This window comes from Triturus cristatus, chromosome 6 (assembly GCF_964204655.1).
Source record: "Triturus cristatus chromosome 6, aTriCri1.1, whole genome shotgun sequence".
Lineage (NCBI taxonomy): Eukaryota > Metazoa > Chordata > Amphibia > Caudata > Salamandridae > Triturus > Triturus cristatus.
In genome coordinates, this window is record NC_140589.1 from 220,827,466 (window position 1) to 221,980,898 (window position 1,153,433).

General features: G+C 45.0%; 2 protein-coding genes, 1 long non-coding RNA gene and 1 pseudogene across 5 annotated transcripts; 2 read left to right on the forward strand and 2 right to left on the reverse strand.

The window, feature by feature from the left end:
- The first annotated feature begins 68,449 nt into the window (after nt 1–68,449).
- Nucleotides 68,450–73,994, forward strand: LOC146816679 (uncharacterized). Its single transcript, XR_014962478.1, has 3 exons — nt 68,450–68,644; nt 69,896–70,019; nt 73,360–73,994. It is a non-coding gene; the product is annotated as an uncharacterized LOC146816679 (long non-coding RNA).
- Nucleotides 73,995–79,643: 5,649 nt separating this feature from the next.
- Nucleotides 79,644–953,330, reverse strand: LOC146816680 (adhesion G protein-coupled receptor F5-like). 2 transcript variants are annotated; one of them, XM_085610573.1, is made up of 21 exons: nt 953,228–953,330; nt 648,369–648,494; nt 601,134–601,185; nt 568,361–568,513; nt 515,241–515,462; nt 475,825–475,928; nt 463,021–463,079; nt 461,611–461,753; nt 458,017–458,217; nt 439,999–440,205; nt 376,230–376,394; nt 369,939–370,136; nt 358,454–358,663; nt 353,912–354,055; nt 324,406–324,578; nt 194,401–194,571; nt 144,974–146,389; nt 140,585–140,626; nt 140,413–140,472; nt 100,469–100,556; nt 79,644–86,192 (listed from the first exon to the last, which is right to left on the reverse strand). In XM_085610573.1, exons 2-21 carry the CDS (start codon nt 648,471–648,473, stop codon nt 86,116–86,118), a joined length of 3,990 nt encoding a protein of 1,329 aa, XP_085466699.1. In that variant the 5' UTR covers nt 648,474–648,494; nt 953,228–953,330; the 3' UTR covers nt 79,644–86,115. The 2 variants fall into 2 exon arrangements, with proteins under 2 accessions (XP_085466699.1, XP_085466698.1); XM_085610572.1 differs by lacking the exon at nt 953,228–953,330 and adding an exon at nt 740,611–740,845.
- LOC146816681 (uncharacterized) lies at nt 191,671–193,805 on the reverse strand. Of its 2 annotated transcripts, none has more exons than XM_085610574.1 (2): nt 193,080–193,805; nt 191,671–192,963 (listed from the first exon to the last, which is right to left on the reverse strand). In XM_085610574.1, the coding sequence occupies exons 1-2, from the start codon at nt 193,728–193,730 to the stop codon at nt 192,313–192,315; spliced, it is 1,302 nt and encodes a 433-aa protein (XP_085466700.1). In that variant the 5' UTR covers nt 193,731–193,805; the 3' UTR covers nt 191,671–192,312. The 2 variants fall into 2 exon arrangements, with proteins under 2 accessions (XP_085466700.1, XP_085466701.1); XM_085610575.1 differs by having other exon boundaries at nt 191,671–192,252; nt 193,080–193,745.
- LOC146816682 (5.8S ribosomal RNA) lies at nt 464,925–465,066 on the forward strand (annotated as a pseudogene).
- Nucleotides 953,331–1,153,433: the final 200,103 nt, after the last annotated feature.

A 1,153,433-nucleotide genomic window follows, 5' to 3' on the forward strand; every position in this document is an offset into this window, starting at 1 on the left:
TGCCAGCTGTAACGCACACCAGGAGGTGTTTGCCGCGTTACAGACTCGGAAGTCCACAGGATCGATCGAGCGGCTGCTCTCGGTTCAGTCTTCTTGCTTTTGATTGGGGTATCGGTGACGCATCACCAGGAGGTGACTCCGCGTCCCGGTGCAGTCTGAGGAAGAGGTTGAGCGGCTGCTCCCTTCAGGTAGAGACCCCGGCTGGGTGTTTCCCTGACTCCTCGATTCTCCCCAACACTCGTCGTGCCCCTCACAGCCTACCGATTGGCATTGTCGGCCATTTCATTTCTGCCCTCTGTTGGCATACGCCGGGATCGGCGTATATGCAGAGGACGGTTAGGACCATCCGTGCTGTGGGCTGGTAACGTACTTAGCCTGGAGGATTCCAGTGACTATAACTTTTGTTTATTCGTTGTATTGTTTTTGCCTTCATTAAAATAACTAACCCTTCACAAGTGGTTGCGTCCTCATTATCGTGTCTGTTAAACGATCCTGAGACGTTCAGGGCGTTACAGGGGTATACCAGGTGGCATGTTTGGAGGTCTTGTTAGATTTTGTAGGTTTCAGTGGGACAACTCTGTGGGCTCTGTTGGTGATCCAGGCAGCGAAGTTCTGGACAGCCTGGTTAAGGTCTGTGGAGGCCACGTGTTGGGAGGTGGTGAGGGCCTGTGACCATTGGGTTTCGTTGACCTTGCTCCAGCAGCGTTTGGAGGAGATCTGATGCTTGGTGATGGTGTTCTGGGCATTGGTAATGGTGAAGTGTACAATGGTGTGGTCGGTGTTAGACCTGGCACCTTGGCGTGAGTTTCCCTTCCACTTTTTGCTGATGTGCCTCATTGTGTTTTGTTGGTGTTAGCTGCCCAGGGCACTGTGCCACTGCTAATCAGTGCCACAGTGCAAGTGCTCTCTTTGGAAAAGTGTATACATTGATTGGTGTCCATGTTTGGCTTATTTGGTTTACTATCAGCCCCTAGTAAAGTGCACCAAGAGTGCCAGGGCTTGTAAATACAAATGCTGCTGGTGGGCTTGCAGCACTGCTTGTGCCACCCACAGAAGCGGCCTAGTAAAATGTGTCTAGGATCTGCCACTGCAGAGCCTGCGCGCGGTCTGGTACTGTCGCGCTGATTGCGCAAGTGCACCTACTTGCCATTCCCCAAACCTTCATTTAACTACATATTAGTCACCCCTCTGGTAGGCCCAAGGGCAGGGTGCATTGTAGGTATAAGGTAGGATATGCCCTGATGTGTGTGGCATGTCCTAATAGTGAATTACAGCCATTTTCGTTTTTCACTATTGAAGGCTACCTGCTCTCCATAGGCCAATATGGGCTACTGGAATTACTACATGCTGTAATCCCAGTGGACTCAGAGAGCATGGTAGAAAGTCAAGTTTAGTATGCCTGAACTCAGAATAATAAAATACTTCTTTTAGTAAAGTTTATTTTAATATCCTGTGTTTGTAAATACTACTTTTAGAAAGTTAGTATTTACTGACCTGCCCATTTCAGTCCGCCTCTGCTGTGTGTGTGTGTTCTGCCTAGTAACAGTAAAGGAGCAGGGCTGGGGAATTCCAGGAGACAGGCTGGCTGCCAGGTGGTGGGTAGAGAGATTACACCAGGATGGGTGGGAGGAGTACACCTTTGACTCTGAATAGACCTATGCTCTGCCACCACAATGCCGGCTCCGCCCCCTGTGGAGCGGCTGATGTCTCTGCCCTGCTGCTGAAAGGAAAGAGCAGAGTCACCACAACAAAGTGCTCCAAAACTGGACTGAGCCAGGCCCAGGCCCCCTGGCGACAAAGAACAAAAGAATTGGTGTAAAAAAGAAGGAGCCCTGCTCCTAAGAAATCAGATCCTGTTTGCGCCAAGAAGAAACTCTGCCTGAAGGAGAAGGACCTGGAGAAGCTGAAGGAGGAATACTGTCTCTCTGCCTGAGAGACTGGCCTGCAGTGGGTGCCTGTCTGCTGGAAGGAGAGGAAAAGACTAAAGGAAAAGACTTTGCATCAACTTGTGCTTTCAAACAATCTCCAAGGGCTTGCTTGTGAACTTGCCCCCTGAACTGCGCCCCAGGAACAGTGGGCGCTACCTTTCCCCCAGAAGAGGAGAACTGCTGGAAGCGATCCTGTGAAGCTGACCCCTGAGGACCTTGTGCCCCTCATCTAAGCACCGCGACATCTGCCACCGGGGCTACTGCAAGCACCGCAAAGACCTGTTTCCCTGGTCCAAGCACCGCAAGCACCTGCCCCCCGAGCCTTAGCTCGCACCGCAAAGAAGAGACTGTGTAGGCTCCAAGCGCCGAGCCTCTGCGACCCCCCTGGCCGTGGAAGCTCCTGTGAGGACCTGCGACGCCTTTTGTGCCCTCGCCGTGAAGCTGACAGTGCGACGCGCTGAAGAGATTGCCCCCGAGCTGCCCTCCTGCTTCTGCCCCTGACCGTGTGGCCGAGACCGTCCTGAGCCCCCCACGAAGCACCGCCGCCCACTGACGAAGAGGGACGACACCGCGACGTGGGACGCTCCTGCAAGGACCCTTGAAGCTGCTACGATTATCCGACCCAAGAATAAGGTACTGTGTGCGAGCGCGCTGCTGTACGACCCGCCCGCTGCTTGGTTCGGGCCGTACTAGCGCTGTAGAACTGCTACGCGACGAACGCGTGTGTTGGGAGCCGTTGTACGATCCGAAACCAGCTGTTCGCACCGTCCCGCTGGAAATACATTGACGGCGCTCACGCGGGAAGCATGAGCTTTGGCAAGGAGCGTCCCGAATGTGTACAACGCGTACCCACGTGGGTACGGTCCGTACGGTTCGAGTCCGGATTACGCGCGCTCACGCGAGAAGCGTGAGCTTTGGCAAGCGACGTCCAAAATCTCGTACGAAGCGTACGCAAGGTGCTACGAAGCGCACAGACACCCTAAAGAAGTTATTTTAAGTACAATTGTGCCATTTTGAGAACTGTGGACTGCCTGAAAGCATTTGCAAGTAACTGGAACATTATTTGAACAAGAGAACTGTATTTTTGCAACCTGCCTAAAGAGATCTTATATATAAAGAACTTTATTTTACTATAAATACAGCCTTGTGTCTTTGTGTGGTGGGGTGGTGATTATTGTGTGGGATACCTTGAGTGCTTAACCTAATGCCCTCTGGAATTCTAGCCTGACTGCTCGCGCCACATTACCTAGAGGGTGAGCAGGGGTTATTTTTAAAGAGGTAATCCTACGCCCTGACTTAGAGGAAAGGGTCCCTGCATGTCGCAAGTGCATACCTGCACCAACCAGAGACCCTGGATTCTAACATTGGTGGCAGCGTTGAGGATTTACGGATTTGCGTTCTTGGTGTCTGCGCAGTGATTACTAGCCATTGCACAGTGAGGACAGTCCAGTAGCTTGAGCCACAGAACATTAAAATTTTAATTTCGCTTGCCAAAAAAAAAGAAGATCCCTTGCGTTTGAAACCATGCCGGGCTCAAACAGCACAGAAAATACAGCATCTGAAGCCTCTGGAATGGAGCTGGAATGGGATGAGTCCAAGCTGGGGAGCTACACAAAACCCCAACTCCAGCACTTCTGCAAGAAGTTCAAGGTTCCACGCAAAGGATGCTCAAACAAAACACACTTCCTCACGGCGCTGAGAGCCTGGATAGAATCAAGGGGTGCAGCTTAGGATGTTGTACCTGAGAGGTTGACCAAGTGGAGCCCGCGGAGAGCATCCACAGTGCAGGCAGAGGTCTGTCACCAGAGGAGCTGGCGGACAGACAGGCCACAAGGGATCATGAAATGAAATTGGCAGAGCTGAAGCTAAAAGGACAATTGGAGTTAGAGAGCAAGTAAATGGCTCTTGAAGAAAGAAAGATACAAATGGAGCACGACGCCAGAATGAGGGAACTGGCGATAAAAGAGAAAAGTTTGGAAAACACTCCCTCTGGTGGCAGCGCAACGCCAGTGCAGGTAGAGTCAAGGGTGTACATGCCAAAAGATGTAGTTAAAGAGTACTTCAAGAATGATGAGATAGGGCAATGGTTCCGGGCCTATGAGATAGCCATGTCCTCCCACCGGGTCCCTGAGAGAGATTGGGGAGAGGGGTTGTGGGAACGGTTCCTCAGTGAGGGGAGGGACACACTTTTAGATTTGCCCTCTGACATGCAGAATTCTTACCCCCACATGAAAGAAGCTTTAATGACCAGATATGGGCTAACTCCTGAATTGTATAGACAGAGGTTCAGGGGGTGCACCAAGATTGCGGGGAGTACGTATGTGGAGTATGTGACCTTTTTCTGCAGAGCACTGGATGGCTGGGTGAAGGGTATCAAAGTTGATGATTACCAAGGTCTCTGTGATTTAATTGCATGGGAGCACTTGTCGCTTAATTGTTTTCCTGAGCTACGCCAACACCTGATAGATAGCAAGCTGACTAACCCTAGGAAGCTTGCTGAAGAGGCGGACCGCTGGGTCAGCACCAGGGTCCACAAGGGTCAAGTGGGAGACTCCGCCAAGGGTGGGCAGGGTCCCCAGCAGAAGAGTGGGGGGGACAAGGGAAAACAGAAAGGGTTCCAAAAAGGCCCCCAAAGTAATCCCCAAGGGAACCAGCAGAAAGGTTCTCAGCCTCCCCCACCCCCAAAGCCGACGGGGGCCCGACAGGTAAACCTGTTCCCAAGGGGCCCCCTCAATGTTATAAATGTGGTGAGCTAGGTCACTTTGCCAGTGATCCCAAGTGTCGCCAGTATGTGAAATCCGCACCCACTGGTGCTCTACCGAAGCAAGTGGCTACAGTAGCCTTTGGGGAGGAGGTAGAAATCCCAGGTGGGTGGGACTCCGTCCAACTGACCTTAGTCTCACTAGGAGACAGTGAGATGGTCCCAAACGCCGACTTGCCCTCTAACACTAAGAAATATGGGCAAGTGGTGACCGTCAATGGGAAGAAGGTAGAGGCTCTTAGAGACACTGGAGCCAGCGTGACTGCAGGGCGACAGCACCTGGTATCTCAAGAGCAGGTCGTACCCCATGCCTATTGTCGGGTTGTCAATGCTGACAACACAGAGAGTCATTGTCCAATGGCTCAAGTTCCCTTTGAGTTGGGGGGGGGTCTCTGGTACTCTGCAAGTCGCTGTGAGAACTGCCATGCCTGTAGACTGTCTCCTAGGGAATGATTTGGAGAGCTCCCCTTGGGAAAAGCTGGAGAAGACAGCTCACCTGCGGATGGTGGGTTTACCTGATTGGGCGTGCGTGACCACCCGGTCGATGGCAGCCCGTAGGGGTGTTGAAGGGACCCTGGAGCCTGAGGGAGAGGCCCAGGAACCGGCTTTAGGGAGAGGGCGCAGGAGGCACGGGAAACCGGCTCCTAAAGTTCCCACGGCCCAGGAGGAAGCAGACCTTGAGGGGGATGCCCTGGAGCCTACCGGGGAACAGATAGCCGAACTGGGGGACCTGCCTGAGCTGACCCATTGGCAGCAAGAAGGAGGCCCCTCCAGGGAGGAATTCTGCAGGGAGCAGAAAGAGAGCCCCTCTCTAGTGGGTATGCGACAGCAGGCTGCAGCCCAAGCCAATGGTGATCAGTCCGGTACTCACTTGATCTACTGGGAGAACAACCTCCTGTACTCAGAGCCTAAGGTTGCGGAACCTGGGTCAACCCATGCGCTGGTGGTACCCCAGAAGTTCAGAGCCTTCCTACTGGGGCTGGCTCACGACGTTCCGTTAGCAGGGCATTTGGGGCAGGACAAGACCTTGGAAAGGCTTGTCACCCACTTTTATTGGCCTCAAATGCGCAGGAGTTCTGACACTCACTGCAGGACATGCCAGACTTGCCAGGCAAGTGGCAAGAGTGGAAGGAAGCTGAAGGCTCCACTCCAACCTTTCCCTGTGGTCAGTAACCCATTCCAGCGAGTGGGGATTGACATTGTGGGGCCACTGGACCCCAAGACAGCCATGGGCAACAGGTTTATCCTGGTCTTGGTGGACCATGCCACCCGGTACCCTGAAGCCATCCCTCTGAGGACAGTGACGGCCCCCGTGGTGCGACGGGCACTGATGGGAATTTTCTCACGAGTAGGATTCCCTCTAGAGGTGGTGTTCGACAGGGGGACCAATTTCACATCGAAATATATGAAATCCCTTTGGCAAGAGTGTGGTGTGACATACAAGTTCACCACTCCCTACCATCCCCAAGGAAACGGGTTGGTTGAGCGCTTCAACCGAACACTAAAAGGCATGATTATGGGTCTTGAGGAACCCATGAGGCATAAGTGGGACGTCCTCTTACCATGCCTTCTCTTTGCGTAGGTGCCACAGAAGTCTCAGGGGGTTCAGTCCCTTTGAGCTTTTGTACGGCCACCCAGTACGAGGACCTCTTAGTCTGGTCAAGGAAGGCTGGAGCAATCTCCCAGGAAACCTCCCCAGAATGTATACAGTTACATGCTGGCCTTCCGGAACCAGACTCGGCGTTTCAGGCAACTTGCTGAGGCAAACCTGGAAGCCAGCCAGGAGGAAATGAAGCGGTGGTACGACCAGAGTGCCACTCTGGTTGAGCTTCAACCTGGTCAAAAGGTATGGGTCCTGGCCCCTGTGGAGCCTTTTGCACTCCAGGACAAGTGGACAGGACCCTTTGAAATTGGGGAGCGCAAGAGTTCTGTCACCTACTTGGTGGACTTGCAGTCTCCGAGGAACCCCTTGAGGGTCCTTCATGTCAATCGACTGAAGCCCCACTTGGAGAGGTCCGAAGTGGGTATGCTCTTGGCCACCGATGATGGGACGGAAGAGGAGTCTGAGCCTCTTCCTGACCTCTTGGTAGCCTCAGAGCAAGACGGGTCAGTGGATGGAGTTAACCTCTCACCCACCCTGACCCCTGAACAACAGAATGACTGCCGCCAGCTGCTGGGGCAGTTTCCTGACCTGTTCTCCCTGGTTCCTGGTATCACAGATTGGTGCGTCCATGATGTGGATACAGGAGACAGCTTACCTGTGAAGCATAAGGCTTACAGGGTAACTGACAGGGTCAGAGCCTGCATCAAAGAGGAGGTCTCAAAGATGCTTGCTCTTGGGGTGGTTGAGTCCTCCAGCAGTCCTTGGGCCAGCCCGGTGGTCTTGGTCCCAAAGGCTGCGGCGCCGGGTACCACACCCGAACTCCGGTTCTGTGTGGACTACAGAGGACTCAATTCGGTCACGAAGACTGACGCGCACCCTATCCCCAGAGCTGATGAGCTCATCGATCGGTTGGGGGCTGCCCGGTACCTCAGCACGTTTGATTTAACGTCTGGGTACTGGCAGATCGCCTTGACTGATGGGGCCAAAGAGAGGTCCGCATTCTCCACACCAGATGGGCACTACCAGTTCCGGGTTATGCCATTTGGGATGAAGAATGCCCCTGCCACCTTCCAGAGGTTGGTCAACCAGGTGTTGGCTGGGCTGACCGAGTTCAGCACCGCATACCTGGATGACATCGCAGTGTTCAGAGGCACATGGAAAGAACACCTGCAACATCTCTGGGAAGTGTTGATGGCACTGCGCAAGGCAGGCCTCACGATCAAGGCAAGCAAGTGTCAGATCGGGCAGGGTTCCGTGGTGTACTTGGGACACTAAGTAGGGAGCGGCCAGGTGGCGCCCCTACAACCCAAGATCGAAACCATCCTGGCTTGGGAGCCCCCAAAGACCCAGACGGAGGTGAGGGCCTTCTTAGGACTCACCGGGTACTACAGGAGGTTTGTCAAGGGGTATGACAGCATCGTTGCCCCCTTGACAGAGCTGACTTCGAAGAAGCAGCCCAGAAAAGTGATATGGACTGACACCTGTCAGAAGGCCTTTGACACCCTGAAAAGTGCCATGTGCACGGCGCCCGTGCTCTTGGCTCCTGACTTCTTCAAAGAATTCCTAGTGCAGACAGACGCATCAGAGAATGGTGTAGGGGCTGTTCTCTCACAGATGACTGAGGAGGGCTGGGACCAACCTGTAGCCTTCATAAGTAGGAGGTTACTTCCACGGGAACAAAGGTGGAGTGCTATAGAGCGAGAAGCATTTGCTATGGTCTGGGCGCTGAAGAAGCTGAGGCCCTACTTGTTTGGGACTCACTTCCGGGTTCAGACCGACCACAGGCTCCTCAGATGGTTGATGCAAATGAGGGGTGAGAACCCAAAACTGTTGAGGTGGTCCATCTCCCTACAGGGTATGGACTTTATGGTGGAGCATCGCCCTGGCACAGATCACGCCAATGCTGACGGTCTGTCCAGGTTTTTCCGCCTTAGTGAAGAGGAACTCCCTGGGGTAGGGTAGTTCCCCCCACATTTCAGCTGGAGGGGACATGTGTTAGACCTGGCACCTTGGCGTGAGTTTCCCTTCCACTTTTTGCTGATGTGCCTCATTGTGTTTTGTTGGTGTTAGCTGCTCAGGGCACTGTGCCACTGCTAATCAGTGCCACAGTGCAAGTGCTCCCTTTGGAAAAGTGTATACATTGACTGGTGTCCATGTTTGGCCTATTTGGTTTACTATCAGCCCCTAGTAAAGTGCACCAGGAGTGCCAGGGCTTGTAAATACAAATGCTGCTGGTGGGTTTGCAGCACTGCTTGTGCCACCCACAGAAGCGGCCTAGTAAAATGTGTCTAGGATCTGCCACTGCAGAGCCTGCGCGCGGTCTGGTACTGTCGCGCTGATTGCGCAAGTGCACCTACTTGCCAGTCCCCAAACCTTCACTTAACTACATATTAGTCACCCCTCTGGTAGGCCCAAGGGCAGGGTGCATTGTAGATATAAGGTAGGACATGCCCTGATGTGTGTGGCATGTCCTAATAGTGAATTACAGCCATTTTCGTTTTTCACTATTGAAGGCTACCTGCTCTCCATAGGCCAGAATGGGCTGCTGGAATTACTACACGCTGTAATCCCAGTGGACTCAGAGAGCATGGTAGAAAGTCAAGTTTAGTATGCCTGAACTCAGAATAATAAAATACTTCTTTTAGTAAAGTTTATTTTAATATCCTGTGTTTGTAAATACTACTTTTAGAAAGTTAGTATTTACTGACCTGGCCATTTCAGTCCGCCTCTGCTGTGTGTGTGTGTTCTGCCTAGTAACAGTAAAGGAGCAGGGCTGGGGAATTCCAGGAGACAGGCTGGCTGCCAGGTGGTGGGTAGAGAGATTACACCAGGATGGGTGGGAGGAGTACACCTTTGACTCTGAATAGACCTATGCTCTGCCACCACAATGCCGGCTCCGCCCCCTGTGGAGCGGCTGATGTCTCTGCCCTACTGCTGAAAGGAAAGAGCAGAGTCACCACAACAAAGTGCTCCAAAACTGGACTGAGCCAGGCCCAGGCCCCCTGGCGACAAAGAACAAAAGAATTGGTGTATAAAAGAAGGAGCCCTGCTCCTAAGAAATCAGATCCTGTTTGCGCCAAGAAGAAACTCTGCCTGAAGGAGAAGGACCTGGAGAAGCTGAAGGAGGAATACTGTCTCTCTGCCTGAGAGACTGGCCTGCAGTGGGTGCCTGTCTGCTGGAAGGAGAGGAAAAGACTAAAGGATATGGGCCCGATTCACAGAACTAACTTAAGACAAAATCCTAAACTTACTACCATTTTGGTATTCACAGAAGGCACTTACACATTTTGGTATTCACAGAAGGCACTTACTCATTTTGGTATTCACAGAAGTTAGGAGTCCTAACTTTAGGACTCCTAAATGCCTTCTGTGAATACCGAGAGTCTTAAAATTAGGATTTTTCTCAATTTAGTAGTAGTAAAGTTAGGACTCCTAACTTTAGGACTCCTAAATACCTTCTGTGAATACCGAAAGTCTTAAAATTAGGATTTTTCTCAGTTTAGTAGTAGTATAGTAAGGACTCCTAACTTTAGGACTTCTAAATGCCTTCTGTGAATACCTAAAGTCTTAAAATTAGGATTTTTCTCAATTTAGTAGTAGTAAAGTTAGGACTCCTAACTTTAGAACTCCTAAATGCCTTCTGTGAATACCGAAAGCCTTAAAATTAGGATTTTTCTCAGCTTAGTAGTAGTAAAGTTGACCTGGGGTCTGTAGGCGAGGGTGCCTCTCACTGTTGTCTTCTCATCAGTATATAGTAGGAAGTTGAGGGGTTCCTTGAGAGGTGTGGGGTCATCGTTGGTGTTGGTGCCTCTGATGGTTTCCTTGAAAATGATGGCTATGCCTCCGCCTTGTTTGTTGGCGCGATCTTGGTGTATCATCTTTCAGACTTCAGGAGAGGCAGTGGTGATGTCGGGGTTTGAGGAGGGGTGAGCCATGTTTCAGTGATTAGGGCAACATCCATGGTGTGGTTGGTGATGGTGTCCCAGATTGCTGGGGCATGCTTGCAGAGTGAACAGGCATTGAGCAGGATACAACAAAGTGGTTGCGTGGTGTTTTTGGTCTTGAGGAGTGGTAAAGGATCTTTCATAGGTTGTGTCAAAGGCTAAGTGCAGTGTGAGCAGGTGAAGGGTCCTTTGGTGAATTGTGGCGAGGAGAAGACGCAGTGGTTGTTTCAAAGTCCAGGGTCCTGGTCCAAGGACCACTGGTGTATTGTCATGTGGCGGGAGGACCAGGGGTCCTGGCACTGGGCGTTGTTCAACTGGCAGTGGGCTGGTGGCACATCTGCTGCGTGGCCATGCAGCAGTCTCCATAGTGGTCCTGGTGGTGGCCTTAGAGGTCCTAGGTGCTGGGTAGAGACCTGGAACGGGCAGCGTGGGTCAGGGACGGCAGGCAGTGCAGGGGCAGATGGACTACTGGCAGGGGAGAGCCAGCAGGCAAACACAGGGGCAGGGACTGCTTGCAGCACAGGGGCAGAGACAGCACGCAGCGCAGGGGCAGGAACGGCAGGCAGCGCAGGAGCAGAGATGGCAGGCAGCACAGGGACTGCAGGAAGCGCAGGGGGGACAGAAGGTAGTGCAGGGGCAACAGGCAGCACAGGGTCTGAGTAACAGCTGGCAGTGGAGGGGAAGGGACAATAAGCAGCGCAAGGACAGCAGGTGACACGGGGACAGCAGGCAATGCAGGGACAGAGTGACAGCTTGGAGCACAGGGACAGCAGGCAGTGCAAGGGCAGACTTACCGCTGAAAACACAGGGGAGGGAGAGCAGGAAGCGCAATGACAGCAAGCAGCGCAGTGGCAGGGACAGCAGGCATCACAGGGGCAGGGATAAAAGGCAGTGCTGGGATAGCAGGCAGTGCAGGGGAGGGACAGAAGGCAGTGCAGGATCAGTAGGCAGTGCAGGGGAGGGGCTGCAAGCAGCGCAGGGGCAGGAGCTTAAGCTGGGGATCAGGAGAAAGAGGGGTGGCCTGGCCCAGCCTCTTCCAAGTTCTGACGGATGTGGATGGGCCCGCCCTTAGCCTGGGTGCTGCCCGCATGCATCCCGTGATGCAGGAGCCCTCTAAAAAGGGGCTGGCAGCTGAGAAATGGCAAGAAAACAGAGGAAGTCCTGCTTCCAGAAGTGAGAAATCTGGCCTACTGGTGGACGGTCAGGGTAGTCCCACGATGCTGAAGCGAGTCCCCTCAGAAGAGGCGCGGGCAGCCAAGAAATGGCAGGAAAACAGAGGTGGTCCTGGTCCCAGTAGAGGAGGCTGCTGGGAGATGTGGTCTGCTGGTGTAAGGTCAGGGTAGTCCGGTGATTCATTAGCGGATGCCCTCTAAAGAGGGGCTGGCAGGTGAGAAATGGCAGGAAACAGAGGTGAATCCTAATCCCAGTAGGGGAGACTGCTGAGAGATGTGGTCTGCTGAGAGATGTGGTCTGCTGGTAGAGGGTCTGAGTAGTCCCTCGATGTGGAAGCGGGTGGCCTCTAAAGAGGAGCTGGTAGCCGTGAAATGGCAGGAAAACTGAGGCGGTCCTGCTACCAGTAGCGGGTGCTGCTGAGAGATGTAGTCTGCTGGTGGAGGGTCAGGGTAGTCCTGTGAGTCAGGAGCGGGTGCCCTCTAAAGAGGAGCTGGTGGCCAAGAAATGGCAGTAAAACTGAGGCAGTACTGACATTTAGGTGCCGATTCCAATCCTGTAAAACCCAGGTACGATTCGTCGTACGGAGCGTATTCTCCGTACGACTCGTACCCGGGAAATCCACTGTACAATCCAGCAAGTACGATTCGTACAGAAATACCATTTTGGTACGATTCGTACAAAACACCGTACGGCTAAAAAATACCTACGAGTCTGATCCTGGACAGCGCGTACGCGATGTCCGTACGGAGTCAGGCGGCGTTTTACGGACCAGCAAGTACGAATCGTCCCTACGTCACTCCGCACAGCTATTTTTTTACGGCAGCCAAATAATGCCAGAAAACTGAGTCCGACGCGAAAACTGAGCCCCGGTACGACCTGGTGCACCGAACCTGACGCACACGCTGCAGAAGGTGAGAACAACACCCAGGGGCCAAGGGGGGGTGAGGGGCAGGAAACATACCCCCTACCCAAATTAAAACCTACAATATTGAGGACATACATTACCTCCAGGGTCTGGTCACTCCGGGGGGCGTGTCCACCAATCCCTGCGTCCTGCAACAACAGAAGTGGACGTGTACGCATACCCCTATGGCAACACTACAATAGTGATACGCACCGTACTCACACATCCATAGCGTCTGTACGGTCCGTAGCACCATTGTAGTGGGGCCGTAGGGGTATGCGTGGTACGGACCGTACACACGCCCTCAGAGCGTCTGTACGGTCCGTATCACCATTGTAGTGGTGCCATAGGAATACGCATGGTACGGACCGTACACACGCCCTCAGAGCGTGTGTACGGTCCGTATCACCATTGTAGTGGTGCCATAGGGGTACGCGTGGTACGGACCGTTCACACGCTCTCAGAGCGTGTGTACGGGCCGTATCGCTATTGTAGTGGTGCCGTAGGGGTACGTGTGGTACGGACCGTTCACACGCTCTCAGAGCGTGTGTATGGGCCGTACCACGCGTACTCCTACGGCACCACTACTATAGTGATACGGACCACACCCACACATACATAGCGTGGGTACGGGCCGTATCACTATTGGATTGGGGCCGTAGGGGTAAGCGTGGTATGGACCGTACACACCCTATGAATGCGGGGGTATGGTCCATATCACACATACCCCTACGGCAGCAGTACATTTGGGATACAAGGCGTACACACGCCACGAATGTCAGCCTACGGCCTGGTGCAGCATATTACCTTCATATTGGTGTGTGTGTAGGCCCAGGACAGCAGTGTACTGCACCAAGGGGGTGGGTGGGTGTGTGGGAGGCTGCATAGGATTCCCAGCAGTGGACAGACATGTGGTTGTGGGTGTATATGACCACCAGCAGTAGCTTGCAATATGAGGGTTGGGTCCATATCACTCCCAGCAGTGGACAGACATGTGAGGGGTGGGTGCAGAGGACTCCCAGCAGTGGACAGACATGTGTGTGGGTGCAGAGGACTCCCAGCAGTGGATAGAGACATGGGGTTGGTGCATATCAACACCAGCAGTGGACAGAGACATGGGGGTGGGTGCAGAGGACTCCCAGCAGTGGACAGAGACATGGGGGGTACATCATTATCAGGTGACCACAACTCCATGGGTGTATGTACGCATCTCTAACTTTGGACAATGACGATAGTGCCATAACAACACATCACTGACAGCAGTGTACCACTCCCAGGAGGATGGATGTCTTTCCCCCACTGCATGACACACCACATGTGGGTGTGAGGACAAATAACACATGCATACCCACCCCTGGCGGATGCAGCACAATACACACACTGAGATCATGCAACAAGACTGTATAGTCATGTCACTGCCTACTAAACTAAGAGAGCCAAAGGGAACACACACTGTCACGCACATCCCAGGGCTGATAGGAATGTACAGGTGCTGGGCCAGCCACCAAGACGTTGTCTCTCAAGGAAGGAATAGGGTGGAGTTCCCACAGATACAATGCCCACAATTGTGAGTCAGGTGCCCAAATACCCTGCAGAACAAGTACCATATGTGTGCTAGGCCGGGAGTGCACACATGCATAGTGCAGAAAAGGGGGAATTTCTCCATGAAAGCATTTCGACATACTCAATACACAAGTACAGTGACTAGCAAGGATGGCACAGACAATGCAGCCGGAGACATTGCTGAGCAGGCATTGGCATAGTTGAAGGGATCTGTCACCAACAAAGGAAATGTAGACACAGGTCAGCACAACAATTGTGCAACACTTTGCAGGGAAGATGTCAGGTGCCACAGAGGAAGGGACACTCCTTGGGACAATGTCTCAATACCAAAATAACAGACACTACCAATGATTCTTTGCAGAGACCTTGTGATGGCACGCAGATACCATGGTCCACCTCATGACCATCAGACTAGAACATTTCTCAGAACCATAACACATTACCACAACACCAACTCCTGGAGCCTCAGCACCAACATCAATACCTGAATTGCAATAGTGTTCAAAGTAAAAATAAAATGCTTTATTCAGCATAAAAAAGAAAATATGAACTCACACTATATACAAAGGCCAATGGCCAGTCCATAATAAAAGTCCTTGGGGGAACACATGGGCCCGCATGTCCCCTAGCTTGCCTGCACAGTGGAACCCTCAGGTTCGTCGACTGGGGGGGAGCATCATGTGGGGAAGGACCAGGCACCGCAGGGACAGGAGGGGGAAGGGTAGGTGTGGTGGGTGCAGGGGTGGACGTCTCCACCACAGGGGGTGGGGCAGCGCCAAAGGTGGAGGTGAGCTCGGCGCTGCACACTGCTGCCATGGCGTCCACCGGAAGAAACCCCAGGGCCAACGGGGGGGTGGCCGAGGGATGGGGTGCAGCGCTCTTGGGGGAGGGGCTGGACTGGGGGGGACTCAATTACCCTGCCCGGGGACTTCCTCGCCCGCTTGTGGAGTGGTGTCACAGTGGGGGTGATGGGCAGCTCACCCATGTTGACCTCTTTGGGTGTCACTTTGGCAGGGGAGCCAAGGGGAGTGCTTTTGGAGGGACTGGATTGTGAGGCATGCGGACTCAGACTGTGGCTGCGTGTATGTCTTTTTGCCCCAGACCCAGTGGGTGTGCCTACATCCCTCTGAGTGTGCGTGCCTAGAGGTGTGTGCATGCCCTTACTTGGTGGTCCTCCCTTGTGATCTTTGGATTCTTGTCTGTGGGCATGGTGTGGGGTGAGGGTGTGGATGGTTGTGGGTGTGTGGGTGTGAATGTGAAGGTGTGTGTGGGAATGTGAAGAGGGGGTATGTGTGAAGGAGTTTGTGTGAAGGTGTATGTGTTAAGGTGTATGGGAGCAGTTGTTGGGGTGTGCTCTGTAGCTGCAGTGAGTCTATTACAAAGGCTCAGGGTTTGTGTGTGTGGGCCCTTTTTATTGGTCCATTTGTGGGTGTGCCTGAGTTTGAATTTTTGGTGGGTGTGTTATAAGAGGTGGTTGTGAGTTTGGGCCTCTGATTGCCTGTTTGGATGTGCCAGGTCAGTCATTTTGATGTATTTTCTACTGTAGACATGTTTTGTGGTGTTGTGCGAGTCCAATTGACCCTCCTTGTGCTGTTTTACAGTGTCCTGGTTCAGTACGAGTCGTTTTCGCGTAAGTAAGGTGCGTACATACGCGATGTTGTTGTACCGTGCTCGCATACGCAATGTTGTTGTAAGGTCCGTACATATGCGATGCTGGGGTACGGTGCTGGGATACGGTGCATCCAGTACTGTGCTGGGGTATGGGGCTGGGGTACGGTGCGTCCAAGTACGGGGCTGGGGTACGGTGCTGGGGTACGGTGCGTACAAGTACGGTGCTGGGGTATGGTGCGTCCAAGTACGGGACTGGGGTACGGTGCTGGGGTACGGTGCATCCAAGTATGGGGCTGGGGTACGGTGCATACAAGTACGGTGCTGGGGTATGGTGCGCCCAAGTACGGGGCTGTGGTACAGTGCTGGGGTACGGTGCATCCAAGTACGGGGCTGGGGTATGGTGCTGGGGTACGGTGCGTACAAGTACGGGGCTGGGGTACGGTGCTGGGGTACGGTGCGTCCAAGTACGGGGCTGGGGTATGGTGCGGACATGGGGGGGTACGGTGCTGACATACGGGGGTACGTGCGGACATACACGGGGGTGTGGGGGGGCTGTACGACTCGTATCCCGGGCACAAGTTTACCCGGGATACGAGTGGTACAAAGTTCGGTATGGATCGTACTTGTGCGCTCGGACTTCAGTTTTACGATTTGTACCTAAAACTGTCCGGGTACATCTCGTAGACCTTTTCCCGATGCGATTCGTATGTATTTTTCACGTACGAATTGTATCTTCACCGGTAGGACGGGACTTGTACGATTCGTATGTAAAAGTATACGGATACGAGTCGTACGGGAATTTTTTTTACCGGATCGGAATCGGAATCCTAGTTTGGCCTTCCTAGTGCAACTCCCACCACTGTCCACAAAGAGGCAGCATATGTTTGCTCTTTGCTGAGACTGGCACTTGTTAAAAGATGACCATTGTGCTAGTGCCTGGGAATGACCCATAAGCTGTGAACAAGCGTGTGACATTTGTGTTACCATAGAGTTTCCTAACAATGCTTGTACATCCACTCACTCTCTCATACAGCCACTCACACACCCACTTACTCACTTCTGTAGCTACTCACACACCTGCTCACTCACCCATACACCAACTCACACATCCACTCACTCACTCATACAGGCATTCACACAGCCACTCATTCAGTTATACCCCCACTTACTTACCCAGACATCCACTCACAGAACCACTAGCTCACCCATATAGTGACTCAAACAGCCACTCACTCACCCAGTCACTCACACAACCACTCACTCACCCATACAGCCACTCACACAAACACTCACTCCCCCATACAGCCACTCACCACAACCAATCATATATCCAATCACTCACCTGTACAGCCACTCAGTCACCCCTACAGTGATTCACACAGCCACTCACTCATCCATACAGCCACTCACAAACAGACTCACTCACCCATACAGCCACTCACACAGCCTTTGCTTTGAACTAGAAAAAACGGTCACTCAAACTGTAACACACATTTGGTATTGCACAATATCACTCACAGGTACACTGAAACCATGAAAACACCACACAGAACCAATCTGCAAACTTGACAACTATTCAGCCACACATCCACTCACAGAACCATAGAGCCACTCACACACCCACTCACCAACCTAGACAGACACTCACACACCCACTCTCAAAGGTTATAGTCATTTCATAGTTAGGAAATAAAACAAAAAAAAACCTTTGAAATTATCTAAAAAAAATGGTTACAAGGATGTTATAGTTAGGAAATAACATTAAAAACATCGAAATTCACTGGAAAAAAAACAAAGATTACAGGGACATTATAGTTTGGAAATAACATTAAAAAAAACATATTAATTCACAGAAAAAACAAAGGTTACCTGACATTATAGTTAGGAAAAAGAATTAAAAAACTTGACAAATTCACTGAAAAAGTATTGTTATAGTCAGGTTCAACTTTTACTCTTACAAACTCATTAAAATTCAGCAGTTATAGTTACCTGAGCTAACCATAACTTACGCCACTCCAATGCACTGCTTATGACCTCACCTATTACATCACACATGACATGGTCAGTGACATCAGTGATGACATCTTAAATGACATCACTGATGACATGATCCACAGAACCACTCACACACTCACTCACACCCCCACACAAACAAGCCTGGGCAGTGAACTTCACTCCGCTTGCGTAGTTTGCAGAGTTTTCTGCAGTCCTCGGAGTTCGCGGAGGGCAAAAAACTCCACTTTGCGATGTGCAGCAGAATTTTCTTCCTGCTTGAGCTACTGTTCGCGATCGAGCATGAGCTGCCGCTCGGATGGAATTTCTACCCGAGCGGCAGAATTACCAGCACAAACTGCAGTTCGCACTGCAATTCGCAACTCACGGAACTTTGCAGAGGTTTTTTTTGTGTTGAACTACGCCCAGGCCTGTACACAACCTCTCATCCACCCACTCACACACCCACTTACTCATCCACAGAGCCACTCGTATACCCTCTGACTCACACTTCTACTCACCCAGCCCCTCACTTACCATACAGTCACTCACATATCCACTCACTCACCCTTACAGCTACTCATACACTGTCACGTTTAGGCAACAGTAAAAAGAAAGGTGCATGAGGCAGATTGAATGCGAGTGAATCAGGGGACTACATCTCCCATAATACCTAGAGTGTATTCCATGTCCTATCTCTGCTACTTTTTTTGTATTTAAATGCCTCCTTCCCAACACCTGCTGCTTGTACCTGTATTCAGAGTAAAGTGGAAGTTTGCCGTGCAACGTCGTCCATTCTGCGTTTCTGCCAGTGTAAAAGAACCATCGTAGACGGATTCTCAGCCACCATGTAAGAGTCCTTCCGCGCGTTCGCACTGGAGCGCGACCGCGTCTCTGCTTCCTTCATCGCCCAGCTGGCGTATTTAGGAAGACCTCCGGTGATTTACCCTGCATTTCTCTGTAAGCATTGAACGCTTACTTTTGACCTTATCTTCGCGTTCGCGCTGGAGCGCGACTGTGATTCTGCCGCTTCCTGGGTTTATGGCATATTGAGTTCTTGGTGCCGTGCCTTCAGTTGACACGCTGGAGCGCCCTGAAAGACAAGCACCTGGAGAGCGATTCCCGGCAGTACTCATACGCAGAGAAGCATTTAACAATCACCCAGAGTTATTTTGTTTTGTCTGATGAGCCGTTGAGAGGCTCGGATTGCTATTGCCACACGCCTTGGAAGTCCTTATGTTTCTAGCACTCACTGGAAGTAAGTGATACTAGAAACAAAGGGGCTCATTTATGAGCCCCTGCGTCACTTTTGCGCCGCCGGTGCATCACTTTTTGTGACGCACCAGTGGCGTACAACATGTGCCATGTAGCGCCATATTTACAAAGTGACGCATCTAGGTAGATGTGTCACTTTGTAAACCCCTGCGCCACATTATACCTGCGCCAGGTATAATGTATGCAAGGGGGGCGTTTTGACGCAACAAAGGGTCGTAGAAGTGACGCAGTGAAATCTACGAGATTTCACTGCGCCACTTCTAGTGTGCAAATGCGTCAATTTCTTGCGCCTGCCTCACAGCAGGCGTAAGACTGACGCAGGCCCTTTCACATGGGGCTTGCCCCATGTGAAAGGACACATTGCTGGAGTTGCGTCACTTTTGTGACACACTCCAGCGATGCGTCACTTTTGCGCCTACAGATACGTCAGAAATACTGACGTATCTGTGACTCCTTGCGACATGATGCGTCATACTGTAAATATGACGCATCACTGGAGTCGCAGGGAGGGCGCAGTGAAAAGTGGCGCATCACTGTTTTCACGCAGTGATGCGTCACTTTTCATAAATGAGGCCCAAATTCTTTTCAAATCCAGGAAAGGAAATACTTGACTTTACAAGACATCTGAATTAAGATAAGTTCATTATTTTCAGTGACTTCTTGTTGAAACCTCGGAGGGTTATTTGCTACTGGATTTGCTCTACTTTGGAAACTCTAGAAGTGGAGAACAGCTTTGATTTCTTTTTTCTTTATTTTTACCTTTTGTGCCTTTTTCCCTGGGATGAATGTGGGGGCATTAATGTAAGTGCAGTATACACGTTTATTATATATATATATATATATTTGGGTGGGCTAGGCTAGCAAACTCATGTATGTTGTGTTGTTTCTCTTATACAGGGAACACAGGGCTCTCATAGGAGTGAAGCCTACAACTCCTGGTTCCCACGCCATTGAGTGTTCTCGCTGCTACAACTTTATTGTTTCATTTGTCCCTTTTTTCCCCTTCCCCTGCTGTGGCATGATCTGTGAAGCAAGTTTATACCTACTCGCAGGTGATGCCATATAAAGGGAATGGGTTACCTAGCATCTTCATCGCTCCTGCTGTATTCGGCTTTCAAGGTTAGTTAACTGGTCTCTATTGTGACACACACCCAGACACTCACCCATACAGCCTCTCAACAGAGCCACTCATACAACCACATACATATCTATTCACATATCCATACTACCAGTCACATGTTCACTCACTCACCCATACAGTCACTCAATCAGACACTCAGTGTTCAATACAGCCACTCCCACACCCACTCACTTAACCACACAGCTACTCACTCATCCATGCAGCCACTTACAAACCCAGTCACTCACCCATACAGCAACTCAGCAGCTCAGTCACCCATAGAGCCACTCACAGAGCCACTCACCTACCGATAGAGCCACTCATATACCCACTGTTGGACTTGGCCCTTTTTGCAGGGTCATCCCTGAAATATTTGCCTTCCTCCTGTATTTTCTCTGACCTGTTGCTGGCTGTTATGACTCTGGGCACTTTACCACTGCTGTTCAGTGCTAAAGTGCATATGCTCTCCCTATTTAAAATGTATATGTTGGTTGGATTCCATGATTGGTTTATTTGGTTTACTGTCAGACCCCAGTAAAGTGCACCCGGAGTGCCCAGGGCTTGTAAATACAAATGCTGCTGGTGGGCTTGCAGCACTGGTTGTGCCACCCACAGAAGCGGCCTAGTAAAATGTATCTAGGGTCTGCCATTGCAGAACCTGCATGCAGTCTGGTACTGTCATGCTGACTGGGTAAGTGCACCCACTTCCCAGTCCCTGAACCTCCCTGAACCTTCCCTTAACTTCATATTAGTCCCCCCTATGGTAGGCACAAGGGCAGGGTGCATTGAAGCATAAGGTAGGACAAGCCCTGATGTGTGTGGCATGTCCTAATAGTGAATTACAGCCATTTTCGTTTTTCACTATTGTAAGGCTACCTGTTCTCCATAGGCCAGAATGTGCTGCTAGAATTGTTACATTCTATGATCCTAACAGACCCAGGGAACATGGTAGGAATTTGAGTTTAGTATGCCTGAACTCAGAATAATAAAATACATCTTTTAGTAAAGTTTATTTTAATATTCTGTGTTTGCAAATACCACTTTTAGGAAGTTGGTATTTGCTTGCCTGACCATTTTAGCCCGCCTCTGCTATGATGTGTATCTGCCTGTCTGGTTGTGTGAGTGACAGGGCTGGGGAAACCCAGAGGGGCAGGGCTAGGTAGCCTGGTTGTGAATAGGAAGATTGCCAGTCAGATGGGTGGGAGGAGTACACCTGGGCTCTGAATAGGGTTGTGCTCTGCTACCACAATGCTGGCTCCACCTCCTGCGGAGCGGCTGATGACTCTGCCCTGCACCCTGAATAGAAAGGCAGAGTCATGTCAACAGAGTGCTCAAGAACTGGTTTGGACTGGGCAAAGGCCCCTCTACCCCATAGGAACAAAGGAATTAGGGGTATAAGTATTGGGACTCTGCTCCCAAGAAATTAGATCAGATCCTGCTGATTTAAGAAGAACCTCTGCCAGAAGAGAAGGAACTGGGAAAGCTGTAGGAGGAGTAACTGTCCCTGACCTGGGGGATTGGCCTGCAGTGGTTGCCTTGCTGCTGAAGGAGAGGAGAAAAGACGACAAAGACTTTTATTTCAACTTGTGCTTAAAGATCTCCAAGGGCTTGAACTGAGCTTGCCCCCTGAACGAAGTCCCAGGACCAGTGGACTTCATCCCCAGCTCCCCAAAGTCTTTTGGAAGTGCCTACTGCTGTTGTTGGGCCTTCTGAGGGACTGCGTGTCACAAGGAGCTGGAAGCGCGATGCAAGGAAGAGAAGCGTGCCGCCGTCGGAGCTGTTGCCGTCGCATCTCGCAGAGAGTGTCGCCCCTGCAGCATCGCATTGAGCGGAAGCGTCTCGCATCATTCCGGAAGTGTCTCGCAACGCCGAAGAAGCGTGTCGCCATCGCAGCCATCGTAGCTGTCGCATTGCACCGCATCGAGAGGAGAGTCTCGCATCGAGGAGGAAGCGTGTCGCCATAGCAGCCATCGTAGTTGTCGCATTGCACCGCATCCAGAAATGCGCCTCGCATCCACGGAGAAGCGTGCCGCCGTCGGAGCCGCTGTTGTTGCATCTCGCAGAAGTGGTGTCGCCGCTGCAGCATCGCATCGAGCAGAAGCGTCTCGCAACGTCGGAGAAGAGTGCCGCTGCCAAGGCCGCTGTTGTCGCATCTCGTCAAGGGTGACGCCGCTGTAGCTGACGCATCGAGTCGAGCCTTCTCGCAACATCGGAGAAGCGTAACGCATCTGGAAGATCCCATCTTTATTTCTTTTGCACCAAGAACTTCAACGCATCTGCATCGCTGCAACACTTTCGTTGCCCTGCGTGTCCTATCTAAGGTACATTGAATTAAAGTGTCGCATTTAAGAACTTAAGAGAAACTAAGCAATCTTCTACCAACTAAGCAACCGTATTGTGTATTTTTAATCGTTCAATGGTCTTGTGATAATCCTATATAAAGATTCCTTATTTTTAATATAACTACCTGTGTGGTGTCCATTTGTAGTGTTGTCACTTGGTTACTGTACGTGTTCACAAATGCTTAACCTATAACGCTCTGAGATAGCCCTTGTCTGCTCGCGCCAAGCTACCTAGAGGGTGAGCAGGGGTTATTTTAGGAGTGTAACCCCTTACCCTGACTAGAGGAAAGGTTCCCTGCTTGTCACAAGTACCCACCTGTGCCAACCAGAGAACCCGGATTCTAACACCCACTCACTTATCCAAACAGCCACTCACACAGCAACTCTCTCACCAATACAACCACTCATACAGCCACTCATACACCCATTCACACACACCCATACAACCACTCAGACACCCACTCACACACGGATACACACAGTTACTCATATAATATATGTTAGAAATAGTATCACTCATTACAAGCACACAGATTATATTCATTTAAGTTATGTAGCAGCTTACTATATATATTTAACATTCATAAACCTTTAGAAGATACTCACACTTACAAGATGATATCATCAGTGCTGTTATTTGAGATGTCATCAGTGATGTTATCAGTGGTCACTTACCATGTCATGAGTGATGTAGTATGTGAGGTCATAAGCAGTGCATTGCGGGGGCGTAAGTTATAATTAACTCAGGTAACTATAACTGCTGAATTTCAATGGTTTTGTACAAATGAAATGTGAGCCTAACTATAACGTCCCTGTAACCTTTGCTTTTTTCAGTAAATATATATATATATATATATATATATATATATATATATATATATATATTTATATTTTCTGCTGCTCGAAAAATGAAAGAAAGTATTTAATGTTAGAATGATTTCTCAGATTTCAGTGCCTATGTGATTTGCAACATACTTTCCCTTTTGGATTGCACCTACATTGAAGGAAGAAAATATAGATATTATTCAAGTCATTTATACTTGATTTAATTAAAAAATATATTTACAAAGGATCCAGCTATATTGTGTTTTTGACCACTGAAGAGTACAGTATTTTTAACAACTTCACTGGAGTTAGAATAGAAAATCTGACCACTTCAGTGTCCAGTGCCTTCCCCAGGTGACCCTCACTGGAGATAGAACAATAAATCTGCCTAAGTGGATTTAGAATACTGTATCTGCCCTCTTCAGTGTCGAGAACCTACCTTGAGTTGGCCCCCACTAGAGATAGAATTATAAACCTACCCCCTTTAGTGTCCGGCACCTTCCCTGAGGTGGCCCACACTGGAGTTAGTATAGTAAAACAGCCCCTTCAGTATTCAGCACCATCTGTAGGATGGCACTCACTAGAGTTAGAATAGTAAATCTAGATCCTTCAATTTGTATCACCTTCCTTGAATTGGCCCTCACTGAAGATAGAATAGTAAATCTACTTCCATCAGCGTCCAGTACCTTCCCCGTTGTGACCTTCCCTGGAGTTAGAATAGTAAATCTGCCCCCTTCAGTGTCAGTGTCCTGCAAGTTCAGTGACCTGGCCCTCACTGGAGATAGAATAGAAAACCTGCCCCCATTCACTCTCCAGCACCTTCCCTGAGGTGGCACTCAATGAAGATAGAATATCAAATCTGCCCCTTCAGTGCTCATCACCTTCCCTGCAGCGGCCCTCACTTGAGTCAGAATGACAATTCTGCCCCCTTCAGTGTCCAGCACCTTCCTCAAGTTGGCCCTCACTGGAGATATAATATCAAATGTACCCCTTCAGTGCTCATCACTTTCCTTCAAGTGGTCCTCTCTGGAGTTAGAATAGTAAATCTGCCTCTTTCAGTGTCCAGTACCTTCCTTGAGTTGGTACTCACTGAAGATAGAATAGTAAATATGCCCCCTTTAATGTTGAAACTCCGAAACTGGTCCTAGAATGCTTGTTTCTGGTTCAGGGAGGACCTGGCTTGGCAGATTTGTTCTGCATTCCATCCATCAATTGTGTGTCTTTTGATTTCTTGCCCTAAGTGCGCCATGTATGCCCAGACGTGGGTTCTGTGCTCACTGTGCCACTGGAATCAAGCTATCCTGGCTGAAGAGGGGTGAAACCTCAAAACCAGTCCTAGGATGCTTGTTTCCGGTCGAGGGAGGACCTGGCTTGGCAGTTCGGGCTGGAATGTTTCCATGAGGTACAGGGTCAAGACTGATTTGCATATGGCCAGGTCTAAACTGGGGTGGCATGGTGAGCAAAAGAATGATGGATTTTACCCAGATCTCTTGACTGGGGTGAATGTTTTGATTTGTTCTGCATTCCGTCCATCAATTGTGGGTCTTTTGCTTTCCCACCCTAAGTGCGCCAGGTATGCCCAGACGTGGGTCCTGGGCTCACTGTGCCACTGGAATCAAGCTATCCTGGCTGAAGAGGGGTGAAACCCTGAAACCGGTCCTAGGATGCTTGTTTCCGATCCAGGGAGAACCTGGCTTGGCAGTTCGGGCTGGACTGTTCCCATGAGGCACAGGGTCAAGACTGATTTGCATATGGCCAGGTCTAAACTGTGGTGGCATGGCGAGCAAAAGAATGATGGAGTTAACCCAGATCTCTTGACTGGGGGTGAATGTTTTGATTTGTTCTGCATTCCGTCCATCAATTGTGTGTCTTTTGCTCCCTTTAATGCTCAGCTCCTTCCCCATGGTGGCTTTCACTGGAGATAGAATAGCAAATCTGTCCCTCACTGGAGTTAGAATAGTAAATCTGCCATCTACAGTGTCCAGCACCTTCCCTGTAGTGTCGTAGATTGGCAATTAAAAAAAAATAACATTCATTAACATATGAGGATTTAGTTTTTGCTAAACTTACTTTAACAAAATTCTTATGATTTTTTAAGGTATTGAATGTTTTTTGTGGAAATGTACAATCTTCTGTAAGAATTTATTTTTAGGAGTTTCGAGCAAGCACTAAGTCCGTAGAAATGGTTAATGGTGCTGTTGTGTAATATGGCAATGAAGTGTCCGTGGGTACCTGCAGCTGTGAGCGGGCCTTCGACAGAACAGTGTGGCACACCAGTGATGATGTAACTTCCGGAAGCTGGGGCTGGGGGGATGGAGCTGGGGTGGATGACGCTACACCTATGTGTGGGGGGGTGGTTCTAAGAGTTGGGTTGTAGGGAGAGCAGGTAGGAGCAGAGAGTTTGCCAGCTATCCTTCGGTATGACGTGGGTGGTTGAAGTGTAGAGTATATCTCGCTCTGTGTGTCTCAGTATTTTATGCTCTAAAGCCATGCTTCCTTAGTGGTGCAGGCCTGGCTATCCCAGTGCAATGCGATTTCTCGCCTAGCTAGCGGTAAGGCAATGGTTATGAATCTGCGGTGGCTGTTCGGGATGTCGGAGACGTTACCCAATAGGGCGAGCATGAGGGAAGGGTTTATGGTTGTGGATGTCATGAGGGTATGTGCCCAGTCCTTGTTCAATAGGTGATATACTAGATCTTCCTCCCATCTACGGTGCCCCCCCCTGTCGTGGGCACGTTTTAAAGCCATGCATGAATAGTATAGTTTTGCAGTCAGGTGGGAGCTGTCTGGGTCCGCTAGTAGCAGTGTAAAGGGGAAATTCCATGGGTTCTAGTGTGTAAGATGTTACTACAGTGCGTAGAGTGCCACGTAACCTAACAAGAATACATTTGTCCATGTGTGATAGCTCTGTATTGTGTGCCGTGTCAAATTGCATCTTTACATGTTCATCCAGGAAAAAATCCTCAAAGATGTGGAGATTACATTTTTGCAAGGTGCCAGGGATTTGGAGACAGAGGGAGCCTAGGGGAGTAAAGATACTCAAAGCACAGCATTCTGCTGAGTTTACACCAGGCCCAGCATTTTGTGTACAGAGTTTGGACATCTGTAGGGTCCAGGCAGGTGCCACGTGGCAAAAGTACATTGAGAGGTGTGGTGTCTGCTAAGACTTTCTCCGGCTAATTATACACAAGGCGGGAATCTGGATGGAACCAGTGGTAGGCGAATTGGGCTTGAGCCACCAAATAATAAAGGTGGAGATCTAGAACTGTAAATCCACTTCGTTCACAAGGGAGCGTGAGTGTGTGCCAAGCTCTCCGTGGCCGGCAATCCGCCCGTACCAATCGCAGCAGCAGACCACAAAACTGGCGAAAGAATGCGTTTGTCAGAGGTATGGGGACGTTTACAAACAGATAAAGGAAATGAGGGAGGACATTCATCTTGATAAGGGCAATGCACCTGGCCATTGAAAGAGGAAGACAGATCCAGCGGTCTATTTGAGTGGCTAGCTAGTCCATGGCTGGGCCGTCGTTAAGGCGGATGACCTGATCCCTGTCTCTATAGAGGGAAATCCCTAGGTATTTAGTGGTATCTGCAGCCAAGTGAAGGGAATTCCCGCAAGTGGGGGGTGTTGTGCAGCCCGTCAGAGGGAAGAGTTCGGATTTTCCCTACAGGCCAGACATATCCCTGAATCTGGAGATTCCTTCTATTATAGGAGCTAAATTCTGGGCGGTGTGCCTGAGGAACTATGCGATGTCATCGGCGTACATAGACATCAGGAGGGGGCCATGCCCGAACCGCAGGCCACGATGTAGTTGTTTTTCCTGGAGGTGCTGGACCAAGGGATCCACCGCTATGATGAGTAATATTGATGAGAGGGGGCACCCCTGCCGGATGCCTCGGAAGTGGGGAAAGAGTGAGAGGGAGCCATTGACTCATAGCCGGCCGTGGGTGAAGAATATAGAAGTGTGGCTAGTGCGTTAAAGCCATTGGGAATGCCAAGCTTGCGGAGCGTTGCATGGAGAAAAGGCCAATCAAGCAAGTCGAATGCCTTTTTGGCGTCTAAGAAAGCAATCACTGCAGATTGCGTGGGAGAACTGAGAATATTGTTCTAAGGTTAAGCGCCGTTGTTCTGTGGGGGATAAACCCTATTTGGATCGGCGAGAGGACCTGAACTCGGTGGAGCAACAGCCTGTTCGCCATTGCCTTAGCCAGGATCTTATTATCGTAGTTAAGGAAAGGAAGGGCCAATAGGAGGCACATCTGGTAGGGTCCTTTCCAGGCTACAGAAGTAGCATAACTGCAGCTTCGAACATTGTGTGTGATCTAAGGATTCCGCATATACTGCCAGTAGGTGAGGAATCAGTGTTTGTTTAAATGTTTTGTAAAAAGGTGCCGGATAGACCGTCCAGCCAGGGGGCCTTCGTGCCATCTAATGAGTCTATTGCCTGGGTAAGCTCTTCCTCTGAGAAGGGCTCACTAAGGAATTGAGCCTGTCCGGTCGTGAGCCATACCATTGCCACCTCCTCTAGGTAGGCCATGTATGCTGTTTAGTCAGGGGGGAGCTTGGAGGTGTAAAGGGATTTGTAGTACCGAAACTAGTTCACACATAATGTCTGCGTTGTCTGATATGTTGGTACCATCATCTAAGCAGAGGAACGTGATGTGTCCTGCTCCTCTGGGTGGCCATAAGAGGCGAGTTAACGTTCTCCCGGGGTGTTCCCCTCCTCATATCGGCACGCCACATTGTGTTTACCTAGCAGCAGGGCTTCTCTGTCAGCTAGTTTACTGAACTCAGTTAGGAGGGACGCTCGCCTATGCAGTGTGTTGGATGGCGGGCTGGATCACCAGTTGAGTCGATAGCCGTCAATTCCCTCCCCAGTCTAGCCAGGTCACCGCGCAAGGTACGCAGCATGCCAAATTGTTTATCTATGCAGATGCTGCGGATATAAGCCTTAAAGGCGCCCCATAGAACAGCATATTGTGTGACAGATCCTGAGTTAAGTTCAAAGTATTCAAGAATAGCGGTGTGGCGTTCCGATCAGAATGCCTTGTCCAACAGCGCTGAAGTGGGGAATGACCATCTGCGTTCCCATCCTGTGGCATGAGGGATCTAGACTTGCAGTAGCAAAGGGGCATGATCAGAGAAGGTGTGTGGGTGTATCTCAACATCCCACAGCTACTGATAGGAGATTGCAGAGTGAAACCAGTAGTCAATGCACGCCCGAATCGAGTGTGGAGCCGAATGAAAGGTGTAACCAGGTGTATGGGGTATCGAGTGCGCCAAGCATCACGAAGAACCAGAGAGGCTAGTAAGTCATTGGCAGCTCGCAGTGAATATGGCTTACCGCCTAGGCTGTTGGTCTATGTGTCTTGGCGGGGGTTTAGCCATAAGTTCAGGTCCCCACCCACAAATAAGGCGTCTGGATTGAGTCTATCCAGAAGGGAGGATATTCCACTAAAAAAGGACTGGTCATCAGTATTTGGGGCAGTGCTTTAAATGGGGAAAAAAAGTGCAGGTACTCATCAAATTGAGCTGGGGCGTGGCAAGGAGGCGGGCTAGGAGGCGGGACAATGGGCGGGGCTAATGACACCGTAAAGGGCTTAAGAATTTTTGGGGGAGCGAATAATGACAAATTGCTTAAATCTGCAAGATTCTCACAAGAGAACTGTATTTTTGCAACCTGCCTAAAGAGATCTTATATATAAAGAACTTTATTTTACTATAAATACAGCCTTGTGTCTTTGTGTGGTGGGGTGGTGATTATTGTGTGGGATACCTTGAGTGCTTAACCTAATGCCCTCTGGAATTCTAGCCTGACTGCTCGCGCCACATTACCTAGAGGGTGAGCAGGGGTTATTTTTAAAGAGGTAATCCTACGCCCTGACTTAGAGGAAAGGGTCCCTGCATGTCGCAAGTGCATACCTGCGCCAACCAGAGACCCTGGATTCTGACATTGGTGGCAGCGGTGAGGATTTACGGATTTGCGTTCTTGGTGTCTGCGCAGTGATTACTAGCCATTGCACAGTGAGGGCAGTCCAGTAGCTTGAGCCACAGAACTTTAAAATTTTAATTTCGCTTGCCAAAAAAAAAGAAGATCCCTTGCGTTTGAAACCATGCCGGGCACAAACAGCACAGAAAATACAGCATCTGAAGCCTCTGGAATGGAGCTGGAATGGGATGAGTCCAAGCTGGGGAGCTACACAAAACCCCAACTCCAGCACTTCTGCAAGAAGTTCAAGGTTCCACGCAAAGGATGCTCAAACAAAACACACTTCCTCACGGCGCTGAGAGCCTGGATAGAATCAAGGGGTGCAGCTTAGGATGTTGTACCTGAGGAGGTTGACCAAGTGGAGCCCGCGGAGAGCATCCACAGTGCAGGCAGAGGTCTGTCACCAGAGGAGCTGGCGGACAGACAGGCCACAAGGGATCATGAAATGAAATTGGCAGAGCTGAAGCTAAAAGGACAATTGGAGTTAGAGATCAAGTAAATGGCTCTTGAAGAAAGAAAGATCCAAATGGAGCACGACGCCAGAATGAGGGAACTGGCGATAAAAGAGAAAAGTTTGGAAAACACTCCCTCTGGTGGCAGCGCAACGCCGGTGCAGGTAGAGTCAAGGGTGTACATGCCAAAAGATGTAGTTAAAGAGTACTTCAAGAATGATGAGATAGGGCAATGGTTCCGGGCCTATGAGATAGCCATGTCCTCCCACCGGGTCCCTGAGAGAGTTGGGGAGCGGGGTTGTGGGAACGGTTCCTCAGTGAGGGGAGGGACACACTTTTAGATTTTCCCTCTGTCATGCAGAATTCTTACCCCCACATGAAAGAAACTTTAATGACCAGATATGGGCGAACTCCTGAATTGTATAGACAGAGGTTCAGGGGGTGCACCAAGATTGCGGGGAGTACGTATGTGGAGTATGTGACCTTTTTCTGCAGAGCACTGGATGGCTGGGTGAAGGGTAGCAAAGTTGATGATTACCAAGGTCTCTGTGATTTAATTGCATGGGAGCACTTGTCGCTTAATTGTTTTCCTGAGCTACGCCAACACCTGATAGATAGCAAGCTGACTAACCCTAGGAAGCTTGCTGAAGAGGCGGACCGCTGGGTCAGCACCAGGGTCCACAAGGGTCAAGTGGGAGACTCCGCCAAGGGTGGGCAGGGTCTCCAGCAGAAGAGTGGGGGGGACAAGGGAAAACAGAAAGGGTTCCAAAAAGGCCCCCAAAGTAATCCCCAAGGGAACCAGGAGAAAGGTTCTCAGCCTCCCCCACCCCCGAAGCCGACAGGGGCCCGACAGGTAAACCTGTTCCCAAGGGGCCCCCTCAATGTTATAAATGTGGTGAGCTAGGTCACTTTGCCAGTGATCCCAAGTGTCGCCAGTATGTGAAACCCGCACCCACTGGTGCTCTACCGAAGCAAGTGGCTACAGTAGCCTTTGGGGAGGAGGTAGAAATCCCAGGTGGGTGGGACTCCGTCCAACTGACCTTAGTCTCACTAGGAGACAGTGAGATGGTCCCAAATGCCGACTTGCCCTCTAACACTAAGAAATATGGGCAAGTGGTGACCGTCAATGGGAAGAAGGTAGAGGCTCTTAGAGACACTGGAGCCAGCGTGACTGCAGCGCGACAGCACCTGGTATCTCAAGAGCAGGTCGTACCCCATGCCTATTGTCGGGTTGTCAATGCTGACAACACAGAGAGTCATTGTCCAATGGCACAAGTTCCCTTTGAGTTGGGGGGGGGTCTCTGGTATTCTGCAAGTCGCTGTGAGAACTGCCATGCCTGTAGACTGTCTCCTAGGGAATGATTTGGAGAGCTCCCCTTGGGAAAAGCTGGAGAAGACAGCTCACCTGCGGATGGTGGGTTTACCTGATTGGGCGTGCGTGACCACCCGGTCGATGGCAGCCAGTAGGGGTGTTGAAGGGACCCTGGAGCCTGAGGGAGAGGCCCAGGAACCGGCTTTAGGGAGAGGGCGCAGGAGGCACGGGAAACCGGCTCCTAAAGTTCCCACGGCTCAGGAGGAAGCAGGCCTTGAGCCTACCGGGGAACAGATAGCCGAACTGGGGGACCTGCCTGAGCTGACCCATTGGCAGCAAGAAGGAGGCCCCTCCAGGGAGGAATTCTGCAGGGAGCAGAAAGAGAGCCCCTCTCTAGTGGGTATGCGACAGCAGGCTGCAGCCCAAGCCAATGGTGATCAGTCTGGTACTCACTTGATCTACTGGGAGAACAACCTCCTGTACTCAGAGCCTAAGGTTGCGGAACCTGGGTCAACCCATGCGCTGGTGGTACCCCAGAAGTTCAGAGCCTTCCTACTGGGGCTGGCTCACGACGTTCCGTTAGCAGGGCATTTGGGGCAGGACAAGACCTTGGAAAGGCTTGTCACCCACTTTTATTGGCCTCAAATGCGCAGGAGTTCTGACACTCACTGCAGGACATGCCAGACTTGCCAGGCAAGTGGCAAGAGTGGAAGGAAGCTGAAGGCTCCACTCCAACCTTTCCCTGTGGTCAGTAACCCATTCCAGCGAGTGGGGATTGACATTGTGGGGCCACTGGACCCCAAGACAGCCATGGGCAACAGGTTTATCCTGGTCTTGGTGGACCATGCCACCCGGTACCCTGAAGCCATCCCTCTGAGGACAGTGACGGCCCCCGTGGTGGGACGGGCACTGATGGGAATTTTCTCACGAGTAGGATTCCCTCTAGAGGTGGTGTCCGACAGGGGGACCAATTTCACATCGAAATATATGAAATCCCTTTGGCAAGAGTGTGGTGTGACATACAAGTTCACCACTCCCTACCATCCCCAAGGAAACGGGTTGGTTGAGCGCTTCAACCGAACCCTAAAAGGCATGATTATGGGTCTTGAGGAACCCATGAGGCATAAGTGGGACGTCCTCTTACCATGCCTTCTCTTTGCGTACCGCGAGGTGCCACAGAAGTCTCAGGGGGTTCAGTCCCTTTGAGCTTTTGTACGGCCACCCAGTACGAGGACCTCTTAGTCTGGTCAAGGAAGGCTGGAGCAATCTCCCAGGAAACCTCCCCAGAATGTATACAGTTACATGCTGGCCTTCCGGAACCAGACTCGGCGTTTCAGGCAACTTGCTGAGGCAAACCTGGAAGCCAGCCAGGAGGAAATGAAGCGGTGGTACGACTAGAGTGCCACTCTGGTTCAGCTTCAACCTGGTCAAAAGGTATGGGTCCTGGCCCCTGTGGAGCCTTTTGCACTCCAGGACAAGTGGACAGGACCCTTTGAAATTGTGGAGCGCAAGAGTTCTGTCACCTACTTGGTGGACTTGCAGTCTCCAAGGAACCCCTTGAGGGTCCTCCATGTCAATCGACTCAAGCCCCACTTGGAGAGGTCCGAAGTGGGTATGCTCTTGGCCACCGATGATGGGACGGAAGAGGAGTCTGAGCCTCTTCCTGACCTCTTGGTAGCCTCAAAGCAAGACGGGTCAGTGGATGGAGTTAACCTCTCACCCACCCTGACCCCTGAACAACAGAATGACTGCCGCCAGCTGCTGGGGCAGTTTCCTGACCTGTTCTCCCTGGTTCCTGGTATCACAGATTGGTGCGTCCATGATGTGGATACAGGAGACAGCTTACCTGTCAAGCATAAGGCTTACAGGGTAACTGACAGGGTCAGAGCCTGCATCAAAGAGGAGGTCTCAAAGATGCTTGCTCTTGGGGTGGTTGAGTCCTCCAGCAGTCCTTGGGCCAGCCCAGTGGTCTTGGTCCCAAAGGCTGCGGCGCCGGGTACCACACCCGAACTCCGGTTCTGTGTGGACTACAGAGGACTCAATTCGGTCACGAAGACTGACGCGCACCCTATCCCCAGAGCTGATGAGCTCATCGATCGGTTGGGGGCTGCCCGGTACCTCAGCACGTTTGATTTAAAGTCTGGGTACTGGCAGATCGCCTTGACTGATGGGGCCAAAGAGAGGTCCGCATTCTCCACACCAGATGGGCACTACCAGTTCCGGGTTATGCCATTTGGGATGAAGAATGCCCCTGCCACCTTCCAGAGGTTGGTCAACCAGGTGTTGGCTGGGCTGACCGAGTTCAGCGCCGCATACCTGGATGACATCGCAGTGTTCAGTGGCACATGGAAAGAACACCTGCAACATCTCTGGGAAGTGTTGATGGCACTGCGCAAGGCAGGCCTCACGATCAAGGCAAGCAAGTGTCAGATCGGGCAGGGTTCCATGGTGTACTTGGGACACTAAGTAGGGAGCGGCCAGGTGGCGCCCCTACAACCCAAGATCGAAACCATCCTGGCTTTGGAGCCCCCAAAGACCCAGACGGAGGTGAGGGCCTTCTTAGGACTCACCGGGTACTACAGGAGGTTTGTCAAGGGGTATGACAGCATCGTTGCCCCCTTGACAGAGCTGACTTCGAAGAAGCAGCCCAGAAAAGTGATATGGACTGACACCTGTCAGAAGGCCTTTGACACCCTGAAAACTGCCATGTGCACGGCGCCCGTGCTCTTGGCTCCTGACTTCTTCAAAGAATTCCTAGTGCAGACAGACGCATCAGAGAATGGTGTAGGGGCTGTTCTCTCACAGATGACTGAGGAGGGCTGGGACCAACCTGTAGCCTTCATAAGTAGGAGGTTACTTCCACGGGAACAAAGGTGGAGTGCTATAGAGCGAGAAGCATTTGCTATGGTCTGGGCGCTGAAGAAGCTGAGGCCCTACTTGTTTGGGACTCACTTCCGGGTTCAGACCGAGCACAGGCTCCTCAGATGGTTGATGCAAATGAGGGGTGAGAACCCAAAACTGTTGATGTGGTCCATCTCCCTACAGGGTATGGACTTTACGGTGGAGCATCGCCCTGGCACAGATCACGCCAATGCTGACGGTCTGTCCAGGTTTTTCCGCCTTAGTGAAGAGGAACTCCCTGGGGTAGGGTAGTTCCCCCCACATTTCAGCTGGAGGGGACATGTGTTAGACCTGGCACCTTGGCGTGAGTTTCCCTTCCACTTTTTGCTGATGTGCCTCATTGTGTTTTGTTGGTGTTAGCTGCTCAGGGCACTGTGCCACTGCTAATCAGTGCCACAGTGCAAGTGCTCCCTTTGGAAAAGTGTATACATTGACTGGTGTCCATGTTTGGCCTATTTGGTTTACTATCAGCCCCTAGTAAAGTGCACCAGGAGTGCCAGGGCTTGTAAATACAAATGCTTCCGGTGGGTTTGCAGCACTGCTTGTGCCACCCACAGAAGCGGCCTAGTAAAATGTGTCTAGGATCTGCCACTGCAGAGCCTGCGCGTGGTCTGGTACTGTCGCGCTGATTGCGCAAGTGCACCTACTTGCCAGTCCCCAAACCTTCACTTAACTACATATTAGTCACCCCTCTGGTAGGCCCAAGGGCAGGGTGCATTGTAGATATAAGGTAGGACATGCCCTGATGTGTGTGGCATGTCCTAATAGTGAATTACAGCCATTTTCGTTTTTCACTATTGAAGGCTACCTGCTCTCCATAGGCCAGAATGGGCTGCTGGAATTACTACACGCTGTAATCCCAGTGGACTCAGAGAGCATGGTAGAAAGTCAAGTTTAGTATGCCTGAACTCAGAATAATAAAATACTTCTTTTAGTAAAGTTTATTTTAATATCCTGTGTTTGTAAATACTACTTTTAGAAAGTTAGTATTTACTGACCTGGCCATTTCAGTCCGCCTCTGCTGTGTGTGTGTGTTCTGCCTAGTAACAGTAAAGGAGCAGGGATGGGGAATTCCAGGAGACAGGCTGGCTGCCAGGTGGTGGGTAGAGAGATTACACCAGGATGGGTGGGAGGAGTACACCTTTGACTCTGAATAGACCTATGCTCTGCCACCACAATGCCGGCTCCGCCCCCTGTGGAGCGGCTGATGTCTCTGCCCTACTGCTGAAAGGAAAGAGCAGAGTCACCACAACAAAGTGCTCCAAAACTGGACTGAGCCAGGCCCAGGCCCCCTGGCGACAAAGAACAAAATAATTGGTGTATAAAAGAAGGAGCCCTGCTCCTAAGAAATCAGATCCTGTTTGCGCCAAGAAGAAACTCTGCCTGAAGGAGAAGGACCTGGAGAAGCTGAAGGAGGAATACTGTCTCTCTGCCTGAGAGACTGGCCTGCAGTGGGTGCCTGTCTGCTGGAAGGAGAGGAAAACACTAAAGGATATGGGCCCGATTCACAGAACTAACTTAAGACAAAATCCTAAACTTACTACCATTTTGGTATTCACAGAAGGCACTTACACATTTTGGTATTCACAGAAGGCACTTACTCATTTTGGTATTCACAGAAGTTAGGAGTCCTAACTTTAGGACTCCTAAATGCCTTCTGTGAATACCGAGAGTCTTAAAATTAGGATTTTTCTCAATTTAGTAGTAGTAAAGTTAGGACTCCTAACTTTAGGACTCCTAAATACCTTCTGTGAATACCGAAAGTCTTAAAATTAGGATTTTTCTCAGTTTAGTAGTAGTATAGTAAGGACTCCTAACTTTAGGACTTCTAAATGCCTTCTGTGAATACCTAAAGTCTTAAAATTAGGATTTTTCTCAATTTAGTAGTAGTAAAGTTAGGACTCCTAACTTTAGAACTCCTAAATGCCTTCTGTGAATACCGAAAGCCTTAAAATTAGGATTTTTCTCAGCTTAGTAGTAGTAAAGTTGACCTGGGGTCTGTAGGCGAGGGTGCCTCTCACTGTTGTCTTCTCATCAGTATATAGTAGGAAGTTGAGGGGTTCCTTGAGAGGTGTGGGGTCATCGTTGGTGTTGGTGCCTCTGATGGTTTCCTTGAAAATGATGGCTATGCCTCCGCCTTGTTTGTTGGCGCGATCTTGGTGTATCATCTTTCAGACTTCAGGAGAGGCAGTGGTGATGTCGGGGTTTGAGGAGGGGTGAGCCATGTTTCAGTGATTAGGGCAACATCCATGGTGTGGTTGGTGATGGTGTCCCAGATTGCTGGGGCATGCTTGCAGAGTGAACAGGCATTGAGCAGGATACAACAAAGTGGTTGCGTGGTGTTTTTGGTCTTGAGGAGTGGTAAAGGATCTTTCATAGGTTGTGTCAAAGGATAAGTGCAGTGTGAGCAGGTGAAGGGTCCTTTGGTGAATTGTGGGGAGGAGAAGACGCAGTGGTTGTTTCAAAGTCCAGGGTCCTGGTCCAAGGACCACTGGTGTATTGTCATGTGGCGGGAGGACCAGGGGTCCTGGCACTGGGCGTTGTTCAACTGGCAGTGGGCTGGCGGCACATCTGCTGCGTGGCCATGCAGCATTCTCCATAGTGGTCCTGGTGGTGGCCTTAGAGGTCCTAGGTGCTGGGTAGAGACCTGGAACGGGCAGCGTGGGTCAGGGACGGCAGGCAGTGCAGGGGCAGATGGACTACTGGCAGGGGAGAGCCAGCAGGCAAACACAGGGGCAGGGACTGCTTGCAGCACAGGGGCAGAGACAGCACGCAGCGCAGGGGCAGGAACGGCAGGCAGCGCAGGAGCAGAGATGGCAGGCAGCACAGGGACTGCAGGAAGCGCAGGGGGGACAGAAGGTAGTGCAGGGGCAACAGGCAGCACAGGGTCTGAGTAACAGCTGGCAGTGCAGGGGAAGGGACAATAAGCAGCGCAAGGACAGCAGGTGACACGGGGACAGCAGGCAATGCAGGGACAGAGTGACAGCTGGGAGCACAGGGACAGCAGGCAGTGCAAGGGCAGACTTACCGCTGAAAACACAGGGGAGGGAGAGCAGGAAGCGCAATGACAGCAAGCAGCGCAGTGGCAGGGACAGCAGGCATCACAGGGGCAGGGATAAAAGGCAGTGCTGGGATAGCAGGCAGTGCAGGGGAGGGACAGAAGGCAGTGCAGGATCAGTAGGCAGTGCAGGGGAGGGGCTGCAAGCAGCGCAGGGGCAGGAGCTTAAGCTGGGGATCAGGAGAAAGAGGGGTGGCCTGGCCCAGCCTCTTCCAAGTTCTGACGGATGTGGATGGGCCCGCCCTTAGCCTGGGTGCTGCCCGCATGCATCCCGTGATGCAGGAGCCCTCTAAAAAGGGGCTGGCAGCTGAGAAATGGCAAGAAAACAGAGGAAGTCCTGCTTCCAGAAGTGAGAAATCTGGCCTACTGGTGGACGGTCAGGGTAGTCCCACGATGCTGAAGCGAGTTCATTCTGAAGAGGCGCGGGCAGCCAAGAAATGGCAGGAAAACAGAGGTGGTCCTGGTCCCAGTAGAGGAGGCTGCTGGGAGATGTGGTCTGCTGGTGTAAGGTCAGGGTAGTCCGGTGATTCATGAGCGGATGCCCTCTAAAGAGGGGCTGGCAGGTGAGAAATGGCAGGAAACAGAGGTGAATCCTAATCCCAGTAGGGGAGACTGCTGAGAGATGTGGTCTGCTGAGAGATGTGGTCTGCTGGTAGAGGGTCTGAGTAGTCCCTCGATGTGGAAGCGGGTGGCCTCTAAAGAGGAGCTGGTAGCCGTGAAATGGCAGGAAAACTGAGGCGGTCCTGCTACCAGTAGCGGGTGCTGCTGAGAGATGTAGTCTGCTGGTGGAGGGTCAGGGTAGTCCTGTGAGTCAGGAGCGGGTGCCCTCTAAAGAGGAGCTGGTGGCCAAGAAATGGCAGTAAAACTGAGGCAGTACTGACATTTAGGTGCCGATTCCAATCCTGTAAAACCCAGGTACGATTCGTCGTACGGAGCGTATTCTCCGTACGACTCGTACCCGGGAAATCCACTGTACAATCCAGCAAGTACGATTCGTACAGAAATACCATTTTGGTACGATTCGTACAAAACACCGTACGGCTAAAAAATACCTACGAGTCTGATCCTGGACAGCGTGTACGCGATGTCCGTACGGAGTCAGGCGGCGTTTTACGGACCAGCAAGTACGAATCGTCCCTACGTCACTCCGCACAGCTATTTTTTTACGGCAGCCAAATAATGCCAGAAAACTGAGTCCGACGCGAAAACTGAGCCCCGGTACGACCTGGTGCACCGAACCTGACGCACACGCTGCAGAAGGTGAGAACAACACCCAGGGGCCAAGGGGGGGTGAGGGGCAGGAAACATACCCCCTACCCAAATTAAAACCTACAATATTGAGGACATACATTACCTCCAGGGTCTGGTCACTCCGGGGGGCGTGTCCACCAATCCCTGCGTCCTGCAACAACAGAAGTGGACGTGTACGCATACCCCTATGGCAACACTACAATAGTGATACGCACCGTACTCACACATCCATAGCGTCTGTACGGTCCGTAGCACCATTGTAGTGGGGCCGTAGGGGTATGCGTGGTACGGACCGTACACACGCCCTCAGAGCGTCTGTACGGTCCGTATCACCATTGTAGTGGTGCCATAGGAATACGCATGGTACGGACCGTACACACGCCCTCAGAGCGTGTGTACGGTCCGTATCACCATTGTAGTGGTGCCATAGGGGTACGCGTGGTACGGACCGTTCACACGCTCTCAGAGCGTGTGTACGGGCCGTATCGCTATTGTAGTGGTGCCGTAGGGGTACGTGTGGTACGGACCGTTCACACGCTCTCAGAGCGTGTGTATGGGCCGTACCACGCGTACTCCTACGGCACCACTACTATAGTGATATGGACCACACCCACACATACATAGCGTGGGTACGGGCCGTATCACTATTGGATTGGGGCCGTAGGGGTACGCGTGGTATGGACCGTACACACCCTATGAATGCGGGGGTACGGTCCATATCACACATACCCCTACGGCAGCAGTACATTTGGGATACAAGGCGTACACACGCCACGAATGTCAGCCTACGGCCTGGTGCAGCATATTACCTTCATATTGGTGTGTGTGTAGGCCCAGGACAGCAGTGTACTGCACCAAGGGGGTGGGTGGGTGTGTGGGAGGCTGCATAGGATTCCCAGCAGTGGACAGACATGTGGTTGTGGGTGTATATGACCACCAGCAGTAGCTTGCAATATGAGGGGTGGGTCCATATCACTCCCAGCAGTGGACAGACATGTGAGGGGTGGGTGCAGAGGACTCCCAGCACTGGACAGACATGTGTGTGGGTACAGAGGACTCCCAGCAGTGGATAGAGACATGGGGTGGGTGCATATCAACACCAGCAGTGGACAGGGACATGGGGGTGGGTGCAGAGGACTCCCAGCAGTGGACAGAGACATGGGGGGTACATCATTATCAGGTGACCACAACTCCATGGGTGTATGTACGCATCCCTAACTTTGGACAATGACGATAGTGCCATAACAACCCATCACTGACAGCAGTGTACCACTCCCAGGAGGATGGATGTCTTTCCCCCACTGCATGACACACCACATGTGGGTGTGAGGACAAATAACACATGCATACCCACCCCTGGCGGATGCAGCACAATACACACACTGAGATCATGCCACAAGACTGTATAGTCATGTCACTGCCTACTAAACTAAGAGAGCCAAAGGGAACACACACTGTCACGCGCATCCCAGGGCTGATAGGAATGTACAGGTGCTGGGCCAGCCACCAAGACGTTGTCTCTCAAGGAAGGAATAGGGTGGAGTTCCCACAGATACAATGCCCACAATTGTGAGTCAGGTGCCCAAATACCCTGCAGAACAAGTACCATATGTGTGCTAGGCCGGGAGTGCACACATGCATAGTGCAGAAAAGGGAGAATTTCTCCATGAAAGCATTTCGACATACTCAATACACAAGTACAGTGACTAGCAAGGATGGCACAGACAATGCAGCCGGAGACATTGCTGAGCAGGCATTGGCATAGTTGAAGGGATCTGTCACCAACAAAGGAAATGTAGACACAGGTCAGCACAACAATTGTGCAACTCTTTGCAGGGAAGATGTCAGGTGCCACAGAGGAAGGGACACTCCTTGGGACAATGTCTCAATACCAAAATAACAGACACTACCAATGATTCTTTGCAGAGACCTTGTGATGGCACGCAGATACCATGGTCCACCTCATGACCATCAGACTAGAACATTTCTCAGAACCATAACACATTACCACAACACCAACTCCTGGAGCCTCAGCACCAACATCAATACCTGAATTGCAATAGTGTTCAAAGTAAAAATAAAATGCTTTATTCAGCATAAAAAAGAAAATATGAACTCACACTATATACAAAGGCCAATGGCCAGTCCATAATAAAAGTCCTTGGGGGAACACATGGGCCCGCATCTCCCCTAGCTTGCCTGCACAGTGGAACCCTCAGGTTCGTCGACTGGGGGGGAGCATCATGTGGGGAAGGACCAGGCACCGCAGGGACAGGAGGGGGAAGGGTAGGTGTGGTGGGTGCAGGGGTGGACGTCTCCACCACAGGGGGTGGGGCAGCGCCAAAGGTGGAGGTGAGCTCGGCGCTGCACACTGCTGCCATGGCGTCCACCGGAAGAAACCCCAGGGCCAACGGGGGGGTGGCCGAGGGATGGGGTGCAGCGCTCTTGGGGGAGGGGGTGGACTGGGGGGGACTCAATTACCCTGCCCGGGGACTTCCTCGCCCGCTTGTGGAGTGGTGTCACAGTGGGGGTGATGGGCAGCTCACCCATGTCGACCTCTTTGGGTGTCACTTTGGCAGGGGAGCCAAGGGGAGTGCTTTTGGAGGGACTGGATTGTGAGGCATGCGGACTCAGACTGTGGCTGCGTGTATGTCTTTTTGCCCCAGACCCAGTGGGTGTGCCTACATCCCTCTGAGTGTGCGTGCCTAGAGGTGTGTGCATGCCCTTACTTGGTGGTCCTCCCTTGTGATCTTTGGATTCTTGTCTGTGGGCATGGTGTGGGGTGAGGGTGTGGATGGTTGTGGGTGTGTGGGTGTGAATGTGAAGGTGTGTGTGGGAATGTGAAGAGGGGGTATGTGTGAAGGAGTTTGTGTGAAGGTGTATGTGTTAAGGTGTATGGGAGCAGTTGTTGGGGTGTGCTCTGTAGCTGCAGTGAGTCTATTGCAAAGGCTCAGGGTTTGTGTGTGTGGGCCCTTTTTATTGGTCCATTTGTGGGTGTGCCTGAGTTTGAATTTTTGGTGGGTGTGTTAGAAGAGGTGGTTGTGAGTTTGGGCCTCTGTTTGCCTGTTTGGATGTGCCAGGTCAGTCATTTTGATGTATTTTCTACTGTAGACGTGTTTTGTGGTGTTGTGCGAGTCCAATTGACCCTCCTTGTGCTGTTTTACAGTGTCCTGGTTCAGTACGAGTCGTTTTCGCGTATGTAAGGTGCGTACATACGCGATGTTGTTGTACCGTGCTCGCATACGCAATGTTGTTTTAAGGTCCGTACATATGCGATGCTGGGGTACGGTGCTGGGATACGGTGCATCCAAGTACGGTGCTGGGGTATGGGGCTGGGGTACGGTGCGTCCAAGTACGGGGCTGGGGTACGGTGCTGGGGTACGGTGTGTACAAGTACGGTGCTGGGGTATGGTGCGTCCAAGTACGGGACTGGGGTACGGTGCATCCAAGTATGGGGCTGGGGTACGGTGCATACAAGTACGGTGCTGGGGTATGGTGCGCCCAAGTACGGGGCTGTGGTACAGTGCTGGGGTACGGTGCGTCCAAGTACGGGGCTGGGGTATGGTGCTGGGGTACGGTGCGTACAAGTACGGGGCTGGGGTACGGTGCTGGGGTACGGTGCGTCCAAGTACGGGGCTGGGGTATGGTGCGGACATGGGGGGGTACGGTGCTGACATACGGGGGTACGTGCGGACATACACGGGGGGGGTGGGGGGGCTGTACGACTCGTATCCCGGGCACAAGTTTACCCGGGATACGAGTGGTACAAAGTTCGGTATGGATCGTACTTGTGCGCTCGGACTTCAGTTTTACGATTTGTACGTAAAACTGTCCGGGTACATCTCGTAGACCTTTTCCCGATGCGATTCGTATGTATTTTTCACGTACAAATTGTATCTTCACCGGTAGGACGGGACTTGTACGATTCGTATGTAAAAGTATACGGATACGAGTCGTACGGGAATTTTTTTTACCGGATCGGAATCGGCATCCTAGTTTGGCCTTCCTAGTGCAACTCCCACCACTGTCCACAAAGAGGCAGCATATGTTTGCTCTTTGCTGAGACTGGCACTTGTTAAAAGATGACCATTGTGCTAGTGCCTGGGAATGACCCATAAGCTGTGAACAAGCGTGTGACATTTGTGTTACCATAGAGTTTCCTAACAATGCTTGTACATCCACTCACTCTCTCATACAGCCACTCACACACCCACTTACTCACTTCTGTAGCTACTCACACACCTGCTCACTCACCCATACACCAACTCACACATCCACTCACTCACTCATACAGGCATTCACACAGCCACTCATTCAGTTATACCCCCACTTACTTACCCAGACATCCACTCACAGAACCACTAGCTCACCCATATAGTGACTCAAACAGCCACTCACTCACCCAGTCACTCACACAACCACTCACTCACCCATACAGCCACTCACACAAACACTCACTCCCCCATACAGCCACTCACCACAACCAATCATATATCCAATCACTCACCTGTACAGCCACTCAGTCACCCCTACAGTGATTCACACAGCCACTCACTCATCCATACAGCCACTCACAAACAGACTCACTCACCCATACAGCCACTCACACAGCCTTTGCTTTGAACTAGAAAAAACGGTCACTCAAACTGTAACACACATTTGGTATTGCACAATATCACTCAGAGGTACACTGAAACCATGAAAACACCACACAGAACCAATCTGCAAACTTGACAACTATTCAGCCACACATCCACTCACAGAACCATAGAGCCACTCACACACCCACTCACCAACCTAGACAGACACTCACACACCCACTCTCAAAGGTTATAGTCATTTCATAGTTAGGAAATAAAACAAAAAAAAACCTTTGAAATTATCTAAAAAAAATGGTTACAAGGATGTTATAGTTAGGAAATAACATTAAAAACATCGAAATTCACTGGAAAAAAAACAAATATTACAGGGACATTATAGTTTGGAAATAACATTTAAAAAAACATAGTAATTCACAGAAAAAACAAAGGTTACCTGACATTATAGTTAGGAAAAAGAATTAAAAAACCTGACAAATTCACTGAAAAAGTATTGTTATAGTCAGGTTCAACTTTTACTCTTACAAACCCATTAAAATTCAGCAGTTATAGTTACCTGAGCTAACCATAACTTACGCCACTCCAATGCACTGCTTATGACCTCACCTATTACATCACACATGACATGGTCAGTGACATCAGTGATGACATCTTAAATGACATCACTGATGACATGATCCACAGAACCACTCACACACTCACTCACACCCCCACACAAACAAGCCTGGGCAGTGAACTTCACTCCGCTTGCGTAGTTTGCAGAGTTTTCTGCAGTCCTCGGAGTTCGCGGAGGGCAAAAAACTCCACTTTGCGATTTGCAGCAGAATTTTCTTCCTGCTTGAGCTACTGTTCGCGATCGAGCATGAGCTGCCGCTCGGATGGAATTTCTACCCGAGCGGCAGAATTACCAGCACAAACTGCAGTTCGCACTGCAATTCGCAACTCACGGAACTTTGCAGAGGTTTTTTTTGTGTTGAACTACGCCCAGGCCTGTACACAACCTCTCATCCACCCACTCACACACCCACTTACTCATCCACAGAGCCACTCGTATACCCTCTGACTCACACTTCTACTCACCCAGCCCCTCACTTACCATACAGTCACTCACATATCCACTCACTCACCCTTACAGCTAATCACACAACGACTAACTCCCCAATACAGCTACTCATACACTGTCACGTTTAGGCAACAGTAAAAAGAAAGGTGCATGAGGCAGATTGAATGCGAGTGAATCAGGGGACTACATCTCCCATAATACCTAGAGTGTATTCCATGTCCTATCTCTGCTACTTTTTTTGTATTTAAACGCCTCCTTCCCAACACCTGCTGCTTGTACCTGTATTCAGAGTAAAGTGGAAGTTTGCCGTGCAACGTCGTCCATTCTGCGTTTCTGCCAGTGTAAAAGAAACATCGTAGACGGATTCTCAGCCGCCATGTAAGAGTCCTTCCGCGCGTTCGCACTGGAGCGCGACCGCGTCTCTGCTTCCTTCATCGCCCAGCTGGCGTATTTAGGAAGACCTCCGGTGATTTACCCTGCATTTCTCTGTAAGCATTGAACGCTTACTTTTGACCTTATCTTCGCGTTCGCGCTGGAGCGCGACTGTGATTCTGCCGCTTCCTGGGTTTATGGCATATTTAGTTCTTGGTGCCGTGCCTTCAGTTGACACGCTGGAGCGCCCTGAAAGACAAGCACCTGGAGAGCGATTCCCGGCAGTACTCATACGCAGAGAAGCATTTAACAATCACCCAGAGTTATTTTGTTTTGTCTGATGAGCCGTTGAGAGGCTCGGATTGCTATTGCCACACGCCTTGGAAGTCCTTATGTTTCTAGCACTCACTGGAAGTAAGTGATACTAGAAACAAAGGGGCTCATTTATGAGCCCCTGCGTCACTTTTGCGCCGCCGGTGCGTCACTTTTTGTGACGCACCAGTGGCGTACAACATGTGCCATGTAGCGCCATATTTACAAAGTGACGCATCTAGGTAGATGCGTCACTTTGTAAACCCCTGCGCCACATTATACCTGCGCCAGGTATAATGTATGCAAGGGGGGCGTTTTGACGCAACAAAGGGTCGTAGAAGTAACGCAGTGAAATCTACGAGATTTCACTGCGCCACTTCTAGTGTGCAAATGCGTCAATTTCTTGCGCCTGCCTCACAGCAGGCGTAAGACTGACGCAGGCCCTTTCACATGGGGCTTGCCCCATGTGAAAGGACACATTGCTGGAGTTGCGTCACTTTTGTGACACACTCCAGCGATGCGTCACTTTTGCGCCTACAGATACGTCAGAAATACTGACGTATCTGTGACTCCTTGCGACATGATGCGTCATACTGTAAATATGACGCATCACTGGAGTCGCAGGGAGGGCGCAGTGAAAAGTGGCGCATCACTGTTTTCACGCAGTGATGCGTCACTTTTCATAAATGAGGCCCAAATTCTTTTCAAATCCAGGAAAGGAAATACTTGACTTTACAAGACATCTGAATTAAGATAAGTTCATTATTTTCAGTGACTTCTTGTTGAAACCTCGGAGGGTTATTTGCTACTGGATTTGCTCTACTTTGGAAACTCTAGAAGTGGAGAACAGCTTTGATTTCTTTTTTCTTTATTTTTACCTTTTGTGCCTTTTTCCCTGGGATGAATGTGGCAGCATTAATGTAAGTGCAGTATACACGTTTATTATATATATATATATATATATATATTTGGGTGGGCTAGGCTAGCAAACTCATGTATGTTGTGTTGTTTCTCTTATACAGGGAACACAGGGCTCTCATAGGAGTGAAGCCTACAACTCCTGGTTCCCACGCCATTGAGTGTTCTCGCTGCTACAACTTTATTGTTTCATTTGTCCCTTTTTTCCCCTTCCCCTGCTGTGGCATGATCTGTGAAGCAAGTTTATACCTACTCGCAGGTGATGCCATATAAAGGGAATGGGTTACCTAGCATCTTCATCGCTCCTGCTGTATTCGGCTTTCAAGGTTAGTTAACTGGTCTCTATTGTGACACACACCCAGACACTCACCCATACAGCCTCTCAACAGAGCCACTCATACAACCACATACATATCTATTCACATATCCATACTACCAGTCACATGTTCACTCACTCACCCATACAGTCACTCAATCAGACACTCAGTGTTCAATACAGCCACTCCCACACCCACTCACTTAACCACACAGCTACTCACTCATCCATGCAGCCACTTACAAACCCAGTCACTCACCCATACAGCAACTCAGCAGCTCAGTCACCCATAGAGCCACTCACAGAGCCACTCACCTACCGATAGAGCCACTCATATACCCACTGTTGGACTTGGCCCTTTTTGCAGGGTCATCCCTGAAATATTTGCCTTCCTCCTGTATTTTCTCTGACCTGTTGCTGGCTGTTATGACTCTGGGCACTTTACCACTGCTGTTCAGTGCTAAAGTGCATATGCTCTCCCTATTTAAAATGTATATGTTGGTTGGATTCCATGATTGGTTTATTTGGTTTACTGTCAGACCCCAGTAAAGTGCACCCGGAGTGCCCAGGGCTTGTAAATACAAATGCTGCTGGTGGGCTTGCAGCACTGGTTGTGCCACCCACAGAAGCGGCCTAGTAAAATGTATCTAGGGTCTGCCATTGCAGAACCTGCATGCAGTCTGGTACTGTCATGCTGACTGGGTAAGTGCACCCACTTCCCAGTCCCTGAACCTCCCTGAACCTTCCCTTAACTTCATATTAGTCCCCCCTATGGTAGGCACAAGGGCAGGGTGCATTGAAGCATAAGGTAGGACAAGCCCTGATGTGTGTGGCATGTCCTAATAGTGAATTACAGCCATTTTCGTTTTTCACTATTGTAAGGCTACCTGTTCTCCATAGGCCAGAATGTGCTGCTAGAATTGTTACATTCTATGATCCTAACAGACCCAGGGAACATGGTAGGAATTTGAGTTTAGTATGCCTGAACTCAGAATAATAAAATACATCTTTTAGTAAAGTTTATTTTAATATTCTGTGTTTGCAAATACCACTTTTAGGAAGTTGGTATTTGCTTGCCTGACCATTTTAGCCCGCCTCTGCTATGATGTGTATCTGCCTGTCTGGTTGTGTGAGTGACAGGGCTGGGGAAACCCAGAGGGGCAGGGCTAGGTAGCCTGGTTGTGAATAGGAAGATTGCCAGTCAGATGGGTGGGAGGAGTACACCTGGGCTCTGAATAGGGTTGTGCTCTGCTACCACAATGCTGGCTCCACCTCCTGCGGAGCGGCTGATGACTCTGCCCTGCACCCTGAATAGAAAGGCAGAGTCATGTCAACAGAGTGCTCAAGAACTGGTTTGGACTGGGCAAAGGCCCCTCTACCCCAGAGGAACAAAGGAATTAGGGGTATAAGTATTGGGACTCTGCTCCCAAGAAATTAGATCAGATCCTGCTGAAATAAGAAGAACCTCTGCCAGAAGAGAAGGAACTGGGAAAGCTGTAGGAGGAGTAACTGTCCCTGACCTGGGGGATTGGCCTGCAGTGGTTGCCTTGCTGCTGAAGGAGAGGAGAAAAGACGACAAAGACTTTTATTTCAACTTGTGCTTAAAGATCTCCAAGGGCTTGAACTGAGCTTGCCCCCTGAACGAAGTCCCAGGACCAGTGGACTTCATCCCCAGCTCCCCAAAGTCTTTTGGAAGTGCCTACTGCTGTTGTTGGGCCTTCTGAGGGACTGCGTGTCGCAAGGAGCTGGAAGCGCGATGCAAGGAAGAGAAGCGTGCCGCCGTCGGAGCTGTTGCCGTCGCATCTCGCAGAGAGTGTCGCCCCTGCAGCATCGCATTGAGCGGAAGCGTCTCGCATCATTCCGGAAGTGTCTCGCAACGCCGAAGAAGCGTGTCGCCATCGCAGCCATCATAGCTGTCGCATTGCACCGCATCGAGAGGAGAGTCTCTCATCGAGGAGGAAGCGTGTCGCCATAGCAGCCATCGTAGTTGTCGCCTTGCACCGCATCCAGAAAAGCGCCTCGCATCCACGGAGAAGCGTGCCGCCGTCGGAGCCGCTGTTGTTGCATCTCGCAGAAGTGGTGTCGCCGCTGCAGCATCGCATCGAGCAGAAGCGTCTCGCAACGTCGGAGAAGAGTGCCGCTGCCAAGGCCGCTGTCGTCGCATCTCGTCAAGGGTGACGCCGCTGTAGCTGACGCATCGAGTCGAGCCTTCTCGCAACATCGGAGAAGCGTAACGCATCTGGAAGATCCCATCTTTATTTCTTTTGCACCAAGAACTTCAACGCATCTGCATCGCTGCAACACTTTCGTTGCCCTGCGTGTCCTATCTAAGGTACATTGAATTAAAGTGTCACATTTAAGAACTTAAGAGAAACTAAGCAATCTTCTACCAACTAAGCAACCGTATTGTGTATTTTTAATCGTTCAATGGTCTTGTGATAATCCTATATAAAGATTCCTTATTTTTAATATAACTACCTGTGTGGTGTCCATTTGTAGTGTTGTCACTTGGTTACTGTACGTGTTCACAAATGCTTAACCTATAACACTCTGAGATAGCCCTTGTCTGCTCGCGCCAAGCAACCTAGAGGGTGAGCAGGGGTTATTTTAGGAGTGTAACCCCTTACCCTGACTAGAGGAAAGGTTCCCTGCTTGTCACAAGTACCCACCTGTGCCAACCAGAGAACCCGGATTCTAACACCCACTCACTTATCCAAACAGCCACTCACACAGCAACTCTCTCACCAATACAACCACTCATACAGCCACTCATACACCCATTCACACACACCCATACAACCACTCAGACACCCACTCACACACGGATACACACAGTTACTCATATAATATATGTTAGAAATAGTATCACTCATTACAAGCACACAGATTATATTCATTTAAGTTATGTAGCAGCTTACTATATATATTTAACATTCATAAACCTTTAGAAGATACTCACACTTACAAGATGATATCATCAGTGCTGTTATTTGAGATGTCATCAGTGATGTTATCAGTGGTCACTTACCATGTCATGAGTGATGTAGTATGTGAGGTCATAAGCAGTGCATTGCGGGGGCGTAAGTTATAATTAACTCAGGTAACTATAACTGCTGAATTTCAATGGTTTTGTACAAATGAAATGTGAGCCTAACTATAACGTCCCTGTAACCTTTGCTTTTTTCAGTAAATATATATATATATATATATATAAAACGTCTCACCAAGTGTATCTCGTACACAGAGGCACTCCTCCCCAGGAAACAACACAGCAAATCCGAAGTTCCTTTACAAGATTTTTAATGTGCTTCAAGCCAAGATTATACCCAACGCGTTTCGACGAACATATCGTCTTGGTCACGGGTAAATATCTGTTCAATCTCCACAGTTAAATACCATTACACGAAAAGAAAGGACAACGGCACTTTGCACACATTTGGCATTCATTAACATAAAAAGAGGACTGATATTCATATTCGTGCCTGTTCCGAATTTTGGCGGCCATCTTTGAATGGTAATGTACTCGTAATCATGCCGACTACATTCTCAATAAAGTTGTATAATACAATAACTAAGGCTTTAGCGACCATCTTTAAACAATAGCATACTAATAGTGCTGAATTTAGTGATTCCATCTTCATAACGTTGTATCTTTCAAGCATACCCATTACGAGAACAAAAATTAGCGAAAACAATTATAAATTCATATTGCTGCAAACATATTAGTATGGGCAGTTAATCAATAACAAATGATAAATTAATCCTATATTCTCCTTTATGTGTGTCAATCACGCATTATAATTCATTCAACTTAGTTCTCAGGTTGCATTGCAATCATGTTATGGGTCTAAAGTCAGAAGGCACACTTCATCATCATCGTATTATCCCAAGTGGGTAAGTATTCCCAGACTTAAATTAAATGAATAAGGGATATTGTATCCAAGTGGATAGCCTGAACTAGTATCTGAAACAAAATATCGCTCTAATAATCTTTTTCTATTGTACATAGTCTAATCTTATTACTTCTCAATACACTAACATCAGTTTTGCAACTTAAATATTCTAATATTCAAATATTGTGTCATATTTGAATATTTGAATATTAGAATATTTAAGTTGCAAAACTGATGTTAGTGTATTGAGAAGTAATAAGATTAGACTATGTACAATAGAAAAAGATTATTAGAGCGATATTTTGTTTCAGATACTAGTTCAGGCTATCCACTTGGATACAATATCCCTTATTCATTTAATTTAAGTCTGGGAATACTTACCCACTTGGGATAATACGATGATGATGAAGTGTGCCTTCTGACTTTAGACCCATAACATGATTGCAATGCAACCTGAGAACTAAGTTGAATGAATTATAATGCGTGATTGACACACATAAAGGAGAATATAGGATTAATTTATCATTTGTTATTGATTAACTGCCCATACTAATATGTTTGCAGCAATATGAATTTATAATTGTTTTCGCTAATTTTTGTTCTCGTAATGGGTATGCTTGAAAGATACAACGTTATGAAGATGGAATCACTAAATTCAGCACTATTAGTATGCTATTGTTTAAAGATGGTCGCTAAAGCCTTAGTTATTGTATTATACAACTTTATTGAGAATGTAGTCGGCATGATTACGAGTACATTACCATTCAAAGATGGCCGCCAAAATTCGGAACAGGCACGAATATGAATATCAGTCCTCTTTTTATGTTAATGAATGCCAAATGTGTGCAAAGTGCCGTTGTCCTTTCTTTTCGTGTAATGGTATTTAACTGTGGAGATTGAACAGATATTTACCCGTGACCAAGACGATATGTTCGTCGAAACGCGTTGGGTATAATCTTGGCTTGAAGCACATTAAAAATCTTGTAAAGGAACTTCGGATTTGCTGTGTTGTTTCCTGGGGAGGAGTGCCTCTGTGTACGAGATACACTTGGTGAGACGTTTTATGACAACAGGATTTCCTCGGACCCTGTTTTGTGCACCGCCGCAATTGTGTCCCGGAGGACTGAGGAAGTGGAAAGTGATATATATATATATATATATATATATATATATATATATATATATATATATATATATATATATATATATATATATATACATATATATATATTTATATTTTCTGCTGCTCGAAAAATGAAAGAAAGTATTTAATGTTAGAATGATTTCTCAGATTTCAGTGCCTATGTGATTTGCAACATACTTTCCCTTTTGGATTGCACCTACATTGAAGGAAGAAAATATAAATATTATTCAAGTCATTTATACTTGATTTAATTAAAAAATATATTTACAAAGGATCCAGCTATATTGTGTTTTTGACCACTGAAGAGTACAGTATTTTTAACAACTTCACTGGAGTTAGAATAGAAAATCTGACCACTTCAGTGTCCAGTGCCTTCCCCAGGTGACCCTCACTGGAGATAGAACAATAAATCTGCCTAAGTGGATTTAGAATACTGTATCTGCCCTCTTCAGTGTCGAGAACCTACCTTGAGTTGGCCCCCACTAGAGATAGAATTATAAACCTACCCCCTTTAGTGTCCGGCACCTTCCCTGAGGTGGCCCACACTGGAGTTAGTATAGTAAAACAGCCCCTTCAGTATTCAGCAAAATCTGTAGGATGGCACTCACTAGAGTTAGAATAGTAAATCTAGATCCTTCAATTTGTATCACCTTCCTTGAATTGGCCCTCACTGAAGATAGAATAGTAAATCTACTTCCATCAGCGTCCAGTACCTTCCCCGTTGTGACCTTCCCTGGAGTTAGAATAGTAAATCTGCCCCCTTCAGTGTCAGTGTCCTGCAAGTTCAGTGACCTGGCCCTCACTGGAGATAGAATAGAAAACCTGCCCCCATTCACTCTCCAGCACCTTCCCTGAGGTGGCACTCAATGAAGATAGAATATCAAATCTGCCCCTTCAGTGCTCATCACCTTCCCTGCAGCGGCCCTCACTTGAGTCAGAATGACAATTCTGCCCCCTTCAGTGTCCAGCACCTTCCTCAAGTTGGCCCTCACTGGAGATAGAATATCAAATCTACCCCTTCAGTGCTCATCACTTTCCTTCAGGTGGTCCTCTCTGGAGTTAGAATAGTAAATCTGCCTCTTTCAGTGTCCAGTACCTTCCTTGAGTTGGTACTCACTGAAGATAGAATAGTAAATATGCCCCCTTTAATGTTGAAACTCCGAAACTGGTCCTAGAATGCTTGTTTCTGGTTCAGGGAGGACCTGGCTTGGCAGATTTGTTCTGCATTCCATCCATCAATTGTGTGTCTTTTGATTTCTTGCCCTAAGTGCGCCATGTATGCCCAGACGTGGGTTCTGTGCTCACTGTGCCACTGGAATCAAGCTATCCTGGCTGAAGAGGGGTGAAACCTCAAAACCGGTCCTAGGATGCTTGTTTCCGGTCGAGGGAGGACCTGGCTTGGCAGTTCGGGCTGGAATGTTTCCATGAGGTACAGGGTCAAGACTGATTTGCATATGGCCAGGTCTAAACTGGGGTGGCATGGTGAGCAAAAGAATGATGGATTTTACCCAGATCTCTTGACTGGGGTGAATGTTTTGATTTGTTCTGCATTCCGTCCATCAATTGTGGGTCTTTTGCTTTCCCACCCTAAGTGCGCCAGGTATGCCCAGACGTGGGTCCTGGGCTCACTGTGCCACTGGAATCAAGCTATCCTGGCTGAAGAGGGGTGAAACCCTGAAACCGGTCCTAGGATGCTTGTTTCCGATCCAGGGAGAACCTGGCTTGGCAGTTCGGGCTGGATTGTTCCCATGAGGCACAGGGTCAAGACTGATTTGCATATGGCCAGGTCTAAACTGTGGTGGCATGGCGAGCAAAAGAATGATGGAGTTAACCCAGATCTCTTGACTGGGGGTGAATGTTTTGATTTGTTCTGCATTCCGTCCATCAATTGTGTGTCTTTTGCTCCCTTTAATGCTCAGCTCCTTCCCCATGGTGGCTTTCACTGGAGATAGAATAGCAAATCTGTCCCTCACTGGAGTTAGAATAGTAAATCTGCCATCTACAGTGTCCAGCACCTTCCCTGTAGTGTCGTAGATTGGCAATTAAAAAAAAATAACATTCATTAACATATGAGGATTTAGTTTTTGCTAAACTTACTTTAACAAAATTCTTATGATTTTTTAAGGTATTGAATGTTTTTTGTGGAAATGTACAATCTTCTGTAAGAATTTATTTTTAGGAGTTTCGAGCAAGCACTAAGTCCGTAGAAATGGTTAATGGTGCTGTTGTGTAATGTGGCAATGAAGTGTCCGTGGGTACCTGCAGCTGTGAGCGGGCCTTCGACAGAACAGTGTGGCACACCAGTGATGATGTAACTTCCGGAAGCTGGGGCTGGGGGGATGGAGCTGGGGTGGATGACGCTACACCTATGTGTGGGGGGGTGGTTCTAAGAGTTGGGTTGTAGGGAGAGCAGGTAGGAGCAGAGAGTTTGCCAGCTATCCTTCGGTATGACGTGGGTGGTTGAAGTGTAGAGTATATCTCGCTCTGTGTGTCTCAGTATTTTATGCTCTAAAGCCATGCTTCCTTAGTGGTGCAGGCCTGGCTATCCCAGTGCAATGCAATTTCTCGCCTAGCTAGCGGTAAGGCAATGGCTATGAATCTGCGGTGGCTGTTCGGGATGTCGGAGACGTTACCCAATAGGGCGAGCATGGGGGAAGGGTTTATGGTTGTGGATGTCATGAGGGTATGTGCCCAGTCCTTGTTCAATAGGTGATATACTAGATCTTCCTCCCATCTACGGTGCCCCCCCCTGTCGTGGGCACGTTTTAAAGCCATGCATGAATAGTATAGTTTTGCAGTCAGGTGGGAGCTGTCTGGGTCCGCTAGTAGCAGTGTAAAGGGGAAATTCCATGGGTTCTAGTGTGTAAGATGTTACTACAGTGCGTAGAGTGCCACGTAACCTAACAAGAATACATTTGTCCATGTGTGATAGCTCTGTATTGTGTGCCGTGTCAAATTGCATCTTTACATGTTCATCCAGGAATAAATCCTCAAAGATGTGGAGATTACATTTTTGCAAGGTGCCAGGGATTTGGAGACAGAGGGAGCCTAGGGGAGTAAAGATACTCAAAGCACAGCATTCTGCTGAGTTTACACCAGGCCCAGCATTTTGTGTACAGAGTTTGGACATCTGTAGGGTCCAGGCAGGTGCCACGTGGCAAAAGTACATTGAGAGGTGTGGTGTCTGCTAAGACTTTCTCCGGCTAATTATACACAAGGCGGGAATCTGGATGGAACCAGTGGTAGGCGAATTGGGCTTGAGCCACCAAAGGTGGAGATCTAGAACTGTAAATCCACTTCGTTCACAAGGGAGCGTGAGTGTGTGCCAAGCTCTCCGTGGCCGGCAATCCGCCCGTACCAATCGCAGCAGCAGACCACAAAACTGGCGAAAGAATGCGTTTGTCAGAGGTATGGGGACGTTTACAAACAGATAAAGGAAATGAGGGAGGACATTCATCTTGATAAGGGCAATGCACCTGGCCATTGAAAGAGGAAGACAGATCCAGCGGTCTATTTGAGTGGCTAGCTAGTCCATGGCTGGGCCGTCGTTAAGGCGGATGACCTGATCCCTGTCTCTATAGAGGGAAATCCCTAGGTATTTAGTGGTACCTGCAGCCAAGTGAAGGGAATTCCCGCAAGTGGGGGGTGTTGTGCAGCCCGTCAGAGGGAAGAGTTCGGATTTTCCCTACAGGCCAGACATATCCCTGAATCTGGAGATTCCTTCTATTATAGGAGCTAAATTCTGGGCGGTGTGCCTGAGGAACTATGCGATGTCATCGGCGTACATAGACATCAGGAGGGGGCCATGCCCGAACCGCAGGCCACGATGTAGTTGTTTTTCCTGGAGGTGCTGGACCAAGGGATCCACCGCTATGATGAGTAATAATGATGAGAGGGGGCACCCCTGCCGGATGCCTCGGAAGTGGGGAAAGAGTGAGAGGGAGCCATTGACTCATAGCCGGCCGTGGGTGAAGAATATAGAAGTGTGGCTAGTGCGTTAAAGCCATTGGGAATGCCAAGCTTGCGGAGCGTTGCATGGAGAAAAGGCCAATCAAGCAAGTCGAATGCCTTTTTGGCGTCTAAGAAAGCAATCACTGCAGATTGCGTGGGAGAACTGAGAATATTGTTCTAAGGTTAAGCGCCGTTGTTCTGTGGGGGATAAACCCTATTTGGATCGGCGAGAGGACCTGAACTCGGTGGAGCAACAGCCTGTTCGCCATTGCCTTAGCCAGGATCTAATTATCGTAGTTAAGGAAAGGAAGGGCCAATAGGAGGCACATCTGGTAGGGTCCTTTCCAGGCTACAGAAGTAGCATAACTGCAGCTTCGAACATTGTGTGTGATCTAAGGATTCCGCATATACTGCCAGTAGGTGAGGAATCAGTGTTTGTTTAAATGTTTTGTAAAAAGGTGCCGGATAGACCGTCCAGCCAGGGGGCCTTCGTGCCATCTAATGAGTCTATTGCCTGGGTAAGCTCTTCCTCTGAGAAGGGCTCACTAAGGAATTGAGCCTGTCCGGTCGTGAGCCATACCATTGCCACCTCCTCTAGGTAGGCCATGTATGCTGTTTAGTCAGGGGGGAGATTGGAGGTGTAAAGGGATTTGTAGTACGAAACTAGTTCACGCATAATGTCTGCGTTGTCTGATATGTTGGTACCATCATCTAAGCAGAGGAACGTGATGTGTCCTGCTCCTCTGGGTGGCCATAAGAGGCGAGTTAACGTTCTCCCGGGGTGTTCCCCTCCTCATATCGGCACGCCACATTGTGTTTACCTAGCAGCAGGGCTTCTCTGTCAGCTAGTTTACTGAACTCAGTTAGGAGGGACGCTCGCCTATGCAGTGTGTTGGATGGCGGGTTGGATCACCAGTTGAGTCGATAGCCATCAATTCCCTCCCCAGTCTAGCCAGGTCACCGCGCAAGGTACGCAGCATGCCAAATTGTTTATCTATGCAGATGCTGCGGATATAAGCCTTAAAGGCGCCCCATAGAACAGCATATTGTGTGACAGATCCTGAGTTAAGTTCAAAGTATTCAAGAATAGCGGTGTGGCGTTCCGATCAGAATGCCTTGTCCAACAGCGCTGAAGTGGGGAATGACCATCTGCGTTCCCATCCTGTGGCATGAGGGATCTAGACTTGCAGTAGCAAAGGGGCATGATCAGAGAAGGTGTGTGGGTGTATCTCAACATCCCACAGCTACTGATAGGAGATTGCAGAGTGAAACCAGTAGTCAATGCACGCCCGAATCGAGTGTGGATCCGAATGAAAGGTGTAACCAGGTGTATGGGGTATCGAGTGCGCCAAGCATCACGAAGAACCAGAGAGGCTAGTAAGTCATTGGCAGCTCACAGTGAATATGGCTTACCGCCTAGGCTGTTGGTCTATGTGTCTTGGCGGGGGTTTAGCCATAAGTTCAGGTCCCCACCCACAAATAAGGCGTCTGGATTGAGTCTATCCAGAAGGGAGGATATTCCACTAAAAAAGGACAGGTCATCAGTATTTGGGGCAGTGCTTTAAATGGGGAAAAAAAGTGCAGGTACTCATCAAATTGAGCTGGGGCGTGGCAAGGAGGCGGGGCTAGGAGGCGGGACAATGGGCGGGGCTAATGACACCGTAAAGGGCTTAAGAATTTTTGGGGGAGCGAATAATGACAAATTGCTTAAATCTGCAATATATTTTTGATACACTTGCATGTATTAAAGATATTTTTACCATTCTCTTTCAAATGTTAAATATGAAATTGCCGGTGCACAAATGGCACATTAATCATATTTATTGTGCACAGATTCAGTGACAATCACCATTGAGTATCCAACTAAAAAGGTGAGGCGGTGGACAAAGGTATTAATTTAAAGGGCATACAGATGAAACCGGGGTGGGGTGGGGTGGGGCATGGCGAAATGGTTGAAGATGCCAATTCCAAGCCAAGAAACCCCATTCCTTGCACTATAGTAAATGGACCCTTACGTAGTAGCATAGCAAGTGGAGGAGGTCTGAATTAAAGAAAGGGGTTCCAATATGATCAGTGGCAATTGGAAGTATAACCACACACACACACACACACACAAAAGGAGAAAATGTTGGATGAGAACTAATTAGTAAAGCGTACATTTATCCCTCAAGATATTTTGGTGCTTTCTGAAAGATGTATATTAACCAAGTCAATGTTACTCATTTTATCAACATCAGAAGGATGAAAGGCTGAGTGAACCTCCTATGATTTAAAGCTGAGACCAAGAGGTCAAACACACATTTTTTAAGTGGATGCATTAGGCCACTGAGTAACCATAACACTAACCCCGCCCTTTTCCCTCCCTATCAGCATACCTGAATCTGTCAAGAACAGCAGGCTCCAGGAGACGACTCACTACATCCCCCACCCCAGACGTGATGCCTTGAGTTAAGCAGGATGTTTAGACCCACCCGACCATCATCCTCCGGCCGAGGCAAGAGTGGGCAGATGAGAGCGCCATTATCAGCATGTGCAGTGTCAAGTCAAAAACAAAGATTTACGCCCTCCGCCCCCTTTCCGGGGGTGAGTCTGAGAGCAGCCATTCACTCCCCCCAAACAAGGCACCCCACACAATACCCCCAGGCCTACACACGGCCATCCTCAAATAACTTTAAGAAGAAGCAGGTTGGGATGTGTACCCCTCGTGGCTGCGTCCTGCCGCCCCCAGCTGGGACCTTTTCAAATTCACTTCCAAAGGTGCAGGGCTGCCACCTGCCTAGCAGAGCACAGCCCGGGACACAGGGCGCAGCCAAGCCAGTCAGACAATGGGCAGATCTGTGCAGCACAATCGGGCGATCCGATGGGCTTTCCAGCTCTCAGGAGAGGGGGAGCTCTGACTTTAGTGTGCATGTGTAATGCAGGGTGTGAAACCGGTGTGAAATTGCCATTGTGTGAGCATGTGTCACAGTATAAAAATGTGACGCATGCTCACTAGACCTAAAACGCCGACCTGCTTGAATGAGTACCGGTACTCTCCTCTGTAAGGAAAAAGTGCCGGTACTCTTGGAGGGAAAAAAAGGAAGTGCCGGTACTCAGTACCAGTGAGTACCGGCCCATTTAAAGCACTGATTTGGGGCATATATATTGAGAAACAAGGTTTCCCTTACCAGCATTGTTCCTGCCACCAGTATATACATGCTCTGGTTGTCTGCTAATGTGGTGTATTGTGTAAATGGAAGACTGTGGTGTATGAGAATACAGATATCTATGGGCCCCCCACCAGGAGGCAAATGAGGGAGGCCTGTGGGGTCAGGTGCGTTTCCTGGAGGGAGACTATTTGAAAGTGTTGTCGGTGCAAGTAAGAGAGCACCAGTTCTTATTTTCTTTGGTTAAGCCCCCGGACGTTCTAGGTCAGAAGGTGTACCTTGATGGCCAGCCAGGAGTGCCCATTTATTATGTGACACGGTAGTGTGGGCTCTGTCCTGAATGCTGCTCCAAATGTTATTTGCGGGAGGAGATAGAAATTCGAGAATAGCTGGAGGGTAGGGGAGCCAAAAAATAGACACAGAACTAATTAGATCCCATAAAGCCCATCCTCCACTCACACCAGACGGGGTTAGCCTGGTGAATTCCCCTAGCCCTAGACCCATAAAACAAAACCCCAACAAAGGGGAGAACCGGAATCATCCGTGGGAGGCGGGCAATGCCTCGGGGCCCTGCGCCCTTACTGTAATATCATTCAGCCGCATGTAACAAAGGTAGTGGAAGCTGAACATTGCTATTAGAAAATAGACCACATGTAACAGCAATAACCCCAGTATAGCTGTTCGTTGTGTGCATCAGAGCAATGCAGTTTGTTGCACAGCACAGAGAGGACGTCAACTAGTCAGCAGGAGAAGAGTTCAGCGCTGGCTGTAAAAGGTCTGTCAGGGGACTGGCAGCCCGGGGAGGATTGGCGGTCGCTGTGCCCTATGTCCTTTGCATGCTTGCAGAAGGAAAGGGCTTCCGTTGGGGTGTCAAAGTATTTGGATTTGCGTAGTTTTGAAGGGTATAACATACCATATTTAAGGCCCATCTCCATGAGCTGTGCTTTAGCTTCGGTGAATTTTCACCTTGCCTCTTGTACTGTGGGTGTAATATCAGGATAAATGGAGAGTGTGGCGCCCTGGTATTGTAGTGAAGAGTTATTTTGGGCAAGCCAGGGTATGGTGTTGGGGCCCCTATAATTCAAAATGCAGGCCACTATGGGACGAGGGGGGCCCCTGGTGGTGGATAGGGGCCCAGAGATATGTGGACCCTCTCCACTATAAAGTTGGTGGAAAAGTGATCGCCCCCAAATAGATCAGTGAGAAGGGATTCAACAAGTTGTTCGGGGTGGCCCACATTGGTCGATTCCACAAGGCCGAGAATTTGTAGGTTTTTTCTCCAGGACCTCGCCTCTAGGTCCTTGTTTTTGACCGCCACCACTTACAGGAGGCTTTCTGTTCTTTCTAGACGGGGGGCCATCGTGGGTGGATACTCGCTCCTCCATCGTGTCTAAATGGGTATCATGTCTGTTCAGTCGTTCCCCCATGCGATCTAGCCAAGTAGTCAGACTATCAAATCTTGCATCAATTGTGCAGAATCCAGCTTTGACTTCAGCCATAAGGGCTGCTGCACCTTTGAGGGGGGCCTTCTAGTCAATGGTCACCATCCACCTTGTGTGATTGTCCTGGACGGTCAGCCACGCCAGGACTATCGAAGGTGAGTCGCCTCTGCTTGGGGTCCCCTCGGCCCATGGTCCCGTGCCTATGGTTTAGTGATGGCTGAGCAGCTGGCGGGGCGGGGCTCCTTCAGAGGTCGAGAGGGGCTGGAGGCACAAGTGCACGCCAAGGCCGGGTCAGTTTGGCAGTCTACAAGTGCAACCCAGTGGTCAATCAACAGTGGGAGGGTGTTGTGCCCTGAGAATAGGAGGGGGGTGTCTTCCCTGGGAGTCCGATAGCTGTAGACAGGAGGCAGTAGCCAGAGATGTGTCTCTTGGGGAGGGTCACAGCCGTGGTAAAGTGCACCCCAGATGGAGAAGGGGAATGGCAAGCCAGGGGGTTCTTCTCCAACTCGCAGGTGGCGCGCAGCAGAACTTGAGTAATGAGCCGGCTTATAGTATAAGATGTCTAGCCCAGCTAAGAGGCCTCCTGGAAGCAGATTTCATCCAGGGTGTTGCTGGTCGAGTGTTCCTTGTGTATGCTATATTTTAGAAAGGCGAGGCTGCACCATGGGCAGCCCACCAGCAGGCTCTGTGTATGATGGCGGTAGTAGAATAAGCCCCCCTAGCTGCAGCTTTAGGATCTTCTAGCGGCCTTTGCCCTGCAGGGTGTTGGGAGCATGTCGGACTGGAGCCCTGCGGGTCCAGGATCTTCACCAGGCCGCTCGCCACCGTGTGTGTGCAGCACTTCAGTGAGGGAGAGTGAGACCCAGTGGGGGTCCCATAGCCCCAGCCCCAGGCTCTCCCATGGCCCCTATCACTGTGGGGCCTCCGGAGCGGGCTGGGCCGCCTCTCTCTCTAATGATTCTGTGCCGCCCTGGCCGGGTCTAGCTTTTGGCTGCAGGCCAGAGGGTTTGCAGTGTCTCCGCCGCAGCCGGGATGAACAGGGGCGGGCCCTAGAGCACTAGCAATGGCCCACTTGTAGCCCCTATCACCTCGTTGGTCCCCAGCGCCAGGATGGGTCCGGGAACCACCCACCGCTTATATTCTTACCGGACTGCTCCGGTTCCACCAGTGCCTCAACGTTGCAGTCTCCTGTCATCTGTGTCCAAAAGAGGAGAGGGGAGGTTAGGGAGGGGTCCAGTGGGGCACAGCAGCCCGGCCTCAGGCTTGCCTGCGGCCACTGTCACCACAAGGCCTCTGGTGTGGGCTGGGCCTTCTCTCCCCAGGCAGCCTAGGGTATGCTGGATCTGCTTCAGCATCACCCCCTGGAGTCCAGAGTCAAGGTGCTGTGGGGATTGGGGATGGATGGGCTATAGTAGCATCCACTATCCACATTTAGGGCTTGTTCTCCAGAGCTTCAGTGCCGTGCGGTGATGTTGGTCGACATCTTGGCCACGCCCCCTATGAACCTTTAATTACAGTTTGATTTCAGATATTTTTATTGTGACATTTTTTGGTGCTACCGTGTGCCATCACGGTAGCGGCACAGAAAAAAGATTATATAAATGTTGGTACATTATTCATAAAGTAAGGTTATCATAAGCGTTACTCAAGAACTTATTTTCTTTATCAAATTTGATGAAAACATTTAGGGCCTAATTCTGAGTCTTGCTGTCCAAGGACCGCCAGACTCTTGGGGGCATAGTGGTGGCAGTCCAGCCAAGGCGCACCAGTGGTCCGTCGACCCTATTACAATTTTGGTGGTTGGACTGCCGTTGCAAAGCTGTAGTCGCCAGGGAACCGCCGTTCCCTGGCAGTGTCATGGTGGTCTGAGGGCTGAAATATGCTTGGTTGCGCCCTGAGGCACAACCAAGCATATTACAACTTTCCTCACCACCAGCGTTGTCATGAAATGGCTGGCAGTGAGGAAATGCCCCTGTGCACGGGGGTGCATGCAGGGGGGAACATGTTTTATGCCCTGTATTTCTGCACCCCCAATTCCTGCACAGGAAGAAATGCATGACATGGTGCATTTCTTTCTCTGCAGGAACGTGCACTGACGGTCCCGCATTGGTGCTGCTTCAGGCTCACAATGAGCCTTTCAAACAACACCGTGGGACCACCACACTGCCAGCCCACCAGACTTTCCAAAAACATGTAATCTGGTGGGCAGGCGGCAGCAAGTCTTGGCAGTGTGGGAGTGTGGTGGTGGCGTGCCGTCAACTCCTGCACCGCCAAAACACGTAAACAAGCCCTTAGAATTTATTTGAAACATGTCTGTTAAAGGAATATGTTGTATTTGTATGAGTTGTAAAGGTAATTTTTTTATTCATGAATATAAATGTGTAGCAAAGAAAGGCCTGCGTACTAAAATGTGTGTTGTAAAAGCATGAGTGTCAATGTCATACTTTCACAGGGAATACATTAGGGGTGAGTGGAATATGCAGAATTTGCTACTGCATCATTCAGCAGAATCCCATTAAAATGCTGCGAGATTCCACTGAATTTCGTGATGGGGCGGTGTGGACATTTGACGCTATTTTCTTAGTGCAAAATGCACCCTCACATCCAAAAATGGATGCAAGGATGCTTTTTGCGGTAGTAAATAGTGCTAAAAAATACCAAACGTACTGCAGTGCATACCCTTTGGCCCCCCTACATACTCTACAGTGATTACTGTGAGGGTGCCAAGGGGTATGCACTGTACTTCAGGTGTACTCCCCAGAAGTTTTGCAAAGATTGTTGTAGCCCGTTGCTCCACATTGTCTTGGTATGGGCCATACATATAAACTGTGACCCTAATCAATGACCATATTCAGGCACCCTGCTGAAGTAGAGAGTAGAGGGTTGAGTATTCAAGTACAGATTGACTGGTTAACCCATTTTGTTTCTTCAGCTGCTAACTTGATAGCTGTATTTATGCGGTGGGACAGCCTTTTGTCAACATTGAATGGTGGACTACCATACTATTCTTATATACCATCCTGGGACAACTCTGTTCAGTTTTCAAAATATCATCAGCAAACCTCCTGCTCTAATAAGAAAATAATTTTCCTCTTCTTTTTCCATAATATTAAAACACCCTTCATTAACATTTGAGTACAAATTTCACATAGAACTCATGTTTTATAACCAACAAAGTAAAAACAGTCAACACATAATTTATGTAAAAAAGCAATCCCCAATATTGTTTTTGGAATCTTCTAAATTGTGATGGGTTTTCTCTAGCAGTAGCAAAATAGTAAAACATTCAAAGCACAACACAATAAAAATCTGAAAAGCAATTTATAAAAATTGAGAAACGTTATATAGGAAAATGACACCAAAATAATTAAAATCCAATCAGTGAAATGAAGATTTGATTTTTCATATTTCTTTTAGGCTAAAAACTGCAATGATACAGCATAGTATCAATGTTTGTGGTAGACTAGGTTCTTGGTGCTAATTGAGGTCCACCTGTGAAGCACCTGAGGCCAGCTAGGCTTAGTAGAAGGAACTTCTGACTTTTTTTCTGGAGCCAAAATCCTCCAGCAGGGTGAGGTTGAAGGCTTTATCTGATAAAGTCCTCTCGAAGTTGGATACCATTGGATGAGGTACCCCTGAAGCTGAGAAAATATTGAATAGGCACTTTCCCACTTTTACCTGGTCAATTTGTCTTGGGAGTGGTTTAGTCTCCTTTATGAAGCTCAAAATCTTCTAGTGGGATGAACCTAGAAGCTGTAACCATAAAGGTTGCACCAAAGCCACGGTTTTAGTTGTGAGGGTCTACTGAAGTGTTTTTTCAGGCGGCAAAAAGCTCCGAGTAGGACTAACCTAATTTTCATGCCTGCTGAGGTCACAGCTTGGGTGTAAGTTCTGATACTCTGGTGCCCGAAACATTTCTAAGTTCCAACTTTTCCTTGATTTTCAAACAGTGTCTCTGGTCAGTTCCAATGCTACCAGGAACTCAGGGACAGTACTTAAATTCAGGACCCACTCCATCAGAAGCCGCCAGCACCGTCCAGTCAGGGTTCACTTGACACTTTCTCCTTTACGCTCCATTTATCCTTCCTCTTTGCTCTCTAATTGTTTTCTCATTGAGACCTAGCTGCTTGACTGATGCCCGGTGGAGATACCTGATGGCTATAGAGGAGATGGGCTGTGGACTTCCCCATCACCTACCCAGCCGGACTTTGGGCAGACTTTCCTTTGTCTCTCCATTCATCCTATCTCCATCCTTTCTCCCTCCTATACCTTTACCCCACCCCCTTACCCTTCTAAGCTCCATTTATTCCGTCTCCCGATGCTCCTGAAATGTTTTCTTGTAACTGATGTAACGTGTAACTGATGTAATTTTGTAATTTTGTGAATCATTATGCAAAGCGCTCTGATACCTCCAGGTCTAGCCATTGCTATATAAAAGTCAAATAAATAGTCAACCAGTCACTTCAGAAAAAGGCCTCTTGCAGCTTTTGATGTCCCTGTGCCACACAGGAGGTCCACCAACTGACACTTGGAGCCACTTATTAGTACTCAATATAAGTAAGAACAGGTCCAGCCATTCAGGTCTTCACAAGGGTCACAGAGAGCAGACTACTTACTATTCTATTCTTCCTTGGTCCTTGTTTTCTGAGGCGTTAGATGCGGTACTACCTTCGTAAATTTCAGTTAGCCAGTAGGTGGGGTGACTCTTGGACACTTCCTAACCAATGTAACGATCTGAAATTCCTCTGCTATTTTTCAAAACATTTTAAATTCAACAATTTCTGATGTCTTGAAAACTCAGTATAGTGCTTATCTACATAGTTGAGTGTTTTTAAGACCGTTGCTAGCATTAGGAACATGTGAATTTGGTGTTACTAAGACTTCAGTTACAAAACGTCTCTTGTAAGCCTGAGAAATGTGAATTTAGATTGGGAATCTTTGATTTAGAGTGAATGCTTCTAGGCTTCTGTGGATTTAAAGAATGTCTTAGCTATTTTGGAATAGCCTTTACATACTTATGTTAAAGAGACTCAGGGCCTGATTAAATCTTGGCAGAAAGGATTTATATTTCAGTGGACAGCATATCCATCACCGTTGTGATGGAGTAACCCATCCCCAATTTCTAAATCAGTCCCTCAATGTTTTCTATAATTTCCAAAGGTTTATTATCAGGCCATTTTTTACTCTCTAATGAACTACAGCTTAATATCATACCAGTGTGTCATAAGAATTCCATGTTTGGTCATTGAGAAGTGAATGCTACATTGGATTTAATTGTTCAGTCTTTTTTGTGGCCAACAGTTCCTTCAGATGTTGAGGAATAGGTTCTTACTTGCATTATTTGTGCCCAGTATTAATCATTACATCCTTCTGGATATTTGCAAACATTAACAGTGGCTCCTGAACATTGCATTATATGTCTACTGATTTTATATCAGACCTGCCATATTCAGAAATACATCAAGTAAAAATGGTTATACTAAACACCTTCTTGAAGATGGCCCATTTCCTACCATAAGATAACTATAAAAGAAAAAATAACCCCAAGTTTTTTTATAGATATTGTTCATCTTTATGGATTATCTCATATCAAACGCTTTTCAAATAAATACTTAAAATCATTCGTACATTTGGACAGCATTATGTAAGGCATAAGGAACTGAAATGCCTGGAAGTTAAAGGGACTGCTTTGTCTGTGGGTGCGGACTTTGTGCTATGATACAATGCCATCATTCACTGACAAAGGAATCAATGGCTGATGTGGGCTGATGTAGCTGCTCCACTATGTATGCTGTGGTGGGTGGATGCAAAAGGTGAATGGCGCTTAACCAGACCAATGGATGAAAAGGACTGATGGAGAGCCCTTATAAATAAGTACACTGTATATGTATATTTCTAGTGAAGTCAAAGGTTCTTGGCTAATGCAGGACCTAAAAATAAAGGAGGAGAAAAAAAAGGCAGAACAACCCTGGCTATTTGTCAATCATCCAGAGTTTTTGATTTTATCAAAGACTATTAAGATAGGGCTTGATCCCTAACTATGTTTCCCCTAACTTTAGAGAGTTTTGAGACACAGACTTGAATGAGTCTTAAAACTCGCTTAATCCAAGGAAATGTTTCTAAATCAGGCCTGACAGTCTTACAACTGTCTTAAGTCTGATAAAGTAATATTAATAAGGGGTTGAGCTTTTTTTTTAAACAGACTTGCCACAGATAAGATGACTCAAAGTACAAAGGCTGAGTCTAAGTTTAAGAACGTCTTAAGACTGTCAGTACTTAGTTGCAATGATATTATTAGCAATAAATGTACATTTATAGCCAAAAATGCCTTAATTTATTTATGCCAGAAATTTCCAAACACCTTCTAGGTGGACATAAATGAGTTTACTACTGTGGATTTCTCACCCACAAATGTGGGCAAAATCTGTTGTTGTAAATCCCACTCATGAGGTCCAAAAGGAGAGGTTGCAAGGTGTTATTGCTTTGTAAGCTTGGGAAGGCCCACAAAGAGTAAAATTGGGGGCATTTTCAAACTCAAATCCGACCCTGTCCAAGCCTGGACTTGGGTGTAAACTAAATGCCAGAGTAATTCCTCTTCCAGTATGAGAAGAGAACGAATCAACCTCATATTAGGCAGAACCTTTCTCCACAGAGCAAAATGCTTTCTCAGTTTGAAAACAATAAAAATGTGGGTTTGCACAGGAAGCGCCAGTCTCCTTCTGCACAATTCTCCACTATGTTGAAATCTGCACAACGGGGACTGAGATTCCATAACAGATTGTCAGACCTGTCAAGGTGGTTTTCCCCCAAACGGTTAGCTTTTACCTCCTATTTTAGTGGCTCTAGGACTTTGTGCACTTTACCACTGCTAACCAGTGCTAAAGTGTTCATGCTCTATTATTTAAATATGGTAAATTGACCTCTGCCTGATTGGCATATTTAATTTACTTATAAGTCCCTTGTTCACTGAGCCTGTAAATTAAATTCTACTAGTGGCCTGCCACACTTATTGTGCCACCTACCAACGTAGCCCCTTAAAACATGTCTCAGGTCTACAATTTTAGCCCGATTCAAGTTTTACACTGCAGATTCAAATTGGCAATAAAACCCACTTGCTAAGCCTTAAACTCCCTTTTTACTGCAAATAAGTTACCCCTTAGATAGCCCATAGGGCTGGGTGCATTGCAATTGAAAGGTTGGACATGCACTTTTAAGGTTTACACATATCCTGGTAGTGAAAAAGCCATACAATTAGTTTTTGACTACTGTGAGGCATACCTCTCCCATAGGATAACATTGGTTTGCCTTATTACATTTAATATGTACTTCTGATTGGGAACTAGCGAACATTTCCTATCTGGTGTCTGAGAAATTAAAATTAAAAATCCTCTTTAGTGGTAAAGTCAGATTTTAAGTTACAATTTTGAAAGTTTGCATTTTCCTGCCCTACCTATTTGGTGACTACAGCCTGTTCCTGGGTCACATGACTGGGTGTAGTTGAGAGCTGGACTTTGTTTATTCCTCCAAAACAGCCACGCAACAGGAGGGAGCGCCTGGAGGGGCCAGCAGTGGCAGTATGGGGGTGGGGGTAGAGCTAGGCACAGTCCCGTTTGCAACTTAATAGGCTGTACTCTGCCTTCACATAAAGCACGTGTAACCCCCTCCGTTGTTCATGCAGCCATGTACAAGCACACTCAGGTGGTGAGGTGAATCTCTGCCTTCATGTTTATGTGAACTCTGTATTTCCTGGCTTAAAATAGAATTAAGACTCAACAATCTTTCAAAAATCCAAGACATAAATTGGAAATATGATAGTGGGTGTAAGATTTCTTTTGCGGGATTTTTAAGCAACTACCACTCACTGATCTATTTTACAGTTGACATACTGTTAAGGATTGCACAGCTCATGTATCTATGCACATTTCAAACACAAGCACTATGCCTTCATCAGCACCCAGCACATCCATGAACAATATTTTATTCTGCGTTTAGGGGCATGCCCCAGGAATATCAAGGAAGGAATGTAGATAGCAGCAAATATCATGAACACAATATCAAAGAAGATATTGAAAGAGAAGTATAGATTTCCTATAAATAATTCCATATCTATGCACCTTGATGATACATATTGTCAAGTTCCATGGGTGTGGAGTTAAGAATAGTAAAACAATACTTCCTCTATATGCACTTACCTTTCAATATTTAGACCCTCGATATTCTGTCCACAATATAGGTGTATATTTCAATATTACAAACCTCAATATTCTGTAGTACAATTGGCACTAGTAATGATGGGTTTTGTTGCCTCATTCTTTACAGCGTGACACCAGGAGATCCTTTTCCACATACAATCAGAAAGGGTCACAGGGCAAGGAGAAGATGTAGAGATATGCTAGTGGGGAGATGGGTAGTTTGCAGGAAATCATAGAGTCTCTGTGACGACAACAGAGAATATGACTGCTACATCCTCCATCTCTGTTCATTGAGTCAGGCTTCAGTGTACGTGCTCACCTACACTCTCCAGCTCTGTGTAATCCTATTTCTTAACCATGGGTATTCTCTCAGAAATTCTCATTAATATCAGAGGGAATCCCATTGTGAAGAACCAGTTTCCATTTGAATCTTTCTTCGGAATGCATCTTTCGACATCCATTATGTGAAAACCGATTTTATGTTCAGACCGAAGGCTAAGATTATGCATAGGTGCCTTTATTGCAACTACAACCAGCTCCTTGAAAACACAATAATTACAGAATTACAATTCCAAAACACTCAAATCTACATAAAACCTGAGCATCTCCATTGTTTCCTTTTTTTGTTGCTTCTGCATTAAAAGCTAAGTACCCTATTTTCTCTTGTTTCAGGAAGATAATAATAATCCATATTTGTAAGGCACGAACATATCACCCCTTAAGGTTTCAAGGTGCTGGGTGCCATCGGGTAGAATAAGTGAGCTTTTGCCCAGAGTCACATGATGCTGAGCTGAGCTGCCGCCAGGGATCGAACAGTGAGCCCTGCACTCCAGTGGGAACCCAGGGGGAGCATGGCACACGCCGGTCTCCCCTGGGCTGGTTCGCGCAGTGGTAGCAACCACTGTATTTTGATTGGTCAGGAGGGCGGGGGCTGGGTTTTTAGGGACGGTTTATCTTTAGGCTAGTGTGGCGGGAAGGATTTTAGTCAGTCGTCAGTTTCCTGAGGTGGGCGGAGTTTCGCTGACGCGCGCTCCTGTCAATTTCCTCAGCGAGTGTAGATTTCTTTCTGGTGATCTTTGCTATGTCGGAAAGTGATGCGGTGCGAGACGCGATACGCGTCATCTGCCAGGCTGGGCGGGATGATCTCCTTCAACCTGGTGTTCCCGGTGAGGCGTGGGTGGATTTAGAGCGTCCCAGGAGGAAGGCAGCTGAAGGGGTGGCTATGGCAGTGGCAGCATGTTTACCTTCTCACGCCAGGTCCCCTACAGGGTTGCTTCTATCGGCCGGCTCCGGTAAGTTAAATGACGCTCACATGCAGCATTCCTTTTCACCGGGCGCGGCGGTGAATTTTCGAGTCAAACAGCAGGAGGGCATTCTCAGGAGGAAGGTAAACGGGGCAGATCAACCAAGCGCTTGTCAGGCGCTGCTAAGAAGTCTAAATCAGCTGCTTCTTTATCTCGTGGGGGGCAGAAACGTTGGAGGGGTCTTAAAAATGTTATGGCTACATTTTTGAAAAACAAAGCTAATTCTTTTCACGCATTACAGGAGCAGGGTGCGCTCTTGTCACAGAGGCAGTTCTTAAGCACTACCTTACCTGATAATAAGGAAAATGTAATTCCTCAGGTTAAGCTTGAGCAGAGGTCTTCCTCACTTGTGGCATACTCGAGTGATAGTGAGTATGATTGTTTGCCAGATTCTGAAAACTTCCTAAATTTGAATGCAACTTTTAATGACAAAGTATCTTTAGAGGGGGCCCATTCTGAATCCTTATTTCCTATGGAGAGATAAGATTTGGCTGCAAAGTTGACTTTAGACAAGCAGTCTTTCTATGACGCAATACCCGATTTTGACGAATCTTGTCAGGTTTCAGGCTCAAATTTTGACAGGTCAATGGGGGAACAGGTCATTTATCCAATGGAACATATTGGTATTCCCCTTGGTCATAAGCACAGAGATTTTTCAGATTACTCTTACTTAAGAGATGGTAACTTCAATACCAAGCCCCAGCCCATTTCCTATTTTGACTCGGATTTAAGTCCACAGTCTGGTCAGTGGGTTTAGGTCGCTCATTCAGATTTAGCTTTTTCAGTGTCTAACGGCGCTACACGCCAGAACGGTTTTAAGAAATTGGGTTTTGCGCCCTCTTCAGGCTTGAGCGGCTTGAAGGCTCAATTTTCTGCTCCCTCTTTTAAGGAGTCTGGTGTTACCGGTTGTTTGTCTGCGGAGCAGGATACAGCTTCACAAATGGAGACTAATATTCAAAGAAGATCTAGAGCGGATGCTTCTTCATCAGCAGAACAGTTAAAATGGATGTCAGCACATTCTTGGAGGTTGTATGATGGGGCGTGGGTGATGGAGAAAAGCTAGGTGTGAGCAACGGATTGGTACCATGTGAGGATATTTTGGATAATGGTGTTGATGATGATTTCGAAGAAGGGGGATTGAAGGAAGTCGATTATGATGAACATGTGAAGGTTTCACATAAGAAATCTGGGGTGCATAAGGGTTTGTCGGGGAAAACAAATGTTTTTAGTTTTTTACAGATGTCTAGAGCGGACAAGACATCGTCTAGAGCGGACAAGTCGTCGGACCGAGATCGTCTGAGTGGACCTCAACAGCGGGAGGATCCTAAAGAGTTCCAAAAATGTTCCTCTCTGTTACCTACAGGTAAGGGGCAGTGGTGGAATTCATGGCATCAATCTGATCGCAAAGAGAGTAACATGCATTCTATTGGTGTTGGTGAAGGGTTGGTGGATACTGAATTGAGTTTTCAATCATCGGATGTGGTATTAAAGAACACAGGTACACAGGTTATAGAAAAAGTTTGTGGACAATGCTAATAAAGCCAATAAAGTGGAGGATCAGAATATATATATAAAAAACTTCTTATATGGGTTTTGCAATGCCTTTGGCGTCACATCTGTCAGACAGGACAAAAAATAGAATTTGGAATCATGATTTTGTAGACGTATTTAAGCTATTACATAGGGATATTCAAGCCAAAGAGGGATCTAAGGAGGAAGAGTGGGAATTGGCTAGGAGGCCCAGGGTTCCGAAAACTATTGATAATTGGACAACGGCCTTTCTTATATATGCAAGCGTATATTGTGAACGCCATCAGGATCGAGCGGTAGCCATGTTCAGATATATGGATATAATTCGGAAAGCACAAATGCATTTTGGAGGTTACGCTTGGTTGAGCTATGATGAGGAGTTTAGGGCCAGGTTAAGTTTGTTTCATGACAAACCATGAGGGGACATAGATTCTGAATTGTGGCTGCAGTGGATGTCTTCCACTCATCCCGCAGCCACGACTCACACGGCAAGTGGTCTGCCGATTACTTATCGGCCCTTTCTACCGCGTCCCGCCCAGGATGGGGAGGGGTGGCATGGCAGGGGACAAACATTGGTCACTGGGGCATGCTGGAATTTTAATAGAGGATTTTGTTACAGACAATTTTGTCGGTACAAACATGATTGTTCCCAATGTGGAGGAAAGCCCTCTATCACCCAATGTTTTGTGGGAGCAACATTTGGAGATCAAGGCAGATTCCAACGGGGCAGAGGCACAACTTTACAATATGCACCAAAGGGCTCCCACACCAATTAGATTAGACGTTTTAGAGTATTGGTTGAGCTTTTATCTGGATGTAGACGCTTCATCTAGTTTGTACTGGGGTTTCAAAGAGGGTTTCAAAATTGGTTATCAGAGGAGGTGGGCTGACAATCTCAAATCTGCTAAACAGTTACCTCTGGTCGTGCATCAGAAGCTTAATGCAGAACTTCAAGCAGGTAGAATAGCTGGCCCCCTTTTTGCAGACCCATTTTGCAAACGTGATCATATCGCCTCTGGGAATGGTCCCCAAAAAGAAAGAAGGAGAATATTGTTTGATTCGCCACTTATCCTGGCCGGAGGGTTAATCTGTCAACGATTTCATTTCCTCCTCAGACACCAGTGTGACTTACGCTTCAGTGGACGATGCCTTGAAGTTGGTGAGGTCGGTGGGGGCTGGTGAGCAGTTGGCGAAGAGTGATATAAAATCGGCTTTTCGCCTTCTGCCGATCCACCCTTCGGATTTTGAATTATTGGGCATGTTTTTTGATGGTGCCTTTTATTTTGACAAAGTTCTTCCCATGGGATGTTCTGTCTCTTGCACCCTATTTGAGAAGTTCAGCTCGTTTTTACAGTGTTTTTTTTTTCCAATTTAGTGGATATGCTCTAGTTTGCCATTACCTGGATGATTTCCTGTTCATCAGTGCTAAACAATCTAATCAGTGCAGTTTAGCTCTGCAAAGCTTTCAGGACATAGCTCAGGAATTGGGTGTACCTTTAGCTCCTGAGAAAACAGAGGGTCCTAGTACAACATTAACTTTTTTAGGAATTGAAATTGACACAATAGACATAATAGCCAGAACTGAGGAAAGTCCAACGTTTGCTGGGTTATTTAAATTTCACCTGTAGAGTGGTCAGGGCAGGCAGGACTTTTTGCAGGCATCTGGGTATGTCCATGTCTGGGGCTTACCGTCCTCATCACAAAGTTAGGATCTCAAAGGCTGTTAGAGAGGATCTACATATCTGGCTGCGATTTTTGGAAGACTTTAATGGAGTGTCGCTGTACTTTGTTGATGAACATTTTTTGTGACAGATTCAAATATTTTCGGATGCATCAGGTGTGAATGGATTTGGATTGTTTTGGGAGGGTCGGTGGTGTGCAGAAAGCTGGCCCTCTCTCTGGCTGCGGTAAGGACGTAGTATTGCCTTTTTGGAACTTTTTCCTTTGATTGTGGCTTTGCTGGTCTGGGGTAAGGAATTCCGTCATCATTCTGTACTCTTTCATGTTGATAACATGGCAGTGGTAGAATTAGTCAATAAACAGAGAGCCAAAGACTTGAGAGTATTACGTCTTTTACGTGCTTTTATGCTTCAAGTCTGAAATTAAATATCGTTTTTAAGGCGAGACATATTCCTGGTACTAATAATTCCATAGCAGATGCTCTGTCTCGCTTTCAGTGGCAGAGGTTTCACAATCTGGCACCAGGGGCAGACCGCATCATCACGAACATCCCTCGGAGCGTTTGGGAACTTGGGGAATGAGGATCGTCGAGCTAGTGAAAAATTGATAGCTCCCTCTACCTAGAGAAACTATCAACAAGCTTGGTTGGAATTTTTAAGTTATGATAACTTTGATTTTCGTCTGGAAAGGTGGTCAACAATGTTCAAAGGGTTTTGGACTTTGTAATACATTTAATAAGCAAGGGTCTATCACACACTACCATTGCAGGAAAACTAGCCGGTGTTTCTTTTTATGGGCAGTTGTAGTGGGGATACGACCCGGTTACAGGAGTGTTGGTTGGGAAAGTTTTAAAAGGTCTCAGCAGAGAGAAAAAAACAACATTTTCTCTAAGGAAACCAATATCTTGTGATTTATTGCAATTGATTTTGGAACAGTTACCTTTATGTTGCTATAATGTTTGGGAGGGATGTCGTTTTTGTTTGTGTATGATTTGGCTCTTTTTTGGGGCTTTTAGGGTCTCTGAATTGTTGGGTTTACAAGGTTTTTCTGGTTTATGCAGTGATGATATTTTCTTAGAGCAGAAACTTAGGATTTGGTTGAGGGCTTCTAAAACTGATCAGTTAGGTAAAGGCGTTTGGATATACTTAAACAGAAGCAGGGTGGAGGGATGCTGTCCAGTTGGGGAGTGGGAGGTTTTTTCTAATTTAGTTAGTTTTAAGCCGGGAATAATATTTTGTCACATAGATGGATCTAAGATTTCTAGTTCTCAACTGCTAGCAATATTAAGGAAGGCCCTGGTTAGATTTGATAAAGACCCCCTCTTGTTTGGGACTCACTCTTTTCGCATTGGTGCTGCCACTGAAGCAGCAAGGTTCGGATGGGCATGGAATGACATTCAGAGGATTGGGAGGTGGAAATCTGCTTGTTGTGCTCACTACTTTAGAAAATGATCTCTTTACTTTTCCATCGTTAATTGTTGTCTTTCTATTTAGGTCGCTTGCAGGGCCCATTGTCAATGAAACGAAATACTTGGATAGTGGGCCACTCATTCATAAAGTGGGCTGCGATGTTTGCTAAAAAACAAATTTACGGAAGATCAATGGGACTCCTACGTGCCAGACACACAGTTTTATGGAAAGGCAAGAGTGGCATGAGGTGGGAGGGTTTATTCCCAATGCTTGCAGAACTCTTTTCTTCTCGGGGTCCTCCTGACATGTTGAGTATACATTTGGTGGAAAATGATTTAGTGTCCCTGTCAGACTTGACACTTATTAAGCAAATGAAATTGGACATCGCCGTCATTAAAAACAATTGGCCAGACACATGTCTAATTTGGACTGAATTCATTTTCAGAAAAGTTTGGACGGGAGCTAGATGTCATGCTGCAGTCGAGAAGGCTAGGCGAAAACTCAATCGGGCCATGACTGTTTTTTGTCAAGCTATGGGGATAAAAGTGTTGACTAATTGTAAAATTACCAAAGCAGAAGAACATTTGTTTATAGAAGATGGGGTGCACTTATCTCAGTTGGGTCAGGCCTATTACTTAATGGAATTGAGAGACATGCTTGCTAATTCGTGGAATGAAAACTTATGGTGTAATCCTTCTTTATAATTTGGTTTAATTTTTCAGCCAATTTGGGGGGTGGGGCCAGGAAAACTCTTTGGTTTTCCTGGGTGGCGCTTTTGGGGGGTGGAAAGTCTCGAGCGGCCTTATCCATCCCTCAGGGGGGCCTGGGGGGGAAGGAATAACACAGGGGAGGGGAAGTGAAAATGTTTTTTTTTCTATTACATGGGGGTTCTTTCAAGGAAAAGTTGTTGGATCTGTTCGGGGACAAGTTTTTTGCAAAGTTTGGGGCTTTCAAGAGTTAATGTAAATATTGTGAAGTCAATTTATTTTGCAAGATGTTTTGTTTCTATATCCTACCTGTCTTAATAAAGTGGCCTTTCTTGCTATGAAATTTATTTGTGGTTTGTGATTACTGCGCAAAATCAGCTGCTCCCATGTAGGGGACCCTGCAGGACGGAAGTAGGGGTTGCTGGATCCCAGTGTGAGATTTACTTTTTAGTCCTTCGTTTTCACCACCTTCTGGCATTTTGGCATTAGCATGGGCAGGCCACGACCATAGCCACACCCACATGCTGACTTAGGTGGACGAACAGTACGTCCGCGCAGCGTTTACTCTGCTGCACCTTGCTGCTAGACTGCTAACCTTGGCGCTCTTTCTTTTCCTTGTACGCTCCATGAAGGAGCCCTTTTCGGTAGGTGCCTGGCACCCTACTTTTGCACCGCACTTTGGGTGTTCACTGCCCTTTTAATCTTTTTATGATTTAACATTTCACATGTTTCTGTTAGTTTGGACTTATTTACCAGTAGCCTCACCTGTAGAGGAGCCTTTAGGACAGAGGTAGGGGTTGCTGGACCCTGGTTTGGAATTTTCTTTGCCCCTTCATTTTCAACACCTTCTGGTGGTCCAGCATTCGCACATACCCACATGCCGGCTTACTTAGTTGGACGAACAGCGCGTCTGCACTGCTAGCATGCCAAAGGCAAGTCCATCTGCGCCTGGACCGTGCCAAGCGCAAAGACTCCTGGTCATTTGCTTTCCTACTCTAGGCAGGAACTTCTGGACATTTATCATTATGGTAAGTTCACGGACTGTGAGCATTATGATTGTTACAGGACCATTAACCCATTTAAATGTTCTAAGTGTAGCTTCTCAGTCGGACCGGTCCTGGCTCTACCTGCTACTTTGAAGATTTTTAAGTTTGTAGAGTGAGCACGGCTTACAATGTGGCAATCGATGGTGCTAGAGGAATTAAGGGCAGGCTGTTAATTCCTTCTCACATGATGCATGCAAGGCTGGTCAAATGAGATTTGGCAGCCATTATGGTTGGGAGGTTTTCCTTTACGCCCATTTGAGGCAATGGCAAGCTTTTGCACCTGGCATTTGGTGATGCTGTCAGTTGGTCAGTTGTCAATTTCTTTCAGTAAATCACTGTGTTATCACTTGTTAGACGGAAATCTTATTTTATCTTTGGCATGATTTTAAAAACATCAGAGATTCCTTTCATGCCTTCTAGGGCAGTGGAACAGAAGGATATCATTAAGAGAGTTGCACATAGTGAAGTTGAACAGCCAGTGAAGAAAGCCGTGCGTTTTCTGCTGGCAAAGAAACGGAAGAAAACTTACAAGAGGAATACTGGTCTGCAAAAGGGGTGATGGTGAAAAAAGTAAGAAAGAAGGTTTAAAACTGAGGAAGGTAAAGCATTTAGAGTTTTAGAGCAAAACAAGGCATTCTAAGTATTTATGTGAGTACAAGAATGGTCTTAGCACCATTGAAAAGAGTGGTATCCCAGAAAACTAAGGGGGTGATTAGGGTGGCGGGCGGATCGCCATTGCTGGCCCGGCGGTGGCAATCCGCCCGCCATCCCAACCCGATTTACCCCAACAATGTTATAATGGCGGGGTTATCGTGGTGGACGCAAAGTGCATCCACCGGTCGGCAATCGTTCCGATTGCCGGCCTGCGGACTGTGGCCTTAATATGGTGGCGGTGCCTAGCAGGCACCACCATCCATATTGGGATGCATGTTTTCAAAGGCCTTATCGCTGCCGTGGAAAGGCTAGCAGGGAATAGCCTTTGGGGCCCCGTTGCGGGCCCCGGGGGGGTGGAGGGCTGCACTTGGGGGGTACCTATGGTACCCCCTACATTGGCATGCACAAGGTGGCAGGCTCTGGGCGGTGCCTGCCACGTTGTGCATGGCAATGCACAACATGCCATTTTGGCATAGCGGTGAGTGCTGCTCACAGCAGCACCCGCCGCAATGTCAAGATTGCGGAATGCGATTGCCAGGGTGGCGATCGCATCCTAATCAGTGGTGCGGGACCGCCGCACATCTGGCGCCCGGTCCCAGCACCGCTAGGGTGGCGGGTGGACGAAAGTCCGCCCACCATCCTAATGACCCCCATAATGTCCATTGCAGCACAAGTGAGAGTCAGATTTTGCTTGATTATTTGGATAATGATCCCTTTACAGTGGGAGGGAAGTGAAGTCATCTGACCTTTTCAAAAAATGTATGTAACTAGGCAAAAGGAATTAAACGATTTTTTTCAAGAAAGGGGTGATATACAGTTTGTGTAACTAATTATGCAAAAGGAAAGTGAACTAATTTTACCCAAGAAAGTGGTTAAAACGCTCTCAAGCAATCTCCAATATAGCTGGAATCAAACAGCTGTGTGTGTTTTAGGGAATGTAAATACCTTACATTCTGTGAGACATGAGGTGGTGCTTACTCTTGTCAGTCCTAAGTTAGTGCACCTGGCAAGATAAAGATGGTTGAGGACTTGAAATGCCTTCTTTTCAAGGAAGACAGGGTAAAAAGAACCTGGATAAGGTGCAGAGCTCATTAATCATACTTTTTGGAAGGGTCAGAGGAAGGGTATGTTACTCTAGTTGTGGTTTGATAAAGTACCAAGAACAACAGTATGGTCTAGGGAAATGCCATGGTTTTCAAACAAAGATATTTTCCCCACAAAGAAATAGAGTGGGTATAAGACATAGGGAGGAGGTAGAACATCACAAATTAGCAGAGGCCAAGGTATGTATGAAGATTTAAATTGTTTTTTTCCCATGAAAAGGTGGAAGGGTGGCGGTGATTGAGAACACTGGAGGCTATATAAAGTGATCCATGTTTTTTTCAAAACAATAAAAGGTTATGTGGTTCAGTTTGTGAAGGGGCATTTTAAGATAAAGGAACTAAAAATGGTAAGTTGTGAGAATGCATAGGAGGATGGGGTGACTGAATAAGACTGTTCCCTATAGATGAGAATTTAAAAATGTACGGTGAGGTACAGTTGTGACTGCCACCTGAAGTGCTCTTACCAAATGAAATATTGGTATAATACTTCCTACTTCAACATGTTGCCACTGTGTCCACAACCTGTCCGCTGATATTTTTCAATATTGTACCGCTGTCAAATGTTTTTGAAAATGAAAATAAAACGTTATAAAAAAAAAAAGCTAAGTTGTGTGAAGGAACAGAGTTGCTTTGTGGATACAGAAGTGGAGCAAATAAAATGAACTGAAAAGTGTGATTGTTCAGGTGTCACGGAATATCAGGACATTTGTGAGGTCTCTTTTCTGGTGGAGAAGAAAGACAAGGAATGGAGGCTAGTTATTAATTTATGGACCTAAACTGTCTAGTTGTTTATTAGCTCTTCAAGATGGAGGAAATGCATCTTTTCAGGCACATTACTCGTGGGGGTGGACTGAGATGGCTGGCTTGTATCAGGTCCTTTGTCTTGTGTTTGTTCTGGCTTCGGCACTGTGGTTCTCTAGGAAGGTACTGAGGCCTGGAGGAGAGGAAGAGGAGCGAGGGTATTTATATCTATGACTTTCTGCTTATGTCTCAGGATTGTGTGGAGTTGAAAAATCATTTAAGGTTGACTGTATACCTGTTGGATAATCTGGGCTTCATGATAAACAATGAAACATCAATTCTGGAGTCTAGCAGTCAGTTGGAGTTTTTGGGCTTTCAGGTAGACGCACTAAGGTCACTTTTGGTTCTTCTAAGTAGGAAGGTGAAGTTAATCAAGGAAGAGAATCAGTGTTTGTTGGATCAGGAACAGTTTACATGGATAATGTTATCAAGACTCTTGTCTTCCTCAATTCAGAACCTACATTCTAGTTAATCTTTTTTCACCTACAATGTGCTCAGATCTTAATAAGGAACAACCATGGTCTCAAAATCAATTTTGCCAATAAAATAAAAGGAAGCAATGCAAATAAAAAATACAGAGCAGACTGATATTGCCTATTGAAGCCATTCCAGATAAAAGGGGAAATTAAATATTTGGACTGAGGAAAAACAACTACCAGATTTCAATGCAGGTGCCTCTGATGGGTATTCAAATGTGTGCCACAAAACTGGTAATGTTTTCCTGACTTTAGGGAGCAGATTGAATTTTTTTTAGAACCGGTTCTCAATGCAAAACTAGTGAGGTAAATGGGTTAGGTTTGGTGAAGGGGTTTTCTCCTGAATGTAAATTATGGCAAGCATAAGCCCAATGGGAGGACTAGGGCAACTTGTACATATTTTTACCTGTGGTCCTCATTCTTTACGGCACACAAGAGGCACTGCATGAAAATTAAACATATTCACTGAAAGCTAAATATTTCACGATTGGTTTACACTTTGGGATGAATGAGTCATGTAATATATCATGTGGCTGAAATCACTCTCATAGTAACTCTGGGTTAGATAAATATAATTCTTGGTTTTCTTTTTTTTCTACTATTTCTTGGTTTTAATATTTCATATTGAGATATTTATGTCAATGGTTGCTATGAATACTGAATGCATTATTTCTATCTTTTATGTTCAATGACTTCCTGGGACAGTTCTTCTCTCAACTCTAAGCACTATGACAAAGGTGTTAAATGTATATCTAAGCAGGCAGGACTACTGTCACATTTTCAGGATAACGACTGACAACGTACAGGATTTACACCTGGATGGATTGCATGTAACTGTAACTTGTGTGGTTATTCTATTAATGTGGATTGTGATCTGCCCCTTGGAACTAAGGTAGATACCCTTGGCATGGTGCTCTCAGTTCTGAATGTGCCATAAACCACACACTTTGGCCTACTACAAACTTACAATGTTCTGGCAATATGCACTTTTTGTGCATTACAGAAAAGTCTTGAGTGTATTCACACTTTACAAGCAACATATATATTTCCTTTGTAAAGTGCAAACATCTTTGCAGTTAGTGTTATTTATGTTTCATTTAACAGTCAATCTGTCCATTCATCTTCTTGGGTTTTTGAAAGGTATAACCCTAGCAAAAACTACAATGTTTTCATACTGAATAAGTGTTGGCATGAAATTAGGCCATTATGCAGGTTTATGTTGATAATTGTAACTGTTTTCCCTGAGGTCTACCATCATGCATATTTTATGGATTCGATTATATCAGAATGTTTTAAGTATTTATCCTTTTCTCACTGTTATTATTGTTTTTATGCTTTTTATCATCATGATGTATTTGTTGCAATTGCACTTTAATGGTCTCTTGACCGAAATAAAGTATTTGCTTACTGAATACATTATTTTTGTCCAGGGACTTGGGCAAACACCACAACATAGTTCATAAATTAGGCTGTGTTTAGAAATAACTGTCCTAATTTCCACCACCATATCTAATATGCTTATGTTTTTCTTTATTTTATTTTAGACTTATTTAATTTAAAAAATATTTTTCCTCTGCAAAATTTTAGAAACAAAAAACATTTATTCAAAGCATTATATGTAATTCCGGACAGACAATAGTAATCACCTTTATCTACAACCCAAGAAATTCAATGACATTTCATTAAGTTCATTTTATGATGGTGAAACACAAATCAAGTACTTAGATTTCAACACTGAATACAAAAAAAAGCAACACAATAAAAAATACAGATATAAGATACACTGAATGCCATTAAGCCAATATACATAGAGGTAGATTACAGGCACAATGTTTAAATCTATATACGTGTGCATGTAGATATCTGATCCAGAAATATACTGAATACATACATCTAGGAAACATTCACTAAGTATTAAATAAATGTTTAATTTGATAATCAGGAATATAGAAACACCAACACATTTGTAATACATATCTAATAGGAGTGACTTCATAGTTTTTAATTCCATTTTTAACCTGTAAATAACTTTGAAATAATGTAATATGTCTCACATTCTTGCTGCATTTGATATTCTGTTTCTGCATGTCAAAGTTGAATTAGACTATTTTTATTTGGAGAGTACAGAATCATATGAATAGGCTGTCTTTTTAAAGTAGTTTTTACCTACATTAGTAAACAATCACCACAGAATTACACCAATTCTTCAGCAGAAGTAATACATGAATAAATAACTGGTACTTCTGAAGTAGTAGTGACACATTGATGGGCCAGTTTTTGGACTCTACAGCAAGTTAACCTATGTGTACATGTCCAGTGGCATTTTTTACTAATTTGATCCTGTTTGTGAATACCACATAGATGAAGAAAAAAATTAAATACAAATTCAAAATACTGGTACAAAAACAGTTCAACATATAGTGGTGGTTCACTGCGCCTCTCAGACCCTCCAAGCAGAAACATACAAGGGATTTATTTAGGGAGAGAGATACTGAGATAGAGGGGAAACTGACAATGCATGTGAAGGAAAAATTCACTTTTCTCTGAGTAACAGTCTTGTTATTTATGGTGTATAGCATAAAATATGTAATCTAGAGTGATATCACTGATGAACTTGATTAGAATAAATATTCCTGATGCACATAGAATAAAACTACAGAATGAATTAGCACTATAACAATCATTATAGTCATATTCTAATCAAAGTGTAGTTCTCTCTTTTTTTCTCTCTATCTTTGACACAACCCAGTGCAGGAACTTTGGTTGCTGCATTGCATTGCATCAAATATTAGTAAATATGGGCCTGGATTTTACATGAAAATGTTTCTTATCTCTGAGACTACAAGTTCCTGAAATAAATGAGTCCCCAAGAACATCCCATTCTTTTTGTTTGTATTACATACTTAAGTTGTTCCATATCTGTGAAGGTTGTGTAGTCCATGAGAGTTTTCACAGTTTTAAAATAGAAATGTTATAATTCCATCAAAATTACAATGTAATATATTTTAAAATATGTTTCAATTAATTAACCTTGAAAGCAGTTTATACCTGATAAGAGCAACATTTTTATAGGGAACAAATATATATTTGGAAATTTGTTTGATAATTTTCTTATGTTTAACTCACAGACAAATCTATTTTGTAGGCAGTGCATATTTATTCAGATAGATACAACTACTTACAAGAGGAAGTGGGCAAAACTAAAAATAAAAAATAAATGTCCAAACAGCAACTCATTTGAAGTGCCCTACTACCATCTGGAATGCAAATCTATTCATTTTAAATAGCTCAGCTGACACCAAGTCTGAAACATTTAAAAGAAACATTAAACAATAACCTTCAATGTCTAACAAAAATCTGACTATTTTGTAATTAAGAAGGTATTAAAAAACAGAGAGTGAAGAGATGCGGAACTAGGGACTATGCTAAGGTAGGGCTCTTTCTCATTAACTATTTTTAGCCCCTTTAAAACATGTTAAAGAAAAATCCATACTTCCCCTAGGTTTATGAAACCAACAGGTTTTAATTCTAATTAACACTGTAATGATCATTTACTTTAGCCAGCTACATAGGATCACTTGTAAATTCAGCAGCTCCTAGGGTCATATGTATGAACACATTTTCACACAGATACAGAAAGGATGAAACTCTTACCTCTGGACCCTAATCTCTATGAAAAAACGAAACCCCTATTTTACTCATTTACTGGAATCTCTTAATGCATCTTTTTTTCCAACATTCTGATGTGCCAAAGTGACCAACTATATCATAAGTACAGAACTCTAGTTTTTCATTAGAACTCTGTGGTGAAGCTGCAGTAGGACAGTTTACGTAGCTTGTCAGACATTTATCCCACATTGATACAGAAAATATTTGTGAATTTATGGAACACATGCTCTCATTTTAGCTTCTAGAGTGCTTTTAATAGTGTCCATGAGAAACTTATGGAAGCTGTGTTCTGTCAAATATGGTTCTCCAAATCCCAGCAGAGTATCAGCATTTTCCAAAGGTTAAAAACAGATTCGTAACTCAACACAGTCCTAAAATTCATATGATAACACTAACAAATTATATATATTGTGAGTAAAATCTGCAACTGCCTTTTTCTGTAGGCTCTTTGCTGCATGCTCAAAGCCAAGTCACTACAATACACTTTAATATGACCATAAATGGTGGAGCCTTATCACCAAAATACAACCCAAGAGGTATGCTTCTTCTAATCATCTACTTGAATAGACCAATGAAAAACATTTGTTACAAACAATTTAATCAATTTTACTCCTAATTGAAAGGGTTCTCATTTACAATAGCAATATAATCCAAGAGTGAGGACACTATGAGGTAGTTATTGACCAGGGTGGATAGAGGTCTTCAGCTTTGTCTTGGGCCATCTCACTCTATCCGTCAATAACTACTTCAGAGTGACCTCTCCTTGACTTATATTGTATAAATCTAATACTTTATTGTTATTCACAGTAACCTAGACCAAATCTAGCTGTTTCTATAATTCTATGTTTAACTGCAATTTAAAGCAAGGAAGTATTGGCAAAACCAATACATCAGCTAGTTGAAACAGCAATTGTGCATGCCGGTGTGTATTTCTTTTTGCATGTTAAAGCCACACCTCTGGAAGTTGAAGCACTCCGAGAACATGCTGGGACTGTGGCAGCTGCTCCACAGAATAATGCCAGCTGACTGCTGTGTGGAAGGTTTTGGTGAGCTGCAGTGAACCATGCTAAGACTAGAATATGCAGCTACGGGAAAGAGAGAAAAAGTGAAGCTCACATATTATTTCCAATAATTTTCACCCAACCAATTTGCTTCATGGTATGTTTAGCAATAAAATGGGTAGGTTAACTCATTGTCCTACTGAAGGAGAGGCTGCAGCTTTTGCGATCTCACCTAACAACTTGTGGGTAAAGAAGTCACCTGGGTAACAGGATGCAACCATGTGTCCCTGGCCGCTGTGAAGCATACAGTTATTACATGCAACGTAGTAGTATGGTTGTCTGGCAAAAGAAGCCAATGCAGGACCTGTTAATTTCAATGTTTATTGGCCAATGCACACAGCTGGTTATAGCTCGTTGGTTGCTGGAGATAGAGAGGGTGGTGTTATGATTTCCAAAAAAGAGTAAAAATGTCTGTTTTAATTTGATGGGCATGATTACTCTTGCTTGAAATGCACAGCCAAAATTAAATGGACATCTTTTTTTCCAAACGAAAGGTCTGAGGAGCACCAAACTTACAATGATTCAGTTATGAGATTAATAGTCTTTACCTGATGCAGCATTTGTTTCTAGGGTCATTTTGGGAGCAAAGCGAGCTGACATCTCACCACCCACTGTAAATGTGATTCTGAAAGTCAACTCATTTGAAAGCCAAAAACAAACTACCAAGAATGGTGTTACTTTTTGGACCTGTGCTAATTTGCACTGCAGAGCCATTTGGAAGCATATTATGTATTTAAAATGTGTATGTTATATGACTTCACTAGTTTTAGTGGAGAGAAATGCTGCTTGCAGCAGCAAAAATCAATGTTGGTTTCATCTAACGTGGATAAAATGGCTACACTCTTCTTTGCTGCCACAAAAAAAACACAGGCTTACAACAAAAGGTGCAGAATCAGGTGCCAAGTAAAAATATACAATAAGGTGCGAAACAAGTCAGGATTGTAACTTAGCACACACCAAAATAAATAACATCATCACCTACAGTTCATTTAATCCTGCCCATAAAGTGGCACATAGGGTCATCGAGGTCACGAAGGAAAGAAAATGCTTTGCATGGGCCCTCTCATTACCCCTAAACTACTCTTTATCTAAACCCTAAAGTGAGGAAGGAGTGGCAAGGCAAAGTCTCCAGTCACCGTCAGCCGAGGCCAAAAGAGTTATTTCTGTAATCATGTTGTTTCTTTGTAGGTAATTCTGGTACACACCTTAGAAAAACACTGGTGTATGTTATCCCAAGAGTACATAGGTATTCAAGAAATAAAACTTTTTTCTTATACAAATTGTTTAAATATGTTTCAAAACATATTTTAAACAGTGTTTCTACTTAAACTTCCAAGTTGTGAACTGCCTGCCACATTCAGGACAGAAAGCAATAGCAATTCATGTTAAGAGCAAGCATTGGCAAAGCCAACAGGTATTGTTTTTTAAATTGCAAATGGCATTTGTGCAAGTCTTTGTTGGTATATTAAATTCAGATTTACTGGCATTGCCACAGTTTGTTAATTAGTGTATATCGAATGTTCCAGCAATCAAAATGTGAGTACTAAATAAAACATCTTCTTTTTAAAACAACTGCTACAGTGAAAATGTTTTTTCGCTTTCTGTACGCATTGCATGTATTATAAAGAACTTTACTTGTACTTTTGTACATGTTCCTTCAAGCATCACAAGCACTGCAGAGAAGGTGCATTGTTACACCTAACAGCATGAGGTGAGGGACACATACTCCAATGGGCATAGCCTATGCCTAATATATGCATACATATATATGTCTTTTTTTAAATGGGTTGCAATAGATAGTGCAGACAGTTGCGTTATCAAGCCAGTCATACATACATACATAAGCTGATTTTTGTTGCGCTCCAACAATATATCTATGCATCTGACAATCTTGTCCTCTAGCTTCCAATGGTTGAAAGAACTAACTGTACTATCCCTACACCTTAACCCTACATACTTATACACTTAGTTATTGGCCCTGCATACACCAAAGCCCCAAACACTTATACAATTACAGATCCAGTGACCATGACATACCTACCCTTCATGTGAGATATATACTTGTGAATCTTTCCTCACACACCCAATAAAACTGAATGCATGTTCCACTATCAACCTTCCCATTTGCCTCAGACATGTACCTACTGATCGCACGTCTACCCCCTAAAGACGTGCAAACCTGATGATCTTTCCTCATCTACATACTTGTTCTTCCTCAGGCATTCTCCACAGCTATTAAAGGCAATACATTTCAGAATAATGTGTAATGACTGATCTGGTGACTCTTTACTTGTGTGTGCGGTAAGAAAGCTGACAGAGGTTGCTGTCATAGATACTATTACTTTTTCCTACCTATTCATCCAGGAAGAGAGGCACTTTTTGAAAAACATACCTCAGCTTCATGATACATAGTACAGTTCTAACTACTACCATCTTCAAAGCCAAATATGTTCCCATTAGTCTCCCTAGGGCTACCCAATGATGACCTGAGGTAACTCAAACCCTAAATGCAAAAAAGCTTTGTCAAAGACTGCAGCACCTCTCCTAAGATCTCAAATGTCATCAGGCAAACTCTAATTAGAATAATAGATGAAGGTGAACCACATCTTTGAAATCAATATGTGCCAGATATGATCCAAACAGAGAGTGAAACATTAATTTAGTGTTTTTCCTGTACACCTGAACAAATATTTTAAAACTGTTATTAATTTTAATATATCTAAAGCTCTGATCAGCAGCTCTGTACACAAGGACAAAGTTAAAGATGCAGGGGGTTTAATGTGCAACAATTTCTGAAGCTTACATTCCAGATTCATCAGACCTTTGCGTTGTCCAAGCATCAAGAAAGGCGACGCATGGACAACACAAAGGCTTCAGTAATATTTACAAATCCATACAAGGAGCAATATGCACGGTCTTGCGTGGTTTTATAAAGAAAAGTATCACAACGTAGTAGCCTTTGGAGCATTCCCAGATTTAATAAAGATAGTAAACCTTTACTGCCCTGTGTCACTTCTAGTAGAACATTTTATGTTCATCCATAGACACAGTGATCAGAGATTGTTGCATTTGAGAAGCCCCTAACCCCTAACTTGGAAAATAACCAGTTTGTGTCAAAAGTACAGTTTGTAAAAGCTTTCCTTGGTATGTGCACAATAAACTCTTCTTTCATGGAGTACTTGAAGCTAGTGTCCCATCTGACAATCCCTATTTATTTAATAATTTCATCCTAATCAAGTTGGTACAGGGGTGTATAGTCAGTAAAGGCATTAATCAAGGACTTTTCTTCATCATTCAGTAGAATATCCGTGCATGTCTTCCTGTCACTGCAATGTTGAATAAGAATGTGATGAGTCTTCATTTGAAGAGGACTGCAAAGCAGAAGACAGATTATAGGCTCCTGCAAAAGAGTAAAACAAAAGCAAAGGTTTAGGGAGTCACCTAAGAGCAAGAGTTTTCAGCCTTCCATTCGTCCTGCAGAGATATTGGCTTTATTGTTAGTTTAGAAGGTTTCCATCAAAATAAGTTACCAAAAATAGGAGACACGTGTGTATAGTTAAAGGTGATGAGCTCTCAGCGTATGAAACCACAAGTGTTGAGCTGCCACCTGAAGTCTGATAAATCTACAACTTAGTTGGGTGGCTTGGGGTGCATTAACTGGGCAGTGCTCTCTAGTACTCAGCACCTGCACTCATTTAATTTGAAAGGGAGAGTACCAGCATTTCTCAGTACTGCTGCAATATAATTAAATGGGATTGTACCGGCACTTCTCAGGAGCAAACAGGTACTTTAAAGAGTGAGTATCTGCACTTTTATATTTCCATTTAAAGACTGGCTATTGTCTCAAGGATAGATCTACAAAATGTGTATTTAACAATGAGTAAAATGAAGAACATGGAAAATTAGATCTTCAAAACAAATACTGCGTTGTAACTGCCAATATATTCAGTATGCCAAAGGCACTCTATATCACAGCACGGTAAAGAGAAACATGCGCCACCAAGGTATCAAATATTGGCAAATGTTTAATGTTCTCCCTTTCACCAGCTTCAAATGGATGAGAGAGATATTCACATATGAGAAACAATAGAGAGATGGGCACATAGAGAAACAATAGAGTAGCAGGGATGGCATGGGCACTGGTGAAAGCTGTTTGGGTAGTAAAATACAGCAATTAGCAGGGTTCAATGGGTAACTTAGGGGTCTTTGCCCCAGTGCCACTGTACATGCTGCAACAACGGTAGTTACACTACTGACAAGAAAGTACGTTTACTGGCCTTGTTTGGTTCCGCAATAGAACAGCTTATATCATTTTAATCTTCCCCAATAATTGGCATTGTGATAAATGAAAGTAGACAGAGTGGCCTGTTCATTAAGAGAAATGTGCCAGTAGGGGCATGTCAGAAGGGGCAGAGACTTACAGCCATGCCTAAATGTTCATTTACTTGTTTTGCTATTCACACACTTTCCCAGTAGTAAACCAGAAAGCTTCCTCAGGCACAGGTTTCCAGGAGTACTACAGTACATGTCATGTGACAGCCCAAATGATGCCCTATTCTTGGTGTGGATTTATATCCTCAAGAATCCCACACAGCGGGAATGGAGCTCCCTGAACAAATTCAAATTTTCTTTCTCTGCTGGAAAAAGTTATCTCTGTGGAGAAAGCGCTTCACCAACAGGACACAGATAAAATATGGGAGTGATATGTTCCCCTTGACATCCTTGAAGCAACATTACTGTAGAACTTGCTTTGAGTAAATCTCAGACCATTTTTAGGGTAGAACAAAGATGAAGGGGACAGGGGGTGTTTGGGAATGCCCAAAAATGTACATTTTTGTAAGCATTTCCAAAGTTGTAAGGCAAACCATGCCTTGGAATACGCACTTCCCACCTTGTTAGTGGGATTAAAGAGAGCATATTTATTTGCACTTGTGTCAGAAAAATCTGCAGTTGCAAATTAATTATGCATGCCAGGAATCCCTGGATCACTGACAGAATATTGGAAACAAAAATATTGTGTAGACAAAATATAGTGTCAAAAATATTGTGGACCAAAATATCGGGAAGGTAAGTGCAAATAGGTAAGTAAAGATTTTATATTCTTAATTCCACATCTACGTACCTTGAAGACATATATTACCTATGGAAACTTACTTTCATGCAATTTTTGTCCTCTATATTCTTGACACAATATTTTGTCCACATAATATTAGTTCTCTGATATTTTGTCTAAATACTGGAATTCGTTTGTGAATACCTCACAGGCAGAAATTATGCACTTTTGGCAGTGAATTACTTTGTGAATAGGTGCTAAAGACTGCTGCAACATTTTTAAGATAATGCTATCAGAGGTGGCATTCAGAACTGACAGAGGTCCTAGTCTCATTAAACATATACTCTATACTTCCTGTGATCTGTGCTTTAAATTTGAAAAAAGATGTATTGGTGAAAAACGTATCTACAAATCAGTTGTTCACTTCTTTCTGTTGTGGCAATCCTCCAACTGAGGGAGTGTGCAGATACAATGTAGTCTTAATGAGGAAAAAGGGTAGAAGGGTTTTGGCATGTTTGTTTGGGATACAGCTATTTTGACAAAAGAAAGCAAACAAGAGAAGGTAACATTGATAGATAGACTTTCAAACATGCTTAATTCAAAAGTCTGAATTGATATGTAGCACAGTAAGATGGACCGAGAAAGAGCTCAAGGACCAACATTGAGCCAAATACCCAAAGTCAAGAGTTTGAGCTCCTGGATGGAAGATGTAGCCAAAAGATAATATTTTAAACAAAGGGGTTTTCTGAAAATTACAAACTGTCAATAACTATCCAACGTCTTAGTCCACCACTGTCCTAGCTCTTGTACTGGTTGACATCTTCAATATTTGATAATTAAATTTTATTCCAGCAATTTCATTAAGCATTGGATTTCCCTTTTGTCACACTGTTAGACCAGTGCTGCAGTTTTCTTTGACCTCTTATGAAGTAAGTGGAAAGGGTGCTGGTGAGCTGCCCACCAAGATGGCTACCTAAATTGGAGCACCAGCTGCCTGCCCTCCTTAAAACCCACTCTTGATATTAGACTCATTCAATACTGCTGCCAGATTTTGTCTCTGAGTACTCCAACAGCACAATGGCATGATTATGGTCTGTTGAGGACCTCCTGAAATCTGTAGCATGTGGTGATCTTCATAACATACTGTGTCTCTCTGCCAAAAAGCCTTTCCAGTGATACGAGCTGCTGGTAAGCCTCTGTGTGCAAGCTGCAGATGCCCACCATTTCAGACATACAATAATAATATACGGTGTGCCTGTTGATGCTGTCTCAGGGTGAAGTTCAATGTCTACTATTGACAAGACCTGTGCGATTACTGCCTGCATCTCATCTGTGGGCCCCTGCTGCAGGCTGCATTATCCTGTACTAATTGAAACTAGGGAGAAGGGCTATGGCATTTATGCTGAGTGAAAGGAGGAGGTGGAGGTGTTGGTCAAGATCTGTTGTAACCTAGGAGTAGCGAAAGAAGCCATTGGCAGCTCCCATAAGTGAAGTAAAGGCACTGAAAGAGCGTAACTCTAAGTGGGCGGGCTGGGTGATCTGTTGCATTCACAAAGGGAGAAAACACAACTGTGTATTGCAATGATCTGGTTTGGGCCTTTCAGACCCACTGACTGGGAATGAAACATATGCACTCCATCTCCCTATTTTCTCCTATCCAGCAATGCACATCATCAAGGGTAAGACAGACCAGATGCAACAAAAGGTTTTTCTGGATCAACAAATATTATTAAACCAAATGAATCACAAAATAGAGCTACTACTGATGAAACATAGCTGGCAGACGTGGACTTTGAAATGAATTCGAGTATAAAGTCACTGCTTCTCAATATGAAGAACAGCCTTCATTCCATAGATGGTTAAATTCACCATCTGATATCCTCAAATGAAATAAAGCCTTGACAAACAAGCCACATGACTGAATATGACAGAATGTAGGATTTAAATGCTGATGCCAAGATTAACCGTGGGAAGTCGCTAGGCCTGAGAAAATCTTAGAGCTTATACCGGTGAACTGAGTGGAACTCAAGACAAGGTCCTGCTGGAATGACAGGAATCATTAGAATGCTACAATCTTTCAAGACTGGGAAGATGGAAAACTTCGCTAAATACTTGCTAGCAGAAGCCGTGAACAAGTCCAACTCTTCCAACCTTTTTGCCATGATTTCTCACCGTTGGGAATCAGACACATCTCTTCTGTTAGGTCTGTTAGAAGAAGTATGTGCTGTTCTACAATTAACCAGACTCTACCATAGCAGTGAAAGAGGATAGATGTGTTGTTGCAGAAGTTGAGAAGAGATTACGACAAGCTGGTGTGTCTTATGCCATGCTGCATCCTGTGAGACTCAATATCACTAGCAAGAGGGAAGACACATTTTTGTAGGCCTAGTGGTGACATCAAATTTGCCAACATGGACATATATCATGTCAAGAAGAGTGAAAGAAATGTTTTCAGCAGAGTGGATGCTTCATCTCCCCATCATTTTGAAGAAACAAGTGATTTTGCATAACTCACCAGGCATTGTCCCTAAACAGTTATTGGTCCTGGATGGGACCCAGTCATTCTGAATATTCCATACACTATTTGTTGGGGTCACACTGGTGTACCTCGGTGTGTCGGGGCACTCTGTAGTACAGAGATGAATTGTTGACAAGAACAAGCCAGATGGAAAGCCCCTGGGAAGGAGAAAGGTGTGTTGCATCTGAGAATTTGACTATCCATGATATGCTGACAATATAAGAAGCTAAGGTGATGATAAGAGTAATGGAGTATGAACCTAGTTCTGTGAATTTCATGCACTGCCCTACATATGGTGCTATGTTACTTTTGGAAAGCTGGTTAATTTGATAGGAATAGGGGGTAATATTGCCCTAGCAATTCTTTAAATATAATGCTTCCTTTCTTAATAAATCCTGTTGTACAGATATGGAGCTTGGAGGAGCAATGACTGTTGGAGGTTTTAGCATGGGGAGAGTTGGGAAGGTGGTTTGAGCTAAAAGGAAAAGTTCGGTGAACAATCTTCAAAAGTGTTTTCAATTATATTATAAGAGGGAGGTTTCAACATGATGATGCATAATGGGCATGATTGACTTGGTGAATGTATTGGGGTTAAGGAATCAGCATTGTCAAATGTAAACATACTAGTCCACAGTATAAAATTCCATCTCACTGACTTATTTGGAAAACTATTGCACACTGGGCTACAGTGACCACCATTCTCCCAATAACACTGTCTGTCCTTTTTTCAGTCACACCCCACCTTGACATGCACTATGAGTTCACTCTGGAAATGCCCAGTAGGAGCCCTGATGGATCTGATGTTCAGGCTAGAAATCAGCGACTCTACAACTGAATATTTAAAAACTAATATGGAAGAGGGCTTCGGGAATAAACGGGCTGTGTAGTATATGTTTAAGGCCAACATCCAAGGGGTCTGTTTATTGAATCAGATCAGATGAGCTCAAAACATCGGGGAACTCTAGAAGCTCAGTGTGCAACCGTAGGAAAGAAAAAAAACACTCACTAAATTCAAAAGATATCAAGCTTTTGAACTTCCAGTATCTGGCAGAGCACGAATCAATATTTTTTGGGCAACTACAATAAGTCCTAGAAGTGAAGGGGTGGTAAAAGCAGAGGAGAATATTTGCAAAGCTGTGTGACATGAATACTTGTGTGGCAGTGGACAAGACCTCCAATTCTGAGCAATATAATAAGGAGATGTATCACTCCTTTGCAGACTATTACATAAATCTATTCTCACGGGAAACATCCTTTACCACGCAACCATTACAACGCGGTATGGTTACATCGTGGTTTTTACAACGAAAGTCGTTACACCGACTCTCACTGGAGGGCGCTCTAGACTAAGGAATAGTGTGAATTACTATTCCAACACCTACCATACTGTACGTAGACTGGAGTTGGAATAGTAATTCACACTATTCCTAAATCCAGCGCCCTCCAACGCAAGTCGATGTAACGACTTGCGTTGTCAAAACCGCGATGTAACATACCGCGTTGTGATGGTACACGTTGTATCATCATACATCCATTCTCACATGCTCAATATTTTCACATCAGCACTCTTTGATTCATAGGATAGCATACATTTATGCCAGTATAGTGATGTGAAAATATTGAGCAAGCATGTGAGAATCGGTTTGTGCAATAGTCTGTTATGACACCTATTATTAGATTAATTGGCAATGCAGGAGATGCTGGGTCAGATGGCCTAACTCCAATATTATATAAGGAATACGTGAGCACCCTAACCCCACTTTTACTAGCAATAAACAATGAAGCAGTGGTTGATGAGATATTGCTTACACCACACTGGAAGTCATTATCATGGTGTAGCTGAAACATGTTACGCAATGCTGCTTGTTTTATTGGCAACTTAAGCGCCTTCATAAATCTTTGTTCATATTTTTGCAAATAGGTTGACACTTCTGATGCACATTATGGCGTTACCGGACCAGGCTAGATTTGTGAAGGACACTCGACAACCAACAATTTATATACAAGTTTGTGAACATGTTTCAGAAGGATTCTGATGTGCCCGCAGATGCAGCTATAGGGCCCGATTCTGATGCGGGTTGGAAAAGCTTCCCGACAAAATCAGTTGGGAAATAGTTTCCAACCCACTCGGATCGGGAGAGTCTGACCGGCGGAGTACGATGCATCCGGATGCTTCCAGATACGATTTGGTTGAACTCCCATTAACTTCAATGGGAGCATATGTTCCTAACCGCATCATAATTGGGCCCTCGGTCGGGAAAACACGTTCCCGATCTGATTTGGAAGGAGCAAATGCCATTAGGAGGCCTTCCTAACCGCATCAGAATCAGGCCCTAGATGAGAATGCTTTCCTAACCGCATCAGAATCAGGCCCTTTGTGAATGCTGAGAAGGGTGTTGACTGTATGGAGAGGACTTTGTGATTAAAGTGCTGTGCAGAATTTGTTTGGGCAGTTATTTGTCAACACTTGTGCAATGTTGTCCATGAAAGTCCACTAGTGAGAATTTGTAAAAAAAATAGCTGGGTGTCAGAATCTACTGAGATAATGAGAGGAATAAGGCTGGGAAATTCACACTCAAAAATCAGCGTCAATCTGGAAAATATGAAACTTTGTCCGATTGGGGAAATGTCTTGCCATTTCTGTTGTACTTTTATTTCTAAACAAATAGTCAAACCGCAGCATAATTAAATCCAGGCCCTTTCAAAAGAGCCAATTGTAAATTTATAGCAATGTTTTATGTTCTTCAGTATTAGCAGTGCAGTATCCTATATTCAATATAAGGTGTTTTAGTACCAACTTTTTGGGGGTTTCTCCCACTTTTGTCTCTAGTTGCACATGTGAGACTTTATAAATAGGAAGATCTTCAAGGGATTGGAGATGGGAAATTGTCATTCTAAAATGATATTTGTGTTAATAGTAGGATCCAGGTCATTTAACATTCCACTGAGTGTAAGCCCAGAGTTCAGCTTCTGTTATTATTGCTACAATAAGTGTTGGAGGTGAATGTGGTATGACAAAATGAAAGACTTTAATGCTAATTATTTTATTTGTTTTTTTTGTATAGTTGTTATGCTATGGATCTCTGCTTCCAAGAGTTTTGAAGGACACCAAAAGCAATTTGTACCTTAGGGTAGGGCCGAATTGAACTATAAAGCTGAAAGAAGTGCGAAACTTAACCTGGAGGTAGGCTTTTAGGTTACCTATGGTCTCACCAAAAAATATAAAGTTTGAAATTGATTGTGGCCTAGCATGATTTTTTTGTTAGAAATGTGGTTGCTAATCAACAACATACTTAGGTCACTTTTATGGGACGGAGTGAAACTGCAGTGGTGAGTTTTTGATGGAGGTATAGCGGTCCCGGGCCTAAGAGTTTACTACTGGGTGTCCCAGTTAGTGGTGGTGAATGACTAGGTATTTGGAGGGAGAAACAACCCAGCATACAGAGTTGACCACCAGGCCATGGGTGGAGGGGGTTACCCGGCACTTCTCTATAGGAGGGCAAAGAAAGGATCGCTCCCGGTCTATACCCAGACAGTGCTGTAAGCTTGGGAGGCAACTAACCGACATCTGGGGTGGAAAGACAAACTAACGGGGGAAACCCCACTGTAGGATAGAGACAGCTTGGGAGAGGTGAAGATACTGCGCAACCACACACGATGGCACACAATAGGAATAGAAAGGCTGGGAGATATTTGGAGACTGGCACACTGCTGTCGTTCTAGGAGTTGCAGTCTGAGTACAACCTAGGACTTGGGGGGATATTGAGATACATGCAATTAAGACACGCACTAAAATGCTACATACCAGAAGAGAAAACATATCGGATCACTCAGCTATGGAGTACTGGCTGCTTTTAGACCCTATGCCCATAAAGGCAGTTTCGCTAATCAGCAAAAAGATAATGAATAATTCCCCAGACATCCTTGCCCAGCTGAGAGAGACCTGAACAATAGATCTGGGCCCCTTAGAAGATGATGAATGGACCGAGGCACTGCAAAGTCCTAGAGAGATCGACATACATGCACAATTTTGCCTGATACAACTTCGTGCCCTGCACAGGTCGTACCTTTCCAGGGCAAGGATTCACAAAATGGGACCCAGCAAGTCGGCTGCATGCACTAGGGGATGTGGCAGAACAGGCTCTTTCTACCACATGCTCAGGGCCTGTCGAGTGACCCTCCCCGATCCCTACTTAATGGCGGCCGCTGCGGGGACAGGTGAGCAAGACCGCTGACTAATTGTCAGTGAAATTGCTCTCCCACCCTCGCAGCTCCACCATTGAATGAGGCCCTCCCGAGCCCTGCACTCTTGAGTGTTGCTGGTGTTCGAGGCCCTCCTCCACCCACAGGATCACCTGCGCCTCATCCCTGGTGGTCCAGTGGATCACTGTCTCCTTGTCTCACTCTGCTCTCACTCATTTTCTTTCTCCCTCAGTTTCTCTCTGTTCTGTACTTTCGCACTTTTTCTACCTTTTCTCCTTATTCCACTTATTTCCTTAGCCTCCTTGGTGGTCCAGTGGACCCCTGCTCTCCTTTGTCTCGCTTCGCTCTCCTCTCCATTTTTGACTTGTTTTTCTTCCTCCCTCTGTCTTTCTCTGTTCTGCACCTTTTGCACTTTTTCTACCTTCTTGGCTTAATCAATTTATTTCCTTGGCCTCCTTCTCTCTCCCTTTCCGTTCCTGCCCGTTTCCTTGCCCCGCCGCTGCTGCCCCCACGGCACCTCCCCCGGGGCACAGCCAGCGCGACCAATCCAGCTTCCCTTCCAGCTCACGCCTCCCAGCTGTCCAGCCTCCCTGACCCCTTGTTAATGGCGGCCGCTGCGCGGCCGCGCCAAAGGCAAGACCGTTCGCACCTGTCTGCGACCCGGTCGCGACCAGCGCAAGGGAACCCTGGATCTCTGCACCGCCAACGCTACAGCCCTGTAGCACTCCACGAATTCAACCCAGGCCGCGACAACAACTGCAAGCTAGCTTAGCCAGTCGACACCCACGGACCCTTCAGCTGTCACCGCTGCCGACAAACCTGCAGCACAGACCCAGCTCAACCCGACTGCAAGGACACACCCGAACCGAAGACCGTGCAATGCATCCTCCTCAATGTCCGATCCCTCCACAAACACGCCTCAGAAATCTGGGACAATCTCGACAGCACCACCCCAGACATAGCGTTCTTCACCGAAACCTGGACCAACACAGCCTCAGGACCGGACATCACCATAGCCATTCCCCAAGGATACAAGATCACCAGAAAGGATCACCACACTTGCCTGGGAGGAGGAATCGCCATCGTCCACAAATCCACCATCTGCCTGAGCACACTTCCCGACAAGCCCACAGATATGATGGAACATCTACACTTCAAGATACAGATTAACCCTACCACCACCCTCCGAGGAACCCTCAGCTACCGACCCCCTGGACCCCGCGGACTGTTCACCAACTCCATCAGGGACATCATCTCCCCGCATGCCATCGCATCCACCAACTACACCCTGCTGGGAGACCTCAACTTCCACATCGACAACCAACTGGACCCCAACACCACATCCCTCCTGGAAAACCTCCACAACATTGGACTTCACCAAATCATGACCGAACCCATGCACTCAGCAGGACACACCCTCGACCCCCTCTTCACAACAGGAAACTCCATCACCTTCAGCCACACCACCGAACTCCCATGGACTGACCACCGATGCGTCCATTTCACCTTCAGGACACCCACCATCCACAGACACCAGCACCTGCTCCCACGAAGAAACTGGACCAGAACCACCAACGACCAGCTCACCTCCTCATTCAGCAACTCCACCTCAACCATCGCGGAAAATGATGACCCCAACACAGCAGCCCAAGCACTGCACAGATGGATCGCCAAAAGCACCAACACCATTGCCCCCATCAATAAAAACAACAACACCCATGCCAAGAAAGCCAGATGGTTCACCAGCGAACTTCGAGAGTCCAGGCGCACCTGCCGCCACCTTGAAAAGGCCTGGAGGAACACCAAATCCCCAGAAGCCCACAACAACTTCAGAGCCGCTAACAACGCCCACCACCAACTCATCAGAAAAATTAGGAAAAAAGCCATTGAAGACAGAATCTCCACCCACACACACAACAGCAAAGAACTCTTCAACATCATCAAGGAGTTCACCCAACCCACCAGTGAATCGACCGATATCCCTCCCTCACAAGACCTCTGCAACAAACTCAGCACCTTCTTTCAACACAAAATCAAGAGTATCTACAACAACTTCGACGAACACAGCCCACACACGGAACCCCCACCAACCACCCCGACACCCTGAATGCCAATGATTGACAGATGGACAGCCCTCATCATCAAAGACACACTGAAGACAATGAAGTCAATCCACTCCGGGGCCTCCACAGACCTCTGCCTCCACCACATCTTCAACAGAGCCGCCGACACCATCGCACCCATGCTCCGCCACACCATCAACCGCTCCCTGGCAGCCGCCTCGTTCCCCGATGACTGGAAACATGGGGAGGTCAACCCCCTCCTGAAGAAATGCTTGGCAGACTCCACTGACCTCAATAACTACAGATCCATCTCCCTGCTCTCGTTCCCGGCGAAAGTCGTCGAGAAAGCCATCAACACCCAACTTGCCACATTTATCGAAGAGCACAACATCCTCAACTCCTCCCATTCTTGCTTTAGGAAAACCACAGTATGGAAACCGCCCTCCTCACCGCAACAGATGACATCCGTACCCTACTGGACAAAGGAGAAACAATAGCCCTCATCCTCCTTGACCTCTCAGCGGCATTTGACACAGTCTCCCACCACACCCTGATACGCAGACTTCACGAAGCAGGGATCCAGGACAAGGCCCTCGACTGGATCAGTTCCTTCCTCTCCGGCAGAACGCAGCGGGTCAGACTCCCCCACCTTCCTCTCGGACCCTACACCAACCACCTGCGAAGTCCCCCAGGGCTCCTCCCTCAGCCCAACACTCTTCAATGTCTACATGGCTCCGCTCGCCCCCATCGTCAGAACCTACGGACTCAACATTATGTCATATGCAGACGACAGCTGCCTATAACTAAACCCCAACAAGACAGAAGTACTCATCTTTGGCCCAAACCCCGATGCCTGGAACTACACCTGGTGGGCCCCCGCCCTCGGAAACCTGCCCACCCCCACGGACCATGCACGCAACCTGGGAATCATCCTGGACTCCGAGCTAAAAATGGACCGCCAGATCCACTCAGTCTCGGGCTCCTGCTTCCACACCCTCTGCCTCCTATGTAAGAACTTCAAATGGATCCCCCTCGAACACAGAAAGACCGTCACTCACGCCCTGGTCACCAGCAGACTCGACAACGGCAATCGCACTCTACGCCGGAATAAACAAAAACCTCACCGCAAGCTACAGAACATCCAGAATGCCGCCGAAAGACTGGTCCACAACCTGCCAAAACACTGCCACATCTCCCAGCATCTGCACACACTCCACTGGCTCCCCATCGAGGCAAGAGTCACCTTCAAGATGCTCACCCACGCACACAAAGCCCTCCACGACACCGGACCACTATACCTAAACAGCCAACTCAAATTCCACGCACCCCAAAGGACCCGACGATCAGCCCAGCTCTCTAACACCGTGGTACCACGCACCAGAAAAACCAGATCGGGAGGCGGGTCCTTCTCCTACATCACTGCCAAAGCCTGGAATGCCCTTACGCTCCACCTCAGACAGACAACATTGCTTCCCATCTTCGTAAGACACCTCAAAACCTGGCTCTTCGACGGACCCCCTCCTTGATGGACTGGAACCTGCACCCCCACCCCTAGCGCCTTGAGACCCTTACAGGTTAGTATTCACACTTAACAAATGCCTGATTGATTGATTGATTGATTGATTGATTGATTGATTGATCCAGGGTTTCTGGATCAAAGGGGTAGAGGTGAGGAAGCAGGTCACAGGACTGCTGATCCCACTAGAGGCTAAGTGGCTGTTATTGGGCATAACAGGGTAGGAGAAACGGCCCAAACATGCAAATATCTGGCTAAACAAAGTGGCAAGGGTGGCAACGTGCAATCTGGCTAGACTCTGGGGGGTGACCGGACCACCTACTAGCTGAACGGGAAACATATCGGGTACGAGGTTGCCCCCGCAAATTCCAAAAGATTTGAGGACCATGGATACAATACAGGGGAGTTAATGTAGAGGCTTGAGACGGAGGGCAGGATAAGGCAATGGGATCCCAGGGCACAAAAAAAAAAAAACGGGATCACAGGGCACGAAATAAAACAAACAATAGGTTGCTTCGCAATCCAGTACGGGCCTGGGGTTCATTCAACTCATTGCTACCCGGTGATACAGAGGCCCCCTGCATCCGTCCTACAATGATTTCTCCTGTACTGGGCTCATTACAACCTGCTGTTTACAAATAACTGCTAACTAAAAATAATTATAAAAAATATATATATGGTTGCTGGTATTATGTATGTTTGTTCAGCATAGGCTAAATACATTTCTTTTTTGTCAGAAAGGCTCTGCTGAAATATCCCGGTGCATTTTTTTATAATTCAATACAGATGGTTAGGCAAGGATTGGGCAGTTACATCAATTCTACTGTTCCTCTGGCCATGTCAACTTACAAGAATATATTGGTCAACTGATGCACACTATGAACCAATTCAAAAAGTTGTATGTGTGAAATTATTAGATAATAGAACATGGGAAGGGATAATCCTGTCCTTTATTTACAAGATTTGCAGGAGTGGAATGTTGTCCTTTTAAATGGGTTTTCAGTGCAAGTACATTTGGTCAGAGGGATGAGCTGTGTGAGTTCTGGGGCAGTGTTATCTGCAAAAGAATTGATGCATCCACACACATGTGAGCTTATGGGTGTTCATAAATTGTTTGCCATTAGTTTACCACCCTGAAAAAGGTCACAAATTCACTCCTTTAAACAGTAAGAGCGAATCCATTTTCAGGGTATGAAATAGGAAGGAATACCCTAAAAAATTAGGAGGGTGTAGAGGAAATAATTTCTCTATGAGGAACACATTTTCTACATGGGGAAAAAAAAGAAAATAATCAGTGCAAATTAATTTTAGCACAACATTCCTCCACATACAAATGTGACTTACCCAATAAACATAGCTATGCATTTGAATACTCATGTAAATCTACAACTATCACATATTTCTTCGGCTCTTTGATAAGTCAGAGAAAAGCAGACATTTGCTCAAAGCTTTAAAGTAACATGATAGATGCAAATTTCTGACTTTTTCAAAAGGTCTGTTACCACCAATGATAAGGAAGTCTGACATTTGCTCCAGTTAGTTATTCAAAAGACTACTCCTTCAAATTTGCAATAAGCACTGGTTTCCAGGAGAATCAGCTTTGCAACTCCAGCTCCTCGTCCCTTGTAAAAGATTTTCACTTTCGTAATTTTACATTAAAACTTGATGAGATCAAAATGAATGTGCATTCTTAATGCAAGCCATTTCCGGGTGTAAATTCTAATGTTGTAGCAGTCAATAATGGGAATAGTATTTCTATATTATTAAGAAGCATCGTAGAGCTGCACTGTAATGCAGTAAATGAGTAGAGAATAAGACAACACAATAACATGTCTAATACAGTACAATTTCAGGTATGATGTTATTGATGTGGGGGTTAGGTGGATAGATTAGGCAACAGGGTGTAAGGGAGGAGACAAGAGGATATGTGTCTGCAGTTTATCAATTGCATTGAGGTATTAGGTAATCACATGAAAGTGACACCCATTGCACCGATTACTGACACTAAAAAACAATTTCCTCACTCATTATTATGTCGGAGCATGTTCATGTTGCATGCAGGAGGTAGTTCAGTGATGCAAAGTAAAAGAACACCATACTTGACTTAGGGTGACCACCACCCTCCAAGTGCCACTGCTTACAATCCTGCACTTTTGTGCTATAGCCTAAAGCATTCTGTGGGTTGCAATCTTGTTTGCTTCTATTAAACTAGAACACCTGAAAACAATGATTCGAAGTTGAAAAGTTCAGTACTTGAGACAGTGCCCGTAATGACCCAGAAGGTGATGGTCCAACTAACTTCACTCAATTTTTGTTTACATACCTCGTTTGCCAAAGAAGCGTGCTTTCGGCTTTGATGGAGTTGATTTTGGTGTGGTTGGGGGTGTTCGAGAAGTACTGAGGGTGGACGACTGTAAGATAACAACACTAAGCATTAGAACTCTTAATAACCGAGATGTTAAGAAGAACCGTATTGGAAAAATTAGAATGGTGCTTGTTTAATACAAGGTTCAATACTTATGAGAAACGATTTAGAAATGTATAGTACATATAGATACATAAGATCTTACTGGTACACAATCACTGTAGAAATTGATTTATACGTTACTGAGAATGAAGGTACTTCCGTAGTTATGGCAATCAAATTGGATACCTTTAATCAATTCTGAGAGGGCATTGTATTAAAGAGACAAAAACAGACGTATCGAGAACTAGACACACTTGAAAAAAGAATAAAGGACATGGAAAATGTATGCAATACTGAGCAAAGTAACTATGGAGGCACTTAAGGTAGAGCACATGCAAATTTTAGATAGGTTGAAAAATTTGAATTATCATGACTGCATTATGCATAAACACATGGATGGGGATAACAGGAGGATTAACTGCCCAACTAGTGAAATGGGAATATTCTTATTGTCATAAACCCAATGAGTGGCATTGTATGTAACATTGTATGGACTCTGTGTGCTATCAACTAGGCTTTTCTTCAGTTCTATGAGGAACTCTACATTGATAGTGACTTCGATGAAATACATGAGAGACATTGCTTGAGCCATGAAGACAGAGAATCATTTGTGACCTCAATTACGCAGCATGAGATTAACGCAGCAATAACAGGAATATGGGTCTTTACAACAAATGCTTTAACAATGCATTCTATTACAACAAGGTCACTACAACGGCCGCGTTGTTTCCATGTGATTCACTACAAAACAAGTCGTTTCACCGACTTCCTGTAGGGGCTAGACTTAGGAATAGTATAATTTACTATTCCAACTCCAGCGTGTGCAACAGTAGGGAAAGTGTGGGAATAGTAAATTATACTATTCCTTGGGTTAGGGCACCCCCTACAGCAAGTTGTTGAAACGACTTGCGATGTAATGGATCACGTAGAAACAACGCGGTCATTGTAACAACAGCGTTGTATTGGAAGAGTGTTGTGAAAACAGTGTTGTAAATGCTGTTTTCCCAATAACAATCTCTTTGAACAAGAAAACACTTGGCACAGCAGATTCCGGGCAGAGTTTTACAAGACTATGCACAAAACATTAACACCAAAACTAGTAATGTTTTACAGTCACACATTTAATAGTCAGAGGTTACCAATGATGACCAGACAGACACTGAAAAGTCCTGATTTCTAAAAAGTGCGGTGATGACGTGGAGGGCCCATCAGGCTTTCGGACCCTTTCTGTGTTAAATATGGACTATGAAATTCAGATAAGAATCTTGCCACTCTGTTATTGGAACATGACGTATCTGGCCACCCAGGTCTAAATGGACTTGTTCCAGATAGATATAACTATATAAGGCAGTTGTTTCATGTGCTGGAACAGCAGCTATATAATGTCAAATCTTAAAGTAATAGCTATAGACCTACAAAAAGCTATTGACTCAGTCGGTTGGAAATACTCAAAACTTATTTCAAGTCATAGTGGGTTCCTAGAAAGAATTATTCGTTTTTTTTATATTGTATTCACAGCATAGTCCCGTAGTATGTACGGCCCCCATGATCCTTGAAACCTGAGTGTTATAAAAGACACAAGGCAAGGGTGTCCACTTCCTTGCCGGATTTTCGCTATTACTATTAACAGGGGTGGCTCTCACCCCACTGCTCTGAGCAGAAAAAAATGAAAATAAAAAAATAATTACTTTTTTATTATTGTTTTATTTATCTTTGCTATGGGAATGGGTTAGGGCGGGGCTGGGGTCGGACACTCTCAAAGTGTCATGACTGTTTGGGCGGCTGCCTTGGCCCAGCCAAACCGTCTCCTGCACTTAGCATGTTCCCCACCAGGCTGCATTATACAACTTGGTGGGGAACATGCCCAGGCTCTCAGGACCCATCTGAGTGCCAAACCACAGCGCTCAGACCAATCACAACACTGCATATCAGTGTTGTGATTGGCTTTGGGGAACCAATCACAATGCTGCATTGCAGTGTTGTAAGTGGCTTAGCGGAGCCTGGTGCTTCCTATTTCTGGACTTGCCATAAGAAAAGGAACATGGAGAGACGGCGGCCACGGAAAGGGAAGCGCTCTTTTTGGTGCTTTTAATTTTCTAAACCCCCCTCGCCCTCCCCCGTTCCATGCCTTCTGCTAATACAATGAGAGACTTTGGGATGGGAAAAGAAATTGTGATTTGAAGTATTCCTCCTTTAATATTGGTTTACACTGATAATCTACGTCTAAATTGGAATGTCAGGGGCTGGAAAACAAAGTAAAGAAATAAAAGACCATGAGGGAGTATCCGGCTAAAACCAAACTGGAGCAAGTATTGCAATTAGCCAATTTGCACAATCCACCAGCCCAAGAAACGGTGGCACATCTTACCTAGGAATGGATTCTTTTATATACTCAAGTATCCAAGTGTTCAGAGTCCCATCTCGAGTTATTGATGGCAACATGGAGAGAGCAATTACAGTGCGTTATGCAAAATTCTAGAACTCCTTTCCTCTTTGGTTGAATGGAAGGGTGGCACTGGCCAAAATGGTGACACTCCCTCACTTGCTTAATTATTCTGCAAACATCCCGGTTATCCCCACCTCCACAATTTTCAAATTCCTTTGAAGTCTGCTTATTTACTTTTTATGGTTAATTGTAGCATATATAGGGTAGCACTGAGCAAACTGGCCATGCCTCTGACTGATGTCTAGCAAAATGGATAATTAAAAATGGTATGCACGTTCTGAAGCCCAAGACACAAAACTGTCTCTTGCTGAGATTCCACTGAGAGACTTGCCAAGGGCAATGCTGGATTGCAAACTCAAGCCAACAAATAATACTGGTCTATGGAATGTTGCTCTTTATTGCTGGGGATGATGACTCTGAAGGCTAATAGTGACTGTACCCTATTCTCCCTCCATCGCTATATTTGATTTATCAGGCCACCCAAACCCTGAACGGGGTCAAAGTTTGAGAGGCTGGGGTTAGTTACAATACAAGATGTCTTCCACACAAACTCAGATTTCCAAGCCCTGGCTTGAAGGAAGGCTTAAATGAGGGCCAGTTATTGGCTTATGTTATGATGATCAACTACCTGAAGTACTTTTTTGGGCAAATTTGATCTGTAATTAAAAACCTTAAACTTTGCAGTTTTGTGTGTTCTAAAGAACCTATCTGAATCACGCAGATTGCATATAATATATAATCTCACAACTGCTAATTGTGCCAGATGTTGGAGAGAAGACATTAACACTTTCACATGCTATAGGAGTGTCCATCTAGGTAGGCATTCTGGACTGAGGTGACTCAAGAATTACAGAACATCTATGGCTGCACATATTTATGCAACACAGAAATCTCTTTACTTGGCCTTATTCTAGCTGCCAGAAATTTAAGGTTCCCACATGGTCTAATGACTTAGCCATGTTCATTGTAAAACGTTGTCTAATATTGAACGGGTGAAAGAAAATCTTCTAAACCTCCAACAACAGAGGACTGGGATGTGAATCTACTGAAATTGGCAAAATAAGAGTCAGGGGATTTATACTTGAAAGTAAAAAGGGGCAAAATATGCTGATGAAAAAGTGCAACCATGGGACTGTTTACAAGCCTAATTTACACAATCAATATCTTACACAGACTGTGACCAGTTGGTTTTTTCCTTATGGATCATTGTGCGTACTTGTGGCAGAGATCTGCTGCACTCCTTATACTCAGCTTTTTTAATGTATGTCTCATCCACCCAAATGGTTTATTGAGTGAATGTGTGAACCTTACTTGTACTACTAATAGCATCCAGCTGGTAACAGAGTAAAAAAGACTTGATATATATTCTACAGGAAGAAATTGAACCCAATGTTATTGAAGACTTAGTGACAACATGCAACTCCACACCTATAATCAATAAACCTTTTGGAAGGAAAATTAAACTGAAAAAACGAAAAGGATACTGAAGAAGTAAGAAATGAATTGATGAAAATGAATTATAAAACCCGGCATTTGGACTTGATTAAACAGTTATGCTTTACATTTTCAATCTAATAATTCATGCTCCAAATGTTTGGTGTTTTCAATATTAATATAAAAGACTTTTTAAAACTGTCGAGAACATAACAAGCTGCAGAATACCAAACTGATGTCATCAACAGGGACAAATAAGTGTGTTGTGTGGCCAAGATGGCAGACAGGACAGATGTGTGGTGAAGGAGCACCATACACCCGCCAGCATCCTGCACCATCTGAGACCCCCTCAGGCCACTCATGAGCGCTTCCCTGTCCCCTGCCAGGTGGTGGAGACCGGGCTGTGATGGTGAGGTGTGTCCCAACGGGCGTGGCAGCGCCCTTTGAAAGCACCGTAGCTGATTCATACCGTGGCTGAGAGGCAACTAGACATTGTAACCCGGTGTTTCCCCCTGGGAGGCCCCACCCGGAAACGACAGCCAGACGCTTATCAGTGGGTCCTGCCTGGTTGTGGCTTGGATGTGCAGCTCGACCTAGATCATTGGGCACCCCACAGAGTCCGACAGCTCAGTGCCTACCAACATTCCTCCTACACTCCTACCTGATGTTTGCCTTGACACATGACTGGGCAGTACGCTCATCCAGTGGAGGTTGTGGAGCTGACTTCCCTGGTTGTGGGGTTTATGTCCCAGACTGGGGGTCTTGCTATTTGATTAGAGTGCTACCGATCAACTTGGTGTGCTGGGGATTGCATACCCTGCACCGGTCCCTGTGTTTGCTCTGCTCTGCCACCCTCTGGTTGGTCGACCTTCCTAGTTGGAGAATACGTGAGTACTGCGTCTGTCGCTGCTGCAGTGGCCATTGAGCACCTAGCTCTGGGGGTGTGATCAATACTTTATACCTAACTGAGAGCCCGTCCTGCCATCATGGTTAAGCATCAGGGACTGAAGGAGTGACCGGAGGCTAGAAGGGGACGGGGCAACACACCTTCCACAGAGCACCTTGCCGCTAAGGGCCGGGGGAGCCCGTGAACTGTCTTATGGATCTCCTACAACAGAAAGGTTAAATGAACTTCTGGGGGCCATTAAGGACATTAAGGCCTTCTTAGAGCCGACCAAATCAAGTTAAGAGATATGGTGGAATTCAATGAGTCTGCACTGGCTGGCTTATACCTCTTGATGATAGACATGCAATCTCCACTGAAGGCCCACCAGACAGAGGTGATTGGGCCAACGACAATGAGGGCAGATCAAGGCGCAACAATGTTCACAAAGTTGGGCTCCTAGAATGGACAGAGGGCCTCAACATGGATATTTTCCTCGAGGACTGGCTGCTTAACACCATGCTTGACAGGCAGAGGTCCACTTTCTTCTCAGTGGGGGGTGCACATAGAGTGCCTGGCAGGCCACCCCCCCTAGGTCAGCTCTTCAATTATCATGACTGGGTGCATATAATACAGGCTGCACGTACAAAGGGGCCCTGGCAAGTGGAAAACAGTCCAGTGAACATACATCCGGATTACACAGTGATGTGCAATAACAGCATGGCTTCTTCATGTCAATCAAGCACCAACTTTGCCAAATGGGCCTACATTACTCCATGATGTTCCTGGCCCAACTGCGAGTCTTGGACTCTGGTACCACCCGTTTCTTCACACCCAAGGCCTGGGGGTGGCTGAAATCAAAAGGTGTGTCATAGCCACTGCGGGACATTGGTGGAAGGCATCAGGGGTGCTCCCCCCCACCTAGGTGGCAGTGCAATAGCTCACACAGGAGCAGACCGAAGGAGGAGCAACATGCAAGGGATTGGGCCTTGGCAGTGGCTGAACTAGAATCTCACTATAGCCACACCACGGACTCCCCTGATCCATCCTTGCCTTCAGTGGAAGGAGAGCAGACACACACCTTGGTTGACATTCCTCCTGAGTTCAGAACTGGCCCAGCTCTAACCTCAATGACTGCAGACCAAGTGATCTGAAAAAAGGCCTTATATCCCTTTGTTGTCATTGTTGTGGTCATGGTTGGCTATTCCCTGTGGAACCTGTGGGTCTCCTGTAGCTCCAGTGTGGCAGACAGGTCAGGATACCACCCTTTCTACACAACTGGAATTTCTGCCCCCTCAACCTTGGCAGACTTTGTTAGACTTGTGTACTGTTATAGTTTGTTCTTGGTCAGGGGCTTGTATTTGCTTCAACCTGGGAAGGGGAGTTGGGCTGATATTCCTGTATTTGTACTTGTTTTATTCCACTTATTGTCTGCAAATAATTGCAAGTGTATTGCTGGAGGGAGTTGGGTAAGGAAGTTGGAGGGGGTTTGGGGTTGGGTTGAGAGGAAGGGAGAGATTTGGTGATCCACTGATGGCAACAAGTGTTACTGATTCTCCCCCGTTTACAATTGTCTATCCTGGAATGTGCTGGGGATGGGGCCTCCTGCACAACTGCATCAAGTGTATTTGTACCCGAGGCGCAGGCAGTCATAGTGCATAACTCCAGGAAATGCACATGAGCTCAGTGGAGCTGTTGCACTTGCAGCACTGCTGGAGGGGTCAGGTGGTGGTGGGAACTGTTTACCCAGGGGGTGTTGATCTGGCTAGTGCCCATGTTGCCCTTTCAGATTGTGTGCCAGAGGAGGGACCCCGAGGGGTGGCATGGGGCAGTTGGACAGTGTTCCCATTCCTCTTGTGGCACTCTATGTCCCCAACATGGGCCAATCTCATTTCCTGGAGACCCTCTCACCAGTACGGCTTCATGATATAGATGCCGAGCCTTTTGGACGGGGGTTTAACTGTGTGCATGAAATCCATATGGACACGTCCAATCCCCGTCTCTGAGGCACGCAGGTGATCAGAAACATGCATCCCTTAACAGACTGGCATGCACAGTAGACTCCAGGATATCTGGTGCTCTTAAATTCACTGTTAGCAAGAATACTCTAATTTCTCTCCTGTCAATCAGCTCCACACTAGAATTGATCTCTTTCTGGGCAACCTCGAGCTGCTTCCCTTTGTCAGATTGGCTGAATATTTGGGCCGTACGTTATTGGACCACAGCCCTCTACTGATGGCATTGAGTTGAGGTAGGAATCGGACCCTGATTCCTACGTGGAGGCTGCCCACGTGCACTCCAAGGCAATGTGCTTCGCAATACTCTGGGTATGCACATTCTCCAGTACTTCGAACTTATTGAGGACACCGCATTTGATAGAGGGCTAGAGTGGAACATGTTTAAGGTGGTCATGCGTGGTCTCTGCATTAAGACCATATATGGTGTGAAAGCGATCATGCAGCTGGCGTTAACAGCGACAGAGGCTGAAATCAGTGTAGCTGAGATTCGTTTGGGGGCTGGAGGGAGGTTGGCAAGATGGAAGACCACAGGGCCCTGATGGAGAGACTGAGGAATATGCACTATGCACAATGTACCACTAAACAACATGCAGAGAGCAAAAAGGTGGGACATGTCTTGGTGTGGTTGCTGTGCACTGAGAGCAAGTGACCCTAGTTGACGGCCATTTGGCATCAATAGGTGACATCCTACTTAGATCAGTCATCCATTAACGCAGCTTGCTTCATTATTACAGCGCTCTTTACCAAGAGGAAGCTGTGGTTGAAGAACTAGCACTATCAGCAAACTTGACAGTCTACTGATTTCCTGCCTTGACCCCCTCCACTGCCGTGCCCTTGAAATTCTGTTGATTATGCCAAGGTCAGACTGGCACTGATTCGGATGGCACACAACAATACCCCAGGGACTGATGGACTCCCAGTGGAGTTTTACACAACATAACGGGCCACGGTTGCCCCGAATCTTTTGCAGTTGTTCCAAAAGTTTAAGTCAGGGGGCATCCTTTCACCGTCCCCGTGGGTGACACTGATTGTGGTACTCCCTAATCTAGATAAGGATTATTTGGAGATGCATTCCTATTGACCACTCTCACTACTCAACACAGACTGTAAGGTCCTGGGAAAGATTATTGCAAATTGCTTGCTGCTGCCAATTGTTAGTCTGGTGCACGTGGACCAGAACAGATCTATTCCTGGGTCGAACAAGTTCCACAAATCTCCGCCGGTTATTTTGCATCATGGGTGAGATCCCCCCTGCGTGGCCCTTTCATTTGACATTGAAAAGGCATTTAACTCTTTGGGTTGGCCTTATGTGGGCTGCTGCCACGCATTGGTCTGGGTCTGGAAACAGTAAGCTAGATAGATCTCAATACGGAATCGGTCACTATAGTGCGTACCGGTGGGGAAATCTCAGTGCCATTTAGGGCGCACAGGGGTGCACACCAAGGGTGTCTGCTTTCTCTTCTACTCTTCTCCCTAGCTCTGGAGTCGCTGGCGGGCCTATTCAGATATCAGGGCCCGCAGTGGGACATATGAAGGGCATCTCTAGGGAGTTTTGTTTGCTTTATGTGTATGACGTATTGATATTTCATGGGATTTTCATTGTGACTTGACTGGAGTAATGGTGGAACTTGATTTTGATAGGGCCTCGGGCCTGCAGCGGAATTAGTCTAAGCACTGTCTTTTCCTCCTTCCCGGAATCCCTGTGGAGGAGCCGGAGGATCCACACTACTTAGGTCTGCAATGGCAGTTTGACACCTTTTATTACATTGAAATTAATGTTTACCATGCCAAGCAGGATTTGGTGAACAGCAATCTAGGTAAGGCCCTGGCAATGGTGTGCCACTTGCTAACGTTTTGGAATACTCTGCCTTGCTCTCCAATGGGTAGGCTGTACATTGAGAAGATGTTGGTATTACCTTGGCTGCTTTACCACTTTTTGGCACTGCCTGTCTCCCTGCCCCAGCACTTCTTTAGAGACCTGAACTAGTTTCTTACCACCTTACCCAGAATATAAAGAGCGGCCTTGCAAAAGCTGTTTGCCTCTCGGGAGAAGGGGGGTTTACGCGTCACACATTAGGAACTGTACTACGCAGCTGCACAATTGCAATTTCCTATGCTGTGGCTTGCAGAGGGGTCCTACTCCCGAACGGACTTGCATTGTCCTAAATTTGGTCAGACAGGACATTCTGGGCTAGCTTATGGGCCCTCGGTGAGATACGTGGAGGACCCCTGGCCAGGGTGGCTAAATACTGTTAAGATAGATATGTGGTCAAACATCTCGGCCCTGTCCGGTATGCCTCCTCCTTGCCTCTGTTGGTATGCCTAGCGTTTTACAAGACTGAGGACTGCAACGGCACGGACAAGTGGGCAGGTGGATGCAGGCATCCTCACACTGCGGGACCAGTATAAACACAAACTTCTGACACCCTTTCAGGGCTTTAGAAGAAGATACAAGATTCACGAAGGCCAGTTTTTGACATACAATGCGTTCTTAGCAACAAAAGCCCTAAGGGATAAATGAGCTTAATCTATTGGTCAGGAGTTGACGGAGCGCTGGAACAAGTAAGGGGTGTCTCTAGGAACTCCTGCCTGAAATACACATTCAATTTAACTATGTCCACCAGACATTCCTGACTCTGGCACGTCTCCAGCGTATCTCCATCGTGTCTTACTGAGATGCCCAGGAGCCCCTGCATCGAAGTGAATTTCTTTCATATGGTGTGGGACTGTACGGAGATTGCCCGCTTCTGGGGGAGGCTGATCAGAACCTCTCCAAGCTTAAGGGCCATCCACTGCAGTGTGATCCGCTTCCTTGCCTATTGGGACTGACCACCCAAACTTGCAAGAATAAGTACGCTGTTAGGTTCATCAACTTGGCATTCATTCTACGAAAGTGCTGTATAGCCGTGGCTTCGAAATACGCTGTAGAGCCTTTGATGACTCTGGTTGAAAGATCTTCTTGAATGGGCAACTGCTGAGACAACAACATGGAGGTCACTACCCTTAACACAGGGTAGGGTTTCATCTCTGGACACTTGGGATGTTTACATTAGGCCTGGGCAAAAATTTCGTTCCGGTCGCGGAAATTGCGATAATTTGACATTTTTGCGTTCCGCGGAGAGCGTGAAAATGTCAAAAATTCCGGTTTCCGCAGCTTGGCGATAATTTGTTTCTTGCTCGCGCTGTAAAATGATACATTCTCGCGCGCGCGCGATCGCCTTACCTGAATCCCTGCGTTCGCCGACAAGTTTTCTTGATCCGGTCGCGTTCTCCATGAGATGTTGTATTGTTTTTAGCCATTTGCGCTGTCTCGCGACAGTTCGCGCCCGCAGTGACGTCATGCGTCGCGCGATCACGTCTTTCTTCTCGCGATCATGCACCGCGAGAACAACTCAAAACAAGATGGCCGCGCCCGCAAGCAGCCACATGGGTAAGTTGGCGACCCGCAACCATGCAGAAAATCGCGCGAACATGCCGGAAAAAAACTTCCGCATCTTCGCGATATTTCTGCTTGTTTGCGATAATTTTAAACATTCTCGCGATAATTTGCAAAGGTTAATTCCGCAAATTCCGCCCACCCCTAGTTTACATAGAGGAATTGTCAGCCAAAATGCACGAGAGACCTCCCTGAGGAGATAGGGGTTCATCTGTAAGCTGCACCTGGCCTTTAAGGGTAGGTATGGCGGCCATCTCTGCGTATTTTTACCCTTCCTAGACTTTAGGTCTCGGGGAGGTCTCCTATCCCCATTGCTGCTCACGTACGTTTCCAAAGGTACTACCAAAGGCGTTTGATCACCTTTCGTACCTCCCTCCCTCCCTCAGAAAACTGCTGACAGATTGTCCATCCTGCTTTCTTCGCCATCATCGCCTGACATCTAGCACACTACTGCACCTACACCAGGTGCCTTGAGAGGCACGCTCGCCTTCACAGACATTTCTTCCCTTCTGTTTACGTTATTCCATTACAGCTCCTTCCTGGGGTCGCTGACTGTCTCACTGTGCAGTTCCTTTCTTCCCTTATGCCATTGGCTTTGTCCGAGATGGTGAATGAAAGTGCTGTTCATTGGTTGCAAACGATGTCCTGCTGAGTACAGTCTGTACCGACCCATCATCAATAGCGTAATAATGTTAAGCACTGCAAACTTAGAGATGGATTCTTGACCATATACCATAATGTACTTCGTTCTGCTTATATGACCATGTTGACGTATTTCATTCTTGTGCTGAACATGGTATCTATGCCTGTCTTTTAGAGAAAATCAATAAAGAGCTACTAGGGGGGAAAAATCAACAGACACAAATAACTTGCTGCAGAGGGTGAATCTATTATTATCCATGATTTGCAAATAACCAAACATGTCTGATCACAAGTGCATTATATGTGGAAACTATCTCCTGCACTCAGGATACTGTACAGCGCTACCAAACATAGGACACAACTGTGTCTGTTTTTGTCTGTGTGGAGGAGTCCAAACTATGCCAAGCATTCTTACAAACCTTTTTTGTCATCAAGACCAGAAACAGAAACTGGATTCTTTGTATTCTAACCTAAGACCTTCAAATTCAGGTATCCTTCCCTGTGAGGGGGTGTCCTCTCTGATTCTGAACTGGGTTTTGAGATGGGCATAGGTGGCATTAACGTTCTGTTCCTTATTATTTCTTCATTATTCTCTATTATTTTACCTAAACATTTGGGATTAATTTGCCCTTTCTTTGTGTTCTGAGCAGGAAGTAGGAGGGGGTTTATTTCTCCCAAACCTAAAACTGATTAGACAATATTTCCCTAATTTCTATTAATGTCAGGCACCTTGGATAGAGTATCAGCTTTTAAATATTGACACCACCTATTTAAAGGTGGTTGCTGTACCAATTACCCAATCCAGCACGAAGGACCTGGCATCTGTTCTCAGACGTATCTTCTATACTTAATGGGAGCTCTTGAACTTGTGTAGTCACATGAGGTAAATTTACATTCTTAATGCCATTCCTAATCTCATGTGAAAAGATGGTGTACGCTGGTGAACGCTAACATGCCAGGTCTTAAAAAAGGGATCTATCTAACTGGCAGCTCTTATAGTGGAAGTCAAGGGCTTCCTTTTTAACACCCGTTTAGTTGCTGCCTATATAGTGGAGTCATTGTACTTTATTGACTCCTATAACATTGACTTAATTTTACTTACTGAAATAGGGCTTCACAATACTTTTAATCCAGATTTAAACATTGACATTCCCCCTGGTTACAGTATCATACGAAGCAACTGTTCGAATAAAAAAGTTGGCGCAATTATTTTTAAATGTACTTAAAGGTTTCCATTTTAGCTGATAGCTTACAAATCTTTATTTTTAAAATGTATTTTGATGCCCAGACTTTTTTTTAAAAAAGAGTACTTTTATTCCAGCCTTCCTGGCCTCTCTACTGAGTTTGGTCAGGAACTTGCAAATATCATCCCTTCTTATGTTTTAAAAATCTCTAACTTTGCAGTGCTTGGAGACTAGGTACAGGAGTCTACTCATTTAGAAACAGTCTTATCTCAATTCATTAGCTCTCTTGGGCTTTATTCAAAAAGTGGACCAAGCACAAATATTGCTGCCCACACACATGATGCATTATTTGCATCAGAAGTCCCCTATAGATCTATCAGCTGCTTCCTATAGGAGGGTCAGGAGATTATGCTGTTCTTTTTTCATTCTCCTTTATTCTACCACTCATGTATTTGACAACACATCTAAGTAGTTCATTACACTTTCCAGATCCTGGTCTAAGATGACTGAATATCCCTTTTGCTTCGTTCTTACATCTTTGATCTACTCTTCCATCTTAGATGCTATGTGGGATGGGTATTCCCAGACGTGGGACCCGTGCTCACTACGCCACTGGAGTCACGCTATCCTGGCTGATGACGGCTGATAGCCAGAAACCGGTCCTAGGATGCTTGATTCCGGTCCAGGGAAGACATGGCTTGGCAGTTCGGGCTGGACTGTTCCCATGAGGCACAGGGTCAAGACTGATTTGCATATGGCCATGTCTAAACTGGGGTGGTGTAGTGGGCAAAAGAACGATGGATTTAACCCAGATCTCTTGACTGGGGGAGAATGTATGCATTGTCAGCATTCCGTCCATCATTTGTTTGTTGTAACGCTTTTCGCCCTAAGTGGGATGGGTATTCCCAGACGTGGGACCCGTGCTCACTACGCCACTGGAGTCACGCTATCCTGGCTGATGACGGCTGATAGCCAGAAACCGGTCCTAGGATGCTTGATTCCGGTCCAGGGAAGACATGGCTTGGCAGTTCGGGCTGGACTGTTCCCATGAGGCACAGGGTCAAGACTGATTTGCATATGGCCATGTCTAAACTGGGGTGGTGTAGTGGGCAAAAGAACGATGGATTTAACCCAGATCTCTTGACTGGGGGAGAATGTATGCATTGTCAGCATTCCGTCCATCATTTGTTTGTTGTAACGCTTTTCGCCCTAAGTGGGATGGGTATTCCCAGACGTGGGACCCGTGCTCACTACGCCACTGGAGTCACGCTATCCTGGCTGATGACGGCTGATAGCCAGAAACCGGTCCTAGGATGCTTTATTCCGGTCCAGGGAAGACATGGCTTGGCAGTTCGGGCTGGACTGTTCCCATGAGGCACAGGGTCAAGACTGATTTGCATATGGCCATGTCTAAACTGGGGTGGTGTAGTGGGCAAAAGAACGATGGATTTAACCCAGATCTCTTGACTGGGGGAGAATGTATGCATTGTCAGCATTCCGTCCATCATTTGTTTGTTGTAACGCTTTTCGCCCTAAGTGGGATGGGTATTCCCAGACGTGGGACCCGTGCTCACTACGCCACTGGAGTCACGCTATCCTGGCTGATGACGGCTGATAGCCAGAAACCGGTCCTAGGATGCTTGATTCCGGTCCAGGGAAGACATGGCTTGGCAGTTCGGGCTGGACTGTTCCCATGAGGCACAGGGTCAAGACTGATTTGCATATGGCCATGTCTAAACTGGGGTGGTGTAGTGGGCAAAAGAACGATGGATTTAACCCAGATCTCTTGACTGGGGGAGAATGTATGCATTGTCAGCATTCCGTCCATCATTTGTTTGTTGTAACGCTTTTCGCCCTAAGTGGGATGGGTATTCCCAGACGTGGGACCCGTGCTCACTACGCCACTGGAGTCACGCTATCCTGGCTGATGACGGCTGATAGCCAGAAACCGGTCCTAGGATGCTTGATTCCGGTCCAGGGAAGACATGGCTTGGCAGTTCGGGCTGGACTGTTCCCATGAGGCACAGGGTCAAGACTGATTTGCATATGGCCATGTCTAAACTGGGGTGGTGTAGTGGGCAAAAGAACGATGGATTTAACCCAGATCTCTTGACTGGGGGAGAATGTATGCATTGTCAGCATTCCGTCCATCATTTGTTTGTTGTAACGCTTTTCGCCCTAAGTGGGATGGGTATTCCCAGACGTGGGACCCGTGCTCACTACGCCACTGGAGTCACGCTATCCTGGCTGATGACGGCTGATAGCCAGAAACCGGTCCTAGGATGCTTGATTCCGGTCCAGGGAAGACATGGCTTGGCAGTTCGGGCTGGACTGTTCCCATGAGGCACAGGGTCAAGACTGATTTGCATATGGCCATGTCTAAACTGGGGTGGTGTAGTGGGCAAAAGAACGATGGATTTAACCCAGATCTCTTGACTGGGGGAGAATGTATGCATTGTCAGCATTCCGTCCATCATTTGTTTGTTGTAACGCTTTTCGCCCTAAGTGGGATGGGTATTCCCAGACGTGGGACCCGTGCTCACTACGCCACTGGAGTCACGCTATCCTGGCTGATGATGGCTGATAGCCAGAAACCGGTCCTAGGATGCTTGATTCCGGTCCAGGGAAGACATGGCTTGGCAGTTCGGGCTGGACTGTTCCCATGAGGCACAGGGTCAAGACTGATTTGCATATGGCCATGTCTAAACTGGGGTGGTGTAGTGGGCAAAAGAACGATGGATTTAACCCAGATCTCTTGACTGGGGGAGAATGTATGCATTGTCAGCATTCCGTCCATCATTTGTTTGTTGTAACGCTTTTCGCCCTAAGTGGGATGGGTATTCCCAGACGTGGGACCCGTGCTCACTACGCCACTGGAGTCACGCTATCCTGGCTGATGACGGCTGATAGCCAGAAACCGGTCCTAGGATGCTTGATTCCGGTCCAGGGAAGACATGGCTTGGCAGTTCGGGCTGGACTGTTCCCATGAGGCACAGGGTCAAGACTGATTTGCATATGGCCATGTCTAAACTGGGGTGGTGTAGTGGGCAAAAGAACGATGGATTTAACCCAGATCTTTTGACTGGGGGAGAATGTATGCATTGTCAGCATTCCGTCCATCATTTGTTTGTTGTAACGCTTTTCGCCCTAAGTGGGATGGGTATTCCCAGACGTGGGACCCGTGCTCACTACGCCACTGGAGTCACGCTATCCTGGCTGATGACGGCTGATAGCCAGAAACCGGTCCTAGGATGCTTGATTCCGGTCCAGGGAAGACATGGCTTGGCAGTTCGGGCTGGACTGTTCCCATGAGGCACAGGGTCAAGACTGATTTGCATATGGCCATGTCTAAACTGGGGTGGTGTAGTGGGCAAAAGAACGATGGATTTAACCCAGATCTCTTGACTGGGGGAGAATGTATGCATTGTCAGCATTCCGTCCATCATTTGTTTGTTGTAACGCTTTTCGCCCTAAGTGGGATGGGTATTCCCAGACGTGGGACCCGTGCTCACTACGCCACTGGAGTCACGCTATCCTGGCTGATGACGGCTGATAGCCAGAAACCGGTCCTAGGATGCTTGATTCCGGTCCAGGGAAGACATGGCTTGGCAGTTCGGGCTGGACTGTTCCCATGAGGCACAGGGTCAAGACTGATTTGCATATGGCCATGTCTAAACTGGGGTGGTGTAGTGGGCAAAAGAACGATGGATTTAACCCAGATCTCTTGACTGGGGGAGAATGTATGCATTGTCAGCATTCCGTCCATCATCTGTTTGTTGTAATGAATGACATTGAGACACGCACAGAAAAATACTACATTTGGTCAGAGTTGCTTTGAACTGGGGAAAAAAAATCGTCAAATTAATTGTTTCTCTTCCTTTTGAAACAGGTAAGCATTCTACTCATTGTTTACCATTGTCCAGAATCTCTGCAAACTGACCTATCTTAAAGCTACCTCTCCTTCAAAACATCATGCAGTGCTTCATTTGAATCAGTGCTTGCAGGTGAGGCCCAACAGTACTCCATTTTGAGGCACAGAACTTATTTTTCCTTAAAAGAAGTGGACCCAGATTAACAGAGAGTAAAACGCAAGAAGGAGAAACTGGAAGACAAATACTGTGACAAAAGGACGCAGTAGAAAAGAAACAGAACATACAAGAGTGAGATAAAGGGACGAGAAGTATATGGTGATGATTAAAGAGGTATGAAGTGGAATTAAGACTATGCAGGGTTGGTATTTGGTAATGCGGACATTCAGCAGCACCGGCTGACGGTTTCTGACACATCTTCGTTTATAATTTTATAAATTAGGCCCTGACATTATGCAACCAATTCTCAGTGTTTTTTGAGGGCTTAAATGTGCTAGGATACTTTGTCCAGTTCCCTCAGAGTATGTGGCCTCCATGCTTGATCAAGAATCAGTTGTAAAAAGGAGTGTTGTTTGTCACTTTGAATATCTGATCAGTGAGAAAGTCCAGCACAATTTATTTCTTCTAAATTAGGCTTTAGTCCCCAATCGACCTTTCATAGTCTACATCAGGTATCTAGTTTGATTATGGGTAACCGTTTGCGCTTTAGAAATGCCAATAACATAACATAACAGGTCTGGTCTGACTTCATTTTGGAATTCACCTTTGTCCTCTGCCACCATGCCTGGCAGTTGGAAGCAGGCTATCTTGACTCCCCCGCTGCAAAAGTTATTTAGGGACCCAGGGGAACTGAGCAATTACACGCCAATGACTCTTTGCCTCACCCATCCAAATACTTAATAAACAGAACTTAATCAAATTGAGGCACGACCTGACCGGCAACATTAGTAGCTATTAGAAAAAAAATTAAAGAATATAATGATATGGTGGGTCAGGAGGTACGGCACATGTCCAGACGCTATGTGGAGAGCGCCTATGGGGAAGATGCCACACAGGACATTGCGCAGCTGCCAAAATCCGAACACCCCGAGAACATACACATGTGGTGAGCATACTGTCCCAAGATGGCAATACACACTATGATACGCTATCTATCAAATACAGGTTTGTGGGGTTCTACACGAGGCTGTAAGCGGCCCACACATCAGACACAGAGTTGCAGACTACATCATATTCGGATGATGTGGTGCTTGCCAGTCTCTCTCCTGGGCAGAGGGAATTTCCTGCTCTGCTTATTTGTGAAGATGAGATAAGAGATGCAATTCGCACACCTCCTAATGGGAAGGCCTCTGAGAGTGATGGACTCCCTAGCGAACATGTACCTCACCTCAGATATATTTTTCAAGAGGCCTATGACAAACATTTTCTACCATCAACATTAAGGGAAGTTTAAATAATAAGGCTTCGAAAACCAGATAAGGCGTCCAAGAGATGTGACTCTTATCGTCCGTTATCCCTAATTAACATAGATGTCAAATTCCTGGCAAAGATCTTAGTGGCTCGACTTCAGACGATGTTGCCCTTGTTAGCATTGCCAGATCAGTCAGGCTCCATCCCTTCCTGGTCTACCACAGATATGTGCATATTATATGCATTGCTACACCAACTAGCCCCGTCTCTTCAGGCAGCGGCGGTACTTCTTGATCCCGTCAAGGCATTCAACTCTATTCAATGGCCCTAAATGTTCATGGTTCTGTCCTGCATGTGTATGACACAAGTGTTATTGCGGTGGATTTGCTTACTGTACATGGACCCGGTAGCTCTGGTCCATGTAAATGGTATTACATAAGAGACATTGAATATCTACAGGGGGACAATATAGAGCTGCACACTCTCACCAATCTTATTTGCCCTGGCACTTGAACCTCTGGCATGCATAATTATACAGCAGCATGCTACCGCTTGGCCCGCGCTTTCGCCAGTCCCTCTTAGCCATATCTCTCTATGCAGATGATATGGTAATATACGTCCATGAACCTGCAGCTCTTTTGGCGCCAGTTGTCTGCGAATAAATAAAATTTGCATTGTACTGGGGTCAAAGTATAAACTGGTTTAACGCAACTATTTTTCCACTGACAGCGGGCATGAAACCCTATGCACTGGAATACCCACTAGATTGGTGTGTAGATCCAGTGAAATATTTGGGAGTGTGGGTACATAGGGATCCCAAGATAGTTGTCCAGCGAAACTACAGCACCACCATTTCAAAACTGGAGGACCAGGTGACCCAATGGATACGCCTTCCCTTATCATTATCTGACAGATTGGCAATTATGAAGAATTCCTATACTTATTCATAAACATTCCAGTCCGGTGACTCAAGCTTTCTTTAGGACTCTCAAATCTTGCATGATAACCCTCGCATGGCCTGGACGGCAACCTAAAATTAGCTGGCACACACTCACACTACCATATGCACAAAGGGAATCTGAGCCCCAGACCTTTACCTATATTATCTGTGCACGCAAGCGCGCTTTGCGCATTACTTGTATCACACATAGCGATTGAAAGCGATGACGCTTTCCATACCCCTTTTTGGGCTGTACTGCCACATGAACTCAGAGACGTCACAATTGCTGAAAAAAACACTATCCGAAGTAGAACACAGGCTTGACAGGCACTTAGTACACATGCGGGTAATAACCCATTGTATGCCCCTATACTGCCACTTCTACACCATCCAGCATTATCGGTCACTCAAGAACCTAGTCCTGCCTCACTCAATAGAGCACTTTCTCTATTGAGTGAGGCAGGACTGAAAACGATGGTAGAGACAGACTCCATTACTTACATTTGTAGACTTTGTTGGCACCCAGAAGCGTACCCCTCTCTTGATGTTTATATACATCTGGCTGCCGGTAGCTATGAGAGCTCTTAATCCCTCCTTTCCAGAAAAATCATCGACACTGTGGTCATTGCAGATCTTCCTTACCAGCACAGATCGCAGTAAACACATTACTAAACTGTATAATGCTTCCCAGCATGATAAGTCCAAGACCATGAACACTGTACTAGATAGATGGAATGCTCTGTTAGAACACCCACTAACCCTAGCTGAATGGGAATCCTCTTGTGCTTTGATGGGTAGACTTACACCCAATTCTAGACTTACATTCAAATGTAATTTGAGGATCATTCATTTTATTGGAAAAAAAATATATTATTATTTTCTTCTAATTAAATAAAATACAGTAGTCCCACCACCCCGCCCCTACCCACCCCACCCACCTTACACATTAAAGAGCGATCACAAAAAATTTCATCACATCTCCTCACAGCTTTAAACTTTACATGAACAATTCATTAAGGGGATAAATGACAATTTCATTGTAGAACATTAAATCAATATACAAATTGAAGAAAACCAGTAAAAATCTAAAATACTTAGTTCATATTTATCTCACAAAAAAAACATTAAATTAATTCCTTTCCGAATTTCAGGGATCCATTTAAGCTATCAAGTCTTAGATATCCTTACTAGGTGTATAGTATAGGTTAAAACATGTTTTATAATATTGCACTTGGGGCTTTTAGGACTATAATGTTGATCTTGCTAATGAAAAAGATTCCCGAAAACTTGAATCTGGTACCATCAATTTCTCCTGTCACCTCAAAGAGTGTTTATCCAGATTATCTTTTATTAACCAATTTAAAAAGCTGTTGTTTACCCCAATAGGACATTTTTGTCCACTGATCAATAAATCCAGAAAATAAACTCTATAAAAACGTGGAGATACTTGAAAAAATCCCTATACCCAATATTAAAATAATTTCTACGTTTTTCAAATGAAACAATTCCTGTTGTAGAAAGTGCCAGTCTATTTAGCCCAGCCCTATTCAAACGAGAAATATATTGATCACAAAAAACTCTGGTAAATTCCCATTTTTCCATATAGGGGTGTAATATTTCAATCTTCCAATCCCCGTCATCCTGCGTACTGCCAACCAAACTTTAAAAACACTCTGAAGAGTCTTAAAACGAATTCCTTTGTAATAACTGAACTCAAACTACCACCAAAGACATTCCCAAGCATCATTACCAATTAATGTTTCAATGGGGGTGGGAGTATACTCCCCTACCTGCCCCACCGGCTGTTCTTGCAATGGACTAGCCTGTTTTGAAGCATAGTGGCCCAATAAGATAATTTAAGGTTTGGAAGGGCCAACACCCCTCTCTCCCTTGGCAGTGTAAGATATTTAAAAGCTCTTTTGGGTTTAGTATATACCCAAATACATTGAGAGATCAAATCCTCCTGTTTCTTAAACTATAGATTCTCAAATTCCAAAGGAATGGCCCCAAAAAATACAGAGTTTTGGGGGGGAAATAATTTTCATTATTTTTCACCTACCTACTAAGGATAAATGTAGATTATTTAATCTAATCAGATCTCTCTTTGCCTTCCCAACAAATGGATCGAGATTCTCCTTTACTATTTCATCTAAGTCTGATGATATTATTACTCCTAAGTATACTGCACTCTTTACAATGTGTGTGTTTGACAAAACATTCTTCTTGTTAATAAGAATCAACGTCTTTTCTTTATTTAGTGAGTATCCAGAGATGTTCCCAAAGCTGATTGCTTTCTGCTCTACCTCTTTTCGTGCTGTCATCGGGTCTGGTGTCACCAGTGCTATATCATCCACATATGCTGAAGTCTTGGTATACCTTCCCTGAACCAGCATTGGACGGATTAAGATATTACTCTCCAGTCTATGTATTAGGGGTCGATATACAGCATGAACAGGTGTGGTGAGCAGGGTCACCCTTGCCTTGTCTCGCTAGAGACCTTAAGTGGCTCAGACAAGTCCCATGCTACAAATACTCTGGCCTCTGGTTTATGTATAAAACCTGGACTGTCTGTATATATCCTGGTCCAATACCCACAAATATTGCCAGGAGACCCCGTCAAAGGCTTTTTCTGCATCCAGCAGAATCAAAGCCCAAGGGTCCCCTGACACATGAGCTGCATCAAACTGGGTAATTACCCTTCTAGTATGGTCTGTTATACCTCTACCAAGAATAAACCCATGTTGTTGTCTAGATACTTCATTGCTTATTATATGGGACAAGGAGGAAGCCAGGATTTTAAAATAGACATTTGAATCCCCATTGATCAGAGTGATTAGTCGATATGATCAGTTATTGATTTATTCTATTTGGGGAACAAAACTATTATAGCAAGTGACCAAGAGCTTGGTGGATTGGTTCCGTGATATATTTGCATAAACTTGCTGGTAAAACACTCTTTGAGAACTGGTGCAAATACTCTGTAAAACACCCGGTAGGTATGCTATCGGTACGTGCAGCCTTCCCAACAAGGAGGCTAACTATCGCAATCGCAAAATCTCTTCCCACGGGATGTATGGCCCTGCTTTGAACCCGGCTTTTGAGATGGACATATTGCTACTGCCAGGCGGAGACTATAATCGAGCACTATACTCGGGGTCCCTTGATGCGCGGTTGACGGGCCCGACGCGGGTCGCGGTGCCGGTGTGGCATGCAGCAAATGCGGCGATGGGGTGGAGGGATCGCTTGACTCGGGCTACGCCATTGTACGCGTCCCAGTGTTTGGGTTGTCTGTATACTACGAAAGGCTTCGAGAAGTGGGATACGATTGGTATCGGCACGGTAGGGGATCTCTGGACGAAAGGGAAATTTAAGACGTTCGACATGCTGAAAACGGAATACCAGTTGAATGATAGGGAATACTATCGGTATGTTCAAGTTCATCATGCCTTGTGTTCCGTGTTTTCAGACGTGGCGGCTATTCCGGAGCATTCCCCGTTGGAAGACAGAGTATTGGACGGCTATGTGCCGGATAGCACCATTTCGTTGATTTATAAAAAGCTTATCAATGATCGAATGGGTTTGCTGGCCTCATTGCGGGAGACATGGATTGCAGACGGTATAGAACTGGACGACGAGGATTGGGTGTCAGCGGTGGCCTCCCCGAAAGAGGTGGCTATCCCGGCCCGATTGCGGTTCGTCCAGCTTAAGATACTGCATAGAGTGTACGTCACGGGGCCTGGCCTGATGCGTATGGGGTATTCGGTGGATGGTTTGTGTAAGCGAGGCTGTGGGCTACTGGGGACTTTTCTCCATATCTTGTGGGAGTGTCCGGAGGTGACTCGGTTTTGGTGCAGAGTGCATGCGGTGTTAGAAGAAGTAAATGTAAATGTAAATGTAAATGTACAGGAATTTATATAGCGCAAATCACCAAGCGGTCTCTAAGCGCTTGCTTAGGGAACCCGTCCTGGTATTCCCCTGTGAAATAACCCGGCAGGGCATCCGCAAGGTGAAAGCCAGGCATCCCACCGCGAGGGGCCGTTGTGGAGATTAAGCAAGCTATTGCCCAGAGTCGCAGAGTGTGAACCCATGAATCGAGTAGGCACCGGAGCGAGAATTGTCGAGGCCATGGATATTATGGACTCAAGATCCAGCCGAGCCGGGAATTGAACCCTGGTCCCGGGCTGACCTCTCCTTCCAGGTCTGCCTCCTCTAACCAGTGAGCCACACTTCTCCACTCGTCACGCATGTTGCCTTGTTGCCGGAGGCACGTAGATGCTTGCTGAATGTCTGGGAGCCGACTGATTACAATGTGACGCAGACGCAATGGGTGACTCTAGGCTATATGATAGCGAAGCGTGACATCGCACAATTGTGGGGCTCCCAGAGGCCGCCAACGGTCTCCGAGTGGAAGGAACTCATGGACTGGTGTATGTTTAGAGAGAAAACGGTGTATGTGGCGAGAGGCAAGCCTGGGAAGTGGATTAAGGTGTGGGGTCCCTGGAACTCCTATCGTGGAGGTATTTGCGCCCCGCCCCAGACGCGTGAGATGGATGCTGCTCTGTCTCCCTAGCCCTCGCATTCCTGTATGCTCCTGCGACATGCGACTTTGTCGCTTCTGCCTTGCCCCCCTCCCCCCCTCTGTCTACCCGGGTTGGTTTACTCCCTCGATACGAGGAGCACATGTTTCTGCCATTAACCTCCTCTGCCTTGTGAGTTTGATGTTTTCTGTTTTTCAAAAATATGAAACCTTTCCTGTTTGTTTAGGGACTGCGGCTGTGGCTGACTGCGATAATTAGCACTTTAGTAACTCTTTTGCTGCTTCATTGATGTGCATGTTAAGTCGTGCCTAGGTTTACACTGCGTTTAGCGGCCGGCCTGTTGGTTGTAGGCCCATACTTGTATCTTTTCGAAATTGTAATAAAGGTTTTTAAAAAAAAATAAATAAAAAAAAAAAATCTCTTCCCACGAAGGAGGCCTCTCCAATAGCTCTTGTTCTTCTTTGCTAAATTTTGCTAAGGGAGTGGTATCTAGATAAAGAAGTATATTCTCCTCCCCTCTGTTAATGCACTCCGTATAAAATGTTTGATAATCTCTCTCAAATGCAGCCCTAATACCTGCTGGGTCAGAGACCATCCACCTGCTAGGATCTCTTATTTCCCGTACTTTGCTTTGCGCACTCTTATGCATAGTTCTGATAGCCCGATGATGGCCCATCTGTTCACTACAATCATATACTTTCTACCTCCACTCTGAGTTTGTCTGCTGTTTTACTTACTGGGATTTCATTCATCACTGCTTTGAATAGCCAACCCCATTTGAGCATCTGCTACCTTATCTCTTTGCTGTGTTGCAAAATTAAATTCCTTTCTTCTGCTGTCAATGCTGCACATAAATCCATAACTCTTTGTTCCTCCTTCTTCCCTTGAGCCAAAGTAAACTGCAGGGTCTCCCCCGTATCCCTGCTTTCAATGTGTACCAAACTACTCTTAGCGGGGCACTCCCTATGCTTTATTTCAGAAAGGTGGGTATCCAGTTCTTCATCGACGCACAATATTCTTTAATTAATATTAATTAAAAGAGCCCATTTAAAACTCCAGTAGATCCCTTTCCTAACAAATCCCCCGTTCTTTATTTCCAATACTAAGGGATTATGATCGAACATGACCCTCGGGTAGCTCTCGATGTCACATTCTTGTATGAAGGTATGGGAAACGAGAAAGAAATCTAAGCAAGCATGCGATTGATGCAGTACAGAAAAAAAGGAAACTCATATTCAGAAGGTCTCCTGACCTGCCATACATCTGTCCATGATCTCTGCAGAGCCCTGAAATACTTTAGGTTTTCTCCCAGTGTATCTATAGTGATCCTCCGAAGACCAGTTCACAGACAAGTTGATGTTCAGATCCCCACATAAATAATAGGAAAAGGCCAGAGTGTAAGTTCATTCGAGAGCCAAACAAATAACCCTGGATCATCTGTAATATACCGATAAGGAGAACATAGGCTAAATTGTTTCCTAGAAGATTGAAATTCAACCGTAACCCGCTGCTCATGTTTATCCACTTGTACTTGTTTAAATCAATCTTATGTATTGCGGGCTAATATAGCAACTACACAAGTACGTGTCCCTTGCGTTGTCCCCCCAAATTAGTTTAAACCTCAATTTGTCCAACAACTGCAATTGTAATCCTTCAATATATCTCTTGGAGACAAATAATATCAGAGTTTAACAGCTGCATCTCCCAAGCAATTCAACACCTTTTTTTCCTATTGTTCGGGCCACAGATATTAATAGGTGTAATTCTCAATTTACTCATCTCTGATCTTAAGCTTTGCTGTCTGGTTGTGCTTTATGCCCAATAAAACCATCTGCTCAGGAAGCAAAGAGTCTAAAAGATACCCACCTATCCCCTTAAAGACAAATTCCTGCTGTTTCTGTCTGTTTATATGTGTAGTTTTGCCCTATCCCTCACCCTCTATATCCTGAACCCACCCACTCCTCAAACCCCCTCCCACCACCACGAAATGAGTAGTCAGCCCCATGTCTGTATGATGACACCCAGAAAACACCACTGCCACCTGCCTCCTCCCATCCCTTGTCAGGTATACATTCTTGTCCAAAAAAGAGAAAAATAAAAATAAAAGAAAGAAAGGCCAAAAGAACATTAAGCATAAAACAAACATATTAAGTAAGTTGCCCCTTTACGTAAATCCGCTATTCAATCACAGCCAGACAAAAAGCGAAGGGGAAGACAAAAGAAGGGAAAAACAGCACCATTATATATGATTCAATCCCTTAATATCCATACTTCTATTTGCTAGTAGTTGAAATGGACCCTCCACTGAGCTCCTTTAATTATTCCTAGGCCTGTATCTTCGAGAAAAAACTATGAGTATTGCCCTTATATATGAATTTTAGCCGTGCAGGGTTCTAAAGGAATATTTCAGCCCCAATTTTCTGAAATGGGCTGAATTGCTGCCGTAGCCGCCACCCCCTTGCTACAGTAGCATGCACAAAATCAGGTCTGGCAAAAAAGGAAACCCCCTCATATTCTCTCTTTGCATTAGGATGAGCCAGATCCTACATTTCTTGTGGTAACAGTGTGTTCCCAAAATAAACTAATATAGCCCGGGGCCTGTCTACTTGATTAGATTGCCACTTCTTTAACATTAGAGGAAATTGATCAGCACGTTCAATTTCTAAATCCCAGTTCCAGTTGGACTTTTCTGGGAATGCCCCTTTCAGTAGAGTCACCATCTACTCTCTTGTGTCCTTTCCCTTCAACCCTTCAGGAATCCCCACAAATCTTAAGTTGTTCCTGCATTGTCTATTTTCTTGATCTTCTAGTTTTCAAAGTACATCCATCATTATTGCATACTGATACGATTTCTGGGCTCTCCATGTATTAATCCCTGTCTCTAGAAACTCTGTCTGTCCTTCCACCATTGTAATCCGTTCTGCAATGACTGATCAGGGTTTCTTAACTTTTCTCATAGTTCCTTGCAACTTTTTTGAAGCAAGCCGAGCACAATGACTTTCACTCCGGGTTTCTTCCTGCAGCTGCTGTCATATGGGCGATGGGGTTATTGTCAACATCGCTAAGTTAGCATGAGCCCTGCTGCCATGATGCTGCCTTTGCACACGTTACTACATGACTTTATTTTGCAAGACTCTATTAATGCCTTTCACATGAGAACCGTCTGCTTTGAGCGTTCTCTGTCTGTTCCTGGAGTTTAGTCTGAACACGGTGAGCAAGGTCGATAAACAATGCTCCTTGTTATTCGGTTCTGATCAGTCCCTAGCAACTAGACAAAACATGCTAACACAGCTGCGGCTGCTGGGAAACTCATGCTTTCCTATCATGGGGATGCATGTTGGTTCAAAACACACACTTAGAGAGGGGCCTTTCCAGGGAGAAGAGCCATGTGGTTCCTATGATGTAGATATACCATCTAGGCACTGAAGTATGGTGTCTGCTAACAAAACCTGGAGATCTTCTATTATATAATAATAATACTTCTTACCAAGGGGAGGGTGGTTAGGCCTTATAGCTCTTTATCCACTGTCTTTATAAGATGACATCTCCCTTTATAATATATGGACTTGCTACAATGCTAACTGTTTTAGGTTTTTGCGTTTTGCTGCTGGTAGTGGCTCGTATACTGCGTTATAGAGCACGATAGTTGAAATAAACATTTTAAACTATATCAGTGTCTCTGTCAATTCTTATTGTGGACAAGTACGAGTGAGTGAGCGAAAGGGTACGTCTTGTTACCGCGATTCCTGTGAGAGTCGGGAGTGTTGTGTTCTGGGGTGTCTAATCATTTGCATCTTCGTGATTGTTTAGGAGAGCAAGTGAGATACTATAGCTAGTCAGTCCTAGGATTCTGGGTACTGAGGCGGTAGGAAGGGTTTGCGCCTACACACCGAGGTCCCGTATTCCTGCTCATAGTTCTGTGTATGTGCAGAATCCTGCAACACTGCTTGTTTAATTGGAGAATCACAGCCAGAGTTGACTGTACCGTCGATGGGTCAGTTGCTGTTCTCTCAGAGGTTTGATGCTTTCATTCAGTTCTTTCTCTTCTTTCCTCTCTTGGTATGCCAGTTGAATTACTGAATAGTCCCAATGCAGGTTCTCCATAGATGTTCCTTCTATATTCCTGCCCCTTTCTTCTTCGAAACTCTTCTCTCCTTTCCTTTTTATCATTTTATGTTGGGATAGAAAAGCAGAATTACCCTGCGCGCTGTTAGTAGAGGAATCAGAGGCTAGGTCATCTATTGAGGATGATGAAGTGCTGGAGAGATTAGATAGCGTCGAGTCATCGGTCAAGAAGAAAAACGTCTCCTCTGTATCGGGGGACCTGGCTACATCTCCTATTTTCCCACCATTCAGTTTCTGGCCTTGTACAACAACCACCAATGCTCCTTGATTAGCTTGAATCCCAATGCTCATGTCTCCTTCGCACTCTCTACACCCAGTACAGAGGGTCCTATCCTGTAGTTCTAGCTCCTCTGCCAATGCTTTTTCTTGAGCTTTACTAAGTATGCTTGCCCCAATTACCTGCTGCTGACTTTCAGAAATGTGGTTTACATCCCTAGTTCTTTCCTCCTCCCTAATCATCATTGAAGGGAAGGCTGTCTGAAGGGCTTCCTCCTACCCGTAGGGGGTCGTTTCCACCTTTCCTTCCCTTACATCTGATTCAGGGTCAATAGTACCTGCCCCCACATCTCAGGATTTGATTCATTATTACAGAGTTGGAGGGGAACAAATTTGCAATCAGGGGCTGAGATGACCTAGCCTCCCCCTGTAGAATGCGCCTTGCCGGCCTCAGTGCAACCCTTTTTGTTGCTTGCAATCCTGCTTCAGGTTCTCTTTAACTATGGCCTCCTCACCTTTCTCCCCCTCCACAACTCCTTACCGGATTTGCAGCATGGAGTCGAGAGGGTGGGAATGGCAACCGCACTTGGAGGCACAGACCGTTGTACTCCTTGGCCCAACATTCTATACTCTGGAGGGGCCGCAAATGTTGGAAAAAGGAACCTGGCCAGCGGGGTGACAAACTGCACCCCTTTAATAGCTGCAGTAATAATGATGCAGTCTAGCAAGGTTCGGTTACCGTGTCTCCAGTATACAGGAGGGAATACTTTGTGTCCTCTCACTAGAGTCCAGACTCTGGCAGCAACACCCTTGTGCATACTCCGTGCAGCTGCAAGCAAGTAGACGAGGGAAAACAAGGCGTGGGAGCAACAGGCAACTCAGCGTCTCACTTGGGCGCCATCTTGCTCACGTTACACAACACTGATGGATCATTCACTTTCAATACTGACAACAGCTGTACTATTCTCCACTTCAGTTAAAAAAATATGGGTTGCGAGCAGTTGTGAACTGTCCCTGCTGCGAACCTGTGGCAGACTTTTTTCACTTAGCATGGACCTGCAGGCCCATTCTCTGTTACTGGGTGCAAGTAACACAGGCCCTCTCTGATATGGTGATGGAACAGATGGAATGCACCCCCCAGATGTGCCTCTTGGACATTGTTCAGTCTCCCGGATCAGCAAATTTTAGGCTTGCGGCAGTGGCAGTGGTGCTGCTACTTGCAAAAAGGCGAGTGTCTATTCACTGAGATGGGAAACCTCCCCTTAAGTTGGAAATGAGGAAAAAAGATATGAAATATTGTAAATACCAACTGTTTAGCTATGAACAGAACTCCGGTGGGCCTCCAATTGAGTTGTTGGTTGAGTGGGGTGTTAACCTTGCTAAAGCAACAGCCACAATCCTTGTCAGGCTGAACCACAAAAATCACTAAATTAACCTGGGCTTAACTCTCTGAAAACTTGGCACAAAAGCAGTCAGGCTTAACTTAAAGCAATGTGTAAAGTATTTATGAAGCACACAAACAGGAATAAAGTGAAAACACAACACAAGAAAAATCCCATTCCAATTTATAAAAATAGGGTAAGTTTTAACACATTATTAAACAACAAAACAACAAAAATGCAACTAGTGGAACCAGGGTAATTTTTTTTCAAGAGTTTAAGGTAAAAACTGGCCCCTAAAAGAACAAAGTCCCAAAAGTGGACATCTAGTCGGCCGAGACCTGGTCACAAAACATTGAAAAATATGGCTGACAATGACAGAGCACAAGCCGGATACAAAAAGTGGATAGGGCCAGGTCTGCACTTACCTTCAAACTTAAAAGAAATGTCTGTAAAAAGTCTCAGAGAAGGAGGAAGTTCAGCAGGGCAAGGCTGCAGGCCAGCCGCAGGGAGGAGGTGTTATTGTGGAGCCGCTGGATGAAGTTGCGGTGAAGGTTTCCACGTTCAGACATAGGGCCTATATTTCGCTGAGATCTACATCAGGCCCTTGGTCTCTATTTTGGTAATCGGAAATCTATAGCGGGACAAGGCTGGAGGCTGTAGCTGAGGAGTGATCCAGGATGCCGAATACACCTTCCGCGAAGTACCGCTGAACATGATTTGCTGCTCCAGAGAAGACTGTTGTGGGAGCTTCTGCAAAGTCAGGCCAGCCGGCAATTACCTTGGGTGGATAGACAAGCAGGTTGGTCCTGGTCTCCTCCTAGTTCTCAGAGTAGTTTTTATCTAAAAAATGTCTACGTCTGAAATTTTGGATTTTTGCTATCTGGGTACCTTGCTACCACTTCTAAGGTTCCAATACTGGAGGGGGGTCCACGTGGAGGGTCAGAAATTACTCAGGCTTGGTACAGGTGCGGGTTCAAGATGGGTGAAGCCTTTTCTGTCCTTGAGGCTCTGATCCGGAGGGCAGCCAACTAGCCCTTTTATTCACTATGGCACTCCTGGGTTCAGGATGAGGAACAAGGTTCAACAGCAGGGCAAGCATCTGAGGGTTCAAGGCAGGCTTCAGGCATAAGAGCAGTCCTTCCAGGTGCAGCAAGGCCGTCTTCTAAAGAATACAGCAGGCCCCAGCAACAGGTCCTTCCAAAGGTCCAGAAACTAAACTCAAGAATGGGACTGAGGGTCCTTTTTTATACCTGTACTCTTAGTAGGAGAATTTTCTCGAAAATTCCTTTGAAGCGCTCGGAGCTTCCAGCCTACTTCACCCTGGCTCCAGCCTAGCTCCATCAAAATGAAGTGGTGTCAAGTCCATGTATGAAGACAGGGCACACCCTATTGATTTGTAAGTGGGTAGTGCTCAGCTCTGCCCCCAGCTATGCCAGTGATTTCCCATTCAGGCACACCTAATCCCTCTTTTGTTTGGCTGTCTGGGAGGAATATCCCAAGTCCAGCTGCCAACTACACCCAGTCACGTGCCCCAGGAACATGCTGCAGACAGCAAATAGTTAGAGCAGGAAAATGGGAGCTTTCTAAAAGGGGCATTTTCGAAATTCTAACTTACAATCTGGCTATACCATTTATTCATTTAGAAAGTTTTATATAGCGCGAAAATGACCACCGAGGGTATCAGAGCGTTAAAGAGGAATTTAAATTAACATTTCTCAGCCACAGAACCTGAAATCCTTATCTGTTCCCAATAAAAAGGTAGCACTTATTAAATGTAATAAGGCAACCCAGTATTATCCTATGGAAGAGATATGCCTCAAAGTAGTAAAAAAACAAATGTGTGAGATTTTCACTACAAGTTTATGTAAAACTTAACCCTTTCGATGCGCATGAAGGGCCGGTTCCGTCATGCGCATCGGTCGCACTGTGCGTATGACAGAACCGCTCCGTCACGGCCCCGCCCGCGCAACGAACGTTCAGCACGGCGCGGTAATCCGCGCCGCGCTGAAGGGGTTAAAAGTATCCATCCAACCTTTTAAGTACAATGCACCCAGCCCTAAGAGCTATCTAGGACCTACCTTAGGGGTGACTTCTATAGAATAAAAGGGGAGTTTAAGGCTTGGCAAAGGGGTTATATAGCCAAGTCAAATTGGCAGTTTAGTTTAAAACTGCATACAGGTTGGAATGGCATGAGTGGGGCATGTCTTAAGGAGATACTTACGTGGGTGTCACAATACGTGTTGCAGGCCCACTAGTTATATAACAGCATAGGACAATCCAATCTTCCCCAAGGAACTGGGTATACTAGTTACATCACAAAAAAATCTCTGTACTCCATATTGCGAAGTCAGGTTAAAAACTCTGGTCCATTCAAACAGTTTTTACCCCCCACTAGTAGCACTGAATTTACAGGCCCTGGGTATAGGTATTCCACTTTACTACTTTTGAGAAAATTAAATATGCCAATAATGTGTAAGCCAATTTTACCATGTGTTAGAGATTGAGTGCAAGCACTTTAGTCCTAGTTAGCAGTGGTAAAGCGCACAGAGTCCTAAAGCCGACATAAACAAATTCAGAAAAATAAGATGGGTGAAGGCAAAATGTTTGGGAGTGACCCTGCAAAGAGGGCCAAGTCCAACAATCATCAAATATCATCTATATGGAGACATTCTGTTTACTGTATTTTTCTCAGTCAGGGGATAGGCTCTAATATAGCAATGAATCTGACCTTTTACCACTTCCTGAAACTGTGAGGGCTGCAATGCACTAGAGAAGTAGAGCAGCTCTGGACCTTTTAGATCTACTTGCAGCCTTCTTTACTGTCTCTCATGACATGCTGTTAAGTTTAAACCATCTGGGGATCTGAGACAAGGATTTGGCCTTACTAGCTAATTTTCTTACTTCAAGAACTCGAGATGTCCAGTTTTCATCATTATGTTAATCTTTTCATACCTTAAATGTGGTGTTACACAGACATCTTCCTAGAGCCTCACAAATTTTAACTTATACATCATCCCATTAGCAACCTAATTTCTTTCTATGGCATACGACTGGTTTCATAGGCCGATGACACACAGATTGCCTCCTTTAACAATGACATTCAAGGGACAGTGGACAATGTCAGACTTTGTATGTCTCCTGTGGCTTCCTATATGTCATTCAAAATGAAGGAACTCCTTTTTGGGGGACATCTATCCATCCATTTGGTCATACACTGGTCACCATAAGAACTTGGCCAGCTTCATATACCGACATATTTAGTGCAAGTTTTAGGCTTCACATTCAATGAGAATTGTCCCTTTCTACATAGTCAGTTCCTCTTGTTTCTTCTATTTACAGTTATTCTGTAAAATGTTCCCATTACTTCCATTGGTACACTTTAAGTCAGAGGTACATGCAGTGATATTGCTATGTCTAAATTACTGCAACTCAATGTATCTTGGCTTTCCTGAACAGGCTACATTTGTTCCAAAGTAGTGTCCCGGCGCGAGCCCAAGAGTCAGCAGGATGGGAGAGAGATGTTATGTTATGTTATAATATTTCTAAAGCGCAAACTGTTACCCGAAGGTGTCCTGGCGCTGTCTACAAAGAACCTCCCAAAGAGCTCACCAAAAAGCCGCATATTAGACATTAAACATCCAGGTTTTTAAGGCTTTCCTAAAAGCCATGAGATCCATACTATTTCGAAGCTGAAATGGGAGGGCATTCCAAGCTTTGGCTGCCCCCACCCAAAAACTCCTGCCTCCCCAGCCGTTTTTTCTGAAGGTTGGAACTGCTACCAATTTAGCTCCTAGGAATCGCAGTGGTCTATTTGGAACATACCACTGAAACTGCTGCTTCAAATGTTTTGGGACAGTCTCGTGAAGAGCTTTAAAAAACGGTGCAAAGTGACTTAAACTGCACCCGTTTCTTAATAGGCAGCCAGTGGAGTCTTCTGATGTCGCCAGAAACCGAGGCGAACTTGGGTGTCCCTGTAAGCAGTCTGGCGGCCGAGTTCTGTAGAAGTTCTAGACTATGCAGCAGACGCTCCTGGATATTGAGGTAAAGGCTGTTACAATAGTCCATCCTTGTCATAGTCAATGTGGTCACTACTGTGCGTTGATTTTCCTTTGGAAGATACTGTAGAATTTTCTTACAGGTTCTCAGGGCAAATGTGGTAGTCGAGACAACTGAGTTGACTTGGTCTTCAAACTGAAGCCTATCATCAATCAAAACTCCCAGGTTTTTTACTTTCCTGCAGGGGGTTGGAAGTAAGCCCAGCGAAGCTGTCCACCAACTTGGGTCCAGAACTTGAGATCATTGCCAAACAAAATGACCTCCGTCTTGCTTGAATTGAGTTTTAAGCAGTTCTGGGACATCCATATACCCACTGCATCCATACAATCATGAAATCGTAGTTCTGTCCCCCTCTCTTGCCCTGGTAGCAGAGACACCACAATCTGAGTGACATCTGCGTAGGATGTCAGATCGAATCCAAATGACCTGATCAGGGGTGCAAGTGAGGACACGTATACATTAAATAGTGTTGGACTAAGAGAGGAACCCTGCGGCACCCCGCAGGGCACAGAAAACGGTTTAGAACAAAATGTGCCAAGAGACACTGTCTGCTTTCTGTCCGAAAGGAAGGACTTCAGGAGTTCCCATGCTTTGCCTTGTACTCTCACATTCCCACAACCGGTCCATCAACAAATCATGATGGACCGTGTCGAAGGCCGCGGACAAGTCCAGCATGATCATTGCGGCCTTGCCTCCCTGATCTAGTGCGGCCCTAATTTCCTCTGTGGATTTTAACAGAGCGGACTCCGTGCTATGACCTGCTCTGAACCCGTATTGGGTTGGATCTAATACTTGAGCTTCCTGTAAGTATGTAGTAAGTTGTGCGTTTATACTTTTCTCGGCCAGTTTAGCTGGCAGAGGGATGTGCGAGATAGTTTGAAAGTTATTAGGATCCTTCGGGTCCAGGTTGGGTTTCTTAAGTAGAGGCAGAATTGATGCGGATTTCCAGGCTATGGGGAAATGTCCTTCCTTGAACATGGCATTTATGATCGTGGTCAGCGATATCGTAATCGGTTCTGGGGCTAGCTTTAAAGCTACCACTGGACATGGATCGTAAGGAGAGCCTGATTTAGTAGACATCAATAACTTATAAGTCTCACTGATAAGTAAAGGTGCGAACTCATCAAAACTAAAATGTGAGCCTGATCGTAATTTGTATCTCTCTCCGACATCTGATTTCCCATCTGTTGTAGGGCCATTAAATGTGGCGAAAATAGCCTTCACCTTACTCTAGAAGAATCTAGCTATTTTGTCGCAGAGCTCCTGGCTCGAGGGGATACTGGGAGTGCCCGGGTATGCCAGGCTGATTACTATTTTAAAAAGTTCGGTAGCTGAATTTATAGCGGAGTTTATTAGATTGGCAAAAAAAGTTTTCTTAACCGCTCGGAGAAGGTGTTTATAGGCTACCAGGTTTAGTCTATATGCCTCTTTCTCTAAGGCTTTGTATCCCTTTCTCCACTTCCTCTCTTATAGCTTACACTTCAGTTTAAGATCTTTTAATTCCTGTCCATACCAAGGAGCAGAGGGCCGTACTCTATTAGAGTATAGAACCTTTTCAGGCGCTAACTTGTTACCGGCTGCCTCAAGCCAGTTAGAGTATTGGGTGGTCGCCTCTTCTATATCTATTGATAAGTGAGGAGAGGTAGCGTTCAATAGATTTTCTAGCTCTTTAGCCTCAATTTTATTCCATGCTCTAAATGTCACTTGCTTCTTTGCTAATTTTCTCACCTCATGTTGACTAGGAAATGCCAACTCAAAGCATACTGCCACATGGTCAGACCAGACCAGGGGAAGCAGGCCAGTAAACGAGAGTTGCGAGTTATTAGAAAAAATCCCATCTAGGGTATGCCCTGCAATGTGGGTGAGCCCAGCAACAACCCATTGATCAAGATCAACACTTTCCATACATTTCAAAAGAGTCGCTGTATCAGGGTCAGCCGGGGCCTCTAAATAAAAATTAAAATCTCCCAACAGGGTAAAGGAACTGGCACAGATACCTCTTTCCAGCAAATTTCCCACTGAAGTTAGAAAAGGCGCCCTAAGGCCAGGTGGTCTATAAAGGAGAATCCCTTTAAAAGTAGCCTGGTGGGAGTAATATACACAGAATTATATTGCCTCACCATCTGAGATGGATACATTTTCAAAGGTCGCATTAATGGTAGAATGATGAATACCAGCGAGCCCCCCACCTCTCCTGGAAGGCCTATTTAAGGTATGACAGGTGTAGCCAGGGGGTGTAGCCTTAACTAAATCTGGACCAGATGCCTCGTCTGTCCATGATTCTGTAATAAAGGCAACCATCATGCCCTTTTCCTCAATTAATCTGGTGCATTCTATACTATGCTTTACAAGGGATCTGGCATTCAGCAAAATGCACTTCAGTCCCTGTGATTGTAGCATGTCTGCACACTTCTGACTTGATTGATACCGCGGCCAAATTGGCTGGTATCAAAATTCTGGAAGCATGACTTTACACCTGGGACATATTGTGGGGCAAGTAGGCGATCCCTTAGCCAGGCTATGGTTAGAACATCCGGCCATTCGGCCAGTACTATTTAAACTACTTCGATAATCACTTGACAATTGTAAACTTGTTGGCTTACCGCTTCCAAAACCAGCAGGGGTTCTGGCGTTGGGCGCTAGACTGGCGCGGACGGGCGCAGACGGGCTTGCTTTTGGACAACCGTTTCTTTTGCTGCTAAGGGCAAGAGGGGCAGAAATGTTCGGAGAAGCTTCAGGATGCTGAAACAGGTACTTGTCAGTTTATTGATTTGGTTGCAAAAACTAAGCTTTCCATCAAACCAAATCCCAAGATTTTTTTACAGGAAGCCCTGAAGGTGAGGCCTGGGAGACTCGTCTGGCCAGAAACTATACCAGACCTAAGGGGGAAACTCTCCAAAGAGTAAAATCTCGGTTTTATCTTCATTACATTTCAGCTGAGCGCACGTGAGCCAATTGAACACCGAAGCCAGACAAGTTTTAATATATAATACATATCACATTATTTCTTATCACCTGACTTGTGATCTTCAGTCTGCTACAGGACTACTGAATGTGATCCCTGGAACAAAAAGGGCCAATCTGTGTGGGAGATCCTTCTTTCATTGTGCCTCTGTGCTTTGGAATGACCTCGCTCTGCACACTAGAACTGAGCCAAGTTATGTGCTCTTCAAGAAACAAATCAATTAAGTCCTCTTTGTTCCTGCAACTTGCCTTTCCAGTTTTCTCCAGCAGCACGTGCCAGCACACCTTCATATGAGTAGCTCTTGCCCTATGTAAATTATTTTATTTATTCATTAACACTGAAGCCACTACAAATGTCATAGCTGATACTGGATTTCCTGCGCTTGGTCACAAACAACCTTCAACGTTTACAGATGTTCATGTTACATCGATGGCTCAAACAAAAAAGTTGCTTAACTGTAAAATGTTGTTTTTGCACAGGCCTCAGTCATGGTAATCAATGTGATGTGACTGCGATGTAGATGTGGCAGAAGGGGCTGAAGCTACAAAATGCCTCTTCAGCTTTAAGTCAGCCATCAAAATGGGCCTCCTTCATGCCTTAAGTCAAATGTGTACCGCATAAAGGAGGAGTTTTGATTCGGTTCAAATGTTTCTAGACTTCTTCAGAGGGACTGGCAAGTTAAAGAACAGATGCATTTGCCTTCACATTGATGACACAGCCCAGCTAGTGGCTCGGCATATTAGAGGCAAGCTGACATATTGGAACAAGAGAGGAAGAAATAAAAAACAAGAATTCACAGAACCAGTTGAAGGTCTTATACTGCGGGTTTGCCCCATTGTGCCTGTGCCCAAACGCCAAGCAGATGTCAAGATACATACATGTGGACATGCATCACCCCAACGTGGCAATTTAATATGAAAGGCACATTTCTCCTAGAATATAGGACATTATTTATCTTCTAAATGGGCCAGACTTGGACCTGATCAATTTCTATCATCAGCGTGAGCTTGAGAAGAGGCCTCTGACTATGTTAGCATTGTTATAACCCACAGTCTTTCTGTTCTAATGCAAGCATCTCAGCTTCGGTCTAAACTCTGCCACAGAGGTCTTTCAAGAAGATATTCATATCATACAAGGCACAACCTGCTTGAAGTACAGTGATGACACATTTCTATTTGGAAGGTCAAAGTAAGATCATGACATGACATTCAGAAAGATTTGCCAGGCCCTTCATGCTGAAAATCAAACACTCCACTCCGGCACCAGAAAACGTTTCAGCTCTCAAATCCTTCCTAGGCTTAGCAAGTTACTTCACTTATTGTATCCACAAATTTGCCAGATTTAGTACTCTGTTGAAAGAGCTCATAAAAAAGGATTATGAACCTTCCTTACACTTTGATGTAATCACTGATGGAAGTCCAGCAGGCACGGGAGCCATGCTGGTGCAATCAGGCTTAATCCCTGAAGTACTATGACCAACTAAGCATATGCCAGTCTCAGTTTCAGCAAGACAGAAGAAGCATATTCTCAATCTTTGAAAGAATGCCTAGCTGTTTTCTTGTCATGTGCATATTTGCATCTCTTCCTTTATGGTAAAGCCTAAGCATTAGTTAGTGATTACCAAGTTTTCCTTTCAATCTTAAGAAATCATAAAATAAATGTGGCCCCCTCGCGAGAATAGAAAGATGGGGCCTTTGCCTGCTTGATTACAGCTTCAAAATTATTACAGACGTGGGAAAGACAACAACCCTATTAATTTCATAACAAGGATCCTTATACATTAGAGGCATTGTCAAGCAGGTAGAATCCTGTACTCACAGCAAGAATATGTTAATCCCCAGCAGCAGTCAGTGATCCATCATTACAGGCAGTCTCAGACCTTATTGACAATCAATGGTAGAGAGAAACAGAACATGCCCAAAAAGAATAGAAACACAGGTGTTTGCCAGACCTTAAATCCTTCAGGAACACCCAAAACAAGAGTTGGTTAAACACCACCATGGACTCATTCTCAGAGTCTCTTGCCTCATCCTTCCTCACGCACTTCAAAATCAGGTAGTGGAACTAGCCCATGAAGTAACTGAGGGAAAGCAGCAACACAACACTTGGTGTGACAGAAAGTATGGTCTCCAGCACTTAATGCCCTTGTGGAGAACAATGTGGGTGAGTGCCATATTTAAAAATACTTAGCAAGAATACAGCGTCTGAGCCTCTGCAAACATCCATATTGCCAACTCATGTCCATAAGGGGTAGCCATTGACTCTATTGGCCCTACTACCACAAGCCAACACCGGCTGGTATAAATGGACAAATGTTCCAATATTTTGGAAGTGGTGGCAAACTAGCATGCCTGCAAATGCGGTCATAGATGTCCTGAATAAATTGTTCTTCAATTTTACCATTTTTTTCGTTTACCATCAAGTCAGATCAAGGCCCATCTTTCAATGGAAGAGAAATCAAGGACTTTGCAACTCAACTCTCCTTGGGATTGAACACAAAAATAACCCCTCTCTTGTCTTATCAAGCCTCTGCAAATAGCAAAGTTAAAAAAAAAAAACACATCTGAAACACAGTGTCAAACCTTGCATGACTCAAGGGACAAGTTTCACAGCACCATCATTGGGTCATCTACTAGAATAATTTTTGTCTGAAGAATTACAAACCAAAAAACATCATGATCTTGAAAACATCTAACTACAGGGTGTGTTGTCAAGCTTGACCCGATCATGCCATAATGAAGGGCAAAATCAAGAAGTTTGCTGACAGATCATCACATATGCATCACAGTGGCGTGTAATTAGTGCAGACTATAGCAGTCACAAGGAGGACCCAAACTACAATCTTTACCCACATGTCATCACCGATATAAAAGGGACAATGGTAATGTTCATCACAATAAAATGCTCCTACTTTGAGGGGTTTGATGGGACTCTAGTGAATGGCTATCATTTAAGTAACAATACGAATATGAGATGCTTACAGACTTTGAACCTACAAGGAGGGGGTGTGCTCTAAGATGAAGCATGTCATCAAACAACTGTTTAGTGAGTCAGAGCCCTTGTAAGTAAAATGAGTGCCTTTTGATCGATCAGGCCGACGGCCCAATTTCGTATGTAGGGACTTACTCTCTTTTGATTTTCAGGCATAATATTGTTGCCTGTTTCTATATCCTCTACACCATGGTAATGGGTTTGTTTGTTAGGCCATTGTAGTCACTATTCACTTTATAAAGAAAGGTTGTTCTTGCAAATCCTGTGAAACGAAAACAGATTCTAAAAACTATATCAGTATGGCCCACTTCCATTTGTCTCGAACGTAGCTGCCCAGATATTGTGCTATTCAACGCATTAACTCAGTTCCTCCACCAGAGGAGTAAATATTTACGTGTTGACCCTCACATGTGGCATGGTGCATCATTTGCGAAATTTTTCTTCTTCGCCTAGGTAAATAATTTAAAAAAAAAATTACAAAACTATTTGCAGGGAAATATTTCCTGAAATGGAACGCTGTGCTGCTGTTTCCTTATTGTGAATATCTGTGATTTTTTTCTACCGGATTTGTTTTATTCTGCAAAGCTTGCATAGCTTTTAGAATATCGGTGACTACTTAATGTGGGAAAACATTCATATCTATATACGCCACTAATTGGTACTACCAGTAGCAGGAGCACAGCAAATGGTTCTATTTCAGCCTTAAGACACAAGACATTTGATCTTCACTTTTGCAGAATGAGTCAACTAACTAGACCAGTCCTCACTACGCTGTTGTCAATACAAGTGACACAACAGTGGTTGCATTGCACCGATTCATCTCGGCCCACAAAAGGATTAAACAAGTTACAAAGCTCATTCTGACAAAAGAATCCAAGTTTCTGGAGCCGACTGGTATATTAAAATGTGTACTTTCTTTGGTATGCAACTTGTACCCATTGAAGTCCATCAAGAAGATATCTGTGATCCTAGTGACTTGTAGTACATGATGATCAGGCCAGACAGAAGGATGTTATAGAAGGGCTATCACTGTTATCTGTAGCGGAAATACACACTGCTACAAAAGGCGCACAACTGCTCGCTTCAATTTGTGGACACAGACTGTTTCAGGCATTTATTGTGACATTTATTGTGACAGTGTCCCATATACTTACATCCACTCCTGTGCAACGTCGCTTTGCCACTTTGTGTGCTGTCTGCAACCATTTATACTACCCCACACCTCTCTCGACCAACTGCAACATGTGCCACTATTCTAAACATACCTTGGTGAGTTGGGAAGCCCATCTTGTGAGAGAGAACTGGCGTAATAGTGCTTCACGGGTCTGTTTAGTAAAAAGAGCAGCAACATTAGTCAGACTGAACACTGGTTGAATACAAGCTGCAATGCAGTGACTATTCATAGGTAATTGTAACTAAATTAACGTAAATGATCACCTTTGCATCCATAAGTGAGCCGAACACCAGAATGAAGAATCCCTAAAATGTAGAATAAAGACATTTTAAATAGTAAAATTTTCGCACAGGTATCCAAACAGCGTTATGTTTTAGAACAACAAGCCAGAGCTGCCAGCCAAGCGAAGGAACATTGTGTTGAAATCAGAATTTGGATGGAAGAAGTAGTGAATTATTAGTGAATATTTTGTAGCAGACCAAAAGTAACATATGCGACCCTTAACAACAAAAGATTGTTATGAATGCAACTAGCATTAAGGGGGATTTACATTGAAGGTAAAATAATCTTACCACTAAATCATTTCCTGTGCTTTAGCATCTGCAGTCCCCAATATGGGGTACATAGTTCAACATTAATTTGAGTTAATAGTCAAAATATGATGCCAGCTTTGATGATCTAAAATAGGGAACAAAGACAATCAGCTGAAGTTTTGGCTAGGTGCAGTCACAAAATACTCAGGAAATGGCAGAGGTTTGCTTGCTCTTTGCTGGAGTGTCATGGACACTGCCTCACTTCTGACCCATATAGATCAGCAGACAATTTTGGCTGTCTAAAAAACCTCATGCCATCCACTCTAAAAATAAAAATGTAATAATAACAAGTATAAGGAGAGAGAGGACGTGTTGTCCGCTCCCCTCATCTGTTTTCATGGTTTGCCACTGCTTGGATGGGCACCCATCAAGGCCCTGGCATTTCCTGGATGATTACATTATCACATTAGTGTTCGTGTTAGGTGTGCCAAATGTCTCTACAATGCAATATTCCGCCGTTTATGTCTTAGGTTACGCAGTTACACTGCAGACATCTTCTGACATTTCTTCATAACACTTTTTTTAGGGTACAGATAAAGTCTAATAATGCAGTCTGTTGAGCAAATGGGCCCATTTTTATTATTATTAAGGCAAAGAACATTATTACATTTTTATTTATAAACTATGCCTTTTCTTCACCTATCTGACTGGACATTTTATATTGCAAACTTCGAAACGCATTGCAAATAATAAAACCACACAGTAAAAAAGCTTGTTTTGTTGATAAATGTACATATGTATGCTTCTCTTTCGCAATGCATAGATATGCAAGTATATCTACTAAATAATTTAGCAGATTTTAATGCAAGAAGAGGATATACTTTAGGAGTGCAAAACTCGTAAATATCGCACAAAATGTTATACTATGCCCCAAGGTATGTAACAATATAGAGTACTCCTAATATTGAGTGCATTGACTACTGTACAGTGGACTACCTGGACTCATGAGATTGGCATCAATTTAGTTAACTGTAAATAAAAAACATGTTCTGTTATTTGGTGACAGAATGATTGCAAATCAAAACACAAACTGGAAATAATGTTTTCTTTTTACTAAAAATTAAACCCAATCACAGGGGACCATGTCAGGGAAAACTAAGGGACCTATTAGGATGTCGGCCATCAGTGGTTGTTCTCCCAACATCCAGGGTATCGGTCGGCCGCCGGATTACAATATTGGTGGTCAGAGCGATTTGGGCGGGGGGAAAGACCGCAGCCTCTGACAGGCTGAAGAAGCCAGCTGGGATAGTGGTTGGATTCCTAATCCATACAATAGGGCATTGCCTGCTCAGGCACAGCCATAGGGATTAGGATATCTCTTTCTGACAGTCCCAAAGCCGCGAACAGGCACCCAGAAAGGGACTTTGGGGGCCCTAGCAGTGCCCCAGTCTTCAGTTGGCCACTACTCAGTGGCCAGCGGGGCACATGTGGTGCCTGGCACACAGTGAATGGATTGGCCATATGGTGCCTGGCACACAGTGAATGAATGTTTAAAAACATGCCTTTTCTAGTGCGGCTTGTGATGCGGCCCTGATCCAGGCCACAGCACAAGCCGCACTAGAAAAAGACATGATTCTGACTCCTTCACGGCGGTCGTATCAAAATATGGCAGGTGGGACCGCTGACTACTTGTCGGGCGATCCAAATCCCGCTACAATGGAAGTCAGACGCTTGTCCAATCGCCATCGTAATGGGACTCTAAATTCTATTCTTTGTTTGGATAAAGAGTAATTTACCAAAGAAACAATGTTGATAATAAGGCATAATGAGTCGAATCGGATTATGATAAATAGAAATGGCAAGCTAGTGATTTAGATGGGGACAAATGATGACTACAAGTGATAGGTGAATATTTCGGGACAAGATTAGAGTATGCCCAAATATGTAATATTGACATTTGAATGTAAGTTAATTAGGGGACATCATTGTGTAGCTGATATTATGGCTTAAAATAACTACTTGAAGAGGATATTTCCTTGCTGCTTTGGCATTTGTGACTCATATAGTGACCAAAGTGTCCTCTATGTATAGCTTTTTGTGAATGAATTCTCACCAAAAATAACTACTGACTGATTTCCAACCAGGCATAATCTGTTTTGTCTCGGCAACAGACTTTCTGTGCAAGGCCTGAGATGGCAAGAGTTGGGTAACGTTTAATTTTCATATCCTGGCCCATCAATGTAGATTACCAACCATTTTGATTTGACTAATCATTTACCTGGGAGAAGCAGGATAAAAACAATAAATAAAGTGCATAATAGTGAACAGATAAACTTTATGTGGCCGATTGGCTAAGGTAAATTTATAAGTGTAGGTTTACTCATGGGTGAATTTACTCTTATGCATTGGAGTAACTTTATTACTTTGGCTATTCACTATATCCAAGTGTAAAGCTACTCCAAAATGTAGACTTATATGTCCCCACTTCCCCCGAAGCCAAGAGTAAGAGGTACATTCATGAGTGTAAAGTTATTAGCAGTAGTTTTTCACACATAAGCGAAAGTAATCTCAATCTGGACAGAGATCTTTCCATGGAAAAGTATAGAGAAAACTAAAAACGTTTATTAAAATTTTAAATAATGTTGTAAATATATTTTAATGGTAAATATTATGTGAAATAAAACAATGTTAGAGCACTATTGTCTCAAGGATATATTGACAAAATAATTAATAGAAATATATATAAGTGATGTATTATAAACAAATATCCCACCTATAGTAAAATGTTTATTTTATTTAATATGTATTAAAAGGGCTAAAAGTTATGTACATATTTAATTTAAATCTGATTTACAAAAATTAAAAGATACATTTATTTTAAAATCTAAGATAGTTTGTTAGAACAAATATAATAAAATATAAAATGATCTCTATATACATTTTAAAAGTTGACATAAGTTCATTTATTTTATTTTTAATAGGGTTTTTTTTCTGTCCCTGCCTCCCATCAATGAAAAGGTGTTACACTTCTAGTGGGTGGCCATGTGTGTCTATGGGCTTGCCCCATTAACACACTGATAACTATTTTGTGCCATTTTTTAAAGTATTAACTGTATAAATGCAGCTTTTGAAAGGCAGCAGGCTTACTCTTTTACATGTGGCTGTTTGTCGCTGGCTAAATCCCTCATTAACCATCCTGTAAACCCTTGATAAGCCCCTCCCATTTTGTAATAAGTATTCTAAATTTTTAAGTCACTCCTCCTGTCCCTTCCACACTTACCACAAAAGCATGTGTGCACATGTTCAGAGATCTCTGCAACTGGGACGGAGATCTCTGTGTACAAAAGATAGGAACGATGGAAACAGGAGTCGCCTCACTTGGGTAAGTGGAAAGAATTTTGTAGTATATGTGTTGTAGTTTTGCAGTACTATTAAACAGACTACAAAAAAAGTTTGTTAATAGGGTCCGATACTGTTTAAGAAATTTGAAATCACAGGTCGTTATGTCAAACTGTACATCCAAAGACCTCACTGGCAATAAAGCCTATGACCGTTTAGTCTCTTCTAGGGAATTTTGGAAATTTGGCTCTGAAATGCAATATTTGGGAACTTGTTTATCTGGACCTTGCCGGAAAATGAAAGTCAGAGTTAGGAATTGGTGACTAATGCATTTTGGGGTATTTATATAAGCAAGTGCACCTGATCAACAACATTGAAAGTCTTTATAAAAAAAGATATGAGAACGAAAATCTGGAATCTGGCAAATCGCGTGTTTCCTTGCATGATCAGCTCAACTATTCCAGGTTTCGGCTTTAAATTCTAGACTTTGTAGCATGCTTAATTCTAATAAAAGGAACAGGACAACAAATCATGGAATGCAAAGAAAAAAGATTTCTCACGCACGTAGCTGGGAAATTTGGGACATTTGAACAAGTTTGTTTCAGTTGCACAATGGCTGATGCTTTATCTGATAATTCCGGTGAGATCCAGCTTGTCGATGTTACAGAGCCATCATTTTATCCTTTTACAAAGAGTACATCATCAAATTTGCAAACCATAGATTTACACTCAATGGATAACATTGAATATTAAAGAATTGGCAAGACATCACAGACTTACCTGTAGCGAATTCAGAAGCGAAAATATTACGTTTAGTGGGTAGCTATTTGTTATCAAAGTCCCTATTCCAAATCCCCAGGTCAGGCCTAGCAATGGTGTTAAGACGGCGACGCTTTTAGCAATCTTGACTATCGTACTCTTCTCTTCTTTTCTTGGCTTATCTCCAACAGAAGGCCTCAGAAGTGTTGTTATGACCACAGCGAGTATGACAAAATTGACAGCAACAATGGTTAAGGCGGGTACAACAAAGGCAAGGAATGCCCTGGTATTCATGATGTTCAGCCAACAACTATTGCCTTCTCTGTAATAGTTCTGTGGCCTTGTAACAGCTACAGTAACAACTGATATGATGAGTGGGCATCCGTAGCCCAAAGAGAATGCTATGGCCAACATTGTTGTCTTACTCATATCACTCAAAACAAACACCAGGCGATAAAAGAGAATAAGGCCCATGGTCAGCATCCAAAAAAATAGCGAAAGGTAGAAAAAGTGGGCAAAAAATGTAGCAGCATCGCAGGCTTGTGCTGTGCTTGTGGTTGCATTGGTGTAAGTTTGATTGGACAATTGTGGTGTGAGGCTTGCGCCAATGATGAACCAAATATCTGCAATCAGAAGCGATACAGCGATGTTGACCAAGCACACATGCCTCATGAAGGATGTCTTATTTTTGGTAACAGATTTCCAAACCAATGTTTCAATTATGAGGCAAAGAACTAAGCTTCCCATGGAAATGCCCACACCAATGTACGTGATGTACTCTAAGGTGGCCTGCCTCTGTTTTTCTTCTTCTGTTGAAATGCCTCCAGGTGGTGAGGATGAGGACGACATCAATACTGAGAAGGCAGTCAAGTGATCGCATGTACATATGACTTGATTTCCTTGTTCAGTGGCTCTGCAGCCTTCTGTGTCCCAATCACCTGATCCGTTGGCATTGAAATTCCAGAAGACACATGAGGCATTAGATAGGGAGCGGTTGATTTTACCAAACACCATTGATATCTTAAAATCTTCACTTGAATTAGTGTCGTTCTTGCTCGCCACAACTGTTGACATCACTAAGCCATTCACAGACTGATTTTGAGTTGCTGTCAAAATGGTATTCAACTCGGAATAAGCGATGGTAATTAAACTGGAGCTGCGAATAGTCGACAGGGTCTCGTTGGCAACTTGCACATTCCCTGTTGCATTCGCAAAAGAAAAGTTTTGTTTATAGCTCGCAGTCTCATTATTGACAACAATTCCTTTCAAAATGATGGTCTCTGTCTCTTTTGTGATGGTGTCATTTATCTGAAGTAGTTTTGAAAAGTCCTGCATGGACTGAAGCAGCCGAGAACCGCCCTCAACCCTCTGTGTTTCATTCACAGTGTTCCACGTCTCTTGCTTCTTCACAATCACATCTGCTGTATTGAGAAAGTTCTGTAACAAATCAAACAAATAATAAGGTTGTGTGACAACACTGGAAAGTAAAACAACACATACGCAAACACAGGTCAGAGAATTTGTTATAGAAACGACTTGCCATGAAATAACAACTTTGTGGCATATTGAAGGGTTTTAATATTTTTAAAGTGCAGGCAGATACGAGGGCCCAGGTTATAGGCACAACAAACAGTGTAACAAGTAAAATCAGATAATATCCAGTCTGTATAGATAACATGGGAGACCTGTGGAAATAAAGCAAAGGTGAGATTCGGGCTAACAGAACGAAATAGTAGGATATGGAACCTTATATATAAGAAAACAGTGAAGTCATTACATTTGTTCAGCCTGCCACACATCAGGTTTTTTAGATTACCTTTAAAACTGGTAAATGCTTTGGTCTAGTCTTAGGTAATTAGTCAAATGTGTTACAGGGTTTCACTCCTGCAATATTTAGTGATCTATCACCAAATTTGGACAGGCACCATTTTGAGATGAACAATTTGCTGTCTGCAGAGGAGTGAAGCAGAAGTGTGGAATTGTGAAAATGACGGATAGGTGCTGTCTTAATGTCCAACATCTTGTTGGACATTATTTTACACTTCTTTGTGAACAGTAAATGAAAGTGAGAAAAAAACATCTATGAATTGTATTTATTTTTCCTATTATTGCATGAACCAGTTTTTACTTTGTGTCGATAATCTGCTCCCCAGCGATTCTCACTGGGGAGCAGATTTTCGACACAAACTGGTGCAGTCAAACAATTAAAAGCAAAACACAGTTATGTAATAATCCAATATTTTATGCAGTAAATGGGTGGCTGAACATAAATGAGGAAGTTGGCTAACATCAATGATAACATTTAGTCTTCAATAGCAGAGAGAGAGCAAATGTGTGACAGGGGGCAGATTCAAGTTATTTGCCTGCATACTTTTAGAACAAGACTAGGTTTAGTTTTAGAATTCGCTGATATTAGGATTCTGATCTGAAGTTAACCAAAACCTAGTGCAGTATTCTTTGCTTCCATTCCAGGCATCGTCAGTAATTGTCACACAGAATAGTGTTAGTCATATTTGGAAGTAAAATTGAAAAAGTAGATTTTCGAGATCTTTCATGAAGTTGTAATAAGAAGAATTCAGCATTATAGCTGGAGGTAGTGAGCTACATATAGAGAATATGGAGTATATAAGAAGGACAGCTTCAAAGTGTTTGTAGTTTTTGTTTTATAAAAGGGGGTGTGTATAAAGAGAGCTTATGCACTTCTGCATAAGCGGGAACCAGTTACAATGAATTGTTTGTGTACCAGGAGGCTTGTAGCTCTCTCACATATGGCCATGTAAGCAATATAGGCAGCTTGAGAAAACTTCCGGCCTGAACGGGAAGCCTTTTAGCTAGATTAGGACACAGGTTATGTGGGCTGACCTTCAGGCACTGGTTACTGGCAGAGCTGGCCAATAGGGCTGCTTGTAGTGGGGCCAGGTGGATTTTGGAGTGCAACTTTAGGTGCATGAATATTTGAATATTTGAAATTTGTGCCTAAAGTACATACAGATGCATGAGTGTTTGTACTTTCAAAGTTGATGAATGCTATATGCTGTGGCGGGTAATTTGTCCATATGTTACTTCGGGTCAGTAGCACTAATGTCACATTGCCCGAGCCTGTCCAAACTTTCCATTTCCCTCTAGCAGATAAGGTAGTGTTGCAGATGGTATTTTTGGGCTTAATGTAGGTATGTGTAGCAAAGGAATGTTGGGGATTCCACGCTGATCTGTGAGGTAAATTGTTGGTTCTTTACTGTAGATTCTTGTGATTTAGCGATGACGGATCCCTTATGGTACCTGATGGACTGATAGAACTGTGACGTAAGTATTCGGGTGTTGTGAATTAAATTCATGTTTAGAATGTTGAGTTCGCAGTTACAAGCCACAGAATAAAGAAGTGTATTAACAAGCGTGGTGTATTCGTTTACGGGTACCCAGCCTGGGGAGGATCCTACAACTGGAAACGAGATAGGAGATATGCAACCCAAAGATCACCAGTGCTCTCCCAGAGAGTCTGTTATGGTCTAGCACACTGCTCGTGCGTGTCACACATGCCTCAGTAAAAGTGAAGATTGACGTTTGGCGTATGCGGAGTCAAAGTGCCACTCCAGCCAGAGTGAAGCTTTTGAAGATAACAAAAGCTGCACTAATAAGTTTACTCATCGCTGACCAGAAACCTGCTAGTAAGGCTGTGAAAGAGATACTGCACCCTTATGCAACACTGAGTTATAAATCATACGGAACGATAATGCTAAAGGCAATGAAAACCATGTACTATGCAAAAGGGTGAAGAAGGTACAAGACACAAAACCAGTATCTACCGTAAAGGAGGAAGAAGTTGCAGCGAGTCCAGTGACTGGGCCAGACGACCCCAGTTCAAGTAATGAGCCAGTACTTGTAGAAGGTCTGGAGTCAAATGCACAATATGCACTCTGAACAGCATATACGTTCCTCAACAGTAGCAAGAGGTGCGAGGTATACAGCCATTGCCTTCCTGAAACCACCACCTACATTCAACACTGCTAAAAAGCAGAATATTGGTGACAGATGGACTGCCTGAATAGAAACAGTTGATGATTTTATTGATGCACTGGAAGAAACAGGTAACAAAATGATTGTCAAATACCTAAAATGTCTTGTCGGTGAAGGAGTAAAATAGGTAATAAAAAAACTGCTGCGAAAGGTATGACAAAAAGTTCGCGAAATAATTGACAAATATGTTGAGAGACTTGAAACGCTCATCAAGCACTGTAAGTTCAATTAATTTAATGACGAACAAGCTATAAGTCTCCGAGTTATCAACGGATGTCTGTCAGATTCATTCAGACGATGAATGCTGGGAGAAACCCTGCCAGAGATGAGGAACATGCTGATTGACAAGCTGATGACATGGAGACCAGATGTGCTCAGAGTGAGTCAGTCGTGAACATGAAAAGTAAACAGAAACACACAGCAGAAGGACACAAAATGATGTCTCCAAGGAAAAAGAAGCTGTGCTTCACATGTGGATTTCAGTTTCCACACTAAAGTAAATGTCCCGCCATTGGACAAGTATGCAAAAGCTGTGGGAAGGAGAACCATTTTGTAATGGCTTGCAAGGCGAAGGATTAGGCAAGTGCTTCACGACAAGAAAACAAAATGGCTGCCCGAACGTTGCAGAAACGACATTCTACGCATCCCCACAAGGCCAAGCAACAACATCAGATGAGGCAAATCAACGCTAAACGAAGTCCATCATCATCTAAATCTTCGCTCAAGATATTGCATCAAGTGCCTGTTCACTAAGTTTCAATACTGCTGCTCATATGGGACTGATATCTGTTAACTACAACATGAATGCTCGTCGCAAAATAGTAAGTCAGTTCCCAACATTGTTTCATGGATTTGAAAAACTTAAGATAATGAAAGGGCAACTGCAACTCAATGAGGATTTTCGTCCTGTTGCTCAAACACAAAGATGAATTGCATTTCACCTACAAGAAGCTGTTGAGAAAGGGCTTGAGACAATACTAAAGAATATCATTGAGCAATCTACTGGTCCATCTCTGTGGGGTTTGTCCCTATTGGTAGTGCCCACAAAGGACAGTGAAGGAACTGTACACATCTGTGTTGATTTGTGTCAAGCTAACAAGTCAATTGAAAGAGAACGACATTCTGGTCCGCACATTGTCAACATGATCACACAGCTAAATGGTGCCAAAGTCTTCTCTCGCCTTGATTTAAACAAAGTATATTGTCAATTGGAACTCGAAGAAAATTACAGTTACATTACCACCTTTTTTACCCATATTGATTTGTTTAGATATAAACGATTTAGTTTCGGTGTGTCACCAGCTGACGTTTTTCAAGATGTCATTTAACGTATCATACAACCTTTCATGAATGCTTTCAATTACAGTGATGACTTATTTGAGCTACACAAAAGGAACATAATAAGGCTCTTACACAAGTGTATTCTTGACTTGCTGATGCAAGTTTAACCTTAAATGCTGAGAAATGTGAGTTCCACCAAACAAAATTCAAATTCTTTGGCCATTTTTCTGATAGGGGTATGACACTGGATCCAGATAAAGTACAAGCTTTGTCAGCCAACAGTCTCCCACAAGATGCTACCACGTTACGTTGATTTCTTGGCATGGCCAGTTACTGTAGCAGATACATACCTGACTTTTCCACTGCAAGTGCTCCCTTAAGAGACTTAACAAAAATAAATGCTTCATTTTACTGGTCCCACAAAAGGGAACAGAGTTGTAGGAAAATCAAGCATACAATTTCTGATGCCATTGAAATGGCCTACTTTAAACCTTCGCTTCATTCGCAGAAGTTGTTGTTGGTTCAAGCCCAGTTGGGTGTGTTCCTTGTCCAACATAGTGGACACAAGTGCTAGAAAGCTTATTGTGGTACATGCAAGCAGATGTTTGTCACAAATTAAACGTGCCTATTCACAACCTGAGAAAGAACATTCAGCAGTGGTGTGGGCTTGTGAACCTTTCCACATTTTCTTATACAGGAAACCTTTCACTCTTGTAACAGATCATCAAGCATTGCTTACCATCTTTGAAAATCCAAAAGCCAAGAGCCCTTCTAGAATTTAACATTGGGGTTTGCTACTACAGAAATTTGACTACACTATTGTGCACCAACCAGGGACAGATCCAAACCCTGCTGACTATTATTCATGAGTGTCAGGACAGTGTCATGGTACCCCTTCCAAAGGGGCTGAAGCCTACAGTAAAGTCCAGTACACCTACCCCGATTTCTTTGGAACAAATCATTACTGTTACAAGCAAAGATAGTAACATGTTGATACTAAAGGACATTGTTGCCAATCAATCCTGGAAACAGCACTTCCAACCTTTTACATGTGACAAACGAACTTGAGTTTTGGACACCTTTGTGTTACACCGGAGGGGGAGCTTACTATGAACTCCCTCTATTGCCAAAAGCGGCAACTTTCTACTACGTTTGATTCATGATTTGAGAATCGATTTACAGTTTTGATAACAGCTTGCCAGTTTGCATACCTATTCTCAGACTTAACATTGGAATCGCGTTTGTCATTTTTATTCTGAAATACTTTGAAGAGAAGAGTAGCTCTAGTCTCTACGAATGGGTATTTATGGCTATCTGAAGCTACACATAAAGAATATTAGGATCAATAATATTAAACTGCCTTGAAAAAGTCTTAAAAGATGAAACGTGTTGGCTGATCTCCTGCTGGAAGTGTTATTGTAAAGAATAAACCAACAGTGAACACTTGGAATAGAAATTGGATCTTATTACTGTCGATTGCAGAAAAAGTATCTGTTTGTTCCTTCACAAGGACTCATGATCTGTATTGAATAATGTGTTTATGCTTGTTAATATCAATTATTGTTACGGTCATGACAACTCCCTATGAGGGTGATGAGTGCAGTTCTATAAAATGTTCACGAATATTAGAACTTCAAAAATGTAAAAGATTACATGTCTGTTACTAAAGATGGTATTGTCTTATAAGGTTTGCAACAACAAGTAATTGAAGTGGCCCATGAAGGACATTGTGGAATTGTTAACACTAAATGAGCTCCCCGAGATCGAGTTTCCTCATCTTTACGAGAGAGTTGAAGGCCTATCATTTGTGCAGTTGCTTATCTCCCAAAACCACTCAACATACCTTGAACTTGTCTAGTTTACCAAAACATGTATGGGAGAGAATCTCTGTTTATTTCTTTGGTCCTCTAAACAATAGACATCACCTGATGGTGGTTATCGAATAATACTCGCATTTTACATTAGTAAAAGATCTCTCATCGATCACTCAAGAAAGAATCATCAAGAGGTTAGACAAAATATTCGCAACACCGGGTGTTCCTTCAATTCTAAAGTCTGACAATAAAGTCTGACAATCACCCACCTTTTAACAGTCGAGAATTCAGAGACTTTCATAATCACCTCAATGTGAAGCAACAGAACAGCCCAAAAGTTTGGCCACAAGCAAACGGCATTGTCGAATACTTTATGAGCACATAATAATAAGAACTTCCATGCATGCTACATTGGAGAACTTTGTTCTGAAGTCAGCTCTCCATGCTGCTCTTCAAGCATACCTGTCGACTCCTCATTCAATGACAGTTGAAATTCTGCAACCCTAATATTTGGGAGAGCAATGACTATCAAATAACCTCAATGAACCAACAAATGATCAACACCAGATGGTGAAATTCGTCAAACAGACTTGTGCAGTAAGCAAAAGATGAAAGCACATCCCGGCAAGCATCAATGTGCCAAGAACGCCACTTTCAATGAAGGAGATAGAGTATTGGTGCGGCAACAGAGAAAATGCAAATCTGATGCTCTCTTTGATGCTGGACCCTTCAAAGTCTTGACTGGTAAAGTACACATGGTACGTGTTCACATTACTGGAAAGTCCATTACGTGAGATTCTTCACATTTCAGGCATCTGCCTCTTCAGTCGGCAGTTCCTGATGTCAGAGATGAGACTGGTTCGATTGAGACTGTAGAGAACCCCCTGACTGCATCTATCCTTACCTCACCAGTGCCAGTCATGGATACTTCTCTTCTCTCTTCACAGCCTCAGTGGACACGATCTAGGGTTTGGTCAGTGCTCCACAACAACTTATAGAGGAGTTGTAATGTATATATCAGTAAAAAATATATATTTTATTTAGATCGAGATTGAGTCATCGGCATGGGTTGCACCTGTTGTTTTTTTTACCAAAAGAGGGGGTAAATGCATAGGAATGTGCATTGACCTCATGGAGATTAATAAACAAGTTACTTACCTTGGACAATGCCTTATCTGGTAGAGACTCCATATAGATGGAGATTCCTTACCTAAGAATTATCCCCAGGCATCAGACTGGATCCAGAAATGTTTTCATGAGCAGTACCCGTGTACTAAGTAGGTGGAATTGATCAGCTCCGCGTGGAGTCGTCCCCACCAGAAGTGACATGTGCTGTGTCTATATAGACGACACCACAGCCTGCCGACTTTCCACGCCAGAAGTGAAGAGCTACAAAGATCTTTAACCACTGGTGTGTAATTCTAGGGCTCTGAAAGGAGAAAGCCCTGTCCCTGGAAATCTGTTCATAGAGTGGGGAGGGTGGGGGTGCCAGTGAGTAATCTGCCGCTAGACAGAGTCCCTACCAGATAAGGTATTACCAAGCTGCTTGTTTATCTGATAGAGACTTCTAGCGACAGACTCCTCCCCAGAGGTGGGTCAGCGAAACAATGATATACCAAATAGTCCCTCAGGACCGAACAGGCAAAGTTTCCATCCTGATGGATTTGACTGTCCAGACAGTAGTATTTTGTGAACATGTGCAGAGAAGACCATGTTGCTGCTGGCAGATGTCCTGGACTGGGACTCTGCATGCTAATGCAGTGGTCGCAGCCTTGGCTCTGGTGAAATGACCACTCAAGCCCTCAGGAGGTTGTTTCTTGGCCAGTGTGGGAGATGGTCCGCTAATGCACTGCCTTTCCCTTCTTCACTCCGACATAGCCCACGAAGAATTGGTCGTTCACCCAAAACTCTCTTGTGCATTCAAGGTAGAGCAACAATGGTCTTTTCTTGTCCAGCCGTGAAGTTGCTTTTCTTCTTTAGAGGGATGTGGCAGAGCATAAAATGTAAGCAGGATGATAGACTGGCCTACATAAAAAGGGACTTTCGGTAGAAAGGAAGCTCTAGGTTAAGGAACCAGCTTATCTGAGTAGCTGTTCAAGTATGGAGGCTTGGACAACAAAGCCTGAAGCTCACTGACCATCCGAGCAGATGCTATTGCCACCAGGAAGGCTGTTTTGATGATAAGGAGCCTGAAAGGACAGTTGGGCAAGGGCTCAAAGGAGGCACACATCAGGAACACCAGAACTAGAGCAAGGTCCCATTGAGGAATAATGAAGGGAGATGGTTGCAAACCTTTCAAGAACATATGTACCATAGGCATTTGAAGAGGGATGGTTGGTCAGGAAACCACAGAAAGTCTGATAAAGCAGAAAGATAGCCCTTTAAGGTGCCCAGAGCAGAGCTGTGCTGGGCAAGGGAAAGAACAACGAGAAGAACCTGAGGGAAGGGAGCGGAAATGAGTTCAACCTGTCTTTCTGTACTCCATGCCACAAACTTGCCCCAATGGCAGGCGTATACCATTTTGGTGGAGGGACATCTGGCTGCCAGAATAACATTGCAGACTTTGGGTGGAAGGTCAAAAGCTGTCAATTTTCACTGCTCAATCTCCACACAAGAAGGTGGAGCATTGACAGGTGTGGGTGGTGAACCATCCCCTGCCACTGTGATAGAAGATCCTTCTGAAGGGGTGTCAGGAACTCCCCATCCGGTCTGATATGCCAGCACCCTCAGGGGTCTCTGCTTGCTCACATTCATGTACCCTAAGATCACATTCATGTACCCTAAGATATTCTTGTTTTATTTTCCCTTTATCTTGTAAGTGCCAATGCTTGTTCCTTTTTGCTATATTTCTTGTAAGTGCCAATGCTTGTTCCCTTTTGTTTTATTTATTGTTGCCAATGCTTGTTCTGCCAATGCTTGTGTCATGGATGTCTACAACAGTGTCACATGATTGGACAAGTGCTGGTTGCTAGGCAACAGTCATGCTTGTGGGCGTGGTTAGCCTCCTGTGGTCTGACTGCCACCGATTGGCTATAAAAGACAAACCCTCGCACAAGACAGTGCCTGGCTTAGTTCCTAGTTCCCTGTTGTTGGCTGGAGTCTGCTGACATCTGAAGACTCTTCAGAAACCTCCTAGGAATTCCTTCTTCAGTGTCGGACAGGAGCATGCATCGGTCCACAACTTCCTCACCATCGGACAGCTAAGTGCAGTGAAGTGCATGTGTGAAGTGAAAGGCTGTGTGACTATGACATGTCTTTTCCGTTACGCTGGGCACATGAGTCGAAAGTCTTGTCCTTTGAATATTTGCCTTGTGAATTAGAACTCTTGTACTGTGCATATCTGACATGTGTATCTGAACTCTTGTGCTTGGCATAATTGACATCTGATTTGGAACTCTTGTATTTAACATATTTATTTTCGCGTTCAGTGCTTTGGGTCATTTTCGTTACACACTAATTACTGACTCGGGAGAGTGTTTCTAATGGACCCAAAAGAATAATGATGTGAATATCTATGCGCTATCTGCATAAAACAATTCTATTGAGGCGAATATTTGCATAATTGAGAACGTGCTCTGCGCATGGAAGAACTCTGTCTATAATTATCCCCCTGATTGTCACAGTGTCTGTACACTGGTTTACTTAGCCCATAGGGTTTGTTCCTAGATGTGAAGATATGGTAATCTGTGTATTGTGAAACTGTTAAAGAGGTGTCTAGGCACTGATCTCAGTGATATTAGTTTACCTGTTTTTTTATGACAATTAATCATAGCCACTGACTCTCTTTGGCATTACTGATATGTTATGAAATGATTGTTAGGGTTTTGGTCTTTTGTAACCTAAAGCACAAGCAGTGATAACCCTAATGGAATTCACAGAACCTCTTGAGAACCAGGTTATCACCATTACCTATAGATAAGTATATGTTCTATGTTGAGTGCAACTGGGTGGCCCAGAAATATCCCTGTACTCTCTGTTGCACTTCTTATTTTGTCGATAAAGGAAGTCCTCAAGAAAAGTACACTACTATGGAGACAAATCCCCTCGAGGGTGCCAGGCTGGACCAGGCTGTGTGAAGTTGCAGTGCTCTCTCTCTCTTTCTCTTGTCCCATTCCCCTTCCCTTTTGGGACACCTGCCCGGACTCCTGTAGTTATTCCGTAGTGCTAAGAGATGTTCAAGGAGGAGAGAGGAATGTTTATCACTCATGCAGATAGCCTGGACTTCAGGTGAGTGGCTGCGTCACAGTCTTACAAGTGGAAGCAAGATTCGTGGACCGATGGCCATGCTCAACAGCTCGTGATTCCAAACTGTGTAAGTCCAGTCTGGAGTCACAAGGATGACTTGGGTCCTGTTGTCCTGATCTTCTTCAGAACTCTGGACAGGAGCTGTATGGACAGAAATACCTGGGGGCATATTATCAAGGTCCGGCGTTAAAATTATCGCCGCTTTATCGGCAGAAAACTGCCGCTAAAGCGGCGATAATGGGCTTGATAAAATGCCGCAGAGAATTCCCATAGAAGCCCATGTTCTTGTGTCAACATGGGCTTCTATAGGAATTCTCACGGGCATATTATCAAGCCCATTATCGCCGCTTTAGCGGCAGTTTTCTGCCGATAAAGCGGTGATAATTTTAACGCCGGACCTTGATGATATGTCCCATAGAGAGAACCTGAGCTTCACTTGAAAAGCGTCTCCGAGCCAGAGTTGCCTTGGAAACTCCAATGCTCAGAACTGATTGCATTGCATTGCGCATTTTCTGAGGTGGTCAACAGATCTAATCAAGGTTCTCCCCACTGCTGAAGGGGACCTTGCACCATCTCTGGAAGGAGGTGCTATCTGTGATTGCTAGGCATCTTCGGCTGAGTTTGTCCGCCCTCACATTCAGGGAGCCCACCAGGTGTTGAACCACCAGGGAAATGCCCTGATGTTCCAGACATGTCCAGAACCTCTTGACAAACAGTCCATACCCAACCCCACCCTGTTTTATTGATGTACCCCATGGCGGTGGTGTTTTCCATGATCACCTGCACTAGTCTTCTCTTGATGGAGCATACAAAGGCTTTTAATGCCAGCCAGATCGACAGAAGGTTGATGTGGAGTCTGGATTCCGCTGGAGACCACAGGTCTCTCATCTCCACCACCCCAAGATGGCTACCCCATCCCAGGAGTGATACATCTCTCACCACTAAAAGATCTGGTTGGGGAAGGGAAAAGGGTCAGCCTCTGACCCAATCACAGTTCGTTAACCGCCACTGCAGACCTTTTGCAGTTCCCTCTAAGATCTGCACCATGTTGGAGAGATTTTCCTGTTGCTGAGCCCACTAAAACTTCAGAGCCGCCATATTCCAGTGGGCATGTGTCACAAGCAGGATACAGGAAGCAGGAGCCCCAGCAGCCTCAGAGTCAATCTCATCAAATTTCAGGATAGAGGCTGACACATCACATTCATAACCTGAATACCCTGGACTTGCCGTTCAAGAGGATAAGCCCAAAACTGAAGTGTCCAAAACAGCTCCAATGAAAGGGAGCATCTGAGAGGAATATACTACCACAAAGGGGAGATAACATGTGCATTATGGGGCTTCCAGGCTTTGAGTCCTGCCCCTCTCTTCTTCTGAAATGGCCTCCCATATTTTAGACGTTTTTGGTAAAAGCCGCCATCTCTATGGTAGAATATTGTGCTAAGTTAAGTCAACTGTAACTCCTTGTTTGCCTATTTCATTAACAACACTTTTTGCTGCTTTTTGTATTTATCTCATAGGTTATCACTAATTTTCATACCACTTGAGAGATAGGTCCTCTGTTTATATCTAAGCCCACCCAGCACTTACTAATTGCAGTGTAGAGGGCATAGACACGGCCCTGACGAATGCCTTAGACCCACGGCTGATTAGAGGCAGAAACATGTTGGCATAATTATTTGTACAGTGACGCATACAGGTCACTACATCTAAGTATGTCTCCTGTATTTACCCCTTGATTATCTTTTAATCAACCAGGGCTACCACCAAATTAAAGGATACTTTAGGGGATTATCCCATGGTTTTGTAAAGTCATAAACGGGACCTAAATTATTGTCCTGAGAGAAGAAATATCTAAAAACTCCCTCAGAAAATTCCCATTCTTAGGTCGTATGCCCTGGTACTATCATCTTACCAGAGTCGAATGAGGTGGCAAATGATGAAGCATGTCACATTATGTGAGTGAGCCATCTTCGTCCAATTCTTGGAATTGCCTTGAATTTAGGTAACAAACAACTAGCAGCATAATTGGGTCTCTGGTACTAATTTGCTGACTTTCTGAATAAGCAAACAGCATTTCTCTGAGGGAAATCAGATGTAATTTCAGCACGCTGATAGTGAACACCAGCGAATGAAGGAGATCCGCAATAGTTTAGAGGTGGGAGACGACAACCTGGGGCAAGTCTGCCTTCAACAGCCAGTCTTCTTGGGTATGCTTGTCTGTCCTGTGTCTTGGTTATGCTGCAGTGAAAGTCAATAGATGGAGGCAGAGCTTCACAACAATGAGCATGGCAACCCCATGAAGCTCCCGAGGAGGGACCAGGCCGGAACCTTGCCACGCATCATGATGGGGTCTGCTCTCCACCCCATGAGTGCTTGCATATTTGGTGACTGCCTGAGGATTCTTTACTGGCTGGAAAAGCTCTGCCACACTGCAACTCACTCTGCTGAGCCTGGCAAGGCGAGATGTGTGGCTTCTGGAGTACTGTACTCCTTTCGTATGGCCCCACCTGCACCCCTCTGCTGCCTTGCTCTTGTCACATCCGATTGCCCCTCAGCAGTGAGTCTGGACTCGCTAAATGCTTCTGATGCCTGGTGTCATTCGGACTGGGGCAGGCCCCAAAGGATCTGCACGCTGTGGAGAAGTTGCTGGTGGCCATTCGAACAGGAAACCGGGTATGGAACAGACCTGCTCCTCTTGAGACTATTAGTGGGTGCACCCTGATTCCTAACAGGAACCCTATACTACCCCACTGCTAAGGACGCAAGACTACACAACTCTCCCGCCAATGGCGGCCATCCTGGATTGCGCTCACTGTAAAGGACTCTCCTTTTTGGGGTGGCTATATTGGAATAGTCTCACTCTCTTCTTTCTTCACATCTTTAGCCTGTAGAGTAGAGCATCTGGACAATTACTCTTTCAAGGCTCGGCATCCTGCTTACACTGTTGCCTACTTTCCAGACACTCCATCCTGCCCTTTTTTGGCCTTTGGAGACTTGCTTTACAGATCTCACTAGCATCTGAAACCCTGATCTTGGGAAGACATGTTGCATTGTAAACCCAAGCCAAATGGCCAATTGTTTTTTTGGAGGGAGTGGCAAATAATTCATAATCCAACCCCACATTCTCGACCATGGCTTCCACACCGGAGATTCCAGAAGCTGCATATCATCATTCCTGAAATAATTAACAGAAATTAAGCTTTCCATTGCCTTAGTGAACTCAGCAGCTAGGGCCATGACAGAGGAAATAAATATATGGGTGGGAGAGGCAGAAGCTCCTTCAGAAACCAGCTGAATTGCTTACTTCCTTGGAGCTTAGGGTTGTGAACTTGGAACGCAGAACAAACAGAACCCCAGAGTGGGTAGGCAAAATCTGGTGGCTACACAAAAAGACCATAGATCATGGAGAGCGAAGCTGCAGAGACAATGTGTGTATTATTTGAGTCCCGGAAGGTTTTGAAAAGAAGACCTATTGACGTTCCTACAAGTCTTTATTCTAGCAATGTTAAATCTCACCTTTGACCCTACATTGGAGTTCCCTAGGGCTCATCTCGTTAGAAGGTGACCACACTCATCCTCTACCCGCCCTAGCCAATTCCTGATCAGTTGCACCTGACACCAATACACTCACAGGATCATAACAACAGCCAAGGAACATGATCCCTATCAGTATGAAAACTTTTTGGTCTTCTAATGGCTGATTTTTCCTAAGACAGCAAAGCCAATTGAAAACAATTTCTTGATCTATGTCCACAACTGTGAAAATTGGACCATAAATTTGGTCTCTTTGAGTATGCATTGATTATTGTCACAATGAATGGTTGTACATGTGAATTCGAGGAACAGGAGTATCTTAAAACATTCCTGGATGCCGCAGAAGACTTGACAATGGACATCTCCAAGGGCCCGAGACATGCAACAGCTCCAAAAATGTAATTTGAGAAACATACAAGGATCCTGATATGGCAAAATGATGGAGAAAGGAAAAAATGCACAAAAAAGTGAAAGTGGAGGCAAACAATGTACATGGAAACCCACAACACTGGGAGAAAAATCTAGGGGCCATATGTTTCAAGCTAACGTGCGATCGCAAAATAAGGAATAGCCAAATTTGCGATTACCTATTTTGCGACTGCATTTAAGGACTCGCAAATTGCGATTCCTTAAATGCAATGTAAAAAGCACAAAAAAAGTGCAATTTGGCCTTAAGGAATTGCAAATTACCACCAGCTTCAAATTAGAGGTAATTCGCGGTTTTCTTTAAAAAAGCACTTTTACGATTTTTTAAAAGTGCCATATGTCGCACATACATGCCCTTAGGGCATGTATGTGTGCAAAATGTGCACACATGCATTTTTCAGGGGTGCAACAGGGTGTCCTCTTGGCACCCTCGCAACCTTGAAATTGCATTCTCAATTTGCGATTCTCTAATTGCTAATCGCAAAATGAGAATGTCTTCCTTCTCATTCCTATGGGCCTCCTAGCCATAGGAATTAATGGGAAGGTATTCCTTATTTGCGAATCTCAATTTGCGATTCGCAAATAAGGAATAGGTGGGATTCGCACATTTATTAGCAAATTCTACATACATTGCATTTTGCGATTCTCTAATTGCGATTCGCAAAAAATCGCAATTAGAGTTTCGCAAAATTCGTTTTTGATACATATGGCCCTAGGTCACTACCTAATACCCAACTTTAATTTGTCCATGCGCTTCTTGGAACTCCATAAAAAAAGGTCTTCCTGATGGCTATCTGCAGCTCATGTTGCACATGCGGAATAGGTCTGTTTGCAGCCGATAATAATTTCACCCTCTTCTGGCAGACTTTTTTCATATTGTATTATCATGCTTAGAGTCAATTTGGTAAAGTAAACTTGGTGTGCTCTTTCATAGTTTGATAAGCGGGCTCCATGTAGATCTCCTTTGCAGCCCCCAACCTTTGTCCCACCACTACTTCAATGCCCAACATCTCTTCCGTTGCCACAGTAGCACCTCACTGTTTCTGGGGTGCTCCCTACGACTAATGCTATAACATTCTCAGGGTCCTTCCCTATTCTGATTTCATGTGGGTGCCCCAATTTCTATAAGGTTTTGTCAACCCAGTAGCCCAAAATGAAGAAGGGGAGGAACCTTGAATCCCAGTAGCCTCAAAGAGTACCTTCAAATGGATATATAGTGTTGCTTCTTAAAGTACTGGTTTTTACTCAAGCAGGCTGGACAGTAATTAGCAAACTATGCATGGCGACATTTTAACTAAATATTATTTTACCAAGTTAATCGTTGTTTATGGAATTGCATTAAAAAAATTTACCCATACGACTATTGAGGAAACCTGCTGATGATCTATGTGTTATCTGTTGAATCACTGACGTTTTAGAAAAATTCTGACATTGCCTATCATTTTAATTCTACTTGGCACTAACGCACTGTAACAGACTTCATTGTCTAAATTAAGTATTTTGCATTATTGTATAAGGGTTTTTCATGGACTTGGTGACCCAGCTATCCTCTGCAGTGTTGTCACTTGCCCCCCCGTCCATATCTAGTGAAGTATGACCACTTCAGTGCTAGCTTTTGTATCCCTTGGCTGCATTGCCTTTAGACACCCCTAAAGCCTCTTTCCTCAGTGAGTATATATTTTGTGCTGGGTACCGTTCCGCCCACTCTGCTCCTGGCATACTTCTCCTCGAATCCCTTAAGCTTACTCCCAGTTACCTGACCTCTTTCTGACCCGGAATAATAGCTTGGTCCCTCACCAGTTGTGCTCATTTGATTCTCAATTTCTCTCTAAAGCTACTGTGATTTTCCGAAATCTAATTGCATGTCTCATGAGAAGGGTGGACCACTTACATAAACAACCCCCACTGCTGAGGCCACCAACCCCAACCCGCTCTATTGAAATTTGTATCCCTCAATGTCCATGGGCTTGCACCCTACACAAAACATTTTTCAAAAACTCTCACAGCATCACGTCTCCAAGAGTGCATGTCAGTAGTAGGCAGCTGGATGGCTCAGAACTGCCTTAAACTGAACTCTGGTCAAACGGAAGTGGTGCTGTTTGGTAATGACCCCAGTTTCTGGACCCCTGCATGGGGGGGGGTTGGTGGCCGGACACACTTTGCCTCCAACCCCCCCCCACCTAAAAATCTGTGAGTATGGATTGATGAGAAACTCAGTTTTAAAGACCAGGTGAATGCGGTTGTATCCTCCACCTCCTATACTCTCAGAGCATGCAGAAAAATAATGCCTTACCTCCCCAAAGATAGTATTCAAACAGTCATCACTACCTTAGCCCTGTCCAAACTTGACTACTGTAATGGGCTCTACCTCACGCTGCAAGAGGGGCTCATGCACAAACTACAGATCCTCCAGAATGCAGCGGCACAATTGATTACAAGTATACCAAAATATACCTCTATCTCGGCTGAGGTGAAAAGTCTTCACTGGTTGCCTATAAGGAACAGGTCTCAATTTAAAGCCCTGTGCTTGGTCCACAAGGCACTACACGGAGAAGGTCCCGAGTTCCCTAAACAACAATTCATTTGGTATGTGCCAAAAAGATCGCTGCGCTCATCAGAGGCAAAGCTGATTTCAGTACCCAGAATGCATAAAACTAGCTGGGGAGGCAGAAGTTTTGTGGCCTGCGCAGCAAAGGCCTGGAATGGCCTCCCGCTGCACCTCAGATCCACAACAAACCTATTCTCTTTTAGGAAGGCTTTAAAAACCTGGCTTTTCTCTTCGTAAATATCTGGCTTGGTCTCCCTCCCGTGGCCTCTGTAGGACTTCACACAGCGCCAGGACACCCTTGGGTAACAGTGCGCTCTATAAATTGCAATAACATAACATAACATAAAAAAATTTAGGAAAGCAGAGGCTGGACATAGCACTCCTTCAGGAGACACACTTGACCCCTACAGTATTTGACAATCTCTGTAGAGACTGGTTAGGCCGGGTCATCCTTGTCAGTAGGCCAACCCCCCTTCCACTACAGACCCTATAAGGGGCTTGATTAGGAAGAAGACTGTGGCTAAACTCCTTCATAACTCACTTTCCCACAAAGTTTTACAGTCATGGGCTAACCCGGAGGGACAATACATCTTTTTCAAGATTAAAATCAGGATCATGGCTCTCCCTGTTGGATCAATTTATGCCCCTACCTTTTCACAAGGCACGGGCTTTGGTAGAAGCAGACTAAAATGTTACAATCAATCCTATTTTAGACAGGTCTGGCACTGCCAATACCCACCACAATTGAGATGTTTTCTATCGCATTTAATAAGGACCAACACTTGATTGAACGCAGATGCCTTCCTCACCCCGGAGATTATATGCTTCCTGCAAGGAGATTATATGCTTACCTCTACCCTCCATGGATATCTACAACCTGATAGATTACTTTCTAATGACCCCTACCATAGCATAAAGCCTGGTTACTGCTTTAATAGTTCAATTTGGAATTTTGGCTCATGACCTCATCAATAGAATAGGGATTACCAACAACCCCTAGGGGATTGTGGTGCACGAACATTTATCACTTTCGAGAGCCTCAAAACATTAAAAGGTTGGGCTCCCATCTCTGCATGTTCTTTGAAAAAAATGCAGACTCCGTGACTTTTGCGCAAACCTTACGGTGAGCGGGAAAGGCCTGCATATGCAGTTTCTTTATGTGAGATGCAGCAATTGCAAAGAAACGTGTTAACAAAACCAAGACACAACTAGTCTTCAAGGCTCGCTCGCTCGTGTGCAGAGATGTATTCAAGAACCCAATCGCATACTGATCTCTGTGGATTACTGAAGGTCAAGTTTGACCCCAGTGAAGTATATACGAAAGATGCTCAGACATCGCTCTTTCAGTTTTGTCAATGTCATTACAAAAGTGCAGAGAAGGCGGGCAGGCTGTTAACCTTCCAATTACGCAAAACAGAAACCTCTCGACAATCTGAACTTCATCTGAGATTTGGTGACACACCCGTTGGTGATTTACCTCTGAGTTTCAATCATCCTATGAATCAGTAGACACCTCGGACACTTACCCAGTAGAAGGTGCAAAGAAGACCTTCTTTGAGGGCCACAGCATTCCCCGGCTGACCGGAGATGAACCTAAGTTATTAAAAGAAGGTATCTCTGAAGACAATATTCTCTCAGCAATTGACAGCTTGGACACAAAGTCCCCAGAGACAACAGATTCCTCATACAATTCTTCAAAATAACAAAACCCTTTATCACCCCATTGTTAGTATCAGTCTTTTGTACACCACTGGAATCAGGCCACTTTGCTGTCGAATTTAACAGGGCCCTTATCTCAGTTATCTCTAAAGTGGCAATGAGCATCTGATCTGCTCTAGCTACAGACCTATCATGCACATCAATTTTGACTATAAAATTGTTGCTAAAGTGTTGGCAAACTGCCTTAATCATGTAATTCAGCAATTAATTCATCCGATGCAAGTGTTTTTTTTACCAGGTTGTTCATCTACTAACCACCTTTGAACCAGCCACGTCATTTGGCAAGTCCGAGCAGAGACGGAGCGCGTTTGACAGGGTGATGGGATTATCGGTTTTGAGCAAGGGAATGCATGGGTATTGGTAGGGACCTCCTTACTTTGGTTAAGGGACTATAATGGTTAATTGCGGTGGACACACCTCACCCTTCTTTTGTATACAGAGAATTACCACTTGCCCACTTTTGCCTTTTTTATCCTGTTGGCCTTGGAACAACTGGCAATTGAGATTCAGCAAATGGCCTGATTAGGGACATAATGACCACGGCCGGGGAAGACAAGGCATTTTACTACATTGATCCTTGTGACTTTGTTGCATCCCACTAATTCACTAACGACTTTAGTGCATTTCATAGAGTCCTTCACAGCCTTCTTAAGTTACAGGACAAAATGGTTGAAATGAACAGCCATGCCATTAACCCCAACCACTATGCAGGCTTATACATCTTATTTTCCATTTCGATAGTTGTCAAACAGACTTGAAATGAATTACATTAATGGTGCTTAGGTAATCATAAAGGACATGCTTTATGGTCCTAGCACAGCTGTAGGTATCCAATAGATATGGATAGGTCACCTTCGTGTGGCATGCCTCATCATGGGTGACCTATCCACAGCAGGATAGGTAGGGGATGTCCGGAAGTTTAAATCAAAGTAACCGGATAATTTGTGAGGATCCGGATAAATAAAAAATATCTTTGTGTATACCCCGTGGGAATTCCCCTTTATTAATGGAGTACCCTCGATATTTTTAAAAGGGTAGTTGTGTGGATCTTTAAAAGAATCTAATGCGCCATCTATCCACTTATATCTTGGGTAAGTTTAGTTCATTTCTAATGCCCAAGTGGGACAACGGCCTTGATCAGGGCTGTTTTAATGATGGTGCACTACCTAATGTCACTCATTTGGTGCAATACAATAAGGGATATGGCCTAAGGGCTAGAGCGGTCAACCTCGAAGCTGGGGAGCCGGGTTCGAGTCTCGGCAACAACACTCAACATCCTGTGGTTCTGGGCAAAACACTTAATCCCCATGTGTCTAACAAAATGAATGTGTCCATCTGTAACACAACTGGTTCTCATGTAAAGCGCTCTGATACCTTCGGGTCGAGTTTGTGCTATATAAAATGCTCCCCAAACAACAATGGATGCAAATAGCAAGAGGCATTCTCTTACCTGTTGTCGGTTGAGTTATGTATTCCTTGATATGGGTTTCTTTGCATCAAGGACAAGATGGGGGCTCCTCCTTGTTGTCACACTCTCATCAAGGGCAGGGAACCATACCCAAACTACCGGTCCCGTTTCCATCTGGTGAAGATGGAAATATCTACAGATATACATCAACAGGGGCCTCGTGAACAGGCTCACTGCTAACGTTCATCATTGAAATTGAGGGAAAGGACATTTTCTGGTCTCAATGGAAACACTGTAAAACATGACACTTAGATGACTTAGATGACATGCTTGTTCATGGCCAGTGGTGGCTGGTGACATTTGAAAGGGGTGGAGTGTAGATGTTGGTATGATTTTTTATGTGGTTTACGGTGTGTCTTCCTGAGAATAAATTGAAAAAGATTGGCAAATGGTGCATTTTATAGCAAATATATTTTATGAGAAAGCAAGGTTTATACATCAGTGAAAATGTATAGTCTTGAAACACATTAAAAACTGCCTCATATATTACTGCATTAATATGTTTAACATTTACTATAATGTGCAGAGTGTACAGTGCAACAACTTCAGTCCTTTAAAGTGTGTGCTTGTCCAGGGGCTTGCACTGCATGCAGCATCAACTTTGGAAACAAATGCTCTAACCAGGCTTCAGGAAGCACCCACTTGAGGTTCTGTAATTCTCGAGTCTGACTCCATTTCGTTCTGTGCCACCATTTTGTGTTGCCCTCACGTAGGCCTGTGAAGGTAGCCTGGCGAATAAAGTGGCCTGGACTTCTTAGTTCATGTATACATTAACTAGGTTTCTTTTTGACTCTGAAATGAACTCTTAGAAACTGACCTCTGCACCTGAAACTAACCCCGCAAAGCCAATTTCCCTGATCAATCTGTGTCTGAGATTGCCAATCAATGTTCAGGACATCGTTAACTTTTAGTTTCCTTGCACATGCCTTATCTTGTTCAGCATCTGTTACCGTTTCTTTTTTTTATGTTTCTTCATTACATGGGTTATGCTTTCAATTATAGGTTTGTCCGGCTTGTGGAGATTGAATTTGGGACATTCCTAATAATTAACTTTTGGGTTGGGATACTGTAAATTGAGTTTTTGTTATGTGACACTTTGTTTGAAAATGTACCCTATTGGCTAGAATTTTGTGCAGTGGGTGTACATTTATAATGTGTATATTGGGTATAAAAGGAGACGTCTCGCCTTAGTAAAATGAGCAGTCTCCTGAGAATTTACACTGTGATGTATTTCTAGGATCACTGTTACTAGCTGCAGCTAATAAACTTGGTCTCTGATGCCATCCAGAAGTATTCCGTGTCTCTGTATACCAAGACAGGTGAACTCGAAGATCTTAGGCGTGCCCCTGACGCCGCTGGGTTAAACCCCGGTTCTTCAACTAGCGCCCAGCGTGGGGTGACTTCAGCGGTACTGGTCCAAGCCCGAAGATTGTGAGGAACCCTGTGAGGAAATTCTGGAGGACGGCCGCCACTTCATCGACCCCTGCATGTCGACGTGGACCGAAGGGTTTTTCTGCGAGGCTTCCCCTTTCCGACGGCTGAGAAGGACTGCTGCCCTGACTGTCGCCCTGTCTTGGACCCTCTTGTGATGATTTGTAAGGCGAGACGTTAGACGGTCTTCTGGTGGCGTGACAGACATTTTGGTTAAGTATAAGTGGGTCGCTCCCATGACTTTGTTTTGTTTCTTGGTTTTGATTCGGCCATTGCAATAGTTCACGCCGGGGGGTTCGTATATTTGCGAGTGTATCATTTTTGATAACCCCTTGAAGTTTGAAGCAAGACTAGTGAGCTAAAAGATGCCTGGTTTTAGCAAAATTAGGAAATGGTTTTGTTGTAGTTGTAATAGGGATTCCCGATTGGAGGACTCATGTCCGATACCTCCGGTTGGAACTCCAACTTATGAGCTCTATTCAAAGCATGGTGTAGGTCCCATTACCTTTAATGCAGTATGGGTTTGTTATACAAGGAAAGATGGTGTTTTACAATTGCCCCAACATGGTAGTTTTGAATCAGATGTTTTAGATAACCTAGAAGTTGCACTATTTAAGAAGAAAGCCCGGCCGGCGATGTTTGACTCTTTTCGCCTTTGGCGTAAGGAAGCCAAACAGCGAGAAATTAAGCAAGCTAAGAGAGATAGGAAGGAAAGGAATATATCGGTAATGCAAGCTGCTAAGCAGTTTAAGGAAGATGAAGAAGATCGTGCGATTGAAGTGTCAGATAGACAACATTGCATGGCCATTGACAAATGTTACCCGGCTTTGCCACCTCTCCTTTCAAATGTGACAGTAGACCCTGAAAAGGATCCTTTGATGTCACATTTACTGAGATTAGCACCTCCTTATGTGCAGGGTGCTACTGCACCTCCGTTACCTCCAGTTGTTGCACCCCTTGTTGTCGTTCAACCCCCTGTTGTTGTTCAGCCACCCGTTGCTTCACAGGTGGTTCTTCCTCCCCCGGCGCAGCCCCCTCCAGGGCCGCCAGCCTTGCCACCAGCCTTGCCTCAAACTCCTTCGCCTTACACTCCTTTATCTTCTACTTCTCTTATTTCTGTCCCTACGTCTTTGTCACCTCAAAACACTTTGTCTCCTGTCCTCATGTCAACTTCTTCTCCTTCTGCTCGGCAACGAATGACTGAGACTGTCACTAGTCTTTTGTCTCCTTTCTTTGGGTCACTGAATATGACCCCTGTTTCTGAACGTAAGCAGAGATGTAGTCAGCTCCCTGGTCCCGAAGAGCGGGCAGTGTTAGATCTCCTTGCTCGTAGATGGGTTTCGAATACCTCCAAGTACAGTCCACAAGTTGTTATGGATATCTTCCTACAGTGGGCGGCACCAAAACAAAGGTATGTTTTTGATGTCATGTGTACCTTCCTTCGTCAGGAGTGGGAAGATAATGAGTTGGGTTCAATTCCACTGGAATTGCTTAATGTTCAGTCTGAATTTGCTAAAGGGACGATAGTGGGTTCAGATGTTGAGGAAGCGGTAGAGACACTACTCACTTTTAGGTCTAGACTTCCTCCTCAGTCATTGTTCGAACCTGACCCTTCTATTAGGAGAAAAGTGAAGCAGTATCCTATGAGAGAGGTTCCCCCTGTATGGAGAGAGGCAGTTGTGGCTGCACCGGCTCATTTTCAGCGAGTGTGGGTGCATGTCCCTTGGACTTTGCCTGACCCCCGTAAAAATCCTGCTGGTTATTATAAGGAGTTGTCTCAGACAGTTGATGTGTGTGTTATGAATTTAGCTGACATAGATATGTTGATGGGTAATGTAGTTCCTCAACCCTTGTGGGCGAAGATCCGTCACGAGGATCACGCGCCAGAGTTAGGAGATACGTGGGTTAATATTACTGCTGCAGATGGTCGGCAGGCAGGAGTTGCCAAATCTGAACCCTTAGTTGCAGAACTACCTGGTAGGATTATTAATTTAATGAAAACCATGATGCCTCCTCTGCGGGTGAATTGGGACAAGTTAGCAGCATGCAAACAAAAGAAAGACGAGAGTGTGTCTGATTTCTTCACTAGGTTTGAGGAAACATTCATTGATCATAGTGGTCAGGATATGAGTACAGAAGGTGGTCAGAGGTTGTTTGTAGATAAGTTTGTTTTTAATTTACTTCCTGAACTTTCTAATAAGTTAAAGGACTCTGAGAGTACATGGGCTGTTTCTTCTTCGGCTCAGATATTGGCTACTGCGCAATACTATGAGAATAGAGAGAAAGCTGAGAAGGATAAAGTAGAGAAGTAGACTAGAGAATTAAAAACAAAAGTTCTTCTGCAGCAGGCTTATTCGGCACGCCCTAATCAGCGTCAGTTTCAGCAACCTTCCCAGTTTCAGCAACCCCCACAGTTTCAGAAACTGTTGCAGAAGCCTGAGTCTTTTGCTTCGCGACTCCCGCTAGGCCCTAATCAGTGTGCTTATTGTAAAGAAAAAGGTCACTTCAAGAATAGTTGCCCGATCTTGCTACAGCGTGCGAATGGTATGTCTGGTCTGAGAGGTCGTGGTGGTTTCCAGCAAGTACCTAGGGGTAGGGGACGTGGTACGTTTCCCCAGAATGAACGTTCCTTTTCCCCTCAGAATTCTATGAATTATTTTGACCAACAGAATGTTCCGATCGTCCAGTCCGCTCAGTACTATACTGATGATTATTATGTTGGAAGTGAGAGTGCTGGTTTTAATGATAGTTAGGACAGCCATGGACAAAGGGAGGGAGTAGTGTCAGTTCCAGTAGACCAGAGTGGACCTTATGTTGAAGTGATTACATCAGGTGTGGCAGAACCTTTTCTTTTGGATACTGGTGCAGCAAAGAGTTCTATCATGCACTCTAAACTCCCTGGCGTACCTTTGTCTGGCTTGACTAATGTTTCAGTAGGATTTTCTGGCGCCCCAGTTCATAATCCGGTTTCTTGTCCTTTGCCCCTTTCTATTGGTCCCTGTGAATTGGAGGCTCCCCTTATTCTAACGACGGGCTGTGGCGAGAATCTGTTGGGTTTGGACTTGTTGAAAAGATTGCATGCAACATTATATTGTGCTCCTTCGGGAGTACTTCTTACGGTGGGTAAGACAGTGATTTCCCCGATGTATCTGTCTAAGGATCGCCTTCCACTGGAACTGCGTTCTCTCCCTGATACACTTTGGGCTACAGGTCCCAATGATGTTGGTCTCTTGCAGATTCCACCCTACGTTGTTACCCTTAAGTTGAATGCAAAATTACCTCGCATTCCCCAGTACAAAATTTCCAGTGATGGCGCAAGAGCTCTTTTAGCGATTATCTATGATTTGGTTGAGAAAGGTGTGGTTGAAGAAACAAGAGGTAATGTGTGTAACAGTCCTGTTCTGCCTGTCCTTAAGCGTACTAACTCTTCTCAGCCACCTGTGTATCGGTTTGTGATCGACCTTCGAGAGGTCAATAAGATCGTTGTGCCACAGTTTCCTGTTGTCCCGGACATTACTGCTTTATTGACTATGATCCCTGCCTCAGCTGCTTTGTTTTCTGTTATTGATCTGAAGAATGCCTTTTTCAGCATTCCTATTGCTGAAGAGAGTAGGGATATTTTTGGCTTCTCTTTAGGAGGCCGAAGCTTCCGGTTTAAACGAGCTCCTCAAGGTTATTGTGAAAGTCCTTCTATCTATAGTCAAGCTTTGAAAACACAGCTTGATACCTTTCCTCTGCCTCCTGGTGCTACTCTTATCCAGTATGTTGATGATCTTTTGGTTGCTGCTGACTCTGAGGACATTTGTAAAGAAATTACTCTTTCTTTGTTACGCCATTTGTCTGACCTTCATCACAAGGTTTCACCTTCTAAGTTGCAGTATTGCCGCCAAGAGGTGACCTACTTAGGTCATCTCTTGTCGAAGGAGGGAAGACGATTGACCCCAGAACGTATTCAAGCAATTGCTCAAATGTCTGTACCACGTACACAGAGAGAGGTGCGTGCATTTTTTGGCATTACATCTTATTGTAGACAGTGGATACCAAATTTCTCTCTGTTAGCGAAACCTCTGTTGGCACATACTTTTAAAGCTATACCACACCCTCTTCCCTGGACAGAGGAATGTCAGAAGAGTTTTATGGATTTACGAACTGCACTGTGTTCTGCTCCTGTGTTAGGTACTCCTGACTATAGTAAGCCTTTTACACTCTATGTGCATGAGAGAGAAGGTTGTGCGTTGTCAGTGTTGGCACAACAATTTGGAGACAAGCAGCGCCCATGTGCGTATTTTTCAGCTACTTTAGATCCGGTAGCTAGGGCGTTGCTTAGTTGTCTAAGAGCTACAGCAGCAGCGGCTGTTTCTATCCAACAGTCTGCTGGTTTGGTATTGGATAATACATTGATTGTGATGGTCCCACATGCAGTGGATACCCTATTGAATAGAACGAAGACTCAACATCTTACCAGTGCGCGTTTGTCAGGTTATGAGTTGACGCTTTTGGCTAGCCATGTGCACATCAAGCGGTGCAACACATTGAATCCAGCTACATTGTTGCCGATTTTTGTAGAGACAGGTGCTCAGGGACAGCATGACTGTTTTCTCTGGACAGAGGAGGAAACGAAGGGTAGAGTTGATCTGAAAGATACTCCTCTTTCGAATCCTGATGGTACCCTATGGGTAGATGGTTCGTGCTTTAAGCTTCCGAATGGAGAGACGACTGCAGCATATGCTGTTACAACTTTGCACACGATTGTTGAAACAGCACGTATTGCACAGAATTCAGCGCATGCAGCGGAGTTGATAGCATTGACTAGAGCGTGTGTGTTGTCAAAAGGAAAGAGAGTGAATGTTTATACTGATAGCCAATACGTATTTGGCGTGGCTCACAGTATTGGTCGCTTGTGGAAAGGGAGAGGATTTCTTACTTCCCATGGTACGAAAATTCAGCATGGACAATTAGTGAGTGAACTTCTTGAATCACTTACTTTGCCGACCCAAATTGCGATAGTGAAGTGTAGTGCACATAAGAAGGTTACGGATGATATGGGTCAAGGGAATGCGTTTGCAGATGAAGTAGAGAGACAAATGGCTACAGATGTGACGAGTCGGATGTATGTTGCAGGTCCTGCCAGATGGGTTGTGGAAGGAGGAATTTGTGAAGATACAACAGAAAGTGTGAAGATGATTCAGGCAGAAGCTACTGAGAAAGAATTGAGTATGTGGAGAGAGAGTACGGGAATATTGGATTCAACAGGCTGTTGGGTTGAGTTGTCAGAGCACCAGCGATGGTTGTTGCCGGATGCATATGTGCTTCCGGTGGTTACTATGGCTCATGGGTTGGCTCACATTAGTTCAAAAGGGATATGTAAGTTGTTGGCTCCGGTATTGCAGAATGGTGGAATTCCTAAGTGTGCTGAGAATTTGGTTAAACACTGCATGATTTGCTTGATGCATAATTCTGGAAAGGGAACCCCAACTCCAGCAGGTCATTTTGCTCCTCCAACGTATCCGTTCGAGGTGTTTTAGATAGACTATATTCATATGGAAAGATGCAATAACTTGAAGTATGTCCTTGTGGTTGTTTGTGCCTTTTCCAGATGGATAGAGGCCTATCCCCTAAAGGATAATACTGCCCTGTCTACAGCCAAGGTTTTGCTCAAAGAATTCTTTCCCAGATATGGCTTGCCGAGGATGGTATGGAGTGATAATGGAAGTGAATTCGTGGGTCAGATTATGAAGAAAGTATGTGCGGGTCTGGGTATTAACCAGAAATTTCACGCTGCGAATCACCCCCAGTCAGCAGGCCTGATCGAGTGCTATAATGGCACTCTGAAGCTGAAGTTGGCCAAGGTGCAAGTGAGCTCTGGTCTTACATGGCCCGATGCCTTACCATTGGCACTTTTGTCCACGAGAACGACAGTACATTCTTGCGTGGGACTTAGCTCATACGAGATTGTTTTTGGACGCCCGGCGAATGTCTGGGGTGTGCCGAGGCCTAAGAAGTACAGTGACATCGAGTACCCTATGTTGGTTGACTACTTACATGATTTGACTGCTAAATTGCGTGTTCTTCACCAACAGGTCCATGACACTTTGCCTTCAGTTTCCGTAGACGCAGGCCACACGATTCAACCTGGCGACTGGGTTCTAACCAAGAATTTCCAGAGGTCAAAGAACTTGGAACCAAGATGGACCGGTCCATACCAAGTCCTGTTATCAACTCGGACTGCTATTAAGGTGTTCGGCAAGAAAAACTGGGTACATGGTACCCATTGTAAGAAGATACCTTTGCCCTTACCGTACGATAAGTGGGTGCGGGAAGGTGGTGCCGATTCCGAGAGTGAAAGGGTTCCGAGATTTGTACCTTTTAGCGATACACATCTGGAATGGACTCAGTCAGAACGTGCGGATGATAAAGTCTTGCAAGAAGCTGTGCCGCCGTGTTTGAGGCTTGATACTACGCACCCAGAGACAGGATCAAACTGTGCCTGGTAAAGAACGCTACAACTTAAGGTCTAAAAAGGACAAATAAAATTTGAATTTTTTTGTGAATTACACTCTTTCAGACAAGAGACTATTTTTCTTTTTCTTTTTGGAACCACCATCCGGGTTCAGCTGCAGGGTCACGGTATAAGAACTTAAGGGGTGGCCCGCGTATTGACGAAGGGTCTGCGGTTCTAGGGACGTCTAGGACGCCTAGACGCACACTTGAGTGAAGAAGGAGAATTGTCGCGAGCAGCACGTTAGAGGATGGATTCTGTTGTAACTGAAAGAGATGTTGAGAGAATAGATCTTAAGACAAGATTTTGTACATTGATATATAGCAAATGTTTTGTAATATTGTGCTTTTTGATGTTTTTAAGTATCAAATTAGCTTGTGTGGGTTGGACTGTCTATGCTACACAACAGACATCTGCAACCACCTCCCAACCTATGCTTTCTTTCACTACTGTTTCTTTGCACCAGTTTTATACGTTGCCTGAACATGAGCAGACAAGGAGATCAGAATTTGTCAGCAACTCGTTTATACAGTTGTTGCATCAGCATCAGTTAGTAGTAAAAACCACTAATTGTTGGGTTTGTGGTCTTATGCCTCATACGACAGATAAAGGTATGCCATATTTGGTTTTGCCTTTATCTTTTAATGGGTCTGTGTGGGCTTTTCAGACCATGTTTATCTATGCAAATGAGGTACGCCCCTTACGTTCCCTTAAAGATAACTCGAGCAATAGTGCCTTAATAAGGGGAATAGTAGCTATGATCCGAGATATTGATGCATATAATGCTATCCCTAAGGATGAGGTGCAGGCTTACGTTGGTTGGAACGTGACTTGATATAGTACCAGTTTGACAAAGAAGGAGAGACAAAAAAGGTCTCCCCCTATTTGGATTGTACCCCACCGAGGCCACTTTTGTTTTCAAGGTAATGGTCGGAATCCGAAAGCTCAGCTAGGTAAGAGTGTGTGTGCTCAAACCTATGTCTAATCATCTCGGACTTCTCCACCGTTTGTGCCAGCTAAAGGCACATATTTTGTTTGTCATGACAGAGCCTATACTTGGTTGCCACCTGATTTTTCAGGAGCGTGTTATGTGGCGTTTCTACTTCCCCCTACATACACTAATGCTTCAGACTATCATAGAACGAGATATGGTAGAGGTGTCTTTAATAAGGAAGATACCGCAGCACATGAAGTAGGAGATTTCTTCAAGGGCTTCTGGCCCTTTTGGGGTCCTATGATCAATAGTAGGCATATTCGACAGCTTGTCTGCGTTGTTGAAGCTACTATTAATGAGACAGCAGGTGCTCTTAGTAATGTTACAGCTGAGCTTCAAGCGGACCGCCTTATGACTTTGCAGAACCGTATGGTATTAGACATCATACTTGCAGATCGAGGAGGAGTATGTAAATTGATTGGATCCAGTTGCTGTGTTTACATACCAGATAATGCTTCTACAGTGTACCAAGCCATCTCTAGGTTGTATAAAATCTCTGAGTCTATCCATGCAGACGAAGGAGACTGGTCATTGACGGGATGGTTTTGGGGACTGCTGTCCAAATGGGGATGGAAGATTTTGACATTCCCTGGTATGGTTTTAACCATCCTTTTCTCTTGTTGTCTTTGCATCCAGTGTGGTCCCGCCATTTGTAGTCTTTGTGCTACTATGTGTGTTCGGAGACCTGTCCCGAGAGAAGTAGAGAATAATAAGATGATGCTACAGCAACACCTTGATGACCTAATGAATATCGACATAGACCTAGATTCAGATTAACATGAGTCTTAGGTTATTGCCTACGTAATGGCAAAAGGAGGGTCTGAGGTTCTGTAATTCTCGAGTCTGACTCCATTTTGTTCTGTGCCACCATTTTGTGTTGCCCTCACGTAGGCCTGTGAAGGTAGCCTGGCGAATAAAGTGGCCTGGCCTTCTTAGTTCATGTATACATTAACTAGGTTTCTTTTTGACTCTGAAATGAACTGTAAGAAACTGACCTCTGCACCTGAAACTGACCCCGCAAAGCCAATTTCCCTGAGCGATCTTTTTCTGAGATTGCCAATCAATGTTCAGGACATCGTTAACTTTTAGTTTCCTTCCACATGCCTTATCTTGTTCAGCATCTGTTACCGTTTCTTTTTTTATGTTTCTTCATTACATGGGTTATGCTTTCAATTATAGGTTTGTCCGGCTTGTGGAGATTTAATTTGGGACATTCCTAATAATTAACTTTTGGGTTGGGATACTGTAAATTGAGTTTTTGTTATGTGACACTTTGTTTGAAAATGTACCTTATTGGCTACAATTTTGTGCAGTGGGTGTACATTTATAATGTGAATATTGGGTATAAAAGGAGACGTCTCGCCTTAGTAAAATGAGCAGTCTCCTGAGAATTTACACTGTGATGTATTTCTAGGATCACTGTTACTAGCTGCAGCTAATAAACTTGGTCTCTGATGCCATCCAGAAGTATTCCGTGTCTCTGTATACCAAGACAGGTGAACTCGAAGATCTTAGGCGTGCCCCTGACGCCGCTGGGTTAAACCCCGGTTCTTCACACTGCTTCTGGTTGTAATCAAGCATATGGAAAAATGTGCAGATTGGTCTTAACTTAGGATGAAAAGGTGAGGGCTCTCTAAAAGGGAACATGTAATATAAATGTATGTGATTCCCATAGTGTGCCAGCTGACCAGTATTTTGCTTTCTCTCTGAGATGTTATTGCACTCCTGAAATATAAAACAACAGACATACACCTAAAACCTGTCAGTATAATTGGCTTTGTCAATGGTTGTTAGCTGTTTAAGATAAATGAGTAACAACAGTGATTTGCTATAAATAAATAACTTTGGAAATGTTGAAATTCTGCAATTGTGAGTCTGTGAATTACATATTATTGAGGCCTTTGGAAAGAGCATTGGCCTTCCGTTGTGCGTGCTTTATCTTAGATAGGTATGCCCTTTTTCTCTGCACATCTCGTCCATCTGCGCGTCTATAACCGCCTCTCTTTCCTCTTGAGGACCCTTTTTTCACTCTCATACAAATGCACTTCCTCACATCTCCCTCACTTCACCATCCCCAAACGTACACTGCACTCACTCACATTTAAGCACTTTCAGGCACATGCATCAACCTTTTTTGCAAGTGCAAACGGTGCGATTTGCAAAAATCAGCCGTTTGCACCCGCAAAAAGGGCTTTTGCGATGCATCAAGGTTTAAGGCACTCGCAATTTAAGAATTCGCAATTTATTGCAATTTCTTAAATGCGATTGCATCCAATGAATCGCAATTTACGATTACTTAAATGCAATGCAAAACCCACTTTAAAATAGCGATTTCGCTATTTGGGGCTGCAAATTACAGAGCAATTAAACTGGTTGGTAATATTCAAAAACTTTGAAAAATGCACTAAAGTGCATTTTTCAAAGTTTCATTTTGGGCACACACATGCATGTGTGTGCGCAACATGGGTGCACATCACAATTTCAGGGGGGCCACAGGTTGGCCTTTTGACACTCTTGCACACTTGAAAGTGCATGCGCAATTTGCGAGTACCTATTGGTACTCGCAAATTACGCATGCAATCTCCCTTTCTTTCCTATGGGCCCATAGGAATAAATGTGGAGCCATTCCTTAATTGTGACTCGCAAATTGCGAGTAGCAATTAAGGATTGTTTAGGAATCGCTATTTTTACAGCGATTCCTACATGCATAGGCTTTTCCGAGTCCTTAATTGCGATTCCTTAATAAGCGCAATTAAGGACTCGCAAAATCCTACCTTGATGCATGTGTCCCTTTATTTCCTTTTGCTTTCGCCTTGCATATATTTTGACTTTGTGTACCCCTTCATACGCATTTATACAGAATTTCAATTGCAACTGGAATACATTACCACCGACAAGCACTTTGCTTTGCCTTCAGCCTCTGCGCCAGAGCTCCAGCCCCTCGAACACCTGACACAACACAAAGTATGCGGCATACAAGAGTAATAAGATGCATGAAAGAAAATACAGAACCAGAACATGTTGAAATAGCTAATAATCTTGAGGAATGCAAGATTAAGCAAAAAGTGAAATAAGAGAGGAACTAAGGGCCTCCTTTACAATATTATTTTGACGCACATTAAGCCTTTCTGTTGAACTGCCGTGCATCAAAATGTAAGGGCAGGAATGCGTTGTATATCAACTATACAGCACATTCCTGTCCTTCTCCCCTGTGCCGGCGCACAAACAGCAGACTTGCGCCAACGCAGACACCCTTGCACAATGGTGCAAGGGTCCTGCTTTTCAGGGATGATTGTTTATGTGCAACTTTCTGCACATAAACAATCATTAAAGGTGCTTTGCTCCTTCTTTGTTTGCTGCAGAAGAGCAAAAAACAAGGAGAAATGACAGTATTTTTCCATGTTGCGCCACTCCTATGCCCCTGGGGAGCCGTAGGATTCTGACGCATTTCCAGGTTTACAACACTTTGTGAATCTGGGAATGTGCCAGGTATCATGGATGTTGCATAGGAACACCAACATCAGCACCCATGGAACACCCCCTTTCATGAGGGAGTAATGCGTGAGAGGGACCCATGTTTACAAGGCCATAAAATGTCATGCAGGGTGACTTTACGGGGCCTTGTAAAAAGGGGCATGCACACTGCGCCACATGTGCATCTAAAAAAGTGATGCACCGGCGGCGCAATGGGCTTGTAAATGAGACCCATAATCACTAACATGCATTACCTTAACATTTTTAACATTCATTGTTCATAAATCAATCCATGTTAAGGCCTGGCCTACAGTGCTTGCGCTGCAGGATGATCTGTTGTATCTACTTTGTGGGCTTTGACTCCTCCCGTCGCTGCTGATTTGTTAAGGAGAGTGTCACTCACAAAAGCCTGTTTTTCAGTGGGTTATTTTGCTTCTATGTCCTACCTTCTCTGTCTTGCTCCTCCCCTGGATAATTGGCCAAGTGATGCTTTTGTTTGGCCATTGCAACGTGTTCTTCCCGTCCTACAATGGGCCCAGTGATACTTAGTGATGCTTTTGGTTGGCCATCCCAACCTTTCACGTCCCGCTAAAGCCCCTCCTCAACCCGCTTCTCCTGCAACGGATCTCTTGTTCTTAGAAGCTATGGTTGTGAAATGCTGTAAATGAACTTGTCCGTTTTTAAAGATATATGCTATGTTGGTCTTTTGGCTAGATCGGTGGGGACAGGAATGTTTTTTTTGGTGCATGATGTATCAGCGCTTTTCTCCAGCAGGCTGAGAGAAATTCAGATAAGGCTAATTGCATAGATGTATTGATTTAATTAATCTTTCTAACACCGTTTACTTATGTCTAAGCATCTCACACATGCCAATGTTAGTAATTCAGAGACGCACACTGACTTGGAGTGATTTTATGCCCAACCTTCTGCAACACCGAGATCAGCCCCCACCAGCTCGTGGGATGGTATACAAGCAGTGAATGATCACGCCTGCCCGTGACACTCGTTTCTGTTACAGAAGCCGTGGAATGCAATTGGTACAACTATTTGTATTGGCCTTAGTTGTTAATCCATAAATCTGTTCTACTGTATTCATTGCTTTCCCAAAACACATGAGCTTCTTTCCACCTTTAGCAAGGTTTTGTGACGTGTACGCAAAGATGCCTTGGCTCTCTACAGACCACTCATTGCCAATAGACGGAGCTATCCTCTAAACTGTCATCACACTTTAAAGCAGCAGTGTAGCCAATGTTAAGTTAAGCAAAGTCTAATAAAGAAGACTTTAGATGAAGTATTTGCCCGACTGCCCCTTCCGCTCCATCGCTTATGCTTGTTTATTAGTTCTTTCCTGCACGCTCTTTTGTGCTGTTCAGCTTCGGCTCCCATCTGTCTTCCCATGACCACCTCCCATCCGTCCAGTCCACTTGATCTCCCCGCACCATACATTACTGAGCATTGTGGTTATATGTTTACATACCTGCTTATTCCTCTTCTGTGTTTGTGTTGGAGCTTGGGCGACACTTTTACTGCTTTTCTGTTGCTTCAACGATCCAAAGTGACACCGAAGACGAAGGCTAATGTACCCTATGGCTAAAACCTTATAAGGTCCCAAAAGCAAGAACGATTGCATTGCAAATGCTTGTTTTGGCATTATTGTTAAGGACATGCAGATAACGATCTTTACTGTGAGCACATATGTACCCCTTTACGCTTAACTCTTATATTTGGATCAGCTTCGCAAGGGAACCACAACCCTGCTCGTCTTGTAGATCAGTTTCATGGGGGAACAAATATAGCAGTTCTACTCCTAAAGGGGCCAGCGACCTGCAGACAAAACACATGTGACACCTCGAGAACAAGAATCTGGCACGAGTACAAGATCGTTGGCATGAAACACCAACAGCACACAAGACCAGGAAGTAGTATAGGTTGTATACTACTCGTCACCATGTATTTTTTGACAGGTGGCCACGCCCCTTTGACCACGCCCCTTTGGTCCGTGTGTCTATATTGGACGCGTTCCAAGTCTGATTTTAATCGGGGTTTTAATCGGTCCTTATAACGTATTGATAAGATTATAGCATTTTATTGTTTTATAGGTCGTTATTTTGTGAATCATGGCTTATAAAATGATACGGCGATGAAATCAAAAAGCGTATAAAACGATAAGTTAGGATTTGTGAATCAAGGCTTATAAAATGATACGGCGATGAAATCATAAAGCGTGTAAAACAACCAGGCATGCCCGGGCATGTCTTGCTTTAGGCATGTTTATGGGGGACTCAGTACGTATAAATCGACCAGGCATGCCCGGGCATGTCTTGCTTTAGGCGTGTTTATGGGGGCTCAGTAATCGGATATATGGGGTGCAGTTACGAATTAAAATGATATTTTATACATTTCACATCATCACATTATTGAAAAGAATAATAACGCGTTTTAGAACAAATTGCTTTTATTAAATGTAAAATGAAAGCTCGGAGAAGTTTTATTTTGGGTCAATATTTACAATTTAATTGAAACCATTTTTTACATAACAGAAAATCACATTTTATGTAATTACAGTTTCATTATATGGAATTACATATACTGACAGCATTTAGTGACAATAGAAAAAAAAAAAGAAAATCAAGCTTATAGTTGAATAATGAGGTAGAGGTAGTTATCAAATATAATATGCACCATTGCATATAAATCACAGTATCAACAGCACACATAAAATCTGCGGAAGTTACATTAAAAAAGGAATCACAGCATATTTTTGGTACCCGGTAATAATCACAGATAGCTATAAAACATTTGTAAAGTATAGAAAACACATAGTCAAGCTTATAGTTGAATAGTGAGGTAGCGGTAGTTCTCAAATACATTATAAACCAAGACATATGAATCACAGTATCAACAGCAGACATCAAATATGCGGAAGTTAGTTACATAAATTTTTTAAAAGAGGAATCACAGCTTATCGTTGTTAACTTATAATAATCACGGATAGCGATAATACATATATAAATATAGAATTCACATATTTAAGCTTATAGTTGAATAATGAGGTAGCCGTAGTTAGCAAATACATTATGCACCTTGGCATATAAATCACAGTATCAACACTGAAAACAAAATGATGTACATAAAAATCAAGAAACCATAGCGTATTAACATCAACCAGTAATACGCAGTATGGCCACCGGGCATAAAATTATACAAAAACTATATGTTGTGATACAGATGAGGTATTTACATAAAAAAATATTTAGTTACCCAGTAAAAAGCATAGGTCTCTATTATAAGTCACGGGTGCTAAACAGACAACCATGGCAATCTCGCGAAGTGTTTTCTTTTTTTTGGCGGGAGTGCTTGGCCGTGTGTTGTTACGGGTTCGTGAGCATTGTCAGCGGTATCACGGAGGGCAAGCGTCGGTGCTCTTCGAGGGGTCAGTGAAAATGGTGATGCGGGGGAGAAGGGATAACAAATGGTGCAACGGCGTTGTTCTTTAAATCTTCTAAGTGGATACGATGACCACCATTTCCTAGCACCGATGTCGGAATGTTCAGTTCTGCTAGGCTCTGCATGAAGGCATCCCAACCGACAGGCGCTTTATTATTTGCAAAAGAGTGTGTTTGGGTGGCGCCTCTGATCAAATCATGCAGGTTTGAACCACGTATAACATTACCTTTATAAAGAAGTTCCCCCTTATCATTCCAGAAAGCGATGTCTTTATTTTGATGAATTTTATTAAGAAGTAATTCTGCTTTCTTTTTGTGCCGGGGGTTAACGTTGTCAAGGATTTCATTAACTAGATTAAAGGCGTGTGATTCTGGCTCTCTGACCGGTGAAACGGGTGGCTCTTGACTTTCAGGCATGAATAAAGTCAGGCCCTCTTTTTCCATTTTACCATGATGGACAAAGTTCAGATACTTTTGAAGGATAGCGGTATAAAGCTTAGCTTTCTCGTGCACCGGTAAATCACTACGATGAAGAATTTCGCGCATCTCAGCGTCCAACAGATCCGTGGCTGATTTTCTAATGTCGGTATCAGCGCTTGGGGGACTCCGCATTCTGTCTAGCTGATGTTTAGGAACGAGATACATTTTTTCAATGTGAGCCATCACCGGCGGCGCAGCAGGCCCGAGAGAAGCGGGATAGCAATGCCTAGCAGCGATCCTATGAAGCCCCCAGACTGCTTGACAAGACTTTTTTTTGTTTTAATAGAGATCCTCTTATTGCTCAGTTTTTTAACAAGATTACTTTTCTTTTTAAGCACTCGGATCTGTTGAGGACTCAAAGGGACATTGCCCTTCAAGGTATTTAGGGCTATCTCCGATATCGCTGCTACTAAATCGTCAGACGCGGAGCATAGAAGAGCTTTCCTTTGTTGTGGGGATGATGAAACCAACAGTCTTAAAAGAGCTAGATTGCGCGCTATCCGGCTGGACATGGTCATGAGTGTGTTGGAGCTCTAAACTGGAGCGCTGCTTTTTATTTATCTTCTTTTTATAGCCGGGTAGGACTTTTTTAGAGTATAAGCAACAGGAAGATCCGGTGGGAAAAGCCCGGTCCTTAATCTGTAATCCTCCGGCGTGCCGGCGTTTAAATCTACAAAAAGATACCCATAGGGGCTCTGAGTGGCGTCCTCAAAGGCTTCTAGAAAGAAACTAGAGCGACCCGGGTACATCTGTCTGGCTAGAGTCGTTATTTGAAGCTTGTCTCGGGGGTTTTTGAAAAGCACCATGTACTTGGTGTTCAGAGCGATGGTTCGTGAGCTCTTACCTTGGCAGAAGACGTTTTGCACAATGTATAAAATGCTAAGATTACGATGGTGAACATACTGAGTAAAAGCTTTTTCAATTTCACCGCTGTCACAAGCAGAGGCCATTAGATCATCTACAATTAACATATTAACACTAGAGGGTGGAAATAAAATGTCATCATTTAAGGCGGCGGGGAGCCCCTCGACAAATTTGAGGTGTGGAAGCTTTAGCGCGAGTTCTTGATAGAGCCGCTGCCAACAGGAATAGGCCCACACTACGTTGGTGGGTGGCTGGGTCAGCATTTGATGCGCATTTTCCAAAAGTTTTTTACAAAGTAACTTTTACCAGAATTGGAAGGACCTGCGAGGATGCATGAGAACGGATGTTGCAATCTAATATCCATACTTTAAACAACCTCTAATAAACTATACACACCAAAAGCGGAAAGTCCTTTTTCTCGCTAGCCCCGTGTTTACACAGAGGCTGCATAACTCTTAAAAGCCGTAGGGCAGGGTTTTATAGTCCTCTTTAAGAACGCGCTTATCATATACAACCCTCAACGTTTTGCGAAGCGGGCGTGTCTCAATATCCCAACGTTTTTTAATTCTCACAATGCAGGGGTGCTGCACTACTAAGCTTTCATCTTCTGGAACACATTCACCTCTTTCGGCGTGCTTGGCATATTGAGTGACCAGCTCTTTTAAGTTTTGAAAATTTACTTTTTCGCGGTTCTGAACATTGAGGGTGATCCCCTTCACCTTCAAGCAGATTTTACCGCCTGATAAGCGGTAACCGTAGGTTTTGGGGCCGGCTGAAACAAACTCTGTGATGTGTTCATCGGGAGGTGTTTCGCTAGTGAGTTCCCCCAGATAGTCACCCACCGGAGGGTTAACATCGCCCTTTTTGCTCACAAAAATCACAGAGTCTGTGTCGTGGTAAAGACAGCGGTCTTGAAGCAACTCCAGGAGCTTGTACAACTCCAATCTAGCATAAGCGGTGGTGAAACTGGCAATAAATATGTTAGCGTTGCATGAAGGCGGGTAATGTTCTTTGGTATACCGCCAACACACACAAGCGGTATCATCATCTATGAACTCGCAAGATGACACCTCGCAGTAGGAAGTAAAAAAGTACTGATCAAATTCATCCGGCTCTGTCACTAGAGTAGTTTCTGAGCGGTCTTCTCTCTGCCCCAGTTTTCCCCATAGAGAGTTGAGAAACAGTTTAGCAATCTGTCTTTTAGTGGGGTTCACATGGATTTTATTAGAGCGCAATCGAATACCCTCTTTCTGAAAATATTCCCTCCGGTACTTCTGTTTCTCGGCATTATCACTACACCACTGGGGGTAACCCGAAGCTTCTTGCTTGTCTCTCAGGTGCAAGTTGATGTAGTCGGTAAACAGATCACTAGAAACATTTTCAAAATGCCATATCTCATAAATGCGATCTATCACATAGCCTTTTTTCAGAGCTACATTCACTTCTACAGTGCACCAGGTGCCGGTCAGAGCACGTTCGTCATCAGAGTGATCACACCGGAAGGTCTGTCTGGCTTCTGTGCAGGAGCGGCACAGGGTAAATAATAGTTTTCCCTCGAATCTGTAAGGAAGCACCGGGAAAAAAAGTCCTCTAGGCGGACGAATTCTACATCTGATTAGGCCGAAATACATTTGAGGGGCTCCAAAATCTTTATAAAGGATCTTAGGATGTCCCACAGGGTAGACTTTTGTCTTGTTAACAAAGGGGTATAAGCTGGTAAAATCATAGTAAAAAATCTTTTCATCACCAGAGGCCTTTCGATAAAGAGTAACGGCGTTGGTTCGTCCTCCGTAGAGAGAATCACGCGGTTTCAAGGGCTCGGGTAAGTCACGATCCTTGATAAAAGTCTGCAGATCTAGATTACATGTTAACTGCTCACGCCACGCGTGTTCCCAAATACTTCTGACGTTGAAGCCGCGTCTTTTTAAAAACTCCTGTTTAATAGTTGTGCGGTTAAGCAACTGACCATATGTACAACCGGTCATCTTGTTAAAATCGTTTCCGGCGTAACAAATTGGACAGCCGTGAAAAAAGCAACCATTAAATTCAAAGGCAGTAGGGACCCCGTCAATATTGGCATAACCATCTAAAAAATAGGACCCAATTTTAAGCTCCCCGCCCCTCAAAGCGTGACGGATGGTGATTTTTTCACTGTATTCCAAATACATCAACCATTGAATAGCGGGTGTTGAGAATCTCTTTTGCTGTCTGTGATAATTATCACGAGGTAGCAACGCTAATGTGTAAGGTTTTAAAAAACAAAATCTGAACATCGCCAAGCAGACTGAAGCTAAAGTGATGTACTGAAAGGGGTCGATGAAGTCAACATAGGCATACTCATTGGCCTGACCCGGGTTCACCAAGATTTGCTTGCTAGACATGGCAATGACGCCTTCTCTAAAGCGGATACACGCCTCTCTTAAAATGTTCACATCTTGTTGGCAGTAATGAGACAGCTCCTTCTGGAAATCAAACTCCCGATCTTTGTTCGATTCATACCAGGACACAAATTCTGTTTTCTCAGAGGGTGACATATAGTTTACACCGTAAAAATTAGGGGAAATCTTGAAAGCACCGCTATACGTATTTACAAGCTCATGCAAACAAAAGTACACACACACACACACACACACACACACACACGACCGCAGAAATAGACCCAGACCTTAGTTGTCAAATTAGCTGCTTTTCAAGCCGCAGCTCAACCCCGGCTCGCTGGCCCCAGGCTATATAGTGACATTATTTAAGACCTCGGGCGTTATTAAATCATGATCTGTAAAGCAAGGAGGCGGACTAGTCCTTGACTTAAAAACACGGATCAATGAGCAGATAGTCTTTGAGGTAAGAGCATGTGCAAAATCTAAACACACCGAGAGTCATGTCATATTTCCTATTGCTTAAAATGCCAGCTGCTGTAACAGTACTAAAAGTCTTTTGACGACGACGTGAAAAACTGAATTAGAACCACATGCTAGAGCATTTCAGACGGGGTCCTGCAAAACAAAAAAAAAAAAAACGCAAACACACACACACACACACACTTTTTTTTTTTTATGCATCTTTCACGGTTCCTGACTAGCAGTTACAGTTAATTCAAAACACCCCGAGTTTCACCTAATTTTATCTATTGCTTAAAACCTTTTGACAGAGGAGCGAAAGACTTAATTAGAACCACATGTTAGAACATGGCCCGGGACTTCAGTCTAATTCGTCTTAGTGTGACAGTCTGAGCCGGAAAAAAAGCTTACATCCCTGATAAAAAAGCATTTAACCTTTGAGAGATGACGCTAATAGAAGCGCAACTTCAAAAAGAGCTAGAGGATTATATAAAAAACATAAAACAATCTTCTTACCAACAATTCTTGGTCCTCAGACATGTTCATAAATGGAAACGGTGCTCAGTCATCAGGTGGTGAAATCTTTCAGGGGCTTCAGCTTTTCAAGCGCCCGATGTGGTGGGAGAATGAAGGTGTCACCAGCGCCGTTGGTTGGAGCGTCGTAGCTTTCCTGAGAGCTCCAGCCTGAATGTTCTTGCAGACCTCACGTTTTTATACCCAAAACCCGACAGTTTCCCGCCACAACTCACAATACCACGTATGTCTTCGTGTGTCGAGAATTAAACGGTATAATCCACTAAGCATTTCAGGTTGAATATAAACAGCTGTGCATTAACGTGGCAGCAAGGTGCTGAAAAAAGTCAGACCGCCACGTAAAGTTAGGCCCCCCTTATTTTATCCATATTTTTTGCAAACCTCGACAGCACACTAGGCACCATATGCGGACAATAGCCTGTCTAAGCATTTCAGGATGAATATAAACAGCGGTGCATTAACGTGGCAGCTAGGTGCTGAAAAAAGTCAGACCGACACGTAAAGTTAGGCCCCCCTTTTTTTATTCATATTTTTTGCAAACCTCGACAGCACACCAGGCACCATATGCGGACAATAGCCTGTCTAAGCATTTCAGGATGAATATAAACCACGGTGCATTAACGTGGCATCTAGGTGCTGAAAAAAGTCAGACCGACACGTAAAGTTAAGGGCTTTTTTCATGCAATTTATTTAGATACATTTTATATCACAGAGTAAAAATGTTCGGTACAAATATGATTTTAAAAGTCCAATGAGAGCGTAAAATAGACCTTGTGGATGTCTGCTAGTTATCATAAACACTGTAAACATGTATATTATCAGTGAATGAAATACAATTTTGCATCGGTCTGTTATTTACACGGCCTCTTTTCAATCTGCGTAATTGCCTCAACACAAACCTTGTTACTAGAGCATCATTTGCCTTCAAATCAGCTGAATACATTTTTAAAATGCTTTCAAAGTCTACACCACGGCATCTATGAAATAAATAAAACAAACAATGTGCCCCGCAGGTAAATGATACATCATCCTGAATCTGGTTTTCATGAAATGTTATTAGGCCTGAAGTGTTTCTTTTTAAAAATTGCCATATGGTATTGGGGTACAGATAACTGTTTGGTGGCACGCCATAGGAGTCAAAAAACTCAGAGTCCTTTTCTGTTAGAAATATTGCTAACCAGTGTCGACCCCTTTGATCTTTACCGTCTGTATTGACTATTAAATGAAGCGGTCGCTGGCGATTACCCAGATACATTGGTAGAGTGTCAGCTGCGAATACACCTAAAAATGAATGTTTTGCCGTCTCGTCTTTGGCGAGAAAACGTTCCAGTTGCCACGTATTCATCACATATAGTCGATTAGCACCTCTCGCCTATGGTTAATCTGTATAACATTCTGAAAGACAGCGTAAATCAGAAGGTTTATAGTAGACGGTAGAGCGGCGCTAAAACGGAGCTCCAGACGTACATTGCCTGATTTTTGTATCGAAAAATGGCCGCCACCCACGTCGTTGTCAGGGCATAGATCGAAAGCCAGCATAGAATAGCCTTTCGAATACTCTACACGATCCACAAAGAAGGGTCGGTCTGATGCGTACTTCCCAGCAACTTGCAGCACACCCAAATATTCTCTAGCCACACCCCCAGTTCCAAATGACGGCGTGTATGGTTTTGCCGGTATAGCTTGGCCGTCTACGGAGAGGCTGCTGTGAGATATATTATAATGCTTGAAATTAAAGGGGTTTCTGCCATATTCACCGCTAAATGCTGCGTTATCGACCAGCGCTACTATTACAGTTCTTGGCAAAAATCCGAAAAAAATATTCTCAGTATTCGATAGTAGCGCACCGGCTGGGATGCTGAACACTTTGAGCTCCACTCTTTCGATGGGGTACTTGGCATTACTGGTTAACAGAGTCTCGGCGTGAGCTAAACGCACCACCGGGCTCACTTTGACACGTTTCACAAATAGTGACGCCGCTAAGATATGCACTTTGTAATTTTCTGCGTCGCCGCTCATTAAGCAAAAAGTGTCTTTATTTCGAATCAGTTTAATCTTCACATCTAGACCGTTAAGCATTAATTTGTCTTGGAAAAATAAATCGCAGTGTAATTGCCCAATCAGTTCCACTTTACGACTTCGGGCTGTAAAGCTAGCTCTGCTCTTAAATCCCGCGTTAGCACCGTTTAAAGTCGTGTCCTCGTGCTCTCCAGCGGTGTCTCTGTAGAAGAGACCTGCAGAAAGTTGGCGTTTTAAAGTGGGGTCCCCATAATTAAGTACCGTTTCGAGATAAGCCCTGTATGGATACGTGTTGTTTGACTGGCTGATGAGCCGGTCGCCGAGGCTCACATCCAGTTGGTTAAAAAGTGAGGCTATGGGGTATGGAGAAAACGCCACTCGGGCTGCGGCGTCCAAGTCGGATCCGTCTGCGTTAGTAATTTTGCACGACAGATAAATCAGGGTAGCTGAAAGGTCCAGGTAGTCATCCGACCGAGCTATGAAGAACTCTAAGGGGGCTGTGTCTGACAGGGCTGAAAGTGGCGGTACTTCGACATATAGAGAACTTTCAATGCTGGTTTGCGTTGGTGGTACTTGGAATAGGTCCAACTCTGACTTTGTGCATTCCTGGGAACCGCAAGGGACGGAGGCCATGGTCCGATTTAAAATATGTTGCCCTTAGAGACTCGTTTTTTTCCGTGTCTTCTCCGGGTCTTAAGCGAACTCTTTTGAGCCGGTCGCCGGCGCTTCACAACGCTTTGAAGGAACGCGGGCGGCCCCCTTAGTGATACACCCCTTTTTCTCTTCCTTCCTCTTTCGAGATAGATTAAACCTGAGCCTTCTTGACCCGTTTTGGTAAACTTTTTCATCACCGCCCCCGAAACGTGCCCTGCGACGTCTCGGGCAATATTTGCTGCAGCGGTTTTCACGTGCGGTTTTACCAACTGGAACCCTCTTCTTAAAAGCGGTACTGCTTTTCTGAAAAGGCTTCTGAATATACCGCCAACACCCGCCCCGTACATAATAGGTGCCCCGTGGAACCCCGGGAGGCCTGAGCCGGCTTGTGCTCTATAGTAATCCCTATAGAGCGACGCGTCGCCGTAATTTTCAGGTAAAATCATTATTCTAGTACACTTCACCACGTCGCGGCCTGAAATGAAGCTTCGCTATGACTTTACCCACTTTAAATCTTATATTAGTGTTCAAATCGTCCTTCAGTTCCAAAGTTATTGTGTGAAAATGTTTTTTGCTGATCGGTACATAATCTCTTTTGGTGTAAATGATGTTTATCATGCTATTATTCTTGCCTGTGATTTCCACGCACCGGAGGAGAGGCACGTAGCTATCCCCCACTCTCTGATGCTCTATCACGTCGCAGTATACAAACATCATATAAAATCCGCCGTGTACATCCGTGTAGGCTTTCCCCGCTGATGAAGAGTGGTGAACGTTAGGCGTCAGCCCCAACACTCTCCCCAGTTTTTCACGCACCAAAATACCGTAGTCTTGAGCATTCCTCAACTGCACTTTTCGAAGTCGTGGTTCATACGTTAATCTAAGGTCAACAAGTTCCGATATGTTACCAATGGATTTATTCATTACTTCTACAATGTCTCGTATGTTGTCATAGTGCCCCGGCGGGAAAGAAAGTTCGTGGGCGCTTTCCTTCTTGCGTACCACCGTAAATCTAACATCCTCTGTTTCAAAAGTGTCCCACGTGTGCGGGTACTGAATTTCTGTTAGGGCCACCTCCCAATCTCCTTGTAGATGAATAGGTTTTGCTAGTTTCACCGTAAAATTTGAAATTTTGTTATTAGGGAAAGTGTCCAAAGACGCGTTACTCGGGAGCGTCAGATAAAAAGGTCCGACCTCCATGGCGCTTCCGCGGTACCTAAATGCCTATATCCGCTGTTGTAGACTTTGTATATCCTTTAATTCACTCTCAGAGACCCAACTATTAAATTTATCAGGCCATCCCCGCCATTTAACTAGGCACTGTCTTTGTGCCCCGTGCCCCTTCTTTGCCAAAACGTTCTCAATACGGTACACACGATCTTGATCCTGTTTTATTTTTTGCAGCTCTTCTTTGTAAAAACACCCTTCGACCTCCTCCCCAGCATAGTCTTTTAAGTTAAAAACTGTAACGCCTGAATGCTTGGAAATCTTGTCTATCACAAAGATCTCATCTGTAAAAGTCTGCTCATACCCCTTTTGAAATACCCCCTTGCATCTAGATACCCTAACATGATCACCTTTTTTGAGCGTGTTTTTTGAAACAGGGTTGTTGGTGAACACGGACCCGTACACAGTTCTCCAAATTTTCAACTCATTTTGCGGGGATACTTCTACAGGGGACGTCTTAATGGTTCTATGATAGCTATGATTGTAACTTTCAATAAAATCTTGTAAACGATCTATATAACGAAATGTGTTGTACGCTGTAAAATACCGCCAAATTCGTGCCTTGAGAGTTCTGTTGAATCTTTCTACAATCGCCGCCTTCACTTCGTTGTTTGTAACAAAATGTTTTACACCATACTTGTTCAGCAGAGCTTTTAGCGTCTTGTTTTCAAACTCTTTTCCTCTATCTGTTTGTAACTTTTTAGGAATTCTCCCGCTGCTGAAAATGTAATCAAAGGCTTTTGTGACCGAGCTCCCCGATTTTTCCTTCAGGCCAACGGCGAATGCATACTTTGACAGTACGTCTATCACCGTTAATATAAATTTTACACCATCATTAACCGCGGCATGTTCACGGACGTCTAGAAGGTCCGCCTGCCATTGATGATTTAAGCCGCTGACTATCACACGCCGTCTTTGAAAGCGCTTTCTCGACCCCTTATGTAGCGTGTAGGCATCTTCGCCCGATAACCAGTCGCGTACCTGTGTTCTTTTAACACCGTCGTTGTGGATTTTGCTCTCCTTGTACAAGGCTTCTACACCGCCAAAACTACCAACTTTCGAGGGGTTGTAATAAACTCTTTTGAAAAGCTTCTGCATCGTAGCGCTTCTTGAACTAAAATACCGCAACCCCTACTCCCGCCCCCCTATTCTATTAATTCACTTTTGTTTTATTATTTTTCTTTATCAAATAATCAGAACTAGAAGCCGGTTTATTTTACAATAGTAGATTATTTAATAACACACGAATTAAACAGTGTATGATTTAAACTGGTAATATAGGAATGTACAGCGCTATAAACGATAATAACGATAAAAACATAGATATTTAACACAATGCTCTCAAAAACTCGTGACGTAGAATCAATATTTGGATTTTGCTAGCTATGAACGGTACCAGTCTTCTTACATCCTCCCCACGCCCCTTCAAGAAGGCTCGACAAAACAAATCAGATATTGTATTCATGAAATTGAAAAACTGTTTCTTATTCAGAGTAGTTCCTAGGGTGCAAAATGTCCGCCTGATATAATTGTCGATGCAATCTTCGAGCACGTCGTCAGCGCCCAAGAAGATTTTGCTCTTTTCAACGTCGTAAAAGCCTCTAGGTTTCTGACCCAGTTCTTTTTCAAGCTCTTCGATGATTTCACATCGCTTGTTACGACATAGCGCGGTCGGGCGAAACACTGGTTTGGGGTACGCCATCTTTGCTCTGATCAGAAAATAAAAAGCGTCTTCCAGGCATCTAACGCTCGGTCGCACGCCGATCTCAACCATGTGTCGAAACACACTTTCCTGCAACGGAAAAACACACATACATAATAGTAGCAATCGCGAAGATCATCATGTTTTCATTTACTCTACATTAAGAAATGTCATGTTCCTCGGTTTTAAACTCCTGTAAAGATACTTGATCTTAAAATATCTACGGTAATTCTTCCTTCTCAAATGCTGTTTCATTATCAAGCGTATGTCTTCATCACCCGCTTCATACATACTTTTCACATGCTCTGATGGGGACTGTACTCTCTTAATATACTTTAAAACATTCGCAATCATCTTACTACAATCTTCGGGTACTGACATTTCTTTCAAGCCATAGACCGCCCCCAACGTCGCCATAATCTTATAGGGGTCCAGCTTGTAACATAGTTTCCGTATCAAACTGTCTTCATATTCATCACCCGTCGTGAGACAGTCGTGATGCAACTGACTCGGGTCGTCAATTTTACAACCTTCGCATTCGTCGTACCACCCCGCCTTTAAGCACAATTTTATGATCGCGGCTATCGCTGTCAAAAGTCCGCGATATCGATCCGTGCTCCAACTTTCACCACGACAAAATTGTACAATTGCGTCTAAGCGCTTACAGCTGCAGTTTTTATGCGTTACGGCAAGTTTTTTCTGTCTTGAGCAGCAGAGACATGAAAAACGTAGCGATGGCTGTGTGACTTCCATAGTCGTGCTAGCGGTTTTGTCGCCTGGGGCTCCTCCTCCTCTCTTTTGCTGATAAAAAGAAAAAAGGGGTTTTTCGACCTCAGCCTTCCTCACAACTACACGCCTCATCATCACACTCTTAAACACCCCAGAGGATTTGCCGAAAAATTGCGGTTCGTACTTACTTTTCGTTTTCCAACTTCGCACTTTTCTGTTTCGTTTACAGATTCTTCTCCGGAATCCATCTCTGTACAGTCGCTGGAGTCCTCGGGTTCAGGCTCTTGCAGGTCAATACCCTCGTCATCTTCACTTGGTTCCGCTCTTCCACCGCCGTCTGTAGCATCGGAGGTATTGCTCGCCATTTTAGCAACGCCACCAACCGCCTCTTCGCAGGCTCCGGTCTCGGGCTTTATATTCGGCATAGCTGATGCCTCGACGTCTGTCTCGGGCTTTTTATTCAGCATCGCCGACGACATCTCCGACGTAGTACCCGCAGGCGTTGTTGGCACGCAATTTTCCTTATCACTATCGTCGAGTTCTGCAGCGTCGTCTGCAGCATTTGCCGCTTCCTTCAGCATCGCTGTTATAGTTTCTCCAAGGGGTCCCGCTTCCACGCTAGAGCAAGACATTCTCAAAGTTGTCTTAAAGCTCGAGCTTTTCTTTGTCGGCAAAAAGCGGGAGTTTCTTAACACACGGTCCTCGGAATGCTGGCTTATATCCTCTGTGAACATACTAGACACGCCCCGCGGTATGTTTGTAGACTCGTATTTCACACTACCCCCACTTCTTAGCAACCCTCCTGCATGCGTGGTCGATTCATACGTTTTTGATTTCATCGCAGTATCATTTTATAAGCCTTGATTCACAATTCCTAACTTATCGTTTTATACGCTTTATGATTTCATCGCCGTATCATTTTATAAGCCATGATTCACAAAATAACGACCTATAAAACAATAAAATGCTATAATCTTATCAATACGTTATAAGGACCGATTAAAACCCCGATTAAAATCAGACTTGGAACGCGTCCAATATAGACACACGGACCAAAGGGGCGTGGTCAAAGGGGCGTGGCCACCTGTCAAAAAATACATGGTGACGAGTAGTATACAACCTATACTACTCCAGGACACACAACACAACACTTTGATACCCTGCACTTTTCTTAATTGACCATTGCGTTCAGTGATTAGTTTGCAGTGTTCCTTGATTTCGAAATGGCCATAAATCGCCTGTACACAATTTTGCGTTGAAAACTCCTTTTCAGCATCCTCACTGTCTCTTCATATTCCTGTCTCTTCGTTTATCCCTCCGCTTTTCGCTGGCTCTAAGATTTTAGAAGGTGCTGTGGCTGTGCAAACCGTATGTTAGATAAACAACAAAAAAACACAATATAGAACTGAGTTTTAAAAGTTAGTTGTATTAGTAGATAGCAAATCGCAGGCTGGTTCTCAACCCATTATCAAAGAGAGACCTTTCGAAGCCTCGGGGGTGGTTGCTTACTTGCATCATGGTGCCTTCTACTTTTCTGGTAACTTCTGAAAGAGTTTTCAAAATGTCAACTACTGCATTCACGGTTGCAAATGTAGTTATGGTTGTTTCAGCTGCAGTTATATTAGAATTGAGATCGTCAAGAAAAACTGGTATTTCAGATGGCGGCTTTGCCTGCAATTGCTAAAAGAAAAATAGAATGTTGTGATCAGTAACATTCCCGCATGCACAAAGTATCAAAAACGATAACATTGCTATATTTGCTTGAAGTGATCGGTTATGCCGTTTGAGCTATTATTCACAGTAAACAATCTCATTAAAACGTTTACAAGTCACATATGAATTAGCAAAATGCATTCTATGCCGAACGGGTGAGGGGTGCTTTTGCTCTACAAAAGGTACAACGCATAAGGCAAAACTTGCAACATTTTATCCCATTAATGTCTTCTTTTTTTCAGTCACCAAAGACGTTATCCAGCTACATGTAATTCGAGAAGGTGCTTATAAAAATGGCGGAAATTAAAATCATTGGGGCAGATTTATGTTAACTGGTGCATCCCTGCATATCAGCAGGGATGCGCCAATTATTAGGCGCCACAGCTGCGCCACCATGGATGCGCCACATTTATAATGCGGCGCACCATGGGGCAAAAACGGCACAGATGCGTGACGCATCTGTGCCGTAAAAGTGGCGCATTGCTGGAGTTGCATCGCAAGCGCGACGCAGCTCCAGCAATGTTCTGGGGGGCCCTATCTGTACAATGCTGCGTCAATCCTTACGCCTGCTTCAAGCAGGCGCAGGGTTTTGACGCAGCATGGGCCTAAAAGTGACTGAGTGAAATCTTGTAGATTTCACTCAGCCACTTTTAGGAGGCGTTCCTGCGCTGGAACGCCCCCCCTGCGCAGGAACATCTACATGTGGCGCAGGGCTTTACAACGTGACGCATCTCCCAGATGCGTCACGTTGTAAATACCCCGCACCATGGCGCAGGATTTGCGCCACTGCTGCGTCACAAAAGTGACGCAACGGCGGCGCAAAAGTGGCGCAAGTGCAACATAAATCTGCCCCGTTGTATTTTTGTTATGGTCCGGGTAGTGCAATCCTTGCCGTTACATCTGTAAATAAAACGTATACAATTTTTAAAATGAATAGAACTCATTTTTATCAACCTTGCTGAGACCAGATGCTGAGTCTCTCCAACAGGTTTTAGCCCCTTCTTGCCCACTGCCCTCTGTTGAAGGAGCACTGAGTCACTGAACAATCTAAGCAGGTTACTCATACTGGCCAGAGAGGGACACTCATGTCTGCATCTACAAATCAGCTACAAGCCCATAATACAAGTGCATCATGAATGCTTCAAACTCCAAGATTTACAGGCAAGAGAGCTCTTGATTGCCCTGTATGAAGAAATGCTGTTTTTCACAAACCTTTTCTTTCAAGCAGGGTAAACACCTTTTTAATAGCATTTAAAAATGGGTAGATATGCTCCTGGGCAGCACTGAACTTCAGTAGTTTATCGTGTGAGTAAATTCACCTTCCTTTGCATGGTTACCTCTACTTCATTGCTCTGAAATATTCAGTGCTCTAGAGTGATTAGTTAAGTATGCTGTGGTAAGAGAGTGTGAATTGTTTCCCCCGTGCAGTCCCCCTTACTGTAGGGAGGGAATATGTATATTGAGTGCTACAAAAGATGTGAGCATCCTCTCCTGTAGCTTGGGTTATGGAAGCTGCAGATCAGGATAAATCCTCAATGGAAAGAAAAACACACCCCACCCATCACCTGAGTGCCTGCACTGACCTTTGCCAGTGCTGCATTGCCCTTCCCCCACTCCAGATTTGCATCCTGTAATCATATACTGTTGTGTATCCACATACTCCACACATCATCACCGAACACGGTGTCGGTGAGCTTCTACACTTGACTTTAACCATGAAGGCCAGTCTTTTAAGTATGAGCATTGACAATTATCCTTCATGAATATATTAATTTTTGAGCAACTTAGGGGACAGATGTAGTAAGCTTTTTACTGGCCGCAAACCCAGAGATTCAGTGAATAGGAGGGTCTACACTTTGTGATACACTAAACACATTTTATGATCTGAAAAACTTTTTTCTAAATCTTAAAATGTGATTAGAAAAGGTTACCCATTCGGTATTCAGAAGGCCATGTTCTATGCGTTCCAAATGCCAAATGGATTCCAGTGTATCAATGGTTTCTAACTTTGAAACATAAAGCGCTGCCGCGGAGCAAAGTAAAAATTGCCCATGGTCTCATTTCAAATGCAGACTCGAGGTTTGTACAAAGTGACAAATAAAGGAATGTTTCTCAAAGATTAACTGAGTAGTCATGCAGTTGGAAAGAGGAACCGTACCCAGTTTCCTTGGCTACAAAAATAAGAGCTGAAAGTTCACATGTAACACCCGAAAATACAGTTATGAGGTAGAAATACTGAAATTTCTTCAGAGAACCTGCAATCAAAACAAGAGAGCCTATATAGGGTTGATATGGAATTCAGAATGAGTGCCAAGCAAATAACAGAATCTCCTTTCCCACCATAAAAGCGGAAATCCCATTAAAATGTCCATATCTCATGGCAGAATCAAAAACCCCTCCAACCTAATTTCTTTGTCTACAGCCGTTGACTAGAGACCCAGAAAACGTGAAGATTTAATAAAAACTTGTCAACCATTCCTGTTTAACCTCTGCCCGAGCCTGGGAAAACTACAAGTGAACTGAGTGACTGAAAAGAGTTTAAACTGTTGACCTCTCAAAAAATATTTTTTAGATATTATTTCACTGAAGTGTTCCAGCTCCATGAGTTTCAAATCCGTGTTCTAATTTTGGTGTTTGAAAGTGTGATCACTAGAGAAATCTTCAAACGTATTTATCCGTGTATATTATTAGAAGTAGCTCGCACATGTTGATTCGTTCAGCAACACGGCAGAACTACGTACAAATCACCGTTTCTCTCCTACTCTGTTACGAAAGGAGCAAAATGTTTTGCAAGGCTTCTCTCCACATCCACATGAACACTTCAACAACTTAACTTTTAATTACATTGATATCCCATCTGTGCAAGACTCAGGCCTGATGGGGGGTCGTGGACTAGACGGCAATGGCCCCTCACTGCAGAGTTCTGCGCCTTCAGGCCCCACAGCCACAGTCATCCTGCAGTCAGGACGCCCGGTGCAGCATGCGTGACGCTGTGGCGAAGCGAAGGAGCCACAGGTGACCTGATTTTAAGCCTTTTGTCCCCCTTCTGCGCGATCCTGGGGGGCTGCTGCTGTGACAACCATGCTGAGTGGAGAAAGTGGCAGTCCGTGGACGGATGAGGAGACGTCGGAGGCAAGAAGGCCCTGAGTCAATGGGGGCTGCGGCTCCAAGGCTGCGGGAGTAAGGCATTGCACCCCACGACCCCCCCACCCTGCACAGCAAGAGAGAGCGCGAGTCAAATGGGATGGCGAGGCGCAGCCGCTACATAGGTGGTGAGCAGTCGCGGCTCACATGACTCATGGGTGGGGGGTCGCACGGGTGTTCGTGTGCGGGGGGAATTTAAAAATAAATTGAAAATAATGTACCTTACCAGGTCCCGCACAGCCTCTGCTCCTGGCCAGGTCCTGCATCAGGAACCAGGCATCCTCCCTCCCCTCCACTAAGCCAATCACAACATTGCAATGGATGGCAGCATTGTGATTGGTGCGGACACCGCCCAGCCGGGCGCCTGTAGGGAGGCCATTTTCTCTATGTAAGCACTTACATAGAGATAATGTAGAGTGCGCATGACTGGTTTGGTTGGCCCCAGAGGTCCGACCAAACTGTCAGGGCCCACAGAATTGGGCAAGCCACTCCTCCCCGACTCGCCCACCTGCACGCCCGCCCCAACCAGGCATACAGTTCTGCTTTCTCGCAGCGCGTAAAGCAGAAACATAAAATGGTATTTAAAATACCATTTTATGTTTCTGCTTCTGTCATTGAGAGAAAGCAGGGGGGCGAGTCTCCTCCGCCCACATGGAGAAGCCACCCCTGGTGGTGAGACACAGAACAGTGCAAACGAGATCGCGGGGCACAATCGAGGTTGGCATGCCTTTGCCTCTTGATCCGGAGAAGGGCTTCTGAGGAAAGACAGGGCCCTAGGTGACAGTGAGAGACTCTGAGGCCCACACAACAGAGCCAGAGGTGAGTAGGGGGGCACACGAGGGGAGAACGAAGATCCAGCCCTGGACTGCCCACAGATAGAGAGGTGTCACTTGCTCCCCCGCTGGTGCTGACATGGGCGGCATCTCTGTGGCTGTTTACCAGTGAGCACAACCACGTGTTTGCCGCATCTTGTGTGAGGTGCCTGCGATAAATCCCCCAACCTGTTGCGAAAAACCAAAACCAAGGATACCATGCGCTCTGTGGTCGAACCCAGGTACTGCTTTGTGCGGGGCACAGACCTTCATTGTCTGCACCATGTTTGACTACGGTGCCCATAAAGAGAGGCCTCCTGGAGGCTATGGTACACCCAAAGCAAGGCAAAATAACGCAGGGAGCTTATATACCAGATCTAAAGGTGGACGAGGGTTTGCAGGCCGGTGGTGGAATGTCACTGTAGGCCCACACAGACAGAAATTTGGCAGCAATCCGTGACACAAAAGAGGCATTGGAACTGAAAATCAAGACACTGGCCTCAGATGTTAGTCTGCTGCTGGCAGATCATTAAAAAATGGTGCCAAATGTAGTTGATGTAGAAAGATCCTTAACTGGGATAATACCACACCACAAACACACGGCAAATGCACTTGGAAATCAACAAGCTGACGGCCCATATGGATGATATTGAGGCTGCTCCAGGCGCAACAGTGTGGGTGTACTTGGAGTCCCGGAACACAGAAAGGGCTTCAGTGCAGAACTGCATGGCGAACAATGGTCGCTCGAGACGGTGCTTGGGGGGTCGGGTCTCTAATATGTCCACTATAGAACGCACGCACAGAGTCCCGGGGTTGCCACATCCACCAGGAGCGCCACCAATACCGATAATTGCTAGACTTCTCAACTTCAGGGACTGAGACCATATTCTTCAGGAGGCACAAACAAAAGGCCCTGGGAAGATAAGGGGAGCAACCAGGTCAAAATATATCCCAATTACACCACAGCTGTCCACAAGCAGGGAGAGACATTTCTGTTGGCAAAACAGTACCGGCGAAACCTGAATTTAAAATATGCTTTGGTTTTCCCTGTAAAATTACAAATATTCATAGCGGGGAGTCATTCTTCTTTGCTTCAGCTGCTGAGGCCTGGGACTTATTGGAGTGAATGAAGTACCCAATGCCAGGATTGCCCGAATGGAGGTAACGTCAGGAGTGCCGGAGTAGAGACCTAACCGCTCTGTCAGGCGGAGAGGTAAAGGAACCTCCACAAAGGTTCCAGGCCCAAATGGAGCATTTAATGGTGGTGCAGGAAGTCCAGAAGGGTTGCCCATGATCCAACAAACAACAATGGTCAACACTGGTGATATATTCCCCTGAATCAGGACACAAAGATGTAGTATATGGAGATGGTGAGGGTGATCCAGTCCTAGCAGTGTTCACCCCCCATGATGGCGATGACATTTTCTAGGGGGTCCTAACTAGGGGGTGTTCACCTGGGAGAGACTGTTCACTGTGACCTAGGAATGTGGAGCCCACCAAGCTGAAGCAGATGACGAATGGCAAGCAGCGGGGCACCGTCCTACATTGGGGAGCAACAGGACTGTAACCCTAATTGAGTGAAGTATAGTATGTTGGGGAAAGGGTGACAGGTACCTAGGGCATTTGGAATGGTGCATAGTTTCATGCCTGCAGTGTGAGGAAACAGAGCGAGTTAGGGAGTGGTGGAGCAGGGCGGCAGATTGGGGTGTGGGGGGTGTCATAGGGATGGTGGCATTAGATGGCTGTATTCTTCTGATGTATCCGGTCACAAAGACAATGGGGGTTGCACACAATAGAGACACACTACCTCCATAGCATGGGTGGAACATCCCTCATGAATGCAAATGGCTTGGTTGACAAACTCAAGGGGGGAAAGGAATTGACATTTCCGGCCAGTCACATGCTTGACATTGTCTTATCACAGGAGTCCCATCTACTGGGCAATACCTGCAGCTTCCTGGGCAAGGGTTGATAAACATTGCTTGCACATGCATATTAACAGTAGGGTCACGAGGCACTTGTACACTGGCTCGTAAATTCTTCCCATACCAAATAAGCTGGGTAGCCACAGGTAATAGATTGGCAAGGGAGAAATTCTATGAGGCATCCTGGTACTTCCCGCTGGGCCTCCAGTCACTGGGCCTAGACAAGATGTTGGACTGGATCATGTCGATCCCTGAGTCATTGCTAGTGGTCGGTGCAGATCTTAACCTCGCATTTTGAGGGGAGCTGGACAGGTTGTTCGGGAGAAAAGTACCTAGGGAGGTTGCTACGTTAAGCAGGTTCCTTGGGGTTCTAAGGCTAGAGGTTCCATGACGTGTCATTCATCTCAAGGAGAGGCAATACTCCTACACGACTAATGCGTTGCCATTAATGTCCTGGATTGACTATTTCCTGGTCCCAAGTAGAGCAAATTGGTATGTGCAGGAACATGAGCTATCTTCCATGGGGTATTGCTGATCACTCACCATTGATTACGCAAATGACTAGTCCCATTGTGTTTGCAGGCCCTGGGTGGAGACTAGACCCAGGGGCCCTAATGGAGTGGTCATCAAAAAACTATACGCAGGAGGCCACAGAGGCATAGTTCGAGGAGAATAAGAGCTCACCTCAGGAATTATCATGCGGGAGGCCTATAAAACAGTGATACACAGCTGGCTAATAGCCCATACGGTAGACAAGAATCAGGAAAAAGCAGGCATGTAGGGAGCTTTAGGAAAAGTTATTAGTATACAACCGGAACACTCCTGAGGCGGAAGCCGGGAGATTGAGCTTCTGTATTTTAAAAATTGTGTCACTAATCTTGTATTTTTAAACGCGCACTTTCACTCCCTTAGCCCCTGCTTACGTGGCTGTTGGGAAACACCTGCACAGCGGACTTTATCGCTGATTGACGGTGGGGAACAGCGCTGCCGCCTTCGCGCGCTTGACCCGCAAACCACGCCCACTTTGAGGCCGCGCCCACTCCTGGCTCTATTTAGTCGCGCTGACTCACGAACGCGCCAAAACAACCGGAACACTCCTGAGGCGGAAGCCGGGAGATTGAGCTTCTGTATTTTAAAAATTGTGTCACTAATCTTGTATTTTTAAACGCGCACTTTCACTCCCTTAGCCCCTGCTTACTTGGCTGTTGGGAAACACCTGCACAGCGGACTTTATCGCTGATTGACGGTGGGGAACAGCGCTGCCGCCTTCGCGCGCTTGACCCGCAAACCACGCCCACTTTGAGGCCACGCCCACCGCCACCATAACTATGAACCCTCCCCGGACGCGCAGCGGACGAGCGCAGCGGGAGCGCCGACTTCGCGCCGAAGTCGAGCCAAAGTCCAGCCCGTCTGCGCCCGTCCGCGTTCGTACGCGGTCCAGGGCCCCAACCCCTGCTCCTCCACAGGGTCACATACGGTGGAGCAAGCAGGACTTACTGAACTTATGCCACAATATCAATGACTCCTGCAAACATAGCCTATGTGTGGAAAACGTTATGGGTTGCGAACACTGTCACTTTTCATTTGACAACGGTAATAATATAAACAGTATGGGCTACACCTTACATTGCGGATTACTTAACGTACGTTCACTGAGAAAACATAGGCTAGACCTCTATGACCTACTCACCGAAAAACAATGGGATCTTATGTTCCTAACAGAGACATGGCTAGATAATGAGTCTACCCCCTACGCCCTTGAGGCAATTCCAGGAGGGTATACTATACATAGACAGGACCGACCCACTGGCAGAGGAGGTGGCATCGCAATTATAGCCCGCAAAACCCTACGCTGCCAGCTCGACAGCTCTCCCATCCTGGACAGTGAAGCAGGGAGCTTCTCTGTCAAAGTGAATAACAACTACACACTAAAGGGCATGCTTATTTACAGACCCCCAGGCCCTATAGCCAGGTTCGAGGAGAGTCTGGTTGAAGGAATCATGGAAACCGTACTGTGCAATGATAAGTTTCTGGTTCTTGGGGATCTCAATCTACATCTAGATAACCCTTCAGATAACGTCAGCAAGAATTTCGGTCAGGCACTGAGAGCCCTCCAACTGAACCAAATTGTTAAAGGCCCTACCCACCAACTGGGCCATCTGTTGGACCCCATATTTGTCAACTGGGGGGAAGTGGAAGCCCTGACCCCTACTCCCATCCCTTGGTCGGACCACTATCTGGTCCCTTTCTCCATACGAATACCCGGATGTAGACCCCCACAGCCACCAGTCATGTACCACCTTAAACGGAAATGGGCAAATTTTTCTCAGTCCAAATTCTGTGAAGAATTGACGAAAGGAGGAAGCCCAGGGGGGGAGGATGTGGACACAGCCAATACTAACTTCTGCACACGGATTAATGAGGCACTTGACTGCACAGCCCCCTTGCTAAAAACCAAATCTTGGAGCCGGGTAAACAAAACCGCCTCTTGGTTCAACGCCGAACTAAGAGTCCAGAAAACTGCTCTAAAAAGAACTGAAAGAGAATGGCGTAAGAGTTTCTCTGAAGAAACCAGAACTAAGTACCTAACCGAGAGACGAACCTACCATGGACTAATCAGAAAAACAAAAAAATCATACTTTACGTCTAGGATTAGTGAGGCGGGTAATTCAACAAAAGAGCTGTTCACACTCTATAAAACTCTTTCAGGTGGAAATTCAGCTACTATCCCTGATGACTGCTCGCCAGAATTGTGTGACAAAATCGCAGACTTCTTTTCAGAAAAAATAACAAAAATATACTTAGCATTCCCTACGCAGCCCAAAACCGGGGCAGAGTTCGCCGAAAACCCTAGGGAATGGGGAGATAAACCTATACTTACCAACTTTGTCACCCCTCCCACGGAAGATCTTCTAAAAATTTGCAGGTCGGTGAAGTCGGGCTCTCCTCGAGACCCAACCACACCCAAACGCCTAACAGATAGTCTAAGAGTACTAGAACCATACATTAGACATTTGCTCGATGTATCTTTCAGCACAAAGACAGTACCTAGGGATTGGAAAAAGGCGGTTGTTCTACCCCTTAGGAAGAAAGCCACCATCTGTTTTGAGAAACTCGACAACCTCCGCCCAATTTCACTCCTTCCCTACCTGGCTAAGGTGGCGGAAAAAACGGTCAATATACAGCTAATGGACTTCGTGGAAAAGGCTGCCCTATTACACGACACCCAATTTGGATTCCGACCTCGCCACTCTACAGAGTCTGCACTCCTAACAGCAGTAGAGACCCTACGCCAGGGGGTGGATGAGGGACATACCATGGCCCTCATCCTATTGGACTTGAGTGCAGCATTCGACACTGTAGCGCACTACAACTTGCTACAGTGTCTGAATAATGGAGGAATATCCGAAGCTGCACTCCAATGGCTACAATCCTTCCTGACAGGGAGAAGCTTCCAGGTTCGCCAAGGTGACCACTACTCGAGAGACATAGGCTTGGGACAGGGTGTTCCCCAGGGTTCGTCCCTGAGCCCAACTTTGTTTAATCTCTATGTCTCTCCAGTGGCTTCAATTGCCGTGAGTCACGGATTGAGCATCGTGTCATACGCCGATGACACGCAGCTGGCTATCTCCCTATCGCGTGCACCCGGTCTTGCGATGGACAGTTTCAGGGATTGCATGCAAGAACTTGCAACCTGGATGTCCACCAATTGCCTTAAATTAAACGGCAACAAGACCGAGGTGCTCGTGGTGGGGAGGGACCCATCTGCTTGGTCATCGACGTGGTGGCCTCCATGCCTGGGCGAGGCTCCCATACCCACCCAGGGAGTCAAAAATCTTGGCATATGGCTCGACGCTGACCTATCTTTTGGACCCCAAATAGACCGAGTTGCAGGGGTCTGTTTTGGCATCCTAAAAACCATAAGGAAGGTCCTTGACCTTCTCCCTATGTCAGCACGGAGAACACTGGTACATGCCCTGGTGACATCACGCCTAGACTATGGCAATCTACTTTACCTGGGCACCACCTGCAAGGCCATGAACCGCCTTCAGGTAATACAGAACGCGGCTGCCCGTCTCATCTTAAACATCCCAAAACGATCAGATACCAAAGCCGCTCTCAAAACCCTCCACTGGCTGCCAGTTAAAAACAGAGTGGTATTTAAAGCCCTCTGCACCTGTCACCGCATCCTGGCTAAAAAATCTCCGATCCCACTCCAGAACTTGGTGACAAGGTATACACCAGCACGTGATCTGCGCTCAGCATATGGGGGTCTACTACTGGTTCCAAGAATCAAAAAGGCCCGCATGGGCGGACGCTCCTTCCGCTATCTGGCAGCAAAGAGCTGGAACTCCCTCCCTCTCCATCTTCGCCTTGACTCATCCGAAACCAGCTTCCGCAGGAACCTAAAAACATACCTGTTCTCCAGATAAAAGATCTCCGGTCTGCAACCCTCGCAATGAGTTTTTCAGTTGTAGCGCGGGGACACGCTTCTGCGTAACCATGCGCTTTATAAGCTACCCTTATTATTATTATTATTATAGTATGGGAGGCCCTGTATGTGGTGCATCCAAATGAGGAGTTTGCCGCTAACATAGACATCATGAGAGCAGACTACTGTAGTTTGGAGCACCAGGAAGCCAGGTCACTATTTAGAACCAAACAACACAGATTATATGAAGTGGGAAATAAAGCAGGGAAGCTGCTGGCATGGCTGGCAAGGAGAGAACAGGGTTGGCGACGGGTGCCGAGATTAATTGAAGTAGGGAGCGATAAATAGTGCAGGTCTTTGCTGCACATTTAGCATACCGCAACACCCAGCTTTACGACAATAGTTGGTCTGGGGAGTTGAGTGCCTTCCTTCCGGATATCCTGAAAATAAAACTGGGAAGAGGGGCAGTGAAATCCATGGAAGGGGATTTTCAGGAGGGGTAGATAGCAGAGGCCCTTGTGCAGTTGAAAGGGGAGAGTTTACTGGGCCCCATGACTTGCGGGTGGAATTATTTTGATGCATGAAAAGGCAGGTGGTGAAACCACTCAAAACAATGTACATGGAGACAAGGTCAAAGGTAGAACTGCACAGAGACCTTCGACAAGCAGATATAGTCTTAACCCATAAGCAAAGTAAGCCACCTGAACTGTGTACCTAGTACAGACCAATCTTTCTTCGCAACATCGAAACGAAGATCCTAGCGAAGGGACTGGCTAATTCCCTACTGCCAGTGATCCATACCATTGTGACCCTTGACCAACCAGGGTTTATGCCATAGAGGTCCACCAGGCACAACCTTAAAAGCCTTTTTGGCTGTCTGGCCTGAGAGAAGTGCCTGCGTAAGCCAGCGGTGCTGCTAGCACTGGTCACTGGCAAGGAGTTTGATTCTTTAAAATGGCCCTACTGGATAGGATCAGGTTCAGCCTGTCCTTTCAGGCTTGGGTTGGACTCTTATACGCATTCCCCACAGCCCATGTCAGGGTTAGCAGCAAGCTCTCTGCGGAGTTTGCCATGGACAGGGAGACGAGACAGGGCTGCCCCCTGTCCATGCTCCTATTCGCAATAGTAATAAAACCAATAGCGAACTGGATATGCAGGACTGCCCTGGTGCAGGGAGTCCTCTGGGAACAGAAGTGATAAGTGTAGGAAGCTGGATTTTTAAGTGATGCTGCTAATGAAAGGGCACACCATGCAAAAAGTCCAGATGACCCTTATTGGTTTACAGGGTTTACTTTAATAATCCCAAGTGCTCTATTTGTGGAAGTGTGGTCAAGAAGTGTAGGCTTACAAGAGAGGAGTGTTAAGCATTTGTTGCACACACAGTCAATAAATGCTTCACACATTCAATACGAAATCCAACACCAATTTTTAAAAATACAGTAGTTTTGTAAAAGAATTTAGGCATCAAGATCTTTAGAATAGCTTAGGTACAAGCGGAGATATCGATTTTAGAAGATAAATAGAACTAATACTCAAATAACGGTTTTTAGGCATGCACCTCGAATGCTACAATGTTATCCTAAGGGAAGAAAACACAGATAGCAAACAGGTACTTGAAATAGGAGTTTAAAGGTGTCCATTGGCACTTAAGGTCCTAGGGGACCAATGTCCAAAGCACCACCATCCGTTATATTTTATTTGACCTGGGGTGTCTGGGTAGAGAGGTGCTGGTCAGAATGGTAGCCTCGAGTGCTACACCGCTAAAGTCAATGGGACTAGAAACAAGGGCTGCAAGTAGCGACTTGGAGGCAAGTCCGGATTAACCCAGAGGGAGGCTTAAGTTATGGGGACCCCTAGGCCAAGGGGATGAAGTCAGAAGTCGTGGATCTGGGTTGTGGAGTTTGGATGCAGAGATACTTAGCTGGCTGGCCACAGGAGTTTGAGGCTCTCACAGTTGTCAGTAAATCTGCTGACAGGAGAAAAACAAAACAGCCAGACCACTCTGGTCATGGGTCTCATCTGTCCTGATGTTCCTCAACATGCAGGAAGGCTTCCAAGGTGGTGGTGTCTGGGCTAGGCGCAAAAAAACCCTTGGCTGGTGCAAGTGCCCAGGCACTCAGGGTATTGGTGCAGAGGAGCTCCTCGAGAGTCTAGCATCTCAAACTAGGCTGAGAGATGGAGCTGACCTCCTAGAGCCAAGAAGACCTCCTCTTGAGGTGATGCTCCCTCAGTGGGCCTGATGGTCAGCAACACACTGAGCCAGGCAGATGCGGTCATTGCCTGTGGATGCAGAGGAATGGCTCCTCAACCCCAAGGGAGTTGATAACTGGTTGTTGAAGTGCTGGGCAGTCCTTCAAGTGTTAGGTAGGATGCAGAGCTTTAGGATAAGTTGGGTTTTTGCAATTGTTAAGGTACAAGCAGCAAGGCAGAGTTTAGGGTTTCTGTGCAGGTCCTTGGTTCTTATAGTGTCTATTCTTTGTCCTCTTCAGTTACCAGGAAGTTGAATCCATAGATCTTTTGTCGGGGGCCTCTAAATACTAAATTTAGGGGTGTTTAGGGGGTTATGAGGTATTATCCAATGGGATACCTACCCTTAGGGTGAAAATACCCCCTATATGACAATTTTCTGTGAGGAGTGGGCATAAACCTAACCCAGAAGTCCCTATTTCACCAAAAACAAGATAGTAAAACCCTTCTCTGGCTGTTCACTTCAGGAGGCCCACCTTAAGGGTGTGTCTAGCCTGTGGGTGCATCACACCTCCTGAATTACTAACTTCCTTCCTGCTCTGGTGCCAAATGGGACGCAGGGCAGAGGGTGACATTCCCCACGTCTGAGGGAAAGACCGGGTTGTATGTTAAAGGGGGTAGAGGCTTGGAAGCCTCTGTCCTTAATATGCTAAATTGCTCGCCATCCTGCTGGTTTGCCAACTTACTAGAACAATTCGATAAAGAAATGGAATTCAGTGAAAACTAAAATAATTGTGTTCACCATGAAGACAATGTCTCTTGCAACATTCAATTTGTAAATAATGTTAAGGAATTTACACAGGTGTTATTGCTTGATATAAGTAATCCTTATGCCCGTGGTGTTGGTGAAAATCTTATGAATATTGCATCCAACATAATCATGAATGATAATGCAAATAAATCTGTGTGCATTGCTCACGATGGGGGGGAGTACTCAATACGGAACGTTTGCTGAAGAACTCCTAGTATGCTGTGAAAACTCTATTTTTGACCCTATTCATAGAAACAAGCTATATTTATTTCATAAGGTAGTCCAGAAATCAGTGAACCTCAAAGTATCCATCTTAAAAAGCGACTGCTCACTTTTCACTGGACTGTATATTGCTTGCCAAGATAGGGAAAACGTTTTAAAGGAATTCTTTGCCCATGAGAATCTTGATCATCCCCCATCACTTTCTGGGGGAGGATTGCTAAGAAAAGGGACAAAGTCTAACATCATCTCTTGTTTGGAAAAGTTCAAGGGGGCTGTAGATAAGCTGAATAACATTCCAGACACTACAAGTTGTGTTATTATGGATGGATCCACAATAATCCATTTCTTAAAACCCGACAACGTACACATTTTCAAGACTACAGCACCTGTATATTGCAGTCTTATATAATGAACTTACTTAACAAACTGAAACGGGTAGACATAGTATTTGGCTATTACATAGACGGTTCACTGGAAATGGAAGAAATAAATAGGCAAGGTTTTTGTACATGCTATTGTGTGAAAGGTTGAACAAATATACAAAATAACTGGGCGACTTTTCCACAAAATGAAGATAACAAACATGATTTGTTCAAATTCTTGGCTTCTAACTTTTTGAGTCTTGAGATACCAGAGGGTAAAATTATAGTACTGACAAAGGATGATAAAGTGGTGAATATTCCTGAAAATCTGAATGCATCTGAACTCAGACCATGTTATCAAGAAGAAGCTGATACCAGAATACGTTTACATGCAAAACATGCTAGTTAAAGTGGCCAGAAGTCTATAACTATATGTACTGTTCATTCCGATGTAGCAACTATTGCTCTTTATTTATTTAGCAGGGTAAATCTTTCAAATTTATGGATTGATTTTGGTATTGGAAAACATCAAAGGCTACTGCCTATCCATGAGTATGGTATTAAACTAGATAAAAGTGAATGTGATGGTATTTTATATTTCTATGCATTTACATGTTGCAACTTTGTATTTGCATTTGCAAGTCGTGGCAAGAAAACAGGTTGAGAAATGTGGCAACATTTTCAGGTTGTCACAGAACATTTATTTAGCTCTCCCATTGCCCACCAGATATTTCAAATAACAGTTTCAGTCAGCTTCAGTGATTTGTAATTAGATTATACAATGAGAACATTAAAACAGATTCTGGTAACGAGTATCGAAGAATGATGGTGACCAAACTTAAGCACTCTCTAGAAAATGTGCCAACAAGTGAGGCTGCTCTTTTACAGCATAGCAAGAGAGCTATTTTCCAAGGGCCAGATGTATGACCATTTTTTGCAGTCGCAAACAGGAAATTGGCCCGTTTGCGACTGTAAAATTGGTCTGCCCTATGTACAAACCCTATTTTGCGAGTCGGTAACCTATTACCGACTCGTAAAATAGTCTTTCCGACTCGCTATTAGGAAGGGGCATGCCAAGGGTGTCCCTTCCTAATAGCGATTCACACTTTAATGTATGATTGTTTCGAGACCGCAACTGCGGTCGCAAAACACTTGCAGTTTACCACCTACTTCAAGTAGGTGGTAAGCCACTCGCAAATGGGAAGGTTTGAATGGATGCGAAAATATTTTTTAAGAGCAGGCAGTGGTCCCACGTACCACTGACTACTCAAAAAATGAAACACAAACGTTACATTTTCTTTTTTAAATGCAGCCTGCTTTTCTGAAGGAAAATGGGCTGCATTTAAAAAAAACCCCAGCAGGCCACCATCTCTGGGAGTGCTAGCCAACCCCAAAGGGGTCGCAAATTGCACCTGCCTCATGAATAATAATGAGACATGCAATTTACGACCCTATTAGAAATCGCAAACAGTGTCTGAGACACTGTTGTAAATTCCATTTTGCGATTCGCAAGACATCGCAATTTGTGACTCACAAATTTGTAAGGGTAGTACATCTAGCCCCAAGTTTGTTATGTGTGGTCTCAGTTGCGGAATGTGTATCCTGATATACATGGTCCAGCTAAGTGGGGGTGGCAGAGGGAAGACTCTGGATATGAACCTCTGTGGTCACTTTTGCCTAATGCTTCAAAATACTGCAGGGAACTTGTTAAGTGTGAATGAAAATCATTGTGTACCCATGCTTGTAAATGTAAACAATTTTCTCTTCCATGATGGACAATGCAATCAAGAGGACATATTTTTGATGACTGACCAAATTGTAAACTTTAAAAAAAACTGTTGACTGAAATAACAATAGACATTAATACCAATATAATTTGTATCTACATTCTTTTGCAATTTTTTTTTTTATATTATGACAAACAATATAGCAAAAATATGCAGGGTGTCATTTAAAATGTTGTGTTGGTCGACTCTGTTTAAGATGCCCAAGTGCCCCTAAAATAGTAACAACATAAACTAGACATTTTTTGATGAACCATGATTTTTGTTTGAAATTTCTATCTTTTGCCGTTCAACAGTCAAGGGGGGTGAGCAAGTTATGTGGAACAACCTGTATATCTAGGACATATCTACATAATTATAGTGTACTATGAGTCAATTAAATTGCAACATTTTTTAATTCTTGGCTAAATAAACATTACAACTTGAGCTGGAAGACTGATATTACATTTATGATATTAACTGGCCCTTGCAGCAGCCATTTTGTATTATGACATCATTCGCCTAAAATGGGTGGGGTCAGATTTTTGGGGTCTATATAAAAAATCAATGTTCATATGACTACCCAACACTGTGCCAAGTGCCGTATTAATATCACATTTTGCACAATTCTGGTGGTTTTTGTCTCTAAGTTACCTCACTAGTAGGTCGTATGTCTCCAGAACACAGCTTTTTTCAATGAATAGATGCCCATCAGACAGATGCTAAAGGGGATGCACACACTGGGTCACATTACTTAACACACTTCAGGAGTATCCCAGACTGAGGCCCTTTTGGACGGGTGTCAGAACAAGGGTAACTGAGGTTCTAGAAACCCCATTGGAACTCACACCCACATTAATAATGCTTGCCATCTAAGGAGAACAATCATTGGACAAATACAACTATCTATTCTGTAACATAGCTATAATGGTGGCCAAACGCGGTGTACTCCAGAAATGGAACAGTGCTAGGGTTCTGAGAGTAGAGGATTGAGAAGTTAACATGGATTGGTGCATGAGAACGAAAGAACAGATCTATAAGGCTCAGGCCTGTCCAAATAAGTTTGCAAAAATACGGGGTACATGGAAAGCCTGGATCAAGGACATGGACTGGGATCTGGGAGATGGCTGTGGTTCGCTGGTTTGGGGTGGATCATGGAAAAGATTCCCCAAGGGGCATAGTGATAAAGAGGGATTTAGTAACCAGCCAAGACTCAGTGGAGCTGGGACTACTCTTCACTGTCTGGAGGACTATGTGGGACAATGGGGAGGAAGAGTATAACTGCGGGCAGAGTGTCCTCACAGTTGGGAGGGTGGGAGAGTGCGCCTGAGGGTCGCCTGTTTGAAATATTTGAAAAATCAATAAAATGATATTAAAAAAAAAGAATCAGGCCTAACCTGTGATAGATCGCATTCAAATGACTAGTTTTACTTATTTTAAGGTGAATCGCTGGTCCAACAGAAGCACATGCTGGTCTTAACAGAAGCATCTCGGAACTGAGGCATAAATCATTCTTCAGTTGGGATCAAATACGAGAGTAAGAAAAAAATTTAAAGATTCCTGTCCCTCACAAGAAGCAGATAAGTCTGATACAGTCAGATACAAGTGAATACAAAATCAAATAATATTAAGGAATCGAGGTAGGATGCATTTTCATAATTTGAAGATTTTACTTAGGTACATTGGTAACTTTGCCTGCATAGCTTTGCTTGACAAGTCTTATCTACAGTGACCTACATTGTTCTGTGGCATATAGTCAAGCACCCATTGACTCAAGGTTCTCATGTGTCTGGTTCAATGTGGGTAACATCTCACAATGAGTATTTCACATATTTTGTCAATCAATGACTCATCCACGTCAGACAGAGCTAATAGGAAATCACCAGCACATAATACTCACTTAATTGAGCACAACATTTGTTTGGGTTCTCTTAATAAAGCCATTCAACCCCATTAGAGATGCAAATCCTCCAGGCTCCAATAAAACCTTATGGAGAGATTGCGCACTATACCTGGCCTCTTTATACTAAATAGTGTTTATACATATTCTCCAAACTTAACATTGAGTGCCTAACTACAGTACATGTGATTGACCACTGTCTTGTGATGCCCTTTGTGGTATTATACTCAAAGGAGAATTGAAGATGTTCCAAGGAATTACAGGTTCTAACCTTTTACTCAGTGCAGTGGCCACAAATGGATGTCTTGGGGATGGGGGTAAAAGGGAATACTCAATTTCTAAGTAGGGCTGAGCCAGTAAGGAGGCTACGCGCTCACGTTTTAAGATCAAAGTAACGGAATAAACTGATTTAGGGCGATTTCCCGATATTTACTTTTTTATGGTCATTTAATCTTATTCAGTCTACCAAAAGGCTACCTGGCATGGGAGGACAGTGTTGATATCTGGGTGCAGAGAACACTGTCCTTTTGGAATGGCAACTGAGAAAGTGGAAAAAGGACAATTCCCAAGATCTAACTGTCCGGCAATGGAAGAAACGGTTTCTTTTGTAATTTCCTCTTTTGAAAATATAGATTTATATTTATACAAATTTATTGTTTAATTTTATATGAAATATTTACAACTGTTACATGCAATAACAAAACAAAAATGTAACCTGAAAGTAAAGAAATAAATAGACTATAAGCACACATATACTATTCATTCTCTTTAAAATCCTACAATAATTTCATTATTTGAAAAAAAAACGATGTGGCCTATCAGTAGTTTTGTTCTGTAATGGAGTGGTGCATGGGCTGCTGAGAGCAAAATGGGTACTAAAGAGGGAAGAGAGTCCTGCAGAGGTGACAGGGGCCCTGTCTAAGCTACTAGACAGCACATATGAAACAAATGATTTCCTGGCAAACTCCTGTTCTCTCATTTGTCTTTGGTTATGGAATCGCTCTCAGTCAATTTCATGATCTGCTGGAAATATCTCACATGCACTGGGTAGTATTCTGGTAATAAACTGAGGGGAAACCCTTGCAGAGTGGGGTAATTCCAAAACGTTTTGTAATCCAGATTCTAGTGCAAACTCCATTTGGATCCAAAATCAGAATCTCTGTAGGAAGTGGAATCGAGACTTGCAACTTAACACAAGAGAGGTGAAAATGGATTATAGAAACCAAGATACGAGGTAAAAGACTGAAACTGGCTGGAAGGAAACTTCTGAATTATCTTCCCACGAAGCAACTATCATGAAACAACATCACTGCCTGAAACAACAGCTACTCATGAGTAAAATATAATAATTCTACTTTGCTTACCTTATTAATCAAAAGGTATATCATATGCCTTTCCTCACAGGTTTCATTAACTCCTCATCCCCAGCTTCAGAGAAAATTGCAAACTTGCTTACCTTCAACAACTTAACCATATAATATTAAATAAGTTGCATCCACTAACTCTTTATGATCTGTCCAATCTTCTCGCTCACAAAAGACAGCTGTAATTTCTATTACCCAATAGTTTTCTTCCCATTGCACCTTTCTCTCCCCACTTCCTTCAATATTAGCATGTATTCCACTGTAAAATTGCATTGTGTCTTTCCTCTGCCTAGAAGGAACAATGTTAAAGGAAATAGAAATTATGTTACTTTATAATATTACTACTGGACCAGACACTTTCTGTAGGGTCACCTCAGATCTTAGCCTTCCTCTGCCTTCTGTTACTGACCTTGTTTTTGCTGGCTTTGGGGTCTGTGCATTTTTTCCCAGCTAACCAGTGGCAAAGTGCTTGTGCTCTCCCCCACAAACATGGTAACACCTAATTGGCACAGTTAATTTACCTATAGGTCCCTAGTTTATGGTACTTTCTTTACCCAAGCCCTGTAAATTAAATTCTTGTATTGGGCAACAGCATTCATTGTGGCCCCAATAAAGTAGCACTGTAAAACATGCCTCAGGCCTGCCACTGCAGGCTGTAGTACAGTTTCAAACTGCCATTTCAACCTGGCAGAAGAAACCTTTTTTGCCAGACCTAAACCTTTCTTTTAATGATAAGGCAGGTCCAAAAGGCTTGTAGGGCAATGTGTATGGTATTTAAAAAGTAGGGCATGTGTGTTTATGTTTTATATGCCCTCACAGTGAAAAACTCCTACAGTAATTCTTCACTGTTGTAAGGCCCATCTCTCCCATTCTGTAACACGTGGTTAACACATTACATTTAATAAGTGCTAACTTTAGATTTGGAGCAGATAGAGAATTACTGTTTACACTCAAATAAATTGTAATTTTAAATACTTCTATAATGATGAAGTCAGATTTTAAGTTACAATTCTGAAATTTCCACTTTTAGATAGTTCGTATTTTTCATCCCTTTGTCCTGGGTCACATGACTGTGCATGCCTCTGTTGTTGGAGTTTGTGTATTGCTACCAGAGAGAGAGGAAGAAAAGGGGACATGATGGGCCATCCTGGTGGGTCTGCCGGAAAAAACAGAAGGGGGTGACATGGTGGGATACCTGGATGCCTGGCTGCGCACGGAGGTGGCCCCGGACGGTCTTTCGCCCTTCTTTACACTGGAGCGGGCGCACCGCGTGCCGGCAAGACCCCCCAAACCGGGCCAACCGCTGCGCCCAGTGGTGATGAAGCTGCTGCATTACAAGGACAGGGACTGGCTGCTGCAGCGCGCTAGGGATGTGGGCCCATTCCGAGTGGATAACAGTAGCGTCACAATGTTCCCGGATTACACATTCGAAACCCAGAAATTGCGAGTGTCCTACTTGCCACTCAAACAAGAGCTGAGAGCTGGGGGGATCCAGTACTCGCTCCTTTTCCCGGCCAAGTTGAGAGTTGTGGTCGACGGTAAGACGCTCTTCTTCCCCACGGTGGAAGACGCCTGGGCATGGTGGGACGTTCATAAAGCAGGGACAGATGGAGCGAGATTCCGAGCGGCGGAGGAGCAACGAGTGCAGCCAGTGCGGAAAGCGCGGAGACTCAGGCAACGGAGGTGGAGGACTGGAAGACCCACAGACTCGCAAACGGAGGAAGAGCGGAGAGCGGCTCTGCAAGCGGTGGTGGACCTATCGGGAACAGCAGCGACCCAGTCGACTCGAGGGTCGGGCTCGGAAAGCCGCGTCACGAACTCGGACACGGACCAGTCGGAACTTAATGGGGCCAGGGGCCCGGTGGTGACCCCGCAGACCTCGAGGGAAATTGTTGAAGGTTGAGGGGGAAGCCCTCCCATCCGGCCAGTGCGGAGGTGCCGGGGATCCGGCTCTTCCCGAGAGTTAGCCAGGCTGCGGAACTGATCGGATTTCCGTGAGTGACAATGGAGGATTGTGGGGCGGGGGTACGGGACTGTGGTTGCCGCCCTTGGTGCCGGATCTCACCCCAGAGGCCCATAAGGTCGCCGCAGTTTAGACTGCGGCTTAGGTGGCGGTTGAGCACGGTTGCTCTTCCTCAAGTTTGGATGGGAGCTACTTTCTCGAAGTTAGGTCCTGTTCTGGGGGGGACTCGAGGCGGGGGGGTTGATGGGGGGTACAAGGTTCTTTAGGGGCGGGGAGGGACAGTGTCACTGACCGCGACTGGACATGGAGGGAGGTTGCAGCCTGGCCTTTGACATGGGACTATGGCTAATAATGGAATGGTGAAATGTGTGACATGGAATGTACGGGGACTCCACACCATGACACGAAGGCATAAGATTCACGCTTATTTGGTGCGCAGAGGTGTTCAGATCGCGCTCTTGCAGGAGACGCACTTAACGAAGCAAGAGGGCATTGCGCTGCAGCGTAGATGGCGAGGGCAATTGTTTAACACCACGTACTCCGCTTTTGCGGGGGGCACTCTGATCTGGATACGAGCGGGGACCCCCTTCCAGGTAGTTAGGCACACGATAGACCCAGAGGGCAGATATGTGGCTGTTGAGGGTAAACTTAGAGGCCGGACCATAGTGCTATGTAGCATATATGCACCTAATATGGATCAAGGGCCGTACTTCTCGACACTTTCTGGGGTGCTAGCTGGTTATTTGACGGGTCCTATCCTGCTGGGAGGAGATTTGAATTCAATAGCAGACCCTGCGCTTGATAGGTCCCACCCGCCTCTGGAGACGTCCCCGGTACACCGGCTAGCGAAGCGTAGGCTCGAGTGGCAGGGGAGATGGGGCCTGGGGGATGCTTGGAGGGCTCAGCACCCAACAACGAGGGACTATTCATATTACTCATCACTGCATGACCTCCATGTTAGGTTGGACGCTTTCTTGGGCTCCCCGACCGTGCTGCAGTCGGTTGCGCACACAGAGTACTTAAGCCGCACAATTTCCGACCATAATCCCTTGCTGCTGACGTTGGACTGGATGACTGAGGTCTCGAGGGTCCCAACGTGGCAGCTCAGGCCTGACACACTAGACGACCCGCCGTACCGGGTGGCACTCAGTGAAAAGATTACCCAATACTTTGGAGAGAATAGCGGGTCCACGGCGTCCAGAGCGACGGAGTGGGACGCTTTCAAGGTAGTGGTTAGGGGACATTGCATAGGGAAATATGCCGGGGTGCGGAGGACACTGTTGGAGGACTTGGACAAGGCGGAGGGGAAGTTGAGGGCGGTCGAGGTGTAACAGCCTGGTCACCCCGAGCTCCAGGAGGCGGTGAGTGAGGCTAGAGAGGCGGTGGCGGTTGAAGTGGAAAGGCTCCGCAGCTTCGACTACAAGAATTATATGGTGAGGGCGCACGCGGAAGGGGACAAAGCGGGAACGCTGCTGGCTTGGCTGGCCAATCCCGCCAAACGTAACCAACCGATCACAGGAGGGGGGCGGAGTGGTCACGGCTCAGATGGACATATTGGATAGTTTCTGCTCGTATTATGGGACGCTCTACAAAAGCGCACTGGAGGGGCTGGAGGACGATATTGACAGCTTTCTTGAGGGGCTGCAACTGCCGCGACTCGACCGGGAAGACGCGGAGGCCTTAGGTGGGGATAGCGACCTTGCGGAAATCAGGGGGGCAGTGAAACGAATGGCACGGAACAAAACCCCGGGCCTGGATGGCTTGCCCATAGAATTTTATGGTAGATATTTGGACCAACTGGCCCCAAAGCTCCAGGAAGTGTATAAGGAGGCCAAGACAAGGGGTAGACTGCCACAATCCATGTGCGAGGCCCTTATGATCCCATTGCTGAAGCTGGGAAGGGAGGGAACGGACCCCGCCTCTTATAGGCCGCTGTCGATGCTGACGACGGATTATAAAATCCTGAGCACCATACTGGCGACCCGGTTGCTGAGGCTCATGCCGAGACTAGTTCATAGTGACCAGTCGGGGTTCATTCCCGCGCGGAGCACCACTACCAATATCCGGCGACTTGTCCGTTTGCTGGGTGACCCGCAAGAGGACGCACCAACGCCACTCGTCTTATCTGTAGATATAGAGAAGGCTTTCGATAGCCAGGAGTGGGGTTACCTGTACAAAGCCATGAAGCGTTTCGGCCTCGGGGAAGGATACATCGGTTGGACGAAAGTCCTGTACGCCTCGGCGGTAGCTAGGGTGAGGGTGGGATCTTTGGTATCGCGGCAATACCGCGTGGGCTGAGGCACCAGACAGGGGTACTCGCTTTCCCCGCTTTTGTTTGCGCTGTAAATAGAGCCCCTCGTGGCGGAGGCTAGAACAGGCCGCTATTACAGGGGGCTGGTCTACAGAGGGTCCCCGCAACTTATCTCCTTATACGCAGATGATCTGCTCCTGTTTTTGGATGATGCGGTGGGGGCGTTGGATGGAGCGAAGAGGCTTCTAGCAAGATTTGGCAGGTTCTCTGGACTACGGGGGAACTGGTCTAAGACCTGTTTGTTCCCGGTGCGCCAGGGCAAACCGCGACCCGCGACCCGCGGTCCAGCCACTGCTTGCTTGGGAGCTTAATTGCCTCAAATACCTCGGAGTGCATGTCTACCATTCTGCCGCAGATATGCTGGAGGGCAATGTGGGGCGCTGTCTGCGAGCACTGAAGGGCAGTATGTCCTTCTGGGCCACACTCCCGCTCTCGGTGACGGGGAGAATCTCGGTACTGAAAATTATAGCGTTACCACGCCTCCTGTATTATTTCCGCACGCTACCGGTGTGGATACCGGGCTCTATTTTCCGACAGTTGCGGTCGGTATTAGTCTCGTTCCTATGGGGCACGGGACGGCGAAGAGTGGCGATGGCGACTCTGACCCGGCCGAAAGATGAGGGGGGCCTGGCGGTGCCTGACTTTGAGCTTTACTATCTATCGGCGCAGCTACAGATCTTTACCCAAGAGGTGGCACGGGTGTACCGAGGCCCGGAGTAGGACAGGGAGGGAGGCACCCCTCACCATGTGCTGGCGTATATTGCGCTACAGCAGAGGCTGGTTGTTGAGGACTTGTCCCTGGAGGAACAGACGTTCCGGCTTTGCTGGAATCGATCGCAGCGTCGAGCGGGAGTGCGACGCCCGTATGCGCCGGAGATCCCGCTGGGAATGGTGACGGCGCTCCCGCACGGCGGAGACTGGTCGGGACTGCAGGTGTGGGAGGAGGCGGGCCTCCAAATGTTGGGCGACTTATACGAAGAGGGGACGCTAATCCCTTATCAAACTCTGCAGGAGCGATTCGATCTTCCGAGGGGAGATTACCTGTTGCACGCGGCGGTGACGGGGGCGATGCAGGCGCACTGGGGAGAGGGGCTCCTGGAGCCTACTACATCCGCGGCTTGCCAGTATACCATGATGTCTGCTGGCACTTATAAAGCGGTAACCTGTCTGTACTCCAGAATGCTGCGCGAAACCTTGCAACCGCTGACGGCACTGAAGGTAAAATGGGAGCTGGATATACAAACTGAGATCCCTGACGCCACGTGGGCGGGTATAGTGCAGAGGGCCAGGAAAAGTACCAGGAACGCACGCTTCCAGCTGATACACTTTTATATCCTCCACAGGGCCTACCTCACACCGGGTAAACTTGGGAAGTATTTCGGGGTGGCGGATGCGGCGTGCCCTCGATGCGGTGTTGTAGGAGCGGAGCTCGGACATATGTTGTGGGATTGCCCTCATCTGCGCGCATACTGGAGGGAAGTGGGCGAAACACTGACTGAGGTGACGGACAGAGACTTGCAATACACCAAGGCGGTTTGTGTCCTGCACTGGTTTCCTCATACGCCCAAGAACAAGACCACAAGTACATTTATTGATATGGGCCTCCTTTTGGCAAAGAGAGAGGTGACGCGACTCTGGAAGTCAAAGGCGGGCCCCACACATGGGAGGTGGATTAAGGAACTGCTGAAATGGGCGGCGAGTGAAAGCACGCTTAGATACCAGCTAGCGACTCGCAGGGCTGATGATAGAGCGCTGGAGGCGGCTGCAGCGTGGGAGGGGTTGGTGCAGGCCCTGCGCAGCAGCGTGGCGGAGGAGGATGAGGCGCCCTCTGAGCCCGATGTTGTTCCCCGGAGCATTCCAACCACACAAACACAGTAAATGGTTATGTACCTCTGAGATGTACCCCAGACTATACATTAAGGCCAGGAACAGTCACAGTCGTAGGCGTGGGCACTGGAGGGTGGAGAGGGCGGGGGTTGGGGGACAGGGACTGGGATGGGCGAAGTGATGGGGAGAGGAGGGAGAAGGGGGAGGAAACTTCAAAGTGGAACGCAGACACCCTACTATGTTCGCGGCAAATGTACAGATTGCAATATGGTTCAATACAGCGCTTTCCTTCCACCGCTACCCGGCCTCAGGGATGTGGGCTCATCAGCTGTGTACGACTGTCTAAATAGCCACGTATGATATGTTACTGGCAATGACGGTGCAGGAATGTTATGGCTGTACGCTGCTTATTACATTACATTGTTCTGCAATAAAAACGGTTTAAAAAAAAAAAAAAATGATGGGCCATCCTGACAAGATTACTGGGGAAGGGCTATACCCAGCCTCATTTACACTTCAAAGGACTTTGCCTACAGCACACACAAAGGAACATGACATCAGGCTTCCCTGGCATTTTGTCACCCCAGATCATTCGGAGCCTTGACCAGCAAAAGGAAACAAACTTTCCAGAACCAGTGTTGGGGTAAGGCAGAGTAGTCCCCCAACACAAAGTCATCAGAACACCCCTGGACCTGTGCAAAATTCAGAAGGAGGACTGCCATGCTGTCTGAAGAGGGGTTATTGGACCTGCTTGCCTCAGTCCCAGGCTATACAAAGTGGCTCCAAGCATCAGTTGACTGACCTCCTTTTTGAACTACAGGAATACAACAAGCTTACAGTGGGTTGCCCTGCAACTGCCCAGCACCAAGTGGACATGCCTGAATCTGTCCCAATTCCCAGGAAGAGCCACCAGGTCCTGGACAACTGACTGGTATCAGAGAGCACTCCTACCTGCCTGACTGAAGGGTTAATCAAAACCAATGCAGCACAACACAGGACCTTGCATTGCAGCACCTCAATGCCCCTGATCAGCAGCTTCACCAGAAACTGTGCAGTACGATGCAGCCCAAGGCAGGACCTTGCATCACAGCAACTCGAAACTCCTGACCTGTGACTACACAGAATTCCATGCAGCAGAGTTCAGACCAATGCAGGAGCTGATATCAAAGCACCACAAACAAAAGGGTACAATTTCCAAGGAATCAACATTGGTCTTGTACCCAGCCTGTGCTCAATCACTGTCGGCCTGGACCTGGGACTGTGTCCTGGTCCAGCTTGACCAGATAACTGCATTTGTTGCTTTCTGCTTCTTGGTGCTATTTGACTGTCATGTCTTTTAGGGTAGTCCTGTCATGTATACTCCTTTTTTCACACATTGTTCTATCTACACGACAATAACAGTTCTGAAACAGGTGACCTTTTACCTAACAGCTTGCTCGTGTCTCTCCGACACCAGGTTCTTGGTACGCTATCGTAATCCCTGTACCTGACGTACAGAAACATGCCCTAAGGCAATGCATGATTATTCTGTTAAGGGTCACCACTTCTTTTCGTCCTTGGCCAACAGCCAGCTGTACATGAGCACATTGTTTTAAAAACATTTAGAATTATTTTCAAAACAATTTATGATTGCATTGTTTTAGAAAACATTAAGGATTGTTTACGAAACATTTATGATTGTTTTCAAAACATATCGATTCTCGAAGGAACCCTGGAGTGACAACTGTACAATATAAGACCCTTATTTCCCCCTGCAAATTAGAGGAGAATTCCTTTCAAGCTGACATGGGGTCCTGCATGCTGACTCTTCAACACGCAGTGGTCTGATATCCCTTCGGGGTGTGATCGTCAGTCCTTCATTCTCAACTATCAGGTGAGGGGGTTGGTTTGTCCCTAGGGGATTCTCGGCTACATACTTACATATATCTAGCAAACACATTTACATGCTACACCTACATATTTGTGTTAAGTATATTTAGGCAAATTACATAGGGTGCGCATATAGGACTATGCAGTGCTGCTGTTTTATCTGAACTGTGTTTGTTCATCCTTTTAACACTATGTTAAAATGTATCTACTGTTCACCAGATTAGTACTTGCTATTTCTTTTATATGCTTCTGTCTCCTGATTGTCGCAGCACATATGTTTTAAGCAAGACTGACGCTGGACCAATAAATACTCATTGAAACGTCCTATGTGCATCTTGTGTACTTTCTGATAATAAGTAAGCATGAGTAACTGAACGAAAAGAACTGAACTGTTTTCCACGATCCCTGAGGAATCAGGGTTGTCGTGTTCAGTAGTTGCCAGAAACTACCCACACCACTGTAGGGTACAGGGGGGTGGTAGGGGCAATGTGGAGCTAGCTGGTCTAACGGCTGACAGATCCTGTGGGGGTGTCTGGAGTCGTTTCAGACACCAGACCCTCAGTTTAGGTCATCCAAAAGGCGCACGTCCTGGGGATTCCTAGGAACTACATGACATCACTTAAGACTTAAAATTCAATTTCTCCGGTTCTACTGATAGGATGTTTGTCGGTCTGCCATATTTGTATTTATTAAAATTTACACTATTTATCTAAATTAGTTAGGGATTTTTCTTGTGTTATGTTGTTCACTTTATTGCTGTTTGTGTGCTGCACAAATACTTTTCACACTGCCACTAAATTATGCCTGACTGCTTTTGTGCTATGCTACCAGAGGATTAAGCGTTGGTTAATTTAGTGACTTTGTGATTCACTCTGACAAGGACTGCGGTTGTTGACTGACTGGTGCTTCAATTCGGTGCACAGACAGAATATCGAGTTTTAAATATCAACATACACAAATATCTAGTTGGAAATATTGTGATACAGAAATATCGACAGCAAGAATATCGTGGTCAAGAATATCGACTTTAAGGTAATAAATATTGTTTTTCAAAATAATCTTGTGTGCAAAAATATAGGTGCCGATTCCGATCCGGGAAAAAACGGGTACGAATCGTCGTACGGAGTGTTTTCTCCGTACGACTCGTACCCGGTAAATTAACCGTACAAACTAGCAAGTACGATTCGTACGGAAATCCTATTTCCGTACGAATCGTACAAAAGACCGTACGGCGAAAAAACACGTACAAGTCCGATCCGGGACATCGCGAACGCGACGTCCGTACGGATTTAGGCAGCGTTGTACGGACCGGCAAGGACAGCAATCCGTACGGCTCTTTTTTACATGAGCCAAAAACTGCCGGAAAAGCCAAGTACGCTGCGATGAACGATGAAAAGGGGGTCCGGTATGCGACGTACACGCCACCAACACCATCGTACGTGTCATCATGTACGGTGCGTATCCCAACATTGCATGTGTACGGAGCGTACGTATGCGCTGTTGGGGTACGCACTGTACATAGGCCAGGAGTGTGTATGTACGGTGCGTATGTCTGGCGCCACCCCCACCCACGTATGTCCGCACCGTACCCCCCACCCGCATATGTCTGCACCGTACCCCCCACCCGCGTATGTCCGCACCGTACCCCCCACCCGCGTATGTCCACACCGTACCCCAGCCATACCCCAATGCTCACGTATGTGCGGTCCGTACTGGCATCGCGTATGTACGGACCGTACATACGCGCGGATTTGGGTACGGCTGGGGTACGGTGCGGACATACGCGGGTGGGGGTACGGTGCAGACATATGCGGGTGGGGGTACGGTGCGGACATACGCGGGTGGGGGGTACAGTGCGGACATACGTGGGTGGGGGGTACGGTGCGGACATATGTGGGTGGGGGTACGGTGCGGACATACACGGGTGGGGAGGGTCCGTACGACTCGTACCCCGGGCACAAGTATACCCGGGATACGAGCCGTACAAAGTTTGCTCCGTACGGGATGTTTTCCATACGCTTTTGTATTAGGAACGCCGGTACGGATCGGACTTGTGCGGTCGGACTTCAGTTTTACGAATCGTACGTAAAACTGTACCCCCCACCCGCATATGTCTGCACCGTACCCCCCACCCGCGTATGTCCGCACCGTACCCCCCACCTGCGTATGTCCACACCGTACCCCAGCCATACCCCAATGCTCACATATGTACGGTCCGTACTGGCATTGCGTATGTACGGACCGTACATACGCGCGGATTTGGGTATGGCTGGGGTACGGTGCGGACATACGCGGGTGGGGGTACCGTGCAGACATACGTGGGTGGGGGTACGGTGCGGACATACGCGGGTAGGGTACGGTGCAGACATACGTGGGTTGGGGGTACGGTGCGGACATACGTGGGTGGGGGGTATGGTGCGGACATACGCGGGTGGGGGAGTCCGTACGACTCTCACCCTGGGCACAAGTATACCCGGGATACGAGCCATACAAAGTTCGCTCCGTACGGGACGTTTTCCATGCGCTTTTGTATTCGGAACGCCGGTACGGATCAGACTTGTGCGGTCGGACTTCAGTTTTACGAATCGTACGTAAAACTGTCTGGGTACGTCTCGTAGACATTGTCCCGATATGATTCGTATGTATTTTTTACGTATGAATCGTACTTCACCGGTTGTACGGGACTTGTACGATTCGTACATAAAAAAATACGGATACGAGTCGTATGGGAAAATTATTCCCAGGATCGGAATCGGCACCATAGTTGTTTAAAATATCGATTTTTAAATGAGTGTTATATACTTTAATATTTTAAAAGTATGTCATCTATTCGTTTGTATAAGTATTGTTTTTGTTTTTTAATATACGTTTTACATTTTTAGTAGTGATTAAGTTTATGTTAATTAAAATTTGTGTTTTTTTAGTTCTGTAGCAGGTTGTGGGTTTATAGGGGATTAGGGTGGGAAGTAATTTAATTATAATAAATTAATTAATATTTTTTATGTATTAGTATTTATTTAATTTAGATTTTATAGTGCTAATTATGGGAATTAATTTTCGTGGTGGAGCTGGCGCATAGATCTCTGGCGCCGCGCCCAATACAGGGGGCTGACCCACGACCAATAATTGCATGCCTGCTGAACTACAGGGACCGAGATGCAGCACTCGGTAAATACGTGTACTGAAATCCCTCCAGTACGAAGGCAGAGAAATCTTACTATATCCAGACTTCATGCAGCAGGACCTGGGTGCCCGACGCCTCTTTCAAACAGCCAAGTGACAGCTACGTGATCTTCAGTTGGAATACGGCATATTATACCCCGCAAAACTGCGGGTGCTCACAGATTGAAAACTTCATTATTTCACAGACCCAAAGATAGTGGCGCACTTCATTAAGCTGCGAGGAAAAACAGGAAGACAACATAACCCCTCGAAGCATGGAGCTGCGGTGGAGGAGGCACACCCGGATGAAGAGGAGCAGTGATATACTTAGTGCACGCCAACAATGCACCCTCCGTGTGAGCGGCTGATAGCACACAGTCACAGACTATCCAGGTATAATGAAGATGTCTGGAGGATGATTTGCCGAATGTAGCCGGTGCTGCCACCCGCACGGAGAACTCGGGCACAAATGCCGATCTAATGGTAAGACTGTTCCCACTTAAATATTTGGATTGGGGAAGGCCTGAGGGAGGGCGTGGAGGTCTAGAATTATTGGGACATTGAACTCGGACTTTTTCACATCAATCGCCCCCCATGGGAAAGTGGCCTAAACTGTGTACTTATCTAGGAAACGTTAGAGACTCGTATATATGAACATTATGAACTGTAGCAATGCGGATGCTACTATCGAAGAATGGCCGGGTAGGAGTAGAGAGCCAGGCGACACACACCGCTAAGTGTCCAACACAAATACCAAGTTGGGGTTGTTACACATTTTAGATATGTATTTGCAGGGATGGGAGGGGGAGGGTAACGTTCAGCCTAGCAATTTTTCTTTTGCTACTGGCATGGCAGGGATCCATAGGGAGGAATTTCTTTGGTTAATATTAATGAAAAAGCATGACACCAGAGCTGAATTGACTGTCGCTAGCACTCGTGTTAAAAAAGTATTGCATAACGAAACATGGGACATGACGTAGAGACCCAACAGCACAGCAAGCAGATACGATTCCTTACGTGGAATCAACACAAAGTGCGCAAAGTAATAGCGTACTTCAAGAGACACTCCGTGCAGGTGGCAATTTTGCAAGAGACGCACCTAGTGTTGTGTAGTCCCTATAGAACCTATATAGGATCTGCGCGTCTAGACAACATACACTGTGGGCTTGGTGTCCAGACTGAATCCAGACACCCCCACTGGGTATGTTGGCCTGTATACCAGCTAGCTCACAGTGCCACTAGAAACTCCTCTTATCAAGCAGAGAGTAGTTCTTGGCAACTATCGAACATGACAATTTATTTTATTCATTTACCGGATCTATAGCACGCACAGCAACTCAATCGAGTGTCCCGGCGCGAACCTCAGCATCAAAGGAAACCAAAGCAGAAAAAGCAGAGAACAGGCTACTTGAACAAGAAAGTTTTAAGCTTTTTTTTTTTAACTGAGAGGGATTCTTGAGGTTACCTAGATCCAGGGGGAGGGAATTCCAGTACGTTGCAGCGAGATAGGACAGAGAACTGCCACCCTTACGTTTCAGGCGAAACCTGGGGACAGATGCAAGAAGCATATTCGAGGAGCACAGACACCTGCCAGGGGTGTAAAACTGAAAGCATTTGCTGAGGTAGGCAGGGCCATACTCGTAAAGTGCAGCGCGAGCAATGGTTACAGCCTTGAAAATTATCCTAGCTTTAACTGGCAGCCTTATTAATGAAAACATTGGAAAGTTCTTCACACCATTCAAGAGAAGGGGTGAGGACCACGTTCATTGCTTTAGAAGAGGCTTTTTACGATGCTAAACAGCTCTTTAACATTATTGCTAGACTGGGCAATACGTTCAGTGTAACAGGTCCACTTGGCCAATCTAATGGCCGCATAATAAGCCTTTTGGGCCAGTTTCAAAGTGGTCTTGGCCCCCAAGTCATAATCTTGTCTCCATTTTCTTTCTAGCCTTTTGCAATGTTGCTTCAATATTTTAAGCTGGGGCGAGAACCAAGGTTTAGGCAGTGGGTCATTAAGGTGTCTAAGTTTGACTTGTGGAGAGAGATTGCTCACCACCTTCTCAATCCAACTGTTAAAATGGGAAAGAGCAAGATCAAGATCATCAGGAAGTGACAGCGGACATTCAGTTAGAGCTAGACAGAAATCTGCAGGCTCTATTTTAGAAGGTACCATGCCCCGGCCATTGAAGCGAGGCCTGCGAGAGGGATGACCTTTAGAAATCTGCCAGGAAAAAGGAATCAGATAATGGTCAGACCAGGTGACAGGTAAAGGGGGAGACAGAGCCAGGGGAAAACTAGAGCAAATTACATCAAGTGTGTGACCCCCGCAATGAGTTCGGGCAGTCACATATTGTTGGAGTGAAGATGATTGTATCACAGCTAAAAATTTATTAGTATCACTACTGTTGCTGTTATCGATGTGGATGTTACAGTCATCAAGAAGAAGAAAATGCGAATAACGCAAGGCCCTAGGCATGGCCCAGTCAGCAAGCAGTTTTGGAAAAGGACTGACAGTCCCAGGGGGACGATATAACAGTATCCTACCCACGCAGTAGTGAGGGGAAATTTTGATGCAAAAGTCGAGTGCTTCAATGTCAGGTGAATCGGTTAGTTCACTGCATTGACAATCCCACTCTTCCCTCGCAATCAGTGCAACCCTCCACCCCGCCCAACTTTGTGGTTGGCTCTAAATATCTTAAATCCATTGGAGATAGCCATTTCCACAGCTGGATTGGAGGAGGTGTTAAACCATGTTTCAGTGACAAAGAGCAGGTTTAGAGACTCATCGATCAGCAGATCAAAAATATCCTGATAGTCAATCAATCAATCAGTGACACTTATAAAGCGCGCTACATACCCGTAGGGTCTCAAGGCGCTGGGGGGATGGGGGGTGGGGGGGTGCCGCTACTGCTCGAACAGCCAGGTCTTCAGCTTCTTCCTGAAGGAGAGGTGGTCTTGGGTCAGGCGCAGGTCGGTCGGGAGGGAGTTCCAGGTCTTGGCGGCCAGGTGGGAGAACGACCTTCCTCCTGTAGTCGCTCTTCGGATGCGGGGGACGGCGGCGAGGGCGTCGTTGGCTGATCGGAGGTGGCGTTTGGGAGCGTAGAAGTTGACTCGGCTGTTGAGGTAGCTCGGGCCTTGGTCGTGTAGGGCCTTGTGTGCGTGGGTGAGGAGGCGGAAGGTGATTCTTTTGTTGACGGGGAGCCAGTGAAGGTCTCTCAGATGTCCGGAGATGTGGCTGGTTCGTGGGATGTCGAGGATGAGTCTGGCTGAGGCGTTCTGGATCCGCTGGAGTCTCTTCTGGAGCTTGGCGGTGGTACCGGCGTAGAGGGCGTTGCCGTAGTCCAGTCGGCTGGTGACGAGGGCCTGGGTGACGGTCTTCCTGGTCTCGTTGGGGATCCACCAGAAGATCTTCCGTAGCATGCGTAGGATGTTGAAGCACGCCGAGGAGACGTTGTTGACTTGCCTGGTCATGGAGAGGGAGGAGTCCAGGATGAAGCCCAGGTTTCGTGCATGGTCTGTCGGTTTGGGTGCGGTGCCCAGGGCAGGAGGCCACCAGGAGTCGTCCCAGGCGGAGGGTGAGGAGCCCAGGATGAGGACCTCCGTCTTGTCCGAGTTCAGTTTCAGGCGGCTGGTTGTCATCCACTCGGCTACCTCTTTCATCCCTTCGTGCAGGTTGGCTCTGGCGGCGGCGGGGTCGTTGGTCAGGGAGAGGATCAGCTGGGTGTCGTCGGCGTAGGAGATTATGCTGAGGTTGTGTTTGCGTACGATGGCCGCGAGGGGGCTCATGTAGACGTTGAAGAGGGTGGGGCTCAGAGATGATCCTTGGGGGACGCCGCAGATGACTTCGGAGGCCTCTGACTTGTACGGTGGAAGGCAGACTCTCTGTGTTCTTCCGTCGAGGAAGGAGATGATCCATTCCAGCGCCTTGTCCTGGATGCCGATGTTGCTGAGGCGCCGTACAAGGGTGCGGTGGCAGACCGTGTCGAATGCCGCGGAGAGGTCTAGGAGGATGAGGGCCGCTGTTTCTCCCTTGTCCATCAGGGCTCGGATGTCATCTGTGGCGGCGATGAGGGCGGTCTCGGTGCTGTGGTTGGCTCGGAAGCCGGACTGTGAGGGGTCGAGGGATCCGTTCGTCTCGAGGAAGGCGGCCATCTGCTTGTTGACGGTCTTCTCGATGACTTTGGCTGGAAACGGGAGGAGCGAGATGGGGCGGTAGTTCTTGAGTTCGGTGGGGTCCGCTGTGGGTTTCTTGAGTAGAGCGCTGAGTTCGGCGTGCTTCCAGCTCTCAGGGAAGGTGGCGGTGTCGAAGGATGTGTTGATGATGTCTCGCAGGTGGGGTGCGATGACAGCGTCGGCCTTGTTGAAGACGTGGTGAGGGCAGGGGTCGGTCGGTGATCCGGAGTGGATGGAGTTCATCGTGCGGATGGTGTCTTCGGTGCTGATCGGGGTCCAGGCGTGGAGGGTGGTGGTGGGGGGGCAGTTGTTCGGTCATGGTGTGCGTTGGTTGGTTGTTGAAGCTGCTGTGTATGTCCGCGATCTTGTTGTGGAAGTATGAAGCGAGGGAGTTGCAGAGGTCTTGCGATGGGGTGATGTCGTTGTTTCCTGCGCTGGGGTTGGAAAGCTCTTTCACGATGTTGAAGAGTTCCTTGCAGTTGTGTGCGTTGTTGTCCAACCGGTCCTTGAATGCTGTTTTCTTGGCGGCGCGGATCAGCTGGTGGTGTTTCCGGGTGGCAAGTTTGAAGGAGGTCCTGTTGTCCGGTGTCGGTTCCCTTCTCCAGACTTTCTCGAGGGCTCTCCAGTTCGTCTTGGAGCTCTTGAGTTCGTCGGTGAACCATGGGGCCTTCTTGCTGCCGGGTCTGCTAGGCGGGGTCCTCAGTGGGGCGAGTTCGTCCGCGCAGTTGCTGATCCACTTCGTGAGGTTGTCGGCGGCCTGGCTGGGGTTCGCTGAGTTGGCAGGAGGGTGCTGGCTCAGGGAGGTGGCAAGCTGGTCAGCTGTGATCTTGTTCTAGCTTCTGCGGGCGGCCTGTTGCTGGTGGTGGTGGGTCGTCGTTCTCTTGAAGGTGAAGTGGACGCAGCTGTGGTCCGTCCATTGAAGCTCAGTGGCGTGGCTGAAGTCGATGTCTGTGCTGGAAGAGAAGACTGCGTCGAGTGTGTGTCCGGCGAGGTGGGTGGGGGTGGACACCAGTTGCTTGAGTCCCAGGTTGGCGAGGTTGTCGAGCAGGGTGTTGGTGTTGCGGTCGTTGTTGTTCTCCAGGTGGAAGTTGAGGTCTCCCAGGAGGATGTAGTCAGCGGAGGGGAGGGCATGCGGGCTGACGAAGTCGGCGATGTCCTCGCTGAATTGTGTGCGTGGTCCAGGGGGTCGGTAGATCAGGGTGCCTCTGAGGGTGGTGTTCGGGTTGGTGTGGATCTGGAAATGCAGGTGTTCGGCGCTGGTCAGGGTGTTGTCGGTGCTGGTCGTGAGACGGATGGTGCTCCTGTGGACGATGGCGATGCCTCCTCCCATCTGGTTGGCGTTTCGGTGCTTAGGAATGGAACGGGCAGTGATAAGAACTGACTTAATATCATGTAGCTCTATCCTACCCTTTCTCTCACCTATAGAGGCAGGGGGGAGCAGAGGGAATTCAAGTCTACACTTATCACAGGTGTACCTATTATCTACCGCAACATCCCATCTCCTGCATTCCTCACAGCTGTTAGAGTTAAAGGATAATAGCTCAAAACCATTATACCTTAGCATTCCTGTGCTAGTTTCAGCCAAAGCACAGGCATAGTGACTGGCGCCAGGCGCTTCCAGGACGCGGGCGGGGGCAGACAGGTTTGCCTTAGGCACGCCTTCGGCTCGCCAGCAGTACATCAGCTGCGCGCTCGCACAGCGCACATTTTTAAGCCCCAGCCCTCCTGAAGCACTGGAGCACGCACTGAGCAAAATGGCATCTCTAGTTTGGCACAATCAGGAAGTGGGAGCCCCAGGGAGGAAAGGAAAACAAGTGGCGCGAGGAGCTGCCGAGAGTGCCAAGTTCAAATGGTAAAATTCCCCGTTCCCGATCAAAATGTTAAATTCCCCGTTTTCTAACTTTATAAAGCACTGCAAAAATCATCAGTATTCAATTACAGGATCAGGTTAAAACACAGTAAACACAGATAAAATAAGAATAGCAGCAATGGTACGGTCGGTAAGAGTGCATTGTAAAATGAGCTCTAGGCGAGAGACACTCGCACAGCGCGCATTTGTAAGCCCCAGCCCTCCTGAAGAACTAGAGTACGCACTGAGCAAAATGGCGTCTCTAGTTTGGCACAATCAGGAAGTGGGACAACACTGATCCCTCAGGACCGTGGAAACAGTGTACTACCTTTCATGCTCACTTAGTCTCACTCAGTCTCAGCGAGATACACAGAATAAATGGTAGGGACGTTTTTCAATATGTATTTATTGAACAATCGTTATTCTAGTGTAAAATAGGTTTGCTGAAACAATCATAAGACAGTAACAGATATAAATTATTAGAAGCACTAAGAAGGTGAAAGGATGATAGATTTCTACCATTTAGCTATAATGATGAACATAGGCAAGTATATAAATTACATGACAATAAAATGCGTACTCCTACGATGTAATCCTAATTAGATGTACCTAAGTGTACCTTGCATGTGTGTAGGTGTCAAGCCAAGAATCCCTCTAAGATAAAGTCAGCCCCATTACCTGAATTGAGAGACTGTGGGACCCCGTCTTGGTCTCGAGCTGGACACCCCACATAGGATGTTAGACCACTGTGAGCAGGAGTATCTGCATGTAGGAACCTCAGCGTCTTGTGTCAGTGTGTCGGCCTGAAAGTCGTGATCTCCTCTGCCTATCTCAGCAAGATGGTATATTTATATACCCGAAGGTATCCCCGGGGGTTCTACCTTGCTGTGCCACTGTTGGACTTAGGATGACGTCGGGAATTAACCTTGTACATAGTAATTATACAGGAGATGGTAGTCCTGCTGAGTTTTCAAGAATCCAAGGATCCTTATGCATAATGTATGAGGCTATTGTTCAGTGAAAACCCCACGTTCTGTAAGCAGTACTGTAACTAGGTAAAGTACTGTAACTAGGTAAAGGGTCATTCCTAACAGCCCATTATGTATGTAATGTAGGGATGAATATTGGTGAAAGGTTGGGATGTTACCCGAGCCTATATTTGTGGTACCTATTGGAAATATAACACTAGCAAGCCAAAGTGACACACTATCCACACAGCGACGAAGAGGCCAATGGTGCGCCGCAGGTTTTACATCTCATGCACGTGTAGTGTTGATCTGGGTAGACAATAAATATAAAATACAGTTACAGGTGGTGGCCTCAGACCTGAGAAGCATATTTGTTATAGAGCGATGCAGCATAGGGACATGGGAGGTGATTTTGGTGGGAGTATATGGCCCAACTTTTGATGACCCACATTTCTACAAGACACTGGGAATGCGCCTAGCGTGGTGGAACACACTACCCCGGATCTGGGAAGGTAACTTTAACTGCGGTTTAGACCCACAGCTAGATCACTCGAAGGGCCCCCCAGACGGCCATCCGCCGCGACCCAAGCATATTAGATACATTGGATCTCGTAGACATCCGGAGGATACACGCATTACTCAGCAGTGCATGACTTACACACCAGGATCGATTATTGGTTAGTATCAAGAGACTTAGCATCACAGGTTAAGAAATGCGAACCACTTTCATGCACCTACTCAAACCATTCCCCGATAGTGCTTAATATCGAACTAAGAGGGCAGAGAGCAACTCCATTCACATAGAGACTCCCTCCATATTCACGACAAGATCAAATGATTAGATCTGAGCTAGCTACAGCAAGTGAAGAATTATTTGCACTTAACATAGGAACGGTAGACAGCTTTGCCACAGTGTGGGGAACATCTAAGGTCTACATCAGAGGCATAGCGATGGCTAAACATTCCAGAGTTCTCCTATCCATCAGAGGCAGACTTTCTACATTTGAAAGGAGAATAGCAGCACTGGAAATTAGACACAAAGATACAGAAGACCAGCAAGTGCTGGGCAATGTCAAAACCAAGATCACAGACTTTTAGGAGACAGCCGATTGTGAAGTGCTACATATGGGGAAGTATGCTGCAGCTCGCATCTACGGGGAAGGGGCCACAGTAACAGCTCTGATGCAGTGTTAATGAGATCTGGGGGGTGCTATAACAGTGACAAATGAGCTAGGTGAGATACTATGAGGGTAGCATAGCGAGGAGAGTTCACCAATATTACTCAAAGCTGTACACAATCAAAATCACCCCGAATGTTGAACCTACAGCATACTATTTAGAACACATCACCATGACCTGGCTCACTAACAAGCATAGGGAGCATCTGATGGCCCCGTTGAGCAGGCATTAGCGGGGATGCAATCGGGTAGGGCCCCAGGGCCAGATGGCCTTACAGTTGCCTTCTACAAGACTTTTGAAGACCTCCTTATACCACATCTGATTACACTTTTTGAGGAAATGTCAGCGGCCGGGATCATGCCCCGCTCTAAGTGCGAAGCAATGATAGTAACTCTACTAAAGCCAGGAGAAGACCCCAAGGAGTGCGCTTCATATGGACCTCTGTCCCTTTTAAACGTGGATACCAAATTGTTTGCCAAGATTCTGGCCAACAGACTATCTCCCATATTGCTGGGAGTAATAAGACACAAGCAGTCTGGGTTTGTCCCGGGTCGAAGCATCACTACTAACCTTCGTACCCTTTTAGCCACGCTACAGCACATTAGTCAGGAGGTGAGGGCAACTGCAGCCTTTTTAGACGCCGAAAAGGCCTTTGACTCTGTGGAATGGACCTTCATGCGAGCCGTGCTGCGTCGCATCAGGGTGGGCGATATATTCCTAACTCTAATAAATGTTTTATATAACAGCCCAATGGCAAGAGTATGTGTTGGAAATGCAGTATCAACACAGATGCGAATAACGAGAGGCACGAGGCAGGGATACCCCTGTCTCCATTGCTGTATGCCCTGACGGCTGAACAGCTAGCAAGTGCTATCCGAGAATATCATGGCCACAGAGGAATTCGAATCCCGGGTTTCAACCTTATAATATTGGCCTACACCGAAGACACACTACTATATATCTAAAACCCGGAATCTTGCCAAAGTGCTCCGAGAGGTGGAACGATAGCAGAACCCTATCCGGACTCAGTATCAATTGGGAAAAATCCATAGTATTCCCCCTTACCTCAGTGATACTACGACCCCACTAGGATACCCCTTACATTTGGAGAGATACTTGGGCATATGGATCCATATGGACCCGGCGGTGGTAGTCAGAGACCACTATGGGAAAGCAATTTGAACACTAGAAAAAGACCTAGAACGATGGATAAGGCTTCCGCTATATTTGGCGAATCGCATAGTAGTCATGAAAATGGTTGTCTTACCAAGATTCTTATTCCTCTTTCAGAACATCACAATTCTACTGACAAAGACTTTTTTTTTTTCAACATTACGTTCCAACTTAATCATGGCCAGCAAGGTGTGGGAAACACCCACAGGTAACGAGGTCCTCACGTTGCCATATGATATGGGAGGGCTAGGGGCACTGGATTTTGAAACATACTATATGGCTGCGCTGGTCTCCTTTGCACACTACTGGATACACGGTTCCCCTGAGCTATCACATCTTTACATAGAAGGAACTAAAGCACTGGCACAAATGCTGTTCTCCCCTCCAAAGAGACGATATGGCTGCCTTGGAGTTTACGAGAAAGACAAGCGGGATCATTTCTGTACTCCCCACTGATGCCAATAGACTGGTGCTCATGGTTCGAATTGGGGCAGGAACGCAAGGTAGCACTGACCTTAAAAACTCTGTAAGCCACAAAAATGGGGTACCTATTAAAAGAGGGTAAAGTATAACGTTGGGAGAAGATAGAAACAAATTTGGAGGCCGAGACGAGCATAATCCGTTTTCATTTTCATTGGCTCAGACAGGCATTACGAGAAACCTTGGGAGAAAACTTGCTAGAACCCCTAGATATGCCTGCTCTGATTGCCACCTTAAAAGACAGTAAGATCGTAAGTAAACTCTATGCCTCTACACAGGAAGTCCACAGACCGTTAATGACCAAAGCTAGACTAGAATGGCAACAAGAACTAGGCAAGAACATTAATGATCAAAATTGGAAATACTGCTGTGAAATGATCAAAGGTGTGTCGCAAAATGGCCGATATAGGCTAATACAGTTTAAGTACCTTAATAGGATCTAATACACTCCAGACAGACTACACAGATATGGACTCCTTGACACAGCGGAATGCCAGAAATGTGCAGCCCCAATAGCTAATGTGATGCAAGTTGCCTGGTACTGTCCTACAATCTCCGCCTTTTGGGAGTAAGTTGTCTGAGAATTAGATCAGATCACGGGGATAGCGTTAGAGTTAGATCCTCTTCTAGCTCTACTGGGAAACACAAAAGAAGTAGGAAAACCGTTGTGCAAATTAATAACAATGGGGCTACTATTAGCTAAGTGCTGCATAGCAATGGGATGGGCCAAAGCCCCTGCACCCACAATTGAGCAAAGGCACAGAAACATGACATACTGTAACACCCAATCAGAGGTATACAATGACTTGCTTCCACCATGCAGCCAACCTAAAAACATATGGGAAAGCTAACAGACATACCTAATGAGCAAAGAAACAACAGAACCCACAGCAGCGAATGCCCGGGAGACGCAGTACATAGAGATGGTGTCATAGACACTTACCTACTGAACATGTGAATTATAGCAGATTTACAGATGAAAGCTTAGGTAGAAATTAAGAAGAGCGCCCTGTATGTTCCAACCAAATGATAAACATGTAGAAAGAGAAGCTGTTTCAATGAAGTACGATCTCTATGTCATAATGTACAAATGTGAAGTAACACAATATTAACAATATGTTGGATGTAAGTGATGTGCTATAATCAGTCTACTATTCTAACTGTTTATTCCTGCTAATAAAAACAATAATAAAATAAAATACAAAAATGAAGGCAATTGGTTGGTCTAGGCCCTCTTCATTCGGCTGTGCTAAGTCTGCCCCTGTGTCATGCTCTGAAGCATCTGTCTGCACAATGAATTCCTTGGAGAATTCAGGGGCCCAGAGCACAGGAGCTGTGCGTATGGTTTCCTTGAGAGAATCAAAGGGTTTCTGACAAGCCTCTGTCCAGATCACCAATCTGAGCTGCTTCTTGGAAGTCAGCTCAGTTAAAAGGGCAACAATAGGCATAGCTCTTACAAAATAAGCAGTAATAGGCAGGCCTAGGAAGGCTCTCACTTCAGTTTGGCTTTTAGGTGGTTCCATGGCATGATGGTTTCAATCTTGGCCTGGAGGGGATTCACCTTGCCTCCACCTACCAGGTGTCCCAAATACACCACTGAACCCTGCCCAATTTGGCACTTGCCGTTGCAGGGCCTGAAGCATCTCCTGGAGGTGATGCAGGTGTTCCTCCCAGATGGAGCTGTAGATGGGAATGACGTCTAAATAGGCATGCAGAAAGCCTCCTTGCCAGCCAGGACCTTGTTCACCAACTGCTGGAAGGCAGTAGGGACATTCTTCAATCCAAAGGGAATCACCCGGGATTTCTAATGTTCCTATGGGGTTTAGAACCCTCTTTTGCTCCCTCAGTCAAGGCTATATGCCAATACGCTGATGTCAAATGAAAAGTACAGAGGAATTTGGCAGTGCCCAGCCTGTCAATGAGCTCATTGGCTCTGGGGATGGGGTGTTCATCAGTCCTGGTGAATGAGTTGAGTCCCCTGTAGTCCACGTAGAATGGGAGTTCTGCTTTAGCGCCCAGTGGGGCAGCCTTCGGTACCAACATCACTGGGCTGGACCAGGGACTGTTAGAGGGCTTAATCATCCCTAAGGCCAACATCTTGGGATGAGCTCCTTGATACAGACTCTCACCCTGTCTGACAATCTGCAAATGTTGTTCTATACAGGGGGACTGTCTCCCTTTTTAACATCATAGACACACAGAGGTATGAGCTAGGCCTGGGCGGTAAATTCCGTTCCGTTCGCGGAATTTGCGGAATTTGGGTAATTTCGCGTTCCACGGAGAACGCGAAATTGCCCAAAAATCTGCGTTCCGCGACTTCGCGAAATTTTTTGCTTGCTCGCGTTCTCAATATGCGTGTTCGCGAGATATTTCACCCCGAGCACGCAAACAGCGATCGCGAACAGGCAAAAAGTATCGCGAACATGCAATTCCGCGTGTTCGCGGAATTTCTGCGTGTTCGCGGAGATTTTTTACCGTTTCGCGGAGATTTGCGTAACGCGATTACGCAAATTCCGCCCACCCCTAGTATGAGCCCAGGGGTGAGTAAAACAGTGAGGCAAACTGTTTCAGCAACTGGTAACAGTCACCTTGTTTTTTCTGGTGTCAGTGTGGCAGAGAGGGTGACACTCTCCACTGACCCTTCGTGTTCCTGTGTAGAGAAGTTGTCGGGGAGAGGCTCAATTCGGACCTTTGAAAGTGAGGCTTTAACCTGTTGACATCGAGCACCCTTAGGGGGTTTCTAGAGGTCTGGAGGTCCTCTACCAAGTAGGTAGCCTCCCCCCTTTTGCTCCTTGACTTTGTATGGGCCAGTCCAGTGTTCCTGGAGAGCTCTGGCTCTACTGGGTCCATGACCCTTACTTTCTGGCCAGGTTGAAACTCTACCCGAGTGGCCTTCTGCTCATAACAACATTTCATTACCTTCTGGCTGGCCTCAAGATTGCTCTTGGCCATCATCCAGAAGCAGTGTATCTGGTTACTGAGGGGCAGCGAGTAGCTGACCACATAATGGGGGCATCCTGGGAGGTTTCTCTTAAACCTCTCAATGACAATGTTCAGAGGTCCCCTAACAGGGTGGCCATAGAAGAGTTTGAAGGTGCTGAACCCTACACCTTTCTGTGGCACTTCCCTGTAGGCAAAGAGAAGGCATGGCAAGAGTATATCCCACTTACTCCCCATGGCCTCAGTTAGGCCTCTTAAATCTCTCAACTACACCATTAGTTTGAGGGTTGATAGGGTGTGGTGAACTTGTTAGTTACACCACAATCATCCCACATGGACTTCATGTACGCAGACATGAAGTTAATGACTCTGTCTCCTTGAAGAAACAAACACAGCTAAAGATTCCCGTCAGGTGCGCTCACTGTCCTCAGAGGGATTACCTCTGGGTAGTGTGTTGCATGATCCACCAAGACCAGGATAAACCTGTTCCCTAAAGCTGTCTTGAGGTCTAAGAGTCCAATGAAATCAATGCCCGTCCTTTCAAAGGGGGTGCCAATGATGACATGTGGGATCAGGGGAGCTTTCTGCTTTTTCCCTGACTTTCCACTGGCCTGGCAGGTGGGATAGCTCCTGCAGAATGTATCAGAGCCTGTCTTCAATCTGGGACAACAGAAATGGGAGACAAGCCTGGCAATGGTATTGTCTTGCCCCACATGTCCTCCCTAGGGTATGTCATGAGACAAGCCCATTAGGAAAGTTCGGGAACACTGGGCACCACCAGCACATGGGCCACACCAGTCCCCGGAACCTTAGGCTCGCTTTAGAGGAGTTCATTATCGCAGTAGATTATGTGATCCCCTGAAGCTTCACCTGTGGCATGGGCTGAGGCCTGTTGCCTCAAGTGCACAAGAGTGGGACATTATCTCTGCACTTGGCAGAACTCCTCCCTGGAGGGCCAATAATCAACTTGCAAGCCAGCAAGCTCAGGAAGGTCTTCTACGGCAGCAGTGTCCTCCTAAATTGGCTCATTGCCCTCCTCCTCAGGGACTCTGTCAACCTCCAATGGGGGAACTTCAGATACTGGTTTCTTGCACCTCTTGCCCCTCTTGTTGGCAGCGGTCTGGGTCACTGTTCCAGGCTCCAAACATCCTTGACTCCCTTCCTGAGCAGCCATGGAGCATGTGGTTATACAGACCCGCTCAGGCAATCCCGTCATCTACAAGTGATACCTGAGCTCTATCTCCCTCCAGGTAATGTGCTCCAGGTCATTGTCAAACAGACACTATAAAGACATGGCAGAGCTCACAGCAACTTTCAGAGAAGCTGAGAACCCTCCCCACTCAAAGAGCACCAGAGCCACCAGTAGATGGCTCGCAAGATTTTCAGTGGCTATGACTTGGTGGAATTTGTTCGTTGGGATGTGTTCTGCAAACACCAGCTGACACTTGACAATTGCCATGAATGCTCCTGTGTCATGCAGAGCATCCACCTGCTGCCCATTAATGGTGAGACACTGCCCATACCTGGAATTATTTTCAGCCACATGGGCTTTTGGCACCATTTATCTTTCTCCTAGGGAAACTAATGTTATCTCTGTCTGTCTCCCAAAATTAACAGAGACTAGCTCCTTCTCAAGTACTATACTCGCCAACCCAGGTGTCTGCCCAACGATGGGGTGCTGGTCCCTCTTCAGACATCTGGAGTCACCCTTAGAGTGACCATACTTATAGCACTCTCTACATTGTGGTACAAACCTCTCTGCCTTGTGGTCAAGGAAACCCTTCTTTTTAGAATCAGCCTGGGACTGATTAGCACTATTTCCCAGAGAATTATTTTGAGGGACCTTTGAGAACTCCTTATCTTTAAGTCCCCCCCCCCTTTCATCTGTTGGGAACCGTGATCACCTTTGTGGTGTCCCCCCAGATATAATTTTGGCCACTCTAGTGTTAGCCCATAGTCGGGCTCATCAGCAAACTTCCTGCGGTCGGTCAGCTTACTGTCAACTAGGTGCTGGTTCAGCTCTGTAAAGCAAATACTGAGCAAGTGCTCTCTCATGATCAAATTGGAAAACCCAACATAATCATTTACTTCGCTGCTACTCACCCAGCCATTCAGTGCCTTACTGGAGTAATCCACAAAATCTACCCAGGACTGTTTGGGGAGCTTCTGACTGTCCCGGAATCTTTGGTGATACTACTCAGGAGTAAGATGGCTTTAATAAGTGTACACCTGCTTTGGTCCCCAACCTCTATGGTTAGAAGTGTGTCACTCCCCAGTGTAGGCATGTGTTGAAACAGACCCGCCCCCTCAGTGCTCCTCAGGAAACCTGTGCACCTTCAGTGCAACTTAAGTGCAACTTTATAAGCAGAAAACCACTTATCAATGTCATCTCCCACTACATAACTGGTCAACAAGTGCTTGAGTATACGAACCTCTCCATCAGGTACTGCATGTATGCTGCCACCATCACTGCTGGAATCAGAATGCCTGGCCTTGATCTCCAGCTCTTTTAGACCCAGTCTAGACGGATTGTGATAGTTGGGAGATGTAAGCCTCTTGACATTGTATCAGCATACAGTGTAGGCATTGTTTATCGGGGCTTGTCCATTTGCCAGATGTAAGATTTGATTAGAAGGTCTACCCGGCATAGTAAACAATGAGGGACCGATAGCCGCAACATACCAACTGTAGCTATAATGAGGAGCTACCACCATTTTAATCATTTGCACATGGCCCCAGAGCGACAGATGCAATGCATGTTTTAAATTACTGTTGCATTGTTCGATCATTTGCAGGATGTTGGCCTTCACTGTTGCCTGGATAGATGGATGGGTCCAGATGCCTAGATCCTTAATTTAAACAATATTCCAGTGAATGCCGTTTTGATAATGAAGTTGCCGTGGTGGTAGTTGAAATTTGAGAGGGCCTCGCTTTTAACCCAGTTAACCTTATAACTGGTAAACACTAAGAAATCTCCCAGGACTGCCATTAGGACCAGCACCAATGGCTCAGTGGAGGAGAGTGTTATTAGGATTTTGCCTGCGTATATAAATTGTTTCTGGTGACCAGCAGCAGTGAGGATGATGTGTGTAGTTTCAGAGATTTGGATTGTGAATGCTAGTGCTTCCAATGCCTGCAGGAAATGTTGGGATGACAGGAGACAGCACTGTCGTATTCCTCAGTGGATGGAGAGGGGGCCTGAGCGGACACCGTTTGTAATGAGCATCACCTTCGGGTTAGTATGCAACCAGTATGTCATGCTGATAAAATTATGGTCAATGCCCATGCGAGCCATGTGCAAAATGGCACATGGCTCGAAAGCCATGGTCGAGCCTTTTTCGCATTGAGGGAGCGGGTCACTCTTTTGTTGCCTGCAGTTCTAGATGTGCCGATCTGCGGAGGTGGTTCTGCGAGGAGTGTCCGGGAATGAACCAACCTAGTTTTTTGTGTGAAGGGATCATTTTTTTCAACTGGTCGGTCTGTACTTCGAATAAGATCTTAACATCACTGCTGATCAGTGAGATTGGCCGGTAGCTTGCACAATTCACAGGGTCCTTTCTTGGCTTTGATAGAACAGTTATGAAGGCCTGTTGAAAGCCTTACTCTGATTTTGCCTCTTGGAAAAGATTACCTGGGTGAGGGATTGAGTGTTCAGCTGTTATCTTCTGGAACTCAATCAGAAATCTTTCTGCTCCTAGCACTTTGCCCGTGGGCATGCTCTTGACTGCTTTTGCTATTTCAACATGTGATGTCCTCATTGGCGTTTCTTTGATATCTGATTGCAAAACTTGCAAAGGCAGGTGATCTAGGAGCTGGTACTAATGGTAGGCTACACTGATGTCCCATGGGACGGATTCAGAGAATAACGATTGTGCACCTCCTGTACCTATCTCTCTAGTTGCTTTGCACAGTTCTCATTTTCCAGCGCAGCTCAGCCTGTTCCATCATCCTCACGCCCCATGTACGCCTTCCCTGCTGCCCATAGAATCTGTTGTGGAGAGTCTGAATGTTCAATGAGTGTAAGATATTCCTTAAGTTGCGTCTGCAGCTTTTCTTTTTCCTGGCTGTTGATAGTATCAGGTGTTTATCCTCCAACACCTTACTATTTTGGAGTGAAGTCACAGATCTAGTGCGAGATAGATCAGACCATGGTCAGAGATTGTACTCTCATTTATTGTACATTAGAATCTTCATCCCCCAAGAGTCTCCCACAATAAGTGTGTCAGGGGTTTGGATATCCACCAATATTCTAAACAGGCGGGCAAAGAAGAAGGTTTTCCTCTAATTGGGAGCATAGATGGCGCTCATAGTAAGGAGATGATTGTAGATAGATAGAGTAGCAAAAGCATAGCTGCCTCAGGCTCTGATCATGATAGGAAAACTTGGGCCAGTAGGTTCTTTTAGATGAGGATTGCCACCTCAGTCTTCCTGTTGGGTGGATGATTTTTGCTCAAGGTTCCTGGTTCTGGGGCTATCTGTGAAGCCAAAAGGACTTGTCCCATCCATTCTCTTCACAGCTTGGCAGATTCCTCCGGGGACAGGTGAGTCTCTTGAATGAGTGAAATATCTATTTTCTTTGTCTTCAAGAAGAGTTAGTACCTTTTTCCAGCATGCAAAGCTGGTCATGCCATTATTGTTCAAGGTCCACATCATCCAGAGTCTGGTAAGTGACATTGCAACTGTTGTTGTGTTCAAACTAAGGATAGTCAGCTGTGGTATGGTGATTGTTGCAGCCTTAATCAACTAACTATGTGCATGCTTTAGGGCTGCAGATCACTCATAGTGAAAGAAGAGGGCCGGCTGAACTGCAGAAATTCAGTAGGTTCTTCAAGAAGAAGAAAAACACAGTCAGTGTAAAAGCGAAAGCTTCAGGAACTGTGATAAATTATGGCAAGCGGGACTTGTCCCTTATGCCATGCAGGCTGCCAAGGTTTCTTTAGTTATTCTGTACTCATTGCCCTATCATCTCTAGTCACAGTTCAAGTAGGGGATCCATCCTTAGCAGCTGTGAACAGCAGGGTAGAGGTTGTTTCCATGTCAGAGATATTTATAGAGTCCAGGTAGTAATCAGGTTCCTGAGGGATCATGCAACTATCTTGTACCCCCAATAACCTTCAGGATCAGAACCGCTGGTTTGAGCAGGCCATATTAAATCCCCCTTTAAGCGCTGAGCACAACACCAAAAACATTCTTCCTTAGGACATTAGTATCATGCAAAATGTAAGGACCTCCTAGTGACATATCTTTTCAGTCCACGTTGCAACAGCACAGGGCCTTTGTTCTGAAGGGGCTTGAACACAATGCCCATAGACTTGAAGAAGATCTTCTGTTATACAGGAAGCCAGTAGAGTTCTCTAAGGGCATTTGATGCAGAGGATCTTCCAGTTCTATTTACTGTTAATATAGCAGCAGCTGTCAGAACTATTTACAACTGCCTAACCAGATACACAGGGGTCCCAAGTAGAAGAGCATTACAATAGTCAAGTTGACTCAGTATAATGCTCTGTGCAATTAGAGATTTAAGGGTCGATTACGATGCCGTTCAGAAGGGCTCTGAAGCAGATTTGGTTTTGCCGAATCCGATTCAGAAACCTTGTTTCCGACCGAATTGTACACAGTTCCGCACGACTGATTACAAAGCCCGAAAACCGTTAGGGCTGTCCAAATCGGTTCCCAAAGGCGTTCGGACAGGTCAAGCCTTTTGTAGCTGAATTGTGCAGCTCCATGGACACGGTTTCCAAGCGAGCGATTACGATGAACGATTTGGACAGCCATTCCGTTTCGGTTTTCCTGATACAAAACGGCTGGCGGAATCTGTCTTTGGGGCCAGTAGCAGGCCCCCTTCACCCGGGGCCTTCTGAATGGGGCCCCATGGGCCTTCCCAAGGAACCCCCCTTTTAGACCATGTACAGAGGTTTCATCTAATGTTAAAAAATACCAGACTGAGTGCTGATCATTGTGGGACTCCCTCTGACAACTGATGCTCACAGAGATATCCTGTCCCTACTCCATTCTTGAGACCTAGTGTCTCTGTGTGATCATTCTTAAATTCAAAAACAACAGCCACTCTGATCCTTTAAAAGAAGAGAGACTGGTCACCATCTGAAGAGTCATCAATGTCCTTTAGGAACTTACTAATCTTCTTCTCAAAGAAGTTTGCTAGATCATCAAAAATTTCTGTAAGGGAGTTATTTCTTGTTTTAGATATTGAGGGTTTGCTAGGTTACGAAAAATATCAAAAACCTTTCTTACACTATTAGAGGCAGCTAGGATATAATTTGTAAAAAAGTCAGCTTTTGCTTTTTGAACCTCTTTTTTTTAGTTATTCAAGGCCGTCTTCAAAAGTGTTTATATTCTTCTAAATACTAACAACGCCATTTCCTTTCCAATTGTCTACATATTAACTATGTTGCTCTTAGTGATTCTCTATACCATGGGGTGGACGGTTGGTGACAGGGTTTACAAATACTGAGAGGAATCATTTTATCTAACCTTGCAATAATTTCTTCATCAAAGGAAGCACAGTTTATTTCTGTGGGATTCCCAGAGTCAAAGAAATAAGAAAGACCACAAACAGATCAGGCCTACTGAGTTTATGCCATGCTCTGACTATGCATCCAGGGGTCGCAATCTTCTTCAGGAGGTGCAAATCATGGATATGTAAGCAAAAAGAAATCAACGCGTAGTCCATCTAACAAAAGGAGGTAATCTCATGTACAGATATTCTACCCTCTGGGGAGAAAATAAGGTCTAATGTATGTCCTCCTTGATGAGTGGGGCCAAGTACCAACTATTGTAATCCAACAATTTGACAAGAACTCCACAGTTCTTTGCATGAAAAAGGCTGGTCACCTTCTGCCCATAGATTAAAGTCTCCAAGAACGAAAACGTTGGAGTGGGCGAGATCCATGTTAGATAGAGTATCTATAAAAGAGTGGAAGTGTGAGGTCAAGGAATCTGGAGGCCTAAGGCATAATGCCCCTGAAAAGGGATAACCACTACCTGACTTCATGAAAAGCCTATCATTTTCATCCCCTCATATTCGTTGATTGCTAGTGTGGAAAAGTCCCACTTTTAATTATATAGACTGCAACCCCCCCTTCTTATTTAACCGGGGTTTATGAAAAGCCTTAACCCCAGAGGCCATGCCTTGCCTAGGTCCACTGCTGATTTAGTAGTAGTCTGGGTTTCTATAATAAATAAGGCATCCCACTCTCCTGATTCTAATAATAAATTGATTTCCTCTGAATGTTTCAACAGGGATCTGGCATCTAGGAGCCCACATCTCAGGGAGGCGGGAGGTCAAAGAGCCGGTCTAACAGCTGAGTAGTCATGATGAGGCAATACCTCACTGACTACTTCCGTTTTCGAAATATGGGACTGCTTACCAATAAGTAGGATCTGGTCTCTTGTGTAGCTGATCTTAGTGCTTTAGGAGAGCCCAGTGTTCTCCTGAACTACAGGCATTCCACCTGAAGCATGGCTGGCGCTATGCGCAGTTGATGGGCTGTAGAATGCTGATGGGCTTGTCTTAGGCACACCGGCCTGCTTTTTTTATAGTCCCCCCCACACATTGACTGGTGCGGCAACAAACAAAGATGGTGGCCCCCTCTGACAGGCAAGGACCGTCCGAAATGTGCAAAAACCCAAATAAGTATTTAAAAAATCAAGGATTATTTCATAAAACAGCTACCAGCATGCAGTGCCCACAATGCTTTCCCAACTAAACAGCAGCGCTGCGTAGTTGCACCAGCCTTCTTGTTTTATAGTCCCCTCCCACACACAGTGACTGGTGCGGCAAGAAACAAAGATGGCGGTCCCACTCTGAGAGGCGAGAACCGTCCAAAATGCACAAAAACGCAAAGACACATCTTTAAAATCAAGGATTATTTAATAAAAGAGTAACCAACTGGCAGTGCCCACAATGAGTTCCCAAATAAACAGCAGTGCGAGATGTGGATGTTGTTCCGTCTACTACAATATTCAAGATTTGAAATTTTCCTGTGAAGGGTCACTCATTTAGAGCTCCGAACAGGCCCGTGCACCATTTGCTGTTGCAGAGTGGCAAGCCGCTGCTCTGTCCCATCCAGGCAGAAATGGAGGCCGAACACATTGGAACGTACATGTTTTAATTCTGTAGCAGGTTCCAAACAACAAACCTTTCACCAATACCAGGGTAAGCTTAATGTTTTTAATTTCTTTCATAAGAAGGCTGCCCTGGGCCAGTGAGATGTGGCAGGTGCAAGCCACGTGAGAGATTCAACCCAAACGGGGAGGTCTAATCCATCTCGGTCCCATAAGATTAATTAGGATGCGACTGCCACTAAATATCTATATTTTGTATTGTGGCGGGTGCTGCGTGCTGCAGCACATGCCACAGTACAAAAAATAGGCATTACACATATGCAGTGCCTGTCGCATGGTGCGGGGGCCCATGTCAGAGGCTCAGGTGGGTAGGGGGCCAGGCTATGGGCCCCCAAAGTCCCTTTCATCCTGTCTTTTCATGGCGGGTTCATCGCCATGAAAGGGCGGCTGAAAGGAACATTGTAATACCTACGGAGGTGCCTGGCAGGCACAGCTGCCATTCTAGGCACCAAACCTCTGACTGAGTAAGGAGATTGATGGAGCGGGTAGTACAACATTTTGTATACCTCCCCTTATTCTGCATGCCTATACTAATTAGAATAATCTATTAATTATAATATTATTAATGTGTTTGCATGATGTTTAATCAACATTACTAATGTACGAAATACACGTGGGATTTGCATTTTGCATGGCTAAATAATTTGTAATTAAAATATGTACGCATACTAACACTAGAAAATAGAATATTGCATGATATATGTTGCTTTTGTGACGTTTTTGTAATGTCGCACCAGATGACATCAAATGGATGAATATGAACACTTTAGAAGTCGCTATACGCTAGATAATTACAAGCACATAGGGGAATTAGTGAGGGTTTAACATTTTATTCATTATTTGTATGTATTAATTGCTCTTTTGTGTTTGTATCGCTAAAGTTGTCCTTTGGGCCTAAAGCAAAGATGGCCGCCGACGTAACACGACGCGATGGACACCATTCTACGAGGTTTTGGTTGAAGTGCGCTTGCACTACAATATGTTCCTGTGGCCTCGTCATGACCCTTGTCAAGCCGTGCTCAAGCAAGGTCACAGTGGGAAGCCCGCCAAGTACTATAACAAAGAACAGATACAGAAACCAGAAAGATCATGTACAGTGACATAACCTCTTGAACTGTGTGAAACCTCACCGGACGATCCCAACCGACCAATGGGAGAAGCCCAAATTCTGTAAATTGTAACATCTTGACTTTTATTATAAAAATGACGGTAGAATAGAGAGGGTTTCTACTACAACTTCACGTGCTTTTCCTTTTGCTGACGGAGACGACGGTGACGCTACGTGACTGCTACATTCCTGAATCTTTGATAGACTGAATTGCTGCCCATTTCTTTGATGAATTGAGAACTTCCTAAAATCTATGGGCACTGATAGATGCTTGCACGTCTCTGGTCTTTGTCCATCCTTGGGACTGTAGCGTGCTGCATGAAGAACTTTCGAATTCCGACTGATTGACGACTAGGGGTAGGCGGAATTTGCGAAATCCACTTTCGCTAATTATCGCGAAAATTTTAAAAATGATCGCAAACACGCGGAAATATTGCGAAGATGCGGAAGTTTTTTTCCCGCATGTTCGCAAGATTTTCTGCATGGTTGCGGCTAGCCAACTTACCCATGTGGTTGCTCGCGGGCGCGGCCATCTTGTTTTCAGTTGTCTCGTGGTGCATGATCGCGAGAAGAAAGACGTGATCGCGCGACGCATGATGTCACTGCGGGCGCGAACTGTCGCGAGACAGCGCAAATGGCTAAAAACAATACAACATCTCATGGAGAACGCGACCGGATCAAGAAAACTTGTCGGCGAACGCAGGGATTCAGGTAAGGCGAGAATATATTATTTTACAGCGCGAGCAAGAAACAAATTATCGCCAAGCTGCGGAATGCGGAAATTTTGACATCTTCGCACTTTCCGCGGAACACGAAAATGTCAAATTATCGTAATTTCCGTGAACAGAACGAAATTTTAGCCCAGGCCTATTGACGACTAAATTTGATGACTTAGAGGACGACCAGATTAGGTAAATATGATGTTCTGTGGTTTAATAAAATTTAATAGATGGAACTAAAATTCTTGCGATAATTAGATAAACAAATATTGATTAACAAGAAAATGCATTTTGTCATTTATTGAGGGAGGTAATAAAATCAAGACATTAAATGTGTTTTTAGCTGGTCTAAATCACCATACTGATCCAACTAAATGATCCATTGATCACGTGGGAGGAGTATCTTAATGTTTAGGATTGAGATCTGTAGGGGTAAGGATATTAGTGTATAAATGTGTAAATAAATTTCTCTTTATAGGTTATAAGGTATTCCTTTCATGTCAGCGCTTGGAACATTCATCTCTCCTGTAAGTGCAGGCTTTTGAGAAGTGAAGTGTGAATGTTGGTGTTATGGGCCCCACCAATGATTGTAGAATGTGTTAATGTGATATTTGGTCTGGGACGAAGGGAGGATATTTGGTACGGGTTTTGTCCTAATTCCCGTTACCCAGGTTCCGCGCTGCATCAGTTTTTCTGGTAGCAGAGTTATGGTTTTTATTGTTTTGGTTTGGTGATTATTGCCTGTAAATAGCGTATTGATTATTGGAAAGTATTGGTTTATGTATTAACACTCTATATTGAGTCGCGTTGAGTTCTATGTTGTTTGCACGGCCTTTGGGAGGTAGGAAGTTGGAAATTTGTAACGGTTCCGTAGTAGAGTAGAGGTAAGCCCTGCTCTCTGAAAAGACGGAATTGTTGTTTCCCTGTAGGTAGGTACACAGGGAAAACGTGCGACGACTGAAGCTGCACGACACATTGTCTGGGTTCGATTCGGTGACATCTTCGTGTGTTGCCATTAGAAATATCTCCTGTATGAAAGAAGTTTATGGTAGCGAAGGTCACCTGTGAAATTTTGGCCTTAGGTACCAGGAGTCCAGAAGGAGCTCTGATAACGCTTATCACAGGAAAGGTAATAGGTGCTCCCTAAGCTTGTTAGAAGGATACAGTAGAGGGAAGTGCTACTTTGTTAACGAATGTCATAATTCTGTAGTAGGACAGACTGTTCGCTGTTCTCGGGAAAGACAGAATTCTGTGTGAATGTACTACATTTTCCGTGTGAAAGAGCGTGAATGAAAAGGCATTTGGGTTAATTGCGAAACTCTGGTTTTATTTCTCAGGAGCATTGGGTCTCCAACTAGGTGTCTTAATTCTGGAGAAACAGTTAGCTAATGCTTGCTAGAAGGGTAAGGTAGAGGGATGTGCTACTTTATCTATGGAAGTAACGACTCCGTAGTAGGGCAGAGGTAAGCGCTGCTCTCGGGAAAGAGGGAATTCTTGTGAAAAAGGTCATTAACTATTCTTTGGTTAGCGAATCGGACAATGGTGGCATTTTTATGTCGTTACTAACAGATTTGTAAATAAAAAGAACGTAAGAAAAGTTACCGATAAAATTTGTAAAGGATGGGTCAACAGGAGCAGGAGTTGCGACAGCGAGAAAAGCTGACATCAGAAAAGCCGCGCTGGGATTGGCTAGTCAGTGAAAAACGTAGACGCCCTTGAGTGATACACCAGTGTATGCCGCGCTAGGAGTGGAGAATTACAGGGTGACGTAGACGTCGCTGATTGGTGCTTAAGTGTGAGACGCGCTGGGATTGGAGAATTGTAGAAGTGACGTAGACGCTCCGGATTGGTGCATTGGTGTGAGTCGCGCTACGATTGGTTATAATAACAGAACAGTCGTAATGAAAAGACTAGCGATACACGAAAGACAAAAGGATGTATTACGATCCACCTGAAAAGGGGAAAAAGTCCTGGTTTGGGTAAATCAAGAAATTGTTTAAAAAGGACAAACCGATTGTGACTAGGGAAGGACAGTTACTTCCCCTACCAAAAACCCCCGCATCTTTTATGGTTGAGAAATACGGATATCATACTTGTATTTGGTTAGACAATTGGGTAAAATATACAAAGAATGACGGAGTCTTAGCATTTCCAGAGCATGGTTTGTTTAATTTAGTGGTTTTGAGAAATTTGAGAGAGAAAATGATGAATCTAGAACCAAGACATAGACCAACACAGTTTGAAGCACTGACAGAATGGGAAGATGAGATGCATGACAGAGAAAGACAGAGGAGTGGCGGAAGGTATAAGTACATGTTTGGTAGATATGGGCATGACACTCATGATGATAGAATGAGAAGGTGGCGAAATGCAAGTATGACTGAAGGTCTGTTTCCCGTGAGAACTGCTGAAGAGGTGGAGGTAGAAAATGTACGGAAAAGAGATATAATATAGAATCAGGAGGGTATGGAGTGCATGAATCGGAGGATGATGTTCTTGATAACATGTTTTATAAAAATCCACCTCCGTATCAACCAGAATCTGAAATGTTGACACCAAGTGCCCCAATGAGAGAAACTTTGTGAATCATTAAGACTGAACCAGTACCCCAAGAATTAGGGAAAAATAATTCTATAAGATAGATAGAGAGAAAATCAGATAATAAAATGAGTGGTGACAATTCAGCAGAATTAGCAAAAGCAACTTTAGAATTAACTGAAAAGATAAGAGAATTCACCAAAAATTTAGAGGCTGTGACTGTTCCATTGACTATTGGCCCTGTTATGCCTATTTCTGATAAAAAGAAAGATAGCGAACATTGTTTAACGGTACTTTATAACAGTAATAAACAGACCGAAAAGCCAAAGCAGAGCCTAAATGAAAATCCATGGAGACAGACAATGAGTACAATCTAGCCAAATGTTTCGAATAACCCATTTCTAAGTCCAAATATAGCAGAAAGACATACAATGACAATGGAATCAGTATTAGAGACTCAAAGGGACTTAGAACAAAATAATGTAGAGAAACCCTCTTCAGAGGAATTGAGTGAATGGTTGAGAAGTTTGCAGAGAAAAGACAAAGAATCCCAATCAATAGATGTGGCCAAACTACGAATGGTACTGGAAGAGTTATTAGTAGGAACTATCCCCACAGAGAAGTTAAAAACCTACCAGGATGAGGAGTTACTGTTTCTGTGCAAAAGTGTAACATGGAGAGCAAAAATCTGCATGAAAGATTAGAAGAAGTAGCAAATGAAATGGGTATAGATATTGTAAAGGTGAAGACTTTACAGAAACCATACCGAATAGATTTTACTGAAAAAGATATTGAAAATTTGAATACCACAGGACGAATAAGTCAGATTAAGGAAATAATTATCTTATTGAGAAAATGGGAAGATGTGGATAAATGGAGAAGCTGGTGGTACCGAAAACGAGATGATGCCTCAGATAAAACATTTGCAGCGTTCCCTGTTAGAGAAAAAGAAAAGGTAATAACAGAATGCCCCATGAGAGAAATTCCAGGAGGAGGATATGTACATTTTCCATGGACAAGGCAAGATATTTTGTCATTTACCAATGATTTCCCTTGACTACGCAAAAAGACTGTCGAGTGGTACAGGCAAGTGGACAGATTTGTGAAATTATCTAAAGTATCCTGGATTGATCTAAACAGTCTACTTGACATAATAGTACAAGCAGATTTATGGACGGAATGCAAACTGATGATTAATTGGCCCACACAAGAATACCCTAGGGATCCAAAGACAGGTACCCCTGACCCGGAATTTATTAAGAAATATGAACAGGTTATTGCCTTTCTGAAAAATAAAGTACCTCCCAAAGAAACTGATTGGGTAAAAATCGACAGGACTCATCAGGAAAGTAAGGAGTCGGTACCTGCATATTACGAAAGATTGATTCTGGCCTTTAAACAGTTCAGTGGTGGTGAGAATTTAAGTGAAAAGGATTTGAGCCATTTTGTATACAGATTTGTATATGGTTTACATCCAGAAATTAGTTAAATGATTAAGCAACATACTGTAGATTGGCAAACAAGAAAGTAGATGAAGTGTTGAGACATGCAAAATATTTTAGTGATGAGATTGAAGCAAATCAGGGTAAATTAAAAGAGAAAGCTGTGTGGGCACAAGTAAGAGTGGCAGAGAGACAGGAAGCTCAGTTAGTGGAACAAGCGAATAATACAGGACCCAGACCAAAATTCATTCCTGGGAAAGGTAAGGGAAATTTTAATATAGAAGAAGCTAAAAAGAAATTCCCATGTCATAATTGCGGTAGAGTAGGGCATTGGAAATCCGAGTGTAAATTTCCCCCAAGTACTAATAATGAAAATGCATCATTGAATCCACAGGTGCAGAATTAGGTGAGTGGTCAACCGCAGCGACAGCAGCAGGTTGTTACCCAACAGAATCAGGTGCCAAAACCGCCTTTTCCACAAAGCAAAATTTCACAGAAATACAGTAATGAGACAGGATTCTACAATGAAGAACAGGTAACTAAGCTGCCGTCGCTAGCGCTGTTTCGCAGTATTGGCTATGAGAGCGATTCAAAGAAGGTTATTGACAGTGCCGAAGGGAGGATGAAGAGTGCGTACTTGGCGCAACTCTAGAAGTAGACCAGACAGGCCCATTTGTGGATGGGAAGATAAATAATGAAAATATTACTTTCTTAGTAGATACTGGTGCTACTCGATCAACTGTTAGGTCAGCTGATGTTAAGAATCTTCCTCTCTCGGATGAAACAATCCAAGTAGTTGGTGTATCCAACAGACAGATTAAAACTCATCTGACAGAACCAGTGAAAGTTAGCATAGGGACATTTTTTGAAATGCACCGCTTTGTTATGTGCGACACAAGTCCTGTGAATTTGTTAGGTAGGGATTTGCTGTGCAAAATGAATTGCACTATTTTCTGTACCCCTGATGGTATAGCATTTGAGACCCCTGATGAAGATGTGCTGTATAAGATGACTATGGCAAACAGGGAAACTGAGGATACTGAAGCCTATGCTGTATTTAACCCTGATGAATTACCTAAAGAATTGAAACAGACTGTAAAGGCAGAAGTCTGGGATTTCACGGGAGAAGATGTGGGACTAATGAGAAATGTGGACCCAGTAAAAATAACAGTGAAAGAAGGAATAAGCCATCCGAATGTCCCTCAATATAAATTGACACCTGAAATAATTGAAGGAGTTACTCCAATAATTGAGAAAATGATAAAACAAGGCATTTTGAGAGAAATAATGAGTAGTCCATGTAATTCCCCGATTATGGGACTGAAAAAGCCTAATGGAAAGTTCAGGATAGTACAAGATTTGAGAAAGATAAACAAAATTGTTGTGTCATGTTGTCCTATCGTACCAAATCCATCTGTGATTTTGTATCAGATTCCCCATGATGCAGAATGGTACACTGTGATTGAGTTATGCCATGCTTTCTTTTCCATTCCATTGCACCATGACAGCCAGCAAATTTTTGTGTTTCGTTTTGGCGAACGTATTTTGGCTTGCTGCCGAATTCCACAAGGGTATACAGAAAGCCCCTCAATATTTAATCAGATATTGAAGAAATCCTTAGAAAGTTTAGAGATGCCTGAGAATTCAGTATTAGTACAATATATCGACGACCTTCTTGTGGCGTCGAAGACTCGTGAAGCTTGTGTAATGGACACTATAGCCTTGCTGAATCATTTGGCTGATGGAGGACTTAAAGTGTCACCATCAAAGTTACAATTTTGCCAAAAGGAAGTACATTATTTAGGCCATAACATTGAAAAAGGACTGAGGAAAATAACAATGGACAGAATCAGGATCATAAAAGGAATGAGAGCCCCAATGACGCAAAGAGAGGTGAGAATGTTTCTTGGAATGGTTGGATATTGTCGGCAGTGGATAAGCAATTTCTCCATGATTGCAAAGCCTTTGGTACGTTTGACAAGATGTGATGTGAGAGATCCCATTGATTTGAACCAAGAGGAATTGGCAGCTTTTAAGCAATTGAGAGATGGTTTGTGTGAAGCGCCAGCATTGGGAATGCCCGATTGCGAGAAGAAGTTTGAGTTGTATTGCAGTGAGAGGAATGGATGTGCACTTTCTGTATTAATACAGAAGCATGGAAAACTGAAGAGACCAATTGCATATTTTTCATCAGTGCTAGACCCAGTAGCTGTAGCCTTACCTGGGTGCTTGAAAGCAGTGGCTGCTATCTGTCGGAATTTGGAACAGAGTGAAGGAATTGTGATGGGATATCTTGTGAAAGTGTTTATACCTCATGATGTGGCAATCCTTTTAACAAGGAGTCGCACTCAGTACATGACACATAGTCGGCTGACTAAGTATTAGAAAGTCATATTAGGTGCAACGAATGTGAGTCTTGTGAGATGCTTGAATGTGAATCCTTCAACATTGTTGCCTGATGCTGAGAATGTGTAAGTCAGAGACGAAGCGGATCATGATTGTCTGGATGTACTCGATTTCTGTACCACACCACGTCCTGACATAAAAGATGTACCATTGCCAGAAAGTGATTTTGTGATGTTTGTAGATGGGTCTTGCTTAAGAACAGATGATGGAATGTTGAGTGCAGCATATGCAGTATGCACGGTTGCAGCAGTAATGGAAGCATTCTACCTGAAAGGAGTAAGATTAGCCCACGTAGCTGAACTTGTTGCTTTGACCAGAGCATGCAAGATTGGGAAAAGTGTGAGAGTGACTGTGATAACTGGCAGTCAGTATGGTTTTGGTGTGGTGCATGACTTTGGCCAAATATGGCTACAGAGAGGATTTTTGACATCAAGTGTAACTCCCATTAAGAATGCTGAAGTGGTTGGAAAATTGCTTGAGGCGAAACAGCTGCCTAAGCAGTTGGCTGTTGTGAAGTGTGCTGCACATAGTCAGTCTGGCGATTACATTGCCTTCGGCAACAAATACGCCAATGATATGGGCCAATACTGTGCACGAAATCAGAATTCCATTAATCGGGCGAAGGAGACGGAAGTGACTTCTTGCACCTTAATATTTACTAACATTGTGGGTACCTGGGAAGAAGTAAGGCAATTGCAGGAAGAAGCAGGAGATGAGGAAATGAAGCAGTGGGTAAAGGGAGGGAGAAGGATCATGTGTGGGTCTATCGGGATGGAAGACCAGTCATACCTGATAGCATGATGTCTGCCATGGCACGGATGTATCATGGACAGGGACACATAGGGAGAGACGCTATGATCAGGTCATTTAAGCAGACCTGGTACAATGCAAAATTTAGACTTGTAGCAGAAAGTCTTTATCAGAGATGCCTTAAAGGTCAGCATTACAACCCTGGAAGAAAGGCAGTGGTGAGTCTAGGAACAATAGGTCGAGAAGGAGGGCCTTTTACCAGAATGCAAGTAGATTTCATTGAAATGCCTCCCTGTAACAGGTTGAGGTATGTTTTAGTTATGGTCTGTTTGTTTTCTAGATGGGTAGAAACATACCCAACAAAAAGAAATTATGGAATCACAGTGGCAAAATTGCTTTTGAGGGAATTTATTCCCAGATTCGGATTCCCAGTAACAATTGAATCAGACCGAGGAAGACATTTCCATAATGAGATCATAAAATTGATTTGTGAAGCATTGAATGTATGACAAAAACTACATTGTGCCTATCGCTTAGAGGCTTCTGGTGTGGTGGAACAAATGAATGGTACTATCAAAAATAGGATAGGGAAAATGTGTTTAGCCACAGGTATGAAATGGCCTGATGTCTTGTCTCTAGCACTCATGACTATTAGATCAATTCCAGACAGAACTACAGGGTTGAGCCCCCATGAAATTATCATGGATAGAGCAATGCGTCATGTGTTCATACCAGTCAACAAGCTGTTGCCTATAACTCATGACATGGTGTTGGATTACTTTAAAAGCCTGGCTGACGCAGTTCATTCTGTGTTTCATCAGGTTGGAGCGGATGCCACCACCCTTGAAAAGAAGCAAGCTCATGATCTGAGCCCAGGGAACTGGGTAAGAATCAAAGTACACAGAAGAAGAAACTGTTTGGTCCCAAGGTGGGGAAAACCACGACAAGTGATTTTGACTACAACAACAGCTGTGAAGTGTGCTGGAATCAAGAACTGGATTCATGCAAGTCACACATTGAGAATCCCAAATCCCGTGGATAGCACAGAAAGAGAATATTTTGATGAATCAGAATCTAGTACTGAATCAGATGATGAAGAGACAAGAACAAAAGAAAACACTGAAAGGGGGGAATCAGAGTCAGATCTAACTTTTGTCCCAAGAAGTATTTCCCTGAGGAGAAGGTTACAGATTTCTGATACCAGCTCAGACTCAGAGACTGAACAAGGAACTCTACGTTCGAGAAAAGAAAAAGACAGTGAAAAGACAATTAAAGAAATTGTTGATAAAGAAATTCCAGATGAAAAACTGCGAGAAATTCCAACTGAGATAACAAATTTAGATGGACAGGTGCCAGATACAGAGAGAGAGGGAAAGGTTCTTGCGGAAGACCCCCGAGCAGGTGTAGGGAACTCCAACATCCAGTTAGAGGAAGGTACAAGTAGTCAGCAGGAAGATTGCGTGCAGGAGACTCGAGGAGGGACAGAAGTAGGGAAAACAAAAGAAGCAGTGGAAAGAAAAGCGGTTGAAAGTAAAAAGCAAGTTGAAACAGAGTCAGAGGAAAGCGAAGATGAAGTACCAGAAGGTCGAGTCTTAAGAAAGAGAGCTTGGAGAAATGAAAAGAATGATAAAGGAAGTAAACTGAAAAGATCAGCAAAAGACGAAGTTTGGCCGAATAAAATAAAGAGACTGAGATATCGACTGACACAAGTAAACTCACCAAGAGCTGAACAGGTGAATGAAGTAACAAGTCAAGAGAAATCAAAAGACGAAGAAATAGTTGTATTTGGAGAAAGCAAAAGAACGAGGAAACCTAACCAGAAGTATAAGTCGCCGGAATGGACATATGTGGTCCTGCCTGAAATAAAAGAAGAGGCGGATAACCAAGGAAACCCAGAGGTGACTGTACCGGAAGTGGTTGAGGAAGACGAGGAAACGGAAATCCTGATCGTTATCTTGTCCGATAATGGAGAAGAACCGGATGTTCAGGAAATTCTGTATTCAGATCACGAAGGAAAGGTGAAGGACGATGAAATGCCAAACTGAATGAGACAAGAAAGCTGCTAATGGAAAGACAATAAAATACGGGAAAAAGACAAAAACTGGTAGGACAGGACCAAGTAGCTGCTTAGAGCCTTGGGTTAGACAAACTAGTTGTGAAGTAGAAGAGGCTAAGTCAAAAGACACTGCTCATTTTTACAGAAATTGCAAACACAGACAGTAGAAAAAGTAGATGTATATTTTTGAAGCGATTGTGTGAAATGTGTTGTTGTTGTACAGGATTACTAATGCTTCTGTGGAGTATATTAGCTCTCATGATCTCATTTAACGGTACTATAGATAGAATAGAAGGACATAGTGAGAAAAACACTAACATAGAAAAGATTCAAAAGAAAGTTCTGACTAAAATAGATAGAAATTATTTGCATAAAGACAGGTTAATAACTGATTTTTCTAACAATGTTTTTTCAAAATTACTGTATGAATATGTAAAGACAATGGACGTAAGGGACTGCTACGTTTGTATGCAGTTACCTGCATCTGTATCGGAGGGAGTGACTTATCACCACCTTCCAGTAACCTATGGAATAACATGTAGTGTAATAGCTAGTTTATTTTACCAAACAGGGAAGTTAGAGTATTATTTTTCAGATGTAGATAACATATTTTCACAAGTACCATCTATTAACAAGTTAAATAAGGTAAAACCTGCAAAGGTATTAGGTGAATTTTTCCTAGAGACTAGAATATATTTTTAGAAATAATTTGACTTGCAGTTTCAAGAAAGAAGAAAATAAATGTTTGGATATGGTTGAAGAAAGGAGATAAAAAATGCAAAGGAAAGCATCTGAGGGAGAGGTGGAAAAGACAGTTTGGGATGTTGAAATGGAAAAACACTTGAAGGGAGAAGCTGGTCCAACTATGGCTTTAGATTGGCCTCAGAAAGGGAAATTGTGTATTAGAAGGAATCAAACTGATTATGATAATTATTTTGTAGGTAATAGTGAGTGCCATGATACATACCGAATCATGGGTGGATGAGGATTTAAAGGAGGAAATTATCCAGTTTTCCCTGGGTTATATTTTATCTGTGGGAGCAAGGCGTATTATCGTTTGCCAGACCATTGGTATGGCACATGTTATGTAGGCCTGGTTTTACCAAAGATTTTTCACATGGGAAAAGGAGAAGATGGTGTAAATAAGTTAGGTAGTTATTTAGCACATAGAAAGAGAGAATCTTGGTCAGAAAGTGTAGGTGATATCTTTGGAGCATTGATACCAGCAGTGGGAATATCTCTGAATGCAAACAAAATTAGAAGACTATCAACAGTAGTGTATCGCTTGTCAACAAGCACCGCTGGAGGATTTTTATTGGTTAATACTGAAATGGTTGCCATGCATGCCATGGTAATACCAAATCGACTTGCACTTGATATATTATTGGCAAAAGAGGGTGGAGTCTGTGGAATGCTGAAAGTTCAACATTGTTTTACTTACATTCCAGACGAAAGTAAAGATTTGAAAATGTATATCAAAAATATAATTGATCTGCATGATGAAATTGCACCACTGGAGGTTGAAGGTGTGTGGGAAAAGATTGGAAAGAAAATATCTTCTATTAAAAATCTCTTAGTAAACCTAGGTAGTACCTTCTTAGGTAAAATCTTATTTCCATTAACATGTGTGATTTTCTTAGTATTAATATTAAGATTAGGTTGCCTCTGTCATAAAAAGAAGAAAATTCAGAAAAAGTTAAAAAGAGAAAATTTAAGAAGAAAGGATAAGAAACAAGAGAAGGAATTTGAAGAAATAGAATTAGAAGAAGTAAAAGAAAACATGTATAAGACAGCCAGAAGAGAAGAAAGTGGGAAAAATGAGATGTGAATAAAAGCAAGAACTCATTTCAACTCCATGAAAAGTAATACAAAATTTTAATGGTGTGGTGATAAAATCACCAAACGGGGGATTGATGGAGCGGGTAGTACAACATTTTGTATACCCCCCCTTATTCTGCATGCCTATACTAATTAGAATAATCTATTAATTATAATATTATTAATGTGTTGGCATGATGTTTAATCAACATTACTAATGTAAGAAATACACGTGGGATTTGCATTTTGCATGGCTAAATAATTTGTAATTAAAATATGTACGCATACTAACACTAGAAAATAGAATATCGCATGATATATGTTGCTTTTGTAACGTTTTCATAATGTCGCACCAGATGACATCAAATGGGTGAATATGAACGCTTTAGATGTCGCTATACGCTAGATAATTACAAGCACATAGGGGAATTAGTGAGGGTTTAACATTTTATTCATTATTTCTATGTATTAATTGCTCTTTTGTGTTTGGTTCGCTTAAGTTGTCCTTTGGGCCTAAAGCAAAGATGGCCGCCGACGTAACAAGACGCGATGGCCACCATTCCACGAGGTTTAGGGCGAAGTGCGCTTGCGCTACAATATGTTCCTCTGGCATCGTCATGACCCTTGTCAAGCCGTGCTCAAGCAAGGTCACAGTGGGAAGCCCGCCAAGTACTATAACAAAGAACAGATACAGAAACCGGAAAGATCATGTACAGTGACATAACCTCTTGAACTGTGTGAAACCTCACCGGACGATCCCAACCGACCAATGGGAGCAGCCCAAATTCTTTAAATTGTAACATCTTGACTTCACTTTTATTATAAAAATGACGGTAGAATAGAGAGGGTTTCTACTACAACGTCACGTGCTTTTCCTTTTGCTGACGGAGACGACGGTGACGCTACGTGACGGCTACGTTCCTGAATCTTTGACAGACTGAATTGCTGCCGATTTCTTTGATGAATTGAGAACTTCCTAAAATCTATGGGCACTGATAGATGCTTACACGTCTCTGGTCTTTGTCCATCCATGGGACTGTAGCGTGCTGCATGAAGAACTTTCGAATTCCGACTGATTGATGACTAAATTTGATGACTTAGAGGACGAACAATAGCCAGATTAGGTAAATATGATGTTCTGTGGTTTAATAAAATTTAATAGATGGAACTAAAATTCTTGCGATAATTAGATAAACAAATATTGATTAGCAAGAAAATGCATTTTGTCATTTATTGAGGGAGGTAAAAAAATCAAGACATTAAGGTGCGATTCCGATCCTGTAATTTTTTTTCCCGTACGACTCGTATCCGTATTTTTTTATGTACGAGTCGTACACGTGCCCTACAACCGGCGAAGTACGATTCGTACGTTAAAAAATAATACGAGTCGCGTCGGGAAAATGTTACAAAGGGATCCGGACAGTTTTACGTGAAAATCGTAAAACAGAAGTCTGAGCGCACGAGTACGATCCGTACCGTCCGTCCGAATATACGACCGCATGGAAAATGGCCCGTACGGAGCGAACGATGAACCACTCATGTACACGGCTTTACTTGTGCCCGCGTTCGAGTCGCACAGCCCGCGTTCGAGTCGCACAGCCCCCCCCTCCACCACGCATATGTCAGCACCGTACCCCCCATGTCCACACTGTATCCCAGCCCCCTACGTGTATGCGCCGTACCCCAGGTCCGTACACCAGCCCCGTACCTGTACGCATCGTACCCCAACACCGTACCCCAGCCCCGTGCCTGTACACACCGTACGTACCCCAGGCCCGTACACCATGCCCGTGCCTTTACGCACCGTACCCCAGGCCCGTACACCAGCCCCGTGCCTGTACGCACCGTACCCCAGGCCCTTACACCAGGCCCGTGCCTGTACGCACCGTACCCCAGGCCCGTGCCTGTACGCACCGTACCCCAGGCCCATAAACCAGCACCGTGCCTGTACGCACCATACCCCAGGCCCGTACAACAGCCCCGTACCTGTACGCACCGTACCCCAGGCAGGTACACCAGCACCCTCACCCAGCATCGCATATGTTCGAATCATACAACACCATTGCATATGTGAGCACTGTACAACAACATAGCGTATGTACGCACCTTACATACGCGAAAATGACTCGTACTGAACCAGGACACTGTAAAACAGCACAAGGAGGGTCAATTCGACTCGCACAACACCACAAAACACATCTACAGGATAAAATACATCGAAAACACTGACCTGGCACATCCAAACAGGCAAACAGAGGCCCAAACTCACAACCAAGCCCCCTACGTGTACGCGCCGTACCCCAGCTCCGTACACCAGCCCCGTACCTGTACGCATCGTACCCCAACACCGTACCCCAGCCCCGTGCCTGTACGCACCGTACCCCAACACCGTACACCAGCCCATGCCTGTACGCACCGTACCCCAGGCCCGTATACCAGGTCCGTGCTTGTACGCACCGTAGCCCAGGTCCGTACACCAGCCCCGTGCCTGTACGCACCGTACCCCAGGCCCGTACACCAAGCCCGTGCCTGTACACACCGTACTCCAGGCCCGTGCCTGTACGCACCGTACCCCAGGCCCGTAAACCAGCACCGTGCCTGTACGCACCGTACCCCAGGCCCGTACACCAGCCCTGTACCTGTACGCACCGTACCCCAGGCAGGTACACCAGCACCCTCACCCAGCATCGCATATGTACGAATCATACAACACCATTGCATATGTGAGCACTGTACAACAACATAGCGTATGTACGCACCATATGTACGTATGTACGCGAAGACGACTCGTACTGAACCAGGACACTGTAAAACAGCACAAGGAGGGTCAATTCGACTCGCACAACACCACAAAACACATCTACAGGATAAAATACATCGAAAACACTGACCTGGCACATCCAAACAGGCAAACAGAGGCCCAAACTCACAACCACCTCTTATAACACACCCACCAAAAGTTCAAACCCAGCCACACCCACAAATGGACCAATAAAAAGGCCCACACACACAAACCATGAGCATTTGCAACAGGCCCACTGCTGACAGACCCCACAGACAAACAACTGCACCTTACTTACACCTTAACTACACCTTAAACTTACACACCTTCACACAACCTCCTTCACAAAGACCCCCTCTTCACATTCACACCCACACCCCCACAACCATCCACACCCACACCATGCCCACAGACAAGAATCCAAAGTTCACAAGGGAGGAGCTGGACATCCTTGTCAACGAAGTCATCAGAGTCGAGCCACAGCTCTTTGGAGCATTGGTCAGACAGACCAGCATAGATGAGAAATCAGCCATGTGGCAGAGGATCGTCGATCGGGTCAATGCTGTTGCGCCCATCAGAAGAACCAGGCATGAATGCCAAGCCAGGTGGTACGATCTGCGGAGGGCAGTCAAGCGCAAAATGAACTAAGAACATGCCCAGAGTAACATCACTGGAGGTGGGCTGCCCCGCATACCGATACATTACCATCCCTGGGAGGAGAAGGTGATGGCCACGCTTCCGCCGGTGGGAGTACACGGACTTGAAGGAGTCGCAGAGCCTGGTGAGTACACAAACAACTGACGTAACATGGGGGGAATGGCATCCACACCCCAACTACAACCAATGCACGCAACTACCCCAAAGCCCTCACCGGACACAACCACACTAAAAAACCACGCACATGCCACTAACGTGTCCATGCCCCATTCACAAAGCAAGGCCATGCCAAGTCACAGGCTACACGAAACACAAACCCAAGACTGGATGTCTGCGATGCTGGGAGGGTGGGGCTCACAAAACACATTGTGCAACTCAGAAGCAGACACCAATGCCCTCAGCCCATATGGCCTAGGGACATACCCATGCACCATGCTCAATGCACACGGACTGGCCAAGTACTGACAAGGTAGCTGACACTTGGCCCTGCTGTAGACAGCACAAGGCCCTCCCGTGACCACTGTACACTCAAACACCAACTCCACAAGCTCACATACCTAGCACAGGAACTCACACTCACTGTCATGCCAGCATGCACCATGAGGGGACAGACACATCACCTGGGAGACCCAATGCCAAATCACACTACACCCAACAACATGCCCGGTCACACCCCCCCCTTACACAAGCCTCCCCCCGGGGCAGGCAACGGATTTACCCACTCCCACAATGGACATGTGACACAACAAGACCAATCCATAGCCAAATAAGCATCCTAGCATAAATTAGACAGGTCAAACACTCAGGAGAACATATCAATCTGTCCCCCGCAACATACCCATCCACAAGTGTACATTGAGAGGAATGCTAGGCATATCCAACTACCTGGAGGAACTGTGGCAACTTGAATATGTATGAAACATGGATGTCGCATGAAACAGCATTAACATTGTCTCTCTCTCACACACAGGGCAAGGTCATGGATCTCCCCCCAACACTGGGGGGGAACAATCACAGGCCCAGGCTCGGCGTGAAGATGATCCCACCAGCAGCGATGACTCTCACCACTCCGTGGATGACCCTAACCAACCTGGCCCCTCTGGTACCCAAGCCCCTGCAGCACCTGCTTCAGGTACATCTGTGCCAACCACCACCCCCATTCCCGCCACATCCCAGGAAACATCCAGGAGCCCTGCTCGCACTGAACAACAGAGCCTGTCTGACCAGGAGGGACAAGGTTCTCCGGGCACCCAGGAGGAGGCAGACAACCCCGCAAATGCCATCCCTCAGGGGTCCCGTAGACCCGATGTGCCCACAACGGCAGGCCCGGCTCGTGTGGGCAGGGGTGGTGGGAGTGGAGGCAGGCGGAGGCGAGAACCTGACCAGCCAGCTGAGGGAACCGGTATGTCACACATACGCCACATCCTGGACACATACCGGCATGACACCAGGGCCATCAGCCAGGTAGTGGACACCCTCACAGACATCAAGGGGACCCTCGACGAGATGAAGAACCTGCAGGCCGAGCAACACGCCAGTCAACAACAACACCAAGGACTGATGGAGGCAAGAGTGGCTGAGCTCCTGGCGGTGCAAACGGACATGAGCCGTTCACACCGTCGGATCGCCGACAACATGGCCAACCCTCCCTGCGACACCAGGCGAAGACCACCACCAGCCACAGGGAGGGAGGAGGAGGAGGAGGATTCGTCCGACGGACCATCACAAGCATCGTCAAGGCCTGCATCTGAGGGTCCCCGGAGGAAGGTGAGTCGTCCACGGAAAAGACCGTGAGAGTCAGCGGACCATCCACATCTCCCAGGTCACCTGGCCTGGCACCTGGCCCTCTGGCGCAACAGCAGCACCTCATTCAATGACATTCTCTGCCACATGGACTTGCTGGTCACAGTCTGACCATTGATGACCAACACTGTGGTCTGAACTCTGATGATCTCCAATGCAAAGGATCCCATCTCCCCCTGTGAACTTTGGATTCTAGGCACCCGGCAAGCACCTCATTTTATCTACCAAAACACGTACCCCACCACAAATAAAAATGTATTTAAGTCATGAGATGTTGCAGTGATCTTGCATTAGTCCACAACATCTGTGTGTGTAAATGTCAAACTATGCCTGAGTGTTGAACTAACACCACCCATCCATACCCTGGGATCTGAGTCTGGCACAGGACACACATGGGTCACAATGTATCATTCAATACAGACATGGAGCACAATACTCACCCTTGATGGGCTCAACCTGCTGAGGGGGGGCTTGCAATACTGTGCGGACAGACCTATTTGGAAGAGTATCATTAAGGCGCAGAGGTCATGGCTCATGTGGAGTTTCCCGGGGAGGGAGACCCAGGTATGTTTGGCCAGGTGGGAGAACTATGTCCTGCATGCTGGAGTAAGATGGATGTGAAGAATGGTGGGCAGGGCAAGGTTGGATGCACGGAGATGGCCCAACGGGGTCTTGGATGACAGTGGTACAAGGTTGGTTTGGGGTCGGGGTTGTGGCCTGCCTCCTGAGTGTGGGTGTGGAGTGTGAAGGTCATCCTGCTGCAGACAGTGATCCATTGCAGCTATCTCTGCTGGACGGTGATGTGGCTGGGGCGCCGGATGTTGAAGCTGAGGTGTGCAGATGCACCCTGGATGTGGACAAGTTTCCCGGGAGTTTGAATGTACTTGCTCCGTAGAGGGCAGGGCAGTATTTGACACAGATGTTGTCGTGGACCTGGGGGATGGTCTGTCTTGCCTTGGAGTGGATCAATCTGGGGATCATGTGCATAATGCAGAGGGTGTTGCAGCCTGAGGTACAGATGCTGGTGATTAGCATGGCAAATGTGAGCGAGCAATCCATGATGCACACCAGCTTGTGTGCGTGGCCACTGGGTGCCTGTGCAGGGCTCTTGCAGGTGGGACACAAGCAGTTGACCCACCTGTAAGGGGAGAATCCTCAGATGATTACCTCAGTCCTGTACAAGTCCAGCCTCAAGTGGCTGATGTGCAGCCATTCACCAATGGATCTCATGCATGATTGAATATGAGAACTGGCAATGTCTGCGTCTTTGGTGAGGGTGAGGAGCACCTGGCTGTCAATGGCATACGAGATGATGATGAGGTGCTGTGCGCATGTGATGGTGTAGAGGGGGATCCTGGACACAATGTAGATTGACACGCTAAGAGATGATAACTGTGCCATGTGCCAGACAACGACACCATACTACATGCAGAAGCCTTGAGTCCCACTCCCATGGCCTTGCTGGGGTACAGAGCCGGTGGGGAGTAGGAGGGACATGACCTGGTTGGTGTGACAGGGCCTGGAAGGTGTGGCAGCGCTGTGTATGCAGTTGGAGTTGCACACTCATAATGCAAAGGTGTTGTGTGTGCGCTTAGTGTATGCCTTAGAGCAGGCGGTAGATTTTTCGGATGGACATTGCTTGGAGAGTGGTGCAACATCATACTGTAGTGTGATGTGGGTCATGCAAGGACATGAGGGTCGTGCAATGTGCACGTTGCATGTGCAGAGGGTCCAGCCTTTGGCACCGCGTGGCTGCAAAAGTGGCACAGACAAGCTGATGACACCCAAATGAATGGGTGGAGGGAGGAAGGGAGGAGCATCTTAGAGGCGTGTGTGTTGCCAAATCCAGAAATTTTGTGTGGCCTTGCTGCAGGGGCTGCAGCAGCAGGCGGCATGTACTTGAAACCATGCCACAAGTTGCACACAAAGACAAGGATGTCAGAAAGGACAACTGCAGCAGGTGTATGTAAAGGAAGGAGTGTCCGGTTTACCATGGCACACCCAGAGACAATGGATGCACAATCACCATAGATGACTGACACCGGATCAGGAAACTGAAGGCCGAGATGCGCACAGGAAACACACCCTCAGCAGGTGTTGAGTGCCCATTGTGGGGACAAAGATGCCAAAATACATACACAGCCATGGACTTCATGCACAATAGAGAATCAAATCCATGAAGAACAGCATGCATGTTGCTAATCTACACATAGACTCATATGCACAATCTTTGACAACTATGCCAGAGATGCCACATGCACAGTGGCAAGAGACCTGCATTGAGAGAGATGAGGCACATTGGATGTTGAGGAACACCTTTATTACTCAGGCTCACACATAGGGAAATGCATCAATATGAACAGACGCACAGGTCATGTGGATTAACATGTGGGACCTACACTGGCCCCCCCCTTCGCACCACAGATGCTGGAAATCCATTGAACTGGCACACAAGTCACGGGGGTAAGCCAAACACCCCCTGCTGCACACGGAGAGGCTGCTATTCCCCATTGAGCCTCTTATGGGGATGTCCCACACTATGTCAACCCGTAGCATCCCGTATGTTTCCGAGGGAAGTTTTACACACATTGATGCCTTCATCACAATCCACAATCCCATTACAGATGACTGTCACCAAGTGTGACTATCAATTCATGTGAGTCATGCTACATGTCATGTGCCCCATGGTGAGTCGACATGTATGCATAGTAACAAAACCTGCACAGGAGCAGTGCCCACACATTTAAAACAACTACCACACCCAAAATGCCGTGCTGCAATCCTTACCCAAAGGAGACTTTTCACCATGTCCGTGCATGTAATGCTGATTCAGCACATGTTGCAATACTCATGAGGAATAGCAGGAGCCCAACTATGCCACGAGCAGACAGCATGCGCAACTACCAGGGGATGAGAGACACACAAGAAGTCAGCTAAAAGATGGTCATCCGCATGCATGGTCAGTTACTCTACATGTATAAGGTTGTCACCATGCTAGTTGAAAATTGAGTGTCTCAGCTAAAATGTGTGGAATGACATCATCACTCGAGTGACACATCAGAACACACCTCTAAGTCACTTAGCATACAGTCAGCTGGACACACACATTGCAACACATGCCACACAAGGCTCCAAGCGTGCACACTCAGACCCAGAGACTCACCATCATGAGAAGAAGTTGCATATGAGCTGACTCCGGATGTCCTCCTCCTCCTTCTCCTCCTCACTTGCCTCGTGACCAAGCCCATCATCCTCCACGGGTGTATGTTCCTGCTCATCCGGATCCAGGATGAGTGGCACAGCTTTCTCCACTGCCATGTTGAGCAGCATGCAGCACACGAGGAAGATTTTGCAGACCTCCACCGGTGCATATGGGAGGGAGCCGCCTGTCTTGTGGAGGTACCGGAATCGGCTCTTCGGGAGGCCAAACGTCCTCTCAATCACTCGCCTGGTCTGCCCATGGGCGTTGTTGTAACAGTGATCTGCAGCTGTTCTGGGGTTGCGGAGAGGCGTCATCAGCCATGGCATGTTGGGATAGCCAGAGTATCCTACATGGAAACAACATGTAAAGAAGTGGGTCAGGAGATGGCGTAAGATACAAAGATACCACTAAATACAGGACAAACAGAGTATACCCAACAACAAGACATGCTCGTTCGTTGTGCAGCCGCAGCATCATTTCTGGCACCCTGCTACGCCTCATGATGTAGGCATCGTGTGCTGACCCTGGAAAACATGCACAGACATGGGAAATCAGCATGTTAGGTAGATACACCACAAGGGCATTAATGGAGTGATAATGTTTTCGGTTTCGATAGGCTTCCTCCTGTGCCTGTGGTGGTACCAAAGCCACATGTGTCCCATCAATAGACCCAATTACATGGGGCATCCCTCCAAGGGCATAGAACTCACCCTTGACACCTGTCAACTGCTCACGAGTTGGAAAATGGATTAATTCATCCAGGTGAACCAACATGGCTTCAAAAAAATCATGCAGGACACGGCTGAACATGGTCTGGGACATGCCACCAACATCAGCTATGGTGAATTGAAACGTACCGGTGGCAAAAAAATGTAGGGCTGCCATCACCTTCATCTTGGAGGTTAGCGCAGTAGGATACCTGTGTAGCGGTTGGAGGTGTGGTTCCAGCCGGGCCGTCAAGTGCTCAATCAACTCTTGCGAGAAACGATAGTGTCATATGCAGTCACGTTCCCTCAGGGCTCCCAAGTCTGGCATTGGTCAGGGGAGAGGCGGTGCCCTGCAGAAATTTGGAAGGGATAACGAAGAGTGAGTACATCACAACACCAATGCCAATGAACTGAGCACATGTTCAACTGCAAATACACATATGCTAAATACAGAGTCTGGTCTGTGCAATGCATCCTGGACACGTATGCCAGCCAGGTGATACTCCTACCAAGAGCCAGCTACAAACGTGGATTGTCAAGGTCTACATGTCATGCCATGAAACTAGCTGTGGGCCAGTGTAAGTGAACAGCCAGACACATTACAGGAGTAACATACATCCACATATCTGCATTTGAAGGATGTTATCTCATACAGACAGCTAGCGGCAAGCTAGACGCACAGGTCACATGTCATTGAAAAAGGACAGATCACACACCTTGCCATGAAGGGGTACATGTCAAAACTGATCACACAGACATTGAGACAACGCAGATATGTCCTCAGGTCGAAAGACCATGTTCGATGCATACAGACACACGTTACGTGTGATTCCACATGTGGCCTGGTGTGCGTAATTGTGTGCCATGGCCATCTACACACAGACACATGTTGGATGCAGCAACAGTAGATGCAGTTGACGGAACACCAACAGCAAGCTCATGGGAACACATGACACACACATGACATAGTCACATCGTGGTACACTGGTAGTTAGATGTCAGGTGTCATTATCCGTGTACCTGGCATCAGGGGACAGTTGCGGGTGTTGATGACTGTGCCATACCAGTGATGCAGTGCTTGACAAGTTGTACTACATGTAAAAGGTGTGAATGGGAAGTGTGCCACATAGTGCCCCATCACACATGACATGTGTACACAGGTCATCACACATCTATTGGGCTAAAACATGAGGAGACATGCGCCACATCAGTGCCTGACACACCTAGGCCCTAAACATGAAGGACTGCACTGACAATGACTTGATGTCCAGCCTTGTGCGAGTATGACACCTCCATTCCTTTCCTATGCGCCTCCTATCACCAGTGTAAGCTGTGAAACGCACCGTACACACACTCTGAGGGCATGTGTACGGTCGTATCACTATATTGGGGTTGGGTAGGAGTACTCGTGTGTGTACGGACCGTACACATGTTTGTGTACGACCAGTGTGTACACGTACGTGTACTACCATAGTACACGTACGTGTACACACTGGTCCTATCCCTATAGTAGTGTTGCCGTATGCGTACGCCATAGTGATACAGCCGTACACTCGTGTGTAGGGGTCGTATCACTATGGCGTACGCCTACGGCAACACTACCATAGGGATACGACCCCTACACACGTGTGTACGGGCCGTATCACTATGGCGTATGCCTACGGCAACACTACCATAGGGATACGACCCCCACACACGCGTGTACGGGCCATATCACTATGGCGTACGCCTATGGCAACACGACCATAGGGATACGACCCCTACACACGCGTGTACGGGCCGTATCACTATGGCGTACGCCTACGGCAACACTACCATAGGGATACGACCCCTACACACTCGTGTACGGGCCGTATCACTGTGGCGTATGCCTACGGCAACACTACCATAGGGATACGACCCCTACACACGCGTGTACGGGCCGTATCACTATAGTAGTCCTAGGGGTACGTGTGAAATGCACCGTACCTGTGTGGGGATTTGAAAATTACAATGGGGACACATAAGGGACAAGTATTAGGGCCTAAATGCATGCTAGTTGTCATGGATACCCAGTTTCAAGATCACATTTTTCCATCATGTGGCCTGGAAAAAGCAGTTGGCCACATTATACATTGTTGCAAAGTGGTTGTTGACTTGACATGAAGCAGCAAATTTGAAAAATTCTAATACTGTCACTGGTGTATGTTCAAAGGGATTGGAGGAAACGTAGGATGCAAATGAGTCTGACCAATCACTCTGTACTCCTGTAAATGAAACAGCCCAGCAAGGCAGATATAAGTCAGCCAGAACCCATGAGAGGGCACTTGCCTGCACAACCTTTCATTCGACACCACTGCTGCTGTCTTTGCTTACTCTGGCACCATGTCGCAGACTGTGGAGAGGGCCCAGCCTTTCACCCAGGAGGAGGATGAGGCGTTGCTGGACGTCATCCTCCCACAGTACCCCAGCCTGTACGGTAGACCAGGGGAGCAGGTGAGTGCTGACTCCGCTACCTATGACTGTGCCACTTCTTTTTGTGACTGGCACTTCTGGCATTGTGTCCAGGTGTGACAGACATGCAATGTTGTTTAGAGTGGGTCCCGGGGGGGGGAGGGGAAATGGCTTATGTCTGTCATGCAGAGCATGATGTGGTTTATGTGTGCACTCCTCACTTGCATTGTGCTTACTGTGACATTCACTGCATGGTGCATGGCACATTCAGCCTGGCTAATCCTCTTGGCCATTCTTGTTCTATAGTCCTGAGGTGATTCAGTGTTCCCCCGGTGTGACAGGTGACTGTACCCACAGATGTGTGTGAGTTGAGTGGAGCTGTGGTGAGAGTGTCCAAATGATGTGTACGCCCCCTGGACATTGATGTGTGTGAATGTTCCTTGTCATGTGGGTGAGTGTCTATGTGGAGTGTTGCACCACAGCTGCATGGAGGAGGCAACTGCTCTACCCATCTGATGTGAGAAGTAAGCCGTGCTGTGTGTCTGACTTGCTGGGCTAGCCCCGCGCCTGTGACACCCCCCAGGCAAGTGGCACATGTTCAGAGTGAGGTTTGTATCCGCTGTTGCCACTGGCAGGTGAATGATCTGTGCCTGTGTGTGTCTGTGTACTCTGCTGAGGTTGGGCCAGTGGCCTGGGGCATGTGACTGCTTGGAGGTGCTGTCCATCAGCCTTGTGTTGCTTGTGATGTACAGTGTGTGCCATGATCAGGGAGTGTGTCGCACCCCTCATGCCACCTGTGTACTTTCAATGCCATGTAGTGCATTGGGGCTTACACAGAGGCGAATGTCCCTATGACAAAGGTGCTATTAGTTGACAGCATACTATGCCCTGTTAAACAAATCAAAGATGTTCTAATGTGTGTCTCTGTGACATGGAGCAGGTGTAGTGATCTAGTCTCACTTTGTCATCCTCACAGGTAACCGCCTACAAGAAGGGGAAGATCTGGAAGCGGGCCGTCAGGGCCGTGATCTCCATGGAGGGTCGCAGTCGGCGCCTGGGCCAGGTGAGGAAACGCTGGCAGGACATCCGGTGCTGGACCAGGAGGATCGCCCGGGTCCTGCTGGAGGACTCACCACCACGCAAACACGGCGGGCGCCGGCACCTGACCCACCAAATGAATCGTGTCCTGGCGGTGGTCTTCCCTGACATGGATAGGCGGTTACAGGAGAAGCACCAGCAGCAAGGGGGTAGGTACATGTGTGTTTGTTGTGTGTCACCAGCTTTTGGAAGTGCTCAGTCGCATGGATACACTGCCAGGGTTTATATTGCAGTGCATATCCTGTTCCCCCAAGTCAACCGCTGCTGTTCTTTCTCCCTTCCCCTCCTTGACATGTGTTCCCTGGTCTGTGTGTAATCACTATTGCACATGGTCATCTAGGCTGCAAGGTCATCAAGGTGCACAATGCTTTCTGCATCATGTGTGGGGGTGGTCTGTGACATGTGTTGGTACCTTGCCTGTGCCCTGTCCTGTCCACTCATTTGGGGGTCCATAATTGTTGCCACTGTCCTGAGGCTCTACATAGGAGTGTGAGGTTTAAAATGCACAGACTAGCAGCATGCATGACCAATGTAGTGGCCTCAGACATGATGTGCATGAGTGGGAGATATGCATAGGGCCGTGACGGTTGCTCCTGTTACAGTCAGATCATTCCAGGACCATGGAGCAGTGTGCCCACTACTGTCCCCTGAGACACCTTATCCTAGGAATCATGTGTGGCATCACACACTGTGGCCATTCTCTGTGTGTTCAGCATAGTTTGGCCTCTGTGGCATTGTTCCCTGGCCTAATTTGTATTTACGTAAAGTGTGCATACTCACACTGGGCAGTGCCTGTGTGTCTATGTACAACTATCAGTTGATGGTTGTTTGTCACAAATATGTGTGGTCAGCCTCACGAGGTGATGTTGACTACATTTAGGAGTTCTTGATGCACATTTTAGTAAACACAGATTAAGAGGTGTAACTACTTGCTCTGTCTCAATCACATTGTCTCATGTATGGGGGGTTTGTGCAGGAAAGGCATACATGTCCAAACCTTATGTCTCCGTGCCAGGTCTAACCTGTGTGTGATAATTGGCTGGACAGACACTCAACGTGCAGTGACCCAGGCATGTTGTGCAGGGTGTCATGATTGTGCTTTGCAGCATGTGTCAAAAGTTAAAAGACATGTTTCCTGCTCATCCATTTTTGGCACCGGTGTGTGCTCCAGATGCTATGTAGTTTGGTCTGTGTGTGCTGACATCTGTGTGGACATTCTTCGTTCCCATGATGGTATCTCCTCAGTGCAGGTGCTCCTTATTCTGACACAATTTCAGGGCCATTAGCTAATGCATTGTCCTGTGTCTGGACATGTGTGCCAATCCACATGACAGGTAGTGGGTCAGATGTGTTGCCAACTGTGTCATCATGGTACGGATGGCCATGTGACAGGTGGCATGTTTTAAGTTGTTAGTCAAGAAGTCTTGTACCTTGGCACTCACTACACTTGTCAACATGTCCCAATAGTTTGTATGCTTCACTTTGATTTTTGTGAAGGACAATAATGTGCCTGCATGACAGATGTCTCCCAAGGAAGTGCACAAGAAACCACCTTTTGGGGCACATGCTGGCACATTTAAAACAAAAGTTAATGACAATCTCTAGACTTGTGTTAGGCTGTGCACTGTTCACCTGGTGTCTGATGCGACACTATATTTGAATACCAATTGCTTTCAAGTTTCACAATTTATTTCTTGAAATGACAACATAATATATATAATCATTAAGTTCATTCAATTGTAATAATGTCAAGCGGTGCTGCTCAATAAAGTCTTTACATGTTGAATGATATCAAATACATAATACATTTGTATTACATGATCACTTGTTTTAAACAATAGATTTGACAATCACTGAATTGCATTTTTATATGCGCATGCCCAATGCATTTCGGAACCAAACGGTTCCTTCGTAAGGGGCGAATCTGAAATGAGAACAAACATATGTGTAAGCGATTGTGTATCCGGTGGCTCAAAATCATTGTATGTGGATGAATTATTTTTAAATTATTATTATTATTATTAACGAATTTTGTACCGCGCACGGTTACCCAGAGGCATCCCAGCGCTTATAGAGAATCAGAGCAAGCTGCCTGTGTGAAGCAGAACAGATTTAGAATTATTCTGGAAATAGATAAGTTTTCAAATGTTTCCTGAACCTGAGCAGGTTTGGTTCAGAGCGTAGTGAGAGTGGGAGGGAGTTCCAGGCGTGTGCAGTATGGATGGAAAAGCTCCTGCCACCTGAACGGGCTCTCCTAATTCTCTTTATCTGAAGGAGGTGTTTATTATCGGAGCGTAAGGCTCTGGTGGGCTTATAGGGCCGAATCATGTCCTTCAGAATAGCAGGTCCTTTCCCCTGAATGCTCTTGTGAGCAATACAGAGGGCTTTGAAGGTCACTCTCTCTTTGACCGGGAGCCAATGGAGTGCCTTTAGAGCGGGCCTGGCTGATTGCCTGGCCGGAACGTTCCGCAGCAGCCTGGCTGCCGCGTTCTGCACTTGTTGCAGGATTTTGAACGTTGATTCCGGTGCTCCGAGAAAGAGTGCATTACTGTAGTCCAGGCGTGAGATGATTAGACCTTGGACTAACAGCTTCCGGGAGAGTTCCGGTAAGAGGGGGAGAACCTTACGGGCCGAGCGGAGCAGTCCATAACACACGCCAGCGATCTTCTTGGCGTGTGTCCTAAAGGACAGATCAGGCTCCAGCCAGACCCCCAGGCTCTTAATTTCCTTCTTTGGGTCAGGCGGAGTGCCCATACAGTTGGGCCAGCTGCTCGGCGAGAGGGCGAAGTTTGAGTGGCCCAAGATCATCAGCTCAGTTTTTGAGCCGTTCAATTTGAGCGATGACCTGGTCATCCAGTCAAACACCTCTCTTAAGCATGAATGGAGCGTTTCAGGCTGCTTCTCCAGCTGTGTCAGACCCACCACTAGCTGAGTGTCATCCGCATAGCTTATGGTCTTAAAGCCAAACGGAGACACCACACCCTCAAGGGGTGCCATATACACGTTAAATAACGTGGGGCTTAGGGATGAGCCCTGAGGCACCCCACAGTGAAGTGGAAAGGGAGGAGATTTTGCGTTGCCTTCCCAAACCTCGAAGGTACGCCCCTCCAGAAAAGAGGCCAGCCATTCCAGGGCCGCTCCTGTGACTCCTGTCTCTGCTAGGCGTTGTGTCAACACTCCATGGTTGACAGTATCGAAGGCCGCACTTAGGTCCAGGAGGATCACTGCCACTGACCCCCCTGTATCCAAAGTGCTTCTGGCCTCCTCTACAACTGCTAGCAGGGCCGTGTCGGTTCCATGACCCGGTCGGAATCCCGTCTGGGAGTCTCTCAACCGACCATTCTCCTCGAGAAAGTTGGACAGTTGGCGGTTAACCAGTTTCTCGGCAACCTTACTAATCCCTGGTAGCAAGGAGATGGGCCTGAAATTGGCTAAGTTCTGTGGATCTAAGCCAGGCTTCTTCAGAAGCGCTTTAACGACTGCGCTCTTCCAGTCTGGCGGTACCGTGCCATGAGCGAAGGAGAGATTGACCAAATCGGTCAAAGGCTCTCCTATCGATGGGGCAGCCTGCTTTAAATACCGCATTGGGACTGGGTCTCGAGGCGAGCCACTCTTCAAGCTCCCGAGGACCTTCAGTACTTCGCCTGAGGTTACGGGGCCAAAAGACGTCAATAAATTTTCCGACATGCTTAAGTCTTCAGACGAAGTCGGGGTTCCCATCACCGGAGGGAGAGAACTAATAATGGTGTCAATTTTATTTTTGAAGTAAGTGGCCAATTCCAGACATTTTTCCTGTGGTCTGTCGTGGACAAGAATGGGATCCTGTGGTTTAAGAAGCTCCTTCATCACTAGAAAGGCTTCCCTGGATGAGGACGCAGCATGACTCACTCTCTCCCCAAAAAAGGAGGCCTTTGCTGCGCGTATAGCAAGTTTATACGTCCTTAATTCCCTACGGTATTTTTCCCTGCTCTCTGTCTCTGGGTTCTTCCTCCATAGTCTCTCCACCCGTTTACAGTTCTTTCTCAGGGTTCTAAGCTCTGGGGAGTACCATGGGGCAGACCCCACTCTCTTATCCCTAATAAGCATCTTCTTGAGTGGAAGCACATGGTCCACTGCGTTGGTCAGCCAGTTCCTCATCATAGCGTCTGCAGTCACTGGATCCTGACCTTTCTCAGGCTGGGAGCCCTCCAACCGGGCATTCCAGGCCTCTACCGGGAGCCTTGACCATGCCCTGTCTATTCTAAATTTCCTGGACGGGAGGGTATCATCTTCCTTTACCTCCCAGTTTGCCATGATCAGTGAATGGTCAGACCAGGGAAGAACGAGAGGGGGCATAGCTAATAAACCCCTCATGTTCGTAAAAAAGGGGTCCAAAAGGTGCCCTTTAACATGTGTGGGCCCGGTGTTTATCAAATTCATCTCCAGGGCGGTCAGCTCGCTCATTAAATTAGTTGCCATTGGGTCAGTTGCCTCATCAAAATGGCAGTTGAGATCTCCCAACAGAATAAAGTTGGACGAAGCTGAGGCCAGGAGAGTGGTAGTTTCCATAAGCGAAGATGTAAACTCCCCCACACTCCCAGGTGGACGATAAACTAGGAGGCCTGTCAACGTGCAGGTAGGGGAGAATTTAAGGGAAAATTGGCAGCTCTCACAATCTTTCACCCCTGCCTCCCATGCTTTGCAGCCCAGTGATTCCCTATAGATAATGGCCAAGCCTCCCCCCCTCCCTGCGCCTCTGTCAAGATGGTAGATCAAATATCCCGGCGCTAGCGCTGTAACCACATCCGGACCCGAGGCGTCAGATAGCCAAGTCTCAGTGAGAAACAAGGCTTCAACCTTGTGGTCCAGGAGAAGGGAATTAATCTCCGTAGCGTGGCAGGGAAGGGATCTGCAATTCAGCAGGGCAAGACGACGCAGGGTAGTGGGGATAGTTACTCCTAAATCCGGTTGGCAGACTCTGCATCCCCTGAAACGTTTTCCCCCTTTAGCGGTATAGCAGCATGTGACATGCTTTGGTGTTCTATAAGATAAAAGCTCTTCCTTCGTGTATCTGACCGAAGAGGCTAGATAGGGGCTCGAGTCGGGCATAACCAATGGCCCTGGTCCCGTCTGGGCCCGGACGGGCACAGACGGGCACAGACGGGCTTGACTCTGGCGAAACTCCGGCGCAAGTCCGGCGCGCCCCCTGCGCGCGTCCGCTGCGCGGAGCCATAACGGGCTATTTTTATAGGGCAACTAGACCGGTCGTCCAATGTGACCCCACCTAAGATGGCCGCCAAAATGGGATCGAGCCCTGGACCTGGTCTAAACAAGCACCCAGGGATCAGGGACCAAGAGAAATGAATTCACAGCCCAAACGAGGGTAGGAGCGTTCAGTAGGATAATTCTAAAGATGATTTTAAAATAATTCCGTTTTTTTGAAGATTCCTAAAATGATTCTAAAAATGTGGTTCAGGTGCAGGGGGGGATCGGACACAAGGGAAAAATCAAATGCAGCTAAAATAAGCACTGAGCGCTCGACTAGCAGCCTCTCAAGAATGCTCTATCTCCGGTCTGGTAGCTAAGCCCTCCTTTTATAGGGCAACTAGACCGGTCGTCCAATGTGACCCCACCTAAGATGGCCGCCAAAATGGGATCGAGCCCTGGACCTGGTCTAAACAAGCACCCAGGGATCAGGGACCAAGAGAAATGAATTCACAGCCCAAACGAGGGTAGGAGCGTTCAGTAGGATAATTCTAAAGATGATTTTAAAATAATTCCGTTTTTTTGAAGATTCCTAAAATGATTCTAAAAATGTGGTTCAGGTGCAGGGGGGGATCGGACACAAGGGAAAAATCAAATGCAGCTAAAATAAGCACTGAGCGCTCGACTAGCAGCCTCTCAAGAATGCTCTATCCTTGTATAAATGTACTAAATCCTACCTGTGATGGGTTTCTGTTTGGTGGACACTAAAGCAAACCTTGGATGGGTAATAAAATTAGCATAACGGTACATTGATGGTGGTCATTACGAGGTTCTAAGCTGTTATTAACTAAGCTTACCTTGATATAGGTGGGAGAACACACTGTCCCAAAAAATAATAACATAAACACAAAGAATCAGCGATAAGTTAAAGGTAAGAATGTCAAAAATGCTAAGGCTCGACTGTAGCCCAACCCAGGAATATATTGAACTGCAGCGTTCTTATCTCAATGATGTGAGGTTCGTGTATACTGGAAAATAAAAACGTAAACGTGTCCTTTAAGTAATGGTTTTGTCGAGTCCAGAAATCAACCTTTAAATGTCGAAAATGAAGAAACCGCCTTACCTATTGCTAAATTCACGGAGATATATCGTTGTACATCGCAATTGAAGTTTGAAAGAAAACGCCGCGAATGCCGCGTTAAAAGTGACTGGTCCAAAAGAATAAACACTAAGGAAGGACTTCTGTAGCCAAATCAAGAATACTAATAATATATGTAAGCGCCATCTTGGAACAAGAAAAACCTGTCTATAATGCTTTCTAAAGAGGAATAAATAATAATACTACCAAATAAATAACGATCTACTGTGTGTATGCAACAATGTGAAAGTTCACATTAAGAAATTGACTGTTTTCTGTGAAGATAGATAAATTTATAGATTAATGCAATGCGTCATGATTCAACACAGAAGCGGTAAGTTGTAAGAAACCACGAGTGCCCCGTTGGGGCTAATGAATTCTGAAAGAAATAGAGGACAAATAGGGAAAAATAGAGAAAACCGTAGTTTACCAGAGTAGAACTTATGAACACAAAAAAAGGGTTACAAATAGATTCAAGAGAGCGATATGTTAAGTGCAGATAGTGCTCCAAGTATACATGTGTGAACACCTTCTGAAAACTAAAAAGTTTAATTGCTGTGAAATTGAGCCGCCATGAGTATCCATACTTTTTACCTCTTGAATTAGAGCATATATTTCAGTCGCTTGATCTGTCGTATAGACCATTGTAGTCGCTCTATTGTCCGTAATGTTTGAAATGGATTCAAAAGACATAATTGTGAGGGTGCGCCTCCTGATTAGGACAAAGTAAATAAACTGTAGTTATGTGGCAGGGGGAGCATTCCACCTGTAATCTCTTATTTTCAACTTAAATGCGTTTAAGATTGTGGTGCGACAGCAAAGTAGAAGTTTGTCCTCTTCTACTGAGAAAAAATGAGTTAATGACAAGCTCTAGACTTGTGTTAGGCTGTGCACTGTTCACCTGATGTCTGATGCGACACTATATTTGAATACCAATTGTTTTCAAGTTTCACAATTTATTTCTTGAAATGACAACATAATATATATAATCATTAAGTTCATTCAATTGTAATAATGTCAAGCGTGTAACAAATGTGAAGCAGCATAACCACTCCCCTAACATAGTAGAAATAGAAGTTAGAGATGTATTAGAAACTATTAAAGAGGCTAGTACTAGCTCTGAGAAACCCACAATACACATACTAAAAGACATCCAACCTCCTGTTCCTGAACATGTAACTGGGAAAATTACCCTCAATCCCAACTTTAAAAGATTAATTACCAGAACTAAAAAACCTACTACTGACATCCCACCTGCCCCCAAATCATTCAATGAAGTTCCAATAACTCCTGAACTGACTGAACCTCATAAAGAAGAACAGTTCCTTCTTTCTGATAATAAATCTCATGAAAAAAGAATTCTAATCTTTGCAACTCCCACATACTTACTAAAACTTCAACCTTGTGAAACATGGATGATGGATGGTCCTAAACCATTTTCCCAGTTATACACAATCCATGGCCAACACCATAATAGCAACATCCCCTACATGTATGCACTATTGCCTAACAAAAAACGACCTTTAAATACCTGCAAAGAAAAATAAAGCAAGAAACTAATAACTACTACCCCCAAAAAGTTTTCTTTGCCTTTGAACAGTCAATGATACAAGGTATCCTGAGAAATTACCCTCACACTGCAATTCAAGGTTGCTATTACCATTTTAATAAAAGCCTATAGAGACACCTTAACCCCTTCTATGCCCATGACGAGATAGTCTCGTCATGGAGCGCGGTCGCGCTGTGCCCATGACGAGACTATCTCGTCATGGACCCCGCCCGCTAATGAAAGGCCCGGCACAGGAGGGGGAAAGGGCGGGGCACTCAAGGGGTTAAAAAATCTAGCCTTAGTATACAATATGCAACTAACAGCAACTTTGTATATGAAACAAAAAAACAAATTGCACGAGCCTATGTCCCAATAACAGAAGTCACTGAACACTACAATGTATTAATTGAAATCCCCTATTACCGAGCCAATGAACATAAAATAAGTTCCCTACTTGACTATCTTTAGGACACCTGGGTAAGACGACTACATAGGTCTGGACATAGAAGATAACGAAAATTCCACATTCCATGGTGGAATGTGTACAACAGCACCCTAGACCAGGAATCAAAAAAGAACAATGTGGTGGAAGGATGGCATAATGCCTTTCAATCCACAATGAGGAGATCTCAAACCACCCTAAATAAATTACTAAAATCTATCCAAAAACAACAAAGCTACCAACAACTAAAACTAGAGCAATCTGTAACACAACTTAGGGCCTGATTATGATGACGGTGGGACCGCCACCGCCATCGTAACCATGTTTTATGCCTGCCATATTACAATGGCGGGCAGATGGTTGGCGATCGGAAAGACCGACTGCCATGCATCTGACCGGCTCCTTAAGCCCACCGGTGTGTCGGAGTGAGCTGTATTATATATTATATAAACATCAAATACTATTTATTATCAAACATATTAAGGGGTCGATTCTGATGTTGGTCGGAAGGGCTCCGCATCGGATTCGGGTTTCCCGAGATCGATTCGTAGCCCTTGTTTGCGACCGAATCGTACATCTTCCTGAATGACTGAGTACGATGCCTGCAACGCGTTCACACTGACCGAATCGGTCCCAAAAGGCACTCGTACAGACCGAGCCATTCGGAGCCGATTCATACAGCTCTATGGACTTGCTTTTAGAACGAGCGAGTACGATGACCGATTCGGGCAACCTTTATGATTCCGTGTGCCCTGATCTAAAAGGCTGTCAGAATCAGTGTTTGGGGGCCGTAGCAGGCCCCCCTTCACCCGGGGCCCTCCAAATTGGGACTGTGAGGGTACCTAAGAGACCTCCCTTTCCAGCAATGCACAGTGTGGCAGGCACCATGGGGTACCTGCCACAGGGTGCACGATTTTTCCCAGCCACCCCTTTCTTCAATGGGACCCTGTGTATGTGTTCAGAACACAGGCTTCCATTGAAATCAATGGGAGTACGACCGAATCGTATCTGTAGGCATATGGATGCAACTACTCGATCAGTCGGACTCCTGCAACCCGATTCATACGGAAAGTATTCCAGATACGATTCGGTTGGGATGCTTTCCGAATGAGATCAAAATCCACCCTAAAATATAGAGCAAAAAAGAAAGTAGTATGAAAAAATGTTTGAAAAAATATATTATAAATAATAATATACACACTATATAATTATTTAATATATATCAATAAAATATCAAAAACTTATAAAATGTTCAATATGTAACTGATGCAAATTGAATATAAAATGTATAAATGTATGCAAAAAACTAAATCACATATTTTGACACTGCAAAAAATATATATCTTTCTAAACATTTGCATCATATTCTATAAATAATGTGAATTTATGCTTATGTTAAAAAAAAGTTCTTTAATGTAAAATATTTCAAGAAACAGACCCTGGACACCAAACCCACTCCACCCCCCAGCAACGACACAAAGGCATTCACTCAGGAGCCCCCATGGACTCCTGCCCTCCACACATCTTCCACAGAGCTGCCGCCGCCATTGCACCAGAGCTACGACACACCATCAACGCCTCCTTCGAAGCTTGCACATTTCCCGACGACTGGAAACACGCAGAGGTCAAGCCCCTCCTCAAGAAGCCCTCACCAGATCTGAAGGACCTCAAGAACTACCCACCTATCTCTTTCCTAAGTCACCGAAAAGATTGTCAAAGATTATCAACATCCAACTAACGAGATTCATCGAAGAGAACTCCATCCTCGGCCCCTCCAAATCTGGATTCTGCAGCAACCACAGCACAGAGACCACCCTACTCGCCTGTACAGACGACATCCGCACACTCCTCAACCAAGGACACACCGCGCCCCTGATCCTGGTCAACTTCTCTGCAGTAAATCAAAGAAAAATCCTTTGGACTAAATAATTAATTAAATGTCGAAATTATCACACACGTATCTTGACTCAAATCCAGTACTCTCTTTCATTCATCCAAGACCCAAGAGGATTGTGATACATGCAAACAAGAATGCATAAAACAAGACTATAAACTGCTGAAAATCAGGCTAAAAAGATACATTTATTAATTATTCAACATATATTGAAAGCAAATACATGATTACATAGAAATGATGATTAGCCATCAAACAATAAAAACTGACAATAAAAATGAGCGACCTAAATTTATCACAATAACATAAAAACCATAAAAAATGAGAGTCACTAATATAGACAAAAACAATCTGTCATCAAAGATATTACACATCCGTAACAGCAGTATATGGGACGTAAAACCTGGTACTTTCACACTTAGTACTCGTTATTAGTCGCCCATGTGAACAGATTGGTGTAGAAGAAATAGGCGTTGACGCGTTTCGATGGTTTGATTATGTTTCCATCTTTATCAAGACCAAATTCATGACTCTCAAATAGTGATTAAAAAAACATCAAGAACTGGCAAAGTAGTTGATCTGTACCTATATATTAAAACATAAAAGAAGCACCATCAGTATACTCCATGCAATCAATAAGCGAACAACATATCCATTGTCAGTTGTATAGTCAAAACAGGTTAAAACATGTAAGTATGACATTCTCTCAACACTATTCAAGAACCCTTCCGGGCAAATGCCCAACCTGATCTGACTAAATTTACAAAAACTGTTTTCCTTGTTCTTGCATTCCTCCGCATGTAACAGTCAATCCTCTCGTTAACTTTCCCACACTATAACACTCTTAGACAAATTAGATTTACTCACAGACTCTTATCCCACACCCCTAAAGGGGCATCATATTCTCCAATTTAACCAATTATGTCCTCCAAGACTCATAAGGCATAACCCGAAAAGACCTCACCTCTTTTAATTCAGGCAGGCTACCATAAATATATTCGGTCAATAGTTTCCGATTTTCAAGTATAGAAGTATTCTGTCGTTGGTCTGCCAAGTCCTAAATTTGTTCTATCAATGACAGAAAGAGAAAGTTGTTTTTGAACTTATGAGTTAAGTTTTTCTTAATCTAACCAGTTATTGGTTTATCATTGTAAACAAGAGTCTCTCACCTTCTATGATAGTGTTTCGACTGATGTTTTTGAATTATTCTTTCTATTAAGATAGCGTCTTTATTAATTGGGGATCGCTATTCACACATCGGATGGTAAGGTCCCTCATAAAGTGTATTGGCCCACCTAAGATATATAATTAGTATGGGTTAGAATAGCGCATAGATCGGATTCAATCGGTTGGATATAGTGTGTATACCTTAAAAATATACACACTGTAGTAGCCACGCCACCTACATGCTTCTTTATCGTCTTATCATGGACTTGAAGGGAACTTCTTTATGGAGATATCACTGTAGTATTTCCCTTTGTATTATTAGGGTCTACAATCACAAAGATGTCATTAAAATCACCTTGCTGTAAATACTTAGAGAATAGATCTGTTATCAGTCCCTACACAAATAGGCTCCTGTTATGTTTTGCCTATAGCGATCCAAATGTTACCAAGTTATATTAGAAAAGGAGACACGATTGCTGTTATACGAGGAGAATTTAGCCTCGGTATAACTGCATTTAGGCTTGTATCTTAGTGACTATAGGGACGTGTCATTGCTACCTATAATCACATAGATAGCATGTAATCTACCGGCTCAGATATACCGGAGAGAAAAAACCTGTCTCGTGCTAGCCCAGGACCTCCCGATACATGTCATAACCCTCAGTTTGCTCACTCCTGGATTAGAGTCTCACTGCATCACTATCTATGAACCCCTCGTTAAAACTATCAGGTTCTTCTTAACAAAAAAAGGAACTACCTCCTCTTATTTAGACTCATGGGTTCTTATTTACGAAGAGGGACTGCCTTCTCAGATAAAGGATCAAGAATTAAAAATTTGTGTATAACTTACTAGTTATAGTACAGCCCCCTGTTTGGTCGGCGCGGAACGAATAGTCGGCTTCTTATTCTGTCTACGGGCCATGTATATATATTGTTTAAATAATGCCTGACACCTGTGGATGAACACCATTTTCCCGCCATCCAATTTACCATGTTCCATCAATCAATTACGCGAATATCGTTCGATAGCAATCCCTTCCGCTTTTGGGGTCAAAGTAAACGTCCAAAAGACTAGAACGTCAATTGCCAGGGAGTTCTAACTTTGAGGGCACCATATTGGGCCAGACACAATCAATTTGAACCGCTACCGGCAATGACTTTTTGCATACGTCAGACTTGAATATATATCCGTTAATAAAGGTGGGGGAACTTAGAAGGATTTGCGATGCAAGTAGCCTACAGTGGCGCCATTTTGAAACGGGGCTCGATATGTGGCATGTAGGTACAATTTATCAAGGTCTGAACAAACCTAAGAGTTCATAAATAAATTAACCATCGGTTGCGTTCAAATACGAGGATAACAGAGTATGCTTGGTCCCAAGGGGGAGGGAAAAAGGTGTCTTATTGTGTGCAATAAACTGATGAAATGTTTGCATATCAAGAAATGAAGGCCATCCAGTCCTCTTTTGTATTCAGACCTCCCCCAATAGTACCTAATTTGCATATAAACCATTGTTCCCTCTTCTTTCTGATCCTGTCTGCATTTCCGCCACGTCTATTATTTTTGATTTTTTCCAACACAAACCAGTTAAACTCGTCACATTTATGGTTTTGTTGGAAAAAATGTGTCGTCAATGGTGCATTTTCTTTATGTGTACGGAGTACAGCTTTGTGTTCTGTAATTCTCAATCTAACTTCCCGGCCTGTTTCACCCACATAGCCGAGGCCACATGGGCAAATTAGAAGATAAATTACATTTTTACTCCTACAATTGGTTAAATCTTTGGATGAAAATGTATTGCCTTTATATGTGATTTGTTTGCTAACAATGCATTGATCACATATCGAGCAGGATCCACATATGTAGTTACCAATTGCCTTGGATTGAAACAGGGTTGTTTGGATGTTTTCATCAACATCCCTGTAAGTGTGTACTAGTGAATTGCGGAGATTTAAGTTGCGTTTAAACGCAAACAGTGGCTTTTCAAAAGGCTCCTTTCTTTCATCATTAATTATTTTCCAATTTCTGTTAATTATGTTTTTGATCTGATTACTGATAGATGAGAATTTACTGACAAAAACAATCTTATCTGGACTCTTCTTTTTTTCTTTCTTTTTGTTGATGTCTAACATAGACTCCCTATCATAAAATCTTGCTCTCTTAAATGAATTCTTAATGAGTTTCTTTGGGTATCCTCTGTCCTGTAGTTTCTTCTTTAAATTGTCTGAGTGGGCATAAAAATCTTTTAGTGTAGTACAATTTCTGCGAAGACGCAGGAACTCCCCAAAAGGGATGTTATCTTTTTGAGCTTTAGGGTGATGACTCTGATAGTGTAAAAGAGTATTTTTGTCTGTCGGTTTACTATAAAGTTCAACCTCCAGCACATTCTCATTGTTTTTAATGCAAATGTCCAAAACATTTATACAGACATTGCTCCACTGGGATGTAAATCTAAGATTAGGGTCACCCAAATTGAGCCAGGCTATAAACTCTTCCAATTCGTCACTGGTACCACTCCAGACAAAGATGATATCGTTAATGAAGCGGTACCAGTGACTGATGTTTTCAAAAAAGGAAGCCAGTTCATTAAAGACATGAGTTTGTTCGAATTGGCTGACATAAAGACAGGCCAGACTTGGGGCGCAAGTTGCGCCCATACTGGTCCCTTTGATTTGCTGGTAGAGATCCTTTTTATAGAGGAAGAAGTTATTTTTCAGTACCATACTGACACACATCATGATGAAGTCAAGGTTGCCACCACCAAGATCTTCAGTCAAAAGCATAGTTTTAATTGTTTTGATGGTGTCCTCCTGTGGGATATTCGTATAAAGGGCTTCAATATCTAGGGTGACCAAAAATTGGGTCACCCCATTGAAGCCCAGACCTTCAAAAGTTGCGATGGCATGTGCTAAATCTCTAAGATATGATTTTTGGGCCTGAGGAAAAAATCAGCATATTTACTCAATGGTTCAAGGATGGATCCAATGCTGCTAACTATTGGTCGCATTGGAGGGTTTTTTATATCCTTGTGGATTTTCGGCAATCCATAGATTGCTGGTATGATGGGATCCGAGTTGAATAAAAATTTATTTTCTTCCTCACTAATCCAGTTTTCATTAATCGCCATTAGCAAGAGGTTATCAACCTCTTTTTTCAGTTGGATATTCTTATTATGAGATACTGGAAGGTAATGTTCTTTTACATTCAACATCGTCATCATTTTCTCATCATATGATTTTAGATCAAAGATTACTACACCTCCGCCTTTATCGGCAGGTTTCGTGATAATGTTGGTGTCATCCTTAAGTTTCCTCAACGCCTTCCTATGTTCCGAGGAAAGATTATTGTTAAATTTGTGGGGACGTTCAAATAATGTTTTAGTTTCTATATCTATGATTTTTTCAAAGGTAGAAATATTAGCATTAACTTGTCCTAAGGTGGGAGTAAAGGTTGACTTGCCACGAAATCCAGTGATGTTCGTATTAAGGCGGTTTTCTTTCCCTGTGAAGATATCCTTAAGTCTAATCTTTCTAAAAAATGATTTGAGATCTGTGTCAAAGTCAAATTTATTGGGTACTGCTGTGGGTGCAAAACTAAAACCTCTCTCCAACACTTCCATTTGTGTTTTTGTTAAAGTTTTCGAAGAGAGATTAATAATGGGGATTTTATCTACTTCCAATACCTGCGGTTTCTTGTTTTTAAATATTCCTGGGGTGGGTAGTTCCTCGTTGGATCCCCCCTATTGGGGTTCCTGAAATTTCCCTGTTCGCGTTTCTGGCGCTGGCCTAAAAAAGAATCGGGATCTGGGTTATATCCAGTGCGGTCCCTGCTCTCAGGGTGATGCTCTTCTTCTTCACTACTAGAACAGGATGTGTCTGAGAAGGTAATCCGTTTATTACCACCCCTAGAGTACAGAGGTTTCTGGTAGCTAGGTTTTTCCCATTTTTGAACACTTCTTGCATTGTAGTAGTCTTTTTCTAGATACGCGTATGCTTTTTCCACATTGAATTTCTCAATATCCTTCCTGAGTTTATTCATTTTTTTATTTACTAAGTATTCCCTATACCCTTTGGTTTCTTGCTTCATTTCATCCAGTCTTCTTAATCTCATCTATCATGGTCGTATCTTTGATTTACTTTCTAATTCTTCGAAGGCTTTTTTCTCAATTATGATTACCTCTTGGGCTGTTTCTATAATAAGAATAAGCCAATCGCGACTACAGCGATTCGCTATATGTGACCATGTTTCTAAAAAAAATGTATGTTCCACAAATAAAACGGGTTCATTTTTAATTTGAAGCCCTATAGGTATTACACCTGCTTTTAGATATTCAATTAGAAAGTCAGAGTTTAACTCTGTACTTATTAGTTTTTTCTTTAAATTATAGAGTTTAAGTAATTGTTCCTGATTATTTTGATTGGTTACATTAATCGGTCTACTATGAGACCCCTGGTTTATGAGTTTGTTAAATTGTTCCTCAGAGAAGCTGAACGTTTTGAAATTATCCATATTTAAACTACTGAGGACAGGAAAAAGCTAAAAATAGCAAAAACCTGAATCAACAGGAGTTTCCTCTTCAGCCCAAAGGGCTGTGCTGTAAACTTGTCTCAAAAAGAGGGGCCCCTTCTAAGCCAAAGGGGTAGGGCACCTCTCTGCAGCCTTCGACACCGACTCCCAATGCACTCTCACCGCCAAACTCCACGACGCTGGCATACAGGGAACCACACTGACTTGCTCTGCTCTGCTCCTTCCTCACTGGCAGAACCCAAAGAATCAGACTTCCTCCCGTTCTCTCCGAACCAACAGAGATCAGCTGTGGAGTGCCCCAAGGATCATTGCTCAGCACTACGCTCTTCTACATCTGCATGGCCCCCCTCGCTGCCATCATCAGACAGCATGGACTCAGCATAGTATACTACGCCGACGACACCCAGCTCATCCTCTCCATCACTAAGGACCCCCTCACCACCAGATTCAGCTTCCACGAAGAAATGAAGGAAGTTGCATTATGGATGACAAGCAGCTGCCTAAAGCTCAACTCAGAGAAGACAGAAGTCCTCGTCATTGGACCCTCCCCCTCTGCATGGGACAACACCTGGTGGCCCACTGCCCTCGACAGCCCCTCTACCCCGACGGACCACGCCCGGAAACTCAGCATCATACTCGACTTCTCCCTATCCATGACCCGACAGATCAACGCCGTCGGCTCCAGCTGCTTCAACACCCTCCGCATCCTTCGCAAGACCTTCAAATGGATTGCCCTCCCGAATCAAGAAAGACCACCACCCACGTACTTATAACCAGCAGATTGGACTACGGTAATGCCCTCTATGTATGCCTGGATCAACAAATCTCTGCTCTGCAAGCTCCAGACCATACAGAACACCGCTGCCAGACTCGTCCTCGGCATCCCACGACACAATCACATCACCCAACAACTGCGAGACCTCTTCTGGCTCCCCGTCGAGAAGAGAGTAATTTTCAAGATACTCACCCACGCATACAAATGCCTCCATAACACCGGACCCCAATATCTCAACAAAGGAATCGCCTTCCACGTATCTCTGAATAGCTGACCTTGCCCAAACCCCATGCTTTTGCAGAGCCAGAACGGGTGGAAGAGCCGCGGCAAAGACCTGGAGCGCGCTCCTGATCAACATCAGACATGCCCCCATTCTGCACATCATCTGGAAGACCCTCAAGACCTGCCTCTTTGACTGACCAGAGCTGCTCGCCCCCAGCTCCCTTAGACTCTAATGGGTGAGTAGCATGCTTCACAATTCCCTGATTGATTGATTGATTGATTGACTTCAACCATCTGATCAAGAGGAGGGAACCAGACTTGTTCGCGCAACGCTCTCTTCATAGCTATGATGCCTCTGTTCCCTTCATGAGCCAAATTGATGACTCCTTGATGCAGTTGCTTTGGAATGACAATCCGTTTGCCTCGTAGCAGGAGGCCATCCTTGTCAATGGACAATTCATATTTTTCACATCGGAAGGAGGTGAGTTTGTGGCTGTAGTCACGTCTATTATGTCCGGGCTCTTCTAGCTGTCTCCATCTGTTTGTCTGGATGTGATGCATCACATGCTGCAAGGTGGCATCTGCGGCGGTGGCTTCAAGAATGGCTTCAAGAGTGACCGCTGGTGGTTTTGCTTTAGTAACGACAAAACGTATATATTTTTCCGCTAGAGACTGGTTTGAGCTTGAAGATGTATTGGGGTGTCTTGATATTTATCAGCTGGATTTGCTGCTTTTCCATGCTTGTGAATCATTGTATAGGTATATACTTGAAGACGAATTCCCCAGCGCACTATTCTGGGTGGCATTTTGGCCCAGGGATTTCCGAATATTGTTGTCAGGGCTTGATGGTCTGTGATAAGCGTAAAGTGTTTCCCATAGATGAAGATGTGAAAGTGTCCACAGCCCCAGACCACTCCCAGATTTTCCTTGTGACTTTCCTTGAGAGGCTGTGAATATGGCCTCTCAGTGTCAGTCAAGCTGCGGCTGGCCAGGGCTACTATGTGACGTTGATCACCTTTATTTATCGTATTTTAAGCCAGTCTGGCTTAAAGTCCCACCGGGTTGGCATACACAGTTATTTCAGTCTTTCGACAAAAGTTGAAGTAAGTCAGATTGTTAGCTGACTCAACCAATGCTTTGATTGAGTGAAATGCTTGAGTGCGGCTGTGGCCTTGTTTAGTTTGTTTCCTCAGGGGATTGCTGATGGTGGCATAATCCTTGATATAATGCGCAGATTAGCTGGCCGTTCCTAGAAATGATCGAACGTCTACAGCCTCTCAAGGTCGAGGTGTGTCATTCAATGCTGCGACCTTTTCAGGGTCTGGTTTCATATCTGTGCTCGAAAAAATGTGTCCATAGAATTTCAGTACTGATTTGTGAAATTCGCATTTATCTTTGTTAAGTGTTAGGTTAGCTTCCAGGAGAGATTGACATACCTGATACAGTACTTTGCTGTGTTCCTGGACAGTTGCTCCAAACACAAGAATGTCATCCCTGTAGTTAAGGGTCACTGTTAGTTGGGAATATGATGAATGACACTTCTGAACGCCTCTTGGAAGATCTCAGCAGCGGAAGAAACTCCAAAACTGAGCCGCTTACATCTGAATAGTCCTTGATGAGTCGAGAAAGTGGTGATGTATCTTTCGTGAAGTTCAAGCTGGTGGTAGCCCTTGTTAAGATCCAGTTTGGAGAATATTTTTTCCCCATTCAAGTGATGTAATCATGTCACTGATGTGAGGTCCCGGATGTCTTTCCCTTTTAATGGCAGTATTTGGAGCTCTCATGTGAACGCAGAGACACACTTTGCCCTCTGATCCTTTTTTGGGTACTGCACCACTGGAGATACTCAGGGAGTAAGTCCTGAAGTTCTCTCGATGATGTCTCCCCGGAGAAGGTCCTGCAACTCCTCCTCCGTGGACTGTTGAAGATGGAATGGTTTCTCCTATAATGCTGAGCGATGGGTGTCACACGTTCATTAATGTGCAGACGAACTTGAAAATGGGCCAATTTTCCAAGCCCTGTGAATAAATTTGGGAGCTTGTAGATAATGTCGTGCTCATCATCTACTCTGTATAGTATTTCTACCAATTGAAGTTGTTCAGCTATAGGCAAGCTAAGAGGCTGCAAGCTAAGGAGGCTGCTTTTGGCCCTTCAATAACGTGGATGCGAGCTGGAATAGTTCTGTCTTTATACATGAGAGATATCTGAAATTGTCCTAGACAAGGAAGGGGTTCTTTAGACATCCATGTGTTAACTGACACAGCAGCTTTGGGCAGGTGAGGTTGTGGATTAATTTTATTGTATTCTGCTACCCAAATGTAACTGAGGGATGCTCCACTGTTCAGTACGAACTTGGCCTGGTGCTCACCCATCTGGAAATATAGACATGGGTATTTCATTGATCTTTTTCACTGTCTTGAGATACAGGTGTGAGAGACCTTTACTCCCTGGATTCTGAGTGTCCCGATCTGTAGGTGACATGGGAGTAGAGACTTGATCGTGACGAGCTGGTGGAGGTATTTCGGTGGTCACATACCACTTTGGCATGATGGTGAGAGGTGGAGTCCCTTAGCTGCCTATGAGTATCTTTGCCACATCGCCGAAAGTTCTGACCTAGTGAGGTACACGTTTTGGTGTGTGGTAAGTCTTACTCACAGGAATAACATTTTAGCTGGCGCTCATGTCTCTTGTCAGTCCGGTTGGGACTGAGACGACGATTTGGTCTTTGAGGATAATCCTAGGAGCTGGGTGGTTGTTGATCGGAGGAAGAGCGATGGTCCTTGTGGTGAGTATGAAGCCGGAAAACTTGTTCCCGTTTTTTGACTATTCCAGCTTCCATTGTCTTCGCATGTTCTTCTGCTTGATCATTGACCCTTGTCCTTTCTTTAATTTTTTCTTCTTTAGAAGACATCTGCACAGAGACTCTGATTGGCATACTTCAATGATCCATAAGCAAAGAGCGTCTTCGGTCATGAAAGTGTCAAAGGCACAGTAGCATGCTATCCGTTTGAGGCGCGAGATGAGCTCTCCCATGGATTTATCTTATCCTTGGCAGGCCAGATTGAAAGTGAAGCGTTCATAATCAATGTTCCATTTGTGTAGAAACATTCTGTTATGAGCCTCACGCACATTTGGCTAAGAAGACGCAGCATCAGCCAGGAGTTCCTTGATTATTTGGCCAACGTCTTTCCCAACTAGATTGGATAGTGCAATAAGCTGTTGATCGGAGTCAGAGACTTGTGAGCCTTTCATGAAGTCTTTGAAATCTTTTAGCCATTTCTGCCAGTGAAGACCCATTCCTCTGCCAGATATGAGAGTCAGAGGTTCTGGTGGACGCCGAAATGGAACTTCCAACACGGCAATTCTGTGCCCCGGCTGCGATGACAAGTGAGGGGACTCTGGCCGGGCTCCCCTAGTCTGCGAGTCATGGGGTTGTCTCGAAGTTGTAGAGTTTGACATGATTTGTTTCTATGTGCGTAACCAACCATGCCACCGGTAGCTGGTGCAGAAGAGAGCCGATGCCGTGACATGAGAGGGTCACAAGGCAAATCCCCAGTCACTCAGTACAGGTTGCAGTGGGGCCTGTAACTGTAAATGGACAGTGGCTTGAACACTGAGCATGCATCATAAATCAGCAAGGTGGATGACAGACAAAGAATACCTACAAGTGTGGCGTAGCCAGTGAGTGCAGTTGTTGTATTTGTGTGTCTTTTTATATATATATATATTTGTTTTACATTTCTCCTTAGTATATTTCTTATTTTTTCTTTTTTTGAAGGGGCCTGACTTCAAAGTGTTCGCTCTGGATTCCTGACAGCCTAGTGGATGGCCCGCCTGATCTTAAGATGGCCGCTGATGAAGAATGACTCCTCGTGATATTTCAGGGCCCTTAGTGAGGTATGGAGGCTCACTCGGACAGCAGGCACACAGGGCTGAACTCACCATTTGGAGGCAGGCAGCTGACTGGAGAGGCATGCGAATGGGGTTGGCTCCTGAAGTCTCAGAACGTCATCGGGCTGGAGAAGGAGGGTGCACGCGCTCAGGGTGGGCTCCTGAAGCACGTCACAGGAACAACCACGGACACTGCAGCAGCAATAGTGCGCGACCAGGGTAGGCTCTTGAGATCGTAGCACAGCAACAATCCTTCAGCACAGCAAGGTTGAGAGTTGTGAGGGGACGCACATTCGGGTGCGCTCCCGACGCAGTACAGCAAGGCTGATGATCACGGGGAAGACATGCACTTGGGTGCGCTCCTGACGTCACTAAACTTTCTTCACAAACAAGGGACAGCAGGCAGGGATCTCGCTACGTCCCTCATCGCCAGTTGTCGGGTCCTTTCACACCACAGACGACACGGGCACAGTGATGGTAAGTAGTGTGGAACTCTCCTCATACCCTCTGTTCTATACTTTAATCACCCCAACTCTTCCGCCTCCTGGTTCCTCTTACCTCTTTCCCTGGCTGGGGGCGTTAGTGTCCCTTTCATTTAAACTGGTTCAACATTACACCATCATTCCTACTCTTTTTCTCAATGTAGTTAATATCTTACTTAATAAAGAAAATAAATGCCTTATCCTAAGATGGCAGTTACTGTGCTTGCTTAGTTCTGGGGACTTCCAGCGGTCAGAGCGTACACTACTGCTACTAGTGTACGCTTCAGATTGTAAAGGCAGTGTCATACCTGAGTTGACTGAGCCAACCGGCCATACTATGCAGCCCCCATGTCCCTCCCTCAGAAGGGTTTCACTTGCCACCGCTGTGCCCGAGCTGTGGCCCCCACAGTGCTGGGGAGGCGGTGGCTCATGTTGCCCGTAATGTAAGCTTCTTCCCTGTTTCCCGGCGCAGCCTCTGAGCGTGGAGAAATGTGCCCTCACCAGAGGCGGGTTCCTTGATTATCGAGTTGCCCAACACCTGAACATAGGATCTCAGTGCAAAAAAATCAAAAAAATGTTTTGTATTATTCAATCCACCCAGTTTTATTGTGCAAAACCACTTTATTTAAAGCTTTTGGAATAAAGAACATCACAAAGTTACTTACGCTGAACATGCGACTGCAGGTTGCATGTAATTTGGTGTCTGGTACATGATTATTAAAATACACCTCCACATTGTGCTGGATGTATGTGTCACTACAATCAGCTGCTTCCTTCGAGTTCTTGTACTATCTTTACCACTAACTGTCTCTGCAAACAGACGCACATCACTATCTCACAAAGTCTAAAATGAGCTGATCCTATTTGTCTAGCATTACTTGGAGGACTCCAAGTAGCAGTGCATGTGCAGAACGCAGTATCATACTGCTGTTTCAACTCTATTATTCTCCGATCAGTAATTATTATTTCGTTAAAACTGCGCTTTCGTTCCTAACACCACAGTGGCAAGTTTGGAGAAATGGAAGATTGGACCCTACCACCATTGTTATTATAAATGAGCACCATGTTCTTGTCTGATCAGCAAGTGTAACTGTTAAGCCAATAACTGCACTCAAGTATGGAGTTATTCTTCCTTCAGGCTGCCCTACCTGACATTTTCGCTTGCCCACTCCATAATGCCCATTTTTCACTGGGATGCTACAAAAAGGACTTGTGAACGTGTTGCTTCACTGAACTGGGAAATGTGGGTTTTAATTTCCTGCAGTCAACAATCTCTGAAATTCAGTAAAGTAAACACTTGTCTCCGCAGCATGTACACATTGCAGACTGTATGTCACATAACTGTTTGGTGTCCAGAAAGAACGGTCTAGAAGGTGCTTTTTTTGGTCAGGATGTTGCAGACGGTGAAGAATGGCAGGCATAGTCATAAATAGCACAGTGAGAAACCCAAAGGGCTGGAATAGCAGCTTCTTCAGGGCTTTCTCCTTCTCTGACAGCAACTCTAAAAGAGTGCAGCACAATTTTCTGATGTGCTTCTGGGTAATGTGTCTGTTTGAATATTTTATGTTTCTGTAGCTTTTGTCTAACATTTCTGGAAAACTATGTTGTAAAATGAATAATTTTCCCCCCATGTTTTCAAAATATTTTCTATAGAGAGGAACTCCAGGCAATAACTCTCGGGCTGGGACAGACTCACCCGTATGGTGCCACATGGCCACGGTGTTAAACTATAGAAGGGATGCTTTTACCTGCCAGTTCAGATATGGGTGGGCAGGAGTTGTGCTGTGTGAAGATTTGAGTATTGCACCTGTTTAGCTGCAGACTGGATTCGTTCCCTGTTGCCTGGTGGCAAGCAGTTTCTTGTACTGGTGTGCACAGAGATCCATAATTATGAACTCTCTAGGCCTGTACTGCACAACCTAACCAGGAGCAGCAGGCCAAAATGTACAGCCATGGGGGGATTTACACAGCACTTTTAGATCAGCTGTTCATGGAGCTTATCTTTAGTTCAGTTCAAAGACTTCATTTCGATCTCTGCGGATCATAAAAGTACACCATAAAAAAGACAATGACAAACACACAGTACAAATAAAATATGTCACCCCTAAATAAACAGTCACGATCTGTCTGCAATCTTAATGTTATCAATTAATCAAGGTGCGATAGTATTTATGCAAGAGGGTAGTTGGTCCACATAATAGCAACCTAATTATACAATGTGCATCATTGGTTATAAAAGTCAACTTCTTAAATATTCCTTAAAACAGAAAACCAGTTATCTAAGTTACAACTTCTTCTTCTTTTTTTTTTAAAGAAATAAAAAATGTTAAAAATGTTGAATTATATTTTACATCATTGGTACCATTGCATTGTCACTTTCGGATGAAGAATACTTGGCACGCCTTATCCATAGGGCCATTAACAACTTTGCTACACAAAATACAATCATGCGTGTCGAGTCAGTCTTCATTATTCTGCGTGCCTCCTTATATCTCCTTACTCCCAAATTTCTACAAAGGGGAACTATCCATTTAAATCCAGATCAGGAGTAAAGGGGGCAAAAAAATAAGACATGATCAAGAGTCTTAGCAGTCCCCAAACAACAGGGGCAACCCTCTTCTTCACCGTGCTCCCCTTCTCAATTCCAATATCTTCTAAAGTGGTTTAGAGGAAGACAGTCATATCTAAACTGTAAATACAGTTTCCTAACTAGAGGGGGCTCAATTTCATCTAATGTGGACTCAAAGTGGACAGATTGTTTAAAATTCATAAAATCTGTTGAAAGTGTCCCCTTACAATTCAATATCAGGTCAATTTCAATAGTACCCCAATACATTGCTTCGAGGCTGGATTTGTTTATCTGACTCAGGGTTTCTGGTTCCCTCCAATGTACAGTCAACCCCAATTTATCCAGCAGGCTCTTAACTACAAATAACCAAGGGATCCTGTTCACACCAGATACTATCATTAGCTCCCGAGTTTATTAGCTTTATTCAGAGACAGCTATTTATTTACATGTTCAGTTTTATTTCATGTGTGTTTTAAAGTTGTCTAAGGACATCTACTGTTGCATACCAGATGTTTTTAAGTGGCAAGCCAATGCTGAGATTGTTCTTCAACTTCCCATTCAAACATACGGAAGTGCATGTGTGTGTGTGTGTGTGTTTATGTCAGTGTGTCAGGGTCAACCAATATAGACAAAGCAGTAGCAAATAAGAACAGCTAGTGTAGGACCTCTTTCTCAGATGATTTCAACATGAAACAAAGTGGAAGTGACAAATGACTGTAAGCTCGATGTTTATACATTATTGGGACGAGCATGTTGGGACTGAGATTTGGGTGCTGTGTGAATATAAGTGCCTTGAGCAGCACGACAGGTAATTTGGTAGGTTGTTTGAATTACCAGACATAGGAGGGCAAGTCAGAAAGAAAGGAAGCAAATTAATTTCGCACTCTTATTCCAAGATGCTTAAGGAGCAAACAGAATGACCAAATCTTTAGGTCTCCCCTAGGCAGCGCTTGCGCTGTCTCTTCGAGACAAGCTGTGTTCAGGATATGGGCATTACGCTCCTCCCATTTATAAGGATTGCCCCTGTTACATGTGTTGTTACTCAGACAGTTTGTGGTACAATTTTTTCTTTTAGCTGGAGAACTCAAAACCAATGCTCTTTACTGCAAGCCTTGCTTCTCGTAAGCAAGGACTACAAATACATAGTATGTGTTTAAGCACCACTTACAGGGTTTCAAAACACATAAATAAAAGGCATTGTCATTTACAATGCCAATAGCTCAAGTACAAAGTGTGTGTTTACGCACTGCATACAGGTTTTCAAAACACATAAATAAAAGGCATTGTCATTTACAGAGCCAATAGCTCAAACTCCCCCAAATGCGAGATCTATTGCATTGCAAATGCTTGTTATACCTGGTGCCTACTTTGTAGTGGGAAAAGCTTCTAGAGTTTGCCCCTACTGACGTGTTTGGAATTCTCCTGGTCCCAGTCTGTCTAGGGGCACAATTGGCTAGCGTGAAGTCCATTGTGAGTGAGTTGGGCCAGGGCCTTTAAAGTGCAAGTGTGGTAGGTGACAGCTCTGACCCCATCCATCCTGATAGAAATGGTCCATCCTGACAACACCCATACCCTCTATTTTGACGCTGCCTGGAAGGAATAGAAAAAGGCAGACTGCCGACTACATCTAGTCATATGACCCAGGAACAGGCTACAGTCACCAAATTGGTAGGACAAGAAAATGTCAACTCTCTTAAAAGGGCCATTTTCAAAATAATGACCCACAATCCAACCCTAGCATTAAAGCAGCTTTTATGTTACAATTCCAAAAACACCAAAACGTGCATCCCAAAACTATCCTATGGGAAAGGTCGGCCTTGCAATAGTGAAAAGCAAATGTTGGAGTTTCTCAATACCTGGACATGTAAAACATAAAGGTACATGTCCAACTTTTTAAATACAATGCATCCTGCCCTAAGGGTTGTTTAGTGCCTACCCTAGGGGTGGCTTATATGTATTAAAATAGAAGGATTAGGCCTGACAACAGGTTTATTTTGGCAGGTAGAAATGTCAGTTTAGCATTGCACACACAGGCTGCAATGGCAGGCTTGAGACATGTTGAAAAGGCTCCTTAAGAAGTGCTAAAGGCCCACTAGTAGCATTTAATTTACAGGTCCGGTGTACATGCAGTACCATTTCACTGGGGACTTACTCATAAAATAACTGTGGCAATTGGGTGTAAGCCAATTTTACTGTGTTTAGGGTGGAGAACAAGCACTTTAGCATGGGTTAGCAGTGATAAAGTGTGCAGAGATCTAAAGTCAACAAAAACCCCAAACAAAAACGTGCTCAGAAAACAGGAGGGGTGAAGGCAAAGGGATTGGGGGTGACCCTGCAAAGAGGGCCAAGACCAACATGTAGTAACTAGAATGGGTTTGTACATCCTCTAGCAACACTTTTGTTATTTTATTAATCCTGAACATATTGCTTCATTTTGCACTTGTACTTTTTTTTAATAACTTGGTATGGTCATTTCCTGTGATGTTGTCAGGATCAAAGGTCATCTCTTCTTTTTGTAACATCACATCTCTTGCTCGCTGTGCCACTGGAATCAAACTAGTCCGGCTGAAGATGGGTGATACCCCAAATCCGGTCCCAGGATGCTTGTTTTTAGTACAGAGATGACCTGGCTTGGCAGTTTGGGCTGGACTGTTCTCATGAGGAGCAGGGTCAAGACTGATTTGCATACGGCTAGGTCCAAACTGGGGTGGCATGGTGAGCAAAAGAGTGATGGATTTAACCCAGATCTCTTGACTGGGGTAAGTGTTTGAAAAATGTAGGCACACCATCCATCATCTTGTGTTTGCTATTTTCGCCCTAAGTGGCAAAGGGTATGCCCAGGCGTGGGTCCCTTGCTCATTGTGCCACTGGATTCAAGGTAGCCAGGTTGATCATGGGTGATACCCTGAAACTGGTCCCAGGATGCTTGTTAACAGTCCAGGGAGGATCTGGCATGGCAGTTTGGACTGGACTGTTTCCATGAAGATCAAGGTCAAGACTTATTTGCGTATGGCTGGGTCCAAACTGGGGTGGCATGGTGAGCAGAAGAACAATGGTCTTAACCAAGATCTCTTGACTGGGGCTAAGGGTTATCTATTCATCATCTTGTTGTGTTTGCTATGATCACTTCCTTTAATCCCACCAATAGTGAGGTTATGTAATTTTACTTCCTGTGATGTAATCACTGGTCAACGGGCACATTAGGTCACTTCTGCTACTTCTGCCATTTTGGCCAGAGCTTGGTTCCTACTTCCTTTGCATCAAAATCGTTTCATCATTCTCAGGGAAACAACATTGGTATTCACAGATCAAGTCGGAGTGAAACTTATCATCTTCTTCTGAGGAGAAGTAACATTTCGGTCTGGAAATATACTCCTACAGGTTGAAGGCAGAGAGAGAATCGATCAATAGAGCCTATGTCACCTCAGGTCGTTGAGTCGTTCAGCAGGGGTATGAACAGACGGTCTGTTGACTATGGTTAAAGGCGAAGGAGGGCAAAAAAACCCAAAAAAAACATTGGTATTATGAGATAACCTTTCTGACACAGACCACCTATTATGAACCCGCTGCTCCTCTCCTGACGTTGTGCTCGTACCCGCACACAGACGTTACACTCCAGGAGAGAGCAGGAGGGAGAACTGCAGCTCGGGGATATCGGTCCTAAATGGCCCTAGGGTGTAGGCTGAACCTGACCCTCAATGCCTGGAGGGGTCCACTGGGCTGGGACAGTCAACGCTGCTAGTAAGAAGCTCCCAGGGGATCCGTAGCTGCTACTGCCACAGTCGCTAGGCCGCCTTGCCACTTTTACTGATTTGCCTTCGCTCGCCTCCATTGTACCCGGCTCGCTCGTGTAGTAGGGTGGCTGCAGTTGTATGGCAGAGTGGAGGGAGGAAGCAGGATTGCTTTGGTGGCCTTGCTGAATGAGCTGGTGTGGTGCTGGAAGGCCCTATGCCTCTCACATTTCAACCATGCTCCTGACCCTGACCTTGGCCCTGACCTAGCCTGGCCACTTCTGGTCAACCGAATTAAGCTGCCTCTACAGCCCTACATCATCCACACCACTTCTTTCAGCCTTTGTGTGGGTGGAAGCGGCGTCTTAAGCAAGACCAGGGGAGGTGGTAAGTGGATAACTGGACAACTGCTGCATGTTGCATTGCTACACTGCCAAAAGTATCCAGTTGGTCCTACCATCACTTTCTGTCTTTGATTCTTGTCCCACACCGACCACATGCACTTCGTGTCTTCAAGAAATCAATTTTTGCAATGTGGCACCAAGAGGCTGAAGTATTTGTGTGGAGGGAGCCGCGTGGAGGAGCAGTCCTTTGGGGGTTCACTGATCCCTTGTCAGAAATTGAGGCAAAACTACAGCCAGGCCCTCATGGGCAAGTGTACTGGGGGGCACCACCAACACTCGCTCCCCCCTAAACAATTTCAATAGATTTGATGCTCCAGAGAACGATGGGGGTTGTAGCCACAGATATTGAGATGTCCAAGAGCAGACTCTCCATGGGCCCCAGAGAGCTTGCACAATCATCGCATGGTCCAATTTAAGCCGCCAAACCTGGTAGCACCCCTGAGGTAGATGTAGCAGTAGAGCCTAGTGTGCTGAGTGAAGCCATCAACCAGACACCTGGTAACTTGCACTGGACACCGCTCTTGGAGAATCTGCAGGAGGAGCACCAGCAAGCTGCCAAAAGAATTTAAATGGCTATTCGGAAGAAACATGCATAGAACAGCACATTTGTTAACTCCCCACTTACCTCCCCAGCACCTATAAACTCAACTGCACCCCGGATGGTACAGGTGGTCACAAAACCAAGCTGGGCAGACGATTTGATGGAAGAACTAGCTAGAAGGATCGAAGGGATCAGTAGAATGGAACTTTCACACTTACTTGCACGCTTGGCAGCGATTGGACAAGTACTCAAAGATATCACCAAACCCCAAACCCTGCCGCCACGGCCTCCTCAGCCCACTGACAGAGGAGACCTTGCAAAGCCCCTGTCAACTGCAGAACCAGGGTATGATACAACAAAGAAAACCAATGCAAATGCAACCACCATTGTCTTAAGGACACCCAGCAGTATCAGCACAATGAAATCTAGGAAAACAGGGGATATACCACTGATGGGACAACGATCAATGCAAAATTGCTAACACGGGGCACCACTGGGCGCAATGGGAACATGGTACCAAAAAGAGAGAGAGACTGGGAACCTCCCTTTTATCAACCTAACCCCTATGGCGTAACCTTAGGTAGCAATTTTAGTAGGAGTACCGGGAATGGGTGAAGAGCAGATAGAAACCTATGACAAACTGTGTGAGAAGTTGGCCTGGTATATGCTGTCCACTAGTTATAGTGGGCACCTTGCACCAGTTCAAACAACCCTTATTGATGATTAGGTTTAAGACAACCTTTATTGAAAGCTATCCTAGTGGTAGCTATGGAGAGCAGCCTTCAGGCTAAGTCTCAAAGGAATGTAAAGCAGCTTGGTTTACCAGATTATAACCTCTTGAATGACCAAATGGAAGGAGAACCACACAAGGTATATATATATATATATATATATATATATAAAACATATGTATTTATTACTAAACACTCTCTACTAACCTCTTTATGAGATTAGAGAGCAAGGCACACAATATTACAGTTCTAGAACGACAGTAAATAGCATAATATATAATGGCCCCCAGGGGGAGACCAAACCATATATTAAGAAAGTGGTATAAGAACCACGACTTGACTACACACAGTGCCTAGAGCACGTAGAATTCCTGGGACCCCAAGGAACCACCCAAGGTAGTGACACAGGGGACCCACGGGGGACACGTGCAGTGTGAGAACACAGCCATGAACTCCGTACAATCCTATGGGAAAGTCGCAGTTGGAAATTTAACGATTAAGGACACTTAGGAGAGGACTTTGAGCAAACCCTTTCAAACTTAAAAGGTTCTAAGGCCTGCAACCATGGGAGCACCAGAGTACTCGTGTTACCTAACCCAGGGAAGCCGGGTGCAAAGGTGCAAAATGGTGTCGGGATTCTTTGCTGTTTTCAATGGCGTGATGCTGTAAAGTGCTGCTGCAGTGGAAAGAAAAAGTGTCCGGTGCGATCCAAGCCTGGATTGAAGATGTGGGGACAGTGTCTGGGTCACTTGCCAGTACGATAGATGAATGCCCAGCGATGTTGGGTGTTTTAGGTGCAAAGAGGTGAAGCTTGACTTGCCACGGGGACCAGGAGACGTTGACGACAACCATAGTCCGCTGGCGAGCTGTCCCACGAAGGAAGTCGAGTGCTGGGGGGTCGGTGTCCGGATTGGAGACCAACAAACCTTGGCAACGGCAACCCACATGGTGAGAGTAAAACATCTTCAGTGTGGACCAGCAAGGTCTTGTGGACTCCCCACACGGTGGAGAGTCAGGGCACGTCTGGAGCAACCAAGAAAGCCCGCTGAAAGTTAAAGTCTCTGTAGGAGAGTAGGATCGGCTTCACATGGGTACCCCACTTTTTGCTGGTGTTTCACTGTTTTTCGACCTTAGTCTGGCTGTGGCCCTGCTAATCAGGACCACAGCCTAGCTGCTTCCTCTCTAAAATGGTTTCCATGTACATTAGGTACATTTTTAATTGGATTCTGGAGTGCCTTATAAGCCCCTAGTATATGGTATACTATGTACCTAGGGCATAGGTACATCAGAGGCCTACCAGGGGCTGAAGCATGTATTATGCCACCCCTGGGAAACACTCCAAAATGACACCAAGAGTCTACTACTACAGCCTGGGTAAGGTGGTGCCTGCACCCCTTACTGTGGTATAGGCTACCTATATCACTACCATTGCACACACATATAAAACCTATAAGTCACTCCTATGACAAGCCTTAACAATCCTGAACGTTACAACAAACAAATGATGGATGGAATGCTGACAATGCATACATTCTCCCCCAGTCAAGAGATCTGGGTTAAATCCATCGTTCTTTTGCCCACTACACCACCCCAGTTTAGACATGGCCATATGCAAATCAGTCTTGACCCTGTGCCTCATGGGAACAGTCCAGCCCGAACTGCCAAGCCATGTCTTCCCTGGACCGGAATCAAGCATCCTAGGACCGGTTTCTGGCTATCAGCCGTCATCAGCCAGGATAGCTTGACTCCAGTGGCGTAGTGAGCACGGGTCCCACGTCTGGGAATACCCATCCCACTTAGGGCGAAAAGCGTTACAACAAACAAATGATGGACGGAATGCTGACAATGCATACATTCTCCCCCAGTCAAGAGATCTGGGTTAAATCCATCGTTCTTTTGCCCACTACACCACCCCAGTTTAGACATGGCCATATGCAAATCAGTCTTGACCCTGTGCCTCATGGGAACAGTCCAGCCCGAACTGCCAAGCCATGTCTTCCCTGGACCGGAATCAAGCATCCTAGGACCGGTTTCTGGCTATCAGCCGTCATCAGCCAGGATAGCTTGACTCCAGTGGCGTAGTGAGCACGGGTCCCACGTCTGGGAATACCCATCTCACTTAGGGCGAAAAGCATTACAACAAACAAATGATGGACGGAATGCTGACAATGCATACATTCTCCCCCAGTCAAGAGATCTGGGTTAAATCCATCGTTCTTTTGCCCACTACACCACCCCAGTTTAGACATGGCCATATGCAAATCAGTCTTGACCCTGTGCCTCATGGGAACAGTCCAGCACGAACTGCCAAGCCATGTCTTCCCTGGACCGGAATCAAGCATCCTAGGACCGGTTTCTGGCTATCAGCTGTCATCAGCCAGGATAGCTTGACTCCAGTGGCGTAGTGAGCACGGGTCCCACGTCTGGGAATACCCATCCCACTTAGGGCGAAAAGCGTTACAACAAACAAATGATGGACGGAATGCTGACAATGCATACATTCTCCCCCAGTCAAGAGATCTGGGTTAAATCCATCGTTCTTTTGTCCACTACACCACCCCAGTTTAGACATGGCCATATGCAAATCAGTCTTGACCCTGTGCCTCATGGGAACAGTCCAGCCCGAACTGCCAAGCCATGTCTTCCCTGGACCGGAATCAAGCATCCTAGGACCGGTTTCTGGCTATCAGCCGTCATCAGCCAGGATAGCTTGACTCCAGTGGCGTAGTGAGCACGGGTCCCACGTCTGGGAATACCCATCCCACTTAGGGCGAAAAGCGTTACAACAAACAAATGATGGACGGAATGCTGACAATGCATACATTCTCCCCCAGTCAAGAGATCTGGGTTAAATCCATCGTTCTTTTGCCCACTACACCACCCCAGTTTAGACATGGCCATATGCAAATCAGTCTTGACCCTGTGCCTCATGGGAACAGTCCAGCCCGAACTTCCAAGCCATGTCTTCCCTGGACCGGAATCAAGCATCCTAGGACCGGTTTCTGGTTATCAGCCGTCATCAGCCAGGATAGCTTGACTCCAGTGGCGTAGTGAGCACGGGTCCCACGTCTGGGAATACCCATCCCACTTAGGGCGAAAAAGCGTTACAACAAACAAATGATGGACGGAATGCTGACAATGCATACATTCTCCCCCAGTCAAGAGATCTGGGTTAAATCCATCGTTCTTTTGCCCACTACACCACCCCAGTTTAGACATGGCCATATGCATATCTGTCTTGACCCTGTGCCTCATGGGAACAGTCCAGCCCGAACTGCCAAGCCATGTCTTCCCTGGACCGGAATCAAGCATCCTAGGACCGGTTTCTGGCTATCAGCCGTCATCAGCCAGGATAGCTTGACTCCAGTGGCGTAGTGAGCACGGGTCCCACGTCTGGGAATACCCATCCCACTTAGGGCGAAAAGCGTTACAACAAACAAATGATGGACGGAATGCTGACAATGCATACATTCTCCCCCAGTCAAGAGATCTGGGTTAAATCTATCGTTCTTTTGCCCACTACACCACCCCAGTTTAGACATGGCCATATGCAAATCAGTCTTGACCCTCTGCCTCATGGGAACAGTCCAGCCCGAACTGCCAAGCCATGTCTTCCCTGGACCGAAAACAAGCATCCTAGGACCGGCTTCTGGCTATCAGCCGTCATCAGCCAGGATAGCTTGACTCCAGTGGCGTAGTGAGCACGGGTCAAGCTCAGCATGTCCAACACCCAAACTTTGTATAAGTATGGGAACTCAGTCCTTGCGACCTTTGACTCTCTATTTTCGCTAGAAGACTGAAGAAATCTCCCTTGGGGTCAAGGAGTTACTCCCCTGCTTGGCAGGCACCAAAGAAGCAACTGTCCGGTCTGCAATTCTGAAGCTCCCGCCGGACGCTGAAGTCTCTGCATCCCCAGAGGTGGACTTCCAGACTTCTCTGAGGCAACCCTAAGTCCCACTTAGGGCAAAAAGCGTTACAACAAACAAATGATGGACGGAATGCTGACAATGCATACATTCTCCCCCAGTCAAGAGATCTGGGTTAAATCCATCGTTCTTTTGCCCACTACACCACCCCAGTTTAGACATGGCCATATGCAAATCAGTCTTGACCCTGTGCCTCATGGGAACAGTCCAGCCCGAACTGCCAAGCCATGTCTTCCCTGGACCGGAATCAAGCATCCTAGGACCGGTTTCTGGCTATCAGCCGTCATCAGCCAGGATAGCTTGACTCCAGTGGCGTAGTGAGCACGGGTCCCACGTCTGGGAATACCCATCCCACTTAGGGCGAAAAGCGTTACAACAAACAAATGATGGACGGAATGCTGACAATGCATACATTCTCCCCCAGTCAAGAGATCTGGGTTAAATGCATCGTTCTTTTGCCCACTACACCACCCCAGTTTAGACATGGCCATATGCAAATCAGTCTTGACCCTGTGCCTCATGGGAACAGTCCAGCCCGAACTGCCAAGCCATGTCTTCCCTGGACCGGAATTAAGCATCCTAGGACCGGTTTCTGGCTATCAGCCGTCATCAGCCAGGATAGCTTGACTCCAGTGGCGTAGTGAGCACGGGTCCCACGTCTGGGAACGATGGATTTAGGCTCAGATCTCTGTACTGGGGTGAATGTATGACATTGTTCTGCATTCTGTCCATCAATTGTTGTTTTTGCATTTGTCACCCCGAGTGGGAAGGGTATGCTCAGACGTGAGTCCCGTGCTCTCCATGCCACTGGAATCAAGCTATCCTGGCTGACGAGTGCTGAAAGCCCGAAACTGGTCCTAGGATGCTTTTTTCCAGTCCAGGGAGGACCTGGCTTGGCAGTTCGGGCTGGACTGTTCCCATGGGGCACAGGGTCAAGACTGATTTGCATATGGCTGGGTTCAAACTGGAATGGCATGGTGAGCAAAAAAACGATGGATTTAGGCCCAGATCTCTGTACTGGGGTGAATGTATGACATTGTTCTGCATTCTGTCCATCAATTGTTGTTTTTGCATTTGTCACCCCGAGTGGGAAGGGTATGCTCAGACCTGAGTCCCGTGCTCTCCATGCCACTGGAATCAAGCTATCCTGGCTGACGAGGGCTGAAAGCCCGAAACCGGTCCTAGGATGCTTGTTTCCAGTCCAGAGAGGACCTGGCTTGGCAGTTCGGGCTGGACTGTTCCCATGGGGCACAGGGTCAAGACTGATTTGCATTTGGCTGGGTTCAAACTGGAATGGCATGGTGAGCAAAAAAACGATGGATTTAGGCCCAGATCTCTGTACTGGGGTGAATGTATGACATTGTTCTGCATTCTGTCCATCAATTGTTGTTTTTGCATTTAACAATCCTGAAGGCAGAGTGCTTGGTTTTTATGTGAGAGGGTGCCCCTGCATGAGCAGAGCCCCTCTGAAGCGTTCGGAGTACCTCATCTGATGCTGTTTGTGGTGCAGCCTGACCATATACTCTTAAGTGCATTATAACCTCGCGGTAAATGCTAATTTTGGACTGGCTGCACGGAAACATGTTGTGTTTGGTGTCAAACGCTTTGGAATACTACTCCCCGCCAGTTCTGGCGGCGGGGGTAGCATTCCACCCTTCGAGAGGGAGAGACATGTTCACACTGGTCTAACCGGTAAAGACTTTCTACAGCCCTGGCATCACAAAATGGATGCCACTGCCACAGACACGGGTCTGGCCTCCTGCTGCTGACCGAAACTCCGGCAGGGGAGGCCTGGACAATAGGTTTCCTGTCCCAAGGAGGTGCAACCACCTACCCAGACAGGCAGATGTGTATTGGGGCTGGGCGGGAGCACTCCCTGGTGCTTTGAAGTCCTGCACTGGGGGCACACTTGGTGTCCCTGTGCATAGTCCAGTACAAACCTGTTGCAGGGGCTACCTGCCCCTGCTCTGGCGAGAAACTGGACAAAGGAAATAGGTGAAACCACCCCTCTTTCCAAACCCTCCCAAAGGTGGGTCCCTACAGCTTTTCCAACACCCAAACTTTGTATAAGTATGGGAACTCAGTCCTTGCGACCTTTGACTCTCTATTTTCGATAGAAGACTGAAGAAATCTCCCTTGGGGTCAAGGAGTTACTCCCCTGCTTGGCAGGCACCAAAGAAGCAACTGTCCGGTCTGCAATTCTGAAGCTCCCGCCGGACGCTGAAGTCTCTGCATCCCCAGAGGTGGACTTCCAGACTTCTCTGAGGCTACCCTAAGTCCACAGCAAAGCTGAGGCCCATGGCTATCGTGGGTGATGTGGAACCATGACCCCTGGACACCGTGATGTTTTGCTGATCCATCATCTTCTTGGTCTTCCTCGAAGTTGTGCTTTGGGCTCCAAGTAGCCCCAGCCTTGAGCACCTCCTGCACCGAAGATCTCTGGCCTCCACTCCACAAGTGACCCGTGGGCCTGTTTCCAGTGCGACCGCTTGAGGCTCCTTCGCGATCGCTAGCCCATTGGCTAGTGGGTCCCCACGAAGGCAACTCCTCTTCTGATTGGGCTTTCCTGGTTGCTCCAGACGTGCCCTGACTTACACTCGCTGGGTGAGTCCCCCAGATCTTGCTGGTGTGCACCGACGTCCTTTCTCTGTTTCCAAGTGACTTGCCGTTGCCAAGGCTTGTCGGGTCCAATCTGGTTGCTGACACCGCAGCACTCGACAGACTTCGTGGGACAGCTCGAATCCAACTCCTGGTCACTGCCTACATCTCCTGGACCTCGTGGCTGAAGAGTCAAGACACCTGTCAACGCACCTGAAGCACCCGACATTTGTGGGCATTGGACTATCATGCCCCTGGTCACTGGTAGGTGACCCAGACTCTGTCCTCTCTGCTTTCAGGTTCCTCCTATCCTCTATCCAGGCTTGGATCATTTCGGACACTTCTCCTCTTCACAGCAGCAACACTTCTTGAGCAGCTTCCATTGAAAACGACGCCGCGACCCGACACCATTTGACACCTATGCACCCGGCTTCCCTGGGTGAGGTAACTCGAGTACTCCGGTACTCCCGTGGGTGTTGACCCTAGACACCTCTAAGTCCAAAAGGGTTTGCTTGTAGTCATCCTCTAAGTGTCCTTAAACTCTTAATTTCCAACCGTGACTTTCCCCATAGAAGTTAACAGCGATTCGCGGCTGTGTTCTCACACTGCACGCGTCCCCCGTGGGTCCCCTGTGTCACTACCTTGGGTGGTTCCTTGTGGTCCAAGCACTTCTACAGGCTCTAGGCCTTGTGTCTAGTTCAGTCATGGTGCTTATACCACTTTATTGGTATATGGTTTGATACGCCCCTAGGGCCCAAACGTGTATTTGTGTTTTTACTGTGGAATACTGACTTGTAACTTAAGTACTTCGAACTCCAGCCTCATAAAGAGACTAGAGGGGTGTGTTTTATCTTAAATACATATATTTTAAATATATACCTGGTGTGGTTGTCCTCTCATTTCGTCATTCAAGAGATTATAGACTGGTAAAACAAGCTGCTTTACATTCCTTCAAGACTTAGCCTGAAGGCTTCTCTCCATAGCTACCACTAGGATAGCTTTCAATAAAGGTTGTCTTTAACTTACCATCATAAGGGGTTGTTTGGACTGATACAAGGTGCCCACTATAACTAGTGGACAGCATATATCAGGCCACCTTCTCACAGTCCCCTTCTCAGGGACCCACAAGTCGACGGACAAGGGATCGCGAAGGGACCTCAAGAGGAATCACTAAATACCAGCCCACGGGACACTCGTGGAGTGTTGGCCAGTAATCTTCGGTGGAATCACTGCTCAGGGTCTGGACTACAAGTAGCCCAAAGCACAGCCTCAGGGATTGCCAAAAAGCATATGCTGCTGTAAATGTGCACGGTGTCCAGGGGTTCGGGTTGCACGGTCCCCACGAGGGCTTTAGATCTCAGGTTTGCTGAGAGCACGGATCGGCCTCAAATGTGCCCCCAGTACAGACTTCAAAGCACTCCTGGAGTGCACCCACCCAGCCCCAACACACTAAAGCCTGTCTGGGAGGTGGTCCAACCTTCCTGTGACAGGAAACCTATTGTCCAGCCTCCCCTGCCAGAGTTTTGTCCAGCAGCAGGAGGGCAGACTCGTGTCTGTAGCTGGCAGCATCCATTTTGTGATGCCAGGGCTTGCAAAGCTGGTACCAGATGTACCGGTGCTGTCACGGTTCTCCCTCTAGAAGGGTGGAATCATACCTCCTACACCACTTACTGGTGTGGAAGTATGATTCCAAGGTGTTTGACACCAAACACAACAGGTTTCCATGCAGCCATTCCAAAGTTAGCATTTACCGCGAGGTTATAATGCACTTATATGGTTTGGCTGCATCACAAACAACCCCGGAATAAAGGTTCCGAAAGCTGCAGAGGGGCTCTGCTCATGCATGGGCACCCTCTCACATGAAACCAAGCACCCTGCCTTCAGGATTGTTAAGGCCTGCCATAGCAGTGACTGATAGGTTTACATGTGCAGTGATATGGATAGATATAGGTAACCTATATCTAAATAAAGGGTGCATACACCTCCTTATACAGGCTGCTGTAGCAGACCTGTTGTGTCATTTTGAATGGTCTCCCAGGGGTGGCATAATACATGCTGCGCCCCTGAGAGGCCTCTGGGGTACCTATGCCCTAGGTACATAGTATAACATATACTAGGGACTTATAAGGGTACCCCAGAATCCAATCTGTGGTGTACCTAAAGTACATGCAATCAATTTAGAGAGGAAGCAGCTAGGCTGGGTTCCTGAATAGCAGAATCCCAGCCAGACTAAGTCGAAAAACAGTGTAGCATCAGCAAAAATTGAGGGTAACTATAAGAAGCAGATCCTACTCTCCTACAATCTGGACAATAAGTGTCTGGCTTATTAAGAATAAGAACGTCCCTGACTCACTGGCCCCTAATATACGTTTTACTTGTAGAGTACAGTGGATTGGGCGGAGTGAAAAATATCGCTCGGGGATTGTCTCATTATTAACTTTAGAAACCCCGCTCTGGTTTGAGAACTGCTATCCAATGTGGCTCACATGCGAGAAGGGCAAACTAACATTGCTCTTCTTCCTCTGGGGTATTTTTACAAGTCAACATCTTGTTTGGGTTGGGTTGCTTATACTCCTCCCCCATCCTACATCATACACATCACACATGCCCAAGTGCATCCGCCATTGGCCCACTCTGGCCTCTTGGGCCATATAGTGTCCCTGTGTATAACCGGTATGATGTCGTTGACCAAGCAGATTGACAAGCTAATAATGAGATTTCACAGCGTCCCAATCGCTTCAAAAATGCCATAGATGGCTGTTATAAAGGAGGGTATCCGAAAATGGGGATTTAGAGCCCATCAGACCCTATCTTACTTGTCAACAGAATCATGCACCTCGCTCCTGTGGGTGGCCCCTCAGCAGACCCTTCTGTTTGCCCAAGGCACTAATCTAGGTCTGAAGGAGGGCAGAGAGGTAAATATGGCAGGAACTACATCACCTTTGAGCAACATGGTTCACAACTTATCCGGTGTATCGAGCAGACTAGGCGAAGACAGCACCACTGTCCCCTCTCCGGTTCATATATCTGTTGACCTTAAGGAAACAGTGGAACCAATAGCTGACAAAATGGTCCGCGGACCTGTAGATCTAATGCCCAACCTAAGGGTTTTGTCACGGAATGTCACTGGCCTAAGCACTAAACTAGACAATATCGATTGAGGGTCTTTTGTCGACCAGATTCATATTTGTCTACCACAAAGGTACAAAGAGCTGGTTTTGTGACTCACATTGCAGAAGCTATAACCAGGGGCAGAGGCCGACCACCTGGGGGTTGCAGAAATGGGTGGGAACCCATTTGGGCTGCAAAGTACATAAGGTGGAGGTGATCTCAGAAGGCATACTGTGTTCTCATCAGGTCAAGTAATCTTCATTTATTCTAGACCTGTGAGTAATAAACAGGAATTTCCAACAGTTGGTCAGTTCACATGCCATATGGCAGGTCTGCGGGTAAAATAGTTGGCAGCAATCTCAATTGCCAGTCGGAGCCACTGGACATCTCCAGCAGTGAGCTAGTGATGGAGAAGGATAGAGTTTGACACATCCCGAATCTAGCCACATGCCCCATAAAGAAATGGTCACCACTCAAACTTAATGCCATGACTCTGAATCATAGTGTGCCTGCCTGCAATGGGCAATAGGAGAACTCGCTCAGATTAGGAAGAGAGGCACACTTTCAACAGATTGCCCAGCAACGGCCTGATGGACTATATCTTAGTCGACATAAGATGATGGCCTTTTCTTACTGACATGACAGTCATTACAAAGCAGGACAGCAGCCATAATGCACCTGCCCAAGACCTGGACCTTCCCCTCACCAACCTCACAGCCACACTAGTACATCCTTTTGATGGTAGCAACATATAGGCATGGGATAACCCGGCGTGCAGTGGCGTGATCACCGGACTCAGAAAAGCTTATTTACAAGCTAGTGAGAAAAAGTCTGGGAGATCTTTGCAATATAGATTTCAGCCAGGGCCCTACAACTCCTCTAGTAAGGATTGGGGAAGTACATAACCAACTCTTTGCAGATTTAAAAAAGCATTTTTCTGTAGAAGCCAGGCTTGAGGGAGCGAGAAGAATCCCGCCTTCGTGGTTTAACAGCCATTGCAGGTCTACCAAAGTTGCGCTTATTGCCGCAATTAAGTCTCCAGTGGATCAAATATGTCAGAGACACACTGTCAAGCATCAGGACTAGTTAAACTCTGGGAAGATTCTGAGTGGATTGTTCTACTAACTAGCAAATTCGAGCTAAAGAGGCAGTTTAGGAACTTTAAAGGAATATGCTACTTACCAGTATGCATCAGTTCTTGGCATGTAGACCTGCAGATCTACACACTATGCATAGATCGCCATCTGGTGTTTGGTCCGGATGTTTGCACTTGTTTCTGTCCTGGAAAGTCTTTGGAAGTCCCGTAGTAGGTGACTCCTCCTTAGATTCATAGGGCCTGATTCACAGAACTAACTTAAGACAAAATCCTAAACTTACTACCATTGTGGTATTCACAGAAGGCACTTACTCATTTTGGTATTCACAGAAGGCACTTACTCATTTCGGTATTCACAGAAGTTAGGAGTCCTAACTTTAGGACTCCTAAATGCCTTCTGTGAATACCGAAAGTCTTAAAATTAGGATTTTTCTCAGTTTAGTAGTAGTATAGTTAGGGCTCCTAACTTTAGGACTCCTAAATGCCTTCTGTGAATAACGAAAGTCTTAAAATAAGGATTTTTCTCAATTTAGTAGTCCTAAGTCTAAACTTAGGACTACTAAATTGAGAAAAATCCTAATTTTAAGACTTTCGGTATTCACAGAAGGCATTTAGGAGTCCTAAAGTTAGGAGTCCTAACTATACTACTACTAAACTGAGAAAAATCCTAATTTTAAGGCTTTCGGTATTCACAGAAGGCATTTAGGAGTCCTAAAGTTAGGAGTCCTAAACTTAGGACTACTAAATTGAGAAAAATCCTAATTTTAAGACTTTCGGTATTCACAGAAGGCATTTAGGAGTCCTAAAGTTAGGAGTCCTAACTATACTACTACTAAACTGAGAAAAATCCAAATTTTAAGACTTTCGGTATTCACAGAAGGCATTTAGGAGTCCTAAAGTTAGGACTCCTAACTTCTGTGAATACCGAAATGAGTAAGGGCCATATGTATGAACACATTTCCCCATAGACACAGAATGGGTAAAACCCTTTGATACATCTGGCCCTATGTGCCTTCTGTGAATACCAAAATGAGTAAGTGCCTTCTGTGAATACCAAAATGGTAGTAAGTTTAGGATTTTGTCTTAAGTTAGTTCTGTGAATCGGGCCCATAGTGCGCATGGGCATCGGCTCCATCCTCAGATTGTTTTTCGCCGGCAGGGAAATGATGGAGCTTTGTAAGAAACAGGAAGATGCCCTTGTTTGCTGTATCTAAATAAGATAATACTGGAACAGATAAAGGAAGCCGGGGAGGCGGGTGGGAGTGTCAAGAACAGATGCATACTGGTAAGTAGCATATTCCGTTCGAGGCATATGAGCTGCAGATTACACACTATGCATAGATTGTATAGCAGTCCCATTCCTTAGCGGCGGCCAGCAGTATCTGTTGCAGTAGTCTGAAATAGGGTTTTGAGTACAGCTTGGCCCACACTAGCTTGTTGTTTTGATTGCACATATACACTATAGTATTTTGTGAATGCGTGCGGTGTAGACCATGTAGCTGCTTTGCAGATGTCATCTAATGGAATGTTTCCTAAAAATGCCATAGAAGCCCCTATTTTTCTTGTAGAGTGGGCTCTAGGAGGAAGAGTTAAAGTAAGTATTGCTTTGTGGTAGCAAACTTGTATGCATTTAACAATCCATCTGGCTATCCCGGACTTTTATATGGGATTGCCTTTGTGTGGTGGTGAGAAAGAAACGAAAAGCTGTTTAGTTTTTCGAAAAGGTTGTGTTCTTTCAATGTAATAGAGCAATGCTATTTTAACATCTAAAGTATGAAGAGCTCTTTCTGTGACTGTGTGTGGTTGCGAGAAGAATACGGGCAACTCCACAGATTGATTAAGGTGGAAGGGAGAAATGACTTTAGGGAGGAATTTAGAATTAGTTCGGAGAACAATTTTATTGGGATGGATTTGTAAGAATGGTTCCTGAATAGTTAGGGCTTGTAGCTCACTAACTCTTCTTAGAGAAGTTATGGCCACTAGGAAAGCAACCTTCCATGTTAAGAATTGTAGCTCACATTTATGTAGAGGTTCAAAGGGATGTCCCATTAGTCTTGTGAGAATGATATTTAAATTCACACAGGTGAGGGTGGAACTCTAGGAGGAATTATCCTTTTGAGTCCTTCCATAAAGGCTTTGATGGCAGGTACCCTGACTAGTGATAAATGTTTTCTATTTTGTAGATATGCTGCTATGGCAGCAAGGTGTAGCCTAATAGACATATAGGCTAAGTTGCACCTTTGTAGGTGTAGCAGGTAGCTTATGATGTGTTGGATAGACACATCTAGGGGATTGATGCTATTATTATGACAATATATTACAAATCGTTTCCACTTGGCTGCGTTGCAGGCTCTAGTGGTAGGGCGTCTAGCTTCCTTAATGATGTTCATACAGGCAGGAGGAAGATTAAGGAAACCGAATTCTAAGATTTCAGGAGCCAGATCGCAAGGTTGAGCTGAGTTGGGTCCGGGTGTCTGATGTCTCCACGGTTCTGGGTTAAGAGGCGTGGTGAGAGGTGTAATCTTTGGTGCGGAACTAATGACAGTTCCAGCAATGTGGTGTACCATGGTTGTCTGGCCCAAGTTGGAGCAACTAGAATGATAGTCAGTGAGTGTTGCCGTAGTTCGCACACCACCAGTGGTATGAGTGGGAGAGGTGGAAAGGCGTTCGCAAATCTGCCTCACCAGTTCATCCATATCGCATTGACTTTGGACAATGGGTGTGGGTATCTGGCGGCGAAGCTTGGGCATTTGGCGTTTTCGTGGGTGGCGAAGAGGTCTATCTGTGGTTGCCCCCACATTAGAAAGAATGGTTGAAGAACTTGTGGATGAAATTCCCACTTGTGGATCTGTTGTGTTTGACAACTATGGTGTTTTGGACTCCTGGGACATGTTGGGCTAGGAGAAAAATGTTCTGAGGTATAGCCCATTTCCATATGTTTTGTGCTAGCTGAGAGAGCTGCAAAGAGTGTGTCCTGCCTTGTTTTTGTATGTAGTACATGGCTGTCATGTTGTCCGTGCGGACTAGGAAAGTCTTGCCTGATATTTGTTTTTGAAATGCTTTTAAGGCTAGGAATATGGTCAGTAATTCCAGGTGATTGATGTGGAATAACTTTTGTTGAGGTGTCCACCTGCCTTGCATGGTGTGATGTAATAGATGAGCCCCCCAGCCGGAGGGCGATGCGTCCGCTGTGATGACAATCTGAGGAACTGGCTCTAGGAACGGTCGCCCTTTGGAAAGGTTTTTGGTGTTCCACCACTGCAGACAGCAATGAGTACGACTGTCTACCAACACCAGATCTGTTAGCTGACCTTAAGCCTGGTTCCATTGGCGTGCTAAGCACTCTTGTATGGGACACATCTAAAGTCTTGCGTGAGGCACTATGAATATGCAAGAGGCCATCAATCCCTATGAGCTGCATGAACACTCGAGCTGGAAGAGAGTGATGCGGCTGAAATTTGGGTAGGAGAGCGAGAATGTTTGCTATCCTGGCTGGGCTGGGATAGGCTAGCGCTTTTGAGGTGTCTATTGTGGCGCTGACGTACTGTTGCGTGTGAGAGGGTTGCAGATGAGACTTGGTGTGGTTTATTGTGAACCCCATCTCGTGGAGTAATTGGATAGTCACGTGAGTCAGTCATCGAGGTATGGGAAGACGTGAATGTGTTGTCTTCTTAGATGGGCTGCGACTACTGCTAGGCACTTTGTGAATACCCGTGGTGCTGTTGTGACTCCGAAAGGGAGTACTTTGAATTGATAGTGCTGCCCGTCGACTACAAACCTGAGGTATTTTCTGTGAGCAGAGTGAATGGGAATATGGAAATAGGCGTCCTTGAGATCTAAGGTGGCTAGGAAGTCGCCCTGTGAAAGTAGAGGGAGGACTTGCTGAAGTGTAACCATGTGGAAGTGGTCTGATTGTATGTATAGGTTTAGTGGCCTGAGGTCTAGAATAGGTCTCAGAGAGCCGTCTTTCTTTGGTATGAGAAAATACAGGGAGTAAACTCCTATGTTTTGTTGGTGCAGGGGAACTAGTTCTATTGCACTTTTTTGTAGTAAGGAAATTACCTCTTGTTTCATGAGTGACAAATGTTCTGCTGACATTGGACGCTGTTTGGGTGGAATGTTTGGGGGGTAGAGGTAAGTTCGAGACAGTAACCTGATTGCACTATTTGTTGCACCCACCTGTCTGTGGTGATGTTGGTCCAGACAGGAAGGAACTGCTGCAGTCTTCCCCCGACAGGAGTGGAATGGTCCAGGGGAAGCGGAGGGAAGTCATTGAAACAGGGGTGGTGGCAGAGCGGGTGTTGTTAGTCTTGCATCTGCCCTTGTTATTGTTGCCTCTGTATCCTCCTCTCTGATGAAGGTGGATTGGGTGGGAGCCTTGAAGAGGTGGATGGGGTATCAGACTAGTATCCCCTGGAGTTGCCCATGTAGGATTAGCGACAAAAAGAACGTCTGGGAGCTTGCGATTGCAAGTCTCTCATTGATTTGGCTGTGTCTGTGTCCTTTTTCATCTTCTCAAGGGATGCATCAACATTAGGGCCAAAAAGGTGTTGTTGGTCGAATGGTTGGTTGAGGATAGAGCTTTGCACCTCAGGTTTAAAACCGGTAATGCGTAGCCACGCGTGCCTGCGAAGAAGGACGCTTGTGTTTACTGCTCTGGATGCCGTATCTATCACATCGAGAGCGCACCGGATAGAGGTGTTGGTGATAATTTTACCCTCTTGTATTAGGTTGTTGGACTTATGTTTGTATTTGTCCGGGAGGTGTTGGAGTAGGGACTCCAACTCATCATAGTGAGCCCTATTGTATCTGGCTCACTATGAGTATTTGCGATGCGCCAAATATTAGCTGCCTGTGATGCTGTTCTTTTGCCAGAGGCGTACAGGAGTTTAGACTCTTTGTCGGGAGGAGCTGCATCACCTGATATCTGCGAATTAGCCCTTTTCCTAGCATTTGAGACCACCATGGAGTCTAATGGAACAGGGCCTTTAATGTAAGCTGGGTCTGTAGGGGCAGCTTTGTATTTTTCTGAATTCTAGGATTGATGACTCTAGCCCTGACCGGGTCCTTAAATACTTCTGTAGCGTGTTTAATAACCCCTTTGATCATGGGTAAAGTGAATGTGGACCTTTTGGTGGTGTCGAAAGTGTCCCTTAAAAAATCCTCTTTGACCGGTTCTGTATGTAGGTTGAGTCCGTGGTACTGGGCAGCCCGGTGTATTAGCTGATTAAAACCCATGGTGTCTTCTGGTGGGGAAGGCTTAGAGGGGTAGATGTCCTCTTGCAGGACATTATGGACATCAGGCGTATTATAGCCATCCCAGGGGTCAGGGGAACCTGGTGGACTGCGGTCATCTAGTGGCAGGTTGTTGTCACCGTCCCCTGTGTCATCATATGTGTCGTCATCATCTACTGGTGTAGGGGATGGAGTAGGAGAACAAGGTTGGGGAGGTGGAGGAGGAGTTGGAGGAGGTGGGGGTGGAGGTGGAGAAGGAACCCTAAGAGGTGATGTGGCTATATCCCTCTTTTTAGGTGGTGGAGCTGGTGCAGGCATGTCCAGTGGTCTTTTTCTGGAACTCAGAGTCAATTGACCAGTTTTAGGGTCTTTAGTTAGAGTTTTTTGTTGAGGGTCTGGTCGAAAAAGATCTTCTGAAGAAGGTTGGGTGTTCGGTGTCGACTGAGTTGGCATTGAGGGCTTTTTCGGCACCGGAGCGATTTTGGGCTTTGAGCCATGTGGTTTACCAGTCTCTGTGTGCTTCTTCGGTGTCAATAGTTTTTTCGGCTCCGCAGAGTGTGAGTCTTAACTTTTGGGGAGCGGCTTCTTCGTTGGCTTCGAGTGTTTTTTTGATGCCGGGGCATCACTGGTTGGTGTCTTCGGTGCCGAGGGCTTCGGAGTGGAAGTAGCGGTTGGCCCCGAGGATGGGTGTGGCTTCTTTTTTGGTGCAGATGATTGGGTTTCAGTGCCGGTGGCAGGCAGACTCGAGCCCGAGTCGCCGGAAGGCTTGGTAGGATTCTTTGCCGGGCCCGAGGGCGGGGCATGGGAAGCAGTGTGTCGGTGTGCACCTGAGTCCGAAGGTGAAGGTGTGACCTAAGCCTTTGTTGTTGTAGGGGGTGAGTCGGGGTCGACGTCTCTACTTACGACCTGTTGAGCTGGAGTCACTTCTTCGACGTCAGAGTTATCGGCTTCGGAGGTGCTGATGAGGCCTTCTTCAACCCGCTCCTCTGGCACATCGACGCCCTCTTGGAAGATGTTGTCAGGGATCGAACTCGATGAGCGAGCCATGGTCCTTCGAACTCGTTGATCCCAGATGGTCTTCTTCGAGTGGAAGGAGGCACAAGCTGCACAGTCTCGGGAGAGAGGCAGAGGTTACACACCTCATGCAGATCGGTGTGGGGAAACTTCGACCCACATCGAGAACACTTTTTGAAAGGCGTCCTTTCCATGAGCCAGATGCCATGGCTCAGGTCGGCCCGAAGGCCTTCTTCGATGACCGGAATCGAAGACTTGTAGAGATGCGTGCCAATTAGGGTTCGTGATCGAGACAATACTGTCGAAAGGGTGGAGGATTGCGCATTGAAACAGGAATCGGTAACGGTTCTGAACTGGAGCGCTAGAAACAAATCCGAACCCGTTGGCGGAAGAAAACTATCTGAGGATGGAGCCGATGCCCATGCGCACTATGATCCTAAGGAGGAGTCATCTACCACGTGACTTCCAAAGACTTTCCAGGACAAAAACAAGTGCAAACATCCGGACCCAACACCAGATGGCGATCTATGCATAGTGTGTAATCTGCAGCTCATATGCCTCGAACACTGGTATTCTCATGTCAAGCCTGGCCCTGGGTACTTTGACGGACTCTGTAAGGATAAGGGACTTTTACAAAACTGAGAGGTTCCTAGACCAAGTTGAACCAAATCTGGCCAGAAAGCTGTATGTCCAGTTAAGGCATGGGTCACTACCGATTTGATCAAACACCTCTAAATGTGTAAGCTTAGATGGACCGCCCGAGACGGACTGTCCATCTTGTAGCCACAGCAAAGAAACAGTGGCTGACACCCTGTTTTTTGCCCCCTGTATAGTAGGACCAGAGCCAAATGAATGATCCTTATTTGCAGGAACCTGGGAAGCAAACTGTTGTAATCTTCTTCTAGGCTTGTTCTGTTAAGGAACCCCTAGTGTGGAGTGTGGAGCGCTGTGTCCAGTGCATTCCACGTTCGACCTAGGGGGATAGGATTCTGAGCCTGGCAGTTAATAACTGGCTGGCCAAGGGAGAGCTTCGCTTTCCATGCAGGACAACTCAATTGAATAAAGAATTGCTGTTCTCCTACCTGAGTCCATCTGGTGTTTGGAGTAGACCGCATTCTAACATTGGCGACGAGTTGGCCAGCGTCCTGCAGTGGTGGCGGCTCAAGACTCACGCGGTGAGCTGTGAAGTGGATTGCCGTTTCTGGCTTTGACTGGCTCCGACTTCGTCTTCGATATCATTTCTCGACGACCTTCGACTTCTCTTCACGATGAGGTGCCGTATGTGGATGGTGTAAATTCCTTGTTGGCTTTGGGTCACTGAACGGTTGGTTTGGATGCGAGGCTGACGCTCGAGCCATTACGTGCTCACGAGCCTAACAGCGCGCGAGACCCGACGAACACCGTGTGCCCAACCAACTTCAGAAAGAACGAAGGCTGGTACGCTGCTCGCGGTCATCGGACAAGCCCTATTTCCTCTAAATAGCACGTTACTACGACGTCGGCGGCCATTTTAGTTAAGTATTTTCCACAACTTCGCATCAGCTGTCTTCACGGCTGTCTCCTGTTGACTGTCACACGGACTTGGCACCCAATTGTTCAACGCGCAAGTAAAGACCGTTGTGCAAGGTACTTGTTGCTTTCATAGTTTGTGGAAGTATTTTCAAAATTTTTCGACTCTTTGTTTATTTTGTTCAGTGACGGTGCTGTGTGCATGTACTTGGAACCCTGTGTGACTGCCTAAGTTTTTACATTTATTTCACGCAATCACAATGGCAATGGAGTCACAGAGCTCAATCCTTTCACCTCCTGTCTTCCTAGCATCGTCAGGCCCCTTATCTATCGAATGGGAAGATTGGTTACCCATGTTTGAAAATTACATTGATGCTCTTGATGGTTCCAAGTTTAGTGCAGCTAGGAAAAGAGCTCTTTTGTTAAATAATTTAGGCAAAGAGGGTCAACGTATCTTTAAATACCTTCCACCTGCTACTCTACCCAATGGAAATGCCATCGAAGATGTATATGTGGAAGCTAAGAAACGTCTTGAAACAAGGTTTGCTAAAGAAGTCAATATTGTCATGAATCGTTATCACTTCTACACGCACAGACAGGAAGAAAATCAATCGGTTGATGATTTTGTATCCAAACTTCGTGAACTTTCCTTGAAGTGCAAATTTGGCGCAATGACTGATGAACTTGTTCGTGATCAGTTGATAGTGCAATGTAAATGTAAAAAAACACAGGAACGTCTTTGGGCTGCAAAGAATCCCTCATTGAAAGATGCTATTGACATAGCAAAAGTTCTTGAACAGTCTCAGTACTGTATGCGAGAGCTAAAGAAAAAACAAGAAAACTTTTCAGAGAGTGTTACGAGTGTATCTAAAGAGGATTCAGATGTTGCAGCTGTGTTTAGGTCAGGCAAAATGCCGCAAAGAGGTAGACAGCAAATTAGATTGTGTTACAGATGTGGTAGTTCATTTCACAATGCGGATTACACTAGATGTCCAGCAATAGGGAAAGGTTGCAAAAAATGTGGGCGTAAGGGTCACTTTGCTAATATGTGTAGGCAATCTTTTAAACAGAGAGTGGCCACAATTGATGGTAATTCTAACATTTTTTCTCAGGATACAGATCCTTCATGCATAGTCACTACACCAATTCAGCAGGTGGATAAGATATCAAGTGTGGATGATCCTGCTGACAACATTTTAAGTGTCGATGACCATATAGGCAGGAAGAATAGACCCAAAGCAGATTTTCTAATTAATGGGAAACCAGTGCAATTGATGGTAGACTGTGGATCCATGTACACGATTATTCCGAAAGATATATTTGAAATGTCATGGGCAAATGTTGTGTTATTACCCAAGGATATTAATCCGGGAGGTTACCAAGGTGAAACAATAAATTTGTTAGGATACATGAACTCCACGATAGAATTTGAGGGCAGATCTATACAAGGAAAAGTATATGTTGCCACTGAGGGACCACCTATTTTAGGGTGGATGCATCAATATGATCTTTCAATCATAATTAATCCCAGAGCTTCTTCTCAGGTGATGGTGATTGACAACCCATCCCTAGGGAAAATTTTAGATGAGATGAAGGATGTATTCAGAGAAGAATTAGGCTGCTTTAAGGGTTATGTACATAAAATAATTCTAAAATCCAATGCTATTCCTGTTCAACACAAGGTGCGCAGGACACCCTTAGTGGCTAGGGATGCAGTTAAGGATATGTTGAAAGATATGGTTTCTTCGGGGGTGATAGAACCTGTAGAGAGCTCAATGTGGGTTTCTCCGGTTGTTATCACTGAAAAATCAGACGGAAAATTTAGATTTTGCATAGACCTCAGGTCGCTTAACCAAAATGTAATTGTAGACACCTTTCCGCTACCGAACATCAATGAGTTGATTCTGGCTTTGAGTGGAGGTAAGTTTTTTTCGAAATTGGATCTAAAAAATGCGTATCATCAAATCAAGCTACATGATGAGTCCAAGCCACTCACAGCCTTTATCACCATGGATGGCATTTTTCAGTGTACTAGGATGCCGTTTGGCCTATGTTCGGCTGCCAGCATTTTTCAGAGAGTAATGAATGTATTGTTTAAGGATGTGAATAATGTTGTCTTTTTCCAAGACGATATCCTTGTTTTTGGAGACACAATGGATCAACACAATCATACACTCAGAGAAACATTACTTAAAATTAGAGACTCTGGCTTGACTCTCAGACGTGAGAAATGCAAAATCTTTGTAGATAAAGTTGACTACCTAGGGTATGAAATTTCGGACCAGGGAGTAAAACCAAAAAAAAATTTGTTAGATGCTATTCGCTTGGCTCCTGTTCCTTCGGATAAGGACAAGCTGAGGTCCTTCTTAGGACTTATAGAGTATTACTCTAAGTTTGTTAAGGATTTTTCAACCAAAACTGTGGTGTTAAGATCCCTTTTAAAGAAAGGAGTTGCTTTTGCGTGGAGCACTTCTCAACAGATATGCTTTGAGGAGATTAAGAAAAGTATTTGTGAAGCAGGTATTCTCACTCCTTTTAACACCAAGCGTCATTCAGTACTCACTGTTGATGCCAGTGCCACAGGTCTTGGGGCAGTTTTGGCTCAGTTACATAATGGTCATGAGAAGACGGTGGCATTTGCATCCAGGACGCTGACTGATTCCGAGAAAAATTATTCGGTGATAGAACGAGAAACTTTGGCTGCTGCTTGGGGGTGTGAATACTTTAGAACCTATTTGTGGGGTTCCAGATTCACACTCAAATCAGATCACAAACCTCTCATCAAGGTGTTGTTACCAGGGGGTACAAACAAGTGTTCAGCAAGATTGGCTAGATTAGCCTCTCGCCTTCAAGAGTATTGCTATGATGTGGTTTATATTCAAGGTTGGAGGAATGTACAAGCCGATTGCTTATCAAGATTATCTCTTGATTGGGAGATAGTTGATAAAATTGCTGTCTTGAAGAAACAAAGTGAAGGAGCTGTAGCATCGGTACAAGATGTATTGAGTGTGGTTGAATCCCAAGCCATTACAAAGGCAGATTGGTTAAGGGAAATGTCTTCTGACAATTCTATGTTAGAACTTAAACGTTTGATTCTCTTGGGGGGTAGAAGAGAAAGCTCAGTCTCTCACGCCACTAGGCCGTATGTTAAGATCCTTGATGAACTGTCTGTATGTGGGGATGTTGTAATCATGCGAGGGGAACTGTTTATTCCACCTGTGGCGTTAAGGCATAACCTAATAAGCTTGGCTCACGAAGGGCATCTGGGCCAAACTAGGACTAAAAAAAGGTTGAGAGCAAATTGGTGGTGGCCTGGAATGGATTCAGATGTAGATTCTGTAGTTGCTAATTGCGAGGTTTGTAAGGAGAGTGACAAACGGTTGAAAGTAGGGGTCCAAGCTTCCTTAGGACATATAACAGATCCAGGTCAACCATGGCATAGTGTTTGTTTAGACTTCATTGGACCCATGAATGAACTGAGGGAGAGTTTACGTTTTGGCTTGGTAGTGGTGGATGTTCATTCAAAGTGGTTGATAGTTAAGTTTCTGAAGGATATCACCACATCATCCACTATTGGTGTCCTAAAGGAAATATGTCGGGAGGAAGGCATACCCTCAGTCTTGATAACGGACAATGGTACTCAGCTGACGTCTGATGAGATGCAGAAGTTTCTGGGGTCCTTTGGCATCAAACATGTTCGCACCTCTCTTTATAATCCGCAGGGCAATGGGATGGTTGAGAGGGCGAACCGGCTTGTTAAAGGTACTATTCAGATGGCCCGGTCTAGCGGAATTGGAGTTGAGGGGTTGGTGTCTGAAATGCTGTGGGCGTATCGCTCGAGTGCGCATGGAGTGACAGGCAAGACACCGTTTGAACTGATGCGTGGTAGATTGCCCAACACCAAACTGGTTCCCACATGGTTTAAAGAGATGGTGTTGAGAGATTCTGCACCCAGTAGTAGTTTATCCTCCTCTTCTCAACATGGGGGGTGTACGGAGAAGAAATCTGGGAAACACATTTCTTCAGGTGATTTGGTAAAAGTACGCAGTGGCAGACCTGGTGCTCGGGGTTCAAAGTTTTTAGGTCCTTACAGGGTTAAACACACCTTACCTTATGGTGTGATTCTGGACAATGGGGACAAGTGGAACTATAGACGTGTGGCACTGTACCAGAAAAGTAATGTTAGTGGTGACGTCAAGAAGGAAGGTAAAGTCACAGATGGTGGTAACACTTTTCTATCTATGTCTGATCTTGATTTGTTGAACAGTTCTCTTGACAGTGGTTCCACTCATGTAGGAAGACAAGGTGGTGGTGATGCCTCTGTCTCTTTGGATGGGGCTGATTCAATAGTTCCGGTTGCAAGAGAAGAGAAGCATGTGAGGGGTCGCCATCCTCCAGGTTATTTGAGAGATTACATATGCAACTGATAGGACCTATTGGTGTAAGTGTTTCTTTGTGTTCTTCTTTAAAATGTTAAGTAATTGTTGCATGGCGTGCACCATGCAAATTAAGGAAGAAAAATGTTATGTACTTTGTTTATTCTTTTTCCCTGTACTTCATTCATTCATTGTTCATTTATTTGTATAAGAGAGGAGGATGTGTTGTAATCTTCTTCTAGGCTTGTTCTGTTAAGGAACCCCTAGTGTGGAGTGTGGAGCGCTGTGTCCAGTGCATTCCACGTTCGACCTAGGGGGATAGGATTCTGAGCCTGGCAGTTAATAACTGGCTGGCCAAGGGAGAGCTTCGCTTTCCATGCAGGACAACTCAATTGAATAAAGAATTGCTGTTCTCCTACCTGAGTCCATCTGGTGTTTGGAGTAGACCGCATTCTAACACAAACATTGCGTAGAGGCCTGTAGAATTGCACAGTATGACCTTAGCAGGCACATGGCATTTGCAGTCTCCAGTTTCTTACTTGCTATGGGGCGAACATGGAGGGAAAATGTCCTACCATCGGCTGATAGATAGGATAACAGCGTTGCAAGGCTGCTATGGAACCTTATATGGATAATTTTGTCTCGGTTGATGTTCCTAATAATATTTTAGCTCCAACATACTAGTTGTTGAGAGTACTGGTGCAAATTATCAAAGTGACGGATTGAGCTTATTGCCCTTAGAAAATCAATGTGTCTTTTTAACATGCAGCGTCACTTTCGTGTATGTATAATGTGGGATAATGTTTTACTGATTTTATCTGACGATTTTTAATGATGGTTGTCGGCCATTTTTATGGCTTTGCATATTGTAAATAGCCACATGAGTTTGTATTTTTAATGTTTTTTATTTGTATGTCTCTTTTATGGCAATTGACTGAAATAACGAGGATTGACTGAATACCATGGACCTAAGAATATTCACCCACAGATACTGACATCAGGCATTGTGCTGTGAAGTGTGTTTTTGTATAAGGGGGCAAGCACTGTATGGGATTCTCCGGTAATGCGAAAATCTAAATATAATTGAATCCGCCCCTAAGTCATTTAGGGTATTCTTGCAGCTCCATGAACAGTGCCAACATGGCAGCTTCAGTTCACTTTGAATCACTATAAATATAGAGAACTGGCAGACATTAATTCACACTTACCTGACTGGCTATCAGAAGTTGATTGAGCTTTTTAGGAATGCAAGTTGAGAGTGTCTCATCCCATTTACCATTGGTGCAGGTGTATGTAATTGTTCCATCGAAATCAGGTTTGCATGGTATCGTTATGATATCACCTTGCGTCCCATTTCCAACTCCAGCACATGTAGCTGGGCCTGAAAGTTTGATTGACAAAAAAATAAGGTGAACATGCAGCTATTGCAATGAATCAAACAGGTGACTAAATAGTAGCAATTTAATATTTTGTTACAAAGAGTGCGTAGTTCCATTATAAATATCATAGGCCAGTGTTTCCCAAACTGTGGGTGAGTCGCAAACCGATTTTTGTTGAGATCTGAAAGTCCAAGCAATAAATAAAGATGCCTTTACATTCTACATTCATCCGTGGCAAAGGTCAAATGTCAGGCTATGACGAATTGCTACTTGGAGATTGTTGTTTACAAATGCCTCTCACTTTGAAGCCACAGAAAGATAAATAAAGTGGATTATATGACAATCTTGCTGGCATGCATGCAGTGTGAAAGGGAAGGCTGTAGACTGTCATTGTTTGTAACACACAACACAATGTAAATGCCTGTAAATGAACATTCAGCTGTTAGAAAATAAAGCACATTTGTTTGCAATTCTTAAGTGCGATGAAAAAAAATGATAGGCTTAAAATACTCGGCAGCGGCTGCACCATGTCCTGCTGCTGATGGCGGAACCGGATCCTCCGGCCCTTCCCCTTCGCAAACAGCGTTTAAGCTCACTTAGCGGCTCCATAATGAGGCGCTAAAGAGAAAGTAGGAGAAGGAAAGAAAGAGCAGGAAGCCCTGCTGACTCGAGCCATGGTGTTGCGCTGGAGCCGCTTCGAAAAACGAGTTGAAGATTGGAATGAGAGGCTGGCTGGATTGTGGCTTGGAGAGGTGTGCCTACCATTCCAGTGGGCTGATTAACCTGTGTGCAGGCAAAGGAGCCAGGAAGACACTGTGACACCCGCACTGGCTGAGGATTAGAGGGGTTGTTTGAAGCGTGGAGAACTGCTGGTAGCTGCTGTGGCTATAGTATCTATGAAGTCCGGTCCCAGCTCTCATTTAGTTTATGGAGAGATAACGAGACTGCTCCTAGTTAGTCTGAGAGAAGATCTGGCACAACTTGCTCCCATTCATCTGTGGAAGTAAGAAGTGTCTAAGATGGGGCGAGGAGCAAGGTAGATCCTACACATGACTTTGTGGTTTTTACAGGGCTGTGTTAGTTTCTTGGCACCCGTAGGAGGTATATGCTTGGCCTACAATAACAGAATGACAAGACTTTGATAGTGGATGCATTGGTAGCATATGTTCCCTTCTGTCATGCGACAACTTAGCACAAAAACTGGCTCACCAGTCCCTCCTGTCCCCCCTAAACAACGTAAGAAGTCCTCACAGATAAGGCTGGCTGCCTGGCGAGATAAACAGAGGGAGACCTCGGGAGGCCCTCCTGCCTTTTCTTTTAATCCTCTCCAGCCGTACGAAGAAGAGAGAAAGGGGACAGTGGGAGGTTTATTTATGCAAAGCCTGGCTCACTTGTAATGGGGAAAGCTAGTGCCTCCTGTTTAATTTCTAACAGCTCTGAAAATTCAACTCCATCCCCAGCCTCTACTTCACCAACGTGGAACATAGGGTTAGACAAGAGTCTTGAGCCTCTTCAAAAGCCGAAAATCTTCCCTTTGTTCACAAATGGTTGGACTAAACGCTCAGGCGAGGAGATCAGAGTGTGAGTATTGCCATTGATTAAAACAACTACAACAATGCTAGGGCCCGTGAACTCAAAATATGAGAGGGTCGCTGCACGAAACATGTAAGAAATATCGGATTATACCCCTCCAACTCCTTCTGTGGGCCTGGGGGCCTCGATGAAGCTTCCTTTACTCCCTCCCATGATCCAAGAACCAGCCACAGCGCACACGCGATGGCTGCTCCTGAACTCAATATCCACTCAAATGTACCATTGATCAATAATCCTTGCGTGGCTCAGGCGCTCCTGCCAGAAGCTTTGACAGAAATGCTGGAGACAATTCTGGTGGAGATCCGTGGGCTTAAAGTTCAGCAAGCTTAGGATACAGAGCTAATAAGCAAAGGCTTACTAAAATGGAAGAGACCTTATTGGTACTGCCAAATCACCTACAGGCAGCAGAGAAAAGAATATCTGATATTGATGACAAATTGGCACATATGCAATCCTGTAGGACACCTGAGCTTGCAAAAATCACAGAATTGGGCTACAATTAGAATCTATGGAGAGTCATGCAAGACACTCCAATCTGCAGTTTACGGGAATTCCGGAAGGGCGTGAATCCCAGGGTCAGATACAATCAGTTCCTCAGCTCATCAATATGTTGATTAAAGATCATGTTTTACCATGTGCTCCTAAAGATTTGACGATCATGCGGGCTCATCGAGTACCTTCTCATCAGACACCTGGAGCCATATATCCTCGAACTATCTTGGTCAACTTCTCTGATTTCTGGATTAAGGAACAAGTCCTCACTAGAGCGATACAGTAGAAAACTGCCTCTTTGAAGATGTTTTCTGATCTTTCTGTGACTTCAGCCAGGTGGAGAAAGGAGTTTCAATTGCTTGCCTTTGAATTTAGATCAATCAGAGCACAGGCCTCCTTGGTTCAGTCTTCAAAATTGAAGGTGCTTTGGAAGGAACAATTTAAAATCCTTAGTGCTATTTCAGAAGCACAGGACTATTTAAAAAAAATTGAAATTAGAGTCTTTTTTATTTTTTTCTCGTCTGGTTCTCCTTAAGAAGGGTGTGGGTGGGATTGGCGGTGGGGTACGAGATTCTGACAGATGAGGATGCAATTCCAGGGCATCCATCAGCTAGGGGTCTCACGTGGCGTGTTGCTGGAGGGACGCTCGTCTTGTAGGGTTGGGGGGTGGCTAGGGTGGGGGTGTGGTTGGGATAGCAGAGAAAAAATGTGTTGATCATTTTTGGACTGCATACAAAGGTGGTTTTGTTGTTTTTAATTTCTAATGTTATGTATTTTTGGTGCAATGAAAGCTGCCATTTTTATTTTGAATGGATAGTATCAAAATAATTTCCTGCAAAGTGAATGGCTGCTTGAAATCACGAAAACAAGAGAAATGTTAACTTGGATAGCTTTCATTCTCCCCACAATTGCTGTTTATTAAGGAGACTCCTTTTAGATCTGATACACCTAAATTGATGCTTCCAAAGGGGTATAACCAAGCCTATTTTGCCTCAGCTAATTCGTCAGTTCGTGGGGTGGCTATTATATTTTCTAATACCTTCATGTGTCAAATACTAAAAGTTTGTCACGATGTGCAAGACTGCTGGATTTATGTGCAAACTAACCGAAATGGGGTAGTATTTGATCTTTCGAATTAGTATGGTCCCATATTTGACGACATCTCCGCTTTACTGAAAATGTATGATCTATTAGCAGTTTCGAAGGCTTCGATAGTTTTGGGGGGTTATTTTAACTTCATTCATGATATTTACATAGACACTTCTAATACATCTAAGAAACAATTTAAACTCAAATCAAACAAGCTGATTGATATGATGAAAAAGGTTTGTGTTTGCTAGATCCATGGCGACAAAGTCATCCTGGGTACTCAGATTATGCATTCTATTCTTTCAGATATAAAACAGCATCTCGAATAGATTTTTTTAAATTGATAATCTGTGATCTAGAAACGAGGCGGAGATTATCTCCAATGCCTTTTCTGATCATTCAGCCATCTCTATTAAAGTTCATATGAAGGGAACAAAGCTTCGAAATAAAAGGAGCTAGTGCTTAGATAAATCTCTTCTTGAAGATGTGGGGGGGATTATTAAAATGCAGTCTTTTATCAAGCATTTGTTTTTAAAATCAACGAGAACACAGCGTCTATCTTTTTGGTGTGAGAAGCTTTTAAAGCAGCCTTTAGAGGGCAGTAATAGCATATACATCGGCGGTACGGAAACAACGCTCTCAAGAGATGCTTTCCCTACAGGAGGAGGTGGAAAAAGTTAAAGCTATTTTAAAGATGGTTAGGTCTGAATCCCAAAAGATGGGTCTCCTTCGAGATCTAGCAGAGGCTAAAGATAACCTTAGGCTATTTTTATGGCTTCAGGTAATTAAGGGGAGCAAGGTCTATAAACAGAAACTTTACAAAGAGAGTCAACATAGAGGACGCTATCTGGCCTGGTTACCAAAAACTCAGAGTAGTCAAAATACTATTACTCAGATTAGAGAGCCGGTCCTGGATACAATTGTAGATTACAAAGAGGAAATTGAAGGTTTTTTTTTTTTACGACATTTCACAATGATATATGAGGAGATGCAGGAAATTACCCAAACATTTTATAAACTATTTTTTATCTTTAGAAATGCTCTCTATCTCTAAGACCGTACAGGATTCTCTTGATAAATCTATTTCACAAGATGAAGTCAGTAATGTATTGAACTCTACAGCCCAGGCAAAAGCCCCAGGTAACAACGGTATTCCTGTTGAAGTTTTTAAGATTTTGAACCTTTGCTTTTTCCTTTCTTACCAAATTCTACAATTCGATAAAAAATGGTGAACCAATATCTAAACATTTTGAGGAAGCGGTTGTGGTCTGTTTTCTTAAGAAAGATAAGGATCCTACCACTGCTGGCTCATATAGACCCATAAGTCTTTTACATAAAGACTATAAAGGTTTTTTTGAAAATTTGGGCAGTAAGGTTGACTCAGAATTAACAACAGCTGGTTCATATAGACCTGTCAAGTTTTATTCGGGATAGATCTATGGCCTCTAATACATATTTTTTGACAAGTAACACAAAAGTGGTAGTAATGTATAGCGGATCCCACCTCAGAAAGCAATATATGATCAGATTGGGCGGTCCAAATGTTTTTTTGAATTTCCTAATTTACAAATGACAAAGAAGCAATTTGTTATGGTGACACTCGGGATGAAAAAATGCACCTTACTACCTTAGGTGCACAAATACACAGATCCTGTAACCAGTCACTATGTAAAGCAATATAATGTACAAATATCCCGGCACTCCAAAGTAATACCCTATTCTGACCTGTATACAACCATTATAAGCAAACTGCATTTCATTATGTCGATATATCACTGGCAATAAACAAAGATAGGTTTATACAAAAAAATATTCTTTTTAGTATAAATAAGACATTGTGTAAAACATCACAGATTTTCAAATAAGACCATAAAGACCCATTGTCCCTAAACAAGCATGACATTGAAGAGACCGTTTATAAAGGGCATCTGTAGCTTTACAGTATTGATCCGCATACGCAACAGCCGACACGTGTTTCGTCACACCAGGTGACTTCCTCAAGGCTGTGAAAACAATAACATAATCTCATGTATACTGTTCATATTGATATATAAAACAAAACCCCATGTATAGGGGATCTCTTCCACCATTGGACTTACTGAGAGTGTTTAAATAAAAAAAATTAAAAAGTGTTTGAGTCGAGAACAAGAAGAGAGTGCTCCAGAGTCAGAGAAGAGAATTTGTTTTCCCAGAAACACCAAGATGTGCTGGCCATATCAAAATGGAAAAAGTAATTAAAGCGAAAAGACAAAGACCCACTATCTCACTGTGCAACGAATTCAAAGTTACCATAGATGATCACTAATCCCTAGCGCATACAACTTCAAGTAACTGCCTTTTTGAACAATATTCTTTTCTGTGGCTATAACGTTCCTATTACTACGAGCAGATTTCTCATACACGGTCCAAATACGACCGATATTCTTTGAAGAAATAATCACAGCACTACAAAAGTTGTGTTTAGGAATCAGGTATATCCATATTCTTAATGTCAATCATTTTCCATCGAGTATGCTGTATATACTCACTTCCTAGTTTGCTAACGATTACCGTATTTCCCACGGGTTAGAATACCAGAAATTTACCTAAATAGGTAGTTCCAAAAATATGTACCATAGATCTCTATTGGGTGAAAAAGAGGTAGAGTGCAATTTAAATCACCCATCCCCAAAATGTGCATATCATTACAGTCCTTCCACATAGACTTTTCATACTTGTTTATATGTCTATGTCTAGTATACGTTTGCAAAGCCCAAAGGACAAAATCCAAGATATGTTTGCCCCTTTTGGAACCTCCTCGTTCTGTGATTCAATTTATAAAGGTATATGTGACCCTGTAAAGTTAAAAAAAAAATATATTATATTCCGATCCAGCAATTTAACAAAAGAGCATACCTAATAAGGCAGTGTCAACTATCCTCCCCAATGCTAAATTCTACTTACTTTAAAACATCTGGGTGGGTATAGACTAAATCGAGAGGTACTTTGGTTTAATGCCCCATCGGTGTTACTGCCTTTTCTACGTCAGCAGAATTCATTTAATCCTATTAGATATTTAGGTTTTTATGTAAATTGTCACTCTAATCATCTTTTTAGTCTAATTTATGAAAACATCCTGGAAAAAGCCATGAGGCTATTAGACCGATGGTCTCTTCTTCCTTTAACTTTAATAGGCCGTGTATCGTTGGTCAAAATGTCTATTTTGCCATTATTTGTATTTTTAAATTCCTAAATCATATTTCTCGGAAGCACATGCATTGATTGAAAAATTTATATGGTCTCAGAAACAATCTATAACTTCCTTAGCAATTTTACAAATAGATACGTCTCAGGGGGGGCTCGCCCTCCCCAATCTTGAACTTTATTACCAGGCTGCTTTATTGAATATGTTGGTTCAACTCCCATTAGTGGTATCAAAATTTGAGAATGTTTTATTAAAAAGTATGGTGCAGGAGAGTGCAATCCAGTTACCCTCTTTGTTATGCTTACCGAAACTCCCCCAAAAATCGAGGTATAAGGCATTAGCTGACCTTGCTTGTCACATACAAGTATTTTTTAATCTATATAAAATTCCTAGATACCATCTATATTCAAACATTAGTGAGTGTCAGCCCTTTGGACTGCAGCTTTCTCGGGGGACTTTTCAATTATGGCAAGAGGTGGGTTTTGAATATTTGGGTGACTTTTTTAGTGCATCTAAGCTGATTTCCAATGAGATGTTACCTCAGCAGCTGGGCCCTAGGTTTCCAGCTATGGCATTTAGCTCTAACCAAATTTTGAGTTTCTTAAAAGCAAATTATGTTGCGACTTATAATGAAGCTTTAAATATATTAAACCAACTGTATGGTCAGGACCTATGTGGAGTTGGCAATTGGTATTCTTGCCAAATGCAGCCGGGCCCGCAGAGAGTGCTCACTAACATTTTTCCAAAACTATTGAAAGAAACCGTCTGCAGTGTCAGCAAAAAGGAATGGCAGTCTCTGTGTGAAATAGGCCACAAAGCACTTAGCACTGCTAACTATAAAAGAATGGCCTATTTGTCAAGATGGTTATCATATTATACACCTATGAGATTGAATATGTTTTTTCCTCCCTCTACTGAGTTTTGTTTTAAATGTGGGAACCCAGAGATAGGGTCCTGGAAACATATTTTTTCTATTGTCCTGATCTATATCAATTCTGGTCCAATCTCTTTTCGAGGATAAATCAATGTCTAGCTTTATCAGTCCATATTATTCCTACTATTAAATTAGCTCTAGAGGTCCTACATTTGTCTGAATACTAACAATATTTCTGTGCAATAGCTGCTGCAGTGGCCAGGTTGTTCATTTTACAAAATTGGAAGTCGAATAAGATACCGTTTATTCAGCAATGGCAAGAAAAGCTGATTAAGACATCTATATGGGAGGAGGCGTATACCAAGCAGTAGGGTCGCTTAGAAGGTTTGTAGCAATTAGTTCAGGATTTTTCAATAACGCATTTTAAGATGTTCATAGTTATTTATACCCTCAGTGTGTTATGAAAGTAGATTATTATCTATGGGGTATTGAATTATTTTTATTTTATTTTCTGAGTATAAATAATTTGCTGCTATTGATATATTGCCTGACTTTATACTGTTAGGTTAGTATTTTCATTTCTACAGCATTAGCACTTTATTGATGTTTTCATGAACAGATAGTTTTATTGACCATATGCTGTGACATTCTTAAGCCTTCGATATTTCAGGTGTTTCAAATTGTTATCACTGTATTGATATTGTATCTGCACCTTTCTGATGGATCTTTCGATCCGGCAAGGATAGCACCTCAGTCCAATGGCACTAGCACTTTATCATTATAATTATGAACTAATTACTAGTTTGGACATAAGCTGCTGAGTTGTGTTTTTTTCTTTTTTTATGTCCTGATGCACTATTAGCACTTTATTGCCTTTGCACTTTCGCTTTTACTTATGTATGCAGGAATTGATTGTTATACTGATAGAAGTTGTATTATGCAATTGAGCGGATTCTTTTTTCTGTTTTGTAATCCACTCAATTCTTATTAAAAAAAATAAAAAATGGAAATACCTGTAAATGAACATTCAGCTGTTGGGAAAGCAAAAATAAGGCACATTTGTTTGCAATTCTTAAGTGCGATGAAAACAAATTATAGGATCAAAACTAACCGAGATCCTTTTAGTTGGTGATACATAAATAATAAATGTTCACTAAAACTGAAACCCAACTTTCAGTTTTGTGCAATATATTTTTATCGGTAAAGCTGTATGAACTGACAAATTTAGTGGCCATCTCAATTGAAAATATTCAGTCTTTAAATGACAGTGCTCTACCACACAATACTTTAGTTACAATAAGAAATCGCCCATTTTATGACCATTAAAGCTTGGTGGGACAAGAACTTCGTCATTCTAAAAAGCGGGTCGGGGTTTTAAAAGTTTGGGAAGCAGTAGTGTAGTCTGTACCATGAACACAGTCTCCGTCTATGAAAAAGTGCTGAACTGAACTGTGAGAATGTTTCTCAAAAACAAGTGCACTCAGCAGTGCATGCACTATTTCAGTAATTCAGGAATTATTGCATGAGCTGCATTCAAAACAGCTTTGGAACTTGGAAAAGTGATTGCCACCTTGTGCTTCTCAGCTGTCCTAGCTGCGGCATGCAGCTCGCGTTGAAACATGTAGGAAGGAGCGGCCCAACCATTGGGGCTGAGGGGCCTTGCCCCTCATGAACAGTGTCTGTAAGGCTGCACAAAGGTCTGACAGACACTGTTCACTTTCAGTTCAAGCATCCAGGAGTCATACATGCGCATTTAGCGCAGGCTCCTGGCTGCCTGAGCTGAACTCTGCTGGGCTGAGGAAGTTACAGCTCCTGTGGGCGTGACGTTCTCAGCTTAGCAAAGGTCCCTGAGGGCCTCCCTTCAGTGACAAGGGGTAGCGTCACTGATTGCCTCGCACCTGGGCGCTTCAATTTGAGCCCTCAAGCGCCCAGGGTAGGGTGCCAATCAGTGACACTTCATCACAGAGTGGGGTGAGGTCAGCAGTCTTACTGACCCCATCCCACTCTGTGAGGACGTTGGAGCAGCTGCCTTCCCAATGAAGGAAGGCAGCACTTCCAAGCCACCTGGAAACCGTGAGGCAGAGTTGGCTGCAGGTAACTGTTTCTTTTTCTTTTAAACTGTTTGGTGCATGCGTGCATGTATGTATGTATGAATGTTTGGTGAAGAGTGTTGTGAATGGATGTGTTTGTGTGCCTGCGTGCGTGCGTACGTGTATGTATGAATGTGTGGTGAAGAGTGTTGTGAATGGATGTGTTTGTGTGTGCATGTGTGTATGAATGTTTGGTGAAGACTGCTGGAATGGATGTTTGTGTGCAAGCGTGTGTGCGTGTGTGAATACATTGCTTTGAGTGTTTTGTGTATGTGTGCATGTGAGTGTGTCCTGTCCGCCGACCTCCCCCCAAAACATACTGGCCACCACTGCATGTAGGGTTACCAAACACATGGGTTGTAGATCTGGTTCTGACGAAGTCCGTGGTTTTATCACAGACCAATTGTCTTCCTCCAGGAGATCTGACCTGCTGAAAGCAAATCAAATTACAGGAAGGAAATATAGGGAAAATGAGAAATGACTTGGGAATATTGGGCATGGAATTACTTATTTCCTGAAAATTCTTAATTTATTAGGAAACCCCAGGAGTCCAAATTGTAATTCTCTCGTTAAAACTGACCCTTCGCAGTTAGCGGTACTTCTGGTATCAGGAAGTCTGGAAGACGGTAACAGGTAGATGGATTACCAATTGACTTGTGTTGATGCCGTGAGTGTAAGCACTACCTTGGTGCAAGAATTTGACTTACTGGTTGAGGGAGGTGAAACCCTACTCAAGCAAGAACCACAATCCTTGTCAGGGCGTAGTCACAAGCAAACCCTAAATTAACCTTTGCTGGACCCTTTGGCACCTTGGCAAGGAGACGTCAGGTTTAACTTACAGGCAATGTGTAAAGTATTCAATCAGTACTCAAACAGTAATAAAGTAGAAACACTGCACAAAAAAAATCACACACCAGATTCCGAACTTCTATCATTTTTCATAAATAGAACAATACCAACACAACATAAATCCTAATCAGTAGAACCAGAGATATGCAGCTTTAAAGATTTAAGTGAAAATAGCACCAAAAAACAGAAAGCACCAATTTTGGATATCTGGTGCACTGGACCTGGGCAAACTTGCAAGTTTAGGTCGACTGTGATGGAGTGCGGGTCATAAACAGGGACCCAGTTATGCCTGCTGAACAATAGTATCTTAAATCCGGTTAGGGAACCTTATGAGGTTCCCAGTCGAAGATTCATTGCGCAGCCAAAGCGATGTGTCAGTTCGGAGGAACTGTGAGGCTGAGAAGGCATTCGGAGCAATGCATCGGTTCTGAGTAGCTACAAGACTGTGATGCAGAGTTCGTCGTTGAGCCTGTTGCTGACGAGGGGCTTGCGATGTGAGGGCCGCAGCGGTGGTTCCAGTGAGGCTGTGGTTTGCAAGGGTGAGGCAGAGTCCTTGCGACTGAAAAGTCCACACAGCAGAGGTGATGCGTTGGCTCTGCTGGACCACAGAAGGATTGGCAGAGCACCTTCAGGCAAATGTCCAAGGGTCCAGGAAAAGTATGGTAGCACTAGGCAGGGAAGGACTCACAGTTGCAAAGTCCATGTACAGGTAAAAAAAGAGGCTTGGCCCTTCGAGTCACCCAGCTGGTCTTGGGTACAGGTTGCAGGCACAGACCTTCTCACCCAGGCAGGAGAGAATCGGTAAGAGCAGCAGAGCAGTCCATCCTTCAGAGCAGCAGTCTAGTAGAGTGGCAGCCCTTGAAGCAGCACAGTGGTCCTGCTTCCTGGAAGAGTCTTCCACAGGTACAGAAGTGTACTGAAGAGTTGGTGTCTGAGGTCCAATATTTATACCTGGTGCCTGCTTTGAAGTGGGAGAAATTTCTAGAGGATTTACTTTGAAGTGCCCAAGTTACCTGGCTCCATGCTAACTACAGGGAGTATGCAGCCCTTTGTGTTGAGGCAGGACACAGCCTATTCAAGGGTAAATAGGGCTGTGTCCAAGTCTGCCCATTCATCCTGCCCGTGGTGGCCCATTCAGACACACCTAAGCTCTCTATTGTGTGTGGCAGTCTAGGAGGAATATACAAGTCACAAATGCTAACCACACCCAGTCATGTGACCCTAAGACAGACTGCAGTCACTAAATACTAAGGCTGGAAAATACAAACATTCTCAAAGTGGATTTTCAATATCACAATTTAAAATCTAACTTCATCATGAAAGAGAACTTCTCATTGCAATTCCAAAGACATCAAACATGAACAGTTACCTGCTCCCATTTGGAAGTTACAGCTTATTATGTTTAATAAGGGGACTCCAATGTTAACCTATGTCAGAGGTCTTCAATCTGTGGGGCGCGGCCTACAGGAGGGCTGTGAAGTCCTGGGAAGGGGGGAGCGCATTCCCAGGCCTCAATTCTGCCAGGAATCCAAAATGTTTGCTCTTTGTTTTGGAAAAAGACAACCATCCTGTGATTGTTCATTCTGATCATTAAAAAGCTTCAGCTGAAGTTAATTGAGTCTCCTGTGCGGTGAAAGAAAGAAGCCGGGCAGACAGGTAAAACAATCCTTTGTGCCAGGGTGCCTGCTTGCCTGAATGAAATGCAAATGTGCACTATGAGTTAATCTGCAAATGTAGAGGATGCTTGGGAGAGGTTCCGGCTTTAATCGCTTGGATCACTCCAAGCATTTTGATGGCAAAGATTTGGGTTTTTTTGCGTGGTAGTGCAAAGAGTAAACAACTGGGCTGTAAAGTGCATGCTTTTAATCGTAATTGTATTCTCACAGTAGTACTCCTGAGGAGGTGTTGATGGGATGGTTATGTAATAGAAAATAATTGCCTTACTTACGGTCTGGTATTACTAAAATCTACATTTGGAAGCACCATTTTATCATAAAACTATTTGCATAGTTTGAAGCAGCCTATCTTATAATGTGTGTATTGCAAGTATAAAATAATGACTTACACATTCACGGTGCTTTCTGTCACTGGCTGTGACCTCGTAGCACTAAAAATACACAAGTCACTATTTTCCACTGCACCAACTAAATTTAATTCCGTGGCTCTCTGGTTACACATAGACCTCTGCAGGGCATTAACTTATAAAGGTTTCATAATGTATTACAATCCATTTCCCATTGTGTAAAAACTTTTTAAAATGTATTTATGTTTCATTTCAGCTACCCATCATTTTATATGTAGCTACCTGATGATGAAAGACCTAAAACCTTGCAAAATATTTTGGGGCCAATTTATGAGAGCCTTGCACCGCTGGAGCATGCTTTTTTTGAAGCTCTGGCGGCACAAGCATCTCAATCGTATCTATGAGGTGATGCAATGTCACTCTGCGTGGCTTTTCATGGCCTCATAGAAATGGAGTAAGACAAAGCGGCGCAAGCCACTGAGTTCCCTTAGCCTGCATCAAGGAGGCATTCCATGGGCATTGCTGTGGGTGTTTCCACGCAATCCACAAGATTTTTGATGGCCTTTTTAATGAGAAATTCCTATTTAAGTGTTTGTCACTACCAGGACATATAAAACTTAAAAGTACAAGTCCTACTTTTTAAATAGATTGCACTATTCCCTGTGGCTATTTATGGCCTACCCCAGGGATGGCTTATACATATCAAATAGGAAGGTTTGGGCCTGGAAAAAGGTTTATTTTGGCAGGTCCAAACAGCAGTTTAAAGCTACACACTCAGCATGAAATGGCAGGCGTAAGGCATGTTTGAAAGTGCTACTTAGGTGGGTGGCACAATCTGTGCTGCAGGCCTGCTAGTAGCATTTAATTTAAAGGCCCTGGGTACACATACTACCATTTTACTCAGGACTTATAAGTAAATTAAATATGTGAATTAGGAATAATCCAATGTTACCATGGAGTGAGCACAGTCCTAAGGCCAGCAGAACAAGATCAGAAAAAAATGGAGGAGAAAAGCAAAATGCTTAGGGGATGACCATCCTAAGACTGACAGCTCTAACATGTGTCCCCCCCCCCCCCAAATGAAAGTAGGGAGAACTACCCAACCTCTTGGGAGTTCTCATCACAAAGGCAGAAAAATCTGGATGGACCATCAGCATTGGCGTGGTCTGCACCGGGATGGTGCTTTCATAAAGTACACCTCAACCTTTTGGGATTTCACTCCTCATTTGCATGAGCTATCGGAGGGGCTTGTGGTCCGTCTGTACTCTGAAGTGAGTCCCAAATGGGCATTTTCTCAGCATCGTCAGTGCCCAGACCACTCCAAATGCCTCCCTTTTAATCACACTCCAACTCTGTTGCCGGGTAAGAAACCTTGGATGACTCAAGATTTCAAAATCATAATGCGTAACACTTACTGATTGAAGACACGAAAAGCTGAAAGTGTACCTTGCACATGTTAGACACAATAATATACAAAACTGAGACAATTGTAGTAGAAGCACAATAAAAGCGTGCTTTTAAATGAAAGATGAAGAAACAGATATACAAACCAATACTAATATATATAATTGAGTTGCACTAATGAGGATACTTATATAAATGTTGTTTATTGGCATTTTCTGATGCTTGTGTGTATTAAAATGCATCATGTAGAAAAGTTGGTGCAAAATTGTTAAAATACTAGTTAGGAATTTGAACTTTAAAATGATAACACTAGAGGTTCTATACTTTATAAAACGTTTTAAACAATTTTTGTAACATGAACTTAGACAATTACATACTAATGTGAAAGTAGAGGAAAATGGTGATCGTAGGCTATTTTTAACCTTAGCCATTTTCATGTAATGATACTTGGTGAAAGTTCCAATTTATTTCCTACATGTAATGTTATTAGAGCATTATATTTAAAATAGATTTAGAGTTTATGTCATTTAAAATTGTTATGCCAACGTGAGGCCTTTTTTCAAATATACTCTTTTTCTAAAGCCAACTTATTCCTTGGCCTAATACAATGGTTATTTTGCAGTGTAGCAAATGTTGCTTTATTTGATCAAGTACATGAGAAACATTTGATGTTTCATAATATTATTTTAGCGTTCACACTGAAATGTACTTTGTGGTAAACAGGTTTTTAGCTACTACCATACAGTACTTTGCAAAGTTTTTCAACATTGTTTGGCCTATGTGGACTTTAAATCTCTTGTTTCACATGACTAGTATGTGAAACTATCTTGTAGTTGCAAATGTCCTAGGTGACATTATGTGAATCTGAACACATGACAATCTTCTGACAGTGGCATGATGTTAAATCATTAGAATTGTACAGAGACTTTGTAAAAGAAGAAACCCCAAAGGAGGGCCATCAAACACAAGCATTTGATTTTTGCCTCATGATGAACGTCATTGTTTTTCCTATTGGAGACCAGAACGCTATGCTGATCGATTTTGATTTTTACTAGTGGACTGCCTTTGCTGATGCTACAGTCGGTAGCTGAAGGACTGAAACCTTTCTTTGTCAAATCATTTCATTTTCCTTATTACTGTTGTCTCAAACTATTGAACTTGTCCATAGTGAATTCGAAATCTGAACCCTTTCCCCTTTTTCTTTAGGATCGTGAGCTGTTTGATAAATGAACTATCCTTTGGCCTTTTGATGGTAGTGGGAATATGTAACTCTGTAAATTGATTTATGCAATAATTATTCTTTGAAGCTTGGCCTAAATGGTTGGCATTATATTGCAAGCTGTGATATTTCTAACTGAATTACTTAAAGGACTCCTGATTGCCATGATTTTTTTTTTTATTACAATAACCAAATTAATTTAATATTTGTCTGAGTCTATTATTGAGTCTTGTTGATTTTTCTAATGAAACTGTGCTATTTCTCCAATGATTTAAGGGCCAGATGTAGGTAAACTCAGTTTTGCGAGTCCTTAATAGCGATTTTTAGCAAATCGCTATTAAGGACTCGCAAAATGGAATGTATGTAGGAATCGCAATAATAATTGCAATTCCTTAATATTCCTTAATTGCAAATTGCAAATTGCGATTCGCACTCAAGGAACACCTTCCCATTCATTCCTATGGGCGTGCCCAATTTCAAGGGCGCAAGGGTTCCAAAAGGACACCCTGTTGCACCCCTGAAATGTGCATTTGTGCACATGTGGCGCACATACATGCCCTAACGGCATGTATGTGTGCCACATGGCACTTTGAAAAAAGCAAAAAAGTGCTTTTTGAAAGGAAATCTCAAATTACCACCAACTTGAAGTTGGTGGAAATTTGCGATTCCTTAAGGCAATATCGGAATGTGCGATGCCTACTAGCTTAGCATTTAGGGAATCGCAAATCGCGATTCTCTAAATGCTTGCGAGTAGGTATTTGCCTTCCTACATTGTGAGTGAGTCTGGGGGTCTCCGTCATGTGAGGAGGCAGGAGCAGACCAAAGGGCCCCTGCAGATCTCATGGCCTCCTGCCTCTGGGGGCCTGGTCCTTAATGGGCCTCAACGTTGTTTGACGTGAGGGGCAGGTGGGAGCGCTGGGTGGGCAGAGGGCCAGTTTGACCATGGTGGAGTTCCAGCCATGCCCACATCTCCGCAGGGGTTCCGAAGAAATGGGTATGCTAGCACTCGAAGACCAAAACGAAAACAGAGAGAGTACTGGAGGCCAAGGTTACATAGTTCTTTTTTAACCTCCCAAAAGGATGCTCTAGACTTCTGGACTTCCAGGGTTCCACAGTTCTCACCTGATGAAGAATGTGGTCCCGGTTCCAAAAGTTAAGTATTCTAACCCCTATAAGGCCCCTGCTCATAAGTGTCTGGAGGAGGCCGCCTGGCCAGCACTCTATGTGCTTGTCCCCCACATACATTGGTGAAAGGCTGGCAGGGTCCACCAGGCACTGGAGCCAAGATTCAACATAGGCGGTGGCATTCAGTCTGTCCACTCCTTCTGGGAGTCCCACCAGTCAGATATTGTTGCAACCAGCTCTGCTCTTTTTTCCCTCTGCACAGTGTGGTCTACCAGCTTTGGGGCAAGGTCCTGCAGCACAGTGGATTGCTGCTGCACCCTGTCCCACAGGTTTCGCTGGTCATCCATGAGGACCCCACGTCCAGCATCAGTGTATCCATATTGAGTTCCAAGGTGGACCGCAAGTCATGTATCTAAGCCAGTATCAGGTCTAGCTTGTCAGCATTGGAGCCTCTTGCTGTTGTTGCAGAAGAGGGTTCTGGAGCGTCCCAAGGTGAGCCCTCCAATGACATGATTTCCTCTATGGCCTGCAGGTTTAGTTGGATGTCATTTTATATCTCATCTGGCTGGCCACGGGTGAAGGAGAGGGCCTAGAAAATACAGGCACATTCTCTCCGGGTACACACCAAACGCACCAAGGACACCCTCCAGTCGCCCCCAAGTAGGGGCAGCATGAGCAGCCACAGATACACTCCCAGCCTCGACTGGCGAGTTGCCTCAACCAGCCGGCAAAGCAGGTTGTCCAGTGAGACAGGGAGGGCTTTGTCAATTGCCAACAGACCTTGTGGGATCTGGGGATTCCCAATATGTTAATTTAGTGAAAGTCTGGTGGTGGAAAGGTGTAGGCTGGGGTGTAAGGCTGCCTTCAGGGTCGTGCCCCCACAGGTTCCGGCGGGTGTCAACAGTGGGAAAGGGCATGGCAGTCTCTAGGACTGTGGTCACCCAGTGCAGGTCCTCAGCCTTGCAGAGAACTAGGGCAGGCAGACCAGTGTCCCCGCTCTCTCCGATGGCTGGTGATGGCAGGGCCACAGAGTGGGCCACCACGGCAGCCATCAACGCTCCTCCAGGGTGTTGCAATGCCGCTGGGTCTGAGCAGGGAGCTCCTCACCAGCTAGGTCGCTCCTGCTGCAGCCTGGGGCATCATTTCAAAGTGGCCAGGGCGGTAAGGTGTTGGTCCAGCCAGGTGCCAGCTACTCCCCTGGCACCACAAAACTGCAGAAAAGGTCAAAGGACACCAGGTTCAGGAGTCAGGAGTGATATTCCTCGGATAGGCTCTAGAGCTCACTCAGCTTGCAGCTGCTATCTTGCGTGGCTTGCCACACCATACATACAAGAAAGGGGTTGAGATAGAACAGAAAGTCATTGGGGCAGGCTGCAGCCCCTTCTCAATAGTTGCTTATGTACTGGAAATGATACATCAGTCTAGCAACACCTAAAAAGAAGAAAGCTGAATGAGAGAACAGAGGTAGTGTAAATAAAACCTCCTGCTGATGGACTGTCTCTCCTCAAAGCTCCTGGCATAGAGAACTGTAATATGTGGACAATAACACATACAAATGAATACACCGGCAGGGGCTCTGAGTCACATCCCTTCAAACATTGGTTCCCGAAAGTGACATTCACATTTTGGATAGGCTGACAAGGCAGCCCTTCTCTATATAGAGTGTACAGCAGGCAATGGAGATTTGCCAGTTTAAGCTGGAGTCTATATCCATTAAGCGTGGGCACTAAGAGGCAGAAGAGACTTTGCTTCTCCATGGCGCACCACACCCTGGCCTTGCATGGAGCAGTTGTGTGTTTTGTAAGCTACGAGGCTGGAGACAGCAGCACAGCCCCCAAAGCATGGAAGGCAACTACAGTAGAAGGTCTGTGAGAAACATGTGAAAATAGTAACTGAATATTTAATTTCTATAATTCACTATAATTTCGGTGCAATGAAGTGCCAAAGAGACTAAAGATAAGTAACATAAGCTTAGCAAATTTCCCAAAGGTACTACGGCCTTCAGAAACCATGGTCTCTGGCAAGCAAATGAAAGAGAAGAGGTTGGGAGAAGAAATTAGGTGTGCGTTGGGGGAAAATGAGAAGGTTAGACAAAGAGGTAAAAAGAGGCTAATAACATAACGGGAGGAAGCATGGAAAAGGGGCGGAGGGAGAATACATACATGAGTAAGGAGGTGTGAGTTAAAAGGTAACAAAAGGGCCATCTGTAGTTGAAGAAGAAATTGGGAAATGAATGAATGACAGAAACAAACATTGCAGTGCCGTTGGTTCTGGAAATATGTTTATGTATTTCTTCATTGATTGGCACATTTTTAAGAGTTGCTCTGCTGATTGGTGAGTGGGAGAATGCAAAAATGAGACAACGTTTGAATTAATGGATAGTTGAGTGAGTGCACACTTGAATAGAAGATGAGTGTCTACGGATAAAATAGTGGGCGAGTGGTCTAGTGCATGTATGAATTAGTACGTGAGTAAAGGACTGCTTGGATAATTGAATGAGTGAATGAGTTCATGGATGGATTGCTGAATGGATGAGTGATTACAACAATGGTTGGCTGGGTGAATAGATAAATGTATGGATGCATAACCTGCTAAGTGATGGATTGATGAATGAGTGACGAATCTGTGTGCATGGATAAAGTGTTAACATGATGAGTGTGTGCATGGATGGCCAAGGTCAAAATGCTGGGGGTGACCTCAGGCCCGTAGACGAAAGGAGGTAGTTTTCTCCACCAGACACTTATCCAGCGATGACTCAGCCACTCACCCTTTCTTCAGTCTATACACTCACTCATCCACCCAATAACCCATGCATGTACTCATGCATTCATGTATCAAAAAAACACACACACACAAATGTGAATCAACAGAAAAGTGTTTTGAGGTATGAAAGAGCCTAATCTTTGCCAATCCTTTTATTGAATGCAGGCAAACAACTGTGCCCGTTCCTCTCTTCACGTCATCTATTTCAATGCAATCACCTGTTATTCAGGACGTAGGTATCCCTGTCGCACACATAGACATTGTTCTATTCACTTGGGTCCTGTACCTGGGAAATGCCCTTGTCAGAGGCTTCACTAGAGACTGTCCAGCGTCCCTTTCAAACATTGATGCAGTGTGTGCAGCTAAAGTGACATACTTTTATGGGAAATATTGCTTTCTCTTGAGAGATGCATTAAAATATGCTTAAAAATTGAAACATACAGAGGGGCCCTTTCTCATGTGCTTTTTGTTCAATCAATATTTGGAGTCCTTTTATAAATTATGTGCGAGGCCAAATTCATCTCTACCATTCAAGCTGCCATGACCTCTTGTTTTTTGCTTAAGATGTGGCTGCGGTTGCTGGAGATACACAGCAGTCACAAGCACATTTCTTCTTGTAGCAGCTAAAGTTGGTCTAGATTCCGGCTATAACCTAAACATTCATAAAAGTATAACATTAACTATTAATCTTAAAAACAAATCTTATTTCCTTGTAACTAATAGTGAGCATTTGAATGTCAGCCTCTTGTGGAATTCTGACAATATTTGGTGTAAGAAAGTGAATTATTAATTATGTTGGAGGAAGTCCATCAAAAGTAATAAAGTCACTATCCTGTTAGGACCAGTCAAAGATTTCAATAATTTAAGCCTGAGCTCAACCCCTTGTAGCTACGGCAGAGAGCAGACAGCCTTAACTTGAAGAAAATGTGTAAAGCATTTAAATGTATCAAAACAGTCAAAGGTCATCCATGACAAATTAAACATAACACTCCAATTTATAAAAAAAAGAAACAAATGAATAAGCAAAATGGCACCAAAAACAACAAAAATACTGTAAGGGGAACCTGATATATATATATATTTTTTAAAGATTTAAGGGGTAAAAGCACCAAGAAAAAACTCTGGGTTTGACTTCCAGAAATTCACCCACCCCACTGTGGAGATGAATATCGGTAAATCAAGGAATTCACAGATGTTTCTAAGTTTCACTTAAGAAAGGGACTTAGTTTCTTTTCAGAAGTATTTTTTTTAACATTCTCCTAAGTCTCAATGCAGAATAGGACTCTGGGCCTGATTTTGATCTTGGTGGCTCTGGTCCCACTGTTGCTTTTCCGTCAGTTTCTCCGTCTGCCTACTAGGCAGTGCGTCTGCTCAGTTTGGATGCTGGAGGGTCTATGGACAATAGTCTGTCGGATTGCCATCACCTCCATCATAATTTTCCTCCTGCGTCAACACCGTCATAGGCACAATCGGCTGTCGGGAGGGAGTCTAGCCAATATTTCCGCTGGGCAAATCACGATATGCCTTCCCACCAACATAACGGTGGCAGGTAAATCTCCACAACTGAGTGAGTGGTCTTGAAGGTATATAAGGTAGAAAATTGCCTTTTTTCTTTTTCCATTTCCGACATGAACCTGATCGTCCAAGTCCTTACGTTGTTGTTGCTACTTGACCGCAAAGCAATTAACTCAGTCAGTCTGGTGTATGTTGTGTAGATTTCGATGTCTGTTTTGTGGCAAGTGTTTTGTATTCGGATGAGTGTGCATGTTTGGTTTTGGTTGGTGTTGTTTTGTGTGCAGGTGTGCCTTTGTGGGAGTGTATTGGTTTGGATGTGTGTGCTGTTGAGGTGGTTGGTGTGGTTGTGGTGAGTGTGTCTTTATGTTTGGCAGTTGCATGTGGCTCTGGTGTACGTTGAGTATGTTTGGGTATGTGCAATTTGGCTGGTGTTTGGTATTCTGGTGAGTGTGTGTGTTTGGTTTTGGTTGTTTTTTGTGTGTAGGTGCACTCTTTTGTGTGAGTGTGTTGGTTTGGATGAGTGTGCTGTTGAGGTGGTTGGTATGCGTGTGTGTGTGGTAGTGGTTGTGGTGCTTGTGGGTGTGCTGGTGATTGTGGATGTGGTGGTGGTAATGGTTTGGTGGTGGTTGTTTGGAGCAAAGGGGATGACTCAGTTCATAGGTTAAATTCTCCCACCAGAAACGGTTAGAATGGGAAAAGGACAGAAGCAGAATAAAGTCAATGAAGGAATTAGCAAAAGCTTCAGTAGGCTGATAGCACACTAACCCACTTTGCAAAATGGTAAAGGAAGAGAGGATGAAAAAATCTAATACTTAATCTAAAGGGAAATCAGCAAGAGAAATTAAAAGTAACAAATATAGCCACCCCACTGCCTCATTGAGAGGATTGAGAACAGAGTCCCTGTAGCTTTAACAGTTTTATGATCCTTGGAGTCCACTTCTTTGTCCTGGATACAAAAGAGAGAGAGCAGATACAGTGTTTTAGGCTCTTCTTAGGTCTCTGACAGCTGGTTCAGTACTCTCCAGATCGTCAACAGGTTCAGGAGTGTTCTGAAGATGATGCATGGAGATGCCACATTTGTGCGTGGCAGATGCTAGTGGGTGGGGGGAAGGACTCCTAGGACACCCAAACCAAATGCGTAAAAGTTGCTGGGGCTAATTCTACCCACTTTGGGCATTTTCAGGATGGCAGAACGAAGTCTTTAACCACACTAAACTTTGGCTCTGAGGGATGGGTGTGTGTGGGGACTATACTATTGTAATCCTAGTATCTTCCTACATCAAACACTAAAATCCAGTTTTAGGCAGTCCCTGTACTCCCAACAAACTCAGAGACAGGCGTCTGGTAGAATGCTAGCTTTCAGCAACCAGACAATAGATACACACAAATTGTTTACGCATTCTGCTTTTGAAGTGCACCCCAAATGTTATGTGTAAACCAAGCAGACCTGTGATACTATAATGTCAAAAGATGTCCACTGTGATAAGGGGCCTGACTGGCTGGGGGGTGCAAAAGAAATTCCTTGCCCAAGCGTCAGCGAACGTGTGGCTATGACATGGGCGGCCTTTTTGAACTGTTTCCAAAGTGTCATATGAAAAAATCCTATCAGACCTGTCAAGCAGTACTTGACACTCCAGCAGGATCTGATACTGTGATGTCAACAAAAGGCCCACTGTGTTGGTAGACAGTCTGGCTGATGGGATATCTGTGTATGACACAGTAGGTTTCAGACCTGACAGACTTGGTGTGGTCTTCCCCCACCTTTTTGCCTACCTCCCTCCGTTTCCTGACCTCATTTTCTATTAGCTTTGGGATTGTTGACCAGTGCTAAAGTGCTTGTGGTGTCTCCCCTAAACATGATAAAATTGGATAACCCCAATTAGCATAAAATGCACTACATGCGCCCAGGGCCTTTAAATTAAATGCTACCGGTAGGCGTAGAGACTTTAGTAGACCTCTAACCATGGCTCAGGCCTGTCATTGCTGAGCATGTATGTGCTGTTTTACGCTCCAACTTCAACCTGGTAAAATCAATCTCTTGCCAGGCCTAAACCTTTCCTTTTTATAAATATGAGTCACTCATAAAGTAGGCTCTATATGACTGACTGGGCAGGGTGCAATGTATTTAAAAGGCAGGACATGCACATTTAAGTTTTACATGTCTTGGTAGTGAAGAACTCCCTATTTTGTTGTTCACTGCTTCAAGGCCTATCTCTCCCATTGGATTACATTGACAGTGTAATTACCAATTGTGAAGAGATAGACTTCTCAGGTCTGATGTCACTAAACTCACAATTTAAAATCACAACTTATGGTGAAGTTGGATTTTAAATTACAGTTTAGCAAATGCCACTTTTAGAAAGTTGGCATTTACTTACTTTAGCTATTTGGTGCTTGCTGGCTGTCTCAGTTCAGTCTGGGTTGGGTGACAGCTGGGATTTGGGTATTCCCCAACCAGCCACACTCAAAGGAAGCTTTGGTGTGTCTTGATGGGCCGTCTTGAGTGATGGGAGGGTGGAGCTGGGCACAGCCTCATACTTACACCTAAATATGCTGTGTTCTGTCTGAGAACGTCAGAGCTTTCTTTGAAGTCTCCCCACTTCAAAGGCACAACTGAGTCTAGGTACTGGACCTCTGACACCATGACTTCAGTACACTCCTGGACCTGTGACCACTGTGCCAGGAAGTAGAACTACAGTATTGCTGGAAGGACTGCCACTCTGCTGGACTTCGTCTTTGCTGGACTCTTGCCTTGCTGAGCTGCCCTGCTGCCTGCTGTTCTCCTGTCTGGGTGAAGAGGACTAGACCTGTGACTCCAAAGGCTTGCTGGCTTGCCTTCTGTTCTAAGTCTGTGGGACATCAAATACTTCAACTCATCCTGCTATAGCACCTGGACTTTCCATGCTGCAAGTCTTGCCCTGCAAAGTGGCCCCATCCCAGTCCTGGGCCCTGGAAATGGGTATAAAGAGCTGCTTCAATCAGAACCCATGGATCCTCATCGGAACTGCCACATCTTTGTCTTAGCGTGAGTCAGAACCAGCGTATCTTCGCCGTTGCATGAAGCGGACCTGGGACATACCCTTGGAACCCGCGCATCGCCTTCAGAATCGACGCATAGCCAACTGCAAGAGCAGCAGCCTCGATGATTCACCGGAGTTGGGTGGAGAAAACCAACACATCTTGTCCACTTCGGCTGCACCTTGCATCTTCGTCAACGGTGACACATCCCGTATCAAGGTACTTTGGTTCAGTGGGCCCAAGTGAGTATTTGGCCTGTGTTCCATCATGGTTGGCCTGAACTTTTGACTTTGCACTGTTCCAGCGCGACTAGATAACTCCTTTAAACGCTTATTGTTTTATATAGCTATTTTAACATTTATTCTTTGAAAAGTCCTATCTCAACTTCTACTTGTTGGATTTTTGTCATGTGGGTCTAGTTTTATGTATAAAACCATGATCTATTTTTCTAACATGGTATGGCGTCTTTTTGTGGTGTTTTTACTCTGTTACTGTTTGAAGTGGTGCACGAATACCTTACAAATTGCCTCATCAGTTAAGCCTGACTGCGCTGTGCCAAGCTATCAGAGGGCGATCACAGGATAATTTAGGGTGTGTTGTGACTCATCTTGTCTAGGATTGTGCTTCCCGCTTGGACAGGGCGCATACCTTTGCAACCAAAAACATATTTTCTAACAGTAGGCCTTTTGCAATTAAGTTTTTGGAACCAGCCCACAGCCCTGACAAAAGGACAACAACACTTACACCCAAGGCCTTGAGTGCCTGTCCTGGGGGCAAGTTCACATCTCATGTATGCATACTGAATGCTAATTACTTGCTGGCAGAAGAGTTAGAGGGAAAGGCAAATTTAGCTTCCAGGGACTTCAGTCAGGGCAAAGGTAACTTTGCAAAAGTCATATTTTTAAAATATTTATTACAAATCCAACTTCACCAGGGCATGTAATCAATAGTCCAAAAATATATATTTTTTTTATAGAGTTTTATTTAGCGGGATCTTGACCTGAAACGAGTATCAGAGTGCTTTACATAGCACCAGTTGCATTACATGAGGACACATTCATTTTTGTTAGGCACAGGGAGATTAAGTGATTTGCCCAGAATCACAGTGTGTTCAGGGTAGTTGCCGAGACTCGAACCCAGTTCCCCAGATTTGAGGTCGACCGCCCTAGCCATTAGGCCAACTCCTTTCCCCAAACTTAAATTGTATCCCAATCCTCTCCTAAGGAACAACCAATCCTGCTACAGTAAAATAGCTTGAATCGAGTAAGGACATTTTTCACATTTACAACTTACATGTTCTACTATTAACTACCATGCACCTTTGCTTATTAGCAATAATGCCTACTTGAGGTGATGTATTATTATTTAAAAAGAAGTTTTAAGAGCATGTCAAAAGAGGTTATTTTGATAGGTCAAATTTTCAGTTTTAAAACTGCATAGCCAGGCTACAATGGTGGGTCTGGGGATGGTGTTCACAGTGCTACTGCAGTGGGTGGCACAATGAATGCTGCAGCCCACAGGTACATTAAATTTACAGGGCCTCGGTACAAGTGGTACCATAAACTAGGCATGTATGTGTAACCTAATGTAGCAATCAGGAGTATGCCAAGTTTACAGACTTGAAAGAAGGAGCACAAGCACTTTATCAATTGTTAGAAAAGAGTTCCACAGCCAGCCAAAATACGGTTGAGTAAAAAAACCTGGGATGACCCAGTGGAAAAGAAACATTTCCAGCAGTCAATAATACACTCAGACTCTGTGGGGAAGTACCCTCACACCCATAACCTCACCTCCATCTTGAACTAAAGAATGAGAGGCTTCTAAAATGGAACCCACTGAACTCATTCCCTCTGCTTTACTCACAATGCATGATGTCATTATGTGTTCAGCATGCAGACCACATAGGTACATACATGCACTTGGGAAATTTGTGTAAGGATCTAAATATCGGAGCTTTACACAAGTGAACTGGTAGGCTACGACTCCTGTGACACAGGTAAAAAGGTCTTGTGGGAAAAACTACCACATATTTAGAAATCAACATATTTTATCATGTTAGAATTTCCATTTAGAACATGTTTAAATGCAAATGAAATGCTGTTTGAGAAATGATTCACAGAAAATGTGTGAATACACCTTAGTAGAGCAAAATAAATAAAAACAAAATATCACAAAGTGACAAATGTAGATGTAAAAGATGTTATTAGAAATATTTAATTTATAATTGCATGTTTTCAAAGAATTTGAACTAAGCAATTATACTATATCCTGTGCAGTGACTAGGCCCAAGCTTTTCTTTTTGACCTTTGCTCATTGTAAAGTATTCTGTGTAACAGCCTAACATTGATGTCATTTTAGAAATATGCTGACTCTAATATTATGATCATTTAGTTCCTCTCACCCCATGTTAGATCATTTCCACTAAGAATAACAGACTAGATGTATGACCCTAAATTGCATGCGCAAACAGGTTAGTGAGTCGTTTGGCATTGCAAAAACAAATAGGGCCATGTACAATTCCTATTTAGCGAGTTGCAATTTATTTGCGACTTGTTAAATAGGAATTGCAACTCGCTATGAGGAAGGGGGGTTTCAAGGGCGTCCCTTCCTAATAGCGACTCTCTACACCATGCATGAATGTTTTGCCACCGCAATTGCGGTTGCAAAACGCTCGCAATTTACCGCTCTCTTCAAGAGAGTGGTAATGCACTCGCAAATGGGAAGGGTTCCCCATGGGACCCGTTCCCCTTTGCAACTGCAAAGGAAAACATTTTTTAGAGGCAGGCAGTATTCTCAGGGACCACTACCTGCCCTTAAAAACATGAAGCAAAAACATTTAATTTTCTTTTTTTTAATGCATCCCGTTTTCCTTTAAGTCCCAGAGATGGATGTCTGCTGCGCCCAGCAGGCCACCATCCCTGGGAGGGCCAGCCATTCCCAATGGGGTCTCAAATTGCAAGTGCCTCATGAATATTCATGAGGTATGCAATTTGCCACCCCATTGGGAATCGCAAACTGTTTCAGACACTGTTGTACAGGGCATTTTGCAAGTCGCAAATTGCGACTTGCATTCGAGTGCAATTTGCGAGTCGCAAATTGTCAAAGTCATACATCTGACCTTTATTGAAACTGTAGAGAGCAAATGGTGATATAGACTTATAAATGTTGCTTCAAATTAGCTTGATATATGTTTTTATATTTGCTGACTAGCCTTTGTTTCTGCAAATTCATAGTGCGTCTTTAAGCTTAAGTTATAGGGTTCTCATGGGAACCTTTCCTCATGTAACAATTATGCTAAGAAAACTGCAGCAATCCAGATGACGAGAATGTAGACTGTGGGAATCAGAAGAAGATGTATCATTTGACTGACCACCACCTTACAAGTAGTTCTGATTGGACATCGAGTGAAGAGGTCTTCGGAAATTGATTCTTGTATGAGAAAGTTATATGATGATTGCTACTAGTTGAACACAACACCTCTCCATTCCCTTTACCCCTCCAGCGGTCCTGCTGCTGGATTTTCCCTCTTCCCAAGACTCTTCTTCATCAAGAGTTGATTCATTTTGAGATATTTTAGAGGTGATTACCTTTATTAATGTGTGATCGATGCTACTCCATAGACCATTATTCTAAATACGGTTGCTAATGCAGTTGCAGGAAACTCGGCAGAGTTTTCCAAAACTACTCTTCATGAGTTTGTCCTTATTATCGCTCTTTTTCCAATTGAACTTTTTAGGGGTTCTAATTTACTAGATTTCTTCATGGAACACGTTTTGCTTGCTGAGTTCAAGTCTCTTCTTTTATTTCTGTAAATTACAAACTGAATAAAGATGTTTTAACCATGTAAATAAAAATAAAAAAGCCTTTAAAACAATCTTAACCTCTCGTCATTGACTCATCATAAATTATAAATGTCCATGATGTTTTGATGACTTTTCTCTTAGGGAGCTCTAATTCTCCTCATGGTGGAAAAGGTCCATTGACCTCTCTGGATTTACAAGGATTCCCCATGGTGATATTTGTAAGTGGGTGTATGTAAAGATCTGAACCATCGTGGAGAGTCCTTCTGAGCTCCAGCAATTGCTAAAATATGCTAAGCTGCCTACCTTACGCTGCATGCTTGAACCCAAGTCAAGGACAGAAGTCTCTTTTCATATAGAGAGCGCGCTTGGTACACCCCTCCAAGGACCACCGTTATGTCAAGGGACAGGTCTAGGCCTTTGTGAGTATGCTGGATAAGCATGTGGTTGGGGCAAACAATTCAAAAACCAGGATACCACATATATGCAGTTGAGAACTCAGGGGGGCAAGACTGTACACCATGCAGGGGACATTACTATCCTAACAATTCCATTTTAAATGAAATTGTTTTGGGATTCTAACTTATTTATTTCTTGAATCTGTTGTTGTTAAGAAGATGTTGTGCATGTACCATGTGTAATTTTCTCAGTGGAAGGCTTTGCTGCTTATGCCAATTTACGTAGATGGAACCAAGGAGTCCTTCCAAAAATCGGTTTGCCTTATGGGAATTAAACATTTTTGGCTTTGTGGGAGCCCCACCTCAGCTCACATCAAGATTACAGCCTACCTTCCTTTAAAGTCACTTACCAGCAAAATATAACAATGTACTATGTTTTAACAAACTTGCTTATCTATACAAAGTTGCCATTTTGTTCGTATTTAAGTTGTACGTATAGTAGACCACACTTGGATGGAGATAAAGAAATTTCCTTCTTTTGGATGAAATGTCAAATCTGGAAGTGACTTCATCTGTTGAATTTCCTTCATCATAGTGATGGGGACACTTCAGAGAAAAATCATGTTCCAAACCTCCACGTACATAGCTATCCATTACCAGGCTTCACTTAAGAGTAAAAATAACAGATTTTCTAAATTTTGTGAGAGCAGTCGCCATCAATGTCAGCATAGTCCTTAGTGGAGGTTACAATACAACCCTTTTCTTAAGGAAATGCATGCTACAAGCACACATTGGAGTCAGTGGCATTCAAGATAGTACTTTTTGTGCTTGACACTAGAAAACAATTGGCTTATCCTGTAGTTCAACGTTACATGACCCTAATAACAAAACAGAGAACGTTTGTAACAACTTGCAGGCATATTGACACACACAGAATCTCAAACTACTCACATTTAAAGTGGATAAAAGTTTTATACTGTGGATTTAAAATACTTTTGACAGACATAAACACAGATAAAATTACGAGCTAGATGGAGTGACTTGTGAGACACTGCTCTGTCTGACCGGTAAAACTATTAAGAAAATGCAGTCCAGCCTCTGCCTCCAGCCCTTTCCTAACCCCCTTGAAAGCTTGCAATGCTCCCCTTTGCACAGCTACATCCTCCACTTTCTTCTGGCGGCCAATCCTAACATCTATCCCCTCACACATACCACCCATATAGAGCAGGTGGTAAATGTGAGCATTAATCTTTATCCTTAGGGAACTGGAAATTCTGTGTGCAGTTTCAGCAGGGAAAAAAAGGGTCTCCGCAGTTATTTCCCATTTTATGGGAATTAACACCTAATAGGTGGATTTAGATATGGAGATACAGGCCGGAATTGTAAATTCCAGACACTTGGTATCTCTACACCTAAGTCCACCCTCCTCGCAATTAAGGCAAAAGATGTAAAGTGCTGTGTAGTATGAAATAACTGCTGTTTTTAACTTAACATTATAATCCAATGTATTTTTTTTATAATTTTCCTTATGTGTTTTATGCAGCTATTAAGTCCTCATGCCATAACTACAATACAACAATTAATTCTCAATTTCTGAGTTGTGTTTAACATAAGAGGGTACATGATGTAAAAGCAGGATGCCAAAACGATTTTTGTGTATCTACTGTCTGGTTGCTAAAAGCTGAGAATTCTACCAGATGCCTGTCTCTGTACTGGAACAGCCTAAAATGTTAGTGCTTCATGTGGGAGGAGACTAAGATTACAGTAGTATAGTTCCCACAAACACCCACCCCTCAGAGCCCAAGTTTAGTGTAGCTAAAGACTCACAGGTCCCAAACTTATACAATTTACATAATCAAAATATGCATCTGATGCACCTCCAAATTTAACATTGCTTACCTTTTAGTGGCCTCAGTACTATAATTGTGCTGATGTATTTCAGACTGTTATTCACAATGCAATCAATGGTAGTCTTGTCGTTGTCACAACTATTGTAGTTGTAGATTGTTTCATAAGACTGTAGTTGTTCTGAAGGTGCATTTACTGTAGAAAAACAGAAATATATTGCTTTTGTTTTTCCGTTCAGCTGTTTAAATGTTGATAAATCATGTTCTCTGTCATAAAACTATAAGGGACAATGTGATCCCTGGAGCTGTGAAAAAAGACACTGATAACATGTTCCTCCCATTAACCTCTGGGTAACCAACTGAGAACTGAAGCAGGTCCTGCTACAGAGGTTTCAGGTCTTTAAGAGAAATTCATTAGAAACACATAAGTCTCAATTCACAACATTTTCCATAGCATAAATCCTAATTTCATAAAGTAATACATTTATGCTTTATTTACATGCCATCGAAAAAGGCTTCAAAAACTTTTCATTTATGCATATATAAAACAAAAAAAATGTATGGGTTATTTTAGTGTATGCAAAGACAGCAATTGATAGAAAGAATGCAGAACAATGTCATACATTCACCCCAGTACAGAGATCTGGGCCTAAATCGATTGTTTTTTTGCTCCCAATGCCATTCCAGATTGAACCCAGCCATATGTAAATCAGCCTTGACCCTGCATCCAATGGGAACCGTCCAGCCCAAACTGGCAAGCCAGGTCCTCCCTGGACTGGAAACAAGCATCCTTGGAACGGTTTCGGGGTTTTACCCCTCATCAGCCAGGATAGCTTGACTCCAGTGGCATGGAGAGCACGGGACCCTAGTCTGGGCAGTTTGGACTGGACTGTTCCCATGAGGCACAGGATCAAGACTGATATGCATATAGCTGGGTCTGAACTGCGGTGGCAAAGTGAGCTAAAGAATGATGATGGATTAAACCCAGATCTGTGACTGGGGGTGTGTGTTTGAAAAGTTTCAGCACTCCGTGCATCATCATTTTGTGTTTGCTTTGTTTGCCCTAAGTTGTCTAGGTATGTCCAGACGTGGGTACCTTGCTAACTTGAAGAGGGGTGTTACCCCAAAACTGGATCCCAGGATGCTTGTTTCCGGTTCAGGGAAGATCTGGCTTGGCAGTTTGGGATGAACTGTTCCCATGAGGCACAGGATAAAGACTGATTTGCATATAACTGGGTCTGAACTGAGGTGGCGAAGTGAGCTAAAGAACGATGATAGATTCAATCCAGATCTGTGACTGGGAGTGAGTGTTTGAAAAGTTTCAGCACTCTGTCCATCATCTCTTTGTGTTTGCTTTACTTTATTGTATGTTACACAAGTTTTGGCATGTTCTAATTTTGAATAAGTGAGATTTTCAAGGGTGGTAAATATCACAAGCTGGTAGTTGCAGATCTGGCAAAAACCATAAAATAGTAGATTCAGGTTGATGTATGTAGTAAAGGGACTATTTTTGTAGAGCTGCTACCTCCCCCTAGTGTTTCATCTGCCTTCCTTTTTTATGTTAGTTATTCTTCTCTCTGCTCTTGGTCTCACACCTGCCTCTTTGACCTGTCTCCTTTCTTTCTGTTCTTTATGCTCTTCTGGACGCTTGTCTTTCAGATTGGCTTATCTTCTTGCTCAGTGGCATATGAAGGGTGCAATGGCCCTAATGCTAACAAGGAAAACCGCGACTCAACCTCCAATTTGGTAGTAGAAATCACATAAAATGTGTATGCAGTGGGCCCCTCAAACCATGGGCCCTGGCAGCAGAGCAACTGCTACACTGTTGACAGCTACAGCCCCTGCACTTGCTAAACTCATGCCCATATTATGGTATGTTATGCAGATTTGTTGAGCACACTATCACCTGGAAGGTTATTCTAGGACTCATGAGTCAGACCATCTGGAGAAGGATTTTGTTCTGAGGGGTGAGAAATTAGATACATTCCTCAGAGAAATCAGTATATGCCCTCAGTCCTGTGTGCCAGCTTGATTGCTGATTCTTCATCATCTATCCACACCTAAAAGCATCCCACAGGTCCCCAGCCTACCAAGAGTTTTCCCTCTGCCCTTTGTAGCTAATCCAGCCCTATTCCAGCCCTATTCCTGCCCGGTATTTTTGTAGTAGTTTGTTGCTATTTTTGGCTTCTTCCTGTCAAAGTGCAGACAATGATTCTATTCTCGACACTCCACTGCTGGTTCTCACCACCCTCCTCAAAGCCTCCCCCCCAAAAAATGTGTGTGCATGCAGCAGTTTCTAAGTCTATAGAGAGATCTCAGAGTCATGTACTTTAAGAGCAACTTTGCTTTGCAGTACATGCTCTTGGAAATGGGCCTGTACAGCACTAGTATGGGCTGCACAAGGTGGCATGTTTAACTGGACTGTGAACATTATAGATACAGGTTAACAAATCAGAAATGGTCAAATAGGTTGAATTGAGTTAAGATTTATTTTCTGTGGGCTTGATGAATATTGTGCCCCATATCAAGTGAAAATGAGGTTAATATGAACAGGTTCCATGAGCCAATCAATGTGTATTTAAGGAGAGAAGGGTTTGAGTTAGGATCCTGGCAGTAAAGCACAGACTGAGAAGTTACAGGGTTAGGGCTACATTTCTGACTAAGAAGTCACGAGATTAGGGTTTCAATCTCTCTGACATCATCTCATTTAGTCTGGCTCTTTGCAAACGACAGAATTGCTATCATTCAAGCCGCATATAAGGTGCAGAATTATTTTCTATTTTATTTTAGATTTTAATACAGTGCTACTTAACAGAGAATGTCAGAGAGTTTTACATAGAACAACAACCAAGAGATACAGTTTTTATAGGTCACCCTGACTGGACTAGATTAAACTGAAACATAACATTCAAAGGAAAGGTAGGGATTCTCAAACCTGGAGTGTTAATTTGGGGGGGAAGAAAAGAGGAACTGAAAGTTAACATTCAAAGGAAAGGAGGGTTTTCAAACCTGAGGAAGAAGTCAATGGATGGATATAGTGGTGGGAGTAATGCAGCAGAGGAATGTGTTGAATTGAGGGGAATTAAGGTGAGGAGAAGGAGTAGGAAGCAGGAGTTGTGAATCAGAGCAGGTGTAGAGTGGAAGGTATGGCGCTGGTAAGAGAAAACAGCGGGTGGGACGGAGAAGGAGCATATAAGACAGGCATAGCACACGGTTAGGTGGTAGAGGTGGGAGGTGAGGAGAAGGAATAGGTGTAAAACAGAGCAGGAGTGGAAAAAGGAAGGGGGCAGTGAGGGGAGGTAAGGAAGGACATTTAAGCAGTTAGCCTCCCAATTTACTGTCTCCTAGAATCTGCCTGCCCCTGTAGGGCCCACTAGTGTGACAAGCTCGTCTAACATACAGGGTAATCATATGGAACATGAGTCATGGCAAAAGATCATTAGGGAGCTCACTCTTCGGATGGAGAGAATGTGGCGTTATGACCAGAGCTGCCGACTTTGGAACTCAGAACTAGGTTCGAGTGCAGCATCGGCTCAACATCCCATGGACCTGGTCAAATCACTTAATCTCATTTTTCCTAAAGAAGTGAATAGGACCCTGTGAATGGTAACTGGCACTCATTTGAAGCACTCCAGTGCCCTTGGGCTGAGTTCGCACGACATAAAAAATTTAATAAATAATGGATTACAATGGACTCAGATTGATGTGTCCACAGAAAACATCCGTAATCATGTGGCTCCCTGCAGGTTACCCTAAACACACAGTTGACACTAAACCACTTCCCAATCCAACATTTTCAGGTGGTCAGGATATTGACGTCAATAAAACTACAGGAAGAGGATATAGAACCTTCCTACATAGTAAAAACAAGAAAGTATTTGGTCTCTTTTGAGCCTGATAAGTAATATCATTTCTATCTACTACTTGCATTCGTCTCACCCCCTGTCCAATGATCTCTGGACAGAGGATGTGCTATAGGGTTAGATGAATAACTGACAATGAACCTCAGGGGATTTTCACAGTATTAATAAAATCTTGGTTCAAATGTTAGCTCTTTTGTATGTGTGAGTGATTGTGTCGAATACTGGAAGGTTTTCTTTTGCACGAAATAAGTACACAGTCTACTCTAAAGCCTCAACATCAGTCTTTTCTCACATGCTACTAAATTGATGTATGCAACCACATTATTTAAAACATTCAAATGGTATTTTTGCATTTTTTGTTTAAAGAGCCCTTAAATAAGACGTCCACCAAATGGCAAATATAAAAGAGTTGGGTGGGTAAATTGAGAATTTGGTGACATTGCGTAACTATCATTATTACAATACTTTAAACATGTTGGCAGGCCTTGTTAGCTATATTACAAAAGGGTATAGTTATAATTAGAAATTGTAACCGCATTTACTACAGCGCATTGTGGATGTCTATTATTGATGTACAGCAAAACATGTCTTCCTTCAAAGAAGTAAACATTAGAAAGCCAAGCACTGTACCCAAGTATATTCTAAAGATAATTTGTTTTTTTGCGCTGCATACAAAGAAAAGGCTGCCCACAGTTCTCCAAAGGAACTTCTTATCACTATGCTGCACTTACTTGCTGTTGATGAGCCTTGGACTTTAAATTGAAAACTGTATTTGTTTGAATCTGTTGTCCAACATCGTAGTGGCACGCGAGATGGGCAGGTGAAAATTCCATCCACAATATTTGTTGTGAGTTGTGAGATTAAAGGCAGAGGCAAAATGTTAACGACAGTGCTGTTGCTGCTATTTGATATTCTTTGAGACACTGTGCAGGTGTATGTGCCTGAAACAAAAAAAATGGGATAAATTCAGGTGTTACATTTTTCAAAGGCGTCAAACGCAAAAATCAATTTCATTTGCAGATATATTGTTATATATTGATAACACATTATAAGGCGTGTTTCTGGGTATCTTTATCATATAAAAACAGTGATTTATATAAAAATAGGGATGAGAGAAAATCTACACTGGCTGGATTTTAAGTTGCATCAGTGGGTGTGTCCTTTGCGCTTCGAGTACATATTGCACCTCTTTTATGCCAGCAGAGGAACATTGATTGTATTTAGACATTTATTCAGCAGCAGCAACTTGGTGAGTTTTCTGTCAGAATTAATGGTTTGTACCTGCCGAATGAAAGCCATTAATATTCTGGTACAGTTATGTCAATGTCCAATATCATCAGCTAAATTTCCACCAATATATCCAGATACAGCACTGTACCCCCAATGAAGCGATGTACTATCAATACCAAAATTTGTGATCCTTTGAGCCCCCTGTGGAGATTTTGCCGCAACCTTGGGGTGCTATAGCATGCGGCAGTGCTTTTCCTGTGAAACACATACATGTTGCATTGAAGACAGGCCTAACTATGCTAACGTGAAGCTGAACTAATTGACTGGAAGAGTTCTACCAACTGTATGCTCAATTGTTATGTTTTATTGTGACTCCTTTTTTATTTCTGTTCACTACAATAAAGCAAGGAAGGAAATTTTCCATTTTCCGGCCCGCATGGTACAAGCATACAAGCAAGGTGGGAAGTGCAGATCCAAAATGGAAGGTAGTGAAGACAGTTACATTTTCTGCCTTCAGTACATTTCTTTAAAGAAGGCTTTTCTAGCTTACTAAAATAGCAAACTAAGAATTGCGTAGGAGTGCCCCTTCATGGACTAAGGCAGTATGATTTTCATCCATTTCATCCATTTGAGCTAGAAACAAAATTTTGCTGAAATTTGCAAATCCCAAATGTTAGACCAGTCCACCTTAGGTGGTCTTCCTCCGAACATTTTACCTTACTACTCTGTATTTTTCTGATCTCGTTATTGTTGGACTCTATGCAATTTACCAATTCTAACCAGAGCTAAAGTTAGTGTGCCCACTTCCTAAAACATGGTAACATTGGTTTCCCCCATTTGGCATATTAAATATACTTGTAAATCCCTAGTAAAATGATACTAAATGTGCCAAGGGCCTGTGAATGTAATGCTACTAGTGGACCTGCAGCACTGATTGTGCCATTATACAGTTCTTACGAGTTAAGTACAACTGTGTATCTGAAAAACGTGAGAGTATGGAGACTAAGTCTGCACAAATCATCAGAAAATGTTGGCCTAACTCCTAGCTAATTCACAGTGCCCCAACTGAACCCCTAATCTTACCAGAGTACCAGATGGTATCTGCAACCTCGAACATGACCACTCTTATTCCCCAAGGAAATTATGGAAACAGATCTACCCTTTCGTTGTTTACTTTTGAATGACCAACATTTATTGGAACAGTTGCATTCTTGTATAGAAAACATGTGCTTCAATTGTTAGGCAGGTGAAACAAAGCATTGTAACCAGCATTATGAAAATGGGGAAGAACACAAATAGTTTAACCATTATGACATCACTATGTGATTATAGTAATACTTGTACTCCTTTCTCATTCTACCTATACTATTGAGAGCATAGTTATCTTTTGGACAACCTAACCCCCCATACATGTGAATGATGTGTCAGGAGACCGATCTGGTGTAGAGCAGGCTATCGTCCTTGCCAGGACAAAGGTTAGGGTCAGCAGGGCTGCATCTCAGACACAGTGCACACTCTTCCAGGATAATTCCAGCAGAAGTGCTCCTCTGCTAAGTCTGGCTCAGAGGCAGCTTATATAACCAAAGCACTGTTCCAATCGCACTGTGTCCAAGGTGCAGAGCTGGGGCTATGGTTGATCTTGAGCCTTAAAGCTGTCCCCTACCGGACAATGATATTCAAGGGCATCGCGTTCAATGTTTCCTAGCCTTGATAGAGTGCACAAGCAACATGATAATATGAATCCTAAGAAATAAACTGTATGCAGGATAATTTATAAGCACATTATCGTATAAATGCAAAGAATGTCAAAAAGTTTCCTTTAGAAAATGATGTCAAGCTTCAATGTGTAGCTAAAAATGGAGACTTAGCGTGCCTCACAACAATGCCACACACTTGAGAAGCCCTTTAAACATGTTTCAGGCCTGCAATTGAAGCATGTGTGTGCAGGGGCCCCAATGACGACATCCCATGATGATGATGGTGTTGAACAACACCTAACCCCTCTGGCTCCCCTACACCTTGCCTGTGGGGGACACTCTACCCCTTGAAAAAGTACTACTATACCAATATATTCCCTTGAGCTGTTGCCTTCACTTCCTGCATGGGACCATCAACCTTACTTCTATGCAACTGGGCGCCCGCTAAAAAAGGCAGTGCACTGCACATTATCTCACAGAACTTCTGTCTGTTTTAGCGCCCCACTAGACTACTCTCCTAAATCATGAGGGACATTACTTCTCTCCTTGCAACAGTAGGTTACTCACACTATTCATGGTGCCACACATGCAAGTTGATAAAACCCTTATTGTAATAGTCACACCCAAGATGGCAAGTGTAACAGTACATTTTACCTTTTGCCTTATAGTAGTAAGCGACTGACATGCATTCAGTTTTTCTCATGAGACACCGCACACGCGAATTTTTCAATAAAGCTGTATTGAAAATGAAGTACTATTAGATACAACCCCCAAGATGGCCGCCCTCCATTACCGTCTAGTCTATCTGGCCAGTACGCAATGACGAAACACACTTAAACCTTAGCTCTGGAGGGCAGAGCCACGGGAGCCAGAGAAGGGGTAGGATTCCCGCTAGTTGCGCGCCACCCCGATGTGAGTATCGATCATAGTTCGATGCACAATCAAGAGTGTGTTAACAACATGCCGTAAGACTTTGCCCTATACGAAGACGTTTGCGGCTGCCCGACGGTCTTTGTCATTTGTTTTTCAGAATTGAGTAACAAGGTGCTCTCTCAGCTACCCCGTCAGTTTGTGACCTCATTATCAGGGGTGAGTTGTTGTGCCTGAAAATGCACTAATGGCATGCAATCACTATCTAGCTAGTAACACACCATTGGTGTAATTTTACAATGCCGAAAAATACAGGGGGTGCAAAAATAAGCCACACGCTAAAATCCTGCTGCATGCTCAGAGCAAATTACCACAGATACCGTGAGCGCTTTGAAAGGTCTATACTCACGTTTCTAACGGCACAAATTATGTCCTTATGATAGTCTGACTTCATCCAGCATATTTACATCGCCACATGAGTTCACTCGCCCGGATGTTGCTATTGAATATGACGTGATGTGCACCGAGTCATAATTGTTTTAATTTTTACCTACCAATAGTTTATCCACCAATATTACACACTAGGCAACAACAAGCCTCCGCGTGTAAATTACTGCACCATTGGTGGATATTATTGCTCTCCTGACTAAGTTCTGGAACTTTAATAGTTTGTATCTCTTTCAGGTCTCACCTATCTAGGTCTTCATTCCTGGAACATCGCAAGCAACACTGGTGACAAATACAGTACTCAGCACCGGCCTTGCAATAGTGTTAAGAGTTTAGGAGAATTTGATTCCTTTAAACACTGGTCCTGAAGAATTGCCGATTGACCCGTTAGGGGCAGAAGGCAAGAAACATGTCGCCCACATACACTAACTAGACCCTGTAGGAACATCAATTCCAGACAGGGCTCACGCATTTTTAGTTAGGTTAGTACACCCCAAGAATAAAATTTGTTCCATATAGGGCAGTACTAAACCTATTTTAATCCACAGCTCACACTCGCTTCACTACCTTGATCACTTACCCTAACACACCAACAACTGTCTTTTAAAAGATCTCCAGCAAAGAGCCCCTTCGTGGGAGCCCGTCGGGCATTGCAGCGCCGGCCCGACGAGCAGCACAGCCCAATGATGAAGCATGACATCCTTTGGGGTGTGTGAGGGCAATCAATAAGAGACCTGTTCACTCGCCTTCTCTCCTCTCAGGAACTGCACATTCTTTTGACTTGCGTACCTATTAGGAGCATTGTGCAGGACCTCATCAAAAGCTCCCGGTTCCTCCCAATTGTTTAACCTGCAGTTTTAAAATGACATTTAAACCTGGCAAATTAAACGCTTAGTTAGGCCCAAACCTTCCATTTTATTACACTTCAGTCACCCCTAGCATAGGCTTTAAACTGCCCAAAGGACAGGTTGATATGTATTTAAAAAGTTGAATATGTAATTCTAAGTGTACATGTCCTGGTAGTGAAAAACTCTTCAATTTGTTTTTCACTACTGGAAGGCCTGACTTTCTCTTAGGATAACATTGGAGTTACCTTATCACACGAAATAAGGATAACTACCAAATGGGAATAGGTAAACTGTTTTTAATTGGTGTCTTTGGAATTGTCGTGAAAAATCCTCTTTTATGGTAATGTATACATTTTTGAAAATGACACTTTTAATAAGTTGTCATTTTCTTGCCTTAGTCATTATTGCTTGCAATCTGCCTCTGGGTCACATGACTAGGTGTAGTTGGCAATAGGTCTTTGTGCATTCCTCCTAAACAGCCTGACACAAAGCTTGGGTGTTGCTGGATGGGCCATCACTGCCAGGATGGGAGGGCGGAGCTAGGCACAGCCCCACTAACCCATGAATAGGCTATGTCTTGCCTTCACGCAAAGAATTGTATACCCACATACCCTATAGTTAGTCTAACGCCAGTGCAAGCTAGGCAGGAAACATATGCACTTACAAGGAAATTCCCTAGCAGCTTCTCCCACTTCAAAGCTGTCACCAGGTATACATATTGGACCTCAGACACAAAATCCAGTCCTGGACACTTAGAGGTGTGCCTGAAGGTGCTCTGATGGCCTGTCTGTGGATCCAGCGGGACTAACTCATCTGCTATGTGGCACAACACTGAGCAGTGACAACGCATTGCCTCTGCTATGATCATTCTTCCAGTGCAAGGACTCCGCATCAACCTCCTAACCTCCTCAGAACCAGTGCTAGGCAACACATCCCCAACACAGGCCCTCATATCGCAAGCCTCTTGCTGACGGCAGCTTCGACAATGAGATAGGACTTTGCATTGTAAGCACTGCAATACTTTCACAACTAGGCAGTATGCAGGACTTTGCATCACATGCTTCTCTCATTGAAGGCTCCTCAATGACGATGCAGGACCTCGCCTCACTGCTGTGCAGATCTCTGAGACCAACACTGCGCAATGCATCTCTGACTCGGACCCTACATCACCTCAGCGGTGTGTGATGCATCCTTGACGCGGGACCTTGCAGCGCTCCGCAACCAGGATTTAAGGTACTATTGTTCAGCGGGCATAACTGGGTCCCTGTAGCCAGTCCGTGCATATCATCACGGTTCGCCTGAACTCATAGTTTTGTCTGGGTCTGGAGCAACCAGATTCCACAGTTGACAGTTTGAGCTTTTTGGTGCTATTTTCACTTAAATCTTTGAAACTGCCTATCTCCAATTCAACTGATTGGATTTTTATCGTTTAGGTCTTGTTTTATTTAATAAAATGTACTCTGTTTTTCTAATCTGGTGTAGGATCTATTTGTGATGGGTTTTCACTATGTTACTGTTTGAAGTCACTTTAGTTGAGGTAAATGAGAGGGACCCTTTAACACCAAAGGAATAGGGTACAGAACAACAATGTCAAAAAGAAATTTTCCTTTGGACTAATGGCTGCAAGTTTCCTATAAATAGCGTTGTTTACTCACAAACTCACAATCTAGGGAAGAATCACATTGGTCATTCGGGCTATTCACTCTTTATTTATGCCATTTATGCCATGAGAGTAGAAAGTCAAACCCAAACTCAAAATACACCATTTTGTTAAAAATGACAATTTGTCAATTTGTTCATTAGCTGATAGGTAAAAAAGTTTTTTACACACAGTTCAAAAAGAATATTTTAAAACAAATCTAAAAACAACAATCTATTCCAAAAGGCTTTAAAATGACAAACTACCTACTACATAAAGAGAGTACAAATAAAAGAAGACACCAGATTTTGTCATAACACACACATCCATGGTAAAACAATAAGCACCAACTGGGACCCGATACTACAATTGCTTCTTAATCTGTGGTTCCAGCAAATACATGGATTGTGGAAAAAAAGCATCGACGCGTTTCGATGGAGAGAAAATTATAACACCATCTTTATCAAGACTGAAATTTGTGACTCTCTTGATTCGTAATGTTTGTCCCAAAAGCAGATTAAAAACACCTTAGATATTCTAGGGCAAGAAAGGATCTCCTTCGTGAATCAGGCAGTGTTTCTAGTAGTTTAATTGACTAATGGGATGACGAATCCAGCCCTTTCGCATATTAAAGAGACCTCGGTCCAAACTATATCTGTTCCTTTCTAATGTTTAAACATCATATTGTCCGTCCTGTGAATTTGTCCTGATTATTGATTTTAGGATGGATCTTGGGCATAGATCTAGTCGCTCTGTGTTACTTAATTCAAATATGCCGCAGATGCTGTAGATGCAGTCTTGGCCTTAATAGTACCCTCACTCTACTCGGGTCACTAGCGAATGCTATGTGTCACATCTATCCTCCGGTCAGTTTGATAATGTTTTACCACGGATGTGTGTGTTATGACAATGTGATTCTTCCCTAGATTGTGAGTTTGTGAGTAAACAGCGCTCTATTTATAGGAAACTTGCAGCCATTAGTCCAAAGGAAAATTTATTTTTGACATTGAAGTCACTTTACACATTGCCACTGAGTTAAGCCTGACTGCCATGTGCCAAACTATCAGAGAGTTCAGCACAGGTTAACTTAGGGTATGCTTTTGGCTTCAAATCTGACAAGGATTGTGGTTCCTCCTTGATTAGGGTTTCACCCCCCTCAACCAGCACTGCAATTTCTTACACCAAAACAAACATGTAATTTATAAAGTATGTAAGAAAGTGAATTATTGTTTGAGGTGGATGGTATCAAACCACAAGTATGAAAATCACTTTTTGATCGGTCCATGCAAAGGTTTCAGAAATAAAAAAATGGACTCCAGGTAGCTATTGTACAGGACAATCTGGCTTAACATAGAGCAAATATGTAAAGCATCTAGAAGGAAAACAGTCAAAAAGGAAAAACACATCCAAATAAAAATATAACTCCAATTTAGACAAACAGAGTTAAATTTTATAGCAAAAAATGACACCAAAAACAACAAAAGTCTAATAGGGGCAAACAGAGATATGAATGTTTAAAGATGTAAGGCAAAAGGCACCAAGAAAAAGTGGAGTGCCAATCAATAGTCAGCAGTTTTTGATTCACCAGGACCTCTATGCAATTCCAGGCCAACCAGTGGAGTGTGGGCTGGGTACATGAAGCAGGATCATCAAGGTCAAAGTTTTACTTCTGGACTTAACCTCTGAAATGGAAGTCAAAATCCTTAAGAGGGGAAAGTTGCACACTGTATCTGAGGACGTCCTCTTGACGCCTGATAGCTGTTAGATGAGGTCCAACTGAAGCCATGTTGAAGGAAATTGGGATGGAGGTGGGTGAAAACTCTACTCAAGCAACAGCCATAATCCTTGTCAGGGTGAACTACAAAAGTCACAAAATTAACCTGTGCTGCTTAACCCTCTGGTAGCTTGGCACAAAAGCAGTCTGGCGTAACTTAGAGGCACTGTGTTAAGTATTTAGGGAGCACTCAACCAGTAATAAATTGAAGACACACCTCAAAAAAAATCCCTCATCAATTTAGAAAAATAGAGATAATCGTAATTAATAATTAGACGCAAACAAAATAAATCCAATCAGTAAAAACAGAGTCAAAAGTTATAGCCGACCCCAATGGAGTGCAGTTCAGAAACACAATGTGGATTGGGCCCGGTTTTGTCTTGCCTTCGGAAGTAGAAGAAATTTCAAAGAAACGTTCTTGAGAAGGCAACCTTCAGTGGAGCAAGACAGAGGGCTGTGTCTGAGGAAGAGGCTTTGTTGTCAGGTCACTGTGAAGATTTCTATGTTTGAACTTCGTCACTTTTTTGGAAGTTGAAAATCCCAGCGGGACAAAGCTGCTGACTGTAGCCGACGAGGGATTTACAAGGCCAGGTAACCACTCTGAGAGGATCTGCTGCAGAGAAGAATGTAGCAAACACAAGGAGATGATGGACGGAGAACTGAAACTTTTCAGACACTCACCCCCAGTCACAGATCTGGGTTGAATCCAGCGCTTAATTTCAGCCGGTATTTTCAGGTGCTCGGCACCGGCACTTAAATGTCATCAGCGGCTCTTATGACAGTCTGCCACTTGGGGGCACTGTCTGCCTACTTAGAGATGTGCATAACAACAGTTTTTTAATTAATGGAATATACATTAACAATGACTAATAACTGCCACCCAAGCTATTGTTATAGCTTTGGGGGCATCGAATAATATGGATTGTAACACTTTTTAGATTGTGATTGTTAGGAGTTAATTTGGTATTGCCATTGGCAGCACTGGCAGGGACAATGGATGGTGCAAGCTTCAGTGGCCTCTTGACGAGGGCCTTGGAACTTATTTTTTTTACAAATTAAGCACTGATTGAATCCATCATCGTTCTTTAGCTCACTTCTCCACCCAGTTCAGACCCAGCTATGTGCAAATCAGTCTTGGCCCTGTTCCTCATGGGAACAGTCCAGCCAAACTGCCAAGCCAGGTCTACCCAGGACCGGAAACAAGCTACCTGGGACCAGTTTCAGAGTAACACCCCTCATTAGCCAGGCTAACTTGAATCCAGTGGCAAAGTGAGCAAGGGACCCACTTCTTGGCATACCCTGCAAACTTAGGGTGAACAAAGCAAATACAAGGAGATGATTGATGGAGCACTGAAACTTTTCAAACACTCACCCCCAGTCACAGATCTGGGTTGAATCCATCATCGTTCTTTAGCTCATTTCGCCACCCCAGTTCAGACCCAGCCATATGCAAATCAGTCTTGACCCTGTTCCTCATGGGAACAGTACAGCCTGAACTGCCAAGCCAGGTCTTCGGGCTGGACTGTTCCCATGAGGCACAGGGTCAAGACTGATTGGCATATAGCTGGGTCTGAACTGGGATGGCAAAGTAAGCTAAAGAGCGATGATGGATTCAACCCAGATCTGTGACTGGGGGTGAGTGTCTGAAACATTTCAGCTCTTCATCCATCATCTCCTTGTGTTTGCTTTGTTTGTCCTAAGTTGGCAGAGTATGTCCAGACGTGGGTCCCTTGCTCACTTTGCCACTGGATTCAAGCTAGCCTGGCTAGTGAGGGGTGTTACCCTGAAACCAGCCACAGGATGCTTGTTTTCGCTCCAGGGAAGAACTGGCTTGGCAGTTCAGGTTGGAAGTTTCCCATGAGACACATAGTCAAGACTGATTTGCATATGGCTGGGTCTGAACTGGGTTGGCGAAGTGAGCTAAAGAACGATGATGGATTCAACCTAAATCTGTTAATGGGGGTGAGTGTCTGAAAAGTTTTAGCGCTCCGTCCATCATCTCCTTGTGTTTGCTTTGTGTGCTCTGAGTTGGCAAGGTATACCCGGACGTGCATCCCTTGCTCACTTTTGGCCTCCAACCAGGCCCTGGGGCCAACAAAAATGCATTATGCCTCCGAATACTAAACATTCACACCTCAACTGACATTTTTAACATGCTGGTTCCATGCATGCATTAACAACACAAATATCATTTACTGCAGGCTTCTCTTCAACAACTCCTTTTCAATCATAATGGTGTTCAGGAGTGCCTCACTGTTGTCTTGAATGCAAATGATTAACGCTGATTAGAACTCTGTGGTCAGGCTGTAGTTGATTACTAGGAAGTTAGCTCACTGCTGCTGGTGTTGGAAGTACATTTCTCTCTGGATGTCAGAATGCTGTACTGAAATAGATGAGGGAGGTATTTGAGAACTCATAGAAAATGTGGCCTAGTTTTTGCTTTCTAGAGTGCTAACTATAATTTCCATGACAAAAAAAATCCTCATTTTCTTCATTTTTAAAGGAAATGCTTTAGGTTTTATAGTTTTGATTTCATCAAGATAGCTTCGGGTGTGCCACACTGTTGTTGTCATAAATACAGAATGTTAGTGTTCTAGTTGTAAATAAATGTGTTACATTACTCTAGTGGGTGGTAGCACCAGAGTAGTTATAGTTAGGTCAGACTTCACAAGTGTTTGCCATAGTTCAGCTGGAAACCTGCTACACATTCCCTATTCCAGAAATTCTCCTGAAAATCTTTTCCAGTTCAGGACAATGTGGAGGCGTTTCTACATGGGAAAATATTTCTCCTCAGAAATAAACTGTTTACACTTAATTGCATCAGTTTTGGATCGGGTTTTATTGCCCTCCCCACGCTAGAAAGAGTTACTCCCACTTGTGATATAAGTAAATCTCTAATTTCCAGCAATATTATGGGTCAGAAAACCCTTGAATTTGTAGGTGTTCCGAACCGCCAACTCCAGGCCACTTGATTACCAATTTTGTCATGCACAAAATTACGAATCATTTAATGTAACTGACTTTGCGAGTACATGTTTACCTTTTTTTAAACATCTTTTACTCCTAAAATCAAGCCATTTTCACATGTAATTGTACCTCAATGTGCAAAAGACTTTGAGAATCAGCTTTGTGCGGTATTTAGGTCTGGAAAATACTGTTGCTCAATGGTATCCATCTGTTATCTTGGGTTATTTTAGTCTAGGGAACCTCCAATTTGTTTAATGCTCTGTTGGACCACAAGTTTGCATTCTATATGGTTCACTGTCCCATGTGGCCCTCACTCATTGATTATACTGTTTTAGAGGCTGAACATGAATGATGTAATTTTCTGTTTATTTAAATTGATATTGCTGGAATTTGGCTTGATCTATGGAATAGCATGCTGCACTAAATGTTTTATCCTCAGTAATTAATTTTTTAATTGTAGAACCTCATGAAATGTCTCTCCTTCTCTTTTTTATCTCTTCCATTTTATGGTTTGTGAACCGCAATAAAGCTATTTTTGACTTGACTTGATTATACTGTGGGTTTCTGGCTTGGTGAGGTACAAGACACTTCTGGTACATTCCTCCGAGTGTACCTTGGAAGAATAGTCAAAAGATGCGGAACTTGAGGCCAGGGTTTTTGTTTATTAGGAGCACGGTTTGGAAGCTTAGTGTAGTGCCATATTGCAAGAAAATGCAGAACATCATTGTAAGTGTTTCGACTCACCTTCCCAATACTGGAGCACATTTGGCATTTCAAGAACTGTATTGTTGTTTCTGTAGTATGCTTGAAGGTCAGGCGAGCCTCCAGCCTTCCTCACCACTTGCCATGTCATGCTTTCATAAGTTGGTACATCACTACTACACACGAGGCTAAAAGTGTCAGATTCTGACATTTTTGTGTTGCCTGTTATTGCCACCGTTGCTGCAAAAAAAGATCTTCCATTATACTTCAAATCAGTTCATTTGATGTCATGGTTCAAGGGTTAATGTCAAACCTAATTAGGTGAGATTCCCTTTGTGTGATATGTAAACATGTGAAAAACCACTATTACCACAAATAAACAAGTACGCCACTAAACGTGACACCTACTCCAAAGTCGGGCTCTAGGGTCTGGTTTTCCCCTTACATGCATGCAGGTACACATTAAGGACTGTTTTGTGTTAGTGGTGTAGGACTTACCTGAGAAATAAGAGCAGGCAGTGGATTGCTTTTTTCTGCTGATAAACTTATGTCCACTGGCTGTAACAGGTTATATTTTCTGATTTTTATAATTAACTAAGAAACTTGAGTTATGTTGATTTCATGCTCTCACTTTTTATATTTGAGACAAACGCTATGTATTAATGAGATGGAAATCTCAGAAAGAGTCGCTCATGCATTTCAGGACACAGTGGAGATGGCGTAGGGCAGCTTTTATAATGAAAGCCTGCTCCTCCTAGTTAGACTTCTTTTGTAAGTCACTATATAAGAATACAAGAGGCACTTTAATTTAGATTCTGAAAAGTTGCCAGCCTGTCGACCAGGATTTGTACTCAACAACATATTTAACAACATTCAAAGCTGCAACTGCTTGGACACTACTAAACTACATTGTTCCCAAGCATGGTTATACTATAATGCTTCTGAGGTCATACGGCCGGATGTACAACCCTTACATTTTGCGACTCACAAATAGCGTTGCTTTCCGACTCGCAATTTCCGACTCGCAAAATGCAATGTACAACAGTGTCACAGACACTGTTAGCGATTCCCAATGGGGTCGCAAATTGCATGCCTCATCAGTATTCATGAGGCAAGCGCAATTTGCTACCCTATTGGCAATGGCCAGCACTCCCAGGGATGGTGGCCTGCTGGGGTCAGCAGATCACCATCTCTGGGACTGCTTTTTAAATGATGCAGGTTTTTTTTTTTTTAAGTGCAGCCAGTTTTCCTTAACCCCTTCAGCGCTGCGCGGATTTCCGCACAGTGCTGAAGGTTCTGAGCGCGGGCGGGGCCATGACGGAACGGTTCCGTCATAAGCACAGCCCAACCGACGTGCATGACGGAACCGTTCCGTCATAAGCGTCGAAGGGGTTAAAGGAAAAAGGGCTGCATTTAAAAAACAAAAATGAAACATTTCATTTTCATTTTTTAAAGGCAGGCAGTGGTCCCTTGGACAACTGCCTACTTTTAAAAAATGTTTCCTTGCACACTCACAAAGGGGAAGGGAACTTGAAATAGGTGGTAAACTGCAAGTGTTTTGCGGCCGCAAATGCAGGCACAAAGCAATAGTACATGGCAGCGAGTCTCGCTATATAGAAGGGATGCCCCTTCCTAACAGCGAGAGTCGCAAATGCTACTTTGCCAGTCAATGACTAGCAAAATAGCGTTTGTACATGCCATTACCCTTTTTTGCGGTCGCAAACAGGCCAATCTCCCGTTTGCGAGCGCAAACAAGGTTCGTACATCTGGCACTAAATGTTTTAGGAAATTCATAAGGGGCAGGTTTACCATATTTTAACTGAAAGTTACACCTGAAGTTGGTTAAAAAGAAAGGTTTCATGCAAAATTATAGAGTGCTAAGTCCAACCTTTACCATATCCTTTCATATCAGCAAATACATTTGGCAAATATTCATTCACAAACACATTATGGCAACTGCCTCACATAAAGATTCCTTGAAGTACCTAACAGAGAACTCCAGTTCATCTCACTGGATTTGATCGACCCTAGCTTCAGTGTCTATTTTAAGAGAAAGTGACATTGCACAGTTTCAATGAACTAGATTCAAGCAAAAACAACAGCCTGCATCATTAGGGTTATTGTTTTATGGAGTTCAATATGTTCATGTTTTCGTATTTTACAAAGGTATCTAACAGTGGTCCTGAAAATGTTATAAGAATAGCCATATAGGTGCAGGCAGTTCCATATTCGAGCCCAGAGTATAATTATACATTCGCAAATACCTTGCCTTGTGAAGAAACCCTTCCTCTTCAACCCCACCAATGCCCTTTCCCACCCACCAGATTTGTTATTGCCCTTTGGCATTGCTTGGCGGAATGGGGAGCATCATTGTAACGGCCTACAAACTTGTGATTTTGTGGGAGTGTCCAAACTTTTAGCGCATCATACACTACCACCGCTTGGAGGTCAATTTATGTGAGTAATTGTCCGTCTGCTAGTTAGGCCAATCAGCTGTGCTTTAGGCAACGTGGACTTAACATTACAACACGTTTTCAGTTGGTTTTCTTTTCTGTGGTGATTTACATCTACTGTATTTACTCGGTTAGGTCCTGAGTCACACGTTTTGGGTTAGGCACAGGTGTGAATTACTCTTGAGAATCATGCAGAGAGCACTCCTGGCTACCCCTGGAATTTACAAGTGCAGTGTTAGAAATGGGGTTTATGGATGGCGAGGATATGCACCTAAGCCAGACTGAACCCACCACTCTATTCAAGGCAAGTAAGTTACATACCAAAGATAACCTGTGCTCACACCCAGTAGCTTGGCACGGAGCAGTCAGGCTTATCCCCAGAGGCAATGTATAAAGCGTTTGCGCAACACACTCACACCAGTGACACAATTATTACACAACAAAAGAGACCACACAGTAATACATAAAAATATCCTTTGAATTCAAAATATATATACACTACACTTACATGAATCACTGCGCCACTAGGCACCTGTCATGATGTCACATAGACCATAAGATCACTTTGCCAGTGGGGGAATAGTCATAACATCATATGTACCATAAATCCCTTAGTGTCCTATGCAACGCTCATTAGACCACAAATCACATAAGTCCCTGTGCCAGTAGGCACATGTCATAAAATGCATATAAAACACAAAGACACATTCCCTTATGTCAGTAATCAAGTTGCTGCTGAGCGACTGCCATAAACACAATTAGTGCACTAGAACACATGCTTAGAAGTTACACATGTCAAGAGTCACTTTGTAAATGCCATTACTTTAAAGGTAAATGCAACTTCAGTAATGGTACCTATTTTCCTGTCGCAAGGAATAAATGCCAGTAGTTAGGTCAGTTGCTGAGAACATACAAATCACCAGATGTCACAATGCTGTGCATAGCATGCAGGTCCTGAAAAGAAATTTGTTATCTTGAAAGCGATCATGCAGCAAGTTATGGAGGAAGAACAGGGGTCTCATAGCACCATGAAAGCCCAAACCATAGCGCCATTGTGCTTCTATTAGGACTGTTACGGTATTACCTGCATTATAATCAATGCGGGCTACACAGCTAAAGCACATGTCCTACCTTTTACCTACACAGCACCCTACTCATAGGGCTAGCTAGGGACTACCTTAGGGGTGACTTACATGTAGTAAAAGGGGTATTTCAGAGGTGGCAACCATTTTTAAGGCCACGTCACTGCGACAGTAAACTGCGCAGGCAGACCCAGCAATGGCAGAGGTCTAAGACGGGTTTGAAAGGCTACTTCTGTGGATGGCGCAAGCAGCGCTGCAGGCCCACTAGTAGCATTCAATTTACAGGCCCTGGGTATATGGGATACCACTGTACAAGGGACTTACAGGTAAATTAAACATGTCAAATAGTTGTAAGCCAATTACAGTAAGTTTACAAGAGAGCACATATACTTTAGCCATGATCAGCAGTGGTAAAGTGCCCAGAGTCATAAAACTAACCAAAATAGGTCAGAAAAAAATACAAGTGGAAGGCAAAAAGCTTGGGAATAAACTTGCAAAAAGGGCCAGGTCCAACATGCAGAGAATTTGGATCTTTTGGCTCCATTGAAGTTGGAGGAACCACACTTATATTGCATTTACATTTTAAACACGAAAATCAAGGTAGCAAATTTAGATTGGCGGTAATCTCTACTAACAGTTATCTTTCTTAAAAAGTCAAGAGACCTTTATTCTTACTATAACTTTTTAGAACATTTCCTTCCCGAGTCTGCTCCCAGCGCGGCTGGCATGACTCGCCGGTGAGGGGTGGGGTGGCATGTGGTCACGCGAGGGTGGCTAATTTTAAATAAAAAATAAAATCTTACCTTTGCCGGCCCGGTCTGGTCCCATGTTGCGTCGTCTCTGCTCCGAGAGTGCATATGGCTGGTTTGGTCAGCGCCCACAACAGTGAGGAAGCCACTCCTCCCCTGCCCTGGAGCAGCACCGCTCATCCGCCCGCCCCCAACCAAACCCTTCTGCTTTCTCGTAGTGGGAGAAGCAGAAACATAAAATGGTATTTACAATACCATTTTATGTTTCTGCTTCTCGCTCTGCGAAAAAGCAGTGGAGTGACGCTTCTCCGCCCACATGGGGGAGCCGCCCCTATCTGCTCCATAAGGAACTGGTTTAGGGAGATACCGTACCTTTGCAGCCCTTTTCTCCTTCTTAACCTCTTGCTCGAAAGTAGGGACATTCTTCTGGGTGTACTAAACATACCAACAATAATTTTTGAAGGTTCACCATGGGGCGATTAAAATGGAGTAATGTTTCAAATTTTTGTCTTAATTACAGATTAATATTATCACTTTAATTAAAAATGTATATTGTTGTTTTCATCTCTTTCATAATTTCGTATAATGTTATTTTGAAATGTGTTTTATTTACTGGGGATACCCGTCCTCTACCCCACCTTCTATGTTTTTGCTAGTGTCCTTTTTCTATTTTATTCTTATTAATATTTTGTACAGGTGTCAGCTTCTTTTTAAAATCGATGTCCCCTTCTAACTCCTGCCATCATCCATGCCTTTTTGATTGTGCCCATACCCTTCCCTTATGATTCATGTGTTACGTCTTGCACTTACCTCTTTCTCTAGCCCATATTTTTATTTCCCACTTATTTGGCTTCCCCAGCATTTCTGTGTCCTTTGTTATTTACCCAAAGACATTGCGTACCAGTGTTTTAAAAGCTTTCAGGGGATCCGCGTTTCCACTCCTCATAAGATATTGCAAGGCTGCATGGGGGAATAACCACATCAAATGTGGGACTCAGCATTAAGGGTATCGGGCCATGATTACACAATATGCTTGGAGATGTACTTCTGTCAGATGCCATTTTTCCTGAGAGTAACTTTCTGAATACTATTAATGTTACAAAGAATTCACATTCTCCTCCTGGGAATCCCAGATTTGAAATTCTATGTGAAATCCAAAATAATCCCTCTAGTTACAATGTTCTCATGTCGAAATGTAGCAAGTGTGCAATTGTGCATGCATGAATGTGCATTTACACTTGCTTAGTTCCACCCCCTCCCGCCATCCATAGGGACTTTGTACCTGTGTAAAGACCAGAGCGTATTTGAACCAGTGGAGGCTGATGGGGGCTGGCGGTATTTTGCCCCATCAGATATTTGCGGAGAGCGAAAACACACAAATCCTAAAGATGCAGGGAGAGAATGATAGAAAAACCATCGCAAACGGAGAAAGCAGGAACCAGCAAGAGTGAGGTAAAGGGTCAGGGAGTGTCTTGTGGTGGGTTAAAGACGACGCATGAGTTAGATTCGAGACTCCTCTGTCCTGTTCGGAGCACCGCCATTTAATTGCACGGGCACAGGTTTCTCAACAGAGCTCCGAGGACCGTCACTCATTTTTTAAGTTTCACATATTAAGCACTGGTAAAAACCTTATTCTACACCCTCACAATATTGCGGTTGCCCAACTTGTGCAAATTTGTAGGGTATTCATGACCTTATGTCGATATTTCCCTGAAACACACACACACCTCATACCTGGGAGAAGATTTACTCACACTTAAAATTCTGCCATTTCGGTTTATTTTTAAGTGCAAGTAAATCCAGTTAGGAGTTTAGCTTAATGTTTTGTAAATCTCAGTTTTGCACCTGTAAATGACTTTTGCGCACCAAGCTCTGGATTTGTCCACAAATTGCCTTATTTGGATCGATTTTTGATCAACACTTTCCCAGCTCAGTCTTCAGAATCATCAGTTTTTTCATCAACACAATTTTGCACATTACATCTGCAAAGTATATTTAAATGAAAATGTATGTACACCAGTCTATTTGTCTTACAAAAAAACAATTTACCTTTTCTAACGAATGTCACCGGTATTGTGTTGGAGATAAGTTCACGAGCTTCTCTGGAACACTGGCATCGGTAATTTGTGTCCTTACCGGACATCGCTGCGGGGCATGAAGAAATATTTGCCCGGAGTTCAAATTCTCGGCAATTGCTACCAGTGGTTATGGTACCTAGAATACAATGAAAGCGGTAGCAGTTAATATCGTAACATATTTAAATATGCATTGATGGAGGAGGATCCGCTGTACCACTCGCGAACTGTGAGGTTTCTCATTGGTTGAAATCACACTACAAGCACTTGGCAGCAATAGGTCCACAATCGTCTGAGTCTGCAATTAAGTGGTTTGAACCATAGGTAGAACGGAAAGCCCACTTATAATAGCATATAAATTCACCACCTAATTCAATCAAAGTTCCAACTTGCACAAAATACTTACAGGTAACACTCAGCATTCATAATTGAGTTTTTGGGTTCATTTCTACCATCTAGGAGGCTTTCGCTAGTCCACAGGCATAGGGACGAGAAAGACGGCATTACTTCCTTGCAGGTTATGAGTACAGAATGTGCACGCTTACTTGACTTTGAACAAACCAGTTAGTGTTAGAACTGGGGGTCTCTAGTTGGCCATGGTTTGCACCTTTGACCAAGTAGGGACCCTTGCTTCTAGTCAGGGTAAGGGGCTACACTCTTAAATAACCCCTGCTCACCCCCTAGGTAGCTTGGCACGAGAAGGCAGGCTTCTCTCTGAGGCAGTGTGTAAAGCATCTGTGAACACATACAGTAATACAGTGAAAACACTACAGATGGACACCACACAGGTTTTATAAAAATAAGTATTCTTTTTATAGACTTAACACAAGACCAAATGACAAAATTCCACAATACTGTACTCAAAAATAGACTTTAACTCCTTCGCTGCTAGGCCTCCCCCCCCCCCGTGACTAAGCCTTTTTTTGGCTATTTGGGGTAGTTCGTGGTTAGGCCCCTGTAACTTTTTGACCACATAAGGTATCCACGCCAAATGTGTGTCCTTTTTTTCCAACATCATGGGGATTCTAAAGGTACCCAGGGTTTGTAGACTCCCTTGGAGTGGGCCCAGAATTTAGCCAAAATACAGGTAAATTTGTTTTGGGGGGAAAAATGGAAAAAAAGGGCTCCAGATGAAAGCATCTGTTTTTTTCTCTGAAAATGGTATCAAAAAAGGGGTTGTGGTGCCGAAATCACCATCTTCCCAGCTTTCAGGCACAAGCAGACTTTTGTCAGAAAACCAACATTTTTTACACAGTTTTGGCATTTTTCTGGGACATGGCCTATTTTTGCTATTTTTTGTGCTTACAACCTCTTTCCAGGTAATGGTAGAAATAGGTATGAAAGCAATAATGGATCCTTGAAAGTTAAACATTTTAGAAAAGTAGACAAACGTCTGAATTCAACAAGGGGTCATTTGTGTAGATCCTTCAAGGTTCCTTTATAGAAACTAACCGTTGAATATAGGAAAAATTGAAAATTAGTTGAAAAAAACAGCCATTTGTGTCAACGTTTTTACCTGTAACTTCTTCTAATTATGAAGACTGTTTGAAAGCAATATACCGTTACACCAGCTAGACTTTACTGGTTGTGGGGATAAATAGGACTTGTAGGTTCACCTAGAAACGGATGAACCCAGAGCCAAAAACTGAGCAGCGTCTTGAAATGGTTTTTTATTATGTACCAGGTATATAGCAATTAATTTGGGAAAATGTATACATGGAAAAATTGGTATGAAAGACACCTATGTATTTCTGAAATTGGAACAAAATATAGAGTTTAGAAACAGTAGATAAATATCCGAAATTGTGAGTACCTATACTAGCATGAGAGTTATAGGTCATTTTTCAAAATGACTTATTTTTAGGTCTCGGCTAGCGAAGGCTGCGCTTGCGCAGTCTCGCTCGCGAGATTTAACGTTTTCTAGTAGTGGGGCTTGAACCCGCCCCTCTTCTCCATTGGCTGGCCTCTTAAATGCTGGTCAGCCATTGGAGAAGAGCTTTGTCTCTCGAAACAAGCCCCGTCTTTTTCGGATTCGGGGGCGTGTTTTTTCGTGTCTTTCACTTTTTTTAAGTCCCGCACCTTTTACACTGGTGGGCGTGTTTGTATTTTTATTTTTTTTACATGGACGTTCGTGTTCATTAGGTCTCGGCGACCGAAGGCTGCGCTTGTTGATCCTTTGGGTCGAGTTCACGCTATATAAATATGCACAAAAAACCATACCCACTCTCGGTTCTTTGTCCAAGTTTGCACGAGCGGCCGTTCATTGCGCCTCAAAATGCGCTCCCGGTGCAGACAGCTGTGAGTTGGCAGGTAGGAGTACGTTGTTGCTGTTTGCATGACCCTTATAGTGTTCTGTAGAAATATAGCTGTTCTTTCTTGATAATTGTTATGGTGATGTGTGGCCTCGCTTTATTTAGGTGTACCTGCTGTTTACATCGATTGTTTACGGTTTGCCCTGCTGTTGCTGCCTTTTGCTCATGTTTGGATTTTTGGTTTTTCTTTGCAGACGTAGGCTTCCTGTTTGTGGAGCTGTCCTTTCCTTCTTCCCCTAACCCCCAGCCTCAGACTCTCCCCATTCATGGCTACGCTTAAGTGCACAGCCTCCTCATTGCAGGTGGCTCAGGGCTTGGAGGTTATAAATACCCCCTCCCTTTCTCCATTGTTGTGCTTGGCGCAGGGCTGGCACATTAACCCTCTCTGCCCCACTGTACACCCACGGGCCGTGACCGCCTCTAAAGCGAGACCAAGAGCCGAATCAACTTTACTTAAAAGCACCAGCAGGGGAAGGGAGCTGGTGCGTGTCGAGGTGGGAGTGCCCCTCTGTCACATCTATACACTTGAGCAGGAAATCTGAAGGCTGCATAAACAGACCCCTCTGTGGTGCACGGAGTTCAGCGTGCAGAAGGATCTCCGCTCACAGAGCCGCTCTTCCTGCTGACAGAGGGGTGGAGGGGGAGCCAAGCAGCCGGAGCAGGCATTTCTTTTGGCGAATGTACTGCATCTGGGGCTTATGTCTGCCCGTGTCCGACTGCAACTTCTACTACCCGAATTACCCGTATTCGGACGGGTGAGGGTGCACCTGGGACATTTTATGTTACTTTTCTGAAGAATGTCGTCGTGAAAGCGGTGCTGAGATTTTGAAACATTTCAATCTATCTTTGTGTAAAAGACATTGCCATTTGCAATGGCAATAGCTCTAACTAAAACAATTGCGAGACCTATTGCATTTTTAATGCTTGGTTTTGAAAGCTCTACCTTTACTCGGATCTAGTCGAAATGAACAGAAGGGAAATTGGCTTGTAGCGCAAGTAACAATTTAGTGTCACTTTTAACTGGGCCGAAACTAAGTTAGTGTAAATTTACCGAGCTTCTTTCTTTCCAGGTTGTCCACTGGTTTTGTTTTTGAGTTCATTCGTTTTGGCACTGTCCCTACTTGTGTCACCCGTCCTAGTCGGTATTTTTCCCAGTGCTCAGCCCCTTTGTTCCCAGCTGCTTACTGCACAGATGGTCTTTCTTTATGCATACTTGGTACATTATTTATTGGAGTATAAATAGTGGCACTGTGTGATGTTTTCCATAAGCCAAGCTTTCCTCTTAGTCACGTAACTCCTACTGGACTGCTTAGCTGCATCAGTTCCTGATTTTAAGCCAAGTATCATCTTCCCTAGATATTGGACTTAGGCCAACTTGTAACTGGAGTAAAGAAAATGATATGTAGTAGTTTAAAGTAAACTATTATTTACAGCCTACGGTATATATGTATTTTTTCATTCGTTTGGACTAAGCATTATGGACTACTATGCATCCTCTACTACACACACTGTCTTACACACTATACCACACAATTCCGCCATACACTCTCTACCACATACTCTTTACTACACACACTCTTTACTACACACACTCTTTACTACACACACTCTTTACTAGGCACACTCTGTGTGTGTGTGTGTAGGTGTGTAGGTGGCTCTGTGTGGGTGGCTCTATTTGTGTGTGGGTTGCTCTATGTGAATAGCTCTGTGTAGGTGGCTCTGTGTGGGAGGCTTTGTGTGTGTGGCTCTGTGTGTGGGTGCAAATGCAATAGGTCTCGGATTTGAGAGAGATTAAGCTATTGACATTGTAAATAACAATGCCGTTTCTTTAAATGTTTTAAAAACAAAAACATAAACAAAAATAATGTCATGAACAATGCCAATGCTCATGTTAACTTTAACAATGCCGAGACCATTGTTTATACATTGTCTTTCATTTGGAAGGCAGAAATGCATCGAAAGTCAACAGGTAATAACAGTTACTCTACAATTCGGTGTTACCCTAAGTCTCCTGATAAAAATGGAACCTCACTTGTGTGGGTAGGCCTAGTGCCCGCGACAGGAAACGGCTCAAAATGCAACATGGACACACCCTATTTTCACAGTGAAAACTGACCCTTGTTTGCAAAGTGCCTAGCTGTAGATTTTGAACTCTAGCGCTGTCGCCACCTAAGGAAACCTAGCAAACCTATACATTTTTTAATACCAGACACCCAGGGGAATCCAGGATGGGGTGACTTGTCTGGCTCTCACTAGGTTCTGTTACCCAGAATCCCTTGCAAACCTCAAAATGTGTCAAAAAACTCATTTTCCTCACATTTCTGTGGCTGAAAGTTCTGGATCTGCGTAGACCCACAAATTTCCTACCACCCAGAACTCCCCCAGGTCTCCCGATAAAAATGGCACCTCACTCATGTGGGTGCCCCAAGTACCCGCGATAGGCAAGGGCCCAAAATGTATTGAGGAGACATCAAAATGACCTATCACAAAACAACCTGGTTTTGAAAGGGGGGTCACCTGGGTTTTTGGCCCCCGGCCTTGGTGCCCATCTTGGGAAACCTACCAATCCCTCTGGTGCCTGCATCAGAGGAATTTCTGGTGGCATATGCCAGGATTGGCGGGAGCCATCCTGCGCACATGAGCACTGTGGCGTACTTGGCTCTCAGCTCTCGGCTGTCGTACGCACACAAAGGGTTAAGAGGTGTTGTTTATGCTTGAAAGGCTAACCACCTTCCATTTAGTGTAGGTCTCCTGCTGTTCAGTGACCAAAGCGTGGTCCTGTATGGATTCCAGTGCCAAGGTCAGTGGCTCTCCCCTGGTCTGTGCCTGTTGAATCGTGCTTTCAGCTCTGCCGCAGATGCACCCTTGCATCTATTCACCACCTAAAGTGAAGGTGGTGACTTTCTGTGTACTTAAAATATGCATTGGAGGTTCAACTGGCTTTTTCCTTTTTCTGTTGTCCTTGGCCACTGCCTTCAAGTAAAAAAGAGGGGATGTAATTTCAATTTGTCTTGATTATTATCTTGGCCTTGCTCTTCAGCATTGGGTATTGCTTGTTGTCTCTCGGTTGTACAGTGCATGGTGATTTCAGAGCTATTTGTATAATTTTTGATTCATTTAAGTCTTTTTAAAGACTCCGGCAGCTTTTTCTTTTCTTTGCATGATAGAAGTTTTTGTCGCTTTTCCACCTCTTGGGGATTCTTCATGTTCAATGTTTCTGATGGATTCTCATTTGCATTGTCATTTGCTCTTGAGATGTCTAATTGACTTGGGGAGAGGGCACCTTGCTGCTCGACCTCGCAAGTGTCCTTTTGATATGTTTTATGTTCAGCTCTCAGTTGTTCGTGCACAGCCGTAAGCAAGGATATTCCATTCTGTCCAGCCTCTCTGATGACTATAGGCATCTGACACCCTGAGGGGTCTGAAGGGGTGTCATTACCTGCCCGCTCAGAGGTCTGCTCTTTTGTTGCATTAATGAAAGGAAAGTTATTCTAACCAGTATTAAAGTCTGTGTTTTTTAAGTGTTTCTCTAGTGATGATAACAATTCAGGTAAGATGGAAATTTGTCTATTATGGCATTGTGACTTGCAGCATCGTCTGACTTGCCATGGGGCTTATGGCTGCATGCACATTTGGCTAGTTTCTGGTCTAGCATCCATCTTTTTACCAAGCGTCATCATGTTTTGGGAATGCAGTTGTACAAGATCCACTTTGACCTCTAATTTGTGTGACTGCCATGTCAAGGCTTTGACAGTAGCTAGTAAGGAAGAGTTAATGGTATTGAGAATCATGTTGGGAGCAAGTGCTTCTTCATTCTCCATGTATATACGTGTGTTGATTTGTGAAGGACATGCACCTTTGAACATTGCCCCCATCTCCTCCTTACTGAGCGGTTTTCCTCTCCCTCTGCTTCTGTGTGGTTATCGTCCCTGGTTGGTTCGCAGAAAAGGTTTTTGAGAGTTCGAGGCTTAAGGACTGGGAGGCTCAGTTGAAGGTCTGGTTGGAGAAACTGAACAATAACCATTGTCACTCTTTGCAGGTGCATAATGGGGTTGAGCTTTCCAGTTTGTCTCTAACCATGTCCATGGGCCATTGTATCTCATGGTCAGATTGGTGGTTGATAGGTTGATGAATTTGAGCAATCATTTTCCATCCCTTCACTAGCACGTCACGGCTGCCCCAGTTTAACCATTTGTTTAGTTGAAGTGGGAGGAGTCCTGTCTTTGGCTTGGTGTCTCCCCTGATTGTTGAGGTAACCTCATTAATCTCAATATCCTCATGTTCGGTCTCTAGTTTTGGGCCGGAATTTGAGCCCTTTTGGTCACTTTGGACCCTTAAATTGCTCAACCGCTCCTTCGATGTTGTGCCATCGGAGGCCAGCCTGTAGGTGAATATGGGCCTTGAATTTTTTTGGATAACTTGAGTTTATTGGTTAATAACAGATTTTGAGGGAGCCGCCCTAGCCCTCATGAAATATTTCTATATGGCACTGTTGCTCCTTGAGGTGGTACCTGTTTGGCCTTCCTTTCCACCGGCTGAACTGATCCTCGCCGTCTGGCCTGTCCCTTGTAATAATTGTGTCAGTGGCAACTGCTGTGGCGAGGTCTCCTTCAAGGCAACATCTTTGCTGGAGCATGGAGGCAGCTGGTCCTGGTCGTTTGCTCTCTCTTTTGTGGGCCATAGTCTCCGCTTGACCAACTTTCTTCTTAACTTGATGTGAGTTGCATGACTCAAAAACTGTATTGGAGAGGTTCTAGTTCAAAGCAAATTCTGTTGTCTAATCTTATTGACGCCACTCTCAGAGCCGCGATGTCAACCTCGCTGCTACAACTGCCGTCGATATGACCTCAAGCTTTATTGGAGTTGGCACTGATTTTCCCACCACCACTAATGTAGTACTTGGTCTATGCTCTAAGTTCTGTACCCAATATATAGATCACTGTGTCAGATTTACTTGGTTTCTTTAATTTGCCCTGATTCCTTAGGCTGAGTATCCGGATGTGGTCAGTGTGTGCTCGTAATGTTATTTGGTTGTCTAAATTTTAAATGGTAATAAGTGCAGTGGTAGGAGATAGGCGGGAGCACACTATGTGCCTCCAAGCTGCACCCAGTACAAGCTGGGCCGCTTCCACAGGCTCACACTTACAAGGACTGAGTACAGCCCTTCAGCTCACTAGCTGCTGGTAGCTGTATCCGGCTGCCCAGCTGCCCGGCAGCCCCTGGTCCTAGTCGAATGCGCCTTATTCATGAACGGTGTGTCACCGTTTCACCATGGGTGGTTAGGTTGCGGGGGGGCTCTATCTTAGAACTGTCCTTTCTTCATTTATGTTTGATGTGCTCCGCAGTGCTCAACTGCTGTGTCCACCCGGTGCTAACCAGTACGCATGAACAGACTTGCAGTATCAAAGCCACTGGAGCAGTTATCCTTCTAATTCAGGAAAGTGCTCCTTCGGTCACCTCGTAAGCTTACAGGGATGTTATGTCTGCTCTGGGTGTTTATCTGCAACTCACCAACTTAATTCGACATAGTAAGGGATTAGTTAGGTGAGCAAGCTTTGATATGCTCACCAGATCTTGACCCCTGGGGTACCGAATGTATGATTGAGTTAGTTGCATAATCCGTGTGAAGTCTAGAGTGCATTAAATGATTTGACTAGAGGAGTAATAAGTGGTTGCACTTCATATTATATGCTCTCAGGGCCAAATACCTGTTTTGGATCTCCCTAGGAAGTTCGCAGAGCAAACTTGCCTGACCCTGAAACTAAACAAATTGCTGTTGCAAAACATTCAAGAAGTCAGAACTAAACTATCCAATGTGACACATTGCAACTTAGTTACCTGTGACCTTAAGATTTCTAAAGCAGCTGACAGTTGTCTTAGCAAAGTTCGAGAAAAGATTCCTGATTTTTTGTTGCAGTTGTATATAGAGCTAACTCGACCCAAAGGTATTGGAGTACTCCACATGATAAACAATTTAAGTTATCCTACTAACTACCCCATTCCAGTTCCTGGAGTCGAAGGCAAAAACAAAGAAGGTCCCCATCGCTCACATTAAAAGCATCATGTATTTTATTCCGTTCAACAGAACGCATTTTAACACCAAAGTGCCTTCAGAGTACAACCTCTCAGTCTCTCCCTACTCTGGAGGAACTACTCCAGGAAGAGTATAGCTGGTTTCCTGAGTTCCAATCCCGGGACTGCAGAACCTACTATGTCTCCAGCTTTACACCAAGTTCATGATTCCACATAGGAACCTGTTGCTGCAGTGCCAGCAATTCTATGCTCTGGTTTAACATGAATTTCAACATCAATGATTCCTTTTTGAAAAACCATGCTTTAAGAAAATGAAACTGAATTCTACATAGACTTTCACAATCCACAGTCACGCTACGCCATGGATTTTGTCTTGCATATTATTGGTTTCGTGACAGGTACCTGATACCACCATGCGAGGATCCCAACAATAGTTTTTTTAATCACATGGCTGAGAACGTTGACTGTTGTTCTACTGCTACTGAATGGACATTACGTCCCTGAAAGAACTGTTCCACAAACGGTTGTTTGAGAGCTTCAACTGCATCTCTCATCTAACATACCGTAACAAGATCTCTATGCTGCCAATAATACAGCATATTCTATGCCCGAGGGCATAGTTGGGAAACTTTTTCTTATTACGTTATGGGACCCACAAAGGCAGTGGTTCTCAAACTTTTTCGACCCGCAGCTTACTTGACCAATTTACTGTTGGCCACAGCTCCCCATTACATTACTTTTTTTTGGCGGTGGAGGGGTCACAATTGCACTATATGAAACTGCAAAAAAAGGAACTGTTATATGGCTAGATGAGTCTCCGCTTTGAGACCATATTCTCGATCAAGAGGTGTCTTTGAATCTGGATATGACAGTGCACTGGACACCATAAGGAGAAACTGCATTGTTTAATTTGTCACTATCAGGAACGTTTTAGGTTGGGCGTTACCCACAACCTTTGGTTTTTAATAAAAAAATTATATATAATATACATACTTTCAGGGGTTTTCTTTCAGCCCTGTTTATCCATTAATAGTCTACTGTGGTCTCTTTCACATTTTGCTTCTGTCCACCACAAAACATGGAATGAGGCACAACATAGGCCAACTTCAACCATTGATTTACCTGGCTGTGAGTAATGGCACTTTGCTCTTGCACAATATGCAATGTAATGCTCAATTTAATTCAATTCAGAATCTTTATTTGGTTACAAAAGTAGCCAGAACAGTACATACGTAAAGGATAGACACATATTGAAAAACATTCATACACTTATGTATTATCATCATTATAGTAGTAAACAATCAATAAAAAGTCTCCTTGTCATTCCCTCATTAAAAAACTTAAAAAGTGGTCATTGTAAGCTGAGTGCACAAAGCCTTTTTCATGAACAGTCCGACGTGGAAGATACATTCCTCATTGTTCAACTGCAACAAAATATTTTAAGCTTCTCTAAAATTGGGGATACATTGCCTCTTAAATAATGGTAATAAAATACTTTTAGTATACAATGAATGAAAATCCCAGAATAATAAAAAATGTAGCATTGATTGGCCCAGTCTCCCATTAGACGAACAGGGACGGGAGTCTAAATTTGTTTGAAAACCTAGTGGGCATCTTAACAGATATTTCACTGTGCCATCCCTGAAAGGGAACAGCAATGTAATGCTCATTCATCAGCCTTCTAGCAGAGACCATATATAACAATGGCTAATGCAGCATCAGTTCACAGCAAAGGGAAAGAGAATACATCAAAATGTCAAATGCAATCCAGGCAGCTTGTTGTTTCTGTACACCACCATACACTGAAAGAGGAGGCATGTAAATCCCTACTTCGTGCATTCAGGAATCAAACTTCTATCACACAATTTGTTACCATGGAAAGCCTGAGAAACTATGGTTATTTAAAGGCCAGACTGACTGTTACGAACACAGGACTGAATGTAGAAAAACATGTTAACACTAGCATGTTTCACTACATGAAAAAAGAGCCCTGATGTAAAATATCAGCAATATTCCGGCAAAGCTGAGTGTAACAGTGAAAACAAAACTGAGTCACCTTGAGTGTGTAGGGCAGGGGTACCATTCTTCTGAAATACTGTGTTTTTGTTTAGATGATGAGGCTAACAAAAGGGGAAACACGGATAAGTAGAACATGTCCTTCAGCAATCACAATGATGCAGCTAGTTTCCAAGTCTGGAGGTATGTGCTCATACCAGCATCTCGTGGCTGTTATAGGAACTGCAGTTCAAGGAAACGATCTGCAAAACTTCACTGCTGAACAATGTGTGCAACATTGATAGTTTTGTAGTGACCGTGACACCCCTGGCTGAGTTTTGTGGTTTACTGGGGTGCCCGGCGCACAGCAACTACTGCACTAAGGCATTGCAATTTACAAAAGTGTTGCCAAACTGAAAAAATTATGTGATTATTCCTGATTCCTTTTCAGGTCCATGGGACATTTGAGTAACATATTACAAATTATACACAACAGGAACACTGCAAGGCCTTGTGCACAAATACACATACAATTTTCAGAGAGTTTCCATGTTCAACATTGCTAACGCATCAAGCACATCTGCTTTTTGCTACACGCTGAAAACAGAGAAACTTCAGGGAAATGTGATTAAGCACAAATAACACTCACAGACTCAATTACACTGCACATTGTGTTGAAACACTTACTTTGGTAGGCTAGGAGCCTGGAAAGAAAAAAAATGCTGATAGTAAATTAACTAAAATGATTCAGAATGGTATTTTCAATTTAACAGTATGTGATTTTAATGTAAAGATTTATGGCTTCAAGATACATACATCTGTTTCTAAGCAATTATTTATAACTATGCAAAAACAAATGAAAACATTGTAATCTTATTTTTTTTTCCTCATGAAAAAGATTGTTTTAAAAGTGTGCCTTGGCACAAAAATAGATTTGATGAATTATTTTCATTGACAAATTAAAAAGAGCTTGTTCCGACCTGAATTCCAAATGAGGTATGTTAACCTCAAAATGGCAACAAACACTGAATGAGATATGTATGCAAAAGCTCGATTGGGGGGGGTCAAGGGCAATTGACTGAAGAAATTAAAGTTGTTAGGGGGGTTCGGCAAGGGTGTGTCCTGGCTCCCACCCTGTTTTCACTTTTTATAAACGGGGTGGTGAAGCATTTGGAGGAAGTTCCTGGTGACGCACCTACACTAGGGGATGGAAAAGTAACAACTTTACTATTCGCGGACAACACATTAGTAGTCTCCATGGCCCCTAGTGGCCTTCAACTCCTTCTTGACCGCTTTATGGCCTTTTGCAATCAGAGAGGACTAGAGGCTAATACCTCAAAAACTAAGCTCCTGACATTGAACCCTCACAAATTGTTTAAAGGTAAACTGACCCTGGGAAGGACTCCTTTGGAGAAAGTGTCTACTTTTGATTATTTGGGGGTGACACTTTCAGAGACAATGGCATTGAAGCACCACATCATCAAAAGGAACCTTCAGCAGAAGAAAAGCTCTGGGGCATTGTTGAAAGAGCACAGGACCACTCAATCTAGGCCAATAGCAGCCCCACTGCAGATTTACGATCAGAAGGGAGTAACATCTGCCCTGTACAGGGCTGAAATATGGGGTTTTGACAATCTTGAGGTTCTTTTACACACTTAAAATAGGTTTTTAAGATCTTTATGCTCTCTCCCCCAGAGCACTCCGCTTATTCCTCTGAGACTGAATATGGGTAGGTCCACTATTGTTGATAACGCTATGCTCCATCTCCTTCTCTTTTGGCTACGACTTAAACAAACACCTGATCTCAGTCACTATGCTACAGCCTTTGGTAACCTTTACAAACTTGATTGTTTAAAAAAAATTAGGCTGGTTTACTAAAGTTAAAGCACTGCTCTCTCTCATAGGCCTGGGTACCCTGTGGGAGGTTTCTGATCCTAGCCTCCTAGCCAGCAGAGACGTTGTAAAATCCCACTATTGGAATTGGATGGTACGGTCAACTGTTTCCCACCCCTCTGCTGGCCGCCTGACATCATAGTTTATGGAGTTTAAGTGGATAGGTATGTACGAACAGTATATGGAGGTAATTTTGGCCCCACAAGACAGGAAGCTCTACATGCAGTTTAGATTTGGTTGCCTTCCTGTGAATGTCTTTAAAGTGGCTTGGCAACGATCTTCCGAGGCTGGACAGCATTGCTCTGTTTGCCCCGGGACACTCGAAACAGTTAAACATGTCTTTTTTGTGTGTCCATTATATATTACAACGAGACTGAAATGGCTGGCCCCTGTATGTAGGCTGATGGGTGGAACCCAGTGCCACCAAGAAGCATTTTGTATCTTAAAAACAGATCCTGGGCCATTAAAAGTCTGCACAGTGGCAACATTTTTGGGGAAAATTTGGATTATTAGGAGATTTGCAATACAAAAAGAGACAAAACATACTCCCCTGGTCTTCTTGTTACCTTGTTTCATCATATCCTAACACGTTTTTTCTCTTTTAGTCCTATTTAATTGTTTTTACCTGTTTAGTAAATTATAGCGAACTGTTAACCATCTTAAAGCTAGCATTATGAACGAATTGTCGTTACTCTGGCTGTACTGTACCTTTATACTGTTTTGCACTTGCACTTTCTTCAAAATCCTGTGTGGGTTTATTTTTATATTATTAGAAGGCTTATTTCTTTTACCTATTTTTTAGCATTGTTTTAAATAACCATACTATGTTGCTGGTTTTAACACAATATTCAAATTCTGATTTTGATTGTAAAATGACTACATTGGTATCAACTGAACTTCTGTAATGCATGCACTTACACTTTGATGGTCATAACAACCGAATAAAGTTAAAGTTGATTGATTGCAACAAACATTGTTTTTTTTCTACAAAGACCTTATTTTTCATCTGAGAGTTAAAGGTTTTCAAGGACCAGATTACCTCACATTTTATCTTCTTTTGCTGTCACTTTTTGCAGCAGCAGCTGTCATGTCCTGTGTGTGTGTGTGATGTCTCTGGTGATCCTACGCATACTCCTAACAAGTATTACAGAATCTGTTAGGTGTGACTGGATGTTGTTCACAAAATTTGTGGCGCAGTGTGTTCAGTTAACAGTTGCATGCTGAAGTATAAAGACGTGCAAACCAGACTCCGTTTTGGTGTATTGTCAAGATGTAATTTGGTGAATAATTCAGCGTGTCACACTTGCTTTTCACTACAGAGATGATATAATAGAGTTTGAAGCTACATGAAAGGAACATGATAAAGCACTCCCACAAGTATGTCATTTTCTTGCTGTTGTAGGTCTCGCACTAAATGTAGAGAAGTGTGAGTTTCATAAAAACAAACTTAAATTCTTTGGGCATATTTTCTCTGAAAAGGGAATGACTCCTGACCCCGAATAGGTACAAGCATTATCGTCTACTTGCCCTTCAGAAGATGATACCATGCTGTGATCCTTCTTATGCATGACCAGCTACTGCTCTAGGTGCATTTGTGATTTTGCCACTGGGACTGCCTCTCTAAGAGAACTAACAAAGTGAGATGTCCTGTGTGAATGGTCATCTGAATGTAACCAAAGTTTCGAGAAAATAAAACACACAATTGAAAATGCAACTACAGTTGAAAGGGAGTTTAAAGCTTATCATCTATGCAACTATATCCAACAAAACGACTCAGCACCCTCTGAACATGTTTGAACTCCCTATGTAAGCCTGAGAGAGGATTGGGGTTGACTACTTCGGACTCCTCAATAATGGAAATTATTGCATGGTAGTTGTCGATGAGTACTCACGTTTTCCACTAATGGAAGACTTATCATCAACCACACATGACAGAGTCATCGATAGAATGGATGACATTTTCACAACATACGGTGTACCACCCATTCTCAAATATGACAATGGTCCCCCTTCAATAGCAGAGAGTTCAATGAATTTCTTAATCGATTGAGCCTCAAACATCAGAAAAGTATACCTCTCTACCCACAGGCAAATGGAATTGTTGAACAATTTATGAGTACTTTGAAAAGGGTGATTTAGCGTGCTGCACTGGAAGGCACCAATCTCAAGTCAGCTTTACGCCTAGCCCTCCATGCCTACCGTTACACTCCTCATTCCATGACAGTAATATGTCCTGCCATCTGATGGTTAGGGAGAGCTCATGGAACAAAGATACCACAATGTACCACCAGTCGGTCAATAAACCCTGATGGGATTTGTGTCACTGAAATCTCTCGCAAATGCAAAATGAAGGCTTACGTCGATAAGCGCCAATGCATCGAGACATGGTTTTTGAGAAAAATTAGAGTGAGTTCTTGTCAAGCAAAAGCAGACATGCAAGACTGACACTCCATTGCCCCTTCCCAGGACATGATTAAAAACTGCTTGGGGTGACAAAAGGGAGGCAGGCCTGGTGTCAGATTCCTTTATGTGTGGAGGATGTACAGCCCTTTGAAGTGGTCTGCTGGTTGAGTCTTCCTTCTCAAACACCAAGGCAGTACTCTGGCAGTATGGCAGTCCTTCTTCTGTAACATTCCAGGGGTTCAGGAGTGTCCTAGACAGTGGGTCTAGAGGTCCGATATTTATACCGGGTGCCAGCCTTTGTGTTGGGGAGACTCTCTATTCTATAGCATCTGGTTCTGGAAAGCCCTGCCCCTCTCATGTCAAGATTCCAAAATGTTTGGGGGAGACAAAGGGCAGGCAGACATGGTGTCAGATTCCTTTATGTGTGCAGGATGAAAAGTCCTTTGAAGTGTAAGTAATGCTGGGTACGGCTCCTCCCCATTTCCTGCAACAATGGTCCAACCTGTCCATACTTAAGCCCTCTTTGGGCTATAGTCTGGAAGGAACTCTCAAACCCCAACAGCATAAGCATTAACAGTCATGTGACGCAGGGCACTGGCAGAATACAAACATGGTTGGGACAAGGAAATGCCAAATTTCTCAAAGTGGCATTTTAAGAACTATGACCTAAAATCTGACTTTACCACTAAAGAGGATTTTAAATTACAATTCATTTGAGTCGAAACAGAATATCTGTCTCTGCTCCCAATCCATGGTTAGCACTTAATACATGTAATAAGGTAACCCAGTGTTAATCAGTAGGAGAGATAGGCCCTTACAACTGTGAAAAATAGCTTTAAGAATTTTTAAATGCCATGACATGTAAAACTTAGATACACATGTGCTACTATTAAAAACAATGCACCCTGCCCAGTCAGCCTTTAGGGCCTACCTTAGGGGTAACCTATAAGTTTTGAAAAGGTTGTTTTAGGCCTTGCGAAAGGTTTATTCTGTCTGGTAAAAATGTCAGTTTTAAAATGCACCTCAGGCTTGCTGTCGCAGGCGTGCAACATGTTTAAAGTGCTCCTGTAGAGGGTGGCAAAATGAGTGCTGGGGGCCCAGTATTAGCATTTAATTTACAGGCCCTGGGTACAGGTATTCCGCTTTACTAGTGTAACAAGTAAATTAAATTTGCCAATTAGTTGTAGTCCAATATTATTATGTTTGAAGGAGGGATCATTTGTCACTAGTTAGAAGTGGTAAAGTGCACAGAGTCCTAATTTGGGTTGGGTGGAACTAACCGAGTTTCACAACACAGAATTCCATAGAGTTACAAGCAACTGTAGATTCCATTGAGTTCCGACAATGGGAGGAAAATATGCCACTCATGCTGCAAATTAGCGCCAGTAGTGCAAGCATCACTGAGAAATCAGCACAAACGGCACCATGGTTGCACAAAAGCACACAGCCATTCAAGTTGATTTTGCTGCTAATCTACTCGAGCAGCAGCAAATCTACTCGTAAGGCAGCCCTCTGATCTATACCACATGAGACCCCACATGACTTCCTGTGTTAAAAAATTGCACTATAGGACACCAATTCTCCCTAACCCGCTCCCATTTTCTGGATGGAATTTGGCTTGAACTCTGTGTTAAAGAGTAATGCAGAGTGCATAAAAGTCCACCAATTCTGCAGGTGGAATGAAACATTCCAACCACCTTAGTCCTAATGGCAACAAAGACAAATTCAGCAAAATGTTTTGGTAAACATTATGCTGAGGATGTCATGTCTAACAGTCTGAATCAAATGTTTTACCTATATAAAATAAAAAGTACAGCTCACGCTACCTGTTTCTCACTTTTAACACCATATGTCAACATGTTTGTTTAGGTCTCATAAACTCAATGATGTATATATATTTGTTTGGGAAACTCTGCATTTTCTGAAATTTGTCTGTGAATGCAATAATAGTTTAGGGATTATCTTGTCTAGTATTGCAGATAAAATTTGGGTCAATACGGATGTACTAGGGCAAGAGCAGGTTCCATAATTCAAAGCTTCATTGAATACCTCCATTTTAGCACACAATTCAGTGTGGACCTCATCCAGGTTGCTTTACCTATTTTTCAAAAGTAAAAAGCTTAGAAAAACACCCTGTTCATTTATAGGAGCTGATAATGTAGCGTTGTGTGGCCATCAACGCTCTCTGTCTTCCACCGGCATTGACTCCCGCTGCTCGTCTCATTCTGGATTCCTTTCAAGAACGTCACTACGCACACGCTGAATCACGCATGCGTGGTGGCCATTTTGAGGTTGCTTAGCAACCCAGTGTGTCTGACGATAACAAGGTGCCCGACAGTGATTGTGCTTTATTTTTCACAAACGTTTTTACTGGGGAAACTCGCATTTAACGTGCAAGTACTTTGGGGCTTATAAATTGTTAGGGTGAATATTTGAGGCAAAAGTAAGGATCTGAACTTTAAGTTTTGTTCCAAACTCGAACTTCAATGTAAATTGTGCTCAATGTTAATTCTCATATTGTGATTTTAAAAAATGCTTTGCATGTAATGGTAAGATCTATAGTGTCCTGTAAGCACATCTTAGTGTTGGAATCGTATTATTATTTTGCTGGGTGACAATCATTTAACATGCAAAATGTTACTGCGGCTCCATTTTTCCTATCTTGTCCTGGTTCACCTCCTATCAAATGGAAAAAGTGGAAAGTCGTTTTTGAGAGGTACGCTAGAGTTTGTGGTCCCTCTTTGAGCGCAGAAAGGAAATCAGCATTATTACTACACTGTTTGGGGTCGGAAGGTCAAGATGTGTTTGACCATTTGCCTGATCTTTCTACTGAGGTGGCGGGTAGGTTAAATGACTATGAAGTTTGCATTAAGAAACTAGATAAGCATTACCTGCCCAAAATCAGCACGATTCTGGAAAGATACCAGTTCGCAAAAAGGATGCAATCTACTGACGAGACTATTGAAGATTATATAACGCAGCTAAGAAAATTAGCTTCCTCGTGCAGATTTGAAAATTTAACTGATGAACGTATTAGGGATCAGTTCATGTTCGGTTGCTCCATTGAAAAAATTAGGGAGGAATTATGGTTAAGAGATGAGCCAACCCTGGATGAAGTATTAACAGTTGCCAAACGCATCGAACATTCGTTAAAATGTGTTGCAGTAATTAAGAAGGATTCAGAAAAAGGGACTAAGATTGAAGTAGTAAAAGTTAAATCTGATAGTAGTGGTTTAGCTGATACAAGCAAATCTGAGAAAGCCTGGGCAGATAGGAAATGCTATAGATGTGGTAAGGCAGGCCATCTTGCTAACGACAAGAAATGTCCAGCTCTTAATCAAACATGTTCGAAGTGCAAGTTGAAGGGGCATTTTACAGCCTTTTGCAAAACGAAACGCAAACCCAAGGTGAAAGAAATTGACATATACCATGGGGAATTTGAGGAATGCAATTCTGAGGAGAATGTTTGTGGGCAGATTGTGGTTCAAGTGGAAGACATGTGTAATAACAAAACCTGTCCTTACGATAATATCTTGGTTGAAGGAGAGTGTACTAGGGTTCTGTTTGACTCTGGTGCAAAAATAACCATTGTATCAAATGATTTCTACAATTATAAGCTGAAGGGGAAAATTACGTTGATGAAACCTGACATAATTCCTTTAGCATATGGTGGAGAACCTATAAAGCTGCATGGATATTTTCTAGGTTTGATAGAATACAAAGAGAGATTGATATCTGGGAAAATCTATGTTTCTAAACGTGGAGATAGCTTAATTAGCTGGATTCATCAGGGTGACCTAGGAGTGTATCTTGATCCGAATGCAAATCCCTCTATACAGTTAAGAGATAGAGTTCAATCAGTAGATAAGGGAATGGATGACAAGTATGTTCATGATTTAAAACTAGAGTTCCCGAATGTGTTCAAGGAAACTCTAGGCTGTCTGAAAGGATACCAACTTAAGATTCAACTAAAAAGTGATGCAGTACCTGTATGTTGTAAAGTAAGAAATGTACCATTTTCTGTTAGAGATGACATGAAAAAAGAAATAGAGAAGTTGAGTCGTTGTGGGATCATTGAGGAGATAGAGGGATCGGAATGGTTGGCTCCAGTCGTTGCAGCACGCAAGCCCAACGGAAATCTGCGTTTATGCATAGACTTGAGGCAGCTTAATAAGTCTGTGGTAGTGGGCAGATATCCATTGCCGAACATTTCTGAGTTGTTGACGCTTCTTGATGGAGCGAAGGTATTTAGCACGATAGATCTCACCTCTGCATACCATCAAATAGAACTAGAAGAGTCATCCCGAGATTATACATCCTTCATCACACCCTTTGGCACATTTAGGTTCAAGAGAATGCCGTTTGGCTTGGTATCGGCTTCCTCAGTGTTCCAACGTGTAATGGAAAAAGTGTTAAATGGTCTTCCAGGGGTATGTGTATACCAGGACGATATTTTAGTATTTGCTAAAGATGACGCAGAACATGATATTAGATTGAAATCGGTTCTGAAGAGTTTGTGCAAACATAACTTAACAGTCAAAGGGGAAAAGTGCAAATTTAAATCTAACACCATCAATTATCTTGGTCACAGTATTTCTGGGGATGGAGTAAAACCTAAGCCTGAGTTAGTTGATACCATAATGAAAATGTGTTCTCCAACTGATAAAACGGAATTAATGAAATTTTTAGGGATGATAGAATACTATGCAAAATTTGTGGTGGGTTTTGCAGTAGCAACAGTAAACATGAGACAACTATTGCGTAAAGGTGAGGAGTTTGTTTGGTCAGATCGGTGTCAAGAAGAATTTGTGGCCATCAAGAGGAAACTCAGTCAGGCTCCTTCATTAAGAAGTTTTAATCCAACGAGTAGATCAATTCTTGTAACTGATGCTAGCGAGAAGGGGCTTGGAGCAGTATTAAAACAAAGTGGTCCTGATGGTATAAGAACTATTATGTTCTTGTCCAGAAGTCTCAGGGATCCAGAGATGAGATATTCTGTGGTGGAAAGGGAGGCTTTAGCTGTTTTTTGGGCAATAAGGAAACTGAAGAAATTCTTGTGGGGTTTGGAGTTTGAGGTCCAGACAGATCATAAACCTCTAATTGAGATTTTTAGCAAGAAAGGATTGGATTTAGTTTCTGGAAGAATAACCAAATGGATAATTGGTTTGCAGGAGTATAACTTTGGGATAAAATATATTCCTGGAGTTGAAAATGGCGTCGCTGATGTTCTGTCATGTTTGGTTCCTGGTTGTAGTGAACAGGAAAAAAGTTTGCATGATGATGAGGATGATGAAATTGTTTGTATGGTGGACCATGACATTATTTCTGAGGAGAGATGGTTGAAGGAATTGGAGAGTGATGCAACCTTGGTTGAGGTGATGTCTTTATTTAAAAAGGGTTGGAGTTCTAGTAAAGATGGATCAGAAGGTACTAAGGAGTTTTGGGCTGTTCGCAATGAATTGTCTGTTGATAATAACTTGTTGTTTCGTGGGACCAGATTGATTCCTCCTATCAGTCTCAGGAAGGAGTTGATTGATTTAGTACATATGGCTCACTCAGGTTTGTCTAAGAGTAAGGGAAGACTTCGCATGTCGTATTGGTGGCCTGGAATGGACAAGATGATTGAAAGAATTATAAGGGACTGTGTTCCTTGTGCCATCAGTGACAAAAATAAGATTACTCATATACAACCTATGGTTTTGAGGAAACGTCCTAGTGGTCCATGGGAAGTGATTGCTGTGGATATTGTTGGTCCCATACAAGGTAAGGGCTCTCAAGTGTTCATACTGGTAATCATTGACATGTTCTCGAGATGGCCTGAGGTATTTTTTCTATCAACCATAAACACTGGCAATGTGATTGAATGTTTTAAGAGTTTATTTGCTAGGGAAGGTTTACCTTCGTCAATTTTGTCTGACAATGGTGTCCAACTGGTTTCCAGGGAAATGGAGCAATTTTTATCGTCTAGAGGGATTCTCCACAAAACTTCTGCTCTTTATCATCCTGAAGCCAATGGAATGGTGGAAAGATTTAACAAAGTAATTAAAGAAACCATTAACTTGGCTAAAGGAGTGGGGATTGATTGGAAAAAAGAAGTCATTAGTAAGGTTGAGGAATACAGATTGACTCCACATGCTACCACAGGAAAAACTCCTTTCCTGTTGTTTAGGGGTAGAGTGCCCAATACATGTGTTGAACCGTACTGGGTTAACAAGTATGGTTTATCAAAAGGGAAGGAGGGAGTGTGTGATGGTGGACAGATGGCAAAAGTTGAAGAAGAAAAAGCTAAAATGAGAAAGGCTTATTTTGATGCCAAACATGCTGTTAAGAAAACTAAAGTGAATGTAGGTGACTGGGTCAGAATTAAACGTCCTGGTGTGTTGGGTGGTTCTTCATGTAAATTCATGAAACCAATCAAGGTAATCAAAATATTTAACAATGCTATTCAAACGCAGGACCATCGAATTTGGAATTTAAGTAGAGTATTTGTGTGCAGTGGTGTGTCTGAACAGAGTAAGAGTGAGGTGTCCTCTAAAGGTAGTTCTTCTCTTCATCAACCTAAGGGGGAAGAGGGAGAGGTTTTAAATTGCCCTAGGACATCTTCCAGAGTGGGGAAAAGACCAAGTTATCTGAGTGATTTTATTAACGTTATTGTTTAAATTTCATGTGTATAGAATCAATGTTAATAATAAATTAAATGAATGTTTCTTTCAAGGGAGGGAGATGTGTGGCATTTCACACTGGACTAGGTTGCTAGGTGCTATGCTTAGAATCTCTTCTATGTCATGGATTGTTGTATGTGGGGAAGTTCTGTAACTTACCAGTTGCAGGAAAGCCTCCCTGACTGTTGGATGGGATCTTCTTCTGTGGAATAAACTACTTTTCTACATCTTCAGTCTGACTCTGGATTTGATTACATTGGATCTTACACGTTGCCATCGGAATTCAAAATACTTAAGATAAAGCTTATTCGAAGAATTACATGGTTGTGAAGGTTCTGCATTAAGGTTGCAAAAACATTTTAGTGTTTGAAAGCCTTTTCCTGCTTAAACCCCTGCTCCCTGAGCAATGCTGCCTACTCTGCAAATGTATCTTTAACAACCACCATCCTCATTCACATTCTGGCAGCAAACCAAATGTGGAAGTAGGTATTTTAACTGGTCTCAATCTAAGCACTAGGCTTCCTTGCTCTTGAATGGTTTTTTAGGCTTATTAGAAAATCGCTACTGCTTAGCTCTTAAAAACTTTGCTTTTAAAATCGCACTCAAAATTGTACTTTGCAAGCGCGGGAGTCCCACACTAGGCTTCCTTGCTCTTGAATGGTTTTAGGCTTATTAGGAAATCGCTACTGCTTAGCTCTTAAAAACTTTGTTTTTAAAATCGAAATTGCACTCAAAATTGTACTTTGCACGTAAAATTGTTACCATAGTGCTCCTCGCCTAAGACGGCTGCTTCCCGGCTCCCTTGATTGCTCCTAGAGACTCCCCCCGGTAGCAGCTAATCACGCTGCGCGAGGGCGGAGCAGAGGGCGGGGAACGGATGTAAAGGCAGCTCACAGCGCGGGAGTCCCACACTAGGCTTCCTTGCTCTTGAATGGTTTTAGGCTTATTAGGAAATCACTACTGCTTAGCTCTTCAAAACTTTGCTTTTAAAATCGAAATTGCACTCAAAATTGTACTTTGCACGTAAAATCGTTACCATAGCGCTCCTCGCCTAAGACGGCTGCTTCCCGGCTCCCTTGATTGCTCCTAGAGACGCCCCCCGGTAGCAGCCAATCACGCTGCGAGAGGGCGGAGCAGAGGGCGGGGAACGGAGGTAAAGGCAGCTCGCAGGCGGGGAGTCCCATACTAGGCTTCCTTGCTCTTGAATGGTTTTACGCTTATTAGGAAATCGCTACTGCTTAGCTCTTCAAAACTTTGCTTTTAAAATCGAAATTGCACTCAAAATTGTACTTTGCACGTAAAATTGTTATCATAGCGCTCCTCGCCTAAGACAGCTGCTTCTCAGCTCCCTTGATTGCTCCTAGAGACTCCCCCCTGTAGCAGCCAATCACGCTGCGAGAGGGTGGAGCAGAGGGCGGGGAACGGAGATAAATGCAATTCGCAGCGCCGGCGTCGCGCCAAAGGCAAGCCCGTCTGCGCCCGTCCGCGCCCAACCGGACCAAGAGGCCTGTCACTATGCTCGCCGTACCACCTACTCCGGGGAATTTCTGAAGACATTGCACTCTACTCATCTATATCTCGCCCATAAAACCCTGGCCCGCATATCTGAACTCGAATTTCACACTAAACGGCGCACTTTCCCAGAATTTCAGAGCCCAACTATTCCTAATCACTCCTCGCAGAGCCAGGCTAAACTCGAGGTTACCCCATTCCCTATCTACTATCTCAATACTCGTTCCCTTATCAAACACCAGTTGAACATCTTCCTTCTTTTACTCACTGACAAACCTAGTATACTACTGTTGACCGAAACCTGGCTTACAGCTGACTCTACCCCCTGACTGTTATATTATACATGTCAACCGCCCACTTGGCAAATCAGGGGGGGGGTCGCAGCTATCATTCACACTAGTCATAGGTTTTGCTCCCTAACATGTCTCCCACTTAAGGAGACTGAGAACATAGTAATAAAACTTGACTCAATTAACGACTCCTTTGTCTGTGTCCTTCTCAATAGGCCACCTCATCAGATGCCTCTCTTCCCCCTCTCACTGATGGCTAAACTCGTGATCGAGCATGCCAAGATCCTTCTCGTTGGCAACTTGAATTACTGGTACAATGACCCACATGAAGGCCCACAATCAGCTGAGTTATCTGACCTTCTCAGCAATTTAAATTTCAGCCAACAGGTCTTATCCCCCACCCACCTAAAAGGCCACATTCTTGACCAAGTCTGGACTAATGGCCTGACCACCTCCACTCCCACTGTTGTTCCTTGTATCTGGTCAGATCACTATCTGTTAAAATGTATACTTAGATTTCCGCCTATTAAGAAAACCTGCACGGCAGAAGGCGGCCTTGCTAGGAAATGGAACACTGTCAATAAAAAAGAATTCCTGGACACACTAACTAAAACTGCTCCGCCCCTTGGCACTGACATTAACACGACATAAATGAACGTATCCGAATGGCTACTTAATGCCAGTAATAAACATGCACCCCTTGAAAAAGTAAAATTAGCCCGCCGCACCGACGCACAAAAATGGTTCTCCAATGAACTCAAAACTCAGAAACTGGCTGTGCGCCAGCTAGAGAGGCAATGGCGTCAAAAATACCACCCAGACAAAAAACAACTGCCAAAGCCACCCATTTTTCTACTTGCATTCTCAATTCCAATAATAACTCCAAAGAAATTTTTACTATAATTAATGAACTATCCAATCCAGAAAGAATTCTACTAAAAGCTTTGCCCTCACAACCTCTATGTAACTCTCTCAACGATTTTTTTATCGAAAAAATCGCTGCTATCAAGGCCAGCATTCCTAAATATTCACACACTGCGTCTCCTTCTACCTCCCACCAAAACAATTTTATCCTTGATGCCTTCCCCAGGATTAGCATTGAGACCTTCCATGATCTCTTAGCAAAAGTTAAATCCGGCTCCCCCTCGGATTGTTGCCCACCTCACATACTTAAAGACTGCCTGACAATGTATCCTGGCCCGGCAGTTGCCCTTCTGAATGAGTCACTCTCATCTGGTCAAGTCCCTATGGCTTTCAAAAAAGCCATAGTGGTACCCCTTTTAAAAAAACAGGTGCTGACCCCGTGCTTCTATCGAACTACCACCCGATCTCCCTGCTCCCTTTTTTAGCAAAGATAGTAGAGACCCATGTGGCTAAATGCCTATCCAAATTTCTGGAAGAATCCAAATACCTCGATTCCCATCAGGCATGTTTCCGGCCGGCTCATTCTACTGAAACGGTCATTCTCGACGTCCTGGACACTCTCCGGGACAATGCTGATTGAAACTTCCCTCTGGCACTGGTATTGCTGGATCTATCCGCCGCCTTTGACACAGTCGACCATACTATCTGGCCGACCGTGTCAGGTCCGCGGGTATTCAAGGTGCGGCAGCCTGCTGGTTCGGTTCATTTCTGGAGGACCGCTCCCAGGCTGTTCGCCAAGGGCACTTTTTGGCCCCCCCGCATAATACGACCTGTGGTGTTCTACAGGGTTCAGCCCTTTCCCCTCATTTATTCAATCTCTACATCGCTCCCCTGATTCAGTCTCTGAAAGATAGAAAGGTGACAGTCTTCAACTACGCTGACGACTTACAGCTAGCCTTTAAGGATGACAACTCACCTAGCTCGGTCTCCGACTTTCAGTCCACCATGCTGCATATCCAACAATGGATGGACTATATAACCACCTCAAATTAAATCCCGGTAAGACAGAGCTTGTTCTCACTGGAGATAGCCACAGGTTCTGGGGCCCACACTAGTGGCCTCCAGAGCTAGGACCTGCCCCCTCCCCTTCCCCCTAGGCCAAAACACTAGGAGTCTCCATCAACAGTGACTTGTCACTGAAAACTCAGATGGGCACAGTTATCTCCAAGTACGTTTTTTCAACTGCGCAAGATCAGGAAGATACATCACCTCCTCACTCATGAGGCCCTGATCCAGGTCATAATTGCCACAGTCCTGTCGCACCTAGACTATGCCAACTCGGTATACCTAGGTATGCCACTCTACCTTTTTAAACGACTGCAGATGGTTCAGAACAACGTAGCCAGACTGATCTCTCGACAACCAAGATGGCAATCCGCAACTCTCCTTCTGAGGAAATTGCACTGGCTCCCCGTTTCCCAGCGTTGTGCCTTTAAGACGGGCTGTCTCATTTTTAAAGCTCTGCATGGCAACAGCCCAGCATTCTTTAACAGCTTACTTCTTAGGCACATTCCTACAAGTAACCTTAGATCTGCCCATCTTGCTCTCCTAACCATTCCGGTTTTCAAACGAGTATGTTTAGGTGGCTGCAGATTTGCTACTCTCGCCCCTAGACTTTGGAACTCCTTCCCACTGGAAATCCGGTCTTGCACAGACCTTCTGCAATTTAGAAAGTCCCTCAAAACGTGGCTTTTCTCTCAAGCCTTCAATTAACTAAATTCATTACCAGCAGATTTGCCTTCAGCGCCATGAAGCCAACCGGTGTACGTGCGCTCTATAAATTATTATTAACATTAACATTAACATTAACCAGCAGCATGTTGCAACCAAGTTAGAATTTACATGCCACTTTCTGCACTTCATGATCATTATTAAATGTTTCTTTCACAGAGTGTGCTGTTGTTGCTGCCCCTTTCCTTAAAGGTTCATATGAACCTTTTTAATGGAATTGTCTTGATGCTCTTCTTCTTCCTGTTGTGCTTAATCTTGTATATCTTCATTACCATCAGCAAACACAGGTGATGGAAGCAAAGTTTGCAATAAGCCCGACTGTCGTGAATTGCAGAGAAGCATTCCAACAAATTGTTCTTTTGCCCTCTTTGCCAACTCTGTTTGAGCTCAGCCATATAAAACCTGTCTTGACCCTACTCCAATTGATATAAAACCAGAAATTGGAGTGAGACGCTATTTAGGGTGTAACCTTCAACCTCCCAGTCTGTTACAAGAAACTTCACTTAAGAGGGTTGACCTATGTTATCTTGATCTCGTCAGATCGAGAGATCAGTTGCATGGTCCTTAGATCCCTTGAGAATGAGGGCTCCACACCCAGGTAAATAAGTGTGATACTGGCATCTCTTGGAAACTTTTTGTAGGAGCCTCATCCACAAGTACCACTTGTGGCATGTTTCATCATTGGATGCTCACCCACTACACCTAGTGGGAGAGGGTGTCTCACGCTCTGGCACAACATGCCTATAGTGTGAAACAAGGTATCCAAACATATGTGGTCACCCCTCCATCATGCCGACAGGGTTCAATATATATATATATATATATATTCACAGAAAAACCATAGGTTTCTAGGGTGTTATAGTTAGCTGGACATTTCACTCGTACAAAACCATTAAAATTCCACCGTTATAGTTAGTTCAGCTAACTATAACTCGCGCGCCCGCAATGCACTGATGATGACGTCACATATTACATCACTCATGACATGGTCAGTGACATCACTCATGACATCACTGATGACATCTCAAATGACATCACTGATGACATCATTCAGTGAATGTGTCTTTCTGAAAATTAAATATTTTGTATCTATGTATATCTGAAGCTCAATGGAAGAATAAATGGGTAAATAAGTGTCTAAATGGATGTTTTTTTTTTGTAAAATTGTTTGTATAACTGACTGATTAAGTGCATCTTAGTGAATACATGGGTTAGCGAGTAATGTTTAAATATGTAAATATCTGCATCAGTCTCTCACTTTGTGTATACGTGGCTGCATGGGTTGGTGAGTAGCTACATGAGTGTCTATATGGGTTATTAGTTGGTTTTTAGAGTATCAGTATGAGTGTCTGTATTGTTCGGTGGGGGTATTACTTAGCGCATAGATGCATGAATGAGTGGCTCACTGTTCGTATGTGTTGAAGACAGCATGTGTGCAGGACTGTATGGGTGGATGAGTGTGTGTATGGGTGTGTTAGTGAGTGAATGACTGTCTCAATAGTGTCTTTATGAGTAACGACATATGGTTTAAACTAGTATATGTGAGTATTGGTGTAATAAGTGAGTATATGTGAGAGTGAGAGATTGGAAGAGTTCCTGTACAAATAATTATGTGTTTCTATAAGTGATTGTTTAAGAGAGTAAGTATGTGTACGTTTCTGTAGAAGTAAGTGTAGCGGTGTGTGTATAACTGTATATGCAAGTAAATAGATGTTTGATTCTTTATTAGCATGAGTGACTATGTGTGTGAGTAACTCTATGAATGAGTGGTGGTGTCTAACAGGATGTATAGGTGTATAGGTGTATGAGTACATATGAAGAGTGAGTACATGTATGAGTGACTATATAGGACGGTTGGCGAATGAGTGGATGTGTATGTAAGTCTTGGAATTACTGAATAGGTTGTTGTAACTGGTATTGGTATGTCCATTTTTTTGAAAATGTTTGTTTCTATTTTTGAATGTGTGTATCAAAGGTTATATTAGGGTGAGAGGAGGTCTGCAACTATCACATGGATGATGTCATCAGTGATGTCATCAGTGATGTCATCAGTGATGTCACTGACCATGTCATGAGTGATGTAATATGTGACGTCATCATCAGTGCATTATAGTTAGCTGAACTAACTATAACAGTGGAATTTCAATTGTTTTGTACGAGTGAAATGTCCAGCTAACTATACCACCCCTGAAACCTATGGTTTTTTCTGTGAATTTCTAAAGCTATTTAAATGCTAATTCCTAACTATAATGTGCCTGAAACCTATGTTTTTTTTAAGTGAATTTCAAAGGTTTTTTAAATGCTAATTGCTAACTTTAACGTAACTGAAACCTAAGGTATTTTAAGTGAATTTCAAAGCTTTTTTAAATGCTAGTTTCTAACTATGCCTACAGAGGTAGGACATGTGAAGAAAGAAGAAAAACACACAGAAAGAAGTAAAAGAAATGCAGAAAGAAGCAACAGAAGTCCTCAAAGACGAAGAAAAGTGCAGGAAGAAGGAAGACGTGCAGAAAGAACAAACAGAGGAGCAGAAAGAGTCTTTGTTGCAAAATCATCCTGTGCCCACAACTTTTTCGGATGGGTACTGGTGGTAACTGACTCTGACTAACCAGTCCTAGAGCCAGTGTTAGAATACAGTTAAAACACCTACATACACTAGGAAACACTATGCGTTGGGGTACCCCTGTTATTAGCATGACCTCCTCTGTAAGCCCCCAGTATATAATAGAGCAGGGGGATTAAAACTACCTCTTAAAACATGCCACAGGGTGCATTTGCACACTGGTGAAGGGAGGGGGGGGCTGAGCTGACGTGTGCAAACACGCCCTGTGGCCGTTTTAATTTGGGGGATAAAGTCCCCTTGAATCCTGAGTGTCCCTTGGGTACAATTAGCCCATCAGGTATCTCTAGTTAGCACCACAGAGCTGCGTTGCAGAGAAAATGGGCATGGCCTGGACCACCTCTCTGCAACGCAGCACAGTGGCACTTACTGGAAGCACCTGGTGGACTAGATGGCCCCCATGGGCCCTCAGGATTGAAGGGGAATTATTTCCCCAACTTAAAACACGCCATAGGGCGTGTTTGCACACGTCACCTCAGGCCCCGTCCCCTCCCTTCACCACTGTGTATAGGCGCCCTGTGGCTGTTCTATGTTGAGAGATTAAGTCCCCTAAGGGTCCCTAGGATCAAACTAGCCCACTATGTACTCCAGTAAGCACCACAGAGCTGCGTTCCAGAGAGGTGTAAAAAGGGGCGTCCCCCCTGAACACCTGTCTGCAACGCAGCTCCCTGGCACATACTGGAGATCCCTGTTGGGCTAGTTGACCCTCAGGGACCATCAGTGTTAGAAGAGAGTTAATCCCCCAACTTAAAACGTGCCACGGGGCGCTTACTGTAGGTACCTGGTGGGCTAGTTTGCCCCCAGGGACCCTCTGGATTGAAGAGGAATTAATTCCTGAACTTAAAACGCGCCACAGGGCGTTTTTGCACACATATCACCACAGGCCCCGCCCCCTCCCTTCAGCACTGTGCACACGCGCCCCGAGGAAACCTGCTCTCTCTTTCAAAATGCAAACCATATTGCTTTTCCACACGGGGAGCTGCATGTTAGCAGGTCCCCGTGTGGAAAAGCAATGCTGGCTCCCGAAGAACGCGGGGAGCCGGCTGGGACCGTGGGGGCATTGGGGCTCCCCAACGGTCTCCAACATTGTATATAGGCCTCAGGGATGGGGTCCCCGGGGAGAATAGCAATTAGTGATAGGTGCTATTTTATTTTTTTTAAGGGGAAATTAGGAGTCGCGCACCCAGCACGGCCCCCTGGTATGCACGCATTGGGTGCACGGCTTCTCCCGCGTTGGGTGCATGATTCCGCTCGCAGAAAAATGGTGTGCACGCGTTGGGTGCACGACTCCTCTCGCGTTAGGTGCGCGATTCCTAACGCGTCGGGTGCGCAACACCAAGCAAAAAAAATATATATATTTTTCAGATAAACATCAAGCTTATGTGTTTAGATCATGAGTGGCTCCAAAAAGAGCAGTTTTGTTTATTGAGAGATTTTGGTACCTACAAGTAAGTACCTATACAGAGTCTAAAGTTGTTGAGGAAGACTCTGTTACCCTCATCAGTAAAATATACACCATCTCTCCTATAGATGCCTTGCATATTAAAACGCAGATTGTTGTTGTAAATGGACCCCATCCTATAATCTCTGAGATATGCAGAAACAGCTTTATTGACATGTTTCCTAGCTTTCTCAATCTGTGGACAAAAATGATTGGACCAGTTCCATTTCTGTCTTTGGCATATGTTAGAATACACAAAGGCAGTATGGGGGAAAAGTGACATTAATTCGCCAAAGGTGTCCTTCATAAGCATTTCCAGACCTACCCCAGTCAAAGTGCCTAGGTCATTGCCACCACAGTGCACAATTATGAGGTCAGGGTGTTGGAGATGCAAAAAGGATTTAACCAATGGCATCAATTGATGCAAATTTAATCCTCTCTGACCAATCCATTTAATGTCAACATTTGGCAAACCTAGGTCTTTGTCAATACCTGTGTTTTCTGCATACCTTTGGCTCCAGAAAATATAGCTGTGTCCCACAATCCACACTCTAAGCATCTCGGAAGGAGGTCTGGATGCACTCTGAAGGTGTCTGTATGTGAAATGGCAGTTTGAAAAGTAAGATTTTTCTAAATTGGTGGATTAGATGCAGTTATGAAAAACGAAAAGAAATGATTGGCTGTTTGAGAACATTCTAGACTGAAAAGTAGGGTGCATGTTTGTATTTGTTAAAATCATGTTTCTTATTAGTTAACAAAAACTATTTGAAAGAAACATTGCATAGGATAAGCTGATATTTTGAAATGTCAAGCACACTTGCTGTTTGGAGTAGCAACATTGTGTGCTGAACTTGTGACCTTTGTGCTCAGATGGCTGTTCCATGAACTGTTACCGTGGTAACAGGCAGTAAGCAGGTTGGGGGTAGGGTTCAAACTTATGTCAATTTAAAAGGGTTGAAATGTGTAACCAATAGAAATGTGTGTTAGCTTTTGAAATCATGTGGGAAGCAATGTGATTTGATATTTACATGTATATGTGTGCAGAATGAGAGGGAAAGTATGCCATTTTTTGGTTTTGCTAAGAGCATTGCAGTACAGATATTCCGTATAAGAAAATCTGATGTGAGACTGACATACTTCTTAATCTACAAATCAATTTGAAAGGTGAGTTAATAATTTGTGATGGGTTGTATGTGGTGCCTTTCTTTTTAATAAGAGTAATGTGTTTCTCCTGCTAAAAGTCCAGGGAGTAGTTTTGCTAGTGTAGTATCACATTGTGAGTCTGTGTGCATTTGGGAACCATTGTGACAGAAGCATTTGGGTATTTTATGTCTTTGTATACACATAACTGCTTAAAAACCTATCCTGTTCTCAAGTTTTGGTACAATTAGAAGCCAGTCATTGCTTATGCATTCAGAAAATGAGTCAGGCTTTGACACTAGAGTGCAGTACTGAAATATGTAGAATGTGTGCAGTTACCTTACCTCTTCTAGAGTAGTGAGTGTGTTTTGGTAAAGTCCAAGGGATAGTGTTGCTTGTCTAGAATCACACTGTGAGTTTGTGTGCATTTGGGAACCATTGTGAGAAAGCATTTGGGTACTTCATGTATTTGCTGACAGATAACAGCTTTAAAACCTGTCATGTTGTCAAGTTTTTGTAGCATTAGAAGCCAGTCATTTCTTATGCATTCACAAAATGAATCAGGCTTTTACAGTACTGAGCAGTATTAAAATATATAGAATGTGTGCAGTTACCTTACCCCTTCCAGAGTACTAAATGTGTCTTGGTAAAGTAGAAGGGATAGTATTGCTTGTCTAGAATCACACTGTGAGTCTGTGTGCATTTGGGCAACCATTGAGAGAGAAGCATTTGGTAACATGATGTATTTGCTGACAGATAACTGCTTTAAAACCTGTCATGTTGTCAAGTTTTTGTAGCATTAGAAGCCAGTCATTGCTTATGCATTCACAAAATGAATCGGGCTTTTACAGTACTGTGCAGTATTCAAATATGTAGAATGTGTGCAGTTACCTTACCCCTTCCAGAGTGCTAAATGTGTCTTGGTAAAGTAGAAGGGATAGTGTTGCTTGTCTAGAATCACACTGTGAGTCTGTGTGCATTTGAGAAAACTGAGAAAGAACCATTTGGGTACTTCATGACTTTGCATTGACATAACTACTTAAATACCTTTCCTGTTCTCAAGTTTAGGTAGAATTACAACTCAGTCATAGCTTATACATTTGGAAAATGAGTCAGGCTTTGACACTAAAGTGCAGTACTGAAGTATGTAGAATGTGTGAAGTTACCTTATCCCTTCCAAAATAGTGAATGTGTTTGGTAAAGTACAAGGGATAGTTGGTTGTCTAGAATTATACTGTGAATCTGTGTTCATTTGGGCAACTATTGTGAGAAAAGCATTTTGTAACATCATGTATTTGCTGATAGATAACTGCTTTAAAATGTGTCATGTTGTCAAGTTTTAATAGCATTAGAGGGCAAGGCTTTCACAGTAGTGTGCAGTATTTAAATATGTAGAAGGTGTGCAGTCACCATACCCCTTTCAGACTAGTGAATGTGTCTTGGTAAAGTATAAGGGATAGTGTTGCTTGTCTAGAATCACACTGTGAGTCTGTCTGTATTTGGGCAAACATTGTGAGAGAAGTATTTGGGTACTTCATGTCGTTGCAAAAACATAACTGCTTAAAAAAAATTTGGTTCTCAAGTTTTAGTAGTATTAGAAGCTGGTCATTGCTTATGCATTTGCAGAATGAGTGAGGTATTCACACTAGAGTGCAGTAGTGAAATATGTAGAATGTGTGCAGTTACCTTACCCCTTCCACTCTAGTGAGTTTCTCCTGCTAAAGTCTAGGGAATAGTGTTGCTTGCTTAGAGTCACACTGTGAGTCTGTGTGCACTTCTGCAACCATTGTGACAGAAGCATGTGGTTACCTCATGTCTTTGCTAAGACATAACTGCTGAAAAACCTATCCTGTTGTCAACTTTCAGTACTATTAGAACCCAGTCATTGCTTATGCATTCACAGAATGAGTCAGGCATTCACACTAGAGTGCAGTAGTAAAATATGTAGAATGTATGCAGTCATCTTATTCCTTCCAGTCTACTGAGTTTCTCTTGCTAAAGTACAGGGAATAGTTTTGCTTGTCTAGAATCATACTGTGAGTATCTGTGCACTTGTGCAAGAATTCTAACAGAGCTATGTGGTTACTTCATCTGTTTCCTGACACATAACTGTTTAAAAACCTACTCCCCTTGCACTCCTCCAGTAACCCATTCAGCACCATGAACTAATGCATGCATTGCACCAAAACCCAACCACTTATAAATTTACCCAGGCACTCTGTTTTCAGTACTCTAATCATTCAGTCAGGACACATGCACTCATGCACTGTGCCAGTCCTTAGCACATGGACTGCTTCAAACCCCTATCCACTATGCATGCAGACCTCTATCCACCTACACACTTGTCTTTCACACCTTCAATTCCCTAGTCAGTATCTATACACTCCAGCAAACACCCTCTCACTCCCCTTGCACTCTGCTAGTGACCCATTCAGCACCATGTACTAATCCATTCACTGCGCCAAAACCCAACCACTTATAAATTCACCCAGGAATTCTCCTTGCAGTACTCTATTTATACAGTCAGTACCTAAGTACCCATGCAGTGAGCTAGACCTTAGCACATAGACTGCTACAAACTCCTGTCCACTACGCATGCAGTCCTCTAACCACCTACACACTTGTCTTTCACTCCTTCATTTCCCCAGGCAGTATCCATACACTCCAGCAAACACCCTGTCACTCCCCTTGCACTCCTCCAGTGGCCCATTCAGCACCAGGTACTAATCCATTCTCTGCGCCAAAACCCAACCACTTATAACTTCACCCAGGCACTCTAATTTTAGTACTCTAATCATTCAGTCAGTACCCAAGTACTCTTGCACTGAGCCAGGCCTTAGCACATGGACTGCTACAAACGCCTATCCATTATGCATGCAGATGTCGAACCACCTACACACTTGTCTTTCAGACCTTCAGTTCCCCAATCAGTACCCATACATTTCCAGGAAACACCCTGTCACTCTTCTTGCACTCTTTTACTGACCCATTCATTACCATGGGCCCGATTCACAGAGCTAATTTAAGACAAAATCCTAAACTTACTACCATTTTGGTATTCACAGAAGGCACTTGCTCATTTTGGTATTCACAGAAGGCACTTACTCATTTCGGTATTCACAGAAGTTAGGAGTCCTAACTTTAGGAGTCCTAAATGCCTTCTGTGAATACCGAAAGTCTTAAAGTTAGGATTTTTCTCAGATTAGGAGTCCTAAAGTTAGGAGTCCTAACTTTACTACTCCTAAACTGAGAAAAATCCTAACTTTAAGACTTTCGGTATTCGCAGAAGGCATTTAGGAGTCCTAAAGATAGGAGTCCTAACTTTACTACTCCTAAACTGAGAAAAATCCTAATTTTAAGACATTCGGTATTCACAGAAGGCATTTAGGAGTCCTAACGTTAGGAGTCCTAACTTTACTACTCCTAAACTGAGAAAAATCCTAACTTTAAGACTTTCAGTATTCACAGAAGGCATTTAGGAGTCCTAAAGTTAGGACTCCTTACTTCTGTGAATACCGAAATGAGTAAGTGCGTTCTGTGACTACCAAAATGAGTAAATGCCTTCTGTGAATACCAAAATGGTAATAAGTTTAGGATTTTGTCCTAAGTTAGTTCTGTGAATCGGGCCCCATGTACTAATCCATTCACTGCGCCAAAACCCAACCACTTATAAATTCACCCAGGTACTCTCCTTGCAGTACTCTAATCATTCAGTCCGTACCCAAGTACTCATGCATTGAGCTAGGCCTTAGTACATGGACTGTTACAAACCCCTATCCACTATGCATGCAGATGTCGAACCACCTACACACTTGTATTTCACACCTTCAATTCCACAGTCAGTATTTGTACACTTGCAGCGAACACCCTATCACTCACCTTGCACTCCTCCAGTGACCCATTCAGAACCATGAAATAATCCATTCACTGTGCCAAAACTGAACCAGTTTTAAATTCACACAGGCACTCTCTTTGCAGTACTCTAATCATTCAGTCAGTACCCAAGTACTTATGCAGTGAGTGGGCCCTTAGCACATGGACTGCTTCAAATGCCTATTTACTATGCATGCAGTCCTGTAACCACCTACACACTTGTCTTTCACACCTTCAATTCCCCAGTCAGTATCCATACACTTCCAAGAAACACCCTGTCACTCCTCTTGAACTCCTCTAGTGACCCATTCAGTACCATGTACTAATCCATTCACTTACGAAAAGCCCAAACACTTTTAAATTCACCAAGGTACTCTCCTTGCAGTACTCTAAGCATTCAATCAGTACCCAAGCACTCATGCAGTGAGGCACATGCAGTGAGGCAGGCCTTAGCACATGGACTGCTTCAAATGCCTATTTACTATACATGCAGTCCTGTAACCACCTACACACTTGTCTTTCACACCTTCAATTCCCCAGTGAGTATACATGCACTTCCAGCAAACACCCTGTCACTCTCCTTTCACTCCTCTAGTGACCCATTCAGCACCATATACTAATCCATTCACTGTGGCAAAACCAAACCACTCATACATTCACCCAGGCATTCTCCTTTCAGGATTGTAATCATTCAGCCATTGCCTAAGTACTCATATAATGTCCCAGGGCTTAACACAAACACTGGTACAAACCTTTGTCCATTACACATGCAGACCTGTAATCACCTATACAGTTATGTATACACCTTGAATTACAATTTCAATTAGTGATGAGAAAAGAAAGTGGTTTCATGGTTTTTATATAGAATGTGTTTGTATAATAATTGAAAAGTATAATTTATAAATGTATTAAAATACATTTATTTATGTTTATTTTTTACAGATATTGTTTATCACCATTACAATAAAGCTACCATGCCTGAAAAATCAAGAAAGAGAAAAGTTAAAGGACACTTATGCGAAGAAAATTCAAGAACAAGTGTTGTATGACCAACATCATGTGGCTAAAAAGAAAAAGTCTTCCGGTAAGACAACAAAAGCATTTATTAAAAAACTTACAAAGCCTAGAAGCAGTGTGCGGAATGTGCAAACTACTGAGAATGGTTCAACCACAAAAATAGAGTACGAATTACAGGAAAGGAAAAAAAGAAAATTTAAATTCAAAAGATTTGATATATGGTAAAAGGAGGCAAAATCAGTATAAAGAAATCCGTAAAAATAAATTTATAATAGAGTTGTTTTTAACTTTCTTAAAGATGTGAAAAAATATAGAAAAAGAGCACTGTTTTATAAAAAGAAGAAGCATATTGAATCCATTGTTCAAAAGGCTTTTGAACTAAAAAAGAAACTGTTTTTTTTAGTTTTAAACAGAATTCGATAATTGGATAAACCAATCCATTTAATGAAGGCCAAAAGCAAGAGGAAAAGAGTAATTAACAGAACTAATTTTTGTGATTTTTTTTTGGGTGAATGGAAACACAGTTCAAGTTCAGAGCCTTTCTTTAATGAAGAGAGTTATTTACAGAGCAATAATTTATTGCATGCAGTTGATACCAGTGGTCGAGCTTATGAGGTTAGAAATGGTTGTGCAATTGAGAATAAGAAGATGGTTCCCAGAAATGTAGAAGAAGTGTTAACTGACGAAGTTCTAGGGAGACATCCTAAAGCCCCAGCGTACACTTGGGATTGCAGTAGTATTTGTAGTGTACGACAAGAATCTATTGATATTTTACACAATTTCTTACGAGATTATAGTAAAAAAAGTGTTAAACAAAAGATTAAGATGTTGTAAGGACTAGACCCTTGTAGAGTGAGAAAAATTACTGGTTTGCAAGGTCATTCTCTGGCTTGTCTTTCTAGGAAAGTATGTCAAAGTGTTTTTCACCATTTCAGGATGTTAGCAGTACCTCATTCTCAAATGTGGAAGTTAGTAAGAAGATTGTATTATGCAAAAAGTCCAGCACTAATATTAAATGAGTTGAACATTGCTCTTTTGCGTGGATCAGTATCAGATGTGAAGAAGGTTTGTGATGAAATTGAGTTTTGTTACTTTGGACCTCAACAAGAGAGTGCAGAAACTGACGCATTAATTGAAGAAAATGTTGAAGAGAATGTGCAACATACTACTACCAAAAAGTTTGAAGAACAAATTACTAAGTTTAAGGTGATATTGGGTGAAAGGCCAAATTATTCTTGTATTTGTTGTCGGCAAACTCATAACGTATTTGTAAATATTGTTATAATAAATTGGATGAGAATAAAATGCCTGCTAGAGCTGTGCATAATAATCTAGAGTTGGTAACTATTCCTCCAGAACTGTTAGATTTAAATACTTATGAGTCTATTCTCATTCAATGTGTGCACCCATTTCAGGCTATTGTTCGTATGGAGCCTAAAACAGGTAAATTGCCTCCTTCAGATTTACAGAGAGGATTAAAAGGAAGAGTTGTATATTTACCTCTAGATTTAAAGAAAAATATTGAAACAATTGGTGTAGAGAATGTAGAAAATGATCCACTGGTTATTCTAGTTAATGGCGTTCCTACTAAGAGCAAGAAAATGTGGCAAGAGTTAGTGGATGCTAGGAAAGTGCAAAAGGCAACATTGTATCTGATTAAAAACAATGAGGACTATGAAAATATGTATATGGAAGAAGAAAAAATACTTTTAGGAGATGATACTGAAACGTTAACTGGTCAAATTGAAAAAGTGGACATGTCCAGAAGTGAAGAAATCTATGAACATTACAGTGTACATCCACTTCATTCCAAAGAAGTCATGGGGAATAGCTTGGAAGCTCATTGTTTTCCATAGTTGTTCCCAACAGGAAAAGGTGGATGATATGATGAACGACCTGTACAGATTCCTCCATCTGAATATCGCACAAACAGATTGTTTGCAGAAGATCCAAGATTTCGACAATGTATCCCATATATATTTCATCTTTTGTTTGAGAGTGACTTGTCTGGACTTTCATATGCAGTGAATGACATATTGAAAACAGGAGTACATTTTCAAAATGTTTCTGCGAAGGAATTTATTGATAAAGTACATCAAAGAGATGATCATTTAGAATCTCAGCTGATTAATCTGATGGCATGTCAGCGTGGCACTAATGGATATTGGTATCGTCGTCATGGAGAACTTAAATGTATGCTAAGGAACTTAGGAACTCCTACGTGGTTCCTTACCCTAAGCTGTGCTGAATACGCTTGGGATGATTTACTTGAATTTCTTCGAGAGGCAAATTCGAATATAAAAAATATTGAATACAAGACACCTGGAGCATTGTGCTCTTTGGATCCTGTAAATGTATGCAGGTATTTCAATCATATATTTGAAGCTATGATGTCTTTTATCTGTAATAAAAAGAATCCTCCTCTTGGAGAAGTTGTGGATTTCTTTTGCAGAAAGGAGTATCAAGATCACATACATATGCTCATATGGATCAAATCTGCCCCCAAATTTGGGACTGATTCTGATGATACTGTTTTGTTGTTTATTGAAGAATATGCCACATGTGCCATACCCAAAAGCACAGAAGAAAACAATTTAAGACAACAAGTCTTGTGATTCCAAAGCCATCGATGTGGAAAATACTGTTGACGAAAGTACAAGTCTAAGGAAAAGTTGTATACCAAATGTCGTTTTGGATTTCCACATCCTATAATATCAAAAGGAAGAGTAAACAGTTTTACGTCAGCCGTGAGACTAACTATCACTAGAAAGTCTCCCAAAAATTCTTACAATTTGAGAAGATGTGAAGAATCAAAATACATAAATGATTACAATCCGGTTATTCTCTCTATGTGGAATGCTAACATGGATATTCAGTACGTAGCAGATAATTCCATTGCTGTCGCTCGGTATGTAACATCCTACATTACAAAATCAGAAAAGACGGAATTAAAAGAAATGTGGAAAGAGATTTCTCACGAGAAGAGACTAAGTAAGAAATTATACAGTTTCAGTTCAAAGATGTTATCCCATCGAGAGATTGGAGCGTATGAATGCTCAGATCGTTTATCATGTGCAAGTTTATACTCCAAATCTAGAAGAATCATTTGGGTGAGTCTAGGTCTTGCTGCAACACGAAATCGAGTTCTTAAATCTGTGCAAGAAATTGAATATTTAGCATTAAATGAACCAGAAAGTACAGATATTCTGAAAACAAATATGTTGGACACATATTATCCAAATAGAAGTCATCATCTTGAGAACATATGTCTCTATGAAGTGCTGGTAAACTACACTTTTAAACAGAATACTACAGAAAACAGCAATGATGGAAAATATGCAGTGATTGGTTCCGAAGGATGTTTGGTGAAACAAAGGAAAGGAAATTTAATTAATCACAGGAAACTGAGTTGCGACACTCCTGCTAAAAGGGAATTTTACTATTTAGCACTTTTGCAACTGTTCAAACCGTGACGTTCAGAACTGGATTTACTTGGAGATTTTCACAACTATGAAGATTCCTTCAATGCTTGCAAAGATACCATAGAATGTTCTGTTTTTGCAAATTATGTGAAAATGTTGAACGATGAAATTGATCAAGAAGCTACTATTGCAGCTGAGTTTGCTAGGGACAGTTCTCAAGACAGTCAAAGCTCTGCTCCACAGAGGAATACCAGCAGTGGACAGGGACATGGGGGTGGGTGCAGAGGAATACCAGCAGTGGACACAGACATGGGGGTGGGTGCAGAGGAATACCAGCAGTGGACAGAGACATGGGGGTGGGTGCAGAGGACTCCCAGCAGTGGACAGAGACATGGGGGTGGGTGCAGAGGAACACCAGCAGTGGACACAGACATGGGGGTGGGTGCAGAGGACTCCCAGCAATGGACAGAGACATGGGGCTGGGTGCATATCAACTCCAGCAGTGGACAGAGACATGGGGGTGGGTGCAGAGGACTCCCAGCAGTGGACATAGACATGGGAGTGGGTGCAGAGGACTCCCAGCAGTGGACAGAGACATGGGGGTGGGTGCAGAGGACTCCCAGCAGTGGACAGACATATATGAGTGGGTGCAGAGGACTCCCAGCAGTGGACAGAGACATGGGGGGGTGTACATCATTATCAGATGACCACAACTCCATGGGTGTATGTACGCATCCCTAACTTTAGACAATGATGATAGTGCCATAACAACACATCACTGACAGCAGTGTCCCACTCCCAGGAGGATGGATGTCTTTGCCCACTGCATGACACACCACATGTGGGTGTGAGGACAAATAACATATGCATACCCACCCCTGGCAGATGCAGCACAATACACACACTGAGATCATGCCACAAGACTGTATAGTCATGTCACTGCCTAATAAACTAAGAGAGCCAAAGAGGACACACACTGTCACGCACATCCCAGGACTGATAGGAATGTTCAGGTGCTGGGCCAGCCACCAAGATGTTGTCTGTCATGGAAGGAATAGGGTGGAGTTCCCACAGATACAATGGCCACAATTGTGAGTCAGGTGTTCAAATACCCAGCAGAACAAGTACCATATGTGTACTAGGCTGGGATTACACACATGCATTGTGCGAAAAAGGGACGGCAAAATACTCTATACACAAGTACAGTGAGTACCAAGGATGGCACAGATGATGCAGCCGGAGACATTGCTGAGCAGGCATGGCCAGAGTTGAAGGGATCCATCACCAACAAAGGAATGTAGACACAGGGCAACACAACAATTGTGCAACCCTCTGCAGGGGAGATTTCAGGTGCCACAGAGGAAGGAACACTCCTAGGGACAATGTCTCCAAACACAGAGAGCAGACACGACCAAAGATTCTTTGCAGAGAACTTGTGAGGGCACGCAGATACCGGGTTCCACCCCATGAGATGCAGACTACAACATTTCCATGAAGCATAACACATTCCCACAACCCCAACTCCTGGAGCCTCAGCATCAACACCAATACATGAAATGCAAGACTTTTCTAAACGGAAAACAAAATGCTTTATTCAGCATGAAAAAATAAGATGTAGTAAAGAACACTATGTACAAAGGCCAAAGGCCAAAGGCCAGTCCAGATATGAAGTCCTTGGGGGGGACACATGGCCACGCGTCTCCCCTAGCTTGCCTGCACATACTAAACCTCTGGTTCAGCGTCTGGGGGGGGCATCATGTGGGGAAGGACCAGCCACCGTAGGGACAGGAGGGGGAAGGGTAGATGTGGTGGGTGCAGGGACAGACGACTCCACCACAGGGGGTGGGGCAGAGCCAAAGGTGGAGGTGAGCTCGGCGCTGCACACTTCTGCCAGTTCTTCAAGCGTCTCCCCTGCACCCGGAGAAACAACAGGCCCCAAGGAGGGGGGGGATCGGAGGGATGGGTTGCAGCGCTACTGGGGGAGGTGGTGGACAGGCTGGGGGATTTAACTCCCCTACCCGTGGAGTGCCTTGACCGTTTCCAGCCAGGTGAACTAGTGGGGCTGAAGCCCAGCCCAGCAAAGTAGGCCTCCTTCTCCGAATCTGGGGCAGGGGAGCCAAGGGGAGTGACATCGGAGGGACTGGGGAGTGAGTCATGTGGACAAGGACTGTGGCTGCATGCCTGCCTGTGTGCCCCAGACCCAGTGGTTGTGCCTGCTTCTCCCTGAGTGTATGTGTCAGGAGGTGTGCGCTTGCCCTTTCGTGGTGGTGTGCTGCTTGTGTCTGGTGGGGTGCGTGTGTGTGGATGTCTTAGTGTGCTTGGGACAGGCATGGGTGTGGGACTTGTGGATGGGGCAGGGGTAGGGGGGGAGGCAGCGCTGCAGGTGACTCACTACTGCTGTCAGTGACAAGTCCAGGGACCTCAGCAACATCCATTGGTCAGACATCGCTGATGACATGCCCTCCATGTACGACACCATCTGGGTCAGCAGTCTGGTGTGGCCATGGAGGACAGTCAGGATCGATGTCTGCCCAACTTGCAACTGCCACTGAATGTCCACAGACTCGGCAGTGAGGGTAGCAGGGGGGACAGGGGCAGGGGGTGCGGTGCCTGGCACGAAGGAGACACGGTGTGGCCTAGCACGGACAGAAGGGACCCGAGCAAGTGGGAGGGCAGTGATGGGAATGGAGGGGGCGGCGAGAGATGTACTGCTGCTTTCAGCTGTGGGAGCAGCCTCTGCCCCCTCTGGGAGCTCAGCCTCGGACCCGTCTGCCTCGTAGTCAGTGTTGGTACTGGGCAGGTCCTCCGCCTCACTCCCCTCACCCTCCGTGCCACTAGATTCCACCGACTCCTCAGCAGTGGTGGCACCATTGCTCGACCCCTTCTCCACGTCCGTGCCGGTGTCTCCCTGGGTGTCCTCCGATGATGCTGTGGGCAAGGTGAAGAGACAGGAAAAAATCAGTCACCTGTATACATCTGACACATGAGTCCAAACAAAATAGGCAACTGTGCATATCAGGAAAGGCATCAAGAGTAACATCTAGAATACTCCCCACATATGTAAGCCCTGCACTCCCCAGTTGGTTGACCCACCATGCCACTTGGAAACAATGAAAATTAGGACACAACAGCAAATAACTTGAAATCACAAGATCATGAGAAGCTAGTGTCTGGGATCAGTTGAGCACAGCAAGACTATGAAGGCATGCCACCTCTTGTTCACTGTGCAGAAGGTGTCCCCACACTCAGAGACCTGTGAGTACTTTTGACACCCCAAAGAAATACATTGTGACTCCTGGAGAATCACAACCCTTTACACAATGGACATGTCTAGAATGTGTGAATGTGGCACTCTGTGAACACAACACACATGTGTCTGTATAGCAGAAGTCACACAAGGAGGTCCACACCAAACTGCATGTACACAGTCATTGTCTGAGCTGCCAGACTCATTCAAATCAGCCACTGTTAGGCAGAAATGGCGTATCAGTAAGTACATATACATGGCACCACGGTGGTCTGGATGACTTGACACTCGTAAGTTGGTATCAGCAACAACCAAGGACTAACCCAAATGCTACCACACTGTGGGAACATGTATATGTATGAACTCCAAACAAGTTTTGTTAAAACTGTGCCTTACTTTAAAATGTGCCAGCGTGTCCCTGGAAAGTATAAAGGTGGTGTCTTGTGCACTTCCTTGGGAGACATCTGTCATGCAGGCACATCATTGTCCTTCACAACAAAACAACAAGGTTAAGCATATGAAACATTGAGACATGTTGACAGGTGTAGTGAATGCCAATGGACATTTTCTCTGAGTAACAACTTGAATAATGTCATTTGTCACACGGCTACCTGTCACCTGATCACACAGTTGGCTACACATATGACCTACTGACTGTCATCTGGAGTGGCACATATGTCCACACCCAGGACAATTCATAAGCTAATGGGCCTGCAGTTGTTTAGCAAAAAAGCCTAGCTGTACTGTGGGTTCCCCCTCATGGCAAGCCAGAATGTACCCACAGATGTCAGCACACAAAGTCACAACTGTGTAGCATCTGAACCACACACAGGTGCCAAAAATTTACAAGCAGGATACATGATTGTCAAAAACTGACACAGGCTACGAAGCACGAACATTAAGCACTGGCCAACATCACGGGGGCCCTGCACGATGACTTTCTGTACTGCGAATCATCACACACAAGTCAGAACTGGCAATGAAACGTCAGGGTTGAACATGTACGCCCCTCCCGCACACACCCACCCATACCTGAGTCAATGTGACTGATACCGATCAAGAAGTGACACCTCTTATTCAGGGTTACAATATATGTGCTTGAAAACTAGCTTCATTAACACGACATCACCTTGTAGGGCTGCCAAAACATATTGGTTACAAACAAACATCAACAGATTGTTGTGAATAGCCACACAGGCACTGCCCAGTGTGAGTATGCACAAGCAAACTGGTGTTTCCCTGTCCAGTGGACAAATGTATCACACATGTGAAAAATACTACCTAGGCCAGGGAACAATGCCACAGAGGCAGAGCCATGCTGAACCCACAGTGAATGTGCACAGTGTTGGATGACACACATGAGTAGGAGGGCAGGCTGTGCCAGGGGACTGTAGTGGGCACACTGCTCCATGGTCCTGGAATGAGCTGACTGTTACAGGAGCAACCGTCCCGGCACTATGCATATATCCCACTCATGCACATCATGTCTGAGGCCACAACATTGGTAATGCATGCTGCAAGTCTGTTCATTTGAACCCTCACACTCCTATGTTGAGACTCAGCATCAGTGCCAACAATTATGCACCCCCAAATGACTGAACAGGACAGGGCACAGGCAGACCACCCCCACACATGATGCTGAAAGCAGTGTGCACCTTGATAAACTGGCAGCCTAGATGACCATGTGCAATAGTGATAACACACAGACCAGGTAACACATGTCAAGGAGGGGAAGGGAGGAAGAACAGCACAGGTTGACTTGGGGGAACAGGATATGCACTGCACATATATAGCCTGGCAGTGTATCCAGGCAACTGAGCAGCTACAAAAGCTGGCGACACACAACAAACACACATGTACCTACCCCCTTCCTGCTGCTGTAACTCCTGTATTCACCTATCCAGGTCAGGGAAGACCACCGCCAGGACACGCTTCATCTGATGGGTCAGGCGCCGGCGCCCGCCATGCTTGCGAGGAGCCTCCTCCTTCAGCATGACCCGGGCGATCCTCCGGGTCCAGCACCGGATGTCCTGCCATCTCTTCCTCACTTGTGGCAGGCGCCAACTGCGACCCTCCACCGATTGCACGGCCTTGACGGCATCCTTCCAGATCTTCCCCTTGTGGTAGGCGGTTACCTGTGTGGATGACAAAGTGGGACAACATCACTACACCTGCACCATGTCACAGAGACACACATTTGAACAACTTTGATTTGTTGAACAGGGCATAGTATGCTGGCAAGTAATAGCACCTTAGTTATAGGGACTTTTTCCACTGGGGACGCACCAATGCACTACATGGCATAGTAAGTACACAGGTGGCATGAGGGGTGCGAAACAATCCCTGATCATGGCACACACTGTGCATCCCAAGCAACACAAGGCTGATGGACAGCACCGCAAATCAGTCACATGCCCCAGGCCACTGACGAAACCTCAGCAGAGTACACAGACACACACAGGCACACATCAATCACCTGCCATTGGCAACAGCGGATGCAAACCTCACTCTGCACATGTGCCACTTGCCAGGGGGGGGTCACAGGTGTGGGGCTAGCTCAGCAAGTCAGACACACAGCACAGCTTACTTCTCACATCAGATGGATTGAGCAGTTGCCTCCTCCATGCAGCTGTGGTGCAACACTCCACATAGACACTCCCCCACATGACAAGAAACATTCACACACATCAATGTCCAGGGGGTGTACACATCATTTGGACACTCTCACCACTCTCACCACAGCTCCACTCAACTCTCACACACATCTGTGGGTGCAGTCACCTGTCACCACAGGACAATAGAACAAGAATGCCCAAGAGGATTAGGCTGGCTGAATATGCCATGCACTATGCAGTGAATATCACAGTAAGAACAATGCAAGTGAGGAGTGCACACATGAACTACATCAAGCCCTGCATGAGAAACATAAGCCATACACCCCACCTGGGACCCACTCCAACCAACATTGCATGTCTGTCACACCTGGACACAATGCCAGAAGTGACAGACACAAAAAAGGTGCACAGGCAAGGGTAGTGGAGTCAGCACTCACCTGCTCCCCTGGTCGACCATACAGCATGGGGTACCGTGGGAGGATCACATCCAGCAGGGCCTCGTTCTCCTCCTGGGTGAAAGGCTGGGCCCTCTCCACAGTCCTTGACATGGTGCCAGAGGGAGACAATACAGCAGCAGTGGTATCGACTGACATGTTGTGCAGGCAAGTGCCCTCCCATGGGTTCTGCCTGCCTTATATCTGCCTTGATGGCCTATTTCATTTACAGGAGTACAGAGTGATTGGTCAGACTCATTTGCATCCTACGTTTCCTCCAATCCCTTTAAACATACACCAGTGACAGCCTTAGTATCTTTCGAATTTGCAGCATCATGTCAAGTCAACAACCACTTTGCAACAATGTATAACGTGGCCAACTGCTTTTTCAAGACCACATGATGTTAAATTTTGAACTTGAAACTCGGTATCCATGACAACCAGCATGCATTTAGGCCCTAATACTTGTCCCTCATGTGTCCCCATTGTAATTCTTAAATCCCCACCTAGGGCACCATCACTACAGTGATATGGGCCGTACTCACGCGCGTACGGGCCGTACACGCGTGAGTACGTGCCGTATCACTAGGGCCTACGGTACCCCAACTATAGTGATAGGCACATACTCACGCGTGTATGGGCCGTACACGCGTGAGTACGTGCCTATCACTAGGGCCTACTGTACCCCCAACTATAGTGATAGGCACGTACTCACGCGTGTACAGGCCGTACACGCGTGAGTACGTGCCGTATCACTAGGGCCTACGGTACCCCAACTATAGTGATCGGCACGTACTCACGCGTGTACGGGCCGTACACGCGTGAGTACGTGCCTTATCACTAGGGCCTACGGTACCCCCAACTATAGTGATAGACGCGTACTCACGCGTGTACGGGCCGTACACGCGTGAGTACGTGCCGTATCACTAGGGCCTACGGTACCCCAACTATAGTGATAGGCACGTACTCACGCGTGAGTACGGCCCGCACACACGCCCTCAGAGCGTGTGTACTGCATTTCACAGCTTACACTGGTGATAGGAGGCGCACACGAAAGGAATGGAGGTGTGAGACTCGCACAAGGCTGGACATCAAGTCATTGTCAGTGCAGTCCTTCATGTGCAGGGCCTAGGTGTGTCAGGCAGTGATGTGGCACATGTCTCATCATGTTGTGGCACAATACATGTGTGATGAGCTGTTTACACATGTCATGTGTGATGGGGCACTACGTGGCGCACTTCCCCTTCACACTTTGCACATGTGTGCATGTAGGACACACGTGTCAAGCACTGCATCACTGGTATGGCACAGTCACCAACACCCGCAACTGTCCCCTGATGCCAGGTACACGGATAATTACACCTGACATGTGACTACCAGAGTGCCACGATGTGACTATGTCATGTGTGTGTCATGTCTTCCCATGAGCTTGCCGTTGGTGTTCCTTCAACTCCATATGCTGTTGCAGCATACAACATGTGTCTGTGTGCATATGTGCATGACACACATATACGCACACCATGCCACATGTGGACTCACACGTTACATGTGTCATGATGGTTCGAAGATGACTTCCTGACATGAGGCAATATCTGCGTTGTCTCAATGTCTGTCTCATCCATTTTTGACATGTACCCCTTCATGGAAATGTGTGTTATCTGTCCTTTTTCAGATGACATGTGACCTGTGCGTCTAGACTCCCGTCAGCTGTCTGTATGAGATAACATCCTTCAAATGCTGATATGTGGATGTCTGTCACTCATGTAATGTGTCTGGCTGGTCACTTACACTGGCCCACAGCTATTTTAATGGCATGTCACGTCAACATTGCCATGCAACTATTGTGGCTGTCTCTTTGTAGGAGTATCAACTGGCTGGCCTACGTGTCCTGGATGTATTGCACAGACCAGACTCTGTATTAAGCAGATGTGTATTAGCTGTTGAACATGTGCTCACCTCAGTGACATTGGTGTGGTAATGTACTCACTCTTCGTTATTCCTTCCAAATCTCTGCAGGGCACCGCCTCTCCCCAGACGAATGCCAGACCTGGATGCCATGCGTGAACATGACTGCATACGCAGATACCGCTTCTCGCAAGAGTTGATAGAGGACTTGACCCGCCGGCTTGAACCACACTTCCAACCACAACACAGGTATCCTACAGCTATGACACCCAAGATGAAGGTGATGGCAGCCCTACATTTTTTTGCCACCGGTACGTTTCAATTGACCATAGCTGATGTCGGTGGCATGTCCCAGACAATGTTCAGCCGTGTCCTGCATGACGTTTTAGAAGCCATGTTGGTGCACCTGGATGAATTCATCCATGTTCCCACTCGTGAGCAGTTGACAGGTGTCAAGGGTGAGTTCTATGCCCTGGGAGGGATGCCTCACGTAATTGGGGCCATTGATGGGACACGTGTGGCTTTGGTACCACCACAGGCACAGGAGGTAGCCTTTCAGAACCGCAAACATTATCATTCTATCAATGCCCTTGTGGTGTGTCTTGCTAACATGCTGATTTCCCATGTCTGTGCCCGTTTTCCAGGGTCCACACACGATGCCTACATCATGAGGCGAAACAGGGTGCCAGAAATGATGCTGCAGCTGCACGCGGAACGAGCATGTCTTGTTGGTGGGTATACTCTGTTAGTCCTGTGTTTTGCGCTATCTTTGTACCTTACGCCATCTCCTGACCCACTTCTTCACATGATGTTTCCATGTAGGGGACTCTGGCTATCCCAACATGCCATGGCTGATGACGCCTCTCCGCAACCCCAGAACAGCCGCAGAACACCGGTACAACGACACCCATGGGCAGACGAGGCGTGTGATTGAGAGGACGTTTGGACTCCTGAAGAGCAAATTCAGGTGCCTACACAAGACCGGCGGCGCCCTCCCATATGCCCCGGTGAAGGTCTGCAAAATCTTCATTGTGTGCTGCATGCTACACAACATGGCAGTGGAGAAGGCCGTGCCACTCATCCTTGATCCGGATGAGCAGGATCATCCACCCGTGGAGGATGAAGGGCTTGGGCACGGGGCAAGTGAGGATGAGGATGAGGATGAGGACATCCGGAGTCAGCTTATCCGCAACTTCTTCTCATAATGGTGAGTCCCTCTGTCTGAGTGTGCACGCTTTGAGCCTTGTGTGGCATGTGTTGCAATGTGTGTGTCCAGTTGACTGTGTGCTAAGTGACTTGGAGGTGTGTTCTGGTGTGTCATTCAAGTGATGATGTCATTCCACACATTTTAGCTGGGACACTAAATTTTTTAAGAGCATGGTGACAACATCATTCCTGTAGAGTACATATAGATGTCTGCAGATTACTAGCTCTTCGCTGACTTGTTGTGTGTCTGTCCTCCCCAGGTTCTTGCGGCTGTCGTCTGCTCATGTCATCATTGCCCTCCTGCTATTCCTCATGAGTATTGCAACATGTGCTGGATCAGAGTTACATGCAGAGACATGGTGAAAAGTAATTTTGGGTAAGGAGTGCAGCAAGGCATTTTGTGGGTGGTACGTGTTTGTGATATGTGGGGACTGCTCCTGTGCATGTTGTGTTACCATGCATACATGTCGACTCACCATGGGGCACATGACGTGTTGCATGGCTCCCATGAATTGATAGTCACCCTTCCTGACAGTTATCTGTTTTGGTTTGTGGATTCTGATGAAGGCATCAATGTGTGTATAACGTCCCTCAGGAACATACGGAAAGCTAACGGTGGACATAGTGTGGGACATCCCCATGTGAGGCTCAATGGGGAATTGCAGACTCTCCGTGTGCAGCAAGGGGTGTTAGGCTCAACCCCTTCACTTGTGTGCCAGCTCAGTAGGATTTACCACATCTGTGTGTTGAAGGGGGTGTCCAGTGTAGGTCACACATGGTCAGCCAAATGACCTGTGAGTCTGTTCCAATTGATGCATTTCCCTTAGTGTGAGGCTGAGTAATAAAGGTGTCCGTCACACTCCAAGGTGCCTCATCTCTGTCAATGCAGGTCTCTTGCCCCTTTGCATGCAGCATATCTGGCATAGTTGTGGAAGATTATGCATAGGAGTCCATGTGTAGTTTACCAACATGCATGCAGTTGCTCATGGATTAGGCTCCCTATTGGGCATGAAGTACATGGTTGTGTATGTTTTTTGGCATGTTGGTCCACACAATGGGCCATCCACACCTGCTGAGGGTGTGTCTCCTGTGCGCAGGTCGGCCTTCAGTTTCCTGATCCGGTGTCATGCTTCTTTGGTGATTGTGCATGCATTGTCTCTGGGTGTGCCATGTGACACTGGACACTCCTTACTTTACACACGTGCCTGTTGCAGTTGTCCTTCTGACATCCTCGTCTTTGTGTGCAAATTCTGGCATTTGGCAAGGAGATGACGCCTGCTGCTGCGGCCCCTGCAGCAAGGGCCCACAGAGTATCCAGATTTGGCAACACACACGCCTCCAAGATGCTCCTCACTTCCTCCCTTCACCCATTCATTTGGCTGTCCTCAGCTTGTCTATGCCACTGTTGCCGCCATGCGGTGCCAAAGGCTGGACCATCAGCACATGCAAGGTGCACATTGCACCACCATCCTGTCCTTGCATAACTCACATCACACTACAGTCTGATGTGGCAGCCACACTCCGAGCTATGTCCATCCACACATCTAACGCCTGCTGTCAGACATACCCTGGGCACACACATGACACCTTTGCATGCTGAGTGTGCAACTCCAACTGCCTACACTGCGCTGCCCCGCCTTCCAGGCCCTGTCACACCAACCAGGTCACGTCCATAATACTCCCCACCGGCTCTGTAGCCCAGCAAGGGCATGGGAGTGGGACTCAAGGCTTCAGCTTGTAGTATGGTGTAATCGTCTGGGACATGGCACAGGTATCATCTTTCAGCATGTCAATCTACAGAGTGTCCAGGACCCCCCTCTCCACCATCACATGCGCACAGCACCTCATCATCAGCTCGATGCCATTGACAGCCAGGTGCTCCTCACCCTCAACAAAGACACAGATATTGGCAGTTCCATCATTCAAGTATGCACGAGATCCATTGATGAATGGCTGAACACAAGCCACCTGAGGCTGGACTTGTACAGGACTGAGGTCATCATCTGAGGATTGTCCCCTTCCAGCTGGGTCAAGTGCTTGTGTCCCACCCGCAAGAGCCCTGCACAAGCACCCAGTGGCCACACACACAAGATGGTGTGCCTCATGTTTGGCTCGCTCACATGTGCCATGCTAGTCCACAGCATCTGTACCTCATGCTGCAACGCCCTTTGCATCATGCACATGATCCACAGATAGATCCACTCCAAGAAAAGACAGACCATCCCCCAGGTCCATGACAACATCCGTGTCAAATACTGCCCTGCCCTCTACGGAGCAAGTACATCCATACTCCCAGGAAACTTGTCTACATCCAGGGTGCATCTGCACACCTCAGTTTCAACACCCTGCGCCCCAGCCACCTCACCGTCCACCATAGATAGCTGCAATGGATCACTGTCTGCTGCAGGATGACCTCCACACTCCCCACCCACACTCAGGAGGCAGTCCACAACCCCGACCCCAAACCAACCTTGTACGTCTGTCATCCTAGATCTCGTTGGGCCATCTCCGTGCATCCAACCTTGCCCTGGCCACCGTTCTTCACATCCACCGTACTCCAGCATACAGGACATTGTTCTCCCATCTGGCCACACATACCTGGGACTCCCTCCCCGGGAACCTCCACATGAGCCATGACCTCTACGCCTTGATGATAATCTCCCAAATAGGTCTGTCCGCACAGTTTAGCAAGCCCCCCCTCAGCAGCCAGAGGCCATCACAGGTGAGTGTTGTGCTCCATGCCTACATTGAATGATACCTTGTGACCCATGTGTGTCCTGTACCAGACTCTGATCCCAGGGTATGGATGGCTGGAGTTAGTTCAACACTCAGGCATAGTTTGACATTTCCACACACATATGTTGTTGAATAATGCAAAATGACAGGAACGTCTCATGACCAAAGTAATATATTTATTTGATGTGGGGTACGTGTTTTGGTAGATGGAATTAGGTGCTCTACCGGGGGAATAGAATCCAAAGGTCACAGGGGGAGATGATATCCTTGGCATTGGAAGTCATCAGAGTCCAGGGCACAGTGTTGGTCATCATTGGTCAGACTGTGACCAGCAAGTCCATGTGGCAGAGAATGTCATTGGATGAGGTGCTGCTGTTGCGCCAGAGGGCCAGGTGCCAGGCCAGGTGACCTGGGAGATGTGGATGGTCCGCTGATTCTCACGGTCTTTTCCGTGGACGACCCACCTTCCTCCGGGGACCCTCAGATGCAGGCCTTGATGATGTTTGGGACGCTCCGTCAGACGAATCCTCCTCCTCCTCCTCCTTCCCTGTGTCTGGTGCTGGTCTATGCCAGGTGGCACAGGGAGGGTTGCCCATGCTTTGGGCGATCTGACGGAGTGATTGGCTCATGTCCCTGTGCACCGCCAGGAGCTCAGCCAGTCTTGCCTCCATCCATCCTTGGTGTTGTTGATGACTGGCATGATGCTCGACCTGCAGGTTCTTAATCTCATCGAGGGTCTCCTGCATCACCGAGAGTCTCGACACGACCTGGTTGATGCCTCTGGTGTCACGCCGGTATGTGTCCAGGATGTTGCATATGTGTGACATACCGGTGTCCTGAGCTGGCTGGTCAGGTTCACACCTCCGCCTGCCTCCACTCCCACCACCCCTGCCCACTTGAGCCTGGCCTGCCCTTGTGGGCACATCGGGTCTACGGGACCCCTGAGGGATGGCATTTGCAGGGTTGCCTGCCTCCTCCTGGGTGCCCGGAGAACCTTGTCCCTCCTGGTCAGACTGGCTCTGTTGTTCAGTGCGAGCAGGGCTCCTGGGTGTGTCCTTGGATGTGGCAGGTGGTGGTTGGAAAAGATGTACCTGACGCAGGTGCTGCAGGGGCTTGGGCACCAGAGGGTTAAGGTTGGTCGGGGTCATCCACGGAGTGGTGAGAGTCATCGCTGCCAGTGGGATCATCTTCACGTGGAGCCTAGGACTGTGATTCTTCCCCCCCAGTGTTGGGGGGAGATCGACGGCGTTGCCCTGTGTGTGAGAGAGAGACAATGTTAATGGTGTTTCATGCGACATCTATGTTTCATACATATTCAAGTTGACACAGTTCCTCCAGGTAGTTGGATGTGCCTAGCATTCCTCTCAATGTCCACTTGGGGATGGGTATGTTGCGGGGGACAGATTGGGATGTTCTCCTGAGTGTTTGACCTGTAGATTGTTGGCTATGATGCTTAGTTGGCTATGGTTAGGTCTTGTTGGGTCACATGTACATTGTGGGAGTGTGTAAATCCGTTGCCTGCCCCAGGGGTGTGTGCTTGTGTTAGGGGGGGGGTGTGACCGGGCATGCTGTTGTGTGTAGTGTGAGTTGTCATTGGGTCTCCCAGGTGATGTGTCAGTCCCCTCATGGTGCATGATGGCATGACAGTGAGTGTGAGTTCCTGTGCTAGATACCTGTGCTTGTAGAGTTGGTGTTTGAGTGTACAGTGGTCCCAGGAGGGCCTTGTGCTGCATACAGCAGGGCCAGGTGTCAGCTACCTTGTCAGTACTTTGCCAGACCCTGTGCATTGTGCATGGGTATGTACCTATGCCATATGGGCTGAGGGTATTGGTGTCTGTGTCTCCTTTTCACAATGTGTTGTGTGGGGCCCACCATCCCCGCCTCCCGGACATCCAGTCTTGTGTTTGTGGTTGTTGTTGCTTTCGACATGGCCTTTCCTTGATTTGTGAAGGGTGCATGGAGACGTTAGTGGCATGAGCATGGTTTTTGAGTGTGGTTGCGTGCGGTGAGTGCTTGGGGGAAGTTGGGTGCATTTGGTGTATATGTGGGGTGGACCCCATTGCCCCTATGTTACGTAAGTTCTTGGTGTACTCACCAGGCTCTGCAACTCCTTCAACTCCGTGTACTCCCACCGGCGGTAGCAGGGCCATCACCTTCTCCTCCCAGGGATGGTAGTGTACGGGTCTGCGGGGCGGCCCACCTCCAGTGATGTTACTCTGGGCATATTCTTCGTTCATTTTTCCACTTGACCGCCCTGCGCAGATCATACCACCTGGCTTGGCATTCATGCCTGGTCCTTCGGATGGGCGCAACAGCATTCACCTTATTGACAATCCTCTGCCACATGGCAGATTTTTCATCTATGCTGGTCTGTCTGACCAATGTTCCAAACAGCTGTGGCTCGACTCTGATGATTTCGTTGAAAAGGAGGTCCAGCTCCGCCGTTGTGAACTTTGGATTCTTGTCTGTGGGCATGGTGTGGGGTGTGGATGTGGGTGTGGATGGTTGTGAGTGTGTGGGTGTGAATGTGACGGTGTGTGTGTGAATGTGAAGAGGGAGATGTTTGTGAAGGAGGTTGTGTGAAGGTGTGTGAGTGAAGGTATAGTCAAGGTATCAGTAATGTAGAGTTGTTTCTCTGTGGGGTCTGGCAGCAGTGGGTCTGTTGCAAAGGCTCATGGGTTGTGTGTGTGGGCCCTTTTTATTGGTCCATTTTTGGGTGTGGCTGTGTTTGAATTTTGGTGGGTGTGTTATAAGAGGTGGTTGTGATTTGGTCCTCTGTTTGCCTGTTTGGATGTGCCAGGTCAGTCATTGAGATGTATTTTGTCATGTAGACGTGTTTTGTCGTGTTGTGCGAGTCAAATTGACCCTCCTTGTGCTGTTTTACAGTGTCCTGGTTCTGTAAGAGTCTTTTTCGTGTAGGTACGGTCTGTACATATGCGATGGTGGGTGAGGGTGCTGGGGTACGGTGTTGGAGTGTGGCGCGTACATGCGGTGGGGGTACGGTGCATGCACTTGCGGGCCTGGGGTACAGCGCGTACATGCGGAGGTACGCGCGTACATGCGGGGGGGTAAGGCACGTACATAGGGGGGTACGGCGCGTACAGGTGCGGGCCTGGGGTACGGCGCGTACATGCAGCGGTACGGCGCGTACATGGGGGAAGGCGCGTACATGGGGATACGGCGCATACATGGGGGTACAGCACGTACATGGGGGGGTACGGCGCGTACATGGGGGTACGGCGCATACAGTTGCGGGGCTGGGGTACAGTGCGGACAGGGGGGTAAGGCGCGTACATGGCGGGGTATGGCACGTACATGCGGGGGTACGGAGCGTACATGCGGAGGTACGGCGCATACATGGGGGGGTACGGCGCATACATGGGGGTATGGCATGTACAGTTGCGGGGCTGGGGTACAGTGCGGACAGGGTGGTGTACGGTGTTGACATATTTGGGGGTGGGGGGGCTGTACGGCTCGTACACGGGCATTAGTTTACCCATGTACATGTGTGCTACTGCGTTGGCTCCGTACGGGCCATTTTACGTGCGATTGTGTATTCGGACGGACGGTCGGGATTGTACTTGCGCGCTCGGACTTGTGTTTTACGATTTGCACGTAAAATTGTTTGGCTCACTCTCGTACACTTTTCCCCACGATATTCGGACGTAAAAACTTTCCGATGCACTCTCGTACACTTTTCCCAATGCTATTCATAGTTATTTTTCACGTACGAATCGTACTTGGCCGTTTGTACGGTACTTGTACGACTCGTACGTAAAAAAATACGGATACGGGTCGTACGCAAATTATTTTCAACGGATCGGAATCGGCACCTAAATGTTGAACAGAATGAAATATATCAGCAAGTGAGACAACAGATTGACCATGGATTTCTTTATGAGAAGAAAGAATGCACATGCACTTCATTTCAACCTATACAAATGTATGTGAGTGGACAAGCTGGAACAGGAAAAAGTTTCTTAATTAAAGTAATCACCAGTTATCTACAGAAAACAACAGACTCACATTTGTCTTGTGTTGTAACTGCTCCAACTGGGTTGGCAGCACACAACATTAAAGGAATTACATTGCATTGTTTACTCTTGTTACCTGTGGAGCAAGAAAACAAATTGGAATATCACAAGCTATCTGGAGAAGCTTGTTTAGAAGTTTCAAGAGTACTACAGAAAATTAAACTTATGATTATTGATGAGGTAAGCATGGTCTCAAACTTAATGTTTGCTTTTGTACATTTAAGAATGCAGAAAATTCTTAAAACAGAGTATGATGTGTTATTTGGAGGAAAACATGCCATAGTTTTTGGAGATCTACTGCAACTTACTTCCGTAAAAGGACAACCAGTATTTAAAACACTTGCACATGAAGACAGCAAAAAGTCCTTGGGAAGTGTTGGAAATGTTAACATTTGGTCATATTTTGAGTACAAAGAACTCATGAAAAATATGCGACAGGCAAATGATGCTGAATATGGAAGTATTCTTCAAGTTATAAGAATTGGAGTACTGACAGAACATGGCAAACAAGCTTTGCAAAGTCGATTACTTACAAACTTGTTTCCAAATGAAAATATACTTCCTGAAAAAATATATAAAAAAGTTGCAGAAAATAATTCTATAATCTGCTTAATACCAACAGTGCGTGAGTGCTCTATTTTCAATGAAGAACTTTTGAAGCTAGAAAATGAACAAATAATAAAAATGGAAGCCATTGATAAAATAGAGCATGAAGGAATCACTATTATTTTGACGGACAAATTGAAAACAAAGTTGTATTCTTCAGAAAAATCTATTTCTAAAACTGTAGGTTTAGAAAATAATTTTTATGTATGTGTAAACTGTCAGGTTATTTTGCGACGTAATTTGGATGTTGAAAAAGGGTTAGTGAATGGAGCAATGGGAAAAGTTGTTGATTTTGTGAATTATCAAAAAAAAGATGGAATTGAATGTTTAAAAATTAAATTTGATTAGATTGAATGAAGAAGTTAAACAAATTGCTCCTTGTTCTGCTCGTTTTTTACTTGTTAAATATTTGTATGTACGTAGAAAACAGTTTCCTCTTTCTTTGGCATATGTAGTGAATATTCATAAATCTCAAGGATTAAGGGGCCGATTCCGATCCGGGTCGGAAAGCACTCAGACCGAGTCGGATCCGGAGTGTTTTCTGACTGAGCCGGACCCCTACAGTCCGACCGAGCGAGTACGATGCGCACATATGCTGTCGGACTCGGTGTGATCGGACTCCCATAGAAGTCAATGGGAGCCGATCGTACGACGCGTACATGGGCTCCCATTGAATGAATGGGTATGTCTCGAACAAGTGCGCCCCCTACAGTGGGTACGCGTCGGTGCCATCCGCACCGTACATGCCTGTGTTGGGGAGACCCATAGGTCTCCCTCTGTGTCCGAGTCGTAGGGCTGCAGGTGTTAGGGGGTCCGACGCGGACCCCCGAAGTCCGACTCCGGGAGCTTTTGTGAGCCGGACACTCCGGCTCGCACAGGCTGTCCGACATGTGCATCGTACTGGCTCGGTTGTAAATCGCATCCATTGCACGCCACGGTTAGCTTCCGACCGAGACGTACGGAGCGGTTCAGACCCGGAAACGACTCGGTCAGTGAATTTCATGTAGCTCGCATCCTACTTGCTCGCTCGTACAGCTGTACGAGTCGGCCAGAAAACACACGTACAGCTCGTAGTTTTTCTGGCCAGATCGCGTTCGGTGACCTTCCTACCCGGATCGGAATCGGCCCCTAAGTGTTGACAGTGCTTTGGTGAACACTGGAAGTACTGTGTTTAAAGAGGGTATGACATATGTTGCTTTGTCGCGAGTCAGAAATGTATCTGGTTTGTTTTTGATTGATATTGATGAGTCAAAGATTACTGCAGATGGAAACTGTCTAAAAGAATATAATAGGTTAAGAAGAGTGTATGCTCCCCATTTAGGGCAATATCCTGTGTTTAAAAAGTGTGTGGTAGGTCAAAAAAGAAGATATGAGAATATCTGTAGTGAAGTTATAGAGAAGGAAAAAAATCATAATAATGTTGAGATTGCAAGCAAAAAGAAAAAGGATACTGTAGAAGAGATTGTTGGTTATCAGTTTGAAAATACTTCTGGTATCAACTGCTATGCTAATGTAGTGGTCAATGTTGTTTTTTTTCTTGAAAGATTGCAAGAGCAAATTGAGGAGAATCGGGAAAAAAGATTTTGTTCCTTGTTGCATTCTGTTTATGAAAAATTGAGAACAGATAAAACTAAAATGAAAAGCGTTTCTGATATTCGTAATCTTTTGGATATATCTTCTGGTTCTACACAATTTACGCAGAATATCCAACAAGATGCTCAGGAATTTCTAATGTATATGCTTACCGTATTGGAAAATGAAGGTATAGAAATTGCAAATCTTTTTGTCCTTCATTATAAATGGGAACATCAATGAGAAAATTGTATGTTCGCATGCAGCACTGACATAGATACTGAAAGATTTATATATTTGACATTACCAGACTGTAAATCAGTGTCTTTCTATAAACTAGTTAAAGCAGCAAATCAGAACATGGACTGTAGCCAATGCAACTCAGAAATGTTATCAACATTATTTATACAAAGATATGGACAACATATAATTTTAATGATGCAACGTTGTACAGCTGATGGAAGAAAATTGGAAGCTTTGATAAAAAACTTTGTAGCAAGTCAACTATCAATTTCAGGAAGAACTTTTGTAGCAGTAGCAGTAATTTTCCATGATGGTCCTTCTACAACATCTGGACATTACACTGCGTATTTAAAATGTGATAATGGATGGACATATTGTAATGATGCTCAATTGGATTTTAAACAACGCTTTCCTGGCAAATTACCAAATTCCTACCTAATATTTTTAAAGCCAATGTTTTAGGAACATAATTTAGTGTATTCAGAATATGTTAAAATGCCTTAATATGATTACTATTGGACAATTTCATTTTAAAGGATTTTAGCAATACCATTTGGCCCTGAGGAAAGGTATACATTTGAATAATGGACTTTTTGTTGCACATTCTCACAGCATATATTTTTTAAAACCTCATTTACAGTGTACAGAAATTATAAAAAGAGTTCTTTATTGAATCATTATGAGTACTTTCAGATTCAAGTAAAAAAAATTCGCTTAGAAGGAACCATTTTATATATATGTGTCATTTCAATGAAATGGTTTGTTATTGATGATGTATTAGTAATAGTTTATCGTATTATTTGATTTCTTTCATATTCAAGTAAGGAATTTCTCTTAGAAAAAAGCATTTTACATGGGGTGATTTGTATTATATGGTTTGTTATTGAGGATGTAGTTTTTGTGGAATATTCAAAAAAAGTTGGAAAAGTGATAAATATGTCAGATAGAGGTATTGATTGGTTTTTTTGCCCGCTGTTATGTGATGAGTACGATTGAAATCACTGTTTGTAGTGAAATTCAATTTATTCTGCGAACACCAAAAAAGGCAAAGAAAATAATTTAACAAAATGTTAAAATTATGTGGTGTTATAAAAAATATATTATTATATATTATAACTGTCTTTTTTCTTCTCTTTCACAGATATTAATTCTAATATTTTTAAATTTTATGACATTTAAATTATTTTAAAAAAAAATAAAAAATGTGTTGCTTTTTATTTTCAATTAATGTGAAGGTACGTTTAACTAAGTATTAATATGGACAATGGGATGTGTTTCCACACTGGTGTAGAAAGGGGAGATGGATGGAGTAGATATGTCTGGAAAGATGCTCAGTGTGCGTTTTTAAGTTACAGGATAAAGTTAACATGAATACTGAGTGTCCCTGTGGCCAAGTAACCCACCAGATATATGCAGAAAGTGTCAAAGAGGTATAACATGGTACATGGTTTGCCAAAATGTAAGTACTTATAAATTTATCTTGTTCTCTGTTTGCAGTACTGAAATTACTCTACTTATTACTCATATAGTTAAGGATTGGCCTAGCCATTAACCGTAGTACAAGAAAATGTATTTATATACTTTGCAAAAAGATCTGCAAAAAGCATTAAAGTATTAATACAGTCTTCAAAATAGCAAGTTTAGATCTATGTAGGTTTGGAATCTCCTTGTCATAGGATATCATGTGACCTGAAAAAAAAAGATTTGACTGGTTCATAATATTTCCCCTTGTACCTATTGAAGGACCGCAATCTTTTGAATCATTCTTCTTTGAGCATCTTTGGAGACAATAGTCTGTGCTTAGCTCCTATCATTCTCGTGCAATTTTTAAAACATTGTACTACCAAAATGTTGTTATTGTAATAGTCTGCCAATCCCTAAGCACTTATAGGGTAATTTTAGAAGCATCCTGTGCCAAAAATATGTCACTTTTTGTAACATACTTATAGCGCAAAACACTCTTTCATATTTACAAAGAGAGGAAAAGGGACTCTGTGTACCTTTTCTTCTCCATATAAATACAACTTCATCATACACATCACTTTGTGTTGAAAGGGTGTTCTATAGGTGTTGCTGTGCGTGATTGCGCAGAACATTCATAGACCTAGACACATCTTCAGATTTATCTGAAATTATAAATCTGGACATGTGTGTGTAGGGTGCACCACCCTCCAATTGGTGTAGCAAGGCACAACAAGGAGATTTGTTTTAATTTCTCCTCATTTTTCTCTTTCAATATATGCTACAATGCTCAGCATACATTGAAGGAGAAAAATGCCTTTACTGATTGTTTTTGTGCTGGAAGATGTGTCTTCCTGCACAAAAACAAACTCCACATGACACAGATATCCTTGCACCATGGTGCAAGGGTGCCTGTGTCACCACATGGCTGCTGTTTAAGCAGCAGTGCAGAGGGAAGCATAGGCTTGTAACATATTTATGTAGATATGTTGCATCCCTGTGCTTCGGATGTACCACAGCACCCTGCAGCTAAAGAACTTACTGTGTGATGCTGCAGCACTTCCTCATAGTTCTGCACTTATACATTCACCATACACCACTAATGCATTATTTCAGTCAAATATGCACTACACATACATTCATCTCAACTTTCACACACTATCATACACATATAGCTCTTTTTTGACCAGAGAAGTTAGTTCTGATAGGAACTTTTTTTTTCTTCTTTTCTGTTTTATATATATATATATATATATTTGATTTTCTGAACAATTTTTTGATTTTGGGGGTTTTTCTTCAAAAAGGAAAAAAAGAGAACTGGAGGAACAAAACAATTAACTTCAGGGGGGAAAAAAAAAACCCTCTAACACCGATTATTCTCTTGCAACCGGCATATTAAATCAATGGACTGCTCTCCATAGCACAGTAATTCATTGCACTTCATGCAGTACACTTTTCGGGTTGCAAATTGAGGACGTATGTCCAGATGTTCTTCAGAGGCAGTTGTCCTGGAAGTACTTGGTTGTGCAGGTGGTGGAAGAACTTGCATTCTTCGACAATCCTCACGTGCCAGGTTTACAGGATGCAAAGTCTTCAGATGTTTCATCATGCTGGCTCTACCACATGAGTACTTTTTTGTGGGATTACCGTGTGACAGCACTCTTTGACAAATTTTACATGTCACTTTGGTGGCATTGGTCTTATTTCGTCCCTCTGGGAACAAATTTTTTTTCCACACAACAGAAGTATACCTTTCAGGGCGTGGTGGTTTCAACCAAAAATTCATCATCTGATGAATGCTGAGATTGAGGTGATGACTGCTGTCTTGAAGCCATAGTTTCTGTCAAAAAATCAGTACTAAGTGTCCACTTTGCCAAAAAGGTTCTTCAAAGAACAGAGATGCTCCTCCAAAGAAGGTCTAAGAAGAATGATTGAAATGGGTAGGGTCTTTCAACAGTTAGAATAGGAAGTCTAATGAACTAATCAAATCTCTCTTTTTCAGGTCACATGGGGTCCGCGCACCCTGCGCATAGGTAGCACGCACCCAGCACGACTTCGCGAAATTGCATTAAAAAGTAATATAGGTTTATTAAAAGTAAAAATACATGATTTTTATGATTAGTTTAGATTATGTCTTGCCTTAATATTTATATGAAATACATAAATATATCTTTTTTGACATAAAAAAATTTCACGGGACTCGCGCACCCACCACGGCAAATACGTATATGACGTCACGCAGAAGCGTGCGAGCGTCGCATAACATACAACGTATGCGCCGCGTATGCGCTTGAAGTCGCGTACGGATCGCATAGCAATCTCGCAGCAAAATATGTATCCATCGCACACCCTACGCGGATCCTGAACAGTCGTAAATTGGCGGCTAGGTTCCGCGCATTCTTTGAGAACGGTACGCATTGGGTGCGCGACTTCCCCAAAAAATTGAACAAAAAAAAACAATTAAAAATATTAACAATATCTTTAATGAAATATCATATATAAAAATAAAAACTAGGGTTAAAATATTTTTACAAATATTTTTAAAAATGTTTTCATTAAAAAAAGTTTTTATTTTTATTTTTTAAACTTCTTTTTATTACATTTTTTTTTTTAAATTACTTTTTGCTGCGAGATTGCTATGCGACCCGTACGCAACTTCAAGCGCATACGCGGCGCATACGTTGTATGTTACGCGACGCTCGCACGCTTCTGCGTGACGTCATATACGTATTTGCCGCGGTGGGTGCGCGAGTCCCGTGAAATTTTTTTATGTCAAAAAAGATATATTTATGTATTTAATATACTTACTAAAAAAAATTAATGTAATTTAAAAAAAAAATGTAATAAAAAGAAGTTTAAAAAATGAAGAAAAACAGTGTAAAAACGCAAATAAAACAATTAATACACTTAAAAATTATGATTTAAAAAAGCTATGAAATTCAGTAAAAAACCATAGGTTAGAGATATTTTATAGATAGGAATTAGGTTTTAAAAAACCTTAGAAATTCACTGAAAAAAACATAGGTTTCAGGTATGTTATAGTTAGAAACTAGCATTTAAAAAACCTTTGAAATTCACTGAAAAAACCATAGGTTTCAGGGGCGTTATAGTTAGAAACTAGCATTTAAAAAACCTTTGAAATTCACTGAAAAAACCATAGGTTTCAGACATGTTATAGTTAAGAATTAGCATTTAAAAAACCTTAGAAATTCACTGACAAAAAGCATAGGTTTCAGGTATGTTATAGTTAGGAATTAGCGTTTAAAAAACCTTAGAAATTCACTGAAAAAAACATAGGTTTCAGGGGTGTTATAGTTAGCTGGACATATCACTCATAGAAAACCATAGAAATTCCTCCATTATAGTTAGTTCTGCTAACTATAACTCACGCACCCGCAATCCACTGCTGATGATGTCACATATTACATCATTCATGACATGGTCAGTGACATCACAGATGACATCACTGATGACATACCACCACCCTCTGCAAAACCCTTCACTCACACCCAAACTGTCAAATAAGTACCAGGCCTCATATCATCCACCGCCACCACCCCTGCACCATACCCAAGCTGCACTCTCCACTCTTATATTAAGAGCAGAGAGCCAGCCCCACACACTGTCAGTGGATCTGCGAGACTCTCCCTGACATGGGATAAGACTGTTGGTGCACAGACAATGCCACTCATGTTCTCCCATCTCTGGCATGACTGTGGAGTCTGAAGAGAAGCAAAAGAAAGGGGAGGGGCAGCCGACAAGCACCATTCCAGTGCTAAGCTCGAATCTCTGGGGAACCAGGCGAGCCCTGGACGAAAGGGAAGCACTTACTTTCCCTAGTGATGACATAACAGTGGTTATGCAATTAGGTTACATCACTGCAGTGATTAACTGGATTTTGATCGACTTGCATACAATAGAGGGAGGAAGGCTTGTCGGGTAGTTTGCCTCCACACACTTAAGCCTTCCTCCCCTCTTTCATTATAGCATGTTTGCAAACACCATAATACTGTTGCCCATTTTGTGCCTGCTTTGCCCCTACACTCTACATCCACTCTCCTGTTGGTACACAGTGCGTAATACCCTTTTTCTTTTTCAGCCTGGGAAGTCCCACATCCATATTGCTCTATACCTCAACTGCCCTGCAGTCTTTTTCAAGATGTCTCAGGCAAAATCTAAATACAGAAGATGATTGGAAGTGGAGTGTGACTTTGTGATCAGTAACCCACAGAAATGACACATTGGGGCTAAAGAACATTAGTTAGTGTCTGCAATGTACTCCTTCTGAATAGAATATCAAATCTTAAAATTCAACCTTGGATGCTAATTCAACACATGGTGATGTATTTAGGAACATATATACTATCACCGTAATAAATTACAAAATCAAGAAATAAAAATCTAGTTTCCACTTACCAGGAATGCTTAGCCCTCCAGATGGTGTACAGCCACATGTAAGATTCAAGATATTCCCATTTGTACACCACTTGTACACTTTCACTGGGTTTCCATCACATAGGATGTAATTGCTGCTATTAACTGATGTGTTTATTGAGAAAACACTAACATTTTGTGATGCCACATAAATGACAGTTGTATCATTCAGTGAGCAGATGTATTCACCTGCAGGAGAAAATATGCACTTTGTGATTGTGTAATTACAACATATAAAACAGAAAATGCCTTAGTTTCAAAAAGTCATATTTCATTCAGTGTATCTTTTCACATCATTTACAGTTAACCTAGATGTCAACTCATTGTTCCCATCCTTATGAAGAGCTGGAGGCTCTGAATCTTTTGATGATTACACTATTATGCCAGAACAGCATGACATTTGAAAACGATTTTACTGAAGGCAAATTCTAACACTATATCAGATTTTCTTTCTTTCCAATTAGAAGTTTGGAAACTCCCAGCAATGGCAACAACAAATTGGAGGAAATGTACTCAAGCACTAACAGCAGTGTGTGAGTTCAGCTACGAGTTGGAATCATAGATGAATTGGTTAACTTTGCCTTAAGCATATCATTGCCTTTTACCAAAGGACATATTAGCTTCACTGATGCTATTCGATCACCAGATGTAAAGACCATTCTAGGTTTAGTAAAACCATCAGTAATGAAACAGAACTCATCACCACTTTATCTGTCAGTTGATTCAAAAACATCTTCCTCAAGAACCTCAACCTTCTTGGACATGCCATGACCAAGTTCAGCCCAGAACACTGGTCAAATTGGGTTACTCCAAAGCCTTGAGTCGCAAATATATTTTCTTATTCATTTACAATAAAATACAAAAGCATTTATTTTCAGTGGAAACATATAAACAGAAAAGACCTTTCCTGCAATCCATTCACACAAACTCGTAAACATATAAGAACATTTCTGCTTTCAACACATCCTAGAAAGCAACCAAGTTGTCTTCATACATTTGTGATGTAGGTGCATCTAGCTGAGTTTTATGCTGTTCATTGGAAGAATAAAGAACACATCTTGAAAGAATTCTGGACTTGCTTGGATTTTGGACTTAAAGCAACTATACTTTTGTTGTTGTTGTCTCTCCATTTTTCATGATATTGTTATGTATACAGGGGTCTTGATTTTACCATTCTGTTCCACATACTTGCTGGCCCTTTGCCACGTTATTATTTGGCAGTGGGTGTATTACATGCTTCCATTCTATATTATTCAGATTCAATAATGTATTGCCTTGTTCATGTACAGAGATGTATTCACTGGATTTTATATGATGTATTTAGTGATCCCCCTTAAAAACATGTGCCAGGCTAATAACCAGGATATAATGGAAGTTGTGTTTTTTTGGTTCTGAAGGAGGTGGTGCAATATATACTTGTTAAGCCACTGAAACATATGTTGACGTTTTTGAATGAAGTTAACTCTCTCTGGACCTAGCACTGTATGTCTAGGGTCACTTACTGTTGAGGATCTGTTTGAAAGCAGGAACTTTATTTTTATGTATTTGAGTGTGTGTGTGTGATTAGACTTATGTTTTTAGCCGTGTTGTTAGAACAGATACAAGATGATTTTCCTCTCATTCCTGCACCTCGTTGAGTAAATTTGAATGATCAAATCAGCTCACTAATTGAGCCTTCTTTCCAAAAGGCTAGCACACCACAGTGAACTTTATCATTAATTCTCCTCACAAGCATATTTTTTACTTTTAGATGGTAATCGACACAACGGATTGTCGTGTGTCAATTTTCATGTGATACGGACGTATGTCTACAACACGCCAAAAGGTCTCTCAGTCCCCCTTCCCCTTACAGGGATGAGTAGCGAATTTAATTAGGCAATCTAGTGTACCTTTCACGCATTTACATCAAACATTATTTCTAAACTAAAATTTTTCTTTTCCCAATTGTGCCCATCTGGACCCCACGTGAGGACATTTTTCCCTAACACTCTGTCTTGAGCCACTTTTTTATTGGTGTGCACTCCATCACACTGGCAGCAGATTGTTATCTCTTCAGGTAAAAAGCCCCCAGCCATTATAATTCCCATTCAGAGTTTATCTCTGTTTTTTCAGACTCAGTTACCTTTTTGTTATTTCATTTCAGGTGTCCTTCATTGTTAGGTCCTGATGAGACCCCCTACCGATTGTGGCACGCATTTAAAACTAACCCCTTTCCAGCCCCTTTTATTGTGTTGGAAGGTTGTTAATATTTATTGTATCCCTATTTGAGGGTTGTTTTGTATAATTTGAAACCTAGTTGTATGTCACAAACTGTCACCTGTGAAACATAGGTTCTAAGTTCACTTGGGACACTGAGCACCTTTGATTAATTTGACTACGTAATTTACATAAACAGCAAATACTTTTGAATTCTTTGTTGTGTATAATTTTGATTATCCCTCTGACATCCTTTACCAATGAATATTGTAATTGAGCTTAACGATCAACATATAATATATGTATTTTCCGCAGTGCAGGAACCACTGTTCCTCTTTATATGCTCAACCTTTTACAGCACGCATGTTGAACTACAAGGACCGTGACACAGTCCTCAAACTGGCCTGGAAAGTTAAAGACTTAAACTATTAAAACTCCCCTATCACCATTTTTCCAGACTTTTCACAGTGGCTGTTAAGGAGGCTCATCACACTTTCACATCAGCTGAGAAGCATCTACAAAAGTTGGGGATTGAGTATTTCATGCTAATACCACCAAAGCTCCAGAGCCATTCCAGGGGGAAACTACTCTATTTCACTGATCCAAGTGCCACAATCACCTACTTGGAAATCAGGGCAGCAGATCGCCAAGCAGGTGCTACACATTATTATCAACACTAAGGCCCGAGAAGAAGATTTATGTTACTTGGGGAGCAAATCGCCCACGCAGTTTTTGGTAAACTAATGGACTAATGATCCTATGCTCTCCTATATTGAGGCCATGCCTAACTCAAAGCTTAGAAATACAGTATTGAAATTTAGAGTTGTCCTGAACCCATGTAACGCAGATAGGAAGATAAAAACTGCAATGACAAATAAACAGGGTCTGTGTACATGTGGATTACAAGTAAAATGCAGCGGCCCGCATATTTTGTTGGATTGCTCGGGGTTCCTAGAAGAACGGAAAATAACTTTTAAAACCTCTTATTATTGCATATAAAATTGAGAGTAGGGCTCAATCTCACAGCCTATTGATTAATATAAGATTACTAAATGTGACATGTGCAATAGGAAGATTCTTAATTGCAATACAGGAGTCATTGAATGAACTGGCAATCATCTAAAATGGGTTATGGGGCAGAAATACAATTTTACCCACCTCTCGAGGACATTTGGAGCTCTGGAAGTCCGAATGTATGTAGAAATGTATATTTAATGTATATGTGATCCTTTCCGTATTTGGCTATGAATTAAGAGATTTTTTTATAGAGTGGTACAGCTCACATTGCATATTTTATCAGGATTTTATCACGTTTTATATAATTTTTATGGTTGCCTTGCTTGTATAATATGCATTTTAACCGTACTCTGTATTGTGCCATTTTCTATGGCTATATTTGCAGAATAAAAAAATATATATATCTTAATCACCTGCTTGCAGAAGTATGCCTTGGGGTCATCCTCATTGAGCCCAGCAACAGCTGGACACAATTCCCCATCACCATTAGATGACAATGATAAGCCCCTGCACAATAACACTCTAAATATATGTACTGTTGTTTATTATGCTTATTTGTTTTTGCACTCCACAATACAAGTTCCTACTAGCTTTGTAAAAGACATTTCATAATACCACTTGAACTTTAATCTTTACTTAAGTGAGCTTTACTGTAACAGAACCACAGTAGCTCCCAAATATGCCTCGTGCACAACAACCCTATGCCTTAGGGGTATACTCTACTTTAGAAATTGGTGTGCTTTTTAGCAGTCCTCTAGTGCCCCCTTGCAAGTTCCGCACCATGGATTTTGTATTGGTAGTTCATTTGATCTGTCTTTCGTTTCTTAAGGGAGGATGTTTTAAACTAAGGTTTACAGTGTGGGATGTGGTGGATTGAATGGGATCAGGCGTGACACACTCCGCCTTGTTGTCTCTGGGGCCTTGCGATTGCATCGTTAGGTGCCCTAGTGACTGCATTACAGATCTGGCATTACATTCTAGGATTTAATGAGACTTGGGGCCTGATTTAGATTTTGGCGGATTGGACATCTGTCACCGTTGAGTCTGAGTAACCTGTCTGCTGAAATCTAAATCAGGCTAAATCAGGCTCTTATTACCTGGAATGTCACCATAGAGTTTTTGCAGGAAACACATCTTACTCACCACACTTTGCTAAATCCTGGGGCACTCAGAGGTATTATTCCTCCTACAGTTCTCAACCAAGGGGTGTGTGGAGGGGTCGCCATTCTGGTAAGGCATACCATTCTTCTAAATGTTCTTGGGCCCAATTTAGACTCCACTGTAATGCTTTCTTTGGATATTGTTTTATGTTACTTTGCACACATGCAGTTTTACATCCTGAAAAGGGCATTTGAAGTGTTGGCACTGCTACACCTTATGTCTTAATCTTGCGCACATGCACTTTCACTTTTTTAAAAAGCACACAAAGATCTTACACTTAATGTTATGCTTTTTAATTATTTTTTAATAGTTTGTACAGATTAATTTTATCATACATTCGATTAAAACAATATTTTTAATTTCCTTTCAGATTAAACCACATGTTACATTAGAAGTAAAGAAATCAAGATGAACATATATTACTTTGTTGGTATGATACTGAGGATATTTTTACTATATTAATATAGATCATTGGTCATAGTAAGACATTATGCAGCGGCTTTAACACTTGTATGCTATATGATTGTTTGACCTTGCTTTGCAATGATTTGAACTAATCTGGCAATAAAATGTATTCTGAGACTCCGTATGTGTCTATATCTCACGATGCCCCAATCGTTTTTATTGTGGGAAGGCGATTTTAATATTAATCTAGACATGCAAATTGACTGATCATCGTCATCTTCCCTATTACTGTTGGGGGCCGCTTACGCAGTATTGGGTGCAATGAAATACCATGCGCTAGTGGATTTTTGGTACATATGAACCCCTCTGAATGGGATAACTCCTACTACTCAACAGTGCATGATTCACAATCTCATATTTATTATTGTCTGTCCACAGGAGAAGGGTAGGTGGGTTGCATTGAGGTCTGCATATTGCATAGAACCCCATCTAATCCATCCCCAGTATTGATAAACCTCACGCAAAAAGGAATTCAGGATTCTACCACCCCTGGGTTTTCCCTTATAGAGCACTGACGGACAGGTTATTCCAAGACAAAGTACGGCATAGCACATTAGACTTTTACGTGTTTAATGAAGGCACTCTGAGCACTCAGGACACTCTGGGAAGCTTTCAACGTCACTATCCGTGGACTGTGGATTTCCAAACAGGCTGTGGTGTTACAATCCATCCAAAAACACACTTTCAACCCAGGAGCACACAATAAAGCAGCTAGAAACCAAATATTCAGATATTTCAACACAACAAGGCCCCTCTCCTCTTTGGTCAAGAATGGTAAGTCTATTGAGGCCATGAATCGTTCTTCTGCCGGGTGGACTTAGCACTAGTAGAGTCATAATAGGAGTCAAAGGCTTCCGAAATCTCAGTCAAATGTGTAATCAAACAGCCATTCAGCTCTCTCAAGGCCGGCAGGGAGAGTTGCGTTTTCTGTTGGAGAAATTGAATGGCCAATAGTTGCCCCCCCTTGTCGCCTTGTTCACACTGGCATAATGAACGTTGAGGGCCCCCTACAGCACGGTACATGGAGGGGACCTCACTCCGGATTAAATACAGAGCCCTCAGGCCTGACAACTGTGCAGAGGGCCCCCTGCAGCTCGGGGCTCCCCACACTGCAGAGTGGATGTGGAAGCCTATGTTAAGCCACTGCTCGTTAACAGTGGCACTATCTCAGTTGAGTAAGTGCCTTTTCTGCCAGTGTACCATACAGTTTATTATATTCTAGCCTTGCTCTCTCCAGATTATGACTATTGAAGATCATTCAGGAAGCTTTGTATTTCTCAATATGAGGAAAGTCACTTGGTATTCCAAGTACAGTTGTTCAGTGGTTCACTTCCACTTAGCAGTAGCACTGTCCCTCATTAGGAGGCCCCTTCACGTCCCCTTCCCCAAGGCCCATGCCCTTTGCAGGAAGGTGACCGATTGCTCGCTCTCCACTCTGTACAAACACATCTAGGGCATTCTTGTCTTACAGGAGGCGATACTTTGATGCTTGCATGAACCACAGGCCCATGATGGGAGGGAAGAGGGTTTCTATGCTCAAACGACAAATCTATCAATATAGGGTTATGAGATCAGATAAGTCCCCTGGTAGAATGTCCGTGGTAAGTAAAGTAATCAATCTTAATGGCAGTTTTGTGTACTGACGAAATATATGTATAGCCTGTATTTGTGGGGTGGCCCTTCCTCCAAGCGTCTATAAGTTTGTGGTTTCCCATATGGTGTTTGAGCTGAGCCCTTTCTGAGGCATTGAGACAATCGGTGGGCCGTTCCTATCTACGATCTGGTCAGGAGCCATATTCCAGGCTCCACCCACTAGTATTTTGGTAGGCTCAAATTCCGTGAACAACCTATCCATTGGCCAAGAAAAACTGTTTTTCCCTGTTTGATGCATAAATGAAGTCTTGAATTAGTACCTGTTTTTAGTTTCGCAAAGATATAACTGCCATCTGAGTCTGTTGAGTAACAACTTGTGGATTAAGATGATGATCTAACATTTTCTGTGGGAGGCTGTGGAGGAAGGAGACTCAGGGGTCCATGTCATTTTGGGCAGCAGCTTATCTATTTTGGTAGAGGGTAGATGAAGCTCCTGTAGGAGATGCAGGAGGATTTATTTTCTCTTAAACAAACTGGACATCCCATTCATGTTCATTGATACAACAAGGAGAAAGGCATCTTGCTTCGATGGGCAGGGGAGCCTCAGTGGCAGAGCGACACCAAGGCACGAAGAGAAAGGTCAGTGAGTCCGCAACTGTGACCAGTCACAGAGAGGTTGGGTCGTCGGTACACAGAGATAACAGGACATGAAACAGGAGCCTTACCGGTTAATGTGAGGTATGTTATTATCCCTGTGTCCAAGTAGGGGATCTGGAGAGTGTGGGAGTGAGTGAACTGGCCCTTCGTGCGCCCATTGGTGAACCCTAACTTCGATCCGCGGAGTGAGCAATGAAACATCAGTGCCCAGGGAAATGTCCTGGGACAGACACAGGGGGAGGTAGAGATGGTGCTGACAGCCAGTAAAAACATTGGCAGGCAAATGCATGCTGTGGTCCCTTTGCTACCTTGCCAACTACATCCCCTCCTAATCAGTGAAGCCCGCGGGGGAAGGAAACAGCTATAAGTGAATGGGCCCTGGCAAGGAATGGTGAGGACAGACAGTCCTGAGGTCAATACTATTGTCACATGGATCATGTTGCCATCATGATGGAATGGGTGCCCCTTCCGTTTTGCTGCTTGTAGTATGGTCCTTGTGTGCTGTGTCTCAGTAGACACGCTTTTATGGTCCTGGGTGCATCTGATCAGCGAACGAGCATGCTCTCAGTCTGTGTCCCCTCTAAACTCTAGCAACGTAGGGAATGCGATCTGACACACAGCCAGCATGAAGGACCTGAGGAAGCTGAACATATCAGCTCCTTCCATGCCCTCCGCCACCCCGTTGAGGCATATATTACCCCACCAGGGTCGGTTTTCCAATCCCAGCGCTTTTCTCTGTAGTCGAAGGACGACAGTTTCCCAGTCTGGTTGTGAGTTGTACCGCCTGTTTAAGTCAGCCATCCTTTTATCAATGGAATTAAGGCACTGGTGTATACCAGAGAGTTCAGTGTGTAGGGATTTTACATTGTTTGCCAAATACGTGATAGTGACATTAAAGGTGGACATTTTGGAGCTCATATATTGGTGACTTCCTTGAGGATGGCAGCGAGCGTGGACTCTGTAGAAATGCCCCTCCGCTCAGCCATCTAGCCCGGAGGAATTCTGCATGGGCGAGTTGAGGCATGTAAGCCGGGTCCGTCCTCTGCCCACAGTTTCAAATTACTAGTCCAGCACATTATCAAGCACGATGAACTGTCTGGTGACATTTTGCAGCAAAGCAAAGGCCCTGTTGGTTTTCTGGTTCCCCACCAAGATGAAGAAGACAGACCGTGGCCAAGAATGAGAGGACTCTGTGGGACAATTTAAACCCTCTGCATGTTCAGGGGAAGAGAGTGGCTTGTTGTGTGATGTCTACTCGAGGGCCAAGCTGGTTAGCGTACACATGTAGGGTTGGGTGGAGTAAGTAAAGGTGGGGAATAAAAAAGTTGGTTGCCACTCGACCACAGTAGAAATTCATAAAAAATTTTGTGAATGGCAAGGTGGGTGGAGGAGGTGAGGGGTGGGTGCCATTAGACAACTGGGGGCTTTTATTTAAAAAAAATCATTAAGTAGGATAGGACAGTTCCCAAATTACTAAAAGGGTGGGCATGGCACCTCCACTAAACACCAAGGATTATTTTTTGGGGAGTGGGTGGAGCGGCCAAATCAATGGACTCTTGCTTCCCCTCCATGGGCACAATGATTTGTTGTGCAAGCCGAGGGGCAAAATTCTCCCAGCACACGCAATATCAATAAACACAATTGTGAGTCATTCCATTCTCCTCATGTTCTTCAATCCTTTCTTTTTATTCAATTCTTCTGCCAGCCAACACATGTTTCATCAGTGGGTGTCTCACCCTATGACTTCCTCAGGGCTGTGTTCCATAGGTATACTCTTAAGCATGAGGTTAAATTGTGTGTCAATTCTGGTGCAAATTATCCAGTGATGTCGATTACCGGGTAAGGACCTTGATTGGTATTTTGCCACTGTCAAATTACCACGTCAGGAAATTGGACACGCACATGCAGTGTCAGTGCTTAGAGACCAGTCTACCCGTACATGGGCTGACAGCGGCAAAATACCAATTCCAGTGGGAAGGAGTTCCAAAGATCAGAATTTTTGTCATGGGTGAGTTAAGTCTGAGTCCATTAGTAGTAGAAAAAACAGGGTGCTGATATTGTGCAGTGTGAATCACAAGTAGGCTTGAGGATAATGGAGACTATCTATAGAGAGCTGGGTAGTATTGTCCACACAGGTTGGGGTGGTGGGCACTGAGTAATCAAGGCAAAATGTTTTAGTGGAATGAATAGACCAAACAAGCTGGACTATCTTCTAAATTTTGATGCGTTTGGAGGAGGAAAAATAAGATACAGTATATGGCCTTTTTCATGAGTGGGTTTGTTGATATGTTGGTCCAGGTCAAAATTGGTGGAGCTATCATAAGAACTTTGACCCTATGGTTGATGAAATTGTGAGCATGGAAACTGAAATCACCTAACAAGATGAATGTGGATGACTGCTTAAGGAGCGGAAGAAAAAATTCACTAAGATGCTTGGAAGCAGATACTTAATAATGATTTTGGGTGTTACATGAATAACCACAAAGCTTTTCTGTGCTTTTGATCGGAGTAATCCTCAGCCCTTTAAATAAAGCAAAGCTTTGAAAATAATTGTTAGATCGCCACTCTGCTATGTAAGCTGGTCTCATCTGAGGATACAATACGACACAGGCACTGAAAAAATAAAATTGCTGTTAGAATATTCTTTGCTCTAGGTCTCGTTGCAAAAAGCAACTCCAATCACTTCTTCTAGAATAAAATAATGCAATTTTAAATTATGTTTCACAAGAGATTCAGCGTTAATCACATTCGATTTAAGTGAGGAATTGAAGATTGCAGACTCATTCTTAGCAGAATGGATGGGCAGGGGAGCAACTTAAGAGGGGTGTGCGAGATAAACGAGCCATGGTCATAAAGAAGAGAAGCGTTCAGGGGTAGGGTGCCGGAGATAGGTATAGATCTAAGGAAGATAAGAATGTTTCAGTTATACATTATTCTATTGTGAGAACCTACCATAAAATGGACAGGGTTCTTTGCCCATGTGCCCGGCTGGTGCTTGGATGGGCACAGATGTGCTTGCCTTTGGCATGCCATTGGTGTGCAGGCTGCATGGCTGTGGTGCTATTACTATTACGTAGGAACTGACTGGTACACACATTCTAAAAAATGTGACAGCTAGGTTGCTCAGTGGTCAAAACATTCTGCATAAGATGGCCCTTTCTCCTTCAATATGGTGCCTATAGAGTGCAGTAAATAAAGCAGCAAATGTTGAAAAGTACCTAGCACAAAAATACTAAAAAGGCAATCTAAAAACAGCTGTGATGAATATTGGAGTATGCCTGCACCATGTGAATCACCACAGGCAGCCAACAGTCAAAGTAAGAGAACTAAAAGAGCAGCACCTAGGCCAATATCAAAGGTATTCATAATGATTAACAGTTGCTAGAAATGGGGGTTTCTAGTTGGCAGTAGTGTACACCCTGTCCAAGTATGGACCACCTCTTCTAGTCAGGATAAGGGGATTACATACCTAAGACAACCCCTGCTCACCCACTGGGTAGCTTGGCACGAGCAGTCAGGCCTATTTCAGATGCAATGTGTAAAGCATTTGTACATAACACATACAGTAACACAGTGAAAACACATGAAATGGACCACACAACATTTAATTAAACCAAACAAGAGCAAATGCCAAAAATCCAACATACATACCTCAAAATATGATTTAAAAAAGTTTTCTAGCAATTCAGTCCTTAGGAAACTATGGGTGCGTGATTTTTAGAGAAAGTACCTCAAATGTGTCAAAATCCAAAAGGCAAGACAGCTGCAGAGGAGGGAAGCTTCGGAAAACACAGCGATGCATCAGTTTCTGAGTCCTGGGGGAGGCAATGCAACAGTTCTGCTGCACGCAGAAGAAGTGATGCATCGCATCCAGGGCTGTAGGGGGAAGTGATGCATCGATTTCCTAGGCGATTCTGATCAGCCGGTGCTGCGGTGGAAAAACGTGGCACACAGGTGTGATGCGTGAGAAACTACAGCAAATAAATGATGGACGGAATGCTGACAATGCAAACATTCTCCCCCAGTCAAAAGATCTGAGTTGAATCCATTGCTCTTTTGCCCACTACGCCACCCCAGTTTGAACCCAGCTATATGCAAATCAGTCACAACCCTGTGCCCCATGGGAACAGTCCAGCCTGAACTGCCAGGCCAGGTCCTCCCTGGACTGGAAACAAGTATCCTGGGACCGGTATAAGAGTATGTCACCCTTCTTCAGCCAGTCTAGCTCAAATCCAGTGGCGCTGTGAGCAAGGGACCCACGTCAGGGCATACCCATCCCACTTAGGGTGAAAAGTGTTACAGCAAACAAATGATGGATGGAATGCTGACAATGCAAACATTCTCCCCAGTCAAAAGATCTGGGTTAAATCCATTGTTCTTTTGCCCACTACGCCACCCCAGTTTGGACCCAGCCATATGCAAATCAGTCTTGACCCTGTGCCCCCTGGGAACAGTCCAGACCGAACTGACAGGCCAGGTCCTCCCTGGACCAGAAACAAGCTTCCTGGGACCGGTTTCAGGGTATGTCACCCTTCTTCAGCCAGGCTGGCTTGAATCCAGTGGCGCAGTGAGCAAGGGACCCACGTCAGGGCATACCCATCCCACTTGGGGCGAAAAGTGTTACAGCAAACAAATGATGGGGGGAATGCTGACAATGCAAACATTCTCCCCCAGTCAAAAGGACCTGGCCAGGCAGTTCGGGCTGGACTGTTCCCATTGGGCACAGAGTCAAGACTGATTTGCATATGGGTGGGTCCAAACTGGAAGGCATGGTGAGCAAACAAACGATGGATTTAGGCCCAGATCTCTCTGTACTGGAGTGAATGCATGACATTGTTCTGCATTCTGTCCATCAATTGTTCTTTTTGCATTTGTCACCCCGAGTGGGACGGGTATGCTCAGACGTGGGTCCCGTGCTCTCCATGCCACTGGAGTCAAGTTATCCTGGCTGATGAGGGTTGAAAGCCCAAAACGGGTCCTAGGATGCTTGTTTCCAGTCCAGGGAGGACCTGGCCAGACAGTTCGGGCTGGACTGTTCCCATTGGGCACTGGGTCAAGACTGATTTGCATATGGCTGGGTCCAAAACGTAAGGCATGGTGAGCAAAAAAACGATGGATTTAGGCCCAGATCTCTGTACTGGGGTGAATGCATGACATTGTTCTGCATTCTGTCTATCAATTGTTCTTTTTACATTTGAGAAACTACATGCGCTACGTGTCTATGCAGCGATGATCCAGGTGCTGCATCGATATCCGTAGCTGCTGACAGGCGATGCATTGTTTATTTTAGCTGCACAGCAGGGCTTGCATTGCAGTAAGTGAGGGGTTCTCGGCCTTCTGAGACATGGTGTGCTGACTGGGTGTGAAGAGGATTGTCGGGCTGTGGGCAGGCACCGCGTTGATCTCTTCAGCCGCACGGAGCTATGCATCGGGATTTTCTTCCACACTGTGGTATTGCATCAAAATAAACAGCCGCTAGCAGGGTGAAGTGTCGATTTTGGTGACTTCTTTAGTTCTTTACAGCAGGAACAACCTCCAAGGGCCCAGAACTGAATTTGGCACCCAAGGCAGGTAGGAACTCCCAGCAGTGGAGTTCAGGGATGCTTCAGGTGAAGTTTTTGCGAACCGTGAGACTTCAGAACAGGAGGCAAGCATACACAAGCCCTTGGAGAAAATCCCCAAGCAGGAAAACAGCTAATTCTAGTCCTTTTCCTCTCCTTGGCAGAAGCAGCAACTGCAGGCCAACACAGCAAAGCGGGGGGATGGGATTACTAGGTTGACAGGGCAATGAAAACCTGTGTACGCAGACACTACAATGACAGGTCTGAGACATATTTGAAGGCAACTTGAGTGGGTGGCACAATCAGTGCTAAAGGCCAACTAGTAGCATTTGATTTACAGGCCTTGGGCACACACAGTGCACTTTACTATGGACTTACCAGTAAATCAAATAGTCCAATCAGGGATAACTAATCATAATCACAATTTGCACTATTTAGCACTGATTAGTAGCGATAAAGAACCCAGAGTTCGAAAGCCAACAAAATCAGGTTAGAAATAATAGGACATAAAAGGCAAAAGGTCTGGGGATAAACCTGCCAAAGGCTCAGGTCCAATAACAGTCAAGGTAGACTAATGCTAGTTACCTGCGTGGATGCAGTGCTACTGTTGTAGCACTGCTGGAAACCAACAGACAGATATACTGCCGAAAATGGCTGCTTCAGATGACTCTTTTCCTGTTCAATTTGGCACCCGCTAAGTGGCAGTAAATACAGAAGCAGAGCTTATCTCAAAGATCTTTAATAACAGAGTAAGATTTATAAAGTTGGATAAAGGGCTGCACTGTTTGGCAGGCCACATGGTTGCCAGTTCATTACATTCCCATCATCTTCAAAAGAAATTTCCACTCATCTGTGCATAGAGGCCAGTTCTGATTTTGGCATCTCCCTATATAGAAGATGTAAGAAATTGGGTTATTAGGTGTGTGGCCTGCACAAGAAATAGATCCACAATTCTTCTTACTGGGAACCAAGTGTCCCATTGTAGCACTTTACTCCCTCAGGGTAGCAAAGCGGGGCAGTCCAAGGCTTATTCAGGGGTGATGGTGTGGGCTACCAATAACTGTTCACTGGCATGCAATAATAACACTCAAAAAAGGACTGTCCAGTCAGTACTTTCTCTCTAGAAAAAGGAGAAGTACATTTATTACACACACACTACCAAATACTATGGAGTAATTTACAAATATCTATATATATATATATATTGGTAGATGGAAATTACTAGAGATGACATTGCATAATTGCCTTTGACCCTCTAAAGGGGTCAAATAACGTAAATCCATTAGCTTGCTCAAGGGTTCAAGAGTAGCAAACCACGTGTTAGAGAAATAATTCTGCAGTAGAGGATCGCATAGGGCGTGCTGCGGGGTGGTGGGGCGGGGTGAGGGAGGGGCAGGGTGGGTGGGCAGCAAACATGGACTTAGGACAGAACAGAGGAAAGTAATTATTGTGTTCCTCCGTTCCATTGTATGTCCGTGTTTGCTACCACCCACCCTCTCCTTCCCCCACCCGCCCCACCACCCCGCAGTATGCCCTATGCAAGCCACTACTGCCATTTTGTACATAAATGCAATTATCCACATCCACATTAGATGCTCCACCATACTATGCATTATCAAGGTCTGTATATGCAGGAAAGATATCCCTATCATCTACATTGGGGCCTTAATTGTTTAAAATAGTGATATCCACCCCATCTAACATCCATGTAAATCATGTAAAAGAGGACCTCAGGTGCCACCCAGATCACCACTCCTCGGGCATATGATGACAAATTGGACACGAACAGCTGCCCTCTCAATCTCTTCTTAACTTTATCTGCCTCTGGAACCATGAGGTGCGTTTCCAGCAAACACACAATGCTCGCCCCAATTCATCCAAGGTAGGAATACACCCTGTATCTCCTGCATAACTGCATATGACCCTAATATTCCATGAGACTACCCTATAATTCAGTACCAGGGTGACAAACAATATCCCAACCCCTTTCCCTTCTGTCATGTGCAGGGTCCCGTATGCCTGTGTTCATCCATGACCCTGCCAGTATCCCGATATACTTGCTGCAATCTTCCCATTGCATGACTTGCACCATAACGTGAACAAAAACAGCAACAACATCCCCCTTCCTTCCTCTCATCCTGAGCAATCACATGACAACAATGAACAAACTGGTCTAGATCACCCAACATTCTGAGCTGTACTAGCCCATATACAGTTAATCTGCAACCCACTGTGTATTAACTGGCTGGTATGCCATCCCAAACTATCTTGTAGTGCAGGAGCAAGTCCAACCATTGCTTCCCCCCATATTCAGTGGGGCACAGTGTCACCCCAGCTAGCCTAGCTAAACCATGGTATAACCCCACCCCCCCAGGTGGCATTATGAAAAAGAAAAACATCAGCATACCATTACACACAACAGTCATTATAGTTGTAAAGTCCCAGTAACCGCCTCATCAGAGTCCATGTAGCCACCCCACTGCATGTTTCTACCCCCTTCCTTGACATACTCACAAACCAGGACCAGAGCCTGACCATCAGTTCAGAATCAATGCAGCAATGTCACTTGACCCTGACGAGGTCTGCTTCAAGTTCTCCTGTCCACTGTTCTGCATAGTAACCTGGCAACCGCTTTCTATCGGAACCTCATCTAGTGTGCCATCCACCTACATCTCGATTCTCGCATCAGTAATGTCCACCATCACTAATTGGTCAGGAGAAAACATCCAGTGTGTCATCCTCTGCTGTCCCATGCGCCCACCCCGGCCAGGTTTCTGTGTGCCCCGCTCTCTTCGAGGCACCATGTCCCATTGCTCTAGCCAGGCCTCCTCCGGCTGCTCAAAGAAATGCATTGTTTTATGTGCCACCACTCTAAGAAGTACTGGGAGCAGCAGCTTGTATGATAATCCCATGGATCGGAGTTTTGCTTTAACTTCCACAAAGGACTTCCTCTGTAATTGCACTTTTCGGGTATAGTATAGGAAGAAAAGCAACAGTGCAGTTTTCAAACTTCATGCCTCTGCCTCCGGGCCTTCTAAGTCATGCAGTCCCCAACCTGATAATTGAAAATCCTGGCAATGATGTCCCTGGGAGGAGATCGTGGCTGAAGGTGCATCGCCAGTGCCCTGTGCTCTCTCTCCACTGCACACAAAGGTGATACACCCACTGGCGGAAGCACGTAAAGGATCCATTTTTCCAGGAAGACTTCAGTAGATAAGCCCTCTGCCCCCTCTGGAAACCCAACTAATTGCAGGTTGTTGCGGCAGGAGAGGGCCTTGGCGTCTTCCACTCTTTCCTCAAGCATCTTTGTGGTAATCGATAGTCTTGCTACTTGTTGCTTAAGAGCAACCACATACCTATCCAGCTGACCAACCGTTTTTTCTGTGACGTCACTCTTTCCGACACCTTCCTGAGGTCGGCGCACAACAAGCCCACCTCAATGGCCACTGTTTCAATCTTACACTCCAGTACTGTGTGGGAGCCCTGGATCGCTTCCATTTATGCCGACCCTTGTGGGCTCCCCCTCCACCACTGAAGCGCCCGTCTGCCACGTACTTCACTGCAGGAGACCTGGGGCTGAGCATATTGCATAATCATATTGCTCTGCACACCTTTGGGTGCCTTGTCTTTCCCCACCATCCACTACAACCATCCCTGGTCCACGCTACCCTTTTATTCTTGACTGATGCTGCTAGTGACGCCCCTCTACAATCCCGTTGAGCAAGCACACAACTGTCACCTTCAGGCAACCTCTGCTCACTCCTGCGTGCACACCTCCTCAAGCAGAACATCCACGTGGAGGTGTTTTTCTGCAAAGTTAGTACAGCAATACTCCATCCCTGTCAAAGTGCTCCTCTTTTGCTCCACATACGGCACCCGAGAGGGTAAGCGAGCAGGCGGCCTGAGCGTAGTGGCAGCCCCTGCCACACCAGTATCACTGCAAGGCCCACCTCGGGGAGAGAGCGGCTAATAAAGGACACCCCATGTACGCTGCTCCTTGAGTTGACCAGAGATAAGCCGGCACCCTAACCATTCAGTGTCAAGACATGTGAGCCAAAAGCGGTGTCCAGGTGCCCTCTCCTTACCAACAAGGTTCCTTAGTGGCACGAGTGGTCCCAAGAGGCAGGCCACCACACCATTGCCACTGCCCTATGTCACCTCACTTCAGGCTCAGGTCCTTTGCTGCTGGGCACCATGTGTCTTCAGCTTCTAGAGCTCCCTCACGCCGAATGCCCCAGTGCTCTTCTCCTTCATGATTTACCATCCAGGCATATTGACCTCATTTCAAAGCCCCAAGGCAGCCCGTGACCACAGCAACACATGTACGGTCAGGCCCCTCACAGTGACGCATTAGTTTTCCACTGGAGTTATTTCCCTCTCTGGGGGAGGGGGCTCACTGACAGGCAGCCGTCCGCTACGCACTCTTCAGCTCGAGGCTTCCAGCCCCACCCGGCAACGTCAGCAAAGGCCGCTTTGGACCTCAGCGGTCTTCGCACTCACCCAGTCCTTCCAATTTCAGGGGTAAGAGATATCTTTGTGGCCAGCCCCAATCTGCCATACTCGAGTTCTCTGCCGCCTCAGTTCCCACGGCCTACTGGACCTAAGCGGACTCCCACAGCACAGACACCAGGAGGCTTCAGGATACCAGAGCTCCTCCACAGTCAGCATCTCTGGCCCTCCCCTGACGATCCTTGCTCCTGCCACCAGCCTCACAGCGCAAGGGCGCACCCCCTACTCACGGGGTTCCCTTATTGCTTCTGAGCCCTGCAGTCCTCCGCTCCTCCACTCCAGGCGTCACAGTGTATCAGGGGTCTCGCCGGCCTCTCACTGCTCCTAGACAAACCAGTTGCCCATGCAATCTACCTCTTCAGGCAGCTCATTCAGGCACCATTGCTCCCATCAGCTACTCCCATAGCAGGGGAAACTGAAGGATGTGCTTCGGTTTAGGTGTGCATACGTGCTAACATTTCAGTAAATCAGCACTCCTACGGGGAGGATGCTGCAAGATTATTGACCTGGGCAGTGGAGCTCAGAGTCAGAGCCTCCGATTGGCCATTTTCCCAGCCCACGCCCCTAAACAGTGTTTGAAAAAACACTTTCATACCTGTAACCCGATAATTTATTCAAACTGATCCATAAAGCTTTATTCCAAACATGCTTTAAATGTGTAATTTCCATTAATCGTAACAAGGGGAGTGGGAGACCCAATAAACCCTTGAAGGCTTTTAATCAGCAATTGAATTGGAAGATAACTTTCATCATTTGAGTTTAACAAAGATTTGGTGCCAATATTCATAAGAGAGCCCTTTCATATCCAAGAGATGCTTAGGTCATAGTGAAAATGGTGTACCTGCATGTGAAGTATTGATGTTTGAAATTACCAGAACTGATTTTGACACGCCATCTTTGATTGTGTTGTTAGCGCTTATCTTGACAGGAACTCCATTTTGAGTCCAACTGACAGAGGTGGAGTTAGATCTGGTGCTGCAGGTTAGCGTCAAGTTATCTCTTTGAAAAGTTATGTCTGGGGATATTGTGAAATTCGTTTGATCTACAAAGTAAGGAAAAACATACGTTAAAAACAAAAGCTATGCCTTATCAAGAAAATGGAGATAGTATTAGGACATAAGGGGCATAATGGACAAATTGTACATTTCATCTTATGATTTGGATTGACTGACCTTATTTTTCTCGACAGGCGGAGCACATTTTCCCCTAAGGAAGTTCCGTCTCCAATATCCTCATGAAATATTAGTTTGTGCCTACCTTCTCCTTAATGCACACTTAGGTAAATGGTGCGTGTGAAAACCCTTAGTCTGTGAGCGCCCAAAATGCTATGACTTTGTAAGTGTTTACCATCTTCCACCCCTTACTGCTCTGCTTGGAACATCTATGTACTGTGGAAAATCCACTGTACTACGTTTGGGCACATGTTAATGCCTGCAGCTCTTGATTTTGTGAATTATGAACGTACTATGTACACCTGCAGTCGACTGTTTTGCGTAGAAAGTTGGTGTGCAAAAACGTGTGTGAAGAAGGTCCAATCTTAGCAACAAAATTTAAATCTCTTTATTCTCGTGATGATCATATAACGGCAAATGTTTTGAAAGTAGATGGAGAGATTTATTTATTTATGCACATTTGTATAGCGCAAACATGTCCCACAGGCATTAGAGAACTTTTCACAATAAATACCAGCTTCCCAGAGAACAATCAAGCAAGACCACTAATGTGGGTAAACAGGAGAGCAGTAGAAAATAAAACGTAATATTTACAAATATAGCAACTCAAACAACTGAGATTAACAATAAGAAATGTAATAAACAAATATGGCAAAAATGGAAGATAAAAGAAACAGGACACGCAATTATAATTATAAGTGCAAATAAAGGGGCAGTGAAGAGTAAGAGACATCAAGTCAGGAAGATGATGAAAATATATTGTAAATAGCAATTGAAAGTTGGGGAGTAGCCTTTCTAGAAAATATCATGAGAACTAGTGTTGCAGAAAAGAGAAGGGAGTGAGTTCCAAATTTTGGTATCACAGCCACAATCCAAAACACACATTGTTTTTTCAGTGGAGAAATGTGAAGTGTGTATGTTGCATCTGGCACCGGCACCCTCTCATGTCACAGGCACTTGGTCTACCCACACAAATGGGGCATAATTTCTCTCAGGAGATTTGGGGGAATGCTGGGTGGCACAAAATTTGTGGCTGCCTGCAGATTCCAGGACAGAAATGCAAGAAAAAGATTTTTTAGGCAAAGTTTGAGCTTTGCATGGGATTCTGCGTAAAAAACCTGGTGAGAGCCACTCTAATCGCCCCTCCCTGAACTCCCCCATGTGTCTAGTTTTTAAAGATGTGCTGGTTTGGTAGGTTTCCCTATGTGCCGGCTGAGCTGGGGACCAAAAGCCACCTTGTAAAAAAACATTTCAGCTGGGTGAAATATGATGTCTCACAGGTCACGTTTTAGGTTGTTTTGTGTTGCATGCACAAGGCCAAGTCACACAAGTGGGGTACAGTTTTTATTGGGAGACATGGGGGAGTACAGAATAGTAGAACATATGTTATTACCAGTTAAATATCTCTACGTTTGTGCCTTTCAAATGTAAGCAAGTGTGTAACACCGAAGATATTTTACAGAATGCCCTCTGGAAACACATGCCAGTAAGGATACCCATAAATTCAGAGATGTACAAACAACTGTTCCTAAACTCAGTATCTGGTGTACATTTTTTTTAATTTACCATATTATTTGCTGTTTAGTCAGGACACAATGAAAAACCATTGTAAGCTGCAGCTCGGTTGTTGGCTCTGGGTACCCCAGGTTTTTGGAGAACCTACAAGCCCTAAATATCCTCATAACCAGAAGGGGCCAGCATATTGCATTTGAAAATCTGCCATAGTAAGAAGTCACAGATGAAAACGTAGAAACAAATGGCTGTTTTTTAAAACTAAAATTCAATATTTGTTTTAAGTCAACTGCTATTTTGTATAGGGAAACCCTGCTGAATTCAGAATTTCATCTACCCATCAGAAATGTACAGCTTTCCAGGATCCACCAGGGGTTTCACACCAGTTTTTATCACAATCTGGAAGAAGGCTGAAAGCACAAAATAGGAAAAATCGACTATCTCCCAGTAAAATGCCAAAACTGTGTTAACAAATGTGGTTTTCTGATTCAAGTCTTACTGTTCCTGTAAACTGGGAAATTAGTTATTTTAGCACCGAAAACCCTTCTGTGATGCCTTTTGCAGAAATAAAACCAGACGGTTTGTTCTACAGCCCTTTTTTCCCCAAAACCCCAAAATGTAGCAATATTTTGGCTAATTTTTCAGTTCACCCAGGGTAATCCACATACCCTGGGTTCCTTTACAATCCCCAGGATGTTGGGAAAAAGGGTGCAAACCGAGTGTGGATAGCTTATGTGGATATAAAATTATGGAGGCTTAAGAGCGAACTAACCAAATTTAGCACAGGGGGGAGCTAGTAGCGAAAGTGTTAAAATGACTGAGGACCAAGTCGTCATTCACTAACCAGGGGCTTTGATTCAAAATAAGGTGTGATTCCCAAGCCATGGCTTCCATCATTTGGAAAATTCTGAGGCTATGAATGACATATAATGTAACTGACATGGTGCAACGAGTGACTGAAACTGCAGGGACTCTCCGGAATATTTTTCAGATTGTACTAAAGCCATCTGTCCCACAAGAGCAGATGAAAAGCCTGAAACTGAAGAAGCGGTTTCACTTATGTGTCCTGAGGTACTGATTTACTGAATGATGTGTGGGCTTGCTAAGAAACCAAGGGCACCGTGTTGTTTTGCTGGAGAGGAAAAAAAAAGTAGAATTGCCTCTAGGATGGTGCATCAATTATAAAATGTCCTAAACTGTTTATGAAACTGATCAGTGTTGGTCTTGTAGAATCCATGAAATCTTTCCTTCAGGTTTCAGTAACCTTTTATTTATTTATTTTTTTCAAATTTGCTGATGGTTGATCCTGCCAGTAGCATTTGCTTGTCTCAAAGATTAAGCCATGCACATGTAAGTACACACGGCCAGTACAGTGAAACTGCGAATGGCTCATCAAATCAGTTATGGTTCCTTTGATCGCTCAAGAATCAGCAAATTTGAAAAAAATAAAAAAATAAAAGATTACTGAAACCTGAAGGAAAGATTACATGGACTCTCTTTTTTGATGTTCCTTCCTAATTGTACTCTTTTATTGATTGTGGTTTTGATGACAGTGAACCACAGGAAGCTGAGCATCTAACATTTTGTAATTGGGTGGTACTGTATGTGTTAGTTGCGCACATTGTGTTCCCTTACTGTCATTGCTCTCAGAGTCTTGGTCTTGTAGAACCTTATGTTTTGTTCACCTTTTACTTCTCATCATACTTATGGAACTAAAGTCCTTTAGTGATAATGTCATCAGTTTCACTCACCATATATGAAGCGGACAAATGGTGAAGGTGGAAATGTGAAATCTCCACGAAGATTTTTTACTATTTGAGTGTTTGCAGCATCCAGGCTTGACTGGGTTGGAGGATCAGCGAAGATGACGTAATCGACATTGACACTTCCGTTTCTTAAACACAGTAACAAATACATTGTTAATCATCCAGAAGTTTCTGGTATATTTTGTTAACGCGATGACACATTTTACGAAAGAGGCATTGCACTTTAGATGCTAATTTCAAACAGAAAAAGCTGCAATTAAAAACATTCTATATTCAGACAACACTAATATAAATTTTTCTATTTATTCTTTAAATTCTGACAGGACAGTAACCTTCACAGACAATCATGCTTTCATTGTTACTGGCTTGTAAAAAAGAAATTAAACTGATCTATGGACCAAATGAAACACAGTTTTACTAGTGCAATAAAATCTGCACCACGCACGAGGTTTTAATAAACGTTTCTAAATCGTTCGTTTTTTTTTCCTCTTCAGGAAAATCTTTTTTTCTGCATAGAGCAACCCTTTCATCACAACTAATTTTGAGCCGAGAGTCTGTTTCGTGCTTCTGCTGTGCAGAAAGTGATTTCATTTAACCCAATATTTCTCTGAAAGGTACTTTATTTTCGGATGATACAGCTCAGAAATTGTGAGCAAGGTTTGCTTCTTTCTGTTGCTGAGCGGTGCTGTCTGAAAATAAGATTCTAATCGAGAGATATATTAGGTTAAATGAAATTACTTTCCACACTGCAGGAATATAAAACGGTAGTTCGGTTCTGCAACCGAAAGGACCTTCATTAGACAACCCGTGGGCCAATGTGGCAGCATATTCACGAGATTGTGATAAGAAATGTAGTAACAGGTTATTATCGAGTAAGAAGAATTTGAGTGTATTTGAGTGGGTGTCACTGTCAGTTCCCCAGTGAAACCTGAAGTCTCCAAGGAAAATCTGGTCAAACAGATAAAAGAGCTGGATCACGTGGTATTCAATAATGTCTTCCAAAAAGTTTATTTTGTAGCCAGGTGGTCATTAGAGCATATTCAATCTAATAGGTTTGGGAGTTGTGTTTGTGCTCTCACTCATGAGCCATTGGGTTGGGAAATAGTTCAGTGTATTAGTCACCTTCAATTTGAGGGATTCCTTGTGTGTGGATCTGACTTTCTTCTCATGCTTAAAGTGTTTAGAAATTACAACAGTACTGAATGAACCACTACGTAGTAATAAGTTATATTCATTATTAAATATCTCTGCAAATAAATCAATGCATACAGTATCGACGTAGACATATACTTAAGAGATTCATTTATATTTGTTTATATTTATTTTTATAAAACATATTAAACTACATTCATGGGTTATTACATAAATCTACTGATAATAAACCTGCAGCCTTACCTGAAGCCTGTAACATTTGCTGATACAAAGCCCTTTAGAGTTTGGTAATTGTTATTAAACTGCAAAAAGAACATTGACAGATGATGAGTCAAAATACACAGCAAACACTTTCCAACATTTTCGGTTAGGTTGATTGAATAATTTGCCTTCTGCACTTTAGATGCACGGCAGTGATACTTTTTAGGTTATAACTGACAGCTGTTATGGCACAAATTGTTATTCTGATAAAAGCGGAATTAGGCGATCATTCTAAAAGTACATTGGAGATAATTACCTGAACATGATTCAATGCAACACAATCACCGTCTTAAAAGTATGACTTTTTCAATAAAAATGTACTTCAAAAAGAGGCCCTAATAATTGCTTAAGAGTTAGCAATTTTCCAATCAGATAATCTTTCCATAGGTTGCCAGTTTTATCTTCGTACATGGTAGGTATCTGCAGTTTTTGCAAATTATCAAAACCAACATTTTGGTTTTCCTTTCATGCAGTTGTCAACTGAGGGTTTTTAACGTCTATATGAAGGTAAAAAAAAATCAACAAACTGGACAGCTAAAAAGTATATACAAGAAGAACTTTCAGTAGACCAGTAAGTAGCAAATGGTTTCTATTGGATCTGATTGCAGCATATCGTTTTTGGGAACACTGCAGCACATGGGCCCCTTTTGATACTGAGTTACTGTGACCTCATTCACAAAGCTATCTGATTCACACATGCAAATAGATTTTTGGAAAGTACAAATTAATTTACAAAAGTGAGTGTCACATTCACAAATGGATGTATTCAAAAAGGTTTCCAATTATGTACATTTCATCTTGTGTTTAAAGAGTGTGCGTTTCAGTATAGAAATGCCCTCGTAATTTGTGAACACCCAAAAACACAAATGTTTATGTATGAAAAAAATCAGATATTTAGTTTTTTTGAAAGGATGGAGTAAATCTCTTTCCAAGGTGCGAATAAGAAATAAATGCCCCTCAAAACTGGCAGGGATGTACAGGATGAGTTTCTCTATAGGGATAATAAAGGAAAAATGTCTGCTTGTTTTTTGCATACAAAAATATATACATTCATTTTGCATTCGATAAAGGATTTCACAAAACTTTTCAGGATTGCACTTGTGAAGCTATGCCAAACATGGGTTTCCAGGCACAACCTTAACATTTTTTATGAATTGCAAACAGTCGGAAATACCTGACCAGCCAAGGTCTGATCTCTGCCTCGCTGTAATGAGCTCTTTCATTCCACTCACTAAAAAGAAGGTTGCTGCTCCGAAGGACTGTCAAGGATAGACCAGCGGCTCCTTCTCCCATCCAGTAGGTGTGCCTATGTGGTTGATCCTGTCTGGAGTATAAGCTTGCATGTTGTAAGTACACTAGCCCAGTACAGCGAAACTGAAAATGGCTCATTAAATCATTAAATCAGTTATGATTCCTTTGATCACTCCATTTGTTACTTTGATAACTGTGGTAATTCTTGAGCTAATGCATGCTGATGAGTGCTGACCTCTGGGAATCCCTGCATTTATCAGAGCAGGAGCAATCCAGGCTTGCCCAGCCACTTTGGTGATTATAGATAACCTTCAGTGATCGCACGTCCCCAAGACGTGATGAGACATTCAGATTACTGCCTTATCAACCTTCGATGGTACTTTGTGTGCCTGCCATGGTGATCATGGATGATGATGAATCAGGGTTCAAGTCCAGAGAGGAAGCCTGAGAAACAGCTACCATTTCCAAGAAAGGCAGCAGGTGTGCAAATTACCCACTCCCAGCTTTGGCATTTAGTGATGAAAATAACAATACAGGACTCTTTCAAGGCCCTGTAGTTGGAATAAATACTTGCAATGCTTTCATCCTACCTCTCTTGCACATGCAGGGGGGTGAGCATTGCAAATGTTGTCTGTGACTCTTGGCAGTGGATCACTCGCCTCATGTGTCCATAAAGTATGCAGCTAGCTATGAGACTTAGTGTGAATTGCAAAATGCATTGATCATTAACACTCGCAGTCCTGTATTCTGTCCAGGGCTATGCCTTTCTGATGGTCGCTCGGATGTCAAGACGCTCTAGCGCTTCTTGGCGGTGGGTAGGGGAGGGGATGGCTGGTGTTGTTGCAATGGACTTTGCTCCCTTTGTTCCCCCCCCCCAAGACCAGGTCCCGATCGACTGATGCAAGACCACCCTCTGGTCCTGGTGCAAAGGTATGCTGCCGCACAATTTGCCTTCCCCCACTTTGGCAAACCGCTGAATTTAAGCATACTACTAAACAAAGGACAAATAAACTAACCAGGATTCTCTCAGTAACTGCACGTGAAGAGGAAAGAGCCCAGCACTGAATCCCTGCCTGGTAGTGGTTATGCATGGCTTATGTGTAATCTCCATATTAGATTCAACTTCTAGGTTAACATCTCTTTTTTGTGGTGCCCTTTGCCACAGTTTCTGCTAAATGCATCTTTGATAGGCACAGACGCCCTGCAGTCTGTACAATTAGTTCCAGGGCTGTACATGTAGAACACAATGCCACTGTTTTCCTTTCTTTCTGAGCTTGTTAGGAGACACTTCATTTTAGTGAGACAAAACCAAATGAGATGCTCTGTGCCTCAGTCACAGTTGATAAGAGCATTATATAAACTACTTCCGTGCTAATGATGGGTGAGAAGACCCCTTACATGCTGGGATCTTCACAGAACCGCAGTAAACTGGGACTCGAATGCAGCCCTGCTGACTCTGATCTCCATCCTGCTCAGGAGGATAACCTGTGCACTGTGACCGGATTCCTGACACCTAAGAACAAGGTGTGGGTGTGAGGCTTTCCCAATTGGTACTCCTGCTATATTCTATTTAGCCTAGTACTGTATGCAGATGGGAGTAAGTAAACAGCAACAAGTAACATGGTTGAATTGTTCATATTGTTTGTCATTCTAATAATGCTGATTACAGTAACATGTTTCATCTTTCTAATAATTACAGCTCATGCTTTCTTTGCAAGAATATAATCATTTCAATAATGTTTGAAAATGCATTGTTGTATCTTTCTTGAATTTACCATGGGCATGAAATGTAGAGTCCTGCAGAATTTGTAATAACTGTATGACAGTGGGAAGGGGGAAATGTGGCATACAGAAGACCAACTCCCTGGCGTCACTCAGGGAGCCCAAGTAATTCTAATAGAGGCTCAGTCCGTTGATGATGTTAAGCTGGTAGCAGACCCCAAAGCGCCAGCATGAGGTCTTCTCAGAGCTGTATTGCTTAGCAATACTGCTCAAAGTCAGTGGTAAATGCCATCGTAGGCTAATTGTAGAATTGAGGCAGGTAGCCAATAAGTACCGTAAGGAAAAGCTGAAAAGAACTTTGAAGAGAGAGTTCAAAAGGGTGTGAAACCATTTAGAGGTAAACTTGTGGGAGTAAGTGCATTTTGCCAGGAAAATTAAATAACACAAGAATGTTGGTCACCCAGGAAAATAGTTCTCCTCTCAGGACCACCGCGTGGCCCCTTCAGGGTGCATTTCCTCTGTGGCAGTGTATTGCACCCACCTCTGGGTCACTATAGAAGGCTTTGGAGTGGCAGGTGGCTCTCTGCTCCAAGCTGAGTGTTACAGCCCCCTGACAGCTGCTTCTTCAGGGAGATTTAACACACTGTAATACAGATTTCCCAGTGAGGAAAGGGGTGGGGGCCCCTGCTCCAAGAATTAATGTTGCCTGGGACGGACTGCGCTAAATGCACCCGACTGACTCGAGCTGCCGGGCTGGGCAGCCCAAGTGAAATGCTAAGGGGTTGCAGCAATGTCAGTTACTCACCTGACCCATCTTTATGCATGGACCACGGAGTTGCCCACTCTGTCAGGGAGGTGGAGCAAGAGCGTGTGTGATAGGACCTGAAAGATGGTGAACTTGTTCAGGGAAGGGCGAAGCCAGAGGAAGCTCTGGGGGAGGTCCACAGTGTTCCGGACATGCAAACGGTTTTCCAAACAGATTATAGGGGCAAACAACTAATCAAACCATCGAGAGATGACCTCAAAATATACTGCATGGAAGGCGGACTTCCCCACCCACCCTGCACTGTCACATGCAGGGCAAGTGCATGATCTATTAGAGATCAGAAGGATGACCAGATGGCCGGAGAAAGCACCAGTAACCCAGAGGTGAGAAGTCAGTGGGTCACTCTAAGGAGGAGCCCACTAAATGCTGGTCTCAGCGTGCATGGCCACTCTGGCCTTTGTCCCCTGCTGTGGGTTTGAGCCTGGGCACTCTGTTTGCCAGGTCACCCCATGCCATCGGATGCTGAGCTGGCCGACCAGATACCAGGTGCTGATTGACCAATTAGGTGACCAGTGGGTGGCTCGTCACCCAGATAACGGAGGGCTAACTGTTGCAGCTAAGTCTGACTTTTGCCTCCCATGGGGTTCTGTAAGCCAATTAAAATAGTTTGCCCTACTACTAAAAGTATATATTTTGAAAGTACTTATTTGTACCTTAAGAATTGAATCTTTTTGCACATTTTGTGGCAGCCTATTGTATACTGTGTGTTATACATTTTTATATTAATGACATACTCACAGTGCTTTTTGTCACAGGTTGGGACCTCTTAGCACTACAAATGCATGTCTCTATTCCCCAGGGCACTAAACAGGTGTGCTGGGAAATAACTGTACACAGAGACATTTACAGTGATTGCATTAACTAACTGACCTTTTCTGCATCAACGGGGCATTTCCCACAGATTAATTTGAATTTATTTTTCATTTAAGGTGTGTGCATTACATTTTGTATGCAGATACTTGAAAGCCAATTTCAATAGATATTGAATATTTTGTTCTTTTCAACCATGTCGCTGACCCACCGCCAGACTCCTTGACCCCACCCCATTGCACTCAGGATCACAGGCCCACACTTATGTTATGCACTGCTGCCAGAAGGCCGTGTGAGAAAAATGAATAGTGTTGAAGGTCTCTTATGGTTCAGGTTAAGAATTTGAGTTCTAGAAGAGAAGTAGTGTGGGTTTCTGAGGACTGGCTAGAGCTTGGGTGCTCTGAGGGTGGATGAGGAGCTAGAGAGCTCCTAGATGAGTTCTAAGGAATGGCAGCAAATATACAAGAGCTAGTAGTGAACATCATACAGGCTAAGGGTATCCTAAGGCACAAAAGAGGGGCAGTGTGATTGCAAATGGGCTTCAAGGTTATTCAATGGATGTGAGCACAATGGTGGATTAAATCTTGGGACCAGTTAATGTATTTGCAGCTAATTGAGGGTCATTGCCATTCTGCAGTAAGGGTTTGTGGGCCAGTACAGGTGGATCAAAGTGAGAGACTGGTGGCCGATAGAGGGGCATTGAGAGTGCATGGGGTCTATGAGAGTCCACTGATGGTCTAAGAAATGAGCCAGTGTCCAAAATCCTCATAGATTTAGATGAGGAGCATTAAGCGCCAATAGAGCCTGATGACTTTTCACTGGTAGCGGGGAGCTCTTAAGCAATACTGAAGCTCTGAGTGCAGATGGAGGAAGTCTGGGGACCAGCACTGGGGACTTGTTCTCACATATGGGTCCAAACAGAATATGAGGGCTACCAGAGGATGAATAATGGTGACTGTGGGTTGACATAGTTGAATGGATGTCTGGGCAATGGGGTCTTAATACCAGTATAAGTGTTATGATGGAGTCTGCAGACAGCATAAGGGGGCTGTGGGGTTTGTCTGAAACAATGGTCTGTGACAGGGGTGGTTAATCTGTGGTCCAAGGCCCTTGGGGGTCCACGAGGCCTAGTCAGGGGATTGCGACTGTTAACAAACGAAATATTATTAAAATTGATAAAGTATATAAAATTGAAATAGTGGAAACTTTTTCTATATTTGAGTGTGAATTAGACAGAATAGTTCAATATTTGAGCATTTGTTTGGTGTAAACTTGTCTTGCATTGTTGTGTATTGTTTTGTAGATCAAATCATAGAAATTGCTTAGGCTGGGGTACCCAGATTTCTATAATGATTCAGTTGGGGTCCACAGAAGTCAAAATGTTAAGAACAGCTGGTCTGGGATGTACGGGCTGGAGTGGAGGGTGAGGAGTATAAAATGCACTTTAGTGTTTGCACAAAGCTGGCTAGCATGTCACTGGGATCAGGACAATCTCACTTCAACCAGGGTAGCAATTCCCCTTCCATCAACCCTGATGGGGCTTCACACTTCTGCTAGTTTTGTATTTGGAGAAAAAAATTGAAGGGAATATTGTTAAAATGGAGTAGCATTACAGCTCCCTACTAACTCCAGATTTATACATCTATAAAAATGCACTAAGACTATCCTGTAGCAATATTTTCTCCTCATGATTTCCAAACATTTTCAGTAGCAAAACTCTCACATATTTTTCAGTGATGTAATGCATAAATACCGCTTTACCCAAACTGTCTAACAGTATCACTAAAACCTGCACAAGGGAAGAAAAAGCGGTATTCGGGTCACTGCTTGTTTTTCACACCACAACACAGATTGTATCTATTCGGGGTGCCATAGTGATATATTCCCTCAGCAGTGCACACTTTGAGGTGCAGTAGTGCCCACTTATTGGTATTGTACACAATAATGAAACATTGGGTCCATTACATTTAATAATGCCCTGCTATTAAGAAAACCCACCAAGAAACCTTCAGGTCATGGGTGCAAACCCCAACAAGATGTTTCAGCATTTCATATGTTTGAAGTAAATAAAATGAGTACCATACAGCTAATAGTAAGACACGTTATTGACTCGTGTGTAATTAATTCAGTTTGTGCTGTGCCCTACCGAAACCACCTTTAGTATTCTCTATGCTGCTGGAGACTTGCCATTCTAATACACCAGGAAAGTGTCACTAATTCAGTATTTTACATCCAAAAGACAGATTCTGAAAATGTATATTTTTATGTGTGATTCTATTTTTAAATACCGTTCATTAGTTTAGTTTAGAGCCTAAGCCCTGGATCTTGTCTATCCTTACTGCAGCTGGTGCACTGACACCGGGGTCCAAGTTTGTGAGGGATTCACTACAGCCCAATAATGTCTGCCTTTAATACCCCAACACGGGGGGTGGCATTATTCTTGCTTGCATGAGGGTCCATGAAACCCTTGCTACACCTCTGCCTTGCAGCCTGTATACAACTAGGTAGAAGGTAATAGCAGTTAGACATTCTACCGAATTGTTTTAAAGCAGAGGAGATTGAATGATTGTTTGAAACATCACCACATCTTGAAAATGGCTCGGATTGCCAGACAATAGTATAGCCTGAATGACATGAGGTAAGCAAGTCCTGCCTATCAATGATTAAATGGTTATACTCACTTTTCTGTAAATGCATGACAAAATTACAAGGCACTTTATGCTTAATAAAGTGCAGGCCTCTCATTTTTTTTTGTTTCATGGTGGATCACCATGGCAGTCTATTCTAAATTGTTGGTTTTTATTCTGCACATTTGTCTATACAGAAGAGGGATTCTTGCAGGTTTGGGAGGTAAACTTTTCTGCCTTGAGCTAGTTTTTTTGAGGAATGTGAGCTCATCTGTTGGTGCACAATTAAGTTGTCTTACAGTTTTATTGACCATGATCGTGGAATTTCTATGATGTATCAAAGAGAAGGGCAATTAGGACTAACATTCATTACACATGCCTCTGGCTGCGTTAAGCAGCCAGTCCACGATGGCAGAGAAGCATAAAACTACTGAATAATAGCGGACAGTGCAAAATAAAGAATGTCTGACACTGAAGATATTGTTAAATGAAGGGAAGCATGCAAGAGGATGTAGTGGAGCTGAAGGAAACTTGAGAGTAAACCTAATACTAGTACAATCAGTCTGTACCAACAACATACATCCATACAGAATACAAAGCAATCCCTTTATATAAAGCTGCTTATTTTTCCAGTTAATCATGACTCTCAAAGAGTACCACTGTTGTGAATGCCAGATTCAAAATCTGGTTATTCACTGCTATGATGTAACAATAGTGGGAAACAATAGTTGTCGCCTAATGCTGCTACGTCTTTAAGGAATGCTAGACTGCTCTGACAGGGATGTGTGCTCTGATACAGAACATAGAGCAGAGCTTTGGTTGAGAGTAGAGGGGGACGAAAGGCACACAAGGTGGCCAGGCACCATTTCACATCTGGGCCAGTACCCCACTGACCCTGTGTAGCAGTTAAAAGCATGGTCTGGTGATATTGAAGTCAAACATAACAAAATTAAAGTGAATAACGGGGATGGTTTTCACCTCAGAGTTGTGAGTGACATCACACACAGCTCGACATTGGCACTCGTCATCTTTTTGATATGTTTTAAAACAAAAAGGGGGCAAACCAATTTCCTGGGTAGGACAATTGATATCAATACAAATGGTCACTATGGGGAAAGTGTAGCCCTTGACTTCCACAGCAATAGTTACAAGAAACCTTCTACTTGTAAGGCTTATTTTGTGAATTGTGCATATATTTTCATTCTTCACAAGAAATCCTGTTTCAAATCAAGGACTTAGTTTAACAATTTTCATTATCAATCCTATACAAGGCGCAGTGAAAGTGATGAAGTGAATAAATGGTGTGCAAGTGCTATAAATGATTCAAATATATACATGGGACTGATAAGGACATTATGATGTATGAAACAATACTCAAGAAAAGAGTGTTGAAATCCTCAATCAAATGAAAAAAACCGACTCCTGTAGAAATTGTCAACGTTTCGACCCACAATAAAAAATTATTTAAATACGTGTCATCATCAGGAAGGAATACTGTAGGAGACACAAATGGATTGTGGCAACATCCTACAAAACAGGATGTGTGTGATAATAAGCATGGGGATACATCATCGGGCTCGCATCAGGTGTAGGCAAGCAACTATGGAAAATGCCCACCAGTGTTGTTAGACTGTGGGGTTGGTATGTCTCTCCAGGGTGATCTGTAAAGAAGTCACTAAAATGAATCCGGTGGTGTGAGAATCAATGTTTTAATCATCCTCAACACGCTAGATCGATAAAGCTTCAGGAATGGTTGAAGTAACCTCAAAGATGAAGTCTCATAAATTGTCTGAAGTTTGTGGACCCTCTAGATTAGGAGGTGGATTATGAGCAACAGTGTTCAAATCTCAAACATAGTGACAGTCTTAGGAACCCCCATGAATCGAGATGTGGTTAACGGTGTATAAATCCCTCATCCATACATGAGAGCATTGACCGTCAACAGACCGATAATGTAAGTATGAAGAACGCATTGGCCGTAATGGATCCTAGGCCATCATCTATTTGATGTCACTCAGAACCTCTTGGGGGAAAACATCCCTGTTATACACTGTAACCCATCTATAATTACATATATTTCATGTATGGCTCCTACTGAGCGGGTCCAGTGCACATATTCAGACTTCAAAGCTGTTTCTCAGTTTTGTTATGTCATCTAGAGAAACATTCTCTTCTGCTATGTCCAACAGCCTTGCAGGGTCTATCAGGGCTTTAAGTTTGGCGGCTCCCTCTTGCTTTACAGGAAAAATAGTGATCGATTTCTAAGCAACAACTGCATTAAAACTCTTCTTTCTGTGTGAGCTCAGCTTGTGAATGGGTATTTATAATGGTCCACAATTGAGATGTGTGATGTTGAGGCTGAAAGCAGTGCATGTTTGTCTCAGTGCCTGTCAGTGGGTCATAGAGAGCTTGTCCCAACTATCATATTACCCTGTGAGCACACATTTCTTCAGACCTGCACTGACATGTGAAAACTTGTCACGCTGACAGAGTTTTTGATGGAGATACAGTCTGTGCATCACCGGTTCTCCACTAATGTGAGAGCAGATATCTGATTCGGTGAATGGAAAGCACATAAGGTGATTTGGTGTTTGGGACGTGCCAGGATATTGTTATTAGATTTAGGTTTGGAAGTGGTAGGAGGTGTTGGGTGGACGGGACACCAGTTTACATTATATTTTGGTGGGGAGAAGGTAAATGACAGGGTGGAGGATGGCATTAGACCGGATATTTTTTTATTTTTAATGTAAGTCTACTCATTGCTCTGCATTGCTACTATGCCCTGTGTAGCAGTTGAAAGCATGGACAGGCGATTAGAGGGCATGCTTAATTAACATTTGTCAATGTTTTTCTGTTCACCCACTTTACCCATATTTTTTTTAGCTGTCCCAGTGCTTTTAAACTATGGGCCTGATTACAAGTTTGGCAAATGGGATACTCCGTCACAAACATGACTGATATCCCGTCCTCTGTATTACAAGTTCCACAGGATAAAATGGAATTGTAATACTGTGGACAGAATATCCTTCATGCTTGTGACAGAGAAACCCTGTCAGGTAAACTTGTATTCAGGCCCTGTGACTTCAGCTTGCAGTAATTAAAAGCCAATAGAATGTCTTCTTTGCACCAATACGGATTAATATTTCCTCTGATGTTCAATAATTATTTAAAAAAGGCTTCTGTGCACATGCTTGGTAAGAAGCACTCAATGGTTTCTCTTAAAATCAGACAGAATTAGATACAATGGTTTATTTTTTTTTATTGTAATTGTTGGCCATTTCTTGCATCTGATGAGGTTTTAGTATTCGGTCACTAAGACCTAATTTTTTTGGTCTCACCTACAAACATCTTTAGGTTTTGTTGCCAGACCTAATCCTTCAGTCCGGTTCATTGCCCATCATTGGATGAGTTTGTTGTCTGTCTCACTTCCCTGCTCATGATTCAATAGCTTTCCTCCCTATACCGGTGATTGATCAGGCGAGGAGTATCTAGGTCTCACAATGTTCTGACTGGTTGACTTTTACCCTTCCACTGATGACCTTGCCTTGCCTTCAGAGAACTAACTTTTTATTTAATTTTCAGCACTCCCTCTGGGAGTGCATGTAATGTATTTCTAGCTCATTTCCTTGTGCTGATTCCCCTAATATTCCCTTTCCACCACGCCTCGTAGATAATTATTTGCTTCCCCTGCCCGTTACCAATCCTAGTCTTTTTAAGAACTTTAAAAAAAATCATAGCTCTTTCCTTACATTCCCCACCCCACGTTGACTTTCACCAAAGGGTGAAGCAAATTTCAAGCAGAACTAATAGGCATATTCTCTAGGGATAGACTTTAATGGCAAGAAGGTGTGGGAGGTTTTTTCCTGTCAATAAATTTCCTTGTAAAGTACCACCTCCTGCGTAGTAAGGCTTGAAATTAAATCTGGAGAACATTACCGGTTCTTCCAATGGCATTCATATCATGTTGGATGGCTTAGATATAAGCAGGGCCACTGGAATTAAGCAATGATGTCCACATAATTATACATTTTTTAAATTTGCATCAAGATCCATATTCTGCTGCATAATTTGTAGGTCCAATAGAGCACCAAATTGAATCAATGTATTGCAGATACTGATTCAGTATGATGAATTCTGGCTTCACCTGGCCCAGGGAAAAATCACACCAATGTTTAATATACATAATTACAAATGACCTGCACCAGACGCTCTAACATATGGTTTCTTTGGTGGTAAATTGAATTAACAGCCGAGGCAAACAACTGCCTAAAAATAATCAGAACTGTAAACAATAGTACATGCTAGTCCATAAAGACTGGAATGGCTCACCAGTGACCCTTGTTTCCCGAGCAGTCTAAATTACAATGTGAGCATCTTAAGACTCCTAACTTCTCATTCTGTGTTAACCTTGAATCATTTTTTTGCAGTTGTTCTCTCTTCCCAATTTTTCTGCATGCACATCCCTTGCTTGCTATTTTTTCTAATCCCGCTCTCCTCCACATTTCTTGCTCCAGCTGTTTGCTACGAACCTTAGCCTTATTAATCTCTTCCTCATGCACCCATACATATTTTCTCTAATCCCTCTCTCTATAAAACTCCCTAGCGTTACCCTCCACACCTCATCCCTTTCTCACCTCTAGCTGCTTCCAGGTATTTGCCTCAAGACAAAACACATTCCACTAGCTGGTCTTCTTTCACTTTCTCTGCACTGCTGTTCTATCTGCATCTGCTTATCTGATCTCTATACCAAGTCTCCATTTACCCTCCCCGTCTGTCTAGATTTATCTCCTCTAACTTCATCTTTTATCCGTGTATCTTAATTTGGCACCCTTGACAGTCCCTGTGCTCTTCGTGATCCTATTATCCATCCTAGACAATTTCTGCTCTTCATGCACGTTTGCCCCACCTTTGTCACCTTACTGTAAAGAAATTCCAAATAGTTTTGCCATACATTCACATGCATTTGATAAAAAGCAGTGCTGCATTTTAAAGCCGAGACCTATTGACTTTGCTAATGCCTGTTGTCATTTGAATACAAATTTGTCAAACAAAAAGGATTGTCCGTAGAAGATGAAAATGCTTATGCAGATAACATCTTCTGTAAAACTGGGAGACCACTAGCTGCTATGTTTAATTTAATTTGTTACTACATGCATATACCCTCCATGTTGGTTGCAGCAGGTTTTCTTTTTCCCATTTTTATTCTTTTAATTTACCTTGAATATGCTGTGGAGTATGTGTTTATGTTTTAGCGGTTGTGGGTGGATAAGTGGGTGAATTGAAGAATAAATGGTGGGAGGATGAATGGATACATGAGTGCAAGTATGAGTGACAGCCTGCATGTATGATGACTTATTGAGTGCCTAAACATATCAATGACTGAAGAGAAACTTCCATTCATAAGCAAGACGTATTGGTATTGCCACTGCTTGTTTTCCCAAATTTTCCTTTCTACAAAAAGACAATTAGACCAACAATATTCTATTGGCTAGACAATGGACCATAACAGAGGTTTAAATGTAAAAATGAGAATTAACAAAGTAAACATACTTGCGTCTCAAACTTGGTTTTATAACTGATGTACTTTGATGATGTTTTATCATTTAGTTCCGCTGTAAATGGTTCCAAGATTATAAGTTGGTACGTGATGGGAGCTGTAGATTTAAGGGAAGAGATGTGAGGGGAGGGTTAGTTATTTTGTTAAATGAAAATATAAATTTATCAAAAGTTATTCTCAACAGTTTACAACACATGTATATATTAGGGACCTTCAAGATGACATAGAAAACATATATAAATCAATTATAACTAAGGCACTGAACAAGTGTTGGAGCATCCTCTTATTCTTGAGCATGGTCTTGCAAAATATTGAAAAAAGACAAATCAAGCCAAATACAACACATCGGACGGATACAGGTCTACTTAGAGGAACTGATACAAATCCCAACTGGTTTTTATACCAGTTGGTGTGCGGGCCAAACACCAGGTTTCTATTATACCAAACGTCTGATCCCAACTATTTTAAGCAAGTTTGCTTTAAGGTAGTCAGAGACATTACTAAAATCTGTCATGAAATTTGCAAAACCTACGCAATAGCTGACTTGCACCAATATACGGTGCTATGGGGGAATCCTCTGTTTCCTAATACATTCCATGATCATATCGGGAAAGAATGGCAGTCTAAGGGTTTAATGCTGATGGGCCAGCTGTATGACGATCAGGGTTTTCAAACTTTTTCATCATTAAAAGAAGAATTCGACCTCTCACAAACTCATTTTTTTAAATACCTGCAAGTTAGGGACTATTTTACTCGAGGTTGGGGGTTATCCGAGCTGCCTACCTCATCTGAGATCCTGCCTACACTCATCAAGACTAGAGGACAAGGAGCTATCGGTAAAATTTATCAAAAACGTATCGGGACGGTGGGCGATGACGGTGTACAAATTGCTGCCAAACTCAGTCGGGTTTTTGCCTCTGATATCTCTAGGGAGGAAATACAAGAGTCTCTTCAAACTATTGATTCTGCTGTAACGTCTGTTAATTTAAAACTACAACAACATAGAATTATTTTATGCTATATTACACTCCCGAGCGAATCTCTAAATGAGCTAATAACTCAACCGCTGCTAAGACGTGCTGCCCTAAATGTCAGGAATACGCTGCTGATTTACACCATGGTGCCAATTCCGATCCTGTAAAACCCGGGTATGAATGGTCGTAAGGAGCGTATTCTCCGTCCGACTCGTACCCGGGAAAACCACCTTACAAACCCGCAACTACGATTCATACAGAAATACAATTTCTGTACGAATCGTAAAAAACTACGTGCGGCGAAAAAATACCCACAATTCCGATCCGGGACGTCGCGTACGTGACGTGCAGACGGGGTCAGGCAGCGTTTTACGGACCAGCAAGTACGATTCGTGCCTACGTCACTCCGCACGGCTCATTTTTTACGGCAGCCAAAAACTCCCGGGAAATTGAGGACGACGCGAAGAAGGAGCACCTGTACGCGACGGACAGCCATGGACCCCATCCTACGTGTCATCCCGGCCCTCCTAGCCTACGACCTGGTGCACAGTGTTAGACCCGGCCCTCGTAACATAGCTAGACCTGACCCCTGCACCTCACACCAGCCCCCAAACCCACGGCCTAGCCGATCCTTCCCCCGAGAACTCACACGCACCCAACCCGGACTTCCCCGTCCGTGGCCTTCCTCCTTTCGGCCACACCGGGCCTGCGTGCCCACTTCATGCACCAAGATGGCCGCCTGGCCCCAGCGCGACCCTGGCCTAGCGGCGCCACTCCGGCTGGAGAACACCGCGATGAGAAAGGGAGGAGCAGTTTCCCTCACACCTCTGCGCTTCCCTGGGAAGATGGGTTTCGGTCGACCCGCCGGCCTCCCCGAGGGCTGGTTCCACGCCTGCTGGGTGTCTGGGACTCCTCCCGACCCGGCCCTGAAAGGATCAAAGGACATTGGCAGGAAGCCCCCAACAAGAGACCCCCAGGTGACAAGACCCCTGCCTACACAGACTCCGGACATCAAAAGAGGAGTCGCCCTATAACAAAGGGTGCTCTGGAACTGTCCGGCAGATTTGCCTTGGAAACACCTGAGCCCTGCTGAGTGACTCGCGGCTCCCTGAAGATCGTAAGACCTCCGAACCTGTGCTTGAGCCCTGCTGAGTGACTCGCGGCTCCCTGAAGATCGTAAGACCTCCGAACCTGTGCTTGAGCCCTGCTGAGTGACTCGCGGCTCCCTGAAGATCGTAAGACCTCCGAACTTGTGCTTGAGCCCTGCTGAGTGACTCGCGGCTCCCCGAAGATTGTAAAACCTCCAAACTTGTACCTGAGCCCTGCTGAGTGACTCGCGGCTCCCACAGACTCTCTTGGTCCCGCCGGACCCCACGATGACAAGCGTATCCCCCAGCTCGAGGATCGTGAGCTGTGCGCCGGGTACGCTCCTGCATTTGATCCATATCCCCAAAGACTGTCCCGCTACCTCCTACCCCCCTCCAAGACTCTGTGAGCCTCCGCTCTACTTGTATATATTGCCTTGCTGATCATAAAGATCCTACCACTCCGATCTGATAAAGATTTGCTCTTAAGAACTCCCTGTGTGGTGTCCCTCTGTCGTGTGGTGCCGAGTGTACGATCCTAGATACGAGAGTCCTCTCCTGAGGAGTCTCCCGCCAGTGGCCGGCTACGATACCTCGAGGGTGGGTCTCAGGACAGTCAGGGCCCCCTCCGGGCCCCTCTGGGCCCCTCTGAGGTCGCCTTCTAACACACAGAAACCGCCGCAGACGCGGCAGAAGGTCAGAACAACACCCATGGGCAAAGGGGGGGGGGGGCGAGGGGCAGGAAACTTAACCCCTACCCAATTTTTACCACATATATCATGTACATACATTACCTCCAGGGTCTGGTCACTTCGGGGGGCGTGTCCATCAATCCCTGCGTACCGCCACAACGGAAGTGGACATGGACGCATCCCGTCACCACATCAATGTTGGTACGGGCCGTACCATGCGTACCCCTACATCACCACAACAATGGTGCTACGGCCCGTACCCACGCCCTCAGAGCATGGGTACGTCCGTACCACCATTGCTGTGGTGATGTAGGGGTACGGACCGTTCCCACGCTCTGAGGGCATGGGTACGGGCCGTACCACACGTACCCCTACGTCAAACCAACAATGGTCGTACGGCCCATACCCCTACGTCACCACAACAAGGGTGGTACGCCACGCATACCCCTACATCACCCCAACAATGGTGGTACGGCCCGTACCCACGCCCTCAGAGTGTGGGTACGGTCCGTACCCCTACGTCACCACAACAATGGTGGTACGCCACGCGTACCCCTACATCACCCCAACAATGGTGGTACGGCCCGTACCCACACCCTCAGAGCGTGGGTACGGTCCGTACCCCTACATCACCACAACAATGGTGGTACGGACCGTACCCACGCTCTGAGGGCGTGTGTATGGGCCGTACCACCATTGTTGTGGTGAGGTAGGGGTACGCGTGGTACGGCCCGTACCCACGCCCTCAGAGCGTGGGTATGGTCCGTACCCCTAAGTCACCACAACAATGGTGGTATGCCACGCGTACCCCTACATCACCCCAACAATGGTGGTACTGCCCGTACTCACGCCCTCAGAGCGTGGGTAGGGTCCGTACCCCTACATCACCACAACAATGGTGGTACGGACCGTACCCACGCTCTGAGGGCGTGGGTACGGGCCGTACCACCATTGTTGTGGTCACATAGGGGTACGCATGGTACGGACCGTGCCCACGCTCAGAGAGCGTGGGTACGGACCGCATCACGCGTACCCCTAGGGCACCAGTACATTAGTTATACAAGACGTACACACGCCACAAATGTTGTTATAGGGCCTGGTGCAGCATCTAACCAGTATATTGGGGTGTGTGTATGCCCAGGAGAGCAGTGTACTGCACCAAGGGTGCGGGCGGGTGGGTGGGTGGCTGCCTAGGATTCACAGCAGTGGACAGAGACATGGGGGCGGGTGCAGAGGACTCCCAGCAGTGGACAGAGACATGTGAGGGGTGGGTGCCTATCACTCCCACCAGTGGACAGAGACATGTGAGGTGTGGGTGCCTATCACTCCCAGCAGTGGACAGAGACATGTGAGGGGTGGGTGCAGAGGACTCCCAGCAGTGGACAGAGAAATGTGAGGGGTGGGTGCAGAGGACTCACAGCAGTGGACAGAGACATGTGAGGGGTGGGTGCCTATCACTCCCAGCAGTGGAGAGAGACATGTGAGGGGTGGGTGCCTATCACTCCCAGCAGTGGACAGAGACATGTGAGGGGTGGGTGCAAAGGACTCCCAGCAGTGGACAGAGACATGGGGGTGGGTGCAGAGGACTCCCAGCAGTGGACAGAGACATGGGGGTGGGTGCAGAGGACTCCCAGCAGTGGACAGAGACATGGGGGTGGGTGCAGAGGACTCCCAGCAGTGGACAGAGACATGTGAGGGGTGGGTGCCTATCACTCCCAGCAGTGGACAGAGACATGTGAGGGGTGGGTGCAGAGGACTCCCAGCAGTGGACAGAGACATGGGGGTGGGTGCCTATCAAGACAGAGACATGGGGGTGTGTGCCTATCACTCCCAGCAGTGGACAGAGACATGGGAGAGGGTGCCTATCACTCCCAGCAGTGGACAGAGACATGTGAGGGGTGGGTGCAGATGACTCCCAGCAGTGGACAGAGACATGGGGGTGGGTGCAGAGGACTCCCAACAGTGGACAGAGACATGGGGGTGGGTGAAGAGGACTCCCAGCAGTGGATAGAGACATGTGAGGGGTGGGTGCCTATCACTCCCAGCAGTGGACAGAGACATGTGAGGGGTGTGTGCCTATCACTCCCAGCAGTGGACAGAGACATGTGAGAGGTGGGTGCAGAGGACTCCCAGCAGTGGACAGAGACATGGGGGTGGGTGCCTATCACTCCCAGCAGTGGACAGAGACACGTGAGGGGTGTGTGCCTATCACTCCCAGCAGTGGACAGAGACATGTGAGGGGTGGGTGCAGAGGACTCCCAGCAGTGGACAGAGACATGGGGGTAGGTGCTTTTCACTCCCAGCAGTGGACAGCGACATGGGGGTGGGTGCCTATCACTCCCAGCAGTGGACAGGGACATGTGAGGGGTGGGTGCAGAGGACTCCCAGCAGTGGACAGAGACATGGGGGTGGGTGCAGAGGACTCCCAGCAGTGGACAGAGACATGGGGGTGGGTGCAGAGGACTCCCAGCAGTGGACAGAGACATGTGAGGGGTGGGTGCCTATCACTCCCAGCAGTGGACAGAGACATGTGAGGGGTGGGTGCAGAGGACTCCCAGCAGTTGACAGAGACATGTGAGGGGTGGGTGCAGAGGACTCACAGCAGTGGACAGAGACATGTGAGGGGTGGGTGCCTATCACTCCCAGCAGTGGACAGAGACATGTGAGGGGTATGTGCCTATCACTCCCAGCAGTGGACAGAGGCATGTGAGGGGTGGGTGCCTATCACTCCCAGCAGTAGACAGAGACATGGGGGTGGGTGCAGAGGACTCCCAGCAGTGGACAGAGACATGGGGGTGGGTGCAGAGGACTCTCAGCAGTGGACAGAGACATGTGAGGGGTGGGTGCCTATCAATCCCAGCAGTGGACAGAGACATGTGAGGGGTGTGTGCCTATCACTCTCAGCAGTGGTACTATGGTAGTACACATACGTGTACGACCAGTGTGTACACGTAACTATGGTAGTACACGTACGTGTATGACCAGTGTGTACACGTACGTGTACTACGGTAGTACACGTACGTGTACTACGGTGGTACACATACGTGTACACACTGGTCGTACACGTACGTGTACACACTGGTGGTACACGTACATGTACTACCGTAGTACACATCCGTGTACTACCGTTGTACACGTACGTGTACACACTGGTTGTACACGTACATGTGTAGGGTCCGTACACACACGCGTACTCCTACGCCAACACCAATATAGTGATACGGACCGTACCCACGCCCTCAGAGCGTGTGTACGGTGCATTTCACATCTTACACTGGTGATAGGAGGTGCACAGGAAAGGAATGGAGGTCTCAGACTCGCACAAGGCTGCACATCAAGTCATTGTCAGTGCAGTCCTTCTTGTGCAGGGCCTATGTGTGTCAGGCAGTGATATGGCACATGTCTCCTCATGTTTTAGCACAATAGATGTGTGATGAACTGTGTACACTTGCCATGTGTGATGGGGCACTATGTGGCACACTTCCCCTTCACACTTTGCACATGTGTGCATGTAGTACAAACGTGCCAAGCACTGCATCACTGGTATGGCACAGTCACCAACAACCGCAACTGTACACTGATGCCAGGGACAGGGACACTAACACCTGACATATCACTACCAGCGTGCCCCGATGTGACTATGTCGTGTGTGTCATGTGTTCCCATGAGCTTGCTGTTGGTGTTCCGTCAACTGCATCTGCTGTTGCTGCATCCAACATGTGTCTGTGTGTAGATGGCCATGGCACACATATACGCACACCATGCCACATGTGGATTCACACGTTACGTATGTCTGGATGCTTTGAACATGTTTTTTTTTACATGAGGACATTTCTGCGTCGTCTCCATGTCTGTGTTTTCGTTTTTCACGTGTACCCCTTCATCGCAATGTGTGTGAGCTGCAAATTTTTAATGACATGTGTCCTGTGCGTCTAGCTTGCCGCCAGCTGTCTGTATGAGATGACATCCTTCAAATGCAGATATGTGGATGTATGTCACTCCTGTGATGTCTCTGGCTGTTCACTTACATTGGCCCACAGCTAGTTTCAGGGCATGTAATGTAGAACTTGACAATCAACGGTTGTAGCTGGCTCTTCGAAGGAGTCTCACCTGGCTGGCATACGTGTCCTGGATGTATTGCACAGACCAGACTCTGTATTTAGTAGATGTGTATTAGCAGTTGAACATGTGCTCAGTTAATTGACATTGATGTTGTAATGTACTCACTCTTCGTTATTCCTTCCAAATTTCTGCAGGAAACCGCCTCTCCCCCGACCAATGCCAGACTTGGGTGCCATGAGGGAACGTGACTGCATAAGATGCTACCGCTTCTCGCAAGAGTTGATTGAGCACTTGACCACCCGGCTGGAACCACACCTCCAACCGCAACACAGGTATCCTACTGCGCTGACCCCCAAGATGAAGGTGATGGCAGCCCTACATTTTTTTGCCACCGGTACGTTTCAATTCACCATAGCTGATGTTGGTGGAATGTCCCAGACCATGTTAAGCTGTGTCCTGCATGATGTTTTAGAAGCCATGTTGGAGCACCTGGATGAATTCATCCATTTTCCGACTTGTGAGCAGTTGACAGGTGTCAAGGGTGAGTTCTATGCCCTGGGAGGGATGCCCCATGTAATTGGGTCCATTGATGGGACACATGTGGCTTTGGTACCACCACAGGCACAGGAGGTAGCCTATCGAAACCGAAAACATTATCACTCCATTAATGCCCTTGTGGTGTGTCTACCTAACATGCTGATTTCCCATGTCTTTGCACGTTTTCCAGGGTCAGCACACGATGCCTACATCATGAGGCGTAGCAGGGTGCCACAAATGATGCTGCGGCTGCACAACGAACGAGCATGTCTTGTTGGTGGGTATACTCTGTTTGTCCTGTATTTAGCGGTATCTTTGTATCTTACGGCATCTCCTGACCCACTTCTTTACATGATGTTTCCATGTAGGGGACTCTGGCTATCCCAACATGCCATGACTGATGACGCCTCTCCGCAGCCCCAGAACTGCTGCAGATCACCGTTACAACAACGCCCATGGGCAGACCAGGCGAGTGATTGAGAGGATGTTTGGCCTCCTGAAGAGCCGATTCCTTCACAAGCCAGGCGGGTCCCTCCCATATGCACCGGTGAAGGTCTGCAAAATCTTCATTGTGTGCTGCATGCTGCACAACATGGCAGTGGAGAAAGCTGTGCCACTCATCCTGGATCAGGATGAGCAGGAACATCCACCCGTGGAGGATGAAGGGCTTGGTCACGAGGCAAGTGAGGAGGAGGAGGAGGACATCCGGAGTCAGCTCATTCACAACTGCTTCTCATAATGGTGAGTCCCTGGGTCTGAGTGTGCACGCTTGGAGCCTTGTGTGGCATGTGTTGCAATGTGTGTGTCCAGCTGACTGTATGCTAAGTGACTTAGAGGTGTGTTCTGATGTGTCACTCGAGTGATGATGTCATTCCACACATTTTAGCTGAGACAGTAAATTTAAAACTAGCATGGTGACAACCTTATTCATGTAGAGTAAATGAGCATGCATGCGAATGACTATCTTTTCGCTGACTACTTGTGTGTCTGTCATCCCCAGGTAGTTGCGCATGCTGTCTGCTCGTGGCATCGTTGGGCTCCTGCTATTCCTCATGAGTATTGCAACGTGTGCTGAATCAGCATTACATGCACGGACATGGTGAAAAGTCTCCTTTGGGTAAGGATTGCAGCAAGGCATTTTGGGTGTGGTAGTTGTTTGGAATGTGTGGGCACTGCTCCTGTGCAGGTTTTGTTACTATGCATACATGTCGACTCACCATGGGGCACATGACATGTAGCATGACTCCCATGAATTGATAGTCACCCTACGTGACAGTCATCTGTAATGGGATTGTGGATTCTGATGAAGGCATCAATGCGTGTAAAACTTTCCTCTGAAACATACGGGATGCTACGGGTGGACATAGTGTGGGACATCCCCATAAGAGGCTCAATAGGGAATTGCAGCCTCTCCGTGTGCAGCAGGGGGTGTTTGGCTCACCCAGTTCAATGGATTTACAGCATCTGTGGTGTGAAGGGGGTGTCCAGTGTAGGTCCCACATGTTCAGCCAAATGGCCTGTGAGTCTGTTCATATTGATGCATTTCCCTAGGTGTGAGCCTGAGTAATAAAGGTGTTCCTCACCCTCCAAGGTGCCTCATCTCTGTCAATGCAGGTCTCTTGCCACTGTGCATGCGTCATCTCTGGCATAGTTGTCAAAGATTGTGCATATAAGTCTATGTGTAGATTAGCAACATGCATGCTGTTCTTCATGGATTAGAATCTCTATTGTGCATGAAGTCCATGGTTGTGTATGTATTTGGGCATGTTGGTCCCCACAACGGGCCCTCAACACCTGCTGAGGGTGTGTTTCCTGTGCGCAGCTCGGCCTTCAGTTTCCTGATCCGGTGTCAGTCATCTTTGGTGATTGTGCATCCATTGTCTCTGGGTGTGCCATGGAAAACCGGACACTCCTTCCTTTACATACGCCTGTTGCAGTTGTCCTTTCTGACATCCTTGTCTTTGTGTGCAACTTGTGGCATATTTTCCAGGACATGCCGCCTGCTGCTGCAGCCCCTACAGCAAGGGCACACAAAGTTTCAGGATTTGGCAACACACACGCCTCAAAGATGCTCCTCCCTTCCTCTCTCCACTCATTCATTTGGCTGTCATCAGCTTGTCTGCGGCACTGTTGCGGCCACGCGGTGCCAAAGGCTGGACCGTCTGCACATGCAACGTGCACATTGCACGACCCTCATGTCCTTGCATGACCCACATCACACTACAGTCTGATGTTGCAGCCACCCTCCAAGCAATGTCCAACCGCAAATCTACCGCCTGCACTCAGGCATACACTAAGCGGACACACAACACCTTTGCATGATGAGTGTGCAACTCCAACTGCCTACACAGCGCTGCCACGCCTTCCAGGCCCTGTCACACCAACCAGGTCATGTCCCTCCTACTCCCCACCGGCTCTGTACCCCAGCAAGGCCATGGGAGTGGGACTCAAGGCTTCTGCATGTAGTATGGTGTCGTCGTCTGGCACATGGCACAGGTATCATCTCTCAGCGTGTCAATCTACAATGTGTCCAGGACCCCCCTCTCCACCATCACATGCGCACAGCACCTCATCATCAGCTCGTATGCCATTGACAGCCAGGTGACCCTCACCAAAGACGCAGACATTGCCAGTTCCAATATTCAAGAATGCATGAGGCTGGACTTGTACAGGACTGAGGTAATCATCTGAAGATTGTCCCCTTACAGCTGGGTCAACTGCTTGTCTCCCACCCGCAAGAGCCCTGCACAAGCACCCAGTGGCCACGCACACAAGATGGTGTGCATCATGTTTTGCTCGCTCACATTTGCCATGCTAATCACCAGCATCTGTACCTCAGGCTGCAACACCCTCTGAATTATGCACATGACCCACAGATAGATCCACTACAAGGAAAGACAGACCATCCCCCAGGTCCACAACAACATCCGTGTCAAATACTGCCCTGCCCTCTACGGAGCAAGTACATCTAATCTCCCGGGAAACTTGTCCACATCCAGGGTGCATCTGCACACCTCAGCTTCAACATCCGGCGCCCCAGCCACATCACTGTCCACCAGAGATAGCTGCAATGGATCACTGTCTGCTGCAGGATGACCTTCAGACTCCCCACCCACACTCAGGAGGTAGGCCACAATCCCGACCCCAAACCAACCTTGTACGTCTGTCATCTGAGACCCCGTTGGGCCATCTCCGTGCATCCAACCTTGCCCTGGCCACCATTCTTCACATCCACCGTACTCCAGCATGCAGGACATAGTTCTCCCACCTGGCCAAACATACTTGGGACTCCCTCCCCGGGAACCTCCACATGAGCCATGACCTCTACGCCTTAATGATACTCTTCCAAATAGGTCTGTCCGCACAGTATTGCAAGCCCCTCCTCAGCAGCTTGAGGCCATCACAGGTGAGTATTGTGCTCCATGTCTGCATTGAATGATACATTGTGACCCATGTGTGTCCTGTACCAGACTCAGATCCCAGGGTATGGATGGGTGGAGTTAGTTCAACACTCAGACATAGTTTGACATTTACACACACATATGTTGTGGACTAATGCAAAATGACTGCAACATCTCATTAAAAAAAAATATTTTTATTTGCGGTGGGGTGCGTGTTTTGGTAGATAAAATAATGTGCTCTACCGGGTGCATAGAATCCAAAGTTCACAGGGGGAGATGGTATCCTTGGCATTTGAAGTCATCAGAGTCCAGACCACAGTGTTGGTCATCATTGGTCAGACTGTGATCAGCAAGTCCATGTGGCAGAGAATGTCATTGGATGAGGTGCTGCTGTTGCGCCAGAGGGCCAGGTGCCAGGCCAGGTGACCTGGGAGATGTGGATGGTCCGCTGACTCTCATGGTCTTTTCCGTGGACGACCCACCTTCCTCCGGGGACCCTCAGATGCAGGCCTTGACGATGTTTGGGACGCTCCGTCGGACGAATCCTCCTCCTCCTCCTCCCTCCCTGAGGCTGGTGCTGGTCTGCGCCTGGTGTCACAGGGAGGGTTGCCCATGTTGTCGGCGATCTGACGGAGTGAATGGCTTATGTCCCTTTGCACCGCCAGGAGCTCAGCCAGTCTTGCCTCCATCCGTCCTTGGTGTTGTTGTTGACTGGCATGTTGCTCGGCCTGCAGGTTCTTCATCTCGTCGAGGGTCCCCTTCATCTCTGTGAGGCTCCCCATTACCTGTCTGATGCCCCTGGTGTCACGTCGGTATGTGTCCAGGATGTGGCGTATGTGTGACCTACCGGTTCCCTCAGCTGGCTGGTCAGGTTCGCGCCTCCGCCTGCCTCCACTCCCATCACCCCTGCCCACACGAGCCTGGCCTGCCGTTGTGGGCACATCGGGTCTACGGGACCCCTGAGGGATGGCATTTGCGGGGTTGTCTGCCTCCTCCTGGGTGCCCGGAGAACCTTGTCCCTCCTGGTCAGACTGGCTCTGCTGTTCAGTGCGAGCAGGGCTCCTGGGTGTCTCCTGGGATGTGGCAGGAATGGGGGTGGGGGTTGGCACAGATGTACCTGAAGCAGGTGCTGCAGGGGCTTGGGCACCAGAGGGTCCAGGTTGGTCGGGGTCATCCACGGAGTGGTGAGAGTCGTCGCTGCCGGTGGGATCATCTTCACGCCGAGCCTGGGACTGTGATTGTTCCCCCCGTTGCTGGGGGGAGATCCACGATGTTGCCCTGTGTGTGAGAGAGAGACAATGTTAATGCTGTTTCATGCAACATCCATGTTTGATACATATTCAAGTTGGCACAGTTCCTCCAGGTAGTTGGATGTGCCTAGCATTCCTCTCAATGTCCACTTGTGGATGGGTATGTAGCGGGGGACAGATTGATATGTTCTCCTGAGTGTTTGACCTGTAGAATTTTGGCTAGGATGCTTATTTGGCTATGGATTGATCTTGTTGTGTCACATGTCCATTGTAAGAGTGGGTAAATCCGTTGCCTGCCCCAGGGGTGTGTGCTTGTGTAAGGGGGGGTGTGTGACCGGGCCTGCTGTTGTGTGTAGTGTGATTTGGCATTGGGTCCCTCAGGTGATGTGTCTGTCCCCTCATGGTGCATGCTGGCATGACAGTGAGTGTGAGTTCCTGTGCTAGATATCTGAGCTTGTGGAGTTGGTGTTTGAGTGTACAGTGGTCACAGGAGGGCCTTGTGCTGCATACAGCAGGGCCAAGTGTCAGCTACCTTGTCAGTACTTTGCCAGTCCCTGTGCCTTGGGCATGGTGCATGGGTATGTACCTAGGCCATATGGGCTGAGGGCATTGGTGTCTGCTTCTGAGTGTCACGATGTGTTTTGTGAGGCCCACCTTCCCAGCATCCCGGACATCCAGTCTTGGGTTTGTGGTTCGTGTAGCCTGGGACATGGCATGGCCTTGCTTTGTGAATGGGGCATGGACATGTTAGTGGCATGAGCGTGTGTTTTGAGTGTGGTTGTGTCCGGTGAGGGCTTGGGGGTAGTTGTGTGCATTTGGTGTATTTGGGGTGTGGATGCCATTGCCCCCATGTTACGTAAATAGTTTGTGTACTCACCAGGCTCTGCGACTCCTTCGACTCCGTGTACTCCCACCGGCGGAAGCAGGGCCATCACCTTCTCCTCCCAGGGATGGTAATGTATGGGTCTGCGGGGCAGCCCACCTCCAGTGATGTTGCTCTGGGCGTATTCCTCGTTCAGTTTCCGCTTGACTGCCCTCCGCAGATTGTACCACCTGGCTTGGCATTCATGCCTGGTCCTTCTGATGGGCGCAACAGCATTCACCCGATCGACGATCCTCTGCCACATGCGTGATTTTTCAGCTATGCTGGTCTGTCTGACCAGTGTTCCAAACAGCTGTGGCTCGACTCTGATGACTTCGTTGACAATGAGGTCCAGCTCCTCCCTTGTGAACTTTGGATTCTTGTCTGTGGGCATGGTGTGGGGTGTGGGTGTGGATGGTTGTGGGTGTGTGGGTGTGAATGTGACGGTGTGAATGTGAAGAGGGGGTCTTTGTGAAGGAGGTTGTGTGAAGGTGTGTAAGTTAAGGTGTAGTTAAGGTGTAAGTAAGGTGCAGTTGTTTGTGTGTGGGGTCTGGCAGCAGTGGGTCTGTTGCAAAGGCTCATGGGTTGTGTGTGTGGTCTCTTTTTATTGGTCCATTTGTGGCTGTGGCTGTGTTTAAAATTTTGGTGGGTGTGTTATAAGAGGTGGTTGTGATTTTGGGCCTCTGTTTGCCTGTTTGGATGTGCCAGGTCAGTCATTGAGGTGTAATTTGTCATGTAGACGTGTTTTGTGGTGTTGTGCAAGTCGAATTGACCCTCCTTGTGCTGTTTTACAGTGTCCTGGTTCTGTACGAGTCTTTTTCGCGTAGGTAAGGTCCGTACATACGCGATGCTGGGTGAGGGTGCTGGGGTACGGTGTTGGGGTACGGTGCGTACAGGTGCGGGGCTGGGGTACGGGCCTAGGGTGCGGCGCGTACAGGTGCGGGGCTGGGGTATGGGCATGGGGTGCGGCGCGTACAGGCACTACGGGCCTGGGGTACGGCGCGTACAGGTACAGGGCTGGTGTACGGGCATGGGGTGCGGCGCATACGGGCACTACGGGCCTGGGGTACGGCACGTACAGGCACGGGGCTGGGGTACGGGCCTGGGGTATGGCACGTACAGGTATGGGGCTGGGGTACGGGTATGGGGTGCGGCACATACAGGCACTACGGGCCTGGGGTACGGCACATACAGGTATAGGGCTGGGGTATGGGCCTGGGGTACAGTGCGGACATGCACGGGGCTGCGGTACAGGCCTGGGGTATGGCGCATACAGGTACGGGGCTGGGGTACAGGCATGGGGTGCGGCGCGTACAGGCACTACGGGCCTGGGGTACGACACGTACAGGTACGGGGCTGGGGTACAGGCCTGGGGTATGGTGCGGACATGCACAGGGCTGGGGTACAGCCCTGGGGTATAGCGCATACAGGTACGGGGCTGGGGTATGGGCATGGGGTACGGTGCGTACAGGTACGGGGCTGGGGTACAGTGCGGACAGGGGGGGTACGGTGCTGACATACGGAGGTACGGTGCTGACATATGCGGGGGGAGGGGGACTGTACGACTCGTATCCGGGCACAAGTGTACCCGTGTACATGTGTACTACTGCGTTCGCTCCGTACGGGGCCTTTTACATGAGGTTGTGTATTCGGACGGGCGGTACGGATCATACTTGCGCGCTCGGACTTCTGTTTTACAATTTGCACGTAAAAATGTCCGGCTCCCTCTCGTACACTTTTCCCGACGCTATTCGTATGTATTTTTCACGTACGAATCGTACTTCGCCGGTTGTAGGGCACTTGTACGAATCGTACGTAAAAATATACGGATACGAGTAGTACGCAAATATTTTTTTAACGGATCGGAATCGCCACCCATATGTTTTGTGTCTGCCCTAGGCTGAAGGATTTCTGGTCCAACATCGCTCTGGCCCTGTCAACCTGGATCGGCTATGATATTCCGATTTTAGGGAAAGAGCTGTTGTTGGGACTATTTCCCAAATCTGGGTGTTTTACGAAACCATTAGCCTCTATTATAGCTTCTTGCGCCCGTCTATACATAGTTCGCTCTTGGATACACGCCACACCCCCCAGTATTAACGAATTTTGGTCTCTGATGAGGGAGATTTTCGAAATGGAAACTGCATTGGCAAAAGCTAGAGTCTCTAGATCCCTATCAAAACTGCGCAGGGTTTGGTCCTCCCTTCATCGGGATTTACAATTGTACATTTCCTCCTCTCCTCTCCCTATTTTCCTCTTTTTCTCCCCTTTCTTTTCTCTCGTGTTCTCCTCTTTTATTCTGCTCCATAAATGCTCCTCTGTGCTCTGCATATGCATACTGATGTATTCTTATTTGAAAATGTTGTTATATATATATATATATATATATATATATATGGATTTAAGGGAAGAAATGTGAGGGGAGGGTTATTCATTTTGTTAAATTAAAATATAAATGTATCAAAAGTTATTCTCAACAGTTTACAACACATGATTATATTAGGGACCTTCAAGATGACATATAAAACATATATAAATCATTTATAACTAAGGCACTGAACATGTGTTGGAGCAGCCTCTTATTCTTGAGCAGGGTCTTGCAAAATATTGAAAAAAAGACAAATCAAGCCAAATACAACACATAGCATAAAGGTTGATATGCAGAGTGTAACCACAGTAATGTAAAAGAATTCATGAACAGAAGGATGGTCGAACCTCAATAACTTTCAAATTTTATTTAGGATAAAGATGGCTTCCTGAATGACCTTGCTAAGGGTTGAGATAGCATAAATGAATATCCAGATCTTTGTCAGAAAATAACATAAGGTGAGAAGTTTCCTATGTCCCTACACTCCCCCAATGCAACTAAGCAATGGTTTATGCTAATTTAGGCTGAACACTACTCACAATGTTTGAGAAGGCCTAATTTTGATCGAGGAAGAGTGTGCAATGCCTAAATGGGGTAAAACACAATTACTATTACAGTAACGATGAAATAAAATAGGCACCACAGTTGATTCTAATACTTTCAACCTAGAATTGATATTCATCTCAATGAGGATTATTGACAAATATATAAAAATTATAGAAATGCACAGTGCATGCTCAGGGAGAGTGCCAAGTGACAACTTGTAGAGTGCTACATGAATGCAAAACAAGAAATAATCATCCTTATCGACATTCCTCATTTATTGCAATTACATCAACGCAACACCATCATAAAGAAGAAGCTGCACACATAACAGAAATCTTGCTAAACATTTATTTAACAAACATAAAATCAAAATATACCAAACAGCTTATGATAGTTTTCTTGCATTCAGCATTTTTTGTAACAAACTGCATTTCAGACCCTCAGGACTCATTTTATTTATTATGTTTAAAAAAAGTAGACTGTTTTGCCCAAGTCGCTGCGATCCTCAAAAATGACTCTGGGCTGATTCCAATCCCAAAACCATTCTCAACCCTACTTGCTGGCCTCTCTGGTTCATATTATCGCAGTCAAGATGACAGAGGAACACCCCTGTCGAGATTGTGATGGTTAATCCACCAACTCATCTGACGTTTTATGTTCTCTGAGACCATAATCAGAGTGTATAATTTTTCGAGGAGGGGCCCATATTGTAGAGTATGTGGAACCAATGCCCTGCAGATGCACATGTGACCATGTAACCACAAGCACCCATACATGTAAAAAAGGCTGATTATATCTGAATGCCCAGGGAAGTACTCCCATATATCAGTGAACATGCAGATATTGTTTTGCAGAGGCAACGACCTGATGTAGGAGAGCTCACAGTCTTTGAATTAACTTAAACATCTTTTCCTGAGGCAGACAAACTAGCCCCACATCTGAACACAACCAAGCCCCAATGTATTCTAGCCTCTGGTATGGCTCCTAAATTGGCTTCTCATTGTTTAGAAGATTTCCAGCTTGCTTTAATATCAACACTACCTCTTGTAGATTCATGATTAAGTCTCCTCAGGACTGGGAACCAACCAGCAGATACAATAAATTTGAGCATCTCTCATGGAGAATACCAAGGTGCCGATCAAAATCCTGTAAAAACCGGGTACGAACCGTCGGACGGAGCATATTCTCCGTCCGACGCGTACCCGGTCGTCAAAATATACAAACATGGAATTACGATTCGCACGGAAACACCATTTCCGTACGAATCGTACAAAACCCCGACCGACGAAAATAAACATACAAATGTGATCCGAGAAAGCGCCGACGTGACGTCGGGACGCACGCAGCCTGCCAATCACAAACCAGGAATCACGATTCGCACCGACGTCATCCCGCACGGTGAATATTTTCCGGCTGCCAAAAACTGCCGGGAAATCAGGACGACGTGAACAAGGAGTACCTGTACGCGACGGACAGACATGGACCCGAACCTACGTGTCATCCCGGCCCTCATAGCAGTCGACCTCCTCTACAGGTTCGGACGCAGACGCCGCAGAAGGTCAGAACAACAAAGGGAGGGGGGTAGGGGGGGGGCAGGACCAGGGGCAGGCCACAAAACCCCCACCAAACTCACACAGCACACATGCCCTGGACATACCTGACCCCCAGGCCCTGGTCACTACGAGGGGGTGGGGGAGTGTCCAGCAAAGCCAGCGTCCGCCACAACGGAAGTGCCTGACGACGCGAACCGGCAACACAACAATACAGGTACATCCCGTACCCACGCCTTAAGAGCCTGGGTACGAGTCGTACCCCGCCCACACCTACGTCATCCCAACAATGGCGGGACGGCTGTACCCACGTGGCAAAGGCCTGGGTACGGCCCGCACAAGCATCACATAGAGTGGGGACACATATGTACGGACCGTACCCCCACCCCCGTATGCATGGAGCGTACCCCCCACCCCAACAGTGTAAGTACGACCCATACCCTCACCCACGTACGTATGGAGCGTACCCCCCACCCCAACAGTGTAAGTACGACCCGTACCCTCACCCGCGTACGTATACGTCCCACCCCAACAGTGTAAGTACGACCCGTACCCTCACCCGCGTATGCATGGATCATACCCCCCACCCCAACAGTGTAAGTACGACCCGTACCCTCACCCGCGTACGTATGGAGCGTACCCCCCACCCCAACAGTGTAAGTACGACCCGTACCCTCACCCTCGTACGTATGGAGCGTGCCCCCCACCCCAACAGTATAAGTACGACCCGTACCCTCACCCGCGTATGTATGGGGCGTACCCCCACCCCAACAGTATAAGTACGACCCGTACCCTCACCCGCATACGTATGGAGCGTACCCCCCACCCCAACAGTGTAAGTACGACCCGTACCCTCACCCGCGTATGTATGGAGCGTACCCCCCACCCCAACAGTGTAAGTACGACCCGTACCCTCACCCGCGTACGTATGGAGCGTAACCCCCACATCAACAGTGTAAGTACGACCCGTACCCTCACCCGCGTACGTATGGAGCGTACCCCCCACCCCAACAGTGTAAGTATGACCCGTACCCTCACCCGCGTACGTATACGTCCCACCCCAACAGTGTAAGTATGACCCGTACCCTCACCCGCGTATGCATGGAGCGTACCCCCCACCCCAACAGTGTAAGTACGACCCGTACCCTCACCCGCGTATGCATGGAGCATACCCCCCACCCCAACAGTGTAAGTACGACCCGTACCCTCACCCGCGTACGTATGGAGCGTACCCCCCACCCCAACAGTGTAAGTACGACCCGTACCCTCACCCGCGGACGTATGGAGCGTACCCCCCACCCCAACAGTGTATGCATGGAGCGTACCCCCACCCCAACCGTGTATGTACGACACGTACCCCCACCTCGTATGCATGGAGCTAACCCACACCCGTGTATGTTCTAAGCGTACATATCGTGAAATAGGAGGGGTGGGTGCAGAGTCCTCCCAGCAGTGCCCAGAGACAGGAGGGGTGTGTGCAGAGTCCTCCCAGCAGTGCCCAGACACAGGAGGGGTGGGTGCAGAGTCCTCCCAGCAGTGCCCAGAGACAGGAGGGGTGTGTGCAGAGTCCTCCCAGCAGTGCCCAGACACAGGAGGGGTGTGTGCAGAGTCCTCCCAGCAGTGCCCAGACACAGGAGGGGTGGGTGCAGAGTCCTCCCAGCAGTGCCCAGACACAGGAGGGGTGGGTGCCTATCACTCCCAGCAGTGCCCAGACACAGGAGGGGTGGGTGCCTATCACTCCCAGCAGTGCCCAGACACAGGAGGGGTGGGTGCCTAAACACTCCCAGCAGTGCCCAGACATAGGAGGGGTGGGTGCAGAGTCCTCCCAGCAGTGCCCAGACACAGGAGGGGTGTGTGCAGAGTCCTCCCAGCAGTGTCCAGACACAGGAGGGGTGTGTGCAGAGTCCTCCCAGCAGTGCCCAGACACAAGAGGGGTGGGTGCAGAGTCCAGCAGTACCCAGACACAGGAGGGGTGGGTGCAGAGTCCTCCCAGCAGTGCCCAGACACAGGAGGGGTGGGTGCCTATCACTCCCAGCAGTGCCCAGACAGGAGGGGTGGGTGCCTATCACTCCCAGCATTGCCCAGACACAGGAGGGGTGGGTGCCTATCACTCCCAGCAGTGCCCAGACACAGGAGGGGTGGGTGCCTATCACTCCCAGCAGTGCCCAGACACAGGAGGGGTGGGTGCCTATCACTCCCAGCAGTGCCCAGACACAGGAGGGGTGGGTGCCTAACACTCCCAGCAGTGCCCAGACATAGGAGGGGTGGGTGCAGAGTCCTCCCAGCAGTGCCTAGACACAGGAGGGGTGGGTGCAGAGTCCTCCCAGCAGTGCACAGACATATGAGGGGTGTGTGCAGAGTCCTCCCAGCAGTGCCCAGAGACAGGAGGGGTGTGTGCAGAGTCCTCCCAGCAGTGCCCAGACACAGGAGGGGTGGGTGCAGAGTCCTCCCAGCAGTGCCCAGACACAGGAGGGGTGGGTGCCTATCACTCCCAGCAGTGCCCTGACACAGGAGGGGTGGGTGCCTATCACTCCCAGCAGTGCCCAGACACAGGAGGGGTGGGTGCCTAACACTCCCAGCAGTGCCCAGACATAGGAGGGGTGGGTGTGGAGTCCTCCCAGCAGTGCCCAGACACAGGAGGGGTGGGTGCAGAGTCCTCCCAGCAGTGCCCAGACACAGGAGGGGTGGGTGCCTATCACTCCCAGCAGTGCCCAGACACAGGAGGGGTGGGTGCCTATCCCTCCCAGCAGTGCCCAGACACAGGAGGGGTGGGTGCCTAACACTCCCAGCAGTGCCCAGACATAGGAGGGGTGGGTGCAGAGTCCTCCCAGCAGTGCCCAGACACAGGAGGGGTGGGGGCAGAGTCCTCCCAGCAGTGCACAGACATATGAGGGGTGTGTGCAGAGTCCTCCCAGCAGTGCCCAGAGACAGGAGGGGTGTGTGCAGAGTCCTCCGAGCAGTGACCAGACACAGGAGGGGTGGGTGCAGAGTCCTCCCAGCAGTGCCCAGACACAGGAGGGGTGGGTGCCTATCACTCACAGCAGTGCCCAGACATAGGAGGGGTGGGTGCAGAGGCCCCCAGCATTGCCCATGGAAAAAATATAAGGGTGGAGTACCCACAGATCAAATTGCCACAATTGTCAGTCAGGTGCACAAAGACCCTGCAGTACATGTACCACATGTGTGCGAGGCTGGGAGTACACACATGCATAGCGCCTAAAAGAGAACATGTCCACATGAAGTCTTGTCAACAGTCTACATACACAAGTACAGTGACCACCAAGGATGCCACGAATGATGCAGGTGGAGACATCGCTCAGCATGCATGTGCAAAGTTGAAGGAGTCCGTCACACCCCCAGCTGATGTAGACACAGCTCAGCACCACATAGTGGAAACACCCTGCAGGGAAGATGTCAGGGTACACAGAGGAAGGAACACACCTTGGGACAATTTCACCATGCAGTAACTGCTTACATGAACAAAGACACTTAGCTAACACCTTGTGATGGCACACAGATACCAGGGTCCCCCCTATGACAAGCACACTACTACATTTCCCACACACCCAACACATGTTCACCACCCAAAATCATGTAGCAGCCCCACCAACAGCAATACCAGAAAAGCAGTAGTGATCTAAGGAAAAAAAAAATGGCTTTATTCAGCATTATCAAAAAATGTTTGTGTGGATAAAGTTCAATATTTACAAAGCCCATAGGGCAGTCCATGAGTCACAGCTGGATGGGGGACACAGTGGGACGCGTGTCCCCTAGCTTGCCTGCACAGTCAGACTCCTTCGTCTTCCACAGCGGGGAGGGCATCATGTGGGGGGAAGTACCAGGCACCGCAGGGACATGAGGGCGAAGGGTAGGCGTCGTGGGTGCAGGGATGGAGGACTCCACCACAGGGGGTGGGGCAGGGCCAAAGGCAGAGGCCAGGATGTCGCTGCACACCTTAGCAAGGTCCTCCAGCGTCTCCCCTGCACCCGAAGGAACCACAGGCCCCAAGGAGGGGGGGGGCGGAGGGATGGGTCGCAGCCCCACTGTGGGAGGGTGTGGACAGGGGGGGGACTCAACCACCCTGACCGGGGACTCCCTTGACCGCTTGCGGGGTGGTGTCACAGTGGGGCTCAGGGACAGAGCGGCCATGAAGGAGTCCTTGCCGGACATGTGGCCAGGAGAGCTGAGGGGAGGGGATTTGGAGGGAGTGGATTGGGTGGAATGCGGACTCCCACTCTGGCTGCATGACTTACGTTTGCCCCCCGACCCAGTGTGTGTGCCTACTTCACCCTGTGTGTGCGTGCCAGGAGGTGTGCGTATGACCTTCCCTGCTGGTGTGGTGCCTGTGCCTGTGTCTGTTGTGGTGGGTGCATGCTGACGTCTGGGTGTACGTGGGAGAGGCATGGGAGTGGGAAGTGTGGATGGGGCAGGGGTAGGGGGTGGGACGTAGCGCTGCAGGAGACCCACTGCTGCAGTCAGTGTTGAGTCTATGGACCTCAGCAACTGGCGTTGGTCATCCTGCGATGAAAAAATGCCCTCCAAGTATGCCTCCATGTTGTGCAGCACTTGGCTGTGGCCATGGAGGACATTAAGGATCGCAGCCTGACCAACCTGCAACTGCCGCTGGATGTCCACAGACTCAGCATTGGCGGCAGCAGTGGAGACAGGGGCAGGGGGTGCGGTGCCTGGCAGGAAGGAGACATGTGGTGACCGGGCCCGCTGGGAAGGGACACGAGCAAGTGGGAGGTGGCTGATGGCAATGGAGGGGGCGGGGTGCGATGTTGTGCCGCTGTCAGCTGCTGGTGCAGCCTCCGCCCACTCGGAGAGATCATCCTCGGACCCGTCAGCTTCATATTCTGTCGTGCCAGTGGACAGGTCCTCGGCCTCACTGTCCTCCGCCTCTGTACCACTCAATGTGTCAGCCACGATGTCAACGCTGGCACTGGTGCTCGGTCCCTCCGCTCCGTCTGTGCTCATGTCTCCCTCCGTGTCCCCCGACGATGCTGTGGGCAAGGTGAAGAGACAGCAATTAATCACACACCTGTATACATATGTAACATGAGTCCAATCTACATAGGTTACAGTGCATAGCCTGCAAAGAAAGATCAGTAACACCTACAAAACAAGGTACAGATGTAGGGCATGCAACACACAGTTGGTTGACCCACCATGCCAATGAAAATCCATGGAGAGCATGACACAATAGCAAATGACATAAAATGGAGTTTGACATAGAAGCCAGGCCCAGGGGACAATCCAGCACTGCATCTGCACCACACAGCGTTGCCGAAAATAGGGATGAGCAGGGACCATATCCATGAACTTGAGGCACATGCAGCATAGGTAATACTGAAAACATGCCCACCATGACTGGCTCACTGCACCTTGAGTGTATGTCCAGACAAACAGCACACACTGGCCAGACCTAGCAAGGAGATTTCAGGTTTTGACATGTAGGCTTTGCCCGCACCAACCACCCCCTACATGAGACAATTTGTTGAGACACAGGAAGCACTTACATCTCTTATTCTGGGTGAAATACACATGGGCTGGAAAAATGCAAGATTTGACACAAAATACCCAAGGTGCGCCTGTCCAAATAATCATGTACAAATGGCCATCATCAGATGATTGTAACAAGACACACAGGCACTGGCCACCGTGAGTATGAACAAGGAAAATCAGGTCAGGCTGTACAGTGGACACTTGTACTACATTTTACGTCAATATACATGGCGCCAGGGGACAATGGCACAGAGCACAACCTATGCTGTAGACACTGAGAGTGTCCACGTTTTGTGATGACACACATGACACCTAGGAAAATATGCCCCAGGGGACAGTAGTGGCCACACAACTCCATGGTCCTGAATGAGAATGACTGCAACACACGCCACCATCCCTGCACCATGCGTATCGCACACTCATGCACATCATGTCACAGGCCACAACATAGGACATGCGCGCTGTAAGGCATGACACTTGAGAGACTAACTCCCATGTCTGGACTCAGCATCAGTGCCAACTGACATGGAACCCACATGTACTGAACTGGACAGGGCACAGGCAAGGTCCCCAAACCTGTTACACACCACCCCCACACATGATGCTACAGGCATAGTTCACGTGGAGAAAGCGCCAGCCTACATTACCTTGTGAAGGAGTGACTACACACAGACCAGGGAACACATTGCAAGGAGGGGAAGGGAGGCAGGAGAGCACAGCTATACTGTGGGTAACTGGATCTGCACAGCACCTTTAAACCCTGGCAGTGTATCCATGCAACTGTGCACTTACAAATGCTGGAGACACACAACAAACACACATGTACCTACCCCCTTCCTGCTGCTGCTTCTCCTGTAAGCGCCTCTCCAAGTCTGGAAATACCACCGCCAGCACACGCTTGTGGATGTGGGTCAGACGGCGGCGCCCGCGGTTCTTATGGGTCTCAGGTGAGTCCCCCAGCAGGACCCGTGCGATCCTCCACGTCCAGCACCGGATATCCTGCCAGTGTTTCCTCACCTGGGCCAGGCGCCGCTTGCGACCATCCGCACTCCTCACGGCACTGACGGCGGTCAGCCATATCTGCTTCTTGGCAGAGGCGCCTACCTGTGAGGATGAACAAGTGACACTACATCAATACACCAGGCACATGTCACAGAGAGACATATTTGAACAAATTTGCTGTTTACAACAAGGCATAGTATGCATCCAACGCATTGCACCTTTGTCATAGGGACATGATCCTCTGGGGAAGGTCAAAAGCAGTACGTGCCATTGAAAGTACACAGGTTGAATGAGGGCAACCACACAATCAATGATCCAGGCTCACACTGTGCATCACAAGCTACACCAGGATAATGTGCAGCACCTCAAAGCAGTCACATGCCACAGGCCACTGACGCTACCGCAGCAGAGTACACAGACACACACAGGCACAGGACATTCACCTGCCATTGCCAAATGCAGCGACAAACCTCACTCTGCACATGTGCCACTAGACGGGGGGGGCTCACAGGTGTGGGGCTGGCTCTGCACGTCAGACACACAGCACTGCTCCCTGCTCACATCACATGGGCAGGGTATCTCCATCCCTCATGCAGCCCGGGTGCTACACTCCACATATGCACCCACCCACATGACAGGGGACTTACACACACAGCGATGTCCAGGGTACGAACACATCATGTGGACACTCTCAGCACAGGTACACAGCACTAACACACATCTGTGGGTACAGTCACCTGTCACACTGGGCTGACCACACAATCACATGAGAACTGTAGAGGCTACATTCCCAGGAGGACAAGACAGGCAGAATGTGGCATGCACCATGCAGTGATTGTCACAGTAAACACAATGCAAGTGAGGACGGCAGACATGCACCACAGCATGCTCTGGCTGGGAGACATCAGGCATTCCCCCCCCTGGGACCCCCCTACAGTACATAGCATGTGTGTCACACCTGGACACAATGCCAGAAGTCACAGTCACAAAAAAGGGACACAGTGTGTGCTAGTAGACTCTGCACTCACCTGATACCCTGGTCGCCCATACAGCAGGGGGTACTGTGGGAGGATCACATCCAGCAAAGCCAGGTTCTCCTCCAGGGTGAAAGGCTGTGACCTCGCCACAGACCTTGACATGGTTCCAGGGAATCAGTAGCAGCAGCTGGGTCGTCGAATACAAAGATGTGCAGGCAAGTGCTCCCTCATGGGACCTGGCTGCCTTATATCTGCCTTGCTGTCCTGTTTCATGCACAGGAGTACAGAGTGATTGGTCACTCACATTTGCATCCTATGTTTCCTCCAATCCCTTCAAACCTAGCACAGTCAGTGGGTTCTTATTGTGTTTTTTCTTCAGCATGATGTCACCTCCAGAACCACATTGCAACAAAGTAGATTCATTCAAACTGACTACTGCTGTGCACCTGCTTAAAAAAATTCAAACTTTAAACTGGGTCTCCATGACAACCAGCATGCATGTAGGCCTTAATACTTGTCCCTCATGTGTCCCCTATGTAATTTGGAGCTCCACACACAGGTACGGTGCGTCCCGGGGCCCCAGGGCACCCCAAATGCATATCAACGGCCCGTACAGGTGTGTGTACGGTCCGTACCACTATGAGTACGCATACGCGAGAACACCCATAGTGATAGTGAGCGTACAGGCGTGTGTACGGTCCGTCTCACTATGGGTGTGCTCGCGTATGCGTACTCATAGTGATAGTGAGCGTACGCACGCGTGTACGGTCCGTACCACTATGGGTACGCATACGCGAGCACACCCATAGTGGTACGGACCGTACACACGCCTGTCCGCTCACTATCACTATGGGTGTTCTCGCGTATGCGTACTCATAGTGGTACGGACCGTACACACGCCTGTACGCTCACTATCACTATGGGTGTTCTCGCGTATGCGTACTCATAGCCGTACGGACCGTACACACGCCTGTACACTCACTATCACTATGAGTACGCATACGCGAGCACACCCATAGTGATACGGACCGTACACACGCGTGTACGCTCACTATCACTATGGGTGTTCTCGCGTATGCGTACTCATAGTGGTACGGACCGTACACACGCCTGTACGCTCACTATCACTATGAGTACGCATACACGAGCACACCCATAGTGATACGGACCGTACACACGCGTGTACGCTCACTATCACTATGGGTGTTCTCGCGTATGCGTACTCATAGTGGTACGGACCGTACACACGCCTGTACGCTCACTATCACTATGGGTGTTCTCGCGTATGCGTGCCCATAGTGATACGGACCGTACACGCGTGCGTACGCTCACTATCACTATGGGTACACATACGGCAGCACTCCCATAGTGATAGGGAACGTACACAGGCCCTCTTAGCGGAAGTACGGTGCCTTTCACACATCACAGTGGTGACAGGCGGCACACAGGAAGGAATAGGGCTGACATACTTGTCCATGGATGGACATCAAGGCATTGTCTGGGCAGTACTACATGTGTGGGGCACAGGTGTGAAAGGCTGTGATGTGGCACATTACTCCTGAGTCGAGAAGGCACCAGATGTATGATGAGATGTGTACAGATGTTATGTGTGACGGTGCAATGTGTGCCAGGCATACCCTTAACTCCTTTGACATGTGTGCATGTCGTACTGCACACTTGGGATGAGCGTCACTGGCATGGCACGGGCAACAACACACGCAAGTGTCCCCTGATGCCCGCTACAGGGGTTACCACACCAGACATGTCACTACCCACGGTGCACGATGTGACTATGTCATGTATGTGGGGTGTGTTCCCATTAGGTTGATGTTGGAGCTCCCTCAAAAGCATCAGCTGTTGCAGCAACCAACATGTGTCTGTGTGTAGATGGACATGGCACACAGTTACGCACACCAGGCCACATGTGGTATCGGATGTGAGGTGCGTATGTATGCATGGGACACAGAGTAGCGTAACAAGGACATGTCTGCATCCTCTCTATGAATGTGTGGTGAGTCATCACATGTACACCTTCATGGTAAGGTGTGTGGGCTGTCCTAGTGTAATGTCATGTGACCTGTGGCTCTAGTGTTCCGCTACCAGTCTCTGCAATCGACATCCTACTTCTGCTGATGTGTGGATGTATGTCACTCCTGTGTTGCGTCTGGCTGTTCACTTACACTGGGACACAGCTAATCCCATGCCATGGCATGTGGAGGTTCACTATCTCCGTGTGTAGCTGGGTCTTGGTAGTAGTGTCACCTGCCAGCCATACGTGTCCAGGGCATGTGGCACATACCTGACTCCGTATGTCTCATATGTGTATTGACAGATTAACATGTGCTCAGCACCAAAAAATTGTTGTTGTAGTGCACTCACTCTTCCTTGTCACTTCCAAATTACTGCAGAGCGCCGCCTCTTCCCCGAGCAATTCCGGACTTGGCTGCCATGCGGGAGAATGATCGGATCCGGAGCTACCGCTTCCCCCAACAGTTGATTCTGGAGTTGACGGCGAGACTGGCACCACACCTGCAACCGCTGCACAGGTATCCTACTGCACTGACACCCAAGCTGAAGGTAATGGCAGCCCTACATTTTCTTGCCACGGGTACCTTTCAAAACACCATAGCTCATGTTGGTGGCATGTCCCAGAGCATGTTCTGCCGTGTGCTGCATGATTTCTTAGAGACCATGTTGCTTCACATGGATGAGTTCATCCATTTCCCAACCCCTGAAATGTTGACTGGGGTCAAGCGTGGATTCTATGCCCTGGGAGGGATGCCCCATGTCATTGGGTCCATAGATGGGACACATGTGGCTTTGGTACCACCACAGGCACAGGAGGTAGCGTACAGGAATCGCAAGCACTACCACTCCATCAATGCCCTTGTGGTGTGTCTGTCCAACATGGTGATTTCACATGTCTGTGCTCGTTTTCCAGGATCAGCACACGATGCCTACATCATGAGGCGTAGCAGGGTGCCTGAAATGATGACGCAGCTGCGCAACGAACGAGCATGTGTTGTTGGTAGGTACACTCTGTCTGTCCTGTATTTTGCGTAGACTTCCAGCACGCCCGCTTCTCCTGTCCTACTTATGTCCATGTGCTTTCCATGTAGTGGACGCTGGCTATCCCAACATGCCATGGCTGATCACACCTCTCCGCAACCCCATCACGCCGGCCCAGCTCCGCTACAACACCGCCCATGGCCGGACAAGGCGAATGATAGAGAGGACATTTGGCCTCCTGAAGAGCCGATTCCGATGCCTCCACAAGACCAGCGGCACCCTCCCATATGCCCCGGCGAAGGTCTGCAAAATCTTCATGGTCTGCTGCATGCTGCACAACATGGCAGTTGAGAAAGCTGTGCCACTCATCCTGGATCAAGATGATCAGGACCATCCACCCGTGGAGGACGAAGGTCTTGGCAATGGGGCTAGTGATGTGGAGGATGTGGTTCCGCAAGAGGACATCCGGACTCGGCTCATACGCGACTTCTTTGCTTAGTGGTGAGTACCAGTGTCTGTGTGTGCACGCATTGGTCCCCGTGTGGCATGTGTTGCGATGTGTGTGTCCATCTGCATGTATGGCACGTGAGTCAGAGGTGTGTGTGGATGTGTCACTGGAGTGATGGTGCCAGTGATGTGTATTTCCCCAGTCATAATGTGACCTGGCATGTTGTCATCCTTACATGTGTCGAGTACATGCACATGCAAGTGGCTGTGCTTTTTGTGGCTGACTTCTTGTGTGTCTCTCATCCCCAGGTACTTGCGCATGCCATCTGCTGGTTGCATTGTTGTGGCACTGCTTTTCCTCATGGACACGTCATCGTGTGCTGAGTTTGGAAGTCTCCTTAGGGTAAGGGATGCATCAGGGGTGTATTGGGTGTGGCAGTTGTTTACGATGTATGCACACTGCCCCTGTCGATGTTTGGTTCCTCTGCAGACATGTCGCATCACCATGGTACACATGACATGCAGCTGGGTACACCTGAATAGATGGTCAGACTTGTTGACCGTCATCAGTGATGGGATTGTGGAATGTGATGATGGCATCAATGTGTGTTACACTGCCCTTGGACACATACGGTTTGCATTGGCTTGACATGATGTGGGACTTCCACATCAGCGGATCAATGGTGTATGGCAGTCTCTCCGTGAGCAGCAGGGGGTGTTTAGCTGTTAGCCGACACTTGTGTGCCAGTTCCATGGCTATCACACATTTGTGCTGCAGAAGGGGGGTGCCAGTGTTGGACCCACATGTTACTCCACATGACCCGTTCATGTGTACTCCGAGTTGCCTCTGCAATCCCGAATACATGACTAATAAAGGTATCCCTATGCCTCCAAGGTGCCTGTTCTCAGTCAATGCTGGTGTGTTGCCACGGTGCATCCGGCATGTCTGGCATGGTTTTCCGTGATAGTGGCTATGTGTCTATGTGTAGAGTAGCAAGATGCAAGCTGTTTGTGTGGGATTAGACTGTGTATTGTGCATGATGTCCATGACTGTGTGGGTATTGTGACATGTGCCATCCCCATGCATCCAACTTTGGCCAGGCCACCATTCTCTGCATCCACCTGACTCAAGCTTGCAGGACATGGTTCTGCCACCTGTCCACACATACCTGGGTGCCCCCCAGGACACTCCACATGATCCCTGACCTCTGCGCATGGCTGTCGCTGTACTCAATATGTCTGTCGGCATAGTTGTGCGGCCACCCCCTCAGCTGGTTGGGTCCATCACGGGTGTGTATGGGGCTCCATGTCTGTCTTGCCTAATACAATGTGACCCATGTGTGTCCGGTGCCAGACTCAGGCCCCAGGGTGTGGATGGTTGAAGTCAAATGAGAACTCAGGCATGGTTAGACTTTACAAGACACATGTAAGGTAATAATGCAATCAGTAGGCATCTTCTCTTTATGGTGTGACTTTTTATTTTGGTTGGGGTAGGGGGGGGTTTGACATGAGGGGCTTTCCGGGTGTGTGGAATCCAAAGTTCACTAGGGGAGTTGGTGTCCTTGCCATTTGAAATCCTCAGAGTCCATGCCACAGTCTTTGTCAACATTGGTCAGACAGTGACCAGCAAGTCCATGTGGCAGAGAATGTCTTTTGCTGCTGTGCTGCTGTTGGTCCAGTGGGCCAGGTGCCAGGCCAGGTGTCCTGGGAGATGGTGCTGTTGCGCCGACCCTCACGGTCTTTTCCGTGGACGACCCGCCCTCCTGCGGGGACCCTCAGAAGCAGGCCGTGACGATGTTTGGGATGCTCCATCGGATGTCTCCTCCTCCTCCTCCTAATCCCTCCCTGTGGGTGGTGATGTTCTACGCCTGATGGCACAGGGAGGGTTGCCCATGTTGTCGGCCATCAGACGGAGTGTACTGTGAATTCCCGTGAACACCGTCACGAGCTCAGCCTGTCTGTCCTCCATCCGCCGTTGGTGTCGCAGTAGACAGGCATGTTGCTCCGCATGTTGCTGGGCCTGCTGGGTCTTGATCTCATCGAGGGTCCCCTTCATATCGTTGAGGGTGGACACAACCTGGGCCATGAACGTGGTGTCCTGCCGGTATGTGTCCAGGATGTTTCGGACATGGGAATATACCGGTTCCCCAGCCAACCGGTCAGGCTCGCGCCTCCGCCGTCCTCCACTCCCACCACCCCTGCCCACTTGCACCTGGCCTGCCCTTGTGGGCACATCGGGTCTCCGGGACCCCTGAGGGGTGGCATTGGCGTTGTCGCCTGCCTCCTCCTGGGTGCCCGGGACACTGTGTCCCTCCTGGCCAGCCTGGCTGCATTGTGGTGGTGGGGCAGGGATCCTGGGTGTCTCCTGGGATGTGGCAGGAGTGGGGGTGGTGGTTGGCCCAGTTGTACCTGATGCAGGTGCTGCAGGTCGTTGGACACCAGAGGGGTCAGGTCGGTCGGGGTCGGGTTCATCCACAGAGTGGTGAGAGTCGTCGCTGCCGGTGGCTCCGTCATCCCGCCGAGCCGGGTCCTGTGAGTCTTCCCCCCCAGTGTTGGGGGGTGATCCACGACGTTGACCTGTGTGTGAGAGAGACAATGTTAATTTTGTTCCATGCAACATCCATGTTTCATTGGTTTCAAAGTTGGCACATTTCCTCTGGGAATTTGGATATGTCTTGCATTCCACTCACAGTGCACTTGTGCAAGGGTATGTCCCTTGGGCACAGCTTTTGTGACTTTACCTATGTGTGGCACAGTCTTACTTGCTGCGTCAATTGTGACTGCAGTCAGCAGTGGAGTGGGCAGGTGTGGCGAGCCATGCATTGGCGCCTTCCGTGTAGCACTGTACGTGGGCACATGGAGTGGTTCCACACACTTAGATAATGCAGGTAGCTGTTGTTGTGCTCGTGCACAGGTTGTGACATGGCCCTGTGTTTTGCCATGGAGAAGAGGGGGGGTTCTGGCACTGGCCACCCTTGTCTACATGCACGCAGTCCACCTGCTGACGAGCAGACATTCCCACACACCACAAGGCTGATTTGCTCTCCCTGTGTGTCCCTTTCTCGCTCCCTCTCTGTCCCCCTCTCCCTCCCTCTGTGTGTCAGCCTCCTCCCTCTGTCCGTCTCCCTGTGTCTCCCTCCCTCTCTGTCCCCCTCTCCCTCCCTCTGTGTGTCAGCCTCCTCCCTCTGTCCGTCTCCCTGTGTCTCCCTCCCTCTCTGTCCCCCTCTCCCTCCCTCTGTGTGTCAGCCTCCTCCCTCTGTCCGTCTCCCTGTGTCTCCCTCCCTCTCTGTCCCCCTCTCCCTCCCTCTGTGTGTCACCCTCTGTCACCTCAGCCCAGCTTCCTCGGCACACACTGTTAGCAGATCTTTGAATGGCCCTTGGATTGTTGATGTGAGTTTGTTTCTGATCTCCAGGCACCCATTGGGTGTAGTGTCTGTGTCTGCGCTGCTGCTGTGGTGGTGTGTGCTGCCACTCTTTCACAGTGTTGGCTGTTCATTAGCTGCTGTCATGTGCAAGAACGTGCCGTCACCCCCATGTGTTGATGCAAGGCGTTCGCCATTTGCTGGCAAGTCATTCCTGTGTGGGGACACACTGTTTGTCTGGCTGTGACCTAGGCCATATGGGCAGGGGGCATTGTTGTCTGCTTCTGCTTTGCACTATGTGATTTTTGTGGCCCACCCTCCCGCCATCCGGCTTACCGTGTCATGTGTTGGTGTTTTCTGTGGCCTGTGACTTGACATTGTCCAGCTGGGTGCATGGGGCATGGTGGCGCCAGTGGCATGTGCGTGTTCATGGAGTGTGGTTGAGTCATGCGATAGCTTGGGGTGGGTGCGTGCCTGATTGTGAGTTTGGTTGTGGATGACGTTCCCCCCATGTGAGGTGAGTTGTTTGTGTACTCACCCGGGTCTCGGAGTCCTTCTAATCCGTCGACTGCCACCAAAGGCAGTATGGCCATCACTCTCTCCTCCCAGGAATGGTATTGTACGGTTCTGCGGGGCGGCCCTCCTCCAGTGACGTTGGCCTGGTTGTGTTCGTCCGTCATTTTGGCTCGGACCCTCCTCCGCAGATCGTACCACCTGGCTTGGCATTCATGCCTGGTCCTTCTGGTGTCCGCAACAGCATTCACAGCATCGACGATCGTCTGCCACATGGCTGTTTTTTCTGAAATGCTGGTCTGTCTGACCAATGTTCCAAAGAGGTGTGGCTCAACTCTGAGGATTTCATCGACAAGGACCTCCAACTCTCGGCTAGTGAACTTTGGATTCTTGTTAGTGGGCATGGTGAGGGGTGTGGGTGTGGATGGTGGGGGGGGTGTGGATGGTTGTGGGTGTGTGGGTGTGGTTGTGCAGGTGTGTGTGTGAATGTGATGAGGGGGTGTTTGTGAAGGTGTGTGTGTGAAGGTGTGCAAGTGTAAGGTGTAGTAAAGGTTCTAGTATGGTGCTGTAGGTTGTCTGTGGGGTCTGGCAGCAGTGAGTCTGTTGCAAAGGCTCATGGTTTGTGTGTGTGGGCCCTTTTTATTGGTCCATTGGTGGGTGTGGCTGAGTTTGAAGCTTGGGTGGGTGTGTTATAAGGAGTGGTTGTGTTTTGGGCCTCTGTTTTGGATTTTGGTAGTTGCAGGTCAGTGAATGTGTTGTTTTTGTGCTTGTTGGACATGTTTTGTGGCTTTGTGCCATTCAAATGGTGTATTCCTGTGTTGTTTTGCTTTGTCCTGGTTGTGTACGTGCGTTTTTAGCGTGTGTGCGGTGTGTACATAGGCCATTTTGTTGTACAGTGCTGTCCTTGTGTCTGGCTTGGTACGACTCGTACATGCGCGATGTTGTGTGAAGGTGGTGATGTTGGGGCCTGGGGTGCGCTCCGTACTTACACTGTTGGGGTGGGGGTACGCTCCATGCATACGCGGGTGGGGGAACGCGTCGTACATACACGGTTGGGGTACGGTCCGTACGTACGCGGGTGGGGGTACGGGTCGTACTTACACTGTTGGGGTGGGGGGTACGCTCCATACGTACGCGGGTGAGGCTACGGGTCGTACTTACACTGTTGGGGTGGGGGGTACGCTCCATATGTACGCGGGTGAGGGTACGGGTCGTACTTACACTGTTGGGGTGGGGGTACGCTCCATGCATACGCTGGTGAGGGTATGGGTCGTACTTACACTGTTGGGGTGGGACGTATACGTACGCGGGTGAGGGTACGGGTCGTACTTACACTGTTGGGGTGGGGGTACGCTCCATACGTACACGGGTGAGGGTACGGGTCATACTTACACTGTTGGGGTGGGGGGTACGCTCCATGCATACGCGGGTGAGGGTACGGGTTGTACTTACACTGTTGGGGTGGGACGTATACGTACGCGGGTGAGGGTACGGGTCGTACTTACACTGTTGGGGTGGGGGGTACGCTCCATACGTACACGGGTGAGGGTACAGGTCGTACTTACATTGTTGGGTTGGGGGTATGCTCCATACGTACGCGGGTGAGGGTACGGGTCGTACATACACCGGTGGGGGTACGACTCTAACGTACACGGGTGTACATACACGGGGGTACGAAACGTACACGGGTGTACATACACGGGTGGGGGTGTACATACACGGGTGGGGGTACGACTCGAACGTACACGGGTGTACATACACGGGGGGTTCGACACGTACACGGGTGTACATACAAGGGTGGGGGTACGACTCGAACGTACACGGGTGTACATACACGGGGGGTACGACTCGAATGTACACGGGTGTACATACACGGGGGGGTTCGACACGTACACGGGTGTACATACACGGGTGGGGGTACGACTCGAACGTACATGGGTGTACATACACGGGGGGTACGACTCGAACGTACACGGGTGTACATACACGGGGGGGTACGACACGTACACGGGTGTACATACACGGGTGGGGGTACGACTCGAACGTACATGGGTGTACATCCACGGGGGGGTACGACTCGAACGTACACGGGTGTACATACACGGGGGTTCGACACATACACGGGTATACCTACACGGGGGATTCGACACGTACACAGGTGTACATACACGGGTGGGGGTACGACTCGTACGTACACGGGTGTACATACACGGGTGGGGGTGTAAATACACAGGTGGGGGTGTACATGCACGGGGGTACGACTCAAACGTACGGGGGCTGGGGGGGGTCGGCGCGTATGCGGGCACATGTCTCCATGGTTGCTATGGGAGTTCGGTGCGGACGGTGTTTTTTCCATCCGGTTGTAACATCGGACGCACGGGATGGATCGTGATTCCGCGGTCGGACTTCACTTTTCACATTTGTACGGTAAATCGTCCGGGGACGTGTCGGACACATTTTCCGACCCGAGGACGTGTGGGGAATTATTCCCAATGCGATTTGTATGGTCTTTTTCCCATGCGAATCGTAATTGGCAGTTTGTACGGCACTTGTACGAATCGTACGGTAAAAAGACCGGATACGAGTCGTACGGGGAATTTTTTTACCGGATCGTGATCGGCACCCAATTGTTTTTCAGGGCAAGACACAGTACTCTACAGGCTAATTTTTCAGCAAAACTAAGAAAACCTCTTTCCTTGTTTCAGCTCCGGAGCCAGAACTGTTGTGTTCTTCAGCATTGGGATTAACACATTCTGGTGCGGAGTCTGTCTCTTCTCGTTTGGAAAAGGAATTAACAGAAAATCAATTTTCCTGGGGATGCCTCCGAAACTCCGAACATAGTCCTGAGAAACCACCTGATTTACCCAACTGTTTTTCAACTCCTCCTGGCATTACTTGGAGAATAAGCACAATATTTCTCCAACCACCTCCAAAGAACCCTGTAATCTGGCATAGTCAGGAAAGCTGATTATTCGAAGAATTCTGGCAAGTCTAGAAACATCTTTTGACTCCCTGGGTTGAAAACAGGATTTCTTAGATGATGCCTTAAGTATTCATTAGGTTTCTAGGTTTTATCATAGTTTTTGAACTGGTGCTTAAATGGCTGCTTGTGCTTCCTACTTTTAAGAGAGATTTTGATTGCTTCCTCCATCTCTTATCTGTAAGAAATTGGGTTATTACTTGTGCCCGATTTGAGGCCTGCACAAGTAATAGGTCCATCATATTCTCCTCACTGGGAACCAAGCACCTCATTGTAGCACTTGAATATCTTAGAGTAGCGAAGCAGAGCAACCCAAGGACTACTCAGTGGAGGTGGTGTGAGCGAGTCATCACTATTCGCTGGCACACGATAATAACACTCAATAAGTAATTGTTCAGTCAGTGCTTTCTTTGAAAAAGAAAAAGTACATTTATTGCACACACTACTAAAAAATATGCGTTAATTTACAAATATATGCATCCGGCAGATGGAATTACCTTGCTGACATTCATAAATCACATTTGTTCCCTACTGGATTATGACCCACTCACTCCCAAATCTCAGTATTTCTCCCACCAACACTAGATAGGAAAAACAAAATATAGGGTTATATTACTTTAAATAAAGCAGGCATGTGGGCTTTGTAAAGGGGTCACATTAAAGTATAAGACAAGCCCATTGTCTTTGTCAAGGGGTCACCATATCAAAATATAAGGTAAGTCTATAGGCTTTGTCAAGGGGTCACGAAATTAAAATACCAATAACCAAATGTTACAAAATCAACATTATATAATTGAAATTAAAAACCACGTTTAAATGCAACCAATATTGCCAATACATCACTGCAATGTTTAACAATAACCACTGTTAGCAATATACTGTCAATAATGCATTAAAATAAAGAGAACGTGTGTCTGAGTGTTTCTTCTGCCACTTTAGGCACCATACAATATAGCCACATTAACAGCTTCTAGGAGGCTCTGCTCTCCAAGCTGTGAAGCAAAAACTCCAGCCTAGGAAGTGCTTGAAAATAAAGAACAATCATTTGCAATGAAATAGGTCTCGCATTTACGAGAGTTTGAGCTATCGGCATTGTTAATGACAATGGGCCCGATTCACAGAACAAACTTAAGACTAAATCCTAAACTTAGTACCATTCTGGTATTCACAGAATGCACTTAGTACTTCTGGTATTCACAGAATGAACTTACTACTTTTGCTATTCACAGAATGAACTTAGTACTTTTGCTATTCACAGAATGGATTTACGACTCCTAAACTTACGTCCGCACTCGGGCCGGAAATTCCGGCCCGGAGGCGGAGCTTCCGGCCCGGAGGCGGAGCTTCCGGCCCGGAGGCGGGGCTTCCGGGCCGGAGGCGGAGCTTCCGGGCCAGAGGCGGAGCTTCCGGCCCGGAGGTGGGGATTCCGACCGATTTAGCTATGGCTGAAATCTCCATCTCCGGGCCGGAAGCTCCGCCTCCGGGCCGGAAGCTCTGCCTCCGGGCCGGAAGTCCCGCCTCCGGCCCGGAAGCTCCGCCTCCGGGCCGGAAGCTCCGCCTCCGGGCCGGAATTTCCGGCCCGAGTGCGGACGTAAGTTTAGGAGTCGTAAATCCATTCTGTGAATAGCAAAAGTACTAAGTTCATTCTGTGAATAGCAAAAGTAGTAAGTTCATTCTGTGAATACCAGAAGTACTAGGTGCATTCTGTGAATACCAGAATGGTACTAAGTTTAGGATTTAGTCTTAAGTTTGTTCTGTGAATCGGGCCCAATGCCTTTTATTTATGTGTTGTTTTTAAAAGAGATAAATAAAAGGCATTGTCATTTACAATGCCAATAGCTTAAACTCTCGCAAATGCAAGACCTAGGCCTTTGCAGTCATTGTGCTCTCAGGAGTGGGCAAACCACTCCTCCCCTGCTCGCAGAGCTGCCCCGCTCACCTGCAACTAAACATAAAATGGTAATAACGGGAAGTTATTACCGTGTTATGTTTCTGCTTCTCACACTGCGAGAAAGCAGTGGGGCGACGCTCCTCCACCCTAGTGGAGGAGCGGCCCCTGATGGGAAGCCCACTAGTGCTCTGCCCTGCTGGCTCCCCGCCTGGTTGACACTGCACTGGGGATGAGTTCCCAGGCCCCCTCTAATGTTACACTGATGCTCAGGGAAATGGGGGACCTTGGTAAAAAAATTATCATTCTGGGAGGAGGCTCCATGTATGTCTGATCTCCTAAAAATATGTAAATAAGTATACGGAAACTCCGAGGGCTTGCCCTCCCAAGGGGAAATCGAAGAGAAAGTTGTGTCCCAGGCACATATTTTCTTGGCTTAGGCAAGTTTAAAGGGGTGAATCTCTAAATGTGCATAACTCTGGCTGCACTTGCCCAATTTCACTGATCTTTGGTTCAGTGTATCTCTAGTACTAGGTCTAGCCACCAGGAACAATTTCAGCAGGCTGTCTGACCTCAAAAGGATTGCTCTACGGGGTAAGCTGGTTTCACGGGCTCCCTGCACCAACCAACACCTCTCACTCCATAGTCTCCTAGTCATCTTGCAGGGCATCTGGGGGTCAAGTCTTCCCCCAGCTGGTCCTCAGGGGGTGTAAAACTGGGCAAAGCACTCAAGAGGTTTGTTTGCCATGGTATTTCTTTTTTCCTAATGAAATCTAGAGGTAAAGCCAAGCTTCAACTGTTCTTCTGCTTTGGGTGGTACACTCTAAATTACCCTATAACTCTTATATTCGCAATATTGAGCTGTGCCTAACTTTTGTGACGTGGTATTTGTAAAGTGCTGTGTAACTTAGTAACAAGGTAGCCAGATTGCTTTTCAGAAAATACTTTATATTCAGACAAACATATCAAACTGAAATCTCCACATCCAAATAATCCAATGTAATGAGGCAAGAATTGGAGCAATCATGCACAGTTTTTTTTTAACCCAATATTAGGTGTGGGGCTGAATAAATACACAATAATAATTGTAACCAAGTACCATAAGACGGGAGTGAGAAGAAATCAAAGGCCCAACAGGACTTCCTTAAAAAACAAATTACAAACAGAAAGGCACTGTGGTCCTTTAAGTGCCCATATTTTTCCTTCGCAAAATACTGTACACTGTCTGTGACTGATTAACTGCTCTGCACTACAGGGTTAGGGTAAAAAAAAATAACGCTGTACCCTCCCCCATTCAAAGTAGCATGAACCACCATTAGGCAATTATTATGAAACAATACTATTAGCTGAATATTGGATCCTCAGGTGTCAGAAGGAAAATATGTCTTGAGCTGCCTAAGGAATGAAATTCGCTTGTGTGCTTTGTGTGCCTTATTAGTGCAGTGTTTGAGGAAAAACAATTTGCTATACAAGGGAGAAAAGAGAGTGTAAGCAGAGGACAGTGGGGGTGAATCCATACACAGTTAAAATGTTTAGTTTTTACCTTTGTAGAGACCTTGCCCTATTTTGGCATGGAGAAAAAAACTATCTTTGTAATATAAAACCTGTCCTGACACTAATCACATATAGAAAACACTTCAGGTGTCCTTAAATGACACCAGAAGACATAACAAGGCTGGCTGTCATGAGCGTCAATGATACCAGCTCCTATCAATGGCATTTGTACTCTTGCTGCTGCCTTTGCTACCTCTGATCATGAAGGTGATGAAAGCAGTGGGAGAAAAAAAAAGTAAACAAAATCTAAGAGTCCCATTTACTTTTTGCAGTTTTCACTCCTTGTCCAACACCTATCCTTCAGCTGTATATCTTGAGGGACACAAAGTCAACTCAGTTATGTCATTATGGGAGCGAAAATAATATCTCAAAATTCAAGATATTCCAAAATTAAGAACATTTACAATTTTACCTTAAATAGTTCTCCCACTGTAGGACATTGGGTGAAAAGGCACCCTCACTTACATCAATTTAGTAGAGTACCAAAAACACGTAATTGAGACCAATCAATAATTGATCTTTAGATCTGGAATGAGCTGAAGAGTTCTAATACATACATTTCAAAATAATCAAAACAGGGTAAATGCCAGGAAGGGTCAACTGCAGAGTAATACATAGTAGTCAAAATCAAAAAATCATTCTAAGTTCCAAATAGACACAGGTTGTACAGCATCCTCAGTAGCATCAAGGAAAGCAACACCTCTCTCAAATAATCTGGCTCACCCCCAGAATCACGAGTTTCTTATACACAATTGTTGCATAATAAATTAGCAAAACAGCTAAAACATCATGATCTACCCACATGTAAAAACTCTTTGGCAAATCATGAATATGAATGTCATTACCTTGCCACACAAGTACTATGACTGTAGTGGTACTTTTCATTGTTGTCATCGGAGTTGTAGGAGGTACTGGTTGACAATACACCCCATCTGGAGGAAATGAGTTGATGCAGTCACAGCCCTTTGGTGAGCTGGAACAGTTGGGCCTTGCAACACAAGTGTCTGATGGCCAGTTGTAGCCATCTTCGCATGAACACTGAACTGTAGTCGCATTTAGGTAGCACTCTGTAGAACATAAAAAAAGAGTTATGCAAGATATGCCTAGGACATCTGCTAAACTTTAGATAATCCAAATTACTAGCATATGCTGCTCAACTATATTTCCAGTATGTCGCACTTTGCATTAAAATGTGAGCACTATATTCAATTACTTGAAGACACACTCAACGTAATTCGATCTATTCCTCACACAAGTGGAACTTGTGTGAACATGCTTGTGATTATGTGTATAGTTTTTACTCAATGTTTCATTTATGATTCAAGTACACTTTTCATGTAAAACAGATCTGCTCTATTCAGAGGGCGACACTTGGAGAAGCTTGGTACTCCTGAAGTAGCACAAAGAAATTGATTTGGTGTGACTTACGTCCTGTACAGTGGAAATGCCTCCACCATTTTCTTTCTATAGTGTTACAGCCTGTGCCGAACAATGTGCCTGCCATTAAAGACCCTTTGCTCAGGTTCTGGTCTGAGCTGCCAGCAAGGGCCTCTAACTAGGCAGAGGACCCTTCAGGACTGGTATAGTACAAGGCAGAGGAATATAATGTTATCAGAACATTCCATCCAAAGAGGATTGAATGTTCTAAATGAAACAAAGTGAAATGTAACGATAGACAGAAGGAAGGCGCACAAGGCCCATTCTAGCCATTAACCCCCTCTGCCTCAGATATAATGTCTGTTAAAGGCCTTGAACACACTTTATCTGCCTGAGACAAAGGCAAGGACATATAACAAGAGGGTCTATGATAAGGGAGAAGATCTTTAAAAACCTACTGAGGTTAGAGTGTTCTAAATTAACAAGCATTGGCATGGCCAATAGGTCTGCCTTTGGGACCATATAAGTGGTTAGCTATGCAGCACAGAAGCTGTGTGTTTATAAATATTAGAAATAGACAGAGCAACTAGTTATTTCGTTTGTGAGAGTGAGATAGGTATTTAGTTAGTTAGATTGAGAGTTAGTTAGTGAGAGTGAGAGTGAGAGAGGTAGTTAGTGAAAGTGAGAGAGTTAGTTTGGTATTTAGTTTGAGAGTGAGAGAGTTAGTTAGTGATTGTGTGAGAGAGTTAGTTACTTCATTTGTGAGAAAGTGAGTGAGTAAGCCATTTAGTCAGTGAGTGTGCTTGAATGAGATAGTTAGTGAGAGTGAGAGAGTCAGCAGTGAGGTAGTGAGAGAGAGTTTGTGTTTGATAGTGATTTAATTAGTGAGTGTGAGAGAGTTTGTTAGTGAAAGAAAGTTATAAAGTTAGTTATTTATTGAGAGTGAGAGCGTTAGTGAGTTTGAATGTGAGACTCAGTTAGTGAGAGGGAGAGAGTAAGTAAATTAGTGATAGTGAATGGTAAACAACGCTTACCACGAAACGTTTTCCCCACAGGGAATTATAACGCGGTCGTTACAATGACCGTGTTTTAATTTCCCATACCATTACTACGCAAGTCGAAACAACGACTTGCGGAGGGGGGATTTAAAATCCAACACCTTCCCTAATGTCCGCACAGACTGGAGTTGGAATAGTAAATTAGACTATTCCAACATATAGCGCCCCTCCCCTCCGCAAGTCGTTGTTACCACTTACGGGGTAATGGTATGCGGAATTACAATGCGGTCGTTGTAACAACCGCATTGTAATTCCCTGCGGGGAAAAAGACTGCGGGACAACGAGGCATATTCATAGTGAATATGTTTTTTTTAATATGGGATGGGCTGAAATAATAGGAGGGTGAAGGTTAGTTTGTTAGTGTGAGTGTTAGAGATTTTTGTTATTGAGAGAGTGAGAGTAAGTTAGTTAGTGAGATATTTAGTTAGTGAGTGATAGAGTTAGTTAGTTAGTTAGTGTAAGAAAGTGAGAATTATTTAGTGTGTTAGTTTGTGAGAGAGTTAGTTATTTGGTTAGTGAATTAGTTAGTGAGAGAGTTAGTTAGTGAGAGTGAGAGAGTGAGTTAGTTAGTGAGAGAGGATGCTAGTTTTTCTGAGTGAGAGTTTGTTAGTTCTTTAGTTTGTGAGACTGACATAGTTAATTATTTAGTTCGAGTTCGAGTTAGTTAATGAGTGTGAGAGACTTTGTTAGTTACTGAGAGTGACAGAGTCAGTTAGTTGTTTACTTTGAGAGTGTGCGAGTTAATGAGTGTGTGAGAGAGTTAGTTATTTAGGTAGTGAGAAAGTGAGTGAGTTTGCCTGTTATTTAGTGGGTGAGATTGAGTGAGAGAGTTAGTTAGTTAGTTAGTGAGAGTGATAGAGTGAGTGAGGTAGTGAGAGAGAGTCTGTTAGTGTTATAGAGAGAGTCAGTTAGTTAGTGAGAGTGAGAGAGTTAGTGAAAGAGAGTACGAAAGTTAGTTAGTTATATATTGAGAGTGAGAGAGCCAGTGAGTTAGAATGAGAGAGATAGTTAGTTAGTGAGAGTGAGTGATTTATGGAAATAGTTTCAGCGATAGAGTCAGTGACTGTGTTATTGAGATTGTGTGAGTTAGTTCAGAGACGTTTTAAGGCATGGGCAAAGTGAGCTCTGGCCCAGGACCCCACCTTTTCAGCGGGTCCCCTCTTTGATGCAGCCATCTTTGTTCTGCAGAGTATAGTCATGATGACCATGGGTCATTTTTAAACAGATTGTTTTAAACACCGCGTTGCTTTAATTTAATTTTAATGTGAGTGATGTGTGGGAGTCTATTACAGACATTCTTCAGGACAATGTTTCTGTTTTTCAACCCTAGTAACATCCATATAAGAGTTTGTTTAAGATCAAAACAGGACCTCACAAACGAGAAATGGGTGGGGATTACAAGATGATTTGCTATAATATTAGTGAGCTGCTGCTGTACATTCTAATATTGAAAACAGGTCACTATTCTTAAGTATTAAATGTAAACACATTTAGAATATGGACCAGTGTGCCTGTACACTTTTAGTGACCTGGCCAAAGAGGGCACTAAAGAGCTAAAATTAGATCATGACCCCAAGCTGTTCCGAACAGGGGCCCCCAAATCACATTTTGGCCCAGGGCCCCCGAAATCCTTAAGATGTCCCTCAGTTAGTTAAGTTAATGAGGGTGATGGAGTTATTTATTTATTTAGTGAGAATGAGAGAGGTATTAGGTTAGTTAGTTATTGGGAGAGTTAGTGACGTATTGAGTGACAGTGGTAGAGTTAGTTATGCAGTTAATTTGTAGGATGAGAATGAAAATGTATTGTTGTGAGATGTTTTAAGTCAAGACTGGAGGAAGTGCAGAGAGAGTGAGTGTATTTATGAATGCTTGGAGTATGTGATGGTCATTTTGACCTGCAGGTATTGCTTTACGTGAAATAGCACTAATAGTAATGAGTGACACAGAAGCATTGTGGCATTTGTCACTAGGGCCATTATTTTGAAAAAACATTATTGTCAATGTAATTTTTTATCCTTATAAATCGGCACTGTAATAATTGCAGATTTGCCCGAGATTTGCCCAAGATCACACCTACCAATTCTTCTGGCCACAATTCCATAAAGAAATGGAAATTCTACATATTAGTAACTCGTAAACCCATTTTCAACAGCGTACAAGGTCTAAGCAATCATTTTGGGTTCTGGGTAGGGTAGTGGTTTGAAGGACGACAATGCGCTTGATGTATAATCCTTCACTCGGTCAGTGATGTAAAAATGGCAACAAAAGACACCTGCAAAAGGACAGACAGAGTTCTATCTACTATCAGTTTTACAAGGTGGAGCTTTCCGCACAATTCTAAAAGTTACTTTTCCTCTAGATTCAGTATAACTGTTAGAGCAAAAGGAAAAGGGCGCCCACCGGAAGTCCCATAAAAAAGCAAGAAACTCGACTCAAATTGCTTCCAAAAGACTACCAAGTGTAGCCGCCATCAGGTCTGTCGTGGTATGAAACTTTCCAATAGTTACGGAATGTGGTTGAATGGGACTCTGCCTGGCACAATCTAGAGAAACTTTTGCACCTTGTAAAGATCGTTATCAGCGGCAGGAGATGCAAATGCGGCATTGATGGAGGTTCACTTAGGGGTGACGTTTTAAACAAGCATTTGCAATGCAATAGGTCTCGCATTTACGCGAGTTTAAGCTATTGGCATTGTAAATGACAATGCGTTTTATTTATGTTTCAAAAAACCAAAACATAAATGAAAGGCATTGTCATTTACCATGCCAATAGCTCAAACTCGCAGAAATGTGAGACCTGTTGCATTGCAAATGTTTTTTTTAATTAGAAACGTTGGAAAAACTGTCTGCCAGTCACCCGCTGTGACAGCAGAATACAAAGTTCAAGAACATGCTCAGTTGGATCACTAAATTCAGTCCTTCCAAAGAAACATACAATTCCATGTCATTCTTGCTCTGTCATGTTCTGCTTTCTATTTGGATGGAACAAATTTGCCTACTGTTAGCAGAGGTGTGTACAAAGAATCTTTGAAATGTAACTCTTTGCTGTGCCCCCGACATGAAGAGAGGGGTTGGCCTAGCGGCTAGGGCGGTCGACCGCGAATCTGGGGAACCGGGTTTGAGTCGCGGCAACGACGCTGAACATCCTGTGATTCTGGGCAAATCACCTAATCTCCCCGTGCCTAACAGAAAAATTAATGTGTTCTCATGTAACGCAACTGGTGTTATGTAAAGCGCTCCGATACCGGATCAAGTTCGCGCTATATAAAACTCCGTTAAAAAAAAATGATTCACTACACACTTATCTGCTTTTGCCAAGTATGCGCTCGCAGGGCAGGTAATCTGACGGACATGTTGTATATTTCAGAATTACGGAATACAAATTGTTTTGATCGTTGTCCATAACAATACACTTCTGAAATAGATGCCTGCTACGCAAATAAAGGCCTGTAGTGTTTGCCCCTGGAGAAAAAACATTTATTTGATTCTCTACAGAGTCATCGCTAAGCATGCGGGGATGTTTAAAAATATAAATACACGTACAGGTATACACGACATGGGCTTAGGCCTGTCGACTAAAAATTCAAGGCTAAAAACAAAACAAGCCATGGCGATTGGTCTGCAGAACCAAGTATTAAAAATACTTTGTAAATGCCACGGACAAACTGTTTTCTTTTGGCAAAACAAATAAAGGTCATACTTTCACAGTGAGAGTAACTGGAAAGCTATGCTTAAAAAATATTACACCGAACTGAAAACATGCTAAATGCATTTTTAAGACTGTCATACTTTAAACTGTTTGTTGAAAAGACGTTGCGATGTTAGTCTATTAACACTAATCAGCTACATGTTGTAGAGAGATCAGACAGACCCGGAAGCACTCTGTCAATTTCACTAAGGAAAGTGGATAGTGGCCTGAGTAGAGAAAGGTTGTTTGCTGATCTCATTCCTAAAATTCCTTACCTCTAAAACTGCCTTCGACTTACTGCTCGCTAAACAAGCAGGAAGCGGGATAAAGGAGGGGCTGGCATATGGTGAGCACTTTCGTGGCCGCTTTGATGTTCTCAGTGGCCGCGCGGCTCACTGAGAACATCATAGCGCCCGCGAAATGTACACGCAGGCTGCCAAATGGTGCGCGCGCCCAGCGCACATGCACTGTAGTTGGGGGCCTGAAAAGCACTTGTTTGGACTTCCAAATACCCGTTCTCTATAGCTCTCGGCAGAGCAGCGCTAAAGCGCTGGCTCAGGCGAGTCCTAAAAAAATTCTGGCAAGTTTGTACCTGCGTAAAAACAGAGTCCAAGAGATTTTGTTGTTTTTACAATGTAATAGTTTGTTATCTAAAACGTTTACCAAAATACTCTTCCTAACACTGCTTTCTTTTTAAACATCGATGATAACATTAAAACAGAGGGGCATATTATCAAGGACGTCGTTAAAAATTATCGCCGCTTTAGTGGCAGAAAACTGTCGCTAAAGCGGCGATAAAGGGCTTGATAATATGCCGCAGAGAATTCCAATAGAAGCCCATGTTCTGGTGTCAACATGGGCTTCTATGGGAATTCTCCAGGGCATATTATCAAGCCCATTATCGCCGCTTTAGCTGCAGTTTTCTTCCGCTAAACCGGCGATAATCCTAACGCCATCCTTGATAATATGCCCCAGAGTCCGCTAAACAAGTTACAGTAAAATAGCTTTTATGCGCGCTTTGCATTCCTTAGCAAACAGTCCCCAATTAAAATATACACACATTTAAAGGCATACAGACGCTGAGGAGGGACATAACTAGATAGTGCATAAACGTTTTGGAAATATAAATAAGGGTGTGAGGAAACGCTAATTAGAATGAGTGCCTCAGGTGTTGGTGTGGAAGGAGGGGGTCTGGGGACACATAGAGGAGCAGCGGGTTATACAGTTTACAAAAGTGTGCATGACATGGTACTGTCCCTCGCGTTCCTTTGTATCGGCACGCTAAACACTCTCACAGGGTATCGCCTATAAATAATAACATACACCCCATAGATTGGTAGAACTGTTCCAATCTCAAACTCTAAAAATAAAGTCAGAAAAAGTACAGTTTCACTGTGAGAAAGTAAGATTCAGTGGCTCAAAGTAAGATTCAGTGGCTCGTTGTTTTGCCAGTCTAAAAAGCTGAGGCACAGCAATAAATAGTATTTGCGCAAGATCACAGGGGCATATTATCAACGGCCAGCGATAATTATCGCTGGCCGTTCATAGCGATAGAAAAATTATCGCCAGCTATCGCTGAATATTATCACCATGATAACGCTATATTTATAACGCATAGCGCTATGGCGATAATATTTCAGCGATAGCGGTGTTTTCAATGGAACATCGCTGGTTTTCCAGCAATGTTCCATTGAAAACAGCGATAACATTGCTGATAGGACCCTGTGGTCCTATCAGCATAATCCATATCCCATTAAAAGTATGCCTTAGTCAGGAATTTAACAGGTGTTAAATTCCTGAGTTAAGGCTGAGGTAGCGTGATTTTTTTTATCGCTGCATCTCCTTGTTAATATCGCGAAGCTGCCTTCACGATATTAACATGTGTTGTTTTCACAGCCACGCCTCTTTTCCATCTCATTAGCGATGCGAGGCGAGGCTGTGAAAAAACGGGCTCTACATCAAGGAAACACGCGCTAGCATGTCCTTGATGATATTGCGATATAATTATCGCCGCTTTTCGCCCAAAAACGGACGCTAAAGCGGCGATAATTATATTGCCAGCCCTTACTAATATGCCCCACAGTTTTGTAAAAACGATAACTCACACCTACCATATCTTTAGGCCACAATCCCCTAAACAAATGGGATTCCGACATATTTGTAACTTGTAACCCCCTATTCACCATCGTAGAATTCGAAGCAATAAGTTAGGGTTTAGAGTACCGTAGTATTTTGCAGGACGTCAATGCTTTTCATATATAACCCTTTACCATTGTCAGTGATGTAAAAATAACAACAAAACACAACCAAGGACCACGAAACGCAACTCAAATAGCGCGTATTATTTCATTGCGTGCTAATAAGGTATCATCAATAATGCTGCACTTCTTAAGTTCTTCGAAAGGAAACCAGGCACACCTGCCCCATGAGCTGCTGTTTCCTAAAGCAGACTTCGACTCAGTGCCCACAGATTGAGCATCGCTGAAAGATGCATTTCTAAAATAGTCCTTCTTGGCAAAGGAGGTCTCGCTTTGCATTCATGAGAGCACTCTGGACCAGGCTATATTTTTTTTATTTAATGTTTGCCCTGGCAGCCACAACAAGAAAAACAGCACGTTGCAATTCATCAAACTACCACCGGAGGGAAGCAGAGGGCAACAAACCTCTCAATGAATGTCTAAAACCTTCCCGGGAGTGGTGCGTGCATGCGCAGTCTGCTCTTTTTGGAAGCACTACACTTGTGCTTGTGACGCGCCCCTGCCCGCTCCCACAAGCTGGGTGCCACCACAACCACAAGTGTGTGCTTCCAAAAAGAGCAGAGTGACGGCTAAAGGTCCTCCTAAGCAACGCATGCGCGCTGCGTAAGCGAGACCTAAAAAGGGAGAAACTGCAAGACAAACATTGGATGGTGATTCGAAGAACTATAATAGCCATTGCAGGACATAAGCCACACCATTGTTTTCAATGGAGCTCTTAACATCTTCTGTGGTCCAGAATAGCCTGCTACAGTGGTCCATAAGGCTATTAGAACATTCTGCCCCATAAGGGTGTGAGAAGAAGATTATTAAAAATGCAAAAAATAGTTACAATTATATATGCAACATTAACATGCAGTTTATTTTTACATTAATTGATATTTAGAAATGTGCAAAACAGTAAGTAGCCATATTTATTGGTACTAGGCTTTAAAGTGTTTAAAAAGCAGCTTTTCTTCATAAATGATTCGACAGAGAAATGCTGAAATCGACATGAAAACTGTTTAAAGATTTACCTTTCCATGACTGTGCCTTTTTTTTAGTAAAAAACGTTGCATAATTCTGCAAAATGTTTCTGATTAATAATAAAGTCTTGAAGTGTTTACTAAAGAAACTGCATCGAGATATGAAGTAATAGGGAATACTTGCACAACAAGGTAATGCTTGAATAGAAATGTTAAGCTTTTTAACACATCTTTTCCACGTATTATAACGCAAGATGTGGTGCTGAATAATTTCTCATTATAAGTTGAAGTTTCTGTTTTACATAGTACATTGTTTAACTAACATACAAATTATTTTATTAGAAGGTTAAGAATGCAGTCAACTTAGAGGAAACAAGGTCTGAATCAAAAGGTCTCGAATATAGTCACAATTGCAAATACTGTTTCACCCTACATGATAACTGTCTGTAGTTCATTGTTCAATACCTGGGAAAGAAAGAGGAGAGCCTGTTCTCAGAAGAGTCATGAAAGCCAGAAAGCCAATTGGATGAGAGGAGAAGAGGTAACATGGACTGCAACATTTATTTTCAACTGTTTATATGAGTGTGTATTCCTCGAGTTGGTTAGACCCGCTTTATCCCATTTTATCCCACACGTTTTATACTGGCTCTTGAGGCTGAAAGCTGATGGCTTCATGCAGAATGCAAAAAGCTGACATATAACCTTTTTGAACTTATTGCGGTTTGCTACTGCTACTGCATGATTGTTTTGCTTTATTTACTTGGGACTCTTGAGTTTCAGAAACTTCTCTGTATGGGAAGTTCTGCTGATATTGATTGATTGAATTTTACCTTTCTGCTCTATCTCACTCTTCCTCTTGAGCTTGAACACTTTGTGGGCTCTAGCACAATGTCCATCCCATTCTCAGAATAGGGACTTTTCCTTTATGGATCTAACCATAATTTTATGATCAATTCTGTTATTTAACTGAAATATTGAACTAATTGAATAAAGATCAAGAGATTTTACTAAACCTTTGTTGAATATAAAACTCTTGAAAGTAATTTACACTCTCAGGGGCCGATTCACAGAACTAACTTAAGACAAAATCCTAAACTTAGTACTTTTGGTATTCACAGAAGTTAGGATTTTGTCTTAAGTTTGTCTTAAGACAAACTTAAGACAAACTTAAGACAGACTTAAGACAGACTTAAGACTGATTTAATACTGACTTAAGACAGACTTAAGACAAACTTAAGACAAACTTAAGACAGACTTAAGACAGACTTAAGACAAACTTAAGACAAAATCCTAACTTCTGTGAATACCAAAAGTAGTAAGTTTAGGATTTTGTCTTAAGTTAGTTCTGTGAATCAGGCCCACATTATTCACTTATGTGATAACTAGCTCCTGATTCTCATAAACAGCAGCCAAGATCCATTGACCATGTTCTTGGAGTGGAGGAAGACAAAAGAAGAACCACCATTCTATAGAGAAGAATAAAATAGAGAAGGAGCAAGAACCAACTCTGTGAGTGAGACAATAAACCATATTATTTAAATTGATTCTTGGTCCGGCAGGTGTATGTATTAATCTTTAAAAAGCAGCCTTTCGAGGGAGGAGCCTAGCGCGCAACCAAGATGGCCGCGTAGGCTTGTGGCTCCCGAGGGCCTCCGCAACCTCCCACGTCTATCCTGTCATAATCCTGATTTTTTCGATGGGCTTCTGTCTATGATATTGCGCTGAGGTGCCACTCGTTTTCCGAATCGAAATTGGACTCCGGGAACGTGTTTTTTGGCGATCCGAAGTTTGTGGCCTTCTCCGGCCTTGGTGCCGAACTCGGGTTGGTGAGGTGCCCGGCTGCGAATTGAACAACAGCGGCATGCCAGGCTGGGCTTGCCCTGGGCCCCGTGCTTTCACTTTCGGTTTCGAGTTGAGCCACTGAAACTGAAGCGTGGGACGTTGGGAGAGCTGCGCGGAGTACGGAGTGCAAGGCCTAGTCTTGGGCTGTAAACGGACCTCTCTCAGCTAGCGGCCCGGATCTCTTGGCCCTCCTCCGGGTGCTGGAGGGTGCCGACGTTGCTGATCGCACACGATGGCGACGAGAGTGGACGGCGACAAATCGAAATCCAAATCTACCCGGAGGGGAGCCTATTCCCAGGCCAACAATATGGACCGCTATGCACAGCCAAAGGGATCCCCCAGTGGATCGCGCAAGTCGCCTGAGCCGCCCAAGGAGGCCTTGGGCGCCTCATCCGAATTGACCCTGCTGGATGTCATGGGGGCCATTGAGGAGATGAAGGTGACTGTGAACCAGCAATTGGACACTCTGGCTAACAAATTGGACTCGGTGCTGATCGATGTCACCTTGGTCAGAGCGGACCTGTCGAAAACCAATGACCGGGTCGACTCATTGACCCAAGCGGCCTCGAGCCTAACGGTAGATGTGGCTGCCTTGCAGACGACGGTGCGGCGGCTGCAGCTCGCCAGTGACCTGACCGATCGTCGCCTTGAGGACTCCGAAGGCAGGGCCAGACGGAACAACGTCCGCATTATCGGCGTGCCCGAACGGTCGGAGGAATCTGCTGTGAATCTTTTTGTGGAGGATCTGGTGGTGACTCATCTAGCACCCAAAGGGCTGAGCAAGTTCTTTGCTGTGGAATGGGCCCACAGGATTCCGGGGGGTGCGCCCAAGGTGGGTGCCCCCCCCGCGGCCTATCATTGCCCGACTTTTTAATTTTCGGGATAGAGACGCTATCCTGCAGGCGTCGAGGGTGGCTGGGCCACTCCGATTTGAGAACTCTAATGTCAGCTTTTACCCAGACTTTACACAAGCGGTTCAAAGGCAACGGATGGGGTTCTCGGCCATCAAACGGCGCTTGAGAGACATGGAGTTCAAGTATGCGATGCTCTTCCCGGCTAGGCTGCGGGTCGAGTTGGATGGTCGCTCCCACTTCTTCGACCGGCCGGAGGCGGTGGTAGAGTGGCTGGATGCCCTGCCCAAGAGTCGGGATCGGGAGGGTCGGATGGCGGAGAGCGGAGAAGGTTGACGGAGTAGGAATGGAACTGTGATCCTGATGATGGACGATATCGGTAACGTTTTGCACCTGTGGCTGCACTGGACTCCAGTTTGTAACGTTTTGCCCCGTGGTATTTGGAGGTTGCGGGGGGCTTGCTGGGGCCCTTTCCTCCTTCTGGGGTTATTTTTGTGTCTTTACTCATATTGGGGTGACAGGCACACTGCAGGTTGGGGGGGCTGTTCGGGCTCACGCAGGGGTGCAGGGAGGGGGGCGTTTTGTTGGGGTTGATGAGGGGGTTGGGGTTTGTTTGTTTGTTTCACAAGGCGGGGTAATATTTTTTGCTGTGCTATTATGATTGTGCTCCCCTGGAGGGGGATATTTTGTGCTGGGAGGGATGGGGGGTAGGGGACTGAGACTTCTTTCCTGGAATGTGAACGGGCTGGGGGATAGGATTAAGCGGGGGGTAGTCCTGCAGTTCCTGAAACGTATCTCGCCTGACATAGTGTTCTTGCAGGAAACGCACCTCATAGGGAACTCTTTTCATGCCATGAACAGACGAGGATATCGCCTCCTGGCCCATTCTGGTTTCACCTCTGGCTCGAGGGGAGTGGGCATCTTAGTCAGGACCTCTCTCCCGCTGGTGGTGGATGAGGTGCTCCATGACGACAGAGGGCGCTACACCGCGCTGGTGGGGAGGTGGGAGGGTAGATTGATTTCGCTGGTCGCGGTCTACGTGCCGCCGGGCCTGCAGACGGCCACCTACGCTGATTTGGGGCGCCTGCTGCTTGGGCTCCCGGGGGGGTGTTGGTACTGGGGGGAGAATTTAATGCGGTGGTTTCCGGTGTTGAGGATCGCTACCCCCCTAGGGACCTCCCTCGGGCCCAGAACTGGCTGGGGGGCTTTCTGGATACCCTAGGGCTGATAGATTGCTGGCGGTTGAAACACCCTGGACAAGCGCAATATACCTTCCACTCCGGGGCCCACGGTAGTCTTTCGAGGCTTGACTATATGCTAGTGCCTGCGGCCCAGGCGGGGATGATCGGAGAGGTGCGACACTTCGCGCGTGGTATATCTGATCACTCCCCCCTTTTGCTACACCTAGATATCGCCCTGGGGGCGGAGGGGAGGGTGGCCCCGATCAACCCCTGGTACCTCCGGAACCCCACGATTCGTGCAGACCTAGTCAAGTCTTTGGAACACTATTTTGATGATAACGTGGGATCGGTGTCTTCCGCCATCTCCCTTTGGGAGGCCTTTAAGACGGTGCTCCGGGGCCAGGCCCTATCTCTCATTTCCCACACCAAAAAATGCGAGGCGCAGGAGGTTGTTCGGCTAGAAAATGAGATCACCGAGTTGGAGAGTGATTTGGAGCAAGGTGTTACGGATGACGGATTGCATGTGCTGGAGCTTAAGCAGGCCGACTATAAGGCGCTGGTGACTGAATCTGCTAAGAGTATGAGCAGGGAGCAACAGGGGCGGTTGTACGACATGGGTGATAAGGCCGGGAAGTTGATTGCCTGGTTGGATAAGAAAGAGAGAACGAGTCGAGTGGTGCCGGAGATTGAGAGGGTGGATGGTGTGCGTGTGACGGACCCCGCTGACATTGTTGATTGCTTTGCGGAGCATTTTCACGGGGTCTACTCTTCGGTCTCAGAGCGATCGGAGGAAGACTCTCGACTGCTGCTTCGAGATATCGCTCTGCCTTCCCTCTCTGATGAGGATAAAGTATTGATGGATGCGGCCCTATCGCCAGATGAGATTGCTTTGGCCATTTGCTCCATTGCCTCGGGAAAAGCCATGGGTCCTAACGGACTTCCTATTGAATTGTATAAGCTGCGTCCAGATGCGATCGCCCCGTATCTCCGGGACATGTTCCTTGAGGCTCAGGCGGCGGGCTCCCTCCCTTCTGATCAACGTCTTGCAACTATTGTTGTTATCTATAAGGAAGGGAAGCCGCGGGATCGGTGTACTTCTTACAGGCCTATCTCTTTGTTAAACGCGGAGCCCAAAATCCTAGCCAAGGTATTGGCCAATCGTCTGATCCGGGTGGTGGGCGACCTGATTCATCAGGATCAATCCGGTTTTATACCCCATCGCAATACCGCTTTGAACCTGCGGCGGTTGCATGGCGTTCTTGCTCGCGCCCCGTTCATTCGAGAACCGGCCATCTTGGCGTCCTTGGACGCTACCATGGCGTTCGACACCTTGGAATGGCCATACATCTGGGTGGCGTTGGCGAAGTTTGGGTTTGGCCCGGGGTTTATCGGTTGGGTGAAATTGCTTTATGATAACCCACTGGCACAGGTAGTGGTCAACAAACGGGTGTCGGCTCCCTTTGTTTTGGGTAGGGGCACCCGACAGGGATGTCCACTGTCGCCCCTTCTCTTTGCGCTTTGTTTGGAGCCCCTTGCGGAATGGTTGCGGTGGCACCCCTCGATACGTGGCCTTAAATGGACGCCGGAATACGAGGATCGTGTTTCCCTATATGCGGACGATATCCTCTTGTATCTTGCATCCCCGCGCAAATCGCTCATTGTATTGGTGGATGTGTTGAGCTCCTTTGGGCGCAATTCCAGACTGGTAATTAACTGGGCTAAGTCTTGTGTCTACGTTCTCTCCGGGGAGGCCCCCCCCTTCCGCGGGGGTGCCCTATCCGGATTGCGGAGTCGGGGTTCACGTATTTGGGTATCTTTATAACCCTGGATCCGGTGGCCCGGTATGAACGGAATCTTCTCCCCCCCCTTCAGCGCCTACGGGCGGATGTGGCGGATTGGCGGCGGCTGCCGCTCTCGCCGCTTGGCCGGGCAGCATTGTTCAAAATGATGTCGCTACCACGCTTTTTGTACGCCCTGCAGAACACTATGGACATAGTGCCGGCCCGTTATTTTCGGGAAGTGGAGTGTCTCCAGCGTCAATTGTTCTGGGATGGGCGGCCGCGGATTGCTCTTGCCAAACTGACTCTACCGTGGTATGACGGGGGGTCGCCCTCCCTGACATTAAGCGATATTATTGGGCCTCTCAGTTGGCTGCCGTTAATCACGGGATGTATGGCCCTGCTTTGAACCCGGCTTTTGAGATGGACAAATTGCTACTGCCAGGCGGAGACTATAATCGAGCACTATACTCGAGATCCCTGGATGCGCGGTTGACGGGCCCGACGCGGGTCGCGGTGCAGGTGTGGCATGCAGCAAATGCGGCGATGGGGTGGAGGGATCGCTTGACCCGGGCTACGCCATTGTATGCGTCCCAGCGTTTGGGTTGTCTGTATACTACGAAAGGCTTCGAGAAGTGGGATACGATTGGTATCAGCACAGTAGGGGATCTCTGGAAGAAAGGGAAATTTAAGACGTTTGAGATGCTGAAAACGGAATACCAGTTGAATGATAGGGAATACTATCGGTATGTTCAAGTTCATCATGCCTTGTGTTCCGTGTTTTCAGACGTTGCGTCTATTCCGGAGCATTCCCCGTTGGAAGACAGAGTATTGGACGGCTATGTGCCGGATAGCACCATTTCGTTGATTTATAAAAAGCTTATCAATGACCGAATGGGTTTGCTGGCCTCATTGCGGGAGGCATGGACTGCCGACGGTATAGAGCTGGACGACGAGGATTGGGTGTCAGCGGTGGCCTCCCCGAAAGAGGTGGCTATCCCGGCCCGATTGCGGTTCGTCCAGCTTAAGATACTGCATAGAGTGTACATCACGGGGCCTGGTTTGATGCGTATGGGGTATTCGGTGGATGGTTTGTGTAAGCGATGCTGTGGGCTATTGGGGACTTTTCTCCATATCTTGTGGGAGTGTCCGGAGGTGACTCGGTTTTGGTGTAGAGTGCATGCAGTGTTGGAGGAAGTCACGCATGTTGCCTTGTGACCGGAGGCACGTAGATGCCTGCTGAATGTCTGGGAACCGACTGATTATAATGTGGCGCAGACGCAATGGGTGACTCTAGGCTCTATGATAGCGAAGCGTGACATCGCACAATTGTGGGGCTCACAGAGGCCGCCAACGGTCTCCGAGTGGGAGGAACACATGGACTGGTGTATGTTTAGAGAGAAAACGGTGTATGTGGCGAGAGGCAAGCCTGGGAAGTGGATTAAGGTGTGGGGTCCCTGGAACTCCTATCGTGGAGGTATTTGCGCCCCGCCCCAGACGCGTGAGATGGATCCCGCTCTGTCTCCCTAGCCCCCGCATTCCTGTATGCTCCTGCGACATGCGAATTTGTCGCTGTTGCCTTGCCCCCCTCCCCCCCCCTCTGTCTACCCGGGTTGGTTTACTCCCTCGATAAGAGGAGCACATGTTCCTGCCATTCACCTTCTCTGCCTTGTGTGTTTGATGTTTTCTGTTTTCCAAAAAATATGAAACCTTTCCTGTTTTGTTTATGGACTGCGGCTTTGGCTGACTGCGATGATTAGCACTTCAGTAACTCTTTTGTTGCCTCATTGATGTACATATTAAGTCATGCCTAGGTTTACACTGCGTTTAGCGTCCGGCCTGTTGGTTGTAGGCCCATACTTGTATCCTTTCGAAATTGTAATAAAGGTTTTTTTTAAAATTTTTTAAAAAAGCAGCCTTTCAGGACGCACAATGGATACAAACTCTTGCGGCTGCAAAGCTTGTGTGCTTTTCCTATCTTCTATTAGCTGTGTCTGATAGTTACAGCCATGTCCACGGCCAAGGCAGTTGCTACAAGGAGTAAACATGTACAGCAGGAACTGTGAAAGCAGGAAGAAGTCAGCTCTAGTCTCTCTCAGCTCATCCATGCCAATTTTCTTCAAGTGGCAGAGCAGAGGGAGACACAGGAGCTCAGAGGAATTACCGCTCCCTACTTGTGAGGCTCTAGTGACACAGTGAGCTACGGGAGGAGCGAGAGGGGGAAGCTTGCTGTCTGCGCTCATCCACAGTCTTTCCTCCCTTATTCTCTTGCCAATCCACAAATCTTGACTATAGGCATGGGAGAGAGAGAGAGAGAGATAGAGAGATAGAGAGAGAGAGAGATAGAGAGAGAGAGAGAGAGAGAGAGAGAGAGAGAGAGAGAGAGAGAGAGAGAGAGAGAGAAAAAGAGAGACTAAGATACTGTAAAATTTTACAACAACAGCAGCAGGCCTATACAAAAATGTATACCCTGCTATGGCCATACTGTCTTTAATGGAGCTGTCAGCACTCCACCTTTCTAATTTCAGTTCCTAGATACTTGCCACCAATCTCCTGATACTTGCTACTATAATTGTGCATATATTCTGTCCTCCAATAAAAGCCGATACAAAAAAGTAGTCCACATTTCTTTTGTGTGTTCAGCTTTGGTAGAAACTGCAAGTGGAACCCACAAAATATCTCTAACTCTGGCAGTGAAGGTGAACAACCTTTACAACGCAACTTTTACACCGCACTACCATTACAACAAAACTATTACAACGCGAAATCTGTTACAACGCATGCCATTACAACGCATGCCATTACAACGAAATGCACTAGATGGCGTGCTAACATTAGAAATAGTGTAGTTTTACTATCCAAACACCTTCCCTACTGCAACGTGGACTGGAGTTAGAATAGTAAATTATACATTTCTAATGTCAGCACTCCATCTAGTGTACGTCGTTGTAAAAGCATGCGTTGTAAAGGCTGGCGTTGTAACAGATCTTGCGGTGTAAAAAATGCGTTGTAACGGCATGCGGTGTAAAAGCATGCGTTGTAACGTCATACATCCACAGTGAATGAGTTGAACAAACCTTCTAAAAACTAGTGCCTGTTATTCATGGAACAACGCAACCCGATACTCTTGTGAGTTCACTGCCATGGTTTCTTCTTTTCTTGTTCTTAACATTCACAGGTTAGCAGTTTCAACTTTTGTGTAGTTGTACTTATCAGTATTTATTTATTGCGTTTTCAACACATTATTTCAAGCATAACTCTTAATATGAAATTCAAAAGGAAAAGCTGCATAGTGCAGAGTAGGATACATACTCATAATATTCAAACTTTCTTTTTCCACAGACCAGTATTAGAAACATCTCTTATGAGTAGTAACCTATACCAGATGATCTATAAGTATAGTGTTGAACAGGGAAGGTACAAGAGAACACAATTATAGCAATTATAGAACTCTATGTACTGACTGCCCATTGATCAACACCAATCCCATTATGCCTTGCAGTCCAGTGGAATAATAGAGAATGTTATACATTTATCACATTTCTCAATTAAACATTATGATAAGACCATTAAAAAGGAATCTATATGGAATCGTAGATATGTGTCTATCAATATATTATTCTTTCTTGTATCGCTTTTGCTCCCATGTCACACATCTTGTCATTAGGAGCGGGGAGTTGGCAACGCTTCCATCGCTGGAAGATACATATGTTTTGCTATTGCCAGTGCTTTATCTTTTCATCTTTCCTTATGCTTGGACAATTTTGAAAGGTCCAGGGATTAATGCAAGAAAACCAGTGCAGGGGAAAAGGCTAATGGGACATCATTTAAAGCAATTCCAGTGCTGGACACTTTTTGCCAGAATATGGGCAATGAACCACACGACTACAGTAGGGGCAACATGACTCCTCCCGTGTTGCCACATCTCCAAAAGTTCGAGGTGTGAAAGACTTTTACAAGTGGCAGTCATTGAGGAGACCAGAACCAGTTATGTAGCAACTTAAAGTAGCTACATTTTAATCTCGCCTCAGGCAGACTTAGATCATGGGTTTCCAGTAGCGTGGTCCATTCTTATTCCGAGTGCTTCTTGTCAAGTGTCGTCTGTCACGATTTTCTTAGTTGCTTGGAGTGGATTTCCTCAGCTAGAATATTGTATAATCGATATATTGCACCCTTGAAACTGCTCCAGGTGTGGATGTAATCTAATATGGGTGACTGAGGCATGCCGTCTGGTAACAGGGGGAGCTCCGAGCGGCTACAGTATTATAACTGCGTATATCTCAAATTTTTCTTTGCATCAAGAGGACAATGGAACTGAAGTGCACCAAATGTCTTTATTATTTTCACCCTGCTGTTAGAACATGCTCTAGGTGGGGGGATCCTGTTGTCAGCATATTTTGCCCAGAAAATCGTGCATCAATTTATTTTTAGTGCCATATTTTTCTTCAAGGGAGATTGAGCAGGTAAGAATGTGTGTGCTCGTAGCTGTCTATGAGCTTGGGTTCAAACACATACTGTCTCCAACAGCAAATGGATTAGTGGTCAGTCAAGGATGCTAACTCTTTGAATATCAAATGTATACAAGATCAAGCTTTTTGGTAGGATCCATTATATGTTTCTCTTGTTGAGCCACTCTAGTTCTTCTTTGGTGTGGCAAAGAGCTAGGCTAGGTGGGGCAGGTAGTGCCCCATGTAATAAAAGTCCATATGTTTTAGGCCGACAATGTTGCTGTGTTTAGTTTTGAACCGAACACTCTCTTGAATTTCCCCGTAAGTTGTTTTAAGTCAAATTGTATATTTGATTTTATACATTTTTATTTGGTTTTATTGTGTCTGTTGCATTTTTAACTCATTGAAACAATATATTTATTCATTCATTCACTCACTCCCAGAAAGCACTTATCCTTCACTCCACCAGGAATGTTAATCACAGTGGACAGCCTTTACACCATAATGAACCCAGTTCTGGATGCGGGTAGCACTAATAAAACACACTGAACTAGGTACTCTGGAAGTGGACATCACTAGGACTATGTGACAGGCAGAGGGGGAGACAAATGAAAGATATGAAATACACATATTACTTAGTCATCCTTCATTCTCATTCTAGAATGGATTACATCTTTGTTCCCTCATAGGATGAGGATCCTATTGAAAGTTAAGATCTTCTGAAAGGTTTAAAGGTTTAGCCAATCACTCCCAGAATGCAATTACAGTTTTCGGGTGCGCTTCTGGCCTGAAAGATACCTGCTGTCTTAACTCTTGGTGGCTAAACAGTGATGACCTGGACGACCATCCTAAACAAGGCATTACCAAAAATTTGAAATGACTCAGTCCCCTCACTCAGTACTCTATGGAAACCTTTTGAAATGGGTATTCGGAGGAGGTTCATGTATTTTTTTAGCAGAAGAATAAAGATAAGATAATAAAAAAACAAGACACACGAGGAATTAATTGCCCACCTAGAAGCATTACCGGTGAACAAATTTACAGTAGCTAGACTAGCTCTTAAGCAAAAAATGGATGAACACAGCACAAGAAATGTCATTGGAGTCCTGGTATAGAATAGATGAATTATGGAGACAAAGGGAGTAAACTATTGGGAGTTAGGGGAAAAGGTTAGTCCTTCCGTGTTTCATAGTGATGGTAAAACAGAAATCAATGAGTCATTTGTAAATTATTATAGAGCATTTTATAAAGAATGGGCAGAAACAGAGAACCCATTGTCAAAATGTAATCACTCTCACCCTGTCGGCTGAAGACTGAGAGGCTTTAGAAATTCCTTTGGCAGGGGGCGTGGCTTGAGCGCCAACGAGAATGGCGGCCGGCTAGTACTGCTCCGGGACGATATCGAGGAGACTACTAAAATCGGACCGATGGAAGGACTTTTCGGAGGATTTCAATAACAGAATTGACTGTCGGAATTTCCACTGAGTTTAACTTCATGTTTATTTTACCGCGGTAAGCTCGCATTCCTGCCTACATCTGCCTGTGATAAACGGCACGTTATGTGAGGCGCTCGCGACCGCCATTTTGTGCCCGCCGTTTCATGTATTCCTCACAGAGGGTCTTCACTTCAAAGAAATGCCGCCTCACTCGGAATGCTTCAACTGCTGAAATGCTCATCTAAATGCTTTCCTCCTATTTTTAATTTTTTTGTTTTTGTTTCACGGCTCGCTCTGTGAATGGACCGTGACCTCTTTCCTTCAGTTTTCCTTACACAAAATTATGCCTTCATACTGCGCTATGACAAGAGAAATGTTAGCTACAAAGTATTGATGCCTCCTATTTTATAAAATCGCTCTTTTCTGCATTTTGACACTTGCTGTAATATGCAGTGAGCTTCTGACTGATCTGTGATTGCCCTCTTGTGGTTTTGTTTGGTATTTACTGACAAAATCTTTATGGATTTAGCTGGAAGCTAGTGAGAACCTCATGGTATTAATCCTATTTCGATATTCACTAGTAGCGCAGCGCAGTTGAGACGGCGTGGATGATAACAACTAAAGCTCCTGTGTTTTGAGTCACTTTGTCAGAGGCATTAAGAGGCATTAAGAGGACCAACTGATTCCCATTCTCCATTCCGCCAGGGTGGATTTATTTTTAGTGCGCAGGCGGATTTCTGCGCTGCCTCATTGATTTTTCTGATGGCTCTTGGTTTTCTCATGAATCTTTCCTCAGTTGCCATTGATTGACAAATCTTTGCAAAGGTCGTGCTGTTCTGCTGTGTTGCTCCTCTTCAATTCTGATACTTGGGATCAGTTTTACACAAAGCTAATACACCAGTCTGGAGGAACTTTTTCATATTCCTACTTTTATTTGTCTCTGCTACGCACCATCCTTTCTCATATTGTGGCTCCTACATATTCAACCTGTTTATTGCTAGTGGGGACTTCCATGCTCTAGTCACGTCTCTGCTTGTGCTTGTGCTGCAATACTCCCTTCATCTACTATACAGTCTGTTCGCTCACATATCTATGGGCAAGTTACGCAACCCGAAGTTTGTTTTTGTGCCCTCGAAAGGTTCTTCTTCAGCACCATCTTCCTCTTCCTCAACTACTGACTCGTCTTCTACCACAGATCAAATGGCATCACCAGTCCCTAATCGTCCCTCCTCATCCCAGCCATCTTCCAGTAAGTCATCTCCTCCTACCACGTCATCTAAACGCTTGAAACAAGACTCTCCTCCTCTAGATAAGTCGTCGCCTCCCATCTCCATGGAACTTCTCTTGGAAGAGATACATGCTTTATGACCGTTTGTTGAGGAGACCAATAATAAAATGCAGCTTTTTGAAATGAAATGGTCGACTATGGAAAACAGAGTGGCTTCCGTGGAGCAGCAGACTTCAGAGATCCAAGTTAACTCTCAACGTATTTCCTCACTGGAAAAATCCGTTCTTGCCCTCCAGCAACACACTGAGGATTTGGAAAATAGAAATAGGAGGAATAACCTGTGCATTTATGGTTTACCTGAGTCTTTGGAAGGCGACGACCCTGTCTCGTTTTTCTCCTCCTTCCTCCTGAAACTTTTGGACATGCCTGCTACAACTTCTCTCACTATCCAAAGGGCTCACAGACTTGGTCCTCGTTCATCAACTTCTACTAAGCCTCGAGGTGTCATTATTCTTTTTCTCAAATTCACAGATCTACTTCTAGTCCTCTCTGCGGCTCGATCCAAACGCCAAGTTTCTTGGTTGGGCCAGAGGGTGTTTCTTACTCAGGATGTTTCTACGGTTACTGCAGCAAGAAGGAAGGAGTTTTTGAGCCTTCATGCCCCTCTGCGCTCTCTTGGTGCCAGATTTGGCTTATTCCATCCCTGCACCTTCAAAGTCACTCATCAAAATCAGACTTGGACTTTTCAAGATCCTGCCGAACTTAAAAATTTTATTCACATTCAGTCTAATGCCGGCATGGATACTTCTACTTCTGCTTGTGGTTGAATGTTTAACTCTACCTTTTTTTCTTGCAGGTTTTCTCTGTTAATGTTTTTATATTGCCCTTGTTTATTATACTGTTAATTTGCCTTTTGACTAACTTTACATAGTTTCTATTACGTTGCCTCTCATTGTCTGTTGCTACTTTTGCTGGTTTTCTTTCTTTTAACTCTTTTATATCCCGTTCTTAATATCACCTTTCATTTGTTTGATGGTCTGTCGTGTCATTATAAGCGTTTCTTGTATTTATTTTTCTTATCCAGATCGATTGGTGTGCTTCCCTATTCCTTTACATGGTTCGTCCTTTTCGTCTCTCGTCCTGGTGCGGTCTGGTCTCCTGGTTCCGGGTAGTCGTTCTTGTTTTGTCTCTCCATTGCCCCGTTATCCTCTTCATGTCCCCTTCAGGTATGTTATTTTCAGTCGTCCTTTTTGGATTTGTACTGTCTCTTCTTCTATTCTTCTCTTTTTACCCTTCCTCTCTCTTCCCTTTGTGTTCTATTTATTATTTTTTTTCACTCTCTCTTTGTTTGTCTTATTATCTTCTCTTTTTATTGGCTATGTTTCAGTTTTGTACTTTTTATTTTTCTTTGCCTTACCTCATCCCTTTTATCTAGCTTACATTCTTTTCCACTTCTTGACATTTCCTTTCTTTTTATCTGTTGCTGTAGGTATTGTTCCTATTAATGTTCTCCAGTGTTTAAATTCAGAGTAATTTCCTGTAATGTAAAAGGTTTTAACAATCCCATTAAACGTCAGAGGATTCTTTCCCACCTTGCTTCATATAGCCCTGACATAGTTCTTTTACAAGAGACTCACCTCTCTGAGGCTGAATCTCTCAAGTTGAAGCGCGGATGGGTGGGCACGGTTTTATTTTTTCCTTCTATCAATAAGAAGAATGGTGTTGTCATTTTGTGTCATAAAAAGCTAAAATGTAAGGTTTTACTACAAGAAACAGATTCTGATGGTAGATGGATATTAGCTAAGTTATCAATTAATTCTATTCCTCTGACTGTGTTTAATGTATATGGCCCTACACAAACTGACTTACTTTTTTGGCCTTCCATTACGAGCAAATGTATTCAACAAAAAGATGATCTCTTCATTCTAGGTGGTGATTGTAACCAGATTGTAGATCCCTTTCTTTACCGTAAGTCAACAGTTCGGTTCTTACCTCACAAACCTCACAAACAATTTCTAGATACCATTTCTCAAGCACGTCTCACTGACTCTTGGAGGCTTTCACATCCTGACTCTCTTGACTTTTCCTTTTTCTCTCCTCCTCACTCATCTTTCTCTCGCCTCGACTATATTTTTCTTTCTCTCTCCTTATCACAAAGCCTGCTATCTTCTTCTATTGAACCTATACTCATCTCGGACCATGCTCCTATTGTAACGGATCTTGACCTCCTTCCTCCGCATCCCAAACCCTCTCATTGGCGATTTAACAATTCTCTTCTTACTGATCCATTTTTCTCCTCTTCTTTTCGTTCTTTTGCTATTGATTTTTTCCTGTTAAACGACACTCCTAATATCTCCTCACATCTCCTCTGGGATTCTTTTAAAACTACCGCTCGCGGGTTTGTTATTGATTTTGTCTCCAAGAAGAAGAAACACTTCCTTCAGAAGCAGAAATCTATTTTAGCCCTTATTAAATCTTTGGAGCATAAGTTCTACTCTTCCCCTAATAATTCGGTCTCTCCGGAGCTTATTCGGGCCAAGCTAGAATTCAATAAATCTACTACGGATAATGCTTCCTCGATGCTTCTTTGTAGTAATGCTCATTACTATGGCGGTCGCAACAGGGCAGGGAAGCTTCTAGCTAATTATCTTAAGACACGTAAGGAGCGCTCTTTTATTGACTCTATTTACTCTTCGGACAACACTTTACTGCATAAAGCTCAGGATATTCTTGACCAGTTTCAGTTCTTTTATCGTACTCTTTACACACCGGAATCTTCTCCTTCTCCCTCTCTTGTCCAAGCTTATTTTGACAACCTTCCTAAACCCTCAACTTCTCATCTTAGTTTCCCAGATCTGGAAGTTGATCTCTCTTTGCATGAGCTTTCTGCGGCTTTGAATACTCTCACCAAAGGTAAAACTCCAGGTCCTGATGGTTTTTCAGTTGAATTTTATCTGCACTTTTCTGATCTTTTACTTCCCAAAGTTCTTTCTCTCTTTCAATCGTTTTGTCTGGTGGGTAAGGCAGAAGGTACATTCCAAGAAGCCACCATATGTCTTATTCCCAAGGAAGGTCGCGATCACAAATTCTGCAAGAACTACCGCCCGATCTCTTTAGTAAATGTGGACTATAAGCTGTTTGCTAAAGTACTGGCTTTACGCTTAGATCCTCTAATGCCCCATCTCATTGGTAAAGAACAATGTGGTTTTGTTACAGGCCGGCTTACCTCTGATAATTCTCGCCTTTTCCTTAATGTTTTAAATAAAGTTTCTTCTCTTTCTATTCCCTTAGCGGCTATTTCTGTTGACGCAGAGAAAGCCTTTGATAGAGTTGATTGGTCTTTTCTATTTGCTTCTTTGCGTTGGCATGGTTTTGGCCCTCATTTCATCTCTTTTATTTCTTTGTTGTACTCTTCTCCTAAAGCTTTGGTTTTGGTCAATGGTCAGGTTTCCTCATATTTTCCTCTTCAGAGAGGTGTCCGTCAAGGTTGCCCCTTATCTCCTTTACTTTTTGTTCTTGCCCTTGAACCCTTTTTGTCTTCTATCCGTAACAATACCTCCATTTTAGGTTTTCCTTATGGTGATGACCAATTGAAACTTTCTGCGTATGCAGATGATATCCTTCTAGTCATCTCTGCTCCAGAAACTTCTATTCCTTCCCTACTGTCTGAGTTTGACTCTTTTTCATGGGTTTCGGGATATAAAATCAATTCGGATAAAACCGAAATTCTTCCTCTTACAAAATGTTGCACCCCTCATGCCTTTTCCTCTACTGGATTTGCTTGGAATAGTTCCAAAATTAAATATTTAGGAATATGGTTTTCCAACTCTATTTCCTCTTCAATTACCCTAAACATGTCTGCGGTTTTGTCTCGTATTGAACGATTATTTTCCTCATGGAACCCCCTCTTTCTCTCTTGGTGGGGGCGATTGGACTCAATTAAGATGATGATAGCTCCCATTTTAATTTATACTTTGTCTATGTTACCCGTTCACATCCCTGCAATTTATTTTAAACGTCTTGATTCTTGTTTGTCAGAATCTCTTTGGCACAGCTTCGTAAACCCAAGTCCAATGGTGGCGTCAATTTTCCAGACTTTCGTCTCTATCATAAATCATTTTCTTTTGGTCAGGCGTCCAGATGGCTTACGTCAGTTCCTTCTCCTCTGGCTCCTCTTTGGCTTCACATCGAACATACATTGTTGCTGCCCTTTTCTTTTGAAGCGTTCATACGCTTTTCTGCCAAGGCTCCACACATGTCATTTCCTTTGTTTAAACTTACCTCTTCTCTTTTAAAACCTCTTTTCGCTTCTACACCTACTACTCGGGAATTGTTTCTTGGTTCAACGGTTTGGTATAACTCGCTCATCCTTATAAATAATAGGCCCATCTTCTGGAATTCTTGGAGATCGAAGGGCATCATATGGGTTAACCAGTTTTTTGACGGAGTGTCTCCTTGTTCCTTTCCCCAATTTCAGATGTCCTTTCATTGTCCTCGTTCCTTTCTGCAAAAGTTTGTCACATTGATTACACTTATCCTTGATATTTTTTATTCTCTTCCTTCTTCCCCTTCCTCTGTTTCCCAAGCTCCTCTCCTCCAAATTCTTTTAACCCTTCCCAAAGCCTCTCTCATTTATAAATTCTTTTCATCTCCTAATCCTGATCGCCTTAAATCTAAACTGGAACTCTCTTGGGAGGCGGACTTGGGTTGTGTTTGGTCCGTTGCCCTATGGGATAAATTTTGGTCCAGATCTTTGAAAATTTCTCGTTCTGCTTCCCTCACTCAATCTTTGTTTTACCTGTACCACAGATTATATCTCTCTCCACTTTCTTTAGCTCGTTTTTCTTCCTCTTCGGAGTCTAATTGTTGGACGTGCTCTGCCCCCAACGCTAACCTCTTTCATCTTTTATTCTTATGTCCTTTTGTTTCTCAATTCTGGAATAATGTTTGGCTATACATCTCTCGTATTTTCACACTTTCCTCTCAGTATTCAATTTCTACTCTTTTTTTCGGCAGTTTATCTGATACTTTAGATCTTCCTCTACACTCTCACGGTCTTTTTGACCTTATGCTTGCTCTGGCCTTTCAACACATCTCCTCTAACTGGAAATCCCTCACAAAACTCTCTACACGTTCTTGGTGGAATTCTCTCTGTCACTTTCATAGGCTTGATACTGCTTTTGCTTCTTCCTGTAATCCTACGCACAATAGGGATCTCTTCTGGTTGCCTCTTACCTTATACTTAGATCGGATGGTTCAAAAGAATGTATCACGTACCACTTCCGAAAATTTTGAACCGCCTTGAGGAAATTGTCTCTTCTTTTATTATATTAATAGTACATGATTTATTTACTGTGATAGTTGTTCTTCTAAGCTTTATTTGATTGGTATTTTGCTTACAGCACTTATGTTTCGAATATACATTTATTTCTTCTTTTTTCATTATACGTTATCACCATTTTCCCTTTCTCCCCCTTTTTATTTCTTTACCCTTCCTTTTCCTTCCCCTTTTTCCCTTTTTCTCCTTAAAAACTGTATAAAATGCTTTTGCTCGTTTCTATATGATATTAGCCTGCTTATGTTATTTTACTTATATTTTCTTATTTCTTACACCTATGCTGATGTCTTTGTATTAACATTTCCTTGAATAAAGCTTTTCAAACATAAAAAGAAATTCCTTTGGCAAAAAAAGGAATTGACACCTGGGCAAAATGGAGGATTGTTTTTCAAAAGGTACAGCTCATTATTAACACCATAGCTGAAGCAACGTTTAAAGACAACCTACAAACAAAAATGCTTACAGACTTGTGAGGTGCCAGATGAGGGAGTAGCCAGAAAATTAAAATCAATTAAAATTAAAATTAAACTAAAATAAAATAATTTCGTTGCGTACGCTGCATCGCATTTGGCGATGCAGCGCGCGCAACTAAATTAGTTTAATTTATTTATATGTTTACTTACCTCTAATCTGCCGTAATCCGTAGTTTAATACCCCTCACCCTGCCACTCCCCCGCCCCACGTCAGCTCCCGGCAGAACTCTCATCACGGCCCGCTACTGTCCTGGTGACCCAAACTCTAAAACCAGACAAAACACCTACAGACTGCTTCTCCAATCATCCAATCTCACTGACTAATACCATAATCAAAACTGTGGTGAAAGCCCTAACCAACAGACTGACTAGAGTGATTTACACATTGGTACCTAATGACCAAAACAGCTTCATGCCAGGAAGGGACACTCTCAACTGCCTACAGAATCTGCACATGGAGCTTGCCAGAGCAAACAAGCTACAAGGGGATACTGGCGTGGTGTCAACTGACCTCAAAAAGCCATTTGACCCCGTCCATTGTTCTTTATTACTGCAGTTCCTGGAAAAAATTAATTGGGGCCTATCCTTTTTTAAACATGTGTTAGTTTTCTTTTCAGCTCCATAGGCAAGAGTCAGCTTCAATGGAACATTATTCTGCCCTTTCCTGGTGGTTAGACCTGTGAAGGGTGCCCCCCGTCACCCCTCCTCTTCATGCTGGTAAAAGAACCTCTTGCAGACTGAATCCAGCAAGATGAACAAGTGAGGGGTTTCCAATGGTACAACAGCTGTGAGCACAAGGTGCCCCTATATGGTGCTTGTAAGAAATCTGGTTATTAGTTGTGAAGGATGTGAGTCCTTCACAAGTAAGAAGTCTGTAATTGTCTTTTTACTGGGAACCGAGTTCCCCATTGTAGCACTTAACTGTCTCAGTGTAGCAAAGCAGAGCAGTCCAAGGCCCACCCAGCGGAGGTAGTTTGGGCTAGTTATCCCAGCTCGCTGGTATGCGAAAACACCACTCAATAAATTACCATTCAGCCAGTGCTTTTCCTTTTAAAAAGGAAAAGTACTTTTAGTTCACTCACACTACTAAATACTATGTGTTAAATTACAAATATATGTATTCAGGTAGATGGAAATACATTTGGTGTACCATGTTATACCCCTGGTGGGTCTTGAACCCTATACCGATAATACCACCCCCCCTACCCCCCATATTAGATGCCTCGTCACAACATAAGTGGGTGTCAATTTAAAAATAAAATTGGCAGGCATACTGGCTTTGTCAGGGTGTGACCACATCAGCAAACGTAATCAGATCTTATAATGCAACAGTGCAATACTATTGAAATCACTATGAACAGTGCTAATATTCAAAAGAATGTATCATGAAGGAAAATATTGCATTACCAGCATCATCATTGTAAATAAAGCATTTCAATTCAAACAGTGTCTCTGAGTCTTTCTTTTAATGTTACTAGACTTATACTGTAGTCAATAATTTAATCAATCAATCACATAGTCTTTATTCAGTTATTTAATAACCATAAAAGAGGACATGTACAGCAATAACACAGATTTCATACATTGGACACATAAAAACAGATAAAATACAAGTTACAGTATAAAAAATTAGGCTACATAAAATATTCTACAACAGCTGTCATCTCATGAAGCAGGAGGCTGGCAGCATATTTAATCAAGCATGGAATCTGTTACTCTCATTGCAGCTTTTAGAAAGCAACAGACCTTAAAAATAGTATGGGTGTCAATTAAAAGTTGAAGAGAGAAAAAAGCGTGTTGTGCTTGTCTATGATTAAAAGAATTTAACAGTGGTTTGATGTACATTTTTCTTGTGCTAGGAAAATACCGACAAAACTTTGTAAAGTGTAGAGAGTCCTGTGGAGACTATTGGTCGCAGGGACCCAAGTAGGCTCCAACCCTTTGTTGAGGCCAGGAGGTGATGTATCATATTAAACCTGAATCTGGCCAATATGAATCTGCCCCTGTCCTTCCCCAGACTACTTAGATACTGTTCCATGTAAGGTACAGTTTTTAATAGCAAATTACTCCTGACCTTGGGTTTCGCAAGCTCTGACTTTTCTCAATCAAGAGCCTTTTTTTTTAAAAACATTTTTTTTATGTATTATTGTATTTTATTGCTTTTTGGAAAAACAATCAAACTCAACATGAAGCCGACGCTTGGCGAGGAGAAGAGCGATTGCTACAAATGTACGTACAATTTTCTTAAGGGGTTTACTATAACCCAGGAGCGCCAGTAGGGGATATGGAGCAAGGAATAGCCCAAGTATGTCATTCAGCTTCTGGAATATTGATCCCCAATAATGTTGTACCTGTGGGTACTGCCATGCCTAATGAAAAAAGCCAGTCTGCGGCGCATGACACCACTCGCAATTATCAGTGTCCCTCAATCCATACCCAAAAAGACGTAGAGGGAAATAATAAACTCTATTTAAAAATTTAAAATGAGCGAGGCGACGACGGCCATTAATAGAGATCTTACGGGTAACCTTGCAGCAGTAGTGACATATGTCATCTGTAATGGGAACGCCTATATGTAATTGCCAGGCTTGCCTAACCTTGCTAAGGGAGGAAGTCTTCGTGTCCAGAACTGAGGCGTATAACTTGGAAATGAGCTTACACGGGGACTGAGCACTCAACAGAACTGTCACAGGAGAAATGACCAAGGGCTCCTGTAATTCTTCCCCCAGTATTGCCCGTAGAGCATGCTGGGTTCTGAAGAAGTGGAATCTAGTCAGAGCCAAATGTGCACTGTCTGCACCCTCCACCTCCTCCCACGTACCCACCTGCCCACGTCTGAAGAGGTCACCCATGTTCTGTATACGTAATTGTTTGAAGGAATCCAGGGTCCCTTTCTCCGAACTAAGCGCAAACCATTGGCACCATTCAACATGCATTTGGGGCGAGTATAATTGCGCCCCATCGTACATTCTGAGCAACGTATCCCAATTGTGAACAACTGAGTTGCTTGAGTCCAATATGTTGCAGCACCTCATTGGGGTCTGGGTTAGGAAGCGAGGCAGGGAGTGCAGGGCAGCAGCAACTCTCTCGATATGAAGCTGAGGCAGATCATGGGGCCCATGCACCCAGCTGTATCCATGAGAGGCCTGTTCAGCCCTGTAATACAGTTCAAAATTCGGGACATTCAGTCCACCGGCAGTGTACGGAAGCATGAGGGGGTCCAAGGCGACTCTAGGGGACTTACCAGCCCATACTAATTTGATCATCAGGGATCGGAGTTTACGAAACAGACGTTGAAGTACCACTATGGGTAGATTAGTGAAAAGAAAGAGCAGGCGAGGGACTACAACCATTTTCATCAAAGAGTCTCTACCGGCCAAGGACAATAGGAGTTGTATCCATCTATCTATATCATCCCCAAGCTTATCTATCACTTCACCATAATTATCTTTAATTACCTCGTCAGCATCAGAGTGGACCTGAATGCCCAGATAACGCACCGGTTCAGTGGTACATTGCAGTGGGAAATCAAGCACAAACTGCTCTGTAGAAGGTGTCAGCGGAAACAATATGGATTTATCCCAATTTATCCTTAGGCCTGAAAGACCACCAAAGTGCAGCACCTCGCATATCACTGGTGATAGATGGAACTCGGGATCTCTAATATATAAAAGTGTATCATCCCCGTAAGCAGAGGTAATGAGATTGTAATGAGGAAAACCAAGTCCTCTATGCCCTTGATATTCACGCAATGCCCACAGCAGAGGCTCAGCAGCCACAGCATACAACAACGGGGACAGCGGGCACCCCTGCCTGGTGCCCCGCATGATTGGAAACGGGACAGAGACCACATCTCCCGTGCGAACCCGAGCCACTGGTGAATTGTATAATACCGAAACCAGTTGCAGATACACCTCACCGACCATACACCTCACCGACCCCCATTCGGCGCAACAAAGCGTACATGAATTTCCATTTGATTGAATCAAAAGCCTTCTCAGCATCTAAAAAAACCGCGGCTGCCTTAACCTCCGGGCGGACATGCTGCAGAGCCCCAAAAACCGTGCGGAGGTTATGTGAGAGCATGCGACTCGGGATGAACCCAGCTTGTTCAGGACCTATAAGCTGAGGGAGAAGCGGCGATAAACGATTCGCAAAGATTTTCGCGAACAACTTAGTGTCCACGTTGATTAATGAGAGCGGACGATAACAGGGGCATTCACGGGGGTCTTTATTGGGTTTTAACCGAGTAATGATCAACGCCTCTCGCATGGATGGGGGCATTATACCATCTGCAGCCATCTCATGATATAGAGATATCAAATGTGGAATTAGAAGCTCACTAAAGCCCTTATAGAATGTGACCGTAAGGCCATCAAGCCCTGGGGCGCTTCCCTCATGCATTGAGCCCAAAGCGAGGCAAACCTCCGCTGCCTCAACAGGACACATCAAAAGCTCTCACTATCAATTCTGTAACCAGGGAAGCTGTATGTATTCTAGGTAGTTATAGATATCATCATCACTGGGGCGAGTTTAGAGCTATACAGCTCCTGAAAGTAAAAGCGAAACTGAGCATTAATGTCTGTGCGTTGTGTCAGGAGTGATCCATCAACCCCATCCAATTCCACGATACCGCCAGCATCAAGTCGGCGGCGGGCCATTACCGCCAGCACTGAGCCAGGCCAATCAAACTCTCCGTAAGCTCTAGCGGAAGTATACTTGCCCATATGCTTGACCTCACTGTCAGCCTCCTCATGGAATTCAGCCAGTGTGGCCTTAAGTTGCTCACGCAACTCAGGGTCATTAGTAAGTAATAGGCGTGCTTCTAGGTCTGACAGACGGGTCTCCAGCAAAGAAAGGCGACCACGAATAGCACGAACAACACCCGCCTGTTTACTAATAGCTACACCTCTGATGAAGACCTTAAATGCCTCCCAAACTGTGGTAAAGGAGTCGACCGATCTCACTTTGATCTCGAAGTATTCCAAGATTGCACCACTCAGCTCTGAGTGGAAAACAGAATCTAGCAGTGAATAGGGTGGAAAGCACCACAAAAATGGAGGAGGGGAACAAGGGGGCACCGCTACAGTGACCGTGACCGGAGAGTGATCTGAAGAAGAACGGGCCATGACAGAGCAATCCAGCACCTTGGGCTACAGGGATTGTGAAATAAACCAATAGTCGATGCGCGTGTGAATGTCATATTGCGCAGAGTACTGTGTTTATCCCCACAGGCTCACGAACGAGACCGTCAGACATCCACCAGCTGAAGTTGTAAAGCAATGTCTTCCACTGCCTTCGCAGAGGCAGAAAGAGGATGAGTAGGGCCCTTAGAGCGATCAAGATTTGTGTCCATTATACAATTAAAATCTCCCCCCAGAATATTGGAAGGGAACAGCGATCTTTGAGTAGGGCAAGCAGGGAGCGATAAAACCCCGGATCGTCATAGTTCGGACCATATGAGTTGACAACCAGGAATTCCCACTCTGGGCTATAGCATCAGGACATTACATATCTGCCTGCCGAGCCTGTCATTAATGGCTCTAACTGGAAACCTGCCTTAGGGTTAAGCCATGTCAATACAGCCCTAGACTGGGAAGTGGAGCAAGCTGCATGTGAAATCCCTGCCAATCTGCATCCAGTAAGGAGTGCAGAGCCCGGAGGCAGATGCGTCTCCTGTAGCAATGCCACGTCAATCTCTTTACGTTTCAGATATGCAATAATTTTCCGCACTTTGTGATGGTCATTTAAACCACGGACGTTCCATGTCATAAAGGTAATTCGTTTGTGTGATCTCCACCCGCAGACCCACCACCCACCCCTCCCACCATGTATACAGAAATTGAACATGTGATTCATTAAAGAAAAAAAGGAAAAACAGAACAATCCGACTAAACCTCCCTCCCTCCACCCATGCCTTACACTCCCTAACTTTGCAAAGGCGAGCATACACCCACCCATATACCTAAATATAGTGACCATGATGCAGTCACACCTAAAATAACATTAAAATAACCAAAAATAAGAAGTGATACAGCGGTTAACGCAGTGGTGCAGATGTTATTCAGCAACACAAACTGAATCAACCCACCGCCACAGCACCACATGCAAAATACCCCAAACTCCATAATTGCATGACACAAAGTAAGAGACCAACAACAAATAGCAAATGAAGATGTGCCATGTTGGTACCATTAGCGTACTAAATAGACACCTCCTTGAGAAATAATATAAAGCCATGACCCCCCTATCCAGGGACCGGACCAGAGGCAGGAGATAATATTGTGAGGAAGAAACGGACCTAGAGCAAGCTCACAACATCTAACGAAACTAATTGGCCAACCCGCAAGACATCTCGGTGATGCATATATAACACTATGACCGTGCAGAGCTATTTCAAAAAATACAAACAATCAATCAATCAATCAATCAATCATTTGTAAAGTGCACTACATACCCACGAGGGTCTCAAGGCTCTGGGGGGGGGGGGGGCGCTACTGATCGAACAGCCAGGTCTTGAGTATCCTCCTGAAGGTCAGCAGGTCTTGGGTCTGTCGTAGGCTCAGTGGGAGGGTGTTCCATGTCTTGGCGGTGAGGTGGGATAAGGCTCTCCCGCCGGTGGTTGTTCTTCGGATGCGTGGGACGGTGGCGAGTGAGAGGTCGGTGGAGCGTAGCTGGCGGTTGGGGATGTAGAAGGAGAGCCGTCTGTTGAGGTAGGCTGGACCGGTCTTGTGGAGTGCCTTGTGTGCATGGATGAGGAGCTTGAAGGATATCCTCTTGCTGATGGGGGGCCAGTGCAGTTCCCTCCCCTCAGGTGGGGGGTGATGTGGCCGTGGCGTGGTACGTCGAGGATCAGTCGTGCCGAGGCGTTTTGGATGCATTGTAGTCGCTTCATGAGCTTGGTCGGGGCTCCCGCGTAGAGGGCGTTTCTGTAGTCGAGTCTGCTGCTGATGAGGGCCTGGGTGACTGTCTTTCTTGTATTTGTCGGGATCCATCTGTAAATCTTGCGTAGCATGCAGAGGGTGTTGAAGCAGGAGGAGGAGACGGCGTTGACCTGCTTGCTCATTGAGAGCGTTGAGTCGAGGATGATTCCCAGGTTGCATGCGTGGTCGGTGGGAGCTGGGACTGCTCCCAGTGCCGTCGGCCACAAGGAGTCGTCCCAGCCTGAGGGGTTGGAGCCGAGGATGTGGACCTCCGTCTTGTCCGAGTTCAGCTTCAGACGGCTGGTCTTCATCCAGTCAGTGACGGCCTTCATTCCTTCGTGGAGGTTGGCTTTTGCAGTGATGGGGTCCTTGGTGAGGGAGAGGATCAGTTGTGTGTCGTCGGCGTAGGAGATTATGTTAAGGTCATGCTGTCGGGCAACGTGTGCGAGCGGGGCCATGTAAATGTTGAACAGTGTCAGACTGAGGGAGGATCCCTGGGGTACGCCGCAGATGATCTCGGAGGCTTTGGACCGGAATGGGGGAGGCGGACGCTCTGGGTTCTGCCGTAGAGGAAGGAGGTGGTCCATTCCAGCGCTTTGTCTCGGATCCCTGCGGCGTGGAGGTGTGCGAGTAGTGTGCGGTGTCAGACAGTGTCGAAGGCGGCGGAGAGGTCTAGGAGGATTAGTGCTTCGGTCTCGCCGTTGTCCAGCATGGTCCTGATGTCATTGGTGGCCTAGGCTAGCAGGGGGTCGTGGTTGATGGTGTGCGGAGGGTCTGTTCTGTTGCTGTCTGTTGGGTCTGTCTGAGTGTTGAAGCTGTCGTGGATGTCTGCTATCTTGCGGTGGAAGACGGTGGCGAGGGAGTCGCACAGGGCTTGTGACGGCGGGATGTCGTTGGTGTTGGAGCTGGGGTTGGAGAGTTCCTTCACGATGTTGAAGAGCTCCTTGCTATTGTGTGCGTTGTTGTCGAGGCTGTCTTTGAACAAGGTTCTCTTGGCAGCCCTGATGAGGTGGTGGTGGTTGCGGATGGCGTCCTTGTGTGCTGCGAAGTTGTCCTGAGTTTGTTTGCTGTGCAATTTCTTCTCTAGTTTCCGGCAGACTTGCTTGGAGGCTAGGAGTTCTGGGGTAAACCAGCTGGCCCTCTTGCTGGTGTCTCTGTGGGGGGGTTTCTTCAGCGAGGCAAGGGTGTTGGCGCAGTCTTCGATCCAGCGTCTAAGGCTGTGGGCAGCGTCGTCGGTGTTGGAGGGTTCAGTGGGTGGGCTGAGAGTGAGGTTAACATGTAGTTGGTCTTCGGTGATTTTGCCCCAGCAGTGGCGGGGGATCTGTTGGGTGCGGTGGTGTGTGGTAGGTTTCTGGAAGGTGAAGTGGATGCAGCGGAAGTCGGTCCAGAGGAGTTCGGTGGTGTGGCTGACAGAGACGTGCGGGCTTGAGGAGAAGATGGGGTCGAGCGTGTAGCCGGCGGAGTGGGTGGGCATAGTGACGAGTTGCTTCAGTCCGAAGTTGGCGAGGTTGTCGATCAGGGTTGTGGAGTTGTTGTTGTTGTTGTTCTCAAGGTGAAAGTTCAGGTCTCCGAGGAGGATGTAGTTGGTGGAGGTCAGGGCGTGTGTGCTGATGAAGTCGGCGAGGGAGTTGCTGAACTGGGGGCAGGGTCCAGGGGTTCGGTAGACGAGGGTGCCTCTGAGGGTGGAGTTGGGGTCTGTGTGACATCACGATGTTGATGCTGTTCTTGTGGATGATGGAGATTCCTCCTCCGACTCCATTGGTGCAGTCTCTGCGGGTGATCTTGTAGCCGTCTGGGATGGCTATGGCGATGTCAGGTGCAGAGGAGTCGTTCAACCAGGTATCTGTCAGGAAGGCGACATCCAGGGATGTTGTGTCGAGCAGATCCCAGAGCTCGACGGCGTGTTTGCGCCCGGAGCGGATGTTCAGTAGTATGCATCGCAGATGGGTGCGGTCATTCTTGGCGGGTGGTTCGTCGGTTCTGAGGCTGGTGTAGCTGCAGTTCCGGCAGGTGAAGGGACCGTGTGTGCGTTTCGGGGCAGCCTTGAAGCAGGTGTAGGTCTGTCCAAGGTTAAGGGCGTGGAGTGTGCTGGCGTCATAGCGGCAGCGGTCCTCGTGGTGGGAGCGGGAGCCAGGGGTTCTGGCACTGGCCGCGGTCCAGGCGCGGACGGGCGCAGACGGTCTTGCCTTAGGCGCGCCTTTGGTGGGCCAGCGGCAGGCATATAAGGGGAGGTGGGAGGGAGGAGCAGCTGGGAGGCAGGAGGCGAGGGCAGCGAATGGGCAGTGGGCAGCCAGGGGGGCGGGGCCGCAGGGGACACAGCTCCACTCTACCCAATCCGGCTTCCGCTCCAATTTGAGCACCGAGACCGCTCTTTTGGAAGTAAACGAAGCCATTAAGGAAGTTCTCGACGCAGGGGGAAGAGCTATGCTGGTGATGTTGGATCTGTCGGCGGCCTTCGACACCGTCCCGCATGAGGCCCTCTTGAGAAGACTTCACGAGATTGGTCTCCGTGGAACGGTGTTGAGCTGGTTGAGATCTTACCTTGCGGGTCGTCGACAAGTGGACTGGGCCCCGCCGTACTCCGCAGAGGTGCCGCCTATGGATGTTGGAGTCCCACAAGTGTCGGTGCTGAGCCCGACCCTTTTTAACATCTTCATGACTCCACTGGCGGTACTTGCGGAGTCCATGGGTGCCCAGATCATATCATACGCTGACGACACCCAGCTTCTCTTCACCTGCAAGAAGGGCATGGAGTTTGACGGGGAGAGCATCCGTGGTTGCCTGGGGGCTGTTTTCGACTGGTTTCAGCGAAGCAGCCTCAAATTCAACCCTGATAAATCTGAGGTGCTTTTCTTTGGCTGTCTAGCTGATCCACCGTGGCAGGAATGGTGGCCGGTGTGTATGTCACCCCCCTCCTCTTCCTCTGTGGTTGCAAAAAACTTGGGGATCAAAATCGACAACACCCTTTCGCTGAAAACACAGATCACAGGTCTCTCCAGCACCTGTTTTGGTCTGTTAAAAATGCTGCGAAAATGTCTTCCTCTGCTCCCTTTAATCCACAGGAAGCTGACGGTACAAGCTTTGATTTGCTCCAGGATCGATTACTCAAATGTCCTCTACCTGGGTCTACCGGACTACCTTTTGCACCAACTTCAGGTAGTTCAAAACTCCGCAGCAAGGGCGATTTTTGGCCTACCCCGACAAGCTCGGGCTTCAGAGCTGCTTTCTTCCCTCCATTGGCTCCCAGTTAAGAAGCGGATTACTTTCAAGGCTCTCACTTTAGCCCACAAGGCACTCCATTTGGTTGGGGCCTCTTACATTCAGAAACGGCTCCTTTTCTATAAACCCACCAGATCTCTCCGATCTGAATGTCTTGGCCTGGCAACGGTTCCTCCCATTAGAAGGGTCAGGATAGGTGGTCGTTCCTTTACACATCTTGCCCCAAAACTATGGAACTCCTTGCCTGTGGATCTGCGCCGTACGTCTAATCTGCTTGCCTTTAGAAAGGCCCTGAAAACTTGGCTTTACAAGCAGTAACTTGTTATGTTGGTGTTTTCCTCCATCTTCTTTCTCAGTGTGGGGTCAGAAAGTGCCGGGACACTCCCTGGAGTAGCCGTGCGCTATATAAGCAACCCCAATAACATAACATAACAGCGGTGGGGGTGGTGAGGGATGACGGAGGGAATAGAAGGAAAAAGGACACTGAATAGGGCAACAGGGCACAAAATTCTGTAGAAAACGAGTGGCACAGAAGGCAAAAAGGGACACAAAAATGAGGGGGAACGAGTGGCACAGGAGGCAAAAGGGACACAGAATCAGTAAAACGAGTGGCACGGAAGACAAAAGGGACACAGAAATATGGGGAAGCTGGAAAACAGAAGGCGAAGGGCAGAGAGGCACGGGGCAGTGAGGAGAACAGAAGGGAAACCGGGCAGAGGGACCTGGGGCAGCAAGTGGTACAGAAAGGAAACAGGGCAGAGATACGAGGGTAGCGAGCGGTACAGAAGGAGAGAAACGGGCAAGGACTACATGCAGGCAGCGGGGGAAACAGAAACAGCGGTCACAGATACAACAGAGAGAATACAGGCAATACAGTGATGCAGTAGGCGGGAGATGAGCAAACTTACGATTCTTCGGCAGCGTCAGCTGGGGCAGGGACACACAGGCGGAGCTGTGCGGAGGGGGAGCGACCTACCTGGAGGGGTCAAGGGTCGCTCTCCTTACCGCGCAGCGGCCGGCATATATGGGGAGGTGAGAGGGAGGAGCAGCTGGGAGGCGGGGGCAGTGAATGGGCAGTGGGCAGTCAGGGGGGCGGGGCCGCAGGGGACACAGCGGTGGGGGCGGTGAGGGACAGAATAGGGCAAAAGGGCCCAAAATTCAGTAGAATACGAGTGGCACAGAAGGCAAAAAGGGGCACAAAGATGAGGGGGAACGAGTGGCACAGGAGGCATATGGGACACAGAGCAGCATTGCATTTATGGAATGTCATCATTATCTCAGTCATTGTCATCTAGACTGCCGGGTGCATCATTTGGTACAGGAGCGTCGTTCTGATTCTTCGCACGTTTGCCAGCTTTCTCCCATTCTCGAAATTCTTTCTGCAGGGACTGCGTGTCTGAATATATCCTGGGTTTACCATCAAATAGATTTTTAGACTCGCTGGATATAACAGCGTGCTTGATATGTTGGTCACGCAGTTTCCTTTTCAAGGGAATGAATTGTCGCCTGGCCTCCTGTACCTTGAGAGTGAAATCCGGGAACAGAGAGATGGAAGAGCCTTCGTATTGCAAAGTTCCCAGTTCTTGTGTCTTGCGCAACGCAGCATCTCTATCCCGGTAGTTTAAGAGTTTTGCTATTATAGGCCGAGGCGGGGCAACAGGCTGAGGGCGAGGGCCAAGCGAAAGATGTGTTCTCTCAACAAGAAATAAGTGGGAAAATGTATCCGCACCTAGAAGGGAGGTCAAAAGCTTTCCCACAAATGTCTCCATATTTCCAGTCACTGTAAATTCCGCCAGGCCTGTAATGCGGAGGTTGATCCTGTAGTGCAGACAATGTACGCTCGACCCGCTTCTGTGTGTCACCAGCGTCGGTTTGGGCTTCTTCAATTTCAGTTATGCGTTGTTCTGCCATGTTTATGTGCTCTGAATGTTTATCAACCCTCTCGCACATCCTGTCCATCCTGTAGGCCAATGTATTTATCTTGGAGTAAATGGCAGTAAACCCCTTCGGCATAGACGCAGTGATCTACTTGATGTCACCAACTGGTTCTTCCGCAGGGGCCTCCGACTCGGAAAGCGCATTGTCTGCCACCTCCTCGTAGTGCCTGGACTTGCGCTGCTCAAAATTGAGCTTAGGTTGGGACTTGTCATGCTTACCCATCGCCAGATCTGCAAACAATGGGCAACCCAGGAGAACACACCCTGGATGCGGCAGTGAGGCGGAGACCAGGAGCGGATGAAGAGCGATTCTGCAGAGCCAGGCCAGTAGGAGCAATGGGGACACCGCAATTAGGAGAAGATAGCTGGCAACCAACTATCCAAGAATTCAGCCAGGATGAGAAGGCAGTGCAGGTGGCAGCACCTCAGAGCAGCAAATGTTAAACCAGAAGATGCAGCACTCATCACCAGTCCCAGTGCCAAGCATGAAAGCACCAATGGAGCAGAATGGTGTATGCCACAGGCACAAGGGAGCTTCAGGTGCAGGGCACAGCTGTACTCACAGTTGAAATAGTCTTCGCCTCAGGCAGCCCTCCGCGCCAGGCCCAGAAGGTGTAGGATCGAAGACAGGCTGCTGGAGGAGACACGCGGCCCTCATGGGAGCAGGCACCCAGTCGGTCCCCTGCAGCCCAGACTAAGGATGCCTCACCTTCCCAGGAGCCTCCGCCAGCAGTGATCTCAGGCACCGCAGAGGAGTGCAGCCAAGATCCGTCACTCCCCAAGTCTCGACAGACCAGCAGCGGCCGCGTGCCGCTCCCCAGGCTCCGCCACGGCTGGAAACCAGGCCGCCCCAGCCCACCTCCAGATAGCGGGAGTACCGCGGTCCTCACACATCTGAGGGCACAAGCACCGACCGGCATCAGGTCAGAGGGAGTCACCAACGGTCTCGGGCCAGGCCAGAGCAGCCACCGGCTCCGACGCCGCAGACTCGGCCCGGGAAGCAGGAAACCCAGCCGGCTCCTCCTGCGAGCGCGCGGGCAGTAGGTCGCACTGCGCCCACGAAGCAGCAGTTCAGTGGCTCCCAGCTGGGATTTCGGGCACACAAGCACAGCCCCAGATGGATCGAGGGCTCAGGAGGGCAAAGTCGTCTCAGCTGCAACAAATTGAGGTGAGGAGTAAATGGATGGCTGCCGGATTACTGCGTTGTGTGGCAGAGTTCTAGATCGGAGCGGCCATTTTACAGCTGGGCAAGCTCCGCCCCCTCTATTAAGAGCCTTGCATTCTAAGAATGTGTGTCTAACCTGTTTTGCCTATGCGTTACTTGCGAACTCTGGGCTAAAAAATAAATCCTCTCTTCCCAAGCTGTTTAAAACACACTTGGTATAGGCAATCCACGGAATCTTGGTGGAGTGAGCCATGGTTAGACTATCCTTCAGAATCTGCTTATTCAACTGTACTGTAGTCATACGACCAACCACAAAGAGTCACTGCACTCCAGTGCAAAACCTCCATCTCAAGAAGTGCTCAAATGTACTTAAACTCTTCCTGGGGACAACAATTCAATCCTCTGAGAGAGGTAGGGTGAATATTTTAACACACACCTGTGATGGCTGCAACCCCCGACAACACATTGGGAAAACATTGGCGATGCACCTGCCTATTTTTGTGCCACCACAGACAAAAATGTGCACATTTTTGATTCCTCTTGGGGAATTAAAGCTTCTGAGTTCCTCCTCGGCCCGATCTATTAATACTTTATGAGATGCTTCCTTCACTGCAAGGGATTGACTTTGGATACTATTAGGCAGCGCTTTTGTTCCTTCTGGGTGTTCTGGTCCCATCTAGGACATTAATACGCAGCACAGGATGTTGAGGGCTGTGGGAGGAACCCTGTTGCCCCACCTGCTCAACTCCCTTCCTCTGGAGCCACACGGGAGCCAGCAGCATTTCCCTTTGGCTTATACCCACGGCAGGAAAAATTTAGATTTTCCATTCTCATCCTGAAACATGCCAGCAGAATTGCTTCGGTCCAGGGGGTACATCCCCACGCATGCCCCATCATAATGCTAGAGTAATCAAGATGCAGTGATCCCAGACTAAGACTCACCCCGAGGGGATATTTAGTAAATGACTGAGAGGTGGCTGGTGTACTTTTAAAATGATGAGGCATAAATCCATGCCTCAGTTTGCACTAGGGTGAATAACTGGCATGGGTGCAAATTAAGGACAATAAGTGTAAAAATTCAGGACAAAGAGTCAAAATTCAGGACAAAAATTCAGGACAGAAGGTCAAAATTCAGGACAAAACTTCGGAGCAAAAGGTACGTTTTACAGACACATAGGAGGAAGTTACGAGATAGTATAAAAGTAAGTCAGTCAGTCAAGTATCTTTATTCGGCTGACTTGCAGCCATAAAAGAGTACATTTTTTTTTTTCAAACAATGAAAATATGATACAGACAATATATAATGAACTTCATGATAATAGAAATTCATATTCAGAAATTTAACGTTGATAATTAAGTTACTGTTTCAACAGGGGCGTGGCTAATCCGCCAACCGTGATGGCTGTGTAGGCTTGGAGCTCCGCCTTGGTGCAGCTCAGGCTAGGGGAACTAGCCAAATGGCGGATTGCGGCGTGGATCGTCGCTGAGCCGATGGTGCAGGACGCGGTGAGGCCTAACACCACGAAGGAAGCGGGGGCCTCGAGTTGTGAGCCGGTCAGAGCCTGAGTGTGGAACTGCAGGACCATATTGGGCAGTGATCAGACAGCGGGCATCACATGGTGAGCGGTTGTGCTGGGGGTTGGAGGCTTTTCCCATCGGTAGCAGGGCACAGGCATTCCCTGGAAGCCCCGCGGCGACAGGGGCCGCGGGCGGGCTTGGGGATTGACTGACCGACCGTGTGCTGTGCCGCCTGCTGACGACCCCTGTGGCTGCGATACCCTCCACCTGGCTCCTGTTCTGCTCCTGCACTGTGATAGAGGCCCCCCCCCCTGCCCTCTCGTTCATCTCAGCACACCATTGAGGGCCATATGGGGAGAGCCGGGCCCATGTAAGCTGTGGAGGCTGTGGCAACATATTGGGCCCTTTGTATATGCTGATAGCACCCCAATCTACATCAGTGGTGCCACCCCTCGCTATTGGGGATGTACTGGCTGCTGGGACGTAACCAATTTACATCTCTGGTGGCCTCACTTATTGGAGTGTATGAGCCGTGGCCCTGCATAGCATTTGGCAGCGGCGCAGCTTTCTACATGTAGGGGTTTACCCATTATTGATCTCTGGGTTATCCACCAAGGGGTCCTGGCACTCTCGGGACCGCAGCAAATCGACGATATGGGGAATGGGGCGTAAAGACCCCAGGCAAAGCACCCTGTCCTTCAAAACACCTGGCCCTATCACTGCGGCACAGCAGCCCAACATGGCGAAGGGAGGTGATACACACGCAACTGAGGTAGCTGGGTTTGACGGTTTACTGGCGGAGCTGAGGGCTGGATTCAAAGCCTTGGACACCTGATTTGATGCCCTTGATAGAAGATTGTACTCCATGGGGGCCCGGCTGGATTTACAGGAAGGGTGTCTGATGGTAACGGAGGGTAGAATCTCCAACCTGGAGGATGGTGCGGCCCAGACAGCTAAGAAGTATGAGAGAATGGAGAAGCTCCTTAAGTCTGTCGCCATTAAGAACGAAGACTTGGAAGCTCGGGTGGAGGAACAACATTTGCATAATGTAGCTGCCCGAATCCACCAATACGGGCCACCTGGACCGTTTTGTGGAAACGCTTCTGATGGATATGCTTGGCAGTCGGTCCTTTACTACCACCTTTGTCGTTGAATGTGCACACCGCATTTTGGGACCACGACCCAACCCAGGGTGCCCACCAAGACCGATTATAGCACGTCTCCTGAATTTTAGGGATAGGGAATCCGCCCTACGGCTGGCACGTGGGAAGGGTTATCTTGAATGGCAGGGTTCGAACATATCCCTTTACCTGGACTTCACTGCTATGGTCCAGGACACCCGCAGAAAATACGCAGAGTGAAAGCGGCCCTGTGGAAGATGGGACTACGATATAGGATGTTGTACCCAGCACGACTGAAGGTTGATGTTGATGGTCGATCCTGAGTGTTCGACTCCCCTCAAGATGCCCAAGAGTTCTGTCAGAAGTATTCTAACCCTGCGAAGAAGAAAGACAACGCATCGCCGCAGCATACACAGGATATCCCGGACTCCGGTGCAAGCGTGGACCTCTTCTCCACTTCTCAGCCACACCGCACTTCTCTCCAATGTTGCAGTACTGACATGTTACATTCACTATGTTTGAGCTGCACCACCGAGGACTCGTGCCAGTGGCACATTAGTACGCCGCCATGGATGCATACTATGCAAGTGTACAGGCCCTTGGTGCCAATAGTAGGGGAACTGGCGGGGTGTTGCCACCCCCCCAGTGCAGTTGCATGTATCTCAAGTTAAGCAGGGCCATAGTATAATTTTGTTTTGCTTGTATGATTATTTAATCATGGTTATAAGGGTTGAGGACTTCCCCCCAGTGTTTGGTGTGGGGGATGGGTGGTGGGCGGAGGGGACGCGGGTTTGCAGGCAAATGTTCATAGTTTATTATTGCGATTATCATTTACAGTGTTGCGTACATGGCTCAGATACCAGTGTGTCAGAAACATAGGATATAGATTATGGTTAATAAGGTTGTAGCAGAGGCCAGTGTGGTACTTATGTCCTGGAATGTTAGGGGTTTAAATAACGCCCATAAGTGTAAGCAGGTGACCAATTATATGAAACGATATCAAGTGGACATTACATTTTTACAAGAGACTCACCTTGCAGCAAATGTTAGGACATAAGTGGCATCGGGTTGGGGAGCGCATAAATATTTTGCAGGATATAGTTCCTACGCCAGAGGGGTCGCAGTGTTGATACATAAACGGGTGCCGTTTCGGGAGGAGGAGGTCTATCAGGATGCGAGGGGTCACTACTTATTGGTTAAGGGATCCATGCTGGAACACTCTGTGCTATTTGTCAATAAATATGCCCCGAATGTTGATGACCCTGAGTTCTTTGAAGCTATCCAAACCACATAGTTCGCATGGGGGCAGACTGCCTCTACATGGGTGGGGATTTCAATCTGTTGCTGGACCTGGGCCGTGATAGCACAGCGCACACAATTGCCACGAAACCGAGGGCGAGGTGGGTGGTGTTGGACACCATTGAACAGCTTGGGTTGGTGGATGCGTGGAGATATCACTGCGCAGACAGTGAGGGATGTACTCATTAATCTGCACCCCATAATACTTGGATGCGGTTGGACTACTGGTGCTTGTCTGTTGGGGTGGCGGTATGGGCCGATGCAGTCACTCATCTACCATGCACACTATCTGATCACTTTTCTGTGATGGTAAAATTGCATGTCCATAGAGCGGGGGGTAGGGCAACCTTGACGATTCCCAGATATGGCTTTGAGGGACACTGTCTTTGCTACAGAGCTTGGGGAAGTGATAAATGAATACTTTACGATTAACGTTAGGTCGGTGGACTCTAAGGCTACCCTGTGGGAGGCCTTTAAGACCTATGCAAGAGGGCTATGTATTCCAAAGAATGCTGGAGTGCTTAGCGTCCTGCGGCTCATGCTTGCACAGAGAGAGGCGCAGCTCATTGAGCTTGATCGTGGTGCAGTTAAGACTGATTCCCCCAACTTGCAAGGGCATGCGGCACTCCTGGCAGAATTTTACGAAGTCGCAGAGCTGGAGGCACATTTTTTAGGCAAATACTCCGTCACCCAGTGGTATGGGGAGGGTGAAAGGCCTGGTAGAACGCTGGCCAGATTGATGCAGCAAACCCGTAGGCCCACCTACATAACAGAATTAAGTGGGGAATAAGGGGAGCGGATCATGTGTAACGTAGGGATATTGAGAGAGGTACTTAAGTATTATATAACGTTATATACCTCCAGAACAGCCGACGTCCCCTCAGAATATAGTGACTATCTCAATGAGGTCTCACTTATATGGATGGACAAGGCCCACCAGGAATTCCTGGTAGAGCCTTTTTCGGAAGACGAGGTAACAAAAGGCCTCACTGCGTTGGATGAATCCAAAGCGCCTGGGCTGTACGGATTCACGGGTTGTTTCTACAAAAAGTATAAGAGTCTTTTAGTGCCCCATCTTATTGATATGTATCAGAAGGCCATTAGAATCGGAGTCCTTCCACACACTTTGAGAGAAGCGGTTATAATTTTACTACCCAAACCCGGAAAGGACGTACTGAAATGTAGTTCGTATGCTGGCAACCAGACTTGCCTTGATTGTGGAGAAACTGATTTTGCCAGCCCAATCGGGGTTTATTCCCCACAAATCCACGTCCCTAAATACTTGTACGTTGTTCGCCACGCTAAATAGGATCTTGCCAACGGTTCCGGCGGCCGCCATCCTCCTCGATGCTGAGAAAGCGTTTGATTCGCTTGAGTGGCCTCTTTATAAGCAACTATGGGGAGGCTGGGGGTGCTGGAGAGGTTTTTGGCGGTGGTCCAGCTGCTGTACACATTGCCCACGGTGCATATCCATCTGAATGGCACAATGACTATAGCGTTTCCACTCAAACGGGGAACGCGACAGGGATGCTCCCTATCCCCCCTACTATTTGTAATTGCGATCGACCCACTGGTGTGCCAGTTGCTAGAAGGGCATAGTCATAGAGGGCTGCAATTTAACATGGGCATTTGTTACTCACTCTCTACGCTGATGACATTATTTTTTATGTACGGCACCTGGATGTTAATTTAACACCGTTGCTCCGGGTGGTGACGAGATATGGCACTAAATCGGGTGTTCATATAAACTGGGAGAAGTCAGAAGTGCTCCAACTGACTGAGGCAGCCTGTACTAGAACGGTGGATTATCCACTGACCTTGTGTGATGACTCTGTGAAGAACCTGGGAGTCCACATCCATAGGGACAAGGATCGTATCCTACAGTTGAACTATGGCCCTGTGGTTGAGAAACTGGAATGCAACATAGACCGCTGGTTGCAACTGCCCCTAACAATGGCCGGAAGGATAGCCATAATTAAGATGGTGGTACTGCCACAATTTTTGTATCTCTTTCTAAATATCCCCATACCGCTATATAATAGCTTTTTCACCAACCTACGCACGCTGTTAACGTGATTGGTGTGGGGTGGTAAACAGGCGCGCATTGGCTGGGACACTTTAATACTCCTATATGAGAGGGGAGGGTTTGGGTTACCGAATCTGCCGATCTATTATTTAGTGGCACAGGCGAGCTTTGCGCAACACAGTTATTGTGCAGATCCCGTACTGTAGGCCTGAGGCCGATTTAGTACTTCTGTCTCCGCTCAACACCCTTTTGCCACGGGGGTTCCCACGGGACCCGCAAGACATCCAGACAGTGTCAACAACCAGCTGGGCATGGCATAAACTGCAGCGTGTGACAGGGGGTCATGCATTATATTCCCCTGCGCTACCACTGGCAGGCAATGGTTGGGTTCCCATCCTACAGGAGACCCTAGTGAAGCGTATCTTGGCCAACTTTTAGATGATCACGTTTTTCAATTTGTTTCCTGGTGGGCACAGTTTTTTGCGCACTGACGACCCCAGTCTTAGAACCGCGACTACGATGGACCATTTTGTACTGCTGAGAGTGCAGTGGGTGATGTGTGCAAGCATGGATATTACCCTTTGGAGCTCCCTGATTTCACAATTATAACCAGGGTTTACAAGGGAGGGGATGGGAGCCATTTAGTGGCCCGGATGTATAAGGAGGCAGAAGGACTGCTCCTGAGTCATGATGCGGGTGTGCAAGCGGCGAAGGGGAGGGATCTTGGTTACCCATTGATGGATGTGCAATGGGGTCGGTGTAGTACACAAACGCGTTGAGTGTCTCCCAACCATAAACTGCTGCATTTTACATTTCTGTGGAGGGCGTACATGACCACTAGTAAAATGCATCGTATGGACCCCTCTCGTTCACATGCGTGCCCGAGGTGTCGCTCTCCGGAGGCCGACTTTGCGCACATGGCGTGGACTAGTATTAGAATAGAGGACTATTGGAAGTCAATTTTGGGTAACTATCTAAGATGGTGGCGGTTGAGATTGTGCCATCGCCTCTACTGGCGCTGTTGAGATACGTTTTTGATCTTCCCAAGTCCAAGCACCGCTTTGTTGCCATAGCGCTCCTTATCGCTAAGCGTGAAATAGCTCTCAAGTGGGCCTGTGTACAGGCTCCCACAATTAATACATAGCTTCATAGTATGACCTACTGTAACACCACAAGCGACATATATGCGCAGCTGCAGCCGCCGGCTTCTCGGCCTGTAGGCATTTGGCAACTGTTTCAAACCTACCTATTGGCAGCACAGGATAGTAACGGCACCCCCACTCAGAAACAGCCTGTACCCACAGGACCTGTGAATACGTAAAGCCACAACTGAAATGTGTGTACCCTTTTTCAAAATCAATGTATCAATTCACTGGTTATCCTGTGGGTAATATTGGTGTGCAGATCTGTACCTGGTGTTGTATGGGTTTAGCTATGTCAACAATTGGATATGCTGTCAAGTGCAATGTTGAACTATAATCATACCGTATTGCTACACTGAAACGTTCTAGTCTTTATAATTTTCTTCACATGTTTCTGTAATTTGGAAAATGCAATAAAAAACAACCTTGTGTCCCTAAAACCAAAAAATACAAAAATAATTCATTAAAATCAGAGTACAAAAAAGTCATTTACCAACCAAATTCCATAAACGGACAGCTGTGGAAATATAGCTATAGACCATCAAACAGGTATATTTGTAATTTAAAAGCTGGAGGTGATAAAGGAGCGGCCGGCACTTCCTAATATTTAAAAATTTTAATAGGGGGGTGATAAATTCCCACTTGGCTTAGTATAGAGTTGACAGAAAAACAGGAAATGCAGCGTACTCTGTTCAAATATTGAGTCACATGGGCATAGATCCAGCTTAGCATCACAGTAAGCTTAGCGAGGATAGGAGACCAAGAGGTGCACAATGGCAAACCTGAATCTGATAAGATAAAACATTCTAACATGACAAAAATAAAAACAGAGATAGGGCTCAACACTTGGCGAGCGTACTAGAAGTAAATGTTCAGAAACTCGATTTTTCCCTATCTCCAGACGCTCACTAGACAACTTTAGACAAGATAAAAAGTCCTTTTTCAGCTAGATTTTGGGATCTTTGCAATGTACTCTGGGTTATAAAAACAGTCCACCATCCCCACTGTCTCCAACTGCCTTTTAATGTAGTTAAACCATGGTATCTTCAGCATGTAATCGAGTCTAAAACAATCCAATATAATTGCACGATTAAGGCCTGCTCATCTTTTGCCCAAATTAAATGGCATAATAAAATTGGTGCGGTTTGTATACGATGAGTTAAGGGAGTCAAGCCAAGTTGGTTATGTAAAAAAGATAATGGGGAGACTACTTGGAACTGTTAATAAACGTCTCAGAAAACTGTTCTCAGCTGCTTGGAGGTGAGCCGGATTGCAAGATCCCCATACTCCAGTCCCATGCAAAATTACAGAACACGAGCAGCCCTTCTAAATATTAATCATTGAATCAATCGGTCGTGAGCCTAATTTCCTTGTAAACCTAAATAACGCCTCCAGGTTTTGAATAAAAATACTAACCCTTGTTTCAACTAAATGGTGCCAAGTACTTTTCTGGTCAAAAGGGATTCCCAAGTACGAAAAAGTTGGGACATAGGACAACCTTTCATTATTAATAAAACAGGATTTTAAAAAGGGGGAGGTTTGCCTGCCACCATGGTGTAAGACTTGGTTGTATTAGTCTTTAGGCCCAGTTCAGTCATAAAACCATTAAATCTAGTGACAAGCTTTTGAAAGCCCACAATGGTTCTGGACATTAACGCACAGTCATCGGCATAGAGTAATGCCGGAAGATTTCTAGGACCTATCTTGGGAACATCAGCATGCCATTGATTAATATAACTTTCTAAGCCGGTAATATAAAGATAACATAAAAAGAGGGCAACGACACACCCTTGACGGACCCCACGATTCATCTTAATGGGAGCTGTGAGTTCCACACCCACTCCATACCTGACCCTCCCAGTCACATCCTGCTGCATCTGGGCTAGAAAATAAACAAGAGATGGATCAATGCCAAGATCCAGCATGTTTCCTATAGTTTCCCTTTCTGCACCCAGTCAAAAGCTGATGTAAGATCCATGAACCCGAGATAAAGAGATCCAGTCTTAGCTATTGTGTACTTGCTTACGACCAGGTGGAGGTTGAGACACTGTTCAACAGTTCCCAGGCCCCTCCTGAAGCTGTATTGTATGTCCAAAAACTTCCCACTTTCAGCTACCCAAGTCTCCAGACAATCTAAGATGACCCTGTCCATCAGTTTACAAGTGCAATCAATTAGAGAGATTGGGCGATAACATCTTGGGTCTGACCTGTCCCCTTTTTTAAAGATGGGAACTATAATTACAGTGGCCTAAAATTTTTGAGGGCCCGGGGAAGCTATGCAGCATAAAATATTCTTCAGAAGAGGGAGCTAAAGGACAGGATTGGCCAGATACAGATCGGCAGGGACACCATCAGGGCCAGATGCCTTGTTCTTTACAGTCTGATTTAATGCCTTTTTAACGTCATCAAACGTTGGGCGTGCCAGCTCTAAAATCCCATGACCATTATTGGGTTCCAATAGTTTTAAGTGGAACAATGTTCACCATTAATGCTATATAGGCTAGAGAAGTGTTGTACCCAAGCATTGGGCATAATTGTGGCATTAATACTACTGTTGTGGGAGCATTGGAAGAAAGTTGAATTAACAGTTTTCAAGAAGAGTCTAGGATCTTTATTTAGACAATGCTTCATGCAATTTTTGCATTGACCTTGATATGTTTGATTTACCCTTAGAAGCGTGATGTGAATTATAAGAAGAAGTGAATAAGCAAACCAATTTACAGTTGAAGTAAAAAAAAATATGTTTGTCTCGCTTTTATTCAATTATAGTTTGAAATCCACTATTTTTGCAGTAAATTAGTTACTTCTTCAAAAAGACAGGTCTATTTTTTTCAAATTACATAAACATTATTGATTGGGAAAAAAACAGGCAGTAAGAAAGAAATGTGAAGACGTGACATTAGAAGGAAAATTGAACATAAAGTATAAGCATAACAGATCCTATGTGCATTCAATGATGAAGATGGCGAGATGTTCAGTTCAGGTGTATGAAAGGCTTGACTGGGTGGTTGGTGATGTCAAAAAGATGAAGTCCATGATGTAACTATTGGAGTCTGTTGGTTGGGTGATATTCTGTAGCACATTGAGTGTGTTGATCAGTTGACAATGATGTCTCTTGCCTGCTCAAGTGTTCTGGGAGGTTAACGTCACAGGATGGTGGTGTGAGCATGTTGGGCTGATGAGGAGGTCAAAAGAATTCATGTATGAGACTTTATTCTGTTCAGAAGGCTAATATATGAAGTGGAAGGTTAAGGACAGAGCTGTAGAATTGCAGAGAGTGGAAGTGGTGTCTGAGGAGCTCCATGGAGCTGACTGGTGATTGCTTACCTACGGTGCAATAACAGGAGGACTTGTGGGTGTGGATCAGTCTCACCTCCTTCACTGAACTATGCTAGGAGTGCCTTACTGAACATTTCTATTATATTACACAGTGTGGTTGCAATGTTAGCATCCCTAACATGGTAAAGAGAAAATAAGACATTGATTGAAAAGCTAAGTCATTGTATTGAAAAAAAGTGGAAAACAAACCAGGGATGGACCCCTCTCTTGATGTTGCCATAGGGCCAGTCCTATATTTGCCTTACTGTACAACCACACCTAATTATCTTATCCTAAACAGTTATTTCCAGGAGTTTGTCTCTCTTTGAATTGAAAACAAATACCCCCTTCCCCGCTCTGAACAGCAGAAAGCCATCATTTCGAGGTGGCAGGTAATGGGATACACACCGAAAACTGATGGCTATATATTCTTTCTTCCTCTCAGACTCCCCCCAGTCCCGCCCCTCCTCATTCAGATTTTGGGTACCTCTGTGTGCTCAATGCTGAATCTACAGTAGCTCCACCATTATAGAAGCCTTGCAGGAGGGGTGTGGGGCATCAGCTCCTGCAATTTGGTATGGCATTACATAAGAAGGCAAACCAAATCTGCTGTGGATTATCCTGCATTCACGATGCAAACCACTTACTTTCCATGGGCCCGATTCACAGAACTAACTTAAGACAAAATCCTAAACTTACTACCATTTTGGTATGGTTAGGAGTCCTATGGTTAGGAGTCCTAAACTTAGGACTACTAAATTGAGAAAAATCCTAATTTTAAGACTTTCGGTATTCACAGAAGGCATTTAGGAGTCCTAAAGTTAGGAGTCCTAACTATACTACTACTAAACTGAGAAAAATCCTAATTTTAAGACTTTCGGTATTCACAGAAGGCATTTAGGAGTCCTAAAGTTAGGACTCCTAACTTCTGTGAATACCGAAATGAGTAAGTGCCTTCTGTGAATACCAAAATGAGTAAGTGCCTTCTGTGAATACCAAAATGGTAGTAAGTTTAGGATTTTGTCTTAAGTTAGTTCTGTGACTCGGGCCCCATGTGCCCAACAAATGTATGTATCCTTGTAATGTAACTGTGGTTTAAATAAAGCATTCCAATAAAATTGGGTCAACTTTGCGCCATATAAAAAAACTGCAGTACAACAGCACGCCCCAGGAGAAAACTCCCAGTACGTTTAAAACACTGGCTGAATTGCGTCAACTAAATTAGTCCCTGCCTGAAATCTCCTTCGCTCTGGGTATCTCGAGAAAATGTGAAAAAATTCAACTGAATTGCCACACCACCCTGGCACACTAGTTTGGGGGGTACTGAAAACTTTCAAGAAAAAGTACTCATGTGGTTTAATAGGGGAGGTCTAAGGTGGGTTCGTGACTGCTGCAGGTCAGCGGTGATAGGACCTCCAACTTCCCTGTAGCTTGACATCTCTGCAGCTGAAATATGAATTTATTTGGACATTGTAGAGTCGGCTGCAATAGTTTGGCAGGGGTAAAATTAATACCAGCTGAGCTACAGCATGACGGCGGCCCAGGCTGGTGAGAGCTGCCTGCAGCAGCGTTGCAAGCGGCGCCATCATTGAATTTGCAGCGCCACCGACAAACCACCTAGCCTGAAGCCACACCCTCCTCAAAACTTCCCACTCTGGCAGCAGGATGTGACGACCGCCGCTGCGTCGGCATGTAGCAAACAACCTGACTAAGCCCGGCTGTCATTGGACACAACCTTGGATCATGACGTCACGCTGCCAGTCAGAGCCCCGCTGTGGGGGAATAATCAAAATAATGAATCATGATACATTTGTAGCACTAGTGCTGTTGAGTGAGTATGAGCCTGCCAGCACTGCCTTAGCTCACAGGGCGAGCCCTAAACCTGCGGGAGAGTACATCGTACACAGTGCACCACACTGGCGCCGTGCTGCCAGCTGCAACACTTGGTACTTTCAGTGACATGTGAGAGTGTGAGACGCAACAGATATGCGTGACAATGCATTTCAGTGCGGTAATGTGGAGTACCACACTAAAATGCGTTAGTCTAATGCCTGAGACGTGGTACTTGTTGGCAGGACTGCTTATGCCTGCTGATATATTTAATAGCTATTCACAAAACCAGCTAAACAAATTATTTTTATTAGTTATTTAATGGAAATATGTTACTTTGTTATTCCACCACTCAAAGTACATTTTAATATCCTACACATATAAAAAAAAATCATACTAAAGGAAAGACACGACTAACGTGTTTAAAAGCTCCAAAACACAATTTTAAAATGGCGACATGAATTTAATTTTCATTACAAAGTGGAAACTTGATCTGCGTAGTAAGTGTTATTAGAAAAAAAACAGATTTGCTTTATTCAAAGACACTTACCTGTCGTAACCGCAATGCCCGTTATATTAATCACATCGGAGGCGGGGAAGGCATTGGCATCATTTAGCTCTTTCAGAAACATTTTGAAAGACTCCATGAATGATGAATTCGGAAAGCTAACCTCGATATCGACAACATAATCTTGCGGCGCAGCTGTTGATGAAAGAACACACATTGACGTCGTGAGTTAAGTTATACCAAAGTCGAGAATGATCAGTCTCTCTGTGGCAGAGGCGCAACGAGAGACAAATTTCGGGGGGGGCTAAGAAAACATTTCGGGGGGGCTGAATCTTTAAGCAGTAGGCACAGTGGAGCTGCAGGGGCTCTTAGAAGGGGTGAAACAACAGCAAGGCCTCATTAACATGCAAATGGTCTTTTAAAGGCCTGTGAAGTGCTCGGGTGCGGCTGTGTGTGCCCGGGAAGCTGTCTCATCCCGGGCTGCCACACACGACGGGGGGGGGGGGCTGAAGCCCTTTGAGTCCAATGGGTGTTGCGCGCCTGCTCTGTGGCCACTTGGTGTGCAGTGCGTCTCGTAACCTTCCTTCCGACAGTCAGCAACACCCGAGATCAACCTCTGACTCACACCAGCCTACTCTCCAAGCACAAAGGTCTTTGCTCACTGAAATTTGATTTAGGCGTGAAAACAAATCTGCAAGCGTAATGACACAGATCCTAAGCTACACAATTCTCATGCACACACCTTTACACCCACAAGTCAACCTAATCTGGAAAATGCATCAACAGAGCAGATTTTTTTCACTTCTGAGTTTTGAGTAGTGCTGGAAACATGGGTGAAGGAAGCAAACACTGAGTTTATAATTAGGTCAGAACCGTTCCATAAACCATACATATACTAGCCAAATTGATACATTGTCATATTCCATTGACACAATTATACATCATTCTACACTTAATATTAAGCGTAAAACAGGCACGCGGGATACACTTTCACATCAAAAACAATATAAAACCCTTCCTAAAACGGCATAACAAGGATTCTCAAAGTGTGAATCTTATAACCAAAGAGTTTACCACAATGGGATTCAAAACTAAACACTTTGCCTGCTTGGGTAACATGTGAGGTCACACTCATAATCAACTGGCCGTTGTGTTGTAAACATGTGTGGATGCAACTGGATTGCAACAACACTATATTGAGAAGGTGGGATATCTAAAGGTCTCTAACATCCCCACAAAGTGCTACCCTGGGCGGACCCTAAGTTTCCTGCCTGTTGCAGGTAAGAGCGTGGCTGGTGGGGGTGGCGACCGACGGAGGACTTGTACGGGTAGGGGTCTAGCAGCAGACGAACGACTTGTTCTCGGGCAGGGGCATGGTAGTAGTCGACAGACACAACTTGCTCACCACTTATGCCCCTAAAAACAGTGCCAGCCGGGACCTCCCCACCCCTCCACTCCCTTCGCCCCAGCTATGCCACTGTACAGCTCTCCTTAAGGAGTAATCCCAACTTAAAATAAGACTGGAAACCATAGGAGCTATAGGCATCAGGAGTCATGATTTTACTTAAGTTGATGCACGAGCATAATAGATGTCCTTGACACCAAGATAGTCTAAGATGGTATTAAGACTATGAGAGTCAACCATGAGTGATTGTGGAACACAATACATTTGGAGAAATATTTTTTGTTTCCTCATTTTTAGATCTGGTGTTAGCCAAGCCACTTTGGTTTTACAAAACATGTGTCAGGTATACTTGCTTATAGGGGCTCTTCACCCGCCTTATTTAGTCGTTGGCCTAATATTGTGTCATTCACAATTTTCTCCCTCCCAATACAACATACATAATGGCGACAATGGGTCGGCCCACTTCAGCCATTGGCTGACTTCATTGTAAATGACAATATTATGCCCTTTCACAGGGAACACATCCACTGACAAAGCCAACAAGCATTGGAGATGCAATAGGTCTCGCATTTGCTTGCGTTAGAGCTATTGGCGTTGTAAATGAAGCATGGGGACAAGTTTACTTTGGGGTCGCCTTTTCCCATAGTTTTTGATATTATGTTTCACGCAACAAAATGGTTCTTTACTTAATATATTAAAGTGTTATTTTTTGTAAGCGAAAAGAAAAAGAAAACTGGGATAAAAAATATTTGGCTAAAAAATCGAACCACTGGCAGCCATCCAGATCCAGTAGCAGATTCTCAGAAGTGACACTTACCTAGCCTCCCGCAGTCATAAGTCTTTAGAAGATCAGTGCGTGTGATTCTGCCTCGCTTTTGGCTCTGAGCAACTTTAAACAGACGGTCGGGAACACAACACTTGTTTCCTGTGACTGACACGTAGTTGGAAAAGTAAACATTCCCTCCGGAAGAAATTAAACTGGAAGTCATTTCCCCAGCTGCAGGCAGACTGAGATGTGCGCGGGTGCAATACCAGGGAAGCTTAAAGATATATATGATCAGACTCAAGGGTGATGTTGGCCGGTGAAGTGAGTGTTGCTGAGATGAGATCAGTACCAACGCTCCACGGAATGTCCCGCTGCCAGAGCTGTCTCGAGAACTGGCTAAATGTTGATTGTAGTTGTCTTTTTTGTGACAGTGCTTCTTTGGTGAAAGGTGCATGTTCAACATAAAGCGCGGTGCCCTCAAGCCTGTCCATCATGACTGCTCAGTCGAGTCACAGGCAGGTCTGGCTGCTCATGGCTTCTGTTGTGACTGTTCAACCACACCCAAGCCTGGCATCCCACCGCAGTGTCTCCTGCACCCATGACCGGTCAAGTCCCTGGTTACGAAACCCCACTAGAGCGACAGAACCATTCAGAAGAGTGAACGGACTGGGGCGTTCATTGGTGCAGCAGGTGCAGTGGCACTAGTGCAATGGTGTGTGAGGACACCACTGCACCCTAATCAGGCCTGTTTTAGGACTAAGACAACAATGTCTCAACTGGAAATCATTCAGAGGCAAATTTCAGATCAATAATGAAATCGCAAGGGAAAGGACGGGAGACCACCAAGAAATTAGAAAAAGGGTTTTGTATTGCAGGTAGTTATAGCAGCACTACGGTACAATAAAGGTACAAATGACCAAAAAACACAAATGTGAGCACTGGGCGTGCTGGTGATAGTGAACGGCGCAGTGAGCACAATAAGTGAAGACAGCGTGAACGGCGATAAAATGATAATGACAATATGGTCAAAATATGATTATGTACAATCAAATTTAAACAAATTTGTAAATGACCACAGAAAAAAGCCAAAGTTCTTTGCTGGGGGTTGTCGACGGCGTTTCAGCCTGATTGATTCCAGGCCATCATCAGGACAATGGTCATAGATAAACGTGTGCTGTGGAGAGAGAGGAGAGAAAAAAAGAGAGGGGAGGGGGGGGGGGGGGGGAGGGGTTGTGTTTTAGTTGTCTAAAAGAGAAAAAGCCCTAAACGCATAGCCCAAGAAGAAATGAAAGAGAGCTAATTACCTGGGCGTAAATTTGGTACACGAATTCCAAGGGTAGAAATAGACCAAGATGTGAAACAATCGTAATTTCTGAAGGAGGAAGAGAGGGACAAAGGGGTCCGAGTTACTTAGCCATGTAATCTCAAATGGGTAGAGGGGGAAGTGAGGGACACACAAGTAATTACCAAGTTGTCAATGAATGCTGAACATCAAGGAGGAATGAGGCCAGGGAAAAACCGGAATTCGGGAGCCTGGCGTGGGCATCAAATCAAGCCTGGGGAGGGGAGGAGAGGCAGAGATTAGGGAAGGGAATTAATTAATTATATGCGCCAAAACGGAATCAAGAGGCGTCTTCTACGTGGCCTGTTCTTACCTCTGGTGAAGTGACAAAGGACTGAATCGCTGGGGATCGCATGACTCGGAAGACAGGAACAAATCCTATGGACGGACGAATCAAACGTCCATGCCGGTGGCCGCAACCGCTACGAAAACATCATTTCTCCTCACACCACCCCCCCTCCTTTTCCCTTCCCTTCCTTTCTTGCGGTACTCTTTGTATCAAATTGATATAATCGTGAGCAAATATATTATCTTGGTGCCCGTTATTATTATTTCAGTTTTGTCTTTTTTCCTAATTATAATCCCATTGTTCTCCCTTCCCATGTTTTGCTTTATTTTATTCTCTGATTATTGCATATATGACGTGTTTTAAAATGATTTGTAATTTTTATTTGTATTATAAAATGTTCGTTTTGTATGTTGTTATGCTATTCCCCCGCCCCTACCCCTCCACTCTTGCTATCTACCCACTCCCTCTCCCTCTCTCTCCCCCGACTCACTCCCCACCCGAACCATCCTCCCCCCCTCCCTTTTCCTTTCCACCCCCCCCCCCCCCCCCGCCCCCTACCCTTTACCCCACCTCAGTTTTGATTACTTTTAATTTCTGATTTGATGTATTACCAAAAGTGTTTATTACTCTTCATTGTGGCTGACTGCAGTTTCGAACTGTCCACTCTCGGTGTTTTTTCAACCTTTTCTCACTTCTCACTTCCGTCTTTCACTCCGCTTCACTTGTTCCCCCGGGGCACCGCTCAACCCATGCTAGTCACAGGTCTAGTTCCTTCCCGGACTTGTTCCGATCACGTGACACGTTGCTCTAAATGATGTTTTCGTAGCGGTTGCGGCCACCGGCATGGACGTTTGATTCGTCCGTCCATAGGATTTGTTCCTGTCTTCCGAGTCATGCGATCCCCAGCGATTCAGTCCTTTGTCACTTCACCAGAGGTAAGAACAGGCCACGTAGAAGACGCCTCTTGATTCCGTTTTGGCGCATATAATTAATTAATTCCCTTCCCTAATCTCTGCCTCTCCTCCCCTCCCCAGGCTTGATTTGGTGCCCACGCCAGGCTCCCGAATTCCGGTTTTTCCCTGGCCTCATTCCTCCTTGATGTTCAGCATTCATTGACAACTTGGTAATTACTTGTGTGTCCCTCACTTCCCCCTCTACCCATTTGAGATTACATGGCTAAGTAACTCGGACCCCTTTGTCCCTCTCTTCCTCCTTCAGAAATTACGATTGTTTCACATCTTGGTCTATTTCTACCCTTGGAATTCGTGTACCAAATTTACGCCCAGGTAATTAGCTCTCTTTCATTTCTTCTTGGGCTATGCGTTTAGGGCTTTTTCTCTTTTAGACAACTAAAACACAACCCCTCCCCCCCCCCCCCCCCTCCCCTCTCTTTTTTTCTCTCCTCTCTCTCCACAGCACACGTTTATCTATGACCATTGTCCTGATGATGGCCTGGAATCAATCAGGCTGAAACGCCATCGACAACCCCCAGCAAAGAACTTTGGCTTTTTTCTGTGGTCATTTACAAATTTGTTTAAATTTGATTGTACATAATCATATTTTGACCATATTGTCATTATCATTTTATCGCCGTTCACGCTGTCTTCACTTATTGTGCTCACTGCGCCGTTCACTATCACCAGCACGCCCAGTGCTCACATTTGTGTTTTTTGGTCATTTGTACCTTTATTGTACCGTAGTGCTGCTATAACTACCTGCAATACAAAACCCTTTTTCTAATTTCTTGGTGGTCTCCCGTCCTTTCCCTTGCGATTTCATTATTGATCTGAAATTTGCCTCTGAATGATTTCCAGTTGAGACATTGTTGTCTTGTTAAACATTATCGCCCGGTCTCTGCTGGGATAACGGGTCTACTCCTGTTGTTTGTTTCTTTGTTTTAGGACTAAGACACTTGCAATGGGAGGAATTTTCCTTCCTATGTGACTGTTTACTGGCAAAACAGAAATAAAAGTGTAGATATCCGCGCTCAGAAGCTACCTTTCGGGGTCCGCCATGCGCTTTGCAACACACCTACAATATGTATGACTGACGGGAGCAATCACATGGACTTTTTTGCCCATTTGAGTGAGCAACAGGTGAGTGTCTGGAAGGGAGGGGGCTAAGTGAGACAGGGGTGGGAGTGTATATTACGAGAAAGAGACATTGCAGCACACATCAGCAAATGTATGAGGTTTTAGAAAAACTCGAGGAAGAGATGGGGTGGGGCCAACCTAGGAGAGGGAACGCAGAGCAGGGGGTACAGAAAAGATGGTGGAGGGAGCCGGAGCGCCTGGGTAGGAAATGTGAGAAGATAAAGTGTCAGTGAGAGAGGGTTGGTGGAGAGGTAAAGGTGAAAGAATTGTTTGAGAAGGAGGAGTGAAGAAAAAATGAAAGAGGAGGGAAAGTCGGCAGAGGAGAGAGGTTAAAACAGAACAACAACAAAAAATAGTGTTAAAACAGAGCAAAGGTAACCATTCCTAAAACACGGGCTGAGCAGATAGCAGCTAAAATTTACCTTGTTTAATTTGTGGTGGGTGAATGTTGTGAGGGGTGGAAGGGAGGGGCTCTGGAAAAGAGACTCGACGTGAGGCTCTTTAAATATAAAGTGAAAACGCTTGCCCTACACTGCTGTGTAACCAAGATAACACACTCCTGTGTGCTCACGAGGGGGGCGGGGGAGAGGGGCGCTGAGAAGCAAAAGGGAAGAAGGGGTGAAGAGTGGGTGCATGGTGGGAGTGTGAGTGAGGGACGGAACAGATTTAAACCCCCCAAAAAATAAAATACTGGCATCTGAGAGCCATTGATATCGCTGTGACACAAGAAAAACAAGCGGAAAACAAAGAGAAATACCTGCTGTTCCATACTGCTGCAGACGTAATCAGTGTTCTCTAGCAGCAGAGATCGTCCAGAGCCGTGCGCACAAAAGAGGCAGTCTGCTGTGGCTGAGGGTCCTGTGTCGCCTTATGTTTACTAATGCATTGCTGACTCAATTTCTTCGGATCTAATTACAAAACAAAACGTGCGCCATAGTTTTACCAGCTACTGCAAAACTGTTTCTTCTTCGATTTTTAGAAGTGTGTATGGTCTGCTCTGACTTCTCTCGCCTGTTTCTAGCGCTGCAGTTTTATGTGAGGTCAGCCGGTCAGTGCTTACTGATGAAAGGTGCCGGAGCACTGGGCTTTCCCATCTGGCAATCGTAACAAGAGCGCTGTGAAAGCAAATTGCGCGGCTGAATAATTAAATAAACAAGCGCGCGGTGAAAGCAAATCGCGCAGCTAAATAATAAAAAAAAGAAGAGGCATGCAACGGTGAGGGACAAATACGGTGGCTTAAAGATAATAACGGTGGGACCACAACAGACATGAAACACTGTAATACAAGAACAGGTAACAGTGGAATACACCGAAAGTGGATAGCTGTAGGAACAAGTAGTCCCTAAACAAAACTAAGAAAGCCAGACAGCGCAATAACACAGTAGTTGGTCGTTGCTGCTTCCAATAAAAACGGAAGTGATGTATCGGATCAACAGCCAACAGAAACAAAGATAAGAACAGCAATGCCAGAGTTAAACAAATAGCAAGGGGCAGGAGAAATTCCACGGCGTTTGAGCCAACATACAGATTCCTTTATGTCTTGCACAGACCGCGCTTGCCAAGGCGAGACCTAAAGTGGATGAGGGCCAACGCCAGACCTATTGGCTTTGCCCAGGCTTGTTTTTAAAGGAATGGGAAGATCCCCAATGTTCCGTTGTGGCTAAAGCACTCTTTGTCAGTGAAATGCTGTTTCCCATGTCTTACTTAAGGATTAGAATGTGAGGTGGCAGCATGTTTTTAGTAAGTGTCATGAAACCAGAATAAGTAGTCTGTGCATCCTTGTTCAGTGCCTAATTTGTAAAGAAATATGTGCCAGGGCTCTAGTCAGGAGGCCTCTGTTGCTTGCACCACCCAATGCCACTGCCAGCGTTGCCAATGACAGTATCTACACAATTAGGAACCAGCACACTGCTACAAGTGATGAAATTCTGAATATTATTGGCCCCCAAAGCTATAAAAATAGCTTGGGCGCCAGGTATTAGTTGTTTTTAATGCATACTGAATCAATAAACAATTGCTGTTTGGTTCATCTCTAAATTAAAAAACAGCGCTACCATGTGGCAGCTGTAATAAGTGCCCATGTGAACAATTAAGTGCTGGTGCCGACAATTAAGTGCTAATGCAGAGCACCGGAAACTACCAGCTCAAATTAAACACTGGCCTTGTTTCTAGAGAAATGGAAAATTCATTTTTATAATGGTGCCCACTCTGCGTTGCATGTGCACTGATACTGTTTTATGCCACTGTGAGCCACATTGCATTGCATAGTGGTTAGACCTCAGCACAGTTGCACTGCCTAAGAAGATTCCTTTTCCTTCTCACATGTGAGAGTGTAACAAAGGACATTGGACTAGAATTCCCAAACTGCAAGGTCTGGTCCTTCTTGAACTGAAACACAAGCAACCCAAGACCAATATTGAGTTGCTGAAAGGACGGAGCCCAACAGTTTGGGCCGGACTATTTCTATTGGAGCGGAGTCCAGCTTGATGTGGCATGATGGGCAAGAGAATGATGGGTTGGAATGCTACACTAAGCAATTGATAGTTTTTAGACTTATTGTAAGCATTCCTCCTATATCGTTTTGTGTGTTTGATGTATCACTCTAAGTGGCAAGGGTATGCCCAGATGAAGGACCTGTGCTTACTGTGAGACTGCAACCAAGCTACACCCGACTGTCAACCCCAGCCAGGGCAAAACTGGTCTTCGGCTGCTTGTGACCTGTCCTGGCAGTTCCGGCTGGACTGTTCCTTTTGGAACAGGGTCAAGACAGATTTGCATGTGGCTGGGTCCACACTGAAGTGGCATGGGGGGCAAAAAAACGATGGGTTGGACTACCACCCTGAGTGATTGCGAGTGGTTAGTCTTAGTGAAAGTGCTGTTCTTAGAGCTTTTTGTGTCTTTAATGTATGCCCTAAATGGCAAGGGTATGCCCAGATGTGGCTCCTGGGCTCACTGTACCACTGAAACCAAGCTACACTCGACAGACATGCTCCAATCAGGGTGAACCGATCTTGCTTTGTATGTGTTCTGGTTCAGGGAGGACCTGACATGGCAGTTAGGGCTGGACTGTTCCTACTGAAGTAAGGTGAAGCCTCCTTTGCCTATGGCTGGGTCCAAACCCAGGTGGCATGGTGGGCAAAAGAACGATGGGTTGGAACACAACCCTAGCGATTGCCAGTAGTAAGACATATTACACACACTCTTCCTACCACCTGTTGTGTGTTTGATGTGCCGTATTACAAGTGCCGTAGGATATAATGCACTTGTAACACAACAGACAATTGTGACAGAGGTTCTCGTCCTCCAAAGTCTAAACCAGGCCCTTATTCAGCATTTAGGGAAGTGACAACTAAAGGAGGAGGTGTTTTAAAAGGGGGTTTGCTGTGTGTGCCATTATCTCCCCTCTGTAGGTTTTCTAAAGAAAATGTTAGGACACCGTATGGGTGTTCTGACAGTGTGGAAGGGAGACCCACGTTTTATTTAAAAGGGAAAAGATGACTGATTTGCACCTTGAAGGGGGCGGGGTCGAGCAACCAAAGTTATCTTCACCTCACCCAGCCCTGCATTTCTAACAACGACGAACAATAGGCACATTACAATGTGGGTGTGTCTTATGATGTCTGTTTGGGGTTTGATATGTATTGTGACATAATTCACTGCAGGGCCCTTTAAAACACCCTGGAGGACTCTTCTGGAACTCTGAAGAGGTGAGATGACGTGACAGCATCTAAACAGACGGAAGGGATGTCTGTGAGCACGGTGATGAAGCTGGGCAAGCATGGCTCCATGAATCTCCTGTACCCAGAGTTGCCTGTCATTAATGATTCCAGATAGTTGCTAAATCTGGAAGTAGAATCCATCGGCAAATTTTCTTCTATAATACTATCACTATGATAGAGAGAATTCCATCATCAGAGAGCTCTCAAGATGTATCACATCTTACAGACATCTAAGGATTTTCTATTATTGGCTGGTGTTTTGTGCTGGTGGGTGCTGGAGGCCTGTATTGGCAATCAGCTTAGAGGAGCAGGACTTTTGTCTGTAGCTGCAGCCAGGCAAACAAGCATTGGCATAGCCAATAGGTCTCGCCTTTGAGACCTTATAAGTGTTTAGCCATACAACAGTTGCATAACTAAATACTTATAAGGTCCCAAAAGCGAGACCTATTGGCTATGCCAAGCAGCCGTGCGGCCGTGAAAGTGAAAGTGATCGCGATCAAAGCGCGCGGCGCGCACGCCTGCGCACATGCACTGTAGCTCTAGGCTAGCCTGGTAGCACTTTTTGGAGCCTTCTCAATAAGTCTCGCCAGACCAGCGCATGCGCTGGGTCAGGCGAGACCTAAAAATGTCTAATAGTGACTAGGACTCCAGATATACAACTCAGCTGCCAGGCATTTTAGTATTAAAGGCCAAATGGGCCAGCCAATCCCGAGTTCATCACAGGTCTCTCGGTCTCTGAATGCCTAAGAAAATATAAATCCTATTAGTGTACTTTTGCATATTTAAAACATGAAACGTGATTCATGAAATACATTTAGCCTTTTAAAGGACTGGATGCCTGGTGCAGCGGAGCGCTTTATAGGCAAGGAAAACAAAACTTGCAATTGGCATTTAATTAAATCTCCAAAGCACGTGCTCCATACATGAAATTTTCAACAATGTTTTTGCGCCAGTTTTTATTCTCAGCCTGCTGCTGTCACTGGCTGTCTATTAATTGAGCTCTCAGTCCAGCAGTTGGCTATCTGACTGCAGCCTTCACTTGTCTACCATAGCTGTGATGGTAAAAAGCCTCCCTGGTTTGTCACAGAGTTTAATATGCACCCTACATAATTATGCAGGATTCACGGTGCTATCAAACTGCAATTCAAATTAGTTCAGGATTAAAGGCACAGAGCAGTACTGCTTCCTTAATTGCATTGTACTGTGCTGATCACATTCAAAATACCCATTACTCGTTCCCTCTGTGGAGCAATAAGTCAGGGGGATTCATATTCAGGCAGGTGACAGGGCCAAGCCATTAAAAGGCAGTTATGCAGAAAGCATGGCTGGTTTTATTCACGTTAATGAAATCAGTGAAATGAAACTGTCATAGATGTATCAAAGCTCGGATGGATTTGCTGTAAATCAGTTTGATCCAGCCAATCAAACTGGACAATGGAGATGGGTTCCAGCCCTAGCCGTGGATGTCAGACAGCAGCATGTGAGAAGTGCTGATATTCCTCGTGCATGGGTCTCCTGCACATGGGGCCTATACCCAAGGTGCTGCATTTTATTTGGTGCCTGAAGTATGTGACGGCAGTGGATAAAACCTACAGCCGAATCATTGCACAAACAGTTTTATGCCTCTTTTCAACTGGGACAGTGATAGCTTTTTTTCCTAGGGCTGGCATTTTTTTTTTTTTAAGTTGTCAACATTTGAGATGCTCAAATTTCTGCGTCAAGAACAGGTCACCTTGTCGCTCCTGCACGTGTCCAGTCGTTATTTAATAATAACATTTTAAAAAAAGGTTCATTCTTCGCCGTTGCTGTAGGAAACCAAAATTCAAATATGTCCTGAAGGTGCCAAATGCACCGGAGTCTGTGAAAGTGACGAAACTGCGAGTGATCGATGTGCACAGACACAATAAGTTATCCATAAGAGGGCAGTATAAGAGCATAAACTAAGGACTGTGAAAAGACATCCTTTGAAAACAACAGTGTGGGCACCTTTCTTTAAATACATTTGCAGATTGCGAAACACTTAATGCCAAACGCACTGATGAATAAAACGCCCCAAAAAAGCGAGCACATGAACTATATGACAACGACGACCTCAGTTCGTCAGCCAGTATCTACCAACTAAAGTTGAATCCAGGAGATTTAAAACAGAATTATAAAAACGTGCAAAACTAACCAATGACAGCAAGAGACTAAACACAGGGTGCACGTAGCTGTTTGCAAACCTCAGCACGACCTCTGCAGATTAGAACTCGGATGATTTGCATAAAACCATGAATGCAAAACGAAAAAGTCTTTTGTGATGGGAACTGTACAGTTATTCTCCGTAAAATGCCCGAATTTGTGACTGTTGGGAAGCAACAAAGAAAAGAGCGCTCCGAGACATAAGTCAGCCTGCCCATTTCAGCTGTACATGTTCTAATTGATGCATACAGCCCAGCACACTTCACCCTTGTTAGGGAGTGAAAGCTGAAATCTTAGCCCTTTAAGCTTAATAGCCACCTGGGTGTTTTACGCAGGGTGCTTCTAATGAGATGCGGCTCTGTAAAGCAGCACTAAAGAGCAGGCTTGTATGAAATCGTGCATCATTTATATTATTTTTCAATTTCAATTTTTAATGATCCAAAACAGAAGTAAATGTTCTCCTGTGTAGGATTGCCTGTGGAATAACTCAATATCAAACCTAATTAACCCTTTTCGGAGGCGGCCTAGCCGGGGTTTTTTATTTAATGGTTCAGCGCTGCATAAAGCATTTGTATAGCTGGATGAGCTTCATTTAATAACAAGCGTTGGCCAAGCGCGAGTGGCCGGAGATGCGATATGTGGTGGGGGAGGGGGAGAAGCGGCAGTTGTGTGTGCGCGTGCGTCATCGCGATCGCTCTGAAAGCGAAAGTGATCGCGATGACACACGAGTTTTCAAAGTGCTGCTGAAGGCTAGCGCGCGTACATGGACGCATGAACGCAAGCGCTAGGCCAGCCAGCAGCGCTTTGAAAACTCACATACAAAATGTCTCTCCGAGCCAGCGCATGCGCTGGGCTCAGCGAGACCTAAAAACATAGATAGATAGAAAGCATATGTCAGTTTTAATATGTGTGAGGCAGACCTTGCTCAGTGTCAAATGTCCGACTATGATATGGGGCTCTCCCGAGCCACGTCTTGCGAGCCTTTAACTTTATACATGTAAATATAATGATTTATTTCTCAACAATGTGTGCAAGAACCCTTTTGGTAATCCAACTTAGGTTGAAGTCACTTTTACATTTTACACGTTGCATGGTGTATGTGTTCCTATTTCCTAGGAGTGTTTTTTTTGTTGCATATTTATGTTTCATTAATGTTTGTGTTAAATGTAACAGGAGTCGTGTATAGCGCACACTTTTTTTTTTAAAACAAACTTTATTGGGTTTTTGTTTTTCTTTACTATAGTTTCGTTGTACATGAGTCGTGATACGCAGTGTAACTGCACAGTAACATTTCTGATGACTTATAAGGCCTGTTACATTAATGATTACGACCTCAAACTCTTGTGTTTCAGAAGAATGCTTCATACATTAACTGATGTGGGTCTTAGCTCTCCTACAGTATATTACACAGGTCGCTTAAAAGAATGGTTACACGAAATCAACACCCTCTTGCCCCTCCAACCACCCTTCTAACACCCTTCTTCCTCCCAAAACGTGTATAGCGCACACTTCGTACTGAGTTGCCTCTGGGCGTTGGGTGGGTTCCGGAAGTAGATTGGTGTTCATGATGGCACGACTCAACTCTGGAGTTGAGGCAGATAAGAGAGTGCACATTTCTGACAGTGTCTTTTAAAATGTGTCATTCAGACGTTCTTACTACATACTAAGCCCATCCTTGGCCTCTCAGCAGAACCCGTAGAGCGCTGGTCACAGAGGTGTCAACTGCGATTGCACTTACAAGGAAAAGTGTGTAATGGAATTACAGAGCTAAGGGGAAATAAATTCTAGGGACCAGAACCTGCATGTCTTTGCCACTTATGGGAAATGGTTTTGCTTGTTTTATTATTGAAAGTCCAAAGATAACACAGGACTTTCCAGTTTTATTAATTGATCATAAATATTCCTGAATATACACTATTTAAATGGTTTGGGGCCAATTCACAAAAGTATGTAAAAGAGTACTACGGAAGGACTACTTATTTACTGCAACATGTATTTGTATGACTGTGAAATATCCACCCATACAGCAGAAATTCTGCAAGCGTAGCTGACTGCCATACACCTAACCATGTACAGATCTCGCATTCTATGAATCAATATCTAGTAATTCTGTGTAGACTTTGTGATTTCAGAGCCCTGAATTACAAAAAGGTTCTGTGACCCGGGCCCATGGCAACTGTAGCTACATTACACACCAGACCTAAATAACACCGTACCAACTCATACAATGCGAACACAAAAAAAATGATTGAATAAGTGAAAATCTTATTTGACAAAAATGTGGCAATAGATGACAGACTACAGTTCCTCTTCCACTCACTACTTATGAGCTAAGGCCAAATTTATTATGAACCAACGAAAATCAATTAATGTAAATGTAAATGTATGTGTCTTGTAAAGCGCACTGCTGCCCTGAGGCGTCCTGGCGCTGTAGACCGCTGGGGAACCCGTCCTGGCTATCCCTGTGAGATGGTCCCTCCAGGGTATCTCCAAGGTGAAACCAGGCATCCCCAGCGAATGTGGGGGGCCGTTGTGGAGATGAGGCAAGCTAATGCCCAGAGTTGCCGAGTGTGTTCCTGGTTAGAGTAGGTACCGAGGCGAGAATTATCGAGTCCGTTTTGACCCTGGTCCACGACCCTGCCGCGTCGGGAATTGAACCCTGGTCCCTGGCTGATTCTCTGCTTACGGATCTGCCGCCTCTAACCAGTGAGCCACACCTCTCCACTATTACATGAGGGAGTCAACCGGGAGAAAAAGATATTTGTGTGTATATATATATATATATATATATATATTCACTTAAAAAACCATAGGTTTCACACATGTTATAGTTAGCTGGACATTTCACTCGTAAAAAACCAATGAAATTCCCCCGTTATAGTTACTGCAGGCAACTATAACTCACGCGACCGCAATCCTCTGCTGATGACGTCAGATATTACATCACTGTATTTAGACACTTATTTACCCATGTCTTCTTCCATTAATCTTTAGCTATACATATATTACAAATATTTATTTTTCATAAAGACACATATGTCATCAGTGATGTAATATCTGATGTCATCAGCAGAGGATTGCGGTCGCATGAGATATAGTTGCCTGCAGTAACTATAACGGGGGAATTTCATTGGTTTTTTACGAGTGAAATGTCCAGCTAACTATAACATGTCTGAAACCTATGGTTTTTTAAGTGAATTTGCAAGGTTTTTTAAATGCTAATTCGTAACTATAACGTGTGTGAAACCTATGTTTTTTTCAGTGAATTTGTACGATTTTTTAAATGCTAAGTTATGTATTTATAAAAAAAAAATTTTTTCAGGTTTTTCACCGTGCGCGCACCGTGAATTTATAATTTTTTTTTTAAATCGCGAGGTGCGCGCACCGTGCGCGCGCTGTGGGCACTCGAGCACCGAGCACCCACAGTTCACAGTGCGTGCCGTGCTCACGAATTTTTAAAAAAAGAAAAAAATGTTTTTTTCTCCCTTGGGGTCCTTTTGTGACCCCCTGACCAAGGCTAGGGGGTCAGGAACTGTCCACTCTGCCCTCTTTTCATGTTCTCCAACTTTTTTTTCACCCCCTCAGACTGCGAGAGACAAAATGGCGGCCGACACTTCCTGGTTTCGACCGAATCGAATGTTTAGCGACATCTAACAACCAATCAGAATTGCGCTCGCGCACGGCAGGGTGCGCGCACAGTGCGCGCACGGAGCGCGCGTATAGATATTGAGATGCTTTTAAATGCTATTTTCTCAGGAAATACTGAATAGATTTACACCAGACCTGCAAAAGGCACTTCCTTGACCTTATGGCTACCTCTCTGCCAAATCTCACGTAATTCTGTTCAGCCGTTCGGGCTGTAGCTGCGACTAAAGGTCCTATGGAAAAATGCATGGGGAAAACGCGTTTTGGGACCCCCCCTTTTTCTCGGCCCCCGCTTGACGAATCACCCCGAGACTTTCAGGGTAGGAGCTGAGCGGAGCGCCCCATTAGTTTTGAAAATTTTGCGAGGATTCGTCAACCGGCGCCAAAGTTATTCAAAATAGAATTTTGAGATTTCCTATGGAAACTAGGTTGTAACTATAACTATCTACTGGCGACCGCCAGTAGATAATGTGTGTATATATATATATATGCTCGGATTCCAAACAGCTCCTCCTGGGAAATTTGCCCGTTGCTTGGTGGCGCGTCGTGCTGGTAGAGCAACAGCCGGCATAAATTTTGCTCAATATCCTCAAATAAGGCGCTCTCTCAGAAACAGTTAATCAACAGTAATTTATTTCTCAATATTACGTGCTTTGAAAGTTTACACTCTCTTGATCAAGAGAGTGCAAACTTTCGAAACGAGTAATATTGAGAAATAAATTACTGCTGGTTAACTGCTTCTGAGAGCGCGCCTTATTTGAGGATATTGAACTATATATATATATATATATTCACTGAAAAAACCATAGGTTTCACACACGTTATAGTTAGGAATTAGCATTTAAAAAACCTTGCAAATTCACTTAAAAAACCATAGGTTTCACACAAGTTATAGTTAGCTGTACATTTCACTCGTAAAAAACCAATGAAATTCCACGTTATAGTTAGATCAGGTAACTATAACTCGCGCCCCCGCAATGCACTGCTGATGACGTCACATATTACATCACTTATGACATGGTCAGTGACATTACTCATGACATCAATGATGACATCTGAAATGACACATTGTGCATTGCGGTCGCGCAAGTTATAGTTACCTGATCTAACTATAACGTGGAATTTCATTGGTTTTTTACGAGTGAAATATACAGCTAACTATAACTTGTGTGAAACCTATGGTTTTTTAAGTGAATTTGCAAGGTTTTTTAAATGCTAATTCCTAACTATAACGTGTGTGAAACCTATGGTTTTTTCAGTGAATTTGTACGGTTTTTTAAATGCTAAGTTATGTATTTATTTTTAATTTTTGCGCCCACATTGCGCATTTCGTACAGTGCACGCCTCGACATTTTTTACAAAATATCAATTGTTTTTTTCTCCCTTGGGGGTCCTTAGACTTATATATTAAATGTGATTGTTAATTCTTTTTTTTTTTTTAATTTTTTTTTACCGTACGCGTACGGTAAGCTTACCGTACGCGCACTCCGCGATTTTTTTTTTAAATTATTACATTTATTTTTCATACTTTTTGGTCCTTCGTGAACCCCCTGACGAACGCTAGGGGGTCTGCAACTCTCTTTGTTGCCCCCTTTTCATGTTATCAACCTTTGTTTTTCAGTGCGAGAGACAGAAAATGGCGGCCGATACTTTCTGATTTCGACCGATTCGAATGTTTACAGTCATGTAACCACCAATCAGAATTGAGCTCGCGCACGGCACCGTACGCGTACGGTAAGCTTACCGTAAGCGCACGGAGCGCGCTTACAGATATATATATTGATTTAAATGCTATTTTCTCAGGACCTACTGAACAGATTTACACCAGACGTGCAAAAGGCACATCCCTGACCTGAGGACTACCTCTCTGCCCAATTTCAAGTAATTCTGTTCAGCCGTTCGGGCTGTAGCTCGGACTAAAGGTCCTATGGGAAAATGAATGGGGAAAACGCGTTTTGGGACCCCCCTTTTTTCTCAGCCCCCGCTTGACGAATCCCCCCGAGACTTTCAGGGTAGGAGCGGAGCGTAGCGCCCCATTAGTTTTGAAAAATTCGCGAGGATTCGTCAACCGGCGCCAAAGTTATTCCAAATAGAATGTTGCGGATTTCCTATGGAAACACGGTCCTAACTATAACTATCTACTGGCGACCGCCAGTAGATAATATATATATATATATATATATATATATATATATATATATATATTACCTACTGGCGGTCGCCAGTAGGTAGTTATAGTTAGGACCACGTTTCCATAGGAAATCCGCAACATTCTATTTTGAATAACTTTGGCGCCGGTCGACGAATCCTCGCGAATTTTTCAAAATAGGTGGGGCGCTACGCTCCGCTCCTACCCTGAAAGTCTCGGGGGGATTCGTCAAGCGGGGGCTGAGATAAAAGGGGGGTCCCAAAACACGTTTTTCCCATGCATTTTTCCATAGGACCTTTAGACAGGGCTACAGCCCGAACGGCTGAACAGAATTACTAGAAATTTGGCAGAGAGGTAGTCCTCAGGTCAAGGAAGTGCCTTTTGTAGGTTTGGTGTAAATCTGTTCAGTAGATTCTGAGAAAATAGCCTTTAAATCAATATATATATCTGAGCCAGCTTACGGTGCGCTTACGGTACGCTTACCGTACGCGTACGGTGGCGTGCGCGAGCGCGATTATGATTGGCTCTTAGATCTTAGTAAACATTCGAATCGGCCGAAACCAGGAAGCGGCGGCCGCCTTTTTCTCTCTCGCACTGAGAGAGATGATTAACAAACAAAGCACAAAAACATTTAAAGGGGCTGTTTTGACAGCTCCCACACACATAGCCATGTACAGGGAGTCCCCAAAGATCCCCCAAGGCCAAAAACGGAATTTTTATTTTTTCGCTAATTTCGCCGATTACGCTTACCGTACGCGTACGGTAAAAAAATATAAAAAAAAATAAAATATTCACACTAACCCCACCCCGTGTGCAATTGGTGACCGAAGGTCACCAATTGTGCATGGCTTATCACATAAGTAAAAAACGAAAAGATTAAAAAAAAATATATTAAAAAAAAAAATTATCCACACTCTCTCCACCCCGTGTGCAAATGGTGCCCGAAGGGTACCATTTGTGCATGGCTTATAACTAATGCGAAAAATTAAAATATTACCTTTAAAAACGAAGTGCATCATATGTCCTCCATGTGCGCACGGTGCGCGAAGCGCATCGTGCGTACATGGCCCATCTAGCGTAACGTGGGCACGCGGTGCGCGTAGCGCACCGCGTGCCCACCGTGCGTGCACGGCACTAACTGCGTAAAGTGGGCGCGCGGTGCGCAAAGCGCACCGCGTGCTCACTGTGCGCGCACGGTGCGCGAAGCGCACCGTGCGCGCACGGAACAAACTGCGTTAAGTGGGCGCGCACGCCATGAATGGCGTAAAGTAACTTAGCATTTAAAAAAACGTACAAATTCACTGAAAAAACCATAGGTTTCACACACGTTATAGTTAGGAATTAGCATTTAAAAAACCTTGCAAATTCACTGAAAAAACCATAGGTTTCACACATGTTATAGTTAGCGGAAATTTTACTGATAAAAAACCAATGAAATTCCCCCGTTATAGTTAGTGCAGGCAACTATAACTCACGCGACCGCAATCTTCTGCTGATGACATATGTGTCTTTATGAAAAGAAAATATTTGTAATATATGTATAGCTAAAAATGTATGGAAGAAGACATGGGTAAATAAGTGTCTAAATACAGTATTAGCATCAGCAGAGGATTGCGGTCGCGTGAGTTATAGTTGCCTGCACTAACTATAACGGGGGAATTTCATTGGTTTTTTATCAGTAAAATTTCCGCTAACTATAACATGTGTGAAACCTATGGTTTTTTCAGTGAATATATATATATATATATATATATATATATATATATATATATATATATATATATATATATATCCACCAAACCTCTGCCAGCAGCCAAAGGATGACGACGCCGTGTCTGAGCTCGATAAAGTTTTATTCAATCAGCCGATTTGTACGCGTTTCGCCTGCCCAGCAGGCTTGATCACCAACAATTCAACTGAACTCGAGTGCCTTATTTACATAGTTTCTTGTGCTCGTGACACGTCACATGATATGACTACAACTCCAGTGCATTAGAAAACAGACTCGTAGTCCAACGGTACAAAGACGCATTACTCGTTACTCGAGTGAGGAGGAGCAATATATATATATATATATATATTTATATTTATAACAGGGTCTCCGCTGGCTGGATATCTTCTAATCCAAACAATGACGTCAATTGCCGAAGGCTGACGCCGAAGCGCGCTTGTTGATTTATTTCATCGCAATAAATTCTAAGGTGCATTTAACCTAATGGGAGTGCTGGTCTTAATTTACTTCAAGTAAGGAGCCGTATATGTTAGCGGTTTGCCACCGCTGGACCGGGCACCCGCTCACAAGTGCGGAAACAAAGGCAGCGAACGAATATATATATATACTCTTCACTACAGAAGGAGGGTCAGAATAAATAGGAGGCCTCCCTGTATACTTCAAAATAATTCCACTCTACCATTCTGGCTTGAGCAAGGATATCAACTAACTCCTGCTTCAGGGTTATGCATGTAATTTTCATTTCAAGGCTGACAACATCCATTTGCCTTAAGGATTATTTCCCTTACTATACAGGAGCCAGGCAGTCCCTATCAATTCCATGATCAATTCTGAGGTCTTCAGTCACATTGGATGGGTTTCCAGGTTGCTCACGATTTTAAAATGGTTATCCAGTCCTGATGAAGACCCACTTTTGAGACTTGGATTAGCGTCCATCTCCCCCACTTCTTGCGGGGTCAAAACATCGACATATCCCACAGCCTGGATTGTCAATCGTTTCCACAAAGTGGCAATTATGAAAAATACAATTACCTCTGTCTGGATGTGACCATACATATGTTGAATAATTAGTATATATGAACAGACTATTGTGTAAACAAGATAATTTATGTAATAGATCGACATTTTCTCTCCTAAAACTTCATGAAAACACTTCTTTCTTGAGCACCCCTTCACGTATCTCTTTGGAGCAACCATATATGTATATAATGTACCTCTATTTGGTGTTTCACAAAATACCAAAACATTTATACATTAATATGTGCTTCCTTTGTGTGTGATGTTATAATTTGACAATAATATAAGCAAACTCTCCCTCAAGGTTAGAAAGAGTACCTACCCTCATCCTTGAGTTAAATGGGTTGGGGCTATTGAGAAATAGTTACGATAGGTTTACTCATGAAAACGTTATCGTCATAGTTGATCTTTCCTTTTGGACCACTGTTGTCACGTAACATGTGTATTTGTATTAAGCACAACACACCTTGTTTCAGGAGTTTGATATGGTGAAGTTCAATGCATAATAGTGCTTATTAGTGTCAAAGAATCATCTGATTACTATGGTGTTATTTGTAGCCCGCGTCACTGCAATATGTGGCCCTTCGCTGCCAGAGTTGGGAGACGGCTCATTGTTACGATATGGAACAGTAAGAAATACTAACCAATTATAACCCCTTTTTTACCCGTTTTGTGGTATGCTACCGATATTTGTATATTTTCTGATGAATGTTTAATTAATTCCATATACAATAATATTCACTGTTGACAATGTGGGAGGAAAAGAAAAAGATTTATAGCACAGCGTCAGGATGTATAATAGAAATTAGAATCATAAATGTGAAAATATTATGCATTTTCGATTATAGAGGGCATTATCCTCTTAGTATGTTCTTCTTTTTAAATTGTACAGAAATATAATGGTCTATATCAATAATATACAATATAAATAAAAAATATCTTTTTTATATCCAACCTTACAGGGTGTATGCACATTTAATTGTGTATGTTGTTTAGGTCCTTAAAATATTTTCAATTTTCCTAAATTGTTTTGATTACATTTATGTTATATTGTTTACCATCCACAACCAGATAAATACATGATGTGTGTTTGGACTGCATTCCCATGTTGAAATAGCTTTAATATTCGTAAACCCGAGCAACTTATGGTTGTTTTTTCTCATTGGTTCAGGAAGCACCGCTCTATCTCGTCATTCAGACCTCCTGCCTCTATTATCAAGATGTATATCCATTACTACTGATGAAGATCATAGAGGAATGCAGACCCCTGATTTTCCAGATTTGTGAAGGTGTAGTCCGGGCACCTAAACTGCAATTGCCACAAGGGTGATGTCCCCTGGATTTTGGAAGTTTCCATTATGTTTTGGTATTTAGTCCTGGTCTTTTGAAGCAGAGTACATACTAAGAAACCATGGGTGCTTCAACCTCTTTTGAAAGCAAAAACAGGGCACCTGTAATTGCTGGTCAATGGTTGTAAGAATACACCAGTGTTTTGTGTAAGGCTATTTTAATATAGTGGATAATGTAGAGGAAGTTGTGACAGAAGTCATGCCATTCTGGCTAGGTTTGTCTTACGTCTCTAGTAGACACTCTTATTAATTCTTGCTCTTCACTCGCTTTGTTCACAGTTCTCTTGAAATACCCTGTGTCTCCAATGTTTTACTTCGATTTTCTGCCTGCATGAGCAAATTGGTACAAAATGCAGACCTGCTAATTACTGAATGCAGCGATAATATAATTAGTGGTTGAACAATCTGCACGCAAGTCTCAGTTACATATCCATTCATGACCGACATTTCAGATCTGCATACTACCAAGGAACACGTAGTGCAAAAAAGGCATTTTGCATTATTTACCGTCTTAGATTTTACCAGGCTTTACCCAGCTAAAACCAGAAGAATGAACAACCAGGTCTGGTACAATTTGCCCCTGATTTGTAATCCCAATTTGGGCAAATACAGGCGTTTGTTGTGAAAACAGAATCAGCAACCTAATTATAAACAGAGCTCAATTTTTTTCTTTTTAAAGTTTCTAACTAAATCTTTTTTTTTATTAAATATTTCATACTCTTGGCCTAAAGCACTTTTGGAATAGCCAGGAGAATCTCTAGCCTATACATGTCTGTAAGCAATGTTATATGCACTTAACCCCTTGAGTGCCCTGCCCTTTCCACGCCCTGTGCCGGGCGTTTCATTAGCGGGCGGGGCTCATGACGAGATAGTCTCGTCATGGGCACAGCGCAACCGCGGCCCATGACGAGACCATCTCTTCATGGGCACTCAAGAGGTTAAATACATGTGCTTACTTATGTCCGTCTGCTGTTTGTGTCCAGTTTTATGTCTGTGTCATGTAACCTTTTCTAGGGCCCTAATCTAGCCCTGGTGGTCATACTCTGCCAGAGGCTGTCAGCCCCAATTCAGAACTCAACAATGTAGTAAATAAATAGTGAGTGAGAAAGAGAAACAAAACTGAGGCTGGGTGATGTTACCAGTGACATCACTGAGGAGCCTTCACGATAGAGCTGTAGGTCATTTGTGGGTGCAAAGTTAGCACCAAGGATGCCTGCATGTAGGCCAGCTAGGCAGGGTAAGGCTTGACCTCAAATGCCCAAGTCTGGCACCTCAGTGCTGGTAGATGATTATATCTTGACCCTGGCTGAAGACACAATGGCAGCCCTCTCTGGGTATCAGAACCTCTGTGGTGCTTTGTTTTCATGAGAATAGCTGAAGAATGAAGGTCTGAGTGCAGCAGTGAGGCATCTTCACTGATCTTTCAAGTACATTGAACGTGTTTACTGTCCTTTCCCGCTTTGTTGTAAGCGTGGTACATGTAGTCCACGCAAAGAATGAGATGTTTGTAATAGTGTCCAAGACCTGCGCCAGGCAACACAAACCTGAGGGCTCAGAAGAACAGTCAGATGTCAGGCATTTGTTGACAAGCATCAGGTCAGCAATGAACCTGAGACACACTGGCAAAGGACTCTCAATGGAAGGGGCAAGCAACGAGGAGGCACAGCCACCCTTCCTCTAGCTAAAATATGTGAGGGACCATGAATTTATATTTTGAATATGAACCGAAAAAGCAAGAGGGACTGCAGTGGGGAATCATTGACCCCTAATACAATTCTGAAAAGTGCCATCAATAGTTCAATGGTCTTTCTTTTGTTTTCCTTTTGCATGTTTTGATTTCTAGTTTAGTATGCATTTAGTATATGGATGCACTGTCAGGTCTTTGCTTCCCACATTATGAATAATAATATTAACATTCAAAAAAACATTTGCTGCCCAGATAGACTGAGTTCCCGTAGTCCAGGCAGGAGCTGACTATCGCTTCATTTATCTCTATAGTCTCTTGATTGTCGAGGTTAGACTATTTGATTTGTATGTTCTCTTAAAAAATTGCCTGTTTTGATAGGCTCGATGATAAAGTCAGGAATTTACTGTAATTGGTTGAAGCCTTTTCACAGCTGGTCTGAGTGAAAGCGGTACGGCTGATCTAAGTGAAAGAGGCACAGCAGGTCTGAGTGAAAGAGGCACAGCTGGTCTGAGTGAAAGAGGCACAGCTGGTCTGAGTGAAAGAGGCACAGCTGGTCTGAGTGAAAGAGGCACAGCTGGTCTGAGGGCAAGAGGCACAGCTGATTGGCGTGAAAGAGGCACAGCTGGTCTGAGTGAAATAGGCACAGCTGGTATGAGTGAAAGAGGCACAGCTGGTCTGAGTGAAAGAGGCACAGCTGGTCTGAGTGAAAGAGGAACAGCTGGTCTGAGTGAAAGAGGCACAGCTGGTCTGAGTGAAAGAGGCACAGCCGGTGTGAGTGAAAGAGGCACAGCCGGTGTGAGTGAAAGAGGCACAGCTGGTCTGAGTGAAAGAGGCACAGCTGGTCTGAGTGAAAGAGGCACAGCTGATCGGAGTGAAAGAGGCACAGCTGGTCTGAGTGAAAGAGGCACAGCTGATCGGAGTGAAAGAGGCACAGCTGGTCTGAGTGAAAGAGGCACAGCTGGTCTGAGTGAAAGAGGCACAGCTGGTTTGAGTGAAAGAGGCACAGCCGGTGTGAGTGAAAGAGGCACAGCTGGTCTGAGTGAAAGAGGCACAGCTGGTCTGAGTGAAAGAGGCACAGCTGGTCTGAGTGAAAGATGCACAGCTGATCGGAGTGAAAGAGGCACAGCTGGTCTGAGTGAAAGAGGCACAGCTGGTCTGAGTGAAAGAGGCACAGCTGATCGGAGTGAAAGAGGCACAGCTGGTCTGAATGAAAGAGGCACAGCTGGTCTGAGTGAAAGAGGCACAGCTCATCGGAGTGAAAGCGGCACAGCTGGTCTGAGTGAAAGAGGCACAGCTGGTCTGAGTGAAAGAGGCACAGCTGGTCTGAGGGAAAGAGGCACAGCTGATTGGCGTGAAAGAGGCACAGCTGGTCTGAGTGAAATAGGCACAGCTGGTATGAGTGAAAGAGGCACAGCTGATCGGAGTGAAAGAGGCACAGCTGGTCTGAGTGAAAGAGGCACAGCTGGTCTGAATGAAAGAGGCACAGCTGGTCTGAGTGAAAGAGGCACAGCTGATTGGAGTGAATGAGGCACAGCTGGTCTGAGTGAAAGAGGCACAGCTGGTCTGAGTGAAAGCGGTGCGTCCAATAATTGTTTTTCAGATTATTTTTATTTTTGCTAGAGGACAGTTGTTCTCATAGTGCAGTTGTTACTATTTCATAATGGGTCATCACTCACCCGACTGAATAAGATGTGTTTTAGGAATATACTGCTAAAAGGTCTGACAGCAAGAAGAACATTGGAACCCGTCTTAAGGTAAAGTAAACAGCAGTTTGCCACCAAATCCTAACTGCGGCTGCAACACAAGCTATCATAAAAAGTCCACAAAGGAAATATTCACAACCACTACTATTGCCAATTATGGACATTCATCGACCCACCCATTTTTTCATTTCTCTCCCTGCTTTTGAACTTAAATCCACACATCTGGCTCACCTGTGCATACCCCCATCCAATCCCATCCATTCCCACCGCAGGCTACCTGTGTGTGCCTACTGAACTATATATCTGTTGTCTGTGACTATATTCCTGACTGAGTGCATGTGAGTTTTTGTTTGTTATGAGTATGCCTGTTGGTCTACGCACATTTTTGCAATCAATGTTGCTCCCTGGCATGGGTGTCTTCATGTGAATTGCTCCGTGTGTCCATGGATGCAGTTTGCTGTTATGCTGTGTCTGCATGTGTGCAGGTCAAGGTACAAGTGCATACCTCTCAGTGAGCATGCGCCGTAGAAATGTCAATACTGTTGGGATCTAAAAATGGTAAAGAATACAAAACATTAGTGACAGCATCCTGGCAAGAGAGTTCAGTCAACTAGTTAATGCTTCAAAGGCTCAGTGAGCTCCTCCGAGAGGGCACTCTTCCGCCAGATTGAAAGTAGTGCTGAAGTTGAACACGTGTTTCCCTGTTCACAACCACACAAGACTTTATATGCCAGGCATCATCACCTGGCACGCAGAGGTTAGCAGTGAACTGAGGCCAATATGTGCTCTGTGGCTTCATTTCCTCATTCCGTTATTTGTGTTTACCATTCAACAAAATAATGAAGACACAATATCGGGCATTGTAGAGCCAGATTGGGGAAATAACCATGCCACACCTGAGCTCAGCTGTAATTTTGTGACAGTGAGTAAGGTAAACGGTTAAAAACAAACAAAGGAAGTAGTCAGTTGTAGCTGAATTGTTAACTGACATAAACTGAACAAAAGAAGCAATGTTTTAGAAAAATTAAAACATGGCGCCATTTCTGCTGATTTTGCAGCGCGAAACAAGCTCCCTGCCCTAAAAATCAGAGTGACATTCGAATTCAGCCCGCTCGGGGAACCTCACAGAGTTTTTATGCAACTCTCCGGAGTACGACTTCTGCCCACACCTACAGAGAATAGCCACAAGAGCGGAAGCAGACAAGTCCTAGGGCTGATCTCCAGAGCCCATAAAATACATACACATATAATTATATACTAAAGTATATACAAGGGGTCTTGAATCCTCGACCTAAAACTGGAAATGAATGATCAGAGCAAAGAAGTTTATGTATCACACAAGAAATTGTATCTATTGTCTTCCTATTAAACAGAAGCCAGTCTAGGAAGCAGAAGACGGTTAAATGTGTTCAGTTCGTCTGATCTCATAAATCAAGCAAGCTGCTGCATGCGGTGAGACTTTCAGTCGGCAAGGTGAGTTTTTAAAATTCTAACAAAAAAGGTGTTGCCATAATTAAGCCTGGAAAGAACCAGTGCTTGAGCCATATATTTGAGCTCTAGTTCAGACAACAATGGTTTAATTCCACAAATCAATCGAAGTTGGTGGTTTGCCCTACTGGCAAGGGTGCACACATGTCTGTAGATTAAGGCAAGGTGTTTGAATTGATCAGTAATGGATGGAGTGCAACTGAGGGAGCTGATACAGGCAATCCAGTCTTAACCTGAGGGTGGTCAGACTGGGAAGAGATAAGGGGAATCTCAATTTTATTTGGACTGAAATCAAGATAAAGAGCTGTCATCCTGGTTTGAATATTGTCATGCGTCATAGTGTTCAAAGTGGTATCTTCAGAGAAGGTGACCTTCGGGTGGAGATGGATGTCATCAGCATATTTATGGAAAGAGATCCTAGACTGTCTGAAGATTTTCACCCGGTAGTTCTGTCAGCCAGTAGTAGACTGTGTCGCATCACTGCAACTCCAACGCCATACATTCATTAATAATACAGTCAAGAACAGCCACTCAAAAAAGACCCCTAACGCTCAAAATCACACCCCTCCACTGTTGTTATTAAATCGCTTTCAGAGATACACCTCTCAATTACAGGCACTCAAAAAATCACCTAGAACATTAACCCACTCATGTCACCTCTTTTTCTCACCTGTTCAGAAACACTAATCACTTGCAGACACTCATACCACTCATCTGTAGATTATCACTGCTCCACTCACAATGCAACCGTACAACATATTACTAACTGATCACTTCACTCTGCCTCACATACCGACACATCTACAGTCACCCACATTTCATTTACACAAGACATTTTTAGAGCAAGACAATGTGAGGGAGTTTGAAAAGTTAAAATACCGGGCACACGCAGGTGCACACGTGATGGAGCACTTACTTATTTTTGATCAATAGGCAAACCCTAAAGTGAACATTCTCAGCCTGGAAGATGGAGTCCAGGGACTGAATCAATTTGAAGTGATTTAACTATTCATTATATTACATCTCATAATTTCGGTGTTAGAATTATCAGCAACAATGCCATCTCAGTGGTGGTGACTGGCCAAATCCACCAGTGTAGATGTCCTGTTCATTTTTCAAGATGACTATAGATTATAACTGTTTTTTGTGTCTCTAAAGGTAAAAATTATCTTGTTAATGAAATTAATAAGGACTAATCAGTGGGTGACCCCTATAATAATACTGTGGCACTGCAGAATCCTCTGGAAAGACTAAACCTTCATTTTCCCTAATTGATCAGATGTTTTAAAAATATATTGCCCAATCAGTGTGGAAAGAGAAAGGACCAGGGCTACATTTCAAAAGTCAGTGCACACTTTTAAGCACCTCCTTTAAAATATCAGTAAGTGACTTACCAAAACTAACTATAACCTGGGAAATACTATACAACAGTATTTCTCCGATAACAATTATAATAACCATTAAAAGGAGGATTGACATAATGACAAAAAGAAAGAAGGAAAATATAGGTTTGTAGTTAAAGGAAATATATAATTAAATAAGCATCTGCTAGAAAGAGTAGATAGAATATTGGAGGTTAATGGTTAATGCTTCGTATTTTGTCTGCTAAAGAGGCATCAGCCGATTGCAATGGTAAATGCAAACCGAAGTGAATTTTCTGAAATGGGAAAGAGAAAGTGAGGATGTTTAAGGGTATGTATGATGTCATATTGAATCAAAGAATAGGCATTATTGAGAAAATTCAATATATTATTCTGGCTGCACTATTTTTCTTTCAAGATTATTTGCATCTTATGTTGTGGATGGGTCTTAAACTCAGATAGATTTAAATAGGAGCAACAGCAATTCAATGCTGTTCAGGAAGAAATTGAAAACCTGGTTCTTTTTGCAAGTCTAATGCTCACCCTGTCGACCTCTCTACGTCTGTGCCAGGACACTCCCTGGAGTAGCTGTGCGCATTATAAATCGCTTATCATATCATACTGTATTTATTGCGCGGAGTTTATGAACTCTGTAAAACAAATATGAATTCTTTAAAGGTGGTTCACATATTTCTTTTGAAGCAAGTACTGGCAAAGCTAATCAGTCTTGCTTTGCCAGTGCTCGCCGTCACTGTTGGATTTGCCAAAGGTTGTAAAATCGTAGTAACAAGCTCAAAACATTAGTTTGAATACTTCTAAGACGTCATCCATATTGCATAAAAGTGCAACATGCCAGCTATATCGGAATGTTATACCAATAACAGTCAGCGGCGGCTCCTCCGCTAAGGTGGAGGAGCGTCGCCCTACTGCTCTTTGAGCAGTGCATAGAAAATAAAAATAAAATGATAGTAATAAATATTATGACGTTATCCTTTTATTTTTCAGTGTGAACTCGGAGCCAGGTTAGGGTGGGGCAGGGCTGGGCTGGCCAGAACAGAGGGAGGAGTGCTTTGCACTCTCTAAGTGCACATGGGGGTTTGGCCGGCCACCTTGGGCTAGCCAAACTGTCTTGCACACTTTCCATGTTCTCCACGGGCTGTAATGCACAGCCTGCCACATGTACAGCCTGCCAGCCCCTATCTGAGTGCCAAACCATGGCACTCAGACCAATTATGACGCTACTGTCATGCTGGTGACAGCAGTGTCGTGATTGGCTGGGAGAGTCTGGGAGCCTGGGTGCTTCTGTTCCATGCTGCCAGTGCAGGGAGAAGAGGACGGAGGAGAGGCAGCGGCTTTCACAGGTAAGTTTATTTTCTTTCTTTTTTACCTCCCCACCGCACCGCCCCGTTCCAAGGCACCCGCCACTGATAACAATACTAAAATCGCTCGACTATGTTAGCCACGTTGCATCAGGACACAACATGGTGGTCACCTTGAAAGTATACAAAATAACATTCAAAGATGGTTCTCCACGGTTTTGTGTTTGCAAATGTTTGTATCACAAGGTGGGAAAGCTTTTAACCTCACAAGAAAGATGTTATCTATCATGACATTACAAGGTAGACTTTCAATTTCATTAAAATACACTATAGATGTCTCTTTGATGAAATATAACTGCCACTTTTTCACTCCTAGCATCAGTTATATTATTTCTAATAACTGAAATACCTGCAAGTATTCCTCATGTCAAACTGTTCTACAACTAAACCACCAAACATATCAGTGGCATGTGCTAGAGCTCAGCTAGCAGTATTCAGATGCAAGACACTCTTATAGGTGATTTGTATACTCATGTGTTGATTTCTGTGGTGAGTCCCAGCATCAGGTTTATTGAAAACATCCAGGGTCTTCACCTCTTGGGAAAACTGCATGTAGCCAAGAAGGCCCTAACATGTGTATCATATACAGTAAGTCTGCAAGCAGTTTTTATTAAAATTACACTTGTTGACATTCCACACCGACACCACTTCAGGAGTTGTTCCATGGAGCTTGCTGGTTCCATTAGTTGCACTTAATGACATCTTGCTAACTGCGTTTTAGCTTGACTAAAAGTAAACATAAAGTTTACTATAAAATGGTGGAACATTTATAGGTTATTCGTTTGTATATCCTCCTAAAGAGAATGGAAAAATTGCAATGGGCCATGCCTGTCCCTACAAGCATACAAATATTGTTTGCTACTGTTGGGAAATTCGGAGGACCCACAATTTCAGGCAAGTCCTCAAGATTGTAGTTTCCAGGGCAGAGTCACACTGTCCACAGTAGGGCTCTATACTGGGCAAAAAGCAGTGAGTGTCATTCCTTGACACAGTCACAAGTGGGCCAGTCATAGCTAATTTGAAAGTGTATCAAAACACATTGCCAAATCTGTCAAACCAGGCTTGCTCCTTTTGTGTGGATCAGGGGTTTCTGCAAACCTTGGTCTCGGGAATGTATACTTGGTTTTCTTTGAATGACCCTTTTGTTCAGAAATGTGATAGGATGTGACAACTCCCAATATGTAAACAAAACAAACTTCCCTTTTCCTTTAACTCTAGAGGGAAAATACCAGTATCTTCAACCACAATTATCTGTCCAGTTATATCTGGATCACCATGGAACCTTTAAGAACAAGCTTTTACAAGGTCTAATCTTACCAAGTTACCAAATTTACATTTTGATTTGCACACAATGCCCCGTAGTTAAAAACAAAACAAGTTCAAAAGGAATGTTCTATTTATCTATTTTATTAATCAGCATAATATTTCATAAAAATATTTTAGCACAAGCTATTAAAAACATTATTCATCGCTTTTTATTAAAAACATACATTGTACATAATGAAATTAAGAAAATTAAGAAAAAACTGTCAACTCCCAATATGCCAGATAATCATAGACCGCATATATTCCACACAAACCTCAGGTTAATCTACATATGCACTTTGATGCTGCCATGCCCTTTCATGCTAGAAAAACCTGCCATACATTTTACATTTTCTGAAATCTTGTGGGAGACTCCTGCAACAGCTAGGGGTAACTATCAAGCCAATTATTACACAGTTGGATAGAGTCTGCTGTCATTGTTTCTTAATTGCAGGACGTAACCTTTTGGGAACAGCATTAACACTGCTTAGAATTAACATGAAATATAAATATTTTAACAGAGAAAAAAAATCACTAATTGAACAAACAACAGAGCAGAAGCATGGAACCTGCCAAAATAGAATTCAAGAGTGGGAGTCTCATGCATTCAGGGGTCCATTAGAGAATGTGAATGTAGAAGACATGGATGTTGCGATACTGGAAACTCACATGTGTTTCTCCATACATAACAGAACTCATAATATACAGATTTACTAGGTTCACCCTCTTGGTTCATGCAGGTAGGATGCTGTGCATCCAATTCTGGGCTTTCCTTTTACAAATGAGCAGTGGCGGCTGGTAAATACAACTTAGATGGGGTTAGAGGGGCGCCTCACACACACATTCACATGCAGACGCACACATGCCCATTCACAACACTCACTTACAAATACACATATATGCATACATACAAGCATGCACCAAACAGTCAATAAAAACACAATACCACTGTCTCGGAGGTGCCAGGAGGGTTGGGACTGCTGCCTCCCCTCATTTACCTAAAGTCGGCCAATGTGGGGCGGCAGTGGAACCTGCATCCTCACAAAGTAGGAGAAAGGGAGAGTGACTGCTGAACCCACCCACTCAGTGACGAAGTGTCAGTGAAAGACACATGGCCCTGGGCACTTCATGGAATTAAACTGAAGCGCCCAGGTATGAAGCTATCACTGAGAGTAACCTCGTCGCGAGGAGGGGGCTTCAAGGACCTCTGCCAAGCTGCGGAGGTCACGCCCACAGGAGCTGTGACGTCCTCAGCCCAGCAAAGTTCAGCTCAGGTAGCAAGGAGCCTACGAACGTAGCGCATGTCTACCTCCTGGCTCTCTGACCAGACACACTCAGCCTGACAGACACACTTTATGTCCAAAAGGTGCAGGGTGTGGCCCCACCACCCTAAGGAAAGGTGCTGCTGCAAATGAGTATTATGAGGTGTATTAGTCCCGTTGGTTCACTTCAAGCAAACACGATTAAGGGGCTGAATAAGGAAAAGGTAATGATGAAGGATCTGAAAAATAATTGGGGCTCATCTGCAGTTGAATTGGCTATTAAGGAAATGCTTCAATGATGTATCTCCTGCTAATGGAGCCATGTAATTCTATGACGGCGCTACAGCTACTCCGACAACATTATGGTAGAACAGCCATCTCATTGGCTGTATCCTGATGTCTGTAAGTTATCCCTTTGGAAGACTCCCATAGGAAGTGTGGCAGAATGTAGTTTCCCTACAATACTAGGAAGCAACCACCAGGTTAATAGGATGGCAGGTATGTGAAACACATGCATGCTTTGAACATGCATTCCAAACACATATTGTGCAAGACAACTATTGGTCACACTGTCACGGACAGCAAAATGCTAATTTAGGCGTTAATAGTCCTAGAGAATTAAAGAGACAGGATGTGTAGGGTGGTGGAGGGAAGGGGTATGAAGTGAATCAAGACTTGGCAGCTTTCCATATTCAAAAACCCTGGCATTCGGCAGCACTAGCTTCGGGTTGCTTAAACAAACTTTAAGAAACTGCATTAATTTATTTTCTTTTTTTTTTTGTAACAAACTGAGCATCGGGTAATTTGGTTCCATTCAAGGTAAACGCGAGAAAGGGTTTCGATACATGTTTAAATGAAGTTTTCCTACATTTAAAATGTTCCTAATTTGACAAATAACTCGAAATTACAGGATGTGCTATAAAATTACCTCGTATTTACTCACCTTCACGTTTCCATCTATTTTTGAAGGAACTGTGAACCACTTCGGGGTGTGTCTGAAAAAGAAAGAATAGTTCTAGGTTAGTTTTTGGCCCATTCGAAGTGGTTGAGAGTTCTGGTCTAAGCTACATTTTATTATCACACCAACATCATTACATTATCAAGTGGCAAAACACAAAAGGAATACCTAGCACTAGTCAATTAATCCAGGGCTGACTAATTTGCTGACGCTGCTTATAGACTGCCAAGTTGAATCAAACTCAGAAACTTTATGAGACTATTGTGATAACTGAATCTGTAATACCTTAATCTGCCTTCTCCTATGCTGACCTTCCTTGCAGAGAACTGTTCACCTGCAGTGGCACAATGCGTCAACTGGGTAACCTTAATGTCTGCAGGAACCTACCCACAGAATTATCTGTGCCTTTTATCCTGCTTATGTTGTGTATAATTTATATTCTGCCTCATGACTTTCGCCTTACAAGTATGACCTAGATGTTTTGGCAAACCTCTCAGAAAGATCTGGGTATTAAGCAGGTCTAATTCGAATTTGGGCCATGAGCATAAACAAATTTGAAACCAAGTTGCAAGCGGCGTAAAGGATGAGGGGTAGAAGCACTGAACTCCACTCACAACAACATTTGCACCGGTGTCACACAGGTGCGCTACTAAACTAGATTTCCCATCTGAAACTCTAAATCTCGATTCACAGAAATGCAGAGATGTAGTTGAGAACCTAAGAGAGGGACTGCAAGAGGCTATTGAGAAGGTTTCAATTAGGCCTGGGCGAAAATTTCGTTCCGTTCGCGGAAATTGCGATAATTTGACATTTTCGCATTCCGCGGAGAGCGCGAAAATGTCAAAAATTCCGGTTTCCGCAGCTTGGCGATAATTTGTTTCTTGCTCGCGCTGTAAAATAATACATTCTCGCGCGCGCGCGATCGCCTTACCTGAATCCCTGCGTTCGCCGACAAGTTTTCTTGATCCGGTCGCGTTCTCCATGAGATGTTGTATTGTTTTTAGTCATTTGCGCTGTCTCGCGACAGTTCGCGCCCGCAGTGACGTCATGCGTCGCGCGATCACGTCTTTCTTCTCGCGATCATGCACCGCGAGAACAACTCAAAACAAGATGGCCGCGCCCGCAAGCAACCACATGGGTAAGTTGGCGACCCGCAACCATGCAGAAAATCTCGCGAACATGCCGGAAAAAAACTTCCGCATCTTCGCGATATTTCTGCTTGTTTGCGATAATTTTAAACATTTTCGCGATAATTTGCGAAGGTTAATTCCGCAAATTCCGCCCACCCCTAGTTTCAATACTCCAGAAGTGGACAAGCACATATGCGCATGTAAGTTTGCTCCTAGATCATCCCATATAAAGAGTATTCACTGACCTATTTTTCTCCCAAATTATCACACTTCTTGCCGCACAAAGTAGTAATTGTTATTTATTAAGATATAAGCAACATTATGAATACCTCAGTTACCCAAGGAGGAGTCTATCTGCCACCTTGGGCCAAACATGGATAGATCTGTTACTGCCATTTCTCGAGATCCACTCGTAGCCGTGTAACACATTCCATTCGTGCTTTGTGTATAGCTGCATAGGCATAACACATGGACTATCTTCTGCCTTTACATTTCAGTGCGGTGGGGTCAAAGCAGCTGGCATTGGTGAGTTTGTACGATCTGAACCTATGCAAAGCCTTGTGTGGCTTGCCCTCAACCACTGGGACCGCAACCAAGAATTAATTTATTTTTATAAACAATACCTGATGATATCGGCTTTTGGCAAATCTAGCCACCATTAAAAACACACACAAAAAGATCACCCAGGTCTAACCATATTTACTTTTCAATAATTTCTGTCTATTTCCAATCCTAAGGACTACTTTTACAGCATTAGAAGTAAGTTTGGACACTTATTTGGAGTTCATGCATACAACTGAAAATGTTGCAAAGCCCCTAAGGTTGCATATGAATGCACACAGCAATCTACAGTGCTTGAATTTCTGATTTGCTGTCCTGATTCTTTTGGAATCAAGTCAAATGTTTGATGGGAAGTCAGACTGTTCTGTATATTGCTGTGGGCAAAGAAGAAAGCACAACACAATTGAAGCTACATAAAATAGCTCAATGGTTTTATTTACCTGGTGTGACCTGTGGGTGACAGATTTAAGGCATCAGTGGTACACAGCTGTATGTAATGAGAGTCTTCTGGCCCCACAAACCAGCCATGAGTAGCATGTCCAGCATCAGTTTCTTCACTGCATTCTGATGCTTATGGCTTTGATGTTGCCATTATCAATGCAGGCGCATAAGAAACACAATGCAAAGGGAAAGAGAGGAATGAAAATGCTAACCAAGCCCTGAATTGGAGTAGTTGAGATTTTTGGAGAAAGTATTTTATTATTATCATAAATATCATCAAATTACAAAGTGTCAAAACATAAGAGGAGTACCTAGCACTAGTCAATTACCCCTGTGCTGTCAAATATGCAGCTACTGCTTATGGACTGGCAAGCGAACTCAGGAACTGCAGTATCTTTATGGGACATAGTGATAACTGGATCTGCCTTCTCCTATGCTGACCTTCCTTGCAGAGAACTGTTCACCTGCAGTGGCACAATGCGTCAACCGGGAACCTTTAATGTCTGCAGGAACCGACCCATAGAATTATCTGTGTCTGTTCCTGCTCATGTTGTGTCTGCTAAGAGACATCTGATCACGACCTCCTCCTTTGCACCTGAGACTGTCCAGACACATTTCTGAGACGGATTGATTATTTGCCATTCTGTTCCCTAGTTCTGGAATGAGACAATCCTTCCATGAGATACGCCAAGTTGTTGCAAACTCACGCCCTTTAGATTTCATCTCTGACAAATTAGAGGCACAAATAATGTGTTGACTCCAAGCTTGGTTCTGGCTGTCAAAGTAGAGTTTGTGCAATTGTAGGTGACGAGTTTACTTTTATTTTGCATAGTCCCCCAGGCTTGTGTGAACAGACTCACCATATAAACAAGGCTTAAAGATATTACACACATTTTATTTCGCAGTTTCAACATATTTACTGAAACAAATATCCACATATATTCTTGTTATTCTAACATCCACAACCTAAGAAAACAATGAACAATACAAGAATGATCAAGCCAGTGCTGAATCATTTGTTCTTCAATCAAATATCAAAGAAACAATGTTATTTAACACATTCAAAAAGAACATTGCATCACTTAAATTTCAAAATCTGCATTGCACACAGCTGCAACTGTTTCTACTGCCATTCCTGCGAGGGGGGGAAAAAGATACCCCACACACTTAATGACACCTTTGCCTTCGAACGTGTTTGATCATGGCTAAAAATCATTTTTGGAGTTTGGAGAAATTATTTCAAAGCCAGTCACAACAAACATTGCAAATGTCTTATTTTGGGGTGGTGTGGGGTTTGGGTGGTTTAACTATTCTAACGTCCCATAAAGAAAATGTTAAAATGTAATTTATAAATTATACATATTAATTGAAGATGTTACATTTTTGTTTGTTAAATAATTCATTTTTTATCAATTGAATTTGAAAAATGAAACGTTTTCAAACAAATAAAGTCTAAAATGCACTGAAAAAAGAAAACACCCATTTAAATATTTTTAACTCATGGAAATTTTAATACAGCATTAAATATGTATATATATATATATTCACTGGAAAAAAACATAGGTTTCAGGGACGTTATAGTTAGAAATTATCATTTAAAAAAGCTTTGAAATTCACTGAAAAAAACATAGGTTTCAGAGACGGTATAGTTATAAATTAGCAGTTAAAAAACCTTGGAAATTCACAGTAAAAACCATAGGTTTCAGGGGTGTTATAGTTAGCTGGCCATTTCACTCGTACAAAACCATAGAAATTCCTCCTTTATAGTTAGTTCTGCTAACTATAACTCGCGCGCCCGCAATGCACTGCTGATGATGTCACATATTGCATCATTTATGACGTGGTCAGTGACATCACTGATGACATCTCAAATGACATGACTGATGACATCACTGATGACATCATCCAGTGAATGTAGTTTAGTTTGAAATTTAAATATGTATTATATATATACCAATCTGTATTGAAGATTGAATGGATATATAACTGTCTGGATGGAGGATTTAGTAGCTGTCTGACTGTCTGTTTAAGTGAGTAATTAAAAGTGTCTCACTTAATACATGGATTAGTAACTAAACTATGTGAATGTGTGCATCACTGTCTCTGTTGTTGTATAACATGTTGCATCAGTTGGTCACTAACTACATGAGTGTGTATATTAGTTATTGATTAGTTGGGTGAGTATTTGGACACTGAGTTTGTGTGTGGTTGGATGGGGTGTGTGTAACTATGCATAGATGTGTGAATGGTTGATTAACTAGGTGTATAGGTTTAAGAGTGCATGTGGAAATAGTTGTTTGGGTGACTGAGTGTATTTATTTGTGTGTTGTATAGCGAATATATGTTTAAGTTGTACATCTTCAACAAAGTAAAAAAATAAAATGCATTGTATGTGAGAGTTGGTGTATATAAATAAGTATGTGTAAGAGTCAGTGATTGTGAGAGTAACTATATGAATGAGTGTATAATTGTAATGGTGATTTTTTAACATATTAACTATGAGTTACTATGTGTTTGAAAAATGAGGTGTTGTTGGATAATTGTGTAAGTGAGTAAATGTAAGTGTGATAAAAAATTTTCATGAGTGAGTAGGATGACTGCATAACCGACTAAGATGACTGCTGATGTGCCAATGTCTATATATGTGTATAAGTGCATTTGATAGTGTTCTATTAATTAGTGACTGCATGTATAAATGATTCTGTTGTTGAATGGGTAGTTGTGTGTGTAGACTTAGGAATCAGTGAGTGGGTATGTAGTAACTGGTATTGGTGTGTCAATGGTTTCAAATATGGTACTCTGTATTTTACAGTGTGTGATGAAAGGTTATACTAGTGTATGATGAGGTGTATCAGATTGTCACGTGGATGATGTCATCAGTGATGTCATTTGAGATGTCATCAGTGATGTCATCAGTGATGTCACTGACCATGTCATGAATGATGCCATATGTGACATCATCAGCAGGGCATTGCGGGCGCGCGAGTTATAGTTAGCAGAACTAACTATAACGGAGGAATTTCTATGGTTTTGTACGAGTGAAATGGCCAGCTAACTATACACCCCTGAAACCTATGGTTTTTTCTGTGAATTTCTAAGGTTTTTTAAATGCTAATTTCCAACTATAACGCCTCTGAAACCTATGTTTTTTTTCAGTGAATTTCAAAGGTTTTTTTAAATGCTAATTTTTAACTGTGATAGTAATAATACCTATTTTTTTGTACTGATTTTCTACAGTTTTTTAACTGTTCATTTATAAATATGTTATTCATTAAATAACATTATATATTTTTCTGAAAATTGCAAAAAAGAAATTACAAAAAAATTCCAACTGAAATATTGATTACATTTGTTGTCTTCATTTTTTCTTTTAATATATTTATAATATTTTCTTTAAAAAAAATGTTTTTTCCCCAAAATTTTTGGAGTTGTGTACACATCACGGTGGGTGCGGATTCTAGCCGCTATTTTAGAAAAGTCGTGAAGGAACCTCGTACGGTGTGCGACGGCTGCGTGTTTTTCAGTTACATCATATACATTTAAAATTACGTGATGTGCGCGATTGGTATGCGACCAGTCCACTACTCCTGCTCCCGTGCATTCGCGACACATGCGCATTACGGTTTGAGATGCTTGCACGGTGGTGGATCCCGCGTGATGTCATATACATGCTGGGGCACGCTGGGTCCGCAAAAAAAATTTATGCTCCAAAATGATATGTATGTGTCTTTAATATACATATTAGGGCAGGAGATTATCTAAGATAGTTATAAAAATAACATATTTGTACTTATAATAAACTTATATTATTTTGAAATATATTTTCGTGAAGTCGGGTGCGTGCATCGTGAGTGCAGAGAACCAGGTCAGCAGAGGTGCTGTAGAGCCAGAGAAACCAGGTCAGCAGAGCCGTTGTAGAGCCAGAGAACCAGGTCAGCAGAGCTGCTCTAGAGCCTAAGAAGCAGCTCAGCAGAGCTGCTCTAGAACCAGAGACCCAGGTCACCAGAGCTGCTCTAGCGCCAGAGACCCAGGTCAGCAGAGCTGCTCTAGAGGCCGAGAACCAGGTCAGCAGAGCTGCTGTAGAGCCAGAGAAACCAGGTCAGCAGAGCTGCTGTAGAGCCAGAGAAACCAGGTCAGCAGAGCTGCTTTACAGGGAGAGAGCCAGGTCAGCAGACCTGCTTTAGAGCCAGACAACCAGGTCAGCAGAGCTGCTCTAGAGCCAGAGAACCAGGTCAGCAGAGCTGCTTTAGAGCCATAGAACCAGGTCACCAGAGCTGCTCTAGCGCCAGAGACCCAGGTCAGCAGAGCTGCTCTAGAGGCCGAGAACCAGGTCTGCAGAGCTGCTGTAGAGCCAGAGAAACCAGGTCAGCAGAGCTGCTGTAGAGCCAGAGAAACCAGGTCAGCAGAGCTGCTTTAGAGGAAGAGAACCAGGTCAGCAGACCTGCTTTAGAGCCATAGAACCAGGTCAGCAGAGCTGCTTTAGAGCCAGAGAACCAGGTCAGCAGAGCTCTTTAAAGGGAGAGAACCAGGTCAGCAGAGCTGCTTTAGAGCCAGAGAACCAGGTCAGCAGAGCTGCTCTAGAGCCAGAGAACCAGGTCAGCAGAGCTGCTGTAGAGCCAGAGAAACCAGGTCAGCAGAGCTGCTTTTAAGCCAGAGAACCAGGCCAGCAGAGCTGCTTTAGAGCCAGAGAACCAGGTCAGCAGAGCTGCTTTAGAGCCAGAGAACCAGGTCAGCAGAGCTGCTCTAGAGCCAGAGAACCAAGTCAGCAGAGCTGTTTTAGAGCCATAGAACCAGGAAATCAGAGCTGCTTTAGAGCCTAAGAACCAGGTCAGCAGAGCTGCTCTAGAGCCAGAGAACCAGGTCAGCAGAGCTGCTGTAGAGCCAGAGACACCAGGTCAGTAGAGCTGCTTTAGAGGGAGAGAACGAGGTCAGCAGAGCTGCTCTAGGGGGAGAGAACCAGGTCAGCAGAGCTGCTCTAGAGCCAGAGAACCATGTCAGCACAACTGCTTTAGAGCCATAGAACCGGGTCCGCAGAGCTGCTTTAGAGCCAGAGAACCAGGTCAGCAGAGCTGTTGTAGAGCCAGAGAACCAGATCAGCAGAGCTGCTCTGTAGCCTAAGAACTAGGTCAGCAGAGCTGCTCTAGAGCCAGAGAACCAGGTCAGCAGACCTGCTGTAGACCCAGAGAAACCAGGTCAGCAGAGCTGCTTTAGAGGGAGAGAACCAGGTCAGCAGAGCTCCTTTAGAGGAAGAGAGCCAGGTCAGCAGAGCTGCTTTAGAGCCAGATAATCAGGTCAGCAGAGCTGCTCTAGCTGACACTGACTGACAGACACTGACTGACTGACACTGACAGATTGACACTGACTGACACTGATTGACTGACAGTGACACTCACTGACACTGACTGACTGACTGACACTGATTGACTGACACTGACTGACTGACTGACACTGACTGACTGACTGACACTGACTGACATTGATTAACTGACACTGACTAACTGACACTGACTGACACTGATTGATTGACACTGACTGACTGACTGACACTGACTGACACTGACTGACTGACACTGACTGACTACTCTCTACTCTCTACTACTCACTCTCTACTACTCACTCTCTACTACTCTCTACTACTCACTCTCTACTCCTCTACTACTCTCTACTACTCACTCTCCACTACTCACTCTCTACTACTCACTCTCTACTACTCTCTACTATTCATTCTCAACTACTCACTCTACTACTCTCTACTACTCTCTCTCTACTACTCACTCTCTACTACTCACTCGCTACTACTCTCTACTGCTCACTCTCTACTACTCTCTACTACTCCTCTCTACTACTCACTCTCTACTACTCACTCTCTACTACTCACTCTCTACTACTCACTCTACTACTCTCTACCACTCACTATCTACCACTCTACTACTCACTTTCTACTACTCACTCTACTACTCTCTACTACTCACTCTCTACTACTCTCTTCTACTCGCTCTCTACTACTCGCTCTCCACTACTCACTCTACTACTCTCTACTACTCACTCTCTACTACTCACTCTCTACTATTCACTCTCTACCACTCACTCTCTAGTACTTGCTCTCTACTACTCACTCTCTACTACTATCTACTACTCACTCTCCACTACTCGCTCTCTAGTACTCTCTACTATTCACTCTCTCCTTCTCACTCTCTACTACTCACTTTCTACTACTTTCTACTACTCACTCTCTACTACTCACTCTCTGATACTCTACTACTCTCTACTACTCTCTCTACTACTCACTCTCTACTACTCTCTACTACTTTCTCTCTACTACTCACTCTCTATTACTCACTCTCTACTACTCTCTACTACTCACTCTCTACTACTCTACTACTCTCTACTACTCACTCTCCACTACTCACTCTCTACTACTCACTCTCTACTACTCTCTACTATTCATTCTCAACTACTCACTCTACTACTCTCTACTACTCTCTCTGTACTACGCTCTCTCTACTACTCACTCTCTACTACTCATTCGCTACTACTCTCTACTACTCACTCTCTACTACTCTCTACTACTACTCTCTACTACTCACTCTCTACTACTCACTCTCTACTACTCACTCTCTACTACTCTCTACTACTCTCTACCACTCACTCTCTCCTACTCTACTACTCACGCTCTACTACTCTCTCTACTACTCACTTTCTACTACTCACTCAACTACTCTCTACTACTCACTCTCTACTACTCTCTTCTACTCTCTCCCTCCTACTCGCTCTCTACTACTCACTCTAATACTCTCTACTACCTGATTTCTACTCACTCTACTACTCTCTACCACTCACTCTCTCCTACACTACTACTCACTCTCTACTACTCTCTCTACTACTTACTTTCTACTACTCACTCTACTACTCTCTACTACTCACTCTCTACTACTCTCTTCTACTCTCTCCCTACTACTCGCTCTCTACTACTCACTCTACTACTCTCTACTACCTGATTTCTTCTAAGTGAGTCATGCAGGTTTTTTAAAAATCCTTTCGGTTAATAAAGTTCATATTATCAGGTGAGAAGTAAAAATCTGGGCGTCCGATATCCTGCATGAACTTTTTAACATAACTCAGCCAGGGTATTTTATCCACATTAACCAATCTCATGGCATCAGTTAATATTTCCCTGTTAAGATCTGTACTAGCTGATGTCCAAATTCTATGCCATAGCAGAATTTGTTGAATTTTAATTAGGTCGGAAATGTAAACGACTCCTAATTCACTATGGCAATTAAAAACTGATGTGCTAGCTGGAACTCCCAGGATATACCTAAGAAACCCATTTTCAATACATTGTATCAACGTACAATCCTGGAGACCCCATATCGCCGCCCCGTAGATTGCTATGCTTATGCATTTTGCTTGGTAAATTTTTAGCAACATTACGGGCGGGCGTTTCCCCAGTTTTCTCGAAAAGTTTTTTAAAGCGGCAATAGACTTCATAAAAAGTAGGCTCCTAGCCTTAACTGCTGCAGTCCATGAGCCTGTTCTATTAAAAAGGAGGCCGAGGTAGCTGAACAGGTTGGTGGTTTCCACCCGATTTCCACCCGCCTGGTAACTTCTAGCTTTACTTTTCATTCCCCCACAAGTCATGACAAAGCTTTTCTTTGCATTCAGCTTTAGGCCAAGCCTGTCCATAAAACACGTGTAAAAGAAAGCACCCTCTGTAAGCCAACTCTACTACTCACTCTCTACTACTCTCTAAAACTCACTCTCTACTACTCCCTCTCTACTACTCCCTCTCTACTACTCACTCTCTACTACTCTCTACTACTCACTCTCTACTACTCTCTATTACTCACTCTCTACTACTCTCTTCTACTCTCTCTCTACTACTCGCTCTCTACTACACACTCTACTACTCTCTACTACTCACTCTCTACTACTCACTCTCTACTATTCACTCTCTACCACTCACTCTCTAGTACTTGCTCTCTACTACTCACTCTCTACTACTATCTACTACTCATTTTCCACTACTCGCTCTCTACTACTCGCTCTCTAGTACTCTCTACTACTCACTCTCTCCTTCTCACTTTCTACTACTCTCTACTACTCACTCTTTGCTACTCTCTACTACTCTCTCTACTACTCACTCTCTACTACTCTCTCTCTACTACTCACTCTCTATTACTCATTCTCTACTACTCTCTACTACTCACTCTCTACTACTCTACTACTCTCTACTACTCACTCTCCACTACTCACTCTCTACTACTCACTCTCTACTACTCTCTACTATTAATTCTCAGCTACTCACTCTACTACTCTCTACTACTCTCTCTGTACTACTCTCTCTCTACTACTCACTCTCTACTACTCATTCGCTATTACTCTCTACTACTCACTCTCTACTACTCTCTACTACTACTCTCTACTACTACTCTCTACTACTCACTCTCTACTACGCACTCTCTACTACTCTCTACTACTCACTCTACTACTCTCTACTACTCTCTACCACTCACTCTCTACTACTCTACTACTCACTCTCTACTAATCTCTCTACTACTCACTTTCTACTACTCACTCTACTACTCTCTACTACTCACTCTCTACTATTCTCTTCTACTTTCTCCCTACTACTCGCTCTCTACTACTCACTCTACTACTCTCTACCACTCACTCTCTACTACTCACTCTCTACTATTCACTCTCTAGTACTCTCTCTACTACTCACTCTCTATTACTCTCTACTACTCACTCTCCACTACTCGCTCTCTACCACTCGCTCTCTACTACTCTCTACTACTCACTCTCTCCTACTCACTCTCTACTACTCACTTTCTACTACTCTCTACTACTCACTTTCTACTACTCACTCTCTGCTACTCTACTACTCTCTCTACTACTCACTCTCGATTACTCTCTACTACTCACTCTACTACTCTCTACTACTCTTTACCACTCACTCTCTACTACTCTACTACTCACTCTCTACTACTCTCTCTCTAGTACTCTCTCTCTACTACTCACTCTCTACTACTCACTCTACTACTCTCTACTACTCATTCTCTACTACTCTCTACTACTCACTCTCTACTACTCACTCTCTACTATTCGCTCTCTACTACACTCTACTGCTCACTCTCCACTACGCACTCACTACTACTCACTCTCAACTACTCTCTACTACTCACTCTATTACTCACTCTCTACTACTCTACTGCTCTCTACTATTCTCTCTACTTCTCACTCTCTACTACTCTCTCTACTACTCACTCTCTACTACTCTCTACTACTCACTCTCTACTACACACTCTCTACTACTTGTTCCATACTACTCGCTCTCTACTACGCTCTACTACTCACTCTACTACTTTCTACAACTCACTCTACTACTCACTCTCTACTACTCTCTAAAACTCACTCTCTACTACTCTGCTACTCTCTACTACTCCCTCTCTACTACTCCCTCTCTACTACTCACTCTCTACTACTCTCTACTACTCACTCTCTACTACTCTCTACTACTCACTCTCCACTATTCTCTGTCTACTACTCACTCTCTACTACTCACTCTCTACTACTCTCTACTACTCACTCTCTACTACTCACTCTCTACTGCTCACTCTCTACTTCTCACTCTCTGCTACTCAATCTCTGCTACTCTCTACTACTCTCTACTACTCTCTACTACTCACTCTACTACTCACTCTCTACTACTCTCTCTCTGCTACTCCCTCTCTGCTACTCACTCTCTACTACTCACTCTCTACTACTCACTCTCTACTACTCACTCTCTGCTACTCACTCTCTACTACTCACTCTCTACTACTCACTCTCTACTACTCACTACTACTCACTCTCTACTACTCACTCTCTACTACTCAATCTCTGCTACTCACTCTCTGCTACTCTTTCTACTACCCTCTACTACTCTCTACTACTCACTCTCTACTCTCTATTACTCACTCTCTACTCCCTACCTCTCTACCTCACTCTACCTTTCTCTCTACTACTCTCTACCTCTCTACCTCTACCTCTCTACCTCTACCTCTCTACCTCTCTACCTCTCTCTACCTCACTCTACACGCACACATATGCACATATATATGCATATATATGCATATGCATTTATATATATGTATGTGTATATATATATATATATATTACCTACTGGCGGTCGCCAGTAGGTAGTTATAGTTAGGACCCTGTTTCCATAGGAAAACCGCAACATTCTATTTTGAATAACTTTGGCGCCGGTCGACGAATCCTCGCGAAATTTTCAAAACTAATGGGGCGCTACGCTCCGCTCCTACCCTGAAAGTCTCGGGGGGATTCGTCAAGCGGGGGCTGAGATAAAAGGGGGGTCCCAAAACGCGTTTTTCCCATGCATTTTTCCATAGGACCTTTAGACACAGCTACAGCCCGAACGGCTGAACAGAGTTCCTTGAAATTTGGCAGAGAGGTAGTCTACAGGTCAAGGAAGTGCCTTTTGTAGGTTTGGTATAAATCTGTTCAGTAGATTCTGAGAAAATAGCCTTTAAATCAATATATATATCTGAGCCAGCTTACGGTGCGCTTACGGTGCGCTTACCGTACGCGTACGGTGACGTGCGCGAGCGCGATTCTGATTGGCTGTTAGATCTTAGTAAACATTCGAATCGGTCGAAACCAGGAAGCGGCGGCCGCCATTTTCTCTCTCGCACTCTTAAGGGGTGATGAAAAACAAAGGCCAAAAACATGTAATGGGACTGTTTAGACAGCTCCTTACCACCTAGCCTTGATTAATGGGTCCCCACAGTTCCCCCATGGGCAAAAACCCATTTTATTTTTTTTACGAAAAATCGCCGATTACGCGTACGGTAAAAAAAAAAAAAAAAAAAAAAAATCAATCCACACTCTCCCCACCCCGTGTGCAAATGGTGCCCGAAGGGCACCATTTGTGCATGCCAGATCACAGGTGTTGAAAATGAAAAAGCTTACCTATCACAGCAAAGCGCATAATATGTCCTCCATGTGCGCACGGTGAGCGAAGCGCATCGTGCGTACATGGCCCATCCAGCGTAACGTGGGCACGCGGTGCGCGTAGCGCACCGCGTGCCCACCCTGCGTGCACGGCACTAACTGCGTAAAGTGGGCGCGCGGTGCGTGAAGCCCACCGCGTGCTCACTGTGCGCGCACGGTGCGCGAAGCACACCGTGCGCGCATGGAACGAACTGCGTTAAGTGGGCGCGCACGCCACGAATGGCGTAAAGTAACTTAGCATTTAAAAAACCGTACAAATTCACTGAAAAAACCATAGGTTTCACACACGTTATAGTTAGGAATTAGCATTTAAAAAACCTTGCAAATTCACTGAAAAAACCATAGGTTTCACACATGTTATAGTTAGCTGGACATTTTACTGATAAAAAACCAATGAAATTCCCCCGTTATAGTTAATGCAGGCAACTATAACTCACGCAACCGCAATCCTCTGCTGATGACATATGTGTCTTTATGAAAAAAAAATATTTGCAATATATGTATAGCTAAAATTTAATGGAAGAAGACATGGGCAAATAAGTGTCTAAATACAGTATTAGCATCAGCAGAGGATTGCGGTTGCGTGAGTTATAGTTGCCTGCATTAACTATAATGGGGGAATTTCATTGGTTTTTTATCAGTAAAATGTCCAGCTAACTATAACATGTGTGAAACCTATGGTTTTTTCAGTGAATATATATATATATATATATATATATATATATACATACATATATAACCATATATATAATCTGCATATCTATTTAAATACAGATATAAATGCATGCATACAAATACATATATGCATACATATTCATGTTATGTACATGAAAGTTTGAAAAACACTAATAAAAGCAAAGCTACAAAGCCACCTAATTACAAACAGAATTGCTTTAACTTAAATGAGGGCGAGATCTATTGCATTTTCAATGCTTGTTTACTTTGGTTCCATCAAGAAGGCATTCAGATGTGTCACACATTTGCCACAAATTCAGAATGTTAGCACTCTAGTTGCTCATTAGATCACTGTAGTAAAGCTACTGCTCACCAGGGAAGTCTGCTGCTGGTATTGAAAGTGCATGTTTCAGTCTGCATGTCAGAAATTTTTAATGAAATAGAAGAGGATTTGAGAAGTCACTCAAAATATGCCCTCATTTTTCTTTCTCCAGCACTAATCATACTTTCTATGGCAAAATGAACCCCCTCATTTTGTTCCTTTTTAAATTAAATGTTTTAAGAGTTACCACTTTATTCCAATCAAGATGGCTTCAGGTGTGCCACAAGTTTGTCATAAGTAGGACTGTTAGCGCTCTAGTTGTTCTTTAGAACACCCTGGGAAGCTGCAGTAGAACACGAAGGAATCAACTGACAGGCTCTGCCCTTGTTGGATGTACATGTTTTACTGAGAATGTCAGACTTCATTCTCACATGACTGAGAAAGATAATGTGAATTTACAGCAAATATGCTCTCAGTTTAGCTTATAGATCACCATCCAAACCTCTGTGGGAAAAGCATGAGAAAATATTTTACTGTCAAACATGATTCATGATATCCCAGCAGAAGGCTTTTTCACATGGTAAAATCACCTTAGAACACACCACAATTCCTAAAATGAGTATGGTACCATCAACAAATGATTTATAATGTAACTAAAGTCTTAAAACCTTCTATTAACTGCAATGCTTTTTAATGAGGTGTTATTGATGGAGCAGGTAGTGCAAAATTGTGTATACATCCTCTATTCTGCATGAAAATACTAATTATATAATCTATTAACTATGATATTATTAAACAGGCTTGCATGCATATTAATCAACATTATTAATATTTGAATTGCACGTGGAATTTGCATTTTGCATGGCTAAATAACCTTTATACCTAAAATCTGTACGCATATTAACAATAGTACATGTGGTAAATCAAATACTGCACGATATATGTTGCTTTTTTTATGTTGCCCCACGAGGAGGACCGAAAAGGTGAATATAATGGCTTTAAATGTTGCTATATGCTAGATAAATACAAGCACATAGAGGGATCAGTAAGGGGTTAACATTATATTCATTATTTCCATGTATTAATTACTCTTTTGTGTTTGTTTCGCTTAAGTTCGCATTTGGGCCTAAATCAAAGATGGCCGCTAACTCCACACGACAAAGTGGCCACTGTTCCATGAGGCGCAGAGTGAGCTACGCATGCGCGAGAAATCTCCTAAACCTCGTCGCGACCTTTGTTCACCATGTACCCGGACAAGGCCAGAAAACGGGAGGTCTGCCAAGATAGGAGAACAATCAACCTTACAATAAACCGGAACAAGCCGACATTTGCACTAACCAATGACCTCACCCCTCGAACTGTACTGAGAACCTAAAACTTGCATCGGACGATCTCAACCAGCCAAAATCACGACTGTCCTAAAACTTTAAAGTGTATCTTCTTTACTTAATTGTATTATAAAAAGGAGTAGTAGAATAGAGAGGGAAGACAAGTCATCTTTTGCTTTTTTTTTGCGCTCCGTTACGTTGCGTTTTCCTGAATCCTTGAAGGTCCGGATGCTGCCCGATCATCTGACTGCGAACTTTTCCTAAATCTACGGGCAATGATAGATGCTTGCACGTCTCTGGTCCTATGCCGATCTTTAGGACTGTAACGTGCTGAACAAAGAACTTTGAGCTTTGGCCTGCTTTCGGACAATTTACGACAAAATTATGCAGAGCCAATGAATTAGAGGACTCCAAATAGCCAGATTAGGTAAATAGGATGTTCTGCGATTTACTCAAATTTTGATATACATTTTCAAACTTGAACAAGACAAATGCAATTTAAGATCATTATAAAATTTTAGATAAACAATTCTTGATTAACGAGAAATCATTAGTTGTGAGTTTTTCATTTAAGAGATAAATTCTGAAGTCTTAAAATGTGTTTTAGCTGGTTCTAAATCACCATCAACCAATCCAACTAATTTGGTCCATTGACCAAGTGGTTGGAGTGCCTTGATGTTTTAGGATTAAGGATCTGTAGGCGAAGGGCGTTAATGTATATTTTGTAAAATATCTTTTCCTTCCCTATAGGTTATAAGGTGTTCCCCTCACATGTCCAGCGCTTGAATCACTCATCCCTCCTGTGTGTGCAGACCAGTGTAAAAGTAAAGTGTGAGTGTTGGTGTTATGGGCCCCACCAATGACTGCATGTGTGAATGAGTTAGTGTGACGCCGGGTCTGTGACGCAGGGAGGCTATTGGTATGGGTTGTTCCCTGTTACCTGATTTTGCGCTGGATCAGTTTTTCTGGTTTTATTGTTTTGGTTTAGTGATTATTGCTTTTAAATTGCTTATTGCTTATTGATTCTGGGAAAGTATTGGTTTATGTATTAACACTCTATGTTGAGTCACGTTGAGTTCTATGTTGTTTGACGGATTCTGGGATGTAGGAAGTCGGAAGTTTGTAACGGTTCCGTAGTAGAGCAGAGGTAAGTGCTGCTCTCGGGAAAGACGGAATTGTTGTTGCCCTGTAGGTATACGGGGAAAACGTGTGATGATTGGAGTTGCGCGACGCAATATCTAGGTTCGATTTGGTAACATCGTCGTGTGTTGCCATTAGGGACATTTTCTGTATGAGAGAAATGTATGGTAGCGAAGGTCACCTGTGAAATGTTGGTCTTAGGTACCAGGAGTTCAAAAGGCACTCTGATTACGCTTATCACTGGAAAGGTAATAGGTGTTCCCTAAGCTTGATAGAAGGATAACGTAGAGGGAAGTGCTACTTTATTAACGAGTGTAATAATTCTGTAGTAGGGCAGACTGTTCGCTGTTCTCGGGAAAGACAGAATTCTGTGTGAATGAACTACATTATCCGTATGAAAGTGCATGAATGAAATAGCATTCAGGTTAATTGTGAAACTCTGGTTTAATTTCTCAGGAGCATTGGGTCTCCAACTAGGTGTCTTAATTCTGGAGAAACGGTTAGCTGAAGCTTGCTAGAAGGGTGAAGTAGAGGGATGTGCTACTTTATCAACGGAAGTAACGATTCCGTAGTAGGGCAGAGGTAAGCGCTGCTCTCGGGAAAGACGGAATTCTTGTAAGAAAGGTAGTTAACTATTCTTATGTTAGCGAAACAGATAATGGTGGTGTTTTTATGTCGTTACTAACAGATTTGTATGTTAAAAGAACGTAAAGAGCTTACTGAGAAAATTTTGTAAAGGAGGGGTCAGCAGAAGCAGGAGTAGCGAGAAAATCTGACGTCAGAAAGACCGCGCTGGGATTGGCCAGTCAGTAAGAAACATAGACGCTCCTGATTGGTGCGTTAGTGTATGCCGCGATAGGAGTGGAGAATTACAGGGTGACGTAGACGCTTCTGATTGGTGCGTTAGTGTGAGTCGCGCTGGGATTGCAGAATTACAGAAGTGACGTAGACGCTCCGGATTGGTGCGTTAGTGTGAGTCGTGCTACGATTGGTTAAAACAACAGAATAGTCATAGGGAAAATCTAGCGATACACGGAAGACAAAATGATGTATTACGATCCACCAGAAAAAGAGAAAAAGTCCTGGTTTGGAAAAATCAAGAGTTTATTTAAGAAGGACAAACCAATTGTGACTAGAGAGGGACAGTTGCTTCCTCCACCAAAATCGCCCCCATCCTTTATGGTTGCGAAATACGGATATGATACTTGTATTTGGTTAGACAATTGGGCAAAGTATACAAAAGATGATGGAGTTTTGGCATTTCCAGAAAATGGTTTGTTTAATTTAGCAGTTTTGAGGAATTTGAGAGAGAAATTGATGAATCTAGAACCGAGACCTAGACCAACACAGTTTGAAGCATTGACAGAATGGGAAGATGAGATGCATGAGAGAGAAAGGCAGAGGAGTGGTGGAAGATATAGACACATGTTTGGTAGATCATATGGACAGGAGAATCATGATGACAGAATGAGGAAATGGCGAAGTGCAAATATGACTGATGGTTTGTTCCCTGTGAGACATGCTGAAGAAATTAGGAAAGAAAATGTACAGCAAAGAGAAATCATATAGAATCAGGAGGGTATGGAGTGCATGAATCGGAGGATGATGTTCTTGACGACATGTTTTATAAAAATCCACCCCCGTATCAACCAGATTCTGACATGCTGACACCAAGTGCCCCAATGAGAGAGACTTTGCGAAACATAAAAGTTGAATCAGTACCACAAGAGATGGGGAGAAATAATTCTTTCAGAGAGATAGAGAGAAAACAGGATGGTAAAATGAGTAAAGAAAATTCTGCAGAATTAGCGAAAACCACTTTAGAGTTAACTGAAAAGATTAGGGAATTGACTAAAAACTTAGAAGCTGTGACTGTTACCGTAACTATAGGTCCTGTAATGCCTATTTTTGATAAACAAAAGGATAATGAGCATTGTCTGACGGTCCCTTATAACAGTAATAAACATATTGAGCGGCCAAGGTAAAGTTCAGACGAGAACCCATGGAGACAAACAGTAAGTACATCAGAACAAAGTACGCCTAAAAATTCGACAGTAAATCCAAGTTTAGTGGAAAGACTGAGAATGACTACAGAATCTGTATCAGAAACACCAAGAGACTCAGAACGAGGTAATGAGGAAAAACCAGTAGGTTGAACTTCAGAAGAATTAAGTGAATGGTTGAGGAGTTTACAGAGAAAAGACAGAGAATCCCAATCTATAGATGTGGCCAAGCTAAGGTTGGTTTTGGAAGAATTAATAGTAGGGACTATCCCCACAGAAAAGCTAAAAACCTATCAGGATGAAGAATTATTATTCCTATGCAAAAGCATAACTTGGAGAGCAAAGAATCTACATGAAAGACTAGAAGAAGTGGCAAATGAAATGGGTATAGACATTGAAAGAGTAAAAGCTTTACAAAAACCATACAGAGTAGATTTTTCTGAAAAAGATATTGAAAATCTAAACACCACAGGAAGAATAACTCAGATTAAAGACATAATCATTTTGTTGAGAAAATGGGGAGATGTGGATAAATGGAAAAGTTGGTGGTTTAGAAAACGAGATGATGCTTCAGATAAAACATTTGCAGCTTTCCCCGTAAGAGAAAAGGAAAAAGTAGTGACAGAATGTCCCATGAGAGAAATTCCAGGAGGAGGATATGTACATGTCCCTTGACTAGGCAAGATATTTTGTAATTTACCAATGATTTCCCTCGATTATGCGAAAAGCCAGTCGAGTGGTATAGGCAAGTGGATAGGTTTGTAAAATTATCGAAAGTTTTGTGGACTGATCTAAATAGTCTATTTGACATAATAGTACCAGCAGATCTATGGACAGAGTGTAAAATAATGATAAATTGGCCTACACAAGAAAACCCTAGAGATCCAAAGACAGGTGCCCCTGATCCAGAGGTGATGAAAAAATATCAACAAGTAATTACTTTTCTGAAAAACAAAGTACCTCCCAAAGGGAATGATTGGGTAAAAATTGACCGAACTCATCAGGAAACTAAGGAGTCAGTGCATGCCTACTATGAGAGGTTGATCCTTGCCTTTAAGCAGTTTAGTGGTGATAAAAATTTAAGTGAGAAGGATCTGAGTCATTTTGTATACAGATTTGTACATGGCCTACGTCCAGAAATCAGTGAAATGATTAAACAGCATACAGTGGATTGGCAAAATAAGAAAATAGATGAAGTACTAAGACATGCTAAATATTTTAGTGATGAAATTGAAGCCAAGCAGCGTAAATTAAAATAAAAGGCTATGTGGGCACAGGTAAAAGTGGCAGAAAGACAGGAAGCTCAGCTGATTGAACAAGCAAATAGTGCAGGACCAAAACCTAAATTTAATGCTGGAAAAGGAAAGGGACAATTCAATATAGAAGAAGCCAAAAAGAAATGACCATGTCATAATTGCGGAAGAATAGGGCACTGGAAATCCGAGTGTAAATTTCCCCCGAATACTAATAGTGATAATGCATCATTGAATCCGCAGGTGCAGAAAGAGGTGAGTTGTCAACCGCAGCGACAGCAGCAGGTTGTTACCCAACAGAACCAGGTGCCAAAACCGCCTTTTTCACAGAGCGTAAATTCACAGAAATGCAGTAATGAGACAGGATTCTACAACGAAGAACAGGTAACTAAGCTGCTGCGCGCTAGCGCTGTTTCGCAGTATTGGCTACAACGCGATGAGAGTGAGTCAGAAGAAAATTATTGACGGTGCCGAGGGGATGAAGAAGAGTGCGTACTTAGTGCACCTCTAGAAGTAGACCAGACAGGCCCTTTTGTGGACGGAAAGGTAAACGATGGAAATATTACTTTCCTAGTAGATACTGGTGCTACTCGATCAACAGTCAGGTCAGCTGATGTTAAGAACCTTCCTCTCTTGGACGAAACAATCCAAGTGGTTGGAGTATCCAACAGACAGATTAAAACGTATCTCACAGAACCAGTAAAAGTCAATATAGGGTGTTGGACCCGGCCTCATGGCATGGTCCTTACCCCAGTGGATTGTGCCCGTTCCCCGCCCCGGCCTTCACGGGCCACCCTTCCGAACTGCACCGAGACCCCTCATTCCGAGCCGCACAAGGTCACATACCCCTCGGGGCTCCGCCATCTTGTTGGCATCCACGTGACTCTGTGCGCCAGCCAGCGCGACCCCGCTCAACCCGGCCTCGGCCCCAGCGAAGCCCCGACATCGAGGCACCAAGAACTGGCCAGGGGGTGCCACATGAACCATTCACCGCCCCGGCGGACAGTATCGATGAGACCCCCAACTGTCCTCCCATCCCTAGGTGTGATCGCCCGGCAACTCTCTTGGGCCTGGCGCCTCTCCTGCTGGGTGTCTGGCCACCTCCACCCGGCCTCTCCGCCCCCCCCGGGCGCCAGGGTCCGGACATCAAAGGGCTCCAGACCTATATCTGGGGCGACCCCGCCACAGATCGGCAGTTGTATCCCGGAGTCGAGAGCCCTGCTGATTGAATCGCGGCCGACCCTACGGAGAAGAACTCTTGTTTGAACTATCACGAGCCCTGCAGACTGCGTCGCGGCTCCTTCTTGTGAACACCTTGAAGCCCCCCAGAACATCGGGGCCCTGCTGACGCTGTCGCGGCCCAACCTCGCTGAAACCTCCCTCGGAGCCCTGCTGACGACGTCGCGGCTCGAGCTGAGCAGAAACCATCTTGAGAGCCATGCTGACCTGATCGCGGCTCGCCACGAACTGAACGCCAGAGCCCTGCTGACGCCGTCGCGGCTCGACCCCTCCGAGATCCGGAGGTCCTCCAGCTTGAGGATAAGAACTGGGCCCCAGGTACCCTCGTACTGAGCTCCTGCCAAAGACTGTCCCGCTACCCCTACCCTTCCAAAGAGACACTGAGACTTTTGGTGGATCCCTCGATCCCTTTCGTGTAAATATTGATCTCGTAACCTTTTAATGCTGATAAAGAATTGCTCGTCTTGAGACAACCTCCTTGAGTCCTGTGTGGTGGTGTTACCGTGCTAGTACGTGATAGGAGAAGGATCTCTCAGGAGGCTTCTCGGCAGCGCTCGGCTACTTCGTGCAGTGTGAGGGCCCCCCCTTGGTGGTCTCGCCGACTCCTCGGGGTCCGCCTTCCAACATTTGGTGGCCAGCGACGGGATCCGAGCCGAACGCAGTACGTACCAGCCAGTACCCACTAGCTACCCATCCAGTCAAACAGTAATCATGAGCAGCCAGGAAAATAACGCGACCATGGAGTTCCAGCCCGAACGGTTGGAGGAATATACGCACAAAGAATTAAAATAGTTCTGCAGGGACAAAGGCATTGCAACCACCGGCCTAGGTACCAAAGAAGAGATGCAGAAAGCTCTGAGGACCTGGCTGGAGGCCGAAGCAGGCCACTCCCAAGAAGAAGGTCCCTTGCCCCTGACTGAGGCCACATCAACCGCACTGACTCCGGCAACCGGAGGAAGAAAGAGCCTAGAAACCGGCCTCTCCGAAGAAGAAATACGAGAGCGGGAGAAGGTCCGGAACCACGAACTAGAGCTCGCACGACTGCGGCTGGACGGCGAACTCCAGATGGCGGAAAAGAAACTGGCCCTAGAGCAGCTACGGCTTCAAGAGGAGATAGAAGAGAAGAGACGGCACCGAGAGTTGGAGGAAAAGAAACTGACCCTTGAGCACGAGCGAATTCTCAAAGAGCTCGAAATCAAGGCCAAGAACGGGGGGACCAACACCCCCAGTACTAGAGACACCCTACCGCCTGCCGAGGCCAAGGTACATATCCCGAAAGAGGTCGTCAAGGAGTACTATAAGAATGACGACATCCAACAATGGTTCAAGGCCTACGAGGTGGCCATGACCTCTCATCGGGTGCCCCGAAAGGACTGGGGCGCCGGCCTGTGGGGGCGGTTCCTGAGTGAGGGTCGAGACATACTGCTCCAACTGCCGGAGGAGGTGATGACCTCCTACGATCACATGAAGGAGGCCCTGCTCACCCGCTACGGGCTAACCGCGGAAATGTTCCGCCAGCGGTTCAGAGACTGCAAAAAGATCCCGGGTACCACCTGGGTGGAATATGTGGACTTTTTCAGCCGGGCCCTAGAAGGATGGATCAAGGGTAGCAAAGTCACCACCCACGGGCAGCTGGTCGACCTCATCGTGTGGGAACATCTCTCCAACAATTGCTTCGTGGAACTGAGGCAACACCTCCTCGACAGCAAGATGACCGACCCACGAAAACTCGCCGTCGAGGCCGATCGATGGGTCAACTCCCGGGTCCCCCGGAACTCAATGGGGGAGTACCAGAGGAACCCCACCGGACCCCCCCGCCAACGCGGTGGAGGGGGAGGGCCGAACAGGAACCGGGACCCCCCCGCCGGGGCCCCCAGGAGCCCCCCTCGAGGGCCACCGCAGCAACAACTCTCCCCGAGCCTAGCCCGAAGGTGGGCGACCCCGGCCAGACCCGGACCACGGCCACCAGTAACATGCTACGGCTGCCAACAAACCGGACACTATGCCAGCGACCCGGTCTGCCCCCTGAACCGAAGAAGCGGGACCGGCGGGCCCCCGCCCCGACAGCTGGCGGCCGCCGCCCTGGGAGAGGGAGAAGAGGAAGAAGAAACCCTCGACCGAGGGACCACCGAATGGGAGCCGGCAGCCATGTCCCTGGTCTGCCTGGGTAGCCGAGAAATGGTGCCCCGCACCCCCATCCCAAGCAACACCCAGAAGTACAGGCAGCAGGTCACCGTCAATGGACAACGGGCCGAAGCCCTTCGTGACACCGGCGCCAGTGTCACCGCTGTCCGCTGCCACATGGTGAACCCAGAACAGATCCTACCCAATGTGCTGTGCCCCGTCCGGACGGCCGACAACAGCGAAAGCCTGTGCCAGATGGCCCTGTTCCCCTTCGAGTGGGGAGGGGTGACCGGCCTGCTAAAGGTGACGGTCCGCGATGACGCACCCGTAGACTGCCTCCTGGGGAACGACTTGGAGAGTTCCCCCTGGGCTCAAGTAGAGCGACGAGAGCACCTCCGAATGCTGGGACTATCCGAATGGGCCTGCGCCATCACCCAGTCCATGACCGCCCGGGCCCCCCGCTCGTCCTCGGCCCCCGGTGCCGCCCAGCCCGAGGGGCTCGCACCAACCCCCGCCGGCGGCGAGGGGGAGGCGGACACCGACCCTGGACCTAGTGAATCCTCCCCCAAGGAGATTGCTTCCCCATGCGCCCTACCAGAACTGGCACAATGGCGACACGAAGGGGGCCCCACCCGGGAGCAGTTCCAGCAAGAGCAGCAGTCCTGTCCCTCTCTCGAAGGGGTCCGACAACAAGCGTCCGCACAAACCAACAGGGACCAGACCGGCACCCACTGGGTCTACTGGGCCGAGGGCCTGTTGTACAGTGAGCAAAAAGTGGCAGAACTCGGGGCCAGCCGCGTGTTGGTGGTCCCCCTCCGCTTCCGGGAGTTCCTGCTCAACCTGGCACATGACATGCCCCTCGCCGGACACTTGGGGCAAGACAAAACTTACAGCCGTCTGGTGACCCACTTCTACTGGCCCCAGATGCGGAGAGACGTGGAGAACCACTGCCGGTCCTGCCAGACCTGCCAAGCCAGCGGGAAGACGGGGGGTCGGGTCAAGGCCCCCCTCCAGCCCTTTCCAGCCGTCAGCACCCCGTTCGAACGGGTCGGAATCGAGATCGTGGGGCCCCTGGACCCCCAGACCGCCCTGGGCCACCGCTTCATCCTGGTCCTCGTGGACCACGCCACCAGGTACCCGGAGGCGGTCCCGCTAAGAACTATAACGGCTCCCGTGGTAGGCCGGGCCTTGATGGGGATCTTCTCCCGAGTGGGATTTCCCCGCGAAGTGGTGAGCGACAGGGGCACAAACTTTATTTCCAAATACATGCGGTCCCTGTGGCAGCAGTGCGGGGTCACGTACAAATTCACAACCCCCTATCACCCTCAGGGGAACGGACTGGTTGAGCGGTTCAACAGAACCTTAAAGGGAATGATCCAGGGCCTGGAAGAGCCCCTCAGGCGGAGATGGGATGTCCTGCTGCCGTGCCTCCTGTTTGCCTATCGGGAGGTCCCGCAGAAGTCCCTGGGGTTCAGCCCGTTTGAACTATTGTACGGACATCCGGTCCGCGGACCGCTCAGCCTGGTCAAGGAGGGCTGGGAGACGAAGCTCCAAGGCGCCCCTCCCGACGTCTACCGATACCTCCTGACCCTCCGAAACCAGACCCGCAAGTTCCGACACATGGCCGAAGCCAACCTCTTTGTTGTGTGCAATTCAAGTCCTGTAAATTTGTTAGAAAGAGACTTACTGTGCAAGATGAATTGCACCATATTCTGTACCCCTGATGGTATAGCATTTGAGACCCCTGATGAAGACGTACTGAATAAAATGACATGACTATGGCTAATATGGAATCTGAGATTTCTGAAGCATTTGCTGTATTCAACCCTGAAGAACTACCAAAAGAATTGAAAAAGACAGTAAAGGCAGAAGTCTGGGATTTCACAGGAGAAGATGTAGGATTAATGAAAAATGTGGATCCCGAAAAAATAACAGTGAAGGAAGGAATAAGCTACCCAAATGTTCCTCAATATAAATTGACACCAGAGATAATTGAAGGAGTTACTCCCATAATCGAGAAAATGGTTAAACAAGGTATTTTGAGAGCAATAATGAGTAGTACATGTAATTCACCAATTATGGGACTGAAAAAGCCTAATGGAAAGTTCAGAATAGTGCAAGATTTGAGAAAGATAAACAAAATTGTTGTGTTATGTTGTCCTATTGTACCAAACCCATCTGTGATTTTGAATCAGATTCCACATGATGCAGAATGGTACACAGTGATTGATCTGTGTCATGCTTTCTTTTCCATCCCATTGCATCATGACAGTCAGCAAATCCTTGCGTTCCGTTTTGGCGAACGTATTTTGGCATGGTGCCAAATCCCACAGGGGTATAGAGAAAGCCCCTCGATATTTAATCAAATATTGAAAAAGTCCTTAGAAGAGCTAGAAATGCTTGAGAATTCAGTGTTAGTGCAGTATATTGACGACCTACTTGTGGCGTCAAAGACTCGAGAAGCTTGTGTAATGGACACCATAGCATTGCTAAATCATTTGGCAGATGGAGGAATTAAAGTATCCCCATCGAAATTGCAATTTTGTCAAAAAGAAGTACAATATTTAGGCCACAAATCAGAAAAGGGACTGAGGAAAATAACTACAGACAGAATCAGGATAATAAAAGGAATGAGAGCCCCAATGACGCAAAGAGAAGTGAAAATGTTTCTTGGAATGGTTGGATATTGTCGTCAGTGGATAAGTAACTTTTCCCTGATTGCAAAACCTTTGGTACGCCTGACGAGATATTATGTAAAAGACCCCATTGAATTAAATAGAGAAGAGTTGACAGCCTTTAAACAATTGAGAGACAGTTTGTGTGAAGCGCCAGCATTAGGAATGCCTGATTACGACAAAGAATTCGAATTGTATTGCAGTGAGAGGAATGGATGTGCACTCTCTGTATTAATACAAAAACATGGAAAATTGAGAAGACCAATCGCATATTTTTCAGCTATGCTAGACCCTGTAGCTGTAGTGCTGCCAGGTTGTTTGAAAGCAGTAGCTGCTACTTGTAAGAGTCTGGAACAAAGTGAAGGAATTGTGATGGGATATCCTGTGCGAGTGTTTGTACCTCACGATGTGGCAATCCTTTTAACAAGGAGCCGCACTCAGTTCATGACACACAGTCGGCTGACTAAATATGAGAAGGTCATATTAGGTGCAACGAATGTGAACCTTGTGAGATGCCTGAATGTGAATCCTTCAACGTTACTGCCTGATGCTGAGAATGTAGAAGTCAGGGACGAAGTGGATCATGATTGTTTGGATGTACTCGATTTCTGTACGAAACCACGTCCTGATATAAAAGATGTACCTTTGTCAGAGAGTGACTTTGTGATGTTTGTGGATGGGTCATGCTTGAGAACAGACGAAGGAATTCTGAGTGCAGCATATGCAGTATGTACAGTTGCAGCGGTAATTTCTTACCTGAAGGGAGTAAAATCAGCCCAGGTTGCTGAACTTGTTGCCTTAACTAGAGCATGCAAGTTGGGAAAGAACGTGAGAGTCACTGTGATAACCGATAGCCAGTATGGCTTCGGTGTTGCGCATGATTTTGGTCAGATTTGGCTGCAGAGAGGATTTTTGACTTCAAGTGGAACTCCTATAAAGAATGCTGAAGTGGTTGGGAAGTTGCTTGAGGCGATACAGCTGCCTAAGCAATTGGCTGTTGTAAAGTGTGCTGCTCACACGCAAACAGGAGATTATATCGCAGTAGGGAATAAGTATGCCAATGATATGGCTCACTATTGTGCCCGAAATCAGAATTCGATAAAGAGGGCGAAAGAAAGGGAAATTAATTCTTGTCCCCTATTGTTTACTAACATCGTGAGTACATGGGAAGAAGTGAGGCAATTGCAGGAAGAAGCAGGAGATGAGGAAATGAGACAATGGGTAAAAGCAGGATGTGCACCAAGGGAAACAGATCATGTGTGGGTCTATCGGGATGGAAGACCAGTCATGCCTGATAGCATGGTGTCTGCCATGGCACGGATGTATCATGGACAAGCACACATAGGGAGAGACGCAATGGTTAGGTCATTTAAGCAAACATGGTACAATGCAAAATTCAGACTTGTAGCTGAGACCCTTTGTCAAAGATGCCTTATATGTCAGCAGTTCAATCCTGGAAGGAAAACAGTGGTAAGTCTAGGAACGACAGGTCGAGAAGGAGGGCCTTTCACCAGAATGGAGATTGATTTCATTGAAATGCCTCCCTGTAATAGGTTGAGGTATGTGCTAGTGATGGTCTGCTTGTTTTCTAGATGGATAGAAGCATATCCCACAAGAAGAAGTGATGGAATTACAGTAGCTAAATTACTATTGAGAGAGTTCATCCCCAGATTCGGGTTCCCAGTCACAATTGAGTCAAATAGAGGAAAGCATTTCCATAATGAGATCATGAAGTTGATTTGTGAAGCATTGAATGTACAACAGAAACTACATTGTGCCTATCGCCCAGAGGCTTCTGGTGTGGTGGAACAAGTAAATGGCACCATTAAAAACCGATTGGGAAAAATGTGTTTAGCCACAGGTTTGAAATGGACTGATGTCTTGCCTCTGGTACTCATGACTATTAGATCTATTCCAAATAGGAACACAGGTCTGAGTCCACATGAGATTTTCATGGGAAGAGCAATGCGCCATGTTTTCATACCAGTCAACAAGCTGTTGCCTATAACTGATGACTTGGTGTTGGATTACTGTAAGGGGCTGGCTGACGCCGTGCATTCTGTGTTTCATCGGGTTGGATCGGATGCCACCACCCTTGAAAAGAAGCAAGCTCATGATCTGAGCCCAGGAGACTGGGTGAGAATTAAAGTACACAGAAGAAGGAACTGTCTGGTCCCACGTTGGGGAAAACCACGACAAGTGATTTTGACTACAACAACAGCTGTGAATTGTGCTGGGACAAAGAACTGGATTCATGCTAGTCACACATTGAGAATTCCAAATCCAGTGGATTACAAGGAAGGAGAATAGTTTGAGGAGTCAGAAACTAGTTCTGAATCAGATGCTGAAGAAACAAGAACAAAAGAAAATCCTGAAAGGGGGGAGTCAGAGCAAAATTTGACCTTTGCCCCAGAAAATATTCCCTTCGAGAAGAAAATTACAGATTTCTGATACCAGCTCAGACTCAGAGACTGAACAAATACCGGTACATTGGAGAAAAGAGAAAAGCAGTGAAGAGACAATCAAAGACATTTTTGATAAGGAAGTTCCTGATGGAAAGCTGAGAGAAATTCCACCTGAAATAACAAAAATAGATGAACAGGTGACAGATACAGAAAGTGAGGGAAAGATTCTTGCGGAAGACCCCCGAGGAGTTGTAGGGAATTCAAGCATCCAGTTAGAAGAAGGGACAGTTAGTCAGCAGGAAGATTGTGTGCAAGAACCATGAGGAGGGACAGAAGTAGGGAAAATAAAAGAAGTGGTGGAAAGAAGAGCAGCTGAAGCAAAAAGCAAGTTGAAACAGAATCAAAGGATAGTGATGAAGAAGTACCAGAAGGTCGAGTCCTGAGAAAGAGAGCATGGAGAGCTGAAAAGAATGATAAAGGAAATAAATCTAAAAGACCAGCAAGAGATGAAATCTGGCCAAACAAAATAAAGAGATTGAGATATCGACTGACACGAGTGAATTCACCAAGAGCAGAACAAGTGAATGAAGTATCTAGTCAAGAAAAATCGAAAAAATGAGAAAATAACTACAGCAGAGGAAAACAAAAGAACGAGAAAACCTAACCAGAAGTATAAGTCGCCGGAATGGTCATATGTGGCCCTGCCTGAAATAAAAGAAGAGGCGGATAGCCAAGAAAACCCAGAGGTGACTGTACCAGAAGTGGTTGAGGAAAACGAAATATCTCCGATATTGGAGAAGAAACGGATGTTCAGGAAGTTCTGTATCAAGATTATGAGAGAAAAGTGAAAGACTATCAAATGCCAAACTGAACAAGACAAAAGTGCTGCTAATGGAAAGACAATAAAATACGGAAAAAGACATAACTGATAGAACCAAGTAGGTGCTTAGAGCCTTGGGTTAGACCAAACTAGTTGTGAAGTAAAAGAGGCTAAGTCAAAAGACACTGATCATTTTACGAAAATGGCAAACACAGAAAGTAGAAAAGCTAAATGTGTATTTCTTAGAAGGTGGTTTAAAATGTGTTGTTGTTGTACAGGATTACTAATGCTTCTATGGAGTGTGTTAGCTTTGATGATCTTATTTAAAGTTACGCTAGAAACAATAGAAGGACATAGTGAGAATAAAACTAATATAGAAAAGATTCAGAAAGTATATCCAACTAAAATAGATAGAAATTATCTGCATAAAGACAGGTCTATAAATGATTTCTCTAACAATGTATTTTCGAAACTACTGTACGAATATGTAAAGACAATGGATGGCAGGGATTGTTACGTCTGTATGCAGTTACCTGCATCTGTATCGGAGGGAGTGACCTACCATCACCTTCCAGTAACCTATGGAATAACATGTAGTGTAATAGCTAGTCTGTTTTATAAAATAGGGAAATTAGAATATTATTTTTCAGAGGTAGATAACATATTTTCGCAAGTACCTGTAGTTAACAAATTGAATAAAGTAAAGCCTGCAAAAGTGTTAGGTGAATTTTTCTTAGAAACTAAAGAACTAACATTAGAATATATATTTAGAAATAATTTGACTTGCAGTTTAAAAGAGGAAAAGACTTTCTTAGATATGGTTGAAGAAAGGAGATTGAAAATGCAAAAGAAAGCATCTGAGGGAAGAGAGGAAAAGACAGTCTGGTATGTTGAAATGGAAAAACATTTGAAGGGAGAAGCTAGTCCAACTATGGCTCTGGTTGGCCTCAGAAAGGAAAGTTGTGTATTAGAAGGAATCAAAATGCATATGATAATTACTTTGTAGGTAACAGTGAATGCCATGATACATACCGAATCATGGGTGGACGGGGATTTAAAGGAGGACAGTTTTTCCTGGGTTATATTTTATCTGCGGGAACAAGGCATATTATCGGTTGCCAGACCATTGGTATGGCACGTTATGTGGGCCTGGTTTTCCCAAAGATATTCCCCATGGGAAGAGGAGAAGATGGTGTACATGCGTTAGGTGGTCTACTAACACGTAGAAAAAGAGAATCTTGATCAGAAATTGTGGGAGACATTTTTGGAGCATTGATACCAGCAGTGGGAATATCTCTGAATGCACACGAAATTCGAAAATTATCAACAGTAGTGGATCGCTTGTCAACAAGCACCGCTGGAGGGTTTTTATTGGTAAATACTGAAATGGTTGCCATGCGTGCCATGGTAATGCAAAATCGCCTTGCCCTTGGCATAATATTGGCAAAAGAGGGTGGAATCTGTGGAATGTTGAAAGTTCAACATTGTTGTACTTACATTCCGGATGAAAGTAAAGATCTGAAGATCTATATTAAAAATATAACTGAATTGCATGAGGAAATTGCACCACTGGAGGTTGAAAGTGTTTGGGAAAAGATTGGAAAGAAACTTTCTTCCATTAAAGATTTCTTGTTAAACTTAGGTGGTACTTTTATAGGTAGGATCCTATTTCCATTAACATGTGTGATTTTTCTAGTATTCATTTTAAGACTAGGATGTTTATGTTATAAAAGAAAGAAAATACAGAAAAAGAGAAAAAGAGAAAATTTGAAAAGAAGACAGAATAAGAAACAAGAGAGGGAATTTGAAGAAGTAGAATTAGAAGAGTTGAAAGATAGCATGTATAAAACAGCAAGAAGAGAAGAAATTGGGGAAACAGAAATTGAACTAATCCAAAGAATTCATTTAGCTTTTCATGACAAATTGATACAAAATTTTAATAGTGTGGTGATAAAATCACCAAAGGGGGGATTGATGGAGCAGGTTGTGCAAAATGTTGTATACCTCTTCTATTCTGCATGAAAATACTAATTATATAATCTATTAACTATAATATTATTAAACGAGTTTGCATGAATATTAATCAACATTATTATTATTTGAATTACACGTGGGATTTGCATTTTGCATGGCTAAATAACCTTTATAACTAAAATCTTTACGCCTATTAACAATAGTATATGTGGTAAATAGAATACTGCATGATATATGTTGCTTTTGTGATGTTGCCCCACGAGGAGGTGAATATAATGGCTTTAAATGTTGCTATATGCTAGATAAATACAAGCACATAGAGGGATTAGTAAGGGGTTAACATTAGATTCATTATTTCCATGTATTAATTACTCTTTTGTGTATGTTTCGCTTAAGTTGGCATTTGGGCCTAAATCAAAGATGGCCGCTAACTCCACACGATGAAGTGGCCACTGTTCCATGAGGCGCGGAGTGAACTACGCATGTGGGAGAAATCTCCTAAACCTCGTTGCGACCTTTGTTCACCATGTACCCGGACAAGGCCAGAAAACGGGATATCTGCCAAGATAGGAGAACAATCAACCTTACAATAAACCGGAACAAGCCGACTTTTGGACTAACCAATGACCTCACCCCTCGAACTGTACTGAGAACCTAAAACTTGCATCAGACGATCTCAACCAGCCGATCACGACTGTCCTAAAACTTTAAATTGTATCTTCTTTACTTCATTGTATTATAAAAAGGAGTACTAGAATAGAGAGGGAAGACACGTCACCTTTTGCTTCTTTTTGCGCTACGTTACGTTGCGTTTTCCTGCATCCTTGAAGGTCCGTATGCTGCCCGATCATCTGATGACTGCAAACCTTTCCTAAATCTACGGGCAATGATAGATGCTTGCACGTCTCTAGTCCTTTGCCGATCTTTGGGACTGTAACGTGCTGAGCAAAGAACTTTGAGCTTTGGCCTGCCTTTGGACAATTTACGACAAAATTATGCAAAGCCAATGAATTAGAGGACTCCAAGTAGCCAGATTAGGTAAATATGATGTTCTGCGATTGACTCAAATTTTGATATCAATTTTCAAACTTGGACGAGACAAATGTAATTTAAGATAATTATAAAATTTTAGATAAACAATTATTGATTAACGAGAAATCATGAGTTGTGAGTTTTTCATTTAAGAGATAAATTCTGAAGTCTTAAAATGTGTTTTAGCTGGTTCTAAATCACCATCAACCAATCCAACTAATTTGGTCCATTGACCAAGTGGGAGGAGTGCCTTGATGTTTTAGGATTAAGGATCTGTAGGCGAAGAGCGTTAATGTATATTTTGTAAAATAACTTTTCCTTCCCTATAAGTTATAAGGTGTTCCCCTCACATGGCCAGCGTTTGAATCACTCATCCCTCCTGTGTGTGCAGACCAGTGTTAAAGTAAATTGTGAGTGTTGGTGTTATGGGCCCCACCAATGACTGCATGTGTTAATGAGTTAGTGTGACGTCGAGTCTGTGACGCAGGGAGGATATTGGTACGGGTTGTTCCCCGTTACCTGATTTTACGCTGGATCACTATCATGTATATTGGTCCCAAGATGGCTGCCAACACTTCTTGGATGAAGTGCTGACAGCCAATCAGATCTCATGATGAGATGTGTGGTTAGACCCCGCCCAGATATATATGTGATTTTGATTTTCTCAGGAACTACTGAACGGATTTACACCATTTAAGCAAAAGGCATGACTCTGAACCAAGGTCTACCTGTCTACCAAATTTGGTGTAATTCTGTTCAGCAGTTCGGGCTGTAGCTGCGACTAAATGTCCTATTGGAAAATTGCATGGGGAAAACAAGTTTTGGGACCCCCCTTTTTTCTCGGCCCCCTTGACAAATCACCCTGAGACTTTCAGGATAGGAGCGGACTGGAGAGGGCCACGAGTTTTGAAAATTTCACGAAGATTTGTTAACCGGCGCCAAAGTTATTCCAAATAGAATGTTGCAGATTTCCTATGGATAATAGGTCCTAACTATAACTACCTACTGGAAACTGCCAGTAGGTAATATATATATATATATATATATATATATATAAGAAGCCATCTTGATTGGAATAAAGTGGTAACTCTTAAAACATTTAATTTAAAAAGGAACAAAATGAGGGGGTTAATTTTGCCATAGAAAGTATGATTAGTGCTGCAGAAAGAAAAATTAGGGCACATTTTGAGTGACTTCTCAAATCCTCTTCTATTTCATTAAAAAATTCTGACATGCTGACTGAAACATGCACTTTCAATACCAGCAGCAGACTTCCCTGGTGAGCAGTAGCTTTACTACAGTGATATAATGAGCAACTAGAATGCTAACTTTCTGCATTTATGGCAAATGTGTGACACATCTGAATGCCTTCTTGATGGAATCAAAGTAAAAAACTGAAAGTATTTCCTACAGAGGAGACTGTAGTAAATGAGGAAATTAGGAAACTTCATAACAAATAAGTCTCCCAAGATGGCCACCAGAGACAAAAGAGCCCAAATGTAGCACAAATATCACCCAGATGTAGCCCAAGTATAGTCCAATGACAGAATGTCCCAGAGTGTTCTAAAGAACAACTAGAGCGCTAACAGTCTTACTTATGACAAAAGTAAGGCCCACCTGAAGCCATCTTGATTGGAATAAAGTGGTAAAACTTAAAACATTTAATTTGAAAAGGAACAAAATGAGGGGGTTCATTTTGCCATAGAAATTATGATTAGTGCTGCAGAAAGAAAAATTAGGGCACATTTTGACTTCTCAAATCCTCTTCTATTTCATTAAAATATTCTGACATGCAGACTGAAACATGCACTTTTAATACCAGCAGCAGACTTCCGCGGTGAGCAGTAGCTTTACTACAGTGATCTAATGAGCAACTAGAGTGCTAACATTCAGAATTTATGGCAAATGTGTGACATATCTGAATACCTTCTTGATGGATTCAAAGTAAAAAAACTGAAAGCATTTCCTACTGAGGAGGCTGCAGTAAATGAGGAAATTAGGAAACTTCATAACAAATAAATCTCACAAAATGGCCACCAGAGACAAAAGAGGCCCAAATGCAGCACAAACATCACCCAGATGTAGCCCACATGTAGCCCAATGACAGAAGTGTGCAAAACACTTTTTATTTTTTGTGTTTTTGCAGTTTTATATAGTGCAGACTTGTCAGGTATTGGAGTGCTTTACATGAGCATTGGTTACATCACACAAGCACAAATTCATTTTGGTTGTAGACATGGGGAGATTAAGTGATTTGAACAGAATCACAGAATGTCGAGCTGAAGCAGAAACTCCAACCTGGTTCCCCAGTTGCAAAGTCTGCAGCTCTGGAAGTAACACCACATCCTCTCCCCTAAGTGCAACATTTAATCAAGTGGTCAACTGGATAAAAAAACATAAAGATAACAAATAATTTAAAAGTGCTTTGTCGCTATTTGAAAACTCAGAAAATATGTCCTTATTTTAGTCTTTTAGAGCACTAACCATAATTTTGATGCCAATAAGACCCTCTCATATATGTAATTTCTAAAGGAAATGCTCTAGGTATTACAGTTTTGATTACATCAAGATGACGTCAGGTGTTCCACACTTTTGTAAAAAATATAGAATGTTAGCAATCTAGTTGTTCATTAGGATACTGTTGAGAGGCAGAGGCCAGGGGCACAGACTCTGAAAATTGAAGGCAGGTAGGAGGGTGCAGAGGAAACAATTTGACCACACTGGGAAGGCAGGAAGGGCAGTGGCAGCGAAACAGACTATGGAGGGCAGTGGAAAGGGGGGCAGGGGCAACAAACCAACAGTACAGGACTGGCAAGAGAGGCTGTGGCAATATAATAGACCATGTGGGCAGAAGGAGGAGGCAGTGGTAGTACATCCATACATGCCAACAGACCCGATTCAGTCAGGCAACGTCCAATGTTTTTAAGCTCAAATGGGCTTTATTTGATCTGTCACCTGTCTACAATCTCCTCTTTTTCAGTGTAACTCAAAGGGGAAAATCAATACCCCAGTTTGTTTTCAAAATCTCCCTCTTACCAAGTTCAAAATGTTCGCAAGTATGGTACATTGGATCATGGAAGACAGGAGGAATTGGGGTAGGGACATGGACTCGGATAACAGAGGACAGGAGGGACATGGCGAGGTGCACCAAAATGACCCTACAGGGCAGGCATCAGGGTTTGCAGCAGCACAATACACCACACAGGGCATGCGGGACGGAAGTGCAGCACAACAATCCATAGAAAGCAATCGGGAGGGGACAGGACCATGCACATGGACAACAGAGAACAGAGGGGAAAGAGGCAATGGTAGCTAGCTGACCATAATGGACAGACAGGAGAAAAAGCTGCAGCATAACAGACCATAAAGGACAGGAGGGACGGATCAGGGGCATTACAATGGAACACACAAGCCAGGAGGGAGGGAATAGGGGTCTGCACATGGAAACAGAGGGCTGGGGGCAAGGGGGCAGGGCAGGAGCAGCAAGATGACCATGGAGGTCAGGCAGAATGGGCACTAGAAGCAAGACACACCATGAAGATCAACAGTGAGACTATGATGGCACACACACAGACCATGGAGAGAAGGTGGTAGGGGGTCAGGGGCAGCTAGCTGACCACACAGGGAAGGTGGGAGGGACCATGGCAGCACAGAAGACCATGCATGGCAAGTGGGAGGGTTAGTGGCAGCACAATGGCTATGATGGGCAAGAAGGAGGGTGTAGGGGCATGCACAAAGAACCATGGAGGATAGAAGTGAGGGTCAGGACCTGGGCACAGACAAGAGAGTGCAGGGGAAGGGGCCTCACAACAGACCACGCCGGGCAGGCAGGAGGAGCAGTTGTAGCACAACAGACCAGGGAGGGCAGAAGGGTGTGGCAGTAAAATGGACCATGGAGGACAGGAGGAAGGGGATAGGTGCATAGAATGTGGACAGGCAGGGTGGAGGTGGCATGGACAGCTTACATTTATCTGACAATGCTAGGCAGGTGGGAGGGGAGTGGCAGATCAGCAGAACACTCAGAGTAGATAGGAGTGGCAGGTCCATGGAACATGGTGGGCAAAAAGGATGGAGCAGGGTCATGCACAAAGACATCGGAGGGCAGGGGGAAGGAGAATAGGGGCAGCAAGCTAAGCACAGAGGCTAAGCAGGAGGTCAATGATGGGGCATAGAATTGGGCAATGGAGGGCAGGAGGAGTGGACTGGTACATCATGCTAAATGGAGTGCAATGGCAGCATATCAGAATATGCATGGCAGGAGGGAGGAGGCTAGTCCATGGATTCAGACAACAGAGGACAGGGAGGAGGTGGATGGGGCAGCCAGCTAACTGTTCAGAGAAGGCAGGTATTAGGAACTTTATTGTTTTTAAAATGTGTGTCTTTGCGAACTACTTAAAATATGAATAAGTATGCAGCATAATCTCACTTTTATTCAGGAAGAAGAGGATGTTTGTGACTGTGACTCCGGGCACACTTGGCAGAAACACCCCCTGACCCTCCACTCCCCATCGCAAAATGTAATGCCCGTGAAAAGGGTAGGTTAACGCAGTGTTATATAGAATATAGTCCTGAGAGCACGATTGAAAATGAAAACTAGATATAGTGTATGGTATAAACTATGCACCAAAAAGTGTGATATAAAATGAACCGGGGCGTGAAATATAATATGCAATACATTGTGAGCAATGACAGATTCATTGGAGAGCGCGAGATAGCACAGGCACTAGCGCGTGCTATGCGATATGCACCTTGGAGTGTAATATGCACAGGGCAGTGTTGTGTAACCTAACTAGCCTCTAAAGTTGTAATATAAAATATGTGCCGGAGAGTGTAACGTTGCATATGCACTGTGACAAAGATATGGATCCCAGATTGTAATATGTATGGCATAGCGCTGTGCGTTATAACATAGCAAAAACCAAAGGAAATGATGGACGGTTGTTGAACATTGCAAGCACTCACCCCCAGTCAACTGATCTGGGTTTAATCCAACACCGTTCTTTAGCCCACTCTGCCACACAGTTCACACAGGCCATATGCAAATCAGTCTGACCCTGTGCCTCATGGGAACAGTCCAGCCCGAACTGCCAAGCCATGTCTTCCCTGAACCGGAAACAAGCTTCCTAGGACCGGTTTCTGGCATTTCAGCCGTCTTCAGCCAGGCTTGCTTGAATCCAGTGGCAAAGTGAGCAAGGGACTCACGTCTGAGCATACCCTGCCAACTTATGGCGAACAAAGCAAAAACCAAAGGAAATGATGGACGGAGTGTTGAACATTACAAGCACTCACCCCCAGTCAACTGATCTGGGTTTAATCCATCACCATTCTTTAGCCCACTCTGCCACTCCAGTTCAGACATGGCCATATGCAAATCAGTCTGACCCAGTGCCTCATGGGAACAGTCCAGCCCGAACTGCCAAGCCATGTCTTCCCTGTCGAATCCCCGTTGAATGGCTTGGTGTGCGTGTGTATTAAATGTGCCCATCAATAGCTACCCATGTTTGTATAAATAAACGACAAGGGTGTATAACTGGAGAGTACCCACCGGCGGGGGCGCCAGGATTAGACACGGTAGGGCGTCAGACACGTCAGAGCTTCACTAGCGGTGTAAATACATTCCAGGTGGATGCATAGTCGCCTTTTAATGAATATCACGCAAATCATGGTGATAGGTACGTACGGTTTGTCCAGCATGTGCTACGTGTTTCTATAAATATATAAAAATATAAAAAACACAAAGGCCGGCCCGGGGCATGGGGTCCCTGGGGCCATAAGTGGTCTGAGGAGGGGGGCAACGGAGCCCCCCTCCTAAAGAATAAAAAAGGCCATGCACTGGAGGTTGGGGTCCGATTAAGGCCTCGGGAGGAGGGCCACGCAGCCCCCTTCCAAATTTCTTTTTTTCTAAAAAATAAATTAGGGGGCAGGCCCTGGGGGATGGGGTCCCCAGGGCCAAAAATTAGAAAAAGAAGGGGGGCCAAACAGCCCCCCTTCTTAAAAAATAAATAAATAAAAGACCGCCATCGTGCCGGAGGCCACGCCGCCGCCTTGCAGCACACTGCAAACGCGCCCCCTGGCGAGTTGTAAGTTGGGGAATTAATTTCCCTTCAATACTGAGGGTCCCTGAGGGCCAACTAGCCCAACAAGTATCTCCAGTCGGCGCCAGGGAGTTGCATGGCAGACAGGTGTTCTGAGGCCATGTCCCTTTTTACACCTCTCTGCAACGCAGCTCTGTGGCACTTACTGGAGGTACCTAGTGGGCTAGTTTAACCCTAGGGACCCTTAGGATTCAAGGGGACTTAATCTCTCAACTTAGAACGGCCACAGGCCGCGTTTTACACAGTGGTGAAGGGAGGGGACGGGCCTGAGGTGATGTGTGCAAACACGCCCTGTGAAGCGTTTTAAGAGGTAGTTTTAATCCCCCTGCCCTATTATATACTAGAGGCTTACAGAGAAGGTCATGCTAATCACAGGGGGACCTCAACGCATAGTGTTCCCTAGTCTATGTAGGTGTTTTCACTGTATTCTAAGTGTCTTTTAACATAGCACTGGCTAAATTGGGGAAATAATTCCCTTTCAATCCTGAGGGACTCTGGGGGCCAACTAGCCCACCAGGTCCTTCCAGTAAGCGCCACTACACTGCGTTGCAGAGAGGTGGTGCAGGCCGTGCCCTTTTTTACACCTCACCGCAATGGCGCTTACTGGACGTACCTAGTGAGCTATTTTGCCCCTAGGGACCTCTCAGGATTCAAGGGGACTTAATCTCCCAACTTAAAACGGCCACAGGGCGTGTTTACACAGTGGGGAAGGGAGGGGACGGAGCCTGAGGTGACGTGTGCAAACCCGCCCTATGGCACGTTTTAAGTTGGGGAAATAATTCACCTTCAATCCTGAGGGACCCTGGGGGCCAACTAGCCCACCAGGTGCTTCCAGTAAGCGCCACTGCGCTGCGTTGCAGTGAGGTGGTCTAGGCCGTGCCCCTTTTTACATCTCTCTGCAACGCAGCTCTGTGGCACTTACTGGAGGTACCTAGTGGGCTAGTTGGACCCTAGGGACCATCAGGATTCAAGGGGACTTAAACTCCCAACTTAAAACAGCTACAGGGCGTGTTTACACAGTGGGGAAGGGAGGGGATGGGGCCTGAGGTCACGTGTCCAAACACGCCCTGTGGAGCGTTTTAAGAGGTAGTTTTAATCCCCCTGCCCTATTATATACTAGGGGTTTACAGAGGAGGTCATGCTAATCACAGGGGGACCGAAACGCATAGTGTTCCCTAGTGTATGTAGGGGTTTTCACTGTATTTTAAGTGTATTTTAACATAGCACTAGCTCTAGGACTGGTTAGTCAGACTCAGCTACCACCAGTATCCATCTGAAAAAGTTGAGGGTACAGGATGATTTTGCAACACGGCTTCTTTCTGCTCTTCTGTTTGTTCTTTCTGGACGTTATCCTTCTTCCTTCACTTTTCTTCCTCTTTGAGGACTTCTGTTGCTTCTTTCTGCATTTCTTTTTTTTTCTTTCTGGGCGTTTTTTCTTCTTTCTTCACATGTCCTATTTCTGTAGGCATAGTTAGAAATTAGCATTTAAAAAACCTTTGAAATTCACTGAAAAACCATAGGTTTCAGGCACGTTATAGTTAGGAATTAGCATTTAAAAAACCTTAGAAATTCACTGAAAAAAACATAGATTTCAGGGGTGTTCTAGTTAGCTGGACTTTTCACTCGTACAAAACCATTGAAATTCCCCCGTTATAGTTAGTTCAGCTAACTATAACTCGCGCGCCCACAATGCACTGCTGATGACGTCACATATTACATCACTCATGACATGGTCAGTGACATCACTCATGACATCTCAAATGACATCACTCATGACATCACTGATGACATCATCCTTGTGATAGAGTGGCAGACCTACTCTCACCCTAAGATAACCTTTGATACACACATTCAAAAATAGAAACTAAAATTTTCAAAACAATGGACATACTAATACCAGTTACAACAACCTATTCAGTAATTCTAAGATCCACATACACATCCACTTATTCACCAACAGTCCTATACAGTCACTCATACATGTACTCACTCATCATATGTACTCATACACCTATACATCCTGTTACACAACACCACTCATCCATAGAGTTACTCACACACATAGTCACTCATGCTAATAAAGAATCAAACATCCATTTACTTGTATATACAGTTATACACACAAAACCACACTTACTTCTACAGAAACTTACACATACTTAGTCTTTTAAACAATCACTTATAGAAACACATACTTATTCATACAGGAACTCTTCCAATCTCTCACTCTCACATAAACTCATTTATAGACACCAATAGTCACATATACTAGTTTACTGGAGTCAAGCTATCCTGGCTGAAGAGGGGTGAAACCCCGAAACCGGTCCTAGGATGCTTGATTCCGGTCCAGGGAAGACATGGCTTGGCAGTTCGGGCTGGACTGTTCCCATGAGGCACAGGGTCAAGACTGATTTGCATATGGCCATGTCTGAACTGGGATGGCGTGGTGAGCAAAATAACGATGGATTAAACCCAGATCTGTGACTGGGGGTGAATGTTTTGCCAATGTGCAACATTCCGTCCATCATCTTGTGTGTTTTGATACAATGGTTGAGGCAAGGGAAATAGCTATATTCGCCATAGTGGTAATATTAGGGATGAGGCAATTAGCGGTCATACGATAGTTAATATTATGATGAAAATATGGACTCGAAAGTGAATGGACCAATGACTACTGATATGTCTTAAGATCACACAAATAAAGAGCACATGAGGGAGGGAGTGTGGAACAGAAATTATTGTGATAGCATAACTGTAACTCGCTTCGGCTATGTTTTCTTGTGCTCACTAACAATTTGATAGCTCAGTCTGAACACACAGGGAAGGTGTACCTACCAGGGTTTACCACCATCTGCATGGCTCACATCTCACATATCTCTAGTGGTCCAGCAAGGCCATGATCCGCGCAGAGAACAAGGTCTCACTACAATCAGAAATTAAAGCTTTAAACTCTGGAGACACCTCCTATACCACACACACCTGTGTGACAGGAACTGGCCTAGGAATGCTTCAGGCTCGTTTTCAGCACTTCCTCAGGATGTGCGCAGGATGCAAATTCAAGGAAGTCACAGAAGAGCCTGGGAGATCTTTAACCCCTTGAGTGCCCCGCCCTTTCCACGCCCTGTGCCGGGCGTTTCATTAGCGGGCGGGGCTCATGATGAGATAATCTCGTCATGGGCACAGCGCAACCGCGGCCCATGACGAGACCATCTCGTCATGGGCACTCAAGGGGTTAATGAGCCACCACCTTGTTGTTCACTGGGCCACGACTCTAACGTCCATATTAACATTTATTTTCTTTACCAATAATTCTTCTTCATTAACAGGGTATTCCTGTTGCTTGTATTGCTAACATGTTGAGGTTTATGCCCTCAATATCTCATCCGGGTCTTTTCAGTAAACAACTAGTTTTGTTTCAGTGCTTAAAGTAGGAGGTCATGTGGCTTTCAACTGGAATGGGCTGCACCTTGCTTACGTTCACTTGACCTATCCAATACCTCCAACTCTCTCCCATAATATCTTCAGCCAATGACAAACACTTAATGCAGACCTTTTTGTTGTACCACAAGTAAATAGCTCCACTAACAATGTGTTCTATAGCTCTATAGCTGGCAGCTGATCTGTGCATGTTCTTAATGCACTGCAGGAACCGAGCTGCTGCTCGTTTTTAATATTGCCTCGTTTGTGTCATTTATTTTAAATTCCTCATTTATTATACCCTGCTTTTAACTAGCGCTTATTGCACCTGGCCCTTACTTGCATTTAAATTGGGACACCCACCGCTGTTTGGCGGGTCCGCTTCCCGGCGCAGGTCCGTTTTCAGCGCCATCTTGGATGGGGATGGCTCAACACTAACGCTGATTGGCTGGTATCGCGCTCTAGTCGACAGGAGGACGCTAGGCGGATACTTAAGAGAGGTAAATCTCCTGCTCTCTCTCTATAGCTGGCAGCTGATCTGTGCATGTTCTTAATGCACTGCAGGAACCGAGCTGCTGCTCGTTTTTAATATTGCCTCGTTTGTGTCATTTATTTTACATTCCTCATTTATTATACCCTGCTTTTAACTAGCGCTTATTGCACCTGGCCCTTACTTGCATTTAAATTGGGACACCCACCGCTGTTTGGCGGGTCCGCTTCCCGGCGCAGGTCCGTTTTCAGCGCCATCTTGGATGGGGATGGCTCAACACTAACGCTGATTGGCTGGTATCGCGCTCTAGTCGCCAGGAGGACGCTAGGCGGATACTTAAGAGAATCATGCAGACGCGCTGCGGGGACGCCAGACTGACGCCGGAGTTACGCCAGAGTTCAGCCCGTCTGCGCCCGTCCGCGTTGAGGACGCGCTGCAGGACGGGCTGGACCCTGGGCCCTCCGACGTTCATCCTTCCCCTCCATTAGAGATTCTGTATGGTACTCTTCTTTCTTTGAGACCTTGTGCACTTTGTTGCCATCACCGGCTTAGACCTGAAGTCCTGAGCCGGGCCCGTTTATGTCCCTCTTGCAATAGCTTTTTTACTCGTCCTACTCAATCCGGTACTCGTGCTACCCCTCTTCAGTCTACCAGCCACATCTGTCAACCCAAACAGGGTTTTTTGGTCAATGCTCGTTCCCTGATTAAACATGGGATCGAATTTCATGATTTCGTCAGTTTGAGGAATCCAGACTGGGTCTTTGTCACTGAAACTTGGGCTTCTGAGTCCGCTGGTCATGATTTGCTTTTGGCTATACCTGAAGGATACACCTTTCTAAGATTAGACAGAGAACGTTGTAGAGGAGGTGGAATAGCCATTCTTTTTAAATCTACTCTCTCCTGCATAATAAAACCTGTATCAGTTTCTACAGATCCTTTTGAAGCGCTTTATTTTTGTATTACGCACACTCCGGTGAGCTCTTTTTCTGGCATATTACTCTATAGACCCCCTGGGTCTAGAGTTAACTTCTGCCCAGAACTTTTTAGAATTTTAGAACCCTATTTTGGTAGGCCTTACTTTACCATTTTGGGCGACATCAATTTCCATTTAGAGGACTCTATATCAAAAGACACCTCCTCTCTGATTAATTCCTTGGAGGCATGTGATTTTGTCCAACTCGTTCTTCATCCGACCCACCAGGCGGGGCACACCCTTGACGGGATCTTCACCAACGATTCCAGACTAGAAGTCGGTTTGCCGGTACCAATTACATGGTCTGACCATTTAGCAGTCCCGCTGTCCCTAGACATTTCCTGTCCTGATGTCACGGCTGACACCGGTAAAAAACAATCTAAAAGGAGCTTCAAAAATTTTACTAAGGAGACACTTGCACCTTTTATCCGCAACATCAGTATTTCAACTAAACAGAAGGTTGATGACTCGGCTCAAGATTTAACTGATGCCATTATTAAAGCTGCTGATGAGCTAGCCCCCCCTTCCTTTAAATCTGCAGCTAGACTGAAGCCATCCGCCCCTTGGTTCTCTGCCGATCTGCGGTTGCTCAGACAAAAATGTAGACAGAAGGAACGTGGCTGGCGTAAATCTTGGGATTTAAAAGATAGAGAAGGCTATAAGAGTCTACTACGGGAGTATAGAAAGCGAATCATTAAGGAAAAACAGGACTATTTTTCTAACTTAACCTGTTCGTTAACATCCTCCAGAGAGCTTTTTAAAATTGTAGACTCCCTTTGCTCCCTTCAGGTTCCTGATCCAGTAGTTGCTTCCCAGGAGCTATGTGACGATATATCGAACTTTTTTTATACAAAGATAGACGATATTTACACAGCCCTAAAGACGCAGAGGAACTCACTCAGTTTGGAGGATTCCGTGCAAATCACACGATTGGAGGCCTGGAATGTAGATTCCCCTCAGTCCCTTGAACACTTCCCGGCTCTTACGCTAGAAGATCTCAACAGCCTGTTGGATAAAACTAAATCTTCATCTCCCCTTGACCCACTGCCCCTCAAGGTGCTTAAAAACTGCAGAGAAATCATTCTTCCTCCGATGCTTGAGGTAATGAATGGAGCCTTGGAACAGGGCATTTTTCCATCACTTTGGAAGAGAGCCATCGTAAAGCCGCTTTTGAAAAAGACCACCTTGGACCCTGGAGTGCTGAAAAATTTTAGACCCATCTCTCTGCTGCCAGCCCCTGCTAAGATGTTGGAGACCCACTTGAACTTCCATCTTTCGAACTTCCTCGACGCCTCTGGCTTCTTGGATGGGTCCCAACACGGCTTTAGAAAGCTACATAGCACGGAGTCTGCATTGACAAAAGTCATGGATAACATCCGCAGAAAAGTAGATTTGGGTCTTACCTCCGTACTGGTGCTGCTTGATCTTTCAGCAGCTTTCGACACCCTGTCTCCCCTGACTTTAACATCCAGGTTAAGGGAGGCAGGGGTAGTCGGACCAGCGCTCAGTCTCATGAGCTCCTTCTTACAACATCGAGAGCAACGTGTCATGCTAGGTGAATACCTCTCCCCTGTCAAGTCGTTGCAATGTGGGGTGCCACAGGGGTCGGCATTGAGCCCGACCCTGTTTAACATCTATGTGGCCCCCCTTGCAAGACTTGTAAGATCTCAGGGGATGGAGGTAGTGTCGTATGCGGACGACACGCAGATTATGGTATCCCTGACCCACTCTGTCAGTAAAACTGCCTCTAACTTTAGGGCCTGCATGCAACTTGTTGCAGATTGGATGGTCTCCAACTCCCTAAAGTTGAACGGGGACAAGACAGAGGTCCTGGTCTTTGGCAAGGACCAGGACATATGGTCAGATGACTGGTGGCCCCCCTCTTTAGGCAGCTGCCCTATACCTACCAAATCTGCTAGAAACCTAGGTGTCATCTTTGACACCCAGCTCTCCATGGAGCTACAGGTGAATAGAACGGTGGCGACCTGTTGGGGTGTCATCAAGACCCTAAAAAGGATTGTGAATTATTTGTCCCCTCAGGCGCGGAAACAGGTGGTGATTGCCCTTGTTGGCTCAAGGCTCGATTACTGTAACTCTGTGTACGCCGGGGCCAACAAGGGCTTGCTCCAGCGTCTACAGGTCATACAGAACGCTGCAGCGCGGTTTGCCCTCGCTTTGCCCTGGTTGTCATCAATGACCTTAGCGAGGAAGAACCTCCATTGGCTCCCCATTCCGTCAAGGATCACTTTCAAACTTCTTTGCCTTACATTTAAGGCTCTAACTGCAGGCTCGGCTGATGCTCTTGGTTCATTACTTACCAGATATGTTCCGAGTAGATATTTACGTTCCAGCGAGCAACACCAACTGGTAATCCCCAGAGCCAAGAAGGTTAGATGGGGGTCCAAAGCTTTTTCCATATTGGCACCTCTAATGTGGAATTCACTCCCCCTTGAAATCAAACGACTTCCTTCCCTTGACCTCTTTAGGAAGTCCTTGAAAACTTGGCTCTTTATTAAGGCATACCAGTAGGTTCTGTTTCTGTCTGCTATCAGCTCTATATTTTGGTTTAGGCGCCTTGACGCCCACTGGGCATAGTTGCGCATTATAAATAATATTTCATTCATTCATTCATTCTACAAACTTTGCATCCTACACAGAATCTTGCTTTTTTGCATCAGATGAAATGCAACATCCTTTTTTTAATAGCAAACTTGGATAAAGACATTCCCGCCACATCATATTCCAAGCTATGAGTGCATAATCCTACATGACCATTCAACCTGAGTCTGATATGCAAGGACTGTACCTCACCCTCATTTACGGTACATCATTTCCTGTCAACCAACAAGGTTTGAACTGAAGACCCTCTGCATTACTCACAAAACCTGGCATCGGTCAGTCAGTATTCTACTTCGCCAGATATATGGTGTCATAAAAGACAGCCAAATGTCAAAGGTCACCAATCAAAACAGGGGAACACGCAGAATACTGTGGTCTTAACCACACGTGTTCCAACCAAGCAAGTGCAACCACGCTTGCCTTAACAACGCATATGCCTAAACCATGCATTTGCGTGGTAAAACGCAGGGCATGGTCTAGCTGCTGGCTAGACGGAAGACGGAAGCAGGAAAACGCTGTGGTGCAGTGAGTGGCACGGGGTTGGGGTAGGTTTCAGGGCAGTTAAAGGGTTTGGGGTAGTTTAAGGGACAGCACGGGGTCAGGAGGTAGTGTAATAGAGGGGCAGGATTTTAGGCCTTAGGGCAGTGGGAGGGGAATGGATAGTCAGGGTAGTTTTTAGGGCGGGGGTTCAGGGTAGGTTTCAGGGCAGTGAAAGGGGTTGGGGTAGTTTAAGGGACAGCGCAGTGGGTGGCAGGGGTATTGTAAGTTAAGGGACAGGGTTTTAGGCCTTAGAGCAAGGAGAGGCAAATGGGTAGAGTCAGCACAGGGATGGGAGGGTCGGGTTAGTGTTAGTAAAGGGGCAGGGTTTTAGGAACAGCTCAGGGTGGGGGGCGGTCAGGGGTAGAGGGTGGGGGTAGTGGAGACCTTAGCCACACATACCCCTTTACCATTAATGCCTATACCATGAAATTGTGTGGTAAAGGAAGCGTGGTTAAGATGCATTCGTGGTTTGGGCTATGTGGTAGAGGCAAGTGCGGTTTAACCATGTGTGCTTCTATCATACAACCATGAAAATAGACTCACCATAGGCACTGAGATCATGACATACTAATGATGTCAGGTCCTGCAGGGCTCCCCAACTATGGTTACATTATTTTTATCTTCTATAGATTTGTATAATAAATGTAGTGGTATTCGGTATTGAGGAGTGTCATCAAAGACAGTGTAGATGTAGTAACCCTTTGCTTTCACTCTCAGAACTCAGCTATGCCTCCAATAGCTTGTTGACTGCACCACTGCCTCTGACCCTATCCGTTGCTCCGCTACCATCCAACTAGGTTTGCGGTATACAAAACCACATACACACATAGGGCCAGATGTATCAAAGGGTTTTGCCCATTCTCTGTCTTTGGGAAACTGTGTGTTACCATGCTTGTAATCAAAATCAGTTGATAATAACATAAAAAGAAAATTCACTTGACTTACGTCTGCAGAAGAGAGTGCATTTACACTCCATTCAGGTGCATTTGCAGATGATGCAGTGAAGAAAAGACATAAAGACCAGAGCATGACTATCCAACATGATTTCATTTTTCTTCTCCTTTTAAATCACTGCATAAAAGGGAAAAACAACTTGTTACATGACATATACATTATATCCAAAACAACATCAACAAAAGTGTGTACATGAATAATTAATCTCATTAAGTGAATGAACATAAAGAAACAAACCACACCTGAAAGAAACCTTATCCTTAAAAAGTTTACATTTTAAAAATATAGTCATTCAAATCATTATAATCTGCTACTGAGTAGGTAAATGTACTTAGAACAGGCATGGAAACCCTTTTAAGTTTTGGTGTGCATCACAGAACAATATGATACTTGTTGGTCCAAGAAAATGTACTTTACACTTTGAAATAATGTAACTTGAAGACGCACATGGATCACAAAAAAGAAAATAAAAAGAATGGAAAGAAAAGAGCACTGCCAAAAATAAACTATTAGCCCACTAGCTGTAGCACTGACATGTGCTTCTTTTCGGGTGGATGTGAACATGATAAAAAAAATGCCATCGCTCACATTTGCACGATCCAATGCTTGAAGTGGGCTAACCTATTGACCAATGCTGTATACTGTGATGTGCAGGAGCACAATGTGAATGAGAGTTGAACAGACCAATGGATGAAGATGGCTGTCCCAAAGCCTTGCTATATGTATTAAGGTATGCACTTTTTCATTTATGATTTTTTTGGATTACGAAACGCTGATATAACAATGAAAGCTACCCTTTGGGTAGACCTAAAATATGTTAAATGTGTTCCTGCATGCTCACACAAAGTACTCAATGTGTAACTGTAACATATTGAAGTAACTAACAATCACTGTTGAAAATGAAGGGGCAGAGAGCAATAATAACTGAAACACAGAGGGTGCCAGGGCTCCCAAAAGCAGGTCAACAAATTAAATCATGGTTAATTCGGTCTTGCTGCTCAAGTGCAGTCTACCATCAGCATCCTGTCTTAGTTATGGGTAACAGAATTTAAAATATGCCTGGCAGTGCCAAAAAGAAGAGAGTAGCACTGATTCCCCCCTTGCCCTCCACCAACTCCCCCCCCTGCCTCCGCCAGCGTTCACCAAATCAATGTCTGATCCCACTCCCTGGTTGGAAAAGCCATGCAATGTGTACTGAAGTTCATTGGTCTTTCTTGGAAGCTGAAAATACCACTTTCAATAACTTAGGTAAGTCGATAGGAACTTTATTGTATAAGGTATTCCCTGCAGAACAGTTGTGACTGCCCATCGGCCGGCCAACCTTCAACTGACAAAACCAGATCTGTGGAATGTGGAACGCAGTAGGAAACGGCACTCCACATTCCCTACATGAAAAATGCAAATGCCACACGCAAGTATAATACATTCCCTTCCTTTATTTATTTTTTTTAACCTTAAAAAAAAATAGCAAAATATGGAAAGATGGGAAACAAAACAGTGGAGATGAAGAGGTGAGAAGATAAGGCAAAAAAAAGTTGTGAGCTAAGTCATAAAAATGTATCGCATACAAATCATAGTAGACAAACGTGAGCTAGCTAGTGTTTGAACATAAATGACTACATTCAAAGTTTGAACCAAAGAGGTTTAAGCACAAACATATTCATTGAGTTATCATGGAGGAAAACGACCCATTCTAAGTCTCATCTCCCTCCCATCAGGATCCAGACACTCAAAATCAGTAGAAGCATCTCCATCCCATATATACACCCATGCTCACTTGTGAGGATGGAGTCAAGTCATCATCAGACATCAACATAAAGGTATTGCTAAGAGACTGATCATGATGTTTTACGACTTCACCATCTACAAAACTCTCTTTCTGATAAAGTGCAACACGCCTATAGTTCTGTTTATCTCCATTCTCCAGTACAACTGCATGAAGAAATGCACATGCAACTTTGAAAGGCCCCTTGAATTTGGACAAGCCTCCACCATATCTGCCACTATGTAATTTCACTCAGTCACCAGAGTAGACAGTATTTCCACATAGAATTAAAAAAATATTTTCACTGTACTGTTCAACAAGAAAACCCCCGGAAAAAAACCCATACATATGTCAAAAATACAAAACTCATCCAAACACATACAGACTCGTACAACATTCACGCAGAATGCATCTGGGAAAAAGGGGAGACTACAGATTGCAAAATCTACACGATCAAATTTGATGTATATGTTGAAAAGGGTCTGAACATAGGGTCGACGTGCGTTTCGGTGGCTTGCGAAGATTCACCACCTTCTTCAGGACCTTTCCAGATACCCACAAAAATCACACAACATCTAGGGGACCTAAGAAGACATAAAATAACGGATATTATGAGCCCCTGAGCAAAGTTTTATTAATTGATTGGACCTTGATTCAAAGAAGCTAAAAGTTATTTCCACAGACCACATATAAAATCGACTATAACAACAAAATCTTGGAAATGTTACCAGTTCCAGAGCACTATAAAAAATCACATCCAAGACAGCTTGTAAAGCTAAATGCCCACATCAAAGATATAACTCACAGAGCATTAGAGTGTGGATTCATCTGCCACAAAGAACACAGCTTCCTCAACAAATCATGCCCCATAATTCCAGCATTAAATGGGGTACCTAACACACAGTAAAATGTGGATGATCCCCCATTACGCCCCATCATTTCCACTATTGGCTCCAGCACAGAGCCCCTTTAAAAATATATGGATTCTTACTTATGCCCTTTGACTCAGAACTATGCTTCCTTCGTTCGCGACACAGAGGACATTATTAATAAAATTGAAGGTATACAACTCCTACACTGACATCCTGGTAACGCTTGACATTGAAGCGTTGTACACTAACATACCTCAAGATCAAGCGTCACAGGCAGTAGCATCCCTGCTTCAAAGATCCCCAGGAGATAGACCATACGGTTTTATCTTACAGTGCCTAGAAATAGTTCTGATGAACAACTTCTTCGATTTCAATGGACTGATTTATCAACAAATCAAGGGCACTAGTATGGGGGCATCCTGAGCACCAAGCATAGCGAACACCTATATGGGTGAGTGGGAGATGAAAAATGTCTTCAATGAAGCAGCTCCATTTTTTGAAAATGTGCATTTTTGGAAGCGTTTTATTGTCAACATTTTTTTATTTGCAAAGGAGATGTTGCAACCCTTCATGAGTACATTCCTGGCTTAATGCTAGTGACAGTAATTTAAAGTTTACTGCCAAATACAGTTCGGAACAGGTGGACTTTTTGGATATTTTAATCTTTGGGTCAAATGACACACTCCAAGTTAGCCTATTCAGGAAGCATACGGCTACGAACACTATACTACAGTATGAGAGCTTTCACCCGACTTGCCAGAAAGATTCGATTCCCTTTGGAGAATTTCTTCATGAGCGTCGAAATTGTACGAATATGGAGGATTTCCATAAACATGGAGAAACGCTTGCTAGACCGTGGTTACCCACACTGGCTAGTAAGACATGCATATAAACAAGGTACCAGTCGTACACCACGAGATCAGATTACATAATTCTTCACTAAACTATAAAATAAAAAATGTGATCAACAAAAAGTGGAAGATTCTTAACACCAACAAACATGAATCCCAACTACAATTACCGTTGGTGGCATATAGGAGAAATCGTAATCTAAAGGATCTTTTGGTACATACAAGATCCCAATTGCCCAAGACTCAGTATCAAAGCACCCTCACAGGAGCACCTCCCATATTAGGAAACCATAAATGTGGGTCATGCCATGCCTGTGATGCAGCATTAGTCACGGAGTCTTTTAAGTACAATGACAAGAACATCAAACTCAGGCATCTCACCAACTGCAGGAGCCACAATATCATATATTTACTATTTTGTCCATGTGGTTTAGCATATATTGGAAAAACGGGTTGTGAATTCCGCATGAGATTCAGTGAGCACAAATCTGCAATTCGGACACAGAGAATAACTGCCCCATTAGTGCAGCACTTTTTAGACAAACAACATTCTAAAAAAAACGTGAGGTGGTGCATTATAGAAAAAGTTAAATGCCAGGCAGGCTTGCCTGCAGAAATCACACGCAAAAGGATAGAAACGTTTTGGATCTTTCATCTTAATAGTGTTAAGGAAGGATTAAATGATGATATAGTCTGGAACATCACCAAAACTTGATCTTTTCTGCCCATAGTTATCTATCGGTTATGCTGACAGTATCGTTATTGTTACCAAATATCCTCTTTAAATCTTAGCAGTACAGTTGCCTTAATAGAAATGGTCAGTTTCTTTCTGCCTAGGGCACAATACTTGATATAGGAAAAATGTTTTTACTTGATTGTATAATATCCATTTGCATGTTTGCTGGATCACATCACATTCTAGTCTTCGTCAGGAATCTCGCATACAATACAAACTTGATGCCAATGTCGTGTCAACTTGAGTCACTTTGCTGTGGCACTTATGTAAGACTTAAGGGTCCGTTAGTAATGATATGTGACATCCTGGCTGAAGTTATGCCCTGTCCTAATAATCACGCTAACTGTCTGGCTAGACAGTGCACATTAACTTTCTGTTTAGATTACGGTCCTTTAAAAACTCCCTCACAGGGACTCGTATATGCAATCTCCACACTTCTTGTCATCATTCTTCTCTTCTTAAAAAATTCCAAGACATTGAAATTCCCTGCAATGGTCAATCTCTTTGTATTTAGTGTAACATTGAACTATTACACTGAAAGATGGCGCCCAAAGTCTAGTAATTGTTAGTCCTGTTTCGATATCAAGTGGCGTTACGTGAAAATTAACTTTTTGCGCTGTTTCACTGGATGGCGTCTACTTATAGAGCAGTGATTATCAGTTACTGTGCTTTACTCAGTTGGAAGAGCGATGGCCCGTGAATTCATGCAGAGCAAATACAGATGGTAAGCGTTAGCATAAGAATTTTATTCTTGTAGTTATATTCCCGGTTAAGCCTCTGCGTATTCTCCATTAATTGAAGGCTATTTTCTATCCATTGTGACTAGCTCTATCGTAACTTCTAGTACCTTGTAGAGCTGTCAGTCTACTTATTTTCTTACATGTGGAGAAACACATAAGAACTGTTCAAATATACCTCATCTTGATCACTATTTGATTCTCTGGTCTCAAATCTAGTGACCCTGTGCAAACTAGACATCTACGACCTACTGTCAGTATTGTATAATCTGATACACAGTTTTTAAACACATAGATTGCCATGTCGTCATGTGGAATTTATGTTTTTATCTTCACAACTCTCTCTTATAGATACATTTTTTTCACTTTATAGATTTATATCACAGACCCATTGGTATGAGGATATCGCTTCACATGCCACACAGTTGAAAGCTGTTGGAAATTACAACATTGGCTATTACGCATCTATGGAAATAAGAGAATGAATACATATGTTTACGGTTATTAAATTAGGTGCATACACATTTGTTAGTCACATATCAATCCCAATTTGTTAGCAGTTGTTTTCCTCTGGGATACTTATAACAGTGCATACTTTTCTCGTTTAGAAACCTGAGTCCCCGATAGGACGCGTCTTTTGTGAAAACAAGATTTGTTTTCATTGCTTGACCGATACACGAAAACAATTTAGGTAAGGCTGTATCAGCCACAGGTACTTTGCTATCATGGCTAGCAACATAATTACCTAGCGGCTATGTTCTCGTAATATCTTCTCCATGTAGAGACTTACAACAATGCACAATTTAAAAAAAAAAAATGTATTCCTAACTCTGAGTCTACGTTGGGACCCAGCTTTTGCAAAGACAAGTTATTTTTCATCAATTGGCCTTTAGGCCACTAGGCCATCTTAGGTAAGACTATATTAGGCACGTCATCTGACTTTATGACTAGTAACATTATTACAGAGCACTCAAGTTCTCAATATATCTTCTCTATATAGATTATATATCGTTCTCAAAAGACGCTGCTGCATCATTTTATCAGCAGTCTTCTTGCCAACTACACTGTTTGTAAGTATCAACAAGCATACTTCTAGCACAGCACAGACTACATTACGAGTGGCACATGATACAGTCATCTGCTGTGTCCTTTCCTTTCTGGGTTTAAAAATTCTAGTCTTTACAACTAGGCGACTGCAACATCTTGCACTTTTTAGTTGCTTTTCGCTCCCCCCTTTTCTGATTTCTTACCTACTGGTGATGTTTGTTATATAATTACAACACTCCCACTGATAAGTATTGGGAGTCACACGTTTTGGTGATGGGGGTACCAATAATTGTTAGTTTGTGGTCTGTGTAAATCACTTTATGCTTCTTTAAATCAAGGTCCAATCAATAAATAAAACTTTGATCATGGGCTCATAATATCTGTTATTTTATGTCTTCTTAGTTCCCCTGGATGTTGTGTGATTTTTGTGGTTATCTGGAAAGGTCCTGAAGAAGGTGGTCAATCTACTCATCGCAAGCCACCAAAACACGCGTCGACCCTATGTTCAGACCCTTTTGAACATATACATCAAATTTGGTCTTGGAGATTTTACAATCTGTAGTCTCCCCTTTTTCCCAGATTCATTCTGCGTGAATGTTGTATGAGTCTGTATGTGTTTGGATGATTTTTGCATTTTTTACATATGTATGTGTTTTTTTTCCGGGGCTTTTCTTGTTGAACAGTACAGTGTAAATATTTTTTGAATTCTATGTGGAAATACTGTCTAATTTTATTGTATAATAAATACCAAAAAAAGCTCTAAAGATGAAATAGAAAGATAATGAACTGTTATGAAATATATGAAGAAATTAAATAAACAGTGATGGTAAAATCAAGCATGTTAACATCATTGAAATTATTTAACAGATTGTTGAGCCCTTGTCGAATTCAATTTCGGTAACAAAAGAAATATAGGCCCTGAGGTAGTGTTCTCATTGTATGTTTGTTTTTTCCCCTCTTCTCCCTGGCCTTAAATTCAATTTTCCTGAGAGGGGGTCCCCATTTTTTGCAGCGGAATGCTGACTAAATCATACATTCACTCCCAGTCAATAGATCTGGGTTAAATCCATCATTCTTTTGCTCACCATGCCACCCCAGTTTAGACCCAGCCATATGCAATTCAGTCTTGACCCTGTGCCTCATGGGAACAGGCCAGACCGAACTGCCTTTCTAAAAGTGTCACTTTCAGTTAGAATTTTATATTGTGATTCAAGACACACCAAACATGAAGGGGTTACCTGTTCTCATTTGGAAATTGCACTTATAAAATGAAATAAGGCAATTCCAATGTTATCCTACGGGAGAGGTAGGCCTTGTAGTAATTAAAACAAATTTAAGAGTTTTTCACTGCCAGGACATGTAAAAATTAGGAGTACATGTCCAAAGTTTTAAATACACTGCACCCTGCCCATGGGGCAGTCCAGGGCCTATCTTAGGGGTCACCTATATCCATTAAAAAAGGAGGTTTGAACCTAACAAAAGGTTTATTTTGCCAGGTCGAAATGGAAGTTTAGAAATGCACACACAGAGGCTGCAGTGGCAGGCCTGAGGCATATTTAGAGTGCTACTTAAGTGGATGGCCGATCAGTGCTTAAGGCTTGCTAGTAACATTACATTTACAGGCACAAATAGTGCCACTTTACTAGGGACTTACCAGTAAATTAAATATGACAATTGGGCATAAGCCAATCTACCATGTTTTAGGAGACAACATAAGTAGTTTAGCACTGGTTAGCAGTGGTAAAGTGCACATTGTCCTAAGGCAAGCAAAAAAAAGTCAGCGGAAGCAGGAGGTTTGAAGGCAAAAAAGGTAGGGGGAAACCATATTAAGTAAGCCAGGTCTATTACATAATTAACAATACAGGCACCATATTTTATTGCAACTTTAAGAAAACCAGCCTTAATGCACATAAAATTTAGCATGTTATCATGACACAAAAGTAAAGCAAATGAACACTCAAAAGCTCTATTACCAAAATTGCTATGTTCTTAAAACAATTAACTCATAGAACATTACTTCCCTCATCTCTGCTGTCAATATCCATTCCATAGGTATTGTCCAAAAATATCATCATAACCTAAGTATTGACTGACAGAAATATTGTATCCTAAATATAGTTTATTAAAATATCACCCCATTGGAGTTAATAACAGAAGATCTACACCCAATGAGCCCATATTTTTGTAAAAGATATTTCGGACATCATATTCCTGTAGGTTGGTAATTTTTTTTCTAATATTTTATTATCAAACAACCCATTCTATGTATCTTCTCCTTTCTTTTAAAGTTGGAGCGTTTTCACTTTCACAAACCTTTCCCACCAAAGTCAGCTAAAACCTGGCGAGGCAAGATGGCAGCTGTGTGAGGACGATTGATCAGACCCACCACCCCAACTGGCTTTGCATAGATTTCCACCCGATTGCTGACCCTTGAATGGTGGATGGGGATGAAGTCCAAGTCATTGGATTGCTTCCTGCTTGGGAACATTGCAGTACAGAAGATCTTGGTGGTACGATACCTCACTGTAAGGATGCTGGTGTGGTGAGCAGTTCTCGGCACAGTCAGACAGAAGAGACCCAAGTTGATGCGTTCTCCTAAGCCTCGTGAAGGGGGTGCTGCAAGAGGTATGGCCGCCAGCAAACTTGGCATACGGCGAAGCAATGCAGCCCCCACGAAGAAAGCTATGGGCGGAGGCGGCCTTGATGCAGCAGTGAGGGGTCCTACCTGAACATGCTCAGCAGCAACAGTGGAAGAATTCTTTAAACGACCTGCTCATGAATAAATACTGCCCCCGAGAAGGAATAGAGGGTGATATCATAATCGTGAGTACTGGCCCACCATTTTAGGAGATACAACCTGTGGTGGGTCAGTTGTTTGGGCAAGCAGCAGCTGGGAATAAAGGGTTTGGTTCATCCAGCAGGTCTGGATTAGGTACCAACCTCACCGACCCACTGCCTTGCAGGATTTCAGCATTTAGGGTTGGGGCTGCTGGAGAAGGGGTGACAAACATTGTGGAAAAAGTGATGGATTGAAGGACGAAGCAGGCCAGCACGATACCCAGGGCAGAACACGCTCTTGAGTATGTACCTGGCCCAGAGGGTAACCCCGAAGAACCCGGGGGGGCTGAACCCCAACTGTCAAATATGACAGGCCACAGTTTGATGGAAGTGCAAGCTGATTTTGTAACATGGGAGTATTTCTTCTCCTTATATGATCAATTGTAATGGTCCGAGGAGGAGCATCTAGGAGATATTGGGGGCCACCAAAAAAGAAGAACATTGTGAGGCAGTATATTCAGTGATTAAAGTAGCTTAGATGAGACGCGTGCTATCCCTTTGCCTGAGGAGGACTCGAATGATCCACACTTGAAGGTTACGAAAAAGGAGCCACAGCAGGAGGCTACCTCAAGGTGTGACCTGAGGTGGCACTATACTACATCGCCCTTGCTAGGCGGGAGCACTGTGGATGGTAAAGAAGTCAGCTTGAGTCACCCCATTTTGTTACCTTGGATGCAATATCACAAGGTATCATGAAGCATCGTGAAGAGACACAGGCTGACAGTCTCAAGGTTCATAATACCAATCAGAAGCTACAGGGGGCCATTCGCAAAGTGGCCAAGACCTGTTCTGAATTTCCTGAAAGGATGACCAAAGTGGAAAACTGGGTAGTTACACTGGAGAGTGAACTGGGAGCAAAAAGGAAAGTATGTGAAGCTATTGAATCGCATGTGTCTGATACTCACTGGAAGCTTGAAGAGCTCGAAAATAGATCAAGATGCAATAATCTCAGACTGCTGGGCGTGACAGAAGGCTTAGGAGGGACGTATACTCAAAAATATATAGTGGAGTTATTCAGAGTGGCTTTCCTGGAACTGACTATTTGAATTGGGACTTTGAGATTCAAAGGGCCCACAGGTTTCCATTCAAACAGCGCCCTCAACGTGTGCAGGAGGAAAAGGAGAAAAACTGAGGGCATTTCTGTTCTTTTTGGAACTTTCTTCTCAGACAGGCAGTTTTTTAACTTGCTTGTCCAGATTGTCAAAGTACTGTTGAAGATTGCTCATTTTTTGTTCGGCCCGATTTTTGTCAGGCCACTGTGGAGCGGCGGTGGTGCTTAAGGCAGCTGATTCAACTCCTTCATAACAATGGGGCACGGGCATATTTAATGAACCCAGTCAAATTAAAGGTGGTCATTTAGGATAGGCCCTAAATTTTCACCTCGGAAATTACATTTTGGAGAGCTTGGGCTCGGGATATGTCCATGTATCAAGTATGAGACAGGACTGGACGGGGCTATATGATAATTTTCTGAAGTATATTGTAGCCATACACCATGATTACTATTATGAATCTGATTGCTTACTTAGTAGGGGTGGGACGGTGGCTATTTAATGATGAAATGTGTTAAAGTATTAGTATAATTGACAAATTTGTTGATTGTTTTGTTTTGGGGGATGGGCCTACTTGGTGGGCTAGTATAAGGGTTGGACAGGGCTACTTTTTCTTTATTAAGGTAGGACAGTTGTCCGAGGAGGGTATATAACCATCCATGGACCTAGTTAGTACTATTGCCTCTTGTGGCTGATTGGGGGCTGAGGAGATTGGTGGTTGGGGGTGTCTTGGAAGATGGAGGTCTGGGAGAAGAGTGAGAGGAGAGGTCATCGGAGGGTTTTTCAGCAGACAGGTATGGTAAGCATCATTGTAACTTGCAGGAGGCTCTTTTATTGGTGCATTTTCTGCACTGCAAGGTTGAGTGGCTGGTGTATGACCTGGCAAATGGTGGATCGCTCCCTGAGGTTAGATCACACAAGTGGATTAATGACTGACCAAAAATTGCACATTTGAATGACTAATACTTGCGGTCTCAAAATAGGGGTAAGAGAAGTAGGGTGGCACTTGGATTGAAGCTTAAGGGGGCAGATGTAGTAAGTGTACAGGAGACCCATATCTCTTGGGTCAAGAAAGACCTTTGGCCGATCTTGGATATCACTTCCGGGCTGTACAAATCAAGATTCGGCTTCTGAGGGGGTATCAGTTTTGGTTAGTAAGGCTAGATGCTCAGCAATTCGATGCATAGCTGATAAATTGGGACGGTGGGTTATCCTAGAATCGCATTTAGGTAAGGGAGATTTACCCTATGTACCATTTATGAATCTAACCTGGACAAGACTATGGTTCGAGTATTTAACCTCAGTGCACTCACATTTCACTGGATTGGGGACAGTGGCAACCCTCAACTTCATGAGACTATGTGTCCCCACGTTAAGGCACCTCCTGGGGCATCAAACTCTGGAGAAATACAAGTCTAAAGAACTTTAACTGAAGACTAATTTGAGCCCACTCACTCTTAAAGTTCTAGATTAATAAAAAATGAAAGGGTTTTATTACATAATTCAAGCGGTACAGAGTCGATGTCATGAAAGCTCGCAAATGCAGAGCTATACAGAAATTATATAAATCAGAAATTATTCCAAGTCCAGATAGGAAGCAAAATCAATAAAAAATGGACAGCATCCCTAGAGCATTCAGGAAAACCCCTACAAATCTGGTTGACCCCAAAAATCAAGTTTTTTTTATACATTATCCCTAAATATTAAATGAAAATGTATGCAAATTCATTGTAGTGTGAGCAAATGTCATATCATTTTTCAGAAAATTAGAGCACATGATAACAAATTCCTTTAATGCCTAAGCACTAACCCACTACATAAATAATTATAGCACCAGCTGTCATCGGGAGAAGTTCAAACAGAATATGATACCTCAACACTAATGTGTTATGTGAATAAATAGTCCTCAGTTAACCAGAGGAAGGACAATGAAACAAGTTACAGCTGAACTGGGGAAGGTCCTTTGTGGGTAGAACAATATTAACAGTGGTAAATAACTAAATACTTATACTCTGACTAATCTCCATTGAGGTTGTAGGGTGAGGATGTGTGCAGGGGGGTGGGGGAGTAGTGAATGCCATCTTGGATAAAAGGGTGTTTTACACAGAAATGTGCCCTGTCTAACAATCATCAAAAAACCCACTTCTATTCACCATATGTCTTCATATGAAATTTGTTTCAAAACCAATCATATTATATGAGTCTATACATGTGAATTCATGTGTTTAAATACATCCTTCACTCTGTTAATGTTGCCCAAAACTACAAACCAATAAATCTCCAACATCCCCAGTTGCTGGGTAAAGAGGTGCCCGTCTAGAGAACATATTTGTGGGAGGGCACTTAAGGCATGACTCCCAGAAAATGGTGTATTCTTATGGACACCACACTTGACAAATGGGTGTGAAAAATAATTCTTATTAAACATCTTGAAGCTCTGTTTTATTGTAACCATGGCCAGATGCACAAGCCTGGAGTTACCTCTCTGACTGTGTTAATAATCCAATTTACTCCCACAGAACATAATTTATTTCCATTTTAGGTGGTAGTTTGCATGTCTCCCAACTTAACTCCTTCATCATTTCTTAATAAATATTGTCAGCATTAATTACTGTTTTTTTCATTATTAAACTTTTTCTAATTAGAAAAAGGAAAGGCATTGGAATCCTTAGATATAACGTTATACTGCTACCAAGAATAAACCCGCTTTCCTGGAAATGTGGGCCGATACTCTATTTTCTGACATGATCAGTTTAAACGGGAGCTCCCAACTGAAATCTTGAATACACATGCTGCAGAAAGGACAAAGAACCTAACTACCAATGTGAGTCTGCCGGACACTGCTCACTTCTTTGTAGATACATTCTCACTTTGGAGATTTTTTTGCAGTTCACCCAGGTTCAGATAGAGAAGATAACGATCATGCAACATGACCTCTCACTAGGCAAACTTTGTGAGCTTGTTGTTCCTCTTATTAACACAATGCTGTTCTCCATTCCAGCCAGGTCCTGTTTTTCTCAGAAAGGTGACACCAGTCAAATTCTAGTCTATGGGACTTTCCTCACAAAAGTTCTTCCTCTTGAAAGAACTGGTCTTCTGCAGTACATGGCTGGTAGTGTGTGTCCTAGATAGACTATTTTAAGTGAATCTTCAGTACTGATCTAACAAATTAGGGTCAGTTATGAACATCTTCTAGGGTGATACAGACCGGTGTTCTTCTGGTGGGCAGGTTCTTGCTCACCACCACAAAGCTTAGGTCTGGAGACAGGCACAACCATGAAGAGATCAGTCTGCTCTCTCACTAGATAAACATAGCTACCAGACTGACAGCTTCTGGATCAATACACTCAGGATACAAACAGCAGAAAGCACAGCACTACGGCACACCAAAAACACCACTGGGCAGGTAAGTAATGCCCACAGAGTAATTATTCTGGTGGTTGAACAAAGTCATAGTCCAGCAGGGATTCTAGATTTGGTCGAGTTGTTTATGTTCTAAATCAGCAACACAAGTTCTAATGCTGACTTGAGCACTTGACCAAATCATGTGTGATTGTAGGTAAATTACTTAATCTCCCAGTGGATCAAAACTGCAAAAATGTTTAATGCAATATAATAATTTCTAATTAAATTCCTGTGCTGTTTAGTATTATCCTAATTACTTTTCCGAATCCCTTCCCCATCACATGCTGGTTACTATAATCTAGTTTGTTTCAACAGTACACCACACACAAACAAACACACAACCACAATAATTGTTCAACATATAGCACCTCAGTTCAAGAGGCAAATATGCTGTGTAATGTATTATGCTGATTCCTTGAGACAAGCTTGTGATATATTTATTATTGCTAATAATAAATAGTTAGGCAGCTTGCTTTCCTTCTTCAACGAGGGAATAAAACACTACTCCTATTCCTATTTCAAGGTCCCATGCTTGTGAGCCTCACAAGATGAGATAAGAGCTGGAATCAAATTGGACGATTCTGTAAAAGATCTGTCTATGACCCTACTCTGAATCACAGCATTTTAACTGGAAAGATATGTAGTTTAAGGTTTTAAATGCTTGTCGCAGATAGCGTTAGGTCAGGTATCGCTTGCTGGCTACTTCAGGAACACTGGTAAGCCAGTTATGGCTTTAGGATTGGCACACTGATTTTTTTATTACATTTGTATATTTTTTTAAACTTGTTTCCATTCCTTGTAATTTGAGGGGTTGTTGGTCCTAATGACCAGTTTATTTCTTTAGCCTGATTTTTTACTTAATGCAATTTTTGAATGTGTTAGTGTTTTACTCAGATTTTCTTTTTAGGGTTATTTCAGTTCTCAGTAGGCAATTTTGTGCGCTCAAATCCAGATCACCTTGGGTGTTTGTGTTTCTGTGGCCACACAGTTGTTTATTTCAGCTTAGTTGGCTGATAGGTTGGTGCTCTGCCGACCAGTGCAGTATATAAGCAATGTATACAACAGTCAGTTGTATGACTTCACAATGCATGTCTTTATCACGCATCCACTACCACGCAGTTAGGATGTGGCAGTTGGAGTCTCTTTTGGTTGCATGACATTCTGTACCACAGTAAGTGAATCGATGAGGTTGAGGAAGATGTCTCTTGTTGACGCGAATGAACCTAAAAGGTTAGCACAATACTTGTTTTACAGTCTTAAACAACATCATATATTTTCTTCACACTTTACTTACATGTATATATTGGTATTTTTAAGTTGTGCTAATATGGCTGGGAAGTGAAAGAGTTCTGCACATTGTAGTAGGCACATGTAGACCCTAACCTGGTTGATGTGGGGAAGGATTTAAAATCATGTATCATACTGTGGAAGGGTAGGATTAATAGTTCAGGTGATGCCGTGGTATTAGGGAAGAGGGGGCCCAGGAGCTCACTGCACCCCAATTATAACCATTGATGTTTTACTGACAAAACCAGAAAATGGGGAGCCATTGGCCCTGCATGCATTAGTGCCAATAGCACCCTTGCTAATGTCAGTGGTGTTGAGAGTGTGGGCTGGGTCTGTAAAAACTGTGAAAGTCCATATTGAGGGTTGATGAGGTGTTGACTGAAGAGGTAGGTCTTTAGATCCTTATGAAATTGTAGGATGGGTGGTGCAAGCCTGATGTGAGGGAGGATGTTGTTTCAGATCCTCAGTGCATGGAGAGAGCTTGACTTTGGTTTTTATCTTTTTGAACTTCTTAATTTCATATCAGACCATGTCTAGACTCCGATGAATACTCTGGCAACTAAGAAGTTTATTCTTTTGACTAGGTATGCTAGTGATCTTAATCTTGCCACGTTTTGGGTGATACAGGCGGGTGTGAAGATGATGCAATCCTGGAGATGTTCAGGGCAGTATCATAAGGGTCGGTGGTGAGGTCACATTTCTTGAATCCCTTTATCAGATGGGTGGCAGCTTGGTCAACAGGCGTCATTGATTGTGGCCTGCACGGAGGCAGAGATGTGCTTAAAGTGAGCATGTTATTACCCACTTTCCGGTGGATGAGGATAAAGACTTCAAAAGTGATACTGAAGTCAGATGTGGAGAGTTAAGTCTCTTCTTTCTTCAACAGTGTGAGATGTAATGATGCTGTCCTGTTCTTTTTTGGTAATTTGTGTCAAGCCAGAGTAAATCCAAGCTAGTTTGTATTTGTGACGAGGCAGAATGTGGTGCTGTCTAGGTTCATGTTAAATTGTAGGTATTGGCTCAGATTTTTTCTGCTGCTGTTTGTTAAGAGTTGGAGTTTGTCCATGGTTGAGTGTAATTTCAGATAAGCACCTGCCATTCTTTTTTGTATAAGCACATGGCATGACTTGCATCATTCAGTGCCACAGGGGATTCTATAGAGTACCATATAGAGTGTAAGTCAGTAGGAAACATGACTCCATGGACCAGATGACCAGTATTTTCTGTGATCTCAAAATGTCCACCTGAGTGGGTTGATGATGGTTAGCTAGTTAAGAGATTAACTATTTAAGTACCATGTAAAATAATTTAATGCAAGATCCAGGTATGTGTGCTTAGGCCTAGTGGTTAATGGTATTGAAAGAGGTAACAAAGTCAAGCAGGATCAGCTAACAGAAACCATTTTTGAGGATGATGACGAGTTAATTATCAACGACCTAGATGACTGCAGTCTCCGTGCAGCATTGAAAATTAGATCTTAAATATTTATTCTCATTGATTTTGTTGTGATGCTGGATGAAGACCAGTTTTTCAATTATCTTGCTAATGAGTGTCAAGGTAGTGATGAGGAATCTGTACTTAGCAAGATCTTGAGGATACAAAGCACATATTGTGTAGGGCAAGTGGCCCAGAGTACTGAAAGTTCTACTTCAGTGCTTCCCAAACCTTCTAGAACCACAACCCAATTTTTTGAATAAACAATCTTTCACAACCCACCCAGCTTTATAGGACATGAGGAGGGCAATTTTGTTTATGGTAACTGAAGCATCATGCAGTAGTACACTGTCATGTACAGACCGACCATTTTCCATTGAAACGGCCACTAAATTTGCACACACATTGTTTTACTGATACAACTAAATTGCACACAAATGATGATGTAAGTGCCTCATTTTTGCATTCCTAACTGTTCAATGTGTACAGTTCATTTAAAGGTATTTACATTGTGTAGTGTGTATTTCAAATAATGACATCCTACAGCATTTCCTTTCATCATCCCTGTACTCCTACAAGATTGTCACATTAGTCAAAAGCTAAAATGAGAATTCTCTGATTTGATCTTCCAGAACAGATTGAGAAGCAAGGTGGGCACTCACACACATTTCAAACACTCAAAGAGACCTGAAATGTTAATCTTCTTTCTTTAGATACTCCTAACTAAGATAGTCTGAATTTCTATAACCTAGCATTTGAGCTCTCTTGCCTATGTAGAACCTACCATAATTGTTGGGGACTAACTGTATTTTGAATACTAATTTGTAGCCAGTACACAAAGGATGAATAAAACAAAATAAGGTTAGAATCCATGGCATGGTGAACAGATCGGATCCTGTAGATCTGTGGAGGTATTTGATATTTTAATTAGAAGAGGGAAGGGGTCTTTGACACGATTCAGATGTGTGGCATATGCTGAATTTGATAATCATGGTAACATCATGGGATACATTATGTGAACCAGATGCTGTAGGAAAGTCAGCGGAAGAGGTGTGTGATTAGAAATATAAAGAAGCATTCTCTGTGGCAACTGTGTGGACATAAGGTTTTTTGACCGATAAATTAAAGTGTAAAAGGGGACTATTAAAGTTGGATATTAAGGTAGAGAATGGAGAACGATCAAGCTTTTCATGAAAAATGGTACAGCGAACAAGTGAATGACTAGGGGAATTGAAAGTGACTGAGAAAAGAATACAAACAGAAAGAAGCGCTGTGTAAGGAAAAAACATATATTGTTTGTTACGTAGCGCACAGTAGCACAGCTCTACTTTTGTAGCCCTGTGAACAACAGAAGTTGCCTTTCACAGTTTAAATGGTACTCGATGCATTGACATGGAAAGGATGAAAGTGTGAGTTGGTCAAGTCAGGGTCCAGCTTGTGACTTGCTGGTCCCATATAAGCTGACCAGCAAGAGCAAAGTGAGTTGAGTCCATACGCATCTTATACCTCGCAGTACTTGAACAAACCCTATATTCATGTCCTTAACTTTACTGGCAATAATACCGACGATTTCCAAACAATTTTTCATGGAGATTGTTACGTCTGTATAGTGCATACTTTGAAATTAGTCACCTCTGGCTGTTTATAAAGAGCCATGTTTGAGAGCCCTGGAGTTGAGGCTGAAGGCAGTGTGAGTTTCTCCCTGTGCCTGTCGGTGTGTCAAAAAGATGTTCAGAATCCATGGTCATCCAATCCTTGGCTTCTCTAGTACAGAGCTCTCAGAGACAACCATTGACAAAGACAGTAGTCCTGGCTGAGTTTATGTGCATGTTAGTTGTTGTGTTATATATATATCTGGATCCAATAACACAAAGTTCAGAGAAACACCTAAATACCTGTCGGGAGTCACACTATGGGAAATCACAGCTATTTCATTCATGTTTAGGCCACGCCTAGAATTACATAGGTCATGCTCCTCTGAGAGACGTGTACTTTTCTTCCCACTTGAAGCCCACCTGACCCACTAAGCCCCCTGATCTGCTGCTCCTATTCAGGCTCACATTTTGTACCACCTGCAAAGCGTTTTCTTCCCAGCTTCTCAGGTCTAAGCTAGCTGCTGTCATTTGTTCAGTTTGCACCTCTCTTCCTAGTGCCTGTTCACCTCTAGCACAAACTTTCAACTCTAGCTCCTACTCCACATACATCACCCACCTCGGGGCTTTAAGTGGCACAAAAAGGTTTCGGGTCTGTAAAAAGGGGCATATACAAAGAGGCGTGACAAGGTGCCTTTTACAAGGGGCGTGGCCGATGTAATTAAGGGCATGGTCTAAATCATGTGAATTGCAAATCCTTTCTCACAGATTCATGAAGTTTTACTCGACAAACAGTAACCGAAATTAGCAAGCAATGAGATATTATTTATCAGAAGCAATACAACTATTCACAAATTACAAGTACAATCCTTTGAGGCAATGAAAATCATTTACATTTATTTTAAGCAGAAAATCTATTTCAAAGCTTTCCAAAGTCCAACAAGATATTGATTGTATCTATTTTGCTGGTGCTTCTCAGAATGTCATTCATCAGCTGACTGTCTCTCCTTTGCTAACCAACTCTTTAACTAGCTCTGGCTTTTCTTCATGGGTTTCAACTTGAGGGCTATAACTGTGTCTATACAGTGCTGTTGTTAATACACATTCACTTGTGACTCCTTTTGCCATTGAATCAGCATTATGTAATCATTCCCACATGTTGTCTACCACAACACAATACGATGTCTTACCGCAACGTGATGTGGCCTTCACCAAACCCAATGTATTGTGTTTTAAAATAGGTGCTAACTTTCATTTTGTTGATGGAACACCATTCACAGATGAATGCTAACCCAGTACTATCCCAATATGGAATTTCTTTTAAAAAGAGACTGAGTAAATAACCATTTTGGAGTCTGAAGGGTTATAGGAAAGCCACTTTAGCGCCTCCAGGAGTACTAATCGATAAAAAAATGAATGCCAATGCAATACAATATACTTTTGGGAGCCGAGGCGTGAATGAAGTTGAGTTTCATCAAAGAAATGCTGTAACTTCTGGCCAAAATACGGTGCCTAGTCTACTTTTAGGAGACATCAAACAAACAGAAAACTATGTCCACTTGTGTTCAGCAGTCTTTTAGGTCTTGCCTAGACAATGCATGCATTGCATCTTCGAGACATGTTGTTTATTCTTACTGGGCTTGAGTGCAGCTCAATATTCACCATTGGTGGGCTTCAAAGTCACTCAATTGCTTGCTTCCTCATGGTCAGTTCTGCTGTGTGCACTTCCTTCTTCTTGCATGTGACATCCCTTAGAGCATGGCCCAAGTACCTGTATCCTTACACTGCTCATGGATTTCACAGCTCTAAAAAAAAAAATTAGCCACTCTACAGAGCCACCTGCTCCCTTCGACCATCTGTGTTTGCTTCTTCCCTTTGTGTTGCCGCTCCTTCTCTTTGCCTGCTGGCCTCCCACCCAGCACAATATAAATGATCAGAGAGGCCATATGCCTTTGTCCTGTCCTGCTTCATGAAAGACTCGGACTGCTTTTGTTGCTGTTTTTAGATAGCGCAAACTCATCCCAAAGGTATTGGAGTGCTTTACATTGTGAGACTTTAATTTTATGCAGGTACAGGAAGATGAAGTGATTTTCTCAGAGTCAGAAGATGTTGAGCTAGTGCCAAGACTCAAATCTGGTTCCCCAACTGCAAAGTCGGGAGCTTTCTCGGAGCTGCTTAATCTCACTATAGCAGGTTGCCGGGGGCACTGAAGATGCTTTACGATCTCATCTCAGTGTTATCTTTTGGCTAATGATCTGAAGTGCTGTAGGCGACTTGTAGCACTTTATAACACTTCTTACAAATAAACAGGCTCTTACATTTGTGTTTGTATGGAAGGTGAAAACGCAAGTCCTTATATACTTATTTCATGTCTCATTCTCTATTATTTCTCACATCATCACTGGCTTTTTTGCAAAACAACCAACAAGCCTTTTCTTCGGAAAAAGCCTTCTATTTATTTCAATTTCTACTTTCTGTGCCCGTTTGTTTGTAGCTTTACTGCGGCAAGGGCCACCCGCTCGCCAGCTCTTCTGAGTGGCAGGGGAATGCCTGGAATGCGGAGAAGGCCTTGGAAGGGCAGTCGTGTTTGCCTACAACAAAAAGCTTGGCAATTCCTGTTTACGAGCACCCTTGTGAATTGGCATGCAGCCTTTTTAGTCCTTCTGTCAAGACAAGCATGGTATTATACTGGCAGAATGACTGTTAGGTACTCTTCGTAAATAAATATGATTCATGACTGGACTACAAAAATATTGTTTTAATTAATCAGCCCTCCCATTCACCACCACCACCCACACTCCTGATCCTTACTCCCACCCGATTGCCAAAGCCAATTGCTTAACCAATTGAGGAGGGGGACCCCAAAGTAGCAATAGAGGGCCAGACCAACGGGGTAATGAAGTCAAAAAGAATCAAAAGCAAAATCAGGCCCTCATAGATATAGAACGGGCCCAAAGGATGGGTCCCAAATTCAAACAACACTAATCGGGAGCTGAAACCACACTAGGAGATGCATCAAGCATGAAACGAACAACAAAGAGTTCAACATGTTGGTTTGATATAAAAAAATAAATTTCAAGTTTATTTAGTTATTATTTTTTTTGTTTGTAGATACACATAATATAAATAAACTGTTTTTATATATTTTGTTTGGTAAACAACATTTTTTTTATATATAGTGCAATTGGGTGATATGGAAAACGACAATACATAAAATTGGTGTATAAAACAGTGACATGTCCCACTCAGCATTCAGCACATACATACCCACAATCATTCATCACAGCTCAAGAACAATAGACCGAAAACAGATAATAAAATACAGACAAGAACAAATGTATCGTACAAATAAATAACAAAAAAGAAACATATCAGGAGTGCGAGCGCCAGATGGAATGAGGACAGATGGGCGTTACAGGTGTCAGACGTGTAAGCGCCAACGCGCGTTTCGGTGAAATTACACAAGAACTTGAGTCCTTTCTGTCTACCTCTTAAAAAGGAAAACAGAAAAGCTGAGAAAGGACATCAGACTTTTCTCCCAAGAGAAAACATATCCTTATCTCACTGCTAATTTCTACAACACGCCAGACCCCAATGGACCACCCTATGGTAACAATAGATGGGGCAACAACAAGAAAATAACAACTTTTTCGGACTCTACTGACTCGGAGGGAGAAGGACTCACTGACTACGATTCCAACTATGACCCTAATTTTCAATCTCGTCATGAACCATTTGACCGTCCGCCTATATCTGACCACCATTTTTTAGGCAATCGCAGGGGGAACTACCGCCCAAGAACCCGGTCACACCGAACGAGGAACTACCATCAGGGTCCAGGTCGGGGCCAACCTCAAATGTATATCCAGACAAGACACAATCAATACTGGAAAACCTAACTAACATCCCGGTCTTTGATCTATCCAACTCTAAGGTTGACCCTGAATCTCTGACCCTCCTCTCTCGGGGTCTATCGTTCGTCCCTTCTACCTCTTTCAATAAATTTGAGTTCATGAAAGACCTTCACTCCTTCTTTAGGAAGATCAGGCTGAAAAAGTTCTTCCTTAACAGACCCTCTCCAGACTCTAGTGAGAACCGATCTGGTTTAAGGCCTCCCTCCGACTTTACACCTAGCCTTGACCTGGTCGGACCGGAGGTCGGCATTTTTGAGAAAACGGTCATCATGAAAATCGCCAAAATCATCAAATATGTCGCTAAACCTGACAACAATCTATCACCCATTGAGCAGAATGCCCTCAAATCCCTACAAGAGAACAAACAGCTCACAATTAAACCTTGTGACAAGGGGGGTGGTATTGTCATTCTGAATACCCCCAACTATATTGAGAAGATGAACAATCTTCTATCCTCTACCAATCATTACAAGCGGATTCTGAGGAACCCTGAACCTAACCTAAAACAACGTATCCTTACTCTGGTTGAAACTGCAGTTGAGGAAAACTTCATATGCACCAAAGAAGCAGAATACCTAACCCCACGTTTTACTCGCATGCCCATCATCTATGGAGTGCCCAAGACACACAAAGACATCTGTGATCCCCCTCTAAGACCCATCGTATCTACCATTGGCTCCGCCCTGGAGCCTCTGGCTAAATACGTTGATTGCTTCTTGAAACCACTGGTCAGTAAGCTCACGTCATTTGTTAAAGATACAGGCCATCTCATTTCCAAAATCGAAAACATCCCTTTTGATCCAGAGAGAGAGCTTTTAGTCACACTGGACCTGGAAGCCTTATATACTAACATCCCGCAAGGCGAAGCACTTTTAGTAATCCAGGAGCTCCTCTCTAGGGAAGCAGAAATTACCAATGGCCCATTTATCATCCAATGCCTAAAAATGGTCCCAACTACTTTGAATTTGACAACAACTACTTTCAGCAAATACAGGGCGTCAGCATGGGGGCCTCGTGTGCTCCCAGTGTGGCATGCCTCTACATGGGAAGGTTCGAGCAAATTAACATCTACAACGAACTTGCTCCCTTTTTTGAAAATGTGCGAGCTTGGTCAAGGTTCATCGATGACATTTTTTTCATCTGGACCGGTGATAGTATCCTCCTCGATGAATTTGTTTCATGGCTCAATGCCGCTGATAGGAACTTGAAATTCACGGTCCACTATAGCAACCTCAAGGTGGAATTCTTGGATGTATGGATTCAACATAAACACCACAAAATCTGTGTGTCACTCTATGTTAAACCAACAGCTAGAAATACACTATTACAATATGGTAGCTACCACCCCAGGAGCCAAAGGGACAGTATACCATTTAGTCAATTTCTCCGCATCCGGAGAAACTGCTCCCAGCTACAAGACTTTCTTATCCAGGGTGATATTTTAAAAGCCAAACTTTTAAATCGAGGCTATCCATACAAGTTGGTCAAAGACTCCTTTAAAAGAGCGAGGTACTTTAACAGGGATGCTATGTTTGAACCCAGGGAAACCAATTCCCTTGACAAACTGGTTTGCGTGATCAAACATTCTAACATCAATCATCGGATCAGACAAACCATAAATTCATCATGGCATCTCCTCAACATGGGCAATGATGAACACACTATTCCTAAACCCCTATTTGCCTTTCGCCGCAATAAAAATTTGAAAAATTTCCTTGTAAAAGGGAAACCTAGCGAGAAGAAAAATCATGTGCAAACGGCTATCTCTGGTTTGGAACCTGTCAGAGGAAACCATCGCTGTGGACATTGCCAGGCCTGCCCTAATGCCATCGTAGGAGATAACATCATCATCAACGGCCGATCCATTCGTCTCCTAGAAATGACAAACTGCCGCTCTGCCAATGTGGTCTACATCATCATATGCCCATGCGGTTTGATATACGTCGGGGAAACTAGCCGTGAGTGCAGAATTAGGATGTGTGAGCACAAATCCAACATCAGGCTAAAGAAATCTACTGCACCCTTGGTTAGTCATTGGCTTAGTGCCAACCACAATGACAAGGACCTCAGATGGTCCATTCTTGAAAAAATCCGCTCCCCTTATGGCAGAGATCCTAATGCCATCAGAAAGAAAAGAGAGACCTTTTGGATCTTTTACCTTGATGCTGTCCGCCTTGGATTGAATGAAATTATCCAATGGGAAAATGCCATCACTTAAGAGATTCTGTTCCGCCCTACTGGACTAGATAGACACTTCAGGACTTCATCTTGCCTCCCACCTCCTGGTCATGAATGTATATACATCTTATGGAATGGCCCGCCGTCCGTCTGCTTTCCTCCTAAACCATCCCCCCTCTAACCGCCCACCTAAAAATACCCCCTCCCCAAAAAACCCCCCCAGACCCCCCCCCCCCCTTTTTCCCCCCCTTCCCCCTTCCCACGAGTTATCCTCTACTCTTGATGAGAAGGGATTTATTATGGATCTTGTCCATTACCCCCCTTTCTCCACACATTGTCACTTATCTCGATTTTTTCTTTTCCCTCTCCTTTCCCCCCCCCCCCCCCCCTTCATTATTTATCCTTTTGCCCATCCCGGCGCCTTCATATCCGGTCTATTCTACTACGTCTTGTTCTCTATCTCACATTTTTTTCCCCCTCCAATATGGCCGCGCCGCCTCCTTGTACCACTGTACCCTCGCGAGTTAGTCCCCTTTCATTCTTCACTCGCATTCGCAGCAGCTGTCCCCCTATTGGTGCACATCCCTCGCGTCACTGCTTAAAGCTGATCAGTTTCAGCCTTTGAAACTGATCCCGGACGTACGCCGGACCGGACCATGTTTCTTGGATGGACTCGTGCAGAACGCACTCGTAAGTACTTTGCATCTTTATTCTGCCGCATTTACCGGTACCGCCTACTTTTTGATCTCCCAACCCGGCAGTATCTTGGATTGTATATCCACCTGTTTGAACCTACTCTTTGCCCTTATTGTTATCCCGAAGCATCGCTCCCACCCTACGCTCACCCAGTTTCACCTTTTAGTATGACGCGTCCAGCCTTGCTTAGTCATTGGCTCCGTTTCTTTAACTCACGCCCTTCCTGCTTCCCCCTTTCCCTACAGTAGGACGCCATTAGTTTTGTTTGTTTATAAGTTGCCCCACCCTGTTCCCCTGCCTCACGTTCACCCTGCTTCCTCCTCAGCTCGTTAACCCTTGGGATATTAGCAGTCCGTACTGCATTCTTCCCCGCATTACCTATTTTCGACCCATTGACCGCTGCGGGACTTCGTTGAAGACGTTGATTCTCAACTCCTGTCTCCTCGACGCGTGTCTGCCACAGGTTGGTAGTAACGTATGTTTTCCTTGATGTTCATCAGAAAGTACTCCTTTCCTTTTTTCATCATCCTTTCCCAGCTCCTATACATTCCTTCTTCAGATTACTTAGTCCCTTTCAGCAATCTTACTTTCATTCTATGCAGGCCTGCAATTATTATCTCTGGAAACTTTAACCATCGCTACAATTTTGAAACTATCGCTTGTATGGCCACACAAACCCCCTGTCCTCCAAGCACTTCCTACGGTAGGTCAGCTGCTTTGTATTTCCGTCTTAATCTACCTATCCTCTTGTATTACTTTGTAACACTGAGTTTTTTCCCCCAAACATCCCTGACATTTTCTGTTCTCCACAGACTCTTGGTCCTGCTAAAACCGATTTAATGGTGGAACAAGTTCCAATGATTGATGTACCTAGTAAAATAAACTACTAAGGGCACGTCCCCTCCGAACTACGTAAGACAGTCTCCATCTTATCTTATGTATTGCTTCCATTGATTTGATTTAATTTTGCATTTTGGAACTAGCCTTGTTTAGTTGTGCTCTCTTGAGGCTCTCACTTTATTTCCTATCTTGTTTTTACGTTTGTATCCTGTGAAAGGATTGTTGTATGTTCTATTAGAGGTACTGCCTGTGCACTGCTCTTGATTTGGGTACCTATTGGACCCCTGATTTATCATAGAAAAGAAAGTATCATGTTCATCCATTTACACTATGCTGGAGCTGATCCCCACTAGATATTAATTGTATCTGATAACTTGAATGTCAACTATAAAAGATGTCATTAGTTGATTGTAAACATGTTGGTTTTATTTTAATTTTTTTCTTTGATTTAATTTAGGTATTCTACATGTCCCCCTCCACTTATCTATTGGCGCCCTGATGAAGGTGTGACCCCTGCTCGGGTCTTTCACCGAAACGCGCGTTGGCGCTTACACGTCTGACACCTGTAACGCCCATCTGTCCTCATTCCATCTGGCGCTCGCACTCCTGATATGTTTCTTTTTTGTTATTTATTTGTACGATACATTTGTTCTTGTCTGTATTTTATTATCTGTTTTCGGTCTATTGTTCTTGAGCTGTGATGAATGATTGTGGGTATGTATGTGCTGAATGCTGAGTGGGACATGTCACTGTTTTATACACCAATTTTATGTATTGTCGTTTTCCATATCACCCAATTGCACTATATATAAAAAAAATGTTGTTTACCAAACAAAATATATAAAAACAGTTTATTTATATTATGTGTATCTACAAACAAAAAAAATAATAACTAAATAAACTTGAAATTTATTTTTTTATATCAAACCAACATGTTGAACTCTTTGTTGTTCGTTTCATGCTTGATGCATCTCCTAGTGTGGTTTCAGCTCCCGATTAGTGTTGTTTGAATTTGGGACCCATCCTTTGGGCCCGTTCTATATCTATGAGGGCCTGATTTTGCTTTTGATTCTTTTTGACTTCATTACCCCGTTGGTCTGGCCCTCTATTGCTACTTTGGGGTCCCCCTCCTCAATTGGTTATTTCTTCACAGCCCGGTTGCTGTGGGGGTTTTCGCGTCTCTCCCTGAGCAGTTGTACGTTGAGTGCCTTTTGTTGTATTCTTGTTTTATGTTTGTTCTTTCTTACTTGCACTACTTGCTCCATCACATCCTTCTGAGAACTCTGTTTGCAGCTTATCTTTTTGCAGACTGTTGCTGACGGCTTGTTACTAAAACCTCTCAAATACAGCTGTGTCTTCCTCACCGTGAAACCTTTAGATCCACCGCCACCGCCCATTGGTCCCGCCATGGAGAGCATCAAAACCTTTGGTTTTTCAGACGAGGACTTTGCTAAATTGATTGGAGCAGTGGCTGGTAGCGATAATCAATTCTCACTATCCAAAGGTCTAGAAGGGGAATGGACTAAATTATTCAACCTGAAGAAAAAATCAATACGAACTGAGGCACATGCCAACTTCATGCTCGAGTATCTCAAAGCTGGTATTATCCCCTTTGGTCTACGAGTCCGTAACATTCCTGGCTTATTCGTTGAAATTAGGCATTTCCTTGAGAAATGGGCACTTATATCCAATCGCTGTTCACGCGATTGGATGATGCTTATTATCGAAACGGCGAGAGAAGTTCTATGCCTGATGAACAAGGAAATCTTAGAACTTGAAGAAAAACTGAAAAAAGATAACTCCCTCGACCTAGCAAGGAAAAAAATGGAAGAAATTACACAAGAACTTGAGTCCTTTTCTGTCTACCTCTTAAAAAGGAAAACAGAAAAGCTGAGAAAGGACATCAGACTTTTCTCCCAAGAGAAAACATATCCTTATCTCACTGCTAATTTCTACAACACGCCAGACCCCAATGGACCACCCTATGGTAACAATAGATGGGGCAACAACAAGAAAATAACAACTTTTTCGGACTCTACTGACTCGGAGGGAGAAGGACTCACTGACTACGATTCCAACTATGACCCTAATTTTCAATCTCGTCATGAACCATTTGACCGTCCGCCTATATCTGACCACCATTTTTTAGGCAATCGCAGGGGGAACTACCGCCCAAGAACCCGGTCACACCGAACGAGGAACTACCATCAGGGTCCAGGTCGGGGCCAACCTCAAATGTATATCCAGACAAGACACAATCAATACTGGAAAACCTAACTAACATCCCGGTCTTTGATCTACCCAACTCTAAGGTTGACCCTGAATCTCTGACCCTCCTCTCTCGGGGTCTATCGTTCGTCCCTTCTACCTCTTTCAATAAATTTGAGTTCATGAAAGACCTTCACTCCTTCTTTAGGAAGATCAGGCTGAAAAAGTTCTTCCTTAACAGACCCTCTCCAGACTCTAGTGAGAACCGATCTGGTTTAAGGCCTCCCTCCGACTTTACACCTAGCCTTGACCTGGTCGGACCGGAGGTCGGCATTTTTGAGAAAACGGTCATCATGAAAATCGCCAAAATCATCAAATATGTCGCTAAACCTGACAACAATCTATCACCCATTGAGCAGAATGCCCTCAAATCCCTACAAGAGAACAAACAGCTCACAATTAAACCTTGTGACAAGGGGGGTGGTATTGTCATTCTGAATACCCCCAACTATATTGAGAAGATGAACAATCTTCTATCCTCTACCAATCATTACAAGCGGATTCTGAGGAACCCTGAACCTAACCTAAAACAACGTATCCTTACTCTGGTTGAAACTGCAGTTGAGGAAAACTTCATATGCACCAAAGAAGCAGAATACCTAACCCCACGTTTTACTCGCATGCCCATCATCTATGGAGTGCCCAAGACACACAAAGACATCTGTGATCCCCCTCTAAGACCCATCGTATCTACCATTGGCTCCGCCCTGGAGCCTCTGGCTAAATACGTTGATTGCTTCTTGAAACCACTGGTCAGTAAGCTCACGTCATTTGTTAAAGATACAGGCCATCTCATTTCCAAAATCGAAAACATCCCTTTTGATCCAGAGAGAGAGCTTTTAGTCACACTGGACCTGGAAGCCTTATATACTAACATCCCGCAAGGTGAAGCACTTTTAGTAATCCAGGAGCTCCTCTCTAGGGAAGCAGAAATTACCAATGGCCCATTTATCATCCAATGCCTAAAAATGGTCCTTAATGACAACTACTTTGAATTTGACAACAACTACTTTCAGCAAATACAGGGCGTCAGCATGGGGGCCTCGTGTGCTCCCAGTGTGGCATGCCTCTACATGGGAAGGTTCGAGCAAATTAACATCTACAACGAACTTGCTCCCTTTTTTGAAAATGTGCGAGCTTGGTCAAGGTTCATCGATGACATTTTTTTCATCTGGACCGGTGATAGTATCCTCCTCGATGAATTTGTTTCATGGCTCAATGCCGCTGATAGGAACTTGAAATTCACGGTCCACTATAGCAACCTCAAGGTGGAATTCTTGGATGTATGGATTCAACATAAACACCACAAAATCTGTGTGTCACTCTATGTTAAACCAACAGCTAGAAATACACTATTACAATATGGTAGCTACCACCCCAGGAGCCAAAGGGACAGTATACCATTTAGTCAATTTCTCCGCATCCGGAGAAACTGCTCCCAGCTACAAGACTTTCTTATCCAGGGTGATATTTTAAAAGCCAAACTTTTAAATCGAGGCTATCCATACAAGTTGGTCAAAGACTCCTTTAAAAGAGCGAGGTACTTTAACAGGGATGCTATGTTTGAACCCAGGGAAACCAATTCCCTTGACAAACTGGTTTGCGTGATCAAACATTCTAACATCAATCATCGGATCAGACAAACCATAAATTCATCATGGCATCTCCTCAACATGGGCAATGATGAACACACTATTCCTAAACCCCTATTTGCCTTTCGCCGCAATAAAAATTTGAAAAATTTCCTTGTAAAAGGGAAACCTAGCGAGAAGAAAAATCATGTGCAAACGGCTATCTCTGGTTTGGAACCTGTCATAGGAAACCATCGCTGTGGACATTGCCAGGCCTGCCCTAATGCCATCGTAGGAGATAACATCATCATCAACGGCCGATCCATTCGTCTCCTAGAAATGACAAACTGCCGCTCTGCCAATGTGGTCTACATCATCATATGCCCATGCGGTTTGATATACGTCGGGGAAACTAGCCGTGAGTGCAGAATTAGGATGTGTGAGCACAAATCCAACATCAGGCTAAAGAAATCTACTGCACCCTTGGTTAGTCATTGGCTTAGTGCCAACCACAATGACAAGGACCTCAGATGGTCCATTCTTGAAAAAATCCGCTCCCCTTATGGCAGAGATCCTAATGCCATCAGAAAGAAAAGAGAGACCTTTTGGATCTTTTACCTTGATGCTGTCCGCCTTGGATTGAATGAAATTATCCAATGGGAAAATGCCATCACTTAAGAGATTCTGTTCCGCCCTACTGGACTAGATAGACACTTCAGGACTTCATCTTGCCTCCCACCTCCTGGTCATGAATGTATATACATCTTATGGAATGGCCCGCCGTCCGTCTGCTTTCCTCCTAAACCATCCCCCCTCTAACCGCCCACCTAAAAATACCCCCTCCCCAAAAAAAACCCCCAGACCCCCCCCCCCCCCTTTTTCCCCCCCCTTCCCCCTTCCCACGAGTTATCCTCTACTCTTGATGAGAAGGGATTTATTATGGATCTTGTCCATTACCCCCCTTTCTCCACACATTGTCACTTATCTCGATTTTTTCTTTTCCCTCTCCTTTTTCCCCCCCCCCCCCTTCATTATTTATCCTTTTGCCCATCCCGGCGCCTTCATATCCGGTCTATTCTACTACGTCTTGTTCTCTATCTCACATTTTTTTCCCCCTCCAATATGGCCGCGCCGCCTCCTTGTACCACTGTACCCTCGCGAGTTAGTCCCCTTTCATTCTTGACTCGCATTCGCAGCAGCTGTCCCCCTATTGGTGCACATCCCTCGCTTCACTGCTTAAAGCTGATCAGTTTCAGCCTTTGAAACTGATCCCGGACGTACGCCGGACCGGACCATGTTTCTTGGATGGACTCGTGCAGAACGCACTCGTAAGTACTTTGCATCTTTATTCTGCCGCATTTACCGGTACCGCCTACTTTTTGATCTCCCAACCCGGCAGTATCTTGGATTGTATATCCACCTGTTTGAACCTACTCTTTGCCCTTATTGTTATCCCGAAGCATCGCTCCCACCCTACGCTCACCCAGTTTCACCTTTTAGTATGACGCGTCCAGCCTTGCTTAGTCATTGGCTCCGTTTCTTTAACTCACGCCCTTCCTGCTTCCCCCTTTCCCTACAGTAGGACGCCATTAGTTTTGTTTGTTTATAAGTTGCCCCACCCTGTTCCCCTGCCTCACGTTCACCCTGCTTCCTCCTCAGCTCGTTAACCCTTGGGATATTAGCAGTCCGTACTGCATTCTTCCCCGCATTACCTATTTTCGACCCATTGACCGCTGCGGGACTTCGTTGAAGACGTTGATTCTCAACTCCTGTCTCCTCGACGCGTGTCTGCCACAGGTTGGTAGTAACGTATGTTTTCCTTGATGTTCATCAGAAAGTACTCCTTTCCTTTTTTCATCATCCTTTCCCAGCTCCTATACATTCCTTCTTCAGATTACTTAGTCCCTTTCAGCAATCTTACTTTCATTCTATGCAGGCCTGCAATTATTATCTCTGGAAACTTTAACCATCGCTACAATTTTGAAACTATCGCTTGTATGGCCACACAAACCCCCTGTCCTCCAAGCACTTCCTACGGTAGGTCAGCTGCTTTGTATTTCCGTCTTAATCTACCTATCCTCTTGTATTACTTTGTAACACTGAGTTTTTTCCCCCAAACATCCCTGACATTTTCTGTTCTCCACAGACTCTTGGTCCTGCTAAAACCGATTTAATGGTGGAACAAGTTCCAATGATTGATGTACCTAGTAAAATAAACTACTAAGGGCACGTCCCCTCCGAACTACGTAAGACAGTCTCCATCTTATCTTATGTATTGCTTCCATTGATTTGATTTAATTTTGCATTTTGGAACTAGCCTTGTTTAGTTGTGCTCTCTTGAGGCTCTCACTTTATTTCCTATCTTGTTTTTACGTTTGTATCCTGTGAAAGGATTGTTGTATGTTCTATTAGAGGTACTGCCTGTGCACTGCTCTTGATTTGGGTACCTATTGGACCCCTGATTTATCATAGAAAAGAAAGTATCATGTTCATCCATTTACACTATGCTGGAGCTGATCCCCACTAGATATTAATTGTATCTGATAACTTGAATGTCAACTATAAAAGATGTCATTAGTTGATTGTAAACATGTTGGTTTTATTTTAATTTTTTTCTTTGATTTAATTTAGGTATTCTACATGTCCCCCTCCACTTATCTATTGGCGCCCTGATGAAGGTGTGACCCCTGCTCGGGTCTTTCACCGAAACGCGCGTTGGCGCTTACACGTCTGACACCTGTAACACCCATCTGTCCTCATTCCATCTGGCGCTCGCACTCCTGATATGTTTCTTTTTTGTTATTTATTTGTACGATACATTTGTTCTTGTCTGTATTTTATTATCTGTTTTCGGTCTATTGTTCTTGAGCTGTGATGAATGATTGTGGGTATGTATGTGCTGAATGCTGAGTGGGACATGTCACTGTTTTATACACCAATTTTATGTATTGTCGTTTTCCATATCACCCAATTGCACTATATATAAAAAAAATGTTGTTTACCAAACAAAATATATAAAAACAGTTTATTTATATTATGTGTATCTACAAACAAAAAAAATAATAACTAAATAAACTTGAAATTTATTTTTTTATATCAAACCAACATGTTGAACTCTTTGTTGTTCGTTTCATGCTTGATGCATCTCCTAGTGTGGTTTCAGCTCCCGATTAGTGTTGTTTGAATTTGGGACCCATCCTTTGGGCCCGTTCTATATCTATGAGGGCCTGATTTTGCTTTTGATTCTTTTTGAAAGCCAATTGCTTACCCATAGGCGAGACCTACTGGCTTTGCTAATGCTTCTTTCATGTAGTGCAAACTCAATCCGAAAGTACTGGAGCGCTTTACATGTGCACCTATTAATTACACATGGACACATTCAATGTATAGGTGCAGGGAGATTAAATAATTTAGCCAGAATCACGGGATGTTGCACGGACGCCGAAACTCGAGCCCCAATTCCAAATGAGAGGGTCTTGTAATGGCATATCCTCACCAGTTATGGCATCTCCCTATTGGGTCAGTGATCTGATGACCGAAGTTGAGTGAACAGGGCCTGTAGCATCTGGATCAGCAAATAGACAACCTACTGAATTGCCTCCAGGAAATTCACCACTGGATGTGCGAGTCATCGCTCAAGCTAAACGGCTCAAAGACAGAAGTCATGCTTCTGGGCAAGCAATGGACATCCATCCCCTCATCGGTCTGGCCAGATGTTTTCGGGGAAGTTCCCACCCCGAAACAAGAAATCAAGACCTTAGGAGTCTGGCTGGAACCCGAGCTGTCGCTGAAAACTCAAGCAGTCAAAACAGCAGGCATCTGTTTCGGGCTCATGCGCTCCATCCGCAAGATCCTTCCACTACTTCCGCCCCTATCTAGGAAACTCCTGGTCCAAGGTCTGATCCTGGCGCGGCTAGACTACAGTAACATGGTCTACCTAGGAGCTCCGGAAGCCACCATGGCAAAACTTCAGCGCACGCAAAATGCAGCTGCCCGGCTCCTTTTGAATCTCCCTTCCAGAGCCTCAGCCAGACCAGCGATCAAGGCCCTCCACTGGCTCCCTATTCGACAAAGGGTAGAATTTAAGGCCCTGTGCACCGCACACAAACTTCTCAATGGTCTTGGCCCTGCCATCCTGAGAGACCTGGTCACCCCTTACAAAGCCCCCAGATCCCTACGCTCGGACAATGAGCGGCTGGCCAACGTCCCTAGATACAGGAAGGCACGCACCGGCGGCCGTCGCTTTTCTGTAAAAGTCTCCTCCGGATGGAATTCACTTCCTCGCCCTCTGAGGATGGAACCCAGCCATCTCCTGTTCCGGAAAAAATTTAAAACGTTGCTGTTCCCAAAATAAGGTCGCCTGTCCCCTCTGGTCTCTACAATGTTAAAGCGCGGGGATGCCTTCGGGTCTCCAGGCGCTCTACAAATCGCTAAATAAATAAATAAATAAACAAATAAAGAAAAAAAATCAAGCGGCTGACAGGCCCGATGGCTCACCAGTTATTGGTGTTACACCGCAGGCCCTTGCTTTCTTGTCTCTTCCAGTGCAGGCTGAAGAGGTACAGGGAGTTGTTTATGGTGAACCAAGTAACAGTCGCCGTTCCTGCCTGTCAATCACTTAGGGAAATATTTTGGTTCTCTAACCTGCTGCCTTCTGCGTTTTTCTGCTCGGGATACTAAGTGGAGGATTACATGGCCCGAAAGGGACCCGCTTCAATCACCCTTTTTTAGGTCGAGCTAGACAGCGCTATGCTGTCTCTTTGAGACTGCTGTAATCAGTTGTGGGATTCAAGTCCATCCCCTTTATTGCCATTACTATTCATTTGTCTACGTCAGTGTCCTTTAAAAATTCTTGCTTGCTTGTGGTCAGACCTGCCTCTTTGTCACCCCTTTCTCTCTTCTGATCCTCTCACAGAGCAGGGACTTAGTACTGTTTCATTTCACTATGGTTCTTTATCTGTTCTTTGGGGGACTATTTTTTTCTTGGTTTCCTGCTCTGTTACTGCTTGTGTGTGTTTAGCTTTAGCGCCCTCTCTGCTTACATTCAAATATGGCATTCTTCCTCCCACCTCCTCTTAATGCCACAGTTCTGTTATTGCTGACTTTTGTACTGCTGGCTCTCCCACCATTGCTCCGGCTCCATTGCTTGTATTTTTTTTATTAGACTTTTTGCAATTTTTGATCTACACCATCAGTTGAGCTTTTTCTTGTAGTATAGTTGCTTGGTTTTGGCTTCCTTTTAAGCGGGATTGGGCTTGTTCTTTTGGTATGGCCTGTAAGGTGTTTACATCCCACCCCCTCTCTTTTTGGCTTTTTATTGGTTCTTGTGCAGGTCACTTACTTTCCCTCTAGTACTATTTGTTGTTGCATATTTACTTGCATTGAACAATGCTTGTTTTATATTGAGAACGTCAGGGCCTCTGCTCTTTCCCTGGGCATCTTGCATGCTATTGCTGATTTCCTCTCTGCAGACTCGCTTTTCACTTGCACCCGACGATGCACTATATGCTTTTGCTATAAGTTAATGGGAAGTACTTTATAATTACAATAGACATCTATTTTGTTTTTCTTTAAGAAAAAAATATAGAAGATAGTTTTATTTGGTGTGCTCACATCGGTTCAGCAGTTAAAAGGATGGCTAAATTTAGCTTTATGACAAAGTGTTGCTTTCTATAAGATCATAGGATCACCAGTTTTCTTTGCCACGTAAAAAACGTCTATTACTTCGCATGAAAACAGTAGTATAGCTTCACATGTGCACTTTGTTTTGTTACTTAGAGTCTGTGAATTTGGTTCACATATATTTAACTTGCGTTTGTAGGCCGTTGCCCTCACATAGAGGTCAGTTACGGTCATTTTACTCATTTTGTTTTGTTGTTCAGGGCACAGTTTGGCAAGAAAGATTATGGTGACTTCCTTTCTGAATTCCGACAAAGCCTTCTCTGTCTCACCAGCTGTGGTCTAGTAGCGACACTTAGGGTTGGTGAATCTCTCAGCCTACGGTGACACAGGTAAAGCAGGGGGTACAGTTATTTGGTGCATACCATTTAAGCTGGTCAGGTGTACTGTGCTCTGTGACTTGTGTGTGAGACCTACTGGCTATGCCAATGCTTGTAATTACTGCCAGTGCCAAGATACGGGAGGACCCGGCCCAGTTGTTAACTCTACCTCCCTTCTGCCCTTCGTGTCCTCCTCTTCTTCATAACTGCCTTAGTCTGCCTGTCTATACTTCCCGAATATGCTTTGCTAAACCCTCCCTTCGCCCTCTTCGTTGGCTGACACCGTTTCATCAAATGCCAGACAGTCACAGTTAACTTCCAACATACTGCTTCAGACGTTCCAGCCGGCAGGCATCATAGTTTCCTGAAAACAAATTACAGCCTAGAAGTCAACAGAGAGACGTTTTAAAGCATGGACAAAGGGGGCTCTGATGCCCGGACCGGCCGAGTGAGGGGTAGGACAGACGCCGACCCGCTTCCAGTGGTACCGACACTACACCTTAGTGTCTACACCGGCCAGGACTGTTGCGGTCCATCGCTGACCCTAATGGGGTTGTTTTCTGATCTACAGGTACCACTTTTTAGGGTGCTGTAATGGTGGTCATTCTCTCACTAAACTATGTTACTAACCACTACCAAAAAGTGTAGGTAGATCCTAATTGGTCCTGAAGAATTGCCATCAATTTGATACAAGGGCAAGAAACATGTTGACCGATATCACTAGCGTAGAACCTCGCATCATAGAGTGAATATACGCGCATTGTTTATTTTAGTTAGGGAAGTGGCCAATTTCATTAAAATCATCTTGAATGGACCATCTCTCCCTATTTTAAATTCACATTTCCCTACACATCACCATCACCTACACTGATCTAGGGCCCTCACAAGCACTACACCCAACGGCATACGGAATAAAGATCTCCGCTAAGAAGGTCCCATCACGGGCGCCGATCGGGTATTGCAGCGCCAACCCGATAAGGAGCAGACCCCATGATGAATCATGACACCTAGCTGGCTGGGTGTGTGAGGGTCTTTTTCCGAAAAGGAGAAATTTCTCCTGACTTCTTAATCCATTTGGAGCACCTGATCTTATCCAACAACCTGCATTGAATATTAGGAACTGCATACCAGTATTGTTTAGACAAAGTGGGCTCTGACCCAGGAGCCCAGCCTTTCATTGGGGCCCCCTGATAGAGCCAGATTTATTCTGCAGAGTCTTGCCCTGCTGACCTTGAATAATTCTTAAATAGATTTTTTAAAATATTGTTTTCCTTAAATGTATTTTTAATGTGGGTGATGTGTAAGAGTCTATTACAGACATTTTGGGAAGAAAGTGTGTTTATGTTTCATGCAACATCCATAAAAAAAATTATTTTATATCAAAACAGGACCTCAAATATGAGAAATGGGAGGGTGTCACAGTGATTACTTATAGTAATATCAGTGAGCTGCTTCTGTGTTACAACATTGAAAACACACATCACTATCCCTGACTATTAAATGTAAACACATAGAATTTGGACCAGTGTGCAGTCAGTGACCGGGCTAAAGAGGGCATGAAAGAGCTGATATTGGATCATAAAATTCAAAGCTGTTCCGAATAGGGGCCCCAAAATAACGTTTGGCCCAGGGCCCCCAAAATCCTTAAAATGTCCCAGAGTCAACGTGCACTATCTGTGCATGACTGTGTGCAGGGTTTCGCTGTCAAACCAAGGCACAGAGAAACTAGGGAAAGACAAGCTTGTCAACTAACATAGGGGCATAGCCTGGGCTGTTCAAGGGGCTAACCTGTCAGAAGCTGGCAGGATTGCTAAATTACATGCTCATCCCGCTATATGTGCAGATCTGACGGTCACAAGTTCAAATCCCAGCTAGGTAGGTGGACCAGAAATTTAAAGCCAAAAAACGGAACATTTCACAAAAATAGGACTAAAATGTTGCTTCAACCGACTGCACAGAATGACAGCGCCCCTCAGCAGAGAATTTCAGAAGAAGCAGTAGGAACATATATAAAATGCATTTTTTAAAGCCAGTAGCATGCCTGTTAATTAAAAATTCTTTCTTATAACAGCTGCTTTGAAAAACATAAAATGCGCCTCCCACCATTTTCAGTCGACCCTCTCTAAAAACCGGGATATGAGCTCAATACATTTCCCTAAATCTGCCGGGACAGCTGTTGGAAAACAGGGAATGTCCTGGCAAACACGGGCCGCCTGGTCACCCTACAGCTAGGGCACTTCCCGCATTCTACAGTTGGTGAATGAAGAACCATTAAAATGGGTAATCCAACATCTCTGTTAATATACGAATTGGAAACGACAGAAGTTTGGTAATGAAGCTCTCTTTAAAGCAAGGTTGTATTTGAAATCAATAAAAAAATATAATTCTGTGGTGCCCCCTGCTGAGTGAACTGGCTCTGTCTGAGCTGCCAACCTGTAGAACCGCAGCAGGGGACGCTGCAGTACTCTTGAGCTTGTGCCTGTATCAGTGGCTTCTCAGCATTAAAAGCTCAGTTAAATGCCCTTTCCTGTCCCTGCGTCACTATAGTGCTGAGTGCAGTGGCAGTGTGCTTGCTGTCTCCATAGAATGCCCTAGACAGAACGATCAACCGTACAGGTTGTGGAGTCAGAACTCACATGAGGTGTCAGGTGGAGACCACCTTTATTTTCCAACATTTCTTTCAACATTTAAGAAGTCGTATTACGAAAAACAGAGACCCCAGAAAAACTTTCCTAAGATGGAAGAGTGCAATGCTCGGAAATATGCATTTATTGGAGTTCGCAATGCGCATGTTAAGTTATGTTCTGTGTATTTGGATAGCATACAACTCACCAGGGAAGGTATCGTGGCACTGAAGGAGGAGCTGTGTGGGCCGAGACAGGGCTTTTGCTAGGTGAAGAGCCTGATCATCAGTTTCTTATGGAGTTCAAGAACCGAGCAGGTGCCTCTGATATGCAGGGGAAGGTTGTTCAAGGTCTTTTGATGAGTGTACATGAAGAAGGCACGATAACCAGATATAGTTCTCTATATGCTGGGTGTGTGTGTGTGTGCAGGAGACTGGCTGAGCAGAAGTGTCTGGTAGGGTTGTGGAAATTGTATGGGGTTGTTAAAGCACGAGGGGTTAATGTTGTTTAAGGCGCTTTGCATGTATGCCTGAGCTATTTAAAGAGTGCTCGTTTGAGGATTGGGAGCCAGTGGAGCTCTTTGAGGTGCAGGCTCATGTGAGTACAGAGTGGGAGGTTGAGGGTGAGCCTTGAGTTATGTCTGAGCAGGAGATTTCTGGTAGGTTGAGCATTGATTCCGGCACAGAGAGCTTTGCCGTAGTCCAGCTTGATGGTGATGATGCCTTAAGAGACAGTTCTGCAAGTGTTGGTGGGGAGCGTTTTAAAGATCTTCTTGAGCATCTTGACTGTGTGGAAGCTGGAGATGGAGACTGTGTTCATATGGCAGGTCATGGTGAGTTGGTTGTTAATGGCTAGTCTGAGATTCTTTGCGTACATTGCCAGGAGGGGTGTGAGTCCGAGTTCAGCAGGCCCAGAATGAGGTGTCTTTGCCAACGATTACTACTTCCGCTCGTCTGAGTTGGATCTTGAGGTAGTTGTTTTTCATCCAACTGGTGGTTTCGGTCACAGAGGTGATGAAATTCCTCCTGGTGTTTTGCTTCTTGTCAGAACAGGTAAAATATGAGCTGGGTGTTGCACAGGATATGATGTTGATTCCATAGGTGCAGGTGAGCAAGTGGGATCGTGTACGCATTGAATAGGGTGGAGCTGAGTGAGGAGTCTTTTGGAACTCCGCAGATGAGGTTGATTGTCTCAGAGGTGTGGGGCCAGGCTGACTACAGCCGGTCAGGAAGAAGTAAATCAAGCAAAGGAAGGGTCTTCGGATGCCTGCTTTGTGCTGCCATTGGATAAAGATTGATTGGGTGACTGTGTCGAAGACTGCAGCAAGGTCCAGTAGGATGAGGGCTACAGTTTTACTTCTGTCCATGATAATCCAGATGTCATCCATTGCGGTAGTGAGGGCAGTCTCTGTTCTATGGGTGGACCTGAATCCAGATTAAGTGTTATCAAGGTAGTGGCTGACATTGAGCCTGCTCACCACAGCAGCTTCTTGGCACTGAGAGGGCACAGTGCCACCAGAGGTGGAAGAGAAAACTAGGTAAAAACAGAAAAACAGTAATGCATGCATGGTTTGTTATTGCTGGATATGTGTCAATCGCACATACCCACTCCCTCAGTGGGGCTTCAAATGGTCAGTGTGGCCACCATTCTCTGGTTAGACACCAGAAAGTGCAGTTCTATTTTAGGTGCCCTGCATTGTAACCAGACTCTAGAACCCCGACTTTGACCTGTTGGAAGAGAGAGGGCCTGGGTCCTCTCCCGACAGTGAGTGTGAGATGGACAGATGTCTGCCCTCTCTGCCTGCAAGCTGATCATGGACACACTGGCAAAAACTGGTTAAACACTGGCACTGTCCTCACATAGGCCTTGACCTCACAATGGTCCTGACCTACTACTTGCTGTACATTGCAAAGGTTAGTACACTAGTGCTCTTCACTCAAAGGTCCTGTCCGTACACTGGCACTTTCTTCAGATTGACTCTCACTGCCCACACAATGGTACTGTCAATGTTCATACAATGACCCTTAGCTCACACTTGCCATACACTACAAAGTAAAGCACACTGGTACTGCCTTTATTTCAACTCTCACTACTGTCACATTCGGCCTGGCCTTACATTTGTACTGCTTGTATACAGGCACTCCATGCACTGTTACAATCTTAAGCGGTCAGGCACTGAAACATATGCTTGCACTGCCTACATACTTACAGAAACACCTGCACAGCTGTACTGCCTACACCCAGGCCCTGGTCTTGCAAAGGAACAGACTGCCCACACAGTGGCACTGATCACAATCCCCACGTCTGTTGTGGTGTGAGTGGTGTGTGTGTGTGTGTGTTGATGTGTGTATTTGTGTTTGTGTGTTTGTATGTACTTATTATGCCACATTGTAAACCTTCTCACCTCTAGGAGCCACCATGTTAGCCTATTTCTGTCCCATGCTATAAACTTTGACAGGTGGACAAACAGAAGCGTGGGCATTTTGGTGAAATAGTACAAGACTTCGAGACTCATGCCCAATTTTTTGTAATTCAGTCACAAGTTTATGTTTGCCTCCTCACCCTCCAATGTCAGCTAGGGACGTTTCGCTATGTCGGAGAATGTTCTGAAGGTGGATGAACCAGAATAATGCCTACCCACTCTGTCCAACTTTCTCAGACCTCCTTCCAGACTCTTCACCATCTATCTCCCTGCACACCTCCAGTGATGGGCCTTTCACACAGAGTTCAAATCCTGATTCACACAATAATTCCCATTACTTGAGGATTAACTAATTAAATGAGTGACTATGTTTGATGATACTGTTGTACTTACATTTCCTGCTGCTCAGCCAGTATGCATGAGTGTGTGTGTATGGAATGTTGGAATGCCTGATGACTGTGTGGAATGTTGGTGTGCCTGGTGGACTGGAGGAATGACAGTTAGAGAGAGTAGGCTGAGCAGCAAAGATGCAGCTCCTGGTGGGGCCATTAACCAACTTATCTACTTGTAACTACCATCCTGTAACTTACCAATAAACATCTACTGTGACTTACCTCGTGACTACAATCCATCATTTCAACATTGGCGACGATCTGGAAGAAACCCTGCGTGACAAGACTACTGAAGGTGAAGATACTTACATATTTACAGAACTTTATGGGTACAAGAAACTACTCAAAGCAAAGCAACTTAAAGATCAAGGAAAAGAACGCCCTCGCAGGTCCCACCAGTGTCTTCCACCATCTGGACAGCCTACCCAGGGCGCTTCACATTCCTTGTGGTTATGGATTTCTGCTTCAAAAAAAAAAAAAGAAAGGATACAGCGCTAACCAGTATACGTCAAAGACTGGCATATTTTCTTACACCTGTTTGCCATGGTGTGATCTTGGCATCTGTGAAGACTGCAGGGACTGTCGAGTTTTTAACCACTGTTGTCAGCAGAATCTAGCTACATGTTTGGACATTCAGAGACAACTTTATCTAGGTCATACAGTGGTACAGAGCATGAAGTCTGGCAATGTTTTCATCAACTGTTATATACAGAAGACACTGGTCTACGTACATTTTGCCAAGGACTTTGCAAATGGCACTTTGTGTAAGGAGTGGTTAAGGCGGCGCTTTGGGTGAGGCGAGAACTGCACCGTACTGCACTTTTTATCTTTGTTTGTTGCCGAAGGAGGTAAGCCCAATTTTTGCATCTAATTGTGGGCCCCAGCCGTTCTCTTTACATGTGGCAGTTCAATTGCTTAGTTTAAATCATCACACCGCGCGCTCACCTTGTGTGTGCTTCATTCAAAATGACACTGCACGTGCAGCCTTTCCGCTTTCCAGTGTCCAGCGAAGCGGCTGTGCATCCTCTGTGACGTTCGTCGGTTTCCAAGGCTTCAATGTTAGTTACGATTGGCAGCACCGTGGTGCCGGGAGCCATCCGGCGTGGTGTCACCGGTGCGTGCCGCCATTTTCACTTAAAGGGAGGAACCCAGGCTCAAAACTCACGCCCAACTGGCTAAATGGAGGAACCCCCGTATGGGTGGACAGAGATTACGTGGCGGAGAAGACGCGGAAACATCAAGAAGAGTACAAAATATGGTACGACAACCGATGGGGTGCGTCTACAAAAAAGTGGAAAGAAGGCCAATGGGTGGTGGTTAAGAAGCCCTCCCTATCCAAATCCAAGGTTTCTTCATTTTCTAAACCACTGAGGATAACGAAGGTCTACAAAAATGCTGTAGAGCTAGAAGATGGGGGCACATGGAGTATGGACAACATAGCGGGGTGCCCTAGCACAGTTGGTACCCAACCTACATGTGAGAGTAATCATAACACGGGTAGGCTGGGCAGAGAGGAACACAAAATTACCAGAGCACGTAGACCCCCAAGTTGGCATGCAGACTACAAAATGGGACCGTGACTGGACATGGGTTTCTTTTAGTTCAAGAGTAACCTTAGTGATTTTCCTTGCACAGTTTTCAGTTGTATGGGTTTCAATGTAACATGCAATAGATGTGTCTGCTTATTGCTTTGTTCCGCAGGGAGATGTGTTATAACCTGTCCCTGTTCCTCTTCCCATTCCCCCCCCCCCCCGCCCTCTTCCCCTCTTGGGTTCGCCCACGCGTGGAATGTTGGCGTGAAGCTTGGTTTAGAATGTTGGGTCAGTGGCTAGCGAAGGCTGGAGGATTCACTGGTAATAAACCTGTTCTCCACCTCACACCGCTTGGAGACTTTATTTACAACACCGTGCTTCATCCTGTCCAGCAACCTCCAGCACAAAACGTGCTGTATGCCAACCACGTTTGCTCTTCTGAGCGAGTCAATAAAGTTATATTGACTGTTGTCTTCATCCGGAGTCATCTTTATTGCTGCCAGCTTCCCGATCACATTCACGCTACGTAACCCTTCGTGCTCATGTTGGCAGTCTGTGTGAATACTGAGCTTTCCAGCTCACCGAAAATCTACGGAACAGCTGACTTGGCGCTATAAGTCTTTGAGCAACCTTTCCATGATATAAAACCATTGACATCGTTGCTGTCAATTGCCAGGGTGCACGTTTTTCTCTCTCCTCTTTAAGTATTTAAAGGATTTACTAATCTGGGTGAGACGTGTTCAACACTCTTCGGGTGAGAGAGTTCGCTCACCGGCGTTTGTCCTTCTTTTCTCATATATATTGTCATCTGCAATTAGTTTAGAACTACAATTTAATGTGCTTGTAATGACTTATGTAATAATTCAAATGAGACTGTAATGTGTTTGACAATTGGTGTGTAAGGGGAGGTGTACTACAGTCTTTATTTTATTTAGTACATTAAGTAATGTGTTATATACACTGTGTTTTATACTTCCCTTTACTTTACTCATACTGTAATGTGTGCTTTGCTTACTTGGTATGCATTTAGTGTGAGATTTATTTCTTATGATTTGGCCGATCTAGATATTTTCAGGGCACTAAACTTAGACTTTTCCGTTAGGGTTGTTGTGATTAGAGCTGGTCTCTATACACTTGTTTTATCCTTCAGTGTGGGTAGTGCGCACACCCGTTACACTGTTTTCACCCTATACAGTTTGTGTGCCTAACATTAGTATAGATTGTTTGCCTAGCAGTGTGGGTTGTTTATTTTTTTTTACACTTGTATTAACTCGTAAATTTGCTCTACTTAGCAGTGTGGGTTGTTTACCCTTTTACACTTGCTTTACCCATATAGTTGTTCTACCTAGCAGTGTAAGTTATTTTTCCTTTACACTTATGTTTTTTATACATGCGTAATGGGCAGTGTACTCTATTCTTAAAATGTTTAGTGCGTTATGGGCATGGTACCCTATTCTTAAAATGTTTAGCGCGTTATGGGCAGTGTACCCTATTCTTAATATGTTAGGTGCGCAATGGGCAGCGTACCCTATACTTAATTATGGGTTCCTTAGTGTTCCCTATATGGTTGTGGCGTGCAGAACAGTGTGAATGGTTGGGAATTTACACTCCGCGGGTGTCCTCCATTCTCCAAGTCCTACACTATGCCCTCTTTAGTGCGTGGTGTGTAGAAATGGGTGACTAGTTTGGGTTATTCACCTTATCGGTGTCAACTTTTCCCCCAACTCTGCACAGCATTACCATGCTGTACTGGAATTTAAAATTGTTGTTTAGAGGATAGCCTTTCTCTCATTCTCATTTTCCATGTGAATTGCTTATATGTTTTTCCTCTTTATCTCATATTTGCAGTTTCATGTTTTTTCCAATTTCTGGATTTTCTTCTTTATGTTTCCAAGGGAAGGGGATGTGCTATGTTATGTTCGTATTTTCTCGTTTGCACTCCTTTCCTTGCTGTATACTTTCACTCATTCTTCCATCCTCTGTTCTTCTGCGGTATGTGCCTATCTTTCTGTAGCTTCAGTGTCCTTCTTCATTTTGCATCTTTTCTTCACCTAGGATTTTCATTTGGATGCAATGTTTTGGCAGGCCTTCTGCATATTGGTGCTACTCTCATATAGGCTTGTTTCTATTTTTAGTTCTTTGATTTCTCAAGGGAAGAGGATGTGTTGTACTTACATTTCCTGCTGCTCAGCCAGTATGCATGAGTGTGTGTGTATGGAATGTTGGAATGCCTGATGACTGTGTGGAATGTTGGTGTGCCTGGTGGACTGGAGGAATGACAGTTAGAGAGAGTAGGCTGAGCAGCAAAGATGCAGCTCCTGGTGGGGCCATTAACCAACTTATCTACTTGTAACTACCATCCTGTAACTTACCAATAAACATCTACTGTGACTTACCTCGTGACTACAATCCATCATTTCAACAGATACCATTTGGAATAGTGCATTCAAGACACCTGGTGCCTCCCGACAAAAACCCTCCTTATTTGCAATACTCTGCCTTAGCTTTGAGGCCTAGATTTTTACTCTAAGTGGAATTTTATCTGCTCTTCATAAATGAGTGAACTAAGTCAATCCAATATGACCAAGGAGTATGTTTAAAGACATACATGGAATTGTTGTGAGACGTACTGTATTTTAAGCTACTGTCAAAAAAGGTTGACAAAGGTCCCTCAGACTATCCTACGGTAACCAATGCGGTTACAGTATTCAAGATTATCTGCTTTGGGTATGTCGAAACTCCAAGTAGGGATTACAATACTAGTGCTCTACCTTGCAGGCCTCGAAAACTCAGTAAAAGGTTACTAGACCTGCAGGTCTAGTGACTTAAAAAATCGACTCTACCTATTTGTAATGCTCTTGACCCATAAATAGGTTTCAAATGATGTGATCAGGGGCAAATATTTTAATTTATTGAGCCGCATTGTTCTTCATTGTCACATATGAGAGCACCTCCAAATGTGCGAGTTCAGCATGTCTGCTGTACAAAAAACTCTTTTGTTTGATTTAATAGACTAAACCTTTTTTCCATATATAATGCAAATCTAGCCACTTATAGGATCCACATGGGCCCTGACTTTCCTCTTAATTTATTAACAGCATTGTCATCAGGGCGGGGCAGGAATGTTTCTCAAGTCATGTTTAAAAACTATCACTTATAATAAATTCATAACTAAAGCATGAAGAGGTAGCACACTGTCATTTGTAATCAGCAGATTTTACATTGAAATGGCCACAAACATTCTCACTGACATGCGGCTTTACTGATAAAACTATATATTGTACAAACAATAATGTTTGGAAATTGAGTTTCTGCAAATATGTGTCATTTACGCATCCCCAACTAAATTGTTGTTGTTTGTTTTGCTCCTATTTAACTCTTTGTTTACGTCACACTTCTTAATTATAAAAAATGTGCTTTTATAATTCCTGATATAGTTTGAAATATTTGTAATATGAATTTACAGTCAATGAATTTAAATGTTGTGTGTTAGAGAAACATAACTGACATCATTAGACAGCTCACTTGACAAAAACCTCTAATAAAACTCATTTTTCAAGCAGCAATTACTTAAAAAGCAAACTGACATTTAACCTAATTTCTTGAAAAGACAGCAAATGTGTCAAGATAAAAACAAGATTTAATGCCATCTTTCTTTCTCGTTCAATTTCTAAATAAACAGAACACCTTTTACTCGCAATTCGCAATGGTGAGTGGGTGAGTAAATTTTTAGCGCCCTGTCTTGGGAATGGTACCAGCTAGGAAAATAATCAAGCCAGTTTTTAATATTTATTAAAAATCCAAATCAATAGTGAAGTTGGATTTATAATAACTATATGAGGGTAACATAACTTTTAGACAATTACTATTTGCCTGCCTGAACTGTCAGAAGGCTAATTAGCATTAACTTCTGCCATCTCCCAAAAAAAGTATGAAATTCCTCCCATGAACAGACAATAGGCTGCCCTGAAGGGGCACCGATAACTCCTCTAAGCTCCTCTAATCGATATGTCTCTCCAGACAGCTGTTGTCTCTCAGATTTGGAAGCAGGCGAAGATATTGCCACTCCTTAAAAAACCTTCTCTGGATCCTCTCAATCCAGGGAATTAAGGGCCTTCCGGCTATAGTATGTGAGAAGGTGGTCAATAAACAGCTCACAGAGTATGTGGAAAGAGAGGCACTCCTGCACCCAGCTCAATCAGGGTTTTGAGCCTCTCATAGTACTGAGACTGTCTTAGTAGAGGTGTCGGAGGCCATTCGGGAGTGCCTTGATGCCGGCAGGAGAGCGGTATTAATTTTGCTGGATCTCTCGGCAGCGTTCGATACGGTCCCACATGCACTTCTTTTGGCCCGACTAGCAGGGATTGGTGTATCGGGAGCCGTCTGGGGTTGGCTCAGGTCTTTTTTGGAGGAGCGTGTTGAGCAGATCTGGCTCCCTCCCTTCTCCTCCTACCCTCAGTTCGTTACTACCGGAGTTCCGTAGGGCTCCTCCCTTAGCCCCCTCCTCTTCAATATCTATGTCACTCCATTGTTATACTTGGCAGAGGAGCTTGGAGCTAAGCTGATGGCCTATGCGGACGATACCCAGCTGCTCTTTACCTGGGATAAGGTGACAGACTATGTTTCAGTGGCACAACAGTGCTTAGCCTCCATTTTTAAATGGTTGGCGGACGCACAGCTAAAGTGCAATGAACAGAAGTCTGAGATCTTGCTATTTGGTAAATTGGTAAATTCCCTCCGAATTTCCGAGAGCAGCTGTGGCCGCCTGACTCTCCTCTGCCCTCATCGACGGGAAAGCCCGTAAAAAATGTGGGCGTATGGTTCGATGAGAGTCTCTCTTTCTCGACACATATTAGGAAATTGGCCGGCTGCTGTTTCGGCCTTCTTAAGACTCTCAGGAATTTTTTCCGGCTTCTTCCTCAGGCGGCGAGAGAAACAGTTACATGCACTCTGATCTTGTCATGTCTGGATTACGCCAATGCCCTCTATGCTGGCAGTCCTGGCTACCTGCTGAAGAGATTACAGGTGGTTCAGAATACGGCGGCCAGACTGCTATTGGGCATTTCGGCGAGGAACAGCGTGCACCATCAATTGCATTCCCTGCACTGGCTCCCCGTGGTGGACAGAGTTAAATTTAAGTCTTTGGTTCTGGCCCATCATGCCCTCCATGGGTGTGGCCCTTTCTATCTTCAGAAACGCTTCTCCTTTTATGTCCCTTCGCAAGCTCTTCAATCTCTGTACCTTCGCTTTGCCCGGGTCCCTCGTTTCAAGTATTAGAGACTAGGGGGCAGCTCTTTTGCTGTGAAGGCCAGTGTGGCCTGGAATGCCCTCCCCATTGCCTTGCGATCCATCCAGGACCCAGTGGTGTTTAAAAGGAAATTAAAGACTCACCTCTTTGCTTGATAGTCTTTTTCATTACCCCTTTGGCATCGTGCCGGGACACTCCTGAGTATCTGAGCACGCTATAAATGGATGTAACATAACATAACAATAGAATATGCTGGGTAGGGCACTGTGTCCCTACGGTTGACAGTACAGCATCAAATCATGCAACAGGTCTGTCTGAAGCACATACATAAGTATTGTGCCCTTCAAAGAGAGCATATTGGATGCCAGGACAATTCTTGTGTATCACTTTTCTGGTTGCAGAAGGATCCTGCTTTTGTCCTACCAGACTTCTGTCTATGGGTTTCTTGTGAGTACAGTACCTGCTTCAAACTGGTTTTAGTGTTAGATGTGTAAGGACACAAGGAGTACCATATTACATTCCCCACTCACACCACCAGTCTCAAAGCCCAAGTGTAGTGCTGCGAATATCTTTACCTTCTTGGCTATGCAATGATACATTGCATTTTTAGCCTGTATGCATTAAAGTGAAGCTGAGGTACTGCAAAAGTAGCTAGGTCAGGACCCGATAACCTTTACTCTAATTTTGGTCAGAGAGGAACTGGACCTTTTTGGGTGACGGCCACCCACAGGCTGGTGAACCCTACATAGCTGGATCCTCACCCACCCTTCCTCAGAACACTGCTGGACTTAACAAAATATGCCAGGGGAGCTGAACCTACTGCACTTGGTATCTAGACCTAATCAGGTTGGACCACCTTCAGATGAAATCCAATAATAGAAAGATCTCCATGCACTGTATTGCTGATTCCCTGGGTGACTCCAGGAACATAAAGCTGAAGAGGACATTCCTGTGAAAAACTGTGGCAACTTGACCTGGACTGAGCTTGGCTGTGCCCTCAGCCAGACACTATAAAAGTGCTCCACCTTGTGCCTTGGAAGCGTACACCTGTAATTGTTTGGGCACCAAAAGAAGTTTCACAACTTTTCTAATACTCTTGCTTCAGAGATACAAGGGAAGATAACGTGGAAAGTTTCCAACTGGCAGTTCCATGACATCAGACTGAATTACAGGTTTGTCCCACCTGGAGAAGAGTTTTTCCTCAGGAAAACAAGGTCTCTTTTCACATCAGCACTTAAAAACTTTTTCCAACTCTAATTACTTCCACACCCTAGTGGGGCCAATGCATTTACTGTAGCCGCTTAACGGTCCATCCTGGTTGGCCTCAAATCACGATTTAGTCCTGGTCTATTGTGAGGATTGGTGCCTTGCACTTTTTGGCACTATTTTCACTTAAATATTTTACAGTTCCTATTTCTGGTCCCCCTTTTTGTCTTTTTGTTGCTTGGGTCTCAAAATGCTTATTCATTTTACAAACTGGTTTTAGTATGCCTTTTGGAATTGAATTTGAAATTAGGTTAAGTCGGTCTGCTCTGTGCCATAGCTACCAGAATGCTATGTTGAGTAGTGTTGTGTCGTGTTGTGTTATGGTAAGTGTATTCATAAAGCGAGCAATCACCCGCAAAGTTACCCTGCCACTGAGCAGGTGTGTGGGCCTTGTCCTACCTATGGTAAGTTGGTTAACTAAAAACCAGGTTTCAGCTTCTTGTGGAATTTAAGAAGAGAGAAGGAGGAGGCTCTAATGTGGAGAGGGTCATCATTCCACACTTTAGGAGCAATGTAAGAGAATGCTTGTCCTCCCGATCGTTCTGTGTATGTGTGGGATGTTGGCAAGTAGGAGTCCTGCTGGGTGGAGGTTTCTGCATGTTTAGTGGAAGGAGATGCAACTGTTCAGGTAGGTGGGGCCTGGGTTGCGGAGTGCCTTGGATGTGTGTGTGTGTGTGTGAGTCATTTAAATTGAGCATGTTTGTGTATTGGAAGCCAATGTAGTTCCTTTAGGTGTGGTTGAGTTCTGTATAGGAGGTTGAGGATGAGTCTGGCTGTAGAGTTCTGGATGGTCTGTAGTCTTCTAGTGAGTTGCTTGGAGATTCCACAGTAAAGGGCGTTCCCATAGGCCAACGTACTAGTGACTAGGGCATGAGTGACAGTTTGTTTTTGTGTTCTTTGGCAGCCATTTACAGAAATTCCTCAGCATCTTCAGGGTTTTGAAGAAGGATGCACTGATGTGTTGATTTGTGTAGTCATGTCCAGTTTCCTGTTGATGGTTATTCTAAAGTTCTTGCCATTTGTTCTGGGTGGTAGTGTGGGTTCGAGTTCAGCTGGCCACCAGTTGGTGTCACATAGTAAGGTGTTCTTGCCAAAGATCCCCACTTCTGTCTTGTCCATGTTGAGCTTCAGACAGTTAGCTTTCATCCAGTAAGCAACTGTGGTATGCAGGCGGTGAACTTGTTTCTTATGTAGGGGTCTCATCCAAGAGGAAGAGTAGGAGTTGCATTTTGTATGCATAGGAAAGGATGCTGATGTTGTGTGCGTGGATGACATTGGCCAGAAGGATTTTGAATGCGTTGAAGAGGGTGGGGCTGAGCAATGATCAATCAATCAATCAAATACTTTATTTGACAACTTAATGTCATAAAAGTGAACAATTCGATCAATCATACATTACAGTTAAAAATTGGATAGTACAAGATATCGTCTGCCAGCTCATAGTGAATTACTAAAAAGGTTTAAAATAAAGATTCAAGATAAAAACATACAAACAATGTTAGGGTGCAAAACTACCAATGACTTTTCCTGTATTTCGTCTTATGAGATTAAAGCTTTTCTGGACATCTATAACAAAAGTGCAAAAATGCGAATAAATTGGGAAACAAAATTTCACGTTACCTTTCGCATGATACATCCCAGAACTTTTTTAAAGTGCATAGTGCATAGTGCAAAAACACATACGAAATAAAGTGCAAACATGTCATTCAATACAATCATAGGGTGTACCATGGGTAGCCCTGCGTACAAAAGAGGGTCATAAGAAGGTGCTATGTGCAAATAGGCCAGGCTCAGAAGTTTGGGGTGATCTGCTAATTACTTAAAACATTATTATATTTCTAAAAACGATCCTTCAGTCAAACTTACAAATACACAGAACTATATTTACATTATATCGTTTAAAAATCTAGACAATAATCAGATATCAGGAGTCTGGTTTTTTTTTTGTTTGTTTTTGGACCGCATAGCAGCAACCAAAAAGCATGCAATATTAAAAATATCCCATGGTGCACTTAATGACTGAAGATAAAGTAGCGCTGGTCTAACCTGCAGAAAACCCTTTCCTCTCAAAATTGGGATTAAATACTTATTCCGAATGTTGGTATAGAAAGGACAAAACATCATAAAGTGAAGGGTATTCTGGGTAGAAAAATGGTCACACTTACAGGGGATTGCATACTCAGGATTGCACCACTCCTGGAAATCCCCTAATAAAAAAGGAACTAAGTTAAAGCGAAACCTGGTTAAAAGCCAACGATGGTAGGGATTATTTACCGTTATCAGATAGGGTTCAATACAAATATTTGTTTTCGTTAGAAAATGAGCCCTAACGGAAGGTTTCTGCAGCTCTAATTCCTCCCGTTCTGCAGACAACAAATTCTTAAAATTACATTTCACCCACAGAACATCCTCCTTCCGTATCTTTTCAGGGGCTTCAAATAGCTCAGGCCGCCCCAATTTGGTTAACCCACTTTTAACATAAGACAGCCACTTGATTTTATTGGAATTGTCTAACTGTGCACAGTCACTTAGGATCTTATGGTTCAAAGTCAGTTCTGGATTTAACCACATTTTGAGCCGGCAAAGCAACGGAGCTAGGCTCAAAGTGTCTGAAATGTAACCCATCCCAAGTTCCTGGTGTATAGAAAAGACTGGCGTAGATTGTGGGACTGATAAAAGGCTGCGTAAAAATTTATTTTCAGCTATTTGAATGCCTGGCTGTTCTTTGAAGCCCCATATAGAGAAACCATAGGTCGCAATCGCTACACACTTTGCGCTATATATTTTCAATATACTCTTAATTGGTCTAGCCCCCAAGCGTTTAGCCAACCCCATTAATCCTAAAGCAGAACGGATAATAGAGTTCTTTTTGATTTTCTGTTGCGGTATCCAAGAGAACTTCTCATCAAAAACTACCCCTAAGTAGGTAAAGGAGGAGACCGAGGTCACCTCCTGACCATTACAGTAAAAGGAGTAGGGTTTTCTTGTTTTACTACCGATTGACAGGATATGGGACTTGCTATTATTCACAACTAGATCCAACGACTGCATGTGGGCCCCAAAGGCGTCTAAAAGCCGCTGGAGACCCACCGCTGTACGTGCTATAAGGACTGCGTCGTCCGCGTATAGGAGAACCGGAATAGAACAATTTCCTACACGTGGAATATCCAAAGTCGCTGTTAAAAGGGATCTATCTATATCGTTAATGTACAAAGTAAAAAGAACAGGAGCCAGAATGCACCCTTGTCGAACTCCACGGGCGGATCTAAAGGAGCTTGAACATTTACCATCCCGTGAAATTCTGACCGAGGCAGAAAGATCTTGATGAAGATCGGCCAGAAAATACACTAAGGGAGGGTCAAGACCTTTGTCCAACAGGATGGCCCACAGCTTTGACCTGTTAACTAGGTCAAATGCTGAGGATAAGACCATAAATGCCATCCTTATACAGCCTTCCTTTGCCACAGTATATTTAATAATTAATAATGACAAGTTAAGGCACTGATCGGTGGTACTTCTGCGTTTTCTGAACCCATATTGTAGATCAGAGATAATATTCTTCTCAGTGGCCCAATCTGAGATTTTCCTTAAAATTATTTTACCTAAAATCTTCACAGAAGAATCAATCAAGGATATAGGTCTGTAGCACCGCGGGTCCCCTCTCTGGCCCTTCTTGAAAATTGGGATAATAGTTGAACGGGACCACGATGCAGGGAACCCTGGGGAGCCGGAGACATTAAAAACATTAGCCAAGATCTTAGCCCAAAATTTAGGTTCACTTTTAAATAGATCTGCTGGTACAGAGTCAGGACCGGGGGCCTTGTCACTAATAGTCTCCCTTATAGCTTTCTCCACTTCCTCTTCACAGAACACAAGTGGAACTTGGGTTTGAATATGTAATGAGCTAGGAAACAAGTCCAAGTTCTCAGGGGAGGCATATATTGCCTTAAAGCGGGACAGCCATTGGGCCTCAGTGATATGACAGTCCTGAGTCTCATTGTCCAAGCCGGTAAAAAAAGGTGTATTAATGATTCCCCAAAATTTTGAGCTGTTCCTAATTACATCTACTGATAGCATTGCGTGCCAAGCCTCGGCCTTAATCTCTGCTTTCCGATTGTTAATTGCTATCTTGTACTGTTTGCGCAGATCAGCGATCAAAACCCTATCGCGTGGTTTGGATTTCAGGGCATGATTTAAAAGGCGATGGGCATGTGAGCATTTACTATCTAACCACTTTAGTCCATGTACCACTCTCGGTTTGGACTTAACTGTAAGATCACTAGCTATTTGATTACAAATACCCTCGAATGCTCTAAGAATGGCATCTTTTGTGCTCAGGGGGTTAACGCATGTTAGAATATTCCCCTCGCACTTCTCACAGAGTTCATTAAAAAAGATGTCCGGGATCACTTTGGGCCACCTAAGCCGTCTCCCTTGATCGCAGGTAGTTACAATGCATGGTGCAATTTGGCTATTACCACCGGTTAATAGGCTGCAGCTTATATCTAGTTCCAAAATGACAGGGTTATGGTCACTGAAGGACGATTCCCTGGCATTGTAGAAGACTACTTTGTCTAATAACATCGGGGACAAAAAAATGTAATCAATGATGGTATCTTTAATTTTAGATTTAAATGTCGAGCACCGATCAAGGATTTTGGCAAAACCAGGTTCAAAGAGGTCAGCATCAGCCAGGAGAGACTCTAAGCCCTCCCCCTCCACTGTATGTTCAAAATGGGGTGTTGAAGCAAAGTTATGACCAAAACCATCTTCAATACAGCAATTTAGGTGACAAGGATGGATGTTAAAATCACCCATAAGCACAACGTAAAACAAAGTAGTTTGCAAAACCCTATGATTTTCTAAAAAGGAGTTCAAATTGATCAAATGTTGATTCCTGTGATCAATTTCCCCAGAATTATAAAAATTCACCATAAGTATTTTAGGATGAGTGGAAAAACATATTTCTATTGCCAGGCAATTAATTGAGTCTGTGACAATCCTATTCACGGATCCCTGTAGGTTCAAAGATAGAAGTAGCATGAGCCCACCCTTAGCTCTTCCAGCCGGAGTTGCTTGGGCTGGTAGAAAAAAGGAGCTAAAACCATCCAACCAAAAGTTCTCCCCCTTATCCCAGGTTTCCTGAAGGGCAGTGAACATTGGCGGACTCCGTAGAGGAGTTTACAGGCTTGCGAGGAGTAATGTGCCAGACTGACAGCTTATATTCTATCCTTTAAGAAAAAGAAGGCGGCAGTCTTGTGTATGCACTTGATTGGGATGGGGCGTGAGACTGTATCAAATTCTGCAGAGAGGTCCAGGAGAATGAGAGCTGCCATGTCTCCTCTGCATAGGATCATGCATATGCCATCTGTAGCAGAATGATTGCTGTTTCTGTACTGTGGTTGGCCTGAATCCAGACTGTGTGGCATTGATGAACTGGTAGTTGCTGAAATTGTCAGTGAGGTGCCAGTTGAATGGTTTCTCTAAAACCTTTGTCAGGTATGGGAGGAGGGAGATGGGTCTGTAATTTTAGCTCAGGTTTGAATTACTAAAAGCTTTGCGTGGACCTAACAATACTTTATTTCTTGTTGTGGACACTAACCAACCTCAACTAATAAACCACTTTCTCACAGCTATGATCTAAATCTCAAACTGTTTGATAAGAACCTTGCACTCCCAGATTACCCCTATTTACATGATGGACCTGTGATTAATCAACTTTAACCCTCCCTTTAGTCCCATAACCCGAAACACAAACATCCCTTTATAGCTTCTACATGCTTGCTTAAACATGCCTTTTCCCTGTCTTCATAAAGCTATGGCTCTCAGTTAAACAACCCCTATGTTGACACTGAATAACCCCCGCCTTTACCTAAACTAGTTGCCATATTACATCACCAGCACAAAATCTAAGATGGTTCATTACTTGCTGTTGACGTTTGTTGTGGTGTGCATGTGACAAATCCCAAAGCGAGCAGATACAGCTAAACCAACCAACCTTCTGAGGAGAATGAAGTACTATTAAATTGAAAAATAACCTAATTTATGTAACAAATTAGGTTATTGGTTGAGGGGGTAGAAACCCTACTCAAGCAACAACCACCATCTTTACCATGGTGAACCACAAAAAGTTCCTCTATTAACTTGTCCTTTATCTTCTGGTTACTTGGAACAAAAATCAGGCTTAGCTTATACGCACTATGTAAAGTATTTATTTAGCATACAAACAGTAATAGGGTGAAAACACAGCACAAGAAAAACTGCAAACCATTTTAGAAAAATAGGTTACATTTAATAAATAAAATAACACAAAAACAAATTAACCCCAATCAGCAGCACTGGAGATATGAATTTTAAAGGTTTTCATAAAATCTAGAGCCTAAAGATCAAAGCGCCAACCTTGGTCGTGTGGTCAATGCGCCAACTCTGGTCGTGTGGGACCACAGTTAAGTCAAAAGTTATGGCTGACCACGGTAGAGCATGATCCGGATACATGTGATGAATGGGCCCGTTCTTGGCTTACCTTCAGACTAAGAGAATTTCAGGAAGATGTAGCTTGAATATGAGTTTACCTTGAAAAAACTAAAGGCAAGAGGTGTTGGCAAAACAGGAACAGTTGGTTTAATTAAACACTTCGGTCAAGAGCACAGTTTCAGAAGCGGACCTGAGGACTATCTTAAAGTACAATCAGTCTGAACAGGATTTAATACATTTCTTTGGATATCAATGATATTCCGTCGTTTTTTGTTAAAAGAATGCAGGCGTTGTCTTTGGAGTCATAAATAAGGCCCATGATGACAAATGCAGGTGGACCCCGACCTTGCGTGGACACAATGGGGGCCAGTGGGTAATGTGTCAAGATGTCCGACATGAGGGGGGCGTGATCACTGCTTGTACTGTATGCGCTGTGTCCTGATTAGCTGTGTGTTCTTAATTTCTTGTGGCATCTGACTTTAAAGTGTTTTTGGGAATGCATGCACCCCTCCGGCCATGTGTGCGCTTTTGGGACCAATCTCTCTAGACCTTTCTGGTGTCGCTGCACTTATCTAGGGGAATTGACCCATGTTCCTGTTCACACTTCTGTCTGCTGGCTAAATTGTATGAATGGAGTGTGGAGAGCACATCCTTAAAAGAAAGCACTGGAATCCCAAAGGAAAGTGATTGACGACGGCACATCCAATAATGCACTGTTTTTCCGAACTAACCAATAAACATAGCTTGTATTCAACACGTCGGCAATCGAATGTCAAAGTGCACCACCTTTTCAGCGGCCACATCAACACCCCGATGAGATCTACAGTGTGAGAATTGAGAACTACAAATTGTATCTTGAACTTTTAAATCAATAAGCCCCCAATCATTGGAGGACTACAGACATCTTCCCTGGATTTGTCCCACGACCTGCAATGTTCAATAAGTTATGTGATGTTGCACTTCTATGTACTCTATACTTGCTATGGATGTTGCTGCATCCATTCATCACTAAAGAACTGCCTAGTCAAATGGAGTCCACCCCAAGGCTATCACCACGCTTGCGTAGGCACCTCTCCCATATCACTTATAATTACATCAAATCCAACACTAGCATCCCAGTCGCACTACAACCACCCCCTTACACAAAACCTGGTATAAGCACATGACTGCCATGGGCTCAGGACATCAGCCAGGTCATGTTACATCTGTTGGCTGATACCACATGCAGTAGCAGCAGACAGACTTTACTTGTCCCAAGAGGTGGCCCCCAAAAAAGCAAAATGCCTTCTCCAACTATACCTGTGTAGGAGTAGGGCCAAAATACAGCCCAACACGGTAGAATACCACAAGGTAGTAGTTAACCTGACCCGATATTAGACCAATCCATCAACACTGTACCTTTTTATAGAACCCAGCAACATTTAAACGGAGCCATCCATCTCAATGATGCAAAGGGAAATGAGTCTTGTGGTGGGGGGTTGAACAACTGCTTAGATACCCCATGTCAGGATATTTGGAATTACAGAGGAGGGTAGAGATACGTGGTTAGAAGGAAAGGGCAACCCTTAAATGTACGTAAACTTACACTGTATTCCTTGTGTTTCAGAGGTAAAGGAACAATTCCACTGAGCATGAATGATGGCTGCTCCATACCTTTTGGCATTGCAGCAAGTTGGCCTATATTCAGCATGTCCCTGGATGACATGGCCTCTGCTCACTCGTCCACATACACACCCCGACCCTGTTCCTTCCTGGAGAAGAACTGTCGCATTTGTACCAACACCTGTTAAGGAAGAAGATGTCTCTGTTGCATCAGGCTTGTGAAAACAGAACCGGTGATTATTTTGGCAGGTCTCAGTACAGGGACATTCCGGAAGAATTCAGACTATTCTCTGATGCACACGTATCAGCAGGAGGGCCCATACCCTTCTTCACCTTACAAACAAAAGCAAATGCTCACTGGTTAGCGATTACCAGATGAGAATGCTCAAGATGATGAACAGCACTGAGCTCAATTTGATCAAGGAAGAACTGAGAGCCATCCACCTCATGGTGATGCAACTTCAATATGTGCTGGAATTAATGACTGCAATGGAGAGATGGGTGTGTGCCAAGTTCGATGCGTTCTGCTGCACTTTTATTCCAGGCAACAACATGGACAATGTGCCCCTGAGCAGGAATGGTTTTCAAATTGGTTTCCCTGACTCCTCCTGTGGCTGTCCCTAGTGTGCACATTATTGTTTCCCATTTTCTTATTGCTATTGTTTTTGTGTGGTTTCCTGCTGTAAAAGCATAGTCCTTTGGGTAGAATGCAAGTAGCTAGGATAATTGTAATAGTCAAAACTGAAGAACAAGCCTCCAGTAAAATGACTGTCATGATGGGTTAGATAATGTAGTTGAAAATTCGACTAGAGGGGGGAATGTTAATAATGATTAAATTGATGCCAATATTTATAATGATACATTCATTTGTAAGAACGAAACAGCATCTCCATTACCGAATTCCCCAGTCATGATCTCTCCATCAATCCCGACTCAGACGTACGTGGTCAGGTAGGCTCAGAGTCGTAAGCCTGGGGCTTACTGACTGACAGGTCACAGGTGTGTACCCGTCTCACCCCTGGCACCATGACCCTCCCTAGTGGCACATTGTATCCTGACTATGCCCTTTTTCAAAAAACTTCTGTTTAAGCTAGTTTGGGCTTCTTTTTGGTGGTGTGTTGGAAGTTTCCCCAGATCTCATGTAATCAGCTATCTCATTTATCATGAAAAAATGGAGGTAGTCCGAAAGCTGCTCCGTGGTCTCTGTGTACCTCTGCTGATGTTGTTTTGTCGAGTCCGAGGTTGGGATTACTGCTTTCACCAGATGGGGTATGTAAGGGCTAGTGTGTTGTGTAATTGCTAGGACTGATACGGGGGGGGCACATACTGCATTCTAATCGCTCAAAGCTGAGATGTATTTTGCAGACCCCCATCCTTCAGGCACCTCATCGTACTGGGATCATGTCTTTTCAAGGATATTTGAACCTGCGGTTCCTAGCTGTGGCTATTGGCTTCTAACCGGTAGTACGCTTCTGTTATCGTTTTGGAGGGGCATGACCTGGCGAACAGCTTTTGGATAATTGAAAAATTTGATGGAAGGGAAGGAAGACATTGCTGCATGGAGAATCTGGAGTTTTAAGGTCAAGAACTCATCGAATTTCTTCTAATGAAGGAGATGGACTGGGACAGTTGGCTATTTGGGTGGACTTTCCCTCCCAACTGACTCGGCCCTGTGCGGCACCTCACAACCTGTTGGATCTTGTTCGATGGAGATTACGGGGTATTCGCTATTCAAGAGTACAGGAAAACCTGGCTCCCGACTCTGGGGGAGAGCTTCATTGTGGAACTTAAAGGGAGCCTCCACTTGGCTGGATGCTTCTGGTTTTTTCAAGCACTGTTGAGGCTACAAGCCATGAAGGAACCTTTGTCTTGGGATTGATGCCCAAGAATAGGGGACCTTTCAATTTACTCAAAATGAAAACCCGAGATCGCGGGTTTAAGGACCAAGTCGAAGGAAGAGGTTCCCAATCGATATGATCAGAGATTGCCTTCAGGAAACAAAAATGTCTTTCTTGAGTCCCCTCACTCACCAGGGTTTCTCCACGGTGACATGCTTCATCATTGGTGCCATCCCAGTTCTCTACGAACTGGGGCGTGCTGCGACTTGCGGAGAATACGTAGGAGCACTTTGAGTGGAAGACTATGAGTAGTGCACAGTGTGGTGGAGTGGGTTAAAGTGATTAAAAATACCTTGCTAGTGGGCTTAAATACTTTATTATCGCTCCTAGGTTGGTATATCTAAAAGGGGATGGTACACAGAGAAAACCTAACTATAATGGGTTGAAGTTCAGTGTAGGATCAACATGTTTTGAGCCTACCCCTAGCTCTTCATCAGGACCACACAGGGACCAGCCCTGTGTTGGCCACTCCTATTAAACCTAAATATGGAAATGAGTTATTAATTCAAGAAAACGCTGCAACTAATAAAGCATGCGTGGTTTATACATACGATCACCATGTCACGTAGTGTATCTGTAACAGTAAAAAGAAATGGTTAGAGGACAGCCCCCTCTCTCTAGTAGAGTAGGTGGGTACACAATGTAATGTACTTCCATGCTGGTGTGCTCCTTAATGGGGCATGCAGACATCCACACATAGAGAGGGAAAAATGCATTAAAAACGATTGTAAGCACATACTTTGTTCTAAGCAGAGCTATGCTTCATGCAACACGACAGGGGCAGTGTACCTCATTACATGCACATGTAATCTCCACTACGTAGGGATGACCACCAGGAAAGTGAGCACCCGTATAGTTGAACACCTGAGTAACATACGCTGCAAGCGTACTACTACGAGAATGACTACCCACTTCCTCGAGAAGCAACACACACCTAACGATTTGAGGTGGGTGGTACTAGAACACATCAAAAACAAAGACAAGGGGGGGGGGGAGCCAAGATGGCGACCGAGACGGCAGCGTAGATTCCCGGCTCCGTGAACCTCCGCGTCCCGCACGGATATCCTGTACTAGATCCTCAGCTTGCGCCATGGGATCGTGTTTGTGAAGGAGAGTGGCAACCGATCGTGTGACTCCGGGGTTTCTGGCTACTGTACCGCCTGAGAAACGTGCGGATGAACTTTGCGGCCCGTGCGGCCCCGGAGCCGGGACCTCGAGTGGACGCCTTGGCCGGGTGGCAGTTTAACAACAACGGCCTGTGGTGACTGGGTGGAGTCGGTCCACCGGAGCGGTGCTGCCCCCGGCCTGCATTTCGCCACGGCCGCTCCCGTCGCTGAAGCGTAGTGGATCGAGGGCATGCCCGGGGGTGCAGTTCTCAGACTCTTCGGTGTTTGCCCCTGCCTTTGACGGTGAGCTACCCGGACACCGCCCCTAGCTCGCCCTGACCCTTGCAGACTGCTCCCGGATTTTCGCGGCCGCTGGTCCTTGGTGGAGACGACTGTTGCCCGAGTCCACGCAACGGCTGAATTTGTACCTGCCCCCGGACCCATGTCTCCAGCGACGTGGACCCCGAGGTGCTTGTCCCTGGGTCCCGGCCCCCATACGAGCCGGGCCTCCCCCGGCGGCCATCTTGTTGCGATGCAGCCTACTATCCTGTCCACCGGGTCGCAGCAGGATTGGGAGTGTGTGACTTTTGGGAGTGTGGCAGAGCGACCGCGGGGAGCAGTACTGGGGTACGGCGACCTCCTTGAGGCCCTTGGTGCCCTTCATTTCTCCTTGGCTCGTGGCATCGAGGTCTTGGGGAGTAAGATCGACGGTGTGGCATCAGCGTTGGGACAATGGCGGCATGCTAGTCCACAGTTGCACAGGGACTTCCTACACTGCACACAGGAGGATAATGTCGCGGCCATCCCTGCGATTAGTGCGCAGCCGGACACTCCGGACAGTATGCTACCGTATGATCGGCTGACTGAGGGTTTGATCTGTTCCGGAGGTAGTGGTTCCGAGTGGAAGGTGGTGGCCTCGTCCCGTGTACGACCTCCGGTGACCCAGGGACTTTACCAGCAATGTCTGTCTACTTTGGATGATTCAGCCTTCCCGGACCTTGTGTGCAGTACAGATCCTGGGGCAGCACTGGGAAAGACGTCCCTCCGAGATGCGGACTGTGTTGGCGTTCTGAGACCTCCACCCCACCTGTGTGCGTCGCATCCCGGTTGTTTTGGGACATCCCTTCACCTTGGAACATCGGACATGGCGCTGGGTCGAGGGGTAGGCATGGGCAGCATCGCCAGGAGTGGTCAGGGATGAGGCTGATCCCTCGGGGTGGTCATCTGGTAGACGGGCGGACTCATGGTTGTGTATTCCCAGGACATAGCTACTAGCATATTCGGTGCGCAATGCTCCCCATTCCCCCTTTTGTTATGGTCGATTTGGTGCTACTTATTGTTTGCTGCTGGGATACCTTACGGTGCGGGAGGGAGAAGCCGGGGGTATGTTCTGAAGGCCCTCCTCCAGTCTATTATATTTTCTCCACCCCCCCGCCTGGTGGGGTTCTTTCTTATTCCTTTTTCCCTGCTTCTTCTATATTTCGGGTCTAGTTCCAGGGCGACAGGCACACTGCTGGGGGGAGGGGCCATACTCATTTGCAGAGGTGCAGGGTGGGGGGTTGAGGGGGGGACTTTTTTCTTTCTCAGTCTTCCTCTCTTTTTCCATGGCCTCCTTTTTCTTCTCCGTTTCTTTTTGTTTCTTTTCTGGGATCAGCGTGGTACGCCTCTTTTGCTGTGAACCGTTGCCTCTCCGTGTGTGCCACAGTTTCCGGGGGTTCTCTGGGCGTTAGGTATGGGGGCCTGCAGGCGCAACTGTTTTTGATATTCTTCCCCATCATTTCCTGTGTTTGCGCCATGGATTCAATTGATTGCTGTTTATTGCTAACGTCTATCATGCGGCCTGCCCTTTATCGCTGTTGGGAAATTGTTTGGCACCTGATCCTACTGTTTTGTTTCATTATAAAATGAAAAACCCCTTTTCTCCTGGTGTCCTACCTGCGCGGCTCCCGGGCCGAACTATCTTAGTATGAAGATTTTGCTACCGAGGTGCCGCATGTTCTTATATTTGACCTTATTGCTCTGATTGCTTAGCGGCCGGCCCTGGGGGGTTGTAGGCCCATACTTGTCAATGATCGAAATGTCAATGAAGGTTTTTCAAAAAAAAAAAAAAAAAAAAAAACAAAGACAACCTAGAAAAGAAACTACATGAGAAAGAACAGCGATTGGTTTTCAAACTCCGTACTGACACCCAAGGCCTGAACGATGACATCCCCTGGGGCCAGTTTTGCTGAATAGTTCCCTTTGCCACGATCTACCTGATGTAAACCATGGAGGTCGTTTCCACTGAGGTCGGAGTCAGATACCCCATAGACCCATTATAACTGCAAACACACACTATCTTGATAAACTTAGCCCCTTTGTTAAGGATAGATATTTTGAATCCTTCTACAACTGGGGATATACGTTCTAGCCATCCATTTGTCATATTCACATGTGTAAAAAAGACATGATATTCCCTGTCTTATCAACACGACTACGTACCTACATTTCCCAAACCGCATGAGGGTGATAAAATTCGCTCTATGCAGATAGCAAGTGTACTAAAATGTTCCATGTCATGACACTGAGGGATACTCCTTGCAGACCACCACAATACCGGTCAACACCTGTAACACTATTATATCCAGACATTTATAATATGCCTTCTACACAAAGTCAGTTTGCTCACCTATACTTTGTAATTTGTAAATATCACCCACGTAATTTACTTACAAAACCACAACCTGTAAGGTCCATGTTGAGCAACAGCTTTGTCAGTTTCCTAGTTATATTACTGGAAACAACCCACTTTACACTCGTATTTCTGTAATTTTATACAGGGTATGACTTGAGGATAACACAGAGCCCACTCGCGTATCCTACCAGCCATCGGCAGCGGCAATTTTGTTCTATGTCTCTCGTGGTCTAGTCCTTTCAGACCGAGAAGCGGGAGAACGCAAAAGTATTTATGCAGTCCCCCGCCGGAGACACGCTAAGATGCGGTCCAGCGGGGAGACGAATAGGTGTCCTGGTGCGGTTTTCCTGACTTGAAGTAAGTGTCTATTAGCATCCACAGGAACCTGATAACAGGACAGAAGCCCGACTACTCGTGAGTTTCTTTTGCACACGCTAACAGTTTCCAACACTCTTTTTCCTCAAACCTGACAGATAATATCTCAGGGAAACACCGCCCCCCGCGAGTCCATGAAGCATAGCTCTGCTTAGAACAAAGTATGTGCTTACAATCGTTTTAACGCATTTTTCCCTGTCTATGTATGTATGTCGTGTGAATGCCACCTCATGCATGATGTGTGTTTTTAAAGGTACCTACAACCACGCAGCACGTTTGGCGGGCATGTTTTGACCTTTCAGGCTGCAACCACGCTCTGAGCATGGACGTCTGCACGCCCCATTAAGGAGCACACCAGCATGGAAGTACATTGCATTGTGTACCCACCTACTCTACTAGAGAGAGGGGGCTGTCCTCTAACCATTTCTTTTTACTGTTACAGAAACACTACGTGACATAGTGATCGTATGTATAAACCACGCATGCTTTATTAGTTGCAGCGTTTTCTTAAATTAATAATTCATTTCCATATTTAGGTTTAATAGGAGTGACAAACACAGGGCTCGTCCCTGTGTGATCCTGATGAAGAGCTAGGGGTAGGCTCGAAACTTGTTGATCTTACATTGAACTCCTACCCATTAAAGTTAGGTTTTCTCCGTGTAACACCCCCTTTTAGATATACCAACCTAGGAGCGATAATAAAGTATTTAAGCCCACTAGCAAGGTATTTTTAATCACTTTAACCCACTCCACCACACTGTGCACTACACATCGTCTTCCACTCAAAGTGCTCCTACGTATTCTCCGCAAGTCGCAGCACACCCCAGTTTGTAGAGAGCTGGGATGGCCCCAATGATGAAGCATGTCACCGTGGGGAAACCCTGGTGAGTGAGGGGACTCAAGAAAGACATTTTTCTTTCCTGAAGGCAATCTCTGATCATATCGATTGGGACCCTCTTCCTTCGACTTGGTCCTTAAACCCGTGATCTCGGGTTTTCATTTTTAGCATTAAATTAAGGAGGACAGACCTAGTTGTAAACCCTCTACCTCCCTTTCATTCTGTATATTGACCTTTCAATTTGGTCATCGGAACCTGTCCCAATTAGATTTGGCTACGGTGACCTAGTTACTTGCTTTTAGGGACTTGACGGGGAGCAGTCCAGCCCCCTTGTTAGACTGCCCTAACCCTGGGGTGTGGTCAGCCAACCCGCCCTGGGCGATCAACAGCAAAGTGGGGCCTAGGTTCCCGCAGACTCCCTGAATGGTGAATTGCACAGAGGATACCTGCCCGACAAAACCCATAAAGCAGCCCTGAATGCCTGAATGCAAGTAAAAGCTTAAATTCCTAATACTGTCTCATTGGTCCTTCTTTTTTACTTTTGAGGTGTGGGGGAAATGGGTGGCTTGCATTGGGTGTTTTAACTTACTGTACATTTGTGGTCTGCATTTGTGCAAAGGCATTGCCTCCCCAGACAGTTACCCCTCCCTGCCACGGTTGTGGCACTGGTCCCTGTTGGGCTGAGTATCCTGTCTGTTGTTGTTGGCCCACGTTTGTCCTGCTACCTGATCCCTGTTGAGGTGTTGGGGTGGCCGCCTGACCTCCCTGTGGTTGTGTGTCGGGTTCATTCAAGGGAAATCTGAGCCTGGGCTTGGTTTTGTGGATGGAGATTTGTGGAGACTGACCCTGGCTCATCGACCTCTGTTGGTGGCAGGCTTTTAGCTGGCATCTGTATACAATGTGGCCTATCCTAGGGTCTGGTTTTTACCAACCTCCTTTGCCTCTGCTGTTATAGTTATGTTGAAATCCTTTGGGGTTTTGTGTCCGAGCCTTCCTAGTGGGTCGCTTAGTGGGAGGTGCATGTGACTGCCTACCCATCTCCCGCTCAGCTTCCCTCACAATGTTGTCAGCAGGTAAACTTTTCATGTTGTGGTTTTCTATCCATTTTACTGCAGTATTTTCAGCAATGGGTGTGCGTTTGGATACCATATTCGACAGCAAAAAGTGGTCTTCACGGACGGAGAATGCATCACATAGCGCCAAACAGCCTCGAATGTGCTACTTCCTTGTGCACAGAGGTGCTAAGGTGGTGGCAGAGGCTGAATATCGATGTCCTAGAGGAACGTATGTTCTAATTGTTAATGCATTTGCCCCTGTGTGCCTTAGCCCTGCTTCCCGCCTTGCTCTGGGGCACCCAGTGGGCGTAATGTAGTCCCACTCTATCCTGTATCCTATTGGCTATCAAGGTCCTCATCTTTTTAGATGTTTGGACTAAGAGGCGTGCACGCGACATGCCCACTGCTGAGCAAGTTTGCATAACTCAAAGAAATTATCTGTATATTCTAGGACCGCCTCGGAGAAGGGGGTCTGATTGGTGACTATTTTTCATGCCTGTGTACATATTATGTGTTTTAATGGTGCAGGCTCTAGGGAAGGAGGTCCTAGGGAGGAGCAGGTTATAGTTTCCGTGATTGGGAAACTGGATGGACATTTTGAGCTTGGTCATCAGGTCCCGCACTAGTACATTAGCCGGGGATGAGGGAAAGTATAATAACTCTTTGCTCACACTATTCCCCCTACCTCTAACTCAAGATGTTCCATGAAGGGAATCCCTATCACCGTGACTGAAAACCCTTGTACACCTGTGGTATTACTTGATAAGGGGACTATCCCTTCAATTAGGCATGACCTTGTTCCGCCCGTGTCCATTAGGAAACTGTATGGTGTGCTGTTCACAAGTACTGTGACTGTTGGACCTTTCCCTGATCGGGCTAGGGTGGACAGTAGAGTTTGTGTGTTTTGAGTGCCTCTTCTGCTTTGAGCATCAATTCTTTATTTTCCACATTGGCTGGCTGAGCCAGCCCTATAGCCCTATTCTTGCCAGCGGACTCCAGAGGACTGGGACCCTTTTTCTCACACCTGCTAGTTGCATCACTCTCTGCGATCGATTCCCCCCCCACAAATGTGCTTGCCTGAACCAGTGGGAGTGCCTGTTCTTCGCGCCACTGGGGCTCGATGGGTTTAATGCGACAGACCGGGGGGTTATATTTCGGGAGCTGGTGCACTACACTGTAGCAGTGCTCACATTGCTTGAGCCTTTTAGGCTCTCATACCTGGACGTAACAGTCAGTTGTTCGGTAGGGAACTCTTCGACTCCCTCAACTGGCGGGTATCCTAATGCAGGTAAAGCACCTCCATAACTGCATATGGTGGGGGAGGTGCAGAAGCCTTGCTTGTTGTCAGTAAGATAGGATTATCGGTCTGGGCCTCCTCAAAGATGCCCCATAGATCTAATAGTGCCTCTCTCCTGGACTTCTTTTATCCTGTGTATTTGGTCTGTATGTGTGTTCTCATGTGTTCAATTGTATTAGTGTTGAGATCCCCCTCCTTAGGCCAGGTAAACACGTTTCTTTTAGGGGATTTGCTGAGCCCATAGCTGCCCAAGGGCTTCCCAGCGCTGCAGAGAGGAAGGCGGCAAGGTATGGAGGAGCAATCATGGAAAAAGCCAAGATTTGAGTTTCCTCCTGAAACTATGTTTATTCTTTAGGAGCCTCAATTCTATGGTCATTGAGTTCCAAAGTTTTGGGACCAAATGAGAAAAGGATTAGTGGATGCAAAACATGTGTGGGAAACCTGGTTTGCATGTGTCTTAGTGGAGATTCCATGATGAGTTGGGTACTTTTAGAGGACAAGTGCGCCCTAGCTTCTCTTATTGTCCTATGCCCATTGTTCTCCATGCCCTTTTCCCACTGCTGCTGCCCCTGCCACCACTCCCCCCTGCCAGTTTCTGCCTCCCAGCTGGGCTTCCCTCCTCCTCCCCTATTTAATGGCAGCCGCTGTGAGGGTGAATGAGCAAGACCTCTGACCTCTCGGTCAGAGACCTGCTCTCTCCGCCGCTGTAACGCTGCTGTCCCTGTGTAGATAGGTGTTTGAAGCCCTTCTCCACCGCAGGCTCCTGCCTGCGCCTCATCCATGGTGGTTCAGTGTGAGAGCCCTGCTTTTCTGCTGGTCCGCTGCTGCCTGTCCATGAATTGTGCCCGTTTTTCTGTCTTGTCCTTGTGCCTGTGTATTTATTTTGCATTGTGATTCCCGCATTCACGGTCGATTTCAGGCCAGTTTTCCTGTTTCTTGTCCTGTGCCCATTGTTCTCTGTGCCCTTTTCCCGCTGCTGCGGCCCTCGTGGCCCCTTCCCCCTGCTGGTTCCCGCTCCCGCCTCTCTGCTGCGCTTCCCTCCCCCTCACCTATTTAATGGCAGCTGCTGTGCGGCCGTGTGTATCGGGTGCGCCGCTGGCACACTGAAGGCACACCAAAGGCAAGCCCGTCTGCGCCCGTCCGTGACCAGCGCCAGAGACCCTGGATTTCTGACCTCCCAACTCTACGATTCCGCTGCCCTCCTTGCGCTCAACCCCGGAAGGAGCAACAACTGCCAGCAGTCGATGCCAAACACCATCCACGGCCAGTTCTCCTGCCGACACTGCAGACAATCCTTCACCATCCACAGCACCCACGTGACCGCCGCACCCACACTGGACACCTGCACCAGCGAAGTCCTGAAATTCATCCTCCTCAATGTACGCTCTCTACACAATACACGCCGTAGATATCTGGAACCTCCTCAAAGCCCTCTCACCAGACGTCGCCTTCTTCACGGAAACCTGGACAAATGCAGTCTCCACCCCCGACATCTTCACTGCCTTTCCTGACGGATTCAAGATCCAGAGTAAGGGCCGCCCAGGAGGAGGATGCGCCATCGCACACAAGAGCTCCCTCCGACTTTCTACCTCCAGCACGAGCGACTCCCTCTCCAACGCCGAACACCTCCACTTCCAGATCCAGAACCATGCTTCACGGCACCCTGGCTTACAGACCCCCAGGGCATCGTGCTCCTTTCACCCCCTCCATTGCTGACCTCATCGCACCCCATGCCATTGCCTCCGCACACTACATACTCATCAGAGACCTGAACTTCCACCTTGACAACCGCAGCCACCCTGACTCCGCCGCCCTCCTGGACAACCTCGCCAACCTCAGACTGAAACAGCTTGTCATCACCCCCACTCACAAGGCCAGACACATCCTCAACCCTATCTTCGCAGGAGGGACCAACATCCACTTCAGCCACACCTTGCAGCCCCTCTGGACAGACCACAACTGCATACACTTCTCTTTCAACACCAATGTACACCACCCCCCCATACCTGTCACGAAGGAATTGGAGTAAGGTCACAGAGGAGCACCTCAACTCCACCCTCACCCACAAACCCCCCTCTGCCACGAATCAACGCCAACTCTGCAGCCAAGGACTACACTGCTGGATCACCAGCTGTGCAGACAAACTCGCACCCCTTCGCCACCCCGACAGACAACGTCCCCTGAAAGCCGCCTGGTTCACCACCGACCTCCAAGAAGCCAGAAGTTCATGCAGATATCTCGAAAAATGTTGGAGAAACAGCAAACCACCAAAGACCAGACCACCTACAAGAACGCCGGACCTTCATTTGGAACAAAATCCTCACCAATGCCAGCAACTCAAAGGAACTCTTCAAAATAATCCAGCAGTTCACCAAACCCCCAGCGAAGCCATGGATATCAAGCCATCCTAGGACCTCTGCAACAAGCTTGGCTCCTACTTCCACCTGAAAATCTAGGTTCTCTACGACAACTTCAGCAAACAGACTCCAGAAACCAACCTTCCCTCCAGCAATAACAGCCAGCCCACCATCACCACCTGGATACCGGTCACCACCATAGATACCATCACGACCATGAAGAGCACCCACACAGGAGCCCCTATGGACCCCTGCCCGCCGCACATCTCCACAGAGCCACCGCCGCCATAGCACCTGAACTACGCAGGACCATCAATGCCTCCTTTGAATCTGACATTTTTCCCCATGACTGCAAGCGGTGAAGCCCCTCCTCAAGAAACCGTAAGCTGACCCGATGGACCTGAAAAACTACTGGCCCATCTTTCTCCTCTCTTTGACAGACAAAGTCACTGAGAAATTCATCAACGCCTCACTGACCACCTTCATCAACGAGAACGCCATCCTCGACTGTTCCCAGTCCAGAATCTGCAGTAACCACAGCACCGAGACCGCCCTCCTTGCTGCCACCAATGACATCTGCATGCTACTCGACCAGGGCCACATCGCGGCCCTCATTCTGCTAGACCTCTCCGCAGCCTTCGACACTGTCTCCCAGCGCACTCTTGCAGCCAGACTCCACAACGTTGGCATATGGGGGACCGCCGTCGACTGGATCCGCTCCTTTCTCGCTGGCAGAACCCAAAGGATCAGACTCCCACCCTTCCTCTCCAGATCCACAGAGATCAACTGCGGAGTACCCCAAGGATCATCGCTCAGCCCCACGCTCTTCAACATCTACATGGCACCCCTCTCCGCCATCGCCAGACAGCATGGGCTCAGCATAGTATCCTACGCCGACGACACCCAGCTCATCCTCTCCCTCACAAAGAACCCCGAAGACAACAGACTCAGCTTCGAGGAAGGAATGAAAGACGTTGCCTGGATGAGCAACAGCTGCCTAAAGCTCAACTCGAAGGAGACAGAGGTCCTCATCCTTGTACCCTCCCCCGTCATTTGGGACAACACCTGGTGGCCCTCCGCCCACGGAAACACACCCACCATGACAGACCACGCCCGGAACTTAGGCATCGTTCTAGACTCCTCCCTCACCATGACTCACCAGATCAACGCCATCACCTCCAGCTGCCTCAACTCCCTCCGCATCCTCCGCAAGACCTTCAAGTGGATCCACCCCGAAGCCAGAAAGACTGTCACCCACGCACTCATAACCAGAAAACTTGACTACGGTAACGCCCTCTACGCTGGAATCAACAAATCCCTGCTACACAAACTCCAGATCCTCCAGAATACCACAGCCAGGCTCGTCCTCTGCACCCCGCGACATGAGTACATGACCCAATAGCTGCAAGATCTCCACGGGCTCCTGTCGAGAAGAGAGTAACCTTCAAGTTACTCACCCAAGCCTATAAATACCTCTGAAACATCGGACCCAAATACCTCAAAGAAAGAGTCTCTTTCCATGTACCCAAAAAAAACTTCCGCTCTGCTGACCTTGCCTTAGCAGAGAACCCGTGCATCCACAGAACCAGAGCAGGTGGGAGAGCCTTCTCGTACGTCGCGGCCAAGGCCTGGAACGAGTTCCCAGTCAACATCAGACGCTCCCCTACCCTGCACACCTTCAGGAAAAACCTCAAGACCTGGCTTTTCGGCTGACCTGGAGTTGCACCCCCCTCCCCCCAGTGCCTTGAGACCCTCATGGGTGAGTAGCACACTTTAAAAAAAAAACTTCCGCTCTGCTGACCTTGCCTTAGCAGAGAACCCGTGCATCCACAGAACCAGAGCAGGTGGGAGAGCCTTCTCGTACGTCGCGGCCAAGGCCTGGAACGAGTTCCCAGTCAACATCAGACGCTCCCCTACCCTGCACACCTTCAGGAAAAACCTCAAGACCTGGTTTTTCGGCTGACCTGAAGCTGCACCCCCCTCCCCCCAGTGCCTTGAGACCCTCATGGGTGAGTAGCACACTTTAAAAAAAACAACTAATTGATTGATTCGTTGATTTTGGCAAATCTTTTTTCCTTTGCTCTTATCGTATCAGTGATGTCACTGACCATGTCATGATGAATGTAATATGTGAAGTCATAAGCAGTGCATTGTGGGGGCTTAAGTTATAGTTAGCTCAGGTTACAATAACAGCGAAATTTCACTGGTTTTGTACAAGGGAAATCCGAGCCTAAATATAGTGTCCCTGTTTCCTTTGGTTTTTTTCAGTGAATTTCTAAGACTTTTCAAAATCTATTTCCTAACTTTAATGTCCATGTAACCTTTGGGTATTTTAAAATGAATTTCTATGGCTTTTTAACTGGTAGTCACGTTTGCAGAGTGGTGGAGAAACTGTGCAGGCCTCTGACCAGCTCTCAGGAATCCCACTTTCCCAAGGTACCTGAGGAGTAAAGTGGACTTCATCTGCCAACCAGTAGTGCACCACAAGCTGTGTTTGCAGAGTGGTGGAGAAAGGGGCTTGGCCTCCAAAAAAAACGTAGCATTCCCTCGGTGTGGGACTTGCTGGAGGTAATAGGAGGGGTAGTTGGCCACCAAGGATGTCCTTGGGCACCAACTACCCCTTCTATTTCCTCCAGTAAGTTCCACACAGCAGGATTGGTGAGAAGTGATAGGAGGCCCTGCCCCCTTTCTCCACCACTCCGCAAACACGCCTCCTGGAGCACTACTAGTAGGGGGATGAAGTCCCCTTGGCTATTGAGGGTCCTTAGGGGGCCAACTTCCCATCCTGTTGCCTCCAGCAAGGCCCACACAGTGGGTTTGCTAAGAGGTTTTCGGTGGCCATGCCCCCTTTCTCCATCACTCTACGAATGCACCTCCTGGTGCACTAGTAGTTGGGGTATGAAGTCCCCTTTAGTCCTCAGGGGGCAAGGGGACCTCATCCCCCACCAGCAGTGTGCTGTGAGGCACGTTTGCAGAGTGGTAGAGAAAGGGGGCATGGCTTCCGGTCACCTCTCAGCAATCCCACTGTGTGGGGCTTACTCGAGGTAACAGGAGGTCTTGTTGGCCCCTAAGAACCCTCAGCAAAAAAGGGACTTCATCCCCTAACCAGGAGGTGCGTTTGCAGAGTAGTAAAGAAAGGGAAAGTGGCCTCTGTGGACCACTTAGCAATCCCTCGGTGTGGGACTTATTGATGATAACAGGAGGGGTAGTTGGGCACCAAGGACGTCCTTGGGGCTAACTACCCATCCTATTACCTCCAGTAAGTCCCACACCACGGGATTGTGAGACCTGATAACATTGGCTTATCCACAATTGGCATATTTAATTTACCTATAAGTCCCTAGTAAAGTGTACTACATATGCCTGGGGTCTGTAAATGTGTTGCAGGAATTCTGCAGGTAAGCAAAACTTGGGATGACAGGCCCTCAGAATCTACGGACTGTCTCTTTCTCTTCCACATCAGAACCTGGTAGCCCAAATCTGGGCTAGCTCACAGTGCCTCACTTGAACTCCTAACATTCCCAGAGTAGCAAGTGATTTGGGCAAACCTAGAACATGAACCTCTAAGCCCCAAGGGAACTGTGGAAACAGATCATCACCTTTTGTCTCTCACTCATGCATGCCCCTAGTAAACAAAGGAAAGACTTGATGAAGGTTTACAATACATTTATTGAAACTTTTGTAGTCCATTATGAAGCAGATGTGCTGTGATTAGTAGACAAATACAACTTAGCAAAGGAATCAACAATACTAGCAGGCTGTATACAATGAACAACCCAACCATGGCAAATAATCTATCTGTCTAGGCCTATTCTTACTGCATGTGGTACGTGAAACAGTATGGTCCAACTGGTAGGTGAGCAATAACAAACGCAACATTTAATTTGCACTTTAGGCGAGCGGAAAACAAAAGGCAACACAGTAAATTAAATGCACTTAATGAAGAGTCAAACAAATTAAGTTTTTGTATCAAAATTCATTAGTCATAATTCTGCAAAACAAAACATCAAATTTATTGTATAACGGTTGCTCCAAAAAGGAAAGAAAAAAGATGTGTTTCGGATGGTGCTCAAGTCCGCAGTAATTTGGAGAAGGGTGAAGAAAGAATTAATACAAAGGTAGCCTGTCTACAGGATTTAGTAAAGTCTCTTATTTCTCCTTGTTGAGAAACAGGGTGGTGTATAGTTAGAACAACCACCCCAAACAGGCATCGGTAATCAGTCCAGGCTTGTTAGTCTAAAAACATTGACGTTTTGACCCAACTGTTGCAGAAGGTGACTTAGATCCTAGCATGCGGGTCTTCATCAGGACAGAGAGAAGTGCGATGAAATGTAGGGCAACCTCACAAAGGTGCAGCATCACCAAGTGATGCGAGAGGTGTAGAATCAATGTACATCCTCCCCTAGCAATTTTCAAGTGTGGTAGTGGACTTAGAAGCGTCTTCAGCTTCCCATGTAGGTGTTCCCTAGGGAACTCATTGTGCTCAAAAGGCCATAGGTTCGAAGGAGGTAACCAAAGGTTTAGAAATTACTTCTATGTGGCCGCATCCAAAACAGGAAATTAATTACTGGCTGGGACGTGTCTCGGCGAGAAAATCGTTCTAAGAACTTTCCGCCAGCGCTTGGTGAGGAGACTGGACAAACATTAGCAGAAAGCTATATTAGTGATCTCTGGTATTAGCAACGGACCCCGAACCTGAAGTGTGTTCATTCCACGACAGGTCTCTCTGCTGGAATTCTCCTCTCTGCCCCAAAGGGACAAAACACAGTTTATATGATAAAACTACTTAACTGGAAAGCTGCAGCTGGGCTACCGTGTTTTATCTAAAACATTAAGAGCTGTTGCTGTCCAACCTGAAAACAGTACAACATGGTGTTATATAGTCTGACCTTGCACAAAATCAAATCCCAAGAAGAGGCTCAACATAACAAAACAACATGTACAACGTTTTTCTAAAATAATGTCACAAAAAAACAAAAGTGTTATGTGTGGCTGCAGAAGCAGCCTAAAACATCTAATACACTAAACAGAGGGAGAAACAAAATGGTCCAGAAGGAACATCGCTAAATGCTACTAGATTGGATTGAATTAATGTCATTTTGGATTTCTCTAAACTGATGTGTAGTCTTTTTGTTGTGTTTTCACTGTTACTGTTTAATGTGTTACACAAATACTTTACAAATTGCCTGTCAAGCCTTAACAGACTGTTTCTGACTTAACTTGACTGAGATTGTGGTTCCTGCATGGACAGGGTTTATACCTCTGCCAATCAGAAACTGAATTTCTAACAATATTCCATCGTCAAAAAATGCATCAGTACATACCAAAAAAATAAATAAAGATAATTTAATTAGAAATTATGTTAAAACAAGTTTTTTTTAAAAAGCCCTGCAGAATTATAATACAGTAAAACATTAGTCGAAATCATATAACTAGCAAATCACTGCACATGCTGTTCGCACTGCGATTTGCGCAAACTATTTCATACCATTGCAAAATGCACATAAAAAAATCTAGCAACAAAGGTCATGACCACCAAATCAGTAGCCAGAAATGTTATAGTCCACAGGCCATTACAGTTGAATGCTTTCACTTTATTGACAATCTTCCTATAGATAAAAAAGCATTTGGGCAGATTTAATTGTAGTTAATCGCACAGCCACTTTAAGTTTAATTGACCGCGCAGAAAGGAGAAATTTAGATTCTGCAGTCTCTACTACACTGGTGGAACGACTTTTACCCATTCTAAAAGCATAAGGGCAATGGGACATCCCCAACAGATGACACGAAGGAACAGTCCACCTGGACATAGGTCTAGCATAATATGGGCAAAAAAGAGCATATGCTCCTCATTCATTCAATAATCTTTATTCGGATATAAAGTGTCCATAAAAGCACAAACAATTCTCACAAAGTTAATCACTTAAACATTTACATAAAAAAAACATCATCTGGATTTAAAACATACATCAAAGCTTTAGCTATATATAAAAAAAAAATTGATAAGTCATCACAAAGTTGTTATATATATAGTAGCATCATATAATAAAGTGCCAAAGTGCAAGGTGCAGATGGATTTGAGGGGGAATAGCAGCGGGGGAAATAAGTTATTGTATTGAATTCCAAGCATAAAAACTCCACACATTTGAATATCGTTCAGGAACCAAAGAGCATATTTCTTTATCAGTAGAAAACCAAGAAATGCATATGTACAATCGGGTCCACTTATCGGGGGTTCATAGAAGTACGTGAACGAATAGCCATTTTCAAAAAAGTACAAATACGAAGTGTTCATTTTTCCCCATTAAGCTGAAGGATAGTCCCGTAGGCAACCTTCAAGTCCGTTATTCCACTGGCCCTAAAAAACTGAATCAAAAGTTGCTTACTGTACTTTTGATAAAAATTACAAAAGAACAGAAAATGCAACATGGATTGCTTACCTAAATTGCCGCAAAGGCAAGGCAATTCCTCGATGTTAGGCTGAAAGCCTAAGGGGAAACACAACAAATATTTTAATGTGCCAGATCTAAGGCGGAAGAGCAAACTTCGTTCCCAGTGGGTAATATCTCTTAAAAGGTAACTAACTGGTAAATAAGAGGGAGGGCCTCCGTCGTCTACCATTAATATATAACGTGTGACGGATACTTTAGAGAGCTCTTGTGCGTATCTTATGTCCCCATAATATTTATATATAGCTTATCGAATAGTCTTTTTGTTAATTCCATCTAACTGGTCTGGTTTATGAAAACTGTGTCCAAGATTTACTCTAGTCAAACTTGCCCTCACTTCTGCATGCCACGGTATATCTCCGCCCTTGCACCCCCCTCCCCCCAGTGCCTTGAGACCCTCATGGGTGAGTAGCACACTTTAAAAAAAAAACTAATTGATTGATTCGTTGATTTTGGCAAATCTTTTTTCCTTTGCTCTTATCGTATCAGTGATGTCACTGACCATGTCATGATGAATGTAATATGTGAAGTCATAAGCAGTGCATTGTGGGGGCTTAAGTTATAGTTAGCTCAGGTTACAATAACAGCGAAATTTCACTGGTTTTGTACAAGGGAAATCCGAGCCTAAATATAGTGTCCCTGTTTCCTTTGGTTTTTTTCAGTGAATTTCTAAGACTTTTCAAAATCTATTTCCTAACTTTAATGTCCATGTAACCTTTGGGTATTTTAAAATGAATTTCTATGGCTTTTTAACTGGTAGTCACGTTTGCAGAGTGGTGGAGAAACTGTGCAGGCCTCTGACCAGCTCTCAGGAATCCCACTTTCCCAAGGTACCTGAGGAGTAAAGTGGACTTCATCTGCCAACCAGTAGTGCACCACGAGCTATGTTTGCAGAGTGGTGGAGAAAGGGGCATGGCCTCCAAAAAAAACTTAGCATTCCCTCGGTGTGGGACTTGCTGGAGGTAATAGGAGGGGTAGTTGGCCACCAAGGATGTCCTTGGGCACCAACTACCCCTTCTATTTCCTCCAGTAAGTTCCACACAGCAGGATTGGTGAGAAGTGATAGGAGGCCCTGCCCCCTTTCTCCACCACTCCGCAAACACGCCTCCTGGAGCACTACTAGTAGGGGGATGAAGTCCCCTTGGCTATTGAGGGTCCTCCCATCCTGTTGCCTCCAGCAAGGCCCACACAGTGAGTTTGCTAAGAGGTTTTCGATGGCCATGCCCCCTTTCTCCATCACTCTACGAATGCACCTCCTGGTGCACTAGTAGTTGGGGTATGAAGTCCCCTTTAGTCCTCAGGGGGCAAGGGGACCTCATCCCCCCACCAGCAGTGTGCTGTGAGGCACGTTTGCAGAGTGGTAGAGAAAGGGGGCATGGCTTCCGGCCACCTCTCAGCAATCCCACTGTGTGGGGCTTACTCGAGGTAACAGGAGGTCTTGTTGGCCCCTAAGAACCCTCAGCAAAAAAGGGACTTCATCCCCTAACCAGGAGGTGCGTTTGCAGAGTAGTAAAGAAAGGGAAAGTGGCCAATGTGGACCACTTAGCAATCCCTCTGTGTGGGACTTATTGATGATAACAGGAGGGTAGTTGGGCACCAAGGACGTCATTGGGGGCTAACTACCCGTCCTATTACCTCCAGTAAGTCCCACACCACGGGATTGTGAGACCTGATAACATTGGCTTATCCACAATTGGCATATTTAATTTACCTATAAGTCCCTAGTAAAGTGTACTACATATGCCTGGGGTCTGTAAATGTGTTGCAGGAATTCTGCAGGTAAGCAAAACTTGGGATGACAGGCCATCAGAATCTACGGACTGTCTCTTTCTCTTCCACATCAGAACCTGGTAGCCCAAATCTGGGCTAGCTCACAGTGCCTCACTTGAACTCCTAACATTCCCAGAGTAGCAAGTGATTTGGGCAAACCTAGAACATGAACCTCTAAGCCCCAAGGGAACTGTGGAAACAGATCATCACCTTTTGTCTCTCACTCATGCATGCCCCTAGTAAACAAAGGAAAGACTTGATGAAGGTTTACAATACATTTATTGAAACTTTTGTAGTCCATTATGAAGCAGATGTGCTGTGATTAGTAGACAAATACAACTTAGCAAAGGAATCAACAATACTAGCAGGCTGTATACAATGAACAACCCAACCATGGCAAATAATCTATCTGTCTAGGCCTATTCTTACTGCATGTGGTACGTGAAACAGTATGGTCCAACTGGTAGGTGAGCAATAACAAACGCAACATTTAATTTGCACTTTAGGCGAGCGGAAAACAAAAGGCAACACAGTAAATTAAATGCACTTAATGAAGAGTCAAACAAATTAAGTTTTTGTATCAAAATTCATTAGTCATAATTCTGCAAAACAAAACATCAAATTTATTGTATAACGGTTGCTCCAAAAAGGAAAGAAAAAAGATGTGTTTCGGATGGTGCTCAAGTCCGCAGTAATTTGGAGAAGGGTGAAGAAAGAATTAATACAAAGGTAGCCTGTCTACAGGATTTAGTAAAGTCTCTTATTTCTCCTTGTTGAGAAACAGGGTGGTGTATAGTTAGAACAACCACCCCAAACAGGCATCGGTAATCAGTCCAGGCTTGTTAGTCTAAAAACATTGACGTTTTGACCCAACTGTTGCAGAAGGTGACTTAGATCCTAGCATGGGGGTCTTCATCAGGACAGAGAGAAGTGCGATGAAATGTAGGGCAACCTCACAAAGGTGCACCATCACCAAGTGATGCGAGAGGTGTAGAATCAATGTACATCCTCCCCTAGCAATTTTCAAGTGTGGTAGTGGACTTAGAAGCGTCTTCAGCTTCCCATGTAGGTGTTCCCTAGGGAACTCAATGTGCTCAAAAGGCCATAGGTTCGAAGGAGGTAACCAAAGGTTTAGAAATTACTTCTATGTGGCCGCATCCAAAACAGGAAATTAATTACTGGCTGGGCCGTGTCTCGGCGAGAAAATCGTTCTAAGAACTTTCCGCCAGCGCTTGGTGAGGAGACTGGACAAACATTAGCAGAAAGCTATATTAGTGATCTCTGGTATTAGCAACGGACCCCGAACCTGAAGTGTGTTCATTCCACGACAGGTCTCTCTGCTGGAATTCTCCTCTCTGCCCCAAAGGGACAAAACACAGTTTATATGATAAAACTACTTAACTGGAAAGCTGCAGCTGGGCTACCGTGTTTTATCTAAAACATTAAGAGCTGTTGCTGTCCAACCTGAAAATAGTACAACATGGTGTTATATAGTCTGACCTTGCACAAAATCAAATCCCAAGAAGAGGCTCAAAATAACAAAACAACATGTACAACGTTTTTCTAAAATAATGTCACAAAAAAACAAAAGTGTTATGTGTGGCTGCAGAAGCACGTGAACGAATAGCCATTTTCAAAAAAGTACAAATACGAAGTGTTCATTTTTCCCCATTAAGCTGAAGGATAGTCCCGTAGGCAACCTTCAAGTCCGTTATTCCACTGGCCCTAAAAAACTGAATCAAAAGTTGCTTACTGTACTTTTGATAAAAATTACAAAAGAACAGAAAATGCAACATGGATTGCTTACCTAAATTGCCGCAAAGGCAAGGCAATTTCTCGATGTTAGGCTGAAAGCCTAAGGGGAAACACAACAAATATTTTAATGTGCCAGATCTAAGGCGGAAGAGCAAACTTCATTCCCAGTGGGTAATATCTCTTAAAAGGTAACTAACTGGTAAATAAGAGGGAGGGCCTCCGTCGTCTACCATTAATATATAACGTGTGACGGATACTTTAGAGAGCTCTTGTGCGTATCTTATGTCCCCATAATATTTATATATAGCTTATCGAATAGTCTTTTTGTTAATTCCATCTAACTGGTCTGGTTTATGAAAACTGTGTCCAAGATTCACTCTAGTCAAACTTGCCCTCACTTCTGCATGCCACGGTATATCTCCGCCCTTGTCGCATTTTAAACAGTCGACTATAATTTCCCTGGTTGGTGAGGCTGCCGGATTTTGCCAAACCTTCAACCAGAACAGGGCAGGGCGGGACCTGATATCATCATCTAGATAAAATAATTTTAGCTCATTATGGCAGACAAAGGATGAAGAAGAGATAGGTATCCCCAAAATTCTCCTACAAAATCTATTTTCTTCGACGTGGGCACTTTTGGAATTTATAAAGCCCCAGATTTCAGCCCCATATGTTATAGTGGGTACACACTGTGTTCTATAGATTTTGAGTAGAGACAACACTACCTCAATTCTTTTCGGTTGGGGGAGATTTAAAATGAAATTAACTGCCTTTTTAAAAATTTACTCCGACCATAGGCCAAATGGGATGCAAAATGTCTGAAAATTGTAAACCCAAATATGGAAAAGTGCGTGTGCGTACCAAGGTTTCAGAACCAGAAATAATAGCATTAATAAGAATTTTTTTTGGAACGCAACACATTAAAAAAGATTTCTTAAAATTTGTACAAAGGTTCAGGCCATTCATAAAATCGACAAAACCCCTAACTAATATACGCAGTGCATTGGGTGTACGACCCATTAAAACAGCATCGTCCGCATATAAAAGGGCGGGCAGTTTATTACCATTAATCATTGGGACATCTGTAGTCAGTTCAGACAGCACATTATGTAGCTCATTGATATATAAAATAAACAAGAGTGGGGCTAAGACACGCCCTTGTCTTACGCCTCTTCAGACCCCTATGTCCCCTGAAACTGCCCCATCCGTGCTGATTCTCACCCGTGCCCTTAGGTCCCAGTGTAAATATGCTAAAAAGTGCACTATATCCTCATCCAACCCGTAGTTTAAAAGGCATTTCCAGAGTCGTGATCTATTAACAAAATCAACGGCCGAGGTAAGGTCCATAAATGCCAATTAGATTGGGCCGTGTCGAGCTATGGTCTATTTACCTATGATCATATTAAGGTTAAGACACTGTTCCGCCATTCCAACATTGCTTCTGAAACCTAGCTGGCATCTATTTAAAATGTTTTCCTCCCCAGCCCAGGTTCTGATTTTGTTAAATAATACCCTCCCCAATATCTTAAGGGTATTATCAATTAAAGTAATTGGTCTATAACAACTCGGGTTGGATCTGTCTCCCTTTTTAAAAATTGGAACGATAACAGATGTAGACCATGTATTGGGGATTTTAGTTATTGTCAAATTATTAAAAACATTAAGTAAAAGAGGGGCCGAGAACTCTGACCTAAATTTTATAAGGTCAATGGGGAGCCCGTCTGGGTCAGGGGCCTTGTTACCCAGACTTTGATCAATAGCATCTTCATCCTCCGATATTGATATTTGAATTGGAGTGGTAACGAAATTATCGACGGTATCTTTGCACTGGGACGTAGCAGCTTATATATTGTAAAAGTGGGCTGCCCAAGCTTCACTCGTTATGTTACAACTTAACGGAGTGAGTGTATTGCCCAGTGATCTCAGTGACTTGGCCGCTGTCCAAAAACCATTTGAGTTATTAAATCTTGCAGCACAAGCCAAGTTGTTCCCTTGTTCTTTTGGGATCTCGCCTTTCCTCTGCTTAGTCACTCTTTTGTAAACATGTCATAATGATCTAATGAGGTTAGGGTCCCTAGTGGAAGCTGAGAGAGCAGCTCTGAGCTCTCTATTTGCCCAAGACCAAAGGCTGTTAAACCACCTAGGGTTAGAGTTGGATGCAAGTGCAGGTCTTGAGATCAATTTTTTAATGCCTGCACATAGTTGAACAAAAGCAGAAACTACCTCTGGGTTAGGATCAACAGGTGAAAGACAAGTCTCACAGAGTGATCGATAAGTTTTTAACATTTTTTTGGAACACACTACTGTTATCAATACCTTTCCATTTGACCCTTAAATTGTCTGTAGAGGATTCTAGGTTACCGGCCGCTATCTCTTTTCTAGGATCAGGTCTGGGAGCAGCCCTAAATAAAACTGAAATCGGGTTATGATCCCAAAAAGTGGATGGTTTAACCTCTGCTTTAACTAGGTGATCTTCTAGTGTGGCCGTTATAAAAACGTAATCTATTATTGAGGCGCAGCCATGACCTCTATAAGTGGGTATTGGGCTGTCCCCATTGTTTGTAGCTGCAATATCCATTACGTTTGATAGACTACTATTTAATAAATGGTCCAATAACTCAAGCCCCCTTTTGCATGGATTGACCAGAGGGGGACGGAAGGGAATTAAAATGTTTCCCCCTGCAATCTTTGCGTTAAAATCACCACCCTGACAAATCCCTGCGAATCTTTGATTTCCTATAAAATTAGGTATATCCGAAATAAAGTTAAAAAGGTTGACAAAATTCATGATAGGTGTAGTTAAAAAATCATTATTATAAAAATCGAAACCTCCCTTGTGTATATCAAGGCTTGGATGTTAGCATTTTTGGTGGGGAGTATTTTTACACTGCCACCCGGATGGATAAACCACCCGAGGGTCTGCCTTGTTTAGGGGGGAGTGAGGTAATATTAAGACATTCATACCCTTCAAGATATAACTCCATTGTTGCCCAAGTCTCTTGGAACATTAGGATATCATATTTTTTTACCGTCTAGACCCAATCATCGCTACTTAATTTGGAAGCCAAGCCGGCGACATTCCATCTTAGCACATGTAACATTGGGTCATAAGGCTCAGAACCGTCATTTTCTGAGATAGCCTCAGGCTCGGAACCGTCATTTTCTGAGATAGCCAGCATAGATGTCAGTTGGGCAATTTCAGTGGATTTTGGTATAAATGACGGTCAATCTAAGCTATCAAGATCGGAGAGGGCAGATAACCTATTCGCAAAGAGATATGAAGGGGTAATTGAAGGTTGCTGCTCAGAGTTTGGTCATAAAAGAAGCCAAGAGGCAATGCCCAAATATTTGTAGGTACGGAGCAATTAATCTCCTTTGCCATCAGTATTGATCTAACAAGTGTTGGTCGTCAAAAATTAATGACAATACAGTCTCCCTCGATAGTCTCTTCTGATGATCTGACCCAACCAACCCTACATACCATTATAATATCATTTATGTTAAACCTCCTGTAGCCTTTATGTTTAGCCAGCCAGTCAATATTATTTTGTAATTGGTCCCAAGACCCAGATTTATTTTTCTCTAATGGGGGAACCCCTGCAAAAATCAGGATATACAGACAGGCTGCTGGTGGTAAACTTAAAACATCTTTACTTGACTCAGCATACCCACTAGCATTGTTACTAACAGTATTGGCGGAAGCTGTGTGAAGTGCTTGATCGACAATTTGACTAGATGGATGAAATGGGGTGTTAGAGGCTAAGTTTTGGTTATTAACGGAGTCGGGCGAGGTTTAAGAGGGACACAATCTTTAGCTTTACGACAGGTGTCACAAGAGACAGGAGACTGCGTGGAAATTATAATCCCCAGTTGATCTTTAGGATCTTTAGGAATTCCATCACTCATGGTCTATTCTTTATGAATGCTACCCTGTAGCGATGACTGCTTAGATACCTTACTGGGCGAATTTAGCTTATTACTTAAAGATTCTAAACGGTCTAAACGATTCTATAAAGTAGCAAAATTCTTGTCTACAAGCACTTTAACTCGTTCGTACATTGTATCTATGATAATATCAATGGCAGTATCCCCATGTCTAAGATTAGAAAAAGGTGTCGGTGCAGATTCAGTTTGAGTATATACAGAGTAATTTAATGTCTCTGAAGGTGTTAGATCAACCGAAGCGCTAGCAGATACTAAGTCGGCTGGAGCTGTCGAACCCTGAATCCATGTAGTTAGCACAGTGTGTTGGGAATTCGAACGTGGGGGTTGTTTCCGTTTAGAACAGACTGGCTTAGCTGTTTTCGTTTTCCTTTTTGCCCCGGAGATTTCTGGGGTCGGGGATTCATTCACGATTGCCGATACAAGAGTGTCCCTAGAGCAAACCATAGATGCAAGATCCTCCATATCCCCAATATGTCCAATGTCCACAGTTCCCTCAGTGCCCAGTTCGCTTTCTCGGGCTGGTAAATATAAACTATAATCAACTTGTGTGGGCAACATTAGTTGAGAGCCACTGTTATCAGTATTCTCGGTTTGTAGTGGAAGATGGGATTTTGTTAGGCCAAGGAACAAGCGCCTCTCATATAGCTCAATTTCGGTGCTAACAATATTAACTGCTCTCTCCAGCATACTATCTATGGATGTGGTATTATGCAGTGCTAGAGTAATATTGCGCTTGCCCATGACCATTGCTGCCCCAGACATGGAACTAATATGATGCCCCACTCACCACTGCAAGGCACGGCTGATAGGAGATGTCAGAGGTGTGGCCCAGCCCGGCCTCGGACGGGCGCAGACGGGCCCGCCATTGGTCCGGGCTTCGTCCGCGCGCATCCCGCGTCGCGGTGGGAGAGGCTGCACTATAAGCGCGTTGGTCACACCTCCCCCTTACTTGTGGCAGCTGCGGGGAATGGCAGGGACAGCGGTGCACTCTGGGGGTTGCAGTCCACCCCAGAGTGTACAAACCAGCGTGCATGGTGCAGCGGTGATGGAGTTGCCCCTGGGACCCTTGTCCCACCAGGGGTGCTTAGCAGGATGATCGTGGTGTAGGTGAGCAGCAAAAGAACACCACCAAACAGGCAAAGAAACTCCCCAGAATTAAAGCATGTGGGACAACGTAGGAAGTAATGTAGTCCCTGTGAAGGCAAGGCAATTGCAGGTATGCACAGTCACTTCAATTGTCCTCTGTAACACTGGCTTGTGACTGCCACAGATGCCGTAGCCCTTGCCTTTGCTAAAACAACCCGCCCACGGGGAGTTCAGGTGAGAACCGGGGGTCTGAACGTACTCAACAGACCTCCGCCTGCCGCTCCCAATATGCTCCTCAGTGCCTGTAGGGGAGCCCATTTTGCTAAACCCCCAGCAGTCAGCAAAGTACCATACCTAAAATTCTAAGTAAAGCGTGAGCGCACACTATGGACAAATAAAATTAAGTAACTTCTCATCCTTGGGCATTTTCTTATTTCATAAAAAGAGCCTTGTGCAACTACTTGAACAACTATACGATTCATTCTGGGCAATAACTCTCTCCCAGTATCTAGTTTTACCAACATTAGCTGCAGTGAGCTTAATTGAGGAAGGCTCTTTCCAGAATTTATCTAAACCTAGATCGTGGTGTGATTTCTTAACATAGACTAGCCACTTAATCTGAATAGTGCTGCGTAGGTTAAGAATGTCAGCCAGGCCCTCTCTATAGAAATGTAATTTCTCAACAGCCCATACGCAGACCCAATAAAGTAACGCTTTAATGAAGCGTAGGTAAGAACAGGTTTGAGATCAAAGTCCAATCTAAGTGTAACTAAAGAGGTACCTCTTCCCACACCTGTAAAAGCTTTTATAAAATTATTCTTGCTTGTCCCCAAGGAACCTATATAGTGTCTCCTTATCTCTGTACCATACATAGCTGCCTTCCTAGGTTGCACTTTATAAATATCCATAGCTGGAAAAACTAGATATCAGGATGCCTTTTTCGCAAGTCTGACAATGGCCGCAACTCTATGGACTTACAAGAGCGAACCTTTCAAAACCTGTGAGGCCCATCACCCCAAGTCAGCCAAAAGGATCCCCAGGCAATCAAACTTCTCAACCCTCTGCAGCACTTCCTTCCCCAGGTTAATGGGTCCCTTCACCCTCTTCCTCTTGACATAAGACACCTGCTTGCTTTTTAGTGCAATGATTTCAAGGATGTACAGTGAGCAAAATGTGTTAAATCTATCAACAACTGTTAGCAAACCAACGCTAGTTTTAGCAAGCCTTGTCAAACACCCTTATTGATAGCGATTTTCTGAGATTATTCACCATGCACACCACAACGAACCCTGGCAAAGTTCCCCTCAAGGAGCTGCACAATGATGTTTAACAAATTGTCAGGAATTCCCAGCTCGTTGAAGAACCCACCAAGAGTTTATTTCTGGGGACCAGTTCAAAAGCAGTTTTAAGATAAATAAATAACACAAAATGGGCCCCCCCCCCCCAAGATCCAATGTCTTCCACCTGGTTAATAGAACTGTCTTGACCCTGCCTGGGTATAGGAAAGAATATGATTATCATCAATCTAGTCTAACAATCTCTTCAGTACCTGTGTATAAAAAATATTTTGTAAATTGTCCAGGAGACTGATTAGTTGGTAATTAGACAAAATATTCTGGCCTCCTTTTTTTAAATACAGGAACAGTCTTTGCCCCTTCCACGAAGCACGGATTGCTGGACCAGCCAAAATAGCTTTGGAAACCGTGTTAATCTAGTGAACTCAGATTTGAAAAGATCCGCTGGAATCTTTTCCAGGCCTGCTGCCTTACCCAACTTTTTAGAAGAGTTGGCTGCAGTTGTCTAGGCTAGTGGAAGAGTAGACTCAGTAGTACAAAGTCTCCCTCGCTGCTCCTGAAAAAAGTTATTTTCCCGTGAATACGAATACAGGTTCCCAATATGGGTAACCCTTTCACTTGGGAGAATAGATGATTCATTTGGCTTTGATAAATTCCCACTGCCCAGTCTCATTATCCACCAAAATGTCCTCAGTTCATTATTAGTAGAAGTTTCTACGAGGTCTTCCTTCTATTTCTTCCCCAATTTACTTTGGCTTGCCTTAAGACAGACCAATAAAGTCCTCTACAGTCCCTAATCTTGTGTCTTACTCCTTTCTTTAGGGCTGTAAGGAGGCAGGTCCTGGCTTCTCTGCACTGATGAGGGACCAACCCAGCCTGTTAGCCTTCTCAGAAACCTTTCTAAAAGTCTGGAGGAAAAAGTTTTTGAAGCCCAAAAATAATTTGGAGTGCTCAGCGACAATCATATAATTACTTCTCCAAGTATTAAGCTTTGCCGTCATATGGAGAGCAACATCTGTGTACATACTGCTAAAACCTCAGGAGAAGAGCAAACAGCTTCCCACTTCACATTCCTACGGTTGTTAGTGGCCTCCAGAATTTGGCCATGGGGCTGAGAAATAAATGATGGTTCACCAGGAGTTAGGTCCTTTGCAGTAATGTCCAAGGGATTATAATCGCTCTTGTCCCTCTCAAGATTGCTTACGTTTACCATCAGCCGCCTTATCCTAAGATTTAAGATAATATAATCAATACGACTAGAATAAGCCCCTCTTTTAAAAGTAGGCATAGGAGGGACATGCGATGTGAATGGCCATTACAGGCATGCAACTCAAATGCTAAAGCAAGACCATTTGGAGGGCATCCGTTGAAAGGCGATACCATTGGAGAAGAGAATGCTGGTTGAAATACCTCATTCAAGATCTTCATCATGGCACAAATACTGAGCAATTCCATACGGTTCATAAGTTAAATTTAGGTCACCTGCCAGAATAACATAAGGTGACTTAGAATTCAGGGATAAAAGCTCATTCAAAAGATTGAGAGTTGGAGACTCCTTCCATCTACCAAAGCTCTGGTTGTTGATAATAATCAATAGAAGCGGGATTTCCTTTATAGGGATAATGATTAAAGCATGCATATATAATGAGACAATATGTAGCATCGCTACAGAGCAGTTCAACATATTGTTTACCCAAAAAATGCAGACCCACCTGGGGACATCCTACAGGGCACCTAGTGGTCAGGACACAATAGCCGCTTGCGAAAACACTGTCAATCACCTATGTCTCCTGGAGAATACAAATCCTGTATAAGTCCATAAACTGACCCCATTCTGGATCTTCTAATGTTGGGCTTATCTCAGCAATGTTCTGGCTAATAGTAGCTAATGTTACTGGAGACAAGAACAATGGAACGGAACGGTTGGGCAGGGTGGTTAAATGCCGCTCGGCAGGCAACAGTAAGCCAACCCCAACTGCAGTGGGAGTTGATCATGGAGCAGCAACGTGGGTCATAAAAGAGGACTATAGCGACGGCCCAGGAGATGAAGGGAACCCAGCTCTGTCAAACTGTGCATAGACTGAGACATTAACCAACAAAGGAGGCTCAAGTACCAAAGAGCAATGGATTGGTATATAGGGAGAAAAATAAACCCCAATGTTACAATATGGCTTCAGTCAATCGATATCATTTAGAGTCAATGACACCAAATGACAGCTTGCACTTAAACTATTTGAAGGACAGAACCTATCTTGGTGGACAGAAAACACAGGTGCCGTATGCTGAGGTCGATAAAAAAATTACCCAACAGAAAAAGGGTAATAGCAGTCTGGGACACACATGGCGGGCACTGGCTAAACAGCAGATTCTGTGCAAGAATGGAGAGCTTAAAGTTTACAATTAAACAACACTTACACAATCATCTAGCTTACTCTTTTTCAAAGGGCCCACCCATCCCACCTGATGGACCATCAAGATGTCAGATGCTGCTGAATGTTGGAAATTGGCATTTGCATGCAGCCAATAGATTACCTTGTTTTTCAGTTGTGCAAAAGATTCAAATTTGTTAGGGGCCAAGTGGGGAACATTAGACAGCACTACCATATAAGTGTAAGCCTCCATACGAAGATGCGACTACTGTAGCAGCGTACAATTCATTCTCCCAAGAGTACTGCCCTTTTACCTCCATCTGACACAAGAGTGTACTTGCTCTTTGCCAGAAAACGCAGGATTAGCCGAAACTTTTGTCCTAGCTCCCGACTTAATAAAGGTATGAATGGGCGCCTGGTCGCTGGGCTCAGGGTTGCTGACAAAGCAGTTTGTCGAAGACATTACTCCTGCACCTAGGGGAGCGAGCAGGGAAAGTTTCGAAGACCGAGGTGACCGGAATAAATTCAACTTGCAAAGTTTTTCCTCGATAACCACCAGGCGTTCATGAAGTGGTTTTAGTTTAGCCTCCAAGATATCAGTTATTTTACTGCACAAAACCTTTACAGCCTCAGCAATACATTTCTCCACCTGGCCTCCTGTCTGGGTTTGGGCTTGCCGATGGTGGACAGGTGGCTTTAACGTAGACACGTTTTTCCTGGAGGGAAGAGTCATTACCGCATACTTGACACTCCACCTTTGTGAGTGATTTCCCTGTGAGGAGTAATTTTGCATATGTCTTTTTGTTTGTGTTAACAAATGCAAATTGATTTCCGTATCGGCTTAAACCACACTAAACGCCTTAGCATTCTTGCACATTTACATATATTTTATACTTTGTTATCCTGTGTTGTACAATGCACATTTACCCTAACTATTCCAGTCAGTGTTGTCTTAAGGATTTTTGGGGACCCCGGAAAAGACATATTTTGGGGCTCCCTATTCATAAAAACTTGAGTTTTATTATCAATTTTCTGCTAATTGAAGTCCACATGATGCCAAACTTTCAGAAATGGGGTTCACACAAAAAAATAGTAGAAGAATTTTTTTTCAGGGGTTCCAATAATCATTAAGATTCCACTGGGCAAAGAGAAAAGAGGAAGAGACAAGCAAAAAGAAGGAGAGAAGTTGGGATACAGAAAAAAGCCAGCGCCGAGCTAGAGACTATGAAAGATGACTTTCCCAGGAGCTATATTCTTGCAAGGTGAGGGCCCAGAGCAATTTTGCCCACTCAGCCCAGGCCTTAAAAGGTCTCAGGTTCTAGTAAGCATAGCTCGTATTCAGAAGTTGGCACAATGAAGCGAGAACTGCAGATTTAGAGAAGTCAGTCCTTTTGCCTTGGCTTACTCTATCTCTCATCAAGGAATTCTCGCATTCTTCCCACGCACCATCTGTTAAGGGGTGAATACTTCCACACACCCAAAAATGGTAACAAATGACATATGAACCACAACACGTCTTTCTACAAACTATTTTGTATTTGTATGAAGGTGAAACTAAGCGAAAAGTTATAGTGAAAGCTACAGGCAATACCTCAAACTGTAGCTGCTATATCTATGAAAAAATACATTTCATTTTTGATATTTTCCAATTAGAGGCTCACAGTACAACATTGACAGTTTTCAGTCATGTGTGATTGTCTTTGTGGGGTGGACAGGCGGTGTGAGTGAAGGAGAAGTAAAAATGTGCTACAGGAGGGAGTGAAAAGTGTGTGATGAAGAGGAAAGAGATGAGGTATAAAATGGAGAAGATGTGGGGACAAAAGGGTGTACATGTCTAAATTAATGTATATAAAACTGGAGTGACTGAGACACACTAAAAACCACTACCCCTTCCACATGGCTCAGTAATAACTATTTCACAGTCTTACAACTTTACAATTGAAGCATTTGAAATATTATTTACACCAAAAGCATTTTTTGCTCATTTATCTTAAACAACTAAAAAACCATTGACAAAAATAACAGTCCTGGTTGGTTTTTAGGTTGTTGTGCTAAAGATGTAAATCAGTGGTCAGAGTGAGCAGGAACAGAGGGGCATGATGTGCCCCTACTTCTCTAATGTAAGTAAATCAGTTCCCTTACTTTTTGAGAAAAGAGAATAGTCCCAGGACGGCTAATTCCAAGAGTTAGAATGATTAGCGAATGTAAGGCAGGGAGTTTCTTGTGCTTTGTAACCGAGGAAAGGGCAGAGAGCTAGACCAGCCTTCTTGCCAGGGTGCCTGCTTGTCTGATAAAAAGGTGCATGTGTGCAACTGGTTAATCTGCAAATGTAAAGGATTCTTGGAAGCCGGTATTGGCTTTCACAGATGTAATCATTTGTAGCTTTCTGGTGACAGTTTTATTGTAAGGGAGTTACCAGCTGAGCATTGAAATGTGTGCTTTTAATAGACAGTTACAAACAATTGCACTATGTAAAGTCTGCGTATTACTAAAATCTGTATTGTTTTGGGAAGCACTTTCTCTTAAACATGTTTGCATATTTGGTATCAGCCTATCTAATACTGTGGGTAATGCAAGTTTAAAATAATGACTCATATTCCCAGGGCTTTCTGTCACAGACTGGGACCTCGCAGCACTAAGCATAGGCAATTCACTATTCTTCACTGCATCAACCTTGATTCAATTCTGTGGCTTTCTGGTTACAGACACAGATCTCTGCAGTGCATCAGCTAATACAGGGTGACCAGACGCCCCGGTTACCCCGGACAGTCCTGGTTTTTATGTACTGTACTGGTGTTCCAACTCATTTCTTTGTTTTTAATAAATGTCCCGGTTTATGCGACCTAGGTCAGGTAATTGCAATTAGAAGGTGTGCTCTCCTTACACGGGCGCTTCAGAAGAATGAAAACAAAGACCCTGTTTCCCTCAGGCAGCACAAAAACAGTTTGCCTGCATGCTCCCAGTACAGGGGAGACAGGGGGTGTGGTGGGGGGCGGGAAGGTCAGGTGGCGTAGGGTGGAGGTCCTGCCATCGATAATGTTAAATAAATGTAGCCTTGTATAGGTGTGTGTGTATATATATAGATATATATATAGATATACATATACATATAGCTATATATATATATATATATATATATATATATATATATATATATATTATCTACTGGCGGTCGCCAGTAGATAGTTATAGTTAGGACCGAGTTCCCATAGGAAATCTAAAAATTCTATTTTGAATAACTTTGGCGCCGGTTGACGAATCCTCGAGAAATTTTCAAAACTAATGGGGCGCTCCGCTCAGCTCCTACCCTGAAAGTCTCGGGGTGATTCGTTAAGCGGGGGCTGAGGAAAAAGGGAGGTCCCAAAACGCGTTTTCCCCATGCATTTTCACATAGGACCTTTAGTCGAAGGTACAGCCCGAACGGCTGAACAGAATTACTTGAAATTTGGCAAAGAGGTAGTCCTCAGGTCAGGCATGTGCCTTTTGCATATATGGTGTCAATCTGTTCAGTAGTTCCTGAGAAAATTGCAGTTAAAAGTACATAAATATCTATATGCGCCCACCGTGCGCGCACCGTGCGTACACCAAATGTGCGCGAGCGTAATTCTGATTGGTGGTTAGATGTCAGTCAACATTCGAATCGGTCGAAATCAGGAAGTGTCAGACGCCATTTTGTGTGTGACAGTGAAAAAGAAAGGTGGAGAACGTGAAAAGGGGGCAGGGTAGAGAGTTCCTGACCCCCTAGCCTTTGTCAGGGGGTCCCTGAAGGACCCCGAAGGGTGAAAAAAACATTTTATTTTTTTTCAAAAAATCGCGGGGTTCGCGCACGATGCGCGCACCGTGCGCGCACGGTGAAAAACCCTTAAAAAAAAAACTGTTTATAAGTTTATAGAAGATATTAACTATGCTGTTCAAGTTTGTCCAAATAAAAAAAAAAAGAGCTGAGCCATTCCATATTACAGGATACAGTCAATCTATAACTATATACATAGGTAGTTTATTGTAAAATAAATATATTAAAAAACCTTACAAATTCACTTAAAAAACCATAGGTTTCACACACGTTATAGTTAGGAATTAGCATTTAAAAAACCTTGCAAATTCACTGAAAAAAACATAGGTTTCACACATGTTATAGTTAGCTGGACATTTCACTCGTAAAAAACCATTGAAATTCCCCCGTTATAGTTAGTTCAGCTAACTATAACTCGCGCGACCGCAATCCACTGCTGATGACGTCACATATTACATCACTCATGACATAGTCAGTGACATCACTCATGACATCACTGATGACATCTCAAATGACATCACTGATGACATCACTGATGACATCATCCAGTGAATATGTGTCTTTCTGAAAAATAAATATTTTTTATATATGTATATCTAAAGGTTAATGGAAGAATAAATGGGTAAATAAGTGTCTAAATGGATTTTTTTTTTGTAAAATTAATTGAATAACTGACTTATTAACAGTATCTTAGTGAATACAGTGATGTAATATGTGACGTCATCAGCAGTGGATTGCGGTCGCGCGAGTTATAGTTAGCTGAACTAACTATAACGGGGGAATTTCATTGGTTTTTTACGAGTGAAATATCCAGCTAACTAGAACATGTGTGAAACCTATGGTTTTTTCAGTGAATATATATATATATATATATATATATATATATATATTTATTTTTTTTCTTTCTTTACAAGGCTACACAAAAACCGGGACAGGCCAGATATAGAAGAGTAAAGGGTTTAGTTTTACTTTTATTTCAGGAGTGTCCCGATTTCTGTTTCTCAAAATCTGGCCACCCTAAACTAACAGATGTTTCATAATGCACAATAGTGCATTTGCCAAACTTTAAATTACCTTGCATTTATTTTTTATTTAATGTGTGCCTTATTTTTATATGTAGTTACGTGAAAGTGGAAGACCGAAAAAAGTTACAGAATATTTTGTGCTGTTAGCCATGCCTTTGACTCCGCCCCCACGCTCACTCATCCTGCCCTTTTCGCGCACATCACAGGTACTGTGTTTAATGCATTTTGACCACTGAACTAAATGCAATAAAACAAAACTCAGAGAGAAACAAAAGTACCTGTTGGGTTTCAAAGTATGGCAATCAAAGATATGAGATTTGTTTTGTGTTTAGGGCACGTCCTTAATTACTTTGGCCACGTCCCTTTTTGAGACCACCCCTTCCCACACACACATGTTTCATCTCACTTAAAAACCTGGCTTTTTATGCTTAACTAGACATGTTATCATACTTCGAATAATATCACCTAAAGACACGATAACTCAAAAGATTACGTGATGTTTACCTGTTGGTCGTCCCGAATGACTAGTGTTTCATTATTGACTTTGACAGCTGCCCTTCTTTAAGTCAGGTTACATGAAGGAGCGCTGCTGCTCCGAGATCCCACAATGCAGCGCAGTCTGCAGGAGGGGGCCGCGCAGGGCGAGACCCCACGGGCACAGAACAGCCGGGCTTCTGTGCGTCGAGAGCGGCTTCCACCGGGCTCCGTCTCAGCATCACCGCCACACAGTGAACCTGGGGCTCTCACATATTTTCAAGCGTAACTTCCTGAAACGGTTCCACTCAGAGGGGGCCCTTTCACCGCGTGCTCAGCTGCGCAGGCATGCCCCGGTCATACCTGTTCCCTCCTCAGACAAGTTGAATAACTTGTTCTGTGCTTCTGACAGCTTTGCAGGTCATTGTGTGTTAATGTCAAGTCCACGAAACAAAAACTGCTCAGTGGATAGACAACTGCAGTGTTAATACCTGGATTTTGGGACTGCAAGGTTTAGCTACTAATAACGTCTTTGTATGCAGCGCTTCATACTACAGTTTTGCCGTTTCTAAGCGCTGCCATTAACAAAGTGACTACCACCGAAGTAACTGGCCCCCGAAGAAGTGAACTAATGGAGTGCCGGCAGGAAACGCGGGGTGCTCTGCGTCACTAGCCCCTTCCTGACCCACATTGCACGATATAACAATAATAAAACTGTTTAATGCAGACAGTAAAGCTATAAATATTTCCCTGAGGGTGTGGCAGTTATTCACAATACACTACCTTAACACTAATATCTGCAATTTATTTTTGCAATTTAATCATTGATTAAATATCTATTTTGCTTATTATTAACGGTAAAGTTGTATGAAAGTTTGTTCAAAGCATGAATAATATTTTGTGTGTGACTCATCCACACCAACCCACAGTAATGAGTATAAATCTCCTTTTTGTTTTTGATATTTGATCTGTGAACGTCCCCATGAACCAAATACATTGAGATCATTGAAACTGCATTGTCTAAAGCGGTGCATTAAAGTTGACATTTCTCTCAGTTCATGAGAGGCCGAGAGCAAAGCGCGGAAACAGAGAGGCGGTTGCTTCACTCTTTCCAAGCTGAGCAGTCTCAGTGGATCCAATAAATTGGAGACATTCTGAGTTGAATGTATATGCTGTGACAGCGCAAATTAATACCAACAAGCACACAGATATGTCCTATGTGAGTGCGCATGTTTATAAGGTTTTCTTAAGTCATAATAAAACAGAGTATTCTTTTGAGGAGTGAATATATGAAACTGATTAGTTCTTCGGCTGATTCTGTGACTTTTTTAAATCAATTTCTTCGTCACCAAGTACTAATAGGCGCATCCGATGCATCTAGCCTGGTTACAGGCTTCCACCGGGCAAGATCCTGTATGCCAGCGACCACAAGACTTCTTGGAGAGACCCAGCGTTGCGACTGGCACAGAAGTATTCCACAGAGGTTCTTGTGTCAAAGGAGAAGCCGGCGAATCACTCGGCTACCGCGTTGATGGCGTTTCGACCCCAAGAGTCAGAGGACAGTCGTCAGAACAGAAATAGTTTTCTGAGTGAAAAGCCAAAGAATTTGAAATATATATATGTAGTGCACCTTTAGTAAATGGAAAAATAATAAACAGAACAGAAAGTCTGCAGCCATGGCCATGTTACTTACAAAATTAGGGACTGGGCGATGATATCTAAAATCAGTCCTTCCAGAAAAAAACACAGAGCCAAATCACCTATATAAAGTAAATAATGACTGCTGTTATGTATCTGAGACTAATTGAGCCCGTGCACCAAGTGAACCAAAATGCAATAAGAACTCGTCATACTAAATTGTATAAATGACACAATTATCAGTGCCAAATCCAGACAACATTAGACTAAAAAGGTGATACCATCACTAAACCACAATGACAACCAATTGTGCCAAATGTGATTAACTATGGGCACTACTACTTAGAATATGCCAGTAAACTTATTTACACCAAGACATGTCAATACTGTTGCTGGTGATAAAGCACCTTTTTGCGCCCAAATCGTACTTACATTTATGTTGCTGGTGATATGCATTTACGTTATGCCTAAACCATACTTATGTTTACATGTGCTGGGGCATTTTTATTTGCATCCTAACGTTACTATCTTATAGGCTGGTGAGTTACTACCCAAACAATATTGAACTATAAACATTCAGGGTGTAATGCAGGCCTGGAACATGTTTTAAGGTGCTACTTAGGTGCGTGGCACAATAAGTGCTGCAGGCCCACTGGTAGATTTTTATTCTACAGGCCCTGATCACATGGTACACCACTCTACAAGGGTCTTATAAGTAAATTATAGATACCAATTAGGTATATGCCTATCAAACCATGTTTAGGGGAGTGAGCACAAGCACTTTGGCACTGGTTAGCTGTGGTAAAGTGAACAGTCTGAAGGCACTTAAGGTGAAGAACACCCCAAGTCTGACAGGTCTAACATTAGCCTTTGTGACATTGACATGTATTTCCAAGGTGGAACACGCGTTTGCAAAGGGTCTGGCCTTAATGTGCATACATATGTAAAAACAGGCATTCACAAATGGTGTTTTTGTGCTGTAAAAAAGGGATTGATAGTTGGGGTGGATGTGGGTCCACCACAAGAAATAAGCCCCCAAACTTGTCTGATCAAACACAAAACTTCCATAATTTAAACCTGGTTTCAACTCATAATAGCTATGCACAGATCTTAACTTAGTAAAAAAAATACATGAAGTATTTAGCAGTATCAAACTGTCAAAAAGCCAAAACACAAATAAATAAAAATACTGTAGCCAATTTCTAAAATTAGATGAAAATTGTAATAAGAAAAACAGTACTAAAGTGATCAAAATCCAAAAAGGAGAACCAGAGATGTGAATTTGTAAGTTTTTTTTTTTTAACCAAGAACTACTAAGAAACAGCAGAGCATCTTTGGCTGTGGTATACCAGGATCTAGGCATAAGTTGTGGTTGACCACAAAGTGAAGCGCCATAAGCTAGTTAAGACAGGGTCAAAATGTTTATCTTTATATTTAGTATTTTTTTATGGAAGTCCAAATTCTCCAGCAGTGTAAAGTTGAAAGTCATAGCTGACAAAGTCCTCCCGAAGTTGGATGCCTGTTGGCCAACGTCCCGCTAAAATCTATTGGATTTGGCAGGAATAGCTCAGAGAGGAAAAGTTCCAAATAGGCTCCCACCAAAGTCCTCTTATTGGCGGATACTTTTCCCAAATCAAGATATGTTTGCTACTCAAGATTTTTACTTGGAGACGTAAGCCATTATTCAAGGCACAGAATAGCAACAAGGTTCATCAACACTGCACTACCCAGTCTAGTCACTAATGTATTATGACACACGTATTTCCTGCCTCAAAATGACCAGCTGCCACATGGCCACAAATAAAATACAGTTTGGACACAAAGATGAGAGGCAATACAAATTATACAGTGATATGTCAGTGCTCATTTATAGTTCTTTCACAGTTTTTTTTGTTGTGTGTTGAACATTCTTTATTTCTTATATTCTTTTCACAAGTGGGTACAGTCAACGCATTTTGCCCTCGAGAAAGGGCTTCTTCAGGGCAAATTATTATAGTAAGTACTGTTCTAGAATTCTTCGTGTGAAACACCTGCATCAAATTACGTAAATACCATCCTTTGGTCAGTCATATAATTTTTATTCAAATGCATCGATTCTTGTACTGTGGTAGCCTTAGTAAAAACAATCAAGAAATTGCTCAGTGGTGTCTCCCTTGTAGTCTCAGGCGTGTACACGGGAGAAGACTGTTACCTAATCAGAGTGAGTCACGGACTTGGAAACGCCAGTCCAATTGGTGACTCCAGGCAAGGCCTCCTGCAGCTTTTGATTTACTTGTAGCCATGCAAGAGGTCATCTAATTGATCCTTGGAATCCACTTTACAGTCCCGGTGACAAGTGAGAGTAGGTCCAGCCCTTCAGGTCTCCAGAAAGTTTGCAGGCAGCAGATGCCTTCCTTGGGTCCAGATGTGTTCTGAGGAGCAGGTGGTTGGGTGCCTCTTTCGTACAATTCACTAGCCAGTGGTTGGGGTTATTTCTGGACGCTCCCTAATCAGTGGGTTTATAAGCTTGCAAGGGTAATCCTTTCTTCTTTTTCAGCACATCCTGTTACCATAACTGCAAACTATCCCGACAGTGCACCATTCACAGTTAAATCCAAAATGACCAAACCTTTTTGCCCTTGGAGGTGACTGAAGGCCCACCAAGAAGTGTGTCTAAGTTAAAGCCAAACCTCTCCTCCTTTACCATACCAATCTGGTTCTGGGGACAGCTTTCATCCCACTGGGAATGGAGCCAGGATGACTAGAATGTACTGTGAGATCAGAAGGGCCCTCTTCCCCTGGTCTAACTGTGCATTAACTGTAAATGGGCAGGCCAGACCCAGGTCGCTTTCCAGTTAATGACGTTCCTGAGCACACCTCAACTGACATTTCTGAGTCTCACATGCTTCACATCCAGGCCATCTTCACAGCATCAATCAATCAGCGTTTTTGTAAAGCGCAAATAATCACCAGGCCAATCACAGCATGTTTCAGACCTCATCATGGGTGAAGCACTGGCCCGGAGCATAACGTAGGCAGGCTAATACTAATTAGCCGGCAGGATCTCCAGGCCAAAAAGGTATACATTTCTGAAAGTCCCATTTCCTGTAGATGCATCAAAAATCTGACTTTACCAGTGAACTGGATTTTTCATACAAACAGCTACAACCCTCTACAGTGAACATAGCTTTTGGAGGCTAGCCACTGTAGGAACATGCCAAACCTACATTCTTACATGTTCCACTTTTAAATGCTAGGCCCCCTACCTTTTGACTCCAAGGTCTACTTGGGATAATCATACATAATATTTAAGAGTAGGTCTCCTTTCTGTCAAAATTGGTTGACTGATCTATGTGTAGGTTTAAAAACATTAGCAGCCAGACATACATGTAGGCCTGAAGTCATGTTTTCCTTGTGCGCCTAGTGAGTGGCACAATATGTGCAGCTGTCCACAGGCCTGAACTGGGGTGGCATGGTGAGCAAAAGAATGATGGATTTAACCCAGATCTCTTGACTGGGGGAGGATGTTTTGATTTGTTCTGCATTCCGTTTATCAATTGTGTGTCTTTTGCAGTCCACAGGTGGCATTTAACTTCCATGCCAAGGGTATATTTCCTGAACAGTATATTATTGCCTTACTGCTAAGTTAAATATGCCAATTTGGAGTTAGCCAATTCTATTATGTTTCAGGAGTCAGAGCACTTACCGTGTGACAGGACAACAATCCTCTACTGTACAGAGTTAAAAAAAACGGCAGTTTCAGTCTACCAAAAATTATAATGACCACACAAAAAGAGGTCCTTCCTCATAAATATTTTGCATGCACAAAAGTGGTTTATCATTAAAGCTTTCCCTACTGCCTGTGCCAATGTGGGACAAAGGTAGCTAGTAAGGAATTGCTTAAATAGGAGATAACAAATATAATGTGACAAAGAGTGTAATGAATGAGTGTTCTTTAGAGATGTAAAACAGTCCATCATGTTTTCCATTGGAAGCATTTGCCAGAACGCAGAATAATACACCAAATAGTCATCAACACAAATTTGAAAATTATAATCCTCTGGGTTTAGCCAAAAATCATTCTATGACTATTTTACAAAATTGGAAGAAAAGCTGCTGTGCTCTCAAGCCAGAACTGAAAACTACCTGCAGTAAGTATGTGAATACATTCAAACATGCCACACCCAGAAACAACCACAGTTACTAAACTTGTAGATGTGACTCACCCCCAGGGAGCCGCTTCGCTTGTCAAGGACTACAACCACGCTGTGGACTACTGATCCCAGGGGTCCCGCTGTAACCACCCGCACCTGGCCGCAGTTATCCAGCCTGCCCGCGCCTTCAAAGCGCCTCGCCGCTCCCGCTGGCGCGGGAGCCGCTTCGCTTGCGAAGGACTACAACCACGCTGTGGACTACTGATCCCAGGGGGCCCGCTGTAACCACCGCACCTGGCCGCAGTTATCCAGCCTGCCCGCGCCTTCAAAGCGCCTCGCCGCTCCCGCTGGCGCGGGAGCCGCTTCGCTTGTCAAGGACTACAACCACGCTGTGGACTACTGATCCCAGGGGGCCCGCTGTAACCACCCGCACCTGGCAGCAGTTATCCAGCCTGCCCGCGCCCTTAAAGACCATTGCCACTTCCGCGCAGCGGACGCGCGCCGGACGAAGCCCGGACAAAGGGCGGACCGTCTGTGGCCGTCCGGGGCCAGAGGAGGCCGGGCCGGGCCCCCTCTCTAACTCGCTGGTATTGATGTCCCGAACACTAACCAGGTACTGTGATTGAGTAGCAGCGTCATCCACCACCTGTTGTGGTTTCGGACTGGGTTGTGCCTATTGATTATCACTTGCATTAGCCGCTCTACATATGTAAGGTGTTCCTGTGTCTGGAACCCCCGTTCTAGTTACTTGCTGGTTCCAGACACTTACACTTGCTGCTTATTGTATACTCGACCAGGGTTTGTGTTGTCCTGCCTTACGGTCTGTCCCTGTACTACTAATGGCAACCCGCTCAGGTAAAAGTCTGAGGGGGAACGTGGGGGGCATGGCTGGAACCATGGACCAGTTTATAACCCGTGTGGCCAATGTCATTGACAAAGAAATATCTATGGCAGAGCGGCGGCTATCCGGAAGCCCCTTTGGCGACAGACGATCCTCGATTGGCCCGATAGCCCAGATATCTTCACCGGATCATGCTTTGGTTCCACTCTTGCACCCTCTTGGCCCCTCTCCTCCGGACCATCCTCGTGTGGTGGCCTTGAGAGCCAATATAGAAGGGCTTGAAAATCTGTCAGATACGGCACTTAATGCCCAAAGTCTTGTGGCCCCAGTTGTAGCAGTAAGCAAGCCAGCTACTGCTATTGCCCATTTGGCTGTCCCCACCACTCCCTCAGTTATACCTAATCCGACATCTATCATGGTACAGGCGGATATCCACCCTGCCCCCCCAAAACCCAGAAAACTTACCACCTCACAGAAAAATAGATTCTCAAAAAATTGTAAAAATAAGAGGCGGGTGGCTGTTAGGAGGGGCTTCCTCAATAAGGCAACAGGAGGGGAATCTAGTATATTCCAGGAAGATAATGAGGAGGGCACCGTTGAGGGGAATGCAACTCTTGCCGTCAATACTCAAATTGTTGGTAGCCTAGAGCCCCCTCCTTCAGATTCACCCCTGGCAAAAAAAATGGAGGAAATAATGAAATCTCTACTTTTGCCAGTATTAGATAAAATTAGAGGGCTTTCCGAGCGAATGGACAAACTGGAGCAGACTACCCTAGATAATTTTTTCTCATTAAAATCTTTTATAAAAGTGCAGCTAAAATCTAGGGATGACAATTTGGGTAGGGGATCTGACAAAAAGGTGATGCCCACTGCCCGACACAATTTAGCTCCTTCAGTTGATAAACCAGTAGTTTTGGAGGTGACTAATCACAACTCGATCACTTCGGCACTTGTCGATGGCACCTCCAGCACCATCGGCCTGTCTCCTGTTAAGCCGGCTGAGAAACTTAAATCCTCCAAAGCTACAACCAACATTTTGGGCAAAATAACTGCTTGTCCCCCGGCATTGGCTAGCGTAGATGAGAGCAATTCTACTAGTACTGTTATATCTCCGATTGTGGAATCATCAAGAAATGCAAAAGCCCACGTGTTGTATCCAGGAGAGGCCCCTTCCGGCGGGAGAAACTCTATTATTAATCTTCCCCCTGAGTGTAAGCCCTATGTAGTGGTTTTGACTGGGGTTCCTGCCCTTAGTCCCGCCAAGAAAGAGTCTTATGCTGAACTATTTAATAAGACCTTATTTTGGCTCAAAGAGAACAGACCTCTGCCCGAGTTTTGGGGGGGCAGGATACTACACGTACGTAGAGTCGGTTGGATTGGCTCTAGGGAAAAAGTCATTTCTGGCGATTGTATTATAGTGAATTTTGAAGATCCAAGGATTGCCAGTTTTATATGTAGTGATTCTACAAAGGAACATAGTCCAGTAGGAAGCCTGGGCTTGATTGGCACTTGTGACCTCAGCTATTTTTATCCCCCAATCTTGCCACGGCAGACCGGAACCCATATGAGGGATGGTCGGGACCGTGGACATATTGATGGCTGTATTTCGCGATCCCGCCTCTTTAATAATGGTCCTGGTCATTTGCAGGGTCGATTGTGGAAAGGTTATTGACAGGTAATTCCCCCCCTACGTGAGCCACACGCTGAACCATCTGGGGAGCCTTTATCGGAGAGTTTACCTCTTGGAGAGCTGCAGGTGAACTCTCCAATCATTAGTTTTCCTCCTCCCTCCCCTATGTATAGGGGATACTCACAGGTGTTGTCCCAACTCAGTGGGGAGACGCCTGTCGAAAATCTTCGAACTTTCACTACTGTGGTACCACCTGTTGGCCATAAGGATATTGTCACGGATTGTACTCCCTCTACAGGAGCCTTGGTCTTGGGGCATGGAGAGATTCCCAATAATCCCTTGAAGGTTGTAAGCTGTAACATTGCCGGCCTAGCCCGAAATATAAGTGTCCCAGACTGGAACACATTTATCGAATCTTTTTCGATTTGTTTGTTCCAGGAAACCTGGTGCATGGACCCACAATATAAGTTGGGATACACTACTTATTTTGCACCAGCTGTTCGCCCGAATGGAGGCAAAGGGCGCCCCTCTGGAGGACTGCTAATTTGGGTAAGCACTTCCTTGCGGTTTTCTATTAAAAGTATAGTCACCAATTCCCCAGACCTTTTGAGATTAACAGTAAGATGCCCGTCTGGTGGAGGAGTGCTTGAAATATTTAATATCTATGTCAGAAGCACTAGAGGTGGTCTATCTACTCTTGCCCCATCTGGTATCGACGAGGAACTTAAGCACTGTGGTCCAGATTCCCTTGTCTTATTAGCTGGGGATTTTAATTGCACATTCGAACCTCTTGCTCTGGAAGATGTGCTGGGCATTGGTGAGGATGATGCAAGGAGAGGCATTCCGCCATTGTCTATCACTCCTATTAGAAGATGGACCCAAAATGCAATAGACCTTAATGCTCTTTGCCAGGAGAATGGTCTGAGAGCAACAAATGGTAGATCCAAATCAGACCAAATGGGGGCACATACGTTTAATAGAATAGGGCATTCCTCTAGGATTGACTACATTATGCTGAATTTTCGGCTGTGGTCTTTCCTGGTGGATATGGAGGTGTGGCCTTCTATTGATAGTGACCATAATCCTCTAATTCTGTCTCTGTCCCAACTTTGGAAGGGTTGGTCTCCTTCCCAAACTCCTCATGTATGGAAAACAACCCATGAAGTGCGCCCCTCCAATTGCGGTAGGCGCCTGAAATGGAAAAATATTATCGTTAATGAGGCCAAGATGTTGGAGGTACAATCTGTGATGGCTAATGTCATACTCCATCTAGATTCCTCCTTGTTCAGTGTGCAAGAGGTACCTGTAATTTTTAAACAAACCACAAAGGCTATAGGCGATCTATTCATAGCCCCTAATGATGGGAAGAGGGCTAACAGGAAGGGTCCTGCTGGGTGGTTTTCAGTTGCTTGTCGCATGGCTAAACGGGAACTCCTAATGGCAGTAAAATCTAAGATTAGAGCCCTGATTTGTGCCGCGAGGGGTAATTATAGGAGGGTACTACTAAAGGCAAAGTCAGATTGGGAAGACCAGTTTTGGTGCGACCTGAAGGCTGCAAGTTTTAGGAAGGATGCCAAGGGTTTCTGGGACCTACTTAGAAACAGAGAGAGACCCGTGGATACTCTGATCACCTGCAATGTACCCGAGAGTGCGTGGGTCACCCATTTTTCCCAACTCTATTCAATGACCCCGGACCAGGTAGAAAGCCTGAGAATATGCCACCCCTATGCTCACTCTCAATCTATGGATGAGATTATGTTCACACCCAAGGAAGTGGTGGAGGCGATTACTTCTCTCACGCCTAATAAAGCTGCTGGTCCGGATGGGATCCCAGGAGATTTGCTACGCATAAATCCTGAGGAATGGGGAAAACTCATCTCCGCCCTATTGAATTCTAGCCTCAAAGGGGCATCCCTGCCGACCTCTTGGAAGGGTGCTGAGGTCGTTCCTATCTTTAAAAAAGGCTGTCGTAACGACCCAGCTAATTATCGCCCAATAAGCCTGCTAGATACCTCACAAAAAGTGGCAGGTAAAGTGGTTTTGGCAAGGATATTGCAATGGGTAGAGGAAAAGGGCATTCTCTCAGACTTTCAGGCTGGTTTTAGAACAGGCACGGGGACAATAGAGCAATCTTTTCGCCTTTTGATGTTATACTGGAAGGTGGTTCTACTGGGCAAAGGCAGTCTGTATCTTGCTTTCATCGACCTACGGACTGCCTTTGACCTAGTTCCCCGTAGCCAATTATGGAGTGTGCTCAGTAAACAGGGTATACCACCTTATTTGCTGAGCTTGTTGATAATCCTCCATTCGGATAATTTTGCCCAGATCAGGTGGGGAAATCAGGGACAAAAAACAGCTCGTATTCCAGTAAATAGAGGGGTACGGCAGGGTTGTGTTCTTGCCCCCACTCTGTTCTCATTGTATGTCAACGGTGTGGTGGAGCACCTGCTACAACACCCTGCAGATGCACCAACCCTGGCCGGTAGAAGAATCCCTACCCTTCTATTTGCGGATGACACCCTCCTGATTTCTAAAACCCCGGTGGGTTTGCAGAGTCTATTAACCAACTTCAAGTCTTTTTGCGATATGAGAGGGTTAGTTATTAATACAGCTAAGACCAAGTATTTGGTCCTTAACTCCCCGAAAAGGTTGGCCAAACCACCATCTCTGGACTCTGTTACCCTCGAAAGAGTGTCAGAATTTGACTATCTTGGTATCCGCCTTTGCGATTCCATGAGATGGAAGTGCCACCATCAAAAGATGTTGTTGACCCACAAGAGGGTGGTGGGTGCCTTGCTTAAGGAACATCGTGCTTCATCATTGAAACCCATTGCTCCTGTCCTTGACATATATAGGGCAAGGGGGGTTAGTGCATCTCTTTATGGGGCGGAACTCTGGGACGTCCATAAGGTTGACCACTTGTCCTGCTCAGAAAATAAATTTCACAAAGATCTTATGGGGCTCCCCTATAGTACTCCAACTCTACCATTGCTTTTGGACCTGGGCACTCGGCCAATTAGCGATCAGGCTAGGCTCCGCCCTCTTCTCTTATGGGCGCGCATATGGAGAACACCTGAACTATCTAGCTATGCGGATGGCCTTAACGAGGTGTTGGGGTTAACAGGCTGGTCCAAGATCTTCTGGCTGAGGGAGGTTAAGCGTCTCCTTGTTTGCCTTGGTCTTGGCGAGGCCTGGTCTAATAGAACTGCACCCCCTAACTCTGAGCTAAAAAAGATTTATTGGAGCTGGGTGGCGGGTATCAGAAGCAGTAACGTCAATCTGTGTAGGTCCACTTTGGATTTTCTTTTGGTTAAAGAAATTTACTTTTGTGAACCTTACCTGGATGTTATCTCCAATCGTAAAGACAGGGCCCTATATTTTCAATTTAGAATAGGCTTGCTCCCTGTGGGAGAACTAACCTCCAGGTGGAAAGTCCCATTGCAAACAACTTCCCTTTGTCCATTTTGTGATAAGAGGCCTGAGTCTGTCCCCCATTTTTTGTTTGAATGTCCCGCTTATGCAGCCCCCCGGAGTAGGTGGCTAAAACCGCTTTGTAGAGAACTTGGTACCAGACATTGCATAGAAGCCTTGCGAATACTAAAAAATGACCCAAGGCCCCTCCTTGCTTGTGGTTTAGCCAAGTTCTTAGGATGGGCTTGGCGCATTAGGTCATCTAGGCTTTTGTATGTTGTTTAATCTGTTTTTTAATTCCCGTTTTTAGGTAATTTATTGGCATCAGTAGTAGTATGAATTGTATGTATATTGTTCTATGCACTGATTCCTTTTTATTCTTTTTATTATACAATGCTGTTGTTCCGCTTTTTAAGATATACTTATATCGAAATAAAGCCTCTTTGACTGACTGACTGACTCACCCCCAGTCACAGATCTGGGTTAAATCCATCATCATTCTTTAGTTCACTTTTCCACCCCAGTTCAGACACAGCAATATGCAAATCAGTCTTGACCCTGTGCCACATGGGAACAGTCCAGCCCGAACTGCCAAGCCATGTCTTCCCTGAACTGGAAACAAGCATCCTGGGACCGGTTTCGGGCTAACAGCCCTCTTCAGCCAGGCTAACTTGAATCCAGTGGCAAAGTGAGCAAGGGACCCACATCTGGGCATACCCTGCCAACTTAGGGCGAACAAAGCAAACACAAGGAGATGATGGATGCAGTGCTGAAACTTTTCAAACACTCACCCCCAGTCACAGATCTGGGTTGAATCCATCATGATTCTGTAGCTCACTTTGCCACCCCAGTTCATGCACAGCTATATGCAATCAGTCTTGACCCTGTGCCTCATGGGAACAGTCCAGCCCGAACTGCCAAGCCATGTCTTCCCTGGACCGGAATCAAGCATCCTGTGAGCCCTCTTCAGCCAGGCTAGCTTGAAGCCAGTGGCAAAGTGAGCAAGGGACACACGTCTGGGCATACCCTGCCAACTTAGGGCGAACAAAGCAAACACAAGGAGATGATGGACGAGTGGGACGGGTATGCCCAGACGTGGGTCCCGTGCTCTCCATGCCACTGGCGTCAAGCTATCCTGGCTGATGAGGGCTGAAAGCCTGAAACCAGTCCTAGGATGCTTGTTTCCAGTCCAGGGAGGACCTGGCCTGGCAGTTTGGGCTGGACTGTTCCCATTGGGCGCAGGGTGAAGACTGACTTGCATATGGCTGGGTCCAAACTGGAATGGCATGATGACCAAAAAAACGATGGATTTAGGCCCAGTTCACTGTACTGGAATAAATGTATGACATTGTTCTACATTCTGTCTATCAATTGTTGTTTTTGCATTTGTCACCCCGAGTGGGTCGGGTATGCCCAGACGTGGGTCCCGTGCTCTCCATGCCACTGGAGTCAAGCTATCCTGGCTAAAGAGGGGTGAAACCCCGAAACCGGTCCTAGGATGCTTGTTTCCAGTCCAGGGAGGACCTGGCTTGGCAGTTCGGGCTGGACTGCTCCCATGAGGCACAGGGTCAAGACTGATTTGCATATGGCTGGGTCCAAACTGGAATGGCATGGTGAGCAGAAAAACGATGGATTTAGGCCCAGATCTCTGTACTGGGGTGAATGTATGACATTGTTCTACATTTTGTCCATCAATTGTTTTTTTTACATTTTTACCAGTCCAGGTTATATGACTCTTAGGAATTTCTGTTTCCAAAGTCCTTTTATGTTTGCCTAACTAAAATTTGGTTGTGAAAAACGTCTGTGAATTTGAACCTTTACTATACTTTAATATGAGAATCCTTTTTTAAAATTCTCGTTGGTTACAACAATGTCCAAACCTTCGTTATAATCATTCACCTTCAATGCCTTCCACAAACACTTGACTGATTATGAATAACTCATCTGTAACCAGTGGGAGAATAGAAAAGAGCGAAGACTGGCTTGAGACTGGGTGGGACCTTGAAAAGTCAAAGTTAGACACCAACAAAGCAGTGCAATAGCCCTACCCCAGACAGTGAAGAGAAGAACGAAAACATAGGAGAGATAGGATGCCTGCTGTGAAGGCAAATTCTTCCCGAATGTAAAACGAAAACAAACGCAGGTATTTAAATGTCAAAAAATACGTAAGGGGCTATTCAACAAAGAGGATTCACTGAGTTAGAGAAGAGGGGAAAACATGTAGTAACATTTTAGAAACAAGAAAATCTGCATGCTTTCGTGCTTCAAATACAAAGGAATGTCTGCCTGCGAACATTTTTGAGACAGCGTAGCAGCGAAAAATGCTTTCACCAGCTTCATTCCTTGCAAGAGCTTCGCCCTGCTCCATCTGTCCGGGCTGTGCTTGTGGACTGAAATATCAAGCCCTCTCTCACTTCCAACACCCTCATTATTACTACTGTGCCAGAGAAAAGAGTAAATAAACAGGGCAAAGAAAGATTCACTATAAATCAGAGAAAATATGTATTGCATGAGATGTGCAGACATGAGCAAAGGAAGTGTGTGCTTCAGCATGCTGATATACAGGCACCCACCCAACCCTGGCGAAAGAGGCAAATAGACCTGAACCGACTTACAAATGAAATAGCGGCAGGTGGGGCTGTACCAGATACGTGGGAAAATGCTCAAATTATACCGGTTTCTAAAAAGGGAGATAGAGGGATCCCCAACAACTACGGGCCGATAAACCTTATGATCACCTTCAGAAGATTTGTTGCAGTCAGATACCAGCTAGGTTATAGGATTGGATGGATGGTGCCTCAATCCTCCCCCCCCTACAAACAGAGTTTCAGGCAAGGATGAGCACTATCAACCAGATCCTTCAGTTGGATCATATAATCTGTAAATACCTGATGCAAGCAGGGGCTCACCTTTATGTGGCTTCTGTGCACCTCAGGGCGGCCATTGATGTAGTTCCCAGGCAGCGCCTGTGGTCCATTTTAGCTCAAATGGGCATGGACTCCAATCTGTTGGATGTGCTGATAAGATTTCACAACAATGCCACTGCTCAAATTAGATGGGGGATAAGTGGCAATTTGACAAAACCTATTCCAGTGACACGGGGAGTGCGACATGGGTGTGTCCTTTCGCTGACACTCTTCTCACTAAATTCAAATGATGTGGTTAATTCATTGGGTGAATGCATTCATGACGCTCCAAGGTTAGTCGGGATTCCTATTCCCACTTTAATTTTTGCCAATGACACCCTTTTGATGTCTAGAACCCCCATTGGATCTTAGAACCTTTAAAATAAATTCACTGAGTTTTGCGGTTCACCTGGATTAGAGGTTAACACCTCCAAAACTAAAATTAGGATTTCTTTTAACTGTTTATTTATAGTTTTCAACATAATATGCACACCACATATAGTGACAATTCGTACATATCACAATTGTGGCCAAAAAAACAAATTCTTGTTTGTTTATACAGCAGAATGAGGAATCATAACATGCAATACGGTCCAACTCATTATCTGTGAGGGGTATATACCTCTGGGCTTTCTTTGCATGTAATATTTATGAAACATCTAAGGATGGCCACGACCACGGTGGATCTGGAGGGCGAGTGTTCCCAACATTGTTCGTGGGCACAATAGTGCCATTGGCGACATCTATAAATTGCAAAGACCTATGTCCCATGGAGTTAGTCGCTGTCAGTCGCATTGGAGTGGATTAGATATGTGCTCAGTTGATCCCAGAGATCTCAAGGACGGTATGTTGGCAGTTGCATCTGGGCATATAGTTCACTGGTTGTATCACAAAAGACAAGACTTTTAAGCCATTGTGCTATAGTAGGATGTTGTGCACTTGCCTAATGAATTGCATCCTCATGCTTTGCAAGAAGGAGTGCGATAGCAACAAACTGTTGAGTCTCCTTTGGGATATCGTGCACACAGCCCAGTAGCATTAGCAAGGGGTAGGGTGACTTGCTCTGTCCACCACCTGTGATATGTGTGCAAAGATGCCAGTCCAGTAACTACCTATGTTGGGGCACAACCAAGCCAAATGTAGAAAACACGCATCAGCATCGTGACACTTGGGGCAGGTCGAAGGGCGGGTGGGGTCAATCCTGACCTGGAGGCTAGGTGTTATGTATGTGCGTCATAAGAATTTAAAATGTAGCAGTTTGTGTCTATGATTGGGGAGACCAGCTTGGTCTGCAAACAACACTAATACCAAATGTCATCTGGCATGGGGCGTGGTAGGTCTATCCACAGTGGGCAACAATTCTAGACAGGTACGATACATTTTCAAAACCAGGTGTTTGCCAGTGTCATACTCGATGAAAACAGTGACAGTAGCGACGTTTTCCGGAGCAATGGGGTAGGTTGGAACGTGAGCCCTTAAGGCACTCTGTATACGATGCAGAATAAATCTGTCCAACAGTGTGGCGTCAGTAAAACAGGTGTCCTCTGACCAGGAGATCACATGGCCCTTAGGGAACTGATCTGCAGTGGGATGTAACGTAAATCGACTGAGCATGTGCTTTAAGGTGGAGTCTACCATCGGGGGAAGTCAGCAGTTGTCCACAATTCAGAACGCAGGCAAGTACACATGCTCCACACCCAAGAAGCGCTGCAATCTGTGCCACACCCAACAGGTGGTGGAGAGTGGCTGACTGTCCTTGGGGTTCAGGGATGACCGTTAGGTAGAATACCATTAAGGGGTATGGAGCCGACCAGGTCTCTATTGATCTGGCTATAAGGAAGACAAGCGTGACCATGGTACCAATAGTACGCATACTGGCGCTGGGTACGCCGAAGCAACCCCTTGCTTAAGTGAGGGTCAGCGCATGCCATCCAACACATGGTCTGCGACCGGCCCAAATCAATCTCAACAAGAGTCCCCTCAAAGTGGTGAAGAGAGTGTTGATAAGAGGGATGGGTATATTAAGAAACAAGTAAAGAAATCTAGGCAGGACAACCATTTTAATTATCACGATTGAGCCCCACTATGGACAACGACAGTTTGATCCACTTTTCAATTTGCAATGTTAATTTATCCACAGCTGGTCCATATTTAAGGCTGAGAACCTACTCCTTATCGCCGTGGACATGAACACCCAAATATTTCACCATGTCAGCACACCATCGCAGTGAGAATTCACTGTGGGATTGCTGAGCATCCTCTGTCAGTGGAAATAATTCAGACGTATTGCAGTTAATCTGGAGTCTAGAGAATATTCCAAATCTCTGATTCTCCTGCAACACCGTGCCCATATTTGTAGCATGGCATCGAAGGAAAAGCAGGATGTCGTCCGCGTAGAGCGATAGCAGCAGTGGACCAGTGTCAAATTGCAACCTGCGCCGGATTTGCTCCTCCTGCAGGTGTGGGGCTAGTGGGTCCATCACCATAATGAATAGGAGTGGGGAGAGTGGGCACCCCTATTTTGAGACATAGTTTCTGCAGCGTTTCCCACAGAAAAGGCCACTTAAGTAAATAAAAGGCCTTCTCTGCATCGAGCAGGGCCAAGGTTGCCGCAACATCAGGGAATATTCTATTGACCACGCAGAACAACATGGGTAAGTTTATAATGGTAAAGCGGTGGGGGACAAAACCTGACTGGATTTGGGAGATAATGGTTTCGAGAAGGAGTGACAATCTAGTTGCCAATACCTTTGCAAGAATTTTATTAACAAAATTCAAGAAGGACAGTAGTCTTTAAGACTGACAAAGCAGTGGGTCCTTGCAAGTCTTTAACAACAGAACCATGATTACCTCTTGTAGTGTGGGAGGGAGCACTCCCGTTTCCAGGGATTCAGTAGAATGTTCTAGCAAGCGGGGAGTGAGTAAATGTTTGTGCGTTTTATAGAATGCGCCTGTGAGCCCATCCGAGCCACGAGCCTTCGACCCATCCATGAAGTCAATTGCGGATACAATTCGACGTATGTGGAGGTGTAGAGCTGAGTATAATATCGCAGCAACTCTGCCAGGATCTCCCCTCGGTCTGTAGATCGTGTGCCGTCCTCAAGGGAGAGCTCTGATATGTAGTCACTTCCCCATTGTGGGCGAAGCAGTTTTGCCAAAGTATGGCCCGGGTGCTAACCCTCACCATACCAATGAGCTCACACATACTTCCCAAGGAACTGAACCTTCTGGTCCGCATGGTCCCGAAATTCCTCCATTGCTTCAGCTCGGAGACAGATCCTGTCATCTGCTACATCCCCCGGGGCCATGGAGTCCAAACACCAAAGGGTAGCCTCAATGCACTCCAAAGAGCGGCGTATGTCACGCAGTATACCACCTTGTTTAGCAATTGCCATTCCATGTATGTATGCCTTAAAGGGTAGCCTGTGTGGCCAATGTACCCTCATTCAAATCAAAGTAATCTGTGATGGCAGCATAGAGTTCCTTGCGGAAAGCCGAGTCCAAAAGGAACTAATTGGAAAAGAGCCATACCCTCATCACACCACCAGGGAGCGGAGTATTAAGGACCACGTGAACCGGAGCATGATCTGATAACGTGCAGGGCTGGCACGTCACCTCACCCAGCCAAGGAAGAGTCGAAAGAGAAAGGAACCAATAGTCCAGACGTGACCAAGTGCTGTGGGCAGCAGAGTAAAAAGTGTAACCTGGAAGCTGAGTATGTCCGTGGCACCACACATCTTTAAGGGAATACGAGGTACAAATGTCATGCCGAATGTGTGCTTATCAATCGGGTCTGCTGCTGAGGAGTCTAGCCCTGGATTGAGACATAAGTTGAAGTCGCCCCCGATCGTAATGTGATACGTATCTGTCATGTCAAGGAGTGCCGTCAAAGTGTGAAAGAACTTGAGAGAATCTACGTTGGGCACATAGACATTCAAGAGTAGCACTGACTGGCTCGCAAGACAGCCAATCACGGCTACATACCTGCCCTTGGTGTCAGAGACACCATCAATAAGAGTGAAGGGTACTGAGCGGTCAATCAATATACATACTCCACGGGAGAATGAGCTGCAGTTGGAGAAGAACCTATGTGGGCCCCAAGTCGAAGCATAGGTCCATGAGGGGCCAAGGGACAACTGTGTTTCCTATAAGAAAGAAATTTTAACACCATGCCAGATATTGCAGTACCAACTTGCTATTGTTGGGAATGTTAATGCCTCTTATGTTCCAAATCATGAAGGGTACCTCAAGATCCCCGGTTATCGTGAACGCAGCTGTAGGCATATTAGAAGTTGTTCATGTAGGACCTACAGATTGCAATATCACAACAATTCTCACAAGGTGGTGTACATTTAAAAACAGAAAAAATCTCCCCCCCCCCAATAAGGCTGGGCGGAGCTCGTGGAGTAGTACTATGCGGAATTCCGCAGAGTTGCATACAAACTCTGTGGAATGCCTGCGTAGTTCTGCGAGTGAGCGGAGTTGCTTCTAGCCCACCCCTACAACCACCTCAAATGCTGCGAGCTCCCCAACCTCATAGGAGGTAGACCACCCCTCACCAGAAAGGCAGTACAGTAGTTCTTTCCCCGTAGCATCCCTGACTCACCACTAGTATTGGTCCTTTTAGTGCTGGTGGCCTCGGTGGGGGTCTCCAAGGGACTCTTCCTGAAGTTCGGGGGCTCAGAGTCCATGTGTGGGAGCTGCTGCTGCTGGCGGGGGATGATGTGGGACGAATTTGCGGGCCAGGGAGGAGCAAGGTTTAGGGAGCAATGAGAGGCAGAGACCGGCAAGCAGTAAGACAGCACAGGCAGCAGCAAGCGCAGGCGCCTCAAGGGCCTCTGCATCACGTGCGACACTGCAGAGTGGCATAGAGCTGTGTCAGGCCGCATCCTCCTTCGCGCCGTACCTCAAGCTTTGAGCCTGTCATCTGTACCGGCTCAATTACACAGCACCGTGGCAGCCGAACAAGCATCCCCCACTTCAACCTTCCGCCTCCTCCTAAACTGATTTTGCTCACATCCATGTCAACTCAGCCCCCATGGCACTTAGCCTTGCTTCAAATGCACATGCACAGCAGTAGGATGCCGGCCGGCACTGTTTTTGCACTGTGTGATCATGCTCTTGTGAATAAATCTCCCCTTCTGGCATGCGCAGTGCTATACATTTTGGCCACATTCCCTTCTTTGCAGTCTTGGGTGCCGTTAAACTACGCTACACAGAGTAGGCGGAGCTTTTTGTCAATTTCCACCCTCCAACTAGAGTGCAGAGTGCCAAAAGCTCTGTGAACTCTGCCAGCGTAGCGAAGTTTACCGCCCACATTTACCCCCCAACCGATCCTAGGTAAAAAGGCACCTTGGGACATTCCAGCAAGAAACAAAACAGAAAAATACCTTAACTAGAACTAGTGTGATAAACATATTAGTGTACACCATGAGGGGCGTGTAAGAAACCAACAACTGGTTCCTGTTGCAAACACATGTAACCGATTATAAAATGGGACAAGAGATGTTTATGATGGAGCATATTGGAGTTACAGTCCTGGTACTGTGACAAGGCACTTCCAGCCAGTCATCATGGTGGATCAAACAAACCAATTACCCAGGGGTAGTCTCTGTGAGGATATCGCAGTCCAACACAGCCATCATGACAGTGTCCGCAGGAACAGAAATGTCCTCGATCTAAGTCAGGAAGGCCGGTCCCCAAGTCACTGGATTTGGGGCAGGTTAGCCCATCGGAAAGAGATCCGAGCTGTTCGTGGCTTGCAGATGAGGGGGGAACTGTGCTGGGGTGCCCCTCAGAGAGTTCGGCAATCCTTGGTGTGTTTATTACAGAACTACTGGGCCTCCGTAGGAGTGTCAAACACACATGATTTTCCCAGCACTTCCACACGTAGGCACGCTGGGTAGAGCATGCCATACCAGAGTCCCATCTCACAGAGTCAAGCCTTCATGGCAGTGAATTTACAGCGAGCCTCCTGCGCCATCAGGATGAAATCTGGATAGAAAGAGATCACTGTGTCCTACTCTTGGGCAGGCCCACATTCGCGTGCCAGCCAAAGGGCGGTATCTCTGTCTCTTGAGTAAGAGCGCGATGATGGGCAGTGGTGTTGTCGCCAGGGGAGGCTTTGGCTGCAGCGATCGGTACGCACTCTCCACTAAGAAGGCAGTAGAGAAGGCTTTGTGCTTGAACAGCTCCACCAATAAGTTCTCAAAAAATGGGCCATTTTCTTTGTGGCCATGGATTCCGCAATTTCGGTTATACGAAGATTATTGTGGCGTGACCTGGCCTCCAGGTCTTCGTTCCTAATGGCTAAAGTCTTGAGCTGGCACTCGAGCTTCTCCAGGCACATCGACATGGTAGCTGTTCCATCCTCCAACGTTGAGACACACAACTCAGCCCACCTCGATCCAAGCCTTTAGTTATGAAACAATGGGGTAACCCAAAATACCAGTGGACCCAGGTAGCATACAGTACAAAAGAGAATGGTCACAGTGGGAATCAATTTTACAAGACATTGAATTAAGTCATTTAAACATCACCATGATAAATTCCAAATAAATGTGATTGTATTTATATCACATGATTATGGCAGACAGCAAATAATTGTCTGTACATTTAATTAAAATGGTGCTCAGGGAAGGGAATAGAGTGCTCAGGAGGAAATGTGTGCTGCATGAGGGTAGTAGAAAAGGAAAGGCAATGTGCAATATATACATCAGATATAGCTGAAATCTATCCAGCCTAATGATGGCAGATTCATACAAAACAAACATAACAAAATATAGGCGCAGATCATTCATCTCTGTCGTCTATGCTTGAAAAGTAGCAGAAAGACCGTGGACGTTTCGACCCCTGTATACAAAAAGGTTAATTGATCCTTTTCATGGAGCCTTCATCAGGACCAAAGGTTGGAGAGAGGGAAAGGAGGAGCACTGATAAAAAGCAGCACGAAAAATCAGGCCGTAGACTGAGAAGCCCTGAGGCTCTTGAAAATGAGCGGTTTAATCGCAGGCAAATTGGGATAAAGACGGGCTCCAGGGCCTCGTGGTGCGAGGATAAGTGGGTCATGACTACCACACATCCAATCCAAGTTGGTCAGTAAACTCCTTAGAGAGTGTCTGATATAATACAAGTTCTTCTACAAAAGAGACGATTGAATCTGTTCACGGCTCCGCCACACCATCCAGTCTGCCTGATAGGGAATCAAATCTTGTGTCGATGTCTTTGAACCCCACCCGGATCTTGAACATCAGGGTCTCCACTGTGGCATATTGTGTAAGTTCCAGAGTGCCTCCTGCCTACCCAGCCATCCCGCCGTGTGCATTTGCCTCCTCTCGATCTCCAGCATGCTGAAACAGCAACTTGTGATGTTTCGGGTCTGTGCAGCCCATGCTGATGCTAGTGTAACCCGCAACAACTACCGGGGCCTGCGACCGACACCCACAGTGGGTAGGTGGTGTTACTAAAGGTATGTGCTGTGATGAGGGAGGTTACGCCAATGTATGGGCTGGGGCAACAACTGTGTTCCAAAAGGAGTGAGATCGCTGGACTCAGAACAGTCAGCATCCAGGAACTTCACTTATATTTCCAGCCCCTACAGCCCACAGGGCCCGAACAGCGCAGCAGTGGCTCTTCACCAGACCAGGGTCAGAGCCGATGGCATGGTTGCAACCTGAGGGGAGGGTCAGGCCACTTCACCCAAGGGGGGCAACTACACTGGTCAGGGATGGGGACAGGGAGGCACATCCAGACCATGGGCCCAATCCTCCTTCCTTTTATAGCCCACAACCCCAACCCAGGATGCGCTGCCACACAGCACACCTGGGATCAGCATGCTGCACTTCAGTGCCATGTGGCCAGCTTGGTTGCCGGCCTGGTCACGCCCCCTCTAAAAAATGTTAACCCATATAGAGCCTGCAGAGCTAATTCCACAATGAAAGGTGAACCACTACAAATAGTAGACAAATGTACTATTTAGGTTTAGAATTAACAACCATAGAACCTGGAAGTCTCTTCCAGAGTGAACTGGTGTTGTTGCACTCTGCCTCTGCTATCTATTATTATTAAGAGAGTTAAGGCAACCAATCCTAAATCTATATCTCCAGCGGTGGAAATTAATAGGGCAAAAGCCCAGGCCGCAGCTCTTTATGGGGCAGAAGTTTGGGGAATTACAAATGTTGGGAGTTTGATCAAGAAAGAAAACAACTATATAAGATCTCTATTCGCTTTGCCGCAGAGTACTCAAACTTTGCCTCTTTTCCATGATTCAGGTCTTAAAAGTGGGCAATTTGGCAATGTTAAGGCCCGTCTTATACTGGGTTAGGTTTTGATCCACTAGTGAGTTATAGATTGGCAGTGGAAGAAGTCCTGTACCTGAGTAAAGTTCATCTATTTCCCTGGTCCAGGTTTGTAAAACATAATTTTATTGATCTAGGATTGGGCGATTACTGGAATAAGTCCGCTTCAATTAATGCAGATGCTAATGGTAGAGTGTTATAATTGCTTTTTGAGAAAGGAATTTCATTTAATACTTAATTATATCATAATTCAAAGTCAGGGAGTATGGTTGAGGATTTTTTAACCCACAAGCCATCCCCAGTAAAACATACCTAGATGACATCCAACCAGCCATACCCCATACTCTTTACATAACATTTAGGAAGGGGACATTGTTAATTAATAAATTCACATGTACTTGGAAATCCCACCCACCAATGACAGCAGCTTGTAAATTCCTTAACCATCCTACTGAGGACATTGAACATATGCTATTTTTCTGGTCCAAGTATTACAAACTGAGGCAGACTTGGCTTAAACCCCGGTGCTATAACATCAGGGAGAGTTACTATAGGGAAGCATTTAGGATTTCGCAAAGACACGCAAGCCAAGTCGTTAGTCGGTACCTTCATGCTGTAAGGCTATATAAGAAAAAGGCAGGAGTGATGTTTTAACCTTAATAGTTGATCGCACCTCTTTGATTGTTAAACAGGTCATTTGGGAAAATGTAAATACTTGTGAATTCGTTTTTATGGTAATTTTGATGAATGTAAATTATAAATGATTTTATATTTTTAAGTGTTGTGTATGTATTTTTAATTAATTTTCTCTTTGTTGAGATTATTCTGATTTTGTAGTTATCTGAGAGGATTGTTATTATTAACTCTGTAACTTTTCATACATAGAATTTAATGTTCTTGTATTATGTGGTGTGTTTTATGGACTGTACCCAAAATAAACCTACTTGATGTTGATACAAATATTCAATTAAAGATATTGTGTGTCATGAATGTCGACAAAAATATCATTATTACCAAATATTGTGGAACAGAATACCTAAGATAATATTGCTTTTTGGTATAAATTATCCTTTTTAAGAATGCTGTTGAATTTAATATTGTTTACTTTAATATAGTTGTAATAAAATATTTGGTATTCATTTATTATCAATTAGTATATTAATTTTAGGTGCTGGAAGGTTCATTAAATTATGATTAATCTACTTTTTGTTATTTATTTAAATAATTTAAATTATGTGTTAATTATTTTATTATATAGTAAATATTTAATATTTCGAATTATTATTTGCTAAATTTTTTATTGTTTTATTTACTTAAGTTTAATCTGTAAATTATAGTGTATATTAAAATGTTTATGTTTCTGTTAATAGTTTTTATTTTAGTAATAGGTTGTTGAGTCTATAGGGGAATAGGATAGGTAGTTATTGAAATTATATATTTTTTAATTAATTGCTTATCTTTTGACATGTTAATAACATTGTCTGATCACATGTGTACATCCACCGAAAATGAGTACGCTTCAGTGTCATGGCTGGTTGGCTAGTCCTTTAGTTTGGAATTTTCTCCTTTTATAGCTTCCCTTTGATTTCTTTACTTCTGCTCTTTTCATTTTAATATTTCTTAAGATGATGCTTCAGCTCTCCAGGCAGTGCTCATGGGTCACTTGCATGGCTACTTCCTCTAAACCAGGAGTCCATTACGGAATGCTTTTGTCCATAGTGTACCATTGTTTTATCATTCCAAGATGGTCAACAGGTATGTTCTTAATGTGGTAGCCTTGCTAGAAGTTTAAAACAACTCTTGACTATTTACAATACTTCTGAAAGATAGACAGCCACTGCTATGCTTACTATTGTCATTGCATTGCATATGCCTGCTGTGTGTAGACGGCAGATGTTTTCTTTATTTTATTCGTGCAAACGTTTGTTGAGTTTCTGTGTGTTTTATCTCGGTTGTGTCAGAAGAATGAGTCAATGGATAAATTAATGGATGGATGCAAGAGCACAAGGATGCAAGACAGTTCATGTATCTTTACTTATTGCGTGTCTAAACTCATCAACGACAGAAAAGGCACTTTAATCCATAAGCCAGATCTATTGGCAGTGTCAATGCTTGTACAGGATTTTTATTATTTTTTAATGAGGTGGGACATTGAGTAATTCTCCCTGATGCAGCAAATTGATCCATCCTAGGAGCCACTCACCTAGACTGGTCTGGCATGAGATAGCAAACACTCAAGAGATTCAAAGGCCTTTTCTGCATCCAAAAATAATGCATCTGCTTCTAAATCATAACAGAGAAGGAGAAATTCAAATAAGGTACTGTGTAAAATCATCTGCCTGGTCCAGATGAACAGTATTCTGGAGAAACAGGAGGGGGCTATTCATCATAAATTGTGTCATGGCTGTTTGTGGGTGATCATATTGTGCCTGCAGATGCTGCAGGCTATGTTACAGAATGATGGTGGGCAAGTAATTCAGTTGCCGATTTATTGCGAGGGATGAGATTGTGCAAATCTTGCGAAAGTCGGCCAATGTCATCTGCCATTTTGGATACCCTGAGTATACAAGGAGACCCTGTCTTCAGTCAACTGCTATTCATTTTGTTGGTTCCTCATTTTGGAGGATTCGTGAATTGATAAAATCAGCTAGCAGAACTGTTTAAGATTCTGTTAGCTGCCACATGTTTAGGAATAGTGAAGGTTTTTGTCGCAAGTGAAATGACCAAAACTCTGATGGTTGGCCATAACCAAGAATAATTTAATGCACACACAACTATTCATTTGGAACTTAAATGAAGAGAATTTTATTAAAAGATTGCGAAGATGGCGTCAGGGCGGGGACTGCTCTGCTGAGGACTCGGGTAAACACAAGACTTAACCCTGTCAGCCGAAAAGGGAGGCACAAATCTGCACGTATTAAGCAATACTTTTATTTAAAAAAAGTTAAAAGGCCCCAATGTGAATGAAAGTAGCCAGAACATACTGCCACTGTTAGCACTTTGATGCCATATTTAAGCTGTATTGGTGTCCTCCCTGTGACATATGGTCTCACCACATTATTGGAATTTTTAAAAAGAATTGCATTCAAGTCTCAATGTCAGTTGTTCTTAAGTTTGTTTTACCTAAACAACCTACCAACCTACCTAACAACCAATCTACCCTACCATCACCTGTAATCCACACTAGAAAATGGGAGTCATGTTTGACTCCTCACCTTAAAGCAACACACAAACAAAATAGTTATGACTTGTATGCTTTTTTATTAAAGTCTTATTAAAGTCTTCAAGAAAAATCTACCACTACTACATGGAACATCTAGAATTATAAACGCAAGGGAAGTGATTTTATCATGCATCGATGTTGCAAAGTTATCCTGTGCCCTGGGCACCCCCCAACGTTTTGCTGATTGGTACTGGTGGTAACTGACTCTGGCTGACCCTGGGCTCTGCCTAACCAGGCCCAAGGCCAGTGCTATGCTGAAAGAGACACATTTAGAATACAGTAAAAACATCTACATACACTAGGGTACACTATGGGTAAGGGTAACCCTGTGATTGGCATGACCTACTCCCTACTACATAATAGGGCAGGGGGAGTGAAACTACCTATCAGTCCCTAGTATATCATAGGGCATGGCAGTTTAGAGGCCAGCAGCCCTTTCTGCACTTACATGTGTGCACTGCTGAAGCCAGTGGTCAGTTTAAAAGGAGCCCTGTGTTGCAGGACATCTTTTAAAAAGTAAATTGTGCCCAAACTTGACTTTGGTGTTTGGGGAACTTAAAACTGGTTGACCTACAATGTTTGGGCATATTAGGTATCCCCAGGATCTCCCCTAGGTGGCCAAGGGATGGGGGATTAGGTATTTCTAAGGAGGACCCTTATAAAATGAGTTGTATATGCCCTGGGTTAAGTGAAATGGCACATTTCACTCCCAACATTGTGATAAAGGGCTGCCCAAAATCGACTTTGGTGGTAGGAGCACTGTGGAGGGAGGATCTGCAATATGTTTACATATTCAGAACCCCTAAAGTCTATCCTAGGTGTTCCTGTGGTGGGGGTCCTGTAGATATATGTAAAGTACTTATAAAATATGTTTTTATATAAGCCCTGGTGCTGGAAAAATGGCCCAAGTAATTTTTCCCATTGCAAATCCCATGCCACATAGGTTAACATGGCAGGAAGTTATTAACTAATAACTCTTGATAGGCTAAACGTTCCATTCAAAGACTTCCCAGAATGGTATTAATAAACTCAACAACACGATATTGGTGAATTTCTTCTAAAAGGTACATACAAGAAGTGAGAAGGCTTTCTTGTTTGTAAGCCAGAGCCCCTGGGGTTGACCAGCTCTGCTGTGAGGGCAGTGTCCTGTTGCACAGAATGCCAGAGTAGGGGGACGAGTCCTAAACAATGGACTTCAAGGGAAATGGAAGACATCTGTGCCATTTACAACTCCATTCTTTTCACCTTAAACCAGATGCTAGGATTAAGGAAGGAATGAGCGGATGCAAGGGGGAGAGACTATGGAGATTGTGTTTAGCCAGCTCTTTTCTCCCTGCTGGAAAATCGGCCATTATGAATTTGGAAGAATTGGTGCACTTTGGGACAAAATAGTGCCACACGCTGCAGGAAGTGGTCAAACCTTTGGATGGTACACTGCAGCCCATTGGACAGGAGAAACCTCCTGCTTGACCCAGAGAAATGGGAATAAGTATCTGAGAAGGGTAGAACCCCTCATATCTGCTGTCTAAAACTTAAGAAAGCAAGATGGCTATGCTGGAAGTTTGATGTGCATTTCCTAAGGCCTGCACTCTGAAGACTGCCCCTTCTGCACGATCTGAAACTACTGCCTGTGAATTACCTTGCTGAAAAAAAGGACTAAAGAGTGGACTCCCTGCAAGCTACAGGCAAACAGAGCTCACCTGGAACATCACCACCAAGAATCCTCAACCTGGAGATCTACCAATGGATTTGTAAGGGTTTTGTCCAAGTGGATTGTGGGACCTGAAGTCCTCAACTTTCAAGGACCATCTTGGAGCTTCCAGACCCTTGTAGTGAGTTTGAGACCCCTTGGGACCCCTTGGGGAACTTCGGGAAGAAGCAACTTGACTTCAACCGCGAGTCGGCCTGCCGTCCAGGTTTGCCTCGCTGAAAAGCTCTGTAGGTCCTACTTCCAGAGTTTGACCGGAAGTAGTCGAAATCCGAGGCCTGCTGGATCAAAGGTGGTTGGAGCCTTTTCTGTCCCTGAGGCTCTGGTCAGGAGGCCAGCCAACTAGCCCCTGGAGTCACCCTGGGTTTGAGATGCAGGTCCAATCCTTCTCACTCAGGCAGCAGAGTAGCAGTCCTTCTTGTAGGGCAGCATATCAGTCCTTCTGAGTCTTCCACAGCTCCAGAAGTGTACTGAAGATTGGGGTCTAATGGTCCAATATTTATACCTGGTGCCAAATTTGTAGGAGAGGTGTTTGGAATTTCCTGACTCCATTCTCTGGCCCCAGCTTGTATGGGATCCCAAAAGACTAGCATCAATCCGTTTTTGAGTGTCCTCAGGCAGAGCGTTTGTGATGTGCAAGTTTGATAGGTGACAGTTCCTCCACCTCATCAAGTTAGGGATGGCTTATCCTACCAACACCTATTCTCCCTTGTCTCTCTGGCTGGGAGCAATACACAAAGACCAGATGCACCTAGTGATGTGAACCAAAAAACAGGCTGCACATATCAAATGGTTAGGACAAGAAAATACAAACTCTCTAAAAGTGACTTTTCAGAATTGAGACTTAAAATCCAACTTTACCATTGAAGAGAATCTTAATTTATAATTCTTTGACACCAAACTCGACCTTACTACTTGCCCCCAATTGAAAGTGATCACTTACTAAATGTAATAAGGTAACCCAATGTTATCCTATGTGAGAGGTAGTGCTTGCAGTCGTGAAAAAACAATTTAAGAGTTTTTCACTATCAGGACATGGAAAAGTTCAAAGTACATGTCTACCATTTTAAATATACTGCCCCATGCCCTATGGGATGTTTAGTGCCTCCCTAGAGGTGACTAATATACATTAAAAAGAAAGGTTTAGGCTGTGCAAAAGGTTTATTTTACCAGGTCGAAATGGAAGTCTAAAACTGCTTAAACAGTCTGCAATGACATGCCTGCTACATCTTTAAAAGGCTAATATAGTGAGTGGCAAAATAAGTGCAGCAGGCCCACTAGTAGCATTTAATTTACATGCTCTAAGTACATGTAGTAAGCCAATGTTACCATGTTTAGGGAGTGAGTACACACACTTTAACACTGGTTAGCAGTTGTAAAGTGCACAGAGTCCTAAGGCTAACAAAAACAGGACCAGCAAAAATGGAGGCATAACGCAAAATGTTTTTTTGGGGGGGAGAGACCACTCAAAGGCTGATAGGCTGAACATGATCGCAACAGCAAAGAGGAAAGGCAGCATCAAACCATTGCTAGCTGCAGTTTGTGGCAGGACTGGCTCCAATTCAAGAATATTGCAAGGTTTCCAGGCTGCATGGGCGCCCGCTATTGCATGGAGGCTGGATCACTGCAGGCTCTAGTGGCCACATACCTCCGCACTAAGCATCACTGCCAAGGAATCCCTTGCTTTCAGCTGGAAGTGAAGGGAAGCAAGGCTGCCAGAGCTCCAGCGATAAGTGCCAGAGCCCTGATTTGGCTGTCCCTGCTAGAGACCAAGTCCAAGGTCGGACAAAAAGCTCCTCCACTGACACCATTACTCTGAACATCATCACTCAGTCCACCATTCTCTGCCATTGAGTGGTACACATCGGGTCTATGAAGAAACTCCCCACATAAACCCCATTGGTCAGGCCACACGTTTTTCAGCATAGTACTCTGGGCCCCGATCTCATGACCAGCACCCTGCCCCTGCAGAACAGTCTGCTTTGAGGGAAAAGATTAGACGGCTCAGTCACAGTGCCACTTCAACAGCATGTAGGCATGAAATGTTTTTCAAACAGGCAGAACATGTAGCAATACAGTACCAAGGAAGGTATCTCACCACCCTGGAAGTCAGTCAGGACAGTAAATGAACAGATTATAACGGATTGTTTGTCAGGCCAGGTGGGTCTCACCATGGTTCAGCCATCTTGCTTCTCAAGGATGTACATATTTGTTTTGCGATAGCATTATTAAAGAAGCAGAGTTGTAACACAACACTTTAGCTATGTTCGGCTCTTAACCCCTTCAGTGCCCGCCCCTTTCCCCGCCCAGTGCCGGCCGTTGCATTAGCGGGCGGGGTCTATGACGAGCTGGACTCGTCATGGGCACAGCGCCACCGCGGCCCATGACGAGTCCAGCTCGTCATGGGCACTGAAGGGGTTAAACTTCCTCGTTTTTGCCTGTTTACATGTCCCTTCAAACATGATGATTCCCATACAATAGTCTGTTTTGATGATACATAGAAGAGGGCAAGACTTGCTCAATCACATTTGTAAAGCTGACTTGTGACTGATACCATTATGGCCATTAGCTATCAAACAAAACAACTGGCTCATATAGATAAAATTTTAACAGCAACAGTAATTAAACTGCACTTAACCCATCAGTTCGATGTAGCTGCTAAACTTCTTTATAGAAGCATGACCCTTGTACACCTGTCTCATTTATCCAAGTCGGAAATTCCACATAACATATATCAGTCCGTTGTTCTTGTATAACAAACTTTCGCTGTTTCCCAGTCAACAAAAGACTCACCTTCAAACTCCTCACACATGCCTACAAAGTCCTACATGATGCGGGACCTGCGTACCTCAACCACTGCCTCACATTCCACGTACCGAGCAGAGACCTCCGCTCCGCCCAACTGGCCCTGGCTACTGTCACACGTACCTGCAAGACCACACTCAGAGGAAGATCCTTCTCCTACCTCGCAGAGAAGACCTGAAACACCGTGCCGCTCCACCTTAGGCAATCACCTTCACTGCCTCAATCCAAGAAGGATCTCAAGATCAGGCTCTTCAACTGAGCCACAGTGCCTCAACAGACCTGCATCTCTTCCCCACTCACCCGCTCCCCCAGTGCGTTGAGACCATTACAGGTGAGTAGTCATGCTTTACAAGCCTTTGATTGATTGATTGTATCACAACATGTTCAACCTAATAAAGTAGTCATCCAAGCATGTAAATTGTACAATAGGTCATCTCTTGTGCTCTTTGGAACAATAATAAAGTATAGGACTGATAAAGTCAGTGTTGAGATTAGTTGGCTAAGTTGCATGAATAATTTAAGAAATTTGTATTCCTATGGTTATCAAATTTCTAGATTGATTAGGAGCATTGCGAAAGGTGAAGTTTCTTCTAGTCAATAATGCTGACTCAACTTGGTAGCTAAGTATAATTAGCTCTGTGACAGTAGAGGATGTGATGTGAATGCCTATTACTTTTGCTACTTCTATTGTCTCATTGAATGTGAATAATTTGAAATGTGTTTGTCCCTGGTCTGTTCACTTGAAATCACAAATGAGAACAGTTCAATAGTTACTAGTACCACCAACACTTTAATTTGTTCTGGCCAGCTTCGATCAGACAGTAATCTGGTATAGAAGAGGTCAGTTAGAACAACTCTCCATTGTGCTGGATTCCCATGACCACATCTGTATCCAAGTGATAGGACCATGTGCTGAATACAATACTCAGTTGTAGGTGAATGACCACTAAGTGGTGTATACATCTTTTTATAAGCAGCCCATTTATATGAGGCAGAGATATATACCATTGCATGGCCCTATTGGGAGAATATTACATCCCATCTCCAGTGGGTAAATGGGGAAAATTTATTGAAGCAATGCAAATGTGGCCTGTCCCCTTCGCCTCTTTAGGCCATCAGCTATGCACCTGGAATCTGCATTAAAGAACAAGTGGAAAGAGGTAAAATAAATACCATCAGTGCTTTCTGAGACTAACTATAGTTTTGTAAAGGTCTGGCTTTAGTGCTGGTGACGCGTGGAGCAACAATAATTTTTAGCACCCCCACCCCAAGAACTTCTCCTCGGGTTCGCTTGTTATCACCCTGCAAAAAAGCCTCCTCATCCCTCCATAGCCACTCTCTCACATACATTTAATTTGTTTTAACATACTGGCATTACTTATCCACTCAGCTATCTACATAAAATACAGATCCATCTGTTCTTTGCAGCAGGCATATTAACCCTCTGCACTACTTTATGGCTAGTCAGAACTGCCACTGGACAAAACTCCAATCTCTCTCTCTCTCTCTCACTGGCGGGAACATTAATCACAAGAGTTAACGTGACATTTTTATTGCTGCCAGAAGGCTGCATGCACAGGAAACGCTGCAGCAGGTGCTTTTAAATCGTATGTTATTGCTTAACACAGTGCCCCCCCCCCCTCGGTCAGTGCCCCCTTCCAGGTCAGCGCCCAATGCGGCCGCACAGGTCGCACCGCCCTAAAGCCGGCCCTGGTTTTGTAAATCCCAGGGGCCTTGTCCACCATCAGAAACAGAGTGATCCAGGCCCGCTGCCCACATGCTGTCCTCTTCACCAGCAAATATTTCTACTGAGAGGTCCCAAAGAATGTTTGGTGGAAATGGTCTGGAGGTTTGAGATAGATCTGCTTTTTTATCATCCTCCTTTCCAATAAATCTGTCCATGTGGAACATTTACGACCACTTCAGTAGGTAGGACATGATCTGCAGGTAGGACTGTTGCCTCCTCACATGACATGAAATGCAACGTGGGAGTATTTCCACTGTGTGCAAGGTTGCAGCTGAAAGACTAGGGCCTACATTTATCAGACACCAAATCTGCATTTCTTTAAATCATTGAAACAAAATAACTTAATGTGGCTTTTTCACTTCTCTATATCTATATCTTTTCCAGCACAGAATTTGGGTCCATGAGAGGCACACCTAATAACATTAACACTTTAATTCACCACTAGTGAAAGGAGGAATGAGGAAAATGTGCTAGGAATGGAGACTGCTAAATGAGGCATGAGATATCCAGAAATAAACATATTGCAGTACATTTTTGGACACTTCACACCTCAGTCAACACCACTCATCATCATTGTCTGTTTCACTCACTACTCTTGAAATGACCCGGGGGTGAGAGACGAGATGTGAAAGATGAGGAGTGAGGCAAAAGGAATGTGGGATGATGAGTTAGGAATGATGAATGATAATAGATGGATCATTAATGCGGGATTATGAACGAGCAATGATTGATAATTAAGATTTCAAAATGATGGGTGATAAACGACAACGGGTTATGGATGATGAGGGATGGAGGGTGAATGATGGGTGAAGGATAATGGATGAGGTATGATGGATGCAGAATTCTGGATGAGGGATGATGAATTACTAATGAGGCATGAAGGACGATGAAAGGGGGAAATGGATTGATGTATCAGGATGTCCTAAAATAAAAGTTTTACAAGATGAACAAGAGAGAGTAAGGCCATTCAACAATCATATTGATGAACATGGTGTGATGGGTTTTCTCCATCACCAGTGAGAGGAGGAAGGATGCGGAAACAGAAGGCCAATAAATAGTTCCTGTCAAAGACCAGCCATCAGTCATTGTAAGAAATTGGGTTGTTGGTTGACCAGGGTGTGAGCGCTGGTAAAGCAGCAAACAAAATCCTTGTCAGAGTAAGGCACAAACAAACTCCGAATGAATCTGTGCTCACCCCTTAGTAGCTTGACACAGAGAAGTCAGATATAACTCAGAGGCAATGTGTGAAGTATTTGTGCAACACTTCTTACAGTTAAACATTGACAACTCACCACAAAAGGAGCCCATATTAAGGAAGATAGAGTAGCATTTAATAAATGAAACACAACCAAAATGACAAAGATCTAATTAATAGACCCAGAGATGTTGTGTTTTAAAATCTTTAGTGAAAAATGAGCCCAAAAAGTACAAACAGCCAGCTGGGGATATCTGGTCGCGCTGGACCAGGACAAAGTCACAAGTTCAGGTCAATGGGGATTGAGCGTAGGCCTGCTACAGGGACCAAGTTAGGCCTACTGCACAGAGTATTTTATATTCCTGGATGCAAAGTGTTGTGTGGATCAGCATTAAAGATGTGCTGCGCAACCGAAGCGATGCATCGGTTCAGAAATGCAGCGAGACTACAGTGCGAGATCTTCTTTCATCATCAAAGATCCCATTGACGGGGCTTGCAATGCTAAGTCCGGTGTGTGGAATGTGGCGCTTAGCGGGCAATGCCGTGGTTTCAAGGAGCTGCGAAGCTGCAATGCAGAGTATGTAGTTGAGGCTGCCATTGACGAGAGATGCAAGGCTTTGGAGTTGCTGCATCGTCGGGGCAATGCTGGTCTTTGCCATGAGTCTAATCCACACAGCACTGGCAATGTCTTGGCTCTGTTCGAGGATGCACCGCTCAGCTGAGGAGATGCGTCGATTCTGCTCAGGGATGTGTCGCTCAGCAGAGATGCGTTGGTACTGCTGGCAAGAACCTTGGGGCCACTTCCACTAGTCCAGGACTAGGGTGGCACAACTTGGCAGGGTAAGCTCACAGATGGCAGAGTCCAGGTGCAGGTGCATGTATCATGAAATCCTGCTAGGTTCCTGAGGCTTCAGATCAGGAGGCCAGCCAACTAGCCCTTGGAGTCACTCTGGGTTCAAGAGATGCGGGTCCAGCCCTTCTCACCCAGGTAAGGGTCAGCAGGTCAGCACTGCAAAGCAGGAGTCCAGTAGAGTGGAAGTCCTTCAGGAGGACAGCAGTCCTCCTTCCTAGTAGAGTATCCACAAGTCCAGAAGTGTACTGAAGTGGTGGTGTCTGAGGTCTTTCTTTAATATACAACTGTGCATTTGAAGTGGGAAGAAACTTCTAGAGGCATGCTTTTGAGGTGTCCAGGTGCCCTGCCTTCCCTGTCCTGGCTCTAGACTAACTACAGGTTGCATGCAGCCCTTTGTGTGGAGACAGGACACAGCCTATTCAAGTGTAAAGGGCAGCTGGGCCCAGCTCCTCCCTCCCATCCTGTCAGTGATGGCCCATTCAGTCACACCTAAGTTCCCTGTGTGTGTGGCTGTTTCAGAGGAATACACAAAGCCCAACTGGCAACTACACTCAGTCATGTGACCAGAGAGAGGCTGCACGCACCAAAAGACTATGGCAAGAAAATGGCTTGTTTCTAAAAGTCGCATTTTCAGAATTGTAATTTATAATCCAACTTCACCAAAGGTTAGGATTTTAAATTGTGATTCAAGAGACACCAAACAAGAAGGTGTCATCTCTTCCTATTAGGAAATTACACTTATAAAATGTAATAAGGCAACTCCAATGTTATCATATGGGAGATATAGGCCTTGCAGTTGTGAAACACAGATTTAAGGTTTTTCACTACCAGGATATGTAAAACCTAAAAGTGCATATCCTGATTTTTAAATACATTGCATCCTGCCTTCTGGGCTGTCCAAAGCCTACCTTAGGGGTGATTTATGTGTATTAAAAAGGAAGATTTGAGCCTGGCTAAAGGTTCATTTTTCAAGGTCAATATGGCAGTTTAAACTGCACACAAAGGCTCTTCAATGGCAGGCCTTATTAACATGCTTAAAGGGCTACTTAAGTGGGTGGCACAATCACTGCTGCAGGCCCGCTAGTAGCATTTAATTTAAATGCCCTGGGCACTTATAGTACAATTTTGCTGTGGACTTACAAGTAACTTAAATATACTACTTAGGTATGCGCCAATATTGTGATGTTTAGAGGAGATAGCACATACACTTTAGCAATGGTTAGCAGTGGTAAAGTATTCAGAGTTCTAAGGCCAGCAAAAATGAAGTCGGACAAAATACAGGAGGGAAGCAAAAAGTGGGGGGGGGTAGACCACCCCAAGGCTGATAGTTCTAACAGTCATCCTAGACAAAGTGAAACAATGCTTCCTAATGACAGGGATACTCAATACTCCAATAGCAGGGGAAGCAAAAGTAGTAAGGGACAAAGGTAATAAAGCACACAATATAAACTGTTATGAATAAAGACTAGAAAAATACTGAAAAAATATTGGCATCCAAAGTGTTGCCACATAAAGCCAAACATTTTGTCGTACTGCTTGTCCCAGCCATCAACAAACTGCAAAGTCCCAAAGCCTTCTTCCAATGCCAGATCTGAGCCACAGTCGGTGGGAGCTGCACATACTTCCCTTTTGCAATTAAAGGCATATGATACTACTCCTTCTGTGTATTGTCTGGCTCCTCTCTTTGGCAATCATGGCTGATGGAGCATACTGTGATTGTTCCATGGGACATGCATGTAAGTGACAGGAATCTGTAAGGGAACACCCACATCTTCAGACTCAAGCCCAAATACCATGAACAGAAACAGCCTTGACCAATCTGGCAGTCTGGCTAGATGTGCTGATATTATTTAGCTGCCAGTATACACACTGCTGCTAATGGTAACAGAGTCTAAGCTTTGTATGGCCTTAGAGTGCATCTAACATGACCAATTTAGTAATGAATTTATGTGGGACGAGGAAAGCATAAGACAGTTAGCTAATACAATTGTAATGGAGCACAGGAGCCCCATAACTTGTATAATAGTGAGACACCCAGAAGCCTTCAGACAGTAAGCAGAGGATGCAGACTAATGTATGATCCTTACTCAAGAACAGAATCCCCTTCTACAATCCAATGAAAAGTTCTCTGAATTGTCTGCTTTCTCACCAAGTGAAACTTGAATCATAGGACAAGCAACAAACATGCTTCAAAGCAAGATCCCTAATTAGGAACAGAACCGCTGTCCCTAACCTATTATGTGACTACACCCTGTATAGTCTTGTTGACTAAAGAAACTTGGCTATGAGAAGATTGCTCACATATGCTACACAGGGCCATTCTTAAGCGCAGCATGACTCTGTTCAGAAACCACTTGAAAAAAAAGTGTGGCAGGTTTTAAGTGCTGACATAGAGAAAACTCCTTTCCCACCTCCAGTTTTAAAGATTATTTTAACTCATGGATTGAACCCTTCCATGTCCTTTGCTTATCTTTCTGAAATTTCTGTTCCCCCTTCCTTCTCAATTACCAACCAGATCAACCTCATATGAGCCAACCTGCTCTGATACTCCCTTGAACACTATCTTAAATATCTCAATTGACTCCCCCCAAACCAATGCATCTTGGAAGAGCTCATCATCTGGTTCAACAAGCCTGAACTGCACCAAGTGTTATCCCTCCTTCCTAACCCGTAAAGCACTTGACTTTCAGCAACTACTCACATGACCCATGAACCTAGCTGACATTCTTGACATAATATCTACGTCGAAAGGGCTTATATCTCTTGCATAAAAAAATCCCACTACCTAGAGTGATCACCACACCACATCAAACATTTTAACTTCAACCTCCAGTTCTCAATCCCTGTATCATCTGCCTCTAAAACAAATTTCCTTATGAGACCATGGAAGAAATGCCATATAGACTCCTTTCAGTTATAACTCTCTTGCACTAAGCCATTGGTTTCAGGGATGTCTGTCAAACATTCCAGGTATGGATTTTAATGGACTGCTGAGATTCCACAAAGTGGTTCAGCACAAAATGTTAAGACTACGACACTAGCAAAGGATTGGGATGGCTGTATGAGGCAACTCAGGCGCAATGTTAGAGCAAATAGAAACTCAAAGCCTTAAAAGGCATTGGAAGAAACAACCACACAATAAGTGGATTAATTAACAGCACAGAATCTACACAGCATCCATCAAAAAGACAAACGATCTCACACTACTCACCATAAATCTCCAATGCAACATCTCCAACAACAGAGAAATCTGGATGAGCTCTCCTTCACCCTCATCCCAAAAATTGTTACTGTTCTCCAAACTAATCAATGTTTGGACTCACAAGATCATTTTTCATGGCACTCCTTCAATATTGCAATGTCATCGGATCAGGGTTCCCTAAGAAACTTATTGATAGACTCCAAAGGCTGCACAACAAGATAGCTAGAATTTGAAGTGATTCCTTTAAACCAGCTTGGACAACCCTTCAGTGACTCCCACTGGTTTCAGGGATCACTCACAGAAAAGTTTCATAACGTTGTTATCATATACATTTTTGTTTAGTTTATTCTTAAGATGCACGTGTGAAAGCTCTGCAATATTTAATGCGCTGAAAGTAGTAGTACAAATTTGTAAGATTTAACTTCCCCAACACATGTGTGACTTTTTGCAGATATTCGTTGCCAGTAAAAATACCTTAGGACTTTTTATTTTTTATATACGTACATGTTGTCTGAAAACTGAAGGAAATTACTGTTTTACATAATTTTTGTAAGCATATTGATTCAATCATTTACAAAAGATTGCAAAGACTTATGTAAAACAAGTACTGTGTGGGGTGTGGCCTGAAGCATCAAGATGGTGGTAGCACTCTAGGAGTGCTCCGGACCCCTCCATCATCCGCTAACCATCATAATGCCTGCGGCAGCCATCCGTACCCTCTACCTGCACTTCGAGAGCCCCTGGGGAGGGCACGCTGCACCCGTGACTCTGGATTGCTGAGTCCAGGAGCCTGGCACCTACTTTGACTCAGGGTCCGGCGTGGCCCTCGGGCTGCAACATGGCGGCCTCCACCACAATCCTCTGCCGAAGCAGGCGCACCTCATCGCGGAGTGCCTGTTGGCGGTGCGGCTCCTGCTCTGTTGGAGACCTAGCGCGGGGGGTCGCTTGTCCCTGGGGGGCGCTGCCCTGTATGGCCGCCGGCCCGTCCTGCACCCAGACCTTCCTGGTACCCAGAGACACAAGATGGCGGCCCCCGGCCTTGCAACTGATTGCGACCCGGCCCGTGGTTATCCAGCCTCTGTCCTAGAGGCTGCATCCGGAAGAGACATGTTCCGGAGCGGCCAGACCCAGGTCCTGAGGCTGTTCCATCCTGCTGGTACCTGCGGCTGAGATCAGTTCCAGCGCCCGGAGAGCGGTGACACCCGGTGAGTGGGGACGGGACTGGGGATCGGCTGTCACATTGGGCAGCGGTGAGGGAAGTCATTGCTCAGGCTTTCTACCCCCCCTTTCGGGTATTGTGGTGAGCGAGGGCCTGTCCAGACCGCCGCAACCAGGGTGTAACCCACTTTATCTGAGGCCCATCCAGTCTGGCGATGGCGGATTCGCTCGGGCGATCGGCTGTGCACATCGGGCAGCAGGCATCCAGGGTGGGACTCACCGGCCCTCCCCCCTCCTATTCAAACTCCGGCCTGTATTTCCACTGCATCCGCGCTGGGTGTCTCCGGGGCCGGGTGGACTGGATGCTCTAGTGGGTTGTGCGGCAGACGTGTAGTGCGGCCCTCCAAGTGTCCGCCCAGTGTCGTCACCCTTGGCTCACGTTCCCCCTGCTCCTGTTATTGTCTGGGTCTGGCTGGATCCGGGGCCTGTGTGGACTGTGTGGAAAATTGACCTGGTAGCTGCTGTCCACTAGTTAAAGACGGCACCTTGCACCAGTCCAAACGACCCTTATTGATGATTAGGTTAAAGACAACCTTTATTGAAAGCTATCCTAGTGGTAGCTATGGAGAGCAGCCTTCAGGCTAAGTCTCGAAGGAATGTAAAGCAGCTTGGTTTACCAGATTATAACCTCCTGAATGACCAAATGAAAGGAGAACCACAAAAGAAATATATAAAATATATGTATTTATTGCTAAACACTCTCTAGTAACCTCTTTAGGAGATTAGAGAACAAAGCACACAAAATTAAAGCACTAGGACGACAGTAAATAGCACAATACACAGTGGGCTCCAGGGGGAGACCAAACCATATACTAACAAAGTGGTATAACAACCACGACTTGACTAGACACAGTGCCTAGAGCACGTAGAATCGCTGGGACCCCAAGGAACCACCCAAGGTAGTGACACAGGAGACCCACGGAGGACGTGTGCTGTGTGAGAACACAGCCACGAGCTCCGTACAACGATTTGTAAAGATTGAGGACACTTAGGAGAGTACTTCAAGCAAACCGTTTGGAACATAGAAGTCTCTAAGGCCAGCACCCTTGAGAGTACTGAGGTACCCGTGTTACCTATCCCAGGAGAGCAGGGTGCATAGGGGTCAAGTGGTGTCGGAAACACTCGTTGATTTCAACGGCGTAATGCGAAGAAGTGCTGCTGCCGGAAGATGAGAAGTGTCCGGTGTGATCCAAGCCTGGATCAGAGCTGAGAAGAACCTGAAAGCAGAGGGGACAGAGTCTGGGTCACTTCACAGTGACGAGGGGCACGCTAGACGAATGCCCACTGATGTCGGGTGTTTCAGGTGAGAAGAGGTGAAGCTTGACTCTGCAGCCACGGGGACCAGGAGACGTCAACAATGACCAAAGTCTGCAGGTGAGCTGTCCCACAAAAGATGTCGAGTGCTGGGGGTCAGTGTCTGGATTGAACACCAACAAGCCTTGGCAACTGCAACCCACACAGTCAGAGAAAAGATGCTTCGTGAGGACCAGCAAGATCCTGGGGAGTCTCCAAGCAATGGAGAGTCAGGGCACGTCTGGAGCAATCAGAAAAGCCCACTGAAAGTTAAAGTTCCCTTCTCAGGGACCCACAGGTTGACGGACCAGGGATCGCGAAGGAACCTTGAGCTGAATCATAAAATACCAGCCCACGGAACACTCATGGAGTGTAGGCCGGAAATCTTCAGTGGAAATACTGCTCGGGGTCTGGACTACAAGTAGCCCAAAGCACAGCCTCAGGGATCGCCAAAAAGCATATGCTGCTGCAAATGGACACGGTGCACAGGGGTACGGGTTGCATGGTCCCCAAGAGGGCTGCGGGTCTCAGGTTTGCTGAGAGCACTAGTCACCCTCGGGGGCACTTGGGAACCCACCTCCTGTGTGCATAAATCTTTGGAGTCCTCAGGAGCTCGAGAGATGCAAACCAGTCAGATGCGTTTAACGTGCCTGCCTTGCAGGAAAGTAAGTCCTTTACTCCAAGGGAGATTCTTCAGTCATCCAGCGTAGTGTAGATAGTTGAAGTACTTGGTTTCTTTAGCAGAGTTTCGTCCATGTAAATCTCAAGTCCTGTCATCAGGGGTTCCTACTTTATACCAAGGAAGGGGTGGGACAAACTCTGGGGACCCACCTATGGGAGGGTCAGGACAGAGGGGTGGCTACACCCATGTCCTTTGTCCAGTTTCACACCAGAGCAGGAGCAAATGGCTCCTGCAACCGGTTTGAGCTGGACTATGCACAGGGACACCAAATGTGCCCTCAGTGCAGACATCAAATCACTCTCAGAGTGCACCCACCCAGCCCCAATACACCAAAGTCTGTCTGGGAGGTGGTCACACCTCCCTGTGACAGGAAACCTATTGTCCAGCCTTCCCCTGCCGGAGTTTCATCCAGCAGCAGGAGGGCAGACTCGTGTCTATGGCTGGCAGCATCCATTGTGTGATGCCAGGTTCTGTTAAGCTGGTACCGGTTGTATTGGTGTTGTCATATTTCTCTCTCTAGGAGGGTGGAATCATACCTCCCACACCAGTTACTGGTGTGAAGGTATGATTCCAAGGTGTTTGACACCAAACACAACATGTTTCCATGCAGCCATTTTAAAGTCAGCATTTACCGCAAAGTTATAATGCACTTAAGAGTATATGGTTGGCTGCATCACAAACAACTCCGGAATAGAGGTTCCAAAGGCTGCAGAGGGGCTCTGCTCTGCTCATGCAGGTGCACCCTCTCACATAAAACCCAGCACCCTGCCTTCAGGATTGATAAGGCCTGACATAGGGGTGACTGATAGGTTTATATGTGCAGAGATATAGGATAGATATAGTGAACCTATATCTAAGTAAGGGGTGCATGCACCACCTTACACAGGCTGCTGTAGCAGACCTGTTGTTTAAATTTGAATGGTCCCCCAGGGGTGGCATAATACATGCTGCAGCCCCTGAGAGGCCTCTGGGGTACCTATGCCCTGGGTACATAGTATACCATATACTAGGGACTTATAAGGGTACCCCAGAATCCAATCTTGAGTGTACATGCAATCAATTTAGAGGAGAAAGCAGCTAGGCTGGGGTCCTGGATAGCAGGATCCCAGCCAGTCTAAGTCGAAAACAGTGAAACATCAGCAAAAAGTGGGGGTAACTATAAGAAGCAGATCCTACTCTCTTATACACCGACCTGCTCATATCGTCTGTGCCGGGGGAAGGCCCAGTTCCCACAACCATGTCCCGTACCCAGCGGAGGTGGAGCGAGCTTTCTTCTCTCTCTCGGCCGCTATTTCGAGCGGCGGCGTGCAGCACAACTTGTGCCCTCCCGGCGCCACTCTGATCCTCCCGAGCTGACCTATCCTGGGCGTGTTCCTCGGGCTGACTGGTCCGTCCCTCCGGGGAGCCCCTGTCAGCTGAGGGATACTCTCTGTCCCCTGTGGCATCCGGCTGGCGTGGTGGCGGAGGTGGGTTGCGAAGACACAGCAGCAGCGGCGCCCAGTGTGTAACGTGGGCCACCAGAGCGAGGGGCGGAATCAGCTGCGTTGATCGAGCAGTGTGGGGCACCGGGAGCAGGGCCTCCACAGCCGTGCACGGGGCATCCTCGTACAGTGTCTCCCCCACACGTGCTGGCCTCCGGACACTTATCTTCCCTACGGTCTCACATTAACTCTGCACAGCGCCGGACCCGGACCCCTTGCCGCTGGAGCCCTTGCTGGGGCGAGACTTGTCATCCGCCATAGGAAGAGACCGGACCTCCAAATCCACGACTGCCCATACGCAAACCAAGATGGACTGGTTCACCACCTCTGATCATGACCCCCCGGGCCAAAGTGAGGGCACCCTCCCCTCCCGGGTAAAGACTTAATGGCCATCCTACAGGCGATAAGCGCATCGCAGGCATCGGTGGAGGGGAAGATCGGGGAGGTTAAGGTGGACGTGTCCCTTCAGCAGGATCTACGCAATGCTACTGCCCGAATTACGGAAGCCAAATCTCGCCTCTCCACGGAGGAGGACGATATCCACCAAATGAAAGAACAGGTGGTCAGCTTGTGGTCGCACACCAAGGAGCTGCATCGGCGTGCGGAGGATGCGGAGAACCGAGCACGCCGTAACAACCTCCGCATGGTGGGGGTTCCCCGAAGGGGTCGAGACGAGTCAGGTATCCACCTTCATCGAATCCTGGTTCTCATCATGGATGCCCAAAGGTGCACTCTCGGCGTGGTTCCTGGTGGAGAGAGCTCATCCGTCCCTTCCACCAAAACCGCCACCCGGGGCCTCACCTCATCCCATCATACTTAAAATCCTTAACTTCAAGGACCGGGATGCCATCCTGCGCGAGGCGCGCTCTCGGGGACCCCTCAAGTTCCAAAACCACACGATCATGGTATTCCCTGATTACACCAGAGAAGTGCAAGACCAACGCTGCTCCTACACGGATGTCAAAAAGAAGCTGCAGACCCTCGGCCTGCAGTACCAGCTCCTGTTCCCGGCCCGCCTCCGCATCATCTTTCAGGGAAAGACACAATTCTTTGACTTGCCTCAAGTGGCCTGGGCATTGTTGACAGAAGAACGTCCCCTCGGACTGCAGTGAAACCTGTCCCCAGCACCTTTGGGCCCCTGGGTACAGAGACCCCAGTAGCCTAAGCAGCAGCACCGGAGGCGAGCGCAATCCTTTAGGAGGCACCAGTCACAGACAGAGGAACCCAGATCGTCGAGCCTGGTGGCTCTCCACCTCATCACAGGCATCAGTCGACCGGTTGCCCATCTAATGCTCCTCCGTCGCCGGCTCAACTGGAGTTGCCAGCCACGGACTCGGACCTATCCCGCAGCCCAACTATCTGATGCTCTTGCGGGCGCGGCCCTGACCACGGCCCTCTCCGAGGACATGCCCCCCACCACTTTAGTGGCTGGGAGCCAGGGCAGACCTATTGCTCTACTTTGTTGTCTTTCTGCCGAGACATTGCATATCTGCTTACTAGGAGGGGTCCTCCACGCAACCCAAACCAAGAGTTTTAGTTTGGTTCTTGTTGCTGCTGTTGGGCCGACAGATGCTTCTGTTCTCGAAGTATAGGATGGGGGGAGGGGTTGGGACTTTTTTCCCATGGTTGTTGTTTCCTGTTGTTTTGCTACACCAACTTTCTCGAGACACAATGCGATATTCCCTCGTGCCACGCACACAGCTTCCTCACAAGTGCTTTCCTGCACCTGCGCCGAACCCCGCACGTACCCACGACTCTCCGTGGTACGGCGAACCACTACACCGCCCACCAGCCACCATGACTGACACACCCATTCTGAGAGCCTCTCTCCGCACACTGTCCTGCAACGTTAGCGGGCTCTTAGATAGACTCAAACGAATGTCTGTCCTACGCTATGCTCAACGCCTAGGTATAGAGGTGCTCCTGCTTCAGGAGACTCACCTGATGAGTAACCACTGTCCTTTCCTGGCATGTTATGGGTACGATAGAGTATAGCACTCTGGATTTGCCCGGGGCTCCCGAGGAGTGGCTATCCTCTTGAAGCGCACCCTTCCCTTTGTTCTCACGCAAGTTATTCATGACCCTCAGGGAATGACCGTGGCCCTCTGCGGTACACTGTACGGTAATCCCCTCAACCTTGTGTCCATATACTCCCCCCCCTTGATGCTAACGATGACCCTGAAACACTCCGCCGCCCTGCTCGCCACCTTGGCATTGAGAACCACAATTATTGGGGGAGACTTTAATGCTGTTTCCACTCCACACCACGACACAACAGGCCCCCCGGTCTAACTCTAGACTTGCGCAAGTGAAGCAATTAACAAATTGGTCCGAATCCCTGGGCCTCTGCGATGCGTGGCGAGTCTGGCACCCTCACATCAAACAGTTCACTCATACCTCTGCAGCACACCATTTGCAGACGCACATAGATGCTATCTTCGTCCCATTCACTGACTGCCAAACGATTCAGGATGTCCGCATACTTACCAGGGGTATCTCCGACCACTGTCCATTGCTCCTTAGTATTGGGGCCCCTCCACCCTCGACACGTCCATCATGGCAGATGAAAACTTGGTTCCTCCAAGATAAGGAATTTAGAAAGGTGGTGGGGGCAGAGCTCCGGGTACCCTATGGGAGGCGGGCAAGGCCACCATCCGTGGCTTTGCTAAAGGCCAACTCAAGCACCAGCCGCAGGCTGAGTTGCAGCAGATCACCTCACAAGAGGCGCAAGCGTTACGCCTCGAGCAATCCCCTCCTACTGATGGCGACACCTCCCGAGAGAGGCAACTCGCTCACCTTCGGGCTGAAATCAAGCAGCTTTCATTGGACGCTGCCAAACTCTTCTGGAGATCCTCCGTAGCGAGAATGTATGGCTGGGGCGACAAGAACGGTAAGATTCTCCACAGACTGGCCATGTACCCTAGAGCGAACCTCATTATCCCTGAAATTGTGGACCCGGACGGGTCGATGCACCAATCCCCATTGGCAATGGCCCATTCCTTTGCCTTCTACTATCGTAAGCTCTATGCGGAGAGGAGCCCAGTACTGTTGCTTCCTGAGTTGCTGGATGCGGGTTGTGCTCGCCTCCCCCAGCTGGGTTCTGCCGCACAGGCTGATTTGGTCTGCCCTATCACCCATGAAGAAATTACTGAGGCAATAGCTCACACCTCATCTGGCAAGACCCCTGGCCCGGACAGCCTCCCCCAGGAATACTATGCTATTTATAGTGAGACCCTCGTACCACGCCTTGCAGATCTGTTCGAAGAGGCTCTGGAGAAGGGCTCCTTCTTGCCCGAAATGGATATGGCTACCATCGTGGTTCTCCTGAAAACACAACCGCCTTCTCCTCGATGTGCGGACTACCGCCCCATTTCTCTTATAAACACAGAGGTTAAACTATATGCCACAATTCTCGCTCAACGGCTGAGACCCTACTTCACCACATTGGTCCACCCGGACCAGTGCGGGTTCATGGCCACGCGTGGGACTAGGCAGTGCCTCCAGAGGCTTCATCTGGCCTTGGCCAATTTCTCACCCCCTACCTGGAGATTCCTCTTGTCGATTTCGAGAAGGCCTTCGATTCGGTGGATTGGAGGTATCTGGGCGATGTGCTGGCTACGATGGGTTTTCGCCCCCACTTCCATAATCTGGTAAAAGTTCTTTATGCCCGGCCCTAGGTGCGAGTCTTAGTCAATGGGGTTTTATCTGAGGCCTTCCCCATTCAAAGGGAAACGAGACAAGGATGCCCCCCTCTCACCCCTTCTCTTAGCCTTGGCGATGGGGGCCCTGGCGACCTGATTCGATCCAAAGACAGCGTTTGTGAATGGCCCAGCTCGGAGGCGGACAAGATCACACTTTATGCAGACGATGTTTTAGTCTTTTTGGCCGAACCCGCCCAGTCGGGCCCTTACTGCCTCCGGATCCGACACTCCTTCGGGCAAACTTCCGGCCTCCGGATGAATCCCTATAAGTCGATCCTGGTCCCCCTACACTTAGCCAGAGACTGCTATGACTGGCAATCCATTTTTTTTTTCTCAACCTCAAATAAGCGCCCATGGGCTGATGCGGCTGTACTAGACGGGAGCAACATGCTTATAATACAATTGATGATAAGTTACTTTGCTCACCCGTCTGATACGAGGAATGGACCTCACCTCGCCTGGTAACAACTCAGGTCATAGAGGCCTGCTCTGATAGACACAAAAGGAAATGGGTAAAATTTTGTTACCAGGCGAGGTGAGGTGCATTCCTCGTATCAGACGGGTGAGCAAAGTAACTTATCATCAATTGTATTATAAGCATGTTGATATTTTGAGCATTTCAATACTACCTACCAGTTTTGAGATTTGGCCATTTATATGCTCTGCATTTGCAGCACTAGAATGTGTGTTTTGTGTTTCAGGTGCCTTCTACATCCCATTGATACGGAGGACACGTACTTGACACAGGAGGTTGTATTCATTCCAACCTTGTTTTATGACTTTTTCACTGTTTACACAACATTTTTTAATGCAGTTGCAACAACTAGTTAGGTCCTGAAGAAAGCCATGGACTACTTGTCCTGAAGGCTGAAACATGTCGTCCATATTGATAGGTAGTGATGTTTGAAACTGCCTTTTGCACTGTTTTTAATTAGGATTACAGCAGATACCCTAATAAAAGTCTTTCTCTGTTGTAAATCCTTTTTAACCTGCACTAACATTTCTGCACTGCACTTAACATTCCCACAAATTCTATTTGGGGACCACCGTATAGGGTCCGTTAGAACTTGATTTCGCTCTTTCTACTCTTTCTGTCAGATGACCCTTTTGAGATATAATCCACTAATTACCCCTCTATGATCAAGAGGATAAGTGGATGGAAGGATGTATACCCAGATGATGAGATTGATCACTGTGGTGATTGATTGGAATCCAAACATTCATAAGGGTCTCTTCACTTTATAATTCTGTCCTTTGGCACCTTTTACAACACAGGCGGCTAGTCTTCTTGTTCCGCTGGTAGATAGCTGATACACCAGACCCCCGGGTTTCTTGTTTGTTTGTGATCATAGTTATTGGGGACTTAATCCATGGTAGGTCTATAATATCCCTAGGACCCTACATCACCTTCTGTAATTGGTGTTTGTTTACTGTCAAAAACAATAAAATTGTTTATCAAAAAAAAATAACGAATACTGTGTAGTAGTTTCCCATTATTGTTCTAAGCTTAGTACTGATTGGTGTGTGCTCAGACAGACCTCTTGCAGTGTACAAGGAAGTTGGAACCTAAATATTTCGCATGGAAATCATCAATGCTTGCCACTAGCTGAAGGTATATAATCTCTCGGCAGTTGTAGTATTTACAGTGTGAAACAAGCAGTTCTGCCAAATGTGTTTCCTTGTATATTGTTATCTAAAAGAAATCTGATATACTCTGCAGGTTGCCTTAGGTCTCGTGATGCATGAAATATTTTCTCAGTAAAACATGTGAGCCACTTTATCAGTAAAGCAAGAACATTCTAGGAGACAATGAAGAAATATGTAGTTCTATGTCAAATTGGCCATGTTCATAATTCAACAGAAAAACAGAGATTATTTTCAATAAAACATTTCAGGAAAGGCAACATATTATGTCACATTTAAATAAATTAAGTTCAGTTTCCTTCAGCAAGTAGGGATTTTTTTTCCCAAGTAATCGCAGTCGGAGTGTTTCAATTAAAGCAGCCTTTCCCAGTCTAGCAGGGATTTCTAGAATAGGAAAGTATTCTGAGGTTTAGTGTACAACTGTATCCCTAGAGCTTGAAAACATGGATTACTTCTGTGCAAGTGCATTTTCAAAATAGTGGCAGTGTAATTTTGCTCAGACTGGAGGAGGCATCGCCATCATCCACAGAGACACCATCCGTATCTCGACCAACGCCGACAACACCCTGACATCCGCCGAACACCTGCACTTCCAGATCCACACCGACCCCAAGACCACCCTCAGAGGCACCCTGATCTACCGACCCCCGGGACCACGCACTCAATTCAGCGAAGACATCGCCGACTTCATCAGCCCGCACGCCCTCCCCTCGGCCGACTACATCCTCCTCGGGGACATCAACTTCCACCTGGAGAACAACAACGACCGCAACACCACCACCCTGCTTGACAACCTCGCCACCCTCGGACTCAAGCAGCTGGTGACCACCCCCACCCACCTCGCCGGACACACACTCAACGCCATCTTCTCGTCCAGCAAAGACATCTCCTTCAGCCACGCCACTGACTCCACTGGACGGACCACAGCTGCATCCACTTCACCTTCAAAAGAACCACGGTCCACCACCACCAGCAACAGGCCGCACGAAGAAGCTGGAACAAGATCACAGCCGAACAACTCACCACATCCCTGAGCCAGCACCCTCCCGCCAGCTCACCGAACCCCAGCCAAGCCGCCGACAACCTCACGAAATGGATCTCCACCTGCGCGGACGAGCTCGCCCCTCTGAGGACCCCACCCAGCAGACCCGGAAGCAAGAAGGCCCCTTGGTTCACCGACGAACTCAAGAGCTCCAAGAAGAACTGCCGAGCCCTCGAGAAAGCATGGAGAAGAGACCCAACGCCGGACAACATGACTACCCTCAAGCTCGCCACCCGAAGGCACCATCAACTGATCCACGCCACCAAGAAAACAGCATTCAAGGACCGGTTGGACAACAACGCACACAACAGCAAGGAACTCTTCAACATCGTCAGAGAGCTCTCCAACCCCAACGCCGGAACCAACGACATCACCCCATCGCAAGACCTCTGCAACTCCCTCGCCTCCTACTTCCACAACAAGATCGCTGACATACACAACAGCTTCAGAACACAACCAACGCTCCCCACGACCAAACCAACGCCCCCCACCACCACCCTCAACGCCTGGACACCGATCAACCTCGAAGACACCATCAGCACGATGAACTCCATCCACTCCGGTTCCCCAACCGACCCCTGCCCTCACCACATCTTCAACAAGGCCGACGCTGTCATCGCACCCCACCTGCGGGACATCATCAACACCTCCCTCAACACCGCCACCTTCCCTGAGAGCTGGAAGCACGCCGAACTCAGCGCTCTACTAAAGAAACCAACGGCGGACCCCACCGAACTCAAGAACTACCGCCCCATCTCGCTCCTCCCGTTTCCAGCCAAAGTCGTCGAGAAGACCATCAACAAGCAACTGGCAGCCTTCCTCGAGACGACTGGTTCCCTCGACCCTTCCCAGTCAGGCTTCCGGGCCAACCACAGCACCGAGACCGCCCTCATCGCTGCCACAGACGACATCCGAACCCTGTTGGACAACGGAGAAACAGCGGCCCTCATCCTCCTGGACCTCTCCGCGGCATTCGACACTGTCTGCCACCGCACCCTAGTGCAGCGCCTCAGCAACGTCGGGATCAAGGAGAAGGCACTGGAATGGATCATCTCCTTCCTCACCGGAAGGACACAGAGAGTCCGCCTGCCCCCGTTCAGATCAGAAGCCACGGAAGTCACCTGCGGCGTCCCTCAGGGCTCCTCGCTCAGCCCCACCCTCTTCAATGTCTACATGAGCCCCCTTGCGGCCATCGCACGCCAACACAACCTGAACATCATCTCCTACGCCGATGACACCCAGCTGATCCTCTCCCTGACCAACGACCCCGCCACCGCCAGAGCCAACCTACACGAAGGGATGAAAAACGTGGCCGAGTGGATGACGACCAGCCGCCTGAAACTGAACACAGACAAGACGGAAGTCCTCATCCTGGGCTCCTCACCCTCCGCCTGGGACGACTCCTGGTGGCCCCCTGCCCTGGGCAACGCACCCAAACCGACAGACCACGCACGCAACCTGGGCTTCATCCTGGACTCCTCCCTCTCCATGACCAGACAAGTCAACGCCGTCTCCTCGTCCTGTTTCAACATCCTGCGCATGCTACGTAAGATCTTCCGGTGGATCCCCACCGAGACCAGGAAAACAGTCACCCAGGCCCTCGTCACCAGTCGACTGGACTACGGCAACGCCCTCTACGCCGGTACCACCGCCAAGCTCCAGAAGAGACTCCAGCGGATCCAGAACGCCTCGGCGAGACTCATCCTCGACGTCCCCAGACGAACTCACATCTCCAGACACCTGAGAGACCTGCACTGGCTCCCGATCAACAAAAGAATCACCTTCCGGCTCCTCACCCACGCACACAAAGCCCTACACAACCAAGGCCCGACCTACCTCAACAGCCGCCTCAACTTCTACGCTCCCAAACGCCACCTCCGCTCGACCAGTCTCGCCCTCGCAGCCGTCCCCCGCATCCACAGAGCGACTACAGGAGGTAGATCCTTCTCCCACCTGGCCGCCAAGACTTGGAACGCCCTCCCCACCGAACTACGCCTGACCCAAGACCACCTCTCCTTCAGGAAGAAGCTCAAGACCTGGCTGTTTGAGCAGTAGCGGACCCCCCCCCCCCCCCAGCGCCTTGAGACCCTCCGGGTGAGTAGTGCGCTTTATAAATGCCTTTGATTGATTGATAGTTATTTGCATTGACCGACAGTTTCAAAAAGGAAATTTGCACAGACTGACGAGTGCAACAAGCATTGGCAAAGCCAATAGGTATTTTTCGTTTTGCCAATGATGTCTAGCCACGATGCACAGCATTCTTGATGGTGTGAAGGATGACTAAAGTAAAAGAAAAAAAAGTATTTACCTGCATTCTGTAGGCGTCCACACCATGCTTGCCTATGTTACAAAATGAAGCAGCTGCTTTTGTTTTTGTTTTTATTTCCTGAACCAAGTTGAAGAAAACAAAACACGTAATAGTTTTAAAAATGTTTTTTAAAAGTCGATGGGAAGCGGATGACTGTTTGGTGGGCCCTCTCGGGCCTCCCAAATCAGTCATGCGCACTTTACCCGTTCTCCATGCATGCTGCATTACAGCCTGCATGAAGAACATGCCCACCCCTCCAGTCCCTGGCTGAGCGCCGTGTCACGGCGCTCAGACCAATCACAATGCTGCATTGCGGTATTGTGATTAGTTTAGGTGAGGGGGCCAGGCGGCCTGCTTCCTGTTCCTGGAATCGGAGGCAGGAGAGCGAGAGCAGGAGCAGTGACGCGGGACCCGGCCTCAAGGTAAGTTTATTTATTTTTTATTCCCCCCCCCCTTGAGCCACCACCCACAACCCCCGCGCCCTCCCCAACACCACGCGAGCCATGCTGGACGCCACTGCATATACAACAGAAGAAAAAAAAAACATATGGAAATGTCTCCTCTGGTACACACAACTATGCATATGTTACTCTACAAGATCCATCAAAGTGTCTAGCAGGTTTCTTTGCAAAAAAGCCATCACTGAACAATACAATCGTTTATTCTTACCTCGCCGGGCATTATCGAATATGATACACCTCTAGATTATAGAAAATACAACCAAATACAAATTCAACAGACCATTTCGTCTCTTCACAAAGAGTTTCTCTGAACACTAAAAGGCACTTAGATTCATAAAGCCCTCTGATGCTATACGAATGGTAAACACACATAAAATAGCATGTTGATTTCCTATTTCAAATTGTTCAAATTGACACAAGTGCCATGGTGCTTTTAGCAATAATTCACTGCATTGAATGTGTTTTGTTTATCAACCAGTTCATCATTGCTTTAATCTTAAGACAACATTGACGTTTTTGTCTTAAATTGGTCTGATATTTGATGTAAATGTTGTTGATGTCAACAAAAACGAGTATGCCTACATTTATTCATCCTCCCCTCCCCCATTTTAACTTGTTAAATCTCATGACCATGCAACACTTTTGACAGGCACTACTAAATGTCCTTGGTGGTAACTATGGAGGTGGTTGGTGCCAACACCTTTTACCACTGTATTGGGAAAGTAGATTTCTGCAGTGGTGTAATCCGACATCCCCAGGACTTCATTAGAAACTTTATTAAAGAGGAAACCACAAAGAAGGGGCATTGTGTGCACGCCATTCTTTTATTTTTGCTTCTAAAGAGCGCATTTCCTTTTATCCTTCCTACCCGCCTTTATATTTTCCTTACTCATGTCATGAACGAGAGGACGAAATGCTGATAGAATTTGCCACCTATTAAGACTTTCATTTCTTTAGGACTGGCTTGCTGAATGCTACAATCAGTAGCATATGAATCAAACTTTTTTGCTAAGCTCTTCTAAATTTCCCAAATTCCCAAATTTTGGTACTAATGAATGAGCCTTTAAATAGCTCTAAACCTGAACCCCTGACCCATAGAAGATTTGTTGTTATATGCTAAATATTCTGACTTGCCTATATGGTAGCAAAACGTTGTGATCCTTTAAACGAAGTATATGAATAAATGAAATCTTTAAACTAATATAAATGATTTGCATTTTATTAAATGCTGTGATAATCATGACTGAATTGCTTCAGAGGTTACTGATGCATTTTGAATCAGTAATAAAATAATCAATATAACCATTCCTGACTGAGTCTCCTATTGAGTCTGTTGGTTCTTCGCCTTGGGATGTTTATGGTTTTTTTTTTATATAGATGTTTTTTTGTTTTTCAAGGTTATAACAGTATCATTGATAGAAAGCATCTCTGTCTGTTTAAAGTGTACATCTTCATTCCGTTTCAAACCCCCCGTCCCTCCCTCCACCCCCCTCGGGCTGACATGTAGAGTACAGGTTAACCACATCCACTGATCAAGCGGATATCGTCCTTTAATATGGATACCATCTCATATACAGACGATACGCAGCTAATCCTGGTCTTGGACAATAACACCACCCAGGTGGAAGAAAACCTCCGCCGATGCCTTACCGCGACTTTCAGTTGGATGAAAAATAACCACCTGAAGTGTAATTCGAAAACAATGGAAATTTTACCCCTAGGCCAAAAAAACTCTTTCTCTGGTGGCCAGTGAATACCACACCCCCTCCAAACACAGTAAACGTGGTTAGAAATTTAGCAATAAAAGTTGATACCACCCTATTGTTTAAACAGCAATCTTTGGCCGTCGCCGGCACCTGCTTTCACATTATAAAAAGCCTAAAGAAACTTTTTGATCTGATTCCCATCTCAGCAAGGCAAACAGTTGCCATTGCCCTAATTACATCTAGGCTAGATTATTGTAATAGCCTCTATGCAGGTACTAATAAGTCAGTCCTGCAAAAGATACAAATGGTCCAGCATGCTGCAGCATGGCTAGTACTGAAGTGGCCTAGGAGGTCATCCGCATCAGCGGCGTTAGAGATACTTCATTGGCTGCCAATTCACAAATGCGTCCTGTTCAAGGTCCTCATCATCACTTTTAGGACCTTTCATTCTTCGGGCCCCCAATATCTTTGAGCAGGTTTCTAGTGTTATTTTCCCTTTGTTTAAAATCAGCAAATGCCAATCTGTTGAAATTACCAGGCTTCAGACTGGCTTCAAAGGGAGGAAAATGGGTCACAGTGATAGGCTCAAAGGCATGGAACAAACTTCCTCTACAACTTCGTCAAATTGCATCCGAGTCCCTGTTTAGGAAGGTCCTAAATACTTGGATTTTCAGTGCACCGGATGCTCTCCGCAAAACTCTGATCTGATTTCCCTGCTCTTACTGCCAGCAGCCAACCAGGTTTCTTTGCTTCCATCTCTGGTTTCCGCTTCAGCGCCATGATGCTCCTCAGAGTGACAACTGCGCTCTACAAATGTTCCATTACATTACATTACATTATAACTTTACAATTCACAGATGAGAAATAGAATATGTGCGTGGCGCTGGTTCTCATTTTCCCGTTTCCCTCACAGGAAATAGTCCATATAGTAGATCATGTGCTGAGAAAAACACATATCAAACTTCAAGTATCCGTATAAAGTCTTTATTTCAAATGTGTCTTTTCTTCAAACACTAGAAAAATGAATTTCTTCTATTAGTGTAACATTTGCTTCCAAGCTTCCATACACTTGATCAGAGTTCTTCATAAAATATTCCTACACACAGAGCCTTAAGATGTTATGTGAAGTTGGTGCTTTTTTAGGTCTCGGCTAGCGATGGCTGCGCTTGCGCAGTCTCGCTCGCGAGAGATAATGACTTGGGAGAAGAGGGGCTTGAACCCGCCCCTCTTCTACCCTGTTCTCCATTGGCTGGCCTAGTAAATGCTGGCCAGCCATTGGAGAAGAGGTCCCGTCACTCCAATCATGCCCCGTCCTTTTCGGATCGGGGGCGTGGTTTTTGCGAAAAGTCTCAGGGAGGAGACAACAGCAAAACACGCCCCCGAATCCGAAAACGAGGCTGCGTTTCTCCGAGGCATTTCTGCTCAGCCTCGGAGAAAGGCAGTGGTGTGATCGTCCGCTCCCCCTTCGTCCGGTTGCTGCTCTGCTCTCCTCACCACTCCAAGGGTCTTCTTGTTGTACTGCTCAACGTCGTGAAACACAGTTCTCTCTCAGGACAATAAAGAAACATACAACACTACACGAGACCGACATCATAGCCGCGCCTCCCTCCCCTTCCCCCATCCCAAAGCAAACTTCTCAGAGTTGCGCTCTTCATGGGCTTCCCGAGGCGGAGGGCAAAGTTGGCCGCGCCGCTCTTATGAGCTCTGCTCGCTCCCCTACTCTTCGGTGCGGCCACCTCGCCCCAGAGTCTCCGCGGCTGCCGCTGGCATGAAAGACCCCCCGCCTTCTTTGCTGCTGCCGGGGACCTCTCTGCAGAAGGCATGCCGCCTGCTGGTGCTCTTCTGTGCCCTGCACCTCAGTGTCACCCTGGTGTACTAGCTGGTCGGCAGCGAGCGGGGCATCTTCTGGTTTTCACCCTTCTTGTCACAGACAACGCTGCCGCCCGGAGAAGGACGCCTCTTCCTGGCCCATTTGGAGTTTGTGGAGCCTAAATGAAAAGGGATTTACGGGACGCTTGAGACCCCCTCGTCAGCCGAACCGACAGTCCTGTCTGCGGCCGCCCCCCGCCCGTGAGATGAAGGAACGGCTGTTGCGGACGTGAACGGTAAGTGTGTGATCACCATCGCGCGAGTCCCGTTCAGCCCCCCACCAGAGTAAACAAATGTGCCTGTTGGGGGGACGTGCTGTGTTCATTGGGCAAGCTAAGGGGGAGGGGGGCGACCACTTTGCAGACACTGCACCCGGGATGTCCCAGACAATGGTAGCGCTCTCGGACATGGTTTGCCTGGGGTGATGACTTCCCTTGTAAACTGCTCGTGAGGGGGCAGTTGGGCTCGCAAGACAGTTTTACCACTGTCTGAAAATGCAGCGTATTTGGCTTGGAGAGCACGGGGTGTGTTTAATATTTCACTTGGAGGGCAGGGGTGTGTTTCTTTCCCACGGTGTCGTCGCATCTAGGCGCTGCGGCTCTTCATTCTGCAGGGCTGTATAGCGTGCCTTCACTGTTTGCTGTCCCGCCTTCTCGAGGAGTATCTCTCTCCATCCTTACATATGTCCCCCTGACCATCACCCCCTCCCGTTGTCAGGCGCTGATTGTTCCCAAGTCTACTGGTCCCAATTTGCACCTTTGCCTTCTCATGTACTGACTAATTTGTGCCCCCCCCCTCGCTCCTGAAGGGATTCCTGCCCCCTCCCCCTGCAGTGGACACCTCTCGCCAGTGACCCGGCAACGCCCACTTCCTAATGTGCCACAAGGCTTTCTCCCACTGAAGCGTGTGCTCTTCCTTTGACACCCCACCCCCACTCTCATAATTTCCGATTCTTCACCCGCCCCCAAAACAGCTCCAGGACTGCCATTCACAGAGTCTAAACAAGCATTTACAATGCAATGGTCTCGGCATTGGTAAAGTTAGAGCTATTGGTATTGCTCATGACATTATTTTTGTTTATGTTTTTGTTTTTAAAACATTTAAAGAAACGGCATTGTTATTTACAATGTCAATAGCTTAATCTGTGTGTGGGTGCAAATGCAATAGGTCTCGCATTTGAGAGTGATTAAGCTATTGACATTGTAAATAACAATGCCGTTTCTTTAAATGTTTTAAAAACATAAACAAAAATAATGTCATGAGCAATGCCAATAGCTCTAACTTTACCAATGCCGAGACCATTGCATTGTAAATGCTTGTTATATGTGATAAGGGGTTTAGACGGAAATCTTTTTTGTAGATCTTTGTCACATTGTAAGATACTCCAATGGTTTTGGAAGCTATGACATATCTCTATGATCACTGTTTGTTGTAATAAATCTTACATCACTGTTTGCAATATCCACATTACTGATCTTCTTGGTTTTAGATTTGAGAAGATTAATCCTACTGATTCTGCTTGCTTTTAATCTAGCTTTTTGCACTACCTCACTCTGATAACCTCTTCGAAGAAACCACTCAGTAATAACCTTTTCTTCACTTGCATGATCAGATGCTACGGTACAATGTCTCTTTGCACGCAGGCACACCCCATTGAGAATATTCTCAATTTGTCTTTTAGGATTACCTGAATTGACATTTAAAATTGAATTAGTAGGTTTCCTACACAAGTTGGTTAGTATTCTCCCATCTTTAATAGAAAGTTCCAAATCCAAATAACATATTTTCTCTTTACTATATTCCAAGCTCAAAGACACATTAAATCGACTGCAATGTAGGTACTTATGATATTTAGTAAGCTCTAGGACAGTTCCATGCCATATCAAAAACATGTGTCAATATAGCGTCCCCAAAAGACCACTTTGTCTTCACTGTCACATAAGCTTCTCCTGGCATGCTCCTTCTCATACAGGCCCATAAAAAGGTTTGCATAAGAGGGAGCAAACCTGGAACCCATCGCAGGTCCCTTCAATTGATGGTACAAAATATCCTGATAATAAAAGAAGTTATTGTTAAGCACAAATCCAGCAACATCTAGAATCATAAGAGAATAAGAGTAATAGCTAGATGACTTGGTAAATAAAAAATATAGGTGGGATTGCATCGCTTCACCAGAATGGACGCCTCACCGCCCATGCAACCGACTTCCTTTGTCCTGGATTCGACATGCCGTCTCCTCCCAAACATGACACCTCACCTCCCCCCGTGGCAGCCTGGGATCCGGCATCGACCTCAGCACTGATGCCTCACCTCCATGACGCCATGCAGTGTCATAGACATCGTTTTCCAAGGTACTGTTTGTTTGGGTGTCCGTGTGACTCTGTGCCCGACGCCACGCACCTCGCGGTCGGCGCCCTACTTTGTATTTATTGCTGTCATGACTTAGTAATAGCTCCAGGTAGAGATATTTATTTTCTACAAGCTTTAGTTTGGGAATAACTGTTTTGAAGTGGTATTTTACTACCTGTGTGTTGGATATTTGGGGGTTTTGGTCTTGTTTGGTTTAGCTAAAGATACTTTATTTTTCTAAACTGGTTTGGTGTCCATTTGAGGTGTTTTTACTATGTTACTGTGTGTTCTGAGTACAAATACTTTACACATTGCCTTTGGAATAAGCCTGTCTGCTCGTGCCAAGCTACCCAGGGAGTGAGCCGGGGTTTATCTGAAGTGTGTATCGCCTTTACCCTGACTAGATGCAAGGGACCCTACTTGGACAAAGGCAAATACCTCTGCCAACTAGAGAGCCCCAGTTCTAACAGTGACCCTAATCGTAGGTGGGCCCAGTGCGGTTAGGGGAAGTGAATAAAAGTGAGCGAGAAATACGCTTCACGCTGCAACATTAGTTTTTAGGTGTGCTGGTATGGTGCTCTGTGGTGCATTATTTTGCTATTTTTTTAATTGCTTAGAGATGTATAAAGTATGGCTACTTTTCCAGCCAAACCAGCACATCCTTTACAAACGTAGTGGTAAACAATCATTTACCTCTGTCTAAGACAGTAAAGGTCTCTAGCTCTTTAACTACTTAAGACACCAGAAACGCCCAAACCTGTGTCAGAAACCTGCCTTAAATTAGCAGTTCCGGTGTTTACTTTATGCTATATGGTCTGGAATTACAGGACTCCTTGACTCGTCATTCACCTAGAACCATAGTTGTTTCATGGGTAATGGAGGCTGTGCTTAATTTGAGCTGGTTGTTTCTGGTGGTCAGCACCGGCGCTTAATTGCCAACACTGGCACTAATGACACCTGCCAGATGATTTGCAACAAACAACAATGTTTTTTACTAATCCAATATGCACCGTTCACTATCACTAGCACGTTCAGTGCTCACTTTGTGTGTTATGGTCATTGTATATTAAATTGTACTGTAGTGCTGTTATAACTACTTACAAATATTAACTCTTTCACTTTACCATCTTCGTTGTGATCTCCCTTCCTTTGTTCCCTCCCTCTGTGATTTACATCACTGTTTTTACTGTCCTGTTTTAATGATTTCCAGTTGAAACATTGTTGTTTGTTGCAAACTTTGCCCAGTCTCACCTGGGCTAACGAGTTTTAACCTGTAATTGTTTCTTAGCTGCCAGGTGCTGGCACTGTTTGTGTAATTTAAAGATGTGCAGAACAACAGTTTTTTATTAATTCAATATACATCGTACACAACTATTGCCTACCACTCAAGCCGTTCTTATAGTTTTGGGGGCCTCGGACAGTCTGAATTGCCACACTTGTAGCAGCAGTGTGATGCTTAGGAGTTGAGTGGGTGCTGTCACTGGCAGCGCTGACAGTGACAACGTGTAGTGCAAGCGAGGGCCCTGGCACGTACTAATTAAGCATTGAATGGCATACCTGGACAGGCTACTGCTAAACTCCACCATATTAAATTTGTCCCCTTGCAGTCGTGGCTGGTGTTGGGGCAAAGTGGCAAGGTGGGGGGAGTAGGGATCAAAACAAAAACACATTTTAAAAAAACCTAATTTGAATCTCTTGAATCGATGCTCTACTAGCTCCACGGCAGGCACAGGCTCCCGAACTGCCCTGTGACCAATCCTAACGCTGCTCTCACAGCATGACAGCAGCATCAGGATTGGCCTGTGCGCCCTAGCTTTGCTCTCCCAAGGAGACAGGGGGCCCGATTCACAGAACTAACTTAAGACAAAATCCTAAACTTACTACCATTTTGGGATTCACAGAATGCACTTACTGCTTTTGGTATTCACAGAATGCACTTACTACTTTTGGTATTCACAGAATGGATTTACGACTACTAACTTTACGTCCGCACTCGGTCCGGAAATTCCGGCCTGGAGGCGGAGCTTCCGGCCCGGAGGCGGGGCTTCCGGGCGGGAGGCGGAGCTTCCGGCCCAGAGGTGGAGATTTTGGCAATGGCTAAATCTCCGCCACTGGCCGGAATCCCCACCTCCGGGCCAGAAGCTCCGCCTCTGGGCCGGAAGCCCCGCCTCCGGCACGGAATTTCCGGCCCGAGTGCGGACGTAAAGTTAGTAGTCGTAAATCCATTCTGTGAATACCAAAAGTAGTAAGTGCATTCTGTGAATACCAAAAGTAGTAAGTGCATTCTGTGAATACCAAAAGTAGTAAGTTTAGGATTTTGTCTTAAGTTAATTCTGTGAATCGGGCCCAGGGTGCCTGTGCCTGTTATTTCCAACCCGGCAACGCAGCTCGGGTTAGAGACAGCTTCAGTGTGCATAACGGTTTGACCGGGCTGAGACGACCGGCCAAACTATCATGCACGCTGATAACAGTGCCCACCACGCAATCTGTCATCCCCTGGTCCTGCCCTCAAGACACCAGGGTAGGAGAAAAATAAAACAATAATAAGCATGCTTTACTATTGTTTTATTATTCACGTTTTGTAGCTGTTGCTGCTGGCGGGGGTAAATGAGGAGACACTCCTCCACCATAGCGGAGGAGCTGCCCTGCCCCCTTGTGGTGAGTGGAACTGGTGAGGGTTCTGGAGGACTCAGTTGGCTGTGCTTTTTTGTCCCACTGAAATCATCGTTTGGCAGAAATTCCTTCAACTAGTCGTTTACAACGAGTTCCTTAGTAGCCCTGCTTGCTGCCCTGGATCGAAATCCTTAACTATGAGAAAAGGACACAAATTTGAAGTAGCAGTAGCACGAACGGACTCCTCCAAAACCGTCATTTTCAAACCTACCACTTCTTTCCAACAATCCAGACAGAGCATTGCTGAACCTATTCACCTGTATAATTAGTTAATAAATCATAGAAACAAAAAAGAACATGTAGCAACAACCAAACCATATGATATACATTTAGACTTACGGAATGAGATTTTCAAAGACACCAGCCAAAATGCAAACGCGTGCAAAAACAGAATAGACAGGCCCGGCTTTAGCACTGGTGGTGCCCTGGGCGACAATCATTTTTGGCGCCCCCCATCCCATGACCACCTCCTCTGATTCTCTCACTTGCACAGGGCACAAGTACCCCTCATCTCTACAATCATAAGTTATTGCTAAATAAAGCACCATCCGCTGAGTTCAGCGCCCCCTCCACAGGGCAGCGACCTGTGCGGTCGCACCAGTCGCACTGCCCTAAAGCCGGCCATGTTGATAGACGTACACAATTCATCTTTGATATTCATTGCTGGAATGGAGCGCGAATATCGCTTCCCCTTTGTAAAAGAACAATCCTTTCATCAAACTAAAGTTTACAAAAATAATAAAGAAATACAAAGTGCCCTGTTTGGCAAGATATTGACCAGTAAGGAGTGAAAATCTATTCTATGATTGTAGCTCCTGATAAGCAACTGCGAATCCTCATTCAGGCAAGTACCAGAATATCTGGGTTCGGAAATCATCTGACAAAAATGTTATACCCTAAATATCGGCCTAAAAAGTCGCCACGTTGAGGAAAATAATAGAAAAACAAACATCAAATGATATTTCTAACAACGATATTTAGGACATAATATTTATGTCAGATTATATTTCAGACAATTCTCTGACATTTCCTCCGATTGGTGGCGCTTTAAAAAACGCTAGGGTGGTCCATTACAAAACCTTTTTGTAACATGATGAGTGCTCATGAAATTGTTTTATTTCCCCACTTGCAGGAGGCCCCAATAAATCACTAATAATTAATACGTTTGGAGGCAAGAGTTGAACTACAACAATTATAGAATCTTCACAGCCAGGTTGACAATGGGCTGTAGTTTCTGAGTGTAATAAATGTTTATTATCGTCAGTTTAGGTTTCTTTCCATAGAGGTCCCTATACTGCTAGATGCATCCTGGTTTAATGATATGCACGGTCCATCCCCTCATTGCTGTTTCTCATCTGTGTAAAATGTGCATGAGAAGGTTTGCAGTTGGGCTAGGAGGCTCTCTCTGGGACTGTTTTTAGTGCATTGCAAAGGATTAAACTCACTGTTGTTCAGCAGGTCGCTGGCATTTTTAGCTATTGATTGATTCAGACTCGCCTCCCCCTTCTCAACACAGACAGGGCCAGGGCACATGTATATTTCTAAGAAGTACTTCACGGTTCTGTGCATCAAAGGTATGTGTTGCAAGAAATCAAAGAATGATTTTCTTGGATTACATGTGGCAGGTGCCGTCTAAACTTCCTTCTCTGCCTAGGAGATTACAGTCATGATACTCTGCGGTGGTGGAATGACTGTTGCATGAGAGGCGACTTCAAACCACATTTCTGATGTCAACTAAAGATTTGACAGTGGAGACTGCTCAACTTCAGAAGTGGTGGGCGTAAATGCCTTCCTGGAATAGGACAGAATGCATACCTGCCAACTCACATTATTCCTTCGTGTGTCACACGATTTCGGCCCCTTTCACACGGTCACCTGTTGAGGAGCAGAACTCACACAGTGGCAGGAAAAACGAGCTGAAAACCGTGGATTCCGCGCTCTTTTTTGGAGGCTGTAAGCAGCCAATGTCCATGAAAGGTGTGAAAACGCCCCAGGACTTCAGTGACAGCCTCAATGTCCCTTTGTTTTTTGGGGAGGCAGTTGGCGGGCTTGGTGAGGGGCAGAATGCCTCTTAGCTATCGGCACCAGGCCTCACCGCCTCTTAGGCCCCACCCACTCCTTACACTGTGAAAATATTTTGCAAGTTGGCACAGGCACTGAACTGTTAACACAGGAAACTGTGACATCCTAGAGGATGGTCTGGGTCAGGGGGGCTCTCTCCTGGAGAAATTGTTTAAAAAAATGGAGACCAAAAGGTGCATTTTTGAGCATATTTTCACAGAAAAATTAAAAATCTAGAGGTCTTGAAGGGGTTAAATTGAATAGTATAGTTAGAAGGGTGTAGGGTGCAAGGAGAAAGTGTGTTGGTGTAGTGCAACAACCAGCAGCATCTTTTAATATTATTTTGTAGCTGAGCTTATGCATGGAGTACTGCAGAAGGGTTAGCTGTGCATGTGAATGTGCTTCCATCCCTGTATGGGACATTGGTTCAGTTTCTTAGCTAGATATAATCCTGGAGCTAAATCCCAGGGGGAAAAAACCCAAAGGCTGGGACCCAATAAACACAAAACTGTCACCATACATATCTACACCTGGCTACCTAGGGCCATTATAACCCTCTAGTAGCCTCAACCTTCTGTTTTTTTGCTTTTGACAGAGGAATCCACCCATTAAATTGACACAGCATCGATATCCTCTAGTCAATTTTATACTCACTCACTATCTTATGAGCACTTCCTCACACACATCATACGGCGAGAATTCTGCAAAAGATCTCCGTAAAAGTGACCCTTCAGGGGACTTGTAGGGCATTGCAGCACGGGCCCAACGAGGGGCAACCGACCTATGATGAAGCATGACATCCCTTGGGATGTGTGAGGGCAACAAGTAAGAGCCTCCCTGACTCCTATCTACACCCTATACTGATTCTCTCCTCCTCTTTTCTTTCTCTTTTAGGAACAGTGACCCCTGTTTTGGAAAATGCCTGTAATACCTGCCCACAAGGATGCGCACAATCGTCTAGTATCGCAACACACACCTGCTATGTTTTCTGCACCTTTCCAACATCAATGGCGCTCACTTTTCTCGTATGTTTGAGGCTTGCAAGGATCGTTGATGGCCTGTCTTTGTAGTTTGTTCTGCTGGCACTTTTCCGAGCTTCTGCAATGTCTTTGAGCAGTGCTGAGAGGCCAGAAATTGTCCAGGAATTACATACTGGTTCTCTAGCGATGCACCCATGGCAGGCTCACAACTGCCTCCATTAATGGGTAATGCCGAAAGGGCCTCCAAGCTAAATGCAATGGCTGCGGGCTGGAAATCCCTGCAAAATAACAAGTGAACTGAGATCCGAAGAAGGTCTTCTGTTACGGGCCTGTGCTTCCACGTAGCACAACCAAATTGGAAACGTGGTTTACCACACCCTTTTCCCAACTCGTGAGATGATTGGCTGGGATCGCTGGGGTTTTCCGGCTTTCACCCTCGCCCTGTCAAGAGATGGTAAAGGGTGGAGTGACAGGCCTTGAGTGACTTGCAAGCAGCCTTGATCAGAGCTGTAGCTTGAAGCGCCCGGGGCTGCCTCGCATAGTGAAAATGCAGGTACTACAAGAGCACTCTTCTGTGCAGGGCTGAGGACATCTACGCCCAGCTTAAAGAGTTCATGCGTGCACATGCGCACTGTGCTTCTTGAAAGATCCTGGCTGCCCGACTCTCGTTACCTGCGAGGGTCCTAATGACAGTCAGTTTCCACCCCTTTATTATGTATAATTATAATTGCTTGCTCAGCGACAAAAGAGAAGCACACAGAGGGCAGAGCCCCAGAGCTCTTGAATAGGAACCGCCCCTGAGATTTGACCCAGCAGGCTAAGCACATTGTGAGGTGCAGAATGTGCTCCCCATTATCAAACATTCCTATTAGACCGGGGATTCAGATGTCTTGTCAGGTAATACTCCTGTTGTCCGTGTTCCTGTGATTGTAAATAGTACAATTCTCGTTATGGGTCACCTAAACAGATATGTAAAGAGGGACATGCCACCTGTGGACTCGACTCCGTGGCCGTTGAGACCTCAAGCCTCCCACCTGACCCCCAGTGAGTGCTGAGCCCTGCAGGGCACTTTGCGCATGAGCCTTCAGAACTTTTTCTAACAAACATTTTCCAGGTCAAATTTACATCTTTTTTTCCCACATTGGAAACTCCAGATTCTGAAGGTACCCAGAAGTTGTGGATTCCTCTGGAGGTAACTGAGGAAATGGAAAAAAGGCATAATAGGGCATTAACAGAAGTTTTTCTGAGCTAAGCCCAGCATTTACATAGTTGAAAAACAAATCCACCGTTTTTGTATTTATTTTTTTAATGGTATTTTTTTTTCACATGTATAGTGGTTTCTACATACTTGCAGTATGTGGCGGAAACAGGTGAAACCCAGGGGCAAACATGGGAAGCTATCTATTTCTGAGACAAATTCCGAAATCAGCAAGGGGCATTTATGTCGATCGCTCATGATTTTCCAAAAGGAAGTCGAACAATAATGAAAATAAGGAGCAAAAACTAGCAACAGGTGGCAGTGTTTTCATATATAATTTTTTGCCCCCTTGGCCAGTTTACCCAAATAATATACCATTACACCTGTCAGCCCCCTCAGGTTACAGGAATATATTGTGTATCTTGGTTGCTCAAAAACACGCAGACACAGAGCCAGCAACGGAGCTGCCGCATAGACCGCCCGCCCAGCAAACCAAATGGTAAAATCTATTGAATAAAAAATTGGCACGAAGGAAACCCATGCATTTTTTAAATGCCCCAAAGTCACAGTGTTTAGCAATAGTGATTCTCTGATGTCGCATGTTCCTTAAATGTACATATTATGATACTTTAGTAACAGTCAACAACAGTTGAGACATATAAGTGGCTTTTTTAAAAATCTATATTTTCTGTTCACCCACATTATGAGTGTTTGTGTAGGTTTGCTCCGAGCCTTGGACACACTACCTTGTAAAGTAGAATAAGCTGAAACGAATTTCCATCTCAAACGTGTCATTGCAAATCAAAGTTCATTCTGTGAGAAAGTATTTGTATGAATTGAGCCCTGCCCTTAGGAAATGAAAACATGTAGATATTAATGCCAGAAACTGCAAAAGTGTTTGTTTTCATTCGTTTATCTTGCATCAACTTGGAGGAAAGTAAGGAACATGAAATACAATTCAGTTATTGTTTTTTGTTCATGATATTTTACGCGGACATTGGAGATAACATTATGTACTATTTAACTTACGTTGGTCATTCGGTTCCACAGTTTAAGCAATTGATGCAAATTTCACTGCATGAACGGAAAGTGAAACTGCCAATATTCCCAGGCCTGGGCAGGGCCTTTCTGATAATGGGGTCCAGTTGTGATTTAAAGACATGGTGTTGCTATAACTTGTGCACCAGGTGCAGTGACAGCTGGGCCCATGGGGCTAAGGGTACAATTATGACTTTGACCAAACAGAGGAGTAGAAAGGACAATTTCCCTTGCCTGCAATGGAGCTCCTGGTACCTTTGACATGCCACTTTTTTAGGTCGAGACTAGTGGCAGCGCAATTGCACTGCTCGCTTTGCAAGACTGCTGTAGTAGAGAATGGGAGAGAAGCAGTGTCCACTTTACGCCCATATTTTCAGTGGCTTGTGTCATTGTCTTTCGTAAATGCTGCCTTCGGATTCGTTAATAGGCTTGTTAGTCCCTCCTTGTATGGCCCTGTCTTCATTTGTAACCTCCCATGGTTACTGGCCCCTTTACTTTGGTTGTTACACGGGACCTGTTATTTAGTCTGTAAGCACTATTTACTATATTGAGTTTCTCTTACTGCAGGCCAGACATGCGCTGCTTCAGCTGAAACGGCTTGTGTTTTTTTTAAGCAGCACAGCCGCCCCCATAACACGGCGCTCGCTTTCAATCACTTTAACCGAGCATTGTCTCGTGTCTGTTTCAACCCTCCAAAGTAAAATGGATTTAGAAATGATTAGTCAATTAAGTCATGTGAATTCCAGTTAGCACATAATCGTGTGCTAATGGGCTGAAGCTGACAGCAGCACATCTGTGTTACATGTCATCTGCACTAAAGCCACCTGACAGGTTGTCTTCAAAAGCCTGTTTTATTAACAACACCACCACTACCAATACCACCACCACCAATATTATCACCACCACCAACATTACCACCACCACCAACACCACCACTGCCACCAACACCAATACCACCACCACCACCACCACCACCACCACCACCAATGCTCCCACCACCAATACCACCACCAATACCACCACCATCAGTACTACCACCACCATCACCGTACCACCACCACCACCACTAATACCACCACCTCTATCAGTACCACCACCACCAATATCACCACTAATACCTCCAGCAATACCACCACCACCAATATCACCACCTCCACAGCCACCAATACCATCAACACCACCAATCCCACCACCACCAATCCAATATAAATACCATTGCCAATATTAATACCACCACCACCATACCAATACCACCACCACCAATAATATCTCCACTAATACCACCACCACCAATACCACCACCACCAATACCACCACCACCATCACCACCACCACAACCAATACCACCACCACCAATCCAATACGACCACCACCAATATCAATACCACCACCAATACTAATACGACCACCAACAAAACCACCATACCAATACCACCACTACCACCACCACCAATACCACCACCACCAATACCACCACCAATCCCAACAATACCACCACCAATACCACCACCACCAAAACCCCCACCACCATCAATGCTTCCACCATCACTAATACCACCACAACCACCAATGCCACCAACACTAATACCACCCCACCACTAATACCACCACCAGCAATACCACCACCAAAACCACCAACACCAATACCACCACCAATTCCAACAATACCACCACTAATACCACCACTACCACCACCTCCACCACCAATACCACCACTACCAATACCACCAGCACCAATACCACCACCACCAATATCACCAATACCACCACCACCAATACCACCACCAATACCATCACCAATACCAACACCAATACCGCCACCAATACCACCACCAACACTCCAACCAAACCCATCACCACCAATATCACCACCACCATTTAACACCAATAACATCACCACTACCACCACCAATACCACCACTAATACCACCAATGCCACCACCACTAATACCACCAACACTGATACCACCATCACCAATATCCCCACCACCAATACCACCACCGCCAATAACACCACCACCACCACCACCACCACCACCACCAATACCACCACCACCTCCACAACCAATACCACCACCAATACTATCACCAGCAATACAACCACCACCAATACCATCACCAGCAATACCACCACCACCAATACCACCACCAACAATACCACCACCAGTAGCACCACCACCAATGCCACCCCCAATACCACCACCACCAATCCAATACCACCACCACCAGTACCAATATCACTGCCACCAATACCACTGCCAATACCAATACCACCACCACCAATACCACCAAAACCACCACCAATACCAATACCACCACCACCATTACCACCACCACCACCACCAATACCACCACCACCACCAATGCCACCACCACCACCAATACCACCACCAATGCCACCACCACCAATCCAATAAAACCACCACTACCACCAATACAAATACCACTGCCAGCAATATCAACACCACCACTAATACCAATACCACCACCACCATTACCACCAATACCAATACCACCCCCACCACCAATACCACCACTACCAATACCACCACCACCAAGACCCCCACCAACAATTCCAACAATACCACCAATAAAACCACCACCAATACCACCACTACCACCACCACCAACACCACCACCATCAATACCACCACCAATACCACCACCACCACCAATACCACCACCACCACAATCACCTCCACCACCACTACCACCACCAATGCCAACCCCACCAATACAACCACCAACACATCACCACCAATACCAGCACTACCAATATCCCCACCACCAATAGCACCAATACCACCGCCAATACTACCACCACCAATACCATCACACCCACCAATACCACCACCACAACCACTACCACCACCACCACCAAAACCACCACCAATGCTACCACCACCACTAATACCACCACCACCACCACCACCACCAATGCCACCACCACTAATACCAATACCACCAATACCACCCCCACCACTAATACCACCACCAATACCACCACCACCACCAATTCCAACAATACCACCACCACCACTACCACCACCAATACCACCACTACCACCACCACCACCAATACAACCACTGCCAATACCACTGCCACCAATACAACCACCATCACCAATACCACCACCAATACCATCACCAATACCACCACCAATACATCACCAATACCACCACCAATACCACCACCAAACCCACCACCACCAATATCACCACCACCATTTAACACTAATACCACCACCACCAATATCACCACTACCAATACCACCACCACCAATACCACCACAAATACTACCACCAGCAATACGACCACCAGCAATACCATCACCACCAATACCACCACCACAAATACCACCACCACCAATACCACCACCAGTACCACCACCACCACCCATGCCACCACCACCACCACCAATACCACCACCACCAAAACCTCCACCAATAGCACTAACACCACCACTAATACCACCACTAATACCACCACCAATTCCAACAATACCACCACTACCAACACCAATACCACCACTACCACCACCACCAATACCACCACCAACAATACCACTACCATCAATACCATCACCAGCACCAATACCACCACGACCAGTACCAATACCACCGCCAACACCAATACCACTACCACCAATACCCCCACCACAAATTCCACCACCACCAATACCACGAGTGCCACCAATACCATCACCAATAACACCACCACCAATACCACCACCACCAATACCACGACTACCACCACCAATCCCACCACCACCAATACCACCACCACCATTATCACCACCAATACCACCACCACCACTATTACTACCACCAACAGTACCACCACGACCAATACCAATACTGCCACCACCAATACCACCACCACCGATACAACCAATGCCACCACCAATACCAGCACCACTAATACTACTAATACCAGCACCACTAATACCTCCACCACCAATACCACAACCAATACCACAACCAATACTGCCAATACCAATACCACTAATAGCACCACCACAACTAATACCACCCATACCACCACCACCAATACCAATACCACCACCACCAATACCACCACCTCAGCGCCTCTCGCTTGCTAATAATAGCAGGGGCACTGTACAAGGCCGGAGCTGCAGCTCAGACCATCCCTCCCTCCCTCCCTCCCTCCATGCCTGTCATAAAACACATCCCACCCTGCACCAGGAGGTGAAGCCAGGACCCTACTACAGCTGGAGCATTTTTTATTGGGCCAAAGATAGCAATGACATTACACAATGCCACACTGCACACTCAAATCACAGAGAGGGCAGGAAATAGCACTTCCCCTCCTGTTCTCCCTCCTGAGCTGTGACAGTTTAATCACAGAGTGAAAGGCGTTGGGAGCATTTTGTTAGTGTTTATTGCTCAGATCATATGTAACTCCCACTTCACAGTTTGTGCCTGTGTAATTTACAACACTTACACATCTTCTTCACTGCACTATTTATCACTACTTTGAAGACGTCGCAGGCTGGTCTCTTCCTCTGATATTTACAATCTAACAAGCAGTCGAGAAGGCCCTTTATTGTAATACAATAGGTCTCGCATTTGCGAGAGTTTAAGCTATTAGTATTGTAAATGACAATGCCTTTTATTTATGTATTAAAACCCAAAGGCATTGTCATTTGCTTGTTAGTTAGTGTAAGCGCCCACACACACAACGCCAGGGGATTGGAAGCAAGTTGACTGCAACCAGTTAAATAGAATGACATGTTTTCACAGAGTCATGAGTGTGCAGTTGGATAGTTCAATAACAGTTAAAGTCTATTTTGTGCTGGTCAATACTCAAAACTATGGGGTGGGGGTGGCACGCGGTTTGGGTGCAAGCTTTCCTTGCAGAATGTGGTGTCTAAGCTGGACCATGAAGTGCAGCTTTCCACTTCCATATCACAATATCATAAATGCCTTTTGCTTGTCCATTCATGCTGGTCAATTAAAGCACTTACATGGTAAAGAACTGTGTCCATACCGTCTCTTCAAATTGGAAAGTGAGGCTACAGTAAACCAATCAGATGTGAACTTTGAACTGGTCATCACTGGGCATAACCACACAGATACTAGGGTCCCCGAATAGTGGGTCTTCCTTATAACACCTTAGAGAAATTGCCTAATTTGCTGAATGCGTTCTTCATATCAGAAGTGTCAGAGGCAGAAGGATGGACATTTAAATGACAGGGCCTATTGATCAAGATTCAGTCCTTTAGGCAGCCTCCTGGTATCGGTGAAATATGGAGCTGACAACTTTAGTCAGTTGTGTAGCTGACGCTTTCTTGTAGTATTTTGAATCTAAATTTCACAGCAAAATGGACTCACAGTTCAGTGGGAGGCAAACATCTTGATTGGTGCAAACCTCACATATTCTCCCTTTACAGTGTTCCGTGATAGTGAAGAGGTAGATCAGAACTCTCATGGAACAGATTTATAGACCCAGCTATTTCTTGAACATGTGTGACAATTGCCTCATTCCTGATTAAAATGAGTTTATTATAATGCTCATCTTTTTGCCTTGAGAAAAAATGGTAATAACCTCCTTGTCTTGCTGGATTGGTTCAACATTTTGCTTTTTATTTAGAGACCACAAATCTTGCTCTTTTTCTGAAATGTCAGTTGTGCTTAATCTTTTGAACTTTCTCTTCGGGCACATGAATTTGATGGCAAACTATTAAGTGTGGATTTTTTAGGTTTGGCTTGACAAAACAGGTGCCCTCAGACCTTACTTGATCAACAGAAAAATAGTTTTCAGAAGCACTACTGAGATAGGTGCTTTGGCTCATCCCACTAGCAAATGCTCCTCCCTACTGGAGTTGATTTGGCAGATGTGTGCTTTTGCTGAAAAAAAAGGGTTCTTGTACTACATAGGTTAAAGTCAGTACAATAGGGCCGCATTTGTTATGGTGCCAAGCCAATAGACAATACATAGGCCTGATTTGTGTACTGGGAAATTTACGACAAAGGCATTAGGCCTGAATTGCCCTTATCGGTGGATTGTTAAAGTCTGGAGAGAAGAATTTTCTAATAGATTACAGAGGGGGTTTGGTTACCCCTTTGACAAACCCTACTTTTGTGGGAATATCATTGGTTTTTAGGCCTTGCTTGACGGATCCACTGTCTGCAAGGACTTGTGTGATCAGCAGGAAAAAAAGTGCAAGAACTAGTAATATGACAGGGGCTGTGGCTTATCCCACATGTTGATCTTCTGTACAAGCATTTGCATGAAACCAATGTGTGTTATTCCTTTTAAGACGTTTTTGCATTGCTCATAACTGTTGTTAAATCTATGACAAGTACTCAAGGAAGGGATTGTACATTGTGAACTCCTTGCCAAACATCACAGACAGTGCTTTACATTGTTATCTATTTACCAAATGCAATAGGAAAGGGTTTTACATTGTGAATGCCAATGCAAACAACTAGTAACATCAAAAGGTGTGTAGTTCTGTGAGAATGGGTGCTTCTGATCAAGAAGATATGAGCAGTATGACCCTGCAGGCCAATGAAAGCATCCTTCTTAGGATGCATGGACTCTCAACCACCGGAGTGGCATGCCCCAGGATCTGGTTGTGCTTCAAGTTGGGCAGGCTCTGCAATGCCCAACAGGCCACTCGGGGGCTTTTTGCTGGAGATCTATTGTATTTCTGGCCTGACTGGAAGGTTTCCAAACTATTAGCAATACCGTAGGAAGTATTCAGGCTTTTGTAAATTGGTAGAATGGGAAAAAATTATATTGGACTAAAATTTAAAAAAGGCATCTAGTGATCTGATTTGAAGCTCCTGTTCAAGTTTAAATACAAATGAAACTAGTAGGGAAACTTTTGGTCTCTACGTCCGCTGATTGGTCAACATGTTTCTTGCCTTGGCTGCCCTCTACCGGGTCAATGGCATTGTCAGGACCTAGAATGTAATGCCTAATTTACTTTTGTGGCTTTACACCATATTAGTGTTTAATGAGAGCCCTTGAAAAATATATTACACATTGTGTGTATAGAAAATGTTTTGCTTACTCCCCTACTTATGAACTGCCTGCATTGAGTAATGCTGTCAGACCCGAATCCTAATTCATTGGAGGCACTTTGGTAATCATAGTAGTAAGACTTCTGTTAGACTTTTTAACCATCCTGAAGTCTTCACCAGTATCCTACCACTCTCTATGATCCAGGAGATTTGGGCCTACTTGTTTGATAACTTTGTCAAACCAAACCAAATGCTTTCTGTCTTTTTGGTACTAATCCAATGGTCAGTAAATTGTATTATCTCCAGAGTGACTATTTAACCTTGAGGTCCTGTCGAATGCCCAGGGATCCCTGTATGGGACCAACTATGGGCAGAAACATGTTGACCCCTGTGAGGGATAGATTTGATTAATCCCCAGTCCTCTTTTTAAACTCTATCAATGAGGCTACCAAATAAAATTCACATGGACCCCTAGAGATAGTTTTACTTTTCACCACTATCACACTTTCTTTTCCCTCTGCCTATCATTTACCCTCTTCCATTGCTCATCTTTGAGAAAACACCTCAGCTCCTCACCTTCTGGGAGTTGTAGCCCCCACCATGGACCCTGCAGTCCAGGTATGAGGAGGGAACCCAATGATGAACCATGTCACCATAGGGTGAGTGAGGGTTCTTGTTCTTGAAGGATTTCTTCTCTTTTCCTTTTCCTTTTCTAGTGTCTTACTACAAGCAGCTAATTGCAAGCATACAGGACTTAGTCCTGTCTGTTTGAGTAAATAGCCATATGTACATTTTTTTCAGTAAATTGTACTACCATTATATTTAAAGCAGTTATCTTAATCTCTCACAGTCTGATCTCAAGGATTTCACGAGTGGTGTTGGTGTTGCTATAGCAAAATTTAGTGTTAAGACAATCAGGACATGGTCACATTTCCTCATGCTACTATCCGATAAGGATCTTAATGCAAGAATTCTGATTGTTAAAAGTATGTTTGATGCACCCATGATCAGGTATACAGATTAATTCAAGTGCTGTGGGTGAGACAAAATATTAATTCAACACATAAGATGGTAGTTGATGCAAAATATTATTGGTGTTGGATACAATAAAGGAGTGTTTATGTCGAGTTAGGTTATTTGTCCCCTACACAGCAAATAAGGTCATGTGCTTGGAAAATGACTTGACTACCTTGTGAAATCTTTAAACGCTGTGTTTTTGTTTGTATGAGCTTTCACGTAAACAGATTACGGGGTTTTAAATACACTCATCACTACTAATTTCTTGTCAGAAGATATAATCAAGAATTTCTGACAAATTTAGACATTATATGTCATGAAGATGAAAATATTTGACATCTATAAGTATCCTCTTGACAGTTTTATATGTGGTATGATCCAACACCTTAGTTATCACTTTCCCAGTAAATATTCATGTCTCAGCTGCAGTAAGCTTCATCTGTCTGTTTTCAGACCTGATGCTTCAAACAAATATCAAATTCTTAGGGTGGGTTTCAGGCCAGCCACTTGCACATGATTGGTTGGCTTTGTCATCTATCTCAGATGCATGCTTTTGATTCTATTCCATTCTCATTTTTGGTTACATACTGTTCTGACTGGATAAGTTATCTCCTTCCATCGGGGACATAAGGGAACTCTTTTTTTTTTTGGTAATTAGCATTAAGGGAGTGCATGTGTTTCCTTGCTTTCTCTCTCCTGCTTCTTCCAGTGCGTCCTGTGCCTCCCACCCTTACAAGCTGTCCAGCCATTTCACTCCCTCATGCTAACTGTCCCTCTCCCCATGTTGGTCCCTGTTAGACATGACATCCTCGGCGTGGTATTCCCCTAAACATTTCCCTTCACTCCCTTACTTTTGTTTAACTCATTTTTGTTGGAATTAGGTCTCTGTGCACTTTGCCCTAGCAAACCAGTGCCTAAGTGATAGCAGTCTCTCCGTAAAGCATGGTAAAATTGGTTTACACCTAATTGGCGCATTTAATTTACTTGTAATTCCATTGAAAATGCCCAGGACCTGCAAATTAAATGCTACTAGTGGGCAGCAGAATTAATTGTGCCACCCACTAAAGTAGCACTATAAAACATGTCTCGGGCCTGTTACTACAGCCTGTAGTGTAGTTTTAAACTGCCATATAGGCTTGGCTAAATAAACCTTTCGCCAGGCCTACACCTTCGTTTTTAATACTTAGTCAATCTGAAGGTAGGCCTTAATGGCTTATCGGGCATGGAACAAAGAATGTAAAAAGTAAGGCATATGTGTTATGTTTTAATTGTCTTGACAGTGAAAAACAGCAGAAATTACTTTTTATTGTAGTAACTATTGCCTATCTCTCCCATAAAGGGTTACCTTAGTACATTAGATAGCAGACAGAGATATGCTGTTTGGACTGAAATCAATTGTAATTTAAAATTCTCTTTGACGATGAAGTAGCATTTTAAGTTAGAATATAAAAAAAAGTGGCACTTGTAGAAAGTGGGCGTTTTCTTCCACAAATCAATTGTGCCTTTCTGCCAGTGTCCTGGGTCACATAACTGTGAATGACTTTGCTGTTGTGGGTTGTGCATTGCTTTCAGACAGTGTGACCAAGGAAGCCTAGGTGTGAGAGTAGAGGGTATTTCTGACAGGATGGCTGGGGATTAGTTGTTCCTGCCCTGATTATATTTTAAACGCCGCAGCCTGCAACACACACAAAGGTACCTGACACAAACCTACCTTGCCTTTGTCAGTTTTGGGCCAGGGCCAGGAGACGGGTAAGAACTGACCGGAACCATTTTTAACGATAGGTCAGGGAATTACCACAACAACAGCTGGCACCAGGTATAAAAGTGGGAATTTCAGACCCTGTCATCAGAAAATCCCTGGCCCTGTAGAAGATTCAGAAGAAGGATTTTACTGCTCTCTGAGGAAGAGGGATTAGGGAGAGGAAGTGGGACTGTCCTGTTGACTGAAGAAAGGATTGGACCTGCTTCCCTTGAACCCAGGCTACCCAGATTAAATCCTAGGGTCAGTTGGCTAACCTCCTGTTTTAGCTACAGGGACACAAAAAGCTTCCTGAGGTCTGTCCTTCAAGTGCCCTGCTGATCAGCAGCACCATTTGGTTCTGCCTGGACCTGTCTGAGCTCTGTAAGATCCCCAAGAGGTGCCCCCTCCAGGCCAGGACCCTCGGTTGGTATCACAGTGTACTCCTCCCTGCCAAATTGAAGGTTCCATCAGACCCAATGCAAAGTGATGCAGGGCCTCACGAAGCCACAGAGCTCCGCCCCAAAGACTACACCAGAAGCAACGCCGAGTACCCCTTGTTCTACTGATAGGATTTTGATAGTCTCTGTGTCATTTTATTTATTAGAATTTACATAATTGTTCCAAATTGGTTTGGGATTTTTTATGTGTTGTGTGTTCACTTTATTAACGTTTGTGTGCTGCATAAATACTTTACACATTGCCTCTAAGTTAAGCCTGACTGCTTGTGTGCCAAGCTACCAGAGGGTTCAGCACAGGTTAATTTTGTGATTCACCCTGACAGGGATTGTGATTTTTACTTAAGTGGGGCTTCTCCCCTTCAAACTAGTAACCCCAATTCTTGCACCCCCTATCCTGCTTCCTGTTTTCAATACATTTAGTTTACTTCTTTTTACAAGGGCCTAACATTTGCAAAAAGCCCCTCGGCTGCATGCACCTTTTTAAACTCTTTATTTTTCTTTAATTTGCTGTTTTTACACTGCAGGTGTAGCAAATCTTCCTTTCCTGCATGGTCACCTCAGATTGTTTACTTTTTTCTGGACCTTACTTTTGCTGGACTTCGAATTTTGCACACTTTACCCTTGATAAAGTGGAGTAAAGAGCCCGTGCTCCCTCTTTAAACATGTTTAAATTGGCTTACCCCGATTCACATATTTAGCTTGCATATTAATCTGTAGTATATGGTGAAGAAAATGCACCCAGGGACTGGAAGTTTTCCATTAAAATAAACCTTTACCATACTGTCACCGATGCATGCCTCATGACAATTGTGTACATATGTGTAGTGACAGATGCAGGTATTTTTTAATTTACCAATCTAACATTACGAACTGCTGTAAGAAAGTGGGGTAGGCAACCACCCACTGTAAGAAATTGGAGTGTTAGTTGAAGGGGGCAAGAACCTTCTTCAAATAATAAACAGAATTCTTGTCAGGGTAAACCACTAACCTCACTAAATAAACCTGGTAGCTTGGTGCAAAGCAGTCATAATTAATTTAGAAGCAATGTGTGAAGTATTTATGCAGCACTCAAACAGTAATAAGGTGAAAACAACACATTAAAATCCCAAACCAATTTACAAAAATAGAGTACATGTTAAAAATTAAAATGCCACCAAGACAACAAAAATCTAATAAGTAGAACCAAAAATGTTTTTTTTTAAAGTTTGAATCAAAAATAGTGTTTAAAGCACAAAGAGCCAAGAAAGGTTATCTGGTCATGCTAGACTGGGTCGGAGTCAAGAGTTAAGGCTGACTGAGACGGAACGCTGTTAGATACAGGGACCAAGTTAATCTCGGTGGAATGTTTACCTTTGGACTTAGAAACACTTATGGACAAAAGTGGTCGTTGACGAGTCGTTGGCAGTTGCATGCTGCAAGCTAGATTGAAAACGGAGCTTTATGACGCCGGGTCACTGAAGATCAGGATCCTGATGTGGTCGATGTAGGAAAGTGGAGTTTGTGGAGCGCTGGTTAGGCATCAACATGAAATACTAACGCGATACCCCAAAGATGGTCCTTGGAGTCACAATAATAAATCTTTAGCTCAGTCCTGGTGGTGTGGCAAAGAACAGTCAGGCTTTACTATAGGACCAGGAATTAAGCATTTAATAGTACAAGCATGGACAATAAGTAATTGACATGATTCAAAAGAAATCAGACATGTTTTTTTAAATAAATTTAGACACCAAAACTAACACAATTGGGTGCATATAACCGGAGTTGTGGATTTTAGAAGGAACGATAAATCAGTGCAATTCCCTACTGCAAAACGTTACCATTGGGGTCAATGGGAAAAAGCACTGGTGATAGTCGGTCGCTTGCAGGTCTTGTTATGTAGAACCCGTGGAGGGTTAAGATGAAGTGGGTCCCAGGACCAAGCCACAACAGTCAGTTTGATTTTACCTGGCTCGAGAGGCCCAGGTTCAGAGTTGTTCTGGCTGTTCTTGGAGCTGAAGTGGAAGCCACAGGAGAGCTAGGTTTACCACTTAGATGGTGCTGGGGAGGAAACAGATGCAAAAGGTCAACAATGGGGCCACTGCCATGGTCAGTTGAAGGTGCTGCATGGTTCCCTCTTGTTGCAGTGTTGAGTAAAGATGGTGGTAACCGGGATGGTCACCAACAAGCCTAGGTAGCTGTAAGGTCAGTAAGATGATACTTGGTCGCCCAGAGATATGTAGGGAAACGGTAGCCACCTAAAAGTAGCTGGAGGTCAGGATTGCGTTTCCCACAATGCATTGGGCCAACTACTTTTGGGCAATCCCTCAGAGGGCCCGATGGCCAGCGATTCTTTGGTTCCAGGAGACGTTGTTACCTTTTTGCTACGGACTAGTGCCATTAGTCCAACTTGCTTTTGGCTCGCAAAAAGGTCCCTCTATCTGGGAAACCAGTCTTTGGTCCAGGACGAGTTGCAGTCATGCAGTTCCAAGAGAGTTGTCACAGGTGCAGTGTATCCCACCTTGGGTTTGTGCAGCTCCTGTTGTCTCAGACTTCGGTCTCTTCTTTGCTCTTCTATACAGTTGTCACAGATCTGAGATTCTGGTTTCAAGGGTGTAGGAAATTGGCTCCGTATATACTATACCAAAGTAAGGTATAGTGTGCACAGAGTCCAGTGGATACCCAAAGGTAGGGAGAGGTTAAAGCAGACAGTACCATACTCTCTATTTGTGGTAGTGTGGGCGAGCAGTAAGGCCTTATCAGAGGGTAGTGTTAAGCATTTATTGTACAACTCAGGCAAGACATGATTTCACACACTGAAGCACTGAACCCTGGCCAATTGGTTTGTATTAAAATATTATTTAGTGATATTTAATTTTTTAACCAAGCCAGGCTGGTACAGGTAAGTATAGGAATACTTTGCAAGCATATGCAGTTTAAATACAGGTTGGATGCAGTAAATTAGTTACAGTAGAATTACTTTGTATTTACTTTTTTACACAGCCAGGTATCTCTAGATCCAAGGATGGTGTATTTCCTGAGGGAAAGAAAAATGAGACAATGCATTTTGCAAACTTAATACAGGTTTACAGTACTACTCACAAGCAACATTTAGTTTTGAGAAGGCACAACTGAGTTTTACGGGTCTGTGGGCAAGATTCGGTCAAATGGGCACTCAATTCACACTGCCAGCAGCACAAAGGTGGCCTGGTGCAGCGTGCAGGGTCCACACGTTAGCCAATGGGCTAACCACAGTCGTGGGCTTGGGGACTGTGGTGAGCAGGCCACCAGATTGCGGAAGGAAAGCTCCCGGAGTCGAGGTCAGCATTGTAGGGCCCAACGGCCAACACAAGAACTACACCACCACCGGCATATGTGTGGCCAAGTCAGTTGGTTTCCCCATGTTCTTTTCGCCACACAGCTATTCGGTCCTTCTCTTTCTTGCTGCTTCTTTTTGGCTCTGGTCTGAGGAGGCAAGGTTCATGGTTGCCCCATAATACTACATTTTGGTGGATTACAGGTAGGTACAGGTCAGGACCTTCCATAGGGTGGATATACCCCAAATTATGCCACCCTCCAGTGGGAGGGAGCATAAGCCTCACTCTGGTTGGGTGGGTCCCCCCATCTGCAAGATGGCGGGGACTGAGGGTTGTGCTTAATCTCCCCTTCCCCACATGAGGGGTGGGGTTGGCAAAGGTGGACACACCGCTCTTCCTAACTTGGTTTTCCTGCTAATTCTCCCACCCAAAGTCGGGGTCAGACCGGTAGGAGCCAGTTGCTGAGAGTAGCAAATTGCTGGGGTAGCTTACAAAGGCAGCAGGCCTTTGAAGCTTCTCCTTCATAGACCCTGTCCATCCTGGGGGAGGAGGCATGGCATCCCATCCCAGGATGTGCTTTGTTTCAGGAATCAGAGAGCGGCAGGCCCGCGACCAGGGGTCCATAAACATGACTGGTTGTGGCAGCTGGTGAGCAGCCACTCAGCCTGGACACTAGAGTTAGGTCTTTATTCAGGGGGAATCTCTAAGATGCTGTCTGAGTGCATCTTTCATTAAATCCCACACTGCCAGAGCATGTAAAACATTAAATATGCATGTACTATCTTTTATACTATCCAGAAAGCTGTATGGGCTTGAGAGGCCTACCTTAGTGGGCGACCTGTAAGTATTAAAAAGTAAGGTTTAGGCCTGGCAAAAGGTTTGTTTACCACATCCAAATACTGAGGCTGCAGTGGTAGGCCCAGAGACATGCTTTTATAGTGCTTCAGCTCACTAGTGACATTTAATATACAGGCCTTGGGTACAGGTAGTACCATGTACCAAAGATATATAAGTAAATTAAATGTGTAATTTAGGTGTATGTCAATTATAACATGTTTGGAAGGGAGGGCAGAAGCACTTTCCCCTGGTTGGCTGGGGTAAAGTGCACAGAGTTCTATGGCAAACAAAACAGGTTCAGCAACAGAAGGTACAATTCTAGAGTAATTCTGCTAGAAGGGCACATTTTCAACACCCACCTCAAGTAATATTACCAAAGTCACTAAATCAACATGAGCTCAGCCCTCTGGTAGCTATGCAAAGAGAAGAGAGGCTTCATTTAGAGCATAAGTAATCTATCTGTGAAGTAGTAAAACAGCATTAAATTTGTTTCAGGACTCAGAGAGCGGCAGGCTCTCGACCCAGGGGTCCAGAAACATGACTGGCGGTGGCAGCTGGCGAGCAGCCACTCAGCCTGGACACTAGAGTTAGGTCTTTATTCAGGGGGCATTTCTAAGATGCTCTCTGAGTGCATCTTTCATTAAATCCCACACTGGCATCAGTGTGGGTTTAATGTGCTGAGAAGTTTGATACCAAACTGCTCAGTTTTTCAGTAAAGTCATTATGGTGCTGTGGAGTTCGTAATGACAAACTCCCATATCATATAATCTTTATGGCATTACTGCACTTACAATGTCTAAGAATTGATTTATACACTATAGGGATACAGGGCTCATGCACCTGTGCCCTCACCACCAGTATAGTGCACCCATCTAGAGGGGTGGCTTACCTATTCCAGGGCAGTGGGTTGTAGGCATGGCACTTTGTTTTGCACTAAAACATGCAGCCTGCAAAGGCAGTGTGTGCGTGTAAAGGTACAGGGCCTCTAAGGGTGGCACAACTAGTGCTGCCACCCTTACAGGCCTTCCCTGGTCACAGGGCCCTTGGTACCTAGGGTACCTTTTACAAGGGGCTCACATGTGTCCAGAGAGTTGCCAATTGGGTTTTGCAACAGTACAGTTTTAGGGAAGGAGCATAGGCTCTGGGTACATGGTTGGCAGGAACACAGGGCCCCCTTAGTCAAAGCACATCCACATTAGGCAAAAGTGGGGGAAACCATGCAAAAAGAGGTCTCTTTCCTACAAAGGGTGTCTCTTAAATTCTCGATTTAGGGGTGTTAGGTGTGTTGGTGCAAGTGTCCAACAGGTTTCTTGCCCCAGCAGCTAATCCGCCCTTGAGGTGACCAAATCGAGGTTGTGTGTCACCTTTTCTGCCCAGAACCCTCTATTCTGCCACTTCTAAAAATGTCAGAATCCGTCCTTGGCTGTACAGACCAGGCAGCCCACCTTAGTGGTGTTGCTAGCCTTCTGGAGATGTACGCCTCCTGAATAACTAATGTTCCTGCCTGCCTGAGTACAAATGTGCCTGGCAACAGGGTGTGGGTGGCTTCCTCCTTTGGGAGTCAGCTGCATGCATATCAGAGGTAGTGCCTGCTTTGAAGCTCACCGACTTGATGTGCCACTTAACTTGCCATTATGTCAGGTAGGGAGGTGCTACCTCCTTCCCGGCCAGGCCATTGTTTCTGACTCCTGGAAGTGTTCACACTGCCGGGCAGGAGGTCAAATTTTTGTCTTGGTGGTAGCAGCTGTAGGCTACCAGCCAGGGCACATGAAAGGCTGGGACAACCAGTAAGCATCCTTTAAGGTCATTACCTGGGTGCATGCCATAACAAACTCGACGTTGGAATCATGTCAGGTGTGAGAAGGCACGTTATTTGATACCAAATATGACGATATTCAGGAGTACCACAATGAAGATGGTGACCTCAGGGGTGCCCAGGTATCAGCCAATGTTATACTATGGACCTCTGATCACTCACAGTAGGCCTTAATAGAAAGGCTACTATAGGGTCATACAAACCTGCATTTATTTATCCACAATTTTAATATACTGCGCCCTGCCTCCTGGGCTTAGGAGGTCTACTTTAGGGTGTCTGACATATATTAAAGATGGTGCATTGACCTAGCCACTTATAGTGATGGCAAAGTCGAGTTGGAGCAGTTTGCACTGTTCCTGTTGTCTGCAATGCAGGCCTGCTGTCATCTCTTTACTTGGGTCACTCAGGGTGACACAAATAGTGCTTAAGGCCCTGGTGAACCCTTTATCACCCATGCTCTGGATACCCTTGGTACCACTTTACTATGGACTTATAAGGAGGTTAAAGTCCTTGCAATTGGGACTGCCAATTAACTAAATTGTGTTTTGGAGAGAGAGCACAGGCACTAGGGTGTGGGCAGCAGACTCCAGTGCGCTTAGAGAGTCATAACTATCAGCACTGTGGCAAAATGTTTGGGGGTGACCATACAAAAGGGCACTTTCCTACAGACCTCAATAAAGGTGTAAAAGCTCTAGGAGGGTGAAGTTCAAAGTCTGTACCCAGCAAGGCTTCGCATCAGTCCAGATGAAGTCCTCCACATTTTGATTTAGAGATTTTTTTAATAGTAGGATCATCTTCAGTGGAATAAACCGGCAAGCCGAGGCTGACCGGCAACAGCTACAGCTTTGACGGCAATTCCAGTCTCTGTCGGTTTTCCAGGCAGACAGTTAGCAAAACGCTTGTAAGTCTCACCTTTTTGCAGTGTGGACAGGCACACTCCAGCCAAGGGTCAAGGAGCTGGGTAGGCCCCACTAGTGGGTTAGGACTCACTCCGACAGAGGCTAGCAGCAGAATTCAGTACTGGCCCAGTTGGAACTGATCAGCTGGGCAGTTGCTGAGAGAGAGAGGCCTCTGAAAGCTTGTGGTGTCCCTTGAGCTCAACCAGGAAGTCAGCCAATTGACCCGTGGAGTCTCTTCTGGGGTCCTAGATTCAAAGTAAGCAGGTCCAGTCGTCCTTCAGATTCTTCAGACAGCAGGATTGTCCCAGTATTCTTTACATTTTCAGGAGTGTTTTCAGGAGAGGTCAACAGGGTCCACTTTTATGCCCAGTGCCAGCCTGAAGGTACAAGGAAAGCCTTTGTCCACCCCTAAACCAGTCTGTTCCTCTATTCCCAGTGGTTCCAGCCTCACTAGAGAGATAATGGGGAGGCAGGCCTAGGTGTGAGCTTCATGTACCAGTGACAAGTTAGGCATTCTTTGAAGCTCAGGAATCATGCCATCTTGTCAAGGGTTGAGACCTTCCTCCGCACTCTCAGTACCCTTTGTCTACTGTCAGAGAACATTACACATCTCAACACCGGGGAGTCATCAGGAGTCAGATGAAAGCTGCATGTTGGCAGGAAAAAAGCCTTTTATTTTTAGTCAGGGAAATGACAATTTTCTAAAAGTGTAATTCCCAAAATAGTAATATAAAAGTTAACTAGACCATTAAGTGGAATTTTAAATTGCTTTTAAAATGAGTCCTTGAACCACTATTCTAGCTATTCCCAAACTGAATTAGCAAATTATTAAAGCACCTGGATACCCTCACAGATGACAAGCAGTGCTCTACAAATATACCTTACGTTAAATTAAATAATAGGGTAAAACCTGTGTTCACTTATAGGAGAGCCTGCCTTACCACAGTAAAACAACTATTTCAACGGGTTTTCACTGCCAGAGCATGTAAAACATTAAATATACATGTACTACCTTTTATACTATCCAGAAAGCTGTATGGGCTTGAGAGGCCTACCTTAGTGGGTGACCTGTAAGTATTAACAAGGAAGGTTTAGGCCTGGCAAAAGGTTTGTTTCCCAGAACGAAACACCGAGGCTGCAGTGGTAGGCCCAGAGACATGCTTTTATAGTGCTACAGCTCACTAGTGACATTTAATTTACAGGCCCTGGGTACAGGTAGTACCATATACCAAAGATATATATGTAAATTAAATGTGTCATTTAGGTGTATGTCAATTATGACATGTTTAGAAGGGTGGGCAGAAGCACTTTCCCCTTTTCAGCTGTGGTAAAGTGCACAGAGTTCTATGGCAAACAAAACAGGTTCAGCAACAGAAGGCACAATTCTGGAATGATCCTGCTAGAAGGGCAAATTTTCAACACCCACCTCAAGTAATATTACCAAAGTCACTAAATTACCAGGAGCTCAGCCCTCTGGTAGCTATGCAAAGAGCAGAGAGGCTTCATTTAGAGCAAATGTAATCTATCTGTGAAGTACTAAAACAGTAGTAAAGTCTAAACGTCAAGCAAACTAAAATTAAATTGGAAACAGAGGGGCAGATTTACAAGCCCCTTGCGACACATTTACGCTTCCGTTGTGTCACTTCTGTGACGCAGCGGCGTCATAAACAATGAGCAACGTTGCTCATCTAGGGAGATGCATCACGTTGTAAAGTCCTGCGTCAGGTATAATGTATGCAGGGTGGGCGTTCCCACGCAAGAAAGCCTCGTAAAAGTGACACAGTGAAATCTGCTAGATTTCACGGAGTCACTTTTATGACGCCGCTGCGTCAAAACCTTACGCCTGCATTAAGCAGGCGTAAGGAGTGACGCAGCACAGCAAGTATAGGCCGCCCTGAGCAGTGCTGGAGTTGCATCGAGCTTGCAACACGACTCCAGCACTGCATCACCTTTACGCCGACAGATGCATCATGCATCTGTCAATTCTCGCGCCACGGTGCGCCGCATTGTGAATGCAACGCATCCATGGTGCAAGGTTTTTTTTACGTGACGCAACTTAACTGACGCTTCTCTGCTTCTATACAGAGATGCGTCAGTTCTTGTAAATCTTCCCCAGAGAATACAATTTGGTGAACAAAATGACACATGGGGCCTCATGTAGGTAGCCAAATACCGGTCGGTAACGGCCGATTTTCGGTAAATATGCCGTTACCGACCGGTATTCAGACAAGTGAGATGTAGGAGTCCAAAAACCACTTTTCGGTAAATATGAGGCGGTAAATACCGATTCATATTTACCGAATTCCAAAATACCGAATCAGATTTACCGAATACATAATTAACGATTCGGTAAACATGAAGTGGTAAATATGAAGTGGTAAAAATTAAAATGACATGTAGGAGCACTCGGTAATTAAGAAATCCAAGAAAATCGGTAAATAAGGGTCGGTAATTAACACGGATTGAAAGCAGGTGGTAACCATCAACAGTGCAGATAAGCAATCCCAAAATGCAACAGCGTGGACAACATGGCCGCTATGTACGTCATTGCAAGGCGCCTACGTCTACAGGCAGCAGGACTGAGGGTGTGGCGACGGGAGGAACAAATCTACAGACAGCGCATCACACTATTCCAGCTGACTGATGCAGAGATACATGAGAGGTACAGGCTACACCCCGAAACCATCATGGGCTTAATCAGGGACCTTCACCCACTCCTGGACCAGCCAATAAGAAGGGCGCACGCCATACCCCCACATGTGCAGGTGCTCTGCAGCCTACATCTGCTGGCATCCGGCAGTTATCAGGTGGTGATAGCTGCGGTGGGTGGGGTATCCCAGAGTTGCCTGTCACGTTTCTTCAGGAAGTTCCTGGATGCCATGATGCAGAGAATGCACCACTACATAAGCTTCCCAAACACACAGGCTGCACTGCAGAAAACAAAAACAGACTTTTATCACATGGCACAGTTCCCCCATGTCATCGGCTGTATTGATGGTACACACATCCCAATCTGTCCACCAGCTGACACAGAGCACATCTACAGGAACAGCAAGTCCACCCACTCCATCAATGTGCAGGTGATCTGTGATGCAGGGAACATCATCACAGATATTGTTGCAAAGTTTCCTGGGAGCACCCACGACTCTTACATCTTCCAGAATAGTGGGATCTACACACGACTGAGTGCCGGAGAATTCGGAGAGGGATACCTGCTAGGTAAGTAACAGTGACGCCCCTTGAAACCTGCAAATCATAGTGTATAGAGGCATGTTACTGATGGTTCCCTTTTACTCATCCAGGCGACAGTGCATATGCATGCCGTTCATTCATCCTCACTCCCTACCTACACCCAGCAACCCAGAGTGAGAGACGATACAACGTGGCACACAAAACAACACGCAATGTGGTGGAGCGCACGTTTGGACTACTGAAGAGCAGGTTCCGCTGCCTGCACAAGAGCGGAGGCGCACGCCAGTACAAACCCATCACCTGCTGCAAGATTATTGCCACTTGTGCAATGCTGCACAACCTTGCCACGAAAAAAGGTACAGATGTGGAACTAACATATTTTGAGGACAACGAGGATGAGTCAGGCCAGCCAGAGGGCAACGCAGCTAGAGTGCCAACTGCAATCGATGGGAGAGAGAGACGGGCAGAGATCACATGCAACTATTTCTGAGTAAGTGAGGGGACACAGCGAGTTGTGAGAAGTCATGACGTAGTTTTAATGTGGCACCACGCCATGAACACATGAACAAGCCAATCTGGCAATATACCATCTATACAAGGAGTAAGTCCAGGGTTACGTCACCCAATGGGAAGTGGCTAAGCAGGGCTACATCAATGTTTGCGCATACGCGCTGCAGTGGTGGATTGCACGGCCTGTGCATCCTCACTAGAGCCAACCCCAAGCCGCCTGCTGCTCCTGCGTGCTTCTGGGACGGGGGGTGTGATGCTGCTGCTGGTGTCGATGCTCTCCGCAGCATCCCCTGCAGCAGTTGTCGACGCCTGACTAGTCAATAGCACCCCTAGTGCACTTGTCACCTGCACCATCCCCCGAGACAGGTCGCTGCAGCACTGTGTTAGGCCCTCCTACATCGTCACAGAGCGCCGGCACAGTAGAGAAGTCGCAGTTGCCAGACGGTTGAGTGCCCTGCTGGTAGTGTCCCTTCTCTGGCGTTCCCGGCGCCGTGCTTCGATGTCAGCATCTAATTTGCTGCACAACTGCTGGATTGACTGGGACATGTCCCGAATGCCCGCAGCCATGCCGCTAATGTTATTGTCCATGTTGACTAATGTTGTCTTCATCACCCGCATGTGCCTCTGGACTGACATGACTGCCTTTGATTGCAGGCGCTGTTGTTTCAACATTTGGCCCTCGAGCCCCAAGAAGACACCATGGCCGTCAGTGGGTGCTGGTGGACTCTGGACACGCGACCTGCGGCGCCCTCTTGCTCCCGTCTGTGCTGCCTGTGAGGTGTGGGGCACAGTGGCATGGCTCCCTTCCTGGGGCCCGGTGCGGTCTTCTGGGCCCATGCTGTCGTCTGACGAGGTGTCTAAGGCTCGTAGCCTGGCTGCTGGACGCCTCCTCATTCTCACACCTGCAAGCGGAGATGTGGCCGGTGATTCGAACATGAGTGGCGATGCTGGCTCTGGTTGTGGTGATGCTGGCTCTCGGTGAGGTGATGCTGGCTCTGGGTGCGGCGAGGCTGGCTGTGTTGGTGGTGCGGCTGCCAGTGGGCCTGCTCCCTGGTCTGAACTTGTGCTGGCTAGAGGTGATATTTGTGGCCGGTGTGCCGTCTCTCCTGCAGCATGCCCTGTCCTGCATGATGTCACATCTGTGGACAGAAATACAACATTGGCTCAGTGTCCCCGAAGGGCTGCATTGCAAGCGTCACAATAAATCATTTCACATTCCAAAATGTCCTCTGTCTCCTTGTGCCTCGAGTGCGTGACATGCCTTGTTGCCCTGTAACATTTACGTCATGGTTAGTGTTGCCCTGACTACATCTCCCGGAATGCATTGCCTGTCTGCACTGACACGTGTGGACTGCAGTGTGATTCTCGTTTCACAATGGGGGATGTGGGATAGGGGTAGGAGGGGCTACATTGCTGTGCTTTCGTCTTACCTTGGTGTGTTGCGGCTCTGGCAGAGCTGTCGGCGTCCCCAAGACCCACGACGCTCTCTTGCTCGATTGTGGCCGCCACCAGCTCCTCCAGTTCGGTGAGGGCAGGTGCCCTGTTGGTTCCACCTCCGGTCTGGCTGGCCTCCTTCTGGATGTCGCCCATCTTCCTCTTGGTTACAATCCTCAGGTCATACCAGCGCTTTTTGAGGACCTCAATGTCCCTGTGGGTCACTCCCACAGCATTGACCTGCGCCTGGATGGCCAGCCATATGTTGCGCTTTTCAGCCTCAGGCACTTGCAGGGATTGCCTTCCAAACAGCTTGTGGTGCTGCTTCACCACCTCCTCCACCAGCACCTGGAGTTCCTTGGGGCTAAATTTCAGCTTCCTCCTCCTTTCCCCTCCGTCTCTCTGTGTTCTCTGGCTGGACATGCTGTTCGTTTACCCGCTCGCACATGCAACGGCTCCCTGCCTCTCCTCTGCACTCCAAGCCTCTCCAGGGTCGGCTAAGTATGTACACCTGCCTGGGTGTGGCCACTTCGGCTAATTATGTACACCTGCCTGGGTGTGGGCACTTCCTGGTTGGGTGGGCTGTCGTTGCACAGGATTAGCTGTTTTGTCAAGTCATGTGATTTTATTTACCGAATCCGTACATACCGATTCGGTATTTTCCGATTCGGTAAATACCACCTCGGTATTTTCCGACTCGGTAAATACCACCTCGGTATTTTCCGATTCGGTAAATACCACCTCGGTATTTACCGATTCGGTGAATTCCGATTCGTGATTACCGAATGTTACCGAATCGGTAACTGTTACCGAATTTTTACCTACATATAACTTACCGATTCTAATTTACCGATTCGGTACGGCTCGGTATTTAAGAACCGGTAAAATTTATTTACCTACATGAGGCCCAAAATGCTAAAAAGCAGAGATATGAATTTTTTTACTTTAAAGCGAAAATAGCACGTTAGTGCCAATGATAGTCTATGGATACAGGACACCCGGAGCTAGGCGCAATTTCAGGGCGGCCTTAGCGAAGCGTTGGTTGGATATACCAAACAAATTTGTCCTAGTCCAAGATTTTCCTTCTGACTTAGTCTATTTTATGGAGCTCAAAAATCATCTAGTGTGGAAAGCCTGAAATTGGATACGACAGACGTATTCAAATCCGAAACTTTTTCTGCATGGTTTTGCTGACAGCGGGTAGTCTTGGAAGTCAAAAAAAGTTCTAAGTCCCAACAGGTTTTCTGGAACAGCTCCTCTGGTGCACTTTTATGGCAATCAGGACCTCAAGGAGAGCACTGAGGACCCAATCCAGGTCCAGCTGGTACTAGTCAGCTGCTCATTTCAAGAAAAAGCCCTTGTGCAGCTTGTTGTGTCCCTGAAGCCACAGAGGAGGTCAGCCAAATGCCCCTTTGAGTCCATTTCTTTGTCACTGGTACAAGAGGACGCAGGTACACTCTTTCAGAGCTCCTCCTGGGTCACAGACAGCAAGGTCCAGTCCTCTCTTGATTTTCCACAGACTCAGAAAGTATTCTAATGAGGACAGTTTGGTGTGCCATATTTATGGTTTTCACCGAACAGTTTGTGGGGGTGACTCCTTGGCCCCTGTCTTACCAACGGAGTAAAGGTCCCCAGGGGTAACGCTACCCACATTTTCAGAAGCTTCTGTTTGCACTGTGGGATGGTTTTTCAGTAGGCCAGTCTACTCCTAAAATCGAAGATCGTAGAAATGCTTCCTTCCTTGTGCAGAGCCCTTGGGTCCATCCAGAGGAAGGGCCAGGAAATAAGCAGTCCCATCCCTTGCGTCTAATACAAAGTTGGTCTGAGGGTATCTTTGGAACCAACCTGGTTAGCATGGGCCTGAAGGCTTTCCCTTCCTCAGGTCTCCCATTATACTAAACTATCCAAGGGCAGGCTTCACCTCTGTCCCTTTCAAGTTCATAAAGCTCCTGGACCCACCCAAACTATCCTCCCTGACCTAATCATGGTCACATGCCCCTCAAGCAGCTCATCCTGTCACCTGGTCTAAACCATTGTTCTGCACTGGGAGCAGTTTTCACACCTCATCAAAGTCGAACAGTAGCTAGACAGCTGCTGGCAGGATAACACAAATTAGCCTCCAATAGCTTTTTAAAAGGTAGTTGTCATAAATGTTTTGAAAACTAAATTCACCAACAGATCAGATTTTAACACATATGAAAAATACACTTTGAATGATTTAAGCGATTTTCTGTCAAAACTTACAGATTAAAGTTTATAAACTGTACTTTGAAATATCCCACGATCTAGCCACAGCCCTGCCAGAGAAAATAGCTTCTGTGAGCCAGTCACTAGAGGACAATGCCAATCATTCTTGCACATGTTCCACTTTTAAATATCTGGCAACCTTTGTAGAACGAAACAAAATGTACCTAGGGTGAACTATTAATATTTTAAAAGAAAGGTTTCCCGCCTGTCAAAAAGCATCATTTTGACAGGGTCGATAGGAGACTTTCAGGAGGCTGGAATCAGGAACATATGTTAGGCATGACTCCATCATTTTCAGGCACAGTAGGTGTTGCAGTCTACAGGGGGCATTTCCAAGTGCAACCCATTGCAAAGTTACCACCGTGAATGTGCATTCATCATGACGCCCAAGTTCACCTGTGTCCAATATAAAAGCATTTGCAAAGCTAATAGCCTGGCCTTTTAGATTAGAGACGTCTTAGCTTTTCCAATGCGCGTTTTTAAGCTGGATAGTTTGGAAGCAGGAATTATGTCCTAAATAAGTTTCCACTGCAATTCCACATAAACACTGTGTTTATTCCCCATGTGCAGTTTAATAGCCTCTTTATGAACCACTTCCTGAGTTACAATGGTATGATTTTGGCAGCTGAAGTCATCCAACACATTTGAAACTTGACAGGATGCTCAATCTGTTGAACAATTAAACTCAGGGGCTTTACCACATGAAGTGAGCACTGGAAGTGCTAAGCTAGGGCGCAGTCCCTGCCACAGTTTTAGGCTGATTAGTGTCATAAGTAGTCGAAGAGCTGCAGCAGTGCTATTTCCCACCTTAGACATTGGTAAATCATTGCTTCTTAACGGAACTTTCAAGGCATTTTCAGTCTTTGGCTGAACATGTTGCAGTGTTTATTGACATTTCTAAAGTAAAAGACAGAACCTAGGACTCTAGTACACAACAAAGCAACATAACACAATGTGGAAGGCAACACAAAACCGCAGTGTAACATAACAAAATAACATTGTATTAATTCAGCCAAAAAACAACTCACCGCCAAATCAAAACGCCCCACATCAAATATGCACAAATGTTCTCTTCACTAATCACCACCTCCAGATTCCTGTTTTCATAATACAGTGGTAAAAGGTTTTTCAAGCAAGCACTGCCTTAACTCAACAACGTGGACATGAAATAATTCCTGTCAAAAATACTTGATGAGCTGACTCTATGTGTCCTTCACCCCTTCCCCTAGAGATCAACACAAGGCAGGTATTCACACTAATAATCAAATTGCATCATAGATATTAAACTCAGAGGAGTGGCTCTCATCCTTTCCTCCAGCTTACATCTCTTTGGTTCTCAAAATATTATCAAATGGTATATCAAAATTGTTGAGTTAAATCAATTCCTTAAATCTAAGGGGGTTATTTAAAGTTGGGCAAAGGTGGCAAAACCCCTAAAAGTTACCAGATGTCCTGCCTGCCCTGTTAAGACTGCATACACAGGAACACAGACATGCAATCTACATAGGGTTAATGTGACATCCGGCGTGTATCATTGTATGACAGCACCCCTTCGGAGAAGGAGGATCATGGGCTCTTCCTTTAGTCTTCAGGCTGAAGTCATCAAAGGAGTTAGGTAAGTGTTGTGCTGTTTAGTATCTGGATCCAGTTGCCCAGGCTGCATAGCTTCAACCGAACCTGCACTCTACAGCAGGAGGAGGAAAGAGCAGACAAGTGAAGTAGCTCAGCAATGTGCCAGAAACTATCATGGATTAACTCAAGTGAAGGCAATGACACTGGTACACTTTCAGTACTTATGCTAAAGCTCTAGACCAGAGATATTCTTGCAGGGGTGTGACACTGTGTCTAATATGCAGAGAACAAATGGGGTTAGGCGCGGTGGAAAGTGGGAGTCTGATCCAGACACCACAACAAGGTATAAGGTATAAGGTTTACCTTCTCTCACACTCACAGCTGTGGTCTCATGCAGCAGCGCCAGAGATCAGCTTTTAGACCATGCTCTGGGCTTCACATAGCATGTATCCACTCCACTAAAAATGGTCTGAGTCCTAAAAGTCAGATATGACTTCTTTGTGTATTCCTTGGATCAGGACAGAAATTAACATATATTGTGTTATGAAACCAGTGGTTCCTAACCTTTACTGTGGCTTGCCACCTTTGTTATTCAGGATATGCTCTCACATCTCTTAAGAAATGCTAAAGGTGCACAAAAATCAAAATCCACATATGCTTGTAACATACGTCATTTGCACCTTGTTATAGTGTATTTTCCATTTTTACCATCTCCGACCATTTTATGCTGCCTGGAAAAAAAAAAAATACTGCATCCCGACTAGAAATGAGTCCCTTTGACAGAGCCCAAATAACCCATGCACTTTCTAAGCATCTTTGATTTACATGTTGTGAGTAATAGATCTCTGTATCTGGATATCAGGAAATGTGTATATCCAGATTTATAAAATAGAAACTTTAAATACCCTGTAGCTGTACATCACAATATTTCTTGAAGAAGATAATGTCGAGTACTATATGATATAAAGCATTACAAAATATGGGCTTGATATAGGAAGTGTTTTGTTGCTCAAATATGAATTTACCTAAGATATATGAAAAGATAAGAGCCATTTGACAAAACAGGAACAAATTGGTTTTATCTGAAGCATCGGAAGAGCATCAACAGGGGCGTGTCTAAAGACAGTCTCAGAGTACAGAAGTTTTGGCCACCCAAAATATAGATTTTGTGGGTACAATAAAACACTTTGACATCATAGTCATAAATAACAAGTACACCCATCTGATAAGGGGGACACACATGTCTCTCGCCCTCTGGAAAAGCTAGAGTGCGCCAGTGTGTGATTGTCCAAATGTCCAGTGTGGTTAGGGTGTGATCACCCCATACGATGTACATGTCGTTTCTTGATTGGCTAAGTGTTCCTAACAATATGTGGCATCTAACTTTGTATTATTTTAGAAAAGGGCTCCTTTGCCCAAACGTGTTATACTGGGACCAATCACCTCGGTACTATATGTACTGTGACTACCTATCTGTGGGATTGATCAGGGTTTTCATTGGGTATGTGTTTGTCTTTGGGCTAAGTGTAAACCCACCTGTGACCTGTCAATCAGTAGGCTTGGGTTTGGGTTGCAGGGCCTGTCTGACCATGTATCTCTGACTTGGATTTGATGGGTAGGTCATCTCGGATGCATACAACAGCAATTATTCGAGTTTGTGAGTGCGAGCATGTGCAGCATAGCGGTCATTGAGATCATATTTACCGATATTCTCATTATTAAACGTACAGTTGTTACATCATACATCAATATTGCATTCACTGAGATTGACGTCATTATGCGTGCAGAAGTTACGGTAGTACATCAACATTGGATTTGCTGTTATTGACATCACTATGCATGCATAGATTACAGCGTACTTTGATATTGCATTTATTGGTACTGCCACTGCTATGCGTGCTTACATCAGGGTGTACATTGCTATTGTAGTTATCGATCTCAACACTTTTATAGACCAATTATCTGGCATTTGCAAAATCACAGGTTTACAACCACAAATATGCGAATCCCAATGCACTAAAGGTTCTTGTGAGTCAGATTATTCTTTTCAAATTGATAAATGAATAGTAAGTAAGTAAGACATTTATTACCCGTTCAATATTAAAAATCTTTACAGTAAAATGAGCTTAAAAAATGGCACCCCTCCCCTCAGCCCTCCCTCCTCCATCGAGCCCTCCAGTCTCTTAGAACCATAAGTCCAGCTATTCATGCAATTTCACCTTTAGTTAATGGTCCCTTCCTTTCTAGTAAGCAGCATTTTTTGTGTTGTGCATTTCATAAAAAAACATTAAAAAACCATGAGTTCAAGGCTCTTATAGTTAAACGCGAGGGACCTAAGAATAAATCATTGATGGCCACAATCGAATATGAGGATGTTCTGCTCTGAATCGCAGCCTTCGGCACGGCCCATGGAATGTTCAAATGCCAGAAATCAAGAATAAAGTGTGGTTTCCTCCAACCCATTGCTGTTGTGATGCCTTGGCTGCCTACCATGATTGCCCAGGGGGCAAGAATTTAAAGATGTGAACTTTTTAGCTGCTGGGCCCATCTGCGGCACTTGTTGGTGGCTCTTTGTTGCCGGTATCCGTCTATTTGATTGTGAACTCGGCTGCAGGAAGCCCAAGCAATTTTTCTATTTGAGTTTGTGACACGCCGCGAGTTCTGGAGACAGTGGCCAGGCTGCGAGTGGCTGTCTAATTAAATGTGTGAACTCTGCTACTCTCGCAAGGATGTAAGTTTTTATTTTAAAAAAGCACCAATCCGAGGCAGGTCCTTATGCCCTTGACTCTGAAGATGGGGTGTAGCAGCCGATGACGCTCATTGGCCAATTTGGGGCAGCATCGTAGTAGATGTAACCAGGATTCTTTATGATACTTACATAGCAGACAGGAGGCTGCTCCATCCTTTCGGGCCCATGCGGATATCCAAAATCCTGAGTGCGGTGAGCTGCACAAACAGGATTTTCCTGCATGCTTGGGCTGAGAGTGCCTCTTGTAGATATTGTTGGACTTTCCCCGGGATGTAGGACGCGTGCAGTGCCATTGTAGTAAGATTGCAGCAGAGTGAGGCCCGATCCTTTTCAAACTAAATGGCCTGGATCTGCCACTTCACTGCAATTGACCAGGCAGATAGCAGAATCACGAGCAAGGACAAGCTCTCATCTTCGATCTTCAGATTCCCAATTGCTTGGCTCAGCTTTAAATGCCAGGGGGAGTTCACTTCCCTGAAGATCAATTCCAATTGCTGTTTGAGGGTGTTATCCAAGGTTTTGAGGACCCTGATGTAGTACTAAATTAAGAACCTCTGTAGTGCCAGATCAGGTCTGCAAAGACCAAGTTCCAGCCGTAACCTGGCATTCCTAGCTTGTCTGGGCACCTGTATCACTGCCTTGTAGGCTTTTATCTGGGCTGCCACTATGAATTGATCCAGGGCTCCTGGGAAATCCAGGTGGTTGTAATTAATGGCCGGGATTAGTTTTGCCTTGAGGACTGTCAGCATTTCTTCTGCTGTTGGGCCTGTAAGGCGTTGGCTTAGTTGCCTCAGTGTGAAAATTACTCAGTTGGTCTTTGCACTAAGATGTTTTATATGAATTGCCAGGGTGGCCCTCTCTGATAGCCAGACCCCAAGATAGTTGTAGGCTGATGTTCCCTATTTGATTGTCTCCCAGTTGCCACGTAGCTTGCCTTTTATGAGGGTATTTGCCAAATACCACTATCTTGGTTTGACTGACAGACTGTTTTCCTTATTGTACTTATGAAGTTCGTTAAGGCTCTCTGAAGACCCACCCTAGTGTGTGGGTGCTTTTCTTTAACCTCTTGTTTGGAGAGATGGCCCAGCACAATTATGTTGTCCAATGTTGAGCAGTTTGCCCTGAATCTTGACTGATGGAATGGTAGGATTCCATTTTAATTGCCCATTCCTATAAGTCCTTCAGTAGTGTTCGGGTGTAGGTCTTAGCTTCTAGATCAAGCAAAGCGACAAGCCTGTAGTTGGCAGGGTTTGGGTGGTCGCCTTTCATATGGATGGGGAATAAGATTGATATTTTCCATGTCTACGGTATTATTTTTTTTATTTTTATTTTTGAAAAACTTGTATTGAAAATAGATAAGTAGTGTACAGCGCAGCATTTTGCCTACAACCCTGTTCGGGCCGGCAATGCGACATTGCTCCTGTGCAAATAGTAAGTTACTAGGGGAGGGGGTATACACAGCAAGCCGCCTACAACCCCTCCGGGCCGGCCGCGTCAAGAGGGCATTTAGCTGCATCACTAGGAACAGTATCTGGTACATGTAATGTCAAACAATAGTAAACATCTAGAACTTTAGTGACCACCGGCTCCACCTAGGAGGATAGTGTAGCAAATCGTGCCAATGCTGACAAAGTGCAGTGATCTACACCCTACTATAGCAATCTATAACGCCCCATGCCTTCCAGTGTGGTACAAGTGCAGGTCCAGGATAAAGGGAGCTGTTAGGGGTGGTGCTGGTCACTTCCCTGGGGTCGTGTCAGTGTCCGCGGCAGCAACATGGTCCATCAAATAGGTCTGTAAGGGCCACCATATGTCCTTTGGGCGAGAGGAGGGGGGCTGGAGATCCGCATAGGCCTGTAACTGGTCTTGACAGTAAGTCTGCACTTGGCGAGCAAGAGCGCCAACGAGGTGTATGTACGCACTTTGGCAGCCAGGGGTGCAGTGTAGCCGAGCAAGGCGGTAAGGGGATCCGCGGGGACATGTATACCTGTCATAAGGTCCAACGCAATAAAAACCTTCCCCCAGTAGTGCTGAATGGAAGGGCAGTCCCAGACCAAATGTCTAAAATCCGCCCCCTCTTCCCCGCATCTGCCGCAGCGATCATTATCCCGCAGCTTCATTCTATATAGCCGCGCGTAATATAGGCGATGAACAAACTTATAATAGATAATCCTCAGCCTGCTGCTCGCAGATATCTCGCCTGTCTGCCTGTAGCAGTAGAGCAACTGTTTCTCCGTAATGGGATGACCTAACTCGTCTTCCCAGCGACTATGGGCTAGTGGCGGGGCGTAATCTCTATTTGTTTGGACACTGTGGTATAGAAGTGAGAGCACGTGTTCCGGGGTGTCCTGCTGGAGTAGGGCATGCAGTGCGGGCATCACCGGGGGTTCGGAAGGAAAGGCAGGCATGGCAGCCTTCACGCACTGTCGAAGCCGGATATAGTAAAAACGGTCTATGGGGGTGGGGTGCACAGGCCCAAAAAATTCCTCACAAGTGCGAAACTTCCCATTAGAATACATCTGCCCTCAGGTGCGCATCATAAGGCGTTTGAGAAGCTGTTTGCAACCCCCCTCCAGCGTAACTGGAAGGTCCTGTCGCCCAGGGAGAGGCAAAAGCGGGGAATACAATGTAGGGCAGTGGGTTGTTCTAGCTAAATCATGCCACGCACTGAGAGTGCATTGAACTGTAGTGTTCGCAAGATGGCGGGGCACTCCGGGGGCGCTAAGGTACGCGGCACTGGGGGTAGGCGCCATGTAGCCATCTTCTATTGCCAAGTGGGGCATGAAGGGGGGAGGCTGTAGCCAGTAAGCAGCTAAGTGCGCCTGAGCACAGCTGTAATACAACTCAACGTCCGGCACCGAGAAACCTCCCGCCCAAAAGGGCAGCGTGATTATGTTCCATCTTAATCGGGCCTGCCTCCCACCCCACAAAAGACGAATGAGTTGTGTCTTAATGGCGGAGAAAAAATAACGGCTAGGAGCATAGGGAATGTTAATGAATAAGTAAAGGAGCTTAGGTAGTATGACCATTTTGAATATGGCTGCTCTGCCCGCCATGGAGAGGGGCATCGCAATCCACCGTGCAATTTTATCCGTAATAGAGTCTAGTACTCTCCCATAATTGTCTCTCATAAGTTCCTCACGATCACGAGAGATAGTAATTCCGAGATATGTGAGGGTGCTCTCACACCACTGAAGGGGATAATCAGGGGTAAACCGGGTAGTGGAATTAGTAAAGGGGAATATGTGCGATTTAGACCAGTTGAGATTAACTCCGGATAATTGCCCAAACAAAATGAATAGGCGTAGGATGGGGTTCAAGCTGACTCCTGGACGGCGCAGATAAAGAGTGAAGTCATCCGCGTACAGCGAGATGAGGATCTGCCGCGGCGGGTAAGGGATGGCATGGTCTCTATAATGTTGTCGTATTTTCGCAGCAAGGGGTTCTATGGCCAGAGCGAAGAGCACAGGGGAGAGGTGACAGCCCTGCCTAGTGCCTCTCGCCAGCAAGAAGGCAGTTGAGTGCAGGCCATTAATCATCATAGTCGCACAGAGTCCTGTATAGAGCAAGTTGATCCATGCCAAGAAGGGGGAGAGGAAGCCCATGCGTACCAAGACAAAGGACAAATAGTCCCATTCCAGGGAATCAAATGCCTTGGAAGCATCTAAGAAGACAGCAATATCATGGAGCAGCGCGAACAAAGTGCGCAAGTTATGAGCGGTGCTTCTGTGTGGGATAAACCCAGATTGATCGGGGAGTACTAAGGCCGGCATCAGGTGCTTGATGCGGTTTGCAACCAACTTGGCTAGGTTTTTGGCGTCAACGTTAATAAGGGAAAGTGGCCGATAGGAGTCTAAGTGCGTGGGATCTTTACCAGGCTTGGGTATGGAAATGATGAGTGCTTCCCGCATTGTACGCGGTAAGATGCCAGTTTCTCGGGCCTCCTCGAACACATGTCGTAGTATGGGAATGAGTAAGTGGCGACACACTTTATAAAATTCGGCCGGTAGGCCGTCCGGCCCCGGGGCCTTACCAGATGCTAACTGCATAATGGCGGAGATAATTTCCTCATCTTCGTGGTGCGCCAGGAGGTACTCTCTCTGGCCGTCACCCAACCAGGCTATGGCGGTGTCGTCAAAAAAGGAGTCAAAGTCCGCAGGGGAGTGGCGTTGGGTAGTGTATAGTGTTTTATAAAAGCGTTTAAAGGCAGCAAGTATGTCCGCCGAATTTCTATGAGTGAGACCGTCCTCGTCCACCACTTCTAAAACTGTGTTGGTGGAACGCAAAGGTCTGATGGAGGATGCCAACGCCCATCCCGGTCTCTCCCCCTCCCCATAGCGGCGAGTCGTGTGATACTTCCCCCTAAATCTACATTCCCGGTCAGCAGTTTCTTGATACTAGGTGAGTAGTTTGCGCAGATGCGCCTGAAGAGATGGAGAGGGTGCAGTCTGGACGTCGGACTCAGCACGCTGTATATCAATTTCTAACCTGCGGATCGTGTTTTGGATATCCCGCAACACCCCCCCTCCCTTTGCCATACACACCCCCCTTATAGTCACCTTGAAAGCCTCCCAGAGGGTCGAGTACTGAGAGACAGAACCAGTATTGCGAAGGAAGAAGTCTGAAATCTCTTGCTCGATCTCAGCCTTAAAGACCAGATCAAAAAGCGATTGCGGGTTAAGACGCCAGGACAGGTATGGGGTCCCCATCTGAGGCAGATCGAGAGTCAGCAGCACAGGGGAGTGGTCCGAGTACGTGCGAGGGAGGTACGATACATTTGAGGCCCACGCCGCAAGGCCTCTGTCTATCAGCCAATAATCAATGCAGGACCAGGAAGCATGAGCTGAGGAAAAGCAGGAGCCCTGGCGTGCCAGTGGGTGTTGAGTTCTCCACGGGTCGATGAGACCGTGGTCATCCACCAGAGTTTGAAGAACCAGTTGCGCCGCTGTGTAATGGTGTGGTTGTGGGTGCAATCTATCTAAACCGTAAGAGTAACATTAAAGTCGCCCCCCCATAGCAGGTGCATTGTATCTATGTCTTGTATTTTCCCCATAGCACCCGGAAAAACTCCGGGTCATCAGAATTAGGTCCATAACATGACACCATAGTGATGGACTGTTCAAACAGTCTCCCCCACATTATGTTGTATCTGCCTTGTGGATCCACGTATGCGCCAATGGGGGTATAAGGGAATGCCCGCTTCACAAGGATGGTGGTGCCACGGGAGTAAGAAGAATAGCACGAAAAGCCCCTATAATTGGCCCAGCGCGCCTCAAAGCTTGGGGTTGTGCTAGGGGATAAGTGGGTTTCTTGTAGCAGTGCACAGTGGCCATTATGTCGATCTAGGTAGGCAAGAATATGCCGTCGCTTCTGGGGATTCCCCAGACCGCGCACATTCCAGGCCAAAAAATTATATTGGAGTGCTTTGGGGCATGGATGCGTCATCTAGGTAAGCGGGAGTCGCGGTGTAAGGCAAAGCGGATATAGGAAGGCAGTGACGGGATAATACGGAGAACCGGAACAGTCACGCAACAAACAGCAACAGAATACCCCAAGTGGGGTCCCTCCCCCCTCCCACAACAGCATACCCAACCTGCTGTGCCGGTGCCCTCCCCCCTCCCGAACCGTCCCATAAAACCCAGTCCCAACCTGGGATAGTGGGGAAACATCGAGAACAAATAAGCTAAGATCATTCAATAGGGTTAACCTGGTGGGCAGCAGCCAGAGGGCAACCAGGTGCTCTTCGCGGTTTGCGAAGGTGATCGGGCATAGTAGTTGAGGTTCATGATGGCACAGAAAGTGAGCGAGGCCACAGGCCTGGGCGCCCCCACGTAACATAAGAGAGCAATATAGCAAAGGCGGCGCAGTCGTCCCACGCCAGCATTAGGGTCTCAAGTGTCTACACCAAGCACAAAGTCACATAATAAGTCCTGTAGCGCGCGCTTCCACAGCAGGTTGTGTGATGCCATGTTCAGAGACATGCCCCGTCAGTATGAAAGAGGTGCAAGGGGCTCCCACGCTGAAGGGAAGTCCAGCTATTCTAGCAAGGAGGCGAGGGAGATGGCCAATGAGCCCGGCCCCGCACCCCGCAAGCACCGGAGCCCAAGGCCGGGGAGTACTCTACTCAATGTCAGACGCGCCCCTACCAGTCTCATCTCCCCGTGTCGGGGAGCGACGTTCCACAGTTGCCTTGGGCAGTGTTTTGATGAAGTCCTGGGCGTGTTGCGGGTTGTTGAAGAAATGGTGTTTCCCTTGGGAAGTCACCTTCAGGCGAGCCGGGAACAACATGGCGTAGGGGATGTTAAGCTGCTGTAGTTTCTTTTTCACCTGGAGGAATTTGCGCCTTTGTTCTTGCACAGCCGCGGTAAAGTCGGGATATAGGGAGACCTCTGTCCCCTCATGCGTGAGGTGTCCCTTCTCTCTGGAGAGCCGCAGTGCCGTATCACGGTCGCGATAGTTCAATATTCTGGCTATTATGGGGCGAGGGGGAGCTCCAGGGGGGGGCCGGTTTGCAAGAGATCGGTGGGCCCTCTCGACCACAAACACCCCCGAGAATGCCTCCCTGCCAAAGAGCGCGATGAGCAGATGCTCCACATACTCCTCCATGCGGCCTGTGGGTGTTGATTCCGAGATGCCTAAAATGCGGAGATTATTCCTCCTGGACCGCGATTCCAACTCGTCATTTTTTGCAGCTATCCCCTTCAAAACTTTGTCCATTTCGAGTGTGTGGGCAGAAGCCACAGTAGATGTGTCCTCCAGGTCCGAAACACGTCATTCCACCTCATTCAGGCGATCGTCGTGTTTATCTACTCTACATTTCAGTCCGTCCAGTCTGGCCGACATGGAGTCCATCTTAGAGGCTATCGACGTCAAGTTCGCCTGCATGGTGAGCAGGAGATCCTTTAGCTCCGCCGTGGTCGGGGCCGGAGGCTCAGCAGGATCATCGTCCGGTCCCGCCTGGGAGCGCGGAGTTTTCCGTGTGTCAAAGGTAAGTTTTGGCTATTTGCCGTCCGATTTCCCCATAATCTCCCAGCGGGGGAGGCACCTGCGCAACAGAGGGTCAAAGGGAGCGCGGCGGTGACTCCAACAGGGCAGTCCTGCAGATGCGCGAAGGGCCAAAGGGCATGGGTCGGTAGAGCCAGTAATTCTCACCCTCGAGGGACCCCCCACGGCAGGTGCTGCACAGCCACAAAGAACAGTTGAATATCTTCTCAGTCGCCCTGTCAGTGCTGCAGGCCCGGCTCACACAGCAATGTCCACGGCCCCAAGATGAGGCCTCAATGCGGCAAGCCAACGATCTCTAGGGAGTCGACAGCATGGCGCCCACGCCCTCCGCCACCAGAGCCCCCTCAAAGGGAGATGCAAAGCCGCAGGTCTCCTCCGTCGCTAATGGGCCCCCCAGGGACTATTCAGGGGGGTCCTCGCCAGAAATCTCCTACACGAGGGGCCAGAGAAAGCTGCAGATCACACCAGGCTCACAGCCAGTCACAAGGTCATAGGATGTCTCAGAGGGGAGCGAGCGCCAGCGTTTCCACTCACGCTGGTCAGGCCAGGCACCAATCCGACCCTCCAATCAGTCGCAGCTCCGTAGGAGACAGCCTCAGGCCGGACCCGGCCGGACTCGGCGCGACAGCGCAGGCAGAGTCAGGCCACAGCATCGCCAAAGAAGGGAGCGCCTCGGCGCCAACGTGCCAGCAACCCCCAGCCGCGGGCCATGCGCCCAAACCCCGGCCCCGCTGCAGCCGCCAGTCGAGGCCCCCGTCCGTCCGCGCCAGTCATACGCGGCAGAGGCGGCAAAATGGGGAACCGGTGGAGCACCCCTGAGAGCAGGCAGGCAGGCGCTACACCGCCTAACGGACCAGGGCCCCCCAGGAGAGACCCTTCCAGCAGCGTCCGCCCCACCGGCCCGTCCCCAGCAGTAGCAGGTCCCTCCAACTGGCACTCCTACCTGTAAGCTGCCTAATTCCGCCGCGCCGGGCAGCAGCGACCAGCACTCCGCAGCCTGTTCCCGCGGTCACATCCAGCCGCCTCCGCCTGCAGGAATCACACGGCACCAGTCGGGGAGCACCCAAAATCCATCAGAAGGGTTGCATGGAGGCCGCCCGTCACACAGGCACAGGGCACGGGAGCCGCTCGGCGGAAGCGACCTCAGCGGCAGCAGCCGGAGCGCTCTCCCTCATCAGGTCATCGCAGGATTTCCGCCTGGCCGCCATTTTATCCAGCGCGGTCGCCGGAGTCAAGCCCCAGAGCAACCGCCAGTGCAGGTGAAGAATCTCATCAACAGTGTCCCTGCAGCGTCGCCGAGTTTGTCCCACGCAGGGGGCTCGCTTCGGTGGAGGAATTCACCAGGATGGCAAGGATATTAGAGAAATAGACGCCCGATCCGCAAGAGCCTCAGACAGGTGCGGCCATCTTGCTCGGCGCCCTCTAGCGCCCCCCATGTCTACGGTATTATTGTTGCTGTGAAAGCATAATTAAAAAGTGGGGTCAGTATTGGGACTCAGAGTGCTTGAGCTAGTTTGAATACCTGGGCAGGAATGCCATTGGGCCCTGGAGAGCCATCTTTTCTCATTGCCCTGATGATCTTTGTTATCTCCCCCCCTTCTGTGCAAAAAGCGCCTTGGGTCATCTCCGGCCTGCGCTCTGAGAGCTCTTAATGAGGGATTCCGAGTCTTGGCCTATGTCCAGGATGTTCCTAATAATGTGCCTGGCTTCTGAAGAATCTCTCATATACAATCCTTTCACGTACGCTACCCATTCATTTCCTGCTATGCCGTTCTCTTTTGTCACGCTTTGGGTGTTCAGCTGGTTAATATATCTCCATAGTTAGGAGTGTGTTTTTTTTTCCTCCATCAAAGAGAACACTTTGAGCCATTTCTCTTCAATAAGCTTACTTTTGAGCTCCCATGCTTTCTTTCTGTATGCTGTCCTCAGGGAGGCTATGGGGATCGCCTCCAGCTGTACTCTCCCTTTCTTTTTTGCCTTGAGCGCTTTCCTGAAGGCGTGCTAGCATTGAGTTAGGCACTTTGATCCAAGTAGCTCATAAATTGATGATTCTGGTCTCTTATTTTTGTGATGGGCCTTCCCAAGGTTCTGCAATAGTTTTCCCGTGGGGGCTTCCCAATGACTTATCACCTTCGAAGGAGATCCTGTCTCTGGGCGTATTTCCCTTGTTGCTACACACTAGGGCTAGTCGCTGCGGGCAGGAAGCGGCGAGCTGCTGCTGTACTCTGCTCCTCCTCCTCTGGCAGCATTTGCTGTACGTAGAGTGGCGTGTAAGGAAAGGTACGGCTCAGTGCAAAATGCAATTGAATTTCCTTGCTGACCACTGAACTGATTTTCTGCCATCCAGGATTTTTGCTTTGCCGTCACAGCTCAGAATTGCTTATTCTGGTTTGCAAGAGGAGAGTACATGAACAGGGTGCCTGCACCCTCCACTCTGGAGCCTAATGGTAGGTATTGTTGTATTGCAATTTCAATTGGGGTTGCAAACCATTAACATGTTACAAACACCCGACATAGGGTGGCAACCCTTACGAATTTTGGAAGCCGTCCCTGTAGATCCCTTTTAGGAAGGCTCGGCTGGCTCATGAAAAGAGGAAGTGAAAGATGTAGATTGAGATCTGACAGACCTAATAAGGTGGCAGCGAGTTTTTGGATATTGAAAAGCAGTCATAAATAAGTTTAGCAAAACTTTCCCAAAAGAGTTTGCATCAAGATGTGTGAAAGAATCCTTTGAGCCATCTGTTGAAAGCACCAGAATAAAAAAGAATGTTGGTGGGCAGTACTTTTGGTAGCGTGCCTGCAGCAGGGAGGGTTGCTAAGCAAACAAATTGCACCCAGCATCAGGAAATTTATAAAGAATGTTTTGCCAAGGAGGTCTGGCAGAACCCTGACAAGTAACCTAGGAAGTTCAGAAACAGCGCAAAGGAGATTCACCATCCTGGGAAGAATGTGCATGCCGTCTTAAAGGCGATAGAGCACATTTCCTAATTTCTACAAATTAAACGCATTTATTATAAAAGTGCAAAGTGTTATGCTTTATAACACATGTTTAATAAATGTAATTTTGTAGTCGGTAATTATACTTCGGCTTTGCAAGCCGAAATGATCTAACATAATGTACTGGCTTCACGTAGCATGATTACTGATGCCATAGTAATGTTGATCTATACGTTGGAGTTAAAAGGCCTGTTTTTGCAGTAAACTGTTGACTTGTGCAAGATGTTTTTCTCTTGCACTGCATATGCTGCAATTTTCCAGAAGCCTTCTATTTGCTAGTGAATAGGCATTTGTTATGTATTAGATAACTGATAGTGAGGTTTTTACCAGGAGGAGATGAGATGACAGGAAATGTGACTTGTGGGAAGAACTGTTTGAACAGTCCTTTAAAAAGAAACTTAAAACTTGGCTGTTCCCTTAACTCTCGTTCCAGATAGCTTCCCTTACCTGTTATAGCGCTGGGATGCCTGCGGGTAGCCATGCGCTTTATAAATCCTTAAACCTTAATCCTTAAACCGCGAGATGTGGATGATGTATCATTCCAAGGATGTGATTCAGTAGTCTATTGTGAAGACATGAGAAACTATGGAGTTTCCTAAATAGCAGAGCCTGACAATGAGCCGTGCTTTACTCATATTATGACCTATGTGGGTCACAAAGATTCAGAACTGAAGCACTAAGGTCTTTAACTCTTTGACTCTTAAATAAAAACCGTTCTTAACTCAATATTGGAGCATGAGAACAAAATTATTTTTCTGAATGCTTTTAAATGAGAGAGAATGAAAATGAAGAGTTCACTTAATGATAAAGTTAATTCTTCATTTTAATAAAGACACTTTGACATGAGAGAAAATGTAAATTATGACCTTTTTATGTAATGCATATAAATATAAATGTAACTCTTAAGTTGAATTTTCTCCCATTTCAGAGTGTCACATTTACACACAGCTGGCCTCTTACTCCCAGTGGCTGGCAGACATGCAGTCATATTTATACCTGAAAAATACAGCCAATTTTCTGTTTTTTTAAATGGGAGAAATATAAAGTATAGAAAAATGTTCCATCAAGTGCGGAAAAAGGTTCCTTATTGTGAAGATTTTTGCAGAACATTTTTCTGCGCTATAAATTTCTCCCATTTAAAAAAATGGTGGTACAGATGGCGAAAGATATGTTCTGTGCCCCAAGTACACATGACACAGGCTCTCAGTCACCCATACCCATATATACCATTCATTCACACACATGTTCATAAATCCCCACAGACCATGCACTCACTGACGCACATGACAGTCCTTTCATAGTACCACAAGTTTCAAAGTTTTTTGTTGAAAGCATAGTTGCGGGCTCCATGGACATTAGGTTTAAAGTCAATGAAGCTGGGAGAGGTGGTGACTGATAATGTGTGAGTTACTTGGCCTTCCGTAGCTCATGACGATTTTCAATGATCAGAAGTAGCTTCCACTACAAAAAAGTTTGGAGACCCCTGGTCTAGCATCTGCACTCCTAGGGGTGGCTGCTATGATTTTACTATTGCAGCTACGCTACTGGTGTCCAGGTCTCTATAAACAGACCAAGGACTTATTCATTAAATGCAACATCTCTCAGCAGATGAAGGGTTCCACCATAGATCACCCATCACAGACACCTCAACTAATTTCTAATAAGCCACTCGCTTGTGTTTATTTGGAGCACTGCGCCCCCTTGTCATCAGATGGGGCTTACAAGTACATCTTGTTGACAGTTGATTCCTGCTCTCGGTTCCAATGGGTCTGGCCACAGCAGTTGGCTAACACCCAAACTGTTATAAAAGATCTGCAGGTCTTTATCAAGACATTCGCAGTTGGCACATTCCATTCCGACCATGGTCTGGTGTTTGCCTCCCAGGCTCACAAAGATGCCAGGGGAAGTTTGGGGGTGACCCTGTGCTATTCCTCCCCTACCATCCTGAAGGAAATTCGGTAGAGGAGAGAAGAAAGTGGGACTTAAAGCAGTCTTTAACGGTGAGGGTATTAGGCTTGGGTTGCAGCTGGGTAATTCACCTACATGGGGTCTAGAGGGAGTTGAGCAATCTTCTTAGAAAATCCCTGGGTGGTCGGACTCCCTATGAGATCCTGTTTGGGATTAAAATGTGGGTCCCAGACCTAGACAGGCCCAGCACAGTGTCGGCTTGTTAGACCTGGCATTTCTTGGCGTGATTACCCCAGAATGTTTTGCCTCTACCTTCTCTATTTTTGATGCTGTGATGGATTTTGTTTTACTGGCTTAGATGCTTTGGGCACTTTGCCACTGCTGATCAGTGTCAAAGTGCAAGTGCTCCCTGTATAAAGTGTTATGGTAATTGGTTTTCCATAATTTGTATGTTTGTCTTATTAGTAAAGACCCTAGTAAAGTGCACTATGCGTGCCAGGGCTGGTAATGCAAATGCTACTACTGAGCCTGCAGCACTAATTGTGCCACCCACACAAGTAGCCCTAAAAACGGATTTCAGGCCTGCCACTGCGGCGCCTGCATGCAGTTTGTTAACTACCTTGTTCTCCTGGCAAGTGCATCCACTTGCCAGGCCTTACCTTCCCTTTTTTATGCACATCAGACACCCCTATAGTAGGCTCAAGGTACCCCCCCTGGGCAGGGAGCAGTGTATGTGAAAGGACATGTACTGAGGTCTAGTGAAATACTACCAAATTTGTTTTTCACTGTTGCAAGGCCATCTTGCCCATAGGACAGAATGGGGAATGCTGTGACCCATGTTTCCAGCATATTTTCCTATAGGCATAAGATTCAGAGATGAAGTTTGGTGTGCCTGAACTCAGAATGTAATAACACATCTTTTTGTGGAGATTGTTTTTGATTTGTGTACTTAGAAACCATGTCTTTAAAAGTGGCTGGTTTCTTGTCTTAAACCATCCTGGGTGCCTCTGCCTATTTGTGTATTGACCACCTGGGTTTGGATGTGACAGGGTCTGGGAAGTGTCCTGACCCCAGGGAGGAGAAAGTGAGACAGCAACAGGCAGGCCTGCATTTGATGTGGGGGGAGTAGCCCCCTGGATGTGAAGAGAGCTGTGTTGCTGCCACAAAAGGATGGCTCCACCTCCTGCTGAGCGTCTGGGCCCCAGACCCTAACTATCAAAGGAAGAGGGTGTGCACAGGCAGGAAGATACCCAGGTCTGGTTTGGACCGGGGTCATAGCCCCCTGAACAAAAAGACTTCAAAGGCATTTAGGGGTATAAATGTGAGAGCTGGGACCCCTGAACTCAAGACTGAAATCCCTACCGAAAAAGGATTGAACCTACTTTGTGGTCAAGAGTACCTCTGCCAAGGAAGAACAGCTGAAGAGACTGAAGAGAAGGACTGCCCTTGCTGTGTGTTCTGGGGCTGGCCTGCAGTTTCCTGATTTGACTGAGGAGAGGCCAAGGGACTTTGCTGTGTCCCCTTGCTTTTGAGGACTTTGCTGTGTGCTATGTCCTGAAGTAGCGTGTCTCCAAGGGCCCGAGGAGAGCTGGTCCCCTGTTGTGGAAACTCAGGAACATAAAAGTTTCCAACCGTGTCTCAGCGATGCTTGGTGTGTGGTGCCTTTGCATGCCTGAGACCGCTGTGTGGTCCGTGGTACTGTTTATGAGGTGCCCCATGATCGCATTGCCCCGCAGCGTGAAACATCGTCCACGCTGCTGTATTGCTCTTTGTGGCCTGAGCCGTCATCGTAAAGGAGGCTGTGAATAAGAATCATCGCCGCCGGCCCGAGCCGCAACGTGCTACAGGATTTCTGTAAGACTGCCGTGTGATCCGTGGTACTGTTTACGTGGTGCCCCGTGATTGTATTGCCCCCGCAGCGTGAAACATCATCCACGCTGCTGTATTGCTGTTTGTGGCCCGAGCCGTCATTGTAACGGAGGCTGTGAATAAGAATCACCGCCGCCGGCCCGAGCCGCAACGTGCTACAGGATTTCTGGAAGACTGCCATGTGGTCCGTGGTACAGTTTACGAGGTGCCCCATGATCGCATTGCCCCCACAGCGTGAAACATCGTCCAAGCTGCTGTATTTCTGTTTGTGGCCCGAGCCGTCATCGTAACTGAGGCTGTGAGTCAGGATCACCGCCGCCGAGCCACAATGTGCTAAAGGATTTCTTGAAGCTTAGAAAGCCGCAAGGTGAAAGGGATTGGATTGTTGTTCACTGAGAGGAATCTGCCCAAGATCATCAACGAAGGAAAAGGCAGTGCCGTAACCCGTCTGGCTACAGCGTTGCCTAACAACGGAGATGCAACGTCATCGCGGCCGCCAAGAAGGACGTCCGACGAGCGGGGAGAGAGAGAGAGAGCAAAGCAGCGCAACCCCCCCCCCAGGTAAGGGATGGACTCCGATCGGGAGCCGCAAGCGTGTGTGGCCTGGGGAGGCATGCAGGAGGAGTACAGGAGTGCTCCTAGCTCTCTCCCTCTGCACCGCATGAGACGCGCTGAGTCCCCGAGCGGCCCAAACCTGCCCAGCAGTACCGGGGCCGCCCTTTAAGCATATGACCATTGCCTCTGGTGTTGGGGCCTAGTGGGGGCCCGAGTTGACCGCGCCGATTGGCGTACTGTATAATTTCTTGCATTCCGAACTGCCTGATTCTTAGATTATGAATCGCATTATTTCTTGCATTACGAACTGCCTTATTCTTGCATTACGAATCGCATTATTTCTTGCATTACGAACTGCCTGATTCTTGCATTACAAATCGCATTACTTATTGCATTACAAACTGCCTGATTCTTGCATTACGAATCGCATTATTTATTGCATTACGAACGGCCTGATTCTTGCATTACAAATCGCATTATTCCTGCGTTACGAATTGCATTAGTAAGTGCATTAAGGACTGTGTTATTACTACAATACGAACTGCATTACGAACTGCATAGCATTGCATTAGATCATTGTGAACTGCTCATTAATACCGCAAAAACTGGCCTAATAACCGGCAAAGTGAAAGATTACAAATACCCATATGTTGGATTTCTATTGTTTGGTCTCATCGTATTCCTTTTGATAAAGATACTCCTATTTTTATAAAAAACAATGTGGTGTCCATTTGTGGTGTTATCACTGTGTTACTGGGAGTGTGGTTGCAAATACTTTACACATTGCCTTGGAGATAAGCCTGGCTGCTCGTGCCAAGCTACCAGGGGGTCAGCAGGGGTTATCTAAGAGTGTGTCCCTCCTTACCCTGACAAGAAGCAAGGGTCCCTATTCCGAATAAGGTACCTACCTCAGCCAACTAGAGACCCCCAGTTCTAACACGGCTGAAATACCATTTGATATATGTTTGATACGTTTGGCTGTTTTACAATCAATCAATCAATCAGTGGTTTATAGAGTGCGCTTCTCACCCGTGAGGGTCTCAAGGCACTGGGGGGAGGGGAGCAGCTCCGGGCCCGTCGAAGAGCCAGGTCTTGAGGTCCTCCCTGAACATGTGGAGGGTTGGGGAGAGTCTGATGTTGACCGGGAGCTTGTTCCAGGATTTGGCTGCGATGTAGGAGATGGCTGTCCCACCGGTTCTGTTTCTGTGGATGCGGGGGACCTCTGCCAGGGTGAGGTCAGCGGAGCGGAGGTTCCTCTTGGATACGTGGAACTTTTACAGGAACTGAATGGTTTCTGGGACAAGTAAAACACATTTCCACTGGTGATGTGAAGGAAGTGCCAGCAGCTACTGGTGGATCCACAGTTTTGGGGATCTGGTCAGGAAGGAAATAGTGGACAAAAAAGAATTTGGGCCATCCTACAGATACCTATACCTGTCCTGGCTGTTGAAGGTTCGAGAAATGTACTTCCTCCGCCTCTTGTCGGCTGCAGAAGCAAGAGATTTGTCTCCATTGATTTGATCAAATTACACTATGTGGATGATGCTCAAAAGTAGGCCATGTGGGCTCCTGGGTAGACTTACCTTCCTCCTCTCACTTCCATAGAGAAAGTTCCAATGGAAGCTTAAATCACTGAGGAAGCCTTCTCTCCTTAGCGGGGGACAGCAGTAACCAACAATGAAGTATCAGTTCTACCTGCTACATCAGCAACTACAATACAATTGACTTGTACGGAAGCACAGATTTCAATTCGGAATTCTGACATGAATGCTGTTTGTCAAGGTACCACAGATTGAGACATCTCCCAATTATTCACAACCTGCAGAGCTGCCAAAAATAGACTGGACTGCCTCTGGCTACTTCATCGACTTGAATGACTTTTCTTCGGACTCATCTGATCCTCTAGCATTTCCACCTTTACAAATGAGACTGCATGTTTTCTATCTTGGGCTGGAAAAGACCTGGTTCCTCCATGGTTACACATTTGGATTACAATTATGTTACTTTTCTTGGTCTTTTGGATTGGTTTTGTGACAGTCTTTTACTTGCTTCTGAATGGACACTATCTCCCGGAACGCTCTGCTGTACAACTGGTGAACTTGTTTCTAACACCACATTCTTCATCACACAAAGTGCAAAGAGATCTTCCCCTAGTGAACATTTCAGCTGTTACAGTTCCTGATGGGATTGTTTGGGATAAGGTATCATATGATGTGTTTGTTCCTACAAAACTGTTGAAATTACTATAAGCATTCTGTATGTCTCCGAATTACATTATCACTCGGAGTACTGACTCTGATGATTGGGATATTCAGCCAGTGCAAGAAATGCTAGAAGATCTTGACCATTCAACAGTTTTTTCTTTTGATGAAATGTACGAAGGCATGACCAACTATGATGAAATGTTCTGTTTTCAACATTATGGTCACCACTTCTTGCACAAAGCAAGTACTCCACATATTGTCTTTAATGAAACACAATGGGAACATTGCCCTACACAACCATGGGCTTAGTTGTTCAAAAACATTTGCACAGAAATGTGCTTATTTTTCTGGTTTTGATACCTTAGATTCAGTAACTTATTATCATAGGCTTGCACCATCACCTGCAAAGAAAAATATGTTAACAACCATTAGGCTGGTATATACTGCTTCCTTTCCTTCCCAGCTGTCCACACAAGGGTTAGACTTTTGGAGGGACACTGCCGATGTTAAGTCAGTTTGGGGAACAAAGGATTGGCAGGTTGAGGGGAAGGAGGCTTTGTTTAGAGCATGCCGTATACCACAACAGATGATTTTACTGAACAAAAATGTGCAACAAAGATCATGCCTTAAGCTGGCTAAAATCAAGGATTTGAACACACCAAATATTCCCACATTTGCACGATTTGCAAATTGGCAGCAGCCTACAAAATATACGGTGAAAAAACTAAACACCATGCTAAGCAATAGCACATACAATTCATCAAATAACAATAGGAAGGGATGGTTAGTGTGGCCGTGCAATACTAACTGATGTCAGGCATGATTTCTGGGTAACACCAAGGGTTTCAAGATCAGCAGGCCCAACCTGTGTTATGTGCAGACAGACCACTCAGGGGGGGGTAACATCGTAGTGTTGGGAAGTTGTGGCTTGATTGCCTCAACATTGTCACAGGTGAAACAACACTTGTCCCTTCTTTCTGATACACTCAGGGACTTCCTGCTAGGTCCTCGAAAACTACGTCAAAAACGCTTCTTGTATGCAATATATAATGAGGTGTGGAAAGTTTCTCAGCAGGAAGCTGCTGAAAGACTGCACAAGATCGGCAAGGCTAATATAGAAAAGGCTCTAGCAGTGGTTGATTACAGTGTGGCTATCTTATCTTCCAGGGTATACTCTTTGGGTCACACAGTGTCATCTGCAATAGACATAATGCAATATGATATATCCGCACTTCATCATGGGCAGTCACAGCTTAGATCGATCATGCCACTGAGTTGGGCACTTCAATCACTTTGTTCTGGTCATGTACCATGACATCATATTAATGCCACAAGCCTGTTTTCACCATACCACCTTCCAAAACAGAAAATACTCCTGGCACTCAAAGATGCACATACACTATGTTACACATAGAGAAGTTACCTTTCACTGTTGATGAAGCACCTTCCTCAGATTGGATAATCCACAGGTTTATAACTCTGTCGATCTTGACATTCCACTTCCAATATTTTCCACAATACCATCAAGTGGGCAGATATGAAGCATTGGGGCCAGGGTTTATACAGGAGTCTTGGTTTTTACCTTTTAGATGCCATTTTCGGATTTGGCAGACTAAAGATTTTCTTAGCAGGTCTGGCTGCAAGAGTGCTTTAAGTCATTCCTTAGTGTCCAAGGAAGTTTCGCTTCATGGGGATTGTAAGGCGTCCATGGCAAATTTATCTTGCTATTTGAAAGGTTCCACAGTGGCTGTGATCTGTCTGGCTTTCACATTGCTCTCTTAGTTATTTGATGAATAACGATCAAGATTACTGTGGTATGAGACAGGGGATAGCCTATCTTGCCGTGGTTTCTGCCATTGTGACTTGCTGTACACATGCACTGTTTTGCCCTGCTCCTACAGTTAGGGAGGCAATGCTTTGGCCTTCGATAAAACCTTCGAACGTGTGCTTTAACGCCTAGAGCAGGCTGAAAGCCTTACTATTTCAGAAAGATATGACCTTAACATCTGCAAAGGGTACGTTTGATTTTGAGGTTTCAAGGTCCTCTTCAGAGGTACACTTGTTACTCTGCACTAATTCCCCAATGCATTTTGGACAACTGGTGCACTGCATTTTTAATACGTCTAACGTTTCAGAAAGTTTTCAGGGTCATTCCATCATTTATACACTCCATACTCAGAAGCGTCTTTGGAGATCTTACGCTGGTCCTACTTCTGATTGTCGGGACTGTGATTTTATTTTTTCTGCTCCACAATGGATGTGTCATTGCAAGATTGAATGGAACTGGCACTACCACATGCGCTCTTGTGCTGTGAATGCATGGTACAATGTTTTGACGCACCCTTGCTTCAGGAACTGAAGGAGCACTGGTCTTGTCCTTTCGGCCTGAGTGGCAACACTGTGTGCAACCTGTATTCCACTGTCTGCTGTTCAATTTAGGGTTGCTTGGACTTGTGCCTAAAAAGCAATTGATTCAGCCGCTGAACATATAAGTACTGGTAGGCCCCTTGAAGGCCCCTTTGTATCAATGTTCCTTGCATTTGCCATTGCTTATGAACATATTCTACTTGCCTTCCTGGGACGCTTGGATCTTGGCTCTGCGAATGTCCTACTGGCTGTGGTTACTCCTTCAGTGGCTGATGTGAGGTCTGGATGGGAACATGTTTGCTCCATAAACCTGCTCCGATGTGTGTCTTTGGGATCATCGTCTGCGGTTGCGCAGAACACAAACAATTTGGAAGGTTCGATTGGTGAGAACTTTTAATTCGGCCGGTTTTTACACTCCCTTTAAAGTGCATTCCTTTTTTATTTGCTTTTATATTTTTAATCATGGCTTTCTAAATGCTTTGGCAGAAAACAGCACAATTGCCTTTTTAAATATCGTTTTTTGCGTCTTTTATATGGATACATTATGCAGCGTTGCTAAGGATTGCTTTTTATTAATAATGGATAGCTTCGGCTGACTCACGTCTGAGGACTGGGAGTCACATGGCTGGGTCTGGCCCCGAAAGAAGCTCTGCCATTTTACATACAAACGTTTCTTAAGTCACCTTCTTTTTTACATGATTACTTTTGACACACATTTGCTTGCATGACAGTGCAGGATTTGTTTCTTTGAAACCATATTGCTTACATTTCCACTTGGTAGGTACACTATCATGACACCTTGAACCCTTATTACAAGGCCCAATCGTCAATTGTACAAACGTAGTTTGTTCATCCGTAAGGCGGTACAGCTATTGCAAAAGGAGAAACACTGACAGCCTGGCTGAGGACTCAGCACGGAAGCATGGATATGTTTATTATATATACACACGCATTTCTGTGTCCAAATTAGAGGAGCACTCTGCTGTCACTGTCAGAGTCTCAGCCCAGCTGATTCAGGTTGTCTATCTGCGAGGAGGTATGTCCAACTTGTGAGCAAGACAGGGACTTGAACACATTCCCCCACAGCTAATAGAGAATTAGATCATCCAGTAGGGGATTTTGGCAGATCACCTTCCCTAGGTAACTAGGTTAGGGAGCGCATAGTAGGAGTACACTTTAAACTGTACCAGCATATGTATACTGCTTTAGCACAATGGTGGATTCTTTTCACTGTTGTCACATTGCTAATTACATTGATCTTCTTCTATCTATTAATTATTGCAGCGCATGTATTTTACACAAAAACCGCACTGGTTCAATAAATATTGAAACGCATCTTTGTGTGTTTCTTGTGTATCTCTCTAAGTATCCATGAGTGACTGAGCAAAAAGATTCTAAATCTCCTACCACAATTCCTTTGGGAGTCAGGGTTGTCATGTTGAGAGCCTGCTACATCCTTTGTTAACCTCTAAAGTTTAGGAGTACTTATAGAGGCACTGTCAACTACCAGGTCTATAGGCCAACATATCCTGAGGGGGTGCGTAGAATCAGTCTGGCACCATCCCAATGCTTATGTTGACCAACAAGCCGACAGTTCCTACTGAGATAGTAGAAGCTGTACGATGGCCAAGAACGGTAAAGAAATATAGACAGGTGGTCAAATATAAATATGTCAAGTTAAGAAGAGATGAGAGTACATCGGTTAGATTTGGCAAAAGGATGAGGACATGGAGCAATACAAACATTTCATAGCAATACACTGAGCTAAAAGTGTGAGGCTGTACAAAGAAGGCAAGACTATATGGTATATCTCATTTTGGAAAATGAGTTATATTGCGTGACAATAGTATCTCATGCACTAACTTGACCTCACCACTACATGGCAGTGTGCATATAGGAGGAGGTAGTGTTTCGTTTTTTTTATATGTTGCTTTATACTGCATTTTTTAGGCAGGTTTTTCAGCCAGTGAATGTTCAACTCACTGTGCTACGCTTAAGAATATTGTCAAACACATTAGTGGAGGGAGGTTAGGGTTATAATTATAAACGTTCCTTCGAATGTAGTGGTAAGCGATACAGTGGATGCATTATTATCCACCTTTATATGGTGACATACAGCTGTCAACATATAAATTCAAAATCAATAAAGATTAGGCCCAAGAAAAGATTTTGTTATGCAGGCGTAATCTCATGTAATTTCATTAATTTCACGTTACACTCATGATACAACATTCCTGAAGTTACACTTTTACACCGTGATGCACAATTATGTGCCATCAATGGCAACATTTATCATGAGCGCATCGATGCAATACAAACAACCAGAATGCGAGCAGCTGTTTTTAGGTCTCGCCTAGCGTTTCAGTGCGAATGCGCTGCCATCGCTTTGCGAGGCATGCAGTATATACTGTAGTATGGAAGCTTCGTGGAAGCTCAGCCCACTCTCTACCCATTGGCTTTTGTCTTAAATGCTACCTTCCAATTGGTTTGGGGCTTGTTAGTCCCTCCTCATTCATCATGTGTATCCTTCCACGGCTATTGGTCCCTTTACTCCTAACACTATTTTCTTCCCTATCTTCCCACCCCACCGCCCCCTCCCTCAGTCTGTGACTTCTCACCCTCCCCCCCTACTCCCGTTCGTGTTTTTTTGCCTGCCAGCACTTCGGTTTTCATCTTTATTATTGCCACCTTGAAATATGCGAGTTCAAGATGCGTGCTGTACAAAAACTTCTTGTGTTTAAGGAATAGATTTTAATGTTACTCTAAATGTAATGAGACTCTAGAGAACATTTGGGGTATGCATGGCAACTGATGCCTCTTAGTTCACAAATGGCATTGTTGTCGGTCAGGAGGAGCGGCAGTGTTTTAACTCATGCTTAAAACGAGCGCTTTTAATAACTTCCTCTCAATTCAGTGCTATATTCTTGTGTACTGAGGTGACACACTAAAGAAATGCACTTTTTTGAATTCTGAAGAGACATTATCGCACATTTACATGATGTTTACTGTATGATTAACATGCCCATCATTTTCATGGCTCGCCCACTGGCTCGTATACCCCTGGCTCGTGCCGGCTGGCTCTACCTGTTAATTAATATATTGGCTTGCGCACCTCTAACAATGAGAGAAGAATGGATACATGACAGTGAGCCCAGTAGATGGTAGAGTAATAGTCTGGTGCAGACAAACAGACAAAGTCAGTCTCCATTGCCTCACGTCAGAATCATCACTTTCAATAACCTGGAAATATGCAGGCAACTCCTGCATGCCCCAAACTCATCCCCCTCACCTATTCTTAGCAGAAGCGGCAGATTCTGAGCTGTGCCCTGCTGGTGCAGAGAAGCATGGCAGAGTCTGTAGAAGCGCTGGGATCCCTAGCCTCTCCGGGCGGGAACCTAAGCCTTCCGGGTGCCTTCACACTCAGGATAAATGAATACATTTTGTTCAGTGCTTTAGTCGCGCCTCTGTGAGCACTGTCTGGTAGATGAAGCTCTGTGTTAATAAACACATTCAGAGAGGTGGTTGTGTACAAACAAACAACAGCCACAATACCGTACATTTTGAACATGTAGTTAAATACCTGCTCATCGAGTACCTCATTGGCTGATCATTCCATGGCACTACCAAAATTACATATGGACACATTTGCTCAACTATAAAACACTCCCTTCTATGGGTCATTTAACAACTAGGGGCTTTGGGGTTAGGGAACCTACTTTGGATGCTGTGTAAAAGAGCAAATACAAAAATTAATCTAATGAAACTAAGCAACCAGTACTGTCTAAAACACTGTGAAAACTGACACGCATTCTGGCATTTTGTTTAGTTAATGTCGATTTTCTCATAGATGCGAGTAAATTACTCTTAATATCTTAATGAAATCTGCACATTTTTAATTAATAGCACCGGGCAACCTTTGACAACTAGGCAATGAGTACATTTTCATGTACCCCCGAAGGCCCCCAGCCCCCTTGGCAAACTTCATTGCCTCCCAGTGTTTGGGGGATAACCAAGACGCAGGAGTGTGAGTCACATAGTCTAGAAAATAAAAGAGAAGCCGGGATTCGGATTCACATGCTCCAAACCCGATCGCGTTTGTTAGTCTGTAAGCACTACTTTTATTAATGAGTTTCGCATTAGTAAAGCACGGTGTGCATGTGTGGCGACACTTCACCCGTGAGGTGCGTGCCAAGCAATTGTTAACACAATCCACACTTTGCATCTTTTTCAATATATTTATTATGAAGTGCAGAACCTTTCCAAGGGATTTTGCACACTAAATACATTCACTTCAAAAATAAAACGTGTAGGTAAAAAACATTGCCATTTACAATGTCAATAGCTCTTACTCACAAATGTGAGACCTATTTGCATTGCAAATGCTTGTTTGCAATGCTTGTGCTTTTTGTGTGAAATGCATCCTTCAAAATATATGTGAGGATCTTAAAATATAGCACTAAATTTTAATTATACTGGAGTAATAGGTGTAATATCAATATTTACGCATTACTCTGGTTATGCAAATTAAGCAATTATGCCAATTTGAGAAATTAAGAGTAACTTGGGATAAAATTTCAACCACAGGAGCAACAAATTAAGAGAGTGCGAGCGTCTGCTGGCTTCTGCTCTTTGTGTCCTGTAGCATTTACTGCTATTTTCTTAACGCCATATGTGTCCTTTGGCCCATTTTGGAAGCAAGATGCATTTTGCACGAAGAAAATAGCGCTACATGGTGGATTATGCTTTTCGCATTATTACACTTAATTACAAGTTTTTTTACAATAATATGAGTAATTACACCAGAGAATTATGCCAGGTCCATCCACACCTACAAATTTCACACATGCTAGTAAAACATTAGTAAAAGATAATTTTTAAAGAAAAAGTAATTTCAAAACGAAGTGACTGTTCTGTGTTATTATTAAGGCTGGGCAAAGCACTACGCAACGCTCGCGTAGTTTGCGAAGTGTGAGCTACTTCGCACTATGCGAATTGCACGTAGCACAGTGCAAACATGCGTAGCATAGCGTTGCGTAGTGCAGCGGTCATTTTATGCTTACTCGAGGTCCTCAACATCAAGTTGGCGACCGCGAGCAAGCAAAATGACGTCCCGGCGAGACTTTTTCCTTGTTCGCGATCAGCAACATCAAGTTGCCAATCGCGAGCGTGGAAAATAAACATCCCGCCAAGATTCTCAACGCGAGGAGGTCAGGTTTCTCATTGTGAGTGGTCGCGTATGCTCGCGACCGCTCGCGATGAGAAACTACCAGTCTGCGTTGAAAAAGCTGCCGCTCGAGTAAAAATCTACTCAAGCGGCAGAAAACTACAGCTCACACTGTGCAAGATGACGTTTTCAATGATTGCACAGTGCAGGATGCTTGTCCGCACTGTGCAATCATTGAAAACGGCATCTTGCACACTGCGAACAGGGTACTACGCAGTTTGCGAAGTGCTAAGCGTAGCTCGCGTAGTGCAAAGTGCACTTTGCGTAGCTTCGCGTAGTGCTACTTCGCGAACTACGCCCAGGGTTAGTTATTATGGCTAAAAGACCAACATTAATTGAAATTAAAATAGAAATTATGGCCACTAATTTTGTCAAACTAACAAAAGTCATTCAAACAGAAGTTTGAAAAAGGCGCACTGTCCACCTGCCCTATAAGGTGCAATGTATTAAATTAATAAGTATGTAACGTGCATCAATTGCTAGAGATAGATAAATTCTAAGCATATGTATTGTAAAATGTGAAAAGCAACCTATTTAGGTTGAATCATAAACATCGTCCTAAACATAAAGTAAACAAATAACATATTCCAAAACACTTCTTTGTTGCCCAATGTTTCAATATGCTACAGTCTGAGTATCAAAAATAACTGCAAATCCAAACATAAATCTGCGAATCATCGTAAATTCTGTGATTCTTCTTTATTTTCTTAGTATTTTCAGAAGAACGTCAAGGTGTCCCAATGCATTTCGGTGTGAAACACCTTCTTCAGGGGAATACTGAAAAAATATATATATGTACGTATATATGTCAATTCAAATGAAAACTATACAAATGTACAATCAAACATATATATATGTCAATGTGTGACATGTTTTAACATTGTGCTGCCCTTAACATCCATTGTTATCCAGCCAATATTTCAGCTTGCAATGCGGAAATAGGAAACAGGAAGAATTAATTAATGAGTGGGGTGTTTAGAAAGCCCAACGAAGATGGAAAACCAGACGCAAATAAGAAACACCAGTAGATTTCGAAATGTGAAAGCAAGTGTGAAAACTTAATGTGAAAAGTGCCCGTCAATATAATAAAACTCGCTTAAAGGTGGATTTTAAGAGTGTGTACTCGAGTGAAACAAATGCCTTATAGCCAACGTGATCAAACAAGGTCTGCAAACGGAGGACTCACCTCCCAACGTTCGAGTACGAATTCACACAAGCAAGATGTCCGTATCGCAACTCGCAAGGATCTGAATGTAACAAATATAAATAGACACTCTCGTGATTCCGAAGGGAATAAACCAGTGGTGGGAAAAGGTCAAGCGTGAAGTGCCACTTACTTTGCCTAATCCATGATGCTAAAGCATCAAAATCCATTCAGTAGAGGCAATACAGGTGAAGATCACATAAACAACGTCTGCGAGAAAAGTGAAGAAATAATGCCGTAAGCATAATGCGTGACAATGTCTCAGCGCTCAAGGTTGTCAAAAGCAGTTACGTTCTGCCGCCAGTGAAGTTACCTGTATGTGAAGCGTGTGGCTCGACCTCGGAGGGGTTCTAACTTCGAACGGCAATGACTCGATGTGTACAAGTCGTGCAAGTGTGAGAGTAGTTAAGCCGTCGCGGATCACGTGACAAGTAAAGAACCCGTAGACAGAAAAAGTGGACTTTTCAAGATGTAAATGAAATGCAACCACATTTTATCACAGGAAATGAATAAATTCAAACCCCCTGGGCTCATGGTCTGTAAAAAACGTATCCAAAATGTTTCTCGCACTTCCAATCTGAAATCGTGCTTAGCATCACACTGGAACACACACCAGCACACCATACCCCAACTCCGATTCACTGTTCTTGAGCAGATATCTGATTATATACATGCTGATCCCAATAGGCACTTGGCTCATAGAGAAACATTTTGGATACGTTTTTTACAGACCATGAGCCCAGGGGGTTTGAATGACAAAATTGAATTTATTCATTTCCTGTGATAAAATGTGGTTGCATTTCATTTACATCTTGATGAATTTTTACTGTTGAGTTATTAATAATGAGTGAACTTTGTATTGCTTTATGTATGTTTAACACTATTTTATACATGTATTTTGCACACGAACTTAATTGTATTTGGTTAACAGGCATTCCTGCCATTTACGAGACATTAATTGTTAATGTTGAATCTTCATGTCTTTTCTGTTCTTTACTGGGTTCTTGGTTAGACTGCACCGTTTCAATATGGCGCTTTTGATAGTCCACTTTTTCTGTCTACGGGTTCTTTACTTGTCACGTGATCCGCGACGGCTTAACTACTCACACACTTGCACGACTTGTACACATCGAGTCATTGCCGTTCGAAGTTAGAACCCCTCCGAGGTCGAGCCACACGCTTCACATACAGGTAACTTCACTGGCGGCAGAACGTAACTGCTTTTGACAACCTTGAGCGCTGAGACATTGTCACGCATTATGCTTACGGCATTATTTCTTCACTTTTCTCGCAGACGTTGTTTATGTGATCTTCACCTGTATTGCCTCTACTGAATGGATTTTGATGCTTTAGCATCATGGATTAGGCAAAGTAAGTGGCACTTCACGCTTGACCTTTTCCCACCACTGGTTTATTCCCTTCGGAATCACGAGAGTGTCTATTTATATTTGTTACATTCAGATCCTTGCGAGTTGCGATACGGACATCTTGCTTGTGTGAATTCGTACTCGAACGTTGGGAGGTGAGTCCTCCGTTTGCAGACCTTGTTTGATCACGTTGGCTATAAGGCATTAGTTTCACTCGAGTACACACTCTTAAAATCCACCTTTAAGCGAGTTTTATTATATTGACGGGCACTTTTCACATTAAGTTTTCACACTTGCTTTCACATTTCGAAATCTACTGGTGTTTCTTATTTGCGTCTGGTTTTCCATCTTCGTTGGGCTTTCTAAACACCCCACTCATTAATTAATTCTTCCTGTTTCCTATTTCCGCATTGCAAGCTGAAATATTGGCTGGATAACAATGGATGTTAAGGGCAGCACAATGTTAAAAAATGTCACACATTGACATATATATATGTTTGATTGTACATTTGTATAGTTTTCATTTGAATTGACATATATACGTACATATATATATTTTTTCAGTATTCCCCTGAAGAAGGTGTTTCACACCGAAATGCATTGGGACACCTTGACGTTCTTCTGAAAATACTAAGAAAATAAAGAAGAATCACAGAATTTACGATGATTCGCAGATTTATGTTTGGATTTGCAGTTATTTTTGATACTCAGACTGTAGCATATTGAAACATTGGGCAACAAAGAAGTGTTTTGGAATATGTTATTTGTTTACTTTATGTTTAGGACGATGTTTATGATTCAACCTAAATAGGTTGCTTTTCACATTTTACAATACATATGCTTAGAATTTATCTATCTCTAGCAATTGATGCACGTTACATACTTATTAATTTAATACATTGCACCTTATAGGGCAGGTGGACAGTGCGCCTTTTTCAAACTTCTGTTTGAATGACTTTTGTTAGTTTTCAGGGCCTGTGTAGGGGTTGCACAGGCATTCAAAGGCAGCACCCTTGATTACCTTAAGATCACCGTCAGAACTTTTTAGAATCAGTTAAACAGCAGGTGTGCAGTTTGTCAAAACTCTTCACTATAGTCATTTACCCATCAGCCTCACTCTAGACAACTAGCACCCAACATGGATTTTGATGATATTTCCCATTTAACTACCAATCAAGCTGAAACAAAAGGTTATTCTGCTGAAGAAGCAGCAAACATATATTCACTCATAGATGAGACATGGGCATTTCAGGCCCCATCCGGGTCTACCAGCCAATTATTGAAGCAACTTCATTACACACTGAGGCGGGAAATCAACCAGAGACTCCATGCAACCACACTTATCCAGTATCACAAGGCCAAGCGGATCCCTCGAGGGTTACGCATAGCATTAAGACCCATGCTATTTAAATTCAATAAACCATTCATGAACAAATGGTTTGCCATTTTGAATAAATGTTCCTTAGACCTTATCCTATTGATAGTCGAGGAATTATCGGTCATTTTAAAAGAGTTAGAGACAGAGATTAAGGATCTAAAAGAGGATTTATCACAAAGATTGTCTACTGAGGAATTACAACAAACGTTAAAAGATATGAATGACAAATTGGATGAACACGCAAAAGAAGTGCACGACCGCAAATTGCGGAAATTTCGAAGGGACACCATCGATTACAAGCTCGATGAGGTGTACACCTGGGCAGAGGTGTACGCCCAAAGACGTACCTTCCGAAAACCTGAAGCCTCGACTTCTGAGGAGAGTATTGCGACCGAACAAGACACACTTCCCACTCGCACTCCTCTTGTTACAACCACAACTGAGAGTATACCTTCCACTAGCGGGGGCGACAAACAAACACCTTTTTTAGATTTGGGCCGAACCTCCAATCATCCCCCGGAGGGCTCAACAGGAGTTGCCACCAACGAACCAGGAGGGGAAAAGGTTCCAAAAAAAACGACAACAAACGGAGGTCGACGGAACCCGAGGAGGAACTAGTCATGAACATTTCCAGCGTTCATTTGAAACCCATTGAAAAAACTTTACTCAACAAAGGCATGTCATTCGTGCCAACCTATCGATCCAATGAACTTGAAACTGAAATTGCGTTATTCAAATTCATTCGAAAACTCAGATTACGGTGGTTTTTCCACCACATCACGCAAGAGCAATCCACGACTTCTGCAGAGGATATTGCATCAAAAAAATTCAGGCCAAAAAGCACTTTTATGGCACCCACTACTCATAAGGCCATTGACCTGTTTGAAACACTTGTGAAAAAAGACCTTTCACGTTCCCATCAAGGAATATCCAACAAGAGAAATCTAACCAAAAAAGAGCAGGCTACACTTACCAACCTAGCCTCTAACCGAAACCTAACTTTTCAACCGGCTGATAAGGGAGGTGCCCTAGTAGTCATGGACACTACTTTCTACGAGGCCAAAGTGGATCAGCATGTTTCAGATACCGACACATATTTGGTTCTAGATACGGATCCCACTGACACTTTCCAGAAAACTTTATCCTCAATTTTGTTAAAAGCCAAAGACCTCAATTGGATCAACGATAACACTTTCAAATTTTTGAGTACAAATTACCCAAAAAGACCACATATATATATGCTTCCAAAGATGCATAAAAACCCGGTGAATCCCCCTTTTCGCCCCATTGTGGCGGGCTGTGGGTCACTGCATGAACCACTGGGTAAATACATTGACCATTTCCTGCAACCGTTGGTTCAGCAATGGGTGACATACGTACAGGACACCACGGATTGCCTAAACAAACTACAGAGTGTCACGCTACCCAACATAGATGAGGTGCTTCTAGCCACCATAGACGTTACGGCCCTCTACACCTCAATCCCCCATGGAGAAGGGATTGAGGCGGTTGAATGGATGCTGCTCCAACATGATTACGCTGAATCCATGAACATCTTTTTGCTTGAATTACTTCAATTCAGCTTATACCACAGCTATTTTTCTTGGAAGCAACAGTTTTATTTGCAAAAGACTGGCACGTCAATGGGTTTTACTGGGGCACCTACGTATGCCAATATTTTTATGGCTAGATTCGAGGATGAATACATTTTGCACAACAGCTCATGGACAGATCATCTACTATTGTATCTCCGATACATTGATGACATTTTGGTTTTATGGAGGGGTACGAAAGAATCTCTAGAGAGTGTGATTTTGAGTTTGAACAACTGCCACCCCCACATAAAATTTACATACTCCATTGATTCCACCACCATTAATTATTTAGACATTCTAATTGAAAAACAAGGTTCTACATTGACAACCAGGATCTTTAAGAAACCGACTGACAGGAATAATGCTCTTCACTTTCAGAGCTTTCACTCACACTCTCTGAAAAACCATTTACCTCTATCACAGTTCATCCGGGTGCGCAGAATTAGCTCAGATGACGACCAAGGGAAAATTGACACTGAAATTATGTACCAGCAATACTTGGATAGAGGTTATCCTGCAGCAGTTCTGGAAACGGCGAAACTCAAGGCATATAGCATGGAAAGAACGCAACTACTTCGAAAAACTGAGAAATTTGTCTCTAAACGTGAAGTTTGTGTCCTCAAATACTCCACAACAGCAATGGCGATCAAACGGAGTATCCTCAAGCGATGGGAAATCATAGAGCAAGAAAATGATTTTGTAAACGTTTTCCACGCTAAACCCATTTTCGCCTTTTCTAGGTCTAGAAATATCAGAGAGATTCTGGCTAAAAAAATTCCCAATCAGTCTACGCTTAAAAACGCAGGGATGCGTAAATGCTATAATTGCGGACATTGTGGGAATGTCATGGTGGGTGATACATTTACACATCCACACACGGGCAAATCCATCAAGCTTAAACATTCCTCTGACTGTAACACTGCCATGGTGATATATGCCATCAAATGCCCCTGTGGCTTTGTTTATGTGGGGAGAACAACCCGTAAAGTAAAAATACGGGTGACTGAACATAAAAGTGCTATTCGCACTTCCAATCTGAAATCGTGCTTAGCATCACACTGGAACACACACCAGCACACCATACCCCAACTCCGATTCACTGTTCTTGAGCAGATATCTGATTCTACACATGCTGATCCCAATAGGCACTTGGCTCAAAGAGAAACATTTTGGATACGTTTTTTACAGACCATGAGCCCAGGGGGTTTGAATGACAAAATTGAATTTATTCATTTCCTGTGATAAAATGTGGTTGCATTTCATTTACATCTTGATGAATTTTTACTGTTGAGTTATTAATAATGAGTGAACTTTGTATTGCTTTATGTATGTTTAACACTATTTTATACATGTATTTTGCACACGAACTTAATTGTATTTGGTTAACAGGCATTCCTGCCATTTACGAGACATTAATTGTTAATGTTGAATCTTCATGTCTTTTCTGTTCTTTACTGGGTTCTTGGTTAGACTGCACCGTTTCAATATGGCGCTTTTGATAGTCCACTTTTTCTGTCTACGGGTTCTTTACTTGTCACGTGATCCGCGACGGCTTAACTACTCGCACACTTGCACGACTTGTACACATCGAGTCATTGCCGTTCGAAGTTAGAACCCCTCCGAGGTCGAGCCACACGCTTCACATACAGGTAACTTCACTGGCGGCAGAACGTAACTGCTTTTGACAACCTTGAGCGCTGAGACATTGTCACGCATTATGCTTACGGCATTATTTCTTCACTTTTCTCGCAGACGTTGTTTATGTGATCTTCACCTGTATTGCCTCTACTGAATGGATTTTGATGCTTTAGCATCATGGATTAGGCAAAGTAAGTGGCACTTCACGCTTGACCTTTTCCCACCACTGGTTTATTCCCTTCGGAATCACGAGAGTGTCTATTTATATTTGTTACATTCAGATCCTTGCGAGTTGCGATACGGACATCTTGCTTGTGTGAATTCGTACTCGAACGTTGGGAGGTGAGTCCTCCGTTTGCAGACCTTGTTTGATCACGTTGGCTATAAGGCATTTGTTTCACTCGAGTACACACTCTTAAAATCCACCTTTAAGCGAGTTTTATTATATTGACGGGCACTTTTCACATTAAGTTTTCACACTTGCTTTCACATTTCGAAATCTACTGGTGTTTCTTATTTGCGTCTGGTTTTCCATCTTCGTTGGGCTTTCTAAACACCCCACTCATTAATTAATTCTTCCTGTTTCCTATTTCCGCATTGCAAGCTGAAATATTGGCTGGATAACAATGGATGTTAAGGGCAGCACAATGTTAAAACATGTCACACATTGACATATATATATGTTTGATTGTACATTTGTATAGTTTTCATTTGAATTGACATATATACGTACATATATATATTTTTTCAGTATTCCCCTGAAGAAGGTGTTTCACACCGAAATGCATTGGGACACCTTGACGTTCTTCTGAAAATACTAAGAAAATAAAGAAGAATCACAGAATTTACAATGATTCGCAGATTTATGTTTGGATTTGCAGTTATTTTTGATACTCAGACTGTAGCATATTGAAACATTGGGCAACAAAGAAGTGTTTTGGAATATGTTATTTGTTTACTTTATGTTTAGGACGATGTTTATGATTCAACCTAAATAGGTTGCTTTTCACATTTTACAATACATATGCTTAGAATTTATCTATCTCTAGCAATTGATGCACGTTACATACTTATTAATTTAATACATTGCACCTTATGGGGCAGGTGGACAGTGCGCCTTTTTCAAACTTCTGTTTGAATGACTTTTGTTAGTTTTCAGGGCCTGTGTAGGGGTTGCACAGGCATTCAAAGGCAGCACCCTTGATTACCTTAAGATCACCGTCAGAACTTTTTAGAATCAGTTAAACAGCAGGTGTGCAGTTTGTCAAAACTCTTCACTAATTTTGTCAGGCATATCGGAGCTTTTGTATAATAACTTTTTACAGATCAAACTATTCATGAAGTCTCGACAATATGACAGAAATATTGGATTTACCACATATCCACAACAAAAAATAAAGAGAATGAAAGCACATTTTGTTGCATGAGATGTTCTTCAATGTGAATTTACAGTACAATATTTTCAGCTTTAATCTTTAGAGGGAGGAGCTTTCATTCCAAAAGACGGCAATCACTGAGCCGCGTGACGTGGCTCCCAACAAACAAGGTGAATATTGTACCCATCAGTGCATGGCACACCTTGCAATCTAGTTTTTGAAAATAAATCAAAAAGGTTACGCAGCTTCAGTCACATAATTAAAGCAGGCACTTTGTGAATATCAAAGGCAGAAACATATTAGCAGAAGGCTATGCTATTTCGATATATGAAGACGCTAAACGGATTTATTGAAAATCCCAATAAAAATAATTTGGAACCAAATGAAGCTAAACAGCAATTGGCAGAACCAGGTTTAGCAGTTGGTAAGCGGTTCGTTTAGTCATCTCCAAAAACCCTTGTACAAGATTTGCCAGCCTTTAGCTATTTCATAAACATCACATACCATAACTTTGTAAATTGATACTTGTATAGCGCACTACTCACCCGCAAGGGTCTCAAGGCGCTTGTACGAATACCACTGTGGAACCCATCCTGGCTTTCCCTGTGAGGCATCCACTCCTGGGCACCCCCAAGGTGGAGGCCAGGCATCCTTTAGCGTTGTGGGGGCCGTTGTGGAGATTAAGCAAGCTATTGCCCAGAGTTGCAGAGTGGGACTCCATGATTGGAATAGGCACCGAGGCGAGAATTATCATGTCCGTGGAATTTTTGAGCCTAAGACCCGCCGAGGCAGGGAATTGAACCATGGTCCCGGCCTAGACCTCTGCATCAGGGTCTGCCGCTCTAATCATTGAGCCACACTTCTCCACACTTTGGAATGCAGCCGGCTGATATGCCAGGCTTGAGGGGAACAGCTGTTTCACGCATGAGCTTAGAAAATTAGTTGGCTTTATGCTGGGTGTTGATAGTTCTTGAGTCAGTAAACACTGGGGGGCAGATTTACAAGCCCCTTGCGATACTTTTGCGTCACTTTTAACATGGGAAAATTGACGCAAAAGTGGTGCACGGGGATTGTAAATTTGCCTCTGGGTATTTTATGCTGTAGCAACTCTTGCATGAAACACATGAATTACATGTTCAAAAAACTGAGGTTCTGTTGATGCTTGAAAACAGTTTTATTGACCTACTGGTGAATTTTAAAAAAACAAAATAATCAAGTCCAAAGGTAAAACCTTGGACTTGGGTAAGGTGGCATTTTTATCCCAGTAGTGAAGCAATTTAAGAGGTTACAAAATTAGGGGCATATGTACGAGGAAGTGGCGGAGTGAGGCGTTAGCCATAACAGCTGAACGCCCAACTTCACCACTTCTGAAGTGCAAAGCTGCACCACATTGTGCAGCCTTGCGTTTCCTACTGCACTGCCGCTACACTTAGCACTCCTAAATGCGTTCTGTGAAGTACTATTGCTAAAGTGAGAAAAATCCTAATTTTAAGACTTTTGGTATTCACAGAAGGTATTTAGGAGTCCTAAAGTTAGGAGTCCTAACTTTTACTAGTAATCAACTGAGAAAAATCCTAACTTTAAGACTTTCGGTATTCACAGAAGGCATTCAGGAGTCCTAAAGTTAGGAGTCCTAACTTTGCTACTCCTAAACTGAGAAAAATCCTAATTTTAAGACTTTTGGTATTCACAGAAGGCATTTAGGAGTCCTAAAGTTCGGACTTCTAACTTCTGTGAATACCGAAATGAGTAAGTGCCTTCTGTGAATACCAAAATGAGTAAGTGCCTTCTGTGAATACCAAAATGGTAGTAAGTTTAGGATTTTGTCTTAAGTTAGTTCTGTGAATTGGGCCCACCATGGTTAGGCTAAAACACAGTTCTCAGAGAAACTCTTCCTCAACCCATGGCTGCTGTGGCACAAGCAGTAGACTATTCTCCAGAGAAATGCATGTTCAGTTCAAGTGGTAAGAAACAATCATTTTAATTTCAATAAATCCATATTAATGTCAATAAAACAACACAATAACATTTCTAAACAGAATTAGAAAACTAGAAAAAATATATGTCAAAAAGACACCAGAATGATCCAAATTGAAGAACGAGAACCATATATTAAAAAAACAGGTCTCACAAGCAAAATATTCTAGAAAAAGTATAGCACCAGAGTAAAGTATCTTCTGCTCATTGCCCAGAACCTAGGTGTGATTTCAGGCCAACAGCAGTGAGGTGGAGGTTAGATGCATGAATGGTTCACCCCATTAAGGCTGAAGCCGGGGAGAGTCAGTCGAAATCTGTCATTATTGAACACCTAATGAGTCTTTTGGTTTTGGTACCAACAGATCTGAGTGGAGAAAAGATTAAGGGGCATATGTACAAGCCCCTATCGCCACAGGAACGTCACATTTTGTGACGTTTCCATGGTGATAAGGGCTTAGCCTTATTTACAAAGCAGCATTAAGCCACTTAATGTGGTTTAAAACTGCCTTGCAAATAAGGCCCCCTTTCATGCTATGCTTTGCATTAAAGGGGTGGGCAGTGGGTGTTGTGGTGGGCGTTCCACCACAACACCCACAGAAAACACCTCAAATAATGGAAAACTACATAAATATATTTTCATGGTCACTATACCACAATATCTTCTTTAACTGAAACTATTGGCAGCAGAAGCTACTTAGTCCCAATTTAACACAAGAAATCTAACTTTAGGACTCCTAAATGCCTTCTGTGAAGTACTACTACTAAAGTGAGAAAAATCCTAATTTTAAGACTTTCGGTATTCACAGAAGCCATTCAGGAGTCCTAAAGTTAGGAGTCCTAACTTTGCTACTCCTAAACTGAGAAAAATCCTAATTTTAAGACTTTCGGTATTCACAGAAGGCATTTAGGAGTCCTAAAGTTAGGACTACTAACTTCTGTGAATACCGAAATGAGTAAGTGCCTTCTGTGAATACCAAAATGAGTAAGTGCCTTCTGTCAATACCAAAATGGTAGTAAGTTCAGGATTTTGTCTTATGTTAGTTCTGTGAATCGGGCCCGGTGTGTTTATTAAGTTGGTGAAACACCATTCCCGACATTAATAGCCCATTTCAAGAGGCTGCATAGTATTCACATTTCAAATGTGAGCCAAGGAGAACAATTTCTCGACTCAGGTGTAGAAAAGCTTGCTTGAAAGAGAGATATATATTATATAACAATGCAGGAAGGAGTAAGTTGGAAGGGAAAAGGAAAACCATTTTGTACTTCAAAGGACAGATTTAATAAATTGCAAATCATCTGTAAATGTGCATTTAAATGTTATCCACATGACGGCCACACCACGAGAGAAAACAGAAAACACATGGCAGTAACAGACAGTTAAAAAAAGCCCTCTGACCAGCCACTCTAGACAAGTTGAATGGTTGGATGGCGTATTTCCGGTGGTGACTACACCCTCGGGCAGTTAATGCCAACAGAGTACATTTTACTCTGTCTGTGTAAACCTTGTGGTTGGCCTACCCCTGATTTAGGCAGTGGCCCAGTGGCCCTGGGCAAGACCATATGGTCTACACCATTTTATAACATGAGTTATATCGCATGGCAATAATATTGCATGCACCACATCATCCTAGTAATTAAATGTCGTCAACGGCAAAAAGTTCACATGAGCCCATGGGAACAATTAAAATGACTAAAACTCGAGCTCCTGGTTTTTTGCGATGTTTGTGCTTTTTTATGTTTACTTTTTGTTTGAAATACATCCTTCAAAATGGACGTGAGGATGCTAAAATATAGCATAAAAATCCAGATTTACATTTTGTGTCATTATGCGTTGTTTTTCTAAAAATTCATATAATAGTGCAAAAGAAATGTATGCACATTTCTAGGCTAGAGTGAAATTTTAATGACACCGGGGTAAGTAGAGTAAATCTAGTAATTACTCATTACTCTGGTGATGCAAAATAACGCCGGTTTGAGTAATTAAGAGTAATTTGGGACACACATTCTATCAAAGGAGCCCAGGAACAACAAACTAAGAGAAAGCTTGCGACTGCTGGCTTCTGCTCTTTATGCCCTGTAGCATTTACTGCTATTTTCTGAAGAATGCATCCTCAGGACTATTTTTGACCCGAGGGTGCATTTTGCACTAAGGTAATAGCACTAAATGGTGGATTACGATTCTCACAAAATTACACGAGTATTTTTGCAATAATCACGATTAATTAGCTAGAGAGCATTACGCCAGTTTTCCCCACTCCTATACATTTCACACACACTAATAGAAACACTAGTAAAGGATATTTTTTAAAGAATGACTAACTTCAAAACGATGGGGCATATCTACAAGGCGGCGATAGAAACTTATCGCCGCTTTTACGGCCGTTTTCGGCCCAAAAGCGGCGATAATTTTATTGCCTAATCAGCAAGGTCACGCTATCGCGTGAAACCTTGCATTAGCGCACAAATTCTTAACGCCCAGCTTTGCATCTCTAATGAGATGCAAATTGGGCGTTCATGACCTGACATGACTGGAGAAATGTCGCTAAGCGACATTTCTCCTATCATCAAGCCCCACGCTATGAAGCATAGCAGCAGGAAAAGTAGCGATAACCCCTGTTATCTCTACTTTCCTTACGCCTGCTTCAGGACTGACTTAGCCATGATATCCTATGGAAGGTGGATATCATGGCTAAGTATGTGAGGCCCTATCAGCAAGCTAATGCCAAACTTCGTGGGATTATCGCTGGGTTTCCAGCGATAATCTCACGCTTGGCAGTTAACGCTAGGATTTTTATCGCTTTTGAGATAAGCATTCCTAATAGCACGCTATCTCAGCGATAAAAATCCATGCTAGCCGGTGATAATTATCCTAGCTCTAAGTGCGCTTAGCGATAAATATCGCCGGTTGTTGCTGATATGCCCCTAAGTAACTGTGGGGCATATTATCAAGCATGGAGTTAAAATTATCGCCGCTTTAGCGGCAGAAAACTGCCGCTAAATCGGCGATAATGGGCTTGATAATATGCACTTGAGAATTCCAATAGAAGCCCAAGTTGACACCAGAACATGGACTTCTATTGGAATTCTCAAGGGCATATTATCAAGCCCATTATCGCCGCTTTAGCGGCAGTTTTCTGCCGCTAAAGCGGCGATAATTTTAACTGTTTCTTGATAATATGCCCCTTTATTCCTCTGTGTTTTTGGGCCCAAAAGCCCGCTGTATTCCTCTCTGTTATTTGGCCCAAAAGCCCAACATTAATTGCATTTAATATATGAATCATGGGCATGTTTTTGTCAGGCATATGGAAGCATTTGTATAATATCTTATTACACAGGAAGAATTTCAGTCGCGAAAATATAGAAGTATTTGAGGTACCAAATATATCCACAAAACAACAAAGAGAAAACAACCAAAGTTTATTGCGGGAGAGGTTTTTCAAAGTGAATATTTAGCACAACATTTTCAGCCTTCATCTTCAGAGGGAAGAGCTTTTATTTAAAAAGACAGTAATTACCCAGCTGAGAGCTGTTGCTCTCAACAAAACGTGAATACTATATTTTAGTGCATGGCATACCTTACAATCTCGTTTAGAAAATACATTATAAAGGTTACCCAGCATCAGGAACATAATTAAAGCAAGCACTTTGTGAATATCAAGGGCAGAATTATATTAGCAGCAGAAGGCTTTGCTATTTCGATATATGAAGAAGCTAAAAAGAAATTGGCTGTGCCAGGTTTAGTTGTTAAGCGGCTCATTCAGTCATCTCCAAAAGCCCTTGTAAAAGACTTGACAGCCTTTAGCTATTTCATAAACATCGCATACCATAACTCTGGAATGCAGCCGGGTGACATGCCAGGCTTGATGGAAAAACATTTCACGTGTGAGTTTAGAAAAATGGTTGGCTTTATGCTGCGCGTTGATAGTTCTTAAGGTCAGTAAACATGGATTATTTAAAGCTGTAGCAACTCATGAATAAAGCACATAAATGACATGTTAAAAAAACAGAGGTTGTGGTGCAGCTTGAAAAAGGCGTGCCAGTGGTTTAGATTTCCTGTGTTAAATTGGGACTCAGTAGCTTCTGCTGCCAATAGTTTCTGTTAAAGAAGATATTGTGGTATAGTGATCATCAAAATATATTCATGCAGTTTTCCATTATTTGAGGTGTTTTCTGTGGTGCCACATATGCTGCAAACAACTGGTTCTTCGTGTACTCATACGCCTGGAGGAACAGTATGTGTTATTACATAGGGTTAGTTAGAATGCAAGTAATATAGTTAGTGTAAGAAATTGGAGTATTATTCAAGGGGGTGAGAAGCCACTTAAAATAATCACAATTCTCGTCACGGTGAACCACAAAAGTCATTAAATAAATCTGTGCTTATTCCAAATGTAGCTCGGGCAAAAGCAGTTAAGCTTAACTTAGAGGCAATGTGTAAAGTATTGAGACGGCACTCAAGCAGTAATAAAGTGAAAACACAATGCAAGAAAAAGCTCAAGCAAATTCTGAAAAAATAGAAATTATTTTAATGAACAAAATGTCACCAAAATAACAATAGTCCAATAAGTACAACGGGAGATATTAATTTTTAAAGTCGGAAATAAAAATAGTGGCAAAAAGCACAAAGCACTAACCGCAGGTATTTGGTCGTGCTAGACCAGGTCAAAGTGACGCGTTGAGCCCAACCATGTTGGATCGCAGGCCAGACACAAACCAGGTTAGTTCCCAGTGGAAAGTTTGTCTTTATGGAGAAAAAGTGGTTGTTGATGAGGCAAGCCGCAAGACCGATCTGAAGCCTGGCTCTACAGTGGCGGGCTGCTGAAGATTGAGTTCCTGGTGCGGTCATGATGAAGGTGGGATAGCTCAGAGAGAGTGAAATCTGTGCGCCCAGGAAGGTGTTGACATCAATCAAATGTTGCTTGGTGTTGGTCTCGGTGAGGATCTCAACATTTGGATTTAGAGACTTTTCTGTAAATCGGATGTTCTTCAGTACGGCAATCCAGTAAGTTAAAGATGACCATCGATTCAGCATCAAAGGCTGTGGTTTTGACAGCGTCCCTGGCTTCCATTGGGTCTCGACCTCTAAATTCTATTTGAAGTTACTATTTAATTGAGGCCTTAATACTTATTAAATGTAATAGTGTAAACCAGTGTTAACCTATTGGAGAGCAAGCCTTGCCACAGTGAAAAACGTTTTTGGAGGTTTTACACAGCCAGTAGATGTAAAACATTAAATATACATGTCCTACATTTAAATATAATACACCCTGCCCTATGGGATTTTAAGGCCTGCCCTAGGGAGGGCTTTTAAGTATTGAAAAGGAAGACTTAGGCCTGGCAAAAGGGTTTATTTTGCCAGGTGTAAGAGGCAGTGTAAAACCACACATCTAGGATGAAGTGCCCAGCCTGGACACATGTTTTACAGTGCTAATTTAATGGGTGGCACAATGAGTGCTGCATCCCTCTCGTAGCCTCAAATGTGCAGACCCTGGGTACAGGAGGTGCCATATACTAGCGACATACAAGAACATGAAATATACCAATCAGGTGTATAACAATGTGTACATGTTTGAACAGGAGGGCACAATCTCTTCTCCACTGGTTAGCAGGACAAAATATTTGTTAACAGCATTTTAGCACGCGCAAACATGCATGGATAGATTTCGCTCATGCGAAAATGTGTTGAAGGTAACAAGTTCAATTTTCCTCCAACCACTTTTTTCCCAAACATAGAAGAAGAATATTTCTGCCCTTGTCAGGAGCAAATTTCCAACCTTTCTCAGTATGGAAAAAGATTAGAGAAGAGCTGGTAAAAACCCTTAAAACATGCAAGTTAGTAAGTTTGCACAGACACCAAAGCGCATTCCAACCCTGGAACTATTGCTTAATGCTACCTGCAGCTCCAGTATTTAGATCTGTGGAAAGGTGGCAAAATACAGGAATTTGTATAGTTTAAACCCTACTATAGTATGAGCTCCTACATAATCAGCGAGGATATTATCAGAACTTTTTTGTAGTGAGATCACTGCAATAATTTATTACCGCACTATGTGGCATCCAAGGAACAAGTGGATTTTTTTACAGGACAAGTAGATTTATGAAGTAACCTGTCCTGTGGACAAGTAGATATTTTATTTTATTTCATACCCCTGGGCTGTATGTCCAGTTATACACTGCCACTTGGACCTGACAAGATAAACCTCTTGCCAGGCCTAAACCTTCCCTGTTTATATATATGAGTCACACCTAAGGTAGGCCCTGTGTGACCCACAGGGCAGTGTGCAATGTATTTAAAAGACAGGACATGTACTTTTAAGTTTAACAATCCTTTGTAGTGAAAAACTCCCAATTTCATTTTCCACTTCTGCAAGGCCTATCTCTCCCATAGGATAACACAGGGATTACCTTATTACGGGCCTCATGTAGGTAGCCAAATACCGGTCGGTAACGGCCGATTTTCGGTAAATATGCCGTTACCGACCGGTATTCAGACAAGTGAGATGTAGGAGTCCAAAAACCACTTTTCGGTAAATATGAGGCGGTAAATACCGATTCATATTTACCGAATTCCAAAATACCGAATCAGATTTACCGAATACATAATTAACGATTCGGTAAACATGAAGTGGTAAATATGAAGTGGTAAAATTTAAAATGACATGTAGGAGCACTCGGTAATTAAGAAATCCAGGAAAATCGGTAAATAAGAGTCGGTAATTAACACGGATTGAAAGCAGGTGGTAACCATCAACAATGCATATAGGCAAACCCAAAATGCAACAGCGTGGACAACATGGCCGCCATGTACGTCATTGCAAGGCGCCTACGTCTACAGGCAGCAGGACTGAGGGTGTTGCGACGGGAGGAACAAATCTACAGACAGCGCATCACACTATTCCAGCTGACTGATGCAGAGATACATGAGAGGTACAGGCTACACCCCGAAACCATCATGGACTTAATCAGGGACCTTCACCCACTCCTGGACCAGCCAATAAGAAGGGCGCACGCCATACCCCCACATGTGCAGGTGCTCTGCAGCCTACATCTGTTGGCATCCGGCAGTTATCAGGTGGTGATAGCTGCGGTGGGTGGGGTATCCCAGAGTTGCCTGTCACGTTTCTTCAGGAAGTTCCTGGATGCCATGATGCAGAGAATGCACCACTACATAAGCTTCCCAAACACACAGGCTGCACTGCAGAAAACAAAAACAGACTTTTATCACATGGCACAGTTCCCCCATGTCATCGGCTGTATTGATGGTACACACATCCCAATCTGTCCACCAGCTGATACAGAGCACATCTACAGGAACAGGAAGTCCACCCACTCCATCAATGTGCAGGTGATCTGTGATGCAGGGAACATCATCACAGATATTGTTGCAATATTTCCTGGGAGCACCCACGACTCTTACATCTTCCAGAATAGTGGGATCTACACACGACTGAGTGCCGGAGAATTCGGAGAGGGATACCTGCTAGGTAAGTAACAGTGACGCCCCTTGAAACCTGCAAATCATAGTGTATAGAGGCATGTTACTGATGGTTCCCTTTTACTCATCCAGGCGACAGTGCATATGCATGCCGGTCATTCATCCTCACTCCCTACCTACACCCAGCAACCCAGAGTGAGAGACGATACAACGTGGCACATAAAACAACACGCAATGTGGTGGAGCGCACGTTTGGACTACTGAAGAGCAGGTTCCGCTGCCTGCACAAGAGCGGAGGCGCACGCCAGTACAAACCCATCACCTGCTGCAAGATTATTGCCACTTGTGCAATGCTGCACAACCTTGCCACGAAAAAAGGTACAGATGTGGAACTAACATATTTTGAGGACAACGAGGATGAGTCAGGCCAGCCAGAGGGCAACGCAGCTAGAGTGCCAACTGCAATCGATGGGAGAGAGAGACGGGCAGAGATCACATGCAACTATTTCTGAGTAAGTGAGGGGACACAGCGAGTTGTGAGAAGTCCTGACGTAGTTTTAATGTGGCACCACGCCATGAACACATGAACAGGCCAATCAGGCAATATACCATCTATACAAGGAGTATGTCCAGGGTTACGTCACCCAATGGGAAGTGGCTTAGCAGGGCTACATCAATGTTTGCGCATACGCGCTGCAGTGGTGGATTGCACGGCCTGTGCATCCTCACTAGAGCCAACCCCAAGCCGCCTGCTGCTCCTGCGTGCTTCTGGGACGGGGGGTGTGATGCTGCTGCTGGTGTCGATGCTCTCCGCAGCATCCCCTGCAGCAGTTGTCGACGCCTGACTAGTCAATAGCACCCCTAGTGCACTTGTCACCTGCACCATCCCCCGAGACAGGTCGCTGCAGCACTGTGTTAGGCCCTCCTGCATCGTCACAGAGCGCCGGCACAGTAGAGAAGTCGCAGTTGCCAGACGGTTGAGTGCCCTACTGGTAGTGTCCCTTCTCTGGCGTTCCCGGCGCCGTGCTTCGATGTCAGCATCTAATTTGCTGCACAACTGCTGGATTGACTGGGACATGTCCCGAATGCCCGCAGCCATGCCGCTAATGTTACTGTCCATGTTGACTAATGTTGTCCTCATCACCCGCATGTGCCTCTGGACTGACATGACTGCCTTTGATTGCAGGCGCTGTTGCTTCAACATTTGGCCCTCGAGACCCAAGAAGACACCATGGCCGTCAGTGGGTGCTGGTGGACTCTGGACACGCGACCTGCGGCGCCCTCTTGCTCCCGTCTGTGCTGCCTGTGAGGTGTGGGGCACAGTGGCATGGCTCCCTTCCTGGGGCTCGGTGCGGTCTTCTGGGCCCATGCTGTCGTCTGACGAGGTGTCTAAGGCTCGTAGCCTGGCTGCTGGACGCCTCCTCATTCTCACACCTGCAAGCGGAGATGTGGCCGGTGATTCGAACATGAGTGGCGATGCTGGCTCTGGTTGTGGTGATGCTGGCTCTGGTTGTGGTGATGCTGGCTCTCGGTGAGGTGATGCTGGCTCTGGGTGCGGCGAGGCTGGCTGTGTTGGTGGTGCGGCTGCCAGTGGGCCTGCTCCCTGGTCTGAACTTGTGCTGGCTAGAGGTGATACTTGTGGCCGGTGTGCCGTCTCTCCTGCAGCATGCCCTGTCCTGCATGATGTCACATCTGTGGACAGAAATACAACATTGGCTCAGTGTCCCCGAAGGGCTGCATTGCAGGCGTCACAATAAAACATTTCACATTCCAATATGTCCTCTGTCTCCTTGTGCCTCGAGTGCGTGACATGCCTTGTTGCCCTGTAACATTTACGTCATGGTTAGTGTTGCCCTGACTACATCTCCCGGAATGCATTGCCTGTCTGCACTGACACGTGTGGACTGCAGTGTGATTCTCGTTTCACAATGGGGGATGTGGGATAGGGGTAGGGGGGGCTACATTGCTGTGCTTTCGTCTTACCTTGGTGTGTTGCGGCTCTGGCAGAGCTGTCGGCGTCCCCAAGACCCACGACGCTCTCCTGCTGGATTGTGGCCGCCACCAGCTCCTCCAGTTCGGTGAGGGCAGGTGCCCTGTTGGTTCCACCTCCGGTCTGGCTGGCCTCCTTCTGGATGTCGCCCATCTTCCTCTTGGTTACAATCCTCAGGTCATACCAGCGCTTTTTGAGGACCTCAATGTCCCTGTGGGTCACTCCCACAGCATTGACCTGCGCCTGGATGGCCAGCCATATGTTGCGCTTTTCCGCCTCAGGCACTTGCAGGGATTGCCTTCCAAACAGCTTCTGGTGCTGCTTCACCACCTCCTCCACCAGCACCTGGAGTTCCTTGGGGCTAAATTTCAGCTTCCTCCTCCTTTCCCCTCCGTCTTTCTGTGTTCTCTGGCTGGACATGCTGTTCGTTTACCCGCTCGCACATGCAACGGCTCCCTGCCTCTCCTCTGCACTCCAAGCCTCTCCAGGGTCGGCTAATTATGTACACCTGCCTGGGTGTGGCCACTTCGGCTAATTATGTACACCTGCCTGGGTGTGGGCACTTCCTGGTTGGGTGGGCTGTCGTTGCACAGGATTAGCTGTTTCGTCAAGTCATGTGATTTTATTTACCGAATCCGTACATACCGATTCGGTATTTTCCGATTCGGTAAATACCACCTCGGTATTTTCCGATTCGGTAAATACCACCTCGGTATTTTCCGATTCGGTTAATACCACCTCGGTATTTACCGAATCGGTGAATTCCGATTCGTGATTACCGAATGTTACCGAATCGGTAACTGTTACCGAATTTTTACCTACATATAACTTACCGATTCTAATTTACCGATTCGGTACGGCTCGGTATTTAAGAACCGGTAAAATGTATTTACCTACATGAGGCCCTACATCTTTTCAGTGAAATTCCCAATTGTGAAGATATAGTCTTTTCAAATTTGGTGTCACTAGACTCACAATTTAAAATCATAACTCATGGTGAAGTTGGATTTTAAATTACAGTTTGGCAAATGCCACTTTTAGAAAGTTGCAAAAACAACAGTTGATGGACAGGATGCAGAACAATGTCATACATTCACCCCAGTACAGAGATCTGGGCCTAAATCCATTGTTTTTTTGCTCACCATGCCATTCCAGTTTGAACCCAGCCATATGCCAATTAGTCTTGACCCTGTGTCTCATGGGAACAGTCCAGCCCGAACTGCCAAGCCAGGTCCTCCCTGGACTGGAAACAAGCATCCTGGGACCGGTTTCGGGGTTTCACCCCTCTTCAGCCAGGATAGCTTGATTCCAGTGGCATGGAGAGCACGGGACTCATGTCTGAGCATACCCGTACCACTCGGGGTGACAAATGCAAAAACAACAGTTGATGGACAGAATGCAGAACAATGTCATACATTCACCCCAGTACAGATATCTGGGCCTAAATCCATTGTTTTTTTGCTCACCATGCCATTCCAGTTTGAACCAAGCTTTCTGCAAATCAGTCTTGACCCTGTGCCTCATGGGAACAGTCCAGCCCGAACTGCCAGGCCAGGTCCTCCCTGGACTGGAAACAAGCATCCTGAGACCGGTTTCGGGGTTTAACCCCTCTTCAGCCAGGATAGCTTGATTCCAGTGGCATGGAGAGCACGGAACTCACGTCTGAGCATACCCGTCCCACTCGGGGTGACAAAAGCAAAAACAACAGTTGATGGACAGAATGCAGAACAATATCATACATTCACCCCAGTACAGAGATCTGGGCCTAAATCCATCGTTTTTTTGCTCACCATGCCATTCCAGTTTGAACTCAGCCATATGCAAATCAGTCTTGACCCTGTGCCTCATGGGAACAGTCCAGCCCGAACTGCCAAGCCAGGTCCTCCCTGGACTGGAAACAAGCATCCTGCGACCGGTTTCGGGGTTTTACCCCTCTTCAGCCAGGATAGTGTGATTCCAGGGGCATGGAGAGCACGGGCTCCATGTCTGGGCATACCCGTCCCACTCGGGGTGACAAATGCAAAAACAACAGTTGAAGGACACAATGCAGAACAATGTCATACATTCACCCCAGTACAGAGATCTGGGCCAAAATCCATTGTTTTTTTGCTCACCATGCCATTCCAGTTTGAACCCAGCTATATGCAAATCAGTCTTGACCCTGTGCCTCATGGAAACAATCCAGCTCGAACTGCCAAGCCAGGTCCTCCGTGGACTGGAAACAAGCATCCTAGGACCGGTTTTGGGGTTTCACCCTTCTTCAGCCAGGATAGCATGATTCCAGTGACACAGTGAGCCCGGGACCCACGTCTGGGCATGCCCGGTGCACTTGGGCGAGAAAGCAAAAGACACACAATTGATGGATGAAATCCGACACCTACACCTAGCAACACTCATCCCACAAGGCCTCACAAGACCCAATGGCTAAACTGGCCAACAACACCCCTCCGAAATCAGACACAGAGACCCAAAAGAACAAAAGCCGCAATGTCCATGACCGAAGCAATGGAGCTGGCCACCTCGTATGACACATCCACTACTGTCACCTCTAGCTCCAAGATCCAGGTTATCACTGGATTTGGAAGAAACCGCTCCCCCCCAGATCCTCTAGACCCCCTACCTTCCTCACTAACATCCCCAGGGCCCCCCTAAAGAAGAAAATCAAAAACAAGAGATCCAATACCAACTGCTTGCTCATTAACTGCAGATCAGCCACCAAATATGTTACAGACCTGGCAGAGACCATCCTTACCCACGACATAGACACCACGTTTATCACTGACACCTGACTAAACTAGTTCTCTTCCCCAATCATGGACATGCTTGTGCCCCCGGGCTTCACAATCATCCATCAAGACAGAAAAAACTAACGAGGAGGAGGCGTAGCAATCATTCGCACGGACAACATCTCCGTGACAGAAACTGATGCTCTCAAATATAACTCCTTTGAATGTCTTACTGCCACCATTATGAAGAGTCTCCTCTACCATCCACCAGGAAACACCTCCGCATTCGGAGAACATCTCTCCGACCTGATAACTCACTGTTCACTCCGTGACTCCAACAACACAATTCTAGGCGACCGCAATCTACACTGGAATGAGGAAAACAACTCGGTAGTCAAAACCTTAAATGATCTCCTAATCAACAACAACCTCACCCAACACTGCACAGAGAAAACCCACAACAGAGGCTCAATCCTGGAGGCCATTATCACTCAAGCAGATATAGTCTCTATTGACCTCGCCTTGCCTGTTGACTGGTCTGATCACCATATCATTCTATTCCACATCAACCAAACGATCCAATGCCTGCCCGATATGCAGGACCCCCCCACGGGGTAAGAAATCTAAGTCAGATACCACTTGCAGACCTGGAGGAAAGGATAAGCTCCCTCCTCCCTATCCACACTGGTGAGCTCTAAACAACTGGACTCACCTTCCACTACAACACCACTTTGACTTCCATTATGGACCAAGTAGCCCCCCTGAAACTAAAAAGAGGCAGGAACATACCATCTAGACCATGGTTCAACACAGACATAAACTCCGAAAGAAGAGAACTGATCTGATCCTGTATTAGCTCGTATTTTATGTTTGGCATAAGGGGGTCCTGTTAGTTTTAGTAAAGTTTTATTAAATGGTAATTCTATAAAAACAGTGAAATTGAACTGCTATGAAACTGTTATAACAATTGCTTCTGTAATTGATTTTTTATTGTGCTTTTATGATTGTTTTTTCTACAATCGAATAAAGCTTATTTTGATTGATTGAGAAGAGAACTAAGAGTGGCAGAAAGACTCTGGCGGAACAACCCCTCCACAATCCTACGAGATAGACTCAAATCAGTACGCGGGAAATATAAAAAACACATAAAGAACAAAAAAAGTCCTTCTTTTGTAATGCCCTTGACAATGCAAAAAACAGGCCCAAAGAACTCTTTAATCTCATTAGGCAATAAACCTCCAAGCCCCATTCAACACCAGTTATGGCCTCCTAAGTCCTGTGTGAGAGCTTTTCTTCAATGACAAAATCACCAAGAAAGATTTCTCCTTGGATGTACTCCGCAGTCCCCCTGGCAGTAAATCACACCCAGGGACAGAAGATATCACACCACACCCAAGCTCCCCCCAAACTTATGGAAATCTTTCAACCCCATATCCGAAGCAGAGATCATAAAAATGATTTCCAGGGCCAAACCCTCTGCACACGTCCTGGATCCATTCCTGCTCAACTGGCCAAAAAGCTCAAACTCTCTCAAGCTCCACACTGGACCAAGATTATAAACAGCTCCCTGTGCACTGGAGTCATGCCTGATTGTCTCAAAACGGGCCATGTCACACCTCTACTGAAAAAACTGGGCTCTGACACAAACGATCTGAACAATTACAGACCTGTCTCCAACCTCCCTCTCCTAGCGAAAATCCTGGAAAGATGTGTTCTCCTCCAACTTACTCAACACCTGGACAGCACCAACCTTCCACACCCCCACCAATTGGGTTTCAGAAAAGGATGCAGCACAGAGAGAGCAATCCTAAATGTAATTGATGATATGCACAAATCTCTTGATACGGGCCAATGCTACCTACTCATACTCCTGGACCGATCGGCAGCCTTCAACATGGTTGACCACAAACTACTCATTAAGGCGCTTCAAGAAAGGGTTGGAGCGGAAGGAGTGGTATTACAATGATTCACCTCTTTTCTACAGAACCGCACCCAAAGAATAAAAATCAAAAACTTCAGGTCATACTTACTCCCCGTTAGCAGGGTCTTCCCCCAAGGATCAGTACTCTCGCCGCAACTCTTCAACATCTATATGGAACTCCTTATCACCATACTAAAATAAACACCATTCCCTTCCACCTCTATGCAGACGATACCCAGATCTATCTGGAAACCTCCTCCATGGAAGACATTCAGAGACTGAACGACACTCTAAGTGAAGTCCAACACTGGTTAACACGCAACCACCTGAAACTTAACCAAGACAAGACGGAATTCCTCCTCATCTCCAACAAGGAGAAGAACCCCCCAAATCACAGAATGGCTAAAAGCTATTGATGCTCTCAACTACAACCTACCCTTAGCCGATTCTGTAAAATCACTGGGAATCACTCTGTACCCTAAATTAGACATGAGCACATCAAGAACACCGCAAAGAGCGCCTTCCTCACCCTTAAACTACTAAATAAAATAAAACCCTTCATCCCTCCAAATGACCTCAAACTAGCCACTCAATCCCTGGTGCTGTCCAGACTGGACTACGGGAATGCAACCCTCACAGGATCAGCAAAATCCCACCTTGCTCCACTCAGAACTCTGAATGCAGCAGCCAGAATGGTCAGCGGAGTAAAGAAATATGATCACATCTCACCAGCACTTAGAGAGATCAAATGGCTCCCAATGGAAATGTGTGCCAACTTCAGAACTGCCTGCCTCACGCACAAAGCGTTGCACACAGGGAAACCCGCCTACCTGGCCTCCAAACTCCAAAAGGCCAGTCAGTCAAGAAGCCTAAGGAGTCCCAACACTCTACTCCTTATCCCTCCGAAAACTCGCAAACAAAAAAACAGCATCTCGCTCCTTCGCAGGAAATGCGCCCAAAATCTGGAACTCCATACCAGTCCATATCAGGACCTATCCCTCCTACTTAATTTTCAAAAGGCAGCTCAAAGACCTCCTCCTCGATTGATCTCTCCCAAATGGATAGTTACAGCCCAATCGCCGGAGCCTCCCCACAACAGCACACAGACACGTTGACATTAAGACCTCAACCCCACTCGCCTCTTGACTGCCTCCTCTATCCCCCCCTCCCTGATCCAATCTCGTCATTGTGCTTTTGCGGCGACACTACGTGAAGCGACACGAGACACTGTACTGTGATAACATATCTTACCAATGACATTGTGCTCTCTATGACGAGACTATGTGATGCGGCATGAGTCACTATACATATTACTATGTTAATGTATCATACGATTGATAAGGCTGTAAAGCGCTCCGATACCTTCGGGTTTGGCTAGCGCTATATAAAACTCTTAAATAAATAAAACTACAATTTCTTATATTAGTGCCATATGAAAACAAGTTATTTCTGCATTATCTAGCTTATACAATGTGCTTTTATCACCAAATTGTTTTTCCTTCAATGAACACTCTTTTTACAAAACGATGCTTTTATTGAACAATAATTTCAAACTCCACCTCTTTGAATGATTATAAATAACTTTTAATCATGACTTTATTCTTCAACATATTCAATTTGTTGGAAGTCTAGCCAATATCATAATTTTGTTCAAAAACAACATTGCGCAGCAATACCCGAAATATCGTTTCTGGTGGGTAAGCTGGTGTTTTCTCTGCCCATTGATATATTGCGACTCAATAATTTTGGTTTCATTCCACAGCAGTTGGGGTAACCAAGTGAAAACCTGAGGCTTCTTGTTTGACCGCCATACTAAACATAATTCTCGATAGATTCATTTTTTTACCAACCTCTTCTGACTTACTTGGAACGGAACCAGCAACATATTTCTTTAGTATTTGCTCACAATAGATATTTTCAGAGTGAATGTGTCCACAAATGTAAACGTCTCACACTCAACCACCACAACACACCATCCCAGGCTGGTCTTCGCCCATATCTCCCTGGTTTTCCCATCATTTACAGAAAATGCCAACTGAGGCAAAGGCAATTGCAACTACAGGCCATGTAATGTATTTTATTTTAATTCCTGATTAAATACAGCAAGTATTGGGTTCAAAAACAACACAGGACCAGTCTGTATTTACTCAACCACTAAAGGAACATGTGATTGACAGATTGGAATTTGGTGACACTCTCACTTGTAACACCAATTTACAGATCCCTCTCAGACATCAAAGGCAGTAAGACCAATGTTCTGCTATACTAAGTTAGGGCTGGGGCGGTGAAGAGATTGGGTGGGAAAAGGTGGGTGGATATTTACAAAGACTGAAACATCCCTTGTTTGCTCCTGGTCTATTTCCATGGCTGGTGCAGTAAAGAAACATTTCCAAATGTCATAGTGGTGTAGACTAAAGCGTTTCCAAATGAAAAAGATATATATTTTTCTGTAGAGAAAGAAATTGAAAAAGGGTTTAATGCCTCTCCTTCCGCTTAAAGGAACAGGCAGCAAAAGAAAGTGCATTAGCGAAGAAAGCATGCAAATCTGTACTTTGTAGATTTTTCATTTTCTTGAAAATGTTTAACAACCAGGCCCATCATCGGTTAAAGTTAACCATATATGTGTTGCATAATAAATTGACCGGGGCGTCAAAATTATGTAATTTAAAATTGTAATTGGACATTAAGGTAGAATTTGAAAATTATTTTATTGAAAGCCTGTGAGATTAGAATAAGTATGCCCTCGCATTACAAAACTGCGCGTGCCACCACTCTTCTGCACTTCATGGTCGTATTTTCGTTTAGTAGAAGAAAAATGTGTCAGCCAAAGACGAAAGGTGCGGAATAAACTGTGGGCGGCAGCAGTTCATCCCGGCTCTGAAAGATCTGCAGATAAGGCGCTTGCATCCCGCGCCAGGAGTACAGATGATGTGTTGCCCTTTCATCCGCACATGAGCAGCTGTGTATCTCATCCAGTGCGGTAGGAGTCCGGCGGTGGAACTGTTTGTGTTTCTTCCAGTAAGAATGTCTTTTCTGTGGGTTTGATGGGTTGCAGACTCTGCAAGGTATGCAGCCCAGGATGCAAGGTAAGCTTTCAGAAAGTAATGCACGCCCATGTTAGGGATGTGAGATGCATACATAGCCTGGTGACAGGCCCACTGCATTGCACATGATAGCATAGTATGGTATGCACTATATGGGTCAACCAACTTTATGATCTTGGAATACCTTGGTGTGTAAATGCAGGAGTCTGAATTAGTCTTGTAGATGCAATCAAGACCATAATGATGTAAGATGACAGAAAAGGTTATTTTGTTGATCTTATATTTTATTTTTATCTCTCAATTCAAATGAAGTTTTTCATAACAAAAGCCAAGCACTAGGGGACAAATAATAGACGTATCAGGCAGAGGATAAAACCAGCATTCTAAGTAGACAAAACTTGACAAGTCAAACCTTACATGTTGTGGTAAAATTAACAAAGAAAACAAAGACCACAAATGTAAGACAGAAGAGAAAAATAAATAAATGGAGCAGAGCATTGTAGGAACCCTAAAACACTACAGACCGGGGAGACCGGTCCTGAGGAAAAGCCTCATCCACTAACCAGCTCCGCACTGGATCCCAGATCGGGCCTAGCCGTCTCCTCCGAGGGTCATTCTCAATTAGCACCATGTCCAGCCGACTTATAGTAAAAAATTCCTGCTACCAAATCCAAGCATTAGTGGGCCACTGGAAAGTTAGAATCTTGCCAGCACAGTCTAGCTAAAGTGATAGAGAAGAAAAAAGACTAGATAGACAAGCTGGAATAGCTGGTGAATGTCCCAGCATAATAAACTTTGGATCCGAAGCGATCCTCAACTTAGAGATACCCCCTCGTTTACCAAGGACGAATTCTCAGAAAAGATTTAGTGCTGGACAAGACACAAAGACATGGACTGGATCAGCACCAGTTCGTCCACAACGAAAGCAGTGACTATCCAACCAATGCTTCATAGTATAGAGAAGATTATATTATGTTGAGCTTATAACCATACCCCATCAGATATCAGGTTTTAACCAACATATTCAATGGAATCCACTTGGCAGGCTAGGAAAGAGAGGTGTGGGTGTGAGCTACTGTTGAGTGGCAATTCAACCTATAGACAGCGGTTCACAAAGCTTTGCAAGTTTACCAAGCAAAGATTACGCACATCAGATATGTGTGACAGGGTTTGGTATAAGAACACAATAATCAATAATACAGCAAGAGAACAAATAATGTAAAGATACAATCGAGAATGTGAAAATATTATATACGAAGTAAAGCATTCCCTTTGCAACCATTGCTAAATAACCACGATTAGAGGTCAATGGGAAGAAGGCAGAAGACCTGTAGAACATCAGAGGGACTTAAGTCTCAAGGTAGACCAGAAAGGGCATATGGTAGAGAGAGACAGCTAATTCGATTTTTACCTTTTCACTTTGAGTCAGATTTAGAGATGGGTGATGGTGGAAACTTCTCTAATATCCGGAGGAAGTGCTAAGAGGAGACTCCATTGGTAGAAATTCAACTGCCATTGGAACAGCACGGTAGGGAGTCAAAGTATGAAGCCGAGCAGCATGGCAGCATCTCTTTATATATTGGCGCTAGCTTGCCAATCTATGACCTGAAATACCAGAAGTTCAGAAAGCAATCTTTGACGTTGATGATGCACACCTGTCTACGTGGAAAGACAGACAATTTGCCATCGCCATAAGCTTTGCAATGTATGCCACCCTTCATCTTTCTTGCCCTATGTGGCACCGGGATTGTAAGTTCTCCTTGAGATGGGCTGCTACTCTGAGTATCAGGGACTGCTGAGCCCTTGCAATGAACCATCTCCCTCTGCAGAAGATGCTGCTCTGTCCATACCCACTCACACTCACTGTTCTGACCTGTGACAGTAGGGTGCTCTAGTCTCAGTGGACCGGGTAGTACCTGGTGGAGTTGAATAGTTGGGTTTATTGAGTGACCGACACTGCACCGAAGACCAGGGAGATTGTGCAGTGATCGTGTTTCTCCTTCCTGCTCAAAGACACTGTTGGAGGCTCGAAAGGGGTGCGTGTTGCCCCTGGTGGTCACCGGAAGATTTGAGGGCAGCCGCTGGAGTCAGCAATCACGTTGAATGCATGAGCAGAGTAATAGCAATAGAAAGGGGACTTTTATAAAATGCACCGATGGCCATTTGAGCTCTATTAATTTACATATTGATTGAAATAAGGAGCTCAGCCTTTGTGTGGGACCAATGGACAGTGGCCTGCACAACTGATTTGTCTCTTCCTCTGTCACAAGACGAAGGTAGGGTGAGTAGTAGGATTTCCTCACATGCCCATTTACTATATTGTCTTTTGACCTCACTCTGTCACACATTACTACAGGGTGAGAGGTTTACTATCGAAACCTTGCCATTCACACACTGGAACAGATTGCAGTGGAACACTTATCCCGTATAACCATGACACATATGTCTGTCCGAACAGGAGCCATCGATTACATGTGGTGGTAGTGCAACACACTGGAACAGATGGCAGTGGAACACTTATCCTGTATAACCATGACTCATATGTCACCAGCCCACCAGTTGCTTTCTGAAGTAGTCACCAGAAAATAGCAAAATCTGACACATAACAAAATACCAGAGATTACTCTCGACACTCAAACAGGAAACTAACAAAGAAAAAATCATCCATTGGTTCCATATATTAGATCACAAGGCAGACCGGCAACAGAATCAAGTCAACTAGAACAGAAATGACAGCATTCAGCAGCATTCAGCAGCAGGCTTAGTGCGAGTGTAACTGAGAGTCGGCTGGCATCTGCAGGAGAAAAAAATGCTGTGTCACCTGACTGTGGTACTAAATTCGAGCTGGTGGTTGCTGGTTGGCCCTTTCCTGACGACCTTCACCCTTGAGCTCATGGAGCTCACTTTAGAAACATCCTCAGAGTCCCAGAGGGTGAGGGCAAGAGATCCTGGGAAAGACATACCCATGGCCATATTGTAGCGTGTTTTTGAGACACCAGCACACAGTGGTGCTGGAACAATTTTCAGAGTGGGGGTGCTGCCATCAAAGCTACATCACTGAAGTCATAGGCATCATGAGAAATCCAAGTGCCAGGCAAAGTACAGAAAGTTAGACACACTTATTCAGCAGGAGAGCAGTACGTTTGTAGTATGTAGTCAGTGGTACATTTTGGAGCACTCTGCTACAAATATATCACTAGTATGTCGTCAGTGGTGCATTTTGGAGCACTCTGCTACAAATATATCACTAGTATGTAGTCAGTGGTGCATTTTGGAGCACTCTACTACAAATATATCACAAGTATGTAGTCAGTGGTGCATTTTGGAGCACTCTACTACAAATATATCACTAGTATGTCGTCAGTGGTGCATTTTGGAGCACTCTGCTACAAATATATCACTAGTATGTCGTCAGTGGTGCATTTTGGAGCACTCTACTACAAATATATCACTAGTATGTCGTCAGTGGTGCATTTTGGAGCACTCTGCTAAAAATATATCACTAGTATGTAGTCAGTGGTGCATTTTGGAGCACTCTACTACAAATATATCACTAGTATGTCGTCAGTGGTGCATTTTGGAGCACTCTGCTACAAATATATCACTAGTATGTCGTCAGTGGTGCATTTTGGAGCACTCTACTACAAATATATCACTAGTATGTCCTCAGTGGTGCATTTTGGAGCACTCTGCTACAAATATATCACTAGTATGTAGTCAGTGGTGCATTTTGGAGCACTCTACTACAAATATATCACTAGTATGTCGTCAGTGGTGGATTTTGGAGCACTCTGCTACAAATATATCACTAGTATGTAGTCAGTGGTGCATTTTGGAGCACTCTGCTACAAATATATCACTAGTATGTCGTCAGTGGTGCATTTTGGAGCACTCTGCTACAAATATATCACTAGTATGTCGTCAGTGGTGCATTTTGGAGCACTCTGCTACAAATATATCACTAGTATGTAGTCAGTGGTGCATTTTGGAGCACTTTGCTACAAATATATCACTAAAGCAAGGAGTGGTAACACACTTTTGTTTACAAACAGTACATTGCCCACGAAATGAGCATAACTTTTGCACTGACAAGCAGTTTTACCCATAAATAGTGCACAAACAATAATGTGTGAAAATCGTGTTTCAGCAAATATTTATAATTTGCACATGACCAAGACAAGGGCCTTGGTGTGTTTTGTACATATTAAAATCTTTGTTTCCATCACACTTAGGAGATACACATTTTTTTGTTTCAATTATCTTCTCCTATCTGTTGATAGAATGTGAAATATTTATACGTTATATTTACAGGTATTAAAATGTCATACTACACACTTTCCTTTCATGCTGCTGCACCTCAGCAAGATTGTCAGATTGTTCCCTTTATAAAATCCTTTCACTTTGCAGTCAGATAACAAAAATAAAGCACAAATCTCCAGGTTAAAAGAATAAGCAGCAATTTGTCAGAAGACACAGCCTCACATTTGACCCGTCTTTGATCGCTCAGCAAGTGTGACAAAATCAAAACAATATTTAAATGCACCCTTATTGCTCATTCACTTTCCGAACTCCAGCATGGTTAATTTGGGGTTGTTGCAGTACCATCCTCCTCCCCTGCTCCCCTACTTCCAGCACCTATGTCAGCACACCAAACAGCTCCTCACTGCAGCCAAGAAACATTGTCCCTACAAGATCTTCATATGTGGTGATTTCTCAGCTGACATCGACACCAAGAGGAAAATTTCCCTACCTTGGACACCCTGCCTGTAAAAATGGAACCTTCAATTTGGCGTACTTAACCCAGCATTAGAGCTGATCAGCACCAGCAGCCAAACCAGAGACTTTGATGACCCTGATATGCTGGGAAGAACTTAAAATAGCTTGGAGTCATCAGCAATGAAAGTTTCACCCACCCAACCTGCACAAAAAGCATGGCCTACATCAAATACGGATGACTGCTGCTTCCACAGTGCAGCATGGCACAAGGCTAGAAGCGGTGATATGCGAATTGGCGGACACTGGAAGGTGCAAAGGCATACCTCGGCCACAAGACAGGGGCAAGTGCAGATCAGCCCTGAAAATGACTGATGTCCTACTGTATTGATCAATGTCAGGGGCGTAACACAGGCCCAGGCAGCCCCTGCGGTGCGGGGGGGCCCAAGCTCCAGGGGGCCCCCTCGGCACTGCACTCTGGCCAGGGAGCTCGATGGAGCCTGGAGGGGGGCCCTATTCATACCGTGCTGTGAGGCCCCCTTAATTTTCGTTACGCCAGTTCTAAATGCCATGGGTATCAGCCTTATGATGCCATGATAGAAGACCATTAGGACTTTCTAGTGAATTATGGAATAGAAGCAAAAAAGACATAAGTACATCATGTTGAGCTCCAAGGGAGACCTCATGGTTTTCTATTAGACAATCTCTTCTCGTGCAATATTGCTGACCATGTTAAGCAGTGGTTGAAGGGACGGCTGGCGGTCCAGCTCACGGAAGAGGTCCGTGAGGAAAGCTCCTAGACCACAACATGAGTCTTAGGAAAGTGTGATTGAAGTTTGGTTTATAGTTCGATGTTTAAATTTTAATGGCACTGTTCCCTCTCCAGTTTTGAAAATGGCTAACTTGAAAACAAGGTGCCAGTGCGGGACACGCTCGCATGCTATGAGAATATAGTTTGTATGCTATGGGAATGCAAGAAAGTAAAACACTACTGGTCAACTGTATGACGTGAGAAAAATTGTAAAGATTGATTGATTAGCCATTTCTCCACGCAGAGGGTGTTGATCTAGAACTCATCCGACACACTGCATGATGCTTGTTTTCCACATTGCTATCAGTGGCGAGCATTGGTTTATAAAGACTCTGGAAGATTCCCACAATACTGACTTTTGAAATTTGTCTGAAACCCGTATGTGATGTCAGGGAGGCTCCAAAATGGAGGTGGTAGATGTCATTGTAGGACAAACACTTGTTTTTTTAATCTTTTAACATTGATTCAGAATTTTCTTCCACTGTCATAGCTTAACCAGAGAAAAACACTTTTACCTTCTTCCTGTAGACAGCAATTCAGTGCCAAATAAATCACTGACTATCTGAAAGTCAATGCTTTGTTTTTCAAGATTGAACAACTTTCTTTTATATCTTATCACATGGCATAATTTAGGAAATGGTCTATTAAGATTATACAACCTATTGTCTTAAACAAATTATCCGTTCTCCTTCAGAGGATAAATGCCTCTATAAGGCACTATTCTTCTTTTGAATGTTTTCATAGTACTGTCACTATTAGACTTGTATAATATTGCTTTATTTTTTTAAATGTTGTTTATTGACATTTAGGATTTCTAGCAGACATAACATTTGAGGCATTCGGGACATAACACTTGAGGCTTGTAAATGCCATTTTTTTAACACAGCTCTGGAACAGTAGAAAAAAGAGGAAATTGAATTAAAGTGAACACCACTAAAGGTAGAAGCATGGGTGTAAAGTATTAAAGCAAAATAAACCTTCTTTAAGCAAATACAATATTTTGTTCATACATTGGATATCATTAATTCTTACGGACCATCTAACCCAAGCATTTTCTGCACTTTTTGGGGAAATTTTATCCTGCCAACCTTTGAAAAATTCATGATAACGAAGTATCTCCTTGGCCTTGCTCTCCTGTTAATTCACTTCATTCTGCCAGAGTCCTTAGGCAAATTTGGCAGCTGCTTCTATTTGGACAAATGGTGATTGTAAGAAATAGTATTATTGGTTGAGAGGGGGGGAAGTACTACTCAGGCAACAGTCACAATGTTTTTCAGTGTGAACTAAAAACAGTCACCAAATTAACCTGTGCTTAACCCTCTGGTAGCTTGGCACAAAAGCAGTTTTAGTCTGGCTTAATTTAGTTGCAATGTGTAAAGTATTCATGCAGCACATAATCAGTAAAAAAGTAAAAACACAAACAAATCCCAACTCTACTTAGAAATATACAGTACATTTTAATAAATAGAATGATACCAGAACGCCAAAAATCCAATTAGTTGAACCGGAGATATTACATTTTAAAATATTTAGTAAAAATAGTGCCTAAAAACAAAGCACCACTTGCTTTTACCTGGTTGCGCTAAACAGAGGGAAAGTCAAAAGTTCAGGCTGACTACGATAAAGGGCGGTTGCATAGAGGGGCCAGGTTAGTCTTTCTGAAGAGTTACCTTCTAAGTCTGGTGCAAAGAGTTCCCTTGGCATTGAAGAAGGCAGGGAGGAGCAGGCTGAGCGTTGCCAACGGTAGTCGCTGTGGTGCAAAGAGCATGTCGGGCATTGCAGACGTTCATTGCTGTTGAACAAAGAGTTTGTTGAGTGTTGCGGATGTTCGCTACTGTAGCTTTGCATTGCCGGTCATCATGGATTGTCATTGCTGTAGCGTGAAGTGCAGGTCTTGTGTTGCCAGTCCATGCAGACTGTCTTCGGTGAGAAGAGCAGGTTTTACCAGAGCTTTGCATTGGTGGTCATCACAGGCAGCACAACTTCAGAGATAACAGGCACATTTACAGTCACATGGAGCCCAAACTTTAGTATTTTCACCTTTCCTTCAGGGGGAGTACACTCCGATGCCAGTCAAGGGTCCAGGACATCGGGGACACCTCTTGTGAGTCAAGAATTCACTACAGTAGAAACCAGCAGGGTGCAGAAAGGTCCAATTACAGGGCTCAGGCTGATCCATTTGCAGTAGGTCAGCTGGACATTTGCATAGAGGCCTCTGAAGCTTGTTGTGTCTCCGTAGTTCACACAGGTCAGCCAACTGACCCTTGGAGTCACTCTGGGTAGTCTGGGATCAATGAAAGCAGGCCCAATCTTCCTTGTCAGACAGCAAAGGACTAATTCAGCAGCAAGACAGTCCTTCTGTAACTTCTACAGGTCCAGGAGTGTTCTAATGAGTGGCTCTGGAGGTCCCATATTTAGACATGGTACCAACCTTCATGTGGGGAACATCCCTAGCCTTCCCCCACATCTGGTTTAGGAAAGTTCTTCCCCTTCCCCTGCCAAGGCTCCAAACTGTCTGGGGGTGACAAAAGGCAGGGCAGACCTGGTGTCAGATTCCATTGTGTGTGCAGGAGGCAAAGCCCTTTGAAGTGTAAGTGGAGCTGGGTAAAGCCCCTCTCCAGTCATCCTGCTGGATCGGTCCATATCCATGCCTAAACCCCCATACATAAATGACAACAGAGGAGCCATTCACTGTCATTAGACCCAGGACACTGACAGAAGACACGGATGGTTGGGACAAGAAAATGTCAACTTTCTAAAAGTGCCATTTTCAGAATTCTAACTTAAAATCTGACTTCATCATAAAAGATCATTTAAAATTACAATTCATTTCAGTGTAAACAGTATATCTATATCTGCTCGCAATCTAAAGTTAGAACTTATTAAATATAATACGGTAACCCAGTGTTAGTCAATGGGGGGATTGGTCTTACAGCAGTGAAAAATGACGTTAGGAGCTTATCACTTCCAAGAAACTTAAAACTTAAGTACCCTGCCCTAGGAGCTTTTAGGGCCTACCTTAGGGGTGACATAAGTATTATAAAGAAAGGTTTGGGCCTCACACAAAATTTATTTTAACCGGTCTAAATGGCAGTTGTGAACTGCACTATAGGCTGCAAGAGGCAGGCCCGAGTAATGTTTTACCTGGCAACTTTAGTCGGTGGCACGATAAGTGCTGCTGCCCACTAGTAGCATTTAATTTACAGGCCCTGGGTACATGGAGTACCATTTACAAGAGACTTATATGTGAAATATATGTACCAATCAGGTGTAGGCTAATTGCAACATGTTGTAAGGAGAAAGAGTCCTAAAACAAAAGCCGAGGGGAGAGGGGAGGATGCAAAAAGGGCCAGGTCCAACAGTGAAGTTTTATCACTTAGTACCCTCCCTTAGTTGGTCCGATATATATCATATGGCGTGTGCTCCCAGAGGAATCATGCTTTTCCTCAGTTCAGGCCTCCTCCCTCTTTTCCCAGTTCTTCCAGGACTGTGCTTTGAGAACGAAATTCCATGATCGCGGTGGAACACTTTCTTTTCGAACACTGCTGCTTTCGGGGCTGATTTCCGCATATCCTCGAAAGTAAGGTGAAGTCTGTGTGCATGCGCGTGTCTCCCTTCCCAACAGCTTATCGTTTAGTCGTAACACTCTTTTGTCTCGGGTCTCTCCTTTTTAACTATGAATTGAGTCCTGCATAAAGATCTCTGTTGCAGCATCAAATTGTTTTGAAATAGCACCTACTTTCAATCTAGGACATTCCTGACATAATGACATCCTCATTGGTGCTGCAGGTGCAGTCCCACATTAAATTTCCGAAAAGGCCTATTTATCAAATCATAACTAATTTCTGATTAAAGGGCACAGTGTACCCAGCCAACAGAGTGAAGTTAAAAGATTCTGTAGTGAAAGGTGATTAGTTGGTAAACACCCTTCATCCGGCTTCAGCTTATGCAAATATTCAAGTACACAAGTTAGAGCCAATTAACAAGGTTAGGGATATAGACATGCAGATTAGGCAAAATGAATTGCACTCCTGGACAGTTATACTTTGTTAAGTTTGCATCTTAACAATGGTGAGCATTTCATAAAATGTACACTTTCCATGTTCTGGGTGACATGCATCAGCACATACACAACAATTTTGACTAGTTCAGCTCCACAACTCCAGGGTGTGGCAGGCGGTGCAATCACCTTGAAATTAATGGTTAAATAACCTAAAACCCTTGGCTGGTCTTTATCTGAAATTAGAATAATATGTTATGTTATCTGGAATTTAATAAAGCGCGCGGCTACTCCCAACAGTGTCCCGGCGCTGAAAAAACAGACCACCATAATATAAAGGACTTCCGCACATGTGTAACGTGTCCTATCGGCCTCAGATTGTTGTCTTTGTCTATAGCACCGTAAACACTCTTTCCAGACTTCATGCCGTGAGCAGTCCGCTTCCTGTTCATGGTTTCTCGTGCTTCACTGTATTGAGAGAAGTTGCTTGCTGATTTATAAATTCTACTCTTTGTTCAACATCTTTGGATACTGATTTAGCCTCCTACAAGCTGGATCCTTAGCCCCTCATACTGTCTGGAATCTCTGTACAGGGCTGGCCTTAGGGCGGTGCAACCGGTGCGGCTGTACTGGGCGCTGACCTGGAGTGTGGTGGGTGCTGACCCCAGGGGAAATACATGTCGAGATAACTCTGGTGATTAATGTTCCTGCAAGACAGAGAGATGGAGTTTTGTGTAGGGGCAGTTTTGACTGCCATAAAGTAGTGCAGAGGGTTAATGTACCTGCTGCATAGAACAGATCTGTATTTTATGTGGACAGTGGAGTGGATTAGTAAAGCCAGCCTTTACCAGTGCTTTAACCCCTTCGGTGCTCATGACGGAACGGTTCCGTCATGAGCCACGGTTGAGCTGTGCTCATGACGGAACCGTTCCGTCATGACCACGCCCGCGCAAGATTCCGTCAGCACAGCGGCGGAATTTGCGCAGCATGGAAGGGGTTAAAACAAGTGAAATGTATGCGCGAGAGAAGCTATGGAAAGATGCTGGGCGGTAGTGAGGGAATCCGAGGAGGAGGTCATGAGGGGAAAAAGGGGGAGGTGCGTATAGGGGGTGTAGGCACCAAAAAAGATTGTCACACCAGGTGCCCACAGCCCTCTCTACGAAGCACATGTGTGCAGCATAAGTTCATCAACGTTAAGGTGTCAATTGGACATATTGTTGAAATCCATCTGACGGCAGCTAAAAAATGGTCCACATTTTACCCTCCTTTTTGGATGTAAGTGTAAAACGTAACTTTTCAGAACTTTATTAGATTTTTTTTTACAGATTCAAGCTTCAATGATTTGTGGTTGATTATGGTCAGCATTTCTAACTCAGCACTTAAAAGCACTATGGTGCACGAAAAGTCAAATCTGGACCAGACACAGGCTGTGTTTGGGCAGGGTTCTAGGACAGGTGAAAGCTTTCTGTGACTGCATGAAACAGGGCAGAAGTTGATAATTTGCCATGGTCAGGAATTCTACCGCTGTACTTCAACATTGGAGCATAAAAAGTGAAATTGAAGCCACCCCCAGCAGACTGCATCTGAGAAGGGTTCCAGGAAGGATGGACGTGCAATGTCAGATGTATTTGATATGTGAATGCAATGTAAACACTGGTCATTGGGTTGATAAACCTCTGAGTGGCACAAAGGCTAGGTGAGACTGGCGGCAAGGACCCACAGTAGCATTGGATGTAGTTATTGATGCAAGTGCTGATTTCCACATTTTGATTAAGGCAGATTGTGGAAACTTGAGGAGGTCAAGGAGCACACAGACATTGGCAGCATCTAATGATGGCTCCACGTAATTGTCTTTATTTCCCAGGAAATGTAGTCCCATAAATCAGGAAAATGTCGTCTGTGTTTATCTGCAAAATACTTTCCATCCCAAGGTTTCTTATTGCTAATGAAATCAGTTGGAGAGTAATCCCTACAGCTAGTGTAAATCTTCAACATTGTTTCCGGAAGTTCCCCAGATGTTCTTCCAGAAGTGGAAACAGGGCTTAATTCAGGGTTCCCCAGTTCCAGACTTCCCAAGTGCTAGTGAGTCATACATTGGTTTTTATAAGGAGAGCTAGATTGCCATTTAAAGTGTCCAATCAATAACAAGTTCCAAACTCTACTCTCCCACCTTTACACAGTGAAGTGTCATTCTTGTTCTGGTAGAGTATTTAATGTCACTGGAAAAAAACTCCTAGAAGCATTTGCTGAGGACAGCCCTGCAGTGGAAGAGATCTCTCTTGCTCTCAGACTGCACCCACGACTAACAATACAATTAATTTCAACAGAATGGTAGCACCCTCCAGTTTATCTTCTAGGACTTCCCTTTTGATGCCCCACAAAGCAGGGAACATAAAGGGCTTCATCTACAGGAAAATGACGCGTTGCGGTGCCGCAAGCCATTTAGCTGAGCCATGCTTGGTCATCTTCAAAGCACAGGGTTTGCGCCGTATCAACAATATGACGCATCCCAGTCCTTTCCCCTGTGCTGGATCCCAATTGGCTGCCATTCACTAGCGCAGGCACCCTTGCATCATTTTGCAAGGGTGCCTGCACTGCGGGGGTCATTGTTTTTGTGCAGAAAGGGACACCTTCCTGCACAAAAACAATCATTAATGGCAAAATGCAGCACGCAGAGAAAGGAAAGAACGAGGAGAAATATAAGTATTTCTCCTCATTGCGCCATTCCTACACCTCCCCTGTGGAGGCATAGGATTCAACGCATTCCCAGTTGTGCAAAATGTTGTTGATCTTGGAATGCAACAAGTTCCATGAATGTTGCGTGGGAACACCCACAGCAACTCCCATGGAATGCCCCTGCAGAGTAATGCGTGAAAGGGGCCCATATTTAAGAGGCCTTGAAAAATCACGCAGGGTGGCTTTACGTGGCCTTGTAAATATGGGCAAGCACATTACGGCACCGCTGTGTCAAAAATATTGATGCATCCGTGGTCCAATGGGCTTGTAAATAAGTCCCAAAGAGTCTGAGAGGGACCCCTTCATGGACAAAACAAGGGGATGGCACAAATGTTCCCTAGTAAACGTCAGTGCAGAAGTTGCTGGTAAGGCCAGCCTCTCCTTCCTGGCTACAGGGAGAGTCCACTTTGAAGCTCTTGGGTGGCAGATAGTTTTGATAGCGTCAAGAAGCGGTATTAAGAGGCGTGAAGTCAAAGCCACATGTATGAAACCTCATGAAAGTATTTCAACTGGCCCAAGCATTCATTATAGTATATCACATAAGTAGCAAGGACTGTATCAGGATGAGATGCGCTGGCTCAGAGCTGAGACGCGCAACTTATTTTTTGCGTTCATATATAAACAGAACAAGTTAGAAACAGAGAGGCTATCTATGCCTTTAGTTTCGGACTTGTGTTGTCTGCATTTCATGCATTAATGCAAAGAAATTCTGGGTAATATGCATGAACTTTTGACACCTCAAATTCTAAAAACAGGCCCTCAACTCTGCACTGAGCCAGCCACAGCTCTTCACGATACAGCCGCAAACAGTAAGCAGCTAACTCAGTTTTCTCTGCAGATTATGTCTTTTCAAGACTGAGTACCCAACAGATATGAATGGAATAATTATCGCACCAATTTCTTTGATGCAAATAAAAAATCTAGCTATATTTGTAATTAGGAGTTATGCAACACGTGTTCTACTACCCAGCCTCCAAAGGGGAGGTTAAGGTCCATGCACCAGTTCATACACTGTGATTCTAAGGTTAGTCCAAACGATTCATGGTAATGGCCACGCGCTCATCTTCACACTGTGCAAAACAGTGGCAGTACAAATCCTGCTGCCTCCTGGTAAAGTGTGTGCTCTTCCTGCTTCAGTCCTCCATTTGTCCAGCAGGGGTGGCCACCTAACACATAAAATTCAGAGGAGCCCATATAGCTGTGAGATTCATTGTTACACAAACTTCACTCCAGGCCCCGCTTTAGAAGAGGCCTAATGGAAGGGAGTTATGGTCTGAGCAGATTCAGCCACACAATGAAATTGAATGTTCCTTCGCTGCTTTGATAGGGACTTTGATATGTTGCAGAAGCTTCAACAAAGCATTGGATTTGCCACAAATGCATAGGCGATTGTAACTATGCACAGCTTTTGGAACATGCATAAGGGAACAGAGATGAACTTGGACCACCCTTTGATAAAATGTTAGATAAGACTCAGCAACTTTAATTATGCCATTAGACATATCTACCTGATCAGGTTCTCAAATACACTCCTGCTGGTTGCCTTTGGTCAGCCACAACAGTGCCAGACTCGTCTCTTTCCTAGATAGGGATTTTCATGTTCTTTGACTTATCACCATGAAACAAGATGCGAGGTGGGTTTTAAGATGTATTTTATCCTTAACAGAAGACCGCTGAGAGAGAAGAGAAATACTGCAGATCTCGAGCTACTGGAGCCCTCTGAGTGTTGAAGACTCAACACTTCAAAGTCAACATTAACGGGTGCAGATGAAAAATATAGTTGACAAAAAAGGATCGGCGGTTAGCTTTTCGGTTGTAGTAATTGCATAAAAGGACCATTAAAGGGGTACTTACATAGGGCTCTTAAAGGGTGTTGTGTTGCTGTCTGTTTAACTAAATAAGGATACAGAAATCTCAGAGTAATTTAATCAAAATTAGAAAAATAGTGAATAAAAAGGATTCAGATATGTAAAAAAAGAATAAGGATAATGAAAAGGGAAAGAAAACGTAAGGGGGTGTTTGTTTTAAAGGCTGGATAAAAGACGTATAGGGGATTTGGCTCTGAAAAGAAAGAAAAGAAAAGGAAGGGTGCAAACTAAATTAAGAAGGGTAGACAAAAGGAGCAAAAAATAGATCTACGAAAAACGCAGGGGCCGCGGGAGTGGGAGGTTCCATTTGACACAGAAAATAAATGAGAATCTCGATTATGTTCGATTTCCTTGAAAGAAAGTTCTGTGGCTTCTCTATATTAATTATAAAAATTACCCTGATATTAATTAGGAGTTGTTAACCTTAAAGTGATGAATGCTCTGGAGAAATGCACTGGTTCCGATCAAAAGGTTGTCACTGGGAAGGCACACAAAGTTGTTTCTTTTGTAGGTATTCACACTCCTTCTCAGTCCCATTTATGACCCTAAAAGTTCACTTACTCCAAAAAGGTCACAGTAAGTCTGTATTATAGGTGGGTATGCCCACCAAGAAATACAATTTATTCATGCAAACATTTTGGAAACATAAATAGTAAAAAAAATCATATTTACACTACTCGTTTGATTTCTTTAGATTTCAAAACATGCTTCAGGACAAAAATATAGTTACAATAACTGTACACCAAAGTTTTTATTGGACACCAGAGAGATACACTGCATGCAAGGAGGAATATCAAAATGTTTTCATGAGTCTCTTGTCTCAGTAAAAATGAATGTAATTCTCTACACCAGCGTTTCCCAAGCTGTTAGTTGCGCCCCACTGGTGGGTTGAGAGCCGTTTTTGGTGGGTTGCGGAAGTCCAAGCAATAAATAAAGATGCTTTTAAAATATGTGTTTATCTTGTAACTTTTACTGCACTTCAAGAGATGCATCAAATTTCAAGCTAGGTCTTCTGACAAATTGCTGCTTATTTTTTAGGTCGAGCCTAGGCAGCACGCATGCGCTGTTTTTGAGACATGCTGTATTCACTCTATGAGCTTTGAACACGCCCAGCACTTTTCATTGGTTGTTTCATCTGCCTTTCGAAAATCCTTTAGTTTCATTTATGAATAGTTAACATTTGTCCAACCTTTTGGGTGTTTTGTTTCAGCCTTGGGGACTGCCCCTGCTACAAGGATCCTTTCATTATCGGCCATAAATCTAATTGCGGTGCACTACTTTTTTTCTCACTCTCTCCTCTCGCTTGTTTTTATTGTTTCATGCTTGTGTTTTTGGTGCTTGTTCAGCTTCATCGCCCGGTACTGCTCATGTCTTCAGTACGTGTTCAGCTTTGGTGCATTGCTTTCCTCCCAGTTAACTTAATCTCCCTGTGGCCACCTCCCGACTTTCACTGTTCATTTTCAGTGTTGCCATTGTTCTGTGATCGTGCCACCTCTTACCCATCAGGATTTATTTCTACTTTGATATTAAAAGAACTTCTGTGGAATGATTAGCGGGGTGGGAGGTTGATATTATGGATTGCTCGCAGCCTCTAACCATTTATGAGGTCACTTGGAGACCCTCAGTGCCCCTCTGTGCATTGGGCTCATGGAGCAAATCTTTCAACACCCGAGCCTTTGTGCTTCTAGTAGGCCCTCAGCTGGCACTTGACAGCACCTGGTGGGACTGGTGGCATTGAAGAGTCTGGAAGAAAGGCTTCCAGGCACTTAGTTATACTCAATTCAGCACCAAAAAGGCAGTCTTTGTCCTTCGTAGCCCCTGCCCGTCATAATCCCGCTGCTCCCTTCAGTCTTAGCTATTCACAAAATTGGGGCCAGTAAAAATATGAAACTTTTCATTCTAAAAAATAAATAAAAAACTTCTAGTGCGGAGAGTCTGGCTTACACCCCATTTCCATTCTTTTTGGGGAACCTGCTGCTTAATAGGCTGCAAAACAAGTTATACATTTGCACTCTTTGATTTAAAGATCCTCTCAGAATTGAGACATTATCCTCAGCACTCTCACAACACTCTCACAGCTGATTGACAGTCTATACTCTTAGGGTCTCTCAGAAATGATGTATTCATATTCTTTGCGCACACAACTCCCTCACAACTCAGACATGCTCTGCTTTCACAAGATCTCTCAGAACTGAGACATTCTTCTCAGCACTCTCTTGAATAACTCACAGCTGAGACACGCTCTGCACTCCCAGGCCCTTTCAGAACTGAGACATCTCTTCAGCACTCTCACTACTCTCACACAACTGAAGCACTCGCAGGGCCTCAAAGATAAAGTACTCACCTCCTCTGCACTGTCACAACTCCCTCACGGCTGGGACATGCTCTACACTCTCAGGGTTCTCCCAGACATTATACATCACCTTGTATGCTCTCTCAGAGGTCGGACATTCTCCTGTGCACAGAATAAGTGTCAATATATTTATCTTCCACAAAGCCAAAATAATTGTGTGAATATAAGGTGTACACTAAATCTTAGTTCCCCATCGATAACAGCACTCTACTGCTCTGTAGCTAGGATGGCCCTGTATATCACACACATTCAGTAATTACATAACTCACAGTCAACTGCATTTTAATGCATATTTTATAGTTCTGCTTTAAAGCTCTGGTTGAAACTGTGAGGGTGATTTAAGGAAAAGCTCTCCGTTTTGGGCCTTGTCAGCACGCTTGCATTGGCCGCTTACAGCTGCGTGAGGTGGATGGCCAGAAAGTGATGAGCGCATTGGCTGTTGGAGCACTTGGGTAGTCCCTTGTCCTCTTCATTGCACAAGTGCCAGAGCTTCTGAAAACAGCATTGCACAAAAGAAGTAGAGCTCTCAAACAACTTGTCAGAAAAACGTGTCTACTGGGTCAATGCAAGTGCTTTGCAAGAACATGATGTGTCTACCGTGCCTTCGGAGTTGCACTCATGAATTTTCAGCTTCAGAACAGAGAGGTTTGCCAATCAAATAACTTGTTTTTGGAATAAAAGAAAGTGTGTACCCTGGGTGCAGTGGTTAGTTCTGTTTCCTTGCTTACAAATATAGTTCTTGCCAATTGATTTGGGCAACGTTATTGTCTGTTAATAACACCCAGCGACTCCAGTTTTTAAAATGCTCGATGTACGTGTACTCTCTCCAGTGGGTTTAGAGGCTATTACACATTTGTAAAAAAAATAATAATAGTTAAATAAATAGAATATGCAGGTTTGCTAGTGACAGCTCTTCGGTCTCTGGTGGCACAGCATCCAGGATACTGTGCTGCATGACTAAACACTTATAAGTTACAAAAGGCAAGACCTATTGGCTATGCCAATGATTGTTTTAATGTGGGGACTGAACTTCAACAACCCCTCTGCCTTTGCAGTCAGAGAAAGAAAAACTAAGTAAATTATGTGTGAATCTTGCTGGGGTACAGGAAGTGTGATAAGAAAGGCCCTAGAGTGTCATTTTGTCGTAACACACAACAAAATGTAAATACGTGTAAATTAATTGTACACATTCAACGGTTAGGAAAGCAAAAATTAAGCACATTTTTGGGGGTACTTCTGAAGAGTATTGGGAACATAGATTTTAATAAAGGATCAGAATAAATCAACACACTTTACATGGTGAAGCACAAATAATCAATATTCACTGAAACACGATTTGCACAAATTCTCGTTTGTGTGGAATATATTTTTATTAGTAAAACAGTATACCTGTGAAAATTTAGTTACCATTTCAATAGAAAATGTGCTGTCTGTAAATGATAATGCACTACCATTCAATGATTTATTTATTTTAAAAATCGCCCGCCTTATGTCCATAAAAGTCAGGTGGGTTGTGACAGTTTGTCGTACTGGAAAGTGGTTGACGGTTCTAAAATGTTTGTGAAGCCCTGCTCTATACAGTAAGCTGGTTATCTTCCATTTACTGGAATACCTCATCAATTTGTTCTTTATCAATCCCAAGGATCCGCATAAATTACTGCAAATTGATGGCGTACCCACGGACGGATTGGAGATCCAATGTTGAATGGGAATGCCCCTTAGAATGGGAGGTGGTGGGCTTTGTGTCTCTGTGGCCACCAATCTGGCACTGTTCTTTAGGAAGAACTTAGATAGAAAATATTAGCATAATAGGAGGACTCTTAGACACTCCCGTTGGTGACCTCTGTTTTTGCTGGGCAAAGCGTTCCTCTACAAAATGATCCTCCTGCCCAAATTTCTTTCTTGTTTGCAGAATACTGTATTAGACGTCCCTGGAAGGTTGAATGGTAGGTAAGGTCACTATACTGTTTTGGGCCAGGGGCCAAATAATTGCCCTTTCTAGGTTGACCTGAAAATCCCCTGGTGGGCAGATAGCCCTTCTGAATTTTCAGTTGTATGTTTGGGCAACCCGGTTATTTCTTGTTAGGGAATTGGCCTTTGCTGCACAGCAAAAATCCTTCTAATGGACCTAAAGGGATATGTTTGGCAGTGGTCTGCTTCTCCACTCCTGGCTTCATCAGCCAATGTAGTCATAATATGCAGAGGAAAAGGCAGGCACTGGGGAGGAAAGACAGTTGATGTTTAGACACAATGTGGGAGGCAGAGGCACAAAAGGGATTGTAGGCAATGAAGGGCCACTGGAAATAGGATCTTCAGGGTATCACTATGGTTGGGGTTGTTGGGTTGTGTTGTTTATTTGTAAAGTTCACTATCACCTGCTAGGTTATACTGACACTGAGCATGGGTACATATGCTGTTTGAGTATCAGTAGCCAGTGAACTTCCCTGAGATGGTGTGATGTGAGTTTGGTGTGGGACATTGAAGATTAGCCTGGCTGCCAAGTTCAGGATGGTTTGTAGCCTTCTGCAGGTTGCTTGGCAATCCCGGTATAGTGGGTGTTCCTGTAGTCCATCTTGCTGGTGACTTTGACATGAGTTTTTCTGGTGTTGCTTAGGATCCATTGAAATATCTTCCTCATCCTTTTTCATGGTGTAGAAACAGGATTGTGGTTTTCCCTAAAAACCTTTTGCCTGTATGCCTCACTTTTTGCTGAACTGTTTTTGTTGGTTTTATAACTCTGGGCATTTCACTACTGCTAACAAGTGCTAAAGTGCATGTGCTTACATGGTGGCATTGGTTTGTTCACAATTGGCATACTTGATTTACTTATATGTACTGAGTAGAATGCACTATATGTGCCCATGGCCTGTAAATTAAATGCTACTGGTGGGTCTGCAGCACTTATTGTGCCACCCACTTATATAGGTTTTTAAAAATGTCACAGGCCTACCTCTGCAGATACTGTGTGTGCAGTTTTTCTGCCAAGTCAACTTGTCATTTACAACACATTTCCAAGACTTAAACTCCCCTTTGATTACATATAGGTCACCCCTCAGGAAGGCCCTGGGTAGCCGATAGGTCAGGGTGCTGTGTAAATAAAAGGATGGACATGTGCTTTTAAGTTTTACCTGTCCTGGTAGTGAAAAACTCCCAAATTCGTGTTTCACTACCCAGAGGGAGTAGATCTAACATGTTTGATACCTATGTACTTGTAATAATAAAATCCTCTTTAATGACAATGTAGCATTTAGGATTACAACTTTAAAATGCCACTTTTAGAAAGTTGCCCTTTTTCTGCTCTTAAGCCCTGTGTGCGTGCTGCCTGTCTCCAATGCACGTCTGGGGTGGGTGACAGCAGGGCCTTGTGCATTCCCTCTAAACAGCCATAGACAAAGGGAGCTTAGGTGTAACTGATGGGCCATCCACATCCTGATGGGCTATCCCGGGCATGATGGAACGGAGGAGCTGGGCACAGCCTCACACTTACACCTGAATGGTCTGTGTCCTGTCACAAAGGACACAAGGACTGCACAAAGGACTGCTTAACCCCCTGTAGTAAGGCTGGAGCCAGGGCAGGAAAGAGAGGACCTCTCTGCACTTCAAAGCCCATATTTGAAGTCTCCCCCACTTCAAAGGCACTACTAGGTATAAGAACTTGTCTTCTCACCCTACCCACTCAGTACTCTGGACCTGTGAATACTCTGCGAGGAAGAAGCAATGCTGTGCTGTTGAAGGACTGCCACTCTGCTGGACTGCTACTTTGGGAGAACTGCTTTTCTGCTGCACTGACCTGCCTGCTGCCCTCATTGCCTGGGTCAGAAAGACTGGACCTACACCGCTTGAACCCAGAGCTGGTCAAAGGGCTTGCCTGCTGGCCTCCTGTTGGAAGTCTTAGGGACATCAAACACTTCAATCCACTCATCCACATCACCTGGACTCTGCCATATGGGAGTCTTGCCCTGCCAAGTGGTGCCAATCCAGTCCTGGGCACTTAGAAGTGGGTATAAAGTGCTGCAACTAATAAAACCCACGCATCGCAGTCATTGCGCATCTTGGAACTGGTGCATCTCCCTCGACACAGACGCATCATCGTGCTGCAAGTATCAAGGCAATTTCATCCCCGGCTACACAGCTTGATGACGATTCATTGCCTGCATCAGAAGGGTTTGACGACGACGCAGGTGCGACTTGCGTAGATCGGAACCAATGCATTGCCTACATCCTATGGATCAACACTGGCGCGTTACCTCAGACTGCTCCTCGCAACGTGTCCTTGATGCAACCCCGAACCAAGGTACTGTTTCAGCAGGCCATTGCTGAACCCTTGCTCCATTATGGTTGGCCTGAACTTTTGGATTTGGCCCTGTCCAGCACTAGCGATTTTAAGCTCTATATTTCAAGATATTATTTACAAATTCATAACTCCGGTTCTCCTCAATAGATTTTTGTCATTTTTTTCTTCTTTTGTTCACTAAATTAATTAAGATTTATTGTTCCAACCAGGTGTGTTATGTTTTTGTGTAGATTTTCCATTGTCACTGTTTGAAGTGTAGCCTGGCTGCTCTGTACCAAGCTATGACAGGGAGAGCACAAGTTAATTTAGGGTGTACTTGACTTAGGCTGACCAGGATTGTGGATCCTGCTTGGACAGGGTGCATAACTCTGCCAACCAGAAAGCCAATTTCTAACAAGATGCAGTGATGGCATTGACTTGTGCGGTCCTGTCAGGTTTCCTTTTGATGATGATTCCAAGATTCTTGGTGTGGGTGCTGGATGTGGGCCCGAGTTCAGCCAGCCACCATTTAGAGTCCCATGGTAAGCTGTTGTTGCTGAAGATCACTACTTCTGTCTTGGTGCTGAGCTTAAGACAGTCGGCTTTCATCCAGTTAGCGACTTCAGTCATGCAGGTAGTTAACTTGTTTCTTGTTTTGGGTTTCTTTTTTGAGAAAAAGAGAATGAGCTGATTGTCATAAAAGAGGTTGACATATTGTATTCGGATGACGTTGGCCAGCGGGATCATGTATGTATTGAAGAGTGTGAGGCTAAGCAATGAGCCTAAAGGCATTCCACAGGTGAGATTGTGGGCTTCCAAGGTAGGTGTGTTCTATCTGTTAAGAGGGAGCAGAGACAGCTAAGAGCGGGTCCTTGGATGCCAATCTTATGCAGGTGCCTGATGAGGATGGGGTCGGAGGCTGTGTCAAATGCTGTAGAGAGGACCAGGAAAATGCTGCTGGGCCTCCTCTCTTAAGGATCATGCGGATGTTGACTGTGGTGATGATGAGTGCTGTTAGTGTACTGTGGTGGGGCCTGAATCCAGATTGTGTGGCATCACAGAGCTGGTAGTTGCTGAGGCTGTCAATGAGGCATCGGTTGAATTGTTTCTGTAAGACCTTTGCCAGGTATTGTAGGAGGGAGATGGGTCTCTAGGTGGATAGCATGGCTGGGTCAGCAGATGGTTTCCTGAGCAGGGGCGGTAGGTGGCATGATAAGGTTTCCAGAGTTGTAGCAACAATATGATTTGATGGTGAATAAATACTTCAGATATCTGCAAGTGAGATGCATCCAGCAGAGCCAGGACCACCAATTGTGAAAAGTAGCATAAGAGACCCTGAGTGAATATAGGATTCTGGGCCACCCCGAATAAACATGCAGTCTTGCAAATATATACCACACTACTTAACAACAGTTTGTCACAATTGTGCGACGATGCTTGGTGTGAGGCCTGTAAGTAGCCAAGGGCCAGATGTACTACCCACCACCAATTTGCGACTCGCAAATTGTGTCGCATTTGCAACTCGCAATTTCTGACTCGCAAATTGGGATGCACAACAGTGTCTGAGACACTGTTTGCGATTCTCAACGGGGAGGCAAATTGCATGTCTCATGCATATTAATGAGGCTGTCGCAATTTGCGACCCCATTGGGAATGGCTGGCACTCACAGGGATGGTGGCCTGCTGGGGTCAGCAGACCCCCATGTCTGGGACTGCTTTTAAATAAAGCAGTGTTTTTCTTCTAAATGCAGCCTGTTTTCCTTAAAGGATAACAGGATTTTGAGAGACACTCACAAAGGGGAAGGGATCCCCAGGGGACCCTTTCCCCTCTGCGAGTGGTTTGCCACCCTGCCGTGAAGGGTGGTAAACTGCAACTGTTTTGCAACCGCAATTGCGGTCGCAAAACAGTCATACATAGCTTCACGAGTCGCTAATAGGAAGGGACGCCCTTGGAACGCCCCTTCCTAATAGTGAGTCGCTAATCATATTTTGCGAGTCACAAATTAATTTGCAACTGCCAAATTAGGATTAGTATATGGGTCACACATTGTTTGCGTTCGCAAAGTGGTATAAAACCCATTTGCGCCCGCAAAATACATTAGAACATCTGGCCCCAAGTGAGGTGTTTATTCAAGCAGGTTTCCGATTCGTCAAACTACAAATATTCCATAGCGTCTACTACAGCAGGACCAGGCTGTTTTAGATGGGGAGGACAGATAATGATCTCTAAGGGGCTGCCTTCTGAGGAGCACATTAATGCAACCCACCCCTTCTCTTTGTTGCTTCTCCCCCTACCACCCACTCATCCCCATCATTGTTGCTTGCCCGGACACCCAACCCCTTCCCTATCCTTGCTTGTTTGTCCTGCCCACCCTGTCCTGCCCAAAAACAAACACCATAGTGTTGTGTTGTGCACCAGTGCTGGCCATATCATATCACTATAATTTCATTCTATTTTTAGCCATTGGCAAACCAAATACCTCTTGTGTAGGCAAGACCTATTGGCTTTGCCAATGCATGTTGGTAATGTAGCCCTGATAGTGGCAAGGCGTGATATAATGAGGCTCTGGGGTGGTACGTCTTTCGAGACATTGAAAATTTGGTAATCCAATATGGATTGGTGAATTTGGGCTGAAGAACTGGTCTATAAGGCACAAGGGTACCCACGTAAATTCGCAAAAATATGATGTCCCTGGAAATGTGACAATGACGTGATGGACAGAGGGGGCCGAAAGGTAATGCAGGGATCTACCATCGTTACAATTCAGGGGGACGGGACTATTGGAATTGTTGAAAAATGTGTGTATTGGCAAATGTATAGTGAAGGATCAGATGTTTACTGTATGTATTTAGTTGCTTGCTGTCACAATGCGGATTACATTCGAACTGGATGTAGACTCGATTTGTAAGCCTCATGGTTTCTGGGTTTATTTTATTTTTTTTAAAGTATTAATGTTATACGAAATCTAATAAAAATATTTTTTATTTGAAATCATATACCACCAGTTGTCCTTTATCAGATCTATATCAAACTCAGAACTTAAATGGGCTCTAAAGTAGAATTTGTCATCGGTCTAACTTTTTTCTCAACAGAGTGTTTTTTGCCTAAAAGAAGCCACTTGGCATACTACTATAGAGGAATGCTGCATATCTCAGCCTTTGTATTCTTTTCAGACTTCTTACCTACAACTCCGGAATGCAGCTCTTGCTGCCAAATGATCCTTTTAGCCCCGGGTTTGACCTTGGCGCATTTTAAATGCCGACAGAGCCAGCATTCAGCCGACACTCCATATTAGCATTTTAACGTGTTAACGTGTTGATAAATCCAAATCTAATTCAAAGAGCTGAAAAGGCTTCTTTCCGGGTATTCTCACAAGTGCCATGGGAATTTCCTCTTCTGAAAGAACAATGCCCAGCTTCCTCTTGACATCGTCCTGTATGTTCCTGTTCGAGTCCTAGTCTGACAGCGCGCGGCAGGATGAGTCCTGCAGTTGAAGACGGCTGTTCAGCGTGAAAAAGGGAGCAAAAAAACAAAAAACAACACAACCCTATCGTTTTTGATCAATTCTTTCCACTTTTTATTCTCACCTCTATTTGTGATTGAGAGACCCCACGAGTGCCACTTCTCTCTCCCGTTCTGCCAAATTTTCTTTCACCTTTCCAACAATTCAAAGCGCAAAGGTTTAACGTAACGTTTTATGAAGTTAAGCGAATGATCCCAGTTTAAGATCACTTTACCCAGGCAATGCAATTTTTTTTTCTGCTTGTTGCAAGGGCGTTTCCACTGAATTTTGATATCATTTTCAATCAAACAGAGCCTGGTAGAAAATGTAAGCAGACTGTCCTCTTTAAATTGACCTTCTATGAAAACACAAAGTTTTCCACAGATTGAGAGAAAAATCGTTTTCATACATATTTACGTTTATGATACAAGTTATATTGCACACAAATGAAAAGTGTATTATACATGTAACAGGGATTTTAGTATTCATTTCACATTTATTTTGAAGTGCCATTTGCACCTACACTCATGTAGCTGAAGTACACTCTAAGGCTTAGTTTAACTTGACCATGGTAGGCCTGAATTTCATAATGTATTTTTCTGCTTGCGTTGCATGCTCTCTCCTCTGCAGGTGCCATTTCAAGGCTCAATTAGTTAGAGAAAGAAGTATTAGCGATAGAGAGGAATAAGAAGAAAATCTTAGCAGAAGGTACAGAGAAGCTAACAAGTTGAACCTGCAACAAATAGAGTGCCCAAGGTTGTGGAAGACCTTAGGTTTCGTGGGATGGGAGAAAATGCCAATGTTGCTAAAATGATGAAAGGTTCACCACCAGTGGTCAGAGGAAAGGATGGCGTGATGGTCAGATCATGAGAATGTATCTGTGTGCTTTAATGAATGTATATGCTGTTAGACTGTAAGGCAGATCTCTTCAGACTTTGAGAGTTATAGACCTCTCTGCTTGCCCCATTGCTCGCGAGTGTATACTATATGCTAAACACTTGTTACCTTTAGAGGTTTTCTACTGAAATCCTCAGAATAGGAACACCTTACTGCATTTGTAAACTCCCCACTGCCCAATCCTTAATGACTCATCTATAGGTAGATTATAATTTAGGTGAAATTACTTCTGAATTATTCATATTTAGGGAGGAGGAACAGAGGAGAACCGAATTCTATTATTTTGTACTTGGATTGCTCTGACTGCTGTCTTTATTAGGCTTCTGCTCTCAAGCCCGAATCCATATCGGCGGCTTTATATACATGTTGTAATTAAGGGTGGGCGTAGTGGGCGTAGTGGGGCTACGTGAAGCAGCACGTAGTGTGCCCAAATCTACGCACACTACGCGCTTCGCGTAGCCCCACTACGTGCCACCCACCTCCCGCCCGCCCTCCTTTTAAATAATATCAGCAATGTAAAATAAATTAAAGTAAAGCGACTTACCGTAAGCGCGGCGTCTCCGGGGCTCCCTCTTCTTCGTTTCTAATTTCTTCTGACAAATGCGCATGCGCGGACGCCCGCGCATGCGCATTTCTCGCAAGAAATGCGCATGCGCGGGTGTCCACGCATGCGCATTTGCCAGAAGAAATTAGAAACGAGAAAGAGGGAGCCCCGGAGACGCCGCGCTTACGGTAAGTCGCTTTACTTTAATTTATTTTTCATTGCTGATATTATTAAAAGGAGGGCAGGCGGGAGGTGGGTGGCGGGTGGCAAGCAGCTACGCTTCGCCCTCGGCGTGTGCGTAGCGCTGCCCTGCTTCGCCTACTTCGGAAAGTGCGAAGCAGGCAGCGTGGGCGAAGCATAGTGCTACGCCCGGGGTTAGTTGTAATGCTGTATGTGCATAATACCTGTTTTGCTTACTTGGTGGTCTGATACTTAATGCTTAATAAATCCATCTTGAACTTTGACTACTGATTACTGATCCTTATTGTGTGACCAAATGGGTTACACTGTCATAATTGTGATGTGTTGAATGCCAACTCCCTTCATCTCTCAATCAGCCACAAAGGTCTGTTGGAAAACGAGGCAGCATCTGTGAGGCCTGCACAAATAACATGACTACATTTGTCCTTCACTGGGAACCAAACACCTAATTGTAGCGCCTGACTCTCAGAGGGTAGTGTTGCAGAGCAGTCTGAGGCTTACTCAAGGGAGGTGGTGTGGGCTAGTAATCTCCATTTGCAGGTGCGCAAAAATAACACTCAATAATTGATTGTCCAGTCTGTACTTAGCTTTATAAAAGTAAGAGTACATTTATTAAACACACACACTACTCAATACTATGCACCAATTTACAAATATACATAAGCTGTTGGAATTACTTTGTGACTTTGCGTAACATCTCCACGCCTCCTGCATGGGGGTGAGGTCTAGTACCACCACTCCCATGTATGCACATCATCTTGCCCCCAATGCAGTGAATTGGACTTAACTGGGAGCAAGGGCCCTGCGCACTGGCACCATCCCTGTGGCGACCCCCCCCCCCCAGTACCTCAACCAGCATTAAAAATGGGTACACTTGCCTTGGTGACACATAACCCTGACTGAGCATCTCCTACTGACCGTAAAGTATGCACCTCTACATCCTAAGGGCTAACAGTCTGGTTTGTTCCTCACCTAAGCGCAGCAGCAAGAATACCTGTTTAAGCACCACTTTAGAATGATCGTACTCATAACATTTGGATATCATTAAAAATGCATTGCAATTACAGCCCTTAAAGGCATCACAGATGATCACAGGATTAAGTAAATACAGTCAGAAACCCTAGCAGGAGTGTCTAGCCACTTAAATCCATTTTGCTTATGACTCCATCTTACACATGTACTTCACATTAGTTATGTGGTTTTCAGTCCCACTCAACAAGAAATAACATTGGTCAATGCATGTCACAGAAATACCATTAAAAATGTAGTTCATGCAATTGCACCTCTTCACCTCCAGGGGATGCCCTTCTCTAGACACCCCCAACTCAGCCCTTCATCCCTTGGCACATTTCACCACACATTTCCAACAGTAGAACAAAAATTCCAGGAGATGCTCAAATGCTAGCTGAGCCCTTGAGGGGTTATTCCTCCTAGTCCCCAGGACACCTAGGGTGGTACTATTCTTCTTTGGGCTGGGGGAGGCTGCGTTGCTCCTGCAGCTCCCCCTGCCCCTCCTTCAACAAATGAGGGTGACCCCCTCCTCTGGGGGCCACCAGTACCCAAAACAGCCGTTTTCCTAATGCCTTGCAAGGCATTCTGGGGCGCTTCATGCCGATTTCCATGCATATTAGATGAGCGGCTCTCCCGCTGTGCCGGGGAGAGCCGCGATGTGTGCCCCACGCTGCTTCAGACATTCACGGGAGGGTCCGGTCCCACCCGGACCCCCAAGTGAGTCATTCGACTCGGGGAGCCCACCCCCGGCCGATCTGCCGATTTTCTGGGGGCCCGGTCCCACCCGGGCCCCTGACACCTCTCGTGCTCTTCTTGGGGGTCCCGGTCCCATCCGGGACCCCCGCATGCCCACTCGTTGGAGGACAGCCTGGGAGCCCACCCCCGGCTGCCCCCGCCAGCTCCCCCCATGGCTAGCACCCTCGCGTGCTGCCGCGGGAGCCGGCCCTGCAGTTGTGGTCTGCCCGCTGGAGCGGGCAGACACGGAAGCTTGCGCCGGCCTCGGAGGAGTGCAACGGCACTCCCCCCTCCACCAGCCACACTTCAGGGCCCGGGACCTTAGGCCAACCTCACGGGGGGACGTGACGGTGCCCCCCGACTTCCGCTTTCTCGTTGGGGCCCAGAGTTGGGGACCAGGGCCCCTCCTCCTCTCCGTGGGGAGCGCGGCGGTGCTCCCTGTCTTGTCCCTTCTTCGCCGGGGGCCAGGGTGGGCTCCTGGCACCCCGTAGGGGTGAATCTTCATGGGGAGCGCGACGGCGCTCCCCGGCTTTGCTTCGGGGCCCGGGGATGGGGTCCCGGGTCCCTTGGGCACATTTTCTCGGGGAGCGTGACGGCGCACCCCAGCCTCAGGTTCAGCGGTGGCCAGGGTGGGCTTCTGGTGCCTCACAAGGGGAACATTCAAGGGGTGCACAACGGCGCAGACCGACTTTGCTTCTTCCGGGGGCAGCCCCCGGGACTTGACCCACCCCGAGGGCATCTCTGAGACCGGCGGCGGAGCCCCACGTGCTTCGTCGTCGGTCTGCTTAGGGGTCAAAGGTCGCCTACGTTCCGGGGGCCATATCTCAGCCCCTGGGGATCCAATCTGCCCCATTTTTGTGTCTTCTTGCTCCTGGTGGCGTCCCCCAGCCACTGGCAGCACTCACTTTCGCCTTTGGTGATTTTGTCAGTGACAACATTAACGTTTTGAACTAAAAAAAACACAAAAAACCCACAGAAATTCATCAGTTATAGTTAGCAGAGCTAACTATAACTTGCACTCCGCCATGCACTGCTTATGACCTCACATATGATATCACTTATGACATGCTCTTTGGCATAATTTATGACATCACTGATGACACCTTACATGACATAATTGATGACATCATTGAATACATCATTCAATGTGTGTTAGTTTGTGCTATAGTTTACATAGTGGCGGGTTATTACTATATTACTTTTCTACCTCATTTTGTACAGCCTGTGTCCAGCTAATCTGTATAAGTGTTTACAAAACGCATGTGCTCCTAATGCACCATATGTGTGGAGAGGTTTTGAACACGTTCTACATCTTTGTATTGAAGACTAACTCTGTGTGCAGGTGACAGTTCACTTGTGTTCATTATGTTCTAAACAAGTTTTGGAGTACTGCAAAGTAAGTTCTCAGCAGGGCAACATTTTACATACTACATACTAAGTATTGTAAGCAGCCTTGAGTTAATGTACAGCATCGTCTCAGCATGACATTTTCTACTTAACATAGAAGACTTTGTGCGCCAAGTGCTCACCTATGTACATATGTTTGTTTGCTTCAAAAGATGGGCTATCAGTAAAGTTGTCACCACAGTATGAAGGGTGCAAGAAGTATGATCTTTAGCACCTTCAGACCTTGGTTATTTTAAGTGAGTAGTTGCTCTTTGAGCAAGCGTTTCACAGTGTATACTGTTCTTAGTAGGTACTCTTTAATACTCTGGGGTGTATTTTGCTTTTTTTATCCAATTGCACCAGTTGATGATCTAACTGGTGGATCAATGCATTAGGACCTTACCCACTACTTCCGCTAGAAAGCTGAATGTATTTATTTGATTCCATTCTCTCTTTCACCCCACAAATTACAGCCATGGTCTCCAAATGCGTTGGTCTTTTATGGTCTACTTGCAGAGTTCTACCCATCTGCCTGTGTCTGTATGTAAAACGCTTGTTCAAACCTTAATCAATGGATTATGTTAACTTTTTGCATCTGGGTCTTCCTACTTTTCTTGAGAATCGGTTGCACTTGGTTCAGAACGCTGCTGGGCAAGTGAGTCACAATCCTTCTCAGTGGATATTCGTTAGTCATTTACTTCCCAGCTACCTGGTCTGTGGTCCAGCAGAGAAGCACCTTCAAAGCTCTGTGTTTGATTTACAGAGCCATTAAAGGGGAAGGTCCTGTCTATCTCAGGAGGGTGTGCTGGTACAGGCCTGTTCGTGCTTTGCACTCTTGTGCTAATCCCTTGCAGGTTCCTATGAGACAGAAAAGCTGTACCAATGGCCGTTCCTTTTACTACATTAGTGCAATGGTCTGGAATTCACTCTATCTCTTAGGCTTGCCTCTACCTATGAGTCATTTAGGGTGAAAAATGGAGAACCTGCCTTTTTCAACATTTGTAAATCTGTTTGCTCACTGTTTTTGTTTCCAGCACCTGGATGCCCCTTTCTGGGGTAGTATAGTTTATTCACATAAAACTGACAATTAAAGTACAGCTATGGTTATGAATTGTAATAAAAAACTAAAATTGACAATTTATGGTTAGCTTTACAATCCATACTTTCCACAACAGCCATGCAGCCCATAACTCACCCTCCAAATGAAATGCTTACGACATCACCGGGATGTGACAGATTCAAATACAAAATACATAAATCATGTTACAAGTTAGATGATTTAACACTTTAGCATTAACACTATGAGACACCAATGAAAATAGTATTATTTATATTTGGGTTTGTGGTGGTATGCGTTGGTATTGTGCTTTCATGTGTTGTTAATAGTTGGTTTTATTTTTATGGAGTTATAGTAGTTGCATTTGGTGAGCATCTGTCAGACAAATTATTGAAGCCAGGGCAAAATGGGCTTGTTTTTTTCGCCGTTATGGCTGTTCATTTTGCGTGGGTCTGGAACCCAACTTGACAGCAGCAAAGCTTGCCACATTAATATCTTTCTGCTAATAAATCATTTTGCCCCAGCAATAAATTTACTCCCTGCACGCCAGATAGCTGAACGCATTTCCATCGCCGCCTTTCCTGTTTGTGAAGAGGGTTTCCTTTAAGCAGGTTCATTGAGTGGTGTGGATGTGTGAAGTGTCTCCACCGTGGTCAGTTGATTGGACATGTCCTGTCAGATCCTGTGTGTCTAGGAATGCAGTTTGCTGTTAACTGACAACAAAAACAACCTTTTGTCACTAAGGAAATCTCCAAGCGCTGACAAGGCATCCTTTTTGAAACAATGCCAGCCTATTGGGAGGAACACTTTGTGCAGAGTGTGAAAACACTGGTTACAGATGTCAAGCAACTGGCTGCAGTAAAGCTAATCTATCACTCACCTTTATGTAAAGACAAGGTCTGACTTCACAATAAAGTGAGTAAATTAAGTCATGCAATGGCATGTGCCTACGAAGTGGTGTGTTAAATCACAGAAGTTGAAAGGCTTACTCAAGGGAAACTAGGACTTTCCTAGACTCCCGTCAGCCCTAACCTCAAGCCTGGACACTGTCCATAGTCTTATGTCTCTTTTCTTTCATAGACTTAAGCATTTTGATGGGAAGTTATTCCTCCCCCAAACATCCCTGAGAGTGTGGGCATATGAGGCACTTCTCAGTCGCTTCACTATTTACACCAAAGCAGGGAAATGCGCCGACGTGCAAGGAGCTGCAGGGAAAGATATTGAAAAGTTTTTACATACCCAAAATGTTCACACTTTTTTTTTGCTAATAACTACAGTCACAATGCCTACTACCTTGCCGTTGCCAAAGCAGCATCCAATCCTACATACATCAGCTGAAAATTCAGCCAACTGCCAGCTTCTCCTCTACAGGAAGTAGTTTCCAGATCCAGGGGCTGTCAATCACGACCCGTCATGTCTAGGTTTTGAATTGTTGATGTCACATCTTCAGCATCTACGTAGCACTTAGGACCCATACATTTCAAGAGGCTCCTTCGACTGTAGGCATAGCAGTCTAAGCTATTATCACATAAAACAGGATGGGTCGGATTCGCACAAGCATTTATAAACTACAGGAGTCAGTACACCAGGAAGGCACTTGCATGTCTTCCTGAATGGGCAAAAAAAGTCTAAGCTCCTTATCGGACAAAGTGCAAAGAGGGCACACTCCCTAGTATCTGTACTACATGCATATTAATATTTCCTAAATATTCCTGTTTTATTCCCAATTTAGATGTTTAAGGTTAACTCACAAAGTACTACAAGAGTACTATTCTATACACACCAAAATGCCTTCGTGACGAGGCCCAAATACTTCAATATGAACAGAACAACCCATTCTTTATAAAGAATAGTGATCTATATATAAAAACAATTAAAAGACAACTATCATCCCATGCAATATTTTGTTATTGTAGCTTGCCAGCATGACTTAGGCCCTCATTTTGTTGTGGCGGTCCACACGAGATCTAGGCCATCAGTCCGACCACCGGATTACAATACCAGCGATCGGAGCGATGATGTTGGGGGAAAGATCGCTGCCTCTGACAGGCTCAAGGGGCCCGTTGAGGGGGCGGTCGGACTTCTTTTCTTACCATGAGAGCGGTGCACCGCCATAGGGATTAGGATATCCCTTTCCAACTGCATTTTCATGGCAGTTCCATCGCCTTGGAAGGACTTCCGGAAAAGGACTTTGGGGGCCCCAAGCAGGGCCCCCGTGGGCTACTGCTAAGTGGCTAGGGGGGTACATGAGGTACCGTCCCAAATGTCCATGCACCATGTGCCAGGCACCATATGGTGCCTGCTACACAGTGCATTGATGTTTGAAAACATGCCTTTTTCTACTGCTTCGGCCCTTTTTCCTGCCGCAGCACAAGCTGCAGTAGTAAAATGCAGTTTCTGACCACCTAAACAGAGGTCTTATCAAATTATGGCAGGTGGGACCGCCGACTACTTGTCAGGCGGTCTCAATCCCGATGCGATGGCGGTCGGATGCTCGTCCGGCCGCCATCATAATGAGGCCCAGAATCTTTCATCTAGTAAACACCTACACATCATATAAAAAGTACATATAGAAAATAAAAAAACCTTCATTAGTAGCAAGGAAACACACTACCTTCTGTGACTCATAGGTTCCATTCAATAGGCTTTTTGATCCCTGGAAGGGTATTCCTATTAATAAAGTGTTGTATTTGGAAATCCCCTTACCAGTTTTAAACTCACACAACACCCCACTTTAGAAATAACCCCCCTCACTTGTATTCATTCATACGACAACCATGAAAAAGAGCTATGCAAAAGAGACCCTTTGGGGGACACGTTGGGCATTGCAGCGCCGGCCAAACGAGGAGCAATGCCCGATGATGAAGCATGAGATCCTCTAGGGGATGGGTGAGGGCATCATGAACAGTCTTGCTGACTGTCCACTCCTGTCACCCTGGCATAGGCACACTCTACAGTTGTGAGAATACGTGCGTTTCTCATTCTTTAACTTCACTAAGAAACACAAGCACTTTGAGTATCGTTTCCATTCAAAAGATAGCCAAGTAGTAAAAAAATATGACAAAGGAAAGGATGACATGATTAACTAAAATATTTGAAGCATTATGAAGGCAACTGTCCAAAATGCACAGAAAAGTTAAAAAGAAAATCCTAAAGAAGTATATAATGTTAAATATCAATCAATTTTTGCAGTTGGTTCATGGCTTAGATGGACTCCCTGGACAAGGAAAATGCTCTTTGCAGTGACGTGTTTTATCAAGAAGATGTGTGTGTGACAAACTGGGTTGTTGGTTGAAGGGGTGAAACCCTACTCTAGCAACAGCCACAATCCTGTCAGTGTGAACCAAAAATAAGACACTACATTAACCTATGCTTAACCCTCTGGTAGCTTGGCACAAAAGCAGTAAGGCTTAACTTTGAGGCAATGTGTACAGTCTGTACTCACAGACAGTAATAAAGTGAAAACAAAACACAAGAAAAATCCCACACCAATTCAGAACAATAGAGTGAATTGCAATACATTATTTGATAGCAAAACAACAAAAACCCAATCAGCAGAGCCGGAGTTATTCATTTTTTTAAGTTTAAAGTGAAAAGGATACCTAAAAGATCAAAGTGCCAACCGTGGACATCTAGTAACATGAGAAAGGGGCAAAGTGCAAAGTTATAACCACCCATGAGGGAGCGTGAGTGGGAAACAGGAAGGGGATTGGGCCTGGTCTCCACTCACCTACAGATTTAGAAGCCATTTTGAAGAAAAACGTCTGAGATGGTAAAGTTCAGTGGGGCAAGGCAGCCAGCGGTGTCCGAGGATGAGCTGTGACCTTTGTGCACTGCTGGATGAGTTTTCAGTGAAGATTTGTTTGTTCGGACTTGGGGCCCGATTATGAGTTTTATGGTCTTGGAGTGGGCCGCCATGCCACCGCCCACTCTAGGACCACCAAACAGGCCCACTGCTAGCCCACTAGATTACAAATGAAATCGTGGTCTGGAGGGTGGCAGCATGGTGGTCGTGTGGCGGTGTCTTTCCAAGGTTCATATGGAAGCCTTAAAAGTCAGTGTCGTGGGACAGACACAGGGCGTTCCAGCATGGCATGGACTTTAATGTTCGTGGCGTGCTAAAACTGGGGGAGCATGCACACAGGAGGCACAATATATGCCCCTCTGAATGCACCAACATGCATGGGGCAATGTGGGGCCCTGTAGGGCCCCCTTTGTTTCCAGACCGCCAGCAGCTGCATGGAGTAAGAACCTCCATGCAACCACTGACAGTGAAAAAAGTTGTAATATGCTTGGCGGTGCTGCAGCAGCTCGGCCAGCATTTTGTGAGGTCCTGACCATTGCACCACCGCCAGACAACATGGTTCCCTGGCAGTTGTGACGGTCCAAAGGCAGCCCCAACTCCAAATTTGAAATAGGGCAGTCAGACCACCAGTGCAGTGTTGGCTGGACGACTACAACCACGCCAACTTGAGTTTTGTGGTTCACGGACCACCAAACTCATAATTAGGCTCTTAGTGCCTGATTACAAGTTTTGTCAGTGTGGGAGTGGCTGGCATGCCACCGCCATGCTCCCGCACCACCAAAATTTACCACCGACCACCAGATTATAAGTATTTGTGGGGTCGGTCGGGTGAGCAGCGTGGTGGTGCAGTTTAAAGGCTCATAGGGAGCCTTAAACTGCACCGCCACTGGATAGCCAGTGCAAGTCCCTTCATGAGAAGGAATGCACTGTTTTGAGAATTCTTTCCTGTGCAGGAACTGGGGGTGCAAAACAACAGGGGGGCACAACATGTGCCTCCATGCATGCACCCGTGTGCACACGGGCAAGAAGGGGCCCTGCAGGACCCCCATTTTTTCCTCTCCACCCACAGTTTCATGGAGGAAGAATCTCCAGGAGACCGCTGGCAGTGAAGAAAGCCGTAATATGCTTGGCGGTGCCTCAGGGCACCACCAACCATATTGTGGCCTTCAGACCACCACGCTACCACCAGGGATCTCTGATCCTTGGTGGTTGTGGTAGTACAATGGCGGTCCACCGCCCTAGTTATATTAGGGCAGTCGGAAGACTACCAGCATGTGTCTGGCAGTTTGTGGACTGTCAAACACATAATCAGGCCCTTAGTCTCTTTTTTGGAAGTGGAAGATATTGAGCAGGGCAAACCCGTAGGCTGTACCTAAGAAGGACTCCACTCCACAAGGCTGGATTCCAGTGAGGAGCTTCTGAACAGGATTTGTTGCAGCAGAGAAGAATGTAGCGAGAGCTAAACGCAAAGTCAGGCATAACAGCAATGCACCTTGGACGAATCGGCGAGCAAGTAGGTCCCGGTTTCCTCTGTGTTCTCAAAGGACTTTTTGGCTGAAAGTTTTGAATTTGAGCTATCTAGGCACCTTTAGCACCACTTCTAATAGTCCAGGGCTGGAGGAGCACCACTTGGTGGGTCAGGACCCACTCAGGCTGGGTCCAAGTGCGGGATCAAGTTTGTTGGATCTTTTCTGTCCCCGAAGCTCTGATCGGAAGGCCAGCCAGCTAGCCCTTAGATTCACTCTGGAAGTCTTGAATTCTAGCAGAAAAGCAGGTCTTAAGCAGTGAAGCAGTCCTCTTTGCACAGCAAGGCAGTCATTTGAAGTATGCAGCAGGCCACAGGAAGCAGGGCAGGCCTCCCGTGAGTCCCTCTGCAGGTCCAGAAGTAAACTGACGAGTGGGTCTGAGGATCCTAGTTTTATACCGAGTGCCAGCTTTGAAATAGAAGAAACTTCGGGAGTTTTTCCCCCTGACAGACATGTATGTTATTTTCTGCCTCCCTTCCCTGGTTCTAGGCTTCCTGCAGTCACAATAGGCTAGTATGAAGTTCTTTGTGCGTGAGTTGAAGTAGTGTCATTGAAGTACAATTGGGGCTGTGCAAAGCTTTGCCTCCTATCCTGCTTAGATTGCTCATCCTGCCAACAGCTATACAAAAGAGTATGCAGTTCCTATACAATAACAGTGACTGGATGTATTTAGGTACAGTAAAAAAGAGGTGAGGTATGCTCCAATAGGAGCAAGAGCTCTCACATACCCGTGTGGTTGTCATGCTTAATCACTGGACCAGTTCCTCGTCGGGCCAGCGCTGCAATACCCGACGGGCACCCATCGAGGGGGCTCTTTGCTGAAGATCTTTTTTTCAGTAAAGCTGTTTGAAGAAGTGCGGGTGTGCGAGCAGAGGAAGAGAGGGCAGAAAAACTGGCAGAAAAGGCAAATCAGAGGGCAGAAAAGGCAAAACAGAGCAAGAAATGAACTAAGGATGCTCAAACAGAGGACAGAAAAATGAGTAGAAAAGGCAAAACAGAGGACAGAAAAGGCAAAACAGAGCAGAAGAGGGAAAACAGATAGCAGAAAAATGAACAGAAAAGGCAAAATGTAGGGCAGAATAACAAGTAGAAAAGGTGAAACAAAGCAGAAGAGGGCAAAACATGGGGCAGAAAAACAAGTAGAAAAGGCCAAATGTAGGGTAGAAAAACAGGCAGAAAGGCAAAACAGAGGGCAGAAAAATTTGCAGAAAAGGAAGAACAGCAAACGAGGGCAAAACAGAGGGCCGAAAAACGAACAGTAAAAGGCAAAAAAGAGGGCAGAAAAAACTAGCAGAAAAGGCACAACAGAGCAGAAGAGGGCAAAACAAAGGGCAGAAAAACTAGCAGAAAGGCAAATGGAGGGCAGAGAAACAAGCAGAAAAGTCAAAACAGAGGTCAGAAAAACAGGCAGAAAAGGCAAAACAGAGGGCAGAAAAACAAGTAGTAAAGACAAAACAGAGGGCATAAAAATGAGCAGAAAATGCAAAACAGAGCAAGAAATTAGCAGAGGAAGTACAAACAGTGGGCATCAGGTAGACAGGCAGCAATAGGGTATGGGACTGCGGGCTAGCTGGGCAGGGAAACTGTCGCAAGGGGACCTGGCACGAGGACCTGCTAAGTGGGGTCACGCTGCGGCCTCTGTTAAGAAGGTTCTGGAGGGAGGGGGTGCAGGGTGGCGGGAGGGTGGAGGGGATGGCAGGAGGAAGGAAACAGCAGGAAGTGGGAAGAAATGAGCAGAAATGCAAAGCAGAGCAGAAGAGGGCAAAACAGAGGGCAAAGAAATGAGCAGAAAATGCAAAATAGAGGGCAGAAGGAAAACTCAAAACAGAGAGCAGGAAAACAGAAGAAAAGGCAAAAGAGAGCAAAAAACGAGCAGAGGCAGCAAAAGCAGAGGGCAGCAGGTAAACAAGCAACAGAGGGTAGAGGACTGCGGGTAGTGCTTAATTTGTAAAAGCATAAGCCAGACGGCCACTGCAGCTCGCCCCACACGTTATTACTGCCAGCGCTGCCAATGACAGTAACAACACAACACCTGACCATCACACAAGCAGCACTTTTGACAATTAAGTGCCGGTGCCTAGCACCGGAAACCACTGTCTCAAATTAAGCACTGACTGAGGACAAGCTGGACAGGAGAACTGTCACTGGGGAGCTGACAAGAGGACTTACAATCCAACTTTACCATTAAAAAGGATTCTAAATTACAATTTGTTAGACAACAAACATGACATTCCCACCTGCTCCTAAACAAAGGTTATCACTTATTAGAAGCAATAAAGTAAACCAATGTTATCTTATGGGAGGGATGGGCCTCCCAGTTTTAAAAAATTAGTTTGCAGGTGTTTCACTACCAGGACATGTAAAACTTAAAAGTACATGTCCAACCTTTTAATCACAGTGAACACTGCCATATGGGCTGCTCAGGGCCTACCTTAAGGGTGACATATATGTAATAAAAAGGGTGTTTATTTTGCCATGTCAATTTAGCAGTATAGAACTTCATACAGGCTACAATGTCAGGACTGAGGCATGTTTTAAGGGGCTACTTAGGTGGGTGGCACAAGAAGTGCTGCAGGCCAAATAGTAGCATTAACCAGCCCTTAATATATGGTATACGACTTTGCTAGGGACTTAGAAGCAAATAAATATGCTAATCAGTTAGAAGCCAATGTTTCCATATTTTATGGAGTGAGCACGAGAACTTTAACACTGGTTTGTAACGGTAAAGTGCACAGAGTGCTAAGGACAGCAAAACAACTTCAGCAAAACAGAATGGGAGAAGGCAAAACATTTGGGGGAAAGCCACCCAAAGGCTGACAGGTCTAACAGGGTGTAATTGCAAATAACCAAACAGCAACATCAAAGTATTGTACAGCATACACACTGCGTATTGGTCTAATACACCTTTTCCTAAAAAATAAGTGTCTCGGCCTCTAAATATTTATTTATGACTGATTTGTATATGGCTGGGTTCGAACTGAGGTGGCATGTTGAGCGAAAAATCATGGATTGGGATGTGGGCCCAAATGATTGCCAGTAGCTAAGAATAATTCAAGAATTCTATCACCTTGTTTTTGATGCCCCAAGTTTGACAGGAATGCATAGACGTGGATCCCATGTCACTGTGCCACTGGAATGCAGCTATACCTGGGTGATGGGCTCCTAGAATGTTTAAATTGTACTGGATTGGTTATGTTCTATTGTACGGTGGACCTGGCCTGGCAGTTGGGCTGGACTGTTCTTATGAAAGCAGGGTCAAGAATGATTTGCATATGACTAGGATAAAACTGAGGTGGCATGGTGGACAAAATAAACCAATAAATGGGGATGTAGCCTGAGCCATTGCCAGCGGTTGAGATTAATCCAAGCATTCTTTCCATCGCCTTGTTGTTGATACCTTAAGTGCCAGTATAGTCTCATAGGTGCCTCTTATGCTGAGAGCTGCCTCCAGTGACACTGTTTTGCCATAGGTGCCTCTATAACCAAGAAATGCCACTAGAATACCAGGGACAACGGTAGACCAGTATTCATCACACTACATTTTTACCTTCCTCAATTACGTTCACTCACTTACACGCTCACTCATTCATTCTCAGCCACTTGCACTCATCCCATTCATTCTCACTCAATTTCTTGCAATCACTTTCATATTCTCGTTCATTTGCAAGAATTCTCACCCACTGTTACTCTGATTCACTCATACTTTCTCACTAACAGTCTCTTTCACTCACTCTCTCACTTACTCTTCTTAATTTTCAATCGTTCTCATTTACTCACTTTCACTGTTGCTCTCACTTATGTACACTTTCTAACTTACTTGTACTCACTCTAACTCATTCTAACGTATTCTCACTCACTGACTCACTCACAGTTCACTCACTCACTGTTGATAACTCACACTCATTCCCACTCACACTCTAACGCTATATCACATTCATTCTTACTCATTCATTCTCACTCACTCTAACTCACTTGCAATCGCTCTCATTGTAGCGCACTCATACTGACTATCACCCAATCTTACTCACTACCAGGCACTGACACATATGCATGCTGTCACTCTCACTCTTACATACAATCTATATTTAAAAGCATTTTTTACTTACCTCAGTTGCCAGTGAATGCCTCGTTCCAGATCCTGGTGCTCATTTTTTATTACACTAATAGTGAATAATAGATTATTAATATTAGTAAAATAAAAATGTGCATAAGGATGGGCTGCCCCATGTTTTTGGAATTTATTTTTACACTTCCAAAACCATGGGTCGTAAAAGCAGTGCCAGGTGTCACAGTGGGCAAGAGACCCCTTAATGACGTCCATGCACGTGCCAAGTACTTAGGCCAAAGGAGAAGGAGGAAGGAACCAAGGAAATAAAACAAAGGAGATGGTACGATACAGAAAGGAGAGGTGGGACGGGGACTTCATTAAATGAAATAGAAAGGAAACCTAAGCAAGAGGCACAGCTATAAATAACACGAAAGGGAAGGAACCTAAGAGCAGTTTTACTCATAACTTCATTCTGGAGGCACACAATAGGTACAAAGTAGCACGCAGTTAAAATAAACAAATCAGAAATTGCCTATTGTGCTTAATGATTTTTCAGCCTTGATCAGGAAATAGAGCTGGCTCTACCAAAGAGAAGTGTGAAGCGAGGAAGTAGTACCACAGCAAGACAAAGTAAAGGGGTAAGTAGCAGAGTAAGATATGAATGAATGAAAGGGGGCAGCAGAGCAATTGTAGTAGTGAAAAAGCAGGTGGTGAACTGAGGTGTAGCAGATCCAACTCCCCCTGAATATTTGGGTTATTTTCTGCTGAACTAGCGGTTCTATCAAGAGAAAGCAGTTTCTTTACAAATGAACACATATTCATCCATGCAGCTGGAGTACAGATGTGGCAGATGGATGGAGGTTGCTGATAGGGTCTGTAAACGAGGCACCATGGTGGTGCACAGACACAGAGTGGTAGTGCAACAGAAGGCAACAAGTGCAAATGCCGCACATACTGGTTAGTGGAGTCATGTCCATTGCTGTTGGGTGAGGGTTCTGCAATGGTAGATTAGTGGGTTCAACAGAGGAGGACGGTGAGTAGTAAGCAGGAAGTGGTGTTTGAGAAGAGAGGTGTGGCATCAGGTGGTGCACGAGAGAAGAGGTGGTGCATGAGAGGACAGCTGGTGCATGAAAGGACAGGTGGTGCATGAAAGGACAGGTGGTGTATGAGAGGACAAGTGGTGCATGAGAGAAGAGGCAGGGCATGAGAGGAGAGGTGATGCACCAGGAGAGGTGGTGCACGAGAGGAGAGGTGGTGCATGACTGGACAGGTGGTGCATGAAAGGACAGGTGGTGCATGAGAGGACAAGTGGTGCATGTAAGGACAGGTGGTGCATGAGAGGACAAGTGGTGCATGAGAGGAGAGACAGGGCATGAGAGGAGAGGTGATGCACCAGGAGAGGTGGTGCACGAGAGGAGAGGTAGTGCATGAGAGGACAGGTGGTGCATGAAAGGACAGGTGTGCATGAAAGGACAGGTGGTGTATGAGAGGACAAGTGGTGCATGAGAGGAGAGGCAGAGCATGAGAGGAGAGGTGCTGCACCAGGAGAGGTGGTGAACGAGAGGAGAGGTGGTTCAAGAAAGGACATGTGGTGCATGAGAAGACAGGTGGTACATGAGAGGACCGGTGGTGCATGAAAGGACAGGTGGTGCATGAGAGAAGAGGCAGGGCATGAGAGGAGAGGTGGTGCATGAGAGAAGAGGCCGGGCATGAGAGGAGAGGTGGTACATGAAAGGACAGGTGGTGCACGAGAGGAGAGGTGGTGCAAGACAGGACATGTGGTGCGTGAGAGGACAGGTGGTGCATGAGAGGATAGGTGGTGCATGAGAAGACAGGTGGTGCATGAGGGGAGACGCAGGGCATGAGAGGAGAGGCGATGCACGAGAAGAGGTGATGCACGAGAGCAGAGGAGATGCACAAGAGGAGAGGTGGTGCACAAGCGGAGAGGTGGTACATGAGCGGAGAGGTGGTGCACGAGCGGAAAGGTGGTGCACGAGCGGAAAGGTGGTGCATGAGCAGAGAGGTGGCGCATGAGCAGTGAGGTAGTGCATGAGCAGAGAGGTGGTGCAGGAGCAGAGGGGTGGTGCACAAGCAGAGAGGTGGTGCACAAGCAAAGTGGTGGTGCACACGTGGAGAGGTTGTGCACACACGGAGAAGTGGTGCACGCACGGAGAGGTGGTGCATCAGAGGAGAGGTGGTGCATGAGAGGAGAGGTGGAGCATCCGAGGAGAGGTGGTGCATCATTGGAGAGGTGGTGCATCAGAGGGGAGGTGGTGCAGAGGACAGGTGGTGCATGATAGACAGGTGATGCATGATAGACAGGTGGTGCACGAGTGGAGAGGTGGTGCACAAGAGGAGAGGTGGTGCACAAATAGAGAGGTGTTGCATGAGAGGAGAGGTGGTGCACGAGAGGACAAGTGGTGCACATGAAGAGATGTGGTGCACGAGTGAAGAGGTGGTGCACAAGCAGAGAGGTGGTGCATCAGAGGAGAGGCAGGGCATGAGAGGAGAGGTGATGCATGAGGAGAGGTGATGCACGAGGAGAGGTGGTGCACGAGCAGAGAGGTGGTGCACGAGTGGAGAGGTGGTGCACGAGTGGAAATGTGGTGCATGAGCAGAGTGGTGGTGCATGAGCAGAGAGGTGGTGCACAAGCAGAGAGGTGCTGCATGAGCAGAAAGGTGGTGCGCGAGTGGAGAGGTGGTGCACAAGCAGAGAGGTGGTGCACGAGCAGAGAGGTGGTGCACGAGCAAAGAGGTGGTGCACATGTGGAGAGGTGGTGCACGCACGGAGAGGTGGTGCATCAGAGGAGAGGTGGTGCACGAGAGGAGAGGTGGTGCATCCAAGGAGAGGTGGTGCATCCAAGGAGAGGTGGTGCATCAGATGGGAGGTGGTGCAGAGGAGAGGTGGTGCATGATAGACAGGTGGTGCATGATAGACAGGTGGTGCACGAGTGGAGAGGTGGTGCACAAGAGGAGAGGTGCTGCATAATAAGAGAGATGTTGCATGAGAGGAGAGGTGGTGCACAAGAGGACAAGTGGTGCACATGAGGATATGTGATGCACAAGTGGAGAGGTGGTGCACAAGCAGAGAGGTGGTGCACAGGCATAGAGGTGGTGCATCAGAGGAGAGGTGGTGAATTGGAAGAGAGTTAGTGCATCAGAGGAGAGGGGTGCATCAGAGGAGAGGTGTTGCATGGTAGGACAGGTGGTGCACAAGAGGAGAGGTGGTGCATCAGAGGAGAGGTGGTGCATCAGAGGAGAGGTGATGCATCAGAGAAGAGGTTGTGCATGATAGGAGAGGTGGTGCACAATAGGACATGTGGTGCTCGAGAGGAGAGGTGGTGCATCAGAGGAGAGGTGGTGCATGATAGGACAGGTGGTGCATGAGAGGAGAGGTGGTGCACGAGAGGCGAGGTGGTGCACATGAGGAGATGTGGTGCAAGAGTGGAGAGGTGGTGCACAAGCAGAGAGGTGGTGCACAGGCATAGAGGTGGTGCATCAGAGGAGAGGTGGTGAATTGGAAGAGAGGTAGTGCAGCAGAGGAGAGGGGTGCATCAGAGGAGAGGTGTTGCATGGTAGGACAGGTGGTGCACAAGAGGAGACGTGGTGCATCAGAGGAAAGGTGGTGCATCAGAGGAGAGGGGTGCATCAGAGGAGAGGTGTTGCATGGTAGGACAGGTGGTGCACAAGAGGAGAGGTGGTGCATCAGAGGAGAGGTGGTGCATCAGATGAGAGGTGATGCATCAGAGAAGGGGTTGTGCATGATAGGAGAGGTGGTGCACAATAGGACAGGTGGTGCTCGAGAGGAGAGGTGGTGCATCAGAGGAGAGGTGGTGCACGATAGGACAGGTGGTGCATGAGAGGAGAGGTGGTGCACGAGAGGAGAGGTGGTGCACATGAGGAGATGCGGTGCAAGAGTGGAGAGGTGGTGCACAAGCAGAGAGGTGGTGCACAGGCATAGAGGTGGTGCATCAGAGGAGAGGTGGTGAATTGGAAGAGAGGTAGTGCATCAGAGGAGAGGGGTGCATCAGAGGAGAGGTGTTGCATGGTAGGACAGGTGGTGCACAAGAGGAGAGGTGGTGCATCAGAGAAGAGGTCGTGCATGATAGGAGAGGTGGTGCACAATAGGACAGGTGGTGCTCGAGAGGAGAGGTGGTGCATCAGAGGAGAGGTGGTGCACGATAGGACAGGTGGAGCACGAGAGAAGTGGTGCAAGAGGAGAGGTGGTGCACAAGAGGAGAGATGGTGCACAAGAGGAGAGATGGTGCACAAGCAGAGAGGTGGTACATCAGAAGAGAGGTTGTGCATCTGAGGAGAGGTGGTGCATCTGAGGAGAGGTGGTGCATCTGAGGAGAGGTGGTGCATCAGAGGAGATTTGGTGCACGAGAGGAGAGGTGGTGCACTGAGAGGAGAGGTGGTGCATCAGATGAGAGGTGGTGCATCTGAGGAGAGTTGATGCATCAGTGTAGAGGTGGTGCACAATAGGACAGGTGGGGCAAGAGAGGAGAATTGATGCATCAGAGGTGAGGTGGTGCACGATAGGAAGGGTGGTGCATGATAGGACAGGTGGTGCACGAGAGGAGAGGTGGTGCACGAGAGTGAAGTGAAAAAATGATGTAGGAGATGGGATATGAGCAGACATTTGTGTCCAATTGAAAGACTTGGGAATTGCTGAGTTAAGTGATGCAGAAGAAGGATGCGAACAAAGGTATATAATAGAAGAGCAATTGATGTTACAAGAAATGGCTGTCAGTGCAGTATAAGAAGGGAGTGTGAGTTAGAGCATTTGTCCAACCCCTACCACCTCTTACAAGTAGAATGTGCCTGTGAGCAGTCTGTCGTTGTACAACAAAAATGTGTAACGAAAGAAATGCTTATATTTTATACAGTTATCTCTGATGATGATTTCCATCAGGCACTTGGGAACCAGGGAAGTCAGTTAAATCACGAGTTGTTCATTGCCTGATAGTGATTGTCAGAAAATCCTTCCTCAAATCTAGAAAAGTTATCATTCGTTGGAAGGTCATTCTAGCATGTTGTGGTTTTGCAGGAGTGGCTTGTGTGACAACAGGTCTGCTTAACAAGCAGTCGTGGCCAGCATGGTTTATGGGTGGGGGAGGTCGCAGGTACAGGGTCGGGATCGGGTGTGGGGGATTCGAGTGGTCGCGAGGAAGGGGGGGTTTAAATAATTTTAAAAAAAGGTACCTTGCCCGTGTCCCATGTCTTCACTGCTCGGTCTGCTCCTGCTTTCCTGTCTCCGCAGGAACAGGAAGCAGGATCCTCCCTCCCCTCTCCTAAGTCAATCACTGGCAGCGTTATGATTGGTTGGGACACTGACCACACAGGCGTCTATGGGGAGGCCGTTTTCTCCATCGAGGCTGCATGCAGCCGACATGGAGAAATGAGAGAGTGCGCATGACTGGTTTGATCGAAACAGTCAGGGCCCGCAGCAGTGGGCAAGCCACTCCTCCCCTGCCCTTGAGTAGGCCCGCCCCCATCCACACCCTTCTGCTTTCTCGCAGTGTGAGAAGCAGAAACAGATAATGGTATTTATAATACCATTTTATGATTCTGCTTCTCACAGTGAGAAAGCAGTGGGGTGATTCCTCCTGCGCCCATACGGAGGAGCCGTCCCTGGCACCAAGCATTGATATAACTGATGTGTGTGTGTATTAGTGCACATATTCCAAGGGTTCCCTCCCGTTATGGAATTGAAAGAGACTAGTTCAATATAAAGACATGCATTTTTATTGTGTGCACTGAAGCAGCTGAAAAATGTTTCTTTCAAGACAATGTCTTCTCAAGCTACTTAGACTTGGGATTTTTGCACTGTATCCCTTAAAATATACACAGGGCTTTAAGTGGGCCGGTTTCCTCCGGGTCTCACTCTCAGACCCAGTACTAGTTTAAAATGGACATTAAAACAGGTCCCAATCGTGTCCCGTCCTCATGTCCTTAACGTTATTGGTAATAACACTGATGACTGTTGATCAATTAATGTAAAAAACGTTAAAGTAGTCCATGTCAGTTATTTAGTTTCTGTTTATAATTCACATGTTTTACTTAATTTTGCACTCTGTTGAGGTGCTAGCTATATCCAGGATGTTGTGGGTTTTTTTCATGTATCATATTAGTTTTGTGTTCTGTATACTTTGAACTGAGTCGCCTCAAAGTGCCAGGATTGAGAACTCTGGAACTGCGGCTGAAGGCAGTGCGGGTTTCTCACAGTGCCTGACAGTGGGTCAAAAAACGAGTTCAGAATACATGGCCATCCAATCCTTGGCCTCCCTGCTGGACACACAGAGGCAACCATTGACAAAGCCAGTGGTCCCGGCTGGTTTTAGGCGTTTGTCAAGTTTTTGTGTTACATATCTGGATCCAATAACCAAAAGCTCAGAGAGACACCAGTATCCAGTCAGGTAGCACACTATGGAAATCACAGAAATTTAGTTTACGTTTTAAGCCATGCCTATAATTACGTAGTCCATGCTCGTTTTCGAGACCCCCCACACCCATTTTTTTCACCCCACTTAAAGGCCTGAACATATGTGTTATTGTCTAAATTAATTATAGATAAGAGGAGTTTTATTATTATTATTTTTTATTTTTTACTGGTGTCAGTCTCATGTGCTTTGATGAAATATGGTGCCCTTCTTCCCCTGACCCGCACATCGCTTCTACTGTGGGGATACTTCTCATTGTGTCTGGTCACCAGGTGACCATGGTAATCGAAGATATTCAACATAGTGTACGTTAACTCTTTCAGGCATGGCCAAAATCCAGCCAGTTACACATATATAGGATATGTAGGTGAGCAGTAAATTCAGTTCTTCTATCTCCTTGTTTTCCAGCTCACGTGCTCAAAACTACTGCAGCCTCAATCCCAATCCGGAACATAATATGACCATAAACCCCTTCCAGGCGGCGAGCACTCCCTCCCCGCTCCCCCTGTTTGTTGCCATCGCTGCGCGCTTTTCCCTTAATCATCACTTGACCACTTCTTGGTGCCTGAAAAGGTCGCAGTTTTATTTATACAACAAACATTTTATTCACATGAAATCTTCATATTTCAAATTTCAAAACTCATGGTCATAGCATAGTCCATCATTGACCATGTTTAACTTTCATCTATTGTTCCTTGTCTTTTCTCTATTTGCATTCTGGACCCAGCCACCTCAATTGCCTGGGAGAGGAGGGAGGAGACCCCATTCCCTGGGTTTCGATTCGCGGGTCTAGGCTTCAACTTGCTACCGATTTGGGGGGTGTCCCTTTCTGGACCTGCCCGGGCTGCAAGTGCCGTCCCGCTCGTCCTGTATCCTTTCAGGGCCCTCCCTTCTCCCAGGAGTCTCCTGCCGTTTGGCATCCCAAGGACCTTACTTGAGCATCTGCTCTATTTTCTTGCTGCTGGGTCCTTGTCATCTTCTCCATCTGTACCCCTGCCGTAAGGCATCCCCGGGGTCCTGCGGGAGTGTCATCTCTATTCTTTCTCTGGTGGCACGCCGCCCCATGGCTCCCCCAGTGCCCCTGCCGTGAGACATCCCAAGGACACTATGCAAGCCTTTCATCTAACTTCTAGTAATTTCGTTCTCTATAAGCTTCCTCATGTTAGCTCTGCTACCCTTTCCCCCCTATGGCTGCGACGCCCGTATCCTTAGGTGTGGGTGGGTGGGCTTCTCTTCTTCTTCTTTCGCCAGGAGGAGAATTGAAATGTGCTTTCCCGGGCCGTTAGCCCCTCTTTTAACCTCCTCCTTGCCTTCATTGCTCGCCCCCTGATTGGGGGTGGGGAGCTTACATTGTTTGGGGGCCAATCCTGGCCCTAACCGGCCTAGCCAGTACTTTAATTGCGGGGGCGCGGGGGGTCCTGCCGCCGGCCGGTGTTCTAACCGGGCCTCTTTTGGGTCCGGCTTTGCCTTCCCCGGCCCGGGTCCAAACCCCTTCCAGGCGGCGAGCACTGCCTCCCCACTCCCCCCTGTTTGTTGCCATCGCTGTACGCTTTTCCCTTAATCATCACTTGACCACTGCTTGGTGCCTGAAAAGGTCGCAGTTTTATTTATACAACAAACATTTTATTCACATGAAATCTTCATATTTCAAATTTCAAAACTCATTGTCATAGCATAGTCCTTCAATGACCATGTTTAACTTTCATCTAGTGTTCCCTGTCTTTTCTCTATTTGCATTCTGGACCCAGCCACCCCAATTGCCTGGGAGAGGAGGGAAGAGACCCCATTCCCTGGGTTTCGATTCGCGGGTCTAGGCTTCAACTTGCTACCGATTTGGGGGGTGTCCTTTTCTGGACCTGCCCGGGCTGCAAGTGCCGTCCCGCTCGTCCTGTATCCTTTCGGGGCCCTCCCTTCTCCCAGGGGTCCCTGCCATTTGGCATCCCAAGGACCTTACTTGAGCATCTGCTCTATTTTCTTGCGGCTGGGTCCTTGTCATCTTCTCCATCTGTACCCCTGCCGTAAGGCATCCCCGGGGTCCTGCGGGAGTGTCATCTCTATTCTTTCTCTGGAGGCACGCCGCCCCATGGCTCCCCCAGTGCCCCTGCCGTGAGGCATCCCAAGGACACTGTGCGAGCCTTTCATCTAACTTCTAGTAATTTCGTTTTCTACTAGCTTCCTCGTGTTAGCTCCGCCACGCTCCCTACTGTTTCTCGATCGGAGGGAGCTCCCCCCAAACAACACGGGCTACACTTGCGACCTACTTGAAACCCCTTTGCTCGAGTTTGCCTACGATGTTCGGCCGGAACCTGTCCGTTTCTAGCCCCATGCGGTGTAACCCATCTACCAGGTGGTACCCCGGCGCCTACAAGTTTATGAACCTGTGTCGCATGAACCCCCCCCTTGGGCCTTGTATGCTTTGGCCATGGTGATATTTAGCTGTCTTCTGGATTGTTCCTACCCCATATAGATTCTCGGCCTCTAACTACGCTTAGTGTGCATAGTAGGTAGAATGGAAGAGCTTTTCCTAAGTGAAACATTAGGGGAATTGTTTTTGCTTCAACCTGAACACAGAGGATCCGATTCCCCTATATTTTGCTGTGAATTTGTGTGCCTTACTCTTGCATTATTCCTGGTTTAGTGTTGAGTTCCAAGCACCCTATTTAAAAGGTGTAACTTACTCATGGATTGCTCCTGAATCTTAGGAGCAGTCAAGGAGTAAGCTGGGAGTGTTCTAGCTTACTCTTGGAGTGCATGAGTAAACTGAAGATGACAAGAGTAAGTCACACCTACCCATACACCAATCTTTGCCATTCAACTCCAGGAACAATCCTGGAGTAAATCACAAAACGTATTTGTGGATTGATAGCATATTCATCTGCCCAAATTGTAGGAATATGTCACCCTGCCCTGGACTGTGAGCTGATAGTTATGCATTTCACGGTCAGAGATTCCCTGCCTCCATTTGCAACAATCCAGCGCTATGCAAAATAACTTACCATTTCTTCATAGGGATGCACGTGTATTCTGTCTCAAAGCATGTTCTTCCTATACTTTAACCACTGGGATGGACGTGACCTCTATTCTGTGTCCTGTTTCCGCAGTACTTGAAAGCGCAAGGGCACCTGTATGGTCAAAGCTTGCTCACCTTACCAACGCTGCCCCGCTTTTCTCACTGGTTTAGTCAGACGTTCCTGAGGTTGGACATTATGCTTGTGGGTGTCACGAGTGGTACCCGTAACAACGGGGTTTTTGCAGGAAGACCACCCTCCCACCACCAGGCCCATTTGCTGGAGTCTGTCCTTTGATGTGTAAGTGTTTCCATGGCCATCAGGATTGCTATAGCCATAGCGGTATTGGTACATTTCTGATGCTTTTAACCGGGCATGGCCAGAAATGGTCTGCTCTTTCTTACAGAGGCCATCATCTAGCCGCAATCCGGATTCACCCGGGTCTTAATTTGACCTTCGCAAAGAACATGGGTTGCCTTTGTACTACCCTGCTCGGGTCATGCTCTCTTCGGAGAGTCAGTCCTTTATTAATGCTCCCTTGGGCGGACGGCTTATGCACTCATTCCCGCTCTCTCATGACTTCACTTACCGTCGTAATTTGAAACTGTTAGCTATACGCTTGCGCCGTAGAACGCATATACACCCCCAAGTATACCTTACAGCATAGTTTTAATGCTGCAAATAAAGGGTTAATTCGGGTAGAACTCGATTTTCCTTATCCAAGAGAAACTCCCAGCTATGCTATTTCATTTACAGTTCTGCGTTCCTGCTCTTCCCCACAAGCACTCCTAGACTGTCCTGCCTATCAGTATGGATGACGTGTGACTTCCACTGCTTGTAGTCTTTTGGCTTCTTTAACATTGCCTTTACCCCTGTTTCACCCAGGCGTGATTGCCCGTCTCTGTGCCATGGCGTATGATGCGAAGTGCTTTGACATCCTTTTCATGGTATGCGCTGTGTTATCTAAATACTCATACTTTGTAGTTAACATCATGCGGTTCTTTGCTGAGAGGTGATGGCTCACTGTTGCAATATTTTTATTCCAACAACGAGTACCGCCAGGATCATTCTGACACGACACAGGAACTAACTGACTTAGCTATCCTAGTATGGTTTGTGCTCTGCCTGGTTCGAGCCCCTTGCAGCAAGAATATCAACAAGCTGTAACCTGTGCCTGTAGAGTTGCGGGGCTCTTTTTTATGGTCTGGCCCGAATCCCCGACATCAACCTTCCAAGCTATCCTGCTTATCACCCATGCTAACTCCGCTTGGTCTATTTACATAGTTGCCTGGGTGGTGGATAATATCAAGAGCAGAACAGATACGTTAAAACACCAGGAGTTGAACACTTAACCTTGAGAGTGAGATTCTAATACCTTAACCATTAGGCCACCGTTACTCTCTAATCTTAATATCCTGATTAAAGAAACAATTGCGCTGGTCCTGCCCAGACATGCCAGTTAGTGTATTACTTAACCATGCACCTGCTTTCCCAACGATATTTTTTGCCATGCAGAGAATTCTGAATGACAGGAAACTAAGAACACATGCACCGGGGTAGCTGTCTTAATTTGGCGTCATCAACCCGCACAAAGCAACCCCTGGACTATCGTTCGGAAGGCATTTTGTTTTGCCTGTCACCTTTAATTTGCAGAAAGTGTGCACGGTGTGCGCTTCTGTACAATGGCCTGGGTCACTTTCACAGTCAGGGCCGCTTTCCAAAGATTTATTGCCATACTGTGCCCGCGTGCGCATACACGCATAACACATAGCGGGGACATCTCACAATCTGAACCCGCTTTAGAACATGTGCCAGCTGCCCAACTCCTTATTTACAAATTCACTAAAGCCCTCTACTCCCTCGAATGGGCTAACCCCTCCCTGTGTACCAGGGTAATGACCGTCCGGGCGGAAAACATGACTGCCTCCCTGCTCGTGCCACACTTTCCAGCACCACTTCGTGTCGCGCACAGGGGCAACCCCACCCGGCATTACTATGACATCCTGAGCTGGAAAACTATTTGCGACTAATATTGTTGCTGTACACAACTATATGACTCAGTCAGCCGTCCATCAGTTCCGTAATCCGGTTGTGATCCATCCCTTGTGCTGTCGCTAATCCTCTAATCGAGCAGTTCTAAACTTGACTTCTGAAAGGCTTTAGGTTTTCTCTGCGCCATTCATCCTTTGATTCCTGAGCGCAGCCGAGCCAGCAACACAACGGATTGAACTTCCGTGCACATTCATCGCCGCCGTGTGGGGTGGAGTGCAAGGCATGTAGCACGTTTGATGCAACGATGGCTTGACGTTCTACTCTACATTTCCAGGCATGAGAGCACCGGGAAAGTGCTATCTTTACTGAGCTCTCCTGCGGGCTAAGGAAAAGTGCGCGCAGTAAATGGGATTTGGTATTGTGCACCAGCACCAGTGTATTACAGATGGGCACTTTCGTTCTTAGGCACAGGGAGATTAGGTGATTCACTCCGAATCGCAAAATGTTGGAGCCTCCCGCCAGACTCGAACCTGGACTCTCAGCTTCAAAGTCAGTTGCCCTAGCCGTGGATGCGTGCGAGTGACGTATGAGACTGTTTGCACCATATAAACACCCAAACTATCTACCTGGTCAGTTCCTCCTTAATGTGTCACATCATTGACGCCGTTTGCTAATGCCAGCAAGAGCACAAAGCTTTTCACAAAATTAGATGCCTTTTCTAAACATATAGTTAGCTTTATGTAAACGTATCTGACACGCGTGCAGATCAAAATTACAAGCACAATAGTCCTTTAAAATGTCGACGCACACAACTAAACAAGCATGCACGTGAGCCCAGCGCAGTGCAGCAGCCTACAGATGTCGCTTTTTTTTCCTTCTTCCCACCGGTTTCCACACTATAGGTATTACATTCGGTAATTCTTTCGGTGCGGCTTTTAATGCAGCCTAGATGTAAATATTTGGACCCGGGCCAGGGAAGGCAAAGCCGGACCCCATGGGGGCCCGGGTAGAGTGCCTCTAGTCCGGTATAACAGCCGCAAGGAGTTGACCCGAGGCTCAACACCTGGCCTCCTCGACACCGAGTCGGCCACTACAGCGTAATACCACTTGCGCAACCTGGGACACTGGGCACTATCTCCATCTATTCCAAAATAAATTGGTGTATATTCTGAAGCGAAAGGACGACCATGTAACATCTTGCCTCCACTGATGGTACTTGAACCCTGGCAGTAGGGAGGCCTGTGCCTCAAAACCACCCTGACCTCGCCTCCAAATTATTGCTCTGGGCTGCTCTACCCATCATGACCTTGCCACCACTGCTGGGGTTTGAACCCTTGCCTTCTAGGGACCTGCGACACCCAAGGCTGACGACAGTGCCTCTGAGCTATCGCTCCTGCTCCCTTTGCATTGGAGCCACTAGGTGGCACTGCCGCCACCCCGTCCCGGCTGCATATGCATTCTGCAACTTCACAGTGGCTTTTATGTGTACCCACCCCGGTCCATTTACTGTTATGGAAAAACCCTGCCCGTGCTCCCCTTGTGATAACGCCATCATCCTCGGGGGCACCGTCGCCCACTCCGACCCGTCCTACGGCGTGTTATCTGGCCACCTCCCATGAGACCGGGGCGCAATCTTTTGCCTCTTGGCTGTGTCGCTTCCGATCCCCTGTGTTGCTTCGAGGTGTTTCTGTCGCGAGCCTGCTGCCTGCAGCCTCATCGGCCCTTAGAGCCCCGTGACATGGCTTGGTAGCGCCAAACACCGATGTTCTGGCTCCAGGTGCTAGCACCGTCCAGCCTCTGTTCGTCGCCTCCTCGCCAACGTCCCTGCTTCTTGTCCAGCATGTCGATTTCTCCTCGTTCCTTCTCCTCCCCCACGGATGTCGCTTCTCCTTTGCTGGGATTCCTGCCGACGGTGTTCCATTCCTCTTCAATCTCCCGACCTCGCCCCGTCCTTTTGTCCTCCCTCGGTTGGGAAAAAAGGCGCGAAAAACCGCACCTCCGGTGCGCTGCAGTGGGGGAAGTGTAGGCATTCTGCGGGCGATGCTGGAGCTTCCGGGAGCCCTTCTCGATGTCGGCTTTCGAGCCCAGCCGCTTGGCTCAAGGATTCTGGGCGCGCTGCTGCACACGTTGTAGCCGGTGCTGCTCTCTCCCCTTCGGCAAGGTAAAAGCGGCTGATTCGCCACCTGGTCTCTCTCAGTCGTCCTTTCCGGCGGGTTTGGAGGCTGCTTCCATACGCTGCTCCCCTGATTTGGCCTCAGGTAAGGACACGCGTCCTCCATCCGGTGGGAGTGGAGGCTCGATTCCCAACGCTGCTCCAGCCGATGTAGTCTTGGATTAGGACACGCTTCCTCCTTCTCTTCTTCTTCTTTCGCCAGGAGCAGAGTTGAAATGTGCTTTCCGGGGCCGTTGGCTCCTCTTTTAACCTCCTCCTTGCCTTCCTTGCTCGCCCCCTGATTGGGGGGGGGAGCTTACATTGTTTGCGGGCCAATCATGGCCCTAGCAGGTAATTTAATTACAGGGGCGCGGGGGGTCCCGCCGCCGGTCGGCGTTCTACCCGGGCCTCTATTGGGTCCGGCTTTGCCTTCCCCGGCCCGGGTCCAAACTCCTAGCAATGGACAACTCTTATTTAAATTTATTATTTATTTAAAGGTTTTGTAAAGCGCGTAGTAACCCAATGAGCATCCCAGCGCTAACCTGCATCTCCAGGGGGTTTCAGCCGTCTAAAGAATTATGTTTGAGGGAAGAGGAGAGTCTTTAATGATCTCCTGAACTGGAGGTGATTCGATTCTGTCCTCAGTCTTCGTGGGAGGTGATTCCAGTATTTGGCCGTGTGGACCGAGAAACGACGGCCACCGGTCTTGGCTTTTTTGACTCTGGGGACTGAGATGAAATTTTCTCCGGTGGACCGGAGATCCCTTTCCACCTTGTAGGGGATTAAGAGTTCCTTGAGAAGGGGGGGGGGCGTTATTGTTGAGGGTTTTGTGGGCCAGACAGAGGGCTTTGAAGGCGACCCTTTCTCTGACTGGAAGCCAGTGTAGAGATTTGAGAGCTGGCTTGGCAGAGGATCTAGCCGGTGTGCCCGTAAGTAGGCGGGCAGCGGCGTTTTGGACTTTCTGCAACGTGTTAAGGGTGGCTTCAGGAGCTCCCAGATAGATCTCGCCAGGATGAGGCCCTGAATGAGGAGCTTCCTTGCGTTAGCGGGGAGCAGGGGAAAGATCTTCCTACAGGCTCTGAGGAGACCGAAGCATGTCCCTGCCGTCTTTTTTGCCTGGGTTTTGAAGCTCAGGTCCTTCTCGATCCACACGCCTAGGCTTTTGACCTCGTCCTTGGGAGCGGGAGGGTCACCCAAGCAATTGGGCCAGAGGTGAGGTGGCAGGGAGGGCCCCTTATGACCCAGCATGAGTATCTCGGTCTTTGACCCGTTCAGCTTTAACGATGAGAGATTCATCCATCGGTGGACTTCGGAGAGGCAGCTGTGGAGATCAGAGGGGGCGTGATGGGGATGTGAGAGAGTTACTACCAACTGGGTGTCGTCGGCGTAGTTGATAATTGAAACGCCGAACGAACCAACTCTCTTCTCCAGTGGGGCCATGTACACGTTGAATAACGTAGGGCTCAAAGATGAGCCCTGCGGCACTCCACAGCGGAGGGGGATGATAGGTGAGTGGCTGTCGTTCTCCCAAACCTGGAAGGAACGGCCTGATAAGAAAGATTTTAGCCACTTCAGGGCCATACCCCTTAATCCAATTTCTCCCAGTCGTTGGATTAGGGTGGGATGGTCTACAGTGTCGAAGGCCGCACTGAGGTCCAGGAGGATCACTGCCACTGATCCTCCCGTGTCCAAAATGCTTCTGGCCTTGTCCACTGCTGCCAGGAGGGCGATGTCAGTGCCCTGACCTGGACGGAACCCTGTCTGGGAGACCCCTAATAGGTTATTGCTCTCCAGGAAAAGTGACAGTTGTTTGTTCACTAACTTCTCAGCGATCTTACTGTTTCCTGGGAGAAGGGAGATGGGCCTGTAATTGGAGAGGTCCTGAGGGTCTAGAGAGGGTTTTTTTAGTAGACCTTTAACTGCTGCCGCTTTCCAGCTAGGGGGAACTGTGCCCTCCGAAAGGGAGGAGTTAATCAGAGCCGTGAGGGGGGGATGATGGTGCTAGACACTTTTTTCAGGGAGCGGAGGGGTGCGGGGTCGAGGGGGGAACCACTTTTAATTGAGGCCAAAGTTGCCCCTACCTCTTCCGTTGTCACTGGGCCAAAGACATCCAGGGAGGGTCGAGGGACGTCAGACGGATGGGGGGGGTTAGTGGTAGAGATGGTAAGATCCCGATCCGTGTGAGCCGGTTCAGGGGGGGGTATAGCCAGGAGAATTTTTTGGATCTTCTCGTCAAAGAAGGTGGCGAGATTGGAGCATTTGCTTTCTGCATCTTTAGGATCGAGAGGTTTGAGTGGGGGATCAGGGGCGTGGAGGAGTTCTTTAAGAACGGAGTAGGTTTCGTGGGCCGAGCAGGCAGCATTTATGATTCTGCTTTCGTAGAAACCGATTTTGGTGTTGCGTAGCTCCTTTTTGTAAGATTTTACGGAGGTACGAAATGTTTCTTTTTTCTCCTCTGTTTTTTCCTTCCTCCAGAGGCGTTCATTCCTTTTGCAAACCTTACGCAAAAGGTTGAGTTCAGGGGTATACCAGGGTGAAGGGTTAACTCTCTTGGTGTGTTTCAGAGAGTTGATTTTAGGCAGGGTTGCGTCAAGCGATTGGGTGACCCAGGTGTTAAATTCCTTGTCCGCTGATATGGTGTCTTGAGAAGGGTAGGGAACGTGTTCCCTGAGTTTGGCTGCCCATACGTCTGGTTCCAATTTCTGCCATCGTCTGGTATGAGTTCTGGTTTTGGGAGGTTGAGGGGGCGGGATGTTGATGTCCCATACGAAGGGGACCAGGAAGTGGTCAGTCCAGGGGAGGGGGATGTGATCAAGGGTTTTCAGGTCTGGGATGTTTGAGAAGATGGGATCGAGCAGTTGCCTTCTTTCATGAGTGGCCTGTGGGTTTTTTAGGTCAAGGCCGATGGAGGTGATGTCCTGTAGCAGTTCACAGGCCTGCTTGTCGACCGGGTCCAAGAAGTGTACATTGAAGTCTCCCAGTAGTAGGTAGTTGGTGGAAGACGTACATTTAATGGAGGTCTGCTCGATGATTTTGTTCGGAAAGTCTGCTAGATTGCCCGGGGGGCGATATACCAGCGTTCCAGACAGCGAGGTAACTGGGGAAATTTGAATAGCGAAGTGACAGCTTTCGTGTCCCTTGATGTTGCAGTCAGATATTCTGCAGGTAAAGTCGTCCTTGAGGATTATTGCTAATCCACCTCCTCTACCCTCTGGTCTATTCAGCGAGCACATAAGGTACCCGGGGGGGAGTGCGAGGACGATATCGGGGCCACTGCTAGGGGTGAGCCAGGTTTCAGTGAGAAACAAGATGTCTAAGGCTTGGTTTGTGATTAAAAGGTTAATTTCGTGCGAGTGCTTCACAAGCGACCTGCAGTTGAGTAGGCCTAGGTGCAGGCCATTGTGTGCTGGGTCTTGATCTGCGGGGTTACAGGTAGTGCATCTTGTGAATTGGTTATCACCCTTCAGGATGCGCGTGCAGGAGGGATGTTTTTGGGTATTTAAGGCTAGAAGCTCCCCACGGGAGTAGGTCCGGTGGTTCCTGGCTAAAATGGGCAGAGTGGCTGGGCCTGGGGCCGGCTGGGCCCGGACGCGCGCCTTCGGTGCGCTGACGGCGCGCCCGCTGCGCCCGTCCGCTGCGCTTCCTGTGTTGACACATTTTAAGTAGAGAGGAGGGGCGTGGCCTGAGGAGTGGGCGTGGCCTCAGTGCTCGCCGAAGGCGTCGTCAATTTCCCTCCGTCAGCGCTAGGTCCGCTGCGTGGGAGTGATCAGGGGGGCGGCAGGTGAGTAAAATATGCACAAAGCACAAGTTGCAAGTTTTTAAAATGAACACAGACAAACAAACAATCTCCCGGCTTCCGCCTCAGGAGTAGCAGTCTTCTGAGCGTGTATTGGTCAGCGCGCCTTTTAAACTATGAGCGGGGGGCGTGGCCTGAGGAGTGGGCATGGCCTCAGTGCTCGCCGAAGGCGTCGTCAATTTCCCTCCGTCAGCGCTAGGTCCGCTGCGTGGGAGTGATCAGGGGGGCGGCAGGTGAGTAAAATATGCACAAAGCACAAGTTGCAAGTTTTTAAAATGAACACAGACAAACAAACAATCTCCCGGCTTCCGCCTCAGGAGTAGCAGTCTTCTGAGCGCGTATTGGTCAGCGCGCCTTTTAAACTATGAGCGGGGGGCGTGGCCTGAGGAGTGGGCATGGCCTCAGTGCTCGCCGAAGGCGTCGTCAATTTCCCTCCGTCAGCGCTAGGTCCGCTGCGTGGGAGTGATCAGGGGGGCGGCAGGTGAGTAAAATATGCACAAAGCACAAGTTGCAAGTTTTTAAAATGAACACAGACAAACAAACAATCTCCCGGCTTCCGCCTCAGGAGTAGCAGTCTTCTGAGCGCGTATTGGTCAGCGCGCCTTTTAAACTATGAGCGGGGGGCGTGGCCTGAGGAGTGGGCGTGGCCTCAGTGCTCGCCGAAGGCGTCGTCAATTTCCCTCCATCAGCGCTAGGTCCGCTGCGTGGGAGTGATCAGGGGGGCGGCAGGTGATACCAAAATGACTTTATTAGACCTGAACCAATCAAACCCCAAAACAAAATTAAGTTACTTCTGTTAGGTTTCATCTTATGTGAGAATAGTTTTTTGTCTGCCTGGAAATAATGAAATAATAAGACATGCTGGTTTGAAAAGAAAACTATTTAAACACATGTAAAGATCCTCATCAACCCATTTACCTCTACACACATTTTAAAGGGAAGGGATTGCATAAAATAGCTGGAAATTGGTAGGAGGAGCTGGCTTGGGGTGCCTGGCCTTCTATATGGATAGCATTTATTATTTATAGACTTGCAAGCACGGTGAGCTGTTCATCTGAGGGTCCTCCCCAGACGCTGCCTATTTGCTCCGTGGGCTAACCCGAGGAAACTCAGATGGCAATAGCCTGGAATTCCTTTGAAACTGATAAGAACACATTTGGTAGCCAAGAGGATTAGGTTGTGGGAGAGTTTATACCATGATGGATCTTCCTGATAGGGATCCTTTATCTGCCATATGCCACTCTCTTGGAACAGAATATACTTCAGCAGAAAAAATGTACATTAAAATCATAATACGTCCATAATAGTTTTTGAAACCCCTTTTATTTTAGTTTATCATGCCAGCTTCTCAAAATGAGCCAACCAGAAAGAACAACATTCAGAAGAACTAAAACAGTGCAGACAAAAACAAATTGTGATTTCACTTCTACATTTATCTAAGTCAAATCTATGAGAGACAATGACATTTATAAAACAGCGTATTCTCTGAGTATTAAGGATTAGAGCTCAGTTGGATTTCTTTCAACCTTTTTTTTATTTTTATTTTTTTATATAGCGCGAACTCGACCCGAAGGTATTGGAGCGCTTTATATCAGCACCAGTTGCATTACACAACTTCCGCTAATAAGAACTGAATTGACATTTACGAAATATGCCGGTTTTCTAGTTGTGGAATAACGTGACTCTTGACTAAGAATCGAGGCCCCGGGGGCACGTTTCATAAAAGAACAAATAGTACGTACTCGGCAGGCGTAAAAAGTGCCCTATGGCCTTTAAGGGCAATGTCTTCATCTTGAAAGCTGAGTTGATGCCAACTTACAACATCTCCTCACCAGTATTATTTGAACTGTCTTTACACAAAAGGACCCTTCGGAGACAATAATGAAGTTCCCAGAAATCCCACAGAGCAACGCCACCCACAAAGTGTCTCCCCACTGCAACACTGTAGTGTCTATGACGAGACCGCATGTGATTGATGTTCCACCACAAGCACCACTGGAAAAACATTGCAGCAAACACCATCAAGCTCCCCAGAAAATCAGCAAATAGATGTGGTCACACCGATGTGGTAAAATGAGGAAATGTGTACCTTGGATGGACGACACTATGATATTAGTTGAACAGTTGTTTAGGAGGAAACAATGACATTAGGACATGGTCAACCAATGGGGGTAACGGTGAGGGAGGGGCCATAAAATTGAAGAGGAGGAACTGACAATGCTGGAATGAGCAATGTAAGGAGAAAAGCCATTTGAAGTTATCATCGATCACTACTTGCTTAGATTTTGTTCTACATTACAAGTTGTTCAGGGCTAAAAACGGTTTCACCCCCACATCTCGAAGCACCCGTGTGTCGAGTCACAGTGCGGAAGAGAGCTACTTTACATTGGATGGACAGATGCAGTCTGCACCTGGCACACTGAGCTATGAACAGGATTTTGTAGCTGTTTGAAAAGGCTCTTGGCTAGGGAAAAAATGTTTCACATGATCTAAAATCTAAGAAACGTTTCTATGAAGAAGAAAGCTCTGCTATTCCCACAATGTTTTCTTCTTACAAATTGATTTTTTTTGGATGACAACTCAGCCAATCAGTTTCACATCTATGCATGTGGTTGGAAAGATGAGGAATGGAAATGAGATCTGGTGTTCCTGTAGGTAGCTCCTCTATTAAGTGGTAAAGTACAGGTGATTATAAGTATATTTCTTGATGCTCATCCAGGAGCTAGTTACCTTCCTGTTTAGCCACCTCTTCCAACAGTTCTCTCTATTCACACATGCACAGGATGACTTGGCCACCATCTATGCCTCCACTTTGTTCTCTCAAATGGAGAGTACTGAGGGCTTTGCACTTTCCCCCCTATCGTTTAATCTTTCTGTTTCCCTCTTGTGCAGCTACTACATGGTATAGGGTTATCATTCCACATGTATGCAGATGATATTCAAATACCGCTACACCTAGGAGGTGAGAATGAGACTTTCCAGCAAATTTGGCCACACGCCTTGTCCTGGTTCGCGGATGGATGAGAATCAATTATTAAATATGTAATCCATCTAAAACAGAAATTATTTTTACTAAAAGGGCAATCTGGCACTGGATTCCTAATCTCCGACAAGTCTCAATGAGCCAATGTTCCATCCCGTCTGAAGAAGTTCAAAATTTGAGGATCATCGTAGACACAGACGTGTCCCTGACCCAACAAATTGCAGCTGTGGTTATAACCTATTTTTCCATATCTGAGCGGCATGGAGAAGGTCAGGCTTTTTAAATGTGTTGCATAAATGTGTTTGAACAAAACAACCACAAGGAGATAATGGACGGAGCACTGAAACTTTTCAGACACTCACCCCCATTCACTTATCTGGGTTGAATACATGATCATTCTTTAGCTCACTTTGCCACCCCAGTTCAGACCCAGCCATATGCAAATCAGTCTTGACCCTGTTCCTTATGGGAGCAGTCCAGCCCGAACTGCCAAGCTAGGTCTTCCCTGGACCGGAAACAAGCATCCTGGAACCGGTTTCGGGTTAACATCCCTCATCAGCCAGGCTACCTTGAATCCAGTGGCAAAGTGAGCAAGGGACTCGTTTCTGGGCCAACTTAAGGCAAGCAAAGCAAACACAGGGAGATGATGAACGGAGTGCTGAAATTTTTCAGACACTCACCCCCAGTCACAGATCTGGGTTGAATCCACCATCACTCTTTAGCTCACTTCGCCACCCCAGTTCAGACCCAGCCATATGAAAATTATCCTTGACCCTGTTCCATGAATGTGTTTGTTCACTCACGTTTGCAATTCGTTTTATGTTGGTCTTTCTACAGACTACAGTCATATGTGAGATACAGCAACATTGCACCCCATAAATCAGATTATATTTGACGCCTATTATACTCCACAGTACTTTTAATTTTTGCATGTTCTGATACTGGAGCACTCTTAAATTTGTTTTTCACTACTGCAAGGCCTATCTCTCACATAGGATGACATTGAGATTGCATTATTACATTTTATAATTGGGAAAAGATGGAACCCCCAAATGTGGTCTCTCTGGAATCACAATTTAAAAACACAACTTATGGTGAAGCTGTTTTTTGAAAGGGCCACTTTTAGAAAGTTGCCATTTTCTTACTGCCTGTCTTTGGAATACACATCTGGGGTGGGTGACAGCTGGCTTCCTGCATTTCCTCTAGGTAGCCACACACAAAGGAAGAGTAGGTGGACTGAGTGGTCATCTGCATGCTGATGGGTCATCCTGAGCAGGATGGGAGGGAGGAGCTGACACTTATACCTGAAAGGTCTGTGTCCGATACCCACACAAGGGTTGCATAACGCCCTGTTGTGAGCCTGGAGTTAGGGCAGGTAGGCAAGGTCTTGTGCACTTCAAAGGCATCTCTTTGAAGTCGCCCTACTTCATAGGCCCAACTGGGTATAAGTAATAGACATCTGACACCACCAAATCGGAACACTACTTGAACTGAGGACATTCTATGAGTAAGACGCACTGTTGTACTACACGGAGTAACTGCAACTTTGCTGACCTGCTTTTCTGTGTTGGCCTGCTGCTTCTTGCCTGGGAGTGAGAAGGACTGGACCAGCATCTCTACATCCCAGAACCAAAGTATCTCCAATTGCTTGCCTCCTATTTCTGAAGTCTCAGGGATATCAAGATTACACCCTGCAACCTGCAACCTGCAAACAGCACCTGGACTCGGTCTGCATTGAGTCCTGCTCTGCCCATTGGCATTGTGCCAATCCAGTCCTGGACCCTTGGGAGTGAGTTTTCGGTGCTGCAACCCATAAAATCCACAGATTGACGACTGTGCACCGGTCCGAACCAACGCATTCCCTTCTACACCAACACATCGCCGCTACTGCACAAACTGCAGACACTGCATCACCGACTGCGCAACACATTGTCCCCAGTCTCTAACGCATCTCCAACTTTGCGCGGTTTGGCGTAAAAACATCACTTTGTGCTGCAAGCATCGCCAGCAGCCCAGCGGTTTGACGACAATGCATCACCCCGATGTTCATTGCATCTTGACTCTTGATGCATCCTCGACTCTGCGCGTCTCGAAAGCGATGCATCACCCCATTTGTGAGATCAACAGCAGTGCATTGCTATCCTTGCTCCATGCACTGCCCGCGGCATCGATGCATCCAAGGTACTTTTCAGCAGATCAGGGCTGGTCCCTGTATCCAAACTGCGCTCCATCGCAGTCAGCCTAAACTTTTGAATTTGCCCCGGTCAAGCGTAATGAGATAGCCCCAGTTGTCGTTATTTGTTTCTGAGCACTACAAAACAGTTTATACTTTAAAAATTCATATCTTGACTTCCACTTATTGGATTTGTGTTGTTCTGATCTTGTTTTACTCATACAAAATATTGGCTATTTTTCTGAACTGGTTTGGAGTCCTTTTTTGGTGTTTTTTAGTGTTACTGTGTGTTGTGTGCACAAATACTTTACACAAGGCCTCTTAAGTTAAGCCTGACTACTCTGAGCATAGCTATCAGCGGGGAGCACAGGTTAATTTAAAGTGTGTTACCGGCTTACTCTGACAAGGATTGTGGTTCCTGCGTAGACAGGGTGCATACCTCTGCCAACCAGAAACCTAAGTGCTAACATTAATGTCCTGGGTTTTCCAAATATGCATATTGTTCACTTTAATCTAGAAAACAAAGCTTTATTAACCTATGAATGTGGAAATTATGATTGATACATATATTTGGGTGCAAACATAAATCTCTCTTTAACAGACAGGGGATTCAAACCTGAAAAATACACAAATAATATGTCCATGTGGAACATTTTGCACTATCCCCAAAACTATATCTGTGATACACAACTTTAAAGGAACAGTCACGTATATAGAGAACATGTTAGTGAAACAAATAAGGCTTTCAGAGCAAGAAATCTCACTTTGCATAATGGGACAAACTTCTGCCTTCATCATCACCTCTACATCGATGATGATCACACTTTTACAAAAACCCCGGTGCCCTTCATCTTAGCTAATCCCTTCACTTGAAGAGAGAAAGTATCTGTGACTGGGCCATGGGAAAGTTTATTTAAAAAATGACAAAATTGTAAGTTTGGGGTGTTCACAAGATGTTCAGGGTACCCACGCCCAGGAACCCCCACTTCCTGGGAATATTTCGAGATGCGTAAAAAAGGTTCACACTGTTGGCTTTAACGGTGGATGCAAAAGACACACAATTGATGGACGGAATGCGGAACAAATCAAAGCTTTCACCCTCAGTCAAGAGATCTGGGTTAAATCCATCATTCATTTGCTCACCATGCCACCCCAGTTTAGACCTGGCCATATGCAAATCAATCTTGATCCTGTGCCTCATGGGAACAGTCCAGCCCGAACTGCTAAGCCAGGTCCTCCCTGGACCGGAAACAAGCATCCTAGGACCGGTTTTGAGGTTTCACCCCTCTTCAACCAGGATAGATTGAATTCAGTGGCACAGTGAGCCCGGGACCCACGTCTGGGCATACCCGGCGCACTTAGGGCGAGGAAGCAAAAGACACACAATTTATGGACGGAATGCAGAACAAATCAAAACATTCACCCTCAGTCAAGAGATCTGGGTTAAATCCATCATTTTTTTGCTCACCATGCCACCCCAGTTTAAACCTGGCCATATGCAAATCAGTCTTGACCATTGGTGGATGAGCACTAATAAAATAACATTAAAATAAAAGAGAGCGATGGTATAGGCTCTAGGGAAAATATAAACATAATTATGTTCATGGTATATTACGTACATTACTGGGCTGTGTAAATGAGTTTCATTTTTGCATAAAAATAACAATAACTACCATTACCATAATTATATACACAAACTTGACAATATAAGGTACAATAGAAAGTGCGAGAGCATACACACATTATACACATTTAATTAGGTCAATAAATAATAACAAAACTCTCAGCTTTTCTACGCCTAGGCATAAGTAACTCAGTTAGTCCAGTTTTACTTTGCATTCTGGGACTTGTAGTCTGGATTTTATTTAACTGGATAGCCAGTAGTAAAGGATTTCCAATGCAAATCAAAACTCTGGACTGAAAGACCTACTAACGCGTGGACTTGGGAAAACTCAAGAGCTCTGATATTAACTAATAACATGTTTTGCATCTACCGTCCCATGAATCAATATTAAAAAAGGAGGAATGGTGTGCCTTCCATAGAGAGGTATCTGTTAGGTCTCTTTTCCGCCTAATACAACATAGAATATTACACAGGGCTTATATCTCCGGCACTACATTGGTAAGGATGGGAGGCGAGAGGAACCACTCTGCCGCAGAGGCTGCGGACAGGAGGGAACGTTTTTTTTCTGTACAATATGGGCCATCTAATTGGGACATCATAACAGAAACTCTGAGCAAGGTTCATGGAGTGGTGCTGCAACATATACGGCCAAGTGGTGCCTGCTCAATGTATGGGATTCGACAAATTAGGGGAGGAGAGAACAAATTGGTGTAACTCTGGACTGGATGATGAAAAAGAAATATAGCTCGCAATTGGGGGGCCGAAGTGACACCGGTCCAAAGAGACTGGGAGAGGGATATGGACTGGTGCATGGTACCCAAAAAGACGATCTACGAAAACAGAGGTTGCCTTCAAAAGTGGGGAAGGGTGTGGAACAGAAGGAGCGAATACAGAGGCTTCCTATGCACCGCCCCGGAGGCCCGATCGAGAGACTTTATATAGGAAGACGAGGATGGTTAAATGAAGGTCCTTGAGGGTGGGAGAGGAATGCTGCAGACTGGCCTTGATAAACAATGAAGTAACACAAACAATGGTGCAATGCAATCTACTACGTGTTTGTTGCTAAAAATAAAGAGGTTTAAATAAAAGGAGGACTGGTATATGAAAAAGGTAAACAGTAGAAGGCAATACTTTGACATTTGGGGGGGTGCAGAACTCCAAAGTGGCCTCAGATATGTGTTATACTTCTATGTAGTGCATAACTCCCAACTTTACTTTCCCATGGCCATTCGTGAATAGTTAGTCCAGGCTCCGTTTTTCTTAGAATTCTGGGACATGTAGATTCATGTAAACACTATAAACACTAAACCAGTGCTTTAAATGGGCCGGTACTCACAGGTACTGAGTACCAGCACTTCTTATTCTTATCACTCTAAGTACCGGCGCTTCTCTACTGCCAAGGAGAGTACCGGTACTCATGAAACGGTAGGCACATTGGCTGCTAGTGCTGGTGACCTGTCTCTGACAGCCAAGGCACTTCTGTAGTGGTGACTGGTGAGCTGAGCCCCCCGCTGAGCTATTCAGCGTGGGCTCATTGCATAACATCCAGTGTTCACCATCATGCTGTGTTGCAAACACAGGAGTCGAGACAGCCAGGTAAGGAGGGTGCAATGAAGAAAGCCAAGGAAGGTAACGAGTTTAAAATGGCTTTAACCCTACGTGATTCTTTTGCTTGAGTGTCTGCTTATGTTTTTCTTTGTGCCTGTGGGCGTTTTTATGTGCGAAAAAAAGTGAGAGAAGGGGGGAATAGAGACACTCTTGGGAGGTATATGAAAGGAAATGTGTGGAATGCTTTGTGTGTGCACGTCTGCTTGTTTCTTTCTGTTTGTGCACACTCCAGAACATATAGTATTTGGCTTTCGTTTTGTGTAATAAATTAACCTGTTTTGTTTATAGAAATGTATTTCTCATGTTTTTTAGTATGTGCTGCAACTAGTACTGAAGTCAATAAGTATACTGTATCAGCATGTCTTGTCTTAGCCCCGCCCCTAGCTCCGCCCACTGGCCCCATTTAAATGAGTACCTGCACTTCTTTCCCCATTTAAAGCACTGCACCAAACAACCTGTCCCAGAATTCTAAGAATAAACGGGACCGGACAACCCAGTCATGCATGGACCTAGGAAAGTGGGCAGCTGTATCAGTGCTACTTTTTACGTCAGCAGCGTTTTGCAGTCATACAGCTTCACGTCTCCCACTGTACGCATGGACCTAAATTACACCAACAAAAAGTGCTCTTGGCTGAAAACCGCACACTGGCTGAAAGTGTCAAGCATGACCTAGGGCTTCTGGGACATAAGAAAAATGATCAAAAACAGTTATATCGATATTGGAAATTCTGCAAATCAATAATTACAAACAGAATCTGCAAATCTGTACGCATGCTCTCAACGCTGTCATGTTTTCCAGGCCCATGCATGAGTAGCTGTGTCAGTCCAGGTGTTCTGCCTTGCATTCTGGGACTTGCAGGCATAATTTCATAAGTGGAAAATCTGTCCCACAATGCAACAAAAGTCTGGCCTGAATAAGCTACACACGCATAGACACAGCAATTTGAGAGCTCTGCATATCTGAAATCAAGTTAGAAAAAAGCCACACATTTGCGACGTGCTGAATAATAACAGGAAACATTAAACACTGCCTGCATATCTGCGGCTATTTTAAAATATCAGCTGCAGCAAAAGTGCTCTACACTGATGTGTGTTGTTCCCTTTCAGTGACCCCACCCCCACCTCTCCTGTCGTCTGAGACACACCTCAAAGTAGCCTAACTTTTTTTAATCCCTGTAATTTATCATTTTAAACAAACCTATAGAGAAATACACCAATTGTCCCATGCACCGCCAAGCTTTAAATTTATGGAGTTACCAGTTCCTCCATAAATATTCTTGTGCTGTATCCTAACATATTTTTTCCAGATTATTTTTACTCACAACCTCGTTTTACAATTCAAACGTGTTACCACGTCGTCTCCATCCTTAACATTCAGCCGTCACTAGAAATGACTCCGTCTAAAACCTTATAGCCAAACATATGAGCAAAAAATAAGGCTTTTAAATTTGGAGATTTTGAGTTTTGGGACCGAAAAGAGTAACAGTCCTCTGTAGGCCAGCATTAGTTGTATTACAGGAAACTAGGTCCGCGTGACGTCACCCCATGAAACGTAATCAAAACATCTTACCTTTGTAGCCTCAACGTGCGCACCTTCTCGTCTTCTCCATGCTGCCGTGCGAGGGAGAATCCGCCAGTAAAAAAGTTATCTGAGCATGTTGTTGTCCGCGCGCGCACTTCACCTCTCGGATATGAACTCGACCACACCCCCGGTGAGATAAAATGTTCCCAGAGCCAGGATGAAGCCACGCAGAGCCGCAACCTTCAATTCACTTTTGTTCCCCACATCCTCTCCGCTGGCAGGGAGAAGACAATGGAGGCTCGCGCTGGAAGGGGCTGCTCCTGTGATTTCGCTGTATGCAGGGGGTTTAGAATCCGCGGCCTGCAGGGGAAACAAGCACTGGCAAAGCCACAAAAAGCCTGGCTTGTTGTGGTGTGTATTATGTTTGGGTACTCTCAGAGAAAACACAGAGGCGCTCAAAGTAAGCGTGTCAATCCAGCACAAGGAGTTTTTCGTTTATGTTCACACCCTTATTTACGTTAGCCAGGTCTCTTGTAAAGGATTCCTAGTTATTATCCAATGCCCACTCCCTTGCCACATTTTTAGCCTGCTACGCACTACTTTTAAGTGTTGTTATTGCCCTCTGGGTTTTATTTCAGCATTACACATCTGCACTGGTAGTTGCGTATCGCCATAGGTTATGTACACTTATGTTCCATAAGATGCCTTTTTTCCCATTTAATTTCCTCTTTTACACCAAGCCCTAAAACAATGTATATCTTGCAATAAAGGCAGTCAGTTGTCATGGCACGCTGAGCAATCTGTACAGTGAATAATGTGCCCATGTGACTCCATTTGACAAACCACGTAATGCTCCTGCCTGGGCTTTTGCACACCATTATTTTCAAATGTGTGGGTCAATTCAAATGCACCTGGGGCTGTATTACCAAAGTGCCCCGGGGGCGCAACAGATGTTTGCGCCCGCTTTGCGTGCCCCCAGGGCACTTTTGTATTAAAGTACAAGCCGCAGACGCTTGTGCGTCCCCTTCTGTAATACCGATAGTGCGGGCACACATAAAGCGCCAGTGCTATCATCAGAGAGCAGTCCCTCATTTGGGGCCCTGGCCCCATGCCAATGAGGGAATCCCTTTGCCTCTGTGTCCAAGTCATATCACACGATGCAGGTGCAGAGGCAAAGAAGCTGTCAGGAGCTTCCCTGTCAGTGCAACCTTGATAGCAGCCCTCTGAAGGGTGGAAAGGGGGTCCCCCGGACCCACCAGACACCTCCTTGAAGGCGGGTGCAATCATTCACTGCACCCGCCTGCAAGGGAATCTTTAATCTCCTTTACACCGTGGGGTTTCAAAGCAGCTGTACAATTTCTCACATTAATGCGCTGCCCTCAGGTCAATGCGGGATCGCGGCTACCCTGGGGGTAGCGCATTGATCCTAATACCAGACATTTTCCTTGATTGCGCTGAGCACACGTTTTAAATGGTGCACCCGGCGCAATCAAGGAAAATGTGCCGTATGCATAATACGGCCCCAAGACTGCAACTCCTAGAAATCATCAGCCCATGAGTGGAGCACTGTATGCTTGGTGACATGCAGGCATCTATTTGAATGAATGAATGAATTAAAAATGTATTGTTCAGTTAGTAAAAACTTACAATTAAAAACACCTTTATACAAATTCTTCTTACATTTCATGCATATCAATACGCAGTTCTCTCCGTGATTAGCTCTAAAGTTTCTCGAGCGGTGGCCGACCTCCAATCCCTTCCGAGTTACGAGGATGTCGTAGCCGAGTCAACCTCTATTCACGAGAAGTTATTTTTAGACCTCAAGTCCCTTTTCTCCAAGCCTAGTAAGGCCAGGAAATCTATTGGACTTAAGTCTAACACTTGGTATAACAAGGCTTGTCGTGAGTCTTATTGCAAGCTGAAATCTGCCATTAAAACTAAAAATCAGGCGGAAATCCGTCTTGCTAGGAAGCACTACAGTTTGGCCAAAGTTCAGGCCAAAAAAGAACGGGACAATGCTCATTGGGATGATCACTTGGCTGCCAGTAAAAAAAGGAACCTGACTCAGTTTTGGCAAATTGTGAAATGGGGCAATTCTCCGTGTTCACAGATCCCCTCAAATTATGTTCTCCCTGACATCTGGGTGTCCCATTTCGAACGCCAGTTCTCAGATTCGAACCTGAAGGAAGCGATCGCTTTACCATCTTCCCAGGTAACGTTCCCTCTTTCGAATTTCGAATTTGACTGTAAAGAGGTTGAGTTGGCTCTTTCTAGGGTCCCTAGCGGAAAGGCCCCAGGCATAGATTGTGTCCCAGCGGACCTTTTCAAATTCGATCTTGGAAATTGGGTACCATACATCGCGCTCATGGCAACCGCTATAGCTAAGGAGGCCGCCATTCCAGAATCCTGGATGGGTGCTGAAATCCTGCCCATCTTTAAGAAGGGTGATCGATCCTGTCCAGGGAACTACCGCCCGATTAGCTTAATTGACTCGGTCCAAAAAATCACAGCTAGGATGATCCTGGCAAGAATCCTGATATGGATTGAGCAGGAGAATACCATATCGCACCTGCAGGCCGGGTTCAGACCTTGCACTAGCACGATCGACCAGGCGTTCAAATTCCAACTGATCGTCTGGAAAACGGTTTACCTTTGCGGCGGTACTCTGTACGCCGCTTTTGTTGACCTTCGGTCAGCTTTTGACTTAGTCAATAGGACTAAACTTTGGGCGGTTCTAGCTGAGTTAGGGATGCCTGCTGATCTCCTTCATTTAGTTACCAGGTTGCACGAAAACAACTTCGCCCAAGTACGTTGGGGGAATCAAGGTCAGGTTACTGATAGGTTTAAAGTTAACAGGGGTGTCAGGCAAGGATGCGTCCTGGCGCTGACACTGTTTCTGTTATTCATTAACAGTGTTGTTAAGTATTTTTTATCTACGCCCACGGATGCCCCCATGCTGGGAGGTACTAAAATTCCACTCCTCATGTTGCCGACGACACCCTTCTTCTATCTCAGACTTTGTCCGGCTTACAGGTAGCTTTGGATGTTTTCACCAACTTCTGCTTTGATTTCGATCTGTCAGTCAATGTTTCGAAAACGAAATATATGGTTTTTAGTAAAGGGAAATGTAAAACTGGCAATGTGACCATGAATAAAGACACACCTGAATGTGCCCAAGTTATGACTTACTTAGGGGTTGTCTTCGAAAACAAGCTGAACTGGAAACCTCAAATTGATGTTTTATCCCTTAAATTTGCTCAACTATCGGGGTTTTTGGTAAAAGAACAAAAAAAATCCAAGATGAAATCAATTGGTCCTGCCATCAAAATTTATAATGCCAGGATTAACTCAGCAATCCTCTATGGTGCTGAACTTTGGGGTTTTTCAGATCTTTCCCCCCTGGTCAAGGCCCAATATAAATTCTTTAGGCTTCTCGCGGGTCTTCCATGCTCCACCCCAGTGAAACCGTTATTGCTTGACCTTGGCTGTCATTCTTTTGATGACATCGCCAGGTTTAAACCATTGGCCTTTTGGAGGAGACTATGGACGGTCCCCGAACTAGGGCCCTATGCTAAGGCTTTCCTGGACGTCCGTGCTATTTTGGGTGCTGGCAATATCCAGTGGTTTAAACAAGTCAGCTCACTATTGGAGTCCATGTGTCTGAGTACTCTTTGGACTGATCCAGTTTCTAACACCTTCCCCCCCAAAAAAGTTTTAAAAAACCTTTATTGGTCAATGGTCAACCAAAAACAACTAACCTTAGTCCCAGTGGAGTCTCTGTCTGGCAGGTTTCTTGTGGAGAAAAATGTTCCTCTCTTAGAAGCCTATTGGGACACTATCACTAGACCCCTCGATAGGAAACTGTATCATCAAGTGAGGGTCGGAAGCCTACCCACACACTCTTTTACCAAAAAATGGAAGGGTGTGACCTCTGATTCCTGTCGTTGGTGTATAGAGTGTCCAGAAACTGTGGGTCACATATTTTTTGTTTGCCCGGCATATGCAGCCCCTAGATCCAAATGGCTCAAACCCCTTTGTCGTAATTTGGGTACTAGACAAGGGCTTGAGGCACTCAATATTCTAAGATTTGACACCAGTGAATGTATTGTTGTGGCTGTGGCCAAATTTTTAGGTTGGGCCTGGATTATTAGAAATAGGAGGTATTAGTTTTTAGGTATGTGGTCATCTTTATTTTTAGCTGATCTGTGTTATAGATATTTTATCTTTTACCAATTTTAATCTTGTATGTAATGTTCATTTTGTAAATGTCTTTTTATGATGAAAATGATCGATAATAAAGACTAATGAAATGAAATGCATATCAATACCATACCCTTATTTAAAAAAACACATGATTAAAAAGTACTTATCATCAATTCATCAAAACCCAAGAATATATAAAACAATCCTCATTGTCCACAGTTAACTAGTTTCTTCTCCACTATTTCTATATACTTCAAAAGTCTGCCCGTGAATTGCAATCTTTCTCCTTGTAGACTGGCTATTACTGCTTGTCAACATGTTCGTACCTTTTCGGTATTAAAGTCCGACCTCAACAGCATCCACTTGGCTTAATAATGCTCTGGTTGTTTACCAGTAATCTTCATTAATCTTATTGAAACATCAGGAGTCCTGAAATGAAAGTCCCGCCAACCCTAAGCTGGGAAGCATAATCTAGCTGGTATTTGTGGCATCTCCTGCACTTTCCAAACCCAGTCAAAGGCCTAGAAAAAAGGAAGGTGGGCGAGCTATAATGATTTGGGTTTGGCATATCCGGACTAAGACTAATGTAGATTACCTGTAATCAGGGCAATAATTCACATTACAGCAGATTTAAGGACCCTAGAACCAAATTTCTGTTCAATATCAAGAATATTTGAAATAAATTAAGTCTTACAAAGATATGTTCTGAGACCCAATTCCCAGCTCTTGCTATCTACTGTAGGGAGACTCCATGCCATTCTGCCCGTGAGGCAGATGCACCTCTGGCATTCCATAAAACACTGACTCATTCTCTCCAGAATATTTCATAATCATTTTTGATCTGACCCACCTGCTCAAAATCACCATGGATGTGATATTAGCTTTCCCTGACAGGCCAAATTTACAACTAAATGATCTGACCTTTTGAATTAATTTGACGATAAGATAAATTGAAAAAGCTGTTTTATCATCCAGTATATTCAGAATGATTTTGTCAGCAGAAGTAGGAGAGGTAAAAAAGGACAGTAGAACAATCTCCTGATAAATGTGAATGATGTAATGAACTTTAGGCATGAATAAATGGTCAGGTCTTTTTATAATTAATCGTCATGGAGCCTCACGAAGGGAGAACAGTTCAATCAGGCTGAGAGCTCTCTCCTAGCCTATCCAATTGAAATCTAGTGATAGAAAACCTGTTGAGTGAAACCAACAAGTCAGCATCTTCTGAAGAGTCATGACATTTGTGAAAAGCTTCAAAACAGAACCATTGAGTCTTTAAAGTAGAAAGTGATAAGCTAAGATGAAAACCATGTCACAAAAATTGTACTACAGAAGTGCACATGAAAATGACAGCAACAGCACGTTTGAATAGCACTAGAAATATGAGGAGGCAGACTGTGAGAAATTGGGTTAATGCTTTAGGTGGGTGGAAGCCCCACTCAGGCAAGGACCACGATCCTTGTCTGGGTGAAAACTCAAAAGTCGCTAAGTTAACCTGCACTTAACTCTCTGTTACCATGGCCCAATGCAGTCAGGCTTAACTTAAAGGCAAATTGTAAAGTACTTAGGCAGCACACAAACAGTAATACAGTGAAAACACAACACAAAGAAAATACCACACCAATTTAGAAAAATAGGCTACATTTTAATAAACAAAATGAAACTGGAATGATCGGAAGGTTCTTGCTGGAGCTTTGCTTTGGCAGTCACCATGAGTTGTCATGCGAAGTGAAGATCTTGCATTGCCAGTTGACACTGGCGGTCGCAGTTGCGCAAAGAGTCAGGTTCACAGGAGCATTGTATTGGTGGTCTGTGAAGAAAGGATTTCTCCTTTCTTTACAGGAGGAGCTCAACTGATGCCGGTCAAGGGTCCAGGACATTGGTAGGCACCTTCTGAGGATCAGTCCAGCTGGGCTCTGACAGGTCCAGTTGTAGGTGCTGGCAGATCCAGTGCAGCAGATCAGCTGGTCACTTGCAAAAAAGACTCTGGAGCTTGTTGTGTACCTGTAGCTCAGACAGGTAGTCCGCCAACTGAACTTTGGAGTCACTCAGATAGCCGGGGATGAAAGGGCAGGTCCAATCTTCCTTCTCATAGAGCAGGGCGGTCCTCAAGTAGCAGGGCAGCCCATAGGGGGTCGAGGCAGTTCTCAAGCAGCAGGGCAGTCCTCTATTAGCAGCAGGATAATCCTCTGGGGAGCAAGCCAGGCCACAAGCAGCACAGTAGTCCTCTGGGGCTCAAAGAAGTCCTTCTTCTGTAATATCAACAGGTCCAGAAGTTTTTTGAAGAGTTGGTTCTGAGGGTCAAATATTTATACATGTTGCGAGCCTTTGAAGTGGGCATACTTCTATACTACCCCTCCACTCTCTGTCCCCCCCTCCAATGTGGTTCTGAAAAGTTCCTTCCTTCCTCTGCCACGGCTCCAAGAAGTCTGAGGTGACAAAAGACTATGGTCAGGTTCCTCCGTGTGTGTGTGCTGAAGGCAGCTATTTGAAATGTAAGTGGAGCAGAGAACAGCTGAACCCCAGCTAACCAGGCAGGATGACCCAACCTGCCTACACCCAGTCCTCTTTGTCTCACCGTCTGGGAGGAATACACAAAGCCTAACAGCAGGGTCATGTAACCCAGGACACTAGAAGAGACAAAAAATGGTTAGGTCAGGAAAATTCCAACTTTCTAAAAGAGGCATTTTCAGAATTGTGACATACAATTTATTTGACTTTACCATTAAAGATAATTTGAAGTTACAATTAATTTGAATTTAAACATGATATTTCTACCTACTCCCAATCAAAAGTTAGCATGTATTAAATGTAACAAGGTAACCCAATGTTATCTTATGGGAGAGGTAGGCCTTACAGTGGTGAAAAACACATTTAGGAGTTTTTCACTACCAGGAAATGTACAACTTAAAACACATGTCCTACTTTGTAAATGCAATGCACACTGCCCTATGGCCTTTATATGGCCTACCCTAGGGGTGACTTACACTCATATATATATATATATATATATATATATATATATATAAATATATATATATTACCTACTGGCAGTCGCCAGTAGGTAGTTATAGTTAGGACCACGTTTCCATAGGAAATCCGCAACATTCTATTTTGAATAACTTTGGCGCCGGTTGACGAATCCTCGCGAATTTTTCAAAATAGGTGGGGCGCTCCGCTCCGCTCCTACCCTGAAAGTCTCAGAGGGATTCGTCAAGCGGGGGCTGAGATAAAAGGGGGGTCCCAAAACGCGTTTTTCCCATGCATTTTTCCATAGGACCTTTAGACACAGCTACAGCCCGAACGGCTGAACAGAATTACTTGAAATTTGGCAGAGAGGTAGTCCTCAGGTCAAGGAACTGCCTTTTGTAGGTTTGGTGTAAATCTGTTCAGTAGATTCTGAGAAAATAGCCTTTAAATCAATATATATATTTGAGCCAGCGTACGGTGCGCTTACGGTGCGCTTACCGTACGTGTACGGTGGCGTGCGCGAGCGCGATTCTGATTGGCCCTTAGATCTTAGTAAACATTCGAATCGGTCGAAACCAGGAAGCGGCGGCCGCCATTTTCTCTCTCGCACTCTGACAGGGGGTTGAAAAACCAAGTGCAAAAACATGTAAAGGGGCTGTTTACACAGCTCCCAAGCACCTAGCCATGTCGAGGGAGTCCCCAACGATCCCCCAAGTGAAAAAAGGCAATTTTAATTTTTTCGAAAATTTCGCCGATTACGCTTACCGTACGCGTACGGTAAGAAATAATAATAAAAAAAAAAATATCCACATTCTCCCCACCCCGTGTGCAAAAGGTGCCCGAAGGGCACCTTTTGTTCATGGCTTATTAGAGCTAAACAAAACATATATTTTACCTGTCACAACGATGCTCATCATATGTCCTCCATGTGCGCACGGTGCGCACATGGAGGACATGGCCCATCTAGCGTAACGTGGGCACGCGGTGCGCGAAGCGCACCGTGCGCGCACGGAACGAACTGCGTTAAGTGGGCGCGCACGCCACAAATGGCGTAAAGTAACTTAGCATTTAAAAAACCGTACAAATTCACTGAAAAAACCATAGGTTTCACACACGTTATAGTTAGGAATTAGCATTTAAAAAACCTTGCAAATTCACTGAAAAAACCATAGGTTTCACACATGTTATAGTTAGCTGGACATTTTACTGATAAAAAACCAATGAAATTCCCCCGTTATAGTTACTGTAGGCAACTATAACTCACGCGACCGTAATCCTCTGCTGATGACATATGTGTCTTTATGAAAAAAAAATATTTGTAATATATGTATAGCTAAAATTTAATGGAAGAAGACATGGGCAAATAAGTGTCTAAATACAGTATTAGCATCAGCAGAGGATTACGGTCGCGTGAGTTATAGTTGCCTACAGTAACTATAACGGGGGAATTTCATTGGTTTTTTATCAGTAAAATGTCCAGCTAACTATAACATGTGTGAAACCTATGGTTTTTTCAGTGAATATATATATATATATTCACACAAACGTCTTCCTCAAAGAACGACTCGCACTCAGAAAGTAGACCACAAATTTACTCGTGTAGGTTACGCGTTTCGACAGCAAGCTGTCTTGAGGAAGACGTTTGTGTGGATTATTAAATGTCGGGAGATCTGCTCGACGAAACACGCCACCTGTCTACGGGCCAAACAGACTCCAGAAACCTTGGTCGATATGTGTATATATATATATATATTCACCAAAAGGTTTCCCTTGACTTGGGACCGCACTCCACATCAGGATAAAGTGTCCACTTTCTTTAATTTTGAAGCCATGCCGCTTTCCATCCTTATATATCGTCCCTGGCCTGACGCGTTTCAAAGCTTTTTGCTTCTCTTCAGAGGCCCGTTGCTGCAGCCCTTTCAGGATCGGCCAGCTACCACCATCCCCTGCGCTGCTCAAAAGTACTTGGCTTCCGGTGTGCCACCATGACGGAACTCCTCATTCTGCAAGGCACGCTGGGATTCGTAGTTTTTGGCCTTCATTTTCATACCCTCCAGTGGGTGTGGCTGCTGGAACGAAAAATTGGGGACACAATTAATCACCCTCTATTGGGCTTTGGAGTCGAAGACTGCATGGCTACAGTTATATTCCTAAAGTGTCCTCTCACGAGTAACTAATTCACTTATGCAGGCCGATCATTTATCGGTGGTGCGTAGTCCCTTACGGCCTGGGAACTGCCGTTAAATAGATTCACCAAAAGGTTTCCCTTGACTTGAGACCGCACTCCACATCAGGATAAAGTGTCCACTTTCTTTAATTTTGAAGCCATGCCGCTTTCCATCCTTATATATCGTCCCTGGCCTGACGCGTTTCAAAGCTTTTTGCTTCTCTTCAGAGGCCCGTTGCTGCAGCCCTTTCAGGATCGGCCAGCTACCACCATCCCCTGCGCTGCTCAAAAGTACTTGGCTTCCGGTGTGCCACCATGACGGAACTCCTCGTTCTGCAAGGCACGCTGGGATTCGTAGTTTTTGGCCTTCATTTTCATACCCTCCAGTGGGTGTGGCTGCTGGAACTAAAAATTCTATTTAACGGCAGTTCCCAGGCTGTAAGGAACTACGCACCACCGATAAATGATCGGCCTGCATGAGTGAATTAGTTACTCGTGAGAGGACACTTTAGGAATATAACTGTAGCCATGCAGTCTTCGACTCCAAAGCCCAATAGAGGGTGATTAATTGTGTCCCCAATTTTTCGTTCCAGCAGGTGATGTAACTTTATTTTCCGGATGTCTGCCATCAGCCCACTAGGGTAGTATTTTGCACAGACTACCAGTCCCATAATTCTTTGCTGATTTGCTACTCACCTGAGAGTTATTGAGTTGAATAAAAAGGGAAATAAGACTGGTATCTGTTTGCTGGCATTTCATTCTGGAGCAGATAAGCCTTTGAAAAAGGGAGGATTCCTGAAACGCGTCAGGCTCTGCTGATGCTGGTGGCACCTTGGTTCTCCCATGAAATTTGAACGCGCTGATCGTGAGTGCTCCCCGCACCTTGGGTGAATGTGGACTTTGATAAATACGGCCGACCTGGCCGGGGGATGCACCGCCGCGGACTTTGGCGGTTCCGCTGCTGGTCTCTGATCGGCGCTGTGGAACTTTCTGGCGTTATTTGGAAAGGGGGAGTAACAGAAGGGTGCACCAGTGATGTAACTTTATTTTCCGGATGTCTGCCATCAGCCCACTAGGGTAGTATTTTGCACAGACTACCAGTCCCATAATTCTTTGCTGATTTGCTACTCACCTGAGAGTTATTGAGTTGAATAAAAAGGGAAATAAGACTGGTATCTGTTTGCTGGCATTTCATTCTGGAGCAGATAAGCCTTTGAAAAAGGGAGGATTCCTGAAACGCATCAGGCTCTGCTGATGCTGGTGGCACCTTGGTTCTCCCCTGAAATTTGAACGCGCTGATCGTGAGTGCTCCCCGCACCATGGGTGAATGTGGACTTTGATATATATATATATATATATATATATATATATATATATATATATATATATATATATATATATATATATATCCTTTACCAAGTTTACCTTGCTTTGAAGACGCCACACACGTGGAAGTTGAATCCTTTTATTGTTGTAGGCAGAAGTGATACCTTGCTTGTTACAGCTGGAAAAGCGCCATACGCGTTTCGGGCGTGCTGCCCTTAATCATTGGCATGCAGGTGAAGTCCCGACTGTCTTTGCTGCATTTAAAACATCTCTCGGGCCCGCCCTGATGGACATGCGCCCCAATGCCTTGTGGGTATTGCAGTTCAATTCGTTAACCACAGTGGGTGCAGACAGAACTTTCTTGCAAAATATTTCATATCCAAGTGGTTATTCCGCTGTGCAAACAGGTAGGTACACTGCCAATGTCAATCCCACAACCACGGACTTCCACGTCCCACTGGCACCCAGCATGACAGGCGCCAAGGACCGCACTTGCGGTGGGGCATCCTCACGACGAGGCTTCGCCGCAATTAATCTCCTTTACCAAGTTTACCTTGCTTTGAAGACGCCACACACGTGGAAGTTGAATCCTTTTATTGTTGTAGGCAGAAGTGATACCTTGCTTGTTACAGCGAGAGATGTTTCAAATGCAGCAAAGACAGTCGGGACTTCACCTGCATGCCAATGATTAAGGGCAGCACGCCCGAAACGCGTATGGCGCTTTTCCAGCTGTAACAAGCAAGGTATCACTTCTGCCTACAACAATAAAAGGATTTAACTTCCACGTGTGTGGCGTCTTCAAAGCAAGGTAAACTTGGTAAAGGATATATATATATATATATATATATATATTGAAACGTTTTAACTCCAAAGCAACCTCCAGCGATGCCGGCGAAGAAGGAGACGGACCACAGGGAATCAGAGAAATTAAATTTATTCAACCCAGGTACAGCAGTGACGCGCTTCGAGCTCGGAAGCCCTTGATCACACAGCAGTCACAGTAAAACTGATTCTATTTAAATGCTTAAAGGTGTATCACCACAGTTTACTCGTGTTAGATCATGTGACCATAGACATAGAGAAAACACTATCCGTTTGATATCCTGAGATGATACTCGTAATCAATCAGCTAAGCATGTCATTATTGTGATATCGAGTTAAATCTCAAATATATTATACTGGTATAAATACCAGTATTAATAGCATGCAAACATATATGCCTATTATTGATTAAAGTGCATATGTTCCAATAGCACAATTCATTAAAGGACAGATAGTTTATGAAGTGCAAATAACAAAACAGCTATCAATATACTTTGCAAAACTGTGCAAATTAGTGCAAATATTCCCTAAAGTGCATATCGAATGAATAAATAGGTAAATACATATTGATAACAATAAAATAACCATTTCTGGACATCATTGTTAAAATAATATATACAATTTTCAAAAAAGAGAGGAAAAAATATGTGTGTAAATGTTATAAAAGGCAGGCATTAGAGTTATAAAAATTAATTCGGTTTGACAACGTCAATCTTATTTTAATTTAATTTCTTGCATTTGTGCTTAATATTAGGGAGCCTATATATTAAGCTCACTATCCAGCTAGAGTTACATCTGTTGTATTGCATCAGCAAAACCAAAAGGAAAACCCAAGTATTATAAAATTTACATTCATGTGTTATAGTTAATACGTGGGCCAAGGGATAACGATACTACCAATAATCCTATGAGGCATGCAAGACTGAAAACATTGAATGAACTTATATAAAATTGTGCATGTCCTCTGTATTGTTCAACCCATTGGGCCACTTGCTGTCGAACTCTAGAATTATTTTAGTTTCGAGTTGTCTTAGCTGTAACTCACGATTTCCCCCTCTACGTGATTTCGGAACTGAATCTTCCACAAAATATTTGAGGCAAGAGACGTCATCATTATGAGTGCTTTGAAAATGATGTGCCACGGGGTAAGTCGGGTCACTATGTAAGATGGCGCGAAGGTGCTGCAGAATCCTGACATGCACCTGCATCTTAGTACTTCCTATATAATTCAATCCGCAGGTGCACGTCAGGACATATACCGCAAATTTGGTCTTACAATTAAAACTTCCATTAATAGCTACCTCTTGCTTATTAAATGGAGTGTTGTAATGAGTTTTATTAATACCAAATTTACAGGCTCTGCAGCTGGAGCACTTACGGAAACCATGTGCAGGTTGAAGCCACATTGCATTTTGTCTGGTTTCAGGGCTGCTTTTGTTTAAAGCGGTACCCATGTTTTTAGCTCTTCTAAATGTAATAGTAGGAGTACTGGACAGTTTTGAATTAAGTACTCCATCTGTTAGTAATATGGGCCAATTTTTCTTCACAATAGCCCTGATTTTCCTTTCTTCATTACTGAAAGTAGTTATTAATCTAGGTCTTTCATATGTCATGATTTCTTCCTGTGTTGCCTCCCTTGCTATCAATTCAGTTTTGCTGGATTTAAAGAGACTTTCTCTAGGTCTTAATTCAGCTTTGTCGACAGCTAGTTGTAGTATCTTGTCTGTATATCCTCTTAGCTTATTCTCTTGATCAAATCATTTAGACAAGATTTGAAATTCGTGGTTGAACTACATATTCTTTTACGTCTCAATATCTCACCATAGGGAATGCTTGCTATTAAATGTTTGGGGTGCAAACTAGTTGCATGCAGCGTAGCATTTCCAGCCGTGGGTTTTCTGTATAGAGTAGTTTCAATTTTTTCATCAGAAATGTAAATTTTCACCTCTAAAAATTCTGCACTCATTTTGTTGATGTGTGATGTAAAATGAAGGTTGAGGGAATTACAATTAATACTGTCTACAAAGCTTATGGCTTCTTGTTCATCTCCTTGCCATAAGATGAATATGTCATCGATGTATCTTAAATAACATATTATCTTCTCATTCACCCATTCTTTGTGTTCTATATTAAGGACCTGTTCCCCCCACCAGCCCACGTGTAAACACACGAAGCTGGGGGAGAAACAGGAACTTATCGCAACTCCTCTGACTTTTCTATACAGTTCCTTTCCAAATAGAAAGAAGTTATTGTGTAAACACCACTCAATGAGATCAACAATAACCTTGTTATGTTCGTGAAATTCAATCGTTCTATTGGACAAAATTTTTTTTACTGCGGCTATTCCTTGTGCATGATTGATACTAGTATACAAAGACTCCACGTCTAAAGTTATCAATAGCATGTCCTCATTCCAACATTGATCTTTTATTTTATCCAAAAAGTCACTAGTGTCTCTTACATAACTAGGTAGATTTTTTACTAGATCTTGCAAGAAAAAATTGATGTATTGGCCCACTTGTTCTCCCACACTTCTAATGGCCGATATAATAGGTCTCCCAGGTGTTGGAGTTATTTCTTTGTGGACTTTTGCAATTAGGTATAAAACAGGGAGAACTGGAAATTCATTATTCATATATTTAAATTCTTCAGATGAAATGAGTCCTTCCCTGCGCCACTGTGAGAGCTGCTTATGAAGAGTCTCTTTAGCTTTAGTGTATTTTTTATCTGTTGTTTTTTCATAGCAACTGCAGTCATTTAGTTGTCGGTTGGCCTCTTTGATATATTCATGCTTGGGCCAAATGACCAGGTTCCCGCCTTTGTCTGAGTTTTTAATCACGATTTCATTATTTTCACCTAATTTTTTCATAAGGTTAGCGTATTGAAATTTTGTTTGTTGGATTTTCTTTCTTTTTTTGCCATTGATATGCTGATACAATTTTTTAATGTCATGAATTACACAGTCGTGGAAAATATTTACTGCGTCTTTCGGTATCAGAGGTGTAAAATTAGATTTCACTTTGAATGGACTCATACCAGCTCCTTTTTGTGCCATATTGATTTTATTGAGCCTCAATTGTGTTGTTAAATCAGAATCTAGATCTGCCGATTGCGAGCTGGAGGCATTATCAAGATCGTGCAAAGTTAATAGAGTAGGAACATCAGAAGATAATAATACATTCTCTTGTATATTTCGTTCTCTGATATTAGTATATATATATTATCAACTGGCGGTCACCAGTAGATAGTTATAGTTAGGACCTATTTTCCATTGGAAATCCGCAACATTCTATTCCCAATAAGTCTGGCGCCGGTTGACGAATCATCGTGAAATTCTCCAAACTTTTGGCCAGCTCCGCTCCTACCCTGAAAGGTTCGTGGTGATTCGTCAAGCGGGGGCCGAGAAAAAAGGGTGGTCTCAAAACGCGTTTTCCCCATGCAATTTCCCATAGGATCTGTTGTCGCAGCTACAGCCCGAACCTCTGAACGGAATGACACCAAATTTGGCAAAGAGGTAGTCCTCAGTTCAGACTCGTGCCTTTTGCATAAATGGTGTGAATCCGTTCAGTAGTTCCTGAGAAAATTAGAGTTAAAAGTACATATATATCTATGGCCGGGGAGGATCCGCGTACCCTACCCGCACCGTAAGCTCACCCTCCCCGAACCGAGGGATTTTCTGCCTCGGTAGAAGCGAGGCTGAAGAAGCAAGGGGAATAAGTGTGTAAAACATATAAAGGGGGCAGAGTGGAAATACTCTGACCCTCTAGAGGTGCTTAGGGGATCCCAGAGGGAACCCCTGGGTCCCCCTTTTTTTTTTTTTAAACGGCGAAGTGCGCGCAGGGTGCGCGCATCCTATCGCGTTTGGTGCACGGATCCTCTCGCGTTGGGTGCGCGGATCCAAAAACATGGACAAAAAAATATATAAAATAAAGTTTTGAACATATAGTTAAAAAAAATATTTTGAAAAATATAAAAAAATGTTTGAAAAACCCATTAAATTCAAATAATATTTTTTAATTTTTAAAAGAATTAATTGAAAAAATAAGTTTAAAAATGGTGATAAAAAAGTATGTTAAAAAAAAATAATTAATGAAATTGACACACTGAATTGGAAAAATATAGAAATCCAATCAAAATCATTAAACATGATATCTTTAGAGATAAGTTATAGATATGAATTAGCATTTAAAAAACCTTTGAAATTCACTGAAAAAACCATAGGTTTCATGCACGTTATAGTTAGGAATTGGCATTTAAAAAACCTTTGAAATTCACTGAAAAAACCAAAGGTTTCAGGGGCGTTATAGTTAGGAATTGGCATTTCAAAAACCTTAGAAATTCACTGAAAAAACCATAGGTTTCAGGGGCGTTATAGTTAGCTGGACATTTCCCACGTGCAAAAACCTAGAAATTCCCCTGTTATAGTTAGTTCAGCTAACTATAACTCGCGCCCCCGCAATGCACTGCTGATGACGTCACATATGACATCACTCATGACATGGTCAGTGACATCACTGATGACATCACTGATGACATCTCAAATGACATCACTGATGACATCACTGATGACGTCATCCATGTGATAAATTAGTGCATCTTCTCACACCCTAATATAAGCTTTGATACACCGACTCAAAATTTCAGACGGCCATTTTGAAAACCATAGATACTCCAATACCAATAACTACATACCCACTCATTAACTCTTAGGTCTACATACACCTCCACTCACTCACCTGTACAGTCACTCATACTTACAGTCACTCCGTACAAGACTATCATATCCATTTATACACCTATATAGACCCTCACACACCGCCAATCATCCATTGAGGTACTGACACACCTAGTCAGTCGTGCAAATAATTAAACACAGTCCAATTTACTCACCTATACAGTTAAACACACTCAAGTTCACTTACTCATAAAAATAGTACCACATTCTTACGCTCTTATACAATCTTTGATACAAGCACACACTCATCCATACAGCCACTCTCACAATCACACACTCTCACATATACCCACTTATATACTCTTACACACATATATACTGCCTTTCACATATGTAGGTAGTCAGATATGTACCACTGAGATATACATTCAATCCCTAACACATCCATACATACACTCACCCAACCATACAGTCCATCACAGATGCACTCTTAAAACCATGCACCCATAGAATCACCCACTCACACATCTATGCATAGAGTCACACACACCCTACCCACACAAACACTCAGGCACCCATACAGATACACAGACAACCAATCAATAACCCATATAGACACTCATATAGCTATTCACAAAACCATGCAGCCACTTATACACCAACACACAGACACATACAGACATTCACACAGTTTAGTCACTAGTCTGCAGTAAGATACATTTAATGACTCACTTATAGAGTCAGTTACGCACCTAGAAAATCATCTATTCACACACTTGTACACCCACTCATTCTTCAACAGACCTTTCCCTATATATATTAAACATATTAAAACTGTACTGTTGCAGGGATTCTGCTTATGCGCAGAACTATGCGCAGGAACCCAGGCCCTCAGTGAATTGCGGTGTACCAAAAACTCACCTCATAACCCAGAACCCCCTATCCGGCCCGCATCAGTGTCCCATTCGTTATCCGAGGTTTAGCTCGGCGGTCCCAATGTATAGACAACCCAGAACAAGCGACTTAGTATATTTCTCAGGAATGGTGGGAATCAGAAACAACTTTTCGTATTTATTCTCGTACCAGTCCACAACAGAATAAACAGAGACACGGGAAAAGTTTAAAGAGTTTATTTTATAAACCTCGTGTCCTAATATGCAGCAGTTTGGCTAACATTAGCAGACAAACGATTAAAATCAAAACCATCAGCATAGTTACAATACCATAGAAAATGAAAGGAGCAATCATACTAAAATGACAGTGGCTCTAGGCCACCTTCTTTTCTCTAACACACTTAATAGTATTATTAGACTAATAAACGGTCTCTAGGCTTGAATGGGGAACCCCATACCGTATAGATCAGCTCAGAGAGTTCACATCACAGGATCAGCTATGCTCTGCTCCTAGGAACGCTCTTCTTCCGAATGAATTGAAAACATGTAACACTGCAATATTAAAAGCATTCGACTTGCAGCTGCGTGCATGTTATGGCTAAACTAGTGGGCCGATCAACCTGAACTCAACAACATGCACCGTCTAGCAATCCAGACTGTTTCTGTTACACTGTGTACAGACCAAGGTCGCTATTCACTGTTCGAGATGTTAACAACAGACAGTTCTCATGTGAAGCAAAGTCGAGTAAGCATTTCTCACTTCTAATAACATGTGACTACAGTGTCGTGTGCAAAAGCAGCAAAAGCGGCAAGATGGCTTACTAACATTAAACGCGGTTATGCTAACTTAGCGTTGTACATAGGTAGATAACGATCATCACTACACGCCCCCATGATCGGACCGCTAACCACTAGGGGTGCATGGACAGAACGCAGAGTTCAAGTTTGACAGAACGGAACCAAGGGCATGAACTATAAGTCCATATAAGGAAAGTGAAAAAGTTCGAAAGAAAAAATCAATGGAAAAAGATTAAACAAAGAGAAAATTATAAAACCACGTAGTAGACCAAAAATCGATGACGGACTGAGGACTGAAAGAAAGTTCAAAAGTCAATCCATTAATTTATAGGCACAATAAGTTGCAACTGCTTCCAAGAGGAAATCATTGGAACGTTCCGCAAAATTATCTGCCATCCAGTTCAGGACGGGGAAAGAACAAACATGTTCCTCAACCACCGGAGCCTCCAGCACCTGGCGAGAACAACCGGGGTGCACCTCATAATAACTGTTCGTCAAGAAGTCAATCGCTGCATCTCCGATGTCCCAATTACCAAGAACTCCATGCGCTGCAGCACAGGCCATAATCCCGACACCAGAACAGTCCGACTCGTCGGCCACTAAGGGGCTCATAAGCTGATCATAATCCGGATCAGGAGACACCGGGTTTGACAGACACAAATCCAGAGCCCATTGGAACGGACAATCTAGGCAGTGAAAGACAGGCTGCACACAAGTAAAGTAGGCAAACCGGAAGGACAATCCATAGGCCACGCTCAGAGTCGCCAGTGGTAAGGCGCCATAGAATTCAATCATCTGGTTACGAAGATGGTTCAGCCGGGACATGTTGTTGTGCCACGCAAGTTGTGCATCCATAGCGCAAGGCACAGAACAATAATAATATTCCAGCTACGAGGGCAAGAAGCAAAGGCAGACCTCCAAAGACACTGAAAAAAATAGAATGAAAAAAGGCCGGGATCACTCCAAAAATAGTTTGAAAAGAGGTCACGAGGCCGGAGCCCACGAGTTTAAAAAAATGAGCTATGCCACTTGTAGAAGATGCATTAAAGATAGTCTGTATCAAGGTCCCAAAATGAAGTGGGAGATCAGTATTTAAAAGCGCTTGCACCTCAGTGCGGGTGTTAGCGACGTAAAGGACAAATGTTTCCCAGGATGAAGTCAATGCGACCTCTTTCTGAGACAAAAGAGCCCTTATTCTGCTCATCTTGTTGAACTCTGCTTTCAAGGTCGGAATCGAAGGCCAAATGGAGACATCCAGCCAGCCATGCGGGGGTGGGAAAAGGACGTTATTACAGCAAACTACTCTCTGTGACACAGTCATGATGTAGGGAATTCCCACTAACATCCCACAGCAAGCTTCATTATTTAACAGCAAATAACTACCGTTAGCAAGCAGCGTAAAAGATGGAGTAATAACTGGCACTGGAATCCCTTTCAGGACGCAAGCTAAATTAGGGGCATGGACATTGCATGCACCATGCAATTGAATGTGCCTACACACAACAGAGTGATCCGGTGCGGAAATGCACTCTTCACCTTTCAAGTAAACCTCCTTGCCGTCCCTCACACATCTGTACGTGAAAGGGAGCGACCAGACTTCATGTAAGAAGGCAGTACCCAACTGTTCGTACCTGCCTAAAGCATAATGTTTCATGCACGAACTAAACTTAAACAAGGGAAACGTTAAAGTGATCAACCCATGTACTAGCCACACGGCCGAATTCAGTTCGGCAACAGAGAAAGGCAAAGGTTCTAACTTTTCAATGTGCAGCAATGAATATGTAGCATCTTTCATGGACATGAATTGCTGTTTCGCAGTCAAATTAAAGGGAAGGAATAAGGATGAAGTATTCATGTAATCCCAAGGGACTTTCCCTGCCTTCAACGTTTGCAATGTCCATGCAAACTGCATAATAGATCGCAATTGGTTTTGACCATGATACAAAACAGACAAATCATCCTGCACAATGTCTACCACAGATGAAACAATATTATCTAAAGTATAGATTCTGGAAGACAGGGTGTTAATGCTATTATCGATAACAGCCAATACTTTTTCCATATTGGCTTGATCAATAGCACGTAATCTGGAAGCAGCCTCAATTTGTGACAACTTCCAAACCTCGTTATAAACAGCATACACCCATCTCTTGGGTCTGCCAACTGTAGGACCCTTAACAAAATCATTCAAATCTAGTTTGTCATTTAATCGCGCCAAATGGAGTTTAACAGACGCTAAAGTGGAATGTTGCAGCAAAGACTGGCATAACTTTCCTACTGAGTAGGTAGTGACAGTGTGAGAGGATTCAAAACGGGGGTCCACACGAACCTGTGTATACCCCTGCTTCAAATCTAGAAACCTATGTTGGCAGGAGTCCGAACTCGTTTGCCACAGCAACCAACCCTTCGGATTCAATGCAGAAATATTAAAGGACGTGTTGGAAACCTGTGTCTGCAACATGTCAAGGGATAGATCAGTATGATTACCCCAATTGGGATAAGCACCCAGATCCGGCATGGAGAGAGAATTTAATTTTTTAGTCGTAGCCAATCCAAAACAGGTAGTCTGAAAAATCGAGGAATTCAAAAATAACATGTGATTCGGGATAAGACAGGCACGATGCAAAGCTTCTGTCCCCTGTACTTGCCAAGGTTTGGAACCCCAAACCAATTTAAGATCGACTGTAGCCTTCCACAGATCATACCCGCCAATTGCCAACTCGTCCATAAAGGACTTGGAATACAATAATTTGGTGTGTGTTAGTCTGACTTTAGAAGTAGCCTCAGGCGCAACCTTAAAATAAAAGGACGCTGGATGGGCCACACTAAAATCAGAAAAATAAGTGAATTTTTCCACTAACGTGGGAGGGCTGCCCATCCTAGGGTCGGGGCAGTGTTCCCATTGTGTAAAATTTACAAAATTTCTAAATGTATTTGCCTTGTGCAGGAAATGTGTGCCATAATGTTGATAACAAAATTGTTCATCATAATTAGCTGTATCTAAATACAAATCCTCAGCATCAAAAGCAGCATAATATTTCAAATCAGAAAACAGTGCTTCTATGGTTTGAACATCCCAATCATCCGAGTGAATGTTCTGTTTAACGACATCACCCATAGAAACACGAAATACATTTGACACATTAATCACTTCAGTGGGGCCATGAATTTGAAATTTAACAGCATCCCAAACGATCCCATCACGTACAGGCCAGGCAGTAATGTTCACAAAAGTCTGGTCCCTCTTCATTATGCGTGATGAGGAGTGGGGGGCCAAAGTTCCATTAATTAGTCGAATTGGAGAACGTTCATTCAGGTAGTGTCCATTGATAAGTCTAAAAACCACTACCACAAAGCCAATGGACATAAACAAAAAAACACATATGAGCACCACCAAACGTAAGTCCAAGGGGGTATCAAAATATGTCTCTTGAACCAAGCCACAAAAATCGAAACGTTGGACGGGGCAATGGAAGTCACTGAACGAGAATCAAAAGAGTCTTGTGAGAGGGCAACTGTGGTGGATTGTAAAACAGGCAAGGTAACATCCGCAGGATAAGCATACTCAACTTCTTCAAGCACGCCACTAGGTGTTTGTGGCAACAAGGGACCAGTAACGGCATGCATCTCGACGGCAACATCAGGCACTATGTCAGAAGCTCGGGCCACAACAGAATGTCTCAGCATCGAAGGGCATGAAACTGCCGGAGTCATACTAAGAAGAATTGGCCACTCGTTGTAGTTTGACATTGTCAATCGAAATGTACCTGTTATCCTTACGACCAGGAAGAGGAGGTAAAATGACAGTTCTTGTACCCTGCACTCCAAGCACTGGAACCGGTGCACGATAAGAGGGGCCGAACTCCTTCTTGTTCTCCACCTTCTCACGGACCAGATCTCCAACTCGTGGTAGCCAGCCGACTACCGGAATCTGAACCTCAGCTTCAGATGAGGAAGATACGTGTTCCTTCGCCAGACTGTTTCTGGCTTCTTGTAGAGTCTGCAATACAGCACAGTGTTCATCTACGTCAAAGGGTGCGGCTGACGCCGCCATGTCTAGACCATCAAGGTCTGGAACAAACATTCGTACACCAAAGAGCATCATGTATGGGGTCCGCCCACCCAGAGACCTTCTAGGGAGATTATTAAGTGCACGTTGCACGTTGCACGTCATACAAGTGGGCAAGCCAGTTCCGGCCAGTACCCAAAACTCTGGCTGTCAAAGATTGCTTTAAGTCACGGTTCATTCGCTCCACTACACTATTGCCCTCAGGCCGGTATGGAGACGAAAACTTGACTTGGACCCCCAAATTTCTCATGGCCTCTTTGTACGCCTTAGAGGCGAACGCCGGGCCCTGATCAGAATGAAAGGCACCACACGCAAAACTTCCAACAAAGACACGCAAATCCTTTATGACAGTGCAAGAATCAGCACTCCTTTGTGGCCATACCCACAGAAAACGTGTGCACGAATCCACTGCAACCAAGATGTATTTGAAAGCAGTATCAGAGGTAAAAGGACCGCAGTGATCTAAATAAACACAACCCAATGGTTTACTAGATATGTACAACTGAGTTTGTGATGGGCGCGCCGCAGAAGAAGGTTTAATCTGCTGGCAAATGTCACAATTAAGAATATAAGCTCTGGCCTGTTTGTACAAACCGCACCACCAGTAACGTTGTTGTAACAAAGATACAGTAGCCGCAACGCCGGCATGCGCGGACGCCATGCCCTCGTGGGCTGCTAATATCAAAGAAGGTCTGCAGTCCGCGTTGGGAATCAATCTGTCACCAACGTCATTAATCCTCACCAATGGGACTTTATCAGGACTTAAGCGATAATGGTAACGAGCAGGGAAACCCTTCGGTGGCTTCGTGCCCTGCTCTGTAGCAGCAATAGCTGCCAAGATGTCATCATCGATCTTACTTTTGGATCTTGTAACTGCTGCTACTAAATATGTTGCCACTGCTGTTTTCGCTGCCTCGTCAGCTAAGCTGTTGCCGACAGCATGGACACCAACACGTTGGTGACCAAGAGTGTGAATTACATTCATGAGGGGCAGACGTTCTTTAAGATCTGCCACTCGAACCCAAAGCAATTTATGCTTAATCGTGCTACCTTTGGAATCATGGAAGTCATTCTGAGACCAGAAATGCAGATTGTCGTTGTAAGATTGAACACAATAGAAGGAGTCACTCACAATAAGAGTAGTGACCCGGGGATCAGCAAACTCCAGTGCATGCACCAGAGCACGAAGCTCCGCCAACTGAGCGGTACAATCACCCAATGACTGCGTGTGCACGACATCGGACAGGAATTTACCATTTACGAAAGTACCGACTACAATTGCGCAAGCCGCTGAATAGGCGTGCTTTGAACCAGTTGCGCAGACCCTTCAGTGTATATGACACAATGGTAATCCTCGAGCGGGCGCAGGGACAGAGGAGCCGGATGAACAAATTTATACTGCAAAAACTCCTGAGTCTGAAGTGCCGCGTCAAAGATAAAAGTGACGTCCGGCGAGGTCAAGGAAGTGGCCCATTGAATCCACCTTGGATGCAAAGCTTTAGAATTTGGTACACTGGCTTTCGTCACTGCCTCTAGGGCAGGATAAGGTGTAACCACCAACATGCGTTTGCCTTGCGACAGTGCTCGTTCTTTCAGAATCGCCATCTGCACTGCTGTCAGAACTTTCTCGACAGCGGAAAAACGCAGTTCAGCTGAAGTGTACAAGTGAGATTTGTAAGCAATGGGGACGGTGTCGCCCTCATTGAATGTTAAGTATGTGAAACCAACCGTGCCGGGCACTATTCTTATGACCAGGTTAGTGTGGTTATCACGTGTCAGTAAGTACTTAGAAGCAAGAAGATCAGCTTGCAATAACTGCAATATAGCTGAATGCTCAGGCAGCCAACAGGATTTGGAAAAAGTAGGTTGTACCAAGGCGTAAAGCGGCTTGATACGCTGGGCATAATCCGGGATATAAATTCGACCGAAATTCAGAAAACCCAGCAGGGATTGTAATTTCTTCAGTGAAGTAGGAGCACGGAGGCATGCGCACTTTTCTAGAAAGTGCGGAGCCAATCCTCGACCTTCAGTGTTGAGTTCGTACCCCAAGAACAACACTGTATACTCTGCAATGTGCGACTTCGCAAAATTGAATTTGTAACCGAAGTGTGAAAACAAAACAATAATGCGATCAACGCGCCGAAGATGCGGGTCTAACTCGTCATCTGTGAGATAAATGTCATCCACGTACGAGTACGCATCCTGGTCAGTACCCTCTAAGAGGGAGACCACGCGAGCGGCAAAGACTCCCAGGCTGTTCTTGTAGCCCATTGGCAATCTTTTGAATTGTTGTTGTTTGCCACCAGAGGTGAAAGCCGTCCACTCACTACTAAGAGAGGACAGGTTATGGCTGTAAAAGCCATTGGAAATGTCAAGTGTGGTTTTAAACCTTTTTCTCACAAGACTATCGACGAGAGCCGAACTGTGGGTGTTCTGTACTGCACAGGTCCGGCAATGAGAGTTAAGGTGCCGGTAATCCAAAACTAGGCGGTACGACCCGTCAGGCTTCGTCACAGTAAATAAGGGATTATTCATAGGTGACACACGTTTCGATTACTCCCTGATATTCCAATTGTTCAAGGATAGATGCTACGTGAGATCTAGCTTCACGACGCATGGGGTATTGGGGTTGTGGCTGGGGCGTAGTCCGCAACGGAATCTCATGGCCGGGGGACAATTTATCCCAGCCCACCTGAGTCCGATATAACGCAGGCGCTTGCACCTGAGCCCATTCCCCGGCATACTTATCAGCTAGGACCTTAGGCACCGTGTGCGCAAAGGACGGGAGGATTACTTCCTCCCCTCTAGGAGCAGCCAAAACGAAAGCCGGGGGCCAGTCTGCCTCCGCCAACAGAATATCATAGGTAGTGGTCAGATTATCCCAAAAAAACCCTTGAATTGTACGTTGTATGTCACCTTCAATATGAAGGACTATATTATATAGTCTATCAGGGGGAGACACACAGGTGTCAGCAGTTTCAATATTCACGAATATATCAGTTGCTGTCGCCACCAGATATGGACGCAGTGCTTGTCGCACTACTGTAACTTCCGCCGCGCTGTCCAGCAGCGTTAGCACCCATGTTAGGTTCTAAAGCTGCGTCCGTACCATCTGAGGCATACCTCGCTGTCAGAGCAGCAACTTTCTTCTTCTGAAACAGGGGTCTTTGATGTGCAGAGTCTTCTTGCTTGCCTTTGCCGTCAGTCTGTCGGGATTGCTCACGTGCTTGCGGTGCACCCCGACTTTTCCCAGCGCCTCCGCCACCGGATTGTGAAGCCGATGTTTCCTGTGAAGAACGAGGAGAGCGTTGTTCAGAAACCTGAAATCTATCAGGTGACTTAATAGTAGCACGATCGCGCAAATCATAAGTGCGTTCACTACTTGACTGAACAGGAGAGGCAGGACGGGACCCCTGTTTCTGTTGCTATTTTTCTTGTTTTTTTGCCCTCCAACTTTGTTTCGGAAAGTTAGGGCATTCGTCCTTACCAGACGAATTTGCCTTAGTCTGCTGGGAATCAGGATTTTTCACAGTCGGCTTAACCCCTAAAGCGCTATGACCAACCTGTTTATAGGCCATCGCGATAATTTTCGCAAATTCCCTCGGCTTGTCATCTTCGTCCACTGCGTCTAATTTATTAAGCACCTGGAACTGCATAGCATTCCCTTTGAGGTTGCCCATTATCATGGTAGCAACCACATCAAAGACACCGACAAGCCGCATACCCAATTCAATAGCAGCCTCCGCACCATGATTCTCCTGAACACGTTTTATAACGGAGGGCAGTACCGACAGAGACGGAGTGCCATAGCACTTCGAGTATGTCGCTGCAAAGACCTTACCTCAGTTTTCACAATCAGCCATATCGGGGACTACGTCTTTAGGCAAAGCAATGGTAAGGGTCCTGTGTTTCTCCACAGGAGATGTACGCGGATAAACCGCTTCTATTTGATCAAATTTCTCAGCAAGCCAATAAGGGAAATCATCCCTATTCTGGGGTCGCTTGCCTACCACCGAATTGACCATAACAGGACTAATAACCACCGCGTGGTGGTCCGTTGGTTGTCCCGCAACAGCAATAGCGACCACCTGCACGTTACGTGACACGTACTGCACTAGAGCCCTATGTACTGTAATCAGGGCAGTGTGCAGAACGCGCAACTCAGCCACCGCTACCTGCAGGTAACGGGGATGAGGCGTAAATCCAGCCAACACCGGCCACGTGGCCCCTGAGATTGACAAAGGGCCCATTCTCGCCGGTGTCACCGCATGGGGAAGGGCGCCATTAAACCAAATGTTATGCTGCCAGGCAGAAATAGGAATTTCTTGAGTTCTATATAGCGTATAGTTGGCTGGTAACGCCGTGTGAGTATAACTGTGGAACGTATCATCGTCTTCACTTATCGCCGGCAAAGTAACCCAAGAGTAGAACAACTCAAACGGAAACAACGCATCGGCACTCACTACAAAAATCACAGCCATACCATCGTCTGGCACCCCATAATTCGCCAAATGACGTTTCAGGGGTGCCCGGCTCTGAGCCGGAATATCGACCGCCATTAGGACACCAACAGTAAATCTACAATATATCAGTAGCACTAGGGTCCAGATTAAATAACCTTTTTAATGATTAAGCTTGAATGAACCTATTTAGTCGAAACACAGGTAGGTTAAACCGTCACTCCCGTTATCCAGAAACCAGAGCGAGGGTGTCGTGGACTAATACAAGCACTACTAAGGCGTCTCAAATCAATAGACCAAACGTTAGGTGCGCCATGTTGCAGGGATTCTGCTTATGCAGAACTATGCGCAGGAACCCAGGCCCTCAGTGAATTGCGGTGTACCAAAAACTCACCTCAAAACCCAGAACCCCCTATCCGGCCAGCATCAGTGTCCCATTCGATATCCGAGGTTTAGCTCGGCGGTCCCAATGTATAGACAACCCAGAACAAGCGACTTTGTATATTTCTCAGGAATGGTGGGAATCAGAAACACCTTTTCGTATTTATTCTCGTTCCAGTCCACAACAGAATAAACAGAGACACGGGAAAAGTTTAAAGAGTTTATTTTATAAACCTCGTGTCCTAATATGCAGCAGTTTGGCTAACATTAGCAGACAAACGATTAAAATCAAAACCATCAGCATAGTTACAATACCATAGAAAATGAAAGGAGCAATCATACTAAAATGACAGTGGCTCTAAGCCACCTTCTTTTCTCTAACACACTTAATAGTATTATTAGACTAATAAAAGGTCTCTAGGCTTGAATGGGGAACCCCATACCGTATAGATCAGCTCAGAGAGTTCACATCACAGGATCAGCTATGCTCTGCTCCTAGGAACGCTCTTCTTCCGAATGAATTGAAAACATGTAACACTGCAATATTAAAAGCATTCGACTTTCAGGTATTTGCAGCTGCGTGCATGTTATGGCTGAACTAGTGGGCCGATCAACCTGAACTCAACAACATGCACCGTCTAGCGATCCAGACTGTTTATGTTACACTGTGTACAGACCAAGGTCGCTATTCACTGTTCATGTGAAGCAAAGTCGAGTAAGCATTTCTCACTTCTAATAACACGTGACTACAGTGTCGTGTGCAAAAGCAGCAAAAGCGGCAAGATGGCTTACTAACATTAAACGCGGTTATGCTAACTTAGCGTTGTACATAGGTAGATAACGATCATCACTACAGTACAGAAACACATACTCACTGGATGATGTCATCAGTGATGTCACTGACCATGTCCTGAGTGATGTAATATGTGACGTCATCAGCAGTGCATTGCGGGGTCGCGAGTTATAGTTAGCTGAACTAACTATAACAGGGGAATTTCTAGGGTTTTGTACGAGGGAAATGTCCAGCTAACTATAACGCCCCTGAAACCTATGGTGTTTTCAGTGAATATATATACATATTGAAAAGGAAGGTTTAGGCCTGGCAAAAGTTTATTGTGCCTGGTCAAATTGGCTGTTTAAAACTGCACTACAGGCTGCAGTGGCAGGCCTGAGACATGTTTTAAAGTGCTACTTTAGTGGATGGAACAATGAGTGCTGCAGGTCCATTAGAAGCATTTAATTTACAGGACCTGGGTACACGCAGTACCACTTTACCAGTGACTTACAAGTAACTTAAAGTTTCCAATCAGGTGTAAGCCAATTTTACCATGTCTTAAGTAGACAGCACAAGTACTTTAGCACTGGTTAGCAGTGGTAACGTGCACATAGTCATAGGGCTAGCAAACAATGAATTCAGAAAACAGGTGAAGGCAAAAGGTTTGGATGTGACTGCAGATAGCGCCAATTACAGCACAGACTTTAATTCTGTAGAATTAGCTGTTCAACTAGGGGTGTCCAAAATTTACATATTTTGGCTTTAGTGTACATGTACTAAATGCAAAATTGTAATTTGGTGCTATACTTTAGCCAAATGCATCTTCACATCAATTTTGAATGTAAGGACACATTTTATGATAAAATAATAGAGTAAAAAACACACATGCTGCAAACAGACAGTATTTGCATGATGTTAATTTGCATTGTTCCTATGTGCTCAAGCTTAACTATGCAATATGGCATAAAAGCATAACATGAAATCACTAAAATTATGCAAGATTAAGCCTGCATAATTGAAATTTCGCCCAGCTATACTTTCATCCTCAAAGGGGACAGTGGAGATGGATGGACAGGAAGAATCCAAGGAGGAAGGATAGTGAGTGTTACCAGCAGAGGAACCCATGACCTCCTTGGACAGTAGGGAAATATCAGTATCACCTCCACAGCTTGAAAGGAAGTGTTGGGATTAGCAGAAACAGAACAACCTCCTGGGCCACTTCGTCACCATTGCATTCACCCCCTAAACTTCTTCCTTGTAGATGACATACTAAAAATGCTGTATCATAACAAATCATGCCTTCTAATATTGCTTGATTTATCTGCTGCCTTTGACACCGTCAAACAGGACAACCCACTAAAACTACTGGAACAAAGAATGGGCTTATCAGGGGTCGTATGACAATGGTTCTTTTCTTTCCTCCAAAACAGATCCTTAAGAGTCAAAATGAATCATTCTCTCTCTAAGTCCCACACAATAACTCTTGGTGTTCCTCAAGGATCCTCTGTCTCCCCCATTCTCTTTAACCTATTCCTGAATCCACTAGCAAACCTCCTAAAATCCTCTAACAACCACTACCATATGTATGCGTATGACACTCAGCTATTTCTCAAAATCGCCTCTCCAGATGACATTATATCCCTCAATTCCATCCTACAAATTACACATCTCTGGCACACAGTTAACCACCTCAAACTCAATGCTGATAAAACTGAATTTCTTCTTATCTATCCGCCGAATAACAACCCCAAGATTGATCTGTGGCTGAATCATCTTACAGCCCTCAAATGCTCGCCCCACATCATAGACTCTTCCAGATCCTTAGGTATTACATTAGACAAACACCTAAATATGCAGGGTCATATTACTGCTGCCACCAAAGGAGCTAACTACCAACTGAGCATTCTGCGGAAACTGAAACCATACCTACCTCACGAAGATCTAAAACAAGCAGTCCAAGCCCTAGTATTACCCAGACTCGATTATGGTAGTGCCACACTATGTGGCATACATACATACAAACTAGCCCCACTAAGAGCCTCCCTCAATGCAGCAGCAAGACTTGTCCTCAGAACTAAAAAAAAATGCACACATCTCACCAGCCCTAAAGACCTTAAACTGGCTACCATACGGAGCAAGAATCCAACTGAAAATTGCTTGCATGACGCACAAAGCGTTACACTTCAACACCCCCAGTTACCTGGCCCAAAAGCTAGAAAAATCAGAGGGCAGCAGATCCTAACGAAGTGCGCTCAGCTTGCAGCTGAAATCGCAACAAACCCACAAAAAGAAAACTGGGGCTAGAGCATTCTCAGCTATCGCACCCAAGATATGGAACTCTTTATCACCGGACCTTCGCCTAATTTCCCTCACCTCTGCCTTCAAAAGAGAAGCCAAATCTACTGACTAAGTTCTCACACTAAGTCAACATATCGATGACATTGAAAAGATACAGATATCAAACTCTTATGTAGACTGTCCTTCCTAGTACTGGCTTTATCCCAGTCCAACCACTGTTAGCCTATTTTTGATAGATGATATATACGTCTCTAGCGCATATGTTTGCCTGTTGATCAGGCCAAGTGCTAATCATGTTCTCTCCATGTAAAGCGCTCTGATACCCTCGAGGGTCACATTCGTTCTATACAAAACTTTCTAAATAAATACAAAATAAATAAATCAGGAGTAGAAGTGAATTATTCCTTGAGACATAAAGATTATTCCTTGAGACTTAAAGATCCAGGAATGAAGTTGCTAATAAAGGTAGGATCCAGGTTGAGGGGGAAATCCTGCTTAGTTAGTTTGCATGCACCGTGTTCACCTCTCTAATGAGTACTGCTGACAAAGCCATCAAGTTTGGTTTTGCCCTGAGACCTAGATGAACTTCCACTGAGTTCAAGGATTTGAAACAGGTACTAGTGACTATTGTATACCTACATGACCATGTTGTAGAAACTAACCAGAATGTTCTTTTAATGTACTTGCTTTTGAAAATTATGAAATGCTCTCAGTTCTGTGCTGAGCTCTCTCCAGTTTGAAGTTTTCCACTGTAGACCATCTGTTCAGGATTCTATGCCATTTCCCATCCCAAATTGCTGATGTGTTGTAAGAGCAATCTGAGAAGCTAGATGCATCTGAACCCTCTGGGAGAGGTTCCCTGGCTCCACCCACCACTGGAGATCTTCCTTTATCTCTTGAGTGACTGGCACTAGAATCTCCAATGAAAGGATGGCAGGATCAATGCTGGGCTTTCTGCAGGACTGACAGACTTAAAAGCAAGAAATTAAGATGACTCTCCTTCTTTCAGGAAGAAAGAAATTGCCCAAGTCCTTCCTGAATCTGGCCCTATTAAAGCCTTGTCCCTTATACTATGTAGTTCAGATTTGTGAATATTCCGGTTGAACCTAGGTGTGTTAAATGCGGCCTTCATCTCTTCAAGAAAATGCACTGCCACATCTTTGATGGAGCATGGATCAACTAGTTGTCAAAGCATGGAAATATTGGAGTCCCCTGATAGTAGACATAACTCACAATCAGAACACTCTTGAGACTGACCATAGATTGAGTGGTAGTATCTTGAATTGCCAGTGCTGCTCTTAAATTCAGAACTGTAGAAATGTCTGGTGGCTGTTTACAATAGGAAAGGGGAATTAAAGACTTATTAAGTCAATTATTATTATTTTATTTACTGAGGTTTACATAGTGCAAACTTGAACCGAAGGTATTGGGGTTCAGAGCGCTTTACACGAGCACCAGTTGCGTTACATGAGGACACATTCATTTTTGTTAGGTACGGGGAGATTAAGTCTGAACAGAATCACAGGATGTTGTGTGTCCCTGCCTAGACTCTAACCTGGTTCCCCAGCTCTGAGGTCGACCACCCTAGCCGTTAGGCCAACTCCTCTCCCTCTACCCAATAGGTCTACAGTGACTGAGGGGCTGATTCACAATTCGGCTGACTGGTTACTCCTTCACAATTGTGAGAGCTATCTCGCCCGCCATATTACAAATGGCACTTGTGATACAATGGACGGGATATCTGTCACATTTGTGATGGAATAACCCATCTGCTGAAGTCTAAGGGCCTGATTCACATAACTAACTTAAGACAAAATCCTAAACTTACTACCATTTTGGTATTCACAGAAGGCACTTACTCATTTTGGTATTCACAGAAGGCACTTACTCATTTCGGTATTCACAGAAGTTAGGAGTCCTAACTTTAGGACTCCTAAATGCCTTCTTTGAATACCGAAAGTCTTAAAATTTGGATTTTTTCCAGTTTAGTAGTAGTAAAGTTAGGACTCCTAACTTTAGGACTCCTCAATGCCTTCTGTGAATACCGAAAGTCTTAAAGTTAGGATTTTTCTGAGTTTAGGAGTAGTAAAGTTTGGACTCCTAACTTTAGGACTTCTAAACTGAGAAAAATCCTAACTTTAAGACTTTCGGTATTCACAGAAGGCATTTAGGACTCCTAAAGTTAGGACTCCTAACTTCCGTGAATACCGAAATGAGTAAGTGCCTTCTGTGAATACCAAAATGAGTAAGTGCCTTCTGTGAATACCAAAGTGGTAGTAAGTTTAGGATTTTGTCTTAAGTTAGTTCTGTGAATCGGGCCCTAAGGCTCTAAGTAAGGATTCAAATACCTAATTCAAATTGTATTAAAGACACAAGGCTTTATTGTGTAGTGTTTCTTCTTGCTGTATTTTGTACAGTTTTAAAAGAACACTAAATCTTCCATAATCCTACCCCCATCGGCAGGAAAGTATTAACACAAGCAAAGCATATTGACCCCTATAAATAGGAGTAGCCCATACAACATTTCCACTTTTGTACTGTAGATTTGCACATTGTTTATATTGGTGTTTCAACCGAAGGTTTGGTTTATTTGAATCAATTTTACTCTGGTGTCTGCTTTTCGGGCTCTGTGTGAAATTGTTACTTTGTTTTGAGTCAATTTCACATGAAATGCCTGCTTTTAAGCTTTGTGTGAAATTGTTTCTTTGCTTCAGTGTGCTGTGGATGGTTTGTTTATTTAGGTTCGAACTAGCCTGCTTTCAAGGCTCACATATGAATAAATACATTGTAGCAGTGAAAGGCTGCTAGGCAGTTTTGCAATTTTGCCTACATGTATTGCATGATCAGATACATTATATCACTTATTGCAAGAGTAGATACTTGCCTGGGGAAGAGTTTATGGCAAGCAGGTGCCTGGGTTTATGTGAATTCCACTAAAAAGCACAACCTTTTTTACTGTGTTTTTTAAATATATCTGATGACCTCAAAGAAAATGTTCTGGGGCTTCAGTTCCCTGTTGTTTGTTGACTAGATTGTTGAGTGCAGTGTTAATAACGAGGAGAACAAGGTTTTAATAAAAACGTTATTAATTTGTGAACACTCCAGTTTCTAAGGCGGCCTCTTCACCTTTTAGAAGCTCTGTATCATAGCATACTGTTGAAATAGTGTCCTGTTGAAGGCAGGTCACATTCTTAGCAAGGGAAATTTTATATCCAGGGAGGCAAATGAAAAATTCTGCTTCCCCTCATGGGTCTGAGGGAGATACATTTGGTGACGGTTCAATTCCGCAGGGAGATAATGGCGATGTCAATGTGGTAAAACTGGATTGTGGTTAGTATGAAAGGCCCAAATAATGGGTCCTGTGATGATTTATGTACAGAGAATTTTGCTAAATGCTAAGACAATTATTACAGTTATGTTGATGATGGTACTAATGCCCGGAAAAAGATGAAAAATGGGGACAAGCCTTTTATTGTCAATTTGGACCAGGGATTTGCTCCCATGTTTGAGCCTGGGCTGATTCCGCATCCACATTCGGCAGAGTGGGCTCCACTCTAATGTATTGATGAATACATTAGGTCCAAGATAAATAGTTCAGTGGACAAGAGTATTTTTCTTTTAAACAGATTTTATTGATCTTTTCACGTAACATCATAGCATTTCAACAGTTCAGGTTACAACCTCTGTTATAATCTCTTCTGCGGTTAGTGATCTGAAAATTCAACTAAGGCTAAAACTATAACAGTGAATGTCCCCCCTCCCCTCCCTGCGAGTCATCAATGAAGTAGTTCGTATGTAGAGTACAGGAACAATGTATGCAGCAATCAACCAGAGTGCATTTGTAGGGCAGTGTGATGCAAGATCAGTATATGAGTCTATGGGGTCCAGGTTAAATAAGAATGATATGGGAAGCCCGGCTAGTGTGGGCTGATCTGTTTTGGAGGCCATCGTTACAGGTCTTTTATATCCCTCTGGGGTTTCCGCTTCCGGATTTGCTAGGTCATGCATGAGGGCCCCCCAGGATCAGGCTACCTCTCTGTTTCGTAATCCTCTTTTGGCTTCTCTCATCAGTATTCGTCCCTCGCACCTTGCCCACTTCAGGAGTTCTTTTTTCCAGATAGTCAGTCTGACCCCCCACCCCTGAATTCCAAATCCTGGTTATTTCATGCTTCGCTATTACAAATGCCAGGTCTTGGGATTTACTAGTGACTTTGGGTTTTGCTGTGTGGTGGAACCACCCTAGTAAGCAATGGGCTGGGGAGTAAGGGAGCTCCCTATCAACGACCTCACTTACTGCATGGAGCACCCCCTCCCAGTATTCACACAGCTGGAGGCAGGTCCAGAACATATATGTGCCCCTGCTTCGCCACATCATGGCTAAGCAGCTCCTTCTATCTGAAAGTTTCTACTTATGCGTTTGGGGGTCAGGTAGGCTCTATGGGAGACATAGTAATTATTCAATTTGAAGCGCGCATTTCTAGAAACTCTAGGTATCCCAGCTAGTATATTGTCCCTGTCCTTTGCAAGGATCAGGGTGCTCAGGCCCTCTTCCCATTGAAGGCATAATGTCTCCGGTGGACTCACTCCATCCGTTTGCAGCGCTCTGTACAGGCACGATACTGCCTTAATAGTACCCGCTGACAAAGCCATGTAGTAGCAGCTCTGTTGTGGCGGAGTGCTCTGCAGAGCCAGCTCGCCAGTGCTTGCGGATTGCTGTTGTAATTGCTCTATGCAATGAAAAATGTCCCTGGGGCAGTCTGAATTCTGTTTGGAACTCCTCAAACTGCAATAATTCGGTGTGCCTATAGAAGTCACCCATCTTCGTCACCCCAGCTACCATCCAAGTCTCCAAGTCCCACCAGTTGCCCCCATGCTGGAGTACCTTTAGCATGTCTAGCAGGATGTCTGGTGAGTAGGGAACCCTCACTCCCATCCTTCGCAATCCCCAACGCCAGCATTCGGCCTGTACTTTAAGTTTGTGAGGGCCTTTCCTTGCTGACATGTTCACCCCGAGGAGCACTCGCAATAGGTCATGCAGCAGTGGTGCAATCATTCCCGAGACCTCTGTCTGCCGTCGCCCTAGAGCTGTCCTTCATACTAGCCACTGCAACTGTGCTGCTAGGTAGTAGGTCTCGTAGTGCAGGGCCGCTAGCCCGCCCGCAGCTGTTGGTCGTTGCATTGTTGTGAGGGCAACCCTACGTCGTCCCAATCCACAAATAAAGGTCCGGATCTGAGAGTCCAGGTCCCTGAAAAAGACCGCAGGGATCCATAATCGAAGTGCGTTAAAATAATACAACAGACGGGGGAGTGCCACCATTTTGAGGAGTGTGATCCTGCAGGCCACCGAGAGGGCCAGGATCTGCCAAAAGTTCAATGATGCCCTCAGTCCCCCAAGGCCCTTCCTATATGTGGTGGGGTGACAGTAACTGAACGTAGGCCAGGTCTTTTCAGGTAGGGTTTTATTTTCCCAAATACACGTTTCGGTCTATTGCTAAGTTTTTGACTGGTAAATGCGGCAGGATCCATGATGGCGAGTGGTTTAGTCCCTCTCTGTTGGGATGAAGCTTGGTCCCGGGACTCCAGAAGTCTGGTCTCCGTGGTCCATACGTCCCGTCAGGTAGAGCAGGGTTTTGGTGTGAAGCAAAAAGAAAGTAAAGAAAGGTATCAGGACTCTTCTCCAACTGACGTCTGATATACCAGGGCCCGGGGAGTGAGGGAGACACCAGACACGGGTGCACGAAGTGACACACATCTCGGGGGGGATTTGTGAGCTAGTGCTTTGTGCAGGTGTATGACCGTTATAAGGAGTGCGGGGGGGGTCAGAGGCTTCCTGTTTAACTAGAGGTACGTTCTCCCCTTCCAACCCACCCCGAGAACTTGTCCCGTACCTGTTCCAGCCATGCCCCTCCTGGAGCGTGGCCCGGCGGCTCGCGGGGCCGTTGGCCTCCTGGCTCCCGTCGGCGCTGCAAAGGGGCCCGGTCTTCAGTCTCCTTCCTCGTCTGCTTCCGCTCCTCTGGTCATCGTGAACGCTCTCTTTCCTGGCTCTTCCTCCGCTCCGGTGTCGCTGCACACCCACTTCCTGGAGTTCCTTGATCTTAACGTCTGAGGCGTCCTGACGTCATTCGGGGGAGGAGTCTCGTCAAGTAAGAATCTCCAATTAAAGGAGCCGGCTTCTTGATCGTTGTCTGTGTTGTGTGATCCCGCTTCAGAAGGTGACATCTATTCTGTCTGCTGAAAGGGGACAAGAGGTGGAGAGAGAGGTACAGTAGACTACCAGTCTGCCTTTTGTTCTAATTTCAAGCCCGGTGAGCCCAACCAGTCACACTATATTACCTTTATATAGATCTGGCCAGGTATGGTAGATGTGGACTCCCAGATATGGCAGACAACTAGGTTCCCATTGCAGACATTCAAAGTCCCTCGGGGGGCTTCCGGTCTGCATCACTGCGAAGAGCTGAGATTTTCGCCGGCTCACGTGGAGCCCTGAGATGGAGCTGAATCTCTCCAGGAGGGTGCGGGCTCCCATCAAGTCCCCATCTCCCCCTCCAGAAACAGCAGCAAATCGTCAGCATAAAGTTCCATGTAATAACAGATATATCCTACATTCAGTCCTCTATAGAAGCACCCCGTTCTAGATGTGATTGCGAGGGGCTCTGTAGCAAGTGCAAATTATAAGGGCGAAAGTGGGCATCCCTGTCTGGTGTCACAGTCCACCGGCCAGCTCCGCAATATGGTTCTTTCTGTGCCTATTCTGGGTCTGGTATATAGGAGTCCTGTCCAATTGATACATTTCTCTCCCAGCCCCATATTCGCCATTACTTTGTACAAGTGGGACCATTCTAGGCTGACCGCGAAAATCGCTGCTTTCTCTCAGTTCCTCCCATTCACCTCCAGGATAGTTAACAGGCATCTGATATTCCTGGCTGTTCTGCGCAATGGGATGAACCCAGCCCGGTACTCGTGCACTAGTGTAGTCATGAAAGGCAGTAGGCGGGTGGCAAGGATCCAGCTAAGAATTTTGTAATCACTGTTTAACATCGATAGCAGGCGGTATGCCGACTTGTCAGGGCAGGTTTGTTTGGCTTCAAGATTCGGACTACAACAGCCTCTCTCGTGGTCTGTAGAAGGGAGCCTGTGTCGCTAGCTGTCTCGTAGAGCTTCAGAAGGTGAGGAATTATCTGAGCAGAATATGTGGAGTAAAACTCTACTGGGAACCCATCAGTGCCCGGGGTTTTATTACGCAACATATGTTTAATAGTGGTAGCTATCTCATGGGTTGTTATATTCCCTCCCAGTGTGTCTGCTTCTTCCTCCGTGATTCACGGGATCTGGAGGTCGGTCAGGTATGTATGGGTTTCCTGTAGATCACATATGGGTGGCACTAGTGTATAAGGCTGAGTAATAATCTGCGAAAATCTCATTAATCCCTTCCCGTGTTCACACTCTGGAACTGTTAGAACTGGGGGTCTCTAGTTGGCAGAGGTAGGTATCTTTGACCAAATAGAGACCCTTGCCTCCAGTCAGGGTAAGGGGATACACTCCTAAAATAACCCCTCCTCACTCCCTTTGAAGCTTGGCATGAGCAGACAGGCTTATCTCAGAGGCCGTGTGTAAAGCATTTGTGAACACATACAGTAACCCAGTGACAACACTACATATGGACACCACACAAGTTGTAGTATGAAAATAAGTATTTTTATATAGACTGAACACAAGACCACAAACGACAAAAATCCACAATACTGTACTTTAAAAATGGTCGAAATAGCTTAGTTTTCTTAAGATGTAAAATGCAACACTTTGAGCTCAAGGTACCTTAGGATGCGTAACGCTATACAACGAAAGTGGTGCAGGGAAGGTGATGAGTTTGTTCCTTACATGCAAGAACGGTGATGCGTCGGATCCCTACTGATGTGTAGGGGATGCATCGGTTTTTCTCTGCGAGGGGAGGTGATGCGTCAGTTTCTTACTGCGCTCTCGTGGCGATGCGACCCGCAATGCTGTGATGCGATGAAGCTCCGGTGAGATGAAACAAAGATGGCATCTTCTTCTTGATGCAACACAATGCGTGCACGCCCGACGGCCGTGCGGTGACTCAATGATTCTTCTGAGCCACGACAGGCCCTGCATCACGCTTCCCGGTGATGCGGCAGCATCTGATGCGACGTCGATCCTCTTCTCCTGTGATGCGAGGCGCTTCGGCAATGATGCGACAATTGCAACGGCGACACGCTTTCCCAGCGATGCGAGGACAGCGGTTGCAGCTGCAACACTCTTCTCCAATGATGCAGTGGCGTCTGGTGCGACGTCGATCCTCTTTTCCGGCGATGCAAGGCGCTTTCGCGTTGTGAAGCGACAGCGGCAGTTCGGCGACACGCTTCTTCTTTGTGCGTCGCGCTTCCAGCTCCTTGTGACACGCAGTCCCTCAGAAAGCCCAGCACAGCAGCAGGCACTTCCAAAAGTCTCTTGGGGAGCTGGTGGTTGAAGTCTGTTGTCCCTGAGACTTCAGCAGGAAGCAAGCTCTTTCTCAAGCCCTTGGAGATCCTTCACAATCATGGAGTCACAAATCCATACATCAATTTACAATAGGGAGAACATATGCACTTTAGCACTGATCAGCAGTGGTAAAGTGCCCAGAGTCATAAAACCAACAAAAACAGGTCAGACAAAATACAGGAGGAAGGCAAAAAGTTCAGGGATGACCCTGTTAAAAGGGCCAAGTCCAACAGGAACCCTCTGTCAGGAATCCCCTCCCGCATATGGATTCCCTCCCACGATGCCACTTCCGCGAACCTGGTGCGCTTGGAGGAGAGCGGACTACAACTCCCAGAATGCCCTCCAGCAACAGTGCCTTATGCAACTCAAGAGTTCTGGTTACATAACACCAAGGGTAACGCCTAGTTTTCGTGTTATGCAACTCAAGAGTCATGGTTATACAACGCCGAGAGTACTTCTTAAGGAGAAGATCACTGGGACTCGGCGTCGGATATTCTGATCTTTGCTGGAGTACCTGGTTGAGGTACACGGACCCGTTGGAGAGTTGAGCGGCGGAAGGAACATTCTAAGAAGCGGAGGAGAGGTGCTGCGTGTGCTTCCTGCCCGTGTCCTGTCCCGTTCTGAGAGCTGTATTCAACGTCATTGGGCACAAGTACCGTTGGTAGAGCCGAAGCTCCCACCGGCCTGACAATTGGAGAAAACGAGGTGGGTGCGAGCCGAAGCTCCCCACCCTCGTTACTTGGGTAAACACACGCCTAGAGCTAAGACGCTATCCAGGAGGTGTTTCCGCGTCTTAGCCATCGACACTCGTAGGAGAACTGGGATAGGTAGAGCGGCTGCTCCCATCCATTCTCTGCACCACCTTGGGTATCATCACTTAAACCCGGATAAAAGAGACGCACACTAGGAAGTGTTCCCAGTGTCTTTGTGTTGTGGCAGTACTCTGGGGGATACTGGTAGAGCGGCTGTTCCCAGGTGGTAGAGAGCCCGGCCGGGTGACTCCCACGTGCCCCCCCCATAGATTCCACAACCTTGGAACTACCCTTCACAGCGGTCGAGTGGCATTGTCGGCCACTGCTTAGTACTGTGCCCTCCGTTGGAGCATACCGGGTCCGGTGTGCATGCGGAGGACGGTTAGAAGAGCTGTGAATGGGTATCGTACTTTAACTGGTGATTCCAGTACCGGTATTCTTTGTTGTCTGTAGTTGTTTATCTGTTTATTAAATCATCCTTAACCTCCATTTCTCTGGTCCGTCGTCTGTTTATCCCAACCCCGAGAAAGCCAGGACCTTACATAATATCCGACCTCTTCCATAACAATCTCCTGGTTGGGCGAACGACATGGCCACGATTGAGGATGTGTTGGCCGTCTTAGCCACGATGCAAATCGAGCTCACCGCTTCCAGACAGGAAACAGCAGACGTTAAGGCTAGAATGGACGCTCTGCAGAATGATCCGCTACAGGCGGGTGCCTCTCACACGGCCACGGCCCCTGCGGTTGTGGTAGAGATGCCCGTAGCCATTCCTTTGGCGACACCAGAGAGGTACAGCGGAGACCCCAACACAGTGCAGGTATTCCTCACTCAAGTAGCACTGCATCTGTCCTGCAAACCAAAGGCCTTTCCTACCAGCCAAGCCAGAGTGGCCTTTCTGATCTCGTATCTTGCTGGGAACGCGGCGCAATGAGCAGTCCCACTGGTGAGCAGAGACGACCCTATCCTATGTGATTGGGGAGCCTTCCGCGAGGAATTCTTGAAGGTGTTTGATCGAAGGGCGGACTCGTATACTGCCGATCGAGAGATGTTGGAGCTGAGGCAAGGCAACAATGATCTGGTGCAGTACCTTAATGCTTTTCGAAGGTTAGTGGCCGAAACCAAGTGGCCCATAGCCAAACAAACCGCGCTGTTTCACCAGGGCTTGAGCGAAGAGCTCAAAGATGTGGTAGCACAAATCGACCCCCAACCCAAGACATGTGAGGGCTTGATCAACCTTGTGCTACGGCTGGACCATAGATTGAACGAAAGAAAGGGTGATCACAAGAGGAAAGAGAAAGCGCTGCCATCGTATGTTTCGATGGGTGGCCCTGAGACCAACTCCTCCACCAGGACGGAACCCATGGACATAGGAGCTATAAGGGTGAGCCTTACAGCCACTGAAAAAGAAGCACGCCGCAAGCAAGGCCTTTGCCATTACTGCGGAAAAAGGGGGCACTATGTACGCGAGTGTCCAGCCAAGCCAAAAACCTCACGATACCGAGCGAACAAAACGGTGACAGCAGTGGTGGACGCACCGGCGGAAAACTGAGGGACTCCGGGTCTAGGGAAGGGGCATCTTGGAGTCACACCCACATCCCTTCCATTTTGAGCCCGAATCAAGGAGGGCGAAGACATTTGTTTATTACCTTACATGTAGGAGTGCAGGACCAGTGGATACCTGATGTAGCCATGATTGATTCAGGAGCCACGGGCATGTTCATGGACTACAATGAAGCACGGAGACTGGGTCTCACTCTCCTTCCCAAACAGATACCAGAGGAGGTGTATGCAGTGGATGGGAGAAGTCTGGTGACCGGACCTATCGGACAGCACACAGGAGAAGTACCGGTGAGGTTCGGAAAACAGCATAACGAACGTATCGATTTTAGCATAATCAGAGCCCCGCAGTACGGGGTCATATTGGGCCTGCCCTGGCTCCAAAAACATAACCCAACGGTGGATTGGCCTATGCATCACATTGAGATGACTTCCCTGTTTTGTGAACAATGGTGCGGCATGCGGCAGAACCCCCACGAAGGTGAGGTAGGCGAAGGTCACACGGTCGCCACGGCAGCAGAAAAGGCCGTAAAGCTGCCCAGAGTGTATCACAGTTTCGGGGACGTCTTCGATGAAATCCGAGCGGAGGTGCTCCCTCCACATAGACCGTTTGACTGCCAAATCGACCTGGTTCCGGGGGCTAGCGTTCCCAGCGGCAGACTGTATGCGCTCACAGAACCCGAAAACGTACATCTACGGGGATATTTGGATAAGTTACTAGGGCTGGGGTTCATCAGGCCGTCGAAATCCCCTGCCGCATCGCCTCTCTTTTTCATCCCGAAAGCGAATGGCGAATTGAGGGCCTGCGTGGACTTTAGGGCCTTGAAAGCGATAACCATAAAAAACCGGTACCCCCTGCCTCTCATAAGCGTTCTCCTGGAACAGGTAAAAAAGGCCCAAATATACACAAAGCTTGATCTCAAGGGGGCATACCATCTTGTGCGCATGAGGGACGGCGACGAATGGAAAACCGCCTTTAAGACCAGGTTCGGGCTCTTTGAGTACCTCGTCATGCCGTTCGGACTATGCAATGCCCCTGCCGCCTTCCAATACTTCCTCAATGAGGTGTTCCGGGAGGTATTGGATATTTACGTGGTCGTTTACATAGACGACATACTCATCTACTCCAACTCAGAGGAAGAACACGTACAGCACGTATCCGCGGTTCTCAACAAACTGAGGGAAAACATGCTATACTGCAAACTCAGCAAATGTGACTTCCACGTCACATCAGTGGAATTCCTTGGAGTGATGCTGAGCCCCAACGGACAGGAGATGGCGGAACGCAAGATCAGAGCGGTGGAGGAGTGGCCGGTGCCCCGAGGTGTAAAGGAAGTCCAGAGCTTCATAGGCTTCGCCAACTTTTATAGGCGTTTTATTGAGGGGTTTTCTGGCTTGGTTGCCCCGATCACGCAACTACTAAGGAAGTCTCAGGAGTTCGTGTGGGGACCGGAAGCAAAAAAAACATTTGTGGCCCTCAAGAAGGCCTTCAGCACCGCCCCGGTGCTAGCTCACTCGAATCCAGAATTACCCTATGTGGTAGAAGCAGACGCCTCTGATGTGGCGCTGGGTGCCATTCTCTCTCAGAGGAATGAGGTGTCGGGGTTGCTCCATCCTGTGGCGTACATGTCTCGTAAATTGAACGATGCGGAACGCAATTACCATATTGCGGAGAAGGAACTACTCGCGATAAAGGACGCATTTGCTGAGTGGAGGCATTTGTTAATGGGGGCCAGACACGTGGTTACAGTATATACGGACCACAGAAACCTCCAGTTTCTGACGGCGGCGCGGCACTTGTCTCCCCGTCAAATGAGGTGGATGCTCTTTTTCTCCGGTTTCAATTTCCACATCACATACCAACCCGGTAGGGAGAACAGGAAAGCGGACGCTCTTTCGAGGAAATCGAATGCCAGGGATCCGCAGCCGGTTGCCGAACATTCCATCATCCCTCCAGGAGTTGTGATAGGGGCGATTCAACCACAGACGTTCCTCAGGGGGGTTCAGAAGGGGACCCATACCTTCATGTGGCGGAGGTGGCTTCACAGTCACAAGGAGTGGCAGATGAAGGACGGGATTCCAGTGAAAGGACGATGTATGTTGTTTCCCACGCCTAGGCTTCGAAAACAGGCCTTCACCTGGTGCCACGTGTCTCCCTGTGCCGGCCATCTGGGTGTCGAAAAGACGGTAGCGAGCCTAGGATGGCAGTTCTGGTGGCCTGCCATGAGAACTGATGTCCGGAATTGGTGTTCATCATGTATCGTTTGCGCATCCATGAAATCGGACCACAGAAGATCGCAAGGACTCCTCCAACCCCTTCCTAAACCGACCAAACCCTGGGAAAACATATCCTTAGACTTCATTGTCGGGCTACCAAAGGATCAAGGAAAGACGGCCATACTGGTGGTGGTGGACTATCTCACGAAGATGGGGCAATTCCTCGCTTGCAATCAGGTACCTTCGGCAGGAGAGCTGGCGTCGTTGTTATTGAGGAATGTAGTGAGACTACATGGCCTACCCAACGTGATCGTGTCGGACATGGGATCTCAGTTCACGTCGCACTTCTGGAAAACTTGGTGTTTGGCGTTACATGTCAAGTCTGCCATGTCCACGAGTTATCACCCGCAGACGGACGGCCAGACGGAGCGCCTGAACCAGTCGCTCAAACAATATCTACGTTGTTTTGTAGAGCAAGGGAAGGATGAGTGGGTGGACCTACTTTGGATCGCGGAAATCGCGTACAACAACGCCACACATTGTTCCACCAAGGCCTCCCCTTTTTATTGTAACTACGGCCATCATCCCCGGTTCTTGCCGTTTCTGCACCCGGTCAGGGAAGACAGATTGCCGACAAAAGCCAAGCGGGTGGCCCGCATCAAGGAGGCCTTGCTGAGTTCTCGAGTTGCCCTGGAGGGGGCTAAAGCCACGTATAAAGCCTTTTCTGATAGGAGGAGAAGGCCTGGACCGGTCTACAAACCTGGAGATTACGCCTGGGTCTCTACACGGCACATGAGATTCAAGAAAAGTAGCGTGTTCCATCCCCGCTTCATGGGCCCATATAGGATCCTTCGATGCATCAGCCCGGTGAATGTGAAATTGTGCCTGCCCCACTCCCTGCGGATCCATCCCGTGTTCCACGTTTCCCTCTTGAAACCCGCGAACGCGGTGAGGCCTCGTGCGCCGGTGTCGGTGAATTTGGATTCGGAGGTGGAGTACGAGGTGGCTGGTATCTTGGATTCCACGTGGCGCAGGGGCGAACTATAGTATTTGGTGGCATGGAAGGGGTACGGACCCGAGGAGCAGTCATGGGAACCTGCGGCGGGGGTTCACGCTCCTCGTCTGGAGTCGTCGTTCCATCGTCAATTTCCTTCCTGTGCTGGTCCTGATGGGGGGCGCTGATGGGAGGGGGATGTACTGTCAGGAATCCCCTCCCGCACATGGATTCCCTCCCACGATGCCACTTCCGTGAACCTGGTGCGCTTGGAGGAGAGCGGACTACAACTCCCAGAATGCCCTCCGGCAACAGTGCCTTATGCAACTCAAGAGTTCTGGTTACATAACACCAAGGGTAACGCCTAGTTTTCGTGTTATGCAACTCAAGAGTCATGGTTATACAACGCCGAGAGTACTACTTAAGGAGAAGATCACTGGGACTCGGCGTCGGATATTCTGATCTTTGCCGGAGTACCTGGTTGAGGTACACGGACCCGTTGGAGAGTTGAGCGGCGGAAGGAACATTCTAAGGAGCGGAGGAGAGGTGCTGCGTGTGCTTCCTGCCCTTGTCCTGTCCCGTTCTGAGAGCCGTATTCAACGTCATTGGGCACAAGTACCGTTGGTAGAGCCGAAGCTCCCACCGGCCTGACAATTGGAGAAAACGAGGTGGGTGCGAGCCGAAGCTCCCCACCCTCGTTACTTGGGTAAACACACGCCTAGAGCTAAGACGCTATCCAGGAGGTGTTTACGCGTCTTAGCCATTGACACTCGTAGGAGAACTGGGATAGGTAGAGCGGCTGCTCCCATCCATTCTCTGCACCACCTTGGGTATCATCACTTAAACCCGGATACAGGAGACGCACACTAGGAAGTGTTCCCAGCGTCTTTGTGTTGTGGCAGTACTCTGGGGGATACTGGTGGAGCGGCTGTTCCCAGGTGGTAGAGAGCCCGGCCGGGTGACTCCCACGTGCCCCCCCCACCCGTAGATTCCACAACCTTGGAACTACCCTTCACAGCGGTCGAGTGGCATTGTCGGCCACTGCTTAGCACTGTGCCCTCCGTTGGAGCATACCGGGTCCGGTGTGCATGCGGAGGACGGTTAGAAGAGCTGTGAATGGGTATCGTACTTTAACTGGTGATTCCAGTACCGGTATTCTTTGTTGTCTGTAGTTGTTTATCTGTTTATTAAATCATCCTTAACCTCCATTTCTCTGGTCCGTCGTCTGTTTGTCCCACCCCGAGAAAGCCAGGACGTTACACCCTCATAGTTTTCTAGTTAGGATGGGTGAACCTCTTTTGTTCGGGTTAGCCAGCCATTGCAGCAAAGAGCCCAATTTATTCCTCTCTGCATGTTTTTTGTCTGCATAGTTCCTATAGTTAAAACATCTTAGTCTCTCTACTTACGTCGCTACCTCTTCTTTGGCTCCTAAGAGTTCCGGTTGGAGCTTGCGGCTACCGGGTCGTCTATTTTCTATGTCCCTCAGGCGGTCCTCTGCTTTTACTACATAAGTAGAGTCTGTCTGACCCTCTTGGATTCGGCAATACAATAACCTCGCGCCAGTGTTTTGAAGGCATCCTATTCTATTTGTGGAGTGGATGATGTTCCATCATTTTCAGCAAAATATTGGGTGATATTGGTCCTTATCTTTTTGTGGAAGACCTGATCCTCCAACGATTTAGGTTTAAGCCTCCATTTAGGTATTGAGGGTCTGGGATGAGCCCATTGCAGTTGCAGCAGCATTGGGTTGTGATCCAAAATAGTGCGGGACAGATATTCAATCGTACCAATCAGTCCATGTACGTCAGGGGTGGAAAGGAACAGTTCCAGGCAAACATAGACCTCATGGATGCCCGAAAAAAAGGAGTAGCCTTGTGGGTTCTGGCGTCTCCAGGAGTCTATCAGGCCCTATTTGTGTTGCCAGTCCGCAAGCATTTTGGCTGTGCAAATCGTCTGAGAGACTTGCAGGGGAGGGTGTGAGCAATCTAGCAGGGTATCTCCCCCAATTAGTGTTGCTGCTGTCAACAATGGAGCTAGGCATCACAATAGGCTTGCACAGAATGTACCCTGATTAGAGTTTAGGGCATATATGTTTGCCATTTTTAGCTCCTTACCCTCTAGTTGACCCTGCACTGCCACATATCTACCTTCGGCATCAATTATGGTATCTGTAAGATGGAATGGGACCCCTGCTCAGATCCATATAAGTACTCCTCTGGCATACGCAGAGTATGTGGTAAGTACACCTGACCCCTCCATCGTCCTCTTAGTGCTTGGCCTTCTCTGTCAGTGAGGTGTGTCCCCTGTAACAGCGCAATATGCACCCCATCCTACGTAGGTAAGAGAACACCTTGTATCTCTTCACCATGGTGTGCAGACCCCTGACATTCCATTTCAGGCACTTATGAACCGGGCTACCAATCATGTGTATTCTCAATGTGGAGACGGGGTGCCCCTCATTCTCAGCATGTGGTCTTGCACGCTTCTCTCAATATGTGTTGGATAGGATTGTGTGTGTTTGCTTGTGTGACTTGTTAAGCCCCAACCCTAAAATCAACAGCCAACAACCCCAACTCCCCCTCCCCAGGACAGCATCAACATGCTACCCGCCCAATCCATGTACATGTTCGTTAAAGTTTGTGGAAGAACTTCCATACTGCTCTGCATCGTGAGGGGGTGCCTTGTACAGAGCCCAGGTGGCCAGGCCCTCATCCGACATGCTTATCAAGTAGTGTAGAGCACTGTCCAGGTGATGTGCTCAGGGCGTTTCTCAAGTCCTGTGGACACCCACATATAGGGTCGCAGTTCTTCACTGCTCACTGTTGGTATAGCAAGTGCCTCATATGATGTCGTCCGTTGTACCCAGTGTGACCTTGGGTATCTCTAGGCCTGAATTCTCCTTGAATTCTCAGAGGCATTGGATTACGGGTCTGATTCAGAGTCCGGGGGAGGAACCCCCATTCCATTGTCTCTTGGTCCCTCTGACCGCCACTTATTTGGGCTACGACCTCCATCACTCTCCGGCGTCCCATCCTGGCCTCAGCTTGGGAAGGCGCAGCCAGGCTCCATCACGATTGTGTGCTTCTGGGCTTCTGGCATGGCCGTTTCCACTCTCCACCTTCCGCATCAGAGTTCAGCTCGTTGGGGGTCTCCAGCCAGTCCCATGCATCTTGCGGAGATTGAAAGAACTGTGCTCCGTTCGCGGTGGCCACCCTTAGTTTTGCCAGGAAAAGCATTGAGTATTCAAGCCAGCTGTCGCAGTTTTTGTTTAACCTCTTGATAAGACACATTCTGGTGCTGGACCTCCCTAGAGAAGTCTGGGAAGATGTGCACAGTCACATTATTAACTTTCAGCTCCCCTTTCTTGTGTGCTTGAGCTAATATGGATCCTTGTAGTGAAGGAGTGGTGCTATTATTTGTCGTGGGGGAGCTCCTGGCGGAGGAGGCCTAGCCAGGACCCGATGTGCTCTCTATAGGGCAAAGAACCCAGATTGGCTCTCAGGGACGACAGTGGATCACAGCCATTGTTCCATATATTGTACTGCATTCGCTCCTTCGATTTTCTCCGGCATGGCTATAACTCGGATGTTATTGAGGTGTGAGCGATTCCCAGCTTCTTCTGCTCTATTCTCCAGTGGCCACACTTTAGATTCCATGGCTTTTAGATGTTTCTACATCATGGCCATAGCATGGGGAGGTCAGCTAGCGTACCCTCATTGTTGGTTAACTTCTCCACTAGTTTCCTATGATCATCTTTAAGCAAATCGAGGTCAGCGACAATGGTATCAATTTTAGGTTCCAAGGCTTCTCTAGTGGCAGTGATAGCTTGCAGTATATCCTGCAATGTGGGATCATTGTTTGGCCTCATTGTTATCGGCGCGGTCATCTCCTCAGACAAAGTTGCGCTCGCCTCCTCCTGATCCGGTTCCTTCTGTCTGGAGGGTTTGCCCATTGTTACTGGAGATCTGATTCTGGGCAGGTATGTGTTTGCCATATAGAGTTGGTCTCACTATGCTCTGTTTACAGTCTCCACCTGGATATCCCAGGGCCCTGATGTGTATGGCATGTTGGGGGTTGTGAGTCCGGCCCTGGCAGCCCTCCTATGGGTGAGTCAGGAGTTCTAGATTCCCGTGGTCAGGGTCCCCCCTATTATGTACGCAGGCCCATTCATCTCCCTATGTAGTCAGGCCAGCAGGTCCTCTAGCAGGTCCGCACATGCGGTCTCAGAATACTCATCTAGTACTGGACAAGAGCGGCATCTCCTGGAGCATGAGGTGCTCTTTCGCAAGCAGGTGGCCATTGGCGAGGGGCTCCACACCCAGTCGCAGCCTTGCTTTAGTTTCACGGCTCAGGTGGAAGTAGGTGAGCTGGAGTTCTAAGCCCCCTCTCCCGTGGAATGTTGGGGTGAACAGGCAGCTATGAGAGTGATGCAGGGTAGCCAGGTAGGGGCCAGAGGATCTACTTTCTGGGCTGGGGACCTCCGTGCACCTCCTCTGCATAGGCAGGGGGCCCCCCGTCCTGGCCCCCCAGCAGGTTCCTACTCCTATGGGGTGTTGAAGCGATTTCAAGGGTGGTGTGGGGCAGTTCCCCCAGGCCTGTGATGTCCCAACTTAACACACTGGCAGGTACGGCCTCATGAGGTTTTTCTTAGGGTTGAGGGCATCTGCTCCCGGTCCTGGATCAGCCCAGGAACAAGCAGGGGCTCCTCCAATCCCGACCCCTCAGCCGGCACCCCCCACTCCTACCTCTGTGGAGGCCCGGCGCAGGGCCTGGCGTAGGTGCGTTTAGCCTACCCCGCTCAATCCTGTCTGGAGTTTGCAGCTCCCATCACCCTCTGGCTCTACAGGCCGCCTTTCAATGTTCTCTCCAGGACTCGGGGTTCACCCGTAGGGGCAGGTCTTCTCCCATCCAGGTTGCAGCTGGCCAGAGCATAGCAGCAGCCAGCCACTATCTGGCCCAGTCAGGTCTGCCTCTGCCCACAGTTCTCCTCATTCTGCAGGGTCCTCGCTCTCTGGCCACGAAGGCACTCCAGTCGGTCCGCTACAGTCTGCCAAGCCAGGTCAGATCCCTCTTGGCAGCTGCCGCAGCCTCTTCCCGGTTGCCACAACCACTAGCAGGGCAGTTCGGGGATAAAGGCGTTACCTCGCAATAAGCTTCCCTGTCACTCCGCAATCTCTGCAGAGCCGTGACAACCCTCGCCGATCGTCATCATCTTGATTCTGGGACTGACGCCCGGGTCAGATTTCGGCAACTATTCAAGGCTATGCAATGAGAGAAGGTGGCTTGTAGTAAAATATTCTCCTCTCAACAGTGTTGGGTCTGAGATTATGGCCCTCACAGGAATGCAAGGGGTCAGGACGGTGCCAAATCGGGCACGGCCATGAGGAGCTCCGAAGACAGCTATTCACTAAATCGGCGTCAGGCCATGCCCATCCCAGTGGACAGAAGTGTTTGACCTAAAACCAAGGTGGATTCTCATTCTCAATTCTAATTGTGAGCCAAGAATGACAGATAATATGGGGATGCAACTACAGGCTTTTGCTTGCCTGCATTGCTCTTGGTTATGGCATTGCTGTGGTGGGAATTCACCCCCCAGCACACCCCGCAGTCCAGAGGAGGGGCTGGTGGACACGAACGCGCTCTTAAGTACCTAACCCAGCCAGTGGCACTGGACGAAACTACAGGCTTTTGCTTGCCTGCATCGCTCTTGGTTGCGGCATTGCTGGGGTGGGACTTTGTCCCCTAGCAGCACACCCCGTAGTTCAGAGGAATGGCTGGAGGCCACATACCCCCTATTAAGCACCTAACACCGCCCGTGGCACGGAATGCAACTACAGGCTTTTGCTTGCCTGCATCTCTCTGGGTTCTGGCATTGCTGGGGTGGTACTTTGTGTCCCAGCCCATCCGGGAGGTCAGAGGTGGGCCTGGAGGACACAACGTGCTCTTAAACTCCTAACAGGGCCCATAGCGCGGGGTGCGCCCAATCACGTGCTGGCCCATCATAGACCGGCGGAGACTGGGCTTGGCCCAAACTCTTGTTTTTTCTCTATATCCCCCTTTGTCGTTCAATGCCCGACAAGTTTGTGAACTTTAAAGGTACTGTGAACCTTTACTACAGGATTTGACTTTGTCCATTTATGTTTTGTGAGTTTACTTTGTGGTCAAAATGGGCAACAGGAAGGCTTTGCCTGGGTGCTCAGAGACCTCTCATTCGTCTTTACTTTTATGTCATTTTATGTTATGATGCATTTATAGCGCGCACAGATACTCAGGAGTGTCGCGGCGCGGAGTGCCATCATCAAGAGCAGAAGAAGCTGAGCATAACTAGGCTTAGTTAAAAAGCAGGGTCTTAAGTTGCTTCTTGAACAGCCTAGTATCTTGAATGTTACGCAGTTCCAGAGGGAGGGAATTGTAGTTTTCTGCTGTCTTATAGGATAGGGAGCTGCTCCCCATTCGAGTAAGGCGGAGGCGGGGGACCACTGCCAGACGCTGCACAGTGGAACGCAGACGTCTCCGAGGAATATAGAAGGCGAAGCGTCTCCTAAGGCCCCAATCCGTGCAAAGTTCCATGAGCCAAAATGAGGGCTTTAAACTGGACACAGCGGGCCACGGGAAGCCAGTGGAGATCCTGTAAGTGTTGATTTATACTTGATCTTCCTGGAATACCAAGCAGAACCCTAGCTGCTACATTCTGTATTGTTTGGAATTTTTTTAGCTGGTATCCAGGCAGGCCAATGTACAGTTCATTGGCATAATCAATGCGTGACAGAAAAAGAGCACGAGTCACCATTTCCTTTGCTGGCCGAGGTAGCAAAGGAAGAAACTTTCTGTGCGATTTCAACGTGCCAAAGCACACTCCTGCAAGTTTTTTTACCTGCATGCTCTTCACTGAACCAGACCCCCAAGTTCTTAGCAGGGTTACCGACAGAGTTGGGCGGGGGGGTACTCTTTGGGCCATAGAGCCTCCCTGAAGTGTGGGGGAAAGGGTCCATAGAGAAGTACCTCCGACTTGTCCTCATTGCACTTCAGCTGCACCAGTGCAAGCCATTTAAAAACGTCAGAGAGACAGTTTTTAGCTTTGTCCGGGGACAGGTCGTACTGTGCCCGCATACTACTATTGATACGTTTTTAACAAGGGCTGTTGATTTAGTATTATACAATTGAGAGCCGGAAATGAGAATCCTTTCCAATTCAGACGGCTGAGAGGCCCCTTCAAATTGAAGGGGGGATACGTCCTCGCTAGAGTATCTATATTAAACGTATGGGTATCCCACCAAAGATCCTGGGTGCGGTCCTGGGAAGAAAAGAGGGACAGAGTAAACAAGCATTGGCATAGCCAATAGGTCTCGCTTTTGGGACCTTATAAGTATTTAGTTATGCAGCACAATATCCTTGGTGCAACAACATTAACTTTTGCATGGCTAAACACTTATAAGGCCCCAAAGGCGAGACCTGATGGCGATATGTGACTGACAAGAACTGCCATCGATGCAGCCATTAGCGCTACGAAGGGAGAGTTACGCCCCCAGGCAGTGCTTTACCAATTAAATAAATGCAAATACGTAACTAGATACACGCATAAAAACGCATGTGGAAGTTTATGACAATTGCTTCAACTGAGGCGATGCAAGACACAACCTCACACAGTGGATGGTGGCTTCAATGAATGGCCTAGCTCTATGAGTACCTGGAGATATGGCGCTTCCTTGCACATGTAATGGGCACGGATAGTGTCCATGGCTTACATACTTAAGACTTCCCACTCTGAAATGTAAAACAATATATAATAGATGTGCGTTGGCAGTTAATTATACTGACTTACTAAAGTTTGTCATTCTTCTGCATGCCATGACATTTATCCTCCTGCAAGGCAGACACAAGTTCGCTTTGTTTACTTTGGCAGTTCAATTTATTTCGGTTTACAGAGCAAGTATTGTCACAATAGCAATTATTCGGGACCCTTCTGTTGCGATCACTTACATCGCACTTGGGGAATACCGTTCTTTTTAAAGGCATTTTTTTTTTTTTGCGGTTATATTTGAATCCCCTTGTTGTGGTACTTAGTCACCTGGCAGTTCAAAGCCTCGACTTCTCTGTTTACAAATTCAGAAGCCAACCACATTGGCTATTTTAAGCAGCATCAGGGAATCCCTCAAATGAAGGTCCCCCGTGGTCCGAAGGCCTCCCTCTGAAAGATAGCGGCACAGTAGCACGCGTGATGTAGCACAAACCTGTAAACCCCAGGATGGCTGTTCCTAGTAAACGAGTCTTTGTTTCCATAGTGCAGAGCGTCTCAAATGTTCCTGCTAGGTCCGTGCATGGAAACAGGAACGAAAGATGCTTATAGCTCGTGGCCTCATCGCCAGGCCAATATTTAGTGACGAAAAACTCATTTTTATGACTGATCCTATTGTTTGGTGAATGCGCCTTACAGAAATACATTCAACAGGTGCAATCACTCTCAGGCACGAGTCCATGGGAGCTCTACATATGCAAACGCATGAATAAGTTTCCCGAAATTCCAGTGGCTAGGTTTTTTTAAAACATGCATAGTCAAAGGAGCTTATTGCAAAACTTGACTAATGTAAATGTCCTTCATGTGTCCCAGGTGCATTGCTTTCCTGTATATTGTTTGCCCTTTCAGTTCAATAGCACCTTTATTAACCAAGGCAGCCATGTTGTCCCTCGGGAATTCCAAGCCTCGTTATTAGTAATGTTAATGGGAACCTACAGAAGTGCGACACAACACTTCTTTGGGTCTGGTCTCAGATGGAGGTGCCCGGATAACCTCGAGGATGTAGAGAGAGTATACGGTTCTTGTTACTCTGGTAAGTGCCTGGTGTATGGCGTGAAGCATTCAGAATAGTGCAGAAACAACCCTACTGCTCCAAACACGGCGCTGCACTTTTCAGACCAAGACACCGCGCACCTCCCGTGACAAGCGGGACTTGTTACAGGCGCGCGGAAGGTTCTTCTAATTACTGGTGGTTCATTTGCGCAGAATGCACGTTTCATAATTGTGTGTTTTGTGATATTTAGTACATACACAAACACATGCATGTGTGGAAAGCTTACGTCATAGAATAAGGAATGGCTAAATCGTTCTTCCTGGAGGCGTTAGCTTTTAGAAGTAAACAGCTGATTAGATGATTGGGTTACAGCTTTGCTTGTGGTGTTTGGACAGTTGATGCGCAGAAAATTGTAATATGAATAGCGCTGTTACAACCTCAGCTGGACTCAAGCAGCTATTGATTGCAGTGGTTTCTATCTTGGCTTCGATATTTCATTCTGAGACGGCGCAACGAGTATTGCGGTAATGAATCAACAGCGTTCCAGGCTATCAGAGTTGGGTATTTTCATGGAAAATGTATTTTCCTAAGCAGCAACAAAACAAGCTTTGGCAACGCGGCCGCGGTCGCGAAAGTGAAAGTGATCGCGATTGGAAAGACACATGGGGCTGCGCGCGTGCACGTTCACGTGCACTGAAGCTTTAGGCCACGGCAGCACTTTTAAAAGCCTGTATACAAAATGTCTCGGCCAGATCAGCGCAAGCGCTGGATCAGGCGAGACCTAAAAAGGAGGGGGGGCGTTGGGTCACCAAAAGTGGCCACAGTAGCACCTCACTATTAGAGCGGGGAAGGAAGAAATTAATTTTTATATATAACCCTCTCACACTATAGTAGTGTAATGCTTCATCATTGGGTTCACCCTGACTCCTAAAGGTCAGGGTGTGCTCAACCGTTTTCCAGGGAGCACTTGCAAAAAGGATGACTAGGGTGCTTAACTAAAGATTACTAAAGATTAAAAGTCACTCAGCTTCTCCAAGTTATCCCTTTATTAGCGGAGAAGAAGCTAAAATATTCTCGTGGGTAATGTGTACTTTTATGGTCCTATGACCCTGTATTATACCGCTGCCATTACATTGCAACCAGCCACTTGTTCTTCTGTAAGAGACAGCCCTGGATGCTATACTCAGAATGAGGAGGTTGCTCAAGATCATACTTGCCCATTGATTGAGGGTTTGAGCCAGGCTTGATGGATGAAAATGTTCAAACTGGTGTTCACAAGATAGAGCTCCTCACCATGATCCAGACCCCGGACCAGTGCCCAAAAGCAGACAAAGGGCCTCTAAAACCAAGCCAGTGGCGTGTGTTATTAAACCCGCTGCTCATAGGTTATATGATTCTGCTAAGGTGCCTGCAGTGATTGTCGACCCTTGGGACAGTATAAGTACACATTTAAGTGATCTACTGGATGCCAATTGTTTAAGATAGTTTTATTGAGGTTTTATCATGTATTTGGCAGATATCAAAGAGACCAGTGGGTAAGACCCCTTCCCAGGAGAAATCTTGGTTTGACAAAGATTGCAGGGTAGCCAATGATAGCTCGCGTATAGCTTTAAAGCAAGTCCCTAGAAACCAGAGTTCTATTTGAGCTTATAGAAAGGCATACGCTTTGGCATTAAAAAAGAGAAAAGCAGCTATTAAAGATGAGAAATGGCAGGTTATGGTTGTTGCTTGCCAAGAAAATGATACACAGGCTTTTTTGGAAACAGTGCAAGCCGGTTTATCACCTGTATAACCCTCTGATAAAGTAACTGTTCACAATACTGCTGAGGAACAGATAGACCTTTTCTCTGCTGTTTACTCCACCATTGGTGGTGTTACTCGATGAGGGGCAGTATGGTAATCTCACTTTTTATGTTGATGAAGTTGCAAAAAGCTATTCACAATGCCCCCGGAATAAGGCTCTGGACCAAGATGGTGTACCTCTTGATTTGTTTAAAGAGGATCCTGAATTTTGGTCACCTATCTTACCAGCATTTTAATGCCGTCTGTTGAGAGGGGGTTCCACCTTCATGGCATACATCAATAGTCATTCTTATCTTTAAAAAGGGTAATGCACATGACCCTAGGTGCTACCGCCCTATATTTCTTCTTGGTTCTACAACTAAGATAATAGACAGAGTAATTTTGGAATTACTTCTTTCTTGGGTAAAGAAGAGAAATATTTTATCCCAGCTACATATGGTTTTAGGAAGGGCCTCAGGACAATTGAGCATTGTATCAATTTACATCTTGTAGTCGCCAAATATAAATTTGTGAAAGGTGTTCCCATCCATCTTGCATTCGTGGACCGGTCGAGTGCATTTGATTGTGTTGACATGTCCAAATTTTGTGCTATTTTTGTGGCCACGGGCCTTGAAAAGGGGTTGGCATTCCTCCCTAGACTACTTCACCATGATCTCTCAGGCTCAGTAAGATTTTAGAATGCCAAGGATGTGTACTTACCTCCTTTTTTCTTTTTGCTTTAGACCAATGGCGTGAAAAATGTGATGGCAAAGGGTGGGGCTGATGTGCCATGTGATGTGACAAAGGCTGTGCCCGCCTTATTATACGTGGATGGGGTGGTCCTTCTTGCCAGGACAGCCAATGGCCTGAAGATTTTTAATTCAAATTCTTTTACCTCTATGAAGTGGCTTGATGTAGAAACAAACTTCACTAAAACTGTCACAATGATGTGTGACCCTAGAAACACCAAAACTAGACCTCTAACTAAAGGAGGAAGAAAACTGGCTAGGGATCCTGCCCATGCCTTGGCTTGGATTTTGATGATGCTTGCTCGTGGCCCTCCGGCATTAAAAGCAGGTTAGCCCTTCTTTCTAGTGCAGTCAGCATCACCTTTTCCATTTTCATATGTATTGGATGAAAATCAGGTGCGCCAATTTTGGAAATTTATAAAAGGAAGTGCATATTAACCGTAATATATGTTATGGGAATCTGGGGCTGCAGGGATGTTAGGGCAGGTAGAGGAGAATAAGGTTTGTTGGCACCTGTTGAGGGTTCCCCCACTTACTTAAGACTACTGCTTACACCCAGAATTAAGGCTAGATTATGTTCAAGATTTTATCAACGCAACCCCCTTGAACCTTTGGTGCTCAATATGGGCGAATAGTGAAGCTGAACTCAATAAGGCTATTATAAGAGATTGCCTCTCTTGTGATCACAGCTTAAAATTCTGTGGTTGAAGTACATTAGAGACCTTTTTCTGGCATTGGGTTGTGTACATTTATTTATGAATCCAGACGCTATAACAAAAAAAGATAAACCCTGGATTTAGAATTGGTTTTTAAAACACAGGCAGGCCTCTAGGCAGGCGGTGGAGGTGTTAAAACCAATTGTGAGAGACTATTGTGTAATTCAGATGTTCCAAGGGACTGCACCATATTTATATTTAGTGCAGAATGTTTATTAATGAACTTTATGCTCAGATTTAGACTGGATTCAATAAGCTGGCTATTTTGTTTTTTGGCTAGGGCAATACTCTTCTTCAGATAGATGTATTGTCCATGAGATGAGAAATCACCTCAGTCTCTATTGCACTTTGTCTTGTTTTGTAGATTTACCTTCCATATAGTAGAAAGTTTTTACTGCCTTTGTTACTCAGGTTTGAATTCTCTAAATGTAAAGCTGCTGTGTTTTACACCAACTTAATGATTATGATACTTGTTTGTTAGTCTGATGCTTCTTGAAAGGCATACTAGCTCAGATGAAGAGAATGTTATTTTAATGTTGCAATGTCGCTCATGAAATGAATATGATATAAGCCACATAGGCACATTTTATTTGATATGTCTTCTACACAGAAGTCGTGATTGCCATATTATTTGTTGTTATGCTGCTATGCTTTGTATTATTTGTTTTTGGTCCCATTGCCTGTTGTACTGAGATATAACAAAATGTTGCATTTTCTGATGATGAAATATTTAAAGTAAGGTTTTTATTATGATATGTTTATAATGTCTCATGCATTTGTATCTATCCTGTTTATATTTCTATTAATATTTTTTATTCATGATAACTGTTTGTAGAGCCAAGCCAGACCAATGGCTCCTGCTATATCTTGGCTTGCCTTACCAATTTGACAAATCTACTATGAAGGCTTCTTGCAGCAGAGGCGAACAAGAGCGCATGCAGTCAACATACATTTAAAATAAGTGATGCCAGGGCAGGGACTTCAGGCCGTTGTGCTGTATCTGATTGTAGGCGTAGGTTCCCAGGGAGAACAGGTCTAGGTGGGATGGGCAGAGGCATATCTTCAGTAGGGTTGTTTGGAGTGCCTGATTCGAGTCTTCTTTGTCGGAGTCAGTTTTTCTCATAGTTCGTATTTCACTGAGCAGCTTTGACTGGTCTATTTTTTGGATCATGATCTTAAATAAATATAGTATCCAGTTTTACTGAAAAGTAGTAAATCTGCACTCATAGAAGTACTCCTTAAACGGGTACAAATGTACACATTTTTGGGATTGTAAGACCTGGGGTCTCCAGGCCCTATGGGGCGGTAACGTGACACGAGCGGTCGGGCCACCAAAGGTCTGTGTGTAAAGCAACCATACAACACGCACCTCACATGCGACGAGGAACACACACAATAAGTGACGCCACACTGTAGGAGTTATGTAAATACTCAAGTTTATCCAAGTAGATCACGTTAAATGCAGTTCATGAGGGAGCAGTACATTTCATATGCTGATATTACAATAGCTAGCGATGTACATATCAGTCAGGAGCTATAAAGGCTGTTTCTACCACATATGCAATTCATGAATTAACAGTACTGCCTGGGGCACAACTACCACTCACGTAGCTGCACACGCGCGTTGGGCGCGCTAACCGGTGACGACCTCAGAACGGGGCACCTAGCATGGAGAGCTACTCGTGATCACTGTAATAGGGAATATGAATAACAGAGCGCTACTCGTAATCAATAGCGTTTTACACTTCAATATGGCACATGAATAATAGCGCGCTACTCGGACTTGATAGCACGTAACACTTCAACCTGGCACATGAATAACAGCGCGCTACTCGGACTTGATAGCACGTAACACTTCAACATGGCATAGGAATCACAGTGCGCTATTCGGAATCAATCGCACGTAAGACTCTAAAGCAGGGCATGTAAAAACAAAGCGCCACTCGTAATCGATGACTCTCAGTACTTTGGAGCGGAGCGTATAACATAAGGCTCCACTCGTAATCATTGACTCTCGGTACTTTGGGACGGAGCATATAACATAAAGCGCCACTCGTAATCAATGACTCTCAGCACTTTGGAGCGGAGCATATAACATAAAGCGCCACTCGTAATCAATGACTCTCAGCACTTTGGAGCGGAGCATATAACATAAAGCGCCACTCGTAATCAATGACTCTCAGCACTTTGGAACGGAGCATATAACATTAAGCGCCACTCGTAATCAGTGACTCTCGGTACTTTGGAGCGGAGCTTCCAGCGGGGAGCACCACGGGACCTGCGGAGCAAGTCTCTGGGCTCCGGTGCAGTTCGTCGGGCACCGCGCTTCAATACCGCTCGAGGGGGCACACGAAAAGGATCCCTCGGCGGGGTCTCTTCCGTTGCGAAGACAGGGGGGGGGAATCCCACGGAGAGGAAACCCGGCTAAGGGTGCGGTGTGGCTCCCAACCCGCAGGGTTACCTCGATCTTGGCGTCAGCAGGCGTCCGCTCCCACGATGATGGGGGAACTCGGCCCCGGCCTCGCACACCTCCTCACGCAGCTGTGACGGCAGCGACGGGGCCCCGGGCTTCTCCGCGGGCCTCGTGACACGGCAGGGCACTTCTCCAGGCCACGGCGGTGAGCGCGCTGGCCTCGTCGTCACCAGGGGGGGCTCAAATTAAGGATGGGGTTCTGTGCTCAGCGGAGCACGCTGCCGGGGGTCCCAGACCAGGGCAGGGAGCGCAGGGGTCACAGCGCTAATACCTGGTTGATCCCCGGTGGTTCTCCAGTCAGCCTTGCATCAGGGTTCAGGGGTCAGTCTGGACACGCAGTCTCAGTGCTTGGTGAATAGGTTTTAGAGTTCAGTCTGGACACGCAGTCTCAGTGCTTGGTGAATAGGTCTTCAGCTGTTAGATGAAGTCGTATTGGCGCAGATGTATCTGGCGCCCTTAAGGGGTTCTGTTACAGGGGGTAGGAATGGAGAGGGCGACTACATCCTTCCTAGTCAGGCTGGGCAGAGAGTCTCTGGGTCCTCCTACTGCTGGGCAAGATCAGTGGGTTTCACAGGGTCCCTCACTCACTTAAGAGGCAGCACCTAAATCCTGTCACTCTCAGAGGCATAAGTCCCTGGCTAGGCCCTACCGCCTACACTCCTGGTGGATTCTTCCAGCTCTGCTTCACCCCAATGGCCAACTCACCACAAAAGTTTCCCTCCCTCTCTTAAGTAGCCCTAGGTCAGGTGACCTCTGGCCAAGGCGGCAAAAGAAAAACCACACCTCCCTTCTAGAAGGTTCCAGCACATTCCAGGAGCTTCCCCACTCTACCTATGGGACAAAAAGGCGGGCTGGAGTCGCAACATTGTTGCGGGGGTTCCAGCCAGCTCCTGGCAGCTAGGGTGCTACTATGAAAGACCACTCTGCAGTAGCAGGGGCCTGTGGCAGCCATCTTGGGAGAAGGGAGCACCTGCACCTTAACACTGATTGGCAATGAAAAGGCGCCCGGAGACCTAGTCCAACATAAAAATGAGGGTGGAAAAAATGAGGCACGATACAAAAATGGAAGGGGAGACCACCCTAGGGCTGACAGGTCCAACATGCGTCCCCCCCAGCCGAAAGAGGGGAGAGCTACCCAACCTCTAGGGAGTTCTCATCACTAAGGCGGAAAAACCTGGAGAGACCGTCAGCATTGGCGTGGTCAACTCCGGGCCGGTGTTCCACCCGAAAGTCCATCCCCTGTGGGGAAATGGACCACCTCAACAACTTGGGGTTTTCGCCTCTCATCTGCATGAGCCAGCGAAGGGGCCGGTGGTCGGTCTGAATAAGGAAGTGAGTGCCAAAGAGGTATGGCATCAACTTCTTCAGTGCCCAGACCACCGCGAAGGCTTCTCTCTCAATGGTGCTCCATCGCCGTTCCCGAGGGAGGAGTCTTCTGGATAGGAAGGCCACAGGTTGATCTTGGCCCTCGGCATTGAGTTGTGAGATCACCGCACCTATGCCGTGCTCTGAGGCATCTGTCTGTACAATAAATTCCTTGCTGAAATCTGGTGTTGCTAGTACTGGAGCGGTACACATCGCCTGTTTCAGCGTGTCAAAGGCTTCTTGGCATGCAGCTGTCCATATGACCTTGCGAGGTTGCTTCTTTGAGGTCAATTCCGTCAAGGGGGCTACGATGGTACCATATCCCTTGACGAACCGGCGGTAATACCCAGTGAGGCCGAGGAAAGCTCGGACCTCTGTTTGGGTCTTGGGGGGCTCCCAAGCCAAGATGGTTTCGATTTTGGCCTGGAGGGGTTGCACCTTACCTCCGCCCACCAGGTGTCCCAGGTACACGACAGATCCCTGTCCAATCTGGCACTTGCTGGCTTTACTTGTTAAGCCAGCGCGTTGCAGCACCTGCAATACCTCCTGGAGGTGTTGCAGATGGTCCTCCCAGGTGCCACTGAAGACAGCTATGTCATCCAGGTAGGCCGCTGAGAAGGACTCCAGGCCAGATAGTACCTGATTCAGTAACCGCTGGAATGTGGCCGGAGCATTTTTGAGCCCAAAGGGCATCACTCGAAACTGGTAGTGGCCCTCGGGGGTGGAGAACACTGTCTTCTCCCGTGCTCCATCGGCCATGGCAATCTGCCAATATCCGGATGTCAGGTTAATGGTGCTGAGGTACCGGGCTGCTCCCAGCCGGTCCACCAGCTCGTCTGCACGTGGGATGGGGTGAGCATCTGTCTTCGTGACAGAGTTCAACCCCCAGTAGTCCACACAGAACCGAAGCTTCGGTGTCGTACCCGGTGGGGCCGCTTTCGGCACCAACACCACTGGACTAGCCCACGGGCTGCTGGAAGGTTCTATCACCCCCAGCTCCAGCATCTTTGCCACCTCACGCTGGATGCTATCCTTCACTCGGTCAGAGAGCCGGTAAGACAAGTTCTTCACCGGGGGGCTGTCCCCTGTGTCCACATCATGGGTACACAAATGAGTGATTCCAGGCGTGAGGGAGAACAACGAGGCGAACTGTCCCAGGACATGGCGACAGTCCCTCTGTTGCTCTGGGGTCAAGGATGGGGAGAGGACTACACCTTCCACCGAACCATCCTTCTCCTGCACTGCTAGAAGGTCAGGAAGAGCTTCACTCTCTTCCTCTTCGCTCCCATCCATCACCATAAGGAGAGCAAGCTCTGATCGCTCATGGTGCGGCTTCAGGCGGTTGACGTGGAGCACCCTGAGGGGCTGACGGGGGGTTTTCACATCTACAACGTACGTGGTCTGGCCTCGCCGCTCCACAATGTCGAACGGGCCAGTCCACCGGTCCTGGAGGGCACAAAGCTCCCCAGGTTCCATAACCCACACCTTCTGTCCAACGTCCAACTCGACCGTCCGAGCGTTGCGGTCATACCACTCCTTCATCACGGTCTGGCTCGCCTCCAGGTTCTCTGTGGCTGCCTTCCACAGCTTGGCCATCTGGCTGCGGAACGCCAGCATGTAGCTGACAATGTCACGGGGTAGCTTCTGTGAAGTCTTCTCCCATCCCTCTTTCACTAAACTGAGGGGACCCCTAACGGGATGGCCATAGAGCAATTCAAACGGGCTGAACCTGACTCCCTTCTGCGGTACCTCCCGGTAGGAGAATAACAAGCAGGGGAGGAGGATTTCCCATTTACGCCTCAAGCCCTCTGGTAGGCTTCGGATCATCCCCTTCAATGTCTTATTGAAGCGCTCTACAAGTCCGTTAGTCTGGGGATGGTAAGGAGTGGAGAACCGGTAGGTCACCCCACACTCCTTCCACATGGCCTGCATGTAGGCCGACATGAAATTGGTGCCCCTTTCCGACACCACGACCTTGGGGAATCCCACTCGGGTAAAAATCCCCAACAGTGCCCGCGCCACCACCGGTGCAGTGATGGTCCTCAGAGGAATAGCCTCTGGGTACCTTGTGGCGTGGTCCACCAAAACCAAGATGAACCGGTGTCCCGCTGCGGTCGGAGGGTCCAATGGCCCAACAATATCGATACCGACCCTCTCAAAAGGGGTCCCGACCACGGGGAGCAGTTCCAACGGGACCTTCAATTTAGTCCCAGTCTTGCCACTAGCCTGACAAGACTTGCAGGTCTTGCAAAAGGTGTCTGATGCCATCCTTATTCTGGGCCAATAAAAATGGGGGACCAACCGTGCAAAGGTTTTGTCCTGACCCATGTGTCCGGCTAAGGGTCTCTCGTGCGCTAACTCCAGCACAAAGGCCCGGTAACATTGGGGGACCACTATGGCCCTCGAAGATCCATGTACCGGCACCCTGGGCTCACTGTATAGGAGACCATCCTCCCAATACACGTGATAACCTCCCAGTTCCTGACTGGCCACTTGGGCTTCGGCCTGCCGCCGCATGCCTTCAAGCGTGGGGCACGCCCTTTGTGCCTGACAAAATTCTTCCCGGGTAGGCCCTCCTTCCACATGCCAGTCAGCAAGGGTTGGCAAGTCCTCCACAGGAACGACATCTACCTCCGCGGACTCCGGGGGCACCTCTCCGGCCTCCCCATCCATCTCACTGGGCATGTCCTCTACCACCTTCTTCTTTCCATGTTTGGCTTTGGGTTGGGCCATGATTCCAGGCTCCAACCCAGGGTGAGTTCCATGCCGGGCAGCCATGGACCGCGTGCTGACGCAAGTCCACCCTGGTAATCCCAGCATCTCGGTGTGAGCGTGAAACTCGACGTCTTTCCACTTGGTGTGCTCCAGGTCGTTCCCTAGCAAACACCCCACAGGCAAGGCAGGGCTCACAGCAACTCTCAGTAGGCCTCTGACTCCTCCCCACTCAAATGGAACACGAGCCACTGGATAGTGACTCATACTGCCGTCAGCCAATACGGCCGGATGGAACTCCTCGGGGACTACTTGGTCTGGGGACACCAGCCGCCGCACGACAGTGGTCATGCTGGCCCCTGTGTCCCTCAGAGCTTCCACCTCCTCCCCATTAATTCTCACCCTCTGCTGATATTTAGCAGTGTTCGGGGGCAGGGACACTACGGGGACCACCTCTCTATCCCCGAGTGAAACCAGCGTCAGGCCTGTCCACTCCCCTTCCCTATCTAAGGGCAGCTCCACCCCAAGCGCTATACTACTCACACCGGGACTTTTCCCGCCCGTTGGGGCTGGTGGTCGCTTGCGACACTTGGGATCTCTCCTGTAGTGTCCAATCTCCCCACACTCGTAGCACCTCACAATCCTAGGCTGCTGACTCCTGTCAGGGTAAGTGGGTCTTGTGGAATTGGACGGGGGTGGGGTTCCTACTCCTTTCCCAAACTTATTTTGGGGACCTTTCGAGAACTCCACCTTTTTATCTCCCCCCTCTTTCTTCTGGGGGAAACCCTGTCCGCCTTACGAGCCATCTCCCCCGGGGCCCTTGGGAGACACCCGGGTGCTCACCCAAATATCTGCCTCCTCCGCAAGCTCACGGGGATCCATTAACTTGCGGTCCACCAGATGTTGGCGCAGCTCCGGAAAGCTCTTATCCAAGAGGTGCTCCCTTAAAAAAAGATCGTACAACCCTTGGTAGTCCTGCACCTCGCTGCCACGCACCCAACCATCTAGTGCCTTCCTCGCATAATCAAAAAAATCTACCCATGTCTGTTTGGACAGCTTATGGCTGCCACAAAACTTTTGCCTGTACCTCTCGGGGTTGAGACCAAACTTTTTTAACAAGGCCTCTTTCATGGGGGCATACCTTACCTGATCCGCCTTGGCCAAATATAGCAGGGTGTCGCTAACATTGGGAGGTATATACCGGTATAAACCACCTCCCCAATTACTCTCGGGTACCCCATGTACCGTCAAGGCTACCTCGTAAATGTAAATGTAAAGACATTTATATAGCGCAAATCACCAACCGGTCTCTAAGCGCTTGCTTAGGGAACCCGTCCTGGTATTCCCCTGTGAGATAACCCAGCAGGGCATCCACAAGGTGAAAGCCAGGCATCCCGCCGCGAGGGGCCATTGTGGAGATTAAGCAAGCTATTGCCCAGAGTCGCAGAGTGTGAACCCATGAATCGAGTATGCACTGGAGCGAGAATTATCGAGTCCATGGACAATTTATGGACTCAAGACCCAGCCGAGCTGGGACTTGAACCCTGGTCCCGGGCTGACCTTTGCTTCCAGGTCTGCCTACTCTAACCAGTGAGCCACACTTCTCCACTCGTATGCCTCCAACCATTTCAGGACGTCGTCCCCCACTGTGTAATTGGCAATTACCTCTTTAGGTAGGTAGAACTTTGACTCTTGAGGTTCCTTAGGTATGCTGCCACCATTGTCCTTATTGGACGCGTTCAGTTGGAGGGCACGTAGCTCCAGCTCTTTTAGCTGAAGCTTGTGCGCCAGCTTCTTCTCCTCCATTGCCCATTTCTTGTTCTCTCTTTCCCTTTCTCTTTCATGTTCTAATTTCGCTAGCTCCCATTTTAGTTGCCTCTCTTCCCTCCTGTCCTCGTACTCCTCTGGGGACGCGCTCCTTCTAGACCCTGTCCTACTACTGGCCCCAGAACGTCTCCCTGGGGGCACATTTTCCGACATATCTACATTTAAGATGTCTAGTACTTCTTGGGCGCTCTCCTCCTGAGGTGCATCTGGCGCCTCCTGTCCCTCATCCCCTCTCCCTTCTGGGTGGGCTTCTACCCATGCCCTAATGGTGGTGCGGAGTTCCGGTCCTTTGGCCCTCCGTACCCCCATCCCCTGCCCGAACTCCCTTAGTTGCTTCACTGAGTACCCCTCGAGGTCAGCTAACCGGAATTCCATTCTGGTAGGTGGGGACCTAGACACTAAGGAGAAAAATTCCTAGGGGATAGGCAACAGTTCTCAGCTAACCAGGCTTCTTGTACTCTCAACCTGGACAGTGGAAATAACAATGCAGCAATCAATGGTTTTCAAGCTCTGGAACAAATAGGCGTTTAATTGTGGCGCCCTTCGCTTCACGGAAGGGTGCTGTATGGTCACAGGTCCTAAGGATCCCACCGCTCGCCAACAATGTAAGACCTGGGGTCTCCCGGCCCTATGGGGCGGTAACGTGACACGAGCGGTCGGGCCACCAAACGTCTGTGTGTAAAGCAACCATACAACACGCACCTCACATGCGACGAGGAACACACACAATAAGTGACGCCACACTGTAGGAGTTATGTAAATACTCAAGTTTATCCAAGTAGATCACGTTACATGCAGTTCATGAGGGAGCAGTACATTTCATATGCTGATAATACAATAGCTAGCGATGTACATATCAGTCAGGAGCTATAAAGGCTGTTTCTACCACATATGCAATTCATGAATTAACAGTACTGCCTGGGGCACAACTACCACTCACGTAGCTGCACACGCACATTGGGCGCGCTAACCGGTGACGACCTCAGAACGGGGCACCTAGCATGGAGAGCTACTCGTGATCTCTGGCACATAGCACTGTAATAGGGAATATAAATAACAGAGCGCTACTCGTAATCAATAGCGTTTAACACTTCAATATGGCACATGAATAATAGCGCGCTACTCGGACTTGATAGCACGTAACACTTCAACCTGGCACATGAATAACAGCGCGCTACTCGGACTTGATAGCACGTAACACGTCAACATGGCATAGGAATCACAGTGCGCTATTCGGAATCAATCGCACGTAAGACTCTAAAGCAGGGCATGTAAAAACAAAGCGCCACTCGTAATCGATGACTCTCAGTACTTTGGAGTGGAGTGTATAACATAAGGCGCCATTCGTAATCATTGACTCTCGGTACTTTGGGACGGAGCATATAACATAAAGCGCCACTCGTAATCAATGACTCTCAGCACTTTGGAGCGGAGCATATAACATAAAGCGCCACTCGTAATCAATGACTCTCAGCACTTTGGAGCGGAGCATATAACATAAAGCGCCACTCGTAATCAATGACTCTCAGCACTTTGGAACGGAGCATATAACATTAAGCGCCACTCGTAATCAATGACTCTCAGTACTTTGGAGCGGAGCTTCCAGCGGGGAGCACCACGGGACCTGCGGAGCAAGTCTCTGGGCTCCGGTGCAGTTCGTCGGGCACCGCGCTTCAGTACCGCTCGAGGGGGCACACAGAAATGATCCCTCGGCGGGGTCTCTTCCGTCGCGAAGACAGGGGGGGGGGAATCCCACGGAGAGGAAACCCGGCTAAGGGTGCGGTGTGGCTCCCAACCCGCAGGGGGCGCACCGGGGGCGATCTCAGCCTCCGGGCTTACCTCGATCTCGGCGTCAGCAAGCGTCCGCTCCCACGATGATGGGGGAACTCGGCCCCGGCCTCGCACACCTCCTCACGCAGCTGCGACGGCAGCGACGGGGCCCCGGGCTTCTCCGCGGGCCTCGTGACACGGCAGGGCACTTCTCCAGGCCTCCAGGCCACGGCAGTGAGCGCGCTGGCCTTGTCGTCACCAGGGGGGCTCAAATTAAGGATGGGGTTCTGTGCTCAGCGGAGCACGCTGCCGGGGGTCCCAGACCAGGGCAGGGAGCGCAGGGGTCACAGCGCTAATACCTGGTCGATCCCCGGTGGTTCTCCAGTCAGCTTTGCATCAGGGGTCAGTCTGGACATGCAGTCTCAGTGCTTGGTGAATAGGTCTTCAGCTGTTAGATGAAGTCTTATTGGCGCAGATGTATCTGGCTCCCTTAAGGGGTTCTGTTACAGGGGGTAGGAATGGAGAGGGCGACTAGATCCTTCCTAGTCAGGCTGGGCAGAGAGTCTCTGGGTCCTCCTACTGCTGGGCAAGATCAGTGGGTTTCACAGGGTCCCTCACTCACTTAAGAGGCAGCACCTAAATCCTGTCACTCTCAGAGGCATAAGTCCCTGGCTAGGCCCTACCGCCTACACTCCTGGTGGATTCTTCCAGCTCTGCTTCACCCCAATGGCCAACTCACCACAAAAGTTTCCCTCCCTCTCTTAAGTAGCCCTAGGTCAGGTGACCTCTGGCCAAGGCGGCAAACGAAAAACCACACCTCCCTTCTAGAAGGTTCCAGCACATTCCAGGAGCTTCCCCACTCTACCTATGGGACAAAAAGGCGGGCTGGAGTCGCAACATTGTTGTGGGGTTCCAGCCAGCTCCTGGCAGCTAGGGTGCTACTATGAAAGACCACTCTGCAGTAGCAGGGGCCTGTGGCAGCCATCTTGGGAGAAGGGAGCACCTGCACCTTAACACTGATTGGCAATGAAAAGGCGCCTGGAGTCCTAGTCCAACATAAAAATGAGGGTGGAAAAAATGAGGCACGATACAAAAATGGAAGGGGAGACCACCCTAGGGCTGACAGGTCCAACAGGGATTCACAAATATTAGCAGTAGCAGGCTTGGGAAGCTTTGCCAATCTTAAGTTTCCAGGCATACTACTGGCACTCAAACACCCAAAAGATGATGGAATGAATGCTTGCAATAGTCTAACCAGTGGCAATCGCTTTGGGTAGTATCTCAATCCATCATTTTACATCCACTTTACCACTCTAGACACAAACCGACCTAATGCAAATCACTACAGGCCCTGTTGCTCATAAAAACTGTCCAGCCCAAACCTTGGTCATCTCACCTCTCCATCTTGCAACCCCATATTTTTGTTATTGGGGAAATTTGAGATTCACACCTCCCGAATCTCACTGACTAAGCTTCACCCCTGTTCTTCCGTTGCCAGAAGCATAGTTAAAGGTTGGTAGAACTGGGGTTTCTGGTTGGCAGAGGTATGCACCCTGTCCAAGCAGAAATCACCACTAGTCAGAGTACGTTAACTACACACTAAAGGATAACCTGTGCTCACCCTCTGTTAGATTTGTACTGAGCAGTCCGGCTTATCTAAAGAGGCATTGCGTAACGTATTTGTGCAACACACACACACACACGCGCGCACACACTCGCACACACACACACACACACACAGTAACATGACAAAAAGACTCCACACAGGTTTAGAAACATAGACAATAATTGTATGAGTAAATCAAGACCAAAATGACAAAAATCCAATAAGTAGAATCAGAGGTTTGAATTTTTAAAGATCAAATGGAAATATCATGCTTAGAGCCAGAAAGCACCAAATGAGTACATCTGGGCTTGCTAGACCTGGGTAAATCCAAAGTTCAGGCCAACTGTGATGGTCCAATCAATCCGGCTTTAGAGCTCAACACTCCACAGAATCGGCTCTATTGTATAGGGCTGAAATCCTCAAAGTAGCTCTGGATCAGGGAAAAAGAGCAGTACTGATATTGTTAGACCTGTCGGCGGCCTTCGACACGGTCTTACATGCCATCCTTTTAGACCGCCTCGCATCCTTTGTATCTCTGGTATTTTTCTGGCATGGATACAGAACTTTCTGCAGGATCACAAGCAAGTGATCACACTTGGCCAATACACGTCTCAAGAAAAGTCACTTCTCTCAGGGGCACCTCAGGGATCGAATCTCAGTCCGACTCTCTTTAATGCTTATATGACCCCATTGATCAAGCTGATATTGTCCTTTAATATAGATACCATCTCATATGCGGATGATACGCAGCTAATCTTGGTGTTGGAGAATAACACCACACAGGCAGACGAAAACCTCCGTAAATGCCCTACAGCAACTTTCAGTTGGATGAATGCAAACCACCTGAAGTGTAATTCTGAAAAAAACTGAAATTTTACCCCTAGGACAAGAACACATTTTTTCACCCAAATGCTGGTGGGCAGCAAATACCACCCCTCCTCCAAATACAGTAAATGTGGTCAGGAATTTGGGAATAAAATTTGACACCACTCTGTCATTTAAACAGCAATCTTTGGCAGTTGCTGGAACATGTTTCCATATTATTAAAAGACTAAAGACATTTTTTGACCTGATTCCCTTTTCAGCAAGGCAAACAGTGGCCGTAGCGCTTATTACATCTAGGCTAGATTATTGTAATAGCTGAGGAACTTTGATTTCCGATCGCGATCGAAGCGACCCGCCATTTTGTGCTCCGCCGCCATTTTGTGTTGCGATCACTCAGGCAGCATGGCGAGCAAAGTCTATTCTGCTTTTTCTGTAGCCTGGTGTCAAAATACGCCTTCTGCCTCTATTTGCAAAGCTGTGTTAGACCTAGCCGAGTACACTAATCCCTGTCTGGCTTTTCCAATCCCCGTCTCAACTATCTGTTGATTCACACTATTCTTCCCTAACCTTATCTTATCGTCTGGCCTTCACTGTCTTCTGCTAGCATTCTCTCGTTTCACAACTGTCCTCCAACACACACAAACGTATCTCGCCACCTACAAGTTAGTTACGAATCTGTTAATAAATTAGCTTGAGGGAGGGATAACAAACATAATCGGAGGAGAGGTCTCTTCGAGTCAACTGACACTTTGTTTTCCAAACTCTCCTATTGGTTCTACCCTGTTTTCCAACTTTCCTTATTGGCTCTTTCTTGTATACTCTGGGAGTAAACTTATTTTATGTTTCTGTTTCCATATTGTATATAAGTTTGTGCGCCACAGAGTGAACTGGCAGTCTCCTGAGAACCTACTTTGTGTACTTCTAGGATAACTGTACTAGCTGCAGCTAAATAAACCTGATCTTCTAACGCCGACAGAGTGTCCCGTGTCTCTGTGTAGTGAAGCAGGAGAACTCCGGAGACATTGGGCGTACCCTGCGCCGCCAGGTCCAAAAGGTTCTGGTTCTTCAATTGGTGCCCAACGTAGGGCGGCTTCAGTGGTACCGGTTCTGCCCGAAGGTCGTGAGGAACCCCGCAAGAAAATTCCGGAGGGTTCGCGAGCCACACTAAGCGACTCCTGTATGTCGAAAGTTGTCCGAAGGTCTTTTGCAGCGTGGTTACTCCTTCCTGACGGCTACTGACGACCGCTGCCCTGACTGCCGCCCTGCTTTGGCCCTTCCTTTGATGATGTATGGTAAGGCGAGACGATAGACGGGCCTCTGTTGGTGGGAGAAGACGTCCTTAGTTAAGTATCTTCGTGGGTCGCGCCCACAATTTTGGTTCTTTGGTTTCTCTTTGGTTCTTAGATTTGTACTTTGCAAATTACAAAGCCGAGGGTAAGTGCATTTGTGCTGCGTAAACTGAGTTTTACTCCCTTGAAGTTCGTGAACAGACAGGAAAAATCGCGAGATGCCTGGTCTGACTAAGTTTGGTAGAATTTGTTGTCTTGGTTGTAATAGGGATTCCCGACTTGAGGACTCATGTCCGATTCCTTCGGTTGGAACTCCCACATATGAGCTCTATTCAAAACATGGTATCGGCCCCATTGCCTTTAACGAGACATGGACCCGATACACGAAGAAAGATGGTGTTCTCAAATGGCCAGAAAATGGTAGCTTTGATCCTGAAGTGCTAGACAATTTAGAAGCAGTTTTATTTAAAAGAAAAGCCCGGCCGGCAATGTTTGACTCTTTCAGCCTATGGCGTAAGGAAGCCAAACAGAAAGGAATTAAACAAGCAAAACGAGATAAGAAAGCACAGGGTATGACAATTATACAGGCTGCGCAACAGTTCAAAGACGATGAAATTGATAATGCGATTGAAATTTCAGAAAGACAGCATAGTATGGCGATAGATAAATGCTATCCGGTGTTGCCTGTTTCTCCTTTGGATAACAAGAAAGATATAGAAGAAGATCCCCTAATGTCCCACTTATTAAGGTTGCCTCCACCCTATGCGCAAAGTGCTAACGTACCTCAGCTATTACAGCCTGTCCAGCCGCCAGCGGTACCTCCGCCTGTTCCGGCTCTTCAGCATTTGCCTCCTCCAGTATTACCGCTCTTGCTGGTTTTACCTTTAACCTCGACTTCTTTGCCCTCATCACCTGATCCTAAATCTCCTTTGCCTTCTGCTCCTCCTGTAACTATCGATTCTCCTTCTGACAGTTCTCCTAATACTCTGTCTCCAATTCTCATGTCTAATTCACCATCTCTGCGTAAGCGTCTTACAGATGCAGTAACTGGTTTTCTATCTCCTTTCTTTGGAGCTTTAAATGCGTCTCCGGCTTTTGCTCGAAGACAATCTCGTAGTCAGTTCCCAGATTTTGAGGAACGAGAGAGGTTGGACTCTCTTGCATGTAGATGGATCAAGAAGGGTCCACAATATAGTGTGCTTGATATTATGCCTACTTTTTTGCAATAGCATATGAAATGGGGCTAGATTCCGCCCCAACCACACGCACTGCGTGAAAGCGCCTTGTTAGCGATCATATATAAAGTTAATCCAATCTTAATCATAAACTTTTCTCTCAGTGTTCTCAGTTTGTCCTCTATTTTCTCCAATTTTGTCCCCACACGGAATCCAATACGCCGTTTTCCAAATTTCTTAATGTTTAAACTGTGCTCCTCCGGCCTCTTGTAAAAACATGAACAGATGCGAGGTTCGTCAGACAGTGTTTATTCGATAAAAACCCAATGCATTTCGGGCAACGCAGTGCCCTTCGTCAGGGGTCACTATAAACAACGATAAAATGACCAATTACTACTTACACTTATTGCCATCATACTTCAATTGTTCTCATGACTTAATATGCGATATCCCACCATAAACATTTGTTTTACACCCCTTTGGTTGCCACTAACTTCTCTAATGCGTTAACCAAATGTTTTCCTTCTTTTTTCCCCTTTTTTTCATATCATCCATTCCCAAAACGCATTCCGTTAATGTCATCACTAAACAGTTCATCAAAATTCTAACAGTTAGATAGAGCCTACTATGACTTCCATTCTTTTCTTCTTTCATCTACAAATTGCAACTTTTACAAGTACTCTGTCTCCCTGTGTTCTCAATTTAAACTCGTCAAATATGCATACTCATTTCAACAAATGTGAACTGTTTCGCTGTTATTCATACCTGTCACAAATCCATACGACCACCGGTCCTCTTCCCCATTCCAGAGAAGTCTTTATGTCCCTCGTTACTCCTCCCACATTTAAATACCCACAATTCAACATTTCCCGTTATTATGTGCGACACTCTCATTAAAGAATGGGAAGATATGAGTTCGAGTCCGATCCCACAAGATCTGTTAAACGTTCAGACTGATTTTGAAAAAGGACTTATTGTAGGTTCTAAAATTGAGGAAGCTGTAAGGACACTTATCTCTTATAGATCCTTGTTGTTATCTCAGACTTTCCTTGATTCAGATCCGTCGGTTAAACTGACGTTGAAAAACTATCCTATGAGAGAGGTTCCTCCAGTATGGAAGGAAGAGGTTGCGGCAGTAGGTGCTAATGCAGCTATTCCTGCTCATTTTCAACGTATATGGGTACATGTTCCTTGGAAGAGATCTGAAGTTCTGGCTCTTAAGCAGACTCTACCGGATCCTCGCTAAAACCCTGCAGGTTATTATAAAGAACTATCGCAGACAGTTGACGCCTGCATTATGCACCTAGCAGACATTGACATGTTGATGGGAAATGTAGTCCCACAGACAATATGGGCTAAGATCCGTAGAGAGGATCACGCGCAGGAACTAGGTGCTACTTGGGACGTTATAGCTAATACAGATAGGGACCAAGTAGGTGGTGCAAAACCTGACGCTCTGATCTCGGAACTACCTGGTAGAATCATTAAGTTAATGAAAACTTTAATGAAACGTTAATGAAAACTATGATACCTGCATTGAGAGTTAACTGGGATAAGTTAGCAGCATGCAAACAAAAGAATGACGAAAGTGTCTCTGACTTCTTTACTCATTTCGAGGAGACATTTATCGACCACAGTGGTCAAGACATGGCTACAGAGGGTGGACAGCGATTATTTGTGGACAAATTTGTATTCAATTTACTTCCCAAGCTGTCACACAAACTAAAAGATTCAGAAAGTTCATGGGCTGTTTCTTCTCCTTCCCAGATATTGGCTACTGCACAATATTATGAAAACAGGGATAAAGAAGAAAAAGAAAAGCAAGAGAAAAAGACGAAAGATTTGAAAATGAAGGTTCTCTTGCAACAAGCCTATCCGCCATGTTACACTCAGCCTCAAATTCAGCAGCCTCCTCAGCTTCAAAGGTTGTATTAGAAACCTGAGCCATATATTCCGCGACCTTTGTTAGGACCTAATCAGTGTGCTTATTGTAGAGAGGAAGGTCATTTTAAGAATAGTTGTCCGGTTTTATTGCAACGCAATGGAGCGTTATCTGCTCCACGAGGTCATGCTGGCCTTCAGTCAGCAAACAGAGGTAGAGGTCGGGGTATGTTGACTCAAGAACAGCGTGCAATTCCTTCTCCCAACTCCATGAACTACTTTGATCAGCAGAGTGCAAGGTCCGCACAGTATTACAATGAACACCATTATGTTGAAAGCGAAAATGAAAGTCTTCATGCTAACTAGGACAGCCATGGACAAAGTAAGGGAGTTGTGCCAATCCCAGTAGATCAAAATGGACCTTATGTTAACGTCACTACAGTGGGTGTTTCAGAGCCATTTCTTCTGGATTCTGGGGCAATGAGAAGTTCTATCATTCATTCCAAACTCCCTGGGGCACCTTTGTCTGGCTTAACAAATGTTTCTGTAGGATTTTCTGGCGCCCCTGTTCGTAATCCAGTTTCTTGCCCTTTGCCTATTTCAGTTGGTCCTTATGATTTGGAAGCTCCGCTTCTGTTGCGGTGAAAATCTGTTGGGTCTAGACCTATTGAAAAGAATGCATGCTACGATATATTGTTCTCCTTCTGGTGTACATCTTACTTTAGGACAGAAATTGGTCTCCCCAATGTATTTGTCCAAAGATCAGTTTCCTCCTGAATTGCTTTCTCTTCCAACCGCGCTTTGGGCCACAGGTCCGAATGATGTGGTTTGTCTTGAGATTCCGCCTTATGTTGTCACTCTCAAGTCTAATGTTGAATTGCCGCGTATCCCACGGTATCGGTATAACATTTCTGCTGAAGGTGAGAAAGCGCTTTTGGCAATCATTCATGACTTGATACAGAAGGATGTGGTTGAAGAAACAAGAGGTAACACATGCAATAGTCCAATTCTTCCTGTTCTTAAACGCACTGATCCTTCCCAACCACCTGTATATCGTTTTGTAATTGATCTACAGGAGGTAAACAAAATTGTTGTTCCTCAATTCCCTGGTGTTCCAGATATCACTGCTCTGTTGACAATGATACCTTCCACAGCGACTTGGTTTTCTGTCATTGATCTAAAGAATGCCTTATTTAGTATTCCCATTGCAGAAGAGAGTAGGGACATTTTTGGCTTCTCTCTTGGAGGCCGAAGCTTCCGGTCTAAACGCGCACCCCAAGGCTATTGTGAAAGTCCCTCTATTTACAGCCAAGCTTTAAAATGTCATCTTGATACTTTTCATTTGCCATCTGGTGCTGCCCTTATACAGTACATGGATGACTTATTAGCCGCCGCTGATTCGGAAGATATCTGCAAAGATGTCACTGTTGCATTGTTACGCCACTTGTTTAAATTGAATCACAAAGTTTCACCTTCCAAACTACAATATGTTTGTCGAGAGGTTACCTACTTGGGTCATCTCCTATCAAAGGAGGGACGACGATTGACACCAGAATGAATTCAGGCGATTGTGCGAATGTCTGTACCATCCACACAACGGGAAGTACGTGCCTTTCTGGGTATCACTTCTTATTGTAGACAGTGGATCCCTAACTTCTCTCTAATTGCTAAACCTTTGTTGGCACTCACTTTAAAAGATACGCCTCACCCCCTTCCTTGGACTGAAGAGTGCCAAAGGAGTTTCACAGATATACGTGCCGCTCTGTGTTCTGCTCCTGTACTAGGCACCCCTGATTACACTAAGCCATTTATGCTTTATGTGCATGAGAGAGAAGGTTGTGCATTGTCAGTTTTAACCCAGCAGTTCGGAGACAAACAACGGCCATGTGCTTATTTTTCGGCTACATTAGATCCTGTAGCTAAAGCATTGCCCAGTTGTCTCAAAGCGACAGCAGCAGCAGCAATTTCTATTTGGCAGTCTGCTGGAGTGGTGTTGGATAACACTCTCATTGTCATGGTACCACATGCAGTGGATACTCTGCTAAACAGAACAATAACACAGCACTTGACGAGTGCTCGTCTAACTGGATACAAACTGACACTTTTGGCTAGTCATGTACACATCAAACGATGTAATACCCTGAATCCAGCTACTCTGTTGCCCTTTCCAAATGAGTGAAATGTTTAGGATCAGCATGATTGTTTCCTCCGTACTGAGGAAGAGACGAAGGGACGAATTGATTTGAGAGACGCACCGCTAGAAAATCAGGATGGAACTCTATGGGTAGACGGTTCTTGTTTTAAAATGCCTAATGGAGATACAGTTTCGGCCTATGCTGTAACTACCCTACATACAGTTGTGGAAGCTGCACGCATTAGACATAATTCAGCGCAAGCAGCAGAATTGATAGCACTAACAAGAGCTTGTGTATTATCGAAAGGGAAAAGAGTTAACGTATACACTGATAGCCAATACGCTTTTGGTGAAGCGTTCAACTTTGGGCGTCTCTGGAAGGAAAGGGGTTTCCTCACTTCACATGGCACCAAAACACAACACGGTCAGTTAGTGACTGATCTCCTCGAATCACTTGCCTTACCTACCCAGATAGCGATCGTGAAGTGTAGTGCAAACAAAAAGGTTACGGATGATGTTGGTCGAGGAAATGCGTTTGCAGATGAGATAGCGAAGAAAACAGCGAGAGATTCAACAAGTCGAATGTATATGGCAGGTCCTGCGAATTGGGTCAGAGAGAGAGGAATGTATGAGGATACAGTGGAAAGTGTGAAAGCGATTCAGAAAGAAGCTTCAGAAAGAGAGTTAAGCAAGTGGATAGAAAGTACTGGAATGTTGGATGAGATGGGTTGTTGGATAGAACTATCTGAACATCAACGTTGGCTGTTACCAGATGCCTATGTTCTCCCAGTGGTTACTATGGCACATGGTCCAGCCCACTTAAGTGCAAAAGGTATTTGTAAACTTCTGGCTCCAGTGTGGCAGAATGAAGGTATCCCAAAATGTGCAGACAATGTAGTGAAGCACTGTATTGTTTGTTTAATGTACAACCCGGGAAAGGAAACCCCAACTCCAGCGGGTCACTTTGCTCCTCCAACATATCCATTTGAGGTGTGGCAAATTGATTATATTCATATGGAACGATGCAACAACCTCAAATATGTTCTGGTGGTAGTATGCGCCTTTTCAAGATGGATAAAAGCATACCCTTTAAAAGACAACACAGCCCTATTTACAGCTAAAATTCTACTAAAAGAATTCTTCCCCAGATTTGGTTTGCCGCGCATTGTCTGGAGTGACAATGGGAGCGAATTTGTTGGCCAAGTCATGCAGAAAGTTTGTGCAGGTCTTGGTATCAAACAAAAATTCCACGCGGCGAATCATCCACAGTCAGCGGGTTTAGTAGAATGTTACAACGGAACCTTGAAATTAAAGCTAGCAAAGGTTCAAGCAAGTACAGGACTCAATTGGCCCGATGCTCTGCCATTAGCTCTGCTATCCACCAGAACTGCAGTACACTCTCGTTTGGGACTTAGCCCATACGAAGTGGTGTTTGGTCGTCCGGCTAATGTATAGGGAATCCCTCGTCCGAAGAAATACTCAGACTTGCCATATCCAATGTTGATTGACTATCTGTATGACCTTACGACTAAATTGCGTGTCCTTCATCAACAGGTTCAGAGTGCTCTGCCGAAGGCTTCCACAGACCCAGGTCACTCCATCCGACCAGGTGATTGGGTGTGTGTGAAGAATTTCCAGAGGTCCAGAAATTTGCAACCCAGATGGTGAGAGCCTCGAATGGTCCTCCTCACTACAAGGACAGCAGTTAAGGTCGAAGGAAAGAAAAATTGGATTCACGGTGTGCATTGTAAGAAAGTGCCTTTGCCTTTGCCATACGATCAATGAGTACGCCAGGGTGTTGGTGACTGTGAAAGTGAAAAAGTTCCACGATTCGTACCCTTCAGCGATGCACACCTGAATGGGACACAATCTGAGAAAGAGGACGACGACATTTTGCAGGAAGCGATTCCATCACATCGTCGCTTGGATACGACTAAACCACGAACATTGTTCCAAGACCAGAATGTTCTGGGGAAAGAAAAATATACCTTGAGGCCTAGACCAAAGAACATTTAAGACTCTTCTTTTTGTGTAGTATTCTGTCCCGGTTGCAGGGTCACGGTAGGAGTCTGGATCACGACCTGAATAGTGGCAATAGGCCGGCAGGATCTTCAGTGTCATAGGACGGTGGAACATCGTGATTTAGTGAGTAAGGAAGATTGCCGTGAGCATCCATTAGAAAGATGGAAACTACACTAGATAATAAAGAAAGAAAAGAAGAAATGAAGAAAGCGTCCTGTAAAATAATGTACAGTCGTTTCAGCGTAGTTTTATGTGTTATTATATTACTGTGTATTATTTTGGCGTTTATAGGTTGGATTATTCATGCTCTGCAGCAAAAAGTTGTTTCTCCCTCTTCTTCGTTCTCTTCTACTGCTTCTCCACATCTCTTTCATACTCTTCCTCCACATGAACTCGTTAGAAGAACCGAATATTACAACAATTCCTTTATCCAGCTATTACATCAGCATCTGTTATAATAGAGCTTATACTTGGTTACCAACGGGTTGATCTGGTACTTAATATATATAGCCTTTCTTCTTCCCTCTACTTACACTGCTTCTGCAAACCATCATCGAAACAGATACGGCAGAGGGATTATTGATTCAAAGGATACAGCAGGACAAGAGGGAGGGGATTTCCTTAAAGGATTTCTTCCCTTCTGGGGTCCAATGGCTAACAGCAGAATTATAAGGCAATTGGTCCGTGTCGTAGAAACTACAATAGACATCACTGTAGGAGCCTTAAGCAACATCACGGCAGAACTACAGGCGGATCGTCTTATGACATTACAAAATCGAGTTGCCTTAGATTTTGTTCTCGCTGATCGAGGTGGAGTGTGCAGATTGATCGGGTCAAGTTGCTGTATTTTCATACCTAATGACGCTCCGACAGTATACCAAGCTATCTCCAAGTTATACATAATCTCTGAGTCTATTCATCAGGACGAAGGAGATTGGTCTTTTACGGAGTGGTTTTGGGGACTACTGTCCAAATGGGGTTGGAAAGCATTGACATTTCTTGGTATAATCTTGACCATTATTTTCTCCTGTTGCCTTTGTATGCACTGTGGTCCCGCTATCTGTGATCTTTGTGCTACTATGTGCATCCCAAAACCCAAACCACAAGTAACAGAAAACATAAGAATGATGTTACAGCAACAGCTCGATGACCTCATGGCTATTGACGTGGACTCAGATTAGCATGAGTCTATCTTGCCTGAGTTCTGGCAAAAGGAGGGTCTGAGGAATTTCGATTTCCGATCGCGATCGAAGCGACCCACCATTTTGTGCTCCGCCGCCATTTTGTGTTGCCATCACTCAGGCAGCATGGCGAGCAAAGTCTATTCTGCTTTTTCTGTAGCCTGGTGTCAAAATACGCCTTCTGCCTCTATTTGCAAAGCTGTGTTAGACCTAGCCGAGTACACTAATCCCTGTCTGGCTTTTCTAATCCCCGTCTCAACTATCTGTTGATTCACACTATTCTTCCCTAACCTTATCTTATCGTCTGGCCTTCACTGTCTTCTGCTAGCATTCTCTCGTTTCACAACTGTCCTCCAACACACACAAACGTATCTCGCCACCTGCAAGTTAGTTACGAATCTGTTAATAAATTAGCTTGAGGGAGGGATAACAAACATAATCGGAGGAGAGTTCTCTTCGAGTCAACTGACACTTTGTTTTCCAAACTCTCCTATTGGTTCTACCCTGTTTTCCAACTTTCTTTATTGGCTCTTTCTTGTATACTCCGGGAGTAAACTTATTTTATGTTTCTGTTTCCATATTGTATATAAGTTTGTGCGCCACAGAGTGAAGTGGCAGTCTCCTGAGAACCTACTCTGTGTACTTCTAGGATAACTGTACTAGCTGCAGCTAAATAAACCTGATCTTCTAACGCCGACAGAGTGTCCCGTGTCTCTGTGTAGCGAAGCAGGAGAACTCCGGAGACATTGGGCGTACCCTGCGCCGCCAGGTCCAAAAGGTTCTGGTTCTTCATAGCCTCTATGCAGGGACCAACAAGTCAGTCCTACATAGGCAACAAAAGGTCCAGCATGCTGCAGCACAACTAGTACTGAAGTGGCCCAGGAAGTCATCTGCATCAGCAGCATTAGATATACTCCACCGGCTGCCAATCCATAAACATGTCCTTTTCAAGGTCCTCCTCATCACTTTTAGGGCCTTCCACTCTTTGGGCCCTCAATATCTTTGTACATGTTTTCAGCGTTACATTCCTTCCGAAAGTTTAAGATCAGCAAATGCCAATCTGTTAAAAATACCAGCTTTCAGATTGGCATTGAAGGGAGGAAAATCACTCACAGTGTTAGGCTCAAAGGCATGGAACAAACTTCCCCCACTGCTTCCCCAAATTACATCTGAGGCCCAGTTCAGGAAGGTCCTAAAAACCTGGATTTTCAGTGCATCGGATACTCTTTGCAAAACTCTGATCTGAGTCCCCTTCCTACGGTTAGCAGTCAGCCAGGTTTTGGGTTTCTCATCCCTGGGTTTCGTTTAGCGCCATGATGCTCCCCGGAGTGACAGTTTGCACTTTACAAATGGGCTATTACATTACATTACATGGAGGGCAAGCTGGCTACTGAACAAATACCTTGGATGAAGGAAGCGTCTGCATCGAAGTCTTGATGAGAGAAGCAGAGGAGGTGCTGCGTCATCTTTGATCCCGTAGATTGAGGCAAAGCGTCAATTCCAATTCGAGCATTCGATGAAGGCTTCATCGACAAACTCCTTTTCAATGCCAGCAATGTGTCATCATCGAACTGAGCAGTCTGCCGTCATCTAGCCGTACAGTCGATCAAAACTTTGTCATTAAGCTACAACTGTGTCGGTGTTGAAGGGCAATGCGTTGGTTCTGATTGGCGTAAAGTGATTGATGCATTGGTTTTGATGGATCAGCAAAGCAAACATCACCTTTTTAGGGCCCAGGACTGGATTGGCACCACTTGGCAGGAAAGGACTCAGAGATGGCAGAGTCCAAGTGCTGTTGTAGGGTTGGAGGAAGTCTTTGATGGCCCTGAGACTTCAGAAAAAGGGGGCAAGCCAGCAAGCCCTTGGAGTCACTCTATGTTCAAGTGAGCTGGGTCCAATCCTTATCCTCAGCAGGGCAGAGATCAGCACGCAGCAGGGCAGCATACCAAAGCAGAAAAGCAGTTCTTCCAGAGCAGCAGTCAAGAGGAATGGCAATCCTTGTAGCCCTGCAGGACATGTGAAGAACTCTGCCAGGAGTAAAGAGTACTGTCTTTACTCCTGACAGAGTTCTTCATAGATCCAGTACTGTATTGCCTTGGTAGGGTCAGAGGCCCAGTACTTATACCCCATTGTGCCTTTGAAGTGGGGGTGACTTCAAAGCACGCCCTTCAAGTGCACATGTCCCCCTTTCTTCCCAACCCTGGCTCCAGGCTATCAGTAGGGGTAATCAGCCCTTTGTGTGGTAAACAGGACTCTGCATATTCAGGTGTGTCAGCTCCCCCCGCTTGTCCTGCCCAGGAAGAGCTATCAGAAAGCAGATGAGTGCAAATTCATTTTCTGTTACAATAAATGTTGTGATCTCTGTAGAAAGACACCTGGAGCCAGGAGGTATTCTTAAGCCATCTTTATTCAGTCTCCAGTTCAGGTTACATCTGTCTCTACTCCAGCCAGCCTAGTGTGGTACCAGCCCCACCAGGAGCAGCCTCCCTAGCTGCTCAGCCCATCTTCAACTGCCAACACTCATCCACTCAGACACCCAGGCATTCCATGCATCACAGGCACACCAACATTCTATGACCATCTCACGCTCTGGCTGAGCAGCTAGTGGCAGCAGGGCTGGACTAAAATGATAATCAATTAAGTAGGATATAACATTATCCCTTTTTCTTCAACGAAAACAAAACATGCAAGTAATAAAACATCAAGGAAGAACTATCCACAAGAAAAATGAATAATGGTACAAGTCCCACAGATGCAAACAAAAAATTAAAACATCGCAGTACAAAGAACCATTATACACAGAAAGAACGGATAAGATAAATACATTTGATAAGCAATATCTCCCATCCTACAAGCTACTACATCTACAAAGAAAGAATTCCCAGGCAAGCCAGCGCCAGCCCCACCAGTGTGCTCATCAACGGACAGCCCCACAGAGAAGTGTCATCACCAAAGGACACTACAGCCTGGGAATACTACAGTCATCTAAAGGACTACAGTGAGTTGGAGGAGTAGCTAAGCTACAGCCACATCTGGTGTTCCAGCCACATCATACCTAAAGGATTACAGTGAGTTGGAGGAGTAGTTCAACTCGCTGTAATTTGGCGGCTTCCTGGCATGTTCAGAGTACATAGGACAAGAGGTATGTGAAGCTATGCAAGACTGTATTCTGAGAAGACTATTTAGAGTTAGTGTGGAGTATTAATACTAACTCGTATTCAGGTATACAGTGATGTAACAAGTCATTATGTCGCCGTCTGGACAACCTCAGAGTGTAATCTTTTGTTTCACTGGACGTAATGGCTGATGTGTGATCTCATCTTGCCTGAACCAAGGTTTTTGCTTGTGTACTGGTCATGATTTCTGGTGGTGTACATTGTTTTTGTGTCCCCACAGTGGTGTGATGATTTGTGTGATTTAAGTAGGGGACCAGACCTTTCACAAATCGGGTGAGATATCGCTCACCGGCGTGGGGCACAGTGCACTACTGTTCTAGTAATGTAACATAAAAAAGTTGTGATGCCACAGGTGTATAGTTTGAGGATGGGTCTTCTATTTAACAGTGATTTTCCTGTGGGTGGTCGTCACGTTGTTCCCATACACGAGGGAAGGTTTTGGGTAATAGCTCCTTGACTAGTTATGTTTGGTATTCCCATATGGGGTATGTAACCTCCACGAGGCGGTCAAGAGCTCGTTTGTAACCTCTATAAGGGGTTTGTAGTACCTAGGTTAACCCTTACACTGGGTTGGGTTCTGGTTTAGTCTATAAATAGTTTGTACCTAGGTTAACCCTCACACTGGGTTGGGTTATGGTTTAGTCCATAAATAGTTGTGCACAGTACTAATGTACATCCTTTCACGGGAGTGGTTATGGGTGACAATCCATATACTTGTTTGTTTCCCTTTCTCTTGGGATTGTAGTTGTAGGGTATGCTATCTTTAGAGCTACTTTTAGTTATACATTGGGGCTTTGGTTGTGTGGGGTCTTTTACTCTTTGCGTTGTAGTGCATTACGTCATAGTGTTTAATGCAAAATGCTTCAAATGTATTTCTGGTAATGTTATTCTTGCTTTAAAATGTTTTTTTATTCTTTTAGGGAGGGATGGGAGATATTGCTTATCAAATGTATTTATCTTATCCGTTCTTTCTGTGTATAATGGTTCTTTGTACTGCGATGTTTGGATAATGTTATATCCTACTTAATTGATTATCATTTTAGTCCAGCCCTGCTGCCAGTAACGATAAAAACATGTGAAAGGCTCACCATTCGGGCAATTGCCTCCATGGATAATGTTATATTCTACTTAATTGATTATCATTTTAGTCCAGCCCTGCTGCCAGTAACGATAAAAACATGTGAAAGGCTCACCATTCGGGCAATTGCCTCCATATCCTGCCGCAAAACATGTAGAACTCGACTTCAGCTCTGAAGATGCCAACAATAGTAGAGCGTCGAGTATGAACCGCAGAGTCGTGTGTATACACGATGATCTCCCAAACTATGCAAATCCTGGGCTAGTGTGGGTCTCTGCTCCAATGAAGACCAAAATAAACGAGCAGTCACCCAGAGTGCCACATACACCGAGTAAGCACCTCGCCTCTAGGGCAAACATCCAGAGATCCCTAGCTTCATCAAACAGGCTGCTGCACATTAGCACGTAGTTTCAAGTAGTCAAAGTCACTTAGATTGAAGTACACTTCACTTGACAAAATTGCGTGTCCTGTCAGACATCTATCCTTCACCATATGTGGAACTACTGCACCCATGACACCTTTTCAAATAAAGTCACTGTGGTGTTCGAGGCACTATGAATCGTTGTAACTGTCAATAAAGCACCTTTTTACAAAATATTCTCCATCTGTGCAACCACTGCACACTTTGCGTTCTTACATCTCCATGAAGAAAGATCCTAAATTGACTTTTTCTTCTTTCTGTGGCTGGAACACCCTATATGGCTGTAGTTTGACTACTCCTCCAACTCACTGTAGTCCTTTTGTGGCTGGAACACCAAAAGCGGCTGTAGCTTAGCTACTCCTCCAGCTCACTGAAGTCCTTTAAGATGTTTGTAGTATTCCCAGGCTGCAGTGTCCTTTTATGATGACACATCTCTGTGGGCTGTCCAATGGAAAGGACACTGGTGGGGCTGGCGCTGGCTTTCCTGGGAATTCTTTCTTTGTAGATTGAGTTGCTTGTTAGATCTCTTGGTCTCTCCTTAAGTTTCTTTGTAGTTCCTTTGTTTCTGTGCTGTACCAAGAGTCTCTAGGGTCCAATCCCATCCTCGTCGCCAAAATAAATGTTGTGATCTCTGTAGAAAGACACCTGGAGCCAGGAGGTATTCTTAAGCCATCTTTATTCAGTCTCCAGTTCAGGTTACATCTGTCTCTACTCCAGCCAGCCTAGTGTGGTACCAGCCCCACCAGGAGCAGCCTCCCTAGCTGCTCAGCCCATCTTCAACTGCCAACACTCATCCACTCAGACACCCAGGCATTCCATGCATCACAGGCACACCAACATTCTATGACCATCTCACGCTCTGGCTGAGCAGCTAGTGGCAGCAGGGCTGGACTAAAATGATAATCAATTAAGTAGGATATAACACCCACCCTTACTGTATTTGTGGCTGTCTAGAGGGAATACACAAAGTGTAGTTGTCACCCATGCCAGACTTTTATTGGAGACAGGCTGCAAGGCACACAGAGCATTAAGAGCAGAGAAAATGTCCACTTTCTAAAAAGTGGCATTTCTAAAACAGTAGTGTTCAATTCAATTTTCCCAGTAAAGAGGATTCATCATTACCATTCCAAAGATATGAAACATGATGCTGCTACTCCTTTCTAGATCAGGAAATACAGCGTAAATGCGTGTGAAGGAATTGTCAATGCTAGCCTTTGAGAGGAGTAGGCCTCACAGTAGTGAAAAATGAATGCAGCTGTGTGTCACTACCAGGACATGTAAAACTTAAAAGTAAATGACCTACTTTTTACATAGCACCCTGCCCTTAGGACTACCTAGGGCCTACCTGAGGGGTGAGGGGTGACATAAGTATAGTAAAAGGGGAGTTTAAGGCTTGGCAAGTGCTTTTAGACCCCAAGTCAACGTGGCAATAAACTGCATACACAGGCCGGGGAATGACAGGTCTGAGACTGGTTTGAAAGGCTACTTTGGTGGGTGGCACAACCAGTGATGCAGGCCCAATACTAGCATTTAGATTACAGGAGCTGGATATATGGTATACCACCGTACAAGGGACTTACAAGTAAACTAAATATGCCAATCATATCGACACCAATGTCACTGTGCTTAGGGGTGAAGCACATGCACTTTAGCACTAGTCAGTAGTGGTAAAGTGCTCAGAGCCCTAAGGCCAACAAAAGGATAGAGCAAAAAGAGGAGGTGAACACGCAATAATTTTGGGGGAAGACCACCCTAAGGATGATAGGTCTACCAAAGGTTATAAAGAAGAAGTTGAAAGTGAAGTTGTCACAACATCAGATTTCTCTCTGTGAGTTGGTGAGGCTGGTGAGGCTGGTGAGGCTGGTGAGGCTGGTGAGGCTGGTGAGCTTGCTCGCTTCCTCAATTTGTGTGATTTTTCCAGGATCCTTTTATCACAGGACTCTCTGGCACCTGAGGATAAGACACCTTAGAAGAGGTAGAGAATACTCACAAACAATCCCTTTAGTTCAGGAGTTCAAACAATAGATAAATTGGTGTGGCTAATTCACGTAGATGCTTGAAATAGGTGAGCAATTCTTCCTATGTCCCCAGATCTCTTCATAGAATCAAATACAAGTCAGGGAGGCTGGGGTGCAAGATAATGCAGTTACGTGACTGGAGGGGGTGGTCCAGGAAGGAATAATTAATGAACACACATTGTTTAGAGCTTCTTTCAGGTTACTTTGCAATCCATAGTTTTGAAATGTGTGATACACCCTTGCATGAAGAACTTTGCAGCAGTCAGGCACAGAAATAGCTGGGGAGAAATAAAGTTTCAACTATTGGCGGGTCTAACCAGGTCCCTTTGGGAGAGGTGTCTGTAGAATAAATAACCTCTGGTTGCAGAATACCTTCCAGGACTGAACAATGGAGTAGAGGATTTGTATTCAAGGACCACATATGACTACAATGAGTGGTGTCTGGATCTCCAAGCATTTCAGAGTCTAAACAAGACATGGGGTCATGTCAGAGTAAACCTCATTGAATCTCGATTGAAAGCTCAGGAAGGAAGGTTTTTCAGCTGGAAACCGAATCCCAAAGCTCTAGCAACAGATTATTTTCTTCCTTTATGCTTTTCCACCGTTAATCATAATTCCAAGTTGTGTTTCCTAGATCTGCAGACAGTTTGCATGTATCACATTGGCAACTACATCATGGAGGGCGCATCCTTGGTTCCCTTCACTCCTAAAATTGGCAGTTAATTGCCCAATTCTTATTCCAACGTTTCCTTAGCTGTTGAGGAACTGTTTGGGGCAGTTTCATAGCCTTGCTTTAGAGGGCAGGCTCACTCTGGTGGCATGGAATGTTTTGGATTGCTCACAGGCATGTCAGGCCATTCTGAATCAGCTTCTAGTTATATCAGAGCATCCTAGATGAAAGGTACATCTATGGCCTATGAGTCAGCATAGGCTTACCTGCAGTAGCGGGTATGTGGGAAGAGGATCCAATCCCGCTCTACTGATATCACAAGTGTTCTATAAGCCTTCTGTCACGGATGACAGAAAATCTAGAACTATTATGCATATAGGTCAGTTACAGCAACAGGACACCGGAAGGCTGAAGGTAAACCATATGGGGAGCACCCGCCGGTCTGTAAATTATTGAAGGGTTAGAGGTGTACCCATACATCTTAGACTAGGTATTCTACTTTATGGGATGCAGAGTTGGTTCCCCATCTTTTTCTATCATGGGAAGACATTGACAGGCTATCCTTGAAACTTTTGTAAATAAAATTGGTAATGTTGTTATGCTTGGCTTCATTTAAAGGGTATTAGATGTTAGAGCACTAGATATTTGTGCTATGCATTTTCTCCTTTGGGAGGTTATTTTTCAAAATCAAGAATAACCAAAAATGATTCTAATTCCATTGAGGTCCTCCATACCTCTGCAACCTAAATTGTGTGTGTTCAGATATCTCAAGCAGTACATATGCATAACAAAGAGTTTAAGGACATCTGCTCCACAACATTTGTTAGCTTTGAGCAACCCATTTTAGCCTGTGTCTTCTTCCACGCTTAGTCAGAAGGTTACAATTATACGGTCATGGCAGGCGCAGACACAGATTGTTTTTGGGGTCACTTGGCAAGGGATGTGTTGGAAAATGGGGGGCCTCATTTATGAAAAGTGTTGCATCTCTGGCTAAAAACAGCGATGCAACACTTTTCGGTGCGCCTTCCTTGCGACACCATGGATGCAAGGTATTTACAGTACGGTGCTCGCAAGGATTGATAGATACGTCAGGAATCCTGACGTTTCTGGTGGCGCAGTAATGACTCATTGATGGAGTGAGTCACAAAGCAGACGCAACTCCAGCAATGTGTCATTACACATGAGCGAGTCCCTTGTAAAAGGGCCTGCATCAGTCCTTACGCCTGCTGTTCAGCAGGCGTCTTCACGCAGTAGAAGTGGCACAGTGAAATCTGCTGTGCTGGATCTGTTTTGCTTCAACTTTCCTCTGTGTGAATAGGTGTCGTAGCCTGCAGGACATTCTCAATATGATGCCTGATGTGATTAAGATGCGAAGATCAGTAAGAAGCTCGGGTTTAAACAGAGCGTAAGTACAGCATTGAGAAGGTAGGCATCCCAATCTAAAATGGCTTTTACTGTAGTCGAAGATGAGTTCTGCTCATATGCAGTTATTGTTCAGACAGAAAGTCAACAAAATGGCGGCTGCAGTGGAGAATGGAGTGAAGAGGTAAGTATATTAAAAAGTGTTCAGTCAAGGGGAGGGCGCTGCAGTAAAGCAGACTTCTGGCTCCCGCTTGGCTCTGTAGTAGTGACCAGTGTCATGCAATCCATTCTTTAGTAGTTGATTGTTTTTTCTTGGTGTCAAGAGTTCTTTGGAATGGAGAGAAAATAAATTGGGACTGCATGTTTTCCTTGTGACGGGTTTGATTGGGGTTTCGTTTTAAGAAATAGGCTTTTTTCCCCCTTGACTTTTGTGCATCGAAGAATCATTCGTCACACCCTAACCTCCCCAGCCTCATATTTTCCTTTAGGTTGGATACGCACATTGGGCGCCCCACGAAGAGCCAATGTGCAATTCCAGCACATAACTTTGTTTTCCGCTGAAGCTCTGCTTCGTATTTTTGTGGATACACCTGTAAAGAGTGTCACAGGACAGGCTGGGTGATGTTTTAGAGTCACTCCTCTAATGTTACGCCCTGATAATAATTCAGAACTCTGCAAGTGTTGACTGATTTGTTCGTGGACTTCAGGCTACCTCTATCTGTATATTAGGTTTCCAAAAGAGGTGCCTAGTTCCTTGTCTCATCTCTCATGGATCACTGTCTTATTTTTATTTTTATACTAATGTAAGATGTTTCTATGAAACAGTATTCTTGATTACATTGGTTACTCTTTCCGAGAACATAAACATCTGCATCCAGCAAGACCCCAGCCCTCCCTTAGTCTTAGCAACCCTTTTACTTCTGCCTACTCTGCATTTATAAGTCTATGGCGACTTCTTTCAAAGAGTTTTTGGAGCCCGGATGGGCACCTTAAAATTCTCCGGGTGTGGATGTCACCCAAGGGATGGAAAAGGACCAGGACACCGGAAAGAATGTGAAGGACAGTTTTAAGACCCTCTAAACCTACACCTCCCACGTAGGGCTTCATTTTGGACTGGCATGTCTCACCTTCATAAGAACAACAGATATTCCATTATCCTGTAGGCCTACGAGCACTACATTATTACGACCTCCGTATGGAACATCTCTTGCCAAAGAACTATGGGGCATATCAGCAACGAGGCGATAGAAAATGATCGCCGCTTTTGCGGCCGTTTTCGGCCGAAAAGCGGCGATCATTTTATCGCCTAATTAGCAAGGTCACGCTAACGCGTGAAACCTTGCTTTAGTGTACGAAACCTTAACGCCCACCTTTGCATCTCTAATGTGATGCAAAGTGGGCGTTCCTGACCTAACATGACAGGAGAAATGTCGCTAAGCGACATTTCTCCTATCATCAAGCCCCACGCTATGAAGCATAGCGGCAAGAAAAGTAGCGATAATCCCTGTTTTCGCTACTTTCCTTACGCCTGCTTCAGGACTGATTTAGCCATGATATCCTATGGAGGGTGGATATCATGGCTAAATTTGTGAGGCCCTATCAACAAGCTAATGCCACATTTCATGAGATTATCGCTGTGTTTCCAGCGATAATCTCACGTTAGGCAGTTAGTACTAGGATTTATATCGCTTTTGAGATAAGCGTTGCTAATAGCACGCTATCTCAGCGATAAAAATCCACTCTAGCCGGCGATAATTATCCTAGCGCTAAGTGCGCTTAGCGATAATTATCGCCGGTTGTTGTTGATATGCCCCTATGTGAGACTAACTTATTCCTATTGTGCAGCGCTTAAGGGATCGGCACAAAATTCATCCTAAACCACATACCAATCTAAAAGACCACTTTGTGCACCCAACCATTAACTAATAATGTGTCACAGCCACTGACGCCATTTGCTTTTTGATCCGATGTTCCCTCTCATGCACCACCCCTGGCATTCACCCGTCTGTTGTCTGCCTTGTCGTCATATTCCAGTTCCTAGATTCCATTGCACTGCTGCACCAGGCAATATTTTTGCCTATTATCAGGCCCTGTCTGCTTTGTATTTTACCACACAATTATGCTTTGGAAGGCATGGCGACCATCTTTTTATTGTTATGGTGGCCAAACCAACACCTCTGTGGGGATTTGGTTGACCAGCTAATTGTGATGTGTTTTTTTCTTGGTATCGCAACCCCCCAGGTCCGTCCAGGAATGTACTAAGCCTTAATTCACAGCAGTGTCTCCCATTCCACAAAATAATATTTACATTCTGTTTCCTCCAACACCATAGAAGGAATGTACATAAGTCACACCGCCACAAAGAGGTGCCTGCATTTGAAATTGAAAAAAACCCTGATACTCTGTCTGCTCTCACACCCTACAACATTAAAGTGCACATTTCGTGCACCTAATGGTGCATACACACATTTGTATTTTGCTGCTTTTTGCCAGCATTTAGCAGCCACAAGCACTGTAAATATTATAAATATCACTGTTTCACAATTCAGCAGTTCTTTTTTAATTGAGTACAGTAGAATGAAAAATTAATTGGCCTCAACAATATATCTTCAGTGGGAAGATTCATTCACTGAGTTGCCTTACTGGCTGTATTTCCTTAGTGGGTTTCTATTCCCACTGTGGAAATATTTGTGTAGTGTGCATGACACAGGGTTATATAGTCCTAAGATACTCACAGGGTTGGTGTGTTTTCCACTCCAGGTTACAAGTTTCAATCTTGGTTATATAACCCACTATATATTTACGAACCTGCTGCAAAGACATGCGGGACATGCGCTTGAATCCACACATGGCTAATTTAAATGGTTAAATGGTTAAAGGGTTAAATAGTTCAGAGGGGTGGGAAAGTGACATTGAGTTCAAGGTCGGTAGTCATTCACACCTATTATGTGCAAAGAACCAGTTCAATTTGTGCTCCGTTACATACAGTGGCGCCTCCTCTGCTAAGGTGGAGGAGAGTCCCACCCACTGCGGCGCAGCAGTGAAGTAAAGGAAACATAAAATGATAATAACTTGTGTTATTATCATTTGATGTTTCCTTCTGCTGCAGCTTTGCGTTTGGGGTGGGGCTACTCCGACGACAGAGAAAATAAATTAAATGAAACAGATAATTATAGAGCGCGGCAAATACCCAAAGGTGTCTAGCGTGGAGGAGCAAGGGAGGAGTGGTTTGCCCACTCTTAAGTGCACATGACTGTTTGGCCGGCATTACAGCCTGCGTGGAGAACATGCCCAGGCCCCATTCCCTAGCTGAGCACCGATCCACGGCGTTCAGGCCAATCACAACACTGCATTGTGAATGCTGGGAGCTGGGTGCTTCCTGCATCCTGCTGTGGGACTGGAGTCAGGAAGAAGAGAACAGAGGAGAGGCGGCGGCTGGCCAACCATCACAGGTGTTTTGTTTTGCTTTTTAAAAACAGTTTTCATCAGCCCCCACCTCCCTGCCCCAACCCACCACCCGGGTCCGGTAGCAGCTGCTACTGGTTATATAAACCCTAATATTGGCAGCAGATCTCTCAAAATAGGCTCGGTCAGCTTCTCCTTTTGATTGCATGACCTACAACTACATTACCCTATAACACTGTGCACTGATTTGTCATCACCATTATGGGGGACACATTTTTTAATTTCTCTGTTGGCTTCACCACACCTCCAGTACACATTTTGTAAATCTCACTTTTCAATTGCTCTCTCACTGACCAGAGCATACTTGTCCTTATGAACTATAGGTACTTGATCTCACACACACACCTTTGTAATATAATCAATGTAACTTTCTCAACCTAGTTTACACATTCCCATTTTTTTTTTACCCTTAATCCTGGTTCCCATTCCATCTTCAAACATATATTATGTACCTACTCCAGAATAGATATCCCATTCCTGGCAATGTACATGTCCCTCTTTGATACGTCTAGTCTTAAATCGAATCTCTATGAAGGACAATCTCCCAGCATCTCTGGTTTTTGTTTCCATTTCACCCCGAGGTCTCTTTTGTTTATCCCCTGTATTCAGATCTCGGGATTCTGGTCACTCACATTTACCTTACATCATAATGAATACAGCATCACTTACCAAAGTCCACTGGTACTATAGTTTCAAATATTCATCACTTTGCATCTTTCACAGTGTGCTAGTCTATGGCCTTGCCATCAATAGTCACTACCTTACTAACTGGTATCTCTGCACACTCCTCCATAATACAACTTGTGTTGCACTGTTGGTTCAGTTGCACATCCATACGTAGTGACCACTTCTTTACACCAGTGTCACACAACGCTAATTTAATTGCAGCCAGAACTCAGATGCCGCATCACTTACTTTTACTGGTATTAATTAATACCTAGAAATCAGAGCTTAATTTGTCAAAAAATTAAATTAAATAAAAAAGTGCCAGGGTCTTTGTCAGGAGGCCACTGTAGCTTGCACCACCAGTTGCCCCTTCCAGCGCTGCTGATGACAGTAGCAACACAACTACTAACCATCACACTCCTATAAGTGTGACAATTCATACTATTTAATGTAATAGGGTGTTAAGTACATTGTTATTTTCCAACACTAATTGTGGCATCTGAATAATTTGGGGTTTTTGAGCAAAAGAGTCAGTTTTACAAAGTTTACAGTTTTTAGTCTGCATTTTTTGCTGACTCTCTTGGGTCCTCTGCTTTTATAGAGCACCTTCCTGCCCCAAAACAATGCTGAGGCATTTTCCTATTTTAATGTGTGTTGCAGGATGCGAAGAAAGAGGAGAAAACTAGGAGAAATTAAGGCCCATATGTATAAAATTCTGATTTTGTGATTTCCAAATCGTGAATCAGTATATATCGCTAAAGGAGAATCGCAAAACGGAATATATGTAAACTGCAATTTCCTAATAATGATTCCTTTGGAGTCACTTTCGCTGATAGGAAATCGCTATTTAGGTATTAAAAATAAAAAACGAGTTCCTAATAGCAAATCGCAAAATAGGAAACGGAACTCTCTAGATGCAGAATGATGGTGTCAGAGCAGGAAATGTATAAGTATAAATAAGTGTCCACAAACCAAAGGGCTATGCTGGACGTAAGGTGTGCCCCAGCATCACCACTGCCACTGAATTACATTATCCCAGTAGAAGACCATGGCCACAGAGGATGGGAGCAAGGACTCAGGGTCCAGAAAGCAGAAGGATAAGTTCACTGAGAAGGAGCTGGATCTCCTGACAGAAGAATGCGTGACCCATATGGACCAACTGTTTGGAAAGGCCTCCTTCTCTGTGCCAGAGAACCAAAAACCCAGACCTGGACCAGCATCCTGGAGACGATGAACTCCCTAGGAGTCACTCAGAGGACCATTTCTAAACCTGCAAAAGGTTGTATGACCTAAGGTCTCATACAAAGGATAAGGTGGCCAGCAGGATGGTAGAGGAACATGGAACTAGTGGAGGACCCTCAAAACACCACCCTCCGACTCCCATGGAGACACTGATAGAGGGGACCCTGGAACCAGAGAGTGTGTTGGGAGTAGGTGACATTGACACCTTCAATCCAGCAGGTACCATCCCGGGTAAGTCATCTTCCCTTTACTTACCAAACAAAACAGAATTTTAGTAAATCCATATTTCATAAATTACAGCATTATTAACTTCATTGAGATGTTTGCTGCTCCCTAGCAATGGATCATGAGAGTTTAGCACACATCATCTGCTTGCTGAACTGTGTGCTGATGACTACCCCTACTGTATCTCTACAACATTAACAAGCCACAAACACATGAAACAGAGTTACAACAATAGTATGGCTAAACGTTAGTAATTTATTTACATTAACTATTCACATGCATTTACACAGATCACTGCCCGGAAGTGCCAGGATCCATTGCAGCCAAAGGGCCTACTGACACTGATGTGGTCATGCAGGACACAAACCACTGACCGCACCACCAATCACCTCAACTCCAACTGGCAGGAGAGCAACCATCTCACCACTGCCAGAGTTTGTGGACAGTGATGATGGTCAATCACAGAGTAGATACCCCATGACGTGCCAGATGACATGTTGGATAGTACTCCTGTGTATGGTGGGTTGGAGATGTCCATAATATCCGTACAATGCCTGCAGACAAAACAGATACGGACAGTTATTAGGCAGCTGCAATGTATGTCTGAGTGACTGCAGAACTTAGAGAAAAGGCAGGACTGTTGGCTAGCTGCAATGGAGAGAGAGCACCGTGTGCAGAAAAAGAGGCACAGGCAGTACCTGCAAGGTTTGATTCCTTCACCCAATCCCTCAACCGCCTGTCAGCATCCACAACAACACAAGCAAGGCGGACTGTGAACATTCAGACGAGCAAAAGGACCACCATTGTTTGGGAGCCACCTACTCCCTAAAGTCAAACAGAAATTTATGTCGCTAAGTTTGGGAGAGAATCCCACTCTAGACTTTACATCAAAATCCTTGTCACGCCTCATTGTCTCAGGGGACCGTGTTAAAGCTTAAGTTTTACATGCACCTTAGCCCCTTTATAGATTTCTTATATCCTGGCTTGTGAGCAGTTGGCATTTATAGGGAAAGGGACATTTGCACTAATGAATAAGACCCGGCAAATCGGAAATCACCCTGTTAAAATCAAGGTGGGCTGTTAGGGAGGAAGTAGCTTCTTCTCAGAATGTTCCCAATCCCCACCATGGTATGTGAGCACCAATCGTATTTTAAGTTTTACATAAGTATTTCAGCACTTTATGCATTTACTTGATTAGTTAGCATAGTCAAGGCATTATTTACATCGTGCACCCCGGCCCTTTATGTGCCCTTTGGATGCCTTTCGCTCTGCGGGATCCAATTATATTTAAAGCTTCCTACAAAGCATTTCAGCATTTTTATGGGTTTACTTGGCTAGTCAACGTAATCAAGATACTGCTTAAATCTATATGCACTCAGCACTTCATTTATCAATTTGGCATTTTAGAGTAACTACTAGTCCTGTGAAGGATTGCACTTTGTTACTTTATATGGTAGGCACTTTGGGCTCAAGGCAAGAAAGGCACCCTGGGTAAGGGGAACTGGTTTTACATTTAATATCTTAGTTCTGTGTGTTTGAATATTGTTTTTTTTTATTTTCTGCGATGTTAATTGTATATTTTAACAATGTTTATGGTTTTAATTGACTAATAAACTAGAGTTTGACTGACTGTCTCATAAAGAGTACATTCGCACACAAGCTTGTGCCACTGTTTTTGTTATTACTTTAGAATTACTTTAGTGCTGCTTTTGTGTTTAGAGCCTAATGTGATAGCACAGTATGCAGCTGTTGCACATTCTATCTCAGACCCCATCTCCGTCCAATGCTTTTGTAAATTTCTTTAGTACTGTTTTGCTTTTCTGACTACTGCTATTTCACAGCATACCAGATTGTGTCCATTAGAAACTGTTCTGTAATATGGTACCCTCTTTTTACTTTCATTCTTTCTCTCCTTTCTTTACTATTTTCTTTCCTTCTTTTCTTCTTTCTTTCTCTTCCTGACTTCCATCTTTCCTGTTTCCCATTTTCTTCTTTCTTTGTAGCATTCTTTCATTCTTGCCTTTCATACCTTCTCTCTCGCTTTCTATATTGTAGTTTCCTTTTTTCTTTCTTTTTCTCTTTCCTTCCTTCTTGCTTTCCTTTTCTCTTTCTTTCTTACTTTCTTTTTTTCTGTCTTTCTTTCTTTTTCTTTCTTTCTTTCTTTTTCTTTCTTTCTTTCTTTCTTTCTTTCTTTCTTTCTTTCTTTCTTTCTTTCTTTCTTTCTTTCTTTCTTCCCTTCTTGGGTCCTTCTTTTTTCCTTCCTTCTTTCATTCCTTCTTTCCTTTTCTCATTCTTTCTTTATGTTCCTTTCTCTTTCCTTGCTTTCTTTTTCGTTCTTTCTCTTGCTTTATTTTCCTATTTTGATTAACTCCTTCTTCCTTCTCTTTCCTTTTTTCCTTCCTTCTTTCATTCCTTTTTTCCTTTCTTCTAAACTCTTCCCTTCTTTCCTCCTTCTCTCTGCTTTTGTTTCTTTTTGACAAAACAAAACAAGAATTGCCAGAAGAATGAGAGCCAATGCCAGACCTTTTTGTTTTGCCAGTGCTTGTTATGGTCTGACTTGACAGTGCAGCTGTTGCCAGATAATTATTTGATCATCACTACAGAGGGGATATGATTCCCCCACATATTGGGAGCAAGAAGTACATGTTTAAATTGGGCAGACATGTGCTTCTACAAAAAAGTACTTTCCTTCCACACAGCTGTGATCATTTTTGAAATGTCAAAAAAATCTTAGATAACTTGAAAATGTATGTTGTTTTTCTCTGGAAACAGCACAGATGGATTTTTAGGTGTAGCTTCACAGTGCAAATGTCACCTGACCTTGTTACCTACACCAATATTACTCTACAGTTCTTTGCTTAAACACAAATACAGATCTATTCCTGTCCTATATACGTGTAAGTCTTCACATTACCATGTATTATTCCTTTATAGCATGATCCATTGGTATTGCCAGTGCGCGGTTATTTTTGTTGTATATGCTTTCAATATGATTTTGGAATCATGGATTCCTGCTTGGCTGCAGCTTCCGCCTTTGTTCCTCAGGTGGATTTTGTAAACCAAGGAAGGTACTGTTCTAAATTGGGGTTTTTATTAAGGGCGGTGAAAACACTTCTCAAGCAACAACCACAATCCTTGGCAAGGGGGAACCACAAAAGTCACCAAATTAGCCTATGCTTAACCCTCTGTTAGCTTGGCACAAAAGAAACCTAGTTTAACTTAGAGGCACTGTGTTGTGTATTTATGCAGCATACAAACAGCAATAAAGTGAAAACCCAACACCAGAAAAGTCCCACACCAATTTAGAAAAATAGAGAAAGAACAAAAAATCTAAATAGTAGAACTTGCGATATTTGATTTTAAAGTTTTAGGTAAGTATAGTGCCTGAAAACACATAGCGCCACTCACGGTCATCTAGTCGTGCTAGACCAAAGGAAAGTTACAATTTCACACAGACCTCCATGGTGCGTGAATGAGATACAAGAACCAGGTTAGTTCTGGTGATAAACGTACCTTCTAAAAGTTCAGCAAGAATAATCCACTTTGCAAGAAGCCGCAAGGAGAGCTACCAAGGGTCCAGGACCTGGGGAGGCACCTCTTGGGGATCAGAAACAGCAGGGCTCAGGTTGGTCTATTTGCAGGTACTGGCAGGTACAATGCGGTGGGTCAGCTGAGAAGTTGCAGGGTGGTGCCTGGAGCTTGTCCCTCTAGCTCAAAAGAGGAGGTCAGCCACCTAATCCTTGGATTTACTTGGGTAGTCCTGAGATCAAGCAACAAGCCTGGCAACAAGCAGCAGGGCAGTCCTCTTAGGGTACACGGCACGCCTCAAGCAGCAGGGAAGTTCTCTAGTTGCAGCAGGGCATTTATCTTATTGAATCCTTTGATAAACACCCAAGGGCAAGAGGGCACCTAGGCATGCAGCTGCCACCATCACCAGCGCTGTGGTGGTGGGACGACCACCATGGCATATTGTTCTGCTGGCCCCAGTAAGTCATGTTTATTATAATTTCTTACTTTCTATTCTCATCAGCAAATGTATGGCCTTGTGTATCCTAACTATTTCCTTTTTCTTCCAAATACCATTTTAATGTTTGTTATCTCTGTATTTCCCTGTGTTTTCTATATTTTCTGTTTCTGCAGCTGACTTTCTCCTGTATGCTCCCTCTTTGACTAAGCTTCCCCTTGCCCCTCTTTTATATGTCTTGTGTACTATTAAAAGAACATATTTTTGGTAACATAAAGAAGATCGTAGCCAGGCCCTAGTATTCACTAAACATGTTGGATGAAATGGTTTTATTGATCAAACAGTGAAAAAGTACAGGGACAGGGTTAGAGTGGTCATGCTCATGAACCCCCAGTGTTGTCCATGACAATGCAGCCTGGCAGGAATGAAATACCATTACCAACCAATACCATATGTCCATTCCATTTCCTTCCATTCCTTCATTTTGTTTCACTCTTATCCGTTTGTAGCCATATCCTTCCATTAGGAAAAAAAAGCTTTTGATTGACTCAATGAATACCTGTTTTTTAAAATGTTGTCAACCAACAAAACAAACTCCGAAAGTGAAACTTTCAATAGAAGATACTGATAAATAGCTAACCTAACTGTAGGGAGGTATTGCTGTTGTACCTTGTGCAAAATAAATAATTACTCAGGTGGCTAATCTGGTCCAAAATTGGGGCATTATGTTTTTCTTTTCGCACACATACCACCAGTGTCACCAAAAGTGCCAGCCAGCCAGTGCCATCGGAGGAGGTCTAGCCTGTCGAGGGAAAGGGATCAGTCCCAATGGTGGCAGGGACAAGTGGTAAGTCACCTTGCTTTCCTATTGATAATACTCTATTTATTGGGCTAGGCAGATATCCTGCCCATCATCTCCAATCCCTGCCCATGGCATTTCACCACCTAAAACTGCAGTGCAGTTTTAATTCTGCGCTGCAGTGCAGGCGGTGAAATGTGCATCTGCTGTGGCATGACAAACTCTGCAATGCATACAAACTGAAGACACGTATTGTTTCCCAGTGCACATTCAGTCACCTATTAGTACCTCACTTCGTCATTCTTTCTTTCTCAGTCTACCCAAAAATGTAAATTCTATCCTGGCATGTGTCACATTTTTCTGCCCAAATGACTTATATTTCATGGCTTCCATTGCAGATTTATGGTTCTAATTTTTTCCTTCTGTCAACCAATGTGACTGAGCAAAAGCGCAGTATGTGATCAGTGACAACCAAACATTCTATAGCTATACATCTACCTCACCCAATCCTTATAACTTATCTCCCTGTAGACTAACTTTCCCCACTGCCAAGTGAAGGTAAATGTGGAAAATAATTTGAGATGGAGGCCAGGGTGTAATGTGGGACTAAGTGCCTGATTTAGAGTTTGGCAGAATGATACTACTCTGTGGCATACATGACAAATAAAATAAATATACTGTTTGCTGTACTATAGTGGATTGTTTATGTTCTATCACTCTCTACTTTAATACTGTGGCTGGGTATCTGTTATCTGCCATGTGTGTGGCAGTATCCCATTTGCCATACTCTATCAGCCCCTAAGTTTGGACTCAGGGTATAATTGAAGAAGGAGTCGGAGACAAGGAGGCCGTTGGAATTATAAATTGATCCCATAACAGGCAACAGCTGCCCCAATAACATGCTGCAGAGTAACAGACCGCCCAGCATAGCTCCGCTGATGTTGATTAGTCAAGTATTATTTGTGCAGCACATACACACATTACTCATTAATGGCAGCTAATTCATTTTATTAACACACATAAAGGGACTGATTACAACTTTGGCAGTGTGGCGCTGGGTCCGCCCCACTGCTAAAGGCATGGTCAGACCGCCCACCATATTAGGAGTTTCCTCCTGTCTGGCGGGCTGGTTTTTGGTGTTTCCACGGCAGACATTCAGAAAATTGGCACTGAAAAGTCTATACTGTGCAGAAACTGGGGTGCATGCACACAGAGGGGCACATGTTGTGCCCCCTGGTGTGCATCCCCATGTGGAGGAGGAACGGGGGGGGGCTGCAGGGCCCCCTTTGTTTCCTTCCCGCCACGGTGTTCATGGAGTAGAAACCTCCATTATAGCGCCGGCGGAGAGGAAACTCGTAATATGGTCTGTGGGGCTAGCGGTCCCCAGCATATTGCGGCCTCCTGACCATCGCAACACTGCCAGGGGATGGCGGTTCCCTGGCAGCTGCAGCGGGGTCATGGTGGTCTGACCGCCCTAATCGTAAAGCCAGTTGGGAGACCTCCTCCGTCGCCCCCATGAGTCCAAGGACCGCCAGAGTTGTTATCAGTATCGGTTCGATTTCACTATGTAATCCTAATATCACTGTATGATTCTGTTAGTGTTCAGGTCTAATTCCCTGCAGTCAGTGCTACTAGATAATATGATTCATGTGAAGGAAAACCTTGGCCTTGTGACTAATCGTCATGTTCAAATTAAATCCCAATGGCCCCAGGAGAGCAGCAATGTTCTGCTACGGTGCCACTATAGACAATATAAACAAGTGTTTTTTCACTGAATATCACAATTCATGTGTTTGTTTTTTGTTACTTGATATAAGGACTCCTCCTACTGGAACTGGACAGCAACCAGCGCGGCAGGAGTCAACTTCTCAGCTGCAGTGTCAATAGCTCCTTAAGCTGCCAGCTAGACCCGCCTCCAACCTGGCCCTGCTGACGCCAGAACCACCCCCACTTGCCTCCTGGGTCCACTGCTGCCCAGAACATCACCAACCTCCCTCCTCGTCATCATCCGATCGCCTACGTGCCCTATAGGCCTTATGCTAGCTGACGCTGCATAGGCATCTGTTCATCAATAGTTCTTTTTGCATTTGTCACCCCGAGTGGGACAGGTATGCTCAGACGTGAGTCCCGTGCTCTCCATGCCACTGGAATCAAGCTATCCTGGCTGAAGAGGGGTGAAACCCCGAAACCGGTCCTAGGATGCTTGTTTCCAGTCCAGGGAGGACCTGACCTGGCAGTTCGGGCTGGACTGTTCCCATTGGGCACAGGGTCAAGACTGATTTGCATATGGCTGGGTCCACACTGGAATGGCATGGTGAGCAAAAAAACAATGGATTTAGGCCCAGATCTCTGTACTTGGGTGAATGTATGACATTGTTCTGCATTCTGTCCATCAATAGTTCTTTTTGCATTTGTCACCCCGAGTGGGACGGGTATGCTCAGACGTGAGTCCCGTGCTCTCCATGCCACTGGAATCAAGCTATCCTAGCTGAAGAGGGGTGGAACCCCGAAACCGGTCCTAGGACGCTTGTTTCCAGTCCAGGGAGGACCTGGGCTGGCAATTCGGGCAGGACTGTTCCCATTGGGCACAGGGTCAAGACTGATTTGCATATGGCTGGGTCCAAACTGGAATGGCATGGTGAGCAAAAAAACGATGGATTTAGGCCCAGATCTCTGTACTGGTGTGAATGTATGACATTGTTCTGCATTCTGTCCATCAATAGTTCTTTTTGCAGCTGCATAGGCGTGGGCAGTGAAACATGGCCTGGGAGGTGGCAGACATAAAAACTGAACTGTTAACCCCGAAAAGCCCTTTTTTTGTTAACATTTTTTGGTGGGAGGACCTGAAGAGGGTGGGCAGTGAAGATGGGGAAAGAGCGAAAGGGACATTTGGAGTTTTTGCTTTAGGATGGGGGTTGGGCTGTTGTAGGTTGAAAGGGTGGAAGAGAAGTTGGGAAAGGGTGAATGAGACATTTGGGTTTTTTGCTTGTGGAGGGGGTGGCAAGGGTGGGTTTCTAATTTTGAAAAAAAAAGGATTTTTTAATTGTTACTATATGTCTTTGAATTGCTAGTTAACGTAACATTTGGTTTAGTCAGTGACGAGAGAGAGACGAGAAGCTGTCCTCTGAAATTGTCACACCCTATACAGTACATCAACTTTTCCCCCGAGACTTTCTTTACCTGAAGACCTGTGCCATGTATTTATTCTTCTGTAGGTTACTTACCTCTTCCAGCAGTCCAGTATTCCCCAGTATCTGAGTTGCACTGGGAAAAGAAAACTGGTTAATTCTGTTTCACTTTATTGCTTGATGAGGTTTTGCAGCACACAGCCAACTATCAATGATACTCTATACTAGTTAATTGCTGCCCTTCTCCTATCCCCTGTAATTACTGACCACTAATGGGGTCTGCCAACAACATACACAAAAATCTCAATCTTATCTATCCCTCCTTCCCGAGAACAACTTCAGTATTAAGTGTTTAACTAGTTATAACCTGAATAGATTAAGTGATGTCTGCTAACTCTCTCAATCTTCCCAAACCTTATTGCAGGCTTTCCCAAAGAGCCTTTTTAATGCTGGTGGTAGTAGTGGGCTAGCGGTAACAGGGAAGACATCATAAAGAGAAGTCCCACTCACCTATTCCAAATGATGCTTGCAAAGAGAACTCCAGCTGTAGGATTATTCAGAAGGATTTTACATCAGAGGCAACTAGACTGAAAAAAACAAAGAGTTAGTGGGTAATCCAAGACTGGGGACAGATCACCATGACACAAAAGTCATATTACAAACACCAACTAGCAATAGTAACTTCTAAGCAATCTGGGGAGCTAGTAACTATTTAACTTATTTGAAAAAAAATAAAATAAACATACAAAACCCTTGAGTTAGGAGTCAGGACTCAGGAGAAGGTTACTTCATGTTGTGAGGATTGTGTAGGCAACACATGTCCTGATTCTTAAAGGTTAAAGTAAGTTACACTTTTGGTGGTACTTTACTCTTGCAGTGTATGTACAACTTGCGAGTAGTAAATAGCTCCTATCACTTTAAAAGATATTACTATTGCTACTAATTAATTACTTCTCCTTAAGTTACTGGTAGTACAGTTACGCTGCAAGAGTAAAGTTACACCAAAAGTGTACCGTTACCTTTGTGAATCAGGCCACATAGTGCATACTAGTACTACCTATCCAGAGATGTACATTTTTCTAACTTTGCACTATAATGATGAAATGATGCTCATTTCTTGCCTGGGTGGGAAGTTGGGCTGGTGTGGGCTATTGCTTAGTTAGGAAGATCCCGTAACAGTGACCTAGTAATGCTTTCAGCCTTTCACCACATGGACCATGTAAGTAATTATAGTGAAGTGTGAAAGCAAGTCCATTGGGCCCCAAACATTACAAATCAAGCTTGCAAATTAGTTTAATAACACCCTCCCCGCTACCACACGAATCAACAATCACTTAATATATCATTAATTGGTGCACTAGTTAACTGTTCAAAGCATGGTTCACATTTGTCTATTTTATCTACTCCTTTCTCATGGAAGCAAAGAGCAATGTCAGTCTTTTATGATTAATGATGTTTAATGGCAGCCCAGCTAGGGAATGAAAAAACAGAACTATAGGTATGGAAGTCATTATGTTCATGTCCTTTAAGTGAATGGGAAGGCTTCTTCTGTGCGCACCGATCCAACTCCACGACATACATGTGAATAGATGGGGCTACATAAGTCCGACACCAAAAATAAAAATCGTCTTCTTATCCCTTTTTTTCTTTTCTTTTTTTTGTTGCAAGCAGTCATATGATAATGTATGAAAGTTCTGTTGTTTCAAACTGGAATGGCATGGTGAGCAAAAAAACGATGGATTTAGGCCCAGATCTCTGTATTGGGGTGAATGTATGACATTGTTCTGCATTCTGTCCATCAATTGTTGTTTTTGCATTTGTTCTGTTGTGGCCTACTTAGTCAGAGAAGTAGAGTTTGTCCTTAAACTCAGGGGGTTCGGCAGAAGTTGACCAATCAACACACTTGAGTCTGACGATTCACCCTCATCCTCCTCCTGATCTGTTTCAGGAAAAGTGTAATCTTGTGGTATGAAGTGTTGGCTCATTTTTATCATGGTCAATTTCTCCATGTTTTGAGGTGATAGACTGGTCCTTCTGAGTATGACAACTGCGCCAGCTGCATTGAACACACGCTCAGAAGACTCACTGGCTACTGCACAAGCCAGATACTTTATTGCCAGCCTTCTGAGCTCTGGCCATTGTTGCATCTTCCCATACCAATAGATTTTAATCCAGGTAGACATCTTTTGGGTCATCCAGATAGTCTTGGACCATCCTCTGAGTAGTCATTGGTGCTGCCACTTGCTCAACGTCCGTTGCCTTGGCCTCTGCACTTGACATAAGACCAAGCCATTGCAGAGGTTGGGTCGTATTCTTCGATTGCTGGTGTTGCTGGTGATAATGGTATTGGCTATGAGACACCAGCACTGTCCTTTCTCAAGCTTGAAGGCTGCAAGCAAGAACTTCTTCCCGGACCTCTAACTTCCAGCCATTTTTCTTCCAGGTCTTTCGCTTGATCAACAGTCAAGGGTTTGTTAAGTGAAACCTCCCCTTCTGAAAAAGGAATGAAAGTGGAGAGTTTTTTTGTACTGTGGATCAAGTATTGTGGCACATATGTACAATTTGGAGTACCACATCTCTCTCTGCAGCCTAGGATTAACAGCCAAGCCAAGGATTAAGCTCTGACACAACTCATATAGTTCTTCATTCAGATCACGAACCTTTGTGCCACCTTTTTCACTTGTCGTGTAGCAGATACAACAACACGATTACTTGGCTCATCATACTGTCCTCCTTGTTGATCTCCCATGTGAAAAACTCAAAAGGAAGTAGCATTTGTGTCAGGCATTTGGACTAGCCACCATTTGTCCACCTCCATTATCATGATTTTCGCAGTTGCATCCCCTCATTTTTTAAGGAAATAGTTAGTGATTGGTTGGTACTACTCGAACATACGTTGCAACGTGTAGTACGTCGAGTTCCAACGTGTTTGCACCTCCTGTATGATGACTTTAATCTATAATCTATTAGCATGCTGAATGATCCTCAAATGCTTCTGGGCTTTAAAAAAATACTGAAATGATTGCAAACTATGTCAAACTTTTTTAGAAAATCCTGCACAATCAGGTTGATACACGGGACCCTGACATAGCCACCATCTGTCATGGAGTTGACTATATTACTGCATTTATCTGTGGCAACAATTCCAATTCTGAGACCTCTGGATTGAAGTCAATGAAATACCTTGCTGTTAAACTCGCCCAAGATGTTTGCACCTGTATGGGATTTCTCTATGGCAAACAACGTTACTGGTGCATGCTGCTGAAAGCCCTTAAAATGTTCTTAAGCGCTGAGACCTGCAGATAGTTATTGCCTTACCCCCACAAAAGAGATCCAGTGCGCAGTGATACACAGGTAATCAGTTGCTTGACAACTAGTCTGCATGTCTGTCGTCAGGGGGATAGTGTGAACATCACTCTGCTCCATAGCTTGGCCAGCCAATTGCAACACATCATGATGGAGCGCTGGAACAGCAACTCTGGCAAAATAGGTCTGGCTGGGAACCTTCCATTTCAGGCAGCTGGGCACCCCAAATTCTAAAAATCCCACTCATTCCACAAAAGAAATAGGAAGGGGGTCAGCACTATAATTTTAGGCAGCTTTCCAAACATGCTGTTGGGTGGTTGCATTTGTAGGACCCCTCCAGCCCAAACATGGCAGTAATAGTAGCTTGGATTTTTTTCTTTGGTGGTGCCACTGACACAGGCAACTTCCGGAGAGAACCAGGAGGTGGTAGACGTAATGTGCGCATTGGGGGAATAAATGTAACACTACAGGGGGGCTTTGTGTAATGCCATCATCCTCTTCTTCCTCATGACCACCTTCTTCTGATAATACTGTGCACTCAGCAGCTTCCCCTCTCTCATCACCAACATCACCAGCACCTATCTTTTTGAGGTGCTCCTATCTTTGTGAGGTGCTCCTCCCACCAGATCAAGTGATGTTTCCTCAAATGAGACACTTGACCTCCAGTACCATAGTGCAAACCTGGCTTACCTCGATGACCACTTGTGTGGCAAATCGAGCTTATTGCAGTATTATTATCCTGCTTGCTAATCATGGAGAAGTCCTAAACTTGTGAGGAGAACTTTTTTTTAGGGTGCCACTGCCGATGCCTGAAGAACTGGCGGTAGGTGGTTGTGTCTTTTTGTAGGGTGTAGTTTGACGGTGGTAGTGGGGTATGCAGGTCTGGGGGATCTTAAAAATATGGAGACCAGCGGTGGTGGAACCACATCCCCCTGAGTAGATTAAACAGGAAGAGTCATCTTGGTGTCCTCCATACTGACAATCATGGGCTTGTTGTCATCACTGTCACTTTCCATAATTCTAAGGCTTTCAGGAACTTTCCTTTTCCTCGGTCTCTCTGAGCGGGTTTCAGACTTGACGGAGGTCCAATCCATGTCCAGTTCATCAGAAGCAGGGGCTTGGAGAAGATGATGGAGTACCCTTTCTTTTTCTGGAGATCGTGAAGTCAGTAATTGGAGAGCAACATATAGTTTAGCAGGAAGCTCAACCTCCTGTTCTGCTCCTACTCAGGAAGAACTGTAACTGACTTTGACTCTTACTGTCTACTTTCTTGCGGCCAATGAGTACTTTTTGGCTGAGACAGATCGAGGTAAGACTCACTGCTCATCGCTATGACTGCAGTGGCTGTATCACTGAGAGATATGTTGCAGATTTACTTCTCTTAGCCTTTTGCTGCCCAGAGATGGGTGCAGCAGGTACACCACGCTTCCTGAAAAATGTGGAGGGCGGCACACCAGTGTCAGTATATTAGCAACTGGGCTACTGGTTAACTCGGGTGTGAGCCCTGGGCAAGAGGCAACCACAATCCTAGTCAGGGCAATGCACAAGCAAACCCCAAATTAACTTGTGCTCACCCCTGGTAGCTTGGCACAGAGCAGTCAGGTTTAACTTAGAGGCCATTTGTAAAGTATTTGTGCAACACTTCAAATAGTAATACAGTAAAAACACCACACAGAAAAATCCCACACCATGTTAGAAAAATAGAGCACATTTTAATAAACAAACAAGACCAAAATGACACTGATCCAATCAGTAGAACCATTTTCAGAATTGTAATTTAATATCCAACTTCACCATAAGGATTTTAAATTAGGATTCCAGAGACACCGAACATAAACTGATTATCTATTCCTATTTAGAAATTACACTTATAAAATGGAACTTCCAATGTTATCCTATGGGAGAGAGAGGCCGTGCAATAGTAAAACACTAATTTAAGAGCTTTTCAGTATCAGGACTTGTAAAAGTACGTGTCTGACTTTTTAAATACACTGCACAATGCCATAGGGACTGACTAGGGCCTATCTTCGAGGTGGCTTGCAGTTATTGAAAAGGAAGGTTTGGGCCTGGCAAAAGGTATATTTCGCCAGGTCAAATCAGCAGTTTATAATTGCACACAAAGGCTCTGCAATGGCAGGCCTGGGACATTTTTAAGGGGCTACTTAAGTGGGTGGCACACTCAGTGCTGCATACCCACTAGTATAATTTCATTTACAGGCCCTGGGCATATGTAGCGGCACTTTACTAGGGACTTATAAGTAAATTAAATATGTCAGTTGGGTATAGGCCAATTCCACCATGTTTAGAGTGGAGAGCACAAGCACTTTAGCACTGGTTAGCAGTAGTAAAGTGCCCCAAATGGTGAGGCTAACAAAAACAAATTCAGCAAAAATAGGAGGAGGAAGGAAAAAAGTCTGGGGATGACCCTGCAAAAAGGGCCAGGTCCAACATGGCATAATCCTTCTTCTTCTGCTCCTCACTGGCAAATTTGTTGGCAGGAACACCCTTCTTTGGGGCCATATTCAAGTTCTTTCTTAGCTCTGGCAGTTGCCACTTAGCTGCACAAGCAAAGCAGAGGAGTCACTGCCAGACTTCTGTCCGGCTGTACTGTGTGTGATGATGTCTGTTGTGTACCTCAAAGCAAACAAACAAGAAAAATATTTCGTTCAACTTGGCATTTGCTGTTTGAATCTACAGACAATATCATTTATTGAGGTCACATCAAAAATAATTCACAATAGTGTATCCATTACAGACCATAACTTAATGTTTCCATAACAAACAGACTGAAAAGTTTACTTTATGAGCCACTAAGGCCTATGAGATGCCTGTGGCAAGCAGGGGGGGGGGGGGAGGGGAAAATTGAATGATCCTTAAAAACTTTTTTAAGGGGGTGCGCCTGTGAGACACCTATGGCAGGCCGGGGGTGCAGGGGGAAACAATTGAATAATCCTTAAAATATTTATTGCTGGAGTGCACCTATGAGATGCCTATGGTGGGCAGGGGGTGCAGGGGAAAATTGAATAATCTTTAATAAAATGATTGCTGGTGTTTGCCTATGGCAGGTAAGGGGAAAATGGAATAATCCTAAATATAATTATTACTGGTGTTCGCCTCAGGCCTCTGGCAGGCAGGTGATGCAAGAGGAAATGGAATAACCTTTAAAAAAAGTATTACTGGTATGCGCCTATGAGAAGCCTGGGGCAGGGAGGGGGTGCAGGGTAAAATGGAATAATCCTTAAAAGAATATTCCTGGTGTGCACCTATAATGAGACACCAATGACAAGTAGGCTGTGCAGGGGAAAATGTAAAAAGAATCCTTAAAAAAAATGATTGCTGGTTTGCACCTATGGTAGGCAAGGGATGCAGGGAAAAATCAAATAATTGACAATAAATTATTGCATGTATCTCCCTGGGGCCAATGAGAAATCCTATGGGAGGCATGTAGTCACAGGGGAAAATGGAAACAAATGTGTAAAAAAAACACTGTACACACATTCTACAATCATCATCAAGCACATTAAACTCACATCAGGGAGAAAAGAAAAAATGACCATAAACAAAAAGGCATAGGCCGCTTCTTTAATTGTTTCCAGAAAATGGCTTTGAAAAGTGGAAAAAAAGAAACACACTGGCTATACAAAATGGCCAGCATGTGCAAAGGCATGGACATCAAAGAACACATGCAGGCCCATAGCAAAATCAATGCACACTGACTACTAAATGGCAGCACGCTACATGGCCACCAAGGATAAAGGCATGGACAACAAAGAACACATGCAGGCCTATGGCAAAAGCAAAGCACACTGACTACAAAATGGCCACCGGCCATATGGGCACCACGGGGAAAGGCATATACAACAAAGAACACATGCAGGCCTATGACAAAATCAAAGCACATTGACTACAAAATGGCTGCCAGCCACATGGCCACCAAGGGCAAAGCCAATGACAACAAAGAACATCTGCAGACCTATGGCAAAAAGCACACTGCCTATACAAAACATAATGGTCTCCCTGCCACTTTGCATGGAGAACAAAGACAAAATGGTGGCCTATGGCAAACACGCATACATTGGCTACACACAAAAATGGTTACTTGGACAGAAATGAAAGGAGACATGGTAAACAAAGAGTACAATTCAGTAATGCCAAAAACTGAAATTATGTCAACTTTAAAAATTCACCAACCACAACATCTCAAGGCATTGAAAATAACATGCAAAATACTTTAACACTTGGCAGAAAAACATAAAATACAAAAAACATTTTGCATTTAATCCAAGGCAATCGCCCAAAATCAATAGATGTTTTAAAAAACACATATACCACAGAAACAATTCTTTAATATACACTCAATGCCTAGGAATGACTAGCTGACTGTGGCCCATTGGCAGACTAGGATCCACAAAAAAATGAGCAAAATAATAGTGCAACTTCCACAAACAACACACAAGAGAAAGAAGAAAAAGTACTTTAAAAGTTTTAAAGTCAGGCCCCCAGCTCTGCCAAACCTGCAAACCTTTACCCTTAGAAAAAAACGAAAAATATTAATGCAAAATAGGCCCCTACTGCAACTTTAGGCCACCCGCAATCAAATTAAAATATTTAAGAGAAAACAGAAAAGGTAAAAAAATACTAGTGCATGCCCCTATCAAACAACTAACTTATCTAAAAATTATTTAACTTAATCGATTTCTCACTAGAAATCCTTACAAATTCAATGGTATATGCAACAGGGATTGCAGTCAAAGAAGGGAGTGATCCTCTCCCCACTCACAATCCAAATAAAAAGTGAGCAAGGAATGGACAAATCACTGGGAGGAGCCTTCTGGACAGGAAGAGGGTTTTCCTGTCTCTGTGACACTTTTTTCCGGTTGGCAAAAAAAGTAAAACAAATGTGTTTCACACTAAATTACTACTAGAACTGTCTGTTCGGGTAGAATAGTTATTTGAAAATCCAATTTCAAGTTCATTTTGCTGCTTCTCAGGTAGAACATCCACTTAAGAAGTAGCCCTCTAAACGTGACCGCTTGTAACTATCTGTGTTGGCACTGGAAGGCGTCAAGAGGACCAGAAATTGCAATTGGGGACGCCAAATCTCTCCCGGGCTCGCCAGCTCATTTGCATAAGCCTCACTTTGTTCCGAACGGTAACAAAATTCGGCCACTCGTTGATTGGCAGAATTTGGCCCAAACTTCACGTTACAAGAAAAAGGTGAAGTGACCAAATTCCGTGAGTGGAATAAAATGTTCTGCCCACTCTTACCCAGGACATAGGCACCAAGCGGTTAGGTGGCATTTCCAGAATTGTAATTTAAGATCCAACCGTATCATTAAAGAGGATTTTAAATTACAATTCTTAGGAGAACAAAAATTACATCTCTACCTGTTCCCAAACAAATGTTATCACTCATTAAATGTAATGTGGTAACCCCAGGCAATCCTAGGGGAGAAGTGAGCCTCACGGTAGTGAACAATTATTTTAGGAATTTTTCATTACCAAGACATGTAAGACTTATAGTACAAATACAACCATTTAAATAACAACACAAAAAGATGATGGACGGAATGCCAAACATTGTCAAACATTCACCCCCAGTACACAGATATGGGCTTAAATCCATTGTTTTTGTTGCACACCAAGTCATTCCAATTTGGACACAGCCATACACAAATCATTCTTGACCATGCCCAAGTGAGAACAGTCCAGCCCAAACAGCCAGGCCAGGTCCTACCTGGATCGGAAACAAGTATCCTGGGCCCAGTTTTGGGGTATCACCCCATATTAGTCAGGCTAGCTTGGGCACCATGGGGGATGGCCCTCTGTTACGGAAGGTGGTTGGAGGCCTTTATCTCCACCACCCTGACAGAGGAATGTCTACTCTATTTAGTGATCTCCACCTGTCTGCTCTATGCTATGACGGATGCTGTGTCACGGTGGCTCTCTTCAAAGCATTTAATATTTTCTCAGCCGCTCACCAAAGCTTTTTGTCCCGAGTAAGCAATTCTCTGAAATGGTTTGACATGCATGGAGCTCTTTCCTTCCTGTGAAGGCCATTTAACATTTTAACCTGGCTGTTTTGGCTATGGCACACATGGCGGCTACAAATAGGGGAGAATGAGTGACAGTAACCCCATCCTAAATAACAGCCTTCAGGCTTTACCAATGGTTGTTTTGCTTTGTCAGGATTTTTGCAAAACATTATTGTTGGGGTGCTGCAAAGCCTTCGTCAATCTAAAACAAAATTACATTAAAAAAAACATTTTTTTCCAAAAAAGGACACAGTGCCATTGTAGTGCCTGGCACTGCATGGAACTTCTTTGTGTGTGTGTGTGATCCTTGTTAAAGGAGCAGAATAACATTATTTACAGTGAAGATAGCTAATTGCTGAAGTGAGTTCACTGATATCCCCATTGCAGTAAATGGTAGTGGGTGAAAACAAAATGAGAATAACATAATAATAGATCAATAGATGAAGATGTATGGCTCAAAGTCCCTGTAAGTAAAATTTATTATACACAAAATGTTAGTAAAATCAAAAGGTCTGGGCTAACACCAGACCAAAAAACGCACACATATATAAAACCTATAGATGGGCTTTTGGTCAGTTCTACTATTTCATTGGTTATTTCAACTGTCATCACATTTTACTTTTGCGCTCTACAGCATATAGTTATGTTTTGTTAGCAATTTTTATAGAGTATGGTTACTCCAATTTGCAGTGTTCCTGCGCTATATTCTGAAAGACCGAATGGGTAAGATACAAAGGTAGTCGGCTCAAGTGTTTAGCTGCCAGGAACCTAAAAGAGCTGCCACCAAGGCACTTTCTACGGAATTTAGGAATGCTAGACAGACCTGTTCCAGCTGATCTGATGCAGCGATTAGGGCGGTAAGGTAAAATCAATGGAAGAAGATAGCTAGGGCCTTTCCCCTGAAGTATCTTGTGTACATAACACATGGCATTGAAAGATATCCTTTTCGCAATGGGGAGCCAGTGACGTTTTTTAAAGGCTTCCTCGGGTTGTCACGTTTGGGAATATTCAGCAGCATTCGAGCTGCCACCTTTTGCACCCTCTGGAGCATTTGAATGCTCCTCTTAGAGCCCCTCAGATAAAGGACTTTGCAATAGTCCAGTCATAATACCACGAGAGCCTGGACTGCCGTTCTATTAGTTGAGTCCGGAATGAGCCCTAAGATCTTCCGAATCATTTTCAGGACCCCAAAGCAGGTGCCTGTAAGAGTTGAGATTTGTTCTGTGAAAGATAATCTGGAATCAAACCATACTCCAAGAATTTTTACTTTGTAGTTGGGGACCATCAGATCGTAGATCAGGTAGCTGGTTGGTTCCCCACCACCAGGATGTCAGTTTGTTTGGCGTTCAATCTAAGGCAGCTAGTCTTCATTTAGTTAGCGAGGTCTACCAGACATAGTTTAAATTATTCTACCACTTGGCGGTTGTCCTGAGCTAGAGTTAGAATCAATTAGGTGTCATCAGCACATGACACTGTCTGTACACAGTGGCCTTCTATTATTTCATCCAGAGGACGCATATATAAAAATTCTAGAGGGTCACGCTAAGGGCTGAGCCCTGGGGCACTCCTTGTTTCATCGATCGAAAGGTAGAAGTAAACGACTGTAGGGTCACCTAGAAGGTACGACCATTTAAGAAGTCTGCCGGCCAGCTCAACACCGTGCCTCCCACCCCTGAATGGTGTAACCTGTCTAATAGCAGTCCATGGGAGACAGTATCAAAGGTGGCACTCATATTGTCTGCTATTTGGCGGAGAGATTCTGACGCATATAGAAGGGCAGATTCGACGCTAAAAGAGGGTCTGAACCCAGATTGTGTTTCATGGTGAAGAGCCTTTTCTTCAACAAAGCTATTCAGTTGTTGATTGACGAATTTTTCAGCAATTTGTGTGAAAAAAGTCAATAGAGATATGGGTCTTAAATTTTCAGGTACCGAGGGATCTAAAGTAGGTTTCTTCAAGAGCAGGATCACCATAGCATGCTTCCACTCCTGGGGAACGTGCCTCGAGACAAAGGATAGATTGAGCAACTTAGTAAGTGCCGGAACAATAGCTTCTCTGTCCCATTTTAACCTTTTAACCACAGTGAAAATTCGCTGCGGTGCGGCCATTTAACGAAGTGGGCGGGGCCGCGTCGGCCAACAGACGTGCACAGCACTACGGAGGTAGGGCTTGCGACGGCAGTTGGCCGATGAACACACGCAACGGGTTACTAGGGCCGGTGACACAGGATCTAGATGAGAACCGGACTTTACTTTTGGCATCAAACTGTTGGTTTCATCTTCCAGGATAGGTTTTAAGTTTAAAAGACTTCCTGGAGGATCTATGGGGACCTGAGCAGAGGTTGCGGGCTGAAAATTCCTGTCCTTCTCAGGAAAAGAGGTATGAATATTGTTTATCTTGTCAAGCATAGACTGTGCGATCTGATCGCAGAGAGTTGTAGTAGGTGGAATTGATGCAGCCATTCATTAATCATTACAAAGATGTTAAGGAATTAATTATCTGAAAAAGTTCCTTCGAGGACTTTTTTGACGGCTCAATTTTTTTAGTGTAAAAATGTGCACAAGAGTGCCTAAGATCTTAATGATATTCTTTCAGGGCCGCTAGATAGGAAGTTTTATGGCATTCTTCATAGTCTTTGCGCCATGTGCGTTTCAGCCGCTTACGAGATTTCTTCTTTGCCTGTGAACCACGAAGCCGAAACTTTGGCTCGCATTCTAGAGACAACTTTCTTTGGAGCTAATGCGTCTAAGGCCTGGTTAATCCATCCCATTAGTTGCCTGTTGGCAGTGGCGGGGTAAGACTTAAGTGTGGGTGTATCCTGGTTTAGGGCTGTTGAGAAAGCATCTGGAGTGATGAGGGCCCATTTGCGCATGTTTCTTTTATGGTGTGGTGCTGCTAGTGGAGGGAGTTTGAAGATCACAAAATAGACCAGGTGATGATCTCACCAGGCTACCGGAATCGGAACAGCCGATGTTATAAAGCTCGAATTACTGAATATAGGGTCCAGAATGTGACCATGCACATGTGTGGCTGCTCTTACCAAGTGGGTGAGCTGGAGCAGACCAAGATCCCCCATCAAACCTTTGGCTAGGGGACAGTTATCGTTACTGATGTGGATATTAAGTTCTCCTACTATTAGAAAATTAACATAGAGTAGTAAATAATCAGTATTGACGTCCATTAGATTTTTGACATGAGTGGTAGGAGGGCCAGGAGGGCGGCAGCTCAAGGTATCTGTTAACATGCAATGACTTGTAAGGGCTAAGCTAAAAAAGGCTGCTTCAGAATTAGCAATATCCAGCTCCAATAGACTACATTGCAGGGTGCGTTTAAAAATTACAGCCAAACCACCACCCCTAAGCAGCGGTCGGTATGGTGTAGTTAGTGGGAGCTGCATCAAGAACATCGGGGGCTGAAGATGCAGAAAGATACGTTTCCGTTAGGAAGAGTGCAGAGGGTTGGTATTCCATAATTAGGTCAACCAACTCAAGCTTACGTTTGGGCAGTGAACGGCAGTCTAATATTAAGCATTGGTTAGTGTTTGAACTAGCCTGGGTGAGTTTACCTTGATGGCCCATCTTGATAGATTCCCCCAAAGAAAACTTACAATTACTGCATCCCTTCGGACTAAGTTGTACACCTAGAGAATGGAGGCAGACTTCCTTCATGGGGCGGGTTACTTCCGACAGGTCCTTTTGGGAGTAAGAGAACAGCCTTAAGATGTGAGGGGCAAGGGTTATGGCCCCTGGCACTATCCAGGCGCGGACGGGCCCTGACGGGCTTGCCTTTGGCGCGCCTTTGGCGTCTCCGCTCAGTTGGTATAATTATATAGTTTGCCGACAAAAGGGCTTGGCTATCGGTGGGCAACACAAAGTGGGAACTGGAGTTCCAGCGCTCCTCTTCAATCAGGGAAGTTCCCTTCCCAAATTGAAGTACTGGGAAAAAAAGATAGAATTAAAACAATAACCAAACAGAATATTGTGAAAGATAAACCATAAAAACAATTAAAAGCAACCAGTAGCAGGCCGATCTAAGATAGCCAATGCAGGGATGGGAGCCAGGCACCTCCCAGCGCGTAGTGCACTTACAAGGAAATCAAAATAGAGAGCAGGTAAGCAAAAGCTCGGCCACCTAAGAGTGTTACCACTCTAGGCAGTCGGGATCAGTGTGAGGCACTGTGTCAATCCTCCACAGCCATTGGCTCTCCTGCATTATGAGTAATGACATTTGCCTGATCAGATGTGCCCATCCGCCAAAAAGCAGGTGAACTTCAGTATAGGGCTTGTCGAGCAATATTTTACTTAGCTTTGTTCTTTGTATTTATCTTGCTCTCATTTTCTTTTAAACATCCTTTTGTGTTTACACCATAGGCCATATTTATGACACCAGTTACATTGCGCTTGCACCATGCAACGTGGTACATGCAAGACACAACTGAAAAATGATATTTATGAAGCAACGTAAGGCCACTTTGTGTGGCCTGAGTGGCTTGAAAAATCTTGAGTAAAGCAACGCAGCACAAATCGCTGCATTGCATTACTCTGCACTAGGGAGACGTTCCATGGGTGTTGTGTGGGTGTTCCGATGCAACTCCCATGATTGTTGACACATACTACCCAAATTTACCTGAGCTGGTAAACCTGGGAATGTGACAAAAAGATACACATTCCCAGGAAAGATGTAACAAAGAGAAATATCTTAATTTCTCCTCATTACTTCCTCTTTCTATGTGGGCTGCATTCTGCAGCCCACTTAGATAGAGGGATATGCTTCTCAGGATTGTTTTTTGCCAAGGAAGTTGCCTCTTCCTGCTCAAAAACAATTCTGCATGCAACACAGGCACCCTTGCATCATGGCATTTCTGCACCAGTTTTGAGTACACCTGCCTGCAGGGAAGAACCTATATTGTCGTATTAAAATAGGTCGTGATTTTCTTTCGTTGAAATTTCTATCGGTAGCATATGTTTGTCACATTTACGTAGCTTCATATTTTTTACCTTCTTTTTATTTTTGTTACATATTCTTCCAATAAGTAATGAAACAATTAAACATCCGAGTTGCCAAGACCAGACTGATTGCCTGTGTAAAAGCTTGATTTTTTTTAAATGATTCCGACTGCCATTCAAAGTGGCCACCTGTGCGTGCACATTAATGCACATGTGCATAAATGAGGAGACATGTGCATACATGAGCAGACATAGTTCAATAGGCTTTGAACCCATGCACAGATGGCCCTCCATGTGCGTTCATGTGCACTACTAATACACGACCATCTTTGAATGCTTGTTACAGAAGGTCATATTCAGGCGGCCTTTTTCAATGCTTGTTTTTTTTCAATAAAGATTACAAAAACATAAAAAAACAAGAATTTTCAAAGTCAATTCTGGCTTACAGCGAATGCCTGATCTATTGACTTTGCTAATGTTTGTTTGCACTCTCATCTCAAACAAACATGTCAGGGTAGGTCAGAAGTTCAGGTACTTCCCACCCTTTGTGTTTCAGTGCTTCAGTGAAAGTGCGACATGGGTTTCGAGTGACTCGCTGCAGGGATGCGGTGGTGACGTATGCTCCGTTGTTTTCTGCACAAATTGCTCACTGGGTTCACATCTTGACCTTTGTGTCTTCCTTTGTGATGTGCAGAGTCTCAGGAGGATCAGCACATATCTGTGATTAGTCTCTCAAGAAAAGATGCAGAATGTAATAATAATGCCTTCTTCAAGACCGACATTTTGAGTCATCCGGATATACACGATCAGCTTGTTTGACTAGGTTTGTGTTGGGTTGTCAGAGCATCTCCATAATGCTCTGCCTCTGGGTTAGGAGTGACTCGCGTGACAGTGCGGTCACACCGAGCACACTCACCAGTGCTAAGAAATACTTCACATAAGATGCAAGCAGGCACCCAATTAGAATGAAAAGAAAGTGTGGCACCTGAACTTGGGTCGATCCAAAGCAACTCAGGACATTTTGGAGTGAAAGACCGCTCAAAATAGCTGTAGGCCAGCTTAGAAAAAGGATATCATTAGATGAAGGGAGCTGACACACTGGCCAAGAAGAAGCAGTACCTTTCTAACTAACCTGAAGCCCTGCATGGACCATCAAAGCTGCCAGGGTCAGTTCCTTTATTTTACAGCCTGGCCCTGTGGGGTTTGCGGTCTTCTTATGGGGTCCCAAGTGCCTGTGAATTGCCCAATTGGTCATCCCTGAAGTCCAAAACACCTCCTCCACCTCCAACCACTGCCGGCTGTTTTTGGTGAGCAACCAGCAGTGTCCAGTAACCAGTGTGATGCTTCAATTGAAAAGGTGTCTTGGCCAACACTGAGCTTTTTCCTGGTTCCAAAAGTTCTTCATCCGTAGTCTTCAATTCAGCACATCGAATATTTTGAAGTCATCACCCATATGTTGCGTAGCAAGGGATTGGATTGAGCAAGCCTGCCCACTATAAGGGGGGGTTTGGCAGTCCCCTCCACCCCCAAAGAAAATATTGAGACTAATAGCAAACATAGTGCATTCTACAACCGATTTTTCATTTTACATTCAATTGCATTAGCTTTCAAAGCATATCAAATAATGACATTGGCGGGCACCAGGAGGTGACAATCTTTTTAGGGGCCCTTCAATGATTTCCTCACTATCACCCTCCAACAGTGCCTCTTATCTCTCCATAGCCCCTCTCTCACATGCATTTCATTTGTTTTATAGCACCTTTCAAACCAGTGTAGGGTGAGGGAGCACCCTACATCACACGCACATAGAGAAAATGTTAGATGAGACAAAGGGGACTACGAGATGTAGGCATTTTTAAGAGTTCTTGATCTGGAGATGCACAAACTCAGGATTCATAGCATAACAAAGTGATTGATTTAGGGTTGGCTTTACTAATAAGAATGTATTTTTACCCAAACAAAGCCTTTTTAAGTAACATTAGGATAATGTATAATACAGTTTGCATGCAGCTCTTTGATGGCAGTTCCTAGCTCACTGAGCTAAATTATTAGTGCAATTTATGAACTGCACATTTACAAAGGAATCGCTGTGCCAAAAGCAGTAACCCACTGAGCTATGCACATACAATGCAGTTCTGTGATCTGAGTAATACACATGTTCTGCAACAGGCATGTTAATCTTCTGCCCTACCTTAGCAAAGTCCAAAATTCTGATCACTCTCCAATAGGAATATTAATCACCAGAGACATTCTGACACTTTTATTGTTGCTGAAGACTGATAACATACTTCAAAACACAGGGAGGCTAGAAACGAAAGCGAGTGCATTATGCTGGCCTGCTGATTTTGTTACTGGGGCTGATAATGCAGCACTGCTGCAAAACTGGCCTGCAGTAACAAAACCGTACCCAACCTTTCCAGCCTCCCAAGGAAACGCCTGTTGTCCTGTATGGCCAATCCGGCCCTGCATGCATGGATTTACCTGTGGCTCACCTGGTAGCTTTGCGCGGTGGTCTTCTTCCCATCCATGGCTGCTGGGCACACCCCCTTGAGTGGCGTGTCTTGCTGGAGGCGAAGACTCACTGGTGAGTACTCCTAGTAGATGTGCAGGGCTGCGGTTGTTTGGCTGGGGAAGGGAGACGCCTGTTAGATTAGGCCTGGTTGTGCAGGGTTGAGACATGGGCATGCTGGAAGGAAGGACTACCGCATGAAGGAGGCCCTGGGGTGGTTAAGTGACACAACAAGCCTTGAGTTTTTGTGTTTTTAAAAATTGTAATTATCCTCCTACATTGCATTAGAATAGACTCTGCTCAGCAACAAGAAGATACTGGATATCATTAGCCTCTCCGTGAACTTAGCATATGATGTTAGCCTATCACAAGCTGTCTCTCCACCGTCAAGAAAACAGGCTCCTACTTTTAATGTGGACCCTATGGAGGTCTCAGTCATGAATTGGAGGGGCTCACTATGAAAACTAGATATATAATGTGGGAATGGATTCCTAGTGGAAGTCTAAGAAATCACTGAATAGTCAGTGTTAGAAAATGGCACTCTTTGCAGGGTCACCCCAAACATTTGTCGATCTCCTCCACTTTTTTTTACTTGTTTTTGTTGGTTTTAGGACTCTGAGGACTTTAGCACTGCTAACCAGTGCTAAAGTGCCTGTGCCATGTCCTCTAAAAACAGGAAATATTTGCTCATACCCAATTGGCATTTTTAATTTACTTATTAGTCCCTAGTAAAGTGCACTACATGGGCCCAGGGCCTGTAAATTAAATGCTACCAGTGGGTCTGCACCACCTCTTGTGACACCTACCTAAGTAGCCCTCTAACCATATCTCAGGTCTGCCATTGCAGAGCCTATGTGTGCAGCTTAAACTGTCATTTCGAACTGGCAAAATAAACCTATTGCCAGGCCCAAACCTTCCTTTTCAATACACATAAGTCACCCCAAGGTTAGGCCCTGGACAGCCCAGAGGGCAGGGTGCAATGCATTTGAAAAGTAGGGCATTAACTCATATGTTTTACATGTCCTGGTAGTGAAAACTATCCAAGTCATTTTACATTACAGCAAGGCTTATCTCTCCCCTAGGATAACATTGCGATTACCTTATTATATTATTATGTGTAATTCCCAATTAGGAAGAGATAAAACACTCAAGTCTTGTTTCTGTGGAATCACAATTTAAAATCACAACTTATGTTGAAGTTGGAATTTACATTGCCATCCTGATAATGGCACTTTTAGAAAATAGGCATTTTCTTAATTTAGCCATTTTGTGCCTGCTACCTGTCTCTGAATACATTTCTGGGTTGGGTGACAGCAGGATCTTGTGTATTGTTTCTGGACAGCCACACACAAAGGGAGCTGACTTGATAGGCCTTCTGTGTCCTGATGGTCCACCCTGGGCAGGATGGGTGGGGGAGCTGGGCACATTCTCACATTTACAACTAAATAGGCTGTGTCCAGTCCTCACATAAAAGGGCTGCATAGCCCCCTGTAGGGAGTCTGGAGCCAGGGCAAAAAGGGAAAGGACTCAATGCACTTCCATGCCATGTCTCCGAAGTATCCCCCACTTCGAAGGCAAAACAGGGTATAAGTACTGGGATTCTGACACCACCACATCAGTATACTTCTAGACCTGTGAAGACTATTCCAGGAAGAAAGACTGCTATGCTTCTGAAGGACTGCCACTCTGCTGAACTGCTGCTTTACTGGACTCCTGCCCTGCTAATCTGCCATGCTGCCTGCTGTTCCCCTACCTGGGTGAGAAGGGCTGTACCTGTATCACTTGAACCAAGAGTGATTGCCTCCTGATTTGAAGTGTCAGGGACATACAAAACTACCACCTTACCTGCATCTGCAATTCTGCCCTGCCAAGTACTACCACCCCAGCCCTGGACCTTAGGAAGTGATGCCTAAAGTGCTTCTTCAGCCAACCCATGCATCCCCATTGGAACCAGTGCATTTTTGCCTTTGCGGGGATCATACCCGGTGCATCTTTGCATGGATCAGAACTGGCGCATCCTCGTTAATGAGTGGACCCTGCGCATTGCTTTCTGAACCAGCGCATTGCCCCATAGCCTACACATGCTCTGCTACAGTAACAGAACCAACGCATCACAATTGGGTCCAGCGCATCTCGCTCAGAACCGGCGCGTCGCTGTCTTTGCGCGGAGTAAACCAATGCATCTCCTCTGTTATGGGATTGACGCATCACCTCAGCCGCACTGTGCATCTTCCTCGATGTCAACACAACCAGGATCAAGGTAATTTTATTCAGCAGGCCTAAGTATGTCCCTCTGTCCGGCACGCACTCCATCGCAGTTGGCCTGAACTTTTGACTCTGCCCCGGTCCATCGTGACCAGATATCCCAAATAGGCATTCATTGCTTCTAAGCACTATTTTACAGTTTAGTCTTTACAAATTCATATCTCAAGTTCTACTTATTGGATTTTTATAATTTGGGGTTTCTTTTTTTATAAAATGTTGCTCTATTGTACAAACCTAGTGTGGAGTCTTGTCTTTTTGTGTTGTTTTCACAGTTTTACTGTTTGAAGTGTTGCACAAATATTTTACACACTGCCTCCAAGTTAAGCCTGAGTGTTCTGTGCCAAGCTAACAGAGGATTAGCAAAGGTTAATTTAGGATTGCCTTACACTTACCCCCACTAGGACTGTGGCTGCTGCCTGACCTGGGCTCATACCCTAGTCAACCAGCATCCCAATTTCTAACAGTCAACCACAGAAACCGCTGAGTGTGAACAAAACTGCCAACAACCACTCTTATGTGGAGGAGATGGAGGAACAACTACTAGCTCCATTGCTTAAGGCCGCCCCAAAATACAAAGCTTTAAAGCAAAGCTCAAAAGAAGATTGTTTTGCCATGAACACTGAGCCACAACTTGCACATGCAGATAATGTACCTAATAGATGATCATCCATTTGCTGTGGTAAAAGCAGGATATGTCTATTGGAACAGATCTGGTATTGTTAGTAATGTTATAGTAACTACAGCACAAATTAACTATGTGACAGCTACTGGACAATGTACACTTTCCAATTATGAAACAGGTTCTATCTTTGGCAGAGAATCTATAGGAGCCTCTGGAAGCTCGCAAACAGAGTTAAATATCTCAACCAATATATTGAATAGATCAGACATTTTATTGGAAATAGGTAATTAGTTGAACAAAGTAACTCAATTAATCCATGTCAGGTAAAGGAGCCACCGAACTTTCCCAAATCCAAGGACATGAATACACCGCCTGTCTTTCAGTTTTGGCAGCAATGGGAGCAATTAGTAATACCTTGGCAAACATCTTGGATTCTCTAGTAAGTCAATCTGTTAAACTCAATGAACAGACAACCATTCTTAACAACTTCAATTAGTGTCAAAGTTTAACTGAACGTAATGGCCCTTTAACTCCACTGGGGAATCCTCAAAAGAGCTTGGATTTTATAGGAGCTCAATTAACTCAAGTGTTTCAGTCACCAGATCGTAAAGGAGGAAATATAGCAAACCCCTAACAAAAAAAAGGAAAATCTAAGAGGAAATTATGTCAATGACTGTTAGACCTGGCATCATTGGCATGAGTCTCTCCTCCATTTTTTTCTGTTTGCCTCCTCTGTTTACGATGTTTTTGCTGGTTTATTGCTTTGGGCACTGTGCCACTGCTGATCAGTGCCACAGTGCAAGTGCTCCCTATGTTAAATTGTTACATTGATTGGTGTTACCATGATTGGCTTGGTTGACTTACTGTTCAGTCCCTAGTCTAGTGCACTGCGGGTGCCAAGGGCATGTAAGTTAACTGCTGCTGGTGGGCTTGCAGCACTGGTTGTGCCACCCACAGAAGCAGCGTGTAAAATGTGTCTCAGGCCTGCCACCGCAGAGCCTGCGTGCAGTCCCTGACTGCCATGTCGACTTGGCAAGGAAACCTACTTGCCAGTCTCTAAAACCTTCACTATGCCACATTTCAGACACCTCTATGGTGAGCCCTAGGGCTGGGTGCATTGTGCGTAAAAGGTAGGTCATGCCCTGATGTGTGTGGCATGACCTAATAGTGAATTACAGCCATTTTCGTTTTTCACTATTGAAGGGCTACCTGCCTCCAATAGGCCAGACTGGGCAGACTGATTATTAACTCCATTATAATCTATCTGACTCTGGGAGCATGGTAGCAGGTCGAGTTTAGTATCCCTGAACTCAGAATTTAATAACACACCTTTTAGGATGGATGGTTTTTAGATTCTGTGTTTGAAAATAGCCCTTTTTAGAAAGTGGCTATTTTCTTGTCCAACTATCCACCGGTCTCTGCTGGTTTGGTGTGTGTGTCAGGGGCTGGGTGGCTCCAGAGGTCTGAATGAGTCAGTGTGGGGTGAATGAGGCATTTACACATAGAGTGAGGGAAGAGTAGCCTGCCCTGCCTGACACAATGCTGGCCCCACCTCCTGCTGGGCGACTGATAGACCTGCTCCTGCCAGTGACAATACTGGCTCCGCCTCCTGCTGGGCGGCTGAGGACCCTGCCCTGCTCAGTGAATAGGCCAGGTGCCTCTGCCTGGCAACACCCACAACAAACCTGAGATGGTGGGAATTTCCCTGCTTGGACAAAGGGAACAAAGGAGAAATGGGGTATAAGAGAAGGACCCCTGAACCAAGAACTCAGATCACTTCTGACAAGGAAACCTGTACCAAGTACAAGAAGCCTGCTGATCTAAGGACTTGCCTCCCCTTTCTGCCAGAGTGCTGTTTTGCTGTGGAGGAACCTGAAAGCTGCTTCTTTATTTTTGCCAAGGAACAAGGAGAGAGGAACTTGGTGTGTACTCTCTGAACACTTGCTAGGAAATCTCCAAGGACTGGAAGAGTGCCAGTCTCCTGTTGAAGTCACAGGGCCAAAGGACTTCACCATCTACTGAATTGCTGAATTGCTGGAAAGTGTTGTTTCCAGTACACAAGGGAAAATCTGCAGTCTCGACGCCGCCGACGCCGCCGAATCCAGCTCGACATCGTGAGTAACGGCTCCAGTGTCCCGAGCCTTCGACGCCGGACGCCGAGCCCGATCGACGCCAGCAGCAACGCCAGTGAGCAGTGGGTATCGGTCCCGGCTCCAAGTGACCCCGTCTCGACGCCGGTATCGACGCCAGTGAGGAGTGAGTATCGGCTCCACCTCCAAGCGACCCCGTCCCGACGCCGCTGCTGATCGCATCGACTCGACGCCCTTCTCGACGCCGTGAGCGCTGCTCTGGCCCGACATCCCTCGACGCCGCTGCAGATCGACCCGACTCCGAGGCACGATCGACGCCGACCTCGACGCCGACATCTCGATGCCGTGGATCATCGTTTTCTTCGTTTCTCAAGGTACTGTACTTGTGGGGTCTGTTGCAACTCCAGGCTCGACGTAGCGCTCCTCGCGGTCGACGCCGAACCTTGGGAATCCTGTAGACTCGACGTCGTGTGACTCCTGTGGGGGTCACATTGTTGCCAAAGAACTGTGTTTCAGGAGAATACTTAATTTTGTTGCTAAAGAACTATTTGCCAAGAAGAAACCTTACTTGAACTATCATTTTTCCTTCCAAAGAGTATTTATTAAGACTGTGGTATATTTTTGTCGTTATTTGGTCTTGTGCTAAGTCTTATATAAAAATCCTATTTTTATAATAACTTCTGTGTCGTGTCCATCTGTAGTGTATTCACTTTGTTACTGTATGTGGTCATAAATGCTTAACACACTGTCTCTGGGATAAGCCTGTCTGCTCTGCCAAGCTACCAAGGGGGTAGCAGGGGTTATCTGAGTGTGTAATCCCCTTGCCCTGACTAGAGTTGGTTGGTCCCTATTTGTCAGAAGTGTATACCTCTGCCAACTAGAGACCGCCGGTTCTAACATTGGTGGTCAGCGGTGAGGATTGAACTTTGCATTTATGACTCATGTACAGTGATTAGTGTACGCTACATAGTGAAAGCAGACCATAACGCAGCCACAACCTGTTTTTGGTAGGATATTCTATTTTTGTTCTCCGCTTTCCTGGAACTTATTTTTTTTAAACACTGCCAGTTTTGACCATGGAGAATGCCGGAGCTGCTACACCTGTGGAGAATGTTGTGGGGGAATTCGATAAGGAGAAGATAGATTCCTACACGCTAAAAGATCTAAAAGGATTTTGCAAGCAGTTTAAAGTTCCTACCACAGGTGTCACAAAGAAAGACGGCTTCCTCAAAGCACTGAAGGCCTGGTTAGAGGCCAGAAATCCCTCTGATCCGGTGGTGGTACCGGAAGAGGAAGAAGAAGAGGAAGAGGAAGAGCCCACAGGTGGGCCAGTGTCATCTCCAGGCAGTAGTGCGTCCTCTAGGAGCCTTTCCCCTGAAGAATTAGAAGACAGGGAGAGGGAGAGGGGGTACAAGTTAGAAATGGTAAAACTTAAATTAGGAGGGCAGTTGGAATTGGAAAAAGCCAAGAGCCTGAGAGAAGCTGAAATGGAGAGCAAAAGATTAGATTTTGAGAGAGAGAAGTTAGCATTTGAACGTGAGAAGATGTTGAGGGAGATGGAACTTATAGAAAAGAGTTTAGAGTTGAATCCCTCTGGTGGCAGCACTCCATCTATGCCTGCAGAAAGTAGGTTTTATTTTCCTAAAGATGTGATCAAAGATTACAGTAAGAATGAAGATATTAGCCAATGGTTTAAAGCATATGAGTTAGCATTGTTGGCCCACCGGGTCCCTGAGAAAGATTGGGGAACGGGGTTGTGGAGCCGCTTTACAAATGAAGGGAGAGATACCTTGTTGAGCATGCCTGAAGAGGAAAGGGCGTCTTATACTCATATGAAAAATGCTTTAATGCTGAGATATGGCTTAACTCCAGAAAAGTACCGACAAACCTTTAGAGAATGTAAGAAGTTGCCTGGTACTACGTGGGTTGAATATGTGTCTTTTTTTTGCAGAGCCATGGATGGTTGGATAAAGGGTAGCAAGGTTGATAGTTATGATGCTCTTTATGATTTGTTTGCTTGGGAGCACTTGTCTAATAACTGTTTTCCAGAGCTACGCCAGCACCTTGTTGATAGCAAGATATCTAACCCTAGAAAACTTGCTGAGGAGGCGGACCGCTGGGTCAGTACCAGGGTCCACAAGGGTCCAGTGGGAGACTCAGCCAAAGGTGGGCAGGGTCCCCAGCAGAAGAGTGGGGGGGACAGGGGTAAACAGAGGGAGTTTCAGAAAGGGCCCCAAAGTAATCCCCAAGGGAACCAAGGGAAGGGTTCCCAGCCTCCCCCTGTAAAGAAGCCAGAGGCCCCGACAGGTAAACCTGTTCCAAGGGGCCCCATGACCTGCTACGCTTGTAAGCAGGTGGGACACCGTTATTATGATCCCCAGTGTCCCATGAAGGATTCCAATGCACCACCACGTGCACCCCCTCGTCAGGTGACGAATGTAGCCCTGGGAGGGAATGAGATGGGTGCCCCCGGTGGGTGGGGTCCCGCAGAAATGTCCCTGGTCTCTTTAGGAGACGTGGAAATGGTCCCTCCAACCCCTCTGCCTAATAACACTAAAAAATATAGGCAGTGGGTGACCATTAATGGCCATAGGGTGGAAGCTCTCAGAGACACCGGAGCAAGTGTGACAGCTGTCAAGTGTCACTTGGTGTCCAGAGAGCAGGTGGTCCCTCATGCATTCTACCCCGTTGTAGCTGCTGACAACTCACAGAGTCAGTGTGAGGTAGCTCAAGTTCCTTTTGAGTGGGGGGGGTCTCAGGTACTCTTCAGGTTGCTGTGAGGCCCGCCATGCCTGTTGATTGTCTCCTGGGCAATGATTTGGAGGACTCCCCTTGGGCTAAGGTGGAGAGAAAATCGCATCTGGAAATGTTGGGTCTGCCTGAGTGGGTGTGTGCGACCACCCGGTCCATGTCAGTGAGTAAGGGTGTTGATGTGGCCCTGGAGCCTGAAAGTATGGCCCAGGTCCCAACCGTGAAGAGAAGAGGCAGGGGGCGCGGGAAACCGTCCCCCATTGTTACCGCGGTCCAGGAGGGAGCAGACCCTGAGGGGGATGCCCTGGAACCGACAGGAGAACAAGTGGCCGAACTGGGAGACCTGCCCGAGCTGACCCATTGGCAGCAGGATGGTGGTCCCTCCAGGGAGGAATTTTGTGCTGAGCAGAAAGTGTGCCCTTCTCTTGTGGGTATGAGGCAGCAGGCCTCAGCCCAAACGACAGGTGATCAGTCAGGATCACATTGGGTCTACTGGGAGAACGACCTCCTGTATAGCGAGCCTAAGGCTGCTGAGCCTGGGTCAGCCCGTGTGCTGGTGGTACCCCAGCGCTTCAGAGCCTTCCAACTGGGGTTGGCTCATGACGTTCTGTTAGCTGAACATCTGGGGCAGGACAAGACCTTTGACAGGCTTGTCACCCATTTTTATTGGCCCCAGATGAGAAGGGATTCAGATATCCATTGTAGGACCTGTCAAACTTGCCAGGCAAGTGGGAAAAGTGGGCGGAAGCAGAAGGCTCCCCTCCAACCTTTTCCCGTCATCAGTACCCCCTTTGAGCGAGTGGGGATTGACATTGTGGGGCCACTGGACCCCAAGACAGCCATGGGCAACAGGTTTATCCTGGTCTTGGTGGACCATGCCACCCGGTACCCGGAAGCCATCCCTCTCCGCACAGTGACGGCCCCCGTGGTGGGACGGGCACTGATGGGAGTTTTCTCCCGCATGGGGTTCCTCAGAGAGGTTGTGTCAGACCGGGGCACCAACTTCATTTCGAATTATATGAAGTCTCTGTGGAAGGAGTGTGGGGTAACCTACAAGTTTACCACTCCTTACCACCCTCAAGGTAATGGGCTGGTTGAGAGATTCAACCGGACCCTAAAAGGCATGATCATGGGTCTTGAAGAACCAATGAGGCGTAAATGGGACGTCCTCTTGCCATGCCTGCTGTTTGCTTACCGTGAGGTGCCACAGAAGTCTCTAGGGTTCAGCCCATTTGAGCTTTTGTATGGTCACCCGGTAAGAGGACCTTTGAGTCTGGTTAAAGAAACCTGCGAGCAATCTCCCAGGAAACCTCCCCAGGATGTATATAGTTACATGCTGGCCTTTAGGAACCAGACTCGGCGCTTCAGAGATCTTGCTCAGGCAAATCTGGAGGCCAGCCAGGAAGAGATGAAGCGGTGGTACGATCAGAATGCCACTCTGGTTGAGCTTCAACCTGGTCAGAAAGTTTGGGTCATGGCCCCTGTGGAACCTTGTGCGCTCAAGCTCAAGGACAGGTGGACTGGACCATTTGAGGTTGTGGAGAAAAAGAGCGATGTCACATACTTGGTGGACTTGAAGTCTCCCAGGAACCCCTTGCGGGTCCTGCATGTCAACCGGTTAAATCCCCACTTAGAAAGGTCCGAAGTGGGCATGCTCCTTGCCACAGATGCTGGGATGGAGGAGGAGAGTGAGCCTCTTCCTGACCTCCTGTGTGCAAAAGAGAAAGATGGGTCAGTGGATGGTGTTGTCCTCTCTGACACACTGACCCCTGAGCAGCAGCAAGATTGTCGCCATCTGTTGGTACAATTCCCTGATCTGTTTTCCTTAATCCCTGGTGTCACTCAGTGGTGTGTCCATGATGTGGACACTGGGGACAGCACTCCTGTGAGGCACAAGGCCTACAGGGTGACTGAAAAGGTCAGAGCATATATCAAGGAGGAGGTCTCCAAGATGTTTGCCTTAGGGGTGGTTGAGTCCTCTAGCAGTCCTTGGGCCAGCCCAGTGGTCTTGGTCCCAAAGGCTGCAGCGCCTGGTGCTTCACCAGAACTTCGGTTCTGTGTGGATTACCGAGGACTCAATTCGGTCACCAAGACTGACGCGCACCCCATCCCCAGAGCTGATGAGCTCATCGATCGGTTGGGGGCTGCCCGGTACCTTAGTACGTTTGATCTAACGTCTGGGTACTGGCAGATCGCCTTGACTGATGGGGCAAAAGAGAGGTTTGCATTCTCCACACCAGATGGGCACTACCAGTTCCGTGTGATGCCCTTTGGGATGAAGAATGCCCCTGCCACATTCCAGAGGTTGGTTAACCAGGTATTGGCCGGGCTGGAGGATTTCAGCGCCGCCTACCTGGACGATATAGCAGTGTTCAGCGCCAGCTGGGAGGAACACTTGCGCCACCTCCAGGAAGTGTTGTTGGCCCTGCGCAGAGCAGGCCTCACAATCAAGGCCAGTAAGTGCCAGATTGGGCAGGGTTCAGTGGTGTTCTTGGGGCACCAAGTAGGGAGCGGAAAGGTGGCCCCCCTGCAACACAAGATAGATACCATCCTGGCTTGGGAACCGCCCAAAACCCAGACTCAGGTGAGAGCCTTCTTGGGTCTCACGGGGTACTACAGGAGGTTTGTCAAGGGGTATGGCAACATTGTGCACCCCTTGACCTCGCTGACTTCCAGGAAGCAGCCGAAACTTGTGATCTGGACTGACGCCTGTCAGAACGCCTTTGACACCCTGAAAACTGCAATGTGTACAGCACCGGTCCTCCAGGCACCCGACTTTTCAAAAGAGTTCATTGTCCAGACAGATGCTTCAGAGCATGGTGTGGGGGCTGTTCTAGCACAGATGAATGAGGAGGGCCGAGACTTACCTGTAGCCTTCATCAGCCGGAGGTTACTTCCCAGGGAACAAAGGTGGAGTGCGATAGAGCGTGAGGCATTTGCTGTGGTCTGGGCGCTGAAGAAGCTAAGACCCTACCTGTTTGGGACTCACTTCCGGGTTCAGACAGACCACAGGCCCCTCAGATGGTTAATGCAGATGAGGGGTGAGAACCGAAAGCTGTTGAGGTGGTCCATTTCCCTACAGGGGATGGACTTTACGGTGGAACACCGCCCTGGTACAGATCACGCCAATGCTGATGGTCTGTCCAGATTTTTCCGCCTTAGTGATGAGGACTCCCTGGGTGAAGGGTAGTTCTCCCCACATTTCAGCTGGAGGGGACACGTGTTAGACCTGGCATCATTGGCATGAGTCTCTCCTCCATTTTTTTCTGTTTGCCTCCTCTGTTTACGATGTTTTTGCTGGTTTATTGCTTTGGGCACTGTGCCACTGCTGATCAGTGCCACAGTGCAAGTGCTCCCTATGTTAAATTGTTACATTGATTGGTGTTACCATGATTGGCTTGGTTGACTTACTGTTCAGTCCCTAGTGTAGTGCACTGCGGGTGCCAAGGGCATGTATGTTAACTGCTGCTGGTGGGCTTGCAGCACTGGTTGTGCCACCCACAGAAGCAGCGTGTAAAATGTGTCTCAGGCCTGCCACCGCAGAGCCTGCGTGCAGTCCCTGACTGCCATGTCGACTTGGCAAGGAAACCTACTTGCCAGTCTCTAAAACCTTCACTTTGCCACATTTCAGACACCTCTATGGTAAGCCCTAGGGCTGGGTGCATTGTGCGTAAAAGGTAGGTCATGCCCTGATGTGTGTGGCATGACCTAATAGTGAATTACAGCCATTTTCGTTTTTCACTATTGAAGGGCTACCTGCCTCCAATAGGCCAGACTGGGCAGACTGATTATTAACTCCATTATAATCTATCTGACTAAGGGAGCATGGTAGCAGGTCGAGTTTAGTATCCCTGAACTCAGAATTTAATAACACACCCTTTAGGATGGATGGTTTTTAGATTCTGTGTTTGAAAATAGCCCTTTTTAGAAAGTGGCTATTTTCTTGTCCAACTATCCACCGGTCTCTGCTGGTTTGGTGTGTGTGTCAGGGGCTGGCTGGCTCCAGAAGTCTGAATGAGTCAGTGTGGGGTGAATGAGGCATTTACACATAGAGTGAGGGAAGAGTAGCCTGCCCTGCCTGACACAATGCTGGCCCCACCTCCTGCTGGGCGACTGATAGCCCTGCTCCTGCCAGTGACAATACTGGCTCCGCCTCCTGCTGGGCGGCTGAGGACCCTGCCCTGCTCAGTGAATAGGCCAGGTGCCTCTGCCTGGCAACACCCACAACAAACCTGAGATGGTGGGAATTTCCCTGCTTGGACAAAGGGAACAAAGGAGAAATGGGGTATAAGAGAAGGACCCCTGAACCAAGAACTCAGATCACTTCTGACAAGGAAACCTGTACCAAGGACAAGAAGCCTGCTGATCTAAGGACTTGCCTCCCCTTTCTGCCAGAGTGCTGTTTTGCTGTGGAGGAACCTGAAAGCTGCTTCTTTATTTTTGCCAAGGAACAAGGAGAGAGGAACTTGGTGTGTACTCTCTGAACACTTGCTAGGAAATCTCCAAGGACTGGAAGAGTGCCAGTCTTCTGTTGAAGTCACAGGGCCAAAGGACTTCACCATCTACTGAATTGCTGGAAAGTGTTGTTTCCAGTATACAAGGGAAAATCTGCAGTCTCGACGCCGCCGACGCCGCCGAATCCAGCTCGACATCGTGAGTAACGGCTCCAGTGTCCCGAGCCTTCGACGCCGGACGCCGGGCCCGATCGACGCCAGCAGCAACGCCAGTGAGCAGTGGGTATCGGCCCTGGCTCCAAGTGACCCCGTCTCGACGCCGGTATCGACGCCAGTGAGGAGTGAGTATTGGCTCCACCTCCAAGCGACCCCGTCCCGACGCCGCTGCTGATCGCATCGACTCGACGCCCTTCTCGACGCCGTGAGCGCTGCTCCGGCCCGACATCCCTCGACGCCGCTGCAGATCGACCCGACTCCGAGGCACGATCGACGCCGACCTCGACGCCGACATCTCGATGCCGTGGATCATCGTTTTCTTCGTTTCTCAAGGTACTGTACTTGTGGGGTCTGTTGCAACTCCAGGCTCGACGTAGCGCTCCTCGCGGTCGACGCCGAACCTTGGGAATCCTGTAGACTCGACGTCGTGTGACTCCTGTGGGGGTCACATTGTTGCCAAAGAACTGTGTTTCAGGAGAATACTTAATTTTGTTGCTAAAGAACTATTTGCCAAGAAGAAACCTTACTTGAACTATCATTTTTCCTTCCAAAGAGTATTTATTAAGACTGTGGTATATTTTTGTCGTTATTTGGTCTTGTGCTAAGCCTTATATAAAAATCCTATTTTTGTAATAACTTCTGTGTCGTATCCATCTGTAGTGTATTCACTTTGTTACTGTATGTGGTCATTAATGCTTAACACACTGCCTCTGGGATAAGCCTGTCTGCTCTGCCAAGCTACCAAGGGGGTAGCAGGGGTTATCTGAGTGTGTAATCCCCTTGCCCTGACTAGAGTTGGTAGGTCCCTATTTGTCAGAAGTGTATACCTCTGCCAACTAGAGACCGCCGGTTCTAACAATGACACTACATCAAATACTGCATCTCATATTGTAATGAGAGAGGGTGATCCTACAGTAAAAACCCCATTAGGGTTAGCTGAGCAGGAGCCTAATACATTAAAAGCTTAAAAATAACCCCCCAGAAATGAGGAAGGCGAACATTGAGAAATTATTAGGATCACCTTTGGTTGAAACCGAAATAAACAACTTAAGGTTGAAAGATACAAGGAAGGTCAGGATGATGAGGGGTTTAAAAAATATATAAGTAAGCGGAGGCTTAAAAAGGCGAGATAGCTAGTTCAAAAAGTAAGCTGATAATGTATAACCCCATGAGAAAATATTCCCTATATTTGAAGGGAGCGTTAAGCAAAAGAATCACTGCAATAACGAGAGCGTGGAAGTCATTATGCAGGAATATGATGCACCTCCTATAATTCAAGTTGATGTGTCACCTTCCATTAGACGAAATGAGCCGACCATCCTGACCCCAAGAACTACCCAGTAAATAATTTGTGAAAAAGACACAATCCTGGAAGTTGACTCAGGTGAAACACTGGATCCTGCAGGAAATATGATCCATGTGGACATAGCCTAAGGAGTTGAGGAATTAATTCATAACTTGAAGATCACCCCATTGACTCAAGACGGACACATGATTGAGGACGCAAGAGTACCAACGCAATTTTCTGCGTCCACCACCGATCCAGTCTTAAAATCACCCTTTAAGGCACAATATCTAAATTTATCATCCCCGGAATCACATCTGACTGCATTGCTACTAACCATGCAGAAAATCCGTCAAATCCAAACTGTGGGCTTGTGAAAATCAATTCAGATGCTTGCTGTAATCAGGCCATTAGCTTGGGCAGCCAAACTGATTGTTGTCCTCAATAGCAATCTGAAGGTCAATACAACATTTTGAATCGTCAAAATATACGGAAATCAGACACCAGACCCTCTCTAGCCTTCTGTATTGGTCTGTAAAACAACAAGAAATGGCTTGAAGACAGTACTGGGATAAGGCATAGAAGAATAATCTGGAATTATAACTTTTCAGTTTGAGTAATGAAAATGTGGGTCGAATATACAGTCTGTGAAGCAATGAGAGAGATTCTCTTTACCTCTCCTCACGATGAAATGGGATTTATCGTAGTCTAGCATTTTCTCCTTTTTATCTTCAGTGGTGAAGTGTAAAATAGGGGTTCAAAATGCAATAACATTGACAGGATTATTGATGAAAAATGGATAGTTAGGAAAAGACTACGAGCCACAAAAAAATGAACTCTACATCTGAACAGATTAGAAGATTAACACAAGAGTATAAAAAGAGAATCTACCAAATAAGACTGCTGGTTAGCCTTACAGATGGCAATCACAACCAGGAATAACCACACATTTTGGTCATTAATAGCATTGGGCCTTCTGCACTGCAGCTACAACTCTAAGTGTCTTATACCTTGCCCTAAATGGAAATCCTTTCTTACGTGTCTTTATCGGAGTACTTCAGATATATCATTGACCTCACCTGGAGAAAAGGATTTTGAGCCTTTAGCTCTTTCTGTTAAAGACATTGATTCCCTTATAAGGAATAACTTATTGCTCTGTTAGATGCTAATGGCAAGATATTTGCCAAGCAGCTCCACTCATTTCTGCTTGCTTGGGCAGAGGGGGGCGATCATTTTCTGGTCAATCAAACTGGCTTTAAAGTTAACTGTTCCAACACGGACAATATATGTGTTTTAACTGCTATTTATCATAAACTAAAATGCAAAATGCAAAATAACTAATTGATTTGTCTGTTTTGTGGACATGTCTGCTGATTTTGATTAGGTTCTAAGACACAGGCTAAGGCAAAAGCTGTCTAAATTGGGAGTAGGCAGTGCTCATTAACAATTATTACTTGATCACAATACAACCACCTGGATCCAAGTTAAACTAACTAGAACCCAAAGTCTAACGCAAATGTTAAAACCTATAACAGTCTCAAGCACAGCTGCATATTGATACCTTTGCTATTTGCACTTTACTTTGCTGACCTAACCCCAACACCATCGGGATGGTGGGGATCTTCCAATATATGGCAACAAGAAAATGTCACAATTAATTTACGCTGATGTTTTAATCTTGATAACCCAAATTGGTCTCCAAAAACAGATAAAACGACTGGGAGAGTGTAGCTCCAAGAATGGTTCACTAATTAATTATACTAAAACAAAAATTATGTAGTTTGGTAAACCTTAGACAATATTCACCTGGCAAGAGGATAAGTAAATTGAACAGGTCACTGAGTATGTGTACATAGGAGTAACCTGTGACCTTATACTTGCATGGTTCTCACATTTGGAACAAATCATGAACAGACTCAAATCTGCTGCTACAGCCATCTCATGCTTTGCACATTTATGTGCAAAGGCTGCCATGGGTTTCTACGTTAACAATGCTAACTTAGAAAATGTACCCAATTAATTCATATGGGGCAATAGTATTTAGTAAGCACACCATGGAGATTTTGTATATTGTTTTCATTCAAATTTTATGAAAATGTGTTAACCTACGGACTTTGACCCCACATGCTATGCTCTGATTAGAATTTGGACTTACTTTTAAACAACATAACTGTAAGTTTAACTATTTATGTGAATGTATAAAAGCATAGTTGCTCAATCTAAAGGGACTAATTAGACATATAGAAATATACCCAGGAGACCAACCGCTGCAATGGATTTGGAATTAAAAGCTGTACCATGAAATCCCACAATAAAAATCCTAGCTGCAGCTCCTAATATGACTCAAACTACTATTCAAAAAGAGGATGAAAATGGTGTCATATGAAAGTGATTTACTTGATATAACAAAAATGTAAGCATTTTCCTTATACATTTGCAATCTATAACTGTATTTAAACTCAACTTAACTACATGGTCACATTCCAATATTGCAGTTTGAGGGATCTTGTAACAAGATTGATGCTTGTGTAATTTATTTCCTGAATAAGTAGAACAGATCCTTTGCTTATGCCCCACAGTATTGGACTTAAGAAATATATTTCTGAAGCCATTCGTCCTACATGCTGGGCACAAGGTCACTTGAAGAAGCTCCCCATTTCTGTTTTGCCAGGAGCTCCAATAAATCCATTGGGTGCTTTAACACATTTTTTCTCATTGGAAGTGCTGCGTCTGAAGATCCAGTTCAACCCACCTTAGGCACTGTGTACATAATTTTATGAACATGGATTTTAATTGTGATTGATGATTGATTGATATATCTTTTTAAATAATTGGAATTATTAGGCTGCTTTATTATTCAAGATAGTGCATTGATTTGTAATATAAATTATACAATAAAAGCTTACCTACCTACTGCTGAAGCATACGCATGGGTAAAAGGATCTTAAGGTGACATTTGCGAGAGGCAACAGAGGTCCCAAAGCTCCTCCCAGAAACCACATAAACGATCCCTTTCATAGGAGCCTGTGGTAAACACACACAAATGGTAAACACACACAAATACTACCAATGCTGCCAGGACCAGACTGTTAGTACCTATGCATATACATGCTATAAGTCTGGAACCACACCTCCATCTGTGAGACTGTTGCCAACCATAAGGCTCAGGTTGGCCACTTGCACACACCCATTGAGGGACAGGATTACCTTAGTACTCCACATATATATTCTGTGCACAATTTCTGTGAAAATGCATAGGAGATTCTATATTCATTTTTTACATGGCTCTTTGTCACGTGAGTGTGGCGAACTTATTTTGCGCTACTCAATACCATAAATAGGCATGATCAAAATAGTTTCAGAAAAACGCAGAGTGAAATATGCCCTTTTATTTGTTTTGGAAAAGGTTGATAGTCCACTCCTCGGGTTGACCAGTGAAAATAGTGCATTCCATGCATGAACACAGGAGACAGGTAGGTCTTTAGGATGCTTACTGCCTTGGACTATAAAATGCTGGTAGACGCGGCCTACCCACAGTTACTCTGACTGAATACTAGCAGCCATTTAGTAGCCCCTCAGAATTTTCTTATCACAGAGACCTAGGATCTGATGTAGATCTTGGTGGATCTGGTTCTGCCATCACTTTTTCAACGGTTTCACCACCCACATACTCCACTCGATTTAGATGTGGGCCAGGTCCATGGACAAAAGACTGTCCGAGTGCCACCAACTCCACCAGGATTTCCCTCCAGCATCGACGGCGCCATAGGCAAAAGCGACTGTCGGAGGGAGTCCAGCCAGGATGACTGCCAGCCGAATCATGATGTGCCTTTCTGTTGAGAGAACTGTGGTGGGATACCTCAATACTTGAGTCGGCGGATCAAAGGAAATGAGGTAAAAACGTACCTTTTTTTCTGTGTCCCTCTTCCGTGTCTGTCTTGAACCCCATTGTCCAGGTTTGTCCTTTGCTGCTACAAATTGACCACAAAACTAATCAACTCTGTTGCTGCCGGGATCAAAGGTATGTTTTGTACACGTCATGCTATGAATAGTGAGTTATGATTTCCTTTGGACAGGTGTATTTTTACATTGTCCTTACATGCAGTTAGTGTTCCTTTTACAACTTTTCACCTGTACTCAAACATTTTTTTGTGGTGGTGTGGGTGTTATGTTTATTGTGCATGTGGGTGTACATTCAGTAGTGTGTGTATGTTGTATGTGTGCTATGCATATGTACAAAAATGGGCATGATACATTACCTACATATATTTTTAAACACGCAACCTATATGTGTAGTGGCACATTATAAAAGTGGTACCACTCTCCACTCCACCCGGGGCTTCATCAGGAAACCCCTGCTAGGACAATGCCAGCACAATGGGGAAATCTAAATCGGATTGGCGCAAACCCACTGGCTTGACAGTGATGGAGTGCTGTTAGCCATCAATTGAGTCTGCCGCATCCATTGAGGTAAACAGTCTGTCGATTTTGTCAGCACACAACTAAATACAGTGGGCGGGCCTCCGCCAGCTCGATAGGGTACTTGTAACTGCCGCCACGAAGGGTCGATGGGAGCCCCGCCAAGATCTAGATGAGGCCCTTAGTCTTATTGGTTGAACTCGGAAGTGCTGAAACATCATGTTGATTGTGCAACCTGTTTTGGCTCCTTCACTGGCAACACCCTAAAAAGACATAAAAGAGAAACTCAAAATATTAGTGTAACGTTTTCCCATTTCCCATAGACTTACATTTCCCTCCATGAACATCCATAACAGCTAGCCATTTCCTTAAATTACCAATTAGTTGAGCTCGAATTCCAGAAATATCATATTGTTTCCCCAGCCTGCTTTGGCTCCTTCAGCCGCATCACCCTTAAAAGACCTAAAGAGAAGCACAAAACTTGTTTAACATTTTCCCATTCCCCTTAGACTTACATTCGGTTCCAAGAACATGCTAGGTCATTAATAGCAGCCTATTTTCTTAAATTAACAATCTTTACATTTATTTTTTGTATCCAGTTCTAGTTTTTGCTGTTGTCAGTGACTATAAGTTTTAATATAGATATACAACCTTGGTTTAGTAATTAATTTATTTTCCTCGTATATGAACTGCTTTTTATTGTCTGTCTTGACAGCGCAGCTGTCACCAGACAACTATGTTAGCATCACTAAAGAGGGGAATGGGAATAGACAATTTGCACTATGGTAATCCTTATTAGTCTCTATTAGTAGGGATTGTATATTGCTTTGACAACTGCATTTTGAACATATTTGTGATGTTAATATTGTGTAAATAATGGTTGTCTTATGGGAAGGGTCATAAGGTCTGAGTTGGCTCTGGTGACAAGGCACAGATAACAGCTAGAGGCCCTATTGGTTCACTAAGAAAAAGAAATAAGAAATAAAACAAATATTTCAGATGCCAAAGATCTGATATGTTTATTATGAAAAATTATGATAAACGTAGTAGGCCTGATGTATTGATTGTGAAACTTGTATTTTAAAGTCAATAGGTATTTAAGGGTGAATTGTTCTTTATTTGTATTAAAGCCTGCAGGTAGGTATTGTTTAAGTGAAAGGTCAGACATTCCCTTTGTAGGGAAGAATGTTGGTTCTTGTTGCTGCCTCTAACAATCCCTGGGGGCAGAAGATTTGCATTGTAATACTTCTTGGTAGAAACTCTTCTTAGCTGTCTGCCAGAATCTTGTAACAAAGAAAATCATTAAATAATCTATTCATCCATATATTTGTATCCATTTAGTACATGGAGGGCCTTTAGGTCAGCTCTGTTCTACCACTGGTAATCCTGAGTATCATCTACACTCTGCTTCCATCACTGACAACATACTATATGGGATAATGGTTCAGTCCACATCAGTCATTAGCTCTCTTGCACTGTGAATAACAGCATTTTCCGATCACATGTGTACATTCACCTGAAAATGAGTGTGCTTGAGTGTCAAGGCTGGTTGGCCAGTCCTCTGCTTTTCAGTTTTCTCCTTTTATAATTCCCCTTTCTTTGCTTATCCTCTTTTTAAAAAAATATTTCTTATGGCGATAAGACAGCTGTAAAGGCAGTGCTAATGGGTCACTTGCTCATTTAATCTGTAATGCACCGCATCACATGTGGTCACTTCCTCTAAACAAGAATAGCATGTTGGGATGCTGTTTTCTACAGTGTATCAATGTTTTACCATTCAAGAATGGCCAACACATTGGTTCTTAATGCAGTGGACATGCTAAAACTCTAAAACAGTGACAGACTATAGACTATTTACAATACCTCTGCAAGAAGTACACTCTGCTTGGTTTAGTTTTGTCATTGCAGGGATATGACTGACGTGTTTAGACAGCAGCAGGTTATTTGTTTTGTATTTGTGTTCTTTTAATTTATTGTGCATATGTTGTTTAACATGTGTGTGTTTTATCATGATTGTGTCAGAGGGCGAATGCAAGAATGAGTCAGTGGATTGGTGAATGGATGCATGAGCGGAAATATGAGTGACGAGTACATGTATGAAGACCTACTGAGTGACTTACCTAATTATTGACACAAGAGGCACTTTCATCCCGAAGCCAGACCTATTGGCTGTGCTAATGCTTGTTAAATAGTTGATGTCTGTATCATCAAGCACCTCCTTTGGCGTAAGTCTGGAGCTTGACCCATGCAAATAGAACAACAGGCAATGAACCCCTTAGGATGCTTTTGGGCTACTTCTGTGGGGATTTACAGTCATGTATGTTAATGGAGCTTAGTGAAACCACACATCCTGGTATTTAGTCCCTCTTATTACCTTCTATTGCGAGCTTGTATGATTGTAAGTAGGCCTAGGAGAAACATTTTTACACTAGCGAAAGTTTTGAAATTCACACATTTCTCATTACAGGAAATTTGAGGAATTTTCTATGATTTTCACATTATGCAATTGTGCATATTTTTTTAAGGAAGTACATGCTGCATGTAAACAAATTCTTATGACATATTAGTGACAATTTGTGCTTAAACCAGTTGCCCCCCAGTATCTCATAAGATTTTTTCACTCAAGTTGGTTGCTCCCTGTCACATGAAGTACCCACAATTATATTTTGCTCTGACATTATAATATGATTTAGTTTCACAAACTTTCCATGGAATTTCATGAAATTTCCTTAAGATAAAAGTGCAATTTGTGACTTTGGAGTTAGTGCTACAGTCACCTTTTCATTGTACTTCTTTAGGTACTCTCAGAGGTCTACTTTCAATCAATGATGAGGCATTAGTCTTAATTCTAATTGCCTTCTTATGTGAATTTCCGAAGTACCTCAAAATGCCTAAACTTCTGATTAAGGACGTTTTTAGATATGAGGAATTGTTGGAATCTCTTCTTGGGGGGCAATCCCAAAAAATCTCACTGGCCCCAAAAGGAAATAATATGTAACCTATCCTTTTCAGAGAAATGGAGAATGGGCAGGTGTCCCTCACTCTTCTCTCCAAAGAGCTATGCTCTACTGCTCTAATCTGTTGCCCTCAACCCTGAAAAGGTCTGACGTCGGCCTTGACCTTTTTTCTGCGATACAGACACCACAAGCCGAAGCTAGGCTAAGAACAGCGAAATCTGGTTCTCCTTTAGATATTATGCCTGCTTGTGTGTTTGCCTTACTCACCCCTCTTCTGGCCCTCTCCATCTGTAGCATCTTGAACACCTCATTGAGTGAAGGGGTACTCCCACTTGAATGGAAGGCAGCTTAAGTGCTACCAATCAAGAAAAAAGCTCAGATACCTGCTGTTGTGATGGCCAACTATCGCCCTATTTTGCTTCTGCCACTTATGAGCAAACTGGTGGAATGGTACGACAACACTCGACTGATGGGATATCTTGAATCTCAAGATACCCTTGATCCTTCCCAATCTGGGTTCAGAACCAACCACTCTACCGAAACCACCCTCATCGGTGTTACAGATTACATTAAGCTGGCATTGGACAACAACAAGGCAGTGCTGCTGGTCTTATCGGATCTGACAGCAGCCTTTGATACTGTCTCTCACCAGAAACTGATTCACCGATTGGGAGAAACTGGCCTGCAGGGACAGGCATTAACGTGGCTTGCCAGCATTCTGGACCAGCTCACTCAGACGATTAACCTAGGCCCCTTTCGTTCCCATACCTTGAAGCTTACTAAGGGGGTGCCCCAGGGTTCTTGCCTCAGTCCTACCCTGTTTAATGTGTATGTGGCCCCCCCTTGCCAAGATTATTAGAGAATATGAATTTACTCCCTATTCCTATGCAGACAACACCTAACTGCTTTTATCTTTTGACAAAGAGACAGAGTTAGTTGAACATCGCTTTGTCTGAGGGCATGCAAGCCGTATCTGGTTGGATGACAGAAAATTTCCTCCAGCTGAATGCTGCTACGACCGAGATCTTATTGTTCAGCTCTGCACAAAAAACTTGGTCCCCTTGTTGTAAATTAAAGCAGAATGTGATTAAGCATTTACTGAAAACATTAATGCTTCCCCTGTTATCGTGTTTTCTTTGGTTATGTTGACTGAAGTTCGGACTCCATTTTGTATTGACATGCTGCCACGTGTTCGTCACGAGGAGAGTCCGACCTCTGTGTTAGTTGCTCCTGTAATCTGCCTAGTAACAGTTTATAAATAGCTCTCTTGTCCATCTGGCGCATGCCCAGACTTGACCACATCTGTTATAATTAAGCTTTGCTTGACCATGTGTTTTCGCGGGCCCAAAGAGTATGTTAGCTCCGCCCATGTATTGATTCAGTATCGAGAATGACCATAAATGGTAATGTTCTTCGACTTCATGTTGTATCCACCCACTATGAGCCCCTCTGTCGTGTATAAAAGGGGACTGTGTACGAATGTTCTTTGTGCTACTCCATGCAATACTGAAGAGTGTTGTGTGGATTGTAGGACCACCCTTAAGGGTTAATAAACGTTGTTTTTGTACTTTGCAGTTTCCGTGCCAACTTCCTTATAGATTCCGTTACAGGAGAGCGAACCCTTGTGCCTTGCGGGCCTGGCTGGGGCCTGTATTCATCAATTGGCGCCCGTCACGTGGGGCTCATCGGCGACTCGGATGCTCGAAGGACTGGTCGCGACGAAGGTGAGGAGTTTGGCCGGGGACGTGATCACTGCCAGTGGCGTCTTAGCCCTGGCATCCCGAGGTTTTTCTTCCTTCCCTTCCGAGCTGACCGTCTGGGTGGCGCCGGTCATCGACTGAGACCTCTTCTGTCGGTCCTGCCGTGAGAGCCGTTTGGGCGATTGTGGAGCTTGGCAGTTGGAACCTGGACTCTTGATTGGTAAGAACCGTTGTACGGTACTTGCTCCGAGTTTTTGAAGCCTGGGATGACTATTTGAGTTTGATTGATGATGACTAGTCATATTTTGAATTTGTCTTTGTGAAAATATATGCGTTGCAACACATATAGGCAGGTAATGTGGAGAGATTTCTCCGGAGCTGTGTAAACTTTGAACGGCGCAACGATTAAGTGCCATTTTCTTTATAATATTGCATATTTTGCACTATTCTTAGCATGCCTGCTTTTAGCGCACTCCGTAAGTGGTGCTGCTGTTTTGGAAACCGGTTGAACCTCGAGGAATCTGCTCCAGCTCCCCCAGAGGGGACTCCTAATAGGGATATGTACGTGAAGCATGGTCTTTCTTCCATAATGTACAGCACGTTATGGAGGAAATACACGAAGAAGGATCCTGAGTTGCGATGGCCTTTGTATGGATCGTTTGATATACGTAAGATTGAGTATGTGGAACAGTGTATGTGTAAGCGGCGTGCTCGTCAGGATATGTTTGAGTGTGTACGATTATGGGTGAAGGAAGTGCGTGAGCGAGAGAAACGTGAGAAAGCGCTGTTTGATAAAGAGCAACGGAAGAATGACCATGTGCGAGCGCAGGAAGCGAAGCGCCGGGAGGACAAAGAGCAAACGGACAGACAAGAGAAAGAGCGTAGGCTACAAGTTTCGGGTCAATATGTTGTTCGTCAGCCACTTTATCCTGTCCTTAATAATTCTGATGATGATTTTTATTTGCTAGATCGCTCTCCGCCCCCTTATGTTGGCGCATCTGCTCCACGGCCGCAAGATTCTGACCCGGTTTCGGGTAAGGTAGACACACGGTCCATGCTGTCGGCCGAGCAAATGGCTGAGCTTCGGACACTTTCCTTCCGTGCGCTTAAAGGCAAGGTATCCATGGAGGACTTATTTCAGACTTGGGGGCAGTGGCAGGAGAGAGATAAAGTGTATTTTCTGGGTCATTTCGCGGAGGAAGTGATTACTGCTTTCCGAAAATATTCTCATGTTCTTGAGCCTGACGAAGTGTCTTCGGACGCTAGAGCAATACGTAACGGTGCTTTTTCTCCCTCTAAGGCTCCTGAGGCGGCTCGGCGGCTGTTCGCCTTGCGGGACGAGGTGCTGGCCCTTCGAGAGAAAACACGCCAACAAATGGAGGCGGAGAAGCAGTCGGATTCGGTTGCGGCAGGGGGCTACCCATCTACCTCCCAGTCAGATAAGGATGATGTAGTGCATGCTAAACCAATGCGAGAGGCGGCGCCTTTGTATGTTCCTCCTAAAGGAGCGGGGACTAGCCCGGATATTAATTCTGTCGATGCTAGGGGATATTTTGTGTATAATTGGGTTTATACTCCATGGCATAGAGCCGATGTTATGGCATTGAAGAATGCATTGCCTGACCCCCGTAAGAATCCAGCGGCCTTCTATGAAGAAGTCGAGGGGGCCTTGAATTCTTGCGTTATGACTTTAGCAGATATAGACCTGTTCTTTGGTCTTATTCTACCACCGGATACGTGGCGCTCTGTCCGAAAGGTAGATGATGCGGTTGCCTTTAAGGCCCGGTGGTCTGACCTTGAGGATGAGGATAGGGAACGGAAGCCTGCACAGAAACCACCCCAGAATATTTTAGATCTCCCTGCTGCAATTGTGACTAAGTTGAAGACGATTATCCCCCCTAAAAAGATTGACTGGAATATGTTAGCAGCATGTAAACAGAAAGTTGACGAGTCAGTTGCAGATTTCTTCACGCGCTTTGAAGAAACATTTCATGACTTTAGTGGCCAGTCGCTTACTGACGACACAGGCCGCCATCTTTTCGCGGACAAATATGTGGCTAATCTGCTACCGGCAGTTGCGGCCCGGTTAAAAGCGAGTGAAAGTTCTTGGTCCTCCGCGACACCGATGGCCCTTCTGACTATCGCTCAGTATTATGAGCGTCAGGAGCACGAGGCGAAGGGCCAGGAGGAGAAGAAATCGAAAGATCTCAAAACCAAGGTGATGTTAGCACAAGTATATGGCCCGCCCCGACGGGGTAATAATAATAGAGGAAGGGGCGGATCTTATGGTCCCCCTTCGGGCCGATCTGATTTGAATAGGAACCAGTGTGCGTACTGCAAGCAGTTGGGCCATTGGGCCAGGGATTGCCCAGCGTTGCGTGCTTCGCGTCAGGGGCACACTCCGGGTGGCCCGAGAGGTAGAGGGGGCTTCTCGAACTTTAGAGGGAATTCTAACGATAATGTCCGTTTCAATACTGCTGGACAGCACCGAGATAGCTCAAATGTTTTTGATCGCCAGCACCAGTATCATGTATCGAACATCGATCAATCGGGATATCATGATTCTCAGCATGCATAGGAATGCGTAGGATGGGGGTCCGAATCAGTTGAGGTGCCGGTCGATCAGACGGGTCCTTATGTATCGGCTGAGGTTTTAGGTTCTACTGATCAGTTCATAGTGGATACAGGAGCGACACGTAGTGCATTGTCTAGGTACTTGGTTCCGGGGGCTCCCCCATCCGGCTCAATAGTTACATCGGTAGGGTTTGACGGTACACTCCCCCGAAGCCCTCTTTCACAGCCCCTTGCATTTAAAGTTTATTGTTTTTCTGCGCCCTGTCCGTTTCTGCTTGCTCCGTATACACCGGATAACATTATGGGCCTTGATATGTTAAAGTACTTTAGGGCTACAATCCGCTGTTCCCCTGAGGGTGTGAGGGTGATCTTAAATGACAACTATCCCAGGGCTGGGCGGATGTGTACGATATCAGAGGATGCATTGTTGGCTACCCTCCCCCGAGCTTTATGGGCGACTTCGGACACAGATGTGGGACAAATGGTGATTCCTCCGGTCCACATTAGTGTCCAGGAGGGGGCGGTGCTACCACGCCTCCCGCAGTATCGTATTTCCCAGGAGGGCGAGGAGGCTCTCATACAGATTGTGCAAGACTTGATAGCAGTAGGGGTAGTGGAAGAAGTTCCCTATAATATCTGTAACAGTCCGATTCTCCCAATTTTGAAAAAGGACACGGATGCGAAGGTCTATCGGTTCATAATTGATTTGAGGGAGGTAAACAAGATCGTGATACCTCAGTACCCGGTGGTTTCTGATATCACGACGTTGCTTACCTTGGTCCCGCCTACGGCAACCATGTTCTCAGTGATTGATTTGAAAAATGCCTTCTTTTCCATTCCCATTCACCCTGATAGCCGATTTCTTTTTGGGTTCACATTAAACAATAGATCTTATCGTTTTTGTAGAATTCCCCAAGGCTATACAGAAAGCCCTAGTATTTACAGTCAGGCTTTGACACGACAGTTGGATTCCTTTGTTTTACTCGAGGGGGTCGCCCTCATTCAATATGTCGACGACATCTTGTTGGCGGCTGACACCCTGGAGTTGTGTGAAAAGAGCACGTTATCCCTCCTTTCCTTTTTAGCATCCCACAATCATAAAGTGTCTAGGAAGAAATTGCAATTCTGTAGACCAAAGGTGACTTATTTAGGTCACCTTTTGTCTAAGGAGGGGCGTGCACTCACACCAGATCGTATCCAAGTAATTTTGGACACACCAAGGCCATCCACGCAGAAGGATGTGCGTGCATTTTTGGGTCTTGTTTCTTTTTGTAGACAGTGGATATTGGGGTTTTCACACATAGCTAAGCCATTACTAGCTCTTTTGACAAGAGACACGCCTATCCCAATCCCTTGGTCAGATGAGTGTGATGCTGCTTTTCAGCAACTGCGACAGGCCCTTTGTTCAGCACCAGTGTTAGGGACCCCTGATTATACAAAACCCTTTTCGTTGTATGTGCATGAGAAAGATGGATGTGCATTGTCAGTTTTAGTGCAGATGCACGGCGATAAGCAGCGTCCTTGTGCATATTTTTCGGCTGTACTTGATCCTGTCGCCCGAGCATTACCAGGGTGTTTTCGCTCGGTAGCGGCGACAGCTGTGTCAATACGCCAAAGTGAAGGAATTGTGTTGTCCCATAAATTGTTGGTGTTAGTTCCCCATGCTGTGGATGCCCTGCTTAATCAAACAAAGACGCAGCATTTGACCAGTGCCCGTTTAACGGGATATGAGCTGACGCTTTTGGCTCCTCATATTACGTTAAAAAGGTGCGTGACATTAAACCCGGCCACATTGTTGCCATACCCCGAGACCCAGCCTGAGGCGCAGAAAGCGCATGATTGTATTCTTGTGACTGAGGAACAAACAAAGGGTCGTATTGATCTCCAGGATACGCCCTTTTCAGATGTAGATGGAGAGTTGAGGGTAGACGGATCATGCCTGAAGCTACCAGATGGTACGACTTCAGCAGCGTATGCAATTACCACATTACACACGATAGTGGAGACAGCACGCATACCACAGAAATCAGCTCAAGCAGCGGAACTGATAGCATTAACACGAGCATGTGAGCTCAGTACAGGATTGTGTGTGAATGTTTACACAGATAGCCGCTATGCCTTCGGAGTAGCGCACGATTTCGGCCTACTCTGGAAGGAGAGAGGGTTCTTAACGTCACATGGGGTACAGATAATGCATGGGGAGTTAGTCCACAACCTCTTAACCGCATTGACATACCCGAAGAAAATTGCCATTGTTAAGTGTAGTGCCCATAGGAAAGTAGTTGATAAAGTTGGAGAAGGGAATGCGTTAGCGGATCGAGTAGCACGGGAGACCGCGATGCAGCCTGGCGCTACTGCCATGTATGTAGTAAAGTCACAGGTGGAAAGATGGCGAGATGCGAAGGAAGAAGTGCGAGAAATACAGAGGACCGCTTCTGACAAAGAGCGGGAACGATGGGCTAGCGAAGGGGAACTGGATGATGAGGGCTGTTGGAGAAATAAGCAGATGGATAGATGGAAATTACCCACGGCCTTTGTACAACCTATGGTTCAGATGGCACATGGGCTAGCACATGTTGGAGCTTCCGCAATTGTGAAATTGCTTACCCAAGTCTGGGAGCATCCAGAGATTGCTAGCACAGCAAAGAGGGTGGTGCAGACCTGTATGATCTGCCTGAGGTATAACCCAGGGAAAGGCACTCGAACTCCAGCAGGAGGATTTGCGACGCCCACTGCACCCTTTGAGGTTCTGCAGATGGACTACATTCAGCTTGAGCGCTGTAACAATTTGAAGTATGTTCTGGTAGTGGTCTGCGCCTTCAGTAAATGGGTTGAGGCGTACCCTACGAAAGACAATACTGCAATGACTACAGCGAAGCTATTGCTGCAAGAGTTTTTCCCTCGATACGGCGTCTGTAGACTTCTGTGGAGTGATAATGGCCCTCACTTTGTAGCGGATGTTATAAAATATGTCTTGAAGGGCCTAGGCATCACCCAGAAGTTCCACGCCGTATTCCACCCCCAGTCTGCAGGACTAGTCGAGAAGTATAATGGTACACTGAAGCTTAAGATCGCCAAAATCCAAGCTTCAACATCTTTGACTTGGCCAGACGCCCTGCCACTGGCGTTATTGTCAATTAGGTCGGTGCCACACTCTCGAACTGGCCTTACGCCATATGAAGTTGTATTTGGACGCCCAATTAATATTTGGGGTCCACCAAGGCCTAAGGCTGTGTATGATGTACCTTGTGTAATGATGAGCGATTATCTGGCACAGTTAACGGATAACTTGGTTTCTATTCATCAACAGGTCCGAGAAGCGCTCCCTGATCGGTCTACCGGCGAAGGACATGGTCTCCGGCCTGGGGATCATGTCATGGTGAAGGTCTTCGACAGAACGAACAGTTTGGAGCCGAGATGGGTCGGACCTGAGCAAGTTCTCCTTGCAACAAGGACGGCAGTGCGAGTCTCGAACAGGAAGAATTGGATCCATTCCTTACACTGTCGAAAGGTACCGCCCGGATTGGTGGAGTCTGCCGTGCTGACCGATCAACGAGACATCCTAGCAGCAGAGACAGGCCGTGCTGCAGAGCCAAACGACACTGAGGAGCTCTTTCCGGACCACGCGACTTCTGGAGGAAGGCGATATCATCTGCGACCAAGGAAGTGAGGTTTCCAGTACCGGGACATACTGTCAGAACGGCCCTTGGGTTAGTGAAACGGAGAGCCGATGAGGCAAGGGGGGGGGATCAGCCCTGCATTAGTGTAGCGACACCCGTCTTGGCCCGCTGGTGAAGAAATCAACCGCTGCCCAAGGGGAAGAGTTCTGACAGACTTTTTAGTTTCAGGAAGATATCAGGGTATAGTTTCTTTTGACATGGAGAAGAAGAAAATCCTTTGTGCGTTGGGGTTCATGCTAACAGTAGCTATCGTTGGTATAACCACATGGTTTGTGGAGGAGGCAACTCCTGCTCGAAAGACACTTGTGTTGACGACTCCAGTGCCTGCGGAGCACTACTTTTATACATTGCCATATCAAGAGTTGAAGCATCGACAATCCTATTTGAATAACACTTTCATTCAGATGCTGCATCACACCCACGTTGCTACGAACGCTACGAACTGTTGGATATGTGGGATGATGCCAGCCCATCAGAAGAAAGGAGGTACGCCATTCATACCACTTCCTTTCTCTCACAATGGCTCTTGTAGAGCATGGTACACTTTGCTGTTTGCCACTCGGAAACCGACAGTGGGACGATTGCTTTTCAGACTCAATAAAGAATGTCATCAGTACAAAAATGGATATCCACAAGCAAATGGGACAATTTGGGAATGGGAAGAGTACCGACCAGACAATGAATCCATTCCCTATATCTTCACAAACACCAGAGACACTGTGGGGAAGGACAAGTTTGTGATCCAAGTGGCTCAAGCCCAAGCGGACCTGTGTGTCCAGAGTGTGGGTTTCATCCCTGTTGGTGTCAGTGATTGCATAACCGTATTAAACATCGACGGGTTAAATGATAGTACCTTTCTAGCATCCCATAATACCTACTTTGTATGTGGAAATAAAGGCTATTACCGTTTGCCGGCTGGGTGGTCTGGGGTATGCTATGTATCATTCCTATTACCTCCTGTATTCTTAGCACCCGCGTCATATCATAAGGATTTAAAACTGTTGAATAATGTGACTGTAAATAGATATAAACGTACTCTATCAATTGATGATGTGGATCAAACCGATACCAGCTTGCAACAGTATATTGATTTTAACTTAGGACTGTTTTTCTTTGTTGGAGCTGCTTTGAATAGTAGGAAGATCCGAAGATTGACAAGAGTGGTAGAAGCTGTGACAAATCAGACTGCTGCCGCTCTGGGGAATCTTACGGAAGAGTTACAAATAACTAGGATTGTTGCATTACAGAATCGTATGGTATTAGATGTAATGCTAGCTGATCGAGGTGGAGCCTGTAAAATTATTGGAAGTAGCTGCTGTGTGTTCATCCCTGATCATACGCCATCCGTTTATAACGCCATTAACAAGCTGCATAAAATAGCAGCTGAAATCCACACAGAAAACGGCACTTGGTCCTTTTCTGGATGGTTTTGGGCGTTGGTTACTACCTGGGGATGGAAGGTCTTAACTGGTCTCTGCATTATTATAGCAATTCTGTTTTTTCTCTGTATGTGCATTCAATGTGGACCATTGTGCTGTTCCGTATGCATTTCATTCTGCCTTCCAGATAAGAAAGCTATTGCCGATGTTGCTCGCCAGAAGGGTCTAGCCAAAGAGGTTAAGGGAATGATGATAATTGATATATATGATGATTATTCTTGGAGGCCGGATGTCTTCAGTAAATGCTGAAAGGGTCGTCTGTTGTAAATTAAAGCAGAATGTGATTAAGCATTTACTGAAAACATTAATGCTTCCCCTGTTATCATGTTTTCTTTGGTTATGTTGACTGAAGTTCGGACTCCATTTTGTATTGACATGCTGCCACGTGTTCGTCACGAGGAGAGTCCGACCTCTGTGTTAGTTGCTCCTGTAATCTGCCTAGTAACAGTTTATAAATAGCTCTCTTGTCCATCTGGCGCATGCCCAGACTTGACCACATCTGTTATAATTAAGCTTTGCTTGACCATGTGTTTTCGCGGGCCCAAAGAGTATGTTAGCTCCGCCCATGTATTGATTCAGTATCGAGAATGACCATAAATGGTAATGTTCTTCGACTTCATGTTGTATCCACCCACTATGAGCCCCTCTGTCGTGTATAAAAGGGGACTGTGTACGAATGTTCTTTGTGCTACTCCATGCAATACTGAAGAGTGTTGTGTGGATTGTAGGACCACCCTTAAGGGTTAATAAACGTTGTTTTTGTACTTTGCAGTTTCCGTGCCAACTTCCTTATAGATTCCGTTACAGGAGAGCGAACCCTTGTGCCTTGCGGGCCTGGCTGGGGCCTGTATTCATCACCCTAACTAGTGGCCTGCTGTGTTAAGCCCCGCACCGACCCCGTCACCTATGGCAAAACTTTGGGGGTCCAACTGGATAACTGTCTATCTATGAGAGACCAGGTTATTTCCACCTCAGGGGCCTGCTGCCACACTCTGAGTCTTCTGCGTAGAGTGTTCCTGTGGCTTCCCTTTTCAGTTTGGAGAACTCTGATTCAAGCCTTGGTCATTGGCCGACTTGATTATTGTAATGCTCATTTAGCATTGGCCAACGAATCCCTCCTGAGCAGATTACAGATAGTTCAGAATGTTGCCGCATGGTTGGCTCTTAAAATGCCTCCTCATACTTCTTCCCAGCCCCTGCCGAGAAAGCTTCACTGGCTTCCTATCCGCCAGAGAATCAAGTTTAAACTCTGCTGCCTTGCCGATAAGGCTCTTCATGGTGTGAGCCCTAGCTATCTGGCAGAAAAACCAAAATTTTACCTCCCGGAGGCGCTGGGATGCCTCCGGATAGCCATGCGCTCTACAAATACCATTTCATTTCATTCATTCATTTAATTTCATTTCACTACCTAGATCTGAGGGTACAGGTTTGCTTGTGGTCCCCCATTACAGGAAACTACGAACAGGAGGCAAAACCTTTGCCTATATTGCTCCAAGATATGGGAACACTCTGCCCAAGGACTTGTGTAAATGCTCCAGTCTTTCTCGGTTCAGGAAACTCCTGAAGACTGAATTATTCCGCGAGTGATTTTTCCTGACCGGTCTTTTACCTCCTCTGCAGCGCGGAGATACCCCTTTGGGGGTGATTCCGGCGCTTTATAAATCCCATACAAATACAAAATACAAATACTGGACAGAGAATGTTACGAGTCAGACAAATCTGTCAGAGGAATGTCTGTCAGCAGTCGTTTGTAGGTGGAAGAATACTGTGGTTCTCAGAGGCAGATAATACACATAAGGATTGGTGTTTCATAATCATTGGTTATTTATAAGACACAAATCCTCTAAATATAACAGAATTATGATAATTCCTATCAAGATTCCAGCGGTCACAACTAGAGTCAGAGCCAACCCTCTGAAAGCCCTGGTTATGTTTCTGCATCCCTAATCTCTTATTCGAAAATCTACATATTGTTCATAAGCATCTTCAGCCATATACTTACCCGCTGTGTTGTTAAACTAAATTATAGTATGCCAAGTCAGGTTACTTTCCTTGCAGACCTTATGTCGCTGCTTGGTTTGAAGTCAACATGTGTCTAGCCCCTCCCTTTTCCGGCTTCTCCTACAGCTTGGCTTCCAATGATTCCCTGTGTAAAGGGGAGAAGGAGCGTCTGCACAGCCTCTGTGTGCCTACTTCTGTACGCTAACAATGCCTTCTTGCAAAACTGTATGGAAGGCAGGAAATGCAACAGCTTCTACTTCCTTCCAAGTTAAATCTGCACAAGGCAAGGTGGCCATGTAGCTATAATCATAGACCAGAGAAACAGAACGTTTCCTTCTCTGTCTTATTCATGGAACAATGCCAAAATAGACTTTCAGAATAAAAACCTAGTGAGCATGCATTGCACACATTTGTTAAAAGTACCATTCAAATGGTTGCTTCGTTTACCAGGCCTCAAGCCCAATATGCATATACTCCAATGTATCAGTGTGCAGTGCATACAATCAGGTCTGGCTTGTATGAAACATATATTTTGAATAAAAGGGCTGAATAGCAATGTCAGCACCTGCAATTTTGCCCTGCTCGCACCACACCTTACATGGGGTTTGGAGTGCCCTACATAAATATCGATTCCAATCATAATAGTTGTTGGGTGGAAGGGAATAAAGGATACTGTCTTTAATACTACTCTTTTTTACTGCAATGTTTGTCAAACCTTTATCAATGAGATTACAAGTCAATTTGTCTATGTTTTGTTTCATGCCTATTCATAACAAACCTCTTTAAGAAGCTATTGATCTAACTATGTGAAGCATTTCTGAAGAAGCCTTTATGTTTAAGGGAGGCATGACATTCAATGAGTGCAAGAAACTGCCTTACAGTGGCTATTGCATAATGAAGATAGCAATGCAGAAGTTATGTTATACACTCTCATTATAATAATTTTTATTAACATATCCAGTGCAAACTTATCATGTTTAATGTGCATGTAGTTACATAAAACATATTATAATAAGTATGAATATGAAGTCCATTGTCATAATTCGTATAAAAAGTACGTCTGATATGTTTTATAGGATCAAACCAGTGATTCAACATAGGGTAATCTGAAATATATTCCTAATTATTCTGTTCAGCGGGAAGAGTAAGTCTCATTGCTATGACTAAGGAAGTCAGATCAAGTAAGGAAACTTCTCTTTTTCCCAGCTTCACCCAAGGCAAATTTCAGCTGTTTCCACCCACAATAGGTGGTTATTTTCTGCTGCAGAATGTATAGGATATCCATCAGTTGGAAATCATTAACTGCTCACTATTAGAAGGTAAATGGCACTGGGGGTTCGGTGGATTTTAAGTTGAGAAGGGAGATATTCCCACTTAAATAATAAATATAATCCTTTTTAGGGTGAACCACAAAAGTCACTAAATTAACCCATGCTTAGCCCTCTGGTAGCTTGGCACAAAAGCAGTCAGGCATAACTACGAGGCAATGTGAAAGTATTTATGCAGCACTTAACCCCTTCGACGCGCATGACGGAGCGGTTCCGTCATGCACGTCGGTTGCGCTGTGCGTATGACGGAACCGCTCCATCATGGCCCCGCCCGCGCACGGAACCTTCAGCGTGGCGCGGCAATCCGCGCCGCGCTGAAGGGGTTAAACATTAATAAAGAGAAAATACAACACAAGAAAAATCCCATGGCAATTTAGAAAAAGAGTTAATTTTAATAAATGAAATGACAAAAATCAAATCAGTAGAACCCAAGTTATGACTTCTTAAAGTTTGTAGTGAAAATAGCATCAAAAAGCACAAAGCACCTATTTTGGTTATTTGGTCGTGCAGGACCGGGTCAAAATCCGGGTGACCACAATGGAGCACGGGTCGGATATAGGGACCAGGCTCATCCCGCTGAAGATTTCACCTTCTCTGAATCCAAGTTCCCATAAGGTGATGCAGCAGTACTTCGCACTGGCGGTCAATGCAAGGTGTCTGTTGTCAGCATGAGGAGCAGGTAGGGTTTTGCGGACAGTCGCTGGTTTGAGTGAAGAGTCAGTCATTGCGAAGAGCAGGTCGTCCCTGGAGATTCACATCAGTGGACATTGCAGACAGTCGTTGCACAACATGAGGAGTCCCTTCATGGTCGTGAAGAGCCCAAATAATTCTGGATCTTCATCTGGAACTCAGGACCTGTAGCTTTCAGATAGGAGGAGTGGCCACTGATGCCAGCCAGGGGTCGAAGAGCTGGAGACACACCTCTTGGGGGGGTCGGGACTCACTCCAGGTGAGGCCAGCAGCAGGGCTCAGGCAGGTCCATGCGGTGCTGGTCAGCTGGTCAGTTTCAGGGCAGGCCTGTGGAAGCTTATTGTGTGCCTGTAGCTCTGACAGGAGGTCAGACAACCATTGAAGTCACATCTGTGGAACCTGGGTTTAAGGCAAGCAGGTCCAGTCTTCCTTCTTCAGACAGCAGGACAGTCCTTCTTAGGAATCTTTCACAGTTCCAGGATTGTTTTGATGAGAGGTTCTGAAAATGCCACATTTACCCTCATGTGCAAGCCTATGGGTGGGGGATGCCACCTTTTTCTAGCCTTCCCCCTCTCCTTGGTTTGGCTTCAAAACGTCTAGGATAACAAAGGGTGGACAGACCTAAGTGTTAGCTGCATTTGTCAGTGGTAGGACAGGAATCCCTTAGAAGTCAGAAAGGGGATAGGCAAGCCCTAAGGCTACCCTTTTAAGCTAAGGAAGGGCTGACTACAACCCCAAGAACGTCCTGCTCAGGAAAGTAACACCCTACCTCACACCCAAGGCTCTTTTGTCTCCATGTCTGGAAGGATTACACCAAAACACCAGTGGAGATACATTCACAGCCATGTGAACAAAGGGACTGGTGGAAAGTCACATTTGGTTTAGGCAGATAAAACCAACTTTCTAAAGGTGGCTTTATCTAATCTAACTTTACCATGAAAGAGAATGTAAAATTATAGTTCAGAAGAGTGGGGAAAGTTTTTCTCTATCTGTTCCTAAACTGAAGTAGTCACTTATTAAGAGTACAATGGTAACCCAGTGTTAGTTTATGGGAGAGATAGCATTGCAACAGTGAAAAAGGATATGAGGAGTTTTTCACTGTTAGGACATGTAAAACTTTCATACACATGCAATCCTCTTTTAAAATACAAGCACCCTGCATGATGAGCATTTAGGAAATTGGTATTCTTAATGTTAGTACATCTGGTCCCATGAGTTGTTTTAATGTAGACCAGTGTTTTTCTATTAGCAGGCCAGCCTTGCCACAGTGAAAAATAACTTTGTTGGTTTTTCTCTAACAAGACATGCAAAAACTTTAAATACACATGTCCTACTTTTTAAATACCATGCACCCTGCCCTATTGGCATTTAGGGCCTACCTCAGGGGTGACTTATAATTGCTAAAAAGAAAGGTTTAGGCCTAGTAAAAGGATTATTTTGAGATGTCCAAATGGCATTTTAAATTGCACACACAGGCTGCAAGGACAGGCCTGTAGAAGTTTTATAGTGCTACTATAGTCGGTGGCAAAATGAGTACTGCAGGCCACTTGTAGAATTTAACTTATAGGACATAGGTACATGTAGCACCATTTATTAGGTTAATGGGAGTAGTTATAGACCAATGGTGCATTACTCCCAATATAGTACAAAAACACAAAAGGAATGCATCAAGTCTGAAGGGAACAGTCACCTTGATTAAGTCACAGACCACGTGTCTCTTGACTAAGAGAAATCTCTGTTTTAGGACAAAAACCCTCACCCACTCTTGGATTGCATGCTTCATCATGGAGTTGCTGCTCACACCACTCCCCGAAAGTAGCTGGTGTGGGCTACAAATCCCCAGACCAGGGAGGAACTCTTATGGTCTTTTACTTGAAGTATGGCTCTACGTGTGCTTCGTGTGGTTGTGTGTGGCCGAGTGTAGTGCAGCCAATGCAAGAGTTAATGCAAAAGTTAAAAACACCTCTTGCTGGAATAAATCTGAACATTAATATGTGTCCCCAAGAGGTATATATTATAATAGAATGGTGATATGACATCAACCCATTAGTAATGAAAGGGTCGACATGTTTCCGCCAATCTGGCAACCCAACATTGAGATGTATGGCATTCTTCGGGACCGAAATCTTTTATCACTTTGCATGAAAAAGTATGTAACTACTGTGAAAGAAAAGTATTTGTAAAAATAAATAATCAAATGATACAACCAGTGTCCCACATTGATTTGGATATATTCACCGTTGTCATCACCTGTGGAGACAAACATAAAAAATAGATTTCAAATGCATATCCATCGGAACGACATGCATGTGAATACCACTCCAAAAAGGTGTCCTTGCCAGTCATGCTCGTTGAGGGTCACTCTAAGTACATTGAAGGGAGTGTTTACCACACTGATTTCAAAGGGCATATCAAAAGTATAAAAACATAAAGATAAACTAATTTCCATTACAGTCTAAAACCTACATGCAGCTCGTCTGAGAGAAAAGTGTAGACTGCCCCAGACAGGAGTTTTTCTTTATGTTTTTCTTTGTTTATACACAGATGAGCTTGTCAGTCCTCATTCTCAGCCCTTTTATTAATCGGTCTGAGAGAAAGCAAGTTGAGGCATAACACCCGATGTTTGCAAAGAAGAACAAACATACTCTTTTGATATGCCCTTTCTCTAGTGGATGCTGCACCTGTTGATCTACAAGCTCCTCCTTCTGAAGGAAAGTGGACGCAGCCTTCTTGTCTGAATTGAGGCTTCATGTATCTGGAAACCTCTACAGGGCTGAGGCATCTTCCGTTATCTGATGCCTCTTGTGAGCAAAGAGTTCCAACCTGCCTCCTACGCTTGGATGAAAGAAAGGGTAGTCCAGACTTTAGAAGCCTTCTGGTGCATTCTTGACTCCCTTTAATACACATCTGCCACTCAATCTGCAGCTCTTGTAGGAAAGAAGGTTCCAAGCTTCTTCTGGTTTTTCCATCCTTTGTGTTGACACTAATCTCCCTAGGGGCCCAAAGAGGGAGTTTGGGTGGTCAAGCACCCCCAGCCTCTACCGGCCCCTGCAAAAACCTTTTAAATAAAGACTGTTGATGGACATTGCGCCTTATCTAATGATGAAAAAGTAGACACAAACTTTGCAAGCTTTTCTATGAATGGTTCCCTGAAGAGCCACTGTCTGGTTACAGGTCCGCTTCTGAGGATGCTAGATCCCTTAGTTAAGGATCCTCCTTAACCAAAAGGGACCATCTTTGCTAAGTTGATAATGCAGATTGCATTCTGTAGAAAGCATATGGCACGTTGGGCCTACCCTCACAGAAAATCTAGGGAGATTAGCTTTCCTGTCTCTTTGGCCTCTGTCCCATGAGGTATCTCCGCTTGCCATCCTCCCCTCTATATCGAAGGCTAGAAACTGTATTCCTTTGAGATGCACTCTTCAGCCTCCTCTTAAAGTGTCCACAGAGCATGTCTCACTATTGTTTACATTTAGTGTGCCCAGCTAGCATTAGTGGGCCAAGGGGTCACCGGGTCCTGAAGTACCTGGGTCTTCCCGCATTGGGAGGTTCAAGTTTTGGGTCATGACCAAAAGTAGGATTTTCTTCTCCAGGGGCTCCAAATACCTATTAACTGCCCACTTGGTCGAAGAGTCACTGGCCTCCAAAAGGCACTCCCTGATGGGGTAATCCACACTGCTATGTTTTAGCCTCCTTTAGAATCCCTTCCTTTCATTCCCCCAGCCATGGATGCGCCAAGTGCATATTTTTTTTAGTGCTTCAAAGCAATATATAGATGTTAATGTTAATTGTATTTATAAAGCACTCATAAGCTTTCACGGTGCTAATATCATGTATGGGTGAAGAGATGCTAAAGGCTTAGCAATGCAACCCATTCTGTCTATGCAGGACCAGCAGGTCTTTCTACTATTTTCAAATAAAGGCTTGTTTAAAGAACCATGTTTTCAATGCTGTTCTTAATTATGCCAGATACGGTTTAGAATAAGGGTCACACAGGAGAGACTTCCATTCCACAGGGCTAGACTGGCTAACCTGCCACTGCCAAACCTGATTTAAAAATCTTAGGGGCATATCAACAACAACCGGCGATAATTATCTCTAAGCGCACTTAGCGCTAGGATAATTATCGCCGGCTAGCGTGAATTTTTATTGCTGAGATAGCGTGCTATTAGCAACGCTTATCTGAATAGCGATAAAAATCCTCACGCTAACAGGCTAACATGAGATTATCGCTGGAAACCCAGCGATAATCTCACGTTACCTTGTTGATAGGGACAGGCAAACTTAGCCATGATATCCTCCTTCCATAGGATATCATGGCTAAGTCTGAAAAATACCAGACGTAAAAAAGCAGCGTTAACTGCGGTTAGCGATGCTTTTTTTGTCTCTAACAGGGTTAGCGACATTCTTGATAATAGGAGAAATGTCGCTTAGCGACATTTCTCCTATTATTTTACTCTGGAACGCCCCCTTTGCATCTCATTAGAGATGCAAGGGGAAGCGTAGAGTGAAAGGGTGCTAACATGCAAATTTGCTAGTTAGCACCCTGTTGTTGATAGGGCGCTAGTTTTATCTCTCCTATTTTGGCTTTTAAAGCCAAAAAAGCAGAGATAAAGCCCTTGTTGATATGCCCCTTAGTATTCACAGCAAATTAGCAGAGGAGGAGCTTAGAGTCTGCAATGGGTTGTATATGAATATTCTTTTGTCTACAAATTATGGGGCGAACCAAGGATGGCTTAAAAAACAGGCAACAAATTTGAAACTGCATTAATTGTTTTATTGGCAACTTGTGGAAATTTCTCAAAAGAGGGGTATTTTGAGTGTGCCTGGGTAATTTGAACACCAGCATGGATGCCGTGTTTTGTACTAACTGTAATTTAGCCAAATCCCCCCTAGGGAGGCTGAGATTGATAAAGTAACCATAGTCCATGGAAGCCAACTACTGCTAACATGACAGTCTTTAATGCATCCACAAAATTATACGTGTACTTTACTAACAGTACGTAAGAAAACAATTAACTTTCAAGCAACTGCAGTGTTGTGATGTCTCAGGGATAACTGGCTGTCCACAATGACTCTCAATCTTTCAGCAGCTTTCTTGGGTTTAGGAAGGAGTCCCATCTCTTGTAGGCAGTACTGTTGGGTCCAGAACAGAGGACTGACTTTCAATACTACTATTTCAATGTTATCAGCATTAAACTTCAGGGGGCTGATTCTCATCCACCTGCAGATAAAACACATTGGGGCAGATTTATGAGGCCCATTGCGCCATCGGAACGTCACTTTTTGTGACGTTCCGTGGCGCAGAAGCCTGCGTGATATTTATCAGGCAGCACTGAGCCACTTTTTTGGCTTAATGCTGCCTCATAAATATCAGTCCCTTTAACGCAGTGTTCTGCGTTAAAGGGGCGTGCAATGGGTGTTGCTGGGGGTGTTCCCAGCAACATCCATGGCCTTTTGACACTGCCCCAGATTTACGATAAATCGTAAATCTGAGGCAGCACCAAAAGCTTCCGCCTCCCCAGGGGAGGCGTAAGGGAGGCGCAACGGGGAGAAATATCTTTATTTCTCCTCGTTTTTCCTTTTTCTATGTGTGCTGCATTCTGCAGCGCCCATACAAAGAGGAAAAACCTCTTGTGATTATTTTTGTGCAGAAAGGTTTCCCCTCCTGTACAAAAATATTCATCTCCGCAACGCAGGCACCCTTGCACCATGGTGCAGAGGTGCCTGCGTTGGCGCAGGCAGCCCATTGTGCACCGGCGCAGGGGAAAAGGACAGGAATGCGCAGCATTTTATAGATACGGCGCATCCCTGCCCTTTTCTTTTGCCGTAGGGAAGCGCAGCAGGAAGGCCTGCTGCGCTTCCTTACGGCAAAACCTCATAAATCTGCCCCATAGTGTTTCAAAAATGATGCTGCTAGAAGGTATTGTTCTCTAGGCATTGTAATATTTGATAGTCATCCATATAGCTCTACAGCTCACAGCCTCTCTTTCCCATTTATTTTATGTGGGGACTTATGTAGATATTTAATAGGTGTGGGAATATAGGAGAGCCCTGAGAGACTCTACCTCTATACTCTCAACTGTGAAGAGGGGCAGCTGAACTGCTTGTGTTCTTCATATAAGATTATAGCCATACAAATGCGCTACCAACAATACCCACAACCTTGACTTGTTGTAATAGACTTTTATGATCAACAGTGTCAAATCCTACGGATAGAGTGCAGGCATCGAGGCCATATCTAGACCTGCTCTAAAGTTGTCGGTGACAGACAGAATTACCGTCTCAGTTTTATGGTTGGAATGGGAGCAAGCTTGTAGGGGGATCTAAGTAGTTAGTTCTCAGCAAGTGGATACTGATTTCCCGTGCCACATGCCCTTGCAGTGCCTTTGTGCAATATGGCAATAAGGAAATAGGCATACATTCTTTAGCACCTGAGGGTTGTCTCCTGTTTTATTCAGGAGAGGTATCACCATAGTTTATTTCTAATTATCTGGTACCACACTCTAAGTAAGGCAGGAATTCAATACTATGATCAATGGTTCAGAAATGACATGAGCAATCTATTTCATTACTGCAGGGGGACATGAGTAATTAGGGAAGTCTGATGTAATTGAATTCATCGGTTTCCTAAGTGACTCTACAACCAAAGGTTTAAAGGTAGTTAGATAGGTCTGATTATAGTGGTCGTAAATATAGTCAATTGTCACAACAGGACTTATCGCAATCGTCTCCTGAAGACATTTAAATTTATCTATAAAGAATGAATTTAGTTAATTGCAACATTCTTAAGTGGGTCTCACATACTGAATAACCCTACCAATAACCGATGAATCGTGCATGATTGTAAACATTTCCCCTTGGGTATTTTTTTAAATTACGGATTCAATTTGACTAGTAAGTATTCCCAATTTGTGTTAGAAACTTTTGATAGAAAGTCATGCCTTGTAGAGAGGAAGACTAGCGGCCCTGGGGGTGCCCCCACAAGTAACACGCCTGATGTGGCACCCTGACCCCCAGGGGGCCACAAAGTCCTCAATGATCCCTGCATATGCCCCTCTGCTCTCAGAGACCAACCCCACATACATAGGAGCCACGCTGCATGGCATGGAACATACAAGAGCATCTTATATCCACACCCCAGGCATTTCGATGCGCCTCCCCCTCCGTCCCCCCCTTACTCTTAGGCAAGCAATGTTTCCTGTTATTACAATCCAGTTGCCAATCATCTGTGCTTCTTCTTTCCTGATGTATATTGGATTAGTTACATCGATGACTGATGAAACTTATTACAACGCATCCATTTCTTTTGTATATATCCTGTGAAAACTTAATAAAGTATTACGACAAAAAAAAGAAAGTCATTCCTTATTTAAATGTAATTTTCCTTGGTTTGTCATAGGTCCTGTGACACTGGCACTTTAGCTTTTTCTGCCTTCTGGAAATGAAAACACAACACAAGAAAAACCCCACATCAATTTGAAATATAGTGAAATTTAATACATTATTTGAGACCAAAATGACAAAAATCCAATCAGTTTAACTGGAGTTATGGATGTTTACATTTTTTAATACAATCTAGTGCCTAGAAGATCAAAGTGCCAATTATGGATCTCTACTCGGGTAAAACATGTGGCAGACCGCGATGGAGTGCAGGTTGAATACATGAAGTGGTTTGGGCCTGGTCAGAGCTTACCTTCGGACTTAGAAGAAACTTTGAAAAAAATGTATTGAGAAGGTAAGGTTCAGTGGGGCAAGGCTGCAAGTTGTGTTCAAGGAGGGAGTGCTTTTGTTGGGGAACCACTGGACAAAGCTGTGGTGAAGATTTCTAACTTCTGACTTAGTCTCTTTTCTTGAAGTCAAAAATCTCTAGTAGGACAAGGTTTTAGGCTGTAGCTGCAGAGAGTTCCAGGAAGCCAGATACCCCTTTGGTTAAGGACCGCTGAACAGGATTGGCTGCTAACCCTTAGTCAGGCCGATTGGCGATGCACCCCAGGCGGATCAACTAGCAGATTGGTCTTGGTCTTCGCTCGGTTCGCAGAGCAGTTTCAAGCCAAACATTTTCTAAGTCAAATGTTTTTGATTTTGGCTATCTGGGCACATTTAGCACCACCACCCAGGGTCCAGGACTGGAGAGGCACAACTTGTGGTGTTAGGACTCACTACGACTGGGTCCAGCTGCGGGTTCAAGATGGTAGGAGCCTGTTATGTCCCTATAGCTCTGAACAGGAGGCAAGCAATGTAGCTTTTGAAGTTACTCTGGTAGTCCTAGATTCAAGTGATGTAGCAGGGCTCATGCTGTAGAGCAGGCCTCCGAGGCTTTAATGCAGTCTCCAGACAACAAAGCAGTCCTTCCAGGTGCAGCACATCAGTCTTGTGGAGCACTAAGGTCCACAGCAGCAGGTAGTTCTTCAAGAGTCCTTCTGCAGGTCCTGACTCCCCTGAACTGTCTCAAAGCTGGCTGCAGCAACAATGCAGTGGTGACAAGCCGTTTGTGTAAAGGCCTAACACAGTCTAATCCGTTGCAAGTGGAGATGTGCCCAGCCCGCCCGCCCCATGAACCAGGTAGCACATTCAGGCAACCTAATCATTCTATTGTGTGACTGTCTGAGAAGAATTCACAAAGTCTAACTGCCAACTACACCCAGTCGTGTGACCAAGTAAAGGCTGCAGGCACCAAATGGCAGAAAAATGCAGATTTTCTAAAAATGTCATTTTCAAAATTGTAACTTAAAATTCGGCTTCACCATTAAAGAGAATTTTGGATTACAATTTCATAGATACCAAACATGAAAGGCCTATCTGTTCCTAATCAAACATTAGCACTCATTAAATGTAATAATTCAACCCAAGGTTATCCTTCCTATGGGACAGGTAGGCCTCACAGTAGTGAAAAATTAATTTAGGATTTGTGCATTACTAGGACATGTAAACCTTAAAAGCGCATGTCCAACCTTTTAATTACAATGCACCCTGCCCTATAGGTTACCTGGAGCCTACCATAGTTGGTGACATATGCATTAAAAGGGGAGGCTAATGCTTGGCAAGGGGGCTATATCGCCAAATCAAATTGATTGTTTAAAACTGCATTCAGGCTGCAATGGTAGGACTGGGACATATTTTAAGGCACTACTTGAGTGGGTGTCACAATAACTGCTGCAGTACCATTAGTATCCTTTAATTTACTGGCCCGAGTATAAGCTATACCACTCTAAAAGGGATTTATAAGTAAATTAAATATGCCAATTAGGTGTAATCCAATATTACCATGTTTAGGGGAGTGGGCACAATCATTTTATCACTGGTTAGCAGTGGTAAAGTGCACATAGTCCAAAGAGCAACACAAATTACTTCCAGCAAAAATGGAGGGGAAAAAGCAAAACGTTTGTGGAAACATCACCTTAAGGCTGACATTTCTTTTCTTTTATTGTCCTCATTCTGCCAATTCTCTTGTTGGTAGCGCTCTTTTCCCAATTGCCATAGCGTAGGGTAAGGCCATTCCATCCAAGAAAATGCTGTTTCCTCTTTCAACCCTTCACCGATGTGCCCGTAGCAAAGAAGGGGCCAGGACCCACAGCAATTATTTGGCTTATCATTGGACCTCCTGGAACTTTGACTCCAATCCACCGACAATGTCCACACTTTCTCCTGACTACTAGGATCACAGGCCATATCAAATTGACTTGTAGAAACTATGTTTTTAACACAGTCAGAAGAAGAGGGAGGAACTCCAGATTTCCAAGACCTACACATCTCTCGTCTCCCCAATAGGATTGTATAGTAAATAAATCTGGAGATGACAGTGGTAGGTCGGGTAGGACAGTCCTGACAAAAGCCCAAAAAATATAAGCACAGGGCATACCTTAACTTGTAAGCCAGTTACTTTGATCAGAAACGTACACAGCTCAGTCCAGTAATTACTGATCTTGGGGCATGTCATAAACATATGCATATCGTCCGCCAGAGAGTACAAACATCTTGGGCTAGCGTGATGGAGATCCACGCCTCCATGCGCACCTGAGGATTCCCGGTTCCTGACTCCTCCCCTCCTCCTCGAGGTTGTGTGGTTCCAGCAGAGATTGATGGCGGCTGGCGGGCGGCGTTTTCCTCATCGGGTGGATTCCTTGTCCTCTGAAGCCTGAAGCCTGAAGCCTGAGTTCGACGGGAGCACAACGGCTCTTTCTGTCAGAGTGGAGAAGTTCTTTCAGTCTCCAAATTTATTTGTGTTCTTCGGCATCCCTAGTCTTCAGTTCCCTGCCTCACGCTGTATCTGCTTTGTGCCTGGAGCTTCGTGGTTGAGGCAGAGGTGGAAGGCGGAAGGCGGCTGGTGGCGGCATTCTAAAAAGTTTGAATTCGCTTAGCAGAGTGCCTTGCCTTATCGGAGCGGACTAGCTCCTCTCATTTCAGTTTTGCCTGCAGCGCGGCGTGGCGCTGGAGAAGCTGCAGCAGCTGTTAGCTTACCTGAGACCTGAGACTCGGTGATCTTGCCTTTACGGATGAACAGTATCCGGCGACGTGGATTGGGAGTTTGAAGTCCTACTTGGCGCTCAGGTAGTGGAAAACAATTTGTTTTTGTTTTTTTTTTGTTTGTTTTTATTTCCACTGTTGCTGCTCTGTTTCTTTCACTCTGTGTTATTGGACCCAAGAGACCTAGAGGTACCAGGACTAAACTGGGACTAAAACGTAAGGGAGATACCATTACTACTGGTTTCTTCTAAATATGGGGAAATTACTGAATACTCGTAAAGCAAAGGCTCTACGCATTCAGGTTAAAGAAGCGAGGAATGCAGCCAAATTATTAAATAAAGATGCTACTGGTGATAAAGGCGATGTGAAGGAAAAAAGTGACAGTGCGGGAAGCTCGGAAGAGCTGGAGGAATCTTTCGGGGAGACTCCGACTCCAGATTTAGAGGCTTCTCATTGTGTAGAGGCAGCACGCTCTTCACTCATTCAGGATTTCACTTCCACGCAGGACAGCTTAATGGAGGTGCTCAAGGGCGCTAAACCATTCCCTCTTTTTGATGCTGCTCTGTTTCTTTCACTCTGTGCTGTACCTTGTCAAAGCTCATCCGCCCAAGTCTGTCCTTCTTCCTCTTCCTCAATTATTCAACCTCCAAATTTCCTGCATAAGTCTAACCTTGCGGCACCTTACACTTTCTACACCTTCACTTAAAGATAACTCTTTGGTACACTCTTTGAAAATTACGGATGATACTCAGAAAGACGCATTGACTTTGGGAAGTACGGTTATAGCGGAATCGCCTACTGACAAGCTTTCAATTACCCCAGGGAACTCTGTTTCTAACGTCAGTCATCTCAGTCCTTTGTTAGATTTAGACACTGAGACCGTTGGGGAGATTAAGATGTCAGTTAAAGATATGTTAAATCTAATTCTCGATGAGGTCCGAGAGTTGAAGAGGTTTCAGAAATCTGAGCTCGCTTTGATTCATCAGTGCCTGGACAAAATGGAGGAGCTCTTCTCTACATTCCCTGCTCGGCTCCAAGAAGCCGAAACTCGCATCTCTAAACTGGAGGATCAAATGATCGAGGTCAAAAAAGACGCAAATCAGCTTTCCCTTACTTCACGTTTACTTGAATCTAAATTGGATGATTTAGAGAACTATAATCGTCGATCTAACCTTCGTATAGTGGGGGTCCCCGAGGGTCTTGAAGGCTCTAGCACGCTGCAGTGGGTTACCTCTTTTTTAAAATCCAAAGTGATTCCCAATCACGAGGGGGACCTAACCATTACGCGAGCACATCGAGTTCCCGCTCAACATTTTCCAAATTCCTCCCTCCCTCGAACAATTCTATTAAATTTTTCCGATACACGGATTAAAGAGACTATTCTCTCGACGGCAATTCAGAAAAGACAATTCTTCGTTAATGAAACTGTGAAATGTCGCATTTTTTCAGACATTTTTTTGTCTGCTTCTGCTGCTCGGAGAAGAAAAGAGTTTGTCCAAATGTTACAATTATTTAAAGCTAAAGGGGCCCAAGCCATGATAGCGCAACAGTCCAAGCTTAAAGTTTTAGTGAAAGGCAAATTCTTTATGTTATCCGATATTGCAGCAGCACAGGACTTGCTCAGGGAGATCTCGAACTCTTCATCAGGTTAAAATTTGGAGGAATTTGTGTACAGCTTTTTTTTTGTGTTCATAGATGTGCTAAGTTTTTTTTTTTTTTTTTTTTTGGGTGCCGACTGTATGGAGGGGTTGGGTGGGGGGGGTCAGTAGAACAGGAAGGAGTGTGGAATCCAGGGGGCCCAGGGGGTGCGACAGGTCACCCCAATGGTGTGGGGTAGGTTCCGATGGTCAGCATGGGAAGGGGAAGTCGGGCCATTGGTGGAGAGGGTTTGGGGGGGCGAGGGTGGTGAGGGTGGTGATGGTTGGGGGAGAGTTCTGAAAAAAACGAAGTTGATGGTGCTAGGTGTTTTTTTATTTTTATTTTTTTATTATGCAAGTTTGTGTCATTTCAAAATATCAGAATGTCTACAGTGAGCAAGGTGAGGCCTGATGATGTCTGCTTACAATTAGATAATTCAAGATGTCTTTGTCAAGAAAGGAGAGTTTGAAATTGTTTTCTCTCAATGTTAATGGTTTGAATAATATCAACAAAAGGCTAGCTGTGGAAATCTGGATCACGGCAAAAAATCCTTCTGTAATTCTATTACAGGAGACTCATATTTCCTCTCTTAAGATAGATCAGTTTTCGATGTTTAAATCTTGGGCTTCGTTTCGGTGTCTCGCATCATGTAACGAATCTAAGCGAGGGGTGGCGATATTTTTAAATAAGAACATACATGCGGAAATTATTCACTCAGAAGAAGGAGGCTCAGGGCGTTGGTGCTGGGTCTCATGTAGAGTTAAAAATAGACAGAGACCTCTTACCTTTATTAGCTGCTATGGCCCATTAAATGATGATTCTAATATGTTTGAAGATATGTTCCAATCCCTATTGACGGTGTCAGGGGATATTGTGATGGCGGGTGACTTTAACCCCTTCCATGCCCATGACGGAACGGTTCCGTCATGAGCATCGGTTGAGCTGTGCTCATGACGGAACCGTTCCGTCATGGCCCCGCCCGCGCTCGAACCCTTCAGCACCGCGGGGGAATCCGCGCAGCGCTGAAGGGGTTAATGTCTTGATGGTTCCCAAATTGGACTCATTGTTCCAATCAAAAAAACAACTCAAACCTAAAGTTTTCCAAACTATTTCCAATTATAAAAGACTATTGGATCTCTCTGATCATTGGCGTCTAGATAATCCCTCTAAAAAAGAATATACTTGCTGGTCGAGTAGATTTAAGTCTTCATCCCGCATTGATTTTTTTCTTGCTTCACGCAATCTCAGGTTAGGTTATTACAATATGGTGCATAATGTATTTTCCGACCATGCTATGCTTATTCAGGAGTTTATTTTTGGGGATAGTAGAAGGTCTCCTTAAAGATGGGTCTTCAATAAATCATATCTAAACGACGAAATATGGGTCTCTGAATTCGAAATCATAATTAGAGAATTTATAATTCGCAATACTGGCACCGCCCCTCTTAGTATTATCTGGGATGCCCTAAAGGCGTTTATTCGTGGAATTATTATTGGGAAAGATGCTGCCACATCTATTGCTGTTAGGGCCATAAAAAACTCCTTTGAACATCGTATACAGGATCTTAGTGCTTTAAGACAAAAAAATCCCTCTAGAAATATTAAAGATCAACTGAATGCAGCTAAACGTGAATTTAGCACATATTTATTTGAGCAAGGAGAGGCGTTTTTTCGTAGTCAATATCAGAAAGTCTACGAAGAAAGTAATTTTACGGGTAGATTTCTGGCTTGGCAGGCTAAAGAGCAAGTTGCCTCTAATTTAATTCGGGGTTTAATTTGTCCCATTACCAATCAATATATAACTGACTCGGATGGGATAGGTAAGATAATGCATTCCCACTATAAAAAAATATATAGCCATCAGTATGAAATAGATCAGCTAAAATTAAATGCTTTTCTGAGAAGGGATGCGATCCCTTCCCTCTCCGAATCCGAGCAATTAAATATGGTAAGTGAATGCTCCTTAGAAGAGGTACAATCGGTAGTGCAAGAACTTCCATCAGGGAAAGCCTCCGGCCCAGATGGATTACCCGCGGAATTTTTTAAAGTGTTTTTTTCTGCTTTTTCTGATATTTTTTTTACAACTTCTTAACTCCATGCTCATTGGAGCCTCCATCCATGACTCGTTTCGCGAGGGCACTGTGGTTAGCTTTCTGAAGAAGGGGAAGGATGCTAGGGATCCTAATTCATATCGTCCCATTACCCTTTTAAACTCGGACTATAAGATGGTTACTAAATTACTTGGTATTCGATTTAATCATATCGCTCCAGATTTGATTCATGAAGATCAAAACGGTTTTATTGCCGGCAGACAACTGATGACTAATACCCATTATCTTTCGGAAGCCCTGGATTACTTTCAGTCACTGAGGATCCCAGCCTTAATTATGTTATTTGATGCAGAAAAAGCTTTTGATTTGGTGGTCTGGGAGACACTTTTTATTATTTTGCAATATTTTCATATTCCATTAATTATTATTAATTTCATTTGTAATCTTTACACGGGTGCCAAAGCAAATATTATTATTAATTCACTAACAGTAGGATCAGTGTTAGTCAATCGGGGAACACGTCAGGGCTGTCCCTTATCACCAATTCTTTTTGCTTTTTTTATCGAACCCCTTGCAATCGCAATTCGGCAGTGTGTAGAGATTTAGCCCCCGATTCCATTAATGTCAAAGATAAAACTATACGCTGATGATATTATGCTTCTTATCAAATCCGATTTGAAGTCACAAGTTCGCGTATTCCAGCTTTTTGAGGAATTTGAGACTTTCGGAGGCTATCGTATTAACAAAACAAAAACAGAAATATTGGTCTGTGGCAATCTTAAATCAGACTTCATCTATGTATGAATGGTTATTTAAAATGCGTAGAGTAAAGATAAGTGAGCGAAGCTATGCCTTGAGGACTGGGGGGGGAAGAAAATTTGAAAAATTGTGGGGGGCTTTCTTTGATTAATTTGTAAACATCTTGTCGAAAGTGGGGTATACTATATGAGAAAGTACTTAATGGTCTGTTTTTCTGTATTCTGTATATGTATGACACCATTCAATTTCAATTTAAAAAAAAGAAAAGGGCATGCATATTGAATTCCTGTGAATCTCGATAACTTTGCTGGAGACCAATATACTCTGTACACAGTGAAAAGGTCATTACGCTTGAGAAAAGCGGGTTTTACCACCGCTCGAAGTATCGCAAAAGAATCAAGCCAGACCTCCTTAACATTTAGGTTGACTAAGTCTTTTGCCCAAAGCTTTAAAATATCTGTATCAATATCTTCATCCACCTCTAGCAGGGTGAGATTCCACAGAGAAACTTCCTTTTTGACAGGGCTTGTTCTAATCGCCTGGTCTAGCCAGGAGTCCTCTTCTTACTCCTCCCAAACCTGCCTTGCCCACCAGGAGGAGATTTGATAGTATTTAAATCTAGTTAATTTACCCCAGGTGCAAAGGCTAAAGACTTCCCAGCTGACCAAAGATGACCCAGATTTAAGGTCACCCCACTGGGATAATCCCTGCAGATTTTAAAGGAAGACAATCACTTAGACACTCTGGGGTTCCCGGTTAATCCCAAATAGACGCCCTAGAAGAATAGTAGGGAACTCCTATTTTTTCCGAATGAACACCCAGGTTCTTAAAGCCCCCTGTAAAATCTTCAGCCTAATTTTTTTTTTAAGTATTTCGGAGCTCCATATTTAAAAATAAAATGCCCCTGGCCCTTCCCTCAGTACACTTAACATTGCCCCAAAAAGTATTCCTAAGGGGGACCTGTCCACTTGATTTGTCAGCATTCCGTCCATCATTTGTTTGCTGTAACACTTGATTTAACAGCATACGAAAGTTCTTGAAATGGAATGCATAGCAGTATGTTATAGCATCAGGGAGAGCCAGCCCCCCCTTCTCCAACCTCCTCCTCAGCTTTTTCCGGGATATCCTTGATCCTTTAGGGGACCAGATAAAGCTACCAATTTTCCCCTGCAATTTAGCTACCTCTCCTTTGTCAAAAGTTAAACGTATAGAATTAAAAAGAAAAGTAATCTTGGGGAGAACAATCATTTTGATAAGATTAACCCTGCCATATATATTTAAGGGTAAGTTCACCAAGGGTAAGTTCGCCCACCTTACCAAAAGCCTCCTAATCTCCTGACTTGCCTTCTTCCAATTACCCCTGGGAACATCCACTAATTTCTGCGTGATTATAACACCTAGATAACGCATTTGAGACTTGGTCCCCGGGGTTTGCCTAGACTGATTCTATTCCATAAATTACGTCTTAGCCATTAGATTTGGAATAGCCACCTCAGGATTGACCGTATAAAGTGTAAGATCGTCCGCATATAAAGCCAGTTTTGCCACTAAACCCGCAAACCTAAATGGAAGGATAGTGGGATCCGCTCTAATCTGGGAGGCAAACGGCTCAATATATAGATTAAATAGAAGCGGGGACAGTAGACATCCCTGTCTAGCTCCCTGTGTTATATTAAACCAATCCGATAACTCCCCGTTAACGAAAGCCCTGGCACTAGGCAAACAGTACAAATTTTGGACTGCCCTTACCATGTTCTGTGGAAACCCAAAGGTCTTTAAAACTTCCTGAAGGTAGAGCCAGTGAACATGATCAAACGCCTTAGCGGCGTCTACAGAGACAAATGTTACAAGTAGGTTATAGGCTTCTGCCAAATCTACCACCCCAAGAATCCCAAAGGTGAGCTCATTAAGCTGTCTCCCGGGGATAAATCCTCTTTGATATTGATGAATAAACCCTTTGATAACCTGAGCGACCCTATAGGCCAATATCCCCCAAAAAACCTTTTAATCTGTGTTCAAGAGCGATATTGGCCTATGGGAATCCACTGCCAGTGGGTCCTTGTTGGGTTTCAAGATCAACGTTACCGTGGCCTCAGCCCAAGACAACAGAGCTTTTTCCCCCTCCAGAAATATAACATTAAATAAGCATTTCAAGACTGGTGCTATACAATCGAGGAGTTTAGAGTAGATCTCGACAGGCAAACCATCAGGGCCGGCCGCCTTTCCCCTTGCCATCTTTCTCAACTGTACCCGAACCTCCTCTTCCGTTATCTCAGCCATTAAGAACCTCTTATGATCATCATTAAGACTGGGGAGTTCAATCTTCCCCAGCCAGGCCTCTATATTCTCCCTCCCTGGGAAAATATCGTCTTTATAACGCCCTCTCATGTATCTACAGGCTTCTGAACCTATTTCTAAGTTAGTATCTAGTGAGGCTCCTGTTTCAACATTCCTTAGTTTATGAATTATATTTCTAGATTCATCAGATTTAGCTTTCCAAGCAAGAAGCGAGCTACTCTTCTCTCCACAGGCAAAATGCTGCAACTTACTGACCCTCCATCTATCCAGTAACCTTGTATCAAGTTCCCCTTGATATTCTGCTTGAAGATGTTCTAACTCTTTACCAAGCCTGGAGACTTTACTGGAGCCTTCCAATGATGCCTTTTGGAGTTCCTGTTCGTTACACTTGATCTTTTTAGAGTATTCCTCCTCTTGCTGTTTCATAACCCTCCTCCGTCCCACCATTATAGAGGTTCCTATGGCCCTCAGAAAAGCTTTAAAGGCATCCCAGGTGACTTGAATTTTTGCTGAACCCATATTAGCTTGAAAAAAGACCAAAGCCTCATCTCTTATACTTAATACCACCCCTTCATTTAACAGTATGGTTCTATCTAGCGTCCACCTTTTCATGCCAAGCTTACAATGATGCCTGAGGGACAGGGACACAGCCAAATTATCTGAAAGGATGGCGGAAAGATGCTTAACCTCTTCAATCGATGCTTATAGCTCCTGATCTACTAAAAAAATAGTCAATACGGGACTCGGGGCCCTATTTTTTACTGTAAAAAGGTAAGTCTTTTGTCTCCCCACTCTTACTTCTCCAAATGTCTAACAAATTCAGCTCTCGCATCATGGTCACGACCACCGTAGATGTTCTAGGGGGACTGACATATTTAGCTTTGGAAGACCTATCCAGATCTTTGTTTGTAATATATTAATGTCACCTCCTAATACTACCGGAGCAGTAGCCAGTAAAAGGCATGCTTCAAGCTTAATTAACGCATCTGGAGCATCATCATTCAGACCATAATAGTTAGCACAGACTATTGACAGCCCCTGTATCCTCAGATTAGCAACCAACCATCTCCCGGAGGAGTCTGTCTGATAGTTTTCTATCTTTAGGCCTAAATTACTTCTTATAATGACCGCCACCCATCTTTAACTGCCTCTTTGATCCGAACAAACTGCTTCCTGGACCCAACTCAACTTATTGAAAGAAGTACTGCACTCAGGCCGTTCTAAATGAGTTTCCTGAAGCAGAATGACACTTGCCTCACTATTTTTAAGAAATTCAGAAACCCGAGCCAACTTCTTCCTGGACCTCAGACCATTCACATTCCAGGAAATAAAATTAACCAAGTTTATTTTACTAATTTCTATGGTAGAATCCCCAGCTCCAGAAAAACCACCTTAACCCATCTTCATACTCTGCAATCAAACGACCCCCCGTAATCAAGACCATTTTGACATATGACAGAACAAGGACATTTTTTTTCCCACTGCTCCCACCCCCTCTGTGCACCCCACCACCCACTCAACTTGGGGAACCCTCCTTTCTAGCCCTACGCAAGAAATGACCTTTTCGGGAACCCCCGAGCAAGAATGCTAAAGAAAAAGATAGCTAATTCTAGCAAAGAGAAAAAAAAAAGAAACATGACTAGGGGTCAGGATTCTATTCATACATAGATTAAATCTGCGACTCCCTATTCTGACCCTTCCATCTGCGTCAAAAGAGAGTCCACTTCTTCTGGGTCTCTTATATTGTACATATTGTTCCGCCACATTATCCTCAGCATTGAAGGGAACTTCATCTGTACCTGGGCCCCCTTACTGCGCAAATCATTCATTTTTGTGCCTAACTCCCACTGCCTCTGAGCTGTTCTCTTACCCACATTGGATCGTATTTGATAGCTGAGGTCTCCAAACTTCAGGAAACAATTCTTCAAAGCACGCCCTAGCACTACCTCCTTGACCGACAAAGAGAGGAAATTAATCAGTATTTTCCTAGGGGTCTTCCTCCCAGAGTTTAACCTGAATGGGTCTCTATGAGCCCTTTGTATCTCTCTATCCCAGTTAATATCCAACCTATCCTGGAGTAGACCTCCTAACAATTTACATACAAAACCTTTGATGTCATTGTTTTCAAACTTTTCAGGGATCTTCAAAAGTCACACATTGTTGCACCAGGCCTGAAATTCAAGCCTCTTCAGGTCGTCTTGCAACAACTTATTTTGCTTTTTAAGACCTACAATTTCGCTGGTGTTTACAACCATCACAGCAGACAAAGACTTCACCTCACCTTCTAAAACTGAAGTCCGTTGGGCAATTCCATCTATTTTCTATTCAAGTATCTCACACTTATCTTAAATGCCCTTTTGATTGTGTTCAGAAGTCGCGAATTTAACCAGGATATCTTGTCTCAAAGCAAAAAGTAAATCCGCCAGCTGGTTTCCTGAAGGAGACTATTCTTGAAAACGGTGATCCGGCTCAGAGCTCTCACTGTTATACTGACTAGAACTATTACCTGTAGCCCCCCTACCCATTATACTATCCTGACCTATATGGGCATCAAGAATGGTGTCTTCTCGATTTTCTGCCAATGGGGAGAAACGATTTTCCAACCGCAACGGCTCAGCCTGGGATAGCCATTCCACAACCTTACTCCTCCCCCCTCTGAGGAAGCCGCAACCTGCTTGATGATTTTAAAATAGGACCTAAGGGAGGGGGGAGGCTTTGAAAGTGACTGCGTCTCCTTTGGCTCACCTCCTGGTTCTCCCAGTCCCTCTGGTCACTTTTTTAACAGGGGTTACTGCTTGGGGCTCTCTGGTTACTGGGACCTTAGCTCCTCCAACAACACATTTCTTCTCAGGCACAGAACATAGAAGATATCTGTTCCTCACAGATGGAAGTTGCACCTCTCTAGCAGTAACAGACTCTGCAGACTTGTTGTCCTCTGTAAGAATCTGTGGGGTGACTCCCCTATTACTATCACCCTCCAACTCCTCGTTCAGCAAATTCATGCAGGAAGAAAAATCTTGGGAGGAAAAGTAGTTTTCCATCCACCCCCACTTTACCTTGACCTTGGTACTATAACCCTGCTGCTGTGAGACCTAAAGTCAATGCCTCGCGAGTTACTACCTGCTCCCTAATATCTCGACTGCAGCCTCTGTTCTGCTTTACCTATAAGAGCACAGATCCTGTGGAGGCTGTATAGGCTCTGCCCTGCCTGGGCCCAGACAATGCTGTCGCCGCGTGGGATCTCCGCAAAAACGCCGCCACCCAGCACCAGTTCCCCTGAGGGGCGGGGCTGGCTACCGTGTCCGTGTCCGTACCTGAGCCCATATACGCCTGTAACGCAGAACTATACTGTCCAGTTATTACTCAGAATCACCGCCGGCCATCTAGCACATCATTACCCTTAACCGCAAGCTTATACTCGCTGGACTCACCCCTCCTCCGCTTCGGAGCTCTCATGACCGGCGTCAACTGGGCACCATGTTCCCTGATCACGTGACCCCCAAGGCTGGAAGTTCTAACATGGGGCATGAATATTTTACATATATATATTTTTTGTTTGTTTATATACATCTTGTGTGTAGACCCTTTTGGGATTGGCATTGTATCAGGTAGTGTTTGCATTAGACTTTCATTGTCTACTCTATCATTTCCTAGTGATTTTGATCTTATAAGTTTGATCCAAAGCAAGTAAGTTAAATTTATTTCATAATGGTCTGACCAGATACAAGGTAAGATTTTAATATTAGCAGTGTCACAATCTAGGGTCCAGACAAAGTCAAGTGTTAGGCTCTTACAGTGCATGGGTTTGTTAATATGTTACTTTGTAATTTCTGTGAATTCATTAGTTTCATGAACTCATTATTTATAGGACTGGCATTTGCATCATCAGACCAGTAGTTGAAATCACCAATAACTTATCTGCCTTATCATTTATGCACATACGATCTCAGAGAATATTTTGGGAAATTGCTCATATGATAAAGGATTTGTTAAACTAGTTGTCAAGTATGGCTACTCTTTATTAACTCCACATTTAGCAATAGCATATCTGTGTTAATAATCAGTTTGATTGATAGTTTTGTGGTATCTGAAAAAATAATACAGTTTCGATTGGGAGAAAAGGCACCAACTCCCTCTGATTTTTGTTAGGGAAAACACATAGAAGGAAGTCCCTACCATATGATACTAAGCCAGTTAAGATGTCGTAGCCGATAGGGGCAGAGTCAGACAGAGGCTATTTAAATATTGATATATGTTCCTCAGTTGAACCTTGCTACAGCTGTCTTTTCAGAATAATGTTTGCAGATGCCTCGGACACAAGACCACTCTCTGTCTTGGCTGACTGGTCTCATCATCTGAGACATGAGGAAGCAGCATGCTAATAGCACAGCAAACACTAAGAGATGATGGACGGAGTTCTGAAACTTTTCAGACACTCACCCCCAGTCACAGATCTGGGTTTAATCCATCATCGTTCTTTAGCTCACTTTGCCACCCCAGTTCAGACCCAGCCATATGCAAATCAGTCTTGACCCTGTGCCTCATGGGAACAGTCCAGTCCGAACGGCCAAGCTAGGTCTTCCCTCGACCAGAAATAAGCATCCTGGGACCGGTTTCGGTTTCTTGTTTTGTTTGCTATGTAGGTACTAAATGGCCAAGGGTATGCCCAGATGTTGATCCCTTGCTGGCTGTGCCACTGGATTCAAGCTAGCCTGGCTGATGAGGTGTGAAACCCAGAAACTGGTCCTAGGATGCTTGTTTCCAGTCCAGGGAGGAGCTGGCCTGGCAGTTCGGGCTGGACTGCTCCCATGTGTAACTGGGTAAAGACTGATTTGCACACGGCTGGGTCCAAACTGGGGTGGAATAGTGAGCAAAAGAATGATAGATTAAACCCAGATCTGTGACTGGGGGTGAGTGCTTGAAAAGTTGTAGCACTCTGTCCATCATCTTGTTGTGTTTGCTAATAGCACAGGCCTGCCCTCAAGCGTTGGAGGACCGCCGATTCATACACAGCTTTACAGGCTGACTTCGCTCAACATCTGCACATCAACACAGGGCCACGTCCCCCCAGGCACAGAGCCTGGTGCATTTCTGTAACCTCTCTGAGCATGAGGTCCTTGAGGCAACAGGAGAGGATAATGCTCCCAAAACCTTCTCCTAATAAGGCCATCTCCTGCACTCGCTAGGTAAGTGCAGGCAGCTGGGGCTGTAACTTGGATGGGATCCCTGAAGTGTTAAGATGAAAGGAAAAAATGATAAGAGGCATAAATTGCATCAAATGAAAAGATAATTTACAAGAACACAAACTATGCAACGAAAAGTACTATATGTGAAACATTCAAAATTCCCCCCACCCCCAATGACGAGTAGCCCCAGGTGGCTTATCTGGCTAATGAGCAGCAAAGAAAGAGGTAGTGCTGTTCTCCTGTGGAAAGATGTCAGAAATGCCTGCATCTGGATTGGTTACTGTTAATTGTTTCTTTTAACTCATGGGACAAATGCTTGAATCAATGCTTTATGTTTTTCTTGGTGGCTGCTCAAAAAATAAAAGAAAAAATATTACAAATGATCTTCGCCTCCAGTCTTGGCATATAATTAGCAAAGCAATGCTTTTATTCATTATTCTTTAATTCACCTTCAAGAAAAACACCACGCAAGGGTTAAATTTCAAACATGTCTGATCGTCAAAGTTGAGCCAAGTTGACAAATGTTGCTGTTAGCACAGTTTGGCATTGCTAAGTTTGCCAACTTCTCACAACCTAACTTACAGAGTGGTCTATTGTACAAAAAGATTTTTGGGAGATCATTTTCTAGCAAAAATCATCCTTTTCAGCTGCCTCTTAAGTTGACAAAGACAACGTACACCTTTTGCTCTGTTTGTTTTCACTTACAGATGACATGACATGGCAAAATGTGTCTATTTTTGATTATGCTACTGAATATCGAGGCCATGAATTTCGTGGACAAAGTATCGAAGACCGAAATATGGGAAGGTGAATGCATTTAGAGTAGGCCTGGGCCAAAATTCCGTTCCGTTCGCGGAAGTTGCGATATTTTGGCATTCTCGCGTTCCGCGGAAAGCGCGAAAATGTCAAAATTTCCGCATTCCGCAGCTTAGCGATAATTTTTTTCTTGCTCGCGCTGTAAAACAATACATTCTCGCGCGCGCGCGATCGCCTTACCTGAATCCCTGCGTTCTCCGACAAGTTTTCTTGACCCGGTCGCGTTCTCCACGAGATGTTGGATTTTGGTAGCCATTTTGCGCTGTCTCGCGAGAGTTCGCGGCCGCATTCAAGTCATTTTTCACGCGATCACGTCATTTGTCGCGCGATCAGGTATTTCTTCTCGCGATCATGCACCGCGCGAGTATGAGAAGATTGAGATCTCGAACATGTCATTCTACATCGCGAGCCAGAGAATGAGGACGCGGGCACATGAAATCGAACGCGAACAGGAGAAAGAGACCGCGAACACGTCATATCCAACGCGACAGGGACAAAGAAGAGAACGCGATCATATCGTTTTCGACACGCCGGCGGAAGTAATGTGAAGCTGGAGAACTCAACAATGTAAAATTTACAATTTGGAGAGGAATATCGGCTCTAGCAGCATGAAACCATCTGCAAATACTGATTTTGGATGAAAAGAACTCCTTACATTCACATTTGGCTTTCCTTTTTTGTGCAAGGACTCCAGGATTCATTTTTTTTTTACAAAGTGGAGAGAGGGAGGAAGTGACACAGATTCTCCAACTTCCTGTTCCTGTCCAGCAGGCTCCTCCCAGTGCTTTGTCCATCTCCTGCTCATTCTGCCTTTGGATTTGGAGCTGGAAAGATCTCTCTTTTTGTCTGCTGCATCATTGCAATTGGATTTCAGGATTTTTGGAATAGGATATTTTACAAGTAAGTGGTTGTTGTGTTTGATTGTGGGCATTGCAGTTGTTGTGTAACTACAATTTATTTTTGATAATTAATTATCATCATTCCTTTTTTTTTTTTTTAATTTATTTTAATTTTGTGGGTTGTAGTAGTAGGCCCGAGCTAGCCATGGGCATGGCCTCATGGGTGTGTGTGTGCATGATGAAGCAACTGTTCCTTTTGTTTTTTGAATATATTTCATTTTCAATCACATTTAGGGCATGGATGGCATTGGATTGAGTTGGGGAAGTGTGTATTTTGGGGTGGCCTTGCTGATGTTGTTGGGGCTCTCCATGTGGCTGGTGGCCATTTTGAGGCCTAGGCCTGCAAGCTTGCCTGGCCTTGTCTGCCAGCAGGCCTGCTTTCATCCACTGCTACCAGAGCAGGTAGCCACAGCTTTAGTAATCTACTGTTTTCTGTGTGTTCTGTTGATTTTAGACATCATTTTGGGCATGGATGGCATTGGATTGAGTTGGGGAAGTGTGTATTTTGGGGTGGCCTTGCTGATGTTGTTGGGGCTCGCCATGTGGCTGGTGGCCATTTTGAGGCCTAGGCCTGCAAGCTTGCCTGGCCTTGTCTGCCAGCAGGCCTGCTTTCATCCACTGCTACCAGAGCAGGTAGCCACAGCTTTAGTAATCTACTGTTTTCTGTGTGTTCTGTTGATTTTAGACATCATTTTGGGCATGGATGCCATTGGATTGAGTTGGGGAAGTGTGTATTTTGGGGTGGCCTTGCTGATGTTGTTGGGGCTCGCCATGTGGCTGGTGGCCATTTTGAGGCCTAGGCCTGCAAGCTTGCCTGGCCTTGTCTGCCAGCAGGCCTGCTTTCATCCACTGCTACCAGAGCAGGTAGCCACAGCTTTAGTAATCTACTGTTTTCTGTGTGTTCTGTTGATTTTAGACATCATTTTGGGCATGGATGGCATTGGATTGAGTTGGGGAAGTGTGTATTTTGGGGTGGCCTTGCTGATGTTGTTGGGGCTCTCCATGTGGCTGGTGGCCATTTTGAGGCCTAGGCCTGCAAGCTTGCCTGGCCTTGTCTGCCAGCAGGCCTGCTTTCATCCACTGCTACCAGAGCAGGTAGCCACAGCTTTAGTAATCTACTGTTTTCTGTGTGTTCTGTTGATTTTAGACATCATTTTGGGCATGGATGGCATTGGATTGAGTTGGGGAAGTGTGTATTTTGGGGTGGCCTTGCTGATGTTGTTGGGGCTCGCCATGTGGCTGGTGGCCATTTTGAGGCCTAGGCCTGCAAGCTTGCCTGGCCTTGTCTGCCAGCAGGCCTGCTTTCATCCACTGCTACCAGAGCAGGTAGCCACAGCTTTAGTAATCTACTGTTTTCTGTGTGTTCTGTTGATTTTAGACATCATTTTGGGCATGGATGCCATTGGATTGAGTTGGGGAAGTGTGTATTTTGGGGTGGCCTTGCTGATGTTGTTGGGGCTCTCCATGTGGCTGGTGGCCATTTTGAGGCCTAGGCCTGCAAGCTTGCCTGCCCTTGTCTGCCAGCAGGCCTGCTTTCATCCACTGCTACCAGAGCAGGTAGCCACAGCTTTAGTAATCTACTGTTTTCTGTGTGTTCTGTTGATTTTAGACATCATTTTGGGCATGGATGCCATTGGATTGAGTTGGGGAAGTGTGTATTTTGGGGTGGCCTTGCTGATGCTGTTGGGGCTCGCCATGTGGCTGGTGGCCATTTTGAGGCCTAGGCCTGCAAGCTTGCCTGGCCTTGTCTGCCAGCAGGCCTGCTTTCATCCACTACTACCAGAGCAGGTAGCCACAGCTTTAGTAATCTACTGTTTTCTGTGTGTTCTGTTGATTTTAGACATCATTTTGGGCATGGATGGCATTGGATTGAGTTGGGGAAGTGTGTATTTTGGGGTGGCCTTGCTGATGCTGTTGGGGCTCTCCATGTGGCTGGTGGCCATTTTGAGGCCTAGGCCTGCAAGCTTGCCTGGCCTTGTCTGCCAACAGGCCTGCTTTCATCCACTGCTACCAGAGCAGGTAGCCACAGCTTTAGTAATCTACTGTTTTCTGTGTGTTCTGTTGATTTTAGACATCATTTTGGGCATGGATGGCATTGGATTGAGTTGGGGAAGTGTGTTTTTTGGGGTGGCCTTGCTGATGCTGTTGGGGCTCGCCATGTGGCTGGTGGCCATTTTGAGGCCTAGGCCTGCAAGCTTGCCTGGCCTTGTCTGCCAACAGGCCTGCTTTCATCCACTGCTACCAGAGCAGGTAGCCACAGCTTTAGTAATCTACTGTTTTCTGTGTGTTCTGTTGATTTTAGACATCATTTTGGGCATGGATGCCATTGGATTGAGTTGGGGAAGTGTGTTTTTTGGGGTGGCCTTGCTGATGTTGTTGGGCCTGGACATGTGGCTGGTGGCCATTTTGAGGCCTAGGCCTGCAAGCTTGCCTGGCCTTGTCTGCCAGCAGGCCTGCTTTCATCCACTGCTACCAGAGCAGGTAGCCACAGCTTTATTGATCAAGTGTTTTCTATGTGATCTGTTGAATTTTTAGACATCACCTTCCTGAGAGTGTAGTGTGGCTGTACACAGTACTAGTAGTATAACATAGCTCTAGTTAAAAAAAATTCATAAATGGCTAGACTATCTTTTGTTTGCACTAGTACAGTACTAAGTAACTGAACCACAAAAACAAATGCAACATTTCACTGATGTTCTTCTCCTGTCTTCTTTGCTTTTAGGTGCACAAAAGACAGAGTAGGAGGTGTCATCGGCATCACCTGGCTACCCGTTGTACTGCCAGCCAGACAGAAGTCCTGCTGCGCATCACGCCCACGTGTGACCAGAACTTGTTGTGCATCTGCCTCCTGCCTGACGTCGGAATAAGATGGCCCCAAAGAAAGGTACCAGGTCCAGTACCAAGAAAGTTGCTGGTGAGAAGAAGGAACAGAAAAAGGAAGTGCCATTAACCACGACTGGTGGTGTGCCGGCCAAGGTTTTTTTTGGCACCAAAGCGTTGTCCGGGAACCAAGCTGGGAGCAGCACAGCGGTCCAGCAACCCCACCAACCTAGGCCCAAGGGCTTTACTGTCGCAGAGGTAGCCAGTCTACTAACGGGCAGCGGTGTTGAAGAAATGTCATTACCGCAAAGTAGTACACAATCAAGTTCAACGCAGGCGCAAACTCAGCAGATCAGTGTGCAGCCGGCGCAACCAGAACAGCAGCAGCAGCCGGCGCAACCAGAACAGCAGCAGCAGCCGGCGCAACCAGAACAGCAGCAGCAGCCGGCGCAACCAGAACAGCAGCAGCAGCCCGCGCAACCAGAACAGCAGCAGCAGCCGCCGCAACCAGAACAGCAGCAGCAGCCGCCGCAACCAGACCAGCAGCAGCAGCCGCCGCAACCAGACCAGCAGCAGCAGCCGCCGCAACCAGACCAGCAGCAGCAGCCGCCGCAACCAGAACAGCAGCAGCCGCCACAACAGCCCACCATAGTAGTTGTTGCTCCTGACGTAGGGGCATTTCAGGAAATCGAGCTTCCTGCAGACAAAGCGGAGCGAAGTCAAACCACTGTTCCAGAACATCTATTGTCTTCCAGACCACCAGCAAGGAAAAGGAGGCTTAGTCCATCATCTTCTTCTTCAAGCCCCGCTTCTGATGATCGTGATGACACTTGGGTCCCACCAGCTCGGTCTGAGAGTGAAGTACGCCACAAGACATTGCTTCTGAAAAGGAAGGTCCCAGAAAAACTTAGAGTTATGGAGGTAGATGTAGAAGAGGGGGGTTATGATGTTGATGAAGACGAGCCAGTCATCACGCACATTACTCCCGCCCCAAAGGGATTGGAGACCGACATTCTAACCCTATCCAGAAAGGCTGCTACTGAGCGGGATGCAGCACGGATCTCACCAACACAGGTTACACCACCACTACCTCCAGCTGCCATATTTTCCAAGGCCCGGCAGGGACCTACATCCAGCTCAACCACCTCAGTAGGAAGTGGTAGTAAAAGTCACAGTGTAGGTGGACAGGGTCACATATTTTCAAGGACCCCCTCAAGTTCATCTGGTGTTGAAAGTGGCACATCCAGCAGTGCCAGAAAGTTCTCCTCCCCAGTTTGGGACTTCTTTTCTGTTAGCGCCAAGGAGGAGAACGTTGCTATATGCGCAATTTGTCGGCAAGGTGTTCGGCGTGGTAAGCTTGGTACAAACTATGGTACCGGAGGACAAGCAAGTCATCTCAGAACACACCACACTATTGTGTGGGAGGATCACCTACTTAAGTTAAAAGAAAGTAGGAAAACTAAACCCTTTGAAGTTGGTCAGGAATCAGGGAGCGATATTATTGTGGTGGCAGGTGAAGAACAGGGAGGCATTTCTAGCCCTGTCTCCAGTAGTGCAGTCACTGCAGTGGTAACGCCCACATCCTCCTCAGTAACATCAGAGTGGCACCGCAGTAAGAGCCATACTCAGAGTGTGGGTGAGACACCAAGGCGACCGGCGGCGAGTACCTCAATGAGACAATCTGTGTCGTTGAGCCTTAGTGGGTTAATGGCACCACTAAGGAAAGTAAGCCAGCCTACCATTGACAGCATGTTTAGGTTGGAGGGGCAGTTCCAACGCAACCACCCAACGGCACGATTGTACAATGCGAAGCTGGCTAAAATGTTAGCGCTGGACCTTCTTCCTTTTTCATTTGTGGAAGGGGTGGGTTTCCTTGAATTTGTGTCTGCCATCTGCCCGAAATGGAAAGTTCCAAGCCGGTCCTATTTCGCAAGAATTGCTGTTCCGGCACTACATCATGATGTGCTGGAATTGGTTGGACAAGCTTTGCAGAAGAGTGCTGTGCACAATATCCACCTGACAACAGACATGTGGACCAGTTGCCAAGCCACAGATTACATGTGTATCACTGCACACTGGATCTCTTTTGTGGGGGTTAAAGATCTACTATCTGCACGAGGTGTTGTTGACACAGCTGCGATTTTTGAAGGTACTCGGAAACATGCAACTGTAGCCATGTTCGCCATGGAGAAATCTCATACGGCTGAAAACATTTTAGAAGAGTTTCGCACCAAGGTTTTGGAATGGCTGCAGCCCAGAGGGCTTGGTATTGGTTTTGTTGCCACAGACAATGGCAGTAATGTACTTAAGGCCATGGAACTTGGTTCCTATTTCAGGGTTCCGTGTTTGGCACACTGCATAAACATTATAGTGCAAGACTTTCTGAAAAAAGAACCCATAGTAAGCAATTTACTGTCCATCTGCCGAAGAATATGCACTCATTTCAGCCATTCTTTTAAAGCTCGGAAGCAGCTGAGGATCTTCCAACGTGAGCGTAGGGTGCCAGTCAAGGCACTCATCCAGGAGGTGGCAACACGTTGGAACTCAACGTATTACATGCTTGATCGTCTGTACGAACAGCACAGGTCACTCAATGATTATGTCTGGTACAAAGGCAGTGATGCTAGTGTTAAAGGCATGACCCTTCAGAGGGAGCAATGGACCCTAATTCAATGCCTGACTGAGATGCTGTCTCCTTTTGAGGTCTTCACACGTGAAGTCAGCAAGGAGGACTGTACAATGGGCCAAGCGATCCCATTGTTGCAAATGCTAGAGCATGAGCTGAATAATGTGTCTGAATCCTACAAAGGTGTAGAGGACAGAAGGCAAGCCCATGACTTGGTGGAGAGCTTATCCAGGCGCTTATCAGAAAATGTAAGGATACAAAATAAAATTTTGTCACAAGACCATTACATTTGTGCCACAATTCTGGATCCACGTGCAAAATTAGGACTATTCCGTTCTTTTTCCGACACTGATGTTGCCCGCTACAAAAGTTGTATAGCTGAAGCAGCCATCAAGTTTGAAAACGAAGGGCTGCTAATTAAAAGCCCGCCACATCAACCCACAACAAGTACTGATACTGAAGCAGGCCATGCAGAATCAAGTGCAACTTCGTCGGCTGAGGGCAGTGCGGTTGGCTCACAATCGCAACACTCACCATCACCATCGACTACAAAAACAATAACTGGATCATTCGGCCGAGTACAATCATTATCAGATTGGTATGTAAAGATGGGCCGTAAGCACAGTGCTGATGCACAGAAAAAACAGCACAAAAGCTTACCAGCAGCAACCCTGAACATTGAGCGGATGGTCCAGGCCTATCTGGACGATCCAACAGAGGTGTACGTTGATCAAAACCCAGTGCAGTATTGGTATAGGAAAAGGTCTGAATGGCCACAGCTCAGCAGGCTGGCGATAAGCTATCTGGCTTGCCCTGTCGCAAGTGTCTCTTCCGAACGTGTTTTCAGTGCTGCTGGTTCCATTGTAACCTTGAGAAGGACCAGTCTATCTCCCAAAAACGTGGAGAGGTTAACAATGATCAAAATGAATCAGCACTTCATACCACCGAATTACACAATGCATGAATCAACAGAGGAAGATGAGGACAGCGGCTCAGGTGACGGTAGTATTGTGTCAGATGATTACCTACTACTGGAAGATCCCCCAGAGTTTGAGGACGAGCTATACTTCCCTGACAATTAGGCTCGCACTTACTGTCTTCCTCCCTTTTTTCCCCCTTTGTTTGTGTCTGTTGTTCCGGTTATAAACTTGTGAATCGCAACCAATGCATTATCACCGTCTTCTAATCTTCTAATTTAAGATACAAGTTTCAGGTGTCTGCCATTTGACACTACAGTCCTCAGAATCCAGCTCCTCCGCTCGATCATACTGCATCTCCTGGTCAATTCCATTTCCCTCATGAATGATGATTGGATGATGGTAACAACAAATTCAAACTTTCCTCGTCCTTCCAAAACAAGTGGACCATGAATCTGATGACTTCTATAGCTATCCTCCTTCAGAGCCGAGAGAGACTGGCCATTAACTGAAAATAAGATGCAACAGGTAATGATTGATGCCATGCATTGTCCGCAGAAAAGCAGACTGAGTGATGTAGATTTTGTTGTGTGTGTTGCGCATGAATGAATTGATGTAATTGTGCACTGCCACTAATCAACTTTCTACAGAACACACTAGTAATTACTAATTTTCCTCTTCTGGCAAACAAGAAATGTGTACTTCTCTCCTGCATCTTGGTGATACATTGCTTTTAATTCAATACAGGAAGGGCACTCACTCAATCTGCTGCGCAATGCAAATGACTGTGACTTAACAGCACCGTCCATCATGATGATGGCGAAAGAGACGGCCTGCAGCGTTAACGAGATGAGATGCAACAGGTAATGATTGATGCCATGCATTGGCCGCAGAATAGCAGACTGAATGATGTAGATTTTGTGGTGTGTTTCGCATGAATTGATGTAATTGTGCACTGCCACTAATCAACTTTCTACAGAACACACTAGTAATTACTAATTTTCCTCTTCTGGCAAACAAGAAATGTGTACTTCTCTCCTGCATCTTGGTGATACATTGCTTTTAATTCAATACAGGAAGGGCACTCACTCAATCTGCTGCGCAATGCAAATGACTGTGACTTAAACAGCACCGTCCGTCATGATGATGGCGAAAGAGACGGCCCGTTAACTTAAGATGAGAAGTAACAGGTAATAAATGATGATAATTAATGGCATGCATTGGACACCTGACTCTGAGCTATTGATCTTTGTGTTGGCGTTGTTTGTTGTGCACAAAGTGAATGATGTCAAAGTGTACTAGTGTTAATCTATCTTTCTGTACACAATAAAGAATGACTCAAGTCAGTAATATTTATATTTCTACTCTTGTTGTGTTCTAAAAATTACACTTGTACTGCAGGCCGATCTTCAGTCAGTAGAAGTATCAGAGCTGATGATGAAGTCAGGAGGATGTTTCATGAGTGGCATAAAACGGAAAAGCCTAAAGGTAAACACGTGAACCACAACCACAGCACACCCAAATGTCTGTGTAGAAGTTGAATAGAGTGTAGCGGTGGGATGACTGCAGTGCATTGATTTTACTAACTTTAACTGTAAAATGCTATGTCTGGAATGGATAATGTGCTTTGCGTTTGTCCAACTCTTTGAGAGAAAAAAAAAAGGACTCTAAAGTGGTAACGTAGGATGTGCTAATGGTAAGCACTGTGGGCCTGATCTCTCCTGTTACTGTTGAAGGTCTATGCTGGAAACAGACTACAGTAGAGATGATGCATATGCATACATGCCACCTCGGAAAGTGTTCTTGTTGCACTACACCATCACTTGTGCATTTGTTTTCACTTTCTTTCTGAATATCCCCTTTGGTTTTCAATCTAAAATTACAGGCCGGGCCTTGTCCAAAACTTTGTAAAACATTACAATGCATATTAATTACCTTACCAATCAATCACCTTTTTATTCCAGCCGGGCAGTGGCGAGTGGTGAGGCGACACACCCTAGATTGATGGACGAGAGGAGCAAGAGGAATGCCGAGATGCAAAAAACCAGTCCACATTTTTGACCAGGATAAGACAGTAACAGTATCCACTTTTCACTTCTTTTAAAAAATTTGATTAATATCTTGTATACATTCTTTACAACAGTGTGTTCTTGGAGTTGTTATTATCAATCATCATTACGTTTTCTCTGTGTTTACGATTCTTCACTACCAATATTTAAAATTTCTATTTGCTATCTGTTAAAGTTTTAAGGCCGGAACAGAACAAGAAATAGAAGTGTATGTAATCCGGGTCTCATCATGCATGCATTTCCTTTTTTATACCTTAACATATGGAATGGATATGGTATGGTAGTCTTCAATGATTGTCGTTTGTTTGTCTATGTATGCATACTGTTTTTCTATGTCAAACCTTTCCCAAAATCCCCCTTCCCATCCAATCAACGGACCCTAACCCTCTTCCCCCGGGCTGTGTGACTTATTGTCGAGGTGTAACTAAATTAAAAGTACACCAATACTTAATCACACACTTGCTGGGGCGGATGTGGTGAAAGCAACACTACTTCAATTTCAATGCAGAGCGATGATCTTCTTCTGCTTGCCCACCCATGAGTAGGATATTTCACAGGTTATTTTATTTAACAAAGGAACATATACCTCAGCATGAATTGCCGGCATTGATTTGATTTGTTTGTTGTCATTCCTCATATACAGCACTAACTGTTAGACTGTAGGCATAGCCAAGTCGACAAAACTATAGTTTGTAACTCTGTCTAGTAGGCTATCCTCATAATATCCAGCATTCATTTTTTTTGTCAAATATTTGAACATATAATTGTTGCTCGGTAAATTCTGTGATGTACTTCATTCAACTACTCCTCTAACAGTCTCTCAAAGGCGATTGACTATCTCCTTTTCTTTTTTTGGAAATGCTGCTACCCTGCCAGTGTATACTACTACTATACTACCACCACCACCCCAATCATGGCATGTATGAAAAAGGAAACCATCTTCACCATGCAGCCAGTGCTGTGCCACAGTTGGACATAAACATCAAGCACCGGTAAGAGAGAAGTTTGGGGGAGGCAGAATCAATAATGGACATGTCAATGATGTCAGTTTCAAACACCACTCCAAAGAATGCATAGTAGGACCAGTCAATGAGTGAGGTGTGTCGCATCTATCTGTTTGTGTCTTATACAGTCAGCAAATTATTGAAATCAAACACACGCTATGGGCGGCCATGCACCAGCAAAGAAACAGTGTGATGTAAAACAGTTACCCCACCTACAAAACATTAACAACATTGCATGTAACATAGAAAAATATATTTAATTGACCCTAACAAATAAACTAAACCCACAAAAGCTGACCCACCCCCCTCCCTAACCCCAACGACTGTCCATAGAAATAGAGAACGCCCAAACGAGTGAGGAAACAAACAGGAATTAAAAAAGGGGCAGTGACAGGGACTAACTGGTGGGGCGGGACTGGAGGAGGACACGAATCTGGTCCTCTAAATGGGCGACGCGGCGTCTAAGGCCGCGGCAGTTGCAACCACAGTGGGGGGGGGCACCGGAGATGGCACGGTGGCGGCGGGCAGCCGCCAGACGGTGGCGCCGTACCGCTGGAGGGCGGTGGCTGGGGCCCGGGGCACTGGAGGAGGCTTCAATTGCTGCTGCACTCTCCTCCTCCTCCTCGGCTAGGACCACCAGCCGCCGGTATTCCTGCTGGATTGCCTCCAGCTTCCGGCGCCGTGCCTTGGCGGCCAACTCCTTGCGGTTGATTTTCGGAGTAGCTGTGTATCAAAAAGAAAAAAACACGACAATTGTAAAATATAGTCTTAATAAAACAGTAGGACAAGGTAATTATTTATACACATAGTGGCATGGTAGAGTAGCACTATAAAATAAAGCACAGTAGTACATAACATTTTAAATGTCGCCCGTCCTTCTTCCTTCCACCTGTCTTACACTTTTTAGTTGAACAGTGCACCAGGTGCTCTTCTCCATAAAACTTTCAAAGCGGAGTTGAAATCAGATAGATGAGGCCATTGGTTACTCAATACTCTGGCTCCTAGTCCTATACCAATTAAAGGGAATTCTAGTCTTCTAGTTCACTCTTCAAACGTCCCCAAGAACTCATACTTACTTACGACATCGGATAGCGGGCGGACTTTGTCCGCCCGCCATCCGACTGCTAAAAAGGGTGGGGGTCCCGTGGGGACAATTAATTAGGATGATGCGCCCGGCACAGTGGCGGGCGCACCCTGTTATTTTAATTTTAAATTCTGGTTGGCTTTGCTGAAAGCAATGCTAAAATGTTGTGCTGCTTTTCCAAGCACAACATGACGGGCCTCGCACGGAGCCTGTCACGTTTTGCTTTGAAAGTCGGGGGGTACCATAGCATCGGTAGGTACCCTCCATGGGGGCCCCCAAGCATACTCTGCAATGTGTGCATGCCTTTCCGTGGCGGACGGTAATGCCGCCACGCAAAGGCATTCCAAAATGCAGATTATATGGCTGCCGGTGTGGTGAGAGAGACACCACCGCCATATTGAACCCTTTTCCGCCTAGACATGTCTGAATATTTTCTACAGGGATGGCGGGAGGTTTGCCCCTGCTGTGACGGCAGTGAATTCCAGCCAGCCCGGCGGGGGCAATACGCCCACCATCCTAATGGGGCCCTAATTCACAACTTTACAGTATACATAGACATACAGTACACCTTTGCAGTGAGTGTGCTGTCAAGTTCAACAATAGTTAAAGATTATGAATCTAACTTACCACCGCCTGCCACTGGTGCTGCCACTCCCCCTCCGTTGCTATCTGCAACTGCCGCATCCTCGCCCTCGGCGTCGCCTTCGCTGGCCCCAGCAATGGTGGTCGGTAGTGCGCCTAGAAAACATTACACATTTATTAGGCAACATATACACCTCCCCCTATTGATCAGTAGCAAGGTTGAAAAATGAGTTAATACTAACATAAATCACTAGTACAAATCAGGTAGTAGTAGAGTAGACACTAAGTTATATGATCATTGTAGCATTTGCTTGATTAGCCCTAGCCATGCACATGTGACGTTACCTTTACCTTGCAGCTTCTTAAGACACCTTTGAGCCCACATGACCTGCCTCACACTGCTACTGTCTAGTCTACGCGCTGCGTACAGGCGGTCAACAAACATTAACCAGCCACTTTTTTAGGAAGAACTGGTGTACTACTGTTACTGTTAGTCCATATTGCTTATCCATAGATGCTACACTTTTTGGCACGGCTGAGAAATGCTTGCAAGTTGCAATATACTAACGCACACCATTTCTTTTTTCGCATTACAGACGCAAGATTCGCTTCTACGAACCAGAGCTTCTGAACGATGCACCAACTACCAGTACTAGGTTCTTCTGAGGTGAGGGGTCCCTTCACTCACATCTTCATTTATAAATGTATATAAACTAAATTGCTATGGGATGGTGGTGCTGCCTTCCACCACTTCAGTTATCATGATTTAATTCCCAACTGTATTAGTGTAACAATGTATTTTGTTTTAATGTTATTGATTTGCCGGTTGGTGCTGCTAAGATAACAGTGTACAGACCTTCTCAAATTGAAATAAAAATTTTAAACTTACATAGACTTCGTGGTATTTGGTGTGGAGTGGACTAACTTACACGATTGAGCAAATTAAAGTAAGGGTGTGCATGTGAATTGCTTCCACGACAGAGGTTGGGTGTGTTAATGTTCTGGGTTGTCTACTTGTTGGTTGTCTTGGGGGGAGGGTTCCGAGACCTAATAGGTATGACAAGACAGTACTATAGTCAAGCAGTGGAATTGTGGTGGGTGCGGAATTTCTGATTGAGGTGTGCAAGGAAGGTCCAACCTACCATCACCAACATCCTATTTTCTGGTGCAAATGTATGTGCAAGATCCCTACAACAGTTGTATGTCCTATAGGGTATCATATCAAAATATTAAGAAATCTGGTAGGGCTGTTGCTGTGAATTTTCAAAGCCTAAACATCAACAAGAGTAAAAAGTAGTACAAGACAACGACCCAACGGATTGTACGAGCTACTGGTGAATATGAGTTTTATATTACAACCTTTCACAAAGAGTGCCACTGGGCAAGACTAGCTACTACAGTACAGACAGACAGACTGATAGTATGTAGTAGTACTCAGTCATCGTAGCGGAGGCAGGGATAAGCTTTTTGAAACCGTACAGATCGAAGGATAATTGGTGGTAAAAAAATAGCATTTGGAAACACACTATAGTTCGGGAGAAATGGGGCAGTAAAAGTTATGGAATAAGAAATATTATTAAAAACAAGAAGACTTACTGGGGCCAGCAGAGGAGCCCTCAGCGGTGTCCTCCTCGTGGTGTTCCTGTCCCGCCGACTGCCCAGTCCCTGCCCGTCTGCCCCTGGGTGCTGATGAACAGGAAAGATATAAGAAAGACAAACATTGATGGATGGTGTCAACTTAAGCAAATACAATTTTTTTCAACAACGGTCAAAAAACACTTATCTAAACAATTGCAATAACTACATTGACCGATCTCATCTGGTCAACATGTAATATCGGGGGATTCGCAGTTCGACTACTTAAGTTACTATTTATCAACAGTAATCCATTCTTCCATTCTGATTCCAGAAAACTAAGTTACAAGTAAGCCTAAGTATTAGTACAACCTACCACCCAACCTAGCCCACCTATTCCAGGCATGCCAATTGTACATTAAGTATGCATTTCGACTGTATTCCTCAACAATGTGTATGATCCAATCATGGAGGACACATTAACATGACTACATTTTTTGTATATACACAATTTTGGTTTGATTGATGCTCATCTGCTACTGCTAAGTAACTGCAAAGCCTACCTCCACTCATTGAACAAACTAGAAAGGTTCTAAAGACTGGCGTACTAGCAGCACGTCACGTAACTGAGTGAGGGGGCATCACGCATACCACTAACCAATTAGAAGCTCATACAAAGTACCTAAACCTATGTATCAATCCGCCCCTATCTATTAGTGACAGGACAAAGTAAGGAGTGGACATGAGTCACTGTAGCATTACGTAACTTAATTTCTCTAAAATAAACTCGTAAAGAATCACGCTAAGCAAGCGCAAACGCAAAGCTGCAAACAAGTAAGATTAGTAGTAGCGCAGAAGAGCACCTGTGTCATAATCACAGAAGACTTTTAAACATTATTAACCTGGAATGTATTGCAAGCAGCAACATTCTATCTGGTTGGAAGGAAAAAAAGATATTCGCAATATATAACATAGAGCAGAAGAACAGACACAAAGTTGTAATAATTAAATAGGTACTCACCAAGCCCCGGGACCTCCACTCCTAGCAGGTCCAGCAGGTCCTGCTCACGGTCCAGGATGTCGGACCACCGGTGCGTCAGCTGTGCCTGGGTGCGCCGGACCCCAGAGATGCGAGACACTGCCCGGCGCACCTTCCCCCACCGCTGCCGACGCTCCCGGAGGCCGTACCCGGACCCAGGCCTGCCACCTGCTGCCAGGGTTGAGGGGAGGTGGCGCTGCACAAAGAAAATTAGTGCAGCCAACTCCGCCTCCCCAAATAAGGCCCGTGCATGCACCCCTTGTGGGCGCCGCCTTCCGCAAGGAAGGCGGTCGCGGCTCTGGCTGCGCCGGCGAACAGCCCTGCCCTTGGACATGGTTCTGGGGACGGGGCGGGAAAGAAAAGGTAAAATAAATAAAGGAGTAAAGGAAATAAATAGCAGGCAATACAAAGAGAAAAAGTAGCTAAAAAACAAAAAAAAAGGTACACAAAAACCAAAAATATAGAGGCAGGAAAATAGTTAGAGAAATAATAAGTAATAAAGATCCGAAAAAAGTGGCTATAAACAAAGGATTGAAAAGATTTAGGGAGGATTGAAAATCAGGCCCCAGAACCATGCAATAGAGTGGAAAACAAGATGGCCGCGCCCGTTGCGACCACGTGGGCAAGTTCGCGCGATATTTTCTCCCTGAGCAAGCAAAAAGCAACGCGATCAAGTAAAAGCGATCGCGAACAGGAAATATCGACCGCGAACATGCATTGCGCGACCCGGAACAGGAAGTAAACAACGCCAGAGGGCGGGACAAGTGAAAACAAGATGGCCGCGCCCATGAGCGACCGCATGGGTAAGTTGGCGACCCGCGAACACGCAAAAAATACCGCGAACAGGCGGCAAAAAACTTCCGCATCTTCGCGATATTTCCGGCGTGTTTGCGGAGATTTTCTGCAATCTCGCGATAATTTGCGGAGGTTAATTCCGCAAATTCCGCCCACCCCTAATTTAGAGGAGGTATACTACTATTACTAATCCTAGCTTCACATCTACGTACCTACGTACCGTCATGTGAACAAGGCTCGGACGAGCCAAAACATTATGGTGACATTGCGAAATAAATAATTAACTGCACTAACTTTATGGTCCGTGTCCGTTGTTGGAGAGAGGATTCTCCTGGGAAAACGCGGAAAGCAGTGATACATACATATATATATATATATATATTCACTGAAAAAACCATGGGTTTCACACACGTTATAGTTAGGAATTAGCATTTAAAAAACCTTAGAAATTCAATGAAAAAACCAAAGGTTTCACACATGTTATAGTTAGCTGGACATTTCACTCGTAAAAAAACATTGAAATTCCCCCGTTATAGTTAGTTCAGCTAACTATAACTCGCGCGCCCGCAATCCACTACTGATGACGTCACATATTACATCACTCATGACATGGTCAGTGACATCACTCATGACATCACTGATGACATCTCAAATGACATCACTGATGACATCATCCAGTGAATGTGTGTTTTTCTGAAAATTAAATATGTTTAATATATGTATATCTCAAGGTCGATGGAAGAATAAATGAGTATATAAGTGTCTAAATTGATGATTTGTTTTTGAAAAATTGATTGTATTACTGACTGATTAAGTGTATCTTTTTGAATACATGGCTAAGTGAGTAATGTTTAAATGTGTAAATACCTGTATCAGTCTCTCACTTTGTGTATAAGTGGCTGCATGGTTTGGTGAGTAGGTACATGAGTGTCTATATAGGTTATTAGTTGGTTTTTTGAGTATCAGTATGAGTGTCTGAGTGTCTTCATGGTGCGGTGGGGGGTATTATGTAGTGCATAGATGCATGAATGAGTGACTCACTGTTTGTATGTGTTGAAGACAGCATGTGTGCAGGACTGTATGGGTGGAAGAGTGTGTGCATGGGTGTGTTAGTGAGTGAATGACTGTCTCAATAGTGTCTTCATAAGTAACTACATATGTTTTAAACTAGTATATGTGACTATTGGTGTTTATAAGTGAGTATATGTGAGAGTGAGAGATTGGTAGAGTTCCTGTATGAATAAGTATGTGTTTCTATAAGTGATTGTTTAAAAGACTAAGTATGTGTAAGTTTCTGTAAAAGTAAGTGTGGTGGTGTGTGTATAACTGTATATGCAAGTAAATGGATGTTTGATTCTTTATTAGCATGAGTGACTATGTGTGTGAGTAAGTCTATGGATGAGTGGCATTGTGTTACAGGATGTTTAGGTGTATGAGTACATATGATGTGTGAGTACATGTATGAGTGACTGTATAGGACTGTTGGTGGATGAGTGGATGTGTATGTGGATCTTACAATTACTGAATAGGTTGTTGTAACTGGTATTGGTATGTCCATTTTTTTGAAAGTTTCAGTCTCTATTTTTGAATGTTTGTATCAAAGGTTATATTAGGGTGAGAGGAGGTCTACCACTCTGTCACAAGGATAATGTCATCAGTGATGTCATTTGAGATGTCATCAGTGATGTCATGAGTGATGTCACTGACCATGTCATGAGTGATGTAATATGTGACGTCATCAGTAGTGGATTGCGGGCGCGCGAGTTATAGTTAGCTGAACTAACTATAACGGGGGAATTTCAATGGTTTTTTACGAGTGAAATGTCCAGCTAACTATAACATGTGTGAAACCTTTGGTTTTTTCATTGAATTTCTAAGGTTTTTTAAATGCTAATTCCTAACTATAACGTGTGTGAAACCCATGGTTTTTTCAGTGAATTTGCAAGGTTTTTTAAATGCTAATTCCTAACTATAACGTGAGTGAAACCCATGGTTTTTTCAGTGAATTTGCAAGGTTTTTTAAATGCTAATTTTTTTTATTTTTTCTTCTTTTTTTTTTACATATTTTTATTTTAATTGTCTATCCTTTTTTAAAGACTATGGTTAAATTTTAAAAATTCTACAATATGTTTTTATTTTACAATTTTTTTTAAAATAAACAGGTAAAATTTATTAGCAATACATATTTTTTTTCCTTTTTTTTTGTTTTTTTTTACCGTGCGCGTACGGTAAGCGCACGTCTTGCTGTAATTACGTTAGATTTCACGTTACGCGGAAGTGAAGGGGCGTGCCTGTTTTGCGCATGCGCGCGTGCGCGTGTCTTTTTTACACGCATGCGTACTTTTGCCGTAAGCGCACCGTAAGCGTACCGTAAGCGTACGGTAGGTCATGTGATCATGAAACACAACTTTTGATTGGTTGAAACTACTTTCAGTTCTAGAACTCTCCTACACCACACCCATTCCCCTCATTTCTGCTTGTGATCCCTTAGGAGAAGGAGCTGGGTTGTCTTTGTGATACGATGGCAGAACAGCAGAGCCCTTCTGAGAGTGAGGCTAGCAGCACTACCTTGAGGCAGAGAGCGAGGAAACAAAAGACCTCTTTCATATGGGAGTATTTTTCTTTTCCAGAAGGCCAGCAAAAGGTAAATGCACCCTTAGTGACTTGTAAGCTGTGTGGCCGTGTACTTTCAAGAGGGAATCCCGACAGGAAGTATTCCTTTGGGAATCACACCATGATGAGACACCTTAAGGATGTACACAGAAGGACACATGCTCGACTTACTGAAGGTAACCCTTCAGTAAATCAACCAAGCACATCCACAGCAGCTCAGCCTGGACCATCATCTGCAGTGCTGAGTCCTTCTTCTGCAGGTCAGGTGAGCCCTTCATCTGTGGGGGGAGCATCTCCTTTTTCTGGTCCTCTGGAAACTAACCCTCGGTTTCTGAGGGTTGAAATACGGTGCGCCACTTGTCATGATCTAATTTGTTATAGGGAGACCAGTATTTCCCTAGTGAACAATTTAATAGATCAGCACACTTGTCGTACCGTCTAATATTCCCATTCTTTCTTTCCTCTGTCCCTGCATGAACACAACGGCTCTTTTAAGAGCCAACCTTACCTTTCATCTATTTTTTATATATGTTTTTTAAAACTTTTTTAAATTTGTTTTTACCGTACGCGTACGGTACGCGTAATTTTTTTTTTTTTTTTTAAAAAAACACTAAAAATCAATTATCACATTACAAGGTCCTTGAGAGACTACAATGAAAAACTGAAAATGTGATTGTAGAGAAGTGGAAAAAAGGGACCATGATATTTTTGACTTACCATACCCACTCAAAAAAATATTTATTTATTTAATTTTTTTTTAAATTGCTTTAAAAATGGTTCTAGTTTTCGAAAATTTTCTATCTCAATCTGAAAAAAAAGAAAAAAGTATTAATATTTAATAAAACATTTTATAATACAGTACACATATTTACATATTTTTCCCCAAAAAATGTTTGCCTTTTTTTTGCTGTTTTCAGAATATATTGCATTTCACTATAAATTGTGAAAGCAATTGCATTCATCATTTAACAGCAGGCAAAAAAAAAATTAACAATCTCAAAGATTGTTTTAAAAAAGCCCACAATCTCTTTTTGCATAAACATAACTTTATAGAAATGCATAATATTCTTAAAAAATATCATCTAATATCAATACTTATTTCTTTAAAATACCGTCTGATATTTTTGTTTCAGAAGTATAATCACAATAATATATCTCACATAACTCCACAATACATCTGGTTCCATTTCCTTTAGGCCAAATAGTAATTTTAAAATTCATTTTTGATTAAATTTCCAATGGTAATCCAATAAAAATCTAAAGTTTAAATTGTACAGATCTCACCGATTCTCTGTATCATTTTGGTTTCCGAAAGATTTATTAATAATTAAATAAGTCCACAATAGAATTGTTTACCTTCCCGCATGGCCAAATAGTAATTTTAAAAATCTTTTTTGAATAAATTTCCAATGGCAATCCAATAACATTCCAAAATTTAAATTGTGCAGATGTTACCGATTTTTTCTAAATTTTTGGTTTTCCAAAGTTTCATTAAAAATTGAAAAAGTCCACATTACAATTGGTTACCTTTCCATTAGGCCAAATGATAATTTGTAAAATCATTTTTTTTGAAAATTCCAATGGTAATCCAATAAAATGGTAAAATTGTTTTGTACAGATCTTGCCAAATCTCTCTAAAATTTAGGTTTCAGGAAGATCAGATAGGAACTTGCTAAATCAAAAGGCAAACGTTGCTTAAAAATCAATTGGGAATCATTACACAGTGTCCAGCCTTTTTCACATTTAAGATAAACTGTGTAATGTCCAGAAGTTACAGTAGGTCCATCATGGAAAATTATTGCAACTGTTACAAAAGTTTTCCCTGAAATTGATAATTGCTGTCCTGTAAACTTCTTTATTAAAGTATCTAATTTTGAACCATCAGCTTTACAGCGTTGCATCATTAAAATTACATACTGTCCGTATTCCTTTAAAATTAACGTTGAAAACATGTCAGATTGACACTCACTGCATTCCATGCTATGATTAGCATCTTTAACTAATTTAGCAAAAGTGACTGTTTTACTTTCTGGCAATGTTAAATAAATAAACCTTTCAGAATCAACATTAGAGCCACATATATTATAACAGTTTTCACAACTATGTTCCCATTTATAAGAGAGACCAAATACATTTTCAATGGGAACCCCTTCTTCTTCCAGTACCTGAAGAAAAAACATCAAGAATTCCTGTGCGTCTTGCTGTACATTTTGAGAAAACTGTGTTCGTCCTGAACATACATCTAAAAGTTTTCTAATTTCAGTAGCACTTTCTATTTGAGTTTTATCATTACTCAGCTTTTGAAAAAGGAGACTCAACTCAGAACAGAAGCTTTTTCCCTGATTTACTATTATCTGCTCTTGCACACTTTCCAGATAAAATGCAACATTCAGCACTACATTTGCGTAGCAGTTGACACCAGAGCTATTTTCAAAATGACATCCTACAACCTGTTCTTCATTTTCCTTTTTCTTTTTGCTTGCAATTACATCACTCCTCTTTTTTTTCCTCCTCTCTACATCTTCATTACAGATATTCTCATTTCTCCTTTTACGAGAAACTACACGTTTCTCCAACACAGGATACTGACCTAAATGAGGAGCATAGCTTCTTCTTAATCTATTATACTCCTTTACACAATTTGCATCAGCACTAACTTTTGAGTCATCAAAGTCTATCATGAATAAACCTGATAATGTTTTCACTCGTGACAAAGCAACATATGCCATACCTTCTTTGAACACAGTTGAACCAATGTTCACAAATGCACAATCTACAGTCAATCCTTGAGACTTGTGAATAGTTACAGCATATGCTAGAGAAAACGGAAACTGCTTCCTACGTACATATAAATCTTTCACAAGCATGAAACGAACTGAACAACGACAAATGTCTTTAACTTCTTCTATCTGATCAAATTTTATTTTTAAACATTCAATTCCATCTTTTTTCTGATAATTAATAAAACCCACAACTCTTCCCATAGCTCCATTAACTAAACCTTTTTCAACATCCAAATTTCTCCTTAAAAATACTCTACAGTTCATGCAAACATATAGATTTTTTTCTAATCCAGCTGTTTTGGAAATGTTCTTCTCTAGTGAATCCAATTTATTTTTCAGTGTGCCTGTTAATGTGACAGTAATTCTTCCATCCTCAATTTTGTCCACTGCTTCCAATTTCCTGATATCTTCCTTTTCCAATTTCAAAAGCTCCTCATTGAATATTGAGCATTCACGTAGAGTTGGCATTAAGCAGATGACACTTTTCTTTTCTGCAATGTTCTTGTATATCTTCTCTGCAACTATTTCTTCCTTTGGAAATAAATTATGTAGCAGCCGACTCTGTAATGCTTTTTTGCCAGCTTCAGTGAGTAGTCCAATTCTGATATCTTTCAGAATACTTCCATATTCTTCATCGTTTGCTTGCCTCATATTAGTAGTACGTTCCTTGTACTAAAAAGAAGGACCAAATATTTGTATTACCGATGCTTCCCAATGACTTCTTCGTGTCTTCATGTGTCACAGTATTAAACACTGGTTGTCCTTTAACTGGAGTAAGTTGCAAAAGATCTCCAAAAACTATGACGTGTTTTACTCCAAATAACACGTCATAGTCTGTCTTCAGAATTTGCTGCATTCTTAAATGCACAAAGGCAAGCATTAAGTTTGATACCATGCTCACCTCATCAATAATGAGAACTTGCATCTTCTTCAATACTCTTGAAACTTCCAAGCATGCTTCTCCAGTTAGCTTGTTGTATTGTATTTTGTTCTCATGCTCCACTGGTAACATTAGCAAACGATGTAAAGTGATTCCTTTTATGTTATATGCTGCTAACCCAGTTGGAGCAGTAACCACACAAGACAAAGTAGAATCCGTTTTTTGCTGTAGGTAGCTTCTGATGACTTTTATAAGGAAACTTTTTCCAGTTCCAGCTTGTCCGCTTACATACATCCTGATTGGATGAAATGATGTGCATGAGCACTCTTTTTTTTCATGTAGAAATCCGTGATCAATTTTGTTTCTGATCTCTTCATAAATTTGTTGCTGCTCTTCGTTCAGTTGTCTTTCCAAATTTTGTAAGTCTATAAATTCTTCTTGAGCTTGATTCATAGCCGTTTCCACTTCATTCATGGCTATTGATGCTTCATTTTCAACGATTGGTTGTCCTAGGGGATCTTGACTGAGTGTTCCTGAACTTTGGCTGTCCTGAGAACTGTCTCTAGCTATTTCTGCTGCAATTGTAGTTTCCTGTTCAATTTCTTCATTTAACATTTGCAGATAAGTTGAGAATGTACTGCATTGTATGCTGTCTTTGCAAGCATTAAAAGAACCTTCATAGCTTTGAAATTCTCCCAGTAGTTCATCCTCTGTACGCCATGGTTTAAACAGCTGTAAAAGAGCCAAGTAGTAAAATTCCTTTTTGTCAGTAGTGTCGCAACTCAGCTTCCTGTGATTTATCAAACTTCCTTTTGTTTGCTTCACCAAACATCCTTCCTCACCAATGACTTTATATTTTCCATTGTTGATGTCTTCTGTGGCTTTCCGTGAATAAATGTAGTTCTGCAGCACTTCATAGAGACACATGTTCTCCAGATGATGACTTCTCTTGGGATAATATGTGTCCAACATGTTTGATTTCAAAATATCTGTACTTTCTGGGTCATTCTCGGCCAAATATTCAATTTCTCCAACAGATTTCAGTACCCGATTTCTCATTGCTGCAAGGCCTAAACTTGCCCAAATTATTCTTCTTGATTTCGAGTAGAGACTTGCAGAAGATAACCTATCTGAACATTCGTAGGATCCAATTTCTCGATGCGATAACATCTTCAAACTGAAACTGTACAGCTTCTTACTGACAGTTTTCTCGTGAGAAATCTCTTCCCACATTTCCTTCAATTCTGTTTTTTCTGATTTCGTAATGTAAGACGTTACATATCGAGCAACAGCAATGGAATTGTCAGCTACATACTGTATATCCATGTTAGCGTTCCACATGGATAAAATGACTGGGTTGTAGTCATTTATATTTTTTGATTCTTCTTTTCTTTTAAGGTTGTAGGTATTCTTAGGTGATTTTCTTGTGATAGTATGTCTCACAGATGACATAAAACTGTTTACTCTTCCATTTGAAAGAACAGGTCTAGGAAATCCAAATCGACATTTAGTGTAGTATTTATCTTTGCTCTTGTATTTCCGTCGACAGTATTTTCCACACCGATGACTTTGGAAACGTAAAACTTGCTCCTTTAACTTGTTCTCTTCTGTGCTTTTTGGTATAGCACATGTTGCATATTCTTCAATGTAAGATAACACTGCTTCATCAGCATCTGTTCCAAACTTTGGGGCATCCTTGATCCACAACAGCATATGAATATGAGGAGCACCTCTTGCCTGGTACTCTTTTCTCCAAAAGAAATCCACTACTTCTCCTAGAGGTGGATTTTTTTTATTGCAGATGAACGACATCATAGCCTCAAATCTATGATTGAAATATCTGCAAACATTAACCGGATCCAATGAGCACAGTTCTCCTGCTGTCTTGTATTCGATGTTTTTAATGTTTGAATTTGCCTCTCGTAGAAAATCCAGTAAATCATCCCAAGCGTACTCCGCACAGCTTAGGGTAACGAACCATGTTGGTGTTCCTAAATTCCGTAACATGCATTTTAATTCACCATGGCGTCGGTACCAATATTCATTTGTCCCACGCTGACAAGCCATCAGATTGATCAGTTGTGTTTCCAAATGATCATCTCGGTGCTGCACTTTCTCCATAAAATCCTTAGCAGACACATTTTGTAAATGTACTCCACTTTTTAAAATGTGATTTACTGCATAAGACAATGCGGACAAGTCGCTTTCAAATAAAAGATGGAACAAATAAGGAATACTTTGTCGAAATCTGGGATCTTCAGCATATAGTCTTGTAGTCCGATACTCAGAAGCTGGAATCTGTTCCGGACGTTCATCGTATCGTCCTCCTTTTCCTTTAGGAAACAGCTGGGGAAAACATCGAGCTTCCAAGCTCTCCTCCCATACACTCACGGGAGTTCTTTTTGCTTTCTTCATCTGAAATAGATCAATATTGTCTCCCATAACTTCTTTTGAATGAAGAGGATGTATGCTAAAATGTTCATAAATTTCTTCTTCCTTTGACTTGTCCACTTTTTCAATTTGTCCAGTTGGTGTTTCTGTGTCTTCTTGTAAATCTTCTTCTTCTTCTTCTTCTATATAAATTGATTCATACCATTTGTTATTCCTTTTCAAATACAAATTTGCTCTTTGTACTTTCCGTACATCTACCAGCTCCTGCCAAATCTTCTTATTCTTTGTAGGTACACCATTAACCAGAATAATTAATGGTTCAGTTTCCAAAGTATCCGCATCAATAGTTTCCATATTTTTTTTCAAATCCAAGGGCAAATACACCACTCTACCTTTTAAACCTCTCAGTAAATCTGAAGGAGGTAATTTACCAGTTTTGGGCTCCATACGTACTATGGTCTGGAACGGATGAACACATTGAATGAGTATAGACTCATATGTATTTAATTCAGAAAGTTCAGCAGGAATAGCATCCAATTCTAAATTATTATGTACAGCTCTGGTCGGCATTCTATTTTCCTCTAACTTGTTGTAACAGTATTTACAAATACGCTGATCTTCACCCAATTCAAAACAATTTTCAAGAAATATATATGTGGCAAAATCCTTCCACTTATAATTATCTTCATTTTCACTTTTTCTGTAGAGATCAACATTCCTAGTTTGTTTTCTATAATGAGTTCTGCGGCAACAAATACAAGTAATATTTGGTCTTTCATTAGAGATTATTGCAAATTTTGTTATGTGATCATTAAATGTCTTACTTACAGAGGGTTCTACTTTCTCTTCCACTTCTTCCTCATTTACTGTGTCCTTTTCTGCACTATTTTGTTCAGGACCAAAGTAACAAAACTGAATTTCATCAACAACCTTCTCTACATCTGATACCGTTCCACGGAACAGAGCCCTATTCAATTCATCTAACTTTATTGCTGGACTTTTAGCAAAATACAACCGTCTCACAAACTTTCTCATTTCAGTATGATGAACAGCCAGCATCCTAAAATGATGGAAAACACTATTACACACTTTTCTAGATAGACAAGCCAGAGAATGACCCTGCAAACCAGTATTCTCTCTCACTCTGCATGGATCCAGACTTTGAAGCACCTTAATCTTCTGTTTTACACTTTTTTTACTATATTCTCTTAGAAACTCACGAAATTTATCAATAGATTCCTGACGCACAGTGCAAATACTACTACAATTCCAAGTGTACACTGGGGCTTTAGGACGTCTCCCCATAGCCTCATCCGCCATCACTTGTAC

Bases quoted from the DNA above. Each gene is read 5' to 3' on its own strand.
- LOC146816681 (XM_085610574.1), bottom strand. From the start codon at position 193,730: ATGAAATCAAAAACGTATGAATCGACCACGCATGCAGGAGGGTTGCTA. The intron at 192,964-193,079 runs GTAAGTACGAAC...TCTTTTTATCAG, and splicing joins GCGAAGTTGGAAAACGAAAA to CAAAAGAGAGGAGGAGGAGC.
- LOC146816680 (XM_085610573.1), bottom strand. From the start codon at position 648,473: ATGAAATCATGTTGGATAGTCATGCTCTGGTCTTTATGTCTTTTCTTC. The intron at 461,754-463,020 runs GTAAGGCTGCAG...ACTGTGTTTAAG, and splicing joins GCAAATGTTACAGGCTTCAG to AAACGGAAGTGTCAATGTCG. The intron at 458,218-461,610 runs GTGAGTGAAACT...CTTACTTTGTAG, and splicing joins ATTTGTCCGCTTCATATATG to ATCAAACGAATTTCACAATA.